Source organism: Triturus cristatus, chromosome 7, assembly GCF_964204655.1.
Source record: "Triturus cristatus chromosome 7, aTriCri1.1, whole genome shotgun sequence".
Lineage (NCBI taxonomy): Eukaryota > Metazoa > Chordata > Amphibia > Caudata > Salamandridae > Triturus > Triturus cristatus.
The window spans coordinates 37679469-38519147 of NC_140590.1; the positions used below are offsets into that span (position 1 = coordinate 37679469).

Here is an 839679-nt window from a genome sequence, read left to right on the forward strand (position 1 = left end):
ATGTAGTAGTCTGGTCTCAATTCTTTGTAAAGCTACAATATAATTTATCACCCGCTAACTCAGTGTTTTTATTTCCATTTAGTTGCCTGCGATGGATAATCCTTCCCAGTAATCCTACAGTTGGAGTTCCCCTGGGTGGGAGTGGGATCTCGCGTGTGAAGTTGTGATTAGTGAATTAGTTAAGTTAGTAAGTAACTTACTGCTACTGCAAGCAATCGTTTATCTAGGTTGTTGTAGGCAATAAAGGTCATGACAGCATCCCTCCAATAGTCAAGATAGTTAGAGAGGTATAATAATAACTATATAACTAAGCAGTATAATACACTAATGCGAGCAGATAAACCGGCTGAATGAAAACTAAAGGCAGCAGTGCAAGGTAAAAGTGAAACACAAAAAACTACTTCAGGCATACATTATAATGAAATATAAAAATGTTTCCCATGTAGCAGGTGGGGACATCTCCTTGGAAAGGTACTACTCCAGTCGGGCATGTCCTATTTCTTACTGCAGTCACTCACCTGGGCTCCACATTAGGTGACTGGGAGGGGGCTCTCAGTGTGGGCAACACACCACTTGTCAGTGTGCCACCTTGCTTGTATCACTTTCTTCCTCAGGGAGGTGGCAGGGTGGACCGGGTAGGTCCGAGGGTGTGCATGGTCTGGTTGTTACCGTCATTGCCCCTATACACCGTGGGCCAGCTTCCAACTTTGCCTCCACCATCAATGCATTTTCTAGAGCTAGTAATCCAGCTGCTTTCTGTCAAGAGGAAGATCTGTTGGAGTGATACATCATGGCTCTCTAACACTCCCCAAAGTTTGGCCGCCCTCTAGGAGACCCCATAGCCATGGCTGCCATTAATCTCGAAATGTTGTTTCTTTAAAAATGAAAAGTGTTCTTATTAGAATGCAAGAGGACGCATATACTTCTTTCAAATGCAATGCATTTTCTAATTCACCAGCGATTCCTCTGTAATGCAGCTGCATTCCTTACTGCCACATTCAGCATTCATTTCAGAGTTATTTCAGGTTAATTATCCAAAATATTCACAACATTTCAATACAAATTATACGATGAAGGGGCGTGGCCAAGAGCATCAAGATGGCGGTCACACTCCAGGAGTGTTCCAGACCCCTCTGTTATCCACTCACATCCACGTGAGTGAAGAGGCTAAAAAATTTGCCAATGAGCATCCCTTCTGATCCGGACCACAGGGAAGTAACGAAAGGACGCCACTCCCTGAAGGCTCGAGTAGTGAGGAGGGGCAGGCAGGTGGAAGAGCCTAGCAGATTGGGACCGTGAAGGGAAGCTACTGTTTCTCCCCCAGCACCTTCCCTGGCACGGAGAAGGTGTACTGCCTGCAGTGATGCCGAAGACCAGGGTCCCGCCTTGCAGCTCACCTCTCCCCCAATGAGGGCTTCAAGCATATGTCGTCTTGGTGACAGCCTGGGGTGGCTCGGCAGGATGGGAGAGGATTGTCTGACTGTGGCAGGGACCAAAGTATCTTGCGGAAGCTGTCCGTGGGTCGGAGCCAGTGGTAATCGGCTCTGTGCCCCCAACCAGGAACTGCAGTCTGGTTGTGTGGTGAGACCGCTGCGGCTAAGCTTCTGGGGCCACATGTGTGAAGAGGTTCCCTGATACAGCTTAGTGGGTCCAGGTGTCGCCTACATTTTGCCGTCCTGGGCTTTGAGATAGGCAATTTTCATGTCGCCTCACTACGTTGTGGGCCCTTGCCTGTCGCGGGTTCTTGGGCCTCCCATACGAGTGAGGCACTGTTTTTATCGGGAGACCCAGGGGAACGCTGGGTGGTAGGAAATTTGTGTCAGCCCGGTGATGCCACAACTTTCCCACACAAAAATGTGTGAAAAAGGTGATTTTTTCAGCTAAATGTGAGGTTTGCAGGGAATTCTTGGTAAGGAAACGTTGGGGGATCCACACAAGCCATACCTCCCTGGAATCCCCCGGGTGTCTAGTTTTCAGAAATGTGTGGGTTTGGTAGGTTTCCTGTTGGACCCGGCCTCGTAGCGTGGCTCTACTTGTCCCCGCACCACCTAACCTGGTACCTGCAGCCCCAAGCACACGGCCTAGCCGATCCTTCCCCCCCAGAACACACGCACCCGACCCGGACATCCTCGTCCATGGCCGCTCTCCTTTCGGCCACCCCGGGCCCGCGTGCCCACTTCATGCACCAAGATGGCCGCCCGGCCCCAGCGCGACCCGGGCCTAGAGGCGCCACTCCGGCTGGAGGACATCACGCTTCCAAGGGATGAGAGAGGGAGGAGCAGTTTCCATCGCACCTCTGGACTCCCCTGGGACGATGGGTTTCGATCGGCCCTCCGGCCTCCCTAAGGGCTGGCTCCACGCCTGCTGGGTGTCTGGGACTCCTCCCGACCCGGCCCTGAAAGGATCAAAAGACAATGGCAGGAAATCCCGACAAGCGACCCCCAGGTGACAAGACCCCTGCCTGCACAGAGTCCGGACATCAAAGAGGGGTCGACCTATAACAAGGGGTGCTCGGAGACTGTCCGGCAGATTCGACGCTGGAACAACGAAAGCCTGCTGAGTGACTCGCGGCTCCTGGAAGATCGTAACCCCTCCGAACTTGTGCCTAAGCCTGCTGAGTGACTCGCGGCTCCTGGAAGATCGTAACCCCTCCGAACTTGTGCCTAAGCCTGCTGAGTGACTCGCGGCTCCTGGAAGATCGTAACCCCTCCGAACTTGTGCCTAAGCCTGCTGAGTGACTCGCGGCTCCTGGAAGATCGTAACACCTCCGAACTTGTGCCTAAGCCTGCTGAGTGACTCGCGGCTCCTGGAAGATCGTAACACCTTAGAACTTGTACCTGAGCCCGCTGAGTGACTCGCGGCTCCTTGAAGATCGTAACACCTCAGAACTTGTACCTGAGCCCGCTGAGTGACTCGCGGCTCCTTGAAGATCGCACACCTCCGAACTGGCACCTGAGCCCACTGAGTGACTCGCGGCTCCATCAGACTCTCACGGTCCCGCCGGACCCCGACTACGACCACGTATCCCCCAGCTCGAGGATTGTGAGCTGTGCGCCGGATACATCCCTGCCTGAACTTTTGCCAAAGACTGTCCCGCTACCCCCTACCTTTCCGAGACTCTTGAGCCCGGGCTCACATTGTACATATTTTGCCGTGATAACCTAATTGATAAAAGATTGTTTTCTGAGAATACCCAGTGTGGTTACTCTGTGTCGTGTGGTGCCAGAAGTACGATCCTAGCCGCGAGATTCCTCCCCCTGGGGAATCTCCCGCCAGTGCCCGGCTACGATACTACGAGGGTGGGTCTCAGGGTAGTCAGGACCCCCTTCCGGGCTCCTCTGAGGTCGCCGTCTAACATTGGTGGCAAGCGACGGGATTCGGGCCCATCACCTAGAGATCGTACCGTGAACAACGGACGCACTACCGACAAGGATGGCAGAAGGAAGCGCCATGAGCCCCGCAGAAACCATCAGGGTGTTCCAGGTGGAGCATCTAGAAGAATATACACACAAGGAGCTGAGGCAATTTTGCAAAGAACTTAAAATCGCTACCACTGGTCTCAACACGAAGGAAGATTTGCAGAAAGCACTGAAAACTTGGGTGGAGACCGGGGCCTCCCGCCTGGAAGGCACGGGGGAGCGCCCCGACGAAACTGAGCCTCCCCAAAGTGAAAGCGGCAGCAATCAGGTGCGAGGCGGCATACCAGACGGGGGCTTATCCCCAGAAGAACTCGCGGACAGAGAGAGAAGCCGCAATCATGAACTAGAGCTGGCCAAACTCAAAATTGAGGGCGAATTGAAGCTAGCGGAAAAAAAGCTAGCAGTAGAACAAATGCGTGTACAAGGCGAACTGGAGGAGAAAAAGCTCCAACGGGAGCACGAAGGAAGGAAGCTCCAACTGGAGCATGAACGCAGCTTAAAGGAACTCGAGATCAAGGCCCGAAACGAGGAAGGGAGGCCCCCAGGAAACCGAGATACGGCCTCCCCAGCGGAACAGAAGGTCCACATCCCGAAGGATGTGGTCAAGGAATATTATAAAAACGATGACATTCAGCAATGGTTTCGGGCCTACGAGGTCGCCATGACCTCCCATCGGATCCCGGAGAAGGACTGGGGGGCGGGGTTGTGGGGGCGGTTTCTGAGCGAAGGAAGGGACACCCTGCTCGACCTACCCCTCTCCCTGCAGACCTCCTACAGCCACATGAAAGAGGCTCTACTCACAAGATACGGCCTCACCCCAGAAATGTACCGTCAACGGTTCCGGGACTGCAGGAAGATCCCGGGCACCACATGGGTGGAATATGTAAACTTTTTCAGTCGGGCCTTCGATGGGTGGGTCAAGGGCAGCAAAGTCACCACCCTCGCCGAACTTACTGATCTCATGTTGTGGGAACATCTGGCTGCGAACTGCTTCATAGAACTACGTCAGCATCTGCTGGACAGCAAGCTCACAGATCCCCGGAAGCTGGCTGTGGAGGCCGATCGCTGGACCAACACCCGGGTCTCCCGGGGCATGGTAGGAGAGTACCCCCGAACCAGTCAGGGACCACCCCGCCAGAGAGGAGGAGGGAACCAGGGAGGGCCGAGAGAGTCCCAGCCTAGCCCCCCGAAGACACAACCTCCACCTTTCCCGGCGCCCCCCCCACCAGTGACCGGGCTCCCTGGGAAAAGGGGGCACCGGGTGACCGTCACATGTTTCCGTTGCCAGAAACCAGGGCACTACGCCAATGACCCAGAATGCCCCATGGCCGCCCAAGTCCCCCCGACGAGACAGATAGCCAACGTAGCCCTGGGGGAGGAGGTTGAGGAAGCCGAAGAGTGGGAACCCGCAGCGATGGCCCTAGTATCCCTGGGAGATAGGGAGATGGTCCCTGGTAGCCTCCTCCCCTCCAACACCCAGAAGTATGGGCAGCTTGTCAGAATCAATGGCCACCAGGTAGAGGCCCTGCGGGACACCGGGGCCAGTATCACCGGTGTCCTCAAGCACCTAGTCCCCGAAGAGCAGATCCTCCCCAACGTCTTTTGCCCTGTAATATCGGCAGACAATAGAGAGAGTATGTGCCAGGTAGCCCTGGTGCCATTTGAGTGGGGAGGGGTAATAGGCAAACTCAGGGTGGCCGTAAGAACCTCCCAGCCGGTCGACTGCCTTTTAGGGAATGACCTAGAGAGTTCCCCATGGAAGCACGTAGAGCGTAAGGCCCACCTGGGAATGATGGGACTCCCCGAGTGGGTGTGCGCCACCACCCGATCTATGTCCGCCCGACTCACTCCCCAGAGGGAAGTCGAGAGCACCCCGATCGAAGAGACCAGAACAGTCCCCGCCGAGGGTCCTTCCGCCCCCCCATCAGAAGGGTCCGTCGCTAGCGATGAACCCGCACCATCCGACCCCGCCCCGGTCCCTGAGTTAGGGGATCTACCAGAGTTGGCCCAATGGCGCCACGAGGGCGGACCCACCCGGGAAGAGTTTTGCAGGGAGCAAGCCACTTGTCCTTCCCTGGTCGGGCTGCGGCGCCAAGCCGAGAGCCAAGCCACAGGCGACCAGACCGGGACGCACCGAATTTATTGGGAGAATAGCATCCTGTACAGTGAGCAGAAGTCGGTGGAGCTGGGGTCCGGGCGGGTACTAGTGGTACCCCTCCGCTTCCGAGACTTCCTCCTGGGTTTAGCCCACGACGTCCCCCTCGCCGGCCACCTGGGACAGGACAAGACGTACAACCGTCTTGTGACCCATTTTTATTGGCCTAAGATGAGAGCAGCGGTAGAGGCCCATTGCAAGTCCTGCCCCACGTGCCAGGCTAGTGGAAAGAGTGGAGGGAAACTCAAGGCTCCCCTCCAACCATTCCCGGTCGTCAGTACCCCCTTCGAACGAGTCGGAATCGACATCGTGGGGCCACTGGACCCCCCCACCTCCCAAGGTCACCGTTTTATCTTGGTCCTAGTGGACCACGCCACCCGCTATCCGGAGGCTATCCCCCTGCGCACCATTACGGCCCCTGTGGTGGGCCGGGCCCTGATGGGGATCTTTTCCAGGGTGGGGTTCCCCCGCGAGGTCGTGAGCGATCGCGGCACTAATTTCATCTCAAAGTATATGACGTCCCTGTGGCAACAATGTGGGGTGGCCTATAAGTTCACCACCCCGTATCACCCCCAAGGAAACGGCCTAGTAGAAAGGTTTAATAGGACTTTGAAAGGGATGATCGCTGGCCTAGAAGAACCCCTCCGGCGTAAGTGGGACGTCCTTCTCCCTTGCCTATTGTTCGCATATCGAGAGGTCCCCCAGAAGTCCCTAGGATTCAGCCCGTTCGAGTTACTCTATGGGCACCCCGTCCGAGGTCCCCTCAGTTTGGTTAAAGAAGAGTGGGAGGCAGCACCCCAGACCACCCCCCGAGATGTGTTCCAATACGTCCTGGCCCTCCGGAACCAGACCAGGAAGTTCCGAGAACTGGCCGAGGCCAACCTGGAGGCGAGTCAAGAAGAGATGAAACGCTGGTACGACCAGAATGCCACTCTGGTCGAGTTCCAGCCGGGCCAGCAAGTGTGGGTCATGGCCCCCGTGAAGCCTGGCGCCCTCCAGGACCGATGGACTGGGCCTTACAAGGTGGTTGAGCGGAAGAGTCCAGTTACATACTTGGTGGACGTCCAGTCGCCTCGGGATCCCCTCCGGGTCCTGCACGTGAACCGCCTCAAGCCTCACTTCGTGCGGACAGAACTAAGCCTCCTGCTGGCCACCGATGACGGGGCCGAAGATGAGTCGGATCCCCTCCCGGACCTCCTGTGTGTCAAGGAGCAGGATGGCTCCGTGGAGGGAGTGAACCTCTCCCCAGCCCTCACTGCCCAGCAACAAGCGGACTGCCGCCAGCTCCTCAGACAATTTGCCGACCTCTTCTCTCTGACCCCCCGGGTCACCAACTGGTGTGTTCATGACGTGGACACCGGGGACAGCCCGCCGGTGAGACACCGAGCCTACCGGGTTCCTGACCGGGTCCGGTCCTGCATTCAAGATGAAGTCTCAAAGATGCTGACCCTGGGGGTGATTGAACCCTCTGACAGCCCCTGGGCCAGCCCCGTGGTCCTGGTCCCGAAGGCAGCGGCCCCCGGTGTCGCCCCCGAGCTCCGATTCTGCGTGGATTACCGGGGGCTCAATGACGTTACCCGGGCCGATGCCCACCCCATTCCACGAGCCGACGAACTCATTGACCGACTAGGGGCCGCCCGGTTCCTCAGCACCTTCGACCTCACCTGCGGATACTGGCAGATTGCGCTCACCGAAGGGGCCAAGGAGCGGTCCGCTTTCTCCACCCCCGACGGGCACTACCGCTTCCGCGTGATGCCCTTCGGGATGAAAAATGCCCCGGCCACTTTCCAGCGACTGGTGAATAGGGTCCTGGCCGGGTTGGAACAGTTCAGCGCGGCGTATCTAGACGATATCGCCGTCTTCAGTTCAGAGTGGAGTGAGCACCTCCAGCACCTCCGGAGGGTGCTAACCGCCCTGCGCCAGGCAGGCCTCACAGTAAAAGCCAGCAAGTGCCAGATCGGGCAAGGCTCCGTAGTCTACCTGGGGCACCAGGTCGGGAGCGGCCAGGTAGCCCCTCTACAGCCAAAGATCGACGCCATCCTGGCATGGGACCCACCCATCACCCAGACGGAGGTCCGTGCCTTTCTGGGCCTCACTGGCTACTACCGAAGATTCATCAAGGGGTATGGCAGCATTGTCGGCCCTCTCACCGAACTCACATCTAAAAAACAGCCAAAAGAAGGTGCAGTGGACGGCTGCCTGCCAGGAGGCTTTCGATGCTCTAAAAAAGGCCATGTGCACTGCTCCCGTCCTCCAAGCTCCCGACTATGCCAAGGAGTTCATAGTCCAGACCGATGCCTCCGAACATGGCATTGGGGCCGTCCTGTCCCAAGTGAATGACCAAGGCCTAGACCAGCCCGTCGCCTTCCTCAGTCGGCGGCTGCTGCCCCGAGAGCAGAGGTGGAGCACCATAGAGCGCGAAGCCTTTGCCGTGGTCTGGGCACTCAAAAAACTACGACCCTACCTGTTCGGCACGCACTTCCGAGTCCAAACTGACCATCGGCCCTTGCGATGGCTCATGCAGATGCGAGGAGAAAATCCCAAGCTACTGCGGTGGTCAATCTCCCTCCAGGGGATGGATTTCACCGTAGAACACCGCCCTGGTACGGACCACGCCAACGCTGACGGCCTCTCCCGGTTCTTCCGCCTCAGCGAAGAGAACCCCCCAAGTTGATGGGCAGTTCTCTCCGGCTTTCAGCTGGGGGGGACGCGTGTTGGACCCGGCCTCGTAGCGTGGCTCTACTTGTCCCCGCACCACCTAACCTGGTACCTGCAGCCCCAAGCACACGGCCTAGCCGATCCTTCCCCCCCAGAACACACGCACCCGACCCGGACATCCTCGTCCATGGCCGCTCTCCTTTCGGCCACCCCGGGCCCGCGTGCCCACTTCATGCACCAAGATGGCCGCCCGGCCCCAGCGCGACCCGGGCCTAGAGGCGCCACTCCGGCTGGAGGACATCACGCTTCCAAGGGATGAGAGAGGGAGGAGCAGTTTCCATCGCACCTCTGGACTCCCCTGGGACGATGGGTTTCGATCGGCCCTCCGGCCTCCCTAAGGGCTGGCTCCACGCCTGCTGGGTGTCTGGGACTCCTCCCGACCCGGCCCTGAAAGGATCAAAAGACAATGGCAGGAAATCCCGACAAGCGACCCCCAGGTGACAAGACCCCTGCCTGCACAGAGTCCGGACATCAAAGAGGGGTCGACCTATAACAAGGGGTGCTCGGAGACTGTCCGGCAGATTCGACGCTGGAACAACGAAAGCCTGCTGAGTGACTCGCGGCTCCTGGAAGATCGTAACCCCTCCGAACTTGTGCCTAAGCCTGCTGAGTGACTCGCGGCTCCTGGAAGATCGTAACCCCTCCGAACTTGTGCCTAAGCCTGCTGAGTGACTCGCGGCTCCTGGAAGATCGTAACCCCTCCGAACTTGTGCCTAAGCCTGCTGAGTGACTCGCGGCTCCTGGAAGATCGTAACACCTCCGAACTTGTGCCTAAGCCTGCTGAGTGACTCGCGGCTCCTGGAAGATCGTAACACCTCCGAACTTGTACCTGAGCCCGCTGAGTGACTCGCGGCTCCTTGAAGATCGCACACCTCCGAACTGGCACCTGAGCCCGCTGAGTGACTCGCGGCTCCATCAGACTCTCACGGTCCCGCCGGACCCCGACTACGACCACGTATCCCCCAGCTCGAGGATTGTGAGCTGTGCGCCGGATACATCCCTGCCTGAACTTTTGCCAAAGACTGTCCCGCTACCCCCTACCTTTCCGAGACTCTTGAGCCCGGGCTCACATTGTACATATTTTGCCGTGATAACCTAATTGATAAAAGATTGTTTTCTGAGAATACCCAGTGTGGTTACTCTGTGTCGTGTGGTGCCAGAAGTACGATCCTAGCCGCGAGATTCCTCCCCCTGGGGAATCTCCCGCCAGTGCCCGGCTACGATACTACGAGGGTGGGTCTCAGGGTAGTCAGGACCCCCTTCCGGGCTCCTCTGAGGTCGCCGTCTAACATTTCCCTAGGTGGCTGCCGAGCACCGGGCCAAAAAACCAAGTGACCCCCCTTGCAAAACCAGGTCGTTTTGAAATAGGCAATTTCCATGTCGCCTCACTACGTTGTAGGCCCTTGCCTGTCGCGGGTACTTGGGCCTCCCACACGAGTGAGGCACTGTTTTTATCGGGAGACCCAGGGGAACGCTGGGTGGTAGGAAATTTGTGTCAGCCCAGTGATGCCGCAACTTTCCCACACAAAAATATGTGAAAAAGGTGATTTTTTTCAGCTAAATGTGAGGTTTGCAGGGCATTCTTGGTAAGGAAACGTTGGGGGATCCACGCAAGCCATACCTCACTAGAATCCCCCCGGGTGTCTAGTTTTCAGGAATGTGTGGGTTTGGTAGGTTTCCCTAGGTGGCCGCCGAGCACCGGACTAAAAAACCAAGTGACCCTCCTTGCAAAACCAAGTCGTTTTGAGATAGGCAATTTTCATGTCGCCTCACTACGTTGTGGGCCCTTGCCTGTCGCGGGTACTTGGGCCTCCCACATGAGTGAGGCACCTTTTATCAGGAGACCCGGGGGAATGCTGGGTGGTAGGAAATATGTGTCAGCCCGGTGATGCCACAACTTTCCCACACAAAAATATGTGAAAACGGTGATTTTTTCAGCTAAATGTGAGGTTTGCAGGGCTTTCTGGGTAAGGAAACGTTGGGGTGGAATCCCCCAGGTATCTAGTTTTCAGAAATGTGTGGGTTTGGTAGGTTTCCCTAGGTGGCTGCCGAGCACCGGGCCAAAAAACCAAGTGACCCCCGTTGCAAAACCAGGTCGTTTTGAGATAGGCAATTTCCATGTCGCCTCACTACGTTGTGGGCCCTTGCCTGTCGGGGGTACTTGGGCCTCCCACACGAGTGAGGCACTGTTTTTATCGGGAGACCCGGGGGAACACTGGGTGGTAGGAAATTTGTGTCAGCCCGGTGATGCCACAACTTTCCCCCACAAAAATGAGTGAAAAAGGTGATTCTTTCAGCTAAATTTGAGATTTGCACGGCATTCTGGGTAAGGAAACTTTGGGGGATCCACGCAAGCCATACCTCCCTGGAATCCCCCAGGTATCTAGTTTTCAGAAATGTGTGGGTTTGGTAGGTTTCCCTAGGTGGCTGCCGAGCACCGGGCCAAAAAACCAAGTGACCCCCCTTGCAAAACCAGGTCGTTTTGAGATAGGCAATTTTCATGTCGCCTCACTACGTTGTGGGCCCTTGCCTGTCACCGGTACTTGGGCCTCCCACACGAGTGAGGCACCGTTTTTATCGGGAGACCCGGGGGAATGCTGGGTGGTAGGAAATTTGTGTCAGCCCGATGATGCCACAACTTTCCCACACAAAAACATGTGAAAAAAGTGATTTTTTCAGCTAAATTTGAGGTTTGCAGGGCATTCTGAGTAAGGAAATGTTGGGGGATCCACGCAAGCCATACCTCCCTGGAATCCCCCAGGCGTCTAGTTTTCAGAAATGTGTGGGTTTGGTAGGTTTCCCTAGATGGCCGCCAAGCCCAGGGCCAAAATCTCATGGGACCCCCTTTGCAAAACCAGGTTGTTTTGTGATAGGTAATTTTGATGTCTCCTCAATAGGTTTTGGGCCCTTGCCTGACGCGGGCACTAGGCCTACCCATGCAAGTGAGGTACCATTTTTCTCTGAAGTCTTTGGGGAACGCGGGGTGGGTGGAATTTTGTGGACCCACGCAGAATGCAGAACTTTCCACCACAGAAATGTGAGGAAAATGTGTTATGTTGGACACATTTTTAGGTTTGCAATGGATTCTGGGTAACAGAACCTGGTGAGAGCCAGTCAAGTCACGCCATCCTGGATTCCCCTCGGTGTCTAGTTTTCAAAAATTTACAGGTTTGCTAGGTTTGCCTACATGGCAACTGCGCTAGGGCCCAAAATCCACAGGTATGCACATTGCTAAAAAAAAGTCAGAGCCCAGTGGGCTTTCTGCCGCCCTGGGGGGAAATCGGGGAAGGGGGTTTCATCCCGATATGCCCCTAAAGGGGCAGAAAGACTGTGTCTATTTTTTATGGGGGTGGGGGCATTGGTATGACCATTTTGGGCAGCCCCATGTATAAAAAAAGCCTGCGTACTCGCTGGCGCCTTGTGGGCCTTCTGCAGGGGGCAGATCAGGGGCCACTGCCACCATCTGCATTCCCGGGGGGGACAGAAAGACTGGAATTTCTCTGGGGGTGGGGGTATTGTCATGCCCATTTTGGGGAGCCCCTACACTAATAAAACAAAAAAATCCATGGTTTCTAGTGGGCTTTCTGCGCCCCCCCAGGTGGGGCCAGATTCGGAGCTACAGCTCCCATCTGCCTCCTGGGGGGCAGAAAGACTGTCATTTTTGTGGGGGGGAGGGTGGGGGCATTGGCGTGCCCGTTTCGGGCACTCACACCCTAAAAACAATTGCGCAAAAAAATCCCTGGTGGATAGTGGGCTTTCTGCCCCTCGGGGGGGGCAGATTGGGGGCTACTGCTCCATATGCAGAAAGGGGGCAGATAGGCTGTAATGGTGGCAGGGGGTGGGGGCATTGGAGTGCCCGTTTCGGGCAGCCTCCACCCTAAATAAAATTGCGTGAAAAAAATCCCTAGCGTCAAGTGGGCTTTCTGCCCTCCCGAAGGGACAGATTAGGGGCCAATGCACCATCTGCCCCGGGGGAGCAGAAAGACTAGTAATTGGGGGGTGGGGTGGGGGCATGGGCGTGCCCGTTTTGGGCAACCCCCACCCCTATTTCTTTTTTTTTTAATTCCCTGGTGTCTAGTGGGCTTTTTCCCCCCCCGTGGGGGCAGATTGGGGGCTACTGCCCCCATCTGCCCCCCGGGGGGGGGCAAAAAGACTCAATGGTGCCAAAATAATCAGGGGGGAGCAAAGGCCCTAGCCCAAGGGGCTGCTCCCCCCTCCCTAGTGTCTAGTGGGTGGATCCCAGCTTGGGGATCGCCCTCCTGTGGCGATCCCCAAGCAGGGATCCACTGGGAGATACTCCCCTTTCCAACGATACCTCTCCCGTCTTTCTACGTGCTCAGGGGCTGAGATAGCCCTCTGAGCACGTAGAAAGTGAAACTGAAATGAGCCTGTTGGCTCATTTCAGTTTCAGTTTCACTGTAATCACGTCGGTGCGAATTGCGCGCCGATCGTCATTACAGGGAAAGCGGGAGAGGGGGCCTCGGGAGCTGGGGAAGCTCTTCCCCAGCTCCCGAGGCTATTTTGCTTTAAAGGAAATACCTCTGGTGCCCGCACCAGAGGGATTTCGCAGGGGATGCCTCATGACGAGCTGGACTCGTCATGGGCACATGAGAACTGTGTGCCATGAAGAGTCCAGCTCGTCATGGGCATTCAAAGGGTTAAGCCCTACCGATGCCATGTCCTGAGAGCCACTGTGTAGTGGGCTGGACCCTCGTCGCCATAAATGTAGTGGGCTGGCCCCACGTGTGCAGGAGGTACAAGTAGACGCTGTAGATGTGGCCAGGTAGAAGTAGATGAAGTTTATTAAGATCTTGGATGTAGATACAGTAAGCCCAGAACAGGCCCCAGATCAGGCGCCACAATAGGCCCCACCAGGAGCAGCATCCTAGCTGCTCAGCCCATCTTCCCAACTGTCTCAGTACCCCACAGGCATACAAGCATTCCACCCACACTAACATTCTACGCGGAACCCTGACACTGGCTGAGCAGCTAGGTACAGAATGAAGGGAACATATTAACATGACCTGAGGATACTACACACTGCCACAAGGTTGGGCCATGAGGGCCACTGTGGAGACTGAGAAGAGCACACTGTGGAAAGTGGTGGGGACCTCTTAGTGCTATAACCAGATTGCATTGAACTGTGCATGACAGGGCCCCCCAGCCCTAAATGATTATACCTGTTTGGGTCCTAGACTTGGTGCAGCGCAGATAGGAGCATGCAGCCTACACGCAGTGGGCCACAACCGACCTGTGGGGCTATAAACTGGTGATCCTAACCAGACCTAACAGATGTCCCTGCTCCGGCCCCTCCTACAGCCAACAGTAGCAACACATCACAATGCCTCCCTCTCCAGCACTTCACAATACAGCAGGGGCTATCATTGTATCATTGTATCTACAGTCATTGGCCATACCTCGGGTCCCCCGGTCCTTGGGACCCTGAAGAGTTCCTTGCGAGGGAATCAGGGGTTGATCCTAAACCTTTGCTCTGCACTTTGGAATGGCCAGCTCCTCGGAGACTGTAGTGTGCTCACCATTTGTACTGTGACCAGGGCGGTGTCCCCAGGGTTGTGTGGCTAGCGTTATAGTGGGGCAGCTCTTGACGGACTGTGAACTGCGCATCGCATTGCCCCTGGGCTGTTGAACTACCTGACTGCCTGGAGCTGAGGTCCAGCTCCTATATGTGAATAGATCTTGACCCCTGGTCTGAACGCCGGTGCAAAGCATCCATCTACACACTTAGGGGTTTGCCCTTTCCCACTGAGGGCACAATGGGCAAGGACAAGCTGGTCCGCCCAGCAGCATCTTGGATGCACATAGAGCAGTATGCCACTAACCAGGGCAATGCCACCAGCACCTCATCATGCAAGACCTGACCATCCGAGGGTGACCTCGCCTCCATTCTTCAGGCCATTCACCCCTTTCAGGCCTCAATTGAAACCAAAATAGGGGAGATGCGGGTGGACATGGCACTTATATGGCAGGACCTCAGGAATGCGACAGCGTGGATTACTGGGGCAGAGTCCCGCATATCTACTGTGGAAGATAACGTTTGAAGGCGCAGATATCCCACCTGTTCTCACACATAGTTGAACTTCACCGCTGAGCGGAGGATGCCAAAAATCGATCTCACCGCATTAACTTGCAATTTATTGGGATCCCAGAGGGAGTGGAGATGCCCTAGGCAACCACCTTTCTAGAAGACTGGATCAGATCATGATTGCCCTGGAAATGCCTGCCCCCGTGGTTCACGATAGAGCGGGCGCACCGTACCTTGATGCCCAAACCACTGCCTGGTGGCACCCATAGGTCCATTACAGCCCAAATTTTCAACTTTAGGGATTGGGATGCTGTTCTGCAAGAAGCTCGTACTTGCCCAAACCTCTCCAAGGAAGGCTACAAGGTCCTGGTGTTTCCATACTACAGTACAGAGATGCAATGTCAGTGATGATCATATGCAGCAGTCAAACATAAGCTTCAAACTTTGAACTTGTCATATTGGCTCGCCTCAGGGTGATATTCAATAATAAATCCTTTTTTTTCGACATGACTGAGGCTACCTGGGCTTTGCTTACCGAGGAGCGGCCACTATGACCCTTGCATAACTACCCGCTTGCTAACCCGCAAACGACCAGACTGACCAAAGCGGACAGAGCTCCCAAGCGAAGAAGGCACCGAACAAGCTCACGAAAAGAGCGTAACTCCAAGAGAGTGGTCTCATTGTCACCTTCTTCATCTATGTACAATCGAGTTGCATCCCTGGCTCCTTCCCCCCTTGGTCCACTCGATGCCATCTCAGCCCGGCATAGCCCTTCAGAACATGTTCCTTCGCCCCTGACCGCCCGAAGGTTGACATGGATCTCTCCAGGAGCCCTACAATCAGTTGATGTACTGTGTCATTGCTACTACTGAAAATATGAGACTTTCAGCAGCTGCTTGGTAATCCTGTGTCCTGTTCTACCAAATGTGATCCTGCAAAATAAAGGGATCCACTACTCCGTTCCTGAGTTCAAACTGAGAGAGTTCTAGTTTTGTTTTCATTTGTGGGATGAAAGATGCTTCAGGGGTCGAAGTATGGGTTGGAGGGTTGGTTGGAGGGGAAGTTGTTTAGCTACAGCTGTTCCCTTTTTGTTCTTGCCATATGACAAGATCCTTACTGTTCCCTTTCTTCTCACACATTTAGCGCCACTCCCAGGCTTCCATGCTCCCTGCACCCTGGTCCTATGTCTTCCAGATCTTGTGACCTGGAGCCCCTCAAGGTTGTTTCCTGGAATGTGAATGGATTGCTGAACCATATTAAGTGTACTGTAGTTCTGAAATACTCTCACCGATTACTTCCGATTACTGTCGTGATGTTGGAGGTGACATACCTCATGGGGAACCACTGTTCCTTTTTAGTGAGGCAGGAATATGACCAGGTCTTCCATAATGGCTTCTCAAGGGGTTCTCGCGGTGTGGCTCCACTGCTGAACCGCTTCTTTCCACTGACAGTTACGAAGACAATAACTGACCCCCAGGGGCGATTCCTGGCCCTAACCGGGATTGTGGGAGGACGAATACTGAATCTTGTTTTGGCCTACACTCCCCCAACAGTCATACATACATTACTCCACGACCTCTCTGATATGATCTCTAAGCTTTCAGAGGACCTAACGGTTTTTGGGGGTGATTTCAATGCAGTAATGGCTCCCCAACAGTATGTCACCGGGACTAAGTCCCGGTGGTAAACTCTGCTCTGCTTGCGGAGTTTGAAGAATTCAGACATTCCGTGCTCTGTGGAGGAAAGCGGAATTCCTGAATTCTGCCATTCAGGTACGAAGCAAAGTTTTTTTCCCGTTCTTGTGCTCGATTTTTCTTTTGGTCTCAGCCGCGAGCGCCAGGACTCCCTAGTCCACTTGCAAGTGCGCGAAAGACATCTCACACCACTAGTGATCTCCTGCGAGACTTCACGCTCACTCGCACGGCTTCTAGCCGCAGCAGCACCAACCTACTATCCTCAGTGCCGATCACATACGGAGCGGTAGAGCAGCTTTTCTGCTTGAGTATTTAGCTGAGAGGCTTTTGGAGTGGACGTTATTCTCAAACTGGCCGTTGGAGTAGTTTTGTTTCTGCCAGGAGCCATTTTTTTATCTTTGTTTTTTCCAAACCAGAAGGAAGCGCCACATAGACTCTAGTTCCTGTCCAGCATGCTCCTCCCAGGGCTTTGTCCCTCTCTAGGACACTTTTCATTGGAATTTGAAGCTGAAAGGCTCACTCTCCTTGTCCGCTGCATATATCCCATTGGATTTAAGGACTTTGTTTTTGAGCTATCACAGATAAGTTAAAAAACTGTTGTATAGGGGGGTTGTTTATTTGATTGGTCTTAACAAAACATGTTACCTCTGTCACCATAAATAAGCTTTTCAACTTTTAGAAGTGGATTTTTATTTTCCATTAATTGCATATAATGTACAAATACTGCGTTTAATATTTTTACATCAAGACCTGTTGATTCTGTGCAGCTGTTGCTAAAACAAAAGCAAGATTGCTTAGGAAAACTTAACAATAATCAAATAACAAACAGACACAATATCATATACTTTGACAGTACTCACATAAAAGACAACAACAATTCTATATAATGGATACCAAAAATCTCCTTATACTTTTTTTAGACAACTGTGCGTAGAATGTTGTACATATAGGGAAAGTCCTACGTTGTTCACATAAAGTTCCAGGGACTCCTATTCTTCTGGTCCTCACAAGGTGATAATCTATTAGAGTGCCAAAGGAAGGTAGCCTACAGGTTTTAGGAAACCAGGTTTGCAACACTATTTTGAATGCTTTGCAAGTAGTGTCGGAGACTTGATGTTGTTCTGTTTCCTTGATTCTTTAAGGCTTGCCTCATCAAAGAACCAACGCGTTTCGACCTTCTACGTGGCACTTATTGTCGAAGGTCTTCATCAGGGTGGACAAGTATTATACGGAGGACTGGAGGTATCTAGTTGTATAAAGAAGACCATTTTACTTATTCAGAATTGTGGGAAATTTTACAGAATATTTACAGATACAATGACTCGTTAAAATCAAAGGTATTCCTACGTACCACAAGCGTATTTGAAAATGTATGGTTCTTGATTCTTGTATCTCCAGGCGGAAATCTTTTAAACTAGGGCAAAGGAGAGCATCTGGTCAATGTTATGGTAGCCTAACCGACACGTAGAATGCTATGATTTTTTGGGGGCTAGTGTCCTCAATGACATTGTAGAATAGAATCCGACCGAGAATCCCATACACGCGGGGGCTTTTTGGATATTATTAGACCATGTACCACTAAAGAATTTTCCACGTGGGGGTTAGGCTTGCACAATCCTTTGGTACTCCCACGCCCACCTTGCCACTTGGAAAAAGGCATTATGCACCGCCACCGCCCCAATACCATCACTGCTATTTTTAAGCACTCGTGAAGAGAGGACCGGTCGGAGCACATTTAGCCACAAATAAATAACATCTGCTCGTCCGCTATTTTTCTATTCTACAATGTCGTTGAGGACACTAGCCCCCTAAAAATCATAGCATTCTACGTGTCGGTTAGGCTACCATAACATTGACCAGATGCTCTCCTTTGCCCTAGTTTAAAAGATTTCCGCCTGGAGATACAAGAATCAAGAACCTTACATCTTCAAATACGCTTGTGGTACGTAGGAATACCTTTGATTTTAACGAGTCATTGTATCTGTAAATATTCTGTAAAATTTCCCACAATTCTGAATGAGTAAAATGGGCTTCTTTATACAACTAGATACCTCCAGTCCTCCGTATAATACTTGTCCACCCTGATGAAGACCTTCGACAATAAGTGCCACGTAGAAGGTCGAAACGCGTTGGTTCTTTGATGAGGCAAGCCTTAAACAATCAAGGAAACAGAACAATGTCAAGTTTCCGACACTACTTGCAAAGCATTCAAAATAGTGTCGCAAACCTGGTTTCCTGAAACCTGTGGGCTACCTCCCTTTGGCACTCTAATAGATTATCACCTTGTGAGCACCAGAAGAATAGGAGTCCATGGAAATTTATGTGAACAATGTAGGACTTTCCCTATATGTACAACATTCTACACACAGTTGTCTAAAAAAAAGTATAAGGAGATTTTTGGTATCCATTATATAAAATTGTTGTTGTCTTTTATGTCAGTACTGTCAAAGTATATGATATTGTGTCTGTTTGTTATTTTATTAATATTAAGTTTTCCTAAGCAATCTTGCTTTTGTTTTAGCAACTGCTGCACAGAATCAACAGGTCTTGATGTAAAAATATTAAACGCAGTATTTGTATATTATATGCAATTAGTGGAAAATAAAAATCCACTTCTAAAAGTTGAAAAGCTTATTTATGGTGACAGAGGTAACATGTTTTGTTAAGAGTATTCTGATTCCAACTTCTGTATTCCTTAAGAGAATCACTCCCCTGTTGTTTATAGAACTTTTGAGAGTAGGCGCAGGCCTACGAGGGAAAGTTTATAGGATTAAAGTCCGGGGAAGTTATAGAGACCCGTGGGAGGGGATTAACTTCCTTCCCTAGCAAGTATTACTTCCAAGACTCTGTCTCTGGCTGCTTCTTTTTCCATTTTTTCTTTAACGATTGAGTTAGATTTATTCATATCTTTGTGTTTCCTTTCTCACCCACACAATTTCTAGTTTTTCTAAAGTGCACTAAACTGGATATTCCAGTACCACAACAGATCAGAATTTCTTGTCCTCCTCTAAATGTCCAAACTGAAAACCTTAACAATTGGAGAGGATGAAATTGAGGAACTTCTGAAGAGACCTTCTAAATTCAATCTGAGTAGTAATCAAGCCACATTAGGTCAACAGTCAGATTTGGAAAAGATCACTCGCCTAAAGAAGAAACAAGTACGTACGGCCCTTCATGGAGAAGTACTGTTAGAACATCTACGAGCAGGGACTATACCCGCAGGCCTGCAGGTCAAAAACGTTCCAGTTATCTTTGTAGACCAACCTGAATACCTTGAAGGCTTTAGCCATATAGGTACCAAGTGTTCCAGAGATTGGATGTTCCACTCCATTAAGACAGCAGAACGACTTTCCCTATTGGAACTTGAATTAATTAAAGAGTTGGAGGAAGAATTTAAAAATAACACCGCAGTGCAGAACGCCCAAGCACTCTTGACCAAACTTGAAAAAGAAAACGAGATCTTCAAAAAGAACACGGAGGATTTCAAAAGATCAAAATTGCAGAAGGATATCAGTAACTTTTCCGAAAAAAAGATGTATCCATATTTGGATCAAGAATATTATAAACAACAGGCGAATGTGGGCATGCTTCGCACCTATGGAGGCAGAAGCAGGAGGCAGTATATAACCTTTTCTGACGCCTCTTCCTACTCCGACAACTCAAGTGACTCGGAACCAACAACCAGCAATAGGGACAACGAATAACGCCAATATTTTCAATCGAGACCTTTTTTAGGAAGAGGCCAGAGACGTCCAACAGGACGAACAAGATTTACACAATGGTACAATCGAGCTCCACTGCCCCAACAATACCAGGGAGAACGTACAACTCGGAGGAGAGTCTTCAGGTGGTAGAAAATAAGAATTCCATCTTCAATCTATCCACTTACACCTTGTCACAAGACGAAATAACGCTACTTCAGAAAGGTCTTTCATTCATACCTACGGTAAAACCTGACATCGTCCAAATGAAGTTGGAGTTATTACAACTTTTTCGAAAAATGCGCCTGAAAATCTTCTTCCTCAACAAGCAAGAAGAGATTACGATCAACTATTCTGGGCTAAAGAATCCTTCAACATTCTTCCCTGCTGCTGATTTAATGCCAGTAGCGCAACTAACATTTGAAAAGAATGTTATGAGGGACCTGAGTTTATTAGATCAAAAAAGGCCTATACAAAATGGAACTTGTCCAAAAATGAAAAAACAGCTTTGGATAAACTCATGGGGAATGAAGAGATTATTATCAAGCCTGCGGACAAGGGCGGTGCCATTGTCATTCTCCAACGAGAAAAATATGAAATGGAAGTCGAACGACAGTTGACTCAAGAGGAACATTACAAGCGTTCTGATGAGGATTTTTTAAATCTAATAAAACAAAAACTCATCTCCTTGATAAATATCGGAGAGGACGAAGGCTAGCTCTCTAAAAAAGAAGCACAATACCTGATTAATAATAGTCCAAGAACACCACTTTTATATGTTCTTCCAAAAGTGCATAAAGACATCGAGAAGCCTCCCGGAAGACCAATCATCTCGGGAGTGAATTCCATACTCGAAAGACCAGCGAAGTATGTTGACACCTTCTTAAAACCTCTGGTGAGAGACACTGTGAGTTACATCAAGGACACGATGCAAGCGATTACTTTACTGGAAGGACACCCCTTTGACGAGCAAGAGGAATATCTAGTAACGCTGGATATCGTCAGCCTCTATACGAACATCCTACAGGAACAAGAGCTGGAGGCAATTGAGTTCTTCCTAGACAAGCGTGAACGTCCCCACAATGTCCCCACATCTTTCATCCGGCAACTGGCTGAAATCTGTTTAAAATACAATTTTTTCACTTTTAATGGAGCCCAATTTGTGCAAATTAAAAGAGCCGCAATGGGCTGTCCATTTGCGCTGGAAATGGCCATAATGTTTATGGCACTGTTTGAAGACAGGTGGATCTATAGCAATAATCCATATGACGGCCACATTAAAATGTGGTACCGTTATATTGATGACGTGTTCATGCTATGGCGAGGCAATAAGGATCAACTGCTGGAGTTTGTGAATTGGATTAACAACAGGAACAGAGACATCCAATTTACTGTCAACTATGACAAAAGTGAGATGAACTTTCTGGACCTGTTGATAAGACATGAAGCTGGGTGCCTATATACAACTCTGTATAAGAAGAAAACAGATAAAAATACTACAACTCATTTTTCGAGCTTTCATCCGAGAAACTTACGGGAAAATGTGCCCTTTAGTCAGTTTTTACGTATAAAACGTAATTGTATGAAGAAGGAGGACTATTTTGGCAACGCCAACGCTCTGATGGCTAAATTGGTCGAGAGACAGTATCCGAAAAAACTATTGAAGAGGGCGATGAAGAGAGCGTGGTATATCCCCAGAGAATCCCTACTGGTACCTAAAGAACGAGGAGAGGACTTACCCTTGGTTTGCGTCACTACTTTTTCAGGACTCACTAGCGAGATGAAGAAAATAGTTCGAAGAAATTGTTCAACTGTAAAATCCTTAGAACCACTAAAAAATCTTCCAATCTTCGCACTTAAGAAAAATCGAAGTTTAAAGGACAAATTAGTACACGCTAATACAGCGAAGAAGAGTACTGCCCAATCAATTCGAACCATGTTATCCCTGCCACCAATCAAGGGTCATCGGAGGTGTGGTAACTGTTCATCCTGCCAGAGTACCATAGAGGGAGACATCTTCAGATATGGAAACAAATTTGTAAAACATGAAACTTTTACGTATTGCAATACGCATAATGTGATCTACTGCGCTCTTTGCCCATGCCCCTTGGCCTATGTTGGAAAAACAACTCAAGCCATCAAGACAAGAATGACCCAACACCGTTCCAAAATCAAATGCAAGATCATAAATGCACCGATGGTAACACATTGCCTTGAATACCAACATAGCCCCAAAGACATAAAATGGACTGTACTGAAACAGGTGCATGGAGCCAACGTTGATAGTCTCCTCCCCAAGTTTGAGGCTAAAACCATTATGTACCTTAATACAATTGACAACAGATTGAATGAACTCAGCGAACTGAATCACTGGACCTGAACCAGTCTCTTCTTAGTTCTTCTTTCTTTCCCCTCTTACGTAAATTTGCATAATTCTTTGTAGACTTGAGCACTGTATAAGGAATGGTGAGGATATTGAAAGAACAGCTCCCCGTAGCCCCGACAACAAGAGCAACCAGTTAAGGGTTGCTCACAGACATATTACTACAACAGACAATGCTATTTCCTCCCAGTAAAAATTTACATTTGTAATTGGAAATTTGTGGAAATAATAGCTGTATAAACAATCAAACGGTAATGTGGAATGATGCCATTATGCTCCAACTGTATGTGGTACCTACCCTGTAACCATTATTCTGAAAAGTATTCCGATTGAATTGTTTCGGTGCATTGGGAAAGTTAAAACGGTAACAGCTTAATAAAGGCCCCATATCCAGCTAAATGATACCTATCGATTGACACTCCGCAGGAATTTTTCCCCCCGAGTTCCAGCGCAGAAGATTCAAGTATAATGCAGTTTGCCCATTACTGGGACCAGGAGTCCAAACAGAGCTCTACAATTAATAGGCTTTAGGTCAGAAATCCATATCAGATGATGACATGTCTTCTGACATGTGATTAACAACTAATAACCTACATCTTTTGTTTTTGAGCTGTGCCGTCAATCTATTAAGGGTCAGTGCACTCTCATAATCTATTATAAATTATCAGGTTCGCGCAATTTTGAGCCTATACGTTAACTATTACCCACTGAATCTATTGAAAAAAAAATTTATTGGGCATATTGATTAGAATATAATAACGGGTTTGCGCTAGTTTGAGATAACGCTAGAAGCTCCTGGCATACACAATCTGTTTTAATAAAGTTTTTTTGTATCAAAGCCGAGGCAGTATGGTTACGAGAGTGCCTCACAGCTGTTTTAATAAAGTTTTTTCACATCAAAGCTGAGGCAGTATGGTTACGAGAGTGCCTCACAGCTGATGAGACACGCCCCCTACACGCCCCCTGTCCCGTCACCAGACGCAGGACCCGGAAATATGCATTTCACTTCCTGTGCGAATGCGAGTACGCACCACGCGAGGAATTGAGTTGGGTTTGAGCTGTTGAAGCATACTGCACGACCCATCGTCCTGGAACAAAACCTTGAGCCGTAACGCAATTAATTTGTGCTAGGCCAGCTCCTACGCAATTGAGCCGCTACAGAACACGAGCGCTCGCACTCCGGCTGAGCTAGGTAAGATCCCAAAACTTTGAGACACGTTTTTGTGCACCGGGTGTACATGGATTACTCGGACACATCCGACCGAGAATCCCATACACGCGGGTGCTTTTTGGATATGATTAGACCATGTACCACTAAAGAATTTTCCGCTTGGGGGTTAGGCTTGCACAATCCTTTGGTACTCCCACGACCACCTCGCCACTTGGAACAAGGCATTATGCACCGCCACCGCCCCAATACCATCACTGCTATTTTTAAGCACTCGTGAAGAGAGGACCGGTCGGAGCACATTTAGCCACAAATAAATAACATCTGCTCGTCCGCTATTTTTCTATTCTACAATGTCGTTGAGGACACTAGCCCCCTAAAAATCATAGCATTCTACGTGTCGGTTAGGCTACCATAACATTGACCAGATGCTCTCCTTTGCCCTAATTTAAAAGATTTCCGGCCGGAGATACAAGAATCAAGAACCTTACATCTTCAAATACGCTTGTGGTACGTAGGAATACCTTTGATTTTAACGAGTCATTGTATCTGTGAATATTCTGTAAAATTTCCCACAATTCTGAATAAGTAAAATGGGCTTCTTTATACAACTAGATACCTCCAGTCCTCCGTATAATACTTGTCCACCCTGATAAAGACCTTCGACAATAAGTGCCACGTAGAAGGTCAAAACGCGTTGGTTCTTTGATGAGGCAAGCCTTAAACAATCAAGGAAACAGAACGACGTCAAGTCTCCGACACTACTTGCAAAGCATTCAAAATAGTGTCACAAACCTGGTTTCCTAAAACCTGTAGGCTACCTCCCTTTGGCACTCTAATAGATTATCACCTTGTGAGGACCAGAAGAATAGGAGTCCATCGAACTTTAGGTGAACAACGTAGGACTTTCCCTATATGTAGAACATTCTACACACAGTTGTCTAAAAAAAAGTATAAGGAGATTTTTGGTATCCATTATATAGAATTGTTGTTGTCTTTTATGTCAGTACTGTCAAAGTATATGATATTGTGTCTGTTTGTTATTTGATTATTGTTAAGTTTTCCTAAGCAATCTTGCTTTTGTTTTAGCAACAGCTGCACAGAATCAACAGGTCTTGATGTAAAAATATTAAACGCAGTATTTGTATATTATATGCAATTAGTGGAAAATAAAAATCCACTTCTAAAAGTTGAAAAGCTCATTTCTGGTGACAGAGGTAACATGTTTTGTTAAGAGTATTCTGATTGCAACCTCTGTATTCCTTAAGAGAATCACTCCCCTGTTGTTTATAGAACTTTTGAGAGTAGGCGCAGGCCTACGAGGGAAAGTTTATAGGATTAAAGTCCGGGGAAGTTATAGAGACCCGTGGGAGGAGATTAACTTCCTTCCCTAGCAAGTATTACTTCCAAGACTCTGTCTCTGGCTGCTTCTTTTTCCATTTTTTCTTTAACGATTGAGTTAGATTTATTCATATCTTTGTGTTTCCTTTCTCACCCACACAATTTCTAGTTTTTCTAAATTGCACTAAACTGGATATTCCAGTACCACAACAGATCAGAATTTCTTGTCCTCCTCTAAATGTCCTAACTAAAAACCTTAACAATTGGAGAGGATGAAATTGAGGAACTTCTGAAGAGACCTTCTAAATTCAATCTGAGTAGTAATCAAGCCACATTAGGTCAACAGTCAGATTTGGAAAAGATCACTCGTCTAAAGAAGAAACAAGTACGTACGGCCCTTCATGGAGAAGTACTGTTAGAACATCTACGAGCAGGGACTATATCCGCAGGCCTGCAGGTCAAAAACGTTCCAGTTATCTTTGTAGACCAACCTGAATACCTTGAAGGCTTTAGCCATATAGGTACCAAGTGTTCCAGAGATTGGATGTTCCACTCCATTAAGACAGCAGAACGACTTTCCCTATAGGAACTTGAATTAATTAAAGAGTTGGATGAAGAATTTAAAAATAACACCGCAGTGCAGAACGCCCAAGCACTCTTGACCAAACTTGAAAAAGAAAACGAGATCTTCAAAAAGAACACGGAGGATTTCAAAAGATCAAAATTGCAGAAGGATATCAGTAACTTTTCCGAAAAAAAGACGTATCCATATTTGGATCAAGAATATTATAAACAACAGGCGAATGTGGGCATGCTTCGCACCTATGGAGGCAGAAGCAGGAGGAAGTATATATAACCTTTTCTGACGCCTCTTCCTACTCCGACAACTCAAGTGACTCTGAACCAACAACCAGCAATAGGGACAACGAATCACGCCAATATTTTCAATCGAGACCTTTTTTAGGAAGAGGCCAGAGATGTCCAACAGGACGAACAAGATCTACACAATGGTACAATCGAGCTCCACTGCCCCAACAATACCAGGGAGAAATTACAACTCGGAGGAGAGTCTACAGGTGGTAGAAAATAAGAATTCCATCTTCAATCTATCCACTTACACCTTGTCAAAAGACGACATAACGCTACTTCAGAAAGGTCTTTCATTCATACCTACGGTAAAATCTGACATCGGCCAAATGAAGTTGGAGTTATTACAACTTTTTCGAAAAATGCGCCTGAAAATCTTCTTCCTCAACAAGGAAGAAGAGATTACGATCAACTATTCTGGGCTAAAGAATCCTTCAACATTCTTCCCTGCTGCTGATTTAATGCCAGTAGAGCAACTAACATTTGAAAAGAATGTTATGAGGGACCTGAGTTTATTGGATCAAAAAAGGCCTATACAAAATGGAACTTGTCCAAAAATGAAAAAATAGCTTTGGATAAACTCATGGGGAATGAAGAGATTATTATCAAGCCTGCGGACAAGGGCGGTGCCATTTTCATTCTCCAACGAGAAAAATATGAAATGGAAGTCGAACGACAGTTGACTCAAGAGGAACATTACAAGCGTTCTGATGAGGATTTTGTAAATCTAATAAAACAAAAGCTCATCTCCTTGATAAATATCGGAGAAGACGAAGCTGGCTCTCAAAAAAGAAGCAAAATACCTGATTAATAATAGTCCAAGAACACCACTTTTATATGTTCTTCAAAAAGTGCATAAAGACATCGAGAACCCTCCCGGAAGACCAATCATCTCGGGAGTGAATTCCATACTCGAAAGACCAGCGAAGTATGTTGACACCTTCTTAAAACCTCTGGTGAGAGACACTGTGAGTTACATCAAGGACACGATGCAAGCGATTACTTTACTGGAAGGACACCCCTTTGACGAGCAAGAGGAATATCTAGTAACGCTGGATATCGTCAGCCTCTATACGAACATCCCACAGGAACAAGGGCTGGAGGCAATCGAGTTCTTCCTAGACCAGCGTGAACGTCCCCACAATGTCCCCACATCTTTCATCCGGCAACTGGCTGAAATCTGTTTAAAATACAATTTTTTCACTTTTAATGGAGCCCAATTTGTGCAAATTAAAGGAGCCACAATGGGCTGTCCATTTGCGCCGGATATGGCCATAATGTTTATGGCACTGTTTGAAGACAGGTGGATCTATAGCAATAATCCATATGACGGCCACATTAAAATGTGGTACCGTTATATTGATGACGTGTTCATGCTATGGCGAGGCAATAAGGATCAACTGCTGGAGTTTGTGAATTGGATTAACAACAGGAACAGAGACATCCAATTTACTGTCAACTATGACAAAAGTGAGATGAACTTTCTGGACCTGTTGATAAGACATGAAGCTGGGTGCCTATATACAACTCTGTATAAGAAGAAAACAGATAAAAATACTACACTTCATTTTTCGAGCTTTCATCAGAGAAACTTACGGGAAAATGTGCCCTTTAGTCAGTTTTTACGTATAAAACGTAATTGTATGAAGAAGGAGGACTATTTTGGCAACGCCAACGCTCTGATGGCTAAATTGGTTGAGAGACAGTACCCGAAAAAACTATTGAAGAGGGCGATGAAGAGAGCGTGGTATATCCCCAGAGAATCCCTACTGGTACCTAAAGAACGAGGAGAGGACTTGGTTTGCGTCACTACTTTTTCAGGACGCACTAGCGAGATGAAGAAAATAGTTCGAAGAAATTGGTCAATTGTAAAATCCTTAGAACCACTAAAAAATCTTCCAATCTTCGCACTTAAGAAAAATCGAAGTTTAAAGGACAAATTAGTACATGCTAATACAGCGAAGAAGAGTACTACCCAATCAATTCGAACCATGTTATCCCTGCCACCAATCAAGGGTCATCGGAGGTGTGGTAACTGTTCATCCTGCCAGAGTACCATAGAGGGAGACATCTTCAGATATGGAATCAAATTTGTAAAACATGAAACTTTTACGAATTACAATACGCATAATGTGATCTACTGCGCTCTTTGCCCATGCCCCTTGGCCTATGTTGGAAAAACAACTCAAGCCATCAAGACAAGAATGACCCAACACCGTTCCAAAATCAAATGCAAGATCATAAATGCACCGATGGTAACACATTGCCTTGAATACCAACATAGCCCCAAAGACATAAAATGGACTGTACTGAAACAGGTGCATGGAGCCAACGTTGATAGTCTCCTCTCCAAGTTTGAGGCTAAAACCATTATGTACCTTAATACAATTGACAACAGATTGAATGAACTCAGCGAACTGAATCACTGGACCTGAACCAGTCTCTTCTTAGTTCTTCTTTCTTTCCCCTCTTACGTAAATTTGCATAATTCTTTGTAGACTTGAGCACTATATAAGGAATGGTGAGGATATTGAAAGAACAGCTCCCCGTAGCCCCGACAACAAGAGCAACCAGTTAAGGGTTGCTCACAGACATATTACTACAACAGACAATGCTATTTCCTCCCAGTAAAAATTTACATTTGTAATTGGAAATTTGTAGAAATAATAGCTGTATAAACAATCAAACGGTAATGTGGAAAGATGCCATTATGCTCCAACTGTATGTGGTACCTACCCTGTAACCATTATTCTGAAAAGTAGTCCGATTGAACTGTTTCGGTGCATTGGGAAAGTTAAAACGGTAACAGCTTAATAAAGGCCCCATATCCAGCTAAATGATACCTATCGATTGACACTCCGCAGGAATTTTTCCCCCCGAGTTCCAGCGCAGAAGATTCAAGTATAATGCAGTTTGCCCATTACTGGGACCAGGAGTCCAAACAGAGCTCTGCAATTATTAGGCTTTAGGTCAGAAATCCATATCAGATGATGACATGTCTTCTGACATGTGATTAACAACTAATAACCTACATCTTTTGTTTTTAGCTGTGCCGTCAATCTATTAAGGGTCAGTGCACTCTCATAATCTATTATAAATTATCAGGTTCGCGCAATTTTGAGCCTATACGTTAACTATTACCCACTGAATCTATTGAAATAAAGTTTTATTGGGCATATTGATTAGAATATAATAACGGGTTCACGCTAGTTTGAGATAACGCTAGAAGCTCCTGGCATACACAATCTGTTTTAATAAAGTTTTTTTGTATCAAAGCCGAGGCAGTATGGTTACGAGAGTGCCTCACAGCTCTTTTAATAAAGTTTTTTCACATCAAAGCTGAGGCAGTATGGTTACGAGAGTGCCTCACAGCTGATGAGACACGCCCCCTACACGCCCCCTGTCCCGTCACCAGACGCAGGACCCGGAAATATGCATTTCACTTCCTGTGCGAATGCGAGTACGCACCACGCGAGGAATTGAGTTGGGTTTGAGCTGTTGAAGCATACTGCACGACCCATCGTCCTGGAACAAAACCTTGAGCCGTAACGCAATTTATTTGCGCTAGGCCAGCTCCTACGCAATTGAGCAGCTACAGAACACGAGCGCTCGCACTCCGGCTGAGCTAGGTAAGATCCCGAAACTTTGAGACACGTTTCTGTGCACCGGGTGTACATGGATTACTCGGACACATCCGACCGAGAATCCCATACACGCGGGTGCTTTTTGGATATTATTAGACCATGTACCACTAAAGAATATTCCGCTTGGGGGTTAGGCTTGCACAATCCTTTGGTACTCCCACGCCCACCTCGCCACTTGGAACAAGGCATTATGCACCGCCACCGCCCCAATACCATCACTGCTATTTTTAAGCACTCGTGAAGAGAGGACCGGTCGTAGCACATTTAGCCACAAATAAATAACATCTGCTCGTCCGCTATTTTTCTATTCTACAATGTCGTTGAGGACACTAGCCCCCTAAAAATCATAGCATTCTACGTGTCAGTTAGGCTACCATAACATTGACCAGATGCTCTCCTTTGCCCTAGTTTAAAAGATTTCCGCCTGGAGATACAAGAATCAAGAACCTTACATCTTCAAATACGCTTGTGGTACGTAGGAATACCTTTGATTTTAACGAGTCATTGTATCTGTAAATATTCTGTAAAATTTCCCACAATTCTGAATAAGTAAAATGGGCTTCTTTATACAACTAGATACCTCCAGTCCTCCGTATAATACTTGTCCACCCTGATAAAGACCTTCGACAATAAGTGCCACGTAGAAGGTCAAAACGCGTTGGTTCTTTGATGAGGCAAGCCTTAAACAATCAAGGAAACAGAACGACGTCAAGTCTCCGACATTACTTGCAAAGCATTCAAAATAGTGTCGCAAACCTGGTTTCCTAAAACCTGTAGGCTACCTCCCTTTGGCACTCTAATAGATTATCACCTTGTGAGGACCAGAAGAATAGGAGTCCATCGAACTTTAGGTGAACAACGTAGGACTTTCCCTATATGTAGAACATTCTACACACAGTTGTCTAAAAAAAAGTATAAGGAGATTTTTGGTATCCATTATATAGAATTGTTGTTGTCTTTTATGTCAGTACTGTCAAAGTATATGATATTGTGTCTGTTTGTTATTTGATTATTGTTAAGTTTTCCTAAGCAATCTTGCTTTTGTTTTAGCAACAGCTGCACAGAATCAACAGGTCTTGATGTAAAAATATTAAACGCAGTATTTGTATATTATATGCAATTAGTGGAAAATAAAAATCCACTTCTAAAAGTTGAAAAGCTCATTTCTGGTGACAGAGGTAACATGTTTTGTTAAGAGTATTCTGATTGCAACCTCTGTATTCCTTAAGAGAATCACTCCCCTGTTGTTTATAGAACTTTTGAGAGTAGGCGCAGGCCTACGAGGGAAAGTTTATAGGATTAAAGTCCGGGGAAGTTATAGAGACCCGTGGGAGGAGATTAACTTCCTTCCCTAGCAAGTATTACTTCCAAGACTCTGTCTCTGGCTGCTTCTTTTTCCATTTTTTCTTTAACGATTGAGTTAGATTTATTCATATCTTTGTGTTTCCTTTCTCACCCACACAATTTCTAGTTTTTCTAAATTGCACTAAACTGGATATTCCAGTACCACAACAGATCAGAATTTCTTGTCCTCCTCTAAATGTCCTAACTAAAAACCTTAACAATTGGAGAGGATGAAATTGAGGAACTTCTGAAGAGACCTTCTAAATTCAATCTGAGTAGTAATCAAGCCACATTAGGTCAACAGTCAGATTTGGAAAAGATCACTCGCCTAAAGAAGAAACAAGTACGTACGGCCCTTCATGGAGAAGTACTGTTAGAACATCTACGAGCAGGGACTATATCCGCAGGCCTGCAGGTCAAAAACGTTCCAGTTATCTTTGTAGACCAACCTGAATACCTTGAAGGCTTTAGCCATATAGGTACCAAGTGTTCCAGAGATTGGTTGTTCCACTCCATTAAGACAGCAGAACGACTTTCCCTATTGGAACTTGAATTAATTAAAGAGTTGGATGAAGAATTTAAAAATAACACCGCAGTGCAGAACGCCCAAGCACTCTTGACCAAACTTGAAAAAGAAAACGAGATCTTCAAAAAGAACAGGGAGGATTTCAAAAGATCAAAATTGCAGAAGGATATCAGTAACTTTTCCGAAAAAAAGACGTATCCATATTTGGATCAAGAATATTATAAACAACAGGCTAATGTGGGCATGCTTCGCACCTATGGAGGCAGAAGCAGGAGGCAGTATATAACCTTTTCTGATGCCTCTTCCTACTCCGACAACTCAAGTGACTCTGAACCAACAACCAGCAATAGGGACAACGAATCACGCCAATATTTTCAATCGAGACCTTTTTTAGGAAGAGGCCAGAGATGTCCAACAGGACGAACAAGATCTACACAATGGTACAATCGAGCTCCACTGCCCCAACAATACCAGGGAGAAATTACAACTCGGAGGAGAGTCTACAGGTGGTAGAAAATAAGAATTCCATCTTCAATCTATCCACTTACACCTTGTCAAAAGACGACATAACGCTACTTCAGAAAGGTCTTTCATTCATACCTACGGTAAAACCTGACATCGGCCAAATGAAGTTGGAGTTATTACAACTTTTTCGAAAAATGCGCCTGAAAATCTTCTTCCTCAACAAGGAAGAAGAGATTATGATCAACTATTCTGGGCTAAAGAATCCTTCAACATTCTTCCCTGCTGCTGATTTAATGCCAGTAGAGCAACTAACATTTGAAAAGAATGTTATGAGGGACCTGAGTTTATTAGATCAAAAAAGGCCTATACAAAATGGAACTTGTCCAAAAATGAAAAAATAGCTTTGGATAAACTCATGGGGAATGAAGAGATTATTATCAAGCCTACGGACAAGGGCGGTGCCATTTTCATTCTCCAACGAGAAAAATATGAAATGGAAGTCGAACGACAGTTGACTCAAGAGGAACATTACAAGCGTTCTGATGAGGATTTTGTAAATCTAATAAAACAAAAGCTCATCTCCTTGATAAATATCGGAGAAGACGAAGGCTGGCTCTCAAAAAAGAAGCAAAATACCTGATTAATAATAGTCCAAGAACACCACTTTTATATGTTCTTCAAAAAGTGCATAAAGACATCGAGAACCCTCCCGGAAGACCAATCATCTCGGGAGTGAATTCCATACTCGAAAGACCAGCGAAGTATGTTGACACCTTCTTAAAACCTCTGGTGAGAGACACTGTGAGTTACATCAAGGACACGATGCAAGCGATTACTTTACTGGAAGGACACCCCTTTGACGAGCAAGAGGAATATCTAGTAACGCTGGATATCGTCAGCCTCTATACGAACATCCCACAGGAACAAGGGCTGGAGGCAATCGAGTTCTTCCTAGACCAGCGTGAACGTCCCCACAATGTCCCCACATCTTTCATCCGGCAACTGGCTGAAATCTGTTTAAAATACCATTTTTTCACTTTTAATGGAGCCCAATTTGTGCAAATTAAAGGAGCCACAATGGGCTGTCCATTTGCGCCGGAAATGGCCATAATGTTTATGGCACTGTTTGAAGACAGGTGGATCTATAGCAATAATCCATATGACGGCCACATTAAAATGTGGTACCGTTATATTGATGACGTGTTCATGCTATGGCGAGGCAATAAGGATCAACTGCTGGAGTTTGTGAATTGGATTAACAACAGGAACAGAGACATCCAATTTACTGTCAACTATGACAAAAGTGAGATGAACTTTCTGGACCTGTTGATAAGACATGAAGCTGGGTGCCTATATACAACTCTGTATAAGAAGAAAACAGATAAAAATACTACACTTCATTTTTCGAGCTTTCATCAGAGAAACTTACGGGAAAATTTGCCCTTTAGTCAGTTTTTACGTATAAAACGTAATTGTATGAAGAAGGAGGACTATTTTGGCAACGCCAACGCTCTGATGGCTAAATTGGTTGAGAGACAGTACCCGAAAAAACTATTGAAGAGGGCGATGAAGAGAGCGTGGTATATCCCCAGAGAATCCCTACTGGTACCTAAAGAACGAGGAGAGGACTTGGTTTGCGTCACTACTTTTTCAGGACGCACTAGCGAGATGAAGAAAATAGTTCGAAGAAATTGGTCAATTGTAAAATCCTTAGAACCACTAAAAAATCTTCCAATCTTCGCACTTAAGAAAAATCGAAGTTTAAAGGACAAATTAGTACATGCTAATACAGCGAAGAAGAGTACCACCCAATCAATTCGAACTATGTTATCCCTGCCACCAATCAAGGGTCATCGGAGGTGTGGTAACTGTTCATCCTGCCAGAGTACCATAGAGGGAGACATCTTCAGATATGGAAACAAATTTGTAAAACATGAAACTTTTACGAATTACAATACGCATAATGTGATCTACTGCGCTCTTTGCCCATGCCCCTTGGCCTATGTTGGAAAAACAACTCAAGCCATCAAGACAAGAATGACCCAACACCGTTCCAAAATCAAATGCAAGATCATAAATGCACCGATGGTAACACATTGCCTTGAATACCAACATAGCCCCAAAGACATAAAATGGACTGTACTGAAACAGGTGCATGGAGCCAACGTTGATAGTCTCCTCTCCAAGTTTGAGGCTAAAACCATTATGTACCTTAATACAATTGACAACAGATTGAATGAACTCAGCGAACTGAATCACTGGACCTGAACCAGTCTCTTCTTAGTTCTTCTTTCTTTCCCCTCTTACGTAAATTTGCATAATTCTTTGTAGACTTGAGCACTATATAAGGAATGGTGAGGATATTGAAAGAACAGCTCCCCGTAGCCCCGACAACAAGAGCAACCAGTTAAGGGTTGCTCACAGACATATTACTACAACAGACAATGCTATTTCCTCCCAGTAAAAATTTACATTTGTAATTGGAAATTTGTAGAAATAATAGCTGTATAAACAATCAAACTGTAATGTGGAATGATGCCATTATGCTCCAACTGTATGTGGTACCTACCCTGTAACCATTATTCTGAAAAGTAGTCCGATTGAACTGTTTCGGTGCATTGGGAAAGTTAAAACGGTAACAGCTTAATAAAGGCCCCATATCCAGCTAAATGATACCTATCGATTGACACTCCGCAGGAATTTTTCCCCCCGAGTTCCAGCGCAGAAGATTCAAGTATAATGCAGTTTGCCCATTACTGGGACCAGGAGTCCAAACAGAGCTCTGCAATTATTAGGCTTTAGGTCAGAAATCCATATCAGATGATGACATGTCTTCTGACATGTGATTAACAACTAATAACCTACATCTTTTGTTTTTAGCTGTGCCGTCAATCTATTAAGGGTCAGTGCACTCTCATAATCTATTATAAATTATCAGGTTCGCGCAATTTTGAGCCTATACGTTAACTATTACCCACTGAATCTATTGAAATAAAGTTTTATTGGGCATATTGATTAGAATATAATAACGGGTTCACGCTAGTTTGAGATAACGCTAGAAGCTCCTGGCATACACAATCTGTTTTAATAAAGTTTTTTTGTATCAAAGCCGAGGCAGTATGGTTACGAGAGTGCCTCACAGCTCTTTTAATAAAGTTTTTTCACATCAAAGCTGAGGCAGTATGGTTACGAGAGTGCCTCACAGCTGATGAGACACGCCCCCTGTCCCGTCACCAGACGCAGGACCCGGAAATATGCATTTCACTTCCTGTGCGAATGCGAGTACGCACCACGCGAGGAATTGAGTTGGGTTTGAGCTGTTGAAGCATACTGCACGACCCATCGTCCTGGAACAAAACCTTGAGCCGTAACGCAATTAATTTGCGCTAGGCCAGCTCCTACGCAATTGAGCAGCTACAGAACACGAGCGCTCGCACTCCGGCTGAGCTAGGTAAGATCCCGAAACTTTGAGACACGTTTCTGTGCACCGGGTGTACATGGATTACTCGGACACATCCGACCGAGAATCCCATACACGCGGGTGCTTTTTGGATATTATTAGACCATGTACCACTAAAGAATATTCCGCTTGGGGGTTAGGCTTGCACAATCCTTTGGTACTCCCACGCCCACCTCGCCACTTAGAACAAGGCATTATGCACTGCCACCGCCCCAATACCATCACTGCTATTTTTAAGCACTCGTGAAGAGAGGACCGGTCGTAGCACATTTAGCCACAAATAAATAACATCTGCTCGTCCGCTATTTTTCTATTCTACAATGTCATTGAGGACACTAGCCCCCTAAAAATCATAGCATTCTACGTGTCAGTTAGGCTACCATAACATTGACCAGATGCTCTCCTTTGCCCTAGTTTAAAAGATTTCCGCCTGGAGATACAAGAATCAAGAACCTTACATCTTCAAATACGCTTGTGGTACGTAGGAATACCTTTGATTTTAACGAGTCATTGTATCTGTAAATATTCTGTAAAATTTCCCACAATTCTGAATAAGTAAAATGGGCTTCTTTATACAACTAGATACCTCCAGTCCTCCGTATAATACTTGTCCACCCTGATAAAGACCTTCGACAATAAGTGCCACGTAGAAGGTCAAAGAGCGTTGGTTCTTTGATGAGGCAAGCCTTAAACAATCAAGGAAACAGAACGACGTCAAGTCTCCGACACTACTTGCAAAGCATTCAAAATAGTGTCGCAAACCTGGTTTCCTAAAACCTGTAGGCTACCTCCCTTTGGCACTCTAATAGATTATCACCTTGTGAGGACCAGAAGAATAGGAGTCCATGGAACTTTAGGTGAACAACGTATGAATTTCCCTATATGTACAACATTCTACACACAGTTGTCTAAAAAAAAGTATAAGGAGATTTTTGGTATCCATTATATAGAATTCTTGTTGTCTTTTATGTCAGTACTGTCAAAGTATATGATATTGTGTCTGTTTGTTATTTGATTTGTGGAGAAGTGTGGCTCAATGATTAGAGCGGCAGACCTTGATGCAGAGGTCTAGCCCGGGACCAGGGTTCAATTCCCCGCCTCGGCGGGTCTTGGGCTCAAAAATTCCACAGACCTGACAATTCTCACCTCGGTGCCATTCCAATCATGGAGTCCCACTCTGCAACTCTGGGCAATAGCTTGCTTAATCTCCACAACGGCCCCCACAACGCTAAAGGATGCCTGGCCTCCACCTTGGGGGTGCCCAGGAGTGGACGTCTCACAGGGAAAACCAGGATGGGTTCCACAGTGGTATTCGTACAAGCGCCTTGAGACCCTTGCGGGTGAGTAGTGCGCTATACAAGTATCAATTTACATTATTGTTAAGTTTTCCTAAGCAATCTTGCTTTTGTTTTAGCAACAGCTGCACAGAATCAACAGGTCTTGATGTAAAAATATTAAACGCAGTATTTGTATATTATATGCAATTAGTGGAAAATAAAAATCCACTTCTAAAAGTTGAAAAGCTTATTTATGGTGACAGAGGTAACATGTTTTGTTAAGAGTATTCTGATTCCAACCTCTGTATTCCTTAAGAGAATCAATCCCCTGTTTATAGAACTTTTGAGAGTAGGCGCAGGCCTACGAGGGAAAGTTTAAAGGCTTAAAGTCCGGGGAAGTTATAGAGACCCGTGGGAGGAGATTAACTTCCTTCCCTAGCAAGTATTACTTCCAAGACTCTGTCTCTGGCTGCTTCTTTTTCCATTTTTGCTTTAACGATTGAGTTAGATTTATTCATATCTTTGTGTTTCCTTTCTCACCCACACAATTTCTAGTTTTTCTAAATTGCACTAAACTGGATATTCCCGTACCACAACAGATCAGAATTTCTCCTCTAAATGTCCGAACTAAAAACCTTAACAATTGGAGAGGATGAAATTGAGGAACTTCTGAAGAGACCTTCTAAATTCAATCTGAGTAGTAATCAAGCCACATTAGGTCAACAGTCAGATTTGGAAAAGATCACTCGCCTAAAGAAGAAACAAGTACGTACGGCCCTTCATGGAGAAGTACTGTTAGAACATCTACGAGCAGGGACTATACCCTTTCATTTAATTTATTTGTACCTTTATTTGATTTTTACAGTTTATTGTGGTGGGTGGCCTGCAGCTTTAGTAGGGATCTAGTTGTTTTGTATTAAATTGTTCTTCTTTTGTGAAGGAAAAATGTTGCATAGTTTACTACATTTTCTTCCTCTTTTTTCATAAGTTTGCAATATTGATTTAATTCACTTCGTGGCATAGTCTGCCAATGGTCCTTTCATGGCAGTTGGCCCTGTACTAGTCATAGGTTCATTAAACAACTGTTTCTGTGGTGTCTGTTGGATTGATACATCATTAAGTCCATGGATGACATTCGATTAAAATATTTCTCTTTTCTTCCCTGCTAACAGTGTTTAGGTGGGGTAAAGGCTTTGGAGGATATGTGATGTAAACAATTTTAGCCCTGTTAATTTTCATTTTTGGCATTGCTGAATTAATGCTGTGTTCTCTGTGTTACCATCCTTCTTTTGTCTGGCCAGTGTGTGTGTGTTTGCCTTTGTTGTTCATTATGCCATGTGGCAATGGGCCATTTTGTACAGTCAGGTTCCACCCTAGGATTGCATGAGTTCTTTGTTTTCCAGGCCACCTGCTTGTTGTTGTGACCATGTGCCTGGTAGCCATTTTGTGTAGCCAGCCAGTGAGCTTTTGCCATAGGCCTGCTCGTCTTCTCTGTTTGTGATCATGCCCCCTTGCTGGTTGTTGTTGTTCTGACTATGTGGCCATTTTGTGTAGCCAACCAGTGTGCTTTCCCCAAAGGCCTGCATGTCCTCTTTGTTTGTGGCCTTGCTTCTTGCTGGTTGTTGTTGTTCTGACCATGTGGCTGGGGGACATTTTGTATAGCCAGCCAGTGTGCTTTTTCCATAGGCCTGAACATCTTCTCTGTTTGTGACCATGTCTCCTTGCTGGTTGTTGTAGTTCTGACCATGTGGCTGATTGCCATTTTATGTAGGCAACCAGTGTGCTTTACCCATAGGCCTGCATGTCATCTTTGTTTGTGGCCATGCTTCTTGCTGGTTGTGGTTGTTCTGACCATGTGGCTGGCGTACATTTTGTATAGCCAGCCAGTGTGCTTTCCCCATTGACCTGCATGTCTTCTCTGTTTGTGACCATGTCTCTTTGCTGGTTGTTGTTGTTGTGACCATGTGGCTGGCATCCATTTTGTGTAGCCAGCCAGTGTGCTTTTGCCATTGGCCTGCACGTCTTCTCCGTTTGTGACCATGCCTCCTTGCTGGTTATTGTTGTTCTCTGACCATGTGGCTGGTGGTCAGTTTGTGTAGCCAACCAGTGTGTTTCCCCATAGGCCTGCATATCTTCTTTGTATGTCACCATGCCTTCTTGCTGGTTTTAGTTGTTTTGTTTGTCAATTTTTAAAGTTTTTTCATTTCAATTTTCCTTTTTTTAAATTATATATATATTTTAATGTATTTTGTTTTAATGTACTTTTTAAATTAATTATTTTTCTTTAATCTAAAACATGTCTTTCCATTTTCCTAACATATGGCATCAACCCCATGACTTAAATAGGTGCATTGCACAGCAGCATTCATTTTCGAAGGATTATTCCTTTGTCACATGCACATCTCAGAGTGCCACATGCCAACATGATGCACATAAAACAAAAAGTTACATCTGTATGTTGTTGTTGTTGCTCTTTCTGATCCTTCCTGAGTGCACTGCACACAATTACACATTTTGTTGGTGTGGTTTTAGGAATGAATAGTGAGACTGTATTTTTGCTAAGTCACAAACATAAATGATATCGTTTGTGTGTACTACTATTTGAACTGCAATAATGCCACGTTTCACTGGTGTTTTTCTTGCTTGTTTGCTTTTAGATGCACAATAGAAGAGACATTACCCACAGTACTGCCAGACAGAAGGCCTGTGCATGACTGACTAAGAAACATGGTCATCTCTTCAGCTTGTTGTGAAGCTAAGTGACACTGACAGCTTCAAGATGGCCCCAAAGAAAGGTACTGCCAAGAAAGTGGCTAGTGGGGAGCAGAAGAAGCAGATTTCCACCACTGGTGTGCTGACCCGCAACCTTTTTCAGGAAAGTTATGCCTATCCCAAGGTCCTCCAGCGAGCAAACTGAGAGCAGCACTTCTGCATCAACAGCACCACCCCCTCAACCTAAGCCCAGGACCATGTCTGTCAGTAGGCAGCCAGTGCAATCATGTCAACGCCGACGAGTAGTGATGTTGAATTGGATTTGTCCCTTTCGCAAAGTAGTACACAATGGTTTCAGGAAACACAGCAATGTAGACAGCAGCCAGAGCCAACAATGGTGCATTTGTCAGATGTTGGAGCACAACAGCAGGTTGAGCTTCCTTCTGACAAAGAAGTTGAACCTCCTCATTTAGAATCATTGGCTCCCAGATTTCCAGCAAGGAAAAGGAAGAGTACTACAGCACCATATTCTCCAAGCACCACTTCTGATGATGATGATAGGGACATGGAGTGGATCTCGACAGAGACTAGGAGACAACAGGAGAGGCAATGGAAAAGAAAAGTTCCAGAAAGACTTCGACTTATGGAAGGGGGTGAAGATGAGGGTGATGATGATGAGGTAGTCCTGGTAGAACGTGACACAGAGGAATCTGACATTGCTTTTCAACCAGCTCTGAGGGATGCGGCACAGGTAGCATCGCCACAAGCGCCCATATTTGCAAAGCCCCAGCTGAGACCTGCACCAACCCATGCCTCAGGAGAAGCAGAAAGGCAATCGATGATATGCCCACTTACCCCCAGTTCTTCTTCAGACATTGACAGTAAAAAAGTACTTCTCCCCAGTTTGGGACTTTTTACAGTTAGCAAACAGGGAAAGCACATTTCAGTATGCACCATTTACCACACAAATGTTTGTCAAGGTAAGTCTGGCACACATTATGGTATTGGATGCCAAAAGACCCATATGAAAAAACGTCACACAATCAAGTAGGAAGAACACCTTAAAAACATTGCTGAACGTGGTTATAGTGGAGGGGAGAGCCAAGGAACATCAGCTACAAGTCCAATCACGGTGGAAGGTGATGATGAGGAAGAAGAGGGTGGCATCTTCATGCAAAGCAGCCCTGTCTCCAGCAGTGTGTCAGCAGATTCACCCAGTTCAGCGACTTCCCAATGGCACAAGAAGACTCAGAGTGAGATAATGGAGACACCAATGCACACAGTGACTACCCCAGCCCCACAAGGCACATTGAGTTTACCACTAGTATCTACTTCTCAAAAGACACCTGTGTCAGTGCCCCAAGAAAGGAAGGAAACCTGGGCTACTATTATAGGCATGCTTAGGCAGAAGGGGCCCTACGAGCAAAACCACCCAACCGCACGTTTGTACAATGGGAAGCTGGCAAAAATGTTAGCGCTGGACCTCTTCCCTTTTTTTTGTGTGGAAGGAATGGGATCCTTAGAATTTGTGGCAGCCATTTGCTAGAAAAGGGAAGGTACCAGGTAGCACCTATTTTGCAAGTGTGGCTGTTCAATGCTGCATTACGATGTGCTGCAGTTGGTTGGACAAGCTTTGCAGCAAAGTGTTGTTCACACCATCCACCTGATGACAGACATGTGGACCAGTTGTCAGGGGACTGATTTCATGTGCATCACTGCACACTGGATCTCTTTTGAAGGTGTAAAGTAAAAGGTATCTTCCGGTGTTAGCCGAGAAGAAAGTTTCAAGAGCGTTCGGTGGCATGCAACAGTGGCCATGTTCGTGGTGGAGAAATCACATACATCTGAAAACATCTTGGAGGAATTTAACATCAAGGTGTATGAATGGTTGCGACCCAGAGGTCTTAGAATTGGATTTGCTGCCACGGACAAGGGCAGTAACATAGTCAAGGCCATGTCAGATGGAGGCTATTTCAGAGTCCTGTGTAAGGCCCATTCCATCAACCTGGTGGAGCAAGACTTCCTCAAAAAGGAATACATAGTCAGCAACATACTAACTGTGAGAAGTTGGCCTGGTATATGCTGTTCACTAATTAAAGTGGGCATCTTGCACCAATCCAAACAACCCTTATGGTGATTTAAGAGGTCAAAGATAACCATAGAAAGCTATCCAAGTGGTAGCTGTGGAGAGCAGCCTTCAGGTTTATCTTGAGGGAATGTTAAGCAGCTTGTTTTACCAGAATGCAATCTTATAGTATTAATTAAATGAAAGGAGAACCACACAGTAGTTATAAAAATATGTATTTATTAATATAACACTCTCACAAAGCACACAATACTGTAGCACAGGAACAATTGTAAGTAGCACAATACACAGTGGGCTTCCGGTTGAGACCAAACCATATACTAAAATAGTGGTATAACAACCACGACTAGATATCGTAGAATCGATGGGACCTCAAGGAACCACCCAAGGTTAATGAGTAGGGACCCCACAGAGGACGGGTGCAGTGTTGGAACATGACCGCATGCTCCGTACAATTCTATGGGAAAGTTGCAGCTACAGTAAAGTTTAAGGATCCTTCCCGATGGACTTCAAAGAATTCCTGTGGAAGTTAGGAGGTTGGAGAGCCACCCCACCCTTGAATACCATAGTACCAGAGTTACCTATCCTAGGGAAGCTGGGTGAATAGACCTGAAGTGGTGTCAGAGACCGCAGTCGATCTCTATAGAGGACTTCAAAGAAGAGCTACTGCCGGGAAGGAGAAAAGTGTCCAATGGAATCAAAAGGTTTATTCTTATTGCAGGGTACCTGAAAGCAGAGGGGACAGAGTCTGGGCCACTTATGGGTGACTAGGGGCTTGGTAGACGAATGCCCACCGAAGTCGGGTGCTTCTGGTGCAATGAGGGGTTTCTTGACTCTGTAGCCACAGGAACCAGGAGATGTTGAGGATGACCAGGAGCCGGATACGAGCTGTCCCGCAAAGGATGTTAAGTGCTGCAGGGTCGGTGTCTGACTAAAGCACCAACAAGCCTTGGCAATGGCAACCTACGCAGAAAGGTCATGAAGGTTATGGTGTGGACCCGCAAGGTCTTAGAGATTCACCTAGCACTGAGATTCAGGCCACGTCTGGAGCAACCAGGCAAGCCCAACAGAATTAAAGTTGACACTCAAGAGGGCCCACAAGCCGGGAGCACAGGAGTTGTGGGGGGGACCTCAAGCAGTTTCACAAAGCAACAGCCCATGGAGCACTCTGTGCGAGGAGGCCGGAGTTCTTTGGAGGAAGTGATGCCAGATGTCAGGGCTACTCGGAGCCCAATGCACTATCTCAGGGAACACCAACACGCATATGCAACTGCAAGAGTACCCGGTGCTCACGGATATGGGTATTGCAGCCCCCACAAGTGATTCTGTCCTCAAACTTGGTGAGAGGGCAGGAGCAGCAGACCGGTCAGTTGCGGTGTGGTGCCTGCGGTTGCAGGGGAGTGACTCCTTCACCCCAAGGGAGATATCTTCAGTTGTCCTTGATGCTCCACGGGACCTGCTCGGAGCCAGTATGGTGGAAGGGCACGGACTATGCTTTGGACAGAGTGGGAGATGAAGCCAGCCCCAAAGTCCAGCAAAGTCCAGAGTGTCCAGATGGTCGAAGTTCAGTGGTTTCAGGTTCAGAATCTCATGTCAAATCTAGGGTCCTACAGCCAGGTAAGCCCTTTTCTACCCATGGGAGAGGGTTGGACAGATTCCGGGAACCCTCTCAGGGGAGGGTCTGGACAGTGGGGAGGTTACTCCAATGTCTTTTGCCCAGTTTTGCGCCAGAGCGGTAGCCAACGGCTACCAGGACTGGTTTGAACTGGATTATGGACAGGGACCCCAAATGTGCCACTCATGCAGACTTTCAGTGGTTGGCAGAAGCCCCCACTCAGCCCTATTACAATAAGTCCTGTCTGGGATGTGGTCACACCTCCCTGTGACAGGATGCCTACTGTTCCACCTTCCTCTGCTCGAGATTAGCTCAGCAGCAGGAGGGCAGAAATATGTCTCCGGTCGGCAGCAACCATTTTGTACTGCCCGGGACTAGCAGGCTGGTTCCAGGAACACCAGGGACCCCACGAAGATTACTTCTGAGGGGTGGAATCATATCTTCCACACCAGTTACAGTTGTGGGGGTATGATTCCAACATGTTTGATAGTAAACACAATAGGGTTTGAATCAGCCACTTTAGAGTTGGTCAGTACGCGGTGACATAATGCCACTCTATATGTCACAAATGGCTGTATCACTGAAAACCCTGGAGAATTGACTCTGTAGGTTGCAGGGGTGTCCAGCTCGTGCTAGGACACCCTCTCACTTAGAAACAAGCACCCTGCCTTCAAGATTGTTAAGGCCTGCTATGGGGGGGACTTAGAGGTTTTAAGCACAGTGACCCTTAGATATAGTAAATCTATATCTAATGTAAGAGGTGCATGCACCATCCTACACAGGCTGAAATGGCAGACCTGGAGTTCTATTTTGCATGACCTCCATGGGTCATTATACATGCTTCAGCCCATGAGAGGCCTCTGGGGTACCTATGCCCTAGGTACATGGGTACCATATACTAGGGAGTGCTAAGGGTACCTCAGTATCCAATCTAGAGTGTACCTAAGTACATGTCAGAACAGTTTAGGGATAAATCAGGATCCCAGTCAGACTAGTCAAAAACAGTATTACATCTAGCAAAAAGTGGGGGTAACCATAAGAGCAGATCCTACTTTCCTACACTGACCACTTGCCAAAAAATCTGTCCTCATTTCAGCCATTATTTTAAAGCCCAGAAGCAGCTATGGATTATTCAGCGTAATAATAGAGCATCAGTTAAAGCCCTGATACAGGAGGTGCCAACATGTTGGAACGCCACCTTTTACATGTTGCAACGTCTGTTTGAGCAGTACAAACAGATCAATGACTGTCATTCAAGGAAAAGGGACTGCAGTTGGGAAAGCTATAACAATGTATGCGGACAAATAGTTCCTAGTCAAATGCCTGACAAAGATGCTATTCCCTTTTAAGGTTTTCACACTGGAAGTTAGCAAGGAAGACAGTACGATGGGACAAGTTATCCCATTGTTGCATCTCCTACAAGATCAGGTAAAAATGGCATTTGAAAGGTTCGCCCCCGCAGGTGTGACTGAAAACACAGAAGCGCTTGCCTTGGTTAAGACCTTAGACCTATACTTGGCTTCTAATATCAGCCTGCAACATGACATCACCGAGTCCTAATCGTACATATGTGCCACACTACTTGATCCACGGTACAAACAAATTCTGCCCACTTTCATTTCTTTTTCTGAAGGGGATGTTTTAAATACAACAGGTGGATTGTAGAGAAAGCTGGCGACTTGGAAGGAGAACGGCTGGAACTTCCAGTCCCACCTCGCAGTTCTGGGGTGCCACCTTTAACTTCCAGATGGGTCAGTCTTGTCTCCCAGCAGCTAACAACACTATCAACAAAAGCACCGGCAAAAACAGCAACAGATGAACCAGACCCAACCTCTGCATTGTATTGGTTTCAATTGGCAGGGCTCAAGTCCAGTGCAGAGGTGAAGGCAAAACAGGTTGGGTGAGTGGCAGCAACAATGACCATCTACAGGATGTTCCAGGAGTATCTGGATGACCCAAAAGAGGTCTATGTGGATCGAAATCCATTTATGTATTGGTATGGGAAGATGTGCCAAAGGCTAGAGCTTAGCAGGCTGACAAAGTATCTGGCTTGTCCTGTCACCAGTGTGTCGGCTGAACGTGTGTTAAGTGCAGCCTATGCGGTCGTCACAGTGAGAAGGACCAGTCTTTTGCCTCAAAATGTGAAGAGGTTGACTATGATCAAAATGAACCAACATTTTATATCACACATTACACCATTTCTGAAACAGCAGAACAGGAGGAGGAGGGTGATTATTCTGAAAATGAATCAAATGTGTTAGCTGGCCAACTTCTGGGTGAACTCTACTTCCCGTACTAAGTATGCCAGTGCCGCTTTGGAACTTTTTTATTTTTTCCCGTTGAACTTAGTTCTTTCCTCACAAAAAAACAAAAAACAAAAATTTGGTAGAGGAAAATTGTTATTTTTGTGTCAGATTTATACTGCCCTATCTTTTGTATTAGTCACATATATATAGCCGGATTGCAGTTGGACCAGGGTACATTGAAGAAGCCTCCATAATTCCTTCATGACATTGGGTAAAATTCCTGCCCCCTCGCATGTCTATTGCCTAATGCCTATTCATCATCATCATTTACTTTATTTCGACCACAAGATCATAAAAGTACACACAGCATGATAAAAGTACACTTAAAAGATGGTCAATACCAGATAATCCTTTAGAAAGATACAGATAAAATACAAAGATAAAAATAATAATCAAGAAAATGAAAAAGAGACGAGCGGGCCATCAAATAGTCCAAATTGGGTGATCATATGTGGCTTCCGTACTCTAAAGTGCATGTTAATTTACCCACCACTCTACATTATCATTCAGGGCAGATATTTGGACCTTTTCAGCCACAGCGCATACCAATATCTTGATAAACCAAAAACCACAACCCTGCTTGTATCTGTGCTCAAAAGTCTAAGCACCTCCAAATAATGTCCGGTACCAACAATTTAACAAAGTGGAAAAATCGACTTGACCCTCAATGATTTATATATATTCCTTTTTGCGTCAATTAGCACTAGACGGGCTGCCCCATAAAAGTATTTATTACCTACAAGATTGACTGCCAATACCAAATTCAAATGTGTTGCCTGCATCAAAGATGATTGAATACCTACCTGCACTACCCGTATTTGGATTGGATGAGATAACTTCAACTATTGCAATGGTGAGTAGCTATGTGAGTGATGATTTAAGTTGACTGATGATTAATGTGGTGGCAGACACTGAGGGATGATGTGTTGAACTGTAATATGGGAAACGTATTGAAATGATTATTGATTTGCATTGTTTAGGGCTTGACTGACAGGTGCTGATTTTATTTCTAAGTAGGCGATCAATCCTTTAACACTTAGCCAGATGTAATTTCAGGTTGTTCTTTTTTCTGGTTCTTGGGAGACCAAAATAGTCACTTTAGATAACAAACTAAAACCTTTGAAAAATACTGCAATTCTGTTTCTCTGCTTGTTCTTCAAAAGCAGTGCACTCCACGTCGATCTTGTTCGGGTCAACGTGATTCATGATGATGATGATGACTGGTCTGGGACGCTGTTACTCGGAGTCAGGACTGGAGGAGTATCATGCAAGAACTCAGGGTGGGAGCTGCATGACTACCTCATCATCAGCTTGAAGCAAGAAGTTATTGAGAATCGACTGCTGTTCAAAGCTAAACAAAGAGTCTGCCGCCTATTACTCAGCTGTGTGGAATAGAAAGAGGTGCATTAACGTTCGTGAAATGCTGCTGTGTGTTTGTGTGTGTTGCACTTGTGGCAAAAGTGATACTCTGAGTCCCCCTTTTGTTTTTTTGCTCTGCTTCTGGGTCTTCTTGATACACTCCTCATGAAGTTTACCTTCCTCCTGTCCTCCTCCTTTACTCTAAAATACAGTTTCCCTTTTACCATCCGAAGGCCTTCTTCTAGTCTCCTTCAAGATCGAATGGCGAAAGCTAGCTGAGCTTAACAATACTCCTGCTTACCTACCAGAGCAGTGCAGATAGGCCCCAAAGAGTGGACAGTCCCGAGGAGAATGCAGACTCACCCCTAATTTTGCAATACAGTATCATATTTCTTTTAACAATCATATTAACTAAGAGAAGTGTGTGGGTGGGTTTACTCCCCAACCTAGAAGACAGAACATTTAGATTCATGATAAATTGGGTCTCTGGGGCAGAAGGACTGGTTGGAAAGCATTTATCTGTACTCTGTCACTCATTCATTTGTTTCCTTCTAACAACAGATTGATGGCGAATGATGTGCTGCTACTTACTAACAAGCCTATTTACGAATCCGAAGCCAGCATTTACGATGGTCAATGACACCAGCCAATAACAAATATGGGCGGAGAGTGGGCGGGACTTCCAGTGCATAGTCCATTACAGCAGCATATGCGTGCTGCCACTAGGCTCGACCTAAAAAAGGACAAAGTACAGTGTGCCTTGTGCAGACTGGTCGCCGCATGGACAAATGGGTAGGTTAGCAGCAAACTTACCTTTCCTACAGTATGTAACAAGAAAGTGGATGGTATTCAGGCGTAGTCTAGTAAGGAGGAACCTATGGTGAAAGTTGTTAACCCAAATCAAGTAAAGCTCAGTGCAATACAAGTACGAATCTGAGAATGGGCAGCACCTGTAGGCATTCCTGCATTTTTTAACATTGTTTCCTCTGCACATTTAGCTAAAAATAGTTTCATGAGTGATCAATAGAAGCTAGTATAAAAGGCACAGATTGTTTAGGTCGAGCCAATTGCAGAGCTTGGCTATATATGCGATCCAAGGTATTTTTACATTATTTCCCATTTCTAGGAAATCAGTGTGAGAAATTGCCTCTTTTGACATCGTTAGCCACTGCTTTTTGCCTGCTATGATGTGGTTTTCATTGCAGTGCACAAGGCCCCTGCCAAACAAGTACCCTGTGTCAGTGCTTCTTCCCTAAAAACATATCCACAATTGGTAGATATGCCCCTACAATACTTAAGTCAGTTCTTAAATATGGTAAGTGCCAGGGAAGCCATAAGCAGTACATGGACTGGAAATTCAACAACTCGAGTTCCCCAGCACCATGATGGCTTCACTAAAATCATGAGTGATTTGTACCAAACAACTCCTTGTAATAAATCCCCACTGATGCCTGTGCGAGCTTTATTAAACCATGTACTCAGAGGGCACCTCAGAGGTGTGACCCTGGTGTGGTCACTGAGTGGCTTTAGGCGGCCTGCCACACACAGCCATGTTTCTGGACTCCAGGCTGGAGAGACTGTGCTCACTGGGACAAGAAACAATGCACATCATGAACGGAGGTGTCACAGCTCCTCCCCCAGGATGGGCACAGTGCTCAAAGAGGAAGCTTCAAAAGCCTGCCGCCTTTGTAATGAAACCCCCAGCCTCTGCTGCTAGTAGCAGATAGGAGCCACGGTTTCAACCCCACTTCGGGTGGGAAAATGTCAACTCTAGCCCTAATGTGGAAGAGGCTAAGTTAAGTACACATTTCCTTCCCCTCAATCTCGAAGATGAGGGAAATTTTCCAAACAGGGCTAGGACTATGCTTTCTCCCACAGGAGGGTGGCATAATAGAGGGTGTAGTCACCCTTAATCTGGTATTTTGGAGGCTCCCTCAGACCTTAAAACAAGTTACCTGAGACCGAAGGAGAAAAGGAAGACAACGTCATGCAGCAACGCCTGAAGACTATCACTGAGCTGGTCCTAGCCCAACCGTCCTGTCTCCAGACTCAAAGAACATGCAAGAAGACCATGCCTGTCTTGCAGCCTGCAACTTCCAGAAACCTGAGGAAGATTGCCTGAACTTTCAACCACACTACCGCTAATTAAGAATCTTGGGTTTACATTGAGCCCTGCACACTTCTGGAGGAATCTCTGGACTCTGTGCGAGGTATAACCACCTAGTGGTATACCATATACAGAGCCAGCTTCTTACAATAAGCTAGAATTGAGCGATGCAATACGGATTCCTCCTTAGTCCATATTTTTATCCATAATCCAGAGGGGATGCAGCCTCCCAAGGTCACTTAAGTACCGTAGTCCAAATTCCACGTAACACATAAAATTTGGAAGTTGGCACAGCTAGGAACCTTTTTGTAAAACTATTTTCTACCTTATCCAGCCCCAGTTCATCGCAAAAAATCCTGACACAGCGTTGATATGTGGCACCTGGGTTTGTAAATGGTTAACAGCTTTTTGACTGGTTTACTGCTTAATCTGGCTCAAAACTTGCTTCTGTGCTCCTCGCTAGAGTAGCTACCCTGCCAGCTTAAGGGTGCCCTCAGCCTATCATCAAATGATATTGCCAAACAAGGATAAGAAAGGACCTTTCTAATTTACAAGGAAAGCCTTATTTTTCTTTTTTCATGAACCCAAGACCATTATATGAGTGCCCGATTGACTTACCATTTGGTTGAAGCGGTTCATAAAGGCACAGAACTGATCTAGTTATCGCTGCAAGTCAATCGCAGTCTGGCAAGTAAAACAGTGGCATGAATGAGAGAGTATTTATAGAGTGCATGGTTACCCGGAGGCATCCCCGCGCTGGCAGACACTCGGCAGAAGATAAAAATATTACTGAAAAAGAAAGGTTTTCTCCAGTTTTCTGAATGTAAGGTGATCTGGTTCAGAGCATAGATGCAATGGAATACTGTTCCATAATTTGGCCCCATTGTATGAAAACATTCGGCCACCAGTGCGAGCATGTTTGATCTTCGGTATAACGATTAGGCCTTTGCTCCCTGACCTAAGATTACGATTAGGAACATATCGTTGATTCCAAGCGCGGATCAGGGGTGGGTCCTTTCCTGTCAAGGATTTATGGATAATACAAAGTGCCTTAAATTGTACTCTTTGCTGGACAGGAAGCCAGTGAAGGGAATCAAGTGCCGGCTTAGCGGAAGACCGTTTCGGGATGTTCAACAGCATCCGGGCTGCACAATTCTGTACAATTTGGAGTCTTTTTATTGCAGCCAAAGGGGCTCCAAGGTAGATCGCGTAAGCATAATCCAGCCGGGACAATACAATAGATGTACAACGTCTTGCCTGAAAAGGCAACAATGGCAGTACCTTTCTGAATCTCCTAAGCAATCCGTAGCAGTTCGCTGCTACTTTACGTGTTTGTACCTTAAAGTCCAAGTTGTTATCCATCCAAACCCCTAAGCTCTTAACGCAGTCCTTTGGGACTGGGGGGGAACCCAGGCAACTAGGCCAAAGGTAGTAATGTCAGCAGGGGCCGCTTTCCCGAAGACCATTAGCTCAGTTTTAGAGCCATTCAACTTCAGAAAGGAGCTGCTCATCCAATCGAATACAACCTGAAGACAGGCTGCAAGATTGGGATCTGAGTGATTTGGCTGATTCAAAGAGACGATCAGTTGAGTATCGTCAGCATAAGAGACCACCTGTATCCCAAAGGGGAGGATGGCCTCAGCCAGCGAACTCATATAGATGTTAAACATAGTGGGGCTAAGGGAGGATCCCTGAGGCACCCCAAAATTCACCGGAATAGCCTTTGATGAGCAGTCTCCTTCAAATACCGAGAAAACCCTGTCTTGCAGAAATTACTGGAGCCACCTAAGAGCCAGCCCTGTCACTCCCGCAGCCCTTAATCTATGACCCATAAGAAGATGGTTGACAGTATCGAAGGCTGCGCTGAGATCCAAAAGGATAAGCGCAGCGCAGCCTCCACTGTCAAGAATTTTCCTAATATCCTCTGTCGCTGCCAGTATGGCCGTTTCTGTTCCCTGTTGAGGCCTAAAACCAGTCTGGATAACATGCAGACGATTGTTATTTTCTAAAAAAGCAGACAAGATCCTATTAGTGTATTTCTCAGCTAATTTACTGACCCCCTGCCAGGGAAATAGGGCGATACTTTCCCCAGTTCCCTCGATCAAGATTAGTTTTTTTTAGGAGAGCCTTGACTCTCGCAAGTTTCCATTGGGCAGGCACCATCCCAGTCGAAAGCGAAGAATTTATACAGTCCAATATGACCGGGGACACTACCTCAGCTACTTTCTGAAGAATCCTAGGAGGAGCAGCATCCAAGGGAGAACCTGATTTGAGCTCCTTCAGCAATTTTTGTAAAGTCTGGAGGTCCAATGGGGGAAATTCCTCCAATAGCGGAGCAGGGGGCAAGAGATCAACTCTGCCACCTCCTCCCTCAACCCGTATACTATTAGCCGCTGAAAAGGAGTCATAGATACTCCGAATTTTTTCTGCGAAAAAGTCCGCAATTTGGTCACATCGCTGTTGCACATTGTCAGTATTAATAACAACAGAAGGTGGCGTGAGCAGATTATATGCGATTTTAAATATCTCCCGAGGGGAATTAGCAGAGAGAATCTTTACCTGATAGTAGAGTGTTTGAGCGGTTTTAATTTCCTTTTTATATATTTTAATAGCTTCGCGATATTTAAATTTACTTGTTGCTGAGAAGAGTTTCTCTTGTTTTTTGCAAATTTGCTTAAGCTGACGTAGATTTTGAGAATACCATAGGTTTTGTTTAACTCCCACTTTTTCTGACATTTTAACTTTCGGAAGAACAGCGTTAAGAGCACGCTCTATCCACTTGTTGAAATTTTCATTCGCCAGAATGGGATTAGTATGAGACAGATGGATTGTGTCATTCAGTTTACTAATGAAATTCTCGAATGGGAGGTTTGTCCATTGCCGTGTAATTTTTGTCGTTCGCAACGTTCGTGTATTTACCATAGCTAACCTAGAACTAAAGGGAAGTAAAAAATGGTCCGACCACGGAATAGGAACCGCTTCTTCTACCCACATCTGATCTATGTTGGTAAAAATAGGGCCAAGCATATTACCTTTAATATGAGTTGGACTATTTCCCTTCAATAAAAGTTGAAACGTAGCCAATTCTTCAACTAATTCTTGGGTAAGGGCTAAGGAATGATCGTCAAAATGTACATTAAAGTCGCCCAAAATTGTAAAATTGGAAGTTGAAGTGGCCAGGTTTGCCGCTATTTCTGGTAAACCTTGCTTGAAACCTCCAAACGGGCCAGGCGGCCGATAGACAAGAAGTCCTGAGAAAGCAGAAGTGGGTGCTAAATCGATCATGAAAGAAAGGCTTTCGCAGTCGGGAAGAGGGTGAGCTATAACTCAACAAACCAAGTTAGTTTTATGTATTATGGCTAATCCTCCACCTCGTCCTGAATGGCGATCAAGCCTTTTAATAGCATAATTCGAGGGAAGAGCTTGGGCAACATCAAAATCCGAGTCATCATTTAGCCAAGTTTCAGTTAAAAATAAAACATCCGGACTAGTCTCTTCGAGGAGTAGATGGATCTCGGTTGAATGTTTGGGGAATGAGCGGCAAATAAGTAGCAACATATCAATATTTTTTTCCCTATGTGTATCCCGTAAGATGGGAGAAGTATTTAGCAAATGATATTTACACTGAGGGCATTGGTGGCTAAAATCAGGCAATAAGACATGAGCACATTTGTTGGATACCTCTTTTCACATGGCATGCAACTGTGCTGCCTCATAGGTGATCATTTGTTTGTCAGCTTCTGCACGGTTTCCTGTCCCTGGCCCCGGCCGGACGCATCACGGGCCAATTTATCGTGGCCGAGGTGACGTGAGCTAGCGTCAACAGCTAGACCGCTAACCCCTCAATTCGTGCCCCCAACTTCCCCTGAGCGCTCTCACCGCTCACCAGGAAAGAATGCACAATGTTCCCCCAAACTTAGTTCACAGTACACAGCTTAAAATCAATTTAAATGGCAGGTATGCTGCCACACAGCAACAATTGCAGTTGTATGCATGTATTGTATATTTGTAGAGTGCACTGTTACCAAAATGGCATCCAGGCACTGGCTAGACCACTCAGTAAAGGCATAGAAAACAAGCATTTGCAATGCAATTGGTTTCGCCATTGGGACCTTGTAAGTGTTTAGCCAGAGCTATTGGGTCTACCAATGTGTTTAAGTCATGTTATTAAAAATTACTTAATTTAACGACAGCCCACAAACCACTTTGTACAGACTTCCGATTGCAAGGTCCACTAGAATTATGTGGCAAATGTATCTAAATAACCTGATATGGTTATCGAAATTCTGCGGCACGTTCCCTGGCAGACTTAATTTCATCCATTTGAGCTAAATAAAATATTTTTTGAAAAAACTGCAAATCGAGTGACCAACTATGGGGAAAATTCGGTAAATTCATAATAACAAGGCATCTGCTGCACAAAACGCAATAAAGGTACAGGTTCTGACCATTAATATTCTCGATGTAAAATATTTAATAATTGAATTGATGTGTTTTAAAACTAATCTCCTGTACCCCTCTTATTACCCCCTTACCTAACAACTCTCTGGTTAGTATGCTGTGTGACATATTTTCTCTATTCATATTCTCGTACTCAGTATGCAATTATTCTATAATGAACAGCGCTTTACAGCATGTATGCGAAGAAGTGCTTTACAAAAACACTGTCATTAAATACTCTGTTATTTCGAAGCGGTTAATTTTTACACCAAGGCAGCACAACAGAGCATCTGTAAATCTACGTGCACGTTAAAGGTCTATGCACCAGGCATGCTCATTTGTGGTGTTGTCGGGACAGTTACCACGGGCCTTTGTTGCACAGGCCAGCACACGTGGTCAATAACACACCGGACACGGGATGTGTGGGTTGCTCTGTCACCGCTGCCGTGGCCCTTCTGCCTACGTGCAGGCGTGACGTCATATTTATTCATGGGTGAAATACACGTGACCTGATGCACACGCCAGTGCGTGTAACGTCAGTGCAGCTATCGCGACACTACACTCATTCCCGGTCTTTTGACCCTTTCCGTTGATAACGAACAGCATATATGGACATGGAAAAAGAGTTCCAGCTGTTGTGAAAATATTACAGAGAAAGGTCTCTTTCCCCAGCTTAATATGTTCTGTACTGTGTACCTGGAGCAAACAGACCCCACCTACCACACTGCCCTTTGTAACAGCACTGTTACACCCACATGCACTTCATACACGTAACTTTAACACAGACTAAACAGCAGACCTACGCAACATTCACGTCACACAAAGATGAGCGGAGGACCCATTTGCACAAGACTTTAAAAAGTGGAAGAACTCAGTGAAGACTCTGCCTGCCAAGGATAGTAAAAGGGCTTGACGTGCCACTAGAAACAGTACTGCTGTCACCACTGTCATTCTTTAGGTCATTGAGATGACTGTAGTCTGCTATACAAAAAGGGGGGGGGGGGTTCAACATGACATGCCCTTGGGCACCAAAAGCCCTACTCTGGGACTCAATCTGTGTTATAAACATGCATGATATCAGTGTGTACCACGATGGGGAAAGATGAGTCATCTTATTTTGATTAGTAATTAATAACATTTAAACACAGGAAATGAAGTAGGGAGGGCTAGGCACCATAGAACATGAGCACTGTTCTTAGATGGGACCTTTTCTAAGGTGTTTTAGCAGTTTCCTTCAAACCTCTATCAGACCTCAGATGTCATATCACAAAGATTGGTCTATCACACTTAGACACCCAAACTGAGACCCACCCTGATTGGAAGTCTCAGTCGACACAAGTCACGGAATGTGTAGAACACAAGTGTTTGTGGTCAGTTGGTCACAGGGAGAATCGCTTCCATTACTCTCTCCTTGGCCAGACTTTTGCCACCTGCCTGGGCACTACCTTGTCACTAGCCTGTGTAAACCTGTGACACATGGACAGAGCCCAGTGCTGTGTGCACAATCAAGGAGATTAGCCACCATGAGCACCTTCAACCCGTATGTTCCCCACCACTAACAGCCAAGTGTCTGGAGGTGATCATCTCAAAGTGTGCACTACACAACCGCAAACACCAATTAATATGCCCTCGATTGACTACCAGCCACATTGCAACTTCCGTCACCAAATCCTACATGTGTGACTCCTTTAACTTCATTTAACTACTGTGGTTGCCTCCCACATGGGATAATTGGAAGTTTATCATTACACAAGGCACAAACAAAACACTGATAACATAATGAGTACCAGAACAGTAGTAGTGATTTACAACAGCGAGGAGTTGGACTCGCGTCCCATCAATCCACATACATTGTGTTATCCTGAGACTGGCTCCTGTCCTCAAGAAAGTTGTCTAGATATTCAGTTCATGGAGGCAATGTTGTGAGATTGGAGACCCGGTACATAAGCGTACAACCGGGCTGGAATCCAACATCTTCTCCTGATGGTCTCGACGATGTGTTGTCTGTCTAGGAAGCGCGATGATTGGCCAACCATGTTGCATCTCTCTGTAACTTACTTCCATTCTAATACCAAGAGTCTACCTCACGTACCATCACTAGACACATGGTCACAACATGATTCTCTCATATTTCCTACAAAAGGAATTGTAAGGCAAGTATGGAATCATGAACTAGTCCTTTCAGAAAAGGAGAACATCCCTTGCCCAATGAATGGCCAGAGTAGAGGGCTTGCTAGTTGAACAATAAATTCTAGCATTTCTAGTGTTTGAAAGGTTCGAGGTTGCCTGTGAGCCTGAAAGGTTGCCACAACCCAGGAATAACTAAGAAAAAGAATTTCCGTTCAAATATAACTATTAGAAAAGGGTCCCCATTAATATGTAGCAATGAGAAATAAATTGTGTTTGAAAAAAGAAAGTTATGCTAAAAAAAAAGCCTTGTGATCCACTGAATTACGATGCAAACTTGCACAGATTAGTACACATTTACCAATAATCCAATGCATGAATATTTTTGGATTCTGCCCAGCAGGGGGTGACTTTGTAATTGTAAACCAGGTACCTGTATATATGTCTGAATGTGTAATAGGCATGTTGGATGGCGGCAGGTAGTGGGTCTACAACACTGCCCCTCTCAGCCCTCGTGATTTGCACATGCCACACCTGCTTCTGCTGCAGCACGCGACAGCAAATCTCAGGGCGAGGCACACCCAGGTGGGTGTGCTTAGGTTTCAAGGACCAGCCCAGGGCAAGTCACACCCAAAGATCAGTCTGCTTCTTCACCTCCTAAAAATAAGACTGACGAGACTAAACATGAAGACAATAGTTTTTGACCTGATGCAAAAACAGCTGTTTCGTGGATGCTTACTAACCCATCTACAGTGACTGGTGGTTTTTGCTCTGCAGAGCTTAAGAAGTTCTGCAAATACACAGCAAAACCAACAAAGTACCCCAAAGTGGTCCAACTGGGCACTTCTTACCGCAGAACCCGAGTTAAAGTCTTGGCCACCTGGAAGCACAGGTGCAGCAATATCAGCCATCTAATGTTATAAGCAAACTCTCTACAGAGTCAGCTACAACAGCAAAGGCCTGGCAGATTCGTGTGCTCCAGGTGACCATATCTGGTTTTAAGGACAGGAATGGGACAGTGACAGCGAAGTACAGTTGCAAAGCATGGGTCAGGGTTGAAATGCACGGGCCAAGTCGAGTTCGAATAAAACTGAAAGTGATCGCGATCAAATATCAAAGCGGCCCTGCGGCCGCGAAAGTGAAAGTAATCTCGGGAAAAGCGTGGCGTGCGTACCCGCGCACATGCACTGTAGCTCTAGGCTGGCCTGGTAGTACTTTTTGGAGCCCTCTCAATAAGTCTCGCCAGACCAGCGCATGCGCTGGGTCAGGGGAGACCTAACAAGACAAGCCCGGCGGAGCGTGGCGCGCGCCCTTGGCGGGGGCAGGGGAGCGCATTCCAGGCAGGGGAACGGACCCTTTGAAGTACGATGCCAAAAGCGGATTGCATGGCGGCACGATGCACGTGATTGTGCGCGTGCTCGCCATGCATTCCGCTTTTGGGAGCACTTTTGGGAGCCCCTTACTAGAGTTTTGCTGAGCGATCGCTTACGCGATAGCCAGCGAGACCTAAAAAAGCACATTTCTGAAAACACGCGTTCCCAATATCCACAACCTCCGAACCTGGGGTCTCTGTGCCTGGAGCCCGACAGCATTTCCCAATTCAGGCTGATGCACAAACTGCACCGTCAACAAACATTTTGTACCTAAACCCCCTTTCGAGTAGTGTCGAAAGGCAATCCTCGGTGGAAACAAGACTCTGTTCATGTTAAATGCCAGTCTCGGAAGGACGAAAGTTGCATTTCAACCAGGATAGGAAGGAAACAACGGGCTACAGAATGCCCAAGAGCTTGGGGACATCACAGTTATAAATGACAGGATTTAAAGCCTGCAGAATCTTTACTGCTATTCCCACCAGCCGCTTTGATTGTGAATATAAACCTACAAATGTAAATGGGGGGGATTCTGAGACAATGGAAACTCATCAAGTCTCAACCTGGAAGACTGCTTTCCCACATTAAACATTAGCTACCTATAGCCACCGTTTCTATTTGCTGCCTCACTTTATATGGTTAGCAGAGACTGCTTTTCCCCAAGATACTTTTACACGCTCCAAAAACCAGGGACCAACACACTGATAAAACCCACTGTTTCTAAAACACATATCACAAATGTGCAACGTTTGACGTGAAATATTCTTTTGGCCTCTGGCTACTTGCAGCTGGAGTTCATGTGAATTTCCCTCACTTTGTGTGTTTCATGGACTCTCACAGCAACATGAAGGGAAGGGTGGGTAGTGGCAGAGAAGACTAAACAAGTGATAGCATCGAGTCTCAAGTGCTGCTGTGTCAACAAAAACAAGCATTGGCATAGCCAATAGGTCTCGCCTTTGGGACCTTATAAATGTTTAATTCTGCAGCACAATATCCTTGGTGCAACAACATCAACAGTTGCATGGCTAAACACTTATAACGTCCCAAAAGCGAGACCTATTGGCTATGCCAATGCTTGTTTACTCTGTCATCCCCCTCTAAGGAAGAGGAGAGGCTTCATCATACGGACCTGGAAAGATCTCTTAGCTTTACTTTTAGCGCACAAAGGTGCATCAGCATTTGCAATGCAATAGGTCTCGCAATTACGCGAGTTTGAGCTATTGGCATTCTAAATGACAATGCCTTTTTTGTTTTGTTTTACTCTTTTAAAAACATAAATAAAAGACATTGTTATTTACAATGTCAATAGCTTAAACACTCATAAATGCGAGACCTATTGCATTGCAACAGGTCTCGCATTTACCCGAGTTTGAGCTATTGACATTGCAAATGACAATGGCTTTTATTTATGTTTTTGTTTTTGAAACATAAATACAACGCATTGTCATTTACAGTGCCAATAGTGTTGTGTGTCACTTTACATACCCATATACAGGTCAATTGAATCATGTCCTTATATAGGCACAATTCGACTTGTCCTTATTTAGGCATAATATTTCAGTCCTTATTTAGGCATTGGCCATGCAGATCCAAATACAGGCATGGTCACCTACATCCGTCCATCCCACGTCACAACGAGTTCTTAGAAACCAGACCCTAAGCCATTGGGATTTTCCCTGCTTGGATTATTGATTTCTCCAAGAACTCATCTATTATGCATGAACTACTATTCCCTAGGGGTTCATTCATAAAGTCTTCGTCTGCTAGCCTTTACGTCAATGCTAGCATTCCTAGACACCTTCCAGGTATAAATATACCTTCACTTGCCCTAGCAATTCACAGCACGGTACAGCTCGGCTATACGGCTCGCCATGGCAAGTCCTGATGGAGTTTGAGTCCCCGCCTGACGCACTGAACAGACGCTGTCCTCCCTGCACGCAGAGATTCCAGCTTCCAGTGTTCCAACTCCCCTTGCGGGGTGTTAGAATTCACGATCTGGAAAGAGATTCCCACCTCTCTCATTCTAAGGTGTGGAGCTGACTAGAACCTAAGGAAATTCTTGGCATCTCATATAAAATACTAACTTAAGCTCAGACCAACTATAGCTTAAATCAGCACCTACTTCCTACCTCGCACTACATTCAAGTTAGGTACACTGGGGTAGAATTATTTAGAATCACCAGATGAGTATCCACTTTTAGCCTGTGTATTTCTGTGTATGTGTATAGATATAGGTCATAGCTAAAAGACAATGCTGGTGCAGTTTTACTTCTTCTTACTGCTGACGCTGTGCATATTATATCTTGCTTCCTGTCTAATGATCGTGACAGCTCATATCTCTTACACGAGAACTAAGACTGTTTAATAAATCCTTTTTTATTGAAAACACCCGTCTTCCTATTTTCTGTGTCACTCTGAATAAACTAAGCATGCACGATTGACTTAGTAAAACGGTTATCTATTGTTTCCACAATTCTGAGACACGATCCGATTCTGAAAGGAAACAAAGTTGTCATGTTTATGCCGTTGTCAGAAACGAATCCCTTCTTGTTCATTCGAGAAGTTTCTAGTGACCTCTGAGTTAGCTGGCACACAAGTAATTAAGTTTAATATACTCGATAGGAGCATACTGACCTCAGTCCTATGCACAGAACTATAGTGTATATTATTCCAATGCGCAGAGCCTATAAGGGAAATTCTTAAAGTTATCATTGAGAAGTGCAACCATTTGTTAACACTGCTGCCATAAAATTGATTTGCCTGAGAACAGTGAAAGATGGCGCATAATGTCAGAGGCTTAGAAAGGCTTGCTAAGCTGAGGCAAAGTCAATTTAAGAGGCAGGTTCCACTAACTGAAACGGTCAGGTGTGGAGCTTCACATGAAGGGTGACTTTGGTGGTGTTATCGTTAGCCACCATATTGATAATTGATATTATATATAGTGTTGCATATAGATGTGTTGTGTTGTGATTGGCAAGCCACTAAAATGTCAGTAGAAGTTCCAGGGTCGTGTTAACAAAAATTATAAAACAAAATAATAAAACAAGTGATCAGGTTGCCGACAATTGTCCCAGCTGGAAATATAGCATTTTGCAAGACAAGAAATGTAGGCAAAAGACATTTTTAAATAAAGAGGCACCAGGGCGCGTTCAGAGTTGCGCTGCATGTATTTTCATGAAACCATCAACAGCTCTGCTGTAGCGATAAAAAATTCAAATGAAAAAACACATGAGCAGCTGAGTTGCACTTTATAAAGAACTCAAGTAACTCTGTTGGAGTTAAAGCATATCGTTAATAAGCTGTAAGTATTTCCCATCGAAACAAAAAATGCTTAAGGATTTTTAACCATTTAAAGGAATTGATAAATACTATTATATAATAAACACTATTTATCAGCCTTTGTGAATGCAACCAGTGATTAGTGTTTCTCCCTCTCCATCTGGGTTCCATCGCCTGCTGCACAGCGCGCCTAGAGAAAATGTTTTGTGCAGCTGGCGCTAAACAATTCCCTCCCCGTGTGTAAATGCATAAGCACTATAACTCATTGCAAAGCCTTATAATGCACCGTCAACATATTTTTTTAAGGTAAAACGTTATGGTATATGCCGTTGTTTCCCTAAAATTATCCTGCATCAGATTATTTCCTAATAAAAAATGGTCCTATCATGCTGGTTTTAAGACATAATCCTATTACCTGTGGCCTTTTTACAATGAAATTTGCTGCTCAAGCGAATAGTTTACTAAATGAGCTGCTGTAAATCACAATTTTGTTGGTTAAATACAAACATATTATAGTTCTCATAAGCAGAAATTAATAAGTCCCGGCCTCAGTGAAAGTGATTTCCAAGCCTACCATCGTTTTTTGCAAACATATGCAAAATACATTAATTTCTGCAGCTCTGTGAAGGTCGCATGCATTTTTTTTTAAAAAAAATTCACATGCGCAAACGGTGCACAAAGTAATCAAAACTGCCTTAAATTTGAAACTGCTGAGCAGCCACCTCTGAGCGAGGGGTGGTGGTGGGGGCCGGCTCTGTGTTGTGAAGGGGGTCGGAAGAGCTATGTTTTGGGAGGGTGTGGTGTGGGTGGGGGGCACTGCACAGGGAAATAAGTGACATGCGCAAATAGTATACAAAGTCAATAAAAGTGCCGTAAATCTGAAACTCCGAGCAGCAACTTTGGAGCGAGGAGTGGTGGTTGGGGCGGGCTCAGTGTTGGGAGGGGGTTGGGGGACGGCACGGGAGAGTAAGCGATGGAGATGCTAGCTACCAATGATGTGTCGGAGCTGGAAATAGGAAAAAACAACCATAGGACTACAAAAGGGGGCACATGGATGCTGCACTACGGAAATAAAAGTGGTTCACCATTCAGTGATTTTGGGCAAATCACTTAATCTCCCCGTTCTTACCAAATAATGAATGTGTCCTTGTGCAACGTAACTGGTGACCTTCGGGTCAGGTTCGCTCTGTATAAAACTACAAACAAACAAAAAACAACTCCTGACCTGCAATGGCCAGATGGGAGGAGGGAAGAGAGGCCATCACACGCTGTACTGTGTGATGGCCGACCAAAATGCTCTCTGAGTGAAAGAGAGCTGAACACACAAAGGAGGGACTATTACAGAAATGCACCAATAAGCAAGCCAGCATTTCTGAATGCTGCAGCTAACAGCCAATAGCAATGGGTGGATTTGCCATAGCCACACAGAGAGATACAACAGGTCATCACTGATGCTTGACCTAAAAAGGGCTAGAAGAGGGCATTATGTCAGTCCGGAGCTGCTCTATGCCCAGCTCCATCATGGTGAGCAGGCACTTGATGGTGTCCAGCCACTGCAGGATGTGGTGCAGCAATGGGCTGTTACCAGTGTGGTGGGAGGTGGCAGCAGGTGGCTGGCGGAGGCACCATCGCCAGCGATGGGATGGCTGGGAGGCTGGAGGCTGAGTGGGACCTACTGCACTGGGGCCTGGCTGTTATGCATTAATTTCCTCATTCTCCTCTTCCAGGTCCACCGGCTGCCGGTATTCCTGCTGGATACACTCCAGCCTCTGCTGCAGAAAATGGGCTGCTCTCTCCTGCCGTTTGGGTTGTCGGGATGCACCAGCAGGAGCATCTATATAGTTTTAAATTACTTGGTGGCACAGTAGCAGTACGCTGCTGGTCCCTTAGGGTCATTGGAATTTATTTGATGCGATTATGATTAGGAGAGTCACAAGAACAATTTTATGTTTTACCCACACAAGTTGCCAAACATAAACAAGCATTTGCAATACAATAGGTCTCGCATTTGCGAGAGTTTGAACTATTAGCATTGTAAATGACAATGCTTTTTACTTATGTGTTTTGAAAACCTGCAAGTGGTGTGTAAACACGCACTTTGTACTTATAGTCCTTGCTTATGAAAAGCACAGCTGACAGTAAAAGAGCAGCTGTTACTGCCAAACTTGCTTCTCGTAAGCAAGGACTATAAGTACATAGTGTGTGTTTATGCACCGCTTGCAGGTTTTCAAAACATATAAATAAAAGGCTTTGAATGCACAGAAAATGTGGCAAGATAAAAGAGCAAGATTTACAGCCCTCTTTACAACAGAACTCTGTAAACCAGGAGCACTGGTCTCCAGTGCTCCAGCTTAAAGAAAGAAATAGTGCTCACAAGCTCTGAGTAACAACACATGTAACAGGGGCAGTACTTGAAAATTGGTGGTACTTTCAGAGACCATGCCCTGAATCATGTCTCGCAGAGACACCGAAAGCGCTGCCTAGGCGAGACCTAAAAATGATGCCTGTAGATTTCATATGGGGAGACCCTACTTTTTAGGAAACAGTGGCGCTTGTGGTTTGACTAGATGTAAACACCTGTCACAAAGAGGGATTTGGAGGTCCAGCAAGGACTGTGGTTCCAGGTAGGAGGGTCTATAGGCAGGCATCCAGTTATGAACACTTCAAGTGGGTGTCAACAGAGAAAATGGGTGTTAGGAAGAATTCAGGGATCAATCAATCAACCAGGAAATTGTAAGCGCACTACTCACCCGTGAGGGTCTCAAGGTGCTGGAAGGGAGGGCGGGGGGGTGTTAGCAGTTCCGTTCAGTCAAAGAGCCAGGTCTTGAGGGCCTTCCTGAAAGTATTCAGGGAGGGGCCGCGTCTGATGTCGGTCGGTAGTTCGTTACAGGTCTTGGCTGCAATGTAGGAGAAGGCTCTTCCTCCTGTTCTAGCTCTGTGGATGAGTGGGGTTTCAGCGAGGGCGAGGTTTGTGGATCGTAGGTTCCTTTTGGGTACGCAGAAAGTGATTCTCTCGTTGAGGTATTGGGGTCCGGTGTTGTGGAGGCATTTGTAGGTGGGGGTGAGTATCTTGTAACTTACTCTCACCAAGTGCATTCATCGCTCTGGGTCCTAGTCTGTCTTTGGTGCGCATAACGAGGCAAGCATACAGACCTGGGACAGTACCTACAGTGTGACTGCAGTCCTGCAAGCTAGTCACCATTGTTGCTTGTTTCTGTCTCTTTAATGAGTGTGAAGAAGTGTGGAACTTATGGGGGTGGTTGCAGCATTCTTGCTTACCTTTTATCACTAGAGTTTGACCCTGAGGGCCACGGTCCACATTGCTTTAGTGTAGTAGTGTACACTTCACACACATTGTCACGCAAAGAAAGCTGTAGGCAGACTATAATAATACTGTGTTGTGTTCACACATGACATGCTGTGATGTACACAGTCTGGCGCAAAAGCGCACAAATACAAAGTCCTCGTTCCCCCTGGACTCACCTTCCATGTCGGCATGCGCCATCCGTACCTAGCAGATCAGTACCAAGAACCGGTGTGCTGATGAAACTGCACCCACAAGGATTCCTTTGTTAATGCCTAACCATGCTGCCTGTGTGTGTTGCTGAACCATGGGTAAAATTGCATCATGGATGCAGACAAACTACCTTAAGTTCAACGGAGAGAAAACCAAGATCCTGATCCTTGGTAAAAACAAAGATCTCTGGGGCCCACAACACTGGCCCGGTGAGATGGGAGCACTTCCTCGGCCCTCCAGTCAAGTCAGCACTCTAGGTGTCATCATATATGACTCGCTTACTATGCACCATCAGACAGTCAAGGTAACCGCCACTTGCTTTACCATCTTGAAGTGGCTAAAAAAGATCATCTGGATGCTGCCTGAGTCTACTCAGAGAACAGCAGTCAAGGCTCTTATCACCTCGAGACTAGACTATGGTACTGTTCTCTACCTTGGATCCAACAAGGAGGTGACTTGCAGGCCGCAGATGGTGCAGAATTCTGCTTCAAGACTACTTTGAAGGGTCCCTGGAGCTACCTCGGTCTCAAGTCATCTGCGGGACCTGCATTGACTCAGGGTGGAGAACCGAATTAAGTTCAAAGTCCTGAGCTACATGTTCAAAATCAAAATAGGTGCTGCCCTTCAGTATCTGCAATCTGTGGTCAGCCCCTATGTGCCTTCCTGTTGTCTTCACTCATCCGCTCAAGAGAAATTCTCTGTGCCGAGAATCAATCTATTTCGGATGGGAGTGATGGAGCAGGTAAAACAAAATTTTGTATACCTCCTCTATTTTGCAGGAAATTAATTACGTAATCATTCTAAAAATTAACTCGTACTAATTAGTTTGAAGCGAGAACCATTAACCAACCCTTACACCTTGATAAACACAAGATAAATGTGGGACTAAAATGCTAACAGCATGGCAGAACAACTAACTTAATTAACTGTGGTATGCAAATTAACTTTAGATTGTGGTGAAATCGAGAATTGCATCATTCATGTTGCTTCTGTGATGGTTTGTGCTTTCAGCAATACAGAATGGTGAGTATTATTGCTTTAAATGCTGCTACAAGCTAGGAAAATACTAATATACATTGGGATTAGAGTGGGATTAAACATTAGAATCTTCATTTCTATATTCTAATTACTGTTCTCTCTGTTTTTGCTTAAATTGGCATTCGGGCCTGTTAGGCCGCAATACTTAAGATGTAGCTCCTGTGGTGCCGCCGTCATGGGAGCACGATGACTACTGCGCAGAATCGGATGGCTCTGGAGATCTCCAAGTGACCTCAGCTACCGCACCGTCGTGCCCCTTGTCAAGGTTAGGAGCATGGAGGGTTGCCAAGTGATGAACGGTGTGAACTACCAAGGGGACAATTGCTTGTTATTTCTTCTGAACTTTTGCCTGTGAACCGAAGAAGAAGAAATACATTTTTGCGCTTTGGAAAACCCGTGGGTCATGTGAAAATTTTAAGAAAATACAAATTGAATTGGACTGACCAATCACAACAGTTTCTACCCCAAAATTGTTGCATTATTGATCTTAAGTAAGGGGAAAAAGGGTATAAAAATCCCTCATCTGCCCAAAGGGCACTTGACCCCCCTGTTTCTTGAATATCAATTAAACAATGAAGTTCCTGAGTCTTGGAGAGGAGCTATCATCCATCCCATTTACAAAAGTGGGAAGAGAAAGAACCCCAGTAACTACCGAATGATAGCCCTTCTCGACGTAGAGAGCAAATACTATGCAAGCACTCTATTGGAAGATCTCCTGATCTGGGCTAATGAAACAAAGCGCCTTCCATTCAATCAAACAGGTTTTCGTGGCCAAATCTGGCACAACAACCAATCTACTAACATTATCAGTTTTAATGGAGAAAGCAACTGTTCAACAAACTCAATTGCACTGTTGCTTTGTGGATTTCAAGGCGGACTTCGACCGTGTGCCCCGGGAACTATTGTGGCAAAAACTAAAGGGTTTGTTACTAGCAATAGTTCAACTCCACTCCAAAACATGGATAAGAATCAAGAATCAAGCTGGATGAAGGCTCCCATATTTCCAAGAAGATCGAGACCAGCAGTGGAGTAAAACAAGGTTGTGTGCTGGCCCCTCTCCTTTTCAACTTGTTTATATCGGACCTTTCGCCAATCTGTGATGGCGTCAATTGTCATCCCCCTCAATTAGACGGAGTGCGTATCAGCAACCTCCTATACGCCGACGATCTGGTGTTGCTCAGTCATGCGAAGATGGGCTTACAGAGGCTACTTGACGAACTGCTCCCCTATACTAAATATAACCTCTTAGAGCTGAACCTATCAAAAACAAAAACAATCACCTTTGGGAAATCTAAGAAGACGCGTGGAGGGTGGCATTTTAATAACGTAAAAATTGAGTCAACACCTCACTATAAATATTTGGGAATATTTTTAGACTCCAGAAGCTCATTTGCCAAGCAAAAAGAAGCACTGAGGACTAAAGCACTGGCTTTAGAGGCTGCAGCAACAAAAATGTCAAAAAAACTACTTTGTCCCAGCTTAATCCCTTTGTTAAAAGTGATGAAGGCAAAAATATCTAGCTCACTGAAGTACGGCCAAGAGATCATGAAGGGAACCACAAACATTCCTCTAAACAAATTGACAATTAAAATCTTTAAACGTGCATTCCAACTGCCAAATTCAGCATCACCGGCACAAGTCAGTCTCGAATTTGGCTTACTTGACCACCACGGCGTAGGGCCTGGGGCCTTTATATAGTTTTGTAACAGATTGCGTCAAGCCCGAGATGACACACTGGAGGCCAGACTTTGGCAAGAAATTCAGAAAAGTCACGCCAGCCACAAATATCAGCTCCACCTGGATGATAGTCTACAATTCTCGGTATTAAGAAATTTTGGGGAACAAATCCCCCCCAGTTGGCATTAAAGCTAGTTATCAAGAAGAGTGCCAGGTTGTGGTCCTTTCACTCAGACAGGGCAATACTGTCAAAAAGGAAACACGCCTGGGCATTAATCACTAACTTTAATCCAGGAGTTGAATCCCTCCATTTATCAAGTACCTTGACACTTTATTTAAAACGAAAGTTCCTGGTGCTGAGGCTGGGTGAATGGCCTTTCTTCAAAAATCTTCCTGAATGGCACCGGAAAGACAGTCACATTCAATGTAGGTTGTGTGGCTATCACACCGAAGGAATGGAGCATATAGTTTGCCTATGCCCAGCAATGCTTATTTTTAGACGTTCATTACTGCGAGAAGAATGGATAAGACTTGGAATCCGATCCTGCCGCCAAGCCATAATAGCAGCCTTCGACCCGGACAACACAAAGCTGAATATCGGGTTAACAAAACTTGTTATTAAGGCATTAAACCAGTTGGAAGCTATCGGAGCCGCTAATTCTGTCCCATAATAGCTGCGCGATATCCCTTCACTGGACATATCAACGGCTAGTTGATTATCAACAAACTGTCGATTTGAACCTGGTCCTCGAGTTTTATAAGAGCAGCTATGAAGCCAAGTAGAGTTTTAACCAAAAAGTTAATCATCATCCTGATAATTTTAACCAATGTACATTTTTTTTTTCTTTAGAAAATGACGTCAGTGCTTTTATATTGTAAGGGTTTTTAATTTACCAACAATAAAGTTCTTATTTACTTACTAATATACATTGGGATAAGAGTGGGATTAAACATTAGAATCTTCATTTCTATATTCTAATGAATGTTCTGTCTGTTTTTGCTTAAGTTGGCATTCGGGCCTGCTAGGCCGCAATATTTAAGATGTAGCTCCTGTGGTGCCGCCGTCATGGGAGCGCGATGACTACTGCGCAGAATCGGATGGCTCTGGAGATCTCCAAGTGACCTCAGCTACCGCACTGTTGTGTCTCTTGTCAAGAATAGGAGCATGGAGGGTTGAAAAGTGATGAACGGTGTGAACTACCAAGTGGACAATGGCTTGTTATTACTTCAGAACTTTTGCCTGTGAGCCGAAGAAGAAGAAATACATTTTTGCGCATTGCTATGCCAAATCTCATGGAAAACCCGTGGGTCATGTGAACATTTTAAGAAAATACAAATTGAATTGGACTGACCAATCACAACAGTTTCTACCCCTAAATTGTTGCATTATTGATCTTAAGTAAGGGGAAAAAGGGTATAAAAATCCCTCATCTGCCCAAAGGGGGGGTTCACTGGGCTGATCTTCCGTGGCGTTGGGTCTATGTTGAGCTGATGAAGATTTCCATGGTTTACCTTGGGTTTCTTTAATTTCGGGAAGTTATTCCATCTGATGGTTTGACCATTGCTATGGGTCGGACAGTTTATCCCGGAGAGTGTAGCAGTGACTTTGAATATTTATCTGTGTGATCGGAGGGTCGCCAACATTTGCTACCTGGTAACTATCAAGTGCATTTCTAAATCTATGCTTATGTTCCAAGATTTGATTTTCTTCTTGAAATAAACTGAATTATGTTATAATTTGTAGTGCCTAAATGCTAATGCAGAGCAAATTAATATTAGATATTAGGAATTAATACGAAATGAGTTTATGATTCTTTAATTGAGTAATGAAAATTATTCAAATGTTTCCAAGGCTTTAATAGTGTTTTAGCTGGTCCTAAATCACCATCAACCAGTCCAACTAATTGGTCCGTCGACCAAGTGGTGGAGTGCCTTGATGTTAAGGTCACGATTCTATAGGTGCAGATGTATATAATGTGAATCTATCTCGTCATCCCGCAGTCTTTTTCCCTGCAGGGAATCACAACGCCGTCGTTACAACGACAGCGTTGTGATTCCGCATACCATTACTCTGCAAGTTGGAACAACGACTTGCGGAGGGGGGCGCTGGATGTTGGAATAGTATAATTTACTATTCCAACTCCAGTCTGTGCAGATACTAGGGAAGGTGTTGGAATTTAAATCCAACACCTCCCCCCCCCTCCGCAAGTCATTGTTCCGACTTGCAGAGTAATGGTATGCGGAATCACAACGCGGTCGTTGTAACGACCACGTTGTGATTACCTGAGGGGACAATGTTTCGCGGTAAACGTTTTTTACCATATAATGTAAAGAAATGTAAAGCCTGATATGTAATAAGGTACCCACATGTTCAGCGCTTTTACTCCTATGTAAAGATTTGTGTAAGACGAGTGCGTGTTGGTGTTATGGGTCCCACCAATGAATAAGTGTATGGATGAGTTAGTGTGTTGACAAGTCTGTGACATAGGGAGAATATGTGAATTTGCCTTTTCCGCTGGAGCAGGAGGCAGATCGTTTCATTACCTTGGTCCCTCACTATGGAACTCACTTCCCACAGCCATCCGGAACGAAACGGTATATGCCCAATTTCGCACATCCCTGAAGACTTGGCTTTTTAACCAGTAATCTAATAATTACATTCTTTTGATCTGCTCAGGCACCGGGAAACCATTTTTGGGTAGCTGCCGTGCCTTACAAATTTAATAATAATAATAATAATAATGCTGCCTATGTTTTTGCGAGTGGCAGAGCCTGTTCCCTCCGCGGAAGTACATTTTAAAATGATGAACAGAAGCAAAACTTTACTGAATCTGACCCCACATGTCCGAAGTAGGAAATAAAAAAGTATTCCTGAAAAGGAATATATTAACAATTGCAACATAAAGAAACTGTAGTTGGCCGGTGCTCCAGAGCAAAACACTGAAGTGATGTATCTTGAGCACCAACCAATGAGGAGCCTGCAAAGTAGACTGACGCAGGAGTCAGCCTATGGTCAGCCTATGGTAAGCAGCAGGAGGGATTACACACAGTATATTGCAAGATCTTGCAGGCAGTGTATGCGCACTGATGCTCGACTTAAAAACCCAACTGAATGAAAAGCAGTACTCCTCTTCCCATCCCCCACCCCTTCTTCCCTGCAGCCTGCCTGTTTTTTTTTAGCTATTTGCATATGAATATAGATATCCTCCTTTTCACCCAAAATCTACTAAAAGCCAGTGAGACACAATGTAAATGTGTAAATGTGTAAATGTGCTTGTACTTATATAGCGCACAGCTACCCCGGTCCGGGGTCTCCCGGCGCTGTACTCATACTGCTAGGGAACCCTTCCTGGCTTTTTCCCTGTGAAATGTCCACTCCTGGGCATCCCCAGGGTGAAGCCAGGCATCCCAGCGCTGTGGGGCCGTTGTGGAGATTAAGCAAGCTATTGCCCAGAGTTGCAGCGTGGGACCCATGATTAGAATAGGCACTGAGGCGAGAATATCCGGTCCGCGGAATTTATAGCCCGAGACCCTGCCGCGACGGAAATCGAACCCTGGTCCCGGACCAGTGCTCTGCATCGAGGTCTGCCGCTCTAACCATTGAGCCACACTTCTCCACTCTGCCGCTCTAACCATTGAGCCACACTTCTCCACAATCCCCAGGGCACTCTTTCCTGTATTCCAAAGGCAAATGCCCTAGATCTGCCAGGCTGCGGAGGTGGCACCCGGGTGCTGAGTGAGGCCAAGAGAACTGCAATTCTCGTCATCACTAGCCAGAGGCAGTGCCCCTTATCATTTGAGTGCCCGCAGATGGACGTGGGAGCATGCCCTGGCATGGACCTGCCATCTTTCGAAGTGCACTCATTTTTAGGTCTCCCCTAGACAGAGCATGCGCAGTCGCAAGACCTATAGTAAACACAAATATGGAGGGTAATTTCTGTCGCTTGCCATTGGTTGATTCTGGCCTTGGTCTTCTTATCTGGCTTATGGTTGGCTTTTGATCTGTTACGTCACTTCCGTTTTGCAGGAAGCAGCACCGACCAACTACAGTTTAGCTTCGCTGCTGGCTGTTATCTATTCATTTAGGGACTACTTGTTTTCTTTGCTACTCCCAAAGGCTGCCACCGCTGGCACATCTGCCAGCTTCCTGCCCTCACCGACGCCTTGCTCCACTGCTCTTTAGCGTTATCTTTGGCTAATTCAGTCACAGGTGTAAATTAAATCTGTTATGGGAAACCATGAAATATTTTCTGGAATCACTTCATATGGATATCGCATTAAATGTGGCACATACCACGAATGGATTTTCCAATTTGGTAGGCTGATATGCAAGATCTTAGGAAAAAATAATGGAGTGAAGGACTAAGAGGTGACTGAGTAGGCGACGGGACAACACACCTTATGTGTTTTTGGTTTGTAATGCATTGAAACATGGTGCATTAACTGAAGCAGACACACATTACCCAGCCAACACTGCAGTCACAAATTGACTGACCCATACTGCACTTCATACTTGACAAAAATGCCATGGGTGGGAAGGGGGAATGATCAATGATGGGTAGGATAGGTCTGGCTCACTTAACAAATACAGCGAGTCAGAGGAGTAGAACAAAGAATAAAAATAAATAAATAATCCCTACTTAGAACCATAGCTTTGAATGATAGTGTTATTCCTACATAAACCAAGTAAGCAGAGCAGGTGAGCAGCAGCATGCTTCTCATTAGAAGAGATACCTTGCCTATTCATCCAAATAATCCAAATATTTATTCATCCTTTCATTCTAATTCACCCATAGCCACCATGATCAAGCTTTACTTTCTCCCATTAAGGGGGCGATTACGATTTCGGTCGGAAGGGCTCCGACCGAATCGGAAGGTGTCGGGCGGATTCCTTTCCAACCGAGCCATTCTGATGAGCTCGGTCGGAAAGGAATCCGACTCGGATTTCCGGATTGCGGACAACAGGCTCAGAGAACCCGTCCGCCATCCGGAAATCCCTCAGTACTCCCCGGCCGCCTCTTTGCGACCGAGGGAGTACGAAGGCAGTCGGAAACTGTCTATGGGGGCCCCCAGTGGGGCCCCCATGGGTGTGAGGTTGCCGAATGGCGGCCTGGGGGCACCTATGGTGCCCCTCTGTGGATCCCTGCACCCGGTGACAGGCACCTTGGGGTGCTGGCCACAGGGTGCAGGGATGAACTACACCCCTGCTTTTCGCACTGTAAGCATGCATTCCACTCAGAATGCATGCTTGCATTGTGAAGTATACGAATGCGACCGAACCCTGTTCGGTCACATCGTACTTGCAGGGCCGTAACTGACGACAGCAGGTCGGTCGGTTACGGCTCCTGACCGATGTTGGATGGACCTGAGTCCGTCCGACATCGGAATCAGCCCCTTAGTCTTTCCCCAAAAGTTCCAACACATTATCCACCCATTTAATAGCAACCCTTTCTTCAAACCATCATTTCGCCCATCCATCCCTTTACCCACCCTTTCACCCACCCACCCATTTTAAGTTACCTTTCATTCTTTCATGTCTCCCTCAAGCCATGAAAGCTTGTTATGTGAGATTTTGCTGTGTTGCAGATAGAAGAGGCCATAATAGCTCAACCACCTCTGTGGCTGGTAAAGCTGGGTGTGGGAGGATCACTTCATGGTCATTTTGTGCTGACGACGAGCAACCTCATGGCAATAGCTGGTGAGCATAGTAATTGCAAGAAGTTATGTGACTTACCAGTGCTCGTCCCTGCTGCTACTTCTCCCCCTCCAACTGGCCCATTTCCTCCTGCAGCGGCACTGGAAGTGGCATCACCAATGTTTTGTGTGGATAGAATAAAACATTATACATAATTTGTATCCCAGATACGCAACCACAAATACAACTGCAATGCAGCACTACAGCTCAGTTAGTACATCAGTATCTTCAGAATATCACTCTGGGCATTTGGATGGTTGGTTTTCAAAGTAGAGAAGCCAGGCATGGAATATTGGTCAATGAAAGACATATGGGTGGCAATTACGATCCGGTAAAAAATTTCCCCGTACGACTCGTATCCGGTCTTTTTGCCGTACGAATCGTACAAGTGCCGTACAAACTGCCAATTACGATTCGCATGGGAAAAAGACCATACGAATCGCATTGGGAATTATTCCCCACACGTCCTCGGGTCGGAAAATGTGTCCGACACGTCCTCGGACGATTTACCGTACAAATGTGAAAAGTGAAGTCCGACCGCGGAATCACGATCCATCCCGTGCGTCCGATGTTACAACCGTATGGAAAAAACACCGTCCGCACCGAACTCCCATAGCAACCATGGAGACATGTGCCCGCATACGCGCCGACCCCCCCAACCCCCGTACGTTCGAGTCGTACCCCCCATGTATGTACACCCCCACCCGTGTATGTACACCCGTGTACGTTCGTGTCGTACCCCCCCGGTATTTACACCCGGGTAGGTTCGTGTCGTACCCCCCCGTGTATGTACACCCGTGTACATGTCGTACCCCCCTTGTATGTACACCTGTGTACGTGTCGTACCCCCCCGTGTATGTACACCCGTGTACGTGTCGTACCCCCCCCCGTATCATATGTACACCCGTGTACGTGTCGTACCCCCCTCTATGTACACCCGTACACATGTCGTACCCCCCTGTATGTACACCCGTGTACGTGTCGTACCCCTGTGTACGTTCGTGTCGTACCCCCCGTGCATGTACACCCATGAACGTGTCGTACCCCCCGTGCATGTACACCCATTTACGTTAGAGTCGTACCCCCACCCGCGTATGCATGGAGCATACCCCCACCCCAACATTCTAAGTGCGGAGCGCACCCCAGGCCCCAACATCACCACCTTCACACAACATCGTGCATGTACGAGTCGTACCAAGCCACACACAAGGACAGCACTGTACAACAAAATGGCCCATGTACACACCGTACACACGCCAAAAACGCACGTAAACAACCAGGACAAACCAAAACGACACAAGAATACACCATTCGAATGGCACAAAGCCACAAAACATGTCCAACAACCACTAAAACAACACATTCACTGACCTGCAACTGCCAAAAACAAAAACAGAGGCCAAAAACACAACCACTCCTTATAACACACCCACCCAAAGTTCAAACACAGCCACACCCACCAATGGACCAATAAAAAGGGCCCACACACACAAACCATGAGTCTCACAGACAACCTACAGCACCATACTAGAAGCTTTACCACACCTTACACTTGCACACCTTCACACACACACCTTCACAAACACCCCCTCATCACATTCACACACACACCTGCACAACCACACCCACACACCCACAACCATCCACACCCCCCCACCATCCACACCCACACCCCTCACCATGCCCACTAACAAGAATCCAAAGTTCACTAGCCGAGAGTTGGAGGTCCTTGTCGATGAAATCCTCAGAGTCGAGCCACACCTCTTTGGAACATTGGTCAGACAGACCAGCACTTCAGCAAAAACAGCCATGTGGCAGACGATCGTCGATGCTGTGAATGCTGTTGCGGACACCAGAAGGATCAAGCAGGAATGCCAAGCCAGGTGGTACAATCTGCGGAGGAGGGTCCGAGCCAAGATGACCGATGAACACAACCAGGCCAACGTCACTGGAGGAGGGCCGGCCCGCAGACCCGTACACTACCATCCCTGGGAGGAGAGGGTGATGGCCATACTGCCGGTGGTGGCAGTGGACGGAGTAGATGGACTCCGAGAGCCGGGTGAGTACACAAACATCTCACCTCACATGGGGGGAACGTCATCCACAACCAAACTCACAAACAGGCACGCAACCACCCCAAGCTATCGCATGACTCAACCACACTCCATGAACACGCACATGCCACTGGCGCCACCATGCCCCATGCACCCAGCTGGACAATGTCAAGTCACAGGCCACAGAAGACACCAACACATGACACAGTAAGCCGGATGGCGGGAGGGTGGGCCCAAAAAATCACATAGTGAAACTCAGAAGCAGACAACAATGCCCCCTGCCCATATGGCCTAGGTCACAGCCAGACAAACAGTGTGTCCCAACACAGGAATGACTTGCCAGCAATGGCGGACGCCTTGCATCAACACATGGGGGTGACGGCACGTTCTTGCACATGACAGCAGCTAATGAACAGCCAACACTGTGAAAGAGTGGCAGCACACACCACCACAGCAGCAGTGCAGACACACACACTACACCCAATGGGTGCCTGGAGATCAGAAACAAACTCACATCAACAAGCCAAGGGCCATTCAAAGATCTGCTACCAGTGTGTGCACAGTAAGCTGGGCTGAGGTGACAGAGGGTGAGACACAGAGGGAGGGAGAGGGGGAGAGAGAGGGAGGGAGACACAGGGAGACGGACAGAGGGAGGAGGCTGACACACAGAGGGAGGGCGAGGGGAACAGAGAGGGAGTGAGAAAGGGTCACACAGGGAGCCCAATTCAGCCTTGGGGGGTGTGGGAATGTCTGCTTGTCAGCAGGTGGACTGCGTGCATGTAGACAAGGGTGGCCAGTGCCAGAACCCCCCCTCTCCTCCATGGCAAAACACAGGGCCATGTCACAACCTGTGCACGAGCACAACGACAGCTACCTGCATCATATAAGTGTGTGGAACAACTCCATGTACCCACGTACAGTGCTACACGGAAGGCGCCAATGCACGGCTCGCCACACCTGCCCACTCCACTGCTGACTGCAGTCACACTTGACGCAGCAAGTAAGACTGTGCCACACATAGGTAAAGTCGCCAAAGCTGTGCCCAAGGGACATACCCATGCACAAGTGCACTGTGAGTGGAATGCAAAACATAACCAAATTCCCAGAGGAAATGTCACAACTTTGAAACGAATGAAACATGGATGTTGCATGGAACAAAATTAACATTGTCTCTCTCACACACAGGTCAATGTCGTGGATCACCCCCCAACACTGGGGGGGAAGACTCACAGGACCCGGCTCGGCGGGATGAAGGAGCCACCGGCAGCGACGACTCTCACCACTCTGTGGACGAACCCGACCCCGACCAACCTGGCCCCTCTGGTGTCCAACGACCTGCAGCACCTGCGTCAGGTACAACCGGGCCAACCACCACCCCCACTCCTGCCACATCCCAGGAGACACCCAGGAGCCCTGCCCCACCACCACAAAGCAGCCAGGCCGGCCAGGAGGGACACGGTGTCCCGGGCACCCAGGAGGAGGCAGGCAACAATGCCAATGCCACCCCTCAGGGGTCCCGGAGACCCGATGTGCCCACAAGGGCAGGCCAGGTGCAAGTGGGCAGGGGTGGTGGGAGTGGAGGACGGCGGAGGCGCCAGCCTGACCAGTTGGCTGGGGAACCGGTATATTCCCATGTCCGAAACATCCTGGACACATACCGGCAGGACACCACGGGGATGGCCCAGGTTGTGTCCATCCTCGAGGAGATCAAGACCCAGCAGGCCCAGCAACATGCGGAGCAACATGCCTGTCTACAGCAACACCAACGGCGGATGGAGGACAGACAGGCTGAGCTCGTGACGGTGTTCACGGGAATTCACAGTACACTCCGTCGGATGGCCGACAACATGGGCAACCCTCCCTGTGCCATCAGGCGTAGAACATCACCACCCACAGGGAGGGATCAGGAGGAGGAGGAGGAAACATCCGATGGAGCATCCCAAACATCGTCACGACCTGCTTCTGAGGGTCCCCGCAGGAGGGCGGGTCGTCCACGTAAAAGACCGTGAGGGTCGGCGCTACAGCACCATCTCCCAGGACACCTGGCCTGGCACCTGGCCCACTGGAGAAACAGCAGCACAGCATCAAAAGACATTTTCTGCCACATAGCCTTGCTGGTCACTGTCTGACCAATGTTGACAAAGACGGTGGCATGGACTCTGAGGATTTCAAATGGCAAGGACACCAACTCCCCTAGTGAACTTTGGATTCCACACACCCGGAAAGCCCCTCATGTCAACCCCCCCTACCCCCCACTAAAATAAAAAGTCACACCATGAAGAGAAGATGCCTACTGGTTGCATTATTACCTTACATGTGTCTTGTAAAGTCTAACCATGCCTGAGTTCTCATTTGACTTCAACCATCCACACCCTGGGGCCTGAGTCTGGCACAGGACACACGGGTCACAGTGTATTAGGCAAGACAGACATGGAGCACCATACACACCCGTGATGGGCCCAACCAGCTGAGGGGGGGGGCGCACAACCATGCCGACAGACATATTGAGTACAGCGACAGCCATGCGCAAAGGTCAGGGATCATGTGGAGTGTCCTGGGGGGCACCCAGGTATGTGTGGACAGGTGGCAGAACCATGTCCTGCAAGCTTGAGTCAGGTGGATGCAGAGAATGGTGGCCTGGCCAACGTTGGATGCATGAGGATGGCACATGTCACAATACCCACACAGTCATGCACATCATGCACAATACACAGCCTAATCCCACACAAACAGCTTGCATCTTGCTACTCTACACATAGACACATAGCCACTATCACGGTAAACCATGCCAGACATGCCGTATGCCCCATGGCAACACACCAGCATTGACTGAGAAGAGGCACCTTGGAGGCATAGGGACACCTTTATTAGTCATGTATTTGGAATTGCAGAGGCAACTCGGAGTACACATGAACAGGTCCTGTGGAGTAACATGTGGGTCCAACACTGGCACCCCCCTTCTGCACCACAAATACGTGATATCCATGGAACTGGCACACGAGTGTCGGCTAACAGCTAAACACCCCCTGCTGCTCACGGAGAGCCTGCCATACACCATTGAACCGCTGATGTGGAAGTCCCACACCATGTCAAGCCAATGCAAACCGTATGTGTCCGAGGGCAGTGTAACACACATTGATGCCATCATCACATTCCACAATCCCATCACTGATGACTGACAACAAGTCTGACCATCTATTCAGGTGTACCCATCTGCATGTCATGTGTACCATGGTGATGCGACATGTCTGCAGAGGAACCAAACATCGACAGGGGCAGTGTGCATACATCGTGAACAACTGCCACACCCAATACACCCCTGATGCATCCCTTACCCTAAGGAGACTTCCAAACTTGTCCGTGCGTGGAACGCTGAGTCAGCACACGATGACGTGTCCATGAGGAATAGCAGTGCCACAACAATGCAAGCAGCAGACGGCATGCGCAAGTACCTGGGGAAGAGAGACACACAAGAAGTCAGCCACAAAAAGCACAGCCACTTGCATGTGCATGTACTCGACACATGTATGGATGACAACATGCTAGGTCACAATTATGACTGGGGAAATACACTCATCACTGGCACCATCACTCCAGTGACACATCCACACACACCTCTGACTCACGTGGCATACATGCAGATGGACACACACATCGCAACACATGCCACACGGGGACCAATGCGTGCACACTCAGACACTGGTACTCACCACTAAGCAAAGAAGTCGCGTATGAGCCGAGTCCGGATGTCCTCTTGCGGCTCCACATCCTCCACATCACTAGCCCCATTGCCAAGCCCTTCGTCCTCCACGGGTGGATGGTCCTGATCATCTTGATCCAGGATGAGTGGCACAGCTTTCTCAACTGCCATGTTGTGCAGCATGCAGCAGACCATGAAGATTTTGCAGACCTTCGCCGGGGCATATGGAAGGGCGCCGCCGGTCTTGTGGAGGCATCGGAATCGGCTCTTCAGGAGGCTAAATGTCCTCTCTATCACTCGCCTTGTCCGGCCATGGGCGGTGTTGTAGCGGAGCTGGGCTGGCGTGATGGGGTTGTGGAGAAGTGTGATCAGCCATGGCATGTTTGGATAGCCAGCGTCCCCTACATGGAAAGCACATGGACATAAGTAGGACAGGAGAAGCGGTCGTGCTGGAAGTCTACGCAAAATACAGGACAGACAGAGTGTACCCACCAACAACACATGCTTGTTCGTTGCGCAGCTGCGTCATCATTTCAGGCACCCTGCTACGCCTCATGATGTAGGCATCATGTGCTGATCCTGGAAAACGAGCACAGACATGTGAAATCACCATGTTGGATAGACACACCACAAGGGCATTGATGGAGTGGTAGTGCTTGTGATTCCTGTACGCTACCTCCTGTGCCTGTGGTGGTACCAAAGCCACATGTGTCCCATCTATGGACCCAATGACATGGGGCATCCCTCCCAGGGCATAGAATCCACGCTTGACCCCAGTCAACATTTCAGGGGTTGGGAAATGGGTGAAGTCATCCAGGTGAAGCAACATGGCCTCTAAGAAATCATGCAGCACACGGCAGAACATGCTCTGGGACATGCCACCAACATGAGCTATGGTATTTTGGAAGGTACCCGTGGCCAGAAAATTTAGGGCTGCCATTACCTTCAGCTTGGGTGTCAGTGCCATAGGATACCTGTGCAGCGGTTGCAGGTGTGGTGCCAGTCTCGCCGTCAACTCCAGAATCATCCGTTGGGGGAAGCGGTAGCACCGGATACAGTCATTCTCCCGCATGGCAGCCAAGTCCGGAATTGGTCGGGGAAGAGGCGGCGCTCTGCAGTAATTTGGAAGTGACAAGGAAGAGTGAGTGCACTACAACAACAATGTTTTGGTACTGAGCACATGTTAATCTGTCAATACACATATGCGACATACGGAGTCAGGTATGTGCCACATGCCCTGGACACGTATGGCTGCCAGGTGACACTCCTACCACGACCCAGCTACACACGGAGATTGTGAACCTCCACATGCCATGGCATGGGATTAGCTGTGTCCCAGTGTAAGTGAACAGCCAGACGCAACACAGGAGTGACATACATCCACACATCAGCAGAAGTAGGATGTCGATTGCAGAGACTGGTAGCGGAACACTGGAGCCACAGGTCACATGACATTACACTAGGACAGCCCACACACCTTGCCAAAAAGGTGTACATGTGATGACTCACCACACATTCATAGAGAGGATGCAGACATGTCCTTGTTACGCTACTCCGTGTCCCATGCATACATACGCACCTCACATCCGATACCACATGTGGCCTGGTGTGCGTAACTGTGTGCCATGTCCATCTACACACAGACACATGTTGGTTGCTGCAACAGCTGATGCTTTTGAGGGAGCTCCAACATCAAGCTAATGGGAACACACCACACACACATGACATAGACACATCGTGCACCGTGGGTAGTGACATGTCTGGTGTGGTAACCCCTGTACCAGGCATCAGGGGACACTTACGTGTGTTGTGGACCGTGCCATGCCAGTGACGCTCATCCCAAGTGTGCAGTACGACATGCACACATGTCAAAGGAGTTAAGGGCATGCCTGGCACACATTGCACCGTCACACATAACATCTGTACACATCTCATTATACATCTGGTGCCTTCTCGACTCAGGAGTAATGTGCCACATCACAGCCTTTCACACCTGTGCCCCACACATGTAGTACTGGCCAGACAATGCCTTGATGTCCATCCATGAACAAGTATGTCAGCCCTATTCCTTCCTGTGTGCTGCCTGTCACCACTGTGATGTGTGAAAGGCACCGTACTTTCGCTAAGAGGGCCTGTGTCCGTTCCCTATCACTATGGGAGTGCTGCCGTATGTGTACCCATAGTGAAAGTGAGCGTACGCACGTGTGTACGGTCCGTACCACTACGAGTACGCATGCGCGAGAACACCCATAGTGGTACGGCCCGTACACACGCCTGTACGCTCACTTTCACTATGGGTGTTCTCGCGTATGCGTACTCATAGTGATAGTGAGCGTACAGGCGTGTGTACGGGCCATACCACTATGGGTGTTCTCGCGTATGCGTACTCGTAGAGGTACGGCCCGTACACACGCCTGTACGCTCACTATCACTATGAGTACGCATACGCGAGAACACCCATAGTGAAAGTGAGCGTACAGGCGTGTGTACGGGCTGTACCACTATGGGTGTTCTCGCGTATGCGTACTCATAGTGATAGTGAGCGTACAGGCGTGTGTACGGGCCGTACCACTACGAGTACGCATACGCGAGAACACCCATAGTGGTACGGCCCGTACACACGCCTGTACGCTCACTATCACTATGAGTATGCATACACGAGAACACCCATAGTGAAAGTGAGCGTACAGGCGTGTGTACGGGCCGTACCACTATGGGTGTTCTCACGTATGCGTACTCGTAGTGGTACGGCCCGTACACACGCCTGTACGCTCACTATCACTATGGGTGTTCTCGCGTATTGTGGTAAATATTTAATTACCGATACTATTTTTGATGCAGTAGAATATATTTAAGAATAACTCAGTAAAATAAGAGGCAGAATCCGTGGTATTAGAGGTTCTGAAAGGGCTTTATTCCTTTACAGTTCGAACTGTAGGCATCATATTCCATCACCACGGGGGTTCAGGAAGTGAATAGCAATACATTATTGACAAGTAATCATTTTTATAGAAAAGGTATTACAGTGAAACAGATGCAGGAGGCGTAACAGCTGATAAAATAGATAAAGATATGCATGCGTAACTAAAATAGGCGTAACTAGGCGTAACTAGAAAACGTCATTATACATGAAGTCACAAATGGGTGGATCCCTGAAAGAATCCTGCAATGTCAGCAGAAATACTTGGCAGAGATGCGCGCGCAGCCGCATGACGTGTGATTGACGTGCAACTAGGGGGGTGAAGGAGACTTGACACTTAGCTCTACATGTGGAGACAGAAGTCTGGGGGGTCAAGTCAACCTAATCCCAAATCATATCTAACATCCTATGTTTAAAGAACTATGTTATCCAAAAGGAAAGGTCTCTTGAACGAAATCTATTCTATACTGACTGTGAGTGCGTGTACAAGCGTCTAAGTGTCTACATGAGATGCGAGGGGCAGAAATCTTCCATAGTAACAGGGCTATGAATTACTTGCATGAAGACAGAGAAGCCGGGCCCTTTGCTCGGTAGCTGGAAGGATGTTTACTTAAACTACTAGACAGGAATGCATTGGATGAGGAGCGGAGCAGATAATCTTGAAGGTGAAATACAGTTTTTGGCAGGCAGACAGGCCGAGTCAGGCACCGTTAGCCGCGCAGGGAGTAGGACAAAGTTCATGGATACAGATGCGAGCTCAGACTGGAGCTGTCGAAGGTAGGAAGCAGAAAAAGGCTTGATGGCAGAATTCAGGGCCTACTCACCTGAACTGCAAAATGGAGTAAACGAGCCATATAAAGTCGGTGGCCTTTCATACTTAGGAATAGAATATCCGGCCCATTCATGGCGGATCTGAAAGAGGACATGTTGACGGTGGACGCACATGTGTTTGCGTCTTCATAACTGGAACTGGAGGGAACATACATGTACTTGTAGCTTATACATGGAGCCGTTGGGGTCTAAGATAGGGGACATAACTGATCACAAAATTCATATTTCCTCATTCCCTCCTTGTCCCCTACGGACCCTCAGGAGATATCAATCTTCATCAATCCATCGATCTGTTCATATAGCATCATTTGTTCTTCTTTCTTCATCCGGGATTTTGAGCGAAAACTTTGATGTGGAATACACGATGTGGCACACAGACCACAAATCGCTGGCCCACATTGTAGACATAAGCAGCAACTGAATAGTATGAGAAAGCCAATACCTAGGAAGGATAAGATCCTCCATCCCCAGGCTGACAACACGCTCCAAAACCAACCGGACCAAGTCCAGGTGCCTGGATTCTGGTGTATCTGGCTTACAATTTTGTGAAGACGGGTTATGGCTTTATATACAGATGGCGAATTTTCTGGGATGAATACGCAGCAACTTGATCCGATGACCCTACAAGCTCCGCCCCTATCGGCCAGGATGACGTCAAGGACAAGACGATTTTGGAGAACAACAATCCGCATCGCAGACTGCTCCTCTGTTAAGTTGCCTAAGGCGGAAGTAGTTTCATTTACTACGGCTTCAAGGGTCCTAGTTAATCTACGTATCAGCTTACTATTGGTGACTGTACCTATATAGGGAAAGAAACCTTTATTGAAGTCTGTATATTTTTCCCATGCCGTTTCAGTGTAATCGACAATTGGGAGATCTCTCCGTTCTCTATTGTGTACTAAATGGGTATTTCTGTGATAATCAGGAGGGGCTAGAAAAACAGGTGGCAGGAGGAATGCGATGTAACAGGTACCATCCCAATCTAGAGGCAGACGTATATATGCAGTCTGACCACATACGAAGTAGGAATGGCGGGAAGCTCTAAAAGTAGACTTGCCTTGATCACTGAATTCTATTACAGTGGTGCATTTACTATGGCCCATATGTATTGAACCATTCTTTCTTACACATAATTCTCCTTTAACTGGAAATACTGACATAGCGGGCAAAATTGGTGCCGCTTCGGATTCAACATTCAGGATCATGAGGTTAAGCGTAAAATTACCTAATCCATATACTTCATTTTCTAAATCAGTTCCTGTTCTCTTGGGAAGTCCCTCCTTGTTAGGGTAGCAGACTTTGAGTAAAACTAGGTTCAGGTTTCCCCATACCCAATTATCTTGATAAACTACTGAATTTGAATCTAAGGAATTAATTAAACTAAACCATGCTCCACAGGAGCCATTGTGTGTGAACGGATAAGGAAAGAGAGGCAGAACTCCCTTATAGTTCTGATAGGGAGGGAGTCAGCCACATATCCAACAATTGGTAGCATTGCTGGTCTGATGGGAATGATGTAACATACTAATGAAAGTGTTATTGCGCAGCGCAAATCTATAGGACAACTCATGCGGTGGTAATTCACTAAAAGAATGTTCAGCAGTAATATTGTAAGCACGTTTAGAAATAGGGTAATATATGTGCAACAATATACTTGCAACGATGATCAGAAGACTTAAGAAAAACATAATTAATAAGGTCACTATGCAATGACTACGAAGTGATTTACAATACACGTGCTTTTTAAGCTGCATCTGTCGATTTCTTTCTCTACTCAGGTCTAGAGGATACATGTCAGAAACAAATTCAACCGATTCACCTTGGAGAGGACTTAAACAATCAAATTGTCTGACTTGCTAGACCTCAATTTCAGTTTGTAAAGTTCTTTATCCGACTGTTCAACCAAGGGGGGCTTTGAATCAATCGGTGAAGAAATGCAAGGCGTAATGTTCACATCGGATGGTAGTCCATGAAATTTCTTGATATGACTCGAATGTAACCACCCTTTACGACCTTCGATCTTCACGGCTGTCCTCGTGGTTAGCAGAACGAGTTGAGGCGATTTCCACCTAGGATCCAGCTGAGTCTTCCGGTCAAAATTCCGTACCAGCACCAGGTCCCCGGGAACTACGTCATGGGGTTTTACCTCGGTGTTATCGGGAAAGGCTGCAGCTACCTGTGAACGACAAGATTGTAGTGCAGACATCAAGGAAGCCAGGTAATCTGTCAGCATATTACAGTCAACATCAGTTATTTTACGGGGTATAGGCGTCCCCCACATATTTGGTGGTCTACCAAAGATCACCTCATACGGGGATAGCCCTGTTCGAGAATGTGCTACCATTCTCATGTAAAAGAGTGCAACTGGTAAGGCTACTACCCAATCGACACCTTTCTCTCTACATATTTTAGACAATCTAATTTTCAGAGTTTGATTATGGCGTTCCACGAGACCTGCTGCCTCGGGGTGTCGGACACAGTGGAATTTCCATTGGTAACCTAACAAAAGTGAAACGTGTTTCATCAGTTCGGATGAGAACGGCTGGCCGTTATCTGAGTAGACAACACGTGGTGAACCATACCGTGGGAAGAATTCTCGAACTAACTGTTTGGCAGTAGTAGGGGCAGTGTAATCTGAAACCGGGTAGGCTTCGGTCCAACGGGAAAGAGCACAGACAACTACGAGAACATATTTGAATCCTCAACATCGTTCCATCTGGATATAATCCATCTGGAGGACTTCAAAAGGGTGATCAGGAGGCTGAAATCCACCCTGTTCTACGGAAATGCTTTTACCTGGGTTAAACTGACAACAGATCATACAGGTACGGACTTTTTGTTTAGCTGCTGCTCGTAAATGTTTGTTGAACCAAATGTGTTGAATGCTATCTAGCACAGCTTTCTCTCCTAGGTGCGCTGGACTATGTATTGTGTTAATAATAACTTGAACCATGGAGTCAGGAAGAAACCATACAGATTTTTCCTTCGTCATCCATCCTTGATCCGTTTGGATCCCTCCTAATTCAGTCCATTTCTTTATTTCATCTGGTGTAGCATGTGTCTGTATGTCAATTACGTCAAGAGCGGGATCCTTAACCGTCATGCAATGTGTTGGTGTCTGAACTATTGTCTTTGTCATGTCAGTTGTGTGAGTTTGAGCAGTCTGTTTAGCTGTTCTGTCAGCTAGGTCATTACCCTGAGAAATGATATCAGTAACTTTCGTATGAGCTTTACATTTCATAATCGATATTGCAGTGGGTAGATGAATTGCGTCTAATAGAGCATGAATGAGGGTCCGTGCTGAATGTGGGCACCGTGAGAAGTTAAATAACCTCTCTCTCGCCACAGCACGCCGAAGTCATGTACAACTCCGAATGCATAACGTGAATCAGTGTATATGTTGACTTTCTTATTTTTGGCTTGAATACAGGCTTGTGTCAGAGCGATGAGCTCTGCTGCTTGAGCTGACAAAGTGTTAATACAATTTGTTTCAATGACTTCAGTGTCTGTTGTGACTGCATACGCGGCCACTAACTCTCCTGTACTTGTTCTCATGCATGAACCATCTACATACAACGTCAGGTCTGGATCTAACAATGGGACATCTGTCAAGTCTTGTCTGGGTTTCGTCGTGATAGTAATTACTTCAATACAATCATGTGCTAGTGGGTCTGTTCCGTTTACTGGCAAAAGTGTGGCAGGATTCAATGTACTACAACGTCTGATTTCTATGTGTGGCTGAAACAATGTTAATTCATAACCGGTAAGTCTCGCTATAGTCAAGTGTTGTGTTTGCGTTCGGTTCACAAGAACCTCTACTGCATGTGGTACCTGTACGGTCAATGGATGTCCTAACACTATGGCATCGCTTTGTCTGATTGCTAAAGCTGTCGCTGCCACTGATTTCAGGCACGCAGGAAGAGCCTGAGCTACGGGATCTAATGTACTAGAGAAATAGGCACATGGTTTGTGTGATCCTGCTTGTTCCTGAGTGAGTACTGACAAGGCAGTACCTTCGCGTTCAGTAACAAAGAGTGTAAAATGTTTATAATAACATGGTGTCGCTAAAACAGGTGCTTGACATAGAGCTTTCTTTAAGCTTTCAAAAGCTAGTGTGTGTTCCTGAGTCCAAGGGAGGACAGTCGATGTGGCTGCCTCCTGCGTTGTCAACTGAATGAGTGGTTTTGCTAGAAATGCATATTGAGGGATCCACTGCCTACAGTATGAAGTGAGGCCTATAAAAGCCCGCACCTCCTTTTGTGTCTTGGGTATTGGCATGTTAGCAATTAACTGGATGCGATCAGGTGTAAGCTGTCTTCCCTCCTTGGACAGCGAGTGCCCAAGATAAACAACTTGCTGGACACAAAATTGCAGCTTAGAAGGGGACACCTTGTGCCCCTTTTCGTCCAGAAATTGTAAAACCGTCAGTGATGCTTTTTCACATTCAGGTTCGCTTCGAGCGGTGATCAGCAGATCATCGACATATTGAAGCAAGGCAGTGTTAACTGGCATGTGGATACTGTCAAGTTCTCGTTTTAGTGCTTGGCTATAGATGCTGGGGCTTTCTGTGAATCCTTGAGGTGCGCGTGTGAATTTAAAACTTCGTCCATTTAAACTGAATCCGAACAAGTATTGGCTTTCCGGATCTATTGGGACGCTGAAAAAGGCATTCTTGAGATCAATTACAGTAAAGAACGTTGCTTTGGAGTCAATGGCTGTTAGTAATGAAGAGATGTCTGGGACCACGGGGTATTGTGGTACAATGCATTTATTTAGTTCGCGCAGATCAATAACTAATCGATATACTGGCGGGGCCTTTGGGTCAGTTCGTTTAAGAATCGGAATTATCGGGGAGTTACATACATTGGAGTCAGTTTCCACAACCACTCCCTGGGCAATAAGCTCGTCAATGATTTGCAGTAAAGCCACTACAGCATCTGGTGGTAATTTATATTGTCGCATTCGCGGTAGTACCACTCCTGTTTTTAGTGTGACACGATATGGTGTAATGTTCATGCAACCAACATCAGTGGGGCCTTGTGCCCATAAATGTGTAGGTAAATTCTGCAGTCTATGATCCATGTCTCTGGACACATAGTGCCCTTTGAAATCACGTAAAAATAATCTTACTCCTTCCGGAGAGCAACATATTATAGCTCCTAGAGCTTTCAATGTTTTTATACCTAACAGGTTTTCTGGACATGATTTAGTAAGCAATAAGTCTGTAGTCCGTGTCAACGGACCGACCGTGAGTGGAAGAGGTTGTGATACTTCATTAATGATAGGTTTTCCTGAAAACCCAAGGGAAATATTCTGTGAGCCTGAGAGGGGTGCCCCTGGAACTTCACTGCGTCGTATTGTTGTTCTGCTTGCCCCTGTATCAAGTAAAAACTTTCTATCTTGGCCTAATAGTTCACTATGTACATAAGGTCCCTCTTGATCTACAGGAACCTCGATAAGGGGTAAGCCAACTTCCCTCTCTAGGCTGTTTCATACGTATCGCTGATAATCGGGATAGTCAGTTTGTGCATACTGGTACATCTGTTGCGTTGTTGCTTGTGTGGCAGCAGTAGGCTGCTGCTGTGATGTAACTACGATCCGTTGTGGAGCTGCCTGCTGTGGAGCTGGCATGGACTGTTGTGGGGCTGACATGGATTGTGCATGCTGCGGGACTCCTTGTTGGTTCTGATCCTGTCTAGGTGGCCGTGGTCTTTCCTGTGTTTTACCTGTGGCGATATTATGTTTTAAGACTGGACAATCGTGTATATAATGACCTGGCTGTTTACAATAGTTGCATGTCCCTTTCACAGGACCTGCTGAATCACTGGACTGTGTCATACCCTTTTTATGACCGTCAACTGGAACTGACTGGGCAACAAGCATTTTCATTTTCGTGTCTTTCATGCGTCTTTGTTCATGGTCTTGTTCCTCTCTAATTCTATTGTGGTGATATTGTAACATCTGTAACATTTGTGACGGGGTGTTGCCTTGCCAGGTACTCTCGAATTTCAATACTCTATTCTTAACTTGGGGCAGGGAATTTTCAACTAATTTTGTCACAAACAGATGTGGATATGATTCGCTACTTGCTTTTATGCCACTATTTATACCAAAACATTTTTCAAATCGAGAATAGAAATCACTAGTGTCTTCATCTTGCTTTTGTTTACAGGCTGAGATTGCACCCCAGTCTTCCTTTTTCGTACTTAATAAACGTGGCAGTACCTGTACTAGTAAACCTGGTAGTGTTTTAGTCTTGTCCCCAAGCCCTGAACCTGGACCTCGGGCTCTTTCTTCGGTTTCTAATGCTGTCCAATCTATCTTTTGGTCTCCCACCTCCCAATCTTTTTCTTTGAGTTTTTCGTAAATGCCAGCAGGCATTAATACTTTTAATATTTTCATAATGTCGGGATAGGTATACTCTCCCATGAGCAACATGTCTTTAATTTCACGGTGGAAACCCGCTGGGTCTTTGTCATGACTGGGTACCACTTTCTTCATTTCTAATAATTCCATTTTAGATATGGGTGTATATACAAACACGCGTTTAAACTGATTGTCATCACCTTTTATTGGGTGCACCTCGCGTAAGGGATTCTGTCTATCCATATAATACGTCGTTCTTTCCTTGATGGGCAGTGAGACATGTTCTGGGCATACAAAAAGAATATACTGGTTTCTGAATTCTAGTATTTCTCTAATTAAATCAGTACCTGAACCTCTCCATTTATTCGTGAGTAATTCAGTCAATATATCAGGTAAGGGACCAGGATCGGAGTGTTGGCTTTTATATAATATAAGGAGTTGTTGAATCATGTATATACCAGCTAAACGCTGTTCATCTGGGGTAAGGTTCAAAAACGTGTGTGCTAGTGCATCATCACTGTATTTTCCGGGACTGTCAGACCATAGTACTGCTGATCTAGCTAATTCTTGTTCGTCCATTGAATCGAGCATATGATACCCCCTTCGTTCTCGGAGTAATTTGTCAGCGGCTTGGAATAAGTGTTCGGGAGATCTTATATTGATTATAGGGGTTTGGTAATTTCTGCTACTTTCTGGACGTGTCGGACGTATCGAATCATTTGAGCATCTAGTATTATTAAAAGATCTTCCTCTACCTACATAAGCCATCGTGTCCAATTGTCCTGTTGGCATTCCTGATTCTTCCCCTTCCCCTCTGTCCTGTTCAGGCTCGTCTATCTCTAATCTTTCTTCGTGTATTCGTTCAATTTCTTTGCGGATCTTTCGGCACATAGCTACTACACATAACTGTTTATCATGTTTCCCGTCTGATATATTCCGACCCCATGTGGTAAGTATTTGCATTTCTTCCGGATTTACCCCAGGCCGGTCTTGATTTCTGATCACACAGTTTATGAGGAAACGTAACAGTTGCCCCTGTACCTCCGCTTTCTGGTACTCCATGGCTCTGCTAATACTTTCAGGACCTCGCCCTGACTGGACAAAGTGATATATATTTTCTAAATGTGTAGTCATTCCTGGTAGCTTCGCTAAATATATTGTAGCTCGTCGGATACGTAATGATGACAGCAGCATTTCGTCCTGTTTGCCGGGCACAGGATCATATCTACAATCCACTAGAAGTTCCTTAAGCATGTCGGGGGTTGGAAGTTTGGGCGTACGTTGGTGTGCTAATTCTCTAAAGGAAAATGTATTTCCTCTAGGTGGCGTAGAAAAAATGTCTGTCGTACCTCCTGTAGCACCGTCTGAGGTGCTGGGCGTGAAAGGATTTGTTGGATGTAAGACAGAAACTGTAGATGCGGGAAAAGCGGTAGAAACAGATGTGCTTGTCGGAACGTGTGTCGGAGTTTGTTGTTGCGGAGGTACAGACGGAGGATCTTGGCGTTGAACACCATCGGCAAGCGGTCTATGTGGTGCGGTGTTAACATACTCGGGAGCTGTGTCATCTAGATAGGAGGAGAGGAAAACATCCTCTGCTGTTCTGGGATGCCCTTTGGGGTGTGCTTTTATCGGAAACAATGGAGGTGGCAAGTCTTTTGGTATCTCCGGAGTAGCCTTAGGTAACCCTTCGGCCAGAAGAGGATACATACCATTCATAAGGGCGTTTCTTTGTCTATCTACTTGTTCTGATTTTACTCGGGTACCTTCCTCAATTAATATATTTTCTCGGACTTTATTTGAATTCTCCTTACCTTTCTCTTCCTGTCTGAGTGCTTTTTCTGTACGTCTATATGATTCTTTACGCCATAATTCAATGGCATCTTTCTGTGATTGTCTAGCTTTCTTTTTCCATAACTCTTCTTCTACTCTCATGATGCAATCTGCATCCCAGGTCCCAGCTGCGGGCCACCTCTGACTTTCTGGTAATTCCTTGGTGTAGTCCACCCATAAATCAAGAAATAATACGGCGTCTAGGCAATGTTTATGATACATGAAGTACCCTGGAGTGTCCCTAGGAGGAATGGGAACAGCTTCTTCGAGTACCCCTTTTCTGGTTTTGATCTGTCTTAATTTCGAAAAGAGCGGCATTTTGAGATCTGGTTTGATACTTAATCTTGAACACACTTGATACAACTAGACACAATAATGAACAGTCATTCACACCACAATATGTAGAAAGTATTTAAACATTTAACATTTAACATTTAACGAACAATAATGACTATAGGGAACTAGTTACTTGGCATAATACTTGACACTAGATGATACTGGATTATATATAAGACTTACAAGATATACTGCTAAACAGTACAGATACACTGCTGAAACAGTGCAGACCGGATTTGTGTACCCAAACCCGTCTTGACCGGCACAACCTATGTGCACGTCTAAATGCCTCCCCGGCAATGGTACTCACCGGGTAGCTCGGAACGGAAGGCCTCGGAACTGAACTGAACTGGACTGGACCGGACTGGACTCGACTCGACGCGGAACTTCGGAACCTGGTGGGCCTCTGTATACCTCGGATCTTGCTCTCTCAGCTAGGCTCTGGTCGGGATACTTCGCACTTCTCACCGCCTCGTCTGGGTGTTGATCGCAGCCTCAGTCACCCCCACTTGGCAGGAGGGAGATACAGGAAATCCTGCGGGTACGCGTTGTTGTCCGTCCAGCTGTGGCAGGAGACCGGGCCTGCAACGCACCTCCGGCGCGTGAGATGAGAAAGTGTCCCTATTCGGGCGCCAATTTATGTGGTAAATATTTAATTACCGATACTATTTTTGATGCAGTAGAATATATTTAAGAATAACTCAGTAAAATAAGAGGCAGAATCCGTGGTATTAGAGGTTCTGAAAGGGCTTTATTCCTTTACAGTTAGAACTGTAGGCATCATATTCCATCACCACGGGGGTTCAGGAAGTGAATAGCAATACATTATTGACAAGTAATCATTTTTATAGAAAAGGTATTACAGTGAAACAGATGCAGGAGGCGTAACAGCTGATAAAATAGATAAAGATATGCATGCGTAACTAAAATAGGCGTAACTAGGCGTAACTAGAAAACGTCATTATACATGATGTCACAAATGGGTGGATCCATGAAAGAATCCTGCAATGTCAGCAGAAATACTTGGCAGAGATGCGCGCGCAGCCGCATGACGTGTGATTGACGTGCAACTAGGGGGGTGAAGGAGACTTGACACTTAGCTCTACATGTGGAGACAGAAGTCTGGGGGGTCAAGTCAACCTAATCCCAAATCATATCTAACATCCTATGTTTAAAGAACTATGTTATCCAAAAGGAAAGGTCTCTTGAACGAAATCTATTCTATACTGACTGTGAGTGCGTGTACAAGCGTCTAAGTGTCTACATGAGATGCGAGGGGCAGAAATCTTCCATAGTAACAGGGCTATGAATTACTTGCATGAAGACAGAGAAGCCGGGCCCTTTGCTCGGTAGCTGGAAGGATGTTTACTTAAACTACTAGACAGGAATGCATTGGATGAGGAGCGGAGCAGATAATCTTGAAGGTGAAATACAGTTTTTGGCAGGCAGACAGGCCGAGTCAGGCACCGTTAGCCGCGCAGGGAGTAGGACAAAGTTCATGGATACAGATGCGAGCTCAGACTGGAGCTGTCGAAGGTAGGAAGCAGAAAAAGGCTTGATGGCAGAATTCAGGGCCTACTCGCCTGAACTGCAAAATGGAGTAAACGAGCCATATAAAGTCGGTGGCCTTTCATACTTAGGAATAGAATATCCGGCCCATTCATGGCGGATCTGAAAGAGGACATGTTGACGGTGGACGCACATGTGTTTGCGTCTTCATAACTGGAACTGGAGGGAACATACATGTACTTGTAGCTTATACATGGAGCCGTTGGGGTCTAAGATAGGGGACATAACTGATCACAAAATTCATATTTCCTCAGTATGCGTACTCATAGTGATAGTGAGCGTACAGGCGTGTGTACGGGCCGTACCACTATGAGTACGCATACGCGAGGACACCCATAGTGATACGGAACGTACACACGCCTGTACGGGCCGTTGCTATGCATTTGGGGTGCCCTAGGGCCCCGGAACGTACCGTACCTGTGTGTGAAGCTCAAAATTACATAGGGGACACATGAGGGACAAGTATAAAGGCCTACATGCATGCTGGTTGTCATGGAGACCAAGTTTAAAGTTTGAATATTTGGAAGCAGGTGCACAGCAGTAGTCAGTTTGAATGAAACTACTTTGTTGCAATGTGCTTCAGGAGTTGACATCATGCTCAAGAAAAAACCACAATGAGAACCCACTGACTGTGCTAGGTTTGAAGGGATTGGAGGAAACATAGGATGCAAATGTGAGTGACCAATCACTCTGTACTCCTGTGCATGAAACAGGCCAGCAAGGCAGATATAAGGCAGCCAGGTCCCATGAGGGAGCACTTGCCTGAACATCTCTGGATTCCACGACCCAGCTGCTGCTACGGATTCCCTGGAACCATGTCAAGGTCTGTGGAGAGGTCACAGCCCTTCACCCTGGAGGAGAACCTGGCTTTGCTGGATGTGATCTTCCCACAGTACCCCATGCTGTATGGGCGACCAGGGTATCAGGTGAGTGCAGAGTCCACTGGCACAGACTGTGTCCCTTTTTTGTGACTGTGACTTCTGGCATTGTGTCCAGGTGTGGCACACATGCTATGTACTGTAGGGGGAGTCCCGAGGGGGGAATGCCTGATGTCTCCCAGCCAGAGCATGCTGTGGTGCATGTCTGCCGTCCTCACTTGCATTGTATTTACTGTGACAATCACTGCATGGTGAATGCCACATTCTGCCTGTCTTACCCTCCTGGGAATGTAGCCTCTACAGTCCTCATGTGATTATGTGGTCAGCCCAGTGTGACAGGTGACTGTACCCACAGATGTGTGTTAGTTCTGTGTACCTGTGCTGAGAGTGTCCACATGATGTGTTCGTACCCTGGACATGGGTGTGTGTGTAAGTCCCCTGTCATGTGGGTGGGTGCATATGTGGGGTGTGGCACCCGGGCTGCATGAGGGATGGATATACCCTGCCCATGTGATGTGAGCAGGGAGCAGTGCTGTATGTCTGACGTGCAGAGCCAGCCCCACACCTGTGAGCCCCCCCCCCGTCTAGTGGCACATGTGCAGAGTGAGTTTTGTCGCAGCATGTGGCAATGGAAGGTGAATGTCCTGTGCCTGTGTGTGTCTGTGTACTCTGCTGCGGGAGCGTCAGTGGCCTGTGGCATGTGACTGCTTAGAGGTGCTGCACATTATCCTGGTGTAGCTTGTGATGCACAGTGTGAGCCTGGATCATTGATTGTGTAGTTGCCCTCATTCCACCTGTGTACTTTCAATGGCACGTACTTCTTTTGCCCTTCCCCAGAGGATGATGTCCCTATGACAAAGGTGCAATGTGTTGGATGCATACTATGCCTTGTTGTACACAGCACATTTGTTCTAATATGTCTCTCTGTGACATGTGCCTGGTGTATTGATGTAGTGTCACTTGTTCATCCTCACAGGTGGGCGCCTCTGCCAAGGAGCAGATATGGCTGACCGCCGTCAGTGCCGTGAGGAGTGCGGATGGTCGGAAGCGGCGCCTGTCCCAGGTGAGGAAACGCTGGCAGGATATCTGGTGCTGGACGCGGAGGATCGCACGGGTCCTGCTGGGGGACTCACCTGAGACCCATAAGAACCGGGGGCGCCGCCGTCTGACCCACATCCACAAGCGTGTGCTGGCGGTGGTATTTCCAGACTTGGAGAGGCGCTTACAGGAGAAGCAGCAGCAGGAAGGGGGTAGGTACATGTGTGTTTGTTGTGTGTCACCAGCATTTGTAAGTGCACAGTTGCATGGATTCACTGCCAGGTTTTAAAGGTGCTGTGCCGATCCAGTTACCCACAGTATAGCTCTGATGCTGAGTCCAGACATGGGAGTTAGTCTCTCAAGTGTCATGCCTTACAGCGCGCATGTCCTATGTTGTGGCCTGTGACATGATGTGCATGAGTGTGCGATACGCATAGTGCAGGGATGGTGGCGTGTGTTGCAGTCATTCCCATTCAGGACCATGGAGTTGTGTGGCCACTACTGTCCCCTGGGGCATATTTTCCTAGGTGTCATGTGTGTCATCAAAAAACGTGGACACTCTCAGTGTCCACAGCATAGGTTGTGCTCTGTGCCATTGTCCCCTGGCACCATGTATATTGACGTGAAATGTAGTACAAGTGTCCACTGGACAGCCTGACCTGATTTCCCTTGTTCATAGTCACAGTGGCCAGTGCCTGTGTGTCTTGTTACAATCATCTGATGATGGCCATTAGTACATGATTCTTTGGACAGGGGCACCTTGGGAATTTGGCGTCCAATCTTGCATTTATGCTGCCCCTGTGTATTTCACCCAGACTAAGAGATGTAAGTGCTTCCTGTGTCTCAACAAATTGTCTCATGTAGGTTGTGGTTGGTGCGGGCAAGGCCAACATGTCAAAACCTGAAATCTCCTTGCTAGGTCTGGCCAGTGTGTGATGTTTGTCTGGACATACACTCAAGGTGCAGTGAGACAGTCATGTTGGCCATGTTTTCAGAATTACCTATGCAGCATGTGCCTAAAGTTCATGGATATGGTCCCTGCTCATCCCTATTTTCGGCAACGCTGTGTGGTGCAGATGCAGTGCTGGATTGTCCCCAGGGCCTGGCTCCTATGTCCGACTCCATTTCATGTCTTTTGCAATTGTGTCATGCTCTCCATGGATTTTCAGAGGCATGGTGGGTCTACCGACTGTGTGTTGCATGCCCTACATCTGTACCTTGTTTTGTAGATGTTACTGATCTTTCTTTTCAGGCTATGCACTGTAACCTATGTAGATTGGACTCATGTGACATATGTATACAGGTGTGTGATTAATTGCTGTCTGTTCACCTTGCCCACAGCATCGTCGGGGGACACGGAGGGAGACATGAGCACAGACGGAGCGGAGGGACCGAGCACCAGTGCCAGCGTTGACATCGTGGCTGGCACATTGAGTGGTACTGAGGCGGAGGAGAGTGAGGCCGAGGACCTGTCCACTGGCACGACTGAATATGAAGCTGACGGGTCCGAGGATGATCTCTCCGAGTGGGCGGAGGCTGCACCAGCAGCTGACAGCGGCACAACATCGCACCCCGCCCCCTCCATTGCCATCAGCCGCCTCCCACTTGCTTGTGTCCCTTCCCAGCGTGCCCGGTCACCACATGTCTCCTTCCTGCCAGGCACCGCACCCCCTGCCCCTGTCTCCACTGCTGCCGCCAATGCTGAGTCTGTGGACATCCAGCGCCAGTTGCAGGTTGGTCAGGCTGCGATCCTTAATGTCCTCCATGGCCACAGCCAAGTGCTGCACAACATGGAGGCATACTTGTAGGGCATTTTTTCATCGCAGGCTGACCAACGCCAGTTGCTGAGGTCCATAGACTCAACACTGACTGCAGCAGTGGGTCTCCTGCAGCGCTACGTCCCTCCCCCTACCCCTGCCCCATCCACACTTCCCACTCACATGCCTGTCCCACGTACACCCAGACGTACGCATGCACACACCACAACAGACACAGGCACCACACCAGCAGGGAAGGTCATACGCACACCTCCTGGCACGCACACACAGGGTGAAGTAGGCACACCCACTGGGTCGGGGGGCAAACGCAAGTCATGCAGCCAGAGTGGGAGTCCGCATTCCACCCAATCCACTCCCTCCAAATCCCCTCCCCTCAGCTCTCCTGGCCACATATCTGGCAAGGACTCCTTCATGGCCGCTCTGTCCCTGAGCCCCACTGTGACACCACCCCGCAAGCGGTTAAGGGAGTCCCCGGTCAGGGTGGTTGTGTCCCCCCCTGTCCACACCCTCCCCCAGTGGCGCTGCGACCCATCCCTCTGCCCCCCCCTCCTTGGGGCCTGTGGTTCCTTCGGGTGCAGGGGAGACGCTGGAGGACCTTGCTAAGGTGTGCAGCGAGATCCTGGCCTCCGCCTTTGGCCCTGCCCCACCCCCTGTGGTGGAGTCCTCCATCCCTGCACCCACGACGCCTACCCTTCGCCCTCATGTCCCTGCGGTGCCTGGTACTTCCCCCCCACATGATGCCATCACCTCTGTGGAACACGAAGGAGTCTGACTGTGCAGGCAAGCTAGGGGACACGCGTCCCACTGTGTCCCCCATCCAGCTGTGACTCATGGACTTCCCTATGGGCTTTGTAAATATTGAACTTTATCCACTCACAAATTTTTTCGTAATGCTGAATAAAGCCAATTTTTTTTTCCTTAGATCACTACTGCTTTTGTGGTATTGCTGTTGGTGGGGCTGCTACATGATTTTGGGTGGTGAACATGTGTTGGGTGTGTGGGAAATTTAGTAGTGTGCTGGTCATAGTGGGGACCCTGGTATCTGTGTGCCATCACAAGGTGTTAGCTAAGTGTCTTTGCTCATGTAAGCAGTTACTGCATGGTGAAATTGTCCCAAGGTGTGTTCCTTCCTCTGTGTACCCTGACATCTTCCCTGCAGGGTGTTTCCACTATGTGGTGCAGAGCTGTGTCTACATCAGCTGGGGGTGTGACGGACTCCTTCAACTTTGCACAGGCATGCAGAGCGATGTCTCCACCTGCATCATTCGTGGCATCCTTGGTGGTCACTGTACTTGTGTATGTAGACTGTTGACATGACTTCATGTGGACATGTTCCCTTTTAGGCTGTATGCATGTGTATACGCCCAGCCTCACACATATGTGGTACATGTACTGCAGGATTTTTGTGCACCTGACTGACATTTGTGGGCATTGGATCTGTGGGTGCTCCACCCTTTTCTTTGCAGGGGCACTGCTGTGAGTGTTAGGCACCCACCACTCTTGTGACTGGGCACTGCTGGGAGGACTCTGCACCCACCCCTCCTATGTCTGGGCACTGCTGGGGGGACTCTGCACCCACCCCTCCTATGTCTGGGCACTGCTGGGGTGACTCTGCACCCACCCCTCCTATGTCTGGGCACTGCTGGGGGGACTCTGCACCCACCCCTCCTATGTCTGGGCACTGCTGGGAGGACTCTGCACCCACCCCTCCTGTCTCTGGGCACTGCTGGGAGGACTCTGCACCCACCCCTCCTGTGTCTGGGCACTGCTGGGTGGACTCTGCACCCACCCCTCCTATGTCTGGGCACTGCTGGGAGTGATAGGCACCCACCCCTCCTATGTCTGGGCACTGCTGGGAGTGATAGGCACACACTCCTCCTGTGTCTGGGCACTGCTGGGAGTGATAGGCACCCACCCCTCCTATGTCTGGGCACTGCTGGGAGGTCTCTGCACCCACCCCTCCTGTGTCTGGGCACTGCTGGGAGTGATAGGCACCCACCCCTCCTATGTCTGGGCACTGCTGGGGGGACTCTGCACCCACCCCTCCTATGTCTGGGCACTGCTGGGAGGACTCTGCACCCACCCCTCCTGTGTCCGGGCACTGCTGGGAGTGATAGGCACGCACCCCTCCTATGTCTGGGCACTGCTGGGAGTGATAGGCACACACCCCTCCTGTGTCTGGGCACTGCTGGGAGTGATAGGCACCCACCCCTCCTATGTCTGGGCACTGCTGGGAGGACTCTGCACCAACCCCTCCTGTGTCTGGGCACTGCTGGGAGTGATAGGCACCCACCCCTCCTATGTCTGGGCACTGCTGGGAGGACTCTGCACCCACCCCTCCTGTGTGTGGGCACTGCTGGGAGTGTTAGGCACCCACCCCTCCTGTGTCTGGGCACTGCTGGGAGGACTCTGCACCCACCCCTCCTGTGTCTGGGCACTACTAGGTGGACTCTGCACCCACCCCTCCTATGTCTGGGCACTGCTGGGGGGACTCTGCACCCACCCCTCCTATGTCTGGGCACTGCTGGGAGGACTCTGCACCCACCCCTCCTGTGTCTGGGCACTGCTGGGAGGACTCGGCACCCACCCTTCCTGTGTCCGGGCACTGCTGGGAGTGATAGGCACCCACCCCTCATATGTCTGGGCACTGTTGGGAGTGATAGGCACCCACCCCTCCTATGTCTGGGCACTGCTGGGAGTGATAGGCACACACCCCTCCTGTGTCTGGGCACTGCTGGGAGTGATAGGCACCCACCCCTCCTATGTCTGGGCACTGCTGGGAGGACTCTGCACCCACCCCTCCTGTGTCTGGGCACTGCTGGGAGTGATAGGCACCCACCCCTCCTATGTCTGGGCACTGCTGGGAGGACTCTGCACCCACCCCTCCTGTGTCTGGGCACTGCTGGGAGTGTTAGGCACCCACCCCTCCTGTGTCTGGGCACTGCTGGGAGGACTCTGCACCCACCCCTCCTGTCTCTGGGCACTGCTGGGTGGACTCTGCACCCACCCCTCCTATTTCACGATATGTACGCTTAGGACATACATGGGTGTGGGTTAGCTCCATGCATACGAGGTGGGGGTACGTGTCATACTTACACTGTTGCGGTGGGGGTACGCTCCATGCATACGTGGGTGAGGGTATGGGTCGTACTTACACTGTTGGGGTGGGACGTATACGTACGCGGGTGAAGGTACGGGTCGTACTTACACTGTTGGGGTGGGGGGTACGCTCCATACGTACGCGGGTGAGGGTACGGGTCGTACTTACACTGTTGGGGTGGGGGTACGGTCCGTACATACACGGTTGGGTGGGGGTACGCTCCATACGTACGCGGGTGAGGGTACGGGTCGTACTTACACTGTTGGGGTGGGGGTATGCTCCATACGTACGCGGGTGAGGGTACGGGTCGTACTTACACTGTTGGGGTGGGGGTACGGTCCGTACGTCCGCGGGTGAGGGTACGGGTCGTAGTTACACTGTTGGGGTGGGGGTACGGTCCGTACATACACGGTTGGGGTGGGGGTAGGCTCCATACGTACGCGGGTGAGGGTACGGGTCGTACTTACACTGTTGCGGTGGGGGTACGCTCCATACGTACGCGGGTGAGGGTACGGGTTGTACTTACACTGTTGGGGTGGGGGTACGCTCCATACGTACGCGGGTGGGGGTACGGGTCGTACTTACACTGTTGGGGTTGGGGGTACGCTCCATGCATACGGGGGTGGGGATACGGTCCGTACATATCCGTACCCACGCTATGTGATGCTTGTGCGGGCCGTACCCAGGCCTTTGCCACATGGGTACAGCCTTCCCGCCATTGTTGGGATAACAGAGGTGTGGGCGTGGTACGACTCGTACCCACGCTCCTAAGGCGTGGGTACGGGACGTACCTGAATTGTTGTGTTGCCGGTTCGCGTCGTCAAGCACTTCCGTTGTGGCGGACGCTGGCTTTGCTGGACACGCCCCCACCCCCTCGTAGTGACCAGGTCCTGGGGGTCAGGTATGTCCAGGGCATGTGTTCTGTGTGACTTTGGTGGGGGATTTGTGGCCTGCCCCTGGTCCTGCCCCCCCCCTTACCCCCCTCCCTTTGTTGTTCTGACCTTCTGCGGCATCTGCGTCCGAACCTGTAGAGGAGGTCGACTGCTATGAGGGCCGGGATGACACGTAGGTTCGGGTCCATGTCTGTCCGTCGCGTACAGGTACTCCTTGTTCGCGTCGTCCTGATTTCCCGGCAGTTTTTGGCAGCCGGAAAATATTCACCGTGCAGGATGACGTCGGTGCGAATCGTAATTCCTGGTTCGTGAATGGCAGGCTGCGTGCGTCCCGACGTCACGTCGGTGCTTTCCCGGATCGCATTTGTATGTTTATATTCGTCGGTCGGGGTTTTGTACGAATCGTACGGAAATGGAGTTTCCGTGCGATTCGTAATTCCATGTTTGTAAGTTTTGACGACCGGGTACGCGTCGGACGGAGAATATGCTCCGTCCGACGGTTCGTACCCGGTTTTTACAGGATCGTGATCGGCACCATGGTGTTGGATGGCAAATGCAATGCGAGTGGGACTTCATACTTTTTTCCAGCCTTGCTGCACTGTCATGGGAAACTGCTGCTATACTGTAACTATAAATGAGGGGGTCTGCAGCACACTACATTGGGGGGTGGGGGTGGTCCATGATGACTATTGCCACTGTTGTGTGAACTGAACTGTGTAAGAGCTAGGCATAAGCAGGAAAAGGAAATACTACTCAACAAACATACATGTTGATTTATATTTAAAATACTAGCTCACCTGGGCCTGCTATCTGATTCTTCATGATAGACAGCACCAACATTCCAATACCCCAAGATTGTACTTTAAGAAGTTCACAACAATCATAAAAGGACTTACTGGGATTAGTGGAACCCTCAGCAGCAGCGCTGGTGGTCCGCACCGGCTGACCAGCTTCTCCCGGACCCTCACAAAAGTCCCTCTTCTTGCCATTGGGTGCTGATGAAAGAAATTAAGATGATAAATACAAATTGATCAGTGATTCTGATAATAATCTCCACAAAATGTTTTATTAAAAGAAAACACAGTCGCTAAAACAGATCACAATTAGTACTACTAGTTTCGACTCAAGTCTATCGAATGTCTTTAAATCCATATTCCAAATCTCCTTAACAAAAACTACATTTGGAACTAATGTATTGCAGTTAATGATTCTATCTATTCCCATTTCTCAACACCCTTGATGAGCCAACTCAGTCTACCTTTTTTGCAATGCATAGATGCATACTTAACATCACTGTGAATTTAATTACATAAGTTGGAACTGGATTAGCTACATAAACAAAGTCACGGAGAGAATGCGCTACTCATTGATTCACTATACTGATAGGAGAACAGTCTGCAATGGCTTCTTAATTAATCAGCCAAAGCAAGCGCCTGATAAGTACAATTAGGCAGCGGCAGCGCCTGATGAGTGCAATTAGGCACCGGCGCCTGCATAGCAGCAAATAGAAACTGGATCCCACAATAATATACCAGCGTGAACTAAACATAACTTACCTCTGAGCGTGAGCAGCATACTATTCCCCAAAATGTATTTTACATTGTGAAACACAAACACAACAAATAATGAATGCTCACCAAGCTTGGAATCTTGACGCCTAGCAGCTCGAGCAGTTCCTGTTCCCGGTCCAGAAAGTCCGATCAACGGTGCTTCAGCTTGTGGGCGGTGCACCCATACAGGCTGGTGTGCCACAGGCACCGGCGCACCATCCCCCAGCACCGCCGATGCTCCCACAGGGGGTAGCCACTACTGGGTCTGCTGCCAGCATAGAGGGGAGGGGGCATTAAACGAAAAAAATAGTGTTGCCACCTCCTCCTCTCCAAATATTGCCCTGGACTGCACACCTGGGCAGCGGCGCCACCCACAAGGAAGTCGCCCCTCTGCCATGGCTGCGGTTGGGGAAATAATAAGAACGAAAAGGAAGGCAAAGTAAAGAAGAAAGAAAATAAGGAAAGAAGGGGAAATAAACTCAAAATTCACAAAAACACAAAACAATTAACACAAAAACATAAAATACACAAAGACACACTATTCTAAAAAATAAAAATAAGGGGTAACAAAGTAAAAAAGGAGGAAGATTACAAAGATTAAAGCGAGATCAAATTTAGACCCAGCACCATAATAGAGAGCAGAAAAACAAGATGGCTGCACCAATGCGGACCGCGTGGTGCTGTTAGCATGTGATTTAGAACATGAGAACACACTTCAGAACCGCACAGTACAGTTCACGCATAATTTTGGAATGTGCGGGTGCATTCTGCGTTCCCAACCTAACGCATACGGGCGCACCGGCACCGTTTTTTTCCCGACTCTACAGAATTCCATGTAGTAGGACTCTGCAAACTCCGTCCAACCCTAACCGGGACCTCTTCAACGGGACGTCGTTTGGTTGCTCAACGAGTCTTGGACTGGGCTATCACACTGGGCGCGTGTGATGTATGGAGGATATAGCACCCTTGGCATTGCCAGTACATCCACATATTGGCGGCACATCATATTCAAGTTCGCTTAGATTACATATTTATACAGGCCCCAGACTGTGAGGCACTCATCCACATTAAAATCGTGGCATCTCAGACCACGCCCCTCTGTTTCTATATCTGGGTACCCCCACAGGTAAACTGCAACACATGTGGGGATTAAATGCCTGGCTCCTACAGAAATATAAACAGGCGCTGGGAGCAGAGATTCAGACATACTTTCAACTTAATGACGGTCGTTTCAATCGCCAGGCACTCACTGGTGGCAGAGAAAGCCACCATTGGAGGTTACGCCAAAGGATATCTTCATAAGAAGTAGCAAACCCAGGACCACCATCTTTCCCAATTAGAGACTCAGGCCCTCCGCCTAGAGGGAGACTTTGCCACTCAAAACAATGAGGGACAAGTTACCCGCCAGCTTGACCTGGTAAGGGGAGAAATTCAACAATTCTCCTCAGAGACAGCGAAGCAAATGTGGAGGGTCTCCACAGCCAGGGTCTATGGGTGGGGGGAAAAGAATGGTAGGCTTCTCTAATGGCTTGCATCCCGCCCCCACCCCAACCGGATCATACCAGAGATCACCGTCAATCAGGGGTGCATTTAGCGCACCCTTTGTAAAATTGCACAGACTTTTGCGGAGTACTATTGCAACCTTTATTTCCACTGGCCAGGCCTGAGGTACGGCCCCACCTCCTGCTGGAGATACCTCTCTCATGACTTTCTTTCTTCGAAACTCAGCTGCTGGATCAGCCGGTTTCTGTGGAGGAGGTGGGTGTAGCCATATCAGTGGTGGCATCTGGGAAGACCCCTGGCCCTGACAGGTTTTCTTCAGAGTATTACTCCGCATTCCAGGAAGACTTGATGCCCTGTCTCCATGCCTTGCAGAAGGAGGCGGTGCAGAAGGACCACTTCCCCTCAGACATTGCAATGGCCACGATTGCAGTAATCCCAACACGCAACCACAGTTGACCTCCTGTTTGGACTTATGTGGGGATATTTGAAGGAGGTGCTGCTGAAAGCAGTATGGATCAGCAGTTCCAGGAACTTGTCTGCTTGCTTTATTCGAACCCCACGACCTGAGTTCAGGTGAATGGAGTCCTCTCTGACCTCTAGCCCATTTGTAGGGGAACTCGTCATGGCTGCCCACTCTCCCCACTCCTCTTCGCCCTGGCAGTTGAGCCCTTGGGCCGTATGATACGGTGCAATGCCCAAATCAGAGGCTGGTGATGGGGGTTGGACCAGGAGTATCATATTGCACTATATGAAGGGGACTTTTTTCTCTTTATGGTGGATCCGGAGATGACAGGCCTGCTTTGTCTTCATATACTCCATCTTTTTGGAGAGGCGTTTGGACTGTGGGTTAACCCGGTTAAATCCACACTGGTGCCCCTAACCAACTCCCCTGACAGTGTCACATGGCAATCCACTAAATCAACTTGGTGCTTCAGCTTCTGAAACCTGGGGATCTGGCTGGTACTCCTCCCTGAGCTCACTTGGACACAAAATCTTACACCAGTGACTAAGAGGGTACAAGCGGACCTGCAGAAATGGCAGACACTGAGGTTGAATCCCAGGGGCATGATACCTCTATATAAAATGGTAATCCTTCCCATTCTGCTACCTATACTGTGCCTATCTCACCCCGGCCAACTATACAGGGCGGGCCTCTGGCCTCACTGTGCAGTGACCCCTGCAGAATTTCACCACATGGTGTGGGTATGCCCAGTGATAGACAGGTACTGGACCACTATAGCTGCTGAACGTACTGAAGAGTTGGGCTGGGAGGTTCCCCACATGCCTTTGGTCTTTCTCTTGGGGTTCTGGAGGGTGTGGGAGGGTCGCAAGCAGGTAAAGCATTTCTGGGTACAGCCCTTACGGTTGCAAAAAGAGACATCAGCACCAAATGTAAACAGCCCACTCCCCCCATGATGTTGCAGTAACGCAGAGGCTTGGACTGGTGTTCGGGCCAAGTGAAACAGGTGTTTATAGCACAGGGTGGGCCGCAGAAGTATGAGAGGGTGTGGGGCAAATGGGTTGGTCAGGTGGATTAAGATGGGTGACTTTAAGCTGCTACTATGTTCAGAGGGGGATGCATATGAGCATTGTAGTGTTGTGGCTAAGATTATGCATAATACAAACCATATAGTGGGTGGAAAAGTACTTATTGTGCTTGTATGTGGCTGTATTATATTATTTGCATTAAAATCAGTAAAAAATTAATTAGCAAAAATAATAATAATACGAGTGTTGCTTCTCCAGATTGTGAGACCTGCAGGTCATACCACTTCAATTGACAGTCACGCTGCAACAGAATGGATTGTTAGCTAATTACATAGCAACCATGATTAATGAGTTTTTCTGTCAACAAAACAAATACAGTTGTGTTATAGCTACGAAATACCTGTAATTCTTCATTCATATCAATAGTTATTAAATTATAGCACACACTTCATGCAGAGGAAAGGCTGAACCAGTCATGTCTAAACGAAAACCATTGACTGCGTACACCTCTCAGTGCTAAACCTGCCGAACTATCTCACCGACTACCCTGTGCAGATCAGGATGGTCCAGGGTTCATCTCCCCTTCCAATTGCAGCAATGACTGGTTGACTGGTGGAGGTATGCCTGCCATGCCACTAGTCTTGATGCCATGGCACCTCCTGAAAAATTGATAGCTATGCCCCTGGCAAGGTCAATGAGGGGAAGGGCGAACTATGGACATTCTCAAAACACAACCTCAACATTCTACAGCCTCCACATACTGCTACAAAGCGAGTGAGTTGTACTCATTTTGCTAGAGTGAATCAAGCAACTATCATCCTGAAAAAGCAGTATACATTGCTCAATTTTGGTAAAACAGTAAAACAAAAATCCTTCCTAACTCTAAAGTACTCCTCCACAAGTATCACAGTCCCAGTTACCACAAGGAGCAGTTCACCCTGAACTGCACCAAAGGAAACCAGTTGACATTTTTTATGCTGTGTGAACAGGCCACATCATGAGGTCTCCTGAGACACTTTCCAGGCGGGCCAATCTGAGCAAACCATTGGCTCAAGTCCTCTGCCTCTGCAGAGTGGGGTTGGACTGCATCCCGGAAACAGAGCCACCATAACCTCTTAGCTTTGATACTTGAGACTGAGAGCCATGACGCAGGGGCACTCCCAGCATCTGTCCCATCAGCTAGTGCTTTACTGAGCCGTTTTTGGCCCACGTGTGAATGAGGAATCTTGAACTGAGAGTTACAGAAAACATTCAATGGGCATTGCCTATATCCCATACTCCTCCAAAGAGGTGGAACTCTCATATCCAATGTCTGCAGTGAATCAGCTGTGAGAGAGTGCAATGCGCCGCTTGTTCCCATGAAAACAAAACATTAGCTAAACCTCATGAGCTGTGAGCGTGCCGGTAAACTCCGCTAGGCAGCGGTCGGCGGAGTTTCTACAAACTCCACACTTCAAGTGGAGCACAGAATGCAAAAACTATGTAAGCTGTGCTGGCAGAGCGGAGTTTACATACAAGGCCTAGGCACAATCAGATCTGCATGCCCACTAGTAGTATTTAATTTGCAGAGTACAGACAAATGGAGGGAGGCAGGCAAAAAGTTGAGGGAAGACCACCCTAAGGCTGTCTGGTCAAACCTATTCCAATTCCGAAATGCGTTTTTTATCCACTGAAAAAATACTAACTGTTGTTAAAATTGCTTTTATTAAGGAAGGACCTTTACCTCAAGGGAAAAGAATAATTGTTGTGATCCTCGTCCTAGTCTTAGAGTCTGTTACAAAGGCAAGTGTTCCTAACTTGAAAGCCTTACATCCTTGATGGATACAATGGATCACTTCCCTGATGGCTACTAATGTAGACTCTGTCTTTGACCCTACTTCTCAAACTCAAGAATTTCGCAAATATGAACATGAATACCCCGTGCCGAGTAATATATTTCCTCTTGACCAGTATAAACACATAATAAATACTGATAGTTCAGCCCACCATGCTATAGGCACCAAACACTAATACTCAACGGCTTGTGCTGGACTAAACGGTGTCATGATGGATGAAAAACTTCATCCTGAAAAAACATTTATGCAGTCCCTAGGGCTGGCTAAATTGAACGCATTGATTCTGGCACTAGACAATACAGATCCAGAATTCCCCACATTTATATTTTGCGATTCAAATAATTATGTCCAGTCTTTTAATGAAAACTTACATCACTGGCACCTGAATGGATTCAGAGACTCCAAGAGATATACTATAAAGCATAAGCTGCTTTGGGGAAAGGTGGCACAACTTTAAGATAGTTTGCCATGGGCTTATGTGATACACACATTGATTCATTAGTGTGTTGGAATACACATTGTAGGGAATTCATTGGCTGATAAAGCAGCCAAAACTGCAGCGAGGACTGCTACAGTAGCTGCAATTACTCGTTCTCATATGAGGGTAGATGAAGAAATCATGGCTGCTGTTAATGCTTTGTGCAGAGACTCCCCTGGACCTAAAATGTATCCTGCAAAATATTCCTATCACTTAAGTGTCCAAAAAATTCCTTTTGCTGTCATCCTTGGGTTAGGTGACAGTGTGATTCCCAACCACGACCGTAGGCTAGAATTAATCATACTAGCCCATGACAATATAGAATCTGCCGATGCTGGTGTGGCGGCCCTTATTTCTCTCTTAAGGGAAGGCTATCAAAGGCACACTCTGTACAAGCAGACAAAGCAGTATGTCATTAGTTGTGTCATTTTCCAACAAATTAAAAGCTACACCATTACAGGCTCACCGCAGACACCCTTCATAGTTTCAAGTTAACCGCTCCAATGTGTGTACCTCGATATTGCAGTAATTTAAATTTGGATGGTGTGTTTAAATTAATTGTACTTGCTGTAGATTCTTGCTTCAGGTTCCTATGGGTGTGGCCACAATGATCAGCTGACACTTGCACTGGTATTAAATATTTGTAAGTCTTCTTCAGGACATATACAGTAGCTGCATTACACTCGGACCAGGGCCCTGCTTTTGCCTCTAAGGCTTACAGGGATACTATGGGAACCCTCGGTGTTGCTGTGCATTATTCCTTGCAATATCATCCTGAGGGAAATTTGATTGTGGAGAGAAAAAACCTTGACTCAAAGCAATCCTTAACAGCTACTGTAATTGGCTCAGTTGTAGTTGGATCCATCACTTGTATGGAGTCCAGAGCGCATTAAATAATCTGCGTAGATGACCTTTGGGTGCCTGGACACCATAACAGGTCCTGTTTGACATCCAGATATACATTCCAGACCTTGGCTGTCCTGGCACAGTGGCGGCAGATACACCTTTTGACGTAAACAAACACTTAACTGTTTTACAGGAATTACAAGACTTTCAGGATGCACAGTCTAATGACCTTTGAAAAAAACCTGCCACTGATGGAGTGAAGGAGCAACCAGCACCTTCCGCTGGATTCCAAAAGATGGGCATCTAATTCGAGAGAAGATTGCAATAAAGAAGGAGCTTGGCCCATCATACCAGCACCGGTGCTATTTCTTTGAATTCAAAGTACAAGAACCATGATTTTGCCTCTGCTCGCTGGTTGTAAAGACAAACAACTTGTCTCCATTCATCAAGGTAAATTGCATCATGTGGCCAGTTCTACACAATAAGCCACAAGGAATGCTGGGTTATTCCCTGACTCCGCTCACTACCCTATAGAAACTTACTCTATATGTTTTTAGCAAAAAAAATGTTGTTTTCAGCAGTCTGGGGAGGGCGCAGAATAAACTATTGTTTATTCCAGTTACTGCTACAAATACAAGTCATCAGATGTGAGTATACATCATCTCCTTGTGTTTGCTCAGTATACAACTTGCTACCTCTACTTCTAACAACAGAGGTGTTTATGATGAACCACCTTTGGTGATGTCTACCAGTTCTGTTCTGCCTACAATGGCTTCTATTTTCAGTAGACTTTTCTTCTGAGTCTTCTCACACTTCATTACATGGTTTTCTTATTTGACTGAAACTCACCTATCTGATCCCTCCACGGCTTTATATTTTGATTGTCATCTCATTACTTTTCCTGCTTCTTTGGATTGGATTTGTGACTGTTTCGTTCTTGCCAACAAATGGCCATTTTCTCCCGGTGTGTTCTACTGCAGAACTGGTAGTCGAGATGTTGAAGGCTCATTCGTCTTCACACAAAGTGCAAAGAGACCTGTCCCTTATGACCCTTTCTGCTTTTCGAGTGCTGCGATTGAATTGTTGGGGATAAGGTCCAATACGATATTTTTGGTCCTACAGAGACACTGCAGATTCCTCATATTTATAAGGTTGTGACATGATTACCTCTGGTTTATTTCTGATGATTGGGATGTAAAAACAGATACCTCACTGCTCTCTTAGCTTAAATATTGCACTTTATTTGAAAGGGAAGATCTGTACCTTAACTCTGCTAATTATGGAGAAATGTTTTGTCATCATTACTGTGCACATCATTATTTACACAGAGTTAGTGTTCCACGTACAGTTTTCAATTTTAAATAATGGGAATATTGCCCGACTCCCCCAGTGGGTTGTTCCAAATCTGGTATGGACAAATTTGTATATATTCTGGGCATAACTCTTAAGATCCAGTGTCCTTTTATTTTAAAATTACCCCTTTGCAAGCCAAGAACGATATGCTTATCCAAACAAAATTGATTTATTCAGATGTATTCATTTCCCAGATGGCTCTAAAAGATTATGACTATTGAAAAGACAGTGAAGTACTAGTGAAAAGAAAGAAGACCATACCACCTTCAAAGCAGCACTCAACCAGTTCCACCGCCTCCTGAGAGAAACAGAAGAATGCTCTGGCAGACCACATGGAAGCCAGCATGCACCACAGCAAGGAGCGCTTCTCAATCATGAAGGAGTTTGCCAACCCTGCAGACACCAGAACGACATCACCTTCTCCCAAGAATTGTGTGACAACCTAACAAACTTCTCCCATGACAAGATCTCAGCCATCTACAAGCACTTCAAACTTCAACCCCTCACCGCCAATGGCACCAGCCTACTCACAACCATGAACACAAACCCCAAACACTTGCTCACCCCTTGGGACCACCTCACAACTCAAGCCACAATCTCCATCAGAAACTCTTTACACTCAGGACCACACATGGATCAATGTCCCTACCATATCTTCAACCTCAGTATCAAGACAATTGACCACAAACTCAAAAAAGTCCTCAATACCTCCTTCACCACGGCCTCATTCTCTGAGGACTGGAAACACGCTAAAGTGAGGCCATTCCTGAAGAAACCAATTCACTGCTAGAATATCGACCCCCCCAAATATACATATACACAAATATCGAGTTGTAATTATTGATGTCAAAAATATCGACATCCTATATTTATAATTGTAAGTATAAAAATATCGAAAAGAAATATTGATGTAAAAAATATATATATATAACAAATATTAAATATATTAAATAACAAAATGAACTTAAAAAAATAAATTAGATTTAATATACATTTTAATAAATATAAAAAATTTAATTAAAAAATGTAAACATACCCATATAAAATGTAATCATATATATAAGTCTTTAAAATTCAATTTTCCACTTCAGTGAGTGCAACAGTAGGTAGAGTGTTGGATAGCGGAGGGGTAAACATTACTATTCCAACTCCAGAGAATGCAACAGTAGGGAAAGTGTTGGATAGCGGATGGGAACAAATTACTATTCCCACTCCAGTGAGTGCAACAGTAGGGAAAGTGTTGGATAGCGGAGGGGTAAAAATTACTTTTCCCACTCCAGTGAGTGCAACAGTAGGGAAAGTGTTGGATAGCGGAGGGATAAAAGTTACTATTCCCACTCCAGTGGGTGCAACAGTAGGGAAAGTGTTGCATAGCGGAGGGTAAAAAATTACTATTACCACTCCAGTGAGTGCAACAGTAGGGAAAGTGTTGGATAGCGGAGGGGTAAAAATTACTTTTCCCACTCCAGTGAGAGCAACAGTAGGGAAAGTGATGGATACCGTAACAAAAAGAAAATTCTATTCACACTGAAACACTTAAAAAAAATATATATATATTAAAAATCAAAACTATAATAAAATATATAAAAAGAATACATATTGAATATTAATTACATATAACAAAAACGTACAAGTACTATATATAATAAAATAAATACATTTACAAATGAATATTTATTTAAGAAAAGAAATATTTACAAACAAAACAATTACTAAATAAATATATTTATTTGATTTCCTAACCTATAACACCACACCAATAACAAAACACTTCACATTTTCTTATTTACATGTGTTTACATATTTTACATAATTATTAATCAATTAATAAAATCTTACTAATACATAACATATACATAAAATATAAACATTAATTTACTACACACACTTTAACACTATAGTTTCCACAACACAAACTAAATTAAGCTATCAAATAATAAAACACATTTAAAACTTATCTTAAAATTAAAAACAATTACTATTAACAACGAATATTTAAATTATTAAAATGTATTTAATACCCACCCTTTACCCCTTTTAAAAATAAATATAACAAAAAAATATTTAAAAAGTACGCAAAATATTGATCTATATATTAACATTAATTAACAACTAAATATTAATTAAAACACAAATTACTTCCCACCCTTTATTCCTGTAAACACCAATACACACACCTAAAATTAATTACACAATTACCATAATTAGTTAACAATTAATTAAAATTAACAACCAATTATAAATTCATACATTAAAAATACATTACTTCCCACCATTTACACCTATAAACACCACAACACACACCTAAAATTAATTACACAATTACCATAATTATTTAACAATTAATTAAATTAACAACCAATTAATAATTCATAAATTAAAAATAAATTACTTCCCACCATTTACACCTACAAACACCATAACATACACCTTAAATTATTTACACAATTACCAAAACTAGTTAACAATGAATTAATAAAAATTCATTAACTAAATATTGATTAATTAATAATAAATTAATTTAATTTACACATGTAAAACTATAAAATATCAATTAAACAAATATTAATAACTAAAAATCAATCAATAAATTTAATATAATTAAATTACTTCCCACCCTATTCCTCTATAAACCCTCAACCCGCTACAAAACTAAACATGCACATTCAAATAAAACATTTTTACAAAATGTAATATAATTACATTACTTCAATCTCTACTCCCCTATAAACCCAGAAACAGCTACAGAAATAAAAGATCAAAATTAAATTAAAATAAATGAATAAATGTAATACAGTCACAAGACCCATCCAACACCAGAACCAGCTTCCACAGATGTATGATGAACACTGCCGACTGGATGAAGGACAACTGTCTCAAGCTCAACTCAGACAAGACAATCAATTCCTGCTTACATATGATGGGAATCTACAACAGTAAAGGATGCATTTGCTTATTGCATGGTATCACTTCTTGACTGGTTGAAGAGCAACAAACAACAGTTCAATCCTGATAAAAAGGAAATTCTGCTGTTTGCTGGAACTTTCTTCCAGGGTGGATTGGAGTGTTGCCTGACAGGGTGCCACACTCCCACCACCTCCAACGACAGTGGGCAGACATTTGGGCATTATGTCAGTAGTGGTGAAAGCGCGCTTCTGGGTTTTTCGCATGCTGAAGAAGTTTCTCCATCTACTTCCGCAGGATGCTCAAGTCACAGTGGCCAGGTCTCTGCTATCCTTCCAGAGTACCAGACCCAGTGGGTTCAAGTCATGCAGAATATGGGAATCCGCCTATTGGACAGAATACTAAGCCTGGGCGCAGTTCGCGAAGTAGCACTTCGCGAAGCTACGCAAAGTGCAGTTCGCACTACGCGAGCTACGCGTAGCACTTCTCGAACTGCGTAGTACCTTCTTCGCACTGTGCCAGATGTCGTTTTCAATGATTGCACAGTGCGGACAAGCAACCGGCACTGTGCAAACATTGAAAATGGCATCTTACACAGTGCGAGCTGTTTTCTGCTGCTCGAGTAGATTTTTACTCGAGCGGCAGCTTTCTCAACGCGAACTGGTAGTTTCTCATCGCGAGCGGTCGCGAGCATACGCGACCACTCGCAATGAGAAACCTGACCTCCTCGCGTTGGGAATCTCGCCGGGAGGTTTATTTTCCATGCTCGCGATCGCCAACTTGATGTTGCTGATCGCGAACAAGGAAAAAGTCTCGCCGGGATGTCATTTTGCTTGCTCGCGGTCACCAACTTGATGTTGAGGACCGCGAGCAAGCAAAAAATGACCGCAGCACTACGCAACACTACGCTACGTGTGTTCGCACTGTGCTACGTGCAGTTCGCGTAGTGCGAAGTAGCGCGAACTACGCGAACGTAGCGTAGTGCTTTGCCCAGGCTTACAGAATACCGAAGTACTCATCAGTGTCTTTAAATGGGTAGAGACTTCACTGGCTGCCAGTTAAACAACTTATAATGTACAAAACACTGACCCTGATGCACCCAGCCCTCCATCATATGGGGCCTATGCACGTTAATGCGAGAATTAAAGAATATTGCCCTGGACTCTAGTAAAGCCAGATTAATTGAGGTCCCACGTCTCAAACGGCTATTGCAGGGAGGTTCTTCCTTCTGTTATAGCAGCTGGAATGTGGAATCAGCTGCCTGAACAGCACCGGGATACTCTGTGTGTGATATAGAACTATTCCTCATTCATTTATTTACTCAACCAGGGTATTCTGTAGGAAATTTATGCCAGCAAAGGTTGCAACATTCCACTTTGTCTACAGAAAAAGTACATCTTTCTGTCTTTTCAGATGACATGGATTTGAATAATTTCCTGTTAGGTCCTAGGTCTCCAGATTCTAAAAGATTTATTTATGCTACCTACAATGAAATATGAAAATTTTCACAAATGGGAGCGGCAGTGCATTTAAGACAAATTGATCACGCTAATTTAGAAAAAGCACTTGCTGTGGTTGATAATAGCATGAATACATTGCCAGCTCATTTTTACAATTTTAATAACATTGTATCCTCCTCAATTGATATTATGCAAAATTACATCTTCTTTATACCATGAGCAGAGTCATCTTAGATCAATTATGCAGTTGAGCTGGACACTACGGGGTCCATTAGGATGGAGGGTGGATGTCCTCCGCCGGGCGGGCGGTAGCAACCGCCGGGCGGCGGCGGGCATCCGCCTGCCATCAAAGCCCTAAACACCGCCAGTCCGATTAGCATTACGGTCGTGACCGCAGCGGTGTGATTTTCCGCCCGCCACTTTTCCGCCGGTTGCAGTCTGCCCGCTTGCCTGGCGTGCGGAGCTGGACCGCTACAATTGTGGCGGATCAGGGCCAAGCACCGCCAGCACAATTATGATGCCGGCGGTAGCCAGTTTTCCGTGGCGGTGGAACCGCCATGGAAAGGCATGCGGAGAATGTCTCTGGGGGTCCATTGCGGACCCCCAATGTGTTGGGGGGGTGGGTGCACTGGGGGTTAAAGCAATAGAAGGTGGGGCATCCTTTTAGCCCCTGCCAGTCGCACAGCTGTGTGCGCCATCGTGGCGATCCAGTAGTTAATCCATTTTGGTCAATGTTAATCGCGTTACTCCTTGTCAACGCTTTAAACATCCTTTCAAGTTACACTTATTTGTTGAGCCACACACGAGGTAGTTTGCCAATTTCCCAAGTTTCTTGTTTTCCAACCGTGCCCATCCGGACCTCATGAAAGAACATGACCAATGCAAAAATACATCCAAGGCAGTGTTTTATTGAATTAAACCCAATGCATTTCGGGCAATCAGGTGCCCTTCATCAGGGGTCACTGTGAATAACAATAAAAACAACAATATTCAACATTGCCATTTAAAAAAACATCAATCATCAACATTACCATTTGAAAAAACATTTCTAAGTGTAACTTAAAATTGACTTGTACATATGCGTTTCTCCAAATGCCAAATTGTGATCCACCCCTCTTTTGTTAGCCCCTCTGCCTCCCTCAGACAGTACTGTTGTGCATCCATCGTGCATCTTACAAGCCTATTTAATGACTGCTACTTTCCGTAGTTACTCAAAACTTGTTAAACAATCGACTTTCCCATGTAGTCTTCAACTAACACTCAATTTATACTTCCAGCGCTCCCCCCAATGACCTTCTCCCTCCTCCTTCTCCTCCTTTCATCACCCACCTTTCACTAGACTGAGTAATCTCCCCTATTCTCTTGATCATTGCACTGGGGGGTTACCCATGGTACCCCCTTACATGTCCCTGTACCAGGTGGCAGGCACTGTGCAGTGCCTGCAACACAGTGCAGGGACATGCAGGGCATGCTTGTTTGGACATCGTGGCGGTGCTGCTGGCAGCACCGCCTGCCACAATGTTAACCGCTGCTATTCAACCTCCGCAATCGGATTTCCAGTGCGGATCATAATAATTGGACCAGCGGTTTTCCCACGGTCCTGGCGGGCGGTGTTTTCCCGCTATCATGGCGGTCGGACTGATATTCCAACCGCCATGCTAATAGACCCCTACCGGTCTTAAAATCTCACCGCGAGCCATGGAGATACTTGAACTTAACAGAATTGTTTTTCCTTTTATTTTAACATGGAGGCAACAATAAATGGTGAAGAAAGATGCTACCTATACAATGTTAAACATCAAAATTAGAACAGCTGCCTTTCACAGTAGCCAAGACACCATCAGCAATATGGTTAATACACAGGGTGATTTCATTGCCAGTTTCAATGTTTCATTTCACCTGATGCTTAAAATATTTTCCGGTGGGCAGATATGAATTTTTAGGGGAGAGTTAGGTTCACGAATTGTTGTCATTGCCCTTAGATTACAAAATTGTGAATGAGAAGTATTCCTTAGTAGAAACGAATGTTAATATCCGCTAGGTCACTCACTGATTGGTAAAGAGGTAACACTGCACAGAGCGTGTAATGCTTTGATGGTCAATCTGGCATATTACTGGAAAGGATTACTTTCAAATGGAAGTTATTTGATGTTGAACAATCAGGATTGCTGTAGGCAGGTGTCCCATATGTGGTTTCGGTCTCTCAGATAGTTACATGTTGCATTTATGTGCTATTTCCTCCAAAGCACATGGTTACAGCAGTTAGCTTGTGGCCGTCCATTCCAAGATTAAGGGTTAACTTTAACAAACCGAGCAGACTAAAAGCCTTATAGTTTCCGAAGGACATGGCACCTATATCTGCCCGCAAAACCTTTGAGCTTCAAGTATCACGGTCAACCTTCTAAATTCAATCGCTTATATGCAAAACCCTGCCTGCAGCATTTTGGTGAACTTGTGCCACACATATTTAATGCTTCTAGCACCACCGATGTGGAACAGTTTTTCAAAGCGGCTGGGTCTCGACTTGTAATTCCAATTTTGACCATTTTTGGAGTGCAACTGTCCTTCAGACATTCTATGTTTTCTAGTGTTTTGGAGACATACCACTTGCTTTATTCCTGAATTGTGATATTGTGATCATATTTTTGATACTCCGCAATGGATGTTCCACTTCAAGGCCAAATGGTGATGGCTCTACGGCATGTCCAGCTGTGTCATGAACGCATTATACAGTTGTTTTGAGTGTCTTTGCTTCAAGAACTGCACTGTGACTGGTTCCTGTCCTTTAGACCAGTGTGGTTTACCTGTGTGCAGCCTGTGTTCCGCTGCCTGTGGTGCCCTTGAGAGTGTGCACCTGACAGCCTTGCAATGCAACTGGTACAATCTATGGACATGGATCTGCTGATGCGTCCGATGTGGACCCATTTTCAGAGTTGTACCATGAGACTGTCATTGCTTCAGAATGCTTTCTATGAGCCATTCTACTCTTTGGAAGTGAATGTTTCGGCTCCTGAGTAGGAATAGTGCACAGACTTATAACTCCAATGTGACCTCAAGCCAATGGAGTGGTAGAAAGACTGATGGGTAAATTAAAAAGGCTGTGCAAAGAGCAAACTTTCGCAAATATCGATAAATCAAGCATTATGTCTAGGTTTTAAGAGATTACAGAAATACTCTGCATGAGTCAACTGGAAAATGTCCTACAGATTTAATGTTTGGGCAATCAAGACAAACTCGTCTGCCACATCTTCCAGCAATGCCACTAAAACATCACAAGGACATAATGGAAAAGGATAAGGAAGCAAAAGAGAAGATGAAATTCTATGCAGAAAATAGAAGAAAATGTCAAAATCAAGAATTTCAAATTAGTGATCTTGTGTTAGTTCAACAATAGCAAGTATGGAAGTCACAAAGTAGATTTCATCCTGCGCCCTTAGAAGTAACAAAGATTCAAGGAACAGTAATAATCGCAAGAAATGACAACAGATTGATAACAAGAAATAAAACATTTTTTAGAAAACTTAGACCAAGCATTGAACAAAAAAATGTACAATTGGATGGTCAACAAAGTGAATGGATCCACAGAAGATATAAAAGAATTTCAAAAAAACAGGAGAGACTAATTGAACACTGTTGATTTTGTTTTTATTTTTATTATTTGAGGGGGTACGGGGGAGAATGTAATGATGTGATGACACTGTGATGTCATTTAGAACGATAAGGGCATGGATTCTAGAAGAGAAGGTTAAGGGTTTTTCAAGACATATCACTTCAGTTAGTGTAGGGGCTAAGAGTTGTTGTGTAAGGATCATCAGGATCTAATAAAGATCATATATACAAATATATCTTAGTGAGATAATGATATAAAGAAGTCAATGAGTCAGGATACGTGAAGACTCTTCTTTATTCGAACCTTTCACCATCACAGGTTCCAGTCAGCTGGAGTCAGCTGTGGAATGTTCAGTACAGCAAGGATGGGCATGGACCAACAGGGGAGGAGGGAGGATGGGAGTGGAGCGTACCAAGTGCCAATTATAACACATCTCCTTACGAAGGGCTAGGAAAGGAACAGAGGAAGAAGGGGGTAAGGGAAAGCAAGGCAGAGAGGGCAAGACTTTGATGAGGTATAACATAACATACCAGGAGTAAAATAAACAACAGGGAATTTACATAGTGTAGTAGTCATTAATCCACCAGGGTGCGGACCTGGACCTTAGTGATCTCCTAGGACCATCAAGATCCCTCTCATCCCTTTGAGCCACAACCTGAGGGACAGCACCCTGCCGGTGAGGGACAATTCTGTCCATGCTCCATGTTTGGCCATTTGCCAGCTGAATCACATTTTTGCCTACATGAGTTACTTTCATGGGTTCTGAAGGTCTACACAAACCCAATCGCCCACTCTGAAAGTGCGCTCTTTTACATGTTTCATTTCATCATATCTATTTTTGTATTTGGACTGATGAACACTTATTAGTTTGTCCACTTCGTCCCTGTCTACTCTACAGGTATATGATCTTTTCCAAGGAGGTGAAAGTATGGTTTTGGGAACTCTTCCCTTCAGGGAGCTAAAGGGGGAAACCCCAGTAACTGAATTAGGTGTTGATCGATAAGCTCAAAGTGGATCTTGTAATGTTTCTTTTGCAGAGATTCCTAAAACCTCTGCTCGTTGTAGACATTCTTTCACCAATCGGTTCATACGTTTCACCGACCTATTGTCCCGGGGACAGTATAGTGCCGTTTTATGATGGGTAATACCCATTTCAGAAAGGAACTCTCTCATGTTTTCTGAAGTAAATTGTACCCCGTTGTCGGTTACTATGATGTCGGGGATGCCCCCATCGAAAAACACATCCTGCATGAAATTAATTAGTACCTTGGTGTCTATCTGGTGTACACATTTGTAGACTATCCAACAGGTGTGGTAGTGTACCATGACTAGTATGAACTGTTCATTTAACATTTTGAGATTGAGAGGACCAATGATGTCCAGGGCTAGTTTTGACCATGGCCGATCTGGCACAACTACCGGAGACAAAGGGGGTCTCCGTGTTTGATGAATTTTGTCAAAGCGACTGCATTCAAGACAATTTCGTACAGTTTGCTCAGCCATGGTATCCGTCCCTGGCCACCAATAGTCCAACCTGATCTTGTTTTTGGTGAGGGTACGCCCTAGGTGACCAAAGTGGCCCAGGTCTACTATTTTTTGTCTCAATTTTACAGGTGGAACAATCTTTTCACCCCTGCAAACCGCACCATCTTGAATGTTCAGTTCCAATTTCACATGCCAGTAGCCGCTAAGTGGCGTGTTAACTTCTTTCTTATCATTAGGCCAACCCTTGACTATGAGATCTTTGAGTGCCTTCATATCTTCATCTGCGTGCAAGCACTCGTCCCATTCCTCTTTGTTTAGGCAAGATAGTTTAAGTATCACTTCATCAGAATCCACTACCGTTTCATCATCATCAACTTTAGGTGGCGAGTGAGATAGGAAATCTGCTACGACATTTTTGTTGCCTGGCAAATACTTTACAGTGAAATTGTACCCCTCCAGTCCCAGGATCCACCTCGCGAACCTTGGTGTGGTTTTCACTGACCCTTTAGTGGTGAATTCATACATTAGGGGCTTGTGATCAGTCTTCACAGTGAAGGGGATACCCCATAAAAAGAAACGAAAATGTTTAATGACCCAAGCACAAGCAAGTGCCTCTTTCTCCACTAAGGAGTAGTTAGCTTCTGCTCCTTTAAGGGCGCGAGAAGCAAAGGCGACCACGTGTTCATTGCCGTCGACTACTTGAGTAAGGCTGTACCTAGCCCTTTATTACTGGTGTCAATGTACACAACAGTGGTTTTGGTGGGATCAAACCTGCACAACGACGGGGCGGTGGTAATGCTCTCCTTCACTGTGATGAATGCTGTCTGACACTCTTCACTCCATACAAAAGGGGTTCTTGCTTTTAACAATGATCTTAGTGGTTCCACAATGCTAGCATAGTTACAGACAAATTTAGCATAATACTCAGATAAGCCCAAGAACGATTTGAGATCTTCGACACTGTTGGGGGCTGTAGTGCCCTGAATGGCCTAAACCAAGTCTACCTTGGGTTTTAATCCAACCTGAGATATGGTGTGCCCTAAATACTCCACTTGACCCTACACCTATACGACACTTTTCTTTATTCAATGTTAGACCTGCTCCCTCAAGTTCAGATAGTACCTTTCTTAGCTTGGTGTTATGCTCCTCCAAATCTTTTCCATAAATAAGAATATCGGCCTGGAAGCATAGTGTGCATGGAAGATCTTTCAATACGTGTTGCATGATCCTCTGGAAGGCCGCGGCTGCTGAGGCCAACCCAAAAGGCATGCAAATGTATTGGAAAGCCCCAAGTGGTGTACTTCCGAGGTTAGGTGACGGGAGTCAGGGTGTACTTCCACTTGGTGGTACGCCGATGATAGGTTTAATACACTAAAACAACTTGCACCGGTTATAAGGGTGAGAACTTCATGTATCCGGGGTAGGGGATGCCTATCTACCCAAATGTTCTCGTTCAAATCTCTCAGGTCGACACATAACCTAATTTCCTTGCTGGATGATTTGGTGGTAAGAACTATTGAGAGCTTTCTATAGGTTCAATAACCCCTTGTGACAACAATCTATCTAACTCAGCTTGTAGTGGTGCCTGCAGCATGTGTGGTATGGGCCTGGCTTTGTGAGTTACTGGTTACATAACATAACATAACATTTTGCGTTGGTTTTGAGCTTAATGGAGTGTTGGTAGTTTTTAAGCAGTGCTAGTTTATCTGTAAAGACTTTGGGAAAATCGTTACATACTTCCGTGCCCCCTACTGAAGGATCTACTAGTAGGACTTGGTCTGGGCTGTTGGGATCTAACTTAATTCTTAGCTTTCTTTGGTGCCTCCACCCCAGTAAGTTGGACCCTTTCTGAGTGATATATATCCTCCCAACCGTGCTTCTCGATTTAAATTCAATTTTCATGGTGGCCATGCCTACCAAGGGTATGGGGTCACCATTGTACCCCCCAGGGTGGATGTCAGGGTGTTGTAAGTCTTGTTACCCTTCGGGAAACATTCTTGAGAAAACCTCGGCTTGCACCAGGGTATATGGGGAACACGAATCTGCAAAGACGGTGACTTCTCTCTTGTCCAGGGTGACAGTACACGATGGAAACTCCGCATTTTTATCAGGGTCGTTAAGTTCAAAGACATGTTTAGATTCTTGGGGATAGTGTTGTTCAATGGCCATTACTGCTTTAGAACGTTGATCGTGGCAAACCCTTGCCAAGTGCCCCCTTTTACCACACTTGTGGCATGTGATTGATCTGGCTTGGCATCCTACATAATTTGCTAAATGACTTGGGCTGCCACACCGGTAACACTTTAACTTGGTGCTTGCCGGAAGAGCATTATGTACTTTACTCTTACTTTCCTTGCTGACTTCTTGTTTACTTATAGCATTTACTTCAGCATGTTTATCCCCATCTTCTTTCATGGCTGCCATACAATCTGCAGTGTGCTCAATTCCAACCGCTATCTCTATCGCCTGTTTTAGATCTGGGTTGGCAACTAATAACCTTTCCTGTATTTTTGTGTTGTTCGTACACCTCATCAACTGGTCTCTGATGAGGGAATCCTGTAGTGTCTCAAATTCACATGTGTTTGCTAGGCCCTTTAAAGCTGCTATGTACGTTTTAACCTTCTCATTTTTGCCCTGTACTCTCGAAAATAATTTATGCCTCTCCAATACCACATTGATGGTTTTACCAAAGTGCTTTTCTAGTCTGTTAACTGCAACCAAATACACATTCTCATCATCATCGCTATCCCTCCCTGCTTCTGCTGATGTTGTAATGATGTCGTATGTTTTCCGACCCTCAATACCTAAATTGTGGAGTAAAGTATGTAATTTGCGCAAGGAATAGAATTTTTCTCCTATTGCGATCAAGTAAGTCTCCAATAGTCCAAACCATTGTTTGCAAGGCAATAGAGGCTCTCCCACCTCGTTGAGGAAAGGAGGTGGTTGGGACATATTTGAAGTGACCATGTCAGTGAAAATGAATTGCAGTACAGGGAAATTACAATTCGATGAGATCTTATCCTTTAAGAGTCCTGGAGTGGGAAACAGGTTGCCCAGTACAGTGTCCAGAGTGGCGAGCAAGGATAGGGGGACAAGGAGAGGGGGAAGAAAAAATATGCTGTGCCTGTCAGCAGGAGGAAGGCTTGGACAGGCAAAAGAAAAAGATAAAACAAGGGTAAGCTGTGCCTGTCAGCGAAAGGAAGACTTGGACAGGCAAAAGACCTTGACAGATAACAACAAAAGCTCCTTTGAAATTGCTGTGCTGGTCAGCGTAGTGCGTGCGTGACAAGCATAAGAAAAATGCTTCCAGAGGCAACTTCTTGTCAAGAGGGTGAAGTTCCTTTAGCATGACCAGAAGGGGGAGAGAGAAACTTGAGTGACAAAAGCTCCTTTGAAATTGCTGTGTTTGTCAGCGTAGTGAGTGCGTGACAAGCATTGGAAAAATGCTGCCAGAGGCTAATTTCTTGTTAAGAGGGCGAAGTTCCCTTTGCGTGACCAGAAGGGGGAGAGAGAAACTTGAGAGTGTGGGATTAACAGGCATGCGGGGGTTAATCCCTGCTGCTTTCTCAGAGAGATGCCCACACAGGCCGGCAAGCAGCTCCGCCTTAGGATTCCTCACAGGAAGGCCGAAGCCCCGTTAGATGCGGACGAGAAACCGGCACTGAGGGAGCAGGGCGGCTGCTCCTAGGTTCTCTCTCCACTTCAGAAGCCCCCCTCAGCTCGGCTGGAAGCTCGCACGCTCCGCAACAGCGTACGCCGAGGAAAGGCACTGGGGCCCAGATGGTGACTCCGCTCCGCCGAAAATCTCCACCGCCGCAGTCCAGCGAGGGAGACCCTCCGCCACAGCGTGCAACAAGGATAGGCACTTGGGATGGGCGACTCTGCTCCACTGAAAATCTTCACAGCGGCGGTCCCACGAGGAAGGCACACAGCCACCAAGGATCGGGGAGGCACCTCACCTCAGCAGAAATGCCACACGCCTCCTCAGATACAGCGCGAATCCCCCAAGATGCACGGCACAGCGGCCATCCCACTTGAAATGAATAGATTGCCCCACACTTCACCTCGTGCCTCACAGATGCTCAGATCCACACAAGACGAGTGAATAAGGTTTTTCTACACGTCCAGTAAAATGAGGGTTAAACAGCAGACAATCGTTTGTGAGACTCAATTGCTGAAATAGCAGAAACCATCCGAATGTAGAGCGCCTCACAGTCATCAATCGGCAACTCCTTGCTTGTCAAGTGGACTTAGTCATTCAGGTGAGAAAATTCCACTTACTTGTCTTGAATAGATTAAAAGAATCCGCTGCCACTGGATTACGTATTGTGGGTGATGGTGAACCATCCCCACACAGCTGAATGTCGCCAGTGATATAAAGAAGTCAATGAGTCAGGATACGTGAAGACTCTTCTTTATTCGTACCTTTCACCATCACAGGTTCCAGTCAGCTGGGGTCAGCTGTGGAATGTTCAGTACAGCAAGGATGGGCATGGACCAACAGGGGAGGAGGAAGGGGGAGAGTGGAGCGTACCAAGTGCCAATTATAACAGATAATTCTTCACAGGCTCCACTAATGTGGGCGCACTACAGGATGACATGCTATCAGCATCAGCTGAAGGTGCTGATCACGTTTGTTCTTTAGAACCAATCTGAGAGGCCATTGTGAAAATATCGTCTGTGGATGCAGAATCCATCTTGGATTCCGTTGACACTGAAAACATGAAAAACATCTATGGAACCTTGTTTGAGTATTATTCTGCCCTTATTTTTAAAACTGTTTTTACATTTATTCTTTTATATTACATTTTTTAATGGCTTCTGTTTGCTTAGATTGTGAATGTAATTATTCTTTTAGTATAGTCTTGTATATAGAAGCTTAGGGGCTCATTAGGATTGCGGAAGGACCTCCATCGCCGGGCCGGCGGTGGCAGTCCTTCCACCATCACACAGGATATTCCCACCGCCGAATTAGGATGGCGGTGGGCATCCCAGTCTGTCCCCAGCGGACGGAAAGTCAGTCCGCCACAGTTCTGCAAGGCGGTCCTTTTCTGCCCGCCTTGCGGAAAAAAACCAAAGACCTGTGAATCCCTTTCCGCTTGTCTTTTTGCTTCGGTCATCCCACCGCGAAAACAGGCAGAGACTGGATTTGGGGGCCCGTTGCGGGCCACCTCTGTGTTGGGGGGTGCACTGGGGGGGGGGTAATCCATGGTACCCCCCTGCATTTCCCTGCACTGCGTGGCAGGCATCGTGTAGTGCAGGGAAATGCTCAGCATGGCATTTTAGCGTTGCGTATGGTGCTGCAGCCAGCAGCACCGTCTGCAATGGTAAATACCCTGAATGCGTCCACCAGTATGGCGGGCGTATCCTCATTGCAGTGCAGGGACCTCCGCAGGTCTGGCGGGTGGTCCCAGCACCGCAACGACCGCCCGCCATCGTAATGAGCCCCTCTGTCTTATCACAGCCATGGTAAGGATGTCGTGGGGTCCTCTTAGGCCCACTTTGTTTCTCAATCTTAGTTTTCCATTTTACACATTTTATCAGACATCATTTTAGGTATATTCGTTTTACATGTTTTGCTCGCACGATATTATTTTGAGAAGATGCTCTACACGATGCTTGTTTTTAGAAAGCCTTTACTGCCACAGAACCTGTACACTTCGTTCAAGGCTAGGAACACAGAAGAAGATATCCTAGTGCTTGCGTTGTCCGTTCGGAGACAGTGTTTAACATCTAGACACATCATTGAATCAGAGCTGTACCTCTGACACAGTGGTTTTATTATATAAACAGTGCACTGTCATTTTACGGGTCAGCGGGGCACTCCCATCACGCTGTCCTGGAACGAATGCTGCGTTTGACATGCAGCTCGCCCCTATGGCAGGCCTACATAGCCCGAAGGCGGGGTGCAACATATTTCAAGGGCAGAAAATATATTTTACATGTTCTGGGAGTAAAAATGTGATACTGTTGTTTTTACCATGTTAGAACTTGGTTGTCCCATTGGTGAGTACAGGGTTATACGCTGACTCCTGAACGGTGATACACTAAGGTATCAAACAATGCATTACATTAAGCCTGACTAGATTCTCAACTCAAAACTAAGGTAACGTGTTGCGGTGTACAAGTTTTACAAAGTTGCTACTTTGTTGCCTTCAAGCTCCTGTTCCCTTTAATGGCTAATGGCTTCCAGGAAAGGAGACAAAAGAGGCCAGCACTGGAGAGAGAGAGAGAGAGAGAGAGAGAGAGAGAGAGAGAGAGAGAGAGAGAGGCGTTACCTCCCTTCTCCAGAAAGACACATGAGTGTTGGCCCAAAAAGGGAGTCTTAAAAGAAAGCCCACCTTTGTAGGTCCATTGCCTAAAACTTGAAGCAGAGAAGGGGAATCCAGTTACCAAACTAGTTTTACAGGGGCATGTATCTCCCTTGGTAGCCACACCTCTGGGTGGGTTAGGGGGCCCTGGATGCCAAATAGGTGTTCTGCCATGTTGGGAGAGTGTAGAATGGTCCATCCTGGGACAGCCAGTTGCCACACTTCCCAGGAAGTGGTCATCAGGTTGAAGGCTAGTGACCGCATCTACATTGGACACATCTGGCACCCAGATCTCAGATCTAAACTGGTCTGGAAGAAAGACCAAAGATGGACTGCCGTGCTGCATCTTGAACCGGCAAAGAGAGGCTGCACTGGCTTGAACTGCACCTGCTGAACCTAGAGGCTAGCAAAGTAGAAGGGACTATGCCTGCTGTGTCCTGCAGTGCTGTGCTTGTGGAAAAGTCATCTCCATAGTCTAGCTGAAGCAAGGGATTCCAAGGGCAGTTGGCTGAACTCCTCTTTATAGTACAGGGCAACAACAGCTGAAGAAGCCCCCTAGGGCTAGTTTGTAGCCCAGAATCTTTATACCACCGCTCAAAGTTGCACTCGAGTTCGCTGAGCCCCAGAGAGCTGTCAGCATGCTGCTTTGTCACACAGAAGATGAGTTGTCACCCAGGGAAAGATTTGTCAGCGACCGAGATACTGGGTGACTGGAATCCCAGTGGTGATTGGACTTCTAACAGCATTGAGAGTACTTTGAGTCATGCCTATTCTGTGACCAGGACTGCCTCACCCCCTCCCTGGACTGAAAGGTAGCCACAGGAGGACCCCCTGTTGACCGCATCACATCCACAGCTTCCTTGAGAATCTTTAGCATCCCGTATCCCTTGTATCAGGACCACTTCCATAAGAAACCACTGCAACAGATAAAAGTGTGTGGAATTGACTGAGCACTGCTTCACATGCTGTTTATGGGGAACTTGCTTGTCCCACTGACTGGCTACCTACTGGAGTTGGTTGCCTAAAGTGACTTTAAGTGACTGCAATACAACTAGCCCAACGTTTTGCTGAAAAAGTTTCTATGTGTCAAATTAGTTGAATGTGCCGATGCTTATTTGGTATTGAGTGAAATGCTTTGATTTAAAATCCCTAGTAAATCCCAAATCTCCGGTATCCTCCGGTGGATCTTTTTTGGTGTGTCTAAAATGTACATTCAAATACAGTCTGTTTTTATAAAGTTTTAGTCGGATTTCTTGGGTGTCTTGTCAATTTTGTCTTCAGTTGTTTTGGTGCTGTTAAAATGCTTTACACCTGTTCCTTTTTGTACGCCTTGCTGCTCAGGGTCACAGGTAACTATGGTTGACCTGAAGGTTTGGAAAATGAAACCTACTGTTCCAAAGCGTATTACATAGGGATGTTGCACAACCAGTACATCCCATTTCCTCACAATACACAAAACAGGAAACTAAAAGAAAAAAAGCATTGGCAATGCCAGTAGCACTGGTACTGACTGTCAGCTTTTTGGCTTTGGCGATTTCTGATTTGTTCTGTCATGCTTTTTGAAAAACCTTATTATTTAGGATACTGCCATGTCCTCGTTAATCTAAAAAAAGAAACCCTTGGCTAAAGGCAAAAATATTTTTTGGGTCTGCAAAAAACAACTTTGTATGTGGTGTAAGTGCAGAATGACAGACTCGTAGTTATGTCAGTCAATTGCTCAACTGGGCTGACCCATTGCCCCATGATGCATGCTGGAGTGAGGGGAAGAAAAATGTGAATGGCACAACAGCAGACTAATGAAAGAAGTCTGGCTGAAAACCCCGATAACTATGTTAAAAACATAATTTTTAGTACAATTAAAAGGTCTTGGCTAACTCCAGACATAAAACTTCCACTCAGTATCACATTGGCTGCCAACCTCTAGCCTTTGCTAATGTTTTTTTTTTCTTTCTCTCTCTTTCTCTCTCTCTCGTTTTTCATGGTTTGCCGTTGCTTGCATAGGCTGTCCCTCAAGGCAATGGCATGGTAGCCAGGAGTGCAAGTTTGTATTGATCAGAAGTTGTGTGCTCCCACAAAACAAACTGCTTGCAGTCCAGCAGCTGTGATCATTTTGTTTATTTATTCAGCTGTCTGGTCTTGAATTTTCAGGGGCACACACATGACTATTAAAGTGTCTTTGAAAACTAGATAATTTATTTTGTGTTTTTTTCTGGCAGCAGCACAGATGGGAAGAGGGCAGTCATTAAACCACATAGATTTTTAGGTTTGGCAAGACAGTGCAACTGTTAACTGACATTTGAACCTACACCAATATTATTCTACAGGTCTTTCCACAAATATATATCTTTTTCCATGTTACTTACTTGAAAGCTTCACATTACCATTCAACATTCCTTTAAAGCCAGACCTATTGGCATTGCCAATGCTATTTTTCATCTTTGCTCTGTCTTCCCACACCCGAGATGATTTATGAGACTCCTCTAAACTGATAAATGGATGCCTTCCATAGTCACAGACTGGCTAACTCACACATACACATGCATGATCAAAAGAGCAGACCACAAGACATTCCTTTATACACATTACACAACAGCTTCATAAATTACACACAGAAATACCTATACAGGCATACAAAACAATGTGTTTCTATTTGCTAAGCCTCTAAACCACCAGCAGTACTGTTCGCACAAACAAGTCTGGGCATGTTCACATGACTATCCAAGTCAGGTTGATGTGCGACATCACACCCAGGTTACATGACCATCCTGGTGTCATGTGACCATGGTGGTATCACACTCAGTCACATGATCAACCGGGGTATGTGACATTGCATAGGAGGGCGGACCGTATGTCCCAGAAGTCTTAGTTCAGGACGTTACGTCATTTGCGGGGTGAGACACTTGTAACTTTTACGTTTGAGCTGTCTGACAGAAGAAGGGTGCTAAAAAATGTGTCATTAGTTGTGTGGGCTGCACAAGTAATGGGCCTACATATGTCCTCCACTGGGAACCAAACACCTGATTGTAGCTCTTGACTCTAATGGGGTAGCGTTGCAGAGCAGTCCAAGGTCTACTTAAGGGATGTGGTGTGCGCTAGTAATCACCATTCACCGATGCAGAATAATAACACTCAATAAATGATTGTACAGTCTGTGCTTTTTGTTTTGAAATTACACACACTCTATTCAAAACTATGCAGCAATTTACAAATATACACAAGCTGATGGAAAAACTTATTGATGACATTGCATAAACATTCTTACACCTCATTGCAGGGGGGGTCCAGTACTGCAACTCACCTGTCTAAACATTATCTTGCCCCTAAATGCTAAGAGTTGAGCATAACTTGGACTAGGAGCATTTAATACTGGCACCAAAGTGAGTGGCTGTCCACCTCATTATTTCAATAAAGCATTTGCAAGAGTAAATATCTAAGCATGATGGGGAGTGCGGTATACTCATCATAACTGTCAACATGAACAGAGCAATTTTATCACATTTGTTCTTACCATACTGTGCAATTATAATCCTTCACCCAGAAGGTGCTTGCAGCATACTCTATGAAAACACTTTCAACATAAAATACTTCATTTTAAAACAGTCCTTAAAAGACATAGGCGGTGTAAATACACACATGTGCAGTTACCACTTTTCACCCCTAGGAGGTGTTTGGCAGTATGAACACTGATAGTGCATTATGGCCTGCAGCCATAGTCTTCGTCCCAAGAGGGAGCATCATTCCATAGCTAAAGAACAAAAGTCCCCAACATAGAAAGTGCTTGATATTCCATAAAAACCCTTGAGGGGTTATCTTTTTGGTAGTCACCCTAAATTTAGGGTGTGGGCTTCTCAATCCTTCGGGGAAGAGGAATGTATGGGCTGCTCAGGCAGCTCCCTCTACACTTTGGTATCCATTTAGTTGTGATCCCATTCTCGTGGGGATACCACAACCTCAAAATGAGTGATTTTTGCTCCTAAATGCGGCACAACTGAAAGGCATTATGGGGTGGTCTTCACAGGCAGAGTGAATACAATAGTAGCGATTCTCCCCCTGTGCCGGGGAGAGCCACTTCCTTTTCCTTCATGTTTCTCTCCTTTTCATTGCAGCCTAGTGCCACGACTTGTCTTTCCTTGGGGTGCCCAGTAACACCCAGGCACCCTACATGTACTTGACCACATCGGAGAGCCCACCAGCCCCCCCTTCACACCAGCACATGCATGTGCTACAGCGAAAGCCGGCACTTAACTTTGGTGGTCCGCTCCTGCGGGCAGATGCATGCGGTGCTACCGACCTTCTCTGGGCCAAGGGATGGGGTCATGGGGCCCTTTCTCCTCCCACAGGGGAGTGGAATGGCAACCCCTGCAGCAAGAGAACCGAGGGAGTGTGATGGTGCTCCCTCACACCAGTCTTCTTCTTGTCTTAGGGACCCTAGGATGGGGTCCTGGCCCCATTCCTCTTTCACCGGGGAATCGCGACGGCTCTCCCTCCATTGTGAGTCTTCTTGGGCCCCCACTTCCCTAAAATATTTCTTTTTGGGGGCAGCCACCGGGGGCTTGTTCCCTCTCGAAAATAAAAATTCATCCGGCAGCAGAACTTCACTCACTCACGCTTGCCATTGGGGTCAAACGTCACCAGTACTTCGAACTGGTGTAACTCCGACCCGTTGGGCCGATTTTGGTCCATTTTGCTCATAGCAGTGGGCCCTAGCCACTTGAAGCACTTTCTTCAGGCATTCTGGCCTCCACAGATGACGAATTGTGCAGGGAGCTGGTTCCACTGACTCCCTGCGCCAGCATTTCACAGAAGCTCAGCCTTTCCCCTAAATGATTCTCAGGGAGTGTAAGGCTAGCAGTATTCCTGGTCCTTAGGGAGTACCCCCTGGTGCTAGGGTGATTCAGAGACAGAGTTCTTAGTCCAGGGGACACTCAGGGTTCCTTCTTCCAACTGTTCATTGCGTCAGCCATCAGTCCCAGTGGTCCTCAGAAAAACCACATTCAAGAGAGAGCTCTCCCTCCTGTGCAAGACCTTTTAAGAAGGTGCTGGTGGTGCCAGTATGGATGCACCTCTGGCCTACCCTGAGGTTCCACATCACCTCTCCACTCTGTTTCAACCTTCCTGCACAGCCTTCTGGGATATTTCAAGATGGCGTCACCCAGGAGTCACTTGCCTCAGCTCCACCCTCATTTGATATCACTGCCAGGACCTTGCCCCAGCAATTCTTCAAAGGAGCCCCCGTCTGATTTTGCTCCAGAGGTCTGGACTCCCTCCTTTGTAGAGTGGCAAGGCAGGCCCTCTTCCTGGCACAAGATGACAGCTGGCTGATTGCTGCAGAGCAGTTCACCCAATCCCTTCCTTCTTCAGAGTTGACCTACGCACTGTCAATTGCTTTCTTTGATGGTTGAGGCCTTTGTTCGTGCAGCTGGGACAAAAAGTTTTTTACCCAGCCCAGCAGGGTCACAAAAGACTTGGGCTCTGATCCTGAGCTGAGCAGGAGAAGTAGGACATTTCTTGTTGACCCATAAGCTGTACAGATATGCTTTTGGACTATACTAAATTGTTATTTACACACAGGTTACTGTGTACGTTGGTGCGACTCTGGAGTCTGTGGACCAAAGGGAACGGAAGCAGCACCCAAAGACAGCCTTTCCCATAGGAGTATATTGGAATGTGACTACGGTCAAAACAGTAAAGCGCACTGTGCTTTTTTGTGGGTCTCTTATAATGGCTAAGAAATTCAAGTCATTTTCTCTCACATAATTACAAGAAATTTCGGCAAAAAATGCATTAAATTCGGTTTAATTATGCAAAATGCAAATATGTTATTTTAGCATACAAAGTTTCCGGCATCGGTTTTTGGCACAAAGCTTCAATTCTTACTAAAAAATAGTGCTAAATCAAAGATACTGTGAACAACAGCTGCTCCCATGCAACTAATGGCATGTTCACATTTATTCTGTACCATGAATGGCACATAACTACGTGAAGTGACATAATGGTATCATTTCAGGAATTTCAGAGAAGAAGCGTACACAAAATTCTTGAAATTACATAAATTATGACAACATAATTTACATTTCGCCCAGGCCTATTTTATGCTATGTCACCTGTAGATGTAAGAGATTCTCTGAAAGGTTTTGACTTAGGTCTAAATCTCTGTTCCTCCCATAACCACTCCACTGGGACACATCTCAGTGAAAGGGGTAACAGACACCTTCCAGTTTTCCCTTTTTCTGAAAGATGTTCAAGTTCATTTTGGGTTTGTTGAAATCTATCTAGAAGGAATTATCCTAATAGGTTAGAGATTTGTAATGAACACTGTTTGGAGTGTATTTAGCCTTCAACCTTATTTGATTTTTGACTGCAGAGATTTTAGTTATTATGATGAACACAAGAACAGCAAGATCCCGCTGTCTGTTATGAGCTGCATAGCCTTGCTCAAAATGGTAGTTCTACCCTGATTACTCTATTTCGTCACTGGCCTGCCACTATACTCCCCCCCCCCCCTCTTTCGCTCATTTGAGGGAAATGTGAGACGGAGTGGTGACACTTCACTTTCCCCTCACACAATCCCGGACTTAATGGGTTTATAGAGGAGAGAAATGTATGCAGATGTCTACTTTTGGAGACTAGGGGGTGTTTGGAGGTGGGGAAACACAAGCTGGACAGAGGTTTTCCCATGGTTTTTGTCCTTCCCCTTCCTCTTCCCCATCCCTCCTTATCCTTGATATCCACTGTAGGAAAGTGCCCCTTTTTGCATGGTTACCCCCCTAACCTTATTGGCGGATACCTGATGCCAACTTGACCGAGTGTGTGCTGGGACCCTGCTAACTAGGCCCTAGCACCTGTGTTCTTTCCCAAAATTGTACCTTTGTTTCCACAATTGGCACAATTGTGGGACACCTGTAAGTCCCTTGTAAAAGGCACCCCTGGTACCAAGGGCCTTGAAACCTCAGAGGGCCTGTGAGGGTTGCAGCATGTAATATGCCACCCTCAGAGAACCCTCACCTAAACACCCACCCACTGCCACTCCAGGCTGCATGTTTTGGTGAAGACCAGATTGAAGATTGAAGAGTCGACCTCTTGACCCAACAACCCCAGCTGTCCACAGCTCCATTCTTGAGAGCCTGTGCCCTCCTCCAAGGGACCCTGTTAGCCTCCTCCTCCCCACCTGCTCAACCGCAGCCTTTTCGAGACGGCCCAACCTCACCGGAACCCATCCATCTCTTGCTTATATCTGTCTTCACGATTACAACATAGGGGCTGGTGGTGCCTCCCTTCAATCTACAGTGACTTGCTGATGACTGTGACGGTCCTGGCACTGGCGTCCTTCTGAAATTCATTCACCCCCATTGTTCCCCACTGACCCCCAAGAGTTAATTAATCATGTGTTTGTTATGCGCGACTACTCACCCGTAAATGTCTCAGGGCGCCGGGGAGGAGGGGAGGTGCAGGTTTCAGTCCATCAAGGAGCAGGTGTGTCAAAGAGCCAAGTTTTGAGGTTGCTCGTGAAGATGGAAAGTGATGTTGTCTGTCTGAGGTGGAGAGGCTCTGGCCGCAAGGAAGCAGAAGTAGCGGCCTCCTGGCCTGGTCTTTCTGGCGCGGGACACCACGGTGTAGGAGAGCTGGGCTAATTGTAGGGTCCTTTGTGGTGTGTGGAATTTGAGTCGGCTGTTCAGGTACACTGGTCCAGTGTTGTGGAGGGCACACACTTTGTGTGTGTGGGTGAGGATCTTGAAGGTGATTCTAGTTCAATGGGGAGCCAGTGGAGTGTGCACAGGTGATGGGAGATGTGGCAGTGTCTTGACAGGTTGAGGACCAGTCTTGCGGCGGTGTTCTGGATATTTTGTAGCTTGCAGGTGATGTTTTTGTAAAGCAGCTTGTTTTACCAGTCTATAATCTCTTGAGTCACTAAATAAAAGATATCCACACCAGGTATATATATAAAATATATGTATTTATTACTAAACACACCCTCCTAGTCTCTTTATGAGACTATAGGTCAAAACACATAAGTTACACTTCAATAATCACAGTAAAATAGCACAAATACACATCAGGCACTATGGGCTAGCCACACATTTACTAAAATAGTGGTATAAGAACCATGACTTAAATAGACACAAGGCCTATAGCCTGTAGAATCGCTGGGACCCCAAGGAACCACCCAAGGTAGTGACACAGGGGACCCACGGGGGCCGTGTGCAGTATGTGAACACAGCCGCGAGCTCCCGTTAGCTTCTATGGGGAAAGTCGCGGTTAGATTTTTAAAGAATAGGGGCACTTAGAAATGAGTCAGGACCAAACCCTTTTGGACTTAGGAAGTCCTAGGGCTAGCACCCATGGGAGCACCAGAGATCTTGTGTTACCTCACCCAGGGAAGCCGGGTGCATAGGTGTCTTTTGGTGTTGGGTTGCGTCGTCGATTTCAATGGGGAAAGTCGCGGTTAGAATTTTAAAGTTTAAGGACACTTAGAAGTGGACAAGGAAAAAACCCTTTTGGACTTAGATGGTTCTCGGGCCAACACCCACGGGAGCACCGGAGTACTTGTGTTACCTCACTCAGGGAAGCCGGGTGCATAGGTGTCAAATGGTGTCGGGTCGCATCGTCGTTTTCAATGGCAGCTTGCTAAAAAGTGCTGCTGTCGTGAAGATGCGAAGTTTCCGAAGAGATCCAAGCCTGGATCGAAGATGAGAAGAATCTGAAAGCAGAGAGGACAGCATCTGGGTCACTAGCCAGTGACCAGGAAGGCGATGGACAGATGCCCACCTATGTCGGGTGATTTCAGGTGAAAGAGGTGAATCTTGACTCTTCAGCCACGAGGACCAGGAGGCGTCAAGGGCAACCAGGAGCTGGAGTCGAGCTATCCCACGAAGGATGTCACGTGCTGCAGTGACTGAGCCCGGATGGGATACAACAAGCCTTAGCAACAGCAACCCACGCAGAAACAAGAAAGATGCTTCGGTGCAGACCAGCAAGGTCTGTGGGACTCACCACTTGGTGGGGAGTCAGGACATGTCTGGAGCAACCAGCAAAACTGAAAGGAAATTCAAAGTTACCCCCCCAGGGACCCACCAGTCAACGGACCAGGGATCGCGAAGGGACCTTGAGACGAAACACAAAATGGCGGCCCACGGGTCACTCGGAATGACCAGGCCAACAATCTTCAGTGGATTCAGTGCTCGAGGTGGGGGTTACAAGTCAGCCCAAGCACGACTTCAAGAGACGTTGAGAAGTCAATGCGCTTGCAGAAATGCACGGTGACCAGGAGTTCCGGTTCCATGCTACTCACGAGGGCTGCGGGTCTCAGCTTTGCTGGGAACTCGGGTTGGCCTCTGAGATGTCTGGAAATCCTCTTCCTGGGCTGTAAATACTTCGGAGTCCGGCGGGCACTTCGATAATGCAGACTGGCAAATTGCTTAGTTGGTGCCTGCCAAACAGGGGAGTCACTCCTTGACCCCAAGGCAGATTTCTTCAGTCCTCTGGTCTTTAGCAGAGCGTCGAAGGTCCAAGATTCGGCTTCAGAGTTTCGTCCAGGGTAATCTAAAGTTCTGGTAACAGAGGTTCCTTACTTATACCTAAGGAAGGGGTAGGACAAGCTCTGGGGACCCACCTATGGGAGGGTGTGGAAAGAGGGGTGGCTACACCAATTTCCTTTGTCCAGTTTCACGCCAGAGCAGGGGCTTGAAGCCCCTTAACCGGTCTGAGCTGGACTATGCACAGGGACACCAAATGTGCCCCCAGTGCAGGACTTCAAAGCACAGAGAGTGCTCCCACCCAGCCCCAATGCACATAAGCCTGTCTGGGAGGTGGTTGTACCTCCCTGTGACAGGAAACCTATTGCCCAGGCCTCCCCTGCCAGAGTTTCGGTCAGCAGTAGGAGGCCAGACTTGTGTCTGTGGCTGCAGCATCCATTTTGTGATGCCAGGGCTCTATTAAGTTTCTACCGTGTATACCAGTGCTGCCATGTCTCTCCCTCTAGAAGGGTGGGATCATACTCCTACACCAGTTACTAGTGTGGAGGTATGATTCCAAGGTGTTTGACACCAAACACGACAAGTTTCCATGCAGCCAGTCCAAAGTTAGCATTTACCGTTTGGTTATAATGCACTTAAGAGTATATGGTCAGACTGCACTACTGACAACCCCAGAGAAGAGATTCTGAAGGCTGCAGAGGGGCTCAGCTCAGGCCTGGGCACCGCCTCACATATTACCAAGCACCCTGCCTTCAGGATTGATAAGGCCTGCCATAGGGGTGACTTATAAGTTAGTATGTGCAGTATATGGTGAGATATAGTGAACCTATATCTCAGTAAGGGGTGCATGTACCTCCTTACTCAGGCTGCAGTAGCAGACCTGTGGTGTCATTTTGGGTGACTTTCCAGGGGTGGCATAATACATGCTTCAGCCCCTGGTAGGCCTCTGGGGTACCTATGCCCTGGGTACATAGTATACCATATACTAGGGACTTGTAAGGGCACCTCAGATCCAATCTGAACTGTACCTAAAGTACATGGAATCATTTTAGAGAGGAAGCAGCTAGGCTGGGGCCCTGAATAGCAGGGTCCCAGCCAGACTAAAGTAAAAAAAACAATGAAACACCAGTAAAAAGTGGGGGTAAACATGTGAAGCAGATCTTACTCTCCTACACTGACCCACTGCGTTCTGCCGGAGAGGAAAGAGTGGATCCAGTCGAGGACCTTGTCCCCGATCCCTGCGTTGTGGAGTCTGTGTGTTAGGGTGTGGTGGGAGACTGTGTCGAAGTCCGCTGAGAGGTCGAGGAGGATGTGGACCCTTGTCCAGTAGGGAGCAGATGTCGTGTGTTGCGGCGATGAGGGCGGTTTCTGTGCTGTGGTTTTTTCTGAAGCCGGACTGGGAGGAGTCGAGGATGTTGTGCTCTTCGATGAAGGTGGCGAGTTGGCTGCTGATGGCTTTCTCGATTACTTTAGCTGGGAACGGAAGCAAGGAAATGGGTCTGTAGTTGTTGAGGTCGGTGGGGTCCGCCAAGGGCTTCTTCAACAGAGGGTTGACCTCGGCGTATTTTCCAGTTGTCGGGGTAGGACATAGTCGCCAGGGAGCGGTTGATGGTGTAGCAAAGCATGGGTGCGATGGTGTCAGCAACTCTGCTGAAGATGTGGTGGGCGACAGGGGTCCGTGGGGGCCCCAGAGTGGATTGACTTATCGTCTTCAGTGTGTCTTCGGTGGTGAGGGCAGTCCAGCCGCCAATCGTTGGTTTCAGGGTGTCGGGGGTGTCTGGAGAGGGTTCAGTGTGTTGGTTGTCTCCATCTAAGTTGTCGTAGATGTTCTTGATTTTGTGGTGGAAGAAGGCGCTGACTTTGTTGCAGAGGTCTTGTGAGGGAAGAATGTCAGTAGACTCGCTGGTGGGTTGGGCAAACTCCTTGAGGATACTGAAGAGTTCCTTGCAATTGTGTGTGTGCATGGAGATTCTGTCTTCGATCGCTGTTTTTCTTATATTTCTGATGAGTTGGTGGTGGGCGTTGGTGGTGGTTCTGACGTTGTGGGCTTCTGTGGATTTGGAGTTCCTCCAGCCCTTTTTGAGTTGGCGGCATGTGCGTCTGGACTCCCATAGTTTGGTTGTAAACCATCTGGCTTTCTTGGCTTGTGTGTTGTACTTCTTGAGGGGGCTATAGTGTTGGCGCTGTCGGAGATCCATTCGTGCTGAGTTCGACCTACGGTGTTGGGGGTCGTCGTCTTCCACGGTGGTTGGGGTTGAGTTGCCGAGTGAGGAGGTGAGCTGGTCGCCGGTAATTTTGATCCAGTTTCATGGTGGGAGCAGGTGCTGGGGTCTATGGGTGGTGGGTGTTCTGAAGGTGACGTTGATGCATCAGTGGTCTGTCCACGGGAGTTCGGTGGTGTGGCTGAAAGTGACGGAGTTTCCTGATGTGAAGAGGGGGTTAAGGGTGCGTCCTGCTGAGTGCATGGGTTCGGTCACGATTTGGCAGAGTCCAATGTTGTGGAGGTTGTCCAGGAGGGAAGCGGTTTTGGGGTCTAGTTGGTTGTCTAGGTGGAAGTTGAAGTCTCCCAGCAGGGTGTAGTTGGTAAATGCAATGGCTTACGGGGAGATGATGTCCGTGTTGGAGTTGGTGAAAGGTCCGCAGGGTCCGGGGGGGGCCGGTAGATGTGAGTTCCTCAGAGGGTGGTGGTAGGGCTGGCCTGTATCTTGAAGTGTAGGTGTTCCATCAGGTCTGTGGGCTCGTCGGGGACTGTGCTCAGGTGGAGGGTGGATTTGTGAATGATTCCTCCTCCCGGACGGGTGGGGCTATCCTTCTGGGAGATCCTGTATCTTTGGGGATGGTGATGGCGATGTCCGGTCCCAAGGTGGTGTTGGTCCAGGTTTCTGTGAAGAGTGCTACGTCCGGGGTGGTGCTGCAGAGGAGGCCCCAGATTTCGGTGGTGTGTTTGTGAAGTGATTGGACGTTGAGGAAGATGTATTGCAGGGTCTTCGGTTCGGTTGTGTTCTTGCGGGTGGGTTGCGCTGGGCCCATGTTCCTGGCGGTTCTGCAGGTGTTCCGGCAGCTCTGACAGCTGAAGTTTCCGTGGTTGTCGGCTGGTGACGTTAGCTTGCAGTTGTTGTTGCGGCCTGGGCTGAGTGCGTGGAGTGCCGCTGGGTTGTAGGGTTGGCAGTGCGGAGGTCCAGGGTTCTTGGCACTGGTCGCGGTCGGGTTGTGGTCGGGTCGCAGACAGGCTTGCATTTGGCACGCCAGCGGCGCAGCCGCACAGTGGCCACCATTAAATAGGGGTCGGGGAGGGTTGGACAGCTAGGAGGTGGGAGCGGGGAGGGGAACTGGCTCGGGCTGGTTGCGCTGGTGGGGATGGGCCGCGGGGGCAGCAGCGGCAGGAAAAAACGGGGGAAAGCAGGCAATAGAGGAAGAAAGTAAGGAGTAAAAAGGGTGAAAAAGAAATGAAAAAGATCTGAAGAGTAGAAGGGTGGGAAGAATAGAGGGTGAAAACGGAGCAGAGAGCAGAAGAAGAGTGCTGAGAAGAGTGAAAGGGTGAAAAGAGATAAAGGGTGAAACACGGAGCAGAAAGAAGAACAGTGCCTAAGAAGAGTGAAAGGGTGAAAATAGGTAAAGGGTAAAAAACAGAGCAGAAATCAGAAGAGTGCTATGAAGAGTGAAAGGGTGAAAAGAGCTAAAGGGATAAAAACAGAGCAGAAAGCGCAGCGAGAGAAAGGAGTCAGAGCTCCACTGGACCACCAGGGATAAGGCACGGGTATAACCTGCGGGTGGAGGAGGGCCTCGAACACCAGACACTACGGGAGTGCAGGGGATCAGGAGAGGCCTCAATTAATTGTGGAGCTGCGATGGTGGGAGAGCAATTTCACTGACAATGACAATGGAACCCCATTGCCGGTATCGACCGCCGTGACGGAGATACTGAACTCTGCACCCGCCAGCCCCGAAGCCGCTGGTGTTGCAATGCTCAGCTCAATCTGACCCTTGCTCTGGGTTGGACTAACCCTCCAAGACTGACAGTGTAAGTTGTGTACTTAGCCCCTGATGCATAACACGGTTTCCTTCCTTAGGATTGCATTACACTTTATCAATTGCAACTGTCTATCTTGTTCCAGTGCTAACTGTTACTGTTCCAAATAGACAAAACAAAAGTACTTCTGAAATTCTATAGTATTCATACTGCCTTTTTGAGACTAGTACTTGCATGTAACTGAGTTCGACTTGGTTCCTAAAATAAAAGTAACTAAATTAATATTTTTACAAAACATTTGTGTGGAGTTAGTCATTGAGTGTGTGTTCCTGTCTTGTATGAGTGTTGACAACAAATGCATTCACACTACCCTCAGATAAGTTAACTGCTCAGCTCAGCTACCACTAAATTGAGAGTAAGGTATAATCTACTTTAACCTCTGCCTTCCTTTGGGGACTCCCTGGACTCTGTGCACCCACTGTTATCACAATGTACTATTGGTTATACCTACAACAACCACAAATGATTAGGGTCCTACATAGTGCTCTGTACGAGTTGCAAGGAACAGCGTTTACACTTTGTAGACTCCATACTCAAGGTCCGTATGCACAATCCTCAGCACAGTTATTATGATCCGCGCCACTTATAAATTCACTATATATTGTATCATTCGGCTAACCTTGCGCGTGTTGTTACACGTAGCACCAGCATATCTTTGGCAAATATGGATATTGAAATGTTAACCTTTTATCATGTGTATGTTACTGTTTGTTTTTCTTTAAAAACCAATAAATAGATTCAAACAAAAAATGAAGGCCATTTTGCTTGCCAAATTTGATCTGACCCCTGGGAACCATCGACAAACATTCAAGGACAGCCAGAAGCTCTCCACCAGTCCTGGGTAGGTTTTGCTGATTATTCCAACAAGGCACTGAATGGCTGGATGAGGGGCAGAAAGTTAATGATTATGTTGGGTTGTTCAATTTAATCATGAGAGAGTGTCTATTTTACAGAGCTGCGCCAGCACCTCGTTGACAGAAAGGTGACTGACCCCAGAAAGCTTGCTGAGGAGACGGGCCTCTGTTTTAGCACTAGTGTCCAAAAAGGTATCTGGGGGGACACCCACAAAGGTGGTCAGGGTTCCAACCCGAAGAAAGAAGGGGAGAAAAACTTGACCATAAGGAGTTCTCTAAAGGCCTCCCAAAATAATGCCCAAGGGAGTAGCGGTAACTAGACCCAGTCTGATCCAAAGAAGAAGGGGTCCTTTGATCACAAGATACGGAGGCTTGTACCCCATTGTACTTTGGGTGGCTAACTGGCATGGGTGCAAATTCAGGATGGTGAGGGTAAAAATTCAGGACAAGGGGTCAAAATTCAGGACAAAAATCAGGACAGGAGGTCAAAATTCAGGACAAAAATTCAGGACAACAGTTATGCTTTGCAGACACATCAGTGGATGTCATGCAATAGTGTATAAATAAATAGGCAAGGAACATAAGTACAAGTCACTTCTCCTGCCCTGTCAATTTCTCCTGCCTGGTCACTTCTCCTACCCTGTCACCGCTCCTTCCCTGTCATTTCCCCTGCCCCGTCACAGCGCCTGCCCCGTCACTGCGCCTGCTCCGTCACTGTGCCTGCCCCGTCACTGCACCTGCCCCGTCACTGTACCTGTCCCGTAACTGCACCTGCCCGTTCACTGCACCTGCCTGTACACTGCTCCTGCCCGTACACTGCTCCTGCTTCTGCATTGCTCCTGCCCGTTATCTGCTCCTGTCCGTTCACTGCTCCTACCCATTCACTGCTCCTGCCCATGCCTAATCACTGCTCCTGCCCCGTCACTTCCCCTGCCCCTCACTTTTCCTGCCCTGTCACTTCTCCTGCCCTGTCACTTCCCCTGTCCCCTCACTTCTCCTGCCCCGTCACTTCTGCTGCCCCGTCACTTCTGCTGCCCTGTTCACTGCTCCTGTCCGAATGCTCCTGTCCATTCACCGCTCCTGTCCGTTCACTGCTCCTGTCCGTTCACCGCTCCTGCCCGGTCACCGCTCCTGCCCGGTCACTGCTCCTGCTCATGCCTAATCACTGCTTTTGCCCAGTCACCTCTCCTGCCCCATCACCTCTCCTGCCCCGTCACCTCTCCTGCCCCGTCACCGCTCCTGCCCCGTCACCGCTCCTGCCCCGTCACTTCTCCTGTCCCAACGCCTCTCCTTCCCCGTCGCCTCTCCTGCCTTGTCACTGCTCCTGCCCTGTTCACTGCTCCTGCCCTGTTCACTGCTCCTGCCCTGTTCACTGCTCCTGCCCTGTTCACTGCTCCTGCCCTGTTCACTGCTCCTGCCCTGTTCACTGCTCCTGCCCTGTTCACTGCTCCTGCCCTGTTCACTGCTCCTGCCCCATTCACTGCTACTGTTCGTTCACCGCTTCTGCCCGGTTACCGCTCCTGCTAATGCCTAATCACCTCTCCTGCCCCGTCACCTCTCCTGCCCCGTCACCTCTCCTGCCCCGTCACCTCTCCTGCCCCGTCACCTCTCCTGCCCCGTTCACTGCTCCTGCCCCGTTCACTGCTCCTGCCCCGTTCACTGCTCCTGCCCCATTCACTGCTCCTGCCCCGTTCACTGCTCCTGCCCCGTTCACCGCTCCTGCCCGATTACCGCGCCTGCTCATGCCTTATCACTTCTCCTGCCCTGTCACCTCTCCTGCCCCGTCACCTCTCCTGCCGTTCACTGCTACGGCCCCGTTCACTGCTCCGGCCCCGTTCACTGCTCCGGCCCCGTTCACTGCTCCGGCCCCGTTCACTGCTCCGGCCCCGTTCACTGCTCCGGCCCCGTTCACTGCTCCGGCCCCGTTCACTGCTCCTGCTCATGCCTAATCACTGCTTTTGCCCCGTCACTTCCCCTGCCCCTCACTTTTCCTGCCTTGTCACTTCTCCTGCCCTGTCACTTCCCCTGTCCCCTCACTTCTCCTGCCCTGTCACTTCTCCTGCCTCGTCACTTCTGCTGCCCCGTGACTTCTGCTGCCCCGTCACTTCTGCTCCCCTGTTCACTGCTCCTGTCCGAATGCTCCTGTCCATTCACCGCTCCTGTCCGTTCACTGCTCCTGTCCGTTCACCGCTCCTGCCCGGTCACCGCTCCTGCCCGGTCACTGCTCCTGCTCATGCCTAATCACTGCTTTTGCCCAGTCACCTCTCCTGCCCCATCACCTCTCCTGCCCCGTCACCTCTCCTGCCCCGTCACCGCTCCTGCCCCGTCACCGCTCCTGCCCCGTCACTTCTCCTGTCCCAACGCCTCTCCTTCCCCGTCGCCTCTCCTGCCTTGTCACTGCTCCTGCTCTGTTCACTGCTCCTGCCCTGTTCACTGCTCCTGTCCTGTTCACTGCTCCTGCCCTGTTCACTGCTCCTGCCCTGTTCACTGCTCCTGCCCTGTTCACTGCTCCTGCCCTGTTCACTGCTCCTGCCCTGTTCACTGCTCCTGCCCTGTTCACTGCTCCTGCCCCATTTACTGCTCCTGCCCCATTCACTGCTACTGTTCGTTCACCGCTTCTGCCCGGTTACCGCTCCTGCTAATGCCTAATCACCTCTCCTGCCCCGTCACCTCTCCTGCCCCGTCACCTCTCCTGCCCCGTCACCTCTCCTGCCCCGTCACTGCTCCTGCCCCGTCACTGCTCCTGCCCCGTTCACTGCTCCTGCCCCGTTCACTGCTCCTGCCCCGTTCACTGCTCCTGCCCCGTTCACTGCTCCTGCCCCGTTCACCGCTCCTGCCCGATTACCGCGCCTGCTCATGCCTTATCACTTCTCCTGCCCGGTCACCTCTCCTGCCCCGTCACCTCTCCTGCCGTTCACTGCTACGGCCCCGTTCACTGCTCCGGCCCCGTTCACTGCTCCGGCCCCGTTCACTGCTCCGGCCCCGTTCACTGCTCCGGCCCCGTTCACTGCTCCGGCCCCGTTCACTGCTCCGGCCCCGTTCACTGCTCCGCCCCGTTCACTGCTCCGGCCCCGTTCACTGCTCCGGCCCCGTTCACTGCTCCGGCCCCGTTCACTGCTCCGGCCCCGTTCACTGCTCCGGCCCCGTTCACTGCTCCGGCCCCGTTCACTGCTCCGGCCCCGTTCACCGCTCCTGCCCCGTTCACCGCTCCTGCCCCGTTCACCGCTCCTGCCCCGTTCACCGCTCCTGCCCCGTTCACCGCTCCTGCCCCGTTCACCGCTCCTGCCCCGTTCACCGCTCCTGCCCCGTTCACCGCTCCTGCCCCGTTCACCGCTCATGCCAAATCACCACTCCTGCCCCATCAATTCACCTGCTTCGTCACCTCTCCTGCCCCGAGACCTCTCCTGCCCCGTTCACTGCTCCTGCCCCGTTCACTGCTCCTGCCCCGTTCACTGATCCTGCCCCGTTCACTGATCCTGCCCCGTTCACTGCTCCTGCCCCGTTCACTGCTCCTGCCCCGTTCACTGCTCCTGCCCCGTTCACTGCTCCTGCCCCGTTCACTGCTCCTGCCCCGTTCACTGCTCCTGCCCCGTTCACTGCTCCTGCCCCGTTCACTGCTCCTGCCCCGGTCACTGCTCCTGCCCCAGTCACTGCTCCTGCCTCATTCACTGCTCCTGCCCCAGTCACTGCTCCTGCCCCATTCACTGCTCCTGTCTCATTCACTGCTCCTGCCCCATTCACTGCTCCTGCCCCATTCACTGCTCCTGTCTCATTCACTGCTCCTGCCCGGTTACCGCTCCTGCTCATGCTTAATCACTGCTCCTGCCCCATCACTTCTCCTGCTTTGTCACTTCTCCTTCCCCGTCACTTCTCCTGCCCCGTCACCTCTCCTGCCCCGTCACCTCTCCTGCCCCGTCACCTCTCCTGCCCCGTCACCTCTCCTGCCCCGTCACCTCTCCTGCCCCGTCACCGCTCCTGCCCAGTCACTGCTCCTGCCCCGTCACTGCTCCTGCCCCGTTTACTACTCCTGTTTGTTCACCGCTCCTGTCCTTTCACCGCTCCCGCCCAGTTACCGCTCCTGCTCATGCTTAATCACCGCTCCTGCCCCATCACTTCTCCTGCTTCGTCACTTCTCCTGCCCCGTCACCTCTCCTGCCCCGTCACCTCTCCTGCCCCGTCACCTCTCCTGCCCCGTCACCTCTCCTGCCCCGTCACCTCTCCTGCCCCGTCACCTCTCCTGCCCCGTCACCTCTCCTGCCCCGTCACCTCTCCTGCCCCGTCACCTCACCTACCCAGTCACTTCTCCTGCCCCATCACTTCTACTGCCCCGTCACTTCTACTGCCCCGTCACTTCTCCTGCCCCGTCACTTCTCCTGCCCCGTCACTTCTCCTGCCCCGTCACTTCTCCTGCCCCATCACGTCACCTGTCCGTCACTTCTCCTGCCCGGTCACCATTCCTGCCGGTCACCTCTCCTGGCCGCCACCTCTCCTTTCCTGTTGCCTCTCCTGCCCCATCACTGCTCCTGCCCCGTCACTTTTCCTGCCCCGTCACTTTTCCTGCCCCGTCACTTTTCCTGCCCCGTCACTTTTTCTGCCCTGTCACTTTTTCTGCCCCGTCATTGCTCCTGCCCGTTCCTGCTCCTGCCCGTTCCTGCTCCTGCCCGTTCACTGCTCCTGCCCGTTCACTGCTCCTGTCTGGTCAGCACTCTTGCTCATGCCCGATCACCGCTCCTGCCCCATCACTTCTCCTGTTCCATCACTTCTCCTGCCCCATTACTTCTCCTGCCCCATTACTTCTCCTGCCCCATTACTTCTCCTGCCCCATCACTTCTCCTGCCCCATCACTTCTCCTGTCCCATCACTTCTCCTGCCCCATCACTTCTCCTGCCCCATCACTTCTCCTGCCCCATCACTTCTCCTGCCCCATCACTTCTCCTGCCCCATCACTTCTCCTGCCCCATCACTTCTCCTGCCCCATCACTTCTCCTGCCCCATCACTTCTCCTGCCCCATCACTTCTCTTGCCCCATCACTTCTCCTGCCCCATCACTTCTCTTGCCCCATCACTTCTCCTGCCCCATCACTTCTCTTGCCCCGTCACCTCTCCTGCCCCGTCACCTCTCCTGCCCCGTCACCTCTCCTGCCCCGTCACCTCTCCTGCCCCGTCACCTCTCCTGCCCTGTCACTTCTCCTGTCCCATCACCTCTCCTGTCCCGTCACCTCTCCTGCCCCGTCACCTCTCCTGCCCCGCCACCTCTCCTGCCCCGTCACTGCTCCTGCCCCGTCACTGCTCCTGCCCCGTCACCGCTCCTGCCCCGTCACTGCTCCTGCCCCGTTACTGCTCCTGCCCCGTCACCTCTCCTGCCCTGTCACTTCTCCTGCCCCGTCACTTCTCCTGCCCGGTCACTTCTCCTGCCCCGTCACTTCTCATGCCCCGTCACTTCTCATGCCACGTCACTTCTGCCCGGTCACCTCTACTGCCCCATCACCTCTCCTTTCCAGTTGTCTCTTCTGTCCTGTTACTGTTCCTGCCCTGTTCACTCTGAGTACAACATTGACAAATTACACAAGGCGGCAAGTTCCCCACAGTACTCTGTTTGGGGAAAGCTCCTCTGTAATCACTAACTAAGATCTCACTGGCGGGTGCATTGTCATTGGAAAGGGGATAATCGGCCTCAGTCGAATGACAATGGGCCTGCCCCCTGTCTGTGAGAGCTCAGGGAGGGGCTGCTGCAGCCTCTGGAGTTCAACAGAGAAGTGCGAGCTGGCCCCTAAAACCTTTTAATCTCTTGGGGCTTCTCGCAGCGAACGCTGTAATTAATGTCCAAAATTACGGACAAAAGGCTTCCGTAAAAGGAATGATTACGTACAAGGGATATCACACCAAAATGACGGACTATCCGTGAAATTTACGGACGGTTAGTCACCCTAATTGTACTGAGTGCTACAAATATGGGCACTTTAATGGCGACTCTAAATGTCTTAGGAGGTCACAGCGCCACACTGGTGGGCAGACACCTGCATTGGTGAGTGTAATGCTCGACGAGGAGCTACTCCTGGTAAGCTTTGGGGAGCAGAGAGAGCTGATCCTAGTTTTCCTGGGGGATAAAAAGATGGTTCCAAAAGCCCATATGCCAGCCATTACTGCAAAGTGTAGGCAGTGGGCCACCATCAATGGGCAATGGGTGGAGGCTCGGCGAGACACAGGAGCCAGCATGACTATTCCCTGCTGTCAGCTGGTGTCAGTGCAGCATGTCCTGCCGAACACATTTCACCAAGTCATAGTCGCTGACAGTCGTGAGAGTCATCTACCGGTGGCTCTGGTCCCCTTTGAGTGTGGGGGGTCTCAGGTTCTCTGAACGTTGCTGTGAGCCCTGTCATGCCTGTTGATTGCCTGTTGGGCAACAAACTGGGGAAGGGGGGAGGTATATATGCTGTAGGGGAGTAGGATCTGCTTCACATGGGTACCCCCACTTTTTGCTGGTGTTTCACTGTTTTTTTCGACCTTAGTCTGGCTGTGACTCTGCTAATCAGGACCACAGCCTAGCTGCTTCCTCTCTAAAATGGTTTCCATGTACATTAGGTACATATCTAATTGGATTCTGGAGTGCCTTAGAAGCCCCTAGTATATGGTATACTATGTACCTAGGGCATAGGTACCTCAGAGGCCTACCAGGGGCTGCAGCATGTATTATGCCACCCTTGGGAATCACTCCAAAATGACACCACAGGCCTGCTACTTCAGCCAGGGAAAGGGTGTGCTTGCACCCCTTACTGTGGTATAGGCTACCTATATCACTACCTTAAACAGACACATATAAACCTATAAGCCACTCCTATGGCAGACCTTGACAATCCTGAAGTCAGAGTGCTTGGTTTTATGTGAGAGGGTGCCCTAGCATGAGCTGAGCCCCTCTGCAGCTTTCGGAAATACTTCCTAATAGCTGTTCTGTGATACAGCCAAACCATATACTCGTAAGTGCATTATAACCTCGCGGTAAATGCTAACTTTGGAATGGCTGCACCAAAACATGTCGTGTTTGGTGTCAAACGCTTTGGAATACTACCCGCCCCCCCCCCCCCAACAGTCCTAGCAGCGGGGGTAGCATTCCACCCTTCTAGAGGGAGAGACATGATCACACTTGCTAAACCCAGTTAAAACTTTCCAAAGCCCTGGCATCACAAAATGGATGCCACTGCCACAGACACGGGTCTGGCCTCCTGTTGCTGAGGGAAACTCTGGCAGGGGAGGCCTGGACAATAGGTTTCCTGTCACGGGGAGGTGTAACCACCTCCCCAGACAGGCAGATGTGTATTGGGGCAGGGTGGGTGCATTCAGAGATTGCTTTTGAGACACTGCCTGGGGCACACAAGGTGTCCCTGTGCATAGCCCAGTTCAAACCGGTTGCAGGGGCACTCAGCCCCTGCTCTGGCACGAAACTGGACAAAGGGGAAGGGGTGTAACCACCCCCACCCCAGGTCCACCCATAGGTGGGGCCTTGGTGTTAGTCCATCCCCTAAACTTAGTATAAGTATAGGAATCCAGTCCCTAGGTCTTTAGATTACCCTGTATGAAACTCTGCAACACATATCCTGGACCTTCGAAGTTCTATCCTGACTAGAAGACTGAAGAAATCTCCCTTGGGGTCAAGGAGTGACTCCCCTGCTTGGCAGGCACCAAAGAAGCAGCTGACCGGTCTGCAATTCTGAAGCTCCCGCTGAACGCCGAAGTCTCTGCATCCTCAGAGGTGGATTTCCAGACTTCCCCGAGGCTACCCTGAGTCCACAGCAAAGCTGAGGCCCGTGGCTATCGTGGGTGACGTGGAACCATGACCCCTGGACACCGTGAACTTTTGCAGCAACACTATCTTCCTGGTCCTCCTTAAAGTTGTGCTTTGGGCTCCGAGTAGCCCCAGCCTTGAGCCCCTCTTGCACCAAAGCTTGTCGGCCTCCACTCCACGAGTGAACCGTGGGCCAGCTTCAAGTGCGACCGCTCAAGGCTCCTTCACGATCACTAGCCCGTTGGCTAGCAGGTCCCCACGAAGACAACTCCTTCTCTGCTTGGTCTTTCTTGGTTGCTCTAGATGTGCCCTTACTTACCCTCACTGGGTGAGTCCATCAGACCTTGCTGGTCAGCACCGCAGTCCTTTCTCTGATTTCCAGTGACTTGCCGTTGCCAAGGCTTGTTGGGTCCTTTCTGGTCTCTGACACTGCAGCACTCGACAGACTTTGAAGGACAGCTCAAATCTGGCTTGTGGACTTCGTCGATACCTCCTGGACCTCGTGGCTGAAGAGTTAAGACACCCATCAACTCACCTGAAGCACCCGACATCTGTGGGCAGTGGTCCATCCTGCCCTAGGTCACTGGCAAGTGACCCAGACTCTGTCCCCTCTGCTTTCAGGTTCCTTACATCCCAGATCCAGGCTTGGATCTCTGCGGACACTTCTCTTCACGGCAGCAGCAGTTCTTTGCAGGCTTCCATTGGAATTGACGACGCGACCCGACACCAAAAGACACCTATGCACCCGGCTTCCCTGGGTGAGGTAACTCGAGTACTCCAGTGCTCTCGTGGGTGCTAGCCTTAGAACTGCCTAAATCCAAAAGGGTTTGGTCCTGACTCGATTAGAAGTGTCCCTAATCTTTCAAAATTCCAACCGCAACATTCCCCGTAGAAGATAATAGGAACCCGCGGTTGTGTTTTCACACTGCATACGGCTCCCGTGGGTCCCCTGTGTCACTACCTTGGGTCGTTGCTTGGGGTCCCAGAGATTCTAGAGGTAATAGGCCTAGTGCCTATTTCAGTCGTGGTTCTTATACCACTTTTATAGTATATGGTTTGGTACGCCCCTAGGGCCCCAACGTGTATTTGTGCTTTTACTGATGCTTGATCACTTGTAACTTTAGTACTTCAAACTCCAGTCTCATAAAGAGACTAGAGGGGTGTGTTTAATCTTAAATACATATATTTTGAATATATACCTGGTGTGGTTGTCTTTTCATTTGGTCATTCAAGAGATTATAGACTGGTAAAACAAGCTGCTTTACATTCCTTCAAGACTTAGCCAGAAGGCTGCTCTCCATAGCTACCACTAGGATAGCTTTCACATAAGGTTGTCTTTAACCTATCACCATAAGGGGATGTTTGGACTGATACAAGGTGCCCACTAGAACTAGTGGACATCATATATCAGGCCACCTTCTCACATATGCCTCCCCCGCCCACCAGGCGGCCTCTTTGTCCCTCACCCTGACGCAGACCCTGGGGTGCGATGGCACCCCATCTGTCCTACGGGTGGTTGGAAACCTGTACAACCGTAGGTCGGTTGAACGCTCCGCCCCTCGTAGGGGGAGGCGTGAGTAATAGGGTGGACCAATGGTTCAGTGGGAGGGGCTATCCCCTCACCACAACCGCTAAACACCGATTGGCTAAGGCCACGATGCAAGTTGGCCCATCAGGTGGTAGGTCGCGATGGGCGGCTTGCCTTTGGATCGCCTGTAAGATAACCCACCATGTTGGCATAGTTGCTATGCTAATAAACCTGCAGCAATTTTTCCCACCAAAAAGTGTCTTGTCTACTTATTTTGTTACATGTATGTTGCTGCGGGAGGGCTGGTGGCGTGAGTGTGGCCGATATTGGCACTATGCAGAGAGTGGCCCTCGGTAGATGGCCCTCGGCAGCAAGCTGATGCACAGGCAGGAGGTCAAGGCTCTGGGGGTCACCTCATCTACTGGGAGAATGTTCTCCTCCTATACAGGGAGCCTAAGGCGCCTGGTTCTGGGGCTGCCACTGCAAGGCACTGCTTTACACTATTTGTTCCACAGCGGAAGGGAAGGTTCTCACAGACCTGCACACGAATGGCCGAGATATCTCACTTTGCTCGTAAGTTTAGCTCTCAGCGGTTCAAAGTGGGTGACATTTGGTATTAAGGGCCCATTAAAAGCTTCAATGCAACACAATACAATAGGACTGAATTAAGATCCCTTTTGTGTTCAAATGTAATTTAAATCTCTGTTCACTTTAGCGCCACCTTGTAACAGTCTATATTGTAAGTATGTACTCTGGTTCTCTCACCTGTCAGAGCGAGGGTCTCCAGCGCGTGTCTCCACAGGAGGGGACCCTGAGGTCTGCGGGAGAGCCCCATCTTTGAGGGGAGGTCACAGCTCCGCCGCGTCTCTCTGGAGACGTCTCGGGGTGAAGGCGCCGTCTTGGAACTCACTTAGACCCTCGCAGTGAGAACGGGACATCCACGGAGTGACTATATATGCTCGGCTCAGAGCCGAAGCTCGGCGGTGGGGACCCCCTTGTGGGGAGGGGCAGAGCTCGGCGATGGGGACCCCTCGGGGTCTCAGGGGCGGACCTTGGCGGTGGGGACACTTCGGGGGCTCAGGGGACCCCTTGGTGGCTCAGAGCCAGAGCTCCGCGGTGGGGACCCCTCGGGGGCTGAGAGGGACCCCTCGAGGCTCAGAGCTCGGCTGAAGGGACCCCTCGGGGTACGCCGTCCTTCTCCGAGGCCACGCCCAGGTACGGTGTCACCCCGCGTCCTCCGAGCTGCTCCTACAGGTGGCTCCGCCGCCTCTCTGAGCCTGACTCTCTCCCTCCCTCCTGACAGGACTGGCTCTGACCGTCCTTCTACCCCTGAAACAGCTAGCGGGAAGAGGCGGGGTAGAGAGACTTCGAAGTGAGTTCACCAATGACTAAGCCCCTCGTCTTTTTCCGAGTTTCTCTTGTTTTCAATACTGATTTCAATGCGGTCATTTCATTTCTTGCCCCTGGGGTATTTTGGTATTACAGCGGGGGTAAAGAGAACCTCCTGCTGCTCCTCTCTTGTATGGACAGCACGAGCGTCCAGGGGCGATTGAGCCTGAGGAATAACGTGGCCTCTAACCCCACGCTGTAATGTGGGTGCAGAGGATGAGAGGCTGCTTGCGGAGGGGCGCCGAGACTGTTAGTCAAACTGGAGGTACCCAGGAACCCCCTGACGCAGGTGCAACCCCTCCCCCGCCCCTTCTGCAGAGGGAACTCTCGACTAGTTTACATGCAGAGTGGGTTCTGTCTGCACAGTGAAAGGATAAGGTCTGACTTCAGTCAGTGCCTTTCACTACTGCGACGTCACGAGGCACGAGTGAGTTCACGTGAACTGGGGTCAGTGACCCTATGACAGGAAATATGAAGTTCCAATCTTTTACATACGTGCTTACCACGTCAGCAAGAGATGCTTCTGAAAAACTGCACTTGTGCATTGAAAATAAAATCCTCTTTCTTAATTTTCTAATAAGAAAATAACACGAATGGATTATTACCACATAAACTATTACCTATTTGAAAATCTCGCACTCTCCAATAATATTTAGACAACTGAGTGCCCTCTATTTACAAACCTCCCCCGCCCGCCTCTGAGTAGACACTCGGTTCAACTGCTCGAATATTTGCTGAATTAATGGCAGCGTTCTAATGCAGCAATTAGGTGTGCAATAATGTGTCATCTCCGAAAAGCGCTTCGACGCCTCGTCAGAGGTAGTAAGCGCCCTACAGATACAATTGTCAAATACTTTTTACCGCAGTATATTCGAATTTGAACACATATCTGCATTAGTGTCGCTGTGAAGAAAGAGCACACGTTCACCTTTCTATGACTTGGAATTAAACATTCACAAACATTAGTGCCAATATCGGCCACACTCACCAGCCCTCCCGCAGCAACATACATGTGGCATAAATAAGCAGACAAGACAACATTTTGGTGGAGAAAATTGCTGCAGGCTTATTAGCATACCAAATATGCCAACATGGTGGGTTATCTTACAGGTGATCCAAAGGCAAGCCGCCCCTCGCGGCCTACCACCTGATAGGCCAACTTGCATCGTGGTCTTAGCCAATCGGTGCTTAGCGGTTGTGGTGAGGGGATAGCCCCTCCCACTTCCGGTGAGACATTGGTCCACCATATAACTCACGCCCACCCCCTACAAGGGGCGGAGCGTTCAAGCGACCCCCTGGTTGTACAGGTTTCCAACCGCCCGTAGGACAGATGGGGCGCCGTCGCACCCCAGGGTCCACCGCAGACTTCCTGGGTCCTGGGGATATTCGGCCTCAGCACCCTTTGTGCTCCTGAAGAGGGTACCCCTGAGTACCTTTCCGCCTCTGGATCGCCATGTAACTCCGCCACAGCCCTGGGTGTGGCGACCGTCGCAGCCAGGGCCCCCCACCAAGGCCGGCGCTCCTACTTACATCCCGCTATTTCCAGGGCCTCCCCTAGGTCCAGGAGGAACAAGTCCATGCTTATTCTGGAGAGAAGTACCCCATCGTCCTCGAAACACCTTGTGGATTTAACATGAGGCAAACCATGTCTTATGAATCCAAACCCCATTTGTTCGGTGAATTTACGCATCGCGCCTCTGACTCTCCTGCGCACAGCCTCCATTGCCTCCCCAGATCAGGCTCCCTGCCACGGGAGCCGGGGAGTGATCTCTGACCACCACAGTTCACATGTCCCTAACTAGTTGCTTGAATTGCAAATTGTGGCCTTCATGTTTTCAAGCAGTGTCCTTTTGCCCAAAGTAGCGGCCTTATCTTTAGCTATTTATAGTGCCTCTCCCCCTATCCAGCAAGAACAGGTCCGTGCTAAACCGGACAGATGTCTCCCATCGTCCTTAAAGCACCCTGTGAATTTGGCGTGTAGCAACCCCTGTCTAAGGAAGCCAAATCCCCTCTGCTCAGTGAATTAACGCATAGCGCAGATTACCCTCCTGCGCGCAGGCTCCATCGCCTCCCCCAACCGAGCTCTATGCCACAGGAGCTGGGGGGTGATTTCAGACCACAAAAGTTCACCTGTCCCCAACTGGTTGCTAATTTGCACCGTGTGGTCTTCGTGGTCTTCTTATAGGGTGCATTACTTCGCCACATAGACCAGACAATTTCATAGTTCTTTTCGATTGATCCCTGGCGAACATAGTCATGGTGTCACAACAGGTTTGAGGGAATAAGTGTATGGTGCCCGTTATTAGACACTGCACCCTTTTGTGAAGTGACAACTTATGCAGCCTACCCTGCTTGCTGAACCTTTGACTGTTCACAGATGCCCGGTCCCTGCTATCCACCTGTGACCCTTGATACTTAAACCAGTAATGGTGTCGGACTACCAGATTCTGTGTCACATGCTTCGCCGTGGTTTCTTTGGTGGATCCGCTGGGACCCTTCCATATCCCTGTAAATGCCGTGTCACGCACTACGGCCCTTTAATGCCCTTGCTCGTCCCTAAAAGACACCTGACAGCCTGATGCCCCCGTAGCTTCGGTGAAGGGTTTTGGGCCCAGCGCACCCCGTCTGTGCTTCTAACATTTATCTTCCTAGAGGCGCCAGTTAGTGTGAGTGGCTATCCCTGTCCTGGCAAGGCCTGTCAATGGCCATTCCCCCCTTTTGGTGACTATCCTGCCATGGGATATGCGGCATAAGCACGGGTGTCCTCGTGTACCTGCCGTGTAAGAGGGGGAACAACATGGACGAATACTTGCCCCTTCTTGGGCAGTGTGAACGCCAAAACAATTCTTCTTCATTCATTGTAGCCAAATATGCTCTGACCCCATGTTCCCCTCAGCTTATTGCCCCACAACCCACAAGTTAGCTGGCAGCATCTGCAAATGGCAGCTGCTGCAAATGCCTGGCTCCCTGGCTATAGGGCGGGTCTTATTGTCTGTCCTGGATGGTCTCGAGGATCCATCTCTTTATCTCATTATCACATAAGTTGGACAAGCCCACTGCCTGGCCGCAAGCTAGCTAACGTTGCCAACGTTGGCGTTATGCCGTCCATGGTGTTTAGCTTCCCTTTGCTCCAGGGGAGAGCAGCCCTGTCTGGCGGTGTGTGTACTGAAGGAGATGTGTCCTGGAAGAACCACTGATTTGAGTTCAAATGTCACTACCTCGCAGTACTAGGTGTGTTTAATAAAATTAATAACAGGTCCAACCCATCACTCAGGCATTCCTCGCTTACCTAGGCATGTTGAATTGACGGAATTCAGTGAAAATATGTAAGGCATCTCCCTAGGCGTGCCCTCCCTTTAACACACGTTTTTCCTCTTTAGGCATGTCACTAATTATCTCCATCATGCGTTTAAAGCCAGTTTGAGTTCCGCTTAGGCAACATCCCTTCTAACACACAGTGTTGAGTAACTACTCATGTTTATCTCTTTTACTAGTCGTCCCCGTTTGCCTGGCACTCGTAGGACCCAAGGAAGCTTTTAACAAGCACCCTATACAAATGTATATACATGTTGCGCAGCTAGGGGAACTATAACTTCCTCCCACGTACTTCCCGGCATGTAAATACTGCCAAAGTTATCCCTACTTTAGTACCTGAATAACCACTAAATAAACACTGTTTAGGTAAAAGCCTATCAGTGCACCTAGCCAAGGGCCCCCACTGCGTGTCAACCCCTGTTGTAGAGTTTTCGACTGTTGATTTTGCCTGCCCACCTCAGAACCCTTCAAGTAAAACCAGCCACACCAATCGCCTACATGGCCATTACGTGCCAACATGTGTCCCATGAGATTAAACAAGTTAGAGGCTTTATTGTCTCAGCCAGACCTGAAGTGGAGCCAGAGCTGAATGGTCCTAGTGGGGTCCGACTGGAGGAGGTATGTGTGGCTAATGCATGCCCAATATCTGTGCAAATTGATAATGCATCACCATAGTGCCGATGGGCCTGAGTATAAGAAACTGGAGATGCTGTGCTACAACTTATGTAAATGTCTCAGCGTGGGCCAGAATGTAGGCGGTATATGTGTCGCTTATTCCGGCCCAACTAATCTGCAGGGCTACCCAGCTTGCTCAGGCAATGTGCTGCATATTGCCTGGTATTTAGCCACTATGTCATTGCCTCCCTGTATTTACTACAAAAGGAGCACTACACCTACAACAAGCCCATCTGTTGGCTTAGTCAATGCTTCTTAGTTGCATAAGATAAATAAGCCACAATTATAGCTTTCTTGCATAGACAACTGAGAGCTAGCCACCCCATCCATGGCTGCCAATGTTTCAACTGCTCCGTGTGACATTTCCACCATTTCAGTGCACTATGAGTGACATTTAAAAACTATGAATGACCCTTTCTTGCTAGCAATCAAACCATGAAGATGAGGGAGACATACCGATATCAGTAATTACGCCCATTTGAACAACAAGAAACTCTAAGAAGACCAAGGTTTAATACTGTTTTTGTGAGATATTCCCAAGCTTGGAGTGTGCATGTGTGAGACAGTAGCATATATACGATACTTTGGGAGTCAAAGTGCCTGGTATGGTATGAGACTGACATAGCCCCGATGGGGCAAGGTATCACAAATATACACAGTCAGTCTGAACAGCCTGGCACCGTAAGTACAGGAGATGGGCGCATGCAAACTACAGGCCTAGCGCAATGTACACCCTTGCGCTGAAGGGGGAACCGGCTCGTGCCGGCTTCGCCTCATACTGAGCACGCCACTCACTGACCCATGGTGCCATCATCAAGCTGCTCTCCACGCCCCCCCAAGCGGCAGCTGCACCTAGAGAGAGCACTGCCCTCCCCTACCTGGGAACGGGAGTCCCGAAATCTGCCCCTCTTGAGCACAGGACACCAACCAGGCGAACAGGCCCAATATGGCTTTGGTGCCCTTATCAAATTGGCGCCAACCAAGTACAAATCTCTTTTTTTTTTCTTTTTCCCCCTTCAACCTGTGAGAGCAAAACTAACACCAACGGTCGCACTACCGACCCACAGTGCTCCGATAACCGAGCCCAGTATGCCTCCCTGCAAAGCTTCAACATGCGCCGCTTGATCCATGTGTTCCACCCTAACACATCGCTAAAAGGTTTCTTTTAGATCAAAGCAGAACTTCCTATATGCTAGTTGGTAGAGTCACCTATTATTTTCATAACTATTAGTGAGCTGCTGCTGTGTTACCGTATTGCAAACACGCCACCATCCCCGAATATTGTATGGAAACACATTTAGAAATTGGAAGAGTATGCCCGTGCACTGTCAGTAACTCTTCCCAAAGTGGGCATGAAAGAGCTGGACTGTATCAAATTCAAAGCTGTTCCAAACTGGGACCCCAGATAAGTTTCTGCCAAGGGCAACTGATAATACCACGTTATCGGGTTTAATGTGTCGCGCATGCGTAGTGAGGGACACAACGGTACGCTGCCTGCGCGAGTACAGCAGGAATGTGTAGCTCGCCACCCACTTGCGCATGCGCGTTTGCTATTTGGCCTGTGCTCCATCGGAGCTTCGGACTGGATTTGTGTTGCTCTCCGTGTCAAAAAGCGAAGAACTTCAGGGCTACCTTCCTGGAGGGGTATCGTGTTGTGCCAGATAGAGAGCCCCGCGTGTTGCCGGGTGGCCGGAGAAAGTGAGGTTGCCGTGCCAGGGGGCTCCCGTGTGAAGAGGCAGTGTGACCGAAGCAGAGAGCCAGCAGGAGGTTGCCCCCGGCGAAGCCCCGCTTGGGTAGCGGGATACTTTGGAGTCGCTCTCTTGCCTGATTGATCCACCAGCGCGAAGGGGACGCCATTTCAGAGGCCATTCCAGAGGCTAAAATCGCCGGGATTGCGAGGATCAGGGTGCTTGGTGTCCAGTTTACCTTGCATACCTGCTTCACGGATTCAGGAAGGTGAAAGCTGCTTCTAGGCGCTGGGTTCCAGGAGGCGCTGGGGGGCAACATCGAACTGGCGTTGGCGTTGTAACAGGGACTCGAAGATCCAGGAGTCCCTGCTCTCACAGGCAGACGCGCCCACCACCAGCCACGCCCCCGCCTGCAACGCTCTCTGATTTAACGCTCTGTCACGTGCTCTGCGGGACGCGAGCGGGACGCCCGAGCAAAGGGCAGGCAGCCAGGGGGTGTCAAGGCTGGGCTGGGCACATCCCTTTCCTCTCTATCAACAGTGAGTACATACGCCCGGTGTGTGTCCCCGTTCTGTTTCCCGAGACCATGTCTACTCGTTCTGGAAAGCTTCTTGGGAGCGAAGGCGAAAGGGGGCCAAATGCCGCGAGCCCTGTTATAGGAACTATGGACCGTTTTATCACCGGGGTGGCGGCGGTGATTGAAAAGGAGATTGCTATGTCTGAGCGGGGTTTATCTGAGATTTACCTCCCCTCTAGACGCTCATCCCTGGGGGTCGCCGCTCAGTCGCTTACACCGGCCAGTGTCCGGGCTCAATCTGTTTCTCCACCTAGTGTGCCTCGTGTTTTCACAAACCCCCCCCCAGTTGGCTGGTACAGAGCAAAATATAGGTAGGCTGGAAATTCTGGCCGCTCTTCTCCCTATAGTTACAGTGGAAGACGGTGGCCTTAGTAAGCTGTCTACACCATTATCACCTAATCTCCCAAGCGAAGCCATCAGTGATCCTGAGCCCTCAAAACCGCTCACTCCCTCCATAGTTATATCAGAAGGGGAGTCAGAATGGGAGTCAGCTAGGGCTTCCCCTAACACCCAAACTCCCGATACTAGGCAGGAGAATAGGCCCTTAAGCAAAAAGCCACGAAAACGCAAAAAAGGTTGGCTAGTGAGACAGGCCGCTCTTTACCAAAGAGTAAGAAAGCCTTCTGGATCTGGATCTGGTACGAGAACCATAAGGGGTATGCCTATAGTGGATGTATGACGTTACAACGCATGCTTTTACACCGCATGCCGTTACAACGCATTTTTTACACCGCAAGATCTGTTACAACGCCAGCCTTTACAACGCATGCTTTTACAACGACGTACACTAGATGGAGTGCTGACATTAGAAATGTATAATTTACTATTCTAACTCCAGTCCACGTTGCAGTAGGGAAGGTGTTTGGATAGTAAAACTACACTATTTCTAATGTTAGCACGCCATCTAGTGCATTTCGTTGTAATGGCATGCGTTGTAATGGCATGCGTTGTAACAGATTTCGCGTTGTAATAGTTTAGTTGTAATGGTAGTGCGGTGTAAAAGTTGCGTTGTAAAGGTTGTTCACCGCCTATAGTGAATGAAATTGACATAGAAGGGGATGTTCTGATCTCTCCCAAGGGGCTACACCCAGACGCTAACACTGCCAAGGTCTCAAAGCTCTCTGACTAAGTAACAGTTGAAAATATCTTTGAGAAGGTATACAGACTCTTGAAACCGTTACTAACACAAGTCAAGGGTCTAGGGGAGAGGATAGACAAATTAGAGCAATCAACCCTTGACGGGTTTCACTCACTCAGAACAACATTTAAACAAATAACCAGAGTGACTGAAAATAAGGACTTGGGCGCAAAGGGGAATGAACCACCATCTCAGAGAGACCCTAAGCCCCCAATATGTCTAAACAAAGTTGTTCCTAATAGTCCATTAATTCCAGCTCTTAAATCTCCTCCCTGTCCCAAAGCAGGGCCAAAACACAAGGGACCATCAACACACTTAGAGCCTGACAAAAATAAGCCTAAGCCTCTTCCACAAAAGCAGCCACAGATAGCTAGTGGCAAAACGGAAGACTCCCAAAAACCAGGGGCACGCAGCAAACCCAACGGGTCAGCGACAGGGAAAGCCCCTAGGTCTGTATCCCAACCTACTGCCCCATCTACCCCCTCACCGGCCCCCAGTAATCCAGTACGACGGATCCCCTCAGTAAACCTCCCACCAGACTGTCAACCTTTTGTTGCTGTCATGGTTAATGTGCCCCCTTTAAAGGAAGGCCAGTTGGAAAACCACCAATCACTCAAGAACAAGTGTATCCACTGGCTGAAGGCAAACAAGCCAATCCCGTTGGGTGTGGATGGTATTATTCTAAGTGTCCGCAGAGTGGGTTGGGTAGGGCAGGGGAAAACAACGCAGGAGGGGGATTGCATAATCATAAATTTCCAAGACCCAAGAGTAGTACCATCGATTTGCACTCCTATTAAAAGTATGGGGGCTCCGGGGGTTAAAGTGGTAGATCTTTCTTATTTTTACCCCAGGCAAATTGTTAGCCCAACTGGAGGAAGTTTAAGCTCCCCTATTTTTGGTCAAAACTGGGCTGGGGTTACGGGGGGTATTAGGGAGAACCAATTGTGGGCACCAGGGCCTTACTGACTGGAAACTGGGAGTAGAGTAGAGCCAGCAGGAGTATCACCCACCCAAACAAACCCTGCAAGTGGGAAAGGAGTTCCTATAGCCACCCCACAAGATCCCTGTTCCCCTCAGATACCTCCGAGGAGGTCCATAGACAGGGGCATTCTAGCGCCCAGCGACACTTCAGCTGTGACGGACCTAGTCTTTAAGGTTTTCAGCTGGAATGTCGCAGGGATTGCAAGAAAACTGGCTCTACCGGATTTTACTGCTTGGGTTGATGAGCACTCCCTGTGCCTTTTCCAAGAGACATGGAGCTTGGTGCCCGTCCATAGGGTGGGCTATTCTTCCTATTCCTCCCCTGCGCAAGTCTCGGAAACAGGGAGAGGGCGTCCTTCGGGTGGCCTTCTCATCTGGGTCGCGGCTTCTTTAGACTGCAGAGTAGTGGAGTTTCCCACAGGTTCCCCTGACATACAAAATATCACCCTAATAGATCATAGGGGAAGAATTGTCTTAAATGTTTATAATGTTTATGCCCGGGGAACCAAGGGCGGGAGAAAGTCTCCTGTAATATCTCTCCTCGAGACCTTGTTAAATAATACCCCATATAAGACTCGTACATTAGTTGCAGGTGATATGAACTGTACGTTCGAGCCCTTGGGCTCGGACGTTTCCCTCGACCAAGACGAGGAGTATACCAGGTTGGGGATCCCGGTACTGGAAATCCCACCGATCAGAAGGTGGACAGAAGTGGCGCTCCAGATATACTCCCTGAGCCTCGAATTCAACTTAAGGGCAGCTAATGGGAGGACATCCTCGGATAGGGGGGGTGCCCACACGTACAATAGACCAGGACACACCTCTAGGCTAGATTATTTCCTAATAGATGTATACTTATGGTCTTATGTAAGGGACATGCAGGTGGTCCCCTCGACTGAAAGTGACCACAATTCACTCTCCTTAAGTATGGTCCAGTGGTGGCGCGCCTTAAGGAAGGACAACATTAACCTGGTAGCCGCACCCCCGGATGAGTCTGAAGTCTCCCCTTGTGGTAGACGAATAAAATGGGCGAAATTGGTTTTATCCGAGGCAAAGGTAGGGGAAATTCAATCCCATTTAAACCATGCGGTAACAACCCTCGGAACCTCCTTAGAAGGGGTGGGTAGAGCGAGTGGGCTTTTTGTCTCCCTGGTAGAAGCCTTAACTAATGTGTTTACCTTATACCCTAACAAGTCGGGCAACAAAGAATTTAAAAAACCAGTCGATGGTTGGTATACCCAAGCATGTAGGGTTCACAAGGCCAAGTTAGTTGAGGCGGTTAAACTCAAGTCCCGTAGTGTGATACAGGAAGCAAGGAAGGCCTATAATAAGTCCCTTAAATTTGCCAGGAGGGAGTGGGAAGACAAATTCTGGGAAGACCTGCTCCAGGCTAGTAAAATCAGGGATTCAAGGGCCTTTTGGAATCTCATAAGCACACGGAATAAACCCGATGCATCTGTGAGACCCTGCAACATCCCGCCTCAAAGCTGGGTAAAACACTTTGGGACTCTATACCTCCCCCCAGATGGGGAACTGAACGTGGGGATGGACCTTACACGAGCAATTGAACCTCATGCTTATGATCTCTTCAATCCTTTAGAGATTGAGGGGGTTATAGGGTGGGTAGCGCCTCGCAAGGCAGCGGGCCCAGACGGCCTTCCGGGGGACCTTATGAGGGCATACCCAGCGGAATGGGCAAGGGTCATAGCAGCTCTCCTAAACGATATCATGATGGGAGGGGCAGTGCCAGAATCCTGGAAAGGGGCGGTGGTGGTCCCGATTTATAAAAAAGGGTGCAGGGAAACACCGGGGAATTATCGCCCTATAAGTCTGATAGACTCCACCCAAAAAATAGCTGGTAAAGCTATCATTGGAAGGATTCTCCATTGGGTGGAGGAGAATAAAATCCTATCAGACTTTCAGGCAGGTTTTCGGGCTGGTATGGGGACAATAGAGCAGGTGTTTAGGCTGGCACTACTGGGGTGGAAGGTGGTGGAGCTAGGCAAGGGTAGTCTTTATTTGGCCTTTATAGACCTGAAGACTGCCTTTGACCTAGTCCCCCGGGAAGAGCTTTGGAGGGTGCTTTATGAGTTGGGATTACCCCCTTACATCTTGTCCCTTCTCATTAGCCTTCATGCCCATACCTTTGCACAGGTCCGTTGGGGTAAAAACGGAGAGCTCACTGAGAAGATACCAGTGTCCAGGGGCGTAAGACAGGGCTGTGTCCTGGCACCCACCCTATTTTCACTATATGTGAATGGGGTGGTAAAACATCTCCAACAAGAACCAGCCGACGCCCCCTGTCTCGGAGGAGTCCGTATCCCCACCCTGCTTTTTGCGGATGACACGCTCCTGATCTCGAAGACCCCACAAGGCCTCCAGAAATTGCTAACGCGATTCCAGGAGTTCTGTGCTGCAAAAGGCTTAATAATAAATGTGGACAAAACAAAATACCTAGTCCTAAATCCTCCTAAGAAACTGGGCCGTCCACCTACACTTAACTCGATTCCCTTAGAGAAAGTAGCCGAATTCGATTACCTCGGTATTCGGATTACGGATAGGATGTCTTGGGCAAATCATATTGACAAAATGGTCCTCAACCATAGGAGAGTAGGAGGAGCTCGCATGAGGGAGTTCAGGGCCTCACCTAGGAGATCACTTACCCCAGTAATCGATATCTACAAGGCCAAAGTAGTGTCATCAGCCTTGTATGGGGCAGAACTGTGGGGCCACTGCCGATTGGACGCCCTAGAGACAGCGGAGAGCAAGCTACTGAAATCCTTTATCTCCGTTCCACTGAGCACACCATCTGTACCAGTGCGGTTGGACACGGGCTGTAAAAACATCAAAGATCAGGCCCAGCTTCGCCCGCTCCTGCTATGGACACGAATCTGGAGGGGTGAAGAACTAAAATACTATGCTGATGCCCTGGGGGAAATAATGAGTCTGGGGGGTTGGGCTAAGATAAGATGGTTAAGAGAAACTAAAAAGCTTCTGGAGAAGATCGGACTAGGAGACTGTTGGTCATCACGTTCAGCCCCTCCAAAAGAAGTTGTCAAGGCGCTTTACTGGAAATGGACTGCGGAGCGTCTAATTATAAACTCTAACCACTGCAAGTCCACTGTCGCCTTTTTACAAATCAAAGACATTGTGGCTTTTGAACCCTACCTGGACCTGATCACCCTCCCCTTTGACCGAGCCCTTTATTTTAAATTTAGAGTTGGATCCCTCCCCCTAGGTGCTGTGGTATCTAATTGGACATCAGCGGCCCGTACTTCTCCCAACTGTGCATGTTGCCCGAGTAGGGTTGAGTCCATTGCGCATGTCCTATTTGAATGCCCGGATTATGCAAGGCCTAGGAGTTTTTGGATGAAACCTCTTTGTCGAAATATGGGCACACGTAGCCACCTAGCAGCCTTGCGTATCCTAACCACGGACACTTCCCCCCCTATAGTGTGTGGAACAGCAAAATTTTTAAAGCAGTTTTGGCTTATTCGTTGTAAGAGATTGTCAGTAGCTGTTTAATTCCTTTTTTAGCTAATTTAGTAACGGGCATTTCATGTCCTTTTATCTTTTTTAATGAATTTTATACTGGCTTCTTGTAGCAATGCTTTTTTTGTACACTGTAATGATTGTATTCTAATGTGCTTTTAAGATATCTTGCATATCGAATAAAAGCTTATGATGATGATGATGATGATGATAATACTACTGCATGTGCTGTTGTGCACGAGTATGCACTCCTGACCTCAACCTTCCAAAATGCAGTGTTAAAATGCACCAGAGCCCCCCAAGCATCCTGAAGATGGCTGTGCATAGCCAACAGAGAGGAGGTATTAATCAATGTGCGCCCAGGCAACACCAGTCACCTCTGCATCGCCAGTCGACCCTCAGCATTTGCTGCGCTACGATAACTTAACATCAAACTTAAGTCAACAAACACGCATGCAGCTTTGATTAAATACTGCAACACTGATGCCTTTGGGTCAAATCTGTGTATTATAAAATTGCCGATAACCAACCACATGGACGTCCCCCGGTGCAAGGCCCCTGACCACGGCCTGTTGCCGATTTGTGTACAGCGTGTCGGCTTTGTTTTGCTTTATTTGTTGCGGTCTGCTTTCAGGGATAGGATCCGTTATGCACGCTGCTCACAGGATCTGTGGGGCCGATCCCATAAGCCCACCAATATCGGGTGGAACTGTGGGAAATAGGAGAAATCGTGAGTGTCAGTCACAGGCTACAAGCTTAGGCCCAAGTACTTGATTACCACATGTGGTGGCAGCAATGTCAGAGTGACTTCAAGTACAGGTGTAGGAGGAATACCCACTGCTGGAGTTGCTCTAATTTGCCCCCCTGGCTCACCCACACCCCCTGACCATACATTTGACGGTGCTAATGTGGCTCCTTCCTTCGTGCCCCCACTGGGGCACAAATGCGCGTGGCTGGTGGACGCAAAACCTGCTTGAAGCTGAGACATGAAACTGTTCATAGTGTCCATGAGTTTGGCAAGCTCACCCCTAGTGGCGTAGTTACCTTGGGCCGCGGTACTGTCCAACGGGGTGAGAGGCCCCTGGTGCGTGGGAGCACCCGGTGCTGTAACGACCTCCTTGGGGGCCTGAACTGCTATGCTTCTGGGTGGTGGCAGCGGATCTGACGGGAAGTCCCTGGACGTGGGTTTGCGGACCCGCTTGGGCCTACATGGGCCTGCCTCTGCAACGGGTTGGTGTTCTGTAGGAGGAGAATTGCAGACGATCCCAGAGTCCTCCTGATCGGGGGCGTTCAAGATGCCATTGGCCTATCCCAGGCCTTTGATCTTGGCCATCTCAAAGAAATGGGCCCGCTGTGCGTCCTGTGAATTGCCCGGCATCGAGCCGTCCACCTGGGATCTCTCCGGAAAAAGGGGGGGTGAGCCCTGGCTATCCATGCCGACCTTTGACTCCACACGGGCCCCTGATTTATTGTGCGGTAGCGGGGGTGGACCTGGGGCGTGACGCGCCCGAAAGGCTTGCTCAAAGTGTGCCCTGCGTGTGCTGATGGAGTGGGTGTGCTGTTTCTCCTGCTGTTCAACCCTTTGCGTCAGACCCCTTGCGACGTCGCCTCCTAATGACGGTTCTGACCTGTTGCGGGCCGTGGACACGTCGTACCACCATGCAGCAGTAACCCAAACGAATGACTCAGCACCTGTAAAGAAGACACGTTAGTCATGACCACCAATGTGTACATTATAATTAGGCTTTCCTGTTTTCAGTTGCTATTTTTGGTAAATTCTGGTGGGGGGTTTTCAGTGTTTTCAAGTGATTTCAATACTTTAAAAAAACTGTGGTTTTCAGTGGTTACCCATTTTCGCGCCATTAAAAACTGCAGAAACAGTGTTTTTCCGGTATTTATGGAACGTTTCGCTTTTATTATTGCTTGCTTTCTGCACTGATAGCGCATGGTATATAGACAGTGTAAGTATAGTGTATATGAGGTCCAAATAGAATTTTGCAAATTAAACTTATTGCAGTACACCATACAATACTTTTTCAGTGAGTCTTTAGTCATGTGTGCTCGCTCTTTCCTTCCCATGTAAACTTCTGTGAAAAGGCCCTCTCAACATTGGAACTCGAGATGGGCAATGCCAAAACACCCAGTACACAATTTGTTAACTCCGGCCATTGACATAGCTTTTCATCCCAATACTGGTTTGCTTGAAGATTGCCATTCTCAGGGCAGGTTCTGCAGCATTTGCTTTGATCTGGGCGCTTATGCCCTCAGAGTTGTTGAAGCGGTCAAAAATGAAGCAGCACTTTTGAAATTACAGAGGAAATTCCCCTTAACGGAAGGGATCTATAACAGAGTACCACAGTGAGGTTCCATTGACTTCAAATGCAATTGGTGGTGAAGGGACATTTCTATGCATCATTGCAAGCCATTTCTCATGCACTGTAAAATAAAAGTTCCTGAATTGCTCTTTATCATTGCTTTGCTTACCAAGTGGCAAGCGCTCTAACACGGAACTTGTTGCAGTTTCAAAGTTACTAAAGGTGTCGCTCGGCCTACTCTCAAGGAGATGTTTCACATCTACACCAATTATGCTGAACACTTGGCAGATAAGGGTTTTTCAGACTCTAGTTTCTTATTATGTCCACTACAGCAGTTAGGTGTTCCTGCAAAAATTTAAGAATGCAGTAGAGTGTAGTTTTTTCACATCACTATCAATATGTGACCAAAGATCCCCACATTTCTTGCCTTTGGCATCATCACTCTGCAAAAAATCTGTAAACGGTTGCCACATGGATAATATACCATTCATAGCCCCTTGGACTGAGAACCATCAGCTAAGGGACACAGTTGTGAGGACTCTTTCTTTAATGCCACTCAAAGCACAAAATGATAAATATTTGCGTTCTAGTTCCTGTACATAAGAAAACAGTGCACTAGAATGGACTAAAAAATAAATAGCATTTTTCATTAACTCTGAAGATTGGAAAGATGCTTTCAGCAAACCATCTAACAAGTGGCAAGGATCTCTTACAGGGAAGCACTTCAGCTCAGGTATCAATTTTGAAAGGTAATCACAAAACGTTTTCATATACGTAGCTGAATCACTGCAAATACAAACAATATCACTCCAATCTTTGTTGAACTTGGAAAGAACCTTTTTTGCAGAGCATTCCAAGTGAAATTGCATTCCATTTCTTCCAAAAGTCTGGTGTCATGTTTTAACCACTATCCCAGATGCCTGGTGATAGCGCTCTTTTCACATATACTTGTCACTATACCTTGCATTTAATGTTTAAAGCCTGAGGTGTTGGCAATTCGCCTACTATCAATACTGACTCACTAGAAACTGGGGGCTGATGTATTAAGGGTTTTTACCCATTCTCTGTGGGTAAATGTGATGACACATTAGGAAAGATTCTTATGAAACCAGCCATTTTACCTATCAGTGAAAAAATAAAATATGATTTTGATATTTCCTGATTCTCTACAGTTTATAAAATAATTAAACAAGACCTAAAACATGCTTCTAAACTCTGCATCTTTAGACCAAAGACCACAGAACTGAAAAAACCAAAAGGAAGAAAATGAAATATCTTAGTGTTATCCCTAAACAACAAAACTGAAGCAGAATAATGTTATCCCAGCCTTTCTTACTGCTAGCTTGTATGACAAAGTTACATTGTATTGGCCCCTTCAGGAAGGAAAAAAATGACTCTTTCACTCCCTTTTTCCTTTCTTTGAATGGCATTTAGTTTGTGGCTGTGTAGGTGTTTTTTCAGTGTTTATATGTTTTCACTTGTGAGGGCTATTTCTCTTTCAGTGGGGTGTTATCAGTTATTATAGGTTTAAGCCTAAAACCGGACAGCCTAATTATAATGCTGGTGCGTCCCGCCACTTTGTTAATACCGTGGGGGGGGGGCTAGCCCATGCCTCATGCGCTAGCCCCTCTCCATGGTTGCCCTAGACCATGCACTTGGCAATGCGCTTATAAATATATATTCACCCAATTAACAAATTCCCTAACATGAATAAGATACGACAATGGGAGACCCCCCACGCCCCCGTGACTCAGCACTGCCTGATTTCAAAATGATCTCTTAAAACAACCTGGAAGGCCATAAGCTTGAAAGAAACTTGCCTACAGCATCCTATTTTCCCAGTCGGCCTCCCATCCAAGTACTAACCAGGCCCGACCCTGCCTAACTTCCAGGATGGACCAAGATCGTGTGCAATCTGGAAGTGCAGTCCACAAGCGCGAGGCTGCACACAAAATGGAACAAGAAACGTGGCCAAATACCTGCCCCGCCCCTCGCACATTCCCGTGAAGTTGTCTAAGAAAAGTTGCCGTTATGCAGACGCTTGATGGTAGGCGTGTGAATCCAAATTTCAGAAATTACCATGCTGGCAATTGCACTCGAGCGGGTGAACACATGGCACATGAGGGGGGGGCACACGATCGCTACACCGGCGGCATATGCAGCGCACGGTAACCGGACTTCGCCGGCTGCAGTTTTAAGGTGGGGGGGATCCCAGACCCCCCAACCTGCTAATAAATGATGCAAAGGAGTGCGGGGGGCCAACCACGATAAAGGCCCGCTGCGGCCTGAAGCGTCGGCCCGCCGGGCCTCCCCCGCGGCCCCTGAAGCGGGGACCGGACATATTTGCGCTTGCGTGGACCCCCAAACCCCTGTCCGTATTCGGAAATGTGCAGCTCAATGCGCGTGGGAACGCGACTAAAACATTGTGCCCGAGCTCAGCCCGTTGCGTGCGACCCTTGGCGCTGATGCCAGGAGTAATTTGCACACTAACCCATGGTGCTGTGTATAAAGGAGCGGGACTCCCGCGAGCGACCTAGGGCCCCATGAGCAGCAGGGAGCGGGCAACGCGCGTACGCTCCCCCCCCATCTCTAATCCCGCAGACCGGCATTAGTTGGGGATCCTCATGGCGTTTGACCGAGGGCTGGAAGCTGCCCCGCCAAAGGGAAAGCAGGGGTGGGGTGGGGGCCACCTCGCAATACCTACTGGCCCCACCCTGAAACTAAGTCATGAAAGCCCGGTCCACCGGTTTCCCCGGACTGACCCAGGAGGAGGTGGAGCGTTGCTGCCCTTGCTGTTCACTCCCCCTCTCCCCCACAGCATCAAGCCCGCTTGGGCCTGATACGGACTGTAAACCGGGAGGAGGGCAAGGCCAACTGAGGTACCCACGTGGCAGACATTTGGGACACCAGCTGGGGCACCACGTGGGATCCGCTACCCCCGCCGCGGCCGCAGGACGACCGGACCCACTCTTCCTCCCTGCATCTGCTGAGGTCTCCCCCCCCGACCTTGCTGCTGACGGCAGACACAGCAAGGCAAAGGCCCCACGGACGCCTCGCCGCGACCAGGTGCAGGGTACTGTAGTACCAGCTGGAGCCCCACAGGCCCGGCCTCAGCCCCCTCGGACCACTCGGTGCCCGGGACAGCCCATTAGAGACCCAAGGGAGCTGCCCAACCCCCCCCTCCCAGAGGCGGCTCGCGGGCCTACCAACCCATATGGGGAGGCAGGGGGGGGAAGCATATGGTGTGCCACAGATCTCGGCAGCTCCCACGGGACACGTCTAGTCGGCGTGAGGGCGAGGGGACAAAGAGGCCGCTAGGGGGGTGGGGGAGGACTATATACCTCTCCCTGCCCCACCCCATCCGGAAGTGATACGCGGGACCTCAAAAGGGGTCTCTGGGCAAGACACTAGGCTGCCCAGTGTGCCATCTTGTGGCACTAAAGGGGCCGCCCTCTTATGAGGGTCCCCTGCGGGGACTTCATTCGGTCAGCCCGCAGTGCATTTGTACCACACATGAAAGGAGAGAAAATAAGTCCATGTCTTCAGTGCAGTGGGGAGAAGGTAAATGGCTTTTTACTGGAGATTAAATGTCAGAACCCCTTTCAAAGAGCAACGAGCGACAGAGGGGCTACTGGGCTGATCCATGGGGATGGGGATGGGGGATGGGGGCCCTTTACTCCTGATGCCCCTGGCCCAACCCATCAGGGCGCAACTAGACCCGAACCTCGGTGAGGGGGGAGGGTGGGGGGCGGCTCACATCACCAGGCCCTAACGCTGGTCGCACACGGTGCAACAGTCTTTTTGGGGCCCCTCCCCCATTTCCTCTTTCCAACCAATGCACCTCATCTCTCCATAGCACCTTTCTGACAAACATTTCATTTTTTTATAGCGCTACTCATAGTTTACTCACACTCAGTTCTGTGATCTGCATGGTACACGTTCTTTGTAGCAGGCACATTGACCCTCTGCGCTGTGTGAGTGGCAGGAGTGCCCATGTGAGTGCACAGTGAGCGATGCAACAGTGTGAGAGTAGGGTAAGAGGAGTGACTGCAGGGTGAGTGAGGTGACCATATGAATTTGGGTGCGCATGTAAGCGCAGAGTGGAAAAAATCAATGTATGGTTAGTGATGGGCTTGTTTGAGTGGGATTGCAGATTGAGCAGTGAGGGGGACAGGTGATTGAAGTGTCACATGAGTGCATGGTGAGTAGTGTGCTCATGTGACTGCAGGGTGAGGTACAGGGTGAACAGCACAAGTGCATTGTGAGTGCAGAGTGACCACTGTGAGTGCAGGGTGAGTGGGTGAATGGTGTGAGTGCATGGTGATCAGTGTGAGTGCAGGGTGAGCGGGTGAATGGTGTGAGTGCATGGTGGTTAGTGTGAGTGCATTGTGATCGCTGTGAGTGCAGGGTGAGCGGGTGAATGGTGTGAGTGCATGGTGATCAATGTGAGTGCATTGTGATCGATGTGAGTACAGGCTGAGCGTGAAAGTGAAAGGTGAGATTGAGGAGTGAGTTGTCTGAATGCAGGGTACATTCACAGACACTTGAAGTAACTCAGCATGTTATTGACGGCAGCGTAGGGTTTAAGATATAAGTTAAACTATTGCTACTATGGCATTAATCAGTGATCGAGGGTGGAGGAAATAAATAATGTCCTGATCCTGCAACAAACTTCCAGTTTTATGAGATCCAAGTTCTAATCCCGGCATCACTAGCTTGAGTGATACTGGGCGAAGTACACTTTTGCTATGACACATCAGTTATTTAGAAATGTGGGGTTCACCAGCACCCTTGGTGAGTGCTGATTTTAAACACTATCTAAAACATGCAGCTGTAAAAATTCAAGACCACAGGGTGTGTTCTTTAAAATACAAACATATCTTTTACATGCGAGAGCCAGGGGATGAGCAGGTATGAATAGGATGCTGCTCACATTCCAGTGAGCTTTGAAGGCCATAGTGACGAGGAGGATGAAAGGAGGAGCGGATTTTAGCAGAGCTGGAGAGGTGCTTTTTCTGAGCCCGGGCTGCACGTGCACTCTCTGCCTGCATTATCCCGTGCTCCCATGGCTGTGCATGTTGCTGCTGCTGCAGAAGGAGATATTAAGGGAACTGCATCCAGGCAGTGCTTCTCATGCTCTCCCCCTGTCACCATTCCTGTGAGCAGTAGCGACTAGTTACCTCCTGCAGTACCCGTCCTGTGCTTTGCGCCCTGCAACCATGTCATGCAGTAAGATTAACAAGCATTTGCAATGCAATGCAATGCAATGCAATTGAACGCACATCAAACACACTAAATATAAGTAAGTGGAAATCAGTCTATTGTGATTGATGGGAAGTAATGTAAGCATTATATCCCTTTTTTTCTTCTTCCTAATAGTTTTAATCCCATGATGTAGGACTGGGAAGAGAGAGTAGAATCTGAGTCTTGGGCACAGTAAGTAATTGAAGCATTCCAGAATATTGCTCGCTATGCATTTTAAATACATTATTGACACACAGAGTCCAAAGAGGGGCCTTCTACAGTGTGATTGGTGCACAGTGAAGAGCTGGTCTGTTGGTTCCTAACACACTTACAAGAGTTATCGCTTCACATGGAAGGGCAGCGGATACCAAGTGGGTGTAGGCCCCAAAGCAGGCAATGAAAATGTCCACACATTGCCAACCAGTTTGGTATTGAAATATAACCATAACTGAGGTACAGTGAGATCCCTCCATCCCAGGGCCCAGTGCTGCTGCACCAGCTGCACAAATAATATGTAGTAACCTTCAGAAGGCGGAGGTTATATTTTCTCTCAGCCTAGGTGCAACCCCTGTAAGTCACCTGCCTTGGATATGGCTTGTGATGTGCCCAGAAAGCCCCCTGCCTTGTAATATACTTACACGAAATCCCCTGACAGAATGGACCACGATCTGACAGCATCAACATGTCACAGCAGCCTTTGACACTGGCACATCATCCGTGGCCTTAAATAAATCATTGTTTTGGTTGATTAACAAGAAACGTAATCAACGTCATGCTAACAACCAAAGAGCCAAGCCTGACTACCAATCAGAAAAGTGTGCGTTAGAGTGCAGGCAAGTTGTCTTCTGAAGACATGACGTCACCACTGATAAGGCGATGGGGCTGTTGGCTTTGAATATTAAAACCATGCACACATTAACACCGCACACTTTGGAAAAAAAACAATGCCTATACTGCACACCTTCAAATATTGTGCACTTTAAACACATTGGCATCGGAGGTGTGGCTGATCTGCCCACAAGATGGCCGCAGTTTCTTGAAGCTCCTTCAACCCAACAGAGACCAGAATACTCTCGGGCAGCAGTTTGCTTCGTCCCCCGATGTGAAGCAAAGATTTTAGGGCCCGAACGTGGGGGGCACATGTATTTTTATTTTTGGCATCCTGACAAGCTGTTTTTGATGCAGTTTTCTCCCGTGTCACATCCTCCTCAGGCTCCAGAGCCGCAGCCGCCATTTTCTCTACTGTGGTGCGTGGCGGTGAGCAGCTCTCACGCACGCTGAAGCATGTTTATTTTAAATGTACCAGCTTCACATGGAGAATATTTTAGGATAATTTAAATCCTATTTATGGCAGTGCACATTTCCTGACCAGCTTTTAGGGTTGGTTTCACCTCCTTGCATTGCTGACTGCATGGCTTATCAGATTTATCAGCTGCCTGACTAGCATCTTCCTATGGCATTTTTCAGTGTCCCCACCTTGTGAGACCCTTGAGTCACCTATGTTTTTAGCAAATTGCTTTATAACAAGGGTGGTCATGATGGTTCCCTGCTGAGGGTGCATTTGAGGTCTTCTCTATACTTCTTCCACTGTTGGTGCTTTGTTATTAGATTGCTTGCTGAGCACATGCTCTCTTCTGCTTCAACTTCAGTGCGATTTTCGCGACTTTGGTGACATACTCTTTCTTTATATGAAGTCCCCCTCCTCATCTTGGCAAAAAAACACATCCACGACCATGTCTTCTGTCCGCAAGGACTCCACTACTGCTACAGAACGGCAGAAGAAAGAGCTATACTCTCCTACAAAGTCTCCATTACCTTTAGCTCTAGAAGACCTTATGGAGGAAATAAAGCTTTTGAAACCCTTTGTTATTGGCACTAATGCTACTCTTCAACGGCTAGATGAGAAATGAGCTAGTCTGGAGTCCAGAGTATCGGCAGTGGAGCAACGGATTAGTGATGTCCAGGATGCAACCCCCAAGATTGAAGCTATGTTTAAAGAAATAGTTCTCCTTAAATAACAGACGGAGGACTTGGAAAATTGTTACAGACGCAATAACCTCATAATTTATGGCATTCCTGAAGGTGCAGAAGGCAATGATAGGCCTTTTTTTCTTAAGACACATATTCCTAAAATAGTTGGTCTTAAGGAGGGCACAAATCTTAATTTACAGCGTGCGCACCGCATGGGTTCTAAATCTGGGGGAACATCATCTACATCATCAGCCAGTCGCTCTAAAGGAATAATTGTTCTTCTTTTGGAATATACTGAGGTGTTAATGGTTCTGGCTGTGGCTAAGAAAAGAAAGCAAATGTTGTGGTCTGGTCAGAGGGTCTTTTTCTCCCACGATGTGGCTCATGCAACTGCCGCGCATCGTAAGGAGTTCCTTTCCTTTCACCCTAATCTTTGTTTCATGAATGCTAGATATGGTCTTGTGCATCTGTGCTTTTTCAAGGTCACCTACAAGGAATGGACTTTCTCATTTGACTGTCCAGACAATGTGAGGTAGTTTATCTTTCACCACAAGGAGAAGAGATGGACTTTGGGAAAACCTGAACCTGGATTTTCTTGTGTTTCAGCTCTTATGCACAAAACTTGTTTTCAATTTTCAGGGAACGATTGCTATTGCCTTTATTTACACATTTGAAATTGGTAGCTATTGCTTATTTGTTTCTTTCAGGTTTTTCTTCCACTTAACTTCCTTTTTTATTTTTATTTTTTTCCCTTTGCAGATGTTTCTTGTCTAGCACTGATTTCCCTCCTCGATGTGTCCTCTCCCATGTGCCACCCTTCCTAGTCCGATTGTTTATAGTCCATCTTCATTGGTTGGTAAGTGTTATTCCATTCAATAGGCATGCTCACCTCATAATTTGTGTGCCTCCTGCCTATTTGGTTTAACTCCATGTTTTTCTTTTTTATCTGCTGTTCATAATCCCAATTATACCCTTGACCTCTTTATGGTCTCTGTTGTCTCTCTTAAATTTGGTAATCTGCTGTCGGTCTTCCCTTTTGTGCTTCCCCGCCTCTCCACGCTATTCTTCTTACACTCAATGTGTATGTTGTTCATCTTGACTGAAGCCTCTTGGTGTTTTGTCAATTGTTCTTTCTCTAGTGGTCATAATTTTGTTTCTTTCCTTCTTCTTCTACTATATCATTTTTGGCTCTTTTTCTTATCTTTTATATTTCTGTCCTACAGATTTTTTCTTTCCTTTTTTCTTTCTTTTTTCTGTTTCCCCTACCCTTGTTGTTTATCTCTCTTTCTCTTTTTTCAAAATTGGTATCTTGCACTCATTTGTATTGCAAATTTCTCGATATAATGTATGTGCTTTTTCCTCATAGCGAATTTGTATTGTTACGAATTTCAGAATGCTCATGGTTGTTCTGAATGCCTTTTTCCTCTTCCTATGACTGTTAATGATTGTATTGTGTCTTGGAATGTAAAGGGTCTTCATAACCCTATTAAGAAACAAAGAGTGCTTACAAATTTATCTCAATTACAATGTAAGATCGCAATGATACAGGAAACTAATCTTAATGAAAATGACATTAGCTCACTTAAAAAGCAATGGGTGGGTTATGTTTATTGCTCTCCTGTGAAGGAAAAAAAATGGAGTGGTGACACTATTTCATCAATCACTTAATGCAAATGGCTTCTTTTTCATCTCGTTATTATAGGCACCCCCCTTTCTCATCTTAACATTTATGGTCCCACTGGTTTGGATGCTCAGTTTTGGCACTCCATTTTTTTTTTCCTCACATGACCTCTGTAGCTACTGCCACCTCTCGACCTGTCCCACCACTGGCGCAGATAACTTTTGGTGGTACATAGTCTCAGCTGATATATTCTTAACAGGGGATGCCCGTTTATACTCAAATTGAGCTGACCCAGAGGTTTTAATCATTGGAAGTTATCCTATACCCAAATCTAACATAAGGTAACCCAAGATCTTCTCAAAAAGGGTCATCCAGCCAGTTCCAAAACAACTCAATGTCAGACTTTTCCCTGAAGACATTTACCCTCTGGTCTACAACTCGATAATACTTAACAGAATTCCACCAGGCATTCCAACTAGGAGAAGTTTCCTGGTGCCACAGCATGCAGATATCTCTCCTTGCCAACAAAATCAAGTAAAACACCAATTTATATTGGGTCTCAAACTGATCTTGTACCCCACCCAGCATAGGCACAATTCCAAATAAGATAAGAGTTGGGCTTACCTCCACTTCCGCACCCATGACCTTGGAGATAGTCTTACCAACATCCGACCAAAATTCGTATATCTTGGGACAAGACGCGAATATGTGGACAACATCCGCATTCTGGAATCCACACATGGCTTCTCCTCCACCCTTCAATTTAGAGACTTTAAGAGGGGTCCAGTATATCCTAGGGAGTGTGAAAAAATGGTTTCTTCTGAGTGCAGCAGATTTAATCACAGAATAAAGCAGGTCAATAGATACTTGCCATAACTCTTTCCGTTCTTCGCTAGGCAAGTAGTTCTCCCAGACCCGATGGGGCTTATCCATCCTTCTTTCTGCTGCAGCCAGAAGATAATTATACCACAGGGCAACTTATTTTCTTATTTCCCGCCCGCACTCTCGAGAAAACTGTTCCCTATACTCAGTTTTGGCACTCCATGTCATATATCCTATATGCTTGCTCTAACCCGAATCTCATTGTTAGTGGTGACTGTAATCAAATTGTGGACCCTTTCATTGATAGGAAGTCTCTCTGTAGATATATTCCCACCAAAATGCAAAAGACACTATCCATTCTAGAGGTTTGGTGGATGCTTGGTGGATATATAACCCTGATAATTTGGAATTTACTTTTTACTCCCCTACATATATTTCAAAATCTAGAATTGACTACATGTTTGTGACTACCCAACTACTCACCAACTTAACTCATGCTGAATTTGGATCTGCACTTATATCTTGTCATGCGGCGGTCTTTGTTGATATAGGTCTCTCATCTGAATGTTCGAAACCTTGTAGGTGGTGCTTTAACAATCATTTACTCAAAGATCCTATTTTTGTGGAGCGCTTCAAAAATGTTCTCTTAGAATTCTTTCAGGCATAACTTCCCCTGACATACCATTTCATGTTGTATGGGATGCTATCAAAGCAACGGCCAAAGATTTTATCATTGTCTACTTCGCTGGTAAAAGAAAAAAACTTCTCAAGGAGTCTTCATCCCTATTATTATCCATTAATTAACTTGAACATGCTTACTACACTTCCAATAATGACGATACTCTCAAACAACTTGTTCATGCTAAATTAAATTTCAACAGTAAATCGACTGAGGAGGCCTCCGGGGTATTAGTAAAGATTAATTCTAAATTTTATGATGGACGCAATAGAGCAGGTAAATTGCTAGCAAATTATTTGAAAGTTAAATCCCAGAAATCCAAAATAAATAATATTATAGATGGTAAGGGTATTAATCATCTTAAGGATGAAGAATTATTACATTGTTTTACAGATTTTTATAAAACTTTATATACTCCTGAGTCTTCTCCTTCCGATACTGCCCTGGATTTGTTTTTTGAATCTCTTCCTCCTCATTCTTTCCCCTCTCCAGACTGTTTATTTCTTGATCAAAACGTATCTCTTTCTACAATTAAGACTGCTTTAGCTAAAGACAAAGGTCCCAGTCCAGATGGTTTTACGGCAGAATTTTATTTTTGCTTCTCACGGATTCTTCTTCCACATCTCCTCTTTCTTTTTCAGTACTTCATTTATCACAAGGAGGCTAGTGGCATTTTTTTGAAGGCAATGATCTGTTTAATTCCGAAGAGGGATAAGGATCCCTTTTCCTGTGTTAATTATCGTCCTATCTCTCTGATAAACCTAGACTGCAAAATTTTTGCTTAAGTGTTGGCTCTCTGTCTTAATCAAGTAATTCCCGACCTGATTGGCATTGAGCAGTCTGGGTTTGTTAGGGGTAGGACTTTAGCTGACAACTCTAGAACTTTCTTGAATATAATTCATCTTGCTTCTAAGAGTTCCTCGCCTTTAGCGGCCAGTACCCTAGATGCTGTGAAAGCCGTTGATCGCCTTCATTGGCTTTTTATGATGCGAGCCCTTAAATGGCATGGTTTTGGCCGTGTTATTATGTCTTTCATAAGCAAGCTTTATTCCTCCCCAACGACTTCAGTTTTTGCTAACGGATCACAATCCTCTTACTTTACCCTTCAAAGGGGCACTCTCCCTTATTTCGGGAGTTTAGTCACAAAACCTCTGAAATCAAATTCACAGCTTATGCTGATGACATTGTATTACATGTTTTCGGATCCCCAAGTTTCCATACCCGCTTTTAATGATCTTTTATCGTCTTATGCTACCTTATCAGACTATAAATTAAACTTCACAAAATCTGAAGTTTTCCCTTTAAACAAATATAGCTTAAAATAAATGTTTGCAAACAAGGGTTTTAAATGGAATTCTAATCATATTACTTGCTTATGAGTAAATATTCTTCCTCAATCACTAAAAACGTTCAACTCAATTTGGATGATGTCCTCCTAAAAATGCTTCATATGTCAGAGATATAGTCACCTTTATATTTAGCGTGGTGGGGTAGGTTAGACACAATTAAAATGATGATGCTGCCTGTTATCAACTTTTATCTGCACATGCTGCCAGTGAAGATTCCATTAAAATGTTTTAAATCCCTTAAGAGAGCCCTAGGTAAATTTTAATGGAATAAATGGAAGGCGCGTATCTCTTTGTCTGCATTATCTGCTCCCAAGGATAGGAGCGGTGTCAATTTTCCGAACTTCCGACAATACAATTCTTCCTTTTAATACGTCAAATTCTACCTCATCTCTCTTCTTCTGCAGATACTCCTTTAATGGTCTGGTGAAAATTGGAGGAATCGTTGATTCGGCCTTCTTCGTTTACATCATTGGGTAATTTTTTGTACCCTCCTCATTCCTTTATATCACCCACCATTTCACAATCTATATCGGTTATTTACCCGGTCCTTACCAAATCGCTTTCACCACTGCAGGTGTTCCTTGATTCTTCAATATGGCATAATATATCCATTAAACTTTCAAATCGTACCATTTTTTGGAAGGGCTGGTTCAGTAGGGGGTTTGTTCAAGTTAAACATTTGTTTCAAGGAACGCACCTTCTCTCCTCTAGCGAGCTCCAATCTAAATTTGGATTTTCAGCCACCTCCCTTCTTAAATACGATTATTTAAAAACGATCCTTACTCATGAGCTTTCTCGTCATTCCCGATCCTCCTCTCCTTCTTTGGATTCTTCATTAGAGCCGCTGTCCAACTCCTCCCTTCGGGCTTCCAAAATCGATAAATATCTTCAGTATTCCCTTCCAAATCACCCTAAGAGTTAGGTTGAACTTTTATGGAAGTTGGATTTGCAACACACTTTTTCTGCACAGACTTGGAACTCTATATGGTCATGATTACTTCACACGTCTTGTAATGCTAACACCAATCAGATCCTATATTAGTTTTACAATAAACTGTATTTAACTTCATCATGTGTTTCTAAATATATTCCCACTTTATCAACGGTTTGTTGGACCTGCTCAACTACTCCTGGCACATACATACATTATTTTTTTTAAATGTCCAAACATTACCTCTTTTTGGATAAAGGTTTCTAAAACAATCTCCTCTATATGTTCTATTAGTTTCCCGTTTGAGATCAATTCTATATTTTTAGGAAGTACTTCTCCATTTTGGTTTGGTGCTCGTAAGTTGGGGTTGTTTGTGGATTTGTTATTTGCTTTCAAGATATTGCTTCCAGTTGGAAGGATGCTGCTAAAGTCACCTTTAATGGTTGGTAGAACCTTCTCTGTCATCATCATAGGTTGAATAGAGCATCTGTTACTTCCACTCCCTAACTTCTTCGAAAAGCAGCCTTTTGGTCTCTGCTTACTAATTACTTATCCCCTCATTCAATGCAGATTCAGGACAGTACGTCTGTTTTTCAACCACCGTGAGTTTTTTTGGTTTATTTCTCTTCTATTGTCCATACTGTGAGCATTGCACTGTTGGAACACCTATTGTGCAACATATTGGATTTCAATATTGTTTATCTTGGTACTTAGTTGATTTTTTATGCCCTTTTCATTTTTTCGTTTTTATATATATATAAAACATAAAATGCTGTTTCATTAAGGTACTCTTTCTTTTATTGACTTTACGGTTCTGGTGTTTAATAATGCTATTATATCATGTGCTATCCTTATTTTGGTTATATCTACTTTGCACTATTTTTCATTGTTTACTTCTAATTCTTCTTCTAAGCTGTACTGTTTTTCTTTATATATTTCAATAAAGCTCTCTTAAACTCAAAAAAAACAAATTGGCATAATGCACAACTAACACATTGAAATGATGTGTGCATGTGCGCATGAAATACACTAGCACAATGCACAGCAAACGCATTGCAATAAAACAAGCATTAAATACGCCGATAGGTTACGCTGCGTACGAGTACACGGTGTGCATAAGGCACAGAGAGCAGAGCTCTGCTGCTGTAACAAGGCGTATGCAAACCCAGTGTTCACGCCACACACAGGCTCTGCTGGGAGACCCGGGCCATGGCACCGGGAATGCGACTATGAGTCCATTGAACCTGTGCCAGACATTGATGAAACCAGGGTACAAGTCGGGGGTACCCGTGGGTGCATGGCGTCGACCCACTATGTTCACAGGGTGGACGCCGTTCACCCTGCCAAGAAGTCAGGCCCCACAGAAATATGATGAACTTGTCTCAGTCTAATTTTCAGACACTGGGAAAAGTCCAGCGGCACCTGCACCTTGTCCATTCCCAGGGCAAAATGCAGGCAGCAAGAGGGTCTTTTGTATTTTCACCTCTATTTGGCCCAACGATGAAGGCAGAAGTTAAGAGGCCATAAGGCCTCCTTTTGATTGAGTTTCGTGGCTGGTTGTGACATGGAACCTCACACTTAAATGCAACAGAGGGAAAACAAAGGCACACAGTTTGTTAACTCTTCACAGGCACTTAAGACACACATGATTTGACTTTGTTCAGTCCCTGTGTATCAGTGCATGCACTGCAAGATGTCAAATGTGTTGGTATGTCCTAGTATTTTCACAAATTACAATTTGCATAGCACTATTTTATTTATTTTATAGTGCTACTCATCCCAATGCATAGCGTCAGAGTGCTTTATGTAACATACACATTATAAAGTAACAATAAATCATATGTGTGTAAATTAGTGTACAAGATATGTTATATGAGACAGTGGCGGTTACAAGGTGTAGGAGTCGCACCTCCTTCATAGCTCACTGTGCTATAATAGAAGGATTACAATTTATGAACTGGTAGTAACAAAAAGATCTCTGGGTGCAGAGCAGTTACCCACTTCCCTAAAATACAAATCTGTCATCTACCTGTTACATGATGTGCTTTGCAGGAGACACATTAACCTTCTATACTACTTTGATTAAAATCTGACTATACAAAGTACAGATCTCTCCAACAAATGCGCTAATCTCCAGAGTTACCTCACCAGTATTATTATTCCATGAGATTTACTGGGCACCTCTGCAGCAGATACTTTAATCCCATAAAATGTTTTAAAATGCAGACTTTGCAACTAATTAAGTGTTTCCATATTGCCAATTTATTTGTGGCAGGGTTTAAATAAAAATACATGTATTAGTTGAGGCCTAGATTTTGCGTCAGGATTGGCCCACTTTTTTTGCACAACCCCTAAACAAATCAAATTTGTTGAATCTCATAATGCGCTAAAATTTACTCATGACATACCTGATAAACATAAGTGTGAGGTCTTAATATCTGATGTTACTTCTTGTGATGTCACTTCCAGTTAGGTCACTTCCTGTGATGCCACGTGCGATATCATGCGTCGTGTCATGCGCTGTGATTGGTGCCATGATGTCCCTTGCATATTGCCTTATTTGGTTAGTCCCCCTACTTCTTTTTTTAGGACTTGTACCCTGGATGAAACCACTCTGGTGCATTCGACCTTCAGCTAACTTTTCACAATAGGGTGCATTTGGGTAAAGGATGCATTAATCATCAGATATCACAGGGTTAAAGATTAAAGTCAAGGGAAAATAAAAAGGCACTTCTATTTCCTGAAAACCTCTTTTACTTCAGCTTTACGGCCATACAGGCATGGCCCATGGAGACAACAAACATGTCCAGACACTGTCTTTCAAAGAGTATAGACAGCTGGGGTCACTTTCTACCTTTTAATAGCTTTGTACACAGCTACAAGAATCACAATGTTTAGGCTTCAGAAGTTTCTTCTTCTAGCACCTCCAAAATTAAAATATATATATTGTCATCACATTAAATTTAAAATTAACTGCCTACTGAAAAAACCCCACTAATTCTCATTACAACAATAAAAAAATGCCAACTTAAGAAACAAAAATGGGCCAATAATTATTAAATCATATGAGCGAGACCTGCCTACAGTGAGTCGGAATCGAAGGTGAATCGCTGAAGAAATCATTCGGGATCCGGGGCCAGACATGCAAGAAGAGGGGCATGTGATGCACAGATTCTGGAAGGGCTGCTGTTTGCCGACATAGGGGACAAGAGTCAAGAGCTGGGACTTCCTACACTCAACCATCAATAACAAGTCATACTTTGGCTTACATCTCCATGTTGCAGCGAGATGGCAGTCAAGTTGCTGATTCTGAAGCCAGTCAACTGCCGGCTCTGCCTGTTGTTCCTTCAATGTGGTAAACAAAGGTTATGATGTGCGTTGTGCTGCGCAATACTTCTGCCTTGTTTGAACGAGGTGCAAAGGTACTTGTAGTGAGCCAACAGGCCACTACTATACATTGTATACTCATACACCCGAATTGCCGGGCTCGGCTATAAATAAAGGGGCAGATTTACAAACCCCTTGCAATACATTTGCACTGCCGTTGCATCACTTCTGTTACGCAGGGGCGGCGTAAACCATGCGCCATGTTGCGACTTATTTACAACGTGACGCATCTAGGCAGATGCGTCACGTTGTAAAGTACTGCGCCACTGGTTTCATGAGGGCGTTCCGTAGTAGGGTGGGGGTTCCATCGCAGGAAAGCCTCGTAAAAGTGACTCATTGAAATCTACAAGATTTACGACGCTGCTCTGTCAAACCCTTACGCCTGCTTGAAGCAGGCGTAAGGAGTGACTCACCACGTTAAGTATGGGCGGCCCCTGTGCATTGCTGGAGCTGCGTCGCACTTGCGACACGACTCCAGCAATGCACCGCCCTTATACCACAAGATGCTACACGCATCTGCCTATCCTTGCGCCACGATGCGCCGCATTGTAAATGCGACGCATCTGTGGTGGCGCAAGGAGAGAATTGCATGTCTCATCTATTCTGGCACATCCCTGCTGATTTGCAGAGATGCGCCAGACCTTGTAAATAGGCCCCAAGGGGTGCAGGGTTGCTTGTAACTCATGCATGGACGGCACCTACATGACTTGTTACTGCTTGCTGGTTATCATGTCGTTGTTCTGACTAATCGGGTCATGTCAAGTCTACCAGTAAGGATTGAAGTATCTGTCCATCCTTACCTGTTTTAAACTCCGGGACCATATGATGCTACCGCTCTAATTTTGCTTTGATTATGCACCTATATTCGCAATTAATTAAGAAATGGAATCTGGAATTTTATTATTCTTTCAACAACCATGGGACCCTGTCAACCAGAGTATAGATTGGTTTTAAATTATAACCAACATATTAATTTTGTCAAGCTCCGATTAAGTTCCTTTGGCACACAGGAACAAAACGCGTTGGCTGTGCTTCAAGTTATTTATATATTTATTTTGAGTGAAGATTTATGGACTGCCGAACAAATAATGGAGTGCACCTCCCTCTTTTCTTTGAACTTCTTTGTACCAGTGGCACCTATCGACAGCGGGTGCTGGGAGGAGTAGCACCAAATCTTGACAATGAAACATTCGGATTTAAGTGCTTAACCTTGGTCCGCTGTTGTGTTCTTTCCTCTTGTTATGACTTGTTACTGTGTCCGCGAGGCTCCTGTGATAGGCCTCCCATCACTCTTGGCGATGAGTGGGGGTACTTGCCACGTGGGATATGGCGCAGCTCTTAACTGGCGGCGGCGGAAGTGCGGCGTGGCAGAGGCTGGTGCAATGCTCGTTGCCGCCTCTACATGAGGTGGCGGCTAAACACACTGGCGGTGGGTGGCCCGGCGGTGCAGAGAGCCGCCTGTGGCAAGTAAGGTGACTGGGGTTAGAGGACTCTCTGTCAGGAGCCGGTGAGGAGTGCGGCACGAGCTCGAAGTATCCACCCGGTGAGAAGACTGTGGTGACGCATGCGGGAGAAGTGAGCCGTGGCAGAAGAGGGACTGACATCAGTAACCGGAGGCGCCCAGAAAGTGAGGAGGCCATGAGCGATCATCAGTGCAAACTGCGGAGCGAGGAGGCCGCGCAGACCATCCAGGCAAGGCGCGCACACCGGAGGGTGCATGGCCTTTACACGGCACCAGGAAAGAGTGTGCGCAGGCTGCGGGAGCAATGCGGTCTCACACGAGACAGTGTGGGAGCCGCAGCTGGGAAAAAGAGAGGGGTGTGTGGCAGCAGGAAGATTGAGCTGCCCTGAACAGAGCAGAAAGGAGGGAAAAGTGTCACGCCACACAGTCAAACCTCCCAGGGGTAAACAAGCCCTACCTGCACCCTGCACTGCGAATAGACTTCAAAGGGAACAAAGGGACATTACACTTAAGTAACAAAAAAAACATAAAAATACAGGAGAAAGGAAAAATGTCAGTGCAGGAGAAGGAACAGCAGGAGAGAAATGTGCTCAGTCCATGTTAGCAGCATTACCACCGTTCAGTCAGTTGGCTGATCCTGCGACAGCAGCAACAAGGTGGAGAAAATGGATTGGAAGAGTGGAAAATTACTTTCTCGCAGTGTGGGAAATAGATGGAGCAGTCAATAGGTCAACCATGCTCCATATGTGTTATATTACTTTTTCCAAGATCTGCCAAACACAGAAAATCACGATGATTATAATACTGCAGTAGCGGCACTCAACTGATACTTCGACCCTCAGCTAAATCCCAGTTATGAACACTTCAAGCTGAGACAGGCGTGCCAGCATAAAGGGTCTGTAGACATGCTCTTCGCATGTTTACAAAAACTTGCAACACGTGCACAGGGATTGATAAGCAACTGGAGATAAGGGCACAGCTTATTCAGGGATGCTTCTCAGCCAAGTTAGGAAAACTCATCCTTTGCCTGCCGGGAATATCCCTAGATGAAATACTGGTCCTGGGCCACTCCCATGAGTTGGCTGATGTGAGAGCTGGAATCAGCACTAGGCTGCAGGACAACAGCGTATACGGCGGAGACGCCAGGAGCAATCAAAGAAGAGTGGGTGGACGCCATCCGTAAAAGAACAGGGCGATGCAGAGGCAAACTCCTAATAGGCGCCATGCCAAAAGTGTGTGGGAACTGCGGATTTGCCAGTTATCCGCTGAAGAACTGTCCATCTAAAGGCAAAACATGTTTGCAGTGTGGGAAAACCGACTATTTCGCAAGAGTGTGCCGGAGTGAAGGAAAAGCAAAGAAAGCTGGAAAAGTGAGTGCCGTCTCAGAAAGGGAGGAAGGCCAAACATCTCCAGTGAAGGTCAACAGATAGATGTTGCATCTTGAGGAGGAGGAAGACGACAAAGGGGACGTGTTTGCCGGCAGACAGAACCATAAGAAGAGGTTTCGCCAATCTGTACTGTCGAGATGAATGGGGCAAGGATGACGCCACTTATTGACACTGGTGCATCAGTGAATGTGCTTGACGGAGAACATAATTTGCAACTCAATCCATGTCCATCGCTAGCAAAGACCAAGGCCAAGATATTTAACTATGGAGGAGACCACCCCATTCCACTCCAAGGAGTCATTGAGGTGAATGTATGAAATGGGCCCACACAAGTACGCACCAAGTTCTACGTCACGAAAGAGAGCACAGGTACGCTGCTAGGGTGACACACAGCAGGGGATTTGGGCTTAGTATTTTTTGAGAACCATGTACATCGGTCACATGCCGAAGACATCATGAGAGACTTTCCACATCTATTCAAAGGCCTAGGATGCCCTAAAGGAGATAAAGTCAAGCTACACATTGACAAAACAGTGCATCCAGTGGCACTGTGGCCTGACGAGTGCCGTTTCACCTGCGGCCTCATGTGGAGGCGGAACTAGACCGCCTAGAGAAAGAAGGGGTTATTGAGAAAGTATCTGGACAAAATCCGTCAGTGTCGCCCCTCGTCATACCCTTAAACCCAAGCAAAAGGGGGCTATCAGGCTGTGTGTAGACATGACGTTGCCTAACAAAGTGATAAAGAGGGAGAGGCACATCACCCTAACAATCGATGACATCTTAACGGACATCAACGGAGCCAAGTGGTTTTCCAAGGTGGATTTAAACTCTGGCTATCATCAGCTCCTGTTAGATGAAGGAAGTCGATATATAATCACGTTTTCTACACACGTGGGGCTACGACGGTTCAAGAGACTGAGTTTCAGGGTTTCATCGGCTGCAAAAGTTGTCCAGAATGCCTTTAGGGAAACGCTTTCCGTATTGGTTGGTGTCATCAATGTAAGCGACAACGTCCTAATATTCCTAGAGACCCTCTAGGAGCACCATACCTATAAAACATCAGAGGGTCCCTGTAATGTAACAATCACGGGGTAAAGTCGCAGGGAAAAACACAATTCATATAACCACAAAAACCCCTTTAAAGCAAAAACTATCCCACAAAAAAGCGAACAATCTTCTATACCATTCTTTGGTTTTTATTATCAAAAAATATATATATATATTTATTTTTCTCTTAGAATTAATCATTAGATTTTTTTTATCAAAAACATAACAGCAATAGAACTCTTCATCTTCATAGGAAGAGTCACAAACATTGACGAAGCAGTGCATATACTTAAGGTGCATAAATAAACAATCTAAACAGACACATTAAAGACAATTACATATAATGCATAAAAAAGGGGGCCCAAACCAATAAAGACATACAAAACAGTCATGTACATAAAAAGCAAAATACAAAACACAATTGCGCCGACGCGCGTTTCGGAATCTCATATACCTTCCTTCCTCAGGGCGCTGATGGTATTTTCAAACGGCGAAAGCTCACAGCCTTAACTAATACAATACATTAATCAAATCGATCATTCATTTTCATAGATTTCCTTGAGGCTTCGTCAATCTCATCTGTGGGGATAGTTACAACCTAATTATTCTTTATTGAATAAATCACATTATATACATCAGAAAATGCTTCATAGGAGCTAGGAGTGAGAGTTAGAGAGATATCATACATCATAAACCATATATATGTCAAAATAATTTTAACCAGAAAGACCATCAGAGAAGAATATATAAAGACATCATAAACCCATACCTAGTGTAAAGAAAATAAAGAAAAAGACACCACCAAGTGCACCCACAGATAAACCTCATAAAGGTATTTAAGCAATACATACTTGTTAAGCCACAAGAACTTGAAGTCGGACGTAATCACCTATAGTCAGTATAAGTCACAAGGGCTGACTTCCCAAAAATGAGTAAGCACACGGCTTTAATCCTCTAGAAGATGTAGAGTCTGAGGGGACCCTGGATATACCTTGCCCAAGATGTAGCGCACAGAACTGATTCAACAGTAGATATTACATAACTGGAAAAGAGAATACCAGTTGTTATCCTTAGTCTGTAAAGGCTAAGTCCAAAAGTATTATAAGGAATACATAAAAATCTACTAAATTCCAACGATGTCTATATATATGTTCACCTATACTCAAGCCTCATAATATACAAAGAAAGATTCCTTAAGATAAAGAATTTCAATATTATAGAAAACTATATAAAAAAGAGAAAAAAGAAATAAGAAATAAGAAAAATTCATGATTAACCAGCAATTTGCCCTAATTCATACTAATAATCATTCAATACAGAACATATCCATAGAAGATCCAAGAGTACATAGGACTTACTTAGTATTCTCTAACTTGCATTAAAGTGGCTTTTCTCCACTAGTGTTGATATCCTTTAAAAGCAAGTGGTCCCCGTCTTACTATCGCGGTATATCACCGATCTCAATTCAATAGAGTCTGTAAAGATAAGATGAACAGAGGTCTATATAAAGGTTCAAAGTTTGTAGTCACCATCATAGGTGTCACTAGAAACTATACTAACTTTTCAGCTAAGTAAATCCATAAGGGGAGCCGGAAGTCACAATGCTCAATCTCAGAGCGGCCCCGGGTACCCCAATAGCAGAAAAAAGTGCAGATAGAACAGGTTAAAAGATGGAAAACCGACCACGAGGTTTGGAAGGTCGAGCAATGGATACAACTACTAAGGGGATACATGTAGTTTTAGAAATAATAAGAAGTGAAAAATTAAAGCTGTAGCCAAGTAAAGATAGGCGTGATACAAGTAAAGGTCGAGACCCGTTAGTTCAAACACTTACTCGGTCGGGGAAGAATCCCTCGCGTTTATCCAAATCTCCAGAATTTTCTCTTAGAGCCGGCAGCCTCTGAAATCGCAAGTACCTGAATCAGGCACCCATTATATAGTGCTGGCATTAATAAGAAAAGGGGAGATCGCACATCACCTGAATCCTATTACGGCATGAATATACTCCATTCCGGTCCCTCGCCCGTGACACGACGCTCCCGCCATCTTAGATAGGGAATAATTACTTCCCAAGAAACTAAAAACTAAAAAGGGGACAAGTTGCCATATAAGACGATCTAGTTCGAGAAGGCTGTAAAAATCACGAAGCCATCTGCATATCACATAGATAGATATGATGTGGTGCAATAATCGAACAACAATCAGAATGAGGAGATCACACATCACGTGAATCCTATTAGGGCATGAATACTCCATTCTGGTCCCTAGCCCGTAACACGACGCGCCCGCCATCTTGGATAGGGAATAATTACTTCCCAAGAAACTAAAGAGGGACAAGTTGCCATGTCAGACGGTCTAGTTCGAGAAGGCTGAAAAAATCACGAATCCATCTGCATATCACATAGGTAGTTATGATGTGATGCAGTAATCGAACAACAATAAGAATGTGGCTGCATGTTATCCACGGGAATACGATTAATACAGTATTGAATAGAAGTAAAACAAAAGAAGAAAACACAAATAAGGGCTTAAAAAGTACTAGATGTCAAACATCAAAAAATATGCGATAGCAGCCATATTGAAATAGGTGAATAAGAGCGGGATTAATTTCCATATCTAATCAGAAGTACATCAGAATAGAGTTTAGAAGGAAAAATACCAGCATAATGGTGAATAATAAGCCTTAGCATCACAAAATCGCATTTTCCCAGGGAAGAGATTCGTTCAGACCATTGCCAAACGTCTGAAGAGTAAATATCCAAAAGACTTCTCTTTTCTTTCTAAGAGCGTCAATATTGCCATCTTTGGGTGTATGTACACGTTCTAATATCAGCTATTCAAGAACTTTAATGGAATGTTGTTTATCAAGCCAATGTTTCACCAGGGGAGCTCCAACACGTTTGTTATTTATGGCAGATTTATGTTCACTAAATCTAACCCGCATCTCTCTGCTTGTTTCCCCCACATAACCTCTGCCACAAGGGCACAAGATTTGGTAGATCAAATTAGAAGTCCTGCAATTAGTCATTTCTTTGAAGGAGAAAGTCTTTTTGCCCCATTTTAAATTGGGGGTGGTTTTCACAAAATATAGTTAATCAATTGATAGGGAGTAAGAAGGATACGTGATCCAATCACCTTCCAATTAATAGTTTTATATCAAAAAAGAGTGGATCACTTGAACCTGTTATCCAGGGTTTGGTGGTTATTCGGCCGTTCCTTAAAAAACCCTCATTCACGTTTTTAGATGGATTGGATGGCGGTATATCTTGGTTCTCCGCCTTGATAACGTGACTGCATCATCATCGGGTTTAGTATTGTGCTACCTCCACCTGGAGGGAAACCACTGGATATTTCAGTAGTGATCAGAGATCAAAATTTGGACAAGGTGCTCATGTGTCGTGAAGTGGTGAAAATTAAAAAGGGTATTTCCTCATGCTTCCTAGACTATCATCTTTATTGTTGTCTGGTGCATGGAAAAAGAATAAAAATAGGGGAAGTTGTACAGAATGGGCAGTTTATGTGTCCGTTGTACAATCAGTCCAGTGAGTGGGTCGACATGTTTCAGCTCGTTATGTGCCCAGCAGGGTCAGGTGAGCTTTCATCAGGACCAGGGGGTGTTTTAGTGTAAAAGATGGGTATTACCCACTTTAAAGAAGCGGAATTCGGAATTTTCTTCACTGAACTCCTAGTGTGAGGTTAATACCTGTAGTGAAGAGAAGGGCGAATAACATGCTGGTAGACAACTGATTTCTTTTAAAACAAATTGCTTTTTTAAAAAAAGGTTATGGCCCTTAGTACAAGACAAAGAAGAAGCAACATGGCAATTCTTTATATACTGTGAATAATGCAAATGAGGTTCGAACAAACCGCTGGCTCTTTAGCAAATATAAATGGCAAATCTTTACAATGATACTTGTCAGTGTGTCACACGGCTTTTGTACAAGGTTGGGCTAAGAACTCTAGAGAGGAGTAACTCTAATTAATAAATGGAATTATGTAACGGTAATTGATGTTATATCTTTAAACACGAAATTGGAATGGCCATATTTTCTTTGTGAATCCATACCAGGCATTTAAATGGTGTTATTGTTAACTAGAAAACTACGGGATTCTCGTATCACAGAAGATTACTCTGTTCATTTGGAAGAGGTGGCTATGATATGTAAAAGGTGCCGATATTAATCTCTGAGGTCTAGAGCTCATGTGTACTGGGAACATAGTAAACAACGATATTGTAACTCTCGCGTCAGTTTTTTAGAATCAATGGCGGCACATTCAAAATTATTCATTCGTTCGATATCTGGTACGTAAGCACTAGTTATTCACATTACATGTATTGTATCCGTCGTCAGGCTATTAAGACCAAAACTGTGCCCCTGTTTTATCTATAGCACGTAATTGTTTTTGATATCCAGGCATGGCATCCGCCACATTTGTGGGTGCCGAGAATAGGATAGGAACCAGTGATGGAACGCTGGACTATTTCATTTTTATCTGGCAGTATGGATTTGACCAATACATTTCTCAAATTCCTGTTTCTGCGGAAGGCAAAGATAGGTTTGGGTAAATTATTCAGCTGGTTGCCAGAGTTCAATATATGCCAAGAAGAATTAATCGCTTGGCGCAATTTGTTATTGAAATTAGAATGCCTAGTTACACAAACAAGATTCTCCTGGACATTTTTAGCCTTGGGTTGCAACAAAACTCCAGGAGCACCATGCCAGACTGAGAGCCAAGCTACAAAGATTGGAGGAACAGGGGCTGACACTTCATAAAAACAAGTGCTTGTTTTACACAAACGAGGTGGAGTTCTTCGGGTATCGGTTCTCTAAGGATGGTCTGCAGGTGGATCCAGCAAAGGTGGAGGTGATCCGGGCGCAACCAACCCACACAATCCCACAGAAATGCAGAGCTTTCTAGGGATGGTCAACTACTGTGGATAGTTAATTCCCCAGTTGGAGACCTTGACAGAGTGTTATATCATGCTTATGTTATCATATCTATACGTGGTTATCTATCTCCTATCTGCTCAGCCAGTGTGAATGTTGACCACGGAATGTTAGTGTGACTGTGATGCTTGGAATGCTTTGGTGCCTGTGTGGATGAGTAGTGACAGTTGGAAGATGGGCTGAGCAGCAGGCAGGCTGCTCCTCGTGGGGCTGAAGATTAAGGAACACCAGGCTACTGGACATTTGTACATAACTAATATCCTGCAACAAGAAGTTAATAAAGAAACTTACAAAACTCAACTCGGCTACATCTGGTAGGACACAACATATTTTGGCGACTAGGATGGGATGTGAACCCACGCATGCAAAGCACAATGCATTCCCTTACAGGAGGGGGTTCTGGTTTCATGGTGCATCTATGTGTTGTAGTTACATTACATACATTTTGTGTTGAGTTCTGTGTGTATGTCGCCATGCACTACATGTCTGTTCTGTTGACTGTTTGTAAGTCGCCTTGCGCTACACGTCTTGTCTGTGTTGTGTGTAAGCCGCCAATCGCTACACCTCTCATTTTTTTAGTGTGTAAGTCGCCATGCACTACACGTCTTGTATTGTCTAGTGTATAAGCCGCCTTGCGCAACATGTGTTGTTGGGTGTGTAAGCCGTCCCGCGCTTCCTTTTCTGTACATTTGGGTGCCGATTCCGATCCTGTAAAACCCGGGTACGAATGGCCGTACGGAGCGCATGCTCCGTACGACTCGTACCCGGGAAATCCTCCTTACAAAGCAGCAAGTACGAATCGCACAGAAATACCATTTCCGTACGAATCATAAAAAACTACGTGCGGCTAAAAAATACCCACAATTCTGATCCGGGACATCGCGTACGTGGCGTGCGGACGGAGTCAAGCAGCGTTTTACGGACCAGCAAGTACGATCCGTGCCTACGTCACTCCGCATGGCTCATTTTTTACGGCAGCCAAAAACTCCCGGGAAATGGAGGACGACACGAAGAAGGAGCACTGGTACGCGACGGACTCCCATGGACCCCATCCTTCGTGTCAACCCGGCCCTCCTAGCCTACGACCTGGTGCACCGAAACCGCAGCGCACGCCGCAGAAGATCAGCACAACACCCAGGGGCAAAGGGGGGGCGAGGGGCAGGAAACATAACCTCTACCTAATTTTAAAAATACCATATACTGTACATACATTACCTCCACGGTCTGGTCACTTCGGGGGGCGTGTGCACCAGTCCCTGCGTACCGCTACAACGGCAGTGGGCATGTACGCGTAACCGTCAACACTACAATGCTGGTACGGGCCGTACCCACGCCCTCAGAGCGTGGGTACGGCCCTGTTAGAATCCGGGTTCTCTGGTTGGCACAGGTAGGTACTTGTGACAAGCAGGGAACCTTTCCTCTAATCAGGGTAAGGGGTTACACTCCTAAAATAACCCCTGCTCACCCTTTAGGTAGCTTGGCGCGAGCAGACAAGGCTTATCTCAGAGCGTTATAGGTTAATCATTTGTGAACACATACAGTAACCAAGTGACAACACTACAAATGGACACCACACAGGTTTTATATTAAAAATAAGGATTCTTTATATAGAGTAACCACAGGACCATTAAACGACAAAAATACACAATACTGTTACTTTAGATGGTAGAAGTTTTGCTTAGTTCTCTTAAGTTCTTAAATGCGACACTTTAAGTCAATGTACCTTAGATGCGACACGCAGGGCAACGAAAGTGTTGCAACGATGCTGATGCAATGAAGTTTTTGGTGCAAAGAAATAAAGACGTGAAGATCTTCCAGATGCGTTACGCTTCTCCGATGTTGCGAGAAGACTCGACTCGATGCGTCAGCTGCAGCGCCGTCACCCTTTACGCGATGCGACGACAGCGGCCTTGGCAGTGGCACTCTTCTCCAACGTTTGCGAGACGCTTCCGCTCGATGCGATGTTGCAGCGGCGACACCCCTTTTTGCGATGCGACGACAGCAGCTCCGACGGCGGCACGCTTCTCCGTGGATGCGAGGCGCTTTTCTTGATGTGGTGCAATGCGACAGCTACGATGGCTGCGATGGCGACACGCTTCTTCCTCGATACGAGACTCTTCTCTTGATGCGGTGCAATGCGTCAGCTACGATGGCTGCGATGGCGAAACGCTTCTTCGGCATTGCGTGACACGTCTTGGATGATGCGAGACGCTTCCACTCGATGCGATGCTGCAGCGGCGACACCCCTTTACGAGATGCAACGACAGCAGCTCCGACGGCGGCACGATCTCCTTCTTGAGTCGCGCTTCCAGCTCCTTGCGACACGCAGTCCCTCAGAAGGCCCAACAACAGCAGCAGGCACTTCCAAAGAACTTTGGGGAGCTGGGGGGTGAAGTCTGTTGTTCCTGAGACTTCTAAAGAACAAAACACATAGTCCTATCTGGATTTGATTAGGATAACGCACTATTTTAGAAAAACTTTCATGAATTGAAACACAAAAGATGGGGCTTTAGGAATTGCCTATTCTTCAAAAAGTTTTTTATTTGTTTGTTTTAAGCATTATTTAATTGTGTGATAAAGACAAACATTCCTAGTACAAACATATATATACACAATATGAATAACAATACAATACATTAACCGCACCCTAGAAAATTTAAACATTCAATCTTCTACCATACTTGGCCAATCCATTCATACCCTAAACAACTGACTCATACTTAACTAAACTGAAAGGTCCTTAAACAACTACTCCTTATTGAACACAGATAGTTTATCCGTGTTGGGCTTTTTGAGACAGTTAATTTCTTAATAGACACTTTAGACCCAAAGAAAACATCAAGGGCAAGACTTTTTATATGGAGTGTGTAAAGGACCGACTGGTCGACTGGTCTACGCGTTTCAAACCTCTGACATTATGAGGTTCTCATCAGGACCAATGTAATCTGGAAAGGAAATCAAAAAAAAAAGTTTGAATTACTACTCTAATCGGCAAAAACAGAACTTGAGCCGGCCTCCATTCTCGACCTGGCATACCCACCGGAAAAATATATGGTCTCAGCCTGCTTTAAATCCAAAGAATGTTTCAATCAGCTGGTGCCTGGAGCTGAAAATAACCAAATGTGACAGTAAACCTACTCGTCGGATTCATATCTAAATAAGACAGACACACAGGGACAGGACAACAGATAGGAGGGTTGCTCATCCTGCGATTTTGGCTGGTCAACAAGTATGGCGGGCATATGTTCCCTTTGATTTTTGCGTGGTCGGGCTGTAAATGCTTCTACCAACAGAGGCTGTAACGACAAAGCGAGGTCGATGTCGGTTGCGCTTGGCTAGTACTCTATCGCGCTGAGACGCAATTTTAAGCTTCCCCCTCACGGGGAACCGGTGGTTCGTCGCCTACCTGGTAACGATTTCTTTTCGTCGTTCCCACCGTCCAACGAAGCCATACATAGGAACCGGGGGTTGCTTCCGTAACCAGGAAGTGAATTTGGATCTTTTTAAAGAAAGGTGAAGCGCATGCCCAGGAATCATGGGATTTGTAGTTCTTTACATGGTGGAGATGGGAAATGTAGTTTAACATCGAGTTGATGATAGCAAGCCCTTTGGACAACAACTTGGTTCGTGATTCTATGCTGTACTCGTCACGAGAGGTATTAAAAATTCTGAACAGACCAATACGACGTGAGCATGACCTGTAGACTTTTGACAGTTCATCTAATCGGGTCTCTACATTCCATTTAAGTTATCTGTCTTCTTGGGCATTTCCTTCAATAAAAAGATCTTTCCTACAAACAAGCAGTCCACAAAGTTGGTTCTATATTGGTCTGTTCAGAATTTTTAATACCTCTCGTGACGAGTACAGCATAGAATCACGAACCAAGTTGTTGTCCAAAGGGCTTGCTATCATCAACTCGATGTTAAACTACATTTCCCATCGCCACCATGTAAAGAACTACAAATCCCATGATTCCTGGGCATGCGCTTCACCTTTCTTTAAAAAGATCCAAATTCACTTCCTGGTTACGGAAGCAACCCCCGGTTCCTATGTATGGCTTCGTTGGACGGTGGGAACGACGAAAAGAAATCGTTACCAGATAGGCGACGAACCACCGGTTCCCCGTGAGGGGGAAGCTTAAAATTGCGTCTCAGCGCGATAGAGTACTAGCCAAGCGCAACCGACATCGACCTCGCTTTGTCGTTACAGCCTCTGTTGGTAGAAGCATTTACAGCCCGACCACGCAAAAATCAAAGGGAACATATGCCCGCCATACTTGTTGACCAGCCAAAATCGCAGGGTGAGCAACCCTCCTATCTGTTGTCCTGTCCCTGTGTGTCTGTCTTATTTAGATATGAATCCGACGAGTAGGTTTACTGTCACATTTGGTTATTTTCAGCTCCAGGCACCAGCTGATTGAAACATTCTTTGGATTTAAAGCAGGCTGAGACCATATATTTTTCCGGTGGGTATGCCAGGTCGAGAATGGAGGCCGGCTCAAGTTCTGTTTTTGCCGATTAGAGTAGTAATTCAAACTTTTTTTTTTTTTTATTTCCTTTCCAGATTACATTGGTCCTGATGAGAACCTCATAATGTCAGAGGTTTGAAACGCGTAGACCAGTCGACCAGTCGGTCCTTTACACACTCCATATAAAAAGTCTTGCCCTTGATGTTTTCTTTGGGTCTAAAGTGTCTATTAAGAAATTAACTGTCTCAAAAAGCCCAACACGGATAAACTATCTGTGTTCAATAAGGAGTAGTTGTTTAAGGACCTTTCAGTTTAGTTAAGTATGAGTCAGTTGTTTAGGGTATGAATGGATTGGCCAAGTATGGTAGAAGATTGAATGTTTAAATTTTCTAGGGTGCGGTTAATGTATTGTATTGTTATTCATATTGTGTATATATATGTTTGTACTAGGAATGTTTGTCTTTATCACACAATTAAATAATGCTTAAAACAAACAAATAAAAAACTTTTTGAAGAATAGGCAATTCCTAAAGCCCCATCTTTTGTGTTTCAATTCATGAAAGTTTTTCTAAAATAGTGCGTTATCCTAATCAAATCCAGATAGGACTATGTGTTTTGTTCTTTAGTATTTCGGGCTCAGTCCTGCTGGCTTTTTGAGCCAAAGCCCTGTTTTGGTTTATAGCTTGTTGTGCGGGCGCAGGCTCGCGAGGCTGTTCTTGCGGTAGAAGTAAGTCTTTTACCACGCAATTGTGACAACGGGTGTTGTTTAGAGACAAGCGCGTTGTGTGTTGATTATATGTTTGTCTATTGTTGTTTCATTTATTGTTTTATGTACAAACACATTTGTCACTTCACCTTATGAGTAAGCTAGACGATGGCAGAAAAAGATGCCTTCGCTTACAGTGAGGAACATATTCAGAACTTGATCCGGGCACCCCCCGTTTTCGCCTCAGCCACCTTGAGTGCCACCGCAAAAACTCAGAACGAATCTGACAAACTTATTCGATTACGTAAAAAACAAATTAGGACAGACTTACACGGTCATTTTCTATTACAACATCTCAAAGAAGGAACAATTCCAACAGGGTTACAAATACGAAATATTCCAGTCGTGTTCATTGATGACCCGATATACAAGAAAGGCTATAGTTGCATTGAGACTAAATGTAGTCGGGACTTAATGGTGTTGACTGTGGAAACAGCTCATAGGTTGTCACTGCTACAGCTACAAGAAATAGCCGACTTGGAAACTGAGGTTCGAAACAACCAAAGCCTTACTGACGCTAAAACATTACTTGAAAAAGTAGAAAAGGAGATATCTGAGTTTAAAGATTATACGGTTATTCAAAAAAGCTACAAGTTCGAAGCGGACAAAAAGAACTTCTCTTTGGAATCCACATACCCGTACTTAAACAAAGATTTCTATAGTAACAACGATTCGAGAAATTATTTACAAAACTATAGAGGACATTCAAGAAAGAAATTCATTACTTTCTCTGACACAACATCTTCATCCTCGGGGGGTGAGTCGGAGGACAATACAACGACAAACATAAATCCAAGGTTAAAACAACAAAACCAAGACCAACAAATCAATCAAGGGCCGGATTTTTTAGCCCGAGGCCAGCGGCAGGGCAGAGGCCGCTTACGTTATTCACAGCCATGGGAAATGAGAACCCGACGTCAATACTACAGGAGCTAGCTCCGTCGCCTGTGTTCAATTTGTCAGAAAAAATCTTGACAGAAGCGGAATTGTCTGTCTTATCAAAAGGACTAGGATTCGTTCCATCCCGGCAAACGGACTTTGTCAAACTAAAGTTAGAAATAATCGAATTCTGCCGGAAACTGCGGCTTAAAATATTTTTTCAGGATACCCCAGAAACCTCCTCAATAGAGACAACAGGTTTAAAGAGAAAATCCGTATTCTGTCCATCTGGCTCAAAAATCCCTAAAGAGATTAACACTTTCGAAAAGACCATTCTTTCAGGGATACAAACGATGGAAAAGAAGAAAAATTTCATCAAATACAATCTGGCCAAACAAGAGAAAGATGCTTTGCTTGCACTTAAAAATGACAGGTCAGTGGTAGTCAAACAAGCTGACAAAGGAGGAGCAGTGGTTATTTGGGACCTAAATAAATACAAAAAAGAAGCGCTACGTCAACTAGAGGACGCCAGTTGCTACCGTAAAATTGCAAGGGACCCAACCAAGGAGCTACAAATCCAACTTTTTCAAATCATCGAGGAAGGTCATACACAAGGATTCGTTGGCCCAAAGGAACGGATTTTTCTACAAAACAAGAATCCTAGGATACCAGTCTTTTATGTTATACCAAAACTTCATAAAAGCGAAATAGACCCCCCTGGTAGACCAATCGTCTCAGGGTGTGAGTCGCTCATTGAACCAGTTGCACAATATATTGATTTCTTTCTAAAACCTTTCATTAACGACATTCCAGCCCACTTGAAAGACACCACAGCTTTCTTGAATCGAATAACAACAGTTCAATTTGATAACAAAAATCAACTAATGGTGACTCTAGACGTGGTGTCACTCTACACTCAGATTCCTCAAGACCAAGCACTAGAGACACTAACATGGTTCCTTGAGAAAAGAGAACGACCAGTCCAGGTACCATCGGATTTCATTCTGAAGCTTGCAAAATTTGCACTATCGAAAAATTATTTTTCATTCGACTCAGATTTTTTCTTTCAAATCAAAGGCGTGGCGATGGGGTGTCCTTTCGCCCCAGAGCTAGCGGTGCTTTTTATGGGACTATACGAAAAAAATTTCATCTACGACAATAATCCATATTCGGCTAATACTCAGACGACATCTTCCTAATTTGGACTGGATCCCAACAACAATTGGACGAATTCGTAGGATGGCTCAATGAACGCACGAGAGACATCAAATTCAACTGTACGGCTTCCAATAAAACAATAACATTTTTGGATGTACAAGTAGAAAACCTATCAGGACAATTAGAGACCACACTCTTCAGGAAGCCTACCGATCGGAATAAGGCATTGCATTACACCAGCAATCATCCCCGGAGCTTAAAACAGAATTTACCGTATGGGCAGTTCCTGCGGATCCGCAGGAATTGTTCACGGAAAGAGGAATATTTTTCACACGCCAACAAACTTAAAGACCGACTTCTTGAAAGAGGATACCCACGAAGACTACTCAAACATTCCCTAAAAAGAGCTTGGTGGACACCAAGGGAAACTTTATTGGTGAGTAAAAAGAGGAATACGACTAACAGACCTGTTTGTGTAACCACATTCTGCCCCAATTCACATCAAATTCGCAAACTAGTCTTGTCGAATTGGCACCTGATCAACGGTCTACACAATGATTTTTCTACACCACCCCTGTTTGCATTCAAAAAAGAAAAAAGCATAGCCAACTTCATTGTAAGAGCAGCTTTGCCCAAACAACAGCCCCCCACATTGAGAGGGCTACTAGCCCTGCCTCCAATCGTCGGGCATCACAGATGCGGGTCCTGCATTTGTTGTGATCAAACTGTGGAAGGTGATACTTTCACCTTTAGTAACATCTATTGGAAACATGAGGCTTTCACCAATTGTAGAACGAAAAATGTGATTTATGCAGTCACATGCCCATGCCCCAAATTGTATATAGGTAAGACCACCCAGGAAGTACGACAACGCATCATTCAACACAAATCAAGGATCCGACGTAAAGTTGAAAACGCTCCATTGGTGAGCCATTGGACCATACTGAAACACCGCGAGGAAGATCTGAAGTGGACAGTTTTGTCCAAAATCGAGCTAGATTCACGGGGGGGTGACTTAGACAGTCGCCTGAGCCAAAGGGAGTCATTCCTAATCATGAAATTTAACACCACGACCAACGGCCTTAACGAAATAGCGGAGATATATAGACCACTCACGACGTGAGCATGACCTGTAGACTTTTGACAGTTCATCTAATCGGGTCTCTACATTCCATTTAAGTTATCTGTCTTCTTGGGCATTTCCTTCAATAAAAAGATCTTTCCTACAAACAAGCAGTCCACAAAGTTGGTTCTATATTGGTCTGTTCAGAATTTTTAATACCTCTCGTGACGAGTACAGCATAGAATCACGAACCAAGTTGTTGTCCAAAGGGCTTGCTATCATCAACTCGATGTTAAACTACATTTCCCATCGCCACCATGTAAAGAACTACAAATCCCATGATTCCTGGGCATGCGCTTCACCTTTCTTTAAAAAGATCCAAATTCACTTCCTGGTTACGGAAGCAACCCCCGGTTCCTATGTATGGCTTCGTTGGACGGTGGGAACGACGAAAAGAAATCGTTACCAGGTAGGCGACGAACCACCGGTTCCCCGTGAGGGGGAAGCTTAAAATTGCGTCTCAGCGCGATAGAGTACTAGCCAAGCGCAACCGACATCGACCTCGCTTTGTCGTTACAGCCTCTGTTGGTAGAAGCATTTACAGCCCGACCACGCAAAAATCAAAGGGAACATATGCCCGCCATACTTGTTGACCAGCCAAAATCGCAGGATGAGCAACCCTCCTATCTGTTGTCCTGTCCCTGTGTGTCTGTCTTATTTAGATATGAATCCGACGAGTAGGTTTACTGTCACATTTGGTTATTTTCAGCTCCAGGCACCAGCTGATTGAAACATTCTTTGGATTTAAAGCAGGCTGAGACCATATATTTTTCCGGTGGGTATGCCAGGTCGAGAATGGAGGCCGGCTCAAGTTCTGTTTTTGCCGATTAGAGTAGTAATTCAAACTTTTTTTTTTGATTTCCTTTCCAGATTACATTGGTCCTGATGAGAACCTCATAATGTCAGAGGTTTGAAACGCGTAGACCAGTCGACCAGTCGGTCCTTTACACACTCCATATAAAAAGTCTTGCCCTTGATGTTTTCTTTGGGTCTAAAGTGTCTATTAAGAAATTAACTGTCTCAAAAAGCCCAACACGGATAAACTATCTGTGTTCAATAAGGAGTAGTTGTTTAAGGACCTTTCAGTTTAGTTAAGTATGAGTCAGTTGTTTAGGGTATGAATGGATTGGCCAAGTATGGTAGAAGATTGAATGTTTAAATTTTCTAGGGTGCGGTTAATGTATTGTATTGTTATTCATATTGTGTATATATATGTTTGTACTAGGAATGTTTGTCTTTATCACACAATTAAATAATGCTTAAAACAAACAAATAAAAAACTTTTTGAAGAATAGGCAATTCCTAAAGCCCCATCTTTTGTGTTTCAATTCATGAAAGTTTTTCTAAAATAGTGCGTTATCCTAATCAAATCCAGATAGGACTATGTGTTTTGTTCTTTAGTATTTCGGGCTCAGTACTTGGGGTACTGTACCCTCCCACTTGGAGTGGTACCCCCTTCCAGAATTGCCTGTTGCAGGTGTCCTGCACAATTCACCCACCAGTTCAGGGGTTCTATCCTGCAACTGGGCGTCCAGGTCAGGGGGGACACCCTGAACCTGGCCCTCTAACCTAGGGTCTAAACCCTTCAGTTGAGCCGGGGTCAGAGGCGAGGACTCCCTCCCTCTGCACCCCCTTCCAGATGGCTGTACTCTCCCACCTGGAGTGGTACACCAAGAAGACAGACTGGTAGGGACACTGATTACAGATGTCCCTCCCTCCAGGTCAGACAACACCTGAACCTGGCTTCCCAAACTAGGGTCTAAACCCTCAGGCTGCACTGGGGTCACAGGCGAGGACTCCCTCCCTCTGCACCCCTTTCCAGAGTACTGCACACTCCCAACTGGAGTGATACCCCTAGAAGCAACATGGGTCAGGACACTGATTACAGTTGTCCCACCCTCCAGGTCAGACAACACCTGAACCTGGCTTCCCAACCCTGGGACCAACCCATGCGGTTGAACACTCGCCTGGCGCACCAGGACTTCCCGGGGAGCACGCATGCCCCCCCCAGAGGGTGACACATAACTCCTGTGTCGTGTGACAGTCTGCCTGGCGCAGATCTCCTAACCCCTGTCCATCTGACAGTGCGCGAAGATCCCCCAGGACAGAAGTGGTGTCATCATGGTCATTCACTGGGGACGCAGCCCTCCTGGCTGGCCCCTGATCCACTGGTTCTTCCACTGGGGACTCCTTCCCCCTCTCACCCCTCACTCTGGACTTCTGCACCCTCCCAATACACATTTTTGTAGGATTACACTTTTATTACTGTTATGTATTTTATATACGTGTCAGTATTCATTGATTTAGCACGATGGTAGAAATCTACCAACCTTTTACTCTGCTTTTGCTTCTAATCATTTATATCTGTTTCTGTCTAATGGTTGTTTCAGCACACCTATTTTACACTAGAATAACACTGGTTCAATAAATGCTTATTGGAAAACGTCCCCACCATCTATTCTGTGTATTTCTCTGAGACAAAGTGAGCACGAGTGACTGAGAGAAAAGTATAGCACTGTTTCCAGAATCCCTGATGGGTCAGAGTTGTCATGTTCAATAGTTGCCAAGAACTATTCTCTCCTTGGTGAGTGGTTTCTAGTGGCACAGTGAGCTAGCTGGTATACAGGCTAACATACCCGGTGGGGGTGTCTGGAATCAGTCTGGGCACCAATCCCACAGGCTATGTTGTCTTTATGCGCAGATCCTATATAGGCTTATAGGAACTACACAACCAGAAATGGGGTATGCTGTCCCCAGCAGGCCCCCATCCCTGTGTTTTTACCCATTCCCAATGGGTCGCAAATTGCTACCTGCCTCATCAATACTGATGAGGCAGGTCATTTGCAACCCCATTGGGAGATAGAATAGTACATTTCCTTTTGTGACTCGCAAATTGCAAGTTTCTAAAATTCGTGAATTGCAGTTGCAAAAGGAAATGGTCATACATGTAGCCCATCATTACCTTGAAAGGGACCAGGGTGAATCCAGGAGTCACCCCCAACCACTGGCTAATGAATCCTACAAACTTTGCACCTCACCAACAGTTCAATCAATCAATCAATCAATCAGGGGATTTATAGAGTGCACTACTCACCTGTAAGGGTCTCAAGGGGCTGGGGGTTCAGGCAGCTCCCAGGTCATCCGAAGAGCCAGGTCTTGAGGTCTTCTCTGAAGACTTGGAGTGTAGTTCTTCGTCTGATGCTGAGGGGGAGTTCGTTCCAGGTCTTTTCCGCAATGTAGGAGAAGGATCTGCCCCCTGTTCTGGCTCTGTGGATGCAGGGGATCTCGGCGAGGGCTAGGTCGGCAGAATGGAGGTTTCTCCTGCGGGCATAGAAGGAGATTCTTTCATTGAGGTATTGGGGCACGGTGTTGTTGAGGGCTTTGTAGGAGGGAGTGAGAAGCTCTCTTTTTGACGGGGAGCCAGTGGAGGTTGCAGAGGTGCTGAGTGATGTGGTTGTGTCATAGAATGCTGAGGACAAGTCTGGCTGTGGCGTTTTGGATGGTCTGGAGTTTGCGAAGGAGTGATTTGTGATTTGTTGATCACACCCGGCAACATATCATCGCAAATTTTGTTCGAGAAGGAACAACAATGGATCTATCGCCTTTCTACACATGTGCAAGGTCTCAATGATAATATTCCCTGAGGCTCAGTGATAAGACGCTGAAGCTAAAAACTTTGTAATTCTTGTGAGTCCCTATCCCATGAGCCTATTATTTCGAGTAGGATGTCGTGGTTCATAACCTGGTCAAAATCCGTTCTGCACCTGTATTTTGCCCTAAAATAAACTGTGTTCTGTGCCATTACAACTGTATTCTTGTACCGTGTAACAAAAACCTAATAGGAGGATTTATTCTATATTAAGTTCATCATTTTATTTGAAATTTCAGTATCCCATAATGAAACAGCAACTTGAAAGAGCAATACCGTATCAATAAAGCTTTGTTGAGGTTGGTTTTCCTCGTCATTCAATCAGATAGTGAGCATTGTAGTCATTTTCTACAGGGCTAGCACACACGCATCATGTAATCACGTGAGCGGAGCATCATCACACCACGTGACAGTGGCATGTGACGCGCAGAACCGACTTCCCTGCTGGACACTTCCTTTAAATACTCCAGACGCAGACCTCTCGGCATCCTCGGGGTCTCCGGAAGGGTGTATGCAGGTGTCTTAAGGGTGGTTGACTTTGACGAAGTGAGTGTTACTATGACCATATCAACGGACCAAAGTAATACTTTGAATAGGATGTCTGTATCGTGACGTTACTCCTTTTCTAACCCCCAGGATCCATGTTGTGAGGTTAATCAGTATTTCACGTAAGCCCTGTGTATACATTTTTTCAAACATATGTTTTTAAATCTGTGTTCTCTCAACCATGCCTACAAACCTGCCTTACCCACCAGCCCCACGTGTTTTACGTCCTCTCGTGGTGTGTGTGGAGAGTCATGTTCTCGGTCTTTAATAGTCTTCTGCCGGTAACGCCCCTGTAAATGTGCATTAATCTATGCCTGTTCCCATGACTCCATGGTCTGGTACCATACAAATAATTGAGCACGCCATCAGAGCACTTTGTCTAGCACAACGTGTTAGTGTTAAGGGAACAAATATCACCATCACAAATGCATCACTATATTTTGCTAGCAAGGATCCCTACTGCTGCACTTGGAAGAACACTACAAACAATAGCATGAGTCTGATCACTCAAGAAACACTTTCGAGCACGCAAATTTCAATGTATTATGTGCTTTGTGAATAGGTCTGTCTTGTCTGTTTTCTTGTTTTTTCTACAGATACTAACGGTTTTCAGGAATCCTAAAGTTTGCATGATAACTGTGAGTTTTTCGGTATATTCCACCACAGGTTAGGGTGCGCCATAGCGTGCGCATACTGCTGTGGTGTGTTGGTCCTGACGAATGCTTCACAGAATACACTAAGAAGCAGAAACATGTTGACCGATTGTTTCTTTTCACATTAGGATGCACTTGGTCAATTAACGGCAGGTATCGAAGCATCCGACGCACTTGTTTTTAATGGTGCCTAGTTTTCCACCATTAAAACTTTTTGGGATAAAACAAAGGCCCTTTTTAACCACTTTTTTCACTCACTCATTGCACTCATGCTACACAGGCATCATAGCACACCAGGGAGGCACTCGACCTCTCTGATGGGAACCCAATGATGAAGCATGTCACCAACTAGGTTGGTGAGTGAGGGTCTTCTAAATAACTATAGTGAATTTTCTTGCTAGCTCTTCCTTCATGGTTAGCACTCTTTTTTTGTTTAATTGATGGTCTTGCAGAGTATGCAGAGGGTTTTGAAACATGTGGAGGACACGGCGTTGATCTGTCGGTTCATGGTGAGTGAGGAGTTGAGTATGATGCCGAGGTTGCAGGAGTGGTTTGTGGGGGTGGGAGGGTTTCCAAGGGTGGGGGGGGCCACCAGGTGTCGTCCCACATGGCGGGGTGGATCAGAGGATCAGGACTTCAGTTTTCTCTGAGTTGAGCTTCAGGCAGCTGCTTCTCCTCCAGGGTGCGACATCCTTCATCCCTTCCTGGAAACTGTGCCTGGTGATCTCAGTTTCCTTGGTAAGGGAGAGGGTGAGCTGGGTGTCATCACCGTAGAATACTATGCTGAGTCTGTGTTTTCTGACGATGGTTGCAAGGGGGGCAATGTAGATGTTGAAGAGCGTGAGGCTGAGGGGGGATCCTTGGGGTACTCCACATCTGATTTCTGTGGGTGTGGACAGGAAGGGCAGGAGTCTTATTCTTTGTGTTCTGTCGCAGAGGAAAGAGCGGGTCCAGTCTCAAGCAGTTCCCTGTATGCCGGTGTCATGGAGTCTGGCGGCTAGTGTGCGGTGGGAGACGGTGTCGAAGGCTGCTGAGAGGTCTAGTAGAACGAGGGCTGCTGTTTGGCCTTGATCGAGGAGGATGCGGTTTTTGTCAGTGGTGGCTAGGAGGGCGGTCTCTGTGCTGTGGTTGCTACGGAATCCGGATTGAAATGAGTCGAGGATGTTGTTTGTTTCTATGAAGTGCGTTAGCTGGGTGTTGACGAAGTTCTCGATGACTTTGGCAGTAAAGGGGAGGAGAGATGGGCCTGTAGTTTATCAGAAAACAGCTAATTCTGTTTGAAATTTTTGGTGGTTGGTGGTTTGACTTTACAAATTTGTTGGTACTGCTTTACCCTAAGTTAAGCCTTTGTGCTCTGTGCCATAGCTACTAGGGAGTTGAGCTGAGGTTAATTTAGTGACTTTGGGGTCCACCCGGGCAACTACCGACCCCAAATAATAATCCACTTTCTTACCCCTAGTATAACTGCACCTCATAGATTTTAGGAACCCTGGGTTCTTATGATCAGTCCAGACTGTTACGTGGTGCTTCACGGCTCTCAGAAAATGACACATTGAACAAATGATTCTTTGATGGCCAGTAGTTCCCTATCATAGATAGTACTGTTTCTCTCGGTTAGTAGAGAACATTCTAGAGAAGAAGGCAATAGGATAAAACTCTTATGTCACAGGGTGTCTCTGGAACAGGATGGCTCTGATGGCATAAGCTGAAACATCAGTCTGCAATGACGTAGAATTCATTATTGGGATGGAGTAGTTTGGGTCCCTACGTAAATAGTACCTTTAATTGATAAAAGTCTTGTTCTTGTTCACATTCGCACTGGAACTCGACCCCAGCTTCAATGATGTGAGTAAGGGGTATAAACGAACACATTTTGAATCTCTTGGACATTATTAGATGCAGCTCTGACCAAATCTGCCTTAATCGTACAGGGATCCATCTGAATGCCTTCCTCAGAGACAACAAAGCCTAAAATTCTGACTTGGGATTTCTCTAATTCGCGTTTATCTCATTTTGCATGGGGTGAATACTTCCTAAGTCAAGACAAAACTTACTTTACCAATTCTTGAGGCTCATCCACAGAATTTGAGAAGTTCAAAATGTTATTGAGGTATATCATCACATACTGATCCAGGATATCTCTGAAAATGTCATTTACTAAGTGTTGGAATGCAGTAAGAGTGTTACATAGACTAAACGCCATGAACAAATACTCAGAATTGCCTTACCTGATGTTAAGAGCAGCCTTCTCTTCACTGCCTTCTCTGATCCGCACCATATTGCATGACCTGCGCAAAACCAACTTAGTGATCTGTTAAGACTGAAATCAAAAGGTAAGGCATACCAGTTGCCAACAGTGATGTTGTTGAGTTCATGGTTGTCAATGCATGACCTATAAATCCCAGGAATTAAAAAGATGGGTCCCCGGCAGAAGAAGAGAGCCTTATGAACGCTTTCTTTAAGTTTCATGGCAATGTTTGGATGAGAATTCAATCATATGACTCCTCTAATCAATAGTATGAGTATGCATTTCCAGCACGATGGGAAAAGACAGGACATTCATTAATTTGAAAGTCAAACCCTTTCAGAGAAACCAATAAAATAGGTAAAGTGTTTTTTGAGATATCTCTAGAGGTTACTGGTGTCTCACCTCTCCGTTGGATATGCCCAGGACAACTCTTGTTATGTAGAAGTATTTCTGCCATTTTCTAGAATATATAGATTCAAACCAACCAAATGAAAGACCACTTTTGTTTCTTTAAAAGGCAGTGGACAAATCCACCCTCTTCTTTTATTCTTATGACGTCATTGCTGGGCTTCCATCCAAAGTGTTTTAATTCAATCAATCAATCAATCAATCAATCATAGGCATTTGTATAGCGCACTGCTCAACTGGAGGGTCTCAAGGCGCTGGGGGGGGGGGAACGCTACTGCTCGAACAGCCAGGTCTTGAGTTGCTTCCTGAAGGCGAGATGGTCTTGCGTTGTCCGGAGGTGGATGGGGAGGGAGTTCCATGTCTTGGCTGCCAGGTAGGAGAAGGATCTTCCTCCGGCGGTGGCTCTGCGGATGCGGGGGACGGTGGCGAGAGCGAGGCTGGCGGAGCGGAGCTGGCGGGTGGGCTTGTGGAAGGTCAGGCGGCTGTTGAGGAACTTGGGGCCCAGGTCGTGGAGGGCCTTGTGTGCGTGGGTGAGGAGTCGGAACGTGATTCTTTTGTTGACGGGGAGCCAGTGCAGGTCTCTCAGGTGTCCGGAGATGTGGCTGTGTCTGGGGATGTCCAGGATGAGTCGTGCTGAGGCGTTCTGGATCCGTTGGAGTTTTTTCTGGAGTTTGGCGGCGGTGCCGGCGTAGAGGGCGTTCCCGTAGTCCAGCCGACTGGTGACGAGGGCCTGGGTGACCGTCTTCCTGGTCTCGGTGGGGATCCACCGGAAGATCTTTCGAAGCATGCGCAGGGTGTTGAAGCATGAAGACGAGACGGCGTTGACTTGTCTGGTCATCGAGAGGGAGGAGTCCAGGATGAAGCCTAGGTTGCGTGCGTGGTCCGTTGGCTTGGGGGTGGCTCCCAGGGCGGGGGGCCACCAGGAGTCGTCCCAGGCGGAGGGTGATGATCCCAGGATGAGGACCTCCGTCTTGTCTGAGTTCAGTTTCAAGCAGCTGTTCTTCATCCATTCGGCGACGTCTTTCATCCCTTCGTGTAGGCTGGCTCTGGCGGCGTCCGGGTCGCTGGTGAGGGAGAGGATCAGCTGGGTGTCGTCGGCGTAGGTGATGATCTTGAGGTTGTGTTGACGTGCGATGGTTGCGAGGGGGCTCATGTAGACGTTGAAGAGGGTGGGGCTGAGCGATGACCCTTGTGGAACGCCGCAGATGACTTCGGTGGCTGCTGACCGGAACGGGGGGAGGCGGACTCTCTGGGTTCTTCCGGCGAGGAATGAGGTGATCCACTCCAGGGCCTTCTCCTGGATGCCGGTGTTGTTCAGGCGCTGTACCAGGGTGCGGTGGCAGACAGTGTCGAACGCTGCGGAGAGGTCCAGGAGGATGAGGGCCGCAGTTTCCCCGTTGTCCATTAGGGATCTGATGTCGTCTGTGGCTGCGATGAGGGCGGTCTCCGTGCTGTGGTTGGCTCGGAAGCCGGATTGCGAGTGGTCGAGGGATCCGTTGGTCTCGAGGAAGGCGGCTAGCTGTCTGTTGACAGTCTTCTCGATGACTTTGGCAGGAAACGGGAGGAGCGAGATGGGGCGGTAGTTCTTGAGGTCGGAGGGGTCTGCAGTTGGTTTCTTCAGCAGGGCACTGATCTCGGCGTGTTTCCAGTACTCCGGGAAGGTGGCGGTGTTGAAGGAGGCGTTGATGATCTCGCGGAGGTGGGGTGCGATGATGTGGTCGGCCGTGTTGAAGATGTGGTGTGGGCAGGGGTCCGTAGGGGATCCGGAGTGGATGGTGTTCATTGTGCGTGTTGAGTCTTCGGTGCTGACTGGGGTCCAGGTGCGGAGGGTGGCGGTGGGGGGGCATCGGTTCGGTGGTGGGGTTCGTGGTTGGTGGGCCGAAGCTGTTGTGAATGTTGGCGATCTTGTCGTGGAAAAAGGCTGCGAGGGAGTCGCAGAGGTCTTGCGAGGGAGTGATGTCATTGTTTCCGGCGTCGGGGTTAGAGAGCTCTTTGACGATGCTGAAGAGTTCCTTGCTGTTGTGGGTGTTGTTGTCCAGTCGTTCCTTGAAGGCTGTCTTCTTTGTGGCGCGGATCAGTTGGTGGTGTTTGCGGGTGGCGTGTTTGAGGGCCGTCATGTTGTCTGTGGTCTGGTTGGTGCGCCAGGTGTTCTCCAGGGAGCGGCAGTTCTTCTTGGAGGTGATGAGCTCGTCGGTGAACCAGGAGGCTTTCTTGCTGCCGCGTCTGCTGGGGGGGTTCTTCTTCAGTGGTGCGAGGGCGTCTGCGCAGTTGGTGATCCACTGTGTGAGGTTGTTGGCGGCTTTGTTGGGGTCCGTTGAGCTGGTGGGGGGGTTCTGGCTGAGGAAGGTGGTGAGCTGGTCGCCGGTGATCTTGTTCCAGCTCCTGCGGGGGGCTTGTTGAGGGTGGTGGTGGGTCGTCGTTTTACTGAAGCTGAAGTGGACGCAGCTGTGGTCAGTCCACTGGAGATTGGTGGAGTGGCTGAAGGTGACGTATTTGCTGGATGAGAAGACTGGGTCAAGCGTGTGGCCGGCGTAGTGGGTGGGGGTGGTTACCAGTTGCTTGAGTCCGAGGTTGGCCAGGTTGTCCAGCAGAGCAGTGGTGTTGCGGTCCTTGTTGTCCTCCAGGTGGAAGTTGAGGTCCCCCAGGAGGATGTAGTCGGTGGAATTGATGGCGTGCGGGCTGATGAAGTCTGTGATGTCTTCGCTGAACTGTGTGCGTGGTCCCGGTGGTCTGTAGACGAGGGTGCCTCTGAGCGTGGTCTTGGGGTCGGTGTGTATCTGGAAGTGGAGGTGTTCGGCGGAGGTGAAGGTGTCATCGGAGTTGGTCGTGATGCGGATGGTGTTCTTGTGGATGATGGCGATGCCTCCTCCTGTCTGGTTGACGCGGTCCTTCCTGGTGATTTTGTAGCCTTCTGGGACGGCGATGGCGACGTCTGGCGCTGAGGAGGCGTTCATCCAGGTTTCCGTCAGGAAGGCGATGTCTGGTGCTGTCGAGTCGAGGAGGTTCCAGTGTTCGACGGCATGCCTGTGAACGGAGCGGGTGTTGAGCAGGATGCACTTCAGGTGTTTGTTGCTGGGGCTCGGTTTAGCAGGTGCGGTGTTGGGTCGGAGGACGGTGAAGCGGCAGGTCAGGCAGGTGAAGGGTCCGTGGGTGCGTCTCGGGGTGGCTCGGTAGCAGGCGGTGTTTCGGCCGGCGTTGAGTGCGTGGAGGGTTTTGGCGTCGTAGATGTGCAGGGTGTGCTGGCGAGGGCGAGGACCAGGGGGTCTGGCGCTGGGCGCGGTCCAGGCGCGGGCGGGCGCAGACGGGCTTACCTTTGGCGCACCTTCGGCGCTCAATCGGCGCTCCCGCTGCGCGCGTCCGCTGCGCGGTCGCTCTGGGGGCGTCATAAGTAAGGAGCCGGGAGGGAGGAGCAGCTGGGTGGCGGGAGCGGGGCGGCGAATGGAATCACAGGGGGGCGGGGCCGCAGGGAGGCAGCGGCGGGAAATTCCAAGAAGCAGCGGGCAGCGGGAAATTCCCAGGAGCGGCGGGAAATTCCAGGGAGCAGCGGGCAGCGAGCGAAGGAATCTGCAGGCAGGAGGCGGCAAAGGCAGGCAGGAGCGGCAGCAGAGAGTGGGGCGACCAAGCCCTGTGGAGGGCTGAGCGGTCACCGCTTAATTCTATTAAGGATTCAGCAATGTTGTCCTTCAGTTCTTCCTACCGGCCACTGTAAAATGCAGCTGCATATGCGGGGATGTGCCCCTGCTGCTGCACCATGCGCCGGATCCCCTGCTCAATTATCTCTCCAATAGTACTCTATAGACCAGATACTTCAAATGAATATTACAGGTAGGCATAAGTCATGTGACATGAATAGTTTCCCTGTGGGCACTGCCTTTCTGGTGTCAGACTGGGCCATTGCTGGTCGCTTATAGCAACACAGATAAGCAGGCAGTCTCCCCTAAAGCCACTGATATACAAGTGATGAAATCTGTACTGATTAATACTAGATCTGTTATTAAGCACAAATACACATGTTTTAATCACTTAGATACCTATTCCCTAGAAATCGCTTTTTTAACAGAGACTTGGGTGGATGAAGCTTCCAACCTATCCCTGTGGGGTAGGCTATTACCAGGGTAGATCACAGCATGAAACTCGGAGGGGGCTTAGCGATGGTCTACTGCGATCATCTACAGATGCAGTGCAAGCCAATAAACATCATAGATAGTGAAACATTATCTTTCAGTTGCAAACTGTCAAATATTTCAACCTTTAATGGTCTCCTGATATACAAACCCCCTGGACCCAAAGTACATTTGTTGAGATCCTTAAGTGAATTCACCGAATTCAGCTTGCAATATAGAAACTATACTATCTTAGGCGACTTCAACTTCCATTTGGAAGACTTAACTTGTAAAGACACAGAACAACTTATGGACATTCTTAGAAGTTTAAATGTTATTGAGGTGGTGAATGATGCCACTCATAAGGCCAGCCATGTCTTAGATGGTATTTATTGAACCATCCAGACCTGCAGCTTGAGGCCATATTTCCATTAACGAGGTTGGACCAGAAAGCTGTATATTTCAGCTTATTAATTGGTGCCTCAAATTGTTCATCATAGAAAGCATTGCGTGTCATAAAAGCACAGGCATGGCATGTTATGTTATGGTAATTTATTTTTATAATGTGCACAGCTACCCAAAAAGGGTTTCCCAGCGCAGAGCTAGAAGGAGACTCTCAAGAGAAAACATAAAGGAATAAAAAATGTTATTGATTAAATAACCAAGTTTTTAGTTGTTTACGAAAGTTTAAATACACAGATTCTTTTCGCATCGAAAGAGGGAGAGAGTTCCACAATCGTGGGCAAAGATAAGAGAAGGAGCGGCCACCCATTCTTGCCAATCTGATCCTGGGAATCTCAAAGACTTCCTGAGTGGATGAGCGCAATGCACGGGTAGGTTGGTAAAGGCGTACCAGATTTTGCAGATATTTAGGTGCAGTGCCATTGTTGATTTTAAACATATAGCTCAGGGCCTTGAACTTTGTTCGATTTTCCACCCTGAGCCAATGCAGATCTCTCACGGCATTAGAAATGGAAGACATTCTAGGAGTACTGCAAAGAAGTCTCGCTGCAGAGTTCTGTACCATCTGAAGCTTGCGCATCACATCCTTGTTGATACCCAAAAAAAGAATGTTTCCGTAATCCAGCCATGAAGTTACCAGTGCCTGGACTACAGTCTTTTGGGTACCAGTAGGGAGCATCCAGATGATTTTTCTTAACCATCGGAGAATAGTAAAACAAGTGGCTGCAGTTTTTACTGCATGTTGTCTCATTGACAACTTATCATCTATGATGAAGCCAAGATTGCGAACCTGAGAAGAGGGCACAGGTAGAGGCCCCATTTCAGCAGGCCAATGTTGCGAGCCCCAGAGGTCTGTGTGTTTTCCCAAAATGAGGACCTCCGTTTTTTCCCCGTTGAGCTTGAGCAAATTCGATTGCATCCAAGATGCAATATTGTGCAGGCCCACTTGCAGGGTAGACGGTCCAGAGCTCTTTTTAGCCGATAAGGAAATGCCTGCTAGCTTCTTAACCATAGAGAACAAAGTACGAGGGCAATGCTGTGCCCTCGAAATAGAAGAGGCAACTTACTCTGCTCGAGCAGTTTTGCATAGAGTTTGGTATCTTTTTAATGCAATTTTATAAGTACATTTAGATGCAGGGGAGTAGTTCTTCCGCCACTGTCTTTCCATAACCTTGCACTTACTTTTTTCCATTTTCAATAGCTCAGTAGACCAGGGAGCAGGGGATCGGTGTTTTTTTATTTTTTTAATAGAAGGTGGAAGACAGGCTTTAGCTGCCTCTGTAATCCAATTATAAATATTTTCCATGGAGGAAAGTGATATAGAATCAGAATAAGGGGCGCTATTAGACAATATTAAATTACATTTTTCAATGTCCAGTTTTCCCCAGTTCCTGGATTGGCCATGTGTGCCAATTGGAGGGATGTTCGGAATTATTAAAGTTGTACGTTCAAAATTAACAGCAAAATGATCTGACCAACATAAGGGGAGTGCAGGAGGGCAATTCATGTGTGATAAGTTTGAAAAAATAGGGTCCAGTAAATGCCCGGCTGTATGAGTGGGGCCATTATTACAGAGAAGTAGATTAATTGCAGAAAAATCTGCAATCAATGTCCTGCTTGCAATACATTCATCATTTTCCAGACGAAGATTTAAGTCACCCAAAACTGAGAAATTAGCCATTTTAAGTAAGAAAGGAGCTATCAAATCAGGGAGTAAAGACACCCAGGGACCAGCTGGGCCTGGGGGTCGATAAATTAATACCCCAGAAAAAGTGAACTGGGCTGTAAGAGTAAGTTTGAAGAGCGCAGCTTCACAATCAACCAGAGGGAAATCCTCAAATTTACAGGAATAACTTCTAAAAAAAGATTATTGCTATTCCTCCTCCTTTCCTAATAGTTCTATCTTTTCTAACTATAGTATAAATATCTGGTAGAGCAATAGCCACATCCGGCCCTGAACTTTCATTTAGCCAGGTTTCTGTTAAAAATATTGCATCCGGCTTTTCACAGCTCAGCAAATCAAATATAACCTCCTTATGTTTAGGGAGAGAACGAAAATTAATATTCCAAACATTATAGCTTTTAATTTTGCTTGAGGCATAACCAGCTTTTCGCTGGAAGTTGGAATAGTCGTTGGTAGAACTACTGTAACTCCTCTGCTCAAAAGTACTAAAACAGTACTTGCAACACACACATGAAGTGTTCTCCTCTAAAGGATGAAGTATGTTGCAATCAATACCCATCTTACCACGCAATTCAAGCAGTTTTTCGGAGGAATAATGTATCCTATGCATGTAAGTTGAGGCCATTTGGGCATAATTCGTGGCCCCTTGTCCCGGTCGGTCTCGGACGGTCGCAGACAGTCTTGCCTTTGTCGCACCTTCGTCGCGGCATTGGCGCGCCGCTGCGGGTGTCCGCTGCGTGACCGGACCATGGCTTTTAAATACAGGCAGTGAACGGGTGGCGTGCAGCGAGTGGAGCGCTGACCTCCGTCAGCGTGTGGCAACTCCAAAATGGCCGCCAGGGACGATTTGCGTCCCGAATAAAATTAAAGTGCAAGCGGGGTACACCCACCCCAGAAATACAGTACACACCAAGAAATTAGCAGCAGAGTAAATAATTCATGAAGTAAAAAGTGTTTTTTTAAAGATTTCTCCAAGGTTGAAATTGAATAAAAAGCGACTCCTAAAAACGTATTAGCAGCAAGTAACCTCAATTGCCCTAAACAATTCTATTATTTTCCCGTGGCATAAAATTAACATACCAGAACTCACGGATGTCTTTTCTGCAACCGAACCTACTGTGTCCATTGAATCAAATATAGATACAGCTAAGAATACTCATTTGAATAACTCAGCAGTATCAGGGCCGGCCCCCACTAAGAATAAGATAAACCATAGATCAAAGCCAACAGCGCCTTGCTTCACCCAAAAGCGTGGGTCCTTTAGACAAAAATGCCGCAGGCCAGAAAAGACATGGAGAATAAACTATAATCCAACCGACAAAAAATAAATATAAACAAATGATTCAAGATCATAAAAAGTTAATAGTTTCGGAGCAAACTCAGTATTTCACTGATAAGATCTGTCAAGCCAAAAACTCCCCAAGCAAACTTTTTAAAGCTATCAATTCGCTTTCTAGCTTCAGTTCTTTTAGTGCAGTGACACCCAGTCAGTCGCTGTGCGACATTCAAGCCAGCTTTTCCAGTGATAAGGTTGAAGCAGTATAGGGTGACTATGACTTGAGTCACCATACCAACATTGATGTTGCAGCAATAGAGGTAGTAGGATCAAGCAAACAAGAGCTCAATGAGTTCCCTCTTCTTCCTATAGAAGAAGTATTTGAGCTTACTATCCATACTGATTCTGGAGCTCTGTCAGACCCCTGTCCTCAAAAACTCTACATGCGGTGACAGAGACGGTTGCAGATATCCCCACTTCTCTAGTAAATAATATCATTACATTAGGACAATTCCTGATGTAATGGAAAAAAGTTTCAATACTTTTGCTGTTAAAACAAAAATCACTTAGCCCCTGAGAGGAAAAACAATTATTGTCCCATCTCTCAGCTGCCAATGCCAGCAACAATTCTTGAAAAACACCTTAATAGTACCCTCTTGGAATTTATGACTAAAAATAAAATTCTTGATGAAGCCCAACCTGCCTCTAGGAGAAATCACAGCACTGAAACAGCGCGGTTGCTACCACAGGGGAGATAAGATGCAACATGGACAATGGTGGGGGGGGGGGGGCTGTGGTCGTTCGTTTAGACCTGTCCGCAGGTTTCAACAGCGTGAGTCATGTGATTCTTCCAGACCATCAAACCAATATAGGGATACACGGCTCTACAAAAATATCTCCCAATCTTTCCTTATAAATAGAGGGCAGTCGGTCTCCCTTGGGGAATTCAGGTCAAAACACTTCACACTGCCTTTCGGATTTATGCAAGTGTCGTCACTGAGCCCCACCCTTTTTAATGTTTACGTGGCACAGTTAGCCAAATTGATTAAATCTTTTGGTTTCTCAACAAATTCATACTTGGACAACACTCTGTTTCCTGTGTCCATTTCTAGCACTGTGGAATAAGCCTCCACCGCTTAAACACCGTTGGGTGAGGTTGTTAAATAAATGAAAAACATTGTCTAAAGCTGAATTCGGAGAAAACAGGTCCTTTTTTTACAAGAGACCTCTCATTTCCCCCCTTTCCCACTCCAGTCTCAAAAGTAAAGAACCTTGGTGTGATCTTTGAAGCTGAATTTTCATTTGGAGATCAGATAAATAGACTTACCTCTGCTTGTTTCTTTATCTTAAAACATCTGAGAAAACTTCTTGCCTTTACTCCCTATGATTTGCAGAAATCAGTGGTGATTTCATATGTATTGCCCAAGCTGGAGTATTGCAATTCACTCTATCAGGATATCCAACAGCCTACTATAAATAAACTCCAGCCTCTGCAGAACACAGCTGCCCACCTCCTCAAAAAATACCTGAATATCAACCAGACTCCAGGCTTAGCAGAGCTTCATTGGCTCCCAGTTAAGAAACATGTGTTCTTTAAGGAACTCTGTACAGCACATAAAGCACTCCATGGGATAGACCCCAAATATTGAATATCACTTAGTATACACCCAGGAGAACTCTGCGTTCAGCTCCACTGAAAACAATCTCCATACCAAGATGCAACAATGCATCCTGGGGGTCGGTGCTTTATTTATTCAACATGTAAATTGTGGAATACTCTCTTGGGAGCTCAAGAATCAACAGAACCTCACTTGTTTTAGAAAACTTCTCAAGTCCTGGCTTTTCTCTTCTCTTCTCTCGTTTGAACCTTTGGGTGCTTTTTATTTTATACTTGTTAGCCCAAGACGCCTTTGGGCTTTCGTGCGCTTAATAAATATTCTCAATATTGATTTGCTTCGCCAGTGCATGACCTCTCAGCCTTTAATAAATAGAAGTTTCTCACATATGGAATGATATGACTGAATGAATTAAATACCTATCAAACTCAAACATACACCAGGGAGACATGCGGGTGCAAGAAGAGTGAGAGAAGAAAAGGAGGGAAATAACAGCACTGCATTACAGACTATTCAGGAATGCTGTTCACTAGCAAGTCACCACTGTTTATATATTTATACAAAAAAAATGCTTTTTTAATTTCTTGCAGAAACTCCATAGTCCACAGGTGCTTGAGTGCACTTTTTAGTTGGTTTCATGCATTTAAAGTTTGAACTTAAAAAGGCTTTCCTCCTAGATGGGATTTTTTGAAACAGAGAACAATTTCCCTGAACTCTTTGTCAGATTGCAGAACACACCCATGAGTATATTTGGTAATGGAGACTAGGAGAGGTTGGGTCCCAGAACTTTGTATTGCATTGTGGGCTAGAGATAAAGCCTTAAAAAGTACCATTTGCTTTACTGAAAGCCGGTGCAATTTACACTTGGCTACAATGACGCTCTCACGTTTATGGACTCCAAGGGCTAGTCTTACAGCTGTAATCTGGATCAGGTGAAGCCTGAAGAAAACATTTTCAGGCAAGCTCAGAAAGTTGGCATGTACATGGTGGAGCCTAAAAAGGGAGGATGATGCAACTACTAAAGTCCAAAACTCAGACTCTGAGACTTTTCCTGAGAAATGTAATTTGGTAGGGGCATACCAACACTACAGCATTAATTTGTGTCTCCAAAGACAAGTCTTTGTGTGGGATATAAGAAATGTTAGGAATGGAAGGGTTCTTTGAGACAGAATGTAGGCGTGGAATGTGAACTTTGGGCCGATTCTTGTAAAGACAATTGGCCTGGAGCAGCAGTTGCACTGGAAGCAAGCTAGCACCGCTCTTTACTGCTTGAACATAATTTAATGGTAATCAATTAATTTACCTCAACCCATTTGCTGTGAGCCCATTCTTGACATTAGTGACAAGGATGGTTAAGGGCAGTGTTAGCATGAGCAGTGGTCGACGATGAGTTTACAGAGGTACAGTCTGGCCCTGTGTCCTGTGGAGGCTGCTGTGGCATACAAAGAGTCAAGGATCTGCTGTTCGAGGACCCGGTGGAGAAAGTATTGGCATTGAAGCAGTACATCTGGAGTACATCAGAGCCGATTGGAGGCAGGTGGAGTTGGAACACAGCCCAGTGGTGTGATGTTACGCCAAAGCTGTTTGTCCAGAGTACATCAGAGACAATCAGTGGTGGGGGGCCAAGAAGGAGTCACGGCGCAGCCCAGTCATGTGACACTATGCTGTCGTTGAGACGTGCACTCAGGACAAGCAGAGCTGGAGTCCAATGATGCCACACTGATGGTGAGAACTCTACGCCAGCGACACCCAGAAACAGCTCAATAAACTACGGTACGTCCAAACTCCGCCGCCAGACTGGTCCTCGACATCCCTGCCACAGCCACATCGCGCAACACTTCAAACAACTCCACTGGCTCCCAGTCAACAAAAGAGTTACTTTCAAGCTCCTTACTCACGCCTCACTTGCGTACAAGGCCCTACACAACGAAGTACCAGCGTACTTGAACCACCTCCTCACATTCCACGTACCCACCAGACAACTTCGATCTGCACATCTCACCCTCGCCTCCATCCCCAGGACCCACAAGACGGAGGAAAATCGTTCTCCTATCTTGCCACCAAGACATGGAACTCCCTGCCCCGGCACCTCTGGCAATCAGCGTCATTGACCCAATTCATGAAAGACCTCAAGACCTGGCTCTTCGAATAACCCACCACTGTAGTGTAGTTCCTATACCCTTGATAGGCTCTGCGCATTGGAATAATATACACTATAGTTTTGATATAGGACTGAGGTCAGTATGTCTCTATCAAGTACATTAAACTTAATTACTTGTGTGTGCCAGCTAACTCAGAGGTCACTAGAACCTTCTCGAATAAACAAGAAAGGATTAGTTTCTGACAACCGAATAAACATGACAACTTTGTTTCCCTTACAGTCGGAACAATCTCAGAATCGTGGAAACAATAGATAATAGTTTCACTCAGTCAATCGTGCATGCTTCGTTTCTACAGAGTTACACAGAAATAGATAGACGGCGTTTCAATAAAAAGGATTTATTGAACAGTCTTATTTCTTAAAACAGAATGCGAAGTGTAATACATACAGCATTAGCAGTAAGATAAAATAATGCTGCAATAGCCTGGTTTGTAGCTATGACAGGTATTCATAAAAATACATACATAATTAACACAGGCTAAAATGTTATTACTCATCTGATGCTTCTAGCTAGTTCTGCCCCAGTGTACCTAACCTAAGTGTAGTACGAGTTGAGAAGTAGGTGTTGTTTGTCTATAGTCTAGTTTAGCTATAGTCACCAAGATTTGCCAAAAGTCCCTCTAGGTTCTAATCCGCTCCATACCTTAGAATGAGTGAGGTTGGAATCTCTTTCCGAGTCTCGATCTCTTACACCCCGCAAGGGGAGTCAGAAACACTGGAGCTGGATTCTCTGCGAGGAGGATGACAGCGTCTGGTCAGTTCGTCAGGCGGGGACTTGACTTCCTTCCGAACTTGCCGTGGCGAGCTGCGTCGTGCAAGTAGGCAGCCGAACCGTGGTTTGCCATGGCAAGTGAAGGTATATTTATTCCTTGAAGATGTTTAGGAATGCCAGTATTGACGTAAAAGTCGGGCAGAAGAACGTCATAAATGAACCCCTGAGGAATAGATGTTCATGCATAATAAATAAGTTCTTGGAGAAATCAATATCCAAGCAAGGGAAAGTCCTAAAGGCTTAAGAGTCTGGTTTTCCAAGAACTCTTTGTGACGTAGATGAACGGATGTAGGTGGCCATGCCTGTATTTGGTTAGCATGATAAATGCCTAAATAAGGGTAGGATTTCTATGCCTAAATATGGGCAATGCGAATTGTGCCTATATAAGGACATAAATCGGGAAACCTATATACGGTATCTAAATCGACACACAACACCCACTCCACTTTCGTATGAACGACATTACTAAATTCTAAACATGCTAAACATATCTAACATATAGCTACATATGGATGGCTAAGAACATGTATAAAAATATATCCTAAAATGCATAAAATCTGTTTGCTATGCATAAAAAATGCACAGGTGCTGTACATATGAAAGCAATGTTTCATTTGAAGTATATATTTACATTGAATGGTAAATGAATGAACATACATATATATACACATTATGAAATGGCTCGTAAATACAGAAGAAAAAAAGGCAGAACCCATTTCATGTCAAGTTACACAAATCAATTGTTACTGACAAGGTGACATATTGTCTCTGAAAGTGTATCAAAGAATTCTGTTCTCTATGAATAGTTCTACTATAAGCAGATTACTGTGCCATAAAAAGAAAAATTCAAATTTGGAAGAAAAAAAATGTAATCATAGGAAAAAGTTCCAAGTTTAGTCTTCGTTTTGAAATATGAAGGCCAAATTCAGAGTCTTCCCGGTACTCTGTGTGCTGAATCAAAAGTCAGTGTACGTGGATGGAGAAAACATGAAATCTTCTAATCCTGTAGACAAAAAGTCGTCTACCGTTGTAGGTGAAACTTGGATTACCTTGTTTAGAAGACTAACCGCACATAGATGAGAAGCATCACCGTCAGCATTGGTCGTATCAGCAATGTTCATATCGGATGTTGCCTGCGTGCCTGTTGTTTCCTCTCGTACCTCAGCAGTAGCAATTTGCATCTGTGAGATCTCAATAAATGCAGTCATCAGGATTGGTAGCCGCTGGGGACAATACACAGCATGGGACGTTATCGGGTCCAGCAGAGTATCGATATCAGTAGGCATGACTGATGGGAGTGTCAGACAAATGTCCAGCGAGCATTCTTCACCGCAAAGCAGGCAGCGTAGAACAGGTAAGATGCAATCTTGCCAGATTTGTCTGAATGACAGAAACCATGTGGTATTTAATTCTCGTAGATGAGGTAAACCCAAAATTTGGACGATGTGCTCACGATACCTCATCTCCAATAGAGCTCTCTCTATTGTGCTTGGAGTGACGTCGGTGATTTGGCTTGTCATATCAGAGCAGTAGGAGCTAAAATAGGATCCCTGCAACGAGTCCAAAAAGTAGTGGCATTCCGCCAAACACAGAGTGAACGAAGGTGGGAATTATTCTAAGGACTGCTTGAAATGGTGCTAACAGTCCTGAACACACGGTCTTAAATACATGTACAATACCGCTCGTATCAGACATGTTTAAGATACGTTCTAACATTTCTGAGATATGTATAGGGCAGTTTGTCTTCAAAAGGGCATGTATCCCGGCAGAAGTCCTTGCGACTTGTAGATCATAGGCTTCTTTGGCCAAGGTCAGTGGCACAGTTTGTTGTAAAAGAATGGCTTTCATTGTGCTTAGATTATCAATTCGTATAGAAGAGATGTTCAGGGAAGGCCATAGAGGCGACTCCCTGACTGTCTGTATTTTTGGAAACAAGACTTGCATACAGCAAGTGACCCTGGATGTAACCGTTACTAGATATGGGATACCTGGCAACATGCCACAGCAGCTGGGATCATTCAACATGAGGTAACTTACATTTGAAAGTAGTCCGAAAATTGGATTAATCACTGCAGCTGGTGAGCCTTGCAGGTGACAGGATAAGTTTGTAGTGGAACCATCGCAGGCCCCGTGTAAATTAATTCCCTAACAAAGGAGAGAACCGCTTAGTGCCTTTTCATAGTTTGCACCGCTAAGAAACACTTCACGCCCCCCACTCGAACATCTATGTGTGTAAGGTAAATCCCAAGATCTCTTGATGTATTCTTTACCCAACCTTTCATATTTGCCTGCTGGTATATGTTTCAGGCAATATTGAAAATGGAAAGTTGTAACAGGCAGAGTAATTTTACCATGTATGATCCACTCAGTAGCTGTTTTTTCTGCCACCGTGAATGGTTTATTTCTCCAGCTTTTCAATGTTCAGCACTGTATAGTCTGCTCGCCTTTGTGCCAGTTTGATCTGTTTATCAGTGAGATTGAATTCTGAAAACAGTGCCGTAGTGTTGATTAAACGCCAAGGCACATAGCCTGAACGCAAGTTTTGGAGCGTCCAGCCTAATAGCATTATAGTACATAATTGAGACTGACCATGTTGCAGCATGACCAAGTCTTGTTCCATGATGTCTATGGCAGAAGACACAATGCTGTCCAATGAATATATACTGGACGACAGAGTCATTAACCCATTGTCTACTACAGAGAGAGATTTCTCTAAATTAATATGATCAATTTCTCGTATTCGTTCTACAGTCTCTGCTTGGGTAATCTTCCATATTTCATTATAAGCAGCAAAGATACCGGCATATATGAAATGCGGTTTTCTTGGTCCTAGCAAGAATTCCCTAAGGTCTGCGCCTTCTTTAAGTAAAAATAAGTGTTGTTTTACATCCTGCAGTGTAGCTTTCTGTAGCCAATCAAGGCAGAGCTTCCCTACACTGTATGTTCGAGACGAAAAAACGAGGACCACTCGTGTAGCGGGTTATCATGCCACTGCCGAGATCTTACACTCAATAGAAGCTTTCCGAATATTGGATTTTTTAACACCTGAATTGTACAACCATCTAATGAACATACTGTATGCCATACTGTGAAGCCCTGAAGAAGTCTCTTTGGGAGACGAAACTCGTTGGCTATGTCTATGATCATTTGTTCTTGGAGAAATAAAAATCCTTTTAAGAAAAATAAAGAGAAACTACTTCAAGAAACACATATCTTTGATTCGGATGTCTTTTTGTGTGCTAACTGCTTTTGTACTTTGATGTGGCATATTTATATTATACCGTATAGTGCTGAACCTTTTTGTATTGAAGGCAGATTTTCCCTACACTGTATGTTGTTACTACCCCTGGATGCTGTCTTTGAACATAGCGTAGGTCTGGCCTATTGATAGTGAAACCCTGTGTTTTGTTCAGGAATCGATCTTGACAGTTGTTTGTGTCTTTGGGCCAGAGCAACCATTTCTTCCATTCTGGATCTGATCTGTTGTGATGCAAAATATTATGTACGTCGACCTCCCCACATGTAGTGCTATTACTTGCAGGTATAGGTATGGTCGGTGTGTTCATGTCTTTGATCTTGGCTAACCCAAGGCAAAACGTTTGTTGGACAGTGTCATTCAAAAACATAATTTGCTCAGGGATGATACAGGCTCTAAACAAAGCTTCTACCCCCTGTACTTGCCAATCTTTTGTACCCCAGACAGATTTTGTCTCAATGTTGTCTTTCCAAAAGTCGAAACCCTGTCTAGACAGTTGGGCAATAAAGACTGCAGAATAAATCTGTTTCGTATTGGTTAACATATTTTTTGTTCCTGTCTTGTTCATATTCTTAAAATAAAATGATTCTGGATTTGATAAATTGAACCCTGAAAAATATGGAAATGTCATTGCAAAAGTTTTTGAGCTACCCTTTGGAGGTGTATGACAATGTTGCCATTGGTTATACCTAAACACATTTCTAGGTGATGCAGTTTTATGCAAGAAATGATGACCATAGTGGTTATAACAATACATTTGTTCATAGTCTGATGAACCCTCTAAATATTCATGATTTGTAAATATGTCAGGAATCCCCGCCACACAAGTCATAGTTTGCCCTGTGTGATTTGTCAACATCCATATGGTGGATGCATTAATCATATTGCAGTACCCTTATAAAAGTGCTTTAATCAATGTTTATATTTATTTTGGTTGTTTGTTTTCTGTTGCATGTGCCAATGCTTTTTGTTCTCATTTGAAGCCTTGCCAATGCTTGTTTGGGCTTCAAGAATCAGAGGACACATGTATTTAAATTAGAACTGCTCTGGGCAGTTGACATGTGAGCACATGCCCAAGGTCTGGGCTATAGATAGCTCTGAGCTCTTCCACTCCTTGCTTGGCTTTTTGTTCCGGTACTGAAAGGGGATTTCCCAGCTCTTCATCATCTGAAAAGGATTTCCCCTGCAGAGCTTTGCCAGCTGATCACCTCTCCATCTTCCAGCCAGCTCAGACTAACTTCAAAGTACTTTCCAGGAAGTTGGGACTATGCCTGCAGTCAAGCCAAGTGATTCTAATCACCTTAATCCACTTAGCTCTTTCCGCTTGGGTGAACAGTGTTCTGAAAATCTTTTAACTTGCTTTTGAAGGCTTATGAAAAGCATTTGGACTCTAATTGTTTGAACATTGTACTAAAACACTTTAACTTGATGTTGGAGGCTTATGGAAAGCATTTGGGCTCTAATTGTTTGTTGATTCTGACATTGTCTAATTATGCTGCTACACTTTGGGCTTATGTTCAGTGCTGGTAATTCTTGTTACAATAGGGCAAATAATTTCTTTCTGTCATTAGAGAAGCTTGTTGCATGCATTTTAGCAGCATGTATGCAATTGTGTGTATTGTTTAATGCTAGATTCATGTATATTTTTTGAGTGATCATGGACACATTTGCTGATTTATAACAGGCGCTTGAGGCTATTTTAGAAGCGCTCATTTTGAGTTTGAAGGACAACAAGAAAAGACTGGTTCATATTAAGGTGCGATTATTGCAAATTACAATACATTAACATTGCTAAGTGAATTTTCATGATCTAGAAAAGCGAAGTCTTATGTAAATTCTGCTTTATGTTTATAGAAAAGAAACCCTATTTCATATTCGCATATTTTTAAGAGACAACTTGTTTGAAGCGTCAGAATAGGAAGAAAGGTAATTTTGAGTGTTAGAATTTTAATGTGCAGTATTGCAGTTACCTTTAGGGATTTAGGGTATCCTGCGCTTACATGTTTTTTGTGGATTTTAGGAACGCATGAGTGTTTGGCCGTGATAAAGTTACAGAACCTGGCAGGTCCAGACAGCATCCTTATTTTTTGGTGAACACGCAAGGCGTAGCAGTCTCCCTTTCTTCTTGTCTCTTCCCATATTCCCCTTCCCTCTTTGGAGCTGCCAGGGCTTCTGTTTTAGTCAGTAGCACTGAGAGGTGTTCAAGGGGGGGTTGAGGAACAAGCATCGTTCCTGCAGATAGACCTGGATTTCAGGTGAGTGCCTGAACTCACATCTTACAGAATACTGCAGACATTTCTAGATCAGACATCATGTTATTAGCAGTCTCGAAGTCCCAATCATCAGAAAAGGTACTAGAGGCAATAAAGTCACTTAATGAAATTTTAAATAAGTGTGGAATCTTCAAATGTTCCGACGGGCCAAAAATGTCATATTCAGTTCTGTGTCAAACTATACCATCTGGTATAGGAACGGCTGTGATGTTCACTGCTGACAAGTCTCTTGCTTCACAATGGGATAATTTGTGTGGCTGGAGAAGTAAGTTCACTCTTTTACTTGCTGTGTCCATATGAATATATCTTGCATTTATCAGCATACCCAGAGTTATTACCAGAGCTAACCAAAGTAGAAAGAAGAATATTCCCAAAACAATCCATAGTTCAATCCATGGTGAAACCAGATAAGTATTTTTCAGGAGATTAAAAAAGTCTGTTGCTTGTTCTTTGAAAGTTCTTTGTGCTGGCGTTGTTTCAGGTTCACTGGGATCCTCAGAAAACGTATCAAAGTTAATTAAATAGCCAGAGGCAGTTCTGTCAATGGTTGGAATTGCATCAGGATTCGTTGAAATCGCTGGAACCAGTTGATCACTTGTTACTTCATTGTAGACAGGTGTATCAGGACAAACTGTTATTTGGATCTCAAGAGGGACAAGTTCCAAAGCTTTGTTGCTTAGTCCTTCATTTCTCACTTTAGAATCTTCAATGGTGATGAGTCTCTCAGTTTGAACCTCTTGAATTGCAGCTAGCAAAGTGCGTCTGCTACATTGTCAGAGTCCGCTTGGCCTACTGCTTAGTATCAGTCACATAGTGTGCTTTGATCAGGTCGATGGACACAAATCTTTTCTCCTTTTTACCAGCAAGGGGCGACTGTAATACTGTTCTCGATCCGTGGATTGCTAGGACAGGTACCGGTTGTCTGTAAGAAGGCCCAAATTCCTTCTTGTCCGCCATCTTTTCTCTGACTAGATCACCAAGCTTTGGGATCCAGACAGGCCTTGCTGGGATGGTTGGTTTTTCCCCAGTGGTGGTTGGCTTCAGGAACATGTTGCTTTGTTTCGATCTTAGTTCATTTAAGTCCTGTAAAACAGCCAAACGATCTTTGATATCAAACTTTTTATTTTCCACCACTGTGCCTTTCATATCTCCTCGCCTGCAGCAACTTTCGGGTCATTAACAAGCCCTCACTGAGGAACACACCGCAGAACACCGACCGCTGCCAGCGACCGTTCTTCATTGATATTCTCACTCATTAACTTTTTCCATACAAGTAAGTTTCAGTCCGCACGCCGCCCTTATGAATATCCCCCTCCCACCTCAATTAACCCCCTCTCCCCAATTCTTGCCACTAGGACTCGTGGGACGACTCATTCCTCTTCAACTCCCGCCTTCCACACGGGCATATCCCCGGTATTCTGGACCCCTCGGCCAACTCTGCCGGCCTTGTTTGCTACGATTACGCGTAGTAAGTTTTATTCCTTGCGAGACCTCTTGGGTTTGCATAGCGTAATAGCCCCCGGCACTCCGTCACGTCCCTTCAGACTTATGCAGCTCACGACCACACTCGATTCTTACTGGGGGTCGTCTCTCCACTGCCGTGTTTCACTATGCGCCTTGTAATTAATCTACTACCCTTCCACTCAGTAAGTCTCCTCTTCTTGCAATCCTTGGCATCACTCCTGCATGGCGACATTGAATTCTCCTTATCCCTAACTGCAATTTGCGCCTTCTCCCGCGGCATCGGTACTGCATACAGTACAGAGGTTTTCCACCGCTGCACCATTACAATCCTGGGTTTTATGATTGTTCAGCTAACCTCAACATCACATTAATTGCCTTGATGTTTTCCTTCACTTGACCCTCATTCCTTAATTGGCTTCATTGCGCCATCACTACTACGCAAGTGATTGTTGTATTTTTAATCTAGGACACATTAGTAATTGATTGCTTTCCCCCAATTTAGATCTTACGTGCTCGCACTTACATTGTCCTGATGATGATCTTGATTCACTAAGATCGAAACGCCGTTGACTACAAATTCAAAGTTCCCTAACATTGTTTAAACCAATTGGGTTCTTTTGACCTGTTCTCAATTCGATGAAATGTTTTTACTGTCACTAAGCACTTCACTTCACGCACCCTCACTTGTGTATGTGTGAGCACTTCTTATATACAATATATTTTCTATAAATGCAAAAATGACAGAAACTGAAGCTATTCCATTTTATGATGTTTAATAAAATGTGATGTCTTCCTCTATTCTTTTGTGTCCTTGTATACGTTTCCTATCTGGATCTTATTTAGTTCCACATAATAACAACTGTAAATTGAATTTTTCTGAAATTACTAAACTGTAGCTACTTGAGGATCTTTGACCTCACCAGACCATTGTCCCCTTGAACTATCCTCTTACCCAAGGTCACATTCGTGTGGGGTCCCCTTGTTTTCATACATTTCATATCAAGGTCCGGAATCAACATTCTAGTTCCAAATAGGACTGCATATGGATTGACACCCCCTAGAGAACTTCTTGGCAAATTGTTTAAGGAGCGTTGGACCCCATAAAGATGTTTGACCCAACCATCACCCGAACCTAATACTCTAGCTGTTATAGACTGCTTTATGTCCCTGTTTTTACTTTCCACAACAGAATTTCCCTCAGGATGGAATGGAGAAGAATACCGCAATGCTACGCCCAAACTGGCCATGGCTTCTTTGTAAGCTCGAGAGCTAAACACAGGACCCTGGTCAGAATGTAGTGTGCCAATTGCGTATGTGCCGATAAAGACTCGCAAATCTTTTATAACAGTTTGAGCGTCAGCCGAGCGCTGAGGCCACATCCAAAGGAACCATGAACATGAATCCACTGCGACCATAATATATTTATAGTTACCATCTCTTTGTAAGGAACCGCAGTGGTCAAGGTAAACACATGCTAATGGTTTATCGGAAATTAACAGGGGCGTCTGCGTGGGACGTTTCACAGTAGACTTTCATCTTCTGGCATATTTCGCAGTCCAAAACATAATTCCTGGTCTGTTTCCTAATGCCTGGGCACCAGTATCTCTGTTTTAATAACGATACTGCGGCGGAAACACCCGCATGGGCAGAGGCGATCCCTTCATGTGCTGCTAGGATTAGTCCTAATCTATGTTCCATGTTTGGTATTACCCAATCCCCCACTCCAGGGATTCGAGCAAACGGAACATTGTTCGCATCAATTATATATGAGTATTTGAGTGGAAACCTTTTAGGTAATGCTGCACCACTGCCTTTGCGTGAAGCATTGACAGCCAGTATTATTTCACTGTCTATTTTTGTTTTTGAATGAGTGATTGCAGCTACTGAAGCCGTTTGCACAGCCCCTTTCGCTGCTTTATCAGCCAATGAATTCCCTTCAATGTGAACGCCATCCTGTTGATGACTCAGCGTGTCTATCACATGAGTGTTTTGTAGTCCGTTTCGCAACTGAACTACTTGTTCCCAAAGCGTTTTATGCTTGATTGTGCCACCTTTTGCATCTTTGAAACCATTTTGAAGACAATTCTGTAAATATTCATTGCATGATTGAACCCAATAAAAAGAATCGCACACTATGAGTGTGGGGAATTCGCGATCCGTATTTTCAAGTGCCAATTTAAATGCTTGTAGTTCAGCTCGCTGATCTGTACAATCTCCTAGAGATTGCGTTTTTGTGACCATTGGTCTAAATTGACCATCGAGCATACGACCTTTAATGATCGCGCATGCTGCACTATAAGCTTGCTTACCCTCTGTAGCGGGTTGTGCAGATTCGTCAGTATAAATTATAAATTCATACTGGTCAAGAGGTAGAACTTCAGTAGGCAGAGGAAATTCATTTTCGTATTGCAGGAATGCTTGTGTTTTTAAATAAGGGTCAAAAACATATTCAACATCTGTTGCAGCAAGAGAATTAACCCATTGTATCCATCTTGGATATAAAGCTTTTGCATTCGGAATACTTGCTTTTGCAGGGGTTATGACCATGATGCGTTTCCCCTGTGCTAGGGCTCTTTCTTTTGCTACAGCGGTTTGAACTGCTGTCAGAATTTTTTCTGTTTGTCAGGGAAGCAAATACCGTCGCTACCCTCAATTTGCATCAGAAAAGATCTTGAGTGACGGTTAAACCCTCCTGCTGTAACATTTGGACAAATGCCTATTAGAGATTAAGCGCACCATTTCAAGATGGCCGCTTGACTCACCAGAACTACCTAAGTACTGTTTGACGCTCGAGATCTCGCGAGATACGAGATTTCGTGCGTCAGCGAAGTGCGTTCTCATGCGCACTTCAATTTAGTCCTTTGTGAGAGAAGTTGTGTTTTCGGTGCACTCTGTAGAATTCGAGCAAATTCTAGTGCGCGTCACGCGCTGGTGGCGTATTCTTCCGTAAGCTACGGAAGAGGAATTGTGAAGAGGATAATCCCGAGTTATCCTGAGTTCAAGTATTGAGGGGATATTCCTTCACAGTCCGTCTGAGAGCGGTTAAGAGCCTTCTGTGAGAGAAGAGATAAATTAATTTCCAGGTGATAAAGAAGCAGTAGTATTCAAAGAGGAACTTCGCAACCTTCCTGCTCCGATGGGAAATCGTCGAGCTTAGGGAGGTCAAGAATTGGTGTCCGGACTTCAAGAAACAAGTAAGAACAACCGTAAGACTAGAAATTCTTGTACTCAATTGCTGAAAGTAAGAGACCACGTATGCAGGCGTATTCCCCCCGTTATCACCCCGCCTTGCGTTCTTTCCTATTCTCCCCTTCCTCACTTTCCCTTTACTTACCTTTTTGCGCGATTTCCATTTAAAAGCCAAGGATTGCCAGTGGATTGCATCACCTGAATCAGAACTATAGTCCATAAAGACTCTGTGATCAACCTACCATTTACCAAGAGCTGCGCAGTCCTCGCTAGCAGTAGAACCCCCTTGATAATCATTCAGTCAGACTACACAAGGTAAGAGGATAAGAAGGGGAGGCGAAGGAGGAAAGAGACTGGAGGAGGGAATAGGCAATCACCTTACTGAATAATATCTCTTTGTACATTAGGTTGATTGAAACACATGCCAGAAGTAGTCAGCTGAATCAGAAGAGGAGCCCAAACTCCAGCAAACCTGGGTAGGGAAGGTAACAAGGAGATAGAACAGAGGAAGCCAGGTATTTAGAGTAAATAAGAGTTAAGTGATTTCTCCCTCTGTGCATTAGGTACTCCAAGACAACAATATCAAACTAGAAGAAGGAGTCCAGAAAAGCTCGAGTGTCTCTTCTTGTCCCATTCCCCTTTCCCCCTGCCTGGAGCCATTGTATTCTACGGTGCGTTCCGGGAGGTGGGCATTGGGAGCTAGCAGCGTTCTGCCTCTGTGGGAATTCCGACGCAGCTTCTGACAGATTGAAGAGCCCGTTGATTTCCCCACTTAGGCAGAATGGCTGAAGGTTTTAGTTTGAAGGCATTAGGGGGAATGTTAGAGGGAATTCAGCGGGAATTAGGAGCCCTAAATGAAGAAAATAAGAATTTAAGACAGGAACTGCTAATTTCCCGACAAGAAACCACACAATTGTCCCAGAGAGTTAGTGAAATCTCCACCGGAACACTTCCAGCCTCGACATTTTCTGGTAGTGCCCAACCTGCTCAAGACCCACACACTGTAGCTCAAGTAATTCATTCGGTTTCCCCCTTGATTCCATTGGCCCCTCCCGAAAGATTTCATGGAGATCCTCAAAAGGCTCAACTCTTTCTAACCCAATGTTCTTTACACTTCATGTGTCGCTCCACACTTTTCCCTGATGCCCAGTCACGGGTAGCTTTCATTTTATCCTATTTGGGGGGTGATGCAGCGAATTGGGCCATGCCTTTAGTTTCCAGAGATGACCCCTTCCTATATGATTTTGAACGTTTCAAGACAGAATTCCTTAGGATTTTTGATAGACGCAGAATTTCACAGGCCACTGATAATGAGTTGTTAGAACTGCGTCAAGGGAACAGAGATCTCCTTACTTACCTAACTCAATTTAATAAATTATTGGTGGAAACCAATTGGCCCGAGGAGAAAAGATCAGCCCTATTCTATCGGGGGTTACGAGATGAGATTAAGGATACTCTGGCACAGATTCCTAATAGACCCACAGAATTCTCTGAGTTGGTAGATCTAGTTCTGGAAATTGACTTTCGAAGTTCGGAAAGAAGAGGAGAAAGGAAAACAAGAGAATTTCGCTGGAACCTTCCCCGGTTTGACAGAACAAAGCCGGATACGAGTAAGGGTTTGGGAGGAGCTGCAGAAAGTGAACCCATGCAGATAGGATCTGTTCGCGGGCCTTTAAGCAAGGAAGAAAAGGAACTAAGAAGACAAAAGAAATTATGCATGTATTGCGGGGGTTCTGGACACTTTGTGAAAGAGTGTCCGAAAAGACCGAAGACCGTGAATCAGGGAAACTCTCAAAACCATCTGTAGGCGGAGTCGCTCAGGTGGCGAAAATGGAAGACCAGACTCCAGAAGTTCATCAAGTCATGAATACCCTTCAGACCCTGACGCCACATTTAATTCTGCAAATGACTTTGAAGTTTCGAGATCAAGAATTTGGTGGAGTGGCCATTATGATTGATTCAGGGGCCAGCGGCAATTTTTGTGACATCAAATATGCGAAAAGGATGGGAATTTTGGCTGTGCGCAAGGAACAAAAGGAGTCTGTTCGTGCTGTAGATGGGACCGATCTTTCCTCAGGCCCAATCACGCATCACACAGAGTTGGTGGAACTGACCCAGGTAAATGGTCATCACGAGATCCTTCAATTTAATTTGATTGACGCCCCTCAGTTCCAGATAATTTTGGGTCTTCCTTGGCTCACATTACATAATCCAACGATAGATTTGGAAAATCGGACAGTCAATATGGATTCGATCTTCTGCTCCGAACATTGTTTCGATTCCCCATCCAAGATTTCAGAACCATCCATGGCCACCTTGTTATCGTTTGGTGGAGAATCAATTGGGGTCATAGACACCTTAGAAATTCCATCCGAATATTCAGAATTCCAAGAAGTTTTCAGTGAAAAGGAAGCGGAACGACTTCCGCCACATCGTTCTTACGACTGCACCATTGAGTTGGAACCTGGAGCTGCGCTGCACTGCCCTGCAGTCGAATCTATGCATTGACAGAAGCAGAGAATGGCTATCTCAAGGAGTACCTAGATCGCTATTTAGCCAACGGATTCATTAGACCGTCACAGTCTCCAGTATCCTCTCCGCTCTTTTTCATTCCGAAAAAGGAAGGCTCCTTGAGGACATGCATCGATTATCGTGCTATCAATCGGGTCACTGTCAAGAACCGTTACCCGCTGCCACTGATTTCCGTTCTCCTCGACCAGATTAAAGATGCTCAAATATTCACGAAGTTGGATCTTCGAGGGGCATACCATTTAATTCGCATGAAGGAAGGGCACGAATGGAAAACCGCTTTTAGGACCAAATACGGGCTATTTGAATATCAGGTAATGCCCTTTGGCCTATGCAATGCCCCGGCAGCTTTTCAGCACTTTATTAATGACATTATGGGAGATCTGGTGGATAAGGTGGCAGTGATATATCTTGATGACATCTTGATATATTCCAAGAATACCGAAGAACATCCTGGGCACGTCAAGGCGGTTCTAGAAAGGCTTCGTCAGCACCAGCTCTATGTCAAACTAGAGAAGTGTGCTTTTAGTGTACAGACGGTGGAGTTCTTGGGATTCGTTTTATCCCCAGGAGGAATCTTGATGGATGCTAAGAAGCTTCAAGCGGTGGTGGACTGGCCATCGCCAAAAGATGTAAAGGAGATTCAGCGATTCTTAGGATTTGCTAACTTCTATCGTCGGTTTATCCAGGGATTCTCGCAAAAGATCATCCCCATCACCAAATTACTCAAGAAAGGAGTGAAGTTCAGTTGGACCACAGAGGCAGAACAAGCCTTTGAATATCTGAAGACCAGCTTTACCTCGGCACCCATCTTGCTGCATGCAGATCCTAGTGAACCCTTCTTTGTGGAAGCAGATGCTTCCGATCAAGCAATAGGTGGAGTCCTGTCTCAGCGGCACAAATCAACTGGACAACTGCACCCCGTGGCGTATCATTCCCGGAAATTAAATCCAGCTGAAATTAATTACACCATCGCAGAAAAAGAGCTGTTGGCAGTGAAGGATGCGTTCACGGAGTGGAGACACCATTTACTCGGGGCTCGACACACTATAACAGTGTTCACGGACCACAAGAACCTCCAATTTCTTAAGTCTGCAAAAACACTAACACCACGTCAGTTGCGTTGGTCCCTTTATTTCGCAGATTTTGATTTTGTGATTACATACCGCCCAGGGAGTAGGAATGGGAAGGCGGATGCTTTGTCCAGAATCCAGACAGAAGGTACGGAACATGTGGTAATTCCCCAACCCATCATTCCAGACACTAAGATTGTGTGCACACTTTCTTTTGCGAACTATCAGGAAGAGATCGGCAGACAGATGTCAGCAGAGGAAATGACCAAATGGGCAAGTCAAGAGGAAGGAAGAGTCATCAAGGATTCCTTGCCTTATCGTCAGGGAGCTTTGTATTTGCCCACTGAAGAGCTTCAGGAACAAGTTCTAAGAGACTGTCATGATCAACCTTTAGCTGGCCATAAAGGAACCCTAAAGACTATTGACTTAATCCAGCGCTATTTTTGGTGGCCAAACATGAGGTCTCAGATCAAGAGATATGTGGAGACTTGTGGGCTCTGTGCCAGAGGGAAATCAAGTAGACAGGCTCCTCAGGGGTTCTTGCAACCGTTACCCACATCAAGACATCCCTGGCATACGGTCACGTTAGACCTGATTGTAGATGTTCCTCAGAGTAAGGGTTATGACACAGTATTAGTAGTGGTAGACACTTTCACCAAGATGAGCCACTTTATCCCAGTAAAAGGAGTTCCGTCAGCCCCTGAGTTGGCTAAGCTTTTCAGGGAAAATGTTGTAAAGATTCATGGGGTTCCAAAGATCCTGATTTCAGACCGTGGCCCTCAATTTGTATCTCACTTTTGGAAGGCGTTTATGCGAGGGTTGGGTGTAGAAGTCAGACATTCTACCAGTTACCACCCAGAGACAGATGGCCAGACTGAAAGGGTGAACCAAGAGTTAGAACAGTATCTGCGTCTGTTTCTTCTGGATCGGGGTGGTGAATGGTCAGATTTTTTGTGGATGGCGGAATTTGCACACAACAATGCCAAGAACGTTTCAACAGGTTACTCACCATTCTTTTTAAATTTTGGGAGACATCCAAACCCCTTTTGTAATCAGGGAGATTTTGAAGTTCCTGCAGTTAGTAACTTGCTCATGGAATTGGCTTCTGCTCGCAAGGCTGCGGAATCCAATCTATTGAAAGCAAAAGAAGGTTACAAGAAACAAGCCGATCGACACCGAAGAAAAGCCCCACATTATCAGAAGGGAGATTCAGTATGGTTATCTTCCCGACATCTTGGGTTGAAGGGAAATCGAAAATTTCAGCCTCGATTTTTAGGCCCATTTCCTATAGAACAAGTTTTGGGTCCAGTTACCTGCAAACTCAAGCTACCCAAGCACCCAGTTTTTCATGTGTCCCTTTTAAAAAAGAAAAGCTCCTAATCTCAGAGTAGACAGACCGCCACCCCCTTTGCAGATTAAAGAACACCTGGAATATGAGGTAAAGGGGGTTTTAGACTCTAAGAGGGTAAGAGGCAAGTTAGTCTACTTAATTGACTGGAAAGGTTATGGGCCAGAAGAACGAACCTGGGTACCTGCAGAAGATGTGCATGCCCCAAGACTAATCAAACAATTTCATTTGCGTTACCCATTAAAGCCAGGTCCGATAAATCGGTCTTTGAGAGGGGGTACTGTCAGGGAAGCAAATACCGTCGCTACCCTCAATTTGCATCAGAAAAGATCTCGAGTGACGGTTAAACCCTCCTGCTGTAACGTTTGGACAAATGCCTATTAGAGATTAAGCGCACCATTTCAAGATGGCCGCTTGACTCACCAGAACTACCTAAGTACTGTTTGACGCTCGAGATCTCGCGAGATACGAGATTTCGTGCGTCAGCGAAGTGCGTTCTCATGCGCACTTCAATTTAGTCCTTTGTGAGAGAAGTTGTGTTTTCGGTGCACTCTGTAGAATTCGAGCAAATTCTAGTGCGCGTCACGCGCTGGTGGCGTATTCTTCCGTAAGCTACGGAAGAGGAATTGTGAAGAGGATAATCCCGAGTTATCCTGAGTTCAAGTATTGAGGGGATATTCCTTCACAGTCCGTCTGAGAGCAGTTAAGAGCCTTCTGTGAGAGAAGAGATAAATTAGTTTCCAGGTGATAAAGAAGCAGTAGTATTCAAAGAGGAACTTCGCAACCTTCCTGCTCCGATGGGAAATCGTCGAGCTTAGGGAGGTCAAGAATTGGTGTCCGGACTTCAAGAAACAAGTAAGAACAACCGTAAGACTAGAAATTCTTGTACTCAATTGCTGAAAGTAAGAGACCACGTATGCAGGCGTATTCCCCCCGTTATCACCCCGCCTTGCGTTCTTTCCTATTCTCTCCTTCCTCACTTTCCCTTTACTTACCTTTTTGCGCGATTTCCATTTAAAAGCCAAGGATTGCCAGTGGATTGCATCACCTGAATCAGAACTATAGTCCATAAAGACTCTGTGATCAACCTACCATTTACCAAGAGCTGCGCAGTCCTCGCTAGCAGTAGAACCCCCTTGATAATCATTCAGTCAGACTACACAAGGTAAGAGGATAAGAAGGGGAGGCGAAGGAGGAAAGAGACTGGAGGAGGGAATAGGCAATCACCTGACTGAATAATATCTCTTTGTACATTAGGTTGATTGAAACACATGCCAGAAGTAGTCAGCTGAATCAGAAGAGGAGCCCAAACTCCAGCAAACCTGGGTAGGGAAGGTAACAAGGAGATAGAACAGAGGAAGCCAGGTATTTAGAGTAAATAAGAGTTAAGTGATTTCTCCCTCTGTGCATTAGGTACTCCAAGACAACAATATCAAACTAGAAGAAGGAGTCCAGAAAAGCTTGAGTGTCTCTTCTTGTACCATTCCCCTTTCCTCCTGCCTGGAGCCATTGTATTCTACGGTGCGTTCCGGGAGGTGGGCATTGGGAGCTAGCAGTGTTCTGCCTCCGTGGGAATTCCGACGCAGCTTCTGACACTGTTGATGTAAATTTCATTTCTGCTTTCGTATACAAATGTGATTTGTATGCAATTGGTAGTTTTTCACCTTCATTAAAAGTTAAGTAGGTGAATCCGCATTGACCCGGAATGATTCGGATCACTAAGTTGCGTACGTTTACGCGTGTTTGTAAGTGTTTTGTTGCTAGCATGTCAGCTTGAAGTGAACGCAGGATATCTGTGTGTTCCTGTGTCCAATGTGTGATGTTAAAATCAGGTTTGATTAATTCGCAGAGAGGTTTAACCCTTTCTGCGTAGTTTAGAATGTATGTTCTTCCAAAATTTAGGAAACCTAGAATTGACTGTAAGTTTTTCATTGTTTTTGGAGTTTGGCGCAGCGCACACTTTTCTAAAAAGTTGGCTGCCAGGCTTTTGCCTTCACTTGATGGTTGATATCCTAGAAAAAGGACGTTGAGATGGGCAATTCTTGATTTTTTTACATTGAATTTATAACCTTCAGAGGTGAAGCCCAGTGTAATGGTATTCACCCTGTTCAAGTGCCTGTTAAGGTCATTGTCTGTCAGATAGATATCATCGACATATGACAATGCCTCGTCATCATAAATTTGTAGTAACTCTGTTACCCTTGCTGAGAATAACCCTGGACTATTCTTGAATCCCTGAGGGAGACAACAGAATGGACGCTGGGTCCCCATTATTGAGAAAGCTGTCAAATACATACTTTCAGGTGCTATGTTTTGACAAAAGAAACAGTTAGAAATATCCAACGTGGTTTTATATTTTTTACGCACAATGTTATTCTTTAATGCTGTAATATGTGCATTTTGCACTGCAAATGTTTTACAACAAGAGTTTTAGTGTCTGTAATCCAAAACTAGACAATATGTATTGTCTGGTTTGGAAACAGGAAACAAAGGATTGTTCATTGATGAGGTGCATGTTTCAATCACCCCTTGGTATTCAAGTTGATCTAAGCTCTCCCTGACCTGTTTTTTAGTTTCTTCCTTAATTGGATACTGCCTTTGGGCAGTTCGTTGATTTATTAACTGGATCTTATGGTGAGGTGAGTCCTCATCCCATCCTACATGATTTTTGTTTAATGCTGGGGCTTGGGCCACTGCCCATTTCCTGGCATAAGCATATTTTAAATGTACTGGAACATGGTTAGGGAAGGCTGGCATAATGGTGTCTTCGCCATGTGGGCACTCTCTGACTGGTGCCCAGTCCCGTTCTGCTAGAAGTATATCAAAACCCATTGAAAGTCACTCCCAAAAGAGTGCTTTCACTTTTCTTGGTATGTCTCCCTCCATCCGGAGTGTTATTTCTTATAACCTTTGTGGAGAATTAACCCTGGTGTCTGGAGTCTCAACTTGAATGTCTTCATTCAGGTCCACTATCTCCAGAAGTCCCTTCAGGTTCTGGCGAGCTATTGACACTTCTGCTGCGCTGTCCAACATTGTCTGAGCTCATTCTCCGTTCTTGAGTTGTGTTCTCAGAATCTTTGGCATGTCTAATCTTCAGACCTGCTACTTTATTCTTGGAGAATTGAGGTTTTGGTTTGTTTTTTCTGAATGTGTTGATCGTCTTTGGACTTCACGCGTTCTTCTTTGTTCTCTGATCGTCCTCTTCTTTTGGGTGTCTGTGATGATATCTGAAAGGTACAAGAGGACCATGTATCAGTATCTTGATACCTGTCAGGATTTCTCAAATTATCCCTATTCCTGAGGTTATACCTCCTTTCAGAGGGCTCCTTTTGAGGAGACATACCTCGGGATTGAGAATCTTTCTCTTTTGAATGTTGTTTGTTATTTTCCCACTTCTTTTTAGAAGAGGTAGGATTATTTTTAGTAAAGGCCTTTTCAGGACTTTCAGACAATTGTGGTTTAACTGTGTAATTCTATTAAATTTTGTATCTGATTAAGTAATTCTACGTCCGACATTGCTTCAATGTCAGGATGAGGTGTATAGCCGGTTAAAATCGGCCATGTTGCTCCTGGTCTACCTAGTGGACCGAGCCTGGTAATGTGATTGTAATGTTTTAGGGTGCCTTTAAACCAGAGATCATGCTCCTGGTATGTGAGTGGAATTTCAATATCCTCGAAAGGAATATATTCCTCAGGTGGTTCATCTTCTTTGGAGAAGTGAAATGTTTTTGCTAATGGATTTGATTCAGGAAATACTATCCATGAATAGAATACCTCTGTCTGGTGAGATGTATGTGCCTCTACCACAAAAACTGCTCTACCACCTTTTGGTGTTAGGCCATGTTTTATAAGTTTTAGAGTGATGGTTCTCCTTAAATTTGGAGCGATGATTTTTGCATTTTCATCGGTTTCATTAAAACCTGTATAATGAAAAGCTGCTGCGACATTGTCGGGTACAGTCCCACCGGTTCCGATGTTATTATCCTCGTTTTGGGACATTTGTTTAATGAAAATTGCAGAGCAAGTTTCAAGGGAACAAAGATAAGTTGCACAATATTTTGGAACACTGTATCCTTCAACGTTGAACAAACCAAACAGCTAATACATAGGATTTTTGTTACTTCAGTATCCAGCGTTAAATTAGTGCCTTACCAAACCATTGGGCGCCATGTAGTGTAGTTCCTATATCCTTGATAGGCTGTGCGCATTGGAATAATATACACTATAGTTTTGACATAGGACTGAGGTCGGTATGTCTCTATCGAATACATTAAACTTAATTACTTGTGTGTGCCAGCTAACTCAGAGGTTACTAGAAACTTCTTGATTAAACAAAAAAGGATTCGTTTCTGACAACCGCATAAACATGACAACTTTGTTTCCCTTAGAGTCGGAACAATCTCAGAATCGTGGAAACAATAGATAATAGTTTCACTCAGTCAATCGTGCATGCTTTGATTCTACAGAGTTACACAGAAATAGATAGACGGGCGTTTCAATAAAAAGGGTTTATTGAACAGTCTTATTTCTCGTGCAAGAGATATGAACTGCTACACTCGTAAGACAGAATGCGAAGTATAATACGTACAGCGTTAGCAGTAGGATAAAATAATACTGCAATAGCATGGTTTGTAGCTATGACAGGTATTCATAAAAATACAGACATAAATAACACAGGCTAAAATGTTAATACTCATCTGATGCTTCTAGCTAGTTCTACCCCAGTGTACCTAACCTAAGTGTAGTAAGAGGTGAGAAGTAGGTGCTGTTTGTCTATAGTCTAGTTTAGCTATAGTTGGCAAGATTTGCCAAAAGTCCCTTTATGTTCTAGTCCGCTCCATACCTTAGAATGAGTGAGGTTGGAATCTCTTTCCGAGTCTCGATCTCTAAAACCCCGTAAGGGGAGTCAGAAACACTGGAGCTGGATTCTCTGCGAGGAGGATGACAGCGTCTGGTCAGTGCGTCAGGCGGGGACTTGACTTCCTTCCAAACTTTTATTCTAGAGAACAGAAAGAAGAAGAAACTATTGATCAGTACCTGACTGCTTTGAGGGGGATAACGATGACGTGTGTGTTTGAACAGATGACATATGATCAAGTGCTAAGAGATCAATAATTAATGAAAACCAAACCAAATCCAAGAAGATCCAGGAGAAACTATGTTCCTTCGGGGGAATCGTCTTTAAAGGCAGTAGTTGAGGTGGCGAGAAGTATTGAGGTGGCTGAAAAATGTATACCGTTGGTGAGGAAGGAGAGCAAGAGTGATAATAGTATGAATAGTTAATATTGGAAAAAATATTAAGGAGAAAGGGAAAAGCTGGGATGCGCGAGTGGATTGAATAACAAGAGTGGGCCAAATAGCAGTTCCAAGGGGATGCCATGCTACAGGTGTGTGTCCAGCAGTCATCTGTCTAATTCTAAAACATGTTCAGCAGTAAGTAAAGTGTGTAATACGTGCAAGAAAAAAGTACATTTTAGTCGGGCATGTAAAAGTATCGAGTGGAAGGTTAATTATGTTGCCGAGGATGCTGGTGATGAGTCTGATATGCAAGGTGTCGTTTTAAGTTTCCAGAATGACGGTGAAGAGGGGGGTAAATATTGATAGTGTGCAGGTTGCAGTTATGGTGCAATCATGTGCATGGTAAACCACAATGGGCAAGTAATTGTTGAGAAGTTGTGGCCTGGAAGGGAACTATGTGGTACCAGTGTAAAATCCAGAAGTTATTCTGGTCAGAGAATTCTAATGGTGGGGGTAAATGCACGCTGAATTGGTATTTAGTACTAGGAAAAGATCTGGGGAAGTTTATTTGGCAGAGAAAAGTGCCATGATTCTGGGCTGGCCTTACATCACAGAGCTTGATATCAAAATACATTTAAGTGTGAATCCACTTGTGTGTTCTATATGTGATGAACAAAATATATCCAATACGATTTACATGTATTATGGAAGGCTGAAAGAATAATTTCCTACTGTATTTGGGAACCAACTAGGGAAAATGAAGTGTTTTGAACATAAGATAATCTTGTGTGGGAATGTTATGTCTATAAGGCAGAAATTGAGAAATCTTAAACTATAGAATGAAATTGAAGGACATTGTGTGTGATCTATGCGAGAATTACACCATTGAACCTATGGAGAGCTCAGACTGGTTATTTCCGGCCCTGATTTCACTCAAACCAAATGGGGATTTGAGACTATGTGTGGGCCTAAGATGTCTTAATGAGACCATTTGGGTGGAATCAATCCCATTACCAAATATGCAGGATTTAGTATCATCCATTGGAGAGGCTACAATAGCTACAGCCATTTATCTGGCCAGTGCGTACCACCTAATTCAATTGGATTGTGATTCGAATGATTACACAACATTAATATCTACCAAGGGAATGTTTCAGCTTCAAAGAATGCCATTTGCTCTGGCAAAAGCTTCTGCTGTCTTCCAGGGGGAAACGCCTAGGATCTTACGGGGGATAGCAGGAGAGAAGGTATTTCAGGATGACATTTTGATATTTGGGAAGGATAAAGATGAGCATGATTGGAACTTAAGAAAGGTGTTTCAGGTTCTTATGCAAAACGGTTTAACTGTAAAAGAAGAGAGATGTGATTTTGTGAAACAGCAGGTGGAATACTCGGGACATGTTATACCAGAGGAAGGTATCCGCCCAAACATCAGCTATGCCGAAGCCATTGTCAATGCCCTAAATGGAAGGAAAAGTTGATGCCTTTTCTAGGCCTGAGAGAATGTTATTCTTGATTTGTGGAACATATGCCACCAAAGTAGAGAATATATGGTCATTGTTAAAATAAAATGCCCCATTTTGTTGGGGTCAGAAACAAACTGAGGAGTTTGCTACAATCAAGAATGAGATGTTATGTGCACCATTTTATATTGTTTGTAATGGGGTGGATTGCATGGTATCAGTGGACCCAGTAGGTATGGTGTTGGTGCTGTGCTACACAAAGAAAGATTGGTTCTGAGTGGGTTGTTGCATGTGCATCACGTACTTTGACACAAGCAGAAAGGAATTACTCAGTACTAGAAAAAGAGGTACTGGCTGCCACATGGGCTGTAGAATGGTTCAGGGTGTATGTTATGTTATGTTATGTTAAAAGCACTTTTATAGCGCACAGCTGCCCCAGCTAAGGGGCGTCCCGGCGCTTGGAGAAAAGGTCCCAACACAACAAGGCTAACAAAGGGCAGACAAGCGCAGAACAGAATACTAACATGGGGGAGGAAACAGATGCGTCTTAATGGCCCTCCTAAACATCAGAAGCTCATCCATTTCACGCATGTGGGGTGGAAGAGAATTCCACAACTTTGCGGCCAAAACCCGAAAGGACCGGCCTCCGGCACTACATAGCCTGAACCGAGGAACCACCACCAGGTTTTTACCTAGAGATCTAAGAGGACGCGAGGGCACATAGGGCACCAAAAAAGTGGAGAGGATCTGAGGGGAGGCCTTCCGGAGGATCTTAAACGAGAGGCACAAAGTCTTAAAATGGATCCTCTGTACCATAGGCAGCCAGTGCAAAGCACGGATGGTACTTTCCGCAGAACAGAACCTCGGTAATCCTACCAGGGCTCTCGCTGCGGCATTCAAGACATGTTGCATCCGTGCAATTTCGGCCTGATTAGCCCCCAACAAGAGCGAGCTGGCATAGTCAAGCCGCGATAGTATGGATGCCTGAATAACCAGCTGTCTGGTAGGGGCATCAAAGAATCTCAGGATGGGTCGCAACCCTCGCAGAATGCCAAAGCAGGTGGCCGCCACTTTTTTTGTGTGGACACTGAAGCTCAAAACAGAGTCTATCCATACCCCCAAGTTCTTTACCTCTGACACTGGCACAGGAGTCACACCCAATTCCGGGGGCCACCACCTATCGCCCCAAAGGTCCGTCCGCTTGCCCACAATCAGGACCTCAGTTTTTTGGGCATTTAATTGGAGGCAATTGGCATTCATCCAACTAGCCACTGCCGAGAGCCCACCACTCAGGGCGACCGCCAGCTGCGTGTCGTCCGCATAGGAGACCATAGTCAGGCCCCAGTGCTTGACGACATCCGCTAGCGGTCTCACATATAGATTAAACAAAGTGGGACTTAATGACGAGCCCTGAGGCACACCCATCTCCAGTGAGTAGAACTTGGACTCAAAAGGTAGCGTGGCAACCTTAAAGGTCCGACCAGTTAGAAAAGAACGGAACCATTCGAGAGCAATGCCCATAACACCCGCCTCCCTAAGCCGTTGAAGTAGAATCCCATGCGACACCGTGTCAAATGCGGCACTGAGATCCAGTAATATCAGTGCCGTAGTCTGACCAGAGTCGATTTTCTGTCATAAAGAGCAAGGCAGTCTCGGTGCTGTGACCAGCCCGGAAGCCATTGTGGGAAGAATCGAGAATATTTGCCTTTACAAAATGTTCGGTCAGCACCTTGTTCACATGGGACTCAACAACTTTAGAGGCCCGAGGGAGGAGAGAGATCGGGCGGTAGCTCTCGAGTTTCGAGGGGTCCATTGTGGGCTTTTTCAGAATAGGTGTTATGACAGCCTGTTTCCATTTAACACCAGTGGCAAGAGAGAGATTTAAAAGATGACAAAGTGGAGGGAGGCAGATAGTAGCGGAATCTCTAAACTGAGCTGGCCTCATAGGATCTGTAGGCGAACCCGATTTAGTCTTCCGGGCTAGTTCTAAAAATCTTTCCATCGAGAGACTAGGGAATACCACCAAAGTCTCACCTGTAGTTGGAATGGGGCTGATGTGCTTCACGGTTGGCTCAGTATTGGAAAAGGCACAGTAGATGGCTTGAACCTTTCCAAGAAAGAAAGAGGCCAGATCTTCACAGTGGGCCACAGAACAGATTTCAGCCACAAGAACTCTTTTAGCCATCAGGTCCTTTAGGACCTTGAAAATTAGCTTAGATGGATTGAGACTTGTTCTGAATTCTTGTGAATAGTAGGCCACCCGGACTCTGCACACAGCTCTATGATATTTTTTAACTTTAGAGAGATACCTAGATTTTTTCTCGGCCTCATAAGATTTTCGCCAATCCCTTTCTGCCTGTTTACAGGCTTTTTTTAACAGCCTCAGGGAACTATCGTACCATGGGCTGTATTCTCTGGGACGGCATTTCGACCAAGCCGCGGGAATCAGTACGTCCAAGGCCCGGAAGACCCAATCACAAAAAAGGTCATACCCAGATTCGACATTGGGATAAGGGCCTAGCGGGTTCAATTCCAGCAAATGGTGAAAGTCCTCCAACTTGAGTTTATTCCAGTGGCGTTTGTACACCACTTTATCCAGGGGCTTAAAAGGGTGTTCAGCAAATGCAAGAGAAATTTTAACCAAAAAGTGGTCAGACCAGGCAACCGGGCTGGGCGTAGCCACTATAGCCCCTACCAAGTTAGTAAACTGCGGGTCAAGTATGTGCCCCCCCACATGCGTGGGGGAAGTAACCAGCTGATGAAGCTGAAAAGCCTCCAGGTCCGCCAAAGTGCTACTAATGGCCAAGATGTGAGGGCAATCGAAATGAAGATTAAGGTCTCCCAGGATGCTAAAATTAGCGCACCCCAGTGCCAGCGGGCTGACACATTCCGGGAGAGCCTTTCGAAAGGCAGTATCGCATCCAGGAGGACGATAGATGAGAAGACCAGAAAGAGCAAAATTATGGTTAATAGAGATCTTAAAGAATGCACTTTCACAACCTACCAAATTGACTACCCTCCAATCGCAAGGGTAGCAAGACTTGACAACCATGGCAATGCCACCACCCCTAGAAGCCCGATTATGAGTAAAAATTGAATAATCTGGGGGGAGAGCCAAGTTCACCACTGCCGTATCAGCTTCCTGAAGCCAGGTCTCCGTCATAAAAAACACATCAGGTGTCTCTTCACGTAGGAGATCAAAAACTTCTAAATAATGCTTAGAAAGGGACCTAATATTAAGTATGTATAGGGGAGAACATTTTAAATCTGTACGGACCATAAACCCTTGATAAATATTTTGAAGCCATGGAGGGGGAAAAACCTCACGCCACGGCTAGCACGTTTTTGCTTCAAAGTTACAAATGTACCATTATGATGTTGTATATGTTCCAGGCAAGGATAAATGTGTTGAGGATAGCTTGTCATTGGAAACAGGCAATAGCCATGAATTGAATGAGAGTGAATGTGATGTAGCATCCACTTATGAAGATGTGATGTATGGCAGAGGCATGGATGTGGAAATGGGTCTGGAGTTGTCTGAAGTGAGATGGTTACAGGAGATGAAAAAAGATGTGGTATTTTTGGCCATAAAAAGTACATTTTGGCAGGATGGGCTTCAGAGAGTCAATTACAAGGCAAGTGTAGTACGTTTCGGAAAATGAAGGAGTAATTATCAGTTTGTAATGATGTTATTTTGAGAGGAGATAAGATTGTACCTCCTTTTGGGATGTGAGAGAATATTGTCAAGTTGGGAGATGAAGGCCAGAACGGATGTTGAGCACAAGGAGAAAAATCAAAGAACATTTTTGATGGGTGGATCGATGGGTGAAAGGACGTACTACTTTTAGCTCAAGTGATAAGGTGTTTAAGGATGTAGTGGTGCCATTACAAACTGTAGAATTGCCTGATGGACCATGGAGGATATTGGTTATCAATTTCAGGGGGCCTTTTGGCACATTACCATCTAAGGAGGCATATGCCATTGAGTCATTGTCTACCATTCCAAATGGCTGTAGGTACGTATGGTCAGAAATGTTACTACAGAGAAAGTTATAGATTTCCTGGAAGAGATTTTTTCTAGAGAAGGTGTTCCAGAAACATTGGTTTCTGATAATGGAGGGCAGCTAACATCAAGTAAAATGCAGTCTTTTTTTAAAATGTGTGGTGTCAACCATATGAGAGTTTCTTTATATCATCCCAAACGAAATGGCTGGGTTGAGCACTTTAATAGAGTCATCAAATAGCCTATTTAATTGGCATTAAAGTCTGGGTTACCTTGGAAAAGGCTGTTAAAAGTATGTTGTTATCACGCAGGAATACCCCACAATCAGTGATGGGGAGGGTGCCATTTGAAGTGTTAAGGGGAAGAAAGCCCTCCTCAAAGCTTAGACCATGGTGGTTGAAGAATAAGAAGGAAGCAAGGGGCAGCTCGAAGATTGAACTCCAGATGAATAAAAGTGGAAAGTTATCAGGCCCAGGTTAATAATAGGTATAATAAGAGCAAGAAGATATATCTGTTGGCCAGTATGTGTGTGTCAGGAAACTTGGTTTCATGGAGAATGGTGCATCTCTTTGGCCTGATCCTGTGAATGTTTTTGGAGGAGTGGTCAAACTTGAGAACAGAAGGAAGTAGAATTTGTCTCTTGTCTGTTTGTACAATAGTGTCAGTGCCGGGAGTGAATATAAGTGTGCTGTGCATGATGATGTGAGTGGATACTTGCTGGGGAAAGATGTGTGTTCAAGGTTTGAACCTAACTGCAGAGTAAGTGAGATGATTGAGGATTGTGTTGTGGAGGGGGGTGAAGTTCAAGGAGATCCGTAGGTACATGTGTGGCAGAGTGCCAGGAAGAAAATATTACTGGGTCATTTTAAGGAGTTTATGATGGGATGAAAATTACCAGGTCACCTTTCAGAGTTATGATGGGATGAAGTGCAGGTGTTTTGTTCATATTTACTTTGGAGTCGTATAATATTCATAGTCACACTTGCTCTTATAACATGGTTTATGCCTTTGATTGTTAGCATGTAATATTCATGGAATTTTGTTATGCTGATATTATTATTGGGGGAAGATGGGTGGGATATTAGGAATGTTAGGAATGGAATAGTGCCGTGCTACAGAATGTGTGCATTGTGAGAAGTTGGCCTGATATATGCTGTCCACTAGTTCTAGTGGGCACCTTGTATCAGTCCAAACAACCCCTTATGGTAATTGGTTAAAGACAACCTTTATTGAAAGCTATCCTAGTGGTAGCTATGGAGAGCAGCCTTCAGGCTAAGTCTTGAAGGAATGTAAAGCAGCTTGTTTTACCAGTCTATAATCTCTTGAATGACCAAATGAAAGGACAGCCACACCAGGTATATATTTAAAATATATGTATTTAAGATAAAACACATCCCTCTACTCTCTTTATGAGACTAGAGTTCGAAGTGCTTAATTTACAAGTTAGTAATCAACAGTAATAGCACAAATACACATTTGGGCCCTAAGGGCGTACCAAACCATATACCAATAAAGTGGTATAAGAACCACGACTTAACTAGACACAAGGCCTAGAGCCTGTAGAATCGCTGGGACCCCAAGGAACCATCCAAGGTAGTGACACAGGGGACCCACAGGGGCCGTGAGCAGTGTGTGAACACAGCCGCGGGTTCCCGTTAGCTTCTATGGGCAATGTCACGGTTGGAAATTTAAAGATTAGGGACACTTAGAAATGAATCAGGACCAAACCCTTTTGGACTTAGGAAGTTCTAGGGCTAGCACCCACGGAAGCACCGGAGTACTCGTGTTACCTCAACCTGGGAAGCCGGGTGCATAGGTGTCTTTTGGTGTCGGGCCGCATCGTCGATTTCAACGGAAGCTGGCGAAGAAGTGCTGCTGCCGTGAAGAGGAGAAGTGTCCGAAGCAATCCAGGCCTGGATCTAGGATGGAAGGAACCTGAAAGCACAGGGGACAGAGTCTGGGTCACTTACCAGTGACCAAGGGCCGGATGGACCAATGCCCACAGATATTGGGTGCTTCAGGTGAATTGACAGGTGTCTTGACTGTTCAGCCATGAGGTTCAGGAGGTGCTGATGATGACCAGAAGCTGGATTCGAGCTGTCTCATGAAGTCTGTCAAGTGATGCGGTGTCGGCGACTAGATTGGACCCAACAAGCCTTGGCAAAGGCAAGTCACTGGGAATCAGAAAAAGGCCAGCGGTGCAGACCAGCAAGGTCTGTGGGACTCACCCAGCAAGGGTAAGTTGGGGCACATCTGGAGCAACCAGGAAAGCTCAGTTAGAAGAGGAGTTGCCTTTGTGGGGACCTACTAGCTAATGGGCTAGCGATCGCAAAGGAGCCTTGAGCGGTCGCACTGGAAACTGGACCACAGGTCACTCATGGAGTGGAGGCCAGAAATCTTCAGTGCAGGAGATGCTCAAGGCTGGGGCTACTCGGAGCCCAAAGCACAACTTTGAGAAAGACCAGGAAGATGATGTTGCTGCAAAAGTTCACGGTGTCCAGGGGTCACGGTTCCACGTCACCCACAATAGCATGGGCCTCAGCTTTGCTGTGGACTCAGGGTAGCCACAGGGAAGTCTTGAAATCTACCTCTGGTGATGCAAAGACTTTGGCGTCCGGCGGGAGCTTCAGCGATGCAGACCGGTCAGTTACTTCTTTGGTGCCTGTCAAGCAGGGGAGTTGCTCCTTGACCCCAAGGGAGATTTCTTCAGTCTTCTAAGCAAAGTAGAACGTCGAAGGTCCAGGATATATATTGCAGAATTTTGTCCAGGGTAATCTGAAGTCTTAAGGACTGGGTTCCCATACTTATACAAAGTTTGGGGGTTGGACATACTCTAGGGACCCACCTATGGGAGGGTTTGGAAAGAGGGGTGGGTATACCGATTTCCTTTGTCCGGTTTGAACTGGACTATGCACAGGGACACCAAGTGTGCCCTCAGTGCAGGACTTCAAAGCACCAGAGAGTGCTCCCGCCCAGCCCCAATACACATCTGCCTGTCTGGGGAGGTGGTTACACCTCTCTGGGACAGGAAACCTATTGTCCAGGCCTCCCCTGCTGGAGTTTCGGTCAGCAGCAGGAGGCCAGACCCGTGTCTGTGGCAGAGGCATCCATTTTGTGATGCCAGGGCTCTAGAAAGTCCTACCGGGTTAGAGCAGCGTGAACATGTCTCTCCCTCTAGAAGGGTGGAATGCTACCCCCGACGCCAGAACTGGCGGAGGGGGTAGTATTCCAAAGCGTTTGACACCAAACACGACATGTTTCCGTGCAGCCATCCCAAAGTTAGCTTTACCGCGAGGTTATAATGCACTTAAGAGTATATGGTCAGGCTGCACCACAAACAGCAACAGAGGAGGTACTCCGAACGCTGCAGAGGGGCTCTGCTCATGAAAAGTTTAATTGAAAATTAGTATTTTTTTCTTGTCAAAAACTATGAGAACCCGACGACTGGGTACATTTGAAAGTGGTGAGGCGTAACATTATTGTCGTACTGCACTGCGGCAAGCTAGCGTAACGAGCAAACACGAACAACCTATGTGGTGTTTGGGGGTGTTATCCCCCCTAGAAAATTTTGAGAAAAGAGTGGACAAACGGTGCATTTTCAAGCAAATTTGTGGCAGCAGGAAAGTTATTATAATTATTATCATTATTATAACAACAATTGTTAGCTAGCCTTAGAGTTAGTGGACCTCCCTGAAAACATATGTTTTCATTTATTCGTTGTTTTTACAAGTTTTACAAGAGGGGGTGGAAATGGGGTAGTCCCGGGGTGGATGGGGGGAGGCGGGAGGGGTTTGTTTACTTTAAAAAATCTATAAAATAAAACTTAACTTACCGTCCTGCGCCGCTGCCACCTCAGCTTCTGGATGGGTCCAACTCCCGATTCCCGCCTTCCTGCCTTTTCCAATTCCTGCATCGCCATCAGCCAGGAAAGCAGCCTCCCTCCCTCCCCTCCGCCAATCACAACACCAGGGCTGACCAAACAGTCAGTATGCACAACAGTGGGCAAGCCACTCCCCCTGCCCTCGAGCAGGACCGCCCACCCCCAACCAGGCCCTTCTGCTTTCTGGCAGTGCGAGAAGCAGAAACATAAAATGGTAGTTATTACCATTTATGTTTCTGCCTTCTTGCACTGTGGGAAAGCAGTGGGGCAACACCCCCACACCCCAATGGGTGAGCCGCCACTGGTCGATGGATAGTGATGCTGGGATCTGCTTGTGACGCGGGTCAATAGATAATGCTGCTAGGATCTGTGGGTGACGTGGGTTGATGGATAGTGCTGCTGTGAGTTGTGGGTGGCACGGGTTGATGGATAGCAATGCTGAGAGCTGTGAGTGATGCATGTCAATGGCTAGCACTACTGGAAGCTGTAGGTGACATTTGTTGATGGATAGTGCTACTGGGAGCTGTTGGTGACGTGGGTCAATCGTACTGCTGAGAGATTTGAGTTACTCGATGGATAGTGCTGCTGGGATCTGTGAGTGACATGGGTCAATGGATAGTGCTGTGGGAGCTTTAGTTGACGTGTGTCAATGGATTGTACTGCCAGGAGCGGTGGGTGGCACGGGTTGATGGATAGCGCCGTTGGGAGCGATGGTTGATGCATGTTGGTGGATAGGACTGCTGGGAGCTGTGGGTGACACACATTGATGGATGGTGCCGTAAAGAGCAGTGGGTAACGTGTGTCGATGGAAAGTTCTGGTGGGAGCTGTGGGTGATGCGGGTCAATGGATAGTTAGGCTGTGATCTTTGGTTGAAGCGTGTCCATGGATTGTGCTGCTGGGAGCTGTGGGTGACATGGGTCGATGGACAGTGCTGCTAGAACCTGTAGGTGACATGAGTTGATAGATAGCACTGCTGGGAGCTGTGGGTGCTGCGTGTTGATGGATAGTGGTGCTGGGTGCTGTGGGTGACGTGTGTCGATGGATACCGCTTGCTGGGAGGTCTGGGTGTCATGTGGATGGATAGCGCTGCTGGGAGCGGCAGGTCATGTGAGTTGATGGTTCACGCTGCTGGAAGCTGTGTGTGCCATGGGTTGATTGATAGTACTGGTGGGAGCTGTGGATGATGCATGTTGATAGATAGTGCTGCTGGGAGCTGTGGGTGATGCAGGTTGATGGATAGCACTGATGGGAGTTGTGGGTGATGCGTGTCGAAGGATAGTGCTGCTAGGAGCTGTGAGTAACACAGAACGATAGATAACACTGCTGGGAGCTGCTGGTGATGTGGATCCATAGACAATGTTGCTTAGAGCTTTCGGTGACTCCATAGATAGTGCTGCTGTCATCTGTGGGTGACGCTTGTCGATGGATAGTGCTCCTGGGAGCTTTGGGTGACGTATGTCGATGGATAGTGCTGCTGGGATCTGCGTGAGATGCAGGTCAATGGATAGTACTGCTGGGAGCTGAGTATGACATGAGTTGATGGATAGCACTGCTGTGAGCTTTGGGTGACACAAGTTGATGTTTGGCCCTGTTGGGAGTTGTGGGTGATGAGTGTCAATGGAAAGTGCTGCTAGGAGCTGTGGGTGATGCAGGACAATAGATAGCACTACTGGAAGCTGCTGGTGACGTGGGTCGATAGTGTTGCTGGGAGCTTTGGGTGACTCGATAGATAGTGCTGCTGGGATCTGTGGGTGACGCTTGTCGATGAATAGTGCTGCCGGGAGCGTTTTATTTATTTATTTATTTATTACAGATTTATAATGCGCATGGCTGCCCCAGCAACGAGGCGTCCCAGCGCAGTACAAGGACCAGAGACGAGAACCCAGAGCAAATCGAGGCAATTAAATGGTAGAAGTGGGAAAAAGCCAAGTCTTCAAGGCCCTACGAAACGCCAGATGGTTAGAGATAGTTCTAATAGGGGTCGGGAGTGAATTCCATAATTTTGCCGCCAGCCAACGGAAAATGCGCCCCCCCGCCCTAGCCCTCCACACACGAGGAGTGCAGACCATAGCTAGGTTAGCGGAACGCAGCGGGCGCTTAGGTACATAAACCTCCAACAACTGGAGAAGGCCTGGCGGAGCCTGTTTTGACAAGATCTTGTATGAGCTGCACAATGCTTTGAATTGTATCCGTTTGTCCCCTGGCAGCCAATGGAGTTTGGGGAGAACCTGCGCTACTTAACAGTGCTTGGGTAATGAGACCAGAATCCGTGCTGCTGCATTCTGGACCCTCTGGAGGCGCTTTACGCTGGCTCTTGTTTCTCCCAAGTATAGGCAATTGTCGTAGTCCAGTCTTGATAGAACAGATGCCTGGACGATAGTCTGGCGCACCGAAGGGGGGAAAAACCCGAGCAAAGGCTTTAGACCCCGCAGGAGTCTGAAACAGACCCCCGCAACAGCTTTTGTTTGTTTCTCAAAAGTCAATCCCTGGTCAAACCATACCCCAATATTTTTTACGGTTTCCTTAGGAAGTGGGGCAGGTTTTAGACGATCCGGCCAATATAGATCTGACCACAGCTCCCTATCCTTTCCAAATAACAGGATCTCTGATTTGCCAGAATTAAGCTGTAGGCAGTTAGTTGCCATCCAATCGGAGATAGCTAACAGTTCATCCTTAAAATGATCTAAATTGGAGGTACATTTCCTAGAAAAGGATATTACTAGTTGGGTGTCGTCTGCATACGACACCAGCGACAGCCCCCTCCCCTTCGCCAGCACTGCCAGAGGGCTGACATACAGATTAAATAGTAGAGGGCTCAGAATGGAGCCCTGTGGAACCCCCTGGTGTAGTGCAAACTCCTGTGAGGAAAAGGGGGATGCCAGGACCTGGAAAGATCTTTCCGATAAAAATGATTTAATCCAGGCCAAGGCTAAGTCCCTGATCCCGATATCCTGTAAACGCTTAAGAAGCGTTAGGTGATGAATGTCGATGGACAGTGCTGCTGGGATCTGTGTGTGACGCGGGTCAATAGATAATGCTGCTGGTATCTGTGGGTGATGCGAGTTGATGGATAGTGCTGCTGGGAGCTGTGGGTGGCACGGGTCGATACATTGCGATAATGAGAGCTGTGAGTGATAGCGCTGCTGGAAGCTGTGGCTGACGCGTTGATGGATAGTGCTGCTGGAGGCTGTTGGTGACATGGGTCGATAGTACAGCTGAAAGATTTGAGTGACTCGATGGATAGTGCTGCTGGGATCTGTGAGTGACATGGGTCGATGGATAGTGCTGCGGGTGCTTTAGTTGATGTGTGTTGATGGATTGCACTGCCGGGAGTGGAGGGTGGCACGGGTCGATGGATAGCACTGCTGGGAGCTGTGAATGATGCACATTGATGGATAGTGCCGCTTAGATCTGTGGGTAACGCATCTCGATGCCCACGCACCCCAGCCGGTGTGCAGCACCTCCCCCTTAACTCCTTCGTGGCCGGGCCTGGGCCCCACACTAAATACCTCCCTGTGCCCCTGATGGAGCAAGGACTCGTATAAAAGGAGACTTACTCGGAAACAATTCCCACAAATAACTCGTAACGCCGTAATAATTGTGTTTTTAAATACTAATTCGCATTATAAATTCGTACATTTCGATCTAGGGGAAGCTTGCCTACGTGTTTTACTAACAAGTAATTTGTGTTTCACTAAAGATGGCTGCTAAACGCGGGACTCTGCATTGCGCATGCGTCTACTGCATCTACGTAGTATGACGTGCTGTCGCTTGGAGGGAAATCTTTGCAGCTGTGCAGTTGCTCTTAAATTGGCCGCTTGAAACCCACATGATAATGCGCATGCTTTGCTGAAACTAAACCATGCAAGTTCACTAACATGCTAATGTGAAAGATTATTATAAGTAAATGGGAGAAGAGTAGAGATAGGTGGTATACACTAAAACCATTTATTTTTGATTTTATTATTCTCTTCTTTGACCTCTCTATTAGTTCGTATTTGGGCGTCCGAGAAGGACTGAAGCTCGTGTACCATGTGCTTAGTTCACATGCGCAGTAACGACAAACCAGGAACCGCGATGCAATGCCTTGAGTGCCATCCAAAAGAAAACAGCAACATGTCCTGGGAACAAGCATGATGTCCTGTGACCAGGAATCAAATTGCATACAATGTATTGATTAAGATGTGAATACGGGTGGAAAATAAAGCTTGAAAAAGTAAATGAAGGTGTGGGAACATTAAACAATAAGCTTTTGAAAAATATTAAAACTTAGCATGGTGCAATGATCATCTCCCCTTGCTTGTCAGAATTAAGTGTTTCATGAACTTGAAACATTTGGGTATGGTGTTTACCATTAGAAGAGTATAATTGAGGTAGTTTAGTTAGTTAGAGTTTTGCAAAAGAGCTTGTGATGCAGAGATGCTAAGAGACCGAGAATTGAGCAGATCCTAAGCAGAACCAAACTTCAGAACTTAGAACCAAAGCTAAATTAGAAGAAGATTGAGGAAGAATTGAGGAGGGAATTAGGTAAAGTGCTAGAAGAAGACCGCGGAAGAATCGAGGAGGAAGAGAGCATCAGAGATGGGTGCGGCGTAGGTGTAGGATCTGGAAACGGTCACCTATCCTGTCCTGAATCCTGTCCTGATTCCTTTGGTCTCCTGACCTGTCCCAGGGGACCCTCTCCAACTCCTAGGCCAAGGGGTTGGTTTCCACACCATTCTAGGTAACTATAATTCTGTGCATTATGTCATTGTATTGCTCTCTCTGTTTTTCTCCTTTTTCAGGTTCTGTCATTATTATAACTTAGTCTGAAATTTCTGACTTAATTTGATTTTCCTTCCTTGAAAGAAAACGGTGTTCGAGCTGCACTTTGTATTCATTGGTTCACATGAAATTTACTATATATACATTTAAAACTCTCTCGAGTCAGTGGTCATTTAAATATTTACTTTGATGATATTACACCTATACTGCTAACAACTAGGTCCATTGATCAGATGAAATTAACTACGGACGAAAGGATTGGTAAGAATTGGTGAGGTAAATTCATCTTGCAGGTATAAACACACTAAATTGATCTGAGCGGAGCTTACTAGCTTATGGATGAATGGTTATGGGCCCAGGTGAATATGTGTATTGTGTAAATCTTTAGATGGTAACCCTCCGCTCCATCACCCCCGTGTGCAGATCTGAGACTGTCAGCCGCCTACCGAGGACCGATGTCTCCCCATATCCACAGAGGTGGGCCAAGGCCTCTTCTCCCAGTTACCACCGCCGTGGTCTCACAATCTAGGCCCGCCTTATTAAAGGGACAGTGGCCATTTTCCCTGACTCTGCCTTACATCCCCCTTCATCCCCTAAGAGGCCGGTAATATCGGTGGAGTGGCCGTAAGGAGACGTCAGGATACACTGGAGTCCTACTGCAGGATTTGCCTCTGAGCTACCACAGTTGCAAGATGAAGCCTAAGGGGCAGGCGAATCGGCATGTGCCCTTTAGGACCCATTTGAAACTGTGATAGGAGGTCATGATCACACTCTGATTGGGAGACACAGGAAGGAACAGCGTCTTAATAATGAAGCCCTGGAGAAAGAGGTGGCCAGCTTGGAGGCCGATGCACTGGCTGATGAAGAATCTGATCCTACTGTGAGGCATCGGATCAGTCTCAAGAAGCAGGAGAGGAGGGACCGGTAGAGAATGCTGCCAGGGATCAGGCAATAGCATCGCAGAGACGGCTCTATGATCTGGAAGATAAAGCCAATAAGATGATAGTCTGGTTAGAGAAGAGGGGTAGGGAACAGAACAGGGTGGTTGACATTCAAGACTTTTAGGGGCGTGTACACAGGACGGGGGAGGACACAACGACAGTGCTTGTCGACTATTATGAAGCGCTTTATACCTCAAGTCCTATTAGAACTGGGGAGGACTGCCGGGACCTACTTAAAGACGTCTGACTCCCTTCATTAACAAACGAGGACAGAGAGGAATTGGAACAGGACTTACGGTTGAGGAGATAGTGGGGGCTATAAGGGATTTACAGACTAGTAAGGTTGAGCTCTATAAAGGCACGGGCTATGTGGTGGTGCAGTATATGCTTCATATGTTCTGGGAGGCAAGAACAGTGGGCCGCCTTCCAGAAGATCAATGTCTAGCCACCATAGTGTTAATTCCCAGGGTGGGTAAACCCCTCGAAGATTGCAATTTCTATCGCCCTATTTCCTTGCTAAATATAGAGGCCAAGGTGATGGCTAAAGCCCTTGCGACCCGGCTCCACGATGTTATTACATCTCTAGTAAACCCTGATCAGTCACGATTTATGCCCCATAGGAGCACTAGACTGAATCTGAGATGCTTCTGTGGATTTATTCACCTCACCAAGTCAGGAGGAGAGGAGGATGCAATGTTACTCTCCTTGGGTGCTCGAATGATGTTCAATAGCAAAGAATGGCATTAATTGTTTGCTGTGTTGGAAATGTTTGGATTTGCCCACGATACAGTGCTTGGGTAAAACTCCTATACACAGATCGCCTAGCTAGAGTGCGACTGAATAGCACAGTCTCCAGTCACTTTGCCCTTCAGAAGGTACACAACAGGGGGCCCCCATTATCCCCCAAGATGTTCGCCTTAGATCTCAAAACCTTAAGTGTCTGGATTAGAAGAGATCCTTTAGTGATGGGAATACCTGGAGATGGCAGTTGGGAGGAGCGCATATCCTTGATTGCAGACAATGGTTTGCTATATGCCACAAGGCCACGCTTCACTGTAGGCAGGCTACTTCATGTATTTCAACTTTTTGTAGCTACTCAGGGTACCAGATAAACTGGGACAAGTCTCTCCTCTTTAGCCTTACTGATAGGGGACTGTCTCTGCATTCCAGCAGTGTCCCGCTTCAAACCAGAGACAAGTTTAACTCCCTGTGTGACACTATTTCGAGAACAGAGTCAGTCTTCCTTGCGGATTCCTTGCTGGCACAGTTGGATTGAATGAGAAGGGCCGTGGCACACTGGAGGAGCCTACCGATTTCTTTAATGGGAAAAGCGGTACTCTTCAAAATGATGACATTAATGCGTATATTATTTGTCCTATAAAATACCTCCTATAAGATTCCAGATGGGTTCTTCCGAGATGTAGATAGTGAATTGAGGATGCTCCTGTGGGATAGGGGTGACTCCAGAAAGCATTTGGCAAGCTCCAGAGTGGTGTCTATGAGGGGGGACTGGTAATACCTGACATCAGGAAGTACTATTGGGCCTCCCAGATGGTAGCGATCAACGATTAGGAATTCGCAGACAGAGAAGAACCAGCCTACAGAGTAGATCATCTAGTGATGGGGCAGAGGGTATACCCTGTAGTATTATATACATACACAAGCAGTAATGGGAGCGTTGCATGAGCCCACTAAATTTCTTGGGTGGGAGAGCCAGTTAACAACAAGCATTTGCAATGCAAATAGGTCTCGCATTTGTGAGTTAGAGCTATTGACATTGTAAATGGCAATGTTTTTTACCTATACGTTTGATATTTGGAGTGAATGTATGTAGTATGCAAAATCCCTTGGAAGGGTCCTGCACTTATATTGAAAAAGACGCAAAGTGTGGATTGTATCAACAATTGCTTGGCACGTACCTCATGGGTGAAGTGTCGCCACACATGCACACCTTGGTGCTTTACTAATGCGAAACTCATTAATAAAAGTAGTGCTTACAGACTAACCAACGCGATCGGAATCAGAGCATGTGAATCCGAATCCCGGCTTCTCTTTCATTTTCTAGACTATTTGACTCACTCTCCTGCGTCTTGGTTAGCCCCCAAACACTGGGAGGCAATGAGGTTTGCCAAGGGGGCGGGGCAGGGGGGCTTCGGGGTACATGAAAATGTATTCATTGCCTAGTTGTCAAAGGTCGCCGGTGCTATTAGTTAAAAGTGTGCAGATTTCATTAAGATATTAAGAGTACTTTACTCGCATCCATGAGAAAATCGACATTAACTAAACAAAATGCCAGAATGCGTTTCAGTTTTAACAGTCCTGGTTGCTTAGTTTCATTGCATTAATTTTTGTTTTTACTCTTTTACAGTAGGTTACCTAACCCCAAAGCCCCAAGTTGTTAAATGACCCATAGAAGGGAGTGTTTTACAGTTGAGCAAATGTGTCCAAATTTAATTTTGGTAGTGCCATGGAATGATCAGCCAATGAGGTACTCGATGAGCAGGTATTTAACTACATGTTCAAAACGTACGGTATTGTGGCTGTTGTTTGTTTGTACACAACCACCTCTCTGAATGTGTTTATTAACACAGAGCTTCATCTACCAGACAGTGCTAACAGAGGGGCGACTAAAGCAGAGAACAAAATGTATTCATTTATCCTGAGTGTGAAGGCACTCGGAAGGCTTAGGTGCCTTCCCGGAGAGGCTAGGGATCCCAGCGCTTCTAAAGACTCTGCCGTGCTCCTCTGCACCAGCAAGGCACAGCTCAGAACCAGCCGCTTCTGCTAAGAATAGGTGAGGGGGATGAGGTTGGGGTATGCAGGAGTTGCTGGCGGATTTCCAGGTTTTTGAAAGTGATGATTCTGACGTGAGGCAATGGAGACTGACTTTGTCTGTTTGTCTGCACCACTCTATTTCTCTACCATCTACCGGGCTCACTGTCATGTATCCATTCATCTCTCTTTGTTAGAGTTGGCGAGCCAATATATTAATTAACAGGTAGAGCCAGCCGGAGACGAGCCAAGCATATACGAGCCAGTAGGCGAACCGTGAAAATGATCGGCATGTTAATCATACAGTAAACATGATGTAAATGTGCAATAATGTCTCTTCAGAATTCAAAAAAGTGCATTTCTTTAGCGCATCACCTCAGTACACAAGATTATAGCACTGAAATGAGAGGAAGTTATTAAAAGTGCTCGTTTTAAGCATGAGTTAAAACACTGCCGCTCCTCCCGCCCGACAACAATGCCATTTGTGAACTAAGAGGTGTCAGTTGCCATGCATACCCCAAATGTTGCCTAGAGTCTTATTATATTTAGAGTAACATTCAAATTTAGTTCATTAAACACAAGAAGTTTTTGTACTGCACGCATCTTGAACTCGCATATTTCAAGGTGGCAATCTTAAAGATGAAAACAGACGTGCCGGCAGGCAAGAAAACACGAACGGGAGGGGGGGCTCTGGAGGGTGAGAAGTTACAGACTGAGGGAGGGGGCGGTGGGGTGGGGAGGGGAGACAGGGAAGAAAATAGTGTTAGGAGTAATAGCCGTGGAAGGATACAAATGATGAATGAGGAGGGACTAAAAAGCCTCAAACCAATCAGAAGTCAGCATTTAAGACAAAAGCCAATGGGCAGAGAGTGGGTGCGGCTTCCCCAAAGCTTCCACACTACAGTATATACTGCATGTCTCGCAAAGCGATGGCAGCGCATTCGCCATGCAACGCTAGGCAAGACCTAAAAGACAGTAGTGCCAGGAGTAAAGGGGCCAATAACCATGGAAGGATACAAATGATGAATGAGGAGGGACAAACAAGCCTCAAACCAATCAGAAGGCAGCATTTAAGACAAAAGCCAAAAGGCAGAGAGTGGGCGGAGCTTCCATGAAGCTTCCCCACTACAGTATATACTGCATGCCTCGCAAAGCGATGGCAGCGCATTCGCGCTGCAACGCTATGCGAGACCTGAAAAGGACCCCGTTGAGGGATAGTTATTTGCTACATGAAGTGAGGAGCCTTCAGAGGTTTAGTAAGTGGGGGCTACTGGGCATAGATCATCTTGGGGGATGTCTGGAGAGGACTGGCCATAATCTCTTTTGAAGACTTGAAGGCGGAATACCAGATGGCCAACTCAGAACGATACTGATACATGCAGCTGAGTCACGTGCTGCACAATCATATCTGGGAAGGGGAACAGCTGCTAGAATATGCTCCCCTGGAGGACAGGCTCTTATTAGACCCAATAATAGATAAGACCACATCCCTCATACACAGGAAAACCATGCACAAGTTGGGGCACTGTAACTCGAACCATTGTGCCAGGGGCTGGAAGGAAACGGCTGCCTTCTTTCACATCCCCTGACATCCCAAAATACTGGGAGGGGGGAATGTGAATTATGTCTGAAGTGATGGGCTCAGCATTACCACTGGAGGCTAGATGGCATATACTGTGTGTGACGGGTGAGGAGACTTGGCTGAGATACCAAAAATAATATATGATGGTTGCGGCTATGGTAGGTTTGGGGTCGCTGGGTTGTGTATCAAGTCTTTAAAGGTTCTAGGGCCCAGGCCTAGGAAGGGAGGGAGCTAGGAGATACCCCTTTTTTTGTGATCCTATGGTAATGTATCGAATATCGACGTGTAAGGCATCTTTTTTATCAGGTGCTGCATATACAAAATGTAAGTGCTGAAATGCCATTTACTGTGTTTGATACCACACAGCCTGTTGTTGTGCTATTATACTCTGCAACTGAGAAATGTTTAATAAAAAGAATTCTTCAAAAAAATGTAATCAGTGATGTCATCAATTAAACCCAGATCACTTGACTGGGGGTGAGTGCTTGCAAGGTTGAACACTCCGTCCATCATTTCCTTTGGTTTTGCTTTGTTCGCCATAAGTTGGCAGGGTATGCTCAGACGTGAGTCCCTTGCTCACTTTGCCACTGGATTCAAACAAGCCTGGCTGAAGACGGCTGAAATGCCAGAAACCGGTCCTAGGAAGCTTGTTTCCGGTCCAGGGAAGACATGGCTTGGCAGTTCGGGCTGGGTCTGTTCCCATGAGGCACAGGGTCAGACTGATTTGCATATGGCCATGTCTGAACTTGGGTGGCAGAGTGGGCTAAAGAACGGTGATGGATTAAACCCAGATCACTTGACTGGGGGTGAGTGCTTGCAATGTTCAACACTCCGTCCATCATTTCCTTTGGTTTTGCTTTGTCCGCCATAAGTTGGCAGGGTATGCTCAGACGTGAGTCCCTTGCTCACTTTGCCACTGGATTCAAACAAGCCTGGCTGAAGACAGCTGAAATGCCAGAAACCGGTCCTAGGAAGCTTGTTTCCGGTCCAGGGAAGACATGGCTTGGCAGTTCGGGCTGGACTGTTCCCATGAGGCACAGGGTCAGACTGATTTGCATAGCCCACTCTGCCACCCAAGCCATGTCTGAACTTGGGTGGCAGAGTGGGCTAAAGAACGGTGATGGTTAAACCCAGATCACTTGACTGGGGGTGAGTGCTTGCAATGTTCAACACTCCGTCCATCATTTCCTTTGGTTTTGCTTTGTTCGCCATAAGTTGGCAGGGTATGCTCAGACGTGAGTCCCTTGCTCACTTTGCCACTGGATTCAAACAAGCCTGGCTGAAGACGGCTGAAATGCCAGAAACCGGTCCTAGGAAGCTTGTTTCCGGTCCAGGGAAGACATGGCTTGGCAGTTCCGGCTGGACTGTTCCCATGAGGCACAGGGTCAGACTGATTTGCATATGGCCATGTCTGAACTTGGGTGGCAGAGTGGGCTAAAGAACGGTGATGGATTAAACCCAGATCACTTGACTAGGGGTGAGTGCTTGCAATGTTCAGCACTCCGTCCATCATTTCCTTTGGTCATCAATGATGAGACTGAACATATCATGAGTGATATGTGAGGTCATAAGCAGTGCAATGCAGGACGCAAGTTATATTTAGCTTGAGTATTTATAAATTCCAGTGTTTTTTGTTTGTTTTAGGTGGTATATTTAAATTAACAGCTTCACATAACCATATTGTCACTTTAACCTTTGTGTTTTCAGTGAATATGTACATATATGTATATATTCTTGCCAACATACATTTCTTTTGTATGGAATAGCCTATTAACCTAAATTAGCCCAGAACTATTGCTTTACCAATGTGTGTTTATTTTTTAATTTTTTTACAAACACATAATATTTTAATTACTTGGACACTTTTAAAGACTATTGTATCCGAATAAAAAAAAATGCAGACTGCCCGAGGTCAAACCTATTGGCTTTGCCAGTGCTTATTTTATCAGATGGCATGAGCTCCAGCAACAAAAGGATAGTGTGCTGTAAAGTAGTGCATTCTTCAGACATGCAACACCCATGCATGTGTGGAAAGCCTTTGAGTCTACGTTTGTTTGTTTCACCTGGTTCAATAACTGGACATTGCTCTTTCTATCCCGTGAGCTCGGGTTAAATTTGACATTTCTTTGTCACCAGCCTCCCCCCCCCCCCCCCCACCCCCTCACCACCACCCGTTAGCGCCTGCTGTGGTATTGGCCAGAGTACCAGGAAGTTAAGTCTCAGAGAAAGACAGAGATTTATTTTGAGCTCAGAGGCTGGTGCCAGGGAGGGAGTGCTCGGTTCACCTGAATAAGGATTATTCTGTCTCAGGGAAGTGGAAACAATCAGCCTGGAGAGGATTCAAAGCAGAGTCGGTGGATTCTGAGCAGAGAAAGAGACATCTTCATCTGTGACAGAGGCGCTCTCAGCTCGGAGGAGGGAAGCGTGACCTGGTGAGTGACAGAGCCACTCTCAGATAGCTGAAAGGACAGGATAAGGAACAGAGCCACTCTCAGACAGCTGAAAGGACAGGATAAGGAACAGACTCACCCTCACACGGCTGAAAACACAGGATTAGGAACAGAGCCACTCCCAGAAAGCTGAAAAGATAGGATAGGTAGCAGAGTCACTCTCAGACAGTTGAAAGGACAGGATTAGGAACAGAGCCACGCCCAGACAGCTTAAAGGACAGGTTAAAGAATAGACCTTTTCTCAGACATCTGAAAGGACACAATAAGGAACAGAGCCACTCACAGACAGCTGAAAAGACAGGATAGGTAATAGAGTCACTCTCAAACAGCTGAAAGAGCAGGTTAAAGAGCAGAGCCACTTTACGACAGCTGAGCCACTTTCAGAAAGCTGGAAGAGTGGGTTAAAGAACAGATGAAAGAACAGGATAAGGAACAGAGCCACTCTCAGACAGCTGAAAGAACAACTTAAAGAACAGAGCCACTCACAGACAGCTGAAAGGACACGTTAAAGAACAGAGCCACTCTCACACAGTTGAAAGGACAGGCTAAAGAACAGAGGCACTCTCAGCCAACTGAAAGAACAGGTTAAAGAACAGAGCCACTCTCAGACAGCTGAAAGGACAGTATATGGAAAAAAGCCACTCTAAGACAGCTGAAAAGACAGGTAAGGTAACATAGTCACTCTCAGACAGCTGAAAGTACAGGATTAGGAACAGAGCCAGTCACAGTCAGCTGAAAAGACAGGATAAGTAACAGAGCCACTCTCAGATAATTGAAAGGACATAGCCACTCTCAGAAAGCTGGAAGGGTGGGTTAAAGAACAGAGCCACATATCACACAGCTGAAATGACAGGTTTAATAACAGAGCCACATAGCCACTCTCAGACAACTAAAATGACAGGTCAAAGAACAGAGCCACTCTCAGACAACTGAAAGACAGAATAGCGAATAGAGCCAGGATCAGACAGCTTAAAGAACAGGCTATGGATCAGAGCCACTCTTTGATAGCTGAAAGGACAGGATAAGCAAAGGAGCCACTCCAGACAGCTGAAAAGACAGGATAGGTAACAGAACCGCTCTCAGACAGCTGAAAGAATAGGATTAGGAACAGAGGCCCTCCCAGACAGCTGAAAAGACAGGATAGGTAACAGAGTCACTCTCAGACAGCTGAAAGGACAGGATAATGAACAGTCACTCTCAAACAGTTGAAAGGGTAGGTTAAAGAACAGAGCCACTCTTAGACAACTGAAAGAATATGATAAGGAACAGTCACTCTCAGACAGCTGAAAGGACAGGATTAGGAACAGAGTCAATCCCAGAAAGCTGAAAAGAAAGAATAGGTAACAGAGTCACTCTCAGACTGCTGAAAAGACAGGATTAGGAAAAGAGCCACTCTCAGACAGCTGAAAGGGCAGGTCAAAGAACAGAGCCACTCTCAGACAGCTAAAAGGACAGGAAAGGTAAAAAAGTCACTCTCAGACAGCTGAAAGGGCAGGCTAAAGAACAGAGCCACTATCAGACAGCTGTACGGACAGTTTGCAGAACAGAGCCACTCTCAGACAGCTGCGAGGACAGGATAGGTAACAGAGGCACTCTCAGACAGCTGAAAGGGCAGTTTAAAGAACAGAGCCTCTCTCAGGCAGTTAAAAGGGCAGGACAGGTAATAGAGTCACTCTCAGACAGCTGAAATGCACGTTAAAGAACAGAGCCACTCTCAGACAGCTGAAAGACAGGATGAAGAACAAAGAAACTCTCAGAGAGCTGAAAGTACAGGTTACGAACAGTGCCACTCTCCAAAAGCTGAAAGACAGGATAAAGAACAGAGCCACTATCACACAGCTGAAAGACAGGATAAAGAACAGAGATACTATCACACAGCTGAAAGACAGGATAAAAAACAGAGCCTCTCTCACAGAGCTGCAAGACAGGATAAAGAACAGAGCCACTCTCAGATAGCTGACAGGACCTCTGACCTCCTGGTCAGGGATCTCTGTTCTCTGCCCCAGCAGCTCTGTCGTTGCGCCGCTGCCCCCTACATCTCTTTGTCCCGGTAGGTTTTCGAGGCCCTCCTCCACCCGCAGGCTCCTGCTTGCGCCTCATCTCTGGTAGTCCAGTGAGAGAGCCTTGCTCTTCTGCTGGTCCGCTCAGCCAGCCTTCTCTGTTTTGACTGTCTTTTGTCTGTCTTTTCTGTTTTTACTATAATTGTGCCTTTTGACTGTCGTTTGTCTGTCTGTCTTTTCTGTTTTTACTGTAATTGTGCCAGTTTTTCTGTCTTTTTGTATTTTTCACTATTTGTTGTGTGCTCATTTTCTCTTTTATTGTGCCCTTTTTTCACTGCCCTTTTCCTGCAGCTGTTGACCCCACGGCCCCTCCCCCTGCTGGTTACCGCTCCCACCTCCCAGCTGCATTTCACTCCCCCTTCCCTCTTTAATGGCAGCTGCTGTGCAGCTGCGCAGCGGCTGCACGCATCAGGCACACCGCTGGTGCACTGAAGGCGCACCAAAGGCAAGTCCATCTGTGCCCGACCGTGACCAGCACCAGGGACCCTGGCTCTCCGACCACCCACTGCTACGAATCAGCTGCCCTCCACGCACTCAACCCCAGAAGGAACAACAACTGCCAGCTGTCTATGCCGAACACCACCCACGACTAGTTCTCCTGCTGAAAAACCTTAACCAGCCTCCATACCCCACAGACACCGTCCTCCCGCCGGATGCCAGCACAATCGAAGCCCTAAGGTGCATCCTCCTCAACGTACGCTCTCTGCACAGACACACAGTAGAGTTCTCCTTGACACCCTCTTGCCAGACATTGCCTTCTTCACGGAAACCTGGACCAATGCCACCTCTGCCCCAGACATTGCCACCGCCATCCCCGATGGATACAAGATCCAAAGGAAGGACCGCCCCAACCACCATAGAAGACTCGCCATCACACACAAGAACTCCCTCCGACTCACCACGTCCACATGGAACACCTCCATTTCCAGATCCAGACCAGCCCCAGAACGACCCTACAGGGCACTCTCACCTACAGACCCCCTTGACCACAAACCACATTCATCACAACCTTCACCATCCTTATCGCGCCCCATGCCATCGCCTCCATGGACTACATACTGCTCGGAGACCTCAACTTCCACCTCGACAACCTCATTGGCCCCAACTCCTCCACTCTCTTGGACAACCTCACCAACATCGGATTGAAACAGCTCGTCACCACCTCTACCCACAAGGCAGGGCACACCCTCGCCCCATCTTTGGAGGAGGTTACAACATCCACCTCTGCCACACCATGCAACCCCCTTGGACGGACCACCACTGCGTACACTTCTCTTTCGACAAAGCCACGGCTCACCAACCTACACCACGCTCTACACAAAGGAACTGGAGCATGGTCACCGAGGAGCATCGAGGAGCACCTCAACTCCACCCTCAACCAGGATCCCCCTCCCAACTCAACCGACGTCAACTATGCAGCCAACTACACAGATGGATCACCAACTGCGCAGTCAAGCTTGCCCGCTCCGTAACCCCGACAGACAGCGCCCCATGAAAGCCACCTGGTTCACCACCTCCGAGAATCCAGACACACCTGCAGATGTCTCGAGAAATTATTGAGAAACAGCAAAACCTTGGAAGATCGGACCACCTACAAGAACGCCATGACAGAATACCACCAACGCATCAGATCCTCCAAAAGGATACCAAAAGGACCTTCATCCAGCACAAAATCCTTGCCTACTCTAGCAACTTGAGGAACTCTTCAGCATCATTCAGGAATTCATCAAACCTCCCATTTACTCAGGAGCCCCCACGTACCCCTGCCCGCTGCAAATCTGCTACCGTCATGGAGCCCGAGCTACGACACACCATCAATGCCACATCCCATTCCCGCACATTCCCTGACAACTGGAAACACGCAGACGTCAAACCCTTCCTCAAGAAGCCCACTGCAGACTCAGCGGACCTAAAAAACGACAGACCTATCTCTCTCCTCCCCTTCGCGGCCAAAGTCACTGAGAAGATCATCAACATCCAGCTAACGAACTTCATCGAAGACAACTCCATCCTCGACCCTTCCTAATCCAGATTCTGCAGCAACTACAGCACCAAAACCGCCCTCCTTTTCGCCACAGACTACATCCGCACTCTACTCGACCAGGATCACACTGCGGCCCTCATCCCACTAGACCTCTCTGCAGCCTACAACACCGTCTCCCACAGCACTCTCACTGCCAGACTCCATGATGCCGGCACACTGGGAACTGCCCTCAACTGGAGCCACTCCTTCCTCACCAGCAGAACCCAAAGAATCAGACTCCCTCCCTTCCTATCCGAACTCACTGAAATCAACTGTGGAGTACCCCAAGGATCATCGCTCAGTCCCACGCTCTTCATGGCCCCCCTCACCACCATCATCAGACAACATGGACTCAGCATAGCATCCTACACCAACAACACCCAGCTCCTCCTCTCTCCACACCACCAGACTCAGCTTCCAGGAAGGAATGAAAGACGTTGCATCCTGGAGCAGCAGCTGTCTGAAGCTCAACTCGGAGAAGACAGAAGTCCTTGGACCCACCCCCTCAGCATGGGACAACACCTGGTGGCCCACAGCCCTAGGCAACCCCCCACTCCCACAGACCACGCCTAGAACCTCAGAATCATATTCAACTCCTCCCTCACCATGACCTGACAGATCTATGTTGTCACCACCTACTTCAACACCCTCTGCATCCTTCGCAATACCTTCAAATGGATCCCCCCGAATCCAGAAAGACCGTCACCCATGCACTCATAACAAGCAGACTGAATTACAGAAACGCCCTCTACGACGTAATCAACAAATCCCTGCTCCGCAACTCCAGACCATCCAGAACACCCCGGCCAGACTCGTCCTCGATATCCCACGACATGAACACATCACCCAGCACCTGTGAGACCTCCACTGGCTTCCCGTCGAGAAGAGAGTAACCTTCAAGCTACTCACACCTACAAATCACCAGACCCCAATACCTCAATGAAAGAGCCTAATTCCACATACCCAAGAGAAACATCCGCTCTGCCGACCTCACCCTTGCCGAAACCCCCGCCTCCGCAGTGCCAGAGCTGGTGGAAGAGCCTATTCCTACATCGTGGCGAATACCTGGAACAAGCTCCTGATCAGCATCAGACGCTCCCCCTCTCTGCACACCTTCAGGAAGAGCTTCAAGACCTGGCTCTTCGGCTGACTTGGATGCTGCATCCCCCGCGCCTTTAGACCCTCACGGGTGAGTAGCGCGCTTCACAAATCCCTGATTGATTGATTGACAGGACAGGCTAAGGACCGGCACCACTCTCAGACAGCTAAAAGACAGGATGAAGAACAGAGGCACTCTCAACAGCTAAAAAGGCAGGTCAAAGAACAGAGCCACTCCCAGACAGCTGAAAGGGCAGGTCAAAGAACAGAGCCACTCTCAGACAGCAGAAATGACAGTGTAAAGAACAGAGCCACTCTCAGAGAGCTGAAAGGACAGGATAGGTAACAGGGGCACTCTCAGACAGCTGAAAGGGCAGGTCAAAGAACAGAGCCACTCTCAGACAGCTAAAAGGACAGGATAGGTATCAAAGTCACTCTCAGACAGCTGAAAGGGCAGTTAAAAAAACAGAGTCACTCTCAGACAGTTGAAAGGACAGGATAGGTAACAGTGGCACTCTCGACAGTTGAAAAGACAGGATAGGTAATAGAGTCATCTTAGACAGCTGAAAGGACAAGTTAAAGAACAGAGTCACCATCAGACAGCTGAAAGGGCAGGATAGGCAACAGAGTCACACTTGGACAGCTTAAAGAGCAGGTTAAATAACAGAGCCACTCTCAGACAGCTGTAAGGACAGGTTACAGAACAGAGCCACTCTCAGACAGATGTAAGGACAGGTTACAGAACAGAGCCACTCTTAGACAACTGCGAGGACATGATAGGTAAAGGAGTCACTCTCAGACAGCTGAAAGGACAGTTTAAAGAACAGAGCCACTCTCAGACAGTTCAAAGGACAGGACAGGTAACAGAGTCGATCTCAGACAGCTGAAAGGACAGGTTAAAGAACAGAGCCACTCTCGGACAGCTGAAAGGGCAGGATAGGTAACAGAGTCACTCTCAGACAGCTGAAAGGACAGGTTAAAGGACAAAGGCACTCTCAGACAACTGAAAGGCCAGGTTAAAGAACAGAGCCACTCTTGGACAGCTGAAATGGCAGGATACGTAACAGAGTCACTCTCAGACAGCTGAAAGAGCAGGTTAAAGAACAGAGCCACTCTCAGACAATGTATTGACCTTTTAAACAATAGAGGCACTCTCAGACAGCTGAAAGGACAAGATAGGTAACAGAGCCACTCTCAGGCAGCTGAAAGGACAGGATAGGTAACAGAACCACTCTCAGACAGCTGAAAGGACAGGATAGGTAACAGAGGCCCTCTCAGAAAGCTGAAAGTACAGGAAAGATAACAGAGGCCCTCTCAGACAGCTGAAAGTACAGGTTAAGAAACAGATCCAATCTCAGACAGCTGAAAGGACAGGACAGGTAACAGAGGCTTTCTCGGACAGATGAAAGGACAGGATAAGTTACAGAGGCACTCTTAGACAGCTGAAAGGGCAATTTAAAGAACAGAGCCATTCTCAGGCAGCTGGGAGAACAGGTTAAAGAACAGAGTCACTCTCAGACAGCTGAAAGGACAGGTTAAAAGGCAGAATCACTTTTAGATAACAGGAGGAACAAGGGATCATGACAGAGCCTCTCTCGTACGCAAACAGGTTATAAAGCAAGTGCTGTCAGACAACTGACGAGACACCTTAAAGCACAGTGCCACTTCTGTATAGAGAAGAGCTGTTGTCAGTTACCTGAAGGCACAGTTTAAAGGATAGAGCCACTCCCAGTAAAAAGAATAAGCAGGTTAAAGGATAAAGCCACTCTCAGATGACTGAAGAGATAACTTAAAGAACAGAGCCATTTCTGTATAAAGAATAGACAGGTTAAAGGACAGAGCCACTCTCAGGCACGAGGACGAACAAAGGATCTGGTGCTTCAGACAGCCAAAGAGAATTTCAATATACCTGGTCCCCGCTGGTGGGCTACCTTTCTGAAGGGCTTCCACTTACGGCCTGCTCGCCAAGGCTTAGGGCCCTCAACTTGTTCCTTATCTAGGGGCACAGCTTCCCCACAGCTTGTGTGCGCCACCCAACATCAACAAGGAGAACACAGACACCTAACCCCACCAATACACATATTTAGTTTATGGCATCACGGCACCCTTGTTTTTGTTGTTCTACTTTTTTGTTATATCTGTCAAAATTACCTGCAACGCCCCCCAAGGGGGGGGGGCGATTGCTATGCTGTTCAAGACTTGCACATAACAATACTTGGTGTATTTGCTTGGAATGGGGACTTTTTCGAGCCACAGACCTTGAGACGAAGATGACACTCCTACTAGCTCTTTGCAACTCCTGGCTCTCCCCCTCTATTTGCTCTGTTTGTATGTATTGTCTATGCTGCTTGTCTGTGGTCATATTAAAACCAAATAAACAGATTTTGACAAAAAATAAAATTAAAATAAAAGGTACTTGCCCACTGCAGCACATCCTCCTTGGTGTTCTGAAAATGCAGTCTGCTCTGCAGCTCCAGACGCTGCTCTCATGCTATCAACCAGCATGAGAAAAGTACCAGGGTTGGAAGGAGTGGGTTGGCCGGACACTCCTTCAGGTACTGGAGGCATGTGCTCGCTCTCCACTCAGCTGTCTAAGACAGCTTGGAATGGAGAGCTTCAAAGTGCGCATGTCAGGTTTGCCATCGTAAGACAGCTGGCCAAACTGACATGCGCACTTTGGAGCACCCAGCCAGCCATTGCTCCTGTCCTGCATGCTGCCAAACGGCAGCAGAGGACATGCTCCACATGTCGTTTGCCATTTTATGTTTTTCACATGAGGTGTGCGAGGGTGTGATGGTGCCCCAGCCTCACGGAGAAACTGCCGGTGTTTTTAGCACCCTCTGGAAAGAGATAAGTGTAGGCTATATCATTGATTCTTTTTTTTTAATCTGACACGCCTGGCATGCTTATGTGTTCCCAGGCATTTAGCTGCAATTATACAAAAAATCATCTTTCTCTCTTTTCTGCTTATTGGGTCAGATATACTACCATTTTTGCATGCGCAAACGGGTTTGCGAACCCGTTTGTGCATACAAAAACAGCATGGGGAATGTACAAACCCTATTTTGCGACTCGCAATTTTTTGCGACTCGCAAAATAGGGCTTTGCGACTCGCTATTAGGAAGGGGCGTTCCCTACAAATGCAGGGGAAAATATTTTTTAAGGCCAGGCAGTGGTCCCAAGGACCACTGCCTGCCTTTAAAAAAATGAAACGAAAACATTTCAAATTTCTTTTTTTTTAATGCATCCCACTTTCCTTTAAGCAAAACGGGCTGCATCAAAAACTACTTTATTTAAAAGCAGTCCCAGACATGGTGGTCTGCTGAGCCCAGCAGGCCACCATACCTGGGAGGGCCTGCCATTGCCAATGGGGTCGCAAATTGCGAGAGGCTCATTAATATTCATGAGCCTTTCAATTTGTGACCCCATTGGGAATCGGTAACAGTGTGTAATACTTGTTGCATTTCACTATGTAATACACTGTAGTACATTTGAAATAGCGCCTCACAAATTGCGAGTTGCAAAAAACTCGCAATTTGCGAGGCGCTATTTCCATGGTCGTACATCTGGCCCATTGTGTCTACCTGAGCACCTCGTTACCTCTTATTCTGGCTACTGTTAAAGTTTTCCCGGGTTCACATTTTAGTGTAAAGAAAATGTACGAATTATATTATAGAATATAAAACTAACCTATGTATTGCTCGTTCTGCTCTAGAAACAATGATGAAGCCTGCATTAGAAATGTGTTTGTAATGTGTTGTACTTAGGCCACAGTTTGCATTCAAGTTTAAAATGGACCCTGAATTTGGGAATGTCCCATGAAATTCGGAATGCTGCATAAACTGCTCCTGTTTCATACCCCCTCCCATCAGGTCAAGCATTACATGACTCACTCATCGTGCACTCTTTAGTTTGCAGACTCTGCAGAGCAGGGTGTAGACATGTTATGAATGAAGCCTGTTTCTAGATGCTCCCTGTTAGACACATGATGCAGCTGGGGCGGTGTATTTCTGTAGAGCTTCCTAGGTGAGCTGCTCTGATGCTATGATTACTTACCGGTAATCCCCATTACAATTAGTCCTACTCGTCCTCGACCCAGTCATCACTAATGAGGTATTCCACATGACAGGAAACAAAACAGGAAAGGCTTTTAGGCTCCACCCACCCTCCCGTCAGGGGCTATAAGAACCTAGCCAACCAAAAGCACATCCTGACATACCAAGCAACAAAGGCCTGAACAGGGAGGGCAGGTGGGAAGTATGACTGGGTCGAGGACGAGTAGGACTAAGAGTAATGGGGATTACCGGTAAGTAATCATAGCATTACCTCTACGTGCTATCCACTCATGCAAGAGTGGGAGGTCGAGCATAAACAATGGGCCCAAACGAATGTTTTACACAAAGAAGGTTATGCCGTTCCTCTCAAGTAAAAAAGTACAGAGTCAGGAAAGACAGGAATCCCAGCTGCCCCAAGGACTGGGGTCAGTGAGGGGAATCCATAAATCGGATACTAATGCCCTCACACACCCTTGCAGGTGTCATGCTTCATCATCTGGGCTGCTCCTCGTCGGGTCAGCAGTGCAATACCCGACGGGCTCCCTATAATAGGGGCTCTTTGCTGGAGATCTTTTTATCCAAATGCCATTTGGTGAAGTGCGGGTATAGGGGCAGTATTGTGTAGATAAAGTGAAATGAATTAAAATAGGGTTGGGAGTGCCGAAGTAAGCAAGTTTTTATTCTGGGGGTCTCCTACCCTAAGTAAAAACAAAAACAAGACACTAACCCGAGTGTAATGTCTCATGTAGTGTAATTCCAGGTTTTACTCAGTGTGGGTCAACATCTTTCTCGCTCTTGGATTGATATCCTCGCGATTCTTCAGGAGCTAAATAATAATAACTACCTACACCTAGCTGTGTGGTGGATTTTCTACTCACGATAGTAGTGTCTAATGGTTATAGTACCTGGATCTACCTGTTGAGGGAGACAAAAACATATAGATATCATTCAGGTTGAGGTGGTACAATATAAGCATAGGCACGGTCTAACGGTGACTCTGACTTCTAATCTATAACACTTGTGAAGTGAACGTTATTAAGTTAGAGGACTAAAACGATAAAAAAACAGGTGGTGGGTCTCCATAGTGAGCTAGTGTGACTATAAGCCCCTATGGAATACCGTGATGCAGCAGAAACATTATAAGGTACTCACCCTAGTCAGTATGATCCCCAGGCATCAACAGTACCCGGTGGGATATGCATAGCGCTTGATTCCTAAAAGTTGTAGGACTAAGCAGAGAGAAAATTCATATATCAAAGATGAAATTAAGCGACAAGTAGGAAGTCTCTCTTACTTTGTTATGCCCTTGTAAACAGAGTCTTATCTGGTTCCCTGTATAAGCCTGAGGAACTCGTAAGACAGTAAGATAAAGGAAGGAGGGTTTGGTTAGGGGATTGGTAGGAGAAAGGAAAAGAATAGAGCGTAAAGTTAGCTCTAGTTTATGCGGGTTACTCTTGGTATACCACGTGGAAGGATTATTGGCAGAAGTGGGCAGGTCGAGATGCAGCCCATGTTATCAGACTTCCTCTTGCATAATGCGGTAGGTAATCTGACCGCTAACGTCAGAGAAAAGGAGGTGTGTATCCCGTGGTAACACATCAGAAAAGGACGTAATTTTGCCAAAAATATGTAAATGATCTGACCGCTAGCGTCAGATACGCGGAGGTGTTTATATCTCCCTATCCGGAACAGTGGTGTTTTGCTGCAAAAGAGGCGAAGGGGCTAGAGTTCCGTTTTGGTTTGAGGTGGGTGGTGGTTGTATTGAAGTATAGTGCATAAACAGTAATGGACCCCGCTAATCGTCACTCCCCCGTGAACACAGGAAGTTTGTTTACGCGCTGCCTAGAAGTAAGCGGGTGTTGTCCCTTCGGATCGGAGTACTGACCGATAAAGGAGATTTACTCGGGAAGGTTTAGCAAAATACAGTAGGGATATCAGAGTGGCATAGTCCGTGTGTTTACTTACGGTTGAGGCGCGTTGTGCTCGAATGTAGACCTGCCCTGTCCACCGGGTCCCGGGAGGTGAAGGCTTAGATCCCTCCCCGGGTTTAAAAGGGCAGCGCTGGTCACGTGCCTAGGGGTGTGGGTGGAGCGAGGAATTGTACCTCATCCATTGTGTGGCTAATGTGGCGGCCATCTTAGAATGGTGTCTGTACATGTTCAAATAGGAGGCGAATCCTAAATGAATTCGAGCATGTAGGGTATATCTACAGAAATTGGTAGTTGGCATATATTCAAAAACCAAAAGTGAGCGTTTTATGTGTTTTATGTGTATTGAGCGGTATTCATGGGAAGAATCAAAGGAATGTGATTACACTTGGGACCTCCCTAAAATCTGTAGTGTTTAAGAAAAGTTGAAAAATTGATAGATCCGGTAGGGAATATCTCTGAGGTCCGTGATTCAAAAGTATGTCGCTAGGCTAAGTCCTCTATCGGATCCTCTCCCTCACCAACGGCCCGGACACCGCCAGAGCCAGCCTACACGAAGGGATGAAAGACGTCGCTGAATGGATGAAGAACAGCCGCCTGAAACTGAACTCAGACAAAACGGAGGTCCTCATCCTGGGATCATCACCCTCCGCCTGGGACGACTCCTGGTGGCCCCCTGCCCTGGGCACCACCCCCAAGCCAACGGACCACGCACGCAACCTAGGCTTTATCCTGGACTCCTCCCTCTCGATGACCAGACAAGTCAATGCCGTCTCGTCTTCATGTTTCAACACCCTGCGCATGCTTCGAAAGATCTTTCGATGGATCCCCACAGAGACCAGGAAGACGGTCACCCAGGCACTCGTCACCAGCCGACTGGACTACGGAAACACCCTCTACGCCGGTACCACCGCCAAACTCCAGAGGAAACTCCAACGAATCCAGAACACCTCAGCACGACTCGTCCTGGACATCCCCCGCCACAACCACATCTCCGGACACCTGAGAGACCTACACTGGCTCCCCGTCAGCAAGAGGATCACGTTCAGACTCCTCACCCACGCACACAAGGCCCTCCACGACCTGGGACCCGAGCTCCTCAACACCCGCCTGACCTTCCACACACCCACCCGCCAACTCCGCTCCGCCAGACTCGCTCTCGCCGCCGTTCCACGCATCCGCAGAGCCACCGCCGGAGGAAGATCCTTCTCCCACCTGGCAGCCAAGACATGGAACTCCCTCCCCATCCACCTCCGGACTACCCAGGACCACCTCGCCTTCAGGAAGCAACTCAAGACCTGGCTGTTTGAGCAGTAACGTCCGTCCCCCCCCAGCGCCTTGAGACCCTACGGGTGAGTAGTGCGCTACACAAATGACAATGATTGATTGATTGATTCTGGAGTGGGGAATAAATCAAAAATCAAGTTAAAAAAGGGAAACTGCTCGCTGTCCGCAGTGAAGTGAGGTTCATATTGAAAAGGCACTCATTAATCTCATTCAAAAGTTGGTAAGAGCACTGATAGTGGAGTCACAATGACCCTGGTCTTAATCACGATGGGTGTGTAAATCATACGTGGATGTTTGAGTAGGCGCTATCGGACACTTATTTGTTGCAATGTAAAAACTCATATGGGCACCTAGATCTGGATGGAACTCCAGGGGATGTCGTCATTGAGACCTCTGTCATGTGTGGATAAACGGTGTATCCATCTTTGTTCTTTGGTGAACAGACTGGTTTAATAAGTTCTGTGTGGTTTCCAGAATTACCCATTTAAGGGGGTCTGGAGAGTGTGTTTTTTCCAGAAAGTGGGCGTACATTTTAGTGTTGTTCTTACGGCAGCGGAAGTTGCTGCGGTGCTCTGAAATGCGCAGTCTTATGGGCCGAGTAGTCATGCCCACATGGTAGAGATCACAAGGGCAAGTGAGTAAATAAATGCAGTTAGCTGTGTTGCAGTTTGTGTGGCTTCTCATTTCCCAGACAAATGTCCCATTCAATGTGATCGTCTTATGTACGGAAGTGAAGGCACACGCCGCACAGAAACCACAAGGGTAATGACCAGTGACTGTTGGTAACTGCCAAAGTGTTCCCTGTCTAATGGTGTTCTTGGGTCTGGGCCTAGTCATAATGAGCATATCTTTTAGATTTCTCGAGCGTTTGAACGCAAAACGTGGTTGTTCTAGGTCTAAGGACCCCGTATTCAGTAGGCCCCAGTGTTTCCTCAACACTTTGGTAAGTCTATTGGAAATTGGTGTGAAGGTTGTGACGCAAGTGAGCGTCTCAGTCTCAGACACACTCTCGTCTTTAGGTTCCAAAAGACTCTCTATTATTGTTGCGTGCTCGCTTTCTTGCAAGTGCAATGCTCTTTGGTGGGTAGTTTCTTGCTGTCAAGTTCATAGCAAGGGTCTCAGACTCGGATCTGCATTCATTCACCGTGCTACAATTCCTTCTTATCCTAAGGAATTGTCCAAAGGGTAAGTTTTCTTTAAGTGATTAAGGGTGATGGCTGCTGAAATCTGGGAGGCTGTTGCGGTCAGTGCTCTTCCTGTACATGGTAGTGACCAAGTGACCTTCTTCGATTTTAACAGTAAGGTCTAAAAAAGATATGTGTGTGGGTGAGACAGTGATGGTGAAGTTTAAATATGGATTGAGGTTATTGATCCACTTCAAGAAATCTCTGTGGGATTCAGAGTTTCCCTTCCAAAAAATTAGGATGTCATCAATAAAACACTTCCAAACCATAATGTTCTCATGGTAGGGGTTAGAGTCGTGGTGGATATGTTGTCTCTCAAAAGCTGCCATATAAAGGCATGCCACACCGGGGGCGAAGGTGCTCCCCATAGAAGTACCTTGGGTCTGATGGTAAAGTTGCCCCTTGAATTCGAATAAATTCTCAGTCAAAGTCAGTGCTGCACATTCCATGACAAAGCTAGGAGGTGTCAATGATTCCCAGTTTGTCAGGTTAAGATCTTCCTCAATCACCTCAAGGGTGACCCTCTGTGGGATGTCAGTATAGAGTGCTTCTACATCGAGGGTGATGAGGAAGTCAATCTCGTCTGCCCGTGGAAATTGATCGAGTAAGCGTAATGCATCCGTGGTGTCCTGCAAGTATGAGGGTACAAGTTTCATCAATGATTGCAGGAAGTGATCACAAAACTGTAATAAAGGTTCCAAGACCGAGCCTATGCCAGAGACGATGGGTCTCCCTGGTACCGGGGTGATCCCCTTATGAATCTTTGGGAGAATATAGAAGTAGGGGGTCTTAGGGTCATTTTTATTTAGGAATAAGGCCTCCTCTTTACTCAGCCAACCCTGATTGTCAGCTGAGTCAACAATGCCCGTGATGATATTCTTCAGGCGTTGTGTGGGGTTTCCGGCAATAGGGGTGTAATAATTCCTATCACTCAATTGCCTGAGGCACTCGGTGTCACAGTACGAGGTTGCCATTATCAATGTCTCTCCCCCTTTATCAGCTTGTTTGATTGTAATGGTGGGGTCATTAGCTAATGATTCTACAGCAAGCATCTCTTTCTTGGACATGTTGTAGAAAGGTCTAGAGGTAGTGAGAGCTGTTGCCCCTTTGAGTACGGCTTGTTCGTAAGTGATTACTTCAGTGGGAATCATCCCGTTATTAGGAGTGAAAGTAGATGGATTATGTAGCCCTGAGTCATCTTCCCGTTGGTAGTCCCTGCCATCAAAGAATGCTTTGAGGCGTAGTTTACGAAAGAATTGGTGTAGTTCACATGTTTGTTTAAAGTGATCCACTCGAGGTGTGGGAACAAAGCCCAGACCATTCTCTAGTACCTATTTTTCCATTTCTAGGGGACAGATTGACCACTAGGGTCTTTTTTTGTTGTTCGTGTGGCTCCGGGTTTTGTATACCCACTGTTGTGGATCCTCCCACTGGACCTGCTTTTCTTGCTGATTCCCTCTTCTTCGCCCTCGCCCTCTGCCCCAACCTCTGCCTAAAAAAGGCTGGCCCATGTCTGGGGGTGCAAATTGAGGTGGGCATTGTGGGAAAAGAGGATTTTGCCAAAAGGCAGGTCCCTGGTATTGGGGTGGAGGGGGATAGGTATTATATCCTTGTCTGCCCCCTCTCCTAGATTGGTTAGGTTGCCAATTCTCTCCACTAGAATCACTATTGCTCGATGACCCTCTTCTGGTAGAGTTGGAACTCGTGTCTGATAAGTAACCCGTTCCAGGTCTACATAGTCGGCTTTAAGATAAGGGTATACCTTTTCTTTGTCGAAGCGTCTTATGTCTTTCTGTAGTTTAGTAACGTTCTGCTTCATAAGATATTCCTTGTGCTCCGCGATTTCGTTGTTGAGCTCTGTTAATTTAGTCTTGAAACTAGGGCCAGGTGCAGCGCTCTTTAGACTGCTTTCGGCTATTTGGATACAGGTCAGTAGGTCATCGGCCAGTCTCTTGGCAGTATTAATGATCAATATCAAAAGGTCCCTGGTACATTTCCAAGAGATCTGTGTTCATTAAACCTTAAATTGTCCATCTTCCCAAAAGATCCTCGGAAAGTTTTTAACTATAAGGCCGTTGGGCGAGATGTTGGCCCTGAGGTACTCGATCATAACGGCACCATGTAAAGTGATTTTGACCCATTCCCTCTTCATGGCTGATAGAGACTACCAATCCTCTGTATGGCTCCCCGTCGCTCCATCAATGTCGGACATAAGGATAGAGGGTGTCCTTAAAATTTCTGCTGCTTGTTCCTCTCCATAACTCAAGCCCTGGCCTTCCATGGCTAGGTTGGTAGGGGAAAGTCTGGAAGTTTAAAAGCAAAGTTCAGTAGAAGGAAACCACTCTAGTGTAGTGGAGTAGGATTATTAAACAAGGAGAAGGGGGATATAACAAAATTCACCCACCAAAGCACAGGTCCCACGGGGTTAAAGCCGTGCAGAAAGCTGTAACCAAAAAGAGGGACGTGGGGGGCCTTTATCCACTCGCGCAAGAGCGGGAGGTCCAGCATAAACAATGGGCCCAAACGAATGTTTTACAAAAAGAAGGTTATGCCGTTCCTCTCAAGTAAAAAAGTACAGAGTCAGGGAAGACGGGAATCCCAGCTGCCCCAAGGACTGGGGTCAGTGTGGGGAATACATAAATCGGATAGTAATGCCCTCACACACCCTTGCAGGTGTCATGCTTCATCATCTGGGCTGCTCCTCGTCGGGTCGGCAGTGCAATACCCGACGGGCTCTTTATAATAGGGGCTCTTTGCCGGAGATCTTTTTATCCGAATGCTGTATGGTGAAGTGCGGGTATAGGGGCAGTATTGTGTAGATAAAGTGAAATGAATTAAAATAGGGTTGGGAGTGCCGAAGTAAGCAAGTTTTTATTCTGGCGAGACTCCTACCCTAAGTAAAAACAAAAAACAAGGCACTAACCCGAGTGTAATGTCTCGTGTAGTGTAATTCCTTGTTTTACTCAGTGTGGGTCAACATGTTTCTCGCTCTTTGATGGATATCCTCACGATTCTTCAGGAACTAAATAATAATAACTATCTACACCTAGCTGTGTGGTGGATTTTCTACTCACAATAGTAGTGTCTAATGGTTATAGAACCTGGATATACCTGTTGAGGGAGACAAAAACATATAGATATCATTCAGGTTGAGGTGGTACAATATAAGCATAGGCACGGTCTAACGGTGACTCTGACTTCTAATCTAAAACACTCAATATTTAAACTTCACCATCACTGTCTCACCCACACACATATCTTTTTTAGACCTTACTATTAAAATCGAAGAAGGTCACTTGGTCACTACCATGTACAGGAAGAGCACTGACCGCAACAGCCTCCTACATTTCAGCAGCCATCACCCTAAATCACTTAAAGAAAACTTACCCTTTGGACAATTCCTTAGGATAAGAAGGAATTGTAGCACGGAGAATGATTACAGATCCGAGTCTGAGACCCTTGCTATGAAATTGACAGCAAGAAACTATCCACCAAAGAGCATTGCACTTGCAAGAAAGCGAGCATCCAACAATAATAGAGAGTCTTTTGGAACCTAAAGACGAGAGTGAGTCTGAGACTGAGACGCTCACTTGCGTCACAACCTTCACACCAATTTCCAATAGACTTACCAAAGTGTTGAGGAAACACTGGGGCACACTGAATACGGGGTCCTTAGACCTAGAACAGCCACGTTTTGCGTTCAAACGCTCAAGAAATCTAAAAGATATGCTCCTTAAGACTAGGCCCAGACCCAAGAACACCATTAGACAGGGAACACTTTGGCAGTTACCAACAGTCACTGGTCAATACCCTTGTGGTTTCTGTGCGGTGTGTGCCTTCACTTCCGTACATAAGACGATCACATTGAATGGGACATTTGTCTGAGAAATGAGAAGCCACACAAACTGCAACACAGCTAACTGCATTTATTTACTCACTTGCCCATGTGATCTCTAAAATGTGGGCATGACTACTCGGCCCATCAGACTGCGCATTTCAGAGCACCGCTGCAACTTCCGCTGCCGTAAGAACAACACTAAAATGTACGCCCACTTTCTGGAAAAAACACACTCTCCAGACCCCCTTAAATGGGTAATTCTGGAAACCACACAGAACTTATTAAACCAGTCTGTTCACCAAAGAACAAAGATGGATACACCGTGTATCCACACACGACAGTGTGTGAGTAGATCTATGCATTTATAAATAAGTATATGAGTCACAGTATGGATGGGAGACTGGGTGTACACCTGGGCATATGGGTCTGCAAATGCACATGAACTCACTGAGACTTCAAATTACATATCTTAAATTCAAAGTGCATAGCTCCTGGCCCTATGGCCTACCTACAGCTTGCCTTAAGGGTCACTCATATGTTATAAAAGGGGACTTTAATACTTGGCAGGGGGGTTTAATTGCCAAGCCAGTGTGGTAGTAAAGGTGCACACACAAGCTGTGCAGTAGAAGGCCCGAGACATGCTTAAGGGGTACTTTTCTAGAGAAGTGGCTAGAAATGTCAGTACTTGAGTACATATCTGAGTGCCTGTCTCAGATTCTCTGTGAGAGTGTCACTGGATATGTAAGTAACTATGGGCATGATTACGATAGTGGCAAGAGCGCCACCGACAGGCTGCCGGTGGCGGTGCCATTGTTCGATAGGGTGCCGGGCGGAGGTGAATCAGCAACGTGTATCCATGTGACTTGCCTCAATGTCTACCACCACAGGTCAAAGGCTTGGTCCCGACGCGGCCCGCCTCCACCGTCAGGCCGCAGCAACTCCACAACACCTCTGCCTCCCACTACGGGTCTCAGAGGCAGGTCCAGCAAGGCATCCGGGCCCCGGGGTCTGTTCACGCTTCCAACCTACGGCTGCCATGGTGCCACAAAGGAAGCGCTATGAAATGTGATGCATCACTGGTTTTCCCAAGCAATGCTCCTCTTTACATAGATGGAGCCCTGAATCTGCATTTATTCTTTCTTCGGACTCTGGCTGGTCATCCTGGCTATGGGGGGTTTTGGGGAGTTGTCTACATGTACTGAACTTGCCCTGGCTGCTCCATTCTGCATTCCTTTGTTTTCATTTTTCTTTTTTTATCATTGGTGGTGGACTTATAGGCTATTTTTGAAAAGTGACGTTGGGCTGACTAACGTGATTTTTTTTGCCTCTAACTGGCCTTTTGTCATCTTTCTCTTGCTAGCGGCAACATTTTTATCGCCTTGACGCTAGTGTCCTCACCAGTTTTCGCTGACGCGATCAGATCTTATACCCATGTAACAGCGTATTGTAAATACGTCGGTACTATGGCAATAGGTTTCCACGATACACGGCAGTTAACTAACGCTAACACTAGTTAGCGGCAATTCTTGTAAATATACCCCTGGATGTATAACTGGGCGTATGGGTCTCTAGGTATACATGTAACTCATGCAACTTTAAAGCACATATTTTACCTTTTAAGCACATACCTCACTGCTGTATGACCTACCTATGTACAACCTGCAGTAAATGTCATCCTGACTTTTAAATTACACAGACAGGCTCTGTATTAGCAGCCCTACTGGTCTACTTCTCTGAATGGGTGACTAGGAGTGTCATTACTTCAGTACATGGCTAAATAAATGTATCAGTCCCTCTGCGGGTGTTTCACTAGATATATAAGTAGCTATCTCACTATCTGACTGGGCTTTCTTAGTATCTCCATGAGTCTGTATATATGTATGAAAGTTACTGTATGGATTGCTTACTGCCTCTCTTACTGAGTGTTGGGGTCTGTAACTGTGTGCGACTGGCTTCATTACTGCTGAATACATAAGTGGTGTGTGAGTGAATGTGTAAGTGCCTCTGGCGCTGTCTGACTGGGTGTGTGAGTGGCTCTATGCAAATCAAATTTTTATTGTTTGGTTAATTACAAATGCATGTTCTATGACTAAATATCCATTAAAACACATTTTACATTATAATAGTTGGTTGGAAATACCCATGTCATAAAAACATGCACAGCATCTTTATAGCCATTCATCAATGCTATAGAATATCATAACTACTACTTATAATTATCATTTAAAAATAGGCACATCATTTTTTATTACTATAAAACCAATTTATTCATACCAGGCTATGATTTGTAAGAGCCTGATCATGTAGAGAGAGACACTTTAACAGTTTACTGTTCAATTGGGATCAGATGGATTGATGCTTTTTATTATTGCAGCCCTACATGTCCTGATCCCACCAGAAATAAAAAATTATTCTTAACAAAGTAACACGTGCTGTATATAAATAAGGCCATATACAAATTAAATTAATAAAATCCTCTTTTTTACTACTGCAAAGTCTGCATGCAGAGGGACCTTTTTGTTTCCAGCTTGGTTGATCGCTATTGTGTGGTGCCAGTTTCAAATTCTCATAGTATTTAAGTACCATCCAAGAACGTGATCATTGGCTGAACCTGTTTTTGACAAGCAGCAGGGAATGGAATTTAACAGCTTTATTAATTGTCTGTTTAAAAGAGTTGAAAGGTAGATTCTTACTCCATAACTCAGCTGTACTTATAGAGATTAAAGCTTTAACAAGGTATTGATTAGACGTAGATTTTGTGTCATTTTCAACTACTAGCCATAAAGCTTTGCTGAGTGGTGAGTAATCTATGTTTAGTTTGATTTTGTACCAGCTTTTTTATGGTAGTATACATTCTTACCAAGGTGTTATTAATTAGCCCAGATTCCAGATGCACCTGCTCTAGCAATGCATTTTGTGATAGTCGAAAAACCCACTTATAAGTGGTTGCCTGCAATGTATTCAGTAGTAAGATTTTCCAAACCCCATAACTCAGCCCCTCTTTGATCTAATAAAACTATATATATTCTTTCAGGAAAGTTCCATCGCTTTAGTTTCTTCCACAATAAGCGGCGGTCAACACAATCAAATGCTGCTTTTAAGTCTATTATGCAGAGCTGTAGTCTTTGCTTATTCTGCTTATATTTGTTGGCTATTAGCAAGACAGCTAAGATGCTTGTGGTAGTAACTGACCCTTTGCTAAATCGGGTCTGATTGATCGGGAGCAGGTTACACTTGTCTGACCAGACACTCGATGAGGTCCTCCAAGATCAGTGATGTGTAATACTTTGCTTCCACGTCTAATAAAGCGATAGCCTGTAGTTTGCTGGGTTCAATTGATCTCCACCTTTGTAAAAAGGGTTTTTAATATAACCTAACCAACAGGATGGAATACTCCCTATTAACTCCACCTCTTTGAATAGAGTTGATAGGTGGCTGACCCAAAATGAGGAGTCTCTTTTTAAGATGGCCTGAGGAATACCATTTGGCCCGGTGCACCGTGTCTTCACCCTTTGCTTATTACGTTTATGACTTCTTTGTCTGAATAAGTTGCCAGGATTTGTTTCTCAATGGATGTAATATTCTTTCTTAGGTCACCTATAGTGAGTTTTGCCTTTGTTCCATTCTCTTTCACCATTTTCCAGGTTACCAGTGCATACTGGTTGTAGTGCTGATCTAAGCATTAAGATCCCATCAAACATTTTGACCAAATAGTCAACCCAGTCTTGCTCCTGGACATTTGAGTGGCTCTATGCTTTTCCACATAGGAATGTGATCGTAGTATGGGTGGCAAACTAGAAGCATAACTGGGCGTATGGGTATGTAAGTGCGCATGTAAATCACTGAAACCTCAAAGTACATGTCTTACCTTTCAAGTGTATATCACCGTACCCTATGGCCTACCTATGGCCTACCTTAGCGGTCACCTATATAAACAAAAAGAGGTGTTTTATGCCTGGCAAGGGATTTTAAATGCCAAGTCGTCCTGGCAGTAAAACTGCACACACAGGCTCTGCAGTAGAAGGCCCAACACATGTTTAATGGGCTAATTGCCTGGATGGGTTACTAGGAGTGTCACTACTTGAGGAGTGAATATGTTAGTCCATCTATGGGTGGGTCACTGGATGTGTAACTTGCTATGTCAGTGGCTGTCTTTTTTTACTTTATTTTTATTTAGAAATAAATGGCAGTATGAAGCTATACATTTAAACAACGAATGTTATACATTTTCGTTCTTATTTGGCAGTCACCTTTCGCAGTTGTTACCAACACATTACGTGCACCGTGTATCACCTATGTATATCCATACATGTATGTTAAATGGTAGCGGCACCTTCAGTTGATAACCTTTCAAGTATTGCCCGGCGGTAATCGCCTCTTATACCATTCGATAATTAACCAACAAAAGAGGCAGGCGCCGGAGACTGGAAGGCAGGAAACAAAGTTTTATTCCGTCGGAGCAGAACACGTCAGATCGGACAGCAAGGTATCGTCTCGAGGTGCTCTACCCACATCTCTGAGGCCTGGCCTCTTATACACAGGTTTATTGCTTTATTACACGTGATACATTCTTGTTGAGACTTTGATGTACGGAAAGACATTCTTGGAATCCCCGCTTCAAGCTTGTTCCCACACATATCTACAGTAGCGGTCCCCACCCCACCCACAGTAGGAGATGGCTATCACACAGCTGGACATTCCACCAATTCCCGGGGGTGTGTGCGACTGGTCGGGTCTCAGGGGGTGGGGGCCTTGATCTACTGTAATCCCTTTGATGTGAGGCGGTTCCCTTACAGTAGGGGCAATAAACTGCATCCGCAGGGCTAGGTGATGGCCTGGGATCGGTTCGGACAATCGGGCGCAGAGGAAGGGGGTTATCAAAGGGATGTGTGACCATGTATGGGATGAAAGGAGGTGTTGGTCAGGTGCGGGATGTGGTTCCATGGCAGGGTCGCGCAGAAGGAGAGGGTTTATGGCCCATGTATGAGAGAGCGGGGGTGGCCGGCGCACGGGGGACGTTTGCAGCGCCTGAGGGGCACGCTGGTGATCGGCGAGGGGCAGAGGGGCCATGGTGCTTTCAAAATGGCTACTGCTTAAGTGAGCGTACGGGCCTGAGAGGGGACAAGGTGGCGCCGATTATGTTGACATCGCAAACCAGATTTTAACATGTATTAGTTAAGTTCACCTTAATACATTTCTAAGTCATCAGTCACTGTCGGCAGTTCACATATTTCGCCCCTGTAGGTATTCCAACCTCCTCACAATTTTATCCACTTTTTTGGCAACCCCCTACGTACATACACCGTCTTTTACGCCACAAAGGCCATATCAATATCTTTGCACCATTCCGTGTGTGTGGGGGTGACCGCTACACCCCAGTGTTTGGCTATGTTCCGTTTTCCCAGCATCTCTTTGCACCATTCCGTGTGTGTGGGGGTGACCGCTACACCCCAGTGTTTGGCTATGTTCTGTTTTCCCAGCATCATTCCTAATGGTGCCCATATTTGCACCATGGCAGTAAGATCTGTTGCCTCCCAGATGTTTAATAGGCACCGTTTGGTTCCAGGGGGACAGGGTGCTAGCTGACTCTCGTAATGGTATCCATGGCAGATTTCCAATATTGCATTATGGCGGGGCAGGCCCAGAGTGTGTGGAAGAAGGAACAAAGCACCCACATTGTCGTAGGCAGAGTTGGGTATCCTCTCTGCCCATCTTAAAGAGAGCAGTTCTTGTGTAATAAGTTCTATGGAGAATTTTGAGCTGCACGAGTCGCAGTTTGGATGTAATAGCTACCTCTCTGGGCGAAGCTAATGCTTCCTGCCAATCAGTCTTGTCTACGTCGCCTACCTCCTCCCCCATTTTTCCCGTAGCTTTTACATGGGGTCAGCCACGTTATTTATGATCTTTCGATATGTCAGTGAGATTGCTCTGGTGTGTAAATGATCTGTTAACAATCTGTCCTCTAATGGTGAGGCCTCAGCAGGAGCAGTATTAGGGGGAATCGCTGCTTCTAGGGCGTGTCTGATCTGGTGATAACGAAATTGTTCCGTGGGTGCCATCTCAGATTGCTCCTGGAGCTGTGTGAAGGGAATCACCTTTCCTCATGCCCAGAGATCTCCCACCCTGGAGATTTCAAAATCGTCCCAACGCTTGAAGCCTTTGCTCTTTCCCAACCGGCCCAATTTATCTGTAACCCAGAGGGGCGTTGCTAGTGTGATCTTATATGCCATCCCAGCTTTTAGCGCGCTAATTTCAATATCTGGATTGTGTGTTGCGTTGGGCCTATCAGGGCCCAGGTCTTGTTGTAAAGTGCTCAAAATAGTCCCTCCTCGACCAGCTCAATTCTATCAAGACCGTAGGCCAGGTCTGTATGGGAAACATGGAGCCATTGATTGATTACTGTTAGTTGGGACGCCCAATAGTATGTCTGTATACTGGGGAGTGCAATGCCACCATGATACCAAGTCCGGAACAGCGTTATCATAGCTATTCGGGCTGGTTTAATATCCCAGAGGAGTGTGGTGACTTCTGCTTCTATGGTTCGGCAGTATGACGGGGGGACAAGGAAGGCTGTGTTTTGCAATGCGTATAGAAATCTCGGGAGCGCCATCATCTTGAAAAGAGCTTCCCTCCTCAAGAGCGTTAGAGGCAGCGATTGCCAGTGTTTCGTGTCCCTTTGCAGTTGTTGCAGGGGAGCTTGGAGATTTAGAGTCATGAATACCTCCGGCTCATGTGTGATATGGATTCCCAAGTATTTGAAAGTATTCAGCACTATTGTTACTTCTCAGGCCGTTGGTAGTGTTGGTGTAGGCCCGTGTAGGACATATAGGACCGACTTAGCCCAATTGATCGTATATCCTGAGTGTCTGCCGTAGGAGCTGCATACATCTAAGAGACATGAAAGGGAATGCCTGGGAGAGGCCATATACAGGAGGACATCGTCTGCGTGTAGGGATATTCGATCCTCGCAGCTTTCTGTCCAGAGGAGTCCACGAATGACCGGGTCTTGCCTTACCCAGGCCACCAGGGGCTCTAGTATAAGTGCAAAGAGGAGCGGTGATAGTGGGCAGCCCTGTGTTGTGCAGCGGTGCAGTGGGAACGCTCTAGAGATATGCCCATTGGCTACCACATGTGCCATGGGGGTGGTATACAGCAGTCTAACCCAGGAACAGAATTTAGGTCCATACCCCATCTTTGTGAGGACGGCAAATAGGAAAGACCATTCGACCGTATCAAAGGCCAAAGTATATATACACGTGGATAATCACGAAGGGATAGAGAAAAGAATGTATAAGTCAATATAATGGTGAACAGAAGCCTAAGGGTCTGAATGATTGGATGGAATTTTCATGTTATTTTTTAACTTGTCCACCTTTATATTGACTCATACATTCTTTTCTCTCTCCCTTCGTGATTATCCACATGTATACATATTTTTTTATACTTATTAGTATAATGCAACTTGCTTTGTTTCTTACATTCATTTGGACGCACTTTATCAATATATTTTGACTTCTCATGTCCGCACTCTTTCTTTGAATACTTCTACACGTTAAATCACCGTTCTGATGGCACTTTTTGTTTTTGTATATTACAAGATGGTGCCACCTTTTCTAGCATGTTTGCACAGTCCACTTTCCATTTTTAGCCCAATCCCCGCGTTAAATATACGTTTACTCGGTACTTACAGAGTAAGCGTTTCTTAGAACCACACCGAATACGCTGTCCCTCCACCTGCATGCATAAGTAAGTACGCGCTTTGAACTTTTGCAACATTCAGCTTTCGGCGGCTTGTACGAATCACTTTTGGTTCGAGTTTTATTTTCTTGATCACAGCGTGTCATTTTATTTCAGATTGTGTGTATTATTCACTTTTCGTTTGTTTTTTCACTTGCACGGCTTTATTGCTTTGTCTTAAAGTGGGTTGACTCTACTCTATTACTGGATCCTGTTGTCATCTTCGATCACATTGTCGTTTCACTTGTTTTGCTTTACACATGTTTATGAATTCCAGCACTATTTTTAGCTTACTATGGATACAGTTTCAACACAATAACGCACAATCACCTGACTCCATCACTATTTCCCCACCACTGGATTTATCACTGGCCTTATTTCAGTTTTTTGACTAACGTTGTTCACATTCACCAGCGCACATTTGATTATTCAGCATGTGGCATCGAAATATACTTTATATATTTTCGTCATTTCGAGTGGTCTCACTCATGTACCCTTGCTCTTTAGATACTCTTCCCTGACAAAGGGCACCTCGCTGCCCGAAATGCATCGGGAGATATGCTGAGATTGCATTGCATATAGAGATATATTTTGGATATTTATTGGATTGATATGAAGAATTTAATATCGTATTGGAAATAAATCTTTGACAAAATTGCAATTGGTAATCAAACGTCTGGTTATATATTGAATATAACCATTTAGATCCCGCAATCATAAGGTAGTGGGTCATTGCTGTGCTCAGAAGGATGTCCCCCAAGTGGGTGACGCTTCCATAGTATTTGGGTTTCATAACACTCCTTGATCAGCGAGTGATACTTCTGAGGCACGCCTCACATTTTTCAATTCATGTACATCTGTTCGCTGTGTGTGTTCCACTACCCCCCACCAAGTATATCAAGTGCCATATAACATTGGAAAACAATGAAATAATTCGGAACCAAACTTCCGCAAGAAACTCCCATTTCCACCCTGTCACCTAGGCGCTATATTCCGCCTGAGTAGAGCAAAGATATCCCGAGACGCCGTAAGTGTACTAAGGTTTTATTTATAGATGCAGGGACAGTGTCTTGTTCTCTCGCTCTCCCGGCTCGTCTGTTGGGGTCGTCTGCTCGTCCTCTTCTCCTCTTTTCCGGAGTCGGTATCAGCGGGAACCCTCCGAGGGACATGTAAGGAAGGGAACACCAATATATTAGGGGATTATCCTGTCCTGCTACGAGTTGAGGGGGGAAGGGTAGTGAGGAGTCACCGGGGTTCCGTCACCAAACAACACACGTGGGACCAGAGTAACTCGGTGAGTGAGGGATTCCTGACACAGAACCTCCCCCCCAACCCTGTGACCTCCCCAGAAAGAAAAACACCCGTCTATCTCCCTCCCCGTGTGGATAAGAAGCCCAGGATCCGGCCCCGTACCTTTCCCAGCCACGCTCCTCCAGGCGCGTGGCGGGGCGAGACGCCGTGAAGTTGGCCTCCTGGCTCTGCCGCTCTCTCCTGCTACGACCTCTCCTCCTCTGGCTTGCGCGCCTTCGTCCGTCCTGACTTCCGCCTTAGGGTGTCCGGTAGTCTCTGATTGGCCTGGTGTCTGTGACGTCATTGGAGGCGTTTCGGTTGTTACGGCGAGCCAGTCCACGTTAAAGGGACCGCCAGCACCCTGCATAGGAGGTGTAAAGGGTCCGTCAGCGAGGGGTTTCTCATGATGCGCCTCTGTTTCTGGGACTCGGCGACACACCCCCCTCCCTGGCTCACTGCAAGACGGTTCATGAACTACCTACCTCCCCAACTTTGTAGAGTGCCTATTTCCCATTACCCAATATCTTGGTAGGTGGGAGCGAGCTCCTTTGTTTTCCCCCCAGGGCCACCTTATGCATAATATCCCACTTCAGAATCATCGGAAGAGTCATTCCTAATAGGCTTCTGGGTGGCCGATCAACTACGCCATATAACAACAAGGTACTCTCTCAGCGCCAGGATACCCGGAGGGTGATAGTGCGCTAAGTAAATATAGTTTACATTACATTACATTACATTACTTTAATGCCACTAGTCGGTATCAAATAGTGATCAGGAGACCGTGCCCAGTCCGTCCCCGAGGTAGGGGTACCGCAGTGAGTGTCCGCTCTTGTCGCGGAGTAAGCAATCATGTCTGCAGCAGACGTCAGGAGCAGCAGTGTAAGTTCGCAGTTCTTGTTCAAGGGAAGTGGCACCACTGTGAAGAAGGCCACTGTTCACGTCCCCTGGACCAGAAGAAAACCATGTTGTTTCTTTATGATTTTTGGTTTTTTGATTCAGATCTCATTGTCCTGGCTCGTGGTCTCAGCTGACTTTTCTTCCGATTCTGCAGAGGTCGGTCCCGTCGTGTTGTGGTTGGTGTATCTTCCTGGTTTACCGCAATGTAAGACCTGACGCCATCCCTCCAGCCAGTCCTGAGCTTCCTCCGGGGTTGAGAAGAACCACGTCTTTCCGTCCACCTCTACTTTCAACTTCGCGGGAAAGAGCATTGAGTATTTAAGTTCATGGTTCCTGAGTTACAGTTTGATGGCTATGAAGCTGCGCCGTTGTTTGGCCACCTCAGCCGGGTAGTCCAGAAAGAAGGAGATCGTACTTTGCTGATATCACAGCAGAGGGGCCGCTCTCGCCGTCTGCAGAATCAGGTCTCTGTCACGGAAGTTAAAAATACGTGCCAGTATGGGCCGGGGGGGCGCACCTGGTCTGGGTCGTCCCCCGGGAACACGGTGGGTCCGCTCTACTGAGAAACAGTTGGATAGGCCTTTGGGCTGCAGGTGCGTCTTGATCAGTTCTTCCACAAAGAGGTCCACTGTGTGACCTCTCCGTTCCTTCAGGCACTCCCACGATACGCACATTATTTCGACAGGAGCGGCCTTCATAGTCATCCAGCTTGGCCGCCATGGATTTATTTTCCATTTCCTGGTGTTTCATTTGTTTCTTCAGGGAGGTGGTGTCCACACTCAGCGCGGTCATCGACGTTTCTACATCCGAAAAGTGCGAACTAAGATTTCTGAAGTCTGCGCGGATTAAGGTGAGTTCAGTAGCGATTGTATCAATGCGGGATTCTGAAGAGTTATGTACTTTATTGAGCGTATCCATAATGTCCTGCAGTGTAACCACCCTCCCTGTCGCGGGTCCCCTCCCCGCCTCTTTGGTAGGAGTGTTTTATTGCGAGTCTGAAGTGGTTTTGGAGTATGCACATTTTTCTAGCTTATTCTGCTGAGTCACTCATTGGCCGCGGCTTCCCATTGCCCCCTGGGCCGTGGTGCCTGAGTTCAGTACTTACGCGCTAGCCAGTAATAGTCACCGCCGCCTGCCAGTGCAATCCAGCACGCGGCCTGTCGGGTTTCCTACCGTACAGGGCAGTGGAGACAGCATGGTTTGCGTTATGTGGCCTTCTCCCACCTCAGTGTCGTGGGCAGCGGATTCCAGGGACTACAGCGGTCCAGCCAGGCTGGGTCTACAGGCTCCATGGAGCGGTCGTGCTGTGTGCTGTCTGGGCGTCAGGCCCTGATGGGTGTGACTCTGGGCTGCTGGGCGGCTCCCTGGCTGAGGGTAATGTCACTGCAATGCCGTAATAGTCAGGGTATGCCGGTCCTGGCGCTGCATAAGAGGGCCTCAGGCATACTGCTCACTCCTCGTTGCGGGCCCTCCTCCCGTCTCTGGCGCGCTACCTAGGTTGTATGGCCTTACTGTCAAGACCGTCGATTCTCCACAGAGGCAGAAGAAGCTTATTCCCAATTCCTTCCTCTCAGAACACACTGTGTTAAGCAGCTGCTCTAAGCAGGGGGAAAGGGGAGTGGACAGAGAAGAGAAAGACACTCGAGCTGGACCTGAATTTCCTTGTCTTCTGTTTTCCTGTCTTCTGGGATTCCTAATGCACATAAGGGGAAAAGAAGCATTCAAATACACATAACAGTTCTTCTCATTACTAAACTATTCACTTCTTACTCTATCCTACCAGGTATGGCTGGAGTATAGGCTCCTCTTCTGTATTGAGGTCTCTCAGTCCCAACTGGCCTGGAACTGCAGCTTCCTAACACATATAGAAGGCACTACATTAATATCACAGCACTACTTTCTACCTTTCTTCTACTAACTGGGAAATGGACGTCTCCTACCTAAATGGTAGCTAGACCTATCTCATATGGTTCTCATCAAATGTTCAGGATACTAGTCTAATTTAATGAAAGTCTCTCACGAAGTCTCTCTTCCTGAAGTCTGGTTCCGTTCACCTTGACATAGTGAAGATAAATGGCTTCTGGAAGGTACGCGCAAAAAAGAATCAAGGAAGGATAGAATGGAAGGAAAGGAAAGGGAAGTTCGCAAGGAAGGAAGGGTACAGAGGCAAACGCGCTGCTCCAAACTTGCAGTCTCCTTAGCGCTGTAGCAGGAGAAATTCTTGGCTTACTTGGCTGTGAAGAATCTGGGCACACCAACCTTGGACTCTCGAAATTCCTGGAAGGCTTCTACAACTGGCCTCACACAATGCGGATTTAGCAATGTCCCAAATAAGAATTGGACACTAGTACTCCGCCCACTTGAATGGGAAATAATTCCCTCTGTGAAATTATATCTTTGAGTAAGCGCCGCTTCCGCTAATTACTTAAGAAGAAGCGCGCTTCGAATTCGGACTTCTCTACCTCAGGTTCAAATTGAAGTGCGCAGCTGAGCGCGCTCGCGAGCCGCATCATTCCGAAAAGCCTTCAAGACTAGAACGTCACTTTCAGAGGCTCTGATACTTTGTGGGCAACGCGGCGGCCATCTTGAAATGGTCTTTTAAGCCGGGTTTACATTAAACCAATAATTCACAGTAGCGGGTTTGATTACTACTCTATGTCTCTTGGGATAACACTGCCCTATGGTAAGGGCATTCACCAGGTTCCTGACAGTACCCCCTCTCAATGACCGATTTATCGGTCTAGGTTTGAGAGGATTTTGCAAATGGAAGCGTGTAATTAATTGGGAAGCATGTACATTTAAGGCCGGTTCCCAAGATCTCTCTTCAGGTCCATACCCCTTCCAGTCCACCAAATAATATAGCTTCCCTCGAATCCTTCTTGAATCTAAGATTTCCTTGACTTCATATTCTATTTGTCCTTTGATTCTCACTGGAGGGGGAGGAGTACCTTTGCGAAGATGGGAGACTGCTGGCTTAAGGAGGGATACATGGAAAACTCAGTGAATCTTTAATTGCGAGGGCAATTTTAGCTTAACTGTCACTGGCCCTAACACCTGTTCTACTGGGAAGGGACCAATATACCGTGGTTGAAAATTTCTACTCCCTTTCAATCGCAGGTGACGAGAGGATAACCACACTGAATCTCCCACCTGATACTGAGGGGCCTTCTTTCTGTGTTTATCTGCTTGTCGCTTATAACTCTCCTTAGTCTTTAGAATATTTGTGAGCTCGGGATAATTCTTTCAAATACTGATCAGCTGCAGGAACAACAAACTCTTCTCCACAACTGAAGGGATTCGGATGTCTTCCAAAATTGAGGTAAAATGGAGTGAACCCAGTGGAGACATTCTTCGCATTATTGTGAGTGAATTCTGCCATCCACAGCAGATCCGACCACTCACCATCCCGAGCCAAAAGGAACAGGCGAAGGTATTGTTCCAACTCTTGATTTACTCGTTCCGTTTGACCATCTGTCTCGGGATGATAACTGGTAGAATGCCTGATTTCTACCCCTAATCCCAGCATGAAGGCCTTCCAGAATCGAGAGACGAACTGAGGGCCCCTGTCAGATATCAAGATCTTAGGCACCCCATGAATCTTAACTATGTGTTCACTGAAGAGTTTGGCTATTTCTCTAGCTGTGGGAACCCCTTTGATAGGAATGAAGTGACTCATTTTAGTGAAGGTGTCCACTACAACTAAAACGGTATCATAACCCCTGCTTACTGGAAGGTCTACAATTAAATCTAATGTGACTGTGTGCCAGGGTTCTGTGGGAGTAGGTAGGGGTTGTGAAAATCATTGGGGCGCTTGCCTACTGGTTTTCCCTCGAGCACAGATATCACAAGATTCCACATAACGTTTTACATGAGCTTTCATATCTGGCCACCAGAAGTATCGTTGGACTAAGTCAAGAGTCTTGACCATGCCTTTATGCCCTGCTAATGATTGATCATGACAGTCTTTCAAAGCTTGTTCTTGGATTGCTTTGGTGGGCAAATATAACACACCTCGATAGTAAGGCAAAGAGTTGACAATCTCTCGGTCTGTTTCTTGATTCGCCCATCCTGACATTTCCTCTGTAGTCATTTGTCTACCAATTTCTTCCTTATAGTTCGTGAAACTAAGAGTGCATACAATCTTGGATTCAGGAATAATTGGATGTGGTTCTACCAGATGTTCTGTGGCCTCTGTTTGAATTCGGGACAGTGCGTTCGCTTTGCCATTCTTACTGCCTGGGCGATAAGTAATCACGAAATCAAAGTCGGCAAAGTAAAGGGACCAACGTAGTTGACGGGGAGTCAAAGTACTGGCTGATTTCAGAAACTGAAGATTTTTATGATCCGTGAAAACTGTGACAGCATGCTTGGCTCCTAATAAATAATGCCTCCATTCCACAAAAGCATCCTTTACTGCTAGCAGTTCTTTCTCCGCAATAGTATAATTCTGCTCTGCTGCATTCAACTTTCTCGACCTGAAGGCTACTGGATGTAGTTGTCCAGTAGATCGGTGTCGCTGAGACAGGATTCCACCTATGGCTTGCTCTGAGGCGTCCGCTTCAACAAAGAAAGGTTCAGAAGGATCTGCATGAAGGAGAATTGGGGCCGATGTAAAACTGGTCTTGAGATAGGCAAAGGCCTGTTCCGCCTCTACCGTCCATTGAAATTTTTCTCCTTTCTTTAACAATCTTGTGATGGGGAGAATCTTTTGAGAAAAACCTTGAATGAATCGACGATAAAAATGGTCAAATCCCAAAAATCGTTGTACCTCCTTAACATCTGTGGGGGATGGCCATTCTACCACAGCCTGCACCTTCCTTCTGTCCATGGTGATTCCGCCTGGTGACAGTACAAACCCCAGAAACTCTACTGTGCGAACACTGAATGCACACTTCTCTAATTTTACATAGAGCTGATGTTGTCGAAGTCTTTCGAGGACCAACTTCACATGCCTCACATGTTCTTGTGGGTTCTTAGAAAAAATCAAGATGTCGTCCAAATAGATCACCGCTACCTTATCCAACAAATATCCCATGGCATCATTAATAAAATGTTGAAAGGCTGCGGGAGCATAGCACAGCCCGAAGGGCATCACCTGATATTCGAAGAGCCCGTACTTCGTTCTGAAGGGAGTCTTCCACTCATGGCCCTCCTTCATTCGGATAAGATGGTAAGCTCCCTGAAGATCTAATTTCGTGAATATTTGAGCCTCTTTGATCTGATCCCAAAGAACGGAAATCAAAGGTAATGGATAGCGGTTTTTAATTGTTGCTCTGTTGATTGCTCAATAATCGATGCAAGTCCTCAAAGACCCTTCTTTCTTTGGAATGAAAAACAAGGGAGAGGAGACCGGAGACTGGGATGGTCTAATGAACCCGTTAGCCAAGTAACGATCCAAATAATCCTTCAAATACAGGTTCTCGGCCTCCGTTAATGCGTATATCCGACTGCAGGGCAAAACGGCCCCGGGTTCGAGGTCGATGGCGCAATCAAAAGAGCGATGGGGGGGCAATCGTTCCGCTTCACATTCACTGAACACATCTCCAAATTCCTTGTATTCGTCCGGAACAAGAATAGACTCGACAACCCCAATGGAATCTCCCCCATAAGACAACAAGGTGGCCGTGGAAGGTTCAAGATTCTTCTCGTCTGAAGAGAAACAATGTTCAGAACAAAACAAGGAAGTCATCTCAACTGTCCGATTCTCCCAGTCAATAGCCGGATTGTGTGTGGTGAGCCACGGAATACCCAGAATGATCTGAAACTGTGGGGCATCAATCAGGTTAAACTGAAGATATTTTCGATGTCCATTTGATTGGACCAATTCTAACAACTCAGTGTGATGGGACCCGATGAAAGATTGGTCCCATCTACGGCTCGTACCAACTCCTTCTTTTCCTTTAACATCGCTTGGATTCCCATCCTCTTCGCATACTTGATGTCACAGAAGTTCCCAGTAGCTCCGGAGTCAATCATAATGGCTACTCCTGTGATTTCTTGTTCACGGAACTTCAACGTCATCTGTAGAATCAAATGTGGTGCTTGAGTTTGAAGGGTGTTCATTATACAATGAGATTCTGGAACCTTCTTCTCACATTTCGCCATCTGAGCGGCTCCTCCTACAGATGGTTTTGAGAGTTTCCCGGCACAACAGGTTTAGGTCTTTTTGGACACTCTTTCACGAAATGTCCTGCTGCTCCACAATACATACATAATTTCTTTGCTCTCCTCGACTCCTTTTCTTCTTTACTTAAGGGACCCCTCACCGTTCCTATCTGCATTGGTTCACTCTCTGATGTGGATCCATTCATTTTACTCCCTTCAACTCTAGGTCTGTCAAAACGTGAAAAATTCCATTTGAAATCTCTAGACTTCTTTTCTCCTTTTCGCTCCGCGCAGTGAAAATCGATTTCTAACACTAAATCTACTAATTCTGTAAAATCGGTAGGTCGGTTTGGAATCTGTGCAAGCGTGTCCTTTATCTCATCTCGTAATCCTCTATAGAACAGTGCAGCCCTCTTCTCCGGTGGCCAGTTAGTTTCCACCAACAGTTTGTTAAATTGAGTTAAGTACGTGAGGAGATCTTTGGATCCCTGACGCAGTTCCAAAAGTTCGTTGTCAGTGGCCTGAGAAATTCTTCTCCTGTCAAAAATACGAAGAAACTCAGTCTTGAAGCGATCAAAATCATATAAGAAAGGATCATCTCGGGAAACCAGAGGCATGGCCCAATTGGCGGCATCCCCACTAAGATAAGACAAAAGGAAAGCCAACCGGGATTGAGCGTCTGGAAATGGGGTTGGGCACACATGAAATGAAGGGAACATTGTGTGAGGAACAATTGGGCCTTTTGAGGATCCCCGCTAAACCTTTCGGGTGGAGCTAATGGAATAAGAGGGGAAACCGAATGAACAACTTGGGCCACAGTTCGGGGGTTAGTATCTGGCAAGGAACCCTTTAAATTACGGAAGGAGGAGAAGCTGGGGACGTCATCTCACTAACTCTTTGGGATAGCATCATTGTTTCCTGCTGCGAAGCTACCATTTCTTGTTTAAGACTCTTATTCTCAGCACTAAGATGTCCTACATCCCGCTGAATTCTCTCTAACATGTCCCCTAACGCCTTCAAACTAAAACCCTCAGCCATTCTGCCTGGGTGGAGTGAAGTCGTGGGCACTTCAATCTGTCAAGGCCGTCGATTCTCCACAGAGGCAGAAGAAGCTTATTCCCAATTCCTTCCTCTCAGAACACACTGTGTTAAGCAGCTGCTCTAAGCAGGGGGAAAGGGGAGTGGACAGAGAAGAGAAAGACACTCGAGCTGGACCTGAATTCCCTTGTCTTCTGTTTTCCTGTCTTCTGGGATTCCTAATGCACATAAGGGGAAAAGAAGCATTCAAATACACATAACAGTTCTGCTCATTACTAAACTATTCACTTCTTACTCTATCCTACCAGGTATGGCTGGAGTATAGGCTCCTCTTCTGTATTGAGGTCTCTCAGTCCCACCTGGCCTGGAACTGCAGCTTCCTAACATATATAGAAGACACTACATTAATATCACAGCACTACTTTCTACCTTTCTTCTACTAACTGGGAAATGGACGTCTCCTACCTAAATGGTAGCTAGACCTATCTCATATGGTTCTCATCAAATGTTCAGGATACTAGTCTAATTGAATGAAAGTCTCTCACAAAGTCTCTCTTCCTGAAGTCTGGTTCAGTTCACCTTGACATAGTGAAGATAAATGGCTTCTGGAAGGTACGCGCAAAAAAGGATCAAGGAAGGATAGAATGGAAGGAAAGGAAAGGGAAGTTCGCAAGGAAGGAAGGGTACAGAGGCAAACGCGCTGCTCCAAACTTGCAGTCTCCTTAGTGCTGTAGCAGGAGAAATTCTTGGCTTACTTGGCTGTGAAGAATCTGGGCACACCAACCTTGGACTCTCGAAATTCCTGGAAGGCTTCTACAACTGGCCTCACACAATGCGGATTTAGCAATGTCCCAAATAAGAATTGGACACTAGTACTCCGCCCACTTGAATGGGAAATAATTCCCTCTGTGAAATTATATCTTTGAGTAAGCGCCGCTTCCGCTAATTACTTAAGAAGCGCGCTTCGAATTCGGACTTCTCTACCTCAGCTTCAAAAAGAAGTGCGCAGTTGAGCGCGCTCGCGAGCCGCATCATTCCGAAAAGCTTTCATGACTAGAACGTCACTTTCGGAGGCTCTGATACATTGTGGGCAACGCGGCGGCCATCTTGAAATGGTCTTTTTCGCCGGGTTTACATTAAACCAATAATTCACAGTAGCGGGTTTGATTACTAGGTTCCTGACACTTACCAATGCTTTCACCGTGGTGCCGACACCATCAGTAATTGCGGCTCTTCTCTGGCGTCACCCGGTGTGGTCTATTTTTTCACCCTGATGCGAGCGCGGGTCCTCCAAAAGTTGGCGGATTTGCTTCACGGAGCTCTCGTCTGGCTGCTCCCGTGGGCTACTGTTAGGATTCCCGCTGCAGATAGCCTAGGTCAGAGCCTTAATGCATTATCTATCTCCTATGCTAGTTCACTAAGCATGTACTTTTGGGACGACCCCGAACTCTCATAAGAATTGTGTACTTTTAGGATGACCCCTAACTCCCATAAGAGGCCGTCTCGCCCGTAAACCAATGCTTGGCTTATTGTTCTTGACTGGTGACCACGCCCCCTCCTTGTCCGAAATGAGTTCCTGCAGTTGGAATTACCGATTCCTGATTGCCATCCTCATTGCCCTCAAACCCTACGACGCCTTGGAATCTGTTAATAATATCCCTGAGGTCCCGCTACTTCATTGATATTCCGCAGATAGATGCTAGGTGATTGCCGCGTCTGCTCCGCTCCTTCTGCCTCCCCCTGGAGCCGGCCAGCACGGCACGCCATATGCTCCCTGCCTAAAAGCGAGTCTGCGTCTGCTCCGCTCCTTCTGCCCCCCTGGAGCCGGCCAGCGTGGCATGCCATATACTCCCTGCATAAAGCGTGTCCGTGTCTGATCCGCTCCTTCTCTCCCTCTGAAGTCAGCCAGCACGGCACGCCATTTGCTGCCTAAACACGTGTCCGCATCTGATCCGCTCCCTTTGCCTCATTGGAGCCGGCCAGCGCGGCAAGACGTTTGCACCTTCCCTTGTTGCCCTGAAGGTGCATGTGCTACCGATTTGCTCCTCTCTCCCAAACGGAGCTGACTCGACCAGCATACCATGCCAAAATCCCCCTTTTAGTATTTAGAAGGCGTTGCTGCTCTGCTCATCATATAATCTGGAAGCCGGTCAGCACACCTTAAAAAATCTCACCCCCTTTGTCCTGTTCCCTTGAACTCTCACTCTAAATCCCTTGTTGTTTTCTACAGTGCCCTTGAATGACTGTGGATGTGAGTGGCTTTTCATCGTCCCTTACTTGCTAGTTCTCCCAGTAGACGCCTCATACTTCCCTACAAGGCATATCTTTGAGTCCCTCCTTGGCCTGTGGTTTTCTAAGAGCTACTGGGACATTCTAGGAGATGCTGGGACACTCCAATTGGTAAGTGAACTATATTTAATTGGAAGTGACATGCATTAATGTTCTAAGTCTGTTCTTAGTCATAAAGAATAAACAGTAAAACTGGCTTGTAATTTTTATGTTTTAGCACTCTGTTGAACCATCATACTACAACGCTACCTGGTACTACATCGGGGAAGAGTGATGGTCACTCTATGGTTTATTCCCCTCACTTTTGGCGAGCAATGTCCTGCGAGTGAGTTACTATATCTTCCTCCGGGAGTTGTTTTCTAAAAGTGTTGGGACGAAAATCTTCGCTCCTGTAGAATCACACTTGGCTTCGGCTGGGATTTAGGTTCAGACGTGACAGCTACGGACTGGCGCTTCACTGACAGGGCCCCTTTCAAGGGCCCGAGAGTCCGATCTGGGCCACGGCTCACACTGTCTACCTGCGCCTCAGTGCAGCCGACCGCGATCCCCACCCGCCAGGTGCCAGTACATATTGAGGCCCCGGTCGCAGTGTGGTTCCTAGGCCTCACCTCTTTCAGGCGATCGATCACCGCCGGAGCACCGAGTCGCGGTGTTGCGGGTAGTGTGACTTGATCCTCGGGGATTACCACACTTCCCCCTTTTGTTTTTTCGTGGTTTGGAGTACGGGTGGCTGTTTGGATAGCTGGCGGTGCTGCTGGAGGAACGGAGTTATTTTAAGCAACAGAGCTCCGTTAGGCAGTGGCCATCTACAGTGACTGCCGGCCACGCCCCCTGTCAATGGCTGTCTGGGTCTGTATTTGTGTATGTAACTGGCCATATAGATTACTTACTAGCTGTATTAGTGAGTTTAGGAGTATGTGACTGTGTGTGCAACTGGGTCTGTTACTGATGGATACATAACTGCTGTGTAGGTGTATGACTGAATGTGTAGATGTCTCTGTCGCTGTCTGACTGAGTGTGTGAGTGGCTGTAGGGGTTTGTAAATAGGTAAATAGGTATCTCAGTGAGTGCATGGATAGATGATTGGGTATATAACTGGGTATATTAGTCTGTAATGGTGTTTCTAATTCACTGAAACTTCAAACAACATGTTTTTCCCTTTAAACACAAACCTTCCTGCCCTATTGGCTACATACAACTTACCTCAGGAGCGATTTATATGTAATGGTGATGAGACAAAATATTGAGTTGTAAATATCGATTTTCATAAATATAGAGTCAAAAATATTGTGACATAGAAATATCGTCAGCAAGAATATCGTTGTCAAAAATATCAATTTTAAGGTAAGTAATATCGATTTTTAAAATATCTAGGTAATTAATATGGATTGCAATAATTTTTGGGCCTCATTCCGATGCGGTTCGGAGCGCACCCGTTGGCTTGTTGGTTGGGGTCCGAACCGCATCTACTGCTGCGGTCCGACTGACGTATTACGGTGTGTGTGGTCGGAGGCAGCAGTCGGAGGGAGGACCAACGCTTTCCGACAGGCTCATGGAGCCCGTAGGTCGGTCGGAAACTCTGCATAATCCCTTGAGTATAGCATTTCAGCCATCGAAATTATGATGTCTGTTTCTGACACCCTTTCCATGTCAGCCTTTCCAATATGGAAAAGCGACATTGCGGGCCTCTAGCAAGGCCGCCTTCCCCTCTGGCCCTCAACATCTGGGCCTGCGGGTACCTATGGTGTCCCCCTGATCATGCCTGCACTGGGTGGCAGGCACCATGAGGTGCCTGCCACACGTGCAGGGATGTTCACAAACTCCCATTTTTCGACGGGAGCTTGTGTTTTGGGCGATTTTCACCTTCCGCACAATCTCCGATACTATGGGCCATTTTCTTGGTCATGTGACCGACAGCCGGTCGGCGGTCCAGACCGACCAATTAGGATGCAATCAAAAACTGTTACTATACTTTACAATGGGCGCATGTATTCTGGCAGTAAACTGGCCGGAATGATTGCTTCCATTGTAAAATAGGAGGTTCGGCTGGAATGATTGCTTCCATTGTAAAATAGGAGGTGCAGTACATCCCTCAAACCCCGTGGCAGGCACCTCAAGGTGCCTGCCACGGGTGCAGGGATCAACAGGGGGTACCATAGGTGTCCCCTCTGCCTCCAACAGGAGGCTGTGCACCCAAGGGGGGCCCTGCTCGGGGTCTCCAAAGTTGAGTTCTGACAGCCTCTGTGTGTCAGGAAGGCCGGCACAGAAAGGCTGCTAAAACCTGACATCGTAATCCCACGGGCGGAAAGAGCCGCCCTTGGGATTACTGGCCACATTGCAACTGGTGGAAGGGCTCTCCGAGCCAGTCCATCATAAAGAGGTGGTTGGAAAGGAATCCAACCGGCATATTACGATGCTGTCGGTTGGAGCCTTTTCCGACCGCATCGTAATAGGTTCCACAGATGCCATTTGAAATGTGTAATTTTTAGGTCTCGCCTGGCGTAGACTGCGCAGACATGCGCAGTCTCGCTCGCGAGATTTAATGAGTTAGAGGAGATTTCTCTAGTGGGCTTTAAGCCCCGTCCCTCTTTTCCATTGGCTGGCGTCACCGTTTATGCTAAGTGAAAGCAGACTGGGGAGCAGTGGGGGCTCTGCAGGTGCCTGTGTGGTAGGGAAGGCGGGACATCGGAGGGACAGATCACTTGTTATATGGTGAGGCTCCGAAGCGTTTCTTAATTGACAAGGATTTAGTTTTAACAAAACTAAGTAATACTCGTTTTATTATCCCCGGGGAGTTACCGTGACCTTTAGGGAGAGTCCAACCTTCATTGCTACCTCTGAGCTCAGCAGTTTGTAGTGCTGCATCACCTAGCTACGTGACACATCCACCGACCCCACACAGACCCTTCCTCGTTATCAGCCTCCCCCAATTGTCGCTCTCCTTATCATCCACACCCCCGCCACACCGAAATCGGTTTCCTTCATTTGCTAAAATTGTCCGACCTTGTTTCCGCTCAGTTTATCTCTTTGAGCCCAGGGTCGCACAAATTGTCCGCTCGACCCTCCAGCCCCTCTGAGTGGCCACAGGGTGCATGCGTGTTGTCCCATCCTCTTCTTTGGAGCCAGGAACGAGGAGACTGGCCGGCCTGGAGTCCAGGAGTGAGGGCTGGGGCGTCGACATATAGGTCCAGACGACGCATAGCTCGATAGTGACGAGGGCGCTGCCCCTTTCCGTCAGGAAAGGTCGTGGGGAAATGTCAAGATCACAGCGGGGGGGGCGCTGCAGGGAGGTGACTGTGCTGCAGGGCGTAGGACTGAAGGACGTGGTCATCGCAGGGCCGCGGTCACTACATAGCAAGACCAAGGGGTGTCGGTGAAAGGGAGGGTCATAGCCTCTTAGCAGGTGGCAAAGTCACAGAAAGAGATATGAATCTTGCCTACAAAGGAGGCAGAGCGACATGCAACAGATTTCACACCACGGTATTTAATGGCCACCTGAGGAGCCCTGCTGGAAAGGGCCTCGATATATTTTTTCACTGAAAAAAAATACTGCTGCAGGAAATAGCCACTGCGTAAAAATGGCCACGTACGGGTCAATGAATGCATGAACTGGAGCATAAAGAAGTTTATGTGCAGTGAAAGACATATCACTGCAAGGCACGGTCTCTGTGGGGTTTGGGCGACGCTGCAATGGAGGGCCGCTTACAGAACAGCACGTCATTTAAGCGACAGGACCTATTTCATAAGGAGAGTCAGACTGAGTAGCAAACTCATGGCACTGATAATTCCACTGTAAAAGAAACATCACTGCAGGGAACGCGCCTGTCCCAGCGAGAGAAGCCCCATTGCAAGGGGGAGACTCAAGGGCAAGGTCACTGCAAGGTGAGTTTACTTGCATGGAAGTACCCTACATCTGATGGTCTCTGTGTGGTGTTTGGAGTATAGTGGGTTGTGACTGTGGTGCGAGGCAGTCACTGCAATGGAAGGCCACTGTGGGGAGAGCACGTCCAGAAGAAGGTCACGCGCAGTGGCGACTGGTGGATTTTAAAAGTGGTGGGCTATTACAGACCCTAGTTTAATGTTCAAGCAAGTGTAGCGACTAGCGAGGGAGCCCGAACTGAAAGAGTAGGTACATGGAGAGTGTTTTTCCTAGCATAAGAACATTTTGAAAGAAATTAATTGAAGTGGTGGACTTAGCCACATAAATTTGATAAATAATATTGAAAAAGCCATCCAAATTTATTATTTTAACGCACAAGAAAACTTTAAAAGCAAGCCTTAAAATATGCAAGGTTTACTAAATAATTTGTCTGACTAGGTGTATATATGCATTTCTTTCAATGGAGAAAAGAGAGACTAGGGGAGGGCCCAAATAAAATGAGACCAGTGAGCCAACGGCTACTTCCACAAAGCATTGCCGGAAATAACTCCTTGACTTTTTATAGAGATAGTATTTCCCCCCCACTAAAGAGGTAGCTCATTGGGGCAATGTGCTTGCTGCGGGGAAGTGTGTGAGATCCGATATTTCAACTCCATGTGGGTCTGGGTTAGCCATCATCCTTCTACATAGCATACGTTGCGAAAAAGAAATAAACCTTGCAAACTTGCGAAAATATTTTCAACAGCAAAAAATCTGATTATACTGAAATTGAAGATCATGGACGAGGGCATCCTGGTGGGTTTGATGTTTCCGTTGACAGCATATGGCTTAAAAACAGCACAGCTGAAGTAGAATTTCCAAATAATTAATAGCAGTCACCAATCAAAATGAAACACACACCACTGATGTCCCTATGATAAGGCCAAATCAAACAGCCAGATCCCAGCCCCGTACTGAGCAACATAGCCTTTCATAAATAAGCAGTCACTAAAAATAGAGATGGGTGAACGAGCAAATTAGCAGGGCGAGCCAAGAGTTGATATATAAACCTAAAATAAACACAATATCGCTAAGTGACAATGATCAAAAGAAAGCTTGAAGAAACAAAGCATTTGCCCAGGATCACACGGGGAAGCCTGGTATTAACCAAGATTTTCAAGTTTCACACTATGAAGTTGAACTACTAGATGGGTATCACGTACTGACGTCAAAGCTTAATGCCGTGTTTCAAAAGGTCCCTCATCCCTATCGATTTAAGGCAACACAGTGTTCTTAGACAGCCGAGCCAAGCACGGTCATTAATAGGGATGAAAAAATGGCGTGGTCAAAAAAGGCATGTTGCTTGAGAAGCACGGCCTCTGCACGAATCCAAGTGGAACAGAATCCTTTGTCTGACAAATTCAACAAGCATTGGCATTGCCAAAAGATCTCGCCTTTGGGACCTTATAAGTGTTAAGTTATCCAGCGCAATATCCTTGGTGCAACAACATCAACTGTTACATGCCTAAACACTTATAAGGTCCCAAAGGCGAGACCTATTGGCTATGCCAATGCTTGTTATATTTTAACACCGGGGCTCCCTTTATAGGCATCCCACTTCTGCCAGCCAAGAAGTGCTCACCCTAAGCTGATATGGCTCATTCAGTTTTGTTTTTAGGATAAGTCCCTGCACCCTGTACTTGTAGGTGCAACATATTTCTTCATATTGCAATCAATCAATCAAAACAGTCTTTATTTCGACTTGTTGTCATAAAAGACAAATTAAAAACAAATCTCATCATCATTTACAAAAACAACATTTAAAAACAGTTCGTCATCAGGTGTTTCCAGTTTAGGCTACACATTTAGATTATATATAAAATTAATGATACTAAAACTAGAAACAGCAGGATTTAGGTTTACTACATGTGTGGCATTCCTACTCGACCAGTTAAAAAAAAAAATAACTGTCATTCATAAAAACACGCTAAGAAGAATATAGAAATTCCACATTTGTACTGAGGTTATTTTAGGGCAGCTGGAGGGCTTTCAGTTTCCCAACTCTAATTAGCCACATCCGTTTCAGAAATTTAGCTAAAGCTATCACTATTATTTCAGAACAGTCAGTTTAAAATATTCTCAATGCAGTGATCCCCGTCCTAATACCCTTTTGAATACAGACTGCTCTTATCCATCTTAGGCGGGGGACCTTGTATTCTGGGCAAATAAACAAAATATGTGCTATAGTTTCAGGGTATATTATGCAAAAAGGGCACATTTGATCTTTTTTACTAGATGCCCATTTACAGGTAACCGTGTTCAATGGGAGAGTACCTACCCTGAACTGGTGATATAATTTCCTATCAAGAGGCAATGTGATCCAATCCCCGTACAACTCATACCCAGTAGTATGTTTCAGCTCCAAAAAGACCTTGGTATATGAAGGATCACTGTGTGACTGGAACTCCTCCTGGGATATGAGTGACCAGTAAGCCTCTTTTAACTGTAATTTAGTAGGAAATGATGTCCCCTGTGGATTATCCCAAAGATCCCCCATTACTAGGGACTTTAAGAGAATTTTTACCTTTCTAAACCATGGAATTTTGCCCCCAGAATCCATATTACGCGTCTCCAAAAGTGCTAACGCATAGTGATTCAGTTCGGGGGTTACCCACAGTCTTCTCCAGTAGGCAACTGGTCTAAATCTACATATATTTTCTAGACTCTGACACCCCAGATCCATGCGCAGGGGTATTAGTGGTGTAGATTGTGGGAGGCCTGTAATGCAGCGAAGAAATCTATTATGTGCTTTTTGTAAGCCTGCTATTTCAGACGACCCCCACAATTCTGCTCCATACAGCATGGAAGATCTTACTCTTGAGTCATAGATTTTTAATACTGGGGCTATGGGTTTAGTGGCTGATAACTTAAATTCTCTTAGCAGAGCGCCAGATAGTTGCGCGTGCTTGGAGATTAGATGGGCCACATGTGGCTTCCACTGTAACCTGGAGCCCAATGTGAAACCCAGGTAATTGAAACTATCAGTCTGCTCTAATAGTTCCCCATTCATAAAGACTCTGCCCCTAATGTTCCTATGCCTGTGCATTGTCATAAATTTAGTTTTAGAAACATTAACAGAAAGGCCGTAGTCGTTACAAAATTTTTCAAAGCAGTCTATTGCCTTCTGTAACCCTTCCTGAGTCTTTGATAATAGGAGGGTATCGTCGGCAAAGATTAAAAGGGGGACGGGGATGCCGTTCTGTTTAGGTGGATCAGTAATAGAGTCCCTATAATAATCTGTAACTTTATTTATATATAATGTGAATAGTGTGGGTGCCAGCACGCATCCTTGTCGGACACCCCTTTCCGTTGGGAAGCTGGCAGTCACCTGACTCTGGTTACCCCATCTGACCTGCGCATAGTTGTTTTCATGTAATGTAATCAGAATCGCAAGTAATTCAGGTGGGATGCCCTGCTCATGGAGCGCTCTCCACAGCCTATCTCTCGGAACTAAATCAAATGCAGCCTTTAAATCAACAAAGGCTGCATATAGTGTGCCACCTCCCAGAACCACCCATTTCCAATATATTGTGGAAAATCTAAAAACTTGGTCCACTGTGCTGGTCAGGGGTCGGAAACCAGCCTGTAAAGTGGACATAACTCCTGATTCCTCAATCCAGGTCTGGACCCTGAGAAGTACCATTCTAGCCACAACCTTCTGGATGCAGGCGATAAGGCTAATTGGCCTATAGTTTCCCGGGTCAGCTCGGTCACCCTTCTTAAAAATTGGTATGATTTCTGCTCCCCGCCATATATCCGGCACCATTGTGCCTTTGGCCAAAGTGTTCGCCAGTAATTCAATGTAATGGACCCAGACTGATCTGCTATGCAAGAACAGATCTGCAGGAATTTTATCTAAGCCCGGGGCCCTGCCCTTAGGAATTAGATTAAGGGCACATTCAACATCTTTTTTGGTGAACACTAGCGTAGTTACTGGCAGAGGAGGACTGAGAGAGGCTAGGGCGGATAGTGGGACATTATTTGTATTAGCAAACTGGGACTTGAAGTGCTTGACCCAATGTTCTGGCGGGACATGATTAACCGGGGCTGGTTTTTGGTTCCCCATGCCCCACCTCACAAGATGCCAGAAGTCCGTCGAATCTCTGGACTTACTGGCTGCCAGTAACTCCTCCCAGTATTTGGTGTCCCAAGTTTTTTTCGCCACATTTTGGGTCTTTTTGTAATAATTCCTTGCCGCCCGTATAGCTTCCCTATCAGTGGATCGCACTGCATCAGCTAAAGATTTATATGCGATCCTACAATTTTTATCATACCATGATTCCTGTTTTCTTTTCCCCTTACCAGGGTGCCTTTTCCTGGAAGTACTAAAAAATGTACTAAGTTTAAGAAAAAGGGTCGAGTGAATATGGACTACCCTACTGCAGCAATCCTCATTATCCGACTGCCCCAGCATTTCAGTTGTTGCTTCTTTTACCATGTCATTCATTTTGTTAATGGATTCGGGCTTACCCAGACACTTGGCCCATCTAACCCGCCGAGTATCATTTGTCATGATGATATCATCTATCAAATCATCTTGTATTGACCCCAGCCCTTTGTGTAGCTGCAACTCAAGACTGAGAGGATTGTGGTCACTTTCGATACGCTGTATTACTATCATATCATGTATAGCAGACCAGAATTCGAGATTGACCAAAATGTAGTCAATTCTACTAGTGCTTAGTCCATTATTGAAGGTTGGATTGCCCTGCTTATCTCCTCGTGTCCTGCCGTTCACTGCTCTCAGCCCATGTTCTAAACTAAAGGTCTTAAGTTGTAGGGCTCCCTGGGTCCACCGTTTAATAGGGGTTAGACTGAGGGTGGGGATTTGCCAACAGATATCCTCTGCCTCCGTGAGCTCTAGATCAGTTTGGTCCAGAGGCTCATAGGAGCAGTTGAAATCACCACAAATTAACAGATTGGCCCATCCCCTCCAGATACTAACATAATATCCCAGTGCCACCACAACTTCTGATGGTTTCCCTCCTGGCTTTCCTCTGGCATACACATTAAAAATGATAAGTTCGCCAAACGATGGAGATTTTAGCTTAACCGCCAGAATGTCCCTTGAATTGATTTCAAGTTGTGAGGTTGTAAAGCCATCATCCTGTTTTACCCATGTAGTCAATCCCCCCTTGGGTCTCCCTCTGTTTGTTTTGGTTGCGGCAATTGCAAAATGAAGATACCCTGATCTATGCTGGGGCTCTAATGCCCACGTTTCTTGCATATTGACTATCGTAAAATTATCAATAAAAGTAGCCCAGTCCCTGGAGGACAACTTATTTTTAAGACCTGCCACATTCCACGAGACCAGAAACTGGGTCTCCACATTGCTGCTTAAGGCATTTTGAACAGTTGCAGAGTCTCCTGTACTACTAATATCCAACTTTCCCTCTGTCTCTGATCCGCTAACCTCCACCAGACGATCGGTATCAGTTGGCTTCCCTGGAAGGTTGCTAGGTATAGAAAGACCTGTAGCTCCAGCGACAGCCTCATAGTTAGTTAGACCATAAATTATTGTATCCCTTGCGCAGTCGCCTTGGTTATTTATTTGTGTACTGTGCTCAGAGTTGATTGGCACATTAGTGATGACACCAATCAAGTCAAGACCTCTGTCGGGTATATTTAGATCAGTGGGTGCAATCCTATCCAAGACCTCAACCACACCCACTAACTCCTCCCCGGGTAACTGTAGACTTCAATCACAGGCATCCAAACCACTAAAGATGTCAAACCGATTAGACACTTCCAGTGGAGTGAATAGCACTGGATAGTCCATGCTCCTATGTTCAGAGATACTTGGCCTAGTAGGTACTATGTTCCATCCAGACGATTCTGGAATTATGGCTGCATGTTGCACATAGGCAGGGTTCCTAATATTCATCGTGCTGGGGAATTTAATACTGGGAAAAATATGACCCTTGGCCTGGTGGGTTGAAAATACTACAGATCTTGGGTAAAAATAAGTCAGAGGACGTGGAATAATGCTGCTATCAAAATTTACCTCTGGCCAGTTCAGGATATAGCGTACTGCATTTTGGTCTCTAAAATTGATCACAACCACATCCCCCCCAATGTCTTTAGGTCTTCCCCCCAACCACTGGAGCCGGAGTACATAAATTATTTCGCCATCTATATTACTGGCGATTGGCCTATGTAATGCCAGCCAGTGTGTTATTTTATTCTTTAGTTGGGAGAAACCCTCTCTCTTGTTCACTGGGAGCTCGGGTACCCCCGTTAGAATCACAACGTATGGTACAGCCTCGGGCGGAAGATCCGGTAATGGTCCCCTAGACTGTTTCCCCCGGGTCTGCCACAGGCCTGCCTCCTCATATCTCTTTGATCCATTCAAACAATTACCCATGTCTCTGATAGTTTTATTTTCAGAGATTGTTGGATGACAGTTAGTATTAACTGATGTATTACACACAGGAGCATTTGTCAGATTGGTGGTAAGATTGCTCACAGTGGATTTGGGGGCTGGAACTGACCCTCTCAATAGATGACTACTAGAGGACGGAACATTTAGTGTGGGGTTAGTTAAAACTGTATTTACAACTAGCCCAATTTCAGTCGATGGTAGTCGAGATTTATTAGTGGATTTATCCCCTAGGGAGAGAGCTGAGACCTGATTAAACTCCAAATTACCTTTTAATTGTGTAGGACTTGACTTCCTACCCAGGTCTACTTCTATTTTCCCTAGTCGGTTTTCTATTTTTTCCAATCTTTCCACTATTGCGAGGGTATAAGATCGCATAATCATCTCGATGCTATCCAAAAGATTGCTGGTATCTTTAACATTAGACCCATTAACTTTAAAACTGTGTTCAGTACTATGTTCTCCCTCTATATGTACAGAAGTCAGCAATGATATAGGAACAGTATCCAGTGCAGTCCCATCCTTAGAAGTTACAGCGGATGTAGCCTTGGTGCTAGGGGGGATGGCCTTCTTCCCAAATTCAGTGTGACTCGTCCTCTGTTTCGTAGGTTCCATCCTATGACGTCTCTTCTTAGTAGGTGGTGGACCATGCTTTATAGATTGTACAACTTTCTTATGTTGTTGTCTTGTAGACTTAAGGGGAGTGGGTGTCACAGCAGTCGAAATTCCTGAAGTACTGGATGGATCATGTGAGAGATTAATAATATCTATTCCAGTAGAAGAAGTACTAGGTACTGCACATTCTCTCAACAAAAGAGGAACACCTTCTATACATAAGGTATCATCAGCAGAGGCTGATACTGGAATGAGCTCGTTGTGAAGAATGGCTGTGGGATTAGGCTCATGCAGTGCCCTATTTTTAATGTTTTCTATAGAGCGTCTACGCTCAACTCGGCGCTCTGCTAGAGAAAACTCTGTTAAGCCTGCAGATGGTGTCTTGGTAAAATAGTTATCCAAGGTGCCATTCATTATAGTTCCCACTCTGTCAGCCACCGTTTTTATTGGGCTCGGCACAATCGTAGACATGTTAGTAACTATATCGGGTAAATATTGCAGCAATAGAGTTTAGTAGCAACTTACAATGCGGCGTTTTCTTATGTCTCTCGGCTTGACCAGGGTGCAGAGCCCGGTCCGGTCTCGTCGGTCCTCGGAGGGCCACAGAGGGCCCGCCCTTTGCCCGGGCTTCGCCCGGCGCCCACCCGCGCGCGTCCCGCGACGCGGAGGGAGCGCCGATGTTAAATGCGCCTCCGGGCGCGTAGGTAACGTCAAAACAGCGCCGGGGCACCTGGGATTTGTAGTTGTGGCCGCTTCCAGGCCGCACGTGAGGTAGCGGCAGCGGCAGCCCCGAGTGCTACGTGGGGGCCGAGGGAGCACCAGCAGGGCCAGCAGCAGGAAAAGGAGAACAGAGCGTCCACAAAACAGGTAACACCCTGTCTGGAGGGATTTAGATTTTCAGACTTCCCGCTCCACCGAGGGAGCGCCGATGTTAAATGCGCCTCCGGGCGCGTAGGTAACGTCAAAACAGCGCCGGGGCACCTGGGATTTGTAGTTGTGGCCACTTCCAGGCCGCGCGTGAGGTAGCGGCAGCGGCAGCCCCGAGTGCTACGTGGGGGCCGAGGGAGCACCAGCAGGGCCAGCAGCAGGAAAAGGAAAACAGAGCGTCCACAAAACAGGTAACACCCTGTCTGGAGGGATTTAGATTTTCAGACTTCCCGCTCCACCGAGGAAGCGCCGATGTTAAATGCGCCTCCGGGCGCGTAGGTAACGTCAAAACAGCGCCGGGGCACCTGGGATTTGTAGTTGTGGCCGCTTCCAGGCTGCGCGTGAGGTAGCGGAGGCGGCACCCCCGAGTGCTACGTGGGGGCCGAGGGAGCACCAGCAGGGCCAGCAGCAGGAAAAGGAGAACAGAGCGTCCACAAAACAGGTAACACCCTGTCTGGAGGGATTTAGATTTTCAGACTTCATATTGCAGCCACCACTCAGACAACTTCAGGTACAGAAATCCATTTCAGGTTTACAGACTCGAAATGGGCTAAGGGGACAAAAAGCTCCCTTATCCAATCTGATTTTTTTATTTGTGCGTGATGTACTAAACTGGATTTGCAGGCCAAATTTGGATGATGGTTCAAATATGTCTTTCAAGGTTTGATTGACAGGTTGACACAATTTGAGGCCTAAAAAGCACTAGTGGTAAATAGAGTACATCAACCTAAGGGCCTCATTTATGAGCTTTTGGCATAGGGCGGTACAGCAAGAAATCTTTCTCCACTGCCCTACATCAAAACAAAGGGGCAGGAAGGAGCAGTATCTATAAGATATGGTGCATTCCTGTCCTTTTCCCCAGCACCGCTGCACAGTGGGCTGCCATGCACCAACGCAGGCACCCTTCACCATGGTGCAAGGGTACCTGCATTGCGGTGCTGATTGATTTTGTGCAGGAAGGGGTACCTTTCTGCACAAAATCAATCAATTCAGGTGATTTTCTCTTTCTTTGTGTGCTGCAGAATGCAGCACACATAGAAAAAGGAAAAAACGAGGAGAAATGAAAACATTTCTCCTCTTTGCGCCTCCCTAACGACACCCCTGGTGTGGGGTTAGATTCTGACACATTCCCAGGTTAACAATTTCTTGTAAATCTGGGAATGCTTCAGATTCCATGGGTGTTACATGGGAAAAAACCACAGCAACACACATGGAACGCCCCTTTCATGCAGTTTACAAGGCCATAAAAAGCATGGAAAAGTGGCTTTACATGGCCTTGTAAATATTCTGGGGCACATTGCGCCACCAGACGTCCTCCTTGACAGAGGGGAGACAGTGGCCCTCATCCTCCTAGACCTCTCCGCAGCCTTTGACGCAGTCTCTCACATCACCCTAGCATGCTGACTCCATGAAGCTGGGATCTGGGTTAAGGCCATTGACTGGTTCCGCTCATTTCTCTCCAGTCTAACGCATCGGGTCAGACTCCACCCTTCCTCTTGGACCCCACACTGATCACCTGCGGAGTTCATCAAGGATCCTCCATCAGCTCCACCCTGTTCAACAGCTACATGGCCCCGATTGCCCCCATCGTCAGATCCCACGGACTCAACATTATATCCTACGTAGACGACACCCAACTCATCCTCTTCTTTACAATGAACCCAACGTATCCAAACATAACTTTCAAGAGGGAATGGAAGCAGTCACCAAGTGAATGAAGAGCAGCTGTCAAAAGCTCAACACGGACAAAACCGAAGAACTCATCATGAGCCCACATTCCGATGCCTGGAACGACATCACGCATCCCCCCGACCTCGGGAACCCACCCACCTCCAGGGACCACGCAGGCAACCTCAGAATCATCCTGGACTCCAAACTCAAATCAACACTGTCTCATCCTCCTGTTTCCACACCCTCTGACTCCTATGAAAACCTTCAAATGGATCCCCCGTGAACACAGAAAGACCGTCGCCCATGCCCTCACCAGCAGCAGACTTGACTACGGCAACGTTGTCTACACCGGAATCAACAAGAGCCTCATAAGTAAACTCCAGAATGTCCAAAACGCCTCCGCCAGACTAGTCCTCAACCTACCACGTTACTGCCACATCACCCAACAGCTGCGCACACTAAATTGGCCCATCAAGAAGAGAATCACCTTCAAGTTTCTCACCCACCCCCACAAAGCCCTCCACTACACCGACCTGCATATTTGAACCACCGCCACACATTCCACGCACCCCAAAGATCCCTCTGCTCAGGCTAGCTCTGCATTGCTAAGTGCCTCAAATCAAGAAGACCAGATTAGTAGGTCGTTTCTTCTCCCTCCTCGCGGGCAAGGCATGGAACACCCTCCCTCTCCACCTCAGATAAACGCCAACACTCTCCAAGTTCACGAAGGTCCTCAAGACCTGGCTCTTCGACACATCTCCTTGAACATCCTGAACATGCGCTCCTCTCCCCCATGCCTTGAGACCCTCTCAGGTGAGTAGCCACGCTTAACAAACTTATGATTGTTGATTGAACATAAAAAAAGTGGAGTTCTGGTGCCGCCAGGGGCCAATAAAAGAGGCCCTGAATGTTCCACAGGGGAGACATCCATTACAGCGCAGGCATTACAACGCAATGCCTTTACAACGCAACCATTACAATGCAGACACCATTACATGATATGCCATTACAACGCATATACCATTGAAACTTTTTAAAAATACTGTGTATTAATACAGTAACCCACCCAAAACCCCTTATTTTTTGTATCCTGACCCTTTTTTTAGAATAAGATTTTTTAAATTAAAAAAACATGAGTATTAATTTTATTACTCGAGTATTCATTTTATTGCTTAGTACTAATTTTAACTATCCGTGTTTTAGTACACTACCCCACCCAAAACCCTTATTTTCCCAGCATCCCGTCCCAGGGGTTTACTATCCAATTTTTAAAAAATGTGTTGTAATTGTATGCATTTTACTGGTATGCATTGTAATGGTTCATTTCATGCATTAATATAATTTTGCGTTGTAGTGGTATGCGTTGTAAAAACATGCGATGTAATGTACTTGCGTTGTAAAAAGTGCGTTGTAAAAGCATGCGTTGTAATGGCTTGCGTTGTAACAGCATATATTCGTTCTACAGTCATTTTTCTGTGTCATTGGTTTCTTTTGGTAACTAAAATGTGAAAGTCACTTTTTAGTGGGAAAATGGAGGGGGTAAAAAAATGAATTCCTAAAGGAAGTGATTGACTTATTGAGATAAAATCTGCTGAATAGAATTACAGTAGTCGATTGGAGCGCTGTCCAACACTCTCCTGTCATGACATCAGCTGTCACTAACAAGGAAGAAGCTGTCCACCATGAGCAGCTTTCACAGTACCTATGGCTGCCGACTAGCAATAGTATTGTTTCCTGCCTGTCAGCTGTTATGTTATGTTATGTTACGACTATTTATTGTGCGCACAGATACTCCAGCCAAGGAGCGTCCTGGCGCAGAGACAAGGTAGCACGTAACACAACCACAGGCTAAAAACAGAAACTAAGAAACAGCTAAAACAAGAAGGTTTTTATAGCCCTCCGAAAGGTCAGAAGGTCCTCCAGCAAGCGGATTTCAACAGGCAAGGAGTTCCATGCTGACGCAGCCATTACCCTAAACGAGCGGCCTCCCATGCGGCTAAGCCTGAATCTGGGAACCACCGCAAGGGCCAGACCCTGAGAGCGAAGGCTACGGGCAGGGACATACAAAGACAGACAACTCGACAGGATCTCCGGGCCTGTACCTCTCATGATTTTAAAAGCAAGGCACAAAACCTTGAAGAGGATGCGCTTCCTGACCGGAAGCCAGTGAAGGGAGCGAAGGACACCTGTCACTGAGCAGAATCTGGGCAAGCCAACGATCGCCCTCGCAGCAGCATTCTGAACCCGTTGTAAGCGGGTTAGTTCAGCCTGGTTAGCCCCAGCCAGGAGAGAGCTGGCGTAATCCAGGCGGGAGATGATAGTAGATTGATTGATTGATTGATTGATAGTAGCCTGGATCACCAGCTGCCTGGTCGGGGCGTCAAAGAACTTGAGAACAGGTCTCAAGCCCCTCAGGAGACCGAAACAACAGGCCGCGGTTCTTTTAGTATGGCCTACAAAGGAGAGGCCCGCATCCAGCCATACCCCCAGATTTTTCACTTCCGATACCGGGATCGGAGTAGGTCCCAACTCTGAGGACTCTGTGGAGAAGTCATAAACAATTGACACATTTCAATCCTAATCACCAGGGGTGAGGAAGCCCGTTTGCACTCCCCATGTGGCACACAACATCATGTTGATATTTGAGTTATCAACACAAGTGTTACTTGAACAGGAAATACCTTAATAAAACAGGAACAGTTCATTTAATTAAACAGTATAGCTGGGCGCACAGTCACAGGCATTGTGTCTGAGGACTGTCTTGATTTACAATCGGTCTAACATTGACTTTTATACAATTCATTGGATGAAATAAAATGGTTCCCTCAGTCCTTTTTTGGAGCCATAAATTAACGTTTTGGATGAAGAATCCAGATGGGCCTCGACCTTGCATGGACACAATGCGGCTATTAGATAATGTGTCCAGATGTCTGGCCTGGAGAGCGCGTGATTACTGCATGTACTGTGTCCTGATTGGCTAATTGTTCCTAACTTTATGTGGCATCTGACTTATTGGTGTTTTGGTAACGCATGCACCCCTCCGACCATGAGTGTTTTATTAGGGCCAATCTGCCTGGACCATTGCGGTGTTGCTGCTCCTATCTGTGGGTTTGATCTGAGATTTCCTATTCACGCATTTGTCTGCTGGCTACATGTTACCCCACCTGTGATCTGTCAATCCGTGACCTCAGGCCTGGGTCTCAGGGCCTGCCTAACTACGTATTTCTGAGTCAGGGCTGACATGACGTTCACAAGGGGCAAATTTGTCAATAAAGATTCGATTTACTTTCTGTCCGTGAATGTATTGTTATTCACATTGACATCATCTTTTTCAACATTAACACAGGTTCTACTAGAATTCTGAAAGAAATTGTTTTTTTTTGCAGCGAGTCCCTTCCGTTGTGAATACAGAACTCACCCGAAATCGAAGGAAAGTTTTATTGAAAACTCTGTAAGCGTTTCGGATATAGGGAGCATGCCCTGAAGTCCTTTCTTAGTTTCTACACAACCACCCTGAGCTAGGGTGGCCAACTGTCCATAAATTTCACGGACCGTCTGTCATTTTGGTGTGATGTCCGTTGTCCGTAATCATTCCTTTTTACGGACGCCTTTTGTCCGTAATTTTGGACATTAATTACAGTGTTCCCTGCGAGAAGCCCCAAGAGATTAAAAGTTCTCAGGGGCCAGCTCGCACTTCTCTGTTGAATTCCAGAGGCTGCAGCAGCCTCTCCCTGAGCTCTCGCAGACTGTGGGCAGGCCCATTGTCATTCGACTGAGGCCGATTATCCCCTTTCGAATAACAATGCGCCCGCCGTATGCCTTTAGCATATCATGTGCCAGTGAGATCTAGTGATTACAGAGGAGCTTTCCCCAAACAGAGTACTGTGGGGAACTTGCCCCCTTGTGTAATTTGTCAATGTTGTACACAGAGTTAACAGGGCAGTAGCAGTGACGGGAGAGTAGAGGCAACAGGAAAGGAGAGGTGACGGAGCAGTGACGGTACAGTAAAGGTGACAGGAAAGGAGAGATGATGGGGCAGGTGAGGTGACTGGGCAGGAGAAGTGATAGGGCAGGAGAGGTGACGTGGCAGGAGCAGTGATGGAACAGGAGAGGCGACAGGACAGGAGAGGTGATGGGACAGGAGAGGTGACCCGGCAGGAGAAGTGACGAGGCAGAAGCAGTGATCGAGCATGAGTAGGAATACTGACTGGACAGGAGCAGTAAAAGGGCGGGAGCAGTGAACGGGAGGAGCGGTGATGGGCAGGAGAAGTAATGGGGCAGGAGAGGTGACGCACGCAGGAACAGTGATTAGGCATGAGTAGGAGCGGTGAACGGGTAGGAGCAGTGAACGGGTAGGAGCAGTGAATGGGCAGGAGCAGTGAACGGGCAGGAGCAGTGACTGGGCAGGGGAAATGACAAAGGAGCGGTGACGGGGTAGGAGCAGTGACAGGGCAGGAGAAGTGACTTGTACTTATGTTCCTTGTCTATTTATTTATACACTATTGCATGACATCCACTGATGTGTCTGCAAAGCATATCCTGAATTTTGACCCCTTGTCCTGAATTTTTACACTCACCATCCTGAATTTGCATCCATGCCAGTTGGCCACCCTACCCTGAGCACGGTTTACATTGCTAATGCAATTCAGTGACATCTACAGACCAGCTCTTACATGCTCTTCCACTTCTGGGGGTGCGTGTCTCCACCCACGCCACCCCTCTACTGCTCTATATCTCTAAATACTCTTTATGCCTTAACTACCGCTTCCTTTCACAGCAGGAAATAGTGTCCCCAGGGGCGGTTTAGTGTCGTCAGGATTCTATTTTCTTTCTTTTTGTCATGTATTTATGCCTGGACCAAATACACGTATCAAATTGTGACTTTTAATCCAGTATCTATTTAGAACTAATGCACCATAAGTGTCAAAGCAAATAAAGTAAATGAAGGCAAAGAGTAAAACCATGATACACGTTGAGAGATCGATAATTAAATGATATTGAGGGAGAGATACTTTTATTTATGTTCAGTAACTCACATGATGCAATGGTGTCACTATTAATCTCCTACATACACAAACACACACACGCACTCACACGCCGCACACACAGGACTTCTGTACACTTGGCGGGTAGTTGCACTGCTACAGTCCAAACTATGTCCGAATGCCTAGTGGAGCAACATAAGTCATCACATATCTTGGTGATGTGAGGGAGATGTTCCTCAAAACCAAACATGATCATAAAAACATTCTGACATAGACACAATTGTGTACGCCCATTGAAAGAGCACCCACTCGTTTCCTTAGGGATCCTTATTTGAAACTGAGCGACATAGGGTGGGATATTTATAACACATGGTAAATACTATACCCCCACTGTGAGGTATATAGTACACCGGGCAAATACCTCCTACTTTAAGTTTTCAGTTTCAAAATGAGGCATTACATGCAGGATTGGTTTCCATACACAGACATTCAATGATTTTGACTTTTTTGTGAGCCTTTCCCCCTGATAACTTCTGGCAGGTTTGACCAAGTGCTAAAGCCAGATAAGACTACACATCCAAATAACAGAAAGTAGGCAATTTATTCACTCAACCATATTGCATTGTATTGTATTGCATCATTTATCTAGCGCTTACTACCCCTATGTGGGAGGCTCATTGCATGGCTACACAAGTAGCACGCTGCACCGTGTAGGGTGTTTGGTTGGAAGGATGTTCTCTGTTCTGATCCTTTGAGGGAAGTGTTTTCATGTTGTGCGTGATGGGGTGCAATCATTGTGTTATACGACGCAGCACACAGCAGTGCATTGGATGAAGAAGTGTGAGAGGCAGACACACAGCTTTCTGGTCCTCAGCTTGCTGGCAGCTTTGAACAGCTCTGCAGGTCCTTTTATGGTATTTCATATGATATAGTCAGCTTAACTGGCTACTACACTGTGTTGTCTGATCTGAGACTTTGTGTTTGCTTATAATTCTGAAATGGCATGGTCGGAGAGATAGAGAAAAGGAGAGATGTGTTGGGATGGGCATTTTCATTATCTTCCTATATCCGAGTGTCTTTGTGAGATGTATAGAAGGGGTCCGATTTTAAAGATATTTGAGCTCTGTAGAGAATGCATTAGATTAAATTCCTTCAAATTGTCCAGCAATGTGTGACAAATCTGTTAAGTTGTTCCATGCCTGTTGAACTGGTGAGGGCTGTACAGTGCTGGGTGATGGAGAACCTTCATAGCAGATATGTAATATGTGCCTTTGAGGGGCATCATTTGCAAGTCATTGCTGACTGCAATAGTCTTATAGGAAGAACATAGGTTACCCACAGATCAAAAGCTGTGTTGGTTGAGTTGTTTGCGATGCCTGGGTTGTAAGCTGAGGATTGCACTTGAGGGATTGATTGCTTTCTGTTCTCTGTTGCTGGGATGTGGGTGGTGCAGTTATCCATAAAATAGACATGTTTTCAACTGTCTTCTGAAGGGCATAGGCTCCTGGATGCTTCTAGTGTTCGCTGCTAGTGAATTCCAGAGCTTGGCGATTTGTACTGACAAAGCAGTATCTCCTCCAAGTATTGATAATGCACATGCGTCGCCACTCGCAAGACATGTACTCATCATTACTCTTGTTGCGCTGCACAGCAATGACAACCCCCCTCTTTTTTTGTCTTTACTGAGTAGCATTAGTATATATTAATGGCAAAGATAATCATTCTGCACTGGCAAAGTTAAAAGTTAAGACCAGTAACCTTTGCCAAAGCTTATTTTTTTCAGTTGTCCAAGCAGAGTTGTAGTAATTCTTTAGATCACAGTATGTCAGATCCAGGAGTGCCTCTTCTTTGGGCCAGTAAGAATCCTTTCATTTTCTTGTGAGGTGTTAAAAGCTTAAAAACAGAATGGGTTCTGTAGCTCTTCTAAGGACACCTGCCTGCCTTGAGGCAGACTTACAGTTCTAGGACAATGCAATGATTTTAATTAAAAAATCTCATTGGCAGACGCTGCACTTGTAAATTAATAATGACGAACCTGGGACCATGAAGCCCTTTCAGACACAGAAACATCTTGCCACGGCAAGTCTTTGTGCTTGTTATTTTGTATTACCCCCCCCCCCCCCCCACCCGAACATTGAAAATCCATGAGACTATGCAAACAAAAATCTAATTGGACAAGGTTGTACAAACACCCTGCGTTGATCATAAAGCCGCAACATAACTAGCATTTCTTGTGATACGAAAATAGAAACAATCATTTGTGTTTCTTGCGTCCAAAAGGAACTGTGGGCACTAACCAGTGAAAGCAAAGACTACAGGACCCTTCCCCTTTTCAAGCACATCTGTAGCTGTGACTTCTTTAAACATTCAACTAAAGCTTAATATATGGACAGCACACCTCGACTAAGAGTTAAAGGGGGTTTAAACCCCACCTAGAGCCTCTACTTCAGAAGAACTAATAGAGGAAAAACAAGAACCGCTGATGAAGCCTTTTTATTGTTAGACGACCTACAAGTAAACCAGGCCGAGGCGGTTTAATGTATACCGTGTTGGCCGAAAGCATCCAATCACTTCACAAAAAGACAAGGTGCTAAGTAAATAATACGAAGGGCCACATGTATGACCATTTCATTTTGCGACTCGCAAATTAAGATTTTTAGCGACTCGCAATTTACAAGTCGTAAAATGAACTTAACTAATGTGTCTCAGACACATTAGCTGTTCCCAAGGGGATCGCAAATGACCTGCTTCATCAATATTCGTGAGGCTGGTCTTAATTTGCATCCCACTGGGAATGGGCAATAACAAAGGGATGGTGGCCTGCTGGGGACAGCAGACCCCCATGTCTTGGATTGTTTTTAAATAAAGCAACTTTAAAAAAAAGGGAAATGGGATGCGTTTCAAAAAGATAAATGAAACTTTCTGTTTCATTTTTGAAGGGTAGACAGTGGTCCATGGGACCAATGCCTGCTCTTAAAAAACGTTTTTGCTGCCAGTCACAAAAGAGAATGGGTCTCCAGGGGACCCCTTCCCATGTGCGACTGGCTTACCACTAACTTGAACTAGGGGGTGAACTGCGAGTGTCTTGCGACCGCATTCAAGTCGTAAAACAATCGTACATGCCCTTGCAACTTGCTATTAGGAAGCGACGCCCTTGGTACGCCCCTTTCTATTAGTGACACGCAAGACCTATTTTGCGACTCAGTAATAGGTTACAGACTCACAAAATAGGGTTGATGCATTGCACAAGCTGTTTTAGATGTCACAAATGGGACGAATTTCCATTTGCAACCACTAAAGAACAGTCGTACATGTGAATGTGTGTGTACTTGTAAGATCTTAAGAGAGTGAGGCAACATGGCACGAAACAATCCCTACTTTGAAGACTGGAAGTAAACAGCAACTTCCAGCCCAGATCTGACCTCTGACCTCTGCCTACTCCACATCCCTGACACACGTGATTGTAACGGAACTCCTTGCAGTGTAATACACTTTACACAACAAAGGCGGAGAAATGCCGTTTTCCGCATCTAACATAGACGAGCATGGGGAAAAGGTGGGCCGGTTTCTGACTTACCAACTCCACCAATTAGACTCCAAGAACATCTATGCCACTGGCGTCTCTGTAATCCTCGCTGATAAAAAATAATTCTTTGAACGCATCAACGTATTCAAACTGACGTTGGAAGCAGAGGTCACTGCCAAGGAGGTTGCTATAGCGATTGACTTTACGTCTGCCATAAAGATGCTGGGGAGGAAGGCTTCCTGGCAGAATTTTACAAGTAACTAATCTTATATAATGAAGCCCCATATCCTTAATAAACAGGGATGCCAATATATTGGCTAAGATCTTAGCAACCCACCTGAATCACGCAATAATGGCCGTAACATACCCTCTCAGGTGGATTTCACACCTGACTGATCTTTGACCAATTCTTAGTGCACCCACATACTCTGGCAGGTGAGGAAAAACAGGGATGAAAAGGCCCTCCTCTCCTTCGATGCTGAAAAGGTCTATGGTGAGAATGGGTAAAGTTTGCAAATGTCTTACGCTTACCAAAGGGATTCTCCGGAGTTATGCCCACACTTGAGGCCTGCCTGCTTGAGGGGCCTGAAGAGACTTGTACACCAGCCCTGAGCCTTGGCCTGCTTTGTATTTGGTGCACCAGCTCTGGACGCCTCACTTGCATGTTCTCTTCAGGGGGTCCAGGCTCAGAGCCTGCACAATATGGGCAGCAACAATATCCAACCAATTATTAATACCACAAAACATGACTTTCACAGGTGTCCCAACTTGAATCTATCCCTATAGGGGGTGGTTCAGGTTATCAAGATGAATGTGAAGCCAAATTCAACTGTATCTTTGGAACGCTCCCCTTTTTATTCCCCCTTTCACCTTTAGAGACATCTTTTGCTCAATTTCCCTTTTCATCTGGGGATTGAATAAACAGATTAAAGGGATCTAAATTGTATTCTTGTAACGAGAGGAAAGGCCTCTGATCACCACATTTAAAATGCTACTGGTTGGCGCAGCAATTGGCCCTCTCAAACTATATTCTGTCCATGTTTAGGGATGCACCCTCTTGGGTTTTCTGGAATGCTACATTTAAGTATTTGACATTCCAAGCTCCCATGAGTGGAGATACACTCAATAGTCCCAAGGCTTACTGACTAACCTGGGGAGATCCAAAATTGACCTGAATTGCACCCTATGGAAGAATTTCAGGGAGTGGGTTTACTGCGGGACTATACACCAAAGGGTATTTTCTCAAGAACGTGCGATAATCATCGCCAAAATAGATTAACGCAATTTCACATATAGCCGTCTATTGCGGGGAAAATAACTCTGTGTCAACGTCACATTCTCAACACGGCGGTAACATGCGATAGTTTCCCCATAACGTCAAATGTCTGCAATAACATTACCGAGACAGCGATACAAATCCAAACCCGAACGCGAAGTTGTGTTGGGCCCAACTGCGATAAAAAAGTCAGCGATAAGCAGCACCAGGCCTGCAAGTCCCACAAGTCAGGCTGCAAAAATCAGTATAAAAGCGGCAACAAAAACACAAACAGAGAACATCAACAACTGCGAAGCACCATGGAGGTAGCCGGAGCAAGTACAGAGGACAACCAGAACCCCACAAGCCCCACGGAGGACCGGCGTGGGACCCCGGGGTCAGGGAAGGTTAAGGAGAAGAAGAAGAGGAAGATGCGGTTCAGTCCGCAGGAAAACAGGATCCCGATAACGGAGGTGACACTGCCACCATCTAATTGCCATTGGTGAAATTGTCAGCACTAAATGTTGCACTTACACTTGTCAGAGTTGTGCTAATGCAGATGAGTGACATGCACACAGAGAATGTGTCTTGGAATTAATTTATTTGCACATGCTTTGCCTATGGTCATTTTGTCCTGTCCCATGATTGCTAAGGGCAGTCCCAATGTGACGTGCTCATGTGAAGAAATTGTTATTGATAGTGTCCCTTCGGGCTATTCCTGCTGCTGCTGCACTGGGGTGTAGTCCACCTCCCTCATCCTCATCATCATCGTCCGGTGCATCTGGCACATGGATCCATGGGGCATTGGTGCGTACACAAATATTGTGCAGCACACAACATGCAATGATCATCATGCACACTATTTGCGGGCTGTACAGGAGTCTTCCACCTGTGATGTCCAGTCACCTGAAACATGACTGCAACACACCAAATGAGCGATCCACAATGCCCCTGGTGTGTTTGTGGGCTGCATTTTACTGCCTCTGGGCCTGGGTGTTCGGGGCTCGGAGGGGTGTCATCATCCACGGGCAGATTCATATCTTTGATCACCTGTGGCAGGGGAGAGAGATGTGTCAATCGGTGCTTCTGCATTCTGTGTTGGCAGGGTTATTTGTATATTGGTGTGTGATGTGTGGGACTTTGGTATTTATCTTTGACATGTCTTGCATGTGGCAAATGAGCGGCATCGATGTGTATTACGTTGCCTCACAGCTGCTCCTCCCTCCCCCGAGCCTATTTAGTTGTGTGCGCTGCGCGGTTGTATCACTTGCACTCCTAAGACACACCATTGTGATGACTGTCTGCGCATGTCCACAAGCCTGACAATGACACTGTGATTTTGGCCGTTGAAGTTGGTCGGCCACGTGTGTGTAGGCCTATGGTGAGGATATGGCGGACACAGAGACACACAAAGTAGTTGCTTTGGTGGCCATCCCTGAAGTGAACCACGCCCTGAGTCCCGGGCTATCAATTTCCACTCCTACGCTGGCCCATACCACTCTGCTTGTGCTTACAGGAGGGACAACATAGCTACATGTCCAAGGTCTACGCCACTGCCTGAGGTAACATCGTTGCGTCCACTGTCTACGACACTACATACACCAGCAGTGTATGTCCACTTGGACATGTCTGTGCTATGCATACTTGAGTATGTCCAGCACATCACCGCCTCACTTGGAATTGTATTCATTCTGATTCATGGGTCACTTGCCTCCTTCGCACATACTTGGTTCCCACCTCTCACCACATCCTGCTATTGTGTGAAAGAGATGCCATGACATGGATGGTTTGTCTACATGGCTGGCCCCTCTTACCACAGATCCTTGTGTTGTCATGTCTGGTAGGTGGGCATGTTGTTTGGTATGTTGTATGTGATGTTGTAACATGCTTTCCCACAGTTGTGAGTTGCATGATTGTGGCGTTGAGGTGTGTGGTGTGTTCATTTGGTACTTACCAACGAGCAGTGCATTTCCGTAGGTGCCATCCTCGAAGCACTGGTTGATGATGGACTGTCAGAAGATGTAGGACTCATGCACACTGCCTGGGTAGTTGGCGACGATGTTGGTGAAGAGTCCCCGGTGGTCCACTGTTGCCTGCACATTGATGGAATGTGTGTGCTTTCTGTTGCGGTAATTGTTTGCAGTGTCGGCAGGGGGCGCAAGTAGGACATGTGTGCTGTCAATTGCCCACAACACGTGCGGGAAGCCAGCTATGGCATAGAAGCCTTGCTTGGTCTCCAGCTGTTCCTACACAGTGTGGGGGAAGTGAAGGTGCTGGGGTACCAAGCTGATGATGGCATCCAAGACAGTTGTGATGAACTTTGATAGGGCTGGCTGAGAGACTCCTCTGACTCTGGCGGTTGTTGGTTGGAAGGTATCAGAGGCCAACAGGTGCAGCACAGCCAGCAGCTTTGTCTGAGGAGGGATGTTGGTTGTCTGCTCTGTTAGTACCATCAGTCTGTGGGCAATGTGGGTCAGGATGTGGAGGATGGTTGTCCTTTTGAGCGTGTAGTGGACAATGACTTCCTCTGGCGTTAAGTCTGTGAGGCTGGTGTGTTTTCAGAAGGACTGCTGTCTTATTCTGCGCTGGCTCGGTGGGAGTCCGTGGAGGGGTGGTCTGGGTGGGTCTCCGAGGGGGGGGCCTGGGGGTTGTGATGGTGGGTGTTGTGGGCCTCTTGGGTCTCCGAGATGCATGATCAGTAGCTCCATGACATGTGTTGGTCTGCCGATGTGGCTCTGGGCTGGGCTCCCTTTTATACTGCAGGTTGTCATCCTGCTTAACACCAGTAAAAGGCAGGTGTTCATTCCCTGCTGCTAACGCGCCTTATTGACTGTTTTTGGATCACTTCACTGATCTGGCTGATAGTTGAGAATATTGCAAAGTGGTGTTTTTGCACGGGAATGCCTACTCTGCATATCATTAGCGTTAGTTGTCACTCTCATCCGTGGCAATGTTTTTTGCGGAAGCTAACGCTGGAAAACTGGCGATTTCGGCAGTTTGCACCAGCTGAGAATGGGACGAAGAATATTTCGCCACTTTTGCAGCGGTAAAGTACCAATAACTCGGCGATAAGTCCTTGAGAATATGCCCCCAAATTGGTTGCTCACTGCTTTTCTACAGCTACATCAGCCCCACTGCACTCATTGTGGGAACACACAACTCAATACAGAACTCATGGAAGATAACTGGGATACACCCATGGTGGACTACAACAAGGGATCGAGTGAGGCTCAGCTAAAGTACAGCTTTTATAAAATTTCTCAATTGCTGGCTTTGGTGCCAGGTGAAATTGTATAAAGCCCTCCTTAGCAGGGAGTTGAGATGCTGGAGATGTGGAGAGCAGGACTTTGACAATATTCATGTGTTGTGGATATGCACTATGCTACATATCTTTTGGAAATAGACCTGGGACCATTTGAGGATAGACATGCAGGTGTCCAACTTCTGCCCACCTGCCTGGTTCTACTACATGACTTACCTACTGTAGAAAAGTAGGATCTGCTATCATGGTTACCCCCACTGTTTGCTTAGTATCAGTGCGTTTTTGACCTAGTCTGACTGGGATCCTTCTAATCAGGACCCCAGTCACTGCGCTTTCTCCCTACGTTGACCATGGTAAGTAATTTTGTACATCCACAATTGGCTACTGGTGTACCCTTCTAAGTTCCTAGTTTATTGTACAAAGGTACCAAAGGCATATGTACACCAGAGGTCTCCCATGGGCTGCAGCATGTATTATGCCACCCATGGGAGCTCATGTAAACTGAGACTACAGGCCAGCCTTTGCAGTCTGTGTGAGTTGGTGCTGGCACCTCTCGCAACAGATATGCGTTTCCTTATATCTGGGGTCAGCCGAGCACAAGTATGATTCTGCCCTCCTGCTGCTGAGCCAAGCTCAAGCAGGGGAAGGTAGAACAATAGGTTTCCTGTCACAGGGAGGTGTGACCACCTTTCAGTCTGGACTTAGTGTATTGGGCTGGGTGGGCGCTCTTGCCAGCACTACCAGACTGTTTTGAAGGGCAAATTTGGTGCCCTCGTGGCATACTCCAGTTTGAGCCAGTTCAGGGAGAACTTGGCTCCTGCTCTGGTGTGAAACTGGATAAAGGACAGGGAAGTATCCTCCCCTCTGTCTAGCCCCCATGGGAGGGAACCCAGATTTGTTCAAACCCTTTCCTTAGGGTACTTATGGGCTTACCCGTGGGTGGTTCCTTAGATTCAACATGGGACAAGACTCAAGCCTGAAACTACGTCGCTCTTTGACTGTGTGGACATTTGTACTTTGTTGGTCTTTCCCTGGAACCGAGACTGCATCATGGAAGACTCTTGCTGCTCCTGGTCTCGCTTCAAGGCCTCTTTGTCACCTGTGCCTGTGCTTCTTCCAGGTTCTGCAACAGACCTTTGGGCATCAAGGACACCCGAAGAATTCTCCCTTGGAGTGAAGGAGTCACTCCCCTGCATCTGCAGGCACCACAACAAAGCTGACCAGTCTGCTGCTCCCGTTGTCCTACTGACTTCCAGAGGCTCAGCAAAACAAGTGGTGGTTCTGCAACTCCCTCGAGGCCTGACCTATCCTCTCTGCAATTTTGAGGCCAGTATCCCTCATCAGAACCACTGGGGACAAACCCCTGTTCACCATGTTGACTTGCCGTTGCCAAGATTTGGTGGCTTTGCACTCCAGAGATCTTCAGACCACAAGAAGCTCTAACCGCCAGCATCTCTTCCCTCCCTGTGGGCCTTCATCCTTGGTGAGATGCTCGAGGTCCTCTTGCGACTCCTCTGCCTGTGGGTCCTCCTGAGGTTCTTCTGTTACGTCAGTAGGCTCCCCTGCTTGCTCGGGCGTGCTCCAACTCTCCTGCTGTTGGTGAGTCCTATGGACTTTGCTGGTCCCAACATTGCTCCTTCTTCGTCTTCCACTCCAGTTATAGTTACCAAGGCTTATTGGGGCTCCCGCTGGACACTGACCACCCAGTCACTGATATCCAACATGGGACAGCTGGCGCACAGTTCCTGGTCTTCCTCAGTGTCGCCTGTTCCTCACAGATTCAGCGACAATGTCATCGCCGACTCTTCTGAACCTCCCGAAATCGGTGGACATTGTGTCTTTGTGCCTCCTGGTCGTGTCCGAGTGGCATAGAATCTGTCCCCTCTGCTTACAGCTTCTTCACTTTCAGAATACACCTTTGGATTCCACTGGACTTCTTCATCGTCTTCTCCCGAGGCATATTCTTCTAAGTCATCCATTGTCAACTACAGAGGTTTCTGACGTCTCTTCACCCCTATGCAAATGGTTTCCATGGTGTAGGTAACATGGTTCCCGCCACATCCACGGGTGGGGTGGCTTTCCAACCTTCTATCCTCCAAGGGAATTCTTCAGGGTCTTCTGGGAAGGGTCCGTCTTCAGCAAAGCTGCAAATGCGACTTCTCCATTGATTTACATTGGTCACGCGGCTGTGTTTCCACTCTGCACACAGCCTCTTTGGGGTTCTTACCTTGGGTGGTTTCTTGTGTCCCTGGCTCCTCTGGGTCTTCTGGTCCAAGTTCCATTCTCCCTTGCAATTCGCATTCCATTTTTAGTACATGGTTTGGTGTCCCCCTGGAGACCTCTGAATTTGTGCTGCTTACCTGTTACAATGGAAGTATTCTTGTGTATTTGTGTTTATATCTCTGGGTAGGAGATATACCAATGTGTTAGTGAGTGTTGTGTAATAACTAGAATTTTTTTATATGAACAGTTTCTTTTTCACCTAACCTACACTACATGATTAAACTGGTAAAACAAGCTGCTCTTCAAGATAAGCCTGAAGGCTGCTCTCCACAGCTACCACTTAGAGAGCTTTCTATGGTTATCAAAGACCACTAAAATCCCATAAGGATTGCCTGAATTAGTGCAAGGTGCAAAACTTAAATAAATGTGCACCATATACTAAGCCAGCCTCCTACACCTACTATGATAGAACATGTCAATAGGTGGCGCTCCATACCCCCTTGACACTGCAAGTTGGTCATCTTGTGCCTTACAAAAATGACCCAAATTCCTTCATTCCAGTCGTGGCTGGAAAGTATGTACAATATGGCGCAATTTGAGAGACTAATTTCTAACCTAAATGACAAGATGAAGACTTTTGTGAACTTTTGGGGAACCTTCCTCAAAGGCTAACGTCAATGACAAATCATCCACTGCACAATTGTTACTTGCACGCCACCCTGCTTTGGTCTCTGGATGACCCCAACTTACTGTATACCTCTCTTAGGATGTTATCTCTGTAACTGCACAGTGTACTGTTCAGACCCATCAGGCAATTGTTCCTTGTTTCTCCATTGAGGGTTCCTTTGTGGAAGGGTTGCAGGACGGCAGGGACTCGCCATGTTGTCTTCATTCATTACACGCACTGAGACCCTTAGACGGGGCGGTTCCATCAGTGGGAATGATTCCTCTCCTTACCTAGAATGGAACATTTTAATGTTCATTTCCATTATCATAGTCAGTTTTATATTCATGTTAATCTATCTGGGATCTTAATGAATGATATTTGGGGAAATGCTAGCGTCCTGGACTTTTTTTTATACTAAGCATAATCGTTGTCCTGAAGTTCTTGTTGTATTCTTGACTTTATCTGAGCAAAACTAATGAAGATGTTTTCATACAAAGAAAATACATCGGCAGTTGTCTTACTTGTCCCACGCTGATCTGCCTCAGTAGTTGTAGCACAGACCCAAATCTCGAAACCATACCTGAACATGACTTTCCAGTCACAGCATTTCCTTCTCCTCCCACACAGGAATGTAAGCAGATTGGAGGACTCTATTTACTTCAATACCAAGGGACCTGGTCAAAGACTGAAACTTACCTTTAATTCAACAATATGCTACCAAGTGAGCTATGGCCAAGTAGGAACAAAAGGCTATGGGGATCCATCCTAGCAGGTAAGAGAAACCTACTGGAGAAAACATATACCAGGGTTTGGTGTCAATAAAATTCATATCATGACTATTGAGTTTCTATGAATCTTGGTCTCTTGAGGACAGACAATTTTTGTTGCTGTTTTTGGCTGGGTCAACTTGATGTATGTGAACATGGACATCAATTCACCAAAATGCCAAGTGACATATTGTGTCCTTTGACCACTATGCCATCACAGGAAATGACATTATATGAACTTTGAACCAATAGTATTCTAGAAAGTGAGGTCACATGACATAAGTGCAAGTTTAATAAAAGTACAGTAGTTGGTTACAAGACTAAAATGCTGCCAAGCTATGCCAGAGGCACAGCTATCACCTATCCAGGTACAGCCATAATATAACACAAGAGGGTGTACAGCAAGTCTGGCTCAAGCTACTGCTTAACACTCATCTCTTATACACAATCTCAGTTGCCCTATCTCTCTTTTCCCCCTCATGCCTTGCTTTCCTTGTCTGTCTTCTAAACACTCCAGGGGGCATATCAACAACAACCGGCGATAATTATCTCTAAGCGCACTTAGCGCTAGGATAATTATCGCCGGCTAGCGTGAATTTTTATCGTTGAGATAGCGTGCTATTAGCAACGCTTATCTCAATAGCGATAAAAATCCTCATGCTAACAGGCTAACGTGAGATTATCGCTGGAAACCCAGCGATAATCTCACGTTACCTTGTTGATAGGGACAGGCAAACTTAGCCATGATATCCTCCTTCCATAGGATATTATGGCTAAGTCAGAAAAATACCAGACGTAAAAAAGCAGCGTTAACCGCGGTTAGCGCTGCTTTTTTTGTCTCTAACAGGGTTAGCGACATTCTTGATAATAGGAGAAATGTCGCTTAGCGACATTTTTCCTATTATTTTACTCTGGAACGCCCCCTTTGCATCTCATTAGAGATGCAAGGGGAAGCGTAGAGTAAAAGGGTGCTAACATGCAAATTTGCATGTTAGCACCCTGTTGTTGATAGGGCGCTAGTTTTATCTCTGCTTTTTTGTTTTTAAAGCCAAAAAAGCAGAGATAAAGCCCTTGTTGATATGCCCCCAGGCTCTTTGTGTATAATGCTATTTTCTTACTATTCAACCTTCTAAAAGCGTGAGTACCTGGTGGATGCTGTTATCTATAGTTAAGGGATTACTGTAGATTTTGATTTGTTTGCATCACCTTTCTATATTTCTTGTCTCTTTTCTCAACTTGTTCTCTCTGCTATCTTTCTCATTTGTTGTTGCTTCTATCACCTCTTTCACTTGCCTCTCTCTCTCTCTGAGGACCTCTGTTTTGTCCGTATTGCGACTGAGACTTTTTTTCTTCATCCAGTCGGCCGCGTTTATCATACATCTGTGGAAGTTGTATCTGGTCGTCGAGGGGTCTTCTGACAGCGAAAGGATGAACTGGGTGTCGGTGTAGGAGATGATGTTGAATCAGTGCGCTCTGACGGTTTTGGCCAGGGGGTTCATGTAGGTGTTGAGGGCCAATCCTTGGAGGACACATCAAATGATCTTCTTGGTTTCCAAAAAGAATGGTAGGAGATTAATACTCTGGGTTCTTTCAGTGAGGTACGAGGCGATCCATTTGAGGGAGTCTCCCTGGATTTCAATGTGGTGGAGTCTGTTGATCAAGAGGTGATGGGAGACAGTGTCAACGGTGGCTGACAGGTTTAGGAGGATGAAGGATGCTGCTTTGCCGTGGTCCAGGAGGGCCCTGATGTTCTTGGTGGCTGTGATCAAGTTTACCTCAGTGCTGTGGTAGGCTCAAAACCCAGATTGAGAGGGGTCCAGGAGGTTGTTATGTTCCAGGTGTTCGATGAGGTGCTAGATGATTGCCTTTTCAATCACATTTTCTGTGATGGCATGGTAATTTTTCGGTTCTGCTGGGTCGGCCAATGGTTCCTTTAGGAGGTGCCTCATTTCAGCATGCTTCCAGTCATCCTGGAAGGGAGCCGAGGTGATGGAGGTGGTAAAGACTTTCTTGAGCTCTTCGACAATCATCTTGCTACCGAGGTTATAGATGGGGTAGGGAGGATGGGGGGTGGGGGGTGCTCCTGAGTGCACAGAGTTCATGATGGAGATTGTGGCTTGAGTTGTGAGAGGGTCCCAGTGGGTGAGCAGGTGTTTGAGGTTTGTGTTCGTGTGTGTGAGCTGGCTGATACTATTGGTGGCCGGGGTTTGAAGTTTTCAAAGATGGCTGAGATCTTGTCGTGGAAGAAGTCTTCCAGGGTGTCACAGAGTTCTTGGGAGGAGGTGATGGCATTCTTGATAGCCCTGGGGTTGGAGAACTCCTTCACGATGGTGAAGAGCTCCTTGCTGTGGTTTGTGTTGACTTCTATGAGGTCCTATGTGGTCCACAAGGGCATTCTTCTTTTTTTTCAGGAGACGGTGGTACTGGTTAAATGCTGTCTTGAAAGTGGTATGGTCTCTTGCTGCTTTGCCTGTGACCCACTTCCTTTCTAGTTGCTGGCAGTTGCATTTTGTAGCTTTCAGATTCTCAAGCTTATTGTAGGTTTTTTGGATTTGACTGGTTAGGTGGGGGTGATCGGGTTGGTGCATTCTGTGATCCACTGAGAGAAGTTCTCCGTACCCTATTCTGTGATGTGTCTGGGGGGAAGGAGTTGGGAGCGTTGTTCCACTGGTCTTTTGATATCTTTTCTGGTCTATGCATGTGGAACTGGGAAGCATCATGCCGGTGTTGGTGGGTCTTGAGATGGTAAAGTGGACGCTGTAGTGGTCAGTCCAGGTGAGCTGTGTGACATGGTTTGACTTGATTCTGCTCCTGGAGGTGAAGATAGAGACGAGTGTCTGTCCTATGATGTGGGTAGGGTCGGTGACAAGTTGCTTAAGGTCGATGTTGCTCATGCTTTCCAGGAGGTCATGTATGTTGGTATCGCTGGGGTCATTAAGGTGGAAGTTGAGATCACCTAAAAAGATGTAGTGCTCGGCGTCGATGGCGATCAGGGTGATGATGTCTGGGATGGTGCTGCAGAAGCTGGGGCTTCTGTAGGTGAGGGTACCTCTGATGGTGCATTTTATGTCTGTGTGCAGTTGGAAGTTGAGATATTCTATTATCAGGTCGAGTCATCTGGGAAGGTCGTGCAGCAGATAGTGTCATTGTATATGAAGCAATTCCACTTTGGTGTTTGTTGGCTCTGTCCTGGTGTGTTATCTTGTAGCCTTGGGGATGGTGAGGGCAATATGTGGTGAAGAGGCAAGGTTCAGCCAGGTCTCCGTTAGGAAGATGTTGTCCGGTGTGAGGAATGGGATCGTGTCCCAGATCTCTGTGGGGTGTTAGTTAAGTGGTAATGTGTTGAGTAGAGTGGACTGGATTTGTACTGTGGCAGTTTCGGTCAGTGTGGTGGACGCTGTTGTGTTTGCTGTGTTTGTTTGCTGTATCCCCGATGTTTTTGGTTGAGTCAGTGCTGCAGGTGAAGCGGCCTCTGATGGAGCATGGAGATGTGCAACAATAGTGGTTGTTGTCGATGTGTCTGAGAACCAGTGCACGGAGCTCGCAAGCGGTGTAGGGGTACGGAATGACCCGGCTTTCTGGTGCTGGGTGCGGTGTAGGCTCGGGAAGGCAAAGATGGGCTTGCCTTTTGCACGCCAGTGGTGTGGCCATACAGCGGCTTCCATAAGTAGTCCTGGGAGGTGGGAGGGGCTGGCAGGGAGGGGGGAGGGCAGGGAGTGGGAAAAACAGTGGGCGGCGAAGAAAAGCAAACTAATGACATGAAGGGGAACAGAAAATCAATGTAGGTAAAGGATAACTTAAAACAGCCAAGTGCAAATCAGCAATACAAAACAAAACACAGGCAATCACCCGAAACAGTGGGTCCGAACTCGTAGGCTAAAGGACTGTGGCAGTGCCACAATACCTGTGACAGCAGCGGTGGGGAAGCGGCACGCTTGACCCTAGAGGTCGAGGACTACTCCTATAAGGTAAAAGTGAGAAAGTTACCCTACAAGGTGGCAAGGCTGGCATTTGATGTTTAACCAGTCCATGTCAGATACAGGTAGAGGCAGCAGAGGACTTTAAACTGGTGGGACAATGTGATGAAAATGGCATCTATTGTTACCAATGGCATCCGTTCCCACGAAAGAAAGTTGAGGAGATATGTGATTTACATTGATTACATCACATTGAGAAATGGTCTGATCCACTGGCTCTGAAAGCTGACATGTCAATTTCACAGTACCACCAAACAAAGACAACTGATAGCCTTTAATACGAATCCATGCTATCTAAAACCAACTCTGTAACATAGGATGACATAAAGGCAGACTCAGTTACAACCTCAAACAATCACTCCTTTCAGTTCATAAACAAACCTTTAGAGCAGTATAAATGTGTTTTTAGACATGAATGCATACATTTCACATACATTTACTGCTATCTAGAATAAGGAGAATATGGTCTCAAGTGGAAATCCAGAAAAGAATAAAATCATGGGTGCTCCCCCTCCTGTATATATCTCGCCTCTTGTCACTCTCAATTATTCAGTTAAAAGTGAGAACCAATGAACATGACACTGGTCTGTAAAACAGATATGCTTAAGCACAGGGATAAGCCTGCATCATCAACGCTGGGTGCCCATCTGGCCCTCAGGTACAACAATCAACCCTTCCATTACAAGCAAGATTACATCTGCATACTCTACTCTTGACCATCATGAAAAAAAACACAATGCTTCGGCTGCCACTAGTTGTATGAAAGAACTTTAGAAATGCTCAGTGAAATATATTACAATGTGAAGCCCGCCGCCACGTCCCCTGTCACTACACATTGTCTATACTAATCAGTCCCACTCATTTTTTTTTAAGTTTGTCTTGTGTGACAGGCAACTTGGAATAGTGGGGTTGCTCAGACCTTGTCAAGTACATGCAGACCTGCTGCACCACTTTGAAAGTTGGTTACTCCTAATAGCCATTGGCAGCTAAAGGCTTCTCCTATGGTAAGATTTTGTGGATGGCAGGTAATTTTGGTAATGCTGTGTTGCCACAGTTTTTGGGTAAACAGAGTTTAAAGCATGAGTGGTGGTCCAGTTACTACTGCACATTTATAGCGAAGAGGAAACTTTAGGAGAGGTGGGTAAACTACTGCAGACTGGAGGTGTGGAGCAGCGCTTTTATTTGGAAGTGAAGAGGGAATGCTTGTTGGACATGATGTGGGCAATTAAAATGTGAAGATTGTGTGTGGTGGCATTAGTAGAAGTGTCAGTGAGTGTTTTTAGGGCAGCACAGAAATGTTGAGATAGGGGTCTGCTATTCTCTCTGTGTGTGTCACTGTCTATGTGCAAGTCAAGTGTGTGGTGTGGCTGTGGGTGTGAACATTACCCCACTAGCAAATGAATGATTTTATGCCCCTCACTCCAGGGCTAGGCAGCAAGGACTGATGACCAGCGAGAGCAGCTGCAATTATTCTGTACACGCTAACCTGCTACGCCTCTCTGAGACTGGTGACCGGTCGCTGGGCATGAGGCTCCCTCGACTCAGATAGTTGCACAGTCAGGGGTCCTGGTGCTCTGGGCAGCTGAGCTTCGAACTAACCACCACTCCGACTGCCGCAGTGAGCCTGTGTTCAGTCAGCTGCCGCCCGCAATGGGTCAGTCGGTTGTGTGATTCACTACCTTGGCAAGTTCATCGCAGGCAGCAGCCTCTAATCTGAATTCAACTGCCACCTGCTAGCACTACGGACCCCCTCACCTATAGCTGTGAGTCTGACAGAAACTCACACTCCTAACCTCACCGCCTCAATGACTTATGTCGTAGCCATTGGAAAGCACTGACTCGACATCAGTAAAATGTGTCTATCAGTATGCCGCACTGCGCTGTGATTGAATCCAGTGTTACATAGTAGCAAGCAGTTTGATAAGCTCAGCCAGCCCCCAAGGCTGCCAAGCACCAGGCGCTGCCTGCCACTCGGCTCCAGAAAATGGTGGTGTTATAATAATTAGCAGCCAGCGCTCTCCAGGCGCTTGACTGCCACAGCTGAGGAGGCGCAAATATGCGTGACTTCGCATTTTAGTGCGGTGATGCGTACCACACCACTGAAATGCGTTAGTCTAACGCCTTATGCGTGTACTTGGCAGGGCTAAGCACAATCTCGACACAAAGAAATTCCAGCACTTTACATGAGCACCAGTTACATTATCCAGGAACACATTATTTGTTTTTTAAAGGCATGGGGAGTTTGAGTCAGATTGCAAGTTTTGGTTATTTATCGCACATGCCAAATAACAATATATTGGGGTATATTATTTATTATATAGTGCGACCGCAAAGAAACTCGAGAAGAGTTCACGTGAATTGTATGATTTTTGAGACCAGGGATGCTGCTGAAAGTAATTAGTGTGCATCTGACTCATAGATAATGAGTTTAAGTGGGATGAAAAAACGGGGGGGGGGCGGTCTGTCAAAGACAAAGGGGCTTGGTCGACGTACTTAAGGGCATTGCTCAAAAACATGTAAGCTAAAAGCCTGCCTTAGCATATATGGTTTGCCGCCCGACTGGTATTTTGCTGCTTCTGTCATTGCATCCAGATATATAATACAATGCATAAAATTACAGCTACACTCAGGGCCTCCACATCATCCCTCAGCATCTCCACAGCATCATTCAGCGCCACCACTGCATCACTCAGGGCCATCACAGCATCACTCGGGGCCACCACAGCATCACTCAGCGCCACCACAGCATCACTCAGGGCCACAACAATATCACTCAGCGCCACCACAGCATCACTCAGCACCACCACAGCATCACTCAGTGCCACCACAGCATCACTCAGGCCACCACAGCATCACTCAGCACCACATCAGTATCACTCAGCATCACCATTGCACTAATACACCACCACATAATCATCACACAGCAAGACCTGAGTATCATTCAGCATCACCTCAGCATCGTCTCCGCACCAGTCACCACCACCACCACCACCACTACCACTACCACCTCAGCATCACTCAGCACCACCTCAGCCTGCTCTCGAAATCTGGTATCTGTTGATTCTCCCCTAGCATCTGGCCACTGCTAATGTTATAATACAGGTACTAGTTCCCAACCTTCACCCTCCGATTGTTTATGCCCCCTCAAAAAAAAGCTTTAACAAACAACCATTGGAATAGGCAGAAACAAGTTACAAGCATTGCAAGAACAAAAGAAAACTGAGGACATTTTTTTATTGTAAATACTTTTTTGAATATGGTCGTTCAGTTATACATAATGCCTTCTTGGTCATATATAAACGTAACTAAAATGATTCTGACACTTTATTAAAACTTTTCAGCATGCTGCACAGTGGCCACACTTCTCTACAGCACAGCTTAAAGACATTGGCAAAGTCAATAGCTCTGGCTAAACACTTATAAGGCCCAAAAGGCGAGACCTATTGGCTATGTCAATGCTTGTTCATTGTGTGACTTCCTCTTTGAATGGGTAATGGCTTACGTGAGTCTTAAAAGGGCCCACTTTCTGGACCATGTTAAATAGCAGTAGTTCTGCACATGACATTTTGATTCCAAAGTTGAGTTGATATCTGCGTATGTTAAAATCCTAAAAGTAATGGTCTTTTTGAGAAAAAACAATATCCATGTCTGCCAGACCCTGATGGTTGTGTAATGTTCGTAATTCCTTCTACTTGTCTTTCCACCAGCTCTTCTGATCGCACATCTACTGCACTCCTGACTAGATGAGATCCTGCTTTACATTCACTGATGTGACTCTGCCGGGCCCCTTTCTTAAGCTAGGTGGCATGGAGCGTAGGGCACAGTGCCTCCTGACCCTTGTAGACTGGTTGGATGAAGGCTTCTCAAGCTTCATTCATCTGCCATCCCGCCGAGGCCACTGATCATTTTGCTAATCTCCTCTCCCAACACGTTTGGTTAATTTTCACATGATTTACAATGCAGTGCCTGTTAGACCTGAAATTCTTGGTGTGGTTTTCCCTGACTTTTTGCCTCTACGCCCTGTGTTTTTGATGCTGTGCTGGATTTCGTTTTTGCTGGCTTAGATGCTTTGGGCACTTTGCCACTGCTTATTTGTGTCAAAATGCAAGTGCTCCCTGTGTAAATTGATAATGGGATTGGTTCTCCCTGATTGGCATATTTGTTTCACCGGTATGTCCCTAGTAAAGTGCACTAAAGTGTGCCAGGGTGGGTGAATCAAATGCTACTAGTGGGCTTGAGGCACTGATTGTGCCACCCACATGAGTAGCCCTAAAAAGTTGTCTCAGGCCTGCCAACGCAGTGCCTGCGCTCAGTTTGTTAACTGCCATTTTGACCTGGCCAGTGTACCCACTTGCCAGGCCCTACCCTTCCCTTTCCTTGCACATAGGACACCCCTACAGTAGGCACAAGGTACCCCCTGGGCAGAGTGCAGTGTATGGGAAAGGTAGGACATGTACTGGTGGGTGTAACAAGTCCTGATAGTGAAATACTGCCAATTTTGTTTTTCCCTATTTGAAAGGCTATCTTGCCCATAGAACAGAATCGGGAATGCTCTGTAACATTTTTCCAAGCATATCTTCCCATAGGAGTAAGAAAGAAAATTGGAGTCTGGTATCCCTAAACTCGGAATTTAATAACACATTTAGGAAGGATGGTTTTTAAATTCTGTGTTTGAAAATAGCACTTTTAGAAAGTGGCTATTTTCTTGTTCAACCTTTCTGTGTGCCTCTGCCTGTTTGGTGATTGATTGCCTGGCTGTGGTAGTCACAGGGGCTGGGGAAGTCCCATGCCTCCGGGATGCCGGATGAGCAGCACTAGGCAGAATAGGCCTATCTGCTTTGGAGTGGTGGGAGGAGTAGCATCTGTACCTGAATAGAGCTGTGCCTGCCTTCTACAATGCTGGCTCCACCTTCTGCGGTGCATCTGAAGACCCTGGCCCTCACTGACAAAGGAAGAAGTTGTGCACTGGCAGCATGCACCCAGAACTGGTTTGGACTGGGCTCAGAGCCCCTTACACAAGGAGAACAAAGACATTTGGGGCATAAAAAGTAGAGCTGAAACCCCTGCATTTTAGACTACTTCGTGATCTAGAGGAATCTTTACCGAAGAGGACAGCTGAAGAGACTGAAGAGAAGCGCTACCCTTGCTGTGTGACTGGGGCTGGCCTGCAGTTTGCTGTTGCTACTGAGGAAAGGACAAGGGTCTTCGCTGTGTGCTGGGTCCACCCTCTGCTTGAAGAGGAGTCTTAAAGGGCCTGTGTGAGCTGGCCTCCTGTTGCAGAAACACTGGGACATAAAAGTTTCCAAAAACCGTCTCAGCAGTGCTGTGTGCTTGTGCCTGCCCACATCTCTACCTACCCTGAGACCATCGTGAAGCCTTCCCTGTGTACATGTGTCTGTATGGAGCCGTGCCGGCACTGTGACCTGTAGCATGATCAACAATGTGCTGCATTCTTTTTCACCACCGCTGGCCCGAGCCGTGAACTACCAAGTGCTACGTGCTTTTCAATGCCGCCGGCCTGAGCCGTGAACTCCAAAAGTGCTGCAGCGCCATAACCTGAGCGGATACGAGGCGTTGCCTGGCTACCAGGATTCCCCTGCATCGATCAGCTGCTGCCAACGGGACTGCCCAGGAGGACGTCAGCCACGAGAGAAAGAGAAGAGCAACCCCCACGTAACGCTCGGACCAAAGTCCTGAGCCGCTGCGTGTGTTGCTGCCTGCGGCAGGTTGTGGGTCTGCAAGGGACTGCTCTGACTGCCATCTAAACAACGGGGCCTCCTCTCCTGGTGACCCCAATGGCCCGCACTTGAACGGAGTGGATCGACCGTACCGGGGGCCTGTGTTACGCATCCCTTCTTATTTGCAAAGCATTTGGGGGCATATTTCCGTTGAGGCTGACCACGGAGTCAGTAGTACAGGGGTGAAGAGTTCAGTAACAGCAAGGGCACCGTACGTCTGTGCAAAGGAGACATGTGCTTATGACATTAGGTTTGCTGAAGTCAATACAGTCTCTACAAGTGATCCATCTTAAATCTGTGACTGTTTGACCCCATTGCATTTTCCTGAAGAAATACAGAATCTACAAGTTTAATTTAGTAACAACCTCCTAAAGAACATTTCACTGAGTATCTGTATGTTGGATTTTTGCTGTTTTGGTCTTGTATAGTTTAGATAAAGATACTTTATTTTTCTAAACTGGTGTGGTGTGCATTTGTGGTTTGATCACTATTTTACTGTGAGTGTTGGTACAAATACTTTACACATTGCCTTTGGGATAAGCCTGTGTGCCTGTGCCAAGCTGCCAGGGGGGTGAGCAGGGGTTATCTAAAGTGTGTATCCCCCTTACCCTGACTAGAAGCATGGGTCCCTACTTGGACAAAGGTACCTTGCCTCTGCCAACTAAAGACCCCCATTTCTTACATTGGTGGTCAACAGTGGGGATTTGAACCTGTATTTGTACTTGACCAACAGTGATTGGTCTACATCAGTAGTTTAGTGCAGACCACTACGCAACCACATACTGTGTTTTGGTTTTGGTTCTATTTTTGAGTGACCCTTGAATCATCCACCCATCATGTCTCAAAATGATAGAGCAGCAAATGAGAAGACAGAATTGGAGTTTCACATTGAGGATTTGCATTCCTACAAAGTAGATCAACTCAAGTAATTTTGCAAAAATTTAGGATGTCCCATGAAGATCAGCTCTAAGAAGGATGAGCTGCAGAAGGCCTTTCTGGGCCTAGTGGGAAGCCAAAGAGGCTGAGGAGACAGGGGATGAGGACGTGGATGACAATGCACCAGGGGATGGGTTTAGGTCACAGGATTTGCCTGTGTCAAGAGTAGCCTCCAGGGCTGGCAGCATCCATTCCGCTGGAAGTCTTTCCCGAGAGGAGCGGGAGGAGAACTAAAAGGTCAGAGAGCATGCGCTGGAAGTCCTGAGGCTCAAGGCCAAGGTGGAGGAGAGCAAAGATGCTCGTGCCCTGGAGGAAAATAAATTGTGTTTTGAGAGAAAAAAGAGAGCTGAGGAGAGCAAGAACACTCACTTTGGAAGAGAAGAAAATGCTTTTGGCTCATGAGTTGAGCATGAGGGAACTGGACATTAAGGCAAAACAAGTGGAGTCCAGTTCAAATGGTGGCAGCACACAGCTAGTGCAAGGGGGTAAGGTGTATATACCCAAGAATTTAGTGCAGAATCATCAGAGGGGAGAGAATATTTATGCATGGTGCACATCATATGAGATTGCACTGAGGATGAATGAAGTGCCTGAGAAGAATTAGGGGTGGGCCTGTGGAAACAATTTCAGGCCTCTGGGAGGGACGTCCTGCCGCCCTTAATGCTGGCGGGTACCCTGACCTACCCCAATATGAAGGAGGCCTTATGCCTCAGGTATGGGCTCACTCCAGAGCAGTACAGACAGAAGTTTAGGAACTTCAAGAAGCTTGATTCAAGTACTTGGGTTGAATGTGTGAAACTGCACATGCGTGCACTGGAAGGTTGGATAAAGGGCAGCAAGGTAACTGATTATAAGGGGTTGTGCCATTTTATTAGATGGGAGCACTTGAGTAGTCTGTGTGTTCCAGAGCTGTGCCAGCATCGTTTGGACAGTAAGCTAAGTGATCCCAGTGAGCTTGCTAAGGAGGTGAACCGCTGGACCAGCACCAGGGTCCACAAGGGGGTTGTGGGTAACCCAGCCAAGGGGGGCAGGGTCCCCAGCAGAAGAGTGGGGGGGACAAAGGTAACCAAAAGGAGTTTTCTAAAGGGGCACCAAAACAGTTCTGAGGGAAAGGAGTCCCAATCCCCCAGCCTAAGATGTTCCAGCCGCCTAAGGGCGGGCGTGACAACTGGGGTCCCCCCAAGTGTTACTCATGTGGTGAGAGAGGCCACATTGCCACTAGGTGCCCCAAGAAATCCCTAGAACCCACGGGCGCTCCGTCACCTGGTTTAGTGAGTGTAGCACTAGAGGAGGCATTGGTTCCTAGTCAAGGGGAGAAACAAACAGTTATGGCCCTTGTCTCATTAGGAGACAGAGAGCTGGTCCAGGAGTACTATCTGCCTGAGAACACTAAAAAATACAGGCAGTGGGTGACCATCAAAGGGAGGAGGGTGGAGGCTCTGAGAGACTCAGGAGCTAGTGTGACATCTGTCAGGTGTCAGTGGGTGTCTGAAGAGCAGGCTATTCCAAATGTACTTCACCCTGAAGTTGCGACGGACAACTCTGAGCACTGGTGTAAGGTGGAGCTAGTTCCCTTTGAGTGGGGGGTAATGTAATTTTTATTTTTATTTGTACATGATTAATTAAAACCTTTACAAAAGGATAGGAACATTGCTAAAATTACTAAAAATTAATTTTGTGCGACTTTCTAAAACTTAAAAATGTGCTTAATGTCAGTTTATAATCATCAATGTAATTAAAAGTTTAGATGCTTCAGGGCGCTGTTGCGGAGCTGTTGAAGAACTTCGATTTTCGATCGTGATCATATCGACCCGCCATTTTGTGCTCCGCCGCCATTTTGTGTTGCACTCACTCAGGCAGCATGACGATCGAAGTCTTTTTCTGCTTTTCCTGCAATAGTGTGTATAAATAACCTTGTGCCTCTGTTTAAAAAAGCTGGTGTTAGAGACTGGCCGAGTACACTAATCCCTATCTGGTTTTCCTAATCCCTGTCTCAACTATCTGTTGGTTCACACTATTCTCTTCTGATTTTATCTTATTGTCTGGCCTTCGCTGTCCTCTGCTCGTATTCTCTTGTTTCACAACTATCCTCCAAAACACACAAACGTATCTCGTCACCTGCAAGACAGCTACAAGTCAGCTAATGAATGAGCTCGTGGGGAGGGGTGACAAACACAGTTAGAGGAGAGGCTTCTTCGAGTTACTTGATACTTTATTTTCAAACCTTTCCTATTGGTTCTGTTCTGTTTTCCAACTTTCCTTATTGGCTCCGTTTTATATGTTTTAGGTGTGTTCTTAGTTAATGTATATGTCACATATATACTATATAAGATTGTGCGCCACGGAGTGAAGTGGCAGTCTCCTGAGAACATACCGTGTGTACTTCTAAAACAACTGTACTAGCTGCAGCTAATAAATCTAATCTTTTACGCCGACAAGAGTGTCCCCGTGTCTCTGTGTAGCTAAGCAGGAGACCCCAGGAGATTAAGGCGTACCCTGCGCCGCCAGGTCCAAAAGGTTCTGGTTCTTCAACGGGCGCCCAACGTGGGGTGGCTTCAGTGGTACCGGTTCTGCCCGAAGGTCGTGAGGAACCCCGCAAGAAAATTCTGGAGGAATCGCGAGCCACGTCAAGCGACCCCTGTATGTCGAAAGTGGTCCGAAGGTCTTTTTCAGCGCGGTTACTCCTTCCTGACGGCTATTAACGACTTCTGCCCTGACTGCTGCCCTGCCTTGGCCCTTCCTTTGGTGATGTATGGTAAGGCGAGACGATAGACGGGCCTCTGTTGGCGTAAGAAGACGTCCTTAGTTAAGTATTTTGTGGGTCGCACCCACAATTTTTGTCTTTTGGTCCTTAGTTTCTTTGGTCCTTAGATTCGACTATTGCAATAGCCGAAGCGGAGGGTAAGTGCATTTGTGCTGCGTAAACTGAGTTTTACCCCCTTGAAGTTTGTGAACAGTCAGGTGAAATCACGAGATGCCTGGTCTGACTAAGTTTGGAAAACTTTGTTGCTTTGGTTGTAATAGGGATTCCCGGCTTGAGGACTCTTGTCCGATTCCTTCGGTTGGAACTCCCACATATGAGCTCTATTCTAAACATGGTGTTGGCCCCATTGCCTTTAACGAGGCATGGACCCGATACACGAAGAAAGATGGTGTTTTAAAATGGCCAGAAAATGGTAGTTTCGATTCTGATGTGCTAGATAATTTGGAAGCAGTTCTATTCAAAAGAAAAGCCCGGCTGGCAATGTTTGACTCTTTCCGCCTTTGGCGTAAGGAAGCCAAATAGAGAGAAATTAAACAAGCAAAACGAGATAGAAAAGCGCAGGGTATGACAATTATACAGGCTGCCCAACAATTCAAAGATGATGAAATTATTAATTCAATGGAAATCTCAGAAAGACAGCATTGTATGGCGATAGATAAATGTTATCCGGTGTTGCCTATTTCCCCTTCCAATAACAAGAAAGATTTAGAAGAAGATCCCCTAATGTCCCATTTATTGAGTTTGCCTCCGCCCTATGCACAAGGTACTAATGCACCCCAGTTGTTACAGCCTGTTCAGCTGCCAGCAGTACCTCCACCTGTTCCGGCTCTTCCGCCTTTGCCCCTATTAGTATCTCCGCCTCTACCAGTTTTGCCTTTAACTCCAACTTCTTTGCCCTCATCTCCTGATCTTCGATCTCCTTTGCCTTCTGCTCCTCCTGCAATTACCGGTTCTCCTTTCACTAGTTCGCCTAATACCTTCTCCCCTATTCTTATGTCTAATTCTCCGTCTGTGCGTAAGCGTCTCACGGAGACCGTCACTGGTATTCTATCTCCTTTCTTTGAAGCTTTAAATGTGTCTCCGGCTTTTGCTCGAAGACAATCTCGTAGTCAGTTCCCAGATTCTGAAGAACGAGAAAGGCTGGACTCTCTTGCACGTAAATGGATCAAAAGGGGTCCCCAGTATAGTGTGCCTGATATTATGTCTACCTTCTCACAATGGAATGCGCCTACACATAGATATGTTTTTAATGTAATGTGTGATACTCTCATTAAAGAATGGGAGGATGTGAATTCGAGTTCGATTCCACAGGATCTGTTAGATGTTCAGAATGATTTCGACAAAGGACTTGTGGTGGGGTCTAAGGTTGAGAAAGCTGTAAGGACACTTATTTCCTTTAGATCCTTGTTGTCCTCTCAGACTTTCCTTGATTCCGATCCGACGGTTAGACTAACACTGAAAAATTATCCCATGAGAGAGATTCCTCCAGTTTGGAAGGAGGAAGTTGCGGCTCAAGGTAATATTCCAGCTATTCCTGCTCATTTTCAACGTATATGGGTACATGTCCCTTGGAAACGATCTGAAGTTTTAGCTCTTAAACAGACTCTACCGGATCCTCGTAAGAACCCTGCAGGTTATTATAAAGAATTATCACAGACGGTTGATGCTTGCATCATGAATCTAGCTGATATCGATATGTTGATGGGAAATGTCGTTCCGCAAGCATTATGGGCTAAGATTCGTAGAGAGAATCATGATCAAGCATTAGGTGGTGATTGGGCTGCTATAATTGCCGCGGATGCAGCTCAAGTGGGTGGTGCTAAGCATGATGCTTTAATTTCAGAACTCCCTGGTAGGATTATTACATTAATGAAAACGATGATGCCTGCCTTGAGAGTTAACTGGGATAAATTAGCAGCATGCAAACAGAAGAAAGATGAGAGTGTCTCTGATTTCTTTACTCGTTTCGAGGAGACAGTTATTGATCACAGTGGTCAAGATATGGCTACAGAGGGTGGTCAGCGATTATTTGTGGACAAATTTGTATTTAATTTGCTTCCTGAGTTGTCACACAAATTGAAAGATTCTGAAAGTTCATGGGCTGTTTCTTCTTCTGCCCAGATATTGGCTACTGCACAATATTATGAAAATAGAGATAAAGAAGAAAGAGAAAAGCAAGAGAAAAAGACGAAAGAATTGAAAACAAAGGTTCTCTTGCAACAAGCTTATCCTCCTCGCTATGTTCAGCCTCAGTTTCATCAGCCTCCGCAGTTTCAGAGGTTGTATCAAAACCCTGAGCCATATATTCCGCGACCTTTGTTTGGACCTAATCAATGTGCCTATTGTAGAGAAGAAGGTCATTTTAAAAGTAGTTGTCCGGTTTTATTGCAGCGCAGCAGAGCATTATCTGCTCCACGAGGTCGTGGCGGCCTCCAGTCAGCGAACAGAGGTAGAGGTCGAGGTATGTCGACTCAAGAACAGCATTCCCTTCCTCTTCCTAAATCCGTGAATTATTTTGATCAGCAAAATGTTAGGTCTACACAGTATTACAATGAGGATTGTTATGTTGAAGGCGAGAATGAAAGTCTTCACACTAACTAGGACAGCCATGGACAAAGTAAGGGAGTTGTGTCGATTCCATTAGATCAGAATGGACCCTATGTCAATGTCACTATAATGGGTGTTTCAGAGCCATTTCTCCTAGATACTGGTGCGATGAGAAGTTCTATCATTCATTCCAAACTCCCTGGGGCACCTTTAACTGGCTTAACAAATGTTTCTGTCGGATTTTCTGGCGCCCCTGTTCGTAATCCGGTTTCTTGCCCTTTGTCTATTTCAATTGGCCCCTATGATTTGGAAGCTCCGCTTCTTTTGACAAATGGTTGCGGTTTAAATCTGTTGGGTTTGGACTTATTGAAAAGAATGCATGCTACGATATATTGTTCTCCTTCTGGTGTACATCTTACTTTAGGACAGAAACTGATTTCTCCAATGTATTTGTCCAAAGATCAGTTTCCCCCTGAATGGCTTTCTCTTCCGGCAACGCTTTGGGCCACGGGTCCGAACGATGTGGGTTGTCTGGAGATTCCACCTTATGTTGTCACTCTTAAGCCTAATGTTGAATTGCCATGTATTCCGCAGTATAGAATTTCCACTGAAGGTGAAAAAGCGCTTTTGGAAATCATTCATGATTTAATTCAGAAGGGTGTGGTTGAGGAAACGAGAGGTAACATATGCAATAGTCCTATCCTTCCTGTTCTTAAACGCACTGATCCTTCTCAGCCTCCTGTATATCGTTTCGTAATTGATCTTCGGGAGGTAAATAAAATTGTTGTACCACAATTTCCTGTAGTCCCAGATATCACTGCTTTGTTGACAATGATACCTTCCACAGCGACTTGGTTTTCTGTTATCGATCTAAAAAATGCCTTCTTTAGTATTCACATTGCTGAAGAGAGTAGGGATATTTTTGGCTTCTCTCTTGGAGGCCGAAGCTTCCGGTTTAAGCGCGCACCTCAGGGCTATTGTGAAAGTCCCTCTACTTACAGTCAAGCTTTCAAATGTCATCTTGATGCTTTTCATTTGCCGTCTGGTGCTGCTCTTATTCAATACATGGACGACTTGTTGATTGCTGCTGATGCAGAAGATATTTGCAAAGATGTGACTGTTGCATTGTTACGTCATCTGTTTAATCTGAGTCATAAGGTTTCATCTTCAAAACTACAATATGTTCGTCGAGAGGTTACCTATTTGGGTCATCTCCTATCAAAGGAGGGACGACGATTAACCCCAGAACGAATTCAGGCGATTGCACAAATGTCTGTGCCATCCACACAAAGGGAGGTACGTGCATTTCTGGGTATTACTTCTTATTGTAGGCAGTGGATCCCTAACTTTTCTCTGTTGGCCAAGCCTTTGTTGGCACTCACTTTGAAAGATACGCCTAAGCCCCTTCCATGGACTGACGAATGTCAGAAGAGTTTCACTGACTTGCGTACTGCGCTATGTTCTGCTCCTGTATTGGGTACTCCCGATTACAGTAAGCCGTTCACGCTCTACGTTTATGAAAGAGAAGGGTGTGCATTGTCAGTTTTAACGCAGCGATTTGGAGACAAACAGCGGCCATGTGCATATTTTTCGGCTACGTTAGATCCAGTAGCTAAAGCATTACCTAGTTGTCTTAAAGCAGCAGCAGCAATTTCTATTCAACAGTCTGCTGGAGTAGTGTTAGATAACACACTTATTGTTATGGTGCCGCATGCAGTAGATACCTTATTGAACCGAACAAAAACACAACATCTTACGAGTGCTCGTTTGTCTGGATATGAGTTAACACTTTTTGCTAGTCACGTGCACATCAAACGATGTAATACTTTAAATCCAGCTACTTTATTGCCTCTTCCAGTAGACAAAGATGACCAAGAACAACATGATTGTTTCCTCCGTACAGAGGAAGAGACAAAGGGAAGAATTGACTTGAAAGATACACCGCTAGAAAATCCGGATGGAATTCTATGGGTGGATGGTTCTTGTTTCAAGCTTCCTAATGGAGATATAGTTTCAGCCTATGCTGTTACTACTTTACATACAGTTGTGGAAACAGCACGTATCAGACACAATTCAGCTCAAGCAGCAGAACTGATAGCTTTGACGAGAGCATGTGTGTTGTCAAAAGGAAAAAGGGTGAACGTGTACAATGACAGTCAATACGCCTTTGGTGTGGCGTTCAATTTTGGGCGTCTTTGGAAAGAAAGGGGATTCCTTACTTCCCATGGCACTAAAATACAACATGGTCAATTAGTGACTGATCTTCTTGAGTCACTTTCTTTGCCTACCCAAATAGCAATTGTGAAGTGTAGTGCGCACAAGAAGATTACTGACGATGTTGGTCGAGGAAATGCATTTGCAGATGAAGTAGCGAAAAAGACAGCGAGAGATGCTACAAATCGAATGTATGTTGCGGGTCCTGCGAATTGGGTTAGAGAGAGAGGAATATATGAGGATACAGTGGAAAGTGTAAGATCGATTCAGAAAGAGGCTACAGAGAAAGAATTGAGCAAGTGGAAAGAAAGTATAGGAATGTTGGATGAGATAGGATGTTGGGTGGAATTGTCTGAGCACCAACGTTGGCTGTTACCAGACGCCTATGTACTGCCAGTAGTCACTATGGCGCATGGTCCAGCCCACTTAAGTGCGAAAGGTATATGCAAGCTTCTGGCTCCAGTATGGCAGAATGAAGGAATGCCAAAGTGTGCAGACAATGTGGTGAAACATTGTATTGTTTGTTTGATGTACAATCCGGGAGAGGGAACCCCAACTCCAGCAGGTCACTTTGCTCCTCTGACATATCCTTTTGAGGTGTTGCAGATCGATTATATTCATATGGAGCGATGCAACAACCTCAAATACGTTCTGGTGGTAGTATGCGCCTTCTCTAGATGGATAGAAGCATACCCTCTAAAAGATAATACAGCCTTATCCACAGCTAAAGTTCTACTAAAAGAATTTTTCCCCAGGTTTGGTTTGCCGCGCATTGTCTGGAGTGACAATGGGAGCGAATTTGTGGGCTAAGTCATGCAAAAAGTCTGTGCGGGTCTTGGTATTAAGCAAAAGTTCCATGCGGCAAATCATCCACAGTCAGCGGGTTTAGTGGAATGCTACAATGGAACTTTAAAGCTAAAACTAGCGAAAGTTCAGGCTAGTACAGGACTTAGTTGGCCTGATGCTTTACCATTGGCTCTTCTGTCCACCAGTACACTCTCGTTTGGGACTTAGCCCTTACGAAGTGGTTTTTGGACGCCCAGCTAATGTATGGGGAGTCCCTCGCCCTAAGAAATACTCAGACTTACCATATCCAATGTTAATTGACTACTTGCATGACCTTACGACTAAATTGCGTGTTCTCCATCAACACGTTCAGAGTGTTTTGCCGGAGGTTTCCACAGACCCAGGTCATTCCATTCGGCCAGGTGACTGGGTGTGCACAAAGAACTTCCAAAGGACGAAAAATTTGGAACCCAGGTGGAGAGAGCCCCGAATGGTTTTGCTCACCACGAGAACAGCAGTAAAAGTCGAAGGAAAGAAAAATTGGATTCACGGTGTGCATTGCAAGAAAGTGCCTTTGCCTCTTCCGTTCGATGAGTGGGTACGTAAGGGCATTAGAAACTCTGAGAGCAAAAAGGTTCCACGATTGGTACCTTTTAGTGATGCACGCCTAATTGGAACATTGTCTGAGAAAGAGGACGACGACATTCTTCAGGAAGCAATACCACCACATCGTCACTTGAATACGACCAATCCGCGAACATTGTTCCAAGACCAAACTGTACCTGATAAAGAACACTATAACCTAAGGCCTAGACTAAAGCACACATAAGATTTTTTTCTCTTCTATGTAGTATTCTGTCCCGGTTGCAGGGTCACGGTAGGAGTCTTAGTTGCGACCTGAGTAGTGGCAATAGGCCTGCAGGACTTGCAGTGTCATAGGACGGCAGACAATTGTGATTAAGTGATTGAGGAAGATTACCGTGAGCATCCACTTGGAAAGATGGAGACTACATTAGGCAAAAGAGAAAGTAAAGATAAAATGAATCATTGTAAAGAAATGTATAGTCGTTGTGGTATTGCTCTATGTATTATTATATTATTGTGTATTCTTTTGGCATGTATAAATTGGATTGTTATTGCTCTGCAGCGAAAAGTTGTCTCTCCTTCTACCTCTACGTCTTCTTCTACTGTCTCTCCACATCTATTTCATACACTTCCTCAACATGAACTCATTAGAAGAACCGAATATTACAATAATTTATTTGTCCAGTTATTACATCAACATCAATTAGTGATAAATACAACAAACTGTTGGGTGTGTGGACTTATGTCACATACCGTAGAAAAAGGAATGCCATATTTAGTTCTTCCGTTCTCCTATGAAGGTTCTGCTTGGGCTTATTTTGTTATCTTCTCCAATGCCTAGCAAAGCAAATTCAGACGATCCGTTAGTTCACATATTGGTGATCCAGATTTTAGTCATAGTTCATTGATAAAGGGAATGGTAGCTATGGCTAAAATCATGGAAAATAGTAAGATGTCCGTTGACGAAAGGAAAGCGTACACTAACTGGAACATCACCCATTATGTCACTAGCCTTAGTGATAAAGTTAAAAAAGGAAAATCTTCACCGATTTGGACTATACCACATCAGGGCAATTTCTGTCTACAGATAAATGGTCAGTCTGCTGACACCATACAAAGAAATAGCTGTTCCCACACATACGTCTACTCCTCTCAGAATTCACCGCCTCTAGTACCATCTCATGGTACATATTTCATCTGTTATTATAGGGCTTACACGTGGTTGCCAACTGGTTTTTCTGTTACCTGCTATATAGCTTTCCTTCTTCCCCCTACATACACCGCTTCTGCAAATCATCATCGAAACAGATATGGCAGAGGGATTATTAATTCCAAGGCCACAGCAGGACAAGAGGGAGGAGATTTCCTCAAAGGATTTCTTCCTTTTTGGGGTCCAATGGCCAACAGCAGAAATATACGGCAAATGGTTTGTGTCGTAGAAACCACCATAGACATCACTGTAGGAGCCTTAATTAATATCACGGCAGAACTACAGGCAGATCGTCTTATGACTTTATAAAACCGAGTTGCCTTAGAGTTTGTTCTTGCAGACCGTGGTGGAGTGTGCAAATTGATCGGGTCAAGTTGCTGTATTTTCATACCTAATGACGCTCCGACAGTATACCAAGCTATCTCTAAGTTACATATAATCTCTGAGTCAATTCACCAGGACGAAGGAGATTGGTCATTATTAGAGTGGTTTTGGGGACTACTGTCCAAATGGGGTTGGAAGATATTGATGTTCCTTGGAGTAGTTTTAGCCATCGTATTCTCTTGTTGCCTTTGTATGCACTGTGACCTCGCCATCTGCGACCTTTGTGCTACTATGTGCATCCCTAAACCCAAGTCACAAAGAGCAGAGAATATCAGAATGATGCTACAGCGACAGCTCGATGACCTCATGGCCATCGACATTGACTCAGATTAATGTGAGTCTGAGTATCTTGCCTGAGTTCTGGCAAAAGGAGGGTCTGAAGAACTTCGATTTTCGATCGTGATCATATCGACCCGCCATTTTGTGCTCCGCCGCCATTTTGCGTTGCCCTCACTCAGGCAGCACGACGATCGAAGTCTTTTTCTGCTTTTCCTGCAATAGTGTGTCTAAATAACCTTGTGCCTCTGTTTACAAAAGCTGGTGTTAGAGACTGGCCGAGTACACTAATCCCTGTCTGGTTTTCCTAATCCCTGTCTCAACTATCTGTTGGTTCACACTATTCTCTTCTGATTTTATCTTATCGTCTGGCCTTCACTGTCCTCTGCTCGTATTCTCTTGTTTCACAACTATCCTCCAAAACACACAAACGTATCTCGTCACCTGCAAGACAGCTACAAGTCAGTTAATGAATTAGCTTGTGGGGAGGCCTGACAAACACAGTTAGAGGAGAGGCTACTTCGAGTTACTTGATACTTTATTTTCAAACCTTTCCTATTGGTTCTGTTCTGTTTTCCAACTTTCCTTATTGGCTCCCTTATATATGTTTTAGGTGTGTTCTTAGTTAATGTATATGTCACATATATACTATATAAGATTGTGCGCCACGGAGTGAAGTGGCAGTCTCCTGAGAACATACCGTGTGTACTTCTAGAACAACTGTACTAGCTGCAGCTAATAAATCTAATCTTTTACGCTGACAGAGTGTCCCCGTGTCTCTGTGTAGCTAAGCTGGAGACCCCAGGAGATTAAGGCGTACCCTGCGCTGCCAGGTCCAAAAGGTTCTGGTTCTTTACTGTTCGGTCTGGCATTTATTGATCCGCATTTGGCGGGCTCTTATGTCTTTCTGCTACTAATTCAAAAAACGTTGTGACCCGACAGTTCAATTTTATTTTAGTTTTGGTTAAAACACAGTTTAACCGCTTGCCTGAATGTTCGAACACCATGTAGATTAAAAGATGGACGTAATAAATTGAATCTCAGGTCCTTTAATTCCGGGCAGATGCAAATTACATGAATGATATCTTCTTTACCAGCTTTGCACAAGCGACACTGTTGCGGACAGTTTTTTCTTTCCCAAGGCAGCAAGTGAGGGGCAGCTGGAATTACCACAAGGCGTAATTTTAAAAACTTTTCTTTCATCTATAGGTTCATTCCAATGGAAAGGTACTGCAGTGTTACATAATCGCCAAGTGTGATCCAGCCATGCGCTCTTTCTGGATAATGTCTCCTTATCCTCAATGGAGGACATGATTTGTGCTGATTTTTTTGCGACTTTTTAAAAAGAAATGAGATCAGTAGCGGTGCCCCAGAGGTCTGACAGCCCCAAGGCTTGGAGTGAATCAAATAAATAATCTCTGGCTGAGAATTTTTTGTGTCGGAGCAACTCTTCCCATAAGTTTGAATTTAAGGAGCCAACCTCAGCGCCATGGATCTTGTGCCAGCTAGTAACATACGTGCTCCATCTTTCCAGTGTTTGCTTTAAACGGCCAAATTCTAACCGAATTTATGCTGGAGAAACATATCTTGGCAGATTAAAGATTGCCCTGTATGAATTGGCTATCACTCTATCCAATAGTGCAGCGTCTTTACCTTGAAGCGGTTCACTCCCATATGTAAGGATCGGCTGTAACTTTGCTTGCAGAACTTGGATCAAGGGGTCAAACGTTAAATCGGGAAGTTTGTCCTTTAAGGATTTTATCGCCAGACAAGTCAAAGTTCCCTTCCCTCGCAAAGACTCAAGTTGGGGTTTGAACAAGTTCTTATGGTCCATAACTACTCCCAGGTATTTGTAGGTGGTTACCAAATCCAGCCCTTGTCCATTTAGATGCCAATTGAGTTTCCTCTTTTTCTGGTAGTTCACTGCCATGATTTTGGATTTGGCAAAGTTTATTTGCAAGCAGTTCTTTTCCGAAAAAGCGTGAGTTACATTCAAGAGGTGTTGGAAGTCGATCGGAGTCTGTCTTATTAGAACCAGGTCGTCCGCGTACAGCAGATTGGACAGCGGTGTTTCCCCCAGTTTTGGTGCATGGCAGGGACAGTTGTCAAGTTCTACTGGCAGGTCTGGAAGAAAAAGGTTAAATAAAAATGGAGCTAGAACGCAGTCCTGTTTTAACCCTTTTGTTGTCAGAATGGGTTTGGAGAGGTGTGTTCCTGCTCCTAATTTAACCTTGATCCAGGTGTTTGTGTGCAGTGATATCAATTGGTCCAAAAGTCTTTTAGGTATTCCCAAATTTTCCATTTCTGCCAGAGTTTGTTTCGATCAACATGATCAAAAGCGGCAGTATAGTCAATAAAACAAAGAAAAGGGGGAGTTTTGGACACTTTTGATGCATCCATCAGCAGGGTCAATGCCATGATGTTTGTTGTGGTCCCTTGGCCTCGGCTGATTAATTGGGATGATGGAATTTTCAGTTGTCCATGATGTTAACTCCTCCAGTATGGTTCCTGCAAAGTGCTTGGCCTCCACGTCTATGAGGGCAATAAGTCAGTAGTGATTTGGGAGTTTCCTGTTGCCCTGTTTGAAGATTGGGCTTATTACTGATCCATTCCAGGACTCCAGTAGTATCAAGGTGTCCTTAATATTTTTTTAAACCGGCGTTAGTGCTACACTCCAAAATTCAGCGTCTGATTTACATAGCATTGGCGGGATGCCATTTGGACCTGGGGCACCGGTTGGTCTGCCCCTAGCTATTTGCCTTTTAATATCCGCTGATGTGGAGGCGGAGTGTTCAATCTCGGCAGAGGGAGAAGAACTTAAGTCTGGCATTAATTTACCTGCACAAGGGGATGACATAGTTCCTCTTGGGTCTGATTCCTGAATAGTTGCCATTGCGCGGCCGCTGCTTGTTTTTTCCCTGCAGATTTCTTTGCTGGGCCATTTTATCCCTACTTCTTTAAGGCGCTCCCCATTATCAGCGGGCGTGCTGTTAAAATGCTCGAAGAGGTATTTTGTCCATGCTTCCTCCGTTATATTAGAATTTAGGCCAAGGTGGTCTGGATTCTTGATTCTTTTGATCATTTGCCAAAACATAGAGGTGTTTTTTCATTTACCTTCATGGAGGGGCTTTGCCCATAATTCCTCATTTTTTTGTTTCTTTTTTTCCCATTTCTTCCTTTTTAGCAGCTGTTTTGCTACCTGTAAAACGTTTTTTGTAGGTCATGATTTAATGGATCTTTCCGCATCTGTCTCAATGTTTCGGTTTATGATCTGCTTTTGCATTTTCATTTCTGGGGTGAATTGTAATTTAGTTGAAGCTCCCTTTTGGTTTACTTTATTTGATGATCCTTTAATAGTTTTACCATGCTTCTACCGGTTTTGTCGTGAGACTTTCCGCTTGGGCGTAAAGACATTTCGCCTTAAGACTTATGGTGCTGATGTTGCTGGGATTGCACTGAAGCCGTTTAAGATTTGTGGCCGCTTCAATCTTGATGCCTATGGCTGGTTCAATCTTGAGAAGTGAGTTAGCTTTTATTGTTACGTCTTGAGGCAAGTGATCTCTGTGTTCGCGGGCCCCTATCCTAAACGCCGTTACTGTACCAAGCATATTTAAGGATGTGAATGTATAATCTAAATGGAAAGATTGCTGGTTTGAATGAAACATTGCGATTGGTGGGTTGTCCTCCGTGAAGCGCCCGTTCAATGATCTTAGGTTAAGATGTTCTAGCTGCAGTAATAGATGTTTTGAGCAATTGGTTGGTTTCTTAATATTTGGGGAGCCCTGTCTTGGCAAGGGCATCACCAGCTCCAGAGCTAATAAGATACATGTTGAAGTCACCTGCCAGGATAATATAGTTGGAATCCTCTTCATCCATTATCTTTTTGGTGGCTTCGATCAATTCCTTGGCTGCTTCCCGTTTCTGTTTGGGATGAATGTAAGCGTTGATGACCATAACTTCGTGACGTAGGCTGTTTAGCCAGAGTGCGATCTTTACCGCCTGCATGGCGCTTGGGGGTGTTATTTGAGATTCTATAGTTATGGTCTCTCCTATTGTCACTATGGAGGCCATAATCATTAAGCCCCCCTGATCGGCAACCAAAATCGGAGCATTTTTTTGCCGGCATACAACAAGATGTGTATCCTTGGAGTTCAGAGGCGTTTTCCTCCCAGGTCTCTTGCAGCAGTAGCAAATCGAATGATTTTAACTATTTGCAAAAACGCCGGATCCTCAGGTTTACTAGCTAAACCGTTGATGTTCCAGATACATATATTAATTTAAAAACCAAAGGAAATGATGGACGGAGTGTTGAACATTGCAAGCACTCGCCCCCAGTCAATTGATCTGGGTTTAATCCATCACCGTTCTTTAGCCCACTCTGCCACCCCAGTTCAGACATGGCCATATGCAAATCAGTCTGACCCTGTGCCTCATGGGAACAGTCCAGCCCGAACTGCCAAGCCATGTCTTCCCTGGACCGGAAACAAGCTTCCTAGGACCGGTTTCTGGCTATCAGCCGTCATCAGCCAGGCTTGCTTGAATCCAGTGGCGAAGTGAGCAAGGGACTCACGTCTGAGCATACCCTGCCAACTTATGGCGAACAAAGCAAAAACCAAAGGAAATGGGATCTGTAAAACAGTTGTTTTTAGATCTGCTATTAGGTCCCCTATCATGGATGGTAAGGTTATTAACTTATCTACAATCGGTTCACAGGAGCATGATGATGGTGTTGCTTGGACCACGTAAGACGCATCCTGACCTCTTCTTATGAGGCCATTAAGTTTGGATATTTTCCAGTCAATTCCTGAGATGGAAGCAGCCATTGTCTGTAAAACAGTAAGCTGCAAGTCGATTTTATGAGATTGAAATTGTAATGCTGCGGCTGAGTCTTGCAAGGTATTTAGGATTGTTATCCATATTGATTCCGGGTTTGGGCTTCCAGTATTATTAGTTTTCTCCAGTCTTGGGAGGTTATTTTCTTCTGTTTGTTAATGTGAGTGAGCTGGTTTCAGGTTACAGGAAGCAACTAATTCTTCACATTCCTGCGTAGCTATAAAAGTCATGTCATTATTCATCGAGTGGGAGTCATTGTAAGGTAACAGAGTGCGACGCTCAGGGGGCATATTTGGTATTTGGCTGTTATGTGTTGCTAATCGCTCCCAGGGAACTGTTTGGCTGGTTTCAAATAGTTTTATTTGAATGGGAGAACTATTGTTTAATTGAGGGAATAAATCTTGTGATTTTCCGTCCTGGGTGTCCTGTAACTTACTTGCGGCTGGTCGATCTACTTGGGTTGTTTGTATTACCTTCACTTGGATAGGAGAGCTGTTGCTTGATTGAGAAAGTGGGTCTTGTGCTTTTCAGTCACGATTGTCACGATTGTCTTGCTTTTAACTGGTGGATCTGAGTTTTCTGTGTGGAGCGTGCCGGTTTGACTTGAGTTCGTCTCGACTCCACTGGCTGAGTGGAAGTGTTTCACCAACTCTGTGGATTTATCCATCTTAGGTGAGCTCAACAAGGTATTTTTTACTGTGTTTTTTCAGAACAGGGCGAGCGTGATTCGACCCCGCTTTGACTGTTTGCTCCTCTAGCTGCCAAATTGATAGAATCACCCACTCCTCTGATTCCAGTTGACGTTGTCATTGCAAAGGTTTTCCCCAGATGAAGTTGACAATTCGTCCCTATGAACAGTGAAGTCTCAACTGGTTTGATATAGAGAGGACTGTAGTCAGTTTTACTTAATAGAAGTGGTGTTTGCAGCCCTTTTATATTCCCAGTCTTGGAGTAATTAGCTGTCCCAGAGTCCTTCAGGAAAGAGAATGTTGAATATATCTTTGGCTGGTGGGTGCATATTTTCTTCCTCACAGACATTCCTTCGATGGTTATAAGGTCATTTAAGTCCTTTAACGTTGTGAAAGACAATGGTAGCTGTGGCAATACCTGCGGTGTCTGCGGTACCAGTGGCAACTGAAGTTGCAGTTGAGAGGGCAGTAACTGTGTGCTATCGCCAAGGTCAACTGGAAACGGAATCGGAGTCGTAGTGTCAGTAGCAACCCGGCCACGACTTTTACACTCCTCAAATGGATTTAAGGGAGTGCTCCGCCTCTGTCCAGGCGGCGTGAGAACATTTGCCATTATTTCTACAGTTATATTTTTACTTATGGTTGCAGTTGGAGTTGCAGGTGTGCCTGTGGTGGCCTTGTTTGGTTCATCTTTGTAGGCAATCTTGATATTTAGGTTTTTATCTCGGGATTTTGGTGTCTGCGGCGTCATTATGGTTCAAGTTCAAGTTTCCTTTTTTTTTTATTTTAGCTTACTTTTAAGTTCAAGTAAAAGCTGTCGGTCTTTACCGGATCTCATTTCTCCTTTCATGTTTCTTGTTTAGTGCTTTTGTTTGTGATTTATTTAGTGGTTTTGCTTTTGGATGCTTTGATGTTTGAGGTGATATTCAAATGTTTCCTCTCTGCAGACCCCTCTAAAAGTCAATCACAGTCAGTCAGTTAATGGGTGTTCGCTTACCCTCAGTTGGTCCTGTCCTTGAGTCTGATTCTGGCTAGACTCTTAGGTAGACCCTGAATCATTGCGGTAGACGATAAATACTGTTGTTTTTTACCGCTGTGTGATCCTAGCTGCAGTAATTAAGGCGTTGGGGGCAATCACACTGGCGGTGTTAGTGGTGTTAGCGGTATCAGAGCCTCTGCGTTCTTCTGGGGTTCTTGTACCCTTCCGCCCCGCAAAGTCTCTCCTTGGGGTGGGGCTCAGAGGTGTGCAGAGGCTTTAGAGGCTGTGACCGACTGTGCCCTTATTTTGTGCTCGGCTAAGTGCTGCGTGAAAACCACTGAGGGCACAGAGACACAGAAGAAGGAAGTTGGAAGGAAGTGGGGCAGGATCAGCAAGTTCAGTGAGGCAAGGCAAGGCAGAGAAGAAATGATACCACGCAGAACAGGAATGGGAGAGCAGGGCACACTGGTTGGGCCGCCTTTGCAGCGCACCAGGGCCTAGCACTTCGGTTCAGCTCTAGCAGCAACCACACTCTCCCACCCTGCCGCCTTTACCTCTACCTCTGCCTTCGATGTGGCTGCCTCTCGGCTGCCACTGCCATGCCGCGGTCACAGTTCCTAGGTCCTAGGGTCCCGGACACCTCCTTGGTGCCTGGGCTCTCTCTGAAGGCAGAAGGTTGATTGGTCCCGGGGCCGTCTGCTCCCTTCGATCACTCAGCACAAACACGGAGCCTCCAGCCTCCAGCAGCCGTTAACACATGCGTAGGTGATAGGTCCAGGAAGCTCCTTGCTTGGATACAGCAAATAGGCAATGCTCCATGCGAGGGGTGAACTGAAGCAGGACTTTGAGTGGGGGGGTCTCAGGTTCCTTGAAGGTCGTTGTTAGTCCATCCATGCCTGTAGACTGTCTGCTTGGAAATGACCTGGAGGGTGCCCCCTTGAATGGGAGGAGCAAAGTCAGGCTCATTTGGAGATGTTGGGTCTGCCTGAGTGGGCCTGTGTGACCAATCGGTCCATGGCAGCCAGTAGGGGTAATCAAGAGGACCTGGAGCCTAAAACATTGGCCCAGGTGCCTGCCACTAAGAGGAGGGACAGAGGGCGTGGGAAACCAGACCCCAAAGTTCCAATGGTCCAGGAGGAGGCAGAACATGAGGGGGATGCCCTGGAACCTACAGGGGAGCAAGTAGCCAAACTGGGAGACCTGCCTGAGCTGACCCATTGGCAGCAGGAAGGGGGTCCCTCCAGGGAGGAATTCTGCAAAGTGCAGATGGAGTGCCCAACTCTTGTTGGTATGCTGTAACCGGCAGCAGTTGATCAGTCCGGATCACATCAGATTTACTGGGAAGAGGGTTTGCTATATAGTGAGCCTAAGGTCGCTGAGCACGGTGCAGCCCATGTGCTGGTGATACCCGAGTGCTTCAGGACCTTCCTACTAGGCCTGACTCATGACATTCCTCTAACAGGACATTTGGGGTGCGACAAGACCTATCAAAAGCTTGTCACCCCCTTCTACTGGCCCCAAATGAGAAGGAACGTTGGTACCCATTGCAGATCTTGTCAGTCGTGCCAGGTAAGTTGCAAGAGTGGAGGGAAGTGTAAGGCTCCCCTGCAAACCTTTCCTGTGGTGAGCACCCCTTTCGAGCGGGTGGGCATTGATATCATGGGGCCACTGGAACCCAAGACAGCCTTAGACAACAAGTTTATCTTGGTCTTGGTAGACCATGCCACCCGATACCTGGAAGATGTCCCTCTCCAGACAATCACAGCCCCGTGGTGGGCTGTGCATTGATGGGGATCTTTTCCCGATTGGGGTTCACCAGAGAGGTGGTCTCTGACTGAGGTACCAGCTTCATTTTGAAGTACATGACATCTTTGTGGAAGGAGTGCGGTGTAACTTAAAAGTTCACCACTCCTTACAATCCTCAAGGGAATGGGTTGGTTGAGAGATCCAACCGAACCCTGAAGGGCATGATCAAGGGTCTTGCAGAACCCATGAGACGGAAGTGGGACGTTTTTATGCCATGTCTGCTGTTTGCCTACAGGGAGGAACCCCCGAAGTCCTTAGGGTTCAGTCCCTTTGAACAACCTGTGAGAGGACCTCTGAGTCTGGTGAAGGAGGGTTGGGAGAGAACTCCTAGTAAGACCCCACAAGATGTGTTCATCTATGTGCTGGCCTTCAGGAACCAGACTCAGCACTTCAGGAAGCTTGCACAGGCGAGCCTAGAAGCTAATCCGGAAGAAAAGAAAAGATGGTATGACCAGAATGCCACTCTGGTAGAATGTCACCCTGGGCAGAAAGTGTGGGTGATGGCACCAGTGGAGCCCTGTGCGCTCTAAGACAAGATAACTGGTCCATATGAGATGGTTGAGCGCAAGAGTGAGGTAACCTACCTGGTGGACTTGCAGACTCACAGAAACCCTTTGAGGGTCCTGCCCGTAAACTGCCTCAAACCCCACTTTGAGAAGTCTGATGTAACGATGTTCCTTGCTACAGATGATGGACTGAAGGAGGAGAGCGAGCCTCTTCCTGACCTTCTGTCAGCAAAGGAGCAAGAATGGTCAGTGGATGGGGTAAACCTCTCTCCTACCCTGACCCCAGAACAGCAGAGGAACTGTCACCAGGTATTGGGACAGTTCGCCTCCCTGTTCTCCCTGATACCAGGGGTCACAAATTATTGCGTCCATGATGTGGACCCTGGGGACAGCCTACCAGTGAAGCAAAACTTTTACAGGGCAGCTGACAAAGTCAGGGCCAGCATCAAGGAAGAAGTTTCCAAGATGTTGGCATTAGGGTTAATAGAGCCCTCCAGCAGCCCCTAGGCTAGCCAATAGGTCTTAGTGCCAAAAGCTACTGCACCCGGTGCCTCCCCAGAACTTTGTGTGGACTACCGTGGGCTCAATGCGGTCACCAAGACTGACACACACCCCATCCCCAAAGCTGATGAGCTCGTGGATCAGTTAGGCGCTGCCCGGTACCTCAGTACGTTTGTCTAACATCTGGGTACTGTCAGATTGCCTTAACTAAGGGGGCCAAAGAGAGGTCAGCATTTTTAACACCTGAGGGGCACTACCAGTTTCGTGTTATGCCCTTTGGGTTGAAGAACGCCCCTGCCTCCTTCCAGAGACTGGTCAACCAGGTACTGTCCGGACTGGAGAAATTCAGCGCCACTTATCTGGATGACATTGCTGTGTTTAGCTCCAATTGGGAGGAACATTTGTAACACCTCTGCGAAGTGTTGACGGCTCTGCAAAGGGCAGGCCTCACTATCAAGATGAGTAAGTTCCAGATAGGGCAGGTATCTGGTGTGTACCTGGGACACCAGGTAGGGAGCGGCTAGGTGGCGCCCCTAAAGGCGAAGATTGATACCATTCTGGCTTGGGAGCCCCCCAAGATCCAGACAGAGGTGAGAGACTTTTTAGGTCTCACCAGTTACTACATACAGTTTGTCAAGGGATATGGCACCATTGTTGCCCCCTGACGGAGCTGACTTCCAGAAAGCAGCCCAGGAAGGTGATCTGGACTGACGCCTGCCAGGCCGCTTTTGAGACCCTCAAATCTGCCATGTGCACAACACCCGTGTCCAAAGCGCCTGATTTCTCCAAAGAGTTTGTTGTGCAGACAGAGGCTTCAGAGCATGGTGTGGGAGCAGTACTTGTAGCTTTCATAAGTAGGAGGCTAATTCCCAGGGAACATAGGTAGAGTGCAATTGAAAGGGAAGCTTTTGCTGTGGTCTGGGCACTGAAGAAGCTAAGACCCTACTTGTTTGGGACTCACTTCCGGGTTCAGATGAGGGGTGCGATTCCAAAACTGTTGAGTTGATCCATCTCCCCACAGGGAATGGACTTTACGGTGGAACACCGCCCTGGAACAGAACATGCCAATGCTGATGGTCTGTCCAGATTCTTCCGCCTTACTGATGAGAACTCCCAAGAGAGTGGGTAGTTCTCCCCACTTTTCAATTGGAGGGGACATGTGTTAGACCTAGCATCCTTGGCGTGGTTTCCGCTGACTTTTTGCCTCCACCGCCTGTGTTTTTGATGCTGGGCTGGATTTAGTTTTTGCTGGCTTAGATGCTTTTGGCACTTTTCCACTGCTGATCAGTGTCAAAGTGCAAGTGCTCCCTGTGTAAATTGATATTGTGATTGGTTCTCCCTGATTGGCATATTTGTTTCAACCATAGGTCCCTAGTAAAGTGCACTAAGTGTGCCAGGGCGGGTGAATGAAATGCTTCTAGTGGGCTTGCAGCACTGATTGTGCCACCCACATGAGCAGCCCTAAAAAGTTGTCTCAGGCCTGCCACCGCAGTGCCTGCTCGCAGTTTAACTGCTATTTCGACCTGGCCAGTGCACCCACTTGCCAGGGCCTACCCTTCACTTTCCTTGCACATAGGACACCCATATAGTAGGCCCAAGGAACCCCCTGGGCAGGGTGCAGTGTATGGGAAAGGTAGGACATGTACTGGTGGGTGTAACATGTCCTATAAGTGAAATATTGCTAATTTAGTTGTTCACAATTTGAAAGACCATCTTGTCCATAGCACAGAATGGGGAATGCTCTGTAACATTTTTACAAGCATATCTTCCCATAGGAGTAAGATAGAAAATTGGAGTTTGGTATCCCTGAACTCAGAATTAAATAACACATCTTTTAGGAAGGATAGTTTTTAAATTCTGTGTTTGAAAATAGCACTTTTAGAAAGTGGCTATTTTCTTGTTCAACCTTTCTGTGGGCCTCTGCCTGTTTGTGGATTGACTGTCTGGTTGTGGTAGTGACAGGGGCTGGGGAAGTCCCATGGCTCCAGGGGGCTGGGTGAGTCAGCACTAGGCTGAATAAGCCGATCTGCATTTGGAGTGGTGGGTGGAGTAGCACCTGTACCCGAATAGGGCTGTGCCTGCCTTCCACAATGCTGGCTCCACCTCCTGCGGTGCGTCTGAAGACCCTGGCTCTCACTGACAAAGGAAGAAGTTGTGCACTGGCAGAGTGCACCCAGAACCGGTTTGGACTGCGCTCAGAGCCCCGTACCCATAGTGAACAAATACATTTTGGGGTATAAATATTAGAGCTGAAACCCCTGAATTTTAGACTACTTTGTGATAAAAAGGAACCTTTGCCAAAGAGGACAGCTGAAGAGACTGAAGAGAAGCGCTAACCTTGCTGTGTGACTTGGGCTGGCCTGCAGTTTGCTGTTGCTGCGGAGGAAAGGACAGGGGACTTTGCTGTGTGCTGGGTCCACCCTCTGCTTGAAGAGGAGTCTCCAAGGCTCTGTGTGAGCTGGCTTCCTGTTGCAGAAACACAGGGACATAAAAGTTTCCAAAAACCGTCTCAGCGGCGCTGTGTGCGTGTGTCTGCCCACAGTTCTACCTACCCTGAGACCATCGTGAAGCCTGCACTGTGTACGTGTGTCTGTATACAGCCCTGCCGGCACTGTGCCCTGTAGTGTGATCAACAACGTGGTGCGGCTTTTTCACCACTGTCAGCCAGAGCCGTGAACTACCAAGTGCTGCGTACTTTTCACAACTGCCGGCCCGAACCGTGAGCTACGCAAGTGCTGAATGCCCATCCCCGCTGCCGAATGAGTTGACTACTCGAGACCATGACTGCAACTGAAGGAGCAGCACCATAACCTGAGCGGATAAGAGGCGTTGCCAGGCAACCGGGATTCCACTGCATCTATCAGCTGTTGCCAACGGGACTGCCTAGAAGGACGTCAGCAGCGAGAGAAAGAGAAGAGCAACCCCCAGGTAGCACTCGGACCGAAGTCCTGAGCCGCTGCCTGGGGCGGGTTGCGGGTCTGCAATGGACTGCTCTGACTGCCATCTATACAACAGGGCCTCCTTTCCTGGTGACCCCAATGGCCCAAACTTGAACGGAGGGAATCGACTGTACCGGGGGCCTGTGTTCTGCATCCCTTCTTATTTGCAAAGCATTTGGGGGCATATTTTCCTTAAGGCCGACCACGGAGTCAGTAGTACAAGGGTGAACAGTTCGGTAACAGCAAGGTCACCGTACGTCGGTGCAAAGGAGACATGTGCTTATGACATTATGTTTGCTGAAGCCAATACAGTCGCTACAAGTGAGCCATCTTAAATCTGTGACTGTTTGACCCCATTGCATTTGCCTGAAGAAATAAAGAATCTACAAGTTTATTTTAGTAGCAACCTCCTAAAGAACATTTCACTAAGTATCTGTATGTTGGATTTTTCTCGTTTTGGTCTTGTGTAGTTTAGATAAAGATACTTTATTTTTCTAAACTGGTGTGGTGTCCATTTGTGGTGTTATAACTGTGTTACTGTGAGTGTTGATACAAATACTTTACATATTGCCTTTGGGATAAGCCTGTCTGTTCGTGCCAAGCTACCAAGGGGGTGAGAAGGGGTTAAATCTAAAGTGTGTATCCCCCTTACCCTGACTAGAAGCACGGGTCCCTACTTGGACAAAGGTACCTTCCCTCTGCCAACTAGAGACCCCTATTTCTAACATTGGCTTATTTAATCTCTCTCCACCCCTCCTTGCACAACACTGCCAGCTCGCCCCGACCTTAGAGATCGCTGCATTGATTTCTTATTCTTATGTTAAATTAGTAGCTTTCATTTATGTTGAGCTGACACCAGAGCCGAACATGGATACCCAGCTACCCAGTCGGCAGCTTTCACCGCTCAACCATATCCTTTCCCTGTCCATGTTGCAGGGTGCAGTATCTTATGCCGCCAAAAGAGATCCCAATGTACACCTAGTGACAGACTGTGGTACTGCATCCTTTTACTGCTTTGTGCACAGTACAAGTGTTAATGTTGCTGTACCCACAATAATGTGCTGCATAGCTAAATACTTATAAGGTTGCAAAGGCGAGACCGATTGCATTTCAAATGCTTGTCTCTTCTTATTTTAGGTCTAAAGTTCTGTATTTGCAATAGGGAAAGCAAAACTGCGAATTCCAGTATGTAAAGAAATTAAACCAGGATATTATTGACTATTCGTTGTCACACCTGCATTTATACGCTATTAAAGTTTTCCTTGGGCGAATACAAAAGGTTTAAACATTCTACAAATGTGATGAAATATTACCAAAAATCTTTTATAAACTTAATTAGTCAACAAATCATTTTCAGAATACATTTTCAATCATTCAATTATGAAAATATTCGATGGAACGATTCCCAATGCATTTTGGATGACTGCGCCTTCATCAGGGGCAAACATGGATCTTCTTCTACTACTGACCAAATAGCAACTATAGCACTAGATACCTCTGTAAGCAGTCTGTAGGCTTCTCACCTGTGTTCAGAGGAATTCCACTGGGGAACTCGATACAATTTGAATGCGTTCTGCTCAATCATGGCGTCCCATCTGCGTCGGGCGTATGAAGTATATAGGCTTCTAGCCGATGTGCAATGAGACTCAGCTGGGACACACAATGTTGTACCCTCTTTCCTGGTGTTAAAGACTTCGATCCGTGTTCAGCGTATAGACAGGGTAATAGTAATATCTGTTATCGACAGCCCCTGGCAGTGGCAGAAGTGTGACAGTAAACACTAAATAAAAACACATTATCACCAATCACTTAATATAAACAGTGATGCAATATCACCATAGCCTAAGTATCACCAGATATCTGTATTCTCAGTTTCACAGTCTAACTAGGAGCTTAGTACCCCAAGTGGTATAGTATCACCACAGGCACAGTGTCACAGGTGGGTTATCTTAAAACTGGCAAAAGTGTGGAATAAAGAGCTATATTTATATTTATTGCTGGTGACTTAGGACCTTATTACGAGTGTGGCGGTGTGGGATCGGACTTCCATGCCAGCGGCCACCTCCCAGACCGCCAAATCCGTGTGCCCACCACCTGCCAGATTACAAGCTTCCTTATGTCTGGCAGGCTTTTTTTGGCATTCCCACGGTAGTGCCTCTGAAAATGGGGATGGCAAAAAAAACTTTCCTGCACGGCATGGACTGTATAGTCCATGTCGTGCAGGAACTGGGGTGCATGCGCACAGGGGGGCACATGTTGTGCCCCCTTGCATGCATCCCCAAGCACATGGGCAACAGAGGGCCCTGTAGGGCTCCCTTTGTTTCAGGACCTCCTGCCTTTTCATGGAGTAAGGAACTCCATGACAGCGCTGGCGGTCCTGAAACTCTTAATATATATGACGGTTTCGAGCAGCACTACCTGCATATTAATGAGGCCCTGATCGCCGTACCACTGCAAGAGAACAGTGGTTTCCTGCCAGCTGCAATGGTGCAATGGCAGTCCAACTGCCAAAGTTATGATATGGTGGTCAGACAGCCGTTGCGATGGTGGCTGGACCGCCACTTATTGGTCCCCATGAGTCTGGCAGTACTCGGACCGTCAGACTCATAATTTGACCTGTAGTGTCAATAGACACTCGCTATCTGTCATGAATCAGCAGAGGATGTGTAGGATGAGCCCTGTTATCAGTAGATTCTCCTTTAAGACTATGGGGGAACAAACTTTGGAGGCTGGGGTACTGTATTTGCATGGAATAAAGGATTAAGGGCGGGACTTCCCAGGTAGAGAAAGGCAGCAGCTCAGTTTGAACACAAGGGACCGTATTATAGATAGGGCACACTTTTCCTGTTTGTGCCACGGCGCACCTTTAAGAAGACACTAGACAGTAACAGATTTAAATGATTATAAGTATTGACACAGTAAAAGGATGGTAGTTTCCTACTATCGTGCTAAAACAATGAATATAGGCAAGTATATAAAATACATGACTGTAAAATGCAAACTGCTACGATGCATCCCTTATTAGATGTACCTAAGTGTATCTAGCATGTATGTGGGTATAAAAACCAAGAATCCCTCTAGGATAAAGTCAACCCCATTACCTGAAGTGAGAGACTGTGGGACCCATCTTGGTCTTGAAATGTACACCCAGCAAGGGGTGTCTGCATCCAGGAGCCTCAGCTTCACTCATCAGTGTGTCGGCATGGAAGCTTTTCGGAGAAAACCCCATGTCATCTCTGGACATTACCGTAACTAGGTAAAAGCTCAGTACTAAAAACCGTTATGTAGTGTAATGGTAGGGAAAAAATAGGGTTATATGACTACCTGAGTCTATATTAGGTTAACTATAAGTAACATAACAAGAGTTTGTTCAAGGACCTCACCTTTATTATTTTGCTCCTGTTTTCTGAATCCTGACCTTGGTGTACTTATCTGACCTTGACTCTCGGATCTTATTTCAGCTTTGTTGCTTTCTGTGTTCCCCTGCCCTTGGCTTGCTCACCTGCTGTCTTACTGGCTTCCTTCAGTTTAGGTAGACAGTGGCATGCCTTTTTTAAGTCTGTTAATGATTGTGACATTCTAATCTCTTAGCAATTTACATATTTTAATTACTGTTATTAAAGTCTTATATGCTCTTTCCTAGCATATAGAGATAGTTCCTTGCCAGAATTAACTGTTGTGGTACAAGATGCAAGACAAGGGAACGCAGTGCAGCTGATGGCTGTGCATGTTATTTGTCTCGTTTTCTTTTATTTGTGACTGGGACCACAGGATGTTGGAATGTAGGGAATGAGTCTCTCTACCACAGCTGTACTTATGGGCCCAAATCCGACTCGCTCACAGTGCCATACCTAAAACTCCTAGCCTTCCAGAGCAACAAATGATCTGGCAATCTAGAACACAACACTCTAGTCCCAAGGGAACAGTAGAAACAGTTCATCACCTTTCATTCTCACTCATTCTCATTCTCACTCATTCATGTCCATAATAAACAGAAGAAAGACACGAGGAAAGTTTACAATAATTATTGAAACTACCGATGACTGTTATGAAGCAGTTCTGCTGCGATTAGAAAATATATACAACTTAGCAAAGTAATTAGCATTACTAGTAGACTGTATACAATGAAAAGCCCTATCATGGTGGCTGATATATCTATCTAGACCTACCCTCACTACAAGAGCACAGAGATAGCAGTGATCTCTGGGATTAGTACCGGACCTCATACTTGGTATTTGTGGTGAGGTGCCCTACATCGTATGTGTTACTTGAGTTTGCCCAAGGTTGGGTCACCCATTCCAACACATGTCCCTCTGCAAGAAACCTCCTCTCTAACCCCAAAATAGCGTGACACTGAGTGTATGATAAAAACTGCTGTGCTGCAAAACAGTCACCGTGCTGAGTCTAAAACGTTAGGAGATGTTGCATGACTGGGTATGTGAAAACAGTACATGTTGTTCAACTTTATACAAAATGTTTAGACATATAACTATACCATGTTCAGCATCTCTCTAAAATAATATTGTGGCACAAAACAAATGCATTACGTATGGCTGTGCTAAGCAAAGGCAGCCTAAAACGTGTAGTATGCAGAACTAAGGAGGAACCATCGTATGTCCAGAAGGGATCCTACTACTATTCCCCTTTCCCTTTCTATTTAGTTCTACCTGGAATTTTCTCTTTGGTTCAGGCAATCCTACTTTCTGGTGCGTGGTGTGGATTATCACAACTTTTTGGATATTACCTGAAATCCCACCGCCATTACCAGTAGTGCACTGTTACAAGTGGTTTAGTACGAACAGAAATTCAGTTTCATCAGGATAGCAATCCAGGTGATCAACTTTCCCAGTGTCGGTTCACCAAATTTGTCATCAGAGCTGCTGAAATGCTGGGGAAAGAGAAGGTAGCAAATCTTCCGCCGGTTGGCCATGCCACTTCTTTGTAATAAAAATTATTGCGGCCGCTGGCCCCTTAAGCTAGGCCTACCAGGACACTGTCTTCAGTATTTTAATACTAGCTGTCATATGTATTTGTCCCTTCTTTTAGACTTTCTTAAAACCATTTTGTGACTGTTATTTTATCCAATGAGCTTGAACCATAAAGACAAATGAATATTCGGATAATTTTTTATTTCAACCCATTTTTATTGCAAGATTACTGCACTGTTTTGCACTAACCAGGGTCCTTTTTTGTCTCTTTTTAAATTTTTGTATATGTTTTCATGAGTTACACGGTTTTAACATTTTGTTATGGTTTTTAGTAATCAAACAATAAATTTGGAATTTGAAAAAAAATCTGTGTTGCATCGCTTCCATATCACCAATGGTTTGGTATTACCAGACATATCAGCATCATCAGTGTTGCAGTATCAAAGATAGCTGAGTATTAGAAGGGTATTCAGTTTGGATGACTAAGGAGGGGGGGAGTTCTCTTTGTAGATGCTTCTCTGAAAATAGTGGGATGACTGATTAGTACTGGAGATACATGGGTTATATTTTAACTACATACACATAATCTCATGTAATTTCCGAACCTTGGGGTCTATTAGGATGGCGGTCGGAAAACCACCCCGACTGCCATGGAAGCGGAAAACAACCGCCCGCTGGCACCGTGGAAAAAACGGTGGGGAAATTAGGATCAACTGCCAAAAAACACAGACCGCGGTGGAACGGGGCCAAGAATAAACACCCGTAGCGCACAGAGAGGGCCAAAATCCGTCCGCGGCAGTTGAATTCGTGGCAGAAAAACACCAACTCGCCACAAGTATAGCGGAGACACCGCACGGGAAATTAGGATATCCCCGATGGTCCCGCGGTACGTTCCGCTGTTTCCGACCGCCGCAGTCGCAAACAGGGATGAATGGGAGAGCCGGCAGAAGAGCTGCAGCATAGCCACCGCTGCAGACGATCTGTGAAAAATATGGTGGACGAATGAAATAAACCATAATAAGGCCAAAAAGTGCACACAGCAAACTAGCCATGTCCCCCAAAAACACAAAACACACCCCAATGACACAACCACATGGCAAAAAGACAAATACAATTCCCAGGACAACACACACAACACACCTGACAGCAATACCCCAGTTGGACACACCCACATAGCTGAGTATAAAACCAGCCCCTTCCCTGACCACAATCCTTTGCAATACTCCAGGAGTGAAGGGACATACACCCCAGCTTAAAGGAGAGGCAAAGAACACAACATCAGTAGCCACACCACACACAGCACCACCACCACTTTCACACCTGCACTACTAACCCCTTGCACATCACACACCATACACATCACAACCACATCCACCACTCACACTCCTGCACCCACAACCACTTTGCACACCACACACCATGGCAACAAAAAAAAATGCCCAAATTCAAAGAGAGTGAGTTGACAGTCATGGTAGATGAGATAGTCAGGGTAGAACCACAACTGTTTGATAGCCTGGTGCAACAGACACCATTAGCCTCAAGAACACAAATGTGGGCAAGGATAGTCGAAAGGGTCAATGCAGTAGAGATCACCCCGCGCTCCAAAAATAAAATCATGAAGCGGTGGCATGACCTGAAGAGGGCTGTCAAACAGAAGTGGAGCAAGAACCGTGAGCTGGCTGAGAGGACTGGTGGTGGCCCTCCTATTCCACCAAAACCATTCACACAATGGGAGGAGAAGGCACTTGCCATACTGCATCCAGAGTCATACAGGAGTACCCGAGGGAGTGGAGGCTAGTAAGTACAAACAAATGACTACCACCACACTGATATGTACTATCTTGCACAACTACAAAGCTACACCACCTAGGACAAATTCCATTCATCTGCACCACACACTCCCAAAAACATGTCTCACAGATCCAACATCCACTCACTCCCACTCACCCCAAACGTAGCTAGCAACATTACCATGTGGGCATGTGTACAGGCAGCCATCACAACAACTCCCACCAGGCCCCCTTATCTCACTGCATCAGCAGGATGGAGCACTCCCCCACCCAGAAGCAGTTGCAAGCCATTGCAGTACACAAAACAAACTTACAGCTAGGTAGCCATCTTCCCTGGGAGAGTGTCTGTGGGTGGGAAGCCAGCACTACAACTCCCACCATGCCCCCTGTCCCACACCTGATCAGGATGGAGCACTCACTCCCACCCACAAGCATGTGGCATCCATTGCATTGTTCACCTCCACCTAACAGGTAGGTAGCCATCTTCCCTGGGAGGGTGTGTGTGGGTAGGAGGCCTGTACCACTACTCCCACCATGCCCCCTGTCCCCCAGTACAGCAAGATGGAGCTCTCCATACCACCCAGATGCATGTGGCATCTAATGGATCACCTCAAACAAACTAACAGTTAGGTAGACATATTATTCTGTCCTGTGACACCACTGAGCAGGATGCAAGCCTCCACCACACACACACAGATGTGTCACATAACAAAGCCAAATGTGAGCACATAACAGGTAAGTAGCCAGTACGTGCACCCACCCATTTGTCACAAAAGAAATGGTGCCATATGTCACCAGCCCTTTCGTTGCACAAATATGCACACCGACCCTATTGACAAGCACAGTGTGCACACAGGTAGGCAAAGGAAACTGTCACAGCAACCAAAGTGTGACACACCAATGCACATGTAGAAGAAAGTATGTGCACAATCATGCACAGCACCTATTGACATGTGCAGTGCCATGGGGCCAGAGCAACAAGGACCATTCAAAAAATAAGAAAGCACATGACAGGACAAAGGTATGCAGGAGATGACAATGACCAGTCCATGGCCAGATGTGACATCTGCCAGGTCAGAAAAATCAACAAAGAGTCCTCAATGAAATAATATGTTGTGCCATTCCCTAGATGTCAACAGGTCCCTGTAATCACAAAGTATGCACGTGGCGCATGGTATGTTTTGACACCTCACACCATGGACAAGTAATGTACCACTGCATCATGTCAGGAGGCACAGTAGTGCACATAGAAAACAATGTGATGATCAGTCAACTGTTTAGTGTACAAACAGTGAATGACACACAGCTAACACAAAGCTTGCGGAGTGCACTACAATGACGATTTCCCATCTGACCCACAGGTGTTCAAGAACTGACTGCAGAGGACAACACCAGCAACCTGCAGAGCCAGTCTCCCCCCCCCCCCCTCGGTACATGGACTCTTGGATGTTGACTCCCGGGATTCTCTGGACGATGAGCTCGAAGCCATCCCATCTGGTGTGCCAGGGTGCAACAGGTCCCAGGACCCCATCGTCCCCCCCACCACATATGCTGCAATACAAACTTCTCTGCAGACCCCTGCTGTCACAGCCTGTGCATCCTCCACCACCATCATCACCACCACCACCACCATCACCACCACCAGCGCTGCCTGCGACACTCCCCCTGTCCCAGAGGATGACCACCCGACACCACCGACCGAGGAGGGCAGGGAGAGCATGCGGGTGCCTACAGTGATGAGTCAACAGGTCCGTGGCAGCAGGGTAGGTGGGAGGGGCAGGGTCACCCACAGACAACAAGAGGATGGGACCCAATCCCTGGACCACATCACCAGAGTCCTTGGGGCATATAAACGGGCCCAGGGACGAATGGGCCGGTCGGACAAAGTGTTCCGCGAGCTCATCCTGCTGATGGGACAAATTATGGACCTCTTGGGCCAGCAAGTGGCGGTACTGAGGGACAGGCCTGCCCCACAAACAACACCTCCACCTCCCTCTGGTGGGCCGCAAGATGACAGTTCACCATCCTCCTCAGCGCCCATAGAGAGGGGTGAATCCTCAGACCCGACTGGCCCTGCAGCAGGGCCCCCCCTGCCAAGCGACGAAGGGGCCGTCCTAAGAAAACCCTGGGAGTCTCTGGAGGCAAAGCACCTGCCAAACGCCAGTCACGGAGCCAGCCATGATGGTAACCCTCTTCACCACTGCATTGACTTTTTCGACTGTCCTTCCCCACACTGTCTTGTGAATGGCATGTGTCTGTTGGACTGGGTCACCACATCAATGTGGTGCCTACACGATTAACTCATTTACCATTACTGTCAACTCACTGCTCCACTAATCACCTCAATGTAAATGTTCACCCCCCCTCACATGTCACCATTGTAAATAAAGAATCCTTACACACATGTTGTTGTGTCTGCTCCATCTTTATTCCAGGATGTACAGTCTTCAACATGATCACAATGTACTAGGAGTATGGACTGTATGTAGACAAGGAGAAGTTGAAGGCACCTAGGAAAACAGAACAACATTCACTGGTCTGGGTGTGGCATCACAGACATCACACAACACATACCATCAAGATAATCCAACATGCACACCTCACAATGAGCAAAAAGTGTCAACATACACATCCTGTAGATGTTCCTAAATGACATGTCCCAGGAACATTGCCAGCCATCACTGAGTCTACAACCGGCTGATGTTACAAATCTCACATACCCCTTCACAACAACAGCATCAGACAATGGGTACGTTGTACATTGTCACCCACCTTCAATCAAAGTGGCGGGTGATTAGCTGTTGACGCAGATCAACACCTTCCTCCTCTCCACTGTCCTCATCACTGGACACGGGTTGGTTTGCAGGCAGGGGCCTTGGGTCCTCATCATCATCCAGGATCAGGGGAATCTCCTTGTGAATGGCTAGGTTGTGGAGCATGCAGCATGCCACTACAATCTGACACACCTTCCCGGGCGATTACACCAGTGCACCTCCGGTCTTGTCCAGGTAGTGGAAACGTGACTTGAGCAGACCAAAAGTACGCTCCACCACATGACGTGTCCTACCATGTGCATCATTGTAGCAGACTTCAGCCGGGGTCCTGGGATTCCGCAATGGGCTCAGCAATCAGGGACGGTTGGGATATGCAGCATCACCTAGGTATGACAAATACAAATAAACATTGCAATGTCGCTGAGGCAGAGGGCAGCAGGTCACACACCCAGCACGCCATGCGACTAGGCATACTCACCCACAATCCATGCATGCTCAGGGAGCAGATTAGCCATCAGCTGGGGTACCATGCTGTTCCACAGGATGTAGGAGTCATGGGCTGAGCCTGGGAATTTGGCACACACGTGTGAGATGATCATATCTGCCAGGAACACCACTTGCACATTTATGCAGTGATAATATTTACAATTTCTGTAGATGTGCTCACGTGCCTGTGGTGGCACAAGCCCAACATGGGTGCAATCAATGGCACCAACAACATGAGGGATGTGTCAGAGGGGATAGAAATCTCCCTTCACAGCTGCTAATTCAGGCCCCCTGGGGAAATGGATATATCTGTCCTTGTAGATCATCATGGCGGACAGAACATCACGCAGCATCATGCTGAACATAGGTTGTGACATCACACCTGCGCGGGCCACAGTGTGCTGGGACGATCCAGTGGCAAAAGAATGCAGGGCTGCCATCACCTTATAAGTTGGGGTGAAAGCTGTTGGATATGTTCTGCGAGGCTGCAGGTGGGGCTCCAACATATCAAAAAGGGTCTTTAGGGTGGGTCTATCCAGACGGCATTTCCGGATAATCGTCTCATCACCCATGTCCTCCAGCACTGTCAAGTGACGAAGCAGATTTGGTCTCCTCCTAGTTGAGATGAAAGTGGACACATGTCAATGCAATACATCATGAGATGGGCACAGCAACTCACGTTCTGGATGACACAACGCCAACAATGCCTGTCATCAAAATTGAGTTACAGACCAGCTTACATGTAGGGACACCTTCAGCTACACAAATGGCACACATGTCAACTTACACAAAACAAGTACCTCAAACACCACCTTGGTCAATGTGAATGCACATAGGGATATGGCCACATTTACCATGGGCACGCTTGGGAGTATAGCATCCAGCATATGTGCAAATCAACCCCACTGTCTCATCCCTAGCTGCTGTACCTGACACACGATTGTGTGCATGATCAGACATAAGAGGACATGCAAAAAAGAACATCATTCATTGAGATGAACATTCCTGTGATTGTCACTGCACCTCAACACAATGACATGTGTACACATTGTAGAGACCATAACAACACTGTCCTGCGTACATGACCATCAATATCATAAGTGACATGTGAGGGAGTACATGGCAATCTACGAAATCACATACACAGGCATGGCATGTGTAGTCACCAGTGGAGTAAATGGAACATTGGCATTGTGTGCACAATGATGTGCCATTGACCATGTGGGCACTGTGCACTGTTGATGCTTGCCAAATGGCCATTGTGATTGTGTGGCACCCAAATCGCGGTAGCTACCCCCTGTCCCCGGCGCTGTGTCACCAGCAATCCCCAGCGCACAAGTGCGGTATTGATAGGCATGGAGACATGCCCAAATGGTGGTTGGCATGCCCCGCCACCCAAATCGCGGTGCCTCATGTCAATGTATGGCACTCAAATCGCGGTAGCTACCGCCGGGCCCCAGCAGTGTGTCACCACCATGGAGCATGCCCTTACAGCCAATGGGAACCTTGACTGCGGTGGCATGATGCAATTTTGAAAATCGCGGTAGGTGTGCTCTGCCACAGCGGAGCAGGTCATTGGATGCAGTTGAAAGATGCACCATCGTGGTAGCTACCGCCAGGCCCCAGCGGTGTGTCACCGTCATGGAGCATGCCCTTACAGCCAATGGGAACCTTGATTGCGGCGGCATGATGCAATTTTGAAAATCGCGGTAGGCGAGCCGGTCATTGGATGCATTTGAAAAAGGCAGACCTGGACCACCAATTGCTGCAGCGTGGCCCCTTTGAAATGAACCCGGGGGCTATATATGTGTGGGAGGGAGCCTTACATTTCCACTGCTCCCAGAGCCTGCTGCCAAAGACCACTCACCTGATGCTGCCTCCAGGTACTGCTACCTGAGACCCCTCACCTGCTGCTGCATCCAGGGACTGCTGCCAGAGACTCCGCACCTGCTGCTACCTCCAGGGACTGCTGCCAGAGAACACCCACCTGCTGCTGTCTACATGGACTGCTGCCAGAGACCACACACCTGCTGCTGCCTACAGGGCCTGCTGCCAGAGACCCCTCACCACCCAATTCCGCCTCTGTTGTCTCATGTCCACAGTGATGGCAAGGACAGAGAAGATCCGTGCCAGTCCCTTCACAAGTGAGGAGCTGGAGGTCCTGGTGGACGAGGTGCTCACACAGTACCCAAGGCTTTATGGTGCCCCAAATGTCATGGTAAGTCCTCTACAGCGGGGAGGGGAAGGACAGGGCGGACACACATGTAATTTGACCGATGCAGTATGTGCCTGAGAGTGTGTGGTTGTGCCATGCACTGCCTAACATGCTGTCTCCAGGGGGAGGTGTGTGTACCCAATGCCACAGGTTTCCCTGCCTGAACATGTATGTTTGAGTGACCTGGGTTGTTTTGTCAGCAAAACAGTGACGCAGAAAGTGGTTCATGCAGGAGTCAGGACAATGATTGCTTGGCTGAATGGCTGTGTGGGCCCCTGTTGTCCATCTCAGTGTGAGCCAAGCTGGCATGAACAGTCCCCGCCCAATAAGACAAGGACACATCACTTCACTTTCAGAGTATTACATCAGTCTTTTCTCATTGCACTTCAGCTATGTGGCATCTCAGCACTGTAGATTTCACACAACCGGCCTTGTGATGAGGATTTTGGATTTGTGAGATCATGTCCCACAATGTGACATCCATGACACAGTCATCTATTCACAGGGCAGGGACATTGAGTGCTGCGCAGTCTTGGACACAGTGAGTCTACCCTCAAACACAGGTTGATATGTGATGTATGTGTTGCTCAACCTAAAAATGGACTGGATATGTGGGCTGGCTACACAGGGGTTTCAGTGCTGGTATCCTGCATGTGTGATATGTGCAGGGACTGTGTTCTCCCACACACCTGCATACATTTACATCAGCTTTTCCCATGCAGATGTACCATGTGAGATATATACTTGTCTCTGTTAGACATATCTTTGGATTTGTGATGAGTTTGTATCTTGCTACTGTACTGGGAGATGTAGGTACATAACACTGTCACTGATCATTTCCCCGTCTTGTCTCCCATGCCTGTAGCTCAAGGTACACCAGTGTAAGGCCGTGTGGAGGGCCATTACGGCCAAGGTGCGGGCTCTGGGTGTCTCAAACCGACGGCGCCCACTGCCACTAGAGGTGGGACGACATCAGCCGGCTGGCAAAGAACATGGCGGATAAGACCTTGGGGCTGCTTCCTTGGCACGGCGCAGCATGACACCACTAATGGGCTGCATCTTGGAGGTGACAGCCTGAGCTAGATGCATGTTTGAAGGAGCATCAGCAGCAAGCCAGGGGTGAGCATTCTGGGAAGGGTGACTTTGGCTGGGAGTGGCTGCATGTGTACAGAGCCTGTGCCAGCGCTGGCCTATGTGATGTTGGTAGTGTGATGCAGTGGTATGTAAGTGGCTGCTGGGCTGGTTGCAGGTGTTACGCATTTGCCCTACCTGTACTTACAAAGGTAATTTGAGTACTGTGCATTCCCATTGCATTCTGAGTATCGTCTGCATTGGGGTAGTCTGGGGAATCCCATGGGAGGGGACGGCAGTGTGCCCGATCTGAGTGTGCCTTCATCAATGCGTCCATTGCATGCACTCAGATTTGGGAGGCCTACACATCTAACAACAATGTGCATCAATCTTTGGTCCCCAGAGTAAAACATGGTGGGTGGCATGGGCTCATGGCCATTGTAGAATGTCATGTTGTAGTCTGTGACTGTGTTGTCCACTCCTGTTCCATCCAAAATTAGTCAGTGGCAACAAGTAGTGTACCCCCATCATGTCCCTAGGTGTGCTCAGAACTATTTATGTGTCTGTTTGAATGGAGCCACTAGCAGGGTGTTGTGCTGTGTGGTCATCACATGGCTCACTTATGCCTGAATTTCCAGTTTCCACGCACTGTTTGAGTCAATATAGTGAGTTAGCACAATGTGATTGCACAGGGTGGTGTGCAACAAGTAGATTTAGTGATCTTTTGTTATGCATTGCTTGCATGTCTTTGTTCTGTTGCTGTCACTGAACTGACCCTACATCTCTCTCTCTCATGCAGCATCTCCTGTGGTCACGGAGGGACAGGAGACGGACACCAGTGGGGTGAAACAAGCACAACAGCTGCACTAGAGCCCAGTGACACAGATGTCACCAGCGCCTCAGAGGGGGACAGGAGTCTGCTGGAGGAATCCCAGCCTGAGACGCAATGTACCACATCATCTAATGCCAGCGGGGATGCATCCATGTTGGCAGGCACAGGGAACGGGGACTTGCATCATCTTCTACCACACAACGGCCAGTGCCCACCCGCCCAGCCACTTCCTCTGGTGCTGCCCATGTTCGCCTCAGTAAGAGGGGAAGAGTGTCCTTCACCCCGGGTACCGCTGCCCCTGTCCCCCCTGCTGCCCTCAGTGCTTAGTCTGTGGACCTTTTGCGCCAGCTGTGTGTAGGCCAGACAGCTCTGCTCAATGCCTTCATTGACCACGACAAAAAATTGGCACAAGTGGTTGCTTTCATGGAGGGCATACATTCAGATGTGGGTGGGCTGCACCGGACTGTCCAGGCTTTGTCCACCATAGTGACGTCAGCACTTCAACAGCCACATACTCATAGTCCAGCTCCGGTCCCTTTGTCCACCCCACTGGCATTGGCCACGTCTGACGATAGTGACCACGGTGCACATACCTCAAAGTCATGATACACCACATGAAGCACACAATAGCAACAACCCAAGCGGTCACGGGCGCGGACACCATCCCCATAGAAGACCAAAGCCACCCCAGAGCGCAAGGACAAAAGCCCATCAGGCGGCATCAGGGTCAAAAATGCTAAGAAGCATGTGAGAATTTGGCCTGATATATGCTGTCCACTAGTTATAATGGGCACCCTGTATCAGACCAAACAACCCCTTATGGTGATAGGTTAAAGACAACCTTTATTGAAAGCTATCCTAGTGGTAGCTATGGAGAGCAGCCTTCAGGCTAAGTCTTGAAGGAATGTAAAGCAGCTTGTTTTACCAGTCTATAATGTCTTGAATGACCAAATGAAAGGACAACCACACCAGGTATATATTCAAAATATATGTATTTAAGATAAAACACACCCCTCTAGTCTCTTTATGAGGCTGGAGTTCGAAGTACTTTCAGTATTCAACAGTAAAAGCACAAATACACGTTTGGGCCCTAGGGGCGTACCAAACCATTTACCAAATAAAGTGGTATAAGAACCACGACTGAACTAGACACAAAGCCTAGAGCCTTTAGAAGTGCTTGGGCCCCAAGGACCCACCCAAGGTAGCGACGTAGGGGACCCACGGGGGACACGTGCAGTGTTAGAACACAGGCGTGAATCGCTGTTAACTTCTATGGCTACTCGGAGCCCAAAGCACAACTTCAAGGAAGACCAGGAAGATGATGTACCGGCAAAAGATCACGGTGTCCAGGGTTCACGGTTCCACGTCACCCTCGATAGCCACGGGCCTCAGCTTTGCTGTGGACAAAGGGTAGCCTCAGGGAAGTCTGGAAATCCACCTCTGGTGAAGCAAAACTTCTGCATCTGGCGGGAGTTTCAAAGTTGCAGACCGGACAGTTGCTTCTGTGGTGTCTGCCAAGCAGGGGAGTCACTCCTTGACCCCAAGGGAGATTTGTTCAGTCTTCTAGTTGAAATAGAAAGTCGAAGGTCCAGGATATATGTTGCAGAGTTTCATCCAGGGTAATCTAAAGTCTAAAGGACTCGGTTCCTATACTTATTCTAAGATAGGGGGTTGAACATACTCTGGGGACCCACCTATGGGAGGGTTTGGAAAGAGGGGTGGTTACACCCATTTCCTTTGTCCAGTTTCACACCAGAGCAGGGGCAGGTAGCCCCTGCAACTGGTTTGAACTGGACTATGCACAGGGACACCAATTGTGCTCCCAGTGCCAGACATCAAAGCATGCATGCACCACCTTACCCAGGCTGCAGTAGCAGACCTGTGGTGTCATTTTGGAGTGCTTCCCAATGGTGGCATAATACATGCTTCAGCCCCTGGTAGGCCTCTGAGGTACCTATGCCCTGGGTACATAGTATACCATATACTAGGGATTTATAAGGCACTCCAGAACCCAATTAGAGATGTACCTAATGTACATGGAAACCATTTTAGAGAGGAAGCAGCTAGGCTAGGGTCCTGATTAGCAGGGCCGCAGCCAAGCTAAGGTTAAAAAACAGTGAAACACCAGCAAAAGGTGGGGGTACCCATGTGAAGCAGATCGTACTCTCCTACACACCCCCCCCCCCCCCAACGCAGGGACATTAAACTAACCTTGACCAGTTGAGTCTTCATGTTCTAAGTGGAAATACCTAGAGAGTCCATCTGCATTGGCATGGTTACTCCCAGGTCTATGTTACACTATAAAGAGGGGCTTATGATCTGTCTGAACAAGGAAATGAGTACCAAACAAGTATGGTCTCAACTTTTTCAGAGCCCAAACCACAGCAAAGGCCTCCCTCTCAATGGCTGAACAACGTTTCTCTTTAGTGGTCAGCCTTCTGCTTATGAAAGCTACTGGCTGATCCTGACCTTCATCATTCAATTGTGACAGTACAGCCCCTACCCCCAACTCAGATGCATCTGTTTGGACAATTAATTTCTTGGAGTAGTCAGGACTCTGTAGAATGGGAGCAGTGCACATGGCCTGCCTCAGGTCATCAAATACCTTTTGACAGCTAGCTGTCCACTGAACCTTTTTGGCCATTTTCTTAGAACTTAGAAGTTAAGTCATTCAGGGGTGTCACTATTGATCCGTACCCCTTGATAAATCTCCTAGTACCCAGTCAGGCCTAAGAAGGCTCTCACCTGAGTCTGAGTGGTTGGAGCAACCCAGTCCATGATGGTCTGGATTTTGCTAGGCAGTGGTTGAACCTGGCCCCCACCTACAAGGTTGCCCAGGTACACAACCTGACTCTGCCCTATCTGGCACTTGGTGGCCTTGATTGTGAGGCCTGCCTTTTGCAGGGCCTCCAAAACATTCCTTAGGTGGACCAGGTGATCCTCCCAAGTGGAGCTAAAGGCAGCAATATCATCTAGATAAGCTGCACTGTAGGCTTCCAGACCAGTGTGAACTGTATTCACCAACCTTTGGAAAGTGGCAGGTGCATTCTTCAAACCAAAGGGCATCACCACAAATTGGTAATGCCCACATGGGGTCGAAAATGCTGTTTTTGGCTTTGCATCATCAGCTAGTCTGATATGTCAGTAGCCAGCTGTCAGGTCAAATGTGCTTAGGTACTTGGCTGAGGACAAAGTATCTATAAGCTCATCTGCCCTTGGAATTGGATAGGCATCAGTCCTAGTGACTGCATTGAGACCCCTGTAGTGCACACAAAACCTCATCTCTCTTTTCACACCACTGGTGTGAGGTTTTGGTACAAGGACCACTGGACTAGCCCAAGGGCTATCTGAGCGTTCAATAACTCCCAAATCCAACATTTTCTGGAATTCTGTCCTGATACAGTCCCTGACATGGTCAGATTGCCTATAAATCTTATTTTTAATAGGCAGACTGTCCCCAGTGCCCACTTCATGAGTGTACCAGGTAGTCTGACTTGGAGTCAGAGAAAACATGTTTCTGAACTGACTGAGCACTTGTCTGCAATCAGTTTGCTGCTGGGTAGTGAGGCTGCCTGCCAAGGCCACACTATCAACTGACCCATCATCAGGGATCTGTGAGAGGAGGTCAGGGAGTGGGTCACTCTCTTCCTCCTGTCCCTCATCAGTAGCCATGAGCAAGCCTATGTCAGCCCTGTCTACATATGGCTTTAGCCCGTTGACATGGAGAACCCTAGGTTGTTAGACCTGTCAGCCCTTTGGGTGGTCCCTCCTCATCATTATTTATTTTGTCCCACTTTTGCCTCAAACCCTGTTTGAATTTTTCCTTTTTGGGAACCACCAGACTTTTTGTAGTGTTGATGCAGATTCAGGGAGCCATTTTATCTACCCCTGAAACTTCTGTCTGAGGGCCTGGAGCACAAAATGGTGGCCACCTGTGACATCACCAGCATCCACTGGAACCTACTAGCACCTTCCAGAACATTCCAGAACTCTGTGACAGTTGGAGGCGGTTTAGAATGTTGGGAAGCTAAGACAGAGTGTTGGCAGTTGGAGCTGGCAGTTGGCACCTGACTGGTGAAGAGAGAGCAGCACAGCAGTGAAGGAGGAAGGAGTGAAGCAGCAGGGGTGGAAACTTGTGCCTGGAGTGGGGTCCATAAACCCACCCTTGATACTAGTCCCTACTGATGGATCCCAGCCTGTAGCCCTGTGTGGGAAGAAGCCAGAAAAACTCATCCTAAGGACCTGGACAGCAGGAACAGGCCTTAGAAACAGAAAGCAGCAAGATCCTGACCTGGAAACTGGTTTCCCTGGAGTCCGGCGTCGAGTAGCCTGAGACCTGGAGCCCGAGGTGGAGAAGCGGCGCTGACTGAAGAAGCAGACGTCGTACCCGGAGCCGCCTGAGGTCGTGAGAGGGCGCCGACGGAGGTCGTGAGGAATACCAAAGGTCGAGGAGGAAGTTAACCGAGGTCGAGTGAGCGGCGTCATCGGAGGAGTGAAGTCCGCCCTCCGGAGTCGTCGGAGACCGAGGTGAAGTGTACCGGAGGTCGGGAGTGAGGATCGCACTCCGGAGTCGCCCGGAACCTGAGAGGAGGAGCACCGGAGGTCGGGGGTGAGGATCGCACCCCGGAGTCGCCGGAAGTCGACATCGAGGCCAGGCCAGCCGACGTCATCGAAGCCGAGAGCGCCTTCGGACCGGAGCCGCCCGAAGTCGACATCGAGTAGAGACTGCCCGACGCCGTCGAATCGGAGGTCGAGATCGAACCGAGGCCGCCGACATCGGACCGGAACCGCCTACCGGCGTCGTCAAGAACTGAAATTGTGCCGAGGCCGCCGAGACCGAACCGGAACCGCCTCACGGCATCGACACGACTCCAGCGGCGTCGGAACATCAGAAAAAGGGCAGTAAGTGGAGTAGAGGGCGCCTAAGGCCCTGTGGAGACCTGAGAGACTGCTCTAAGGGGCTAGGGAGGTGCTGGAACCAACCTGACTGTGCCAGGGGTGAATTGGGACTAACCTAGAGAGGTTGTGTGGAGAGAGAAAGCCAGGGCACTGGTATTCCCCCCTTGATCTACCTCAGATTAGGCCTCAGCCTTGTCCCAGCCAGGGAGTAGAACCCCTCAAGCCTTCCACAACCCTACAAGCTGTGCCTGGGCCAAATCAGCCCTTAGGAATTGAGAAGTGATCTGATTACATGAGTGTTGCTGTATACTTTTAATTATTTATTGGGGGCACTGTATTTATTGTGTTTAACCTATTTATTGCACCTGTAAAGTGTTACTATTTATTTGACCTGCACTTTTTAAGGAGAAGCCTTGTGTACTGTGATTGTATTATTATTTATTTAATCAGCAACTAAGAGAAAAGAAGATAAACACAGAGATATTTTCATAATTTTTACGGTGTAGAGTCGTTTTTGGAACGGATGCACGCATGGTTATTGTGTGGGTATGACGTATGCTTAGCACGGTGCCTGATCCCTGACCAATCGAGCCAAGCTACCACAGCGTGTCTGGGAGAACACCACCACCACCCTTCCGGTGTGGGAGTGTGTTTTTCTAACATGATTGGTGTTCAGCGGCGGGATAGAGCTGTGCCTACGTATACTCGACAATAACTGTGGGTAGTCCATAGGCCTACACCGGGAGTTTTCTCAAAGCGGCCTTCCTAATTGTGAGTTTTTGTTATTTCCAAATTTACTCTGGTGGTGGGAGGAGGTATTATATAAGGTACCCCCCTGCATTGCTTCTGTAAAAAAAAATACCTGTCTTCTGTTCTGAGTGGGCAAAATGGAATTTGTCTTAGAAAATGTGGAAAGTTATACTGTGGTCCAACTCAGAGAGTTCTGTCAGAGAGAGGGGGTGTACTGTCCCCCAGGTGCCAAGAAGGCTGAACTCCAGACCAGCTTGAGGGCTTGGTGGGAGGCACGACGAGAGAGTAAGGCTGAGCAGGAAGACAGGGATGGAGAGCCTGACAGCGAGGGGGCTGGGATGTACCAACCTGAAGTGGGGAACCTAGTAGCGGGGCCCAGAACCATTTCCAGGAAGGGCAGCACTGTCTCTAGCGGTGGCTTATCTGAAGTAGAGTTAACTGACCGGAGGGAGAAAAGACAGCTCACATGGAAGTTAGCATAGCTGGAGAAAGAGAAAGAGAGACAGAGGATGGCTCACGAGTTAAGGCTGAAAGAGATAGATCTTCAGATCCTAAGAGCTAGGGCACACCCTGTTCCTAATGGTGGCAGCAAAGACCAAGAGTTCACTAGGGAACCCAAACCCTACTTGCCAAAGGACATAGTAGCTAGCTATGGGGCGGGTGACGATATCGCCAAGTGGCTAGCAGCCTATGAGGTCTCGTTAAGGGCCCATGGGGTTCCAGAGAAGTATTGGGGAGGGGGATTGTACAAGTACATGCCTCCAGCTGGTAGGGATGCATTATTGGCCCTCGAGGAGGATGAGCAGACCCACTACCCCACCATGAAACTGGCGCTCATAAGAAAGTTTGGACTAACACCCGAAAAGTACAGACAGAAGTTCCGGGGTAGTCACAAACTGGGCACACAGAATTGGGTGGACTTCCTGGACTATGCAAAGAAGGCACTAGAGGGTTGGATTCAGGGCAGTGAAGTGAGGAACTACGAGGGGTTGTTCGATTTAGTACTGAAGGAACACCTGCTCGAAAAATGTTTCCCTGAACTGCGTCAACACCTGGTGGATAGCAAGCTGACCAATCCCCGGAAGCTTGCTGAGGAGGCGGACATTTGGGCTAGTACCCGGGTGTCCACAAGGGGGACTGGAGGGGATACTCAAAAGGCCGGACAGGGCACCCCCCAGAAGAAAGAGGGAGGGGAAAAGAAAAAGGAGTTCTCCAAAGGCCCCCAAAATAACTTCCAAGGAAAGGGAACAGGATTCACCCCTAGGGCTAACCCACCCAGAAACCCTAATCCTGGCCAGAGTCAGCAGCCAAGGGTTGTCCATGGCTTCGAGTGCGGTGGCATTGGACACTATAAGGGAGATCCGAAGTGCCCGAAACGACCACCCCCTCCCATTGGAGGAAAGACCCCCGGAGTAGCTAGTGCAGTGCTCGGGGAGGAGATGCCCTTAATTAAGGGAAGGGAGTGGGCGGGTGTCACTTTAGTGTCCCTGGGAGAACGGGAGATGGTACCTAAGATCCAGGTGCCCGCAAATACTGTAAAGTATGGGCAGTGGGTCACCATCAACGGCCAAAGAGGGGAGGCTCTGAGAGACACAGGAGCCAGTATGACTATGGTACGTAGCCAACTGGTGTCTCCAGAGCAGGTAATTCCCGATGTACTCCACCCAGCCGCGATGGCTGACGGCAGAACAGGCCACTATCCAGTGGCCGAGGTTCCCTTTGAATGGGGGGGGGTTGCAGGTTCACTTCGAGTTGCCGTAAGCCCTGCCGTGCCAGTCGATTGTCTACTGGGGAATGACATGGAGCACAATGCTTGGAAGGAGGTGGAATACCGGACTCATACTGAGATGCTGGGTACACCTGACTGGGCCTGTGTGAGCACAGGGTCCGCGACTACCCGGAGAGGGAGTTCGTTTCGGCTGGAGCCTGGAACAAAGGCCCAGCCAGCTGCCAGTCAAGGGAAGAACCGAGGACAGGAGGAGCCTGCCTCGGCGTCCACACCCCGTAGGACGGATAGGCCACCGGAGGTGGTGGACCAGGAGTCTGCGGTGGGGGATGTTACCAAACTGGAGGACCTACCCATCCCGGCCGAGTGGCACGTGGAGGGAGGCCCGACCAGGGAGGAATTCTGCCAGGGCCAGGGGGAGTGCCCTACCCTTGAGGGGCTGAGGCGACAGGCCGCAGCCCAGACAGCAGGGAACGTTGAAGGGAACTACAGTGTTTACTGGGAGGATGGCCTCCTCTACAGTGAACCCAAGGCACCCCTACATGGATCGTCACGAGCCTTGGTAGTCCCTCAACGTTATCGAGCCTTCCTTCTGGAGTTGGCTCACGAGATCCCATTGGCAGGACACCTGGGGCAAGACAAGACCTTCGCCCGTCTTGTCCCACACTTTTATTGGCCTCAAATGAAAGTGTCGTCCGATACCTTCTGCCGGACATGTGTGTCTTGCCAAGCCAGTGGGAAAACAGGGGTGAAGCTAAAAGCTCCCCTGGAACCACTTCCTGTCGTTAGCACTCCCTTTGAAAGGGTGGGCATCGACATTGTGGGTCCGTTAGATCCGCCAACATCAGCTGGTCACAGGTTTATCCTGGTTCTGGTGGATCATGCCACACGGTACCCAGAGGCAATACCTCTGAGGACCATAACAGCACCTGTTGTGGCTAGGGCCCTGATGGGAATCTTTACCCGAGTGGGTTTTCCCAAGGAAGTTGTGTCCGACAGGGGGACCAACTTCATGTCAGCGTACATGCGGGCGATGTGGAAGGAGTGTGGAGTGACCTACCGGTTCACAACTCCTTACCACCCCCAGACCAATGGTCTGGTGGAGAGGTTTAACAAAACCTTGAAAGGCATGATCAGAAGTCTGCCTGAAAGCCTGCGGAGGAAATGGGACGTCCTCCTACCCTGTTTACTCTTTTCTTACAGGGAAGTGCCACAGAAGGGAGTGGGCTTCAGCCCCTTCGAGCTTCTGTACGGGCACCCTGTACGTGGACCTCTTAACCTGGTGAGAGACGGATGGGAAAGAACTCCCAGAAAGCTTCCCCAGGATGTGGTGAGCTACATGCTGGCCTTCCGGAGCCAAATGGCTAAGTTGTGGAAGCAAGCTTCTGACAACTTGGAAGCCAGCCAAGCAGTAATGAAGGCGTGGTATGACCACAACGCTCACCCGGTGGAGTTGGAGCCTGGCCAGAAGGTGTGGGTGATCGAACCAGGAGAGCTTAGTGCCCTCCAGGATCGCTGGTCAGGACCCTTTGAGGTGTTGGAGAAGAAGGGTAAGGCTACCTACTTGGTGGACCTGAAGACCCCTCGTCAGCCCCTGCGGGTGCTGCATGCCAACCGCCTCAAACCCCACCACGAGAGGCCCGAAGTCATCTTGATGATGGTGACTGACGGAGGAGAGGACGTGGAAAGCGAGCCCCTCTCTGATCTGTTTGCGTCTCAAGAAAAGGATGGGTCGGTGGAGGGAGTGATTCTCTCCCCATCTCTAACTCCTGAACAGCAGGAGGACTGTCGCCAGGTCCTGGGGCAGTACTCTTCGTTGTTCTCCCTTGTCCCGGGTAAGACTCACCTGTGCGTCCATGACGTGGACACAGGAGACAGCCCACCTGTGAAGTCCAAGATCTACCGGATGTCAGACAAGGTGAAGGCCAGCATTCATAGTGAAGTCACTAAGATGCTGGAGCTAGGAGTGGTTGAACCTTCTAGCAGCCCCTGGTCCAGTCCGGTGGTGTTAGTACCAAAAGCTGCACTACCGGGTGCCCAACCGGAACTGAGGTTCTGTGTGGACTACCGGGGACTGAATTCAGTGACCAAAACTGATGCTCATCCGATCCCTAGGGCGGATGAATTGATTGACCGGCTGGGAGCTGCCCAATATCTAAGTACCTTTGACCTTACTTCGGGGTACTGGCAGATCTCTTTGACAGATGGAGCAAGGGAAAGGTCAGCCTTCTCCACGCCCAATGGCCACTACCAGTTCTGTGTGATGCCCTTTGGGCTCAAGAACGCACCTGCCATGTTTCAGCGCCTGGTAAACCAGATCCTCACCGGAATGGAGAGTTTCTCTGCTGCTTATCTGGATGACATAGCCGTCTTCAGTAACAGCTGGGAGGATCACTTGCGTCACCTGCAAGCTGTTCTCCAGGCCCTGAGACAAGCTGGATTGACGATCAAGGCCAGCAAGTGCCAGATCGGGCAGGGGTCGGTAGTGTACCTTGGACACTTGGTGGGTAGGTGAGCGGTGCAACCCCTCCAGGCGAAGATCGAGGCCATCATGGCCTGGGAACCCCCCAAGACACAGACTGAGGTCCGAGCATTTTTGGGCCTCACGGGATACTATCGCCGCTTCGTGAAGGGGTACGGTACCATCGTAGCCCCCCTCACGGAGCTCACGTCCAAGAAACAACCTCGACGGGTAGTCTGGACGGAGGCTTGTCAGCAAGCCTTTGAGAAATTGAAGAAAGCCATGTGCGAGGCCCCGGTCTTAAGGGCCCCAGACTTTTCCAAGGAGTTCATTGTCCAGACAGATGCATCAGAACATGGCATTGGGGCAGTGTTATCGCAACTCAACGAAGAGGGTCTGGATCAACCCGTGGTCTTCCTATCCCGGAGACTACTTCCCAGGGAACAGAAGTGGAGTGCAATAGAGCGTGAAGCCTTTGCAGTGGTATGGGCTCTGAAGAAGTTGCGGCCATACCTGTTTGGATCGCACTTCCTAGTTCAGACCGACCACAGACCCCTTCGCTGGCTGATGCAAATGAAGGGGGAGAATCCCAAGTTGTTGAGGTGGTCTATTTCCCTACAGGGAATGGACTTTCAGGTGGAACATCGGCCTGGAGTGGACCACGCCAATGCAGACGGTCTCTCAAGGTATTTCCGCCTTAGTGATGAGAACTCCCAAGGGGTTGGGTAGCTCTCCCCACTTTCAGCTGGGGGGGACGCGTGTTAGACCTGTCAGCCCTTTGGGTGGTCCCTCCTCATCATTATTTATTTTGTCCCACTTTTGCCTCAAACCCTGTTTGAATTTTTCCTTTTTGGGAACCACCAGACTTTTTGTAGTGTTGATGCAGATTCAGGGAGCCATTTTATCTACCCCTGAAACTTCTGTCTGAGGGCCTGGAGCACAAAATGGTGGCCACCTGTGACATCACCAGCATCCACTGGAACCTACTAGCACCTTCCAGAACATTCCAGAACTCTGTGACAGTTGGAGGCGGTTTAGAATGTTGGGAAGCTAAGACAGAGTGTCCCTCATCAGTAGCCATGAGCAAGCCTATGTCAGCCCTGTCTACATATGGCTTTAGCCCGTTGACATGGAGAACCCTAGGTCTACTAAGTAATTAACCTTTCCCCTCTGTTCAACAATAGCGTGGGGTCCACTCCACTTGTCTTGGAGAGCTGCTGGGGCCACAACACCCACACTTTCTGTCCTGGCTGGTAAACAGTCAGTACAGCCTTTTGGTCATGCCAGGCTTTTTGCACTTCCTGACTAGCTTCAAGGTATTTAGTTGCCTTTTTCATGTACTCAGCTATCCTGGAGCAGAGGCCAAGTACGTAGTCCACTATGTCTTGCTTTGGGGGCTTCAGAGGTAACTCCCATCCTTCCTTCACCAAACTCAATGGACCCCTGACAGGGTGACCAAACAAAAGTTCAAAGGGGCTGTAGCCAACCCCCTTTTGTGGCACCTCCCTGTATGCAAACAAAAGGCAGGGCAGAGAATGTCCCATCTATGCCTGAGCTTTTCTGGGAGCCCTTTAATCATGCCGTTTAAGGTTTTGTTGAACCTTTCAACCAAACCATTGCATTGTGAGTGATCGGGTGTGGTGAATTTGTAAGTCACTCCACACTCCTTCCACATTGCCCTTAAGTAACCAGACATAATGTTTGTACCTCTGTCGAATACTACCTCCTTAGGAAAACCCACTCTTAAGAAAATTCCCAACAGGGCTCTCGCCACCACAGGTGCTGTAGTGGTCCAAGGAGGAATAGCTTCTGGGTACCTGGTAGCATGATCCACTACTACCAGGATAAATCTGTGCCCAGATACTGTTTTGGGATCCATGGAACCAACAATGTTAATCCCCACCCTTTCAAAGGGCACTCCCACTACAGGTAGTGGTATCAGGGGATCCTGTGTAGTGCCACCTGCTATGCCACTGGCTTGGCAGGTTACAGAGGAGCGACAAAACTCCATTGTGTCTTCAGACATGTGGGGCCAGTGAAAGTGAGGGACAAGTCTGTCCCAAGTCTTGTTCTCGCCCAGGTGACCTGATAAAGGGATATCATGGGCTAGGGTCAATAGGAAGCCCCTGAACTTCAGAGGTATAACCAACCTCCTGGTAGCACCAGGCTTGGGGTCTCTATACTCTGAATACAGAAGTCCATCATCCCAATACATATGGGGACTACTAGCATTCCCAGCAGCCTCAGCAGCAGTTTGCTGTCTGAGCGGTTCAAGAGAGTGACAGCTCCGCTGCTTCTAGGTCAGATATGCCCTGGAAGGGCCCCCTGTCCCCAAGAACTCAACCTGAGCAGGCTCAACCTCCTCTGGGACAGTTCCTTCTTCAGGACTGTGATCATCTCCCTCAAGAGACTGATCCTCCTTCTGAGTCAGGGTGGAAGGCTCTGCCTTAACCCTTCTGCTCCTCCTCTTGGACGGCACTTGGTACATTGTTCCAGAATCCAAGGCCTGTTCAGTTTCAGACATTTTGGCCTGTGACCTGGTCACAGCAAACACATCTGCAGCATTTCTGCATGATTCCTGAGCTCTACTTTTGCCCAAGCTGAAGTCTCTAGATCATTGCCAAGCAAGCATTCGACTGGTAGGTTTTAACTCACCGCAACCATCTTAAGGCCAGTTACCCCTCCCCAGGAGAAGTTAACAACTGCCAGAGAATGGTCTGTTCTGACGTTGCTAGCATTGGTCACTTGGTACATTTCACCAAGTATAATCTGCCCAGGATCCACAAGATCTTTTGTCACCATAGTGAAACTTGCTCCTGTGTCCCTGAATGCCAAAGCCTGTACTCCATTGACTAAAGGCTGTTGCATGTACTTGCCCAAGTTACCTGGACTCACAGACGGGGTCATATCCATGCCCCCATCACAGACAAGACCAGCCTGAGTGGTTTCTCTGACTAGGACAGAGCCCAACTCAGTACACAGGGTCAACCCTACTAAACCCGTGGCTTGTGTATTCCCACCACCAATCGTAACTGCACTAGGGGGAGCACGTGCCTTAGGGGCATTGGTGGGGGCTGGAGTATTCTCTTTGGACTTGGTGCAATCACTGATCCAGTGTGTCTTTTGCTTACAAACTTTGGTTTCTTTTGGCCTTTTCCTTTGTTAGACTGTGAATCCTCACCTGAAGAAGAATTCTTAGAATCTTGCTACTTAGGGTCACCACCTTGGTTTTGTACCTTCTGCCTCACCCTGGTTCTGACCCATTTGTCTGCCTTCTTACCCAATTCTTGGGGAAAGGTCAGATAGGAGTCTACCAGGTACTGGTGCAACAGCTGATTTTGACAGTTATTAAGAATCTGCTCCCTCATGATTGTACAATCCTGTGAAGTCACACACCTTACTGCCCAATAACCAACTTTTCAGAGCCTTAGCAGAACAGTCAACAAAGTCCACCCAGTCTTGATTTTGTGCCTTTTGGGTAGCCCTGAACTTTAACCTGTATTGTTCAGTGGTTGGGCCAAACCCATCTATCAGTGCACTTTTCAAGACCTGGTAATCATCAGCATCCTCTACTCTTACAGTGAGGTGCTTATCTCTACCTTTTGTCTGCAAAGGAGAGCCATAAGATTGCTGCCCACTGCTCTTGGGGGACCCTCTGTACTTTACAGGCCCTCTCCAAGGCAGTTATCCATGTGTGGATGTCATCCCTGCTCTGGTACGGAGGGACAATCTTACTTAGGTTTCTATGGTCATAAGACCTCTCCCTATCTCTAGGGAAGTTGCTGCCACCAAGGGACTCTAGTCCCTCCTTTTTTCTAGCTCTGTAGAGCTCTAGGGCTTCCTTATCTGGGGCCATCTGCTGCTTTCTGAGGTGAAGCTGAGCTTGCTATTAATTCAGCAGTCTCTCTCCCCTCTCCTGGGAGGTTTCCCTCCCTCTGTGAGAAGAACAAGAGGTCCCTACTGATGAGGTAGAATGGACAGACTCCCTTGAGAGAGATCTATCCCTTTTAACCCTACTTTCAACTCTTCCTGGAGGGCAAAAGAGGGGAGCACCGTGCTCTTCCTCATCATCATCATCCAGTGGAGTTGGGTTGTCCAGATCCTGATAATTATCATCAGTCTGGTCAGCAGCAGAAGTTGGGCCAGGGGGAGTTTTACACCTAGGTCCACCCTCAACTGCTGCCCCACCCACTCTGCCTACCCCTTCAGGCCCACTAGGCCCTGATAGATCATCCAGTCTGAGTATCTCCAAGAGATGCTGGGTGGTTGGGCTTTTGCCTGTCTTCAGCTTCCTAATAGAACATAAGGTCTTAAGCTGAGCAAAGGTGAGATCCTCATACTTATAGGGGAGAAGCCCACTGGCTTCTGGCAGGGACCCACTGGTTCCTGGCTGATTAGACATTACTAGTGTGGTGTGGTGTATTGCACTACCTACACTAGTGTGGCCTATTAAACTCTCTTGAGTTGTAGAAAGGGTGTTCTAAGCCCTTGACACACAACTCTAAGTTCAGCAGAACTTACTCTATACTAAGCTTGATATTATATGTACCTAAGGTACCTTTAGTGGTTTTCAGTTTATCAATTCAATTGAGATTATCTGGTAAAAGAATAGCAAGCTGGAATCCCACATGCTGCACATCAATGTGAGAAGTGTGCCTGATATATGCTGTCCACTAGTTATAGTGGGCACCCTATATCAGTCCAAACAACCCCTTATGGTGATAGGTTAAAGACAACCTTTATTGAATGCTATCCTAGTGGTAGCTATGGAGAGCAGCCTTCAGGCTAAGTCTTGAAGGAAGGTAAAGCAGCTTGTTTTACCAGTCTATAATCTCTTGAATGACCAAATGAAAGGACAACCATACCAGGTATATATTCAAAATATATGTATTTAAGATAAAACACACCCCTCTAGTCTCGTTATGAGGCTGGAGTTCGAAGTACTTAAATTACAAGTAAGTATTCAACAGTAAAAGCACAAATACACGTTTGGGCCCTAGGGGCGTACCAAACCATATACCAATAAAGTGGTATAAGAACCACGACTGAACTAAACACAAGGCCTAGAGCCTTTAGAAGTGCTTGGTCCCCAAGGAACCACCCAAGGTAATGATATAAGGGACCCACGGGGGACGTGTGCAGTGTTGAAACACAGGCGCGAATCGCCGTTAAGTTCTATGGGGAAAGTCGCGGTTGAAAAATTACAAGTTAAGGACACTTAGAGGATGACTCCAAGCAAACCATTTTGGACTTAGAGGTGTCTAGGGCGAACACCCACGGGAGCACCGGAGTATATGTGTTACCTCACCCAGGGAAGCCGGGTGCATAGGTGTCTTTTGGTGTCGGGTCGCGGTGTCGTTTTCAATGGAAGCTGGCAAAGAAGTGCTGCTGCCGTGAAGAGGAGAAGTGTCCGAAGAGATCCAAGCCTGGATCGAGGATGGAAGGAACCTGAAAGCAGAGGGGACAGAGTCTGGGTCACTTACCAGTGACCAGGGGCACGATAGTCCAAAGGCCACACATGTCGGGTGCTTCAGGTGAGTTGACGGGTGTCTTGACTCTTCAGCCACGAGGTCCAGGAGGCGTTGACAAAATCCAGGAGCTGGATTCGAGTTGTCCCACAAAGTCTGTCGAGTGCTGTGGTGTCGGCAACCAGAATGGACCCAACAAGCCTTGGCAACGGCAAGTCAAGTGGAAATAGAAGAAAGACGTTGGAGCAGACCAGCAAGGTCTGGGGGACTCACCGAGTGAGGGCACGTCTGGAGCAACCACGAAAGCCCAAGCAGAAAAGGAGTTGCCTTTGTGGGAACCCACTAGCCAACCGGCTAGCGATCGCGACGGAGCCTTGAGCAGTCGTACTGGAAACTGGCCCACGGGTCACTCGTGGAGTGGAGGCCAGAGATCTTCAGTGCAGTCAGTGCTCAAGGCTGGGGCTACTCAGAGCCCAAAGCACAACTTCCAGGAAGATGATGTACCGGCAAAAGATCACGATGTCCAAGGGTCACGGTTCCACGTCACCCATGATAGTCACGGGCCTCAGCTTTGCTGTGGACTCAGGGTAGCCTCGGGGAAGTCTGAAAATCCACCTCTGGTGATGCAAAGACTTCGGCGTCCGGTGGGAGCTTCAGCGTTGCAGACCGGTCAGTTGCTTCTTTGGTGCCTGCCAAGCAGGGGAGTCACTCCTTGACCCCAAGGGAGTTTTCTTCCGTCTTCTAGGCAAAGTAGAATGTCGATGGTCCAGGATATATATTGCAGAGTTTCGTCCAGGGTGATCTAAAGTCTCAAGGACTGGGTTCCTATACTTATACTAAGATAGGTGGTTGGACATACTCTGGGGACCCACCTATGGGAGGGTTTGGAAAGAGGGGTGGTTACACCCATTTCCTTTGTCCAGTTTCACACCAGAGATGGGGTAGGTGGCCCCTGCAACCGGTTTGAACTGGACAATGCACAGGGACACCAAGTGTGCCCCCAGTGCCGGACTTCAAAGCACCAGAGAGTGCTCCCGCCCAGCCCCAATACACATCTGCCTGTCTGGGGAGGTGGTTACACCTCCCTGTGACAGGAAACCTATTGTCCAGGCCTCCGCTGCCAGAGTTTCGGTCAGCAGCGGGAGGCCAGACCCGTGTCTGTGGCAGTGGCATCCATTTTGTGATGCCAGGGCTCTAGAAAGTCTTTACCGGTTAGACCAGTGTGTACATGTCTCTCCCTCTAGTAGGGTGGAATGCTACCCCCGCCGCCAGAACTGGTGGGGGGGGGGTAGTATTCCAAAGTGTTTGACACCAAACACAACATGTTTCCGTGCAGTCAGTCCAAAGATAGCATTTACCGCGAGGTTATAATGCACTTAAGAGTGTATCGTCAGGCTGCACCAAAAACAGCATCAGAGGAGGTACTCAGACCGCTGCAGAGGGTCTCTGCTCATGCAGGGGCACCCTCTCACATAAAAACCAAGCACTCTGCCTTCAGGATTGTCAAGGCTTGCCATAGGAGTGACTTATAGGTTCTATGTGTGTGCAATGGTAGTGATATAGGTAGCCTATACCACTGTAAGGGGTGCATGCACCACCTTACCCAGGCTAGCAGGTAGAAGACCTATGGTGTCATTTTGGAGTGCTTCCCAGGGGTGGCATAATACATGCTTCAGCCACTGGTAGGCCTCTGAGGTACCTATGCCCTGGGTACATAGTATACCATATACTAGGGACTTATAAGGTACTTCAAAACCCAATTAGAGATGTACCTAATGTACATGGAAACCATTTTAGAGAGGATGCAGCTAGGCTGGGGTCCTGATTAGCAGGGCCACAGCCAGACTAAGGTCGAAAAACAGTGAAACACCAGCAAAAAGTGAGGGTACCCATGTGAAGCAGATCCTACTCTCCTACAAAGCAGACCTTATGCTCACATGCCTCAGTGGCATCCCCATCCAAGGACTCTCCTGTCCCTAAAGCATCTCTCAAACAGAAGCATACAGTTTCTGTGCCCACCGAGAAGGTGGTGCATGCCAAGGGTACACCAAGGAAGGGCTCCAAGGCAGATTCACACACAACCTCGACTCCCATTCCAAGCCCAGTAAAGCAGGTGAAGGAGGCCACTAAAGGGGTAACACCTATTAAACAGGGGATGGAGGAGCAAAGGCGAAGCCAGGCAAAGCTTTCCGTTGGATCCAGCACATCACCAGAGGGAGTGCCAGCGTCTGCACCTGATGCAGCTTTGGTGGTGAGTGTTCCTGTTGTGTCCACACCACGTCTAATTGATACCAATGCAGGGAAGCCAATTAGGATCCCCAAAAAGTGGAAAGGCACCCCTCCACAATCTCCCAGCCACACCGTATCTACCATCTGCATGACTCCACCTCCACGTGCCACTACACCACCTGGTCCAAGCAGCCCTCCGGCTTGCCAAGCCACTGATAGCTGTACCTCAGCTGGGCCGCTCTCTCCCAGGTCAAGTTCCCCGACAGTCCCTGAGACATAGCCAGCTCCCAGTCTGCCTGACAGCCAAGTCTGAGTGGTATTCACCATCACACACCTGTCTCTCTCACACAGGTGGGCCTGTACTGCATATTGTTACCCCCGACTGTGTTGCTGACCATGGAAAGGTACAGTCGCACACATTCCCTGTGCAGCCTCTCCTGGACATACTCTGCACTTTGTTTTTCCCACTGGCCTTGTTGCTCTTTGCTGTGTTCAAGTATTCCTTGTGCAACTTCTCATGGACATACTCTGCACTTTGCCCTACCAACTGGCCTTGTCATTCACTGCTGTGTGCCCCTTGCCTGTGCAGCTTCACATGGACATACTCTGCACGTTGCCCTGCCAACTGGCCGTGTTGCTCTTTGCTGTGTTGAAGTATTCCCTGTGCAGCTTCTCATGGACATACTCTGCACTTTGCCCTGCCAACTGGCCTTGATGCTCTTTGCTGTGTTCAAGCATTCCCTGTGCAGCTTCTCATGGACATACTCTGCACTTTGCCCTGCCAACTGGCCTTGTCATTCACTGCTGTGTGCCCCTTGCCTGTGCAGCTTCACATGGACATACTCTGCACGTTGCCCTGCCAACTGGCCGTGTTGCTCTTTGCTGTGTTGAAGTATTCCCTTTGCAGCTTCTCATGGACATACTCTGCACTTTGCCCTGCCAACTGGCATTGTTTTTCTTTGCTGTGTTCAAGTATTCCCTGTGCAGCTTCTCATGGACATACTCTGCACTTTGCCCTGCCAACTGGTCTAGTCATTCACTGCTGTGTGCCCCTTGCCTGTGCAGCTTCTCAAGGACATACTCTGCACTTTGCCCTGCCAACTGGCCTTGTTGCTCTTTGCTGTGTTCAAGTATTCCCTGTGCAGTTTCTCATGGACATACTCAGCATGTTGTGCCTTACTCCTCTCTACTCATGGTGCTTATCTGTGCAATATATGAATATAGACAGTTGTTCCTGCTTTGTCAGTGTCCTTACTGAATAAAGTTATTTTGCTGTGTGTATATGGTTTACTGTGCCACATGGTCTGTGTGCCACTCCAACATAGCCAATGTCTTGGCTCACTTATTCTATTTTTTACAGGGGTGACAAGGACTTCAGTTCTTCCTGACCCTGATACTTGTGGGGGCAATGATGTCAATTTTAAATGGAAAGCAGCTATCATTTTCTAAATTTGTTCATGTTGGCTATATTGTACACATGTCAGGTTGGGGGCGCTGCCAGCACAGATTGGGATTCTATCCACAGTATTGCAGGCAGGCTGGCCAGGGTCATCATGTATGTGTATTCTTCCTTTATGTGTGCCCAGTGGTGTATGTGTGTGGTCATCTTGTGATGGCCATTCATCCTAGCCCCATGGCTTACTTTCAGTGTGTGCTCTTGGGTGGTCAAGAAGTGTGCAGTGTGAAGGGGGTGACTTAGTCGGGAGTGTTGATTTGTGCATGTCCCTGCATTGTTAACTACACACATGTGTCACACAGGAGTGGCAGGTGGTGGCACCACCGCTGTGCTGGCGATGCGGAAAAATGCATGCCTGTTTTGATTGTTCAGCCCTGTGGATGTGGTTGTATGCACATGTGTGAGTTTTATGTTGTGCACTGTGCAGTGTGTTGGTGTATCCTTGCAGTTCTGTCTGACTCCTACTTGTTGTTTTTGTCACTTGTGAGTATGCAGAGAGTGTTACTGGCAAGTCAGTGTTGTGTTTTGTTGATCATCCATGTGTCATGTTACCTGCTGCTCCACACTGCCATTGTGGTTGTGCTTTCTCATGCATTGCTGCCACATGGTGCCTTTTTGCCTCCAGTATGGCATGTTGAGTGTGGTGTCATACCATCCCTTATCTGTGCTTCAGATGACTACCCATTGTGAGTCTGCACTACCACTATTTTTGTATGGTACACTCCTGCCATGTCCCCTAGGCCTGGGTGGTAAATTCCATTCCGCTCGCGGAATTTGCGGAATTTAGGTAATTTCGCGTTCCGCGGAGAACGCGGAATTGCCCAAAATTCTGCTTTCCGCGGCTTCGCGGAATTTTTGCTTGTTCGCGATCTCAAAATGCGTGTTCGCGAGATATTTCCCCCTGAGCACGCAAACAGCGGTTGCGAACAAGAAAAAAGCATCATGAAAAAGCAATTCCGCGTGTTCGCGGAATTTCTGCGTGTTCGAGGAGATTTTAAACCATTTCGCGGAGATTTGCGTAACGCGACTACGCAAATTCCGCCCACCCCTAATGTCCCCTACTGACATGCAGTACACTTCACTTTGATGTCAGCTGTCCCCTTGCTTTACATGTGTGTGTGCCTCCTCATCACTTCATTTGTGACACTGTGCTTTGTGGTGCAGTTCTTTAGCCAGGAGCAATGTGTCACTCAGTGCATTTTCCCAATGGGTTATATGTGATGTTTTTGTGCTTTTTGGCAGTCATGGTTGCTCATATGTAGTTCAACTGTGTGTGCTGCCCAGTCCTCTGGTCAAGTTGTTTCCACCTTTCTGTCCCAGACTTGTGCATCTGTTGGTGTTGTGTTGGATGTGTGCATGTTGGCTGTGGTACTGCTTCACTTCCTGGGTGTGCTGTTGTCTTTGTGCTGTGCTGATTGGTGTTGTGTGGGTTAATGTTATGTCACTCATGTCTGTGTGGGGCTGGTATGCTTGGTGTGCACACACTGCTTGTTGTGCATGCAGTGCTGTGTGTGTATGTTGCCTTGTCATTGCCTGGTGTCCATCCCCTGATGTCCTGATGTGTTTGCTATGTGATTTTTTTGCCTGTGCATCTGTTGTTTGTTTGATGTGACTGAGTTGTTCTGTGATGGTACACTTCTTGTGTGTGTTGTGGTATGTTGTCTGTGCATTGTTCCAGAGTGATGAGGTTGTGCACCCCTGTTGTGTCTTTGCTCCCAGTGCCTTTCCACAGTTTAGCTGCACAGGGCATGGCTGTTCTTGTTGTGGTCCTGTGTGTGTTTCTGTTGGGGTATGTGTTTGTCTGTTGTTTTTTGTGCAGACATTTGTTCCAGCATCCCTGTGTGTGTGTGATGTTTGTGGCTACCCCCAGGGTGTGTGATTGTTTGTCTGTGTATTGACTGGCAAGTATTGCCAGCCTTCAGTGTGTTTGACACTGGTGTTGTGTGCTGCTGGTGTGAGGGGGGTATGTGTGTAGACTCCTACTGGTTTTTGGCAGTCATGGAGTGTGTCAATGAGCCCTGTGTGTTGTGCTGCTGGTGTACTCCTGTGAAGTAGTTGTGTGGCTGTTCACAGTTTGGCTGAAGGGCCTTCCTTTCATCCTTGTGCCTATACATGGTTTGCCTTGCTGTCTCCCTGTGTTTTGTGCACTAAGCTGTCTGTGGTTTGACTTCACTAACTGTACCAGCCATGTATGTTTTGATGGGCTGAGGGTGTTGTTCTATGTTCCTTGTCTTGATGTGATGTACACATGCTTGTTTCCATGGCCTTCCATTTGTGTGCACCCCACTTTGGCTTTCCTATTTTTTGTGCTCCATTGCTGTTGGTATGTGGTGTGTGTATGTGTCTGTGTGTCAGTATGGGGTCTGTATGTGTGAATTGGAAAGATGTGTGTCCAGTAGGATGTTTGTTCCTTGTATGTGTGTGTGTTCATTTGGTGCTGGTACTCATTTCTATTGCCATGAGTGTGGTGGTGTTGTGGTGTGTGTGTTTCCCTGACCCTGTGCTACTGTGTTCCTCTGCAGCCACTCCTGCAGTGGCTGTCTCTCTGGTTGTTTGTTGTGTGGTGCAGGGTGTGGATTCACCTGGCGTGTTGTTGTGCATGGGGGTGCACAGGATGGGCACATGGCATGTGCCTTCATGGGGTGTGCTAGTGTGTGGAGGTGTGGCCATGTGCACTTTGTGCCCTGCCCATGCCTGGCGCTGGCCCTGCCTTCTGCATTGTGCGCATGTATTTCCTTGTCTTCACCGCTGCGGTGACGTGACCGGGAGATTGCTGTATGATCGCTGAAAATGTGTGTCCAGGATGCAGAGGGGTGACTTGGTGGCAGGTGGGTCATGTGTGGGTGCACTTGTGGATGTGTTCCTGTCCCCACCAGGGTGTCTGATGTGGATTTTGACCCTGAATCAGCCCATGAGTCCAGTGTTGTGTTTGTGTCATTGCATACCTGCGGCGGTGTCCGCGGCGGTCCATGAGTTGCTGGTGATGTATTAGGTACAGCACCGGAAAAACGTGTAGGGCTGGGTTAATTGCAGTCGTGTCCGGGTGGTATGGACCGGGACTTTGCTTTCGCGCTCCGCTGTCGAGCTTCTGCTGTCTCTGGTTGGGCGGTTTCTCCACTGCGGTGCGACTGGTTGTTTGGGGCATCCTAATTTGTGGAGTGGGGTGGACGTCATTCCGCATGGCGGTGATTATCCATTGGCTCACACCGCCACGGTGGCAGGCGCACTTTCATGGCGGTTCGCATCGCACTGCGGCAGACGGGAAATGGGCTATGTTTGGCCATTCTAATATGGAGGGCGTGACGACCGCTGCTCGCGAGCGGTAAAATGCATTTTCCGAACCGCCAGCACCGCGGTGGTGCCACCACCTGCCATCCTAATAGGCCCCTTTGTGTTATGTGAAATTTGTGTAATTTTTACTATTGTACATAATGTGACGTTCTGCTTGATTTGTGCCCTTAGCTGATTGATTCAAGTAGAAAAGATATTTCCTCCCTTTAGCAGTATCCTGCATGTATCTTACATGCCTTTTTGACACTGAGGGTCCCATCATGATGGCGGGCGGATCTCCACCGCCTGGCTGGCCGTGGCGATCCGCCTGTCAGCTGTACCTGATTTACCCCCCGCCATATTAGTATGCAGGGGGTACCGCGGCAGACAGAAAGACCGCCCGCGGCTTTTCAGCCGGCAGGCAATCGTTACAATTGCCTGCCGTGCGTATCTGGGGCATAATATGGTGGCGGTGCCGAGCAAGCACTGCATCCATATTATGATGTGCAAATTTAAAGGCCTTTCCATGGCGGCGATGCCACCATGGAAAGGCTGGCGGAAATTGCTTTGGGGGCCCGTTACGGTGGGGAGGTGGGGGGCTGCACTTGAGGGGTACCTATGGTACCCCTACATTGCCAAACACAAGGTGGCAGGCACCGCGCTGTGCCTGTCACATTGTGCATGGCAATGCAAACCATGCACTTTTAACATTGCGGACGCAGCTGCACCCAGCGGGTTCTACTGGTTATACATATGTCACCTTTATTGAAGGTGAAACAGTACGGATTGCGTATAAATCACATTTATATTCTAATGCCAAACCACATTTTGATAGAAAATATTATGACTGCAGTTCAAACAGCTGTTCTATAGGAACGTCCACTGGCTATGGGGAAATGCATAATAGTAGTTTCTCCCATTCAAGCCTTAGAAGATGTTATAAAAGCAAGCATTCCTTATGCCAAAATCTTATATCCATGATGGATCCAGCGGGTTATACCTTGACAGCTACTGATGTAGATTACGTCTTTGACCCTACACTGAGAACACAGGAATTTCTCCAGTATGAACAAGAATATCCCATGTTAAATGAAATTTTGCCTCTAGATCACTATGATTTAATAAAATATACTGATGATTCAGTCCAGCCCCCATTGGTACTAAGCATGTGCTAAAGTGAAGGATGTCATGAAAGATGCTTACTGGCAGTGTGCAGTTTCGGGACTCTCCCCCCGCTCCATGGTCCACCACAGCTGATTGTCAGCTGATTGAGTGGAGGGAGAGTCTTTCACTGGGAGGAGGGCTTCCTGGTATCTTGCTCACTTCCGGTGGGCCATCTCTGTGCCGCCATATTGGAGCGTGATGCTCTAGGCTACCGATTTCGGGGCTGCATTTCCTCTATAATTGGGCTAATACCACAGACGCGCAGCGGATAACAAGTAAGCTGCAGCTCGTACCCACCGCTGCTCTGCACTTTGCTCCTGTGCTCTGATGCTCACTTCTCTGCTTATGTGCTGTTTTAAATGGTTGAGTGCTGTTTTAAATGGTTTTTAACTGGGTGTTTTATCGGATCTCTCTACCCCTTTTGCTGAGATTTTAAACTTGTGTGCTTACCTGCAGAGTGCAGTTTTTGGGCCGCTCCCCCTGCTCCCTGGTCCACTGCAGCTGATTGTCAATTTTGTATCATCAATGGCAGGTTTTAACTAACCCTGGGCGCGACACTACGCTTCGCCCACGTAGTGTACGTAGCGCTGCCTGCTTCATAGTTTTCGAAGTAGGCGAAGCAGGCAGCGCCTACGCACACGCGAGGGCGAAGCGTAGCAGCCTGCCGCCCACCACCCGCCTCCCGCCCGCCCTACTTTTAAAAGCTAAAATAAATTTGTAATAAAGCAAATTAAAGGCACTTACCTGACGCGCGGCGTCTCCCGGGGCTCCCTCTTCCTGGTTTTCAATTTTCCTGACAAATGCGCATGCGCGGACGCCCGCGCATGCGCATTTCTCACAAGAAATGCGCATGCGCGGGCGTCCGCGCATGCGCATTTGTCAGGAAAATTGAAAACCAGGAAGAGGGAGCCCCGGGAGACGCCGCGCGTCAGGTAAGTGCCTTTAATTTGCTTTATTACAAATTAATTTTATCTTTTAAAAGTAGGGTGGGTGGGTGGCGGGTGGCGCGTAGTGGGGCTACGCGAAGCGCGTAGTGTGCGTAGATTCGGGCACACTACGTGCTGCTTCACGTAGCCCCACTACGCCCACTACGCCCACCCTTAGTTTTAACCTGACCCGAATGGTCTCCTCTCCTACGCACAAAGCAGGCCATATACTGGACCTTATATGCGCCAATTTACGGAGGTTACAGTGAATACGCCCTCCCTGGTGATTTGGTCAGATCGTCATTTGATCCCCTTCCAAGTACACCTGAAACCAGGGCCAGGGTTACCTCTCGCTCTAAGGAATTGTGGAGGAACTGGAGTAGGGTCTCTTCGGAGTCCCTAACTCCTTTTCTTAAGGATTCGGAGATCCCCCTCACTAATAATCTTGAAGATACCATTGCAAATTTGAATACCTGGTTTACGCAGGCCCTGGATAAAATTGCGCCACTGAAGCTAGTAAGCTAATCCAGAACTACCCACTCCGCTCCTTGATTTACCGAGGACATTAGTGCTAAAAAAAGCAATTGTAAAAGACTGGAGCGTAAGTGGAGAAAATCTTATGCCACGTAGGATAAAATTGAGTAAAGAAAGAATACTGCAAACTTCTCATCATCAAGAGAAGAGACTTCTTGGACGATCAGATAGCCAGGGCTGGGAATTCCTCTAGGGAAGTTTTTAAGGTGGTGAAATCTTTCACCAACTCCCAGGCACTTCAGCATCCTGTGGTTCCTTCTGTGGAGATGTGCAACAAACTTTCACATTTCTTTGAGGAGAAAATATCACAGATCTATGCCTCATCCCCTGTAGGCCATCTTCTTAAGGGGGAGGACGCTATCTGTGACCTGAGCCAGAACCGGACAGTATTTTCTGAGTTCGTCATGCTTCTCGTTGAGGCCTCACTGGTTGCATTGCAGAAGTGCAAATCTGGGTCACCTAGTGATCCCTGGCCAGCTAGACACTGCAGCGGGCTGTCAGAATGGCTTAATACCCACCTTAATGCCATCTGGAATTCCACATTCAAGCTAGGTGTCTTTCCATCTGTCTGGAAACATGCTTTTCTCCTCCTCATATTGAAGAAACCTAATGCTGACCCGGAAATTGCCAGTAACTTCAGGCCTATCTCTCTTTTCCCGGCCCCTGCGAAAATCTTAGAGAAATCAGCACATCAGCAGTTGGCTGCATGATTCTCAGTCTGGCTTTCGGTCTAGTTACAGCACCGAATCCGCTCTGATTGAGACGGCTGATGCCATTCGATGGGCGGTGGATGGGGATGCGGCATCCATGTTGGTGCTGCTTGACCTGTCAGCAGCGTTTGACACGGTGTCACATTCCATCCGGCTTGATTGGCTTAAGCAAATTGGCATCCATGGCACGGCTCTGGCCTGGATCATGTCTTACCTTCAGGGCTGAGACAAACAGGTCTTTCTCCACCCTTTCCCCTCTGAGGCCAAGCCTCTAAGATGGGGCGTGCCACAGGGCTCAGCCCTGAGTGCTCTCCTATTTATTATCTATCTGCTCCGTTGGCTGAACTCATCACTAACACAGGCATCAAGGTGAAGTCCACCTTTGACTCTTTTAGAGAGTGCCTTAAAAATATCTCCATCTGGATGAGCAGCAATTTTTTAAAGCTCAATGCCGACAAGACAGAGGTTCTGTTTTTCAACCAAGCAGTCCCTCCCCCAGCGGACTTGTGGTGGCCGGTTGAATTGGGAACAGATCCCACCCCTAAGGATTCGGTTAAGAATCTTGGTGTCCGTTGGGACAACAACCTATCCCTTTCCACGCAGATCCAGCATGTTTCTGCGGTCTGCTTTGGTAAGATGAAAATGTTCAGGAAATTCATCAACTTCTTGCCAGAGACACTGTAAAACTGTGGTGCATGCGTTAGTCACCTCCCATCTTGACTATGCCAATAGACTCTATCTGGCTCTGCCCAGCGGCTTGATACGTAGGCTGCAGAAAGTGCAAAATGCGGCACCTCAGACAACTTCATTGGCTCCCTGTGGTCAAGAGAGTTAAATTTAAGGCCCTCACATTTGCCTTCCAGGCCTACCAGGGAAGAGGCCCTAAGTATCTGAGGATGAGACTTTGCCCTTATCAGCAGGGCAGATCACTGATGTCCATTTTTAAACTTTACGTATTCATTCCCCATTTTGCTAAAGCGAGAATGGGGGGCAGAACTTTCGATATGGGAACCTCTAAATGCTGGAATGACCTGCCCCTCCAACTTCGTATGATGCACTCTGAGCAGGAGTTTAGAAAGGCCTTGAAGACCTGGCTGTTCAGCCGCAGAGACTAGTTTTCCACTAGCATGGCTACGATGTTATCCACTTTAGTGCCTGGACACCTCAGTTGAGGTAGCTGCGCGCTCTATAAATGTCTCTTATTATTATTATTATTATTATTATTATTAAAGATGGAGAAAGTCAGGCACACAAAAAATATACAGAAAATTTGGGTGACTGTTCTTCTCAGCAGGCTAAACTGAAAGCTTTGCTTCTGGCACTTGAGTCCCCCTGTAAGTCTGCTCTGCTGCTTGTACTACCGGGTCAGGTGAAACGGAGATATTACAGTACCAAAAATAGAAAGGGAAGCTTTAATTTAGGGGAGGACAGAGTGGCATACTGCCCACTGCTGAACAAATACACCCCAGGAATGAGCATGGAAATACATTCAAGACTGGCAGGATGATCAGGAACTAATGGTCAGCAAATACACTTTCTCTGACCAGGTCCCAGGCCAGCTCTTCCATGCTATGGCATCACTGTTACTCCTGTTCTTCTCTTGCTTTTCCTTCATTTTCATTGCTTTCTCCTGGTCTTTCCCCTGTTTTTCTGAGTACTTTCTTCTTGCTTTTCCCTCATTTTCATTGCTTTATCCTTGCTTTTAATCATTTTCTCAGTGCCTTCTACATTATTTTTCACCATTTTCATTGCTTTTTCCTTGCTTTCTCCCCGTTTTCTGAGTGCTTTCTCCTTTCTTGTCTCTTGTTTTCATTGCTTTTCCCTTGGTTTTTCACTCACTGGCGCTCCTACCTGCTACCCGTTTTTCCCACCTCTTGCCTAGCCCTGTCCACCGCTTAATAGAAGCTGCTGGCAAGCCAAAGGTACACCAAATGCAAGCCTGTCTGTGCTCTTCTGTACCTGGATTGTGCCCAGTGCCAGGACCCCTGGTCCCCCCACAGATATGGAGTCTCTGTCCTCTGCGCCCTGAACACCTGAAGACCCAGCGAACACTGCTGCCATGTCTCACTGCACTCTACAGTAGGACCATTCTCCTGCACCAGTTGCACCTTTTCCCACACAAGCACGACCACTATCATTCCACAAAGCACCACACTGACCTCTCTCCACACTACACCAGACAGGACACATCAACTCCACTGTCTACTCTTTGCAGACTTTATTGCTCCCTTAGCCTTATACTCCAAGGACTACATCTTCCTAAGTGATCAAAACACCACACACCTCCTTGACATTATGAGCAGGCTTGGATTGGCCCAAATTGTCCACTATCCTGCGCACACTTCAGGACATACACTGGACCAAATCTTCACCTCCAGCAAACGTGTCAAATACAGCCACATCACAGAACTCACATAGACCATCCACTCCAACATCCACTTCAGCATCTCCAGCCCCCGCACCACCACCCCCAAGCTGAACAGCACCATCACAGCGGGTGTAACAAAATTTCAGAGACCAGCTGGATAGACGTATTCAACATCTCTAAATCCCGCTACCACCACAAACCTCAAACAAGGAATTAAGAACTTCAACTACTTGATCACCAATTGCATTGCAATTATTGTCCCCACCAAGAGCAACAACCAGCAAAAATCCTCCAAAAAAACAGCTGGTACACCAAAGAACTCAGAACAATGAAACAAGACAGCAAACAGCTGGAGGGGAGATGGTGCACCAGCAAGGACACCTCCGACAAGGCAGCATTCAAGAAGTCCCACAACCTCTACCACCACCTGCTCAGGGCAACAAAGAAAACAGCCTTAGCCATACGCCTCAAAACCAACAACACCAAGGAACTTTTCAACATCATTAAGAAATTCTCTAACCCAGTGACCCGTGAAAACGACATCACATCCTCACAAGAGCTATGCCACAACCTCACCTACTTCTTCCATGACAAGATCGCAGCCATATACAGAAACTTCAAATCCAATCCTACACATCAGATATGCCACCAGGTAAATAGACATAATATCGAAAAAAAAATATCGAGTGGACAGAATATCGAGTTTTTAATATCGAATGGACAGAATATCGAATAGCAAAAATATAGTGGTGAAGAATATCGAAAAACAGGTAAGAAATATCAATTACAATAATATAGAAGTAAGTAATATCGACAGTCATAATATAGTTGTTAAAAATATCGAATTTTTTATAGTGTTTTAAGTGTTAGTATATGTGTTAAAAGTATGTATTAATATTGGAATGTATGTTACAATATTTTTAAAGTAATTAATTTTATGTTATTTTATTTTTGTGTAATTTAATTCCGTAGCGGGTTGTGGGTTTATAAGGGAGTAGGGTGGGAAGTAATTTAATTATAGTACATTAAATAATAATTTATAGGAATTATTAATTATTTTTAATTTAATTTTGCGTTTTACTTCTGTAGTGGGTTGTGGGTTTATAGGGGAATAGGGTGGGAAGTAATTTAATTGGTATTAGTTAATTATTAATTGGTATTGAAAATTAATTGGTTGTTGATTAATTATTAATTGGCAAATAATTTGTATTAATTGGTAATTAATTTGTATTAATTGATTAATTGATAATTATGTTAATTGTATTCATTTAATATTTGTAGCGGGAAGTGTGTTTATAGGGGAATATGGTGGGAAGTAATATAATTGTAAATAAATATTTATTTAATTAATTAGTGTACATTGTTAATTAATATATCTTTAATTTAATTTTGCGTTTTACTTCTGTAGCGGGTTGTGGGTTTATAGGGGAATAGGGTGGGAAGTAATTTAATTGTTATTAGTTAATTATTAATTGGTATTGAAAATTAATTGGTTGTTGATTAATTATTAATTGGTAAATAATTAGTATTAATTGGTAATGACTTTGTATTAATTGTTTAATTGATAATTATGTTAATTGTATTTATTTAATATTTGTAGCGGGTAGTGTGTTTATAGGGGAATATGGTGGGAAGTAATATAATTGTAAATAATTAATTTTTTAAATAATTTGTGTATATCATTAATTAATATATTATAAATTAATTATTAATTGGTATTATTTGCATTTATTAATGTTTGTTATTGAAAAACAATTGGTTTTTAATTAATTATTAATAGTTAATTAATTACACCAAATTGTATTGGTATTTATAAATAATCAATTATTAAATCTTGTGTGATTGGTAATTAATTGTAATACTTGTTTTGGTATTAATAATTAATTATTTTTTTTTAAAAAAATTATTTATTATTTTCCCTACTATTGCACTTACTTGAGTGGGAATAGTAATTTTTACCCCTACGCTATCCAATGCTTTCCCTATTATTGCACTCTCTGGAGTGGGAATAGTAATTTTTACCCTCCCGCTATCCAACGCTTTCCCTACTGTTGCATTCTCTGGAGTGGGAATAGTAATTTTTACCCTACTGCTATCCAACGCTTTCCCTACTGTTGCACTCACTGGAGTGGGAATAGTAATTTTTACCCCTACGCTATCCAACGCTTTCCCTACTGTTGCACTCACTGGAGTGGGAATAGTAATTTTTACCCTCCCGCTATCCAACGCTTTCCCTACTGTTGCATTCTCTGGAGTGGGAATAGTAATTTTTAACCCTACGCTATCCAATGCTTTCCCTACTGTTGCACTCTCTGGAGTGGGAATAGTAATTTTTACCCCTACGCTATCCAACGCTTTCCCTACTGTTGCACTCACTGGAGTGGGAATAGTAAATTTTACTCTCCCGCTATCCAACGCTTTCCCTACTGTTGCACTCTCTGGAGTGGGAATAGTAATTTTTATCCCTACGCTTTCCAACGCTTTCCCTACTGTTGCACTCTTTGGAGTGGGAATAGTAATTTTTACCCCTACGCCATTTGACGTTTTCTCTACTGTTGTAATCACTGGAGTGGGAAAAGTAAATTTTGAACTCCCGCTATCCAACGCTTTCCCTACTGTTGCACTCTCTGGAGTGGGAATAATAATTTTGTCCCTCCCGCTATCCAAGGCTTTCCCTACTGTTGCATTCTCTGGAGTGGGAATAGTAATTTTTACCCTCCTGCTATGCAACGCTTTCCCTACTGTTGCAGTCACTGGAGTGGGAATAGTAAATTTGACCCTCCCCCTATCCAACGCTTTCCCTACTGTAGCATTCTCTGGAGTGGGAATAGTAATGTTTACCCCTACGCTATCCAATGCTTTCCCTACTGTTGCACTCTCTGAAGTGGGAATAGTAATTTTTACCCCTACGCTATCCAACGCTTTCTCTACTGTTGCACTCACTGGAGTGGGAATAGTAAATTTTACACTCCCGCTATCCAACGCTTTCCCTACTGTTGCACTCTCTGGAGTGGGAATAGTAATGTTTACCCCTACGCTATCCAATGCTTTCCCTATTATTGCACTCTCTGGAGTGGGAATAGTAATTTTTACCCTCCCGCTATCCAACGCTTTCCCTATTATTGCACTCTCTGGAGTGGGAATAGTCATTTTTACCCTCCCGCTATCCAACGCTTTCCCTACTGTTGCATTCTCTGGAGTGGGAATAGTAATTTTTACCCTCCCGCTATCCAACGCTTTCCCTACTATTGCACTTACTGGAGTGGTAATAGTAAATTTTACCCGCCCGCTATCCTACGCAGAAAATATTGAATATTTTTAATTAATATTACGTTAATATATTTGTATTAATTTTGTTTTTTTACTTACTTTAAATATTTATTAATTTTACTGTTATTTAAGTATTTTTAAGTATGTTTCAGTTAATTCTATGTATTATTTCATTAATTTTACATTACTTTTTAAACATTTAAAAAATTCGATATTTTGACTAACTATATTATTTACAACGATATTTTGGATTCGATATTTTTGTAATTTCCTGTTTGGAGATAGGGGTTCGATATTTTGGTATTCTATATTTTGGCATCGATATTTTTGTAAGTCTATATTTTTGTAGTCGATATTATGTCAGTGATCCATGCCACCACCAAAACCGACACAAACCATAGACTGACTACCTAGAACCTCCTCTGCACTGAGGACACAACCTCCAACATGAAAGCCATTTACTCGGGAGCTCCCACTGACCATGCCTGCACCACATCTTCAATCTCAGAAACCAAATGATCGGCCAGGATCTGACCACCCTGCTCAACACTTCTATGACAACCGCAAATTTCCTGATGCCTGGAAACACCCCGATGTCAGACCACTACTCAAAAAACCGACCCCAGCAAACTCAAAAACTATCGACCAATCTCCCTGCTTCCTTTCCCAGTGAAGGTACTGGAAAAGATCATCAACAAGCAGCTCATGACATACCTGGAGCAGCCCCAGCTACTTGACGCCTCACAATCTGGCTTCTGCAGCAATCACAGCACTGAGACTGCCCTGATTGCAGGCACCGATGACCTCTGAACCCTCCTTGACTGAGGAGAAACAGCAGCTCTGATCCTCCTCAATCTCTTGCCATTTTTTGACACCAGTGCTCATTTCTTAGACCCATGCTCTTCAACACATACATATCCCAGCTGGCCAGCATCGTCAGATCCCACGGTCTTAACATAATGTCCTACAAAGAGGACACCCAACTCATACTCTCCCTCAACGATGACCCCACCACCCCTAGGACCAACTTCCATAGATTTATGATAAGCATCTCTGAATAGATAAAGAACAACTGCCTGCAACTGAACATGGACACAATGGACGTACTGATCTTTGGCAATAACAGAGGTACATGGAATGGCTCCTGGTGGCCATCAGACGTAGGACCCGCACGCTCTCCCTTTGACCACGCCAGGAACCTCAGAATCATCACTGACAACAAACTCACCATGAAATCACAGATTAATGCCTTCTCCTCCACCTGCTTCCTCAGTCTGTGGATGCTATGTAAGATCTACAAGTGGCTACCCCGGCACATGAGACACACCATAACACAGGCACTCATCACCAGCAACAACGCTCTCTAAGTAGGAAAAGAGAGGCGGAGGTCAGGAATGGTTTTAGAATTCCCATTGGGAGAAGTTCATCAAGAATATCTTGTGTACGTTCTGTGCTTGACAGCTGATTTGTATGCTCTTAGTCATATTTTCCCAGAATTGCGAGAAGATCCAGCAAAATGGTATGATGAAGTACAAAAATTGACAGTCATTCCTCAGGTGTTGTATCAGGCTAAAATACATTTTTTGATATTGTGGTTCCTATCAATTTGTAGATAAAGTGTAAGACTGTATCTAAATAGCAAACAAAAGAACCAGCTAGAATTGATCCAAATAATGCACTGGCTGCACCGGTAATAGACAAATATAAGGCTTTGATGGAGCATTTGAAGAAGCGAGTTCCTGAAAAGGATTTAAATTGTCAAAAGATGTTGAGAACTTTGCAAGAGCCAAAAGAGTAATTGTTTTCTTTCTATGAAAGTCTTATGCTTTTTTCTCACCAATCCCCAGAAAGATGGGGTTCAGTGGTTTTGTGGCTGCTTTAGTGTCAGGATTAAGACCATAAATAAATAATCATATTAAAAAGAGTAAATTGTGTTACCAGACATGGAACAGGGATGAGATCTTGAAGTTCCCGAAGAATACCAGTGATTATTTTGATGCAAAGCAGAACAAAACTTAAATAGAAATTAATGATTGCTCAGACCAATTAATTTGAGAACCGACCTAAAAATCAAGTGAATTCCGCTAAAAAATTTTTTACTGCCTGGTATGAATGGAATGAATCAAATTCATGGTGGACAAATGGGAAATGAACTGATGCAGCAGGTGATGGAAGAGGAATAATGAAGAATGATGGGATGAACATGAATGTTGAAATGATGAAAAAATGTACTGCTTGTCAGTTCTGCAGGACTACTGACAGAATCCTAATCTGGTTCAGAGTAATGTAGATGTTGTTCAACAGTTGTAGAGAAATGTATTGAATGTGCAAATTGTGAGGAGAATGTACAGAATCAAAAATCGTTTTGAATGGCAATTCCTACAGCTGCAGTGATACAGCAAAACATTAGAAATCAAATGCCCTATTTAGCAGAGTATCAGCAGAATCCATTGATTTTGAATGATACGTTGGTAGGAAGTAGTTCACTATGACTGTGCCTGAGGGGGGACAAGGATTGACTACTTGGAGAAGTCATTATAGTAAACTAAGCGGCTCATAAATTGACAAAGAAGTCAATGGCCTGTTTTAATTCCTCATTGATACAGGGGCTACCAGCTCTACAATTTATTTGTGGAAGTCCCCAACCTACTTTCATACTCATTATTACTAACATCATCTTTACATTTTGACAATCTTTTTGCATGCCCGACCTTGCACCAGAAAATGTACTTTGTTTGTTTAGATTTCACCATTTTCATTTTCATCTGTTTCCTTACTTATTGTCTAATAGCGATAACATGAATTGGGAGATGGGGTTGTTCAGAACAGTTGGAGCCTATAGAATTACTCACTGTGACTCCACTGCACTTATTTTGTTTGAACTAATGAGAGGCAGGAATCCCTGCACCAAAGACAATATGGGCTGGTTATGAAAGACAAATAAGGTGGATTGGTCACCTGCAGTGGATAGGAAATTGATTAAACGAACCAGGCAAAATATAAACAAAGATATGATTCCTTACTTGGGGTACAAAGAGTTAATCTAAAGGTTGGAGATTTTGGGGGGCTAAAAAAAAGGTAAAATGGTCAGGAAGAGGGAGAGTAAATTTTATGATCTGTCAAGGGTAGAAAACATTTTGTGTAACTCAGCATTGTTAAGTTGACAGTTTTACGCCAATGTTCATTTTAACGCCTCCTGGTGCCCACACCCCCTGGCCAAAGGGGAAGCAAGATTTAAAGGTGCCAAGTCCATTACAGCTTACCATATTTCCCGTAAGAAAAATAGAGCAAGTTCTGGGATAACTGGAAGGGAGGTCTAAGGGTGGGATCTTTGTTAAGATCTCGTCCTTATGACGTAGACCTAATATGGTGTATGGTAAGCACATAAGAAATATTGCACAATCTAAGCATGGGACTAAACGAACTAATGGTGAGTATGTGTGTAGTCTTAATAAAGATTAATTTGAGTTTTTTTATGAATATAATGTGAGAGGAATTGCAATTATGAGGAATGCAGAGGAAGGAAAGATTGTAGATGAACAGTTGAAGAAAGAAGAGCTAAAAATGATGAATTTACATCCTAGATTGGGAACTAAGCTAGAAAGAAAGGGTGAGCTATGTAGTTAGAAGGAGTACAGGTGGAGATAAGGTAGAAAAGGTGGGAGAGAGTGTGTGAATGAAATTATGAAGTAGATGGTGACATCCTATTAGTTGGAGAGCTAATTTTGAAAATTATTATGTGTGCGGAAAGAAAGGTTATTTTAATTTGCCTAGAAATTTGGATGGTGCCTGTTATATGTCTTTAGTGTTTACTAACATTTATCATGTGAAAGAATGGATGAATGAAATGGCTTTTATATAGCGCATGGCTACCCGGGAGCATCCTGGCACTGAAGCAGAAACTAGAGCGGACAGACATCCTAAGGGAAGAGCCAGGTCTTTAGCTGTTTACGGAAGGTAAGATGGTTGGATTCCCTACGAAGATACAGCGGTAGGGTATTCCAGAGCCTGGCGGCATTATACGAAAAAAGCCGGCCGCCACTTCTGACTTTCTTGATCCTGGGAAACCACTACTAGGGGGCCAATTTCGATACCGGGTGGGAAAGTTCTCCGAGAGCTGTCCGTAGCCTTACCGTGCGACCGACACGTACCCGTAGCCGGTCCGTCCTGCAAAGTACGAATCGCATAACTGCCAACAACCCGACCGACACGTAGGCTGTGAGTCAAGCCCCATTCTTTGTCCGAGCCGTAACTCCTAACGCTGAACCAAGTCACCCAGAAGCAGTATTCATAGCAGTTTCCGGCCTGACAAGTACGATGCGTACTTCCTACACGCTGGATGGGTCGCCACGTACGGGACGTCACAGCATCCGGAAAACAAGCATATCAGCTACGATTCGTGCCATAGCTCAATCCACGGCTACGAGACGGACCAGCTTGCAGCGGGTACGAGACGGAGCAACAAGCAGCGTGTACGACACGAACACATCATGAATCCCATCATGCCAGTCATACCAGTACTCTACATCTATGACCGGATCAGGAACCGACACCGACGGCGCAGGCGGTAAGTCAGACACCTACCACACAAACAAACGACACGTACCCGCAACAAGGCACACACACACAGGGGATCCACATCCTGGCCACTAACAACAGCCCACCATAGGGGTTGAATGGCCAGCACCACTAACACCCCCACCCATAGGGCTTATGTTCCCCAGCACTCCTGCCACCCCCACCCATAGGGGACCTGTTGCCCATCACTACTGCCAACCCCACTCATAGGGGACCTGGTGCCCAATACTACTGCCACCACCAGCCATAGGGGAGCTGTTGCTCATCACTACTGCCACCCCCACTCATAGGGCTTATGTTGCTCATCACCCCTGCCACCCCCACCCATAGGGCATACGTTGCCCAGCACTACTGCCACCTCCACCCTTAGGGGACCTAGTGCCCATCACTACTGCCACCCCCACTCATAGGGGACCTGGTGCCCATCACTCCTGCCACCCCCACCCATAGGGGACATGTTGCCCATCACTACTACCACCCCCACTCCTAGGGGACCTGGTGCCCATCACTACTGCCACCCCTAGTCATAGGGTACCTGTTGCCCATCACTACTGCCACCCCCACTCATAGGGGACCTGGTGCCCATCACTATTGCCACCACCAGCCATAGGAGACCTGTTGCCCATCACTACTGCAACCCCCACTCATAGGGCTTATGTTGCACATCACCCCTGCCACCCCCAGCCATAGGGCTCATGTTCCCCATCACTACTGCCACCCCCACTCATAGGGCATATGTTGCCGATCACTGCTGCCACCCCCACCCATAGGGGATCTGTTGCCCATCACTACTACCACCCCCACTCATAGGGCTTATATTGCACATCACCCCTGCCACCCCCAGCCATAGGGCTCATGTTCCCCATCACTACTGCTGCCCCCACCCATAGGGCATATGTTGCCCATCACTACTGCCACCCCCACTCATAGGGGATCTGATGCCCAGCACTCCTGCCACCCCCACACATAGGGGACCTGTTGCCCATCACTACTGCCACCCCCTCTCATAGGGCTTATGTTGCACACCACCCTTGCCACCCCCATCCATAGGGCTCATGTTCCCCATCACTACTGCCACCCCCACTCATAGGGGACCTGGTGCCCATCACTACTGCCACCACCAGCCATAGGGGATCTGTTGCCCATCACTACTGCCACCACCAGCCATAGGGGACCTGTTGCCCATCACTACTGCCACCCCAACTCATAGGGCTTATGTTGCTCATCACCCCTGCCACCCCCACCCATAGGGCATATGTTGCCCATCACTACTGCCACCCCCACTCATAGGGCTTATGTTGCACATCACCCCGGCCACCCCCAGCCATAGGGCTCATGTTCCCCATCACTACTGCCACCCCCACTCCTAGGGGACCTGGTGCCCATCACTCCTGCCACCCCCACACATAGGGGACCTGTTGCCCATCACTACTGTCACCACCAGCCATAGGGGACCTTTTGCCCATCACTAATGTCACCCCCACTCATAGGGCTTATGTTGCCCATCACCCCTGCCACCCCCACCCATAGGGCATATGTTGCCCATCACTACTGCCACCCCCACTCATGGGCCTTATGTTGCACATCACCCCTGCCACCCCCAGCCATAGAGCTCATGTTCCCCATCACTACTGCTGCCCCCACCCATAGGGCATATGTTGCCCATCACTACTGCCACCCCCACCCATAGGGGACCTGGTGCCCATCACCCCTGCCACACCCACTCATAGGATGGGTGATGCGCCACACATCCATCATACTCCAATATTAGGTATGTCAGCAAAATATATCCCCCCTAACATCATGACAACAGTGTGTAGTCTGTGACAAATGCCCACAACGGTGATTATGACTTCGAACATACAATGTAACTAACAGCACATGTGTGACCAACAAATGAGTGTGCCCTACACAAGGCAAGCATCCCCATAGCACTGTGTCAAAGTAAAAAGAACACCCCCTCACTGTGTAAAACAAAAGTTACGTGTGGGTTTCCAAACTGCAGCAGATGTTGAGCATTGTGGTGATGGGGTCTAAACCCCCCCTCATCACAGTGAACAAAAGGTAAGTGTCATCATGGTCAAACCTGCAAATAACAAACAGCATGTATGATCCCTGCTCACAACACATTAAACACTTCTGGGGCGAAGTAGTGGTTGTGTCCCATTCCCACAGAGATGTGGTGAGGCTAACAGTGCTGTGAAAACATAACACACTCTCGGCCATGTGCAGACAGGCACCACACATAGGGGCTGACAATGCATACAGTGTACAATGACACAAGAGCAGAAGTGACCATCACGAAGTATACACACATCTCGAAAATAGACACACTAATCAAAACAACCTGTGTAGACTGTAGGTGTCAGCTCACAAACTCACAATCCATGCCAGCAATGGCACCTAACAACCAGGATGAATTTGCACAATGATGTGATATGACTCACAGGGACAGCAGGGAAAATCACAGAAACAGCATCCAGACAATGACCCACAACAGCAATACCAATGCACTGATGCAGATGCACAATCACAAACAGGCAACCGCACACTGCACGTCTGACACAACATGTGTGTGTGTGTGTCTTAGTATCACCAGGCAACTACACAACACACGAGGGGGTTGAACCACAGTGAGACAGATGTGGACACAGTGCCATACAAAAGTAAACCATCATTGGGACACCCTTAGTGGGCAATCAGGCATTGTGAGATGAGAGGGAGCACAACAGACACATGTGACACAAGCTGGAATGAACACAAACTAACACAGCAAGAGACTGACACACAACAGCACTACTCCCAGGGACCGGACATTGGGGTGACACAAGCATGCATGACACCTCCACTGTGATCTGAAAGGCAGATGTCGTACAAACTGGGAAACCCAGACATGTGTTTTGTTCCACAAACGTACATCACATCTACACAAACACAAATCACTCAGCATGGCCCGTCATCCATGGACAATCGGAGCTAGGGGACCATCCATGCAAACATTTACATCAGTCCACCCTCAACACCACACACCCTGAACTGCAACAATGGGCATCTGTGAAGCCCACATGGATAGGTGACATTGCACATGTACCCATGACATACACAGGAATGTTGGGAGGATCTAAGTGCACAGAATCATCACACAAGGACAGTTTACAACCCTGGGGAATAACAGACATACTGCACAGTATGCGGTACATGGCCATGACGTCAAAGCTCACGTAACCTTCAGAATACCTTCCACAGTCCCTGGACAATGCAGAAGCCAAGGAGACCCACAAGGCACACATGCTGACACCTGCCAACATTGCAGCCATGAACCCGACAAGTGGGAGCAGTCACACACACATACACATGTCTCAATCACTAAAAGGTACCACCTAGGGACAACTACATGATTTTGCAAATAAACAAGTGCCTTGGGGAACCCTGACTGTGTACCATCTGTGTCTGACAACATCATCACCACTCAGAACTGACAAATCCCAATGATGATACACCAATTAACAGTAGTGTGTCATGTTCCCACACATCTGGTAGCCCATGGCAAAGTAGTGGGATGAACCCAGTACCACTCAGCAAGCATCAACAAAAGGAACATAACAAGGGAACTTGACTAGTTTCTGCCTTCTACAATATTCGTGAGGCTTTCTTCAGGACCAATGTGAAGTGGCTAAAAAGTGGAGTAGCCACTAAAGTGTAAGTTTCAGCACACGTTCTAAAGTGTGCTGTGAGGGTGGTGGGCTTGTTTTACTTACTGACCCGTCAAGGTCGACCTTTGACCCTGTCACCAGGCAGGTCGCTCCCCCCATCCGCCACGCAGCCCCCTGTGGGTTGAACCTCCGTTGCCGCTTTTGCCGCCTGACTGTTCGCTCCCTTTTTTTCACTTCTGTACCCCTGCGCTTGGCACTCTGTGCCACTTTGTAGTTTGATTCTGTGCCCCAGTGTTTTTGCTTTCTGTACCCCTGTGCTCTGCTGTCCCCCTCCCACCGTATTTTTCCGACGTTTTTTTCCGTTTTTTCCCAGCCGCTGAGCCCCTGCGGCCCCGCCCCCTTCACCCCCATTGGCCGCCCCGCTCCCACCTCCCAGCTGCTCCTCCCTCCCTCTGCCGTCATATGGAGGCCACGAAGCGGTGGTAGAGAGCGACCTTTGACCCTGTCACCAGGCAGGTCGCTCCCCCCATCCGCCACGCAGCCCCCTGTGGGTTGAACCTCCGTTGCCACTTTTGCCGCCTGACTGTTCGCTCCCTTTTTTTCACTTCTGTACCCCTGCGCTTGGCACTCTGTGCCACTTTGTAGTTTGATTCTGTGCCCCAGTGTTTTTGCTTTCTGTACCCCTGTGCTCTGCTGTCCCCCTCCCACCGTATTTTTACCACTGTTTTTTCCCGGTTTTTTCCCCGCCGCTGAGCCCCTGCGGCCCCGCCCCCTTCACCCCCATTGGCCGCCCCGCTCCCACCTCCCAGCTGCTCCTCCCTCCCTTTGCCCTCATATGGAGGCCGCGAAGCAGGAGCGCAGAACTTCCACCTCGAGAACAACAACAACGCCAACTCCACCACCCTGATTGACAACCTCGCCAACCTCGTACTCAAACAGCTTGTAATGACACCTACTCACGCCGCTGGACACACGGTTGACCCCATCTTCTCTGCAAGCCCCCCGTCTCCTTCAACCACACCACCGAACCACACTGGACCGACCACAGATGCGTCAATTTCACCTTCAGAAAACCCACCACACACCACCGCACCCAACAGCTACCACGCCGCTGCTGGGGCAAGGTCACCGAGGACCAACTGACTACCGCCCTCGCCCTGAGACCACCCACCGACCCCACCGACCCAGACACCGCCGCGACCAACCTCACACAATGGATCAACAACTGCGCCAACAACCTCGCCCCTCTCAAGACCTCTACAACCAACCACACCAACAAGAATGTCGCCTGGTTCACCGAGGACCTCCGGATCTCCAAGCACACCTGTCGGAAGCTGGAGAAGAAATGGCTCCACGACTGAACACCAGACAACCACACAGCCCTCAAGAGCACCACCCGCAGACACCACCAACTCATCAGGACCGCCAGGAAGACCGCCTTCAAGGACCGCCTAGACAACAACGCACACAACACCAAAGAGCTCTTCAGCATTGTAAAAGAGCTCTCCAACCCCAGCTCCAACACCAACGACATCCCGCCATCTCAAGACCTATGCGACTCCCTGGCCACCTTCTTCCACCGCAAGATCACCGACATCCACGACAGCTTCAACTCCGACCCCCCCGCACCCACCACCGAGTCCACCACCCCTGCGACCACCACTCGCACCAGTCGCCTGATCGTCTGGTCCAGCGTCAGCGACGAAGACACCATCAAAACCATGAACTCCATCCACTCCGGATCCCCGTCGGACCCCTGCCCTCACCACGTCTTCAACAAAGCCAGCACAACCATCGCGCCCCACCTCCAGAAAACAATCAACTGTTCCTTCGAGACAGCAACCTTCCCAGAAAGCTGGAAGCACGGCGAGATCAACGCCCTTCTGAAGAAGCCCAAGGCGGACTCCAAGGACCTCAAGAACTTCCGGCCCATCTCCCTGCTCCCTTTCCCGGCAAAAGTGACCGAGAAGATTGTCAACAAACAGCTGACCCGCTAACTTGAAGTTAACAACATCCTGGACCTTTCCCAATCCGGCTTTCACAGCAACCACAGCACCGAAACCGCCCTCATCGCCGCCACTGACGACATCCGGACCCTGATGGACAAAGGAAAAACAGCCACCCTCATCCTCCTGGACCTATCAGCAGCCTTTGACACGTCTTCCACCGCACCCTATCAGCACGTCTCCATGACGCCGGCATCCAAGAGAAGGCCCTGGCCTGGACCACATCCTTCCTCTCCGGCAGAACCCAGAGCGTCCGCCTCCCTCCCTTCCGCTCCAAAACCACCAAGATCATCTGCGGCGTCCCCCAGGGATCCTCCCTCAGCCCGACGCTGTTCAATATCTACATGGCTCCTCTCGCCCACGTCACACGACAACACAACCTCAACATCATCTCCTATGCCGACGACACCCAGCTGATCATATCCCTCACCGAAGATCCCCACACCGCCAAAGCTAACCTCCACAGAGGAATGAAGGCCGTAGCCGACTGGATGAAGGACAGCAGACTGAAGCTGAACTCAGACAAGACGGAGGTCCTCATTCTCGGACCCACCCCATCAGCCTGGGATGACTCTTGGTGGCCCACGTCACTAGGCACAGCACCGGAACCCACGGACCACGCACGCAACCTGGGGGTCATCCTCGACTCCACTCTCTCCATGACCAGGCAAATCAACGCCGTCTCCGCGTCCTGCTTCAACACCCTCCGTATGCTCCACAGGATCTTCAAATGGCTCCCCCTCGACACAAGAAAAACCGTCACCCAGGCCCTCATCACCAACAGACTCGACTATGGGAACGCACTCTACTCAGGAACTACAAACAAGCTCCTGAGACGACTCCAACGCATCCAGAACGCCTCGGCCCGACTCATCCTCTACGTCCCCTGCCGCAGCCACATCACACCCCACCTGAGAGGCCTACACTGGCTCCCCGTCAACAAAAGGATCACCTTCAAACTCCTCATCCACGCACACAAAGCACTGCACAACACCGGGCCCACCTACCTCAACAACCGACTCAGGTTCCACACCCCCACCAGAAGCCTCCGCTCAGCCAACCTCGCCCTCACCACAGTCCCCCGCATCGGAAAAACCACCGGCGGTGGCAGATCCTTCTCCTACCTCGCCGCCAAGACCTGGAACACTCTCCCCCTCATCCTACGACAAACCCAGGACCTGCTGGCCTTCAGAAGACTCCTCAAGACCTGGCTCTTCGATCAGTAGCCCCCCCTCCCCAGCGCCTTGAGACCCTCTCGGGTATGTAGCGCGCTTTGCAAATGCAGTGATTGATTGATTGAAGGTGAATTTCTGTAAAATAAAAAACAAACAAGCATACAACTTCAAAGACATTTATACATGAAAAATTGCGTATTTCTTTACTTGCATGCCTGAAAATAGACGCTGTGCTCCATAGGGTTCCTCGATGCAATGTAGTACATTGAACTGTGAACTAGACAAATCATGCATGTGGACAGGTGCTGGCTGTAGGAGAGTAGGATCTGCTTCACATGGGTACCCCCACTGTTGTTTCACTGTTTTTCGACTTTAGTCTGGCTGTGGCCCTGATAATCAGGGCCACAGCCTAGCTGCTTCCTCTCTAAAATGGTTTGCAAGTACATTAGGTACATATCTAATTGGATTCTGGAGTGCCTTATAACCCCCTAGTATATGGTAACTATGTACCTAGGGCATAGGTACCTCAGAGGCCTACCAGGGGCTGAAGCATGTATTATGCCACCCCTGGGAAGCACTCCAAAATGGCACCACAGGTCTGCTACTGCAGCCTGGGTAAGTATGTGCTTGCACCCCTTACTGTGGTATAGGCTACCTATATCACTACCATTGCACACACATATAAAACCTATAAGTGACTCCTATTGCAGGCCTTAACAATCTTGAAGGCAGAGTGCTTGGTTTTATGTGAGAGGGTGCCCCTGCATGAGCAGAGTCCCTCTGCAGCGTTCTGAGTACCTCTTCTGATGCTGTTTGTGGTTCAGCCTGACCATATACTCCGAAGTGCGTCATAACCTTGCGGTATATGCTAACTTTTGGATGGCTGTCAAACGCTTTGGAATACTACCCCCCGCCAGTTCTGGCAGTGGGGGTAGCATTCCACCCTTCTAGAGGGGGAGACATGTTCACACTGTTCTAACCCGGTAGGACTTTCCTGAGCCCTGGCATCACAACATGGATGCCTCTGCCACAGACACGGGTCTGGACTCCTGCTGCTGACCGAAACTCCGGCAGGGGAGGCCTAGACAATAGGTTTCCTGTCGAAGGGAGGTGTAACCACCTCCCCAGACAGGCAGATGTGTATTGGGGCTGGGCGGGAGCACTCTCTGGTGCTTTTAAGTCCTGCACTGGGGGCACACTTGGTGTCCCTGTGCATAGTCCAGTTCAAACCGGTTGCAGGGGCTACCTGCCCCTGCTCTGGCGCGAAACTGGACAAAGGAAATGGGTGTAACCACCCCTCTTTCCAAATCCTCCCATAGGTGGGTCCCTAGAGTATGTTCAACCCCCAAACTTAGTATAAGTATGGGAACCCAGTCCTGGCCTCCTTAGATTACCCTGGACGAAAGTCTGCAACATATATCCTGGACCTTCGACGTTCTACTTTGACTAGAAGACTAAAGAAATCTCCCTTGGTGTCAAGGAGTGACTCCCCTGCTTGGCAGGCACCAAAGAAGCAACTGACCGGTCTGCATCGCTGAAGCTACCACCGGACGCCGAAGTCTTTGCATCACCAGAGGTGGATTTCCAGACTTCCCAGAAGCAAAGCTGAGGCCCGTGGCTATCGTGGGTGACGTGGAACCATGACCCCTAGACACCGTGAACTTTTGCAGCAACACTATCTTCCTGGTCTTCCTTGAAGTTGTGCTTTGGGCTCCGAGTAGCCCCAGTCTTGAGCACCTCCTGCACCGAAGATTGCTGGCCTCCACTCCACGAGTGACCCGTTGGCCAGTTTCAAGTGCGACCGCTCAAGGCTCCTTTGTGATCGCTAGCCCGTTGGTTAGTAGGTCACCACGAAGGTAACTCCTCTTCTAATTGGGCTTACCTGGTTGCTCCAGACATGCCTTGACTTACTCATGCTGGGTGAGTCCCTCAGACCTTGCTGGTCTGCACCGCAGTCCTTTCTCTGCGTTCCAGTGACTTGCCGTTACTAAGGCCTGTTGGGTCCATTCTGGTCGCCGACATGGCAGCACTCAACAGACTTTGTGGGACAGCTCGAATCCGGCTTGTGGACTTCGTCGACGACTCCTGGACCTCGTGGCTGAAGAGTCAAGACACCCATCAACTCACCTGAAGCACCCGACATCTGTGGGCATTGGTCCATCCTGCCCTCGGTCACTGGCTAGTGACCCAGACTCTGTCCCCTCTGCTTTCAGGTTCCTTCCATCCTAGATCCAGGCTTGGATCTCCTCGGACACTTCTCCTCTTTACGGCAGCAGCAGTTCTTTGCCAGCTTCCATTGCAATCGACGACGCGACCCGACACCAAAAGACACCTATGCAGCCGGCTTCCCTCGGTGAGGTAACTCGAGTACTCCGGTGCTCCCACGGGTGCTAGCCCTAGACCTTCTAAGTCCAAAAGGGTTTGGTCCTGACTTGATTCTAAGTGTCCCTAATCTTTACATTTCCAACCGCGACATTGCCCATAGAAGCTGACGGGAACCTGCGGTTGTGTTTTCACACTGCGCACGGCCCCCGTGGGTCCCCTGCGTCCCTACCTTGGGTGGTTCCTTGGGGTCCCAGCGATTCTACAGGCTCTAGGCCTTGTGTCTAGTTCAGTCGTGGTTCTAATACCACTTTATTGGTATATGGTTTGGTACACCCCTAGGGCCCAAACGTGTATTTGTGCTATTACTGTTGATTGCTAACTCGTAAATTAAGTACTTCGAACTCCAGTCTCATAAACAGACTATAGGAGTGTGTTTTATCCTAAATACATATATTTTGAATATATACCTGGTGTGATTGTCCTTTTATTTGATCATTCAAGAGATTATGGACTGGTATAACAAGCTGCTTTACATTCCTTCAAGACTTAGCCTGAAGGCTGCTCTCCATAGCTACCACTAGGATAGCTTTCAATAAAGGTTGTCTTTAACCTAGTTACCATAAGGGGTTGTTTGGACTGATACAAGGTGCCCACTGGAACTAGTGGACAGCATATATCAGGCCACCTTCTCACACTGGCATGCATGAAAGTTATCTGATTAGCAACCATGCGTGGCCACAATGTGCCAATTAATCACGTGGTGAATTCATTATGACGAACCATACGTGGTCACAATGATGCTTGATAATCAGCCTGGGTGCGGAGACCCGTTGGCTGTGATCTAGAGCAGGTGACGCATTATACTAAGTGCGCACCCTGCTGTACTTGGATACATATGTCATTCACTACAAAAGGGCAAGTGTGGCAAAGTAGTTAGCGCATTTAATGCTGTGCCCGCAGCAGTTGCATCTCTAATAAAAATGCAGCAGTAAAATGGCACGTGTGCGCATAGCGTGAAAAAGAAACAATAAGATGGCGGAAAACAGACAACACATAAGAAAGAAGCCTTTCTTTAACTTAATGTTAAGCGGACATACTGACTCTGCCAAGTGGGAAGTAACTGCAGCGTGTGCCACCTTACCAGACCTACTAAAACCCTGAATCTAGAAATGGGAAAAACATGGCAAATCTGTAAACACACAAACTGTCATTTAGCAAACGTAGTTTACCTTATCACATGTCCATGTGGACTCTGATACGTTGGTATGACCAGCTGCAAAATTAAATCCAGAATTTGCAAGCACAGGAGCACCATTCGCTGCAAGCGCAGCACTACCAAGATGACAGACCACTTCCTAGAAGTAGGCCACACTACAAACGACATGACCTGGGTAATTATTGAACAAATAGACAAGAACACCACCAACTTGTAAAACCAGCTCTTAGAAAAGGAACAGTGCTGGGTTTACTGCCTGTCTACCCACGAAAAAGGTCTCAACGATAACATCCCATGGAACTCTTTACACAGAGCATGACACAATACATTGACTCCTATACTTCACCTACAGTGTCCCGCACACAGCACCCAATTCAAGGTGGCCCTGATAAAAACAGTCAATAATTACTTACACCAGGGACCAGTGAAGTATCATTAAAACCAAACTTTATATTGATCAATGCTCAGATATCTGTGCACCTAAGGTATTTTCTTACAATGCCTACATGCACCACACCACTCTATGTTCTGGTGTGAACATGGGCTTCTATTGGAGTTCTCTGCGGCATATTATCAAGCCCATGATCGCTGCTTTAGCTGCAGTTTCCTGTGGCTAAAGCGCGATAATTTTAACGCCATTCTTGATAAGATGCCCCTGAGACTCACTGAGGTTTAAGCATACCACACGCAGACACGGCTGCAAGAAACATGCAATCAGGAACGCAGTCATGTGTAAGCGGCTACAGGAAATGCTTTAAATCTCCGTAGACGCACGGGCTGCGCTACGCTGTAACCTGGCAACAGCAGCACGCTTGTAAACAATAAAGGATGCACACGCTAACTCGATGAAATAGCTCACATCTTCACCCACAATAAGCCATTAATGCTCGAGATCGTGGCCTGTTGCGAACAAGTCTGCAGTGGGCATTAAAATGAAATACGAGTCAATACCAATAAACTCTAGGGTCAATACGTAACCCTCTACTTTAAAGCAGCACTTCTCACCTTTTGCAGTGTAATTTATAATATAAATAAATATAATCTTGCTGTAATCTCTGTGCATTGCTCTTTAGGAAGGAAATAGTCGTCACTCTGTCCCCCACAGCTACTTTTTCTTTCTCACCGGGTGTCTCTCCCGCCTATCGCCACTTAAGTAGACTGTCAAAGGTAGGAGTTTATTCATCAACGGTCCGACATGTCTACCTCAAAGGTGTAGTGACGGTGCTGCCCAGCCCGCACTCTACATTGTATTTACACAGGCACGCACCCGGAGGGCGGGCTCGCCCGAAGGCTTCAATAAATGAACGCAAGACCGCTCGGGGTCTTTGGCTCACACGTATACCACTGTATGTGTGTCCCTCATTTCTTGATGCATGATTACGCCAGAGGCCTAGCCTCAGCGCAGTGTGTGCCCAGCCAGGCCTGGACACCACAAAAGGAGGCACAGGAGTAATTGACACCATGGAATGTACAGCTGTGACATTGTCACATTCCACGTGTCACTTCTTTGCCTTTACACATCACCACAGGTACTACGAGCCATGCTCAGACTTCTCAAATTTCCCATTCACAATTTGAGTGATTCATTTAGCACTTTGCATTGTGGCACTTCCAGCTTTGTTTTCACTCATTAAGCATGCAGGAAAACCAGGACTGGATGAACTTCTCACTCCTGAAATCGGAGGAGCTACTCACTATTGATATCGGATTAGCTAATCGTAGTGATATTGGAGGAGGTACTCACTCCTGATATTTTAAGAGCTACTCACTCCTGATATCAGAGGAGCTACTCAATCCTAATTTTGAATTAGCTAACTGGAGTGATATTGGAGGAGCTACTCACTCCTGATATCAGAGGGGCTACTCATTTCTGACATCAGAGTAGCTTCTCATCCAGATGTCAGAGTGATATCAGAGGTGCTACTCACTCCTGATATTGGAAGAACTACACACTCCTGCTAATGGATTTGCTACTAACTCCAGATATTAGAGTGATATCAGAGGAGCTACTCACTTGTGATATTAGAGTAGCTACTCACTCCTCACATCGCAAGAGCTACTCACTCTTGATATTGGAGGAGCTACTCACTCCTGATATTGGATTAGCTAATTGTAGTGATATCAGAGGAGCAATTTACTCCTGGTATTGTAGGAGGTACTCACTCCTGATATTGGAGAAGCTACTCACTCCTGATTTTGGGAGAGGTCCTCACTCCTTATATTGGATTATCTGCACACTCCAGATATTAGAGTGATATCGGAGGAGATACTCACTCCTGATATCGGAAGAGCTACTCACTTCTTACATCAGAGGAGCTACTCACTCCAGATACCAGAGTGACATCAGAGGAGCTAGGCACTCCTGATGTTGGAGTAGCTACCCCCTCCTGATATCGGTGAGCTACTCACTCCAGATATCAGAGGAGCTGCTCCTGATATCGGACATTTTGCGAGCTCTGATCTTCCATCGTCCATCTGCCAGTGATGAAGACATTATCTGTATCCCTCACAGTGACCTCCATTTGCCCACTGTGAGAGGAGCTTAGAATAAGGAAAATTCGCTAAAGTCAGATATTTTCCATGAAATGCTCTAAACTCAGTGAAAGGAGGATGCATTCATGCTTAAATTCAGACAGTTCAGCCTGCTAAGGGGTATCTAATCCTTAGCTACTACCAAATACTAAAGGCTATCTCTATCCTTCAGAACATTCTAGTGTCTCCTACTCCCATGACCTCTCCCTCCTACTATCTATGTGCTCCCTCTGCAGGAATCCCCTTTCCCACTGGTAGAAAAGCAAGAGTAATGTCTGTTGAGTAGTTTTACAAAACTATGTTTTTAAAGCCAGTGTCAACTCTCACTGTTTCTTTCAGTCTGTCTCGGTGTCTGTGTCCAGCCGGCCTCAGCTCAGGAGGCTGCTGCAGAAGTGATTGATGCGGGAGAGGGAGAGACGGCCACCCTCACTGCCCCGGTCACTGTGAATCTACTGACGTTTGCCTGGTACAGAGGGACAGTAGTGGCCCCTCCACAGCTGATCTGCAATTACTTCGCTTCACCACCAGGACAGCTCAATGGCCCCCAATACACGGGTCGGGAGACTTGTGGCCCTGACGGATCTATGGTGATCAGAGACCTGCTGAAGAACTACACCGGAAACTACACCGTGAATGTGACACCGAGAAGTTCACCACCAGTAACAGCCACCAGACAGCTGAGGGTCCAAGGTAAGTGCCCGACCTCTGCCATGTTTCCTCTTTCTTTGAGGGAAGGGTTATGTGTGGCCTTTTATCTTGGTTTACCTAAAGATGTTTTGTAACATGTGTGGTTAGGATGTTCCATTTGATCATTCACTTGCTGCACGACCCTCTCACATGACGTCATTCTGTACATGGCTGACATCCATTCTGCTGGAGGAGGGATCAGGTTTAACTCGCAGTGCCATAAAATGCACAGCAAAGCACACATATATGTATACAATACCTTTAGATTGTTATTTATAACTTCATAAGGTTGTAGGATCCCAATCCTAATGGAAAACACCTAATGAAGAAGGCCTCACACCCGTCTAATACCAAACAAGAATCTGGAACTCATTGCACCAGTAGTGTGTAACTGAGAACATGCAAATCATGTGCACTGCAATAATCTATGTGTTTTACCAAATAGGAAATGTTAACTTTAGCTGGGCCAGGACCCACCAGGAAGTCGCAGGAAAGATAACTAATATGTACCCTAAGATGGTGGCATTTTATTTGTGATGAGCACACAATATCTACTGTTTTATCTTTAATGTTATCTCAGAAAATCAAGTCTGATTTATTCTGGTTACCTTTCACTACTTTTTTATCTTCACACTCATCTTTACCCTAATTCCTACTCGTCTTATCCTTCTCTCTCTCTCTCTTTTCTTTTCCTACTCCTTTCTTTTCCCCTCTTTCTTTCCTTTTCTCCGCTTTAAAATACAAAAATGACAATTGTTAGATTGGTACTCTATTCTCTTCTTTACTTATCTTATAGCATAAGAGTGTATTTTACAGTTTTGCACCGTAGAAGTATCAGATTTTCTTATCGTATTATCTTAGACATGTGTTGTTACTATGTTATATTTCTTTCTTATGTTGCCTGTAAACTTTGTACTTTCTTTTTAATCCCAATAAAAATGATTTAAAAAAAATCAATTGTAACTAATTGTGGACAGATGCTGACGATCTTTGGCACAGTTTACCCACACTGTGTGTGGTAACAGTTATTTGGGTAAATGTAATATAGCTGGGGTCTGCACAATTAATTAAAAGACCAGGGGCCTTATGTAGGTAAATTAAATTTACCGATTCTTAAATATCGGTATTTATGAATCGGTAAATGTAATGTAGGTAATAAAATACCGATTCGGTAAGTGTCGGTATTTTAGAATCGGTATTTACCGATTCGGTAATGGTAACCTGTATCTCATTGATTCCTATGGGCCAGGAGGCCCATAGGATTCAATGGGTAGCCAGTTACCATTACCGAATCGGTAAATACCGAATCGGTAATGGGGGGAGCTCAATCAAGGGTGGCAGGGTGTCACATTGACACCCTGTTGCACCCCTGATTCCTGCATGTGTGCACATGTGGCACACATACATGCCCTGAGGGCCTGTGTGTCTGCCACATTGCACACATCTAATTGCCAAAAAATGCATTTACTGAGTCATTCGTCATTTACCACTAACGAATCCCCACACCCACCACACACTCCCCCTACATCTCATTTCTGTATTCGGTATTTACCGAATCGGTAAAATTACCAATTCGGTAATTTTACCGATTCGGTAAATTACCGAATACAGAAATGATCCCCCTACATCCCAAAAGCCTAAATACCGGTCGGTAACGGTATATTTACCGAAAATCGGCCGTTACCGACCGGTATTGGCCTACCTACATATGGCCCCAGGAGTCATGGAAATAAATAGGTTCATGCATGCATCAACATCATTGCTATAGGTCTACCCACTGAGAGTGCAGCATAGTTCTAATGTGAGTACCAATCTGGATCACATCACTCAGGTCAGAATCAATAATGTTTTCTTTCCTTTTCCACTTAAGAAACTGGATCGAGTTGACTTTTGGAAATTGAGCTTTCATTAGGTCCCTTGTGATCTTAAATCCCTGAAACATGGGCTAGACAGTTTTGTACAAAAAATATTTTCTTGGTTAATTATAATTGCGATAGGTAAAGCCTCTTTACCCTGGATTTGACAACAGTTTGTTCCTCCAAAAATGTTTAAAGTTGTCTTTCCAATACTCATACAACTCACTGCAGGATTTACAACATAGATAGAGGAATATATGAGTTTAGGATTGGGAATTACATTATTTTGAGGTCTTTCTTCTTTCAGTAAATAATAGAAGGCTGTTGGATCTGACCTGCCATTACTATTGAAATAAAGGTATTTTTAAAGACATTTACGCAGCTGGTATTGATGGGAGGAAGCTCCAGCTGATCCCACAGTGTATACATATCTTTTTCCAGAGGAGCGCGTGTTCTGTGTCTGTAATGTGGTCCATAGTGAGGGTCATCATCCTTTCAGTAAGTCACCGCCTGAAAGTTTAACAGTCTTTACATCCTATTGACCTGAAAGTGAGCCACTTATAATAATGTCATCAAGGGAACATTTTAGAATGTAGGGTATCTGCAGTAGCTCCGTAAGTCACATGATCTGATACGGAAGGGGCACCCTCCTGCACAAAAACAATCCCCGAGGCATATTCATCTCTTTGTCTGCTGCAGAATGCAGCAGACAAAGAAAGAGGAAGGAGAAACAAAGATATTTCTCCCTGGTACACCTCCCCAGGGAAGGCAAAGCATTTTGCCGCATTCCCAGGTTTATCAGTTCTGCTAAATATGGACAAGCGTCAAAATCCATAGGAGTTGCATGGGAACGCCCATGGAATGCCTTCCCAGGGCAGAATAACGCATTGAAGTGATGTGTACTGCTTGCGTTACTCTAGAGTTATGAAGCCGCTCAGGTGCACTCAAAGTGGCCTTGCGTGGCTTCATACATCTCATTTTTGAGCTGCGTTGAGCATGCACAACATTGCCTTGTGCAAGAGGCCTCGTAACATTTGCTGTCACTTTCTATTCAGTCTCTAACATGTATACTTGGAGTCCATGCAATATATCTGTCTGTTTTGTGGTCATTTCGTTTTTGGGAGAAATTAGAGAGTGCAAGGGCTTCAATCACTCAAAATAATGTGGTAAGTCCTATCAAAGTTAAGATATCCTTAAGGGGCATTCTTAATGCATGTGAAGGCTGCCACACTTCGGCAATCTTCGGGTGATACACTCCTACCAGTGCTGGATTATTCATATCCAAGAATAATTACAATAAAGTAAGCAATTGTAGATTTTTTATATGTAAATATGTAATTGTGTGTGTGTGATCATTACTGTTACTATCCGGTTCAGCCTAGCAAGGTGTTGTTCTAAGTCATCGTTCATGATGTGAATAGGTTCAATGTAAAATATCACCTCAGGATCTTCTTGTAAGATGTTCATAATGCATGTTGCAAATAAACTAGGGGCCAGATTCACAAAGGTAAATTGAAACAAAAGTCTAACTTTACTAATTTCCGTATTCACAAAGGGCATTTAGGAGTGATAAAGGTACAATTTTGTCTCCGTTAAACTTAAGTTTTGGTCTTAAGTTAAAGTGAGACCAAAAAGTTAAACTCAAGACCAAAACTTAAGTTTAACTGAGACTATGGGGTCTATTAGGATGGCGGACGGATGGCCGCCACCAGGCCGACGGTGGCAACCGGTGGCGGACATCCGCACGTGATCGCAACCCTGAAAACCGCGGGTCCCATTAGCATGGCGGTTACGACCGCGGCGGTGAGAATCTCTGTCCGCCACTTTTACGCCAGTACCAGTCCGCATGCATGCCTAGCGGGCGGAACTGGACCGCTACAATGATGCCAGTGCAGGGCCAGGCTCCGCTGGCATGATTATGATGCCGGCGGTAGCCAGTCTTTTTGCGGCGGTGGAACCACCATGGAAAGGCATGTGGAGAATGTCTACGGGGGCCCATTGCGGGCTTCCAATGTGTTGGGGGTGTGTGTGGGTGCACTGGGGGTACCCATGGTGCCCCCCTACATGTCACTGTATCAGGTGGAAGGCACTGTGCAGTGCCTGCCACGCAGTGCAGTGACATGCATAACATGCTCCTTTTCACATCACAGAGGTGCTGCTGGCAGCAGCGACCGCCGCAATGTTAATCGCCGAAATCCGACCTCCGCGGTCGGATTTCAACTGCAGAGCATCCTAATTGGACCGGCGGTTATGCCGCAGTCCTTGCGGGCGGTCTTTTCCCGCTACCATGGCGGTCAGGGAGAATTTCTGACCGCCATCCTAAGAGGCCCCAAAGTCTAACTTTACTACTCGTAAATGTCCTTTGTGAATACCGAAAGTCATAAAGACTGACTTTTGTCTCAGTTTGCCTTTGTGAATCAGGCCCTACTTACTTTTGGCCTCAGTTAAACTTAAGACCAAAACTTAAGTTTAACTGAGACAAAAGTCTAACTTTAGTACTCGTAAAAGCCCTGTTGTAAATTACGAGAGGCCAGACTCCATTTTGTGCCTGGCTGTTAAGTTAGCATGTCTGCCTTTATCATATTGTCTGCCCGTATCTTTTGAACGACCTGTAAAACTATCAAATCATTCCAATAGCGACCTTGACAAATATACCTAATTCAACATGGGGTCTAGGACAAGTTCCCTGTTATTCATATATCGAGGTCAAACAGTGTATGTATAATGTAAATAATGTAGTCTGAATGGATGTAGTTCTGTCATACTGGTTTGTCTTAATTTGTCAATACTGGTTATGTCTGCAATTAGGTGGAAATTCCCTAATGTAGGATAAATGGTCAGTGGCCAATACTATAGAAACCCCATGAAGTGGCCACAGATCTAGACAACAATTTTCCTTAGATTATCGCACGAGTTCCTGCCACAGATCATGTAACAGACTGCCAGGCTGTCCTACTGCTGCAGCACCAATTCCTATGCTGAGTGCTGATGCTGAGCCAACTCCAAGAGGAGAGTAGCTGAGCTCAGCTCGTCTGTGTTTTCCTTTCGAGGGAACACTCTCTCCCGGAAGAAGCTGATGGCCACAGCTTGTTCGCTGTGAACAGATATGGAGTGCATTGAATCCCAAGAAACTCTAGATGCAAGTTAGCTACTCCATGCTCTCATAGTGTAGTGCATAGAAGTCATCTTTAGGGTGTTAGGTTTCCAATGACATTTCAACCATGTTAAAAATGTTCATACCATTCTCACTGTTAGTGTCATTGTTGGACAGGCCACATGAAGGGCTTGCTCCCTCCCCGCATGACAGGGCCCAAGCCCCGGCCCTCCAGGTGTTACCCACAGAAACAACCCGCACCCCGTCTCCAGACGGGACTCCTGCCCCCGGACATCTCTGTATCATGGGGCCGAACCACTACCGGCTCCCTCGCCCGGCCCCCATCTTGGACACTGCACCACGAGGCCGCGTGCCCTCAGCTCGACCCTAACCCTGGGCCTGGCCAGGCCCCGACATCCCGGCACCACCATCCACCCAGGAGGCGAACGGACCACTTGGCAGGTCGATGGGAGGAAGAAGTGTCAAGGGCTCTCCCCCGCCAGGTGCCGATCGCCCCCCAGCTCCCCCGGGCGCTGGCTCCACCCCCCTGCTGGGTGTCTGGACTCCCTCATCCCGGACCTCCCGACCTCCAAGTGCGAGGGTCCGGACATCAAAGGGCGCCAGACCTATAACTGGGGCAGCTCCAGAGCAGGAAGGCAGTTGTATCCTGGAGTCGAGAGACACCGTGAAGAACTCATCCTTGACGGACTACCGGCGCTGCCGTAGCCCTGCCTTGTGAACTTTGGTCCTGCCTGCTGGCGCTGCCGCGGCCTTCTGCATCCTCCATCCTCGTCGGGATCTGCTGGCGCTGCCGCGGACCGTTGTGACTACCACCCTCGTCGGGACCTGCTGGCGCTGCCGTGGACCGTTGTAACGACCACCTTCACCGGGACCTGCTGGCGCTGCCGCGGCCCGTTCATCTAGAACACCGAGCTCGAGGATTGTGAGCTATCGATCATATCATCGCATCTACCAGATTGGTAACCAGACTGTCCCGCTACCCCCTTTCCCAACCAAGAGACTAGAATCGAGGGGACCCCTGAGTCCAGACCTCCTTGTACCATTCTATCGTACCTAAGAGATCGCTTATAAAGAACGATAAACCTTATCCTTGAGTGGTGTACATCTGGAGACGGCTCTCCCCGGAGACCTCTCCCCTTGTCCTCGGCCGACCCTCCCGGTCCGTCTAACAGTCATGCATTAGTGCTGTTTTCATTATGTTTTGGGTAGTCATTGCTCATGTACTAAGCAACAGGATGAAACTGTTAACAATTAAACAATGTTAACCCTTTGAGTGCCCACTGAAAATCATTCAGGGCCATGCCATTTAATGACTTTTTGGAGTGCTCTACTTTACATGTATTTTGTGTAATTGTGTTTATAATATTGACAAACTTTATACCTCTGGTTCAAGTGCTTCTTGTACTATGAATATATATATATCAATCATACGTTAATAGAACACCCCAAAGTTACATGACACCATTCAAGATGGCCAACAGGTGACTGTGAAAATAATATGTGTAAATGACCGTGTTTACTGAAAGCAGAGGTTCATGATTCCAGGTAAAAACACATATTTTGATTCAAATTTTTTTTTTATGGCTATTTGTTATACTATGAAATACACTGAAGATACATATATTTATCATAGGTTTCAATTGTTGTACCAAATCTAAAGGTATATGTGTAGTAGAATTATTTCACAATAGTACGATTGATTTTTTACAGAGTACTGTTACTAGATGAAAGAAAATACACAATTTACCTGCATTTTTGACACCACTTTATGTACTACAAAATGGCTTGCTAATTTGTCTGTTGTTGTCTTTTATATGATCTTCCCTATCTTCCCAATCTTCTTATCGAAGTTATATTTAATGTCTCAAAATATATTTTCTGACCTTTATCTGCAGTAGTGATGCATATTTTGTGGATAGGTTATAGGTGATTTCACGTATAATCCCTCGATGATCCCAGTTTTCGACCTTTGATCGTAAATGGTAGCTCTTAGAAGTGTACAAAGGATGCATTTGTGTAACAGCAAAATGGTTTTTTGCAAAGTGAGGTATCATTGGAAAGGTCACTTTCTGTCAGGGCCGGACTGGTCGTAGCGGGCACCGGGCAATCCCCTGGTGGGCCGCACAGGTGGGGGCCATTTTTGGGCCCCTGGGGGCCGTTTTTGTTACAAGGCCATTTTTGCAGCATAGCTGCAAAATTGGCCCTGTTACAAAATCGGCCAAAAACCAGCCCTGGCAAAGAGCTCGGCGGCACCCCCAACACTCTGGGGGGGGGTCCAGCCGAGGACTTTGCCAGGGCCGGTTTTGGTTCCCAGTCCGGCCCTGTTGTCTGCACTCACAAGCTAAACAAATCAACTAGGAGTGAGTGAGGATTTTTTTACAAGAGGAACACCTCAGTTCCCAGTAGTTTCTTACAAAACAAGGGAGGTAAGAAAACATCTTTTTAGCTGACTGTCACCCACATATTTCTATGTGGCATGTTTCATCAGCACGTTCTCACCCAATAAACTGGATTGGGTACTGGGTGGGGTCAACCCCACTCCTGGAGAACTTTGATATTCCTCAGAATTTTCTGTATGGGACCTGGGCAAGTAGAAAAGATTAAAATACCTCTGTGTGTCCCTTCTCTCAAGCGAACTTTTTAATAGGCACCCACGGGACAGAAATGAAAACATAAAAGCGGACATTGCAATTGAGGTAATGCTTCCCCGGTCCAATTTTTCAGCTGATTTCTAATGCCTAAACAGGTCAGTCGAATTTCATCAGAACCTACCCCGGTCCCTAATATTGTATTTGAATAATCATGTGAGCTTCACCTTAATCACTCACTCCCTTATGCAATACCATGTATTCCAGTTGTTTTTCGGTATTTCCCACACTTGTAAATCTATTTAAGAACTTTCAAAGGTCCCATGAGAAATGGCATCAGGCTGGTCCACCAGTCACACAGCCATCAACGATATACTCCAGCAGACAACCTACTTGGTTTCCCGTAACGCCTGAATGTTCGGGAGTTGCGGGAATCTGAGTAAGTTGCCTGCTGGGTGAGGTCTTGATAATGAAGCATACCACATAGAAATATGAGTGTGAGAAGTTGGCCTGGTATATGATGTTCACTAGTTAAAGTGACCACCTTGTACCATGCCAAGCAACCCTTATGGTGTGGTTGTAAGTCAACCTTTTCGGACTAGCTGCCCTAGTGGTAGCGTAGGCTAAGCAGTCTTTGAGGCTAAACTCGTGAAACGTGTTAAGCAAGCTGTTTTACCAAATGCAACCCCCTTTTATACCAATGAAAGGACACCACACAGATATATATTCAAAATATATATGTATTTATTTCTCAAAGTAACCCCTAGTCTCTTTATGAGCACAGGAGCACAAATCGTCAAACAAGATTACAGTAGAATACACAGAAGTTGCACTTTATATGGATAGGCCCTGGTGGCCTCTCAAACCATATACTAAAATAGTGGTATAAGTACCACGAACAGAAAAGGGAAAAGGCCTAGGGCCTCTAGAATCGCTGGGCCTACAAGGAGCTAACTTCAGTTAGTGACCAGGAGGTCCACGGGTTGCGTGTGCAGAGCAAATAGTCACACGCGAGCTCCCATAGGTTTTCAATGGGTGCATAAAAAGTACAAAGTTACTGCAAAAGGAATCTTCCGGATGGACTATGAACTCAAGAGTGGAAACACAGACACTAGAGATGATACTCTACACTTGGGCACTGGAGTGCCAGCTTTACCTCACCCACAGGAAGCGGGTGCGTAGGTGTCGAAGTGCGTCGGGTTTCTTCTATCTGTTCAATGGAGCCTGTGGACAAAGATGCTGCAGGCGGTCGGTCCGGAAGGGATGCGGTGGATCCAAGGGTGGATCGGAGTTGTAGAAGACCTGTAAGCAGAGGGGACAGTGTTCACAGTCACTCGCCAGTGACCAGCGTGGCACCAGGTGGGTACCAGGCGATGTCGGGTGCAAACAGGAAGAAAGGTGCAGCTTGTCTCTGCAGCCACGTGGTCCCTGAAGGTCGACGACGTCCAGGAGTCGGGTCACGAGCTGTCCCACTTAGGCTCTCGCTGTCGGCGGTGTCGGCGACTTGATCGAAGCAAACAAGCCTTGGCAAAAGCAATTGTTGTGGAAAACGAAATAAGCTGATGGTTATGACCAGCAAGGTCAGAGGGATTGCTCCTTTGGAGGGGAGCAAGGGCCAGTCTGGAGCAACCAGACCAGCGGTGTAGTTTTTGAAGTTCGTTGCCAAGATGGCCACTAGCCAGCGGCCAGCAACCGGTTAGGCGCGTCGAGTGGCAAAATGCAGAAGGGCCCCACGCAGATCGTGGAGATGCTGGAGGGCTCACCTTTGGTGCAGATGCTGCTCGGGTGTTTTGGCTTCTCAGATCCCAAAGCACAACTTGGAGGGAGCCCCGGTTGTTGCGCTTGCAGCTTGTCGTGGTCTTTTCAAGATGGCTGGCTCCACGTTTCTCGGTACCTCGACGGGTCTCCTCTTCTCAGGGACTGTGGATCGGGCGATGAGAGGTCTGGAGATCCAGGTCTTGTCAGTCTCTGGGCTCGGGCTCCGGCGGGAGGCGGCGGCAAAGCAGACGTTGATTCGCTGGATGGTGCTTGCGTTAGCAAGGTGGTCACTCCCTGACCACAGGGGAGATTGGCTTCAGTCCTCTGTGTGGCAGAGCGTCGAAGTTCCCGTCTTCTTCTTAGTTTCAAGTTGATTTCAGGATGTCTGAAGTCTTAGGACACAGCTCCTACCTTTAAGCGGATTCTAGGGGCCGGACTACCTGCTAGGTCCCTCCCTAAGGGTGGGACCGGGAAGGGGGGTGGTTACACCCCCAATCCTTTGTCCAGCTCGCCCCAGGCCCGGGACTGGTGTGCCCCAGGACCGGATTGAACTGGCATATGCACCGAGGCTCCTTGTGAGCCTCAGGCATGTCTGGTTTCTTTCAAGCCCTACCTGACAAATACACAAAACCCTGTCTGGGGTGGTGCACGCACCTCCCCTGGCAGGAAACCCTTTGTCCACGTCTCCCAAGCTGGAAGGACTCCCAGCAGCAGGAGTGCAGACTTGTGTCTGTGGTGGCAGCATCCATTTTGTGGAGCTGAGGCTATGTCTGATTTTACCCGGGTTTCAGGTACTGTACATGTCGTGTCCCTCTAGAAGGGTGGAATGCTAACCCCGTCGCCAGAATTTGCGAGGGGTTAGTATTCCAATTCGTATGACACCTTACTCGACATGTTTTGATAAAGCCAAACCAAAGCTAGCATTTAACCGCGAGGTTCATAATGCACTTAAGAGTATATGGTATGACGATATCTGGAAACAGTAGAAGGAAGTTGTTCCGACCACTGCAGACAGGCTCAGCTCATGCCAGAGCACCATCTCACATGGAACCAAGCACTCTGCCTTCAGGATTGTTAAGGCCTGCCATAGGAGTGACTTATAGGTTAACATGTGTCCCATTTAAGGTTAGGTATAGGTATACTACACCTAAGTAAGAGGTGGTTACACCAACTTACCCCAGCTGAGTGATCAGCCAGTTGTGTCAAATTTGTTAGGCCAAGCCTGGGGTGGCATAATACATGGTTCAGCCCCTGGCAGGCCTTAGATACACCAATGCCCTGGGTACCTAGTGTACACTGGTACGGGGGCTCACAGGGTGATCCACTTCCAATTGGTTATGCACCTAGGGTGCATAGTGTAAATTTAGTAGAGAGAACAGCAGGCTGGGGGTCTGATTGGCAGGCCCACAGCCTCAATATGTCAAAAACCAGTGAAGCAAAAAGCAAAAATTTGGGGTGACCATAGGATAGCAGACCCTACTCTCCTACACCCACTGACTCCATCACAGAGACCAGAACACTGATCACAGGCTGGAGCCGCTGTCTCTAAACTGAGCCCCAGTGACATAATCATAAGGCGGGGATTCCGGCCCGAAGGTGGGGATTCCGGCCAGTGGGTCCCGGGCTCACTGTGCCACTGTATTCAAGCTATCCTGGCTGAAGAGGGGTGAAACCCCGAAACCGGTCCTAGGATGCTTGTCTCCAGTCCAGGGAGGACATGGCCTGGCAGTTCGGGCTGGACTGTTCCCATGAGGCACAGGGACAAGACTGATTTGCATATGGCCAGGTCTAAACTGGGGAGGCATGGTGAGCAAAGGAATGATGGATTTAACTCAGATCTCTTGACTGGGGGTGAATGATTTGATTGGTTCTGCATTCCGTCCATCAATTGTGTGTCTTTTGAGAATCATGATATGTCATACCAATGTAACTGATGCGCTCTTCTAATGCCCAACTGCAAAACGTATTCAAAATCATGGAGTGAATGCACCATATTTAACATTATATGGCACGGGAGATACGGATGTTTTACGGTTGCATGTTGTAATGTTTTAACTGTACTATAAAGACTAATTTGAACTTTAAACCTGACATTTGCTGCTTTGACTCGCGCAGAACCCTCACTTGCTTTTCTGTAGTTTCTAGCTTTCGGCAGTGCTTCTCTCTGATTCGCCAGTCCTAGCCAATCAGAGATCAGCCCGGGAGGAGCCAGTTGTGCCCCCCAGGCATTTAATGCATGCCCCAGAGTGGACGCGCTGTTGTTTTGAGTGGGTAGATACTGATGTTTTATGGTAGCGTGTTTTAATGTTTTAGCTGTACTATAAAGCCTAATTTGCACTTTAAACCTGACATTTGCTGCTTTGACTCGCGCAGAACTCCACTTGATTTTCTGTAGATTCTAGCTTTCGGCGGTGCTTCGCTCTGATTGGCCAGTCCTAGCCAATCAGAGATCAGCCCGGGAGGAGCCGGTTGTGCCCCCCAGGCATTTAATACACGCTGCAGCGTGGACACGCAGTGGAAGTATGCAGCGGACGTGCCGAAGGCAAGCTTGTCTGCGCCCGTCGGCACCTGGACGTCGCCAGGTGCTAGAAACTCTGCTCCACCAGCACCTCCCAGGTTAGTCTATTCATGTGAAGCCTTAGCTGCTCTGCAAGGCATAGCTGCCTGTGGGGATCACAATTGGACCCCAGATGCCTGCCCCTCATATTGCAGTCAGTGCACCTTCAGGGTCAGCCCATGCTTGCGCCCGGCAGTCTCTGTCCCCAACACTAAGACTCATACCATCTGCAGTTTAAACTGCTGCTCCTTGACTAAACACCATGCTGAGGTGTTCAACCTCCCACAGGAACGGTCTTCTGAGTTTCTATTTTTAACAGAGGATTTGGTGGCCTTACCAGTCCTGACCCTCCGTCGGGTACGCAATGAGCAACCTCAACAGGGTGGTGGGGAGAGGGGGAGGCATTGCAATTATACACAAAGTAGCTTATACCTGCAGCCTCACCCCATAGATATCCCCGACTGCGAAGTCTGGAGTCACCTGAGCAAAGCTGCCCTGTGTGAGTGGGGAGACCTAGCAAAGGTATTGCAGGAACAGGACCTGGTTTCTGAAAGACTGTAATTACCGCTTCCACCTTTCCTTGAGACCCCGTTCCGACCACCGCGGCTCCACTCACTGGTTTTGTTGCTGCCGCTGTGAGGCTGTGGGTCCGCGCTGAGCTTTAGCTCCGGTCCAGTTTGCTCGGACCCTGGTCTCCAGCATCGGACTTTCGGCAGTCGCCACACCGTGCCGGCGGGGATCCCGCCTTTTAGGAGCACATTCCGGCAGCGGAGCCCGGTGGCGGTGTCTGGAGTGGAGGTCGACCGAGGTTTCCCACCAACAGCTGATGCTAACATAGACGGCTATGGCAGGCCGCAGAGGCCCCCACTCGTTGACCGCCTCCTGCGGTGGGGCAGTGGTGGGAACCCGGCGACTGGTTGAGGGCAACCGGAGGTAGCAGAGAGACGAAAATGGCGAGTGTAAAGCACTGCTTTGCTTCCTGAGCCGGTCCCCGAGCCCAAATTTGGACACCTGAGCTCGGGCCTTTCGGTTTAATCTCATCTTGGGTGAAGTCGACTGGGCAGGTGTGGTCGTCGACTGCGGACCTGGCACGACAATTCACTGCTCTGCCTCTCCCTTCTGCTGACCCATGGCTCACTGTGGGAACTCCCTGGAGGTCTCTCACACCTGCTGTGGGTGCCATGGGAGAGCGGCCGCACTGGCTGTTGGCTGCTGCTTTGTCGTGGGGCCTGTGGCTGCAGAAGCTGAGGGGGTGAGGCTGCTCACCGGCTGAGGATGAGGGCCCCATATCGTGGCTCACGCAGTTGGACGAACAGACCGCTTTGGGCTCACTGTAGTGGTGGTGGTGGTCTGCAGGGGCAGTAATTAGAAGAATCCAATAGACCTAAAGACTACCCCGCTGCCCCATTAGAACCCAGGGCCCTGAAACAGCACAGTGCAAGTCCAAGGAGGAAGGACACGCCTGTTATGGCTCTCTCCAGCTACCAATAACCAGGCCCTCCCAATCGCAGGATGACAAAAAAAGCCTCCCCGGCGCCTAGAACATGCTCCGGCAAAGATAATCCCTCCGACCCAAGTGTCACCCAGAAATCTAAGGAGCGCACGGAACGCAGCCCAGGGATCCCCCGTTCCAAAATCTCTTCTAAAAAGACTTCAACATCAGGCCTTATAACCCAATTTCTACATAAACGCCTACCCAACTGTGGAAACCCCCCCGTTTCGATCGAACCATCAATATGCGCTAAGGCCAGCAATGGAAAGGAGCACCTCCCAGGGAGTCTCCCCAACAGTAAATCTCTCCCAATATAAGTTCAACGTACACACATCGGGAGACACCGGTCTCAATCCAGGCATAAGCCGTGCCGCTGCTCCGGAAATGTATACAAACTTGTAAGGGACTAACATGTTGATACCATCGTCCCGACACCAGGAAACCATGAGCGGGTTGCTACACCCCAAATACATCGCCAACAACCTACCCTGCAGTCTCCTATCCAGCCCAGCCCTTCAGAGCTCTTAGGATCTGGGCCATTTATGACAGACGCGTTTGAGTGTCAACATTTTGGGCATCTATCACCAATATTTTTTTAAGACTTGGAAACTAAGATAGAAAGAACACTTGAGCTCACTCCAAAGCTGTTCAGAATGGCCAGGGAAACCAGGCTTTACCCTCCACTCAGCCAAAGCCTTCAAAATAGTATTTCTATCAATGACTCAGGACCAACCTCAACCCCAACCAGCAAAATAAATCATTCCACAGCAAGGGCACTACTCTGGCAATCGACTAAAATGGAGCTGCAAATCGACCTTCTATCAACCATAACACAACGCTTAGTGGATCTGAGCAACAAGGTGAACATTATAGAGAACAAGTTTTGCGATAACAAGGATAACCGGCCCTGCACCTGCTCATGTGCAGCACTTATCGACAAATGGGCAACCCTTCTGAAAGTTTAACAGATCTGGTAGCCTCGCTAAAGGGACAAACAGGGGGCACCACCAACCTGCTGAACAATAGTTGCTCCACACCAATAACAATGTGTGTCGGACTTCAAGCTAACCCGACCACAATCAACTTGGGCAATCCCCCAACGAAGCTCATCAACCAAGCTCCAACCTTGGCCATCAACACTTCCACCAGCCTACTGAGACTAAGTTCCAATCCCCCTACCTTACACTCAAGCAAGGAACTCGAGGGGAACTCCCTTACTCAGAAAAGGCAAGATGAGCCCCTTTCGAGGAGGGACAAAAAAAACCTAAAGAAACAACAGAAAAAGGCCAAAGCTTCTAGAAATGTTGCCCTTCCACTAATAACCCACAATCAAATATCACAAGCCAATAATGACAAAGCTCGGACCTATCCAATTTACGCCAAAAAATTTGCAACGATCAAATCAATACCAACAGTACCAATCTCAACCAATGCAAAACAAGTGACTGACAAACTACTATATCCAACTCCACAAACTGATAAATCGCACAGCTTACAAGGCCCAGCAACCGAAATTCAATCAGCTTCTTCACCAACCACTACGAGGCCAGAGCATAATAGCCAACCATGCCCACCCAGGGAACAAGGACATATCATCAGGGCACACATCACTCAGGGTCCTTTTTCCTCGGACCCTCAGATGTTCCGTGACGTAACAACCCCGCCATCTCAAAGCCTAATTTTTAGATTACAAACCTGTCAACGACCTTGGCTCAAGTTCCTACTCGAGAATCGCTCAGATAGGGCCAAGAGCAACAAACTCACAAATCAACAAACTCACAAATCAACCCACGAGGTAATTTTCACCCCTAGATATCATATTAAGGGCCACTATGACATCCTAAACAGGGGCAATATACTTCGCTTATTTAAGCACATCCCCACACTGGCTCAAATACATTCGGACGACCAAGTTCTTGAGCCTTCCCAGTGATACCCATGGGGAATCGACCTCGATAGGGTTGAGTTGTCACACCCGGGAGGGGCTAAGACCAGAAGAATCATCTTTAATGGCTGAATGGGGCATAGACATCGCCTTCCCAGTACCAGAGAAATATCCTCACGTGTCAAAAGTACCCCCCCTAATGAACAAAGTTTACTCAGATCCAAGGGGGACAGTGAGCAATCATCACGGGAACAATCCGGCTTTAAAGCCAGCACCTTACAACACATACAGGATAACAAGTACCCTTGATTATAGGACAGTTTCCACCTGCGAGCCAACGCTAAACCCTGGACACGGAACTCAGACTCGTCTAGAAGGTGTGTCACCACGACGGCACCATTAACATCACAAAGGCTGATTGCCACCGGATTAGCACCAGAACACCAGGAATTAACACACAGCTATCCATTATATCCTGGAATGCAGCAGGTTTAAAAATACTTCTTGGGTTCAACTCAGTAATCAAATAGTTTAAAAAAAATTATATCATTTGCCTACAAGAGATCTGGGCCACTGAACCCCTAATTCTCCCAGGTTTCTATGAACTTCATTCCGCAGCCATAAAACGCAACATCTTTGGGAGAGCATCCGGCGATCTCTCAATCTTCATAAATCAAGCTTGCAGAATACAGACAACTTTAATTGCAACTAACACCACAGACCTGCAAGCAGCTCTCATTAGCGGGCTAAAAAGCAACAATAACCCAACCCGTTTCTGTTAATCAACTGTTATGCTAACCCCGCCTCTCACCAAAAAAAACAAGCACTAAAAATCCTGGCAACAAAAATGGACTATCTTTTAAACAAATACGTTTCACATTTTCCAGTTATTGTCTGGGACCTGAACACCCGGGAGTTGGGGAATGTGAAAATCCACCCCTACCATTCACAGGAGCTGCCCCTCTGCAGTGTTTCTTACACAATCAAAACTTGGTCTCCGCGCATGCCATCAAAGTGGCTGTGGACCCCCTCTGGCTGCCTCCCTCCACTTTTAGGGACAAGTCCACAATTGACCACATTTTTATTTCTGTTCACCTGGCACCATACCTTAATAACTTCAAAGTGTTATGTAGTGTTATGTTAGCGTTATTTGCTATAGCGCACGTATCACTCGGGGGAATCTTGGCGGTGTTCCAGATCCATGACCAGAGGAGCAGACCAGGTAAGTTTAATAGAGACTAGCTTTTAGTTGTTTCCTGAATTTGCAGTATGTGGAGATCTCTCGCAGTGCTATGGGTAGGTTGTTCCAGTACCGTGGGGCAAAATATAAAAATGCCCTACCCCTGGTACCGGTGTAACGGATTCGGGGTCCGCACAGAAGGGATTGGGTACTTGATCGAAGACTTCAGCTGGGGACGTAGGTGGTAAGTTTTTTTTAAGATAGCGTGGACCATTGCCTCTCAGGGCATTATACGTGAGGCGACAGATTTTGAAATGGGAACACTTCTTCACTGGGAGCCAGTGCAGTTCCCTAAGCAAGGGGTGCCAGAAGGGCGGTTAAGAATAAGTCTAGCTGCCATGTTCTGGACCACCTGCAGCTTTATCAGCAGGGTATCACCCACTTCGCAGCCAGTAGAGCATTCCCATAGGGATGTATGACGATACAACGCATGCTATTACAACGCATGCTTTTACAACGCATTTTTAACAACGCATAGTCTGTTTCAACGAATGTTTTTACAACGTTAACCTTTACAACGCAAAGTATATTAAATGCATTAAAAGAGCCATAACTTAGCAAGACAATACAACGCATACAATTACAACGCATAAATATACATTTTTTAAATGTGTCAAATACAAGCTGGCACGGGATGCAGGGAAAATAGGGGTTTTGGGTGGGTAAGTGTATTAAAATGTGAGCCGAAACTGTACACAGATTTTGTTTTAAATACTCTATTACAAAATTAATACTCAGGAATTAATTTTAAAACTCGAGTATTTCTCGAGTATTAAAATTACGCAAAAAAGTAATAACAATTTTATAAAATTCGGAACAATTGAGAAATAACATAATATAATAAATAAATTTAAATAACGTAAAAAAACAGAGTTTAAAATGAAGACGACCTAAAAGAAAACAAGCGGACCACCATTTTATGACCTTAGCTCAAACACAAGTCCTACAACAGTTTCAATGACATAAACTACAGCGTCAAGCACTCAAAATGGAGTTTAAAACAGACACAATCCAAATAAACGGGCATAAATGAAAATGAAAATTAAAATATATGTTTTCACATGAAAAAAAACAAGAAAAAAGTGATTAACACAATACATATTTTTACGAAAATAATGGTGGTACATAAAAGAAAGTATAAAAAGAATACGTCCACCATTTTGCAAACAGTGGTCGACTGACTACAAGCGAGAGCACACGCTTTTTTGGCTGCCTCACTCTCTCTCAAAGAAAATCTCACTGTGACATCACATAATAGCCTCTCCAATCAAGCAAGTAAGTACATTAAATTTTAAAAAATGAATAACTTACTCACATTTTTAAATCCACAGAACATGAATTTTATAAATGTTCATTAATTTACATTTTATCGAATACCTTTCAAGAGAATTTGTTGAACCGAGAAAAATATTGGTTTTTTCTAACATCTACATAAGTGTGGAATGAAAGGGAAATGTTGCTAAATGAATTAGTGACTGAATATATGACGCTATAAAAATGTGTTTAAAAAATAATTTGCTCTTATGTTAAGAAGTAGCAAACCTGTCACAAACAAGACTTGTATTACTGAGCATTAATTTTAAAAGATTCCCAAAATAGTCAAAATAGGGCTGTAAAGGAGGATTGTGGTGTTTTTTTAAAAGTTGTCTGATATTTGTTTTGCAAAAATAGGTGGATAGTGTTTGACTAATAAGAAATATTAAAATTATAAACTGGTGCATACAAACGAAAATAATGTAAAACGAGGTTTGAAAGTCAATTAATTTAAAAACCTATTCTTTTCTTAAAATTCCTAACCATTTCTAATCATAATTATTCCATCAGAGAAACAATTCAGAACCCAAAGTATTGTTCGGAAAAAAAAAACATAAAAATTCCATATAACCTTCTTCAAATTACCACAGAACTTTTAGAGGTGAGTTCATTTAAACCCAAAATCATTACCAGGAAAAAATAAACAGTTTAAAACCATAGAAATGTTTCTAGCCTTTTTTTTAATTACTTTAGGAGATCTAAAGAATAAATCCAGACTTGATACGAAGAAGAAGGAAGTGATGTCATTAAAAAAAAGGTAACATTTAAAAATAGAAAATACTAAATCTAGTCAATATTTTTTCTGCAGGAAAATGTCTTCTAAAAATTATGACTTAGTAATCATTTTTTTTAAAGGAACGTACTTCTTACTTATACTAGATGCAGAATACAGAAGAGGTACCACTTGGTAAACCAATAATTTAATAACCATGTGCAACGTACATAACAGGATAATTGTGGGGAAAAACATAATGTTATAGATGTCCACCTCTCTAAAAAAAGTTAACAATGTATCGAAGAGGGAGAATAGTGAAAAGATTCATCTTAAATTCTTGAACTTAACTGCAACTGTATGAAAAACTCACAAGTCAAATGTATTTAATGAAATATTGTTTTCTAAAATTTCCATACATAATTGCATAATGATAACATTGTATAACTTTTTTCTCCAAAAAAAATGCATTTTTTTTTAAAGGGATATCTATTTTTAAGAAATATTTAACAGGTATATCATATAACTTTAAACAGATATCAACAGTCAGTAAAGAGCTCACACTAAATCCATAGAACACCAGCTTTGCCAGACCTTCAAAAGAAAAGAAACAGCATCTTCAGAACCACAACAAATAATTGTAAAGGTAAGTTCTTTTAAAAAAGATTGAAAAAGTATAAATAACACCTTTTTTTCCCAAACGACCAACACACCAAATATTCAATAAATATATACCAAAGCTATTTCCTTTTCTGTTCCAGCTTAGAATAATCAACATTGCAAAGATCAACTTTAGGAACAAAAAATTCCAACTTGAAGCAAAGTGAAGCAATCCAAAAGGTATTTTCTACTGAATCAAATTCATAATTTTTTTTTTGTTTCAAACAGGAAGAATTATAATTTTAAAAATGAAACAAGCAAAGCAGTTAATCTTTAATAAATGTTTTTAGAAGAGATTTAAAAAAGAATCAATAAAAAAAATCTCTAAAATTGGATTCAAACTTACTTTTTTTACCTATATTTTATTTTCATTTCAGATAATGTCAACAAATAAGACAGCAAATTACATTACATCAAGGAAGGGAAACCGCCTCCTAAAGCATGCAGGGTACATTTATTGCAAGGAGCGACTAACAGAACCAAGGTGTCATTGGAGGTGTGTGCAATACTACTCAATCCATTGCACAGGCAGAGCGGTTACTCTGGGTGACTCTGTCTTAAAAACCACAGACCATAACCACTCTGCCTCTGCAATGGAGACTGAGGTGAGAGAAACAATTAATGAGATGAAGGAAATTGCAAGCACCTCCAATGACTCCTGTGGTTCCATTTTGAGGGAGGTTGCACAACATGTCGCAACTCATGTTGCCAGCAGTATGCCCATTATACCCAATCTGAGACGAATTATACAACGCCAAAAACAGGCAAGTAACCCACAAAGAGTTACACCACAAACCTTCTCTGACATTCTAATTCCTCCTGAACTCTCACTTTCTGTTTCTAATGAACCTTTTTTACTGCATGACAACAAAAACCCACTGAAAAGAATCCTTATCTTTAGCACACCCTGTAATCTAGTTAAGTTAGAGAATAGTGATGTTTGGATGATGGATGGCACGTTTAAAAGCACGCCCCATCCTCTCACCCAAATATACACCATTCATGCTAAAATTAACAATACTGTAGTCCCCTTGGTATACACTTTGCTACCTGATAAACAATCCACAACTTACACTGAACTTTTAACAGTGTTAAAATCAAAAACTTCCAACAAAAGTCCTAGGAAAATTATAATGGATTTTGAAATTGCAATGATTAACGTTATTTACAAAACGTACGTGCATACCCAAATTCAAGGATGTTTTTTCCACTTTTCCCAGGCATTTTGGCGTAAGATACAAAAAAAATCCTTAGTTGTGGATTACGTATCGGATAGCAAACTGCAATTTGAACAAAAAAAACTAACTGCACTTTGCTTTGTTCCTCCTGATAGTGTAGACGAATACTACACTGCAGTTACAGAATCAGACTTTTATACCACAAACGAAGACAAATTGGCACCCTTACTAAATTATTTTGAAGACACATGGATTGGGCATCTAAGCAGGTCGGCTCGCAGGAGGAAGCCACGTTTCCATGTGGAGTGGTGGAACTGCTACTCGACCTGTTTAGAAGGAGGAGCAAAGACAAACTATGCCATAGAGGGATGGCACAACTCCTTCAATCATTCAATTGGCAAATCACACCCAAACTTTTATCATTTTTTGGAAACTTTGAGGAAGGAGCAAAGTTAGCAAGAAATGAGAATGTCACAAGCATTAACAGGTAGTCTAAACCCACGAATTAGCAAAAAATCAATGGAAATGTCTGAAAGACTATTGGGAACTTTACAACATTTTTCGTTGTGTGTGGCTTCAGACTACCTGGATAATGTTGCACACATACTACATTACTAATATACACTAGACTTTTACTTTCCTGTTTTACCCTAAAATATCTCTCCTGTTTTAATTTGCATTTTTATAAACATAGTAAAAATTATGAAGTCGGTTCACCTTACCTTTGATGTTTTCTTTTTTCTAGTCTTCATCTGTGCAATCCAAAATTTTTTGTCCATGATTGTCTTTTTTCCAAACACAAATCCACTTGCAAAGATCCCATAATTTTTTTATCCCAAAAAAATAAAAATTGCCAATATCTTTTTCTTCCAAACATTGAGGTGCCGATTCAGATCCGTTAAAAAAATTTACCGTCCGAATCGTATCCGTATTCTTTTTACGTACGAATCATACAAGTACCGTATAAACTGAGAAGTACGATTCGTACGTGAAAAATACATACGAATTGCGTCGGAAAAATGGTCCGAGAGGGAGCCGGAAATGTTTACGTCCGAATAGCGTCGGGAAAAGTGTCCGATAGGGAGCCGGACATTTTTACGTGCAAATCGTAAAACAGAAGTCCGAGCGCGCAAGGACGATCCGTACCGCCCGTCCGAATACACAACCGCATGTAAAAGGCCCCGTACGGAGCGAACGCTGAAGCCTACATGTACACGGGTAAACTTGTGCCTGAATACAAGTCGTACAGCCCCACTCACCCCGCATATGTCAGCACCGTACCCCCGTATGTCAGCACCGTATCCCCCTCCTCAAGGTACCCCAACACCGTAGCACAGCCCCGCACCTGTACGCACCGTACCCCAACACCGTAGCCCAGCCCCGTACCTGTACGCACCGTACCCCAACACTGTAGCACAGCCCGCACCTGTACGCGCCGCACCCCAACACTGTAGCACAGCCCGCACCTGTACGCACCGCACCCCAACACCATAGCACAGCCCCGCACCTGTACGCACCGTACCCCAACACCGTAGCCCAGCCCCGTACCTGTACACACCGTACCCCAACACCGTAGCACAGCCCGCACCTGTACGCGCCGCACCCCAACACCGTAGCACAGCCCCGCACCTGTACGCACCGTACCCCAACACTGTAGCCCAGCCCCGTACCTGTACGCAACGTACCCCAACACCGTAGCACAGCCTGCGCCTGTACGCGGCGCACCCCAACACCGTAGCACAGCCCGCACCTGTACACGCCACACCCCAACACCGTAGCACAGCCCCACACCTGTACGCACCGTACCCCAACACCGTAGCACAGCCCGCACCTGTACGCGCCGCACCCCAACACCGTAGCACAGCCCCCACCTGTACGCACCGTACCCCAACACTGTACCCCAGCACCCTCACCCAGCATCGCGTATGTACGGACCGTACCTACGTGAAAAAGACTCGTACAGAACCAGGACACTGTAAAACAGCACAAGGAGGGTCAATTCGACTCGCACAACACCACAAAACACGTCAACATGACAAAATACATCTCTATGACTGACCTGCCACATCCAAACAGCCAAACAGAGGACCAAATCACAACCACCTCTTATAACACACCCACCACAAATTCAAACACAGCCACACCCACAAATGGACCAATAAAAAGGGCCCACACACACAAAACAAGAGCCATTACAACAGACCCACTGCTCACAGACACCACAGACAAACAACTGCACCTTACTCACACCTTAACTACACCTTCACTTACACACCTTCACACAACCTCCTTCACAAACACCCCCTCTTCACCTTCACACACACACCGTCACATTCACACCCACACACCCACAACCATCCACACCCACACCCCACACCATGCCCACTGACAAGAATCCAAAGTTCACAACGGCGCAGCTGGAGCTCCTTGTCAACAAAGTCATCAGAGTCGAGCCACAGCTGTTTGGAACATTGGTCAGACAGATCAGCATAGCCCAAAAAACCAGCCTGTGGCAGAGGATCGTCAATAAGGTGAATGCTGTTGCGCCCATCCGAAGGACCAGGCATGAATGCCAAGCCAGGTGGTATGATCTGCACAGGGCAGTCAAGAGGAAAATGAACGAGGAATATGCCCAGAGTAACATCACTGGAGGCGGGCTGCCCCGCAGACCCGCACATTACTATCCCTGGGAGGAGAAGGTGATGGCCACGCTTCCGCCGGTGGGAGTACACAGAGTCGAAGGAGTCGCAGAGCCTGGTGAGTACACAAACAACTCACGTAACATGGGGGAATGGCATCCACACCCCAACTACAACAAATGCACTCACCTACCCCAAGCCCTCAATGCACACAACCACACCCTAAAAACCACACTCATGCCACTAACGTCTCCATTCCCCATTCACAAATAAAGGCAATGCCATGTCCCAGGCCACACCAACCACAAACCCAAGACTGGATGTCCGGGATGCTGGGAAGGTGGGGCTCACACAACACATTGTGCAACTCAGAAACAGGCACCGATGCCCACAGCCCATATGGCCTAGGTACATACCCATGCACCATGCCCAATGCACAGGGACTGGCAAAGTAATGACAAGGTAGCTGACACTTGGCCCTGCTGTAGGCAGCACAAGGCCCTCCTGTGACCACTGTACACTCAAACAACAACTCCACTAGCTCACATACCCAGCACAGGAACTCACACACACTGTCATGCCAGCATGCACCATGAGGGGACAGACACATCACCTGGGAGACCCAATGACAAATCACACTACACACAACAGCAGGCCTGGTCACACACACCCCCTCACACAAGCACACACCCCCGGGGCAGGCAACGGATTTACCCACTCTCACAATGGACATGTGACACAACAAGACCAATCCATAGCCAAATAAGCATCCCAGCCAAAAATCTACTGGCAAACACTCAGGAGCACATACCAATCTGTCCCCCGCAACATGCCCATCCCCAAGTGTACATTGAGAGGAATGCTAGGCACATACAACCACCTGGAGGAACTGTGACTACTTGAATATGTATGAAACATGGATGTGGCATGAAACAGCATTAACATTGTCTCTCTCTCACACACAGGGCAACGTCATCGACCTCCCCCCAACAATGAGGGGGAACAATCACAGTCCCAGGCTCAGCGTGAAGATGATCACACCGGCAGCGACGACTCTCACCACTCCGTGGATGACCCCGACCAACCTGGCCCCTCTGGTGCCCAAGCCCCTGCAGCACCTGCGTCAGGTACAACTGTGCCAACCCCGACCCCCATTCCTGCCACATCCCAGGAGACACCCAGGAGCCCTGCTCGCACCGAACAACACAGCCAGTCTGACCAGGAGGGACAAGGTTCTCCGAGCACCCAGGAGGAGGCAGACGACCACGCTAATGCCATCCCTCAGGGGTCCCGTAGACCCGATGTGCCCACAACAGCAGGCCAAGCTCGTGTGGGCAGGGGTGGTGGGAGTGGAGGTAGGCAGAGGCGAGAACCTGACCAGCCAGCTGAGGGAACCGGTATGGCACACATGCGCCACATCTTGGACACATACCGGCGTGACACCAGGGGCATCAGCCAGATTGTGTCGAGCCTCACAGACATCTAGGGGACCCTCAATGAGATGAAGAACCTGCAGGCTGAGCAACATGCCAGTCAACAACACCAAGGACGGATGGAGGCAAGACTGGCTGAGCTCCTGGCGGTGCAAACGGACATGAGCCGTTCACTCCGTCGGATTGCCGACAACATGGGCAACCCTCCCTGTGACACCAGGCGAAGACCAGCACCAGCCACAGGGAGGGAGGAGGAGGAGGAGGATTCGTCCGACGGAGCATCACAGACATCATCAAGGCCTGCATCTGAGGGTCCCCGGAGGAAGGTGGATTGTCCACGGAAAAGACCGTGAGAGTCAGCGGACCATCCACATCTCCCAGGTCACCTGGCCTGGCACCTGGCCCTCTGGCGCAACAGCACCACCTCCCCCAATGACATTCTCTGCCACATGGACTTGCTGGTCACTGTCTGACCAATGATGACCAACACTGTGGTCTGGACTCTGATGACTCCAACTGACAAGGATGCCATCTCCCCCTGTGAACTTTGGATTCAATGCACCCGGTAGAGCACCTTACTTCATCCACCAAAAGACTTACCCCACCAAAAATAAATACTTAATTTTGTCATGAGATGTTGCTGTCATTTGGCATTATTCACCAACATATTTGTGTGTAAATGTCAAACTATGCCTGAGTGTTGAACTAACTCCACACATCCATACCCTGGGATCGGAGTCTGGTACAGGACACACATGGGTCACAATGTATCGTTCAATGCAGACATGGAGCACAATACTCACCTGTGATGGCCTCAAGCTGCTGAGGGGGTGCTAGGGAAACTGTGAGGACACACCTATTTGGAAGAGTAACATTAAGGCGTAGAGGTCATGCCTCATTTGGAGGTTCCCGGGGAGGGAGTCCCAGGTATGTGTTCCCAGGTGGGAGAACTATGTCCTGCATGCAGGAGTATGGTGGATCAGAAGAATGGTGGCCAGGTCAAGGTTGGATGCACGGAGATGGCACTACGGGGTCTCGGATGACAGTGGTACAAGGTTGGTTTTGGGTCAGGGTTGTGGCCTGTCTCCTGAGTGTGGGTGAGGAGTCTGAAGGTCATCCTGCAGCACACAGTGATCCATTGCAGCTATCTCTGCTGGGCAGTGATGTGGCTGGGGCACGGGATGTTGACGCTGAGGTGTGCAGATGCAGCCTGGATGTGGACAAGTGTCCCTGGATTTTGGATGTGGCTGCTCCATAGAGGGCAGGGCAGTATTTGACATGGATGTTGTCGTGGACCTGGGGGATGGTCCGTCTTACCTTGGAGTGGATCTATCTGGGGATCATGTGCATAATGCTGAGGGTGTAGCAGTGTGAGGTACAGATGCTGGTGATTACCATGGCAAATTAGAGCAAGCAATCCATGATGCACAACATCTTGTGTGCGTGGACACTGGGTGCCTGTGCGGGGCTTGTGTGGGTGGAACACAAGCAGTTGAGCCAGCTGTAAGGGGACAATCCTCAGATGTTGACCTCAGTCCTGTACAAGTCCAGCCTCAGGTGGCTGCTGTTCTGCCATTCATCTATGGATCCCATGCAATCTTGAATATTGGAACTGGAAATGTCTGAGTCCTTGGTGAGGGTGAGGAGTGCCTGGCTGTCAATGGCATACGAGTTGATGATGAGGTTGTGTGGGCATGTGATGGTGGATAGTGGGGTCCAGGACACATTGTAGATTGACACGCTGAAAGATGATACCTGTGCCATGTGCCTCATGACGAAAGCATACTACATGCAGAAACCTTGAGTCCCACTCCCATGGACTTGCAGGGGTACAGATCCGGTGGGGAGTAGGAGGGACATGACCTGGTGGGTGTGACAGGTCCTGGAAGGTGTGGCAGCGCTGTGTAGGCAGTCGGAGTTGCACACTCATCATGCAAAGGTGTTGTGTGTGCGCTGAGTGCATGCCTGAGAGCAGGCGCGAGATGTGTGGATGGACCTTGCTTGGAGGGTGGCTGCAACATCACACTGTAGTGTGATGTGGGTCATGCAAGGACCTGAGGGTCGTGCAATGTGCACGTTGCATGTGCAGATGGTCCAGCCTTTGGTACCGCGTGGCCGCAACTGTGGCACAGACAAGCCGAAGACAGCCAAATGAATGTGTTGAGGGAGGAAGGGAGGAGCACCTTTGATGTGTGTGTGTTGCCAAATCTGGAAACTACGTGTGCCCTTGCTGCAGTGGCTGCAACAGCAGGCGGCATGTCCTGGGAATTATGCCACAATATCCACACAAAGACTAGGATGTCAGAAAGGACTACTGCAACAGGTGTATGTCAAGGAAGGAGTTACCGGTTTGCAATGGCACACCCAGAGACAAAGGATGCACAATCACCAAAGATGACTGACACCGGATCATGAAACTGAAGGCCGAGCTGCGCACAGGAAACACACCCCAGAAGGTGTTGATGGTCCGTGGGGGGGACTAACATGCCAAAACACATACACAGCCATGGACATCATGCACAATAGAGAATCAAATACATGAAGAACAGCATGCAGGTTGCTAATCTACACATAGACTCATATGCACAATCCTTGACAACCATTCCAGAGATGCCGCATGCACAGTGGCAAGAGACCTGCATTGACAGAGATGAGGCACCTTGGAGGCTGAGGAACACCTTTATTACTCAGGCTCACACCTATGCAAAAGCATCAACGTTAACAGACTCACAGGTCTATTGGATTAACATGTGAGACCTACACCGGACACCCCCTTTGCACCACAGATGCTGTAAATCCATTGTACTGGCACACAAGTGAAGGGGTTGAGCCAAACATACCCTGCTGCACACGGAGAGGCTGCAATTCCCCATTGAGCATCATATGGGGATGTCCCGCAATATGTCCAACCGTAGCCTCCCGTATGTTTCAGAGGGAAGTTGTACACACATCGATGCCTTCATCACAAACCCCAATCCCATAACAGATGACTGTCACGAAGTGTGACTATCAATTCATGTGAGTCATGCCACATGTCATGTGCCCCATGGTGAGTCGACATGTATGCATAGTAACATAACCTGCACAGGAGCAGTGCCCACACATTACAAACAACTACCACACCCAAAAAGCCTTGCTGCAATCCTTACCCAAAGGAGAATTTTCACCATGTCCGTGCATGTAACGCTGATTCAGTACACGTTGCATTACTCATGAGGAATAGCAGGAGCACAACGATGCCACGAGCAGACAGCATGCGCAACTACCTGGGGATGAGAGACACACAAGAAGTCAGGAAAAACATAGTCATCCACATGCATGGTCATGTACTCTACATGAATAAGGTTGACACCATGCCAGTTGTCAATTGAGTGTGTCAGCTAAAATGTGTGGTATGACATCAGCACTCGAGTGACACATCAGCACACACCTCAAAGTCACATAGCATACAGTCAGCTGGACACACACATTGCAACACATGCCACACAAGGCTCAAAGCGTGCACACTCAGACCCAGGGACTCACCATTATGAGAAGAAGTTGATTATGAGCTGACTCCGGATGTCCTCCTCCTCCTCTTCCTCACTTGCCTCATGACCAAGGCCGTCATCCTCCACGGGTGGATGTTCCTGCTCATCGGGATCCAGGATGAGTGGCACAGCTTTCTCCACTGCCATGTTGTGCAGCATGCAGCACACGAGGAAGATTTTGCAGACCTTCACTGGTGCATATGGGAGGGACCCGCCGGTCTTGTGGAGGTACCGGAATCGGCTCTTCAGGAGGCCAAACGTCCTCTCAATCACTCGCCTGGTCTGCCCATGGGCGTTGTTGTAACGGTGATCTGCAGCTGTTCTCGGTTTACGGAGAGGCGTCACCAGCCATGGCATGTTGGGATATCCAGAGTCCCCTACATGGACACATCATGTAAAGAAGTGGGTCAGGAGATGCCGTCACATACTAAGATACCGCAGAATACTGGACAAACAGAGTCCACTCACCAACAAGACATGCTCGTTCGTTGTGCAGCTGCAGCATCATTTTTGGCACCCTGCTACGCCTCATGATGTAGGCATCGTGTGCTGACCCTGGAAAACGTGCACAGACATGGGAAATCACCATGTTAGCAAGACACACCACAAGGGCATTAATGGAGTGGTAATGTTTACGGTTACGGAAGGCTACCTCCTGTGCCTGTGGTGGCACCAAAGCCACACGTGTCCCATCAATGGACCCAATTACATGGGGCATCCCTCCCAGGGCATAGAACTCACCCTTGATACCTGTGAACTACTCACGAGTTGGAAAATGGATGAATTCATCCAGGTGCTCCAACATGGCTTCTAAAACATCATGCAGGACACGGCTGAACATGGTCTGAGACATGCCACCCACATCAGCTATGGTCAATTGAAACGTACCGGTGGCAAAGAAATGTAGGGCTGACATCACCTTCATCTTGGGGGTCAGCGCAGTTGGATAACTGTGTCGCGGTTGGAGGTGTGGTGCCAGCCTGTTTGTGAGGTCCACAATTAACCGTTGGGGGAATCGGTAGCGGCGTATGCAGTCACGTTCCCTCATGGCAGCCAAGTCTGGCATTGGTCGGGGGAGAGGCGGTGCCCTGCAGAAAATTGGAAGGAATAACGAAGATTGAGTACATTACTACACCAATGTCAATGAACTGAGCACATGTTCAACAGCTAATACACATATGCCACATACATCCTGCACACGTATGCCAGCCAGGTGATACTCTTACCAAGAGCCAGCTACAAACATGGATTGTCAAGGTCTATATGACATGCCATGAAAGTAGCTGTGGGCCAGTGTGAGTGAACAGCCAGACACATTACAGGAGTGACATACATCCACATATGTGCATTTGAAGGATGTCATCTCATACAGACAGCTGCCGGCAAGCTAGACGCACAGGTCACATGTCATGGAAAAAGGATAGACCACACACCTTGCCATGAAGGGGTACATGTCAAATATGATCACACAGACATTGAGACTACGCAGATATGTCCTAAGCTTGCAAGTCCCTGTTAGATGCATACAGACACACGTCATGTGTAATTCCACATGTGTCCTGGTGTGCATAATAGTGTGACATGGGCATCTACACACAGACACATGTTGGCTGCAGCTACAGCAGATGCCGTTGAAGGAACACCAACAGCAAGATCATGGGAACACATGACACACACATGACATAGTCACATCGTGGCACGCTGGTAGTGAGATGTCAAGTGTCATCATCCATGTACCTGGCATCAGGGGAAATTTGCGGGTGTTGGGGACTGTGCCATGCCAGTGATGCAGTGCTTGACAAGTTTGAAATACATGCACACATGTAAAAGGTGTGAAGGGGAAGTGCGCCACATGGTGCCCCATCACACATGACATGTGTACACAGGTCATCACACAACTATTGGGTTAAAACATGAGGAGACATGTGCCAGCTCACTGCCTGACACACCTAGGCCCTATACATGATGCACTGCACTGACAATGACTTGATGTCCATCCTTGTGCGAGTCATACACCTCCATTCCTTTCCTGTGCGCCTCCTATCACCAGTGTAAGCTGTGAAACGCACCGTACACACGCTCTGAGGGCGTGTGTACGGTCGTATCACAATATGGGGTTTGGGTAGGAGTACGCGTGTGTGCAAGGACGTACACACATACGTGTACACACTGGTCCTATCCCCATGGTAGTGTTGGCGTAGGCGTACACCATAGAGATACGGCTCGTACAGGCGTATGTACGGCCTGTGGCACTATGGCGTATGCCTACGGCAACACTACCATAGTGCTACGGGCCCTACACACGCGGGTATGGCCCGTAGCACTAGGGTAGTGTTGGCGTAGGCATACGCCATAGAGATACGGCTCGTACCCGCATATGTACGGCCCGTAGCACTATGCCGTAAGCCTACGGCAACACTACCATAGTGCTACGGGCCCTACACACGCGGGTATGGCCCGTAGCACTAGGGTAGTGTTGGCGTAGGTGTACGCCATAGAGATACGGCTCGTACCCGCGTATGTACGGCCCGTAGCACTATGGCGTAAGTCTACGGCAACACTACCATAGTGCTACGGGCCCTACACATGTGGGTACGGCTCGTAGCACTAGGGTAGTGTTGGCGTAGGCGTACGACATAGAGATACGGCTCGTGCCCACGTATGTACGGCCCGTAGCACTATGGCGTAAGCCTACGGCAACACTACCATAGTGATACGGGCCCTACACACGCGGGTACGACCCGTACACTAGGGTAGTGTTGGCGTAGGCGTACGCCATAGAGATACGGGCCGTACATACGTGGGTATGAGCCGTATCTCTATGGCGTACGCCTATGCCAACACTACCCTAGTGCTACGGGCCGTACCCGCATATGTATGGCCCGTAGCACTAGGGTAGTGTTGGCGTAGGCGTACGCCATAGATATATGGGCCGTACATACACGGGTACGAGCCGTATCTCTATGGTGTACGCCTACGCCAACACTACCATAGTACTACGGGCCGTACCCACGCGGGTACGGCCCGTAGCACTAGGGTAGTGTTGGCGTAGGCGTACGCCATAGAGATACGGGCCGTACATACGCGGGTACGAGCCCTATCTCTATGGCGTACGCCTACGCCAACACTACCCTAGTGCTACGGGCCGTACCCGCATGTGTAGGGCCCGTAGCACTAGGGTAGTGTTGGCGTAGACGTACGCCATAGAGATACGGGCCCTACACACGCGTGTATGGCCCGTATCACAATGGCGTACGCCTACAACAACACTACCAAAGTGATACGAGCCCTACACACGCGTGTACGGACCGTATCACTGGAGTAGTGGTGCCCTAGGGGTATGTGTGGAACGCACCGTACCTGTGTGTGGATAGTGAAATTACATAGGGGACACATGAGGGACGAGTATAAGGGCCTAAATGCATGCTGGCTGTCATGGAGACCGAGTTTCCAGTTCAAAATTTTTCATCAGGTGGCCAGCAAAAGTCGGTTGGAGACAATATACTATGTTGCAAAGTGGTTGTTTACTTGACATCATGCTCAAATTTTGAACCATGCAAAGGCCCTCACTGGGGCAGGTTTAAAGGGATTGGAGGAAACGTAGGATGCAAATGAGATTGACCAATCACTCTGTACTTCTGTAAATGAAACAGCCCAGCAAGGGAGATATAAGGCAGCCAGGACCCATGAGAGAGCACTTGCCTGCACAACCTTTCATTCCACACCACTGCTGCTGCTCGTGATTCCTCTGGCACCATGTCCAGGTCTGTGGAGAGGGCCCAGCCTTTCACCCAAGAGGAGAATTAGGCGTTGCTGGACGTTATCTTCCCACAGTACCCCTGCCTGTATGGGAGACCAGGGGAGCAGGTGAGTGCTGACTCCACTAGCTGTGACTGTGCCCCTTTTTTGTGTGTCACTTCTGGCATTGTGTCCAGGTGTGACAGACATGCAATGTTGTTCATGGTGGGTCCCAGGGGGGGGAATGCCTTATGTCTCCCATGCAGAGCCTGATGTGGTTCATATCTGCACTCCTCACTTGCATTGTGCTTACTGTGACAATCACTGCATGGTGCATGCCACATTCAGCCTGGCTAATCCTCTTGGGAATGTTGTTTCCATAGTCCTGATGTGATTCTGTGGTCCCCCCAGTGTGACAGGTGACTGTACCCACAGATGTGTGTGAGTTGAGTGTACCTGTGGTGATAGTGTCCAAATGATGTGTACGGCCCCTGGACATTGGTGTGTGTGTAAGTCCCCTGTCATGTGGGTGAGTGTCTATGTGGAGTGTTGCACCCCAGCTGCATGAAGGATGCATATGCCCTACCCATCTGATGTGAGCAGGGAGCCGTGCTGTGTGTCTGACGTGCTGAGCTAGCTCCACACCTGTGACTCCCCCCAGTCAAGTGGCACATGTGCAGAGTGATGTTTGTTCCCACAGTTGCCAATGGCAGGTGATTGTCCTGTGCCTGTGTGTGTCTGTGTACTCCGCTGAGGTTGCGTCAGTGGCCTGGGGCATGTGACTGCTTTGAGGTGCTGTCCATAATCCTGGTGTTGCTTGTGATGCACAGTGTGAGCCATGATCATTGATTCTGTCGCACCCCTCATGCCACCTGTGTACTTTAAATGCCACGTAGTGCATTTGGCCTTCCCCAGAGGATAATGTCCCTATGACAAAGGTGCAATGATTTGGCTGCATACTATGCCCTGTTCAAACAAGCCCAATTGTTCTACTGTGTGTCTCTGTGATATGGAGCAGGTGTATTGATGTTGTCTCACTTTGTCATCCTCACAGGTAGCCGCCTACGCCAAGGGTGAGATTTGGAAGCGGGCCGTCAGGGCCGTGAGGTCGGTGGAGGGTCGCAGTCGGCGCCTGGCCCAGGTGAGGAAACGCTGGCAGGATATCCGGTGCTGGACCAGGAGGATCGCCCGGGTCCTGCTGGGGGACTCACCAGAGGGCAAGAACCGCGGGCGCCGGCGCCTGACCCACCAAATGAAGCGTGTCCTGGCGGTGGTCTTCCCTGACATGGATAGGCGGTTACAGGAGAAGCAGCAGCAGGAAGGGGGTAGGAACATGTGTGTTTATTGTGTGTCACCAGCTTTTGGAAGTGTTCAGTCGCCTGGATACACTGCCAGGGTTTATATGTGCAGTGCATATCCTGTGTCCCAAAGTCAACCGGTCCTGTTCTTCCTCCCTTCCCCTCCTTGACATGTGTTCCCTGGTCTGTGTGTAGTCACTCTTGCACAAGGTAATCTAGGCTGGCAGTTAATCCAAGTGCCCAATGCTTGCAGCATCATGTGTGGGGGTGGTCTGTGACATGTGTTGGGACCTTGCCTGTGCCCTGTCCAGTTAAGTCATTTGGGGGTTCATGATTGTTGGCACTGATGCAGTCTCAACATAGGAGTGTGAGGCTTAAAATGAACTGCCTTGCAGCATGCATGACCGATGTTGTGGCCTCAGACATGATGTGCATGAGGGGGAGATATGCATAGTGCGGGGACGGTTGCTCCTGTTGCAGTCAGATCTATCCAGGACCATGGAGCAGTGTGGCCACTATAGTCCCCTGAGACACCTTTTCCTAAGAATCATGTGTGTCATCCAACACTGTGGACATTCTCAGTGTCTTCAGCATAGGTTGTCCTCTGTGGCATTGTACCCTGGCCTCATTTGTATTTATGTAAAGTGTGCTACATGTGTACACTGTACAGGGTGACCCAATGTGGCTTGTGCATCCTCACACTGGCCAGTGCCTGTGTGTCTGTGTACAACTATCTGATGATGGTTGTTTGTCAATAATATGTGTGGTCAGCCCCACGAGGGGTAGTTAGAGTGCAATTAGGCTTTAATGGAGCCCATTAATGTGATCCCTGATTAAGAGGTGTAAGTCCTTCCTCTGTCTCAATCACATTGTCTCAGGTAGGGGGGGGGTTTGTGCGGGCAAGGCCTACATGTCCAAAGCTTATGTCTCCTTGCCAGGTCTGGCCTGTGTGTGATGATAGTCGGAACAGACACTCAACAAGTATTGACCCAGTCATGTTGTGCAGGGTTTAATGTTTGTGCTTTGCAGCATGTGTCAAAAGTTAAAAGACATGGTTCCTGCTCATCCATTTTTGGCAACGGTGTGTGGTCCAGATGCTGTGCTCGACTGTCCACAGACACTAGCTTCTATGTATAATTCGATATCAAGTTCTTTGCTGTTGTGTCATGCTCTCCATTGTTTCAAAGTGGCATGGTGGGTCAACCAACTGTGTAGTGCAGGGCCTACATATGTGCGTAGTATTGTAGATGTTACTCATGATGCTTTTCATGCTATGCACTGTGACCTATGTAGTTTGGACTCATGTGTCATATGTATACAGGTGTCTGATTATTTCCTGTCTCTTCACCTTACCCACAGCATCGTCGGGGGTCACCGAGGGAGACACCGGCACGGACGTGGAGGATGGATCCAGCACCGGTGCCATCAGTGCTGGGGAGTCTGGCGCAGCAAGTGGCACGGAGGGCAAGGGGAGTCAGGCGGAGGACCTATCCAGTCCCAACACCGACTATGACGCTGACGGGTCCAAGGCTGAGCTCCCAGAGGGGGCGGAGGCGGCTCCCACTGCTGAAAGCAGCAGTACATCTCTCGCCGCCCCCTCCATTCCCATCACCGCCCTCCCACTTGCTCGGGTCCCTTCTGTCCCTCCTTTGTGCGAGGCACCGCACCCCCTGCCCCTGTCTCCCCTGCTGCCGTCAATGCCGAGTCTGTGGAAATCCTGCGGCAGTTGCAGGTTGGTCAGACATCGCTGCTTTATGTCCTCCATGGCCACACCAGACTGCTGACACAGATGGTGTCGTACATGGAGGGCATGTCAGCAGCGATGTCTGATCAACGGATGTTGCTGAGGTCCATGGACTCGTCACTGACGGCAGCAGTGGGTCTCCTGCAGCGCTCCGTCCCCCCCTACCCCTGCACCATCCACACTTCCCACTCCCATGCCTGTCCCAAGCACACCCAGACATCCCCATGCACTCACCCCACCAGACACAGGCAGCACACCAACAGGGAAGGCCAAGCGCACACCTCCAGTCACGCACACACAGGGGGAAGTAGGCACACCCACTGGGTCGGGGGGCAAACGGCAGCCACGCAGCCACAGTGGGAGTCCGCAGTCCTCACGACCCACTTCCTCCAAAACCACTCCCCTTAGCTCCCCTGCCCAACAGTCGGACAAAGAGTCCTTCATGGCCAGTCTGTCCCTCAGCCCCAGTGTGACACCACCCCGCAAGCGGTCGAGGAAGTCCCCAGGCAGGGGTGTTGAGTCCCCCCCCCTGTCCACACCCTCCCCCAGTAGCGCTGCAACCCATCCCTCCGACCCCCCCCCCCCCTCCTTGGGGCCTGTGGTTCCTTCGGGTGCAGGGAGACGCTGGCAGACCTTGCAACCGTGTGCAGTGCCATCCTAACCAGCACCTTTGGTGCTGCCCCACCCCCTGTGGTGGAGTCGTCCGTCCCTGCACCCACAACACCTACGCTTGCCCCTCCTGTCCCTGTGGTGCCTGGTCCTTCCCCCCCACATGATGACCCCCCACCGTGGATGGAAAGGAACTGTGAACTGTGCAGGCAAGCTAGGGGAGACGCGTCCCAATGTGTCCCCCCCCCCCCGGAATTCGCGTATGGACTGGCCTATGGGCCTTGTATATAGTATACATTTCAAATCCTATCTTTTTTATGCTGAATAAAGCATTTTGTTTTTCATTTGCACACAAATGCTTTTCTGGTATTGCTGTTGGTGCTGCTGCTCCCTGAGTTGGGGAGGTGATAATGTGTTAGGTGTCTGGGAAATGTTGTAGTGTGCTGCTCAGGGGGAGGACCCTGGTATCTGCGTGCCATCACAAGGTCTCTGCAAATAATCTTTGGTCATGTAAGCTCTTACTGTATGGTGACATTGTCCCAAGGAGTGTTCCTTCCTCTGTGGCACCTGACTTCTTCCCTGCAGGGTGTTTCCCAATTGTTGTGCTGACCTGTGACTACAGTTCCTTGCTGTGTGCGGGATCCCTTCAACTTTGCCCATGCCTGCTCAGCAATGTCTACGCCTGCAACGTCTGTGCCATCCTTGGTAGTCACTGTACTTGTGTATGGAGTATGTTGCCATGGCTTCGTGTGGACATGGTCCCTTTTCCGCACTATGCATGTGTGTACTCCCAGCCTAGCACACATGTGTTACTTGTTCTGCAGGGTATTTGGGCACCTGACTAACAATTGTGGTCATTGTATCTGTGGGTACTCCACCCTTTTCCTTCCATGGGAGGCAACAACTTGTTGGCTGCCCCAGCACCTGTACATTCCTATCAGTCCTGGAATGTGGGTGACAGTGTGTGTTGCCTTAGGCTCTCTTAGTTTAGTGGGGTTTCACATGAGGATACAGTCTTGTTGCATGATCTCAGTGTGTGTATTGTGCTGCCACCGCCAGGGGTGGGTATGCATGTGTAATTTGTCATCACACTCACATGTGGTGTGTCATGCAGTGGGGGAAGGACATCCATCCTCATGGGAGTGGGACACTGCTGTCAGTGATGTGTTGTCATGGCACTATCAACATAGTTGCACATTGTGGACGCCTTCATGCACCCATGGAGTTTTGCTAATGGGAGGATGATGTACACACCCCCATGTCTCTGTCCACTGCTGGGAGGCCTCTGCACCCACCCCTCATTTGTCTGGGCACTGCTGGGAGTCCTCTGCACCCACCCCTCATATGTCTGGGCACTGCTGGGGGTCCTCTGCACTCACCCCTCATATGTCTGGGCACTGCTGGGAGTGATAGGCACCCACCCCTCATATGTCTGGGCACTGCTGGGAGTGATAGGCACCCACCCCTCATATGTCTGGGCACTGCTGGGGGTCCTCTGCACCCACCCCTCATATGTCTGGGCACTGCTGGGGGTCCTCTGCACCCACCCCTCATATGTCTGCGCACTGCTGGGAGTGATAGGCACCCAGCCCTCATATGTCTGGGCACTGCTGGGAGTGATAGGCACACACCCCTCATATGTCTGGGCACTGCTGGGAGTGATCGGCACCCACCCCTCATATGTCTGGGCACTGCTGGGGGTCCTCTGCACCCACCCCTCATATGTCTGGGCACTGCTGGGAGTGATAGGCACCCACCCCTCATATGTCTGGGCACTGCTGGGGGTCCTCTGCGCCCACCCCTCATATGTCTGCGCACTGCTGGGAGTGATAGGCACCCAGCCCTCATATGTCTGGGCACTGCTGGGAGTGATAGGCACACACCCCTCATATGTCTGGGCACTGCTGGGAGTGATCGGCACCCACCCCTCATATGTCTGGGCACTGCTGGGGGTCCTCTGCACCCACCCCTCATATGTCTGGGCACTGCTGGGAGTGATAGGCACCCACCCCTCATATGTCTGGGCACTGCTGGGGGTCCTCTGTGCCCACCCCTCATATGTCTGGGGACTGCTGGGGGTCCTCTGCACCCACCCCTCATATGTCTGGGCACTGCTGGGAGTGATAGGCACCCACCCCTCATATGTCTGGGCACTGCTGGGAGTGATAGGGACACACCCCTCATATGTCTGGGCACTGCTGGGAGTGATAGGCACCCACCCCTCATATGTCTGGGCACTGCTGGGGGTCCTCTGCATCCACCCCTCATATGTCTGGGCACTGCTGGGAGTGATAGGCACCCACCCCTCATATGTCTGGGCACTGCTGGGGGTCCTCTGCACCCACCCCTCATATGTCTGGGCACTGCTGGGAGTGATAGGCACACACCCCTCATATGTCTGGGCACTGCTGGGAGTGATAGGCACCCACCCCTCATATGTCAGGGCACTGCTGGGAGTGATAGGCACACACCCCTCATATGTCTGGGCACTGCTGGGAGTGATAGGCACACGCCCCTCATATGTCTGGGCACTGCTGGGAGTCCTCTGCACCCACCCCCCATATGTCAGGGCACTGCTGGGAGCGATAGGCACCCACCCCTCATATGTCTGGGCACTGCTGGGAATCGTCTGCACCCACCCCTCATATGTTTGGGCACTGCTGGGAGTCCTCTGCACCCACGCCTCATATGTCTGGGCACTGCTGGGAATCGTCTGCACCCACCCCTCATATGTTTGGGCACTGCTGGGAGTCCTCTGCACCCACGCCTCATATGTCTGGGCACTGCTGGGAGTCCTCTGCACCCACCCCTCATATGTCTGGGCACTGCTGGGAGTGATAGGCACACACCCCTCATATGTCTGGGCACTGCTGGGAGTGATAGGCACCCACCCCTATGTCTCTGTCCACTGATGTGGATCGTAGCACGACACCCACCCATCCACCCACACGCTCTGAAGGCTTGGGTACGGGCTGTATCCCAAATGTTGGGGTGCCGTAGGGGTACGGCCCGTACCCAGGCCTTCAGAGCGTGGGTACGGGTCGTATCACGCCTACCCCTACGTCACCCCAACATTGGGGGTACGACCCGTACCCAGGCCTACAGAACGTGGGTACGGGCCGTACCACCATTGTTGGGGTGACGTAGGGGTATGGCCCGTACCCAGGCCTTAACAGCGTGGGTACGGGTCGTACCATGCCTAGCCTTACGTCACCCCAACAATGGTGGTACGGCCCGTACCCATGTTCTGTAGGCCTGGGTACGGGCCGTACCCCTATGGCATCCCAACAATGGTGGTACAGCCCATACCCACGCTCTTTAGGCCTGGGTACGGGCCGTACCACCATTGTTGGGGTGACGCAGGGGTACGCGTGGTGCGACCCGTACCCACGCTCTTCAGGCCTGGGTACGGGCCGTACCACCATTGTTGGGGTGACGTAGGGGTACGTGTGGTGCGACCCGTACCCACACTCTTCTGGCCTGGGTACGGGCCGTACCACCATTGTTGGGGTGACGTAGGGGTACGGCCCGTACGCAGGCCTTCAGAGCGTGGGTACGGGTCGCACCACGCGTACCCCTAAGTCACCTCAACAATAATGGTACGGCCCGTACCCAGGCCTGAAGAGCGTGGGTATGGGCCGTACCACCATTGTTGGGGTGCCGTAGGGGTACGGCCTGTACCCTGGCCTACAGAACGTGGGTACGGGCCGTACCACCATTGTTGGGGTGACGTAGGGGTAGGCGTGGTAAGACCCGTACCCACGCTCTTCAGGCCTGGGTACGGGCCGTACCCCCAATGTTGGGGTGACGTAGGGGTAGGCGTGGTACGACCCGTACCCACGCTCTTAAGGCATGGGTATGGTGCGTACCACAATTGTTGTGGTGATGGGACGCGTCCACGTCCACTTCCGTTGTGGCGGGACGCAGGCCTTAGTGGACACGCCCCCCCCCCCCCGAGTGACCAGTCCCTGGAGGTACAGTATGTACAGGGCATGTATACATTTTGCCTTGGGTGGGGGTTATGTTTCCTGCCCCTGCCCCCCACCTTTGCCCCTGGGTGTTGTTCTGACCTTCTGCGGTGTCAACGTCGGTTCCTGTGCACCAGGTCGTAGGCTATGAGGACCGGGATGACACGTAGGATGGGGTCCATGGCTGTCCGTCGCGTACAGGTGCTCCATCCTCGCGTCGTCCTTAATTTCCCGGCAGTTTTTGGCTCCCGTAAATAATGCTACGTGCGGAGTGATGTAGGCACGAATCCTACTTGCTGGTTCGTAAAACGCTGCCTAACTCCGTCCGGACGTCACGTACACGGTGTCCCGGATCAGAATTGTGGGTATATTTTAGCCGGTCGGTGTTTTGTACGAATTGTACGGAAATGGTATTTCTGTACGAATCGTACTTGCGGGTTTGTAAGGTGGTTTTCCCGGGTACGAGTCGGACGGAGAAAACGCTCCGTACGACGGTTCGTACCCGGGTTTTACAGGATCAGAATCGGCACCTATGTCTTCTTCAAAGTACTTTTTCATAAGTAGGAAGCCATTTTAAATGCGTATACGTTCGAAAAAAAGTAGTAACAAAAAAAAAAATTCCAAAGAAATTCCACGAAATGTAAAAAGGTCGATTTTCCACGTGCAAATCCATAGGTATATCTTCTCCTGCTCCAGATTGTTTATAATACAAATATTCCAATTTTATCGAACGTTCTTAAATAAATTTCCAAAATCGAAATCCTTCTGAATCTGCAGTCCAAGTCAATAATATAAAAATCCAAAAAAGCATAGATGTAAATCCAAAAAAAATCCACAATGTCCAACCGGAATCCAAAAAAATCCAAATGACGAAAATCGTTCTTTTTTTTTTGCTGGCTTTGTTAATTTCCAAACATTTTATCATTTTTTCTTTTCCAACACTTTTTAGATTTATAAAACCTTTCTAGATCCTATTTTTTTTAAACAAACAATTTTGAATGGTACACGTGACCCGACATGGGCATACTCTAACAACATACTTCGTGACAAGTTACGATAAAACACAGTAATCTCATTTATTACATCTACAAACCTCCCTCGACTCTCCTTGCAATAATAAACACTCATGTTCTTGTATATATGTATTTTAAAGTTTCTTACCTGAGCGCAGATCTCCCAAGCTTCTGCATTGTCCTGCGACGCTACTCAAAATGGCTGCCTTCAAGTTTCACGTTTACGCGTAAACGTCATCTGGAGCAACAAAAACGAAAAACTGACTTTTAATTTTTTGTTTGTAATATAATTATTATTATTGTTTTAAATAATTATATGCCTAATATATAATTTCTACATTTTTTAAGCATTAATATGCTTTAAAAACTACAATTATTTTTTTAATTTTTTTAATAATAAATTAAATAAACAACGCAGCTTCGCATTTATTTAATCATTGTTTAACTATTTAATTTTAACAAACTACTACTTTTTAAACATTGCAATATCCTTTAAATCACTTACTTACCGTTTATCTATTCATTCCTGCTTGTATTCACTCCCGCGATCCACTTCAAATGAACTTGAATTGCATTGACGCGGCAGTCTCAATGTGAACTAGTGAAATAAAAGAAGGACAATTATTCCGATTCACTTCAATGGCAAAGCGTGGGAAAATTTCTCAAAATTACATTTTGGAATTTTTGTAATATATGCAAAATTTTAAAAATAAATATAAATCATAGTTTCTATTAATATAATTATTTTAAATATTATAATTTATGTCATAATGCATTGTTTTATTTTTCTTCTAATTTAACTCCAGCAGTGTACATCAGTAGGGTAAGTGCTGGATAGTGTAGGGGTACTAATTACTATTCTTACTCCAGGGGGGTGCATCAGTAGGGTAAGTGCTGGATAGTGTAGGGGTACTATTTACTATTCTTACTCCAGGGGGGTGCATCAGTAGAGTAAGTGCTGGATAGTGTAGGGGTACTAATTACTATTCTTAATCCAGGGTGGGTGCATCATTAGGGTAACTGCTGGATAGTGTAGGGGTACTAATTACTATTGTTACTCCAGGGGGGTGCATCAGTAGGGTAAGGGCTGGATAGTGTAGGGGTACTAATTACTATTCTTACTCCAGGGGGGTGCATCAGTAGGGTATGTGCTGGATAGTGTAGGGGTACTAATTACTCTTCTTACTCCAGGGGGCTGCATCAGTAGGATAAGTGCTGGATAGTGTAGGGGTACTATTTACTATTCTTACTCCAGGGGGGTGCATCAGTAGGGTAAGGGCTGGATAGTGTAGGGGTACTAATTACTATTCTTACTCCAGGTGGGGGTACGTCAGTAGGGTAAGTGCTGGATAGATTAGGGGTACTAATTACTATTCTTACTCCAGGGGGGGTGCATCAGTAGGGTAATTTCTGGATAGTGTAGGGGAACTAATTACTCTTCTTACTCTAGGGTGGGTGCATCAGTAGGGTAAGTGCTGGTTAGTGTTGGGGTACTAATTACTATTCTTACTCCGGGGGGTGTATCAGTATCGTAAGTGCTGGAAAGTGTAGGGGCGGCAGACCCGTAAGCAGAGAATCGGCCAGGGAGCAGGGTTCAATTCCCGACACGGCAGGGTCGTGGACCAGGGTCAAAACAGACTCGATAATTCTCGCCTCGGTACCTACTCTAACCAGGAACACACTCGGCAACTCTGGGCATTAAGCTTGCCTCATCTCTACAACGGCCCCCCACAGACGCCAGGGATGCCTGGTTTCACCTTGGAGATACCCAGAAAGGGACCATCTCACAGGGATAGCCAGGACGGGTTCCCCAGCGGTCTACAGCGCCACGACGCCTCAGGGCAGCAGTGCGCTTTACAAGTCTACAACATTTTACAAGTCTACAACACAAGTGCTGGATAGAGTAGGGGTACTAATTACTATTCTTACTCTGGGGGGGGCATCAGTAGGGTAAGTGCTGGAGAGTGTAGGGGTACTAATTACTATTGTTACTCCATGGTGGGTGCATCATTAGGGTAAGGGCTGGATAGTGCAGGGGTACTAATTACTATTCTTACTCCAGGGTGGGTGCATCAGTAGGGTAAGGGCTGGATAGTGTTGGGGTACTAATTACTATTCTTACTCCAGGGTGGGTGCATCATTAGAGTAAGGGCTGGATAGTGTAGGGGTACTAATTACTATTCTTTCTCCAGGGGGATGCATCAGAAGGGTAAGTGCTGGATAGTTTTGGGGTACTAATTTCTATTGTTACTGCAGGGGGGTGCATCAGTAGGGTAAGTGCTGGATAGTGTAGGGGTACTAATTACTATTCTTACTCCAGGGTGGGTGCATCAGTAGGGTAAGTGCTGGATAGTGTAGGGGTACTAATTTCTATTCTTACTCCAGTAGTGTACATCAGTAGGGTAAGTGCTGGATAGTGTAAGGGTACTAATTACTATTCTTACTCCAGGGGGTGTGCATCAGTAGGGTAAGTGCTGGATAGTATAGGGGTACTAATTACTATTGTTACTCCAGGGTGGGTGCATCAGTAGGGTAAGTGCTGGATAGAGTAGGGGTACTAATTACTATTCTTACTCCAGGGGGGTGCATCAGTAGGGTAAGTGCTGGATAGTGTAGGGGTACTAATTACTAGGCCTGGGCGGTAAATTCCGTTCCGTTCGCGGAATTTGTGAAATTTGGGTAATTTCGCGTTCCGCGGAGAACGCGAAATTGCAAAAAGAATCTACGTTCTGCAACTTCGAGAAATTTTTTGCTTGTTCGCGTTCTCAATATGCGTGTTCGCGAGATATTTCACCCCGAGCACGCAAACAGCGATCGCGAACCGGAAAAAAGTATCGCGAACAAGCAATTCCGCGTGTTCGCGGAATTTCTGCATGTTCGCGGAGATTTTTTGCCGTTTCGCGGAGATTTGCGTAACGCGATTACGCAAATTCCGCCCACCCCTACTAATTACTATTCTTACTCCAGGGGGATGCATCAGTAGGGTAAGTGCTGGATAGTGTAGGTGTACTAATTACTATTCTTACTCCATAGTTTTTGCATCAGTAGGGTAAGTGCTGGATAGTGTAGGGGTACAAATTTCTTTTCTTATTCCAGTAGTGTACATCAGTAGGGTAAGTGCTGTAGAGTGTAGGGGTACTAATTACTATTCCTACTCCAGAGCGTGTGCATCAGTAGGGTAAATGCTGGATAGTGTAGGGGTACTAATTACTATTGTTACTCCAGGGTAAGTGCATCAGTAGGGTAAGTGCTTGATAGAGTAGGGGTACTAATTACTATTCTTACTCCAGGGGGGTGCATCAGTAGGGTAAGTGCTGGATAGTGTAGGGGTACTAATTACTATTCTTACTCCAGGGGGGTGCATCAGTAGGGTAAGTGCTGGATAGTGTAGGGGTGCTATTTACTATTCTTACTCCAGGGGGGTGCATGTTATGTTAATAGTTTTTATGTTATTAGTTTTTATAAGGCGCGCAGCTGCCCCAGCCAAGGGGCGTCCCGGCGCCTGATCAGGTACCACAACACAACAAATCGATACTAGTAAGGGAAAAGGAGGGAATCAGTCAGCGATTGGGAACAAAAAAGTTTTTATGGCGCGCCTAAAGGAAGTAAGACTGTTCAGGGCTCGTATATGGACAGGAAGAGAATTCCATAATCCTGCTGCTAATACTCTAAGGAGCGCCCTCCCATCCTACTCAGTCTAAACCGTGTATTGACCGCCAGATGGAGAAATTCCGATCTAAGAGACCGCGTAGGAACATAGGAGGAAACAAGCTTAGCGAGGGCTGGAGGAGAGGAAAGCTTCAAGATTTTAAATGTCAGGCAAAGAGCCTTAAATTTAATTCTCTGTCTGACCGGCAGCCAGTGAAGGGAGGTCAAAACTGCAGAGACAGAGCACTGTCTAGGGAGGCCAACAATGGCACGCGCCGCGGCATTCTGCACCCTTTGCAATCTAGTAGCCTCCGCCTGATTCACTCCGAGCAGCAGCGCACTCCCATAGTCCAGCCGAGAAAGAATGGAGGCTTGGACCACCAGTTGCCGAGTAGGGGGGTCGAAGAATTTGAGGACCGGTCTCAGTCCTCGCAGAATACCATAACAGGTAGCTGCAACCTTCTTCGTGTGGCTGGTAAAAGAGAGTGTAGGATCCAGCCAAACCCCCAAGTTCTTAACTTCGGCAGCTGGGATGGGAGTCACCCCCAATTCTGGAGGCCACCACTGGTCTCCCCAGAGCTCCGCCTGCTTACCTAAGATCAGGACCTCGGTTTTTTTGGCATTTAACTGCAAACAGTTGGTTCGCATCCAATTTGCCACGGCTATGAGTCCTGCACGAAATCTGGAAGCGTTCACCTCGGGGGCACCGCTGAGTGTCACCGCCAGCTGCGTGTCGTCAGCATACGATGTCATGGTTAGGCCACATTGTCTGACGACAGCAGCCAGAGGTTTCACATATAGGTTGAATAAAGTGGGGCTCAACGCAGAGCCCTGCGGAACCCCCAGCCCCAGTGGGTGGAAAGAGGACTGACAAGGTGGAATAGCCACTTTAAAAAACCGGTCCGAAAGGAAAGAGCGAAACCATTGGAGAGCAGTCCCCTCAATTCCCACTCCCTCCAAACGCCGGATCAGAATGTCATGAGACACCGTGTCAAACGCGGCGCTCAGATCTAACAGGAGGAGCGCCGCTGTCTGCCCAGCATCCAGCACCGTTCGCAAGTGCTCGGTCATAAAGAGCAGTGCAGTTTCGGTGCTGTGTTGTGCACGAAAACCATTCTGGCTCTGGTCAAGAATGTTATTTCGAGAAAGGTGGGCAGACAAGATGGAGTTCACGTGTGCCTCAGTAACCTTGGCGGTCCAGGGCAGGAGGGAGATGGGACGGTAGTTTTCTGGCAAGAGGGGGTCAAGGTTAGGCTTCTTTAAAATAGGGCTGACCACTGCCTGCTTCCAGTGAGAAGGGACCACGCCCGATGTGAGCGATAGATTGATCAAATCCAGTAAAGGCTCACGACATAGAGGAGGAAGAAGTCTGAACAGCTCTGGCTTCAGCGGATCTAATGGAGAAACAAATTTAATTTTGAGGCTCAGAGTGTCGAAAACCTCGTCAGACATTACTGGCAGGAAGGACAAGGTTTCGTGAACCGTAGCCATCACACCAGTTTGCTCAGCACCGGGCACAGATGACGTAAATCCTCGGTAGATCGCCTGCACTTTCTCCACGAAAAAAGATGCCAAACTTTCACAGTGAGAGTCCGTGCGGATTTCCACCGAGGTGGCCCGTTTCCCCATAAGGTCTTTAAGAACCTTAAAAATTAATTTAGACGGGTTGGGGCTATACTGAAACTCAAAAGCATAGTATGCTGCCCGGGTTTGACAGATTGCCCTATGATAAATCTTAAGCTGGGCAAAATACGAAGATTTTAGGGTGGGATCAAAGGATTTCCGCCACGCCCTCTCAGCTTGCCGGCACGTTCTCTTAAGATCGGCAAGAGTATCATTATACCATGGGCTGGGAACTTTAGCATGGCATTTCGACCAGCGCATCGGTATAAGAGAGTCAAGGACGGCTAGGACCCAGTTACAAAACTGCTCGTATCCTTGTTCCACGTTCAGCAGATTGCCCAGGGGCTGCGCCTCCAAGATCTTATAGAACTCCTCCAGTTTGAGCTTGTGCCAATTTCTTTTAAGGATCAGTCTATCCACAGGTATAAATTGAGGGTCATCTATAGGGCAAGAAACTTTAACCAGCAGATGGTCCGACCAACCTTCCACCATCGGGTCAGAGACCCTAACCCGCTCCAGTGTGGTAAAGAAGGGGTCAAGGATATGACCTCCAATGTGGGTTGGGGAGGTAACTAGCTGGGTCATTTGCATGGCTTCAAGGTCCGCTAGCAAGGTATTAATAGGTGTTGATGACCTCTGATCAAAATGGATATTGAGGTCACCTACGATGTTAAAATTGGCACATCTCGGAGCTAAAGAGCTGACCACGTCAGTAAGAGCGGCCTTGAAGACAGTGTCATTCCCTGGCGGACGATATATAAGCATACCACTAAGTGTAAACTGATGACTGAAAGCTACCTTAAAAGAAGCGCTCTCACACGCTGGTAAATCAAGAGCTTTCCATTCAGCCGGGAAGCAGGATTTTATCACCATAGCTATGCCACCCCCTCTAGAAGTGCGATTAAGAGTGAACACTGTATAATTAGAAGGGAATGCCAGATTGATTATTGCAGTATCCGCATCCTGAAGCCAAGTCTCAGTGAGGAAGATAAGGTCAGGAGAGTCCTTTTCGATGATGTCACGTAAGCACTGATGGTGCTTGACCAACGATCTCACGTTCAGACTCCAGATGCGAAGTACACGCTCAGAGATATTAGTACATGTATTAGGGGCATTCCTTTCTACAGCGCGCACCCCAGACGGGGTATCAAGTGACAGACTGCCACAGGCACAGTCATAGGGACCCAACAACGGGTGCACAGAGTCTTGAGCACACACCGTAAGCCTCTCTCTAATAGAAAGCAAAGCGGCACGATTGTACCTGAGCGTCAAGGTATTCTGCATGATGCTACAATGGTACGATGACTAACTGCCAGAGTCCAGGCCCTGCTCACGCTTCCTCGACGCGGACGAGCGCAGACGGGCAGGACTCTGGCACGACTCCGGCTAAGAGATGGCGTCCCACTGCGCGGTCCCGCTCCGCGGGAGAGGACGACTTTAAGTAGGCGTCGCAATAAAGAGCTCGAGCGTGGGGACGCTCCAAGATGGCGCCCGCCTAAATCTCCACCAACCCAAGCCAAAATGGCGCCGACAAGAGTGCAACCCCGGGACCCGGACCCGCCAAACGGCGGTGCGCTTTCCAGATTTTAAATGCAAGTGAGGGGACGAGTACCCAGGCAGAAGAACAGTAAAAACAGGGGGAATCCAAGAAAAAAACGAAAATACAAAACTGGTGCTTTTAAAAACACTGCACAATGACAGCGCGACCTGCACTAATGCAGCACCCAAGCATCAGTAGAGTAAGTGCTGGATAGTGTAGGGGTACTGAGGAACTTCAATTTTCGATCGTGATCGAATCGACCCGCCATTTTTGTGCTACGCCGCCATTTTATGTTGCCATCACTCAGGCAGCACGGCGAACAAAGTCTATTCTGCTTTTTCTGCAGCCTGGTGTCGAAATACGCCTTCTACCTCTATTTGCAAAGCTGGTGTTAGGTTTGGCCGAGTACACTAATCCCCGTCTGGTTTTTCTAATCCCCGTCTCAACTATCTGTTGGTTCACACTATTCTTCTCTGACTTTATCTTATCGTCTGGCCTTCACTGTCCTCTGCTAGCATTCTCTCATTTCACAACTGTCCTCAAACACACACAAACGTATCTCGCCACCTGCAAGTTAGTTACGAATCCGTTAATGAATTAGTTTGAGGGAGGGGTGACAAACATAGTTGGAGGAGAGGTTTCTTCGCGTCATCTGACACTTTTCTTTTCAAACCTCTCCTATTGGTTCTGTCTTTTTTTCCAAATTTCCTTATTGGCTCTTTCTTGTATGTTCTGGATGTATATTTGGTTAATGTGTATGTTACCTATATAGTATATAAGATTGTGCGCCACAGAGTGAAGTGGCAGTCTCCTGAGAACCTACCTTGTGTACTTCTAGGATAACTGTACTAGCTGCAGCTAATAAAATCCGATCTTTTACGCCGACAGAGTGTCCCGTGTCTCTGTGTAGCTGAGCAGGAGAACCTAGAAGATTAAGGCCCAAAAGGTTCTGGTTCTTCAACTGGCGCCCACGTGGGGCGGCTTCAGTGGTACCGGTTCTGCCCGAAGGTCGTGAGAAACCTCGCAAGAAAATTCCGGAGGGTTCGCGAGCCACATTAAGCGACCCCTGTATGTCGAAAGTGGTCCGAAGGTCTTTTTTCAGCGTGGTTACTCCTTCCTGACGGCTACTGACGACCGCTGCCCTGACTGCCGCCCTGCCTTGGCTCTTTCTTTGGTGATGTATGGTAAGGCGAGACGATAGGCGGGCCTCTGTTGGTGTAAGAAGACGTCCTTAGTTAAGTATTTTCGTGGGTCGCGCCCACAATTTTTGTTCTTTGTTCCTTAGTATCTCTGGTCCTTAGATTAGACTATTGCAATAGCCAAAGCCGAGGGTAAGTGCATTTGTGCTGTGTAAACTGAGTTTTACCCCCTTGAAGTTTGTGAACAGTCAGGTGAAATCACGAGATGCCTGGTCTGACTAAGTTTGGAAAATTTTGTTGCTTTGGTTGTAATAGGGATTCCCGGCTTGAGGACTCTTGTCCTATTCCTTCGGTTGGAACTCCCACCTATGAGCTCTATTCAAATCATGGTATTGGCCCCATCGCCTTTAACGAGGCATGGACCCTATACACAAGGAAAGATGGTGTTCTAAAATGGCCAGAAAATGGTAGCTTTGAGCCTGATGTGCTAGATAATTTAGAAGCAGTTCTATTCAAAAGAAAAGCCCGGCCGGCAATGTTTGACACTTTCCGCCTTTGGCGTAAGGAAGCCAAACAGAAAGAAATTAAGCAAGCAAAACAAGATAGAAAAGCACAGGGTATGACAATTATACAGGCTGCCCAACAATTTAAGGACGGTGAAATTGATAATGCGACTGAAATTTCAGAGAGACAGCATCGCATAGCAATAGATAAATGCTATCCGGTGTTGCCTGTTTCCCCTTCCGATAATAAGAAAGATATAGAAGAAGATCCCCTAATGTCTCATATATTGAGGTTGCCTCCGCCCTATGTACAAGGTACTAATGCACCCCTAGTTGTTACAGCCTGTTCAACTGCCAGTAGTACCTCCGCATGTTCCGGCTCTTCCGCATTTGCCTCCTTCAGTATTACCGCCTCTGCCAGTTTTTCCTTTAACTTCAACTTCTTTGCCCTCATCTCCTGATCTTCGATCTCCTTTGCCTTCTTCTCCTCCTGCAATTATCGGTTCTCCTTCCATTAGTTCGCCTAATACCTTGTCTCCTATTCTTATGTCTAATTCTCCGTCTGTGCGTAAGCGTCTTACGGATACCGTCACTGGTATTCTATCTCCTTTCTTTGAAGCTTTACATGTGTCTCCGGCTTTTGCTCGAAGACAATCTCGTAGTCAGTTCCCAGATTCTGAAGAACGAGAGAGATTGGAATCTCTCGCACAAAAATGGATCAAAAAGGGCCCCCAATATAGTGTGCTCAATATTATGCTTACTTTCTCACAATGGAATGCACCCACGCAAAGATATGTTTTTAATGCAATGTGCGACACTCTCATTAAAGAATGGGAGGATGTGAATTTAAATTCGGTTCCTCCGGGTCTGTTAGATGTTCAGACTGATTTTGATAAAGGACTTATTGTGGGTTCTAAGGTTGAGAAAGCTGTAAGGACAGTTATTTCTTATAGATCCTTATTGTTCTCTCAGGCTTTCGTTGATTATGATCCGTCGGTTAAACTGACACTGAAAAATTACCCCATGAGAGCGGTTCCTCCAGTATGGAAGGAAGAGGTTGCAGGAGCAGGTGCTAATCCAGCTATTCCTGCTCATTTTCAGCGTATATGGGTACATGTCCCCTGGAAGAGATCTGAAGTTTTGGCCCTAAAACAGACTCTACTGGATCCTCGTAAAAACCCTGCGGGTTATTATAAAGAATTAACACAGACAGTTGATGCTTGCATCATGAACCTATCTGATATCGATATGTTGATGGGAAACGTAGTCCCACAGACAATATGGGCTAAGATTTGTAAGGAGAACCACGCACAGGAATTAGGTGCTACTTGGGATGTTATAACTGCCACAGACAGAGACCAAGTAGGTGGTGCAAAGCCTGACGCTTTGATTTAAGAACTCCCTGGTAGGATTATTACACTAATGAAAACGATGATGCCTGCATTGAGCGTTAATTGGGATAAATTAGCGGCATGCAAACAAAAGAAAAATGAAAGTGTCTCTGATTTCTTCACTCGTTTTGAGGAGACATTTATTGATCACAGTGGTCAAGATATGGCTACAGAGGGTGGTCAGCGATTATTTGTGGACAAATTCGTATTTAATTTGCTTCCTGAGCTGTCACACAAATTGAAAGATTCTGAAAGTTCATGGGCTGTTTCTTCTTCTGCCCATATATTGGCTACTGCACAATATTATGAAAACAGGGATAAAGAAGTGAAAAAAAAGCAAAAGAAAAAGACGAAAGAATTAAAAACGAAGGTTCTCTTGCAACAGGCTTATCCACCTCGTTATGCTCAGCCCCAGTTTCAACAGCCTCCGCAGTTTCAGAGGGTGTATCAAAAGCCTGAGCCATATATTCCGCGACCTTTGTTAGGACCTAATCAATGTGCCTATTGTAGAGAGGAAGGTCATTTTAAGAACAGTTGTCCGGTTTTATTGCAGCGCAATGGAGCACCATCTGCTCCACGAGGTCGTGCTGGCCTCCAGTCAGCAAACAGAGGTAGAGGTCGAGGTGTGCTGACTCAAGAACAGCGTGCCCTTCCTTCTCCCAATTCCATGAACTACTTCGATCAGCAGAATGTTAGGTCTACTCAGTATTACAATGAAGACCATTATATTGAAAGCGGAAATGAAAGTCTTCATGCCAACTAGGACAGCCATGGACAAAGTAAGGGAGTTGTATCGGTTCCAGTAGACCAGAGTGGTCCTTATGTTAATGTCACTCCAATGGGTGTTTTAGAGCCATTTCTTCTAGATACTTGGGCGATGAGAAGTTCTCTCATTCATTCCAAACTCCCTGGGGCACCTTTGTCTGGCTTAACGAATGTTGCTGTAGGATTTTCTGGCGCCCCTGTTCGTAATCCGGTTTCTTGCCCTCTGCCTATCACAATTGGCCCTTATGATTTGGAAGCTCCACTTCTGTTGCCGAATGGTTGCGGTGAGAATCTGTTGGGTTTGGACCTATTGAAAATAATGCATGCTACGATATATTGTTCTCCTTCTGGTGTACATCTTACTTTAGGACAGAAATTGACTTCTTCAATGTATTTGTCCAAAGATCAGTTTCCACCTGAATTGCTTACTCTTCCAGCAACGCTTTGGGCCACGGGTCCGAATGATGTGGGCTGTCTCTCGAAATTCCACCTTATGTTGTCACTCTCAAGCCCAATGTTGAATTACCACGTATTCCGCAGTATAAAATTTCCACTGAAGGTGAAAAAGCGCTTTTGGAAATCATTCATGATTTGATTCAGAAGGGTGTGGTTGAAGAAACGAGAAGTAACACATGCAATAGTCCTATTCTTCCTGTTCTTAAACGCACTGATCCTTCTCAGCCACCTGTATATCGTTTTGTGATTGATCTACGGGAGGTGAACAAAATTGTTGTACCACAATTTCCTATCGTCCCAGATATCACTGCTCTGTTGACAATGATACCTTCCACAGCGACTTGGTTCACTGTTATCGATCTCAAGAATGCCTTCTTTAGTATTCCCATTGCAGAAGAGAGTAGGGACATTTGTGGCTTCTCTCTTGGAGGCCGAAGCTTCCGGTTCAATCGCGCACCTCAGGGCTATTGTGAAAGTCCTTCCATTTACAGCCAAGCTTTAAAATGTCATCTTGATACTTTTCATTTGCCGTCTGGTGCTGCTCTTATGCAGTGTATGGATGACTTGTTAATCGCTGCTGATTCAGAAGATATTTGCAAAAATGTCACTGTTGCATTGTTACGCCATTTGTTTAACCTGAATCATAAGGTTTCACCTTCCAAATTACAATATGTCCGTCGAGAGGTTACCTACTTGGGTCATCTCCTATCAAAGGAGGGACGACGATTAACACCAGAACGAATTCAGACGATCACGCAAATGTCTGTGCCATCCACACAAAGGGAGGTACGTGCTTTTCTAGGTATTACTTCCTACTGTAGGAAGTGGATCCCTAACTTCTCTCTGTTGGCCAAGCCTTTGTTGGCACTCACTTTGAAAGATACGCCTCAGCCTCTTCCTTGGACTGACGAGTGTCAAAGGAGTTTCACTGACTTACGTACTGCTCTGTGTTCTGCTCCTGTACTAGGCACCCCTGATTACAGTAAGCCTTTTACACTCTGGGTCAGATTTATGTTTCCTGGCGCATCCCTGCAAATCAGCAAGGATGCGCCAGGAATGATGCGTCACGCAAGTTTACCCTTGCACCACACATGGTGCGCCGCATTTACAATGCGGCGCATCATGGTGCAGGAATAAACAGATGCGTGACGCATCCGATGGCGTAAGGTTGGCGCAGTGCTTCAGTTGCGTCGCAAGCGCGACGCAACTCCAGCACTGTTCCAACCTACCCTATCCCTAACATGGTGCGTCCAGCCTTACGCCTGCTTCAAGCAGGCGCAGGGTTTTGGCTCATTAGCGTTGGGAAAGTGACTCAGTCAAATCTTATAGATTTGACTGAGTCACTTTTCAGGGGTGTTCCTGCGACGGAACGCCCCCCCCTCTGTCGACACGCCCACGTGAAACCTGATGCAGGTTTTACGTGGCGCAGGGCTTTACATCGTGACGCATCTCCATAGATGCGTCACGATGTAAATATGGCGCAACGTGGCGCAGGGTTTACACCGCCGCTGCGTTACAAAAGTGACGCAACGGCGGCGTAAAAGTGGCGCATCTCCGATATAGATCTGCCCCACAATGTTCATGAGAGAGAGGGTTGTGCGTTGTCAGTTTTAACACAGCAATTTGCAGACAAACAACGGCCATGTGCCTATTTTTCGGCTACGTTAGATCCGGTTGCTAAAGCATTGCCTAGTTGTCTCAAAGCAGCAGCAGCAGCAATTTCTATTCGACAGTCCGCTGGAGTGGTGCTAGATAATACTCTCATTGTCATGGTACCACATGCAGTGGATGCTTTACTAAACAGAACGAAAACGCAGCATCTTACGAGTGCTCGTCTAACTGGATACGAGCTGACGCTTTTATCTAGTCACGTACACATCAAACAATGTAATACCCTAAATCCAGCCACTCTGTTGCCCCTTCCAGATGAGAAAAGTGTTGAGGAGCAACATGATTGCTTCTTTCGTACTGAGGAAGAGACAAAAGGAAGAATTGATCTGAAAGATACGCCGCTAGAGAATCCGGATGGAACTCTATGGGTAGATGGATCTTGTTTTAAAATGCCCAATGGAGATACAGTTTCAGCCTATGCTGTAACTACTTTGCATACAGTTGTGGAAACTGCACGTATCAGACACAATTCAGCTCAAGCAGCAGAATTGATAGCTTTAACAAGAGCATGTGTATTGTCAAAAGGAAACGTGTATACCGACAGTCAGTATGCCTTTGGTGTAGCATTTAATTTTGGGCTTCTTTGGAAGGAAAGGGGTTTCCTCACTTCACATGGCACCAAAATACAACATGGTCAGTTAGTGACTGATCTTCTTGAATCACTTGCCTTTCCCACCCAAATAGCAATTGTGAAGTGTAGTGCGCACAAAAAGATTACAGATGATGTTGGTCGAGGAAATGCATTTGCAGATGAAGTAGCAAAAAAGACAGCGAGAGATGCAACAAGTCGAATGTATGTGGCAGGTCCTGCAAAATGGGTTAGAGAGAGAGGAATGTATGAGAATAGAGTGGAAAGTGTAACAGCGATTCAGAAAGAGGCTACAGAGAAAGAGTTGAGCAAGTGGCAAGAAAGTACAGGAATGTTGGATGAAATGGGTTGTTGGGTGAATTATCTGAACATCAACGTTGGCTGTTACCAGATGCCTATGTACTCCCAGTGGTTACTATGGTGCATGGTCCAGCCCACTTAAGTGCAAAAGGTATATGCAAGCTTCTAGCTCCAGTGTGGCAAAATGAAGAGATCCCAAAATGCGCAGACAATGTAGTGAAACGTATTATTTGTTTGATGTACAACCCGGGAAAGGGAACCCCAACTCCAGCGGGTCACTTTGCTCCTCCTGGCTTGGCAGTTCGGGCTGGACTGTTCCCATGAGGCACAGGGTCAAGACTGATTTGCATATGGCCATGTCCAAACTGGGGTGGTGTAGTGGGCAAAAGAACGATGGATTTAACCCAGATCTCTTGACTGGGGGAGAATGTCTGCATTGTCAGCATTCCGTCCATCATTTGTTTGTTGTAATGCTTTTCGCCCTAAGTGGGATGGGTATTCCCAGACGTGGGACCCGTGCTCACTACGCCACTGGAGTCAAGCTATCCTGGCTGATGACGGCTGATAGCCAGAAACCGGTCCTAGGATGCTTGATTCCGGTCCAGGGAAGACATGGCTTGGCAGTTCGGGCTGGACTGTTCCCATGAGGCACAGGGTCAAGACTGATTTGCATATGGCCATGTCCAAACTGGGGTGGTGCAGTGGGCAAAAGAACGATGGATTTAACCCAGATCTCTTGACTGGGGGAGAATGTCTGCATTGTCAGCATTCCGTCCATCATATGTTTGTTGTAACGCTTTTCGCCCTAAGTGGGATGGGTATTCCCAGACGTGGGACCCGTGCTCACTACGCCACTGGAGTCAAGCTATCCTGGCTGATGACGGCTGATAGCCAGAAACCGGTCCTAGGATGCTTGATTCCGGTCCAGGGAAGACATGGCTTGGCAGTTCGGGCTGGACTGTTCCCATGAGGCACAGGGTCAAGACTGATTTGCATATGGCCATGTCCAAACTGGGGTGGTGTAGTGGGCAAAAGAACGATGGATTTAACCCAGATGTCTTGACTGGCGGAGAATGTCTGCATTGTCAGCATTCCGTCCATCATTTGTTTGTTGTATCACTTTGCTCCTCCAACATATCCATTTGAAGTGTTGCAGATTGATTATATTCATATGGAGCGATGCAACAACCTTAAATACGTTCTGGGGGTAGTATGTGCCTTTTCAAGATGGATAGAAGCATACCTTTTAAAAGACAACACAGCCTTATCCACAGCTAAAGCTTTACTAAAAGAATTCTTCCCCAGGTTTGGTTTGCCGCGCATTGTCTGGAGTGACAATGGGAGCGAATTTGTTGGCCAAGTCATGCAAAAAGTTTGTGCAGGTCTTGGTATCAAGCAACAGTTCCATGCGGCAAATCATCCACAGTCAGCGGGTTTAGTAGAATGCTACAACGGAACCTTAAAGTTAAAACTAGCGAAAGTTCAGGCTAGTACAGGACTCAAGTGGCCCGATGCTTTACCATTGGCTCTTCTGTCCACCAGAACTGCAGTACATTCTCGTTTGGGACTTAGTCCTTACGAAGTGGTTTTTGGACGCCCGGCTAATGTATGGGGAGTCCCACACCCTAAGAAATACTCAGACTTGCCATATCCAATGTTGATTGACTACTTGCATGATCTTACGACTAAATTGCCTGTTCTCCATCAACAGGTTCAGAGTGCTTTACCGGAGGCTTCCACAGACCCAGGTCATTCCATCCGACCAGGTGACTGGGTCTGCACCAAGAATTTCCAAAGGACGAAAAATTTGGAGCCCAGGTGGAAGGAGCCTCGTTTAGTACTTTTAACCACGAGAACAGCAGTAAAAGTCGAAGGAAAGAAAAATTGGATTCACGGTGTGCATTGTAAGAAAGTGCCTTTGCCTCCACCCTTTGATCAGTGGGTTCATAGAGGTGTTGGTGACTCAGAAAGTAAAAAAGTTCCACGATTTGTACCCTTCAGTGATGCACACTTGAATGGAACATTGTCTGAGAAAGAGGACGACGACATTCTTCAGGAAGCAATACCATCACATCGTCGCCTGAATACGACCAATCCACGAACATTGTTCCAAAACCAAACCACCCCTGGAAAAGAACACTATAATTTGAGACCCAGACCAAAGGACACTTAGAATCTTTCTCACTCCCGGTTGCAGGGTCACGGTAGGAGTCTTGATTGTGACCTGAGTAGTGGCAATAGGCCTGCAGGACTTGCAGTGTCATAGGACGGCAGATAATCATAATCGAGTGATTTAGGAAGATTGCCGTGAGCATCCACTTAGAAAGATGGAGACTACATTAGGCAAAATAGAAGGTAAAGATAAAAAGAGTTATTGCAAAGAAATATATAGTCGTTGTGGTATTGCTTTATGTATTATTATATTATTATGTATTCTTTTGGCATGTATAAATTGGATTGCTATTACCCTGCAGCAAAAAGTTGTCTCTCCTTCTACCTCTTCGTCTTCTTCTACTGTCTCTCCACATCTATTTCATACCCTTCCTCAACATGAACTCATTAGAAGAACTGAATATTGCAACAATTCCTTTGTCCAGTTGTTACATCAACATCAATTAGTGATCAATACAACTAACTGTTGGGTGTGTGGACTCATGCCACATACCGTAGAAAAAGGAATGCCGTATTTAGTCCTTCCGTTCTCCTATGAAGGTTCTGCTTGGGATTATTTTGTCATCTTCTCCAATGCCTATCAAAGCAAATTCAGACGATCCGTTAGTTCACGTGTTAGTGATCCGGATTTTAATCATAGTTCATTAATAAAGGGAATGGTAGCTATGGCTAAAATCATGGAAAATAGTAAGATCTCCATTGACGAAAGAAAGGCGTACACTAACTGGAACGTCACCCAATTTGTCACTAGCCTTAGTGATAAAGTTAAAAAAGGAAAATCTTCACCAATTTGGACTATACCACATCAGGGCAATTTCTGTTTACAGATAAATGGTCAGTCTGCTGACACTATACAAAGAAATAGATGTTCTCACACATATGTCTACTCTTCTCAAAACTTGCCTCCTCTAGTGCCGTCTCAAGGCACATATTTCATTTGTTATAATAGGGCTTATACGTGGTTGCCAACAGGTTTCTCCGGTACTTGCTATATAGCTTTCATTCTTCCCCCTACCTACACCGCTTCCGCAAATCATCATCGAAACAGATATGGCAGAGGGATTATTGATTCGAAAGACACAGCAGGAAAAGAGGAAGGAGATTTCCTCAAAGGATTTCTTCCTTTTTGGGGTCCGATAGCCAACATCAGAAATATAAGGCAATTGGTTTGTGTCGTAGAAACCACCATAGACATCACTGTAGGAGCCTTAAGCAATATCACGGCAGAACTACAGGCCGATCGTCTCATGACTTTACAAAACCGAGTTGCCTTAGACTTTGTTCTTGCAGATCGTGGTGGAGTATGCAAATTGATCGGGTCAAGTTGCTGTATTTTCATACCAAATGACGCTCCGACAGTATACCAAGCTATCTCTAAGTTACACATGATCTCTGAGTCGATTCATCAGGACGAAGGAGATTGGTCATTATTGGAGTGGTTTTGGGGACTACTGTCCAAATGGGGTTGGAAAATATTGACGTTTCTTGGAGTAATCTTAGCCATCATATTCTCTTGTTGCCTTTGTATGCACTGTGGCCCCGCCATCTGCGACCTCTGTGCCACTATGTGCATCCCTAAACCCAAGTCACAAAGAACAGAGAATATCAGAATGATGCTACAGCAACAGCTCGATGACCTTATGGCCATCGACATTTACTCAGATTAAAATGAGCCTGAGTATCTTGCCTGAGTTCTGGCAAAAGGAGGGTCTGAGGAACTTCGATTTTCGATCGTGATCGAATCGACCCACCATTTTTGTGCTCCGCCGCCATTTTATGTTGCCATCACTCAGGCAGCACGGCGAACAAAGTCTATTCTGCTTTTTCTGCAGCCTGGTGTCGAAATACGCCTTCTGCCTCTATTTGCAAAGCCGGTGTTAGGTTTGGCCGAGTACACTAATCCCCGTCTGGTTTTTCTAATCCCCGTCTCAACTATCTATTGATTGACACTATTCCTCTCTGACTTTATCTTATCGTCGGGCCTTCACTGTCCTCTGCTAGCATTCTCTTGTTTCACAACTGTCCTCCAACACACACAAACATATCTCGCCACCTGCAAGTTAGTTACGAATCCGCTAATGAATTAGTTTGAGGGAGGTGTGACAAACATAGTTGGAGGAGAGGTTTCTTCGAGTCATCTGACACTTTTGTTTTCAAACCTCTCCTATTGATTCTGTCCTGTTTTCCAACTTTCCTTATTGGCTCTTTCTTGTATGTTCTGGATGTATATTTGGTTAATGTGTATGTTACCTATATAGTAATAAGATTGTGCGCCACAGAGTGAAGTGGCAGTCTCCTGAGAACCTACCTTGTGTACTTCTAGGATAACTGTAGTAGCTGCAGCTAATAAAATCCGATCTTTTACGCCGACAGAGTGTCCCGTGTCTCTGTGTAGCTGAGCAGGAGAACCTAGAAGATTAAGGCGTACCCTGCGCCGCCAGGCCCAAAGGTTCTGGTTCTTCAGTACTAATTACTATTCTTAATCCAGGGTGGGTGCATCATTAGGGTAACTTCTGGATAGTGTAGGGGTACTAATTACTATTGTTACTCCAGGGGAGTGCATCAGTAGGGTAAGGGCTGGATAGTGCAGGGGTTCTAATTACTCTTCTTACTCCAGGGGGGTGCATCAGTAGGGTAAGTGCTGGATAGTGTAGGGGTACTAATTACTATTCTTACTCCAGGGTGGGTGCATTAGTAGGGTAAGTGCTGGATAGTGTAGGGGTACTAATTACTATTCTTACTCCAGGTGGGGGTGCATCAGTAGGGTAAGTGCGGTATAGAGTAGGGGTACTAATTACTATTCTTACTCCAGGGATGGTGCATCAGTAGTGTAAGTGCTGGATAGTGTAGGGGTACTAATTACTATTGTTACTCCAGGGTGGGTGCATCCTAGGGTAAAGGCTGGATAGTGTAGGGGTACTAATTACTATTGTTACTCCAGGGTGGGTGCATCGGTAGGGTAAGGGCTGGATAGTAGGGGTACTAATTACTATTGTTACTCCAGGGTGGGTGCATCAGTAGGGTAAAGGCTGGATAAAAAATATTTTAAAAATAAAAAAATCACCCATACTTACGTTGTATTGGCATGCGTTGTAATAGCATCTGCGTTGTAATAGCATGCGATGTAATAGCATGCGTTGAAATAGATCTTGCGTTGTAAAAGTTGTGTTGAAATGGTAGTGCGTTGTTATGCCTGCGTTGTGCTGGCTGTTTCCCTTCCCATAGTCCAGTCTGCTGATCACCATACCCTGGACCAGGGTTCTATGAGTGTTTGTGGGGAGGAGGGGGAATATTCTGCGCAGGAGACGCATATTGTAATAGCAGGAGCTTGTGATGGCAGCAATATGGTCTTTAATTGTTAGGGCTTGATCCAGTTTTAGTCCTAGGTTTTTTACCTTTTGTTTAGGCACGGGGATGGCACCCAATTGATGGAGAAACCAGTCATCCGTAAAGATGGCTGGTGCTTTACCAAGTAGCATAATCTCTGGGTTTTTTTGGATTAAGCTGGAGACAATACTCAGTCATCCAATTAGAGGTTGCTATCATTCCGGCCGAGAAGCGCTCTTTCTCTGATTCTACGTCTTGGCCCATGGTAAACATAAGCTGGGTGTCGTCAGCATATGAAATGATCTCAAAGCCGAAATGCTCTGCGATCTTTGCCAGCGGGGCCATATATGTATTGAACAGTGTCGGGTTTAGGCACAATCCCTGAGGAACACCCTTGTCCAACTGCATTTTTGCCTGAAGAATATAGGCCTAACATGATCGTCTATCTGATAGAAAATCCTGCAACCATTTTAGTGCTGCTCCCTGTATGCCGCTGGCCTTCCATCTGTTGATGAATCGTAGATGAGAGATGGTGTCAAAGGCAGCGGACAGATCCAATAATATCAGTACCACCGGGCTTCCTGCATCCATCCCCTGTCTGAGTGAGTCAGGCATGGCCAAAAGTGCAGTCTCTGTGCGGAACCGCGATTGAGAAAGGTCCAGGATATTGTTTGATTCAAGGTAAGACCCCAGAAGTGGATAATAGGGATGAGAGCGATCACAGACCACTGAGGGCAACCTTTCAACTAAACTGGAAAATTGCACCACAACTGCAAACACTAGCGGCTTCAACCAGGGAAGATTACCATGAAGCCCTGAGCAGAAAAAAATGGTCTGCACATCTTGGCCCAAAACTTTTGGAGTGGATTACACACAAAGAGTTGAATCCTACAGCCATGAGTACCTCACCCCCCCTGGAGCATCGGAAAGTTCCTAGCGGATCTAAAACAAGCTTTAGGGGATGGATTTGGAAACACTCAAACGCAGGCTACCTATGCCCACCAACTACCCCCACAAATTAAACCAAGGGGACTACATCCAACCAAAACGCAGCCTCTCAAAGGCCTTGAAGGTAAGACGAAAAGGAATCAACATTCCGCAAACACAGACAATATCAGTTCTTCATGCGGAGCACAGAAAGAAAGTCTGGCAGATACAATCTAAGAAAATCGAGGCGGAATGGCTGAAATATTCACAGTCCTTAAAAAAAGGGGACTGTGAGAAGTTGGCCTGGCATATGCTGGTCACTAGTTATAGTGGCCACCTTGCACCAGTCCAATTCGACTCTTATGGTAGATAGGTTTAAGACAACCTTTTAAAGAAAGCTATCCTAGTGGTAGCTGTGGAGAGCAGCCGTCAGGCTAAGTCTCAGAGGAATGTAAAGCAGCTTGTTTTACCTTATAATCTCTTGAATTACCAAATGAAAGGACACCACACAGGTATATATATCAAATATATATGTATTTATTACTAGACACACTCTAATAATCTCTTTATGAGATTAGAAGCCAGGAACACATTCAAATATCAACGTTTCACAATAAGTTAAGCACAAATATGGCAGGGGCCCTAGGGGCGTACCAGACCATATACTAAAAAAATGGGTTAAGAATGTCGACTTGCAAAATGACAAGGCCTAGGGCCTGTAGAATCGCTGGGGCTTCACTACTGCAGTGAAAGCAGGTAAGTAACAGACCCACGGGAGACGCATGCAGTGTTTGAACACAGCAGCGGGTTCCCTATTGATTATAATGGAGCAAGTCGCGGTTTGATTTTTAAAGTTTTAGGGTACTTCGAGGAAGTCTACAAGCAATACACTTACAAGGTAAGTAATTCGAGAGCCAACACACACTAGGCCACCGGAGTGCACGAGTTACCTCACCCAGGGAAGCCGGGTGCATAGGTGTCTTTTGGTGTCGGGTCGCGTCGCTGTTTTCTATGGAGACCAAAGAAGACTTGCTGCTTGCGTCGACTGAAGAAGTATCCGGTGGAATCCAAGGGTGGATTCGAGATGCAGAGGACCTGAAAATTGAAGGGACAGTGTTCAAAGTCACTTGCCAGTGACCGGTGGCCAGGAAGATGGATGACCACAGATGTCGGGTGTTTTCAGGTCCTCGATGGTGTTTTGACTCTTCGCTCACGAGGTCCAGGAGAGATCGATGATGACCAGCAGCTGGATTAAAAGTGTCCCACAAAGTCTGCAGCTGACTGCGGTGTCGGCAACCGGATTGAAGCCAACAAGCCTTGGCAACTGCAAGTCTTGTGGAAATCGAAGAAGGTCGGCGTTGCAGACCAGCAAGGTCTGAGGGACTCACCCAGCAAGGTTGAGTGAGGGCAGGCCTGGAGCAACCAGAGGAGCACTTTTAGTCAATAAGAAAGTCTTCGGGGGACCCACAAGCCAATGGGCAAGGGATCGCAAAGACGCCTCTTGAGGAAATGCTTCACAGGAGCCCACGGTCACTCGGGACAGGGTAGGCCTCTGATTTTCACTGCAAAACCTGCTGGAGGCTTGGGCCATAAATAGTTCAATGCACAAGTTCGTAGAATGTCGTGAAGGGGTTGCACTTGACAATAGTGCACGGTACCCGGGTATTGCTGTTCCTCGTCAATCGTGGGGTCCACTCGCCTCAGCTCTGCTGGGGACTCAAAATGGCTGTCGAGAAGTCAGGAAATTTACTTCCAGGGCTGCAGGGACTTCGAACTCCGGCGGGAGCGGGAAAGTTTGCGACCGTTGGTTAAGGTTTTTGGTGCCTGCCAAGCAGGGGGAGTCACTCCTTGACTCCAAGGGAGATTCTTCTGTCTTCCAAAGGTAGTGGAATGTCAAAGGGCCAGGATTCTTCTTTGTAGAGCGTCATCCAGGGTTATCTGTTTTGCAATGGCAAAGTTTGCTATCTTATACTGAAGATAGGGGAGGGACTAGCTCTATGACCACTCCTCTGGGAGGGTCAGGGTAGGGGGTGGTTATACCCACTTCCCTTTGTCCAGTTTCGTGCCAGAGCAGGGACAGGTAGCCCCTGAACCAGTTTGAGCTGGCATATGCACAGAGGAGCCTACTGCTCCCCAGTGCAGGACTTCAAAGTACTCTAGAAGTGCACCCACCCAACTCCAATACACTAAATCCTGTCTGGAAGGTGGTGACACCTCCCTGTGACAGGATGCCTATTGTTGGGCTTCCTCCACTGCGAGTTTCAGTCAGCAGCAGGAGGGCAGCCCAGTGTCTGTGCTGGTGGCATCCATTTTGTGATGCCAGGGGTCTTTCAGATTTCTGTGGTTTTACATGTTGTCCCCTCTAGAAGGGTGGGATCATGCTCCCACATCATGGACTGATGTGGGGGTATGATTCCAAGTTGTTTGACACCAAACATGACATGTTTTGATGCAGTCATTCCAAAGTTAGCAGTTTAATGCACTTAAGAGTATATGGTTGAACCGCATCCACAAACAGCCATAGAGAATAGACTCTGCCAGCTGTAGAGGGGCCCTGCTCATGCAGAGGCAACCCCTCACATTGTAAACCAAGCACCCGGCCCTCAGGAATGATAGGGCCTGCCATAGGGGTGGCTGATAGGTTTATATGTGTGTGTATGGTGAGAAACCTATACCTCAGTAGCAGGCCTGTGGTGTCATATTGAGTCTGCTTCCCAGGGGTGGCATATTACATGCTTCAGTCCCTGGTAGGCCTGTGAAGTGCCTATGCCCTAGGTACCTAAGGTACCATATACTAGGGGCTCATAAGGTACCACAGTATCCAATCACTAGTGCATCTAATATGCACATCAAGTCGTTTAGAGAGAACAGAGAGACTGGGGCCCTGATTAGCAGGGACCCAGCCAGACTATAGAAAGAAACCAGTGTATACATCAGAAAAAAAGTGGGGGCAACATAAGTGCAGATCCTACTCTCCTACAGTTGGGTCTTGTTTTGGCACGAGTGTGAACCAAGGGCTACCTCTTTGCCAAATTTGGTGTAATTCCGTTCAGCAGTTCGGGCTGTAGCTGCTATTAAACGTTCCTATGGAAAATTGCATGGGGAAAACACGTTTTGGGACCCCCCTTTTTTCTCGCCCCCGCTTGACGAATTACCCCGAGACTTTCAGGATAGGAGCGGACCGAAGCGCCCCACCAGTGGATGGATGGATGGATGGATAATAGGTCCTAACTATAACTGCCTACTGGCGACCTGCGACCGCCAGTAGGTAATATATTTATATATATATATATATATATATATATATATATATATATATATATATATATTATATATATATATATATATATATATATATATATATATATATATATATATGTTATCTACTGGCAGTCGCCAGTAGATAGTAATAGTTACAAACTAGTTTCCATAGGAAATCTCAAAATTCTATTTTGAATAACTTTGGCGCCGGTTGACGAATCCTCGCGAAATTTTCAAAACTAATGGGGCGCTCGTTCAGCTCCTACCCTGAAAGTCTCGGGGTGATTCATCAAGCGGGGGCCGAGAAAAAAGGGGGGCCCCAAAACGCATTTTCCCCATGCATTTTTCCATAGGACCTTTAGTCACAGCTACAGCCAGACCGGCTGAACAGAATTACTTAAAATTTGGCAAAGAGGTAGTCCTCAGGTCAGGCATGTGCCTTTTGCATATATGGTGTAAATCCGTTCAGTAGTTCCTGAGAAAATCAAAAGTAAAATCATATACATATCTGGGCGGAGCCTAACCACACATCTCATTGTGAGATCTGATTGGCTGTCAGCACTTCATCCAAGAAGTGTTGGCAGCCATCTTGGGACCAATATACATGATAGCACCTCATTAAAAAGCATTGCAGTTAATAGAAGGTTTTAAGACTTTAGTTACATTATAAATCATTTGTTGATGGTACCATACTCATTTTAGGAATTGTAGTATGTTCTAAGGTGATTTTACCATGTGAAAAAGCCTTCTGCTGGGATATCATGAATCATGTTTGAGAGAAAACTATTTTCACATGCTTTTCTCACAGAGGTTTGGAAGGTGATCTATAAGCTAAACTGAGAGCATATTTTCTGTACATTCACATTATCTTTCTCAGTCATGTGAGAATGAAGTCTGACATTCTCAGTAAAACATGTACATCCAACAAGGGCAGAGACTGTCAGTTGATTCCTTTGTGTTCTACTGCAGCTTCCCAGAGTGTTCCAAAGAACAACTAGAGCGCTAACAGTCTTACTTATGATCAAGGTATGGCACACCTGAAGCCATCTTTATTGGAATAAAGTGGTAACATTTAAAACATTTAATTTAAAAAGGAACAAAATGAGAGGGTTCATTTTGCCATAGAATGTATGATTAGTGCTGCAGAAAGAAAAATTAGGGCACATTTTGAGTGACTTCTCAAATCCTCTTCTATTTCATTAAAGAATTCTGACATGCAGACTGAAACATGCACTTTCAATACCAGCAGCAGACTTCCCTGGTGAGCAGTAGCTTTACTACAGTGATATAATGAGCAACTAGAGTGCTAACATTCTGAATTTATGGCAAATGTGTGACACATCTGAATGCCTTCTTCATTGAATCAAAGTAAAAAACTGACAGTATGCCTACTGAGGAGACTGCAGTAAATGAGGAAATTAGGAAACTTCATAACAAGTCTCCCAAGATGGCCACCAGAGACAAAAGAGCCCAAATGTAGCACAAATATCACCGAGATGTAGCCCAAGTATAGCCCAATGACAGAAATCCCAGAGTGTTTTAAAGAACAACTAGAGCGCTAACAGTCTTACTTATGACAAAGGTATGGCACACCTGCAGCCATCTTGATTGGAATAAAGTGGTAACATTTAAAACATTTAATTTGCAAAGGAACAAAATGAGGGGGTTCATTTTGCCATAGAAATTATGACTAGTGCTGCAGAAAGAAAACTTAGGGCACATTTTGACTTCTCAAATCCTCTTCTATTTCATTAAAAAGTTCTGACATGCAGACTGAAACATGCACTTTGAATACCAGCAGCAGACTTCCCTGGTGAGCAGTAGCTTTACTACAGTGATCTAATGAGGAACTAGAGTGCTACCATTCAGAATTTATGGCAAATGTGTCACATCTGAATGCCTTCTTGATGGAACCAAAGTAAACAAGCATTGAAAATGCAATAGGTCTCGCCCTCGTTTAAGTTAAAGCAATTCTGTTTGTAATTAGGTGGCTTTTTAGCTTTGCTTTTATTAGTGTTTTTCAAAATTTCATGTAAATAACATGCATATCTGTATATGTATGCATGCATTTATATTTGTATTTATATAGATATGCAGATTATATATATGTTTATATATGTATGTATATATATATTTATACACATACATATATATAAATGCATATATGTGCATATGTGTGCGTGTAGAGAGAGGTAGAGAGAGGTAGAGAGGTAAATATGTAGAGGTAGAGACGTAGAGGTAGAGAGGTAGAGGTAGAGAGGTAGAGGTAGAGAGGTAGAGGTAGAGAGGTAGAGAGTAGTAGAGAGAGAGGTAGAGAAAGGTAGAGAGGTAGAGAGTAGAGGATGAGTAATAGAGAGTAGAGAGTAGAGAGAGAGTAGTAGAGAGAGTAGTAGAGAGTAGTAGAGAGAGTAGCAGAGAGTGAGTAGGAGAGAGTAGTAGTGAGTAGTAGAGAGTGAGTAGTAGAGAGTAGTAGCGAGTGAGAAGTAGGGAGTAGTAGAGAGTGAGTAGTAGAGGGAGTAGTAGAGAGTAGTAGAGAGTGAGTAGTAGAGGGAGTAGTAGAGAGTGAGTATTAGAGAGTGAGTAGTAGAGAGTAGTAGAGAGTGAGTAGTGGAGAGTGAGACTGAGTAGCAGAGAGAGAGTAGTAGAGAATGAGTAGTAGAGAATGAGTAGTAGAGTGAGTAGTAGAGAGTAGTAGAGAGTGAGTAGTAGAGAGTAGTAGAGAGTAGTAGAGAGTGAGTAGTAGAGAGTAGTAGAGAGTAGTAGAGAGAGAGTAGTAGAGAGTGAGTAGTAGAGAGTGAGTAGTAGAGAGTGAGTAGTAGAGAGAGAGTAGTAGAGAGAGTGAGTAGTAGAGAGTAGTAGAGAGAGTAGTAGAGCGTAGTACAGAGTGAGTAGTAGAGAGTGATTAGTAGAGAGTAGTGGAGAAGTAGAGAGTGAGTAGTAGAGAGTAGTAGAGAGTGAGTAGTAGAGTGAGTAGTAGGGAGTAGTAGAGAGTGAGTATTAGAGAGTGAGTAGTAGAGAGTAGTAGAGATGAGTAGTGGAGACTGAGTAGCAGAGAGAGAGTAGTAGAGAATGAGTAGTAGAGAATGAGTAGTAGAGTGAGTAGTAGAAAGTAGTAGAGAGTGAGTAGTAGAGAGTAGTAGAGAGTGAGTAGTAGAGAGTAGTAGAGAGTGAGTAGTAGAGAGTAGTAGAGTAGTAGAGAGTAGTAGAGAGAGAGTAGTAGAGAGTGAGTAGTAGAGAGTGAGTAGTAGAGAGTGAGTAGTAGAGAGAGAGTAGCAGAGAGAGTGAGTAGTAGAGAGTAGTAGAGAGAGTAGTACAGAGTAGTACAGAGTGAGTAGTAGAGAGTGATTAGTAGAGAGTAGTGGAGAAGTAGAGAGTGAGTAGTAGAGAGTAGTAGAGAGTGAGTAGTAGAGTGAGTAGTAGGGAGTAGTAGAGAGTGAGTATTAGAGAGTGAGTAGTAGAGAGTAGTAGAGATGAGTAGTGGAGACTGAGTAGCAGAGAGAGAGTAGTAGAGAATGAGTAGTAGAGAATGAGTAGTAGAGTGAGTAGTAGAGAGTAGTAGAGCGTGAGTAGTAGAGAGTAGTAGAGAGTGAGTAGTAGAGAGTAGTAGAGAGTGAGTAGTAGAGAGTAGTAGAGTAGTAGAGAGTAGTAGAGAGAGAGTAGTAGAGAGAGTGAGTAGTAGAGAGTGAGTAGTAGAGAGTGAGTAGTAGAGAGAGAGTAGTAGAGAGAGTGAGTAGTAGAGAGTAGTAGAGAGAGTAGTAGAGAGTAGTACAGAGTGAGTAGTAGAGAGTGATTAGTAGAGAGTAGTGGAGAAGTAGAGAGTGAGTAGTAGAGAGAAGTAGAGAGTGAGTAGTAGAGTGAGTAGTAGGGAGTAGTAGGGAGTAGTAGAGAGTGAGTAGTAGAGTGAGTAGTAGTGTGAGTAGTAGAGAGCAAGTAGTAGAGAGTGTGTAGCAGAGAGAGAGTAGTAGAGAGTAGTAGAGGGTGAGTAGTAGAGCGTGAGTAGTAGAGAGAGTAGTAGAGAGTAGTAGAGTAGTAGAGAGTGAGTAGTAGAGAGTGAGTAGTAGAGAGTGAGTAGTAGAGAGTAGTAGAAAGTGAGTAGCAGAGAGAGTAGTAGAGAGTAGTAGAGAGTAGTAGAGTGAGTAGTAGAGAGTGAGTAGTAGAGAGAGAGAGTAGTAGAGAGTGAGTGGTAGAGAGTAGTAGAGTGAGTAGTAGAGTGAGTAGTAGAGAGAGTAGTAGAGTGAGTAGTTGAGAGTGAGTAGTAGAGAGTAGTAGAGAGTAGTAGAGAGTAGTAGAGAGTGGTAGAGAGTGAGTAGTAGAGAGTGAGTACTAGAGAGAGTAGTAGAGAGGGAGTAGTAGAGAGAGTAGTAGAGAGAGAGTAGTAGAGAGTAGTAGAGAGTGAGTAGTAGAGTAGTAGAGAGTGAGTGGTAGAGAGTAGTAGAGAGTAGTAGAGAGTGAGTAGTAGAGAGTGAGTAGTAGAGAGTAGTAGAGTAGTAGAAAGTAGTAGCGAGTGAGTAGTAGAGAGTGAGTAGTTTAATTTAAAAGGAACACAATGAGGAGGTTCATTTTGCCATAGAAATTATGATTAGTGAGGAAAAAAGAAAAATTAGGGCACATTTTGAGTGACTTATCAAATCCCCTTCTATTTCATTAAAAAATTCTGGCATGCAGACTGAAACATGCACTTTCAATACCAGCAGCAGACTTCCCTGGTGAGCACTAGCTTTACTACAGTGATCTAATGAGCAACTAGAGTGCTACCATTCAGAATTCATGGAAAATGTGGGACACATCTGAATGCCTTCTTGATGGAATCAAAGTAAACAAGCATTGAAAATGCAATAGGTCTCGCCCTCGTTTAAGTTAAAGCAAGTCTGTTTGTAATTAGGTGGCTTTTTAGCTTTGCTTGTATTAGAGTTTTTCAAACTTTCATGTACATACCATGCATATGTATGCATATATGTATATGTTTGCATGAATTTATATTTATATAGATATGCAGATTATATTTATATGTTTATATATTCACTGAAAAAACCATAGGTTTCACACACGTTATAGTTACGAATTAGCATTTAAAAAACCTTGCAAATTCACTTAAAAAATCATAGGTTTCACACATGTTATAGTTAGCTGGACATTTCACTCGTAAAAAACCAATGAAATCCCCCCGTTATAGTTAGTGCAGGCAACTATAACTCACGCGGCCGCAATCCTCTGCTGATGACGTCAGATATTACATCACTGTATTTAGACACTTATTAACCCATGTCTTCTTCCAATAATCTTTAGCTATACATATATTACAAATATTTATTTTTCATAAAGACACATATGTCATCAGTGATGTAATATCTGACGTCATCAGCAGAGGATTGCAGTCGCGTGAGTTATAGTTGCCTGCACTAACTATAACGGGGGAATTTCATTTCCTTTTTTACGAGTGAAATGTCCAGCTAACTATAACATGTGTGAAACCTATGGTTTTTTAAGTGAATATATATATATATATATATACACACATATATATATATACATAGTTGTACATTTTGTATATAATTTTAAAATTATTAAATTAATTAAAATTAATAGTTTATTCATTGTTTTAAAGTAAATATACATATGTATATATATATATATATATTATCTACTGGCGGTCGCCAGTAGATAGTTATCGTTAGGATTGTGTTTCCATAGGAAATCTCAAAATTCTATTTTGAATAACTTTGGCGCCGGTTGACGAATCCTCACGAAATTTTCAAAACAAATGGGGCGCTCCGCTCAGCTCCTACCCTGAAAGTCTCGGGGTTATTCGTCAAGCGGGGGCCAAGAAAAAAGGGGGGTCCCAAAACGCGTTTTCCCCATCCATTTTTCCATAGGACATTTAGTCGAAGGTACAGCCCGAACAGCTGAAAAAAGTATTACTTGAAATTTGGCAGGTCAGGGAAGTGCCTTTTGCAGGTCTGGTGTCAATCTGTTCAGTATTTCCTGAGAAAATAGCATTTAAAAGCATATAATATCTATACGCGCGCACCGTGCGTGCACGGTGCCGTGCGCGAGCAAAATTCTGATTGGTTGTTAGATGTCGGTAAACATTCGAATCGGTCGAAATCAGGAAGTGTCGGCCGCCATTTTGTCTCTCGCACTGAAAAGGAAAGGGGGAAAAAAGGTGGAAAACGTGAAAAGGGGGCAGGGAAGAGAGTTCCTGACCCCCTAGCCTTTGTCATGGGGTCACAGAAGGACCCCCAAGAGGAAAAAAAACATTTAATTTTTTTGGGAAAAAATCGTGGGGTGCGCGCACGGTGCGTGCACGGTGAAAAACCTTGAAAAATAAAATAATTAATAAATACATAATTTAGCATTTAAAAAACCGTACAAATTCACTTAAAAAACCATAGGTTTCACACACGTTATAGTTAGGAATTAGCATTTAAAAAACCTTGCAAATTCACTTAAAAAACCATAGGTTTCACACAGGTTATAGTTAGGTGGATATTTCACTCGTAAAAAAACAATGAAATTCCCCCGTTATAGTTAGTTCAGATAACTATAACTCGCGCGACCACCACTCTATCACAAAGATGATGTCATCAGTGATGTCATGAGTGAAGCCACTGACCATGTCATGAGTGATGTAATATGTGACGTCATGAGCAGTGGATTGCGGGCGTGCGAGTTATAGTTATCAGTAACTTTTTTTAAATTAAGTTTGTTTGTTATATTTGTTAAAATGTATATTAAATCTACTTTATTTTTTTAATTATTTTTATTTAATATATTTAATATGTATTATTTTATTTTATATATATATATCGATATTTTGTACAACTATATTTTTAACATCGATATTTTTTTGGGATATTTTTATACTTACCTGTTTAAGTATAGGGAGTCGATATTTTTGCATCCTATATTATTTCATCTATATTTTTAACATCGATATTTTTTTGGGATATTTTTATACTTACCTGTTTAAGTATAGGGAGTCGATATTTTTGCATCCTATATTATTTCATCTATATTTTTGACATCGATATTTTTTACACTGAAACCGGTCAATGCGTGTGGATTGGTTATGGTGGATGCAGTAGTCATCACAAGAGAATCCAATGGGAGTCTGACATTGATGATATTAAAACGGACTGTGTTCCTCTTCCTAGCATGAGCAAAATGCTCTTGATGTTGGCAGGTGGCAAGTACTTCTCAAAGTTATATTTGAGCAGTACTTGCCATCAGATCAGATTACATCCGGCATCATAAGCAGTGAATGCTCGTTTTTGGAGAGTTGGTTAAACAGCATAAGGAGATCCTTGAGCAAGTTTTAGACAAGTTATCCACCTCAGGATTAACTCTTCATAAAGAAAGTCCAAATTCTTAGAGCAGGAGATAGACTCTCTGTGATATATAATTTCCACTGAAGGGGTGAGGCTGATATCTGAGTTAGTAAATCATTATCAATGCAGCAATTCCAATTGACAAAGATTAGCTTAGGTCTTTCATGGGTCATGGTTTGTATTGGGTTACCCAATCAGCTTAGGTCTTTCATGGGTCATGGTTTGTATTGGGTTACCCAGTCAGCTTAGGTCTTTCATGGGTCATGGTTTGTGTTGGGTTACCCAGATAAAACTGAACATTTGAGACTTTTGTTAATGAAGGAGAAACCATATGCGTGGAGTGAAGATGAACAACGCGTATGTGATGATTTAATAAAAGTAGCTATTGCTGGATCAGGTGTAGTGCTAGTGTTCAATGTTAGTGTAAAAACTATTGCACAGTGAATGCCAGTGCCGTGAGCCTATAGGGATGTTCTCTTGCAGGTATGTGAGGGAAGAGAGGAAGCAGTCACTTTTGCAAGCTGCTTTTTGTCTTTTATGATTAGTATTCACTTTGTAATTGAAAGAGAGCCATTAGCAGCTTTCTAATCCATTTTCTAATCTTTTTTCGCAACTATATTTGGGGTTTTAATGTGATTTAAAAAAGTGAGTATAATTCAATACTCAAAGATCTGAAGTTGGGAAGGGTGAGTAATTACTCGGCTAAACTAGCACCCATGATGCAATTTTACAATTGCAGCATAGAAGATGTCCCCGGATGAAAGAACTTTATTGCTGACTGTCTCGAGGACTCACCTTTATCCCGACCACTTATCTTGATCGGTTTAAGTTGATGACAGATATTCAATCATTCTTCCGTAAAATCCGACTTAAAAGATTTTTTGAGGATAATCCTATCCAGACCAATGACAACTTCACAGGACTCAGACCTAAATCCATTTTCACACCCACCCTGGACCAAGTCGGCCCAGAAGTGGGAGTTTTTGAAAAGGCGGTCACTGCTAAAGTCCAGAAACTTCTTTCTTTTGTCCCTAAACCTGACTACAACTTGAATTATTCGGAATACCAATCGTTTAAACAACTGGCTAATAACACTGAGTTAACCATCAAACCCGCAGATAAGGGTGGAGGTATTGTCGTTATGGATAGCCCAGCATATATACAACAAATGGAGGCTATGCTTGCTATTCCTGAACACTATACCAAATGCAGATCATATCCAGAACTAAGGATTAAAAGAGACATCCTAGAGATCACACAAAGAGCCCTTGATAGGGGGTCCCTTTGTATGCAAGAATTCAACTACCTCAACGTAGAACATCACCGAATACCCATTCTATACGGAGTGCCTAAAATTCATAAAAATACTTCCAGCCCTCCTTTCAGACCCATCGTGTCCACCATAGGGTCCTTGACTGAACCCCTGTCTATATATGTGGACAAAATCCTACAACCGCTGGTATCTAACCTCAAAGGGCACATAAAAGACACGGGACACCTTATTAGGGAAATTGAAGGCACACAGTTTAATATCCACACAGATTTTCTAGTGTCTATGGACATCGAAGCCTTATACACTAATATTCCACAGCTAGGGGCTCTAGAAGCAGTTAAACACACTCTGGAGAAAAATAACATCATGGTTGATCGATTATTCCTACTAGAATGTTTAGCAGTCGTACTAAAAGAAAACTATTTTGAATTTAACGGACAAATATTCAAACAGATACTTGGAGTAAGCATGGGCGCAGCCTGTGCACCCAATGTGGCGAATATATATATGGGTGAATTTGAATACAAGTTTATTTTCAATGAGATAGCCCCATTTAGCGAAAACATAAAAAACTGGTATCGCTTTATTGACGACATCTTTTTTATATGGAGAGGTCCGGAAGAACAACTGCATGAATTCATGGCATGGATTAACTTATGCGATGTTCACCTCAAATTTAGCCCCAATATTAGCAAATCCAAAATAGAATTCCTAGACATTTGGATAAGAATTATTGATGCTAAAATTGAAGTTAGTCTGTACACTAAGCCGACTGCCAAAAACACTCTCCTCCAGTATTCCAGCTTTCATCCCCGTAGCCAAAAGGACAACATCCCTTTTAGCCAATTTTTAAGGCTACGCAGGAACTGTACCACTATATCCAATTATGATATACATGCTGAGGAACTCAAACTAAAGTTTGCAAGTAGAGAGTATCCCCATAGACTCATCAAAGATGCTTACAAAAGAGCTAAATATCACGACAGAACCATATTGCTGCAACCTAAAGAACCTAAAACCGATGAGAAATTGGTTTGCATTACGACTCATTCCAACATTGATCACAAAATCCGACAAGTCATCAATAAAGAATGGCATATTCTAAACACGGACTGTACCAAAAAGAACCTCTTGATGCCGATCTTTGCATTCAGACGCAATAAAAACTTAAGGAACTCTTTGGTTAAATCCAAAGTATCCACTACTAACTTATTTGTACAAAAATCCATCACTGGAAATAAGCCTATTAGTGGTACCCACAAATGTGGGAGTTGCCACGCATGCCCATTTGCCATGGTGACTGATGAATTGATCTGGGACAAACAGAAATACAGGTTCAAAGAAATGACTAACTGTCGCACCCGACATGTAGTGTATCTTATCCTCTGTCCTTGTGACAAAGGATACGTTGGAGAAACCAGCAGAGAGTTCCGTGTACGCTTCAGCGAACACAAGTCAGCAATTCTTAACAAACGTGAAGGAGCACCTTTGGTGGCCCATTGGACTGAGAAAAACCACAGCATCTCTGAACTAAGGTGGCTCATTTTGGAACACATACATCCCTCCAACAATACCAATGTGGATGCCATCAGACGCAAAAGGGAAGTATTTTGGATATATGTCCTTAAGACACAAGAAAAAGGCCTTAACGAACATCTGCCCTGGGAAAATGCAATTATATAAATTGCTCTTTTTGGTACTACTACCTGAGGATTCCTTGGTCCTAACTAGCACACTACATGTACTCCTTAGTACCTATTGATTCTATTCCACCCTTTCAGCCTTGAGGTAGACACGATTAGACACAAAAGGTAAGCGGATTGGATACATGCCCCCCGGATATGTACAAACTTCCCTAAAGGATAAATATAACTATATAAGAATATTGTGGGTCCCACTAAGTCCAAATAGAGGGAACTATATTTATTTCCCTGAAACCAGTTCTGGTATAGTTATTATAAGAAATGACATTTTTTCACCTAGAGAGGTTTGCCTTTAATACTTCTTGGCAATGCTGGTCCGTATTATACCCCTATTACTTCATCCACACCCTCGTTACTCACCACGTGCCCTCTTTTAAATATAGGGTTTATATAACATCACAGGGTTATACTCTATCATGAGGCCTATATATCCCTTATACGCACCAGAATAATTATTAAGTATCTTTCATGGACATGATTTTCGGTTCCATGAACGGGAAAATAAATCCGAAGGCTAGGTTTCAGCCTCTTCGTCATCCCTAACCTCATCTATTTTTAGTCACACGACCCTTAAAAAATCTTTGCCCATCATAATATTGGTCTTTTGACCAAACAACTTTCATCTTTGAATTCTAAACCTGGCTTTGACTATTATATAACAAGGAGGAAATATCGTGTTTGGGTTCCGTTGAACTTACATATAGATCTTTAGCACATTTCCAAGATGTCCGCCGACACAGACTACCTGCAGCTCTGCATCTTTAATGGAGAATGCATTGTCGGGCCGCGTTCCCGTCTCATTTGTAGTCCCTTCTCAGTGCCCATGATTTAATCTCTACTTCCTGGCTTTCCTTATAAGGGAAACGCCAGGTTCCACTCGCTAATCACGAAGAGCGCAAGCTATGGCATCCTTCCCGAACCTTAGCTGAACGGAACGGTAAGAATAACGTGTAGCCCCAGTCTCACTATCCCCACATCTTTAAATCCGTGTAGAAGACGAGAATAAACGACTGTAGGTTTACTTTAGTATTTATCTCTAAACGCTAGTTTATTCCCTTACAGAAGTATTGTTTGAGCATTGGCAATTATACCCAAAAATCGGGTACGCTCAGCGAACTCTCGTCATTTTATGGACGAACTAACAAGTCTGAATACCAGACCCTAAACAAGTACGTGGCAATATCTGACAAGCTTCGGCCCCACTGCCCGGTAAGAAGCTCTACTTATCAGTACCATTTCTTGTTTGTTTCTATAGCAATGTCAGTATCACCATCATGCCGTCATTTCAGTCAACTCTATTATAATTTTTATTTTAGACTGACGTTTTCGTACCTGAATCATTACATGACCGACCGGAATTACACTTGAGATTTTTAGTCTTCCGCAAAGACTTTATTAAGAAAGAGAACAGGTAACCAGTCTTTCTGCCCTTAATTAAACTGTGCATTCATCCATACAACTTTTCAGGACTTGCTCCCCCATTATCTTGACTGAAATCGAACCTTGTGTAACTTTTAAGGCGGTTGATAAGTGACGAAATAGATCAAACCGGTCCATTGCGAGAAATAACTTTGGCACTAGATAGGAAGTGTAAATCCCTGACTATCGGGATAGACTATTAAATATAACAATATTCCCCTTAGAAGATACAGTACTTATTTGAAAACAGCTCCCAGCATAGAATGAAAACCTTCATCTTAGTTGTTCCACGCCTTGTACTCGCGTGGCGAGCACTACTTGGTATTTTTCTGGGAGCCTATTATGCCATCATCATTAATTTTAGTCATTGTTTCCTTCCCACTATAGTGCAACATATCTAAGCTAAAGATTTAGGAATTCCCGTAATGGTTCACCTGTATATAAGAATCTGCCAGTAGCAAGTATGTTGATATTATTATTTACTACTCATTTTTTTAAATATGTTTCGTCTATCTATTCTATAGTTTCATTTTTTCTAAGTTTAGGTGATTTGGGACTATTATACACATCAACCTCTATCTTTGGGTGCTTGCATCAACACGGACATAAACAGTGGTCTTTATTCTTTTCTCTTTCTATGACTCCTGCTCTATTTTAGCCTTAAATAAATGTAAAGGTAGTTAAATAAAATTCTCAATCACTCATTGTGATTTTTTATACCCACAGATCTACGGCTGTAAAAAAGATTTTTGTTTAACTGTTATATAGGAGTACTGGACATCAAACTAGTTCTTGAAGCCTTTTTTTCTCTTCTGAAAGACCACAGTTACACGCCCTGAAGAAGGAGCCTGTTAAGATCATATTTGAGCTCCGAAACGCGCGTAGGCGTTGGTCCTATGGTCATAATCTACAACCCATGATTTTTAACTGTTGATTGTTGCAGATTTATTGTCTTTTATTGTGCGTCTATATGTGGTATATATGTCTTGCTATTTGTATAATGGTTGTACAATTAATTACAAATTGTGCTTCTACAGTTTGATGGAAATCATATTGTATATACTATAACACAAACATTGTTCAAAAAAAATGATATATATATAAAAAAATGATAAAAGTAATTAATAAATGAAATAATACAGTTTTATATACCGTTTGCTGTGGGTATCATTTCATTGTATGGACATATTGTCTTCAACTCAAGTGATATAGTGTAGGAAGTTTTGTTTTTCAATTGTTATTTTCCCTGAGCCCTTCCTCACTTACCAATTTACTCAGGGTCCCTCTGTTGTACTTTATCGCTTGCCAGGCGTGTCAGGAGGTGCTTATGAGATAGAGAAAGAAGAAGCAGTAGCAAATGTATGTGATGTCATGGAGTGTGTTGGAAGTACTCTATCCAGGGAGGATTGGATGGTAGTTATGAAGAATGGCAATGCTTTGAAAGCAGCGGTTGGGTTCATAGAGAAAGGATCTTTAAGCGAGACTACTGTTCCAGGATGTGCCCAACCTTGTTACACCATTCTGGAATCATTAACAATGAGTAATGGGTATGTGAAGATGCAGGGAGAAAAATATGTCCCCTTAAGGTGTCGGCTCCAAATTGTTACCGTTGTCCCATAAAGGGGTGCCCTAGGAAGGCCATGACTTTGAACCATGTCAAGGAGAGGTTTGGGTGTGTTGAAAGATCAGGCAAAGAAATGGGTGTTCAAATGTGAGGACTTGGAGAAGGGTGGTTTGAAGGTTGGTTTGGGTACTGTAAATCCTGACCAACATATAGATGATCCACAATTGTCATAAGACAAAATGTGTTTCAATGTATTGATCCTTTTTGTGGTCCTTACTAGATCTTTCAAGATATGCAGCAGTGGCTGTTGATATGCATTCTAAGTTGGCAGAGCTGATAATCATGTGTAATGTGACCATCCACTCTACCATTGGGGCATTGAGGGCAATTTTCAGTTGGTAAGGGTTTCTGTCTTGTTCGATCCTATTAAAAAATGAAGAATATTTTGGAAGGATGTGGAATTAGTCATACATATTCCTCAGGGTAATGGGCAGGCGGAGAGGATAATCTGGTTAGATAATGGGACTATGGAAATGGCAGTTAACTCAGGTGGTTGAGAGGGCACTGGGAGACATAGTGTGAGAAAACCATACTACAAATATTAGTGTAATGGTTAAATCTCTGATTGCAATAATGTGAGACAGAGCAGCTGGTACTAAGGTGACTGTAGGATGGTTGCACAAAATGTATGGTGTTGAGATTAAAGCGTAACTCTCCCCATATCAATATTGAGTTGCATGCCCAGTGGTTGCTTCTGGTAGTTTATATGCAAAAAGACAGGCATTTTCCTGCCACACAGTGCCCTCCTGCCTCTTTCTAGCCCCTCCCTCTTCCCAGCACTACTTATGGAGGCCTCAGCGTGACTCCTGTGAGTAGCTCCTCAACCTCTTAGGCATCCTGCTTTACCCTCGCTGCTGGCAATCGTTGGTGATAGTTGGTATCTGAGACTGCCATAGTCCCCCAATTGCTGTAATTCTCTGTTCCTGTTTTATTGTATTGTACTTGGCCATTGTTGTATTTTTTGTTGTTCTTTTTTTGCTGCACTTGCCATTAGTTCCCACTGTGTACCTCCCACCTCCTGCTTGCATCTCCCACTGCCCAGGACTACTTATAGAGGCTGCAGCTCAGGCGCACAGCGGACGGTGCACAAAAGGCAAGCCAATCTGTGCCTGGGTCTCACTCAGTGCCAAGAACCCTTGCCCTACCGCCATTTGGAGATACACCCCCAAAAAAGGCCTGGACCCAGGCCTCTGCAACAACAACTTCTGCCGCTCCTCTCCCGGATCCTTGGTAGGACCTTTCTCCTGTTTGCACCAGCTTTTCTCCTGCAACACTGAAGCTCCGGCAAACACCACCACGCCTACCCAGACAAGCACAGACCATCTCTAATGCCTCCTGTTCAATGCACGATCTCTCTGCAAACATGCCACAGAGATTGGGACACCATCACCTGCCTCTCCGTCGATGTCCTCTTTCTCACTGAGACCTGCCTCAACCCCTCATTAATGCCCGACATCGCCTCAGCCATGCCCAACAGCAACAAGATTGCACACCAAGACCATATCAACAAGAATGGAGGTGGAATCGCCACCATTCACAAGGAAACCATTCACTATACCACCACCGCAGATTACGTCACCCTGCTCATGGAACACATCTAAACTTCCAGCTCTACATCATTTTGCCACTCGGAGGTGGGTATGGATTATATCACAGACAGAATACACATGGCACCCCTGCTTTTATGGGGCCAAATTTGGTCCTCGGAGGAAATGAATTTCTCCCGACTTGTTTTAAAAGATTGCATTCATTTAGACAATGCAATGGTGGTCCCCTGGTTACGTTACGTTAAACAAACCTTTTATAAGATAGGATTAGAAGATTTTTATGATAAGCCTGAGTGTATACCGCCAAACATGAAAATGTCCATAAAAGAAGCTTTTTGATCTGAGCTGAGTATATCATCTAGGCTTACAGATAGTCAGGACCCCCCCTTTCTTAAAACAGCAACAATTTTATTTGTCTTTTAGCTTGCAGGGCAATGCATGTTTTTAATGACAAGATTTCATTTAGGCACACTGCACTTTCTTGTGGCTTTTCCAAAATAGGTGGGGTGGTGTGAGAGGCTACCCCCCCTGTCCTTGTAATAATTCAGCCCAACAAAATACTATGCACCTTATGCTATTTTGCACATTATATAAAGACCCCAGGGCGTGCTTTCTTAAACCAATTTTAAAACGAAAAATGTTTTCGCTTCCATAAATGCCTCCATTTGCAGCTCTGTGCTTAGTTTTATAAAAATTGTTTTTATAATAAGGAAACGATATGCAATGTAAAAGTATGTAATTAGGTGTTGAATTGCCTTCAGAGATATTGTTTATCCTCTTTTGTAAATATTGTCTTATTTTATGATTGTATGTCTTTCCTGTGAACTTTTATGATTCATCTGGAATCAAATAAAGTTTTCTGACTGACTGACTGCCTCCTGTTCAATGCCCGATCTCTCTGCAAGCATGCCACCGAGATTGGGCCACCATCACCTTCCTCTCCACCGATGTCCTCTTTCTCACTAAGACCTGCCTCAACCCCTCATTAATGCCCGACATCGCCTCAGCCATGCCCGACAGCAACAAGATTGCAAAACAAGACCATATCAACAAGAATGGAGGTGGAATCGCCACCATTCACAAGGAAACCATTCACTGTACCACCACCGCAGATGACATCACCCTGCTCATGGAACACATCTAAACTTCCAACTCCAAACCGACAGCAAAACCATCAGAGGCACCCTTGCCTACAGACCTCTAGGACTGCGCCCCAGCTTCTGCATCACCATTCTGGATTTCATCACTTCGCTCGCCATCAACTCCAAAAACTACATCTTCCTTGGCAACCTCAATTTTCACCATGACGACCCCAAATATACCAACACTGCCAAACTCCTCGAAGCATGAGCAACATTGGCTTCACCCAGCTGGTCACTAACTGCACTCACATCACAGAACGCACACTAGACCCGATCTTCAAGGCCAGTAACAGAATCAAGTGCAGCCATGTCACCGACCTCATCTGGACTGACCGTGCCATCATCCACTTCACCACCTAGGGATCCCCAGCATCACCCACAAGCCACCCTGCACATCATACAGCAGCTAGAACAAGATCACGTAGAGCCAATGTACCAATGCCCTCAACACCTCCCTCCCTTACATGACAAACCTAGAAAAGGCGGTATCCGTCTGGATCACAGACTGTGTTGACAGAGTTGCCCCCAGAAAATCCGCCAAGCTCAAAAGGGCCTTCAAGCAAGCCAGTTGGTACACGATGGAACTTAGAACTATGAAGCGCACCTGCATATGATTTGAAAGGAGATGGCGCACCAGCATGGAGCCAACAGACGGAACAACCTTCAAAACTGCCCTTAACCAATACCACAACTCCTGAAAAAGATGAAATGAAGCGCCCTGGCTGACCACATTGAAGTAAACTCCAATGTCAGTAAGGAACTCTTCAACATTGTCATAAAGTTCTCCAACCCCTCAGCCACCAACAATATCATCACCTGTTCACAGGAACTCTGAGACTTCCTGGCAGACTTCTTTCATGACAAGATCTCCACCATCTACAGGAATTTTGAATCCCAACCTACCGACCTCACGAAGAAGGAACACAACCATCTGCTCACCACTTGGAACCAGGTCACCATGCAAGACACCACAGCCATCAGGACCTCAATCTACTTAGGAGCACACACAGACCCCTGCCCCACAACAACTCCAACCCCAGGAACAAGACAATCAGCAGAGCGCTAACTAACATCTTCAATCCATCCATCACCACGGCCACATTCCCAGAAGAATGGAAGCACGCAGAAGTCAAGCCCCTACCTAAGAAGTCATCTGCTGACCCCAAAAAGTTCAAGAACTACTGCCCCATCTCTCTGCTACCATTTTCCGCCACATTCCTCGAGAAGGCCATCAACCGTCAACTCACAGAACACCTGGAGAACAACAATCTTCTGCACACTTCACATTCCAGATACTGCACCAACCACCGCACTGAAACTGCCCTGATTTCAGCCATAGACGACATCAGATACTTCCTCGACCAAGGAGAAATGGCAGCCCTGATCCTTCTGGGCCTCTCAGCAGTGTTCAAAACAGTTTCACACCACACCCTGTTCAAAAGGCTTCACAACATTGGAATCCAATGAGACGCCCTCAAGTAGATCGCCTCCTTCCTCACAGGTAGAACCCAGAGATTCTGCCATCTGCTCCACATCATGGAACTCAAGAACACCATCTGCAGCATCCTTCTTGGTTCGTCCCTCAGCCCTACCCTGTTTAACACTTACATGGCTCCCCTGGCCAGCAGGGTCAGATAGCATTGACTTAACAACACATCCTACACTGATGACAACCAGCTAATCCTCTCAATATCAGATGACCCCTTCGCCACGCTGGCCAACTTCTGCAGGTGCATGATGAACATCAGCCACTGGATGTGAGACAACAACCTACAACTCAACACAGACAAGAAAGAAGTTTCCCCCTGAAATGACACCTGTTGGCCCCCCTGATCTAGGACCCTCACCCACTCCAACCGACCACACCCATATCCTAGGCATCAGCCTGGATAGTAAGCTCACCATGAAAAGATAGATCAATGCAGTTTCTTCCGCTTGCTTCCTCACCCTTCACATGCTCCACAAGATTTTCAAGTGGCTTGCCACTGGTTTTGCTTCGCCATCGATACCAGGCACACTGTCAGGCAAGCCCTGGTCAACAGGCAACTGGACTATGGCAAGGCACTCTATGTAGGAATCACACCTCCTCAAAAGACTGCAAAATATACAGAACTCAGAGGCCAAACACATCCTAGACCTCCCTAAATGGACCCACATCGCCCCCCACCTCAAGAAGCTCAACTGGCTCCCCATTTAGAAGAGATACTAGTTCAAGATGTTGATCCACAACTTCAAGCCCTCCACAACCAGCGACTAGCGTACATTAATCACCAACTGAACTTCCACCTTCCCTCCAGGCACATGCGCTTCAACTCCCTCTGCCTCGCCGACATCCCCTGTATCTGGCGCAACAACTTTGGAGGAAGTTCTTTCTCCGAACTCACTGTGAAGTCCTGGAACGTCCTCCCACTTCACCAACAGACCTTATACTCTCTGCTACAATTCAGAAAAGGATGCAAGACCTGGATGTTCAGCTAGCTCCCTGCAGCAGTACTCTCAGCGCCTGGATACCCTCATGGGTGATTAGATTATGAGCCCATTGCACCATTGGTGTGTCACGTTGCATGACGCACCAGTGGCGCAACCTGCTGTGTGATATTTACAAGCACACGTAAAACTACCCTGTGTGGCTTTATGTGTGCTCATAAAGATTGTCCCTTTTCACACAACACATTGTGTGTTACAGGCATAACACGGGTGTTGGTGTGGGTGTTCCCACACAACAATCAATCAATCAATCAATCAGTGAACTTGTAAAGCGCGCTACTTACCCGTGATGGTCTCAAGGTGCTGAGGGGAGTGGGAGGGGGTGCTGCTACTGCTCGAAGAGCCAAGTCTTGAGCAGCCTTCTGAAGGTGAGCAGGTCTTGGGTCTGTCGTAGATGGGTGGGGAGGGTGTTCCAGGTCTTGGCGGCAAGGAAAGAAAAAGATCTGCCGCCAGAGGTTGTTCGTTGGATGCGCGGTACGGTGGCAAGGGCGAGGTTGGTGGAGCAGAGCTGGCGGGCGGGGGTGTAGAAGTTGAGTCTGTTGTTCAGTTAGGCTGATCCGGTGTTGTGGAGAGCTTTGTGTGCGTGGGTGAGGAGTTTGAATGTGATCCTCTTGTTGACGGGGAGCCAGTGCAGGTCTCTGAGGTGGGAGGTGATGTGGCTGCGGTGGGGAACGTTGAGGATCAGTAGGGCTGAGGCGTTCTGGATGCGTTGTAGTCGTCACCGGTGTTTGGATGGGATTCCTGCGTAGAGTGCATTGCTGTAGTCCAGCCTGCTGCTGACGAGGGCTTGGGTCACTGTTTTTCTTGTTTCGATTGGGATCCACTTGTATATCCTGCAAAGCATGCGGAGGGTGTTGTAGCAGGAGGAGGAGATGGCGTTGACCTGTTTCGACATGGAGAGGGAGGAGTCGAGGACGAACCCTAGGTTGCGAGCGTGGTCTGTGGGAGTTGGAGCTGCTCCTAGTGTGGTCGGCCACCATGAGTTGTCCCACGCAGAGGGGGTGGGACCTAGGATGAGGACCTCCGTCTTGTCTGAGTTCAGTTTCAGGCGGCTGCTCCTTATCCACTCGGCGACAGCCTTCACTCCCTCGTGGAGGTTGGTTTTGGCGGTGTGTGGGTCCTTGGTGAGGAAGAGGATGAGCTGGGTGTTGTCGGCGTAGGAGATGATGTTCAGGTCGTGCTGGCGGGCCTCTTGTGCAAGAGGGACCATGTAGACATTGAACAGCATCGGGCTGAGGGATGAGCCCTGGGGTACGCCGCAGATGATGTCGGTGGCTTTCTGAGCGGAAGGGCGGGAGGCGGACTCTCTGGGTTCTACCGGAGAGGAAGGACGTGGTCCAGTCCAGGGCCTTCTTCTGGATACCTGCTTCTTGGAGGCGTGTTCTTAGTGTGCGGTGGCAGACCGTGTTGAAGGCGGCTGACAGGTCCAGGAGGATGAGGGCTGACGTTTCGCCGTTGTCTAGTTGGCGCCTGATGTCGTCTGTGGCTGAGATGAGGGCAGTCTCGGTGCTGTGGTTGCGTCTGAATCCGGACTGGGATGGGTCTAGGATGTTGTTGTCCTCGAGGTGGCGGGTCAGCTGCATGTTGGCAATTTTCTCGATGACTTTCGCCGGGAAGGGGAACAGGGAGATGGGCCGGAAGTTCTTGAGGTCTTTGGGGTCCGCTTGGGGCTTCTTGAGGAGGGTGTTGATTTTGGCGTGCTTCCAGCTTTCCGGAAATGTTGCTGTGTCGAAGGAGATGTTGATGATCTTCCGCAGTTGGGGAGCGATGGTTGCATCCGCTTTGTTGAACACGTGGTGTGGGCAGGGGTCTGACGAAGATCCTGAGTGGATGGAGTTCATGACCTTGCGTGTCTCTTCGTCGTTGACGTGGGACCAGGAGGTCAGCTGGTTGGTGCAGGTGGCGTTCAGGGTGTGGCTTTTTGTGGTCGGGCGGATGAGGAGTTGAAGCTGTCATGGATGTCGCGATCTTGCGATGGAAGAAGGTGGCCAGTGAGTCGCACAGATCTTGCGAGGGCGGGATGTCGTTGGTGTTGGCGCTGGGGTTGGAGAGTTCCTTCACTATGTTGAAAAGTTCTTTGCTGTCATGTGCGTTGTTGTCCAGTCGGGCTTTAAAGGACGATCTCTTGGCTGTTCTGATGAGGTGGTGGTGTCTGCAAATGGCATCTATTGTGGGCTGTGTGGCTGTCTGGTGTGCTGTCTTTGAGCCATTTCTTCTCCAGCTTCTGGCATGTTCGTTTGGAGATCTGGAGTTCTTTGGTGAACCAGGTGGCTTTCTTGCTGGGGTGGTTGGCGGCGGGTTTCTTGGTCGGGGCGAGGATGTTGGCGCAATCGTCGATCCACTGTCTGAAATTACGGGCGGCGGCGTCTGTGTCAGCGGGGTCAGTGGGTGGGTTCTGGGTGAGGGTGGAGGTAAGCAGGTCCTCGGTGACTTTGCTCCAGCAGCGGCGGGGCAGCTGTTGCGTGCGGTGGTGCGTGGCTGGTTTCATGAAGGTGAAGTGAATGCATCGGTGGTCCGTCCAGTGGAGTTCGGTGGTGTGGTTGAAGGTGATGTGGGTGCCTGTGGAGAAGACGGGGTCGAGCGTGTGGCCGGCAGCATGGGTGGGTTCGGTGACAAGTTGTGAGAGGCCGAGGTTGGCGAGGTTGGCGATCAGGGCGGTGGAGTAGGCGTTGTTGTTGTTTTCGAGGTGGAAGTTCAGGTCCCCGAGGAGGATGTAGTCCGTGGAGGCGAGAGCGTGGGTGCTGGCGAGGTCGGCGACGGAGTCGCTGAAGAGTGCCCGGGGTCCGGGAGGTCTGTAGATGAGTGTTCCTCTGAGGGTGGTGTTGGGGTCGGTGTGGATCCGGAAGTGAAGGTGTTCGGCGGAGTTGATGGAGTCGCCTGCGAGCGTGTGGACCTGGCGGGTGGACTTGTGGACGATGGCTATTCCTCCTCCCATCCCATTGGTGCGGTCTCTGCGGGTGATCTTGTAGCCGTCCGGGATGGCTATGGCGATGTCCAGTGCCGAGGAGTTGTTCCACCAGGTCTCGGTCAGGAAGGCAACGTCTGGGACGGTGTTGTCGAGCAGGTCCCAGAGCTCGACGGCGTGTTTGCGTGCAGAGCGGGTGTTGAGGAGAATGCAGCGGAGGTGGTTGGGTCCAGTCCTTGACAGTTTGGTGGTTCTGTCGCAGGTGAAGTTGCAGGTGTAGCAGGAGAAGGGTCCGTGTGTGCATTTCGGTGTGGCCTGGAAGCAGCGGTGGTCTCGTCCGGTGTTAAGTGCGCGGAGGGTTTTGGCATCGTAACGCAGTCCGGCGATGTGGAGAACGCGTGGTCCAGGGGTTCTGGTGCTAGGCGTGGTCCAGGCGCAGACAGGCGCAGACGGGCTTGCCTATGGCGCGCCTATGGCGTGCCAGCTGCGCAGCAGCACAGCGGCCACCATAAGTAGGGAAGAGGGAGGGAGGAGCAGCTGGGAGGCGGGTGGGAGGCAGCCAATGGGGTCGGGGGCGGGGCCACAGGGGACGCAGCGGCGGGAAACCAGGAAGGCAAAGGAAGGCAGGGGGCGGCGGCGGGAGAGGGGCGGCGAAGGCGGCGGGAGCGGGGAAAATAATGAAGGATACTACAGAGAAGGGCAAAAACACAACAGATTATACAGTGAAAAACAGCAGATATTGCGGAGAAATACAACAGAAATTACAGCGCAACCCCGGCACACTAAGCAATATTGGGGATGAAAGGTAGTCTCGAACTCAGCAGCAGCGAGGACGGGTGCACTCAGGTGGAGCTGCGCTGCGTGGGGAGTGACTGGCCTCAATCAGGGTCAAGGGTCGCCCATGTCCAATGATGAATTTCCAGATTTACTAGCAATTGTAAACCTGGAAATGCGCCAGAATGCTACGCCACCCCCAAGGGTAGTGTAGCGAGGTACAATGAGGAGAAATGTTCTCCTCGTTCTTTTCCTCTTTCAAAGCGTGCTGCATTCTACAGCATGCATTGGAAGAGGAAATCACCTCAATTGATTGCTTTTGTGCAGAAAGGTGCCCCTTCCTGCAACAAAAACAATCTCCCTATGACGCAGGCATCCTTGCACTATGGTGCAAGGGTGCATGCGAAGGTGCATGGCAGGAGTTTGTGCACTAGCACAGGGAGAAGCACAGAGATGTAACATGTTGTTGTAAATATGTTGCATCCTTGTGCCTCGAAATTAACGCAGCATGGGGCAGCAAAATAACTTGCGGTACCACGTTGCGGTAGTTTCTCACAAATAGGGCCCTCAGATTGATTGATTGATATTCTTTTGTTTATGTATGTCCATTTAGTACACTCACTCTTCTATCACAACTCCTAAGTCTTTAGTGAGGTGACATTTTTGGCCAGCACCCCCACTCTATAAATTGTTACAACACCACTGCGTGTGCTCAGACCCAGTGTATATAATCCAGACACTCACTGGCTTCCTTCATTCTGCAGGGACAGACCTCTCTTCCACCGACAGCCCTTGCCCCACCCCCGGCTCCTGCTGGCAGACCACCCTGGGCGTGGCCTGTGGAGTTCTCCTCGGTGCTGCAATCATTGTGGCAGTGATGGCGGTTCATTATGAAAGACGTCTGAAACAGAAGGACACATACAAAGGTAAATGTCCATAACATGGCCCTTATGTAATCTCTCTGCATATTATATACTATATACTCTGCATATATGACACAACATTAATACTTCCATCACTCTTTACCTCAGATGAAAACATGTATCAGAATCCGAGCGTTATCAACAACCATGATATCCAATATGAGAACATGACAAAAGGGCGCGAGGAACAGTCAGCGGTGAGTAGCAGGCAGTGATGAAGTCAGGTAACTAATGTCTCATAATAACAATGCCAATGTATTCATATTTATCTTGTTGCTAATTTTCATACTGGATGGAGAAAAGTGCATAGGCCTTCCACTCTGTTCAGGAAGAGCATAGATTGAGGGCTTGGCTGGAGCCCTAATGCATATTAGGCAGTGTGCTATATCTAGCAGATACCCTGCCTCCAACCCTCTGGAGTGACCCCTGAGGTGGGCTGCTGGGACAGTCTGGGAGTGACTACTGTCAGCTGAAAATGCTGCAGGAAGTCTTCATTCCTTCATAGAGGGGGGCCTTTCTTAATTCTTTAGTCCATTTAACTTTAGTAAGTGTAGTGGAGCTCACTGCACTGGGCAGGAGGGCGCGACCCCTGCCTGACTCTTCTGTCTACATGACGCTGACAATGCACCTCTCTACATATGTTGTCGTTGCCACATACATAGTCTCCATCATCTAATGTGTGTTGGGGAGGGTCTTTTCTATCACTTTATGAAAGGAATACACACTTGTTTTAAAGTCTGTCCAGCTTTTCATGGTTGAGCAAGGACTGCTGCACTGTTGCCAGATTGTATACTGCACATAGGTTGGTGGATTTGCCTCCACCGTGGATTGACCCAGCACTGCAATCCAATCCTGGATTCAAAGGGGCCAGCTTCCAAGTAAGACAGCTCCAAATTGATGATTAGTCTAGGGAAATGGGTTGTTAGTTTGGGGGAATTTGAGGTCTAAGTAATATGTCCACATTCTTGTCAGGTCAAACACAGAGTTCACTAAATAATCCTGGTTTCACCCCTTGTCGTTATGGCACAGAGACGCCAGACTAAATGTAGAGGAAATATGAAAATTATTTAGCAGTACCAAAACAGCTACAAAGTCTAAACAAAACACAATAAAAATCCCACAGCTTAATTCTAACAATGAATTAAAATGTAATAAGAAAACAACGCAAAAATGATTCAAATGAAAAGTTTTTAGGTCAAAAATCACCACTAAACCTTACAGCATCCATAGGTAGAATAGAGCGGGACCTAGAGTCAAGCTGAGGTCACCCGTGATGCTTCACAACCAAACCCCCTCCCTCTTCTGACACCATCAAAACATCTACTAAATACAATATGGGTCCTCTGAAACATGTCAATGCCCTCCATTAGGGGTTCTTCAATCATATGGTGCGAATAGACAAGGCTAGGTGTGTGTAATCCAGTGACATCCAATCTTTGTGAAAGTAGGAAGGTAGTCAAGGGAGCAACCACAAAGGACCTGTTGGATTTTGCTAGCAACTGACTTAATCTGTCATCATTGGCACCTTCCATTGCATGCAGGAAAAGGCCACTGTTCATAGATCTACTATGGGGTGTAGCTAAGTAGACAATGTTTGCAAGAGCTTCAAGTCTAAAACCTACAAAAGCGTGTAATGTCCTCCAACAATTTGAAATTTCATACTTCACACTATAAGTCAGCAAATGGACCCACAAAGAAGGTTAAAATGTGTCCAAAGGACTTGCAAACTTGTACATGTGTAGGCCTTCAACATTATGTTAAAAACAACTGTCATGCCCAGACGACATAGTAAAGAATGACCAACATATGTCATTGCCAGGAAAAGGTTTTGGCAACTTCATCAGGTTAAGTGAACCATGCTGTCACTCAATCATACAGCACACCACGTCGCCACCAGGTGAAGGCCTATCAGTGGTCAATCGGTTGAAACGCTGCTCAAATAAGTTGAACCACCTGTAGTGCCGGAAGTAAAAGGTCTTTGTCTGGGTGCTCTAGAGACCAAGTAAGCCTAGTGCGTTGACACATTCAGAGATCTTACCACCGCACTCACGGACATATTTATGCGAGGCTTTCATCAAGTTTGCACCACACAAAGTGGTACATGCGCGATGAAATCCTCTAAGTCAGATTTATGCAGCCATGCAAAGCCACATTGCATGGCTTCATAAATCTGGAGTAAGGCAATGCAGCGCAAATCACTAGTTGCCTTAGTCTGTGCAAGGGAGACGTTCCATGGGTTGTTCCTACGCAAATCCCATGGTTTTTTACGCATTCCCAGATTTACCAAAATGATAAAGCTGGGAATGGGCCAAAAAGATAAGCTTCCCAGGTGAGGCGTAACAAGGAGAAATGTCTTTATAACTCCTCGTTTTTTCATTCTGCATCACCCATAGAAAGAGGAAAGCGCCTCTATGGATTGGTTTTGTGCCGAAAGGTACCCATTAACCAATCCTGCCTACAACACAGGCACTCTTTTACCATGGTGCAAGGGTGCCTGCATTGGCGCTAGGCTGCTGAAATGGCTCCAGCGCAGGGGGAGTACAGGAATGTGCCGTATTTCTTAAATACAGTGCATTCCTGCCCTTTCACAGTGACGCAGAGCAGTGCAGCGCGGGGCAGCAAGGCGACTTTGCATGCTGCCCTACGCCACTATTTTCATAACTATGCCCCTTGGTCTTTTTTCTGGAGGTTGAGGTGGAAAACTCTCCTCTTTAAGTCAGATATGCGTCGAATGAGGTCCCACTGATGCCACTGATGTGGCATGAAAAGATGTGATTGGAAACAATTCAAATTTTATACCCTTGGAAGTCCTCTCGTCGGCCGATACATACAGTCAAGTTTTCTACTTTGGGACATAGTCAGGACCATAATGAGCAAAAAAATACTGTTAGATTTTGTGTTTATCTTGTTACATTTGCTTCATGTTCCAAGACAGGTTAAATGACCGGCATTGTCTTCTGACGAATTGCTGCATATTCTTTTAACATGGAGATGTTGGTTACTTTCCTTGACTGTAGTAGACACATTTTGTAAAGTGAACTGTGTCACAATCTCTCAGGGGTACAGACAAAGGGCCCGATTCACAGAACAAACTTAAGACAAAATCCTAAACTTAGTACCATTTTGGTATTCACAGAATGCACTTACTACTTCTGGTATTCACAGAATGAACTTACTACTTTTGTGATTCACAGAATAAACTTACTACTTTTGTTATTCACAGAATGGATTTACGACTACTAACTTTACGTCCGCACTCGGGCGGGAAATTCCGGCCCGGAGGCGGGGCTTCCAGGCCGGAGGCGGGGCTTCCAGGCCGGAGGCGGAGGTTCCGGCCCAGAGGTGGAGATTTTGGCCATGGCTAAATCTCCGCCACTGGCCGGAATCCCCACCTCCGGGCCGGAAGCTCCGCCTCCGGCCCAGAAGCCCCGCCTCCGGATCGGTAGCTCCGCCTCCTGGCCGGAAGCTCCGCCTCCGGGCTGGAATTTCCGGCCCGAGTGCGGACGTAAAGTTAGTAGTCGTAAATCTATTCTGTGAATAGCAAAAGTAGTAAGTTTATTCTGTGAATCGCAAAAGTAGTAAATTCATTCTGTGAATACCAAAATGGTACTAAGTTTAGGATTTTGTCTTAAGTTTGTTCTGTGAATCGGGCCCATGGCCACTGGAATTATGAGGCGGGGAAGGCCTAAATTATGCAGCAATGTTGACTAAATTATGGGGCAAGAAAACTCAAATTATGTTGCTTAATGAAGCTCAATTTTACTCATTAGCACTATCTGGGCAAAAGGTTCACTTTATTAGTACCAGTTCTACATCCAAATACAGCTGCAATTAACTGAAAGGTGACCAGTCAACCTTTGCGAAGACCCTTCCTCTGTACGGCAGTATGTATTGGAGCATTTTAGTAACTTATGATCTGTTTGAGATAGAAACAAAATCTGTATTTTTTGTTAAAATCTACAGATTATGAAGCAGATGATGGATTATGTGGCAAATGCGGCTAAATCTTAACTATGCGTAAAGTGCAGTAGCCGCAGAATCGCATAATCCCAGTGGCCTTGCATACAGGAAGCTTGGAAAGAAATACTGTAGGATGTCAATTTGTTTCTAATTCATAAAAAATTAAATACCTGGAAGTGAACTGTAGAAATATTTCAATATATACCAGTGGGTATGAAAGCACAAATGAAGCACATTTTGTTTTATAATTCTGAAGTGTGATGTGAACAAATATCAAAACATATCTTGGTGATGCACATATGATAATTATTGTACTGTATTGCACATTTGTATAGTGCTTACTACCCCTATGTGTGGCACTGAAGCGCTTATATACATGTCAGCAAAATATGCCTTATAGGATGGTGTGTGGTTGGACAGGTGTTGTCTTTTTTTTTTATCCAATGTGAGATGCGTTTCCATGTCATATGTGATGGCCACTGAAGTACGGTGGTCATAGTATGACCTTCAGCGTGTAACAGTATGGTGGATGGTGAGGTGTGAAAGACACAAACGCACAGTTTATGGTTTGCAGTACATGAGCAGCTTTGAACAGCTGTACTTACTATGATTATTTTCTGCTTAGCTGGTTACTGCACTGCACTGAGTTGTCCAATCAGAAATTTTGGGTCAAATTTTCTTTCATGTAACGCACCGTAACTGAAGTGTGTGACAGATCTCTTCATTTACTCCATGCCTGTTTGTTTAGTGATGGCTGGTTTATTGGCTGCACAGTACTGGTGATGGACAACCCTTATAGCAGATATGGCTTAATTTAATGTAAGATGTGTAAATTAAAGTTGCGGCCGACTGCTGACTGTTATGGTGTTAGTATTGGTGTGGGCCAGGAATGTTATGTAGGAGCTAACATAACTATGTAATAACCTGGTGAAACATAAAACAACTCTCCTTAACTTACCTGCTTATCGAAAGTAGTTTGCTATAAGGCTTGTTTCCAATCTGTGGATTATAAACTGAAGATTGAGCTTGACAGTGCGACTGTCTTTCCAGGTTCTATTGCCAGGAGGTGGGGTGGTGTCGCTGCCTTGGAAATAGCCATGTTTTCAAATGTTTTCTGAAGTGTACAGGCTCCTGGATGCATTGAATGTTGGCACCAGGTAGTCCTCAAACCAGAACTGCTAATTGAAATAACGCATAATCTCCAATCGACATTAGCTGAATAAACAACTGTCCCATGGCCCCTGAAGTTATATCTTCCAATTCCTTCCTCTTTGAGTGTATTTTGTCCTTCCTTACCATCCCTGTGTCCTATAAAAGAAAATGCTATAGTAAATCTATTACTTGGTTCAACAAGCTGTAAAATCTTAGCCCAGGCCATCATACTGAAGGACAGCACCAATTTGCAGGGCAAGGAAAGTTTACAAATCAAGTTTGGCCCTCGCTAAGAGGGAATGGGATGAATGACGTTGACAGGACCTTAAAACAGCTTGTTCTACCAATGACTTATCCAAGTTTTGGTCTCTAGTCACTTGGGCTGCCAATGGTACAGCCCCATCTCCCCCCAAACCCTATATTACCATCATATTGGTTTAGCTATTTTTCTTCTCTGTACTCTGGTGGTGACCTTGTAGCTTCTGCAACCCCGCCTCTAATACGAGCTACTTCTCCCTCTGCAAGCCCTGTGTTCAGCTTTTTTTATGTAACCGTGGCTCTCGGTGAAGTTACCAATGGTAGGGCTGCAGGATCTGATGGTATACCTGCAGAGCTATTTTTATTGGATAAATCAAGCTGGACAAAATATATTTTAGTTCTAGCCAATTCTATTGACAAACATGTGCCGGTCCCCTACTCCTGGAAAGGTGTTATGGTTATTCTGATATGCAAAAAAGGTGACTGGTGCTCCCCAGCAAACTAGAGACCAATAAGTCTAATAGATTGCACTTAAAAAATCTTTTATAGAATGCTGTTGTTTATCTCGAGGAGGGAGATATATTGACATTATGCCAAGCCGGGTTTTGGAAAAGTACTGTCACCATTGATCAGCTTTTTGGTACCCGGCCTTCTATTGGAACATAGTGCTGATTGGCAAGGGCAACTTGTATGTTTCCTTTGTTGACCTAAAATCAGCTTATGATTAGTTTCCCTGTTCCAAATTTTGGCAGGTACAGGTACTCAATGATATGGGTATGCCCCTAAGCTCTTGACTCTGCTTAATCGTTTGCATTATGCCAACTATGTTAGAATTCGGTGGAGTTTGCAAGACCAACTCACTGAACGAATCCCAGTTGTGCATGATGTCCGTCAGGGCTGTGCTTTTGCCCCAACACTTTTTTCACTTTATTTAAATTGTGTACCTTCTGCAGACTCCATCTGATGCCTCTCCCCTTGCCGGTGTTATGACTCCAATTTTACTACTTGCTGACACCACCCTGTTGATCTCTAAAACCCCGAGTGGATTACAGCTATTACTAAATTGTTTTGATGAGTAATGCTGCTCCTGGGGCTTGATGATCAATTCAGCAAAGACTAAATATATGTCTTTCAATAGGAATAAATCCTGCAAGGATAGGTTAGTATTGAGTGGTACGTCCCTGAAGAAAGTGGTCTCGTTTCATTCTTTGGGAGTACACCTATCGTCTATTATGTCATGGAAGTACCATCTCAATAAAATGATTATTATGCACAAACAATCAACAGGTGAATGCTGAGCATTGGGCATCGTACACTAAACCTGTTATTCCAGCTTTGCAAATATATGGGCTACAGCTGTGGACTCTGCTGTATATGGATCGGAGCTCTGGGGCATTTCAAACTGCTCAGGCCTTGGGAGGAGTGAAAATAACTTCATGAGGAGTAATTCAAATCTTCTCCCTAGTACATCGGTTCTCCCATTAACTTTGGACATGGGTAGAAAATCTATAGAATGCAAAGCAAGATTGCGCCCACTACTCTAGTGGAGAAGGCTATGGACCACTCCAGATCTTGACCAAAATTAGAGGGAGATACCCTAATTCAACAAAAAGGGATGGGTAGCAGTATCCGAAAAATAAAGAAAGTCCCTTTCCACAAAACTGTATTGTGGGTAAAAAAAAAGCCCCGTATTCTAGAGCTTCATTAGGTATGGATCGTGTGCTATATATCTTATCTATCATAGAAACACATTTTTAAACAAATTCTAAACAAAACCGTTTAGTCTGTTGTGAGATTTAAAACGAAAATAGCTTAACAATAAAAGAATGCAATGAATTATTTATTTAAAAAATTACACAACTATTGAGAGATTCAAAACATGACGATCAATTTTCTCAATGGATTAAAAATATCTTCTCACAGAGAAGACGTAATACAAATACATAGTAAAATGTATTACAAATAAATAAAAAAGACTTTTACGAAGAGATGTCGATGTGGCGTTTCGGTGAACAATTTCTATTTCTTCACCTTCTTCAGGACTTAATTTTCAAATCAATCTAAATAGCAGAAAACATTTATTATAGACTTACATTATTTATAGCAAAACAGTAAACACCTATTACTTTACAAAAGAACATATTTTATATATAAACATAGTCCTATAGTAGTCCAAACTACTAATACCAAATAACAAAAAAACACATGGTCTATAATGTCATTAAAATAAGACATTCAATACACCCACCTAATTGAATGAGTATGAGACCCAATAAATAAGTCGTCTCGAGCATTCAATGGCTCCAAACCCCTCAGTAGGAAAGAAAAACTCTGCGATTGGCGCATACGTAGAGATTGTCTATCCAAAGAGAATTATTAAAAGTTATTCATACATCCTTGAACTGGACTTATAGCCTATCTTTATAGCAGGATTTAGGCCAAAACATACCTATATAGTAGGGCAAATCTCCAACTGTTTATGATAGAGCAGCTGGCAATCCAAAATTAAAAACCCATTTAGATGTAGGCACTGTTTCCTACATAAAAAAGAAAAAAGGACAATTTCAGATATTTGTCCAACTGTCAAGCTACTCTTAATTCATCCTTGACAAAGGGGATTCTTACCGTTTTAATATTTTTGAAATAGAACTCGAGATCAGCTGTACATTAATTTGCAGCTGTTTTCAGTCGTTCAGGTCTTTTCTCAATATTGTTGACAAACAAACAATCCCACAGCCGACTAATGTTGCGCACATCCGTATCAAAGTCCCATAAATATGTAGCTCCTGTGCCAGATGTCTCCAAGACCTGCTGTGGATAGATCTCACTTGGAAACCCGAGAAGAGAATTTTGCAGAAAAATGGAGACGGCACCAGGAATGAAGTCACGAATTTGTAAACGTGAACTTATTCAAAGCAATCCTTTATTCTTCTTCATATAAAATATAGGAGCACACAGGACAACAGCCAACGCGTTTCGTTCCTTTTAATGGAACTTCATCAGGGCAGAATGATGTCAAAATTATTTTTTTTAAGTTTTACTGGTAGTATCCAAAGTGAAGATCATCCAATACTAAGCAAAGAGGAATAGGTATGGTACAATTTATCTAAAGTGTATATGCCGTTTGCTGAACACACGCGCCCTGCATTATGCACCTTCCGGATACGTCCAGTTCTTAACTGGCCTTAAAGATTATGATCTCCCCTCCTCGCTACATAATATGACCAGTTATTGACTGTCAAGAGTTTTTTTATCTATGCGTACATATGCATTGTACTTTTATGATTTTAATTAATCGAATAAAGTCGCTTTGTCTGTCTGTCTGTCTGACTGTCAAGAGTCATCAGTGTTAGACTGGTTGGACCGAAGGAACTTGCACATCATCCTAGATCAAAATCATAAGGTGAAAGTGTTAGTGGTGGACCATGGTGTTCCCAAAGGTGCAACTGTGCTACAGCAATTTCCAGAGGTGTTCAGTAAAACCTTAAGGAATTTACAAGGTTTTGAGCATATCATAGTCCTTAAAGATAACACTATACCCAAGGTTCACAAGGTGAGGAACATTCCTATATTGGTAAGGAAGGAGGTATCTAATGAACTTGACATGTTAGTAAAAACTAATGTAATAGAACCTATAGAATCCTTGTAATGGATTCCTCTACTGGTGATGGCTCAACACATCCAAGAAAAAATCATGTTGTGCGTGGGCCTCCATAATTGTAAAGAAAATATTGTAGTGTATCGCTTTGCCTTGTCTAAGATCAATGAGATGGTGGTAAGTCTTAAGGGCGTGAAGTGGTTCTCAACCATTAACATATCACCAGATCTCATTGGCACAGATATCCGGGAAATTAATGGCATTTATCTCACCATTTGGTTGTTTCCAGTTTAAAAGAATACCGTTCGGATTAGCATGCGATGTGGCAATGTTTTGAAGGTTCATGTAAAATATTTCAGAAAAGAACAGAGTATGGTGTTCTTACCGGATGATATCCTTGTTTTTTGGTGAAAACAGGAAGATTCATGATGACAGGTTAAAGAGAGTTTTAGGAATTCTTGAAAACAGCACTTTAACTGTAGGGTTTTAAAAATGCATATATGCTGAACGTACAGTAACATTCCTGGGTCATATAATTAGTAAAGGGGGTATTAAACCTGAAGTGTCTGTGAACAGTGTGCTTCAGAAGTCTCCTGTACCTAGCAATATAGAGGAAATGAGGTAATTTTTTTGGATGGCCGAGGACTGTGCTAAATTAATTCCAAGATTTGCAGTGAGTACTTACAAAACGAAATTTGAGTGGTCACCAGAGTGTTATGTGGATTTTCGCAAAATCAAGTCTAGTATCAATACTGTGGCTACTGTAAGCAGTTTTGACCCAGAACTGGCCAGTGTTATCACAACTGATGCAAGCAGCAGTGGTGTGGGAGCAGGTATGAAATTTCCTTTGCTTACAGGTCATTGTCACCAGCAGAGGAGAAGTAGCCCCTAATTGGAAAACAAGCTTTAGCATGGGCCGTGGACCATTTCAGAGTTTTTATGTGGGGAAAACCGTTGATAATTCAATGTGACCATAAGCCTGTCATCAGACTGTTGACAAATGAAGGAACTGTCAATGCTTCAGCCAGAATGGCGAGACTTTCTATGAAAATGCAGGATTATATTTACAAAATCGTATATGTGCCAGGGAAACACACTGTGGTAGCCAACTGTCTTTCTAGCATCCCTGCTCCATTTGAGGAATGTGTGGATGATACATGGAATAATTTCAGATGGCATTGGTTCATGATTGTGGTACTCAAGCAATAAAAAGTAATGAATGGATTGTGGAGTATAAGAAATAATGGGTGTTTCAGTAAGTGTCTCCTTTTATCTACAATGGTTGGCCGAGTAAGGAACACCTTAACCGGGATGTAAGACCTTTCTGGGAAATTAGATCAGAAACTTCTGTCGACAATGAGCTGATTTTTAGAGGGGACAGAATTGTTCCCCCTGTGGGGTTGTAAGGAACGATTATGGATTTGTGTCATGAAGGCCATTTTGGAGTGGTTAGAACCAAATCTGCTGTGAAAAAACTTTTCTGGTGGCGAGGTGTGAAAAGTGGAAAGATTCATCAGGGAATGCCCAAGGTGCACCTTCCCAGGCAAATCATACGTGGGAATCTGTAGCAATTGTGGACCGGTTCGGAAGTCACAAAAATTAATCGTGGGACTAATAGATCTTTTTACAAGATGGCCTGTTGTAGATTTTGTGAAAAAGCTGACACTGAAACAGTTATCAAGTTTTTGGATGGAGTTTTCATTTTAGAAGAAATTCCCACTACCATTCTTAGTGACAATGGTGTGCAATTTTTAACTAAGATATCCAAGGAATATTTTGGAAGAGTTGGTGTTATCCATAAAACTACATTGCTGTACAATCCCAGTGGAAACATTATAGTTGAAAGGTTTAAAGGTTTAACAGAGTTATCAAAGGAGTAATTTAATTGCGATTCTCCTATTACCATGACTAGAGAATCTGGATTTCATTAAAGACACAGAGGCTGGAGGAAGGGTTGGAGGGTGTTGGCCATAGGGATGGTAAAGTATGCATCTTTTAGGTCCAGTTTGACTACATACACCATACACCATCACTCTCCCTCTAGTAATAAATTCCTCAGGAGGTGGATACCCTCCATTTTGAAGTGCCTATAAACCAAATAACTGTTTAGTTCTCTTAAATTTATCACGGGTCTCCAACCCTTGTCTTTTTTCTCTACGAGAAAGAGTCTGCTTATAAATCTTAAAGCTTCCAGTGGGACCTCTATTATAGCTCCTTTCTGAAGCATAGAGGAGATCTCCTCCTCTACTATTTTTTGTTGATCTAGAGTGAGCGGGATGTCTCTCGGGAAAGAGGTTTGTGTAGGAATTTCTAAAAAATCTATCATGAAGCCCTTCGCGGTGCTTAATACCCATGGGTTTTGAGCAATCATTTTCCAATTTTGATAAAAGAGTTTGAGTCTGCCTCCCACCTTTTGAGGGAAAGAAGGGTAAGAGGGAAGAGGTAGAGTACTCACTTTATGGGTTGATGTTGGTGGATCCACGTGTTCTAAACCCTCTGTTGCAAGGACCTCTCCCTCTCTGGGGGTAAAATTGGGAAGGGTTGTTGGGTTGATAACTTCTTCCGTAGCCTCGGAATCTTGAATAGGGCCTTTGATTGAAGCGGCCGGAAGAGAGGCCCCTTCTTCCGGCCCAACCAAAAAGGTTAGGGTTAAATACGTGCTTCATATTGGGCCTTATCCAAGGCCATAAATGTGGAGATGTACTTTCCCAAAGATTTTATAAGGTCTTCGCCGAGGAGTAATCCTTTTGGATTTTGAGATGGTTCTCTGTCCGCCATGTCACTCAGTTTGGGGTTAATATTGGTCAGTACGACTCTTCTCCTCTCAGCGTAGAGGCTAGCATTTGCGTTGCCCAGCAGTATTAGCCCTCTTTGGCTCCATCCCCTAATCAGATCTGTATCCAGGGGAGTGCCATGAGTGTGGCTTTAATCAGCGGAGTCTATGATCCTGGCTAACGTCAACGTCAAGGAGGCGGTCCTGACACCCGTTGAGGGATCTTTCCATCCCTTTTCTCAGGTCTCTTCCGAATTTGAAAAGGAATTTAATTAACTTCGGGTCCATGTTAGGAGTTTGGCAGGTCTTGTCCTCTATTGAGGGTCTTGAGCACTCGGCTCTGAGTATATTGCGAGTGTCCCTCTCTAAGGAGTTTCTTAGCCATTTTTTTATGAATTTGGCCACATGATCCTGTGGCCACCACTCGGAACTTCTCAGGTGTTTGATGTTTAGTGGGGAGAACAATTCTTCGCCCAAGGGGTTAAGGATAATGTCTTTTGACGAGGATGAAAGTTTCTCCTCAGGGCTGTAAAATTCCTGGCCGTCCTCATCTAAGTCTCAGACGTATTTGTCAGGTATGTCTGAAGACCTGTCATCGTGTAGGTCATTATCTCCCACATCGTAATAAGCACTATGATATTTTGTGCCGCTAGGGACACTGGTATAAGTTGTGCCGCTAGGGACACCCAGGGAGTTCGAGGTGCGAAGACCTCCTTTATTAATTGAGGTGCTAAGACCTCCACGGTTGGATGAGGTGCTGGGACCCCCTACCGTGCTCTTGGGGGTTGCTTGTTCGATATTTTTCTTTTTCTTTTGTCTTTTTCCCCTTATTTCAATGCTATCGTCAGTGTAGTGGGGGCCCTGGATTTCTGTAGACTCGTCCTCCTTGGTAGGGGAGGACCTTTTAGAGGACATGACTTGACTCAAGGTCTCGAGCATGCAGGACCTTATCTGCTTATGTATGATTTGGCCTCATTGTCCATGTTAGGGGTAGGGGAGATAGTGTCATCTGAATCAATGTCAGGCATGGCGTAAGTACCTGTGGGGAGGGTACTCTGCAAATATAAGGCTGTTAATGCTCAGGGAAGAGCCTTAAGAGATACAGCAAGCCACTCTAGAAGGGGTGATTGCGAGACATCTTGTCCATTTATGGCCTTAACAGGAGTAATAAAGTGGTAAAATGGTAATAATAATTCCCCCCTTTTTTTTTAACAGGGATCGTTAAAATGGCACTTGCGGTTATCCGGTGAAGTTTGCAGCCGCAGATAGTAATTAGGGGCCGAGCAACTGACACTTGCGTGCTCGAGCTATCACCTGCTGCCAATCATCATGGAGATGCCAAGCTTCGATGGTGATCATCTTTGGGATAAGCTGGAGGCCAAAGAAGAATGCGGGGAAGAAAGGCTCCTGGCAACGGGGGATATGGTGCCCCTGTTGCCAAGGAACCTTCCCCTAATCCCCTACGCGATGCCGGGTCATGTTGAAGCCCGCGGTTCGCATTGGAAGGGAAGAGGTGATTCCGATTCGTCTATTTCGGGTAGGATGATCCGAAAAAGTTCGATATCCGATCGATTTGTTATTATCTGTAACAATACACGCTTAAGAAGGGCATTCATTCGTAATAAAGGCTAAAAGAGAGTTACTTACGATACAATTGTTTGAAGAGGCATAGCGTCAACCAAAGAGTAAAAAACATAAATAAACGCATTACGTTATCTATCCTAAGAAAGGGTGGGGATGCCCACGCGGGGGGTGAAATAGGGAAAAATGCGGAAAGGAGATCTCCGTAAATAGAGATCGGTAACGAGGCAGGGTGAGGGGGGGGCGGTTAAGGCACAAGAACAGTACCTTAAAATGGTAAAGAAGGACAGTTAGTAGCAATTAATAAAGTTGAACTTATTTGCTCGGAGCCGCATTTAAAAGAGGCAGATTGTTGTTGGTTCATGCCTATTATATGTTTCTAATGTTCGGTTCTAGAACCTTTTTCCTTTGTGTTGTATGCGGCTGCTTGGACTGCATTAAAAGAAATATGCGTAATGGTAGTCTCCGTTTTTGTAAGGAAATCAGCCATTTCGTGCAACAATGATTGGGTAGTACAGGTGATGAAAGCTGTGTGGGCTTATAGAGTAACAACTAATAATGTCACTGGGTTGTCACCTTTTGTAAAGATGAGGGGAAGGAACCCCAGTACAAAAGCTAACCCTGGTTGGTTGGGATATGCGATTGTGGAGAATTGGTCACCTGAGCTGGTCCAAGAAAGGTTAGTAGAAATGCATAAAAAGCAAACAGTATTACAATTACAAACATGGTGTGGAACTTATTAATGTTAAAGTTAGGGTTCAAATCAAGAATCCTTATAAAGTTCCCAAAGAAGTGAGCAAATATTTTGATCCTGAGATGGTTGTGGAAGTGTTGTAGAATGCAGTCAGAATACAGTGTGGTAAGGTGTGGAATCTAAAGGGTGGTTTTCGGTTAGGATTTGTGGAAGGACTTTGAAAAAAGGGCTTCAATTGGCTAGAGGTCTCAGCTCACACGATTAGTAATCTTCACCAGGTGATGTCTCAGAACAGGTTTTAGGTAATGGTTGTGTAGCGGAAGAGCCTGATTCCAGTGTATTTGTGGGCACTAATGCTATGGTGGAGGATAATTCTAGTGGGGTGGACAAAGAAAGCCTCCTGGTTGGTTGAAGGAATACTTTGTTTGAGACAATGGAGTGATGGATTGTGTAGGATTCATTTTGATTGGTTTTTAAGTGGTGAAGTTACTGGCTTTGGTTTCAGTGAAGAAGTGATGGATAGTGTTTAGTTTTTGGGTAGTGATGAAAGTATTTTGTTTGTGTTTTTAGAATTTTTTTGTATAGTTCTATTTTTCCTGATTATTAGGTTGTATTGTTAAGCTAATCAATTGTATATAAGTAAGGGGGGATATGTTGTAGGTGTAAGCTTTACTGCGAACAGGGACCACGTTTGAACTATTCAGTGGCCATTGTAAAAATAATCTAGTACGCACCTGTTAGCGGAAAATCCATTGTGTACGGCTGAAAGCTCCGGCGGTCAACTTGGAATACTGGCATATTTACATTGCAGCTGGTACCTTCACGGTGATTTGCACGCCAGTTATTGAACAATGCCACTTGATGTAACAGATTCTAGTATAGAATGCAGCCTCTTGTGATGTGTGGAGTGTTCTGCGATAACAGAGAAGACTGCAGGCTAAAGGGCCTTTCGTTACTTCCCTACAAAACTTAAATATTTACTCTTCAAAAGTATTCAAAGCTGAGTGATTTATCCCACTACACAATCCTTTCCTGTGCTACCCTTCCAGCCATAGGACCTCCAGGACAGGATGCTCTAGTGATGTCATATACTCTATTCCTGTTTTATAAGTGTTACATGTGCTAAGTCTCTTCCTTCTCTCTTCTGCAGAATCCAGGCTTAGATGCAAACTCAGTGTACATGGTAAGTACATAACACAGTACAAGGATCTGACCTTAGAGCCATTATTGTATTTCACCTTAGAGACAGGAAGCAGATCCCTGGCACAGGAAGTGGTGATGCCCTTCCTGTGGGCAGGAGACTTGTCCTCCTGTGGGACAGAGAAACAGGAAACAGAGGCAGGGCAGATGCTCTTGCTCCTCAACTGTGAAGGTTACGGAGGGAGAGGAGGAGTCTCAGGAAGGAGAACATCAGCAGAGCGTAGATGAAGAGCTGATGCAAACTAACTGACAGGAGCCACAGAGAACGTATTTGTAGTAAGAATAATAATATTAATAACAATAATACTATTTAGCATTATTATTATTAATGTTAATAGAATTCTTCAGAGTGCACTTCTCTATGTCATAGTAGCTGTTAATATAAGTAGTTGCTCTTAATTATGGGTGTAGGAAGGATACATTTCAGACTTTGAAGAATTCAAACTCATGATCTACAGACGTCAGCAGATAAAATGCTAAACCCTAATAATTCATAGTCCTTAGATTTATTGAATGCTGATAGAGTATTTGTCCACCTGACAGACGGCTAGTGAGCACCATAGTCACTTCTCAATGCGGACTTATCCGTCGTGTCATTGTGTCAGGTATTTCTTTTAAAATTTTGCAAAACAAAAGCTTGTATGTTCCTGACACAATAGGGGGTGTCTCACAAATGCATAGGGCATGGGGCGTAGCTACCACTGATGCATCAGGTGCAGTGGGACCAAGGCCTAGTACCCCCGAGAGGTTCATTGATCCCTGACAATGCTGTATTTTAATACTCTAAAAGCAGCCCAAGGGGGCATTTTCCTTGCTTGTACCAGGGCCCCTGGAATACTTGATATGCTCCTGGTGTAGGGGACATTGTTTGCCCCAAATCCACGGAGTCTGTGGCTCTCTGGGTTATGACAGCTGAGCCGACAGATGTTTTTGCGTTCACGCCTCTACATAAGACAGGGAAACATGAAGAAGGTGAGTGAGCATCCACCGATTTCTGGTGGATACAGCCCTTCCAAGCTGTGCCATGATAACGCCAGACTGTACCCTCTTCTATAAAGGAAACATATACACACCTTGAGGCTGTCCTAGATCAAAAAGGACCTACTAAAGTCTTTTTATTTCTAATGCTTGATTCTTTTGTTTCCAGGAACTGGAACATGGAGACCGAGCAACTTACGACCAGCTAAAAAGGTAATAGATTATATATTCCATTCTAATATATTATTGTTTCTTTATCTTAACGGAAGTCTGGTTCATATATTGAAGGAGGTGGCTGGGGGTCATTTAGACTCTTTGACCAAGCAGGGAGGCCGCCATCCTGTCAGGAGATCACTGCGGCCTTCAATGCATTCGTTGGTGATGTGGTTGTACTGAAGCCTTTCTGAAGAAGAGAGAATGTTGTTTTTGTCTTACTTGCTAATTTTTTTTGTTTTCTATAATAAACTTTTGATTTTGAAGAACAAGATGCAGGGACCATTCACTCTGCATATTAGTAATTGATTTACTGATCTGCCTGGTACTGACACACCTCTGAGTGAGGTCTGTGACAGAGAAGGCATGAGGCATTCATTCAGACCTAGTGAAGGTCTGACTAAGGGTCTCATCATGAGGGCTATACACACACACACACACAAACATATATATATATATATATATATATATATATATATATATATATATATATATATATATATATATATATATATATATATATATATATATATATATATATATTCACTGAAAAAAACCAAAGGTTTCAGGGACGTTATAATTAGTTTAACATTTCACTTGTACAAAACCATAGAAATTTGGACGTTATAGTTAGTAGAGCTAGCTATAACTCGCGCCCCCGCAATGCACTGCTGATGACGTCACATATTACATCACTCATGACATGGTCAGTGATATCACTGATGACATCACTGATGACATCTCAAATGACATCACTGATGACATCATCCACGTGATAATGTGATGCACCTCTTCACACCCTAATATAACCTTTGACACACCCACTCTAAAATACTGACTGCCATTTTCTAAACCATAGACAAATCAATAGCAGTTACTATATACCCACTGACTACTTCCTATTCCTAGTTATACACACACATACACATTCATTCATTCACCCATACAGTAACTCATACATGCAGTCACTCATCAATATAGCACTATTATATGTACTCATACACCTATACAAACACTCATACACCATCACTCATCCAGAGTTATTGACACACGTAGCTAGTCCTGTAAAGAATCTATAACACTGCCGTTTACTCACCTATACAGTTATACATTCATTATCTAACCTATTCATACAAATAGTAACATATACCGACTCTCTTATACAATACATATACTGCCTTTCACATATGTAGTTACTCACACATATTCCAGTGAGATATAAATTAACTCTCCAACACAGTGATACACACACACACTCACCGAAACAGCTATTTCCACATGCACTATTGAACCCATACACCTAGTATATTAGCCACTCACACATGTTGGCAGAAAGTTACACACCGCCCATCCACCTATACACACAAACACTGAGCCACCCATACAAATACTTATGCTACCAATAAGTAAGCCATATAGACAGCCATGTACCTAATCATCAACCCCTGCAGCAGCTTATACAACAACTGAGAGACTGATACAGACATTCACACAGTATAGTCATTAACCCATGCATTCAGTAAGAGACATTTAATCACTAACTTATACAGTCAGTCACACACCTATTAAATCCTCCACCCAGACACTTATACACCAACTCATTCTTCAATACACCTTGGCATTAACGTATATATAATATATTTAAAGTTTACAAAAACACACATTCACTGGATGATGTCATCAGTGATGTCATCAGTGATGTCATTTGAGATGTCATCAGTGATGTCACTGACCATGTCATGAGTGATGTAATATGTGACGTCATCAGAAGTGCATTACGGGGGCGTGAGTTATAGTTAGCTCTACTAACTATAACGTCCGAATTTCTATGGTTTTGTACGAGTGAAATGTGCAACTAACTATAACATCCCTGTTTTTTCAGTGAATTTCAAAGGCTTTTTAAATGCTAATTTGTAACTATAACATCCCTGAAACCTATGTTTTTTTCAGTGAATAACAACAAAAGTACATTGCACTCTGAACAATAAAGGACTTATTGAATGGAGTCCAAAGTCATGTGAGCAGGCCCTGTGAGGCCGAAACGCATCTGTGAGACAGACTGGCTCTGTTTGAACAATAAATCACTTATTGAAAGGACTCAGGAGAGCAGCTTACTTTTGTTGTTGAATGGACTCAGTCCATTGGTTTGCCCTACGCCTGCACCCGCTGCTGTGCGCGCCAGTAAGAACCACATTGTTTTTCTCATATATATATATATATATGATATCAGGTATCAGAACGCTTTACATGAGCACCAATTTCGTTACAGATGGCCACATTCATTTTTGTTGGAACGGGGAGATTAAGCAATTTGCCCAGAATCACAGGATGTTGAGGGTCGTTGCTGAGACTCAAACCCAGTTCCATAGCTTCACGGTCAACCGCTCTAGCGTAAGGCTACATCCTCTCCATATATATATATATGAAGGTTGCCAGATTTGCACATTAACTTTGCAGATTTTCACATCTTGCTGTATCTTGCTTATTTTGCACATATTTTGCGTAATTTGCACATTATTGGTGAGGAATTTTTCTATGTACATCTCCGTTATTAGTATAGTACAACAATAAGCGCTTAGCATTCAGCAAGTTACACTGTCATTTGTAATCTTACCTGAATTGAATACAAACGGATACACCTACTGAAACATTGTATTTCTGGATATGTTGGACATATAAGCAAAAGGGATTGGTCCCTGTATGTGTATATGAGTGAGAATCTCAGCCAAGTGAGAGTATTTTTTCCATGTCTATACGCAAAGTATCTTTTCCATGTCTATACGCAAGGTGTCACACTATACCGTTAAAAGAATCACGTTCAGTTCGTGCTAATCATGTGATCAAGACCGCTGTGTCGGTCGAAACGCGTCAGAACCGAATGAAGTTTGTGAGAAAATAAACCAAGCACTTTATTTTGCACCAGCATACTTGTGTCCGTGTCTTTAAGTAGCACCGGCTGGTGCTACGGAAGGAGGATTTGATGTGTTCGAGGAATCGACTTCTTTTCGATAACACGGTCCCCTCACGATTAAGCAGGTCGACTGATTTGGAGTCGGGTTGGAGAAGTGCTCATCCATGAGCAATGTGAAAGTTGGCCCCCTGCATCCGGCATTGAGAGTTTGACAGCGAGGCGAGAAGGCGAGGGAATACGAGTCGGAGGACCTGTTTCTTTGCCAACTAGCACGCAGTAAGTTCAGATACGTGCCAAACTGCAGGTGTGAGGCGCTGGTGGACTGTCGTTACAATATAATAGGCAGTGCTTGCAATATTGACTCTGATATTACACAAACTTCGGTGAAACATGTCGAGCGATATTATCAGAGAACGTGAGAAGGCAGCAGAGGAGCTGTTCTTAAACTTACCCGCAATGAAGCAAAGTGGTAAAACCAATGCCAATGAAGGTTCGGAAAACGGAGATGTAAAAAGCTTGTTGAAGTCTTTGGAGAAACACAGCCGCAGCGAAATGACTAAATGGTGGGAAATCACCTCATTAGAAAAATATCATGAGGTGGGTCGAATACCGAGAGGGTTAAGAATAATGTTGGCGCCAAGTTTCGACAGCCCAAACCCCATGCTTCTCAAAGAGTGGGCTGAGAGCAACTTGGAAGCCTCAATGCGATTAGTATGCCTGCTAATCAAATATGCCAAAGTGGATAGAGCAGCAAATATGGAGGAAATTGACCGGATTCAAAAAGAACTCAGTAAACCAGAATGCCTTGCGAGTAAAGACCTCATTGACAAAAGTATGAATGAAATGAAGGATCGCATAAAGAAACAGGAGCTGGTTATTAAAACAAGGAAGGCTTACAAATTTGCCAGAGACAAAGGCGATTATGAACAAGGGCAGGTGTTCACGTTTGCCCGTAAGTTTGACAAGTTACATAAAAACCAAAGTGGACAGCAGAAAACTATGTCAGCACCCGTGCCTTCTCGGAGCAATGAACCTGAGGTTGACGACGATAGAAACTCCAATATGTCCACAGATAGTAGCGCTATGACCAGCGCAACCACCAGCGAGGTGGATTCGGACAACCCAAGCTCAGGTAATGAAGCGGGGGACCTAGGGCTTTTAACTTTGGCAGAAGAACTGGATTATGTTCGCATGCAACGCAAACAGACTCCATGCCCACGTCAGCAGCAAGCACAACCCGCCAGAAGCGAAATATCAGAAGGCGGCAAAGAAGGAAGTGCAAGAGGGCGAAATCAACAGCGACAGCAATGGAGGCAGTACAGAAAGTAAGTGATAATATTATCATTAATCTCACGGATGTCGAATTGAATGCGGCGGAAAAACAACTGCTTTCATTAGGCCTTTCATTTTGCCCAGAAAGTAACTTTAATTATGTGCATACGAGAGTGGACGTATTCAAGTTCATTAGGAAGATTAAATTAAAGAAATACTTTACTATTAAGAACAAACTAAGTGAGGAGGCCAATAAGGGGCCTGAACTGGATATGACCATAAGCAATGTATCTACGAGTGACAGTAACACAAAAGGATTGGTGGTATCGGATATGCATGCGATTAATATCTTAAACGCATTGTACAGGGGCCAGGAAGTTGTAAGTGCTACACAGGAGGTGGCTGATCAAGAAGGGATTAATATCTCCAAATCTTGTAAAAGTCCTTTCAAACCGGCCTCAACATTTATGCCAACAATGCCGCGTGACTCGATAGACGTATTCCAAGATCGTATCACTGATGAACTAAAAAAGTTACAGCATCAGACTCAAAGCAACAAGACAAAACCTACCCAGAAAATGAGAGAATATTTTAATTTGATGTCCAAATTGAAGGAAAACAGCACTGTCATTATTAATAAATCAGATAAAGGAGGTAACGTAGTTCTGTGGGGCAAAAAAGAATACAAGGAGGAAGCATACCGTCACTTAAACAACTCGGAATGTTATCGTAGGATACCTAGAACATTGATTGCTAGCACACATAAGCAATACAAAGACGAACTACATGCTTGGCACTAAGAAGGGCTGCTTACGAAGGAAGAACTCAAATTTTTGCACAAAGAGTATCCGGTTCTTCCGAGCATTTACTTTATCCCCAAGGTGCATAAGGGAGTTAAGCCGATTCCAGGACGCCCGATAGTATCGGCAATCAATGGTATGTTTGAGAACACCTCGAAGTATATAGACTTTTTCCTCCAAGAGTTGGTAGTGAAGATGCCAAGCTATATAAGAGACACCATGGATTTCCTACATAAATTGAACGATCTCAATCTACCTTCTGATGTTGTTTTAATGACTATGGACATCACAGCGTTATATACCAGCATAGCCCACGAAGATGGTTTGAATGCTGTAGAACATTTTTTGGGTGAAAGAGACATTGAATTTTACAACCACAATATCATGCTATTGAAGATGATCCGTATATGTCTGAATAACAATATGTTTCAATTTAACAATGAGACATTTCAACAGCTGAGAGGCGTGGCGATGGGGGCATGCTTCTCTCCCAGCTATGCATGTTTACATGTAGGCTGGTGGGAGAAGCATGTCCTCATGGCCCACCATGTGGAACAGTGGTCGAACAATATTTTGTCATGGTGGCGTTATATAGATTACATTTTTGTTATTTGGAAGGGTACAGAACATGAGGCATTGGATTTTGTCAAGAATATTAATGATAATGACTTGAATCTGGAATTCACAGCAGATGTGAGCCCCAGTGTTGTAAATTTTTTAGATGTAACAGTTAATGTTAAGGACGGAGAATTGGAGACTAGTTTATTCCGAAAAAAGACATCAGGGAATACGGTACTGCATGCAGAGAGTTTCCACCCACATCACACAATAAAAAGTATTCCATATGGGGAATTCCTGCGTATCCACAGAGCGTGCAGCACAACAGCATTGCGCGACCAATACCAGTTGGATGCCAAGAACAGGCTGTTAGCGCGTGGGTATGAAGAATCAAGTTTAAATAAAGCAATGATTAAAGCTAATCTCAGAAATAGGGATGACCTTTTGGTTGTTAAAAACATTACGAATCAGGAACCTCTAGCAGTTACCAGTACTGTCCCAAACAATGATTTGAATAAAAGTGAAATGAGACTGATTACAACCTACAGCAGACAGGCTAAGAAAATAAAGAATATAATTTGTAAGGAGTGGCCCATTGTGCTGACTGACCCTACCCTGAAGGCAGTACTTCCTAACACTCCCACCGTCACATACAGACGAGCGTTCTCTATGAGGGACGAACTGGTTTCCAGTAGTCCGGAAGTATCGGTGGGTGGTACTTGGCTCACTCCCACAAAAGGATTTTTTAAATGCTCCTCCTGCAGAGCTTGTAAGTTTGGAACAAACACTAACCACTATACTACACCTTTCAGTGATAGTCCTAAATATTTAAAGGGACATTATACATGTCGCACTGATCATGTGGTTTATGTATTGCAGTGCACTTGCTAACTCCAATATGTTGGGAGTACTAAACTACAAGCTTACAACAGAATCTTGCAGCATTTACGTGCTATAGTTAACTCCGATCCCACGTACCCGGTAGCCAGACATTTCAAAGCTTGTCATAACAACAATCTGAGCTGTCTGAGCTACTTTATTATAGACTCAGTACCAAAACAGAAGAGAGGGGGTAACCGGGAAAAAACTTTAAGACAATTGGAGTGTAAATATATACTGGAGTTAGATACACGTATCCCAGGAGGTTTGAACAATGGGGAGGACTTGCACCATTTTTTATGAGAATATAGGACAGTCGCACTACATATTAGGTCGCTAAGTACATCAGTCTAATCTGTAGATTTGGGTTTTCTCTCTTTTTCTTCTTCTTCTTTTTTCTTCGGTCCTTATACATCCATATATGCAGCAATATTAGTTTGTGTCCTCATCTTGCATGAAGTATTACGATGGGTGACTGTGATATTGAAACTTCCTTTCTGTACATCTTTGATATTTGAGTATACATTAAGGGTATTTAAGTAACTGAGCTTCCTCGGGGCCAACATGTATATATAATGTGTTTTTTGTAGTTGTACTTTTATGTTATTTTTGTGTGTCTCCTATTGCGATTTTATTAGACATCAAGTGGCTGAGTATAGATTTTTTACAATTTTTCCAGATGCAATTTTAGGATATATTCAGAGTATTGTATTATGTTTATCAATTGGTTTATAGTGAATGCTTTGCATATTTTGCACATTATTCTGCGGATTTGTACATCGAGCTGTATTTGCACATCTATTATGAAGGTTGCCAGATTTGCACATTAACTTTGCAGATTTGCACATCTTGCTGCATTTGCACATATATTACCATCTTGCTTATTTTGCACATATTTTGCGTAATTTGCACATTATTGGTGAGGAATTTTTCTATGTACATCTCCTTTATTAGTATAGTACAACAATAAGCGCTTAGCATTAAGCAAGTTACACTGTCATTTGTAATCTTACCTGAATTGAATACAAACGGATACACCTACTGAAACATTGTATTTCTGGATATGTTGGACATATAAGCAAAAGGGATTGGTCCCTGTATGTGTATATGAGTGAGAATCTCAGCCAAGTGAGAGTATTTTTTCCATGTCTATACGCAAAGTATCTTTTCCATGTCTATACGCAAGGTGTCACACTATACCTTTAAAAGAATCACGTTCAGTTCGTGCTAATCATGTGATCAAGACCGCTGTGTCGGTCGAAACGCGTCAGAACCGAATGAAGTTTGTGAGAAAATAAACCGAGCACTTTATTTTGCACCAGCATACTTGTGTCCGTGTCTTTTAGTAGCACCGGCTGGTGCTACGGAAGGAGGATGTGATATATATATATATATATATATATCAATCAAGCAAGCTATCCTTGCGGGAGGAGCTTTATGTACATTTGTAAGAATATCAAATGCAATCAGACAGACTGTAACCTGCACTAGAAATGGCCTTATTGTTACATATTAGAATCACTTTAGTAAATATGAGTGTATGATTTGATCACTTAGATCACTACTTTTGAAACTGAAATAAATAAAACTGAGTGTTTTTCTTTCCGTTGCCTGATCTGCTGGGTATCATTGCGCCACAAGGTATATATGGCACTCAGCCTAAAATATCTGACACTAATGTCTACTCATTGTTGGTTACATATGCGAATGATTCGCGTATGGCAAATTGCGACTACACGCAAATTTCATTTTCGTAAAATGTTTATCAACAAACATTATTAGCACAGAACTTATCATCTGCGATAATAAGCAATTGAATAATTATGCTCATATTGTGGCAAAAATGTTGAAACAGCAGATCGGAATCGGCTTGAATTTCAATGTAACTTTACATATTTTATCTATCAAACTACCATACCCACAATACCTCATTGTTGGTAAAGTGGAGTTTTGGTATAAATAATGGAAATTGAAAAGGGACTTATGTAGGTGAAGAGTAAATTAAACCTTATCTTCAAACATCCAGGAAGAGTGCGCCGTCTTGCTCTCTTAAACTTGATTTTTAATAAATATATATATATATATATATATATATCTATTCACTTAAAAAACCATAGGTTTCACACACGTTATAGTTAGGAATTAGCATTTAAAAAACCTTGCACATTCACTTAAAAAACCATAGGTTTCACACGTTATAGTTAGCTGGACATTTCACTCGTAAAAAAACATTCAAATTCCCCCGTTATAGTTAGTTCAGATAACTATAACTCGCGCGCCCGCAATCCACTGCTCATGATGTCACATATTGCATCACTCATGACATGGTCAGTGGCATCACTCATGACATCATCCTTGTGATAGAGTGGCGGTCGCGCGAGTTATAGTTATCTGAACTAACTATAACGGGGGAATTTCAGTGGTTTTTTACGAGTGAAATGTCCAGCTAACTATAACATGTGTGAAACCTATGTTTTTTTAAGTGAATTTGTAAGGTTTTTTAAATGCTAATTCCTAACTATAACGTGTGTGAAACCTATGGTTTTTTAAGTGAATTTGTAAGGTTTTTTAAATGCTAAGTTATGTATGTTTTATTATATTTTTTATATATTTATTTTACAATAAGCTACCTATGTATATAGTTATAGATTGACTGTATCCTGTTATGGAATGGCTCGTTTAAAATGTTGTTGTTTTTTTAAGGTTTTTCACGGTGCGCGCACCCCGTGATTTTTTAAAAAAAATAAAAAATGTTTTTTTCACCCTTCGGGCTCCTTCAGGGACCCCCTGACAAAGGCTAGGGGGTCAGGAACTCTCTACCCTGCCCCCTTTTCACGTTCTTCACCTTTCTTTTTCACTGTCACACACAAAACACACAAAATGGCGGCCGACACTTCCTGATTTCGACCGATTCGAATGTTGACTGACATGTAACCACCAATCAGAATTACACTCGCGCACATTATGGTGCGCGCACCGTGCGCGCACGGTGCGCGCTTATAGATATTTATGTACTTTTAAGTGCAATTTTCTCAGGAACTACTGAACAGATTGACACCATATATGCAAAAGGCACATGCCTGACCTGAGGACTACCTCTTTGCCAAATTTCAAGTAATTCTGTTCAGCCGTTCGGGCTGTACCTTCGACTAAAGGTCCTATGGGAAAATGCAGGGGAAAACATGTTTTGGGACCCCCCTTTTTTCTCAGCCCCCGCTTGACGAATCACCCCAAGACTTTCAGGGCAGGAGCTGAGTGGAGCGCCCCATTAGTTTTGAAAATTTCACGAGGATTCTTAAACCGGCGCCAAAGTTATTCAAAATAGAATTTATATATATATATATATATATGTATATATATATATATATATATATATATATATATATATATATATATATATATTATCTACTGGCGGTCGCCAGTAGATAGTTATAGTTAGGACCTATTTTCCATAGGAAATCCGCAACATTCTATTCCCAATAAGTCTGGCGCCGGTTGATGAATCCTCGCGAAATTTCCCAAACTTTTGGCCAGCTTCACTCCGCTCCTACCTTGAAAGTTTCGTGGTGATTTGTCAAGCGGTGGCCGAGAAAAAAGGGGGTCCCAAAACGCGTTTTCCCCATGCAATTTCCCATAGGATCTGTTGTTGCAGCTACGGCCCGAACCGCTGAACGGAATGACATCAAATTTGGCAAAGAGGTAGTCCTCAGTTCAGACTCACGCCTTTTGCATAAATGGTGTGAATCTGTTCAGTAGTTCCTGAGAAAATTAGAGTTAAAAGTACATATATATCTATGGCCGGGGAGGATCCACGGACCCTACCCGCACCGTAAGCGCACCCTCCCCGAACCGAGCGCGCACCCTCCCGATCGCGCACTGAATGCTAATTGGCTGTCGAGTGTCTGTCTACATTTGAAACCAGGAACTGTTGGCGGCCATTTTCTGCCTCGGTAGAAGCGATGCTGAAGAAGCAAGGGGAATAAGTGTGTAAAACATATAAAGGGAGCAGAGTGGAAATACTCTGACCCTCTAGAGGAGCTTAGGGGGTCCCAGAAGCACCCCTGGGGCCCCCATTTAAAAAAAAACAAAAACGGGGAAATGCGCGCACGGTGCGCGCATCCTTTCGCGTTGGGTGCACGGATTCTCTCACATTGGGTGCGCGGATCCAAGGAAAAAAAAATTGAAATTGTTGGGAGATAAAGATCAAGCTTAAGTGTTTTGTTCTTGAGTGGCTCTAAAAAGAGCCGTTGTGTTCATTGAGAGTTTTTGATACTTATAAGTAAGTACCTATACAGAGACTAAAGTTGTTGAGGAAGACTCTGTTTCCTTCATCAGTAAAGTGTACTCCATCTCTCCTATACATCTCTTGCATATGAAAGCGCAGATTGTTATTATAAATGGACCCCATTCTATAGTCTCGGAGAAAAGCAGAAACAGATTTATTCACATGTTTCCTAGCTTTCTCAATTTGTGGACAAAAATGACCGGACCAGTTCCATTTCTGCCTTTGGCATATGTTAGAATACACAAAGGCAGTTTTGGGGAAAAGTGAAATCAGTTCTGCAAAGGTGTCCTTCATAAGCATTTCCAGACCTACCCCAGTCAAAGTGCCTAGGTCATTGCCACCACAGTGCACTATTATTAGGTCAGGGTGTTGGATATGCATGAAGGATTTCACCAATGGCATCAATTGGTGCCACTTTAATCCTCTCTGTCCAATCCATTTAATGTCTACATTTGGCAAACCTAGGTCTTTGTGAATGCCTTTGTTTTCTGCATACCTTTGGCTCCAGAAAATATAGCTGCTTCCCCCAATCCACACTCTAAGCATCTTGAAAGGAGGTCTGGGTGCACTCAGATGGTCTCTGTAAATGAAATGGCAGTTTGGAAAGTAAGATGTTTCTAAAATGGTGGCTAAGATACAATTTTGAAAAAAGACAAGAAATGATTGGTTGTTTGACAACCTTCTACACTGAAAGGTAGGGTGCATGTTTCTGTTTTTTAAACGCATGATTCTTATTGGTTAACAAAAACTGATTGTAAGGAACATTATATATGATAAGCTGATATGTTGAAAAGTCAAGCACACTTGCTATCTTGATTAGCAACATTGTGTGCTGAACTTGTGACCTGTGTGCTCAGTACAGTGTTCCATGACCAGTTGCTATGGTAACGGGCAGAAGGCAGATTGGGGGATGGGTTCAAATTTATGTAATTTGGAAAGGGTTGAAATGTTTAACTAATAGCAATTTGTGTTTGCTTTTGAATTTATGTGGGAAGGAATGTGATTTGATGTTTACATGTATATGTGTGGAAAATGAGAGGGAAACTTTGCCATTCTTTGGTTCTGCTGACAGATGCACAGTGCAGAAATTCTGTATAAGAAAATCTGGTGTGTGACTGATATCTGGTGTGTGACTGATATACTTCTTAATCTACAAAACAACTTGAAAGGTGAGATATTTAATTGTGAGGGGATGTATATAGACTATTTTGATTTTAATCAGACTAATGTATTTCTCCTGCTAAAGTGTAGGGAGTCCTTTTTTTCTCTACAATCTTATTGACAGAGTGTGTGCATGTAGAAACCATTCTGTGATAAGGATTTGTGTTTTTCATGTGTTTGTAGACAGATAACTGTGCTGTTTTTATATTTTGGTAGAATTAGAAACCAGTCATTGTTTATGAATTTGTGAAATGAGTTATGTTTCTCCACTAAAATGTAGCATTCCTTCTAGATGAAGAATTGTGTTTTGGTATGGTGCAAGGGATAGTGTTGTTTTTCTAGAATCACACTGTGAGTCTGTGTGCATTTGGGAACCACTGTGAGAGAAGCATTTGGTAACATCGTGTATTTTCTGACAGATAACTATTTTAAAACCTGTCATGTTGTCAAGTTTTAGTAGCATTAGAAGCCAGTCTTTGCTTATGCGTTGATTAAATGAGTCAGGCTTTGACACAAAAGTGCAGTCCTGAAATATGTACATTGTGTGTAGTTCCCTTACCACTTCCACAGTAGTGAATGAGTTTTGGTAAACTCCTAGGGATAGTGGTTGTTGTCTACAATCACACAGTGAGTCTGTGTGCATTTGGGAACCACTGTGAGAGAAGCATTTGGTAACATCGTGTATTTGCTGACAGATAACTGTTTTAAAACCTGTCATGTTGTCAAGTTTTAGTAGCATTAGAAGCCAGTCTTTGGTTATGCATTGATAAAATGAGTCAGGGTTTGACACAAAAGTGCAGTCCTTAAATATGGATATTGTGTGCAGTTCCCTTACCACTTCCACAGTAGTGAATGAGTTTTGGTAACTCCTAGGGATAGTGGTTGTTGTCTAGAATCACATAGTGAGTCTGTGTGCATTTGGGAACCACTGTGAGAGAAATTTGGTAACATCGTGTATTTGCTGACAGATAACTGTTTTAAAACCTGTCATGTTGTCAAGTTTTAGTAGCATTAGAAGCCAGTCTTTGGTTATGCATTGATAAAATAAGTCATGCTTTGACACTAATGTGCTGTACTTTAATATGTAGATTGTGTGTAGTCTCCTTACCCCTTGCACAGTAGTCAATGAGTAGTTTTGGTAAGCAGCTAGGGATAGTGTTGCTTGTCTAGAATCACACTGTGAGTCTGTGTGCATTTGGGAACCACTGTGAGAGAAGTATTTGGTAACATCGTGTAGTTGCTGACAGATAACTGTTTTAAAACCTGTCTTGTTGTCAAGTTTTAGTAGCATTAGAAGCCAGTCTTTGCTTATGCGTTGATTAAATGAGTCAGGCTTTGACACAATAGTGCAGTCCTGAAATATGTAGATTGTGTGCAGTTCCCTTATCACTTCCACAGTAGTGAATGATTTTTGGTAAACTCCTAGGTATAGTGGTTGTTGTCTAGAATCACACTGTGAGTCTGTGTGCATTTGGAAACCACTGTGAGAGAGAAGCATTTGGTAACATTGTGTATTTGCTGACAGATAATTGTTTTAAAACCTGTCTTGTTGTCAAGTTTTAGTAGCATTAGAAGGCAATTTTTGCTTATGCTTTGATTAAATGAGTCAGGCATTGACACTAAAGTGCAGTCCTGAAATATGTAGATTGCCTGCAGTTTCCTTACCACTTCCACTGTGGTGAATGAGTTTTGGTAAGCTCCTAGGGATAGTGGTGCTTGTCTAGAATCACACTGTGAGTGTGTGTGCATTTGGGAACCACCGTGAGAGAAGGATTGGGTAACATTGTGTATTTTCTGACAGATAACTCTTTTAAAACCGGTCATGTTGTCACGTTTTAGTAGCATTAGAAGCTAGTCTTTGCTTATGCATTGATACAATGAGCGAGTCAGGGTTTGACACTAAGGTACAGTACCATGTACTATTCTCTTCACTGTGCCAGAACTGAAAATTTAAAAGTTTTACCCAGGCACTGTCCTAGCTGTAGTCTGATGATTTAGTCAGTTTCTAAGTACTTATGTTGTGAACCATACATTACCACATAGACTGCTTCAAATGTCTATGCAGTATGCATGCAGTCTTCTAACATACTATACACTTGTCTTTCACACCTTCAATTCCCTTGTCAGTATCTATACACTTCCAGGAAACACCCTGTCACTCCCTTTGCAGTCCTCTAGTGACCCATTCAGCACCATGTACTAATCCATTCACTGTGCTAAAACCCAAACACTTATAAATTCACCAAGACACTCTCTTTGCAGTACTCTAATCATTCAGTCAGTGCCTAAGTATTCATGCACTGAGCCAGGCCTTAGCACATGGACTGCTTCAAACCCCTATCCACTATGCATGCAGTCTTCTAACCACCGAGATACTTGTCTTTCACACCTTCAATTCCCTAGTCAGTATCCATACAGTCCAGCAAACATCCTGTCACTCCCTTTGCACTCCTCTAGTGACCCATTCAGTACCAAGTACTAATCCATTCCCTGCGCCAAAAGCCTACCACTTATAAATTCACCCAGGCACTCTCCTTGCTGTACTCTAATCATTCAGTCAGTACCCAAGTACTCATGCAGTGAGCCAGGCCTTATCACATAGACTGCTTCAAACGCCTATTCACTATGCATGCAGTCCTCTAACCACCTACACAGTTGTTTTTCACACCTTCAATTCCCTGGTCAGTATCCATACAGTTCCAGAAAACACCCTGTCACTCCCTTTGCAGTCCTCTCGTGACCCGTTCAGTACCAAGTACTAATCCATTCACTGTGTCAAAACCCAAACAATTATAAATTCACCAAGACACTCTCTTTGCAGTACTCTAATCATTCAATCAGTGCCTAAGTATTAATGCACTGAGCCAAGCCTTAGCACATGGACTGCTTCAAACCCCTATCCACTATGCATGCAGTCTTCTAACCACCTAGACACTTGTCTTTCACACCTTCAATTCCCTAGTCAGTATCCATACAGTCCAGCAAACATCCTGTCACTCCCTTTGTACTCCTCTAGTGACCCATTCAGTACCGAGTACTAATCCATTCCCTGCGCCAAAAGCCTATCACTTATAAATTCACACAGACACTCTCCTTGCTGTACTCTAATCATTCAGTTAGTACCCAAATACTCATGCAGTGAGCCAGGCCTTATCGCATAGACTGCTTCAAACGCCTATTCACTATGCATGCAGTCCTCTAACCACCTACACAGTTGTTTTTCACACCTTCAATTCCCTAGTCAGTAACCATACACTTCCAGGAAACACCCTGTCACTCCCTTTGCAGTCCTCTAGTGACCCATTCAGCACCATGTACTAATCCATTCACTGTGCCAAAACCCAGACACTTATAAATTCACCAAGACACTCTCTTTTTAGTACTCTAATCACTCAGTCAGTGCCTAAGTATTCATGCACTGAGCCAGGCCTTAGCACATGGACTGCTTCAAATCCCTATCCACTATGCATGCTGTCTTCTAACCACCCAGACACTTGTCTTTCACATCTTCAATTCCCTAGTCAGTATCCATACAGTCCAGCAAACACCCTGTCACTCCCTTTGCACTCCTCTAGTGACCCGTTCAGTACCAAGTACTAATCCATTCCCTGCGCCAAAAGCCTACCACTTATAAATTCACCCAGGCACTTTCCTTACTGTACTCTAATCATTCAGTCAGTACCCAAGTACTCATGCAGTGAGCCAGGCCTTAGCACATGGACTGCTTCAAATGCCTATCCAGTATGCATGCAGTCCTCTAATCACCTACACAGTTGTCTTTCACACCTTCAATTCCCCAGTTAGTATTCATACACTTCTAGAAAGCACCCTGTTACTCACCCAGTGTGTCTCCTTATAGTACTATAATCATTCAGTCAGTTAGCATGTAGTCTTTTAGTGAGGTAGGCTTTAGGGCATGAACTGCTTCAAAGTAGTATGCACTATGTTAGAAATGGGATTTCTGGTTGGCTAGGGCTTGCGCCAAAGCCAGGCAATAACCACCACTCTAGTCAGGGCAAGGAAGTTACACGCCAAAGATAACCCCTGCTCACCTCCTTGGTAGCTTGGCACGAGCATTCAGGCTTATCCCAGAGGCAATGTGTAACGCGTTTGCGCGCGCACCCAGCAACAACACCCAAGGCCCACCACAAAAGAAACTCCACACAAGGTTATATATAAAAATAGCCTTTGTATTATAATAAACACATTAGATAATATTCACACAATTTACACTCTGCCAACTGGCACTGGGCGGAATTTACAGGGGACTATTTACACAAGACAGGGCCACATGGACCACTGTCAGAATCATCACAAATCACCAAATTGTAAATGTAGAAATGTAGAACAAATAATAAATGTAGCGTACAACGAGTAACCACTGGTAAAAGGTAAGTACACCCTACGCAATCCTAAACACCTTAGGCATATATCACGCAGGGCACCATGAACTCACTAGCACAACCTATACTAGGAAAAACCCTCTCCTATGCATCGGCACAGTTAGAAATAAAAATAGCATCAAGGCAATGCATATTAAAGGTAGAACAAATCAGAAATGTAGCGCACAACCAGTAACGACTGGTCAAAGTTAGGAATAGAACATAAGCATACAGGCAATACCCATGGCGCAAAAGTACGCATGTAAAAATAATTATGTACCCTAGGAGAGGGCACAACACAGGAAAACTGTCCCCAGGCCAACTTGGCCTCTCAGGGGCTCAAAACGCCCTTTGTTCACAATGTCAGGGCTGGGCTGCGCACGCAGCAGAACTAGCAGCGCACAGGGGCACAACCTAAATGTTGCAGCTGCCCACTAATTGCTGGGCAGCTGTGAAGAATGAATCTGGGCACCAGCGTACCCTCTGAGCCCCTCTCTGGGACTCTAATAAATTATGTCACCATGTAGCAGCTGACTGCACTCTTACAGGGCAGCTGGGAAGGGTAATGGCACCTGTGCCCTGGGGAGCCCTCTCGAGGACTCTAAAAATAAATGGTGGCCCACAACATTGGAGTCCTGCTCTGGGACTCGAAAGAATACTGCCCCCAAAATACACAAGTACTGGCCCCACTGGCCTCAGGTAGCACACCCCCGGTCCAGGGATCAGCCCCACTCACCGGGCTGTTGCGGGGACTCCTCCGGTTTCCTCTCGCGCTGCCCCTTTCACATGCAGCCTTTCGGTGGAGTCCTCCTCACCTGGATTCTCTGGCGACGTGTCCGGTCTCCGGGCACCAGTTGGGACACCAGCTCGGAGCCCTCGAGGCTCCGGTCCTCTTCGGGCCTAGTGTTACTCTTCTCTCGTCAGCGCGGGGCTCTCCTTCACGCAGGGGAGCTCTGCTGTACTGTGATCGCTTCTCCTGGGATGATGCGGGACTTCCCTTCCTCACGGGAGCCCCGCTGGTCGATTTCTGGCTGCACTTCCTGGCGCTGACCTTGACTTCCGTCTCGAGGCCCCGCCCACAGTCAGGCGGCGCGGGCCGGACTTCCTGTTTTACCCAGCCGCGGCGGTGATCTCAATACAGCAGCAATGAGGGGTAGGCTCCCTCTTCTTTAATCATACGGAGCGGGGTGGGCACCCGCTCTGAGGCAGAAACCCGCGAAGGATGGCAATATGGTGTGGGCTCCCGTTCGGTTATTAGCAATGGCGGGGGGAATCCCACACGGTGCAGCTTCGGGCTGCAGGCAGATCCGGAGCACTTCTCCTCTTGGCACAGGAATAAAGCGTTCTCCAGTAAATAAAGATATAGCGCTCCCCAGGCGCTGCCGTACACAGTTCCAGGGAAAAAGTGGAAAGCTCTCCTCAGCAAGGCAAAGTCCAGGGAAAGTCTTTAGGAAGGCAGGGGGGCAAGGGCTGGGCCCAGGGGCCAGCTCACAGGGCCCTCCAGTCAGGGAGGCAGTCCCCAGTGGTGGTCTCTCCTGGCACCCAGCAGCAGCAGCAGGCCCCCCTCAGTTAGGATCAGCAGAGAACCTTTTACATGGGGTCACAGCCCCTTTTTAGGTCTCGCTGGCGTTGCAGCGCGAAGCGCTGCGCCAACGAGAAACTATTGTTGCCGTGATGCCTCTCAAGGGAGACAGACCTGTGCACGAGCCGATTCTGGTCCAGGCACGAGCCGATTCTGGTCTGTGAACGCGCTTCACGGTGTGCCCGGACCAGAATAGGCTCGTGCCCGGGTCTGTCTCCCTTGAGAGGCATCACGGAAACAATAGTTTTGCCGGCAGGTCCCTTTCACCCTCCCCAAATATAATTTTCTGTTTCTTCCCCCTTGCACTCACCTGCTGTTGGACTGCCCTTCTCCGGTGATGCTCTTCACCCCCTCCGCTGCTGCTTCCGCTGCTCCGAACCCTCCATGCTTCTTTCCTTGGGTTTGTTTTGTTGAAGTCCTACCTGGCGTGTTCCCGGAAAGCGCGTCACTCCCCCTGGTCACGTGTGACTCTACAGTCCAATTACAAGACCCCGGCAGCAGGCGTGGGCCAATCACTAGCCGCCTGCTTCATGGGCAGCCAATCACAGACAGACTGGGTGAGTGTTGCGAGCACGCCGTGGCGAGTCTTTCGAACGCGCTGTTTTCTACAGGGCCGCGGAGTCGAGGCAGGTTATTTGTGCCTTTCTGCTCTCTGCTCCTCTCGTCTTTTGTGCCCTTCTGCGCCACTCGTTTTTGTGCCTTTCTGCCCTCTGCTCCTCTCGTTTTTTTGTGCCCTTCTGCCCTCTGTACCACTCGTTTTGCCCTCGTGTTTTGTGCCTTTCTGCCCTCTGTTCCTCTCGTTTTTTTGTGCCCCTCGTTTTTGTGCCCTTCTGCCCTCTGTGTTCTTTTATATGTCCAAACCTCAGTTGGCCTTCTCAGTTTTTCTTTTAATGTCGAAAAAAGGTGTTCTCCATTATATTATAAATATCACGAAATTCTGTAAATGACTGAATACGTCCCATTTACAAGTTGTTGTATAATTAGCAATAAAAAATACCGTAACTCAATTGTTGAGTGCTTTCTTTGGAGGGCACATCATTTGTTGGCCCTCCACTGTTCTCATTCATTCCACTCTAAATCTTGGCTCGTCAGTAATTTTCCAAGAGTCAGTCGTGTCTGGTGGCGTCGGAGCCCTACCCTTTGTGTCTGTGTAACATTCCCCTGGGTGAGAGTCCTGCGAAAGGGCTGTATGTGTTCTCCAATTGCGGTGGATTTCTCTGCCCAGGGGTGTTCACCATGTTTTATCACTGCTTCTTGTCTGGAGGCTGCCGCCCGGCCCACCGTCCTCGCGTGACCGAGGCTGATGCGCTGTGAAGTCATTGAGATGTCAGAACATGGGCGGGGGGAGAAGATATACATAGATAGTATCTGCCTGTTACATAATGTCGGCCTTTGAAGAGCCGTGCTCCGGTCACGCAGTATGTGCAGACCGCACCATTTGCCTTTCTGCCCTCTGCTCCTCTCGTCTTTTGTGCCCTTCTGCGCCACTCGTTTTTGTGCCTTTCTGCCCTCTGCTCATCTCGTTTTTTCTGCCCTCTGTTCCACTCGTTTTTTTGTGCCCTTCTGCCCTCTGTGCTACTCGTTTTTCCCTCGTGTTTTGTGCCTTTCTGCCCTCTGTTCCTCTCGTTTTTTTGTGCCCCTCGTTTTTTCCCTTTTGTGCCCCTTTTGCCCTCTGTCCCACTGGTTTCCCCGCCGCTGTGGACCCCTTCCAACACTACATATTCACCAAAGGATTGTGTGTGTGTGGGTCGGTGTGTGGCTCTTTTGTGCCCTTCTGCGCCACTCGTTTTTGTGCCTTTCTGCCCTTTGTGCCACTCGTTTTTCCCTCTTTTTTTGTGCATTTCTGTCCTCTGTTCCACTCGTTTTCCCTCTTTTCTTGTTCCTTTATTCCCTCTGCTCCTCTCGTTTTTGTGCCCTTCTGCCCTCTGTGCCACTCGTTTTTGTGCCTTTCTGCCCTCTGTGCCACTCGTTTTCCCTCTTTTTTTGTGCCTTTCTGCCCTCTGTTCCACTCTTTTTTTGTGCCTTTCTGCCCTTTGTTCCACTCGTTTTTGTGCCTTTCTGCCCCCTGTGCCACTCGTTTCCCACTCTTTTTTTGTGCCTTTCTGTCCTCTGCTCCTCTCGTTGTTTGTGCCCTCTGTTCCACTCGTTTTTGTGCCCTTCTGCGCCACTCGTTTTTTCCCCTTTTGTGCCCCTTTTGCCCTCTGTCCCACTTGTTTCCCCACCGCTGTGGACCCCTTCCAACACTACATATTCATCAAAGGATTGTGTGCGTGGGGCTCGGTGTGTGTGTGGCTCGGTGTGTGTGTGTGTATAGATGCAATAGGTCTCGCCTTTGCGAGAGCTAAAGCTATTGGCATTGTAAATGACTATCACCCTTATGCATCAAGCCAAAATCCAGTCGGTAAAATACCGATTCCTTATTAGCTCCCGGTATTAAGTAAAAAATACCCAATCCCAATGCATCAACCCAAAAGCAGAAATCGGTATTTAAGGAATCCTTAAATACCGATTCCTTAAATAGCTCCTGCATTTAAGGAATCCCAAAGTGAGATTCCTTAAATGCAATGCATCAAAGTTAAAAAATTAGCGATTTCGCTAATAAGGGGAGCAAATTACCATGAAGATGAACTGCATGGTAATTTGCAAAAACTTTGAAAAATGCACTTTTGTGCATTTTTCAAAGTGTCATGTTGCGCACACACATGCCCTTAGAGCATGTGTGTGTGCAACATATGTGCACATATCATTTTCAGGGGTGCAACAGGGTGTCCTTTTGACACCCTGGCACCCTTGAAAGTGCTCCCGCTATTAGCGATTCGGTAATACCGAATCGCTAATACAGAATGGCTTTACATTCATTCCTATGGGCCTCCAAGCCCATAGGAATGAATGGGTAGGTATTCCTTATTACTGATTCGGTATTACCGATTCGGTAATAAGGAATGTTAAGGAATCGCTATTTGAATAGCGATTCCTACATGCATAGCCTTTTGCTATTCCTTATTAGCGATTCCTTATTTTTCGCTAATAAGGAATCGCAAATGCTAATGTTGATGCATATGCCCCTATGCCATTTATTTGTTTTCAAAACCAAGCCATAAATAAAAAAGTTTGTCATTTACAATACCAATAGCTCCAACTTATGCAAAAGGCGAGACCATTGCATTGTAAATGCTTTTTTTTAAATGTAATTGTTCCGTTTCTTTTATACTTGGGAAAAAAAACGCCTCGCTGTTATATCAGATTAAACCCTTTGTGTTTCATATTTAAAAAGTAATATTAATAAATAAATCCGTGCTTTTTAATGTATGGTCCTCGCGGGCCCACTAGCCCTGCTAGTTGTTTTTGTTATACACAGACAGCAGGAGGAATTATTCTCCTGATGTGAATTTGCATAATAGAGCCCGATTTTAAGCAATTTGCTAGTAGGAACCGCATTAAAGTGCCAAGGTGGTTAATGATTGGAAACAAAGTTACATGCAGAAGTTTAGATAATAGTTTAGCAAAAGTAACATATTTATTGGGTCCAGTCAGTACATCCTTCCTTGCTGAATAAAATGAGTACCACGGAGTGTTCAGTGCTTCACAACGTTTACTGTGATTTGAAGCTGAAATGCTGTTTCACCGAGTGCTCTATAAGTAGAGAGGTGTTATCAGAATGAGGTGGATGCGTTTGCTATTTGCTGTCGTTGGAAATCTAGAATATCAGACGGAATTCATATGGGCAATAAGTAGCGTTTAGTAAAGCATAAAAAGGAACTCGCTGCACATTACTCGACATATGTTAAGCTCTGGGGTCTTCCATGACATGATAGAAGACAATGCCATTGGCCGAGGCCTTCTGTTCTCATTGACTTTCATATGCTCGCAGAATATTACAATGTTGGAAAAGTCAAGTTACTCCTAAATTGACAACGCATGTTTGGATGCCGAGTAGTAATTCCAAACACTGTATGTTGACCTATTCTACTCAATCAAACTAATTGAATTCTGGTTTGCCCTGCTTGGATGGGTGTCTGTACTTGTGACTGTACACACACACACGTACAGCATTGCATGCTACTTTACTGGGAATGTAACATAACCATTCTTTAGTAATTACCCGAATAATTAAGTTATAGAGCAGTCATTATAAAATCTGTAAATCGCAGCCGGAAGCTGTATGTGAGATGCTGATACAGGTTACAGAGTATCAGGATATTCAGCAAGGGGTCATAATGTTGTTTAATTACATTTTCAATCAGTTTAAATCGTATTGGCACCCTGAATGGAACGCTGGGAGCTGGTCAGCCAATCAGACCTCTCCCTTTGCTGGCCGTAGCCCTTGTTATAGTTCAGCTGAGGGGGTATTTTTCAGGTCCCAGTGTCCCTCCAGTGCGCTGTGGCCCCCTGTTTTTTGACTGATTGTACTTCTGTTGTTTTATTATCGAAGGGCGGAGTCCAGACAGCGGTGCCAACAGGCTAGTCCTGGAGTGGCTGAGAGAGCGCTGCCGGAGAACGGAGCTGTGTGTTACTCCCAGTTTTCCGTTATGAAATTGCTCCTTCTACGATCATTTAAAAAAACAATTAAGGATTCCAATAGCCTTGTTTCCTTTACCTGCAGGCCAATAACTACTCTTAATGACCCCCCTGTTATACGTCCTTGCCCGCGGCCCGGGCCCCTAACTAAGAGTTATTAACAGCTATTATTGCAAGCAGCGTTATCTGACAGTGCGGGCAGTAACGGTTAATTAGAAAACTGAGATGTTGGGACCTCCAACCCAGACATGGGCTCAGCAGCAGGCCACAAACACCAGCATAACCACACTATCAACATGTCAATGCTGCATTTCACATCCCCTGACTCCCTCTCTCTTCTCTCCTGCCTCACTAAAAGGGTAGTTATGCAGAGGAGTGAGGGCGACAGAGGCTGTGGGGGAGAGAACACAGTAGAAGAAGGAACAGCATAGAAGGCGCACTGATGAAAGCAGAGATGAAAGCTTCTGAGATGTACGATTAAAAAAAAAAATGTAATGACAATATTCTAATAACTTTGTAGTCTGCCACAGTGGGCTGTGGAGGCCGTTATTGGCCCTCGCCTTCTGCTCGAGCCTTTAGCACTGGAGCAGGCATTTGTTGCTGAATATAGTCTACTTGGGAACACTGTCTCCCCCACTCGAATCTCTCACTCCCTCTCATCATCAGTGGTAACAGATGCAATTCCTGGTACAACTATGCACCAGACCAGGCAGTACCTCGGTTGGTCTTGTTCACCAGGCATGGTGCTTACTGAAGCACCTGGCTTCCAGTTGTATAAGTCGTGCAGATAAGTGGTGCACCAGCCTTGTGTTTTGCAGGACAGGTGTAAGGAGTGGGGCGCATATGGGAAGTAATTTAGCTTAGGCAAAGAGTTGTGAAAACAGTTTGCAGATACCTAATTTTCCTGATCCTAGAAGCGTGTTTTGCTTGAGTTTCTTACTGACCACAGCTATACAATATCTTATGATGGAATGTGCTTGTGGTTGTTTGATAATATTTCCTGAGCCCTGCGGAAACTTGTATGTATCCGAGTTGGTAGAAAGTCCTTCTATTTTCTTTGATTAATCATTTACTGTGAAATATAATACTCTGAGGTTGCCTTTATGTTTCCTCAAATACTTTTTCAAAATGTCATGATTACTTGAATTTTACATCGTTTTATCAGATCGAAGTCCAGATTTCTCTATTTCCTTTATTAATTCTTATATATTTACATAATTGGAATAATAAAGAGATTCCATTTACTCATCAGAAAAGCCCTGAAAAGATCAAATTCAACCTCTCCATTTAAAAATAAAAATGATACTTATAAACTTGTGAACATATTTTTATAACGTGAGTATTTTCTATGCTTAGATATTCTGGTGCGTCAATATCTTTTTAGGTCTCGCGCCTAGTGTTGCACTGCGCAGCGAGAGTCCTTTTGTCCGGGGTTCAGAAATGGACCCTGGAATCGTACACGCTCGTGCGTGTGTTTTTTGTTTTGTCTTCTATTATTGGACTTTTAGTGGCTGTATTTTTTAGACAAAGCACGTAATAGGCCAAAGGCGGGCGCATCGCTCCGCCCATGGCCTATTGGTGTCTGTTACGCGCACTAAAGCCTATCTGGTTTCAATTATAGTGCCCAGACACGGGCGCGATAATTGAAAGTATATGGCTGTCTGTGGCGCGCGCGCGCTCCATTGGCGGCTGTCTCTGCTTCCAAAAGCGATTGCTTTCGGTTTCGCGATCGCTTTACTTGTGGCTTTGCTTTCAGTTTTGCGACCACTTTACTTGTGGTTTTGCAGCTGCAATACATTTTGTTGCTTAATTGGGAGGAATGCGTGGCTAATCTTTACGCGGTTACATTGTAAAATAAATGTAGGCGGTTACAAGGCAAAGTAAATTAAAAAGCGCGGCAAATATTTACTTGGTTACAAGGTAAAATAAATGAAGGCGGTTACAAGGTAAAAAAAATGAAAATGTGTGGCAAATATTTACGCGGTTACAAGGTAAACAATGCGTGCCTAATAATTGCACTATACTTCTCTGTTTCGAATCTCTCGTCAGGCTTACTGAAATAATTGACTGTATCTGCTTAGCTACATAACAAGGACTCGTTGGGGCTAAGTCATAGTTTCTGACTGGACTGAAAACGTGTGATTTTGGATAGAGTTCTTTCTCTTTCCGTTACCCGATTCCCTTAAGTTGTGTGTGGTTGTGTGTGTGTGTGGTTGTGTGTGTGGTTGTGTGTTGTTTGTGGTTATGTGTGTGGTTGTGTGTGTGGGTGCGTGGTTGTGTGTGTGGTTCTGTGTGGGTGCGTGGTTGTGTGTGTGTGTGGGTGCATGGTTGTGGGTGTGTGGTTGTGTGTGTGGTTGTGTGTGTGGTTGTGTGTGATTGTAAGGTTGTGGGTGTGTGTGGTTGTGGGTGTGTGTGGTTGTGGTGGTTGTGTGTGTGGTTGTGGTGGTTGTGTGTGTGGTTGTATGTGTGGTTGTGTGTGTGGTTGTATGGGTGGTTATGGTTGTGTGTGTGGGTGTGGTTGGGTGTGGTTGTGTGATTACACATCACATAATTACACTGTATTCAATACAACATAAATACACTCCACATACCACTCAGTACTACATAATTGCACGTCACATAATTACTCTCTACTTAATGCAAGGTAAATACACTCCACACAATACCACTCTGTGCCACATAATAACACAACATATAATTACACTGTACTCAATGCAACATAAATACACACCTTTCACTCAAGTTCGTGCAATATAAAAAAAACAAAAAAAAACAATTGCAATGCAATAGGTCTCACATTACTGAATCTTTGAGCTGCTATTGGTGTTGCATTATTATTAGCAATGCCAACAGCTCAAACTTTAATAATGCGAGACCTAGTGCATTGAAAATGCTTGTTATACACAGGTTTCCTTTGTCTCAAGGTGCAGGGAAGGGGCGAACCAGATGCAACTGGTTCCTGAGCACTTTGTTTTGCTCAGCCCCTCTCCCTATTCACAGAACAGGCCAGGGTCATCAGTCGCACCACAGGGGACGGAGCCAGCATTGTGTGGGGAAAGCCCAGCCCTATTCAGGTCCCAGGTGTACTCCTCCGACCTATCTGGATGTAAATCTCCCTATCCACCACTGGGGCAGACCCATCCTGACTCCTGGAGCCAGGCTCACCAGCCAATCACACTCCAGACAGTCACTTCACATTTATGCCAGTGTCTAGAAGTGGCACTTCTATACTGGACACACTAACGCCACACACATCATCGCGCAGCATTCATTCTCACGAGTTCGCACATACCAAACTCAACCCTGCACTCCCCACGCTCCCGGAACTAACAGGGACACATATATTCCCCATGCATTCCTATGGGAGGGCAGGTCAGTCTCACTAAATGTAACAGCGCGCACGCACTTTCCACTGGGACACAGTGTAAAAGCGCCTAGAGGCCTAAAACCACTTACACAACATAGGGAAAAAGCTAAGATAATCGCAAAAAGTTTAGGGGTGAACCTGCCAGAAGGGCCAAGTCCAACACACTATGTATGTAGGGTTTTAACCATCGTCACACTTGTGGTTCAGGGCTATAGTTTCTTAGTCAGTTTTTATATAAAATATGTTTTTACAGTAATGGAATAGTATAAATTTGAAAGTTATTAATATACATTTATTTGTGATTCTTTTTTACAGATACTGTTTTTCAACGTTAAAATAGAGAAATCATGCCAGAAAAAAAAAGAAAAAGAAAAGAACAGAGACAGGAGGATTATTTGAAGAAACATCAACCACAAGTATTGAATGTACTAGATAATGTGGCTAAAAGGAAAAAATCTTCTGGTAAGATCACAAAGCAATTTATTAAAAATGTTTGTAGGAGCAAACAGAATGTAGATAATGCTGGAACTACTGAGAATTTTTCAAGTAAGAAAAAAATTCAAAATAAGAGGAAAAGTGAAAAAGCAAATGGTCAGTCAAAGGAGATAAAGTATGGTAAAAGAAGGCAAAATCAGTATGAGGAATTACGCAAAAAAATATTTTACAAGAGAGTAGTGCATAATTTGCTGAAAGATGTGAAGAAATATAAAAAGAGAGCTTTATTTTATAAAAAGAAGAAGCATATTGAAAACATTGTGGAAAAGGCTTTTGAAGTAAAAAGGAAACTGTTTATTTTAGTGTTAAACAGATTTCGATCACTAGATAAACCAATACGGATCTCTGACATATTATCGACAGACACATTATCGAACTACACAAATATCGCAACAAATATATCGACATCAAAAATATCGACATTGTATACTTATTTAAAAAACTACACTAATATCGACACTACAATATCGTAATACAATTATATCGATCACACAAATATCGCACACATTAATATCGAAATACTAAATATCGACATAAGTTAATAAATATGACACATGTCACAAATATCGATAACCAAAATATAGACATCAATAATATCGTTTTTTTAAATATATCGACAATTCTAATACTAATAAAACCAATACTTTCAACAACATAAAGACAATATTTTACCAAAACATACATTTTCAAATGAGATTCTACTTAAACATAAACATAACATTTATAGCGATCTCTATATTTAACAACATAATAAAAAAAAACTAAAATAATTATCACATTGGCATTTCGAACACATTTAAATAAAATTAGTACACATTATAAACAATATTTTTATATATAATAATTTAAAACTCTCCTCCTTTAAAACTAAATATACTCTTACTTAGCATTTTCCATAAAAGGAAACCAATTAACTAAAAAAAATTCAAACCATCCAATAGAAATGCCACATACAGAAAACAACCAATAACATTCAAGAAACAATTTGAAACCACTATATAAACCAATTAAAACAAGTGTTCCACGGTGCCTTAAACCAAAGCATTGAACGAAGAAGAAGCTCTACTAAACAGAAGAAACCTACATCCTATTACTATTCTAAAAACGTAAGTAAATATTCTTTTCTAACTAAACTGCCAAATTAAACTAAAACACTAATTTATCTTTACTCAAATAAATAACTAACTTATATATTCCATCTCTTTATGTTTCCACTACAGATATTACTCCAAACACCTAAAGAAAATATTGAAGATTGCCAGAAAAGACTCACTAAAAAGTAAGTATACTATCAAAATACATTATAAAATATTAATTAAATACTACTCAAACCCCAAAACATCCTAAACCCCTAAACAAATCCATGTTCTCTTTTTTAAATTGTAAAAAACCTGTATAAATTAACACCTATAGTCTATACCACTGGGCATGAGGGTAGGCTCTGTTTGCTTAGTGAGAGGTTAGGCTACTGCATCTTATTTATTAGGCAGGAGGGGCACATAGTAAGAGGGGTAGGAGACGGGGGTACATTGACATGTGGTGGGGGAGGGGGGGGTAGAGAACTGGGTGGAAAGGTTGTTCATTCTCCTGAATAATTGGTCTTGATGATAAATGTGTGGTACTTCCGGGACAGATGAAGGTGGGGGAATGTTTTTTGAATTGTTAATTTGTAAAACAATAAAATAAGTTTCTTCAATAAAAATATAGTCTATACCAAACAGCAATACCACCCCACTTAAAAAACTAAACCAACCACAACAATAAATGTTCTTTAACTTTCAGAGACTAAATCAACTAAACAACATTTTTGCGACAAACAACATCTTCATTCAAATACAACAAAAAAGACTTGGTAAGTATATATAAAAAAATGCTTTTTTGCTAATTTCATATAAAGATATAAAGTACTATAGCATATATTGTCCTATACATTTTTTCCAGAATTGTAACACATCACGATGACAGAAGAAGCCCAATTTATAACTTCGCAGAAAGGAAAATTCCTATTGTGTTACATGGGTTACACATACACCCAAGAAAAGCAGACGGACCGAAAAGTGAACTGGAAGTGTACTAAATATTATTCTAACAAATGCTACGGCCGAGCAACAACAAGAGAAACAACTGTACTATATACAAGAGAGCATAACCATCCACCCAATCTCTCTGAAATAGAAGTCAGATCAACTCTTGAAAATATCAAAGAATTAAGCACAGGTTCACAAACTGCTACAAGTGTAATCCTAAAAGAACTATTACCTAGAGTGCCCAAAGAAGCAAGAGGCCAATTACCATCAATTGCTTCTATAAAAAGAACTATTGCTAGGACCAAAAAAGCAACCACGACAACTATACCATGTCCTAAAACTTTTCAAGAGATCATCATTCCACCAGAATTAAGTATCACCCACAATAATGAACCTTTTATTTTTTTTGATAACAAAAGCCCAGAAAAAAGAATCATAATGTTTGCTACTGCAAACAATATAACTAAACTGCAACAATGCCAAACATGGATGATGGATGGCACCTTTACAATATGCCCAAAACCATTCTATCAGCTTTACACAATACACGGTCAATATCACAACACTTCCATACCTTTAATTTATGCACTATTACCTAACAAACAAAACACAACATATAATGAAATGCTAGGAAAAGTAAAACAAGAATCAAATGATTTTTACCCTCAAACAATTATCATAGACTTTGAGCAAGCCATGATAAATTCCATTCTAAAACTGTACCCCCATACAGCTATCCAAGGATGTTACTTCCATCTTAACCAATGTATATGGAGACATTTACAAAAATCTTCACTAAGTGTAGAATACGCCACTAACATAAGTTTTGCACATCAAATAAAACTTCTAACAGCCCTAGCTTATGTACCAACCACAGATGTTGCAGAACATTACAATCTTTTATTAGAAAGTCCATTCTACAAACAAAATGAAGTAAAGTTATCTCCCCTGTTAGATTATTTTGAGGATACCTGGGTGGGGAGACTGCACAGATCAGGCCATAGACGTCAGCCCAAGTTCCAAATACCTTGGTGGAATGTATATGTAAGTACACTCAACCAACAAGCCAAAACTAACAACGCCGTCGAGGGCTGGCATAATGCATTCCTAACTTCTACTGGGAGAACAACTCCAACACTACAAAAACTACTAATTGCCATACAAAAGGAACAAAGTTTCCAAGAATTAAGAATGCAACAATCTGTCCTACAATTAAAACCAAAACAGTCTAGACAAACTACTCAAATGTATAATTACCTACAACAACAGGTACAGCTATACCCATCCACAAGAGGACTTGAGTACTTAAATATAATAGCTCAAACTCTCTTCTAAACCCTTTTCTAAATATTAACCCACAATTCTACCAAAACAACTATCACAACATAAATAATCCACTTTATTATATCACATATTTAATTATGTGGTCTAAAATATATACATGAATTATATGGACATATATTTAGACAACATAATTAAACAAACCAAGTACACAACAACAATATTAAATATATAAGGTTTCGCCACCAACAATAAAAATATTTAAATGAACTTACCTGTGTAGTATCTCCAATGGGATAATAACATTCCTTCCAAATAAATCCAGGGAGTTCAAAATCCATAGTTACCCAAAAAATGACTATCCATTAACCATAAAAATCCCGAAAAATATAAAACAAGTAAATAACCGCTCCTGGAAACCCGAACAATAAAGGAAGTGTTAAATAAACATTAGTAAACACAACTAATACACACTTCCTTTAAAAAAATAAGGTGTTTGAAACCGACGAAAATATCTTCTCCGTAAAACCTACAAAACAGAAACAAACATTCCCACCCACCCACAAACACACAAAACGCACGTACAAACCTCACTACAAACGTTATTCAAACACTATAAAACTTTAACACACCGAAATACCAAAACACTAACAAAGCCACAAACACGGAACACAACGTTAATTATAAAACCGTATTCAAACTATTACTAACACCATAACTTCTAAAACATCAATCAATACACACTTATTACAACATAACTACTTCCACAAAACACTTAAAACTATTTAATAATAAAGCAAATAACTCTTACCTTCTCAAACGCGAAACAGCTCCGAACCGCGACCTGGATTCGACCAAAATAACCCAAAACAACAGCGAGCGGTTACAAAATAAAAGAACCAAACAAACATAGGAAGTTTGAAAATTAAAGCAGCACGGTTTTAGGTGAATGCTCAGCCTGGACTTTTCACTTTATCAGTAACGATAATATTGCCCACCTCAAATGGTCAGCTGCTCAAATGACCACCAAGACAACAATTATCCACAATTATGAGAGGCAACATATTGGAAGAAATGTAAATTAATGTCAAAATAAACTTTTGTGTTTCGAATCCACACAGTAGTTGAGTATTTGCTTGAATTCCTTTATTCCAAGATTTAGTGAGACCAGATCCGCAGCCAATGCATTTCGCACAAACATGGGATTTTCAAGGCGAGTTTCAACAATAAGAAATATTTACACGTCAAAACGGGGGGTAGTATGACGAAATCGGCAGGACCCAGAGTTCAATCTAGGTAATAGGTCGATAGCTTTAGACAGTTCGTATGGTATATATCAGACATGTTTATTGCAATGATGTAATTATTAAAATATGCGTAATAATAAACAAAATTTTCTCTCGAATGAATATACATTCCAACAACTATAAAATAAATATTATTTTCCTATCTACTATTTAATTTAAAAATAATTTGGAATTTGCATTCTGATATAACTTCTATGTTTTATCCAACCCAAACTAAAATCTACAGATTTTTTGTCAATTAAATCCAATAAATTTAACTATTCTTATTCAACTCTATAATTAATTCTAATATTTGCTATTTACCAAACTTAATTAACATACTACTCCCACTACATACTGAACTTAATTAATTTACTATTCTCACTCCAACCTATATTTAATTAGGGTAGGTGCTGGACACTGAACTAAATTAATTTACTATTCCCACTCCACTCTATATTTAATTAAGATAAGTGCTGGACACTGAACTTAATTAATTTACTATTCTCACTCCAACCTATATTAAATTAGGGTAGATGCTGGACACTGAACTAAATTAATTTACTATTCCCACTCCAGTCTATATTAAATTAAAATAAGTGCTGCACACTGGACTTAATTAATTTACTATTCTCACTCCAACCTATATTTAATTAGAGTATGTGCTGGACACTGAACTGAATTCATTTACTATTCCTACTCCAATCTATATTTAATTAAGATAAGTGCTGGACACTAAACTTAATTAAGTTACTATTCTCACTCCAAACTATATTAAATTACAGTAGGTGCTGGACAATTAACTTAATTAATTTACTATTCCCACTCCACTCTATATTTAATTAAGATAAGTGCTGGACACTAAACTTAATTAATTTACTATTCTCACTCCAACCTATATTAAATTAGGGTAGGTGCTGGACACTGAACTAAATTATTTTACTATTCCCACTCCAGTCTATATTAAATTAAAATAAGTGCTGGACACTGAACTTAATTAATTTACTATTCTCACTCCAACCTATATTTAATTAGGGTAGGTGCTGGACACTGAACTAAATTAATTTACTATTCCCACTCCACTCTATATTTAATTAAGATAAGTGCTGGACACTGAACTTAATTAATTTACTATTCTCACTCCAACCTATATTAAATTAGGGTAGGTGCTGGACACTAAACTAAATTACTTTACTATTCCCACTCCAGTCTATATTAAATTAAAATAAGTGCTGGACACTGAACTTAATTAATTTACTATTCTCACTCCAACCTATATTTAATTAGAGTATGTGCTGGACACTGAACTGAATTCATTTACTATTCCCACTCCAATATATATTTAATTAAGATAAGTGCTGGACACTGAACTTAATTAATTTACTATTCTCACTCCAAACTATATTAAATTACAGTAGGTGCTGGACAATGAACTAAATTAATTTACTATTCCCACTCCACTCTATATTTAATTAAGATAAGTGCTGGACACTGAACTTAATTAATTTACTATTCTCACTCCAACCTATATTAAATTAGGGTAGGTGCTGGACACTGAACTAAATTAATTTACTATTCCCACTCCAGTCTATATTAAATTAAAATAAGTGCTGGACACTGAACTTAATTAATTTACTATTCCCACTCCAATCTATATTTAATTAAGATAAGTGCTGGACACTGAACTTAATTAATTTACTATTCTCACTCCAAACTATATTAAATTACAGTAGGTGCTGGACAACGAACTAAATTAATTTACTATTCCCACTCCACTCTATATTTAATTAAGATAAGTGCTGGACACTGAACTTAATTAATTTACTATTCTCACTCCAACCTATATTAAATTAGGGTAGGTGCTGGACACTGAACTAAATTAATTTACTATTCCCACTCCAGTCTATATTAAATTAAAATAAGTGCTGGACACTGAACTTAATTAATTTACTATTCTCACTCCAACCTATATTTAATTAGAGTATGTGCTGGACACTGAACTGAATTCATTTACTATTCCCACTCCAATCTATATTTAATTAAGATAAGTGCTGGACACTGAACTTATTAATTTACTATTCTCACTCCAAACTATATTAAATTACAGTAGGTGCTGGACAATGAACTAAATTAATTTACTATTCCCACTCCACTCTATATTTAATTAAGATAAGTGCTGGACACTGAACTTAATTAATTTACTATTCTCACTCCAACCTATATTAAATTAGGGTAGGTGCTGGACACTGAACTAAATTAATTTACTATTCCCACTCCAGTCTATATTAAATTAAAATAAGTGCTGGACACTGAACTTAATTAATTTACTATTCTCACTCCAACCTATATTTAATTAGAGTATGTGCTGGACACTGAACTGAATTCATTTACTATTCCCACTCCAATCTATATTCAATTAAGATAAGTGCTGGACACTGAACTTATTAATTTACTATTCTCAATCCAAACTATATTAAATTACAGTAGGTGCTGGACAATGAACTTAATTAATTTACTATTCCCACTCCACTCTATATTTAATTAAGATAAGTGCTGGACAATGAACTTAATTAATTTACTATTCTCACTCAAACCTATATTAAATTAGGGTAGGTGCTGGACACTGAACTAAATTAATTTACTATTCCCACTCCATTCTATATTAAATTAAAATAAGTGCTGGACAGTGAACTTAATTAATTTAATACTCTGACTGAAATCTATATTTAATTATGGGATTAGTTAAATTTAAAAATAAATTTAAATTTTCTAAATATTAATATTTTTTAAAGTAACAATATATAAACATGTTAAATTAACTTCCCACCCTTATCCCCTATAACCCAACATTCCGCTCCTAAAATTATTTGTAACATTCTAAAAAAAAAACAAAAATTCTAAATTAATTTGTTAAAAAATTAACAGATATATAAACATTTTTACAACACTTCCCACCCTTAGCCCCTATCAACCAACATCCCACTCCGAAATATATTTGTAAAAATCGAAAATTGATTTCCTATTTATAAATATTTTTAATAAAAAATTAACAAATATTTATAAACTTCCCACCCTTATCCCCTATAAACCAACATCCCGCTCCTAAAATTTTATTTAAAATGCAAATTTTAATTTACAATTTCGAATTTTTTTTTATTTTAAAATTAAATAATATATAAACATCTTTAAAACACTTCCCACCCTTATCCCCTATAAACCAACATCCCGCTCCTAAAAAATTTTTTAAAATGCAAATTTTAATTTACAATTTCTATTTTTTTTTTTTTTTAAATTAAATAATATATACACATTTTTACAAAACTTCCCACCCTTATCCCCTATAAACCAACATCCCGCTCCTAAAATTTTATTTAAAATGCAAATTTTAAATTACAATTTCAATTTTTTTTTTTTTTTTAATTAAATAATATATAAACATTTTTAAAACACTTCCCACCCTTATCCCCTATAAACCAACATCCCGCTCCTAAAATGATTTCTAAAATTCTAAATTAAATTTACAATTTCTAAATAAATTTCAAAAAAATTCTAACAATATATAAACATTTTTAATACACTTCCCACCCTTATCCCCTATAAACCAACATCCCGCTCCTAATTTTTTTTATAAAATTCTAAATTTAATTTAGAATTTCTAGAAAATTATTTTAAAAAATTTACAAATATATAAAAAAATTTAAAACACTTCCCACCCTTATCCCCTATAAACCAACATCCCGCTCCTAAAATTAAATATACATTTCACATTTTAAATTAAATTTAATAATTAAATTTTACAATATATTACAAAAATAAATTAACTTTTTTAAAACACTCCCCACCCTTATCCCCTATAACCCAACATCCCGCCCCTAAAACAATATAAATATTTCTCATATTACACAATAACGATATTTTCACATGTCGATATTATTACGAATGATATTACTTACATCGACATATAAGTAAAAAAAAAAAAACGATATTTTTCACATCGATATTAGCTATTTCGATATTTTGGACATTCGATATTTTTAACTCGATATTTATGTCCCTCGATATTAAAAAGTCGATATATAGACTGCTCACCACCAATACATGTAATGAAGGCCAAAAGTAGGAGGAAAAGAGTTATTAATAAAAGAAAATGTTGTGATGTTTTTTTGGGAGAATGGAAACACAGTTCCAGTTCAGAGCCTTTTTTTAATGAAGAGAATTATTCACTGAGCGAAAAATTATTGTATGCAGTTGACACCAGTGGTAGAGGTTATGAGATTAGCGACGGTTGTCCAATTGAGAAAGAGAAAATGGTTGAAAGAAATGCAGAAGAAGTGATAGCTTAGGGAGACGTGCTAAAAACCCTGTATACACTTGGGATTGCAGTAGTGTTTGCAGTGTACGACAGGAATCTATTGAAAAATTATGTAGTTTTTTACGAACCTATACTAAAAAAAGTGTAAAACAAAAGATTAAGCTGTTGCAAGGACCAGACCCTTGCAGAGTGATGAAATATACTGGTTTGCAAGGTCATTCTCTGGCTTGTCTTTCTAGGAAAGTTTGTCAAAGTGTTTTTCACCATTTCAGAATGCTGACAGTACATCATACTCAAATGCGGAAGTTAGTGAGAAGATTGTATTATGCGAAAAGTCCAGCTCTAAAGTTAAGTGAGTTGAACAGTGCTCTTTTGCGTTGGTCAGTATCAGATGTGAAGCAGGTCTGTGATGATATTGAGTTTTGTTACTTTGGTCCTCAGCAAGAGAGTGACGTAACTGACACATTAGTAGAACAAAATGTTGAAGACAATGTACAACTCGTAATTACAGAAAAATTTGAGGATGAAATCACAAAGTTTAAGGTAATTTCAGGTGAAAGACTAAATGTTTCTTGTATTTGTTGTCGGTGAAGTCACTATAAAAATCAGACTAGGGGTGTCAATCTGTATTTAAAAAGTGAAATAGAAGATAACGATAAGTGGATGGAATTTGCAATTTATTGGCTGGTAGAGGATTGTTTTGATTTGGGATGTGAGCAGCGTATTTGCAAATATTGTTATAACAAATTAGATGAGAATAAAATGCCTGCTAGAGCTGTTCATAATAATCTAGAGTTGGTTGCTATTCCTCCAGAGCTGATAGATTTAAATACGTATGAGTCGATTCTCATACAATGTGTTCACCCATTTCAGGCTATTGTTCGTATGGAGCCCAAAACAGGTAAATTACCTCCATCAGAGTTGCAAAGAGGATTGAAAGGAAGCGTTGTGTATTTACCGTTAGATTTAAGGAAAAATATTGAAACTATTGGTGTAGACCATGCAGAAAATGAGCCACTAGTCATTCTAGTTAATGGTGTTCCTACTAAGAATAAGAAAATCTGTCAAGAGTTAGTGGATGTTAGAAAAGTGCAAAAGGCGTCATTGTATCTGTTAAAAAATAATGAGTACTATAGAAATGTGTTTGTTGGAGAAGAAGAAATAGATTTAGCAGAAGATACTGAAACATTAAGTGGACAAATTGAAAAAGTGGACATGTCCAGATGTGAAGAGATCTATGAACATTACAGTGTACATTCACTTCATTCCAAAGAGGTGATGGGGAATACGATTGAGTTGTTTCAAATGAAAAAAGCAACAGGAAGTCCTATGAGTGTATGGGAAGAGAGCTTGGAAGCTCGTTGTTTCCCGCAGTTGTTTCCAAAAGGAAAAGGTGGATGATATGATGAACGTCCTGTGCAGATTCCTGCATCTGAATATCGGACAACAAGATTATATGCAGAAGATCCAAGATTTCGACAATGTATCCCTTATATGTTTCATCTTCTGTTTGAAAGGGACTTGTCTGGACTTTCATATGCAGTAAATCACATTTTAAAAACTGGAATGCATCTTTAAAATGTAACTGCAAAGGATTTTATGGATAAAGTGCATCAAAGAGATGAACATTTTGAATCTCAGTTGATTAATCTGATGGCATGTCAGCGTGGGACTAATGAATATTGGTAACGTCGACATGGAGAACTGAAATGTATGCTACGGAACTTGGGAACTCCTACATGGTTCGTTACACTAAGCTGTGCTGAGTATGCTTGGGATGATTTACTTGAATTTCTACGAGAGGCAAATTCCAATATAAGAAATATTGAATACAAGACACCTGGAGAATTGTGCTCTTTGGATCCTGTCAATGAATGCAGATATTTCAATCATAGATTTGAAGCTATGATGTCTTTCATCTGCAATAAAAAGAATCCTCCTCTTGGAGAAATTGTGGATTTCTTTTTGAGAAAGGAGTGTCAAGTAAGAGGTGCTCCTCACATACATATGTTGTTATGGGTCAAGGACGCCCCCAAATTTGGAACAGATTCAGATTAAACTGTTTTGTCTTTCATTGAAGATTATGCTACATGTGCTCTTCCAAATAGCAGAGAAAACAAAAACTTTAAACAACAAGTCTTACGATTTCAAAGCCACAGGTGTGGAAAATACTGTCGACGAAAGTACAAGTCAAAGGATAAGTTCTATACCCAATGTCGTTTTGGATTTCCACGTCCTGTATTATCCAAAGGAAGAGTGAACAATTTTATGTCAGCTATACGACATACCATCACAAGAAAGTCTCCGAAAAACACCTACAACTTAAGAAGAAGCGAAGAATCAAAATACATAAATGACTACAATCCAGTTATTTTATCCATGTGGAACGCAAACATGGATATTCAGTATGTTGCGGACAATTCCATTGCTGTTGCTCGATATGTAATGTCTTACATTACTAAATCAGAAAAGACTGAATTGAAAGAAATGTGGGAATAGATTTCTCACGAGAAGACTCTAAGTAAGAAATTATACAGTTTCAGTTTGAAGATGTTATCGCATCGTGAAATGTTCAGATCGGTTATCATGTAAATGTAAATGTGGGTGTACTTGTAAAGCACACTGTGACTCCATGGAGTATCCTGGCGCTGAAGACCACTGGGGAACCCGTCCTGTAGAGATGTCTTGTAGAGATGAGGCAAGCTTAATGCCCAGAGTTGCCGAGTGTGTTTCTGGTTAGAGTAGGTACCGAGGCGAGAATTATCAAGTCTGTTTTGACCCTGGTCCACAACCCTGCCACGTCAGGAATTGAACCCTGGTCCCTGGCTGATTCTTTGCTTACGGATCGGCCGCCTCTAACCAGTGAGCCACACCTCTCCACTCATCTGCAAGTCTATATTCCAAAAGTAGAAGAATCATTTGGGTGAGTCTAGGTCTTGCAGGAATGCGAAATCGGGTACTGAGATCTGTTCAAGAAATTGAATATTTAGCAGAAAATGACCCAGAAAGTACAGATATTTTGAAAACGAATATGTTGGACACATACTATCCAAATAGAAGTCATCATCTTGAGAACATGTGTCTCTATGAAGTGCTGCAAAACTACACATTTAAATGGAATACTACAGAGAACATCAACGATGGAAAATATGGAGTGATTGGTTCCGAAGGATGTCTGGTGAAACAAAGGAAAGGAAATTTAATTAATCACAGGAAACTGAGTTGCGACACTGCTGACGAAAGGGAATTTTACTATTTAGCCCTTTTGCAAATGTTCAAACCATGGCGTTCAGAACTGGAATTACTTGGAGATTTTCCCAGCTATGAAGATTCATTTAATGCTTGTAAAGATAGCATACAATGCAGTGCTTTCGCAAATTATGTCAAAATGTTGAATGATGAAATTGATCAAGAAGCTATAATTGCAGTTGAGATTGCTAGAGACAGTTCTCAAGACAGTCAAAGTTCTGCTGCACTGAGTCAAGATCCACTAGGACAACCAATTGTTGAAAATGAAGCAGCGATTGCAATGAATGAGGTGGAAACAGCAATGTATCAAGCTCAAGAAGATGTAATACAGTTGGGAAACTTGGAAGAGCAACTAAATGTTGAACAGAAACAAATATATCAGCAAGTGAAAGAGCAGATTGACCATGGATTACTTCATGAAAAGAGAGGGTGCTCATGTACATCATTTCAACCTATCCGAATGTATGTGAGTGGTCAAGCAGGAACAGGAAAAAGTTTCTTAATTAAAGTAATTACAAGTTATCTGCAGAAAACAACTGAGTCGCATTTGTCTCGTGTTGTCACTGCTCCAACTGGGTTGGCAGCTCATAACATTAAAGGAATTACTTTACATCGTTTACTAATGCTGCCAGTAGAGCATGAGAACAAATTGGAATACCACAAGATATCTGGAGAAGCTTGTTGTGAAGTTTCAAGAGTCCTGAAGAAAATGAAACTTCTCATTATTGATGAGGTGAGCATGGTCTCAAACTTGATGCTTGCCTTTGTGCATTTAAGAATGCAGCAAATTCTTAAAACAGAGTATGACGTCATAGTTTTTGGAGATCTACTGCAACTGCCTCCGGTAAAAGGACAACCGGTATTTAAAACACTTGCCCATGAAGATACCAGAAAGTCTCTTGGCAGTGTTGGTAATGTGAACATTTTGAGTAATTTTGAATACAAAGAACTGACTACAAATATGCGACAGGCAAATGATGCTGAATATGGAAGTATTCTTCAAGATATAAGAATTGGAATTCTTTCAAAACAAGGGAAATAAGTCAGTGATTTGCTTAATGCCAACACTGCGTGAGTGTTCAATATTCAACGAAGAATTATTAAAACTGGAAAATGAAGAAATTGTAAAAATGGAAGCCATCGATAAAATACTGCATGAAGGAATCACTATTATTTTGACGGGAAAGTTGAGATCAAAAGTGGATTGTTTAGAAAAAAAAATATCTAGAACTGCTGGTTTAGAAAAGACACTATATGCGTGTGTAAACTGTCGGGTAATTTTAAGGCGTAATTTGGATGTAGAGAAAGGTTTAGTTAATGGTGCAATGGGTAAAGTGGTGGATTTTGTGAATTATCAGACAAAAGAAGGAATTGAATTTTTAAAAATTAAATTTGATCAGATTGAGGAAGTTAAAGAAATTGGTCGTTGTTCAGTTCATTTTTTGCTTGTTAAAGATTTATATGTCCATAGGAAACAATTTCCATTTTCTCTGGCATATGCAGTGACTATTCATAAATCTCAAGGATTAAGTGTAGACAGTGCATTGATGAACATTGGATCTACCGTATTTAAAGAGGGTATGGCATATGTTGCTTTGGTTCGAGTAAGAACATTATCTGGTTTGTTTTTGATTGATTTTGATGAGACAAAGGTTACTGCAGATGCAAACTGTGTAAAAGAGTATAATAGGTTAAGAAGGGTGTATGCTCCAAATTTAGGTCAATATCCTGTATTTGAAAAGCGTGTGGTTGGTCGAAAAAGAAGGTTAGAGAATATCTGTTCTGAAGGTGTCAAGAAGGGAAAAGAACAAGATAATGTTGTGATTGCAGGTAAAAAGAAATTGGACACTGTTGGAGAGATTGTTGGTTATCAGTTTGAAAATAGTTCTGGTATCAACTGCTATGCTAATGTAGTGGTCAATGTTGTTGTTTATCTTGAAGGTTTGCAAGAACAAATTATGCAGAATCGCCCAAAAAGATTTTGTTCTCTGTTGCATTCTGTTTATGAAAAATTGACAACAGATAGAAGTAAAATACAATCTGTTTCAGATGTTCGTAGTCTTTTGGATGTGTGTTCTGGTTCTACACAATTTACACAAAATATCCAACAAGATGCTCAGGAATTTTTAATGTATATGATTACCATTTTTGAAAATGAAGGTGCAGAAATAGAAAATATTTTTGGCCTTTCTTACAAATGGGAACATTATTGTGAAAATTGCATGTATACATGTAGCACCAATGTAGACACTGAGAGATTTCTGTATTTAACATTACCAGACTGTAAATCAATGTCTTTCAATAAATTAGTTAACCCCTTCGCTGCTGCGGACATTCCGCTGCAGCGCTGGGGGGGGCAGGGGGGCAGCGCGGTGGGCCTGTGCTCATGACGGAGCCGCTCCGTCATGAGCCACAGTTGAGCTGTGCTCATGACGGAACGGTTCCGTCATGACTCCGCCCATTTGCGTTGTCGCCCCGCACAGGCGGGGAAACAGCGCCGCGCAGGCGGAGCGGCCGCCGACAGGATTGTCATGACGGAACCGTTCCGTCATGAGCACACGCCAACCGTGGCTCATGACGGAACGGTTCCGTCATGAGCAGGGAAGGGGTTAAAGGTGCAATTCAAAACATGGAGTGTAGCCAATGTAAATCAGAAATGTTATCCACAATATTCTTAACAAAATATGGAAAATACATAATTTTAATGATGCAACGTGGTACAGCTGACGGAAGAGAATTGGATACTTTAATAAAGCAATTTGTAGCAGCACAACTATCAATATCAGGAAGGACTTTTGTAGCAATTGCAATAATTTTCCATGATGGTCCTTCCACAACATCTGGACATTACACTGCCTATCTAAAATGTGACAAAGACTGGACACTTTGTAATGATGCCAAGTTGGTTTTCAAACATTTGCCTAGTGAATTACCAAATTCCTACCTAATATTTTTAAAGCTAAAGTTTTAGGAAGATAATTCACTCTCTGAGTATTTTATTATAATAATTTAATAGGACTACCATTGGACAATTTACATAAAGAAGGAGTGCAAAAATACCATTTGGCCTCAAGGAAAGGTATATTTTTGAATTATCGACTTTTTGGTGGTCCTTCATTCGGTGATTATTTTAATGCGGCAACATTTACAGTTTTTATAAGTTAAAGTTATACGATTTTGAAAGCTGTAAGCATTTCATATATGTGTGATTTGTATTTTCTGGTATTTTACTGAGAATAGTATGTTGTTTTTTTTTTAACAATCTTTCTGATTGTTTTTTTTTTGCCCGCTGTTAAGTGATGAGTACCATTGAAATCACTATTTCTAGTGAAATTCAATATATTCTGAGAACAGCAAAAAAGGCAAACAAATTACTTTGTGGAAATTATGCTGTGTTGGAAAAAATGTATTATTACATTTTATATATTTTTTTCTTTTCTTTCACAGATCCAAATTTTAAAATAAGCAATTTACATGAATTTAGATTGCAATGAAAGTATGAAAAAAATGTATAGCATTTTTTATTCCTATTACTGTGAAGGTAAGTTTAACTAAGTCTCAATATGCAGAATGACGAAGTATGCAAGAAGCTACAAAGTTGAAACACGTTTCTAAGAACACTCTGTTTATACCTATGTAGTTTTGAAATCTGACTATAATCAGATATCATGTGACCTGCAAAAAAAGAGATTTGAGGGGTTCATAATATTTCCAATTGTACCTATTGAAGGACCGCAATCATTTCAATCATTCTTCTTTGAGCATCTTTGCAGACAAAACTCTGTGCTTACCTTCTATCATTCGCAAGGAATTTTAAAACTGGAAATATGTCACTTTTTGTAACATAGTTAATGTGCAAGACTTTCGTTTATATTTACAAAGAGAGGAAAAGGCACTCTGTGTACTTTTTCTACTCCATGTAAATACAACCTCATCATACACACCACTTTGCGTTGAAAGGGTGTTCTATAAGTGTTGTTGTGCATGATTGCACTGAATACTCATAGAACATATGATATATCTCTAGATTTATCAGAAATTATAAATCTCGATATGTATGTGAATGCTGCACCATTCTAAAATTGGTGTAGGAAAGTACAATAAGGAAAATTCTTTTTATTTCTCCACATTTTTATATCTTCAATGCATGCTAAAATGTTCAGCATACATTGAAGGAGAAAAATGCATTTTCTCATTGTTTTTGTGCAGGAAGGTTTGTCTTCCTGCAGAAAAACAAACAGCACATAACACAGATATCCTTGCACTATGGTGCAAGGGTGCCTGTGTCACCACATGGCTGCAGTTTAAGCAGCCGTACAGAGAGAAGCATAGATTTGCAACATATTTATGTACATATGTTGCATCCCTATGCTTCGGAAGTACTACAGCACACTGTAGTTAAAGAGGTTACTGTGTGATGCTGCAGCACTTCCTCATAGTTTTGCACTTATACATTCACCATACGCTACTAATGCATTCATTCACTCAATTACGTACTACACATACATTCATCTAAACTTTCACACACTAACAAAGAAATTTAGCTCTTTTTTTAAACCAGGAAAGTTAGTTCTTTTTTTCTGGTTTTTCTAACAATGTTGTGATTTTTTTGGTTTTTCTGGAAAAAAACAAAAAACAAAACAGGAGGAACCAAACTTCAGGGAACAAAAAGTTTTTTTTTTTTAAACTAGCAAATGTGACTTTCTTGCCGGCGGCAGATCAGATTGATCGACTGCTCACCGTAGCACAAAGTCGCATTGCACTTAGTGCAGAGCACTTTTAAATATTGAAATTGAGGACGGATGTCCAAGTTTTGGGCTGATGGATGCACTCTTGAAGTGCTCGGCTGCGCTGAGGTGGAAGGCGCAGGAACAGGAGTGTTTCTCATTCGTCGGCACTCTTGTCGTGCAAGATTGTTCGGATGAAGGGTCCTCAGGTGCTTCATCATACTTGCCGTGCCGCAACAGTATTTCTTGTTAGGATCCCCTCGCGACAGCACTCTTTTGCAAATCTTGCACGTGACCAAGGTGGCATTGGTCTTATTCTGCCCCTCGGGAAAAGTAAAAAATTTCCACACTACTGAAGAAAAACGTTCTGTTGGTGGTGCCTCCACCAAAAATTAATCCTCAGATGAATGAGGAGATGCAGCTGATGCCTGCTGCCCTGAAGCCATTTTTAGTTGAAAAAGTTAGAGCTAAGTGTAAACTTAGTCTAAACAATCTTCTTCTCTGCAAAGAGATGCTCCTCCAAAGAAGGTCAAAGAAGAATGATTGAATTGGGTGGGGTCTTTCAATAGTTAGAACAGGAAGTGTAATGAACCAATCAAATATCTTTTTTAGCAGGTCACATGGGATCCGCGCACCCTGCGCGTATGCTGCACGCACCCAGCGCGGATTCGCGAAATTGAATTAAAACAAAATTTTAGGATTAGATGTAAAAATATATTAGTTTTAAGACTAGTTTAGAGTTTGTCTTCAATTAATATTCACATGAAATACATATATATATGTTTTTTTAAATGTTAAATATTTCGCGGGATCCGCGCACCTACTGCGTCATAGACGCATATGACGCATCGCGGAAGCGCATAAACGTCGCGTTACGTACATCGAACGTGACGCGTATAGGCTGCCAGTCGTACCCAACGCATAACATGCGCAGATGTTATCACGTAGGGATCGAGAACGGTGCTCATAGGGTGCGCGGATTCAAAAAACATGGAAAAAAATATATAAAATAAAGTTTTGAACATATAGTTAAAAAATATATTGAAAAATATAAAAAAATATGTTTGAAAAACCCATTAAAGTCAAATAATATTTTTTAATTTTTAAAAGAATTAATTGAAAAAATAAGTTTAAAAAATGGTGATAAAAAAGTATTTTAAAAAAAACATAATTACTGAAATTGACACGCTGAATTTGAAAAATATAGAAATCCAATCAAAATCATTAAACATGATATCTTCAGAGATAAGTTAAAGATAGGAATTAATATTTAAGAAACCTTTGAAATTCACTATAAAAACCATAGGTTTCATGCACGTTATAGTTAGGAATTGGCATTAAAAAAAAACCTTAGAAATTCACTGAAAAAACCATAAGTTTCAGGGGCGTTATAGTTAGCTGGACATTTCCCTCGTACAAAACCCTAGAAATTTCCCTGTTATAGTTAGTTCAGCTAACTATAACTCGCGCCCCCGCAATGCACTGCTGATGATGTCACATATTACATCACTCATGACATGGTCAGTGACATCACTGATGACATCACTGATGACATCTCAAATGACATCACTGATGACATCACTGATGACATCATCCATGTGATAAATTAGTGCATCTTCTCACACCCTAATATAACCTTTGATACACCGACTCAAAATTTCAGACGGCCATTTTGAAAACCATAGCTACTTACCCACTCATTAACTCTTAGGTCTACATACACCTTCACTCACTCACCTGTACAGTCACTCATACTTACAGTCACTCCGTACAAAACTATCATATGCATTTATACACCTATATAGACACTCACACACCGCCAATCATCCATTGAGGTACTGACACACCTAGTCAGTCGTGCAAGTAATTAAACACAGTCCAATTTACTCACCTATACAGTTAAACACACTCAAGTTCACTTAATCATAAAAATAGTACCACATTCTTACGCTCTTATACAATCATTGATAAAAGCACACATTCATCCATACAGCCACTCTCACAATCACACACTCTCACATATACCCACTTATATACTCTTACACACATATATACTGCCTTTCACATATGTAGTTAGTCACACATGTAGCACTGAGCTATACATTCAATCCCTAACACACCCATACATACACTCACCCAACCATACAGTCCATCACAGATGCACTCTTAAAACCATGCAGCGATAGAATCACCCACTCACACATCTATGCATAGAGTCACACACACCCTACCCACACAAACACTCAGGCACCCATACAGATACTCAGACAACCAATCAATAACCCATATAGCTATTCACAAAACCATGCAGCCACTTATACACCTACACACAGACACATACAGACATTCACACAGTTTAGTCACTAGTCTGCAGTAATATATATTTAATGACTCACTTATAGAGTCAGTTATGCACCTAGAAAATCATCCATTCACACACTTGTACATCCACTCATTCTTCCACAGGCCTTTCCCTATATATGTTAAACATATTTAATTTTCAGAAAAACACACATTCACTGGATGATGTCATCAGTGATCTCATCAGAGATGTCATTTGAGATGTCATCAGTGATGTCATCAGTGATGTCACTGACCATGTCATGAGTGATGTAATATGTGACGTCATCAGCAGTGCATTGCGGGGGCGCGAGTTATAGTTAGCTGAACTAACTATAACAGGGGAATTTCTAGGGTTTGGTACGAGGGTAATGTCCAGCTAACTATAACGCCCCTGAAACCTATGATGATTTTCTAGGTGCGTAACTGACTCTATAAGTGTGTGGCTGTGGTTGTGTGTGTGAGTGGTTGTGGTTGTGTTTGTGGTTTTGTGTGTGTTTGTGGTTGGGTGTGTGTGGGTGTGGTTGTGTGTGTTTGTGGTTATATGTAGATGTGGTTGTGTGTGGTTGTGGTTGTGTGTGTGTGTGCTTGTGTGTGGTTGTGTGAGTGTGGTGTGTGTGTGTGGGGGGTGTGTGGTTGTTTGTGGTTGAGTGTGTGGTTATGTGTGTGGTTGTGTGTGTGTGGTTGTGTGTGTGGTTGTGTGTGGGTCTGGTTGTGTGTGGTTGTGTGTTTGTGTGTGTGTGGTTGTGGTTATTTGTGGTTGTGGTTGTGTGTGTGTGGGTCTGTGTGTTAGGTTCTGTGTGTGTGTGGTTTTGAGTGGTTGTGTGTGTGGTTGTGTGTTGTGGTTGTGTGTGTAGTAGTGGTTGTGTGTGTAGTTGTGTGTGTAGTTGTGGTTGTGTATGTGTGCTATTATGTGTGTGGTTGTGTGTGTGCGTGGTTGTGTGTGTGTTGGTGTGTGTGTGGTTGTGTGTTTGTGGTTGTGTGTGGGTGTGGTTGTGTGTGTGGTCGTGTGTGTGTGGTTGTGTGTGGCTGTGGTTGTGGTTGTGTGTGGTTGTGTGCGTGAGTGGTTGTAGTTGTGTTTGTTTGTGGTTTTGTGTGGTTGTGTGTGGTTGTGGTTGTGTGTGGTTGTGTGTGTGCGGTTGTATGTAGTTGTGGTTGTGTGTGTAGTTGTGGTTGTGTGTGTGTGGTTATGTGTGTGTGTGTGGTTATGTGTGTTTGGGTATGTGTGTGGTGGTGTGGGGGTGTGGGGGTGTGGTTGTGTGTGGGTGGGGGTGTGTGTGTGGGGGTGGGGGTATTGGGGGGTGTGGGGGTGTGGTTATGTGTCTGTGGTTCTGGTTGTGTGTGGTTGTATGTGGTTATGGTTGTGTGTGATTATAGTTATGTGTGTGTGGTTGTATCTGTGATTATGTGTGTGTGTGATTGTGTGTGTGGGTGTGTGTGCTTGTGGTTGTGTGTGTGTAGTTGTGGGTGTGTGGGTGTTGTTGTGGGTGTGTGGGTGTTGTTGTGTGTGTGGTTGTGGTTGTGTGTGGTTGTTTGTGTGTGGTTGTGGTTGTGTGTGTGGTTGTGTGTGGTTGTTTGTGTGTGGTTGTGGTTGTGTGTGTGGTTGTGTGTGATTTTGGTTGTGTGTGGTTGTGTGTGTGTGTGTGGTTGTGGTTGTGTGTGGTTGTGTGTAGTTGTGGTTGTGTGTGTGGTTGTGTGTTATTGTGTGTGTGGTTTTGTGTGTGTGGTTGTGTGTGTGGTTGCATGTGTGTGCTTGTGTGTGTGGTTGTGTGTGTGCGGTTGTGGTTGTGTGTGTGGTTGTGTGTGTGGCTGTGTGTGGTTGTGTGTGGGTGTGGTTGTGTATGTGGTTGTGGGTGTGTGGGTGTGGGAGTGTGTATGGTTGTGTGTGTGGTTGTGTGTGTATTTGTGTGTGATTGTGGTTGTGTGGTTGTGTGTGTGTGTGGTTGTGGTTGTGTGTGTGTAGTTGTGTGTGTGTGTGTGGGGGTGGGTGTGGTTGTGCATGCGGTTGTGTGTGTGTATTATTGTGTGTGGTTGTGTGTGGGTGTGTGTGTGTGTGCTTGTGGTTCTGTGTAGGTGTGTGTGGGGGTGTGTGGTTGTGTGTGTGGTTGTGGTTGTGTGTGTGGTTGTGTGTGTGGTTGTGGTTGTGGTTCTATGTGTGTGTGTGGTTGTGTATGTGTATGTGGTTGTGTTTGTGGTTGTGTGTGTAGTTGTGGTTGTGTATGTGTGTTATTTTGTATGTGGTTGTGTGTGTCGGTGTGTGTGTGTGGTTGTGGGTTTGTGGTTGTGTGTGGTTGTGGTTGTGTGTGTGGTTGTTTGTGTGTGGTTGTGGTTGTGTGTGTGGTTGTGTGTGATTTTGGTTGTGTGTGGTAGTGTGTGTATGTGGTTGTGGTTGTGTGTGGTTGTGTGTAGTTGTGGTTGTGTGTGTGTGTGTGTTATTGTGTGTGTGGTTGTGTGTGTGTATCGTTGTGTGTGTGGCTGTGTGTGGTTGTGGTTGTGTATGTAGTTGTGGGTGTGTGGTTGTGGGTGTGTGGTGGTGGGTATGTGTGTGTGGTGGTGTGTGTGGTGGTGTGTGTGGTTGTGTGTGGTTGTGTGTGTGTGGTTCTGAGTGGTTGTGGTTATGTGTGGTTGTGGTTGTGTGTGAGCTTGTGGTTGTGGGTTGTTGTGGTTGTGGGATGTTGTGGTTGTGAGTGTTATTGTGTGTGGTTGTGTGTGTGTTATTGTGTGTGGTTATGTGTGGTTGTGTGTGTGTTTGTGTGTGTGTGTGTGGATGTGTGTGAGTGGTTGTGGTTGTGTTTGTGGTTTTGTGTGTGTTTGTGGTTGTGTGTGTGTGTGTGTGTGGATCTGGTTGTGTGTGTTTGTGGTTGTGTGTAGTTGTGGTTCTGTGTGGCTGTGGTTGTGTGTGGTTGTGTGTGTGTGGTGTGTGAATGTGTGGGTGTGTGTGGGGGGTGTGGTTGTGTGTGTGGTTGTGTTTGTGGTTGTGTGTGTGGTTGTGTGTGTGGTTGTGTGTGTGTGGTTGTGTGTGTGGTTGTGTGTGGGTGTGGGTCTGATTGAGTGTGGTTGTGTGTGGTTGTGTGTGTGGTTGTGGTTGTTTGTGGTTGTGTATGTTTGGGTGTGTGTGGTTATGTGTGTGTGTGTGTGGTTGTGAGTGGTTGTGTATGTGGTTGTGTGTTGTTGTTGTGTGTGTAGTTGTGGTTGTGTGTGTTGTTGTGGTTGTGTATATAGTTGTGGTTGTGTATGTGTGTTATTGTATGTGTGTGGTTATGTGTGTGTGTGTGGCTGTGTGTTGGTGTGTGTGTGGTTGTGTGTTTGTTGTTGTGTGGGTGAGTGGTTGTGGTTGTGTTTGTGGTTTTGTGTGTGTTTGTGGTTGTTTGTGTGTGTGGTTGTGGTTGTGTGTTGTTGTGTGTGGTTGTGGTTGTGTGTGTTTGTGGTTGTGTGTGATTGTGTGTGTGTGGTTGTATGTGTGTGTGTGGTGTGTGAATGTGTGGGTGTGTGTTATTGTGTGTGGTTGTGTGTGTGGTTGTGTGTGTGCTTGTGGTTTTGTGTGTGATTGTGGTTCTGTGTGGGTGGGTGTGTGTGGGTGTGTGGTTGTGTGTGTGTATGATTGTGTGTGTGGTTGTGGTTGTGTGTGTGTATGTGGTTGTGTTTGTGGTTGTGTGTGTAGTTGTGGTTGTATCTGTGTGTTATTGTGTGTGTGGTTGTGTGTGTTGGTGTGTGTGTGTGTGTGTGGTTGTGTGTTTGTGGTTGTGTGTGGTTGTGGTTGTGTGTGTGGCTGTGGGTGGTTGTTTGTGTGTGGTTGTGGTTGTGTGTGGTTGTGTGTGATTTTGGTTGTGTGTGGTTGTGTGTGTGTGTGGTTGTGGTTGTGTATGGTTGTGTTTAGTTGTGGTTGTGTGTGTGGTTGTGTGTTATTGTGTGTGTGGTTGTGTGTGTGTGTGTGGTTGTGTGTGTGGCTGTGTATGGTTGTGTGTGGGTGTGGTTGTGTATGTGGTTGTGGGTGTGTGGTTGTGGGTGTGTGGTTGTGGGTATGTGTGTGTGGTTGTGTGTGTGTGGTTGTGTGTGGTTGTGTGTGTGGTTCTGAGTGGTTGTGGTTGTGTGTGGTTTGTTTGTGTGTGAGCTTGTGGTTGTGGGTTGTTGTGGTTGTGAGTGTGCTTGTTATGTTATGTTATGTTACAGTTACTTCTATAGCGCACAGATGCCCCAGCCAAGGGGCGTCCCGGCGCTTAAAAAGATCCCAGCACTACAACACTATATACAGCCAGGGGGACGCAATCGAAAAGCTAAGCTACGAGAGGAAACAGATGCGTTTTAATTGCCCTCCTAAACTTAAAAAGTTCATCAATTTCGCGAATGTTGGGCGGGAGTGCGTTCCAAAGTTTAGCAGCTAGAACCCAGAAAGAACGGCCTCCTGCTCTAGAAAGCCTAAACCGTGGGACCACTACAAGATTTTGACCTGAAGATCTTAAGGAGCGCACAGGCACATAAGGTACCAAAAGGTTGGCAATAATCTGGGGTGAAGCCCACTTAAGAATCTTGAAGGAAAGACACAGAGTCTTAAAAGAAATCCTCTGTGCTGTAGGCAGCCAGTGCAGAGAGCGGATGGTACTTTCCGCAGAACAGAACCTCGGTAAGCCTACCAGTGCTCTGGCTGCGGCGTTCTGAATACGTTGCATCCGAACAATTTCAGCCTGATTGGCCCCCAACAGGAGCGAGCTGGCATAATCAAGCCGAGATAAAATGGAAGCCTGTATAACCAGCTGTCTAGTCGGAGCATCAAAAAACCGCAAGATAGGCTTCAACCCGCGTAAGATGCCAAAGCAAGTAGCCGCCACTTTTTTTGTGTGAGTACTAAAACTTAAGGCTGGGTCCAGCCACACTCCTAAGTTTTTTACCTCTGAAACTGGGATAGGGGTAACACCCAGTTCAGGAGGCCACCATATGTCACCCCAAAGATCCGTTTGCTTACCGACGATCATAACCTCTGTTAGCATTTAACTGGAGACAGTTGGCATTCATCCAGCTGGCTACCTCCAGCAGACCATCCCGGAATCTGGGGGCATCCAGGTCGGCATCTTCATTCAGTACAACCGCCAGCTGCGAGTCGTCAGCATAGGAGACCATAGTTATACCCCATTGTTTGACGACAGCAGCTAGCGGTCTCACATAAAGATTAAATAGTGTGGAACTCAACGCCGAACCCTGAGGAACACCCAGATCCAACGGGTAGGACTTGGACTCAAACGGCGGGATCGAAACCTTAAACGACCGCTCAGTAAGGAAAGAACGGAACCAATCGAGGGCAAAGTCCGTAACACCCGCCTCCCCTAGTCGCTGAAGAAGGATCCCATGCGAAACCGTATAAAACGCGGCACTAAGATCAAGTAATATCAGTGCCGCAGTCTGACCAGAATTGAGAACGGAGCGGAGGTGTTCCGTCATTGAGAGCAAGGCTGTCTCAGTGCTGTGACCAGCACGGAAACCATTCTGGGAAGAGTCCAGAATGCTGGCCTTGGCAAGATGTTCAGTCAACACCCCGTTCACACGGGACTCAACTACCTTCGCGACCCAGGGGAGGAGCGAAATCGGACGATAGCTCTCGAGTTTTAAAGGATCCAGCGTAGACTTTTTCAAGATAGGTGTTACAACGGCTTGTTTCCATTTAGTTGGAACAACACCTGAAACGAGAGATAGATTTATAAGGTGACACACAGGAGGGAGACAAATAGCAGCAGAATCTCTGAACTGAGCTGGCTTCATAGGGTCCATTGGAGAACCAGATTTTATCCTACAGACCAGCCTCAGAAGAGTCTCCATCGACAAACTAGGGAATGAGGCTAAGGACTCACCAACAGCCGATAACGGACCAGAAGGTTCGACTGTTAGACGGCGACCTCAGAGGAGCCTGGAAGGGGTCCTGACTACCCTGAGACCCACCCTCGAAGTATCGTAGCCGGGCACTGGCGGGAGACTCCCCAGGGGGAGGAATCTCGTATCTAGGATCGTACTTCTGGCACCACACGACACAGAGTGACCACACCGGGTATTCTTAGAAATCAATCTTTATCAAGTAGGTTATCACTGCAAATATGTACAAGGTGAGCACGGGCTCAATGAGTCTCGGAAGGGGTAGGGGGTAGCGGGACAGTCTCTGGTAAAGGTTCAAGGCAGGGACGTATCCGGCGCACAGCTCACAATCCTCGAGCTGGGGGATACGTGGTTGTAGTCGGGGTCCGGCGGGACCGTGAGAGTCCGTTGGAGCCGCGAGTCACTCAGCGGGCTCAGGTGCAGGTTCGGAGGTCTTACGAGGTTCAAGGAGCCGCGAGTCACTCAGCAGGCTCAGGCACAAAGTCGGAGGTCTTACGAGTTTCAGGGAGCCGCGAGTCACTCAGCAGGCTCAGGTACAAGTTCGGAGGTCTTACGATCTTCAGGGAGCCGCGAGTCACTCAGCAGGGCTCAGGAGGGTCCAAGTTCCAGGAGCCGCGACCACGTCGGCAGGCTCTCGTTGTTCCAGCGTCGAATCTGCCGGACAGACCCAGAGCACCCCTTGTTATAGGTCGACCCCTCTTTGATGTCCGGAGTCTGTGCAGGCAGGGGTCTTGTCACCTGGGGGTCGCTTGTCGGGATTTCCTGCTATTGTCTTTTGATCCTTTCAGGGCCGGGTCGGGAGGAGTCCCAGACACCCAGCAGGCACGGAGCCAGCCCTCAGGGAGGCCGGAGGGCCGATCGAAACCCATCGTCCCAGGGGAGTTCAGAGGTGCGATAGAAACTGCTCCTCCCTCTCTCATCCCCTGGAAGCGTGATGTCCTCCAGCCGGAGTGGCGCCTCTAGGTCCGGGTCGTGCTGGGGCCGGGCGGCCATCTTGGTGCATGAAGTGGGCACGCGGGCCCGGGGTGGCCGAAAGGAGAGAGGCCATGGACGGGGACATCCGGGTCGGTGCGTGTGTCCTGGTGGGGAGGGTCGGCTGGGCCGTGTGCTTGGGCTGCAGGTACCAGGTTTCGGTGGTGCGGGGGCACGTAGGGCCATTCTACGAGGCCGGGTCCAACACGCGTCCCCCCCAGCTGAAAGCCGGAGAGAACTGCCCATCATCTTGGGGGGTTCTCTTCGCTGAGGCGGAAGAACCGGGAGAGGCCGTCAGCGTTGGCGTGGTCCGTGCCAGGGCGGTGTTCTACGGTGAAATCCATCCCCTGGAGGGAGATTGACCACCGCAGTAACTTGGGGTTTTCTCCTCGCATCTGCATGAGCCATCGCAGGGGCCGATGGTCAGTTTGGACTCTGAAATGGGTGCCGAACAGGTAGGGTCGTAGCTTTTTGAGTGCCCAGACCACGGCAAAGACTTCGCGCTCTATGGTGCTCCATCTCTGTTCTCGGGGCAACAGTCGCCGACTGAGGAAGGCGACGGGCTGGTCTAGGCCTTGGTCATTCACTTGGGACAGGACGGCCCCAATGCCATGCTCGGAGGCATCGGTCTGGACTATGAACTCCTTGGTGTAGTCGGGAGCCTGGAGGACGGGGGCAGTACACATGGCCTTTTTTAGGGCATCGAAAGCTTCTTGGCAGGCAGCCGTCCACTGCACTTTCTTTGGCTGTCGTTTAGACGTGAGTTCTGTGAGAGGGCCGACAAGGCTGCCATACCCCCGAATGAATCTTCGGTAGTAGCCAGTGAGTCCCAGAAAGGCTCGGACCTCCGTTTGGGTGATGGGTGGTTCCCAGGCCAGGATGGCGTCGATCTTTGGCTGTAGAGGGGCGACCTGGCCGCTCCCGACCTGGTGCCCCAGGTAGACTACGGATCCTTGCCCGATCTGGCACTTGCTGGCTTTTACTGTGAGGCCTGCCTGGCGCAGGGCGGTTAGCACCCTCCGGAGGTGCTGGAGGTGCTCACTCCATTCTGAACTGAAAACAGCGATGTCGTCCAGATATGCCGCGCTGAACTGCTCTAGCCCGGCCAGGACCCTATTCACCAGTCGCTGGAAAGTGGCCGGGGCATTTTTCATCCCGAAGGGCATTACGCGGAAGCGGTAGTGCCCACCGGGGGTGGAGAAAGCGGACCGCTCCTTGGCCCCTTCGGTGAGCGCAATCTGCCAGTATCCGCAGGTGAGGTCGAAGGTGCTGAGGAACCGGGCTGCCCCTAGTCGGTCAATGAGTTCGTCGGCTCGTGGAATGGGGTGGGCATCGGCTCGGGTAACGTCATTGAGCCCCCGGTAGTCCACGCAGAATCGGAGTTCGGGGGCGACACCGGGGGCCGCTGCCTTCGGGACCAGGACCACGGGGCTGGCCCAGGGACTGTCAGAGGGTTCGATCACCCCCAGGGTCAACATCTTCGAGACTTCAGCCTGAATGCAGGACCGGACCCGGTCAGGAACCCGGTAGGCTTGGTGTCTCACCGGCGGGCTGTCCCCGGTGTCCACGTCGTGAACACACCAGTTGGTGACCCGGGGGGTCAGGGAGAAGAGGTCGGAAAATTGTCTTAGGAGCTGGCGGCAGTCCGCTTGTTGCTGGGCAGTGAGGGCTGGGGAGAGGTTCACTCCCTCCACGGAGCCATCCTGCTCCTTGACACACAGGAGGTCCGGGAGAGGATCCGACTCATCTTCGGCCCCGTCATCGGTGGCCAGCAGGAGGCTCAGTTCTGTCCGCACGAAGTGAGGCTTGAGGCGGTTCACGTGCAGGACCCGGAGGGGATCCCGAGGCGACTGGACGTCCACCAAGTAGGTGACTTGACTCTTCCTCTCAACCACTTTGTAGGGCCCAGTCCATCGGTCCTGGAGGGCGCCAGGCTTCACGGGGGCCATGACCCACACCTGCTGGCCCGGCTGGAACTCGACCAGCGTGGCATTCTGGTCGTACCAGCGCTTCATTTCTTCTTGGCTCGCCTCCAGGTTGGCCTCGGCCAGTTCTCGGAACTTCCTGGTCTGGTTCCGGAGGGCCAGGACGTATTGGAACACATCCCGGGGGGTGGTCTGGGGTGCTGCCTCCCACCCTTCCTTAACCAAACTGAGGGGACCTCGGACGGGGTGTCCATAGAGTAATTCAAACGGGCTGAACCCTAAGGACTTCTGGGGGACCTCCCGGTAAGCGAACAAGAGGCAGGGGAGCAGGACGTCCCACTTACGCCGGAGGGGCTCTTCTAGGCCAGCGATCATCCCTTTCAAAGTCCTATTAAACCTTTCTACTAGGCCGTTCCCCTGGGGATGGTACGGGGTGGTGAACTTATAGGACACCCCACATTGTTGCCACAGGGACGTCATATATTTGGAGATAAAATTAGTGCCGCGATCGCTCACGACCTCGCGGGGAAAACCCACCCTGGAAAAGATCCCCATCAGGGCCCGGCCCACCACGGGGGCCGTAATGGTGCGTAGGGGAATAGCCTCAGGATAGCGGGTGGCGTGGTCCCCTAGGACCAAGATGAAACGGTGACCTTGGGAGGTGGGGGGGTCCAGTGGTCCCACGACGTCGACTCCGACTCGTTCAAAAGGGGTACTGACGACCGGGAAGGGTTGGAGGGGAGCCTTGCGCTTCCCCCCGCTCTTCCCACTAACCTGGCACGTGGGGCAGGACTTGCAGTGGGCTTCTACCGCTGCTCTCATTCTAGGCCAGTAAAAATGGGTCACGAGACGGCTGTAGGTCTTGTCCTGACCCAGGTGGCCGGCGAGGGGGACGTCGTGGGCTAAGCCCAGGAGGAAGTCTCGGAAGCGGAGGGGTACCACCAATACCCATCCGGATCCCAGCTCCACCGACTTCTGCTCACTGTACAAGATGCTATTTTTCCAATAGATTCGGTGCGTCCCGGTCTGGTCCCCTGCGGCTTGGCCCTCGGCCTGGCGCCGCAGCCCGACCAGGGAAGGACAAGTGGCTTGCTCCCGGCAAAATTCTTCCCGGGTGGGCCCCCCCTCGTGGCGCCACTGGGCCAACTCGGGTAGATCTCCCAACTCGGGGACCGGGGCGGGGTCGGATAGTGCGGGTTCGTCGCGGGCGACGGACCCTTCTGATGGGGGGACGGGAGGACCCTCGGCGGGGACTGTTCTGGTCTCTTCGATCGGGGTGCTTTCGACTTCTCTCCGGGGAGTGAGTCGGGCTGACATAGATCGGGTGGTGGCGCACACCCACTCGGGGAGTCCCATCATTCCTAGGTGGGCCTTGCGCTCGACGTGCTTCCAGGGAGAACTCTCCAGGTCGTTCCCTAAGAGGCAGTCGACCGGCTGGGAGGTTCTTACGGCCACCTTGAGTTTACCTTTCACCCCTCCCCACTCAAACGGTACCAGGGCTACCTGACACATACTTTCTCTATTGTCTGCGGATATTACGGGGCAAAAGACGTTGGGGAGGATTTGCTCCTCGGGGACTAGGTGCCTGAGGACACCGGTGATACTGGCCCCGGTGTCCCGCAGGGCCTCGACTTGGTGGCCATTGATCTTGACGAGCTGCCCGTATTTCTGTGTGTTGGAGGGTAGGAGGCTACCAGGGATCATCTCCCTATCTCCCAGGGATACTAGGGCCATCGCTGTGGGTTCCCACTCCTCGGCTTCCTCAACCTCCTCCCCCAGGGCTACATTGGCTATCTGTCTCGCAGGGGTGGTAGGGGAGACTTGGGTGGCCATGGGGCACTCTGGGTCATTGGCGTAGTGCCCGGGTTTCTGGCAACGGAAACATGTGACGGTCACCCGGTGTCCCCGTCTCCCAGGGGGCCCTGTCACTGGTGGGGGGGGCGCCGGGAAAGGTGGAGGTTGTGTCTTCGGGGGGCTAGGCTGGGATTCTCTCGGCCCTCCCTGGTTCCCTCCCCCTCTCTGGCGGGGTGGTCCCTGACTGGCTCGGGGGTACTCTCCTACCATGCCCCGGGAGACCCGGGTGTTGGTCCAGCGGTCGGCCTCCACAGCCAGCTTCCGGGGGTCTGTGAGCTTGCTGTCAAGCAGATGCTGACGTAGTTGTATGAAGCAGTTCGCAGCCAGGTGTTCCCACAACATGAGGTCAGTGAGTTCGGCAAGGGTGGTGACTTTGCTGCCCTTGATCCACCCATCGAAGGCCCGACTGAAAAAGTTTACATACTCCACCCAGGTGGTGCCCGGGATCTTCCTGCAGTCCCGGAATCGCTGACGGTACATTTCTGGGGTGAGGCCGTATCTTGTGAGTAGAGCCTCTTTCATGTGGCTGTAGGAGGTCTGCAGGGAGAGGGGTAGGTCGAGCAGGGTGTCCCTTCCTTCGCTCAGAAACCGCCCCCACAACCCCGCCCCCCCAGTCCTTCTGCGGGATCCGATGGGAGGTCATGGCGACCTCGTAGGCCCTGAACCATTGCTGAATGTCATCATTTTTATAATATTCCTTGACCACATCCTTGGGGATGTGGACCTTCTGTTCCGCTGGGGAGGCCGTCTCTCGGTTTCCCGGGGGCCTCCCTTCCTCATTTCTGGCCTTGAGCTCGAGTTCCTTCAAGCTGCGTTCGTGCTCCATTTGGAGCTTCCTTCCTTCGTGCTCCCGTTGGAGCTTCTTTTCTTCTAGTTCGCCTTGTACACGCATTTGTTCTACTGCTAGCTTTTTCTCCGCTAACTTTAATTCGCCCTCGATTTTGAGTTTGGCGAACTCGAGTTCATGATTGCGACTTCTCTCTCTGTCCGCGAGCTCTTCCGGGGATAGGCCCCCGTCTGGTACGATGCCTCGCACCTGATTGCTGCTGCTTTCACTCTGGGGGGGTTCGGCTTCGTCGGGGCGCTCCCCCGTGCCTTCTGGGCGGGAGGCCCCGGTCTCCACCCAAGTTTTCAGTGCTTTCTGCAAATCTTCTTTAGTGTTGAGACCAGTGGTAGCGATTTTAAGTTCTTTGCAAAATTGCTTTAGCTCTTTGTGTGTATATTCTTCTAGATGCTCCACCTGGAACACCCTGTTGGCGTTGGTTTCTGCGGGGCTCACGGTGCTTCCTTCTGCCATCTTTGTCGGTAGTGCTTCCGTTGTTCACGGTACGATCTCTAGGTGATGGGCCCGAATCCCGTCGCTTGCCACCAATGTTAGACGGCGACCTCAGAGGAGCCTGGAAGGGGTCCTGACTACCCTGAGACCCACCCTCGAAGTATCGTAGCCGGGCACTGACGGGAGACTCCCCAGGGGGAGGAATCTCGTATCTAGGATCGTACTTCTGGCACCACACGACACAGAGTGACCACACCGGGTATTCTTAGAAATCAATCTTTATCAAGTAGGTTATCACTGCAAATATGTACAAGGTGAGCACGGGCTCAATGAGTCTCGGAAGGGGTAGGGGGTAGCGGGACAGTCTCTGGTAAAGGTTCAAGGCAGGGACGTATCCGGCGCACAGCTCACAATCCTCGAGCTGGGGGATACGTGGTTGTAGTCGGGGTCCGGCGGGACCGTGAGAGTCCGTTGGAGCCGCGAGTCACTCAGCGGGCTCAGGTGCAGGTTCGGAGGTCTTACGAGGTTCAAGGAGCCGCGAGTCACTCAGCAGGCTCAGGCACAAAGTCGGAGGTCTTACGAGTTTCAGGGAGCCGCGAGTCACTCAGCAGGCTCAGGTACAAGTTCGGAGGTCTTACGATCTTCAGGGAGCCGCGAGTCACTCAGCAGGCTCAGGTACAAGTTCGGAGGTCTTACTATCTTCAGGGAGCCGCGAGTCGCTCAGCAGGGCTCAGGAGGGTCCAAGTTCCAGGAGCCGCGACCACGTCGGCAGGCTCTCGTTGTTCCAGCGTCGAATCTGCCGGACAGACCCAGAGCACCCCTTGTTATAGGTCGACCCCTCTTTGATGACCGGAGTCTGTGCAGGCAGGGGTCTTGTCACCTGGGGGTCGCTTGTCGGGATTTCCTGCTATTGTCTTTTGATCCTTTCAGGGCCGGGTCGGGAGGAGTCCCAGACACCCAGCAGGCACGGAGCCAGCCCTCAGGGAGGCCGGAGGGCCGATCGAAACCCATCGTCCCAGGGGAGTTCAGAGGTGCGATAGAAACTGCTCCTCCCTCTCTCATCCCCTGGAAGCGTGATGTCCTCCAGCCGGAGTGGCGCCTCTAGGCCCGGGTCGCGCTGGGGCCGGGCGGCCATCTTGGTGCATGAAGTGGGCACGCGGGCCCGGGGTGGCCGAAAGGAGAGAGGCCATGGACGGGGACGTCCGGGTCGGTGCGTGTGTCCTGGTGGGGAGGGTCGGCTGGGCCGTGTGCTTGGGCTGCAGGTACCAGGTTTCGGTGGTGCGGGGGCACGTAGGGCCATTCTACGAGGCCGGGTCCAACATCGACTGCTAACCCTGTTGTAGGAAATGCACGATAGATAGCCCGAACCTTTTCAAGAAAGAAAGAGGCCAAGTCTTCACAATGAGCCACTGAACAAATTTCCGCCGCAGTGGCTCTTTTAGCCGTCAGGTCCTTTAGGACCTTAAAAATTAATTTAGACGGGTTAAGGCTAGATCTGAATTCCTGTGCGTAAAAAGCCGCACTGTTGGAAGGCGTTCACCGGGGAGGCTGCGGAATGCGTTCCTGACCACCCGGGGACCCACCCCTCCTAGAGTTAGGCCGAGCAAGAGCGAGGAGGCCCTTCCTGGAAGGGTCTCGTACCTAGGATCGCACACGCTGCGCTTACACTCTTCTGATAGAGGGACACCACACAGTAGTTCTTCGTAAGACAGTATACTTTATCGTTAGTTGTAAGGGATCTTTATGATCCGGAATGCAGGTATGGAATTAGTGCGGCGATCTCGTGATGGGGGTATGGGGGTAGCGGGACAGTCTTTGAGTCAGTGTCTCTGCGGAGTATCCTGCGCACAGCTCTCAATCCTCGAGCTGGGGGGATGTTGCTTCTCTCGGCAATCTCTGCCGATTCTCTTGGAGGAGGGTGCCGCGAGCCACTCAGCAGGCACAGGTGGTTCATAGTACAGGGAGCCGCGACAGCGTCAGCAGGGCTCAGATGGTTCAGAGTTCGGGGAGCCGCGACAGCGTCAGCAGGGCTCAGATGGTTCGTAGTTCGGGGAGCCGCGACAGCGTCAGCAGGGCTCAGATGGTTCAGAGTTCGGGGAGCCGCGACAGCGTCAGCAGGGCTCAGATGGTTCAGAGTTCAGGGAGCCGCGACAGCGTCAGCAGGGCTCAGATGGTTCAGAGTTCGGGTAGCGTTCTTCGGTTCGGGGAGCGATCGAGCCGCGACCAGGTCAGCAGGCTCTCGTCAGTCCAGGTCTTCTCTGCCTCCCGTCCCTTCCGCACCCCTTGTTATACTTCCCCTCCTCTTTGAAGTCCGGAGTCCTCGCCGAGAGGGGTCTTGGTGCCTGGGGGCGGGGTGTCGAGGCTTCCTGTCGCTCGGCCCTTTGATCTATTCAGGTGGGTCTGGGAGGGACTCCAGACACCCAGCAGGCGAGGCGGCCGCTCACCGGGGGCCTGGTGGCTGATCGAAACCTTCCTTGGGGAAGAGACCAGAGGTGTGACAGGGTCGGCGCCTCTCGGTCTGGCTTGGGGGGTTTCTCTCTCCCTCGGCCGGGCAGGCGTGTTGGGTTCTGGCCGGCCATCGGGATGTTGGGCCATGGTGGCCAGAAGTCTGTGACATCGAGGATCGGTGCGGTTGCAGGGTGGCTTGCTGGTCGGGAGGGCCCATGCCACGAGGCCGGTCTCACACGCACGTGCTCTACACACAGCTCTGTGATAAATTTTAACTTTAGCCAAGTACAGAGATTTCTTCCTAGCCTCGTAAGATTTCCGCCAATCTCTTTCTGCCTGTTTACAGGCTTTTTTTAGCAGTACCAAAGGGCTGTCATACCATGGACTAGGTACTCTAGGGCGACATTTCGTCGACACTACAGGGATCAGGGCATCCAAGGCCCGCGAAACCCAGTCACAAAAGAGGTCATACCCGGTCTTAACATTAGAGAAGGAACCTAAAGGATTAACCTCCAGCAAATGGTGAAAGTCCTCCAATTTAAGTTTCTTCCAGTGGCGTTTGGACAACACTCTATCCAGGGATGTAAAAGGCTGTCCATTAATCAAGCAGGAAGATTTACCTAAAAAGTGGTCGGACCACGCAACTGGACATGGCATAGCCACCTTGATCCCTGTCAGATTAGTAAATACAGGATCAAGAATGTGACCCCCCACATGAGTGGAAGAGGTCACCAGTTGAGTGAGCTGAAGAGCCTCTAAATCGGCCAAAATGCCTCTAATGCCAGGATATAATGGCAATCAAAATGGAGATTAAGATATCCAAGAATAATAAAGTTAGCACATCCCAATGCCATAGTACTGACACAATCCGGGAGAGCCTTTCTAAACACAATGTCACAACCGGGAGGCCGGTAAATTAAAAGGCCAGAAAAGAGAACTGATGACTAATAGAGACACGAAAAAACGCGCTCTCACATCCTGGAAGAGTGACTACCCTCCATTCACAGGGGTAGCAGGACTTTACAGCCATCGCAATGCCACCACCCCTAGAAGGCCGATTGTGCGTGAAGATGGAGTAATCTGGGGGAAGAGCAAGATTCACAACTGCCGTGTCCACTTCCTGTAGCCAGGTTTCCGTCATGAAAAGCACATCCGGTGTCTCATCCCTTAGGATCTCATAGATTTCAAAGGGACCTGACATTAAGATTCCAAAAGGAAAAGTTTTGAACGACCGAAGGTCAGTTACAAGAAGACTTATCAGGCATAGGCTCCATCAGGGCTGAAATAGGAGAGGAGGCCTCAAGTGAGCACATCCCGCAAGCACAAGTATACTTGCCACAGCGAGGGCTAACTGGCTCACAAGCACAGAAAGGGACCAACTGTCCAATATTCAATAAATCATTCCTAGTGTACCTGCGTAACGGAACCATCACGAGTCACGAAGGAATCCCACCCGCAAACTGAGTAGCCCCGAGCCTCGCGCCTCCTTAGCGCTGACGGGCGCAGACGGGCAGGACTCTGGCTTGACTCAGGCGCGACCGCTGCACGTTACCGCTGCGCGCTTGAGGGACTGGATGAAATAGACTGCCCGCGCGTGTCCAGCACCACTAGACCGCACAAAATGGCGGCCCCAAACCGCCACCACGACCAATCCAAAATGGCGGCCGATTTCAACCTATCGGGACCCCCGGAACCGGACCCGCTAAAGCAGCAGTGATTCACCAGATTATAGTGCAGGTAAGAGGGAAGCACCCCACGACTAAAAACAGGGGATAATAAACTAACTCAAAACACAAATACAAAAATAGGAGATTAAAATATAAGCGCTGGCCACCTGCAATACAGTGTTAGAGCGCGCTAGTCCTCAAAAGCTCTGGGGAGCTAGTTGTGTGTGTGTTATTGTGTGTGGTTGTGTGTGGTTGTGTGTGTGGTTGTGTGTGTGTGGATGTGTGTGAGTGGTTGTGGTTGTGTTTGTGGTTTTGTGTGTGTTTGTCATGTGTGTGTGTGTGTGGTTGTGGTTGTGTGTGTTTGTGGTTGTGTGTAGTTGTGGTTGTGTGTGGCTGTGGTTGTGTGTGTGTGGTTGTGTGGGTTTGTGTTACTATCCTTGTGGGGACTTGGGTGTGATAACACACTCACGCTGTGGGGACTTGAGTGCACTGTGGGGACCTGAACCCAGGTCCCCACAAGGCAATGTCTTCTAAACAATAAAAAATAGCTTCAGGAACATCTGTGTCAATTTTTACAACTTTTTAAAAAATTGCCTTGTGGGGACCTGTGTTTCATCAAGTGTGTTTATATTTGTGCTCAGCTCTGCCCCTGTAGACAGGAGGTGGTACTGCAGTCTTAAACACACTTTGCATTTAAACACACTTTGCTCACCAGAACCTCATGCTAATAGCAGAAAGGACAGATATTTCAAAGGGAATGCTGCATATTCCTGTATTTATTCAAATATTTCATGAAAATTTGCATTTTTTCTATTTATTAAAATTGAATTTTCATTTACATAAAGCTATTTACTTTAGACTTTTTGTGTCGGAAAATTGTTTGTGGTTTTAAAAATATTGCTAAAAGCAATTTGGGTCAGTTTCTAAACCCAGAATACTTCACTATTGCCTTATGATCCTTATCTGCAATGAAGGAATGATGGTGCACTGCACTGAGATAGGATGTAAACTGATCTGATCGTTTTTGGTAAATACCCTTGCGGCATCAATGTCTATTGTTGCATTTCAATGCCTATATAAGGAATTCAGAGTTTTATTTTGCTTTGCCTTTGTTCACATACTATTATGCACAATGGAATAAGTTCTGTTAGGTGATGGCTAGATGAGTGAGTGAGTAGCGCTGCATTGTGCGAAGGGCTACGTTCTTGGCAGACAGTGAACGGAAGCAATGGTATGCCCGCAGCATGGGGATTTTTAACAATAACAAAAGAGGGATGTTCTAATTAAATTAGTGAACTTCTTAAAAGATAGATTCAAATATCACAATAATATTTATTCTGAATGATTTAATTAAAAAGCAGAATAATAGGCAGAGACTAGAGTGTGCACCAGAAATTTGTGACATGGGACAGTGTGGGATGCACGATTTGCCATTGTGCCAAGTTGTTTGATACCTTTTCAGTAGGTCAGCACACCCGAACATATTTTTTCTGACTATAGATTTAAACAGAATATTTGAATTCCTGCCTTTACATGTATATGTTAGAATTGTGAAAATGATGGGTTTCTTTTGTAGGAACTGGTTTGATTACATGCACTTAAACAAAATAGGATGAAAAGATGTTGATTGGCTGAGTACACCACATTTATGTACAGCCAGACTACAAAAATGCACTGCATTGTCTTGATGACATATTCATACACGGAAGCCAAGCCATAGAGAAAATGAGATTCTTACGATGCACTTTCAAATTTCACCTTGTATTAAAATAAGCAATTATTTAACTACGTTACTGTTTGCATAGCGACTGAGACTGGCGCACAATCAGGCTGCCTACAGCCATACACACACCTTTCCACCATAGTGCACAGGTGTCTGTGTCATGTATAGCATTCATTTTTTACTGGAAGGCTACCCTTCCAGTACGAAATGCTTTGCTTAGACAAACTTTACAACTTTTCCCACTTTAGATGTGTGCTGAACTATAAAGGTTTTGAAAAATAAAAACGTTCCTCTTTTTCACCCCTGCCTCGAAGATGCATTATTTTATTTTGGGCAAACCCCTCCCTAATATTGATAGTAGATAGGGTTTTACATAATAAAAACATGGGTGGTTGCAAGCGAATGTCCATGTACTACCCATGACATTCTCCCTTGATGCAAAGTGATGCAAAAAACACTGCATTGCATTACTTACAGGCAAATTTCCAGCGCAAATTGCAATTTGATCAGGATAGTAAATTCAAAATAAATATTTAGGGGCAGATTTATGTTTCCTGGCGCATCCCTGCAAATCAGCAGGGATGCGCCAGGAAAGATGCGTCACAAAAGTTTACCCTTGCGCCACAATAGATGCGCCGCATTTACAATGCAGCGCATCGTGGCGCAAGGATAAACAGATGCGTGACGCATCTGATGGCGGAAGGGCGGCGCATTGCTGGAGTTGCGTCGCAAGCGCAATGCAGCTCCAGCAAGGCTCGGGGGTGCCCTATCATTACAATGCTGCGTAAATCCTTACACCTGCTTCAAGCAGGCGCAGGGTTTTGACGCAGCATGGCCGGAAAAGTGACTGAGTGAAATCTTGTAGATTTCACTTAGCCACTTTTAGGAGGCGTTCCTGCGACGGAACGCCCCCCCCCCCTGCACAGGTACGCCTACTTCAGGCGCAGGGATTTACAACGTGACGCATCTCCCAGATGCGTCCCGTTGTAAATACCCCGCAGCATGGCGCAGGAATTGCGTCGCCGCTGCGTCACAAAAGTGACGCAACGCCGGCGCAAGGGGCTCATAAATCTGCCTCTTTGTACTGGATTGCATCACTTTTGTGAAGCAAACCCAGTGCAAAATGTTGGGACATCTGCCTGTGTCTTTAAAAAGCAGCAAAGTCGATTTATGTTTTAAAAATTCTACCCAGACTTAATAAATGAAATTAGAAGAACTAATAAGGGCAACATTTCCCTCCAGATGATATCTTTTTTCATGTTGCAAATTAGTCACAAACAGTAACTACTTAACCATGTCAGAATAAATGTAAATAGCTCTGCTTTAGAAATCGAGTTTACACAAGATTTGTAAACATTTTAAGTCACTTTTGTTGTTGGCTTCTTCCTACTACACATTTATTGATTACCTTTCCAAATGCATTTATGTTTCATAACAACCATAACCTAAAATATCAAAATAAAAACAAATTGCAAACAAATGCGGTCTTGGTGGTGCACTCAATCTGTCATTTAAAAGATGGTTAAAACTGATCCCTGATTTCCCCAAGTAGAAGAATGCTGTTTCTTACTAATTGGAAGAAAATTATTTCTTGTCAGGCAGTAAAGTAGACAGACAGTACAGCACTGATGTTTGCATTGAGATAAAGCACTGCAAACTCAAGTGATTTTGGAAAGTAGTAGACTACTTCGAGAATATTGGTCCTTTCTTTTAGTCAGTTTCACAAATAATAATCATTAGAATGGTATGGGAGCTCAGTGTTTGAACATGCGCTCGAGAGATTCTAATTTAATGTGTGCATTTAAAAGTTTACATGTGTGGCAGGGCGGACTCAACAGTACTGAGAGCTGGATGCACTTTGGGTAAATATCTATTTAAAAAGAGGTATTAGTATTATGTGATAAAGTTAAATTTTTAAATGCATTGCTCCTTGTAAACCGAGGCAGAGACTGACCAAATTTTGAAAACCAAAAACTGGGGCACACCATAAACATAAAAGGAGAGCTAAAATTTAGCAGTGACCCTGGGCACAGAATGGATTTCTGGGTAACACTCACCAATTTAGAAAACTGATGACATAGAGGCACTAAGCATAAATGAAATGTAACTTTTACACACCATATCATATTTAATGACATCATTTCTTATAAAGGCTACTAATTAATCTTGCTGAGGTGCACGTTAATACATGCCATCCTGTGTGTTTAGTTGACCATCTTTGAAAATCAGGACATGTGCTGAATTCATAGATATTTGCCGGGACAGATGCTGAAAAACGAGAACCGTCTTGGCAAATGTGGGATTTCTGGGCACCATACCTTACCTGCACTGATGTTTCATACAAAATGAGTTTTGTTCCTTTTTGCATACACATTCTTATCTATAATAGATGCCAAACCCTTCACTTTCAACATTAGAAAACACATTGGACATGCATGTCCAAATGTAAAATATAACAGTTTTATTATGGTTCATAGCCTCAATGGACTGTACGTTAAATGTTGCCGTTTATCATAGATGCTGGTGTTTGCCCATTTTAGACATTGGTTTCTTACATAAGAGACAGCACCACAGGCTGCCTCCATTGCTAATCTATTACCAATGTAGAAACAGGAATTAATGACTCAGTCCACAAACGTATGGCCACTTCAGCTGGGCTCCAGGCACACAATCTTTTGTAGGAAGTTGTTGATGTTTGGAAAAGTAGAGTTGCAAAATAATGTTGAGACAGTCTGTACTAGAGAGTAGGCCTGAACAAAATATTTGTTATGTCGGAGTAATCTTTATTTCATTTTGCTTTATGCTTTTTACTGGAATGCCTGAAATTAGGCCATTATGAGACTTTGTGTTATTTTCCATTTATTAGGGGAGAAAAATCCTATTGTGGGAGTACTGGAATAACATGAACGAATAGAAAGAGAGCAGCTGCTGCTCGAGTCATGAGCAATGTGAATGTCAAAGTAGACATGAGGATGCATTTCACACTAAAAGAAAGCACTAAATACTGGTTTTGCAGCTCATGTAATTGTGTATAATTTCGCAAAATTTTCCAGAAAGTCCTCATATTTATGCAAATGGAAATTATGTGAATTTCACACACCTCTACCACAAGGGCAAGGCATTCAGCAGGAAAAATATAACTTCCTTACAATACAAGCCAGGCTGCAGCCCGATAGTTAGCTCCAGCTTCAGCCCTTATGCCCAGGAGAGACTATATCCCTGTGCCCAGCTCAAAACTGCAGTCCTATGCCTACCTGGGACTGCAGGTCTGTTTACAGCTCAGACTGCTTGTCTGTGTCCAGTTGAGGCTGCAGGCGTCTGACCAGCTTCATTATCAGTCCTGTTCCCAGCTCTGACTTGTTTCTGTGCACAGCTGAGACTGTAGAGCTATGCTCAGCTCAGACTTCATTCCCATGCCCAGCCCTGACAACAGGTCTGTGTCCAACTCTGACTGTGGCCGCGCACCAAACTCTTACTGTAGACCTGCACCCTTCGCAGACCTGTTAGCAAACTGAAACTGCAGGTCTGTGCCAAGAAGAAACTGCAGGCCTGTGCCCAGATCAGACTTCATGCTTGTGCCTAAGCTCTAGGTCTGTGTGTAGTTCTGACTAAGGCTCTGTGGCAAGATCAAACAGCAAGCCCAGTGTGTATCTTTGACTGCAGACCTGTACCCAGCTCATCCTGCAGCCCTACGTTGAACTGAGACTTTAGGCCCTTGACCAACTCAGATTGCATACTCGTGACTAGGTCAGACTGAAGATCTGTGCCCAGGTCAAATACCAGCCCAGTGTCAAATTAATAATGTAAGCCTGTGCCCGGCTAAGACAGAAACTCTTTGCTCAGCTGAGGAATCAAAAGTTACTAACACCTTTTTAACTTTTATGAGTTTTAAATTCCTGGATCTGTGGGTATGAGAAGACTAGTGATATGCCCATGCCCAGAATACAAACTAGAAAACTAGACTGGACTGACTACTTCTATGTTTCCTGCAATAAACTGGGAGAATAATTGAGGTATTGGAGAAGTACAGCTCATTTCCAGTTAAAAAGGGCCAGTTTTCTGAATACAGACTCATATTCGCTATTCTTAATAAGCGTGCTTGTGGTGCTGGTGTGGAGCACGAGTTATTGACCTCTGTCTGCAGAAGTCACCGAAATGATTGCCTTTGCCTTCTATAGGTCTTAGCGTTAGCCTGTAGTGATCTCGCGACTTTTAGCAAAGATGTCTGCTGATACTGAAGTCACATATTGTGCACTATCAACCAAATTTGAAAGAATAATTGAATTTGAATTAACATAAAAAGCGCCACTCTATGTCACATTCATACAAAGGTAGAAAGAACCTGTCTTTCAAGCAAATTATTTACTAGTGCAGCCGGTGCAGTTGCACAGTATACACTAGAGTTATAGCTGCCTTTTACTCCCCAAGCAACAGATAAGTGGACACATTCTGTCCATATATCAGGGTCCATGGGACCCTTATAATGCCACTGGAATATTTGCTCAGCACCCCCAGTGCACTTTTATATTTAATTTTTCAAAGCTGTTGTAAAATGCTTGGCAGGAATGCTAGTGTTCTTGCCAGGAACTACTAAACACACCCCTTCCTGCCCCAACTCAAAAGCAGAAGAAACAGAAGCTTAACTATTGTCACATTTCATGGTTTTTGATGAGACCTGCTGGGGAAATATAACAATGAATGGTATAGCATACCATATACTTCCGTTTTCCATGGGTTCCTTATATTCACAGGCTTGTAGATAAAACAACACTGGAGTATGTGTACATTTGTTCACAGTGTCGTACAACTTTCATTTCTTTACACAACAAAGAGAAGTGAATTTAGAAAGTAATTGCATCAAAGAGCAATACAATGAAAGCGATATTACTCCATTTTCTGGTCGACATGAAGTTTATCATAAACCACTATAGAAATACTGCAGTGAAAACTATCATGACAAACTTTTATCACTAGGGCATCAAACTGGAGGATTTAGGACGTTCGGAACTGGCACTAAAAAGTAAAAGGTTGGTGTTGCTACACAACATGGCAATATCAAGCATATACGATCATTCATCTTTTACCAAAAACACTGAGGAATTATTTTTTGTTTGAAATTTAAATTGTGGGAGCTCATCAAAAGGAAAAAAACAACTCTGCTCTACGCATTTGGGTGGAGTAAGGCCTTGTTTGAGTAGGAACAATGCAGTAACATGTCTTAATGTTACTTCCACACACTCTGGGTTGCACAGTGTCAAAAGCATTGTGCATCTGCGCTAGGTTTCACTTCCAAGTTTCACCCGTAGGAGATGCTGATTCGTAGGCCCAGATTTTCAAAGAGTTGACTCAACGCAAGACAGCAAGCAAAGTTGCTCACTTGCATTGCATGAACTGGAGAGAGCAGAACTACTCCAAATCTATGAAGAAGTGGCTATCTTGACAAAACATTTGCTTGCCCTTGCCATTGATCTCATCACAATACCATCATATGGCTATGTTGCTTATTTGGGCAGAGGACAAAGTAGTCTTATTGATTGAATTGCTCTTCCAATGCATCACAATGATAAGGTCACTAAATTTCAAATATTAAAGAATGGCCTCAGTGACCATAATCCTATGGTAATTTCCTTGGAACTGGGAAAGGTAGCACACCACTGTCAAGCTGTTATCGCTCCAATTGTTTTAACCAAAAAAAGGATTCCTTCGTAAACTAATATTTAGTATTAATATCGATCTTTGGGCCCCACTTATCACAAACATGCTAAGAAGTGCCACTGCCATTGGTCCACTTAAATCTTGGTCAAATGTTATTATTGTTCCCATCTTTAAAAAGGGCAACGGATCAGATCTCCTTTGTTATCGTCCTATTTTCTTGATTGATTCCACATGTGAGGTGTAAATTTGAAAAAGCTGATGTCAATATGAATAACAATACATTCATGTAGAAAACCAAAATCACATCTTTATTGACAAATTCACCTGTTGTGAACTCCACGTCAACCCCGACTCAAATACATAGTTAGGCAGGCCCTGAGACCCTGGCCCGAGGTCACTAATTGACAGGTCACAGGTGGGGTGGCACATAACCAGCAGACAAACGTACAAACAAGAAATCACAGATCAATCCCACAGATAGGTGCAGTGGCACCACAATGATCCAAGGAGATTGGCCCCAATAAAGCACACACGGCCGGAGGGGAGCTTGCATTCCCAAAACACCATAAAGGCAGACGCCACATGAAGTTAGGAACACATGGCCAATCAGGGCACAGCACACACAAAACACACAGTGATCACATGCGCCTCATGCCGGACATCCGGACACATTACTCACTGGCCGCACTGTGTCCACGTCCACGCAAGGTCGAGGCCCACCTGGATTTCTCATCCAATTAATTAATTTATGGCTCTAAAGACAGAGGTTCCCATTTCTTAACAACAACTAAAGATAGATTTCCTGGCCTTTTGCTTGCAGCGAAGGCAAGCCAGGGAGTTGGGGAAGCAAAGAGTGTCTATATTCCACTATTGACTACAGACCAGATGAAATCTTATCTATTTTTTCTTCTACAGCACTCACAGAGAATATATTTAATATGGTTCAGATTTAATATACTGCACTTACTGGTCTCATATCCTAGCAAAGTTTTTCATGAATCCAAGCTCATGTCATGTCCTTGTGACTCAAGCTCTCCCCAGAATACACTTAATTTCTTTTTCTTTTGCAAGTTATATGTTATTCCAAGTGAAAGGTTTTACTCCCACTCTTGAGGGCCCAAAATGTTAGGTTATGTTGGCTTGCTCTGCACCAACTGCAGCTGCTATCATCTCAATACACCTGTTTGATGGTGTATACACTCTGCGGCTGTTAGACTGAGAAAAGTGGTGGGGAAGTTAACTGCATATTCTTCTCCGCTTCTAAATATTAGAAGTGGCTATACTCCTTTCTACTGTATACAATTGTACTGTTTATGGACCTCTCAAACATTCTACATTGCCCTTTGGACAATGTCAGAAAAAAAAAAAAAGATAAATATGTGAATAAACAATATACATAAATAAACTGATCTTAACTACAAAAATGTTATGTGCACTTACTGATATTTTTCAATATCATTGTTTTCATACAAATATATATGCACACTCTTTCTTGGGTGCCTTCTAAAAGCTGGAAATCAATTTCTTGTTTATAGTGACAATTACTTTGCCTTGTGAAAACTTCATAGAACTTCGACATATAACATTGGGTTATCCATACTTTGAAATCAGAGCGGTGTTTTATGGGTAACAACCAAACAGGCATAGATAAGGAGGCGTAGAGCCTGTCTTGGCTTGGGAAGGCTCTCACTGTCTGACATCTTTATGAATGGCATCCATGGTAGGTAATGAATGCACTGCAATGCAGAGATGGGGAAGCTGCCATGCCTTGAACCAGCAGCAAAGAGGAAGCTGTGTCAGACACAATACCAAGTGCTTCTTGTTTGATAACAGTAGAACAAGCTGCCATGTGGTGCATCCTGTATTTTCTCCAATACAGCAGCGCATTAAGGCACAGCCTTTTTATGTGCATGCATAAGTCGCTGCTGCTGCTTTGTTGCTTTCTGTTTACTACAGGCCGAAGCAACCCTTGACCTTGTCTGGTAGGTCGCTCCCCCCCCGCTGCAGCTCCGCCGGCACCCCCGCTGACGCCTACTACCACCGCTGAAGTCGAGGCCCTCCACCACCCGCAGGCTACCACCTGTGCCTCATCCCTGGTGGCCAGTGGTGGCCTTAGGTTTGTATCTGCTCTCTGTTGCCTGTAACTCCGTCTGTCCCCCGCTCGCCGCTTTACTTCTGTGCCCCCTGTTTTGATTCTGCACCCCTTCACTTACTTCTGTGCCCCCTGTTTTGATTCTGTACCCCTTGCCTTGTCTCCTTCCCGCGACCGCTCCGCATCCCTGCTCCCGTCCCTGCCGCTGCTTCCCCTGCGGCACTGCCCCCGCCGCGCCCATTCGCTGACCCTGATACACGCCTCCCACCTCCCAGCTGCTCCTCCCTCCCCACCTCCCCATATATGGTGGCCACTGTGCGGCCGCGCCTAAGGCAAGCCCACCTGCGCCTGGACCGCGCCCAGCGCCAGAACCCCTGCCCCCCGCACCAGCCATGAAGACTACCTCCGCTACGACGCCAACACCCTCATCCCTCTCAACCCAGGAAGGACCCACACCTGCTGCAAGGCCGCCCCGAAGCGCACCCACGGTCCCTTCGCCTGCCGGAACTGCAGCTTCTCCTGCCCCGAAGGTGCCGAGACACCCGCAACAACGGAACCCAACCAGCTCAGATGCATCCTGATCAACACCCGCTCCGCACGCAAACACGCCGTCGAACTCTGGGATCTACTCGACACCGCATCCCCGAACGTCGCCTTCCTGACCGAGACCTGGATGAACAAAGCCTCCTCTCCAGACATCGCCATAGCCATCCCAGACGGGTACAAGATCACCCGCAGAGACCGCACCAACGGAGCCGGAGGAGGAATCGCCATCGCCCACAAGAACACCATCATGGTCTCAACAAACACCAATGACACTCTCAGCACCGCCGAACACATGCACTTCCAGATCCACACGGACCCCAAGACCACCCTAAGAGGCACCCTCGTCTACCGACCGCCAGGACCCCGGCCACAATTCTGCGACTCCATCGCCGACCTCATCAGCACGCACGCGCTGACCTCCACCGACTACATCCTCCTCGGAGACCTGAACTATCATCTGGAGAACATCAACGACAACAACTCCTCCCCCTGATCGACAACCTCGCCAACCTCAGACTAAAACAGCTCGTCACGACGCCGACCCACATCGCCCGTCACACGCTTGATGCCATCTTCTCCTCTAGCCCCCACGTCGCCTTCAGCCACGCCTCCGAACTCACCCGAACAGACCAACACTGCATCCACTTCCCCTTCCGAAAACCCCTCACACACCACCGCACCCCACAGATCCCCCGCCGCTGCTGGGGCAAAGTCACTGAAGAACAATTACAGACAAACCTCGCACTCAAACCTCCCACCAACCCCGACAATGGTGCACTCACAATCAGACGCTGGATGGACGACTGGGCCAACACCTTAGCCCCGCTGAAAGAGCCCACCAACAAAGACACCAGCAAGAGAGCCAGCTGGTTCACCCTGGAACTCCTAGCTTCAAAGCACACCTGCAGGAAATTGGAGAACAAATGGCACAGCGACAAGACGCCGGACAGCCGTGCTGCCCACAAAGACGCCATCTGCAACTACCACCGCCTCATCAGGACCGCCGAAAGGACCTCATTCAAAGACCACCTTGACGACAACGCACACAACAGCCAGCAAGGAGCTCTTCAACATTGTGAAGGAACTCTAGAACCCCTAGCTCCAATGCCAACGACATCCCGCCATTGCAAGCTCTGTGCGACTCCCTCGCTACCTTCTTTCACCGAAAGATCACCGACATCCATGACAGTTTCAACCCCCAGACGACCCCCACAGACCTCGACAAGCCGGACCCACCGCACACCACCGACCACGTCTCCCTGACAACCTGGGACAAAGTGAGCATCGAGGACACAATCAAGACCATGGGCACAATCCACTCCGGATCCCCGTCGGACCCTCTCCCACACCGCATCTTCAACAAACCCAGCAGTTCCATTGCACCCCACCTGCGCAACATCATCAACCTCTCCTTCGAGACCGCTACCTTCCCTGAGAGCTGGAAGCACGCAGAGATCAACGCCCTTCTGAAGAAACCCAAGGCGGATCCGAGCGACCTCAAGAACTTCCGGCCCATCTCCCTGCTTCCGTTCCCAGCAAAAGTAATCGAGAAGATAGTTAACATCCAGCTCTCCCGTCACCTCGAAGACAACAGCATCCTGGACCCCTCCCAATCAGGATTCCGCAGCATCCGCAGCAACCACAGCACCGAGACCGCCCTCATCGCTGCCACTGATGACATCAGGATCCTGCTAGACAACGGTGAGACGGCGGCCCTCATCCTCCTGGATCTCTCCGCCGCCTTCGACACCGTCTGCCACCGCACACTATGCACGCGCCTCCACCACGCAGGGAACCGAAACAAGGCCCTGGACTGGACCACCTCCTTCCTATCCGGCAGAACTCAGAGAGTCCGCCTCCCCCATTCCGGTCCGAAGCCTCCGAGATCATCTGCGGCGTCCCACAAGGATCCTCCCTCAGCCCAACGCTGTTTAACGTCTACATGGCACCACTAGCACGCATCGCCCGACAGCACGACCTCAACATAATCTCCTACGCCGATGACACGCAGCTGATCCTCTCCCTCACCAAGGACCCCCACACCGCCAAATCCAACCTCCACCAGGGAATGAAGGCCATCGTCGACTGGATGAAGGAAAGCCGACTTAAGCTGAACTCAGACAAGACGGAGATCCTCATCCTCAGGCCCAACCCCTCAGCATGGGACGACTCCGGGTGGCCCGCATCACTGGGGACTCCCCCGGCTCCTACCAACCACGCACGCAACCTGGGAGTCATCCTCGACTCGAAACTCACCATGACCAAACAAGTCAACGCAGTCTCCTCCATCTTCCTCAACACCCTCTGTATGCTCCGCAAGATCTACAGATGGATCCCGACAAACACGAGGAAAACAGTCACCCAGGCCCTAGGCAGCAGCAGACTCGACTACGGAAACGCCCTCTACGCCAGAGCCTCGTCCAAGCTCATCAACAGACTGCAAAGAATCCAAAACGCCTCTGCACACCTAATCTTCGACGTCCCACGCCGCAACCACATCACCCCCCACCTGAGGAACCTGCACTGGCTCCTCGTCGATAGAAGAATCTCCTTCAAGCTCCTGGTCCACGCACACAAGGCACTCCACAAAACCGGCCCAGCCTATCTCAACAGCCGACTCTCCTTCTACGTACCCAACAGGAAACTCCGCTCCGCTAACCACGCCCTGGCCACGGTCCCGCGCATCCGTAGAACCACATCCGGAGGCAGGTCCTTATCCCACCGCGCCGCCAAGACCTCGAACACCCTCCCCCTCAACCTACGACATGCCGAAGACCTGCTGACCTTCAGGAGACGACTCAAGACCTGGCTTTTTGACCAGTAGCAGCAGCACCCCCCCACCGCCCCCCCCCACCCTCAGCACCTTGAAATCGTCCAGGCTACTACACTACCTTTTATCCTATGTGAATGTGTTAGCACATTAAAACTAAAACAAAAGTAGTAGTTTTGGATTGCAGCTGAAAATACTGGCCAGACCTATTGGCTATGCCAAATGCTTGTTGCATTCCAGGGCTTATTGGTATGCATTGTATTTGGAAAAGGTAAACTACAATTTACAGAACATGAAGGATAATACTAGGGGGCAGATTTACAAGCCCCTTGCGTCACTTTTGCACCGTTGTTGCGCCACTTTTGTGACGCAGCGGCAGCGTAAAAGTTGCGGCCCATTTACAACGTGACGCATCTAGGGAGATGCGTCATGTTGTGAAGCCCTGCGCCACATTGAACCTGCTTCAGGTTTAATGTATGCAGGGTGGGCGTTCCGTCGCAGGAAACCCCGTAAAAGTGACGCAGTGAAATCTACAAGATTTCACCGAGTCACTTTTACGTCCATGCTGCGTCAAAACCCTGCGCCTGCTTGAAGCAGGCGTAAGGAGTGACGCAGCATGTTGGGCATAGGGCACCCCAGAGCATTGCTGGAGTTGCATCGTGCTTGCGACACGACTCCAGCAATGCGTGACTTTTCCGTCAAAAGATGCGTCAGAATTTCTGACGCATCTGTCAATCCTTGCGCCATGGTGTGCTGTATTGTAAATACGGCACATCCACGGTGAGGCAAGGATTTGGCATGTTGGCGCAGGGAAAGTGACGCATCTCTACAGATGCGTCATTTTCTTGTAAATCTGCCCCCAGGAATTTATAGGTTACTCTATGAAAGCCCAGCATGTACCACTTAGCTTCCCGTTTCAAAGGGAGACTTGCTACGGCCATGTCCTGAGAAATCACACAGACAGCACAGAATAAAAGCCAATCATTATCAGAGAGAAAATTCAAACAATGGAAAAATTACAAGCACATCCAGAGCTTTCAAAGTGTGTTGTCACCCCTCACAGTAATGTATGTGTAGAGATTTTCTTTAAAAATAAAATATCTACGGGTTTGAGATGAGACATTTTCTATAGTATGCTCGGAATGTACAATTTTAATAAAAATGGGCTGCAGTCGATGTTTAAAATAATTTCTAAGACTGTGGTGAAAATACCCTTTTCAAAGACCCGAGACTGGGGGCCCCCTTTGTCCATCTCTGCATACAGGCGAGCATTGCACTTCCAAAGAGAAGAGCTCCTCCGTCAGTACTTCATTCTCTGAAGCAGCCCCTTCCCCCTCCTGTTGATGTGCGAGGGCCGGGCTTCTATTGTTATGCCTATAGCTGAGGAAGAGGTGCGAATGGAATGCGCGCTGTCCCAGGCAGCTCTGAATGTCAAAAGGCCTAGACCTTGACACTCCCAGCTCCTGCTGAGTCCTGTTCACCGAGGGGCACCGGTGTATGTGCTTTTCCATTGAGCAGCAGCACTCAACTATCTGGAGTCACTCCGACATTAGCACAGCCCACAAGTTAAAGCAAGCGTTTCTGCAGTGAATTTTGTTTTTCGAAAATGCAACCATTTATCATCCTTTAATTTATGTGAAAGTGCAAATGTCGAACATAAGAAATTTATGTTTTTATGCGATGTGATGACTTTTCTTTCCAGAAGCAGTGGCAAAGTCCACAGTCCCGTCTTTAAGCATACATTCATACACCGACGATGCCAATCTTTGATCTCTTTCGAAGCGCAAGTATTTCAATATTTAGATCAGTTTCTATGAAGTTGTCAATGCTAAGTCCAATTGCTCTCCTAGAGGGCACATTTTATCAAAACAAAACTATTGAGGTTGGAATGTAGGGTTGTTTTAAACTACAATAAAATCAAACATTAGAAGATGAACATAATGAAGCACCATTCTCACTCATTATTTCTAGGTTCATGATGCCTTCTTAAGTAAGATTTTGAATTGCAGGAATAAAAAGTGTCTGCCCTTACTCTTGTAATTATTTTTATCAAGCGTGTAGATTCCTTTTAAACACACCGCTGTACCACTCTTGAAGTGCGCACAGAGAGTACAGATGCCAAATAATAAATAAGATTAATTTATTGCAAAATAAAATGCTATGCAACTTACTCACTTTTTAGCTGTAGTTCAAATGCGCATATGGCGAACTTTCAAATTCGGCCTTTGCAGCTCTCTGTTTTTCTTTGACTTGTTAGTAACTTTCAGATAAGGCAGAAAATGACGTGTCTGTGTGCCCCTCACAGCAGGAAGTAGTCATCATAACAAAGCCAATGTCGGAGTGCTTAACCTGTCAGGAGCTGCTTTAGACTACCTTCCCCCCTGCAGTAGCCCACACAACCATAGGCTTAAATGATCCTATTAGCATATCTATACCTAGCAGGCAGACACCACCACCCTCCAAGGCAATGCACCTGTTTATCAGCTTTTGTTCGAACAGTAAGGTTTAAAGCACTGAAAGGGCCTCAGAGTTCACGATTTTGATCTGTCCTGAAGAGTAAACTGTGAGCTGCATGGAGACGTCTGGCAGATGTTTATTCAGCGAAGTAAGCCATGTCAGGATGTCCGGTAACTGCACTTTAACTTATGTTCCCGTATCTGTTTAGAGAGGACACTGAGATTTATCAACGCTTTCAATAGATTTTTGTGTGCCCTCATATCAATAATGCTATATTCACACAAGTATTGTTAGGGGGGTGTCTGGTTTTGTGGAGCACCTATTTCAGGACTTCTACTTTATGTTTATAAAATATGTTCGCTCATAACACATGCCTATTTTTGCATAATGGGGATGTGTGGCAGTTGGTAAAAACCACTGCTACTTCTGCATTCGTAGACATTTATGCCCAATGTATTTCGAGGGAAAGTTTAAGATGGGCCAGCATTTAAAGTCAGAATGAAGGGAATGCTTTGAAGACATGAAATCAGAAGGAAAAAGTGCACCAGCAACTGTCAGCAGAAAGTTAAAATAATTCCACATAAGCAGGTGTGAAAAAGCAGTTGCAGAGACGCAAAAGGTTTTAGCAGTTTACAGTCATCTGTAATATATGTGTTTGGCAGTAACAGCAAAACAAATTGTTACAGAATTAGCAATCCTAGGCGAGCGGTGAGTGAAGTGGGCAACTTCAATTCTTATTCTTAGGTCCTTATTAGAGGTAACTCGTAATCTCTGAGGAGGAAAGTTGGTTTTGACATCACACATGGGCAACCTTCGGGATAATAGCCACACTATTCTCCGAAATGGAGGTTTCATGAATGCAGGTTGTATTGGAAAGGCTGAGGAAATGCCTTAGAGGTGCTGGTGACTGGAGGCAGAAAAGTCCGGCAAATAACATGCGATCCACCCCACCACGAAAAGCTCTGAGGAATCGGTCACGTCGTACTGGTGCAGAGGCAGTACAATCTGAGAGTACCCCACAGGCCATAGGAAGTTATATGGAGGCTGTGATTATCAGAAATTACTTAAAAGTGCAAACAGAACAAAGCGAGGCAACATCACAGAGTGGGTGTGCATCAAAGTAACATCCCTACCCCTGACTTTCTTAGAAGGAGGCGAGAGCAACTCCTTGTGTGCATAGCTAAGTAGAGGTACAAGATTGGTCGCTGTTGGTGGGATGATAGTGTGAGGATATGCACTTATGCACTTTACTCCCTGTACAGAATGAAGCAGTGGTATTTCTCCAAACGCACATCTGCAGATTCCAACCATTAACATAACGTGCATTTGTAAAGAGCATTTCACCCTGAAGGGCTTCTTGGTGCTGAAAAAACAGATGTTTATTGTTACCCAACCCAATGGTAGTATTCTTTGAAGCTTGGAAAAATAAAACGCTGAGTGAACTCACTGGGGTTTGAACCGGTGAACATGATGTCAAACATAGATTCCTGTATTGGATGCATTTGTCCACAGAGTCACCAGACCAGCTAATTAGCAATTTCTACTTAGGTGTGTTATAGTACAATGACTCAATCCCTTTAATTTTACAGTGTCTCTGAACTATTCTGAACGCTCATTAACTCTGCTGGAAGTGTTCAATGTTCGATCTATAATTGCTTTACCCCCCTTTATGGCATGAAAGGCAGGCCAGTGTAGACGTTTGATGCAATGAAGTTCTTCCATGCTCTATATCTGCACATACTGGGATGCATGCACCCTGCTAGGCTTTGAGGGACTTATGTATGCCTTCAAACCACTTGGGCAATGGTGTGTCAGTGTGTTGAATTTCCTTCTGTCTAAACAGATTCTGCATCTCCAACTCCTGTTCTCTTCGGCAGTTGCTGAGGACAGAAGCATCAGACAGAAAGTTGGGCAACAAAAAGGGCCTCCTCCAAAAATGTCAGATGTGACACTTGACACACTATGTAAAAACTATCTTTGATCAAGGCAGCAAAACGTTCAGAAAAGGACAGCATTGAGGACACCACAGCAGAAGTAAGGTCATTCAGAATGGACACAATGATGTTTCAAGCCAGAATGGATGCCTCAGTAAAGAGACTGATAGCAGTTGAGAGTCAGCTGGATCAAATAAACAAGAGATCTGACTGGGGAATAAAACTCTGAGTTATGTGCAAGAAAAATTGTTGACTTGGAGGACAGAAGCCGGTGCGATTACATTCACTTTCTGGGTATTTCAGAAGAGGAGGAATAATCCATCATATGGTGCCTCTCGCCAATTTGCAATGTAAATGAATCAACAAAAGGGGCGAGAGGGGAGATTTGTAGATTTCCAACATATTTCCTCCCAATTTGGGTACTGAAAACCAGATGATATGACGTTTCATAGGAAAATAGGGAAGATGTTATTCTTCCAGGTCCAAGAGATCCTATATTCAGGACACATTAACCCTCACCCACTTATGTGGCATGCTTTAGAGTATGGTCTCCATCCGAATGCAAGAGTCTCATCTTTAGGTTTAGATGATGGGTAATAGTTTTTCAAGAAAGTTTGACATAAAGTGCTACTTTGGCTCCCCTTTGATGAACCAACATATATGACCACATAGGGACTTATAGGAGCCAAATGATGGTTTGAAAATAAACTATTATTTCAAAATGCTTTATCTTACATGTACCATTCACAGAAGTAGCTTACTTTAGTGTGGGATGCCTGATTTAGAACTGGTCTCAGTATTTATGGCCTGATGAATGCCACTGACTTTTTGGGGCATTTCAAAATGGCAGAAATATGTTGACTGCATGGTAGGATAGTAGGGACAAGAGAGACCCTTTATATCTAACTTACTTTTTCATTTTGATCTTACCATAAGGATCATTAATAAATACATTATTGGACACCTCCAAGTCATTTTAACTGCCTCCCAAGAGCCCCATAGTTACTCTGGCAGTACTTCCCAAAATAAAAGATCTCTAACAAGAGTTCATGGACATCGGAGCTTACTGGCATTTGATCATATGATCTACTTAACGAGGAGCTCAGCCCGATTATAAAGCATACCACTGAAGTGTGTGAAGGCTGTTGCAAACTGAACATAGGATCTTTTGTACTTGGAAGAATAACCTATTCCCTATGGTATTATACCATTACAATGTATCTGCTACAACAAGGGACCACAATAATGGAGTTGGGAAAAACATTTGTCATTACGAGGTAAGTGTGGGTCATTGGTGGGTGTGAGCTACGTAGAGCTAAGGGATTTCGGAGGTTTTTAGGGTTAAGGGATGGGTAGTTATAGGTGTAGTAAGGGGGCTTTAGGGTTCAGCGATGGGTGGTGATAATGGGCAGAAAGGGGATTTTAGGGTTCAGGGGTGGATAGTGGTCAGATGTAGCCAGGGAGTTTAGGGCTCAGTGATAGGTATTGCATGTGCTAGTAAGGCATTTTTAGGGCTCAGAAGTTGTTACAGCACAGGGATGGATAGTTCATGAAGGTAGTAAGCAGCTTTAGGGCTCAAGTGTAAGTGATGTGTAGGGGTAGTAAAGATTTTTTAGGGCTGTGAGGTAATAAGAAGCTTTTAGGGCTCCGGGATGGGTGGTGCATAGGGGTACTACAGAGGTTTTGAGACTTAGTGATAGGTAAACCTATGGGTAATAAGGAGTTACAAGGGCTCAGTGATGGGTGGTGCATAAATACAATAAATAGCCTATAGGTCTCAGGGGTAGGTGGTGCATTGGGGTAGTAAGGACTTTTAACGTTACAGGTGGGGACGCATGCGGAGGTAAAGAGTTTTTAGGGCTCAAGGATAGGTAGAGTGTAGGGTTAATAGATGGCTTTTAGATTTCAAGGATGGGTAGTATATTGGGTCTTAAGGTGTTTTTAGGGCTCAGAATGGATATTGTTGAGGGATAGTAATAGGGTTGAAGGGTAGTAAAGGTTTTATTTTTACTTTTTCGAGACGGTATGTTTTGAGGGGTAGTAATTACATTGTAGGGTTATGGTTATGGCCTCACATTTTACATTACTCTTGACATGTACTATGACATCATTGATAACATCAATGGAACATCTGAAATGACATAATTGATGATAACATGGTGACTGGTGCTAGTTATAATTAAGGCTCCCAGTTTTCCGTTTTTACGAATTTTTACAGATAAATACAGACATGAAACTATGTGTTTCCTGTGTGTATTTATTTTTAAAATCGGAAAAAACACAAAATTGTGCTTCTTGTGAATGACTCTCCATGCTGTCCTTCATGAATTCCAGGCCAACAGCTGGGCAGAAATACAGCATGGAGAGTTAAAAAAACAGATTGAGATTTCCTTAAATATAGGCATATAATAGCATATATTTGAACACAATGCTAATATTTACTTGTGGGTGTTTTGATATATTATATTTGGCTGCTTAATTTGATAAAATGTGAAAAGCATCAAAGTATGCGTTCATGTTTAGCTGTTAAAAAAATATGGAAATATACAATTTTATGCCTCAATTTATTCTCAAAACACGCAATAAATATCGATAAATGCCAATTAGATGGCCAAAAAATAAATAACGATAAATACAGATGAAAATTTAAAAAAAAAAAAAATACCATAAACCCGAGAGCCCTGGTTATAATTGCTTCAGTTAACTATGTCTTGAATTTCAGTGTTTGTTTTAGTTTAAAATTTTAACTGACATTTTCAACTTACTATAACATCACTTTAACCTTTGTTTTTTAATGAATATAAATAATTTTTTTATATACGTAGTTGTGATTTGCACTTTAATGGTAAATGTCACTGTGACGAAACAGCTGTGTTGTAAATGCAGTAGTTGTGGGTGTGTGGTAGGTGTACTGCATGCTGTGTGTGTTTGTTGTAGTACCCCATATTCTTCCCTGTTTTGATATGGTACGTCATATCTTTTGGTTATCAATAACAATGTGAGTTTTCTCAACCCCTAAAGGTTCAAAAGACACACAGAATTAGGTCTTAAAGCAAGTGCCCCAAAATTGATAATAGCATGGTTTGTTACACATCAACATGGAAGACATGCCATTTCCTTAGCAAAGAAGAAGAACAGCCCTTTTCTGAACAAGAATGGAAGAATCTTCATAGCTGCAAACTTTTCACAAGAGACTAACCAAAAAAATAAGCAGATTGCTAGCTATGCTCACTCAATTTAAGTAGTGGGCGTTGTCTACTGACTACTAGAACGGGTCACGAAGGTGCTCATATAGATGACAAGAATAGCAAAGTCCATAATTTAGAGGATCTGTAGAGATTCTTGGATTCAGTGGAAGTGACAGACTGGAAGCTAATTCTAAGGAGTCCAACAGAGCCCCTGATGATGAGTGAGCTCACCTTAATGGAAGAGGATCTACTGTCAGAGAGAGTATGATTGGATACACGCTATACAAATGTCCTGATTGATTGATTGATATAATGAGTATTGCAAATGTAACTGACTTTAGTTCCTTGAATAACAGATCATATTACTCTCTAACTCAATAATATTTTCTTTGTAAGGCTGAAATGGGCACTCAGGGATTTAAAAATGTCGGATACATTCTCTGGAATGATGACTGGTACGTTCAGATAAAATCAGTATCAACAGTGGCACAAAATCATCAGTAGTGCAGCATGACCAGCTTAGTATCGACCAGAATGATGGCACCGAGAGTTAAGGCTTTTGCGACAATCTGTATTTATCTGGGTTCAAAAGTTCAAAGCTTAGCAAGATAGTCGTAGTACTCCATCCTTCTGAAGTCAGTAAAATTAGTACAGTTTAATGAATAAGAGCAAACTGTTTTTACAGCCCTTGAAAATGGCAACAATGTGACATTAAGCACCAGATAAAAACAAATTATCACCATTCACTTAAAGTAATCAGTGATGCATTATCACAAGTGCTTTATTATCAGATTCACTGTATTGCTAGAAGCTTAGTACCCAAGTGGTGCAGTATTGGCAGTGTCCAAGTTTCATAGGTGATTTAGTATAGTAAGTGGCAAAATATCAATGGTGGCACAGAATTAAAAGTGGCTACATAATCACAACAGGCATAATATCACCATTGGCACAGTATCACAGGTGGCTTGACTTCGACATGGCTAATTTGTGACAAAGGGCTACATAAAACAAGTTATTACCAGCAATTCTGGGCCAGGAGAGTCTCACTATCACCATTGGTGCATTATCACAAGTGGCTTTATAACACCATAATTTCATCAGTATAGCATCACCAGGAGCTCAATTTTCAGAACGGTGCGGTGATTCAGCATCACCAGTAGGTCAGTGCAACCAGCTATATTAGTATACCACAGGTGTTGCAGTATCAAAGGTGGCTCAGTATGAAAGATGGCTCAGTATCACATGTGGAATAGAATTATCAGTGTTTCACTATCACAGGTGGCAAAGGGTCACAGATAGCACAGTATTACCAGTGGCCTAGTCTCAAAGGAGACTCAATATCCTTATAGTCGATCATATGTATGTGGTAGCAGTTCAGATCTTGAGCTGCAAAGCAAGATGAGTTGAGAGTGACACAAACTGATCAAGTATGGTGGCAGTGAACCTCTAGAATGCTGAGTGGATACTGATGAGCACATGATATCCAGCAGTGCGGATGACTGCTGACAAGTCAAGTAGGAAGATGAAGCAGGGACAACCTTATCTGCAATAACTTGTGTCTACAGTCAGAACGGTGGATATTATGGTGTTTCATCAAGGTCGAAGCCGTATTGATAATTGTGTTGGTCGCAATTTGTCATCAGCTTGGGAAGATATAAGGATGCCATTTTTTTCGTCGACTTTACAGATGAGTGGGCACTTGGGCCATAGCTGGCACTGGTCATTGGGACCTAGGTTAGAATTGCTAAGCAGTAAGAGGCTTTCTCCTGTTTTGCGTTTGTTTAAAAAATAACTTAAATGAAGGAAGGAGACAACAAAAATATTGCAATGTGGTGGGGGTACATCACCTTTAAGGGATTTCAGTTAGGGTGACTAAGGGAAGAAACTAGCCTTTGCCGATGCTTTACTTAAAAACAGAGCGATGGCAGTTATGCATTTAACAGGGCCCAGTAAAATGTTATTTTCATAGCGGCAATCTTGTGTAATTTCTAGCTTTTAGGGCTTTTTTTTTTTACTGTAAGGACATGTTTAACATTAAACCTATACTTGTACTACTTTTAAAAATTAATGCAACTTTCCTTATTCGAAGTAAGGCTTACTTAGGGAAAACTGATTGATATTTAAAAGGAGTGTCTAGTCCTGTCAAAAGGGGATATTTTGATGGGTCAAATTTACAGATTTTAATTGCATAATAAATGTAATCTTTGATAGATCCCGCCAAAACAATACACAAAGGTGGGGATGACTCAGGCCTTGAGAGAAGCCATGGAAAATATGATGTGTGTAAACATATGGAGAGTTCTACATCTGACAGATAACAAATATTCCTTCCACTCCTTGATGCCCAGCACATATAGTACTGGAATGGTCCTGAGACAGAATATTTAATTGGAAATGTTGACTTACACAAATATCGAGTTGGAAATATGGTGATTCAGAAATATAGACAGCAAGAATATCATGGTCAAGAATATCGAATTTACGATAAGAAATATCGTTTTCATAAATATAGAAATCATTAATATTGTTTGCAAAAATATAGATGTTTAAAATATCCATTTGTTAATTAGTGTTATGTATTTTAATTTATATTTTAAATGTATGTGATGTATGTTTTTATATAAATCTTGTGTATGTTTTTTAATATATGTGATAACTTTTTAGTAGTTATTGATACAATTTTGCCTTTTTGAGCGGGTTGTGGGTTTATAGGGGAATAGGGTGGGAAGTAATTTAATTATAATACATTAATGAATATTGTTTATTTATTTAATTTAGAATTGATAGTGTTAACTGTGGGAAGTAAATTATTTGTAATTAATTATTAATTGGTTGTTAATTAATATTAATTAATTGATAATTATGGTGATTGTGGAAAAATATTTAGGTGCAGGTTGTGGGGTTTATAGGGGTAAAGGGTGGGAAGTAATTTATTTTTGATTAATTAATAATGAGTTGTTAATTTATATTAATACATTGATAATTATGGTAATTGTGTAAACATTTAGATGCAGGTTGTGGGTTTTATAGGGGTAAAGGGTGGGAAGTAATTGATGTTCAATTAATGAGTTGTTAATTTATACTAACTAATTAATTGATAATCAATTATGGTAATTTTGTGGGGGGTTTTTAGGTCTGGATTGTGGGGTTTTTGGGGTAACGGGTGGGAAGTAATTTATTTTTAATTAATAATTAGCTTCTAATTAATAATTCATTGATAGAAAATTATTACGGAAATTGTGTAGGTAATTTTAGGTGTGGGTAGTAGGAGTTCTAGCGTTAAAGGGTGAGAAGTAATTTATTTAAGTAATTCCATCACAGATGCACTCTTAAAACCATGCACCCATAGAATCACCCACTCACACATCTATGCACAGAGTCACACACACCCTACCCACACAAACACTCAGGCACCCATACAGATACTCAGACAACCAATCAATAACCCATATAGACACTCATATAGCTATTCACAAAACCACGCAGCCACTTATACAGCAACAGACAGACTGATACAGACATTCACACAGTTTAGTTACTAGTCTGCAGTAAGATACATTTCATGACTCACTTATAGTTAGTCACACACCTAGAAAATCATCCATTCACACACTTATACACCCACTTATTCTTCAATACGTCTTTCCCTATATATATTAAACATATTAAAACTTTAAGAAACACACATTCACTGGAGGATGTCATCAGTGATGTCATCAGTGATGTCATTTGAGATGTCATCAGTGATGTCACTGACCATGTCATGAGTGATGTAATATGTGACATCATCAGCAGTGCATTGCGGGGGCGCACGAGTTATAGTTAGCTGAGCTAACTATAACGAGGGAATTTCTAGGGTTTTGTACGAGGGAAATGTCCAGCTAACTATAACGCCCCTGAAACCTATGGTTTTTTCAGTGAATTTCTAAGGTTTTTTAAATGCCAATTCCTAACTATAACGTGCATGAAACCTATGTTTTTTTCAGTTAAAATATATATATATATATATATATATATATATATATATATATATATATATATATATATATATATATATATATATATATTATATATAATCTACTGGCGGTCGCCAGTAGATAGTTATAGTTAGGACCGAGTTTCCATAGGAAATCTCAAAATTCTATTTTGAATAACTTTGGCGCCGATTGACGAATCCTCGCGAAATTTTTAAAACTAATGGGGCGCTCCGCTCCGCTCCTACCCTGAAAGTCTCGGGGTGATTCATTAAGCGGGGGCCGAGAAAAAGGGGGGGTCCCAAAACGCGTTTTCCCCATGGATTTTTCCATAGGGACTTTAGTCGCAGCTACAGCCCGAACGGCTGAACAGAATTACGTGAAATTTGGCAGAGAGGTAGCCATAAGGTCCATGAAGTGCCTTTTGCAGGTTTGGTGTAAATCTGTTCAGTATTTCCAGAGAAAATAGCATTTAAATCAATATATTTATCTGTACGCGCGCAGCGTGCGCGCTGGGTGCGCGCACCTTGCCGTGCGCGAGCGCAAGTCTGATTGGTTGTTAGATCTTAGTAAACATTCGAATCGGTCGAAACCAGGAAGTGTCGGCCGCCATTTTGTCTCTCGCACTCTGAGGGGGTGATAAACAAATGTGGAGAACGTGAAAATGGTGCAGGGTGGACAGTTCCTGACCCCCTAGCCGTGGTCAGGGGGTCCCAGAAGGACCCCGAAGGGCCAAAAAACAATTTATTTTTTTTTCGAAAAATCACAGAGTGTGCGCACCCTGCGCGCACCACCCAAACGGAAAAAATGCTGCGAAGTTCGCGCAGCGTGCGCGCACTCCGCGATTTATCGAAAAAAAAAAATTTATTTTGCCCTTGGGGGCGAAGCGCTCCGTGCGTGCACGGCACGTACTTTATAAACTTGCTTTGCGGCGAGCGAAGTGCACCAGGTGCACACCGTGCGTGCACGGTGCGCGGAGCGCTCCGTGCGTGCACGGCCCGAACTGCGTAAAGTGGGCGCTCGGTGCACGTTGGGCACCGCGTGCCCACAGTGCGCGCACGGTGCGCGAAGCGAAAAAGTTTTGTTTAAAAAAATATATTAATAAATACATAACTTAGCATTTAAAAAACCGTACAAATTCACTGAAAAAACCATAGGTTTCACACAGGTTATAGTTAGGAATTAGCATTTAAAAAACCTTGCAAATTCACTTCAAAACCATAGGTTTCACACATGTTATAGTTACACTTAAAACCATGCACCCATAGAATCACCCACTCACACATCTATGCACAGAGTCACACACACCCTACCCACACAAACACTCAGGCACCCATACAGATACTCAGACAACCAATCAATAACCCATATAGACACTCATATAGCTATTCACAGAACCACGCAGCCACTTATACAGCAACAGACAGACTGATACAGACATTCACACAGTTTAGTTACTAGTCTGCAGTAAGATACATTTCATGACTCACTTATAGTCAGTCACACACCTAGAAAATCATCCATTCACACACTTATACACCCACTTATTCTTCAATACGTCTTTCCCTATATATATTAAACATATTAAAACTTTAAGAAACACACATTCACTGGAGGATGTCATCAGTGATGTCATCAGTGATGTCATTTGAGATGTCATCAGTGATGTCACTGACCATGTCATGAGTGATGTAATATGTGACATCATCAGCAGTGCATTGCGGGGGCGCACGAGTTATAGTTAGCTGAGCTAACTATAACGAGGGAATTTCTAGGGTTTTGTACGAGGGAAATGTCCAGCTAACTATAACGCCCCTGAAACCTATGGTTTTTTCAGTGAATTTCTAAGGTTTTTTAAATGCCAATTCCTAACTATAACGTGCATGAAACCTATGTTTTTTCGCGCGCCGTGAAAAAGTTTTGTTTAAAAAAATATATTATTAAATACATAACTTAGCATTTAAAAAACCGTACAAATTCACTGAAAAAACCATAGGTTTCACACACGTTATAGTTAGGAATTAGCATTTAAAAAACCTTGCAAATTCACTTAAAAAACCATAGGTTTCACACATGTTATAGTTAGCTGGGCATTTCCCTCGTAAAAAACCAATGAAATTCCCCCGTTATAGTTAGTGCAGGCAACTATAACTCACGCGACCGCAATCCTCTGCTGATGACCTCAGATATTACATCACTGATGACATATGTGTCATTCTGAAAAAAAAAAATGTAATATATGTATAGCTAAAGATGAATGGAAGAAGACATGGGTAAATAAGTGTCTAAATACAGTGATGTAATATCTGACGTCATCAGCAGAGGATTGCGGTCGCGTGAGTTATAGTTGCCTGCACTAACTATAACGGGAGAATTTCATTGGTTTTTTACGAGGGAAGTGCCCAGCTAACTATAACATGTGTGAAACCTATGGTTTGTTAAGTGAATATATATATATATATATATGTATATATTACCTACTGGCGGTCGCCAGTAGGTAGTTATAGTTAGGACCACGTTTCCATAGGAAAACCTCAACATTCTATTTTGAATAACTTTGGCGCCGGTCGACGAATCCTCGCGAATTTCTCAAAATAGGTGGGGCGCTACGCTCCGCTCCTACCCTGAAAGTCTCGGGGGGATCCGTCAAGCGGGGGCTGAGATAAAAGGGGGGTCCCAAAACGCGTTTTTCCCATGCATTTTTCCATAGGACCTTTAGAACGAGCTACAGCCCGAACGGCTGAACAGAATTACTCAAAATTTGGCAGAGAGGTAGTCCCTAGGTCAAGGAAGTGCCTTTTGTAGGTCTGGTGTAAATCTGTTCAGTATTTCCGGAGAAAATAGCATTTAAAAGCATATATATATATATATGCGCGCAGGGTGCGCGCACCGTGCGAGCACCGTGCGAGCACCCTAACGTGCGCGAGCGTAATTCTGATTGGTGGTTACATGTTAGTCAACGTTCGAATCGGTCGAAATCAGGAAGTGTCGGCCGCCATTTTGTTTGTTTTCAGTGCGAGAGTGAAAAAGGAAGGTGGCGAACGTGAAAAGGGGGCAGGGTAGAGAGTTCCTGACCCCCTAGCCTTTGTCAGGGGGTCCCTGAAGGACCCCGAAGGCAAAAAAAAAAATTTTTTTTTTAAAAAATCGCGGGGGTGCGCGCACAGTGCGCGCACCCTGAAAAACACAAAAAAAAAAATTTTTTTTTTGCAAAAAAAAAAAAATAATTCGCAGGGTGAAAACCAAAAAAAAAAATAATAATAATTTTTAATACGTAGTTTATTGTAAAATAAATATATAAAAAATAATACATAAATAAATTAGCATTTAAAAAACCGTACAAATTCACTGAAAAAACCATAGGTTTCACACACGTTATAGTTAGGAATTAGCATTTAAAAAACCTTGCTAATTCACTGAAAAAACCATAGGTTTCACACATGTTATAGTTAGCTGGACATTTTACTGATAAAAAACCAATGAAATTCCCCCGTTATAGTTACTGTAGGCAACTATAACTCACGCGACCGTAATCCTCTGCTGATGACATATGTGTCTTTATGAAAAAAGAATATTTGTAATATATGTATAGCTAAAATTTAATGGAAGAAGACATGGGCAAATAAGTGTCTAAATACAGTATTAGCATCAGCAGAGGATTGCGGTCGCGTGAGTTATAGTTGCCTACAGTAACTATAACGGGGGAATTTCATTGGTTTTTTATCAGTAAAATGTCCAGCTAACTATAACATGTGTGAAACCTATGGTTTTTTCAGTGAATATATATATATATATATATATATATATATATATATATATCCTACTGGCAATAGCCAGTGGGTAGTTTTAGATAGAACCTTGTTTCCATAGGAAAAGAGTTTTTTGATTTGCCAATAACTTTGGCGCCGTTTGACGAATCTTCACAAACGTTTCAGAACTAATTGTTCACTCAGGTCAGCTCCTGTCTCTGAATGGAATTACACCAAATTATAGCTCTTGGTCCAAAAAGCCAGCTTTTTTTTTTAAATGGTGTAAATCTGTTCAGTAGTTTTTGAGAGCTTTAAAGATTTAAAGATATTGATATTTGAGAATTGTGAGATCTGATTGGCTGAGCCCTCCCGAGCATGAGCTTGCCTCTGATTGGCTCCCAACAATTCAAACTAGGAAGTGTTGGGATGCCATCTTGTGACTCGGTACCGAGGGAGGAGAAAAAAGGTGAGAGGAATATTAAAAAAGAAGAAAAGGGGGCAGGGTAAAAACACCCTGACCCCCAAGGCCTGGTCAGGGGGTCCCACAGAGACCCCCCAGGGCCCAAAAAGCATATTTTTAACTTTTGTCCAGATTTGCGCACCCGGCACGACTCTGGAAGACAATTTGTTTAAAAACAAAGAGTGGGCTCCCGTGCTTCCTTTTTTAAAACCCCCAGGTGGGCCAAGTCCTCGGGGCAACCCTAATTTATGTTCCGGGGCCCGTGGCTCCAGCCCCTCCGCACACTGCTGTGGCGCACTGCTGGTGAGGTGATGAAGCCCCCTTGTGTCATGAGGACCTCAGGACTGAAGTGGACTTTATCCCCTAAGCAGCAGTGCGCCAGGAGGCACGTTTGCAGAGTGGTGTAAAAAGGGGGCGTGGCCTCGTACCACTCTCAGCAATCCAGCTGTGTGGGGCTTACTGGAGGTACCTGGTGGGCTAGTTGGCCCCCAGGGACCCTCAGTATTCAAGGGGGCTTAATCCCTGAATTTAGAACGCACCAAGAGGCATAGTGGTGGAGAAGGGGGCGTGGCCTGTGAAAAACCTTACAAATTCACTGAATAAAACATAGGTTTCAGGGACGTTATAGTTAGAAATTAGCATTTAAAAAACCTTAGAAATTCACTAAAAAAGCCACAGGTTTCAGGGACGTTATAGTTAGTTGGACATTTCACTCGTACAAAACCAGAGAAATTCGGCCGTTTTATATATATAAATATATATCAATCCGCAAGTTTTACCTCAACGAAGGAGTCCTCACAAGGTAGATATGCTTTAAACATTTATTCAAGGCTGTAGCAAGTGTCGTAGCAATGTGAACAGCATATCTTCAAAAGCAGACGCGTTTCGGGCCTCTGCCCTTCTTCTCAGGTTTGCAATCACTGCTGACATTCAAGTTGAGGGGTCCACCTATATTTGATTAGAAACCCAGTCCCAATGGACGTGGCCGCTCGCACGGCCTTTTGGGATCTGTAGTGTGGCCGAATTTCGCTGCAGTGAGCCAACTGGCAATGTCAGTGTTCATCAATTTTACATTCTTCCCCAGTGGGTTGCTCTTCTATTATTCTCAGAACGTATGCCAACATCTCAGCACCTTGAATACAAGCACCTGTCTGTTATGGTGTACGCCGGTTGCCGCCACCCAGATCCGCTAGAGCGCGGCGGAATTCCCACACGGCCAGGTTCGCCTCTCCATAAAAAATAATCAAATATATTCCCTGATAAAAAGTGGCTAAATAATAACCCACTTCACACTGTTGCACAAATAGCGACAGCTCACTTCTATTGGTCCTAAAGAAAGCCTCCTAGACCCGGCTGGGCAGAATGGGGCTGAAACATGTCAACCTCACATATGGACTACACTAGTGCGTAAGATTAGTAACGTGATCAACATACGCACACCTTTTGTTTTAACGTTTTCACATCTCCATACAATAAATGATTTCACAAAAATGAGGATGTAGAACACTTTTAACCTCACTTCACATTGAGCACTTCACTCTTCCTCCTTTTTGGTCTCTGGACACTACTGTAGTACCAGTGGGTCTACCTCTTAGTGGAGGTCAGCATACCAAAAACAACCCTATGGTGATGCTGTCATGTTACGAATAGGTGGAGAACCAAGATATACTGCCGGTCCACCCTCGTACGTGTATGAGGGTTTTTATGAAAGGTACCAACCACCCCTGACCCCGGTCACCCAGGTACAAGTGGTCCATTCCCTTTTTGATCTTTGTAATCACACATTATCACTGTGGGCAGTGCTTGAAATGGAAAAATAGAAGTGCAGGTACTCTGTACCAGAGTACCTGCTTGTTTATAAGAAGTGCCTTTACCCTCCAATTAAAAGTATTACTATTTCCTTGAGAAGCGCCGGTACTCTCTCTCGCAAAATAAAAAAAAGTGCCAGTACTCAGTACCGGACAGTACCGGACCATTTAAAGCACTGACTGTGGGTACTTAAGCACCACTGTAATTGCACAATATCTCTGCGAGGACTTGTACATGACTATAATCATGCACTGTTTCTGTGTGCTTTCATACACTATCTCTGTGGGGACCTAGGCATGTCTATAATTAACCCTGGGCGTAGTTCGCAAAGTAGCGCTACGTGTAGCTACGCAAAGTGCACTTCACACTACGCGAGCTACGCGTAGCACTTCGCGAACTGCATAGTACCCTGTTCGCACTGTGCAAGATGCCGTTTTCAATGATTGCACAGTGCGGACAATCATCCGGCACTGTGCAATCATTGAAAACGGCATCTTGCACAGTGCGAGCTGTAGTTTTCTGCCGCTCGAGTAGATTTTTACTTGAGTGGCAGCTTTCTCAACGCGGACTGGTAGTTTCTCATCGTGAGCAGTCACAAGCATACGCGACCACTCGCAATGAGAAACCTGACCTCCCCGCGTTGAGAATCTCCCTGGGAGGTTTATTCTCCACGCTCGCGATCGGCAACTTGATGTTGCTGATCACGAACGAGGAAAAAGTCTCGCCGGGATGTCATTTTGCGAGTAAGCAAAAAATGACCGCTGCACTACGCTATGCGTGTTTGCACTGTGCAACGTGCAATTCGCGTAGTGCGAAGTAGCGCAAACTTCGCAAACTACGCGAGCGTAGCGTAGTGCTTTGCCCAGGCTTATCTATAATCACACACTATCTCTGTGAGAACCTGGGCATGTCTTTAATCATAGTCTACCTCCGTGGGGACCTGGGCATGTCTATTATCACACACATTCTCTTTGGCAAACTGTGGTAATACTATAGTCAAACACCATCTCTGTGGGGACCTCAACATCTCTATAATCACACACTATCTCTGTGGGGACCTGGGCATGTCTATAATCACACACTATCTCTGTGGGAACCTCAACATTTCTATAATCACACACTATCTCTGTGGGGACCTGGGCATGTCTATAATCACACACTATCTCTGTGGGGACCTTGACATCTCTAAAATCATACACTATCTCTGTGAGGACCTAGGCATGTCTATACTCACACACCATCTCTGTGGGGACCTGGGCATGCCTATAATCACACACATTCGATTTGGCAACCGTGGTAATACTATAGTCATACACCAGCTCTGTGAGGACTCGAACATTCCTGTAATTACACGCAAGTGCTGTTTTGGCTTCAGCATCATCAGCTTCGCATTCTCTGTATGGGGCTTTGTGAATACTGAAAAGTAGAAAAGTTAGACTTTTGCCCTAAGTTTACATTTTTGAAACTGAAAAGAAGAAAAGTTAGATTTTTTTCTCTAAGTTTACCTTTGTGAATTGGGCCCTATTTTAATGAGAACTTAAACATAATCATCCTCATGCACTATCACTGTGGGGACTTAAATATCGCTATAATAACACACTATCTTTGTAGGGGCTTGAAAAAACTATAACAAAACAGTATCTTTGTGTGGACTTGAACATCACTATAATAACATACCATCTCTGTGGGAACTTGAGCATTCCTCTAAATAAATGCAAGCTCTGTTTCAACTTAAAGCACTAGGGGATGCCATGAGGCACAGGGTCAAGACTGATTTGCATATAGCTGGGTCTGAACTGGGATGGCGAAGTGACCTATAGAACGATGTTGGATTCAACCCTGATCTGTGACTGGGGGTGAGTGACTGAAAAGTTTCAACACCTCATCCATCATCTCCTTGTGTTTGCTTTGTTTACCCTAAGTTGGCAGGGTATGGCCAGATGTGAGTTCCTTGCCACTGGATTCAAACTAGCCTGGCTGATGAGGGTGTGCTACCCTAAAACTGGTCCCAGGATGCTTGTTTCCGGTCCAGGGAAGACTAGGCTTGGCAGTTCGGGCTGCACTGTTCCCATGAGGCACAGGGTCAAGACTGATTTGCATTTAGCTGGGTCTGAACTCGGGTGGTGAAGTGAGCTAAAGAACGACAATAGATTCAACCCAGATCTGCGACTGGGTGTGACTGACTGAAAAGTTTCGGCACTCCGTCCATCATCTCCTTGTGTTTGCTTCAACTTGAACATCATCAGCTTCACATTCTCTGTATTGAGCTTTGTGAATATTGAAAAGTAGTAAAGTTAGACTGTTGGTCTAAATTCACCTCTGTGAATACTGAAGAGTAGTAAAGTTAGACTTTTTGTCTAAGTTTAACTTTGTGAATTGGGCCCTATTTTAATGAGGACTTAAACACAATCACCTTCATGCACTAGCTCTGTGGGGACTTAAACATCACTATAATAACACACTCTCTTTGTGGGGACTTGAACTACACTGTAATAACACACTATCTTTGTGGGGACTTGAACATCACTATAATAACACACCATCACTGTGGGGACTTGAACATCTCTATGATAACACACCATCACTGTGGGGACTTGAACATCTCTATGATAACACACTATCTCTGTGGGGACTTAAACATCGCTATAATAACATACCATCTCTGTGGGGACTTGAGCATTCCTATATTTACACACATCCTCTGTGTGGACTTGAACATCATTAGCTTCACACTCTTTATAATGGGATTTAAGCTTTGAATGTGCACACTATTTCTGTGGAGACTTAAACACAATGATCTTCACCCACTATCTCTGTGGGGACTTGAACATCAATGTTGGCAAAAATGTAAGCAGCTAATCAAGCCTTGGTTCCATTTGTTAATTTCTTTGTGTTAGTTCCCTTCTCTCCTAAGATTGTAAGCACTAGTAAATAGGTTAAATACAGCTTTAAGTGTCTTTCTTTAAATATGATATGATATTTCCCGCACATTAACATAATCTGTGTTTAATGTATGCACCTAGTATATATGCAGCAATTCATATATGAATAGATTATAAGTTGTATGTTTATATTGTTGATAAAATAAACATTTATCCATGTGCCTTCGACTGTATTCAATCACAAATAATGTTACAGACTAGGTCCCCACAAAGATGGTAGCACGTGTTCAAGTCCCCACAAGGATGGTGGTGTGCGCACGATTAAATAACAATATATTTGCAAATTTGAAGCAGGATCCTGTATCATGAATTTTTTGTTAACATTTTTCTGTTATTAGTGTATTTTAAAAACATTAGGAAAGGTTAGTCCCCACAAGGCAGGTATTCACACATAGTCCCCACAAGGATGGTAACACGTGTATGTGTGTGTGTGTGTGTGTGTGGTGTGTGAATGTGTGGGTGTGGGGGTGGATGTGTGTGTGGTTGTGTGTGGTTGTGTTTGTGGTTGTGTGTAGTTGTGGTTGTGTGTGTGTGGTTGTGTGTGTGGTTGTGTGTGTGCTTGTGGTTGTGTGTGTGGTTGTGTGTGGGTGTGGGTCTGATTGTGTGTGGTTATGTGTGGTTGTGTGTGTGGTTGTGGTTGTTTGTGGTTGTGGTTGTGTGTGTGGGGGTGGGGGTGTTTCTGTGTGTGTGGATGTGAGTGGTTGTGTGTGTGGTTGTGTGTTGTGGTTGTGTGTGTAGTTATGGTTGTGTGTGTCGTTGTGATTGTGTGTATAGTTGTGGTTGTGTATGTGTGTTATTGTGTGTGTGTGGTTGTGTGTGTGTGTGTGGTTGTGTGTTAGTGTGTGTGTGTGGTTGTGTGTTTGTGGTTGTGTGGGTGAGTTGTTGTGGTTGTGTTTGTGGTTTTGTGTGCGTTTGTGGTTGTGTGTGTGTGTGTATGTGTGGTTGTGGTTGTGTGTGGTTGTGTGTGGTTGTGGTTGTGTGTGTTTGTGGTTGTGTGTAGTTGTGTTTGTGTGTGGTTGTGGTTGTGTGTGTGGTTGTATGTGTGTGTGTGGTGTGTGAATGTGTGGGTGTGTGTGGGGGGTGTGGTTGTATGTGTGGTTGTGTTTGTGGTTGTGTGTGTAGTTGTGTGTGTGGTTGTGTGTGTGCTTGTGTGTGTGTACTTGTGGTTGTGTGTGGGTGTGGGTCTGATTGTGTGTGGTTGTGTGTGTATGGTTGTGTGTGTGGTTGTGGTTGTTTGTGGTTGTGGTTGTGTGGGTCTATGTGTGTGGTTCTGTGTGTGTGTGTGGTTGTGAGTGGTTGTGTGTGTGGTTGTGTGTTGTGGTTGTGTGTGTAGTTGTGGTTGTGTGTGTCATTGTGGTTGTGTGTATAGTTGTGGTTGTGTATGTGTGTGTGGTTGTGTGTGTGTGGTTGTGTGTGTGTTGGTGTGTGTGTGTGGTTGTGGTTGTGTGTGTGTGTGGTTGTGTGTGGTCATGTGTGTGGGTGTGGTTGTGTGTGGCTGTGGTTGTGTGTGGCTGTGGTTGAGTGTGGTTGTGGTTGTGTGTGGTTGTGGTTGTGTGTGGTTGTATGTGTGGTTGTGGTTGTGTGTGGTTGTGGTTGTGTGTGGCTGTGTGTGTGTGGTTGTGTGTAGTTGTGGTTGTGTATGTAATTGTGGTTGTGTGTGATTGTGTGTGTGTATGTGTGGTTGTGTGTGTTTGGGTGTGTGTGGGGTGGGGGTGGGTGTGGGTGTGTGGGGGGTGTGTGTTTGTGGTTGTGTGTGGGTGTGTGGGGGGGGTGTTGGGGTGTGGTTGTGTGTGTATGGTTCTGGCTGTGTGTGGTTGTGTGTGGTTATGGTTGTGTGTGATTGCCCAGGGACAAACTATTGGCCGTTCTGACGGACTTAGGGGTTCCCGCCGATATCTTGATAATTTTGAAAAGATTACATCAGGGAAATTTTGCCAGGGTAAGGTGTGGTAGAGGAGGTACTCTTTCGGATGGTTTCCCCGTTGATAGGGGGGTCAGACAGGGCTGTGTGCTCGCACCGACCCTCTTCTGCCTCTTTGTCAACGGGGTCATTAGCCATCTAAATGGGTTGAGTAACATCGATGCTCCCAGGCTGGCCGGCAGCAGGGTTCCTGCCATTATGTTTGCAGATGATACCCTGCTGCTTTCCAAATCTCCCATGGGCATACAAAGGGTGTTGGACGGATTTGTGAACTTCTGTGTGATGCGTGGAATGGAGATCAACGCCTCTAAAACTAAGTACATGATCTTCAACCCGCCCTCCTCAACACACCCGAGTCCTTTGATAGGGTCCTCCAGGTTAGAGAGGGTTTATACGTTAGAATATCTGGGGGTAACAATCAACCAGTCTATGACTTGGGACTCACACCGAACTAAGGCAAATTTGAAACTGGTTCAGATGACGGGTGGCATATCTAGGATGACAAAAGGATTGACCTACAAGCCATTTGGTCCCCGCCTACAAATCTACAAAACCCAGGCAAGAGGGGCAGTGTTATATGGGGGTGAAATATGGGGGCATATAGCTTCCCAGAAATTACAGGTTACGGAGAACAACTTCCTAAGGCAATTTGCAGCTTTACCATCTAGTACCCCGCTACTCCCTCTAAGACTAGATCTGGGCTTAAGACCTATTACAGAGGAGCTGGGACTCAGACCCATAACTTTTTGGCGCAAAATATGGAGCACACCGGAACTTTCTAACTATAGAGTTGAGCTACAAGAGATTCTGCGCCTTCCAAAAGCCGCACAAGTTCCATGGTTAAGATATGTCAAACAAACATGCGAGTCACTAGGTAGACCAGATTTGTGGTTTGATCCAGGAAATGCATGCTGTAGGATCTCACGCAAATCTATTTCCAAGGTTTACTATGAGCACAACTTACACGTTTCAATCATGAATGTTTGGGCAGGGTCCTTATCTGAATATTTCCTGGGGTTCAAAGACTCATACCATCTGGAGCTTGCTTTTGATGACATTGGTCCATCAAATACAAGGAAGCTATATATGCAATGGCGCTATATTACTCTTCCCCTCAGGGCGCACACGGACCACTGGACACACTCCCAGCCTACATTGCAATGCCCAGCTTGTGCTCATTCGCGAGAGACTGACTTGCACATTATATTCTTCTGTCCAGCTTACCAAAGAGCAAGGAACTATTGGCTCGTCCCATTGCTTAAAAATCTTGGCTTTAGGCAGTATCTCTCAGCATTTAGAATTTTAAAAACAGACTTATCGGCCCCAATTGTATTTTCAGTTGCAAAGTTTTTAACAGCAATGTGGTTCAGTCGCAATCGCCGCATAAAACTTAACACAGTTGACTGAACACCCTTGACAATTTTAGATTAATTGTTTTATGATGGATTTTAATCTATTTTGTGTGACATACTTTTTTTCTGTACACTTGTTGCATTCTTTTATGGTCCTAGTGACCGAAATAAAGTTGATAATAAAATAAAATAAAGATTATAGTTATGTGTGTGTGGTTGTGTGTGTGATTGTGTGTGTGTGATTGTGTGTGTGTGGGTGTGTGTGCTTGTGGTTGTGTGTGGTTGTGTGGGTGTGGGTGTGTGGGTTGTGTGTCTGTGTGGTTGTGTATGGTTGTGTGTGTGTGGCTGTGTGTGTGGGTGTGTGGGTGTGGTTGTGGGTGTCTGTGTGTGTGTGTGTGGTTGTGGGTGTGTGTGTGTGTGTGTGTGTGTGTGTGTGTGTGTGGTTGTGTTTGTGGGTGTGGTTGTGTGTGTGTGGGTGGTTGTGTGTGTGTGTGTTGTTGTGGTTGTGTATGGTTGTGTGTGGTTGTGTGTGAGTGGTTGTATGTGTGTGTGTGGTGTGTGAATGTGTGGGTGTGTGTGGGGGTGTGGTTGTGTGTGTGGTTGTGTTTGTGTGTGTGTAGTTGTGTGTGTGCAGTTGTGTGTGTGCTTGTGTGTGTGTGCTTGTGGTTGTGTGTGTGGTTGTGTGTGGGTGTGGGTCTCATTGTGTGTGGTTGTGTGTGTGTGGTTGTGTGTGTGGTTGTGTTTGTTTGTGGTTGTGTGTGTGTGGGTATATGTGTGTGGTTCTGTATGTGTGTGTGGTTGTGAATGGTTGTGTGTGTTGTTGTGTGTTGTAGTTGTGTGTGTCCTTGTGGTTTTGTGTATAGTTGTGGTTGTGTATGTGTATTATTGTGTGTGTGTGGTTGTGTGTGTGTGTGTGGTTGTGTGTGTGTTGGTGTGTGTGTGTGGTTGTGTGGTTGTGGTTGTGTCTGGGTGTGGTTGAGGGTGTGTGGTCGTGTATGTGTATGTGTGGTTGTGTGTGGCTGTGGTTGTGTGTGGTTGTGGTTGTGTGTGGTTGTATGTGTGAGTGGTTGTGTTTGTTTGTGGTTTTGTGTGTGTGGTTGTGGTTGTGTGTGGTTGTGTGTGTGGTTGTGTGTAGTTGTGGTTGTGTATGTAGTTGTGATTGTGTGTGGTTGTGTGTGTGTGTGTGTGTGTGTGTGTGTGTGTGGTTGTGTGTGTTTGGGTGTGTGGGGGGTGTAGGGGTGTGTGTGTGGGGTGTGTGTGTGGTTGTGTGTGGGTGGGTGTGGGGGGGTGGGGGGGTGTCGCGGTGTGGTTGTGTGTGTGTGGTTCTGGCTGTGTGTGGTTGTGTGTGGTTATGGTTGTGTGTGATTGTAGTTATGTGTGTGTGGTTGTGTGTGTGATTGTGTGTGTGTGATTGTGTGTGTGGGTGTTGGTGTTTGTGGTTGTGTGTGTGTAGTTGTGGGTGTGTGGGTGGTTGTGTGTGTGGTTGTGGTTGTGTGTGGTTGTTTGTGTGTGGTTGTGGTTGTGTGTTGTTGTTTGTGTGGTGTTGTGTGTGATTTTGGTTGTGTGTGTGTGGTTGTGTGTGTGTGGTTGTGGTTGTGTGTGGTTGTGTGTAGTTGTGGTTGTGTGTGTGGTTGTGTGTTATTGTGTGTGTGGTTGTGTGTGTGTGTGGTTGTGTGTGTGCACTTGTGGTTGTGTGTGTGTGGTTGTGTGTATGGCTGTGTGTGGTTGTGGGTGGGTGTGGTTGTGTATGTGGTTGTGGGTGTGTGGGTGTGGGTGTGTGGTTGTGTGTGTGTGGTTGTGGTTGTGTGTGTGTGGTTGTGTGTGGTTATGGTTGTGTGTATGTGGCTCTGAGTGGTTGTGGTTGTGTGTGTGGTTGTGTGTGTGCTTGTGATTGTGGGTTGTTGTGGTTGTGGGTTGTTGTGGTTGTATGTGTGCTTGTGGTTGTGTGTGTGTGGTTGTTTGTGTGTGGTTGTGGTTTTGTGTGTGGTTGAGTGTGTGATTGTGGTTGTGTGTGGTTGTGGTTGTGTGTGGTTGTGTGTGTGTATGTGGTTGTTTGTGTGTGGTTGTGGTTGTGTGTGGTTGTGTGAGCGATTGTGGTTGTGTGTGGTTGTGGTTGTGTTGCTGTGTGTAGTTGTGGTTGTGTGTGTGTTTGTGGTTGTGTGTGTGGTTGTTTGGGTTTGGGTGTGTGGTTGTGGGTGTCTGTGTGTGTGTGTGGTTGTGGGTGGGTATGTGTGTGTGTGGGTGTGGGTGTGGTTGTGGGTGGGTGTGGTTGTGTGTGTGGTTGTATGTGTGTGTGGTTGTGGGTGTCTGTGTGTGTGTGGTTGTGGATGTGTGTGTGGGTGTGTGTGGTTGTGGGTGTGTGTGTGTGGGTGTGGTTGTGTGTGTGTGTGGTTATGTATGTGTGTGTGTGGTTGTGTGTGTGGTTGTGGTTGTGTGGGTGTGGGTGTACATGTGGTTGTGTGTGGTTGTGTGTGTGTGTGTGGTTGTGTGTGTGGGGGTGTGTGGGGGGTTGTGTGTGGTTATGGTTTTGTGGGTGTGGGTGTGGTTGTGGGTGTGTGTGTGTGGTTGTGGGTGTGTGTGTGTGTGGTTGTGTGTGTGTGGTTGTGGGGGTGTGGTTGTGTGTGTGCGGGTATGGTTGTGTGTGTGGGGGGTGACTGTGTGGTTGTGTGTGTGTGTGGTTGTGTGTGTGGTTGTGTGTGTGTGGTTGTGTGTGGTTATGGTTGTGTGGGTGTGGTTGTGGGTGTGTGTGTGTGGTTGTGGGTGTGTGTGTGTGTGGTTGTGTGTGTGTGGTTGTGGGGGTGTGATTGTGTGTGTGGTTGTGGTTGTGTGGGTATGGGTTTAGGTGGGGGGTTGTGTGTGGGGGTGTGTGTGGGTGTGATTGTGGATGTGTGGGTGGTTGTAGATGTGTGGGTGGTTGTGTGTGGGTGTGTGTGTGTGCTTGTGGTTGTGTATGTGGTTGTGTGTGTGAGATGCGAGCAGAGCATCATAGGGCTGGGCAAGAAGGGAGGGGTGGAATGCGAGGAGCAGAGGAGCCACAATGAAACTGACGAAAAGGGAGGAGGGAGATGCGAGAAGAGCATCAAAGGGCTGGGCGAGAAGGGAGGGGTGGAATGCGGGTGAGAAGGGAGGGGTGGAATGCGAGGAGCAAAGGAGCCACAATGAAACTGACGAAAAGGGTGGAGGGAGATGCGAGCAGAGCATCAAAGGTCTGGGCGAGAAGGGAGGGCTGGAATGCGAGGATCAGAGGGGAATGCGAGGAGCCAGAATGAAACTGACAAAAAGGAGCCAGAATGAAAGTGTTGAAAAGGGAGGAGGGAGATGCGAGTAGAGCATCAAAGGGCTGGGCGGAAAGGGAGGGGTGAATGCAAGGAGCAGAGGAGCCACAATGAAACTTACAAAAAGCGAGGAGGGAGATGCGAGCAGAGCATCAAAGGGCTGGGCGAGAAGGGAGGGGGGAATGCGGGGAGCAGCTGTGCACGTGCACGCCATTGTGTGCTCAAACTTGTAGCCAGCAAAATCATGTGGGTAGCACTTTGAAAACTCACCTACTAAAGTCTCTCCGAGCAGTGCATGCGCTCTGACTCAGCAAGACCTAAAAAGCTGCTTTCAGGAAAGTGAGTATTTTAAAGCATTCTAACGATGTCAGCTTTTGCCGTTCACAAAATGCCTGACTGATGAAAAGTATGTGCCTTTCTCTATTTGCGCAAAAGCGCAGGGATGGGCGCTCATCACCGTTTCAGACTTGTCATTGAGACCGACATTGTATGTGTGGCAGTTGGCATGGTTGGGTTGTGGCTGGCGTCTTTAGAAACTGTCACGCGCTTTGAAAACGCGAGAACTGCGCGTGCGACATTGCCATCAAACAATGGAGCATGCGCATCATCACAAGCCCGTTGTTGTCTAGAGCGTAAGCTCACTGCGAGCAGGGACCGTGGACCGCGTTTGACGTATTCTGCGGCCGTTGTAATCTAGTATGCACCAGTTAGCACAAAATCCATTGTGTATGGCTGAGAACGCTGGTGGCCAACTTGGAAAACCAACATATTTACATTGCAACTCGTACCTTCACAATAATTCACACATCAATTTGCGAACACTGTCAATAACCTTTTCGTGTTTACAATGGTGATCATAATGTGAACAGTTTACATTAGTTGATACTTATTGAAGTATCAACTTTCTGTCTAGCATACAGTGCCATCCAGTGTTTACAACTGGAGCTGCATTTACTAATGTGTCAATTATAACAGCGATTAGAGTGCTTTTATTTAAAGACAGTGTCACAAAGATTTAACTATAATGCATGATTTATGGTGCCAATTAAAATAGTGATTGCCATGCTTTAATTCATTGCAGTCTACAAAAGCAATCTGCACACTAGTGTTACAAGGTATTTTTCTGAAAAGTATAGTGTACAGTGTGTTCTACTATTATTGTTATTATAGCTGTCCTCTACAAGTTATTGGTCAGCAGGCCAATTCAAGGATTGTCAACCAACCACCACTATCTCTTCAGTCACCAGGGAAACCAGTAATGAGATGGAAAAATTGACATAAGTAATTTGAAAAAAAGTTTGATCCTGAACGGAAAAAAAGCTTGTATTTAGTAGGGCAAGTTGGGTATGGCAGGTCAAGACATTTTTGATAACCGGCCAGAGATTGAAGCAGCTCCAGGTCAATTTGCACCTTTATATGAATATAATGAGGCAGCAAAAAGGACGTAAAAACTGTTTATTGAAACACCAAATGTTATAGTGGAAAGGCATGATTTTAATAGGCGAAAACAACAGGAACAAGAAATTATGGAAGAGTCCATTTGGAGACATGATGGATATATATTTGAGAGATGAGTTTGTATTTCACTATTATTCCAAAAAATACAAGGAAGACTTTTGTTCTGTGTTGTCCATGAAAAGAAAACAGTCTAAAAAAGTGGAAGAACTTCTTTGTTTTTACGGAAGAAAAAAAAGTCAAAGAACTTCTTTGTAAAAAAACCTATTTTAAATGTTTTAGATGTGACTTAGGAAATCATTCAGGGTGTCCAGCTATTGGACAAATATGTATGAAGTGGCAAAAAGTGGGGCATTTTGGGTCTCTTTATATAAATACCAGGCCAGTTGGCAAAGTAAAAGTGAATTCAGTAGAAGATTTTGATGAGGAAATATGTTCAAACATTCTACTTACTGTTGACTCAAAACAAGGAAAATGTAGAGATCCATTAGGTAAAGTAGAATTATCCATAGTGACTGATTCAGGTTCTCCAATTTGAATTGAGGCTGATCATACCTTTTATAGATTGTAGAAGAATGTTACATTGATGGAGTTAGATTTCATCCAAAAGCATTTGGAGAATTTGAAATTGAAATGCTAGGATACTTTAATGACATTTTGGAACTCAAAGGAGGCTCCAGAAAAACAAACATGTATGTGGCAGTAAGGGGAAGAAACACAGTAGGATGGCAAAATCTTGGTAAACTTGGTATTCTGCTTAAACCTGGCTCTAAAGACCCCATACTGTTAGGAGATATGCTTATTCTCAATGTAGAGCAGAAATATCAGGATTTGCTACTTGAAGAGGTGTTGGAAAGACATAATAATGTCTTTTCCATAAAGGTTGGTTGCTTAAAAGGATTTGAGCATCATATCAGGTTAAAAGAAAATGCAATACCAGTGACTCATAAAGTACCACGTTCAGTCAGAAAAGAACTTAAAAAACTATTACGTACACTTTGTAAAGATGGTGTAATAGAACCTAATGACTCATCAGAATGGGTTTCTGAAATAGTGATTACTAAGAAGAAAACTGGTGAACTTAGACTCTCTGCAGATTTAAGATCATTAAATAAAAACATCATAGTGGATTGTCATCCACTTCCGAAAATACAGGAGATGCTTAACTCAGTCAGTGATTCAAAATACTTTTCAATTACTGATGTAAAATCTGCATATCATCAAGTGAAGTTGTCTGAAAGTTCACAAGAATTAACCACTTTTATTACACCTTTTGGAGCTTATCTCTATGTCCGTCTACCTTTTGGTCTGGCATCAGCTGCCAGTGTGTTCCAAAAGTTAATGTACCATCTTTTTGAGGACATGCAATGTGTTCAAACCTTTCATGACAACATTATGATTCATACTAAGACTGTAGGAGAACATAAAGATATTTTGAGCAAGGTATTGGGAAGACTTGAAAATAGAGGTATGACTTATTAAATCTAATAGTAAATGTTTGTAAACAATTGTGGAGTATTTAGGACCTACATCATGTTCTACAGGTATTACATCAAGAGTTGATTAAGTAAAATCTATAGGGGGTGCGCTAGAGGGAGCGCGACAAGATGGCCGCACCCCAGTGAGGTTCTGCCTGGCCGAGCGACCACCCGCCAATCATCCGCCTTATATCTGCTGCATCAAGGTCTCTTTTGTGCCGGATTGGGGTCGTGAGCATCTTCAGCACGATTTCGGGGTGAATGGAGCCTCCGCGCCTCGCTGCTTGAGTACCTTTGTGACTTGGCTCATCCAGACGGCTCGAAGGGGAAAATGGCGGCTGCAGTGGGGCTCCGAGTCTGAGCTTCGCCTACCGAGAGCAGACCTGCAGTGAAGGAATCCTGAGATTCCCTCGCCATTGCAATGAGGAATCCTGTTGACACACGTACCTGGGGGACGGACTGCGCCCCAGTGGAGGATTATCGGGGGTCGCGGAGGCTGCGAGCTACCTAGCACTGATGGGCCTTGATGGGCGCGTGGCTGCCACCCGTGAACTGCGGACCAGGCCAGACGTGGTCTCTCGCCAGCCTACGGGCTATCGGTCTGGTGCTGCCTTCAACCGCTGACGCCCGCCGGCGCCAGCTGCGGTAGGTGAGGCATGGCTCGGCTCAGGCTGCAGCTGCAGAAGCGGGTGTAGGCCTTGGAGGGGGCTGCAGCCTGCGAGCTGTGGTGGGCTGCTGGTTGGCGCGAGGCACGCAAACTGCTGGACCCCGTGAAATATCTAGGGGTATGGCTGCATAGAGATCCAGAAGTAGTGATTTCGCAGAACTATGGCCGTGCGGTCATGCGTATCACTGATCAGGCGGGGCGGTGGGCGCATCTGCCTCTCTTCTTGGCAGATAGAATAGCGGTTGTAAAGATGGCCTTTTTACCTAAACTGCTTTACTATTTTGTCAATATTCCTATCAAATGAAATATGTCGCTGTTCAAAACACTTTAATCCTCCTTGTTGAATTTGTGTGGGGCGGTAAGAAACCCAGATGTAGGTGGGATCTTTTGGTTCAGCCATTTGAGCGTGAAGGATTTGAGGTCCCAGACCTCCGACTGTACTACCTTTGTGCCCAGGCGCAGTTTGTGCACTATTGGCACTTCCCACAACGGTTTCAGCCTCATATGGCTGTCGAATCGAATGCGGTCCTTCCAATGTCAGCACAGGCTGCAACACTGTTGGGTGGAGCGGGTGGCCCGTGGACTGAGATAAACCCTGTACAATGCACGGCGTGGGCCTGGTGCATGCTGGCAGAACGAGCTAAGCTATCCTACCTTTATGCTCCATTGCTACCTCTGGCATCGCATCCTGATATATCTGCGGCCCGTGAGAAGCAGGCTCTATGTGAGTTGGCCAAAGTGGGTATCTCACGGCTGGGTGATTTGTATACGCATGGTCAATTCAAGATCCTGCAAGATGCGCAGAAGGGTACAGACCGTGACTTTATGTTTGGCTTTACATACATCAGGGTGCGGCAAGCCATCAAGGCTGTCTATCCGGATTATCCGGCGGAACATACTACTCTACGGGCATTGCAGGTGATGCTGGTGGGAGAAGAACGTCAGGGTTTAATAACTAAACTTTACAACGCATCCTTGTGAGAGCGAGAACAGGCTGATCACCCCTCCTGTGTTAGATGGCAAGCAGCGCTGGGAACTACCCTCACGCTGGATGTTTGGACGGCGTGTTATGACCTCACTGGTCACCTTCCGGCTAATTGCAACCTCAGAATAATTCACTTTAAATATTTACACCAACTGTATTATACCCTTTTACAACTATGTAGATATGGCCTACAAGACACTGCTAACTGTGTGAGGTGTGGAATGGCGGATGCAGACTTCCTACATGTGGCATGGTTGTGTGCGGGTGTGTTTGCCTTTTGGTCTGAGGTGGCGAAGATTCTTACTGATATAGCATTGGAGCCCGTGCACTGCACTCCCGAACTCTGCCTTCTAGGGTATGTAAAATATCTTAAGCCCTGTAACAGGCGTATAGTTGCAGTGTCCACTTTGTTTGCTAAGAGGGCCGTGGCGCAATGTTGGGGTGCGAAAACCACTCCGACGGTGAAATAATGGCTGCGTGATTTGCTCTATTGTAAGACTCAGCTGTTGATTTACGAGGAGGAGTTACCTGAAAATTACCGCCCCAAGGATTTCTGGGCCCCGCTGACCGCATTTTTGTTGTCCAGACCAGACTTGCTGTAAATCTGTATGAATAATGTACTCTCCCAAGGGGTATATCGGCTGTTTCCAAGTTAGGGATTACCCACTGTTCCAATCGCTGATGTATTGTAGGTGTCACTCGGCGCCCCGCGGGATCCCACTGTCCACTCATATTGGTAGATCCATTTGAGGACTTCGCACATTGCCATCATTGATATTACTTAGCATATGTGTGACCGCTGAAACACATGTATGTTTTCAATGCACTAGGCCTATGTTCTGTTCTGCCTAGGGGAAGGGTGGGGGAGGGATGGGGTTGGGTTTGTTTCCTATTGCTCTACTGTCACAGAACTCTTGTTATTAGCTGTCATTGTATTGACTGAAACTAATAAATATATAAAAAAAAAAAGTAAAAGCTATAAGCTATAAGGGAGGTACCTATACCCATAAACAAAGGTTATTTAAAGAATGAGTGAATATTATGCATATTTTATTCAAGGTTATACCATTTAGTTGAAACATTAAGGAGATTACTTTTTTTTTTTTTAAAAAAGGCTACATTTGAATTGGATACAGAGTAAGAGAAAGCTTTCCAGGACATCAAAAAGGCCATTTGAATAACACGTGCACTTAAATCAGATGATACAAAGGAAGGAATATTATCACAGTAGATGCCAGTGACACAGGCTTAGGAGCGGGTTTTAGTCAGGTAGTGGATGACAAAGAAAACACTATAGCTTATATTTCGAGGGGCTAAATGATGCAGAAAAAAGTACAGTTCAATTGAGAGAGAAGTCTTGGAAAGTGTGTGGGCTGTAGAAAAATGTAAAAGCTATTTATAGGGGAAATGTGTTAAAATAGCATCGGATCATAAATCGACGGTTCTGGTAGAGGAATGACAACTGTTCCTGCAAGGTTGATCAGGCTGATGTCTAGATTAAAAGACTATAATTTTGTAGCTAGACATGTACCTGTAGAATTGAGCAAAACAAACCGGCTGATTGGTTGTCTAGATCACTAATTTGAAATATGGATGAACACATTAACATTTCAGACCAGGAGTGTGTTGTGTCTGTGGTCGATGCCATTGATGGTTGTGAGGGGTCTTGCTCTAATAGTGAATGAATGGAAGCTATTCAAAACTATATTGTTTTGCATCAGATTAAGGGGTATGTGGTGAATGGTTGTCCACCAATCGGGAATATGAATAATACAATAACATGTAATGAACGAATTGCGGATGAATTGATAATTGAAGGAGAACAGTGATTCTCCGAATTACCATGCCACGAGAATCTGAATTTCATTAAAGACACAGAGGCTAACAATTATGCATTAATGTTTTAATGCCAACTTCCACACAGTCATTTTGAAGTATTATATCACAGTATAGATTTTTCTAGAACATAATACATTCATGCTATAGTAGACATACACTCAGTACAATCTGCCTCTTTTAAATGCAGATAAACATCTTGTCACGTATTAGGAAAGTTTTGCAAATCACATGGTAAAATAGAAGGTCCTTGGTGAAGAAATGTCAAAAACAGGAAAACATAACGAACAGTAAACTAGGATCCAGAAATCCCAATAAACTGTGTAGTAGGCCGGATACCCATTGCGTGGTGTCTTCGAGAGGATTGTGTAAGAGACTTCTGGATTATTGAGAATTGTCTGAAATGAAAGACCAATATTAGATCATACTTTGTAGGTCTAGCATTCAAGACCTCTTGTATATACTTTAGTATATACTTTAGTATATACTTATATGTGTATGTACTTTGTGGGCTCTGGAGATCAGCCCTAGGACTTATCTGCTTCCGATTAGGGACTTTTTTTTCTGTTCAACTGCCTTTATTTAACAGTCTTGATAGAAAATGACCAGCAGAGGTCAGTAAAATATCAGAAATACTTTCAGCTGAGGGACCTTCTGCTTTTAATTTTTCTGCCAACTGCCTCTATTTAACTTTCTTGATAGAACACGACCAGCAGAGGTCAGTCAAATACCAGAATTGCTTTAGCATTCTCTAGATTCCAGTCCATAGAAATTGTCTTCCACGAGCACCCATAGACAATAATATTTTTTTTAAATCTTGTACTTTCAGTGATATGACCACCAAAGGCCCTGCTTTCATATTAAAAACAGAGCTTTAGACTATACCATTTCCCGCTGAAAGGCAATGTTTCTCTCCATGCGTTCCCATACCTGGCGTGTCACGCAGTTTGGTGCCTACTTTCCCTGCATGTTAAAGAACGGGAGATGTTTCAGCGCCCAGGCTAATATGCTGCATAGCTAAATACATATAAGGTCCAAAAGGCGAGACTGAATGCATTTCAAATGCTTGCTGAAGAAAGGTTTTCATATTGAGGAATGCAAGTCACAAGGCTTAAAATTTTATCAAAGAAATACGTATTTTACTGTAAAACAAGTTTAATAAGGTAAAACATATTATATTATCTTCTTTCTCAATGTACATTTACTCTACATATATTTTTTATTAAAACATTTTTTGCAGGATTGGGAGGGTGGCATAATGTTACCCTCAGTGTCTTTGATGAAATTCATATTCTCATGGCATGGTAATTAGAAGAATCGCTATTTCATTACAAGACCAGAGGCTACCATTATGCATGTTGGTAGCTCTGAAGAACTACATTTGACATGTGTTCTATTGGCTTACAGTAATGCTTCGCAGCCTAAACAGCGGACCCCCGCTGCAACGAAACCCCTCATTGTTTGGTCGCCGATCCACGAGGGCGAGGCGCGTCTCGGACACGCCCCCTCGAGTGGCCACGCCCCCAAGCTGTATAAATAGCGCGCCCAGTGCCCTGGCGTCGCGTTAAACAACATACTCCTGAGGCGGAAGCCGGGAGAGCTAAGAACTTATTTTAATTGTGTGATACTGTGTTCTATCTTAAAAAGCAAACCTCACTTACTGCACTCTTGGCAGCCTAAACAGCGGACCCCCGCTGCAACGAAACCCCTCATTGTTTGGTCGCCGATCCACGAGGGCGAGGCGCGTCTCGGACACGCCCCCTCGAGTGGCCACGCCCCCAAGCTGTATAAATAGCGCGCCCAGTGCCCTGGCGTCGCGTTAAACAACATACTCCTGAGGCGGAAGCCGGGAGAGCTAAGAACTTATTTTAATTGTGTGATACTGTGTTCTATTTTAAAAAGCAAACCTCACTTACTGCACTCTTGGCAGCCTAAACAGCGGACCCCCGCTGCAACGAAACCCCTCATTGTTTGGTCGCCGATCCACGAGGGCGAGGCGCGTCTCGGACACGCCCCCTCGAGTGGCCACGCCCCCAAGCTGTATAAATAGCGCGCCCAGTGCCCTGGCGTCGCGTTAAACAACATACTCCTGAGGCGGAAGCCGGGAGAGCTAAGAACTTATTTTAATTGTGTGATACTGTGTTCTATCTTAAAAAGCAAACCTCACTTACTGCACTCTTGGCAGCCTAAACAGCGGACCCCCGCTGCAACGAAACACCTCATTGTTTGGTCGCCGATCCACGAGGGCGAGGCGCGTCTCGGACACGCCCCCTCGAGTGGCCACGCCCCCAAGCTGTATAAATAGCGCGCCCAGTGCCCTGGCGTCGCGTTAAACAACATACTCCTGAGGCGGAAGCCGGGAGAGCTAAGAACTTATTTTAATTGTGTGATACTGTGTTCTATTTTAAAAAGCAAACCTCACTTACTGCACTCTTGGCAGCCTAAACAGCGGACCCCCGCTGCAACGAAACCCCTCATTGTTTGGTCGCCGATCCACGAGGGCGAGGCGCGTCTCGGACACGCCCCCTCGAGTGGCCACGCCCCCAAGCTGTATAAATAGCGCGCCCAGTGCCCTGGCGTCGCGTTAAACAACATACTCCTGAGGCGGAAGCCGGGAGAGCTAAGAACTTATTTTAATTGTGTGATACTGTGTTCTATCTTAAAAAGCAAACCTCACTTACTGCACTCTTGGCAGCCTAAACAGCGGACCCCCGCTGCAACGAAACCCCTCATTGTTTGGTCGCCAATCCACGAGGGCGAGGCGCGTCTCGGACACGCCCCCTCGAGTGGCCACGCCTCCTCCTACGTCCAGAACTTCCACTATTTATCATGCGTCTTGGTAGGAAGCGCAGCGGACGAGCGCAGCGGGAGCGCCGTCTGCGCGCCGAAGGCGCGCCTAAGGCAAGCCCGTCTGCGCCCGTCATCGCCAGACCATCGCCTCTCGCCAGTCCCCCTGTTCCAACCAGACCCCTGCCTACACGATATGGTCGCAAGGAACTCCTTGCCTTGAACACTAGCCAAAGCTGCTCCGACGCCATTGGCATCCTAGGCCACTCGCCACTCCACTGTGCTCGATGCCATTTTTCCACTAGCATGCCCGCTCGAGTGTGGGATAATCGCACCGCAACTACTACCCCGCCCCTGACGATACTACACCTCAACGTCAGATCCCTCTCTAAACACCACCTTGAGGTAAATTCACTTCTACAGGAAGAAAATCCGGACGTCCTGTTCTTGTGCGAAACATGGCTACGAGACGGCATAACTACCATCCCCAACCTGGCGCTCCCTGATGAGTTTCACTTGGTCACCATAAACCGTGAAACCCGGGGTGGCGGCATCGCAGTCATCTACAAAAAGAACCTCACTTGCTCCTTTATCAAAGAACCTCTCCCAGACTGCGAATGCGCTCAATTCAAATTCAGCATCAGTCCCCAGTCTACGTTATCCGGCCTTTACATATACCGCCCACCAGGCCAGGCCTCAAGGTTCATTGATGCTCTCCTCGAAATTTCCACGACGCTCATCACCAAATCTGCCAATTTCACCATACTAGGTGATCTTAATCTGCATTTTGACTTGACTAATGACCATACCATCTCTAGCCTTCTTGCTGACCTTTCTGCGCTACAACTTAACTCACTAGTCCATGCTCCTACCCACATGGCAGGCCATACCCTGGATCCGATCTTCACTAACATCCAAGAGGCAGTCACTGATATCCCCTCCCCAATGGGATGGACAGATCACTACCTCGTTAAACTTATGGTTCCTGCACCACATCGGCAGTTCAAAACTGAATCCAACCAACGCCTTAAAAGACCTTGGCATAAGCTCTCCACCCCCGCCTTACACAAAACCTTAGGCGACTTCCACTGCGAAACTCATCAGGAGATTGAAGCGGCCTACGCCTCGTTCACTACCTGGATTACCAATGGCCTTGACACTCTCATCCCAGCTAAACTGACTAAAGGACGCAACACGCCCTCCAATCCATGGTACGACGATACCCTCAAAGCGCTACGCAAGGATTGCAAAAAAGCCGAGCGCCAATGGAGGAAAAACTTTGATAATCAGGATAAAACAAACTATTTATCCAAACTTAAAATCTACCATAAAGCCATCAGATCCTCCCGCGCTTCATTTTATGCTAACAAAATCAGCTCTAACTCAAACCCAGCTAAAGTCATTTTTAAACTAGTCAAAGAACTCCAAAACCCTAGGGCACCATCTCCAAAAATCTCCTCCAACGAACAATGTGAGCAGCTTGCCATATACTTCGTTGAAAAAGTTCAAAAAATATATGCCACCTTTCTACAGAACTCTCCTCATTCCAGACAGCCTGCAACTCTAGCCCCCAGCCGTATCCCTCTTACCCAAATTCCTGCCATTTCGGCTGCCGAACTGAACAAACTTTGCAGGAAGGTGAAGTCTGGTTCCCCCGCTGACCCTATGAGCCCCTCTCACTTCCTGGACTCACTGGATCTTTTTTTATCTCCCATGTTGGACATCCTCAACCTCTCCTTTTCCTCGGGCTCTGTACCCATTGCCTGGAAACAAGCGTGGGTATCACCAATAATCAAAAAACCCACCCTCGACCCTTCCAAACCAGAAAGCTACCGTCCAATATCCCTTCTACCCTGGCTATCCAAGATAGCAGAGGCCCATGTCAACGGCATTCTCTCGAAACATGTGGACCGTCACGGTATTCTGGATCCTTCCCAAAATGGCTTTCGAGCGGGCCATAGCACTGAGTCTGCCTTATTGGCCACCACCGAACATCTCAGGACGATCCTGGACTCCGGACAAAGTGCTGCGCTGATTCTATTAGACCTCAGCGCAGCCTTTGACACGGTGTCCCACGACATCCTTTTGGAACGTCTAGAGAAGGCCGGTGTGACAGGCCTTGCTCTTTCATGGTTCCAATCCTTCCTAAAGGACAGATCCTTCAAGGTGTCAGCCCCCCCATTTCTTTCTAAATCTCATCCCATAGCCCAAGGAGTCCCCCAGGGTTCAGCGCTGAGCCCCTCCCTCTTTAACTTATACGTCCAGCCGCTTGCTGATGTGGCCAAAGAGTGGGGGCTCACGCTGGTCTCATACGCCGACGACACCCAGCTTGTCGTCACCCTCTCTGAAAGCCCGTCCACCGCGGCATCCAAGTTTAGAGAGGGCATGGCATCAGTGGCTCAATGGATGACGGACAACTACCTCCAACTTAATGCCGGGAAAACCGAGGTGCTACTCCTCGGCCGAAACACCTGCCTATGGAATGAGCACTGGTGGCCGTCATCCCTTGGCACCATTCCATCCCCTAAAAACTGTGTAAAAAATTTGGGAGTTTGGATGGATGCCAACCTCAGCTTCCAGTCACATACTAAAAAGGTGGCAGCCACCTGCATAGGGCTCCTAAGAAACCTCCGGCCTATACTCGGGCTATTTGACTCTAAAGCTCGCCAGCTAATTATCCAGGCAACCATCTTGTCTCGCCTGGACTATGCCAACGTCCTTCTATTGGGAGCAAATAAAGCTGAAACGGCCAGGTTCCAACGTATCCAGAACACGGCGGCCAGAACTCTGGTCGGTCTCCCACGTAGATGCTCAGCCAGAGCCACCATCCGCAAACTGCTCTGGCTGCCCGTAGAACAGAGAGTGAAATTCAAAGCTCTTATCATGATCTTCAAGATCGTCAAACAGGGAAATCCCCCACTGTTGCGAAAGCTGGCCCGACTCTATGTCCCTGGCCGTGACCTTCGCTCCTCTAATCAACTTCTTCTGACAGTCCCCAGAGTCAGACTTAGTCGCATTGGTGGCCGCTCCTTTAGTGTCCTAGGGCCCAAACTATGGAACGATCTCCCCCCCAGCATCCGCTCCATAGACTGTCTCCCAGTCTTTCGCAAAGCTATCAAGACCCACCTCTTCCCCGCTCTCTAGGGTTCTTGGCCTTCCCTCCCCCGTTCAGTAGGAGCTTGCTTGTTGCTAGCGCCGGGACACCCCATTGCTGGGGTAGCTGTTGCGCTTTACCAAACCTAGAAAAAAAAAATGAAGAGGAGTTTGACCAATCAGCAGCTCTAAGGATGTCTTCTAGTTTGCCGCCTATCCAAAGGGATTGGCTATCCATAGTGCCCCGCATAGAATGTGCTTGGAATCTCTTGAGGTTGACACCTGATAAGTGCATAGTTTCCTGTACCCAGTGAGCTATCGTAGCACAAGTCACTGCTTTGAAAGGTTTATCATATGAAATTAAATGTTTATTAACGCTGTCTGAGCAATGTTCATTCATCCAATACCCATATTTTTCATACAGTCTACCACACACAAGTTTTTGCATAGATTGTACTTAGGGTAAAAGAAGGAGTCAGACATAGTTTTAATTCTTCAGACAATTTCAAACTTCACTCTAAAGGCATCGTAAAACCTGTTGCTTACCTCTAAAGCTCTTACATCTATCACACGTCGGCAGCTTATAAGGCATAGTAATGAGGCTAGCTTCATGGAAAGCATCTTTTTGCTTAGAAATCTTTTTTTTGCCAATTAATGGAATAGATTTAGGACCAAATTAACATCTCTTAGAGACTCGTATTTAGGTCTTGGTGGTCACCGCTCTCAATCTGATACTTTTAAGGATTCTACAGATCATCACATTTTTGCCAATGCTTCTTCCATTTACTAAGCTGTGGCCAGCTGAGACAGCTGATTTATAGCAGTTCAGCATTCTGTAGCTGAGATCCTTGTCAAACTGTAGTCTACGAGAAAATTGGATACTTGGACGATAGGTGCCTCCACAGGATCCAGGTCCCTTTCCAGGCCCCAACAAACACTTTTTCCAAATTGTGTTGTACCTCTTAAGGGGCCCAGGAGCCCAGGATTCCTTGAGGAATTCCTCAGCTCTTACCGAAAGTCTTGGTATCTCTTTAGATTTCCTGATATCTTCCAGGCAAGAAGGTTCAAAGTCCCTGCTGAGATCAGAGGGGGTTCCTCTCCATCTGGGCTTATTAGGAGTCCTTCTTTTGCTGGAAGGAAAATGTGTATGTTGTAGGCCATTTCTAAGATCTTTGGAAACCATGCTTGAGATGGCCTAAAGGGCCAAAAGGGAATTGTTAAGACCAGGGAGCATGCTTTGTGTCTGCCTTTCTCACTGGATCATGGCGAAGGGTGGAAGGCGTAAGCTGAGATCCTTTCCAGAGTTGTAGGAAGGCATTCACTGAAATATTTTTCTAGTTGGAAGGTGAGTCTGCTTGCAAACAGGTCCAATTTGACTTGACCCCGTAGAAGGTTCAGTTTTCTGAAGATTGATACATTCAGCTTCCAATTGCTGTAGTCCATTGGCTTCCCCAGGTAAGTATTCTCCTTTGAGCGACATTTTGTTTTCCAGGCAGAACATCCAAAGTCTCTTGGCCAGGTCTGATAGATCTGCAGCTTTCATTCCACCTAGACGTTTTATATCTGCTACTGAGTTGCCCTGTAAAAAATGCTTGAAACTCATCAAGGCATAAAGTTCCGCGGTTAATTCTAGGAAGTTTATGTGATGGGATCTCTCCGTGTGGGACGACATTCTCCCCGTATTCTTGTTTCACAGACAAGCGCCCCATCCACGGAGACTCGCATCGGATTTGAGAATGTAATCCGGAGATGATCCAAAGATTGCACATCCGTTCCATGCAACTAGGTTTTCCAGCCACCAGCTCAGTTATGATTTTGCCTCCTGAACCAAGGAGATTTTGTCTCCATACCACAGGCCTGCTCAAAGAGCTCTTGCTTTTATTCTTTGAAGAACACTGTAGTGAAGGGGACCCAGAAATATGGCCTGGATGGAGAAGGATAGAAGGCCTAGAAGCCCGCCAAGTTCTCTCAGGGTTAGTAGGTGTTGTTTCAGTACAAAGTGGATCTCTTTGTGGATTTTGGCAACCTTCGTTAGTAGCAGGAGACTAGATTTAACTGTATCTATCAAGGAACCCAAAAACTCTATGTTTTTCGAGGGTGTTAGAATAGACTTTTCTTTGTTTATGATAATACCCAGGCTCTCCAGGAGGGATATCGTCCTCTGTAAGTCTATGACACTGAGACATTCTGAGAATGTCGTCCAGATAGATAATAAGACGTATACCTCTCTCTCTGAGGAAAGAGATGACGGCTCTCATCACTTTTGTAAAGCACCAGGGAACCGATTGCAGGCCGAAGGGGAGTGCCTGAAATGGAAAAAGATGATTTTGCCATAAAAATTGGAGGTAACATTGACCTTCCTGGGCCATTGGTATAGTGAAATAGGCACCGTTGAGGTCCAGTTTTACTGAGCAGTCTCCCTCCAGTAAAATTTATCTTAGGAGGTGGATACCCTCCATATTGAAGTGTCTGTAGATGAAGAACCTATTTAGGTCCTTGAGATTTATTACTGGTCTCCAGCCTTTGTCTTTCTTTTGCATCAGGAAGAGTGTGCCTATAAAAACCTTCTGGCTCATTGATATTTCTATTATGGCGCCTTTTTTAACATAGAGGAAATCTCCTCTTCTACTACCTTCTGTTGGTTTTGAGATAGACTTAGTTATCTGCACAAATGGGACTGGTGTGGTGGTTGTAGGAAGTCTATCTTGAAATCTTGAACCTTTGGACAGTTTCTAGGACCCAGGGGTCCCTGTTGATTGATTGCCAGGTTTGGAAAAGATTCTGAGGCGCCCACCCCCTTTTACCTGGGAAGAATTGCAAAGATGAAGATCAGTACTCACTGTTAAAGGTGCTTGTGATCTATCTGCATCCCCTGGGGCCTCTTGAACGAGAGCCTCAGCCACGTTGTGGGTAAGAGGGTGATGGTGTTCCTTGCTGGAAGCCCCAGCCAAAGTCTCTTGCTCTGAAATTGGGCCTGTATGAAGCTCGGCCAGGAGAAAGGTCCCTTCTTCCGGCCCATCAAAAAACACTTTGGTTAAAGACCCTTCGCATGTTACACTAGGCATTGTCTAGGGCAGTAAAGGTAGCAACGTATTTGCAGAGTGATTTGATCATGCCATCCCCGAATAGGAGGCCTTGAGGGTTCTCTCTGATGGTTCATGCGTGGCCAAGTCGCCCAGCTAGGTATTTATTTCAGGTATAATAACTCTACGTCGTTCAGATGTTTGCGTTAGCGTTACCGAGCAAGATCAGCGCTCTTTGGCTCCAACCCCTAAGGAGATGGGCGTCTACTGGAGTTTGGTTCACATGGCATTCTTCACCCATGTTGATGATCCTAGCTAGGGGACCCAGTACGTCGAGGAGACGGTCTTAGCACATATATGAAGAACTCTCCATACCCTTTCTAGGGTCTCTGCCCATTTTATATAGAAATGTTATGAGTTCTAGGTCAAGGTTAGGGGTTAGCAAAACTTTAACCTGAATGACATGTCTAGAGCATTCAGATCTGAGGAGATTGCGTGTTTCCATCTCCAGTGGGTTCCTTAACCACTTTTTTTTTGTGTAAATCTTTTTATTTAACAAACATCAGCACATTAATCGCAATACAGAGGAAGCAATAAGATCAGGCATCATGGGAACAATAAGTGAGATCAAACAAAGCAGTATATTACATGGAAAGTCTATGGGGAGAGGGGGGATCATCGTATTGAACAGTGTGAGGCGGCTGGCATATATCCCCCCGATAGGAATTCCACAAACCTCACACGCGGGTCCACTTTCTGGGACAGCCCCGAGCCACATACACTGTCTTTTCTTTGTTTATGATAATACGTGGGAGGATGGGATGCTCCCCACAACTGTGCGATGTTCCTCTTGGCGAGCATTAGCCCCAGGGTAAACCCATTGTGTTAAGGAAACATTCAGATCGGTTGGCTCCCATATGTTCATAAGGCATCTACGAGCTTCAGGATAAAGATGTGTGGATAATACGGTATTGATGGTGTCATGTATCTTCCGCCAGTAGGGCCTTATAAGATCACATTCCCAAATGATGTGCATAAAGGTATCCATCTGTCCACACCCCGTCTGCATTCCCCCTGTCAGTACCTCCCATCTGCACCAGCCGGGGTCCTGTCATGTATACCCTTTGAAGGATTTTAAGCTGGACCAATCTAAGTCGCGCTGGGATAGCTACGACTCTTGGCGAGGATACTGCCTCCTGCCATTCTTCATCATCCATCTCAATACCATCCCTGGTCCATTTTTCCTGCAATGAGTAAAGAGGATCTGGCGTGTTATTTATGAGTTTTTTGTATATGAGGTGTTGGAAAGGCGTTCGCCGGAGGGGGATTCGATACACGTCTTGCCCACCCTTTGACCCACCTCTCCCAAGTAGGCCGAACCAGGCGCGCACACCCTGAGATACACTACGAACAGAGTGACACCACACGTATTCTTTGTAGGTCGATAGGTTCTTTTATCGATGATTTCAAGGGATCTTTATGATCCAAAATGTAGCAGTACAGCAGTGGCACAACGTACCACAAATCGGTCGTGGGGAATGGGGGTAGCGGGACAGTCTTTCAAGATAGTGTCTCTGCGAAATACCCTGCGGAAAGCTCACAATCCTCGAGCTGGAGGGTGTCGTGTCTCTGGGCGATCTCTTACCGAGTCGTCCTCAAGGGGAGCGCCGCGAGTCTCTCAGCAGGCACAGGTGGTCGGGGTTCGGGAGCCGCGATTCCGTCAGCAGGGCTCAGATGGTTCAATAGCTGGGGCCGCGAGTCACTCAGCAGGCCTAGGTGGTTCAGTGTTCGGGAGCCGCGACCTCGTCCGCAGGGCTCAGATGGTTCGATAGCAAGAGGCCGCGAGTCACTCAGCAGGCCCAGGTGATTTCAGCATTCAGGAGCCGCGACGGCGTCTGCAGGCTCGGATGGTTCCAGGTCTTCTCTACCTTCGTTCCTCCGGCACCCCTTGTTATACTCCGCTTGCTCTTTGAAGTCCGGAGTCCTCGCAGAGGGGGGACTGGGGTGACGGAGGGGGTTCGGCGGGATTTCCTGCCGCTCACTCCTTTGGTATTTTCAGGTGGGTCTGGGAGGCACCCCAGACGCTCAGTAGGGGAGGCACCTGCTCCCCAGGGGCCTGGTGGCCGATCGAGTCTTCCCGGGGAAGGCGACCCGAGGTGTGACTGGGCTGGCGCCTCTGGGTCTGGCTCGAGGGTTCCCGCTCCCTCGGTTGGACATGCGTGGTAGGGTGTTGAGTCTGTCAAGCCTCTGGCCGGCCCGCGGATCGGGGGTGGCTGGGGCGGCCGGAGTCGGAGATGTCGTGTCTTGAGGGTGGTTGCAGGTTGGCTGGATGATGGAGAGGGCCACGCCGTGAGGCCGGTCTCACATGAGGGAAATGGTACTGTCTGGGAGGTGTCCATCTAATATCCTATCCTCCAGCGGGGAAGATTTGGGAAGGGTGGTACCTGGCGGCAGAAGGGAGCGCAGGGCGTGCCGGATCTGTATGTAGCAAAAGTGTTCTGTGTCAGCAAGGTCGAATTGCTGTTGCATGGTAGTAAACGATTGGATGTCCGACTTCAACCAGAGAATCCTGATGTGTGGAATTCCAATAAGGTCCCGCCTTGCAAACCCTTTTGATTTTCATAAACTACCCTGTTGGTCTGAGTCCCACAGTGGGGTTGCTAACGTTAGTCTGCGATCCCAGCCGAGGCATTTCGTGGTGGCATGCCAAACATGAATCGAATGTGGGCCCGGTTAGTTTGAAATGTCGAGGTTTGGAATAAAGAGCCCTGTTATAGTTCCCCCCAGGGAGCAGCTACCTGTCCATGGCATAGCCTGGTTTACCCAGTCAGGTATAGGTGCCATGATTGATGGTAGCTAGATGGGCTGCCCAATAATATTTTTTGATGTCCGGGAGGCTAATGCTGCCATCATACCAATTCAAGGTGAGCTTGGTGAGGGCAAAATGTCACGGCGCACTCGGGGTGCCGCAGAAGAACACTGACACGGAACCACACGCAGTGATTCGGGAAGTGGTAGTTTTGGAAACTACAATTCCCGTGATACCTTGGGGGACGTCCCGTGACGGCGTCACAACGTTTCCTGGAAGCTGCACTTAATCACTTCCGGATCACCAGTCGGGTGCAGATTATTCCTGATTCCCCCAGCGGAGCAGAGTCGAACGTGAAAGAGTCCGGTAGGGGTGCTCTATGCACCAACTTTTCCTTTGCTGTATTCAGTGGACTTTTATCCTTGGTGATCTTGGTTTCACGCTCGGAAGCAAGATCTGTGACCGAGTAACCCCATTGGACGAGCCGGGTCTTGGCTCTTGCGGGGCTACTTGCATTTAACTGTGAAATTCCATGCGCTTCAAACAGTGGAATTAATTCCTTGCAGTTAGTTAGCCAGCGTGGATGTGTGGCTGACTATCAGGGTTTTTCTAGACTGTGCGTTCTTTTTGATTGCAGGCTTCATCCAGTTATGCCGAAATTAATGTAATATGGCAAGGGAGCTGGAAATATGGCATGCTTAAGGATTTATTCATGAAATAACTTCTTTCCTAGACATATTGGTTCTTTCATTTATTACTTTGCCACTATACTGAAGCACCTATGCACATATTGAGTATCTAGACAAGATTCAAGTAAATGTGTCGCTACCTGGACATACCGACATCTGGTTGGGTGCTGCAGTCTATTTTGGAATCTGAATGATTTGTATTCAGCCTGTCAGCAATTGTGTGTACCTTGGTTTGCTTTATGTCCTATACAGCAGGGGCTTGTTGAGCTCCTCCGATGACAGCTCCAACCCCCCCCCCTGTTACGAGTCACAATCAGTGCCACTGGGTATGTTTCCATAGTGTTAGGTTTACTCAATTTTTATTGTACTAGACGCAACGTTATGTGTGGTAATGCCTTTGCTCTATCCATAGATCTGCTAGTGACATTGGCACATACGAGATTCATTCTTAGGATACGCGAACCGTTAATTTTCTTTACAGGTATTGGGGCCATGGGGCATTCTTATATGAGGTATTCTGTTATCTAGAGTAGCCCTAGTAAGGTGTATTTATCATTGTTTGCCTCTCGTTTCAGGTCTCCCTCCCTGCTGATCCCCTCCTTTCCTTCCCTCACCTGATCACTCTATAGTGTCTGTTGTACACTCAGACCTTTGGGCTATCAGGAGGTGGACCCCCTTGAGCATCGTACGTCTCTGAGGATTCGAGGACCTGACAAATACGCGGCTTCCCTTCTCAGAGTAAATCATGTTGGAGGCCCTCTACTTCCTTAAAATAAGACATCGGAACAGGATCCAATGAGTTCTGCAGGGCATACAAAAACCGGGGCAGAAACATCATTTTAAAAAGAGCTGCCTTACCCAATAAGGAGAGAGGGAGAGACTTCCAGTTATTGATATCCTTCCGCAGTCTAACCAGGGGCGGGAGTAGGTTACGAGAGTACCGAAGCGAAGGGTCTAAGGAAAGAAAAATCCAGAGATACTTGAAGCTCTCTGTGTTAATCTGTATAGGGCAACCCTTCGGTGGAGTGGGCGGCTCTCCCGCCAGAACGAACAATAGGGACTTACCCCAATTAACAGAGTACCTGGAAAATCTGCCGAAAATCGCCAAGATGTCTTAAACTGCTATCAATGACTGTCTCGGGGAGGCAAAATATAATAGGATATCATCCACATAGAGTGAAATGCGGGTACCATCGCAGTCCGCGTACAATTGGGTCCCTATGTATCAAAGCCACCAATGGCTCCAATGCTAAGGCAAACAGGAGGGGGGACAGTGGACACCCCTGACGTGTCCCACGACTGAGCTCAAAAGTGGACGACTGTTTATTATTTACCACCACTTGCGCCAGAGGATTAGCATACAGGAGTTGTACCCATTACTTCGGGCCAAACCCCATTTTCTCAAGTACCGCCCAGAGATATGGCCATTGCATGGTATCGAAGGCCATGGTGGCATCAAGAGAGACTATTATCGCCGGTTCTTTGACAGTGGACACCCTGCCCAGCACCCCATGAACTCTACGCAAATTGGGGGGCGCTAGGGGGCGCACGGCGAAATGGCTGCCTCCTGAGTCAGCTCCGCCGGACGGGACAAATAAATGGCGCGAGAGGCATGATCCGCGGAGTGCTGCAGCCCGCAAACATCATGGAACAGATCGGAAGGTGGGCTCCACGGATGGAGCGAGTGGGAGCTGGCAGAGTGTCCGACTAACCCCAGAAAACCGAAGTTCTCCGCACGGCGTTGGGCGCGAGCAACGGCTCACAAGATGGCGGCGCCCGGGAGGACTGAACCGAGACGCTACTGATGTTCGCCACGACTGTCTGACCGGAGGCTGGCCGAGTACACGCACTGGGCGCTGTGTACCTCTGAATGCGGAAACATGCCGTTGAAGCTCCGGTGAGTTGGATGGAAACGAAGAGCCGCAAAATTGACCCAGTCTGACGCTGCGAGCCCTATGCTGGGACGGCTGCCTGTATTTAACGGGGGAACACACTCGGTGCATGTGGGGCAGTGAGACGCCCGCATATATACCCATCTGATGTGGCGGTGAGGGCTGGCTGTCTGGATCCGGCAGAACCGCGTGGCTGGGGGCATCCGGCGGTGGTGGCTGTGACATTCTGACGCACCGGGTCCATGGTGGAGGCCCGATCGGGACCTTGGATCGCGAGGCTGCCGCTGCACGGGAACACCACTGATGCGGTTGTGTTGCACTGATGGTCGCCGGTGGTGATGCCCGATGACAAGCGGGCGGCCGGGCCCTTACGACGCCGCCGAAAACGCAGACGGCCACGTGCGGTTGCTCCAAAGATAACGTATGCCGGGTGTCAGTCGGAACCTGGTGAAGCTGGGTGGCACCGGCTAACAACGAGTGGTGAAACACGGCGAAACACTGCGGTGCAGGCAAGGGGGGGCGTGCAGTAATCCACGCACGCTGATCTGCCAAACTGATACACACCGCACCTGAGGAGCGGACAGTCCTGCCGCCTAATCCTACGAGCGTGGCCTTCGGCGGCCGGCGAGGGACCAGGACGCGATGGGGAAGCCGGACAAATCGCAAACCAAGCTGCCATTTGAAACTAAACGCCAGCCCAAAGGCGCTACACCGCCACAAGACGAAGCAGCGGACGTGGGAGAGCTGCCACCTTCGGACATGGCGGAGGCGCTGAGGGCCATCCAGCAAAGTCTGCACGACATCCACGGTAAACTGGACACCATCACGATGCGGGTCGACAACATGGCGACCAAACTGGATGGGCACGGCGAGCGACTGACGGAGGCGGAGACCCGGATTGGAGCGGTAGAGGAAGCCTCACAAACCACGGCTCAAAGATGTTGTGAGAAGTTGGCCTGGTATATGCTGTTCACTAGTTCTAGTGACCACCTTGTACCATGCCAAGCAACCCTTATGGTGTGGTTGTAAGTCAACCTTTTTGGACTAGCTGCCCTAGTGGTAGCGTAGGCTAAGCAGTCTTTGAGGCTAAACTCGTGAAGCGTGTTAAGCAAGCTGTTTTACCAATAGTAACCCCCTTTTATACCAATGAAAGGACACCACACAGATATATATTCAAAATATATATGTATTTATTTCTCAAAGTAACCCCTAGTCTCTTTATGAGCACAGGAGCACAAATCGTCAAACAAGATTATCACAGAATACACAGAAGTTGCACTTTATATGGATAGGCCCTGGTGGCCACTCGAACCATATACTAAAATAGTGGTATAAGTACCACGAACAGAAAAGGGAAAAGGCCTAGGGCCTCTAGAATCGCTGGGCCTACAAGGAGCTAACGTCAGTTAGTGACCAGGAGGTCCACGGGTGGCGTGTGCAGAGCAAATAGTCACACGCGTGCTCCCATAGGTTTCAATGGGTGCGTAAAAAGTACAAAGTTACTGCAAAGGAGATCTTCCGGGTTGACTAGGAACTTAAGATTTGGAACACAGGCACTAGAGATGTATTACTACACTTGGGCACCGGAGTACCAGCTTTACCTCACCCACAGGAAGCGGGTGCATAGGCCTCAAAGTGCGTCGGGTTTCTTCTATCTGTTCCGTTGAGCCTGGGACAAAGATGCTGCAGGCGGTCGGTCCGGGAGAGATGCGGTGGATCCAAGGGTGGATCGGAGTTGCAGAAGACCTGAAAGCAGAGGGGACAGTGTTCACAGTCACTAGCCAGTGACCGGCGTGGCACCAGGTAGGTACCAGGCGATGTCGGGTGCAAACAGGTGATGAGGGGTAGCTTGTCTCCGCAGCCACGTGGTCCCTGAAGGTCGACGACGTCCAGGAGTCGGCTCACGAGCTGTCCCACGCAGGCTCTCGCTGTCGGCGGTGTCGGCGACTTGGTCGAAGCAAACAAGCCTTGGCAAAAGCAATTGCAGGAGGATTCGGAAATCAGCTGTTGGTTCTGACCAGCAAGGTCAGAGGGATTGCTCCTTTGGAGAGGAGCAAGGGCCAGTCTGGAGCAACCAGACCAGCGGTGTTTTTCGTAGAGTTCGTCGCCAAGATGGCCACTAGCCAGCGGGCCAGCAACCGGTTAGGCGCGTCGAGTGGCAAAATGCAGAAGGGCCCCACGCAGATCGTGGAGATGCTGGAGGGCTCACCTTTGGTGCAAATGCTGCTCGAGAGTTGGGCTTCTCAGATCCCAAAGCACAACTTGGAGGGAGCCTCGGTTGTTGCACTTGTCAGCTTGTCGTAGTCGATCCAAGATGGCTGGCTCCACGTGTCTCGGTGCCTCCACGGGTCTCCTCTTTTCAGGGACTGTGGATCGGGCGGTGAGAGGTCTGGAGGTCCAGGTCTTGTCAGTCTCTGGGCTCGGGCTCCGGCGGGAGGCGGCGGCAAAGCAGACGTTGATTCGCTGGATGGTGCTTGCGTTAGCAAGGTGGTCACTCCCTGACCACAGGGGAGATTGGCTTCAGTCCTCTGTGCAGCAGAGCGTCGAAGTTCCCGTCTTCTTCTTAGTTTTAAGTTGATTCCAGGATGTCTGAAGTCTTAGGACACAGCTCCTACCTTTAAGCGGATTCTAGGGGCCGGACTACCTGCTAGGTCCCTCCCTATGGGTGGGACCAGGAAGGGGGGTGGTTACACCCCCAATCCTTTGTCCAGCTCGCCCCAGGCCCGGGACTGGTGTGCCCCAGGACCGGTTTGAACTGGCATATGCACCGAGGCTCCTTGTGAGCCACAGGCATGTCTGGTTTCTTTCAAGCCCTACCTGACCAATACACAAAATCCTGTCTGGGGTGGTGCACGCACCTCCCCTGGCAGGAAACCCTTTGTCCACACCTCCCAAGCTGGAAGGACTCCCAGCAGCAGGAGGGCAGACTTGTGTCTGTGGTGGCAGCATCCATTTTGTGGAGCTGAGGCTATGTCTGATTTTACCCGGGTTTCAGGTACTGTACATGTCGTGTCCCTCTAGGAGGGTGGAATGCTAACCCCGTCGCCAGAATTGGCGAGGGGTTAGTATTCCAATTCGTATGACACCTTACTCGACATGTTTTGATAAAGCCAAACCAAAGATAGCATTTAACCGCGAGGTTCATAATGCACTTAAGAGTATATGGTATGACGATATCTGGAAACAGTAGAAGGAAGTTGTTCCGACCACTGCAGACAGGCTCAGCTCATGCCAGAGCACCATCTCACATGGAACCAAGCACTCTGCCTTCAGGATTGTTAAGGCCTGCCATAGGAGTGACTTATAGGTTACCAGGTGTCCCATTTAAGGTTAGGTATAGGTATACTACACCTAAGTAAGAGGTGATTACACCAACTTACCCCAGCTGAGTGATCAGCCAGTTGTGTCAAATTGTTAGGCCAAGCCTGGGGTGGCATAATACATGCTGCAGCCCTTGGCAGGCCTTGGGTACACCAATGCCCTGGGTACCTAGTGTACACTGGTACAGGGGCTGACAGGGTGATCCACTTCCAATTGGTTATGCACCTAGGGTGCATAGCTTTAATTTAGTAGAGAGAACAGCAGGCTGGGGGTCTGATTGGCAGGCCCACAGCCTCAATATGTCAAAAACCAGTGAAGCAAAAAGCAAAAATTTGGGGTGACCATAGGATAGCAGACCCTACTCTCCTACACAACCCCCCCCCAAACGCTGGGACATTAAACTAGCCTTGACCAGTCTCGTCTTCATGTCCTAAGTGGAAGTACCTGGAGAGACCATCTGCATTCCCATGGTCAGTACCTGGCCGGTGCTCCACTGTAAAGTCCATCCCCTGTAGGGAAATGGACCACCTAAGCAGTTTGGGGTTTTCACCCTTCATCTGATTTAGCCACAAGAGGGGCTTATGGTCGGTCTGAATCTTGAAGTGAGTGCCAAACAAGTATGGCCTCAGCTTCTTCAGGGCCCACACCACAGCAAAGGCCTCCCTCTCAATAGCTGACCAATTCTTCTCTCTGGGGGTCAACCTTCTGCTAATAAAAGCAATGGGTTGGTCTTGACCATCTACATTAAGTTGTGACAGCACAGCTCCCACACCCAACTCAGAAGCATCTGTTTGGACAATAAACTCTTTGGAGTAGTCAGGACTTTTCAGGATAGGTGCAGAGCACATGGCCTCCTTCAGGTCATCAAATGCCTTTTGACAGCTTACTGTCCACTGAACCTTTTTGGGCATCTTCTTGGATGTCAGATCATTAAGAGGAGTCACAATGGACCCATAGTTCTTAACAAACTTCCTGTAGTACCCAGTCAAGCCCAAGAAAGCTCGAACTTGAGTCTGGGTGGTTGGAGGGGACCAGTCCTTGATGGATTGTATCTTACTCTCCAGTGGTTGAACTTGGCCTCCACCTACAAGGTGGCCCAAATATACAACCTTACTCTGCCCTATCTGGCACTTTGTAGCCTTGATAGTGAGGCCTGCCCTTTGCAGAGCCTCAAGAGCCTTCTTCAGGTGGATCAGGTGATCCTCCCAGGTGGAGCTAAAGACAGCAATGTCATCAAGATATGCTGCGCAAAAGTCATCCAACCCAGTAAGGACTTGGTTCACCAGCCTTTGGAAGGTGGCAGGTGCATTCTTCAGACCAAAGGGCATCACCACAAACTGGTAGTGCCCACCTGGGGTTGAGAATGCTGTTTTGGCCTTAGACTCCTCAGCTAATCTGATTTGCCAATAGCCAGCTGTTAAGTCAAATGTGCTCAAAAACTTTGCAGAAGCTAGTTTGTCTATGAGCTCATCTGCCCTTGGAATAGGGTGTGCATCTGTCCTGGTGACAGCATTGAGTCCTCTGTAATCCACACAGAACCTCATCTCTCTCTTGCCATCTTTGGTGTGAGGTTTGGGGACCAGAACCACTGGGCTAGCCCAGGGGCTCTCTGAGGGTTCAATGACACCTAATTCCAGCATTTTATGTACCTCAGCCTTTATACAGTCCCTGACGTGGTCAGGTTGTCTGTAAAGTTTGTTCTTTACAGGCAGACTGTCACCAGTGTCCACCACATGGGTACACCAGTCAGTTTGACTAGGTATCAAGGAAAACATATGTGAAAATGATTGTAGAACCTGTCTACATTCAGTCTGCTGATGGGCAGTGAGGTTGCCTCCAAGGGTCACTCCTTCAACTGAGCCATCTTCAGGGTTCTGAGACAACAGGTCTGGGAGAGGGTCACTCTCTTCCTCCTGTCCCTCATCTGTAGCCATGAGCAAGCCCATGTCTGCCCTGTCAACATATGCTTTAAGCCTGTTAACATGGAGTACCCTGTGGGGACTCCTGGGAGTTCCTAGGTCGACCAAGTAGGTGACCTCTCCCTTCTTTTCCAGGATTGTATGGGGTCCAGACCATTTGTCTTGGAGTGCTGCTGGGGCCACTGGCTCCAACACCCATACCTTCTGTCCTGGCTGAAACTCAACCAAGACAGCCTTTTGGTCATGCCAAGCTTTCTGTAAGGCCTGGCTTGCCTCAAGGTTTTTGGATGCCTTCTCCATATACTCAGCCATCCTGGAGCGGAGACCAAGTACATAGTCCACTATGTCTAGCTTAGGCTTTTTGAGAGGTAACTCCCAGCCTTCCTTCACCAAACACAGTGGGCCTCTCACAGGGTGCCCAAACAACAATTCAAAGGGGCTGTAGCCAACTCCTTTTTGTGGGACCTCTCTGTAAGCAAACAGAAGGCAGGGTAGAAGGATGTCCCATCTTCGCCTGAGCTTTTCAGGTAATCCTTTGATCATACCCTTTAGGGTCTTGTTGAATCTCTCAACAAGCCCATTGCATTGTGGGTGATAAGGGGTGGTGAACTTGTAGTTGACACCACATTCCTTCCACATAGCTGTTAAGTATCCTGACATAAAGTTGGTACCTCTGTCAGATACTACCTCCTTAGGAAACCCCACTCTGGAGAATACTCCCAGCAGGGCCCTGGCCACAACAGGAGCTGTAGTGGTCCTAAGGGGAATTGCCTCTGGATACCTGGTGGCATGATCCACTACCACCAGTATAAATCTGTGCCCAGATGCAGTGGGAGGATCCATGGGACCCACTATGTCTATTCCCACTCTTTCAAAGGGAACCCCCACCACAGGTAGTGGTATCAGGGGGGCCTTTGTTGTGCCACCTGATTTGCCACTGGCTTGGCAGGTAACACAGGAGCGACAAAACTCCTTTGTATCTTCATTCATATGAGGCCAGTGAAAGTGAGGGACCAGTCTGTCCCAGGTCTTGTTCTGGCCTAGGTGTCCTGCTAAAGGAATATCATGGGCCAAGGTAAGAAGGAAGCCCCTAAATTGCAGAGGTATAACCAACCTCCTGGTTGCACCAGGCTTGGGGTCTCTAGCCTCTGAATAAAGGAGCCCTTCATCCCAATACACTTTATGGGTACCTTGAGCATTCCCAGCAGCCTCAGCAGCAGCCAGCTGTCTGAGGGGTTCAAGAGAGGGACAGGATAACTGAGCCTGCCTCAAGTCAGCCCTTGAAGGTCCCCCTGTCCCCAGAAACTCAACCTGGTCAGGTTCAAGCTCTTCAGGGACAGTTCCTTCAGGGTCCTCTAGATCAGCTTCCTGGGAAGGCTGATCATCACTCTGAGGCAGGGGGGAAGGCACAGCCTTGACCCTCCTGTTCTTCTTCTTGGTAGGTGCTTGGTCCATTGTTCCAGGATCCAAGACCTGTGGTTCAGTGAGGCACTTTTTGGCCTGTGACCTGGTCACAGCAAGGACATGTGATGATATACCTAACATCTCTGCATGAGTCCTGTACTCCACTTCTGACCATAGAGAACTCTCTAGGTCATTGCCCAACAAACATTCTACTGGGAGGTCTGCACTAACCACAACCCTTTTGAGGCCAGTTACCCCTCCCCATGAGAAGTTAACAACTGCCACACTATGTGAAGTAGTGGCATTGCTGGCATTGGTCACCAGGTAGTTCTCACCTGGTATGTACTGTCCAGGGTCCACAAAGCCTGGTGTCACCATAGTGACACTGGCACATGTGTCCCTGTAGGCTTGAGCCACTTTGTTATTAATTAAAGGAGTCTGTCTGTACTTGCCCAGGTTACTGGGGCTCACAGTCAGGGACAAATCAATGTCCCCATCACAGATCAGGACTGCCTGTGTCAGGGTTCTGTCTAAGTCAGAATCTCCTTCAGTTCCCATAGTGATTCCCACTACACCCTTTGTCTGGGGACCAACACTGCTAACAGTAGTACTGGGAGCAAGTGCCTTAGGGGCAACAGTGTTGGGGGCTCCACCCTTTTTGCAATCACTAGTCCAGTGAGTTGTATTTTTACAATGATTGCACCAGGGTTTCTTTTGACCTTCTTTCTTCTTTTTGGACTGTTGGGACCCACCCTCCTTAGCAGTAGTTTGGGGCCCTGTTGAAGACTTCTGGTCTTTAGGTTTCTGATCTCCACCCTTTTGGTCTGTTTTCTTCTGATCACCCCCTTGGCCCTGGTTCTGGTTCTTTTGCTTAACCCTGGTTCTGACCCATTTGTCTGCCTTCTTTCCCAATTCTTGGGGAGAGGTCAGATCAGAGTCAACCAAGTGTTGATGCAGTTGCTGGTTTTGACAGTTATTTAAAATCTGTTCTCTCATCATCAAATTATACAATCCTGTAAAATCAGATACCTTACTTCCCAGCAACCAACCCTCCAAAGCCTTAGTGGCACATTCAATGTATTCAGACCAGTCCTGAGTCTGTGTCTTTTGGGTGTCTCTGAACATTAACCTGTACTGCTCAGTGGTTAAGCCTAACCCATCAACTAGAACACTCTTCAGGACTCTGTAGTTTCTGACATCCTCTTCTCTAACAGTGAGGAGTCTGTCTCTGCCTCTTCCCTCAAAGGAGAGCCAGAGGATTGCTGCCCACTGGTCTTCAGGAACCTGCTGTACTTTGCAGGCTCTCTCAAGAGCAGTTATCCACTTGTGGATGTCATCCCCACTTTTGTAGGGGGGCACAACCTTAGACAGGTTTCTATTATCGAAAACCCTATCTTTGTCCTTAGGGACAATGCTGCCACCAGTGGGTATAGACCCACTCTCTTTATGCTGTCTAGCCTTGCTCAGTTTCTCTTCCATCAGGGCTACTTCTAGCTCCTGCTTCCTGATCCTCAGCTGGGCTTCTTGCATCTTGGCCTCATGTTCCCTCCTCTGAGGGGTGGTCATCCTTCTCCTGGAGTGACCTTGAGAGCCTCTAGAGCCATGGGAAGCATTGGAGTCACCTGAGCGATTCCTTTGCCTTCCAAGCCCTGTGTTAAGTCCACTGGGGAGATCCAGTGGGGTGAACCCACTGTCAGTCCCCAATAGCCTTGGTTTAGCTGGGCCAAGTATAACACTTGGCACTGGGCTAGTTCTCCCTTCATCCTCACCACTGTCTGTATCCCCCTCACTTTCCTCCTCTGTAGTATGGTTTTCATCTAAGGGATGGCTATTGGAAAGGGGTACCTCAGTGGCATCTTCAGAAGGGGGGCCTCCTGTTCCTGTCCCTAAGGGGGCTAACTGGGAAGCTCTCTTGAGCTCTCTTTGATTCTCATCATCTTGCAAGAGTGCTCTGAGCACAGCAGAGGTAGGGTTCTTGGGCTGTTTAAGGCCTCTAAGAGTTGCCAACTGCCTGAGCTCATTCTGATTAAGGGTAGCAAAGATGGATGGTGCCCTCGGGGGGTCACTCTCAACAGAGATGGGTACAGTGGACCCCTCTGCCCCAGCCATTGCTCTTAAGGGTGGGTGGATGTGTTGCAATCTACCTACACTTGGGTTTACCTACTAAACCTATCTAGTAGTTGTAGTCAGGGTGTGCTACTCCCTTTGCTCTACAACAACTAAGTTCAGTAGAACTTATGTATATCTAATCTTGTTTTATATGTACCTACAGGTACCTATGTGATCTTTCAATTGGTAACCAAGAGATTACAATGGTAAAACACAGCAAGCTCAAATCCAACCGCTGCTCACCAATGTGAGAAGTTGGCCTGGTATATGCTGTTCACTAGTTCTAGTGACCACCTTGTACCATGCCAAGCAACCCTTATGGTGTGGTTGTAAGTCAACCTTTTTGGACTAGCTGCCCTAGTGGTAGCGTAGGCTAAGCAGTCTTTGAGGCTAAACTCGTGAAGCGTGTTAAGCAAGCTGTTTTACCAATAGTAACCCCCTTTTATACCAATGAAAGGACACCACACAGATATATATTCAAAATATATATGTATTTATTTCTCAAAGTAACCCCTAGTCTCTTTATGAGCACAGGAGCACAAATCGTCAAACAAGATTATCACAGAATACACAGAAGTTGCACTTTATATGGATAGGCCCTGGTGGCCACTCGAACCATATACTAAAATAGTGGTATAAGTACCACGAACAGAAAAGGGAAAAGGCCTAGGGCCTCTAGAATCGCTGGGCCTACAAGGAGCTAACGTCAGTTAGTGACCAGGAGGTCCACGGGTGGCGTGTGCAGAGCAAATAGTCACACGCGTGCTCCCATAGGTTTCAATGGGTGCGTAAAAAGTACAAAGTTACTGCAAAGGAGATCTTCCGGGTTGACTAGGAACTTAAGATTTGGAACACAGGCACTAGAGATGTATTACTACACTTGGGCACCGGAGTACCAGCTTTACCTCACCCACAGGAAGCGGGTGCATAGGCCTCAAAGTGCGTCGGGTTTCTTCTATCTGTTCCGTTGAGCCTGGGACAAAGATGCTGCAGGCGGTCGGTCCGGGAGAGATGCGGTGGATCCAAGGGTGGATCGGAGTTGCAGAAGACCTGAAAGCAGAGGGGACAGTGTTCACAGTCACTAGCCAGTGACCGGCGTGGCACCAGGTAGGTACCAGGCGATGTCGGGTGCAAACAGGTGATGAGGGGTAGCTTGTCTCCGCAGCCACGTGGTCCCTGAAGGTCGACGACGTCCAGGAGTCGGCTCACGAGCTGTCCCACGCAGGCTCTCGCTGTCGGCGGTGTCGGCGACTTGGTCGAAGCAAACAAGCCTTGGCAAAAGCAATTGCAGGAGGATTCGGAAATCAGCTGTTGGTTCTGACCAGCAAGGTCAGAGGGATTGCTCCTTTGGAGAGGAGCAAGGGCCAGTCTGGAGCAACCAGACCAGTGGTGTTTTTCGTAGAGTTCGTCGCCAAGATGGCCACTAGCCAGCGGGCCAGCAACCGGTTAGGCGCGTCGAGTGGCAAAATGCAGAAGGGCCCCACGCAGATCGTGGAGATGCTGGAGGGCTCACCTTTGGTGCAAATGCTGCTCGAGAGTTGGGCTTCTCAGATCCCAAAGCACAACTTGGAGGGAGCCTCGGTTGTTGCACTTGTCAGCTTGTTGTAGTCGATCCAAGATGGCTGGCTCCACGTGTCTCGGTGCCTCCACGGGTCTCCTCTTTTCAGGGACTGTGGATCGGGCGGTGAGAGGTCTGGAGGTCCAGGTCTTGTCAGTCTCTGGGCTCGGGCTCCGGCGGGAGGCGGCGGCAAAGCAGACGTTGATTCGCTGGATGGTGCTTGCGTTAGCAAGGTGGTCACTCCCTGACCACAGGGGAGATTGGCTTCAGTCCTCTGTGCAGCAGAGCGTCGAAGTTCCCGTCTTCTTCTTAGTTTTAAGTTGATTCCAGGATGTCTGAAGTCTTAGGACACAGCTCCTACCTTTAAGCGGATTCTAGGGGCCGGACTACCTGCTAGGTCCCTCCCTATGGGTGGGACCAGGAAGGGGGGTGGTTACACCCCCAATCCTTTGTCCAGCTCGCCCCAGGCCCGGGACTGGTGTGCCCCAGGACCGGTTTGAACTGGCATATGCACCGAGGCTCCTTGTGAGCCACAGGCATGTCTGGTTTCTTTCAAGCCCTACCTGACCAATACACAAAATCCTGTCTGGGGTGGTGCACGCACCTCCCCTGGCAGGAAACCCTTTGTCCACACCTCCCAAGCTGGAAGGACTCCCAGCAGCAGGAGGGCAGACTTGTGTCTGTGGTGGCAGCATCCATTTTGTGGAGCTGAGGCTATGTCTGATTTTACCCGGGTTTCAGGTACTGTACATGTCGTGTCCCTCTAGGAGGGTGGAATGCTAACCCCGTCGCCAGAATTGGCGAGGGGTTAGTATTCCAATTCGTATGACACCTTACTCGACATGTTTTGATAAAGCCAAACCAAAGATAGCATTTAACCGCGAGGTTCATAATGCACTTAAGAGTATATGGTATGACGATATCTGGAAACAGTAGAAGGAAGTTGTTCCGACCACTGCAGACAGGCTCAGCTCATGCCAGAGCACCATCTCACATGGAACCAAGCACTCTGCCTTCAGGATTGTTAAGGCCTGCCATAGGAGTGACTTATAGGTTACCAGGTGTCCCATTTAAGGTTAGGTATAGGTATACTACACCTAAGTAAGAGGTGATTACACCAACTTACCCCAGCTGAGTGATCAGCCAGTTGTGTCAAATTGTTAGGCCAAGCCTGGGGTGGCATAATACATGCTGCAGCCCTTGGCAGGCCTTGGGTACACCAATGCCCTGGGTACCTAGTGTACACTGGTACAGGGGCTGACAGGGTGATCCACTTCCAATTGGTTATGCACCTAGGGTGCATAGTTTTAATTTAGTAGAGAGAACAGCAGGCTGGGGGTCTGATTGGCAGGCCCACAGCCTCAATATGTCAAAAACCAGTGAAGCAAAAAGCAAAAATTTGGGGTGACCATAGGATAGCAGACCCTACTCTCCTACAGATGTGCAGAGGCGGAAAGGCTGATGGAGGCGCTAAAAAACAAGACGGAGGATTTGGAAGCGAGATCGAGGCGGAACAACGTTAGAATCACGGGGGTCCCGGAGTCCACCAACACTGGCCGGATGGAGACTTATGTTGAGGGGCTGATTAAGGACGTGGTGGGTGCAGAGCACTTGTCTCCACTGTTCCTGATAGAGCGCGCGCACAGGTCACTGGCCCCGAGGCCGAAGCCAGGGGCTCCCCCGCGCCCTATAGTCGCCAGAGTCCTCAACTACAGGGACCGCGATGCAATCCTCCGCATAGTGAGAGAGAAACAACAGGTCACGCACCAAGGTAATACACTGGCCTTCTACCCGGACTTCACGGTCGCAGTCCAACAGGCGAGGAAGGAATTTAATCCGGTCAAAAAGAAACTGCGTGACCTGGGGATTGATTATGCCATGCTCTATCCAGCCCGGCTGCGCATAACACATGGAGGGCGGGTGGCGCTGTGCCACTCGCCTCGCGAGGCGAATGATCTCCTCAAACAACTTGGAACCAAGCGCAAGGAGAAACAAAGGGTTGATAAGGGTGTAGACACGGACTGACGTGCTACAAGCTGAACCACAAGAAGACTGGTGAGGACACTCCACACAACATGGTGAAACTGCGACCCTGTCGAGGTATGCGGGGTCTGGCACGAACAACACTGAGACACACGGACTGTTGGGGACGGTGAGTGCGCCCACTGCGAGCGAGGATATTTGGGTTTGTGCCAGAATGGTGCTTGTTGCCTTTACTGCTCCTGCAGCTCCGCGGGGGTGTGCGCTGGCTCCTATCTGTGGGACTCCGGTGTGACAATGCCATACAGTGATAGAGCCCGCATACTGATGAACTTGACCACTGTGTGATGAGTTGCCATATACATCGCGGGCCTGGGAGGGGCTCAGATAACTGGATAACAAGAGCAATGGCCCCTGTCGGTCTGAGCCGGAGCGGGGCTCCGAGGGTCAGACGTGGGAGGGGTAATAGGAGAAAGACCGTGCACTGCCCACTGGGTAGCAAGACAATGCTGATGCACAGTGGGGGTGATGATTCATAAGGGCTGTTGCACTGGGTAAGGGAAAGGGACGTTGAGAGGCCTACATTAACATGGGAGCTGCTGAGCTCCGGACTATAATATAATCCCGTCCCCATCCATTAAGTTGGATGGAATGGTGCGCTCTAGGCGGTCCCCCCGAATAGGGTGATCCCCGAATTCAGTTACTTTGATGTTTGATGTTCAATTTGGGGTGTGTCTTTGGCATGGTTGGGGTGCTAAAGTGGGTGGGGGGACATGGGTTGTGGTTGAGATGTTGAACTGTTGGTCACTGCGCATGAGACGCATCGCTGAACTCCAAGTGCCATTGCTGGGGACTCATGGGGCCCTTGCCCACTGCGACAGCTGCTGGGAGCGTTCATTGACAAGGGGGGCGACTGGTACACACATGCTGATACGCCTTGATGGCTGAGAACAGGATAGGTGAAGGGTATCTTCGACTGCTAACGTGGAATGTGCGGGGGCTAGGCAACCCCAAAAAAATACGGCAAACACTAGCTTACCTAGACAGGCAACACATAGACATTGCACTAATACAAGAGACGCACTGCGCACCGGCGCGCCGATTAAATGTGGGACGTAGATGGGCTGAATCGGTACACTACTCATCCTACTCTTCCTACGCACAGGGGTATTAGTGCTGATCAGGAAGGGGCTGAACTATATGATAGATAAGGTGGAGACGGATGCAATGGGGAGATTTGTCCTACTGACTGGGGCCCTGCGGGGACAGAGATTAGCTGTAGTGAATGTATATGGGCCTAACGTGGATGACCCACAGTTCTATCACTTGCTGTGGGGTAAACTGCGTGACTTGCAGGCGCCTCACGTGATTTGGGGTGGTGACTTTAACCTTGCGCTCTCGGAAGATGTCGATAGATCCGGAACGACGACGGAGCCACATAGGCGAGCATTACGTGTCTTACATGACATAATGGTTGATAGAGCACTCACTGACATCTGGAGAAGTAGACACCCGGGAGAGTTGGAGGCCACACACGTAGCTACATCACACGGCAGTTGGTCCCGCATAGATTACTGGCTGGTGTCGGGGGATATAGCATTGTGGACACGGGAAGTTAGGCACTTACCCAGAACACTCTCGGATCACAGCCCGGTGCTCCTCTCTCTGGAGCTCCCGAACTACACGCCGCCTCCATTCAGTTGGAGATTTAATGCCAAAGCGCTGATGGATCCTGTCTATGCAGATACCATTGGGAGTGCGATACAGGATTTTTTTGACAACAATGCGACTCCTACGACCGACTCGGGAGTACTATGGGAGGCTTGCAAGGCCACCATACGGGGGGTCTGCATCAGTACTAACGCAGGTATTCTAAAGGACATCCGACAGCAGATACGAGCCAGGGAAGACAAGTTGAGACTTCTCGAACGGGAATATGAGAGCACGCAGAATGCTCAGGTACTAGGGGACATTAGGAAAACACTGTCCGAATTCCAGAGCTTAGCGGACGACGAAATTAAATACACAACTAAAAGACAAGTGGCGAGGGCATATGGGGAGGGCGGCAGACCGGGCAGGCGCCTAGCGACTGCCATCTGCGAGGGCCGGGCCCCGCAAAACATACAGGTGATTCGTGGGCGCCAGGGGGAGCGGCACTATGGTGAACAAGCAATATTGGGTGAATTTGTGGCTGCCTACGGTGAACTATATGCATCCAGGCCAACGGCCAATGAGACCGAAATCGCGGACTACCTCGAAGACGTGGCGATAGTGTGGCTGTCAGACTCACACCGCGAATACCTCTCCCAGCCTATCACGGTCGAGGAGGTCACTGAGGTTATTAAGTCGCTGCCGAATGGCAAGACGCCGGGCCCAGATGGCTTCACTGGCGAATTTTATAAGGCGTTCGCTGACCAACTAGCCCCACATTTGGTGGAAATGTATGGCAATGCTCACGAGCAACAACATTTACCGCCAACCCTGCGAGAGGCGCTGCTGTTGGCGCTACCCAAGCCACAAAAGGACCCGGAACTTTGCGACTCTTACAGACCACTGTCCTTTATAAATGTAGACAACAAGATATTGGCAAAATTGCTTGCGACCAGGCTTAATCCGCTCATGCCTAGATTGGTCCTGCCTGACCAGGCTGGATTCATACCGGAACGCTCCACGGCACACAACACGCGAACATTATTTGCACTCGCGCACTATCTAACACCTGAGACGAAGGCGGCGGCGGTCTTTTTGGACGCGGCCAAAGCCTTTGACTCTCTGGAATGGACTTATATGAGCAAGGTGCTGAGGAGGATGGGCTTCCCGCCCATGTTCCTCCAATGGATTAACTTACTATATGACGCACCTGTGGCACGGGTTAAGGTGAATAAATATATCTCAAGCCCAATTGACATTCGGAGAGGGACGAGGCAGGGCTGCCCCCTGTCCCCCCTCTTGTTCGCGCTTGCGCTGGAACCCCTTGCGTGCAAAATACGACAAGGGCACCATTACTCGGCCCTGCAGTTCCCGCAGCAGCCACTACACATATCACTGTACGCAGACGATATGCTACTCTTTGTGAGGGACCCACAGGCCAACCTGAATCGGCTATTGAGGGAATATATCAAATTCGCGCGACAATCCGGGGTCATTATAAATTGGGCCAAGTCCATGATCATTCCACTGACCGACAGCACGCAACCACACCCAATGGACTATCCTCTGGAATGGAAGATGGACCCGATAAAATATTTGGGTGTGTGGTACCATAGGGACCCGGAGGTCGTGATCCGGACCAACTACGGGACAGTGATAGACGCACTAGACGCGAAGGTGGGGAGGTGGATCCAGCTGCCACTGTCGGTGGCTGACCGAATTGCTATTGTTAAAATGGTGGTGCTGCCAAAGCTGCTCTACCTCTTCACTAACATCCCAATTCACCCTCCAGCGGAAGTGTTCCGACGGATCACCTCGCTGGTCCTTCGCCTTATCTGGGCGGGAAAGACGGCCAGGGAAGAGATGCGGACATTGACACTGCCTTACAGTAGGGGGGGGTACGGGGTACCTGACTTCTGTCTATACTATCTCTGCGCACAAGCACAATATGCACATTTTTGGTATCACAAGGTCCCATTTCTTACCCACACTGCGATTGAGGAGGGGGATGCTATGCCGGTTCCACTGGAGGCGATTATCACCCATCGCAGGCCCCCTTTGCAAATGAACGACATAAACACTATCGATGCTACAAACAAAGCGTGGCATGCAATGGGCAGAAAAGCTAATAAATTGCCGCTGTATGCCCCGGCACTCCGGCTTCAGTGGCACCCGGCGATATCGGTCACGCAAGAAAAAGTGGGACTAGAACTGCTGCGCCAAGTGGGCATCGACACCATGGGGGACTTGTACGAAGATGGGACCTTTAAAACGCTAGAAAACCTGACATTCATTAGTAACATGACTGCATTATTTCGCTTCAATTATCACAGACTGCAGAGGGCTATGAAGCAGCTATACCCAACGTACCCGTTGGAACCCCCGGGGCTAACCGCACTGCAGTGGCTGATCACCACACCTGCGAGAAAACATTTGGTATCCACACTGTACACGAAGATGCAGGAGGACATAGCGGCAACCACGACTGCTTCCATGGAGAAGTGGAATGGCTGTCTTGACACTCCGCTAACGGAGGATGAATGGACTACTGCCTGTACTCTGACGGGCATGCTGACACCTAACGGCAATCTCCGCATTCTGCATTTCAAATACTTACACCAGACATACTACACACCGGCCAGGCTGCACCGCTATGGGCTGCGGGAGGACTCTAGATGTGAGCGCTGTGGTGCAGACGGGGCAGATTTCATACACCTAGCCTGGTCATGTGAGGCAGTCGGAGAATACTGGGTGCAGGTGACGCAGAAGATTGGGGCTATGGTAGGCGGGGAAGTGCGATGCGAGGTCAAAACCTGTTTGCTGGGAATACTGCCTGACTTTCGAGCCCTGAAATGCAGATTCTGTATGATTGCGCTACTAATAGCTAAAAGGAGGGTCTCGATATGTTGGAATGGCAGGCGCAGCCCGAAGCCCACGGACTGGCTCACGGACTTAACATATTGTAGGGATACTCTGTAGACCTATGAAGAAGAACTACCAGCTGGATCGCAACCCAGAGACTACTGGGTGTATCTAACCCAATATTTGCAATTGCAGCAACAGGCTTAATAAATGACTCGCACATGAGATAAATGGCGGTGGGTATGGGAGACTCCTGATTAGGAAATGTATAGACAAAATTGGATGAAGGATGCTGTTGTGACGTGACCGCAATGTTATGATTGTTTTTTTTTTGTTCTGTTTGTATACAATTACAAATGCCAATAAACAAAAAAAAAAAACTCTACGCAAATTAAGAGCTGTGTTCCGATGGGGGATAAAACCGGATTGGTCTGTGTGAACTAGCTCCCCGATCAACGTGACCAGACGATTGGCCAAAAGCTTGGCCAGAATCTTGGGCTCAGCATTCAAGAGAGAGATCGGCGGGGAGGAGCCTAGCGCACAACCAAGATGGCCGCGTAGGTGCGAGGCTCCCGAGGACCTCCGTGACCTCCTGCATAAATCCTGACAATATCCTGTCCTAGATGAGGGGACTGTGTTGGTGAGCCCGAGCTGAGGTGGCACCCGTTTTCCGTTTCCAAATTGGACCTCGGACACCGGCGGGAGCACCGATTGAGGTTTGCGGCCTTCTCCACGCCGGCCCCCCGGATTGGAGTTGTGGGGCGATCCGGAGACAAAGTGAACAACAGCGGCGGGCAGGGCTGGGCGGCTCGCGTACCCCGCACTTTCACTTTCGCTCTTGCACCCTCCTTGCTGCGTAGGCGAGGTTGGGTTGCGGGGCGGTGTGCGGTGGTGTGGCCTCGTTGGGTGGCCCTGCCGGCCCGCCGGCTGTGATCCGTCCTGCGGACCTGTGGTTGCCCCCCCCCCAGAGCCCGTGCACTGGTTTGTCGGCCCTTTTCGAGGTGATTGGCACGATTTGGGGACTGGAACCATGTCCACAAAGCAAGATGGCGACCGGGCAAAGGTGAAATCGACCCGCCGTGGCGCAGCCCATCAGTCCAACAACATGGACCGCTACACCCTCCAGAAGGGATCTCCCGAGGTGCCGCGTAGGTCCCCTGAGGGCCCGACTGATGCTCCTGCTCAGCCCGCGGATCTGACCCTCCGAGACGTCATGGGCGCTATCGCCGAGATGAAGGCCTCGGTGGACCAGCGCTTTGACACACTGGCGCAGAAGATTGACTCGGTCCTCGTGGATGTTGGCCTGGTGAGGGCCGATCTATCCAAGACGAATGACCGGGTCGATTCTTTGGCCCACACCACCTCGGGCCTCACAACGGACGTGGCGGCCCTCCAGAAGGAGGTGCGCCGGCTTGGCCAGGCGAGCGCCCTGATGGATCGTCGACTGGAGGATTCCGAGGGTCGGGCCCGGAGGAACAATGTCCGCATAGTCGGGGTGCCGGAGGGACGCGAGGAGGCGGCGGCGGATCTGTTTGTGGAGGACCTGATTCTCACCCGTCTCCAGCCCCGGGGGCTGAGTAAATTCTTTGCGGTGGAACGTGCCCACAGGGTTCCCGGAGGAAGACCTAAGGCCGGAGCCCCTCCGAGGCCTCTCATTGCCCGGATCTTCAACTTTCGGGACAGAGACGCTATCCTGCAGACTTCTAGGCTACAAGTACCGGTCAGACTCGACAATATGGACGTAAACTTCTATCCTGATTTCACCCCAGCGGTCCAAAAGCAGAGACTGAGCTTTCTCGGAGTCAAACGTCGTCTACGGGACCTGAACCTCAAGTATGCGATGCTCTTTCCAGCTAAGTTGAGGGTGGAGGTGGATGGCCGCACGCACTTTTTTGATCGTCCCGAGGCGGCCGGGGACTGGTTGGACACTTTGCCCGGGGATCGGGGCCGGGGGGGTGGGGGGGGCGCGGTTGGTGGGGAGGGCTCGCCGGATCAGGACTGAGGGACTAATAGTAGGCCTCGCTCTGGACAACATTATCGTCATTTTTGACTGTTCGTGTAAGCTCCCCTCCTGTGGAGGTCGTACGAGGTCTCTTGGGGGCTCTCCCTCCTCCTCTGGGGGACTAGTTAGTTTAATCATCTATGGGGCGACAGGCACACTGCACTTTGGGGGGGCTGTTTGGGCTCATGCAGGGGTGCAGGGAGGGGGGAGTTCTGTTGTGAAGGGTGGGTTGGGGTGGGGTGTTGTTCGTTTTTACCGCAAGGCAAACCCTTTACTGTATTGGTGTTTTTAAGGTGCTCTCGGGGGGACGCATGATGGCTTCTGTATGTGATGGGGGGTAGGGACCTGACTTTGTTGTCCTGGAACGTTAATGGACTGGGGGATAGGATTAAGCGAGGTGTGGTCCTGCAGTATCTGAAACGAATTTCGCCAGATGTGGTCTTTCTGCAGGAGACACACCTTATTGGTAATTCTTTTTGTGCCATGAATCGGCGTGGCTATCGTTTGGTGGCCCACTCGGGCTTCACGTCGGGCTCACGGGGGGTGGGCATCATGGTGAAGAACTCGCTCCCGTTGGAAATAGACGAGGTGCGCCATGATGAGAGGGGACGCTACACTGTCTTGGTGGGGAGAATGGAGGGCAAAGTAGTTGTCTTTGTATCAGTGTACGTCCCACCGGGGTTACAGTCTACCACCTTTGCGGACCTGGGGCGCCTCCTCCTTGACCTTCCGGGGGGGCTTCTGGTGGTTGGGGGGGACTTCAATGCGGTGGTTTCTGGGACCGTGGATCGTCACCCCCCTAGGGACCTCCCCCGGGCACAGGCGTGGCTGTCCGGCTTCTTAGATACACTGGGACTGGTGGACTGCTGGCGTTTAAAACATCCCATGCAGCTGCAGTACACTTTCCACTCGGGTGCCCATGGTAGTCTCTCGCGGCTTGATTATGTCCTTGTCCCTGCGGCCTATGTTGGGAGGGTAGGAGAGGTGCGCCATTTGGCGCGGGGTATTTCAGATCACTCCCCGCTCCTGTTGCACTTTGATGTCTTCCCGAGGGGGGAGGGCAGGGTAGCTCCAATCAATGCCTGGTACCTGCGCGACCCCACCATTCGCGCTGATTTGATTAAATCCTTGCAGCGGTATTTTGATGAAAATGTGGGGTCTGTCCCTTCGGCTATCTCCCTGTGGGAAGCCTTTAAGACAGTTCTTAGAGGGGAGGCCCTCTCCTTTATCTCCCATGCCCGGAGGCGCGAGCAGGAGGGGGTGACCCGGGTGGAGGCCGAAATTGCTGAATTGGAGGGTGATCTAGAGAGTGGGGTGACGGATGCTGCACTACATGTCCTACAACTTAAGCAGGCGGCCTACAGGGCCCTCATCACGGAGGCGGCCAGGGGCCTCAGTAGAGAGCAACAGGGGTGACTGTATGATGTGGGTGATAAGGCTGGTAAACTGCTTGCGTGGTTGGATAAAAAGGAGAGAGCGAGTCGTGTGGTCCCGCTGATTGAGAGGATGGATGGTGTTCGTGTCACCGAGCCAGAAGACATTGTCTCTTGTTTCGCGGATTATTTCCGCGAGGTGTATTCCCCGGTTTCTCCCTGCTCGGAGGAGGATTCCCATGCCCTGCTTAGGGATATCGCGCTGCCTTCCCTCTCGGTGGAGGACAGGGTGTCGTTAGATGCCGCCCCCACCTCCGACGAAATTGCCCTCGCCATACGCTCGGTCGCATCCGGTAAGGCCATGGGCCCGAACGGTATCCCTATCGAGCTGTATAAGCTGCGACCGGATGTACTGGCACCCCACCTCCGTGCGATGTTCCTGGCGGCCCACTCGCGGGGCTCCCTCCCACCGGACCAGCGTCTGGCTACAATCGTGGTGATCCACAAGGAGGGGAGACCCCGAGACCGGGTTACATCCTATCGGCCTATCTCGCTCTTGAATGCGGAGCCCAAAATCCTCGCCAAGGTGCTAGCCAACCGGCTGGTCGGCGTGGTGGGCGATCTGGTCCACCAAGACCAGTCCGGCTTTATTCCCCATCGCAACACGGCCCTTAATCTGCGGCGCTTGCACGGGGTGCTCGCGCGTGTCCCGTTTGTGCGGGAGCCGGCCATATTGGCGTCCTTAGACGCCACCATGGCGTTTGACACGCTCGAGTGGCCATACATTTGGGCGATGCTGGCGAAGTTTGGATTTGGCCCGGGGTTCATCAGCTGGGTCAAATTGTTGTATTCGAGCCCATTGGCGCAGGTGGTGGTGAATGGAAGAGTATCGGTCCCATTCGAGCTGGGACGGGGCACGCGACAGGGCTGCCCCTTGTCGCCGCTCCTGTTTGCGCTGGCCTTGGAACCCCTGGCGGAGTGGCTGCGGTGGCACCCTTCCATCCGTGGTCTCCGTTGGACCCCCGAGTATGAGGACCGCGTGTCCCTATACGCTGACGATATCCTTTTGTACCTAGCCTCCCCGCGTAAATCACTGATTGTCCTGGTTGATGTTTTGCGCTCATTCGGTCGCAACTCAGGCCTTGTCATCAACTGGGCTAAATCATGTGTGTATGTGCTTTCCGGGGAGGCTCCCGTCCTCCCGCGGGGCTGTCCGATCCAGATTGCCTCTCAGGGGTTTCGGTATCTGGGTGTCTATATTACTCTCGACCCGGAGGCCCACTACGAGCGGAATTTGCTTCCCCCCCTCCAGCGTCTGAAGGAGGACGTCGCGCGCTGGCGGCGCCTGCCGCTTTCGCCGCTCGGCCGGGCGGCATTGTTTAAGATGATGTCATTGCCACGCTTCCTGTACGCTCTCCAGAACACTATGGACTTAGTCCCGGCGCGCTACTTCCGTGAGTTGGAGAGTCTACAGCGCCGCCTGTTCTGGGACGGGAGGCCGCGTATAGCCCTGGCGAAGTTGACGCTCCCGTGGTACGACGGGGGGATTGCCCTCCCGGATATTAAACGGTATTACTGGGCCTCCCAGCTAGCTGCAATTAATCACGGCCTCTACGGGCCCGCCTTAAACCCGGCATTTGAAATGGACAAGATGCTCCTGCCCGGTGGCGACTACAATCGAGCGCTCTACTCTGGCGCGCCCGACCCCCGCTTGACGGGACCTACGCGTGTCATGGTGCGAGTATGGCACGCGGCTAACACAGCTATGGGGTGGAAGGACCGTTTGACCCGGGCATTGCCGTTGTATGCGTCTGAGAGGTTGGGCTCCCTGTGGACCTCGAAGGGCTTCGAGAAGTGGGACACGATAGGCATCAGTAAAGTGGGGGATCTCTGGACGAGGGGGGGATTTAAAACATTCAAGACGCTGCAGACGGAGTTTCAGCTGCAGGGCAGTGAATACTTCCGGTACTTGCAGGTCCGTCACGCACTGGGCTCCGTCTTCCCAGACGTCGCCTCCATCCCGGAGACTTCCCCCTTGGAGGATAGAGTGCTGGATGGCCACGTTCCGGACAGCACGATCTCCCTTATTTACAAAAAATTGATTAATGACCGCTCGGGTTTGCTGACTGGCCTCCGTGAGGCTTGGCTTGCCGATGGGCTGGAGTTGGACGACGAGGACTGGATTTCCGCGGTGGCCTCTCCGAAGGAGGTGGCCATACCGGCGCGCCTCCGTTTCGTCCAGCTTAAGATACTCCACCGGGTTTACATGACGGGGCCAAGGCTTCTGCGTATGGGCTACGCTGAGGATGGGTTATGCAAGCGTGGGTGTGGTGCTTTGGCGACTTTTTTGCACATTTTGTGGGAATGCCCGAAGGTGGAGCGATTCTGGCGTGGTGTGCATGAGGTTCTGCGAGTGGTTACGCATGTCGCGCTGCTGCCTGAAGCGAGGAGATGCCTGCTGAATGTGTGGGAACCAACTGACTACTCGGTTCCGCAGACGCGATGGGTGACTCTGGGATATATGATAGCTAAGCGTGACATTGCTCAACTGTGGGGATCCCAGAGGCCCCCGGCGGTGTCGGCCTGGAAAGAACACATGGATTGGTGCATGTTCCGAGAAAAGGTGGTGTATGTGGCGAGGGGTAAGCCTGGGACATGGGTGAAAGTATGGGGCCCCTGGAACGCCTACCGCGGGGGTATCTGCGCGCCACCACTGCTGCCTGCCGCCTCGCCAGCCCCGTCCCCTTAGTTGACTCCTTTCCCCAGCCCCGGGCACAGGGTTCCCCCAGTCCTCGATCTGTTCCCCTTCCCCTCTTTCGACTCCTGTGGATGGCTGGGGGTCCCCCATTTGGGGAGCACGTGCTGTTACTTTTGATTGTGGGTTGCCTTGCGGGTGTGGTTTTTCGTGTTGTTTGTATAAAATGGAACCGTATTGTGGGGTCAGAGTGATGTGGCCCACGACGTTGATACCTCCTGATTTTGCTTCTCTGCAACGCCAAGTGTTTTTTGAACGTCTGTCATATGCTCCTGTCATTCTAGCGGCCGGCCGGAAGGTTGTAGGCCCATACTTGTATATTCTTGAGATTGCAATAAACGGTTTCAAAAAAAAAGAGAGAGATCGGCCTATAGGACGTGCACTCAGTCTTGAGTTTCCCCTCCTTATGGATAGTGACTATGGTAGCTGTCCTCTGATGTTTAGGGAGTGTCCCTTTGTCTCTGGATTCTTCAAACATAGAATGCAGCTGAGGGTACAGTTTGTCCGGCTGAAGTTTATATTGTTCGATGGGAAGACCATTGGGACCAGAGTCCTTACCGACATTTAAGGATCCAATCGCCTTCGCAATGTCGTCAGGAGTTCTTACGCTCGCTAGTAGGTCGCAGTCCTCTACCGAAAGCTTAGGAAGTGTGATGTCCACTAACAGCTTACGGGAGTCATCTACCGAATATGGAGCAACAGCAGAATAGACCGTGCTGAAGTGGTCAGCAAACATGTCCGCAATGCCTTGCAATACCTTGCAGGTCTGTCAGAAGGTTACCTCTTTTATCACAGAGTTCAGGCACCAGCCTGCTCGCCCATTCTTTCTTGTCAAGCCAGGCTAACAATTTACCTGCCTTATCCCCTAGGTCGTATATCCGTCCTAGCTTATGTCTCCCCATGGTTTTGGCCTGCTCCGTTGCTAATGGCCTATACTCCTGCTGCCGGAGCTTCAATTGATGGAGTTTGTCTGGTGTGAGTCCCAATTCTAAGTCAGTCTCCAAGCGACCAAGCTCCGCCTCTATGCTAGCAATCTCTTTCTGGGTCTCTTTCTTAACTCCGGAGATAAGAGACAAGGCCTGACCACGGATCACAGTCTTAAAAGCCTCCCACAGCATCTGAGAGGAGGTCACAGACCCGTAGTTTTCTATAAAGTAATTGTCTATGGCTTTAATAAGTTCCTTACGAACTTTAGGATCTCGTAAGTACCATGGGTTAATTGGGGCCACTCTTCCCACCTGCTTATAGCTAAGGACGAAATGAAGCCAAACCGGGGAGTGATCCGAAATGCCTCTGGCCAAATGTTTAATCTCATGTATGTGGGTGGCCTGAGATGCAGGGACTTGGAAGTAATCTATGAAAGAAAGGCTCCCATGTGCCCCGAGTGTAAGGTGTGTTGTACTGTGCTTGGGTGATAGGTCTGCCACCCATCTACCAACCCCATGGATTCAAGGAACTCATGAAGCCAGCCTGGCATGTTTCCACCCCCAGGGGGGGATGTCGATCCAGATCCATAACCACATTTTAATAAACTTGGCCACATGGTCTTGGAGCCACCATTCTTCACTTCTGTGGTTTTTATTGTTGTTGGGTGAATACATTTCTTGATAGATAGATCTAGACAGATAAAAGTTAACATTAGGAAAGGTAATAGTATGGTTACTTATCTGTATGGAGCCTCATATAAAAGAGGCAGATTGTACTGAGTGTGTGACCTTTATAGCCTGACTGTATTATGTTCTAGAACAATCTATACTTTGATGTAATGATTTAAAATGGCTGTGTGAAAGTTGGTATTAAAAGATTAATGCATAATGTTAGCCTCCGGTCTTGTAATGAAATTGCTCATGAGACATGATGTACTTGACTTGTACCACCTTGTATGTTAATAGTTTAAAAAGGTGTCATCGATGGTTTACAAAGGAGGCATCGATGGTTTACAAAGGAGGCATCAATGGTTTACACAGGAGGCATCAATGGTTTACACAGGAGGTATCAATGGGTTATAAAGGGGGCATCAATTGTTTACAAAGGAGGTATCAATGGATTACACAGGAGGCATCAATGGTTTACACAGGATGTATCAATGGGTTATAAAGGGGGCATCAATTGTTTACAAAGGAGGCATCAATGGATTACACAGGAGGCATCAATGGGTTATGAAGGGGGCATCAATTGTTTACAAAGGAGGCATCAATGGTTTACACAGGAGGCATCAATGGTTTACACAGGAGGTATCAATGGTTTACAAAGGAGGCATCAATGGTTTACACAGGAGGTATCAATGGGTTACACAGGAGGCATCAATGGTTTACACAGGAGGTATCAATGGTTTACAAAGGAGGCATCAATGGTTTACACAGGAGGTATCAATGGGTTACAAAGGAGGCATCAATGGTTTACACACGAGGTATCAATGGGTTACAAAAGAGGCAATGGTTTACAAAGGAGGCATCAATGCTTTACAAAATAGTTTACAAAGGATGTATCCTTTAAGTGACTCTCTGAGAGAGCTAACAAAATTGCAGGGCAGTTAGCTCTGTGCTACTGTAAATGTTCATTTACACACGCTCCCTTACACACCAAAGGATTGATGCAAATTGTGAATGGCATTGGCACCAAAGCTAACGACTGAAGGAGTTTGACCCGTTGAGCACTCTATGTATGCTAATTTCAAGCGGATTCAGATTATGAATGGAGATTCAGGCACCAACCCTTGCTAGGAATTGTTATGATTATGATAATGGTTATGAGTATGATGATTATTATTATTGTTTATGACACCGGTAAAGTTTCATTTTATACCCGAACAAAAAATCAAAGAAACCATAGACCACTGTTTCCATCATCGGGAGTCTTACCCGAGATTGAAGAAGACAAGATTTCTGCATGAAAATGTTCATCTCTAATTGTTTCCTCGTTTTAGGCCCTGAGGCTTTGGCTGAGAGGACTCTGTGCGCTGGAGAAGAAACGTTAATGATTTTAAGAACCAGAAGACCACCTCTTACATCAATGGAAAGAAAGACAAAGCTTATTATTGAAAATATTCAGATTCAAATGATTTTGTTTGCTGCAAATGTGACCAATTATATTCAGACTGATTTCAGTTCATTTCTGTGATGTTAAAAGTTTGAATTCTGTTACAGAAACAATTATATTTAGTAATTAAACATCATATTTATTATGTTTTACTTTTAAGATTGGACATAACACAACTTTTCTTTCCTAATATGCAAAAATAAAAAAAAACATAATTATTGGTGTATTTTACTAAAATTGCAACAATTTCAGCAAATGTTGATTTATCCTATAAAGAAATCAGGGCAATACATAAAGGAGAAGATGAAATAATGGAGACACAAGCATTATAAGAAGAGGAGAGCGTAGGCACAGCATATTAAAAGACACTTGAAGCAGTTAAATTGTACAGATTAGTTTGGTCACCGGGCAGCATCATGTCAATGTCCAAGTGTACCCACGTTTCTGAGTGGAGTAAATGTCATCGGCCTCCTCTTCTCTTCCATCTGGGCGTAAGTGTTGCCATCTCCACCTCATCATACCAGCACAAACTTCAAGGAAGCGACAGCCATTAGGATAATAACCTTCATTCCAAATGCCATGGGTAGAAATCCTGGTCCATAGTGTGACATCCAGCCCTACATCCGTCCTATTGATAAAGAATAGACCTGTACTCCTGGATCTATCTTTCAGCTGATGAGCACAATTTTAGAAAGCCTCAGTAATCATTTCAGGCAACAAGGCCATCAGCTTCTTTAGTGCCACCTTTGTATGGTCTAGCTTGACAGACAGTAATATGAGGAATGCCAGGAGAGGGGCTTTGGCTTCCCATTCATGTGGGAGCCATGTTTACAAAATTTGATTAAGGAAACAAAAAGAGTGATTGTATTACACTCCAATGGGGACGCTCCCCACACTGCCGCACGGCCAGGTCTGACTGTCCTTGCACTGCTGTTGCTTATTGCCTACTGTACTGTCATTGTGCCTTAATTGCTGTTCCTCTCTGTTTTTTCCCCCGCCCCCCGCCGTACTCCTCCCACTCTTTTTCCCACCGCTGAGTCCCTGCGGCCCCGCCCCCTGCATTCCCATTCACCGCCCCGCTCCCGCCTCCCAGCTGCTCCTCCCTCCCACATCCCCTCTTATGGAGGCGGCGCATGATGAAAGGCGCGACCTCTGACCCTGCTTGCAGGCAGGTCGCTCCCCACGCTGCCGCACGGCCAGGTCTGACTGTCCTTGCACTGCTGTTGCTTATTGCCTACTGTACTGTCGTTGTGCCTTAATTGCTGTTCCTCTCTCCCCACTGACACTCTAATCGTTTTTTCCCCCTGTCTTTTCTTTATTCTGTGCCCTTGTTGCTTATTGCTTATTGTACTGTCGTTGTGCCAAATTGCTGTTCCTCTCTCCCCTCTGACATTCTTATAGTTTTCCCCCTGCCTTTCTTATTCTGTGCCCGTGTTGTGACTGGTTCTTTTCCCCCTGCCCCCCCGCCGTATTCCTCCTGCTCTTTTTCCCGCCGCTGCCTCCCTGCGGCCCCGCCCCCCTCCCGCATTCACATTAGCTGCCCAGCTCCCGCCTCCCAGCTGCTCCTCCCTCCCACATCCCCTCTTACGGATGCCACACAGCGACCGCGCAGCAGACGCGCGCAGCGGGCGCGCTGCTGGCGCGCTGCTGACGCGCTGAAGTCACGCCTAAGGCAAGCCCGTCTACACCTGGACCGCGCCCAGCGTCAGGACTCTTGGCCCCCGCAAGCGCCACGACGCCCGCCTCCTCTACGAATCCAGCACCCTCCACGCACTCAACGCCGGACGATCACACACCTGCTGCCTAGCCACCCTGAAGCGCACCCAAGGACCCTTTTCCTGTCGGAACTGCAGATTCACCAGCATCCGGCCTGCCAGCCCACCCACCGAAGAGCCCAACTTCCTCAGATGCATCCTGCTCAACACCCGCTGTGCCTGCAGACACGCCATCGAACTCTGGGACCTACTCAACACCAACGCCCCAGACGTCGCCTTTCTGACGGAGACCTGGCTGAACCCCTCCTCGGCACCCGACATCGCCATAGCCATCCCGGAAGGCTACAAGATCACCCGCAAGGACTGCACCAACGGAGTAGGAGGAGGAATCGCCATTGTCCACAAGAACACTCTCAAAATCTCGACAGACACCGACAACACCCTGAGCACAGCCGAACACCTGCACTTCCAGATCCACACCGACCCCAACACCACCCTCAGAGGGACCCTTGTCTACAGACCCCCCGAACCGTGACTGCAGTTCAGCGACTCCATCGCCGACTTCATCAGCACACACGCCCTCGCCTCCACGGACTACATCCTCCTCAGGGACCTGAACTTCCACCTCGAGAACAACAAGGACCCCAACTCTTCCATCCTAATCGACAACCTCGCCAACCTCGGACTCAGACAACTCGTCACTACACCCACCCACACCGCTGGCCACATGCTTGACCCCATCTTCTCAGCAAGCTCCCACGTCTTCTTCAACCACACCACCGAACTCCACTGGACCGACCACCGCTACATCCACTTCACCTTCCGGAAACCTACCACCCAGCAGATGCCTCGCTGCTGCTGGAGCAAAGTCACTGAGGACCAGCTTACCACCACCCTCGCCCAGAGCCCACCAGCAGACCCGACCGAACCCGAAGCCGCAACCCGTGGATAGACGACTGCTCCAACACCCTTGCCCCGCTCAAGAAGCCCCCCAACACCCACACCAGCAAGAGAGCCAGCTGGTTCACCGAAGACCTCCAGGCCTCCAATCGAACCTGCCAAAAACTCGAGAAAATCTGGATCCGTGAACGAATGCCGGAAAGCTACACAGCCCACAAGAACGCCACCCGCAGACACCACCACCTCATCAGATCCGCCAAAAGGACCTCCTTCAAAGACCGCCTAGACAACAACGCATACAATAGCAAAGAACTCTTCAACATCGTGAAGGAACTCTCCAGCCTCAGCGCCAACTCCAACGACATCCCACCATCACAAGACCTGTGCGACTCGCTGGCCACCTTCTTCCATCGCAAGATCGCAGACATCCACGACAGCTTTGCTGCCGTCTCCACCCTGGCAACCGCTTAAACCCCCGCCCCCACGACCACCACCAGCACCAACTGCCTGCTCTCTTGGACCAACATCACCGACGACGACACCAGCAAGATCATGAACACTGTAGGAGAGTAGGATCTGCACTTATGTTGCCCCCACTTTTTTTCTGATGTTAACACTGATTTCTGGCTATAGTCTGGCTGGGACCCTGCTCATCAGAGCCCCAGCCTCTCTGTTCTCTCTAAACAACTTGGAGTGCATATTAGATGCACTAGTGATTGGGTACTTTGGTACCTTATGAGCCCCTAGTATATGGTACCTTAGGAACCTAGGCCTACCAAGGGCTGAAGCATGTATTATGCCACCCCTGGGAAGCAGACTAAATCTGACACCCCAGGCCTGCTACTGCGGCCTGGGTGAGGCAGTGTTAGCACTCCTCACTGACGTATAGGTTCCCTATATCTCACCATACACACACATATAAACCTATCAGTCACCCCTAAGGCAGGCCCTATCAATCCTGTGACCACTGTGCCCTCGGCCTGGTCGCCCCCACTCCTCCCGCCTGCTCCTTACCTGCTGGGCCTCCTGCTGCCGCCTGCCGCCTGAGCCACCACAGGGCCGCCGAGCGCCGCCCCAGCCGCCACAGGGCCCCCAGGTTCCCGCCGCTTCCCACGAGACCCCGCCCCCCCGCCCGCCGATTGGATCCCACGCTCCCCGCCTCCCCGCAGACCCTCCCTCCCGGCTCCCCTCTTATGACGCCCCCAGAGCGACCGCGCAGCGGACGCGCGCAGTGGGAGCACCGATTGAGCGCCGAAGGTGCGCCAAAGGTAAGCACGTCTGCGCCCGTCCGCGCCGGGACCGCGCCCAGCGCCAGAACCCCTGGCCCCCGCAGAGGCCACCCCACCCGCCGGACTTACGATGCCGCCACCCTCAATGCACTCAACACCGGCCGAACCCCCGGGTGCTACCGAGCCACTCCGAGACGCACCCACGGACCCTTCAGCTGCCTCACCTGCAAGTTCACCTGCATCCGGACCTGCCCCACACCAGCACCCGCCAAGCCGAACACCAGCAGCAACCACCTCAAGTGCATCCTGCTCAACACCCGCTCCGTCCACAGACACGCCGTTCAACTCTGGAACCTCCTTGACACCACAGCTCCTGACGTTGCCTTCCTCACGGAAACCTGGATGAACGACTCCTCAGCGCCCGACATCGCCATCGCCATCCCAGAGGGCTACAAGATCATCCGGAGAGACCGCGACAACCAGACTGGAGGAGGCATCGCCATCATCCACAGGGACACCATCAGTATCTCGACCAACGCCGACAACACCCTGACAACCGCCGAACACCTGCACTTCCAGATCCACACCAACCCCAAGACCACCTTCAGAGGCACCCTGATCTACTGACCCCCGGGACAACCTTACTTCTTCTTATGATATTTTGTTAGCAGAGGTTGACTGTCCTCCCCCATTTGTTCTGGCTTCTTCTAAAGGGGAGAATGTTATTCTCCCGAGTTTTCCCCGTTATGTCTCGGAGGAGGCTAAACATGAGTATGCGTCGGAGTGGACATTAGCCCTTGCTCCAGCTGTTTATCGTAATCAGATGGAATGGGATAAGGATTCCCCGGAACATGAAATTCCATTGCGCTGTATGCCGCAGCCCCAACTCCCAATACCCGATTGAGCGTGAAGCTAAAACATCCATTAGTGAAATTCTTTCCCAGTTTGAATAGCAGGGTGTGATTGAACCCTGTGTTTCGTCCATGGATAATCCTCTTTTTCCTATACTGAAATCGAATGGTTCGTATCGCAGAGTTTTGGATTACCGTCATTTATACAGTTAGGTTTGTATCTTTGCTGTACAGAACACGCACAGCTCTGCGTTGGTGGATAACCTTGTTCAGAAAAAATATAAAATGACTCTTGATATATATAACGGTTTTTGCAGTCCCAATTTGGCCCCTGAGAGCCGTGACTGGACAGTGTTCAGCCCCGTCAGCAATCACAAAAGGTATACACTCTTGCCTATGGGATATAAGAATAGTCCCAGCGCTTTTGCAGCATGCATAGTGTTCCTTTTGCATGAGATTGACCCTGATGCCTTCTCATAAGTCGATGACATCTATTTGATGGATGATTAATTGATACCGCATCTTGTGCGTGTGGACCACATGATAATGTCTTTTGCTGACTTTGGTTACAAATTTAACTTTGCTGAGTCACACATTGCCTTTTTGGCAGTCCTTTTTTTCTCAGATATGAGATTAACAATTAAGGTCGGGGCTTGGCCCTCCCCTTTCTGGAGAAATGTGCACAATTGCAGCCTCTATCCACTCTAAAAAAATTGCAATTTGCAGGGTTTTTTTTATTTTGGGAGGACATATGTTCCTGATTATGCCCAGCGTATCAAACCTCTTTACTCTTTGATACAACCTACTTTCTCAGCTTCCTGTTGGCTTCCGGAACACACCGCGATTCTTCGGTCTCTGCAGTCTGATCTGCTTGCAACCAACTTCTTGAGACAATTTGACGAATTTAGTAATAAGGATTGTAGCAGGCACGTTAGGTTTCACTTACTTGATGTTCAATGAAGGGGACACTGTCCCCATTGCTTACAAATCGCATATGTACACTTCTGCTGAGATGCGTTTCTCACATACAGCAAAACGTTTGATGGCTGTCCGATGGCGATTCTCAAGGAATGCTCTCTGACTCAGGGTAAAAGCATTTTTATAGTTTCGCCTGTACCTGCCTTAGAAGCAGTTACAAAGGCTAGTGTTCCAAATTCTAAAGCCTTTCATCCTCTGTGAATACAATGGGCTAGTCTTTGACGTAGGCTGATGTCAATTTTTTCTTTGACCCCCAACTGGTGATTGATGGTGAGTCGATGCATAGCATGCAAGTTATTGTACCTTTTATTTATATACTACTTACAGCAGTGAGAAAGTCGAAGGCTAACTTGGCGTGCGACGTAACACAACTTGGCTGGCCGTTCTTGTAATGCATCAACATTGTATTAACTACATGGTGGATCAGAATTAACACTGCTTGGAACTCTAAGACTCCCTGGATTGGACGTTTGACTTTCTTATGAAACTTGAGGGCCCAGAACATTTTTTGTTTAGCATAGATTAACCCCTATTTGGGGGTTATGTTTGGGGTTTTATGATAGCCAACCCTTGCTTTAGAGTACCACCATATTGTTACTTCTTGCTTTTCACTAGATCCCGGATAGTATCGGTGAGTGCCTTGACATAGGCATGGCTACATTGCTTCTGTGACCATTTATTGGATTATATGGAGGCTGTAGAATTAATATTTATTTAAAAGAAATTGTTAGGTTTGCATGATTGTGGGACTTAAGCTTACAGATGCGACATTCAATACTAATGTGAAAGTAGTTTTTAGGTCTCGCCTGGCAAGGGCTTCTTGGAATGGATCCGATTCCAGAAGTCGTGTCGCTGCTCCGCCTACAATTTTGATTGGTGCGCGTCGTTTTGCATCATGGATGAGGCAAAACACAGTGTAATGATTGCAATGGAGGCAATCATTACACTGAGGGTTGCCACCCTGTCCGCTTTTGGCCCTGCCCACCGGGATTCGATCTTTTACTTGCGGAGGGAGACAGTGTCTCTTAATTTGCCGCTAAGCACTTCTTTTATGTATTACCGCATTTGCCTTCAATAATGGCTGACGCGCTTTTCATTTCTCTGTTCTCGGCTTCTTTTAAATGTACACGTTTGACAAATGTATCTACACATACAGGATAAGGAACTGTATTTATATATATGGGTTTTGCAGACCCATTACAAGTATTTAAAATCATGGCATACGGTGAATTTATTTTTAGCTGCCACTTAACAGATTTTAAAACGTAATTAGATTTCACATGAACTTTAGATTTTTAAAACAGGTATTTTGTTTCATGACGCATGAACAACACGTGCTTTGGAAATCTTTAGGGTGCACGCTGTGTACTTGTTTCAAAAGTGCGCTGGGTAGTCTGTGTTATTATAGCAACGCCGGTGATGCTGTCACTCAGGCCCAATTTCCAGTTACACAGCGGACCAGCAGCAACTCGGAGGCTCGCACTGTGCGGTCTTGTGCCGGCGCATATATGCCATTCGCACCGCGCCTCAAAGGCACTTTAGGGCAAGGGTTTCTCTTAAAGTCCGACTGAAAACTGTTTTAGGTTTCAGCTTTGAAACTTAAACCAGAAATTCCGATATTTCACCCGGAGTGTGATCATACCGCATCCTTAAAAAAAATTGTTTTTTATGTCAGCATGCTGTTTGCTGCTGCGGGGTCAGATGAAGGGTAGTTATACGTGGACAGTTTAGTTTACTGAAACTAAAGGGGTCACTAATAGACCTGTTTACTTTCCAAGATTTTGCGTCTTCCTTCTTCAGTTTAAAAGAAAGGGGTTCTGAAGGGGGGGAGCTGCAAGTCAAGAGTAACATTTGGCCCCTGGCTATGTTAAATCGATACTGCTGTGTTGTGAATGTGCCTCTTAAAATCTCATTTACGCACTGAGTTTCCAGGAAGCGAGTTACAGGTAGCGGCATGCGTGCCTACATCTTTGGGCCACAAGTCAACATCTGTACCCAGGCTTTTACCATGTAATGTCTCTCAGCGGTCCACCTAAAAGAGAAAATTCACTCCCAGCACTCGTTGTGCACTTAAGGTATTCCTTATATGGTGCTATTACCGACCAGATGCGCTCAAAATATCGTTTTGCACGCGCGGTGGTTTGACAAGTGATTTGCCGGGCATTTGCAAGCGCCCACAAAATTGCATAGCTGCCCATGAGCTCCTGTGAGAATTTGCTGCTCCTAGCTCAGATCTAGACTGCACCAGAAACCTCTGGCACTTCTTTTGTGTCGTACGTGAGCATGAGTGAGCACTATTGACCACAGCTGCAACCTGGAGAAGATAAGCAGCTAAATCTCCTCAAAAAGATACTTTGGAGTCAAAAGCCTTCTTAAAGGGAACCATTGGCACTGGTTTTTGTGCGAGGAGCCCTTTTTTTATTTAACTTTTTTCAACAAGCAGGAAGTGCCCTAAAGACTCCAACTTCCTGTTTCTGCACAACAGACTACTCCCAGTGATTTGTACACCTCCTGGTCACTTCTCATTTGATTTTGAGATGGAAGGATCACTCTCTGTGTCTGCTGCATAGATACCATTGGATTTGATTACTTTGTTTTTGAGATATCACAAGTAAGTAAAAAACTGTTGTATAAAGGTATTGTTTGTTTGATAGAGGGCATGCACCAGGATTTATTTGTACTTTTATTTGATTTTAACATTTATTGTGGTGGTTGGCCTGCAGTTTCAGTAGGGGCCTACTTTTTTTTCTTGCATGAAATTCTTCTTCTTTTATAAAGGAAAAATGTTGCACAATTTAGTACCTTTTCACCATGTTTTTTAAATAAATTTGCAATATTTATTTAATTTACTTTTTGGCCAAGTCAGTCAATGGGCCTTCCAGCCAGTAGGCCTAGTGCTAGTCATGGGTGCATGAAACAACTGTTTCTGTGGTATCTGCTGAAATGAAACATCATTTAAGCCATGTATGGCATTGGATTCAACTAAAAAATGTTTTTTGTGGGTATTTCACATTTGTATTGCAAACAGTTTATAGGTGGGATAATATATTTGATGCCTTTGGAGGATGTGTGTTATTGTAAACTTTTTCAGCCCAGTTAATTTACGTTTATGTCCTTGCTGAATGAATGCTTATTTCTCCTCTGTTACTAATGCCTCCTTTGTCTCACCAGTGCGTGAGTGTGTTTGCCATAGGCCACCATTTGTCTTTGTTTCCCATGCCATGTGGCCAGGGGCCATTTTGTAAAGTCAGTTCCGATAGGACTGTATGTGTTCTTGGTTTTATGGCATGGCACGGAGGCCAATATTATGCAATCTCCTTTTATTGCTAGCTCACAGAAGCAACAATAAAAAGAATTCAGAACTTTAAAAAATATTCTAATCATGTATATAGCACAGCAACAAGCAGCCATCTTCCTTCTTTAGTTGCTGCTGCTCACAAGATAAGTAGCCTTTTCTATATTTCCTAAAATTGATTGATAACTTGTTGGTATTTAGATATATGAATTGTATTATTTTTTTTGTATTCCATTTTTAAATGTTCCCTGTTTACTTTATTCTCAAGAATGTCTGAGGATCAATTAGACCCTTCAGTTGAAGGAAAACTAGAAGAGATAGTTAATAGGGCTATAGGAAAATCGATGGGGTCATTTGATGAAACCATCAATAGGAAGCTAGAATGTATTTCCCAGAAAAACCAAGAAAGTTAACAACAAGGGTGCTCCGCATGGGCAAACAAACCCCAGAGAAAGAGATCATTAGGTGACGACCCTCACAAAAAAAGTAAAAAATTAAAAGGTATTAATGAGGGATTACTGGAGGAAGCCGTTGATGGAATCAGCGTGTGCGACACTGTGAATGGGCATGTAAGAGGGCCCGTTGTCCGTATCTCAAGTGAATCTGATAACAATGAGACTTATGAACCAGAGCTAGAACTATCCTGTTCTTCAGAGTTAGACTCTGGTTATGAAGACTCCTCACTGGGAAAGAAAGGACATCAGATGAGGCATCAAAGTCCTCAGGGTCTAAGAGGGGGATTCTAGACCCAATAGGGGATAGTATGTTTGATCCCCTCGGGCCCGATTCACAGAACTAACTTAAGACAAAATCCTAAACTTACTACCATTTTGGTATTCACAGAAGGCACTTACTCATTTCGGTTTTCACAGAAGTTAGGAGTCCTAACTTTAGAACTCCTAAATGCCTTCTGTGAATACCGAAAGTCTTAAAATTAGGATTTTTCTCAGTTTAGTAGTAGGAAAGTTAGGACTCCTAACTTTAGGACTCCAAAATACCTTCTGTGAATACCGAAAGTCTTAAAATTAGGATTTTTCTCAGTTTAGTATTAGTAAAGTCAGGACTCCTAACTTTAGGACTCCTAAATGCCTTCTGTGAATACCTAAAGTCATAAAGTCATAAAGTTAGGAGTTTAGGAGTAGTAAAGTTAGGAGACCTAACCTTACTACCCCTAAACTGAGAAAAATCCTAATTTTAGGACTTTCGGTATTCACAGAAGGCATTTAGGAGTCCTAAAGTTAGGACTCCTAACTTTACTCTACTAAACTGAGAAAAATCCTAATTGTAAGACTTTCGGTATTCACATAAAACATTTAGGAGTCCTAAAGTTAGGAGTCCTAACTTTACTGCTCCTAAACTGAGAAAAATCCTAATTTTAAGACTTTCGGTATTCACAGAAGGCATTTAGGAGTCCTAAAGTTAGGACTCCTAACTTCTGTGAATACCGAAATGAGAAAGTGCCTTCTGTGATTACCAAAATGAGTAAGTGACTTCTGTGAATACCAAAATGGTAGTAAGTTTAGGATTCTGTCTTAAGTTAGTTCTGTGAATCGGCCCCCTTCTTATTAAACATCCCGTCACCTGAATGGACCCCTTCACAGCATGTTGCTGAGTACATTATCTTTTTCTTAATGTCCACGTCCAACTCTACCTGATAAGATAACCCTTACCCTGAACTAGACCCAAAGGTGGTAGCCTTCATTAATAAAGGGGGAAAAGATACAAGAAGAGGGTTAGAAAGAGGATTAAAGTAGTCAGGACCATCTCCTAGACATTATTGACCCCTCACTAAAATTTTTGAGATGGCAGAGATCAATTATTTAAGTGAAACACAAGTTGACCCCAACGAATTACACGGGTGGACACAGAGAACAGTTTGCCTGCTAGGAAACACCAACACAGCTCTTTCTAACAAAAGAAGAAAGAGTATTTTGCTTAAGTTAGACCCCAAACTTATGGAGTTTGCCAATAAAGAAGGAGGTCCATTGAGCCAAGGCCAACTTTTTGGCGATGACTTTATTAAAGAAATGTCCAAATATGTGGGGATCTTTAGCTCCTTCCAAAAATCTCAGAAAGAGACAAGGAAAGTATTTCATGATAGAGTTATTGGAAGGGCCGGGCGAACAAGGGGTGGGTTCCCCGGCCAAGGCATACCTTCCTCAAAACCCTTCATGGAACGAGGCAACAGATTTTTTCAGCAATCTGCCTACAGATCATACCAAAACTTCTATCCACAATAACAAAGAGGCCGTTTTAGAAGCTCCAGAGGTGATCGAAGACAAAAGGGCTTCTCAACAGGTAAGTCATACAAAAGACCTTTTAGATTTCCCATAAAGGTGGGAGGGAGACTGGCCCAGTTCGGTGGGAACTGGAATTTAGTGACACAAGATCCTTGGGTTTTACAAACTGTCAAGGGATAAAAAATAGAGACATTCTAAGAAAAGGGGACTGGTTAACGAGACTAAATTTCAATGATGCCTACCTAACCATCCGAATCTGGCCCTCACATTAAAAATACCTTTGCTTCATGTGGCAAAACAGACTCTGGGAGTTCTCGAGTCTTCCTTTCGGACTATCCTCAGAACCTTGGTGCTTAACAAAAGTACTTCGCCCAATATCAGCATGGCTCCGAATGAAGGGAGTAAGATTAATAATTTACTTGGACGATATCCTGATAAAGGGACAGTCCAAGGACCTTGTAACTCAACATACCCAATGGACAATAGAGATCTTGGAAAACCTAGGCTTTGTAATAAATAAAATAAAAAAATTCTTATCGCCAGCACAAAGCACACAATACCTGGGATTCGTTGTAGATACTCTTCATTTCGCTCCCCATCCCTCTAGACTTGCATTCGATTCTATTTTTAATTTGGGGTCCTCCCCGAAGATTGACCTCCCGTTGCATTCTTGAACATTCTTCAGCCACCATTCTAGTTCCTCCTTTGATTCAGGATCCAGGGACAATATCTGTGAATACAAGGTTTTTTTTGCCTACACATTTCTGTTTTAGTCTTCGGAGCGCTCTGTAGTAGAGAGGGCCTGGGAATATTGGGAATATAGCTTGGATGGTTGAGGATAGAAGCCCCAGGATTCTTGCTAGAGTTTTTAATATAATATTCTTTTCTAATATCACTTTTTAAAATTCTTTGTGTAATCTTTTTAGCTTTTCTTTGGGTAAATGTAGTTCCGTATGAAGAGGTGATCAAAGACAAAAGGGCATTAGTTCCATCATCCTAGTCCGACATAACCCAGCAAGGGACATCCCCTAGGGGTACCACAATGGGTATATAAACACCATATCTTTGCTGAGGCAGGAGAGGAGAAAAAGGACTTCCATGCTGACACACTGATGCAAGACGCTGAGGTTCCTGCATGCAGACACTCCAGCTCGCAGTGGTCAAACATCTTGAGAACAACACGGGGTCCCACTGTCTCTCACTTCAGGTAATGGGGTTGACTTTATCCTAGAGAGATTCTTGGCTTTACACCTACATACATGCTAGGTACACTTAGGTACGTCTACTTAGGATCGCATCATAGGAGTACACATTTTATTGTCATATATTTTTATACCTGCCTGTATCCATCGTTTTAGCACTATGGTAGGAATCTACCATCCTTTTACTCTGTTGGTGCTTATAATCATTTATATCTGTTTCTCTCTAATGGTTGTTTCAGCACACCTAGTTTACATTAGAATGATGCTGGTTCAATAAATACCTATTGAAAAACGTCCCCACCGTTTATTCTGTGTATCTCTCTGAGACAAAGTGAGCACCAGTGACTTAACAAAAAGTACTGTACTGTTTCCACGATCCCTGACAGGACAGAGCTGTCATGTTCGATAGTTGAAAAGAACTATTCTCTCCTTGGTAAGAGGGGTTTATAGTGGCGCTGTGAACCAGGTGGTATACAGGCTAACATACTCGGTGGGGGTGTCTGGAATCAGTTCGGACACCAATCCCGCAGTGTATGTTGTCTAAACGCGCAGATCCTATATAGGTTTATAGGAACCACACGACATGGCACCCAACATTGCTTTGGTACTTATTTAACGGTCAATTCTGAGCAGATCAGTCGTGCTGTTCTCAGAGACCCCTACTCACATTTACCCAGAGACGTCTGGAGTGGGAAGGGAACTATCCGCCACAGCTGATTAGGCATATCCTATGTATCGGCTGTAGGTTTATCAAGCTTGAAGGACAAATAGTTCCTATTGTGCATAAAACCTTATCTCAGTTCCCTTGAAACGTTTTCCTCTTTCAAAACAATGGCTGACGAAGACGCCGATGTGCCAGCACAACGTACTGCAGATAGGGAGGAAGAACAGGAAGGGAAATCAATATTTCAAAAAATGTTAGAACTGCTCTTACTTTAAAACTAGCAGACTATGGAGTCACAGCTAGTGATGCAACAGTTTGTTATGTTATATTAATATAGCGCATTAATGCCCTGAGGCGTCTAAGCACTGTTTGTTTCAGCAAATGTAGATAAAAGACTGCCAGAAGAGTTACCCTGATTTAAACAAATAGGACTTTACAGCCTTTCTGAAAGATAGAAGACTTTGTTTATTCTTCAGGAAGTGTATTCCATATTTTGGTTGCTTCCATCACAATGCTCCTCCTGCCCATCGTGTTTTTTTAAAACTGGGCTGTATCAACAGGTTTGCTGTAGATGATAGAAGTTTCCTTGCTGGAACATTCTGCTTGAAACTGTGACTCAGAAAGGTAGGGCCCAAATTATGGATTGCTTTGTAGGTTAGGCAAAGTACCTTAAAAGTTATTCTTTGTTTAATGGGGAGTCAGTGTAGTTCTTTCAGATTTTGAGTCACTGAGCAAAATTTGGGGATTTTAAATAGGAGTCTTGCCATGGCAGTCACATTTGTGATTACGGCACATGAATCATACAGAACAGAGGTATTCTATTCATGGGTTAAATTCCCACATACAGATGCACAATCACACACAATTCATTCTTACAGTGAGAAGGAAACACCAAACGAATACTGTCCGTATGAGGATATTGAAATTCTGCTCACCTACCAGGAGCACATAAACTGGTTTACAGACGCCCTACCACACATAAAAGAAAAAGTTAGACTCGGTCCGCTTGGAAGAGATGGAGCCACTTGGCCAGTCCTAGCGGCTTACACACCGTATCCAGACATTGGCCCAATGCCAGTAGCAGACTTAGATCCACTTCATAAAGAAATAATAAAACTTTACAGAAACTTAACACAATTTGTAACAAGAACACTCACACTTCACCCAGCAAGGGCTACACCAGCAGGACAAATTCAGGGATCCACAACTAAAATAACACCACAAACGCTACACTTCGTTATGGGTAAAATGCCCACTAGACATGAGCAAATGCCATTCTGGATAGCTAAAAAATAACATAGCTAGAGGCAGTATTTCCACACACAAGCCATCAAGAATAACACAGAATGTTAATAATCTGCTGGCCAATGGGGATGGCTCCCCAGATAGAGGATTGTACCACATGGGGTACAGTGTTCACCGCCATATATACTAGAACTCATGGTATCCCTTCATTATCAGTTATACCAGATGTATCAAGACAAATACGGAATGAGTATGGAGCAGAACCTGCTCTGACCTTAGGAATGAAATTGTTAGGTAATTTTGCCCAGGTATCAGCTATTATATTAGCAAACATAAAAGGGGAGGCAGCAGCAGTATCAATATGCCAACACCTGAGGGATTTCACTCCTTTACAACAGGAACGTGAATTACCTAAAATTATCGAAGACACCTATGCTGAATTAGGTAGAGATACTTTGGGAGCTAGAGCAATAAAACCTCAACTCATTGGTGGCCCTGATAAAGATAACACCAAGCAAGCACCTGATTCTTCTAATAAGAAATGGGACAACAATAAAAACAAAAGAGTTGAGAGAATAAATCACAATCCAGGGGTGGGCCTCCACAACAGGAGCCGTCCGAAAGGAGGTACAACCTTAGGAATCGTGATAACATTAAAAAACCTGACAGGTATCAGGATACTGATACACGTTCCTCTCGTACTTTTCAGGGTTCATCAAAAAACTCCGAGAGGGAATGACGGTCAGAAAACAGACAAGAAGAGTGTACAAAGTCCAGAGACACGCAACGCGCTTCAGACTATACTTCCAAAAAAGAAGAGAAACCAAAATCAAAACCTCAATTTAAAAAGAAGAATGTAGTAGGTCTTAAAGTTAGACATGCCCAACTTTTGAAAGGGGAATGGGCTCTGACGATGCTAGACAGCGCAGCAGAAGTAACAATAGCTCACCAGAACCTGATGGAATTTCTGGTGACAGCGGAGTTAAATTAGCAAATCATGATGGAAACACCTGATACGAGGGTAAGTGTCCTACATAGGTTACTTGAGATAACACTCCAAAATGGAGGGGGACAAACCCAGAAAAATTAAAGGACTCCTTTGGGAGAACCTGTCCTATGGCCATGACATCCTTTTAGCTGAAAAAGATTGGTTGCCTGCAATTGTTATGAAGTGCCCAGAGGGAAAAAAGGTAATTTCTACCGGTTTTTCCAGACCTCGTTTCAATATACTCAAAACACACATATGGCAGGAGTGGGTGGTAGCACTTGTTTCCAGCATTACATCGCAACCATTTTGAGGTGGGATGCTGAGTCACCTCACCATGAAATCCCAGTAAAAACTACTCCAACTCCACAGAGACAGTACCCAATAAAACCAGAAGGGCAAAAACAGGTCAGGGATATTTTAGATCAACTTGAATACCAGAGTGTAATAGAAACTTGCACCTCTTCAATGAACAATCCTTTCTTTCCCGTAATGAAACCCGATAATTCACACCGTCTAGTTTTAGACTACAGATATCTGAACACATGCACTAAAACATTTGCAGTACAGAATGCACACAGTGCCGCATTAATGAATAACTTTGTGCAGAAAAAATACAAAACAACACTAGATATCGCAGATGGATTTTTCTGCCAAAATATAACACCTGAGAGCAGATATTTGATAGCATTCTCAGAGCTTGGTTCACTACATCAATTTCTCGACTTCCCTAAGGGTATAAGAATAGCACTGGGTTGTTCTCCACTAGGGTAACAAAGTTACTTTAGAATTTAGATGAAGAGGCATTGTCCTATGTCAGAGTTCTTCAATCTGTGGGGCGCGCCCCTTCAGGGGGGCGCGGCACCATCTCAGGGGGGGCGCGCACTCCACACTAAGATCTTCCATTTCAAAGTCTTTTACTGTCCCAAGGCGTCACAAGTCTTCACCCATTTGAATTGGGAATTTCTTTATTGGGGAGCTCCAGTAACTGAGGGCTGGAGGGGGGAGGGAGGGGAAATAGATAAGGCACAACTTGAGCTTTTGTCATGTAAAGAGCTAACAGTTAACCTTCCCAGGAGGGGGTGAACTGGTAGAGCTTGGATGCTTCAGCCACAGTGGTGGGCAGGGTCTCCTCTGCTAAAAACGAAAGCAAACGAACAGACAGTCCCTGTTCCTTTTAGTTTGATTTCAAAGCAGAGGAGACTGCTTGCCTCCCACTGCAGCTGAAATGAGCGTCTTTCCTTGCTTTCAGTTTTAGCAAAGGAGACATCCTGCCTCCCAAAGCAGCTGAAGCATTTCAGTTTAAGCCCGTCCTGGGAGGAAGCTCTTAGTAGAAAGGAGACAAAGTTTATTTTAAATTTACACAGGCAGGCGCCCCAATGCCCACAGGGCTTCAAGTTGCCAAAAGAAAAATGCCAGCCAGCCATGTGTTTTTTAAACAGCCTGCAAATTGCTTGTCTTGACACCAAATATGCTTATAAATAAGTATGTATACATTTGTAATGTGACTTTTCTGTCTTTGTTCCATTTTATTATCAGTCATGGACCATTCAGGCAGCCCTAGAACACAATTAAAAGTGCTACTATTTATATTTGCTGTTCAAAGTATGCACAGACAAGTGCTGACAATACAGCTTTCGGTGACTGTTTATTTTTGTACCAACTGGGCCATCAAAATAATGAGCTGGCAACCCTAACCATAAAACTGGAAGTTTGTTGCAAGATCAGCACATTTATTTCCTCCACCCTGATCCCTGGTTAATGCCATAATAGCAATAGTTTAACATATTTGAAACCCTACACTGCCGTCAATAACATGCTGAGTTAGTTCAAGTGTCTGGGAATGCACCCTGCATTCAGACAACTCACTCCTCATTCTCGCCCTTCACTTTCAATCAATCAATCAATTAATCAATCATAGGCATTTATAAAGCGCACTACTCACCCGGAGGGTCTCAAGGCGCTAGGGGGGGGGTCCGCTACTGCACGAACAACCAGGTCTTGAGCTTCTTCCTGAAGGAGAGGTGGTCTTGGGTCAGGCGTAGGTCGGTGGGGAGGGCGTTCCAAGTCTTGGCGGTCAGGTGGGAGAAGGATCTTCCTCCTGTTGTTGCTCTGTGGATGCGGGGGACGGCTGCGAGGGCGTGACTGGTCGAGCGGAGGTGGCGTTTGGGAGCGTAGAAGTTGAGGCGGCTGTTGAGGTAGGTCGGGCCTTGGTTGTGTAGGGCTTTGTGTGCGTGGGTGAGGAGCCGGAAGGTGATTCTTTTGTTGATCGGGAGCCAGTGCAGGTCTCTCAGGTGTCTGGAGATGTGAGTTCGTCTGGGGACGTCGAGGATGAGTCTCGCCGAGGCGTTCTGGATCCGCTGGAGTCTCTTCTGGAGCTTGGCGGTGGTACCGGCGTAGAGGGCGTTGCCGTAGTCCAGTCGACTGGTGACGAGGGCCTGGGTGACCGTTTTCCTGGTCTCGGTGGGGATCCACCGGAAGATCTTACGTAGCATGCGCAGGATGTTGAAACAGGACGAGGAGACGGCGTTGACTTGTCTGGTCATGGAGAGGGAGGAGTCCAGGATGAAGCCCAGGTTGCGTGCGTGGTCTGTCGGTTTGGGTGCGTTGCCCAGGGCGGGGGGCCACCAGGAGTCGTCCCAGGCGGAGGGTGAGGAGCCCAGGATGAGGACTTCCGTCTTGTCTGTGTTCAGTTTCAGGCGGCTGGTCGTCATCCACTTGGCCACGTTTTTCATCCCTTCGTGTAGGTTGGCTCTGGCGGTGGCGGGGTCGTTGGTCAGGGAGAGGATCAGCTGGGTGTCAATGGCGTAGGAGATGATGTTCAGGTTGTGTTGGCGTGCGATGGCCGCAAGGGGGCTCATGTAGACATTGAAGAGGGTGGGACTGAGCGAGGAGCCCTGAGGGACGCCGCAGATGACTTCCGTGGCTTCTGATCTGAACGGGGGCAGGCGGACTCTCTGTGTCCTTCCGGTGAGGAAGGAGATGATCCATTCCAGTGCCTTCTCCTCGATCCCGATGTTGCTGAGGTGCTGCACTAGGGTGCGGTGGCAGACAGTGTCGAATGCCGCGGAGAGGTCCAGGAGGATGAGGGCCGCTGTTTCTCCGTTGTCCAGCAGGGTTCGGATGTCGTCGGTGGCAGCGATGAGGGCGGTCTCGGTGCTGTGGTTGGCCCGGAAGCCTGACTGGGAAGGGTCGAGGGAACCAGTCGTCTCGAGGAAGGCTGCCAGTTGCTTGTTGATGGTCTTCTCGATGACTTTGGCTGGAAACGGGAGGAGCGAGATGGGGCGGTAGTTCTTGAGTTCGGTGGGGTCCGCCGTTGGTTTCTTTAGTAGAGCGCTGAGTTCGGCGTGCTTCCAGCTCTCAGGGAAGGTGGCGGTGTCGAGGGAGGTGTTGATGATGTCCCGCAGGTGGGGTGCGATGACAGCGTCGGCCTTGTTGAAGATGTGGTGAGGGCAGGGGTCGGTTGGGGATCCGGAGTGGATGGAGTTCATCGTGCTGATGGTGTCTTCGAGGTTGATCGGTGTCCAGGCGTTGAGGGTGGTGGTGGGGGGCGTTGGTTTGGTCGTGGGGAGCGTTGGTTGTATTGTGAAGCTGTTGTGTATGTCAGCAATCTTGTTGTGGAAGTAGGAGGCGAGGGAGTTGCAGAGGTCTTGCGATGGGGTGATGTTGTTGGTTCCGGCGTTGGGGTTGGAGAGCTCTCTGACGATGTTGAAGAGTTCCTTGCTGTTGTGTGCGTTGTTGTCCAGCCGGTCCTTGAATGCTGTTTTCTTGGTGGCGTGGATCAGTTGATGGTGCATTCGGGTGGCGAGCTTGAGGGTAGTCATGTTGTCCGGCGTTGGGTCTCTTCTCCAGGCTTTCTCGAGGGCTCGGCAGTTCTTCTTGGAGCTCTTGAGTTCGTCGGTGAACCACGGGGCCTTCTTGCTTCCGGGTCTGCTGGGTGGGGTCCTCAGAGGGGCGAGCTCGTCCGCGCAGGTGGAGATCCATTTCGTGAGGTTGTCGGCGGCTTGGCTGGGGTTCGGTGAGCTGGCGGGAGGGTGCTGGCTCAGGGATGCGGTGAGTTGTTCGGCTGTGATCTTGTTCCAGCTTCTTCGTGCAGCCTGTTGCTGGTGGTGGTGGACCGTGGTTCTTTTGAAGGTGAAGTGGATGCAGCTGTGGTCCGTCCAGTGGAGTCCAGTGGCGTGGCTGAAGGAGATGTCTTTGCTGGGCGAGAAGACGGCGTCGAGTGTGTGTCCGGCGAGGTGGGTGGGGGTGGTCACCAGCTGCTTGAGTCCGAGGGTGGCGAGGTTGTCAAGCAGGGTGGTGGTGTTGCGGTCGTTGTTGTTCTCCAGGTGGAAGTTGATGTCCCCGAGGAGGATGTAGTCGGCAGAGGGGAGGGCGTGCGGGCTGATGAAGTCGGCGATGTCTTCGCTGAATTGAGTGCGTGGTCCCGGGGGTCGGTAGATCAGGGTGCCTCTGAGGGTGGTCTTGGGGTCGCGGTGGATCTGGAAGTGCAGGTGTTCGGCGGTTGTCAGGGTGTTTTCGGCGTTGGTCAAGATACGGATGGTGTCCCTGTGGATGATGGCGATGCCTCCTCCAGTCTGGTTGTCGCGGTCTCTCCGGATGATCTTGTAGCCCTCTGGGATGGCGATGGCGATGTCGGGCGCTGAGGAGTCGTTCATCCAGGTTTCCGTGAGGAAGGCAACGTCAGGAGCTGTGGTGTCGAGGAGGTTCCAGAGTTGAACGGCGTGTCTGTGGACGGAGCGGGTGTTGAGCAGGATGCACTTGAGGTGGTTGCTGCTGGTGTTCGGCTTGGCGGGTGCTGGTGTGGGGCAGGTCCGGATGCAGGTGAACTTGCAGGTGAGGCAGCTGAAGGGTCCGTGGGTGCGTCTCGGAGTGGCTCGGTAGCACCCGGGGGTTCGGCCGGTGTTGAGTGCGTTGAGGGTGGCGGCATCGTCAGTCCGGCGGGTGGGGTGGCCTCTGCGGGGGCCAGGGGTTCTGGCGCTGGGCGCGGTCCAGGCGCGGACGGGCGCAGACGGGCTTACCTTTGGCGCACCTTCGGCGCTCAATCGGTGCTCCCGCTGCGCGCGTCCGCTGCGCGGTCGCTCTGGGGGCGTCATAAGAGGGGAGCCGGGAGGGAGGGTCTGCGGGGAGGCGGGGAGCGCGGGATCCAATCGGCAGGCGGGGGGCGGGGTCTCGTGGGAAGCGGCGGGAACCTGGGGCTCGGTGGCGGCTGGGGCAGCGCTCGGCGGCCCTGTGGTGGCTCAGGCGGCAGGCGGCAGCAGGAGGCCCAGTAGGTAAGGAGCAGGCGGGAGGTGTGGGGGCGACCAGGCCGAGGGCACTTTCATGCTCACCCTGCACTCACAGTGATCACCATGCACTCACACTGATCACCATGCACTCACACCATTCACCCTCTCACCCTGCACTCACAGTGATCACAATGCACTCACACTGATCACCATGCACTCACACCATTCACCCTGCACTCACAGCGATCACAATGCACTCACACTGATCACCATGCACTCACACCATTCACCCGCTCACCCTGCACTCACAGTAATCACTCTGCACTCACAATGATCACAATGCACTCACACTTATCACCCGCTCACCCTGAACTCACAGTGATCACTCTGCACTCACAATGCACTTGTGTTGTTCACCCTGTGCCTCATCCTGCAGTCACACAAGCACACTACTCACCCTGCACTCACATGTCCCTCTTACTGCTCAATGTGCATACTCACTCAAATAAGACCATCATTAACCATACATTCATTTGTCCCACTCTGCACTTACATCCGCACCCAAATTCATATGGTCACCTCACTCACCCTACAGTCACTCCTCTCACCCTACTCTCACACTGTCGCATCACTCAACGTGCACTCCTGACACCCACACAGCGCAGAGGTTTAATGTGCCTGCTACAAAGAACGTGTACCATGCAGATGAAAGAACTGAGTGTGGGTAAACTATGAGTAGCGCTTTAAAAAAATGAGATGTTTGCCAGAAAGGTGCTATAGAGAGATGGGGTGCATTGTTGGTGAGTGGTAGTGAGGAAATTCATGGAGAAGGAGGAACTGGGGGAGGGGCGCCAAAACAGACTGTTGCACTATGTGCGTCCAGTGCTAGGGCCAGCCCTGGATGGGAGTGTTAGCTCCCCCCGCCCCCCCTCCAAAGTTCGGGTCTAGTTGCACCCCTGTACACAAGTATGGGCATGTCGTGCCCCATCAAGGTTTTTGTCCTAAATTACAAAAGGACATTTTTACATGCACTGCAATCCAGCCTTTCAGGGGTTCCCTTGATAGAGGCAGCTCTGTTTTTGCCCTGATCGCCTGGAATAATTCCTAAGCAGATTCTTTTAAATACTGTTTTGTTTCATTTATTTTTAATGTGATTGATGTGAGAGAGTCTATTACTATTTGCAGAGAAATGTTTTTGTTTCATGCAACAACCATAACAAAGTTTATTTTAGATGAAAACGGGTCCACACATTTATGTTGGTGGTGTTATTATTAATCTAGGTCATGTGTAAAACAAAGCATCCTAGTAAAAAGAATTTGTGCACATTTTAACTTGGAAAATTGTGTTTTGAGCTGTGTAATTAGCCCTGTCATTTCACCACACCCATTCACAAACCTGCAGTTTACTAAACACTCTTATTGTGTTAAACATTATTTGCCGAATATGGCCCATGATATGCACACGGCAGTCGATTATGTAGTGTACCAGATTCCAGAAATTTGTCAGGTGGTGGGGGGGCCCAACATCTAAAAAAATTCAGCTAGGGGGGCTCAACCTACAAATGTTTGAGGACCTCTGTCCTATGTAGATAATATTTATCTGATGGATGATGATTTGAAGGATCACTTGACCAGGGTGAGCAGCATCATTTTGGGGTTCGTCTCTGAGGGCTACAAACTCAACTTTAAAAAATCAAAAATAGCCTACCTCAATGTCCTATTTTTGATATATGAGCTTTCAAGTGAAGGAAAAAGCCTGGAATCTTTTTTAGAAAAGTGCTTGCTGCTCTAACCTCCTAAATATTTGAAGAACTTACAATCCATATTGAGATTTTTAAATTTTGGCAGAACATACATTTTAGATTACGCAGAAAAAGTAAAGCCTTTCTACGACCTAATAAGACCTGACTTTTCAGTTAGGCATTGGACAGAGGAACACACAGATAGCCTTCGTTCCGTACAAGCTGACATGATAGCTTCCAAACACTTACACACACGTGTAAATTTGGTAATCCATGTTATAGCGGGTCAATCTGGGTATACTTACCTAACCTTCAATGAAGGTGAAAAGGTACCTATAGAATTTAAATCACACCTGTACACAAACCCAGAAATGTGTTTTACTTCAACAGAAAACATTCTGACAGTAGAACAGACTGCTGTAGTGCTAGAAAGAGCACTGGCTCAGGGGAAACAAATAATTTTCCTGACTCCAGTACCACCCTTAGAGGCTGTCACAAAGGCAAGCTTTCCAAATGCTAAAGTTTTACATCCAAGATGGATACAATGGGCTAATTCACTCACCACGACAGATACAGACTACAAATTTGATTCTACACTTAAAACGCAAGCTTACTGCAATACGAACATGAATATCCTCTCCTGAATGAAATAATGCCTCTAGATCAGTAGAAATACATTATTTACACTGACGGATCTGCTCAGCCGGCCATAGGAAGTAAACAGCAATACAGCGCTGTGTGTGCGATTGTGAAGGGTCGTATGCAGGACAGCAGGTTCCAGCAGTACGAAGACGAAGACACAGTCTCTAGGAGACTGCACAACACAGCTAGCAGAATAAAAAGCACTGGTACTGGCACTAACAAATATGGATCGAGAATTCCCCATACTGATTGTGGGCAATTCATTTTACTGTGTCCAGTCATTCAACGAATGTCTGCACTACTAGGGTCAAAATGGGTTTAAAGACTCCAAAGATGGCACAATTAAGCACAAAATGCTATGGGAACAGGTAGCTGAGTTGAAAAACAAAGTACCAAGAGCTCATGTGATTCACACGCTGAGTCATCAAAGTGATGGCATTCACGTTGAAGGGAATCCTTTGCCTGATGAAGCTGCAAAAGGAGCAGTACGAACTGCTGCCATAGCTGCAATCACTCGTTCAAAAATGAGAACAGACGGAAAGATAATGGTAGCTGTCATTGCTTCAAGTAAAACAGAACAGCCTTACCGAAAGGCTTTCCACTCAAGTACTCCTACAAGTTAGATGCAAATAACATTCCGTATACTCGAATTCCAGGAGTGGGGGGTAGAGTAATACCAAACATTGATCGCAGGTTAGGTTTAATCCTAGCTGCACACGAGGGTCTTGGTTCTGCATACGCAGGAGTTACAGCAACAGTTTCTTTACTGAAACAATGCTATTGGTGTCCAGGATTAACTAAACAGACAAAGAATGTTGTCCTAAATTGCGACACCTGCCAGCAGAGAAAGAGCTCTACCGTAGCACGTCCAGCACAGACACCATCAGACCACTCGCCTGTGTCTATTTGGACCACTGCGGCCCCCTACATCTTGTTGGCAGTGGATTCATGCTCTAGATTCCTATGGGTATGGCCTCAGCTCTCGGCTGATGCGCTAACTGTTATAAAAGATTTGCAAGTCGTTAGAGGGATATATGCAGTTGGCACATTACATTTTGACCACGGCCCACGTTTAGCTCTAGGGCTTAAAATGAGACTATGGGAAGTTTGGGTGTTGCATTGCAGTACTTTTCTCCGTACCATCCCGGGGGAAATTCAGTCGTGGAGAAGAAAAAGCGAGACTTAAGGCAATCTTTCTTTAACAGCAAGAGTATTAGGTTCGGGTGGTAGTTGGGTCAATCACTTATACGCGGTCCAAAGAGCCCTTAACAATATGGCAAGAAGTTCCCTGGAAGGTGTCACTTCTTTAGAGGTCCTATTTGGGACGACAATGTGGGTACCTGATCTCAATTGTGGAAGCACAGTGGCAGATTTAAAACCATTTGACATCAATAAACGTTTGGCTGTTTTACAGGATCTCAATGAACTCCGGCACTACAAAGCAACATGCAAGTAAACTGGGGAACTCAAATCAGTCACGGCAAGACCTGCCTGTATCCCAAAAGTCAGGGATCTGGTCAGAGAAAGATTGTGGACAAAAAAAAATTTGGGCCATCATACAGAAAGCCTGTACCTGTCCTGGCTGTAACAGTACTTCTTCCGCCTCTTGCGGCAAAAAAGAAAAGGGATTCATCTCCATTGATCTGATCAAACCACACTATGTAGCCGATACTAAATAGTAGGCCTTGTGAGCTCCTGGGTAGCCGATGCTCTCCTCTCTCTACCATACAGGAAGTTCAGACAGAAAGACTCATAACATTAGAAGAGTCACCACTACAAAGTAATAAACTTACAAACAATGAAATGGAACTCATTCATGTTGAAACAGAACATCAAAACAGATATGAAAGACAATTATCAATTTGGCCTAACACCGATGTCTACATCAATATGCCTCTACAATAGACGTCCGCCAGTTCAACAAAACCTGTAGAGCTACCAAAGATAGATCGAACTGCATTTGGCTACTTCATTGATTTTGATACCTTCTCTCTTGATCCCAGTGAACCTGAGGCAACTCCAACTCCAGTTTACCATAAGCAATAACTTCATGATTTCTACACTTTTCTGAAAAAGACTTATCTAATATCACCTTGGCTCCACCTTTGGATAATAAATGGAATCCTGTTTTTTCTGTTCTGGATTGTCCTAGTGACTGTTTTTTGCTTACTTATGAATGGAAATTATCTCCCAGAATGTTCTGCAGTATCAAATGTGAACTTGGTCCTGAAACCTCATACATCTTCTCTTCGTGAACAAAGAGACCTAGCCTTTGTAAACATTACAGCTGTTCCAATTCCTGATGGTATAGTTTGGGACAAGGTTGATTATGATGTATTTGGTCCCATTGAACTTTTGAAAATACCACATGTATTTAAAATTTATTTAAATGATATCATTCCCTCCAGTACATTTTCTGATGATTGGGATTTTGAAACTGTAAATAACATGTTGTCTGATTTAGAACAATCTGTTGCATTTTGAGGATAGGGGGCAGTTCATTTGCAGTGAAAGCGGCGGTTGCTTGGAATGCTCTTCCTCTTGTCCTGTGTACCAACCAGGACCCAGTCATGTTCAAGAGGAAGTTGAAAACACATCTATTTCCCTGAAGCTTTCTGCCCATATCCCGCTAGGCTCCGCGCTGGGCCACTCATGAGTAGCCGCGCACGTTACAAATTCATATAACATAACATTTTCAAGCATTGAAATGTTAGAGGACACATCTGATTTTGACACTATGTACTGTTACCATCATTATGGTCATCACTTTTTACATAAATCCAGTATCCCATGTAATGTTTGTACATAAAACCAATGGGAACATTGCCTGACACCACCAAAAGTTAGTTCGAAAACATTTGCACAGAAATGTCCTTACGTTTCAGGGTTTAACACTTCTGACCCAACCTCATATTACTATAAGTTTGCACATACGACAGAACAGAAAAATATGCTAACTAACACCGAACAGTTTTATTCTACATCCTTTATTTCCCAACTGTCTGAACAGGGTTTCAACTTATGGAAGGACACTATAAACATAAAATCAGTCTTTGGTTCAAAGGAATGGCAGGTACAGGGAACAGAAGCACTATTTCCAGCGTGCTTCAATCCACAGCAGATAATATTTCTGAATGAAACTCTGCAACAGACTTCCTGTCTTGGACTAGACAAGAACAAGGATTTGAACACACCTCGGATTCCCACACCATCCCACACCAATTTAGCATCACGTGGAGGAGATATAATAGATGACATCATACAGTACAAGTCACAGACCCCGATTGGAAGGGATGGTAGGTTTGGCCAACAGACACAAAAAGATGTCAGTCAAGATTCAGGGGTACAACCAAAGGGTTTAGTATCCATAGGCTAGACCAATGCTATGTACAACGAGAACGTCAGGGGTGGTTACATCATACAGTGTTGGAAAGTTATGCCTTGATTGGCTTAAAACCTCGAAATTGTCCCAGGTGAAACAGCACTCATCCTTACTGTCAGAAGACCTGGATCTAAGGGATTTTTCATTGGGTCCCAGAAAGTCACCTCAGAAACGTTTCTTAAGCGCTGTCTATAATGAAATCTGGAAAATCTCTCAACAAGTAGCCACGGAGAGACTCCGTGTAATAGATAGAATTATCCCAGAAAAAGCATTAGCTGTAGTCGATAATGGTATGACCACATTAACATCCAGGATTTATTCCCTGGGCAGCATTGTCAATTACATTCTATTATGCTGTTATGCTGGACGCTACAATCATTGCGTTCCGGTTATGTGTCTTGGCGATTTATCAACAGTACATCCCTGTTCTCTGCATACAATCTAACGAAGAAGCAGATAACAATGGCACAAAGGGGAGCTAAATATACAATGCTGCATATTGAAAAACTGGACCAATTTTCTTTCACTGTGACAGAGTCACCATCCACAGAATGGTTAATCCATGGCCATATATAACATTACCGGTCACAAATTTCCAGTTTCAGTATTGCCTAGAGCAACGACAGGCAGGCAGATGTGAAGCGATGGGTAGGGAATTCATCGAGGAATCTTGGGATTTCGATGCAGGAGTGGGGACATGGAATTGTTTCTAAGCGGTACAAACTGCGAAAACTCCCTAAGTGGATCACTCATTTGCCTGTATATCATGCTTCACCGGGCCTGCAATGGTTCAGTTGCAAAATTATCCTGTCATTTGAAAGGTTCCCTGGCTGCTGTGATTAATCCGGTGTTCAAGTTGCTCTCAAATGGGAGTTACTTGATGCTTAAAGATCAAGGTTGTTGTGGGATGCTCCCGGCATCACATATCTTGTCACTGTTAACTCCAGGGTTACTTGTATGCAAGTATTGTTTCCACTGACCCAAACAGTCAGGGAGGCGCCGTAATGGCCTTCATTGAATGTTTCCTTTATACTCTGAGCTGAATGAAAGCCATGCTTTTACAGAAAACTTTCCATGGTTATTCAGCGGAAGCTCAGGAAGAAGGGGTCAATCACACACACCGTTAGGGCTTTTCCTCCTTTATCCTATCATGCAGTGCCTGGAGCGAGAATGTTACCTGATGGCCCATACATCGTGACACCACGGAGAGACTGCATATCCCAGAAGTCAGTGGGATACCATGCAAAAAGGAAAAGCCGGAACAATCCTGGTGTTAGTTTGTTACATAAGCCCCTCCCTTCCTTGAGGTTGGGGCTTGACAATCTGCATCCGGTACCCGTTACCGGCATCCGGTATCCTGTTTCCTGCCTTGCTTTGTTTCCAGGACGTATGGATTGAAGGCTCTCCAGCGCAGCGCCCAAAGATTCCTGACGGCGTTTTATAAACAGCCACACCAGCTGTTTTCCGGATACTTGGCGTGCTCTGCAGCTTCGTTTTTAACCCGGTATTCATTGCAGGTTGTCAGGAGAGACGGATCTCTCCATCCGCCTTTCTCTATTTTGACATTATCATCTTGGGATGTCCCGCACAGCGTACAAGGATTCCTTCTGTTTTGGTGTACTGTGACTCAACTGCGCATGAAGGTGTTTACGGGGCTGTGCTTTCAACAGCTCTTGAACTAAACCGTAATTGTTAATTTCCTACCCCGTGCTGGATGTGCACTAGAGGTTGCGGAGTGGTGAGAGTAGTCCATGCCTTGTCCAGTAGCTCTACGTTGTGGGGGTGCTTCCTGAGACAGCCTTTGATGGTATTTTGTACAATACCCGTTCTTGCACCTCTTTCAAGTTTTGGACAGGTATTTAGGTTAGTTTCTTGGTGCTTAGGGACCAAGACTGTTGTTCTCTGGCATGTTTGGATTATTTCATGCTTAACTTTGGATATTAAAGGCTAGTATCCTGTACTTTGTGCTCACTGTGGATTACTGAGGCGCTGCTTCAGTTCTCCTTCATTCCTGTGTTGCTAGCATTTGTGTAAGTTCTCGGGGTGTCCAAGCTCGCTGCAGTCATTGTGTATGGTGTTGTTTGCTTCTCTGCCTCACCTTTTTTTCTTGTGTCTCACTGTGGTACTTCAAAGAGTAAGAAGAGGCTCCTGTCCCGAATTCTACACTCTCATCCCTAAGGCCGTAGAAGAGAACAACAGATCTAGCTGCACTGTTTATTATTTTCTCTATTCCCCCTTTCCTCTGGGTGTTTTCTCTCTCAGAGTGGTGTCTATTGGTACGCTGTGAGGGTTTATGCTTAGGGGAATCAGCGGACCTTACATCTACCCATCGTCCCTACTGGTTGTCATCTCTAAAGGTCAGTGACTTACTTTCTATCTGACAGTTGCTGGCAAAACTGTGCCCTTAACCTCTGCCAGAGAGACCTTTGATCTTCAGGTTGCACGGTCCTCAGCTGAGATACAGGCACTTGTATGAAGAAACTGTCCTTTTCATTTCACAGAAATGGTAAAACGTATCTTCAACATGTCCGATACAATGGGTATAGTATACCTATTTAAGGCCATAGGTTGTGGACGGTTAAGCACCTTTCAGACAGTCTTCGGAGTGATTCCAGCTTTCATACACTCCGTATTTGGAAGCATTTTTGGAGGACTTCTGCCGATCCTGTTCCTAAAAGCAGGCATCCTGATTGTAATTTTTTTGCTACGCAATGGATGTCCCAGGCACCAAGGAGATGGAAAAAACGCTCCTGGAGAGCATTAACCATGATCACATGGTACTCCATCTGGGCACACCTCGCCTTCGGGAACTGAGAGAGTCTTGGTTATTATCATTTCGACCAGTCTGTATTGACTGTGTTCTGTCCCCCGCTGCCTCTTCTGTGGACCAGAATGCGTGTTGGATCTATGTCTAACACTTCCATCGGTAGCGGCCCCGGGTGTGGATGCTTTACTAGACCCGTTAAAGGCCCATGTACTGCTGTGTCCTCAGCGTATTTCCATGTTGATGTAGGCATTCTTAGAGCCACCACTGGATGCTTCAGCTTCTATTGCAACACAGACCGGCTCCTCTACAGGTGCATAAGTCATTGATACTATACAGGCATTGGCTGTGGGCACTGCAGAAGATCATCTGTGCTCGATTGACCTGATCTGTGAGGTGTTGCAGGGATCGTCATCTGTGATGGCAAGCAACAGTGATGTTGCGTCTCACATACAGGACACATAAACATTTGGCTCATCGTGTGCTGGGAAGAATTTGGCCTTTTTCAAACACAACCAAAACTTGGAATTTTAAAACAAAAAACACTTTTTATCTCTCTTGCTGAACAGCATGGCTTTCAGGCACTCATAGTTGTTTGGACCATATATACGAACATATTTTAAGAGACTTCTACAGCTTCTACTAGATTTGTAGCATTTTGTTTTACTCATTAGTTGTCTGCTTGTTATAGACGTACATGTAGTATTTTAATATGTCGTCCATTCCGATGAGGAGTGGGTGTTATGTTTCATACAGGTGCTCGATACAGGCTCAGGTAGCAACCAGACCTTTCACCTATATTCCCCTGGCATTACACTACATAACGGTTCTCAGTACTGACCTTTTACCTAGTTACGGTAATGCCTAAATGACATTGGGTTTTCTCTGAAAACTAGCCTCATTCATTATGCATGAGGATTCTTGGAAACGCAGCAGGACTACCATCCCATGCATAATAACTATGTATAAGGGTCCTTCCTTCCGTCATCCTAGTCCGACATGACACAGCAAGGTATAGCCCCTAGAGGTACTACATTGGGTATATAAACACCATATCTTTGCTGAGGCAGGAGAGGAGAAAAAGACTCCCACGCTGGCACACTGAAGCAAGACGCTGAGGTTCCTGCATGCAGACACTCCAGCTCGCAGTGGTCTGCCAATCCTTGCGGGGTGTCCATCTCGAGACCAAGACGGGGTCCCACAGTCTCTCACTTCAGGTAATGGGGTTGACATTAGCCTCGAGGGATTCTTGGCTTAGAACCTACATAAATGCTAGGTACACTTAAGTACATCTAGTTAGGTTTGCATCGTAGGAGTACGTATTTTATTGTCATGTACTTTTGTACTTGCCTGTATTCATCGTTTTAGCACTATGGTAGAAGTCCTTTTACTCTGTTGGTGCTTATAATCATTTATATCTGTTTCTGTCTATTGGTTATTTCAGCCCACCTTTTTTACATTAGAATGACGCTGGTTCGGAGGCAAGATGGCGGCCGTCAGCTCAGATGAGTGTGCTGGCTGCTTCTGTGCTCCCACATCCGTGAAAGGATCGTTCTCTGGTGGAAAGCGAGAGGCGAATGAGCGTTTGACTCAACGGCATTCTTGGATTTGCCGCGACTGGCGAGTTTACGAAGAATCCGTATCGGATACATTGTGTCCGCAAGGGGCTGGCAGTGGACGCTGGGACGCTCGGCTGCAACAGTTCCAGGCAAGAGTACTGGAGCCCCGAGAGCAGGGATTTGGAGCTCGCTAACGTCGAGAATGCCACCCAAAGGGGGAAAAGGAAAAAAACGGCTTGTGGCTGATGCTGGCGCTGCAGCAAAAACCGCGGAGACTGTGGAGACGCCATGCGGGAAGAAAGCGCCAAGCACAAGCGGCAAAGCAACTAAGGGGGAGAGCGCTACCAGTATCAGCTCTAACACCATTACTAGCCCTGGTAAGCAAACTATTCCACAATTGTTCTCGGTGGGAAGAGGCAGGAAAAAAGATTCCCAGACCCCTCAGACTGCCCAAATGAAAAATCCCTCAGTGGCGCAGGGTTATAAGGCTGACGCTGAACCTTTGGGAGGCCAGGAAGCAGTGGAGGATAGTTCTGGCATACTCTGACTTATCCATCTTCCTGCTTTGAGAGAGGAAAGCCCTTCACTTGACCCCACACCCTGCAATAATATTGAGATGGGCAATGGCTCTGGCCAAGAGGCACCAATAGACTTGACAAGAGTGAATAATGAGTTGGTGTTTGGGAAGTCGGGGAGCCTTGATATATTTATAGCTCCTAATTCCAGTATTGACACTGAGGAAAGAAGTGACGCTGGTTGTGTTGGAAATCTTAACGCTGCAGAGTTCCCGAGTGGTGGGCTGCTAACGAATGAAGCTGAATTGGTGGATGTAGTAGAAAAGTTTTTTTCACTATCAGACCACTCAGATGTATCTAGTGGAGAGGCGATGAGAAATGGGAAGTCCCCCATGAATCGGCAAGGGGGTGAGTTAAGTGAACGCAGCAGTATACCCCCCGAGGATACGGGAGGGGAATCATCAGAGGGCAGCCCTCAGACATTGTGTAAGATGAGGGTTCTGACAGAGAACTCTTTCTCTCGGCATCCACTCAACTCTCTTCCACCTGAATTAAGTGTAGGGACTGAACTAGATCGATCAGATTCCTTGGTACGGAGAAGGGCAGAACCAATAGAAGATGTATCTCTGACTCTCATATACCAAACTATAATGGCTCACAGAGAGGAAACACAAGTCAAGAGCCAGAGGACACAAAATTTGTGTCGTAAGTTACAAAATTCAGTTCGGCGTATTGCCAAGACATGCATTGAGTTTACCACAAGGATTACTGAGGCAGAAGCACGCATCTCAGGTCTGGAGGATGAGCTGGCAGCACAAAAAACGGTGACAGAGACCATCCGTGCAGGGAAGGACGACATGCTGTGGAAGCTCACCGATTTGGAGAATAGAGCCTCACGAAATAATCTGAGAGTCCTCCAAATTCCGGAAGGCCTAGAAGGACAGCATCCACGTAAATTCATTATTGATTTGTTCACTCAGGCATTCCCTGAACTAACCCAATGGGACTGGCAGAGGGAGGTGCAGAGGGAACATTGTTTCCCCTTCTCTATTCGGGCTCGGCCTGGTCAAACAGCGGCAGTGCCTAAACCAAGGGTTATATTGATTTTGTTTAACAACTTTTTGGCACGTGAAGCTGTATATGATCTGGCTCGACCTGATAGAAAAAGAGCTGGAAAGGGGGTCGAGTTTTTTGTTAGACCGGATTACTGCCACCAGTAGGTAGAAAAAAGCTGGCAACTTCGCCAACTTATTGTGCCATTTCAAGCTAAGGGGGCCCAAGCTTTTTTACTGCAACCAGCCAAATTGAAAATTGTATATAAAGAAAATACTAGGTTTTTTACATCTGGAATTTTGGCGAATAAATTTCTGCAAACTCTCAAAGCAGGATAAGCATTCAGCCTAGTCTAAGAGGACATTGGGTTATCTCTCCTAACTCTCTTATGTGTGTCTGAGTCTCTTTAGAGCTTATTTTTATTGGTTTAATATACCGCTCTGCTTATGATGTACCATATCCCCTTCAGTATTATTATGTTATGCATATTTAGTGGGGAAGAGAATAAGTATGGAATTTTGCTTGTTTAATGTTTATTGGTAGGCTTCTCTACCTGCTTCACTTGTTTTGATTTTTGGGTTAACTAGAGTAATTGTAGACTGGCTATTACATGTGGGGTATTACACGGGTGTGGGAGGCACTTTTGGGTGGTAGGAGCATGTCATCGCTAGGACTTGCAGTCCTAAAGCCTCGACGTAGGGGTGGGGTGGGGGGTGGTGGGGGAAGGGCAGCACTGGGGGGGGAAGGGGGATGGTGGGAGGGAAAAAATAAAAATGAACCATAGCATCAAAGAAAGATGTACAGGCTTGAGAATAGTTTTGTATGGTACGGAAGTAATACTAATGTGGAATATATGGCGAATTTAGGCCTCTGAATATGCACACTGAATGTGTGTGGGTTAAAAAATTATAATAAAAGGCAGAGGGTGGCTACAGAGCTACGGGTGATCCAGCCAGATGTAGTGTGCCTGCAGGAGACGCACATACAGTGCGTGAGATTTTGTCAGAACTAGGTGACACAGTACTGGCATCCTCAAGGCAGTCAAACATGATGAGAGGGGTGGCGATCTTAGCAAGACCTTTTATTCAAACGACTGGACATACACTGGCTTATATAATTGGGCAGTGGGCCATTGTGGAATGTAGGGTAGGGGAAGTAACATTTACCCTGTGTACAGTATACGGCTCTAACTTTGATGAAGCCACGATATTGGAATATTTAAATGGGAATCTTGCCACATGGCCCACTCCGCTTTTTTTGTGTGGGGATTTTAATATAAATTTGAGGTATGAAGATCTCCAAACCTGCGGGCAGAATTATAAAGGCAGAAAACCCAGGGAATGCAAGGCTTTATGTCAACTGCTAACCGACCACGGGCTGTTGGATGCTTGGAGTAATTTGCATAGGCAAGATCCCGGATACACATTTTATTCACACCCACAAATAGGCTTGTATGCCTTGATTATTGCTTCTTATCTCCATTGTTCTTTACTGGGCTTAAAATATGTGTGTACCCAAGGGTGACATCGGATCATGCACCAGTAGTAGTAGATATTCCGGCACTTCGGCGGTGTGCTGCACCGTGAGCTTTTACTTTTGATAGAAAGCATTTGTTGGATGGTGCGTTTATAGAGCATATGAAGGCCTGGATAAAGGAGTTTTGTCAGTATAATCGGCACTCTGCATCCTGGGGGATTATCTGGGATACATTTAAAGCTGGGTTTAGAGGGGAGACACAGAGTTATGGGTTTTATAAACAGAAACTAGCTAAGCAGGCAAAGAGGTATTATATAACAAGTTTAAGATCACTGAAGAGGAATTGGCTAATGAGCTAGTTACAGTACATAATACTGTAGCATTACAGAATAATCTAGCTAGGTGTAAGTCCAAAATAAACTCAGAATGGAGCAAGGAAATTGCTTTAAAATATCAAACTTATAAAAAAGGGTGTCATGAAAATGGGGAGGCCACAGAACGATGTCTAGCCCAGAAATTACGTATAAAGGAGTTAGAACAAAGAATAACTGGGATTAAAAAGGCAGCTTGGGTCATGGTGTACAACCCCCAGGAAATTCCTAACGTTTTTTTAAATTTTTATACAGAGTTATATACAGGAATGGACACGGAGTGCTCTTTGATGGATTTAGGACTCCCAGCCTCATTGTGGGTCCAATTGGATCAGGCGGATGCCGAGATGCTTGATGAGCTCATTACACTGGGAGAATTGGAACAGGCTATAATCTCTCTTGCAGTAGGGAAAGCTGCAGGACCTGATAAACTGCTGCTGGAAATTTTGAGACCTTTTTTCAAGATATTCAACCTGATATGCTTAAGGTGTATCAAATGGCACAAAAAGGGGAGATACCGCGATCTTGGGCCGAGGCCAATATCTGTATTTTTAAGAAGAAAGGGGAAGCCGTCTGAGCTACCTTACCGTCCAATTTCTTCTCTCAACTCTGACGGGAAACTTTTGCTAAAATCTTGGCCACACGGCTTGCAAAAATTATAACACCATTTGTATCTTTATAACAACATGGCTTTATACCTGGAAGTGGGACGGTAGACCATGTGAGTAGAGTAGTGACACTCTTTGATATTGCACAAGTAGAAGTTAGAGAATTAGGGTTGATTTTACTTGATGCTGAAAAAAACATTCGACCGTGTGTCTGGGAATTTTTTAAGGAGGGGCTTGCAACAAATGGGGTTTGGGCAGGGGTACATTCAAGCTTTACAGGCCTTATATCACCTCCCCACGGCAAAAATATGCTCAATGGGACGCTCCTCAGAGAGTATCTCGATCTCTCGAGGTACACGACAAGGGTGTCCATGCTCACCCCTTTTATTTGCATTGTACATTAACCCCTTTATTATTATGTTAGAACGGAGTAAAAAGATTATGGTGCCGATCACGATCCGGCAAAAACCGGGTACGAACCGTCGGACGGAGCATATTCTCCGTCCGACGCGTACCCGGTCGTCAAAATATACAAACATGGAATTACGATTCGCACGGGTACACCATTACCGTACGAATCGTAAAAAAGACCGACCGAACAAAAAACACCTACCAATGCGATCCGGGAAAGCGCCGACCTGACGTCGGGACGCACGCAGCCAGCCATTCACGACCCAGGAATCACGATTCGCACCGACGTCACCCCGCACGGTGAATATTTTGCGGCAGCCAAAAACTGCCGGGAAATCAGGACGACGCGAACAAGGACCACCAGTACGCGACGGACAGACGGCGACGCGAACAAGGAGGACCAGTACGTGACGGACACACAGGACGACGCCACCAAGGAGGACCCGTACGCGACAGGACGACGCGATCAAGGAGGACCCGTACGCGACAGGACGACGCGAGCAAGGAGGACCAGTACGCGACGGACAGACATGGACCCGAACCTACGAGTCATCCCTGCCCTCATAGCAGTACACCTCCTCTACAGGTTACGACGCAGACGCCGCAGAAGGTCAGAATAACTAAGGGAGGGGGGAAAGTGGGGTGGGGTGGGGGTGGCACGACCAGGGCAGGCCACAAAACAACCACATGAGTGACACACTACACATGGCCTGGACATACCTGACTCCCATGCCCTGGTCACCACGAGGGGGTGGGGGCGTGTCCTGATAAGCCAGCGACCGCCACAACGGAAGTCCGTCACCACGCGAACCGGCAACACAACCAGACAGGTACGTCCCGTACCCACGCCTGAAGAGCGTGGGTACGAGTCGGACCACGCCCACACACGTCACCCCAACAATGGCGGGACGGATCGCACCCACGTGGCAAAGGCCTGGGTACGGGCCGCACAAACATCACATAGCATGGGGACGGATATGTACGGACCCTACCCCCACCCCGTATGCAAGGAGCGTACCCCCCAGCCCAACAGTGCAAGTACGACCCGTACCCCCACCCGCGGACGTACGGAGCGTACCCCCAGCCCAACAGTGTAAGTACGACCCGTACCCCCACCCGCGGACGCACGGAGCGTACCCCCAGCCCAACAGTGTAAGTACGACCCGTACCCCCACCCGCGGACGTACGGAGCGTACCCCCAGCCCAACAGTGTAAGTACGACCCGTACCCCCACCCGCGGACGTACGGAGCGTACCCCCAGCCCAACAGTGTAAGTACGACCCGTACCCCCACCCGCGGACGTACGGAGCGTACCCCCAGCCCAACAGTGTAAGTACGACCCGTACCCCCACCCGCGGACGCACGGAGCGTACCCCCAGCCCAACAGTGTAAGTACGACCCGTACCCCCACCCGCGGACGCACGGAGCGTACCCCCAGCCCAACAGTGTAAGTACGACCCGTACCCCCACCCGCGGACGCACGGAGCGTACCCCCAGCCCAACAGTGTAAGTACGACCCGTACCCCCACCCGCGGACGCACGGAGCGTACCCCCAGCCCAACAGTGTAAGTACGACCCGTACCCCCACCCGCGGACGCACGGAGCGTACCCCCAGCCCAACAGTGTAAGTACGACCCGTACCCCCACCCGCGGACGCACGGAGCGTACCCCCAGCCCAACAGTGTAAGTACGACCCGTACCCCCACCCGCGGACGCACGGAGCGTACCCCCAGCCCAACAGTGTAAGTACGACCCGTACCCCCACCCGCGGACGCACGGAGCGTACCCCCAGCCCAACAGTGTAAGTACGACCCGTACCCCCACCCGCGGACGTACGGAGCGTACCCCCACCACACCAGTGTCAGTAGACTCGTACCCTCACCTCTAATGCAGTGTGCGTAACCCCACCGTGTATGTGCCAAGCGCACATATCCAGAAATCGGAGGTGTGTGTGCAGACTCCACCCAGCAGTGCCCTGAGACAGGAGGGGTGGGTGCCCATCACTCCCAGCAGTGCCCAGAGACAGGAGGGGTGTGTGCAGAGTCCTCCCAGCAGTGCCCTGAGATAGGAGGGGTGGGTGCGGAGTCCTCCCAGCAGTGCCCTGAGACAGGAGGGGTGGGTGCAGAGTCCTCCCAGCAGTGCCCAGAGACAGGAGGGGTGGGTGCAGAGTCCTCCCAGCAGTGTCCAGACCCAGGAGGGGTGTGTGCAGAGTCCTCCCAGCAGTGTCCAGACCCAGGAGGGGTGGGTGCAGAGTCCTCCCAGCAGTGTCCAGACCCAGGAGGGGTGGGTGCAGAGACCTCCCAGCAGTGCCCTGAGACAGGAGGGGTGGGTGGTGAGTCCTCCCAGCAGTGCCCAGAGACAGGAGGGGTGGGTGCAGAGTCCTCCCAGCAGTGCCCTGAGACAGGAGGGGTGGGTGTGGAGTCCTCCCAGCAGTGCCCTGAGACAGGAGGGGTGGGTGCAGAGTCCTCCCAGCAGTGCCCTGACACAGGAGGGGTGGGTGCAGAGTCCTCCCAGCAGTGTCCAGACCCAGGAGGGGTGGGTGCAGAGTCCTCCCAGCAGTGTCCACACCCAGGAGGGGTGTAACACATGTGTGTGATGCCACAATTACCCACATCCATACTGCCTACAAGGGAACATGTCCCCATGAACTCATGTCAACTGACTCCACACACAAGTACAGTGATCAGCAAGGATGCCACGATTGTTGCAGGTGGAGACATGGCCATGCATGCATGGCCAAAGTAGAAGGGCTCCGTCACACACACAGCTCATGTAGACACAGCTCTGCGCTAAACATTGGGAACACCCTGCAGGGAAGAAACTGGGTACACAGAGGAAGGAATACACCCTGGGACAATTGAACCATGCAGTAACTGCTGACATGACCTAAGGAAGTTAGCCAACACCTTGTGATGGCACACAGATCCTAGGGTGGCCCCAAAGAGCAGAACACTACTACAAATCCCACACACCCAAAGCCTTAAACACCACCCAAAACAATGTAGCAGCCCCACCAACACCAATACCACCATAGCAGGAGTGTGATAATGAAAAAAAAAATAAAGCTTTAATCAGCATGAGCACAATGTCCGTGGATCAACGGCAGTTCAAAGTCAACAAAGGCCATAGGGCAGTCAATTATTCCCAGCTGCATGGGGGACACAGTGGGATGTGTGTCCCCTACCTTGCCTGCACAGTCAAATGCCATCGTCTTCCATACTGGTGAGGGCATCAGGGGGGGGGGGAGCAACAGGCACCGCAGGGACATCAGGGCAAAGGGGCGGCGTTGTGGGTGCAGGGATGGAGGACTCAACCACAGGGGGTGTGTCATGGCCAAAGGCGGAGGCCAGGATGGCACTACACACCTTAGCAAGGTCCTCCAGGGAGTCCCCTGCACCCGAAGTGACCTCAGGCCCCAAGGAGGGGGGGGGTTCAGAGGGATGGGTTGCAGCGCCACCGGGGGAGGGTGGAGACAGGGGGGGAGACTCAACCACCCTGACCGAGGACTTCCTTGACCGCTTGCGTGGTGGCGTAACTGTGGGGCTCAAGGACAGAGCGGCCATGAAGGAGTCCTTGGGGGAGATGTGGCCAGGAGAGCTGAGGGGAGGGGATTTGGAGGGAGTGGATTGTGTGGAATGCGGACTCCCACTCTGGCTGCGTGTCACACGTTTGCCCCCCGACCCAGTGGGTGTGCCTATCTCACCCTGTGTGTGCGTGTCAGGAGGAGTGCGGTGGACCTTCCCTGCTGGTGTGGTGCCTGTGTCTGTTGTGGTGGGTGCATGCCGACGTCTGGGTGTACGTGGGACAGGCATGGAAGTGGGAAGTGTGGATGGGGCAGGGGTAGGTGGGGGGAGGTCGCGCTGCAGGAGACCCACTGCTGCAGTCAGTGTGGAGTCTAGGGACCTCAGCAAGTTGCGTTGGTCAGCCTGCAAAGAATGAATGCCCTCCAAGAATGCCTCGATGTTGCTGAGGGTTTTCCCGTGGGAATGGAGGACATTCAGGATCGCAGCCTGACCAACCTGCATTTGCCGCTGGATGTCCATAGACTCAGCATTGGCGGCAGCAGTGGAGACAGGGGCAGGGGGTGCGGTGCCTGGCAGGAAGGAGACATGCGGTGACCGGGCACGCTGGGAAGGGACACGAGCAAGTGGGAGGCGGTTGGTGGGAACTGAGGGGGCGGTGGCAGGTGTTGTTCCACTGTCAGCTGCTGGTGCAGCCTCCGCCAACTCTGAGACATCCTCCTCGGACCTGTCAGCTTCGTAGTCTGATGTGCCAGTCGACAGGTCCTCGGCCACACTATCCTCCACCTCTGTCCCACTCGATGTGCCAGCCCCGATGTCACGGCTGCCACTGGTGCTCGGTCCCTCCGCCTGGTCCGTGTCCATGTCTCCCTCTGTGTCCCCCGACGATGCTGTGGGCAGGGTGGAGAGACAGAAATTAATCAGACACCTGTACACATCTGTCACATGAGTCCAATCTACATAGTCAACATTGCATAGCCTGAAGAGGCAGATCCCTAACATCTGCAAAACAAGGTACCGATGTAGGGCATGAAACACAGTTGGTTGAGCCACCATGCCACTGAAATACCATGGAGAGCATGAGACAATAGCTGATGACAGGAAACGGAGTCTGACATAGCACCCAGGCCCTGGGGACAATCCTGCACTGCCTCTGCACCACACAGCGTTTGTGAAAATACCTATGACCAGGGACAATATCCATGAACTTGAGACACATGCTGCATAGGTAATGCTGCAAACATGCCCAACATAACTCGGTCACTGCACCTTGCGTGTGTGTCCAGTAACATCACACACTGTCCAGACCCAGCAATTAGGAATCAGGATTTGACACATAGGCATTGGCCGCCCCAAGCAACCCCCACACGATGCTAATTGCTGAGACACAGGTGGCACCAACATCTCATAGTCTGGGTGATAAACACAGTGGCAGGCAAAAGGCAAGATTGGACGCAAATCAGCAAAGGTGCGCCTGTACAAATAATGAGGTACCAGTGCCCATCCTCAGATGAGTATAACAAGACACACAGGCACTGGCAACTGTGAGTATGAAGAGGGACAATCAGGTCAGGCTGCACAGTGGACACCTGTACATAATAGCACGTCTATATACATGGTGACAGGGGACAATGGCACAGAGCACAACCTACGCTGTAGACAGTGAGAGTGTCCACGTTGATGATGACACAAACAACACTGAGGATAAGGTGCCCCAGGGGACAGTATTGGGCACGCAACTACATGCTACTGAATGGCTGAATGGGAATGACTGCTACACACGTCACCATCCCTGCACTATGCGTAGCGCACACTCATGCACATCATGTCACAGGCCACTACATAGGACATGCGCGCTGTAAGGCATGACACATGAGAGACCAACTCCCATGTCTGGAGCCAGCATCAGTGCCAACTGACATGGAACCCACATGCAGTGAACTTGACAGTTCACAGGCAAGGTCCCACAACCTGTTACCCACCACTACCACCCATGATGCTACAGTCATTGTTCTCGTGGACAAAGCGCCAGCCTACATTACCTTGTGAAGGAGTGACTACACACAGACCAGGGAACACATTGCAAGGAGGGGAAGGGTGGCAGGGGCGCAGCGACACACTTGGGCAAACTGGATGGGCACAGCACCTTTAAACCCTGCCAGTGAATGAATGCCACTGTGCCCTTACAAATGCCGGTGACACACAACAAACGCACATGTACCTACCCCCTTCCGCCTGCTGCATCGCCTGTAAGCGCCTCTCCAGGTCTGGAAAGACCACCGGCAGCACACGCCTGTGGAGGTGGGTCAGACGGCGGCGGCCGCGGTTCTTGTGGCTCTCAGGTGAGTCCCCCAGCAGGAGCCGTGCAATCCTCCGCGTCCAGCACCGGATATCCTGCCAGCGTTTCCTCACCTGGGACAGGCTCCGCCTCCGACCATCCACACGCCTCACGGCACTGACGGCGGTCAGCCAGATCTGCTCCTTGGCAGAGGCGCCTACCTGTGAGGAAGTACAAGTGACACCACATCAATACACCAGCCACATGTCACAGAGAGACATATGTGAACATAATAGCTGGTTACTACATGGCATGTAATGCAGCCAACGCATTGCACCTCTGTCATAGGGACATCATCCTCTGGTGAGGGAAAAGGCAGTACGTGCCATAGTGGGTACTCAGGTGGAATGATGGCAATGTCACAATCAATGAGCAAGGCTCACACTGTGCATCACACCCACCCCTCCTGTCTCAGGGCACTGCTGGGAGGACTCCACACCCACCCCTCCTGTCTCAGGGCACTGCTGGAAGGACTCCACACCCACCCCTCCTGTCTCAGGGCACTGCTGTGAGGTATAGGCCCCCACCCCTCCTGTCTCAGGGCACTGCTGGGTGGACTCTGCACACACACCTCCTGTCTCAGGGCACTGCTGGGTGGACTCTGCACACACACCTCCTGTCTCAGGGCACTGCTGGGAGGACTCTGCACACACCCCTCCTGTCTCAGGGCACTGCTGGGAGGACTCTGCACACACCCCTCCTGTCTCAGGGCACTGCTGGAAGGACTCCACACCCACCCCTCCTGTCTCAGGGCACTGCTGTGAGTTATAGGCCCCCACCACTCCTGTCTCAGGGCACTGCTGGGTGGACTCTGCACACACACCTCCTTTCTCAGGGCACTGCTGGGAGGACTCTGCACACACCCCTCCTGTCTCAGGGCACTGCTGGGAGACATCAGGCACCCCCCCCCTGGTACCCCCCCGACAGTACATGGCATGTGTGTCACACCGGGTCACAATGCCTGAAGACACAGTCACAACATAGGGACAGTCTGTGGCAGTGGCCTATGCACTCACCTGATACCCTGGTCGCCCATACAGCATGGGGTACTGTGGGAGGATCACATCCAGCAGAGCCATGTTCTCCTCCAGGGTGAATGGCTGTGTCCTCTCCACAGCCCTTGACATGTTTCCAGGGAATCAGTAGCAGCAGCTTGGTCGACAAATGCAAAGATGTGCAGGCAAGTAATCCCTCATGGGACCTGGCTGCCTTATATGTGGCCTTCTGCCCAGTCTCATGCACAGGAGTACAGAGTGATTGGTCACTCACATTTGCATCCTATGTTTCCACCAATCCCTTCAAACCTAGCAGTCTGTGGGTTCTCTATCGGTTTCATTCTCCTGCATGATGTCAGCCCCACAAACACATTGCAACAAAGTAGAAGAATTCCAACTGACTTCTGCTGTGCACCTTCCAGAACAAAATCGAAATTTGAACCTGGTCGCCATGACAACCAGCATGCATGTAGGCCTTAATACTTGTCCCCTATGTAATTAGGAGAATCACACACAGGTACGGTGCGTTTCCGGGCCCTAGGGCACCCCAAAAGCATGGCAACGGCCCGTACATGCATGCCTACGTTCAAAATCACTATGGGTCTGCACGCGTATGCGTACACGTAGTGGTACGGACCGTACACACGCATGTACGCTCACTATCACTATGGATCTGCACGCGTATGCGTACACGTAGTGGTACGGACCGTACACTCGCATGTACGCTCACTATCACTATGGGTCTGTGTACCCGTAGTGATAGTGAGCGTAGATGCGAGTGTACGGTCCGTACCACTACGTGTACGCATACGCGTGCAGACCCATAGTGATAGTGAGCGTAGATGCGAGTGTACGGTCCGTACCACTACGTGTACGCATACGCGTGCAGAACCATAGTGATAGTGAGCGTACAGGCATTTGTACGGTCCGTACCACAACGAGTACGCATACGCGTGCAGACCCATAGTGAGAGGGCCGTACACTCGCATGTACGCTCACTATCACTATGGTTCTGCACGCGTATGCGTACACGTAGTGGTACGGACCGTACACTCGCATGTACGCTCACTATCACTACGGGTACACAGACCCATAGTGATAGTGAGCGTACATGCGAGTGTACGGCCCTCTCACTATGGGTCTGCACGCGTATGCGTACTCGTTGTGGTACGGACCGTACAAATGCCTGTACGCTCACTATCACTATGGTTCTGCACGCGTATGCGTACTCGTTGTGGTACGGACCGTACAAATGCCTGTACACTCGCCATCACGATGGGTACACATACGGCAGCACTCCCACAGTGATTGGGGTGGGTGTGTTATAAGGAGTGGTGGTGTATTGGGCCTCTGTTTGTTTTTGACAGTTGCAGGTCAGTGATTGTGTTATTTTAGTGGTTGTTGGCCATGTTTAGTGGCTGTGTGCCTTTCGAATGGTGTATTGTTGAGTTGTTTTGTTTTGTCCTTGTTGTGTACGTGCGTTTTGAGCGTGTGTACGGTGTGTACATGGGCCATTTGGTTGTACGATTTGGTCCTTGTGTGTGGCTTTGCACGACTCGTACATGCGGTTGTGATGTTGGGGCATGGGGTGCGCTCCGTACTTAGGAGGTTGTGTTGGGGGTGCGCCAGGAACGTACTGGGGTGGGGGTACACGGGGGTACGACACGTACTGGGGTGGGGGTGCAACTGGAACGTACTGGGGTGTACATAGACGGTGGTACGACACGTACAGGGGTGGGGGGGTTTACATTGACGGTGGTACGACACGTACTGGGGTGGGGGTACGACTGGAACGTACTGGGGTGTACATAGACGGGTGGGGGTATACATATACGGGGGGTACGTGTCGGACGTACGGGGGCTGGGGGGAGTGTTGGGCGCGTATGCGGGCACATGTCTCCATGGTTGCTATTGGTGTTCGGTGCGGACAGTGTTTTTTCCATACGGTTGTAGGCTCGGACGCACGGGATGGATCGTGATTCCTCGGTCGGACTTGGATTTTTACGTTTGTAAGGTAAATCGTCCGAGGACGTGTCGGACACATTTTCCGACCCGAGGACGTGTGGGGAATGATTCCCGGTGCGGGTCGTATGGACTTTTTACCATGCGAATCGTGATTGCCAGTTCGTACGGCATTTGTACGATTCGTACGGTAAAAAGACCCGATACGAGTCGCACGGGGAAATTTTTTGCCGGATCGTGATCGGCACCTCAGTCTTTTCAATGTACGTCAAGAACAGTTTTGCGTAATGGCATACGCCGATGATGATTGTATGACATAATTTCGAAAGACAAAAATTCGACCTACAAAAATATCGCAACAAAAATATCGTGGTCAAGAATATCGACATCCTATCTACAACATGGTAAGTACAAAAATATCGATAATTTAATATCGATGTCAAAAATATCGTAATTCAAAAATATCGTTTTTTTTTAGTTTAAAAAAATATGTAAAATAAACCAAATAATACTTATAAATCAAAGAAACATAATTAAATATATTGTATAATATGTAAAATGTATAATAAATATAAATAATTAAATGAAACTTTAATGAAACATATATATATAATATATAATATATACACTTACTTAATAATTACTTTTAATAATAATTTCTGTAACATATAAATTATTAAATATTTATTTAAATTACCAATACATCTATACACATAAAACAATAACATTAATAAATATTAAATAATTACATATAGCAAATAATAATCAATAATTTTAATTTGAATAATTTTTATTATTAATTATATATTACAATAGCTAAAATATTACAAAACATATTTAATATCAGACACAATAAAACTACTAGTCCAACTTCAACAAAAACAACAGTAAGGAAAATGTTGGATAGCGTAGGGGTAAAAATAACTATTCCAACTCCCGAGAGTGCAACAGTAGGGAAAACATTGGATAGCGTAGGGGTAAAAATTACTATTCCAACTCCAAAGAGTGCAACAGTAGGGAAAGCGTTGGATAGCGTAGGGGTAAAAATTACTATTCCAACTCCAGAGAGTGCAATAGTAGGGAAAGTGTTGGATAGCGTAATGGTAAAAATTACTATTCCCACTCCAGAGAGTGCAATAGTAGGGAAAGTGTTGGATAGCGTAAGGGTAAAAATTACTATTCCCACTCCAGACAGAGCAACAGTAGGGAAAACGTTGGATAGCGTAGGGGTACAAATAACTATTCCAACTCCAAAGAGTGCAACAGTAGGGAAAACGTTGGATAGCGTAGGGGTAAAAATTACTATTCCAACTCCAGAGAGTGCAATAGTAGGGAAAGTGTTGGATAGCGTAAGGGTAAAATCTACTATTCCCACTCCAGAGAGTGCAACAGTATAGAAAACGTTGGATAGCGTAGTGGTACAAATAACTATTCCAACTCCAAAGAGTGCAACAGTAGGGAAAACGTTGGATAGCGTAGGGGTAAAAATTACTATTCCAACTCCAGAGAGTGCAATAGTAGGGAAAGTGTTGGATAGCGTAAGGGTAAAATCTACTATTCCCACTCCAGAGAGTGCAACAGTATAGAAAACGTTGGATAGCGTAGTGGTAAAAATAACTATTCCAACTCCAAAGAGTGCAACAGTAGGGAAAACGTTGGATAGCGTAGGGGTAAAAATTACTATTCCAACTCCAGAGAGTGCAATAGTAGGGAAAGTGTTGGATAGCGTAAGGGTAAAATTTACTATTCCCACTCCAGAGAATGCAATAGTAGGGAAAGTGTTGGATAGCGTAAGGGTAAAAATTACTATTCCAACTCCAGAGAGTGCAATAGTAGGGAAAGTGTTGGATAGCGTAGGGGTAAAAATTACTATTCCAACTCCAGAGAGTGCAACAGTAGGGAAAGCGCTGGATAGCGTAGGGGTAAAAATTACTATTCCAACTCCAAAGAGTGCAACAGTAGGGAAAGCGCTGGATAGCGTAGGGGTAAAAATTACTATTCCAACTCCAGAGAGTGCAACAGTAGGGAAAGCGCTGGATAGCGTAGGGGTAAAAATTACTATTCCCACTCCAGATAGTAAAACAGTTGGGAAAGCACTAGATAGCATAGTGATTCTATGAACATTATAACCAATTCAATAATTTGTTATTAAAAAATTGCATGTTAACAATGTTTAAAAAAAATAATTATTATTAAATACCAATTATGTAAAATAAATATTTAAATAAATAAATTTAAATTACATCCCACACTATTCCCCCTTTAACACACAACACACTACACATACAAAATACACAATAGATTTAAATATCAATGTATCTCTTATTTACAATTAATAATACATTCTTTATAATTAATATAGTTATTAATTCACTAATTAATACATATTAGCTACGAAATTACAAATATTCACCTATTAATTATTAATTAACAATACATTAATTAGCAATAACAACAAATAAAATACAATAATCAATTATTTATATTTACTATATTTAACTAACTAATAACAATTAATTAATAATAATTACAAATAAATAAAATATATCATTATTTATTTTATTTTAATTACATCCAACCCTATTCCCCTATAAACCCACAACCCACTACACATACAAATTCACATAATTAATTTTAATTATCAATTAATCACTTAATAAAATTAAATCACCAATTAATTACTAATTAACAATTAATTAATTAACTATAACAATAAATACATTTTATTAATAAACTAATTATAATGTATATAATTAGCCAAATAATAAATTATTTTTACAATTAATAATTAATTAAAAATTATTTAATCTATTAATCAAATTAATTACCAATTATTAATTGATTACCAATTAATTAATCATAAATACCAATTAAACAATACATATTAATTCATTAATTATAATTACATTACTTCCCACCCTATTCCCCTATAAACCCACAACCCACTACACATAAAAATTCACATAATTAATGTAATTATCAATTAATCACTTAATAAACTTAAATCACCAATTAATTACTAATTAACAATTAATTAATTAACAATAACAATAAATAAATATTAATAATAAAGTAATTATAATGTATATAATTAACCAATTAATAAAATAATTTTACAATTAATAATTAATTACCAATTAATTAATCAATTAATTACCAATTATTAATTAATTACCAATTAATTAATCATAAATACCAATTAAACAATACATATTAATTCATTAATTATAATTAAATTACTTCCCACCCTATTCCCCTATAAACCCACAACCCGCTCTGATACTAAAACGCTAAATTAAATGTAAAATAATTATAAATCTCTAAACATTTATTTTTAAATGTATTAAAATACATTACAATAATCTTTAACATACAAATAAAAAACATATTAAATGACATTACACTAAATAAATATCGATATTATTGACATCGAAATTTTAACTTACGATATTACTTACATCGATATTAAGTACTTCGATATTATTAACTTCGATATTACTTACCTTGGGATCGATATTCTGTCCATCGATATTCTTGACTTCGATATTCTGTACCTACGATATTAAAAACACGATATTATTGTAGGTCGAAATTTAAAACTCGATATTTTGGCTAAACACCACCCGAAATAGAATCTTTAACGCAGAAATTTTGTTTGACATCTGGATATAAACTAAATACAGCCAAAACCCAAATTTTGTGTACGAGTCAAGTAATGGATAGTGATTCTAGGGTGGTTAGGGGAGCCACATATTTGGGAATTAAGATACGTTCCTCTGTAAAAGAGATTGTAGAGGTCAACTGGGGTGATATTATGTGGGGAGTTAAACGGTCACTCGAAAGGTGGGAGAATTTGCATCTGTCATTGGTTGGCAGAACCAATGTATTGAAGATGAATGTTTTGCCCCGGATTATGCATTTTTTTAGGGCAGTGCCTCTGGAGGTACCTGGCAAACTAATAGAGCATTTACAATCACTCTGCGCCAGATTCTTGTGGGCCCCAGGGAAACCTCGAAGGGCTGCGCGATATATGACCCTTTCTCGAGAAAGAGGAGGGTGGTCTGTACCCGATTTTACTTTTTATTGTTATGCCTGTATTTTGGTTAAATAAAGGGAAACAACGGTTCCTGTGGACGACCATTCTTGTATAATTTCTTTGGAAACAGCAACTGTATATAATAATACACGCTGGGCAATGGTTCGCTCTTTCAGCTTGTCGACGGCGTTTCGACCGTCTATCAGTACGGGGTCTCCTCAGGACTAGTGATGCACGGACATCTATAATGAAATAATAAGAGCATAAGGCCCATGTACCGGCACAAATGCGAGAAATAAAAAAGGGGGGACATGGAGTGTGAATTACCTGGATTGCTTAATGGGCAGCCTTGTGAACTAGTGATGTGCCACAAGTGAGAAGTGAAGGGTATTACTCACAAGAGGACCCGTCCGGTTACTGCCGGGGGGAAATGGGAGAGAAGGAGAGTATGGTTAAGGGAAAGCGGTGAGACAGGGCAGGATATGTGATGCACTTTGATTCAAAAGGTGCTCTTACCTCAGTGTGAGGAAAGGCTGGCAGTCAGGGGTACGGTTTGGCCGACCGGCTCTTTACATCAACTCGCTATAGCCATAGCGGTATGGTTAATCCCTGGTAAATTCTGGAAACAATGACAATGCACTGTGTAGGTCTATGGATTTAATAAAAGGGTGAGTGTAAGTTATTGCGCTCTTCAGTTATAGTTATTCTTGCCTGGATGATATTCTGTGCGCGATGAATCACAGCAACTGTATTCCCAAGCTGCGTGAGTCACCTTCAAGGACGGTACAATGACAGTGATCGCTTTGGAAGACTGCTCCTTTATGCAGTGTTTCCCGCCTTTTTGCATTGAGAACCGGCAGGCCTTGCTAGGGATAGTGGAAAACACCGTTCAATCCGGTGCTCGGTATCCGTGAAGGATAGAAAGTAAAGAAAGACCTCTGTGTTCTTTAGAAAAATTTGATTAAGATTGTTCTTCAGGGATAAGAAACCCATGACACGAGACTCACTGACAGGTCTTGGACCAATATCTACCTTCTACCCCACTAATGGGATGATGCCACCAGAATTATTGACCTTTGAGAAATTGGTCATACAAGGCATAGACAGAATGAAATCTATAAGGACATTTATCCCCTATAATATCACACTACTAGAGAGACAGGCTCTTAAAGAATTAAAAAATGATGACTCCATAATACTGAAACCATCAGATAAAGGCGGAGGAATCGTCATACAAAATCGGAAAGATTATGAGACAGAAATCGTCAAACAAATAAGTGAGAAGAAACACTACAGGGTGCTCAACACCAATCCCCTTACAGAAATTCAAAATCAGCTAGGATAGCATGATTCCAGTGGCACAGTGAGCACAGGATCCACGTCTGGGCATACCCGGCACACTTAGGGCGAGAAAGCAAAAGACACAGAATTGTTGGACGGAATGCAGAACAAATCAAAACATTCTCCCCCAGTCAAGAGATCTGGGTTAAATCCATCATTCTTTTGCTCACCATGCCACCCCAGTTCAGACCTGGCCATATGCAAATCAGTCTTGACCCTGTACTTCATGGGAATAGTCCAGCCCGAACTGCCAGGCCAGGTCCTCCCTGGACCGGAAACAAGCATCCTAGGACCGGTTTCGGGGTGTTACCCCTCATCAGCCAGCCCCTCGGCAGTGCTTATGGACTCATCCACATCCACAATGTTAACTGTGAAGATAAAAATACAGTTAGGTAATAAAGAAGAGGAGATATGCCTTGTCAACGCATACGTTCACCCCAAACACAGAGCTAAAGACTCTAACACAATCTGCAACCAACTGATGGAGTACGTCACTCAGATGGAAAAGCCTCTCTTCCTCTTCTCAGGGGACTTCAACCAAAACTTACTTGGTTCATCAGCAGAAGAAGAGGCTTTAGCCCTCAATAAAATCTATACCATCCCACCACAAAGCTCCTCGCTACATAGGAGAAAAAATCCAAATAACGCCGTACTTAAAGATCTAGAACATCAAAATCTTCGGGCCTTAAATGGAAGATTTCCGACTGACTCTCCTCCAGTAGAAACCTTCTACACACAAACCCTCAGCTCCATCCTGGATTACACTTTTGCCAGTTTGGCATTATTTCCATATATCCGGGGGTTCAGAATGGGGGACAAGGGTGAAAGTGATCACCGTCCCCAGGAATGCCATCTGACATCTAAGATGTATACTGCAATGAAGCCTGACAATATGCTAGGGGAAATCTATTCGATCAACCTGAAAAGGATCAAATGCACGCCAACTAACTAACTCAACCACTTTGGCTGAAACTGCCCTCCTCATATACAACACACACAAACCAGATGCAGCTGGGCACATCTCCCACTGGGAGCAATACACAGGACATTTGCTAAAAGAACTGGCAACTAAGAACGCCTCAAAAAGGAACCTCCATAAAGAAAATAGCAAAAGTATTTTAAAAATAGGTCCGAGAACTCAAGTAAGGTCACACAAAAGAAAAGTCACCTTGACCCTACGGAAGCTAAGATCAGTCGCCAACAATGCACATCTTCGAGCAGAGCTGAGAAAACAAAGGGCTGAGCTGAATTGTTTAAAATGGACCATAAAAAAAGACGCTGAAAATGAGACATGGGCAAAATTACTATTTGATACTAAAATCAGTAATAGCGCCCGCTTCTGGCAATCAATGAACAGGATCTTGCGTCCACAACATAAAGACCTAGGATCGCACATCGTGGAAGAGTGATGGATCAACTACCTTCACAGCCACTTTAATGACCAACTGGAATATACAGGAGCACAAAATGGTAACAACACTGAGGCAGACTCCACTACGCTAACGCTGGGTCCTCTGATCAAGAGAGAGCAAGGCCAAATCAAAAACTACTTGGAGCTTTCAACCGCTCAGCAAATGGCTGCAATAAAAAAGCAAATTTGTAAGGGCAGGAAAGAAGGCGCACCAGGACCCAATGGCATCCCACCAGCCCTACTCAAGGAAAAAAACACAGAACGGGCAAACATTCTGCAACCGATATTCTCGGAAGCCAGACTCCTAAACAGAATCCCAGAATCCTGGAGAGGGTCGACAATTGTCCCCATACACAAAAACGGTAATAAAACGGACCCCAACAACTATCGCCTAGTAGCCCTCCTTGATAATGAGGCAAAATACTTTGTGGGAACAATCCTTGAAGAGATTGTGCAATGGGCGAAAGCTAACCAGATCATTCCATTGAATCAGACTGGTTTCAGAAAAAAAACAGGAACATCAACCAACATTCTGGCTATCTCCCTAATTATAGATGCTGCAAAAACTAAAAAACTTCCGCTGCACCTGTGCTACATCGACTTTAGTGCAGCATTTGATAACATCGAGAGAGGCAGACTTTGGGGGAAATTGGCGCAATGGGGCATACCACAGCCGACACCCAACATGCTGAAGCTCCTCCACTCTGACACCTGGGTGCAAGTGAAGTTAGGAGGCGGCACACACTTGTCATCTAAGGTTTGCACCACTAAAGGCCTCAAACAAGGGTGTGTGCTTGCCCCAATACTGTTCAACCTGTATATGGCTGACCTCCCAAGTCTACTTAATACATGCAACTCCCATTCCCCGAGGCTGGGAGGAAAAGCTCTGAGCAACCTTTTGTACGCGGATGACGTCGTACTACTTAGTCACACCTATATAGGCCTACAGCAGCTTCTGATCCAAATGCATAGCTATGCAACGGAAAACAATCTAAAAATAAACTTGAGTAAGACCCGAACGATGTCAATCAACATCAAGAACAAACATCAGAGACCATGGGCCCTAGGCGACCAATAAATAGAGCAAGTGTCTGAGTATAAATACCTTGGAGTCATCTTTGACAGAGACGGCACATTTGCACAGCATAAACAAGAAACAAAAAGGAGAGGGATTTGCATAGCCGTCTCACTAAAAAATTTAGCCAACCATCTGACGGGGCCAATTTTGACTCCTTACTTGAAGGTCATCCAGGCTAAATTAGTTCCTTCCATCTGCTATGGCAGTGAGGTACTACGAGGAAGAGACTCTAAGAACCTGGACACAATTCAAACAAAAGCCTACAGAATAATGTTCTCGCTCCCGCACTACACTTCGCCTGCTCAAATAAGACTGGAGTTTGGTTTGCTAAAACAAGACCTAGCCAGACAGGGAGCTTACATCATCTACTGCCACAAACTCCGCTCGGCCATGGCTAACACCCTAAATTCGCCGCTATGGCAAGACATCCAAAGCAGGGATGAATCTCAAGCAAGACCTTACTTGAAGGCAGCACTGGGGGTCACCAACCAAACTGCGATTTGGGATATGCAACTTGGGTGCAACACGTTTAAAAAACTGCTTTGGAAAAACTTAAAATCTCTCTCATTACTAAAGGATAAGGCTGCATTTACAAAAAGAAGCCACGCATGGATGACCCTAAACTCATATAAAACCTTGACACCACAATCATACTTTAGTCAGGGCTATCCCAAGGCCACAAAACTGCGGTTCCTGAAATTGAGATTAGGGGTTTTGCCGAGCAGAGAGCATCTTCCACCGTGGCTCAGGAGTAAAGGTCAAGAAGCCTGTCCGCTCTGCAACCAAGAAAAGGGCGACATTCTCCACCTGACTTGCCTCTGTGAAGAACTTCGGCCCGCTCGCTAATACCTCCTAAAGGACCAGTTCAAGCAGCTAGGGACTAGCACTAGAAGGCAAGCAGTCCTTGCCTGCATGAACCCTGCAAATACGAAATTGAATTGCAGATTTGTTAAGTTCCTTGTAATGACCGAGCACAGACTGTTAAACGCACTAAAACCGGCGACCAACTACACAGAGAATAAGTAGGAGGTCATCAGGACGCCAAGGAACATGCTGCCCTGCATCAGGGAAAAAATGCTGCTGGACAATCACTCTGGGCTTTATTCTTTTTTACAAAAAAAAAAAAAAAAATGATGATTATAATGAACACATTTTTATGCTATTTAAAAATTATTTTTTTTTGTAAAATGTTTGCACTGGTTTTAATTAACTATGCATAATAAACTTAACTTAACTCATCAGCCAGCATAGCATGAATCCAGTGGCACAGTGAGCCACGTCTGGGCATACCCGGCGCACTTAGGGTGAGAAAGCAAAAGACTAACCCTGGGCGTAGTTCGCGTAGACGCACTACGCTACGCGAAGTACACTTTGCACTACGTCGTGCTACACGTAGCTACGCGAACTGTGTAGTGCGGTAGGGGAATGCTGTTCACAATGATTGCACAGTGCCGGATGCTTGTCCGCACTGTGCAATCATTGCGACCGACATCATGCACAGTGCAAGCAGTCTTTTTCTGCCGCTCGAGTAGATTTTTACTCGAGCGTTAGCTTTCTCAACGCGGACTTTGTAGTTTCTCATCGCGAGCGGTCCGGAGCATACGCAACCACTCGCAATGAGAAACCTGACTTCCCCGCGTTGAGAATCTCGCCGGGAGGTTTATTTTCCATGCTCGCGATCAGCAACTTGATGTTGCGGATCGCGAACAAGGAAAATGTCTCGCCGGGATGTTGATTTTGCTCGCTCGCGGTCGCCAACTTGACGTTGAGGACCGCAAGTGAGCAAAAAATGCCCGCTATGCTACGTTACGTGTTTTTGCACTGTGCTACGTGTGATTCGCATAGTGCGGAGTTGCGCTCGCTACGCACACTCCGCGAGCGTAGCGTAGTTTTCCACCCAGGTTTACAAAACACACACAATTGATGGATGGAATGCTGAACAAATAAAACCATTCACCCCCCCAGTCAAAACATCTGGGTTAAATACATCCTTCTTTTGCTCACCATGCCACCCCAGTTCAGACCTGGCCATATGCAAATCAGTCTTGACCCTGTGCCTCATGGGAACAGTCCAGCCAAACTGCCAAGTCAGATATTCCCTGGACCGGAAACAAGCATCCTAGGACCAGTTTCAGGGTTTCACCCCTCATCAGCCAGGATAGCTTGAATCCAATGGCACAGTGAGCCCGGGACCTATGTTGTGGAATACCCGGCGCACTTAGGGCAAGAAAGTAACAGACACTCAATTGATGGACGGAATGCAGAACAAATCAAAACATTCACTCCCAGTCAAGAGATCTGGGTTAAATCCACCATTCTTTTGCTCACCATGCCACCCCAGTTCCGACCTAGCCATATGCAAATCAGTCTTGACCCTGTGCCTCATGGGAACACTTCAACCCGAACTGCCAAGCTGTAGACGCTTTGAGGTACAGACCTCTCTTGGTGATTGTGGCTGTAGGCTACATGACCATAGTTAGAGTTTCTTCTTAGGATGATTCTGACGGCTGACACCTTTTACTCTTTCCTTCTGAATCATGCGCAGTCTAGGTTTCTCCTTTTACGTATTGTAGGGATAGTTAGGAAACTGGGATTTTTTTTTCCTTTTTGAAATCTTGATGCTATCTAATTTACATATTTGTCTTTTAATGTGGTAATAAATGAGTTGTTAGTTTTATTTTTGTTACAAAGGGTAAATCGGTTCCGGAGATTTGACTTTTTTTATATGATTATACCATCATGTTAAGAGTGATATATCTGAATCTGTTTCAAAATTTACAATACACTGACTAACCAGAATCCAGTTGTGGGCTTGAGTTCCTGAGAAATGTCTGCAATGGAGTTCTTGAGTTGGGAAAATTATTTACCTCTCATAAGAATCATTGCACCATCGAACCAAAATTTGAGGAGATAAATTTCCACGCAAGTAGATGGTAGCTACAGAAGATGGTCCACACTTGTAATAAGAAATTAGATCTTAATTAGTTCTAGAGCCCGACGATAGTGTCCCCTGCGTGAAACTTAAACATGAGAGAAGGAGAATGAGCGGAGTTCTGGTGGCATACGGAGAAAACCAGTGGCGGAGAGGAAGTGAGTATCAATAGGGTGATGAGTGGTGGATGTTAGATTGAGGTTGAAGAGTTGGATACAGGATGTCTTGCGGGGATATTGTGAGAGTCGTGTGAATGTGCTCATAAGTTGTGAAAGTTCTTATCTGGTCCAGTGTGGTCTAAGACTCCAGTATATATAGTAAGGTGCAGAAGACACTGTGTTGTATTTGTCTGACATGTTTTGTGGGGGTTTGTAGTGAGACATCGTCGACGGGTACTTGGTGTGAAAGGGACAATTGTGAATAGTGTGACAGACCTTTTTGGAAACTACACTGATTCAGGTAATTCCCCGCTGGTTGAGGTTTCATTTATGAGAGAGTGCGTTCTTCGAATGATTGACTTCTATTGATTCTTTTAGAGGAGCAGACGATTGTTATTTAAGAAACCATGTGTGTGCGAACAGAAATTATGAAGGAGGGTGAGCCACTGCAAGGAGTGTGGATGACTTCAGAAGGTGCTGCACTGGGATAGGTTGGATCGGGTATTGCAATTGTGCTATTGTGGGAACTCTGACGTTTTACACTTTGAAGGTGAACTATACAAATATAATGCAAATGAGAAGAGGAAAATTAACTGTTTAAAAGCGATTAAAGAGATGTTTAGAGGAGCTGGGCCTGTTCCAACTAGAGTGGGGAAGGAGGCTCCCCGAAAGAATACGCCCGCTCACTATATGGCAATGAATGTAGGGCTCAAACTATTATTTGGCTTATAAAATTGGCACAAGATCACAGAGAAAAAGGACAAATTGGCGTTTCCAAGGGACGCTACCTTCAATCTGAGAATAATTGGCCATTTGAGGAGAATGTGTTATGCTATGGAACCTTTACCTAGACCCATACAGTTTGAAGCACTTGATGCATGGATGCGTGCCGCACATGCTAAGCAGAGGGAGCGCCATCATGTAAAAATGAAAAAAGCGATGCTTGCATACCAGGAAGCACAATGGGATGAGAAGCAAAAGAGGTGGAGAGTAGGCATGATTGTTGGAGTGAGATTGTACCCTGCATTGGTGACAGATGAGACAACGCGGGGGAGGATGGAATGAGAGAGCAGAAGGGTAAAGGGGAGGAGGACGGTGACTGTTATGTTATGATGGTGCCTGAGGGGGGAGGAAGACTGTACCCTTGGCGCAGTCTTGGAGGTAGACCAGAGTGGACCCTATGTCGATGCAGAGATAGATGGTCACAACGTTACCTTTCTGGTTGATACTGATGCTACCCGCTCTACTGTGAGAACAGCAGAGGCTCCCAACGTAGCTAATAAAAGAATGTCAAACGCTTGGACCAAGGAGAGCCCTCTGAGGAAAGGGACCTTTGAGGACAATCATCAGTTTGTAGTGTGTGACTCGAGTCCTGTAAGTTTGTTGGGAAGACACTTGCTGTGTAAGCTCAATTGTTCTATAAACTGTACCCTAGAGGGCATTGAGATCCAAACCAAAGATGAGGACGTAGCATTCAAATTGGCGAATCAGAAGGAAGGAGTTTCATTGTTCCCTTTGTTAACTGTAGATCTGCCCTTGGATCTCAAGGAGACAGTGTCGAAGGAAGTATGGGATTTCTAAGGGAAGGACATCAGACTCATTAAAGGAGTAGAGCCTTTTTGCATATAGATTAAGCCTGAAGAGAAGTATCCCAGAGCACGACCATACAACCTGACTCCAGAGACAGTTGCTGAGATCACGCCTGTGATCGAGTCTAGCAGGGGATTTTGAAGGAGATTCTGGGGACCCCATTCAACTCTCCCTTTTTGGGTTTACAGAACCAACGGCAAGTACCATATTGTATAGGATCTGTGAAAAATCAACAATATTGTAGTCCCTTGTTGTCCCGTGGTACCGAATCCATCTGTGATACTGTTTCAGATTCCATGTGCAGCCGAACGGTTCACCGTCATTGACCTCTGTCAGGCGTTCTTCTTGGGCACATTGCATGAATCCAGCCAATGTTAGTTCACCTTTAAGCTGGAAGATCACGTCTTAATGTGGTGTTGTGTCCCACAAGGGTATACAGAAAGTCCTTCTATCTTCAAGCAAATCTTGAAGAAAAGGCTAGAATCCCTAGTCATGCCCTGCAACTCAGTCCTGATAATGTATATTGCCGACTTATTGAATGCATCGGAAACTGAGGACAAGTGCCGAACTGATACCATTGCTTTGTTGAACCATCTGGCTGAGAATGGACATACATTTTCCCAAAACAAGCTACAGTACTGTCTGAAAGAAGTTCTATATTTAGGGTACAATATTGCAAAGGGTGTCAGAAAGGTGTCACAAGAGAGATATCGGCGATCATTCAGATGAATCTGCTCTGTACTCAGAAAAGGTTGAGATGTTTACTGGATTGGGTGTGGGACTTGGCCCTTTTTGGCTAAAGTTCCCTAAACGTTTTGCTTTTCCCCTAGACCTTTTTTCTGACATGTGTTGCCAACTTAGATGCTCTGGATACTTGGCCACTGCTAAACAGTGTCAAAGTGCAAGTGTTTACTTTGTAGAGTGTAATAGAGATTGGCTGTCCATTATTGGAATGTGTGCTTTACTAGTGAAGTGCACTATGTGTGCCAGGGCTAGTAATGCAAATGCTACTGGTGGGTTATGCAGCACTTATTGTGCCACCCACTCAAGTAGCCTTGGAAATGGAACTCAGTCCTGCCATTGCAGGGCCTGCGCTCAATTTCCTAAACTGCCATGTTGTTCTGGTAAGTGCATGCACTTACCAGACCCTGCCCTTCCCTTTCCATACACATCAGGCACCCCTATGGTAGGTCTAGGGTACCCCTGGACAGGGTGCAGTGCATGTGAAAGGTGGGAAATGTACCACAGTGTGTACCATGTCCCTGGCAGTGAAATGATCTCCATTTAGTTTTCACTGCTGAAAGGCCATCTTGCCCATTAGAATAGAATGGGGAGGCTGTGTAATATGTTTTCCAGCCTTTCTCCCCAAAGGCTTAAGATGGAAAGGTGAAGTTTAGTATGCCTGAACCAGGGGCGGTGGGTGAGATTTTAAAGTGGTGGGGCGCAAACAAATTAGCATACAGCACCGTAGCGAGAGAGCGCAGCGAGCGTGCCCGAACCCCAAAAGGGGGGTTTGGGGGGGTTACCCCCCCCCCAAGAAAATTTTGAAAAAAAAGAAGAAAAATCATGCATTTTAAAGCAAATTTGAGAAAGCAGGAAGGTTAATAAAGCAATTGTGAAAGTGCAGTTATTACATTAATAGATGGCATAACATAGGCAGCTGCCCAGGGCGCCAGACTTTCAGGGGACCACTGATAGAGCCAACTCTGCTCTGCAGAGAGCCTTGTCCTGATGACCGTGAATAATTATTAAATAGATTTTTTTTAAATATCGTTTTCCTTTAATATATTTGTTAATGTGGTTGATGTATGATTTTCTATTACAACATTTTCAGAGAAAGTGTATGTTTGTGCTTCATGCAACATCTATAAAAAGTTGCTTTTAGATCAAAACAGGTCCTGAGATATGAGAAATGGCAGGGTGTCACGGAGACTACTTTCAGCAATATCAGTGAGCTGCTGCTGCTGTGTTACCATACTGAAAACCCAAGTCACTGTCCTTGAACATCAGATGTAAACGAAACACATGTGGAGTTTGGACGATTTTGCCGGTGCACTGACAGTGACCTGGCCAAAGAGGGCAAGAAAGAGCTAATATTGGATCATAAATTCAAAGAGTTCCGAATAGGTGCCCCCAAAATACGTTTGACACAAGGCCGCCAAATCCCTTAAGATGTCCATGAACCAAGCAACCATTCCCATTGTAAACCGTTGCTTAAGAGCAGTGTGGGCAGTCCCTAGATAAGACACCCCAGGTACCTGAACATTTGAGATATGTTGAGTGACCGAGGTGGCCTCCACTGCTCTCGCTATCTCAGCGCATCACCTTTACACCCAAATGAGCCGTCTCCAACTACACGCACAGTAGATCACATGCACGCGAACTTTGAACTGTCATGGACAAGGGTATTTCTCAGCACTCAGTGCGTCCCAGGCACGACTGCCCCACCACTCGGAGGCCCATCCAGCTCACTCGCTGCTCTCCATGAAAATGATGCTTGTAACCGCTGCTCTGCATCAAGGCTGCCCAACTTAACACGCATCTGTATACAACGAACCTCAGTGGACTTGATCAACATGTTCATGGGTTATTCTGAAAAATCACGCTGAAACGTCCCTCCTGAAACCACTTTGGACACCCTTGCCTAGAACTCTAATCTCATCCTACTACTCGGTAGCGGCTTCCTATAAAGAATGAATATAAAAAAATAAACAGTACACACCCGTAAGACTACACTCTCTCTCCTGGGCCCAAATGTACTAAGGTTTTGCGTAGGCGTTCTTTGAAGAAAAGCAGTGCAAACGGGCGCTGTCGTCGACTATATGCTTTAAAGCCCTGTGGGCGCTCGTGCAAAACTATGCAAATGTGGGCCGTAGTGTTAACTCTTGGAGCTGCTGCAGGCCAACATCTGCCAACCTCTTTACCATTCCAGGAAAGCAGAAAGTTGCATGCATATGGAAAGCGCGGGGAACGTTTTCATCTACAGCATTCCCCGTACAGTGTTTTTACCGACTCGTCTTTAACATACATGGAATAATATTGCTATCTATGGAGCACGCACGCTAGTTTTGAAAGACAATTTACTTCTTTAAAAAAAATCCGGAGATTACAGCGTAGAGCGGAGGGAATGTAAGCAGCATTAAGGTGAGTGCTTGAAATGGAAACCTATTAAATATCAAATTTGGATATATCTTGGAAATTCATCCATTTTTCTCCAAACATCAGCTCACGAGTTCTGAAATTACATACATTTTTGTGTAAAGTACACATGTATTATTTCGACCAAGTAACAGCTTTAAATTCTGTAAATTGTGCAGCACAGAGGAGGGCTACTTACAGGTAGGAGGAGAGCTACCGGTAACTCACTGGCTACTATTTGGACAAGCCTGGTGCGGTGGAATCACAGTACAACAGAAAGCTGAGTTTAGTGACTGTTTTAGCGAGAAACAGTATTTTTCCTCTCATATAGCTGTTCATTTTCATTCTTGCAGTCCTGTACTTGCCATTATAAATGCAGGACTACAAGTCCCACAATGCAACGAGGTGTGTATGCTTTGAAGCTAGGACAGTCTGCAACCCTCTCACATCACAGGGCATAGACTAAGTGTTCTGCTCTCCTAAAGTGTACTTCTCAAGCTACCCATGAGTGTGCATGGAAGGGATAGGTTATAAAAAATAAAGCATATGCATTATAGTGGTCGGAAATGTACATTAGTTGCACTAGCGCATTCCAAAATGTAGAAAAAGAACTTCACGTAATGTCTGGCCAGTGAACAGAAGATATTGACAAGGGCTGTCTTTTTTTATAAATTATGGTTCAACCTCCGAAGCACTTCTCTTACAGACTGGGCGCATAAGGTGTTTGCACTTTATCCACTTTAGAGAATACACAGTTGCCAAAACAGCGCCCAGAGAAAAACTCGGACCAGGCAACAGGATATGTGATGCATTTAACGCTGGAATGTAAACACTTCATTTGGAAAAAAAGTAGGCTGCAGGTGCTGCTTGGGCAAATAAAGCGATTGCATTTTAATGATAAAATGCAAGCAATGTTCCTGATGTTAGGCGCCAGGCAGACGGGCCTTCCTCTGGTACAGCAGGACAAGAAGAGCTAGGGGGCATGGCCCCCACTTCCCAATCAGCTCCACCACTTACTAGCGCTAAGGCACCCTAATTCACAATATTTTCCAACTAACAAAGGTCAGTGACTTAGGTACTCAATGCTGGCGTCTGTGAGAAGCCTGCAGTGCACAGTTTAATGTCACACTTCGAAACCTATTGCAGAATTCAGTCATTAACAATCCGGTCTTCTACAGTGGTGCGAAACGACAAATCTGATGTGGTGAACGCTGTATAAAAAAATATTCAAATTACAATAAACATTTTTGGATAGCGCTCGTGGCCCTGCTGGGCGGTAAATAACAGCTGCTACTAAAGAAGGCACTTTTGAACCAGTCTGGTGTACACTGACCACACTGCTCATAGTTATTCCACGCTTAGAGTTTTTCCACACTGATCAGAGTTACTTAAAGTTATTCCACACTGCTCAGTTACTGAAAGTTATTCCACACTGCCCAGAGTTACTTAAAGTTATTCCACACTGCTCAGTTACTGAAAGTTATTCCACACTGCCCAGAGTTACTTAGAGTTATTCCACACTGCTCAGAGTTATTCCACGCTTAGAGTTTTTCCACACTGATCAGAGTTACTTCGAATTATTCCACACTGCTCAGCGTTACTTAGAGTTATTCCACACTGCTCAGAGTTATTCCACGCTTAGAGTTATTCCACACTGTTCAGAGTTACTTAGAGTTTTTCCACACTGCTCAGTTACTGAAAGTTATTCCACACTGCTCAGCGTTACTTAGAGTTATTCCACACTGCTCAGCGTTACTTAGAGTTATTCCACACTGCTCAGAGTTACTTAGAATTATTCCACACTGCTCAGAGTTATTTATAGTTATTCCACACTGCCCAGAGTTACTTAGAGTTATTCCACACTGCCCAGAGTTATTCCACGCTTAGAGTTTTTCCACACTGATCAGAGTTACTTAAAGTTATTCCACACTGCTCAGTTACTGAAAGTTATTCCACACTGCCCAGAGTTACTTAAAGTTATTCCACACTGCTCAGTTACTGAAAGTTATTCCACACTGCCCAGAGTTACTTAGAGTTATTCCACACTGCTCAGTTACTGAAAGTTATTCCACACTGCCCAGAGTTACTTAGAGTTATTCCACACTGCTCAGAGTTATTCCACGCTTAGAGTTTTTCCACACTGATCAGAGTTACTTCGAATTATTCCACACTGCTCAGAGTTACTTGGAGGTATTCCACACTGCTCAGAGTTATTCCACGCTTAGAGTTATTACACACTGTTCAGAGTTACTTAGAGTTTTTCCACACTGCTCAGTTACTGAAAGTTATTCCACACTGCTCAGAGTTACTTAGAGTTATTCCACACTGCTCAGCGTTACTTAGAGTTATTCCACACTGCTCAGAGTTACTTAGAATTATTCCACACTGCTCAGAGTTATTTATAGTTATTCCACACTGCCCAGAGTTACTTAGAGTTATTCCACACTGCCCAGAGTTATTCCACGCTTAGAGTTTTTCCACACTGATCAGAGTTACTTCGAATTATTCCACACTGCTCAGTTACTGAAAGTTATTCCACACTGCTCAGCGTTACTTAGAGTTATTCCACACTGCTCAGCGTTACTTAGAGTTATTCCACACTGCCCAGAGTTACTTAGAGTTATTCCACACTGCTCAGAGTTACTTAGAATTATTCCACACTGCTCAGAGTTATTTATAGTTATTCCACACTGCCCAGAGTTACTTAGAGTTATTCCACACTGCTCAGTTACTGAAAGTTATTCCACACTGCCCAGAGTTACTTAGAGTTATTCCACACTGCTCAGAGTTATTCCACGCTTAGAGTTTTTCCACACTGTTCAGAGTTACTTAAAGTTATTCCACACTGCTCAGAGTTATTTATAGTTATTCCACACTGCCCAGAGTTACTTAGAGTTATTCCACACTGCCCAGAGTTATTCCACACTGCTCAGAGTTATTCCACGCTTAGAGTTATTCCACACTGTTCAGAGTTACTTAGAGTTTTTCCACACTGCTCAGTTACTGAAAGTTATTCCACACTGCTCAGAGTTATTCCACGCTTAGAGTTTTTCCACACTGATCAGAGTTACTTCGAATTATTCCACACTGCTCAGCGTTACTTAGAGTTATTCCACACTGCTCAGAGTTATTCCACGCTTAGAGTTATTCCACACTGTTCAGAGTTACTTAGAGTTTTTCCACACTGCTCAGTTACTGAAAGTTATTCCACACTGCCCAGAGTTACTTAGAGTTATTCCACACTGCCCAGAGTTATTCCACACTGCTCAGAGTTATTCCACGCTTAGAGTTATTCCACACTGTTCAGAGTTACTTAGAGTTTTTCCACACTGCTCAGTTACTGAAAGTTATTCCACACTGCTCAGCGTTACTTAGAGTTATTCCACACTGCTCAGCGTTACTTAGAGTTATTCCACACTGCTCAGAGTTATTCCACGTTTAGAGTTATTCCAATCCACACTGTTCAGAGTTAGAGTTATTTCACACTGTTCAGAGTTACTTAGAGTTATTCCACAATGAGACGCTTACTGGGTCATCTACATTCTAGCCTGAACTGCGGTCGCAAAACTTGGATGGTAGCAATAAAGTGTGGTTTGGTCGCATTTTCTGCCTGTTTTAATTTTGTGAAAAAATGGTGAACAAAGTGCACACGCACTTTTTCTGGCCGTTGGTCATATTTTTACATTTCTATATGCACTGTTAAACCTACCATAAGAGAATGGTAGTAACATGTGCAAAATTAGAGTGGATGCGATTTGCACTCCGCTTCTAATAGGCAGTCGTGCAAACACCGGCACAAATTGAGTTTGGACAAATGTGTGCACTAGCCCCGTTTCTACATTTCCCCTTAAGACATGTAACCCTAGTAGACAGGCAATCTGTTCATCTAGTGTAGGCCACTGGCAGTGAACAATTCCAGGTTCTGTTCAACTTGCACTTTGTTGATGACCTGTTGACCTATGCCATGCCCCCTTCTCAGGGGGGCCAGAGATCGACACAGGGATTTGGTATGCCTGTCTGAACTGCGAATGTGAAGCATCTTTATTCGTCCAAAATGCTGAGAGAACAAACGTTCTTTTAAATGCGTGTTTGGCACACTAATTTACACAAAGTGCATGGCAAATGTCGGTTATAAAGTGTTTCGAGTATTTCTGGTATAGAGCAGTTGCGGCTCGTGGGGTGTCGCGGGGGGGGTGTATCGCGGAGGTGGGGGGGGAGTTTTGAAATAAAATTAAAAAATCCTACCTGAGCAGGTCGGTCCGCTGCCTCGGGTCCGTTGGCGCAATGGCGCCTACACTCGGGAACAGCCACGCACACATCACTGACGGCGTGCAAAACCCTCTCAGCCAATCCTGGCGCTGCTGGCAGCGCCAGGATTGGCTGGGGCACGTTTTACACTCCGCCCACCTGCCCATTAGGAGACCGAGGTTTGAGCCTTTGCTCAACCCTCGCTCTCCTAATGGGCATGCGCCAGAACTGCAAACACAAGTGCGCATGACTGGGCACGGTGCGAAAATTCGTCCTCCGTCCCCACTCATGCGCACTTGTGCATTGTGCTGCTCCATGCCCCTGGTGACGGTCTGACTGCAGGTCAGTCAACATGATGCCGGACCGCCCACGGGTGGTCTGACGTCATGCTGACTGACATAATTGTCAGTTGTTCAGTCCAGCAAGCTCCCGTGAAATTAAATAGTTTGCCCTGCTTTATTCCCTCACCCGGGCGTTTCTTTCGCTTTCCGGGGCTTCTTCTGGTCGCGCGCTTCGGCTGCCGGGTTTCCTGTCACTTGTGAGGCTCGAAGAGGTTAAAGGGAAGAAGAGAAGTGGGCAGCCGCGGGTCCAAGCAGGGCTGGCTGGTGGGGCTACGCCCCTACGCCCCAATGGACGCACCACGGCTGGCCTGAACTCACCCTGCAATAACACATCTTTTTATGAAGATGGTTTTTGCATTTTGTGTTTGTAAGCCACTCTTTCAGAAGTGGCTGGGTTTTTGTGCTTTAAACATTTCTGTGTGTCTCTGCCTGGTTGTGGATTGACTGGCTGGATTTAAAAGCGATAGGATCTGGGGAATGTCTTGACCCAGGGGAGGAGGTGAGACAGCACAGGCTGACATGCATCTGGTGTGTAGGGGGAGGAGTAGGCCTAGAGGTGAAGAGGCCTGGGCTGGTGCTATAAAACAATTTTTCATCTCCTACTGAGTGATTGAGAATCCAGACCCCTACCAATCAAAGGGAGAAGGTTTCACTGGTAGGGAGGCACCTAAAACTGGTTTAAGAAGGGGCAGTGCCCCTGTAACACAAAGACTTCAAAGCCATTGAGGGGTATAACTATGCGAGCTGAAGCCCCTGAACTTTGGAGAATGGCTTGATCAATTGTGAACAAGACTGGAGCTACTTCGTGGATCAAGAGGAACCTTTGCCAAGGAAGAAACAACTGAAGACACTGCTGGATAGGACTGCTCTTGCCGTGTGATCTGATGCTGGCCTACAGTTTGCTGTTTCCACCAAGGAAACGCTGAAGGGACTTTTCTGTGTGCTGTGTCCCCCTGCTTGAAGCACTTTGCTGTGTGCTCTGTCCTGAAGTAACTATCCCCAAGGGCCCGAGATGAGCTGGCTCCCTGTTTGGAAACACAGGAACACAAAAGTTTCCAGAGAAGACTCCCAGATACGCCATGGGTGCGTGTGCTCTGTCTAGCCTGAGACCTTCGCAAGTTGTGCCCTGTGATCTTCAGCACCTGGAGTTCCAAACGAGACTCAGAGACGCGCTGTACTCTGTCTTGCCAGAGTCCTTCGAAAGGATTGTCCTGTGAACGTGTGTACCGAGGAGCAGAGTAAGTCTCAGCGAAGCTGTGTATGTGTGCTTGGGGGCAGCCTGAGACTTTCGTGTGAATTGGCCCGTGATCATGCACACCAGAAGAGTGAATGTGCCTCAGGGACGCTGTGTGCCTGTGCTGTTCGCAGCCTGAGACCCTTGCTGAAGGTGCCCTGTGATCGGGGGCACCGGGAGAAAAAGTGTGTCTCAAGCGACACCGTGTGGGTGTACCTTCTCTTGCCTGAGAACTGCGCAAGAGGTGCCCTGTGATCGGGGGCACCGGAGGATAAAGTGTGCCTCAGCGACGTGGAGTGTGTATGCCTTCTACTACCTGAGACCTGCGCAAGTTGTGCCTTTTGATCGTGGGCACAAGAAGATCAAGTGTGTCTAAGCGACGCTGCGTGCGTGAGTCGTGCGTAGCCTGAGACCCTCGTGAGGTGTTGTCTGGTTATCATGCACCTTGAGTTCCCGTGAGTCTTAGTGACTCTGAGTGCAGGTGTAGTGTGCAGCCTGGGATCTTACCATTGCCCGGAAAGTCAGAGATTGCATCGGAGGCCCAAGTCGCTGGACGAGGAGAGGAGAGTGGGCTCGCGCCCCCCAGGTAACGTGTGTCGACTCCTGGGGTGGGGCGCGGGCTCGGAGGGAGACGCTCTCAGCCTCTCTCTCTGATCTGCAGAGCTAGCCTCTGCTTTGGCTCGGATTGCGGCCCGTGTGCCAAGGGAGTGGCAGCACCGGGGCCTGAGTGCGAAGCTGCATTTACTGTGTTCCATCTTATCCATGTGGGGGGGCAACTGTGGCGGGAGACTAACCGCAAGCCGGCATGAGTGGCGGAGAGACCGCCGGAGGCACCGTGAACGGTGCTGGAGTAACATACGTATTGCATTACTTCTGCGTAGCGGAGTATCTGCTGATTGTAGAACGCATTGCTTTATTTCTGCACAACGGACTGCCTGTTTTGTCGTATTGCCCATTGCATTAGTTTGCCAAACGAACTGCCTGATAGGTGTGTTTTGCATTGCACTAGGTTTGCATAACAAACTGCCTGATAGATTTGTTACGCCTTGTCTTAGTCCTGCATCGCGATCTGCCGGATTGCCGTATTACACATTGCATTAGTGTTGTATACCGTAATTTCTGGATATATGTGTTCCGCATTGCATTCGTTTCGCATAACGAACTTGCTTATAACTGTATTACACGTTGCATTGCTTTTTCCTAACAGAGTACCTGAAGGGGGACCGTAATCATTGCATACCGGGGGCATACCAGTTTACCACGTTGGTGCTTTACGCATTGCATTACAGTGACAGTACAAATCGCCAGATAACCCTATTATGATCTGCATTATTATGTTGTGAAGTACCTGACTGTTGCATATCGAACTGCATATTATGACATTAGGATTACGAAGGTTTGTGTAGTTTAGCTCAATAATAATAGGCCAGGGGGAACATTACCCCGACGCATATGTTGGTTTAGTATTGTGTGGTCGCACCATATATCGTTTTATAAATATATACTTGTTTTCTATGAAACTCGTGTGGAATCGATTGGTGGTGTCATCATTGGATTCCTGTGAGCGTAATTGCAAATACTTTACACATTAAGCCTTGAAGATAAGCCTGGCTGTTCGTGCAAAGCTACCAAGGGGTTGGAGCGGGGGCTATCTCTAGAGGCGACCTGTCTTTTCCCTAATGTTGGGGTTCACGGGTCCCTGCTTGGCCTGCGGTACCTACCTTAGCCAACCAGGGATCTTGGGGATTCTAACAGTCGGCTACTGTCCCCAGTGGATGCCCAGCTTCTCTCTAATGGCCAAGGCTTTACAAATGCTGACACGCAAGGATGCGTCTGATCCAATACCTTGGGGCAATAAATGTTTTAATGCGTTCCTGGAGCTGAGAGAAAGCCTTAAGTACTAGGAATGCCAGATTACAAACACAACATTTTCACTCTTTTGATATGAACAAGAGGGCTGTGCTCTCTCAATGTTAACCCAGACTCATGGAGGTGCCCGTAGACCAGTTGCCTACTTTTCTGCTACTGTAGATCCAGTAGCATCTGCGTTGCCTGGATATCTCAAATCTGTTGCTGTAATAGGTATCAGTTTAGAGAGGTGGGAAGCATAGTGATGGGTCATCCGCTCACGCTGTACGTTCCTCACTCAGTAGAGTTGTTGCTTACTAGAAAACACATGCAGCATCTCACCAACAGTAGGCTTCCTTGTTACAAACAGGTTATACTGGCTGCTGAGATCGTCACCATAAGGCGCTATTCTACAGTGAACCCTGCTACCTTGTTACCCTTGCTTAAAGGTGATGGGGGTGAGCCCGACAGAGAACATGACTGTCTTGATGTCACAGGGTTATGCAACAAGCCCTGTCCTGATACTGTTGACTAACCACTACTGGAGGCTGACCAAACCCCGTTCGTAGATGGTTCATGTTTAAGGGATTGTGAAGGGAATAGGAGGACTGCCTATGTTGTTTGTACTGTGACCGGGGTGTGGAACTTGTTATCAAGAGTGGTATTTCCAAAAATGTATCATGTGAATGTTTTTGATCATCTGGTTTGGGGAGAGAGTTCAAGACATAAGTGTCGCTTCAGTGCTGGAACAATTATAGGAGACATTTTTGGAGCAATCAAACTGAGTGTTGGAGAGATACTGAATGACATTAAGATTAGAAAACGTTCTACTGTAGTTGATAAAGAATGGACTACAGCAGCTGGATCATTGTTACTAGTCAATGTGGAAATGGTTGCTATTAGATCAATGGTTTTGCAAAACCGTCTTGCATCAGACATTCTGCTCGCCAAAGAGGGTGAGGTCTGCCGGATGCTAAAGCTTCAGCAGTGCTGCACTTATATCCCTAATATGAGTAGAAATCTGCAAAAATACATAAAGAACATTAATGACCTTCACCAGGAGCTAAATACGAACTCACAGGGATTGAAAAGAAATTTAGTGATCAAGAAGAAGATAGATTTAGAGAAGGGGTGGCTACTGCTGACACTGAATTTCGCACCCTAGAGTGGACACAAGAGGTAAAAAGATCGAAAAACCACAGGAGAGACAGACTCTTTATCCCTAGATTGGCAACGTAAAGGGAGATTGTGTATTTACCACAAACGGACCTACCATAGTTCTATACATTTTTTGGGAAGAGTGATTGTGATCACACCTTTGAAGTCCATGGTTCATGGAGGCTTTATGTAGATGGAAGAAACCCGGTAATTCCTGGACTTTATTTACATTTGTAGGAAGAATGCTTATTTCAAGAAACCCAGTAGATGGTATGGAAATTGATATCTAGGAGTGGTATTTCCATAAATGTATCATGAGAATGATTTCGATCATCTGAATTCAAGACATAAGAATTCAAGAAATAAGCATGGCTTGAGGAATTGTAGGAGACATATTTGGAGCAATGATACCAAGTGTTTGACTGATACTGAATGATATCAGGATTAGAAAACGTTCTACTGTAGTTGATAAATTGTTGACTAACACAGCTAGATCATTGTTACTAATCATTGCAGAAATGGTTGCTACTAGATCAATGGTTTTGCAGAACCATCTTGCATTAGACGTTCTGCTTGCTAAAGAGGGCGGGTCTGCTGAATGATAAAGGAATAGCAGTGCTGTACTTATATCCCTAATAAGAGTAGAAATCTGCAAAAATACATAAAAACATTATTGACTTTCATCAGGATCTAAGTGTTTGGCAACTGAAGAAGTTTAGGATTCCATTGGGATTTAGTGCTATTGGCAGGTGGTTTGCAAATTTGGGAAGTGGCATAGTTGGGTCTATTTTGAAACTGTTATTCATAGTTGGTATATGTGTGTTTACCCTGTACATTCTGGAGAAGTGGTACCAAAAATATCGAGAGAGGAAAAGAGAGAGTCAAAAATGGTGAATTGCGGTTCAAGAACGCAAGAGATGAGTATTATCAAGACCTAAAGAGACTGGAGAATTTCAGAGTGAAACGACATGCATCCATGACGGTTTAGATCGGTCCATCTAATAGCACATCTGATAAGATGTGGAGATGATACGCCATCAGAGGGGGGGATTGGAGAATACGTCATTCTTTTAATAATTTTTGTAGAACAGCATTATAATCATGATTAGTCCACACTCATGTGCATTGTATGTGACTGATTTAGGACTAAAAAAATGTATGCTCAAGATGTCAACGTATTTCTTTGTACTACAGTATTTCACGTGTTAGAAATGTAACTGATAACTTCGAACATCTAATTGACACCCGATTACAGCCTATCCTTTAAACGTGTTTTGTGAAATAGTTTTTCATTACCGTTGTAATAGTAACTGAGTAGAAATTGGTATTCATCATGACATTGTGGATTATGATATAGCATGCTTTATGAGTCACTGAGAAGATGTATTGTAACCCGTGTGATGTTAAGTTAGCCTAATGGTAGGCCTGAATATTGTTTAACTCACTTCTCGACTAGCGTTTAATTTTGCTTTTGCTTGAACTGTGGTATGTTGCATGTATTTGTGTTCCCACCGCAGGTGGACAAGACATTGTTAGTTTAGAGAAGGGCCTATTGTTTAGTCAATAGCTTGGCCTGGGACGGAATGCGACAATAAGAAATGGATGAATTATCCTGGGAGAGGGAGATGGCACCAAGTACGTGTGGGCCATTTACAGTGTGAAGCAGAAGGTGGAGAAGGAGTTGATCAAGGCCGCTGGAATAATGGAAAGTTACCCAAAGGTTGTATGGTTGCTTTTGTATTAATGAAGTTAGGGACAGCTGACACTCTTCTTGCAGACGCTTCAAGTTACAATCCTCTGTCAGTGATTGTGGCAGTAGGCTACATCACCATAGTTAGAGTTTCCTCTTAGGAGGACTCTGACAGCTGATACCTTTCACTCTTTCCTTCTAAATCATGCTCAGTCTAGGTTTCCCCTTTTTCGTAGTGGTGGAATATTTAGGGAACTGGTTTTCATTTTTCCTATTTGAAAAATTGATGCAATCTAATTCATATTTGTGTCTTTTAATAACCTAAGTTGCAATAACTGAGTTGGTAGTTTTCTTTTTGTTACATAGGGTGAATTGGTTCTGGAGATTTGGCTTCATCCTATTTTCTACTTATTTATATGCAATCATGTTAAGAGTGATGTATCTGAACCTATTTCTAAGTTCACAATAAACTGACTGTGAGAAGTTGGCCTGGTATATGCTGACCACTAATTAAAGTGGGCACCTTGTACCAGTCCAAATAACCCCTATTGATGATTAGGTTAAAGACAACCTTTATTGAAAGCTATCCTAGTGGTAGCTATGGAGATCAGCCTTCAGGCTAAGTCTAGAAGGAATGTAAAGCAGCTTGTTTTACAAGATCAGAACCTCCAAAATGACCAAATGAAAGAAGAACCACACAAAAGATATATAAAATATATGTACTTATTACTAAACACTCCCTACTAACCTCTTTATGAGATTAGAGCACAAAGCACACAATATTAAATCACTAGAACGACAGTAAATAGCACAATACACAGAGGGCTCCAAGGGGAGACCAAAACATTTACTAAGAAGTGGTATAACAACCACGACTTAACTAGACACAGTGCCTAGAGCACGTAGAATCGCTGGGACCCCAAGGAACCACCCAAAGACGTGACACAGGGGACCCACGGAGGACAGGTGCAGTGTGAGCTCCGTACAATCCTATGGGAAAGTAGCGGTTGGACTTTTAAAGATTAAGTACACCTCGGAGAGGACTTTAAGCAAACCCCTTGGAACATAGAAGGTTCTAAGGCCAGCACCCTTGAGAGTACCGAGATACCCGTGTTACCTATCCCAGAGGAGCCGGGTGCATAGTGGTCAAGTGGTGTCGGAAACCTTCATCGTTTTCAATGGAGTGATCCAAAAAAGTGCTGCTGACGGGAAGATGAAAAGTATCCGGTGGGATCCAAGCCTGGATCCGTGGTGAGAAGAACCTTAAAGCAGAGGGGACAGAGTCTAGGTCACTTCAGGGTGACCAGGGGCATGATAGATGAATGCCCACCGATGTCGGGTGCTTCAGGTGAGTTGCTTGACCCTGCTGCCACGAGGACCAGGAGATATCGATGACGACCAAAGACCGGAGGTGGCTGTCGTGTGCTGGGGGGGTATCACTGTCCGGATTGAACACCAACAAGCCTTGGCAGCTGCAACCCACACGGGCAGAGGAAATAAGCTTCGGTGAGGACCAGCAAGGTCCTGGGGACTCTCCAAGCAATGGAGAGTCAGGGCACATCTGAAGTAACCAGGAAAGCCCACTGAAAGTCAAAGTTACCTTCACTGGGACCCACAGGCCAACGGACCAGGGTTCGCAAAGGGACGTCGAGATGATTCACAAAATACCAGCCCAAAGAACGCTCGTGGAGTGTAGGCTGGAAATCTTCGGTGGAAATTCTGCTCGGGTCAGGACTACAAGTGGCCAAAAGCACAGCCTCAGGGATTGCCGAAAAGCATATGCTGCTGCAAAAGTACAAGGTGCACAGGGGTTCGGGTTGCACTGTCCCCACAAGGGATACGGGTCTCAGGATTGCTGAGAGAAATCATCGACCCTAGGGACGCTCGGGAACCCACCTCCTGTGTTGCAGAAATCTTCGGAGTCCTCAGGAGCTCGGGAGATGCAAACCGATCAGATGTGTTAAAGGTGCCTGCCTTGCAGGGGAGTAACTCCTTTACTCCACGGGAGATTCTTCAGTCATCAAGTGTAGTGTAGATAGTCGAAGTACTTGGTTTCTGTAGCAGAGTTTAGTCCAGGTAAAATCTAAAGTCCTGTAGTCAGGGGTTCCTACTTTATACCCAAGGAAGGGGTGGGACAAACTCTGGGGACCCACCTATAGGAGGGTCAGGACAGAGGGGTGGCCACACCCATGTTCTTTGTCTAGTTTTGCACCAGAGCAGGAGCAAATGAACTGGACTATGCACAGGGACACCAATTGTGCCCCCAGTGCAGACTTCAAACACACTAAGAGTGCACCCACCCAGCCCCAATACAGTAAATCCTGTCAGGGAGGAGGTCACACCTCCCTGTGACAGGTAACCTATTGTCAAGCCTTCCCCTGCTCGAGCTTGGCTCAGCAGCAGGAGGGCAGACTCGTGTCTGTGGCTGGCAGCATCCATTTTGTGATGCCCAGGTTGAGAAAGCTAGTACCAGGGAGACCGGTGACCACAGTAGTGGTCCTACAAGGGAGGAATCATGCCTCCCACACCAGTTACTGGTGTGGAGGTATGATTCCAAGGTGTTTGACACCAAACACAACATGTTTCTAAGCAGCCGTTTCAAAGTTAGCATTTACCGCAGGGTTATAATGCACTTAGATATATATGGTTGGCTGCATCACAAACAAACACGGAAAACAGGTTCCGAAGGCTGCAGAGGGGCTCTGCTCATGCATGGACACCCTCTTACATAAAACCCAGCACCCTGCCTTCAGGATTGATAAGGCCTGCTATTGGGGTGACTGATAGGTTTACATGTGCAGTGATTTAGAATAGATATAGTGAAGCTATATGTAAGTAAGGGGTGCATGCACCACCTTACACAGGCTGCTGTAGCAGACCTGTGGTGTCAGTTTGAATGGTCTCTCATGCTGCAGCCCCTGGGAGGCCTCTGGGGTACCTCTGCCCTGGGTACATAGTATACCATATACTAGGGACTGATAAGGGTACCCCAGAATCCAATCTGAAGTGTACCTAAAGTACATGCACAACCAAAGCAGATAAAGTGGGTCCTGATTAGCAGGATCCCAGTCAGACTTGTCATAAACCAGCAAAACACCAGGAAAACAATGGGGGTAACCATGCAGTCAGATTCCACCTTCATACATAACCCTCCGTCCCCCCAAACGAAAGGAGATAAGGCTAACCTTGCCCAGTTTAGACTTTATTGACTAAGTGGCCATATAAAGAAGATCCTGCATTAGCATGGATACCCCCTGTCTTATGGTCCACTAAGGAGTCCCTACCCTTAAGGGAGGGTATTGGATTTTCTACAAATGTTGGGGTTACTACCTGTAGTGTGTTTTGGCAAAGTAAAAGGCTGGTGGGGTGTATGAGTAGAGAAGGGAGGCCCTAATAAAGTTGGTCTCAGCTTCTTCCGAGCACTGGTCACCATGGAGGCCTTTCTTTCCATGACTGAGTTGTATCTGGCCCTAAGGGTCAACTCTGGCTGCCTACAGCTGGGGGTTGGGTCCCTTTGGTTGGAACACTGGAGGGAGAGGGTAGGTTTGGAACCAATTGGTCCCAGGTTTGCCCTTGCCCTATAGAGTTCATTTGGGGGAGGTCCCTACCCAAGGAGGGCCCAGAGCTTGTAAATCAAATGCTGCTGGTGGGCTTGCAGCACTGGTTGTGCCACCCACCGGAGCAGCTTGTAAAGTGTGTCTCAGGCCTGCCATTGCAGAGCCTATGTGCAGTCTGGTAATGCTATGTTGACTTGGCAAGTGCACCCACTTGCCAGTCCCCAAACCTTCCCTTTTCCACATGTCAGACACCCCTAAGGTAGGCCCAAGCGCAGGGTGCATTGTAAGTAAAAGGTAGGACATGCCCTGATGTGTGTGGCATGTCCTGATACTGAATTACAGCCATTTTCGTTTTTCATTATTGCACAGCTACCTGATCCCCATAGGCCAGAATGGGCAGTTTGATTATCACATCTGACAATCCTAATTGACTCGGGGAACGAGGTAGAAATTCGAGTTTAGTTTGCCTGAACTCAGAATGATAAAATACATCTTTTACTGAAGTTGGTTTTAACATTCTGTGTTTGAAAATACCACTTTTAGAAAGTAGCTATTTTCTTACCTAACCATCCAGCCTGCCTCTGCTAGCTTGTGTATTGTTTGTCTGGTTTTGTGAGTGACCGGGGCTGGGGAATTCCAGGAGACAGGGTGAGTCAGCACAGGGCTGAATAGACCTATCTGCATGTAGAGTGGTGGGAAGAGTCAGCACCTGGGCCTGAATAGGGCTGTGCCTGCCTTCCACAATGCTGGCTCCACCTCCTGTGGTGCGTCTGATGACCCTGGCCCACACTGTCAAAGGAAAGAAAGAGTCCTGTAAACAAAGTGCTCCAGGACTGCACAGAACTGGTTTGGACTAGGTACAGATACCCTCTGCCTTCAGAGACAAAGGATTTTGGTGTATAAAAGGGGGGACCTAGACCCCAGAACTTTAGATCACTTCTGGGAATCAAGACAAACCTTTGCTGAGGAGAAGAACCAGGAAGCTGAACGAGGAGACTACCCCTGTGCTGTGTGTTTGGGGGTTGGCCTGCAGTGGTTGCTTCATTGCCAAAGAAAGGAGAAGAGGGCTGAGTGTGCTTTTCATCAACTTGAAGAAGAATCTCCAAGGGCTTGAACTTGAGCTTGCCTCCTGCCCGAAGTCTCAGGGATACAAGACTTCACCAACCAGCTCCCCCCTGAATTCCCTCGCTGGGAATTGAAGTGCCTACTGTTGTGCTGAGCCTTCTGAGAGACTGCGTGTTGTGGGTAGCTGGAAGCGCGACTTAACGAGAAGTGTGTCACCGCCGCAGCAGTTGCCATCGCATCGCCAAGGAAGCGTGCCGCTGCTGCCGCGGTCACCATCGCATCACCGAAGCACGTCACATCACCGGAGAAGCGTGCTGCCGCCACAGAGTTCGCCGTCCCATCACCGTAGAAGCGTGTCGCAGGGTCTGTCGCGGCTCAGAAGATCATCAAGTCGCCGCACGGCCGTTGGGCGTGCACGTATTGCATCAACGTTGTCGCACCATAAACAAGACGCCATTTTGGCGCATCGCACAGGAGAGAAGTATCGCATCGAGGCGCCACCCTGTCGCATCGTACCGGAGAGCAGTAAGAAACCGACGCATCACCTCCCTACACAGTAAGGAAGCGAGCATCAACTACCACGCGCAGCAGTAAGGAACCGACGCATCCATTCCCCTGATTGTAAGGAACCAACGCATCACCTTCCCTGCGACCCTTTTGTTTGCTTTGCGTTACGCATCCAAGGTACTTTGAGAGTAAAGTGTTGCATTTACAATCCTAAGAAAACTGAGCTATTTCCTAATATTTTAAAGTCTATTTTTGAGTGCAGTATTGTGGATTTTTGTCGTTTGGTCTTGTGTTAAGTCTATATAAAAATACTTATTTTTATAATACAACCTGTGTGGTGTCCATCTGTAGTGTTGTCACTGTAGCACTGTATGTGTTCACAAATGCTTTACACACTGCCTCTGAGATAAGCCTACCTGCTCGTGCCAAGCTACCAAGGGGGTGAGCAGGGGTTATTTTAGGAGTGTAGCCCCTTACCCTGGCTAGCACCAAGGGTCCATATTTGGTCAAAGGTACCTACCTCTGCCAACTAGAGACCTCCAAAGGGGGTACTAGGTTCCCTGTAGCCATGGTGACACTAGCCCCTGTGTCCCTAAAGGCCACAGCTTTCTGACCATTTATTATTGGTTCCTGTCTGTACTTGCCCAAAGAATTGGGACTGACAGTAAAAGTGGCAAATACCATGCCACCATCACAGACTGAGGAGGCCTGTGAGGGGGACCTTTATAAGCCATGGTCCACCTCAGTTCCCCATGAGAACCCACCTAACTTTTTGGGTGCACTACTACCACCTGGGGGGATTACTACTTGTAGTACCAGGAGGAGTGGTAGTATTGCTGGAAGCAACATTTTCCTTATTGCTGATCTTTGGACAATTGGGATCATTTTTCCAGTGGCCTGGCTTTTTACAGACAAAGCAATAGGGTTTCATTTCAGGAGAGGAAGGAGTTTGGGACCCACCCCCAGAAGAGGACTTTTGGGGTCCCTGTAGTGGATTTATATTTTGATTTATCCCCACCTTTCTCTTGGTTTTAGGAAGAATTTTTCTTCTGGTCACCACCCTGATTCTTTGGCTTCACCCTGGTTCTGACCCATGTATCAGCTTTCTTGCCCACTTTTTGGGGAGAAGTCAGATCTGAGCCCACCAGGTACTGGTGTAAAAGCAGTTTTTGACAATTATGAAGGATCTTCTCCCTCATAATCAAATTGTACAATCCTAAAAGGTCATGCACCTTGCTGCCATGTATCCATCTTTCCAGAGCCTTAGTAGCACAATCTACAAAGTCAACCCAGTCTAGAGTCTGTGCCTTCTGGGTGTCTCTGAACTTAATCCTGTATTGTTCAGTGGTTAAGCCAAACCCATCAATGAGAGCACTCTTCAGGACTGTGTAATTATCAGCATCCTCTTCTCTAACAGTAAGGAGCTTGTCCCTACCTTTGTCTGCAAAAGAAAGACACAAGATAGCTGCCCACTGCTTTTGAGGGAAACTCTGTACTTTACAGGCCCTCTCTAGTGCAGTTATCCATTTGTGAATGTCATCCGCACTCTGGTAGGGAGGAACTATCTTGTTCAAGTTCCTATTTTCATGAGTTTGTTCTCTACCTCTAGGGACATTGTTGCTGCCACCATGGGGCTCTAGCCCCAACCTTCTGGAAGCTCTCTGGAGCTCTAGGGGTTCCCTTTCTAAGGCCAATTGTTCCCTCTTGATTCTGAGTCTGTTCCTCTCATAGTCAAGTAACTGACACTTCTTCTCATAAGAGGAGTCCCTTTTATGAGAAGCAGAGGTCCCTACAGAAGTACCAGAATAATTAGTTTCCTGAGAAGGAGATCTTGATCTTCTTGGTAAACTATTAACTCTCCATGGTGGAGTAAAGAGAGGGCCACTGGGGCCTCCTCCCCCACCTGAAGGAAGAGTTGGATTTTCCAGGTTAGAATCATCTTGATCCTCCTGGTCAGCATTTGAGTCCATCTCATAGAAGTGTTCACTTCCTGGTCTGTCCTCATCTGCTGACCCACCCAACTTGCCTGCCTCATCAGACCCTGGGGTCTTTCTGAGGTCATCTAAGAGCAACGCCTCTATGAGGCGTTGGGTGCTTGCATTTCTCCCTGTCCTCAGTTCTCTAGATGCACACATATTTCTCAATTCCTGAAATGAGAGATGGTCCTACTTAGCTAGCAAGGAGCCACTGGCTCCTGTCCTAGAAGACATACTAGTGTTATGTGGTGTAGGCACCTACCTAACCTAGTGGGATCTAAACTCTCTTGAGTTGGAGAAAAGGTGTGCTAGACCCTTAACTACCCATCTCCAAGTTCAGTAGAACTTACTTATTCTAGTCTTGATTTATTTGTACCTATACCTTTAGTGGTTTTCAGTTAATCACTCATTGGGATTTATCTGGTAAAACAATAGCAAGCTTGAATCCCAACCGCTGCACACCAATGTGAGAAGTTGGCCTGGTATATGCTGACCACTAATTACAGTGGGTACCTTGCACCACTCCAAACAACCCTTATTGATGATTAGGTTAAAGACAACCACTATTGAAAGCTATCCTAGTGTTAGCTATGGAGAGCAGCCTTCAGGCTAAGTCACGAAGGAATGTAAAGCAGCTTGTTTTACCAGATTATAAAATCTTGAGTGACCAAATGAAAGGAGAACCACACAAGGGATATATATAAAATAAATGTATTTATTACTAAATACTCTCTAATAACCTCTTTGAGATTAGAGCACAAAGCACACAATATTAAATCACTAGAACGACATTAAATAGCACAATGCACAGCGGGCTCCAGGGGAGACCAAACCATATACTAAGAAAGTGGTATAACAACCTCGACTTAACTAGACATAGTGCCTAGAACACGTAGAATCGCTGGGACCCCAAGGAACCACCCAAAGTAGTGACACATGGGACCCACGGAGGACAGGTGCAGTGTGTGAACACAGGCGCGAGCTCCGTACAATCCTATGGGAAAGTCGCGGTTGGAATTTTAAAGATTAAGGACACTTCGGAGAGGACTTTAAACAAACCCCTTGGAACATAGAAGGTTATAAGGCCAGCACCCTTGAGAGAACCAAGATGCCCGTGTTACCTATCACAGAGGAACCGGGTGCATAGGGGTCAAGTGGTGTCGGAAACCTTTGTCGTTTTCAATGGCGTGATGGGAAAAAGTGCTGCTGCCGGGAAGATGAAAAGTGTCCGGTGGGATCCAAGCCTGGATCCATGGTGAGAAGAACCTGAAAGCAGAGAGGACAGAGTCTGGGTCACTTCAGGGTGACATGGGGCATGATAGACGAATGCCCACCGATGTCAGGTGCTTCAGGTGAGTTAATGTGATGCTTGACTCTGCAGCCACGAGGACCAGGAGATGTCGACGACGACCAAAGTCCAGAGGTGAGCTGTCCCACGAAGGGTGTCGAGTGCTGGGGGGTAAGTGTCTGGAACACCAACAAGCCTTGGCAACTGCAACCCACGCGGGCAGAGGAAATAATGTTCAGTGAGGACCAGCAAGGACCTGGGGACTCAGGGCACGACTGGAGCAACCAGGAAATCCCTCTGATAGTCAAAGTTACCTTCCGAGGGACCCATAGGCCAACGGACCAGGGATCGCGAAGGGACCTCGAGCTGATTCACAAAATACCAGCCTACTGAACACTCGTGGAGTGTAGGCTGGAAATCTTCAGAGGAAATACTGCTCGAGTCAGGACTACAAGTAGCCCAAAGCACAGCCTCAGGGATCGCTGAAAAGCATATGCTGCTGCAAAAGTTCACGGTGTACTGGGGTTCGGGTTGCACGGTCCCCATGAGGGATATGGGTCTCAGGATTGCTGAGAGAACTGATCGACCTCAGGGACACTCGGGAACCCACCTCCTGTGCTGCAGAAATCTTCAGAGTCCTCAGGAGCTCGGGAGATGCAAACCGGTCAGATGCGTTAAAGGTGCCTGCCTTGCAGGGGAGTAACTCCTTTACTCAAAGGGAGATTCTTCAGTCATCCAGCATAGTGTAGATCGTCGAAGTACTTGGTTTCTGTAGCAGAGTTTATTCCAGGTAAAATCTAAAGTCCTGTAGTCAGGGGTTCCTACTTTATACCCAAGGAAGGGGTGGGACAAACTCTGGGGACCCACTTATGGGAGGGTCAAGAGAGAGGGGTGGCTACACCCATGTCCTTTGTCCTGTTTCATGCCAGAGCAGGAGCAAATGGCTCCTGCAACCGGTTTGAACTGGACTATGCACAGAGACATCAAATGTGCTCCCAGTGCGGACTTCAAACACTCTAAGAGTGCACCCACCCAGCCCCAATACACTAAGGGCCAGATGTAGGAAGCCAAATTGCGATCGCAAACGCTGAAATTCGTAGAATTTCAGTGTTTGCAATCGCAATTTGGCTGTGAGCAAAGTAGGTAGGCAAATACCCTCTCGCAAAATAAGGAATCGCAAAAATTGTGAATCCATATTGTGTGCGAGCATTTAGAGAATCGCAATTTGCGAGTCCCTAAATGCTATCGCAAATTGCGATTTTGCCTTAAGGAATTGCAAGTTACCACTTCAAGTTAGTGGTATTTTGCGATTTCCTTTAAAAAAGCACTTTTTTTCAAAGTGCCATGTGGCACACATACATGCCTTTGGGGCATGTATGTGCGCAACATGTGCACACATGCACATTTCAGGGGTGCAACAGGGTGTCCTTTTGGAACCCTTGCACCCTTGAAATTGTGCACGCAATTTGCGAGTGCCTATTGGTTACTCGCAAATTGCGTGTGCAAATCCCATTCATTCCTATGGGCCTCTTGGCCCATAGGAATGAATGGGAAGGTATTCCTTGATTGCGAATCTCAATTTGCGATTTGCAATTAAGGAATGTTAAGGAATCGCAATTATTTTTGCGATTCCTACATACATTCCATTTTGCGAGTCCTTAATAGCGTTTTGGTAAAAATTGCTACTAAGGATTCGCAAAACTGACTTTACCTACATCTGGCCCTAAATCCTGTCTGGGAGATGGTCACACCTCCCTGTGACAGGAAACCTATTGTCAAGCCTTCCCCTGCTCGAGCTTGGCTCAGCAGCAGGAGGGCAGACTTGTGTCTGTGGCTGGCAGCATCCATTTTGTGATGCCCAGGTCGAGAAAGCTGGTACCGGGTAGACTGGTGACCCACAGTAGTGGTTCTACAAGGGAGGAATCATATCTCCCACACCAGTTACTGGGGTGGAGGTATGATTCCAAGGTGTTTGTGTCAAACACGACATGTTTGTAAGCAGCCGTTTTAAAGTTAGCATTTACCGCGAGGTTATAATGCACTTAAATATATTTGGTTGGCTGCCTCACAAAAACCCCAGAAAATAGGTTCCGAAGGCTACAGAGGGGCTCTGCTCATGCATGGGCACCCTCTCACATAAATCCCAGCACCCTGCCTTCAAGATTGATAAGGCCTGCCATTGGTGTGACTGATAGATTTATATGTGCAGTGATTTAGAGTAGATATAGTGAACCTATATCTATGTAAGGGGTGCATGCGCCACCTTACACAGGCTGCAGTAGCAGACCTGTGGTGTCAGTTTGAATGGTCTCTCAGGGCTGGCATAATACATGCTGCAGACCCTGGGAGGCCTCTGGGGTACCTATGCCCTGGGTACATAGTATACCATATACTAGGGACTGATAAGGGTACCCCAGAATCCAATCTGGAGTGTACCTAAAGTACATGCACAACCAATTTAGGGAGGAAGCAGATAAACTGGGGTCGTGATTAGCCGGATCCCAGTCAGACTAGTGAAAAACCAGCAAAACACCAGGAAAAAAGTGGGGGTAACCATGCAGTCAGATTCCACCTTCCTACACTGACTAACCAGAATCCAGTTGTGGACCTGAATTACTGAGAAATTTCTGTCTTGGAGTTCTTTAGTTGGGAATTTCCTTACCTGTCATGCTGCTTAAAAACAGCCATCGACCAAAATTTGAGGAAATAAATTTCCATGCTAGCACTTGCTTGTCACCGATTGTGACCCAGCACATTGTTCGGGTGCACTGACAGTTGTCATTGTAGCCTAGCGCCCTTGTGAAGAGGAATATTTCTTCGTCCTCTGAGTCAAATATGATAAAGGAGGGTGATAATAATTGGAAAATTACTAGATACAAGGTATGTGAGAGCTGGGACTGACCCTCCTGGATTGACACTCAGTTGTTTTTGTTAGTCCGTATAGATTGTAGTCATTTTTAGGTCTCGCTGAGCCCAGCACATGCGCTGGCTCGAAGAGACATTTTGTATGTGGGATTTTCAAAGTGCTGCTGGCTGGCCTAGCGCTTGCGTTCACGCGATCGTGCACGCGCGCAGCCAGCCGCCAGCAGCACTTTGAAAACTGTGCTTGCTTTAGCGTGTCATCGCGATCACTTTCGCTTTCAGAGCGATCGCGATGACTTTCACTTTTATGGCCGCGCGGCGTTACTTTTACTGCCGTGCGACCAATTCTTGTTTTTTTTTTTTACTTTAGTCAGTCACGAGCGACATTGTCTACGTTTTCTTTTTCTCCTCCTTACCAGGGCCTCTCCCGTTGGATCAGCAGCCCCCTCCATTCCGGCTGGGGTATGTAGTCGCATCTGTGTGTGTAGAACGCCCACAACGGAGATGTTTCTGTAAGCAGTGAGAGTTTCTTTCAGAGGGTCAAAGTGGTTTTCAGAATACTTCCCCGAGTAGGAATTTGGGCACAGGCCAGCTATATGGAGGCATATAGAATCGTCTCAACTGACTTAAGCAATGTTTTTTTTTCTTTTCAATTTGCAGACAGATATTGCCTGTCTGAATTTTGTGCACCAAGCGTATTCAAGCAATCCAGGAAAGGGTGGAGCCTTTGTAAATCCCTGAAAAGAGAGCGGTTTGTTGAAGGGAGTTAATCCTATTACGGCCTAGCACTTTATCGCAATTCTACACACCTTGGTATCGAGCAAGTCCCCTGTTTTCTTGTTATATTTTAACTTCTTTTAAAATTTTCAAAACCACCTTAAAATGCACTTGCACTATTTGTGGCCCAACATTGTATTATTGCACTAAAATATGAAGTCTGTTTTTAATTCCAATATGACATGCATATTAAGACTGGTTACTTGACAGATTGTATTTACAATTGTACATTCCTTTTTGATCTCCGATGACACTTTGTATGCTTTGTGAGGATGTTTTTGTGTCTTTTATATATTGTGTACTTTCATGATATTGAAGATCGAGATAAGGTTATTACAAACAATGACTTGCTCATACAATCCTTGGCCTCTGCACGGTGCACAGAGCAGTAGTCATCTATTCCAGTTACAATTCTGTGCAAATGTGTGGGTAGGGTGACTCCGGAAATGTTTGTTTACGTATTTAAGCCACACCTTAATTATACAGGCGGCCACAACCATTTTAGGGACCCCCCACACACATTTTTCATCCCACTTTAGCCCCGAATAAGTCTTTTGCCTTTGCAGTGTAGACTGTTGAAGCCAACAAAGGAGACGGCTGGTGCTCATGGGAGGGCATAATATAAATGCTGGAAGGCACCTGGTACTTGTGCTGCCGTAATTCCTCATTTTAAGAGCAGAACGTGTGCGCTATAACCCACCTAGATCGCCAAGGCTGCTAGAGGCGTTCACCTTAAAAGAGCACTAGAGAGGCAGTGTTAGCACCCCAATAATTCTTATGGCAAACCGCAGCACCGAGTCATACTTGGGGTCGTCTCCCTACACTGCTGGTGCTTGCAGCCAGACAGTGTTTTGCAGGACCCTGGATGCACGGCACCCCTTAGGGATGTTTCATGCCAGTGAACGAGCAGTCACGTGGTTAAAGATTGTGCTTGAGTCAATGTTCCCCCCTGACACGCTGTATGATCTTCGCATACAACCACTGCACACCCACAATTGTACAGTTTGAGGCCCTCAAAACACTTTTTTATGATATAACATGTTAACATATTTTCTCCGGGGCAGAGGCATTCACTTCTTTGACGGTTTCCAAAGACATGAAATGCGCACTATTTTTTATGGGTGAAGCCAGCCGTGAGAAATCCCCTTTTTACCTCGCAAGAAAGGTGTCTTCTCCGAAATGGATTCCTTGGGAACTCTTGCTGAAGGAACGGCAATGAGGAGCCTTTAATTTTTGTGCTGGTTTTTTAAACATAGATTAAAAGCATTGTCATTTACAATGGCGGTAGCTTAAACTCGCGTAAATGCGAGACCTATTGCATTGCAAATGCTTGTTTCAGATTATTCTCATCCTCCCTTATCATGCTTATTTACGGACCCTATTCTGAGGTGGCCACCTTTGTCTTATCTTGGTTACTTCCGAAAGTACCTACAATCCTGGATCTTGATCCTTTGACAGGTAAATACCTGGCATTCTGGATCCACAGGCGCACGGCACTCATGGTGACCCGTAAATCCTCCGTGTCGGCTGCAATTCTCTGACAGACACTGGTACACTAGTTTTTATTTACTCACACCCATCAATGTCTAACAACTGTTATCCTTGATGGCACATATAGAGGGGAATGCATGGTGTATATCTGTACCTCACTTTTCATCACTCGCTCTTCCGGTGAGATGGCGTCAGTTCTATGTTTCATACTGGACACTCCTGGCATTCTCAGCACGTACCAAATTAGTAGCCCGGTTATGAGCGATTTTATACTCTCCGCCCTTTCCCCTGTCGATTGCATAGTGTGTCCATTAGTACATGAGCCTATTTACTCTGCTCGCTATTCTATTTATCATTTTTTACTTTTAGATGTTGTCTTCTGTTTGACACCAAGACACTCTGGTTCTCCTATGTTTTAAGTGCCCTGAAGAAGGTGCAACCTCTTTGTTAGGTCAATATCGAAACGCGTGTCGGCGCACAGTGAGGATACCACCTTAAATAGAAATGTTACAATATGATCTGCGTAGTGATTATACATATACGCCACCCAGAACTGTATTTCTTTAGGATACTGATATATCACTATTGTGACAAAACAGCTATATTGTGAATAATATCTGTTTGCTTTAGATATCAGTGAAAGATAATGAGACTGATCTAACTTTACCGAAGCAGATCTCTTATCCTGGGTTGAGCTTTGAATATTGTATTAGGATGGTTTTTCTAAAGTTATCTATTCTCTGTGTCATTTTTAGGTCTCGCGTGACCCAGCGCATGCGCTGGTCTGGCGAGACTTATTGAGAGGGCTCCAAAAAGTGCTACCAGGCCCGCCTAGAGCTACAGTGCATGTACCCGGGTGCACGCGCCGCGCTTTACCGCAATTACTTTCACTTTCGTGGCCGCACGGCCGCTTTGATGTTTGATCGTGATCGCTCTTCCTTTCTTGTTTTCTTCTTTCATAAGGTGTGAGAAGTTGGCCTGATGTATGATGTCACTAGTTCTAGTGTACACCTTATATCAGTCCAAACAACCCTTATGGTGATTGGTTGTAAAGTCAACCTTATAGACCAGCTATCCTAGTGGTAGCATGGACAAGAGCAGTCTTAGGCTAAACTCTGAATGACATGTGAAGCCAGCTGTGATACCATATATAATCCCTTGAATACCAAATGAAAGGACACCACAACACATATATATATAAAATAAAGTGTATTTATTCTAGTCAAACCCTCAGCACTCTTTATGAGATTAGAGGTAAGTACAACACAGTCTTATTTAAGCATACATTAAGTCACACAGGTAAGTAATACAGTTAGGCCCTAGGGGCCACGCAAACCATATACTAAGTAAGTGGTATAAGGACCACTGTCACGGAATTAGAATAGGCCTAGGCCTAGGGAATCGCTGGGGCTACACTACACTAGCAACAGTTAGGAAGTGGGAGGCCCACGGGATTCAGGTGCAGAGTGGAAACACTCACGCGTAATGCGTAAAAGTCAATAGAATCACTAGCAGTTAGAAATAAGCAGTTTTAGGACACTTCTGGTATAGCTAGAAAGTCAAGACTCGGAAACTAGACCCTAGTATAGTCAATACCCTTGTGAGCACCGAAGTACCCAAGTTACCTAGCCCACAGGCTGCGGGTGCATAGGTGTGAACTTGTGTCGGGTTTCGTCGTGGACTTCTATGGATGCCTGAAGGAAAGTTGCTGACAGGCAGTCAGTGAAGAGTGTCCGGTGGATCCCAAGGCTGGGATCGAGAAGAGAGGAGACCTGCAAGCAGAAGGGACAGAGTCAAGGTCACTAGCCAGTGACCACGTGGAACCAGGAAGGAACCAGGCGATGTCGTGAAGATTGCAGGTGAAGGTGAAGCTTGTCGCTGCAGCCACGGGGACCAGGGAACGTCGAGGACGACCAGGACCAGGAGGCGAGCTGTCCCACGAAGGCTCTTGCTGTCGGCGGCGTCGAAGTTGGACTAGGACTCACCAAGCCTTGGCAAGCGGAACCCACGAAGAACGGAGGACTTGCTTTTGGTGCAGACCAGGAAGGTCTGGGGTGCTTCTCTTTTGCAGAGAAGCGGGAGCCAGTCTGGAGGAGCCAAACCAGCGCTGAAGATTTCAGGGTGCGTCGTCTCAAAGGCCACTAGCCAGCGGGCAAGCAACCGGACAGACGCGGCAAGCAGGAAAATGCAGAAGGGCCCCACGCAGGACTCGTGGAGTGTGGGGGGCTGATCTTCGGTGCAGATGGTGCTTGGGGCTTCTCAATCCCCGGTGCACAACTTCGAGGGTGCCTCAGAAGCTGCGCTGGAAGATACTCGCCACTTTTCCCAGGTAGCCGGTCCCACGTCTCTCGTCGCCTCCACGGATCTCAGCTCGGCTGTGGATGTGGATCAGGGTCGGAGAAGTCTGGAAGTCAAGGCTCTGGTCGGGCTCTGCAGTCGGTCCCTCGTAGAACTTTAGCAAAGCAAAGGGTAGTCTCTTGATGGTGCCTGTTTGCACAGGGTAGCCACTCCTTGGCCACAAGGGAGATTCTTCACTCTTCTTCTTTCGTCGAATGTCGAAGGTCCAGAGTTTCTGTTCAAGTTGCAGGTTCAGGATAATCTAATTTCCTGGGGCCCAGCTACCACTCTTATCCAAATCTGGGGGGCTGGGTTACCTGCTAGGTCACGCCTTATGGGTGGGACCTGGGAGGGGGGTGGTTACACCCCCTTCCCCTTGTCCAGTTTCGCGCCAGGACTGGGGCTGGAGTTCCCCAGCACCGGTTTGAACTGGACTATGCACGGGACACCTTGTGTGCCCCAGGCATGTCTCATTCTATTCATCCCTCCCTGCCCCAATACACTAAGGCCTGTCTGGGGTGGTGCTCGCACCTCCCAAGGCAGGAAACCTATTGTCCAAGCCTCCCTTGCCGGGATCACTCCCAGCAGCAGGAGGTCAGACTCGTGTCTGTGGCAGCAGCATCCATTTTGTGATGCTGGGGCTCTGGTTAACTTTAACCGGGTAAGTAGGTTACAACATGTCTTCTCCCTCTAGAACGGAGGGATAATATCCTCATCCCCAGAAATGGGATGGGGGTATTATTCCAGAGTGTTAGACACCTTACACGACATGTTTTGATAAAGCCAAACCATAGTTACCATAACCGTTTAAGATTATAAGGCACTTTAAGAGTATATGGTAGGCTATATCATAGAACAGCTATAAGGACATGGTTCCGAAAGCTGCAGACAGGCTCAGCTCATGCTAGAGCACCATCTCACATGTTACCAAGCACTCTGCCTCCAGGATTGTTAAGGCCTGCCATAGGAGTGGCTGATAGGTACACATGTGTCTATATGTAAGTTAGGTATAGGAATACTACACCTAAGCAAGGGGTGATTACACGACCTTGCCCCAGCTGAGTGATCAGCCAGTTGTCATAATGGAAGGCCAGGCCAGGGGTGGCATAATACATGCTGCAGCCCCTGGTAGGCCTAGGGTACACCTATGCCCTGGGTACCTAGGGTACACTGTACAGGGGCCAATAAGGTGATCCTATCCAAATGGGTTATGCTCCTAAAGTACATAGTATCAATTTAGAGAGAGAACAGCAGGGCTGTGGGTCTGATTAGCAGGCCCACAGCCACATCTAAGTCGAAAACCAGTAAAGCAAAAGCAAAAAGTGGGGGTGAACATAGAAAGCAGACCCTACTCTCCTACACAACCCCCCCCCCCCCCAAACTTAGGGACATTAAACTAACCTTGACCAGTTGAGTCTTCATGTTCTAAGTGGAAATATCTGGAGAGTCCATCTGCATTGGCATGGTCAGTCCCAGGTCTATGTTCCACTGTGAAGTCCATCCCCTGTAGGGAAATGGACCACCTAAGAAGTTTGGGATTTTCACCCTTCATCTGATTTAGCCACAAGAGGGGCTTATGGTCTGTCTGAATCTTGAAGTGAGTGCCAAACAAGTATGGCCTCAGCTTCTTCAGGGCCCAAACCACAGCAAAGGCCTCCCTCTCAATAGCTGACCAACGTTTCTCTCTAGGGGTCAGCCTTCTACTTATAAAAGCAATGGGCTGGTCTTGACCATCTACATTCAGTTGTGAAAGAACAGCTCCCACACCTAACTCAGAAGCATCTGTCTGGACAATGAACTCTTTGGAGTAATCTGGACTTTTCAGAATAGGTGCACTGCACATGGCCTGCTTCAGGTCATCAAATGCTTTTTGACAGCTTACTGTCCACTGAACTTTCTTTGGCATTTTCTTGGAGGTCAAGTCATTAAGTGGTGTCACAATGGACCCATAGTTCTTAACAAACTTTCTGTAGTACCCAGTCAGGCCCAAGAAAGCTCTGACCTGAGTCTGGGTAGTTGGAGGAGTCCAGTCCTTTATGGTCTGGATCTTGCTCTCCAGTGGTTGAACCTGACCCCCACCAACTAGGTGGCCCAGGTATACAACCTTGCTCTGCCCTATCTGGCACTTAGTGGCCTTGATAGTGAGGCCTGCCTTTTGCAGGGCCTCTAAAACATTCCTCAGGTGGACCAGGTGATCCTCCCAGGTGGAGCTAAAGACAGCAATATCATCAAGATAAGCTGCACAATAATCATCCAACCCAGTAAGGACTTGATTCACCAACCTTTGGAAAGTGGCAGGTGCATTCTTCAAACCAAAGGGCATTACCACAAATTGATAATGTCCTCCTGGGGTCGAGAAAGCAATTTTGGCCTTTGCACTCTCAGCTAGTCTGATTTGCCAGTAGCCTGCTGTCAGGTCAAATGTGCTCAAAAACTTAGCAGCTGCCAGTCTGTCAATGAGCTCATCTGCCCTAGGTATTGGGTGGGCATCTGTCCTAGTGACAGCATTGAGACCTCTGTAATCCACGCAAAACCTCATCTCTCTCTTACCATCTTGGGTGTGAGGTTTTGGCACAAGAACTACAGGACTAGCCCAAGGGCTCTCTGAAGGTTCAATGACTCCCAGCTCCAACATCTTTTGTACCTCAACTTTTATGCAGTCCCTGACATGGTCAGGTTGCCTGTAGATTTTACTCTTCACAGGCAGACTGTCACCAGTGTCCACCTCATGGGTGCACCAGTTTGTCTGACTTGGGGTCAGAGAGAACATATGTCTGTATGACTGCAGAACCTGTCTGCAGTCCTGTTGCTGATGGACAGTGAGGCTGTCAGAAAAGACCACACCATCAACTGAGCCATCATCAGGGTTATGAGTCAACAGGTCTGGGAGAGGGTCACTCTCTTCCTCCTGCCCCTCATCTGTAGCCATGAGTAAGCCCATGTCTGCCCTGTCAACATATGCCTTCAATCTGTTGACATGAAACACCCTGTGGGGGCTTCTGGGAGTCCCAAGGTCCACCAAGTAGGTGACTTTTCCCTTTTTCTCAACAATAGTGTGGGGTCCAGACCATTTGTCTTGGAGTGCTGCTGGGGCCACTGGCTCCAACACCCACACTTTCTGCCCTGGCTGGTAAACAGTCAGCACAGCCTTTTGGTCATGCCAAGCTTTTTGGAGTTCTTGGCTTGCCTCAAGGTTTTTAGAAGCCTTCTTCATATACTCTGCCATCCTGGAGCGGAGACCAAGTACATAATCCACTATGTCAAGTTTGGGTTGTCTGAGAGGTCTCTCCCATCCTTCCTTTACCAAACATAGGGGTCCTCTTACAGGATGCCCAAACAGAAGCTCAAAAGGGCTGTAGCCAACCCCCTTTTGTGGGACCTCTCTGTAAGCAAACAGAAGGCAGGGTAAAAGGATGTCCCATCTTCGTCTAAGCTTGTCTGGTAAACTTTTATCATTCCCTTTAGGGTCTTGTTGAATCTCTCAACAAGCCCATTGCACTGTGGGTGATAGGGTGTGGTGAACTTGTAGTTCACACCACACTCCTTCCACATTGCAGTCAAGTATCCTGACATGAAGTTGGCACCTCTGTCAGAAATGACCTCCTTTGGAAAGCCCACTCTGGAGAATCTCCAAGCAGGGCCCTTGCCACAACAGGAGCTGTTGTGGTCCTCAGGGGAATAGCTTCTGGATACCTGGTGGCATGGTCCACTATCACCAGTATAAATCTGTGCCCAGATGCTGTTTGTGGGTCCATTGGTCCTACAATATCTATGCCCACTCTTTCAAAGGGAACCCCCACCACAGGTAGTGGTATGAGGGGGGCCTTTGTGGTGCCACCTGATTTGCCACTGGCTTGGCAGGTGACACAGGAGCGACAAAACTCCTTAGTATCTTCTGACATATGGGGCCAGTGAAAGTGGGGGACAAGCCTGTCCCAAGTCTTGTTCTGGCCTAAATGTCCTGCAAGGGGAATATCATGGGCCAAGGTAAGAAGGAAGCCTCTGAATTTCAGTGGTATGACCAACCTCCTGGACGCACCAGGCTTGGGGTCTCTAGCCTCTGAATACAGTAGCCCTTCATCCCAATACACTCTATGGGTACCTTGAGCATTCCTTGCAGCCTCAGCAGCAGCCAGCTGTCTGAGGGGTTCAAGAGAGGGGCAGTCTAATTGAGCCTGCCTCAGATCTGCCCTTGAAGATCCCCCTGTCCCAAGAAACTCAACCTGATCAGGTTCAAGTTCTTCTAGGACAGTTCCTACAGGGCTCTCAGAATCATCCTCCTGGGAGGGCTGATCCACCACCTGAGGCAGGGGGGAAGGCACAGCCTTAACCCTACTGCTCTTTCTCTTGGGTTGTGACTGGTCCATAGTTTCAGGATCCATCACTTGTTCAGTGGTTCACTTTTTGGCCTGTGACCTGGTCACAGCAAGGACATGTGCATCTATCCCCAGCATTTCTGCATGGGTCCTATACTCCACTTCAGACCAAACTGAAGTTTCAAGATCATTGCCCAGTAAACACTCTACAGGAAGGTCTGAACTAACAACAACTTTCTTGAGGCCAGTTACCCCTCCCCAGGAGAAGTTAACAATAGCCACACTATGGGAGGTAGTGGCATTGCTAGCGTTGGTCACTAGGTAATTCTCACCTAGTATGATCTGTCCAGGGTCCACAAAAGCAGGTGTCACCATTGTGACACTAGCCCCAGTGTCCCTGTAGGCCTGAGCCATTCTTTGGTTGATAAAAGGAGTCTGTCTGTACTTGTCCAGGTTACTAGGGCCTACAGTAGAGGACAAAGCTAAGTCCCCATTACAGATCAGAACAGCCTGAGTAGGTATTCTGACTAGGCCAGAATCCTCTTCAGTTCCCAGGGTTAACCCTACTACACCCTTTTGCTGGGAACCACCACTTACAGCTGGACTAGGGGGTACAGTTGCCTTAGGGGCAATGGTGGCTGGGGGCTTATCCTTTTTGGTGCACTCACTAAACCAATGTGAGTTGGACTTACAATAGTTGCACCATGGTTTCTTTTGGCCATCTTTCTTTTTATCCTTTTTGGGACCACCCTCCCCCTGAGCCTTTTGGGGGCCTGGTGAAGACTTCTGGTCTTTTTGTTTCTGATCATTACCCTTCTGGTCTGCCTTTTTCTGATCACCGCCCTGGTTCTGGTTTTTCTGCTTAACTCTAGTCCTGACCCATCTATCTGCCTTCTTTCCCAATTCTTGGGGAGAAGTCAGATCAGAATCAATCAGGTGTTGATGCAGTAGCTGGTTTTGACAGTTGTTAAGGATTTGTTCTCTCATGATCAAATTATACAATCCTGTATAGTCCTTAACCTTACTTCCCACTAGCCAGCCTTCCAGAGCCTTAGTGGCACAATCTACAAAGTCAGTCCAGTCCTGAGTCTGTGTCTTCTGGGTATCCCTGAACAACAACCTGTATTGTTCAGTGGTTAGGCCAAACCCATCAATCAGAGCACTCTTCAGGACAGTGTAATTGTCTGCATCCTCATCACTAACTGTGAGGAGCTTGTCTCTACCTTTCTCAGAGAAGGAGAGCCACAAGATAGCTGCCCACTGACTTTGGGGTACCTGCTGTACTTTGCAAGCTCTCTCCAAAGCAGTTATCCATTTGTGGATGTCATCCCGACACTTGTAGGGAGGGACAATCTTGCTCAGGTTTCTATTATCATAGTGCCTGTCTCTATCCTTAGGGATATTGCTGCCACCAGTGGGTTCTGACCCACTTAACTTTTGCTCTCTAGCCAGAGCAAGCTTCTCTTTGGCAAGGGCAAGTTCTTCCCTCTGAATCCTCAGATTAGCTTCCCTCATTCTGGCTTCATGCTCCTTTCTCTCAGGGGAAGTAATTCCCCTGTGGGAGGAAGCACTAGAGATGCTAGAGACATGGGAGTGGATGGATTCCCTTGAAGGGGATCTGTCCCTCCTGCTTCTCTGTGTAAGCCCACTTGGGGGTCTGTATGGGGGGATCCCATGAAAACTCCCATGTAAGCTTAGGTTAGCCTGGCTAAGTCTTCCTACTTGGCCCTGGCTGTCTACCTCTTCATCTGAAGCCCCATCTGACTCCTCTGTGGTGGGTAGACCCTCCTTGGTACCTAGGGTACTGGCCTCTGAGGCCCTAAGAGCATCATACTCCTCTAGGAGTTGCACTAGCTGAAGGAGGGTAGGGTTTGCACCCTGTTTTAACTTTCTGGAGGTACACAATTGTCTCATCTCCTGAAAAGTTAGGGTATCATATCTAGAGGGGATCTTCTTCAGACCTGCCCCTCCTGAGAGAGCATCTTCTTGATCTCTTCCCAGAGACATGATCTAGTGAGGGTGTGGTGTGTGCACCTACCTACACTAGTTGTTTCTACTAAACCTCTCTGGTAGTTGTAGTCAGGGTGTGTTACTCCCTTCAACCTACAACCACTAAGTCCAGTAGGACTTAAGTATTATAATCTATGTTATATGTACCTAGACAATATCTGTGTGATCTTTCAATTTAGTATCTCAAGATTACAATGGTATTACAACAGCAAGCTCAGATCCCAACCGCTGCTCACTAATGTGAGAAGTTGGCCTGATGTATGATGTCACTAGTTCTAGTGTACACCTTATATCAGTCCAAACAACCCTTATGGTGATTGGTTGTAAAGTCAACCTTATAGACCAGCTTTCCTAGTGGTAGCATGGACAAGAGCAGTCTTAGGCTAAACTCTGAATGGCATGTGAAGCCAGCTGTGATACCATATATAATCCCTTGAATACCAAATGAAAGGACACCACAACAGATATATATATAAAATAAAGTGTATTTATTCTAGTCAAACCCTCAGCACTCTTTATGAGATTAGAGGTAAGTACAACACAGTCTTATTTAAGCATACATTAAGTCACACAGGTAAGTAATACAGTTAGGCCCTAGGGGCCACGCAAACCATATACTAAGTAAGTGGTATAAGGACCACTGTCACGGAATTAGAATAGGCCTAGGCCTAGGGAATCACTGGGGCTACACTACACTAGCAACAGTTAGGAAGTGGGAGGCCCACGGGATTCAGGTGCAGAGTGGAAACACTCACGCATAATGCGTAAAAGTCAATAGAATCACTAGCAGTTAGAAATAAGCAGTTTTAGGACACTTCTGGTATAGCTAGAAAGTCGAGACTCGGAAACTAGACCCTAGTATAGTCAATACCCTTGTGAGCACCGAAGTACCCAAGTTACCTAGCCCACAGGCTGCGGGTGCATAGGTGTGAACTTGTGTCGGGTTTCGTCGTGGACTTCTATGGATGCCTGAAGGAAAGTTGCTGACAGGCAGTCAGTGAAGAGTGTCCGGTGGATCCCAAGGCTGGGATCGAGAAGAGAGGAGACCTGCAAGCAGAAGGGACAGAGTCAAGGTCACTAGCCAGTGACCACGTGGAACCAGGAAGGAACCAGGCGATGTCGTGAAGATTGCAGGTGAAGGTGAAGCTTGTCGCTGCAGCCACGGGGACCAGGGAATGTCGAGGACGACCAGGACCAGGAGGCGAGCTGTCCCACGAAGGCTCTTGCTGTCGGCGGCGTCGAAGTTGGACTAGGACTCACCAAGCCTTGGCAAGCGGAACCCACGAAGAACGGAGGACTTGCTTCTGGTGCAGACCAGGAAGGTCTGGGGTGCTTCTCTTTTGCAGAGAAGCGGGAGCCAGTCTGGAGCAGCCAAACCAGCGCTGAAGATTTCAGGGTGCGTCGTCTCAAAGGCCACTAGCCATCGGGCAAGCAACCGGACAGACGCGGCAAGCAGGAAAATGCAGAAGGGCCCCACGCAGGACTCGTGGAGTGTGGGGGGCTGATCTTCGGTGCAGATGGTGCTTGGGGTTGGGGCTTCTCAATCGCCGGTGCACAACTTCGAGGGTGCCTCAGAAGCTGCGCTGGAAGATACTCGCCACTTTTCCCAGGTAGCCGGTCCCACGTCTCTCGTCCCCTCCACGGATCTCAGCTCGGCTGTGGATGTGGATCAGGGTCGGAGAAGTCTGGAAGTCAAGGCTCTGGTCGGGCTCTGCAGTCGGTCCCTCGTAGAACTTTAGCAAAGCAAAGGGTAGTCTCTTGATGGTGCCTGTTTGCACAGGGTAGCCACTCCTTGGTCACAAGGGAGATTCTTCAGTCTTCTTCTTTCGTCGAATGTCAAAGGTCCAGAGTTTCTGTTCAAGTTGCAGGTTCAGGATAATCTAATTTCCTGGGGCCCAGCTACCACTCTTATCTAAATCTGGGGGGCTGGGTTACCTGCTAGGTCACGCCTTATGGGTGGGACCTGGGAGGGGGGTGGTTACACCCCCTTCCCCTTGTCCAGTTTCGCGCCAGGACTGGGGCTGGAGTGCCCCAGCACCGGTTTGAACTGGACTATGCACGGGACACCTTGTGGGCCCCAGGCATGTCTCATTCTATTCATCCCTCCCTGCCCCAATACACTAAGGCCTGTCTGGGGTGGTGCTCGCACCTCCCAAGGCAGGAAACCTATTGTCCAAGCCTCCCTTGCCGGGATCACTCCCAGCAGCAGGAGGTCAGACTAGTGTCTGTGGCAGCAGCATCCATTTTGTGATGCTGGGGCTCTGGTTAACTTTAACCGGGTAAGTAGGTTACAACATGTCTTCTCCCTCTAGAAGGGAGGGATAATATCCTCATCCCCAGAAATGGGATGGGGGTATTATTCCAGAGTGTTAGACACCTTACACGACATGTTTTGATAAAGCCAAACCATAGTTACCATAACCGTTTAAGATTATAAGGCACTTTAAGAGTATATGGTAGGCTATATCATAGAACAGCTATAAGGACATGGTTCCGAAAGCTGCAGACAGGCTCAGCTCATGCTAGAGCACCATCTCACATGTTACCAAGCACTCTGCCTCCAGGATTGTTAAGGCCTGCCATAGGAGTGGCTGATAGGTACACATGTGTCTATATGTAAGTTAGGTATAGGAATACTACACCTAAGCAAGGGGTGATTACACGACCTTGCCCCAGCTGAGTGATCAGCCAGTTGTCATAATGGAAGGCCAGGCCAGGGGTGGCATAATACATGCTGCAGCCCCTGGTAGGCCTAGGGTACACCTATGCCCTGGGTACCTAGGGTACACTGTACAGGGGCCAATAAGGTGATCCTATCCAAATGGGTTATGCACCTAAAGTACATAGTATCAATTTAGAGAGAGAACAGCAGGGCTGTGGGTCTGATTAGCAGGCCCACAGCCACATCTAAGTCGAAAACCAGTAAAGCAAAAGCAAAAAGTGGGGGTGAACATAGAAAGCAGACCCTACTCTCCTACATAAGGTACATCGCTTTTTATCTTTCTCTCTTTTAATGTTATTCCATTCTTCATTTCATCCACTCTGTTCAGTCTTCACTGCTATTAATACTGCAGTTTTTCTTCTGAAAACGCCTCTACATCCTACACGTGGCATCATTATTTCCCTACTGCTTTCTTCTACCTTAGCTGCCACCTTCCTCCGAGCCACTGCCACCTTCTTCTCTAAATTTACCTTTCTTCTCCTTTTGTTGTGCTCTTCTCAACCCTGCTACCGCCACCTTCCCTGATCGCGTATGTTCTCGGCCTAGTTACAGCCACTTTCTCCCTTTCACTACCTTCCCGAGGCGATCATCCAACGGCCATGGCCATCACCCTTTCCTATCTCACCTCCTTCTCAGCCACCGTAGCTGCTATGACTTCGTCCGGAAGCGCCATTTTCCTCAGCCATTGTCCTGTCCTTTCGCCGCAGCTTCCAGCTTAGCCACCTCTGCTCTGTTCCTTGAGGAGCCCCACGTCACAGCCCTGCCCTGCTGGACAGGATACCTTTCTTTAAAAGTCGCAGAGGTGCGTCAGGAAGCAAATGTAATCATTTTGTTTTCAAGCCTGTGTTCTTTTCCTTTCCTGAATCAAAGCTGTGTTTCACCTGCCATTGTTTAAATCTTGGAGGAGTCCTATTGAATGATTCCTGTCTGGGTGAACTTTGTATTTTTTTTAGCAAAAATAAATCACTTCACCTCTATAGCTCACTCATTTTAACCTACTATCTCACTCCTTTTATTCCTCCCTCCTCATATTTGTGCATTTCCTTAACATTCTTTCACTCTTGTGTATTTTTCTACTATTTGTCTACATTTTCCATTTTGTCGCTGGCATTCATCACTCTATTGCATTTTTTCCCAATACCTTAATATTTTTCCACTCTCTTTTTTTAGGATATCTCCCCCGAGGAGCTGAAAAATGAACTGCCAGAACGACAGCCCAGATAGCCTTAAATTGTGTATGCTAATATGTGTATACAGTGCAGTGGCTTTATTTGCAGCTCAATTCTAGGGAATAAGGGATGCATTACACTGGAACGTCCAGGAAAAGGTGTGATAGCCTGGCACTCCTGGGCCCAAGAGGTGCAGTAGGTGATACTTTGGAACATTAAGGGCAAAATATACACTTGGATAGCAGAGCACAGAGTTATAGAAAACACCTGCTATGGGGCAGCAGGGCATGATCCTATGGAGTAACTGGGCAATCGAGTGCATGGCGCCCAGGGCATTCGGCTATGGAATCTTGGGCTGCACTGAGGTGTTTGGTTTCCAGAGGCTGCGGTTCATAAAGCGGGTAATGGTACTTCTGACAAGCTAGTGCTGATGAGTGCCGTACCATGACCGTGCCAAGGGCTTTACTAACAATCCCTAAGAACTTTCACAAACCTAAAAATTCCACATTCTTTGGTCTTCCAAGCACATGCAGACATGTGATTGTGTTCTAAGCATGCTCTAGGTCAAAAATCTGGACACCGTTGGAGCTCAGATGCTTGGTGGGGGAACACTGATTTGGAAATATAAGCTATTCGGTGACTGTATTGTGCGTTATGTAGGATCTTAGGTTGCAGTGGTATAAAATGCAGTGTAATGGCAGGCCACAGGCGAATACTATAGTCTGGGAGGGATATTCTTAGGCGATACTGTAAGGAGGAAGACAAAATATGTAAGGTTACCTTGGGAAAAACAGAGTACCATACCTTGCAGGTGGCATTTAATTTCTGGAATAGTGCAGTGCAGCAGGTGTGCTACCACTCAAGGAGTGTGTTTCGGGGTACTGCTTCAGTCTTCTTGGAAAAGTTGATGAAGGGTCTGGTGTAGCTTCCTTGACTGCGCTGTTTTACATTTCAAGTTTACAGTTATAAATATGATCACAGCGATGGCCGTGTGTCTTACCCTCTCTGCTTCCCCTTCTCCAGCCCCATGGGTAAGTGACCGTCTTGTGTTTCACTCTTGCACTGTGTTTCTATGGCTGTGTTACTGAGAGATTTGTGGGCGTTTAGGGTGCTTCAGCATGGATAAAAAAAAAGACAGCAGTTGAACAAAAAAACCTGATTTTTAGTGTTGAAAAACGTACTAGCTCTAGTATCATTGAAGGGCACAGGCCATGAGACATTTTCAGAACATTATGTGACTTTATTCAAAATGGCGTTGAGTTTGAAAACAGTCCTGAAGACTTGGGCCCTTTTCAAGTATTTCTTGGCCTTATAAGGTATTAAAAACCAGAAGCCATGTGTTGAGGAATCTCAAAGCTCAGTGATGGCCCAGGAACATTTCTTGGCTGGGGTAGCCCAGCTTCTTGGTTCTCTGATGTTCAGTGTTCTGCTGAATTTTTCTGGCGCTCTGGAGTTCTCTGGGTATTTTCAGTGGTCCTCTTGAGTTCTTCAAGTCTCCGAGGCCTATAGTAATTTGGAGGGCAGCAAATCAATGATTTTTTAAATTGCCTCTTAGAAGCTTGTTAACACCCGTCCTTGCTGTAGAGTTGTAACATTTATTTTAATATACAAAATGTTTTCACACTCTTGTATCACAGTTTCTAGTGTTATCAAGATGTGTCTGCTTCTCTCAGTATTGTAGTCCTGTTCACCTTGTTGTCCCTACCACTTCATATACCATCACCTTCATAAACTCTGAGCAAATTCTCCTTTTCCTGTAAAAATGTTCCATGATCGTCTACTTTTCGACTAAAGTGCATACTATTGCGCTGTAGTTTTGCTGCTTACAAAGCATCTTGTTTCATGATGCCAGTTTGCAAGTTTCTCTTTTCTTTTTCTGACATGATCATGGTTACTCCCAAATGTTCTCCTGTGCTTGCTTTTCTTGTTCCATCTGGGTTCTCCATTCACAGAGCTCAGAATCTTAATAAGAGTAGATGATCTTGGCATTATTTTCTGCTGAGGATACCTTGAAGAGAAGCGCTGCCCCTGTGTACGGTGGAGTTAAGGATCCTGTAGTATCCCCCACAGCCCTAATCTTCTCCCTCTAGTCAAAGTCCACCACTGCTCCCTTTTTTGATGCAGGCCATTATTCCTTCTTATGATCCCCTGTTAAAGTTCGCGAAAGTGAACTGAAGTGGCTCTGGAAAGAAGGCGGTGTGGAAAGAAGGGGGTGTGGAAAGAAGGTGGTGTGGAAAGAAGGCGGTGTGGAAAGAAGGCAGTGTGGAAAGAAGGCGGTGTGGAAAGATGGTGGTGTGGAAAGAAGGCGGTGTGGAAAGAAGGCGGTGTGGAAAGAAGGCGGTGTGGAAAGAAGGCGGTGTGGAAAGAAGGGGGTGTGGAAAGAAGGCGGTGTGGAAAGAAGGCGGTGTGGAAAGAAGGCGGTGTGGAAAGAAGGGGGTGTGGAAAGAAGGCGGTGTGGAAAGAAGGCGGTGTGGAAAGAAGGGGGTGTGGAAAGAAGGGGGTGTGGAAAGAAGGCGGCGTGGAAAGAAGGGGGTGTGGAAAGAAGGGGGTGTGGAAAGAAGGGGGTGTGGAAAGAAGGGGGTGTGGAAAGAAGGGGGTATGGAAGTTGGAGCACGAAAGATGGTGCGAGTGGTCTGATAAAAACGTCATCCAAGCTCTGAAGACAAACATCCAAAATCACAGAATGCCACTGTGTTTGGTGACCCTCACACCTTAATTGTTGTTGTGCATGTTTTGGAACACTTCTAGCAAATACCGGAAAGTCTCTAGTGAATGGTTCGAATTTACCACCTTCCACCACGCAACTGCATGTGGCACCTGCGCGTCACCCACGCGGAGAAAATCCACCCGAGCCCTGGTAGGTTAAAAAACATCATTAGGTCACCGGAAGCTTTCTGTGGACTCAACAGAAATTCTAAACTCCGCCTATTCTCTCAGTTCCCTCCTCTGCCTGTATAGCCACAGGCGGTGCCCTGTGAATTCAGCTCTGAACTGCACAAACATTGCCATGAAAGCATTCCCTGAACTTAACTAGCATGCTGCTCCCATTACTCATTGTATTTGAAGCGACCACAATGATGTGCCACACACAGTTATGTTATCTTATGAAATATATCCTACTATGGTGGTTCACATCAACCTTCCCCCTACCCCCATCCCACCCATTTGTGCCCACCCTGAATCCATTATTGGATATTCAGAGAAATTGGTGATTTCCATTTTGTTTACTATTGATGATTTTGTCTGGATAGAAGCTGCATTAGTTGCCCTCTATCCCTCTCTACGTCTTAAAAATACAGGTGGCTGTGAAGGGCAAACCCATAGTTGTGTTGGCAGCAATTGAGCCCCCACCCCTCCCAACACAGATATGAAAGTGTTATCCACAGAAACTTTGCACCAGAAGAACCAACAACAGAATTTCCCAGTAACTTTATACCTCGGATCTCCTCTTCCGTTCACCTTTTCCTTTAAAATATCCACGACCCCTTAAACAAGCATCTTTAAAGCCAATTGGCCTCAGCCATGAAAGCTCTTGGCTTTGCATGCACACATGCAGGCTGCCAATTTGGAATGCTCAGATACCCAATTTAAGATAGTGCAGAGAATGCCCAAAAAATGTTTAAAAAAGTTCAAAAATCAAATGGTGTTGTTAAAAAAAGGAGAGAAAGTTGAGGAAATAGTCCTTCCAATGGACTACAAACTAAAGAGGCCTGAATTCAACAGAGTAAGGCTACATAATCCAATCAAACTCATGCGAAACCGAAATGCTCCTGGAAAGGACCCTGTGGGCAAACACAAGAATAGGGAGGAAAGCCATCGAATCTGAAGCAGGGAAGGGGAGCAGACAAAAAAGCTATCTAATCATGATCAAAGGACTGATCCAACGCCCATACCTAAATATGGTCGATTGGAAACAAAAGGTGTGAGAAGTTGGCCTGGCATATGCTGGTCACTAGTTAAAGTGGCCACCTTGCACCAGTCCAATTCAACTCTTATGGTAGATAGGTTTAAGACAACCTTTTAAAGAAAGCTATCCTAGTGGTAGCTGTGGAGAGCAGCCTTCAGGCTAAGTCTCAGAGGAATGTAAAGCAGCTTGTTTTACCTTATAATCTCTTGAATTACCAAATTTAAGGATACCACACAGGTATATATATCAACTATATATGTATTTATTACTAGACACACTCTACTAATCTCTTTATGAGATTAGAAACCAGGTACACATTCAAATGTCAACGTTTCACAATAAATTAAGGGGGGCTTCATTTACCTATTGCCTGAGGTTGGATTGACACGCATTTCTTACCTATGGACACTATCACTGCTGGGGCCCTGACGCTGCTGTTCTCCCCGCCGCCGTTGCCTGTAACACCACACGGCCGCTGTGGGGGAGGACTACAGCTCCCAGCTAGCACAGCGGTGACCAGCACCACCCACTTCCTGCCGTGCGCGCCCGGAGGCGCTTAAAAACCAGCTACTCCCTCGGTGGAGCGGGGGCTTCATTTACCTATTGCCTGAGGTTGGATTGACACGCATTTCTTACCTGTGGACACTATCACTGCTAGGGCCCTGACGCTGCTGTTCTCCCCGCCGCCGTTGCCTGTAACACCACACGGCCGCTGTGGGGGAGGACTACAGCTCCCAGCTAGCACAGCGGTGACCAGCACCGCCCACTTCCTGCCGTGCACGCCCGGAGGCGCTTAAAAACCAGCTACTTCCTCCGCGTCGCGGGACACGCGCGGGCGGCGCCGGGCCAAGGGCGGGCCCGTTTAAGCCCGTTAAAGACCGGGTAAGACTGGGCTGGGCCCCCCCTCTTATATTTGAACTTGAGACTCTAGTTATATTTCCTTATATATCACGCAAATTCATAGTTGTCTCTTTTTGGAACTTCTATTCGATAGTTTGTGGGGGAATATATTAATGTCATGATGACTAGGGGTAGCAGGAGTAAAATTGCACAGGGGTCAGCGCATGTCACTGGCCCAATCGACCAGTATATTACTAGGGCTAATGAGGCGATAAACCAAGGCATATCACTCCTGGAGCGTAGGATGTCTCAGGATCTGGCCTTAGCTAAGCGTTCATCAATGGGCTCTCTAGTTTTAGCCAAGTCACCCATTAATCCAAGGGAGAATAGACCCCTAATTGAAGCACGAGTAGAAACACATACTATGCCAAATTTGGCTGATCTTTCGGTATCCCTGCTACTCTCGGATACGCAGTTGAGTGAGGCGCTTGAGAAGACGCCCAAACTTTTTTCGAGCCCGAGGCAAGAGGATCACAACACAGATCATTCCAGGGGAAAGAGGGAGGGCGCTATATCAAAGCGAAAGAAGCCCAAGGAAGTGAAAAATCGTAAATCTAATAAAAAACTTCCCATTATTCATACGCCAGGAAAAAATGCATCTACATTGAGTAGCTCAATCAATGTAGCAACAGATATGATAACCCTCTCTTTGAATCCATCAAATGTTAACGACCCTGGTAGTCTGGGTGAGGGCTGCAAAGTTTGTGAGGTAAACAACCAACTATTACTCAGATTGGGAGAACTTATCAAAATCTATATGCAGCCCATCGAACGATCTCTTTCAAATATCGAAAAGCAGATAGCTTCTATGAATGCAACTCCTAATATTCAGACGGTTGCCGGGTTGGTTAAACCAAGGGGGTCAAAAACAAATAGAAAAAATTCAATGGGGGAGCTGCAAACCAAAAAAGTAGCCACTGATGGGCCAAACATAAAAACGAAGCCAACTCCAGCAGTATTGAAGAAGGTTATAGAGCCACTCAAAACCCCAGTCCCTTCTGACAATACTAAAGCTATGCCGGTTAAACCATCAGGGTCACTGCATAAAAATGATAAGACCAGGGATGGGGGTGGGTACCCAACACATCTACTACCAGAAGCAAGTCCATATGTTGTAATCATGACCGGAGATCCCGAGTTAAGTCAAAATGCGGAGGAACCGACATGGTCTCTAAAAAATAAGGTACAGCATTGGCTTACTACCAATAGACCGCTGCCACCTCATTGTAGCAGTAGGATCTTAATGGTGCGCAGGGTACCCTGGATAGGAAATGAGAGTAAAAGGACTCGGGGGGATTGCGTCATAGTCAACTTTGACGTCCCCGAACGGCCGATCATATTTGCTGTTGGGATATGCGGGCAAAGAATGACGGAATAGAGACAAGAAGGCTTTCTTTTTTCTACCCCCCCACAAATCGATACAATGATGTCCCTGATTGGAGCAGGTCACAAGTAAGAAATTGGGATAGAAGAAGGGAGTGGGCTGATTGGTCAGGTCATGGAGGTGGTGACATAGCTCCTCTTGTAGGTTGGAGAGGCATACCAGTCACAAATAGGTTCAGCTGCTTAGAAGCAGTGGATTGGCCACTATTGCGTACTGGACATGACCTTGAGGGCATTGAATTCCTTAGTCCCAAACCTTTACAATCCTTGGTTAGCTCTACGACTAATACAAATATAGATATTAGTCATATGACCCCAGCGATGCAGACAACTGACCAAACAATCTCACAGGTCCCAGCTTTTTGTCCCCACCTTAACTCCATACCAGGGCCTAGTATTGCTCAGTCCATGACTTCTATTGAATTCATGCCTCCTGCTGTACTCATGCCTTCTATTGAATGCCTGGGTCCTCAAAATAGCGATGGTCATGATCCTAGGGGCACATTAAAGATTCTTAGTTGGAACCTAGCAGGTATTCACAGGAAATTGTGCTCACCAGAGTGGAATGCTTTAGTGGAGGCACATAAGATCTGTCTGTTCCAGGAGACCTGGAGTTTAGAACCACTCCATCGAGTTGGGTATGCCACATACTCTGTGCCTGCAGTACTCCCTAGAAACGGGAAGGGTCGCCCCTCGGGGGACTTCTCATCTGTGTAAGCATCTCCCTTAACTGCCGTACAATATTTAAGCAGATTAATAGCCCAGATATTCTAGGAATCTCCTTGAGAGGTCCCCGTAGGGGGTGAACCCTCGATTTGTTTAATATTTATGTTAGAGGTACCAAACATGGGTCTATGTCCCCGATAGTGACCATTCTTGAAACAGAGCTCAGAGAAAATACTGTTGGTGCCCAAGTCCTGGTTGCGGGAGACTTTAACTGCACCTATGAGCCTCTCTCAACAGATGATATCTTGGACCTGGGTGAGGATGATGCTAGAAGGGGTATTCCAGCCCTAACTATTCCTCCGATCAAAAGATGGTCCCAAAGTGCGATTCAGTTAAATGCTCTAACGTTGCAGTTTGGCCTAAGAGCCACAAATGGTCGTACAAACTCAGACCCCATGGGTGCTGCTACATTTAATAGAGCCAACCACACCTCGAGGATAGATTACATTTTGCTAGATTTTTCACTTTGGGGATTACTACAGGATATGGTAGTTTTACCTACTGTAGAAAGCGATCATAATTCGCTTTCTCTGACTCTTAAAAACCCTTGGCCTAGTAAAACACTCGAAGTGCTCCCTAAGCAAGCTCACAAAATCTCCGTCTCCTCTTGTGGGAGACGCTTGAAGTGGAACAAAGTTTCAGCTGATGAAACTAATCTTAATACTATCGATGACAACTTCACAAACGGAGTTGGATACTATTGATCCGGCCCCGTCAGCAACTGGAAGGGTTACATCTATTTTTGAGGGTACACTTAGGTCTATTGGGGACGTATTTTTGAAAAAGGTGCGTGTGGGTAGGAACACGGCAACCCGGAATCCAAGGGGCAAGCACGATTGGTACACATCTGCATGCAGGCACGCAAAATCTCTTTTGATTGAGGCTATGAAAGCCAAATCACAAGCCCTGATACAGGTTGCTAGGAAAGAGCATAAGCAAATATTGGCAAGTGCAAAAAAGGAGTGGGAAGAAGAGTACTGGCGTACTTTAAAAGAGGCAAGTTCTGGGAAAGATCCAAGGCGTTTCTGGGACACAATCAGAGCCAGAAACAGACCAGATAGCGACCTCATAACATGTAACATCACTAGCCAAGTGTGGGTCAACCACTTTTCTAAATTGTATACTCGCCAATCTGGAAATAACACCACAGTTACACCCAATGATGAACAGGGCTGGGAGGTGGCTCTAGCAAACCCTGACTTCCCAACAAAAAGAGTAGAGCATGCTATTGGTACTACTATGCCCCAAAAGGACTGGGAGGCAGTTTCTGTAGACCCCGACTTCTCAATAAAAGAAGTAGAGTATGCCATTAGTACCATCATGCCCCAAAAGGCGGCTGGTCCAGATGGCATTCCCGGGGACCTGCTTCGCTCAGACATTCTGAAATGGGGGAAATTTATTTATTGCCTGCTCATTGCTATCTGAAGGGGTGCACCGATTCCCACATCCTGGAAAGGGGCGGAGGTTGTCCCTATTTTTAAAAAAGGGGCCAGGGACGACCCGTCAAATTATAGACCTATAAGCCTGCTGGATGTAACCCAAAAGGTAGTCGGCAAGGTGCTGTTGGTTAGAATATTACAATGGATTAGCGAAAATAACGTTCTTTCTGACTGCCAGGCAGGATTTAAGGCAGGCACTGGCACAATAGAACAAACCTTTAGATTGTTGCTAGTGTACTGGAAGGTGGTGGTCTTGGGCAAAGGCAGTCTTTATCTCGCGTTTATCAATTTAAAGACTGCCTTTGACCTTGTACCTAGGGAGACTCTCTGGAGAGTTCTTACTGACATGGGGATACCACATTACATTCTGTTGCTACTTGCAAGGCTCCATGAAAACAGTTTTGCCCAGATAAAATGGGGTACAGAGGGAGAGAAAACTAGCAGAATCCCGCCAGAGATGTGTTCTAGCTCCCACCCTCTTTTCTTTGTATGTCAACGGTGTGGTTGAGCATCTGTTGAAAGTTCCTTCAGATGAACCTTCCCTGGCGGGGGAGAGTATCCCCACCCTTCTATTTGCGGATGATACACTCCTGCTGTCCAAATCACCAATGGGCCTTCAAAAACTACTCAATAACTTCCAGTCCTTTTGTGCAGAACGGGGCCTGGTAATCAATACTGATAAAACAAAATATCTTGTGATGAACCCCCCTAAAAAACCTGTGCGTCCCCCAAAGTTGAACGCCGTACCTCTGGGAAGGGTGGATGTATTTGATTATCTAGGCATCCGTTTGTCGCACAATATGCAGTGGGCTCCTCATTTATGTAAAATGCTGCTAGCCCACAAGAAGGTAACAGGGGCTCTTCTGAAGGAGCAGCTCTCCTGTGCCATTAGACCTATAGCCCCTGTTATTGAAATCTATGCAGCAAGGGGAGTTAGCTCTGCTCTTTATGGGGCAGAGCTATGGGGCTCATGCAACACTAGCGAATTGTCAAGATCTGAGAGGAAGTTTTGTAGGGCCATCATGTCACTTCCCCAGGGAACTCCAATGATCCCACTAATGCTTGACCTAGGTTGCCGCCCTATTGGTGATTTGGCAAAGTTCCGGCCTTTACTTTTATGGGCCCGGTTGTGGCGAGCCCCGGAGCTTGCCAAATATGCCAAAGATCTCTCTGAAGTAATGTCATTCCCTGGGTGGCATAGGATAAAATGGCTGAGAGATATGAAAGCCCTCTTGGGTAACTTGGGTTTAAGTGAAGCTTGGGTAAATAGGTCTTCCCCCCCAAAGGCAACACTCAAGAGTTTGTATTGGAACTGGATTGCAACCCAACGGAGCACTAATTGTACATTGGATAGACTTACGGAGGACTTTCTGAAATTTAAGGATTTGCCGATCCGGGAACTCTACTTAGACATTATTGAGAGACCATTTGACAGGACCCTTTATTTTAAATTTAGGACTGGAACTCTTCCACTACATGCTTTTACATCTCGGCGGAAACCCCCAGCACAGAGGACAGAATTTTGCCCTATTTGCATATCCAGACAAGAGACAGTGGCACCCTTTCTGTTTGAATGCCAGGAGTATGTACAACCAAATGAGAAGAAAATGGCTCAAGCAATTGTGTCGTTTGTTGGGAACCAGGCATCATATTGAGGCACTACGCATTTTAATGTCGGACTCTCGCCCATTGTATGTTTGTGCCCTTTCCAAATTCTTATCATGGGCCTGGTGCATTAGAAGCAAAAGACTTAAAGGGAATGTTCAATCTCTTTTTAAATATTTATTTATTTATGATGTGCTTCTTTTATTTGAAAATCAAGTTTTTAAGGTTAAATGTAATCAAATTCTTGCTTTTCTTTTTCTCTGAAGCTTTTATGATAAGTTTTTTATCAAAATAAAGCCTTTGACTGACTGACTGACAATAAATTAAGCACAAATATGGCTGGAGCCCTAGGGGCGTACCAGACCATATACTAAAAAAATGGAATAACAATGTCGACTTGCAAAATGACAAGGCCTAGGGCCTGGGGATTTGCTGGGGCTTCACTACTGCAGTGTTAGCAGGTAAGTAACAGGCCCACGGGAGACGCGTGCAGTGTGTGAACACAGCCGCGGGTTCCCTATTGATTACAATGGAGCATTTTTTAAGTTTTAGGGTACTTCGAGGAATTCTACAAGCAAGCCACTTACAAGGTAAGTATTTCGAGGGCCAACACACAGTAGGGCACCGGACTGCACGAGTTACCTCACCCAGGGAAGCCGGGTGCATAGGTGTCTTTTGGTGTCGGGTCGCGTCGCTGTTTTCTATGGAGACCAAAGAAGACTTGCTGCTTGCGTCAACTGAAGAAGTGTCCGGTGGAATCCAAGGGTGGACTCACGATGCAGAACACCTGAAAATTGAAGGGACAGTGTTCAAAGTCACTTGCCAGTGATCGGTGGCCAGGAAGATGGATGACCACAGATGTCGCGTGATTTCAGGTCGTCCATGGTGTTTTGACTCTTCACTCACGAGGTCCAGGAAGGATTGATGATGACCAACAGCTGGATTCGGAGTGTCCCATGACGTCTACAGCTGATGGCAGTGTCGGCAACTGGATTGGAGCCAACAATCCTTGGCAACTGCAAGTCTTGTGTAGACTAAAGAAAGTCGATAGTGCAGACCAGCAAGGTCTGAGGGACTCACCCAGCAAAGGGGAGTGAGGGCAGGCCAGGAGCAACCAGAGTAGCCCTTTTAGTTGATAAGAAAGTCTTCAGGGGACCCATTAGCCAATGGGCAAGTGATCGCAAAGATGCCTCTTCAGGAAATGCTTCACAGGAGCCCACGGTCACTCGGGACGGGGTAGGCTTCTGATTTTCACTGCAGGGCCTGCTGGAGGCTTGGGTCACAAATGGTCCAAAGCACAAGTTTGTAGAATGTTGTGAAGGGGTTGCACTCGATAATAGTGCACGGTCCCCGGGTATTGCTGTTCCTAGTCACTCGTGGGGTCCACTGATGACAGCTTTGCTGGGGACTCACAATGGCTGTCGCGAAGTCAGAAAATCTACCTCCAGGACTGCAGGGACTTTGAACTCTGGCGGGAGCCGGAAAGTTTGCAACCGTTGATTAAGGTTTTTGGTGCCTGCCAAGCAGAGGAGTCACTCCTTGACTCCAAGGGAGATTCTTCTGTCTTTCAAAGGTAGTGGAACGTTGAAGGGCCAGGATTCTTCATTGTAGAGCGTCGTCCAGGGTTATCTGATTTGCAAAGGCAAAGTTTGCTATCTTATAGTGAAGATAGGGGAGGGACTAGCTCTATGACCACTCCTCTAGGAGGGTCAGGGGAGGGGGGGGGTTACACCCACTTCCCTTTGTCCAGTTTCGCGCCAGAGCAGGGACAGGTAGCCCCTGAACCGGTTTGAGCTGGCATATGCACAGAGGAGCCTACCGCGCCCCCAGTGCAGGACTTCAAAGCACTCTAGGAGTGCACCCACCCAGCCCCAATACACTAAATCCTGTCTGGAAGGTGGTGACACCTCCCTGTGACAGGATGCATATTGTTGGGCCTCCTCCACTGCGAGTTTCGGTCAGCAGCAGGAGGGCAGCCTAGTGTCTGTGCTGGTGGCATCCATTTTGTGATGCCAGGGTGTTGGAAGGCGTTCCCCGGGGAGGCTGCGGAATGCGTTCCTGACCACCCGGAGGCCCACCTTACCCAGAGATAGGCCGAGCAAGAGCAGGGAGGCCCTTCCTGGAAGGGTCTCGTACCTAGGATCGCACACGCTGCGCTTACTTTCTCTTCGGATAGAGGGACACTACACAGTAATTCGTTGTAAGACAATATGCTTTTATCGGTGGTTGTCAGGGATCTTTATGATCCGGCAGGCAGGTGCAGAATTAATGCCACAAGCGGCAGCGATCTCGTGAGAAGGGAAAGGGTAGCGGGACAGTCTTTAGATCAGTGTCTCTGCGAGGTATCCGGCGCACAGCTCTCAATCCTCGAGCTGAGGGGATGTTGCTTCTCTCGGCAATCTCTGCCGATTCTCTTGGAGGAGCGGGCCGCGAGTCACTCAGCAGGCACCGGAGGGTCGTAGTTCAGGGAGCCGCGACGGCGTCAGCAGGGCTCAGATGGTTCAGAGTTCGGGGAGCCGCGACAGCGTCAGCAGGGCTCAGATGGTTCAGAGTTCGGGGAGCCGCGACAGCGTCAGCAGGGCTCAGATGGTTCAGAGTTCGGGGAGCCGTGACAGCGTCAGCAGGGCTCAGATGGTTCAGAGTTCGGGGAGCCGCGACAGCGTCAGCAGGGCTCAGATGGTTCAGAGTTCGGGGAGCTGCAACAGCGTCAGCAGGGCTCAGATGGTTCAGAGTTCGGGGAGCCGCGACAGCGTCAGCAGGTCTCAGATGGTTCAGAGTTCGGGGAGCCGCGACAGCGTCCGCAGGGCTCAGGTGGTTCAGAGTTCGGGTAGCGTTCTTCTGTTCGGTGAGCGATCGAGCCGCGACCAGGTCAGCCGGCTCTCGTCAGTACAGGTCTTCTCTGCCCCCGTCCTCTCCGCACCCCTTGTTATACTCCCCCTCCTCTTTGAAGTCCGGAGTCCTCGCGGAGAGGGGTCTGGTGCCTGGGGGGGCGGTGTGTCGGGGTTTCCTGTCGCTCGGCCCTTTGATCTGTTCATGTGGGTCTGGGAGGGACTCCAGACACCCAGCAGGTGAGGCGCCCGCTCACCGGGGGCCTGGTGGTCGATCAAAACCTCCCTCGGGGGAGAGACCAGAGGTGTGACGGGGTCGGCGCCTCTCGGTCTGGTTTGGTGGGGGGTTTCGTTCTCCCTCGGCCGGGCATGCGTGTTGGGGATCTGGTCGGCCCTCGTGTCCACGAGGTTCGGCGTGGTTGTAGGGTAACTTGCTGGTCAGGAGGGCCCACGCCACGAGGCCGGTCTCACACGTGCCCCCCCCAGCTGAAAGGCGGGGAGAACTACCCATCCACTTGGGGGTTCTCCTCGCTGAAGCGGAAGAATCGGGACAGGCCGTCCGCGTTGGCGTGGTCCGCCCCGGGGCGATGTTCCACCGTGAAATCCATCCCTTGGAGGGAGATGGACCAGCATAGCAACTTGGGGTTTTTCCCTCGCATCTGCATTAGCCACCACAAGGGGCGGTGATCCGTTTGTACTCGGAAGTGTGTTCCGAACAGGTAGGGCCGAAGCTTTTTGAGGGCCCAGACTACTGCGAAGGTCTCTCTCTCAATGGTGCTCCACCGCTGTTCCCGGGGCAGCCCGGGGCAGCAACCTTCGGCTGATGAAGGCTATGGGCCGATCTATACCTTTGTCGTCGAACTGGGAGAGGACTGCCCCGACGCCGTGTTCCGAGGCGTCCGTCTGGACCACAAACTCTTGGGCGTAGTCGGGTGCTTTGAGCACCAGAGCCGCGCACATGGCGGCCTTTAGGGTGTCGAACGCCTTCTGGCAGGAGGGAGTCCAGTGTACTTTCTTGGGGTGTTTTTTGGAGGTTAGTTCTGTGAGGGGGCCTGCGATGCTGCCATAGTCTTTAATAAATCTTCGGTAGTAGCCGGTGAGGCCCAGGAAGGCCCGGACTTCCGTTTGGGTTGCAGGGGTTCCCAGGACAAGATGGCGTCGATCTTCAGCTGGAGGGGGGCGACCTGCCCACTTCCCACCTGGTGCCCCAGATAGGTTGCGGAGCCGTGCCCAATTTGACATTTGCTGGCTTTGATGGTGAGGCCGGCCCGGCGCAGAGCCAGCAGGACTTGATGGAGGTGCTGGAGGTGCTCGGTCCATTGGGAGCTGAAGACCGCTATGTCGTCGAGATATGCTGCGCTGAACCCCTCTAGTCCGGACAGGACCCTGTTCACCAGCCGCTGGAAGGTGGCCGGGGCATTCTTCATTCCAAACGGCATCACCCTAAAGCGGTAGTGCCCATCCGGGGTGGAGAAGGCGGAGCGCTCCTTGGCTCCCTCGGTGAGGGCAATCTGCCAGTATCCACTGGTCAGGTCGAAGGTGCTGAGGTAGCGAGCGGCCCCAAGGCGGTCAATGAGCTCGTCGGCACGGGGGATAGGGTGAGCGTCCGCTCGGGTGACCGCATTGAGTCCTCGGTAGTCCACGCAAAACCTCAGCTCGGGGGCAACCCCCGGGGTAGTCGCTTTCGGAACCAGGACTACCGGGCTGGCCCAGGGGCTGTCGGAGGGTTCAATCACCCCGAGGTCTAGCATCTTCGCCACCTCGGTCTGGATGCAGGTTCGGACCCGATCAGGGACCCGGTAGGCCCGATGTCTCACTGGCGGGCTGTCGCCGGTGTTCACGTCGTGGACACACCAGTTGGTGACCCCAGGGGTCAGGGAGAAGAGGTCCGCGAACTGCCTTAGTAGCTGGCGGCAGTCGTCGGACTGTTGGGCTGTGAGGGCGGTGGACAGTCTTACACCCTCCACGGACCCATCGGTCTCTTTTGCCCCCAGGGGGTCTGGAAGGGGCTCGGTGTCTTCTTCGGCCCCATCGTCGGTGGCCAGGAGTAAACTCAATTCAGTCCGTACAAAGTGAGGGTTGAGGCGGTTCACGTGGAGAACCCGGAGGGGGTTCCGCGGGGACTGCACATCGACGAGATAGGTGACCTGGCTCTTCCGCTCGACCACCTTGTAGGGTCCAGTCCATTTATCTTGTAGGGCGCAGGGTCTCACTGGGGCCATGACCTAGACTTGTTGGCCCAGCTGAAACTCGACCAGCGTAGCATTCTGGTCATACCAGCGCTTCATTTCTTCCTGACTGGCCTCGAGGTTTGCTTCTGCGAGTTCTCTGAATTTCCGGGTCTGGTTGCGGAGCGCCAAGATGTATCGGAACACATCCGGAGGGGTCCCCCGGGGGGTTGTTTCCCACCCCTCCTTGACCAGGCTCAGGGGTCCCCGGACGGGGTGTCCATATAGTAGTTCGAATGGGCTGAATCCCAGGGACTTTTGGGGAACCTCCCGGTAGGCGAACAGGAGGCATGGGAGGAGGACGTCCCACCTCCGGCGTAGGGGTTCCTCGAGGCCCATGATCATCCCTTTCAGTGTTTTGTTAAAGCGCTCGACTAGGCCGTTTCCTTGGGGGTGGTACGGGGCGGTGAATTTGTACGATACTCCGCACTGCTGCCAGAGGGACTTCATATATCGGGAGATAAAGTTCGTACCCCGGTCACTCACGACTTCGCGGGGGAACCCCATGCGGGAGAAGATCCCCATCAAGGCCCGGCCTACCACAGGGGCCGTCACGGTGCGGAGAGGGATGGCTTCGGGGTAACGGGTGGCATGATCCACCAGGACGAGGATGAACCGGTGGCCCTGGGCGGTCTTGGGGTCCAGCGGTCCCACAATGTCGATTCCTACCCGCTCAAACGGGGTACTGACGACGGGGAAGGGTTGTAGCGGAGCCTTGCGCTTGCCCCCACTCTTTCCGCTGGCCTGGCACGTGGGGCAGGACTTGCAGTGGGCCTCCACATTTGCTCGCATCTTGGGCCAATAGAAGTGGGTGACGAGTCGTTGGTAGGTCTTATCTTGGCCTAAGTGTCCGGCCAGGGGTACATCGTGGGCCAGGCCCAGGAGGAGACTTCGGAAGCGTAGGGGTACCACTAGTACTCGGGACGAGCCCAACTCGGCTGACTTCTGTTCGCTGTACAGGAGGCCGTTCTCCCAGTATACCCAGTGGGTGCCAGTCCGGTCGCCTGCTGCTTGGGCCTCGGCCTGTTGTCGGGGTCCAATGAGGGACGGGCAGGTGGATTGTTCTTGGCAGAATTCTTCACAGGAGGGGCCTCCTTCGCAGGGCCACTGGGCCAGTTCTGGCAAGTCCCCGAGTTTGGTCAGGGGTTCGGGGTCGGAAGGCACTGACCCTTCGTCGGGAGCGGTCGGTTCATCCAGAAGGGGGTCATCTGGTGGTGTACTCTGGATCTCGGGGATGGTGGCGGTGCTCAGCGGCATGGCCTCTCCCCCCTCGGAGGAAGGCGCCCTGAGAGTCATCGAGCGCGTGGTGGCGCATACACACTTGGGTAGGCCCATCATCTCGAGGTGGGCTCTTCGTTCCACTTGTCCCCACGGGGAGTTCTCAAGGCAGTCCACGGGCTGGGAGGTTCGGACCGCCACCTTTAACTTGCCGGTGACTCCCCCCCATTCGAAGGGGACTAGGGCCATCCGGCAGAGGCTCTCGGAAATGTCTGATGATATGACGGGGCAAAAGGCGCCAGGCAGGATCTGATCTTCGGAGATCAGGTGACAATGAACCGCCGTGACACTCGCCCCCGTGTCCCGGAGGCCCTCGATGCGGTGACCGTTGACTGTTACCTGCTGTCGGTACTTCTTCGTGTTGGCGGGTAGGGGCGTTCCGGGAACCATCTCCCGGTCCCCTAGGGAGACCAAGGCCATGGTGGCTGGTTCCCATTCTTCGGAGTCTCCCATCTCTTCCCCCAGGGCTACGGAGGCCATTTGTCGAGCCGGCGGGGTTGTTGTGGCGGTCCGCTGGTACAGGGGACATTGAGGGTCGCTGGCATAGTGTCCGGTCTGTTGGCAGCGGAAACAGGTGATCCTCACTCGGGGCCCCGGCCTCCCTGGTGGCCCGGTGCTGGCCGGAGGTGGAGCTGGAAAGGACGGAGATTGTCCTCTGGGAGGGCTGAGCGGGGATCCCCCCGGGAGCTCCCTTGGCCGGCCTTGATTCCCTCCGCCCCTCTGGTGGGGGGGTCCCTGACTGTGGCGACCGTAGTCTCCCACGGGGCCCCGGGAGGTCCGGGTGTTCACCCACCGGTCAGCCTCGACGGCCAGTTTTCGAGGGTCTGTGAGCTTGCTGTCCAGGAGGTGCTGGCGCAGCTCTACGAAGCAATTAGCGGACAAGTGTTCCCATGCGATTAGGTCGAACAGCTCCTCAAAGGTGGAGACCTTGCTGCCCTTGATCCATCCGTCCAAGGCCCGGCTGTAAAAGTTCACGTACTCCACCCAGGTGGTACCGGGTATCTTTTTGCAGTCTCTAAACCGTTGCCGGTACATTTCAGGGGTGAGCCCATATCTGGCTACCAGGGCCTCTTTCATGTGACTGTAGGAGTTCATCACCGTGGAGGGCAGGTCCAGCAGGGTATCTCTCCCCTCGCTCAGGAACCGGCCCCACAGCCCAGCCCCCTAGTCTTTCTGCGGGACTCTGTGGGAGGTCATGGTGACTTCGTAGGCCTTGAACCATTGTTGAATGTCGTCGTTCTTATAGTATTCTTTCACCACATCTTTGGGGATGTGGACCTTTGGTTCTACGGTGGAGGAGATGGGTTGGGTTTCCGTGGGTCGGGCCTCCGCCTTCTTAGCCTTGAGCTCGATTTCTTTTAGGCTACGTTCGTGCTCTAGTTGGAGTTTTTTTTCTTCGTGTTCTCTCTGTCGTTTCTTTTCCTCTAGTTCTCCTTGTAGGCGTAACTGTTCCACCGCCAGTTTTTTTTCAGCCAGTTTTAGCTCTCCTTCGATTTTTAATTTTGCTAGTTCTAGTTCGTGGTTGCGACCTCTTTCTCGGTCCGCTAGTTCCTCTGGGGATAGGCCCCCCTCGGGGGCGCCGTTCCTCCCCGGGGTGCTTCGTGGTTCGTTGGGAGGCTCTCCTTCTGTTTGTGTCCGGGGAGTTCCCACCTCGACCCAGGTTTTTAATGCTCCCTGGAAGTCTTCTTTCGTGCTCAGTCCGGTGGTAGCGATTCCAAGGTCTTTGCAAAATTGTTTCAGTTCTCGGTGCGTATAAGATTCTAACTGGTCTTCTTGGAATGTCGTGCTCGGGTTGGTGCCTGCGGCACCTAGGGAAGTTTCTCCTTCCATTTCTTCTTGGTAGTGCGTAAGCCGTCTACTGCACGATCTCTAGGTGTTGGCTCGGATCCCACCGCTGCCACCAAATGTTGGAAGGTGTTCCCCGGGGAGGCTGCGGAATGCGTTCCTGACCACCCGGAGGCCCACCTTACCCAGAGATAGGCCAAGCAAGAGCAGGGAGGCCCTTCCTGGAAGGGTCTCGTACCTAGGATCGCACACGCTGCGCTTACTTTCTCTTCGGATAGAGGGACACTACACAGTAATTCGTTGTAAGACAATATGCTTTTATCGGTGGTTGTCAGGGATCTTTATGATCCGGCAGGCAGGTGCAGAATTATTGCCACAAGCGGCAGCGATCTCGTGAGAAGGGAAAGGGTAGCGGTGTGGTAAATATTTCATTACCGGTACTATTTTTTATGCGGGAAAGTCTAGTAAGAATAACTCAGTAAATATAAGAGGCAGAATCCGTGGTATTAGAGGTTCTAAAAGGCTTTATTCCTATACAAAGGAATACAATTCGAATTGCAGGCTTTCTATTCCATCACCACGAAAGTTCAGGAAAGAAGGGCATACATTATTGACAGATAATCAGTTTTATAGAAAATACACTACAGTGAAACAGATGCAAGAGGCGTAACAGCTGATAATACAGATGAAAATGTGCATACGTAACTAATAAAGGCGGACATGTGGGCGTAATTTAATAAACGTCATTATACATGATGTCACAAGTGGGTGGATCCATAAAAGAATCCTGCAATGTCAGCAGAAATATTTGGCAGAGATGCGCGCGCAGCCGCATGACGTGTGATTGACGTGCAACTAGAGGGTGAAGGGGACTTGACATTTAGCTCTACATGTGGAGACAGAAGTCTGGGGGTCATGTCAACCTAATCCCAAATCATATCTAATATCCTATGTTTAAAGAACTGTGTTATCCAGAAGGAAAGGTCTCTGGGATAGAATCTATTCTATACTGACTGTTAATGCGTGTACAAGCGTCTAAGTGTCTACATGAGATGCGAGGGGGTAGGAATATTCCATGGTAACAGGGGCTATGAATTACTTGCATGAGGACAGCGAGGCCTGGCCCTTTGCACGGTAGCTGGAGGAATGTTTACCTAAACTACTAGACAGGAATGCATCGAATGAGGAGCGGAGCAGATAATCTTGAAGGTGAAATACAGTTGTTGGCAGGCAACAGGCTGGATCAGGCACCGTTAGCCGCGCAGGGAGTAGGACAAGGTTCAAGGATACAGATGCAGGCTCAGACTGGAGCTTTCAGAGGCAGAAGGCAGGAAAAGGCTTGATGACAAAATTCTGGGCCTACTCGCCTGAATCTGTAAAATGTGGAAAGTGAACCACATAAAGTCGGTGGCCTTTCATACTTAGGAGTGGAATATCTGACCCATTCATGGCGGATCTGAAAGAGGACATATTGACGGTGGACGCACATATATTTGCGTCTTCAAAACTGGAACTGGAGGGAACATACATGTACTTATAGCATGCACATGGAGCCGTTGGGGTCTACGATAGGGGACATAACTGATCACAAAATTCATATTTCCTCATTCCCTCCTTGTCCCCTACGGACCCTCAGGAGATATCGATCTTCATCAATCCATCGATCTGTTCATATAGCATCATTTGTTCTTCTTTCTTCTTCCGGGATCTCGAACGAAAACTTGGATGTGGGATACACGATGTGGCACACAGACCACAAATCGCTGGCCCACATTGTAGACATAAACAGCAACTGAATAGTATGAGAAAGCCAATACCTAGGAAGGATAGGATTCTCCATCCCCAGGCTGACAACACGCTCCAAAACCAACCGGACCAAGTCCAGGTGCCTGGACTCTGGTGTATCTGGCTCATAATCTTATGAAGACGAGTTATGGCTTTATATACTGATGGCGAATTTTCTGGTATGAAAACGCAGCAACTTGATCCGATGACCCTACAAGCTCCGCCCCTATCGGCCAGGATGACGTCAAGGACAAGACGATTTTGAAGCACAACAATCCGCATAGCAGACTGCTCTTCTGTTAAATTGCCTAAGGCGGAAGTAGTTTCGTTCACTACTGCTTCAAGGGTTCTAGTTAATCTACGTATCAGCTTACTATTAGTGACTGTACCTATATAGGGAAAGAAACCTTTATTGAAATCTGTGTATTGTTCCCATGCTGTTTCAGTGTAATCGACAATTGGGAGATCTCTCTGCTGTCTATTGTGTACTAAATGGGTATTTCTATGATAATCAGGAGGAGCTAGGAAAACAGGTGGCAGAAGGAATGCTATGTAACAGGTACCATCCCAGTCTAGAGGTAGACGTATATATGCGGTCTGGCCACATATGAAGTAGGAATGACGGGAAGCTCTAAATGTAGACTTGCCTTGATCACTGAATTTTATTACAGTGGTGCATTTACTATGGCCCATGTGTATGGAACCATTCTTTCTTACACATAATTCCCCTTTTACTGGGAATACTGACATGGCGGGCAAGATTGGTGTAGCTTCAGATTCAACGTTCAGGATCATGAGGTTAAGTGTAAAATTACCTAATCCATATACTTCATTTTCTAGATCGGTTCCTGTTCTTTTGGGAAGTCCCTCCTTGTAAGGGTAGCAGACTTTAAGCAAAACTAGGTTCAGGTTTCCCCATACCCAGTTGTCTTGATAAACTGCGGAATTTGAATCTAGGGAATTAATCAAACTAAACCATGCTCCACAGGAGCCATTGTGTGTGAACGGATAGGGAAAGAGGGGCAAAACTCCCTTATAGTTCTGATAGGGAGGGAGTCGGCCACATATCCAACAATTTGTGGCATTGCTGGTCTGATGGGAATGATGTAACATACTAATGAATGTGTTATTGCGCAGCGCAAATCTATAGGACAATTCATGCGGAGGTAATTCGCTAAAAGAATGTTCTGCAGTTACATTGTAAGCACGCTTAAGAATAGGGTAATACATGTGCAATAGTATGCTGACAATGATGATCAGAAGACTTAGAAAAAACAAAATTAATAATGTTACTGTACAGTGACTACGAAGTGATTTACAATACGCATGCTTTTTAAGCTGCATCTGATGATTTCTTTCTCTATTCCGGTCTAGAGGATACATGTCAGAGACAAATTCAACCGATTCACCTTGGAGAGGACTTAAACAATCAAATTGTCTGACTTGCTAGACCTTAACTTCAGTTTATAAAGTTCAGAGTTTGTTAATTCAGCCAAGGGGAGCTTTGAGTCTGTCTGTGAGGGAATGCAGGGCAGAGCGTTCACACTAGATGGTAGTCCATAAAATTTCTTGATATGACACGAGTGCAACCACCCTTTACGTCCCTCAATCTTCACGGCTGTCCTCGTAGTTAGTAGAACCAATTTTGGCGATGTCCATCTAGGCTCCAGTTGGGTCTTTCGGTCAAAATTCCTGACCAGCACCAGGTCGCCAGGAACCACGTCATGGGGCTTCACCTCAGTATTATCGGGAAAAGCTGCGGCTACCTGTGAACGACAAGATTGTAGTGCAGACATCAAGGAAGCCAGGTAATCTGTCAGCATATTACAGTCAACATCAGTGATTTTGCGAGGTATAGGCGTCCCCCACATATTTGGTGGTCTACCGAAGATCACCTCGTACGGGGATAGCCCTGTTCGAGAATGTGCTACCATCCTCATGTAAAAGAGCGCAACTGGTAAGGCTACTATCCAATCGACACCTTTTTCTCTACATATTTTGGACAATCTAATTTTCAGAGTTTGATTATGGCGTTCCACGAGACCTGCTGCCTCGGGATGTCGGACACAGTGGAATTTCCATTGGTAGCCTAACAGAAGGGAAACGTATTTCATTAGTTCGGATGAGAACGGCTGGCCGTTATCTGAGTAGACAACACGTGGTAAACCGTACCGTGGGAAGAATTCTCGAACTAACTGTTTGGCAGTAGTCGGGGCAGTGTAATCTGAAACCGGGTAGGCTTCTGTCCAACGGGAAAGAGCACAGACAACTACGAGAACATATTTGAATCCTCGACATCGTTCCATCTGGATATAATCCATCTGGAGGACTTCAAAAGCATGATCGGGAGTTTGAAATCCACCCTGCTCTACGGGGATGCTTTTACCTGGATTAAACTGACAACATATCATACAGGTACGTACTTTCTGTTTAGCTGCGGCTCGTAAATGTTTGTTAAACCAGATGTGTTGAATGCTGTCTAGCATAGCTTTTTCTCCTAGGTGCGCTGGACTATGTATAGTGTTAATGATGACTTGAACCATGGAGTCGGGAAGAAACCATATAGATTTTTCCTTCGTCATCCATCCTTGATCTGTTTGGATCCCTCCTAATTCAGTCCATTTCTTTATTTCTTCTGGTGTAGCATGTGTCTGTATGTCAATTACATCAAGGGCGGGATCCTTAACTGTCATGCAATGTGTTGGTGTCAGAACTATTGTCTTTGTCACGTCAGTTGTATGAGTCTGATTCTGAGCAGTCTGTTTAGCTGTTCTGTCAGCTAGGTCATTACCCTGAGAAATGATATCGGTAACTTTTGTATGGGCTTTGCATTTCATAATCGATATTGCAGTAGGTAGATGAATCGCGTCTAATAGGGCTTGAATGAGGGGTCCGTGTTGGATGTGGGCACCGTGAGAAGTTAAATAACCTCTCTCTCGCCACAGTACGCCGAAGTCATGGACGACTCCGAATGCATAACGTGAATCTGTGTATATGTTGACTTTCTTATTTTTGGCTTGAATACAGGCTTGTGTCAGAGCGATGAGCTCTGCTGCTTGAGCTGACAAAGTGTTAATACAATTTGTTTCAATGACGTCAGTGTCTGTTGTAACTGCGTAAGCGGCCACTAACTCTCCTGTACTTGTTCTCATACATGACCCATCTACATACAATGTCAAGTCTGGATCTGACAAAGGGATATCTGTCAAGTCTTGTCTGGGTTTCGTCGTGATAGTAATGACTTCGACACAATCATGTGCCAATGGATCTGTTCCGCCCACTGGTAACAGTGTGGCAGGATTTAACGTATTACAACGTCTGATTTCTATGTGTGGCTGAAACAATGTTAATTCGTAACCCGTGAGTCTCGCTATAGTCAAGTGTTGCGTTTGTGTGCGGTTCAAGAGAACCTCTACTGCGTGTGGTACTTGTACTGTCAATTGATGTCCTAACACTATGGCATCGCTTTGTCTGATTGCTAAAGCTGTTGCTGCCACCGATTTCAGGCACGCAGGAAGAGCCTGAGCTACTGGATCTAATGTACTAGAGAAATAAGCACATGGTTTGTGTGATCCTGCTTGTTCCTGAGTGAGTACTGACAAGGCAGTACCTTCGCGTTCTGTAACAAAGAGTGTAAACTGTTTACTGTAACATGGTGTTGCTAAAACAGGTGCTTGGCATAAAGCTTTCTTTAAGCTTTCAAAGGCGTGTGTATGTTCTGGAGTCCAAGGGAGGACAGTCGATGTGGCTGCCTCCTGTGTTGTCAACTGGATAAGTGGTTTTGCTAGAAATGCATATTGAGGGATTCACTGCCTACAGTATGAAGTGAGGCCTATAAAAGCCCGCACCTCCTTTTGTGTCTTGGGTGGTGACATGTTAGCAATTAACTGGATGCGGTCGGGTGTAAGCTGCCTTCCCTCCTTGGACAGCGAGTGCCCAAGGTAAACAACTCGCTGGACACAGAATTGCAGCTTAGAAGGGGACACCTTGTGCCCCTTGTCGGCCAGAAATTTCAAAACCGTCAGTGACGCTGTTTCACATTCAGGTTCGCTTCGGGCGGTGATCAGCAGATCATCGACATATTGAAGCAAGGCAGTGTTAGCTGGCATGTGGATACTGTCAAGTTCTCGTTTCAGTGCTTGGCTATAGATGCTGGGGCTTTCTGTAAATCCTTGAGGTGCGCGTGTGAATTTAAAACTTCGTCCATTTAAACTGAATCCGAACAGATATTGACTTTCCGGATCGATTGGGACGCTAAAGAAAGCATTCTTGAGATCAATTACAGTGAAAAACGTTGCTTCTGAGTCAATAGCTGTGAGTAATGAGGAGATATCTGGGACCACAGGGTATTGTGGTACAATGCATTTATTTAATTCGCGCAGATCAATAACTAATCGATATACTGGTGGTGCTTTTGGATCCGTTCTTTTAAGAATCGGAATTATCGGGGAATTACATACATTGGAGTCCGTTTCGACAACCACTCCTTGTGCAATGAGCTCGTCAATGATTTGCAGTAAAGCCACTACAGCATCTGGTGGTAACTTGTATTGTCGCATTCGTGGTAGTACTACTCCTGTTTTTAGTGTGACACGATATGGTGTAATATTCATGCAACCAACATCAGTGGGGCCTTGTGCCCATAAATGTGTAGGTAAATTCTGCAGTCGGTGATCCATGTCCCTGGACACGTAGTGACCTTTAAAGTCACGTAAAAATAATCGTACTCCCTCCGGAGAACAACATATAATGGCTCCTAGAGCTTTCAATGTTTTTATACCTAACAAGTTTTCTGGACAGGATTTAGTAAGCAATAAATCTGTAGTACGTGTCAATGGACCGACCGTAAGTGGAAGAGGTTGTGTTACGTCATTGATTATAGGTTTTCCTGAGAATCCAAGGGAAATATTTTGTGAGCCTGAGAGGGGTGCCCCTGGAACTTCACTGCGTCTTATAGTTGTTCTGCTTGCCCCTGTATCAAGTAAAAACTTTCTGTCTTCCCCTAATAGTTCACTATGTACATAAGGTCCCTCTTGGTCTACAGGAACCTCAATAAGGGGTAAGCCAACTTCCCTCTCTAGGCTATTTCATGTGTATCGCTGATAATCGGGATAATCTGTTTGTGCATACTGATACATCTGTTGTGTTGTTGCTTGTGTTGCAGCAATAGGCTGCGCCTGTGGTGGTGCTACGATCTGTTGTGGAGCTGCCTGTTGCGGAGCTAGTTGTTGCGGAGCTAACCTAGGTTGTGCATACTGAGGGATTTGTTGTTGATTCTGATCCTGTCTAGGTGGACGTGGTCTTTCCTGGGTTCTACCTGTGGCAATATTATGTTTCAGGACTGGACAATCGTGTATATAATGACCTTGTTGTTTACAATAGTTGCATGTCCCTTTCGTTGGACCTGCGGAATCACCCTTTTGATGACCATCGGCTGGAACTGACTGTGCAACAAGCATTTTCATTTTTGTATCTTTCATACGTCTTTGTTCATGTTCTTCTCTAATTCAATTGTGGTGATATTGTAACATCTGTAACATCTGTGATGGGGTATTACCTTGCCAGGTACTTTCGGATTTCAATACTCTATTCTTGACTTGCAGCAGAGAATTTTCAACTAATTTTGTCACAAACAGATGTGGATATGACTCACTACTGGCTTTTATGCCACTATTTATACTAAAACATTTTTCAAATCGGGAATAGAAATCACTAGTGTCTTCATCTGGCTTTTGTTTACAGGCTGATATTGCACCCCAGTCTTCCTTTTTCGTAGTTAATAAACGTGGCAGTACCTGCACTAGTAATCCTGGTAGTGCTGTAGTCTTTTCCCCAAGCCCTGCTCCTGCAGCTCGTGCCCTTTCTTCGTTTTCTAATGCTATCCAATCTATCTTTTGGTCTCCCACCTCCCATTCCTTTTCTTTGAGTTTCTCATAAACACCGGCGGGTAATAGGACTTTTAATATTTTCATAATGTCGGGGTAGGTATACTCTCCCATGAGTAACATGTCTTTTATTTCACGGTGGAAACCTGCTGGATCCTTGTCATGGCTGGGTACTACTTTCTTCATTTCTAATAATTCCAATTTAGTTATAGGCGTGTATACAAACACGCGTGTAAAGTTATTACCGTCACCTCTGATTGGGTGTACTTCGCGTAACGGGTTCTGTCTATCTATGTGATACATTTTTCTTCCCATGATGGGAACTGGAACGTGTTCTGGGCATACGAAAGTTAAATATTGGTTTCGAAATTCTAGAATTTCTTTAATCAAATCAGTACCTGACCCTCTCCATATATTCGTGAGTAGTTCTGTCAATATGTCAGGTAAGGGTCCTGGATCGGAGTGTTGGCTTTTATATAATATAAGGAGGTGTTGAATCATGTATATACTAGCTAAACGCTGTTCGTATGGGTCAAGATTCAGAAACGTGTGTGCAAGTACATCATCATTGTATTCGCTGGGACTGTCAGCCCATTGTACTGCTGACCTGGCTAATTCTTGTTCGTCCATGGATTCGAGCATGTGGTACCCCCTTCGATCTCGGAGTAATTTATCAGCGGCTTGGAATAGGTGTTCAGGGGATCTGGTATTTAACATAGGGGTTTGAAAATGTCTATTATATTCTGGACGTATCGGACGTATCGGATCATTAAAACCTCTAGTATTATTATGGGGTCTTCCTCTACCTACATAAGCTATCGTTTCTAATTGTTCTGATTCTTGCTCCTCGTCTTCTTCTGATTCTACTCTGTCTGTTTCTCGTCTTTCTTTATGTATTCGTTCTACTTCCTTGCGGATCTTTCGACACATGGCGATTATACACGCCTGTCTATCATGTTTCTCTTCTGATATGTTCTGACCCCATTTGGCAAGTCTGTGCATGGTATCGTGATCTGCCCCAGGCCTGTCTTGATTCCTGATTACGCAATTTATGAAGAAACGTAGTAGTTGTCTTTGGACATCCACTTTCTGGTATTCCATAGCTTCGTTAATACTTTCTGGACCTCGCCCTGTTTGGACAAAGCGATATATATTGTCTAGGTGTTCAACCATTCCTGGTATCGTCGTTAAATATAATGTAGCTCGTCGTATACGTAGTGATGATATGAGCAATTTGTCCTGTCTACCTGGCACTGGATCGTATCTACAATCCACAAGTTGTTCTTTAAACATGTCGGATGTCGCTAGTTGAGGTGTACGCTGGAGTGCTAAATCTCTAAGGGTCTGTTTATTTCGCGGCGGGGTGGCAAACATGTCTGTCGTACCTCCTGTAGCACCATCTGAGGTGCTGGGCAAGAAAGGATTCGTTGGACGTAGGATAGAAATTGTAGATGCGGGAAAAACTGTAGAAACGGACGGACCTGTTGGGACTTGCGTAGGAGTTTGTTGTTGCGGGGGTACAGACGGATGCTCTTGGTGTTGAACACCATCGGCAAGCGGTGTGTGTGGTATGGCATTAGCATAACCGGGAGCTACGTCATCTAAATAGGAGGAAAGGAAAACGTCCTTTGCTGTTTTGGGATGTGTTTTGGGATGTGCTTTTATCGGGAGCAATGGAGGAGTTAAGTCTTTTGGTATTTCCGGGGTAGCCTTAGGTAACCCTTCGGCCAGAAGAGGATACATACCATTCATAAGAGCGTTTCTTTGTCTATCTACTTGTTCTGATTTTACTCGGTTACCTTCCTCAAGTAATAGATTTTCTCGGGTTTTATTTGAATTCTCTCTACCTTTCTCTTCCTGTCTGAGTGCTTTTTCTGTACGTCTATATGATTCTTTACGCCATAATTCAATGGCATCTTTCTGTGACTGTCTGGCTTTCTTTTTCCATAATTCTTCTTCTACTCTCATGATGCAATCTGCATCCCAGGTCCCCGCTGCGGGCCATCTCTGACTCTCTGGTAACTCTTTGGTGTAGTCCACCCATAAATCAAGAAATAATATGGCATCTAGGCCATGCTTATGATACATAAAGTACCCTGGAGTGTCCCTAGGTGGGATGGGAACAGCTTCTTCGAGTACCCCTTTTCTAGTTTTGATCTGTCTTAATTTCGAAAAGAGCGGCATTTTTAGACCTTATTACTAGAACACACTTTATACAAAAAAACACAATAATGTACAGTCATTCACACCACAATATATAGAACGTATTAAAACATTTAACACTTAACAGTTTTAACGAACGATGATAACTAATAGAAAACTAGTTACTGACATAATACTGACATTAGATAATACTTATTTATATGCAAGACATACTAGATATACTGCTAAACAGTACAGATACACTGCTGAAACAGTGCAGACCGGATTTGTGTACCCAAACCCGTCTTGACCGGCACAGACTATGTGCACGTTAAATGCCTCCCCGGTAATGGTACTCACCGGGTAGCTCGGAACGGAAGGCCTCGGAAACGGAACTGAAACTGGACCGGACTGGACTCGACTCGACTGGATTCGGGACTTCGGAACCTGGCGGGCCTCTGTATACCTCGGATCTTGCTCTCTCAGCTAGGCTCTGGTCGGGATACTTCGCACTTCTCACCGCCTCGTCTGGGTGTTGATCGCAGCCTCAGTCGCCTCCGCTTGGCCGGAGGGAGATACAGGAAATCCTGCAGGTACGCGTTTTTGTCCGTTCAGCTGTGGCAGGAGACCGGGCCTGCAACGCACCGCCGGCGCGTGAGATGAGAAAGTGTCCCTATTCGGGCGCCAATTTATGTGGTAAATATTTCATTACCGGTACTATTTTTTATGCGGTAAAGTCTAGTAAGAATAACTCAGTAAATATAAGAGGCAGAATCCGTGGTATTAGAGGTTCTAAAAGGCTTTATTCCTATACAAAGGAATACAATTCGAATTGCAGGCTTTCTATTCCATCACCACGAAAGTTCAGGAAAGAAGGGCATACATTATTGACAGATAATCAGTTTTATAGAAAATACACTACAGTGAAACAGATGCAAGAGGCGTAACAGCTGATAATACAGATGAAAATGTGCATACGTAACTAATAAAGGTGGACATGTGGGCGTAATTTAATAAACGTCATTATACATGATGTCACAAGTGGGTGGATCCATAAAAGAATCCTGCAATGTCAGCAGAAATATTTGGCAGAGATGCGCGCGCAGCCGCATGACGTGTGATTGACGTGCAACTAGAGGGTGAAGGGGACTTGACATTTAGCTCTACATGTGGAGACAGAAGTCTGGGGGTCATGTCAACCTAATCCCAAATCATATCTAATATCCTATGTTTAAAGAACTGTGTTATCCAGAAGGAAAGGTCTCTGGGATAGAATCTATTCTATACTGACTGTTAATGCGTGTACAAGCGTCTAAGTGTCTACATGAGATGCGAGGGGGTAGGAATATTCCATGGTAACAGGGGCTATGAATTACTTGCATGAGGACAGCGAGGCCTGGCCCTTTGCACGGTAGCTGGAGGAATGTTTACCTAAACTACTAGACAGGAATGCATTGAATGAGGAGCGGAGCAGATAATCTTGAAGGTGAAATACAGTTGTTGGCAGGCAACAGGCTGGATCAGGCACCGTTAGCCGCGCAGGGAGTAGGACAAGGTTCAAGGATACAGATGCAGGCTCAGACTGGAGCTTTCAGAGGCAGAAGGCAGGAAAAGGCTTGATGACAAAATTCTGGGCCTACTCGCCTGAATCTGTAAAATGTGGAAAGTGAACCACATAAAGTCGGTGGCCTTTCATACTTAGGAGTGGAATATCTGACCCATTCATGGCGGATCTGAAAGAGGACATGTTGACGGTGGACGCACATATATTTGCGTCTTCAAAACTGGAACTGGAGGGAACATACATGTACTTATAGCATGCACATGGAGCCGTTGGGGTCTACGATAGGGGACATAACTGATCACAAAATTCATATTTCCTCAGCGGGACAGTCTTTAGATCAGTGTCTCTGCGAGGTATCCGGCGCACAGCTCTCAATCCTCGAGCTGAGGGGATGTTGCTTCTCTCGGCAATCTCTGCCGATTCTCTTGGAGGAGCGGGCCGCGAGTCACTCAGCAGGCACCGGAGGGTCGTAGTTCAGGGAGCCGCGACGGCGTCAGCAGGGCTCAGATGGTTCAGAGTTCGGGGAGCCGCGACAGCGTCAGCAGGGCTCAGATGGTTCAGAGTTCGGGGAGCCGCGACAGCGTCAGCAGGGCTCAGATGGTTCAGAGTTCGGGGAGCCGCGACAGCGTCAGCAGGGCTCAGATGGTTCAGAGTTCGGGGAGCCGCGACAGCGTCAGCAGGGCTCAGATGGTTCAGAGTTCGGGGAGCCGTGACAGCGTCCGCAGGGCTCAGGTGGTTCAGAGTTCGGGTAGCGTTCTTCTGTTCGGTGAGCGATCGAGCCGCGACCAGGTCAGCCGGCTCTCGTCAGTACAGGTCTTCTCTGCCCCCGTCCTCTCCGCAACCCTTGTAATACTCCCCCTCCTCTTTGAAGTCCGGAGTCCTCGCGGAGAGGGGTCTGGTGCCTGGGGGGCGGTGTGTCGGGGTTTCCTGTCGCTCGGCCCTTTGATCTGTTCAGGTGGGTCTGGGAGGGACTCCAGACACCCAGCAGGCGAGGCGCCCGCTCACCGGGGGCCTGGTGGTCGATCGAAACCTCCCTCGGGGGAGAGACCAGAGGTGTGACGGGGTCGGCGCCTCTCGGTCTGGTTTGGTGGGGGGTTTCGTTCTCCCTCGGCCGGGCATGCGTGTTGGGGATCTGGTCGGCCCTCGGGATGTTGGCCCACGGAAGCCGGAAGGCCGTGTCCACGAGGTTCGGCGTGGTTGTAGGGTAACTTGCTGGTCGGGAGGGCCCACGCCACGAGGCCGGTCTCACACAGGGCTCTTTCAGATTTCTGTCATTTTAGTACAGTTGGTACATGTCATCCCCTCTAGAAGGGTGGGATCATACTCCCACACCAGTTACTGGTGTGGTGGTATGATTCCAAGTTGTTTGACACCAAACATGGCATGTTTTGATGCAGTCATTCCAAAGTTAGCATTTACCGCGAGGTTATAATGCACTTAAGAGTATATGGTTTAACCGCATCCACAAACAGCCCCAGAGAATAGACTCTGCCAGCTGCAGAGGGGTCCTGCTCATGCAGAGGCACCCCCTCACATAGTAAACCTAGCACCCTGCCCTCGGGATTGATAGGGCTTGCCATAGGGGTGGCTGATAGGTTTATATGTGTGTGTATGGTGAGATATAGGAACCTATATCTCAGTGAGGAGTGCTAACACTACCTCACCCAGGCCGCAGTAGCAGGCCTGTGGTGTCAGATTTAGTCTGATTCCCAGGGGTGGCATAATACATGCTTCAGCCCCTGGTAGGCCTGTGAAGTGCCTATGCCCTAGGTACCTAAGGTACCATATACTAGGGGTTCATAAGGTACCACAGTATCCAATTACTAGTGCATCTAATATGCGCACCAAGTCGTTTAGAGAGAACAGAGAGACTGGGGCCCTGATTAGCAGGGACCCAGCCAGACTATAGCCAGAAACCAGTGTATCCATCAGAAAAAAAAGTGGGGGCAACATAAGAGGCAGATCCTACTCTCCTACAATAGGTCTTGCCATCAGACAGCCAAAGCTGCCTGTAACTGAGACTTAAAAAGGAAACCAGATTATTTGTCTTTCAATCTTTATTATATTTGATGTAGATTGCCATCCTCTGTCACTGAAGTACAGAGTTGTTTCCTGGTTTGTAACAAGTTCCTAAATGGCTTAACGTTGTAAATCATTTTCCTGCGACCACCTATTACTCAGACAGGTGCTGGAGAGTGTTTACTAAATGTCTCTACATTTGTTTCCCTCACCAAGAGTTCATCCGTGATATTGCAATGTGATTATAATAGATAAGCGACCAGTGACCATCCTGAGATTATGAGCCATCGGGGCCTGCTTAAGCAAATAATTTGATTGCCAAAAATTATTGCATTGGCCAGAAAAACGTCGAATGGGCAATCTGTTCATGCAAGATATTCTGTTTATTTTAGCATTTACTAAAAAAAGGAGACACTCCAGGGTAAGAAAAGGCTCATCAGCTTTTAAGTGCAGACTTAGGAATGCTTTAATTCATAAATACCATTTCTATAAAAAGATCTGCCTGTCTAAAGCTGTGAATTGTTGTCTGAAATGATGCTCATGGCACTAACGAAAGCCAATGCATGCGAAACCTTTTCAGCATTTGCTCCACCATACATAAATACCATTGCTCTTTTATTCTCATTCCCTAATTTAAGGGTACACCGGTTTTGCACACACCACTATTTTTTTCTCACTGTCTCATATGTATAGCTCAGTGTGTCCTGCTCCCTGGTTCTGCAGCTGGTTTATACCTGTGTTCTGACAAACACGTCTTAGAGAGGCATACAGCCACCCCTGTCTCCCCTGCCTCTTGCCACACTTCTGTTTCATTCAAAACCCATTTCATTTATTAAGCAAACACATGCTCACACCAGTAGACCCACTATAAATTGCTCTCACATTATTTGAGTTGACCTCATAGGCCACATTCACAGAAGCCCCTCCCCAACCGCTTCCACTTTCAGAATCAATAAACTTTGACTTTCTTTCCTCTCTAGGCTGCAAGCCAGAGCAGCAAGAACCGGCTGGTGCAGTCAGCAGAGTTAACAAAGGTACATCCAGGGTCATGTTGATGGAGCAGGGTTTTTTTCTTTAAAACCGAATACCTGTTTCATTTTCGCATGTTATAATTAAAAGTACTACTGATTAATTAATAACTACTAAAGATGTGTCAAAGTCGTGTTTAATCAACCTTATTAACAGAAGAATTACACGTGGGAACGCTATTGCATGGCTAAAATAATAAGTGAACTAAGTTGGTGAGCAATTGACGAAATAGATGTTGCTTATGTGATGTTAATGTGTTTTGCGCTTATAATAAATATGCATTAATGGCTTTTGATGTCGCAAATGGCTAGATAAATACATACACATAAGGGTATTAGCAGGGGAATAACACTGTTTAATCATTTCTGTGCAGTAATTCTGTTTTATGTTCTATTTCACTTAAGTTGACTAATGTGGCCTACCAGAAAATGGCTACCACCCGCAGCCTGCATTCGAGTTGATGGAAATGTTGCAAGGAAGCTTCGCACTGCCTGTGACCTTGCCCTCTCGACAAAACTGAAAAGCCATGATCATGACGACAAACCAGGACGGATGCCAAAGAGCCCCTGAACATGATATTTGTTGCAAAAACAGAATTCTGAACTTATGAACTGATGATCCCACGACTGGGATACAATTTATCTAAAAGAGACATCCGTTTTGAATAAAGATTGTAACATTTCAGAAATGTAAATTTTAGTATAAATATTAGTAGACTAGAGAGGTCTAGCGCCACTTCTTCCCGAACTGATGATCCGAGGTCCCGACGCTGACGGAGAGGATGGTGACTCTACATGACGGCTAGAAACTCTAATTGAATTTCTGAGGACCGGTTCTGACTTAGGATCTGAGTTTTAGCCAGAATAGGTAAATATGAGAGAAATGAATTCGCATTTATTTGGCTTTTCATGCAAATTTAGATAAACAAATTTTCTGTTTGAATCTCTGTGTCGGGTGGTTATTTTATTGTCATGTTTATTGAATTTATTTGCAGTTATTAGAAAAATGTTTTTCGACAGATTTATAAGCAACTAGTAGATGCCATTGACCTCAGGGTACATGCAGATTGGTTAGGTATCGAAAGTGTTTCTCCTTATACAGGGCACGGATAGAGTGGTAGGATGAATGTTGGTGTAATGGGCCCCACCAGCGTATGATGTGTGTGTGCGTGTGTGACTGTGAAATCACTCCGTCCGTGGAAGTAGAGGAGATTCGGAAGCTCCGATCTGCACCAGTTTCTTGGTAGCAGAATGATGATTAACTATTGTCTTGATCTGGCGACTTTGCGTGTATATAGGCTTGTTGATTATTGATTGATATTGATGTTTTTACTAACACTGTATGTTGAAGTCGTATTGAGTTTTGTGTAGTGTGTACGGCTTCTGGGACGTAGGAAGTCGGTGACAGTTCCGTAGTAGGGCAGAGGGAGTGCTGCTCTCGGAAAAAGGCGGGATTGTTGGCCCTGTATGCAGACAGGGGAAAACGTGTGACAATTGAAGTTGCGCGTCGCATTGTCTGGGTTCGATAAGGTAGCATCGCCGTGTGTTACCATTAGAAATGTATTTTCTGTGTGAGAGAAGTGTATATGATAGCAAAGGTTATCTGTGAAGTCCTGGTCTTAGGTATCAGGGATCCTTATGGCATTCCGTTAACACTTATCACTGGGAAGGTAATAGATATTCTCGGAGCTTGTTAGAAGGACAGAGCAGAGGTAAGCGCTGTTTTGTGAACGTGTGATATAATTCTGTAGTAGAACAGACTGTTCGCTGGACTTACAAATCGGCTACATGCCCTTCATGTTTTTGCTGCTGCCCATTGCATGAAGATTAATATATCTAAAAGTAAAGTTATGTGCATAGCCGGTAAGAAGAAGTGCCGATCTGTAAATTTTGGATGGTATATCGGCGGCCAAAAACTGGAGGTTGTTAACTCCTATACCTTCCTGGGGAAAATTATCACGGCTAACTTGAGTGAGAGGCCCCATATTGAGCATAGTTCACGCAAAGCCCTCGCCCATGGCAAAGGTTTAAACTCCCTCTATCAGGCTACGGGGAAAAGGCACTTTTCGTGTTTACTGGAGGTGTACAGGTCTAAAATCCCCGCAACGATACTGTATGGTATAGAACTTATAGAGGTGAAATATTGGGACTTTTGCCATAAGATTGAGGGGAAACTCTTAAGATCCCTATCTTCTCTGAATACTGCGTGCTCTTTGGCCGATTGTAGGCTCGATTTCGGTCTCAGGAGCAGTTGGGTACAGGGACTATGTGCCCTAGTAAAATGGGTGGCCTGCCTGGCTAGAGCTGAACTAGGGACGATGAGAGCTCTCCTCAGAAGTGAATTACTGGGTAATTTCAAAGAGTTTTCACAACTTGTAAGGAATTTTAGAAAAGCCGTAACCCTTCTAAAATTAGATGAAAACACCTTGTTTTTGTATTCTCCCTTACAGTTAAAACTCGTATTAAAACAGGCCTCGTGAGAACTATGTTTTCAGTTTGATAAGAAGTTAATCTGTGAAAAAAGGGATGTAGACCTTCTCCTTAATTCTTATGTGATGAAGTTGGCCCAACCCTATGTCACATGGAACTTGCCGCATGGTATTCGTAGATTCTGGTTTCTTTTACGTTACGACCTAGTACCTTTAAATCTACTTTTATCCAAATGGTACGGTTCTTCTCCTATGTGCAATTTATGTAAACTGAGTACCCAGGATTGTATGCATGTTTTATTGACCTGCCCTGCGCTCCGTATATTGCGTCTCAGATGGTTAAAACCTATTTGTATCCGTCTGGGCATTTCCACTTTGAACGGCTTTCTCCAAGCACTTTATTGGCCTCCTAATGAAATGTTCTGTTTCTATATTTTTAACTTTTTTAAAGGTTTTTTAGCTATTTATTAACATGCCTCTGGAGATGTTTGACATTGCTTCCTGCTGTAGATCTGTCATTGTATGTTATTTTTGTACTTAAATATGTTTCTCAAATGTCATAATCTTGATATGTACTTGTCTTCTGCTTTTATCATTGTAAACTTCTATGTGGCCCTCTTTTGAGAGCCAAAACATAATAAATAAATTGATTGACTGTTCGCTGTTCTCGGGAAAGGCAGAATTCTGTGTGATTGTACTACATTTTCTGGTATGAAAGTGCGTGAATGAGAAGGCATTCTGGTTAATTGTGAAACTCTTAGGAGCATTCCGGAGAAAACAGTTAATTGGTGCTTGTTAGAAGGGTAGAGTAGAGGGATGTGCTACTTTATCAACGGAAGTAATGATTCTGTAGTAGGGCAAAGGTAAGCGCTGCTCTCGGGAAAGGCAGAATTCTCGTGGGAAAGGTCTTTTGCTGTTCTGTGGCTAGCGAAGCAGACAATGGAGATGTTTGTATGTTGTAACTAACAGACTCGTAGAAGTTGAAACAAAGTCAAACCAAGTAGTCTTGTAAAGGAGGGGTAGACGCGAGAGACAGGAGACAGGAGCAGAAGCTGCTGCAGCAACTGCTGACGTCAGGAGACCGCGCTGTGATTGGACAGTGGGTTGGAACGGTGGAAACACGGTGATTGGTGTGCTAGTGTACGCCGCGCAAGGATTGGAAGACATACAGGGTGACGTAGACGCTCCAGGATTGGTGCGTTGGTGTGAGTCGCGCTGGGATTCGTGGACTGAGTTAGTGACGTAGACGCTCCAGGATTGGTGCGTTGGTGTGAGTCGCGCTGCAATTGGACAGAAAATCGTACAGTTGTAGAAAGACAAAAAGGGTTGTGGAAAAATAAGAAAATGTACTACCACGCTGAGGAAAAGAAAAAGAAATCCTTGCTTAGTAAAGTAAAGAATTGGTTTGACAAGGATAAAGATATTGTGACTAGGGAAGGACAGTTACTTCCTCCAATAAGAACCCCCGCATCCTTCATGGTTGCAAAGTATGGGTATCATACCTGTATTTGGTTAGATAACTGGGTGAAGTATACGAAAGAAGATGGAGTTTTAGCTTTCCCGGAACATGGCTCATTTCATCTGGCCATACTGAGAAACTTACGGGAGCGGATGATGTGTCTAGAGCCTCGGCCTAGGCCGACGCAATTTGAGGCATTAACTGAATGGGAAGATGAAATGCATGAACGAGAAAAGCAGAGGGGTGGAGGGAGTTACAGGTACATATTTGGGCGAAAGTATGATCGTGAAACCCATCATGACCGGATGAGAAGGTGGCGTGATGCCAGTATGACCGAGGGATTATATCCTATAAGAACAGCAGAGGAGTCAGAAGGGAGAAAGTGTACAGAGAAAGAACATAATGTAGAAACCAGGAGATATGGGGCGAATGAGTCTGATGACGATGTCTTAGAAGACATGCTCTATAAAAGACCACCCCCATATAGACGAGAACCAGAGGTAGGAACAGCAGTGACCCCGATGAGAGATACCTTGCGGATTATTAAGACAGAGGGTACCACCCCTGGGTTGAAAAGCAGTTGTTCTCTGGCGGAAGGAGAAAGAGAGAGAGAAAGAGAGAGAGAAAGAGAGAGAGAGAGAGAGAGAGAGGGAGAGAGAGAAAGAGAGAGAGAGAGAGAGAGAAAGAGAGATAGAAAGGGAGAATGAAATTGAGGATGAAAAGACCAGAGAACTAGCAAGAACTACCTTTGAACTGACAGAGAAAATCAGAGAACTGACTAAAAATCTTGAGGCAGTTACAGTGCCTGTGACAATAGGCCCGGTTATACCGATTTTTGACAAGCAGAGGACGGGTGAGAATGGTTTGACAGTACCATATGTGGGCAATAGATTGATTGTTCCTCCGGAGCAGGCAGAAATGAGAGCAGGAGAAACACAGTGGAGAACGGGAGAAAAGCAGTGGAGACATACCATATGTGAAGGAGAATTGAGTGTGCAGACTAATTCAAGTTTGAATTCTGGATGTGTGGAAGGGAACAGAGGATCAATCATAGAACCACAAAGAGTGACAGAACCAGGGGGTGCAGAAAAATCTGTGGGAATAACTGCTGAAGATTTGAATGATTGGCTGAAGGCTTTGCAGAAGAAAGAAAAAGAATCCCAGGGAATTGATGTAGCTAGGCTACGTATGGAAATGGAGGAAATGATTGTAGGAACAATCCCTATAGAAACGCTGAAAAATTGTCAGGAAGGGGAGATTCTCTTCCTGTGTAAGAGCATCACATGGAGAGCAAAGAACATACATGACAGGTTGAAAGGAATAGCCAGTGAAATGGGGATTGACATGGACAAGGTAAAATCTTTACAAAAGCCTTACCGAGTGGATTTTACAGATAAGGACATTGAGAATCTGAACAATGCAGGCCGAACAGGGCAGATCAAGGAGATGATTGCTTTGTTGAGAAAATGGGGAGACGTAGAAAGATGGAAAGACAGATGGTACAGAAAGCGAGAGGATGGGACAGATAGAACTTATTCGACATTCCCTCTGAAAGAAAAGGAGAAAGCGGTGACAGCCTACCCTATGAGGAAGATTCCAGGAGGTGGGTATGTACATGTCCCATGGACCAGACAGGATATTTTGTCATTTACAAATGATTTCCCTCGACTAAGGGAGAAGCCCGTCGAGTGGTATAGACAGGTCGACAGATTTGTGAAGTTGTCAAAAGTGCTGTGGATTGACCTGAATAGTCTGTTTGATATAATTGTACCAGCAGACCTGTGGGCAGAATGTAAGATAGTCATAGACTGGCCCACTAAGGAATACCCGAGAGATCCAAAGACAGGAGCTCCAGATCCGGAGGTCATGACGAAGTACGAGCAGGTTATGGCCTTCTTGAAAAATAAAGTACCCCCAAGGAAACAGATTGGGTTAAAATAGATCGGACACATCAAGAATTGAAAGAATTAGTCCATGCATATTATGAAAGACTAATATTAGCTTTCAAACAGTTCAGTGGAGATGAACATCTGGGTGACAAGGACCTGAGCCATTTTGTATATAGATTTGTGTATGGTTTGCGACCTGAAATCAGTGAAATGATAAGGCAGCATACTGTAGACTGACAGAGCAAGAAGATTGATGAGATCCTGAGACATGCAAAATACTTCAGTGATGAGATTGAGGCAAAGCAGAGGAAACTAAAAGAAAAGGCAATGTGGGCACAGGTGAAAGTTGCAGAAAGACAGGAAGCTCAGTTGGTTGAACAAGCGAATAACCCAGGAAATAAACCCAGGTTTGGTCCAGGAAAAGGGAAAGGAAATATAGAGGAAGCCAAGAAGAAGTTCCCATGCCACAACTGTGGAAAATTGGGGCACTGGAAATCCGAGTGTAAGAATCCACCGTCTAATAATGATGACAATCCATCATTGAATTCACAGGTGCAGAGTGAGGGGTGTGGTCAGCATCGGCAACAGCAGAAGGCTGATAAGCAGCAGAATCAGGTGCCAAAACCACCCTTGCCACAGAGAAGAGGATCCCAGAAGTACAGCCAAGAGTCGGGGTTCTACGATGAAGAGCAGGTAATCAAACCAAAATGCGCATGCGCTGTATCCCAATACTGGCTGAAGAATGAAGGAAGTGACTCTGAGGGTGACTTCTGACGGTGCCGAAGAGAGGAGGAGGAGTGCGTACTTGGCGCAACTCTAGAAATAGACCAGGCAGGGCCTTTTGTAGGTGGGAAAATTAATGGTGAAAGTGTTACTTTTTTAGTTGACACAGGAGCCACGAGATCGACTGTCAGGTCAGCTGATATAAAGAATCTTCCTCTCTCGGATGAAGCGATCCAAGTAGTTGGTGTGTCCAACACACAGATTAAAACTCTACTTACTGAACCAGTAAGGGTTAGAATAGGGAAATTATCAGAAATGCACCGATTTGTGGTGTGTGACACTAGTCCTGTGAACTTGCTAGGCAGGGACCTGCTGTGCAAGATGAATTGCACTATTTTCTGTACTCCAGATGGAATAACTTTTGAAACACCAGATGAAGATGTTCTATACAGAATGACCATGGATAACAGGGAACGTGAGGCTTTTGGAACATATGCTATATTTAATCCAGATGCTTTACCCCCAGAATTGAAACAGACAGTGAAAGCAGCAGTTTGGGATTTTACTGGAGAGGATGTAGGTCTGATGAGAAATGTAGATCCAGTAAAGATTACTGTAAAAGAGGGAGTGGCTTACCCAAACATACCACAATACAGACTGACACCCGAAATAATTGAAGGAATAACACCCATAATTGAGAAGATGATTCAGCAGGGGGTGTTAAGAGAAATATTGAGCAGCCCATGTAACTCACCAATAATGGGACTGAAGAAACCTAATGGAAAGTTCAGAATAGTACAGGATTTGAGAAAAATTAACAAGATTGTTGTGTCATGTTGTCCCATTGTGCCAAACCCATCAGTGATTTTGTATCAGATTCCCCATGATGCAGAATGGTATACTGTAATTGATTTGTGTCATGCTTTCTTTTCAATTCCATTGCATCATGGCAGCCAGCCAATATTTTCTTTTAGATTTGGAGAGCGGATTTTGGCATGGTGCCGAATTCCACAGGGGTATACAGAGAGCCCTTCAATATTTAATCAATTGCTGAAGAAATCTCTGGAAAGTTTAACAATGCCTGAAAATTCAGTCTTGGTCCAGTATATTGAGGACCTGCTTGTGGCATCAAAAACCCGTGAAGCTTGTGAAGTAGACACCATTGCTTTACTGAATCACTTGGCAGATGGAGGATTAAAGGTATCTCCAGCCAAATTGCAATTCTGCAAGAAAGAAGTCCAGTACCTAGGACATAACATTGAGAAAGGTCTGAGGAAAGTGACCATTGACAGGATTAAGATCATTAGGGGAATGAGAGCCCCAATGACACAAAGAGAAGTGAGAATGTTCCTGGGAATGGTAGGTTACTGTCGTCAGTGGATAAGTAACTTTTCCCTGATTGCCAAACCATTGATTAAATTGACCAAAAGTGAGGTGAAAGACCCATTAGAACTAAACCCAGAAGAAATGGCTGCATTTAGAGAGTTAAAGGACAGACTATGTGAAGCTCCTGCCCTAGGAATGCCAGATTACGAAAAAGAATGTGAGCTGTATTGTAGTGAGAGAAATGGATGTGCACTTTCAGTGTTAATCCAGAAACATGGACGCCTAAGAAGGCCGATTGCCTACTTCTCATCAACACTTGACCCAGTAGCTGTGGGTTTACCAGGTTGCCGAAAAGCAGTAGCTGCTACCTGTAGAAGTCTGGAACAAAGTGAGGGAATCATAATGGGATATCCTGTATGGGTATTCGTACCTCATGATGTGGCAAGCCTTTTAACAAGGAGCCGGACACAGTTCATGTCTCATAGTCGGCTGACTAAATATGAGAAAGTCATTCTTGGTGCAACAAATGTGACCCTGGAGAGATGTGTGAATGGGAATCCAGCGACACTGTTGCCTGATTCTGAATGTGTGGGAGTGAGGAATGAAGTTGATCATGACTGCCTGGATGTGCTTGATTACTCTACAAAGCCAAGACCAGACATAAGAGATTTGCCACTGCCTGAGAGTGATCGTATGTTGTTTGTGGATGGATCTTGCTTGAGAACGGATGAAGGAACACTGAGTGCTGCATATGCTGTGTGTACAGTCTCAGGAGTTGTTGAAGCATCACCTTTGAAAGGAGTTAAATCCGCTCAGGTGGCAGAATTGGTGGCATTAACAAAAGCCTGCAAGATTGGGAGAAATGTGAGCAATGCCACTACTTCACATAGTGTGGCTGTTGTTAACTTCTCATGGGGAGGGGTAACTGGCCTCAAAAGGGTTGTGGTTAGTGCAGACCTCCCAGTAGAATGTTTGTTGGGTAATGACCTCGAGAGTTCTCTATGGTCAGAAGTGGAGTACAGGACACATGCAGAGATGTTAGGTATATCACCACATGTCCTTGCTGTGACCAGGTCACAGGCCAAAAAGTGCCTTACTGAACCACAGGTCTTGGATCCTGGAACAATGGACCAAGCACCTACCAAGAAGAAGAACAGGAGGGTTAAGGCTGTGCCTTCCCCCCTGCCTCCAAGTGATGATCAGCCTTCCCAGGAAGATGATCTAGAGAACCCTGAAGGAACTGTCCCTGAAGAGCTTGAACCTGATCAGGTTGAGTTTCTGGGGACAGGGGGACCTTCCAGGGCTGACTTGGGGCAGGCTCAGTTATCCTGTCCATCTCTTCAACCCCTCAGACAGCCGGCTGCTGCTGAGGCTGCTGGGAATGCTCAAGGTACCCATAAAGTGTATTGGGATGATGGGCTCCTTTATTCAGAGGCTAGAGACCCCAAGCCTGGTGCATCCAGGAGGTTGGTCATACCCTTGAGTTTCAGAGGCTTCCTTCTTACCTTGGCCCATGATATTCCTCTAGCAGGACACTTAGGCCAGAATAAGACTTGGGACAGACTTGTCCCTCACTTTTACTGGCCTCACATGAATGAAGATACCAAGGAGTTTTGTCGCTCCTGTGTGACCTGCCAAGCCAGTGGCAAATCAGGTGGCACAACAAAGGCCCCCTAATACCACTACCTGTGGTGGGGGTTCCCTTTGAAAGAGTGGGAATAGATATAGTGAGTCCCATGGATCCTCCCACTGCATCTGGGCACAGATTTATACTGGTGGTAGTGGATCATGCCACCAGGTATCCAGAGGCAATTCCCCTTAGGACCACTACAGCTCCTGTTGTGAGTGGGGTTTCCTAAGGAGGTGGTTTCTGACAGAGGTACCAACTTCATGTCAGGATACTTGACAGCTATGTGGAAGGAATGTGGTGTCAACTACAAGTTCACCACTCCTTATCACCCACAATGCAATGGGCTTGTTGAGAGATTCAACAAGACCCTAAAGGGTATGATCAAAGGATTACCTGAAAAGCTCAGGCGAAGATGGGACATCCTTCTACCCTGCCTTCTGTTTGCTTACAGAGAGGAGTTGGCTACAGCCCCTTTGAGTTGTTGTTTGGGCACCCTGTGAGAGGCCCACTTTGTTTAGTGAAGGAAGGATGGGAGTTACCTCTCAAAAAGCCTAAACAAGACATAGTGGACTATATACTTGGTCTCCGCTCCAGGATGGCTGAGTATATGGAGAAGGCATCCAAAAACCTTGAGGCAAGCCAGGCCTTACAGAAAGCTTGGCATGACCAAAAGGCTGTCTTGGTTGAGTTTCAGCCAGGACAGAAGGTATGGGTGTTGGAGCCAGTGGCCCCAGCAGCACTCCAAGACAGATGGTCTGGACCCCATACAATCCTGGAAAAGAAGGGAGAGGGTACCTACTTGGTGGACCTAGGAACTCCCAGGAGTCCCCACAGGGTACTCCATGTTAACAGGTTAAAGGCATATGTTGACAGGGCAGACATGGGCTTGCTCATGGCTACAGATGAGGGACAGGAGGAAGAGAGTGACCCTCTCCCAGACTTGTTGTCTCAGAACCCTGAAGATGGCTCAGTTGAAGGAGTGACCCTTGGAGGCAACCTCACTGATCATCAGCAGATTGAATGTAGACAGGTTCTACAATCATTTCAGCATATGTTTTCACTGATACCTAGTCAAACTGACTGGTGTACCCATGTGGTGGACACTGGTGACAGTCTGCCTGTAAAGAACAAACTTTACAGACAACCTGACCACGTCAGGGACTGTATAAAGGCTGAGGTACACAAAATGCTGGAACTGGGTGTCATTGAGCCCTCAGAGAGCCCCTGGGCTAGCCCAGTGGTTCTGGTCCCCAAACCTCACACCAAAGATGGCAAGAGAGAGATGAGGTTCTGTGTGGATCACAGAGGACTCAATGCTGTCACTAGGACAGATGCACATCCTATTCCGAGGGCAGATGAGCTCATAGATAAACTGGCTTCTGCTAAGTTTTTGAGCACATTTGATTTGACAGCTGGCTATTGGCAAATCAGGTTAGCTGAGGAGTCCAAGGCCAAAACAGCATTCTCAACCCCAGGTGGGCATTATCAATTTTTGGTGATGCCCTTTGGTCTGAAGAATGCACCTGCCACCTTCCAAAGGTTGGTGAATCAAGTCCTTACTGGGTTGGATGACTTTTGTGCAGCATATCTTGATGACATTACTGTCTTTAGCTCCACCTGGGAGGATCACCTGATCCACCTGAAGAAGGTACTTGAGGCTCTGCAAAAGGCAGGCCTCACTATCAAGGCTACTAAGTGCCAGATAGGGCAGAGTAAGGTTGTGTATTTGGGCCACCTTGCAGGTGGAGGCCAAGTTCAACCACTGGAGAGTAAGATACAATCCATCAAGGACTGGTCCCCTCCAACCACCCAGACTCAAGTTCGAGCTTTCTTGGGCTTGACTGGGTACTACATGAAGTTTGCTAAGAACTATGGGTCCATTGTGACTCCTCTTAATGAACTGGCATCCAAGAAGATGCCCAAAAAGGTTCAGTGGACAGTAAGCTGTCAAAAGGCATTTGATGACCTGAAGAAGGCCATGTGCTCTGCACCTATCCTGAAAAGTCCTGACTACTCCAAAGAGTTTATTGTCCAAACAGATGCTTCTGAGTTGGGTGTGGGAGCTGTGCTGTCACAACTTAATGTAGATGGTCAAGACCAACCCATTGCTTTCATTAGCAGAAGGTTGACCCCCAGAGAGAAGAATTGGTCAGCTATTGAGAGGGAGGCCTTTGCTGTGGTGTGGGCCCTGAAGAAGCTGAGGCCATACTTGTTTGGCACTCACTTCAAGATTCAGACCGACCATAAGCCCCTCTTGTGGCTAAATCAGATGAAGGGGGAAAACCCCAAACTGCTTAGGTGGTCCATTTCCCTACAGGGGATGGACTTTACAGTGGAGCACCGGCCAGGTACAGACCTTGGGAATGCAGATGGTCTCTCCAGGTACTTCCACCTAGGACATGAAGACAAGACTGGTCAAGGCTAGTTTAATGTCCCTGCGTTTGGGGGGGGGGGTTGTGTAGGAGAGTAGGGTCTGCTATCCTATGGTCACCCCAAATTTTTGCTTTTTGCTTCACTGGTTTTTGACATATTGAGGCTGTGGGCCTGCTAATCAGACCCCCAGCCTGCTGTTCTCTCTACTAAATTGACACTATGCACTATAGGTGCATAACCAATTGGAATTGGATCACCCTGTGAGCCCCTGTACCAGTGTACACTAGGTACCCAGGGCATTGGTGTATCTAAGACCTACCAGGGGCTGAAGCATGTATTATGCCACCCCTGGCCTGGCCTAACAAATTTGACACAACTGGCTGATCACTCAGCTGGGGTAAGTTGGTGTAACCACCTCTTACTTAGGTGTAGTATACCTATACCTAACCTTAAATGGGACACATGGTAACCTATAAGTCACTCCTATGGCAGGCCTTAACAATCCTGAAGGCAGAGTGCTTGGTTCCATGTGAGATGGTGCTCTGGCATGAGCTGAGCCTGTCTGCAGTGGTCGGAACAACTTCCTCCTACCGTTTCCAGATATCGTCATACCATATACTCTTAAGTGCATTATGAACCTCGCGGTTAAATGCTATCTTTGCCAGGCCAACTTCTCACAGTCATGAGTACCAGAGGCAAGACATCAGGCCATTTCATACCTGTGGCCAAACACATTTTCCCTATTCTATTTTTGATAGTACCATTCATCTGTTCAACCACACCAGAAGCCTCTGGTCGGTAGGCACAATGTAGTTTTTGTTGTACATTCAATGCTTCACAAATTAATCCTACAATCTCATTATGGAAATGTACTCCTCGGTCTGATGCAATTGTCACTGGGAACCTGAACCTAGGGATGAACTCTCTCAGTAATAGCTTGGCTACTGTCATCCCATCATTTCTCCTTGTTGGGAATGCTTCCACCCACCTAGAGAATAGGCAGACCACAACCAAAACATACCTCAGTCTGTTACAGGGAGGCATTTCAATGAAATGTACTTGCATTCTGGTGAAAGGCCCTCCTTCTTGACCTATCGTTCCCAGTCTCACTACTGTCTTTCTCCCATAATTGTATTGCTGACATATTAGGCATCTTTGACAAATACTTTCTGCTACAAGTCTGAATTTTGCATTGTACCAGGTCTGCCTAAATGACCTGATCATGGCATCTTTCCCTATGTGTCCCTGGCCATGATACATCCGTGCCATGGTAGACATCATGCTATCAGGCATAACTGATTTCCATCTCGATAGACCCACACATGATCCTTTTCCCTTGGGGCACATCCTGCTTTTACCCACTGTTTCATTTCCTCATCTCCTGCCTCTTCTTGCAACTGTCTTACCTCTTCCCAATTTCCTACAATGTTAGTAAACATCAATGAGCAAGAAGACATTTCTCTTTCCTTAGCCCGATTGACCGAATTCTGATTACGTGCACAATACTGTGCCATGTCATTTGCATATCGATTTCCTGTGGCAATATAATCACCACCTTGACTATGGGCAGCACCTTGACTATGGGCAGTGGAATGTTGAACTTTCAACATTCCACAGACTCCACCCTCTTTTGCCAATAAAATATCAAGGGCAAGTCGATTTTGCATTACCATAGCACGCATGGCAACCATTTCGGTGTTAACCAATAAAAATCCTCCAGCGGTGCTAGTTGACAAGCGATCCACTACTGTTGACAATTTTCTAATTTTGTTTGCATTCAGACTTATTCCCACCGCTGGAATCAATGCCTGAAAAATGTCACCTACAATTTCTGCCCAAGATTCTCTCTTAGTCCTGGCTAAATGATTACTTAAGCTATGTACACCATCTTCTCCTCTATCCATATGAAAGATTTTCGGAAAAAACAGGCCTACGTAACGTGTGCCATACCAATGGTCTGGCAAACGATAATATGCCCTGTTCCCACAAATAAAATATAATCAGGAAAGACTGGATCTCTTCCACCTTTAAATCCCCATCCACCCATGAGTCGATATGTATCATGGCACTCGCTATTACCTAGAAAATAATTATCATATACAGTTTGATTCCTTCAAATGCAAAATTTCCCTTTCTGAGGCCAATCTAAAGCTATAGTTGGACTAGCTTCTCCTTTCAAATGTTTTTCTTTCTCTATATCCCAGATTGTTTTCTCCACTTTCCCTTCTGCTGCTTTTCCTTGAATTTTCAATCTTCTTTCCTTAACCATGTCTAGGAATGTATTTTCCTCCTTCTTCAAACTGCATGTTAGATTGTTTCCAAAAATATATTCTCATGTTAGTCCCTTAGTTTCTAAAAAGAATTCACCTAATACCTTAGCAGGTCTTACTTTGTTTAATTTATTATAAGAAGGCACTTGCGCAAAAATGTTATCTACATCTGAAAAATAATATTCTAATTTCCCTGTCTCATAAAAGAAACTAGCTATTACACTACATGTTATTCCATACGTTGCCGGAAGGTGATGATAAGTAACTCCCTCAGAAGCAGATGCAGGTAACTGCCTACATACGTAGCAGTCCCGTACGTCCATTGTCTTTACATATTCATACAATAATTTTGAAAACACATTATTAGAAAAATCTGTTATTGACCTGTCTTTATGCAAATAATTATTATCTACTGTAGTTGGAACTACCTTTGGAATTTTCCCTATATTAGTTTTGTTCTCACTATGTCCTTCTAATGTATCTATAGTGGCTTTAAAGGAAATGACAAGAGCAAGGATGTTCCATAAAAGCATTAATAATCCTGTACAACAACAACATATTTTACACTATCTTTTTATGAATGTACATCTACCTTTACTACTTTCTATGTTAGCCATCTTTGTTAAAATGGACCGTGTCTTTTGACTTAGCCTCTTTTACTTCACAACTAGTTTTCCTAACCTAAGGTTCTAACACCTATTTGGTTCTACCAGTCTCTATCTTTTGATTCAATATCTTGTTTTCTTAATCAATAGTTTTCTTAACTTATTCAGTTTGGCATCTCATCGTTCTTCACTCTCCTCTCGTCATCCAAATATGGATTTTCCTGAACTTCCGTTTCTTCTTCTCCAATGTCGGACAAGAGAACTCTCAGGATTTCCGATTCTATTTCATCCTCAACCACTTTCAGTGCAGTCTCCTCTGGATCTCCTTGACTATCTGCCTCTTCTCCCTTTTCAGGCAGAGCCACGTACGTCCATTCCGGTGACTTATACTTCTGGTTAGGTTTCCTTGTTCTTTTACTCTCTTTATCCTCAGTTATTTCATTGTCTTTTGATTTTTCTTGACTTGTCACTTCATTCACCTGTTCAGCTCTTGGTGAATTCACTTGTGTCAGTCGATATCTCAGTTTCCTTATTTTATTGGGCCAAACATCATCTCTTGCAACTCTTTTTATTTTACTTCCTTTGTCATTCTTTTCATTCTTCCAAGCTCTTTTTCTTAGAACTCGAACTTCAGGTATTTCATTTTCACTCTCTTCAGACTCTGTCTCAACTGGCTTTGTCTTTTTAGCGACTTCTTCTTCCACCACTTGTTTTGTTTTCCCTACTTCTGTCCCTCCTCGGATCTCCGACACGCAATCTTCCTGCTGGCTACTTCTCCCTTCACCTAACTGGATGTTGCAGTTCCCTACACCTCCTCGGGAGTCTTCCGCAGAAATCTGTCCCTCTCTCTCTGTACCGGTCCCCTGTTCACTTAAACTTGTTATTTCCGGTGGAATTTCTCTCAGTCTCTCATCTGGTACTTCCTTTTCATGAATTTCTTTTATTGTTTCTTCAGTATTTTTCCCTCTTTTCTTTCTGTGTTCTTTTCTAGAACCCTGCGCTTCTTGTTCGTTTCCGGAATCGCTGGATTCAGAGATCTGCAATCTTCATCTCAGAGAGCTACTTCTGGGGACCAAAGCTAGACTTAATTCTGTTTCCCCCCTTTCAGAGTTTTCTCGTGCCTTTGACTCGTCGTCATCTGACTGAGTACTTGATTCTGATTCATCAAAATATTATTTTCCTGTGCTGTCCACTGGATTCGGAATTCTCAATGTGTGACTTGCATGGATCCAGTTTTTCAGTCCAGCACACTTCACAGCTGTTATCGTGGTCAGAATGACTTGGTTTTCCCCACCTTGGAACCAAACAAATTCTTCTACTGTGGACCTTTATCCTTACCCAGTCACCTGGGCTCAGATCATGGGCTGGCTTCTTTTCAAGTGTGGTGGCATCCGCTCCAACCTGATGAAACACAGCATGAACTGCGTCAGCCAGGCCTTTACAGTATTCCAACACCATGTCATCAGTTATAGTCATCAGCTTGTTGACTGGTATAAACACGTGTCTCATTGCTCGACCCATGATTATTTCATGAGGACTTAATCCTGTAGTTCTGTCTGGAATTGATCTAATAGTCATGAGTACCAGAGGCAAGACATCAGGCCATTTCATACCTGTGGCCAAACACATTTTCCCTATTCTATTTTTGATAGTACCATTCATCTGTTCAACCACACCAGAAGCCTCTGGTCGGTAGGCACAATGTAGTTTTTGTTGTACATTCAATGCTTCACAAATTAATCCTACAATCTCATTATGGAAATGTACTCCTCGGTCTGATGCAATTGTCACTGGGAACCTGAACCTAGGGATGAACTCTCTCAGTAGTAGCTTGGCTACTGTCATCCCATCATTTCTCCTTGTTGGGAATGCTTCCACCCACCTAGAGAATAGGCAGACCACAACCAAAACATACCACAGTCTGTTACAGGGAGGCATTTCAATGAAATCTACTTGCATTCTGGTGAAAGGCCCTCCTTCTTGACCTATCGTTCCCAGTCTCACTACTGTCTTTCTCCCATGATTGTATTGCTGACATATTAGGCATCTTTGACAAAGACTTTCTGCTACAAGTCTGAATTTTGCATTGTACCAGGTCTGCCTATATGACCTGATCATGGCATCTCTCCCTATGTGTCCCTGGCCATGATACATCCGTGCCATGGTAGACATCATGCTATCAAGCATAACTGGTCTTCCATCTCGATAGACCCACACATGATCCTTTTCCCTTGGGGCACATCCTGCTTTTACCCACTGTCTCATTTTCTCATCTCCTGCCTCTTCTTGCAACTGTCTTACCTCTTCCCAATTTCCTACAATGTTAGTAAACATCAATGAGCAAGAAGACATTTCTCTTTCCTTAGCCCGATTGACCGAATTCTGATTACGTGCACAATACTGTGCCATGTCATTTGCATATCGATTTCCTGTGGCAATATAATCACCACCTTGACTATGGGCAGCACATTTTACAACAGCCAATTGTCTAGGCAGCTGTATCGCCTCAAGCAATTTTCCAACCACTTCAGCATTCTTTTTTTTTTTTTTTTTTTGAAACCTTTATTACAGAATGCAAAAGATATACAAAGATGGGCCTACAACCTTCGGGCCGGCCGCTAGCAAACAGTAAGAGCATAAAATACAGTTAGCAAACACACGCTGCAGCGTGAGAGAGGTCACAGGAGTTGAAAGAAGCGTCGGCGGCCACACCGTCCGGACCCCCCAAATGGCGGTTCCATTTTTATATAAGAAACGACAAACAAATCCACAAGGCAGCAAAAGTCAAAGCAGCAGTGTGAGCTCCCCTGGGGAGGACCCTACCGATCCACAGGAATAGCGGGGGGGGATAGGCCGGGGCGGAAACAAAGTGGACTCAATACCCAGAACCAAGGCGACAAGCAGATTAGGGAGACGGGGCCAGTGCCAGATCAGGCGTCAGCGGCGGGGTACAAATTCCACCACGGTAGGAGTTCCAGGGGCCCCACACTTTCACCCATTTCCCAGGCTTACCTCTCGCAACATACACTACCTTTTCCCGAAACATACACCAATCCATGTTGTCCTTCCACGCCGAGACCGTTGGCGACCTCTGGGAGCCCCACAATTGCGCTATGTCACGCTTGGCCACCATATATCCCAGAGTCACCCACCACGTCTGCGGCACTGAGTAGTCAGTCGGCTCCCACACATTTAGCAGACATCTCCTCGCCTCGGGAAGCAGCGTCACATGCGTGACCACCTGCAACACCGCATGCACATCACGCCAGAATCGCGCCACCTCCGGGCATTCCCACAAAATATGAAAGAAGGTCCCTAAAGAACCACACCCACGCTTACACAACCCATCCACGGCATATCCCATACGCATCAGACCCGGCCCCGTAACATAGACCCTATGGAGTATTTTGAGCTGGACGAAACGAAGGCGGGCCGGTATGGCCACCTCTTTCGGGGAGGCCACCGCAGACACCCAGTCCTCGTCATCCAGCTCCAATCCATCGGCGACCCACGCCTCACGAAGGCTAGTCAGCAGTCCCGAGCGATCGTTGATGAGCTTTTTGTAAATCAATGAAATCGTGCCATCCGGCACATGCCCATCTAGCACTCTATCTTCCAGAGGGGAGTACTCCGGGATGGAGGCAACATCCGGGAATACGGAGCACAGCGCGTGACGGACCTGTATATATCGAAAGTACTCCCTGTCCTGCAACTGGAATTCCGTCTGCAGCACATCGAACGTTTTGAATCCCCCCCTCGTCCAGAGATCGCCCACCTTGCTGATGCCTATCATGTCCCACTTCTCAAAGCCTTTCGAGGTCCACAGGCAGCCCAGCCGCTCAGATGCATACAGTGGCGTCGCCCGGGTCAACCGATCCTTCCACCCCATCGCCAAGTTTGCCGCGTGCCACACCCGTACTGCGACCCGCGTAGGGCCCGTCAGACGTGCGTCGAGCGATCTAGAATAAAGCGCCCGATTATAGTCGCCACCCGGCAGTAACAGTTTATCCATTTCAAAGGCCGGGTTAAGGGCGGGCCCATAAAGGCCGTGGTTTATCGCAGCCAGCTGGGAGGCCCAGTAATACCGTTTGATGTCTGGGAGGGCGACCCCCCCGTCGTACCACGGGAGCGTCAGCTTCGCAAGGGCGATACGCGGCCTCCCCTCCCAGAACAGATGTCGCTGCAGACCCTCCACCTCGCGAAAGTAGCGCGCCGGGACGACGTCCATCGCGTTCTGTAAAGCGTATAGGAAACGTGGCAGCGACATCATCTTAAACAGTGCCGCACGGCCGAGTGGTGAGAGCGGCAAGCGCCTCCAACGCGCCACGTCCTCCTTCAGGCGCTGGAGGGGGGGGAGCAAGTTCTGTTTATATCGGGCCTCAGCGTCCAGGGTAATAAAGATACCCAGGTACTTAAATCCCTGCGGAGCGACCTGGATAGGACAACCCCGCGGAAGGATAGGAGCCTCCCCGGAGAGGACATACACACAGGATTTAGCCCAGTTGATGACTAAGCCGGAGTTGCGGCCAAATGAATGCAAAACATCCACTAGTACAATCAGCGATTTACGCGGGGAAGCAAGGTATAAAAGAATATCGTCCGCGTAAAGGGATACGCGATCCTCATACTCGGGGGTCCATCGGAGACCACGAATAGAAGGGTGCCACCGCAGCCACTCCGCCAGGGGCTCCAAGGCAAGCGCGAAGAGGAGCGGCGACAGCGGGCAGCCCTGCCACGTGCCCCTGCCCAGTTCAAACGGAGCCGACACTCTACCGTTCACCGCCACCTGCGCCAGTGGTCCAGAGTATAACAGTTTCACCCAACCAATGAAGCCCGGGCCAAACCCAAACTTAGCCAGCGTCGCCCAAATATATGGCCACTCAAGCGTGTCGAACGCCATAGTGGCGTCCAAGGACGCCAAAATGGCCGGCTCTCGTATGAACGGGACCCGCGCGAGCACCCCATGCAAACGCCGCAGGTTGAGCGCGGTGTTGCGATGAGGGATAAAGCCGGACTGGTCCTGGTGAATCAGATCGCACACCACGCCAACCAGCCGATTAGCCAGCACCTTGGCGAGAATTTTGGGCTCCGCATTCAACAGTGGAATGGGCCTGTAAGACGTGACCCGATCCCGCAGCCTCCCCTCCTTATGAATAACCACGATAGTGGCCAGACGCTGGTCCAGCGGGAGGGAACCCGCCGAGCAGGCCGCGAGGAACATAGCACGGAGATGCGGCGCCAGCGTATCCGGTCGTAGTTTGTACAATTCGATGGGAAGGCCATTAGGACCCATGGCCTTGCCGGAGGCGACCGAACGTATGGCGAGGGCAATCTCCTCAGATGTTGGGGCCGCGTCCAACAACACTTTATCCTCCTCCGAAAGGGAAGGCAGCGCAATGTCTTTAAGCAGGGCATGGGAATCCTCTTCCGAGCGGGAAGATACCGGGGAATACACCCCACGGAAATATTCTGCGAAGCAATCAACAATTTCTCCCGGTTCAGTGACACACACACCATCCAGTCTCTCAATCGACGGGACAACTCGACTCGCTCTCTCCTTTTTATCCAGCCACGCAATCAGTTTACCAGCCTTATCACCCACATCATACAGTCTCCCCTGTTGCTCTCTACTGAGGCCCCTGGCTGCCTCCGTGACGAGGGCCTTGTAGTCCGCCTGCTTGAGTCGGAGAGCATGCAATTTGTCATCCGTCACCCCACACTCCAGATCACCCTCCAACTCAGTTATCTCAGTTTCGATACGGGTCACCTCCTCCCGCTCGCGCCTCCGGGAATGGGAAATGAGGGATAGGGCCTCCCCCCGGAGTACCGTCTTAAACGCCTCCCACAAAGAAACCGCAGACGACACAGACCCCACATTGTCTTCAAAATATCGCTCAAGAGATTTAACCAAGTCTGCGCGAATTGTGGGGTCACGCAGGTACCAGGGATTATTCGGGACCACCCTCCCCTCCCCCCTCGGGACAATGTCGAAGTGCAACAGGAGCGGGGAGTGGTCTGAAATACCCCGCGCCAAATGTCGTACCTCCCCAACCCTCCCCGCCTGTGCCGCTGGCATCAGAACATAATCAAGCCTCGAAAGACTGCCATGAGCCCCGGAATGAAAGGTGTATTGTATCTGCGTAGGGTGTTTCAGCCGCCAACAATCCACCAGCCCCAAGGTATCCAAGAGGCCGGATAACCACGCTTGGGCACGGGGGAGATCCCTGGGAGGGTGACGATCCTCAGTCCCGGAAACTACAGCGTTAAAATCCCCCCCAACCACTAGAATCCCCTCCGGAAGGCCAAGAAGGAGGCGCCCCAGATCAGCAAAAGTAGTGGTTTGCAACCCTGGCGGGACATAAACAGAGACGAAAACAATCAATCTACCCTCCAATCTACCCACCAGAGCCGTATATCGTCCCCTATCATCATGGAGCACCTCATCAACTTCCAACGGGAGCGAGGTTTTAACCATAATGCCCACACCCCTCGAACCAGACGTGAAGCCCGAGTGGGCTATAAGGCGATAGCCCCGTCTGTTCATGGCACGAAAGGAGTTTCCAATGAGGTGTGTTTCCTGCAGAAATACTATATCGGGTGAAATTCGTTTTAAGAACTGCAGGACCACCCCCCGTTTTATCCTGTCCCCCAGTCCATTAACATTCCAGGACAAAAGACTCAGTCCCCTACCCCCCATCATAGCCGAAATCGATCAATCTCCCCCCAGAGAGCACTTTAGAAATAGCACAACAATACTTCTGCCTTGTGGTACAAATAAACAATACCCAACCCCAACCCAACAGCCCCAACAAAACTCCCCCCTCCCTGCACCCCTGCATGAGCCCAAACAGCCCCCCCAACTTGCAGTGTGCCTGTCGCCCCTATGTAAATTAAACTACTAAGACCCCCTAGAGGAGGTAGGAGAACCCCCTCGAGACACAGCACCACCTCCAATGGAGGGGAAACAAGACACAACAGTCAAGAGACCCTAAGCTTGGCCGAAAGTGGCATCATCCGGAGTGAGCCCCCGTGTCAGTACCTCAGACCCGGTCCGATGGGCACTCTCCTCCCGTCGCCCCCCCCCCCCCATCCCGACCATGTCCCCCAGACAAAGTGTCCAACCAGTCCCCGGCCGTTTCAGGACGATCAAAAAAGTGAGTGCGACCATCCGCCTCCACCCGCAGCCTGGCCGGGAAAAGCATGGCGTATTTTAAGTTCATGCCTCGAAGCCGCCGCTTGTCGCCCAGGAAACTCAGTCTCTGCTTCTGGACCGCCTGCGTGAAATCAGGATAAAAGTTCACCTCCATGTTCTCCAGCTTAAGCGGCCCTTGCAGTCTGGAAGCTTGCAAAATCGCATCCCTGTCCCGAAAGTTGAAAATACGGGCAATAAGAGGCCGCGGAGGGGCTCCGACCTTCGGCCTGCCACCGGGAACTCTATGGGCCCTCTCCACCGCAAAGAATTTACTCAGTCCTCGAGGCTGGAGATGAGTAGAAATCAGGTCCTCCACAAAGAGATCCGCCGCCGACTCCTCCCGTCCCTCGGGCACTCCGATAATGCGAATATTATTCCTCCGGGCCCTGCTCTCGGAGTCCTCCAGGCGCCGATCCGTGAGCGCACTTGCGCCCATGACGTCCTGCAAAGTCAGATCCGTAGGCAAATCCGGGGCATCCGGGGGGCACTCGGAAGACTTGTGCGATCCGCCGGGAGACCCCTTCGGGAGGGTGTAGCGGTCCATGATGTTGACCTGATGTGCGGTGCCACGCCGGGTCGACTTGGCCTTCAACCGATCTCCATCCTGCTTCGTGGCCATCGTCGTGTATCTCGCACCCTCACCAGCCACGCAGTGGAGAGCAGGCACCCCAGGACGGCAGAGCGGGTCCCAGCAGGCAGGCAGGCAGGGTCTCCCAGCGAGGCCACCCCAACACAAAGAAGCGCCGTAATCCCACGCGCGATGATGGCAAGGGGACTCAAAAGCGAAAGTGAAAGTGTGGGGTACGCGACTCGCCAGGCCCAGCCCGCCGTTGTTGTTCACTTCGCCACTGGGTCGCCCCCAAACTCGAGTCCGGGGTCAGGAGAGAAGTAGGCCGCAAACTTCAGTCGGTGCTCACCCCGGCACCCGGGGTCCGATTCAAAAACAGAAAACGGGTACCACCTCGGCTCAAGCTCACCGACACAGTCCCCTCAACCGATTCAGGATGAAGACAGGATATACGTAGGAGGTTGCGGAGGTCCTCGGGAGCCTCGCACCTACGCGGCCATCTTGGTTGCGCGCTAGGCTCCTCCTCCAGCATTCTTAATAGGAGTTCCACTCGAGGTCAGGAAACCTCTTTGTAGCCATAGTTGGCCAAAGTCGTGGACCACTCCAAAGCCATACTGGCTGTCAGTTATCACAGTCACTCTCACACTTTTCCCAATCTTGCATGCTCTAGTCAAAGCCACGAGCTCTGCTACTTGGGCCGATTTTAGTCCTTTCAGATGGGATGCTTCTATTACTGCTGCGACTGTGCAGGATTCACATTCAAACATCTTGCAAGACTCACATTAGTTGCACCCAATATGACCTTTTCATACTTAGTCAGCCGACTGTGTGTCATATACTGAGTACGACTCCTTGTTAACAGGATCGCTACATCATGAGGTACAAAACACTTTCAATGGATATCCCATCACAATTCCTTCACTCTGCTCCAAAACTTCGACATGTTGCACCCACCGCTTTCAAACACCCAGGTAAAGCTGCAGCCACTGGGTCAAGCATTGATGAAAAATATGCACTTGGTCTCTTCAGTTTTCCATGCTTTTGGATCAACACAGAAAGTGCGCATCCATTTCTCTCACTGCAATACAAATCAAATTCTTTCTCATAGTCAGGCATACCTAATGCAGGTGCTTCACACAAATATCTCTCAATTTTCTAAATGCTGCCAATTGCTCCTTATTCAACTCAATGGGATCTTTCACATCACTTCTCGTCAATCGCACCAAAGGTTTTGCAATCAAAGAGAAGTTGCTGATCCACTGACGACAGTATCCAACCATTCCCAAAAACATTCTCACCTCTCTTTGAGTCATGGGAGCTCTCATTTCTTTTATAATTCTGATTCTGTCTATGGTGATTTTCCTTAGTCCTTTCTCAATGTTATGTCCTAAATACTGTACTTCTTTTTTACAAAACTGTAATTTTGATGGTGACACTTTAAGTCCTCCATCTGCCAAATGATTCCACAAGGCTATTGTGTCTACCTCACAGGCTTCACGTGTTTTTGACGCCACCAAAAGGTCGTCAATGTATTGAACTAATAAAGAACTTTCTGGCATTTCCAGACTCTCCAAAGACTTCTTTAATAACTGATTGAATATTGAGGGGCTTTCTGTATACCCCTGTGGGATTCGGCACCATGCCAAAATACGCTCACCAAAACGAAATGCAAAAATTTGCTGACTGTTGTGGTGCAATGGGATGGAAAAGAAAGCATGACACAGATCAATCACTGTATACCATTCTGCATCATGGGGAATCTGATATAAAATCACTGATGGATTTGGTACAATGGGGCAACATGATACCACAATTGTATTCACCTTCCTCAGATCTTGCACTATCCTGAATTTCCCATTAGGCTTTTTCAGTCCCATTATCGGTGAATTACATGGACTACTCATTATTTCTCTCAAAATTCCTTGCCTGATCATTTTCTCTATTACAGGAGTTATTCCGTCAATTATTTCAGGTGTCAATTTGTATTGCATAACATTTGGATATGTTACTCCTTCCTTTACTGTTATTTTGATTGGATCTACATTTCTCATTAGCCCTACATCTTCTCCAGTGAAATCCCAAACTTCTGCTTTTACAGACTGTCTCAATTCTTTAGGTAATTCATCAGGGTTGAATACAGCATATGTTTCAGTAACTTCATTTTCTCTGTTAGCTATGGTCATCTTATACAGTACATCATCATCCGGTGTTTCAAAAGCTATTCCATCCGGAGTACAGAATATAGTGCAATTCATTTTGCACAACAGGTCCCTACCTAATAAATTCACAGGACTGGTGTCGCACACCACAAAGCGGTGCATTTCTGAAAATTTCCCTATGCTAACTTTCACTGGTTCTGTAAGGTGTGTTTTAATCTGTCTGTTGGACACACCAACTACTTGGATCGTTTCATCCGAGAGAGGAAGATTCTTAACGTCAGCTGATCTAACAGTTGATCGAGTAGCACCAGTATCCACTAGGAAAGTAATATTTTCATTATTAACCTTCCCATCTACAAAAGGTCCTGTCTGGTCTATTTCTAGAGTTGCGCCAAGTACGCACTCTCCTTCCTCCCTTCTGCACCGTCAATAACTTTCTTCTGAGTCACTATCAGCGCATTGCAGCCAATACTGCGAGACAGCGCTAGCGCGTGGCAGCTTATTTACCTGTTCTTCATTGTAGAATCCCGATTCACTACTATATTCTGTGAGTTATTGCTCTGTGGAAAAGGCGGTTTTGGCACCTGATTCTGTGGGGGAACAACTTGCTGCTGTTGCTGCAGTTGACCACTCACCTCATGCTGCACCTGTGGGTTCAATGATGGATTTTCATTATTAGTACTTGGGGGAAATTTACACTCGGATTTCCAATGCCCTATCCTACCGCAATTATGACACGGACATTTCTTTTTAGCTTCAATATTCCATTTATTTTTCCCAGGATTAAATTTTGGCTTTGACCATGCTTGTTCCACTAATTGTGCTTCTTGTCTCTCTGCTACCTTTACCTGTGCCCACATTGCCTTCTCTTTTAGTTTCCGCTGTTTTGCTTCAATTTCATCACTGAAATATTTAGCATGTCTCAATACTTTGTCTATTTTCTTGTTTTGCCAATCTACTGTATGCTGTTTAATCATTTCACCAATTTCTGGATGTAAACCATATACAAATCTGTATACAAAATGACTCAAATCCTTTCCACTTTCCAGATTTCCAGATTCTCGTCTCCGATAAACTGCTTAAAAGCTAGTATTAGCCTCTCATAATATGCATGTACTGACTCTTTACTTTCTTGATGTGTTCGATCAATTTTTACCCAATCTGTCTCTTTAGGGGGCACTTTGTTTTTCAAAAATACCATAACCTGCTCATATTTCTTCATTACCTCGGGGTCTGGAGCTCCTGTTTTAGGATCCCTAGGATATTCCTGGTTTGGCCAATTTATCATGAGCTTGCACTCTGTCCATAAATCTGCTGGTACAATTATGTCAAATAGACTATTCAAATCAATCCATAATACTTTAGACAATTTTACAAATCTGTCTACCTGCCTGTACCACTCGACGGGCTTTTCACGCAGTCGAGGGAAATCATTCGTAAAAGACAAAATATTCTGTCTCGTCCATGGAACATGTACATATCCACCTCCTGGAATCTCTCTCATAGGGCATTCTGTCACTACCTTTTCCTTTTCTCTTACAGGAAATGCTGAAAATGTCTTATCTGAGGCATCATCGCGTTTTCAATACCACCTGATTCTCCATTTATCCACATCTCCCCATTTTCTCAGCAAAATGATTATGTCCTTAATCTGACCTATTCGTCCTGTGGTGTTCATATTTTCAAAATCCTTTTCGGTGAAATCTACTCGATATGGTTTCTGTAAGGCTTTTACCTTTTTAATATCAATGCCCATCTCATTTGCCACTTCCTCTAACCTTTCATGTAAGTTCTTTGCTCTCCAGGTCACACTTTTGCGCAAAAATAATAATTCTTCATCCTGATAGGTTTTCAATTTTTCTGTTGGGATAGTCCCCACTATTTATTCCTTTACAAATCTGCTCAGTAAGTTTTGTTTCCATTTCTACACTTCTGTCAGTAACAACATAGAAACTTTTCCATTGTCCGCTTCGCAAACCAAAGAATAGAAAAAGACCTTTCTCATGAGAATTCCGTTTTTCCTGAGAGCAGCGCTTACCTCTGCCTGTTAGACCTGGCACCATTGGCGTGAGTCTCCCTTCCTTTTTTCGCTGTGTCTCCTCTGTTTTTGCTGGTTATAGATGCTCTGGGCGCTGTGCCACTGCCATTCAGTGCCACAGCGCGAATGCTCCCTTTGTAAAGATGACACATGAATTGGTACATCCATGATTGGCTTATTTGGTTTACCTGTTAGTCCCTAGTAGCGTGGCCTGTGTGTGCCCAGGGCTGGTAAACCGAATGCTGCTGGTGGGCCTGCAGCACTGGTTTGTGCCACCCACAGAAGCAGCTTGTAAAGTGCGTCTCAGACCTGCCACTGCAGTGTCTGCGTGCAGTCCAGAACTGCCATCTTAGCTGTGAAGTGCACCCACTTCCCAGTCCCTAAACCTTCCCTTGGCATCCTGTAAGCCCCCCTTATGATAGGGCGCATTGTATGTGTAAGGTAGGACATGCCCTGTTGTATGTAGCATGTTCTAGTAGTGAATTACACCCAATTTCGTTTTTCACTACTGTAAGGCTACCTGTTCTCCATAGGCCAGAATGGGAGGTCTGGGCTATTACATTCTATAGTCCTAACTGACCCACAGAACATGGTAGAAAAACGAATCTAGTATGCCTGAGCTCAGAATATTAAAATACATCTTTTAGTGAAGGTTATTTTTATATTCTGTGTTTGAAACTACCACTTTTAGAGTATAGGTACTTTCTTGCCTAAGCCTTCCAGTTTGCTCTGCTATTATGTTTATTGGCTGTCTGGTTTTGGAGGGACAGGGCAGGCTGAGTCAGACCTGGGTTGAATAGAGCGAGCTGCCTTGGTGTGAGGGGAGGGGTAGCTCCTGCACTTGAATAGGGCTGTGCCTGGCAAGGTGAATGCTGGCTCCACCTCCCACTGTGCGTCTGAGGCAGACCCCCTCTTTCTGAAAGGAAGGATGCAGCCTGATCAACAAAGTGCTCCAGGGCTGGGCAGAACTGGTTCTGGCTGGGTTCAGAGACTTGGGACCCCTAAGAACAAAGACTTTGAGGGTATAAATATTTGTGTACAAACCCCCACATTTTGTATTGCTCCTGGACAACAAGAAGAAGAACCTCTGTCCGTGTGACTACAGGAATCTGCAGGAGAAGGACTGTCCTTGTGCTTGTGTGCTGTTTCTGGGACTGTCCTGCAGTTGTTACTACTGGACTCAAGAGAAGAGGAAAGAAACTTGGATTGAACTTTTATTTTGGCTACAGCAATTACCCAAGGGCTAGGAGAGAGCTAGCCTCCTGCTGGAGTCTCAGGCACATCAGACTCCACCATCAGCCTCCTGTTTCCTCCCAGCGAGGATTTCTATCGGCAGGTGAGGCTCCTGTGAGTTCCAGGGCCTCTAGTTTACTGTTGAGAAGAGAGCACTGAAAATCGACGCTAACCCCCGTTAGCGAGCCGCTGCAGCTGGTGAGCGTGAGGAAAATCGCCACTCCGCTGTCGCCGAGTGCTCGCTAACCCCGAAGATCGTTGCAGCACCCGTCTGCGGGCCTGAAAACGCCCGCTATCCGAAGATCGTCGCAGCACCTGTCTGCGGGCCTGAAAACGCCCGCTATCCGAGGATTATCGCATTGTTTGTTAGCGGGCCCCAAAGCGCTCGCTAACCCCAAATCATCGCATCAAGCTCATCGCAGCGCGGACGCCGAGCGTTGGCCATTTTCCCCGCATCGTATCCAGATCGTCGCTCCCTCGCGGAGCGCCATTTTCTTCAACGCAGCAGAATCGCACACGCAACAGGCTCGGTGCATCATCCTCCCTTCGCGGCAAGGATTTTATCGCATCACCGGCTTAGCGTGAGGAAGTTTGTCGCTTTGTCGTGCCCGCAACCCAGCGCATCATCCTCCCTTGCGGTAAGGATTCAACGCATCGCTGGTTAGCGTGAGGAAATTTCTCGCTACAACTCCTTAGCAACATTTTTGTTGCTTTGCTCCAGGAACCAGATACTTTGTGAGTAAAAGGGTCGCAGAGACCCCTGCCTTGAACTAGACATCATTTTGTGCATCCTGAACTATTTTTCCTTGCAGCATTTCTAAAGTAAATATATTTTTATAGTATTGTGGATTTTTTACTGTTATTAGTCTTGTGATTAAGTCTATATAAAAAATACCTATTTTTCATAACTACTTGAGTGGTGTCCATTTGTAGTGTTCCTCATTATATTACTGTGTATGGTCATAAATGCTTCACACACTGCCTCTGAGATAAGCCTAGCTGCTCATGCTACGTTACCACAGGGTTGAGCAGGGGTTGTCAAAGAGTGTAGGCTGCTTACTCTGACTTAGGAAGAAGGGTCCCTACTTGGATAGTGGCCAGCCATTGCCAACTAGAGACCCCCATTTCTAACATTGGTGGTCAGCGGTGAGGATCTGGACTTGCATTTATGATTGCATACAGTAATTATAGTGTACACTACTAGTGAGGGCAGACCATAACATAACCACGTACGTTGTTGAGATTTTTAATTCTATTTTTGATCGTTATTGCCAGTTATTGCCACAATGGGCAAGCCCAGATCCAATGCCTCTGAGGATCTCTCCTGGGAAGAAGAGAAATTAGACACCTACAATGCCAAGCAGCTCAAATATTTTTGCAAACGCTTCACAGTCCCTATCACAGCTCTCACTAGAAGGGAAGAGTATTACAAGGCGTTGAAGGCCTGGCTAGAAGCCAGGGATGCCCCTAGGAATGAGGAAGGGCCTGTGGAGGGGGGAGAAAATGCAGGAGAGCAGCAGGAAGAAATTGTAGATTTGGTAGGGGATAAAGCAGTTTCCAACCCGGGCACTAGTGTGTCCTCAAGGGGCCTGACTCCAGAAGAGATGGAGGACAGGGAGAGAGATAGGCGGCATAATATGGAGATGGCTAAGCTTAAATTGGATGGTCAGAGAGACCTAGAGAATAAGAAGTTGGAAGTTGAGATAATGAAGATGAAATTTGAACATGAGAGAGTTTTGAGGGAGTTGGAGATTAAGGCCAAGAGTATTGAGATCTCCCCTTCTGGTGGCAGCATACCAGTAGTGCATACTGAGAGTAGAGTGTATATACCTAAAGAGGTTATTAAGGATTTTCATTAAAGTGAGGATATTGGGCAATGGTTTGCCGCTTATGAATTAGCCATGGTGTCCCACCGGGTCCCTGAGAAGGATTGGGGAGCGGGGTTGTGGGGACGCTTTGTGAGTGAGGGGAGGGATACCTTGTGGGACCTACCCCCAGAAAGTAGGATGATTTATGCCCACATGAAGGAAGCTTTGATTACCCGCTATGGTTTGACCCCTGAAATGTACAGGCAGAGATTTAGAACCTGCAAGAAGATAGAGGGTACCACGTGGGTTGAATATGTGTCTTTTTTTGGCAGAGCAATGGAGCGCTGGGTAAAAGACAGCAAAGTAGAAACTTTTGAGCAACTGTATGACTTGATTGCATGGGAGCATTTTTCTAGTAACTGTTTTCCTGAGCTACGCCAGCATCTGATAGATTGCAAGCTGACTAACCCTAGGAAGCTTGCTGAGGAGGCGGACCGCTGGGTGAGCACCCGGGTTCGCAAGGGTCCAGTGGGAGAGTTCGCCAAAGGTGGGCAGGGTCCCCAGCAGAGAGGTGGGGGGGACTGGGGTAAACCAAGGGAGTTCCACCGAGGGCCCCAAGATAATTCCCAAGGGAACCAGGCAGTGGTGTCCCAGCCTCCCCAAGATAAGAAGCCAATGCCCCCAACAGGTAGGCCTGTTCCAAGGGGGCCCCCTACTTGCTTTAAGTGTGGCCAGGTGGGCCACAGGTACTTTGATCCCCAGTGTCCCCAAAGGGATACTCCTGCACCACCCCATGCACCACCCCGCCAGCTTGCTAGTGTAGCCCTGGGGGAAGAGGAGATGGGTGCCCAAGGTGGGTGGGATCCCGTAGAATTGACCCTTGTCTCACTAGGAGACTTTGAAATGGTTCCTAAGCCTGCACTGCCTGATAACACTAAAAAATACAGGCAGTGGGTAACCATCAATGGCCATAGAGTGGAGGCTCTGAGGGACACCGGAGCCAGTGTAACTGCTGTCAGCTCCCGGTTGGTGTCCAAAGAGCAGGTTGTGCCCCATGCATTCTACCCAGTAGTGTCCGCAGACAACTCAGAGAGCCAATGTGAGGTGGCTCAGGTTCCCTTTGAGTGGGGGGGGGTCTCAGGAACTCTTCAGGTGGCTGTGAGGCCCGCCATGCCTGTGGACTGTCTGTTGGGCAATGATTTAGAGAACTCACCGTGGGCTACAGTGGAGAGGAGAGCTCACTTGCAAATGTTGGGACTGCCTGAGTGGGCATGTGCTACCACTCGGTCCATGGCAGCCAAAGAGAGTGTTGAAAAAGACCTGGAGCCTGAGAATATGGCCCAGGTCCCTGCCTTAGAGGGAGGGGGCAGGGGGCGCGGGAAACCGGCCCCCTTGGTTCCCACCGCCCAGGAGGGAGCAGACCCTGAGGGGGATGCCCTGGAGCCTACCGGGGAGCAGAGTACCGACCTGGGGGACCTGCCTGAGCTGACCCAGTGGCAGCAGGAAGGGGGGCCCACCAGGGAGGAGGTTTGTGAGCAGCAGAGAACTTGCCCCTCTCTTGAGGGTATGCGGCAACAGGCTGCAGCCCAGGCAGCAGGTATGTATGTATGTATGGCGTATTTGTATAGCGCAAAACTATCACCCGAAGGGTATCCTGGCGCTTAGGTGATATGTCCGGTTCACATCTGATTTATTGGGAGAACAGTCCCCTGTATAGCGAGCCTAAGGTTGCTGAGCCAGGGTCAGCCCGTGTGCTGGTGGTACCCGAGTGCTTCAGAACCTTCCTACTGGGGTTGGCTCATGACATTCCATTGGCAGGACATCTGGGGCAGACCAAGACCTTTGAAAGGCTGGTCACCCACTTCTATTGGTCCCAGATGCGCAAGAGTTCAGATACGTATTGTAGGACCTGTGAGACTTGACAGGAAAGTGGGAAGAGTGGGGGGAAGATCAAAGCCCCACTCCAACCCTTCCCAGTTGTTAGCACCCCATTCGAGCGAGTGGGCATTGACATTGTGGGGCCTCTGGACCCCAAGACAGCCATGGGCAACAGGTACATCCTGGTCTTGGTGGACCATGCCACCCGGTACCCTGAAGCCATCCCGCTCAGGACAGTGACGGCCCCCGTGGTGGGACGTGCACTGATGGGGATCTTCTCCCGTGTGGGGTTCCCCAGAGAGGTGGTGAGCGACAGGGGGACCAACTTCATCTCCCAGTATATGAAGTCTCTGTGGAAGGAGTGTGGGGTGACTTACAAGTTCACCACTCCTTACCACCCCCAGGGTAACGGTCTGGTTGAGAGATTCAACCGGACCTTGAAGGGCATGATCATGGGCCTAGAAGAGCTCCTGAGGCGTAAGTGGGACGTCCTCTTGCCATGCCTGTTGTTTGCATACCGTGAAGTGCCACAGAAGTCCTTAGGGTTCAGCCCCTTTGAACTGCTCTATGGCCATCCGGTAAGAGGGCCTCTGAGTTTGGTCAAGGAAGGCTGGGAGCAATCTCCCAGGAAACCTCCCCAGGATGTGTTTAGCTACATCCTGGCCTTCAGGAACCAAACTTGGCGTTTCAGAAACATTGCTGAGGCAAATCTGGAAGCCAGCCAGGAGGAGATGAAACGTTGGTACGACCAGAATGCCACTCTGGTCGAGTTTCAACCTGGTCAAAAGGTTTGGGTACTGGCCCCAGTGGAGCCCGGTGCGCTCCAAGATAAGTGGACCGGTCCATTTGAGGTGGTGGAGCGAAAAAGTCAAGTTACCTATTTGGTGGACTTTAAATCTCCCAGGAACCCCCTGCGGGTCCTGAATGTGAATCGCCTAAAGCCCCACTTTAAGAGGTCTGAAGTGGGCATGCTTCTTGCCACAGATGCAGGGATGGAGGAGGAGAGTGAGCCTCTTCCTGACCTCCTGTGTGCAGGAGAGAAGGATGGGTCAGTGGAGGGTGTGGTCCTCTCCACCACACTGACCCCAGAACAGCAGAGAGATTGCCACCAGCTGTTGGGGCAATTTCCAGATTTATTTTCCCTGGTACCTGGTGTCACTGACTGGTGCGTCCATGAGGTAGACACCGGGGACAGTCCTCCTGTCAAGCACAAGGCTTACAGGGTGACCGACAGGGTAAGGGCCTGCATTAAGGAGGAGGTCTCCAAAATGTTTGCCCTGGGGGTGATTGAGTCCTCTAGCAGCCCTTGGTCTAGCCCCGTGGTCTTGGTACCAAAGGCTGCAGCGCCTGGTGATACTCCAGAACTTAGGTTCTGTGTGGACTACCGAGGTCTCAATTCGGTCATGAGGACCGACGCGCACCCCATCCCCAGAGCTGATGAGCTCATAGATCGGTTAGGGGCTGCCCGGTACCTCAGTACGTTTGATCTAACGTCTGGGTACTAGCAGATCGCCTTAACTGATGGGGCAAAGGAGAGGTCCGCATTCTCCACCCCAGATGGGCACTACCAGTTCTGTGTGATGCCCTTTGGGATGAAGAATGCCCCTGCCACCTTTCAGAGGTTGGTCAACCAGGTGTTGGCTGGGCTGGAGGATTTCAGTGCCGCCTACCTGGATGACATTGCCGTATTTAGTTCCTCGTGGGAGGACCACTTACGCCACCTCTGGGAAGTGTTGATGGCGCTGCGCAGAGCAGGCCTGACAATCAAGGCCAGTAAGTGCCAGATTGGTCAAGGTTCGGTGGTGTACTTAGGACACCAGGTAGGGAGTGGCTAGGTGGCCCCTCTACAGCCCAAGATTGAGACCATCCTGACTTGGGAGCCCCCAAGGACCCAGACCCAGGTGAGGGCCTTCTTAGGATTCACAGGTTATTACAGGAGGTTTGTCAAGGGGTATGGCAGCATCGGTGCCCCCTTGACTGAGCTGACTTCCAAGAAGCAGCCAAAGATTGTGACCTGGACTGACACCTGTCAGCAAGCTTTTGATGCCCTCAAGACTGCCATGTGTACAGCACCCGTACTCCAGGCGCCCAACTTTGCTAAGGAATTTATTGTCCAGACAGACGCTTCAGAGCATGGGGTGGGGGCTGTTCTGTCACAGATGAATGAGGAGGGACTAGACCAACCTGTAGCCTTCATCAGTAGGAGGTTACTTCCACGGGAACAGAGGTGGAGTGCGATTGAGCGAGAGGCATTTGCTGTGGTCTGGGCACTGAAGAAGCTGAGACCATACCTGTTTGGGACTCACTTCCGGGTTCAGACCGACCACAGGCCCCTCAGGTGGTTGATGCAGATGAGGGGTGAGAATCCCAAGTTGTTAAGGTGGTCCATTTCCCTACAGGGTATGGACTTTACGGTGGAACATCGCCCTGGTACAGAACACGCCAATGCTGATGGTCTGTCCAGATTTTTCCGCCTTAGTGATGAGAACCTCCGAGGGGATGGGTAGTTCTCCCCACATTTCAGCTGGAGGGGACGTGTGTTAGACCTGGCACCATTGGCGTGAGTCTCCCTTCCTTTTTTCGCTGTGTCTCCTCTGTTTTTGCTTGTTATAGATGCTCTGGGCGCTGTGCCACTGCCATTCAGTGCCACAGCGCGAATGCTCCCTTTGTAAAGATGACACATGAATTGGTACATCCATGATTGGCTTATTTGGTTTACCTGTTGGTCCCTAGTAGCATGGCCTGTGTGTGCCCAGGGCTGGTAAACCGAATGCTGCTGGTGGGCCTGCAGCACTGGTTTGTGCCACCCACAGAAGCAGCTTGTAAAGTGCGTCTCAGACCTGCCACTGCAGTGTCTGCGTGCAGTCCAGAACTGCCATCTTGGCTGTGAAGTGCACCCACTTCCCAGCCCCTAAACCTTCCCTTGGCATCCTGTAAGCCCCCCTTATGATAGGACGCATTGTATGTGTAAGGTAGGACATGCCCTGTTGTATGTAGCATGTCCTAGTAGTGAATTACACCCAATTTCGTTTTTCACTACTGTAAGGCTACCTGTTCTCCATAGGCCAGAATGGGAGGTCTGGGCTATTATATTCTATAGTCCTAACTGACCCACAGAACATGGTAGAAAAACGAATCTAGTATGCCTAAGCTCAGAATATTAAAATACATCTTTTAGTGAAGGTTATTTTTATATTCTGTGTTTGAAACTACCACTTTTAGAGTATAGGTACTTTCTTGCCTAAGCCTTCCAGTTTGCTCTGCTATTATGTGTATTGGCTGTCTGGTTTTGGAGGGACAGGGCAGGCTGTGTCAGACCTGGGTTGAATAGAGCGACCTGCCTTGGTGTGAGGGGAGGGGTAGCTCCTGCACTTGAATAGGGCTGTGCCTGGCAAGGTGAATGCTGGCTCCACCTCCCACTGTGCGTCTGAGGCAGACCCCCTCTTTCTGAAAGGAAGGATGCAGCCTGATCAACAAAGTGCTCCAGGGCTGGGCAGAACTGGTTCTGGCTGGGTTCAGAGACTTGGGACCCCTAAGAACAAAGACTTTGGGGGTATAAATATTTGTGCACAAACCCCTACATTTTGTATTGCTTCTGGACAGCAAGAAGAAGAACCTCTGTCCGTGTGACTACAGGAATCTGCAGGAGAAGGACTGTCCTTGTGCTTGTGTGCTGTTTCTGGGAATGGCCTGCAGTTGTTACTACTGGACTCAAGAGAAGAGGAAAGAAACTTGGATTGAACTTTTATTTTGGCTACAGCAATTACCCAAGGGCTAGGAGAGAGCTAGCCTCCTGCTGGAGTCTCAGGCACATCAGACTCCACCATCAGCCTCCTGTTTCCTCCCAGCGAGGATTTCTATCGGCAGGTGAGGCTCCTGTGAGATCCAGGGCCTCTAGTTTACTGTTGAGAAGAGAGCGCTGAAAATCGACGCTAACCCACGTTAGCGAGCCGCTGCAGCTGGTGAGCGTGAGGAAAATCGCCGCTCCGCTGACGCCGAGTGCTCGCTAACCCCGAAGATCGTCGCAGCACCTGTCTGCGGGCCTGAAAACGCCCGCTATCCGAAGATCGTCGCAGCACCTGTCTGCGGGCCTGAAAACGCCCGCTATCCGAGGATTGTCGCATTGTTTATTAGCGGGCCCCATAGCGCTCGCTAACCCCAAATCATCGCATCAAGCTCATCGCAGCCCGTACGCCGAGCGTTCGACAATTTTCCCCGCATCGTATCCAGATCGTCGCTCCCTCCCGGAGCGCCATTTTCTTCAACGCAGCAGAATCGCACACGCAACAGGCTCGGTGCATCATCCTCCCTTCGCGGCAAGGATTTTATCGCATCACCGGCTTAGCGTGAGGAAGTTTGTCGCTTTGTCCTGCCTGCAACCCAGCGCATCATCCTCCCTTGCGGTAAGGATTCAACGCATCGCTGGTTAGCGTGAGGAAATTTCTCGCTACAACTCCTTAGCGACATTTTTGTTGCTTTGCTCCAGGAACCAGATACTTTGTGAGTAAAAGGGTCGCAGAGACCCCTGCCTTGAACTAGACATCATTTTGTGCATCCTGAACTATTTTTCCTTGCAGCATTTCTAAAGTAATTATATTTTTATAGTATTGTGGATTTTTTACTGTTATTGGTCTTGTGATTAAGTCTATATAAAAAATACCTATTTTTCATAACTACTTGAGTGGTGTCCATTTGTAGTGTTCCTCATTATATTACTGTGTATGGTCATAAATGCTTCACACACTGCCTCTGAGATAAGCCTAGCTGCTCGTGCTACGTTACCACAGGGTTGAGCAGGGGTTGTCAAAGGGTGTAGGCTGCTTACTCTGACTTAGGAAGAAGGGTCCCTACTTGGGCAGTGGCCAGCCATTGCCAACTAGAGACCCCCATTTCTAACACTGCCCTACTACGGAATCGTTACTTCCGTTGATAAAGTAGCACATCCCTCTACTTCACCCTTCTAACAAGCAGTAGCTAATTGTTTCTCTAGTATTTAAGACACATAGGGGCCGATTCCGATCCATGTCAAATATTCCCCGTACGAATCGTATCCGGATTTTTTTACGTAAGAATCGTACAAGTCCCGTACAAACTGGCAAGTACGATTCGTATGTAAAAAACTCCATACGAATCACAATGGGAAAATTCCCCGACACGTCCCCGGGTCGGAAAAAGTGTCCGACACGTCCCCGGACAGTTTTACCTACGAATCGGGAAACCGAAGTCCGAACGCGCAAGTACGATCAGTCCCGTCCGTCCGAATGCACAACCGTATGGTAAAAACACTGTACGGAGCGAACCTCTATAGCAATCATGTAGACGTCCAAACATCTGCCCGCATATGCGCCGAACACCCCCCCAGCCACCCGCGCATGTACGCGCCGGACCCCCAGCCCCCCCGCGGATGTACGGCATGGACCCCCACCCGCGGATGTACGCACCGTACATTCGGGGGGTGGGGGTCCGCACCGTATATACGGGGGTGGGGGTCCACACTGTACATACGGGGGTGGGGGTCCGCACCGTACATTCAGGGGGTGGGGGTCCGCACCGTACATACGGGGGTGGGGGTCCGCACCGTACATACGGGGAGCTGGGGGGGTGTTCAGCGCGTACCGGGCCCCCTTTTCCTCACGCTTCGCGGCGTACTTGGCTTTTCCAGCACTTTTTGGGTGCCGTAAAAATATTGCCGATATGGAAAACAATGGTTCTGTCGGGTATAACCAAACAATTGCTTTGTTTTCAGTTATGAACGTAAAAATATTGCCGTCCGGAGTGCTGTCGGTACGAATCGTACTTGCTGGTACGTAAAAGGCTGCCTAACTCCGTCCGCATGTCGCGTATGCGCTGTCCCGGATCACATTCGGATGTATTTTTGTGTCAGTCGGTGTTTTGTACGATTCGTACGGAAATGGTGTTTCTGTGCGAATCGTACTTGCATGTTTGAATGGTGTTTTTACCGGGTACGAGTCGGACGGAGAAAACGCTCCGTTCGACGATTCGTACCCGGTTTCTCCAGGATCGGAATCGGCCCCTATGTTGGAGACCCAGTGCTTCTGAGAAATAAACCCAGAGTTTCACAATTAACCCGAATGCCTTTACATTCACGCACGTTCACACAAAAAAAATGTAGTACATTCTCACAAAATCCTGTCTTTCCCGAGAACAGCGAACAATCTGTCCTA

The 839679-nt window shown here is 46.5% G+C and overlaps 1 protein-coding gene and 1 pseudogene across 3 annotated transcripts; both read left to right on the forward strand.

Annotated features, from left to right (window-relative positions):
• Positions 1-165504: 165504 nt before the first annotated feature.
• LOC146808752 (cell adhesion molecule CEACAM4-like) lies at positions 165505-673562 on the forward strand. Of its 3 annotated transcripts, XM_085614232.1 has the most exons (9): positions 165505-166445; positions 170859-170955; positions 324819-324963; positions 421780-422130; positions 508733-508894; positions 509000-509088; positions 524058-524090; positions 525255-525298; positions 673149-673562. In XM_085614232.1, exons 3-9 carry the CDS (start codon positions 324903-324905, stop codon positions 673153-673155), a joined length of 747 nt encoding a protein of 248 aa, XP_085470358.1. In that variant the 5' UTR covers positions 165505-166445; positions 170859-170955; positions 324819-324902; the 3' UTR covers positions 673156-673562. The 3 variants fall into 3 exon arrangements, with proteins under 3 accessions (XP_085470358.1, XP_085470357.1, XP_085470359.1); XM_085614231.1 differs by lacking the exons at positions 165505-166445; positions 170859-170955 and adding an exon at positions 257687-257915; XM_085614233.1 differs by lacking the exons at positions 165505-166445; positions 170859-170955 and adding an exon at positions 283083-283152.
• LOC146808753 (uncharacterized) lies at positions 441685-443100 on the forward strand (annotated as a pseudogene).
• Positions 673563-839679: the final 166117 nt, after the last annotated feature.

Excerpts from the sequence above, each read along its gene's own strand:
- LOC146808752 (XM_085614232.1), top strand. The coding sequence starts at position 324,903 with ATGCTACCAAGTGAGCTATGGCCAAGTAGGAACAAAAGGCTATGGGGA. Across the intron at positions 422,131-508,732 it reads CAGACAGCTGAGGGTCCAAG|GGACAGACCTCTCTTCCACC; the intron begins GTAAGTGCCCGA and ends TTCATTCTGCAG. Across the intron at positions 524,091-525,254 it reads ATGCAAACTCAGTGTACATG|GAACTGGAACATGGAGACCG; the intron begins GTAAGTACATAA and ends TTTTGTTTCCAG.